This window comes from Halichondria panicea, chromosome 7 (genome assembly GCF_963675165.1).
Source record: "Halichondria panicea chromosome 7, odHalPani1.1, whole genome shotgun sequence".
NCBI lineage: Eukaryota > Metazoa > Porifera > Demospongiae > Suberitida > Halichondriidae > Halichondria > Halichondria panicea.
Genome location: NC_087383.1, coordinates 2,760,855 through 3,734,944, shown reverse-complemented (window position 1 = coordinate 3,734,944; position 974,090 = coordinate 2,760,855). Strand labels below are relative to the sequence as shown.

General features: G+C 41.2%; 88 protein-coding genes, 29 long non-coding RNA genes and 4 pseudogenes across 167 annotated transcripts; 72 read left to right on the top strand and 49 right to left on the bottom strand.

The window, feature by feature from the left end:
* The first annotated feature begins 12,377 nt into the window (after positions 1–12,377).
* On the top strand, positions 12,378–14,277 carry LOC135339091 (peroxisomal N(1)-acetyl-spermine/spermidine oxidase-like). Its single transcript, XM_064535211.1, has one exon. The coding sequence runs from the start codon at positions 12,548–12,550 to the stop codon at positions 14,060–14,062; it is 1,515 nt and encodes a 504-aa protein (XP_064391281.1). The 5' UTR covers positions 12,378–12,547; the 3' UTR covers positions 14,063–14,277.
* A 4,668-nt stretch (positions 14,278–18,945) lies between these two features.
* LOC135338172 (peroxisomal N(1)-acetyl-spermine/spermidine oxidase-like) lies at positions 18,946–20,864 on the top strand. Its single transcript, XM_064534230.1, has one exon. It carries the CDS (start codon positions 19,242–19,244, stop codon positions 20,352–20,354), a length of 1,113 nt encoding a protein of 370 aa, XP_064390300.1. The 5' UTR covers positions 18,946–19,241; the 3' UTR covers positions 20,355–20,864.
* A 9,748-nt stretch (positions 20,865–30,612) lies between these two features.
* Positions 30,613–32,600, top strand: LOC135338170 (peroxisomal N(1)-acetyl-spermine/spermidine oxidase-like; annotated as a pseudogene).
* A 3,951-nt stretch (positions 32,601–36,551) lies between these two features.
* Positions 36,552–38,483, top strand: LOC135339090 (peroxisomal N(1)-acetyl-spermine/spermidine oxidase-like). The gene has a single exon (XM_064535209.1). It carries the CDS (start codon positions 36,897–36,899, stop codon positions 38,409–38,411), a length of 1,515 nt encoding a protein of 504 aa, XP_064391279.1. The 5' UTR covers positions 36,552–36,896; the 3' UTR covers positions 38,412–38,483.
* Positions 38,484–38,655: 172 nt separating this feature from the next.
* On the bottom strand, positions 38,656–41,130 carry LOC135339089 (peroxisomal N(1)-acetyl-spermine/spermidine oxidase-like). Its single transcript, XM_064535208.1, has one exon. The coding sequence runs from the start codon at positions 40,246–40,248 to the stop codon at positions 38,719–38,721; it is 1,530 nt and encodes a 509-aa protein (XP_064391278.1). The 5' UTR covers positions 40,249–41,130; the 3' UTR covers positions 38,656–38,718.
* Positions 41,131–42,548: 1,418 nt separating this feature from the next.
* On the bottom strand, positions 42,549–45,603 carry LOC135338752 (L-threonine 3-dehydrogenase-like). The gene is made up of 12 exons (XM_064534832.1): positions 45,310–45,603; positions 45,062–45,117; positions 44,654–44,756; positions 44,398–44,547; positions 44,194–44,259; positions 44,059–44,119; positions 43,885–43,982; positions 43,736–43,826; positions 43,636–43,672; positions 43,201–43,325; positions 42,819–42,873; positions 42,549–42,685 (listed from the first exon to the last, which is right to left on the bottom strand). The coding sequence occupies exons 1-12, from the start codon at positions 45,488–45,490 to the stop codon at positions 42,626–42,628; spliced, it is 1,083 nt and encodes a 360-aa protein (XP_064390902.1). The 5' UTR covers positions 45,491–45,603; the 3' UTR covers positions 42,549–42,625.
* Position 45,604: 1 nt separating this feature from the next.
* LOC135338749 (sphingomyelin phosphodiesterase A-like) lies at positions 45,605–50,897 on the top strand. Its single transcript, XM_064534829.1, has 13 exons — positions 45,605–45,857; positions 46,096–46,242; positions 47,446–47,808; positions 47,870–47,926; positions 47,995–48,109; positions 48,322–48,450; positions 48,521–48,567; positions 48,679–48,821; positions 48,891–48,999; positions 49,512–49,655; positions 49,855–50,014; positions 50,360–50,474; positions 50,631–50,897. The coding sequence occupies exons 1-13, from the start codon at positions 45,717–45,719 to the stop codon at positions 50,791–50,793; spliced, it is 1,833 nt and encodes a 610-aa protein (XP_064390899.1). The 5' UTR covers positions 45,605–45,716; the 3' UTR covers positions 50,794–50,897.
* Positions 50,898–50,920: 23 nt separating this feature from the next.
* Positions 50,921–54,321, top strand: LOC135338750 (STE20-related kinase adapter protein alpha-like). The gene is made up of 11 exons (XM_064534830.1): positions 50,921–51,056; positions 51,125–51,274; positions 51,470–51,557; positions 51,745–51,975; positions 52,298–52,427; positions 52,477–52,579; positions 53,036–53,209; positions 53,411–53,503; positions 53,635–53,712; positions 53,878–53,959; positions 54,136–54,321. Exons 1-11 carry the CDS (start codon positions 51,054–51,056, stop codon positions 54,210–54,212), a joined length of 1,209 nt encoding a protein of 402 aa, XP_064390900.1. The 5' UTR covers positions 50,921–51,053; the 3' UTR covers positions 54,213–54,321.
* Positions 54,322–54,364: 43 nt separating this feature from the next.
* On the top strand, positions 54,365–57,284 carry LOC135338753 (polycomb group RING finger protein 1-like). The gene is made up of 10 exons (XM_064534833.1): positions 54,365–54,558; positions 54,868–54,967; positions 55,148–55,244; positions 55,382–55,437; positions 55,562–55,615; positions 55,779–55,884; positions 56,289–56,316; positions 56,442–56,540; positions 56,880–56,960; positions 57,101–57,284. Exons 1-10 carry the CDS (start codon positions 54,553–54,555, stop codon positions 57,146–57,148), a joined length of 675 nt encoding a protein of 224 aa, XP_064390903.1. The 5' UTR covers positions 54,365–54,552; the 3' UTR covers positions 57,149–57,284.
* A 193-nt stretch (positions 57,285–57,477) lies between these two features.
* On the top strand, positions 57,478–62,846 carry LOC135338751 (general transcription factor IIE subunit 1-like). The gene is made up of 13 exons (XM_064534831.1): positions 57,478–57,576; positions 57,811–57,907; positions 58,311–58,365; positions 58,450–58,496; positions 58,620–58,749; positions 59,068–59,165; positions 59,520–59,600; positions 59,809–59,911; positions 60,686–60,756; positions 60,982–61,051; positions 61,215–61,332; positions 61,611–61,768; positions 62,653–62,846. The coding sequence occupies exons 1-13, from the start codon at positions 57,549–57,551 to the stop codon at positions 62,776–62,778; spliced, it is 1,182 nt and encodes a 393-aa protein (XP_064390901.1). The 5' UTR covers positions 57,478–57,548; the 3' UTR covers positions 62,779–62,846.
* Positions 62,847–62,874: 28 nt separating this feature from the next.
* Positions 62,875–69,183, bottom strand: LOC135338748 (uncharacterized). Its single transcript, XM_064534828.1, has 2 exons — positions 68,848–69,183; positions 62,875–66,538 (listed from the first exon to the last, which is right to left on the bottom strand). Exon 2 carries the CDS (start codon positions 66,535–66,537, stop codon positions 62,980–62,982), a length of 3,558 nt encoding a protein of 1,185 aa, XP_064390898.1. The 5' UTR covers position 66,538; positions 68,848–69,183; the 3' UTR covers positions 62,875–62,979.
* A 2,196-nt stretch (positions 69,184–71,379) lies between these two features.
* On the top strand, positions 71,380–89,479 carry LOC135338401 (piggyBac transposable element-derived protein 4-like). The gene is made up of 5 exons (XM_064534514.1): positions 71,380–71,872; positions 74,363–76,257; positions 78,750–80,644; positions 83,138–85,032; positions 87,525–89,479. The coding sequence occupies exons 4-5, from the start codon at positions 84,894–84,896 to the stop codon at positions 89,090–89,092; spliced, it is 1,707 nt and encodes a 568-aa protein (XP_064390584.1). The 5' UTR covers positions 71,380–71,872; positions 74,363–76,257; positions 78,750–80,644; positions 83,138–84,893; the 3' UTR covers positions 89,093–89,479.
* A 2,901-nt stretch (positions 89,480–92,380) lies between these two features.
* Positions 92,381–95,963, bottom strand: LOC135338362 (serine racemase-like). The gene is made up of 7 exons (XM_064534464.1): positions 95,655–95,963; positions 95,085–95,321; positions 94,771–94,896; positions 93,494–93,568; positions 93,117–93,244; positions 92,840–92,936; positions 92,381–92,620 (listed from the first exon to the last, which is right to left on the bottom strand). The coding sequence occupies exons 1-7, from the start codon at positions 95,904–95,906 to the stop codon at positions 92,453–92,455; spliced, it is 1,083 nt and encodes a 360-aa protein (XP_064390534.1). The 5' UTR covers positions 95,907–95,963; the 3' UTR covers positions 92,381–92,452.
* Positions 95,964–95,981: 18 nt separating this feature from the next.
* LOC135338364 (frataxin, mitochondrial-like) lies at positions 95,982–98,910 on the top strand. The gene is made up of 6 exons (XM_064534466.1): positions 95,982–96,233; positions 96,292–96,344; positions 96,750–96,870; positions 97,452–97,479; positions 98,339–98,405; positions 98,688–98,910. The coding sequence occupies exons 1-6, from the start codon at positions 96,051–96,053 to the stop codon at positions 98,854–98,856; spliced, it is 621 nt and encodes a 206-aa protein (XP_064390536.1). The 5' UTR covers positions 95,982–96,050; the 3' UTR covers positions 98,857–98,910.
* Positions 98,911–99,599: 689 nt separating this feature from the next.
* Positions 99,600–100,664, bottom strand: LOC135338363 (uncharacterized). The gene has a single exon (XM_064534465.1). The coding sequence runs from the start codon at positions 100,551–100,553 to the stop codon at positions 99,741–99,743; it is 813 nt and encodes a 270-aa protein (XP_064390535.1). The 5' UTR covers positions 100,554–100,664; the 3' UTR covers positions 99,600–99,740.
* Positions 100,665–100,797: 133 nt separating this feature from the next.
* LOC135338360 (uncharacterized) lies at positions 100,798–111,294 on the top strand. 2 transcript variants are annotated; one of them, XM_064534460.1, is made up of 13 exons: positions 100,798–100,894; positions 101,026–101,084; positions 107,168–107,282; positions 107,974–108,033; positions 108,082–108,165; positions 108,274–108,694; positions 108,856–109,053; positions 109,126–109,248; positions 109,422–109,478; positions 109,538–109,602; positions 110,026–110,224; positions 110,331–110,809; positions 111,034–111,294. In XM_064534460.1, exons 6-13 carry the CDS (start codon positions 108,328–108,330, stop codon positions 111,247–111,249), a joined length of 1,704 nt encoding a protein of 567 aa, XP_064390530.1. In that variant the 5' UTR covers positions 100,798–100,894; positions 101,026–101,084; positions 107,168–107,282; positions 107,974–108,033; positions 108,082–108,165; positions 108,274–108,327; the 3' UTR covers positions 111,250–111,294. The 2 variants fall into 2 exon arrangements, with proteins under 2 accessions (XP_064390530.1, XP_064390532.1); XM_064534462.1 differs by having other exon boundaries at positions 100,817–100,907.
* On the bottom strand, positions 101,223–104,533 carry LOC135338361 (uncharacterized). Its single transcript, XM_064534463.1, has 8 exons — positions 104,374–104,533; positions 103,770–104,287; positions 103,627–103,696; positions 103,479–103,576; positions 103,132–103,378; positions 101,745–102,206; positions 101,466–101,644; positions 101,223–101,413 (listed from the first exon to the last, which is right to left on the bottom strand). Exons 2-8 carry the CDS (start codon positions 104,267–104,269, stop codon positions 101,380–101,382), a joined length of 1,590 nt encoding a protein of 529 aa, XP_064390533.1. The 5' UTR covers positions 104,270–104,287; positions 104,374–104,533; the 3' UTR covers positions 101,223–101,379.
* Positions 111,295–111,347: 53 nt separating the features above from the next.
* LOC135338359 (protein MTO1 homolog, mitochondrial-like) lies at positions 111,348–128,748 on the top strand. Its single transcript, XM_064534459.1, has 21 exons — positions 111,348–111,437; positions 111,626–111,693; positions 111,753–111,886; positions 112,342–112,437; positions 112,502–112,557; positions 112,856–113,006; positions 113,155–113,229; positions 122,233–122,334; positions 122,790–122,902; positions 123,463–123,572; positions 124,438–124,511; positions 124,607–124,723; positions 124,878–125,008; positions 125,850–125,995; positions 127,146–127,207; positions 127,269–127,356; positions 127,531–127,605; positions 127,734–127,852; positions 128,003–128,099; positions 128,239–128,296; positions 128,527–128,748. The coding sequence occupies exons 1-21, from the start codon at positions 111,435–111,437 to the stop codon at positions 128,614–128,616; spliced, it is 1,965 nt and encodes a 654-aa protein (XP_064390529.1). The 5' UTR covers positions 111,348–111,434; the 3' UTR covers positions 128,617–128,748.
* Positions 113,205–121,580, bottom strand: LOC135338358 (uncharacterized). Its single transcript, XM_064534458.1, has 2 exons — positions 121,217–121,580; positions 113,205–118,433 (listed from the first exon to the last, which is right to left on the bottom strand). Exon 2 carries the CDS (start codon positions 118,178–118,180, stop codon positions 113,456–113,458), a length of 4,725 nt encoding a protein of 1,574 aa, XP_064390528.1. The 5' UTR covers positions 118,181–118,433; positions 121,217–121,580; the 3' UTR covers positions 113,205–113,455.
* A 991-nt stretch (positions 128,749–129,739) lies between the features above and the next one.
* Positions 129,740–132,869, bottom strand: LOC135338964 (NACHT, LRR and PYD domains-containing protein 3-like). The gene is made up of 3 exons (XM_064535056.1): positions 132,809–132,869; positions 132,391–132,729; positions 129,740–132,273 (listed from the first exon to the last, which is right to left on the bottom strand). Exons 1-3 carry the CDS (start codon positions 132,834–132,836, stop codon positions 129,740–129,742), a joined length of 2,901 nt encoding a protein of 966 aa, XP_064391126.1. The 5' UTR covers positions 132,837–132,869.
* A 1,631-nt stretch (positions 132,870–134,500) lies between these two features.
* LOC135338356 (uncharacterized) lies at positions 134,501–136,923 on the bottom strand. Of its 2 annotated transcripts, XM_064534457.1 has the most exons (6): positions 136,842–136,923; positions 136,374–136,678; positions 136,042–136,322; positions 135,713–135,913; positions 135,124–135,643; positions 134,501–134,897 (listed from the first exon to the last, which is right to left on the bottom strand). In XM_064534457.1, exons 2-4 carry the CDS (start codon positions 136,507–136,509, stop codon positions 135,905–135,907), a joined length of 426 nt encoding a protein of 141 aa, XP_064390527.1. In that variant the 5' UTR covers positions 136,510–136,678; positions 136,842–136,923; the 3' UTR covers positions 134,501–134,897; positions 135,124–135,643; positions 135,713–135,904. The 2 variants fall into 2 exon arrangements, with proteins under 2 accessions (XP_064390527.1, XP_064390526.1); XM_064534456.1 differs by having other exon boundaries at positions 134,501–135,643.
* A 763-nt stretch (positions 136,924–137,686) lies between these two features.
* LOC135338710 (small nuclear ribonucleoprotein-associated protein B'-like) lies at positions 137,687–141,434 on the bottom strand. Its single transcript, XM_064534763.1, has 9 exons — positions 141,302–141,434; positions 141,080–141,122; positions 140,465–140,722; positions 139,831–139,933; positions 139,433–139,507; positions 139,200–139,265; positions 138,701–138,802; positions 138,229–138,281; positions 137,687–137,881 (listed from the first exon to the last, which is right to left on the bottom strand). Exons 2-8 carry the CDS (start codon positions 141,080–141,082, stop codon positions 138,241–138,243), a joined length of 648 nt encoding a protein of 215 aa, XP_064390833.1. The 5' UTR covers positions 141,083–141,122; positions 141,302–141,434; the 3' UTR covers positions 137,687–137,881; positions 138,229–138,240.
* On the top strand, positions 141,427–148,009 carry LOC135338708 (receptor-type tyrosine-protein phosphatase epsilon-like). The gene is made up of 19 exons (XM_064534760.1): positions 141,427–141,585; positions 142,176–142,343; positions 142,501–142,630; positions 142,760–142,860; positions 142,941–143,041; positions 143,104–143,197; positions 143,275–143,351; positions 143,407–143,443; positions 143,571–143,668; positions 143,829–143,957; positions 144,247–144,549; positions 144,861–145,019; positions 145,163–145,262; positions 145,323–145,396; positions 145,614–145,751; positions 145,946–146,092; positions 146,235–146,386; positions 146,654–146,789; positions 147,791–148,009. The coding sequence occupies exons 1-19, from the start codon at positions 141,513–141,515 to the stop codon at positions 147,869–147,871; spliced, it is 2,298 nt and encodes a 765-aa protein (XP_064390830.1). The 5' UTR covers positions 141,427–141,512; the 3' UTR covers positions 147,872–148,009.
* Positions 148,010–148,051: 42 nt separating this feature from the next.
* Positions 148,052–149,678, bottom strand: LOC135338711 (cytochrome c oxidase subunit 5A, mitochondrial-like). The gene is made up of 3 exons (XM_064534764.1): positions 149,516–149,678; positions 148,909–149,251; positions 148,052–148,196 (listed from the first exon to the last, which is right to left on the bottom strand). Coding segments are annotated over exons 1-3 (432 nt in total). The 5' UTR covers positions 149,604–149,678; the 3' UTR covers positions 148,052–148,195.
* On the top strand, positions 149,674–153,767 carry LOC135338709 (selenide, water dikinase 3-like). Its single transcript, XM_064534761.1, has 16 exons — positions 149,674–149,815; positions 150,559–150,624; positions 150,711–150,746; positions 150,813–150,831; positions 151,033–151,132; positions 151,225–151,258; positions 151,374–151,524; positions 151,635–151,746; positions 152,089–152,179; positions 152,302–152,347; positions 152,404–152,481; positions 152,623–152,730; positions 153,008–153,097; positions 153,205–153,263; positions 153,349–153,394; positions 153,476–153,767. Exons 1-16 carry the CDS (start codon positions 149,774–149,776, stop codon positions 153,541–153,543), a joined length of 1,146 nt encoding a protein of 381 aa, XP_064390831.1. The 5' UTR covers positions 149,674–149,773; the 3' UTR covers positions 153,544–153,767.
* A 2,468-nt stretch (positions 153,768–156,235) lies between these two features.
* On the top strand, positions 156,236–161,912 carry LOC135338747 (uncharacterized). The gene is made up of 2 exons (XR_010395738.1): positions 156,236–156,327; positions 158,241–161,912. It is a non-coding gene; the product is annotated as an uncharacterized LOC135338747 (long non-coding RNA).
* A 3,284-nt stretch (positions 161,913–165,196) lies between these two features.
* Positions 165,197–166,395, bottom strand: LOC135338746 (uncharacterized). The gene is made up of 3 exons (XR_010395737.1): positions 165,584–166,395; positions 165,509–165,538; positions 165,197–165,261 (listed from the first exon to the last, which is right to left on the bottom strand). It is a non-coding gene; the product is annotated as an uncharacterized LOC135338746 (long non-coding RNA).
* Positions 166,396–167,233: 838 nt separating this feature from the next.
* LOC135338741 (protein mono-ADP-ribosyltransferase PARP8-like) lies at positions 167,234–174,253 on the top strand. The gene is made up of 26 exons (XM_064534821.1): positions 167,234–167,392; positions 167,470–167,616; positions 167,843–167,897; positions 168,072–168,118; positions 168,432–168,515; positions 168,726–168,796; positions 169,016–169,087; positions 169,144–169,235; positions 169,298–169,361; positions 169,469–169,562; positions 169,690–169,771; positions 169,820–169,893; positions 169,943–170,027; positions 170,091–170,166; positions 170,484–170,528; positions 170,591–170,683; positions 170,979–171,071; positions 171,390–171,515; positions 171,672–171,737; positions 171,982–172,058; positions 172,364–172,412; positions 172,474–172,586; positions 172,827–172,899; positions 173,045–173,143; positions 173,674–173,737; positions 173,904–174,253. Exons 2-26 carry the CDS (start codon positions 167,541–167,543, stop codon positions 174,098–174,100), a joined length of 2,067 nt encoding a protein of 688 aa, XP_064390891.1. The 5' UTR covers positions 167,234–167,392; positions 167,470–167,540; the 3' UTR covers positions 174,101–174,253.
* A 700-nt stretch (positions 174,254–174,953) lies between these two features.
* Positions 174,954–179,388, top strand: LOC135338745 (probable 2-ketogluconate reductase). 2 transcript variants are annotated; one of them, XM_064534826.1, is made up of 3 exons: positions 174,954–175,874; positions 176,065–176,205; positions 179,180–179,388. In XM_064534826.1, exons 1-2 carry the CDS (start codon positions 175,004–175,006, stop codon positions 176,166–176,168), a joined length of 975 nt encoding a protein of 324 aa, XP_064390896.1. In that variant the 5' UTR covers positions 174,954–175,003; the 3' UTR covers positions 176,169–176,205; positions 179,180–179,388. The 2 variants fall into 2 exon arrangements, with proteins under 2 accessions (XP_064390896.1, XP_064390895.1); XM_064534825.1 differs by lacking the exon at positions 179,180–179,388 and having other exon boundaries at positions 176,065–176,901.
* A 42-nt stretch (positions 179,389–179,430) lies between these two features.
* LOC135338742 (uncharacterized) lies at positions 179,431–183,999 on the bottom strand. Of its 2 annotated transcripts, none has more exons than XM_064534823.1 (7): positions 183,809–183,999; positions 183,317–183,643; positions 182,791–183,138; positions 181,428–181,721; positions 180,412–180,678; positions 179,895–180,242; positions 179,431–179,713 (listed from the first exon to the last, which is right to left on the bottom strand). In XM_064534823.1, exons 1-7 carry the CDS (start codon positions 183,891–183,893, stop codon positions 179,577–179,579), a joined length of 1,806 nt encoding a protein of 601 aa, XP_064390893.1. In that variant the 5' UTR covers positions 183,894–183,999; the 3' UTR covers positions 179,431–179,576. The 2 variants fall into 2 exon arrangements, with proteins under 2 accessions (XP_064390893.1, XP_064390894.1); XM_064534824.1 differs by having other exon boundaries at positions 183,821–183,995.
* Positions 184,000–185,110: 1,111 nt separating this feature from the next.
* LOC135338739 (lamin-B2-like) lies at positions 185,111–191,850 on the bottom strand. Its single transcript, XM_064534818.1, has 12 exons — positions 191,707–191,850; positions 191,177–191,495; positions 190,534–190,660; positions 190,150–190,305; positions 189,430–189,600; positions 189,081–189,206; positions 188,613–188,833; positions 187,718–187,931; positions 187,065–187,172; positions 186,614–186,730; positions 185,556–185,816; positions 185,111–185,407 (listed from the first exon to the last, which is right to left on the bottom strand). The coding sequence occupies exons 2-12, from the start codon at positions 191,485–191,487 to the stop codon at positions 185,366–185,368; spliced, it is 1,854 nt and encodes a 617-aa protein (XP_064390888.1). The 5' UTR covers positions 191,488–191,495; positions 191,707–191,850; the 3' UTR covers positions 185,111–185,365.
* Positions 191,825–195,083, bottom strand: LOC135338740 (cation channel sperm-associated protein 2-like). Of its 2 annotated transcripts, XM_064534819.1 has the most exons (16): positions 194,986–195,083; positions 194,517–194,597; positions 194,278–194,443; positions 193,862–194,035; positions 193,718–193,786; positions 193,491–193,663; positions 193,321–193,428; positions 193,210–193,266; positions 193,028–193,152; positions 192,797–192,969; positions 192,543–192,678; positions 192,427–192,492; positions 192,304–192,371; positions 192,167–192,251; positions 192,049–192,116; positions 191,825–191,986 (listed from the first exon to the last, which is right to left on the bottom strand). In XM_064534819.1, exons 3-16 carry the CDS (start codon positions 194,414–194,416, stop codon positions 191,949–191,951), a joined length of 1,479 nt encoding a protein of 492 aa, XP_064390889.1. In that variant the 5' UTR covers positions 194,417–194,443; positions 194,517–194,597; positions 194,986–195,083; the 3' UTR covers positions 191,825–191,948. The 2 variants fall into 2 exon arrangements, with proteins under 2 accessions (XP_064390889.1, XP_064390890.1); XM_064534820.1 differs by lacking the exon at positions 194,986–195,083 and having other exon boundaries at positions 194,278–194,466; positions 194,517–194,610.
* An 896-nt stretch (positions 195,084–195,979) lies between these two features.
* On the bottom strand, positions 195,980–199,081 carry LOC135338738 (cation channel sperm-associated protein 2-like). The gene is made up of 15 exons (XM_064534817.1): positions 199,000–199,081; positions 198,768–198,928; positions 198,349–198,522; positions 197,965–198,033; positions 197,736–197,908; positions 197,568–197,675; positions 197,465–197,521; positions 197,283–197,407; positions 197,038–197,210; positions 196,679–196,814; positions 196,557–196,631; positions 196,442–196,509; positions 196,310–196,394; positions 196,192–196,259; positions 195,980–196,134 (listed from the first exon to the last, which is right to left on the bottom strand). The coding sequence occupies exons 2-15, from the start codon at positions 198,904–198,906 to the stop codon at positions 196,097–196,099; spliced, it is 1,488 nt and encodes a 495-aa protein (XP_064390887.1). The 5' UTR covers positions 198,907–198,928; positions 199,000–199,081; the 3' UTR covers positions 195,980–196,096.
* A 77-nt stretch (positions 199,082–199,158) lies between these two features.
* Positions 199,159–206,286, top strand: LOC135338735 (beta,beta-carotene 15,15'-dioxygenase-like). 2 transcript variants are annotated; one of them, XM_064534812.1, is made up of 15 exons: positions 199,159–199,325; positions 199,390–199,489; positions 199,847–199,975; positions 200,101–200,230; positions 200,442–200,598; positions 200,708–200,840; positions 202,466–202,544; positions 202,609–202,744; positions 202,795–202,900; positions 203,062–203,207; positions 204,027–204,132; positions 204,187–204,269; positions 205,606–205,720; positions 205,980–206,180; positions 206,231–206,286. In XM_064534812.1, the coding sequence occupies exons 1-14, from the start codon at positions 199,167–199,169 to the stop codon at positions 206,141–206,143; spliced, it is 1,743 nt and encodes a 580-aa protein (XP_064390882.1). In that variant the 5' UTR covers positions 199,159–199,166; the 3' UTR covers positions 206,144–206,180; positions 206,231–206,286. The 2 variants fall into 2 exon arrangements, with proteins under 2 accessions (XP_064390882.1, XP_064390881.1); XM_064534811.1 differs by having other exon boundaries at positions 205,980–206,286.
* Positions 206,287–208,555: 2,269 nt separating this feature from the next.
* LOC135338737 (beta,beta-carotene 15,15'-dioxygenase-like) lies at positions 208,556–217,572 on the top strand. 2 transcript variants are annotated; one of them, XM_064534816.1, is made up of 14 exons: positions 208,556–208,843; positions 209,116–209,244; positions 209,322–209,451; positions 209,562–209,718; positions 210,255–210,387; positions 210,444–210,522; positions 210,624–210,759; positions 211,014–211,119; positions 212,263–212,417; positions 212,640–212,745; positions 212,810–212,892; positions 214,080–214,194; positions 217,271–217,477; positions 217,528–217,572. In XM_064534816.1, exons 1-13 carry the CDS (start codon positions 208,708–208,710, stop codon positions 217,432–217,434), a joined length of 1,629 nt encoding a protein of 542 aa, XP_064390886.1. In that variant the 5' UTR covers positions 208,556–208,707; the 3' UTR covers positions 217,435–217,477; positions 217,528–217,572. The 2 variants fall into 2 exon arrangements, with proteins under 2 accessions (XP_064390886.1, XP_064390885.1); XM_064534815.1 differs by having other exon boundaries at positions 217,271–217,572.
* Positions 217,573–218,809: 1,237 nt separating this feature from the next.
* LOC135338736 (carotenoid-cleaving dioxygenase, mitochondrial-like) lies at positions 218,810–225,907 on the top strand. Its single transcript, XM_064534813.1, has 14 exons — positions 218,810–219,381; positions 219,451–219,550; positions 219,929–220,057; positions 220,376–220,505; positions 220,703–220,859; positions 220,965–221,097; positions 222,782–222,860; positions 222,921–223,056; positions 223,116–223,221; positions 223,375–223,523; positions 223,685–223,790; positions 223,859–223,941; positions 224,726–224,840; positions 225,544–225,907. The coding sequence occupies exons 1-14, from the start codon at positions 219,316–219,318 to the stop codon at positions 225,705–225,707; spliced, it is 1,653 nt and encodes a 550-aa protein (XP_064390883.1). The 5' UTR covers positions 218,810–219,315; the 3' UTR covers positions 225,708–225,907.
* Positions 225,908–226,104: 197 nt separating this feature from the next.
* On the bottom strand, positions 226,105–242,804 carry LOC135338733 (uncharacterized). 13 transcript variants are annotated; one of them, XM_064534797.1, is made up of 49 exons: positions 242,643–242,804; positions 242,357–242,439; positions 242,160–242,249; positions 241,330–241,451; positions 241,054–241,107; positions 240,904–240,966; positions 240,728–240,809; positions 240,370–240,500; positions 240,038–240,174; positions 239,504–239,633; positions 239,239–239,286; positions 239,099–239,182; positions 238,936–238,962; positions 238,826–238,861; positions 238,547–238,627; positions 238,184–238,405; positions 237,953–238,057; positions 237,711–237,830; positions 237,212–237,361; positions 236,902–237,051; positions 236,479–236,643; positions 236,304–236,417; positions 235,836–236,018; positions 235,203–235,292; positions 234,953–235,114; positions 234,620–234,703; positions 234,319–234,471; positions 233,976–234,071; positions 233,650–233,811; positions 233,269–233,358; positions 233,012–233,173; positions 232,543–232,641; positions 232,302–232,463; positions 231,533–231,631; positions 231,211–231,372; positions 230,975–231,070; positions 230,681–230,842; positions 230,401–230,496; positions 230,138–230,299; positions 229,864–229,959; positions 229,644–229,784; positions 229,536–229,589; positions 228,457–228,546; positions 228,234–228,305; positions 228,113–228,165; positions 227,576–227,646; positions 227,243–227,348; positions 226,935–227,050; positions 226,105–226,214 (listed from the first exon to the last, which is right to left on the bottom strand). In XM_064534797.1, the coding sequence occupies exons 1-49, from the start codon at positions 242,687–242,689 to the stop codon at positions 226,192–226,194; spliced, it is 5,283 nt and encodes a 1,760-aa protein (XP_064390867.1). In that variant the 5' UTR covers positions 242,690–242,804; the 3' UTR covers positions 226,105–226,191. The 13 variants fall into 13 exon arrangements, with proteins under 13 accessions (XP_064390867.1, XP_064390870.1, XP_064390868.1 ...); XM_064534800.1 differs by having other exon boundaries at positions 230,981–231,070; XM_064534798.1 differs by having other exon boundaries at positions 238,184–238,402.
* Positions 242,805–244,346: 1,542 nt separating this feature from the next.
* On the bottom strand, positions 244,347–269,575 carry LOC135338732 (transient receptor potential cation channel subfamily A member 1 homolog). Its single transcript, XM_064534796.1, has 19 exons — positions 269,418–269,575; positions 266,600–266,635; positions 265,306–265,465; positions 264,363–264,471; positions 261,612–261,785; positions 261,326–261,472; positions 259,444–259,558; positions 258,821–258,939; positions 258,650–258,765; positions 256,114–256,228; positions 254,792–254,939; positions 252,431–252,605; positions 251,844–251,900; positions 249,852–250,252; positions 248,968–249,168; positions 248,759–248,827; positions 247,213–247,434; positions 244,790–244,864; positions 244,347–244,648 (listed from the first exon to the last, which is right to left on the bottom strand). The coding sequence occupies exons 1-18, from the start codon at positions 269,475–269,477 to the stop codon at positions 244,799–244,801; spliced, it is 2,490 nt and encodes an 829-aa protein (XP_064390866.1). The 5' UTR covers positions 269,478–269,575; the 3' UTR covers positions 244,347–244,648; positions 244,790–244,798.
* A 2,424-nt stretch (positions 269,576–271,999) lies between these two features.
* On the bottom strand, positions 272,000–296,774 carry LOC135338731 (transient receptor potential cation channel subfamily A member 1 homolog). The gene is made up of 21 exons (XM_064534795.1): positions 296,604–296,774; positions 290,977–291,009; positions 289,723–289,882; positions 289,357–289,465; positions 286,953–287,126; positions 286,661–286,807; positions 285,403–285,517; positions 284,786–284,904; positions 284,615–284,730; positions 282,842–282,950; positions 281,261–281,408; positions 280,154–280,328; positions 279,605–279,661; positions 278,233–278,651; positions 277,354–277,554; positions 277,156–277,224; positions 275,572–275,793; positions 275,265–275,348; positions 274,973–275,017; positions 272,512–272,586; positions 272,000–272,291 (listed from the first exon to the last, which is right to left on the bottom strand). The coding sequence occupies exons 1-21, from the start codon at positions 296,661–296,663 to the stop codon at positions 272,250–272,252; spliced, it is 2,679 nt and encodes an 892-aa protein (XP_064390865.1). The 5' UTR covers positions 296,664–296,774; the 3' UTR covers positions 272,000–272,249.
* Positions 296,775–303,602: 6,828 nt separating this feature from the next.
* LOC135338963 (uncharacterized) lies at positions 303,603–313,715 on the bottom strand (annotated as a pseudogene).
* A 2,599-nt stretch (positions 313,716–316,314) lies between these two features.
* LOC135339086 (NACHT, LRR and PYD domains-containing protein 3-like) lies at positions 316,315–322,250 on the top strand. Its single transcript, XM_064535207.1, has 4 exons — positions 316,315–316,423; positions 317,442–317,515; positions 317,601–317,933; positions 319,348–322,250. The coding sequence occupies exons 2-4, from the start codon at positions 317,491–317,493 to the stop codon at positions 322,038–322,040; spliced, it is 3,051 nt and encodes a 1,016-aa protein (XP_064391277.1). The 5' UTR covers positions 316,315–316,423; positions 317,442–317,490; the 3' UTR covers positions 322,041–322,250.
* Positions 322,251–323,182: 932 nt separating this feature from the next.
* LOC135338730 (ras GTPase-activating-like protein IQGAP1) lies at positions 323,183–344,068 on the bottom strand. 3 transcript variants are annotated; one of them, XM_064534792.1, is made up of 35 exons: positions 343,771–344,068; positions 341,799–341,889; positions 339,771–339,927; positions 339,388–339,465; positions 339,092–339,168; positions 338,653–338,720; positions 338,277–338,368; positions 337,846–338,043; positions 337,416–337,536; positions 336,796–336,965; positions 336,550–336,634; positions 335,926–336,162; positions 332,829–332,965; positions 332,547–332,652; positions 332,079–332,327; positions 330,968–331,135; positions 330,594–330,739; positions 330,171–330,425; positions 329,848–329,919; positions 329,504–329,660; positions 329,080–329,330; positions 328,678–328,871; positions 328,237–328,461; positions 327,865–328,005; positions 327,492–327,684; positions 327,232–327,288; positions 326,854–326,921; positions 326,152–326,284; positions 325,534–325,636; positions 325,004–325,182; positions 324,570–324,736; positions 324,329–324,443; positions 323,950–324,230; positions 323,764–323,869; positions 323,183–323,513 (listed from the first exon to the last, which is right to left on the bottom strand). In XM_064534792.1, the coding sequence occupies exons 1-35, from the start codon at positions 343,898–343,900 to the stop codon at positions 323,394–323,396; spliced, it is 5,127 nt and encodes a 1,708-aa protein (XP_064390862.1). In that variant the 5' UTR covers positions 343,901–344,068; the 3' UTR covers positions 323,183–323,393. The 3 variants fall into 3 exon arrangements, with proteins under 3 accessions (XP_064390862.1, XP_064390863.1, XP_064390864.1); XM_064534793.1 differs by lacking the exon at positions 343,771–344,068 and adding an exon at positions 342,332–342,600; XM_064534794.1 differs by lacking the exon at positions 343,771–344,068 and adding an exon at positions 342,226–342,244.
* A 248-nt stretch (positions 344,069–344,316) lies between these two features.
* LOC135338728 (uncharacterized) lies at positions 344,317–388,809 on the bottom strand. 2 transcript variants are annotated; one of them, XM_064534789.1, is made up of 11 exons: positions 388,685–388,809; positions 388,321–388,539; positions 387,692–387,866; positions 387,455–387,587; positions 387,021–387,110; positions 386,943–386,974; positions 386,694–386,885; positions 386,566–386,619; positions 386,430–386,513; positions 376,064–376,142; positions 344,317–375,640 (listed from the first exon to the last, which is right to left on the bottom strand). In XM_064534789.1, exons 2-11 carry the CDS (start codon positions 388,476–388,478, stop codon positions 344,430–344,432), a joined length of 32,208 nt encoding a protein of 10,735 aa, XP_064390859.1. In that variant the 5' UTR covers positions 388,479–388,539; positions 388,685–388,809; the 3' UTR covers positions 344,317–344,429. The 2 variants fall into 2 exon arrangements, with proteins under 2 accessions (XP_064390859.1, XP_064390858.1); XM_064534788.1 differs by having other exon boundaries at positions 388,651–388,791.
* Positions 376,200–386,595, top strand: LOC135338729 (uncharacterized). The gene is made up of 8 exons (XM_064534791.1): positions 376,200–376,435; positions 376,508–376,598; positions 376,658–376,939; positions 377,747–377,924; positions 378,022–378,786; positions 378,847–381,782; positions 382,160–382,777; positions 383,104–386,595. The coding sequence occupies exons 2-8, from the start codon at positions 376,521–376,523 to the stop codon at positions 386,257–386,259; spliced, it is 8,013 nt and encodes a 2,670-aa protein (XP_064390861.1). The 5' UTR covers positions 376,200–376,435; positions 376,508–376,520; the 3' UTR covers positions 386,260–386,595.
* A 217-nt stretch (positions 388,810–389,026) lies between the features above and the next one.
* LOC135338718 (uncharacterized) lies at positions 389,027–397,103 on the top strand. The gene is made up of 3 exons (XM_064534772.1): positions 389,027–392,561; positions 392,915–393,523; positions 393,584–397,103. Exons 1-3 carry the CDS (start codon positions 389,097–389,099, stop codon positions 396,806–396,808), a joined length of 7,299 nt encoding a protein of 2,432 aa, XP_064390842.1. The 5' UTR covers positions 389,027–389,096; the 3' UTR covers positions 396,809–397,103.
* A 794-nt stretch (positions 397,104–397,897) lies between these two features.
* Positions 397,898–399,658, top strand: LOC135338727 (activated RNA polymerase II transcriptional coactivator p15-like). The gene is made up of 4 exons (XM_064534787.1): positions 397,898–398,031; positions 398,471–398,551; positions 399,238–399,349; positions 399,581–399,658. Exons 1-4 carry the CDS (start codon positions 397,963–397,965, stop codon positions 399,655–399,657), a joined length of 339 nt encoding a protein of 112 aa, XP_064390857.1. The 5' UTR covers positions 397,898–397,962; the 3' UTR covers position 399,658.
* A 137-nt stretch (positions 399,659–399,795) lies between these two features.
* Positions 399,796–417,714, bottom strand: LOC135338720 (phospholipid-transporting ATPase ID-like). Its single transcript, XM_064534776.1, has 36 exons — positions 417,547–417,714; positions 417,365–417,412; positions 416,614–416,667; positions 416,212–416,400; positions 415,973–416,034; positions 415,778–415,891; positions 415,256–415,354; positions 414,856–414,923; positions 414,324–414,467; positions 413,414–413,496; positions 413,212–413,318; positions 412,642–412,782; positions 412,430–412,504; positions 412,016–412,140; positions 411,222–411,366; positions 410,698–410,850; positions 410,213–410,314; positions 409,857–409,920; positions 409,719–409,798; positions 409,533–409,583; positions 409,327–409,392; positions 409,036–409,084; positions 408,845–408,918; positions 405,271–405,368; positions 404,999–405,035; positions 404,828–404,929; positions 404,432–404,598; positions 404,179–404,329; positions 403,834–403,929; positions 403,575–403,662; positions 403,208–403,289; positions 402,735–402,876; positions 402,438–402,521; positions 401,656–401,898; positions 400,694–401,440; positions 399,796–400,000 (listed from the first exon to the last, which is right to left on the bottom strand). The coding sequence occupies exons 1-36, from the start codon at positions 417,551–417,553 to the stop codon at positions 399,995–399,997; spliced, it is 4,143 nt and encodes a 1,380-aa protein (XP_064390846.1). The 5' UTR covers positions 417,554–417,714; the 3' UTR covers positions 399,796–399,994.
* A 35-nt stretch (positions 417,715–417,749) lies between these two features.
* On the top strand, positions 417,750–420,891 carry LOC135338726 (cilia- and flagella-associated protein 53-like). The gene is made up of 12 exons (XM_064534786.1): positions 417,750–417,900; positions 417,995–418,114; positions 418,306–418,415; positions 418,708–418,881; positions 419,009–419,124; positions 419,181–419,287; positions 419,344–419,424; positions 419,479–419,598; positions 419,737–419,835; positions 419,944–420,160; positions 420,338–420,450; positions 420,578–420,891. The coding sequence occupies exons 1-12, from the start codon at positions 417,829–417,831 to the stop codon at positions 420,788–420,790; spliced, it is 1,542 nt and encodes a 513-aa protein (XP_064390856.1). The 5' UTR covers positions 417,750–417,828; the 3' UTR covers positions 420,791–420,891.
* Positions 420,892–421,265: 374 nt separating this feature from the next.
* Positions 421,266–435,431, bottom strand: LOC135338719 (uncharacterized). Of its 2 annotated transcripts, none has more exons than XM_064534775.1 (11): positions 435,272–435,431; positions 425,560–431,298; positions 425,395–425,499; positions 424,988–425,138; positions 424,509–424,808; positions 423,761–424,123; positions 423,091–423,164; positions 422,977–423,034; positions 422,773–422,892; positions 421,810–421,967; positions 421,266–421,559 (listed from the first exon to the last, which is right to left on the bottom strand). In XM_064534775.1, exons 2-11 carry the CDS (start codon positions 431,260–431,262, stop codon positions 421,530–421,532), a joined length of 7,062 nt encoding a protein of 2,353 aa, XP_064390845.1. In that variant the 5' UTR covers positions 431,263–431,298; positions 435,272–435,431; the 3' UTR covers positions 421,266–421,529. The 2 variants fall into 2 exon arrangements, with proteins under 2 accessions (XP_064390845.1, XP_064390844.1); XM_064534774.1 differs by having other exon boundaries at positions 425,560–431,312; positions 435,272–435,429.
* Positions 435,432–435,471: 40 nt separating this feature from the next.
* LOC135338722 (gamma-aminobutyric acid type B receptor subunit 2-like) lies at positions 435,472–442,038 on the top strand. The gene is made up of 15 exons (XM_064534778.1): positions 435,472–435,854; positions 436,128–436,268; positions 436,664–436,834; positions 436,964–437,071; positions 437,207–437,278; positions 437,339–437,551; positions 437,784–438,086; positions 438,204–438,381; positions 438,556–438,700; positions 438,969–439,095; positions 439,372–439,479; positions 439,696–439,842; positions 440,072–440,404; positions 440,657–440,797; positions 441,751–442,038. The coding sequence occupies exons 1-15, from the start codon at positions 435,609–435,611 to the stop codon at positions 441,925–441,927; spliced, it is 2,610 nt and encodes an 869-aa protein (XP_064390848.1). The 5' UTR covers positions 435,472–435,608; the 3' UTR covers positions 441,928–442,038.
* An 873-nt stretch (positions 442,039–442,911) lies between these two features.
* Positions 442,912–447,344, top strand: LOC135338723 (gamma-aminobutyric acid type B receptor subunit 2-like). 3 transcript variants are annotated; one of them, XM_064534780.1, is made up of 15 exons: positions 442,912–443,259; positions 443,378–443,518; positions 443,964–444,134; positions 444,476–444,589; positions 444,643–444,714; positions 444,780–444,980; positions 445,053–445,367; positions 445,433–445,616; positions 445,687–445,831; positions 445,918–446,044; positions 446,112–446,219; positions 446,270–446,416; positions 446,498–446,833; positions 446,890–447,066; positions 447,133–447,344. In XM_064534780.1, the coding sequence occupies exons 1-15, from the start codon at positions 443,017–443,019 to the stop codon at positions 447,211–447,213; spliced, it is 2,562 nt and encodes an 853-aa protein (XP_064390850.1). In that variant the 5' UTR covers positions 442,912–443,016; the 3' UTR covers positions 447,214–447,344. The 3 variants fall into 3 exon arrangements, with proteins under 3 accessions (XP_064390850.1, XP_064390851.1, XP_064390849.1); XM_064534781.1 differs by having other exon boundaries at positions 447,111–447,344; XM_064534779.1 differs by having other exon boundaries at positions 447,106–447,344.
* A 144-nt stretch (positions 447,345–447,488) lies between these two features.
* On the top strand, positions 447,489–454,284 carry LOC135338725 (gamma-aminobutyric acid type B receptor subunit 2-like). 2 transcript variants are annotated; one of them, XM_064534785.1, is made up of 15 exons: positions 447,489–447,912; positions 448,038–448,178; positions 448,384–448,554; positions 448,622–448,726; positions 448,803–448,874; positions 448,931–449,131; positions 449,189–449,503; positions 449,574–449,760; positions 449,928–450,081; positions 450,193–450,319; positions 450,699–450,806; positions 450,866–451,009; positions 453,335–453,661; positions 453,879–453,998; positions 454,090–454,284. In XM_064534785.1, the coding sequence occupies exons 1-15, from the start codon at positions 447,712–447,714 to the stop codon at positions 454,216–454,218; spliced, it is 2,502 nt and encodes an 833-aa protein (XP_064390855.1). In that variant the 5' UTR covers positions 447,489–447,711; the 3' UTR covers positions 454,219–454,284. The 2 variants fall into 2 exon arrangements, with proteins under 2 accessions (XP_064390855.1, XP_064390854.1); XM_064534784.1 differs by having other exon boundaries at positions 453,879–454,031.
* Positions 454,285–454,394: 110 nt separating this feature from the next.
* On the top strand, positions 454,395–460,770 carry LOC135338721 (gamma-aminobutyric acid type B receptor subunit 2-like). The gene is made up of 15 exons (XM_064534777.1): positions 454,395–454,676; positions 454,797–454,937; positions 455,162–455,332; positions 455,400–455,504; positions 455,581–455,652; positions 455,710–455,910; positions 455,968–456,282; positions 456,353–456,539; positions 456,707–456,860; positions 456,972–457,098; positions 457,478–457,585; positions 457,645–457,788; positions 459,826–460,152; positions 460,370–460,522; positions 460,581–460,770. The coding sequence occupies exons 1-15, from the start codon at positions 454,452–454,454 to the stop codon at positions 460,701–460,703; spliced, it is 2,553 nt and encodes an 850-aa protein (XP_064390847.1). The 5' UTR covers positions 454,395–454,451; the 3' UTR covers positions 460,704–460,770.
* Positions 460,771–460,890: 120 nt separating this feature from the next.
* Positions 460,891–468,523, top strand: LOC135338724 (gamma-aminobutyric acid type B receptor subunit 2-like). Its single transcript, XM_064534783.1, has 15 exons — positions 460,891–461,149; positions 461,280–461,420; positions 461,620–461,790; positions 461,848–461,952; positions 462,021–462,092; positions 462,152–462,352; positions 462,412–462,726; positions 462,797–462,983; positions 463,155–463,308; positions 463,428–463,554; positions 463,897–464,004; positions 464,053–464,196; positions 467,529–467,855; positions 468,063–468,215; positions 468,279–468,523. The coding sequence occupies exons 1-15, from the start codon at positions 460,925–460,927 to the stop codon at positions 468,399–468,401; spliced, it is 2,553 nt and encodes an 850-aa protein (XP_064390853.1). The 5' UTR covers positions 460,891–460,924; the 3' UTR covers positions 468,402–468,523.
* A 118-nt stretch (positions 468,524–468,641) lies between these two features.
* LOC135338962 (gamma-aminobutyric acid type B receptor subunit 2-like) lies at positions 468,642–472,565 on the top strand. The gene is made up of 15 exons (XM_064535054.1): positions 468,642–468,866; positions 468,926–469,066; positions 469,257–469,427; positions 469,508–469,615; positions 469,675–469,746; positions 469,812–470,012; positions 470,056–470,373; positions 470,442–470,628; positions 470,775–470,928; positions 471,038–471,164; positions 471,231–471,338; positions 471,397–471,540; positions 471,639–471,965; positions 472,191–472,352; positions 472,404–472,565. Exons 1-15 carry the CDS (start codon positions 468,642–468,644, stop codon positions 472,467–472,469), a joined length of 2,511 nt encoding a protein of 836 aa, XP_064391124.1. The 3' UTR covers positions 472,470–472,565.
* Positions 472,566–473,572: 1,007 nt separating this feature from the next.
* Positions 473,573–478,190, top strand: LOC135338717 (gamma-aminobutyric acid type B receptor subunit 2-like). Its single transcript, XM_064534771.1, has 15 exons — positions 473,573–473,879; positions 473,928–474,068; positions 474,125–474,295; positions 474,351–474,464; positions 474,532–474,603; positions 474,651–474,851; positions 474,901–475,221; positions 475,356–475,533; positions 475,674–475,827; positions 476,070–476,196; positions 476,261–476,368; positions 476,421–476,570; positions 477,124–477,450; positions 477,638–477,799; positions 477,867–478,190. Exons 1-15 carry the CDS (start codon positions 473,676–473,678, stop codon positions 478,011–478,013), a joined length of 2,577 nt encoding a protein of 858 aa, XP_064390841.1. The 5' UTR covers positions 473,573–473,675; the 3' UTR covers positions 478,014–478,190.
* LOC135338716 (gamma-aminobutyric acid type B receptor subunit 2-like) lies at positions 478,124–483,360 on the top strand. Its single transcript, XM_064534770.1, has 15 exons — positions 478,124–478,454; positions 478,518–478,658; positions 478,768–478,938; positions 479,043–479,147; positions 480,439–480,510; positions 480,559–480,759; positions 480,818–481,135; positions 481,191–481,368; positions 481,481–481,634; positions 481,703–481,829; positions 481,890–481,997; positions 482,057–482,206; positions 482,341–482,667; positions 482,899–483,060; positions 483,129–483,360. The coding sequence occupies exons 1-15, from the start codon at positions 478,233–478,235 to the stop codon at positions 483,273–483,275; spliced, it is 2,583 nt and encodes an 860-aa protein (XP_064390840.1). The 5' UTR covers positions 478,124–478,232; the 3' UTR covers positions 483,276–483,360.
* Positions 483,361–485,745: 2,385 nt separating this feature from the next.
* On the top strand, positions 485,746–490,277 carry LOC135338714 (gamma-aminobutyric acid type B receptor subunit 2-like). 2 transcript variants are annotated; one of them, XM_064534769.1, is made up of 11 exons: positions 485,746–486,056; positions 486,187–486,327; positions 486,529–487,674; positions 487,727–488,308; positions 488,359–488,529; positions 488,693–488,846; positions 488,918–489,044; positions 489,102–489,209; positions 489,257–489,403; positions 489,482–489,817; positions 489,893–490,277. In XM_064534769.1, exons 7-11 carry the CDS (start codon positions 488,976–488,978, stop codon positions 489,914–489,916), a joined length of 684 nt encoding a protein of 227 aa, XP_064390839.1. In that variant the 5' UTR covers positions 485,746–486,056; positions 486,187–486,327; positions 486,529–487,674; positions 487,727–488,308; positions 488,359–488,529; positions 488,693–488,846; positions 488,918–488,975; the 3' UTR covers positions 489,917–490,277. The 2 variants fall into 2 exon arrangements, with proteins under 2 accessions (XP_064390839.1, XP_064390838.1); XM_064534768.1 differs by having other exon boundaries at positions 489,865–490,276.
* Positions 485,844–488,850, top strand: LOC135338959 (gamma-aminobutyric acid type B receptor subunit 1-like). The gene is made up of 8 exons (XM_064535053.1): positions 485,844–486,056; positions 486,187–486,327; positions 486,529–486,699; positions 487,727–487,936; positions 487,999–488,005; positions 488,082–488,308; positions 488,359–488,533; positions 488,693–488,850. The coding sequence occupies exons 1-8, from the start codon at positions 485,844–485,846 to the stop codon at positions 488,848–488,850; spliced, it is 1,302 nt and encodes a 433-aa protein (XP_064391123.1).
* Positions 490,278–494,653: 4,376 nt separating the features above from the next.
* Positions 494,654–500,344, top strand: LOC135338958 (splicing factor Cactin-like). Its single transcript, XM_064535052.1, is given in 17 exon segments — positions 494,654–494,917; positions 494,971–495,036; positions 495,090–495,206; positions 495,267–495,305; positions 495,365–495,427; positions 495,585–495,639; positions 495,740–495,831; positions 495,923–496,174; positions 497,933–498,052; positions 498,199–498,439; positions 498,662–498,771; positions 498,910–499,008; positions 499,281–499,391; positions 499,608–499,691; positions 499,760–499,810; positions 499,865–499,927; positions 500,164–500,344. Coding segments are annotated over 17 exon segments (1,839 nt in total). The 5' UTR covers positions 494,654–494,767; the 3' UTR covers positions 500,290–500,344.
* A 1,270-nt stretch (positions 500,345–501,614) lies between these two features.
* On the bottom strand, positions 501,615–503,460 carry LOC135338957 (ATP-dependent DNA helicase RecQ-like; annotated as a pseudogene).
* Positions 503,461–507,788: 4,328 nt separating this feature from the next.
* On the top strand, positions 507,789–508,444 carry LOC135339259 (uncharacterized). Its single transcript, XR_010395968.1, has 3 exons — positions 507,789–507,926; positions 508,107–508,263; positions 508,327–508,444. It is a non-coding gene; the product is annotated as an uncharacterized LOC135339259 (long non-coding RNA).
* A 163-nt stretch (positions 508,445–508,607) lies between these two features.
* Positions 508,608–512,911, top strand: LOC135338712 (gamma-aminobutyric acid type B receptor subunit 2-like). Of its 4 annotated transcripts, none has more exons than XR_010395736.1 (15): positions 508,608–508,877; positions 508,941–509,081; positions 509,191–509,361; positions 509,457–509,561; positions 510,039–510,110; positions 510,169–510,369; positions 510,432–510,749; positions 510,797–510,983; positions 511,096–511,249; positions 511,318–511,444; positions 511,520–511,627; positions 511,680–511,829; positions 511,882–512,208; positions 512,300–512,431; positions 512,478–512,590. XR_010395736.1 is itself a non-coding variant. In XM_064534765.1 (15 exons), exons 1-15 carry the CDS (start codon positions 508,629–508,631, stop codon positions 512,803–512,805), a joined length of 2,619 nt encoding a protein of 872 aa, XP_064390835.1. In that variant the 5' UTR covers positions 508,608–508,628; the 3' UTR covers positions 512,806–512,911. The 4 variants fall into 4 exon arrangements, 2 of the variants coding, with proteins under 2 accessions (XP_064390835.1, XP_064390836.1); XM_064534765.1 differs by adding an exon at positions 512,659–512,911 and having other exon boundaries at positions 512,429–512,590; XR_010395735.1 differs by having other exon boundaries at positions 511,882–512,431.
* A 113-nt stretch (positions 512,912–513,024) lies between these two features.
* On the top strand, positions 513,025–523,120 carry LOC135338956 (uncharacterized). Its single transcript, XM_064535051.1, has 29 exons — positions 513,025–513,258; positions 513,387–513,527; positions 513,705–513,875; positions 515,695–515,793; positions 515,849–515,920; positions 515,973–516,182; positions 516,245–516,550; positions 516,601–516,769; positions 516,929–517,082; positions 517,151–517,277; positions 517,335–517,442; positions 517,493–517,639; positions 517,718–518,053; positions 518,100–518,279; positions 518,417–518,581; positions 518,982–519,206; positions 519,442–519,582; positions 519,819–519,989; positions 520,187–520,366; positions 520,416–520,610; positions 520,663–520,944; positions 520,993–521,170; positions 521,230–521,383; positions 521,441–521,567; positions 521,621–521,728; positions 521,783–521,929; positions 522,036–522,371; positions 522,519–522,725; positions 522,915–523,120. The coding sequence occupies exons 1-29, from the start codon at positions 513,025–513,027 to the stop codon at positions 522,999–523,001; spliced, it is 5,157 nt and encodes a 1,718-aa protein (XP_064391121.1). The 3' UTR covers positions 523,002–523,120.
* A 144-nt stretch (positions 523,121–523,264) lies between these two features.
* On the top strand, positions 523,265–527,702 carry LOC135338713 (gamma-aminobutyric acid type B receptor subunit 2-like). The gene is made up of 15 exons (XM_064534767.1): positions 523,265–523,511; positions 523,576–523,716; positions 523,889–524,053; positions 524,273–524,386; positions 524,448–524,519; positions 524,578–524,769; positions 524,821–525,135; positions 525,191–525,362; positions 525,419–525,572; positions 525,632–525,758; positions 525,824–525,931; positions 526,221–526,367; positions 526,477–526,809; positions 527,004–527,189; positions 527,443–527,702. Exons 1-15 carry the CDS (start codon positions 523,299–523,301, stop codon positions 527,590–527,592), a joined length of 2,589 nt encoding a protein of 862 aa, XP_064390837.1. The 5' UTR covers positions 523,265–523,298; the 3' UTR covers positions 527,593–527,702.
* Positions 527,703–533,141: 5,439 nt separating this feature from the next.
* Positions 533,142–535,217, top strand: LOC135338394 (rRNA methyltransferase 1, mitochondrial-like). Its single transcript, XM_064534505.1, has 8 exons — positions 533,142–533,293; positions 533,381–533,517; positions 533,683–533,788; positions 533,962–534,023; positions 534,090–534,144; positions 534,194–534,273; positions 534,394–534,623; positions 535,054–535,217. The coding sequence occupies exons 1-8, from the start codon at positions 533,156–533,158 to the stop codon at positions 535,215–535,217; spliced, it is 972 nt and encodes a 323-aa protein (XP_064390575.1). The 5' UTR covers positions 533,142–533,155.
* LOC135338955 (uncharacterized) lies at positions 535,142–538,298 on the bottom strand. The gene is made up of 11 exons (XM_064535050.1): positions 538,138–538,298; positions 537,804–537,912; positions 537,635–537,741; positions 537,331–537,574; positions 536,941–537,137; positions 536,601–536,699; positions 536,425–536,533; positions 536,262–536,362; positions 535,962–536,211; positions 535,722–535,864; positions 535,142–535,350 (listed from the first exon to the last, which is right to left on the bottom strand). The coding sequence occupies exons 1-11, from the start codon at positions 538,231–538,233 to the stop codon at positions 535,318–535,320; spliced, it is 1,488 nt and encodes a 495-aa protein (XP_064391120.1). The 5' UTR covers positions 538,234–538,298; the 3' UTR covers positions 535,142–535,317.
* Positions 538,299–538,392: 94 nt separating this feature from the next.
* On the top strand, positions 538,393–540,107 carry LOC135338396 (uncharacterized). The gene is made up of 5 exons (XM_064534507.1): positions 538,393–538,600; positions 538,800–538,927; positions 539,106–539,185; positions 539,354–539,436; positions 539,742–540,107. Exons 1-5 carry the CDS (start codon positions 538,500–538,502, stop codon positions 539,899–539,901), a joined length of 552 nt encoding a protein of 183 aa, XP_064390577.1. The 5' UTR covers positions 538,393–538,499; the 3' UTR covers positions 539,902–540,107.
* On the bottom strand, positions 539,739–551,825 carry LOC135338390 (calcineurin-binding protein cabin-1-like). The gene is made up of 26 exons (XM_064534494.1): positions 551,635–551,825; positions 550,960–551,193; positions 550,636–550,816; positions 550,368–550,421; positions 550,239–550,314; positions 549,816–549,956; positions 549,687–549,753; positions 549,111–549,344; positions 548,174–548,993; positions 547,795–547,937; positions 547,199–547,725; positions 546,445–547,068; positions 546,067–546,172; positions 545,710–545,808; positions 545,088–545,189; positions 544,789–544,840; positions 544,450–544,597; positions 544,112–544,223; positions 543,753–543,866; positions 543,288–543,548; positions 543,026–543,112; positions 542,144–542,851; positions 541,534–541,740; positions 541,131–541,199; positions 540,724–540,795; positions 539,739–540,444 (listed from the first exon to the last, which is right to left on the bottom strand). The coding sequence occupies exons 1-26, from the start codon at positions 551,725–551,727 to the stop codon at positions 540,181–540,183; spliced, it is 5,595 nt and encodes a 1,864-aa protein (XP_064390564.1). The 5' UTR covers positions 551,728–551,825; the 3' UTR covers positions 539,739–540,180.
* Positions 551,821–556,824, top strand: LOC135338392 (sorting nexin-27-like). Its single transcript, XM_064534504.1, has 10 exons — positions 551,821–551,928; positions 551,980–552,229; positions 552,479–552,785; positions 553,339–553,665; positions 553,729–553,807; positions 553,971–554,128; positions 554,595–554,684; positions 555,350–555,488; positions 555,944–556,083; positions 556,396–556,824. The coding sequence occupies exons 2-10, from the start codon at positions 551,988–551,990 to the stop codon at positions 556,582–556,584; spliced, it is 1,671 nt and encodes a 556-aa protein (XP_064390574.1). The 5' UTR covers positions 551,821–551,928; positions 551,980–551,987; the 3' UTR covers positions 556,585–556,824.
* A 346-nt stretch (positions 556,825–557,170) lies between these two features.
* LOC135338391 (uncharacterized) lies at positions 557,171–581,974 on the top strand. 8 transcript variants are annotated; one of them, XM_064534502.1, is made up of 20 exons: positions 557,171–557,553; positions 557,740–557,943; positions 558,003–558,146; positions 558,271–558,540; positions 558,736–558,801; positions 559,133–561,490; positions 562,038–562,164; positions 563,165–563,317; positions 564,388–564,499; positions 564,614–564,727; positions 564,936–565,009; positions 565,163–565,325; positions 567,151–567,308; positions 567,600–567,686; positions 568,022–568,105; positions 576,963–577,018; positions 577,509–577,653; positions 580,266–580,339; positions 581,123–581,202; positions 581,788–581,974. In XM_064534502.1, the coding sequence occupies exons 1-7, from the start codon at positions 557,313–557,315 to the stop codon at positions 562,088–562,090; spliced, it is 3,336 nt and encodes a 1,111-aa protein (XP_064390572.1). In that variant the 5' UTR covers positions 557,171–557,312; the 3' UTR covers positions 562,091–562,164; positions 563,165–563,317; positions 564,388–564,499; positions 564,614–564,727; positions 564,936–565,009; positions 565,163–565,325; positions 567,151–567,308; positions 567,600–567,686; positions 568,022–568,105; positions 576,963–577,018; positions 577,509–577,653; positions 580,266–580,339; positions 581,123–581,202; positions 581,788–581,974. The 8 variants fall into 8 exon arrangements, with proteins under 8 accessions (XP_064390572.1, XP_064390573.1, XP_064390570.1 ...); XM_064534503.1 differs by having other exon boundaries at positions 562,038–563,309; XM_064534500.1 differs by having other exon boundaries at positions 562,038–563,317; positions 580,269–580,339.
* A 126-nt stretch (positions 581,975–582,100) lies between these two features.
* LOC135338395 (TNF receptor-associated factor 5-like) lies at positions 582,101–586,041 on the bottom strand. The gene is made up of 12 exons (XM_064534506.1): positions 585,856–586,041; positions 585,426–585,471; positions 585,287–585,322; positions 584,759–584,911; positions 584,657–584,710; positions 584,567–584,587; positions 584,405–584,476; positions 584,272–584,313; positions 584,141–584,218; positions 583,587–583,768; positions 583,044–583,189; positions 582,101–582,559 (listed from the first exon to the last, which is right to left on the bottom strand). Exons 4-12 carry the CDS (start codon positions 584,774–584,776, stop codon positions 582,387–582,389), a joined length of 786 nt encoding a protein of 261 aa, XP_064390576.1. The 5' UTR covers positions 584,777–584,911; positions 585,287–585,322; positions 585,426–585,471; positions 585,856–586,041; the 3' UTR covers positions 582,101–582,386.
* Positions 586,042–590,605: 4,564 nt separating this feature from the next.
* LOC135338990 (uncharacterized) lies at positions 590,606–605,917 on the top strand. Its single transcript, XR_010395812.1, has 3 exons — positions 590,606–591,016; positions 591,434–591,625; positions 605,537–605,917. It is a non-coding gene; the product is annotated as an uncharacterized LOC135338990 (long non-coding RNA).
* LOC135338989 (uncharacterized) lies at positions 599,191–600,447 on the bottom strand. The gene is made up of 2 exons (XR_010395811.1): positions 600,193–600,447; positions 599,191–600,033 (listed from the first exon to the last, which is right to left on the bottom strand). It is a non-coding gene; the product is annotated as an uncharacterized LOC135338989 (long non-coding RNA).
* Positions 605,918–609,775: 3,858 nt separating the features above from the next.
* Positions 609,776–610,532, top strand: LOC135338988 (uncharacterized). 2 transcript variants are annotated; one of them, XR_010395810.1, is made up of 5 exons: positions 609,776–609,901; positions 609,954–609,999; positions 610,048–610,112; positions 610,161–610,201; positions 610,262–610,532. It is a non-coding gene; the product is annotated as an uncharacterized LOC135338988 (long non-coding RNA). The 2 variants fall into 2 exon arrangements; XR_010395809.1 differs by having other exon boundaries at positions 610,048–610,201; positions 610,262–610,527.
* A 7,872-nt stretch (positions 610,533–618,404) lies between these two features.
* LOC135338704 (uncharacterized) lies at positions 618,405–621,859 on the bottom strand. The gene is made up of 3 exons (XR_010395734.1): positions 621,657–621,859; positions 620,338–620,732; positions 618,405–618,761 (listed from the first exon to the last, which is right to left on the bottom strand). It is a non-coding gene; the product is annotated as an uncharacterized LOC135338704 (long non-coding RNA).
* A 406-nt stretch (positions 621,860–622,265) lies between these two features.
* Positions 622,266–624,926, bottom strand: LOC135338702 (mitochondrial outer membrane protein SLC25A46-like). The gene is made up of 9 exons (XM_064534754.1): positions 624,788–624,926; positions 624,513–624,699; positions 624,419–624,461; positions 624,209–624,350; positions 623,713–623,846; positions 623,508–623,579; positions 623,387–623,443; positions 623,247–623,304; positions 622,266–622,974 (listed from the first exon to the last, which is right to left on the bottom strand). The coding sequence occupies exons 1-9, from the start codon at positions 624,830–624,832 to the stop codon at positions 622,435–622,437; spliced, it is 1,278 nt and encodes a 425-aa protein (XP_064390824.1). The 5' UTR covers positions 624,833–624,926; the 3' UTR covers positions 622,266–622,434.
* Positions 624,927–625,022: 96 nt separating this feature from the next.
* Positions 625,023–627,752, top strand: LOC135338703 (RAB6A-GEF complex partner protein 2-like). Its single transcript, XM_064534756.1, has 7 exons — positions 625,023–625,251; positions 625,311–625,394; positions 625,499–625,648; positions 625,909–626,043; positions 626,402–626,529; positions 626,900–627,080; positions 627,440–627,752. Exons 1-7 carry the CDS (start codon positions 625,023–625,025, stop codon positions 627,673–627,675), a joined length of 1,143 nt encoding a protein of 380 aa, XP_064390826.1. The 3' UTR covers positions 627,676–627,752.
* Positions 627,753–627,796: 44 nt separating this feature from the next.
* Positions 627,797–639,850, top strand: LOC135338701 (laminin-like protein epi-1). Its single transcript, XM_064534753.1, has 30 exons — positions 627,797–628,132; positions 628,392–628,616; positions 628,886–628,942; positions 629,057–629,634; positions 629,785–629,846; positions 629,946–630,107; positions 630,196–630,332; positions 630,437–630,646; positions 630,794–631,084; positions 631,194–631,315; positions 631,375–631,762; positions 631,890–632,070; positions 632,169–632,572; positions 632,859–633,727; positions 633,909–634,413; positions 634,557–634,757; positions 634,846–635,141; positions 635,306–635,569; positions 635,700–636,267; positions 636,410–636,538; positions 636,708–636,826; positions 637,052–637,210; positions 637,391–637,594; positions 637,718–637,913; positions 638,215–638,388; positions 638,669–638,733; positions 638,790–638,878; positions 638,939–639,072; positions 639,196–639,421; positions 639,551–639,850. Exons 1-30 carry the CDS (start codon positions 627,854–627,856, stop codon positions 639,703–639,705), a joined length of 7,449 nt encoding a protein of 2,482 aa, XP_064390823.1. The 5' UTR covers positions 627,797–627,853; the 3' UTR covers positions 639,706–639,850.
* Positions 639,851–646,040: 6,190 nt separating this feature from the next.
* On the bottom strand, positions 646,041–648,614 carry LOC135338171 (NACHT, LRR and PYD domains-containing protein 5-like). Its single transcript, XM_064534229.1, has one exon. The coding sequence runs from the start codon at positions 648,460–648,462 to the stop codon at positions 646,111–646,113; it is 2,352 nt and encodes a 783-aa protein (XP_064390299.1). The 5' UTR covers positions 648,463–648,614; the 3' UTR covers positions 646,041–646,110.
* A 787-nt stretch (positions 648,615–649,401) lies between these two features.
* LOC135339255 (uncharacterized) lies at positions 649,402–651,586 on the top strand. The gene is made up of 4 exons (XM_064535340.1): positions 649,402–649,546; positions 650,228–650,352; positions 650,509–650,663; positions 651,223–651,586. The coding sequence occupies exons 1-3, from the start codon at positions 649,528–649,530 to the stop codon at positions 650,590–650,592; spliced, it is 228 nt and encodes a 75-aa protein (XP_064391410.1). The 5' UTR covers positions 649,402–649,527; the 3' UTR covers positions 650,593–650,663; positions 651,223–651,586.
* A 1,259-nt stretch (positions 651,587–652,845) lies between these two features.
* LOC135339256 (uncharacterized) lies at positions 652,846–655,722 on the top strand. Its single transcript, XR_010395966.1, has 2 exons — positions 652,846–653,033; positions 655,535–655,722. It is a non-coding gene; the product is annotated as an uncharacterized LOC135339256 (long non-coding RNA).
* A 4,235-nt stretch (positions 655,723–659,957) lies between these two features.
* On the bottom strand, positions 659,958–762,453 carry LOC135339148 (NACHT, LRR and PYD domains-containing protein 12-like). 2 transcript variants are annotated; one of them, XM_064535291.1, is made up of 2 exons: positions 762,329–762,431; positions 659,958–662,423 (listed from the first exon to the last, which is right to left on the bottom strand). In XM_064535291.1, exons 1-2 carry the CDS (start codon positions 762,351–762,353, stop codon positions 660,091–660,093), a joined length of 2,358 nt encoding a protein of 785 aa, XP_064391361.1. In that variant the 5' UTR covers positions 762,354–762,431; the 3' UTR covers positions 659,958–660,090. The 2 variants fall into 2 exon arrangements, 1 of the variants encoding a protein (XP_064391361.1); XR_010395848.1 differs by lacking the exon at positions 659,958–662,423 and adding an exon at positions 761,541–762,258 and having other exon boundaries at positions 762,329–762,453.
* LOC135338910 (proline-rich protein 36-like) lies at positions 663,454–665,069 on the top strand. The gene is made up of 3 exons (XM_064535003.1): positions 663,454–663,591; positions 663,658–663,816; positions 664,064–665,069. The coding sequence occupies exons 1-3, from the start codon at positions 663,454–663,456 to the stop codon at positions 664,964–664,966; spliced, it is 1,200 nt and encodes a 399-aa protein (XP_064391073.1). The 3' UTR covers positions 664,967–665,069.
* On the top strand, positions 676,389–679,708 carry LOC135338081 (uncharacterized). The gene is made up of 4 exons (XR_010395417.1): positions 676,389–676,528; positions 676,638–676,690; positions 677,904–678,053; positions 678,654–679,708. It is a non-coding gene; the product is annotated as an uncharacterized LOC135338081 (long non-coding RNA).
* Positions 680,173–682,305, bottom strand: LOC135338178 (uncharacterized). The gene is made up of 3 exons (XR_010395446.1): positions 682,132–682,305; positions 680,872–682,065; positions 680,173–680,760 (listed from the first exon to the last, which is right to left on the bottom strand). It is a non-coding gene; the product is annotated as an uncharacterized LOC135338178 (long non-coding RNA).
* Positions 685,234–700,665, top strand: LOC135339216 (uncharacterized). Of its 3 annotated transcripts, XR_010395920.1 has the most exons (8): positions 685,234–685,990; positions 686,147–686,944; positions 690,354–692,488; positions 693,275–695,247; positions 696,176–696,304; positions 696,722–696,845; positions 697,762–698,037; positions 698,907–700,072. It is a non-coding gene; the product is annotated as an uncharacterized LOC135339216 (long non-coding RNA). The 3 variants fall into 3 exon arrangements; XR_010395921.1 differs by lacking the exons at positions 697,762–698,037; positions 698,907–700,072 and adding an exon at positions 700,079–700,665 and having other exon boundaries at positions 685,235–685,990; XR_010395922.1 differs by lacking the exon at positions 697,762–698,037 and having other exon boundaries at positions 685,235–685,990.
* Positions 687,858–690,129, bottom strand: LOC135339208 (uncharacterized). Its single transcript, XR_010395905.1, has 3 exons — positions 689,558–690,129; positions 688,129–689,358; positions 687,858–688,003 (listed from the first exon to the last, which is right to left on the bottom strand). It is a non-coding gene; the product is annotated as an uncharacterized LOC135339208 (long non-coding RNA).
* On the bottom strand, positions 700,919–703,753 carry LOC135338909 (NACHT, LRR and PYD domains-containing protein 3-like). The gene has a single exon (XM_064535002.1). It carries the CDS (start codon positions 703,751–703,753, stop codon positions 701,414–701,416), a length of 2,340 nt encoding a protein of 779 aa, XP_064391072.1. The 3' UTR covers positions 700,919–701,413.
* On the bottom strand, positions 703,853–704,652 carry LOC135338908 (uncharacterized). The gene is made up of 2 exons (XM_064535001.1): positions 704,309–704,652; positions 703,853–704,202 (listed from the first exon to the last, which is right to left on the bottom strand). Exons 1-2 carry the CDS (start codon positions 704,331–704,333, stop codon positions 703,853–703,855), a joined length of 375 nt encoding a protein of 124 aa, XP_064391071.1. The 5' UTR covers positions 704,334–704,652.
* LOC135339225 (uncharacterized) lies at positions 710,619–807,163 on the top strand. Of its 2 annotated transcripts, XR_010395934.1 has the most exons (4): positions 710,619–711,438; positions 712,351–712,479; positions 712,899–713,022; positions 806,649–807,163. It is a non-coding gene; the product is annotated as an uncharacterized LOC135339225 (long non-coding RNA). The 2 variants fall into 2 exon arrangements; XR_010395933.1 differs by lacking the exon at positions 806,649–807,163 and having other exon boundaries at positions 712,899–714,660.
* LOC135339239 (uncharacterized) lies at positions 727,515–728,659 on the top strand. The gene is made up of 2 exons (XR_010395949.1): positions 727,515–728,164; positions 728,356–728,659. It is a non-coding gene; the product is annotated as an uncharacterized LOC135339239 (long non-coding RNA).
* On the top strand, positions 728,836–734,468 carry LOC135338907 (protein EFR3 homolog A-like; annotated as a pseudogene).
* On the top strand, positions 740,914–741,966 carry LOC135339231 (uncharacterized). The gene is made up of 2 exons (XR_010395941.1): positions 740,914–741,463; positions 741,657–741,966. It is a non-coding gene; the product is annotated as an uncharacterized LOC135339231 (long non-coding RNA).
* Positions 767,293–810,824, top strand: LOC135339183 (uncharacterized). Of its 3 annotated transcripts, XM_064535330.1 has the most exons (8): positions 767,293–767,457; positions 768,138–768,197; positions 768,330–768,537; positions 768,822–768,985; positions 769,221–769,638; positions 809,752–809,878; positions 810,383–810,451; positions 810,645–810,824. In XM_064535330.1, the coding sequence occupies exons 3-5, from the start codon at positions 768,514–768,516 to the stop codon at positions 769,384–769,386; spliced, it is 354 nt and encodes a 117-aa protein (XP_064391400.1). In that variant the 5' UTR covers positions 767,293–767,457; positions 768,138–768,197; positions 768,330–768,513; the 3' UTR covers positions 769,387–769,638; positions 809,752–809,878; positions 810,383–810,451; positions 810,645–810,824. The 3 variants fall into 3 exon arrangements, 1 of the variants encoding a protein (XP_064391400.1); XR_010395852.1 differs by lacking the exons at positions 767,293–767,457; positions 768,138–768,197; positions 768,330–768,537; positions 768,822–768,985; positions 769,221–769,638 and adding an exon at positions 809,279–809,555; XR_010395851.1 differs by lacking the exons at positions 767,293–767,457; positions 768,138–768,197; positions 768,330–768,537; ... (3 more) ...; positions 810,383–810,451; positions 810,645–810,824 and adding exons at positions 772,519–774,245; positions 774,380–776,149; positions 776,991–777,097.
* On the bottom strand, positions 774,864–776,554 carry LOC135339169 (uncharacterized). 2 transcript variants are annotated; one of them, XM_064535315.1, is made up of 8 exons: positions 776,305–776,554; positions 776,185–776,252; positions 775,977–776,134; positions 775,780–775,923; positions 775,547–775,723; positions 775,288–775,492; positions 775,054–775,180; positions 774,864–775,003 (listed from the first exon to the last, which is right to left on the bottom strand). In XM_064535315.1, the coding sequence occupies exons 3-7, from the start codon at positions 776,103–776,105 to the stop codon at positions 775,065–775,067; spliced, it is 771 nt and encodes a 256-aa protein (XP_064391385.1). In that variant the 5' UTR covers positions 776,106–776,134; positions 776,185–776,252; positions 776,305–776,554; the 3' UTR covers positions 774,864–775,003; positions 775,054–775,064. The 2 variants fall into 2 exon arrangements, with proteins under 2 accessions (XP_064391385.1, XP_064391386.1); XM_064535316.1 differs by lacking the exon at positions 774,864–775,003 and having other exon boundaries at positions 775,072–775,180; positions 775,235–775,492; positions 776,305–776,552.
* Positions 779,923–783,783, top strand: LOC135339145 (uncharacterized). The gene is made up of 7 exons (XM_064535286.1): positions 779,923–780,335; positions 780,816–782,207; positions 782,318–782,592; positions 782,657–782,812; positions 782,894–783,082; positions 783,185–783,317; positions 783,368–783,783. Exons 2-7 carry the CDS (start codon positions 780,818–780,820, stop codon positions 783,664–783,666), a joined length of 2,442 nt encoding a protein of 813 aa, XP_064391356.1. The 5' UTR covers positions 779,923–780,335; positions 780,816–780,817; the 3' UTR covers positions 783,667–783,783.
* LOC135339146 (NACHT, LRR and PYD domains-containing protein 5-like) lies at positions 795,171–893,971 on the bottom strand. The gene is made up of 2 exons (XM_064535287.1): positions 893,774–893,971; positions 795,171–797,609 (listed from the first exon to the last, which is right to left on the bottom strand). The coding sequence occupies exons 1-2, from the start codon at positions 893,796–893,798 to the stop codon at positions 795,250–795,252; spliced, it is 2,385 nt and encodes a 794-aa protein (XP_064391357.1). The 5' UTR covers positions 893,799–893,971; the 3' UTR covers positions 795,171–795,249.
* LOC135338083 (uncharacterized) lies at positions 811,318–812,267 on the bottom strand. The gene is made up of 2 exons (XR_010395419.1): positions 812,108–812,267; positions 811,318–811,668 (listed from the first exon to the last, which is right to left on the bottom strand). It is a non-coding gene; the product is annotated as an uncharacterized LOC135338083 (long non-coding RNA).
* On the top strand, positions 812,373–813,264 carry LOC135338082 (uncharacterized). Its single transcript, XR_010395418.1, has 2 exons — positions 812,373–812,530; positions 813,005–813,264. It is a non-coding gene; the product is annotated as an uncharacterized LOC135338082 (long non-coding RNA).
* Positions 817,889–877,589, bottom strand: LOC135339134 (NACHT, LRR and PYD domains-containing protein 12-like). 2 transcript variants are annotated; one of them, XM_064535272.1, is made up of 3 exons: positions 877,487–877,589; positions 820,479–820,817; positions 817,889–820,321 (listed from the first exon to the last, which is right to left on the bottom strand). In XM_064535272.1, exons 1-3 carry the CDS (start codon positions 877,509–877,511, stop codon positions 817,989–817,991), a joined length of 2,697 nt encoding a protein of 898 aa, XP_064391342.1. In that variant the 5' UTR covers positions 877,512–877,589; the 3' UTR covers positions 817,889–817,988. The 2 variants fall into 2 exon arrangements, with proteins under 2 accessions (XP_064391342.1, XP_064391341.1); XM_064535271.1 differs by lacking the exon at positions 877,487–877,589 and adding an exon at positions 820,922–821,013.
* LOC135339226 (uncharacterized) lies at positions 825,920–832,387 on the top strand. 2 transcript variants are annotated; one of them, XR_010395936.1, is made up of 3 exons: positions 826,922–827,611; positions 827,846–828,263; positions 830,576–832,387. It is a non-coding gene; the product is annotated as an uncharacterized LOC135339226 (long non-coding RNA). The 2 variants fall into 2 exon arrangements; XR_010395935.1 differs by having other exon boundaries at positions 825,920–828,263.
* Positions 832,661–835,558, bottom strand: LOC135338906 (NACHT, LRR and PYD domains-containing protein 12-like). The gene is made up of 2 exons (XM_064534999.1): positions 835,276–835,558; positions 832,661–835,113 (listed from the first exon to the last, which is right to left on the bottom strand). The coding sequence occupies exons 1-2, from the start codon at positions 835,556–835,558 to the stop codon at positions 832,760–832,762; spliced, it is 2,637 nt and encodes an 878-aa protein (XP_064391069.1). The 3' UTR covers positions 832,661–832,759.
* On the top strand, positions 835,790–837,443 carry LOC135339171 (uncharacterized). The gene is made up of 3 exons (XM_064535318.1): positions 835,790–836,172; positions 836,962–837,103; positions 837,285–837,443. Exons 1-3 carry the CDS (start codon positions 835,790–835,792, stop codon positions 837,426–837,428), a joined length of 669 nt encoding a protein of 222 aa, XP_064391388.1. The 3' UTR covers positions 837,429–837,443.
* On the top strand, positions 840,444–844,165 carry LOC135339213 (uncharacterized). 2 transcript variants are annotated; one of them, XR_010395913.1, is made up of 3 exons: positions 840,444–840,857; positions 841,202–841,325; positions 844,114–844,165. It is a non-coding gene; the product is annotated as an uncharacterized LOC135339213 (long non-coding RNA). The 2 variants fall into 2 exon arrangements; XR_010395914.1 differs by lacking the exon at positions 844,114–844,165 and adding an exon at positions 842,371–844,085.
* Positions 845,148–845,906, top strand: LOC135339253 (uncharacterized). Its single transcript, XR_010395964.1, has 2 exons — positions 845,148–845,402; positions 845,596–845,906. It is a non-coding gene; the product is annotated as an uncharacterized LOC135339253 (long non-coding RNA).
* Positions 848,702–849,897, top strand: LOC135339238 (uncharacterized). Its single transcript, XR_010395948.1, has 3 exons — positions 848,702–848,829; positions 849,039–849,402; positions 849,594–849,897. It is a non-coding gene; the product is annotated as an uncharacterized LOC135339238 (long non-coding RNA).
* On the bottom strand, positions 862,344–864,734 carry LOC135339162 (NACHT, LRR and PYD domains-containing protein 5-like). Its single transcript, XM_064535307.1, has one exon. The coding sequence runs from the start codon at positions 864,580–864,582 to the stop codon at positions 862,423–862,425; it is 2,160 nt and encodes a 719-aa protein (XP_064391377.1). The 5' UTR covers positions 864,583–864,734; the 3' UTR covers positions 862,344–862,422.
* LOC135339217 (uncharacterized) lies at positions 865,478–866,793 on the top strand. The gene is made up of 3 exons (XR_010395923.1): positions 865,478–865,610; positions 865,738–865,794; positions 866,693–866,793. It is a non-coding gene; the product is annotated as an uncharacterized LOC135339217 (long non-coding RNA).
* LOC135339163 (NACHT, LRR and PYD domains-containing protein 3-like) lies at positions 874,540–876,882 on the bottom strand. The gene has a single exon (XM_064535308.1). It carries the CDS (start codon positions 876,724–876,726, stop codon positions 874,570–874,572), a length of 2,157 nt encoding a protein of 718 aa, XP_064391378.1. The 5' UTR covers positions 876,727–876,882; the 3' UTR covers positions 874,540–874,569.
* LOC135339206 (uncharacterized) lies at positions 883,832–943,851 on the top strand. Of its 3 annotated transcripts, XR_010395902.1 has the most exons (5): positions 883,834–884,414; positions 884,535–885,495; positions 886,287–887,104; positions 897,711–897,853; positions 943,172–943,851. It is a non-coding gene; the product is annotated as an uncharacterized LOC135339206 (long non-coding RNA). The 3 variants fall into 3 exon arrangements; XR_010395903.1 differs by lacking the exon at positions 897,711–897,853 and having other exon boundaries at positions 883,832–884,414; XR_010395901.1 differs by lacking the exons at positions 897,711–897,853; positions 943,172–943,851 and adding an exon at positions 890,072–890,156 and having other exon boundaries at positions 883,833–884,414.
* Positions 890,984–891,852, top strand: LOC135339241 (uncharacterized). Its single transcript, XR_010395952.1, has 2 exons — positions 890,984–891,355; positions 891,549–891,852. It is a non-coding gene; the product is annotated as an uncharacterized LOC135339241 (long non-coding RNA).
* On the bottom strand, positions 900,836–903,447 carry LOC135339150 (NACHT, LRR and PYD domains-containing protein 12-like). Its single transcript, XM_064535293.1, has one exon. The coding sequence runs from the start codon at positions 903,394–903,396 to the stop codon at positions 901,147–901,149; it is 2,250 nt and encodes a 749-aa protein (XP_064391363.1). The 5' UTR covers positions 903,397–903,447; the 3' UTR covers positions 900,836–901,146.
* Positions 903,621–904,191, bottom strand: LOC135339182 (uncharacterized). The gene is made up of 2 exons (XM_064535329.1): positions 904,098–904,191; positions 903,621–903,991 (listed from the first exon to the last, which is right to left on the bottom strand). The coding sequence occupies exons 1-2, from the start codon at positions 904,120–904,122 to the stop codon at positions 903,636–903,638; spliced, it is 381 nt and encodes a 126-aa protein (XP_064391399.1). The 5' UTR covers positions 904,123–904,191; the 3' UTR covers positions 903,621–903,635.
* Positions 904,257–905,536, top strand: LOC135339218 (uncharacterized). Its single transcript, XR_010395924.1, has 3 exons — positions 904,257–904,386; positions 904,523–904,579; positions 905,440–905,536. It is a non-coding gene; the product is annotated as an uncharacterized LOC135339218 (long non-coding RNA).
* Positions 915,233–916,367, top strand: LOC135339234 (uncharacterized). Its single transcript, XR_010395944.1, has 3 exons — positions 915,233–915,650; positions 915,963–916,065; positions 916,230–916,367. It is a non-coding gene; the product is annotated as an uncharacterized LOC135339234 (long non-coding RNA).
* Positions 924,396–926,771, bottom strand: LOC135339155 (NACHT, LRR and PYD domains-containing protein 12-like). The gene has a single exon (XM_064535299.1). The coding sequence runs from the start codon at positions 926,613–926,615 to the stop codon at positions 924,447–924,449; it is 2,169 nt and encodes a 722-aa protein (XP_064391369.1). The 5' UTR covers positions 926,616–926,771; the 3' UTR covers positions 924,396–924,446.
* A 10,964-nt stretch (positions 943,852–954,815) lies between the features above and the next one.
* LOC135339203 (uncharacterized) lies at positions 954,816–959,387 on the top strand. The gene is made up of 3 exons (XR_010395899.1): positions 954,816–954,830; positions 954,909–958,641; positions 958,755–959,387. It is a non-coding gene; the product is annotated as an uncharacterized LOC135339203 (long non-coding RNA).
* On the bottom strand, positions 955,966–957,196 carry LOC135339202 (uncharacterized). The gene is made up of 3 exons (XR_010395898.1): positions 957,054–957,196; positions 956,858–956,962; positions 955,966–956,197 (listed from the first exon to the last, which is right to left on the bottom strand). It is a non-coding gene; the product is annotated as an uncharacterized LOC135339202 (long non-coding RNA).
* A 96-nt stretch (positions 959,388–959,483) lies between the features above and the next one.
* LOC135339236 (uncharacterized) lies at positions 959,484–961,281 on the top strand. Its single transcript, XR_010395946.1, has 3 exons — positions 959,484–960,182; positions 960,286–960,410; positions 960,829–961,281. It is a non-coding gene; the product is annotated as an uncharacterized LOC135339236 (long non-coding RNA).
* A 50-nt stretch (positions 961,282–961,331) lies between these two features.
* LOC135339142 (NACHT, LRR and PYD domains-containing protein 3-like) lies at positions 961,332–964,397 on the bottom strand. The gene is made up of 2 exons (XM_064535283.1): positions 963,994–964,397; positions 961,332–963,833 (listed from the first exon to the last, which is right to left on the bottom strand). Exons 1-2 carry the CDS (start codon positions 964,301–964,303, stop codon positions 961,507–961,509), a joined length of 2,637 nt encoding a protein of 878 aa, XP_064391353.1. The 5' UTR covers positions 964,304–964,397; the 3' UTR covers positions 961,332–961,506.
* Positions 964,398–974,090: the final 9,693 nt, after the last annotated feature.

Below are 974,090 nucleotides of genomic sequence, written 5' to 3'. Positions count from 1 at the left end.
GTTAGAGGATTGTTGCTGAGTTTGCTCCTGATTAATGCTGTGAAGACAGTGAGATTCCAGAATAAAGTTGATGGGAGTATTACTGCAAAGTTGAGAATAATCTCAATAGCTATGAGTGGTTGCCAATAAGGAAACTCTTGAGTGGTGCTACCATTGTCGTAGTCACTATAGTCTAGAGACTCCATTTTTCTGAGCCTATACTGAATTATGATCGATACGTATACGTATAATTATGTTCTGAACTGTGATTTATTGCATTCTTGTTATTTGCAATAAGTAGGTGTTGTTTACCCCTATTCGGCTGTGTAGCACATGCATGCATGCATGCAACAGTACAGCCTCTTGGTTTACAGCTTTTGTTGATCTTTGCACATAATTATGTGAGCATGTGTTCATTACACGTGCTTATACTCAATATATAGGCAATTGTTAATTGAGATCCTATTGCTATATGTATGCACACTAAATTGTTCATCGAGATGCAAAGCAGATTTCCAATGAACTCTCTATAGAGAAAAAAACTTGCAATGTGAAAGTTGCTACCTGGGAGAAGCACCAAAAAGCATGGCGAAACAAGAAAACGAAAGAGATCAATACATACAACAATCCGTCAGAGCATCATTAACAGATTATGTGATTATCAGGATGGCCCATTTTACATTGTCAGACAGATTCCACCACTTCAAACGAAATCCACACGCATAGTTGACTGGCTTAATTGACTTGCTATAACGTATGTGGTGTATGGCTTACCATGTATTAATATGTGTGTGGGATTAGTTACTGACCTTACAAATGATTAATTAAATTTTACCGTGAAGGTGGTGAGTAACCTTGTTGAACACTGGCTGGTGTCTTGTGGGACTGAAAGAGTAAGAAGAAGGTGTCTATACTCTTTCTATAATTATGTTCATAGTCTGTGGTTGCTACCGTATAGCGCTATATTTTCAAGGCACTAAAGTTTCGCGAATTGACCTCAAACCTCGTTCCTCGAAAATTTGGAATCATTGTTTACTTCCGGTATTGTAAAGACCTCTCTATACTGTAGGGGTGTGGTCATTTGAACCTCTATCCTCAAAAATAAAATTTGCGAAATGTTTATTTTAAGCAGGAGAGAGCCATTCACGTCAGTTCAATTTATGGGAGGACAATTATTACTGGTAACTAGAGAAAGTGTGCCATGCAATGTTGATAACTTTGTTTGAATGTACATGGGAGTTTTGTGATGATGCTCACGTACTTAGCCTCGATCCCAGGCCGAGTTTTCGCTTTTATAACGGTTAGGCGAACAACCGATCGAGGCTAGATGCTCACTATACATGCACGCAGTACAATGTTGACGATGGATTGCAAGTTTTGATGTAGATGAGCAAGTATACAAATGATATACATGACATGCAGTACAAGGACGTACATACATTTTTACCAGCATTACAATTACAATTTGTTAGCCAGTACATGTAGATGTGAATGCAATGTATCAACGACATGTCACAAAATTGTAACGGATTGACATATACGGCTCTCTCCTGCTTGCTTGTTTCTACCCTGCCCCCGGCCAATCCTAGCAACTTACCGTTGAGCAGTTACAGCTGCATACATACTCAAACACACATGCATGCACACATTTTTCGTCAAGCTGTTGTAAGCCAATTAAGGCATTATAACCGGTCAAGTCTGCATGTGTTGATTTACAAGGGAGTTGGAGCATATCTGTTACTGATATCTATTAGAGTAAAATCATTTAGGTATTTATGCACATGCACATTCACTCATGGCCATTGTAATTATACGTGGAACCTCTAAATATGTAATAGACAATCTGATAGCAATAGTTATTTTTATGTTTGTGGGAAGATTGTCTTTGGTAAAATTGTCTTATAGCTAATTGGAAGTTTCTACTGTACTAAAATAAAATATTTCATTTTGGCAATGCATATATATAGCTATATATACCACATAATGCCGCCGTGTGCATCCATAGGTGAAGAACCTTTGTTAAGCATGAAGTGCAAGGTGAATTGTGGGGCTGACAGTAGCCATGATCATCATCAGTCTGTATGCATAATTATGGAAGGTGAGGCACGTAATTGTATAAGTATTTGTATTGGATGGTAATGATTATTCTTTTGAATTACTTCTATAACTAGAACACTAAATTAAAGTGTAGAACCCTTGCCGTTATAATCGGGATTTAGGTGTTGCCAACGTGTAAGCTCAAGCTTCTTAGCTTTTGCTTGCTTTTATGAGAAAATAATTATGGCACAATATAATTATGTTGAGGCTATCCATGTTCTAAACGCACGACTTTGGCATCAAGGTGAACACACTCAGAATCACAGGCAGACAGTACGGACAGACTACTAGTCTATAACCCGTGCATGCGTGGCGCGCGCCTAATAATTACAGCTTATAAGACTATAAGGTAGATACCTGTATTATGAGTCAGGGGGTATTATGGATCTCTTTGATAAAAAATATTAATGCTTCTAAAGTTTCAGTATAGTCTTTAAAGATAACCTGATTTTCATAATCACCATAATTATCTTAATTGTATTATAGCGTAAATTTTACATTTTTCCAACGATTATCTCCAGAGAATAGGTGACTCATTATACTAACATTTACCTTACATACCATAATATATATAGACGGTTAAGATTTACATGTAAAGAAAAGTCATTATTGAGTTACTGTGTTGTTGTTTCCGAGTTCACTCTGTTTGACCTTCTAGTAAGATATTTCTTCCAGTCCTTTCTTAGTTTAGTGTTGAAATAGAGCAGTGTAATTGGATAGGATACTCCGTGTAGGCTGCCAACACAAGCAAATGTCATCCTGCGTACAAAATAAGCCCAGTTTCCTAGGTAGTCTTCCACTCCTGCTAGCTGTAGCACCTCAGAAAGTGCAATGCTTAGAAAAAAACCTAAAAGTAAATTGCATAAGATCAGAGACAACATTAGAATAGGCATAAGTAGAAGTTTTTTGTTCAATGTATTGTATTCTTGGATTTTTTGCCGGATAGACATTTTTTTAAATAGCTGTGCAGACCAAACTGACGTAACTATGACCATGATAGAAGCTGGAAGCAGTGTAGACACCACAAATGCTCCTGTTAATATGTATTCAGCTTCCAGGGTAGTTGAAGTAGCATTCTGTATGCATAACGGTTGGCAAGGATTTGATGACGCTGGAAGCAAGATTTGCTGAATAAGAAACATGGTATACCAGAACATTCCAGCTAGAATGCTTACTCCAATGCAAGGGATGATCCTTCCATAACTGTTCCATTGTTTCTTTCCTCTGATGATTTGTAGCTGTAGCAGGCTCTGGAAAGTAATTATCAGTATGGAAAAAACAACGGAGAATCCGTTGAAAGCAAGAAGAAAAGAATCGGTTAAAATATTGCATGAGCAAAATCTGACCACATCTGGTGAAACAGTTGCCGTAACAATGCCCGCAACAATCTTGTCCATACAAAGCACCAATAGCAAGGAACTGTACAGCACTGTTAGAGGATTGTTGCTGAGTTTGCTCTTGATTAATGTTGTGAAGACAGTGAGATTCCAGAATAGAGTTGATGGGAGTATTACTGCAAAGTTGAGAATAATCTCAATAGCTATTAGTGGTTGCCAATAAGGAAACTCTTGAGTGGTGCTACCATTGTCGTAGTCACTATAGTCTAGAGACTCCATTTTTCTGAGCCTATACTGAATTATGATCGATACGTATACGTAATTATGTTCTGAACTGTGATCTATTGCATTCTTGTTATTCGCAATCAAGTAGGTGTCGTTTACCCCTATTCGGTTAATTGTAGCACATGCGCGCATGCAACAGTACAGTCTCTATAATTTATTGGTTTATACAGCTTGTGTTGATCTTTGCACGCATGTGAGTGTAAGTGTGCGCATTACAAGAGAACCGGTCACTGATAGTATGCACACGTGCTTATATTCAATAGGCAATAATAATAATTATAGCCACGTTAGTTTGGTCTGGACAGCTATTTAAGAAAATACGTATCTATCCAACAAAAAGTCCAAGAATACAATAACTTAAACAAAACTTTTAGTTACTTTTGTCAAATGCCTGCACGGAGCATCCTATCCAATTACACTGCTCTATTTCAACACTAAACTAAGAAAGAACTGGAAGAACTATCTCTTACTATAATTATATAGAAGCTCAAACAGAGTGGACTCGGAAATTAACACAGCAACTACGAAAAGGCATTAAAGACATGCATGCAAACTGCTTCCTTGATTGTCTATCAACTGTATGCATAATTATAGCTATATAGAACAAATTCAAGCTAATTGCATAAATGAAATGGAAACGATACTCTTAACTGTAATGTGTGATTTTACTCAGTCTTGCACATTTTCTGTCATTTCTTAAATATTGTGTCTATATCATTAGGTCTTTGTTACAATACATCAACACTTAGATCTACCTATAGGCTAGAGGCTAGAGGCTATAATTATTAACAACTTTTACAATAATAACATTGGCATGCAAGCAGCATGCAATCCAAATACTGATTCAATACACATGCACATGCCTCACTCGCGCCATATATGTAATAGATGGGATCGAGTGCTGTATAAACGCACCACTAATTGATCTCATCGGTCAACAGCTGTAGGATATATAGAATATTAGCATACAGCCCCAGACACGCACAGTTTTTTTGTTTGTTTTGTTTGTTTTTTCATTTGTTCAAGAAAGTAAGCAGAGAGAAAAGAACCATGCTTGAAAGTACTAACACTCAAAGCAACGGTAAAAACATGGAAGGTGCTCTCCAACAAGATGGCTAAGCTTCCATGGGTCCATGTATGGGCGTGATTTAGATACATTTTATCCTTGCAACTCCAGTAAGGGACGTCGAATGGTCAACGCTTGGACCAAGGAAGCTCCTGAGCATCTGTATAGGATCAAGTCGACGTGTTGCTCAACTAGCTCTTTGACAGTTGCAAAATCTGGCATAGTCTTGTTCTTTTTTGCAGTCTGCATCGTGAATTGAATTGTGGCTAGGGGGAGGTCCTTTATAGTGCTGCGGTCACGTGGTATAAGTCAGATATGCCACACCTACTCGGAGGATATGCACCCGTAATATCCTCCGCTATACCGTAGTTACATACCCCTCGGAGTAGCCACGGTAGCGGAGGATATATGGGTGCATATCTTCCTCTTAGGTGTGGCATAAAAACCAGATGGAAGGCTTCCTATAATTATAGGACTCCATAACTATACTATATATACGAACAATCATGGACATTGTGACGTAAAAATAACATAAGAAGCAACAAACTAATAAGAGCTGCATCTCCTTACCTTCCCAGCTGTCAGCCTCAGAGCGCCAAAGATATTCACCACCTGAATATGGTAATTGCAGATACACATATAAGACAATGGTTGGTCAAAATAGTACACTGCCCATGCACCAAGAGTTCTGTATGCAGCAGCAAACAATTGGTCATTACACTATATACACATTAATATTCTATAACTGCAGTTGATTATTAGGAAGTTTACCCATGCACTGATGATCGGTTATGATCATGGTTATAATTATGGCTTAATTGGCTTCCAACAGCTTGATGAAAAATGTGTGCATCCATGCATGTGTGTGTTTGTGTATGTATTGCAGCTGTAACTGCTCAATGGTAAGTTGCTAGGGTTGGACGGGGGCAGGGTGGAAACAAGCAAGCAGGAGAGAGCCGTATATGCGTCACTACATTTACTGGTTAACAAATTGTAATTGTATATAATGCTGGTAAAAATGTGTGCACGTCCTTGTACTGCATGTCATGAATATCATTTGTATACTTGCTCATCATCAAAACTTGCAATCCATCGTCAACATTGTACTGCGTGTATAGTGAGCATCATCACAAAACTCACACGTACAGTCAAACAAAGTTATCAAAATTGTATGGTACACTTTCTCTAGTTATATACCAGTGGCAGTAGGTAGTAATAATTGTCCTCCCATAAATTATATTATCCATGCATGTGAATAATTTTAGGATTGACGTGAATGGCTCTCTCTTGCTTAAAATAAACATTTCACAGACTTTATTTTTGAGGATAGAGGTTCAAATTACCACACCCCTATACTGTAGAGAGGTCTTTACAATACCGGAAGTAAACAATGATTCCAAATTTTCGAGGAACTTAAATGTCGAGGTTCGAGGCCAATTCGAGGTCAATTCGCGAAACTTTAGTGCCTCGAAAATATACCGCTATACGGTGTAGCAACCACAGACTATAAACATATAAAAAGAGTCGACACCTTCTTCTTACTTTCAGTCCCACAAGACACCAGCCCTTGTTACTCACCACCTTCACGGTAAAATTTAATACAGTGTCATTAATTGTAAGGTGCCTTTCGCAGATTCAAGGGATCTAACTAATCACACACATAATACATGGTAGGCCATATAATATACTGTTAATGATGCTCTTACGGATTGTCGTATGTATTGATCTCTCGTTTTCTTGTTTCCCCGTGCTTTTTGGTGCTTCTCCCGAGTAACAAATTTCACATTGCAATTTTTTTTCTCTATAGAGAATTCTTTGGGAATCTGCTTTGCACTATGATGAACAATTTAGTGTGCATATAAAAATTATAGCAATATGATCTCTAAATTCTCAATTATGATTGTGGCAGAAGCTGGAAGCATTGTATATAGACACAAACAATTTTCCTGTGATTATGCTTTCGACTTCCAGAACTGGAGTTGTAGCATTCTTTATGCATAAAGGCAGGAAGTTATCTGATGATTCTCGCATAAAGATTTGCTAAACAAGTATCACTATACACACCATAACATTCCAGCTAGAGCACTTACTCCAATGCAAGAGATGACCCTTCCATAGCTGTTCCGTTGTTTCTTTCCTCTGATAATTTGTAGCTGTAGCAAGCTCTGGAAAGTAATTATCAGTACAGAAAAACAGTGGAGAATGCATTGAAAGAAAAGAGAAAAGCTGATGCTAGAATATTGCTTATGCAAATCTAAGCGCGTCTGATGAATAGGTTACCATAAATATAGCTGCAGCAAATTGTCTAACCAATAGTGAAAGTATAGAGTGCTGTTAGAGGCTTGTTACCGAGTTTGCTCCTGATTAAGACAGTGAGAATCCAGAAAGGGAGTAGTACTGCAAAGTTGAGGATTCTCAATATAGCTATCAGTGGTTGCCAATAATAAGGAAACTCTTGATCGGCCGCACTGCCATTGTCCTATTCACTGTAGTTTAGGGAGGATTCCATTTTTAGAGCTCTTGATAACTATAAACTACGTATAATAAATTATTATAGCTGTATGTTAAGTACAATTGACATGTGTGATTCACTACATTTTGCTAACGATTCATCATTGCTGTCATTTGCCACTATTCAAGATCAGCTGATTTACGTGCATGCATGCATCAGGACTGTACACTTAGTTGAAAATGTGTAAAATTTTTTGTTTTCAGTGAATATCTAGCATAACGCCCATGCATGCAATGATCAAGTACTAGTTGATAGTCGTGGCCGTACATTATATTCACATTCAGTAAGTTGTAATTGGGATTGGCAGAGTGTTTGTATGGGGTGCCGTGAAAAAAACGTGATGTGTCAAAACTGCATGTTTAAGAAATCCACTTTACTGTATATGGATCTCACGCTTTAGTAAATTGTCGTCCTGATTTACTAAATTGCATGGTCTTACACTTTACTAAATTACTACAGTCATGGCCGGTGAAGTTGGAGTGGCCTTACTGCATGTGATGACTTCCACGTCCACTCTGTTTGACTTTCTAGTAAGATATTTCTTCCAGTTTTTTCTTAGCTTGGTATTGAAATAGAGGAGTGTGATTGGATAGGACACTCCATGTAGACAGCTGCAAAAACCAAATGACATCCTCCTTGTGAAATAGGCCCAGTTTCCAAGGTAATCTTCCACTTCCGCTAGCTTTAACACTTCCGAAAATGCTACACTTGTCAGATAACCAATTGGTGAACTGCATACAACTATAAACACCATGAAAATAGGCATAAATAAAAGTTTTTTATTCAAGGTATTGTATCCTTGAATATTTGGCTGGATAGACATTTTCTTAAATAGCTGTACAGACCAAACTGACATTACTGTGACGATGGTAGAAGCGGGAAGCAGTGTAGACACAAAATAGGAACCTATGACTAATTGTTCGGCTTCCGAAATTGATGTACTGTTCTGTGTGCATAATGGCTGGCAAGGATTTGATGATGCTGGTAGAAGGATGCTCTGAATAAGTGTATCACTACATACCAGAACATTCCGACTAGAAAGCTTTCTCCGATGCAAGGGATGATCCTTTTGTAGCTGTTCCATCGTTTTTTCCCTCTGATGATTTGTAGCTGTAGCAAGCTCTGGAAAGCGATCACCAGTGTAGAAAAAACATTGCAGGATGCATTGAAAGAAAAGAGAAAAGAACTCGTTAGAATGTCACATATGCAAAATCTGAGCAAGGATGATGAAATGGTTGCCGTTAAAATAGCTTGAGCAAACTTGTCCAAACATAGTACCAACAGTAAGGAACTGTACAGCACTGTTAGAGGCTTGTTGCTGAGTTTGCTCTTGATCAGGGCTATGAAGACAGTGAGATTCCAGAATATAATTAATGGGAGTAGTACTGCAAAATGGATGATAATCTCAATAGCTACGAGTGGTTGCCAGTATGGAAATTCTTGAATGGCATCCATTGTAATCACTGTAGTTGAGAGGTTCCATTTTCTTGAGCCCTTGATTATATCAATTTATTATCCTTATTGTACAACCATGTACATGCATGTACATTCTTCAGCTAGTATAGCTATATAGTTGTCGTTTGCTCATATTCCTTCGTTTTCTTGCATGTGACAGGAATGTGCACCTCAACTTCTTTGAATTTTAGAGATTGTGTTCAGTGCATGCACTGGTTGATATATAGACTGACACTTTGATTTGAGGCATGCATGCATGTTGTTGGCGAGTATGCAGCAGCAGAAGTTTTCTTGGAGATTGTAAACAAACCAATCAATCACAAATTAAGCTACAAGAGTGCAAAAAAAGTGCGTATATAGGGTTGGAAGAGCATGCATGTGCACTGAAAGAACAAAAAGTTCGCAAACAAGATTGTGGGTTGATATATAGTCTTTGCATGCTCCAACTATGCATGGTCTTTGCAATCTTTACTATAGCAAATCTAACTTTGAGAGAAAGCGAGTATAGTTAGGGACGTACCCAGGACAACGGAGGACAGTAATATGTCGCTAGTTTGTGCTGTGTACCTACAGTTCTTTAGATTATCTCGCGGAACTGAGAAACTGAGGGGAAGAATGACAAAAAGTTGTTGTTTCTGTTCTCATAACTTTTTCCAATGTTCAATTCAGCTTCCCACAAAATTAATGATATGGGCAACAGATATATAAACTCTGTATTGTGTCTTGCATGGGTGAGATTCAGAGGGGGGCTTTTTGCTGTTTTCGACCCAACCCTATACTATTAGCACTATATACCAATACGTGTGCATGTAGTTCTAGAACAACATTTGCCTCTCATTTGCAGTTGCCAGCCCCTTAGTATGAGATTTTACTTTGTTGCCAGCCACTCGGCACTATCAATTGGTGCTGCTAAAGTTGTGACGTATGTTTTAGGGGCTGGCAACTAAATGGGGATATAGGATATGGTCACTTGCTATTCCATATACTGGCCATTGCTGGTTGCCCCAAACCATGGATAGAGTAGAGCGGGATTGGAAACAGAAGTACCCTCAAAGTACCATCCGTGTATCTCTAATTGAGGCTTACTTTCACGAGGGCTAAACATGAATAATTCATGAGAATTGTTTTGCTGTTTATAGGAGTCCACGAGCAGTTCTGCTGCTAAATTCAACTTTCATCTCATACTTGAGACCATTTGGGACACAGGACACTGTTTAGTCACAGCCTTATAGCTATAATATTATCTATAGGAACACAAGCATGAAAAAGCGCTCTGTGTACCTCTAGCTACTTCACGACAATCAAGATTATATTTTCTTCGTTTCCAATTGATACCTATACTATCAGGGGGCATGTGATTCAGTACTACCTGTACCATGGATATTTGCAGTGTGTATATATATACTACCGAGGGCATGCAGTTTATAGAATATATGTATTCACGAGGGCAGTTATATATGTATTATATGCACTGTGTACATTTTGTGTTGCGTGTGCTTGAACTTGACAAACCACATTTACAACTTTAGACAACCGCACATTTTTTACTTGCCACAATTTTTTGTCACGGTATATATAGTTTTCTTTAAAAGAGAGACTCAGAGGGTCCTTAAAGGTTGGAGGGAGGGTTTCAGGCTGATCACAGTCATGTACCCTAGAGATATATGATCTATAATTATATGATCATTCCATGCATCCTAATTATGTATACTCCTCTACCAATTAACTGCATACGCATGCATGCCGGTGGTGAAGAACCATGCATGGGTTGATATGATGAGAAAGTAAAATGCACTGCACTGACAATTTTTACAGACTACTGATGTTGCTATAACCATGATAGTAGCTGGAAGCAGAGTAGACACACTACAAATAACCATATAGCAGGTTATTTTCGAGGCACAAAATGTTTGCGAATTGCCCAAATAAAAAGTTCGATGATAGCCGATTCAAGACCACACCCCTACAGTAATACCGATGTAAACTAATTTCGAGCTACTAAAATTTTCGTGTTTTTGGGTCAATCCTCGAAAACCTCAAACATTTCGTGCCTCAAAAATAACCAGCTATACGATATATTTAGAAATGCATTTGTTAGTGTATCCATAACAACTGGCAAGGATTTAATGAAGGTAACAAATTTTGCTGAAGGAGTAAAACTGTAGACCAAAATATTGCAACTAGAAAGCTTACTCCAATGCAAGGGATGATCTTTCTGGAGCTGTTCCACTGTTTCTTCCCTCTGATGATTTGTAGCTGTATATAGCACGCTCTGGCAGGTGGTTATCAGTACAGAAAAACCAGCGGAGAATGCACCAAAAGACTTAATCACCAACTTGGCAAAGAAACGTCTATGCAAAATCTGAGCGCGTCTGCATGGTGAAGCTGTTGCCATAATATATAATAGTTGCAACAATCTTGTCCACACAAAGCACCAATGTAAGGAACTGTACAGCACTGTTAGAGGATTGTTGCTGAGTTTGCTCTTGATCAGGGCTGTGAAGACACTGAGATTCCAGAATAGACTTGATGGAGTATTACTGCAAAGTTGAGGACAATGCCAATAGCTATGAGTGGTTGCCAATAAGAAACTCTTGAGTGGCATTGTCATAGTCACTGTATATAATTATTATAGTCCAGAGACTCCATTTTTCTGAGCCTACGATCGATACGTATACGTATCTGAATTGTGATCTATTGCATTCTTGTTATTCACAATCAAGTAGGTTCGTTTACCCCTATTTGGCTGTAGCACATACATGCAACAGTCTCTTGGTTTACAGCTTGTGTTGATCTTTGCACATTATGTGAGCGTGAGTGTGTTCATTACAAGACTAATAACATGCACATGCATGCTTATAAATTATACTCAAAATAGTAATTGTTAATTGAGAATTGAGACATCACTATTATTATATGTACACTAAAGATGCAAAGCGGATTTCCAATGAAGTAGAGAAAAAACATTTGCATTGTTACCCGGGAGAGCACCAAATGCCAAAAAGCATGGGGAAATAAGAAAACGGGAGAGATCAATACATACAATTAACAATCCGTCACAGCATCATTATAAACAGTTTAGATTATGCAATTATCAAGCATGGCCCATTTTACATTGTCAGACAGATTCCACCACTTCAGACGAAATCCGTATGTATAGTAACTGGCTTAATATTGACTTAATTAATGATGTCAATGACATAATTATGGCTCTCCCGGCCCACACTTTGGTGCTTTTCTCTCAGCCAATTCTAGCAACTTTCACATTGCTTGTCAGTGGTGTAAATTTAGATAATATACCTCCCAGCCCCTGAGTGATCGCTAGTGGATAGGAGAGCTAGAAACAGCCTCAGAACGGTCAACCACGAAAATATTCACAATCGCTAAATCATAACGTGGAGTGTTTCAACCGTTTACATGCGCACAGAGAGGCCTGGTCGTTTTAAATCCCTTCCCTTTTCAATCTATGCCCGATTAGGCACATTCCATTTTCTTGGAGCATGACTGCAACCCTAGGCCGAGTTTTCGCTTTTATAACGGTTAGGCAAACAACTAACCGTTATAAAAGCGAAAACTCGGCCTGGGATCGAGGCTAGGCTAGATGCTGCATAAGTACTTGCATGGCTTGAATTACATTGGCTTCCTCTGTCATTCCTGACCTAAAAGCCATAGATAATTATGCTATCTTAATACAAATACAGGCACAGTTCCTATAATAGCCCACTTGCATGCACTAGATCTTAATCTCCAACCATGGCAAGCATTTTATTACTAGTAGACTATATCTAGATTAGTCACAGCTTTATATCTAGTGCAATGTCAGGACAGCTTTATTCCCTACCCAGTGTTGGGCCCTCCAAGAAGGTGGTGATAGTAGGAGGTGGTCTGGCAGGTCTAGCAGCAGCTCACACACTCTCATCTACTCTCAAGAACGTCAACTTAGACATCAAGTTGTTGGAAGCCAAGCCATACCCTGGCGGAAGAGCCAAGTCAGTGCCGATACAAGACGGAAGATACTTCGGTGAACTTGGAGCGTGTTTTTTGTATTACTTTAACAAAGCTACTAATTTTACTGATTTCTTGGAGAGTCGACAATTGGCATCCAACAAGAGTGCTGAATCCCATAATGAAATATTCACTGATACTGGAATTCCAAACATCCATTTTTTGAGCAATGGTGAAGAAATTCAGTTCTCATCAGCCAAACACTATGAAAAGATGTTTGCCGAAGTTGTAGATGAATTGTGCGAATGCTATGACAAGAAAGATTGGAATTATGTGATTCGAAAAGAGTGGCCTAAAACGAACAAGACATATCTCCCGCCTAAAGAGTATTTAGAGGCTCGATACTTTGAAGTTGTTGAAGCCTCTGCTGCAATGCAGCTGCCAACTGGTTGCACTCCTAGGCATATCTACAATCGAATGATTATCTATGAGAGATTCATGAATGGAGCGTACCTTGCCAACCTTGATGCGAGCGCTTATGGAGATTACTTAGACCCTGATTGTGAGTACCTACAACGTGCAAACTATTCCGAGATAGTGTCAGCCATTTCTAAAGAGCTACCACCCGATACTCTTCAGTGCTCCAATGTAGTCAAGGCGATCAACTGGACTGACAAAGCTGCTAATAGTGAGAGTGATATCCCTCCCATTACAGTTCACTGTGAAAATGGCCAGGTTTATGATGCTCACCATGTGATAGTAACCACATCATTAGGAGTGCTGAAATTATGGGCTAGTATCAATGAAACTTTTAGTCCCTCTCTCCCGGCAGACAAACTGGAAGCCATATCAAAACTAGGTATGGGCGAAGGATGCAGTGTTTTTTTCGAGTTCTCGGCTCCTTTGATTGACAAAGAACATCGAGTTATTGAACTATTTTGGCTGGAAGAAGAGTTGCAGTATCTTTCCAAATATCCGTGGGCACAATCACTCGATATAATGATTAGACAAAAAGACTCAAACGTATACCTCACATGGTTTGCTGCTGACAAGGCTAGAGGAATTGAGGCTGCCACAAATCAGGAGAGAATCGAAGGAATCAGCTTGGTACTCGAGAAATTCTTGAAAAAACGAATTTGCCCCACAAGAGTAATCATTGGCGCCTGGACTAGTGACCCTCATGTGCTGGGTGTGTATTCTTATTGTGCTAAAGGTAGTGGTGAAATGGACCGTGTCGCCCTCTCTAAGCCGGTTGATGGTTCAACCTCGATGCAGCTGCTCTTTGCAGGGGAGGCCACACATGTATCAATGTATGGAACAACTAATGGTGCATTCGAATCTGGACTGAGGGAAGCAAAACGATTACTAGAACATTACAGTATATAGAAACAGTTTAATTGATTGTACTTGCATGTGCTTAGAACACCTATAACGCGGAGTGTTTCACGCAAACATTTTCATAAACGAGTACTAATTTTTAGCAATTAAATTTGGTGTAATTAACGCTAAATTAAGTACGCGCTAATAGCTATGAATCCATTAATTAAAAATAAAACTTTCTTTTTTCTCTTGTACTTTTGTATAATGTACTTTTGAGAGTATGCTAAGCAAGCTAGCCCTATTTTCTGACTCCAAACTTTCCATTCAATCTTGTACATCTTTGAAATAATTATTGTGATACGTTTTACGTTTTGTGTTGTGTGTGCTTGCATGCACTTGACAAACCACATTTACAGCTGTTAGAGCTAGGTTTGTTGCTGAGTTTGCTCATGATAAAAGTTGTGAAGACGGTGAGATTCCAGAATAGTGTTGATGGAAGTATTACTGCAAAGTTGAAGACAATGTCAATAATTATATAGCTACGAGTGCATGGTTGCCAATAAGGAAATTACTCTCGAGTGGCAATACCATTGTCGTAGTCACTATTATATAGTCTATAGAGACTCCATTTTTCTGAGCCTGTATGATCTATATAGTTGGATTATGTATACGTATACGTATAATTATGTTCTGAACTGTGATCTATTGCACTCTTGTTATCACAATCAAGTAGGTGTCGTTTACCCCTATTCGGTTATAATTGTAGCACATGCATGCAACAGTACAGTCTCTGTAATTGGTTTACAACTTGTGTTGATCTTAGCACATTTTGTGAGTCTGGTGAAAAGGTTGCTGTAAAATAGCTGCAACAGTCTTGTCCAAACATAGTACCAATAGTAAGGAACTGTAGAGTTGCCATTAGAGGCTTGGTGCCGAGCTTGCTCTTGATTAAGGCTGTGAAGACAGTGAGATTCCAGAATAGAGTTACGTTGATGGGAGTATTACCGCATAGTTGATGATAACCTCATGCAAAAGCTATATGAGTGGTTGCCAGTAAGGAAACTCTTGTGTCGTAGTCATATATATATATAGGAGTCTAGATAATCCATTTTCTTGCATGACGTTAATTATACTGTATTCATGCAGTTTATGCATGTGCATGATTCACTATAATATATAAAATTGTTGCGATTATCAAACAGTTGCTGTCGTTTGCCACTATTTTACATGTACATATTTATAATTATGCTGTTATAAGTCGAAATTGTATGGAATTTTTGTTTTTTAGCACACCGTATAGCGCGAAATTTTCAAGGGGCTTAATTTTCACTGTTTCTGTGAGTTAGCAATCCTTCACGAAAACTGTTTTTTAATAATATAATTTTGTGTGCTAAATTTTCGAGGATTACCCAAACTAAGCATTTTAAAGATAGATTTTATTTTCGAGGATAAGGGTTCAAATGACCACACCCCTATATAGTAGAGAGGTTCAAGATAAAAACCAATTTTCGAGGCACTAAATTTGTTTTTCTGGCCCAGTCAATTCTCAAAAATCTCGAAAATTAACCAGCTGTTATACCGTATAACGGGTAATTTTCATGGGGTAAAAAATTTGTTGAACTCGAAAAACGGTGGTTTTCATGAGTAAAATTTCGTTGCCTGCACTGCATTCCTACGTTCCGGTAAGCCACGCATATGTTAAAATTTTGTGGAGGTCAGCTTGCCCACGAAAATAATGAAGGATTTTACTCCACGAAAATTACCCGCGCTACGGTAGCAGGTTATTTTCGATCGAGGCACTAAAATTAATTTTCAAATAAAGATTCGTAAACTTGATTTTCGGAGATAGTGATTCAAAGGACCACAACTGAACCCTACTGAGAGGTCTTTCAACCGGAAGTAAACCAATCATGTTTTCGAGGCACTAAATGTTCGAGGTTCGAGGTCAATCCTCTCGAAAACCTCGAAAATAACCAATATGGTAACTATACATGCATTAGCTAATTATGTACATGCAATTAGCTATCAGTAACGATGGTTGCCAATATGGCCTGGGAGTGCACTGCACAATGTAGTCATGCTAGTGTAGAGAATCCATTTCTCTTGAGTTAGTTGAATTCCTAATTGCCTTGATATGCATGAATGAATCACGTCCGTTGATGTGCATTCACGTAACTCAATATACATTCTCGCTGTTTTCTACACTGTATAATTATATAGTTATTGTTACTGTATATATATTCAGCGAAAGTGACAAGTTTTTTGTTCTGTCTATTGGTTCTTTGCCTTTTTGTTGCCGGGATTGATTAAATTGTCTAATGGTTGTACCAAACCACCATAGATTGAATAGGGAGAGGGATTGGAAACGGAAGTTATCTCGAATTATATCCGTGTTACGCCGGGGTTTAATTGAGGCTGTGTATCTATAACGTTGGTAAAATCTAGTACATATATACCTTGACTTGTGTGCTAGATTATACTACATTTGTACTAAAACTTGCACTTCCAACTGTCACTTGAGACCATGCACATGCATATGGGACACAGTACACCGATGAGTTGCACAGTTTTAGCTATATTAGAAGCATCTATAGGTACATAAAGATCTCATAGCGTGTTTTGTACCTCTAGCTCTTTTCACAAAAGTCAAAAATGTCTTTTTTTCTTTTCCAACTGATGTTCACCATTAGGGGGCATGAGAATGACATTTTAGTGGGGGGCTCTGAATATCTTGTAGTGATCATAATTCATGAAACATTGTTTCCTGCGTGTTGAGCAACTGTAAACACGGATTGACATCAAAGGCTCTCTGGCGCCATGCTGCAGTAAAATGTCACGTGACGCCACTTCCGTTTCCAATCCCTCTCCCTATTCAATCTATGACCAAACTAACTGATGATAATGAGCTAGTCTATATAATTATAGCCTGACTCCAAAATTCCGGCTCCTGTGATTATACTTTTGGCTTTTTCAGAGTTAATAGTGCAAAGTTTTTCACAAAGCCATGCGCATGCATTACATCAGTTAGATCTACTATATAAAATTAATTGTCAAGTCACTGTAGTAGTTTCCAAGTCCACTCTGTTTGACCTCCTGGTGTACTGTTTCTTCCACTTCATTCTTAGGTTGGTGTTGAAATAGAGAAGTGTGATTGGATAGGACACTCCGTGTACAAAGCTGACTAAATTAAATGTCATCCTGCGTATGAAATAGTCCCAGTTTCCAAGGTAATCTTCCACTCCGGCGAGTCTTAACACTTCTGAAAGTGCTACACCCACCAGATAACCAATTAGTCCATTGCATGATATCAGAAAGACCATCAAAATAGGCAATAGCAGAAGCTTCTTGTTCAAGTTACTGTAATTTTGGATTTTTTGCGGGATAGACATCTTCCTGAATAACTGCACTGACCAAACTGATGTTACAATGACTGTGACAGAAGCAGGAAAGAGTGTAGACACGTAAAAGGCTCCTGCGAATATGTTTTCGGTTCCACTTGAAGTCGTTAATGTATTATTCTGTGGGCATGACGACTGGCAAGGATTTGATGATACTGGCAAAACGTTAAGTAGCAGTGTAAACCAGAACATTCCAGTCAGAAAACTTACTCCAATGCAAGGGGTTATCAATCTATAGTTGTTCCATTGTTTCTTTCCTCTTATAATTTGTAGCTGTATCAAGCTCTGACAAGTGATTAGCAGTACAGAAAAAGTAATGAAGAATGTATCACAAGCAATGATAAATGCAGCAGCTAGAATGTTGCATATGCAATATCTGAGCACGTTTGGTGAAGCTGCTGTCGTAGTGATAGCTACTACAATTTTGTCCATACAAAGCATCAATAGCAAAGAACTGTAGAGCACTGTTAGAGGCTTGTTGCTGAGTTTGCTCCTGATTAATGCTGTGAAGACAGTGAGATTCCAAAATAGTGTTGAGGGGAGTATTACTGCAAAGTTAAGGATAATCTCAATAGCTACGAGTGGTTGCCAATATGGAAACTCTTGAGTGGTACTATCATTGTCGTAGTCACTATAGTATTGAGAATCCATTTTCTTGAGTTCTTGTGTATAATAAATTTCAATCTATAATTATGAAAGAGATAAGTGTGACTTTTGCATTCTTGCTATTCTCGGCACTGTATAGTTGTCGTTCACTCCTATTCATCTAGCAGGACTGTTTTGGCTGAAATTACTTTAGCAATTAAATAATCGAGAATTGTACTTTTAAATTTACGATTGACATTATATTAATTGTATGTATTCACTATAGATACTAGTTGGGCGTGGCTCGACCGTCCCTGGCGGGAGGTCGGGTTGCAAACTTATCTGGGAATTGTTCTGCTGCATTATGTAACACTGCTATGAATATTATTCTTTTCAAGTGTGTTAACCGACATGAACCGACATGTTAACCGACATGAACCACTGACACTGTGAACGTGGTTCACATTTTTGAAGCTGTTCCAGTTGCATGAATGAGTCAAAGAAAATCCAGCTCAAAAAAATGTAGATGTCAGCACTCTTAATTAATTTTAGTATAGACTCTAGCTCTAACACAGGAAATGCATGTATTGTGTCATGCATTTTCTTTTCAAAGAAATTTCCTTTGATACATATAAATTCTCAGCTAATTAAGATCACTTACTGCATGCATGTGTCTATTTTCTTGGAAGCATGAAATGTATGGCTGCATGAGTACCTGCATGGCTTGAATTACATTGGCTTCCTCTGTCATTCCTGACCTAAAAGCCATATACAGTACAGTGGTTTAGTGAGTGACACAGTTCTTAAGCTCCAACCAAGCCATTTTTATTACTTACAGCCTTATAGCCTTATAGCCAGTGTAATGTCAGGACAGCTTCATTCCCTACCCAGAGCTGGGCCCTCCAAGAAGGTGGTGATAGTAGGAGGTGGTCTGGCAGGTCTAGCAGCAGCTCACACACTCATCTACTCTCAAGAATATCAACTTAGACATCAAGTTGTTGGAAGCCAAGCCATACCCTGGCGGAAGAGCCAAGTCGGTGCCGATACAAGACGGAAAATACTTCACTGAAATTGGAGCGTGTTTTTTGTATTACTTTAACAAAGCTACTAATTTTACTGATTTCTTGGAGAGCCGACAATTGGCATCCAACAAGACTGCTGAATCCCATAATGAAATATTTACTGATACTGGAATTCCAAACATCCATTTTTTGAGCAATGGCGAAGAAATTCAGTTCTCATCAGCCAAACACTATGAAACAATGTTTGCGGAACTTGTGGAGGAATTGTGCCAATGCTATGACAAGAAAGATTGGAATTATGTGATTCGAAAAGAGTGGCCTAAAACGAACAGGACGTATCTCCCGCCTGAAGAGTATTTAGAAGCTCGATATTTTGAAGCTGTTGAAGCCTCTGCTCCAATGCAGCTGCCAACTGGTTGCACTCCTAGGCATATCTACAATCGAATGATTATCTACGAGAGATTCATGAATGGAACAGACCCTGCCAACCTTGATGCGAGCGCTTATGGAGATTACTTAGACCCTGATTGTGAGTACCTACAACGTGCAAACTATTCCGAGATAGTATCGGCCATTTCTAAAGAGCTACCACCCGATACTCTTCAGTGCTCCAACGTAGTCAAGGCGATCAACTGGACTGACAAAGCTGCTAATAGTGAGAGTGATATCCCTCCCATTACAGTTCACTGTGAAAATGGCCAGGTTTATGATGCTCACCATGTGATAGTAACCACGTCATTAGGAGTGCTGAAATTATGGGCTAGTATCAATGAAACGTTTAGTCCCTCTCTCCCGGCAGACAAACTGGAAGCCATATCAAAACTAGGTATGGGCGAAGGATGCAGTGTTTTTTACGAGTTCTCGGCTCCTCTGATTGACAAAAAACATCGAGTTATTGAACTATTTTGGCTGGAAGAAGAGTTGCAGTATCTTTCCAAATATCCGTGGGCACAGTCACTCGATGTAATGATTAGACAAAGAGACTCAAACGTATACCTCACATGGTTTGCTGCTGACAAGGCTAGAGGAATTGAGGCTGCCACAAATCAGGAGAGAATCGAAGGAATCAGCTTGGTACTCGAGAAATTCTTGAAAAAACGAATTTGCCCCACAAGAGTAATCATTGGCGCCTGGACTAGTGACCCTCATGTGCTGGGTGTGTATTCTTATTGTGCTAAAGGTAGTGATGAAAAGGATCGTGTCGCCCTCTCTGAGCCGGTTGATGGTTCAACCTCAATGCAGCTGCTCTTTGCAGGGGAGGCCACACATGTATCAATGTATGGAACAACTAATGGTGCATTCGAATCTGGACTGAGGGAAGCTAAACGATTACTAGAACATTACAGTATATAGAAACAGTTTAATTGATTGTACTTGTGCTTAGAACACCCATAACGCGGAGTGTTTCACGCAAACGTTTTCCTATATGCTATTATAAACGGGTACTCATTTTTAGCAATTTGTAATTAACGCTAGATTAAGTAAGCACTAATTAAAATGTATTATGAATCCATCAAAACTTTCTTTTTTCTATTGTACTTTTGTATAATGTACTTTTGAGAGTATGCTAAGCAAGCTAGCCCTATTTTCTGACTCCAAACTTTCCATTCAATCTTAATTGTACATCTTTGAACTAATTATTGTGATACGTTTTACGTTTTGTGTTGTGTCAACTTGTGTGTGCTTGCAAGCACTTGACAAACCACATTTACAACTTCAGACAACCGCACATATTTTGCTTCTTGTCACAGTAGTTTTCTTAGTGTCCTTAGAGGGTGAAGGGATCGAGGGCTTCAGGCTCACGTCCATCCATGCACAGCCATGTACCCTATAGGGTACATGGGATTTGTACCCTAGAGTATCCTGATGGATATAATTATATATTAGTGTCAGAGCACATCAAGGTACACGCATGTATAGATATATGATCATTCCATCTCCATATTATTTATATGTATACTCTTCTACCAATTAACTGCATATTTATGCATGCATGCCAGTGGTGAAGAACCTTGCATGGGTTGATATGATGAGAAATTCAAAATACACTGCACTATAGACATTCTTTAAAGACCAAACTGATGTTGCTATAACCTGATAGATTTAGTAACTGGAAGCAGAGTAGACACTCCTACAAATATATTTTCGGCATTAAATGCATTTGTTAGTGTCATAATTATAACAACTGCATGGCCAAGGATATATAGTTTTGCTTTATACTTGGAATGCCATTGCAGCCTTTTCAGAAGAGTCCGTAACAAACCTGTTCATCGAGTGTTGCTACTCTACTTAGTAGTTAACTCTGCACTAGAACGCTAGCCGGCTATTGGTAGCTGCAAGAGTGAGAAGAGAGCTGCAAGGCTCTGCATGCTGACTTGCAGCCTTAATTAAGACTTGAACTTTTGGCATCGATCGTTTAACAACAATCATCGTCATTCATTTCCCACTCTTTGAGTTTCCCTGGTTTCTGGATTTTGCATGCAATAAAATTAAAAATGTTCATCATGATAATTATAAATTAATCAATGTGTGTATAAAAGCTAGCTATTAATAGCTTTGGCACCTCCACCAGGCATCAGCACCCGTGGTGCTTTCATTGATACAGTTATAATACTATGGAGCCTTATTTAAGGTGGCATGTTTTCACAGGTATAGATTTGTCTGCGATTTTACTGTTTAGCTCATTTTGATGGTAATAAATTCTCTCAAGTTGTGATACTAATGTTTTCATAGCGTTTCTAATTTATACTTGCAAATAGTTTTAATGGCATTATCTGCGAGCAGTACACATTTTGCAATTTTACACTCATTCGCATAAATTAATACCCAGGAAATATGTCACCTTAAGGTATTGTTGGGTTCGTGCGGCAGTTCAAGATTAAGATTAATAACATTCAACTATAGATCAACTGGCAGTATGCACAAAACATATGAGACAGTAAAATAATACTAAGACAACAAAGACAGTGGAGCAGAGGCTCCCATACACAAAAGGCGCCGCTAGGAGCAGGCCACCGGGCTAGAGCACAAAGCAATAAGATAGACCTATACAAAAGAAGTGTTAACTAGTAATAAGAACTTAGCCTCGTTCCCAGGCCTTACTTTTTCTTGCTGTTGTCACTGTTCATCCATAAACAAGACATAGTGAGGCAGCAAGGAAAGAAATGGGCGTACAGTTAAGAAAAAGTAAGGCCTGGTTTGGGAAATCGCGTGATCCACAAGGATTTTTATGAACGTGGGCGATATGTAGCCCACAATCGTGACGTAAGGTATTCTCCCACGCATTCAGAGTAAGACTGTACTGTACTGCACTGCACTGAGACAACCACCAAGCTGTGCTGCAAGTCAGATCAGAGAACCAGCGTGGCCAGCTCTGGTGGCAGTAGCTACCTGCTATATGATAATGATGACTAAGCTATTCTACTATAGCATGTAGAAAGACACAATAGTGATAGAATCTAAACACACAATCTAGACTAGTAGATCATCTAGCTAAGCCTAAGGTATAGCTAGCTATAGTGCTTGCAAACTTCCAGTTCCAAGTCCATGTCCAGCTTGCTGCAGGCAAAGTTTTATTAGTCGTAGACCTCTGCGTGGGCAGTCCAACATCTCTAGCTCAGTATGCCCACGCTCATTTTCACCCTTCTACCACCCTTCTACCCTCACGCGACTTCCCGATACAGGCTCTCCTTTTTCCTAACTTTACGTCTATTTCTTTCTTTATTCCTCCAATTAATACCGTATTTTATCTCATTGAACGAATAATACAGTATTTTATCTTATTGAACGATTGTGATAAAGAACAGAAAAAGGAGAGCCTGTGTAGAGGCTAATAAGAACTCATGATGTGCATGTACAATGAAACAGTAAACAATTACAACACAGGAACAGGAAATGACTAAGTGAATAACTAGCTATCGTAAAGTCATTACAGGTATACTTCATATTGACTTTTTTAGACAGTCAAAAGAGTAGTGTATAAGGGTCCGTGTATAAGTTATGCACCTAATTTCATATCCATGGACCCATGCAGGAGCCTTATCGCATGGGGATTATTCTGAGTATATGCACTCTGTTTGACCTTCTACTATTAGTAAGCTGTTTTTTCCAATTCTTTCTTAGTTTGGTGTTGAAATAGAGCAGTGCGATTGGGTAGGAAATTCCGTGTAAAATGTTGACAAAAGCAAATGCAATCCTGTTTGCAAAATAGGTCCAGCTTCCAAGGTAATCTTCTACTCCCGCTAGTCTTAACACTTCTGAAAATGCTATACCTATCAGATAACCAATTGGTCCATTGCATACAAGTAGAATCACCATCAAAATAGGCAGTAGAAGAAGTTTCTTGTTCAAGTTACTGTAGTCTTGAATTTTTCGCTGTATAGACATTTTCTTAAACAGCTTTACAGACCAAACTGATGTTGCTATAACCGTGGTAGTAGCTGGAAGCAGAGTAGACACAAAATATACTCCTAAAAATATATTTTCGGCATTAAATGCATTCGTTAGTGTAGTATTCTGTATGCATAACAACTGGCAAGGATTTAATGCAGGCAAAACATTTTGCTGAAGGAGTAGAACTGTAGACCAAAATATTGCAACTAGAAAGCTTACTCCAATGCAAGGGATGATCTTTCCGAAGCTGTTCCATCGCTTCTTCCCTCGAAGGATTTGTAGCTGTAGCAAGCTCTGGCAGGTGATTATCAGTACAGAAAAACCAGCAGAGAATGCACCAAAAGACTTCACCAAAGAAACGTCTAAAATGTTGCATATGCAAAATCTGAGTGCGTCTGGTGAAGCTGTTGCCGTAATAATAGTTGCAACAATCTTGTCCACACAAAGCACCAATAGCAAGGAACTGTAGAGCACTGTCAGAGGCTTGTTGCTGAATTTGCTCTTGATAAAGGCTGTGAAGACAGTGAGATTCCAAAATAGTGTTGATGGGAGTATTAATGCAAAGTTGAGGACGATGTCAATAGCTATGAGTGGTTGCCAATAAGGAAACTCTTCAGTGGCATTGCCATTGTCATAGTCACTATAGTCTAGAGACTCCATTTTTCTGAGCCTATGATCGATACGTATACGTATAATTACGTTCCGAATTGTGATCTATTGCATTCTTGTTATTTACAATCAAGTAGGTGTCGTTTACCCCTATTCGGTTAATTGTAGCACATGCATGCAACAGTATACAGTCTCTATAATTTATTGGTTTATACAGCTTGTGTTGATCTTTGCAAGAGAACCGGTAACTGATAGTATGCACACGTGCTTATATTCAATAGGCAATAATAATTATAGTAATTGCTTAATTGAGAATTTAGAGATCATATTGCTATAATTTTTATATGCACACTAAATTGTTCATCATAATGCAAAGCAGATTCCCAAAGAATTCTCTATAGAGAAAAAAAATTGCAATGTGAAATTTGTTACTCGGGAGAAGCACCAAAAAGCACAGGGAAACAAGAAAACGAGAGATCAATACATATAAGACAATCCGTAAGAGCATCATTAACAGTAGATTATATGGCCTACCATGTATTATGTGTGTGATTAGTTAGATCCCTTGAATCTGCGAAAGGCACCTTACAATTAATGACACTGTATTAAATTTTACCGTGAAGGTGGTGAGTAACAAGGGCTGGTGTCTTGTGGGACTGAAAGTAAGAAGAAGGTGTCGACTCTTTTTATATGTTCATAGTCTGTGGTTGCTATACCGTATAGCGCTATATTTTCGAGGCACTAAAGTTTCGCGAATTGACCTCGAACCTCGACATTTTAGTTCCTTGAAAATTTGGAATCATTGTTTACTTCCGGTATTGTAAAGACCTCTCTATAGTATAGGGGTGTGGTAATTTGAACCTCTATCCTCAAAAATAAAGTCTGTGAAATGTTTATTTTAAGCAAGAGAGAGCCATTCACATCAATCCTAAAATTATTCACATGCATGGATAATATAATTTATGGGAGGACAATTATTACTACCTACTACCACTGGTATATAACTAGAGAAAGTGTACCATACAATTTTGATAACTTTGTTTGACTGTACGTGTGAGTTTTGTGATGATGCTCACTATACACGCAGTACAATATTGACGATGGATTGCAAGTTTTGATGATGAGCAAGTATACAAATGATATTCATGACATGCAGTACAAGGACGTGCACACATTTTTACCAGCATTATATACAATTACAATTTGTTAACCAGTAAATGTAGTGACGCATATACGGCTCTCTCCTGCTTGCTTGTTTCCACCCTGCCCCCGTCCAACCCAAGCAACTTACCGTTGAGCAGTTACAGCTGCAATACATACACAAACACACACATGCATGGATGCACACATTTTTCATCAAGCTGTTGGAAGCCAATTAAGCCATAATTATAACTATAATTATAACCGATCATCAGTGCATGCATGGGTAAACTTCCTAATAAGCTGTTGACCAATGAGATCAATTAGTGGTGACGTAAGTATGGTATAAAATACGATATTGTGCGTTGTTCTTGCATAATTAATATTTATACCGTGTGCATGACAAGTAATTTTCACTGGTACAATTTTTCGTAACTGCCCGATTACATATTTTAAATATTCGTACAGCTTAGTGACATAGAACCTATTGTGGTAGATTAAATTTGTAGTTTTAATTTTCGTACGATGCTCTACGAAAAATACGAACATTTCCACCTTACGAAAATAACCTGCTAGATCTATACGGTAGTGCATATGCTTATGCTTTTTCACCCATTATTCTATTCTTTAATTTGATATTCTCATAAAAAACGTGATTATTCCCAAAAAACGTTATAAAATTAGACGTAGCTATATAGCCGGGCATGAACACACACCTTCAGTCATTTTTTGCCATGAGAACGTCGTTATGCAAAACTTTACCAAAAATGGACATTGACACCTAGAAATTTATTACTAAAAATGTATTATGCCGAGCATAATTTATCAGGGCCTAGTTAGTGCATTACCGTGTTAACCACAAAACCAATTCTATAAAAAGGAGATCACTACCACTAAATATCACAAACAAAAAGAGCTGTCAGTTTTTAAAACTATATAATTAGTTATTACACTCTTCTCTTAGCTTTGCATGAACATGTTTAGGACGTGTATAATGATCCTTGAGTCAATCAGGTGGGTTGGACTCCCGAGTATAGAACTGACGTCGAGATGTATAGACACAAGCAATTTTCCTGTGATTATGCTTTCGACTTCCAGAACTAAAGTTGTAGCATTCTTTATGCATAAAGGCAGGAAGTTATCTGATGATTCTCGCATAAAGATTTGCTAAACAAGTATCACTATATACACCACAACATTCCAGCCAGAGCACTTACTCCAATGCAAGAGATGATCCTTCCATAGCTGTTCCGTTGTTTCTTTCCTCTGATAATTTGTATAGCTGTAGCAAGCTCTGGAAAGTAATTATCAGTACAGAAAAAACAGTGGAGAATGCATTGAAAGAAAAGAGAAAAGCTGATGCTAGAATATTGCTTATGCAAAATCTAAGCGCGTCTGGTGAATAGGTTACCATAAATATAGCTGCAGCAAATTGTCTAACCAATATAGTGAAAGTATAGAGTGCTGTTAGAGGCTTGTTACCGAGTTTGCTCCTGATTTAGACAGTGAGATTCCAGAAAGGGAGTAGTACTGCAAAGTTGAGGATTCTCAATAGCTATCAGTGGTTGCCAATATAAGGAAACTCTTGATCGGCCGCACTGCCATTGTCCTATTCACTGTAGTTTAGGGAGGATTCCATTTTTGGAGCTCTTGATAACTAAACTACGTATAATAAATTATTATAGCTGTATGTTAAGTACAATTGACATGTGTGATTCACTACATTTTGCTAACGATTCATCATTGCTGTCATTTGCCACTATTCAAGATCAGTTGATTTACGTGCATGCATGCATCAGGACTGTACACTTAGTTGAAAATGTGTAACATTTTTTGTTTTCAGTGTAATAGATCTAACATAACGCCCATGCATGCAATGATCAAGTACTAGTTGATAGTCGTGGCCGTACATTATATTCACATTCAGTAAGTTGTAATTGGGATTGGCAGAGCGTTTGTATGGGGTGCCGTGAAAAAAACGTGATGTGTCAAAACTGCATGTTTAAGAAATCCACTTTACTGTATATGGATCTCACGCTTTAGTAAATTGTCGTCCTGATTTACTAAATTGATCTTACACTTTACTAAATTACTACAGTCATGGCCGGTGAAGTTGGAGTGGCCTTACTGTGATGACTTCCACGTCCACTCTGTTTGACTTTCTAGTAAGATATTTCTTCCAGTTTTTTCTTAGCTTGGTATTGAAATAGAGGAGTGTGATTGGATAGGACACTCCATATATAGACAGCTGCAAAAACCAAACGACATCCTCCTTGTAAAATAGGCCCAATTTCCAAGGTAATCTTCCACTTCCGCTAGCTTTAACACTTCAGAAAATGCTACACTTGTCAGATAACCAATTGGTGAACTGCATACAACTATAAACACCATGAAAATAGGCATAAATAAAAGTTTTTTATTCAAGGTATTGTATCCTTGAATATTTGGCTGGATAGACATTTTCTTAAATAGCTGTACAGACCAAACTGACGTTACTGTGACGATGGTAGAAGCGGGAAGCAGTGTAGACACAAAATAGGAACCTATGACTAATTGTTCGGCTTCCGAAATTGATGTACTGTTCTGTGTGCATAATGGCTGGCAAGGATTTGATGATGCTGGTAGAAGGATGCTCTGAATAAGTGTATCACTACATACCAGAACATTCCGACTAGAAAGCTTTCTCCGATGCACTTTTGTAGCTGTTCCATCGTTTTTTCCCTCTGATGATTTGTAGCTGTAGCAAGCTCTGGAAAGCGATCACCAGTGTAGAAAAAACATTGCAGGATGCATTGAAAGAAAAGAGAAAAGAACTCGTTAGAATGTCACATATGCAAAATCTGAGCAAGGATGATGAAATGGTTGCCGTTAAAATAGCTTGAGCAAACTTGTCCAAACATAGTACCAACAGTAAGGAACTGTACAGCACTGTTAGAGGCTTGTTGCTGAGTTTGCTCTTGATCAGGGCTGTGAAGACAGTGAGATTCCAGAGTAAGTTAATGGGAGTAATGGGAGTAGTACGGCAAAATGGATGATAATCGCAATAGCTACGAGTGGTTGCTAGTATGGAAATTCTTGAATGGCACTATTGTAATCACTGTAGTTGAGAGGTTCCATTTTCTTGAGCTCTTGATTATATCAATTTATTATTCTTATTGTACAACCATGCATGTACATTCTTGCTATTTTCATCGTTTACTTGCATGGGACAGGAATGTGCAGGAATGTGTGTGTGTGTGTGTGTGTGTGTGTGTGTGTGTGTGTGTGTGTGTGTGTGTGTGCGTGCGTGAGTGCGTGCGTGCGCGCGCGCGTGTGTAGACTGCTACAGCTGCTCAAGGATCAATGAAGTGCAAGTAAGAGTTTCTTTTAGGCTTCTATAGTCATGTTTTCTTCATGGATTTGCAAAATAATGCTTCGTTCTCGAGTTATGCCTAGTTTTGCTTACTTGGAATGCCATTGCAGCCTTTCAGAATAGTGCGTAGCAAAACTTGTTCACCGAGTGTTGCTATACTCTACTTAGTAGTTAGCTCTGCACTAAACGCTAGCTACTGGTAGTAGCAGAAGCCACATGAACGGAAGGTCAGGCCACACCCAACTACACATTACCATACAGAGGGTAATTTTCGTGGGGCAAAATAATTCGTGGTTTTCGTGGTTGAAGGTCTGACCACGAATATTTTACCCACGAATAAAGTTTACCTTTACCTGCAGTGCAAGCTCCAACCACGAAAATATTACCCACAAAATGTCTCAATATTGCTGAACCACGAATATTTTGTCCCCCGAAAATTACCTGCTATGCGGTATAGTCTAAAGCATAATTAATGAATTTTCCATTAGATTTTATCATTGGTCATATATAGTTATACTATATACATGTATAATGCTTGATAGTCTGTTTAATTTGTCACTTCATGTGCATGGCAGTTTCCAAGTCCACTCTGTTTGACCTCCTGGTATATTGTTTCTTCCAGTTCATTCTTAGTTTGGTGTTGAAATAGAGAAGTGTGATTGGATACGACACTCCTTGTAGACAGCTGACTAAATTAAATGTCATCCTGCGTGCAAAATAGGCCCAGTTTCCAAGGTAATCTTCCACTCCTGCTAGTCTTAACACTTTTGAAAGTGCTATGCCTATCAGATAACCAATTAGTCCATTGCATGATATCAAAAAGACCATCAAAATAGGCAATAGCAGAAGTTTTTTGTTCAAGTTGGTGTAATGTTGGGTTTTTTGCGGGATAGACATGTTCCTGAATATCTGTACTGACCAAACTGACGTTACAATGACTGTGGCAGAAGCTGGAAAGAGTGTAGACACATAATAAGCTCCTGCGAATATGTTTTCGATTCCACTGGAAGTTTTTAGTGTATTATTTTGTATGCATGACGACTGGCAAGGATTTGATGATGCTGGCAAAATGTTAAGTAGCAGTGTAAACCAGAACATTCCAGTTAGAAAGCTTACTCCAATGCAAGGGGTTATCTTTTTATAGCTGTTCCATTGTTTCTTTCCTCTTATAATTTGTAGCTGTATCAAGCTCTGACAAGTGATTAGCAGTACAGAAAAGGTAACGAAGAATGTATCGCAAGCGATGAGAAATGCAGCAGCTAGAATGTTGCATATGCAATATCTGAGCACGTTTGGTGAAGCTGTTGTTGTAGTGATAGCCACTACAATTTTATCCATACAAAGCATCAATAGCAAAGAACTGTAGAGCACTGTTAGAGGCTTGTTGCTGAGTTTGCTCCTGATTAATGCTGTGAAGACAGTGAGATTCCAAAATAGTGTTGAGGGGAGTATTACTGCAAAGTTAAGGATAATCTCAATAGCTACGAGTGGTTGCCAATATGGAAACTCTTGAGTGGTACTATCATTGTCGTAGTCACTATAGTATAGAGAATCCATTTTCTTGAGTTCTTGTGTATAATAAATTTCAATCTATAATTATAAAAGAGATAAGTGTGACTTTTGCATTCTTGCTATTCTCGGCACTGTATAGTTGTCGTTCACTCCTATTCATCTAGCTAGCTTTAAGTATCAGGACTGTTTTGGCTGAAATTACTTTAGCTATTAAATAATCGGGAATTGTACTTTTAAATTTACGATTGACATTATTTTATTCACTATAGATAGTAATTGGGCGTGGCTCGACCGTTCCTGACGGGAGGTCGGGTTGCAAACTTATCTGGGAATTGTTCTGCTGCATTATGTAACACTGCTATGAATATTATTCTTTTCAAGTGGGTGTTAACCGACATGAACCACTGACACTGTGAACGTGGTTCACAGTCGCATGAATGAGTCAAAGAAAATCCAGCTCAAAAAAATGTAGATTGTCAGCACTTTTAGTATAGACTCTAGCTCTAACACAGGAAATGCATGTATTGTGTCATGCATTTTCTTTGCATGCATGAGTACCTGCATGGCTTGAATTACATTGACTTCCTCTGTCATTCCTGACCTAAAAGCCATATACAGTACAGTGGTTTAGTGAGTGACACAGTTCTTAAGCTCCAACCAAGCCATTTTTATTACTTACAGCCTTATAGCCTTATAGCCAGTGTAATGTCAGGACAGCTTCATTCCCTACCCAGAGCTGGGCCCTCCAAGAAGGTGGTGATAGTAGGAGGTGGTCTGGCAGGTCTAGCAGCAGCTCACACACTCTCATCTACTCTCAAGAATGTCAACTTAGACATCAAGTTGTTGGAAGCCAAGCCATACCCTGGCGGAAGAGCCAAGTCGGTGCCGATACAAGACGGAAAATACTTCGCTGAACTTGGAGCGTGTTTTTTGTATTACTTTAACAAAGCTACTAATTTTACTGATTTTCTTGGAGAGTCGACAATTGGCATCCAACAAGACTGCTGAATCCCATAATGAAATATTCACTGATACTGGAATTCCAAACATCCATTTTTTGAGCAATGGCGAAGAAATTCAGTTCTCATCAGCCAAACACTATGAAACGATGTTTGCGGAACTTGTGGAGGAATTATGCCAATGCTTTGACAGGAAAGATTGGAATTATGTGATTCGAAAAGAGTGGCCTAAAACGAACAAGACGTATCTCCAGCCTGAAGAGTATTTAGAAGCTCGATATTTTGAAGCTGTTGAAGCCTCTGCTCCAATGCAGCTGCCAACTGGTTGCACTCCTAGGCATATCTATAATCGAATGATTATCTATGAGAGATTCATGAACGGAGCGTACCTTGCCAACCTTGATGCGAGCGCTTATGGAGATTACTTAGACCCTGATTGTGAGTACCTACAACATGCAAACTATTCCGAGATAGTGTCGGCCATTTCTAAAGAGCTACCACCCGATACTCTTCAGTGCTCCAACGTAGTCAAGGCGATCAACTGGACTGACAAAGCTGCTAATAGTGAGAGTGATATCCCTCCCATTACAGTTCACTGTGAAAATGGCCAGGTTTATGATGCTCACCATGTGATAGTAACCACATCATTAGGAGTGCTGAAATTATGGGCTAGTATCAATGAAACTTTTAGTCCCTCTCTCCCGGCAGACAAACTGGAAGCCATATCAAAACTAGGTATGGGCGAAGGATGCAGTGTTTTTTACGAGTTCTCGGCTCCTCTGATTGACAAAGAACATCGAGTTATTGAACTATTTTGGCTGGAAGAAGAGTTGCAGTATCTTTCCAAATATCCGTGGGCACAGTCACTCGATGTAATGATTAGACAAAGAGACTCAAACGTTTACCTCACATGGTTTGCTGCTGACAAGGCTAGAGGAATTGAGGCTGCCACAAATCAGGAGAGAATCGAAGGAATCAGCTTGGTACTCGAGAAATTCTTGAAAAAACAAATTTGCCCCACAAGTGTAATCATTGGCGCCTGGACTAGTGACCCTTATGTGCTGGGTGTGTATTCTTATTGTGCTAAAGGTAGTGATGAAAAGGATCGCGTCGCCCTCTCTGAGCCGGTTGATGGTTCAACCTCGATGCAGCTGCTCTTTGCAGGGGAGGCTACGCATGTATCAATGTATGGAACAACTAATGGTGCATTCGAATCTGGAGTGAGGGAAGCAAAACGATTGCTAGAATATTACAGTATATAGAAACAGTTTAATTGATTGTACTTGTGCTTAGAACACCTATAACGCGGAGTGTTTCACGCAAACGTTTTCCTATGCTATTATAAACGGGTACTATTTTTTAGCAATTTGTGTAATTAACGCTAAATTAAGTACGTGCTAATAGCCATTAATTAAAAATAAAACTTTCTTTTTTCTATTGTACTTTTGTATAATGTGCTTTTGAGAGTATGCTAAGCAAGCTAGCCCTATTTTCTGACTCCAAACTTTCCATTCAATCTTGTACATCTTTGAAATAATTATTGTGATACGTTTTATGTTTTGTGTTGTGTGTGCTTGCATGCACTTGACAAACCACATTTACAACTTCCAATAGCAAGGAACTGTAGAGCACTGTTAGAGCTAGGTTTGTTGCTGAGTTTGCTCATGATAAAAGTTGTGAAGATGGTGAGATTCCAGAATAGTGTTGATGGAAGTATATTACTGCAAAGTTGAGGACAATGTCAATATATAGCTATGAGTGCATGGTTGCCAATAAGGAAATTACTCTTGAGTGGCAATGCCATTGTCGTAGTCACTATATATAGTCTAGAGACTCCATTTTTCTGAGCCTGTATGATCGATATAATTATATTATGTATACGTAATCTATACGTATAATTATGTTCTGAACTGTGATCTATTGCATTCTTGTTATCACAATCAAGTAGGTGTCGTTTACCCCTATTCGGTTAATTGTAGCACATGCATGCAACAGTACAGTCTCTGTAATTGGTTTACAACTTGTGTTGATCTTAGCACATTATGTGAGTCTGGTGAAAAGGTTGCTGTAAAATAGCTGCAACAGTCTTGTCCAAACATAGTACCAATAGTAAGGAACTGTAGAGTTGCCATTAGAGGCTTGGTGCCGAGCTTGCTCTTGATTAAGGCTGTGAAGACAGTGAGATTCCAGAATAGAGTTACATTGATGGGAGCATTACCGCATAGTTGATGATAACCTCATGCAAAAGCTATATGAGTGGTTGCCAGTAAGGAAACTCTTGAGTGCTAGTATGGCATTGCCATTGTCGTAGTCATATATATAGGAGTCTAGATAATCCATTTCCTTGCATGATATTAATTATACTGTATTCATGCAGTTTATGTGCATGATTCACTAAATATAAAATTGTTGCGATTATCAAACAGTGCTGTCGTTTGCCACTATTTTACATGTACATAATTATAATTATGCTGTTATAAGTCGAAATTGTATGGAATTTTTGTTTTTTAGTACACTGTATAGCGCGAAATTTTCAAGGGGCGTAATTTTCACTGTTTCCGTGAGTTAGCAATCTATATAGTAGAGAGGTTCAAGATAAAAACCAATTTTCGAGGCACTAAATTTGTTTTTCTGGCCCAGTCAATTCTCAAAAATCTCAAAAATTAACCAGCTGTTATACCGTATAACGGGTAATTTTCGTGGGGTAAAAAATTTGTTGAACTCGAAAAACAGTGGTTTTCATGAGTAAAAATTTCGTTAAGTCTCGTTGCCTGCACTGTATTCCTACGTTCCGGTAAGCCACGCCTATGTTAAAATGTTGTGGAGGTCAGCTTGCCCACGAAAATAATGAAGGATTTTACCCCACGAAAATTACCCGCTATACGGTAGCAGGTTATTTTCGATCGAGGCACTAAAAATAATTTTCATAAATAAAGATTCGTAAACGAGATAGTGATTCAAAGGACCACAACTGAATCCTACTGTTGAGAGGTCTTTCAACCGGAAGTAAACCAATCATGTTTTCGAGGCACTAAATGTTCGAGGTTCAAGGTCAATCCTCTCGAAAACCTCGAAAATAACCAATATGGTAACTATACATGCATTAGCTAATTATGTACATGCAATTAGCTATCAGTAACGATGGTTGCCAATATGGCCTAGGAGTGCACTGCACAATGTAGTCATGCTAGTGTAGAGAATCCATTTCTCTTGAGTTAGTTGAATTCCTAATTGCCTTGATATGCATGAATGAATCACGTCCGTTGATGTGCATTCACGTAACTCAATATACATTCTCGCTGTTTTCTACACTGTATAATTATATAGTTATTGTTACTGTATATATATTCAGCGAAAGTGACAAGTTTTTTGTTCTGTCTATTGGTTCTTTGCCTTTTTGTTGCCGGGATTGATTAAATTGTCTAATGGTTGTACCAAACCACCATAGATTGAATAGGGAGAGGGATTGGAAACGGAAGTTATCTCGAATTATATCCGTGTTACGCCGGGGTTTAATTGAGGCTGTGTATCTATAACGTTGGTAAAATCTAGTACATATATACCTTGACTTGTGTGCTAGATTATACTACATTTGTACTAAAACTTGCACTTCCAACTGTCACTTGAGACCATGCACATGCATATGGGACACAGTACACCGATGAGTTGCACAGTTTTAGCTATATTAGAAGCATCTATAGGTACATAAAGATCTCATAGCGTGTTTTGTACCTCTAGCTCTTTTCACAAAAGTCAAAAATGTATTTTTTTCTTTTCCAACTGATGTTCACCATTAGGGGGCATGAGAATGACATTTTAGTGGGGGGCTCTGAATATCTTGTAGTGATCATAATTCATGAAACATTGTTTCCTGCGTGTTGAGCAACTGTAAACACGGATTGACATCAAAGGCTCTCTGGCGCCATGCTGCAGTAAAATGTCACGTGACGCCACTTCCGTTTCCAATCCCTCTCCCTATTCAATCTATAACCAAACTAACTGATGATAATGAGCTAGTCTATATATAGCCTGACTCCAAAATTCCGGCTCCTGTGATTATACTTTTGGCTTTTTCAGAGTTAATAGTGCAAAGTTTTTCACAAAGCCATGCGCATGCATTACATCAGTTAGATCTACTATATAAAATTGATTGTCAAGTCACTGTAGTAGTTTCCAAGTCCACTCTGTTTGACCTCCTGGTGTACTGTTTCTTCCACTTCATTCTTAGGTTGGTGTTGAAATAGAGAAGTGTGATTGGATAGGACACTCCGTGTACAAAGCTGACTAAATTAAATGTCATCCTGCGTATGAAATAGTCCCAGTTTCCAAGGTAATCTTCCACTCCGGCGAGTCTTAACACTTCTGAAAGTACTACACCCACCAGATAACCAATTAGTCCATTGCATGATATCAGAAAGACCATCAAAATAGGCAATAGCAGAAGCTTCTTGTTCAAGTTACTGTAATTTTGGATTTTTTGCGGGATAGACATCTTCCTGAATAACTGCACTGACCAAACTGATGTTACAATGACTGTGACAGAAGCAGGAAAGAGTGTAGACACGTAAAAGGCTCCTGCGAATATGTTTTCGGTTCCACTTGAAGTCGTTAATGTATTATTCTGTGGGCATGACGACTGGCAAGGATTTGATGATACTGGCAAAACGTTAAGTAGCAGTGTAAACCAGAACATTCCAGTCAGAAAACTTACTCCAATGCAAGGGGTTATCAATCTATAGTTGTTCCATTGTTTCTTTCCTCTTATAATTTGTAGCTGTATCAAGCTCTGACAAGTGATTAGCAGTACAGAAAAAGTAATGAAGAATGTATCACAAGCAATGATAAATGCAGCAGCTAGAATGTTGCATATGCAATATCTGAGCACGTTTGGTGAAGCTGCTGTCGTAGTGATAGCTACTACAATTTTGTCCATACAAAGCATCAATAGCAAAGAACTGTAGAGCACTGTTAGAGGCTTGTTGCTGAGTTTGCTCCTGATTAATGCTGTGAAGACAGTGAGATTCCAAAATAGTGTTGAGGGGAGTATTACTGCAAAGTTAAGGATAATCTCAATAGCTACGAGTGGTTGCCAATATGGAAACTCTTGAGTGGTACTATCATTGTCGTAGTCACTATAGTATAGAGAATCCATTTTCTTGAGTTCTTGTGTATAATAAATTTCAATCTATAATTATGAAAGAGATAAGTGTGACTTTTGCATTCTTGCTATTCTCGGCACTGTATAGTTGTCGTTCACTCCTATTCATCTAGCAGGACTGTTTTGGCTGAAATTACTTTAGCAATTAAATAATCGAGAATTGTACTTTTAAATTTACGATTGACATTATATTAATTGTATGTATTCACTATAGATACTAGTTGGGCGTGGCTCGACCGTCCCGCCAGGGACGTCGGGTTGCAAACTTATCTGGGAATTGTTCTGCTGCATTATGTAACACTGCTATGAATATTATTCTTTTCAAGTGTGTTAACCGACATGAACCGACATGTTAACCGACATGAACCACTGACACTGTGAACGTGGTTCACAGTTGCATGAATGAGTCAAAGAAAATCCAGCTCAAAAAAATGTAGATGTCAGCACTCTTAATTAATTTTAGTATAGACTCTAGCTCTAACACAGGAAATGCATGTATTGTGTCATGCATTTTCTTTTCAAAGAAATTTCCTTTGATACATATAAATTCTCAGCTAATTAAGATCACTTACTGCATGCATGTGTCTATTTTCTTGGAAGCATGAAATGCATGGCTGCATGAGTACCTGCATGGCTTGAATTACATTGGCTTCCTCTGTCATTCCTGACCTAAAAGCCATATACAGTACAGTGGTTTAGTGAGTGACACAGTTCTTAAGCTCCAACCAAGCCATTTTTATTACTTACAGCCTTATAGCCTTATAGCCAGTGTAATGTCAGGACAGCTTCATTCCCTACCCAGAGCTGGGCCCTCCAAGAAGGTGGTGATAGTAGGAGGTGGTCTGGCAGGTCTAGCAGCAGCTCACACACTCTCATCTACTCTCAAGAATATCAACTTAGACATCAAGTTGTTGGAAGCCAAGCCATACCCTGGCGGAAGAGCCAAGTCGGTGCCGATACAAGACGGAAAATACTTCGCTGAAATTGGAGCGTGTTTTTTGTATTACTTTAACAAAGCTACTAATTTTACTGATTTCTTGGAGAGCCGACAATTGGCATCCAACAAGACTGCTGAATCCCATAATGAAATATTTACTGATACTGGAATTCCAAACATCCATTTTTTGAGCAATGGCGAAGAAATTCAGTTCTCATCAGCCAAACACTATGAAACAATGTTTGCGGAACTTGTGGAGGAATTGTGCCAATGCTATGACAAGAAAGATTGGAATTATGTGATTCGAAAAGAGTGGCCTAAAACGAACAGGACGTATCTCCCGCCTGAAGAGTATTTAGAAGCTCGATATTTTGAAGCTGTTGAAGCCTCTGCTCCAATGCAGCTGCCAACTGGTTGCACTCCTAGGCATATCTACAATCGAATGATTATCTACGAGAGATTCATGAATGGAACAGACCTTGCCAACCTTGATGCGAGCGCTTATGGAGATTACTTAGACCCTGATTGTGAGTACCTACAACGTGCAAACTATTCCGAGATAGTATCGGCCATTTCTAAAGAGCTACCACCCGATACTCTTCAGTGCTCCAACGTAGTCAAGGCGATCAACTGGACTGACAAAGCTGCTAATAGTGAGAGTGATATCCCTCCCATTACAGTTCACTGTGAAAATGGCCAGGTTTATGATGCTCACCATGTGATAGTAACCACGTCATTAGGAGTGCTGAAATTATGGGCTTGTATCAATGAAACATTTAGTCCCTCTCTCCCGGCAGACAAGCTGGAAGCCATATCAAAACTAGGTATGGGCGAAGGATGCAGTGTTTTTTACGAGTTCTCGGCTCCTCTGATTGACAAAGAACATCGAGTTATTGAACTATTTTGGCTGGAAGAAGAGTTGCAGTATCTTTCCAAATATCCATGGGCTCAGTCACTCGATGTAATGATTAGACAAAGAGACTCAAACGTATACGGCACATGGTTTGCTGCTGACAAGGCTAGAGGAATTGAGGCTGCCACAAATCAGGAGAGAATCGAAGGAATCAGCTTGGTACTCGAGAAGTTCTTGAAAAAACGAATTTGCCCCACAAGAGTAATCATTGGCGCCTGGACTAGTGACCCTCATGTGCTGGGTGTGTATTCTTATTGTGCTAAAGGTAGTGATGAAATGGACCGTGTCGCCCTCTCTGAGCCGGTTGATGGTTCGAGCTCGATGCAGCTGCTCTTTGCAGGGGAGGCTACGCATGTATCAATGTATGGAACAACTAATGGCGCATTCGAATCTGGAGTGAGGGAAGCTAAACGGTTGCTAGAACATTACAATATATAGAAACAGTTTCAAATTGATCATACCTGTGCTTTTTATTTTCACCTATACCAAATTAAAAGTGGTAGATGATAAGATCATTACTTGTATTAATGGCTAGAATACTAACATTGTATCCTGTATAAACATAATCATTCCTTAGAATGTTTTATTTCCCGTAAATATCTAATTGGGAATAACTACTTCCCATCATGAGATATTCCTGTAACCTACATCTAAGCGCATAGCTTATAGCATTCAATTCCTTGTACATCAACACGCAATAAATTTATATGCATGCATGCATAACAAATGTATAGTAAGCATCAATCTATATACTGTAATGTTCTAGTAATCGTTTTGCTTCCCTCACTCCTGTTTCGAATGCACCATTGGTTGTTCCAAACAACGATACATGAGTGGCCTCCCCTGCAAAGAGCAGCTGCATCGAGCTCGAACCATCAACCGGCTCAGAGAGGGCGACACGGTCCATTTCATCACTACCTTTAGCACAATAAGAATACACACCCAGCACATGCGGGTCACTAGTCCAGGCGCCAATGATTACTCTTGTGGGGCAAATTCGTTTTTTCAAGAATTTCTCGAGTACCAAGCTGATTCCATCGATTCTCTCCTGATTTGTGGCAGCCTCAATTCCTCTAGCTTTGTCAGCAGCAAACCATGTACCGTATACGTTTGAGTCTTTTTGCCTGATGAATGCATCGAGTGACTGGGCCCACGGATATTTGGAAAGATACTGCAACTCTTCTTCCAGCCAAAATAGTTCAATAACTTGATGTTCTTTGTCAATCAGAGGAGCCGAGAACTCGTAAAAAACACTGCATCCTTCACCCATACCTAGTTTTGATATGGCTTCCAGTTTGTCTGCCGGGAGAGAGGGACTAAAAGTTTCATTGATACTAGCCCATAATTTCAGCACTCCTAATGATGTGGTTATTATCACATGGTGAGCATCATAAGCCTGGCCATTTTCACAGTGAACTGTAATGGGTGGGATACTCTCACTATTAGCAGCTTTTTCAGTCCAATTAATCGCCTTGACTACGTTGGAGCACTGAAGAGTATCGGGTGGTAGCTCTTTTGAAATCGCTGACACTATCTCGGAATAGTTTGCACGTTGTAGGTACTCACAATCAGGGTCAAAAGATTCCCCAATACTGCTCACATCAAGGTTGGCAAGGTCTGTTCCATTCATGAATCTCTCGTAGATTGTCATTCGATTGTAGATATGCCTAGGAGTGCAACCAGTTGGCAGCTGCATTGGAGCAGAGGCTTCAACGGCTTCAAAATATCGTGTTTCCAAATACTCATCTAGGGAAAAATCAGACCGTTGCCACTTCTTGTTCTTTTTAGGCCACTCTTTTCGAATCACATAATTCCAATCTTCTCTGTCATAGCATTCACCCAATTCATCAAAAACGTCTGCAAACATCTTTTCATAGTGTTTGGCTGATGAGAACTGAATTAACTCCCCATTGCTCAAAAAATGGATGTTTGGAATTCCGGTATCAGTGAAGATCTCGTTATGGGATTCAGCAGTCTTGTTGGATGCCAATTGTCGGCTCTCTAAGAAATCAGTAAAGCTAGTAGCTTCATTAAAGTAATACAAAAAGTATGCTCCAATTTCAGCAAAGTATTTTCCGTCTTGTATCGGCACCGACTTGACTCTTCCGCCAGGGTATGGCTTGGCTTCCAACAACTTGATGTCTAAGTTGACATTCTTGAGAGTAGATGAGAGTGTGTGAGCTGCTGCTAGACCTGCCAGACCACCTCCTACTATCACCACCTTCTTAGAGGGCCCAGCTCTGGGTGGGGGGTGTAGATCTACTTGTCCTGACATTGTTGTTATAGATCTCTCTATACTGTCAAGATTGTGAGATCTGTGCTAATCAAGTTAATCTAGAGGTCAATTAACACATGCTTGGCATGCACATGACAGAAAGTCTTGATCAACAGTTCCTAATATGCCAAACCAATGTACACAAAACACATGCATATATTGTTACAAAACACATTACTTGTGTTTACACATGTGGTGATAAACTAGACTGGAAACCACGCCCCTTATTTGGGAAAGGAACTGGCCAGGTGACTGTCAATGACTCGTCCCAAAATGTTTGGAATGTAGTTATAGCCTGTAACGTCACGCACTGTCTTGCTGGTATGCTGTAGCTACTGTGACCACACAGGAAACCACACCCTTTTCCCTGAACCACAGTACACAATGAAGACATGATTACCTGGCCAGTCCCATGAGGAGGTTGGACGCGCGCCATCCACCGTCAGGTGTTATCACGTGCGCTCATAACTGAGAATCCAATAATTAAATAGACCCAATTAAGGCACCATTAAGCTCCATGTTCTGCAGGCTGTACAGAGACGATCCACACTAGCCTCTTTCGCAGCCTCTCCTTTTTCTTAGTCTTGTGGTATTATAGTGATGTTATTTTTGATCTCATGCAATGTAGGCATAGGTTTTCTTCTGAGCACTGCAATTTATGAGTTGCTACAGCTAGCAGGAGTGGAAGACTACCTAGGAAACTGGGCTTATTTTGCGCAGGATGACATTTGCTTGTGTTGACAGCCTACACGGAGCATCCTATCCAATTACGCTGCTCTGTTTCAACACTAAACTAAGAAAGAACTGGAAGAAATATCTTACTAGACTACAAGGTCAAACAGAGTGAACTCCGAAATCATCACAGATAATTAGGGCCTAAAATTATATGAGGTAGAATTATATGCTATGATTATATAATTATTATACCATACAATCTAAATAGGATATGATATAAACTATTAGTATATTGATTGTGAAAATTGGATGAAATCATCATTCAGCATATACTAATTAAAACTTACTTGTTTTATGTAAACTGCTCCATGCACTATATATAATAGTAATTGGTAAACATCTCATGAACTTATAAAATTAAGACACTGCCCACCCATATATTTATATTGAGAGTACCAGGTATATGCATGTATTGTTTCCTTTGATCTCTGCATGAGATCAAGGTCATATAGCCACTGTGACATTATTAATGGGCAGAGTGGCATGCAGTGTGACATAGCCAGAGATCTACATAACATGCGTGCCTCAATTTAGCAATTAGCGTCTGCAATAACATTGAGCGTGGGCGTACTAATTATTATGCCTCGATTATCCACCCACGCTAAAAGTTATGCAGAGGCTAATTGCTAAATCGAGGCACGCGTGTCATACCTTCTCTCGTCCTATCCATGCATTGCCAAGTTAAACAGTTCTAGCAATTAGAAGGGTGGGTGGGTGGGGCTCATTGCTGACTCAGACTACCGTATACCGTATAGCGTGTAATTTCCGTGGGGTAAAAAATTCGTTAAACTCAAAAACGGTGGTATTCGTGAGTTAAAATTTCGTTTAGATTCCCACGAAACTAACGAATATTTTTAACTCACGAAAATTACCCGCCATTAGAAATTTCATAACGTGCAAAATTTTGCGTTTCAGTTAGCGAAAATTTAAACTGGGATCCCACGCATCGGTATTTCACATGCCAAGCTATTGGTAAAATAATGCTGCCAAAATTTTCATGGGTACGATCTATATCAAAAGAAAGCTCTTATAGGTGGATATATTTAGGGCTGCTATCACGTATTTTGTATACATGCAGTAAGCATACAAATCATAAATGTTTACAGCGATACAGGGAGTTCACCCCAAATATCCATCCGTAAGAGCTTTCTTTTGATACTAATAATTAATTATTAATTTTGATTTCTACAAATTGGTATTGCAGGCTGCATTTTCAAAATGTGAAGGTAAGTCATTTTTGGTCACAGCGATCACACATAACCATGGTAATAATGATATCTTAATACTTTTCTATGTTCTAATGGAGAGGTTACTGTATAGTGCGAAATTTTCGAGGCACGTGGTAAGGCCTCTAAAAGCATTTCATTGCACAATGTTCGTGGAATGACTGCTTACCGAAAGCCACACCTTTAATCTTTGCACGTTATAGCAGATAATTCTAATTAAAAAAACAATTTTCGTAGACTTAATTTTTGTGTAGGATTGCTAACCCACGAAATCAGCGAAAATTAAGCACCTCGAAAATGTCGCGCTATACGGTATAATTATGCCATCATAATGACTAGTATGGTACGTCAACTTTACTTGAAAGTGCACAAATCCCTACAAAACATGGAACGTGGTCCAGTGCTATAGCTAGCTGTTACTGTCCCGGAGTCATACAAATCTTGCATCCTTCACCACTCATGAGCACTTTGAACGCCTGCATGTACATGTACATAATGATGAAGAAAATGAATAAATGCGTAATTGTGCAAGTGTCCACAAGTCTTAAATGTAAGTGTCTACAATAACCACAACTCTTAGGATAAGTGTCTTGGGATGTATGAACTAACCTCTTCATACTTGCTCATTGGGATATCATGAGTCACCAATGGATCCGTCAATATCCTACAAAAATTAATTGTGTACATTATTTGGACTCATGCACATAATGTACAATTAATTTGAGGTTTGTACATTTTTTAAATCGCAGCGCTTGAACGAGGAAATAAGTTAATCGCATCAAATAATGTTTTCAGAGCCTTAAAATTGACCAACACATAATTTTATACTCGCATATATTATTTCTAGCACAACGGTACGTTATCAACAATCAGTAGCTTAAATAGGCGGCATAAACCAATAAGCCATATTCCTATATAGGCTACTATTAATCAAAGATTGAACTAGTGCACGCACGTTACATATAAGTACAATGGTATTGCCTGTACGTACAGGCCTTTCGAGACAATGCGCTCAATCTCCCTCCAAGTGTGAAAGATCTTCCGTCCGTGAACAGTCTTGAGAGTAATGGACCGGAACACAAGATCTTCCAACGGACGCTCGATGTGGATTGGAGCCTGCAATATTGTGTGTAGTATGGTCAAGGTCATTTTATAACAACCAGGTCTCTCAATATAATGGTTAAAGCAAAGTGTCCATAGCCCTGTTGGTATATACCCATGCAAGGGTGCTATCAGGAGTACATATTCCTGCATGGTGCTATTAACACCGTATTACTACAATCAATGTTTTGCTAGTCAAATAATTATACAGATGCAAATTGATAAATTATATCATATGTTTGATGCTTAGCTCGCAAAACATTGTAGTAATGCAGTGTACAGATGACACTGTAACTACGTAGCGAAGTAGAGCGTAGACAAATACCTTTGGCAGTCCAACTAGTACCACAGAGCCACCTTTCCTACAAACAGATAATTATCATGACATCATTATTTAGAATAGTAGTGTCAATTTTTCTACGTACCTTAATAGAGAAAAGCACTGATTGACCATCACAGCAGACCCTGTAGCCTCGAGTAGCCTCCCCACACCGTTATTATCTGTCTCTTGAAGAACTTCACAGAACAATATTAAATGACAAGGTTAATTTTATTTCGCAAAAGCTTTATGTACCTCGTTCTTTTAGATTTTCTTTTTTGCAGTTGATGATGACATTAGCTCCAGCTTTTACGGCCATTTCCAACCTTGATTCAACAATATCTGCTGCAAGACTGCAAGGAAAACGTAATAATTATATAGACACTACACGATCTTATGTGGCGGTCCCTTGCTTAAAACACAGCTTACATTTTAGTAGCTCCCATAGCTTTTGCCAGACCAACAGCTAACAGACCAACCGGTCCACACCCTGAGAGAGAGAGGGAGAAAGGGGGAAATTCAGTGATTTGTAACATAATAATTATGGTTCATTCAAGAACGTACCTTGAATAAGAATATCATCTCCTTTAGGGTCAATGGATTCCAGTGCTTGATGAGCCACACCACATGCTGAATAGAACATTTTCAAATCCCATGCAACTATACGTATAGTCTATTTATATAATCAGCAAGGTAGCTATTAATTACTATATCCCCATGCACTAACACTAAATTCATTGTAGATACTGATGCAGACATGCAGCTTACGTTCCAACAAGGCAGCTTGTGAGTCGGTCAAGTCTGTGGTCAGCAAGTAGGCATACTTGGCTGGGATGATTGTGTACTCAGAGCATCCTCCATAGATTGTTCCTTTTCCATGCCCAAACTGGTCCATGTTTTGGCAAATGTGCCTTTGATCTGCAGGGAAAAGAAGATACTGCTATCAGCAGACATGAACGCCATTGCCCATTATCATATGCTCAGAGAAAACTAGATGAAAGAGTGACGTCAAATAACAGCCTACCATGAGTGCACTGGTAGCAGTGGCCACAGTAGAAGTGGTTCTCCACACACACGCGCCTGCCGATACTGTACTCAGGAGGAACCTCTGGACCCATACACACTATCTGTATGAATTGATGAGAGGTTCAATGAATCGTACAATTATTAGTGTAATATTTATTACACATGTAGTTCAGCTATTGTTTCTGTAATTTATTTACAAGCCTATATGCTACAAGCATCATACAAGTTGAGCGGCTTGGTAAATACAAGGGGAAACACCCTATTTCATCGGATGCAGGTGACTAACAACAAAATAATTAATGACGCAAGCCAATAAAAAGAAATCTGCTGCAAGCAACAGCTGCAATGTATAGTTGACAACGTACAGTAAGTTGCAAATTGAACAAGGCCTGTAGATACGACTCACCTCTCCCACCATTTCATGACCAGGAGTGAAGGGAACGTTAGCAATTGTTTGAGCAACTACATGATAATAAGCAAACTGCATGACTTTAGATGCATAAATTACATTTGCCGTGTAGGGATACAACTAGAGCAAAATGAACGAACATAGCTGGCTCTAGCTCTAGCTCTATGAGCAAAAACTAGAAAAACCGCCTATAAAGTGAACGATCAATCTAGCTATACCTGCAAAACACCTCAAACTCTCCTCACCAGTGTTCCACTGATAGAGGCTGATATCCGATCCACAGAGGGCAACCTTCCTCACCTTCACTAGCAGCTCATCCCCAACTGGAGCAGGTACAGGCACCTCTTTGTACTCATAAGACACCCCCTCCTCTGACTTTACCAGAGCCTTCATTGTGGCTGGTACACCTGCACCTGTACTGCTCATTATACTTGCTGGATGAGACTGGAACGCCAGACAAGAGACTCTGTCTACTGCACTAGCACTGTGAGAAGTTAGTTTTTGGCTTCAGAAGGTCAAGTGGGTGTGTCGCCCTAGGGATTTCCCCTGGTCACTGGTACCCAATAATAATATTCAAGTGTCAGTGAATTCCTTTCACATACTACTTGTACTCCATGCAGAGCTAGCTGAGTGCTGAGTCAGTGACGTTAGCATGCAGTATGGACCGGTGACAGTTCTTTTGGTTCTTTTTGGATCCTTTCTCCCTTTCAGTTCAGCCTTGCCTGTGTTTGGTGAGGAACATGCTGATAACATAAGCGCAATTCAAGATGATGGTCTCTGTGCACTTTGTTTGGTAAGCGATTCGATATCTAGCTACTCGTTTTGTCTGTAGATGTGCTAACAATACTGAACTGTTCGGTTACTGTTACATTCAGTGAACTGATTGAGCATCTAGTAAAGTTTAATAGTAGACTATCATTAATAGTATAGCTATAATATTATGATTACGTCTATACTTAACTCAAGAAAGCAGCTGCATTGCTATAGATTCTATAGCCGTATCTTCACACATACTATAAATCTTTACGCAGGATGCAGCTGAACTATTCCAACAAGCAGTAGAGTCGAACCTCACCTTAGACACAATCTACCCCATCATCCACGGCATCTGTGTAGAGGTTATCCCCCGTGGAGGGGAGTACACTTGTCCAGGATTCATCTACTCATATGGACCAGTAGTGAGTGCTCCATTGTCTCTCTGGCTAGCACCTCATTGTAATCAAATCTTTGATCGAATATTGCACATTAATCAGTCATTATTATTGTGCTTTCATTATGCCTCGAGGCGTAGCCGCACGAGGGATACGGTAAAGCTGACTGTGTGTGTGTGTGTGTGTGTGTGTGTCTGTGTGTCTGTTCCAGCTGTAACTGCTCAACGGTTGCAATGCGACGAAAACTAACAGCTTCTATAGGCTTCTAGCCACGTTCTCTTGGATTTTGATTCGTGGATTAGCAAACTAAAGCTTCTTTCTCGAGTTATGGCTAGTTTGACTCACATTGGCTGTTGCAGTCTCTTCAGAATCTTTCATAGCATCATCTGTCCGCACAAACTTTCTATTCAACATATGAGTTAGCCTTGCACTAAAGCGCTAGCTTTTTGTTAGCTACAAGACTCAGAAAATACCTGTTAAAACAGCTAGCTAGCAGTAGCCATTTGTGAAATTGATCTCTTTGGACACACCCTTTAATTATTCCTATGGATGTAATGCGCATGCGCGCTCATTCCCCAGATCCAGATCCTCCTGGCAGAATCATATTTTTCTTGAGGGCCTGGTAAGCCACAAAACACTACTATAGATAACAATATGCATGTACACAAGTCTTTTCTTCTTAAATATTATAATTATACACTGCATGAACTACAGATCCAATTTTCTTCTTTCTTGAGGTCCTGGTATTAAAGCCACATAATACAACAATGCATGTAATAAGTCTTTTCTTCTCAGTGACTTTATATAGATAAGCTAACTTTATGAAATAATTATGCACTTCCGCTTATAATTAATTGAAAACAAAATCTTCTTCTTTGTTGCTTCCTAGATCCTTGAGGTCCTGGTATAAGCAGCCACAAAACACAACAATGATACCATAATTATACAATTGCAAGTCAGTTTTAGACAGATTATTTTATACACTTTTTCCTCTTCTATACTTTCTCTTCTATACTTTTGAGCGAAAGCAAATCATGGCGAGAGGCATTAGCACAGCGCCAGCTTGAACACTAGTTGTTCAAGTATTAAATTCTCCTGCAAGAAACTACTCTACAGAGTGTAATCAGTCAATCGGTTGAACTTTCACTATTATACATTGCTTGAAATGTTTATACATTTTAGTTGACTTCATTCGTAATTTCCAATAACCAGGAATTATTTCACTTCCAGGTTCTTTATGTTATGTCCAACATCCTGATTGACCCTCGCATCATCTGCCAAGAGTTCAAATATTGCAAAAAATTTACAGAAGCAAGCATCGATGAATCGCTGGTACATTTAAAACCACACATAAGAGATGTTTTCAATGAGCTAAAACGGACGATTAATGTCTCAAAAGCTCATGATTACGATGCTTCACAGCGAAAACAATATACTTTTGATCTCGATCAGCTGAAAAGCAAACCAGTTCAGGTACCACAAATGATAAATACCAACAGAACAGCACAAATGAAAAAGAAAATCTCAGGAGAGAATGGTGTCCTTAGATTTTTGCAACTAGCTGACCTCCATTTGGATCAGCAGTATGGCGAGGTAATAAAGCGATCCTCTATCTTTATTCATGTTACTGTGAATTGTTTTGCTCAATATATAGGGGTCACCTTATGATTGTGGACTCTACCTCTGCTGCCGACACTGGTACAATGGAACGGTGTGTACTGTTTATTTCTGCATGCTCTTTTGATTCTTGAAGTTTTTCCTCTGTATACAAATGTACAGGGCAAAGCCGGTCACTACGGGGAATTCAAATGTGATCTTCCCATGCCGACTTTGGACCTTCTTGCTGAAACACTTCAAAAGCTAGACCCACAGCCAGACTTCGTTATATATACAGGTTAGAGCTAGACACGCCGTGCAGTATACCATTTAAACTCTCGCAAAGTTTATTGGCTTCGCAAAAATATATTGTAAAATACTTGTATGACATCACTATTAATTTTTTCCTGCTCACAAAAAAGTTAATCACAAACTGTTAACTTTTTTTAGCTAACATGGCTGATTGGCAATTGTTTTTCGCTCAGTAATACGGTACATTTTTACGTGCAGGGGATAATGCACCTCACGATGTGTGGAATGAGACATGGACCACCCAACTTGATGCCACACAGTTTGTTGTTGACTACCTGGCGGAGAAACTTCCGTCAATGACAATCTACCCAGCAATCGGAAATCATGGTATGTGGTGCATGAACGCATGACTGTGCATGATACTGCATGATGACCTAATTTACATTGTTATTTATAGAATCGTGGCCGGAGAGTGAGTATCTCGGAACAATGCTCGAGTTTCAGGTTGACCAGTCGTATATTTATTCTGTAGACATGCCTATATATAATAATGTTTCAACTGTATGTAGTTTTTTGTTATTGCTCATGCAGTTGCCCATGCAATTTGACTTGCAGGCTCTAAATCGAGATCTTGCGTACAAATGGCAAAAGTGGGCTGATTTTCCACAAGACGCTTTAGACACGATAGTAGAAGGTGGCTACTACAATATCAGGATCATGGACAATCTCAGACTGATTTCCTTTAACTCTGACTATGGGTATATTCATGATAGTGCACTGGAGCTAGTTAATAATACAGTGAATGACTGATACTTACTACTATGCAGCTACACTCCCAACTTTTACTCATTTTTGAATGCCGAGAATGACCACTACAAGAACCAGCTGATTTGGATTAAAAAACAACTTTCGCTAGCAGAAAAACAAGGAGACAAGGTAACTGACTACTTGCTATATAATTATAACCATGCATAAATACCATAATTAGTGTCAAATTAACGAGGCGTATTATTTTTGGGGGTTTTGCAGATTTACCTAAAGCTCAAACAGTATTTGCCTCGAAAATCAAAAAATAATTATGATCGTCAAAAATGTGTAGGTATAGTGATACAGTAAACAAATTACCTACCGTAGGACCCTCTAATTAGGCGACACTTTTTTTTATAATTACAAAGCCAGAAGTCGCTTCTTTTAGAGGTTGAGCAATTATGTTGAAGACCTGGTGTCGCTTATTTAGAGGGTCCCGGCTACTCAGTCTACTTGCCTCGATTTATAGCTGCTTAAAAACATGTATTTTCCAGTGGGCTAGAATCGAGGCTACCTCCATTTAGGACATGACAGTAAAAAACACAGCTTTTAGAGGGCAGAAAATTACTTAAGCTCGAGGGTGTCACATATTTAGAGGGTCTTGCGGCAGCTCAACTAATGAATTACATGCACACATGCAGGTACTTTTGATAGCTCACATACCACCTGGGGACCCTTCCAGTCACGCTGAGTATGGAGAGTTCTATCTCAGCATCGCCAAGCAATTCAGTGACACTGTTGTTGGACACCTATTTGGTCATACCCACACCGACCAATTTGAACTGGTAAGGAAACGTGTGAAGTTCAATTAACCAAAGACGTATAATGGTGAAGCTTCTCCTTTGTAGCTTCTCCTTTGTACGCCCTTATATATTTGTAGAATTGCGAATGAAAACTAGTTGCTGGATGCAGTTGAACAATTTTGACTAAGTGCTATATAATGTTATGTGTTAGCCATCTTCCATACATTCTTCACGTGTATAGGTTCAAGATGCCGATGGTGTATATGGTGCTGTTCTGATTGCCCCCTCTGTGACCACCTACGGACATATCAACCCCTCGTTCAGAATATTCACCATGGACACTAACACAAAGACGCTACTGGGCTATGAACAGTACCACCTGAATGTCACACACGCCAATGGTGAGTTATATACTGTATATGTTCGGACAGCAAAAAATGAAAATTGTCTGGGGAACAGATTTTTATAGAGCATGCAAAGTGTCCGGAATAATCAAGCAGCTGCATGCGAGCTAGCTAAGTTTAATAGAGCAGTGTGCGACTGAATAGCTAACTGTGTACCGGTATATAATTTTATTATTGGGGAAAAGTTGGGTACTGTATATCTTCTAATCTATCGGACACTTCTAATTATCCCGGACACTCTTTTGCGCAATTTTCGTTGCATGGCATGTATGATCTGCTTTACACCCTTAAGGCCCTGATATACCGTATATGAATAAAAATCACAGTCACTTCTCTTTTCAGAGTTGTATTCCAAAGACCCCAATAGTAAGCCCAAGTTTGAGCTGTCCTATACAACAAAAGACGAGTATGGACTCAAGGACCTCTCCCCTGTACAATGGGCGTCATTAGTTTCCAGGTACTATATATAATTTCAGTGTGTGCATAGCAAAATAGCAGTGACTAATTTACAACTGTACGGTATAGCAGACAATTTTCGTTGTGTTGTATAAACCACCAAGTGTATTCGGATTGTTTTCTTCTTGTATTTTATGCTGTTTTTTCTCCCCTTTAGATTTGAGACAGAACCATCTCTTCTGAGTAAGTACAATCTTAACATTCATGCAAAGACTTACCCCGCTGACAAGAACTGCGACAGCTCCTGTAAAAAGCACATTCTTTGCTCAGTGACGAATGCTATCAGCTCTCACTATGAAGCTTGTGTAGCAGAAGAATAGGACAATGAGTGTGTGTGCATATGTGTGTGTTTGTGTGTGTTGTGCAATTTCAATTATTTTTATTTAACCATAGATTGAAGAGTATCAATCTATGATTTAACAAAGCACTGCTAGCAGTAATGAGAGCCCCTCCTCTTTACTGCAAAGTTTGTTGGGCGTGGCCTACTACTATGCCCCGCCCAACTTGACCTCCGTTTATTCTGTTGCTCTCTAAATAGAAAAAAGGCTAAACACAGTACAGTCCACTATATAAAATTGGAATGGTAAGCCGTTTGTTGTCATAGTGTTATTACTATACTATACTCGATGTGATTTCTGTGTTTTCTACTAGCTACCCTGTTTACATGGCAGAGCACGAGTAGCTCCAAGTGAGACTGTACCCACAACCCCCAGTTCCCCTGGCCCTGGAGCCAGAGACCTCTCTTCCTTCTTGTACTCCCACTCTGACCCTTGCCCAAGTATGAGTTCGAGTGAAACAGATGTAAGTGTGTTGTTAGACAGTTGTATACGTGTAAACAAGGTAGTGTGATTCGAAAATAGTGTGCAACAGTGAAGTGTATATGACTGATGAGGTTGAGAGTGGTTTAGCAAATATAGTAGGCATGTGTTCCCCCTGCTTGCCAATGTACATAATTGACTCTTTAAGCATAATCTCTTTCCTCATTTCTACCTGCAGGCTGATCCAGTCAGACGCAAGTCTCTGGGTTTGCTGGGGTCACTGCTGACTCCACACTACGGTGACTATGAGGTCTATCAGTCAATAGGTAAGTTACATGTATTGATTTTGTCCTGGTACATAAAGTTGTTGCAAAATGTATATGTAAGAAGCACCCTGTACTGTTACCAGACTCTCACCCACCCCCTAATCTCACATATTTACCACCTCCCACACACACACACACACACACACACACACACACACACACACACACGCACACACAACACGTGCAGGAGTTGGTTGTGCAGGCACTGCGTCCATCCTGATATCCCAGCACAAACCCAGTCGAAACTTTGTAGTGGTAAGACACATAGATCTGGAGCCCCTGTCCTTCCAGCAACTAGGGGAGGTCCAACATGAGATCAAGATATCCCAACTCCTCCACCATCAGAACATTGCCTGCTACCTGATCAGCTTCGTGGTGGACGCTCACCTCTGGGCAGTGCAACCACTCATGCATTACGGTGAGCACTGTGTGAATACTCAGTAGTGATGCATATATGCCAGGTACAGAGTGACTAGAACTGTATGCCATGTACTTCAACATAAGTTGTTGCATGTGAAGAGTGGAACCTTGTACATGTATACTTGTATTGGACACTTTGTTTTGGTTGAGGTGGCCTTTGTTATTGCCGGGTCTCATATATTGCAGGCATCCTTTCTTCAGTGGTGACCATTACAGTAAAAAGGATACTAGTGTACCCTACTGTAGATTTATCTTTAGGTCAACCAAGTAAAATACTCTACTGTAACATGCCATAGTTAATATATGTCTATTTGTTCCAGGCTCATGTGCTGACATCATGCACTCTGCTGAGCCCTTCAAGAACGGGTTCCAAGAGTCAGTGGTGGCAGTGATACTCAAGGATGTGGCGCTGGGACTGCAGTACCTCCACAGTCTTGGCTTTGTACACCGGTAAGTCCCACTGGTGAATTCTAATATTCGGTCACTGCTTTTCAATTAGGAGTGTGAGGGCAAAGCACTTCCTGATCCACGAGAACGGCCAGGTGAAACTGTCCGGGCTGCGGAGTGTCGTCTCCATGATGAAGGACGGATCTAGAATGAAGGTACAGTGTAGGGTTTGTCATTTAATTACATGTAAGACTAGTTTTGGGGCTCTATGATTATGTGATTGCTATTGTAAGAATTGTGCTGATACGTGTACTCCACTCATATAGATTTGTGCATTGTATGAGCTCAGCTTAGTTTTTGAGTGTAAGATAAGGTTGGTGTACATACAAGCACAAGCCCGAGGGCACAGCCCCGATAGCGAGTTTCTTGTATATGTATTGTATACAACACAAGGATTCACATGCTACATGTGTTGTATATCACGACAACCCTTTACCAAATTCTGCCTTAAGGCTGCGTGACTGTGTAATAAAAACAACAACAGAAAAGACCATATTACATACTTGTTACCTTGACAAAGTGTGACAATGTGATATACTTATAAGTAGAGAATTCTGTTTGAAAGCACTGTATTACACTGTACTGTGTACACATGCAATGTATCCCCTCAGTCCCTTCACGGTCATTTCCCTCACACGGTGGACAACATCTGCTGGCTAGCTCCAGAGGTGCTGGCACAAGACCTATCTGGCTACTCATTCAAGTCGGATACATACAGTGTAGGCATTGCTGCTTTGGAGCTGAGCACTGGAGAGGCCCCCTTCGCTGGGCTACCCGTCACTGAGGTGTGGTGTGTGTGTATTGTACTTACATGTACATTATGGTGAACGTATTGGCTTGATTTTCTGCCTTACATGTGTTTGTAAACTTTCTATAGCTACAGTGTACTGCAACGTTAGTGCCTACTTTCATTATACTGAGTGACGGTTGAGGCCTGTGAATCGCTTACTTGAGCATATATACATCCTGTGTGTATTCTCCTCCAGATAATGATGTTAAAGTTACGTGGTCACCCCCCAGTGCTTATGAGGAGAGACGAGGGCTTCCTTGCCAAAAGATTCTCTAATACTTTCACTAAAGTAAGTCATCTTTCACCAACTGTACAATTATAAGCAGCATTCAATACTCGCACTCAAGTATAATACTATGTACAAACTTACTGTGACATTTTTTGTGCAATAAACTGCTGTATATATATTTCCTTGTGCAGGTGGTAGATCATTGTGTGCACCCTAATCCCTCATGCCGCCCCTCTCCCACTAAACTGCTCAGCATGTCCTTTCTCAGGGTAAGACATATGGCTGTACATTGTGTACATGCATGCGTTTTTTGCTGCATGTAGTGTGTACTGTAATAGCGATGCCCCATGGAATATTCATATGTAACGTGTCTGTATTCATGTCTGCGTGCGTGATGCTCTCACTGTTCTTACTTATACATACACTGTCTGCAGAGTAAGAAGAAATTTGGTGTTCTCAAGGACCTCCTGAAGCCCGTGGTGCCGCTGGACACGTCCACACTAAGACCAGTCAGAGGTAACTCAACACTGTCAATTAGCGTTGTGAAAGATGTGTTTACGTAGTTTGTGTACTATTCTAGCCGTCAATAATTTGTTTACACGTACATTACACAAAATTGTCAATAGTGGTGTCGTGGTAATGTTTGCACATACCAAATACATAGTTTTAATAAGTATCCCTGTGTTCTGCAGAGTTTATGCAATCCCTGCTTCCTGTGCCTGTGAATGAGTTGGAGCAGTTATCAATCGAGGGGCCATGGACTTTATGAGATCTTAGTCACCAAAATTAATTGTCCATTTTTTATTTACTTTTCAATTTGTGCTTGTAAACTTGTAAACCATTGATTAGCCATACCTGCATGTGGTGTGGGCAACAAAGGTTTGTGGTGGGTGGAGTTAGTTGATTGCATACCATTCTTGAAGATGCCCATCATAACTTGCTGCATGCAAAACTGAAGAAAGAGATTGGAGATGCTGTCTTACTGAAATACTAAGTACATTCATAGACTTCTATAGGACGTATATACATCAGTAAAGTATAGATTGATACTAGCGAAGTGAAGTGACATACTAACGACTTCGATCAGTGTACTATAAGTATTGAAAGTCATGCAGGTAAAGCTCTATAGCTACCAGGACTCATATAGATATTACTATGTTCAACTATATTCATATAGATCTAACTATGTTCACTGTAGAGCAATCATTATTATACATAATGTACACACAGCTATAGTATAGTAGCATGCACCATGATTCTGATTGCACTACATGTACCGTATACGTACGTAGGCTCTTTAAGTTATATATCTGCCTGGCCATCCAAGCTGCGTACAGACCTGTCTACATACTAAATTGTCTATGTACTAAATCACATGTACGTCGGATAAATCAGTGGTGTTACTTCCTCTTTCTCCCGTTCAGAACACCGTGCGTATGAGAGGCATTAATGAGCACATCACTTGTAGCCTGTGTGCCGGCTACCTCATTGAAGCCACCACCATCACGGAGTGCCTGCACACCTGTGAGACACACAATAATAAAAATTCATGCACAGCATTAATTGTAACTCAAAAACAATGTAATTTTGTAAGAATTGCCTGTATCTTACATGTACACGTAGGTGCTTGTTGTACGCATTTGTACTGTAAATGTACACAGTAACTTTAATTATCTATGTGTTTTTCTTGAATTTTGTTTGCAGTCTGCAAGTCATGTATAGTGAAGCACCTTCAGAGTAACAATGATTGTCCCACCTGTAACGTGGTAGTACACGAGACACAGCCACTGCTTAACATCAGGTGAGTGGGGACGAGAGTGTGTGTGGGTGTGGCCCAGTATGTGCGTAGTATGGAGATCAGACGTGTAGCATAGCTAAGAGAGATAAGATTTCTTATACGGTATCTACCATTCTCAATCACACATTCTCGACATGCAGACCTGACCGTACCATGCAAGACATAGTCTACAAGTTGGTTCCAGGATTATACAAGAGTAAGTTTGTTGATCTACTGCTAACTTTGTTCAGTCACTCTGTCTCCTTTCTCACTAAGTCTGAAGGGGGGGGGGGGGGGGGAGTTAACAATCAGCTCAAAATCACAATGGTTTGTTTGTGCAGGTGAGCAGAAAAGGAGAGAAGAGTTTTATCTTGAGAGGGGAGAGTCTGATCCAAGTAAGCCGTGTGCTTTTATCCTAATGAGTGGAGAGCTTCCTTCCATTATGATAGTACGGCTAATGGTCCTCTTGATTAGAATTGTCATGAAACTAGAATATTACTAATCAACGTAGCTGTTTACTTAATAACAGTTATATGCTATTGTATGATCTGTGTGCAGGTGCTCGCCCCCCACCGATAGACCCCCTCGACAGTGCCACAGAGTTTTCTCACACTCACTTCAGTAGAGACGATGATCTCATCTCCCTCAAGTTTGAGCCAGACAGGTAGTTTCATTACTGCTACATGTATATACGCTTACAGTAGAACCTTGATTACCCAGACCCACTTTGTTTCAGTGTCAGCTAGACTGGATACATTGTAAGTATATTATAAGCCACCTCTAACAAGCGAGGATAAACCACGCCTAGTTCTGTATTCAACACGCCTATCTCCATGGTAACATATTTTAATTGCGCATGCGCATTTAATGGACATGTCTGTTGATTACTGGTTGAACTTTGGCCTGGCTGTAGAAACGTTTGTCTTGCCAGATAATCTAGAATCGGGATAATAGAGCTTCCTCTGTTACAGTAGTATAATTTGCACTATCGATTAGTATGCAACCAGCACTGTATAATTTTCTGGTAATCGCTACACAGTAAAAGAGTATGATTTGTATTCCCTGCAGTTCTGTGACTGACAAAGATATGCTCCAGGTAAAGTTACAGAATAACTATGAGTTTTCTCTTGTGCTCTGGTAGTTTTCAGATACCTTGTTTAGGAATTAAATACTGCACACGGCGTGTCTCTTTCATAGTGCACTTTCTGTGTGTCGATGCAGGATTTGTCTCGGAAGTTCATGAGGTGTTCTTCTCGGGTGACTGTCTACCATTTAAAGAGGTTCCTGTTACAGAAGCTTTGTGTGCCAGCGCTGTACGATGTGAGTTCACTTTTGTTGTACACTGGAATGTAGTGATACATGCATGTACGTCCTTCTGTTGGTGCATATCCACTTGTGTCTTCACTATAAATTATGCTACTGCATTTCTATTGTAATTACAGTAGTATCATCCAGTTTCTATAATAGTACAACGTTTCTGTCCTCAATATTTATGGCTAGTGCTCTCTGCATGCCCCGAGGCCTATACTGTACTGCATACAATATTTATATTTATTATGATAGCGAAGTTGGAAACGGTACTCTTAGCGACTAGTGCTTGTTGCAACAGTTCTCATCACATCGTATAATTGTATGAAGTACATGTACGACCCTATGCAGTTGGACCTCGTGTGCAATGGACAAACTCTGCATAAAGACAACACTCTAAAATTCATCTGGATTTCACACTGGCTGAAAAAGGTAAAAACTGTATAGCAATGTCCATATAGCTATAATAATAGTCCAAAACGTATTCAGGCATAACACACCATAGAATAACTGTACAATAGTGCTACTCTGAATCCCTATTTTAGTCTCCACTCTTTTTCCACCCACTGCAGGATCCTCCACTCGTTCTTTCCTATCGATTGAAAAAGTCCCTTGGTTAAAAACAATAACAATCATCTTTACCCATGTTCAGTTGTGTAACTTGTGTTTCAGCCATGTTGCTGCATACTAACATAATAATATACCTCTTTTTAATGTTAAAAATATTTCCACTATTATAAATTCAAAGTATGTATATGTCTGCCAAGTTTGAATTAGCTTCGTTCCCGGTCAGACTTGTCTAGTGTTACAATAGATGAGGAAGTTGGGCCATGGAATGAGCTCGAGTCGAGTCTATAATTAGTTCAAAACCAGCTAGTTTCCCCAGGACCACACCACAGCTATAGATGATAGTCTGGCAATGGTCGTTTCGGACAGAGGTATTATGTGGGGGTAGCTAATCTAGCTTTTTACTGTAGCGCCCACTAAAAAGAAGAGAGTTTCATCACCAAAGAGAACATTATGGATCTTCCTCAGCAAACTAGAACAAGTTAGTAAGCCCCACAGTCCCTCTCAATATATATATAAATATGTACTGGTTCTAGATCTGTTCTAGCCTCGATCCAAGGCCGCTCTTCTGAGGCCTTGTGAAGGAGGCTAGATCTGTTCCTACATAATTATATGCATGTCATGCTGCTCAACGCTCGCAAATCGATCGATACGATGCACATCAAAGTTTATTAACCATACGTATTATCTATGGCTAAACATTTTTATATATCAGTTCCACAGGAGCTCAAAAGGTTGGTTCGAGTCATTGCGAGAAGTTTCTACCAGCCGATGCAAATTGTATGTCTCGACATCCTTGCTACCTACCCTTGGTACGTGAATAGTTTTGTCAGGGTTTCATCTACTAGGCGGGAGCTACCCTCCTAAAATGCTCAGGTCCCCTCCCCCCAAGCATTTTATACATTGTTACATTATAATGTAAGCAATCAATAGCATGGCCCAACATTTTCCGGCATGCTATCGTGCGCACCGTATTCCTTTCCCAAAGCCTAAAACTCCTTTCTGCTTGCCACATTAAAAAGTACGTTTTATTATCCTGGAGCGGAATTGTAGCCCTAAGTGGAAATTCTTACTGGTACCGTAATTTAAAATTAGTGCATGATTTACTATAGAAGAACGTTGATTTCTTTCCTGATCGGGCCCAATGAATTGATAATAATACTGAGAAACTGCTCTACAAATCGTACCATACTTCACTCCACCCATGCACCCTAGTGTTGCAGAAGGTGATTTGGTGGAGTTGCTGAGGATGCAGGGAAGTCAGAGACTGGTGTGTAAGAGGTGGGGTAACACTCACAAATGAAAGTTAATACCTACGTGTAAATGGTGTGATAATCGGTGTTTTTGCATGCAGTTGAGGCAAGCTCTCACTTTCTTACAGAAAGACAAAATCATCAAAAGGTACTATGTTATAGTTATTTTCCTGGATGTAGTATACATCATCTCCTCAATAAGAGGTTCATGAAGATAATACTAGAGTCCTTAACTAGCTACGTGAATGTTGACTGTAGCATTGCGTTGCAGCCAGCAGCGTATGGAGGGAGACAGTGGTGGTCTGGTGCGCTATTATTACATCAATTACAAACACTTTGTCAACGTCGTCAAATACAAGCTGGACAAGATACACAGGAACATTGAAGCTGAGGAGAGAAGAGTGAGTCTCCTGCAATAGCTCAGGTGTGCATCATTTATAGTAGATCCACTCTTAATGGCCACCCCTCAGGAAAATTCAATAAGTATGCACTCAGGTCCCAAAGTGGTTGCACTGTCAGTGCTAACTACAATATGTAGTTCTTTCCTTAGTTGAAAGACTTTCCTTCATAATACATGTAGCTATATGCACTGGCTACACTTCTTGGGTGTTACTTGAGCTACATTAATTGTGTAATGATTCTAAACAGAACTGTGATTGGTGATTTAGGTTTAGGGGGCTCACTCTAGTACACATTGTATGTAACCTGGTGACCTGTAGGTACACAACCAGACGTCGTACAAGTGCCCTACCTGTGGCTCCACATACACAGACCTGGACGTGGACAGACTCTTCAACCCGGCTAACGGCTCTCTCTGGTGAGCAGGACTGAAACATTATGACATTGTTTTATGACACGAGTACAGAGTATAATTATTGTAGACATAATTATAGAAAGTGGTATTATTAATTTTCTCTAGACTATTTACATTCCCTTGCACACAGCTATTCTCCCCCTCCCCATGTAAATGGCATGCAGACTCTTTGTGTTTCAGTATTATACATGTAGCTCAATTTTTAGGGCCTATAGCTACAGTTGTAAGTTACATGCATGACTGTATATGACATCTGTGTTATACATGCATAGAGTGCTCAATGTTCAAGCTTCAGTAGCCCGAAGAGAGACGTGTTGTGTGTTTTTAGATCACTCTCCCTCACACCTCACCTCACAGTTGCAGCTATTGTTCTGGAGTACTTGAGGAGGAGAACGTCAGTGTTGGAGACAAGGTCGACTCCAGGACACTCATTTCAATGTACGTGCATTTCAACTTATTATTAATACCTTTATCATAACCAATGAATTGTCATTTACGGCTATTTATAGCTATCGTTTTTTACATATGATTCGTATGCATACATGCATAATTATATAATGTCTTTACAGTTTTACCTTTGGTTGGATTTTATCGTCACGCTAGACACTATAGTGACTGTGTTGCCCCCCCCCCCACAAACATACAGGTTGAATGATCAGATCCGACCCATCACCGAGCTGCTCAAATTTGTTGAGAAAGTCAACTTGGCCCCAGATGTTCTAGAGCCAGAACCTAGCTCCATTAAACAGGTATGTACATGTCTATAGTCAGTTTGATTATTTGCATCCATAATGATTCCTGAGTCCTATCTACCTAGCGGATTGCTGGAGGTAGAAATATATGTAGAGTAGACCATCGAATTTCATCAGACGTACGTCTCAGCTAAAAGTGCGTATAATGCACGAACAAAACAAGATTGATTCTAACTATTAGTAATTGCACACACCAATAGGTGGCTATGGGACTATACTAACCAGCGAACATTTAGATGGGTCAAGTCGCTTCCAGTCGGAGCTGTGATCACTAGAAGAAACTGTCCAATAATCGATTTTCGGCGAGTGTAATCTATTTCCGTTTTTGCCAGAACTACACAGCTAGAGTTAACTGACACATACCGGGCTCAATCTAGATAGAGTACAGTACATGGTGGAGCAATTGCAGAGTCAGTAAACCTTGCAAAGCTGGTTTTTTACTGACTCTGCAATTGCTCCACCATGTACTGTACTCTATCTAGATTGAGCCCAGTATGTGTCAGTTAACTCTAGCTGTGTAGTTCTGGCAAAAACGGAAATAGATTACACTCTCCGAAAATCGGTTCTAGTGATCACACCTCCGACTGGAAGCGACTTGACCCATCCAAATATTCGCTGGTTAGTAGTCCCATAGCCACCTATTGGTGTGTGCAGTTAGTTAGAATCAATCTCGTTTTGTTTGTGCATTATACGCACTTTTAGCTGACGAATATTGACGTCTGACAAAATTCGGTAGTCTGCTCTATGTGCATAACTTGTTGATTGTTTTAGGCTGGAGGTTATTCCAGGCCATCTGGAGCTGCTGGTAAGGACACAGATAACTGGTCTAGGAATCGACCCATGTGAGTGACTAAGACCGTGTGTATATGTATCTATCAGAGGAGGTCCAATTATCCACCCACACTCAACGTTATGGCAGAGGCTAACTGCTAAATTGAGGCACGCATGTGGGACGTCCTCTACGTACCTATATTGCACCTACAATTGATAATTAATTATATACCTGACTGCAATAACGTGTGAACGAAGCCGGTTAGATAATTTACGTACAATTCTGTCTTGTGTAGTGTGAACATCTATGGAGAAAATGCTGACATTAGCATACACATGGGAGATGGTGACACTTCGTCAACAAAGGTACACACAGGACTTCAATAATGTGTGCTACATGCACATGTGAAAATTTCTTATCATTTCATGTGTACACTCTAACCTCTAACTCATTGTTAAATCGTTTTCTGTATCTCCCATACCGTACACCTAATACCAGTACTAGACCTATTGTTAACCTTTCTTACAGACTCCCACCAAGTCCGTACCAGAGTGGATGTCTAGAAGCACTGTACAAGATGAGCCCAGTTTAGTGCCTACTGAAGACATTGCTTCAACATCAACTATCACTCAAAGAGACAAGAAAGGTACACATCTGTAACACTTCTATGTGCATGGGTGCATTAATAGGTACGTACTGTATAATTATGTATACGTATGATAGCTAGCTACAATGGAAACATGCTACCTGTAGTACTCTTAAAATTTAGTACAGCGATGCATTGAGTTCTACTTTGACTGAATTAAAGCCGTTGTTCTAACTACAGTCATGTATAGTTGTTGACTGCTTGTACGCCTAGCACATAGGTTGCTTGAGTGTACACGATTACCAATAACAGACTATGTACAAATTCATTGTATATAGATGACCAGATCCTGGCAGACCTGCTGACTCATGAGGTGCGGAGTGACGAGAGCAAGGGGCGGGCTGACGAGAAGCCAGAGTACAGCGGGAGTGAGAGCGATGAGGAAATGGAGGACGTGGAGTCTAGTGACGAAGAAGAGGAGCAGTTTATAGTCAAGGTAAAAAATACATTGCTCAAGCTGGTACGTATTACAGTGGATTCTCATTAATCCAATCACTCTTGAGTGGTTCTGTCTCATGGATAATTAATGCGTTCTGGCAAGGATCTGTGATGTGGTATCACGTTCTCGCGATTGATTTTTGTTAACTAACATGCACTTGCAAAACAATCTAGTAATACGGTATACGAAATAATTATATAGTACATTATTATCACTGAGGTAACCATATTTAGGGCGAGTTTTGTACATGTATACTAGTACTGTAGTAACCGTCAAACCGCCCACATATTTTGATAGCTACATTTTTGTATATTTAGGCTAAACAAGGGGTGGGCGGATATTTGATGATGTGGCTACTGAACCATGCAAGCGCCCATCCAAGAAAGTTATGCTGGTAATTTCTGTGAAAACGACACCGCTCCATCTTCTGTATAGTTACGGATCACAGAAGACACTCTCGCACAAGAGAGAAAAAGATCTGAGCTGGAAATAGACCATGTGTTCTGGTGTTCAGAGGAAACAGTCTCATCTTGAACGCTTGATGTCTGTTCTAAGATAGAGTTGTATAGTTATAGTACTATTCAGTTTTAAGTCTTGTTTTGTGCAGCTAGCTATTTATCAGTGAAAATTGTACATCATTAATCATCGGTTAACTACGGTATATCATCGAGCTAGCAATCCGTGCTAAACAAAACGGCCGTTATATATCGAGATGACCATGTAAAAAAATCACAGAGTCGGATTAGCGAAAGTCTACTGTATATGCTCGTTTTTAAGTTTGTACTTTGTATCGTTACACATTACACTATACACAGTACTACTGTAAAACATTTTGCCACCCAATATATATATTTCTCATTTACACCTTTGTGTTATTGCAGGTTGGTGATCGTACTGTCCCTCTGGATCAGGTGACAGACTCATTAGTGGCTCAGATGACAGAGGAAGAGAAAGAACAATACAAACATGTCTATCAGCAAGCCTCCATGCATGTAGAGGACCTTTGACTATTTAATTAGTTATTCACTAAATTTACAGAGAATAATTATTCATGACAAAAGACCACTGCCAAAAAGTCATAATTATATCAACACTCTTAGGAAAAAGAAAAGATTGTCTTGTTTTGCATAATTATATTCTTTATCTATAATTATCATCAAATAGTTGTTAACACTCTTCGAAAAAAATGGTCACTTTCTTGCCATTTTTCAGTGAGCGTCACTCTCCAGCAATGATTCTCTCAGTGGGTAGTAGTCTTGGGTCGTATTATCGTACAATGAAACCACGGAATGAGTGGGAGGGACACTCTCTGTTTTAGAGTCATTCACACCGTTAATGTTTTCATACTCTCTATGTACAGTTTTGCAACGACAAAGTGTCTTCAATTGAGTGTACCCTTGTGCACAGATTATTAGTAGAAATGTGAGGAATGCAATACCAACAGAAACACCAGCAAAAGCATTTTGGTTACTTAAGTACAAAAATCCTCCCCCAACAATAATCACATTGGCAACAAAAGAGGCCTCGAGGATTGAGAGATACCGCTTTTTATGTGAAAAACCAACCACATAGAGCAATAGTGAAGACAAAGTTATAGTTACAAAAAGATTGACAGTGGGACCAATGGCTTGAATTGTAACATTGGTAATGGCCAGTATTACACGTACAAGCAGTGTCAATCCAATCCAGTACTGGTGGTTGTCTTTGAGGGGGCCATAATGAGCATCAAAGAATGGCTTTAGTTTGTTAACCCATGAGATGTTACCACATTTCCTTAGCCAAGGCACTAGCAGTATTGTTACTGTATAAGGCAATACGAATATTATCAGAGCAAGTATTGCCGCTATGAGAAGGAATGAGTGACGTACACCAAAATATGGAACATTACCATCTGCTAGCCACACAACTCTCGTCCCACTAGGATATAAGTCAAGAATAGCAAACCCCAATGATGTAATAATTGTACGGAGAAGCTTCGAGTACGAGAGTAGGACCAATGTAGCTAAAACATGAACTGAATTGTTACCGAACAGTTTAGTAGCTTTGTCAGAATAGCGGCAAGCTAAGATGATGAGCCCGGCAATACTCCAAATATAAAGAGGGAACAAAAATTGCAACCAAGTTTTCCAATACATATCCAGGCCCTGAATGAAACAGGTTTCAATTCCAAGATCCAAATTGAGCCATGCCACAAACGTGACAAAAAAACGAAATACAGAAGATGACGAGCGAATTGCATGAGGAAAGAAAATGCTTTGATTAGTCCACAGAATGTTAGCATACAAAAGCAGTCCATTGACAGCTCCTTTGGTTATCGTCAGATCTAACAACTTAATGAAGAGCACTAACAACAAACCAGCAATTGCAAAGGGAATAAAAAAAGCCACATGTCCATCATCAGAGCAAGGCAGACACCGAGGACTACCCAATGCTAAGCTGAGATTTGGGGAACAACCTCCACACAGAACACCACTGTGACTAAAAGCACACTGAGAGTTGGGATTGCGTAATTGAACAGCAAACTCTTTTGCTGTACAGTAATCAAATGGGCAATACTTGTATGCCACAACGCCCGTCTCATTGTCTATAACTTCTGAGTTGCTCACCCAGATAGCACCACTGCGGGTTATCCACACCTCTCCATCCAAAATTACACATTTTGTTACGCCAACGTCCGTAAGTGTCTGGATACATTGACATGAAGCTTTTTTTTTGTTGAGGATAAGCCCTTTAGGACACTTCTGAAGAGTAATATGTAATATTATACTTGCGGTGGCCAAATAGTAATCAATTTCCTTGTTTTCTTCATACCTCCTTATGGAATCATTGTACCACCCCCTAGACATGATATCATAATTAAAATTATTATTAATACGATCAGATGAGAGAAAAAGGAACATAGAACTATTATCATTGTCAGAGTGTATTACATACTCCTCATGGAAGCACTCCGCACTTGAAATCGTCTTTGTGGTTATATTATTAAGCCATACACAATCATATTGCCGTACACAATAATATTGCAATAGTGTTGCATAAACTGATCCAACAGTAACACCAAAATCACCACCAACCAGTGCTAAATTCACAGTGATCGTTTCTCCAGGAGCAACATTGTTATACTGAGACAAATTACCACACATTGGAATCCTGTTATCATCACACAAGCAAACCCGCTTCGGATCAGAGGACACTGACGATATCAATTTATTTATTTTTAAATCATGGTCAAATTCAAAAATATCAGCTTGAACCTCATAGCTATGATTTCTTCCATCAGGAGAAACTAAACAATCGGATTTTAAGGAAGTTCCATAAATATTACTGCCCCCGTTGGCGGCACTGTTATCTTTGAAAACGATCGAGTTATCTGGCTTGCTTCCATCAGATACATTGTACTTTAAACTGAAAGTACAATTAAATGATATTGGAGAATCTCCGTAAAGCGATAATCTTTCATCCATTGGACTTTCCACATAAACAGCACCACCTTTATCAATTGCTGAGTTATTATCGAAAACTAATACTGAATTATGAGTTAGATATAGTCTACTATTGAACAAATATAGAGCCCCTCCGTTGTAACCTTGGTTATTTTTGAACACTGTTTCATTGACTATGAGTAAACGCACTTCAGACATGACGAACGGTGAATCATATACATCTACTGAATTTTCAAACCGACAATTGTCTATGAGAACTGTGGAAGGACCTACAACATTAAAGTTGCTGTTGTTAAAGCTAACATTCCTAACAGTACATTCCTTTGCAGAGCGAAAATAAACAGAACTAGTATCATTAAAACTGCTCAGGTCCATTGAAATATTTGAAAAAAAGGATTGGGAAGAAATATCAGAAAAATGGAACGAGCAATTTTTCACACAAAGAAATCCTTCAAAATCTGCATTATTGAGTGCCGAAAAGTAAAAGTGTTCAGTATCAAAATGATTGTTTTCTAAAATGACCTCGAACAACATGAGGGGCGCTTCAGAAACAATAACGCTAACCTCACCAACATCTTCAAAACGGTTCACACAGTCTCTGATTGTTAGAGAAAAGAAGCCTTGGTCGCGATTAATAACATGCACGGAGATGATAAAACCAGATGAGTTTGTAATAGATCCATTGAAGGAGCTACTTAGGGATATGTTGATGTTGGATCCAGAATATAAATAACATTCAGATAACATTAGGATCACATTATCTATCTCGTCAAAATTATACATGTTAATTCCAGCATAGTAATAAGTGGAATGGTACAATTGAAATTCATGGATCATTTGAAGATGGAAGTCACAGCAGAAGACAGTTACGTTAGAGTGATAAACCCTTCTGACAAGTGTAGTGTTAATGCTGTTGCCTGGAATGTTGTTGCCCGGACATAATATATCAGCCACAACAACTAAATTACTCAAATGTAAATCGTCCACAAGAGTGAAATTCATATCGCTTCCAGTAGATAACATAACAGTAACATTAATGAACTCAGTTAATGCAGACAATGTTACACTATCAGTTTCAAAAACCTCAAAAGTCGGTTCGGTTAAAAGATGGACACCCTCAACAAACAGTAATGTGACATTACTTTTCCCACTAAGCAGTGATGCAGCATTCTGGGCATAGTAATTGAGAGTGTGACACAGCTCACCAGGACAGGTGGTGTTTGGAGGCTGTGAAGGTTTGACATAGAACACCTGAGCCCTGCATACTGAGGAGGTCAGGAGACAACCCAACACCACCACCACTAACACGGACACTCGAAGCATTCTGTTTAGAATATGGAAAGTCAAAATTAGCATTTATGGGCATGCGTATAAATAGTGCATACACATGCCTCTAAGTTTCAGATTTGGAGGGTACGTCATGACTTTATATTAGTATGTTCAGTTTTAATGAACAAGATACAAATGTAATCTTCCTCCCCCACTAGCTTTGTACCTCAGAAAATGGTCACAAAAAATGGCAATTGCAGCTAAAAAGAGGAAAGCTTCATCACCGACATGCTAGCCTCATTGTTTAAGTTTCCAGATCGAAATCCTATGTCAAAAAATACCGTAGGGCCTGGTGTCCATAGCATATAGTGCACATGCATGCATGCACTGCCAGAATTTGAGTAATCCTATAAATAAGCTCCGTTTACACGACACCTACTGATCCTGGTTCAATCCGGGTCAGTAGTGGGCATAGTAAAACGACTACTTTGCGCTAGCATTGGTGAAGCTACCCTACACAAAAATGTACACCACCTCAGAATTAATCTTTTGTGTTTACTCACAGCAATCTGAACCCAGAAGTGGGTTGGCTAATCCTGATTAGAATTCCGAGTCGAATAAGGCCCGTTTACACTGATATAGCCTCGACTCCAGCTGCTTCAACGGCGTGTAAATAGGGCTATATAATAGATCTACGCCAGTAAAATTGTACAGTGTAGGCTTTACAGAAATTTGTTTCGCGTTACTGTTGTGGGGTATAGACTGAGTTTTAGTGCCCTTCATTTCTTGCATTGGTGGAGATGACCTCGATCCAGCAAGAGCAGTCTCTCATCCACAAAACATGTATTTTTTTCTGCTACGTATATCATCTGTGGCATCTAGGAGCTAGATAGCTAGATTTCTAGATTTCCTGACTATCGCAGGGGTAGATGAGGGCCTCGATCCTCTTGCTTGGCTTTAGTGAGAGGTATTCTCAACCAATGAAAGAAAAGATAAGCCATGCATAGATTCACGGAACTCAGTCGACCTCATTGAGATAGTAACACCGGCGAGTTAATAGACTAGTTTACTGTACAATTTTACTATGTATACTTGAAAGTGCGTGCGCTGCCCATTATTCTACCTAGATACATGTATATATATAGCGTTACAATGGAGAAATTCAGCATACTCTAGCTATAGTCTATCTACAATGCTAATTCGTTTATAATTATGTGCACCTGACTAGAGAGAACAATGTCAGGGGATTCTATACATGCATGTGAGTTGATATTCTGAATGGATGTTATAAGTCTCTAGATCTAGTATGGACACGTGATCATGTGTGCAACATCTCTATAATATAAGAGCTACACGTGTAGAACAATTAACACTTTTTCTGTTGGCAGATACTCGTATACGTACGTGTATCTGGTTACAAGCTACTGCATGCTTCACGGATGCAAGCGAGTTTCTTTTTGTGAAACTCCCCCCAAAACTATACCCATGCACTCCTTGCTGTATTAATTTTGTTGCCACACTTATCCTTGTGGTTTGGGGAAGCCAACAATTTCTACAAGAGGCACCACAGGTCTCTTACTTTTTAATTGGATTCATTTGTACCGGCCTGCCTGGTCCATAAATTGTGAAAGTCTGAGCACATGGATTTTTGGAGTCAGGAAAAACTGGCGTATCATGTATTACTATATGGTTCTGGATATACGTTGTAGTTAACGTGCTAAGGAAGGGGATACGGTTAACAAGAATCTATGTATAGTTAAAAGCAATGTTCTTATATATATCCGGTGCATTTGTGTCAGTGATCGAGACAGATGACACATGCATGCCTACACTGTATATTTGTTACAGTGTATATACATGCTATTCATATTATTATACACATGCATGCACAAAGAACAAAGTAAGGATGCATAATAGCTCTACTATTAATAGATCTAGTCAACTTTACATGATAATTACGTTTAGTGAATAACTAAAATATTAATTTTGACCTATAGAATGATCAATCAGACTGTCACACCAAAATCGGTCACCAAATGTATAGTCCGCATGCACCATAAATGAAAGACAACCTGCTGAAGACAAGTATCCAGTGGATGTAACTGCACTAGATCTATAGCTAGTAGCTGATGCATGCACTATATAATTATCTAGTTCAACTTTATAAATTGACAGTTGACGTGTACAAGAAGTTACACATGGACACTCAGGGCATTGCTCACTGGCTTGCTAATGGCATACAGACAGATTAATTTCGGCAATCAAAACCAGCCTGGACCAAATTTTTCGAGGACAGAATATTTAGACATTGTAAAGAGGTGGATTTTTATTATACATTAATGTACTAGTAGATATTTATAGTACCTTTTATCTTTAGAGCTTTTAGAAACCTCCTGCAGGCTCCTTCACATGAGCTTGCTGTTCACTTTAGTTTAAATAGGTGACCTTTTGAACAATTACATTCATAATACATTGTATATATAGAGAGAGATTTAGTCCTAGATCTAAACACAATTATTAGATCTAATAATTAATCTACCACCAACAAAAAGCTACCTGCATGCATAGAGCGTTACAATGGAGAAAATCAGCCTACTCTAGCTATAGTCTATCTACAATGCTAATTCGTTTATAATTATGTGCACCTGACTAGAGAGAACAATGTCAGGGTATTCTATACATGCATGTGAGTTGATATTCTGCTATTAATAAGTCTCTAGACCTAGTATGGACACGTGATCATGTGTGCAACATCAATAGATATCTCTAAGAGCTACACATGTAGAACAACACTTTTTCTTTCTCCTGTTTGCAGATATATACTCGTATACGTACGTATATCTGGTTACAAGCTACTGCATGCTTCACGGATGCATGCGAGTTTCTTTTTGTTAAACTCCCCCAAAAACCCAAAACCATGCACCCACTCCTTGCTGTATTAATTTTGTTGCCACAACTTATCCTTGTGGTTTTGGGAAGCCCAACAATTTCTACAAGAGGCACCACAGGTCTCTTACGGGATTCCTTTTTACCGGCCTGCCTGGTCCATAAATTGTGAAAGTTCGTGAAACATGCAGCTTGGCCTTATGCTTTTTCTCAGCTATATATAGATATATACAAAACCTATAAACACATGGATTTTTGGAATCAGGAAAAACTGGCATATCATGTAGTTATTATATGGTTCTGGATACGTTGTAGTTAACGTGCTAAGCAAGGGGATATGGATAACAAGATTCTATGTATAGTTAAAAGTAATGTTCTCATATCCGGTGCAGTTCTTGTGTCAGTGATTGAGACAGATGACAGATTACATATGCATGCATGCCTACACTGTATATTTGTTACAGTGTATATACCCATGCATGCACAAAGAACAAAGTAAGGATGCAGAACAGCTCTACTATTATATAGATCTATTCAATTTTACATGATAATTACGTTTAGTAATTTATAACTAAAATATTAATTTTGACCTAGTGAGACTGTCACGCCAAAATCGGTCACCAAATGTAGTCCGTATGTAGCTACCATAAATGAAAGACAACCTGCTGAAAGCAAGTATCCAGTGGAAGTAACTGCACTAGATCTATAGCTAGTAGCTGATGCATGCTTATCTAGATAAACAGACAGTTGACTTGTACAAAAAGTTACACAAGGACGCTCAGGGCATTGCTTACTGCTTGCTAATGGCATGCAGACCATTTTTGGTAGTCAATTTCGGCAATTAAAACCAGCCTGGACCAATTTTTCCAGGACAGAACATTTAGACATTGTAAAGTCCACCTCTTTACTAAAGAGGTGGATTTTTATTATACATTAATGTACTTATTGTTCTTGGATAAAGTATATTAATTTTATAGTACATTTTATCTTATAGAGCTTTAGAAACCTCCTCCAGGCTCCTTCATATGCATGAGCTTGTATAGTTTGTGAAGATCTATAGTCCTAGATCTAATTGTTAAACACAATTAATAATTAATCTACCATCAACAAACATAGACTGATCTATATAGATATCTTCTATTGTCCAAGTATAATTATAAGTTTGCACCACACACATGCATGCACCCACTCTTTTGACGTCGGACCTTCGCTTTGAACTTCTTGCTGAGAAACGCTGGAACAGACTTCAGCCAGGGTATACGTAGATCAGTTTATCTTCATTCCCTGCATGCACCAACATTTGAAAGGGTACATATAGCTAATACACACACTGTATATATATACAACATGAATGTATATACTATAGATATAAGGCGTGCTTGAGAGATATTGTCTATCTCTTTCCTTGGCAATCTGTTGTAGAAATTACAACAATGGGTAAGGAATCGTTATGATGAATTAGATGAAGTTGTATGTGAGCTCCTCCCTGACAAACAAACTGTAGTCTAGGTAACCGCCTTATCAGTCAAGTAGGCTAAAAATCTGTGTCCTTTGATGTAAGCTTTGATGTCTCTTTGTGCATATGTAGTTATAAAAAAAAAAAAAAAAAAAAAAGAAACCTTTGACTAGCTAGGAAGAGTAGCAGCAGTAGGCAGCAGTAGTAGTAGCAGTGCAAGCAGGACTAGACTAGATTAAAAAGTTGGTGGAAAGAATAACTGACCGTTTGGACGTCACCTGGCTGCCAGACTTTCATCTGGACTCTTCCCCCTGAGTAGCTGGCCTTTCTCTAAGCCACAAAACTGAGCAAGAAGCTGAAGAAGCAGCTAGACAGAGACATGTACCTAGCCTTGAGAATTGGGAGGCGTGGCTCAACTAGTTAGCCCAGCCCAGAGGAATTGTTACCGTGGGTACTGAACAACGGTAGAAGTAGGGCTACCCCTGGCTTTACTGAATTAACTAGCTGTGTCTGCTGTCTAGTTGGACCAGATTTAGCTAGATAATGGGGTAGAGAATAGTTGAGCGGTGCTGTGTGTAGCTTGAACTGTACTGGCTGGCAAGAATCTAGTAAGCACCCTATGCACTGATAACTCGTCAGAATGGAGGGTATGTTCTAGGGATCTGGACAGCTGTACATCCAAAGGAGCCAGGGAGTGCCAATCATCTTCTCCCAGTCTCTGACACGCTAAACAAAAGGAGCTAGAACTGGGAGTCCCAGCTAGAATTGCTAGCCGGATCTAGACTAATAGAATGACTTGGAGGCGTGGTGAGGCCGGATCCACACTAATTGATCGACCTAAAGACGCTCCTGTTCCAGATTTCACGAATGGCAAGGAAAGGGTTATTTTTCAAAACTTTTGAATCCAAATGGAGCTGATTGGACTCCTTGACACTGTCAGCGAGCTTGAGCACACTGTCAGAGAGCTTGAGGAGGACCAGGAAGTCTGTTATGACCATGACGAGCCCAGTGATGACGATTTTGAGACAGATCTGGAGAGTGATTCAGGTTTGTGTCATTGCACCATTAAATAGTGGTTGGGGAGGCAGCATTGTGATGCCCTAACGATATGTGGCCTCTTTTTGGCGGAGGCGTCATGTGCATGCCTTTTGTGGCTCCTCCTACATTGTGTGAGCCTCTTTTTGGCGTCGCCTTGACTGCAGTACTGTACTGTACCCTAACCCCCAGTTGTTAATGATATTCATAGCACCACTAGCGTGTGGTACGCCCACGTATTGATATTCATGGTTGTTGTGGTTTGTTGGGCTCCTCCCACGAGCCTTTGATGTGGACGAGCCTTTTCCTCTGCTGTACTGTACCTATGTGCCCTAACCCCCCCCAGTAGTTAATTATATTCATAGCACCACTAGCGTGCGGTACGCCCACATAATGACATTCATGGTTGTTGTGGTTTGTTGGGCTCCTCCCACGAGCCTTTGATGTGGACGAGCCTTTTCCTCTGCTGTACTGTACCTATGTGCCCTAACCCCCCCCCCCCCCAGTAGTTAATGATATTCATAGCACCACTAGCGTGCGGTACGCCCACGTAATGACATTCATGGTTGTTGTGGTTTGTTGGGCTCCTCCCACGAGCCTTTGATGTGGACGAGCCTTTTCCACGAGCCTTTTCCTCTGCTGTACTGTACCTGTGTGCCCTAACCCCCCCCCCAGTAGTTAATTATATTCATAGCACCACACTCGTGCGGTACGCCCACGTAATGACATTCATGGTTGTTGTGGTTTGTTGGGCTCCTCCCACGAGCCTTTTCCTCTGCTGTACTGTACCTATGTGCCCTAACCCCCCCCCCAGTAGTTAATGATATTCATAGCACCACTAGCGTGTGGTACACCCACGTAATGACATTCATGGTTGTTGTGGTTTGTTGGGCTCCTCCCACGAGCCTTTGATGGGGACGAGCCTTTTCCTCTGCTGTACTGTACCTATGTGCCCTAACCCCCCCCCCCCAGTAGTTAATGATATTCATAGCACCACTAGCATGTGGTACGCCCACGTAATGACATTCATGGTTGTTGTGGTTTGTTGGGCTCCTCCCACGAGCCTTTGATGGGGACGAGCCTTTTCCTCTGCTGTACTGTACCTATGTGCCCTAACCCCCCCCCCCCCCAGTAGTTAATGATATTCATAGCACCACTAGCGTGTGGTACGCCCACGTAATGACATTCATGGTTGTTGTGGTTTGTTGGGCTCCTCCCACGAGCCTTTGATGGGGACGAGCCTTTTCCTCTGCTGTACTGTACCTATGTGCCCTAACCCCCCCCCAGTAGTTAATGATATTCATAGCACCACTAGCGTGCGGTACGCCCACGTAATGACATTCATGGTTGTTGTGGTTTGTTGGGCTCCTCCCACGAGCCTTTGATGTGGACGAGCCTTTTCCTCTGCTGTACTGTACCTATGTGCCCTAACCCCCCCCCCCCAGTAGTTAATGATATTCATAGCACCACTATCGTGTGGTACGCCCACATAATGACATTCATGGTTGTTGTGGTTTGTTGGGCTCCTCCCACGAGCCTTTGATGGGGACGAGCCTTTTCCTCTGCTGTACTGTACCTATGTGCCCTAACCCCACCCCCCAGTTGTTAATGATATTCATAGCACCACTAGCGTGTGGTACGCCCACGTAATGACATTCATGGTTGTTGTGGTTTGTTGGGCTCCTCCCACGAGCCTTTGATGTGGACGAGCCTTTTCCTCTGCTGTACTGTACCTATGCGCCCTAACCCCCCCCCCCCAGTAGTTAATGATATTCATAGCACCACTAGCGTGTGGTACGCCCACGTAATGACATTCATGGTTGTTGTGGTTTGTTGGGATCCTCCCACGAGCCTTTGATGGGGACGAGCCTTTTCCTCTGCTGTACTGTACCTATGTGCCCTAACCCCCCCCCCCAGTAGTTAATGATATTCATAGCACCACTAGCGTGTGGTACGCCCACGTAATGACATTCATGGTTGTTGTGGTTTGTTGGGCTCCTCCCACGAGCCTTTTCCTCTGCTGTACTGTACCTATGCGCCCTAACCCCCCCCCCCCAGTAGTTAATGATATTCATAGCACCACTAGCGTGTGGTACGCCCACGTAATGACATTCATGGTTGTTGTGGTTTGTTGGGATCCTCCCACGAGCCTTTGATGGGGACGAGCCTTTTCCTCTGCTGTACTGTACCTATGCGCCCTAACCCCCCCCCCAGTTGTTAATGATATTCATAGCACCACTAGCGTGTGGTACGCCCACTAATGACATTCATGGTTGTTGTGGTTTGTTGGGCTCCTCCCACGAGCCTTTGATGTGGACGAGCCTTTTCCTCTGCTGTACTGTACCTATGCGCCCTAACCCCCCCCCCCCAGTAGTTAATGATATTCATAGCACCACTAGCGTGTGGTACGCCCACATAATGACATTCATAGCCTGTCCCCCACCTGCACTGGCGAGCACTCTTGTGGTACTCTAATGATATTCATGCTTTGTTTCCGTGCAGATGCTGCAGTGGAGGATGATGACGAAATGGTCGATGGCATGGCTCCGACTCCCAAACGGAGGAAGCTGGCGAGGGACAATGGACTCCAAAAAGCTAAGTCCACAGGAAGATACCCCGTCTTTGGCGGTGTGGTCGGTCCTGTCGATCAACTTGATCCGTCTGTAACTCCATGCCTAGATTTTGTTAAGTTACTTTGGCCCGATAGTTTGTGTGAGTACATAGCCGAACAGACCAACCTGTACGCTAGGCAGTGTGGTGCTAAGGGTTGGTCAGCTACAAACAGTGCCGAATTGTGGGTGTTTTTGGGGATTGTACTAGAGATGGGCATTCATAGGCTCCCTGAAATTACGGACTACTGGTCCAAGGATCCCCTTTTAGGTGTACAATGTGTGAGCAATGTAATGTCGCTCAAAAGGTTCCAAAGTTTATGGCGGTATCTGCACTGTGAGGACAATACGTCCATCACTGATGCACGTAAGGTAACTAGCAAGCTAAAAACTGTTTTAGAGACTCTTAAAGCCAACTACTTCATGAGGTATAATCCCAGTCAGGAGCTTTCCGTTGATGAGATGATGATAAAGTACAAGGGTCGTAAAAGCGGGAAAATTCATATGCCCAAGAAGCCTGTTAAACTGGGGTTCAAGGTATGGTGCTGCTCATGTTCATGCTGTGGGTATCTCTGTGTGTTTGATGTATACAGTGGTAAGCTCACCGATTCCTCTGGGAAAAAGATAGCTGTGAAAGGGCTTGTGAAAAATGTAGTCCATCGTTTACTCACTCCTTTTTATGGTCATCAGCATGTTGTGTACATGGACAACTTTTACACGTCCGGTCCATTGATAGAAGAGTTGGCTAAGCAAAATGTGTTTACTGTCGGCACAATTTTGAAGAATGCTGCTGGTTTCCCAGCAAGTCTTAAGGATGTGGTACTCGACAAAGGTGACTATACGTCCATGACTGTTGGTGATATTTCTTACTCTATGTTTAACGACCGTAGAGTTGTGTCCTTTGCAACAAATGTGTTCCCTGACCATATGCCCCACACTGTAATGCGAATGCACAAAGACGGTACCCTACGCTCTCAGAGTGTCCCCCCCTGTCTCCCTGCATATAACATGTACATGGGAGGAGTTGACAATACAGGGCGTATGAGGAAAACCTATGGGTACGATAGAAAGTGTCGGCGGTATTGGTTCAGGATTTTCTTTCAATTCCTTGACGTTAGTGTGAATAATGCATACATTCTATACAGGCACAACTGTGTCAGGGTGGGTTCAAAGGCCATGCCTTTGAAAGGGTTTCGATTGGAACTAATTCATAGTCTATTGGGTGTGCCACGTACTCGTAGCAGTGCCTCAGGTCTGGCCAGTCTAAATATCGTTTTCCCCCCATCACAGGGCGCACGTGTGAGTGCAAATAGTGTCGGAGTGTCTCGTGGGCGCTGTCAAGTGTGTGTTCGGGAGAAGATCCCTAGCAGAGAGCAGCAACACACTGCAATGGCATGTCCCCACTGTCGCATAAGAATATGCAAAGGACACTCTGTTATCGGACACACATGTGCTAGCTAATGTGCTGTGTGACTGATTTTTGTTAGATGGTACTCTCCTGGTCTAAATTGGCCTTGGAGAGGGGAGGAAAGGGGTATTATTTCAATGATTAATAAAATTGTGATAAAGAATTCAGTTGTATATGAGAGGCCCTAACCCACTCTGTTGTAAATTCTGTTGTAATTATTTTTCAAAACTTTTGAATCCAAATGGAGCTGATTGGACTCCTTGACACTGTCAGCGAGCTTGAGCACACTGTCAGAGAGCTTGAGGAGGACCAGGAAGTCTGTTATGACCATGACGAGCCCAGTGATGACGATTTTGAGACAGATCTGGAGAGTGATTCAGGTTTGTGTCATTGCACCATTAAATAGTGGTTGGGGAGGCAGCATTGTGATGCCCTAACGATATGTGGCCTCTTTTTGGCGGAGGCGTCATGTGCATGCCTTTTGTGGCTCCTCCTACATTGTGTGAGCCTCTTTTTGGCGTCGCCTTGACTGCAGTACTGTACTGTACCCTAACCCCCAGTTGTTAATGATATTCATAGCACCACTAGCGTGTGGTACGCCCACGTATTGATATTCATGGTTGTTGTGGTTTGTTGGGCTCCTCCCACGAGCCTTTGATGTGGACGAGCCTTTTCCTCTGCTGTACTGTACCTATGTGCCCTAACCCCCCCCAGTAGTTAATTATATTCATAGCACCACTAGCGTGCGGTACGCCCACATAATGACATTCATGGTTGTTGTGGTTTGTTGGGCTCCTCCCACGAGCCTTTGATGTGGACGAGCCTTTTCCTCTGCTGTACTGTACCTATGTGCCCTAACCCCCCCCCCCCCCAGTAGTTAATGATATTCATAGCACCACTAGCGTGCGGTACGCCCACGTAATGACATTCATGGTTGTTGTGGTTTGTTGGGCTCCTCCCACGAGCCTTTGATGTGGACGAGCCTTTTCCACGAGCCTTTTCCTCTGCTGTACTGTACCTGTGTGCCCTAACCCCCCCCCCAGTAGTTAATTATATTCATAGCACCACACTCGTGCGGTACGCCCACGTAATGACATTCATGGTTGTTGTGGTTTGTTGGGCTCCTCCCACGAGCCTTTTCCTCTGCTGTACTGTACCTATGTGCCCTAACCCCCCCCCCCAGTAGTTAATGATATTCATAGCACCACTAGCGTGTGGTACACCCACGTAATGACATTCATGGTTGTTGTGGTTTGTTGGGCTCCTCCCACGAGCCTTTGATGGGGACGAGCCTTTTCCTCTGCTGTACTGTACCTATGTGCCCTAACCCCCCCCCCCAGTAGTTAATGATATTCATAGCACCACTAGCATGTGGTACGCCCACGTAATGACATTCATGGTTGTTGTGGTTTGTTGGGCTCCTCCCACGAGCCTTTGATGGGGACGAGCCTTTTCCTCTGCTGTACTGTACCTATGTGCCCTAACCCCCCCCCCCCCCAGTAGTTAATGATATTCATAGCACCACTAGCGTGTGGTACGCCCACGTAATGACATTCATGGTTGTTGTGGTTTGTTGGGCTCCTCCCACGAGCCTTTGATGGGGACGAGCCTTTTCCTCTGCTGTACTGTACCTATGTGCCCTAACCCCCCCCCAGTAGTTAATGATATTCATAGCACCACTAGCGTGCGGTACGCCCACGTAATGACATTCATGGTTGTTGTGGTTTGTTGGGCTCCTCCCACGAGCCTTTGATGTGGACGAGCCTTTTCCTCTGCTGTACTGTACCTATGTGCCCTAACCCCCCCCCCCCAGTAGTTAATGATATTCATAGCACCACTATCGTGTGGTACGCCCACATAATGACATTCATGGTTGTTGTGGTTTGTTGGGCTCCTCCCACGAGCCTTTGATGGGGACGAGCCTTTTCCTCTGCTGTACTGTACCTATGTGCCCTAACCCCACCCCCCAGTTGTTAATGATATTCATAGCACCACTAGCGTGTGGTACGCCCACGTAATGACATTCATGGTTGTTGTGGTTTGTTGGGCTCCTCCCACGAGCCTTTGATGTGGACGAGCCTTTTCCTCTGCTGTACTGTACCTATGCGCCCTAACCCCCCCCCCCCCAGTAGTTAATGATATTCATAGCACCACTAGCGTGTGGTACGCCCACGTAATGACATTCATGGTTGTTGTGGTTTGTTGGGATCCTCCCACGAGCCTTTGATGGGGACGAGCCTTTTCCTCTGCTGTACTGTACCTATGTGCCCTAACCCCCCCCCCCCAGTAGTTAATGATATTCATAGCACCACTAGCGTGTGGTACGCCCACGTAATGACATTCATGGTTGTTGTGGTTTGTTGGGCTCCTCCCACGAGCCTTTTCCTCTGCTGTACTGTACCTATGCGCCCTAACCCCCCCCCCCCAGTAGTTAATGATATTCATAGCACCACTAGCGTGTGGTACGCCCACGTAATGACATTCATGGTTGTTGTGGTTTGTTGGGATCCTCCCACGAGCCTTTGATGGGGACGAGCCTTTTCCTCTGCTGTACTGTACCTATGCGCCCTAACCCCCCCCCCAGTTGTTAATGATATTCATAGCACCACTAGCGTGTGGTACGCCCACTAATGACATTCATGGTTGTTGTGGTTTGTTGGGCTCCTCCCACGAGCCTTTGATGTGGACGAGCCTTTTCCTCTGCTGTACTGTACCTATGCGCCCTAACCCCCCCCCCCCAGTAGTTAATGATATTCATAGCACCACTAGCGTGTGGTACGCCCACATAATGACATTCATAGCCTGTCCCCCACCTGCACTGGCGAGCACTCTTGTGGTACTCTAATGATATTCATGCTTTGTTTCCGTGCAGATGCTGCAGTGGAGGATGATGACGAAATGGTCGATGGCATGGCTCCGACTCCCAAACGGAGGAAGCTGGCGAGGGACAATGGACTCCAAAAAGCTAAGTCCACAGGAAGATACCCCGTCTTTGGCGGTGTGGTCGGTCCTGTCGATCAACTTGATCCGTCTGTAACTCCATGCCTAGATTTTGTTAAGTTACTTTGGCCCGATAGTTTGTGTGAGTACATAGCCGAACAGACCAACCTGTACGCTAGGCAGTGTGGTGCTAAGGGTTGGTCAGCTACAAACAGTGCCGAATTGTGGGTGTTTTTGGGGATTGTACTAGAGATGGGCATTCATAGGCTCCCTGAAATTACGGACTACTGGTCCAAGGATCCCCTTTTAGGTGTACAATGTGTGAGCAATGTAATGTCGCTCAAAAGGTTCCAAAGTTTATGGCGGTATCTGCACTGTGAGGACAATACGTCCATCACTGATGCACGTAAGGTAACTAGCAAGCTAAAAACTGTTTTAGAGACTCTTAAAGCCAACTACTTCATGAGGTATAATCCCAGTCAGGAGCTTTCCGTTGATGAGATGATGATAAAGTACAAGGGTCGTAAAAGCGGGAAAATTCATATGCCCAAGAAGCCTGTTAAACTGGGGTTCAAGGTATGGTGCTGCTCATGTTCATGCTGTGGGTATCTCTGTGTGTTTGATGTATACAGTGGTAAGCTCACCGATTCCTCTGGGAAAAAGATAGCTGTGAAAGGGCTTGTGAAAAATGTAGTCCATCGTTTACTCACTCCTTTTTATGGTCATCAGCATGTTGTGTACATGGACAACTTTTACACGTCCGGTCCATTGATAGAAGAGTTGGCTAAGCAAAATGTGTTTACTGTCGGCACAATTTTGAAGAATGCTGCTGGTTTCCCAGCAAGTCTTAAGGATGTGGTACTCGACAAAGGTGACTATACGTCCATGACTGTTGGTGATATTTCTTACTCTATGTTTAACGACCGTAGAGTTGTGTCCTTTGCAACAAATGTGTTCCCTGACCATATGCCCCACACTGTAATGCGAATGCACAAAGACGGTACCCTACGCTCTCAGAGTGTCCCCCCCTGTCTCCCTGCATATAACATGTACATGGGAGGAGTTGACAATACAGGGCGTATGAGGAAAACCTATGGGTACGATAGAAAGTGTCGGCGGTATTGGTTCAGGATTTTCTTTCAATTCCTTGACGTTAGTGTGAATAATGCATACATTCTATACAGGCACAACTGTGTCAGGGTGGGTTCAAAGGCCATGCCTTTGAAAGGGTTTCGATTGGAACTAATTCATAGTCTATTGGGTGTGCCACGTACTCGTAGCAGTGCCTCAGGTCTGGCCAGTCTAAATATCGTTTTCCCCCCATCACAGGGCGCACGTGTGAGTGCAAATAGTGTCGGAGTGTCTCGTGGGCGCTGTCAAGTGTGTGTTCGGGAGAAGATCCCTAGCAGAGAGCAGCAACACACTGCAATGGCATGTCCCCACTGTCGCATAAGAATATGCAAAGGACACTCTGTTATCGGACACACATGTGCTAGCTAATGTGCTGTGTGACTGATTTTTGTTAGATGGTACTCTCCTGGTCTAAATTGGCCTTGGAGAGGGGAGGAAAGGGGTATTATTTCAATGATTAATAAAATTGTGATAAAGAATTCAGTTGTATATGAGAGGCCCTAACCCACTCTGTTGTAAATTCTGTTGTAATTATTTTTCAAAACTTTTGAATCCAAATGGAGCTGATTGGACTCCTTGACACTGTCAGCGAGCTTGAGCACACTGTCAGAGAGCTTGAGGAGGACCAGGAAGTCTGTTATGACCATGACGAGCCCAGTGATGACGATTTTGAGACAGATCTGGAGAGTGATTCAGGTTTGTGTCATTGCACCATTAAATAGTGGTTGGGGAGGCAGCATTGTGATGCCCTAACGATATGTGGCCTCTTTTTGGCGGAGGCGTCATGTGCATGCCTTTTGTGGCTCCTCCTACATTGTGTGAGCCTCTTTTTGGCGTCGCCTTGACTGCAGTACTGTACTGTACCCTAACCCCCAGTTGTTAATGATATTCATAGCACCACTAGCGTGTGGTACGCCCACGTATTGATATTCATGGTTGTTGTGGTTTGTTGGGCTCCTCCCACGAGCCTTTGATGTGGACGAGCCTTTTCCTCTGCTGTACTGTACCTATGTGCCCTAACCCCCCCCAGTAGTTAATTATATTCATAGCACCACTAGCGTGCGGTACGCCCACATAATGACATTCATGGTTGTTGTGGTTTGTTGGGCTCCTCCCACGAGCCTTTGATGTGGACGAGCCTTTTCCTCTGCTGTACTGTACCTATGTGCCCTAACCCCCCCCCCCCCCAGTAGTTAATGATATTCATAGCACCACTAGCGTGCGGTACGCCCACGTAATGACATTCATGGTTGTTGTGGTTTGTTGGGCTCCTCCCACGAGCCTTTGATGTGGACGAGCCTTTTCCACGAGCCTTTTCCTCTGCTGTACTGTACCTGTGTGCCCTAACCCCCCCCCCAGTAGTTAATTATATTCATAGCACCACACTCGTGCGGTACGCCCACGTAATGACATTCATGGTTGTTGTGGTTTGTTGGGCTCCTCCCACGAGCCTTTTCCTCTGCTGTACTGTACCTATGTGCCCTAACCCCCCCCCCCCAGTAGTTAATGATATTCATAGCACCACTAGCGTGTGGTACACCCACGTAATGACATTCATGGTTGTTGTGGTTTGTTGGGCTCCTCCCACGAGCCTTTGATGGGGACGAGCCTTTTCCTCTGCTGTACTGTACCTATGTGCCCTAACCCCCCCCCCCAGTAGTTAATGATATTCATAGCACCACTAGCATGTGGTACGCCCACGTAATGACATTCATGGTTGTTGTGGTTTGTTGGGCTCCTCCCACGAGCCTTTGATGGGGACGAGCCTTTTCCTCTGCTGTACTGTACCTATGTGCCCTAACCCCCCCCCCCCCAGTAGTTAATGATATTCATAGCACCACTAGCGTGTGGTACGCCCACGTAATGACATTCATGGTTGTTGTGGTTTGTTGGGCTCCTCCCACGAGCCTTTGATGGGGACGAGCCTTTTCCTCTGCTGTACTGTACCTATGTGCCCTAACCCCCCCCCAGTAGTTAATGATATTCATAGCACCACTAGCGTGCGGTACGCCCACGTAATGACATTCATGGTTGTTGTGGTTTGTTGGGCTCCTCCCACGAGCCTTTGATGTGGACGAGCCTTTTCCTCTGCTGTACTGTACCTATGTGCCCTAACCCCCCCCCCCCCAGTAGTTAATGATATTCATAGCACCACTATCGTGTGGTACGCCCACATAATGACATTCATGGTTGTTGTGGTTTGTTGGGCTCCTCCCACGAGCCTTTGATGGGGACGAGCCTTTTCCTCTGCTGTACTGTACCTATGTGCCCTAACCCCACCCCCCAGTTGTTAATGATATTCATAGCACCACTAGCGTGTGGTACGCCCACGTAATGACATTCATGGTTGTTGTGGTTTGTTGGGCTCCTCCCACGAGCCTTTGATGTGGACGAGCCTTTTCCTCTGCTGTACTGTACCTATGCGCCCTAACCCCCCCCCCCCCAGTAGTTAATGATATTCATAGCACCACTAGCGTGTGGTACGCCCACGTAATGACATTCATGGTTGTTGTGGTTTGTTGGGATCCTCCCACGAGCCTTTGATGGGGACGAGCCTTTTCCTCTGCTGTACTGTACCTATGTGCCCTAACCCCCCCCCCCCAGTAGTTAATGATATTCATAGCACCACTAGCGTGTGGTACGCCCACGTAATGACATTCATGGTTGTTGTGGTTTGTTGGGCTCCTCCCACGAGCCTTTTCCTCTGCTGTACTGTACCTATGCGCCCTAACCCCCCCCCCCCAGTAGTTAATGATATTCATAGCACCACTAGCGTGTGGTACGCCCACGTAATGACATTCATGGTTGTTGTGGTTTGTTGGGATCCTCCCACGAGCCTTTGATGGGGACGAGCCTTTTCCTCTGCTGTACTGTACCTATGCGCCCTAACCCCCCCCCCAGTTGTTAATGATATTCATAGCACCACTAGCGTGTGGTACGCCCACTAATGACATTCATGGTTGTTGTGGTTTGTTGGGCTCCTCCCACGAGCCTTTGATGTGGACGAGCCTTTTCCTCTGCTGTACTGTACCTATGCGCCCTAACCCCCCCCCCCCAGTAGTTAATGATATTCATAGCACCACTAGCGTGTGGTACGCCCACATAATGACATTCATAGCCTGTCCCCCACCTGCACTGGCGAGCACTCTTGTGGTACTCTAATGATATTCATGCTTTGTTTCCGTGCAGATGCTGCAGTGGAGGATGATGACGAAATGGTCGATGGCATGGCTCCGACTCCCAAACGGAGGAAGCTGGCGAGGGACAATGGACTCCAAAAAGCTAAGTCCACAGGAAGATACCCCGTCTTTGGCGGTGTGGTCGGTCCTGTCGATCAACTTGATCCGTCTGTAACTCCATGCCTAGATTTTGTTAAGTTACTTTGGCCCGATAGTTTGTGTGAGTACATAGCCGAACAGACCAACCTGTACGCTAGGCAGTGTGGTGCTAAGGGTTGGTCAGCTACAAACAGTGCCGAATTGTGGGTGTTTTTGGGGATTGTACTAGAGATGGGCATTCATAGGCTCCCTGAAATTACGGACTACTGGTCCAAGGATCCCCTTTTAGGTGTACAATGTGTGAGCAATGTAATGTCGCTCAAAAGGTTCCAAAGTTTATGGCGGTATCTGCACTGTGAGGACAATACGTCCATCACTGATGCACGTAAGGTAACTAGCAAGCTAAAAACTGTTTTAGAGACTCTTAAAGCCAACTACTTCATGAGGTATAATCCCAGTCAGGAGCTTTCCGTTGATGAGATGATGATAAAGTACAAGGGTCGTAAAAGCGGGAAAATTCATATGCCCAAGAAGCCTGTTAAACTGGGGTTCAAGGTATGGTGCTGCTCATGTTCATGCTGTGGGTATCTCTGTGTGTTTGATGTATACAGTGGTAAGCTCACCGATTCCTCTGGGAAAAAGATAGCTGTGAAAGGGCTTGTGAAAAATGTAGTCCATCGTTTACTCACTCCTTTTTATGGTCATCAGCATGTTGTGTACATGGACAACTTTTACACGTCCGGTCCATTGATAGAAGAGTTGGCTAAGCAAAATGTGTTTACTGTCGGCACAATTTTGAAGAATGCTGCTGGTTTCCCAGCAAGTCTTAAGGATGTGGTACTCGACAAAGGTGACTATACGTCCATGACTGTTGGTGATATTTCTTACTCTATGTTTAACGACCGTAGAGTTGTGTCCTTTGCAACAAATGTGTTCCCTGACCATATGCCCCACACTGTAATGCGAATGCACAAAGACGGTACCCTACGCTCTCAGAGTGTCCCCCCCTGTCTCCCTGCATATAACATGTACATGGGAGGAGTTGACAATACAGGGCGTATGAGGAAAACCTATGGGTACGATAGAAAGTGTCGGCGGTATTGGTTCAGGATTTTCTTTCAATTCCTTGACGTTAGTGTGAATAATGCATACATTCTATACAGGCACAACTGTGTCAGGGTGGGTTCAAAGGCCATGCCTTTGAAAGGGTTTCGATTGGAACTAATTCATAGTCTATTGGGTGTGCCACGTACTCGTAGCAGTGCCTCAGGTCTGGCCAGTCTAAATATCGTTTTCCCCCCATCACAGGGCGCACGTGTGAGTGCAAATAGTGTCGGAGTGTCTCGTGGGCGCTGTCAAGTGTGTGTTCGGGAGAAGATCCCTAGCAGAGAGCAGCAACACACTGCAATGGCATGTCCCCACTGTCGCATAAGAATATGCAAAGGACACTCTGTTATCGGACACACATGTGCTAGCTAATGTGCTGTGTGACTGATTTTTGTTAGATGGTACTCTCCTGGTCTAAATTGGCCTTGGAGAGGGGAGGAAAGGGGTATTATTTCAATGATTAATAAAATTGTGATAAAGAATTCAGTTGTATATGAGAGGCCCTAACCCACTCTGTTGTAAATTCTGTTGTAATTATTTTTCAAAACTTTTGAATCCAAATGGAGCTGATTGGACTCCTTGACACTGTCAGCGAGCTTGAGCACACTGTCAGAGAGCTTGAGGAGGACCAGGAAGTCTGTTATGACCATGACGAGCCCAGTGATGACGATTTTGAGACAGATCTGGAGAGTGATTCAGGTTTGTGTCATTGCACCATTAAATAGTGGTTGGGGAGGCAGCATTGTGATGCCCTAACGATATGTGGCCTCTTTTTGGCGGAGGCGTCATGTGCATGCCTTTTGTGGCTCCTCCTACATTGTGTGAGCCTCTTTTTGGCGTCGCCTTGACTGCAGTACTGTACTGTACCCTAACCCCCAGTTGTTAATGATATTCATAGCACCACTAGCGTGTGGTACGCCCACGTATTGATATTCATGGTTGTTGTGGTTTGTTGGGCTCCTCCCACGAGCCTTTGATGTGGACGAGCCTTTTCCTCTGCTGTACTGTACCTATGTGCCCTAACCCCCCCCAGTAGTTAATTATATTCATAGCACCACTAGCGTGCGGTACGCCCACATAATGACATTCATGGTTGTTGTGGTTTGTTGGGCTCCTCCCACGAGCCTTTGATGTGGACGAGCCTTTTCCTCTGCTGTACTGTACCTATGTGCCCTAACCCCCCCCCCCCCCCCAGTAGTTAATGATATTCATAGCACCACTAGCGTGTGGTACGCCCACGTAATGACATTCATGGTTGTTGTGGTTTGTTGGGCTCCTCCCACGAGCCTTTGATGTGGACGAGCCTTTTCCACGAGCCTTTTCCTCTGCTGTACTGTACCTGTGTGCCCTAACCCCCCCCCCCAGTAGTTAATTATATTCATAGCACCACACTCGTGCGGTACGCCCACGTAATGACATTCATGGTTGTTGTGGTTTGTTGGGCTCCTCCCACGAGCCTTTTCCTCTGCTGTACTGTACCTATGTGCCCTAACCCCCCCCCCCCAGTAGTTAATGATATTCATAGCACCACTAGCGTGTGGTACACCCACGTAATGACATTCATGGTTGTTGTGGTTTGTTGGGCTCCTCCCACGAGCCTTTGATGGGGACGAGCCTTTTCCTCTGCTGTACTGTACCTATGTGCCCTAACCCCCCCCCCCAGTAGTTAATGATATTCATAGCACCACTAGCATGTGGTACGCCCACGTAATGACATTCATGGTTGTTGTGGTTTGTTGGGCTCCTCCCACGAGCCTTTGATGGGGACGAGCCTTTTCCTCTGCTGTACTGTACCTATGTGCCCTAACCCCCCCCCCCCCCAGTAGTTAATGATATTCATAGCACCACTAGCGTGTGGTACGCCCACGTAATGACATTCATGGTTGTTGTGGTTTGTTGGGCTCCTCCCACGAGCCTTTGATGGGGACGAGCCTTTTCCTCTGCTGTACTGTACCTATGTGCCCTAACCCCCCCCCAGTAGTTAATGATATTCATAGCACCACTAGCGTGCGGTACGCCCACGTAATGACATTCATGGTTGTTGTGGTTTGTTGGGCTCCTCCCACGAGCCTTTGATGTGGACGAGCCTTTTCCTCTGCTGTACTGTACCTATGTGCCCTAACCCCCCCCCCCCAGTAGTTAATGATATTCATAGCACCACTATCGTGTGGTACGCCCACATAATGACATTCATGGTTGTTGTGGTTTGTTGGGCTCCTCCCACGAGCCTTTGATGGGGACGAGCCTTTTCCTCTGCTGTACTGTACCTATGTGCCCTAACCCCACCCCCCAGTTGTTAATGATATTCATAGCACCACTAGCGTGTGGTACGCCCACGTAATGACATTCATGGTTGTTGTGGTTTGTTGGGCTCCTCCCACGAGCCTTTGATGTGGACGAGCCTTTTCCTCTGCTGTACTGTACCTATGCGCCCTAACCCCCCCCCCCCCAGTAGTTAATGATATTCATAGCACCACTAGCGTGTGGTACGCCCACGTAATGACATTCATGGTTGTTGTGGTTTGTTGGGATCCTCCCACGAGCCTTTGATGGGGACGAGCCTTTTCCTCTGCTGTACTGTACCTATGTGCCCTAACCCCCCCCCCCAGTAGTTAATGATATTCATAGCACCACTAGCGTGTGGTACGCCCACGTAATGACATTCATGGTTGTTGTGGTTTGTTGGGCTCCTCCCACGAGCCTTTTCCTCTGCTGTACTGTACCTATGCGCCCTAACCCCCCCCCCCAGTAGTTAATGATATTCATAGCACCACTAGCGTGTGGTACGCCCACGTAATGACATTCATGGTTGTTGTGGTTTGTTGGGATCCTCCCACGAGCCTTTGATGGGGACGAGCCTTTTCCTCTGCTGTACTGTACCTATGCGCCCTAACCCCCCCCCCAGTTGTTAATGATATTCATAGCACCACTAGCGTGTGGTACGCCCACTAATGACATTCATGGTTGTTGTGGTTTGTTGGGCTCCTCCCACGAGCCTTTGATGTGGACGAGCCTTTTCCTCTGCTGTACTGTACCTATGCGCCCTAACCCCCCCCCCAGTAGTTAATGATATTCATAGCACCACTAGCGTGTGGTACGCCCACATAATGACATTCATAGCCTGTCCCCCACCTGCACTGGCGAGCACTCTTGTGGTACTCTAATGATATTCATGCTTTGTTTCCGTGCAGATGCTGCAGTGGAGGATGATGACGAAATGGTCGATGGCATGGCTCCGACTCCCAAACGGAGGAAGCTGGCGAGGGACAATGGACTCCAAAAAGCTAAGTCCACAGGAAGATACCCCGTCTTTGGCGGTGTGGTCGGTCCTGTCGATCAACTTGATCCGTCTGTAACTCCATGCCTAGATTTTGTTAAGTTACTTTGGCCCGATAGTTTGTGTGAGTACATAGCCGAACAGACCAACCTGTACGCTAGGCAGTGTGGTGCTAAGGGTTGGTCAGCTACAAACAGTGCCGAATTGTGGGTGTTTTTGGGGATTGTACTAGAGATGGGCATTCATAGGCTCCCTGAAATTACGGACTACTGGTCCAAGGATCCCCTTTTAGGTGTACAATGTGTGAGCAATGTAATGTCGCTCAAAAGGTTCCAAAGTTTATGGCGGTATCTGCACTGTGAGGACAATACGTCCATCACTGATGCACGTAAGGTAACTAGCAAGCTAAAAACTGTTTTAGAGACTCTTAAAGCCAACTACTTCATGAGGTATAATCCCAGTCAGGAGCTTTCCGTTGATGAGATGATGATAAAGTACAAGGGTCGTAAAAGCGGGAAAATTCATATGCCCAAGAAGCCTGTTAAACTGGGGTTCAAGGTATGGTGCTGCTCATGTTCATGCTGTGGGTATCTCTGTGTGTTTGATGTATACAGTGGTAAGCTCACCGATTCCTCTGGGAAAAAGATAGCTGTGAAAGGGCTTGTGAAAAATGTAGTCCATCGTTTACTCACTCCTTTTTATGGTCATCAGCATGTTGTGTACATGGACAACTTTTACACGTCCGGTCCATTGATAGAAGAGTTGGCTAAGCAAAATGTGTTTACTGTCGGCACAATTTTGAAGAATGCTGCTGGTTTCCCAGCAAGTCTTAAGGATGTGGTACTCGACAAAGGTGACTATACGTCCATGACTGTTGGTGATATTTCTTACTCTATGTTTAACGACCGTAGAGTTGTGTCCTTTGCAACAAATGTGTTCCCTGACCATATGCCCCACACTGTAATGCGAATGCACAAAGACGGTACCCTACGCTCTCAGAGTGTCCCCCCCTGTCTCCCTGCATATAACATGTACATGGGAGGAGTTGACAATACAGGGCGTATGAGGAAAACCTATGGGTACGATAGAAAGTGTCGGCGGTATTGGTTCAGGATTTTCTTTCAATTCCTTGACGTTAGTGTGAATAATGCATACATTCTATACAGGCACAACTGTGTCAGGGTGGGTTCAAAGGCCATGCCTTTGAAAGGGTTTCGATTGGAACTAATTCATAGTCTATTGGGTGTGCCACGTACTCGTAGCAGTGCCTCAGGTCTGGCCAGTCTAAATATCGTTTTCCCCCCATCACAGGGCGCACGTGTGAGTGCAAATAGTGTCGGAGTGTCTCGTGGGCGCTGTCAAGTGTGTGTTCGGGAGAAGATCCCTAGCAGAGAGCAGCAACACACTGCAATGGCATGTCCCCACTGTCGCATAAGAATATGCAAAGGACACTCTGTTATCGGACACACATGTGCTAGCTAATGTGCTGTGTGACTGATTTTTGTTAGATGGTACTCTCCTGGTCTAAATTGGCCTTGGAGAGGGGAGGAAAGGGGTATTATTTCAATGATTAATAAAATTGTGATAAAGAATTCAGTTGTATATGAGAGGCCCTAACCCACTCTGTTGTAAATTCTGTTGTAATTATCTCTTTCCTTGGCAATCTGTTGTAGAAATTACAACAATGGGTAAGGAATCGTTATGATGAATTAGATGAAGTTGTATGTGAGCTCCTCCCTGACAAACAAACTGTAGTCTAGGTAACCGCCTTATCAGTCAAGTAGGCTAAAAATCTGTGTCCTTTGATGTAAGCTTTGATGTCTCTTTGTGCATATGTAGTTATAAAAAAAAAAAAAAAAAAAAAAGAAACCTTTGACTAGCTAGGAAGAGTAGCAGCAGTAGGCAGCAGTAGTAGTAGCAGTGCAAGCAGGACTAGACTAGATTAAAAAGTTGGTGGAAAGAATAACTGACCGTTTGGACGTCACCTGGCTGCCAGACTTTCATCTGGACTCTTCCCCCTGAGTAGCTGGCCTTTCTCTAAGCCACAAAACTGAGCAAGAAGCTGAAGAAGCAGCTAGACAGAGACATGTACCTAGCCTTGAGAATTGGGAGGCGTGGCTCAACTAGTTAGCCCAGCCCAGAGGAATTGTTACCGTGGGTACTGAACAACGGTAGAAGTAGGGCTACCCCTGGCTTTACTGAATTAACTAGCTGTGTCTGCTGTCTAGTTGGACCAGATTTAGCTAGATAATGGGGTAGAGAATAGTTGAGCGGTGCTGTGTGTAGCTTGAACTGTACTGGCTGGCAAGAATCTAGTAAGCACCCTATGCACTGATAACTCGTCAGAATGGAGGGTATGTTCTAGGGATCTGGACAGCTGTACATCCAAAGGAGCCAGGGAGTGCCAATCATCTTCTCCCAGTCTCTGACACGCTAAACAAAAGGAGCTAGAACTGGGAGTCCCAGCTAGAATTGCTAGCCGGATCTAGACTAATAGAATGACTTGGAGGCGTGGTGAGGCCGGATCCACACTAATTGATCGACCTAAAGACGCTCCTGTTCCAGATTTCACGAATGGCAAGGAAAGGGCTATTCTTACAGCCTTTATTCAAAATTCCCACATTATTCCTCCAAAGCACAACATATAGACCACATCCTATGTTGTCGCACAAGTAATTATATCATCAAACTTTAATGGCCATGCACATGACTATCTATATATAATTATATCAAACACTATAATATTGATAGCCTATATATATAGAATCATGAATGATGCCATGCTAAGTAGATAATTTATCCACCAATTTGTATATGCCCAGTACACTCCCATACATTCAGTAAAGGCCTAGATATTTATATACTACTGACTCGACTGACCTGTATTTCCAAAACCTGCATGCATATATACATGCCTACTATTCTCAGCTACCAGCATGATTCTCCATGTTCCAGAGCCTAATATTGTGATTTCATATACAATAACGGTATAGGTTTTTGTTTTCATAATTATGCTCGATGCATGCGCGCTAAACTAGTAACATACCATATATCGGGTTCGAATGGGAGGGTATCGAATGTGAAAGATATATTGTACAAGCTTGATTGAGTTTCGCAAATTGCATGGGAAATTGCATGCGCAAGCTCACTCTTTGCGATTTATACTCAATTTGCAATCGAAAGAACATAGCATGAAACAGTGAGGTATAGCTGGGCGGTATTTTAAGGCGAGTTTATACAGTATTGATTTAGCTAGCCATCCGTGACAAACGAAACAGACGTTATAATAATTATATCGAGGTGAAGCAGATTAGCAAGAGTCCATGTTATAAGGGCCCTTAACGCGGGTATACCGTTTTATTGTTGAATCGGATAAAGCGTTCTCTAAGCTTCAAAATGATACCAAGATCGACTTCCTATACTATCCGGAGGTAATTATATATACGTAGTATAATTATATTTTCGCCACCCAATCTATTATTGCAGATATAGGTAGACATGTAATAAAAATACTGTCCCTCTGGATCAGGTGACAGACTCACTAGTGGCTCAGATGACCTAGGAAGAGAAAGACAAACATTCAGCAAGCCTCCATGCATGTATAGAGGACCTTTGAATGAATCTCAATTCATGATGTTCACAAATAATTATTTTATACAACAAAACCACATAATTAAGCATTTTAGCTCTATAATTCTAGTATATAGGGTCTATACAAAATCTGCTTAAAATTAGTGAGTGTCACTCTCCAGCAATGGTTCTCAGCAGTAGTCTGGGGCGTACAATGAAACCACAGAATGAGTGGGAGGGATACACGAGTCATTCACACCGTTAATGTTTTCATACTCTCTACGTACACAAGTTTTGCAACAAAGTGTCTTACCCTTGTACACAGATTATCACTAGGAATGTGAGGATTGCAATACCATTAGAGTAGCATTGATGAACTCAGTTAATGCAGACAATGTTACACTCTCAGTTTCAAATTTCGATTCGGTTAAAAGATGTACACCCTCAACAAACAGTAATGTGACATTACTTCTTCTACTAAGCAGTGATGCAGCATTCTGGGCAAGTAATTGAGAGTGTGACAGCAAGTGCCATGGGTGTTTAATAACCGACTTGACCATGCACTTGGTTGGGCATAGATTTAAGAGGAAAAGGATTGGAAATAGAAGTAGCGTCACTTGACACATTTTACACTGAATTTGATAGCATGATACAAAAAGCTTGTGATGTTGATTTGCGTTACGGTTGTGCAACACACGGGAAACAATCTTTCTTGTATTATAACCACTTACTGCAAGACATTCATGCAAAGCCCCCCTAAAACTTTCAAATGATTCTTGAAGATACCGTAAAAACTTGATTTAAAGCGACACTTTTATAATTATGTTTTGCAAAAGTAAAGTTTCAATGTACACAAAAAAAAGTATGGGCGAAATGTTCAATTATTTAGAGGGTCGCCTTAAATCGAGATTTTACGGTAAAGTCTTCTGTCAGATTTTTATTCATGTAACATATATAGAATGCTTCTAAGCTGGCATTCCACGTGTAGTGGCTAGAATTGAATACGTACGTTAATAAAACTGGTTCGGATAAAATTGAACAGTCGTCCATTCAAGTTAGATTCTCACTTTATATTGCTGTTCCCATTCCCTGAACATATACTTAGGCTATTCTGAGTAACCATGGGGCTAGGGAGTTAGATGCTCCCCTTCCCTTTATGTGCGTCCATGTGATCTCAGGGATTCTAGTGACCTTTTGGACTTGAGGGCACACAATTAACTCTGTGCTGTATAAATAGCTACAAAAATACTATCAACAAAAAACGCAATCAGTTCAGTTTTTAATCCAAGGTATATTGTCCAAGTCTAGGTTTCCGCCACACAAGACTACACCAACTCGCTTGACGTCAGGCCCAGCCTTCGCTTTGAACTTGTCGCTGAGAACAGCTGCCACTGAACAGGCTGCAGCTGGCTCAATCACCACCTTCATACGCTCCCAAACCTGCATGTATATAGCTATACAGTAGCAAGAAGTCACCTAACTCTAAGCAATAGGAATTCTATAACATAATGTTTTGTACAACGTGTACTGTGTACTGGATATAGAGCGAACATACATTGTCGGTGACAATAACGGAAGCTAGTCATGTTTTCAGCACTATACAAGTAGCAAAACATGCAGTCATGTAGACTATAATTATCAGTATTATAAATAACCCACCAGTCTCATGGCCGAGATAATCTCCTCCTCAGAGACGGTGATGACTGCACTAGCATGTTTTTGGAGGATTGGGAAGGTCAGCTCACACACACTCATTCTGCAGCATATTCACATAATTTTATATATTACATACAGCATAATATTATAGTTTTTGCGGCTGTAGCCAGGGAGATTTCTTTAGAATAATGAACTATTAGTTAAAACCAATTCCACGGATGTCTAGAAACTAAAGTTATCTACACGTACAATGTACTCTACATGCAGAAAGAGTAGTTACTTGAGGGCATCAGCGACAGTGTTAGGAAAGGTTGGGTTTGGAATGATTTTTCCCGCTTCAATAGACTTGGCACAGTCATCAGCCAGCTCCGGCTCAGCCACAAATATCTTAATGTTGGGATTCAGACCCTGCATGGTGGATAATACGAAAAAAAATGAGCTCGAGAACACATCTTTGTTCTATAGGCACCATTTAATGCAGAATGAGTAATCAACTAAACGCACATTGCAATCGATGTTATATTTAACGTACTCTAACACTGAAAATGAGTAACACAACACACATCAATTGATTATACAAATAAGAGTATAAAGAGGGAGGATATTGGCACTTGAAAAAATTAGTTTTGGTTCAAATAAATAACACATTGTGTATACCTTAGCACCTACGGCAATCCCAGCCACAAACCCTCCTGCACTGACAGATGCCACAATGGCATCAAGGTGAGGGACCTGCGCGGGAAGGGACAATCAAATAACTAATTATAAGAGTTCTTTTTTCACAGTAATGTCAAAGAGATAATTGCCGAGCGCCTTAGCGCGAGGCAACTAATACTGCATCGAATCTCAGAAGTATGTATGTATGTATGTATGTATGTATGTATGTATGTATGTATGTATGTATGTATGTATGTATGTCACGCTCAAGAATGTCACACTTCAGGAATGCGGAATTGGGTGTGGCTACATTCGGTTAATCTTTATTACCTCTAAACTGATCTACTATTGGCATAATTATGCGGAGAAGAAAAGCTACGTAGCTAGCTAGCTGGAAGAGCTAGAGCTAGCCTTAGGCTGGCCGGCTGTAGCTAGCTATATATACATGTAAGAGTCTCACATGAACAAAGCCAACAATGACACTATATATACTCTACTCTTGGAATCAGAGTTCTTGAGAGACTGATTCTAGCCAAGAATGTATGTGTATTAATTGCTATTTCATAATGAAAGCACCGTGGGTGCTGATGCCTCGGTGGAGGTATATTCTACATAACATAAAGAGCATAAAGCTGACATTATACAATGATGAATCAATTTTGCTGCATGAAGAATCCAGAATTAATCACAGGAACTCAAAGAATGGGTTATGATCAACCATGATTGTTGTTAAAACGATCGATGCCAAAAGTCCAAGTCTAAAATTGATGGCTGCATTAGAGCATCAGCAGAACCTTGCAGCTCTCTTCTCACACCTATACCAATAGCTATAGCGTTATAGTGCAGAGCTACCTACTAAGTAGAGTAGCAACACTCGGTGGACAAGTTTTAACTAGGCATAACTCGAGAACAAAGCATTATTTTGCAAATCCAAGAATGAAAAACTACTTACACTTCATTGATCCTTGAGCAGCTGTATAGCAGTCTACACAGTACAGAGAGACAATCACACACATGCGATATGCACACACACACACGCACACAAATTTACGCATGCGCACTAAGGCATAATTATATCCAAATCATACTCTCTACAGCATGCAGGTCAAGTCTACTCTCCTTCTTTCTCCTAAAATTGTACTTATTAATACAACTCTGCGCGAGGCTAATCATGCGTGTGCGTATACCTAGTTATAGCGAAGGCTCTCTACTTACTGGACAAAAGGAGAGGAAAAACTTATAGTGGTAAGAGATTTAGCATGTGAAACGTGGCTCACCTGCTCAAACAATTCCAGCGCAATGGTACCTTGTCCAGCCATAATGTCAGGATCGTTGCTGGAGGGAATCAGCACTGCCCGAGGTCCTACGGACTTCATCACTGCAGCAGCAGCATCTCGCCTCCCCTAAAACAGCGGCAAAAACATAATTATTACATCACAGTAAGGTCTGATCGTGCATTTTTATAAGAGCTATGCCAATAATTGACATACCAACTCTATGTAAATTATTTCAATGGCACCCAAACATTTATGATGATCTGTTACCACACAACAAATAGACTAAACTTGTCCAATGCACACACCACTCTCACCTGCTCAGAGGGTACACAGAGAGTGACCACACCCTCATATCCCTCGACTGCCCGCACCTTGATCGTGGGGCTGGTTTGAGGCATCACGATCTGAGCCTGGATACCACAGAGCTTTGCCGCAAGGGCCAGTGCTTGAGCATGATTGCCACTGCTGTGTGTGACCACCACTGGCTTCTCTTTGCCAGAGTCTTCAGCCTCCTTTACCAGTTTCATAACAGCATTGGTGGCACCTCGGATCTGACAGTACAGGGAAAATGCATGCATTAAAATTGCACATATTATCTGGGACAAATAGGCAATTTATTGAGCATGCATAATATAATTATTGCGCGTACCGTATAGCGGGTAATTTTCATGGGCAAGCTGAGTGCTGACCTCCACAAAATATTCCCCCACGAAAACATAGGCGTGGTTTACCGGAACGCAGGCAATGAAGTCAAACGAAATTTTTTACTTACGAAAATCACCGTGTTCGAGTTTTACCCCGCACGAAAAAATTAATTACCATAGATAGACTAAAGCCCATATAAAATTGAGCTTCCTATGTTGTATGCTCTGCTGTAGTGATACCTTGAAGGAGCCAGTCTTCTGAAACTGCTCACACTTGAAGAAGAGTTGCCTGCCGGAGAGTGAGTTGAGATAAGTACATTCCAGTACTGGGGTACAGTGGACCCTCTCTCGTATCCTCTCCCTCGCCTCCTGTACATCCTGCAGACTAACGGCCAGCGGAGAGTTATCCATGGTGGAGTGTGTCCGGGCTAGAGCTGCAGAAAAACGGTGCAATGCTAAGATCTTCCTCAGTGAGCTTGAGATGTTTTGCATCAGCTTGAAATCAGAGCTTGAAATGCAAGTTTATCGGTAAAGATCATTCAACTAATAGTGAAGAGACACTAAAGGAGTAAAGCACTGGGCATTAATTAGATTAAAACTCATCAAATCAGAGTCAAGTCTGAATTCTATGATTCAATGGCCAACTGTACACTTCAGCTGAGAAGAAGAGTATTGTGGTATGGGGTCCACCTCTGCAAGTGCACATCATCTCAAGTGCCTGGAAATAATTTGTCCACTGTCTTTGGATGCCCCTTGGCAATCACTCACTATCGAGAGAAGCATCGAACATTACCACATGGCCTACAGAGATTAGGTGAAGTAAGTTAATGCAGGCTCTATAGACGTTAGTTACACTTTTCTTACCGTCACTATGCAGGTAACTTGGTACCATTCGTCTGGTGTACTTAGTGATCTCCACGAAAAGATTAGGTGACAAAACTTTTTGTATTCATAATTATAGAGAATCTCCCAATGTGGAGGATCTCACAGCCAATTTAAAGGGTGTTGACGTTGAAGTTCAGTTGATCCCCCTGGAAAAAATTACTGTTTTTCTCTGAACATTAATCAATCATCAATGTCTGATTGCATGTCAAAGAAGCTCTTTCTGCGTTCGTTTCCTTAAATAACCATGGAAACAATAATTTACAATTGCTTAATCAGTTGCCTTCAATTTCCACTGTGGATGCAGTAGATCTAGCCATGATTTAGTCGTTGTCTCGTCCTTTTGCTAGTAAGTTCAGAGGACTAAACCCTTTATGGTAGAAAAGAAAGTACCAATTAAGATGAAGTGAGTGGTCTGATTGTATCACCACACACCCCATTCACTCACCCTAGGATACTTGATGACCTCTCGTACCACCGTGTGGCTGACGAGACTTTGGAGGAGTTGGCCGAGTTCTTTGATGAGTTGGGAGACAGTGGCCTCTGTCCGGAGGACTACGACTGCACACTAGCCGTAAGGGAACTAGCAATTGTAGTAGGTACTATATGCACAGTGTACAAATGTAATGAAAGCACCGCGGCCTCAGTGGAGGCACCAAAACTACACAAGATGAAGCTACTCTGATCTAGCTATTAAATTTACATTGATGAAAGAAGTGGGGAATGATTGACCATGATCGTTGCTGAAAGATTCAAAGTCCATAAATTAATGGCTGCAAGAAACAGCTACCGGTAGTGTAGATTTGCAGCTCTTTTCTCACTATTGCAGCTACCAATAGCTAGCGTTCTAGTGCAGAGCTAACTACTAAGTAAAGTAGCAACACTCCATGGACAAGTTAATGTTCTGAAAGGCTACAATGGCATTCCAAGTAAGCAAACCTAGCTATAACTCAAGAACGAAGCAAAATTTTTCAAATCCACAAATTCCAAAAACTTGACTAGAATCCTATAGAAACTCTTGCTTGCACTTCGTTTATCATTGAGCAGCTGTAGCAGTCTACATACACATGCTACCGTATACCTCGCTGTGCATGCGCACCTGAGGCATAATAGAATGTAATGGTGATAACAATATTTATGTATTTTTGTTTACAGAGTGGTGTCCTGAATGTCAAGTTAGGAAGTGAGTCACCTACCAATGTACGATATGTACAGTGTGTATGTTACCAGTAACCTATACCCAATGTATGATATGTACAGTGTGTATGTCACGTACCTATACCCAATGTACGATATACACAGTGTGTACAGTGGTTTTCCTTACCTTTGCAGGCTATACTGCAAGAGCACTGCAACCACAATGTAGTAAATATAGTATTTTGGTTGGCTTCTGTTATGATTGTTAGTAACAAGCCAACAAAATTACTTGCTATGGCCTGCAAAATGCAAACTGTAACTGGTTTTAATTTGGCAATTTCAAAACTGCCAAATTAGTGGACCTAATTGCTGTAGTAGCCTAAGAGTCAAATTAAAAATCACCAAATTCTAATAGCTCACTCGCCAAATAATTATAATAGCCGCTAAATGTTCCAGGTGTCTCATATTTTGTCTGACTGAAGTGATGGTAGCTCTGATGGTAGCTCAGCTAACTTGTTGCTTGGTTCATTGTGGCTAAATGATACGAGCTAAAACTTGTATGCATAGCTATAGGGAGCGGAGGGCCTATATTTACTAGGCTCAAAATTGGATATTTCCGAAAGCAGCTTGTTGACCTCAAGCATTATAATTATAGAAGGAGTGCTGTGAAAGTAGAGTAGTAACCCCTTGAGTTGTGTGAAAAGTCTGCAATAGCCAGTATTTTACCCATCATTGATTTTTGTGATGTGTGGGTGGACTAAAATAACACAGACAGGTAATCAGTACATTGTGGTTGCAGTGCTCTTGGAGTATAGCCTGCAAAGGTATGGAAAACCACTGTATGTTAGTCATGCAATACACTGAGATGTTGTGTTCCTTCATTATGTTCTCATTCACCCTCCTAGACCTTGGTTCGTATGTCATTAATAAGCAGTCCCCTAACAAGCAAATATGGCTCTCCTCTCCCACCAGGCAAGTTGCAAGGGTTACTATGCAGCCATATATACCGGCCAGTTCTGCTGCCCCAAACTAGATTTTTAGTGTAATTTTTTGCGTTTCTGTCTCGGGATAACGCATCATGATGGACAACTACATGTACAGTGACATGTGGTTCAGCTGGTATGCTTGTAGCTTAATCAGCTTGTTACTTTACAGTCAAGCAGTTTTGCTGGAGATTTACAATCAAAATTAGCTGAAGAGCTTGTAACTGTACCTCATCACTGCTACAATTTAACCGTTACTTTTCCCCTACAGTGGTCCCAAACGATACGATGTAATTGAGGGAAGGTGGCGGTACTCACATGATGGGGAGGCCCTTCACGACCTGCTCACAAGGGAAATCAGTCAAGCCCTGGACACTGAATTGGACTTTAGCAAATTGAAACACTCTTACCTCATTTCTGATGGAGACAATTGGAGCTAGAATTGTAATGTTAATATTGTTATTGTTCTGCTGAATCACAAGTACTAAATCTGATGCTAGTGTTGTGATGCATGATTGTGCGTAATAATTTGCAAGCAGCAAAAAATTATTAGGCATGACAACAGATCACAATGAGGGGACATTCCAACCTTGAGTGGTATGGGGGGGGTGGTAAGTGGGAAATCTTGATTAGTTCAATACACCACATTCCAACCCTGAGTGGTGGAGGGGGGGTGGTACATAAGTGGGAAATCTATCAATACACCACATTCCAACCCTGAGTGCATGGTAGGGGGGGGAGGGGTTCTTAAGTAGGAAATCTTGATTAGTTCAATACACCGCCATAAATGCAACTATCATGCAGTAAGCTAAGGAGCGTCATTACCACAAAATTTCGTTACTGTGTATAAAAATATGTATAGGTTTAACCATTATACTTTTAAAGAATGTTGCATGCATGCTGATCGAGCTGGAGTTCAACATAATTACCATATAGCGGGTTATTTTCGAGGCACTAATGAAACAATTCGCAGATTTTACTTTCGAGAATAGAGGTTCAAATGACCACATCCTACAGTAGAGGGGTCTTTCAACCGGAAGTAAACCAATTTTTGAGGCAATAAATTTTCGAAGTTCGAGGTCGATCTTCTAGTGCCTCGAAGCTATACGGTAAGAACGTACTGCCTGACAGCCTGACAAAACATTATATACGTAGCAGCTGTATGGAGACAGTGGGCTATACATAAATTAGAAACGAGCAAAGAACAATAATCAATACAAAATATTACTTGAAACAAAAATAACAGTAAAATTATACAATGTGTGATCATACAAATATTAACGTTTAGCTTAGCTCAATAAGTTTGCTTTTCAGTTAGCTAGATCTACAATGGCAAGCGTTCAAAGTTAAAGAGTGTTTCATCAATACGTCTTAGTACTTCAAAGAATGACATTTTGGGGTCGAAAACCACTTGATGCTGTAGAAATTCCATATCACCATTAAGATACTCCTTGATCTCACTAAAAGTTCCAAACGGAATAATGATTTTGCCACACTTCTTGGCATAGACAAGCTCAGCTATGCAATACTCACTCTTTAGGTAGTCTACTGTCAGCCAGGCAATCAAGCAGTCACATTTTTCAATAGCTGATTTTAACGCACCAACAAGCCCGGCACCCATAGGCATACTGCTAACATCAAGCCAAGTGTCATATCCTAAAAATTGAAGCCCATTCGCAAAAGTACACATAAGAGGCTTCTCTTTCGTTTTATGACTCAAAAAGAATTGGAATTTGGGCTTGAATTTCTTGTACTTGATCTTTTTGGCTACAATAGGCACCATGTTTTTCTCAAGGTAGTCGACTAATTTCTCATCACTGATCGCACATCTATTCAAGTGTGAAAGCTCTGCGGAATTAACAAACTCATTCACCATATCGAAAGAGGCCATGTTTCTTTCGGAAGTAATACCCAAATAATGGCACTTCGTGATTTCAAGTGTCCAATCACCTGAAGTAGAATCTTGTTTGAAATTTGTCAAGCGAACTTCAATTCCCTTTTCTAATTCATAATCAAAAGTGAATATAAGCCACCAGAAGCCGGTTCGTTGACTTAGGCCTTGATTTTCACGAATCACAAGGTTGTATTCACTTCTTTGTGAAGTCACTAACTGTGGCTTATATGTAGAAAGATCCATGCCGGTCAGATGATGGCCTAGTTTCACATAGACAACTGAAACTATATAAGTTATTCCCCCTGTATTACATCTATATGTATGACCAGTTTGACCACTACATCCTGCATGCAAACTACACAGTGGTGGCATTGCATTACAGGCACTTTCTATATAAATATACGGTCATGCTGCTGTGAAATGCTTATTTCTCATTTTGGGCAGGTAAAGATGATTACCCTATGATATATAATTTATAAATACGATTTTTAGCCTTTGCTGTGACACTCCTTACCAAATTTCTCTGAATACCAAGAAATGCAGAAAGAACAGTGATCCTGGCCTTGAATTGCAATGGTGTACAGGTGTGTAATGAAGGTACTTGTTTTTTGGCCATGTATTTTTGTTTTTAGCATGTCTACTATCAGATTTGATTGATGTAGTAAAGAAGTCTATCTGAACTGCACATGTATGAACAATACTTTCTGTGTTGTAGGTTCTGAGCTTCTAATACCTTATCAGTAACTCGTGTACGGATTGAATCAGCTCTTCACGGTTAGTACGTATACATGTATTATTATCTATACATGCATGCATGTACATAATACGTCTGTTTTTAAATCACAATTCTGTGGCCGTCAGATTTTAGACATTCATTTTAAATTCCTATAATTAAGATTGCATGTTCTCCAATTTGTTTTGTGTATGAAATTTATTTTAGTTTAACAGTCATATTTGTATATAGTTGTAAAAAATGGGGGTTCAAAAACACAATTCGATCTATAAGTATCTATCTACCTACAATTCTATCTACTATACTTGTGTTTCAATTTTTCATTCAACGCATTAATCACTTCAGGGTATAGTAGTGATCATTCAGAGCCCTGCATGTATATTGGAAATAATTCATCACTGATTTCATTAAGAATCACTCACTTGTAATGATAAAGATGACCATCTCTGTGTTGTCCTGACTTAGCCATATGGCGACCATGGAAATAGGCTTGGTAGATATGACATGAAGCAACATCCTTCACTATTTGCTTCTTGTTTCCTTTGTCCTTATTCTCAACAACACCATGGTTTCCCAAGTGCGTAGAATAGGGATTTTGAGGCTATACATAATAATGGCTATAATTATGTTGATGTTCATATGTACAGTGTGAAAGTGTCACATATCGTCATAATTATATAGATGCGTTATAAGGTTTATACCTGCATCAATGTGTCAGCAGACATAGGGAACTGAGCAACACGAGGATTTCCACTCAATTCAGCTTTCTCAACAACTAACTTGTACTTCTTGAAGTAGCTATGCTCGTAACCTATACCTGCCATGATGTAGAACACTTCTGTTCCAATGAGGTGAGGCCACGAAAAGTAAGCCACAGAAACAGAGAGCACTGGAAAACAAACAACAGCCAATACTTTAAAGATGAAATGGCTCTTGCCGCACAAGAACTGGCTGATAGACTCCCAATGGTAGACTCCAGTAATGTACGGGGGCAATTGAGGAACAAAAAAGTGTGAGCCAGCCTGGATAAAAGAGATGATATAGCTCCATATAATTGGGTTGTAAGGCAGATACACAGCATTGACAAAAGGAATTGGATTGTATACTCCAGTTGTGTTGGCATTGGGTGGCTCGAGCTTCACTACCTCGTGGAAAAGATTTCCCTGCATGTGGAATACGAACAATAATACTTTAGTGTAAGAAGTATTCAGCACCACGGTGCTCAGCAAATGCCTCGATTCTCATGAAAGCAGAGCCTCTCAGTAGAAAATTTTTTTTCAGTATTAATAAGCTCATGATTATCAGTAATGATGTGACGAAAACATGGAAATGAGAGGAAATGCTGTTTAGTATAGTCTCGCTTGCCCTGCCCCTTCAATTAAGGGGCGTGGCAAGTGAGACGAGACTTAGCTTTACAAGATAAATTTGTAGCTGATGTGTTTCAGTATCAGACTCACCACCAGCATATAGGGCATAGAGTTACTACAGCTGTAGGGATGCTACTAGACGCTAAGGCCAGTTAACTTATTCTGTAAGCTGACAAAAGGTCACATCTAGTCCTCTAATTAATAGATTTACATGTATATCCGTATTTTTGCAGTTAATTCCATATAATCGTAACTAGAATAGAAAAATCCGTATAAAAAACTGTATATTTGGAGGCTCTGCATGTGAAAAAAAATGGAAATCTCATACGTGAGGTTGAGTACGCATGCATGCATGCATGACATTAAAGGAGTGTATATATACAGCTCTTTTCTCACTCTTGTATATAGGTATCAAATATAGCTAGCGCTTTATAGTGCAAGGCTCAAATAGAAACTTTGTATAAACAGATTTTGCTACACATGCACGATTCTAAAGAGACTGCATGAACAATCATCAATGGAAGTAAAACTCGAGAATAATTAATACTCTATTTTGTGAATATAGATGCCTATTATATAGAAGCGCTTAGTTGTAGTCGCATTGCAACCGTATATACAGCTGGAATACACACACATGCAGACACAGACCTGCATGTGCATGGCTATACCCCAAGGCATAAAATACTACATGTATATATGCATGCAGATCAATTTAACTCACCACTCCCCATAACAGGGTAATAACGATGGCTGTGATAATCCCCCACGCCACACATTTTCGGAGGATACCCATGAGAATGTAGACCACTATCAAAATAGCTAGGGGGAGGTATGTCCAGTTGGTTGGGAAGAAGAAGGGGCCTCGACGTACAATAGTGGTACTTTCACCAGGCAGGTTGAATTGGGCAAACAGCATGAAAAACAAGACAATGTTGGTCGGGATGGTGAAAAAATGAACAATCTTGGGGCTGGATATACAGGTAAGGAGAAAAGTGTTAGTAGATAGAAACCCTCCACTACTTAGCACTGGCTTCTATTTTAGATTACACACTTTAGCTGCATGCTTACATGAATCCTTGATGTGTAATGTCGAAGGTGTACATTTGGTAGAGTAAATTGAAGAAATCCCACTGTACTCTTGGGAGGATGAGCCAGAAATTGATAAACTGTAATAGTCTTAATAAAGTATAGTTAATGGCTTAAGTTTGCATTATACCCTGCTCCAACAGGTGCCTGATTCTTGTCCCTCTTCTTGGTGTGGGTATTTGGAATCCGTGGCTTCTTGACTGTGCAGGTATATATACAAATGATAAGACTGTATAATAATATTATTATAGAGATAATTGTCGTATAACTTACGCTACGTAGTTTGGCTTGCGAAGATCTGTATCCTCATGAATCATGACTTTTGTTTCAATCAGCTTGGCAATAAGCTGTCCGTTGCTGCTGAGCAAATTAGGAAGGTGGCGCTCTTCAATTTGTTTCACTTTGTCTTCAGTGAGGAACTCAACATCGAACACATGAAAGTGCAAAATGTATTGCAGACTTGGATCCTCATCTCCAGCAAGAATAGAGTCGGTGACTTTCACATTGCTGTTGCTGAAGACGTGAGCTTTGTAAAAGACAAGCCCAAGTTGGGGATCATTTAATAGGTTTGCAGAGTAGGTCTCAATGCTTCTCTTGAATGCTTCCTTATGTGCCGGGTCCAAAACCTTGAATTGCTGGAGATAGATTGAATCAATAGTGAGCCTATTGCCAGTTAGCGTCTCCCTCCTCTTGACAGTAACTGAAGTAATATTAGGTTCATCCTCCGTAGTGGGACTGGGCAGCTCAATGTTCACTTCAATTTCATTGGCCATTGTATGTATAGCTACAGCCTGCGGCAGAGAATTATTAGTTCAGAATCTGCTATGGTGTAAAATCTATGCTGTTTTCTTACAATACATATAATAATTATATATACCTTATATATATCTTACTCGTGGCTCACGCTATAACAGCATTCAAACTTTAAGTTAATTGCTTTTGCTTTTTATAATAGCTGCCTTATTTCCTGATTGAATCCTAAATGTACCCATACATTCATTTTGAAGGAGGAAACAGAATCACGGAAGAAATTAGACTAAATGCAGCTATAATTAGACTATACGTCCATTGCATGCATGCATGCACTCATTATGTAGTAGACTATAAGTGCATGCAGTTCAGAGGAAACGGTAATAGGAGAAGATAGAATTCATTTTGAGGAGGAAACAGAATCACGGAGGAATTAGACTAAATGCAGCTATAATTAGACTATACGTCCATTGCATGCATGCATGCACTCATTATGTAGTAGACTAAGTGCATGCAGTTCAGAGGAAACGGTAATAGGAGAAGATAGAATGAAGCAGCAGTTTCACTGTCTATGTAATCACTATACTTATAGTCAAGTAAGAAGTCTATAGCGGGATCTTAGAATTACGGTGCTGTGAGGTATATATATACAGTATTTCTCTGTTTCCTGGATTCTTTATCATGAAAAAGTATTAATTATCCAAAAACATAAATGCGACTTATTATAATTTCAATGGGGCTGTACAGGTTCTTGACTAAACGGAAAATAATTGTGCTCTATAAGGAATGTCATGTATATATAATGTTTAAAGTGGTTGCAGAGAGAATTAAAAACAGAAACAACAGTGTATACACACAAGTAAAAATAAACGTACGTACATGTATACTTAAGGTTACTACGTGTCTTATGGATGACATTGTTGAATTCATGTCTTCCTAGATGCTTTTGTTTTATTGAGAGAGAGTGGGATCTGGTTGAGGAGGACTTGCACCTTTTCTTACGAGCTTTTTGCTTCACATCCTAAGAGACATTTAATTAGCTAATCATAAAAAACATGATAAAAAAGTTGTTGTAAATCACAATTGGATGCCCTGATCACTCCAAAATCATTTGCATACCACATTTTAGCATGAGTATACTACATAAAACAATACAGCTAATTTACAAAAGTCTATTTGAGAAATAGCTTCCACAAAATTGTCACTATAGTACAAACATTTTTTTAAACCAGAGTGTAACTCACTAATCCATGCAATATGAGGCTTATGCTACATATCATACTATAGCTCTATTATGTAAGAACAAGATTCTCTCATGTAACCAATCAAGAGTAGATAAGAGTAAGAGTGTTGGACTGCTAGTAACAGCAATTGCCTGCTCCTGCGTCATCACTTGATAGTAATCAGCACTAATTGGTACCGTATTTACACCCACAGTGCCACGCCCCATACATGGGCGATTATTTAAGAGGGGCGTTTATTGACAAAGACAGCTTTTACCATGCGTTTAATCAAGTAAATACGGTATGTTAGTAACACTTCCCAGAAACCGCACAGTTCAGTGCTACAAACCACAGACCACAGTTTACTTAACAGCACTCATTAATTGAATAGTGACGACAATGCATGATGACGCATGTCAAGGCAAATGCGGTTCCACGATTACTACAGCAGTTCAACACTCTTACTCTTATCTACTCTTGAACCAATCCATAATACCTTTTATTGAGCAATAGAGCTTCTGCAAACAACTCACTCTAACTTTCAAGGTTGAAAAACACTGTTTGGGGTACAATACACCATCCAAACTCTATGGTACCACTACCATTGGAAAGCTTATGTTTTATGTACCCAAACAGCTCACTTGATTGGCTTGAACGCTAAAAAAATGACTTGAAGTCCAAAAATATAGCTCAAATGACCTTTTGACTAACAATGAAAATCATAAGTAGGATTGTTACCGTCCAGTCTCTGTTGAAAACATTGGTGCACGTGATGCGTTTCCATGCAATCCCATCCCCCTTTACTATGGCAATACAAAGTTAATATACGTGACACGAAAGCTGCTAATAATTATTGCGCACGTTCTAACGCTATACATACGGTATAGTCATTGTGTCTGCTAAGTGCTAAACTCTGTACCCAATTATATATCCTTAAAATGCTTATCACCGATAGCATATTCACAAAATAAATTGAACACGACCACCGGACCAAGTCCACTGGGCCACCGGACCGGGTCCACTGCTGTGATCGGACCACTGGACCGAGTCCACTGGACCACCGACATGAAATGCATAACTTAATTATAGACCATGCATTATTGCAATACCACCATAGCAAAACCTACAAAATAGAATTTTAGGGCTGGTATAAACTATTCCTAGAACTCAATATGAAATTCAACATTATATGGGATTACTTCCTCTTGAGCTGGATTCTGTTTTCAAATTGTGGTATTATAGGTATGGAGAAGCAGTTAAGAAAGCCATTGCAAAATATAATAATAGGCAACCCTCTATACTGGAAGCTCGTTTGAACAAAAGTATATACAATTGAAAACCTGTCATATATAGACATCTTGTCAGACGTATGCATGGTACTTGTTACGGTCAGTTTAGATGGAACTGAAAAATTGTAATACCGTACGTAGTGCTAGAGAAATAATTATTATGCAAGTATAAAATTATGCGTTTTGGCCAAGTGTCCGTATGCATGGCGTCAGGTCTCAAAAGGTCACTTTTCCCCAGTGCATGCAATATGCCATATGTTGGCACTGCATTTCCTTTGATTTCAGAGATCAAAAGGCAAGAACTCATAAATCCAGAGTATGTGGGTGTGGTGGCCACAAATGTACTATTAAATCCAAAGCCGTTATAGACATTTGTATGCATGTGTTCCACTGCTTTTCACTTCTGCAGGTCTCTTGAGAGTATGCCCGCCGTTGGAAGAACTGATGCCCCTGCTATTGGTTTGTCCAATAATTATACTCTAGAAAGAGCCGGATTTACACTGAAGAGGCTCAACTCAAAACTGGTACTGTAACACGAGCATTATAGTTACAGAAGTATTGTCGATGTCTTGTAAGATATTCTAGCAAGGATTGCGATATTAAATTATCCACCAAAATACCTGTAATGCCTTTATAATATTGACTCTGTATTAATACTGACCTGTACGTGTTTCTAAAGGCCCATAAAGTTTCCCTATAATTATATGCCAGGATAATTATTTCTCAACCAAAGAATTGCCTATTGTGCTCAAAATGCTAGCCGATAATCTACCAAGGCCAAATAAGTCGAAAAGGGCTGGCGGGTAACTAACTTAAAGACACCTTCCAGGTTTGCATGCAGCTATCGTGAGGTGATGAAATGAGTTGTGCATCTGCACTGTAACACTACTATCTATGTTATACTAATCACAAGGCTTGTATGGGTGACAGTGCATGATACCTGAGGGCCGGCTACATAGTGATATACATAGCAACGGGCAAGCTAGAATATAGCGCGCGCATTTCCAACATCTCTTGCCTTGTCACAACATACACTCAGTATTATACATGGTACAACATGTCACGGCTGCTAGTGAGCAGTTTCTGGTTCACAAACGTTATGGCAAGTTGTGCAGAGAGCAGCTCATTATCTAACGAATTTTTCATGCATGAGCACCCAAAGAATTTTTTTAATACTTCTCCTGATCGACTTTTAGTGCACATTTTTCTGTATAGGAAACAAGGCTTGTGTTGTAACTCTAAAAAACCAGAGCTCTAAAGTCACCTGTACTACAGGTAAGGATGATTACCCCATGATGTATAATTTATAATAACTATTATTAGGTCTTTGCTGTGACACTCCTTACCATATTTATCTCACAAGTACCAAGAAATGTGAAGAAAGAACAGTGATACTTTGGTGTACAGGTGTGATGAAGATCTTGTCTTGGCCATACATTGCTTAGTCCACTGTCAGATTTGTCTATGTATGATAATTATATATCTATGTATGATACAATACCTTCTGTTTTGCAGGCCCTGATCTGTTAAGACACATACCCGCACACATGAGCACACACAACAAGTAAAATGGGACTAGCTTCACGCTGTCAGCGGAGTCTGTTTCGACTGGCATCTCCACGACAACACACTCTCGTAAAGCTGTTACTCATCGTTCTATTGGTTACAATATGGCTATTACAATTCAATAAGCTACAAAGTACTTCTGTAGGTGTCTTAGTTGCAGCCGAGCCTAAACCCATAGCAGAAAAATTGTCTGCGTCAAACGAAGTTATCAAGTTTAAGAGAGATTTTGAAACAATTTTCAGCCCTTCTATTCAACCAACCACGCAATCGATGAATGTATCTATTATTGAGAGGAGTAAATATGAGATCAGAGTCGCAACAACTGATTTTCCAGTGGAGCAAGAGAAATCACGAATACGCATCAGTAAAAGTATGCTTGTGTCTGTGGTTTTAATGTATTTTTTGATAGGAGATTGTTAATCTAATTTTTAAGTTCTACTATAATGTTCAAATACAGAATACTGATACGAGGCCTCCATTCCCCTTACACATTTAACTATTATCATTCAAGTTTTATTTCCTCTACGTTAGATGGTGTTCTCAGTCCAAGGGCCATCCGTATAAGGCCAGCTAAGCCAGTGATACAGGAGGGAAACTCTCTCCTCCTCACCTGTGCCGTGATTGGCCCCCCCCGCTCTCTTTATAGCAACAATGCCCCTTACTTGAACTTTGAACTCCCAGAAATGCCGTATTCTCTAGAAAACGAAGTTCAAATAACATACATATCACGTAAGTTAACACTCTGTGTTCTGACCGTCAAAATATATACGTGACGCGCCACTTTTTTTGGTTATCTCATAGGCATGACTGTACTGAAGATTTCTGAGGTGAAGAAGGGCCACGAGGGAGTGTACAAGTGTGTGTCTCAGAACCTTCACAACCAGATCAAGTACAACACTGTTGAAGTCAAAGTGCAGGAAACAGGTGACACAAAGTGCTATTATACTTCTATATCCATTAGAGTCTTTGAGGGTGTACCAGCGGTACATATAATTAGTTAAGGTATGTACGGTCATATAATAGTTAAGGTTTCTAGATTAATCATTATTATCTTGTAGAAGTATATTAACAAATTAATTAGTACTCCAATTATCCAGAGAAAGAGTCTGAAGGTGTTAATATGGACAATACCAAGTCCACGAGAAAACATCAGAGTAAGTGATCAAAGAATCAGAATAATTCAAGGTACAACCTATTGATGTGTTTTCTGTAGCGTACCTTGATAAGGACCCTCAATGGAACAAAGATAAGCTCTCAGCTCTATTGGAACGGGGAACGGTAGGTCCATTTCGTACTTTTTGGTCTTCTTTATCGTTTATTTGCAATGTTGAATCTGCTTACCCACAAGACCACATGACACAGTGTTCATGCAACACTCTGTAGACCACATGACACAGTGTTCATGCAACACTCTGCATGTAGGCTGTGCAAAGCTCCACTGGGGCCACAAATGCTAATTCTATAGTTTCAGAAGCCATTCTCTCTCGAAGTACAATAGAACGTACCCCTCTATAACGGACATGTCCGGGGAACAATGTTGTGGCCTTGTTCGGGAGGGGGGGGTTGTTTTGTACAAACTGTTCATTTGGGACTGGCCGTTTTATCGCAGTTAGTCTTTCTTCATGGGTGAACGTTTGGAGGGGTTTCACTGTACCTGATAATTATTGTGTTGACAATGCATTTACTTCTTCCTCTTTCAAGATGCAAGAGAAGATAGTCGACCAGTTTTGCAAGCGTCACAACTTGTCCAATCAAGCCCATCTGCTACCCAAGGCTGATAGTGTGGATACCGAGTGCTTGTACAGACATCTCCTCATTAACGATAAAACAGGAACTCTGTTCTGCTTTGTTCCCAAGGCTGGCTGTACTAATCTCAAACTGCTCTTCTTTGTGGCCCAAGGTACATTGTACCTTGAGAGAAATACTTTCATAATTATGTCATTTTGTATACTGCATCCATTTTTAATATGAAAACTAATTATGGCATTCATTTTCACTTCTCACAGGATTGATTCCCCGCACTCAACTGCAAGCTTCCCGGGACAACGTCAACCAGGAACTGCTGGAGGGTGTACAATTTGGTCACTCCTTCCTCTCTCGTAGCAACACTCAAAGGAACGTTTCCTTGAGGAATTACTACAAGTTTATGATGTATAGGAACCCACTGGAACGACTGCATAGTGGCTATCGTAGCAAAGTCGAGAGATTTCCTCTTATAGGGCTGGAAGATGATCAACCTCATTATAACTGGTTAAGAAAGGCTGTATATGCAAGCACACACCCTGCTAAGTATGAGGATTTCGTGCTTAACGATGGAGTTTCGGCTGTGAATATTTCGTTTTCTGATTTTATCGATTATTGGTTGACTGAGCCTGAGAATTTGAAGATTGATGAGCACTTCAGGTCCATTTTCAGTATATGTCAGCCGTGCATAACTCGCTTCAACTTTTATGGTAACTTTAAGGATTTTGACACGGATTCACAGGTATGCTTGAATATGGCTGCAACAATAGATTGGTTTGACTACAATGAGCAAATGTAGACTAACACATCAGTGTCATCTCTATGCCGTTATACATGCCATTTTGTGCAATACACATCCTTGTGTTGTGGTTTAAGAGTGCTTTGAACTTTTTACAGTACACATCATCGGTTGAATTTTATCATGCTGCTTAACGAGTTGTATACTGCCCTTGTTCTTTCTTGCAGGTACTGATAAAGAAGATACACTCAACTCCCAATTTCCTCCGCTCTGGTTACCATAGCAAGGAGAGCTCAACTGGTACACTCACACAAAGTTACTACAAACAACTCAGCAGAGCTCAGAAAATAAACATTGTACGGTTGCTCAAATTAGACTTGGAATTTTATTATCATTTGTTTCCCAGTGAAGAAGAGGCTAATAAGACGATTTTAGACGTTTAAGTTATGCTCGTTTTATATGAGAAATATATTTTTATTGTTGCATGATGATCTCAGCTTGGGAAAAGAAGGGAGAAACTCGATTCCAGGAAAGAAAACTAAAAACTTCTGCAGAAATTGAGGGTGTGGCTGGTCCAGCCACGTGGCATGTTTTGATCTACACAGTACACTAGCCAGATATAGATATAATGGTAAGAAAGGACTTAATATTACTGTTGGGCTGTTTAAAATTCGATGGTGGCCTTGTGTCTAGCTTCACAGATGAGAGATGACAAATATTTGGTGGATTTTTACCACCATAAATAATTATATAGATGTAGATGAAGATCTACATGCGTATGTATATAGCTATATATTACAGGCTTTTATTTTTGTACAGAAATGTGTGACTCGAAACCACCTTTATCGCACAGCATCACTAGATCTATTTAACATCCAATGGAAAAGGTTTGTGAAAATAGCTTACATTTGATTAACAATAATTATGAATTAAAAAAACATATTAGGTTGTGCTGCTCTGCTACCCCGTGTTATGATGTGGTTGTGGTAGGGGGTGGTCACGCTGGAGTGGAGTCAGCTGCTGCGGCCAGGAGAATGGGTGCCAGTACTGCACTAATCACTCAGAAGAGGAGCACCATTGGTATACAGGATAAAATCGGTCTTTGGTCCATGTCGTTCGAAGTGTATATTGAAAAAATGTTGGCATTGTTACCATAGCTTTAGGCCAAACCAATAATATTATGTTTCACGGACCCAAACATAAACTAAGAGTAGCAGGCAAAAATCAAGATTTAATAATACAAACAAAAAGTCACTTTAGCAAAATATCACTATACGTGCTTGATCACTTGGCCAATCTGACCTCTGACCTTACCTGACCACTCAAGACCCGGAAAATCCGTGAACATACAGTGGAATGAATCAGTTTTGCATGCTATCGAAATGATTGATATTTCTGTGCTAAAATATATTGCCAGAATTGTGATTATAATTATACAGTAGAGATACACTCCGGTAAATATCGGGTAAATAAGTGTCAGTCTTGATAGTGATCTGTTTTGAATGAGTAATAAATAGCAGCTAATCTCAACGTAGGAGAGATGTCATGCAATCCTTCATTCGGAGGTATTGGTAAAGGCCACTTGATGAGGGAGATAGATGCACTGGACGGTCTGTGTGCTAAGGTGTGTGGTAAGTTGCAAGCATGCCACAACTGTCAGATTGTAACGTTCCATTCCCTTCACTACATGTATAGATAAATCTGGCATTCAATTCCGAGTGCTCAATACAAGGAAAGGACCTGCGGTGTGGGTACGTGAATGGTGTTTGCTGTATAAAAGAGCAGTTTATCTATTTCAGTTGCTATTATGTCCATTCTAGTGGATTCGGAAGTACCGTGTAGTGGGTTATTAAGTTGTCGTATTAAAGCATTAATCATAGCTGCAAAATTCTTTTATTGCGCAGCTGTACGAAGATTTAGACTACGAATTATTAAGCTTGGGGTTTATACGTACACATTTGCACCAATACCTGTTATACGGTATTAATTGTTATGAACTGTTCCACTTTGTTCTATAGTCAAATGTAATAGGCACCAATTCGATTATAGGGCTTGAGGGCGCAGATAGATCGGGACCAATACCGTAGGAACATGCAGGAGGAAGTAGAACATCTGGAGAGGGAGGGGCTGAAACTTATTGAGGCTTCTGTGGAGGACATCGAGATATCTGATGATGGAAAAGTGCAGGGAGTCTGCTTAGGTGCGTGTAAAGTACTTATATAGAATCTATTGTACGTAGCTCACACACAATAATATCTTTCTGCATTCCTATCACCAGGAATAGGAAGTAATCTCTGCAAATCGAGGAGAAACCACATTAATTTTATAATTTGTAATTTCTCATGTAGGATCTGGTGAGGTGTTGAAATGCAAGACTGTGGTTCTTACTACCGGCACATTTCTTAGAGGAAGAATTCAAATTGGTAATTGTTATATACAGCAACTAGTGAGCAGACATAAACATGGGATATAAAACTCAAGCCAAACGTACACTACAATCAATGAGCAGACGTATAATGTATTGTATGCAAACATAGGACATCAAGGTAGAACACTCAGTATAATTATGTACAGGGTCTACAAAGAGATTATGATCTATGTGTTGTCCATTAAACTATATAGATATGCTACTATCACTCAGTTTGTATGTTAATCGATAGTTAGAGCGAGTTTCCCATCGATATAGATACCGTCCGCTCGTTTGCTAAAAAATTGGTCCAGATTAGGTGTGGCATCAAACTCACTGAATGAGGTGGACGGCCATTTCTTATTCAATAGTTGGTCTCTTCCTACCGCCTCAATTAGTTTTGCTTCAATGTACTCCATTATTCTTTTTCTTTGACTAGGAGTGTATGGCTTCATTGTTTCACTACTAACAGAACCTAGTGGTACAATATTCATGCTTTGATTAAATTGACCAAAGCATCCAAGATCATTAAAATGCCGTGCTAGAGTTTTTGCTTTCTCTTTAGTAATATCTCGGAGATGTTCTCGCACACGTGTGATAGCTTGTCTAGTTGTCATGCCAATGTACATTTTGCCAGTTTTAATACACTGGACCATGTATACACAGTTTTTAGTATCCATGGAAACAGAATTTGTTGTTTCAAATGTATTTCCACTTGTAGTTTTGATGGATGTTACTGGCCGGATATTATTAATTGCACAGGCAGAGCAGCTGGTTCGTTTGCAGCTAGGATTTTGTTCTAAATTCTTGGAAACTTCTCTTAGAGCTGTATCTGCCTTCATTTTTTTGTCTCCAAATGTCTGAAGAAGTTTTCCCACCCCATACACACCGACAGCTGCGGCGGTGCAAGCAGCAAGTGTCTTAGAAGCTCGACGAATAGGTGGATTATCATCACCATACAGTCGAAAAACTTTCTGGCCATGTTTCTCAAAATTTGTCCACTTTCGTTGTTTGTCATCTTTTTTACTGAAGTCCCATTTTGCTTTTTGTGTTGTTGAAGAAGTAGCTGATTTTGTTCCTCCTTGTGGATTCTGAGTTTGTTGACTTTGAGTTTGTGGTTTCACTCCACTTTGAGTTTTTCTTCTCGATCCACTTTGATTTTGTGGTTTCACTTCACTTTGAGTTTGCCGTTTCGTTCCACTTTGACTTTGCCCTCTCGTGCCTCTTTGAGTTTGCGGTTTGGAGCCCGTTTGTGGACTTCGTATCTGTGCACCCAGGCCATTAGTTGCATTGCTGAATACTTGAGGTGCTTTTTGAACAGGGACTCGCTGACTGTGCCCAGGAAATCTGGATACATTTCCTTCATTGATTTTTGGTGCAATCAATACACCACCATAGCATAAAGAAAGATGACTTCCATCCTCCTCTTTGTATAGGGCCGCTGGTACCCATTTACAAGGGCTGGTGCTTGTTCGTTTATTAGGTAAGCAAATTAGTGTTCTCACAAGGTTAGAGAAAGATTCATAACGTTCTTTGCTATGTGCTACAATTTGACTTTTAATGTCCTCACGTGTTGGTAGTGAAACTGCTGAGCTAAGGTAGCTAACCAAATCGTTGAGGTTCCTAGAAGAACGGTTTTGCAGCCATGTTCTCACATATTGTGTCAGTGTAGATCGTGTTAATCTGTTGCTAGTTGCATCCATTAAAGCATCTGAGAGCTGACTGACAACACTGTCATCTTTTTTTTGAAGTGCACTTTTTACGTGTGGTTCTACATCTGAGTAGCTTGCAATCACATTGTATGGCAATTCTCGAAGTACTCTCTCTACTTCTGTTGAGACAGTGTTTCTGTCTTCGGCTGCTGGCCACTCACCAATGTCTGAGCTAATTGAATTCAAGCCTCGTTGAAGCTGCTCCTTGGCACTCTGTAAAGCATCTCGCTGAATTTCTTGTAGGAGTTCGGTTGGTACGACTATTCCTTTGCCTTCAGATTTTTCTTTCATGCCTTTCAATATGCCTCGTAGGAATAGGCCTAGTACCTGTAGCTTTGCTAGCTGCCTCAGCCGCAGAAACATGGGAAAGTGTAGTCCTAGCTCATTGTAGACTTCTGTCATATCAGCTGCAAATCTAGCCTCGGGGCTATCTGGATCGTCATCTTCTGTTGTATCTATCAGCTTACCATCTTCTCCAGGGATCAATGGATGACTCCTGATAATCATATCCATTTCTCCGAGACGGATTTCAAGACGGTTGTTGTTTTGCTCCTCATTGTAGTCAATCTTGTCTGCTTGAATCCAAAAACGGTGTGCCCGGTTTTGAGTTGTTCCCCTTTCTGAGACTGGTTTGAGCTTTTCTTGGAGCACTTTTGGTAGGTTTTTGGTGAGTCCTTCTTTGTTCGGTCTCTGTTTGAAGGGTGGGTTCGATGAGACATCTGTGCCAACACTGAAACTCTTCATTAGATAGTCAGTTTCAAACAATGTATGGAGCAAGTCAGACTTGTTAAGACTTTCCGATGTATATCGAAATTCTTGAAATGGGTGAAATCGTTTTTGACTGTCTGGTTGGTCCAAACTAAAGAATAAGGTTCCGTCAGCTTCATCGACCATCGATAAGACGTGCTGGAAATCTGCTTGACTGCATGTTCCCATACGACCTCTCAAATCATCAGCTGGCACAACTACCAACTCGATTGAAGGGTTATGGTGATCAAGGTTGATTATCATTCCTTTGATCTCGGCAAATTCTTGGTTTAGTCCAAGTTTGGGTTGCTGAATGAGCCATCCGTCTCTATCACGAGGACTCAGGGGTGACGTCATTAAACGGGAAACATCAGACATTTTCCAGCCTTTTTCTGCTAGAAGCTCCTTCATAGCTTTTACGTGTAAGCTTGCTGGATCTTCTGCTCGATGCACATAACGAAGATCATTCTCATAAAGTTGATACTGTAGTTCGGCTTCTGTCACAGGCCTTTGCGTTTTGTCTGTCTCTGTGAGCTGATCGAGATATTTCGTGTGTTGTTCTGCTGAAATGATACTTAGCAGTGCAGCTTCGGAAACTTGAACGGAAGGGAATTTCCAGAATGGGACAAAGCGGGAATTGTAAGTGACCATGTGTAGCAATGCACTAATTAGTTCTGTATCTTCTGCGAGAGCTACGTCTTCCTTTCTCTTTAGTGTTTCCAATGCAACAGCTAGAGCAATACGTCCGACATACAGCTGCATGCCAGGATGTAGAGATCTTTGAGCTATTGTGTAAGCCATGCTAAGAAGAGAAAATATAAGTTTCTTGAGTGCAAATGTTTGGGGAAGCTGTATTTGGTCATTTTCTTTGAGGTCTTTGAAAAACCACATTGAAGCATGTAGTAGAGACACAGTGATTTCAGCTGGGTGTACACATCCTTGTATATAGTCAATGTATGCATAGCCTACATCTTGTGATCCCCATTTTTTTTCTTGAATTTGACTAGCAAATGCCGCTTCACATTTACGGTGAGCTCTGAGGTTTAGACCAGTGACACTTAGTTCAGGCCACTGTCCTTTGAACGGTGGAGTTATTTCAGCTTCATCCATTGCAATTAGCTGTAGCTCACGTAGAGAAAAGTCATTGTATATTCCTTTTGGGGACAGAAGCTTTTGTGGCTGTGCGCAAATTTTATGGAGGCCATTAAGAGTGAAGATAGGTGGCTGGGTTTTAAGCAGTGAGAGTAAGATATTTATGGATTCATGTTTGAGTAGATCCACTGAGTGTGATTGCCAAGCAACTTGTTCTATATCTGTAATACCTTCTGCAAATCGTTTTTTCGAAAGCTTTAATACTCCACGAAAGAAGGTCAAGCTGTAGCGATCATCATTACACATTTTTGAGATGAATCCTTCCATTGACTGCATAAATTGTTCAAAAGCTTCAAGTCTTGATGCACGTTGACCATCATCATCATCTGGTGACAAAATGAAGTCTATCATTGCACGAAGATTTCTACTTTCCCAATATCTCTCAATTTCTCGCCTTAGGCTCCTCATCTGTCGTGCTTCTTCGTCCTCCTTCTGTCGTCTAGAAAGTTGCAGTTCCTGATTGATTTCATCCACTGCAGTCTGCAGGCTAGGAGCATCAGCAATTTGTTCGTCCAAGTGATCCGCTTCACTTTTGGCTAGCAATGCAGCTTCCTTTGCTCCGAGTAGCAATTCCCAACGGATATTTTGATCATCATACCTTGTGGTAAGGGATTTAAAGACGGATGACAGAAATTTATTGGCTTTGACTTTGTCAATAGTTTTTGAGGCTTGCTGCTGAGCAGCTAATGCAAAAGGTAGTGCCAATTCAGGGTAGTTATGGTGAAATAGTTGTTTTCCTGTTGAAGTTAAGCTAATCTCATTGAATAGGCTCAGAGCTATTTGAATGCAGCCGAAGGCAGCTTTGAGATCTTCCAAGCTGCCGCCTTCGATAAGAGTATGAGCTTTGTCTCGCCACTCCTTTGCATGCTCCTGATAAAACTGCTCGATACAAGAGTTGCATATAAACACATTAGTGGTTTTGCCATAGCCGTAGATTTGCCTGCTAATAGGACGACAGGACCTGCAAATTTTGCTACAGCACTGTACACATGTATACTGCAGTTTATTTGTGGCATACCAATAGTTTTTGTGGCAATACTTACATTGATTACCACTAGCCTGGGTGGTACTGGTATTTGTGAGATAGTGGTTTAGCTTTTGAGGCACATATTTCAAGAGTCGGCCGAGAAGCTGAGAAGAGTTCATTTTCTCGATTGTTTCTGGGTCGTCGGCTGAGAGAAGCTCAACAAGTGTTTTGATGTCTTCTTTAGGTGAAGTTGAGAAATCAACGATTGGCTCAAGGTCATTGCTCTCTGAGTCACTGGTTGTGTATCCACTATCAATAGCTCTTTTGTATATCTGTTCTATTCTGTTTTGTATTGCCGAATCATCCTGCTCCTTGCCTGCTGCTTGCATAACAAGGTTCACTGTGTTTTCAATTGGTGAGGATGCAGATTTATCATGATTAACTGGTTGTCTTGCCGATTCAGACGAGCCTATTGCCTTTGGGTGTGCTTTGTCTGTCTGCTCTCTCAAGAATCCGTTTGAAACTTTTGAAGCATTTCTTGAAACTGTTCTGGGAATTTCTGCAAAGACGATCTTTTAATGATAAGAAATCCCTTTTCCCACTCGGTGAATTGTTGACGAAAGTGCTCTGAGATTCGAGGACCTGTACGTGCATACATTATCACTTATTGTTGGTGGATGATTATCATTATAGGAAGACACAGGAGGCATTCTGCCAAACCTACGTCACAATACTCACTATTATACCGTATAGCGGGAAATTTTTGCTGGTGCAAATTTTCACTATTTAGCTTTAGAGCCCTCAGCAGAAATTTTCGTGGTTCTAATATTCGCGTTTCAATACCAGGAAACCATACCACCAATAGCTTTGCATGTGAAATATCGGTGCGTGGGAGTTTATCCCAGTTTTAATTTTTGCGTTAACTACTCTGCCCTCGAAAAACGCGAAATTTTCACCCCACAAAAATTTCCCGCTATACGGTAACCCAAGAGTAGATAAAGGGTGTTGAACTGCTAGTACCTGCGAGCATCAAACATTTGTGAATTTTGCGATGGTTGATCAATTTGCAGCAGTAAAATCCGCAAAACCTAAATTATTACTAGTAAATACACACGATCCTTGCCAGAACAGAATAGTTAAGATCGCAAAGGGTCACATTTTCTGCTGATTTGACTCATTCGCAAAGGTTTTTCACCTGCAAAATATTCTAGTAATACGGTAACAGCATTTGCCTGCTCTTACGTCATCACTTGATAGTAATCAGTACTAATTTGTTATGTTAGCAACACTTCCCAGAAACCGCACATGCTGTGATTGCGCGATTCAGTGCTACAAACCACAGACCACAGTTTACTTAACAGCACTCGAATAGTGACGGCAGTGATGACACACAATAAGGCAAATGCGGTTCCACGATTACTATAGCAGTTCAACACTCTTACTCTTATAATTACCATAACCACTTCAAATTATACATTACCTATAGCAACTAGTGTGCAAGCTGGCGCTGTGCTAATGCCTCTCGCCATGATTTGCTTTCCCTCAAAAGTATAGAAGGGAAGTATAGAAGAGGAAAAAGTAATCTGTCTAAAACTGACTTGCATCTATTCAATTGTATAATTATGGTATCATTGTTGTGTTTTGTGGCTGCTTATACCAGGACCTCAAGGATCTAGGAAGCAACAAAGAAGAAGATTTTGTTTTCAATTAATTATAAGCGGAAGTGCATAATTTTATTATTTCATAAAGTTAGCTTATCTATATAAAGTCACTGAGAAGAAAAGACTTATTACATGCATCTATTGTTGTATTATGTGGCTTTAATACCAGGACCTCAAGAAATAAGAAAATTGATTCTTCCAGGATCTGTAGTTCAGTGTATAATTATAATATCTAAGAAGAAAAGACTTGTGTACATGCATATTGTTATCTATATTGTTATATAGTAGTGTTTTGTGGTTTACCAGGCCCTCAAAAAAATATGATTCTGCCAGGAGGATCTGGATCTGGATCTTGGATACCTGGGAATTAGCGCGCATGCGCATTACATCCACAGGAATAATTAAAGGGTGTGTCCAAAGAGATCAATTTCACAAATGGCTACTGTACTGCTAGCTAGCTAGCTGTTTTAACAGGTATTTTCTGAGTCTTGTAGCTAACAAAAAGCTAGCGCTTTAGTGCAAGGCTAACTCATATGTTGAATAGAAAGTTTGTGCTGACAGATGATGCTATAAAAGATTCTGAAGAGACTGCAACAGCCTTCAATGTGAGTCAAACTAGCCATAACTCGAGAAAGAAGCTTTAGTTTGCTAATCCACGAATCAAAATCCAAGAGAACGTGGCTAGAAGCCTATAAAAGCTGTTAGTTTTCGTCGCATTGCAACCGTTGAGCAGTTAGTTACAGCTGGAACAGACACACACACACACACACAGCTTTAGCTTTACAGTATCCCTTGTGCGGCTACGCCTCGAGGCATAATGAGGAAAGGCACCGAATAAATTAGTGATAATCATCACTACTTGCAAACTTCCTAATAAATATAAAAGATTTCACAGTTGCGTGATTGTGCCCAGAGGAGATACACCAATGTCAAATTAAAACACCTCATTGGCTTATGTTTTACATGTAAAACTGTATGAGTCCTCGCACCCCTGGGTTTATACACCACAACTAGCTCTTTATAATCACAACAAAAATCAGTTGAGCTATCGCGCTTCAGACAAACCAGCTTGATAGAAAGAGATCCCAGATTTAATTGCAACCTTTGACCTTTGATTACATTCTTCAAAACCACAAGATATGGAAAATTAGAGCCTTCTGTAGCTATAGGGTAGTTGGGCGGAGCCCGACCGTCCCTGACGGGAGGTAGGGTTTCAAGCCTATGTCAGGATTTGTCTTTGTAGTTGCAGCCCAATCAGATTGCAGCATTTCTACTGTGGTCTGTGTCACGTCCGGTTGCGCAACCTCAAGCAAGGTAAAATTGGTTAACACCCACTTCAAAATAATAATATTCATAGAATAAAATGATTATTCATAGCTGCTTATCAGCATGTTACATAATTCAGCAAGACAAACCCTGACATAGGCTTGAAACCCGACCTCCCGTCAGGGACGGTCGGGCTCCGCCCAACTAGCTATAGGGTACATATTTTGATGTACTGGTTTGCTACTTTGCTGCATGCACTGGATTCTTTTCAAGAAGGCAAATAACTGATCAAGAACAGCAGAAGCGGTATATATAGCTGCTTTATCCAAGCAAAGGTCAAGAACCCAGGACAAGATGTTTAATGTTTCATTAAAAGTGACGCTATTGACCTTGGCTTACTTCCTCTGGGTTGTGCCGTAGGGTGGACAGAACGCCTATATATATACTACGGAAGTGAAGTTGTATACTCCTAATCCTCTTACTTGATATTATACTTACCACAAAGTAAGGAACCTTCTGCTTTTGCCAAGCTATCATCTTCATGTTCATCATCATAATCAGCTCTCTTGACTTCATTCAGTAGAGTGTCTCTGGCATGTAGAAGTCGCTGGAAGCTTTCCGTGTTTTGTTCTCCAGATTTATCAGGGTGAACCCACCGGGCTTGTTTCTTGAAAGCTTTGTTTATATCCTCAGATGTAGCATTACGAGGAATATTCAGAACATTGTAGTGGCTGGTACTCGTGTCAAATGCAAATGGGTTAGCAGCCATTGTGCTGTTACATGTATATAGCTACATGCAAACAGTAATTTTGTTTTGACTGGTGAATCTATGTAGGCACTGTAACTTATATACACACGTGTATCCAATACAAACAATTTCGTGCATATAATATATAATGAATTCATAACTATATATGTACACACAAATGCACCACATGTTAGGGTGTTCCCCCGGGAAAATCCCTTTTTGGACAACAACAGTTGGGTGTTTCCCCCGGGAAAGTCCCTTTTGTATTAGTCATTCATGGAAGGGGTGTAGCCAGGGGGTGGGCTCATGGTGCTCAAGCATCCTTTTCTCTCTCAGATAGGCTGAGATTGTACACAACGTGTACCTGATTATCTAGCTGAGCATGCACCCCCTCTAGATCTCGCTGCAGTTAGCTAGCTAGTAGGCAAGCAAAACGATTTAGACTTTAAACTGTGAGCTATTCTGGCTTAAATATATACCTTAATCAATGACATATTTTCGCGAGTATTAATTTCTGCTATTTCTGCGAATGAGAGTGAAATCACAAAAATTTGTACTCGCAGATAAAAATGCAATAAAACCTCTTGCGAGTAATTAGAAAGGCTACGAATAAATCACAAATTGAGCAGGATTTAGCAGAATTTAATACCAGCGAAATGAGCTGAACAGTGAAACTTTCAGTATTCTAGCTGCTCCTCATAATATGAGTAAACGGTTTACCCTAACCTTAAAACCTTAAGCGTATGTGTTTTTCTTTTCTTTCCAGGACTGGAGAGTATGCCTGCTGGTAGGAGAGGTGATGCCCCTGCCATTGGCTTGTCCACGACTCTAGAAAGAGCTGGATTCACACTAAAGAGGCTCAAAACTGGTACATAATCAGGGCATTTGCATAGATAGATAGATGTCTGAAAGTGCTTGCCTCCGGACTGTACAATGTTTATGCTTGGCTATTATAAGATTTTAATTATAATTATAAGGCCAACAATAATACTTACCGTATGGCGGATAATTTTAGTGGGCAAGCTGACCTTGACAAAAGTTTAACCCACAAAACGTAGGCGTGGTTTACCAGAACTCATGCACTGCGGTGCACATAATGAAGCAAACGACATTTTTACTCTCAAAAATCATTGCTGTTCAAGTTCAACAAATTTTTACCCCAGAAAATTACCTGCTTGTATTTGTTTACTCGGACAGATCAATTAATTGGCTCATTGGTAGTATGGGAGCATTAATTGTTCTGGCAGATATACTGCAACAATTGTAGTGCTTAATAAGTAACGTTCATTGCTGTTTGTATATATATACTCATGCTTTCCATAGGAACTCCTCCTCGTATCAGTGGCCGAACTATCAACTACTCTGTTCTTGAGCAACAGCTGGGAGATGACCCACCCACACCTTTCTCTTTCCTAAATGAGATCAGCGGGTTAAAGGTTTAAAGATATGTAATAACGAAAAATCAGTTTTAATGAAAGCTGCATGAGTGCTGAGAACGTTGTGTTTTGTTAGTGAACTTCGAGTGCTGAATTTAGAGTACACAGTGAACTCTCGTTAATCCGGTCATCCTTGGGACATGCAGTGTAGCTTGGCCGCATTAGCGAGGTGGCTGCAATTTGGAAAGTGGCCCCGGCTAACCCTAGCTGTCTCGAATTAAAAGGATAGTGAATCATAATAATGCCTGTGTAATTAAAGTTTCATTTGCACTCATAACATCATATCCGGCCATATTATGTTTGGGGCAATCAGCTGACTATGCATGCAGTATACGGAATGCGTATTTCTCAGAGAATTTTGTACAGTATATTGACCTAGCTAGAAATTCATGCCAAACGAAATGGCCGGTATATATCGAGGTGACCGTAAATCGGAGAGCCGGATTAGCGAGAGTCCACTGCATATACTAACATTATGATTGTCATTGTTGCAAATGTTGGTATAATAGTGTTTTAACTAACAATGTGTTGGTTGTGTTGTACGTGTATGTGTTATATAGATTGAGCAGAAGAGCTGCTATTTGACGCATACCAACCAGAGCACCAATCAAATAGTCCTGGACAACATGCATCTTAACAGACACGTATTGGAGGAGGTCACTGGACCCAGGTGAACCTATTATAATTATACTGTGCATGCACTCCTTAAACCTCGAGACATCAATGACTGCAGACATGGCATTGTGAGGGTGAAAGGTGCATGCATGGAGTCTATAATAATGCATGCACTGTTTAGTCTGGACTGTATAATAGACCTACAGTGCATGCCATTAATTTTTGTCCGGATTTGCGAGGTTTCGAACTAGTGAGGGTCTAATGACGGTACTAAATCTTTGCTTATATTTTCATATTGCGTTCTTATAAGCAGGCATTTTTCTGTGTTTTTGGATTTGTTTCCCTTGCCATGGCGATTTCTTTTAATTTATCTGAACAAGGAGAAGCAATCCTCGAAGCATATTTAGTAGACAAACTTATAGCCTGTTTTGTTTTGTTTGAATTTGCAATTTTTGCAAATACAGCAGTCAGACAAGCCGATGCAAAAGTTAGGATAGAAGCTCTTTAATTTGTACTTCATGCCTTTTAGTAGAGAAGGCGAAATTACACAATTTAATGTAGCTAGCCATCCATGCAGAGCTACAGAGAACGCTTTATAGCTAACTATAATTTTATAGCCATATATATAATTATGGTATATATATAGCTGCGCATGGTTTAACGTCATCGTAACCAAGGAATCAACGGCTATATAATAAGTCACATATACGCTCGTGCTGTACTGTTAATACATGCATGCAGCTCTTGCTCTCGGACTCGAGCTGTATATTAGCTGTATAGTCCTCGTGTAGGAGTGTTAATTATATACATGCATTGTACACACTGCATTTATTCATACATCCATTGAAACACACATGTGCATGTACATGCAGCACTAATGAATGCTGTGTGACTACTATATAATAGTTATGCCTATTCAGGTACTGCCCATCCATTGAGTCGAAGGTACTGAGGTTTCCAGGGAGAAGTCATCAAGTGTGGCTGGAGCCAGAGGGTAACAATTTTTGATGACATTCTTAAAATATTGATTTGCATGCATTCTGTAATTTTGCAAGAGGTTTGTCATAATCAGTCTCACTATAATTATAGGGGTGGAAACTGATGTGGTGTACCCTAATGGCATATCCTGCACACTGCCTGAAGAGATACAGCAGCAGCTGGTGAATACTATAGCTGGTCTAGAGAATGCAAAAATGATTCATCCAGGTAAAAATTAGAGTAAAATGTTCCTCTCACATTAATTTGTCTGTATATCTGTATATATATTATAGTATATTGCCATATATACATGCATAAACAATCCTCCTTTGCGTATGCTAATACATTTGAAGCACTGACGCATGCACTATATTATTGTTAGGTTACGGAGTTGAGTATGACTGTATCGACCCCCGACAGCTGTTCCCCACTCTGCAAACCAAAAGAGTGTCAGGACTGTTTCTGGCTGGTCAGATCAACGGCACTACTGGATATGAGGAGGCTGCATGTCAGGTAAATGTGCATTTGTGTGTACCATACCCTTGTGAAAATACGCCCACTACATTTTTTGTAAGAACTTCAGGCTTGAGAGGTAGTTTTTACTTAAATGTGCCCACCATAAACCCGCGGCCTCGTCTCGAGGCTTATACTTGTAGTCCAGAGGAGGCCTTACTTGACCTTAGTTAATTAATTGGTTTTCTCCTACCTTCTCTTTCAGACTCTACTTCTATAGTCTAGTTTTTAGTGTCCGTAGGCTTAAAACGTTGTTTTTCAGTTGGGTTATAATTTTATTTTTGCCAATTTTGTTAGAAACCTCCTTGAGACCATGCATGCATGCAGCTTTGTGTTGACCTCGAAATCAAGCCACTTACGGTATCGAGGCTATAACACAAGAGCGTTGCATCTCTGCTTCTGAGTAAAATTGGCGAAAATACAATTATAACCAAACTGAAATTAAGCTTACAGACCCTAAAAACTCAGCTAAAAAGTCTGAAAATAAGGTAAGAGAAAACCAATTAGTGACCTTAATTATCTAAGGTCAAGTGCTTTGCACCTCCTCTGTTTGTGCCCTGTGATGTGCAGTTTCATTTGATAGCAATCACAATCTACTCTCTCATTATACCTTTTATATTTATATATATTATATATACAAATTTAAGAGTGGTACATTGAAAGTATAATAATTATACTTTCAATGTACCACTCTTAAATTTGCTTGCGTGTAAATCAACTCATTTAAATGTTGCATATAGCAATGGTTACTATTATGAGCTACATACTGAGCATAAATATTTCTTGGGCTCCCCTTTACCTAGAAAATGTATCTTATTTATTCTTCTTTCTTCTTTTATAGGGTCTGATAGCTGGCATCAATGCTGCGTTGAATGGCATGTGTAAGGGGTATGACTTCATCTTGGACCGCTCCACTGCTTACATTGGAGTGCTCATCGATGACCTCACCACTAACGGAACCACTGAGCCGTACAGAATGTTCACCAGGTAAAGTCTCTTGTGTCTGTGTGCTATACATAAAGTATAGTGTACCGTACCCTCGCGAAAATACGCCCACCCTTTTCTGCAAGAAGTCTAGGCCTATTATAGGGGACTGGGCGTTTAATCGCGTAACGGCGAGTTTTCATTCGAATATACGCCCACCCGCACCCTTAAATTGAGGTTTAACTTTGCTTTATGACAATTCTTTATTAGTATTTTCATAGTATGAACATTTCATTGACAACAACAATGTTATAAACTAATACATGAGTATGATTAAAGCATGACAAGAGAATGAACATGAAGAAGTGGACTCTGACTCTATTCGTTGCTTGTCGATGTCAGATGTAGCAGAAACTTCCCGAAGGATGATAGGTCATACTCCTACAGAGCAGCTATCAGGTACTTTGTTTCAGAAAACCAACGCAAGGTAACCTGCAAAATTGGCCTATGTGATAACTTTCTTGGACTTTGTGTTTCCTTTCTCTGCATATAGGACTACTTGTTCCCTGTATATACATCTTCAAGGGCAAACAGATCTATACAGAGAAAGTTATATGTCTGATCTTGGTCCAGCAAAGATTATAGTCTTACTAGCTACTAGATAAAACTTCCTTCCTTAACTAAAATTAATAGTGAACGTGTGGCTTTCAGCTACTGCGCATGCTCAACTCTTCATTCTGGGTGGGCTTATAATCGAGTGAAAATACCCTCGTGCAAAAACTTCGAAGCAAAAGAGGGGATGGGCGTTTATTCAAGATGGGCTTATTTTCGCGAGGGTACGGTACAATTTTCGAGGTGCAGCCGTAGGGTAAAGTCGACTGTCTGTGTGTGTGTGCATTCCAGCTGTAACTGCTCAACTGCTCAACGGTTGCAATGCAAACTGCAACTAAGAGAATCTATAATTTATGCTTCTAGACCATGTTTTCTTGGTAGTAGAGTCACAAACACTAAAAGCTACTGTGTACATGTATTAGTTCTCCAAATCTTTAAGATATATTCTTCCATAACACTCTTATAGCCACTACTTAATGCAGTGACATGTATTGTGTGCATGTGTGTGTAATATTAACTGAGGCTCATATTTTGAGTATCCGTTAGCATTGACTCATAGAATGATCGAAATAGCTTATCGATAGAATTCTTTCTCTTACAGTCGAGCTGAGTACAGATTGCTACTGAGACCAGACAATGCTGACACAAGGCTGACTAGAAAAGGTTTGTCATCTCGATGACCAGTTGAGTATCGGCACTAACTGTCTCCTCCCTACCCATACAGGTTATGAGGTGGGCTGTGTGAACGAGGAGAGACTGAGAATGTCCGAAGACATGGAGAAAAAAGTGATGGAGGGAATGGAAGTTCTCAAGTGAGCCAATAAAATTGTTTGTCCCTCTATGCAAACGGACTTTACACCTATAAATACCTTATTAATACTATATTTTAAATTCTCGAGTATTTTAATTACAGACTGAATATCGTATTGTGTCTGTTCATGGGCTTAAGATTAAAAAGGAACTATTGCTAATAATAACATTTGCAGGGACATATCTCTTTTTCCTAATGTGTGGAAGAAGATGTTGGACATATCTCTGACAGAAGACGGAGTCAAGAAAAGGTAAAGTGTGTCACCGTTTACCTTATTACTATAATTATACCTTTTCAACTTATGGTGTTCAGACTATAATTACGTACATGTATAATTGTAATATAGTGTCATTGACTGCTGTATGTTCTTTCCCTTAGTGCCTGGACCATGCTGAACCATCAAGATGTGTCGGTCAATAAACTGGCAGCTGTGTTTCCAGAGCATGCACAGAAGTTGACGGCAAACCCAGCTGTTACTGCAAGACTGGGGATTGAAGGTGACTTGGTGCACTCTCTGACTATTTTTTAAAAATATGCGTATATGTTTCTGTATATATATACTGATTCGTTTGTTGCCATGGTTAATTTACCCCCATTGGCATCTCCTTAAATTTACTGAGATGTGTGCTCCTCCCCCATCCCTTTAGGCCACTACTCTCAGATGGTGAACAGACAGTGGTCAGATATTCAGGAAATAAGGAGATCAGAGTCCATCCAAATCCCAACTCACCTCTCTTATAACGGGTATGCTGTGCGTGGGTGTGCATGGGAGTGCATGCTTGACATGTGCTTTACCGTATACTCATGATAGTTATATAGACTAGTTAGATTGGAGAGTATTATGTATGCTTATACCATATATCTCATGCATGCTGTACTCCAGGTTGCATCATATCTCGGCTGAATGTAGGGAGAAGTTGTCGCTAATCAAACCAGCCACCGTGAGTCCACTCTAAGTTTGCTCAGTCGTATATATATACTTCAAATGCATGTGTGTCCTTTAATGAAAGCCATGCAGTTGTCTCATGTCATGCGCATGTACACCATAGGAATTGTCAGTAATATACTGAATACTGACAATTATGGTAAAGGTGTCTATAAGCTCAGTGTTGTGCATGATAGAACAATGTCTGTTATATTCATCTGTATGCATATAATTATGTCTGTACAGATTGGAGCAGCAAGCAGAATTGATGGAGTCACACCTGCGGCCATACTGCACTTACTGCACTCAGTACAGAAGATGAACAGAGCATGCTAGCGTGTAATTAACATGTCGAAAATAGTTTCTGAACACTTTATGTTTATGCACGAACATTCAGTCTTAATTTGTGCACGTGAATGCAGATGTGGCGATGAAAATTAATGTGCGCTTTAATATAATTTTGCCATTGTGCTAATTATATCCAGCACACTGCCTAAAGAGATACAGCAGCCACCGGTGAATATTATAGCTGGTCTGGAGAATGTAAAGACGGTTCAATCAGATTAACATTAGGTAAGTAATTATTATGTCTTCTGTACCAACATTTCTGTATACTTATGTCTTATAGCTACCACATTTCCCATTTATTTATATAATTACCTTAAGGTGACATATTTTCACAGGTAGATTTGTTTGCGTTTTTACAGTTTTGTACATTTTGCGGTATAATTTTTTGCGAAATTGTCGATCTGGATACATTAAACAAGAGGGCGGCCATTATTTGCGAGTACTAATTTTTGCGATTTTACTCTCATTCGCAGAAATAGCAGAAATTAATACACGCGAAAATATGTCACCTTAAGGTATACAGATTGTAGGATTGGCCGTGTTTGTAGCCCAGTGTTATATCAATGTTTCTACCAATACAACACCCACACAAGTACCGTATATAGCGAGTGCATGTGACTGCCCATTTAAATATTTGTACAGCTCAGGATAGTGCCTAAAGTGCTTCACTATAATAGTCTTGGTCTCATCTGAAATGCATGCCCACATGCACTGCTCTGTATATATACGACCAATGCTGCCATGCATCAGCTCATTATTCGTAAACAGCCAATATCTATAAATAATTGTTATGCATGTACATGACTCAATCATAAGGAAATTAAGAGCCTTTTTTTAACTAACGTGAATTATACCAAAACGCAATAGTTGTTTTAAACATGTGTTATTAATAAGAATATAAATAAGATAGATTATAGTTATATATAATTATATATACAACAGAAAATTTAACTTTTGGGGAATGATATTTGGCAAATAAGTAGTTTTTTTTATCTCCGTTTAGCTTTAGTATAATTATTGATTAAATTCCCAACTGCCAAATATTATTATACGATACTTGTAGTCAAATTACGTATGAAATGCTGGCATGAGTCATCAGGTTTTGTAGACGCTATATCACATTGATCTCAGGTAGTCTATTTCTCTTCCTCTTTTTGTTAGCGTCCCTGAATACTGTCTCGATACAGGACTCTAGCTGAGATGGTAGTCCCAAACACGTCAGTTCTGAGTGGGTGGTTAAATGTCTGGCAAGCGTCTTCATTCCATCTTCTGTTATTGAGTCATTACCCCAAATGTTCAGTTTTTCAAACTTGTTGACCAGCCCAGTTGATAGCTCCTCGATACTCTGATCAGTCAGTTGACAGTTAGTCAAGTTCAATGTTCTCAGAGTCTTATTGACTGCAAGTCCAGCAGCAATGTGACGACAGTTGGTCACTGTATTACCAGACAGAACAAGATGTTCAAGGGAATTATTTTTAGTAAAAAGTTCATATAGGGCAGCTCCATTGTTGTTTGAAATTGTAAGTGAACAAGTGCTCACATTTAGTATTCTTAATGATGTGTTAGTTGACAAGGCCTTAAAGATATTTTTTAGCTCAGTGTTACGAATAACACTGTACGACAAGTTTAGATATTCAAGAGTAGAGTTTGTGTTCAGTAGTCGAGGGATTGCTCCGTGATCATCAAGAGATAGTGAGCAGTCAGAAAGATTGCAGTCAGAGAGATTGAGATATTTTAATGAGGTGTTAGTTGACAAGGCCTCACAGAGTGTTCTTAGTCCACTGTTACCAATTGAATTTGCAGACAAATCTAATTTGGATAGCAAACCAGTGTTTACGAGCAGCTCAGCAATGTGCCATATCCCTTCTTCGTGAATATCATTACCGTAAAGTTTAAGACTAATTTTGTAATGAGGGTGTGAACACTTGGAGAGTCCTCGGATCAGAAATTTGCAGCCCTGGTCATCAATAGAGCATAATGGAAGGTTCATTATGAATTCATTAGTAACGTCAGATGCACAAATTGATGCAAAATAACCAGCAGACAGACAGTCAATAGGATTCATTGTAGTGTAACTTAGACATAGATTGTTGTCCATCAGACCTCCCACAAATATACATAGTGACGAGTCTTTAGCTTCATACAGACAGTTGACGAGGGACAGCAAGAGAGGCTTTGTCTGACCGTAACGCCTCTCTAGTTCACCTTTGACAACCTTTCTGACCAGATCAAAAACAGTGGCTGGAACTGGACACAAGAATCGAGGTAGCTTGCTAAGGATTGGTCTACTGCTTCTTAGTTTGGTGATACCAGCGTAAAACTGGAAGACTGCACTGAATCGAGGATTACCAAACAGCTTCTGGAAGACAGAGATTTGTTGCTTGGGAGATATAAGAGAGATGTGGATTGCTGCTAGTAGCTCTTGAATAGACAGGTGGAGAAAGCAGTAGTAAACCAGATGACCATCGCTAATGATACTGGAAACAGTTTGTAGTAATCCAATGTTAGAAATGTTCTTTGGAATGGAGAGAATGGTCAAATCTCTGTCAGTAAATGTCGCTTTGTTTTCTTTAATTCCACGATATGCAAGTTGACACATTTGTACGGTCTGTGTTCTGATTTCCGAGGGCAGTGAGTCTGGGGATGTGATGTCTCCCACTGAAGTGGTCTTCCCCAACCTATCCTGGAGGTATCTCTTGAGAGAGCTCTGAACAACTGATGTGAATATCCCGTGGTTGGATGTGGGGAGTGAGTGGTTATCAGAAAGGAAGCAATTAACGATAATGGAAGCATTGAGGGGGAGGTAACAGCTTCCTTCTACCACTGGGTTCTCTCGAATTCTCTCCAGTAGAGTCTGTACAGCTCGTGAATCACCTTTCAAACACTCTGTGAAGTACTGCTCTAGTTCACGTAGAGTGAACCCCAACACCTCCACCCTGGACGATACTAGTGGCTGGAGCTCAGCCGAAGAGGACGGTCGAGATGTTACAATCGCAGCAGATTCATGTAGCACTCCTTTTTGTGAAATGCCTGGTCTTACTAATTTGTTTATGATCGAGTTTCTAGGGAGGTCAGTAGGAAGCTCGTCCCATCCGTCTAGTACCCACAGTACACCTTTGCCTGAAATTTCTGAAAATTCAGCTGCAATTTGGCTTGCCAGTGTGGAATTTTTACAAGGGAGGAGATCTTCTGTTCTCTTAGCTTCTTTAATGTGGGGATCTCTCAGTCTCACGAGGATTGCAATATCGAACTCTTGAAACAGTTTTCCCTCTGCCCATTCCTGACAGATGTGTAGAGCAAGGGTGCTCTTGCCAGAGCCGGGAGCTCCTTCAATCAACACAAAGTTTCGTCTATCTCTAATCTCAGAGAAAATGTTTGTTAAATCAACTGGAGTTTTTTTAAGTAAGATATCATCGATTTTTCCTGTAATTGTTAGCCTAACAAATTCATCGTCGATTCTTCCTCTCTGTATTTTCTCCTTTTGAATCATGGCCAGTTTAAACACTTTGTTTGTTGGGACGGGAGGCCATTGTGTGGCTGATGTGGATACTTGTGCTCTGTAGCGACTTTGTAGGTAGTCCCTGTACGATGAGAGCTTGTGGTTCAGCAGGACCCTCTCTCGGGAGGGGGGACACGAGGTGGAGTCTGGGGAAATAAAACAATAGGTGAGTATCACATTATTTCAACTGTTGCTGTTACTATGTGGTTTCGCAACAACCACGTTGAAGTCATGCATGCATGCAAACACCTATTGAGACTCACATTTGTCAGACAAGTACTTGCACACTCGAACAGCAACGTCTCCTTTGAGCAGGGAGAGTAAGATGAGTAGCAGAGCTCGGAAAGTGGCTTGCAGTTGGTTCTTGTTCTGCCAGTATTTTAGGGCAAGTTTCATTCCGGCTTGAGTGCGATTTAGGAGTGCTTTAGCTTTTTCTTCATTTATGTCAGTTTGTTGTCCAGGTGACAGCTCCAGCTTCTCAAGATAGTCATCAGTGTTATCAAAACATGCTGACACTTCAGGTAGATCATGCTCCTCAATTCTACTGTCGAGTTGTTGGTCATCTAGTTTCATTTCTCTCTTTAGCTCCTCCATTGTGAGCTCTGTGAAATTAAAGAAAGATACAGACTGTCACACACAATGCTTGTATAGACATGTAGCATGTGAGCTATATGAACATACCTTCTGGGCTCTCTTCTTTACTTGTCATTTCACTAATAATTTATTGTGTGTTGATCTTTAGGAGACGCTTGTAACGATGCTGTTTGTTGTCTATCATGTGGTACCCCACCCAAGTGTGGCCAAATGATATTACCCTATATACTATGACCTCATTTTAGTCAGTGAATGATTGCATGTTCCTTACTACATGTAGACTGGAAACCACGCCCTTTCCAACTGTGGGAAAATGACTGGCCGGATGACTATATTAATGTCTCATCCCAACAGATTGTTTAGAAAATGTAACACCACTGTCTTGCTAAGTACATAAATGCTGTAGCTGTACATGCACATGACAAATGACCACCGAACCGCCCTTTTTGAATGAAGGCCAGCTGCTATAAAACGGCCAGACACCCAGGTCCCAAATGAACAGTTTGTGTACAAAACAACTCTCAAAACAAAGGACACCTGTATAAAGGCCGAAACATTGTTCCCCAAAGGTGTCTTGTTATAGAGGGTTCCACTGTACCTCTAATGGTTGAGTGATCTGAGGGGTTTTCATCGATTGTCTGAGGGTGCTATATATAGATATGATATTTTAATGTGTGCTCAGTGCTTATACATGTGCACTTAATGACAATTAACAGACCTCTTACAACTGCATTGCTTGTGATTACTCAGAGGATCGAGGTAAAGACACGCATGTTGTCCCACGAAACACATCACTACTATAAAATGAAACAGTATAGTCAATAATGAGCGCACCTAACCCTAACCTATACCCATTAGTGACATTAATTTTGTTTCCGGTTGTTTCGTTAGTGGGACTACTACTATATACACACGCATCACGTGCACCTCAATAAACAATCCAAATTTAACCACAAGCAACTATAGACAGGCATGCATGTTGCATGAAAAGTACCGATTTTCAAGGAGCCAATACAAGTGTCATTTTCTTTTGTGTGCTAACTTATGAATCCCAGTGGGATCCCAGCTCAATACAGTGCATCCAGTCTAGAGAGTATAGATTACCAAAAATTAATGTGTGAATATACTATTAGTTGTACTTCACTTTTGAAATGGTACTGAAACCATTGTGTAGGTGAAAGAATACGCTAAAACATATCTGAAAACATGAGGTGGTGGGTTTGGGAGGATTAATAGAACAAGTTATAGTGGGTGATTGATTTAATGGAGTATGTTAATAAACAGCTAAGGTCGTAAGATAATAATTTGAATGGTTTAGGTTTCCTGGCTATCTTGTATTATGGGTCTTATAATTATTATGTTCACAGTGTATATATTACTGGTTTTTATTAATAAAATATTTTGCTAGTAAATAACCTTTGCGAATGAGCCAAATCAGCAGAAAAGTTGACCCTTGCGATCTGCATTCTGGCAAGGATCGTGTGTATTATACTAGTAATAATTTAAGTTTTGCAATTTCATTGTTGCAAGCTAGTACGTTGATCAACCCTCACAAAGTTCGCAAATGTTTGATGCTCACAAAACATTCTGGTACACTTTTGGTTAGAGTAATAATTTACTGTTGACATGACATCACCAGCTGCTAAATAACCACAAGCCCACAAACCAATGACGCGTTTTAATTAACCACAGAAGTGTGCAACGATAACATACTCACAGAACATAAGCTAGGACGCTGGCCCACAGTGACACTCAATTATCAATTGCAACGCTCTAAAGTTCGCATAATTATGTTTGATGCTAATAATTATCAGGAGTACATTAATGTAAGCTACTCCTGCTAATACATACATACATCTGTCATGTACTGGCTAGATAGTATGAAATGTTAGTAGCACAAAGTTTCACAGTCCTAATGGTCCATACGCTTGGTTAATGTTGAGTTCAATCTTCTCTCTGGGTGGCACCTCCTCATAAACAGGACCAGCTGGTGCAGGAGGTTGTACAACAGATAATGTTGTTGATCTTGTGAAGTACACTGCCTTCTTACGCATGAACGTGTGCATCACTAGGAGTCCAGTGAGAAATCCAAGGATAGTAGACACAATGAAAGTAATAGTAACACCGATGGCAACAGTTACACCAGTTGATAGGGTGGCAGCAATCGGATTGATATCTGTGAAAGATAGGCAATAACTATTGGGATAACCACTAGAGCACTAATACCGTATGGCTGGTAATTTGGTAATTTTCGTGGGGCAAAATATGCGTGGTTTTCGTGAGCGGCTTCCGTCCCTAAACTTTCCTACTCAAACCCGAACAAAAGATAAACCTCTCTAAAGTGCCCAAAACAATGAACTTTGAACCTTTAGATTATATATATAATCATTGTACAGTAGAACCTCGATTATCCGGACACCTTGGTTCCAGAAGCAGGCTGGATAAGTGAATATGCCGGATAATCGAATAGATAAACCACGCCTTGATCCACCCACTTTATTGATGAACAGCAGTGCCACATGATTGTCTGCGCATGCGCAAAAGAAAAGCAGGCATGTCTCCATGGTAACAGCTGCAACGCGCATGCGCATTTGAGGGACACGCCCATTTTCTGAATTATGTAATCTGATTAAAAAGAAAACTGCCAAGCCGGATAATCGAGGTTCCGGATAATCGAGGGCCGGATAATCGAGGTTCTACTGTACCAGCTAAGTTTATTATACTACTCATGCGTATACGTATAACACTGGAGAGCCGGGTCAGGATCCCATAGACCAGAGTTGTTACAAGTAGTAGTTGCTGCACCCACCAGTGAGAACCCAGAATCACATTGGAAGGCAATGACTGAGCCTTCGATTAGGTTAGTGTTCTGTGTGTTGAGAAACATTCCATTGAGTGGAGGGGCACACAGGACACATGAAACTGCATGGGTACACAAGATGGTAGATACACATTGCATTTGTAAATTGCATTTGTAATAAAGTCACTTACTAAAATCAATTCTACAGATAATATTCCCAGGGATCCTGTCCCACTCTCCTGTAACTAGACAGGTAGCAGTCATTATTCCCTCAGGGAATAGTCCATCATCACACTGGAAAGTCACTTGTGTACCGGGAATAGTTGGTACTGAATGGTCACTGATGGTGCCATTCCTCGGCGGTAGTAGAGCCATGCAGTTCACTAGAGGGGCTGCGGAAGATCATGAATTAAATCTTCATCCATATGCACAACCAAAAAACTTACAAGGTTAGCAATGTACAAAATATATAGAAAATGGTTTATAAACTTAACTTAAAACAAGCTAGCTGTCAACTTACCAATACTAAATCTATACTCAGTAGTTGTACTGTTCCCAGCACAGTTGGTATAGCCACAACACTGACAGTGTAGTCCACATTGTATTGAGCAGTCACAGTGACAGAGGTGAATGTGAGGACAGTAGCAGAGAGCTGGGCCGGAGGTGAGATGGTCACTGTGTAGGTGAGGTCATCTCTACCATCAGTCTCAGCAGGAGGGTTCCACTGAACAGATACACTAACTCCATCTGCTGAGCTACTAAGAATTGAGTGACTGAATGCAGTTGGTGGTGAAGGGGTAGCTGTAGTAATGAGGTTCACGGAACTGTAATAATGTCGTGATAGAAACTCACCTGCTGTCAGTATGATGAGATCTTCCCTGGTCATTGGCTGCCCTAGAGCATAACAACCAATAGTGACCCCCTCCACCGCAGGGAAACTCAAACTGGAGGTGATACTGGTGGACGTGAACACGACTAGTGCGACCATGTACTGATCTTGTTGGAAAGATGCTGCAGTTACCCGATCAATTTGCTAAGATCAGTAAAATCCCATCCCAACAAACTCCCAGGCACTGTACAAGTGAGGGAGATCACATCTCCAGCACAGGGGGTCCCAGTGTAGTCACGAGTCAGACCACCCAACACGAACGGTACACCTGTGTGACGTGCATAAGAGACTTTCCATAATTATACGCCCCTTGTCAGTTGCATTCTATGTACATGCAGATACCAAATAGCTCTACAAATCTGAGTATCCTATAAACTACAATGAATACATCAATACACAACAATGGTAAAGATAAAGAGAAGGGTTCTTACCACCAATCAATAACAACAGGAAAACAACTGAGTGCCACATCTTTATCTATTATAATCAGAGCCCATAAATTATATCTTTTCTTTTATAGCCTCTACATAAGTATTGAGGTCAATCTCAAAATGATTGACCAATGGAATGTAGACTAGATCACGTCTCCAGCACAGGGGGTCTAATGAAATTCGTGACCTTACTACGCCCCCCCCCCCACGTATTTGATAATCATTAAGATGTTACAGTAATAATTGTACAAGTAGAAGAGAGTATTGTGAGACAGTATCAATTATATGACAGCTTTTTTTGTAAAGAGTCTCTCTCAGCTATTTTTTCTGCAAGTAATAGCACTGCCTCTCTAATATTTGTTTAAGTACATGCATACTATACTTTAATTGGAGTGGTCTGAACAAACAAACCATACAAATTCATATGCCTCTAATGATGACAAAAGGTTGAGAAACTACAAATTGGCTTTGCATGGCCTGAGTCGCTTTGCTCGGAATTAATGATAGAAAGAGATAAAGAGGTCTGATTTATAGTAAATACGAGTTCGGGTGTATTAAATAGGTCAGATTTAGAATTGGAGGTCAAATTTTAATAGGAAGAGAGGCAAGCACGTCACTCTGTATATCGAAACAGAGCTATCGATACTGATAAATAGAAATTAAGAGAGGCACATGCATAGTTACTTTGAAAATATCAATGCTTTTTTGGCATCCCATAAGTATAGTGACATGCTATACGTACCTAGTCAGTAGTTGGAGCATCAATAGGTCCTTACCATGCATGCAGTAATATACATGGTATACTTCGCTGCATTATGTGCACACTTAACCACTTTACATGGAAATCCACAACAATAATTATTGTTATTGAGAAATTTGCACTGAACACAAGTCATAGTAAAAGTGAACAAAATCAAGTGTCATGGACGTACATGTATAAAAGCAGACTAAGTAGTAAACGTTCATGCATGAGTGAGATAGTATAGCCAATAAAGTATGAAGTTGAGCAGCTCCACTGCCTTGTCAAAGATTACACCACTCTGCACGAGAGAGAAATAAGGAGGGTAAAGATAACAGGTACTGTATAAAATCAAACGATGTTAACATGCTCTCACTCAATCAAGCAATACTGTGGTGCAGTACAGTCATGCATTTTAACGAGAATTCAAGAACTGCTGTACTAAACGCTTCGGGGCATGTTTTGTTTCTTCAAAATGTATTTGAATGTCATGGGAGAGGAGCTTAAATGTTTGACTTGTGTACATGTACATTTGTATAGTGTTTTGTGGGTGGATTTTATAAAAATGGGATTCTGCTACGATCGTACACGTGTGGTTCGTACCTTGTACATCTTTTGACAAATATCGTGCTAATCAGTAATACTCACCATTATGGGTGTTTAGTGTGGGTGAGGGGGCCTCATGCCAGGTGGAGGGGGACCTGGGATAAAGGAGGGGTGGCAGTAATAACTAGAGAACTGATTAGTGCTAAACTGTTGTACATTATAACATCATCTCACAACCAGAGTGCCATATAAGTATGTGAAAAGCAGTAGTGTTTATGAAGATGAAAACGTAACAGGATCAATGATAATAAACTACATAGATCTACAGAGGAAAATCATATAAAAACGCTATGACAATGGTTTTGAAGACAGCTGTTGTGCAATGGCCAGACATGCACATGTACTGAGACTAGGATCACAACAGAGTTAGCAAAAATAGCGCCAGCTGACATGTACATGTATACTGGGACCGGAGTTAGGCTAACAGTACAGTGGAGTCACGTCACCCCCCCCCCCAAAAAATAAGGTCCACATGTACAGAGATGAAAGCAAAGCTCTTCAAAATGTATCTCACCTCTCATTCCTGGTGGTGGCATCATTCCCGGGGGAAGCATACCAGGAGGGGGCATGCCACGCCCCATCATCGGAGGGGGCATCCCAGGAGGCGGCATTCTCACTGGGTGGTGCAGGTTTGGAGAGAGAAAGCATCAACATGAATTCACAATGTCAGCACATTACAGTGTACATGCAAAGTGTACGTACATGTACTGAACTCTGAACTGCACTATTGACAGTATTTGGAAGCTGCATACTCAGGGTTTCATCTAGTGGGGGGGGGGTGAACCTCCCCCCCCAATGTAACTAGATCTACTGTGATGCACTAGCATATAATAGGGGGTGTGGTAAACAAATGTGAGAGTGGCCGAACATTTTGCGGCGTGTGTAAACCAAACTTTAATCCTAGATGAAACCCTGATACTGAGATACAATGACTTATTTATGTACAACTACTATGTACGACATAATCCGATTCTAGAGGTACTAAAATATCATTGCAGTTCCAAAACACTCACTTCCTGGTGGTGGTCCATGAGGAGGCATGCCAGCAGGGGGTAGGTTGTACGTCTGGGGACCGGATGCTGCAGGGAAGTTCACAGTTAATCTGAGTGACATTTTCACAATTCAATGTGTGTGTGTGTATATAGAAAATCTATGACATTAGAATATTAAACACATGCAAGATCTGGGCTTACAGAAGACAAAAAGTATGAATTATTTATATAGGTGGTCTACATCGACAACATACAGGCTGCGGCTCCGGCCTGAGGGTTCATGGCTTGTGCACTGGGTCCGCCCACTCCTCTCACTGGCCCAGTCAGTCCTGTAGGGCGAGTGTGTCACATTAATTTTCAAGCAACAACAAATCAAAGACAAATTTAAAATTGTAATTGTCAGGGATGTGCCTACACTGGTCGGTGGACTGGTGGTTGGTGTTAACCATGACAGGGGAAAACAACCACCTTTTTAGGCCTAGTTTACTACCGAGAGTAGAATCTACTCTTGTTAGTAACGTACATGTATTGAATGAGATTGAGAAGTGTAGGTTGAAAATAGCCACTTCGAAAATGCTGGGCATATCACTGAATTGCAATGCATTGACTACTAAGCATACACAGTACCCCCCCCCCCCCCCCACGAACTGACCAGCGGGTGCAGCCCCTACTCCCATGGGAACGCCTCGTCCAGCTGCCCGGCCCATTCCAGGACCACCTGGAGCGCCTCCACTCTTGACACCTCGTCTCCGATCCTACATGTCAATAACGTGATTGAATGCATTTTAAGTACGTCACTGATCATAATGTGTAATGACTAGTTGTGTAATGTAGTGCTTCTAGAGAGGTGACAGAGAGGACATGTACATAAATCATGCACACTAAACAATGCCATACAAAAATGCAATTCAATGTATACACCGTATTACTATTGCTGGTGAAAACCTTTAAGCAGAAAAATTGCTATCTTGCTATTGCGTTCAGGCAAAGATCGTGCGTAGGTTTTGCGATTTTATTTTTGCAAAGTGATGAACGCTCGCAAAGTTCGCATATGTTTTATGTTTCGCAAAACATTCAGTAATACGATATTTGAAAATGCAAACACCAGTTACATGTACACACACAACTAAAAACATGCATAAATAAAAGCTGGAATGCAAACAATGTGCCGCTCATAATAAATATTATGTACATGCAAGCCACAAAATAACACCTGAATGAAATTGAAATTAAACTATAATTATTATGAGTGAGATGTACATGTAGCACGCACTCGTCCAATCTACCTTAGTGGGGGGTGGTCCCTCGACGGTTAGCGAGACGAGGTTCATCCCACGCAGCAGAACTAGCCCCAATGTTCTCTTCTCCTCTCTCTCCACTTTCTGACCCGATGCTCTTACCCTCCGAAATTCATCGCAATCAGAGAGAACCAAGTTAAGATGGCGGTCAAATGCTAGGAACGTTCCGACAAAGGTACGTCCATCGAGGAGAATGATTCTCACTCTGTGGTCTATGTGTTGAATCAACTTGGCACTCTTACCAAGCTGCGAGGGAGAAAGGGATAATAGAGAATGGTGAGGTATCGGCAGATTACAATAATTATTCTGTTTGTGCTACAAACACAAATGCCCCTCTATCTTAGCCACACCTCTCCAATCCTTAAATGAGAGCCACACCCTAGCCTCGGTTATAGCCTAATGGAATACAGATTATTTATGCAGCCTGAAATCGAGGCAAATAGACTAGGTGGAGTTACCTCCAATTAGATGCGACCCTCTAAATAAACGACACCAGGTCTTTAACAACCTCCAAAAGAAGCGACCTCTGGAATCGTGATTATTTAAACGTGTCGCTTTAAACGGTACTATACTGTATATGTAGCTATATTATATTTCACTTACCATTGTGAGCAGGTTCGATACTCAACCAAGGGAATAAATCACACTGCAAATACAACAATCATGGTTACAGACAGCTCTACGTACATAATATATACGTACTACAAAGTACTGACATTCAGTGTGCACCAATTGAAAGAAATTTTGCTGTTCTACTGTACTACTAAATGCAGCAAACAAACAAACAGTTTATTTCCAACTCTAGTCTTGAATAACACGTCTTACCTAATTATCTAGCAGAATTAAACCCTGCATGCAGTGGAGACAGAGAGTTGCTTGGCTGAACTACGAAGAAAAAACGTTTGACACGTGGTCGCTGCAATCGTATTCTCATATCCGGCTTTGCACAGATCAGCCCCACCCACTTGATATAGCCTGATCCAAGCTCTCAGTAGCTCAAATTGCATGAACTGATGAAAGTTGCTGAGGCTCTGATATGGTGTGCAGAATTTTCTACAGAATGCTGGGGATGCTCTTGATGCAGCTGCTGATAAACTCAGCATTCACAGGTATTGTCTATAAACAATAATAGCACAGCATGTTGATCAGAAATGGTTCAACACCGAGCTTGCTTGTGTATATAATACTTGGTACATTAGTGACACAGCATGCATGATTTATACAAGTTGTTATCTCCTAGATACGGTTTTTTTATCCTCTAGCTTATGCATTTGTACACGAAATTGAGAGTGTTGGTAGACGGCATTAAATGTTTTAAGTGTATTGCTTACCTTATATTCGTACAGTGTATTTTGTATGCAAAGATGAAGATTAAAACTGCGAAATTATATACAAATATTAATGGGTTTGAATCAATGTCAATTACCCACTATATGGTAGTTGTTTTTTCACATTTGTATATAGGACTGACGGAACATGCATTCACTGAAAGTCATATATTCCTTGTAAAATGGGACCTTTAACAATATAGTTTTGTTGAGGGGATAACTGTTTACTTTCAGTACGGAGCCGATTTAGTAAATCTAAGTAATTTGGGAAGACTAACGTATTGTCAAATGTGTGCTCGTTTAAGTAACTTTCAGTGCCCCCACTTTATTCTTTTTTCATTCACATCTAATTATTAATTGACATGTTACAGTATCAGCTGAGACAGAAATGAATACTACTTCAAAAATATCCACGGCTACTACACTTATTGCTCCTACTGAAACACAATCCCCAACAACAACGATACAAACTTTTGAAACAAGAGTACAGACAACTCAGTCGCCTACTTCGTCTACAACACAACCTACAGAGGATCCGAGTAATAATTATATTATATATTGACCGACCCAGCTTAAGTTTGTATCAATATCTAGTCAATCCCCTTTGGCATGAATTGTAGCTGAGCTGAACTCTAGGTATTACAATTATTGTGATTACAAAATGTTTTCTTGCTAATTCTCCGCCACTTTTTGCAGCCACAGATCCTCCGACTGGCTTTGACTTGTTTTGGAGCATTCCACTGAACAGATACCTTATCTATGGTGGAGCTGGAGGCCTGGGTCTCATTCTGCTGTTTGTTTGCTTCTGCCTCATAGCAATAGCAAGGTTTGCAGAAATAAATTGTTCCACGTGCCCTTAATTGACGCATGTTATTGATAATCAACGTCCATATACATGCATGCATGCAAGCATGAATCCTGCATGTGTTCTGCAATTCCCCTCACATGCATGCAGAGGGCGCTCCAAGAAATCTAGAAGCTTTAGGACTTATGATAAGAGTGATACCCACACTTTTACCCTCTCCATCATTCAACCTGATGAGAGCATTAACGAAGGTCAGTTTGAAAAGATATATATATATACTTGTATGATGTAGCTCACCTATATATTAATGCCTGTCACAATGTTGTGACAGATTTACTGCTTTGTGAGAAGATTATCCCAATCACTGAGTTCACAAGCTACGTGAATACGTTGAGACTTAATGCTAACAGTGGCTTTGAAGAGGACTTTGATGCAAGTTATTGTGTATATGCAACTGAATTAATGCATTTAATTATGCTCTCTGATCATATCAGAATCTGGCTACGATCACTCGAAAGAAGCCACCGTACACTGTGTCAAAGATGTATGTAAATGATGCTAAAAACAGATTTGACAACGTCTATCCATGTAAGCTATAATAATTATATATACCACAGCAATGATGATGATGTAATGTTTCACCTACAACTGTCTATGCATGGCAGTTGATTCCTCCAGAGTTATTCTCTCTAACGTTGATGATGATCCAGCAACTGACTACATTAATGCCAGCTACATTGACGTGAGAGAAAGCTAAGTATAGTATTATTAAATCATCACTTGTATACCATACACAGGGCTATGACAGGGGAAATGCCTACATTGCTGCTCAAGGTGAGTGAACTATAATTATTGGTGCTCTTATAATATGCATGATAATTGTTTGTTCACCATGCATACCTAATCCTGAATTGGCTCTAAAAAATTGGGCGATATCGTAAACTTTTTTCTACATGTATAGGTCCTTTACCTAATACTATAGCTGATTTCTGGAGGATGATCTGGGAGCTAAAACTTACCACTATCATCATGTTAACAGAGACTGTGGAATCTGGAAAGGTCTGTAAAATACGTGTGTGGTATATGTACAACCTAACGATTCGAATTGAGATTTGAAAATCCATGCAGCTGAGGTAGATTTTGAGTGACTAACTTGCATGACCCTAACACTAATACATAGTCTATTATAGCTATACTCTTGACTGATGACCAAATGCAGGAGAAGTGTCAGAAGTACTGGCCTTCAACAGCCAATGAACCGTGGGACGTTGGGTTCAGTCTTGTTGTTACACTCACCGAGCTCATCCCTTTTGCAGAGTACAAGGTTAAAATCATGAAAGTGGAGAACGTAAGTGTAAACTATAATCTGTATAGACACATGCGTCTCGGTGTTCCTGAATGATAGCAATGGTGCATACACCTTATACATCGGGTTTGATTGTCACTGTAAAAACATGAATTCGTTTCGTAAATTGCATGAGAACGTTAATTGTATTAGTATGCTCTCCTTTGTGAATCTTTCGTTTGCAAAAACTCGCGATTCGCAATCAAAAGAGTTTTGCATTCAAAACCCGCGGTATATATATACGGTCGCATGAACCTTCCTAATGTATAAAAGTGATATTGTCACCATGTAGAAAATGGATCCTGAGAGCTGTGTCCCACTAATAGTGACCCATTATCATTTCTCTGTCTGGCCTGATCACGGGGTACCAGTTGACAAGACCAGCCTCATCCATTTCATTCAACGAGTGAGGCGACATCATCCTTTTTTCAACTCCTCTCCCCTCCTGGTACACTGCAGTGCCGGCGTGGGTCGCACTGGTACATTCATTACACTGGACAGTATGATTCACATGATGAAGACAGAAACCACACTGGACATCTTACCTTTCATCAGGCGAATGAGGAATAATAGACCACTCATGGTGCAAACTGAGGTCAGGGTTTGGGGGTATAATTATTGTGGTGTTACTGCATGTACATTAATCAGTTTTTGATGAGGGAATTGAAAAGCTAGATGTTTACTCTTATTCAATGAGATTGTGTCAAAAGTGAAACTTATAAACAAACACATGCAACATGGATGTATAGCTATATACCTTCATGGGTGAAATGACTGTAAAGAAAGTACGTGTCATGTATACACTGAGATCAAGAGTATTAACGTTTTGTGTACTTCGATTTGCTTTTATACACATTGTGAACCAGTGGCATGCACTTTTATCAATGTCATAATTATGATAATTAGGAGCAGTACATATTCATCCATGAAGCTCTGGAGGAGTACATCACTTGTGGAGACACGTCCATTGCCGTGGCTAACCTGAGGATTGCCATTACAAAACTCAACAGGCTTACCACTGACACTGACGATGAATACATCACTCAATTTGATCAACAATTCCAGGTGCTACAACATAATTATAACTACCAGTTGAGCAATGCATAGCCATCATAATTATATACCATATTCAATTTAAATAGTAAACAGTAGGATCTGTTTCAGCGAATTTATTAAAGCTATAAACCACTTCTGTACAATTTATACAGGTTTTGGAGACAGTGTCCTGCAAGCTTAATGCAATCAACTGCACCGAGGGAAAGAAACCTTACAATGCAAAGAAGAATAGATATCCCCAGAGAATACCCTGTAAGAAACTATACTAAAAGTGTTGTTTTTTTCATTTATGTAAACCACCCTGTTATGCAGACAATGTCTGTCGAGTTGCTATGAAGCCATCAGCAGTGAAAGGATCTGACTACATAAACGCCAGCTTTATCGATGTAAGTTTGATCGCATGTCTTAATTAAGTTGATTTTACCAATTTTATATACAGTAAGGACACATGCATGTACTTTATGCATGCATGAAAACATCAACGTACAAATAGTTTCATGCCCATTGGAGAATTTGCCGTCTCCCATGCATGGCTATAATAAACTGCTTCGCGTTTATCTGTGTTGATGTGCTTGCGTGCCGTCACGATGTGTGTCTATATAGGGCTACAAGCAACAGAAGGCGTTCATTGCTACTCAGACTCCTCTGAAGGCTACTGTAACTGACTTCTGGAAGATGGTCTGGGAGAACAAGTGCAGGGCCATCGTGATGCTCAGTGACATACAGAAGGAAGAGCCTGAGGTACGTGTACGTGCAGATGTATTATACCTTCAATGTGCAATTACATCCTCTCACACTTAATTTCAATTCTTAGTTTTGTCTATGAGACATATAATTATATATATTGAGCATTTCAATAAGTGAGGCAGACGTTGAGTGCTTTGTATACATAATTATATATTTACTCCATACATGCATGTGCACGTATATAATAGGAAGAACACTGTGTATACTGGCCTGCTGAGGTCCAGGAATCAACTCTGTACGGGAAGCTGAAGATAAAGTTTCTCAGTGAAGAGGTCCATGAGGACTTTATTATAAGGAAACTGGAGCTACGAGAGGACACACAGTACCACGTTCCAGTAAGGGCATGCAGCAACACAAGCAAACTTTAACTATATAATAATCTAAAAAGTAGAAATTAGCTCGGCTCGGAAAACATAAAGAGAAATACAATGTAGTACACCGGTATAATCACTAAATTCAGCTCTTAAATAACTGCAGGGGGTGGTTGACTATCTGGTGGTGAATCAAGTGCAGCACTGTAACTGGACATTGAAAGAGGTGCCCACTACTAAATCAGTGCTTCAAATCATCGACTCACTCCTCAAGATTCAACGCAGCACAGGGAACCAGGCAATCACTGTGTGCTGCAAGTAAGTTACTGTGACAAACTGCAGCTAAGGCTCTGGGATTATACTCAACTATTTCTTTTCTCTCAATTTTTCTTTTTCATTCACCTAAAATTATTACAACTGAATTTTAGGACTCCGAGTCACAGTTATGAGTCAATAAGCTTAAAATTTAAGCTGTTGAGAAAACAAACTGCTCCAGGTAGTCTTTTTTGCTGTGACAAATCTTCTCGTTTATGCTTTCAAAGTGATTCAATTACCCATAATAATTATAATCTGTTATGCTTGCAGTGATGGAATGGGCCGTACTGGAACGTTTATTACCATTTTCTCTCAACTGGAGAGGATAAAGACAGAGAGCATCTGTGATGTGTTCCAGTGTATCAAAGCCATGAGACTGCAACGACCATGCATGGTGGAGAACGCGGTGAGAACTTTAACACAAATGCTGTAATCCCAGGCATTTCCCCGTACGTACTCCAAGTGATACTCTTGTTTCTGGTCCACCGCCTGCATCAGATTTTATTCTTGGATTTCTATTTCTATCTCATTACACAAAATAGTGTGACAATGACATACATTTGAGATACATAAGGTTAAACTAGACATAACTAAACATAATGACAAAAGCCGCCCGGTCCGGATGTAATTAGAGAAACTTCAGGACCAGAAACCAGAGTATCACTTGGAGTGGCCTCACCGTATTACTAAAATGTTTTGCGAGCTTCAAACATACACGAACTTTGCGATCAATTTGCAACAATAAAATCGCTAAGCTAATTAATATTTAGTATACTGGTAATATACTAGATAAATAATGCTTTTTTTTCCACCATTAGAGTATTATTCTCATAAAAATCCGATTATTCTCTGATTTTTCCCAAAAAATGTAGCAGACAAAATTAAGACGTAGACAAACACAGCACACAACTGACACATGACATCATTAATATATCATGGTTCTCAGTGTTATCTTGCTGACTTGAACTGATCCATAATGTTTACATACCTTCAGCCATCAGTTTTACCTTGAGAACATCGTTATGCAAAATTTAATATAATGATCTTTACCAAAATGAACATTCATGCCCAATTATTCTAATTATTCCGAGCATCATTTGTCAGGGTCTCTAATACACACGATCCTTGCATGCAGAATGCAATAGCTAGATCACAAAGGGTCAATTTTTCTGCTGATTTGGCTCAATCTCAAAGGTTTTTCACCTGCAAAATACTCTAGTAACAGTATTTCAGTACCATGCATGCGCATATGCATGCTCAATCACCTTTCCTATATATATATTGATCATTCTCCCCCTATGCAGTGTACTGTATACATGCATGCATGCATGCGCATTAACTCAATGCATGTACAGTATATATAATTATATATAGGACTGAATATTAATTTTCCGCTTCCTAATATAGGAGCAACTCATCTTCTGCTATCAAACACTGGCCGACTACCTTGACACATTTGATCGATATGCCAACTTCAAAATTAAATAGAACTCAAATGCACGAAAGAACTGCATAATTATACAGCTAGCAATTATTGTACATGTATACGGTAGAGTGTGTTTCATCACCAAACAATGTTCATCACCAAACTTTTTACTTTAGTTTTAAGCATCAATTTCTTTCATGCTTCAGATTCCCATGCACGCAGCCATGTATGCGCAATTACAATTCTTTTCAACAATTTTCCATTAGAAGATGTAAATAGCACGTTAAGACACATAAATAACAAAAGCTATTAGCTAAATAATGCACAACATGCCAAATCTACTGCAGTGTTCACCAAAAGGCAGTCTATACAGAATGAAGGACGATCCTGTAAATTGGGAGAAAATTATGTACAGTGAAGCTGTAAACCGCCGCTAGGGCAACAACATTCTCAGTCATGCATATCCCGTAAACGACTATGTTAAGGTGACATATTTTCGCGAGTGCGAATGAGAGTAAAAAAACTGTACTTGAAGATAATTGGAAAATGCAATGAACTCATTAAAACCACTTGCGAGTAATTAGAAACGCTATGAATAATAAAATTCAAAACTTGAGCGGGATTTAAATACCAGCAAAATGAGCTAAACAGTGAAAACGCAAACAAATCTACCTGTGAAAATATGTCCCCTTAAGGTATCCCGTTAAACGACAAACCATAACACTGACGAAAGAACAAATCCATGCATCGATAACAGCATTACACACATAATTATAAAGGGATGTTATAAATTATATTGTGAGGAATTGGTAATGAATGACCTATCAAGCACAAATTTACGAACAATCCACCTCCATAGAACTCAGCTTAAGAGATAACAATGGAACTACCATAATTATAACGAGAAAATTTGGCAATTTTTACTGAGGATTAATTGCCAATACTACAAAGATAAGCGACAGACGCAACATCATTGACATAGTAGCTAGCTACGCCTGAGATTCCAATAAAAAAAGCCAACACTAAATAATTTATTCGCCAAATTTTCTCAATAATATTATACAATCACATTAATCAACGTTAACACTACAACACGTACTAGGCTATTCCAAGCTCTTCTGGAGTGTTAAGCCCCAGCTCCACCAAGGTGGGTTTGACTGCATCCATCACATGTGAGTACACAGCATTATCGCCGGCAGCTTTAGACTTGACGGATTCCAATATACGAATTGCCATGGAAACATCATCCAGTCGACGAGCCGCCTTCAACATAGCCCTCACTATCTTTGGGTCTGGGACGAGATCATGACCGTAGAGTTCGTTGAGTCCTCTGCGTAGATCCCATGAGTCTATGTCCTCTTGGTTGAAGTACTTCTCCCACCTGGCATCAAACTCCTCGTCTGTCTCCTGGGGTCCTTTGGAGCCATACCCTCGCCACTGGGCTACAGGCATAATATATGAGTCACTGTACTTTATAAGTATGTATGTATTTTATAGCGATGAAAATCTAGGTGATGCTCACTATTTGGAATATTAGCTTGTCAAAAACTAATATTTCAACTAAAAGTTGTACAGTACATAAAACTAGCTAGCTATAAATAAAACAGCACCTCTTACACTATCATACATAAATCATAACTTCCAGAGAATACTTGGCCAAAAATTTCACTACAACTGTAGTACAACACACAGTACAGTTGACTCACTTGCCACTGGTGCCGCTCTAGCTGTACAGGCCACTCTCAGAGCTGTCACTCTAGGGGCAATTCTCCAAGCCAGTCTTAAAGCACTCATATCTGCTCTAGCTCAACAAAACAGAGAAAAGCAACCAGTGGAGGTCACAAGGTCACTTATCACGTGAGCAATGTAAGCAAATTCGGATATGATCGTCTGTGTAAAAATAATATTTCTACTCTGACTACTGTGATTTTTGTCGAGACGATCATTTTCAAACTACTTAAAGCATGGCCTCTAGCCCCCCAGAAGACAAGAAGAGGAAAATAAAGGTGATGAAACAGCGACACATTAGTCACTATAAGTATGATGTATGCATATGTTATCCTGTAGGATCCTCTATCCTTGGTTTGATATATATCCTTGGCCTTTGGTATTTGCATAAGAGCAGCAGTGGTTGACCTAGTTGGGCGTGGCCCGACCATCCCTAACGGGAGGCCGGGTTGCAAACTTATCTTGGATTTGTTCTGTCGCCACTATAGGGCGCCTATCAGATTGCAGCATTTTTCACGTGGTTGGTCAGGTCACACTTCTGCAGAACAAATCTCAGATAAGTTTGCAACCCGACCTCCCGTCAGAGACATTAAATGATCATGGCGGTAGTTCCTAATGGCACACTACTGAGTATGCTCGAGAATACGTGTCCCAGGTTTTCCCCGGGATAGATTTCTCCACCTCCCGGGAATGATCTTACTCCGAGGTACATTTCTCCCCCCTAAGTAAACTTACCCGTTATCTGGAGAGCTGATGAGCTTACCCCTGGACAAAGCTACATAAGCATAATTTTTGTTACTTGCCTGGCTTGCCATACGTACGTGTATTTATTGGCATATACATTATACTAGAAATAGCTGTAAATCCTTTAAAAAGCTGGCTAGCTCATATAATTGGTACAGTCTCACAATGCCCTCTTCTACTCCAACTGTTTTGACTATGCATAATTATATTTACGTATTGCTGATTGTAACAAATGTTATGAATACATGCAGATATAACATGTATTGTATTTTCGTAGCGACCATTGTTCAATCCTGTTGAGCATGGTCTAGGAGAGCGCTTCAAGCTCACCAACTACACCAGGGTAAGCAATGAAGTATGCCCCCCAGCTATTGCATAATTATAAAGTAGACGATCACTACATGATATTGTGTTACATTGATCATGCAGTTGAAGGGATGAGGCTGCAAAGTCCCCCAGGAGGAGGTCAGTAAACAGCTATGAATGTTCGTGTACACTGATTCACACTTCTCTTGCACACATTTTTGATAGCTGGTGAAACTCCTGGAGGGTGAGTACGTCTAGTGGTTGCTGAGTTGTGCTTCTGGTATGGCACATGAATCCTACCATTCCTCTGTACTTCGTTAATTATCTCCATTCAGTAACTATTATAGATACTTCATTTAAAGTGTCTATCACAAATTTATCTAAAATCTACATAGATTGCATCTGGTGCACAATTTCGATTGTACGTTACTACCCGCCCTCTCAGGACTTTCGCGGCCGGACGGGGAGAGTATAGGGGTGGGGCTGGATTGCTGTGTGCTGCCAACCAGACACAAGGGGATTCATCTGGTGCAGACCACTGACTTGTATCCTTGCAGTTTGGTGTGTGTGAGGCTTGCATGTGTGGCTATGATTTGCACTTTTTGCTGGACATTATTTTCTTAACCATTTCCCCTAGCTTCTATCCGCTGGTAGAAGATCCTTACATGCAGGTGTGGTGTTATATACGTATGTATGATTGTTAGTCAGTGTCATGTGCTGCCAATCACTGTTACAGTAGCGTTCACTCATAAACCCCCGCCAGTTACACAAACAAAATGTTTTCAGGGGAAGATAGCGTGTGCTAACGTGCTCAGTGACCTGTATGCCATGGGGGTGACTGACTGTGACAATATGCTCATGCTGCTGGGATTGAGTGAGAAGCTGACTAACAGAGAGAGGGATATTGTCACACCCCTTGTCATTAAGGGATTCAATGGTATATACGTGTAGTAAATGTGACGTTAACCTGCAGTCATACATGTAGTTTCTATACATGTGTTACTGTTTTGTACACTGATTAATTATCACCTCATTCTCCTCACACAGACCTGTGCACTGAGGCTGGCAGTTCGTGCAATGGAGGACAGACAGTCATAAACCCCTGGTTCATCATTGGGGGCGTCGCTACGGGTGTGTGCCTCGAGTCAGAGTACATAATGTGAGCTCATGTAGTCAATTTGAAAGCTTACACTTAGTACATGTACATTAGGTACGAATTATATCGCCTTGACTTCTACAGGCTCCCCATAGTTTAATGGTAACATGGTTCCATTTTTTTTAAATCTCGACTATTAAACCAGTGTGAGGTTACAGACACTCTCAAAGTGCATTCAATGTAGATGTCGTCCTTATTACCTGCCAGGTGCAATGCTTTAGGCGATGTTCCCTTTAGTTGCAATCATCCCAACACATGTATACAGCTAGTGATCATATACACGTACATACAGACCCTGAATATGATACTGTATGCGTAGATGTACTTTCTTTTCCATTGCCTCAGGCCCACGCAGGCTCAAGAAGGTGATGTATTGGTGCTCACCAAACCACTGGGCACTCAGATAGCCGTCAATGCCATCCAATGGTTGGACGATGTAAGCTTGTAATCATGTGACAATGTGATAGTCAGGATTGAATCCGTGCAATTCCACAATTGTCTATGCAGTGTAGCATTCGTAGTTCTTTTCGTCTAGCACAATTGTACGTTTTCTCACAGCCAAACTCTTGGGAAAAGATAAAAGATGTGATCACTAAAGAGCAAGGTAAAACACAATTTGTGGAACGTGTTATAACTATAATTATTATGCTCTACCCTTAGTCACTGAAGCATATGAGGCCGCTATGTACTCTATGGCTCATCTGAATAGGAACGGAGCAAGACTCATGCACAAATATGGTTAGTAGTGCATACGTAGCTATTCTACTTTTATGTGTACGTATACGAATTCTTTCCTTATTGGTATGGTTGTTTTCGATTCTGGATTGTGGGGGTCCTTGTAATTCTGTGTTGTTTCATATATAATATCTCTTTCACTAGGTGCTCATGGTGCTACTGATGTCACTGGATTTGGCATCCTTGGTCATGCCAGAAACTTAGCCAGTTGTCAAAAAGGTCCTGTAGCCTTCAACATACACACTCTACCAAGTAAGTCAACTCCTAACATGCTAACTTCATGCCCTGATTAATAAGTACATGTAGCTGCTTTTCCTCCCAATCGTACAACAAGCATGCACTAGCTGACCTTTGCATTAGTGTACTGAGCCTTTCACAATGAACATCAGCATGTACACATTTACAATAATTCATGTCAAGTACATGTGTTGCATGTGGATCATTACCAACTTCCCTCTGTGTTATCATTATGCCTTGGTCCCCAAACCACCCTGATTATGATTATGATTAACTCACACACTGTTCGCAGTTTTGGATCACATGGACGGAGTGGCCACCACTATGATTGATAAAGGCCTCAACTTCAAGCTTAGAGACGGCTTCTCAGCCGAAACATCAGGTAAACAATAGTACTGCTTTCGTGAACCAGTACTCCGTGGGCCTGTACGTAGGACGTACATGCAGTTGTATGGTGCATGTTGGTAAATTGTTTGTGCATCATATCAGGCGGCTTGCTCGTGTGTCTTCCCAAGGACAAGGCTGTTGATTTCTGTCGTGAGCTAAAGGTACAGAAAAATATGACTTGTATTTACACATCAGATTCTATGTGATATCTGTGTATGTCCTTCATGTGAGCGTGCCTTCGTCCAGGATCTTGATGGAATGCCGAATTGGATAATCGGAGATGTTGTTTCAGGTATGTATGTATAGTCAACATAATATTGTGCAGCAAGACAGTACCTGCGGTTAAATGTAATGTTTGTACAACTATATACAGGTGATCGTACTGCTGACCTCAGCGCTAACCTAAAGGTTGTCGACGTCGATAACAGCTTCTGTCAATAAACTGTGTGCAAGGACACCATCGCTGTGTAGCTGTAATAATCTTTGTGAACATAATAATTATAATATGTACAGTTAATGAAGCTCATCGAAAAAACAAGGAAACTTGATTTGATGAGCTGATGAAACTTACTGTATGTTATGCTTAATTATCATGCCACACCTCAAATTTATTTTTCTGTTGTAAAGTTGTTACAGTTTTGTTGTGTGATTTATTAATACATCAGGATATTTAATTGGGGTGCCATGCATGTATTGTGGAGAGTGGACAGAAGGGTGCATGTCTATAATTATAATTTATGTGATTGCATGATTGTACTCTCTCTCCCCTATAACACATACATTGATAAAGCATCGAGGTTGCCATGCACACACTAAAAACTTGATGTATATAGTTAGGCACAAATATTTTCCAACAATTGCGTTCCAACTCTAGATTGATGTGGTTCAGCTAAATTGAGTACAGGGATGAATATCTATCAGCAAGTTCAACGAATAATTAAACCATGTCTTTGTCTTTGATAGTGTACATGGTAGGCAGTATGCCTGAAGCTGGGTCGGTGGTTTTTAATGGCCACAGTACAGCATCATGGGGCAGACGTCTGAGGGTGAAATCATACTTAGCACCAGTTCCTTTGTCACTCCAAACTTCTTTCTTTTCCAAATCGGTTTTTGTCAAAAGTTATTTATGTACCACCACAAGACCTGCACCCTCACTCTTACTTGGCAGATTATGGTTATGAATCCTGAATCGGCAGAAAACACCAGACATTGTAGTCGCAGACGTTTCCTGAATTCTGTCGATCCAAATTTGCTGCCATCCTGTTGGCTCCCAAATTGCGCTATGAGTTGTTGAGATTTCTTGCACAATTAACGATTATTTTGTTGCTGTTTCCATTTATGCCAACATATACTTGTAAGAGTCTGAGGTTGACGGCTTGTACAAGTCCAGGTCTTTGTCTGCTCCCGATCCTCGGTCGCTGGCATACTTGTACCCTTGCACCGTTTTGCATTGTACAAGATATCTCTTGTTGATGTTCAGAGCATTGTCCCGAGCAAACTCGTCAAAACCTTGCTCTAGCTTTTCTTTATGCTCCCGGGAAAAAATCCCAGATCCAAACTAAACCATTAGGTGTGAAATTCATGAATGGGTCATCCTCAACCAAAGCTTGCCACTCGTCCAAATGCCCTGGAGCATACTGTGGATCACCTTCAACAACCACAACTCGGCGAGGTGCAATCGATTCTTTGCTGTTAACAGTCTCTGTGATCTCTGCACTTCCATTGCCAGAAACAAAGCCCATCACAACTGCTGCGCCATATTGCTGGATCAGCCACTTCTATCTTTAGTGTTGAAGTCTTCAATAACCTGAGGATACATGTAGCCCTTGGACGTAACTTGTAGCTTGTAGATTGAGTAGCGCATGAAAAGCTTGATAGAAACAAAGAGCTTTCCTGAATAGACAGGTCGTTAGTACTGAAGGAGGTCTTCACAGATCCATAAAACAAACCGTAAGACGTTTCGAGGCTTACTTTTCGAGTGAGACTGCTCTGGCATTCCTCGTAACTATCTCCTTTAACTGAGAAGTAATCGGCATTTGTGTTGGGGATTCCTCGTATGTCTTTTTCAGATACTTTGGTGAGATCAAAAATTATCTTCTTAATGCTGACTCCATCAGCGTACTCTCCAAAGACATCATAGCCACTGCCAAGGTATTGCAGTGCAATGTTTTCCATTTCGTGGAGAGGTTATAGCCTCAGTTGTTGTTGAGTTGGTAGATTTTTCTTTTATGAATGCTGAATTTGAAGCTTGCTTTTTTTGCTTTTTTTTTCAGTGCATTTGTAGGCCCATAAGAAACACTATGAGGCTGTAAAGAAATGTGATAAAAGTCATTTCCTCCTGGAGTGAGAGTGCAGAACTTACTTCCTAATTGTCGTGGGAAATGTGGTGAAAGTCATTTCCTCTGGAGTGAGCTCACAGTATTGATGATGTAAAAGAGCTAGACTAGTGCAAATGATCAAGTACATTATTAGTTCTACATGTAGAGGGTATTGTGAGACGGAACCAATTATGTTTAAAACGGGAGTGCAGCTATTCTTTCTGCATTAATTTTAATTATAGTTAGTATAGCACTACTTTTCTTAGCATTTTTCCCGTTGTACACTTGTGTTGACAAGAGATATCACAATGAAAAAACATTATAATTGACCACATTTAAGACTATAGTGGGTGCAAAATGTTTGGTAATAAAATTCCCTATAGCTAGGTACTGTATAGTGGGTGCAAAATGTTTGGTAATAAAATTCCCTATAGCTAGGTACTGTATATACCTGTTAAAACTGTTTTTATAGACAGAATAATCACTATATTTCACTACAGAAAAGTTCCAGATATGCTAGAGTAGCCAATTAGTACAATGGTGTCTTGTAATACCACCCCCCCTGTCCCGAACCATTTGAATACTAAAATCTAGCATTAAATCTAGCTGCATGCAAACTGCAAAGCACTGCATGCATGTCACTAGAATAGTTGCTTACATGTAAAGCCTATATTGACCATAGTAGATCTATAGTTAGTGAACAACTTATTTATAGCTCCCTTCAAATTACTGCAATATACAGGGGTATAGATGTCTCATGCATAATACTGAATAGGTGGTTATGACAATTTTTTCTAGTCTCTAATTGAAGTTCAAAAGGTCACTAAAACTAAATTAAATCATCAACTGTCATATCATGCAACCAGAAAGGTCCTGGGTTCTGATATAAAAGCTCTAAAGATAAAAGGTATGAAAGATAACAAGAAATGAATGCATGTGTAATGGTATTTTAAATCCATTGACCATTTTGATCTAGATCAGGAGTGCATTAATATTCATGCACTCCTGATTAGATAGATGTGCATGGGCTGTTTACCAATTTATAATTCAAAGCCTGCATGCTTTGGATCCTTACTTTGATTTCATTAATTGTGTGCATGCATATAGATCTATACCGTATAGTGGGTAATATACGTGGGGTAAAGTATTTGTTATTTTCGTGGGCAAGCTGACCTCCACGAAATTTGATCACTTGTTTTTTGATATTACGTTATCTTATTTGCTCACGTGATGCAAGTTGCAACCATACAACACCAGAGGAGGTTGGACGCGCGTCACCCACCGTCATGTTTTATCACTTGCGCTCATAAGATAAATAGACCCAAAAGGCACCATTAGGCACCTCGATGCTCCACTGTTCTGAGAGACACTCCAAGTAGCCAGAAGGGGTCTATATATATAGGAGTACTCTTACCTTTCTTACACTGCTAAAAGATTCCAAAATGGATGCTAGATCTAGACATAGTATTTAGATTTTTGACAATTTTTGCCAAGAGAATTATGATCTATGCTATGCCACTCCCCAAGCCATGCATTATTTTCTGGTAATCCGCAAGAAATAAAAGGCATACAACCACATGCAGTTTCATGGAACTTAGTCAACCACAAAACAGTATAAAGATGTGTAACACAGAACAAAAATCTGGCTAATTTAACTGTGCCACTCCCATTATTTTCTGAGCTCTTTTATCCTCATGAATTTATTGTGAAAAAATAGCAGATTCAGCATTATTTGACTTACGTGTTTTGTATTTTTATACTTATTTGCTCAGGTGATACTTGCAACCACATTGCACAACACTAATTGATGTTGTGTCTAAAATTGTATTTGTGGTCACTAATTAACTTGTGGTCTTGTAGTGGTAATGACCCGCATGCCTGCATCCTCTTAATAAACTAAAAAATGCTATGACCAGAAACCAATGTATGACCCAACTTCTGGTAGAGCGCTATCATGATAACCTATGCAATGGATATATACCACACCCTATTTTTCGGCATTTCTAGAGAAAATCAGCCAAAACAAGGCTGTAGTATAAGTTGCTAATGTGATTTTTCTTTTGTTAGTCGCAAATAAACATTTATTGTGTGTGAGGATTTTTGACTGTATATCGGGTTTCAAATGTGACATTCTTTCGATTGCGAATTGCGATTTGGGCAATTTGCAATCGAAGGGTAAGCACGCGCATGCAATTCGTGAAGTACGGCCACCTCGATATACCGGCCATTTGGTTTGGCACGGATTGCTAGCTAGATCTTTACTGCACAAAACTCGCCCTGAAATGCGGCCACTCGCTATTCCGTATACCGGCCAGTACCGGCGGCCCCAAACTAGGTTTTTAATGTACGTTTACTACGGCCAGATATGACATTTTAGATGTGGTTTGGCAGACAGCTATCCTCAAGACAGAACCGCAAAATTAGTCATTAGGTTCGAGGTGGGGTCGTTTTTTATTTTCTGAAATGCGGCCACCTCGCTATTCAGGCCTATAGCTGCACTGTTCCAAGGGTGGCCGGATTAACAAGAGTCTACTGTATATATCCATGCAAACCCCCATATCTGAAACATATACATGCACAGTCAGGGTTTCTTTAAAGTTTGGGGGGGAAGGTTTGCGAAATGTTTGGTCATTCCCACATTTGTTGACCACACCCCCAATTACATGCTAGTGCATCACAGTAGATCTAGTTACATCGTAGACAGTACTAATGTGATGATGTCATTATTCTACGTGGGGAAGATTCACCCCTGCCCCCCCCACACTAGACTGATACTTATTACATTTGAATGTTGACATTAACTTCCCATGTTCTAAACAGATGCTTCGAGTGTTCGTGTTAGTGGTGGTGGTGCTGGGTTGTCTCCTGACCTCCTCAGTATGCAGGGCTCAAGTGTACTATGTCAAACCTTCACAGCCTCCAAACACCACCTGTCCTGGTGAGCTCAAGCCGTGTTACACTCTCGATTACTATGCCCAGAATGCTACATCACTGCTTAGTGGAAGAAGCAATGTCACGTTACTGTTTGTTGAGGGTGTACATCTTTTAACCGAACTGACTTTTGAGGTTTTTGAAACTGAGCATGTAACATTGTCTGCATTAACTGAGTATATCAATGTTACTGTTATGTTATCTACTGGTAGCGATATGAATTTCACTCTTGTGGACGATTTACATTTAGGTAATTTAGTTGTTTTGGCTGCTTTATGTCCGGGCAACAACATTCCAGGCAACAGCATTAACACAACATTTGTCAGATGGGTTTATCACTCTAACGTAACTGTCTTCTGCTGTGACTTAAATCTTCAGATGATCCAGGAATTTCAATTGTACCATTCCACTTATAACTATGCTGAAATTAACATGTACAATTTTAAAGAGATGGATAATGTGATCTTAACTTTTTCTGAATGTTGTTTCCTAAATAACGCAATCATCATCATATCCCTAAATAGCTCCTTCAATGGATCTATTACGAACTCATATGGTTTTAGTGTTTATGTTCTTAATCGAGGCGGCTTATTCTCTCTAACAATCAGAAACTGTGTGAGCCGTCCTGGAGGCGATCAGGTTACGGTTAAAGTTTCTGAAGCACCTTCTATCGTAAAAAATAAGTGCTTTGAGCTCATTTTAGAAAACAATCATTTTGATGACTTTTACTTTTCGTCATTGAATAATCCAGATTTTGAAAGATTTCTTTGGGTAAAAAATTGCTCATTTTATCATTCTGAATTTTTTTCCAAAGCATTTTTTTCTGATATTTCAATTGACCTCAGCAATTTTTATGATACTCCGGTTTTTTTTAGCTCTGCAAAGGAATGTACTGTTAGGAATGTTAGCTTTGATAGCAGTATCTTCAATGTTATGGGTCCTTCCACAGTTCTCATAGACAATTGTCGGTTTGAAAAGTCAACAGATTTAGATATTTCTCCGTTCATCATGTCTGAAGTGTGTTTATTCATAGTCAATGAATCAGTGTTCAAAAATAACCAAGGTTACCACGGAGGGGCTCTATATTTGTATAATAGTAGACTATATCTGACTCATAATTCAGTATTAGTTTTCGATAATAACTCAGCAATTGATAAAGGTGGTGCTGTTTATGTGGAGAATCCAATGGATGAAAAATTGTTGCTTCCTGGAAATTATCCAACGCCATCCAAATGTGTTATCTGTTTAAAGTACAATGTAGCTGATGGAAGCAAGCTAGACAACTTGATCATTTTTAAAGATAATATTGCAGCAAACGGAGGTAATAATATCTATGGAGCTTCCATACAGTCCGATTGTTTAGTTTCCCCTGATGGACAAAATGCTAGCTACGAAGTTCAAGCTGATATTTTTCAATTTGATAATAACTCAAAAATAAATCATTCGTCAGTGTCTTCTGATCCAAAACGGGTTTGCTTGTGTGATGATAATGGGATTCCAATGTGTGCTAATTTGTCTTATATTATCCAGCATAGAAAGGTTGCTCCTGGTGAGAAGTTCAATGTCAGTTTGGCACTGGTTGGAGGTGATTTAGGTGTTACTGTTGGATCAGTTTATGCAACACTATTTCAAGGAGATCCAGGTGTACGAAATGACTTAGCCACAAAGATCCTTTCTAGTGCAGAGTGCTTACTTGAAGAGTATGTAATATACTCTGAAAACTATTATGGTACTAGCTTGCTTTTTCTCTCATCTCATGTAATTAATAATAACGCAGAGTCTTACTTTTTTCTAGACAATGATTCCATGAGGAAGTATGAAAAAAACAATGAAATTGATTACTATTTGGCCACCACACATATAGTCTTGAATATTACTCTTCAGAAGTGCCCTATAGGGCTTATCCTAAAAAAATCGTCATGCCAATGTATCCGGACACTTACGGACATTGGTTTAACCAAATGTGTCATTTTCAATGGAGAGGTGCTAATAACACGCAGTGATACTATCTGGGTGAGCTACTCTGGAGTTGTAAACAATGAGACGGGTGTTGTTGCATATAAATATTGCCCATTTGATTACTGTAAAATAGAAGAGATTGCTGTCAACCTGCACAAGCCCGACAGTCAGTGTACTTTCAATCACAGTGGTGTTCTGTGTGGAGGTTGTTCCCCAAACCTCAGCTTAGCCTTGGGTAGCCCTCAGTGTCTGTCTTGCTCCGATAATGGATACGTGGCTTTCTTTATTCCCTTTGCAATTGCTGGTTTGTTGTTAGTGCTCTTCATTAAACTGTTTGATCTCACAATAACCAAAGGAGCTGTCAATGGACTGCTTTTGTATGCTAACATTCTGTGGACTAATCAAAGCATTTTCTTTCCTCATGCAATTCGCAAATCATCTTCTCTATTTCATTTTTTTGTCACATTTGTGGCATGGCTCAATTTAGATCTTGGAATTGAAACCTGTTTTATTCGTGGCCTGGATATGTATTGGAAAACTTGGCTGCAATTTTTGTTCCCTCTTTACATTTGGAGTATTGCCGGGCTCATCATTTTAGCTTGCCGCTATTCTGACAAAGCTACTAAACTGTTTGGCAACAATTCAGTTCATGTTTTAGCTACATTGTTCCTACTCTCGTACTCCAAGCTTCTCCGTACAATTATTACATCATTGGGTGTTGCTATTCTTGACTATCCTAGTGGGACGAGAGTTGTGTGGCTAGCAGATGGTAATGTTCCATATTTTGGTATACGCCACTCATTCCTTTTCATAGCGGCAATAGTTACTCTGATAATATTCTGGTTGCCTTATACAGTAACAATACTGCTAGTTCCCTGGCTAAGAAAATGTGGTAATATCTCATGGATTAACAAACTAAAGCCGTTCTTTGATGCTCATTACGGCCCCCTCAAAGACAAGCACCAGTACTGGATTGGATTGACATTGCTAGTACGTGTGATACTTGCCATTACCAATGTTGTGATTCAAGCTATTGATCCTACTATCAATCTTGTCGTAACTATAGCTTTGTCTTCACCATTGCTCTATGTGGTTGGTTTCTCATATAGAAAATGGTATCTTTCAATTATTGAGGCCTCCTTTGTTGCCAATATGATTATTCTTGGGGGAGGATTTTTGTACTCAAGTAACCAACATTTTCAGAATGCTTTTGCTAGTGTTTCTGTTGGTATTGCATTTCTCACATTCCTACTAATAATCTGTGTACAAGGGTACACTCAAGTGAAGGCACTTTGTCGCTGCAGAACTGGTGTACGTAGAGAGTATGAAAACATTAACGGTGTGAATGACTCTAAAACAGAGAGTACCCCTCCAACTCATTCCGTGGTGTCATTGCTCACTCCAGACTACTACCGAGAACCATTGCTGGAGAGTGACACTTACTGACTCCCTGAGAATTATTGAAAAGACAATGATTTTATAATAAGCAGATCGAAAAGTGTTATTGCATGTATAATTGTTTTAAGTATGCTCACTCAATCTATACATGTGTAGTTTTGTTCTCTGCAACATTTTTGTGAACATATTATTTTTTATGGTCAATATTGATACATGCATGAGAGTCACTCTACATGCATGGAGGCTAGAGGCTATATTATAGCTGATAGACACGTTTGCTTTCTTTTCCTCTGTCATCTAAGCCACTAGTGAGTCTGTCATCTAATCAATATAGGGACAGTATACAACCTGCCACAAACATCTAATATATCGCATATTATAATAGATAATTTCTGTGGGTCAAAACTTTCGTGGTTAAACAATAATAATTATTAGTCGGATTTATTTTCGTGGTTGTTGCTTGTACTGCAAGTAAAGGTGGACATCATAATTATAGGAGCCATGGCATGCATGCATGATGCATGTAAATTGTGAACTGAAGGGTGCGTGCCTATTTATATAGTTTCAAGGGCGTATATATAGTTAATATTGATTGTACACTCCTACATATAGATACTATAAATTATGCTCCTATAACATAAAGCATAATTATACGAGGTTGCTATGAACTGTTAGGCACAAAACCAACGATTGCGTTCCCAACTATAGATTGATGACGTATAAACTGTAAAAGATGTAATGAAAATTAACTCGTAAGGTTCAGCTAAATTGAGTATATAAATTTATAGGGATGGCTATTAGCATGCAAGTTCAGTACGCTATAAATAATTATGCTAAATTTAAACCATGCATGTATTTGTCTTTGATAGTGTACATGCATGGTAGGCAGTATGCCTGCAGCTGGGTCGGTGGTTTTTAATGGCCACAGGGAATCATGGGGCAGACGTCCGAGGATGACATCATACTTAGCACCAGTTCCTTTGTCACTCCAAACTTCCTTTTTTTCCAAATCGGTTTTTTGTCCAAGTGATTTATGTACAACCACAAGACCTGCAGCCTCACTCTTACTTGGCGGATTATGGTTATGAACCCTGATTTGCAGAAAACACCCAGGGCAACGTAGTCAGGTGGAGCAATCGGCAACCAGACATTGTAGTCACAGTCGTTCCCTGAATTCTTGTCAGTCCAAATTTGCTGCCATCCTGTCGGCTCACGAATTGCGCTATGAGTTGTTGAGATTTCTGCACAATTATCGAGTTGTTGCTGTTTCCATTTACGCCAACATACTTGTAAGAGTCTGAGGTTGACGGCTTGTACAAGTCTAAGTCTTTGTCTGCTCCCGATCCTCGGTCGCTGGTATACTTGTACCCTTGCACCGTTTTGCATTGTACAAGATACCTCTTGTTGATATTCAGAGCATTGTCCCGAGCAAACTCGTCAAAACCTTGCTCTAGCTTTTCTTTGTGCTCCGGGAAAAATCCCAGATCCAAACTAAACCATCAGGTGTGAAATTCATGAAAGCAGGGTCATCCTCAACTGAAGCTTGCCACTCGTCCAAATGCCCTGGAGCATACTGTGGATCACCTCCAACAACCACAACTTGGCGAGATGCAATCGATTCTTTGCTGTTAACAGTCTCCATGATATCTGCACTTCCATTGCCAGAAACAAAGCTCCCGTATGCTGCTTCCATTGAGACGGAAACATCAGAAGTAGAGAGCTTGCTCACCGTCAGATTGTCTGACCATTGTCCACCAAGATCTATACCCATTACAACTGCTGCACCATATTGCTGGATGAGCCACTTTCCATCTTTAGTGTTGAAGTCTTCAGTAACCTGAGGATACTTGTAGCTTGTAGGTTGAGTAGCGCATGAAAAGCTTGATAGAAAGAAAAGAGCTTTCCTGAATAGACAGGTTGTTAGTACTGAAGGAGGGCTTCACAGATCCAGAAAACAAGCCATAAGACGTTTTGAGGCCTACTTTTCCAGTGAGACTGCTCTGGTATTCCTCGTAACTATCTCCTTTAACTGAGAAGTAATCGGCATTTGTGTTGGGGATTCCTCGTATGTCTTTTTTAGGTACTTTGTTGAGATCAAAAACTCTCTTCTTAATGCTGACTCCATCAGCGTACTCCCCAAAGACATCGTAGCTAGCCACTGCCAAGATATTGCTGTGCAATGTTTTCCATTTCGTGGAGAGGTTAGCCTCTGCAGCTGAAGTTGGTTGAATGAATGCTGAATTCGAAGCTTATATATAGCCACTAAACACTATCAGGCTGCTGTAAGGAAATGTGATGAGAGTCATTTCCTCTTAGTATAATTATGGGTGAGCTCACCTACAGCATAATGTAAAACAGTGTAGAAATTACTTCCTCTGTATAATAATTATTGTGATTAATCTTATTGCCCTAGGATTCAACATGAAGTTTTGATTATGTTCTGATGTGTGAAATAGGTGTGTGTTTACATAAGCGTTGTAAGGGGTATAGCTAGGTGTGCATGTTGTAATGTCACTTACCTATATAATGTGTTTGCCAATGGTATAGATTGTCCTAATTAATTCCCACGTCACGCCCGGTAATTATGTTTACCATGCATGGTCAATTAAAAATTAATATGGCCGTTAATTATTAAAAGTGTAGAGTTGGAGTTATTTCCAGTACTCATGCACATGCATGCAATAAAATGCTTTATAGGCTTTCATCATGTCAACACCATGCAACTCAGTGAGTTTGTTGATGCATATATATATAACACTTTATGCATGCTACATGCAGTGGCCATTCATGCATGCATGGTATTTCATGCCATAATTTACATATCTCAACATTGCATAGCTTTTGTATATGTGAGATCCCTTGTTATAAATGCAAGTGAGTATACTTGCAAGCCTAATACATCGTGTATATATAGTGGGAAAATCAATCCAAGGAAGTATAGACCAAATTATAAACACCCACAGTCATGCATATGCATGCAATGGCATGATGATTGTCATGAGATTGAACCTTATCGAGGAGGAAATTGTCACGAGCCCTGTCACCTCACCTATAGTCTTCTCGCACGCATGATTGCATCCTCAAGGTTTCAAAAGTGAGGTGACAGGATAATTATAGCTATAATTATATTCTGCATGGCATGATTGCATCCTCAAGGTTTCAGTGACAGGATGATAATAGATCCATCTACTGTTTTCTGAATCATCTTAAGGGCTCAATCTCCTGTCTCATGATTTTTGCACCAGACACATCATTATGGTCATAAAGCCATCTCAAATGGCTTTATTCTGTGTTGCCTATACCTGAGTGTGTATGGTTTCTATTGAGGCAGCCACATGCATGCATGCATAATTTCCCAGTACAAAGGAATTAGAATGCATTTGACCCTTGACCAAATGATAAATTTGGCAGGTTGTAACCCTTCTCCTCACACAATTAACTCCAAGAATCAACAATTCTTCTTGTTACTAATTAAATATGAGTATAGTCCTCATGCTAGTAGCAGCTGCATTTTGGCAAGATGAGTGCCCAAACGGCCCAGTCCAAGACTGTCCTAATATGTGTGTGAGGGAGAACAATGCGATTTTGTATATGTGAGATCCCTTGTTATAAATGTAGGTGAGTATACCTGCAAGCCTATATAATACATCGTGTATATAGTGGGAAAATCAATCCAAGGAAGTAGACCAAATTAAACACCTATACAGTCATGCACATGCATGCATGTCAGATGGCGTGATGATTGTCATGAGATTGAACCCTTATCGAGGAGGAAATTGTCACGAGCCCTGTCACCTCACCTATAGTCTTCTCGCACGCATGATTGCATCCTGCAAGGTTTCAAAAATGAGGTGACAGGATAATTATAGCTATACCTTCTCGCATGATTGCATCCTCAAGGTTTCAGTGACAGGATGATTAGATCGATCTACTGTTTTCTGGATACTTGAATCATCTCAAGGGATCAATCTCCTGTCTCGTGATAGTGTATAATTATTGTTACACCAGACACATCATTATGGTTACTATTGTCATAAAGCCATCTGTGTTGCGGTACTTGAGTGTGTATGGTTTCTATTGAGGCAGCCACATGCATGCATAATTTCCCAGTACAAAGGATGAATGCATTTGACCCTTGACCAAATGAATGCAATATTAATTTGGTAGGCTCTAACCCTTCTCCTCACACAATTAACTCCAAGAATCGAAGAACCAATACCTTGCTACTAAAAATTTAAATATGAGTATAGTAATTATTGTCCTCATGCTAGTAGCAGCTGCATTTTCGCAAGATGAGTGCCCAAACCCAGTCCAAGACTGTCCTAATGTGTGTGAGGGAGAACAATGCGACCGATACCTCAATGCCGAATGCCGAGTGAATCCCTGCAATAGAGAATGCACGGCGACTTTTTTCTGGAGAGGTAGAGAAGTGACAGACAAGTGTGTAGTGCGAAGATGTAGTGATAGGAACTGTCCTGGGAAGCGATTTTGTGTAGAGCAAGTATGGCCAGAATCATGCTCTTCTGGTTCGCCTAGGTGTAGGCAGTACATCAATTCTAGATGTGTTTTTCCCAGGAGCTGTGAGCAATTGCAATGTGAATCAGGAACAATTTGCAGTGAGATGGAATTCGGTATCCCTCAGTGTGTGCTAAGCATTGCTCTGACATGTGATAAGCTGAGATGTCCCAAAGGCACTGTTTGTGTCTCTCAAGACATTCCCTCTCGAGGCCTCACTGTAGCACAGTGTTTGAGCGAGGAAAAATCAAGCAGTCTACCTACAGCCGATACATTCTTCTGTGCTTCAGGTGCTACTATTTGCACTGACCTGGCTAACGAGGCATGTATCGATATCTATGATAATAGTCGTTTGTTCCTTGCTTCTTGTCTTCAAACTGGCTGCATGCAATGTCGAAACCAACTCTCCTTGCCCAAACAGCCGAGTGTGTACAGCTAGCAGATCAGTTCTTCTCCACTGCATGCCTCGGTTCAACCTCCATACTTGGAACCAATTGTACAGACGATGCAAATCGATGTCCTAATGGCCAAACATGTCGCGAGACATTCGTTAATGACAAGCTATTTTTCTCTACTTGTGGCATCCCTGCAGCAGCCTTTACTGGTAGATCTTGCCATGATCTGGAGTGTCCCCAACCCCTGGTATGCAATGGTCTGGAGTCAGTGGAGGGGGAGATGGGCCTAGCTAGATGTGCAGGCCCTGAGTTTACTAATGCACACGAAGCAACCATTCAAGCTCTTCTGGATATGATGGCGCTTGATTTATAGAAATAGTCTCTTTGCAAACGTATTAGCAGTGTCATTGTCTCTAGCCTGTTTGTACGTTTAATATATCAAGAGTTGTACTTGTGTGTACCTAGGTTTGATTTTGCTGCTGTAGCAGTAGCACTATACTACTCTGGTTGCTACGTTTTTGGGTACCAAAGTATCTCCGGCTCATTGCGTGGGTAGCTCAAACTTAATCACCATAACCACACCCACGATTCACCGTAATTAATTTTGATGTCATGGGTGTGGTTAAGTTATGGTGATTCATTGGGATTTTCCCTGAGAGACATCTTGCCCCATCATGCCAGAGCTAGAGCTAGAGAAGACAAACTTGTGACGGTCAGACTTCTTGAGTCAAGTCATAAGACGGCTAGAATCTACACTGACAATTGATAATTGCGGTAGGTTAAGTTCTCTGAGGTGTTTCAGATGCATGATGGCTGACATGATTGTATATCGCTGCACTCCTGTTTTTCAGGTACTATTTCATGCTGTTTTGTGACTGAGCTGAGCCTAGCCAGGTCCAGTTCATACATATAACATCATCACATGGCTACACAAAGGAGGCGTTCTCAGGAGATGGAAGAACTCATCTTCCTCTGCGCTACTAGTGTCTACACAAAACGTGAGGCATTTGTGTTGTATAGCTGGTAATCCTCACTAGCGCTAGAGATCTAGCTAGCTTTAAAAACATCTTGAACATTTCGCTCATACATAGTCTCGTAAACGAAAACAAAAATGTTGAGGCTCTCAATTTATATAATTATACGTTAGATATTTAAATTTTAGATTAACAAAAGTTTAGATTAACACTTCAAGTATTGAAATTTACCGTTTGTATATACCCCCAGTGTTGGAATGCTCTGAGGACACTGTAGCGGTTCTATTGGAGCATCCCACAAACTCGTGAGGCACAATAATTATGTGTGAAATCATGCACTAACGAGAATCTCTACTCTTATTGACTAGTAAACAGAATTGAAAGACCCGCAACATTTTCATATTCACTTATCAATGCTTCCTGCTATTTAGAGGCCTACTTTATTTTGGTCCTCTCCTTGTTGTTTTCTACCTCCACAGATCGCTGAACAGCCATTACACAATACTCACTGGAGCAGACTACCCCGGTAGGTGTGTGTGTTGTGGGTGTGGGTTAGTTTCTAAACATATAACCTCTACTATATCTACATTTTTGTTTATTATATACACTTCGAAAATTCATCGTGTTTCATTTGTAGTCTGTTAAGTAGTAGCTTGCAACCAAAGGAGCTTCCCCCTTTCCTCTGCTTATATCTCTTAGTAATCTATACCCCCCTCCACACACACATGCCCCCACACCCACACACACACACACATGCCCCCACACCCACACACACACACACACACATGCCCCCACACCCACACACACACACATGCACTCTGATTACCCCGTACACACAGATGGTGTCGTAGTTTGTCAGGAGGGAGGAGGCATACGCTCAGTGTCAGAATCAGCAGAGTGGGCACTGAAGTCGCTCGTGAGTGGTGAGTCTCTCTTTAGCACGCCATTTTAATTAATTGGTAAATACGAAATGCATGTACATGCACATGTACATGTACATGCACATGTACATGTATATAATATATAACAACTCTTTGTATGATCCGTAGTCATGTGGTGCATATGTAATTAACATTAATACCCTATTTCCTGAAGCAGTCTCATTACTCCTACACGTACACATACACACTCAGATTGGTGCAGGGAGCGTCAGTTAACCATTCCCGAGAGCTTCCAACTAGACTGCCTACAGCTCAACACACAGGTGAGACTCCCTACACACTGTATGCCTAAGTGTGGTAAAACCTGCAAGTGTCACACTTTGTGTAAGTTATAGCGGTTACCCTTCTGGCAGACCAACAGTGACAATACTTAAAGAAGTGTCCTGCCAGTACAGGTTGAAACACAAGCTACTTAAGGAGACTATTAACCTGGCTGTGTTGTAGGATCACCTGCATGTAGACCACAATTTCTGTACCCCCAGGTATCCGTAGCTAGCTCTGAATACACTACCGATGCCAGTGACTTTGATGATGACGACTTTGACTCATATGATGTAAGTTCACTTTCTAGTGAGAGGGGTATACATTTACTGATTGTTACCGTATCCAGGGTTACGAGACGGAGGACACCCTCCACCCACTCATAGAGGAGGACGTTATCCGAGTTCAGCAGCTGTTTGGAAGAAACTCCATTGAGACAAGGTAACCAATAATGGCCAGAGCACCTTTGAAATGTAAATGATCGTTTCTGTTCTCAATTGTAGAATACATGCTGGAATTGATGAAATGGACATTTTCTTTAACATTGACCTCAATAACTTCATGGATGTGAGTTGATTCCGTAACCTCAATGTTAATCGTAACTCTCAATATTGTTAACGATCACACTCATTTAATTCTCGAACTCTCACTCATTGTTTAAATCGTCCCCACAGGAAAACATAGCTCTGGCATGGGGAGTCAAAGTAAGAGAGCCTCTGGTCATCATGCTGCACGTTAGGACCATGAGCAAGTACCTCAATGGAGTAGGTAAGAATGTGCAAATGTACGACGGTAATGCTGAACATTACAGTAAGATTTTAATAAAATTCCGTGCATGTCCACTTGGTAATGATGGTTCTAGCTATTGCCACAACATGCCCCCCTCCCTTTCCAGAGCCCAAGGTAGAGGTGTTCCAGTCACCCACTAGCTCCAAGGTAGATAGGAAGAAGGTTGCTATTGGAAACCAACTGAAAAAGTAGGAGTGATTGATTAATTGGCATTTATCGATTTACTTGCTAATCAGGATAATTGAAAACTTTGTTGCTTCGCAATGGAAGAATCTCTCAAATGCTGACATTGAAAAGAACAGGGTGGACTGTAAGTGATGCAAACTAATCAATAGTACCACCAATGTATTCTGCTTCAGTGGATACGTCAGCGAGTGATGTCGATCTTTCCTCGGCCTGTGCTGGACTGGAGAAGCCAGGAGAACTAGGCACACTGGTGACAAGGTACGGCTCTAAATCCATCTGATAATATTGTTATGTGATTTAAATACCACCTCTCTCTCACAGCCCTCAGTTCTCCCGCCAGGACTCGCTGGGTGCTCAGATGAGATCCCCTGAGGGGAGTGAAGAATCAGACCCCATGGTGAGTGCTTGTATTCACAATATTATGTTGGATGCAGCTTCAATAATACTTCGTCTTAGGGAAATGCTTTATGTAAATCCCAAATTTTGAACTTGGTGCAAACCCAAAATGTAGAGGCCCCGCAAGAACCTCAACCTCAAATCTCTTGTCTTGTTTGTACCATTTAGGACATTTTTTTTTATACAATGCATGGGTCCTAAAAATGTCCATATTTAACAACTCCACTATCAATGGTAGTCACTATATACAGTAAAGTGTGTATGTGTGTGGGTGGTAATGCTTTGTGCTCATTGTTCACTGGTGATTGTCACTCACAGGCCTGCAAGAAGCTGCCTGGTTTAGAGAATGGATTTTTGGTTCAGGTTCGTACTCTACACACATTCAAGTAGCTCTAAATCATTATGTCCCTCAATCTGTTGTGCAGTGCTTGCAGTATGGTCTCAACCGTATCTGCACTTTAAACGAATTTTGTGTTATCTGTGATGAGAGACACATCATTGAGACTGGTCTCATAAAGGTACGTAAACAATTTGAGAATCTTCACTAGCTCACATTGCTAAGCCCTCTACATGCACACGTATGTTCCATCATTATCTTGATGTACTTCACAATCTGATTTCCATTCACAGCTCTCATTAATTTTGTACTCAAATTTGCCAACCATCCATATTGTTTTGCTTATAATTAATTTTATGAGCTTTGTAATTAAGTTACAGAAACTCATGTGTTGTATCTCTCCCTCCAGTCTTGTGTGTGTACAAGGGAACTGTGTGTATTTGTACAGAAGCTCATGTGTTGTATCTCTCCCCCAGCCTTGTGTGTGTACAAGGGAGCTGTGTGTGTTTGCATTCCAAACTCTCGGAGTTATGGCAGATGCCGCGGAGGCCATCGCCACTGACGGAGATGTGAGTGAACTAGAACACTATAATCAAGGGCGTATAAAAGAAGAGAGGGCATGCTATCAGTACACGTAGCTAGCAGAGTTCAAACGTGGGCGGAGGAATGTGTGCATTTGCATGAAGTGCTAAGAATAGAAATATCTATTTTTAGCATTTCATGCATGCGCATTCATCCGCCCACGTTTGAACTCTGCTCATTTGCTATTGCATGCCCTCTCTTCTTTTATACGCCCTTGCTCATGTCAATATTTTTCTCTGGTGAGAGAATAGTATAGGCTTTGGTTTCTAACACGTACCCTCCTCCCACACACACGCTACACATAGGTTGTAGATCTCCTGATAGCCATGGCCAATGCAGCTGCCACTAATCCGAGGGCTAAGATCATCTTCGACCCCTTTCCATCCATCCTTAATCCTGACAATCCCAACGAGTTAGCGCTCAACCCAAAGGTACATACATGTACACTGTACTGTACTGTACTTACCAAATTATGCCTCGAGGCTACGCGACCGTGTAATTAAATAGCATGGAAGGGTTACCTTGACAACACGTATACGTATTCTGTAGTCACCCTTGCTGCTTTTTTCCCACTGCTAATAAAATAGAAGCAGGACTTCAGGCTGGTATGTGACGTGCTAAAGGAAGTGGTGAACACGAGAGAGTTGATGCTGGTGAGTGCACAGTAACCCACAGAAGATTCTTGTACAATTTAATTGCATGTCAATATGTTTACAAGTGCCGCCTTAATTGATCTGTAAATATACATGTACATACATGTACGTGTTTGATGTAGCCTTCATTGCCAGGTTGCTCACCCTCTGAGTACATGGCTGTATGTTAGCCCTATGAAAAATACATCTACAATTACCTCGGCTACAAATATTCAACCTTTTCACTGCTCCTTCATTCCCACAGGCTGGTCGGTGTCAGAGTACAGGTGTAAAGGAGGAGCTGGATTCACATCACAGACTGGCCTTCCCCCTCATGCAATGGTGAGCTCGTCATGGAGAGGCTACATGTTGGTGCAGTACTGGTTTAGCACCCAGTTTAAAATCCTACAATGGTTGTACTGTCTTCATGTGTACTACCGTATAGCGGTTAACGAGGCAATTAAAGTATAATTAATTGGCGATTTTTAGGTTGACGATTGCTGCGTGGAATTATTGATCACGCATTACCAGGAGTCTTTGGTGATCTTCACCTGATTCACGCAAATTTATTTCCTCTCCAAATAATTATACCCGCTATAAACAAATTGTCACTCCCCCAATTTTATTTTATATTCTAATCTCCACAGGATTATTGCCACTTGTAGAGCCCACATTGTCCTACTCCCTGAAGACAGGGTAAGTTTAAATTGGCACTAACACTTCTTCAACGGTGTGTTAGCTTTATTATTTGCTCCAGCGTATCAAAGCAATTAAAACCAAGTATCAGTTTGTACTCATCAGTAGCCCTCCTGCAAAGGAAGCAGCATTTCAAGCAGCCAAAACCAAGTCAGGCAGTACTTTCGCTTTTCAGTGAGTACTGTGTTTGTCATTATTAGACTGTCTTTTTAGCTTATACATGTAGGTAGCACAGTTTTGAAATAAAAGCTCAGAATTCGTATCACCATCCATCTTTACTGGTATAATAGTTAGTGAAAAATTATGATGCAATGTACATGCATGATGTTGTACCGATGTATTGCGTGCATTGTAATTTGTAAATGCATGTACTACGTGTATCGGACAAATTATCAAAGATTTCCCTAAATGCAGTGGTTCCAATATTGAGAACTGGCACTCCATCATGAGGAAGGGGCTTATCAATGCCTCAGGGACTAAACTACAGGTACGCACTGCACTGTATATGATGTTGACACCCTAGCGCCGTCGCTTTGATACCTATCATGTATCGATATAATATTGTCAACTACTAAACTGGGTACAACGACTGTGAATGTGTGAACCCATAATTGTCATTGCCCTCACTACAGCTCCACGGTGCAGCTCATGGTAGCGGGGTCTACCTCAGTCCATCGTCTAATGTGTCCTTTGGCTATATGGGCAATTTCAGTGCAATTACAAAGCCCAAGGTGGGTGCTCTTTTAATGGGGACATAATTATTATTGTAGGTATCTGTACATAATAGTTAGTACCTCCTAAACAGCATCTAGTTACTAGCGTCTAGCTTCATTTCAAAACTAACCTTCGGAAGGAACGAGATTGGACACTGAATTAGACTAGACAAGTGTAGTACGTACAATAATAAATGAGCCCACATACCCCACCTACTACTTAAATGTGGAGGTGGAGCTGGTTGAATTTTCTGCACAGCTTTTAAAGAAGGAGCTGCAGTTGCAGCAACAGCTAGGACAAGAATAGACCGATATATAGGACAAGAATTGATAAGACTCTGCAAAACATGCTGTACCTGACTCAAAGGGTCACGAATCATTATCATTCGTCAATGTACAAACATAGTAGTGAATGGTGAACGGTTGTTGAAAATTGTCATTGACTGAAATGTAAACCTTGTACTGACCAACAAGATTGCTATACTCTTGGTCTTTAATTGATCACCAACAAACCCTCCTACACTGTATACTGTAATTGATTTTTGCAGCCTCCTGGTGGGAGAGAGAGCTTGGTAGGAAAGGTCAACCTCAAGTGCATGGCTCTTTGTGAAGGTGGGGAAATGCTATTTTGTTTTTCCATGGCATGAGATACATACATGTACCTCTCCCACCCCTTTTACCAACCCTCTCCCTCCACACCCACACTGCCTCACATGCACTGTCTCAACCCACTCAACCCACACACCTACTAACATCCCCTTACACACACTCCTCTCAGTTGTGACATCCAAAAACCTAAATAAGTCTGGAGACATCTGGGTGTGCCCGAATTCTGACCATGTGTGTACACGGTTCTTCTTTGTGTTTGACAAAGATCAAAACCATAAGGATCCTGTGGACACAAGGCAACCAAAGTACAGGGAACAAATAGACCATGCCATGGAACATATTAGCAAATTTCGTCGGGTCAAATAGCCCTAATTATTTTTCACTTTCACCACCATCATGTGTTGTGTTTTCTTCTGTTCTTGTTTTTTAAATAATTGTTAAATTTCGTACCGGCCACCATCACCCTATGTGCAAGATTTTATTATTATGCATACCGAGGCATAAAAATCCCAAAATTAAGCACCCATGATGCATTAATTAAACATAATGCGTCAAGAGTAGTAATTGTGACGACATTAATTAATTACATACTAATTTTTCTTTCATGGTCAAGAGTGTTACAATTATCATGTTTTATATAATTATAATGATATAATTATATAGGTACGTTGCAGACAATTCCTCTTTGGTCACTACAATTAAGCATATGGTAGTTTGTCTGTCTCGCTCCACTGGGAGGTTTTGATGTTGTAGATCTCAACATTATCAATCAACGTAGTCACCATAGAGCAACATACCTCCTGCTACAATCAGATGTGTTGGGAGAGTAACGACTGCTGGTGAATATCTTCATGGGGTGGGATTGTTCGTTTCCATTTCCTTCGAATTCCTTTGTCAAACACATGTACCGCCTCGGATTCAGAGTCGGATTCAGTTTTTACCGGCACATTTCAGGCCTCAATACTCTAGCTCCATGACAACAGCGTAGGAACCATGTCTAACTCATTCTCAGTGATGCGAATTTGTCTCAGGGTGAACTGCAGCTTCAGCCATTGTCTAGTTTGTAGAAAAATCAATATGCAATATCAATATATAATTATAAAAGCTCTTCAATCGACCTTAATACCTGTAGTACAGAATACTTGATCTTGGAGAAAAACAAGTAGCCCAGCAAAGAACCAAAACGACAAGACACGCCCCTTCTTTTTGCAGAAAAAAGGGTGTGGCTCACTTGAGATTCTTGACCATCGTTCATTTCCAGGCTGAAACATGGCTTCCCAGTGTGAGGAGAACAAGCATGACAAGCCTATTGTGTACCAAGAGGAGCTGCTCCATCCTGAACTGCAGCAAATGATAGATGAAAATTTCACTATAGTTTGGCCTGACCAAGTAGACAAGTTCAGAAAGAAGATTGTCGCACTGTTGGTGTGCAAAAACCCAAGTCCTGTGAATGGGGAGCTCTTGGACAAGTTCCCTGCTGTGAAGGTGGTTGGAAAAAATGGTGTTGGTTATGACGCTGTTGACGTTGGAGCATGCAAGGCTAGAGGCATCCGAATAGGTAACACCCCAGGGACTCTAAATGATACTACGGCGGACATGGCTTTTGCACTGTTGTTGGCGACAGCAAGACGGGTGTGTGAGGGAGATCATATTTGTAGAGATCCGGCAACAAAATCCTTTGACTTGAACTCGTTTGGGTACCAAGTGAGTGGTCAGGTGATGGGTATCGTTGGATTGGGGCGAATCGGAATGGAGGTAGCTAAGCGAGGAAGAGCATTCTCCATGACCGTGCTGTACCACAACAGAAGGCAATGTGATGGTGCTGTAGAGAAGGAATTGTCTGTTTCTTATATTCCCTCGTTACACGAGCTTTTGCAGAAGTCCGATTTTGTGGTAGTGGTGGTTCCTGGGAGTAAAGAAAATGTTAAATTGTTTGGCAAGACAGAATTTGCTGCTATGAAAAGGAGTGCTGTTTTCATCAATGTTTCAAGAGGTGTTGTTGTTGATCAAGATGCCCTTGTAGCTGCATTATCGTCCAATCAAATTGCAGCCGCTGGACTTGATGTAACTACCCCCGAGCCATTGCCACGAGACCACCCCCTTCTCAGTCTGTCGAATGTAACCATCACACCACACTGGGGTAAGTTGACTGAAATTTTAGTGGATGGGAATTTTAAAGTACGTTTTTGGTTTTTAGTACGCGTTGTTCAACTCTATATAACATTTCTCATTCACTCTTACGTACCATGCCATAATAAGTATAATTAAAGCTGGCATATACAATGCCTGCATGTATAAGTTTCATTCAATTTCCTTTTTTCATTCTCTAGGCAGTGCTACACTTGTCACAAGGAAACGTATGATGGAGATGACAATCAAAAATATTCTTGCTGGAGTAAGAGGAGAGCCTATGCCGGGGGAGGTACTGAACTAGAACCATGTGTACTGCAACTACTGCTTCCCTTAATATTTAACCCGAGGCGCGTGGGCGGCCACGGGTTATAGTAGTCTGTCTGTTTGTCTGTTTGTTTGTTACCCGAGGCCGTGCCGCGGCCAGCGGGTATAGTAGTCTGTTGGTTTGTTTGTTTGTTTGTTTGTTTGTGATGGGGTTTTCTACTCACCTGGATGCCATAGCGCTGCGTTTGCAGCATAGATAGCCTTCACACAACAATATCTTGATTTAAATAGTGGCAGATTTTGATGTTAAAGTTTCTTTGTCGAATAAAAGCGAGCAAAAGCTAAACTTGCCCGTTGGCAGCTGCTAACTACACGCGGCCTTTATTCGAGATACCCTATGTTACATTGTGATTTTTCCACATGGGTTACTTACAGCTGACGTGATCCTGTACCAGAAACAATGGAACAGGGTCACTAAAGTAGAAAGCTAGAATTACTACCTCTGCTGACTAGGTATTTGCAGCTGAAGTGATCCCGTAACATGAATAACTCTTTCCTTGGCAATCTGTTGTAGAAATTACAACAATGGGTAAGGAATCGTTATGATGAATTAGATGAAGTTGTATGTGAGCTCCTCCCTGACAAACAAACTGTAGTCTAGGTAACCGCCTTATCAGTCAAGTAGGCTAAAAATCTGTGTCCTTTGATGTAAGCTTTGATGTCTCTTTGTGCATATGTAGTTATAAAAAAAAAAAAAAAAAAAAAAGAAACCTTTGACTAGCTAGGAAGAGTAGCAGCAGTAGGCAGCAGTAGTAGTAGCAGTGCAAGCAGGACTAGACTAGATTAAAAAGTTGGTGGAAAGAATAACTGACCGTTTGGACGTCACCTGGCTGCCAGACTTTCATCTGGACTCTTCCCCCTGAGTAGCTGGCCTTTCTCTAAGCCACAAAACTGAGCAAGAAGCTGAAGAAGCAGCTAGACAGAGACATGTACCTAGCCTTGAGAATTGGGAGGCGTGGCTCAACTAGTTAGCCCAGCCCAGAGGAATTGTTACCGTGGGTACTGAACAACCGTAGAAGTAGGGCTACCCCTGGCTTTACTGAATTAACTAGCTGTGTCTGCTGTCTAGTTGGACCAGATTTAGCTAGATAATGGGGTAGAGAATAGTTGAGCGGTGCTGTGTGTAGCTTGAACTGTACTGGCTGGCAAGAATCTAGTAAGCACCCTATGCACTGATAACTCGTCAGAATGGAGGGTATGTTCTAGGGATCTGGACAGCTGTACATCCAAAGGAGCCAGGGAGTGCCAATCATCTTCTCCCAGTCTCTGACACGCTAAACAAAAGGAGCTAGAACTGGGAGTCCCAGCTAGAATTGCTAGCCGGATCTAGACTAATAGAATGACTTGGAGGCGTGGTGAGGCGGGATCCACACTAATTGATCGACCTAAATTAAAGACGCTCCTGTTCCAGATTTCACGAATGGCAAGGAAAGGGATAAGGGCCAAGAAAGTAGAATTGTGACTAGTTGTTGTTGACTGACTCTGGATCCTATACTCTAGCCTGGAAGGAGCCATACTTCTCTTAGTCTAAGACTCCAGGCTTCTTTGCTGTGATCCCAGTCCACAGTGCATGTCTCATGTGACATACTCAATGTTTCAGCATCCCTACAGTCTGGTTTAGTTTTATTGCTCTTGAGTTGCTGTGCTAGTCATACATGCTACATGCACTGCATTATCACTCTTCTGGTTTCTTTATTATCATGTCACCAGCCGAGGGTTTGCACTTTAGTGCTCTAGTTTGTTTGTTTGTGACAGGTGAATCTACTCACCTGGATGCCACAGCACTGCGTTTACAGCATGGATAGCCTTCATACAACAAGTTATTAGTTTTAATAGTGGCAGAATTTCATGTTAAACCTTTGTTGTCAAATAAAAACGAGCAAAAGCTAAGAAGCTTGTGACTGGGTCTGCTTACCTGGATGCTCTAGCACTGTGTTTACAGCATGGGTAGCCTCCACACAACAAGTCAGTACTTCTAATAGTGGCAGCTTTCGGTGTTAAAGCTTCGTTGTCTAATAAAAGCGAGCAAAATGTAGCTTGAACAGAACTTGCACATGCGTTACTTATAACTGAAGTGATCCTGTACCAGGTCCAGAAACAATGGAACAGGGTCACTAAAGTAGAAAGCTGTATATACCAGGAACAATGGAACAGGGTCACTAAAGTAGAAAGCTTGCTTTAGCTGACTGGGATCCAGCAGGACCTGGAGCCATACTTCTCTGAGACTCCAGGCTTCTCTTTGCTGTGATCCTAATCCACAGTGCATATATCTATAGTACTACTACCTGTTCTCAAATGTTTCAGCATGCCTCCAGTCTGGTTTAGTTTTATTGCTCCTGAGTTGCTGTGCAAGTCATGCATGCATGATGATGACAACAACATCACTATAATTATGGCAATGCACTACATTATATGGTTTCTTTATAATCATGTCACCAGCCGAGGGTTTGCACTTTAGTGCTCTAGTTTGTTTGTTTGTAACGAGTATATCTACTCACTTGGATGCCATAGCACTGCGTTTGCAGCATAGGTAGTCTTCACACAACAATATCTTGGTTTAAATAGTGGCAGATTTTGATGTTAAAGCTTCTTTGTCGAGTAAAAGCGAGCAAAAGCTAAGAAGCTTAAACTTACGTAGTCAAGGCTTGATTATGTATTTTCAGCTGAAGTGATCCCGTACCAGGAACAATTGTCAAGAAAGTAGAATTGTGACTGGTTGTTGACTGACTCTGGATCCTATACGTACTCTGGATCCTATACGTACTCCAGCCTGGAAGGAGCCATAGTCTAGCTAGAAGACTCCAGGCTTCTTTGCTGTGATCCCAGTCCATAGTGCATGTCTCATGCATGTACGTTGTTAGTTTAGTTTTATTGCTCTTGAGTTGCTGTGCTCTGCTATTCATACATGCTACATGCACTGCATTATCACTCTTCTGGTTTCTTTATTATCACGTCAACAGCCGAGGGTTTGCACTTTAGTGCTCTAGTGTTACTTTCTCTTGTGCACATATAAATATTTATATTAATATTGGTGGCGTAAATTAAACTTATAATTGTTTTGTTTATTAGTTCTCGTATACGCGTACGCATGGTGTATACATGTACCGAGATACATAACTTATGTATGTATAATTATATGAATACAATTATGAATGATGATCTTACGATTTTGCTTTGCTATATATATTTGATAATAATTATTAAGTATGATTTATTGCGAGGTTGATAACTTGATAACTTTTACAATTCTCCAAAAAAATTTTAAGCATAATATATACAAGTGTAATATGACAGATAATTTACATGCATGCACGTACAATAGAATCATGTATAACAACTCATGTTGGAGGGTTCGTAAATGAAATCTTGTCACCGCTTGTTTATCTTACAGCACAAAGATTACGAATAGGGTCAGTAAAAGAACAAGTGAGATAGTTGGTAGAGAGAGGAGTCTTGCAGCACTGGACTCCGTTTGATCTGTGGTAGCACTAGTACTGGACTCCAATAGGCCAGGATCCGTGACTAAAAGAAAATATGAATACCATAATTATGTCAGCAACAATATTAATATTGTGCCCCAGGTGATCCACGTGCACATAATAATAACCTTAACGAATTACATTAGGTTGCATTGCACGAAACAAAATTAATGCATGTGACGATCGACTTATGTATGTGATGACTTAACGTTACTTATACGTACCGACTATGTTCCTCTTATCCACACTCAAGGTCACATATGCTGTGTGTAGGGTAGTCCTTCCAGTGTACAACAAGGGTGGGTCCGTTTCAGCTCTGCATGTGTAATTATACCCGTCCTCCTCAACACTTACAGTCATAAAATGCAAAGTGGAGCACGTATCTTCAACAGACACAAGGAAATTCGGATTGATTGTATATTCGATTTCCTCCATCCCTTCGTACCAGCGTATGACTATAGGTGCTGCCGTCTCTGTTGTGTTATAACAGCAGGTGATGTTGTATGCATCACCTTCCAAGGCTGGCTCAGTGTAGTCGTCAGCCAGTGATATGGAAACAAAGTCAGTCGGTACTATTGGAAAGAGAGAGAAGAAGCTGAAACGATTTTAAAAGTACAGTACACGTATCAATTAGCCTTAAAAAGTTGTATTAATTTGGGATCTAATTATCTGATTGATAATTGTAAGAAGATACGTTAATGGATTTGCCAAAGTTTTTACCAAACAAATTAAGCAGCATACCTGAAACAATAATTGAATAATGCTGCCAAAATTGAACATTTCCATTCAAGTCCTCCCCTCTACAATGGAACTGAGCACCGTTCAGACTGGCTGTAGCATTGATTATGGACAGTGTGTCGCCATGGACTTTAACGTTTGGAATCTGACCAGTACTTAGCATTTGATTTTGGCTGCTAAACCACTGAACTTGAGCAATGTTACTCGGAGCTGTGCACTCTATGCTCATCAATGTTCCGAGATCCATTATTACGAAGTTCCCACTAGCAGCTGTATTAGTGTGTGTGTGTGTGTTTGTGTGTGTGTGTGTGTGTGTGTGTGTGTGTGTGTGTGTGTGTGTGTGCATGCATGTGTGTGTGTGTGTGTGTGTGTGTGTGTGTGTGTGTGTGTGTGTGTGTGTGTGTGTGTGTGTGTGTGTGTGTGTGTGTGTGTGTGTGTGCATCATGTACATGTAGGTGGGTTGTCAGAGAGGATGTTGTATACACAATGTGTAGGTGTGCAGGTGTAATGTGCATGGGACTGTAATACCGTATAGCGCGAAATGTTTGAGGGGCTTAATTTTCGCTGTTTTCGTGGGTTAGTAATCTCACGAAAATTAAGTCTACGAAAATTGTTCTTAATTACTATAACGTGCAAAGATTAAAGGCGTGGCTTCCGGTACACAGTCATCCCAGTGCAACGAAAGCTTTTAGAGGCCATTCCACGAAATATAAGTGTCTTGAAAATTTGGCACTATACGGTACATCACACGCCCCCTCAATCTAATAACCTAGGTATACCGTCTCGAGCACACGTGTGTTCACATAACAAACAATGGTACAGACGACATGTTATTGCACTGTATTTGCAGCAAAGAATGTCAACTGAGTACTAAATTACGATTACTTCTCGTCTAAATAGTTTCAGTATCATAATTAATTTAAATATCGCGTTTCCAATAAAGAGGGATTGTTAACAAAGGAATATGATTATGAGCCTGCTCAGGCAATTAAAAATGAAATGTCATCATATCAACTAACATGCTGCGTCATAGAAGTAGTCTCCTGATGTTCTCCACTCAGTGTGGACCAAACAGCTGACTATCGAGACTCCACGGACACTCCACTTCATAACCAGCTCACTCTCATACAGTGCATCGGTCACATTTATTACACTGATACGAGTGCTTATTGTATCCGTAGGTGACAGCGTATTACCGTCCTTTCGCCAGACGGCCGAGCTACTTGGTAGCATCTGAGTTAAACAACTGAGCGATAACATGTTGTCATGATCGGTTTGGTGTGTCAACATCATTGAAGATTTGAAAGGTTTCACTATATACAGAGGAAAAGAGAGGAGACATAATATCATATTATATAATTATAGTGTATCCCAATAATTTATTGATACATGTACACATGGTATTTTTAAACAGGAGAGGAGTGCACGATTTCAGTATATATATGGAGTGGGAGACTAAATAAACAATTCCATTTTAGCTCACACCTTTTTCAACATTAAACACTTGTTAGTCTACATATTTTGATACAAGTATTAATTAATTAAATAAACAATCTAACAAAGTAACCAATGTTGGATACGCAATAGGGGCTCTATAATTAATTATAGGCATTGAGTGGTCACTAAAAATCTACTATAATGGGGCTTGCTTGCATTCTAATTATTATTATCGTATATGTGCTATTAGTGACTGGAGAGTGTACAGTAATTAATCCCGTATCATATCCGGTCAAGTAATTGCACGCTGTCAATGACACGTATTGTTTTTAAATAACGGCCGTGGGCGAAAGTGTTAATAAAAACTGCAGAGAACTTCATCATCACGATTAGAAATCAATAGTATGGTTACTCGTGCATGGACTCATAACAAGCACTGGCAAGGTTAATAGCACTCCGCTACGCCTCGTGTAATTAGTAGCCTTGCCATTGCTTGTTACTGGTGCTATTAATCCCATATTGCGCTACTCTTAGCCATTATACTAAGTGCATGTGTCCCTACACAAGGGTTTAGACTGCTGTCTGCCAAAATCTCCAAGAAGTGGTTTTCCTAGCCATAAAAGTTGTGTCTGTAATGCAATTAGAGAGTTAACTATTTTCAAGCACAAATCAAAGCATATAATGTGATTATGGGTAAACTGCATGCAGTAGTCAATAAATGAAACATTAGGGTCTTCTGGTCTAGATCAAAGCTTGTATAGGTATGCATTGTGAATTGAATAGCCAGCCACTAAATTAAATAATTACCAGCAAGTCAACAATTGAATTTCAGGGATCAAGGGCTACCAATACTTATGCTTGCATCTGCACACAGCTATCATATGCAGATACAACAGCTTAATGCAAATATAATAATGTACATCATGCATGCTGGTTCAAACCCACCTCTCTCTTCGATGTCACTATAGACTCCAATGTACACCTTTCTAATCAGCATTGTCTCGTCCGGTATAACACACGTGTACAGTCCGGAGGTGAGCACCGGAGACAGGCTCAGCTGAGCTGTCGAGAAAAACTGATTGGTTGGTGGTTCTGAGTTGTTGCACACCTGACTCAGTGAAGTGACATTATTGCTGATGTCATCGTTGTTGGGGTTCTTCCAATTACCAGTATTGCAGGAGTTCCTAAGAGCAGATTGACAGAGGAGAGCGAGGTCATTGTTGCCTGGGTTCACTACAGCTGTGTTGTTGGCAACCGCACCTTGAAAAGCATTCTCAAAATGTACACCAGCTCCTATATATAGGTGGAAAAGAGCAGAGAATAAAAACAAACAACAGGCTCAGCTTTCAAATGACCCCGTACTACTGTAAGCAAGGTCAAAGATACTAACCAAAATCATGTATACAATTTCTTTCATAACACTTGGATACATGCAGTTTTCATTAAATATTTACGTAAGCACGGGGCGTACCAGTTACAGCGATATCCATTCCAGTGCTCTGCAGAATGTCTGTGTTGTTGAAGAGACGACACTCCACATACTGCACGTCTGATGTGGACAGAAGCCATATGTATGCAGAGCGGTCTCCATCAAGTAGCGGATCCTCGTCCAACAGAGTTTGAGCTCCTTGGACGTCGTTGCTGAAACCTATCCACTTATAATGGAGTGTCTCAGGACTCGAGTGATTGGTTGCTTTGCATGCAAATCGTATCCAGGAAGATGCCGTGTATACAGGCCCTAGAGGGTCAGTGGTGATCTCCAGCTGCACTCCATTGTGAGCTTCTGAAACTGAATGTCCTGCAGTTACATAGATATTATTATACATGTATACAAATTAGGGGACAAATTACTTATATATACACATTCCCCACTTGAATGTCAATATATATATTTTTATAGCTACAATATACAAGCTACGTACCTTTATAGCTGCATGCATGCATACTGATTATATAAGCTTACGTAATAAATCACCTCTTGTTGTCAAGCAGTGCAGCAGCACCAGAAAAAGCATATATACGATCCACGACTTCAATTCTTTGCACATCTTGGAGCACTTTTAGCAAAGAATATATGCATGCACAAGATGGAACTTAATGCTCTCAGGCAATTGTGCTATTTATACCAAGTAGCTTGCCAAAGTGGAAGTCTGCTTATTATTGGATGTCTAAATTCCAGAGCCTAAATAAGGCTTGGTGTACAAACATAATTATAGTCCAATCACACATTTTGGTCTAGACATATCAATAATCAATTTATTAAGCTCACAATGGAACCTTAACTATATGAACAGACATATAAACACCATGTGGTGCTAAAGACTAGCTGCCTGATGAGATCTTATCACCTCAAATTAGTCTGCAACAATACATTGGGTATGTAGAAAGGATGGTCTAGGACCAGCATTAACAATTTTAGTGGACATGTCATCTCTAGAGAGTATCCATTTCAATTACCAAGACATCCCTCACAAACTTAAGCACGTCTCTTACTTGATTTCCCTAAAGGCGTTCTAGCAGAACTCGTTTCCTGTACCCAATGTCTGTACATCTTGGCTATCAATTTCAACCACCTACGCAATACATGCACATGCATGATACAAGCATGCGAAAATTATAATACTATTTCAAGGCCGGTTAAGCTCGGAGGAGGTACGACAACATCATGGCACGCGTGTGACAATGGAATGTCCATTAACATGCAGTAAATGCTGATGATGGGAGGGGCTGTTATCATGCAGACCACACTCACACAACTTTTTGCTGCTGTTGATTGAAATTCCATTGTCCACCCACGTGATGTTGTCGTACCTCCTCTAAGGGGTTAAGCTTTCACCAAGGGACCACACCCAAACACTAGGCACTTTAAACATCATGAACAAATAACGAATGTGATCCGAAGTATAGAAGCTCTAATACAAAAATTGACGAACAACATTAAATAATTTGCCTAAATGACATGATGTTATTACAGTAGGTCTATGACATCACCAAGTGTTGTGTGCATGTGTTTTCCAATGCACCAATGCCTAACATTATGTCATTTCACATTTAGACTAAACGTATTTACCTACTTAACTTTGATGCCAATAAAACAGGAACTAACACCAACCTTATGTACACATAGTTAGATCATTGCTCTAACTATAAAACACTTGCTAAATTAAATTAAATTTACTCTTGTTTATGGGAACATGCAGTATAACAACATAATACGTATACATATACATGAACGCTTAACACGAAGTAAACATAGCCATGACAATTATGTTGAAACAACACTTTTATCATTTAATGGCGTTGAATACCAAAGTACAGAAAACAGCAAAAAGAAACAAAGTAAGTGTGTACACATGTAATATTTTGCTAAGCAATCTAAAGTTCATGTAATTATAACTAGTCTTGACAGTTTAGAAGGTGTGAAATGGGTTAATATGGATACACTACAGTAACAAAAAAGAAAACCTATCAACCTTTTTTAGTCCTATATGTTGCCAACTCAGCCATTCCTGTGACTGATTCAAGAGATGACGCAGGTCTTCTCCTCAGCAGCTGGGTCTCCCTACACGACAAAAAGCAATTGACGAATAACACCGAGTAAGCATCAACGTGACCATCACATACTTAAACTCAGATTTTAAAACTACTACTCAGACTAATGGTTTAACCATTCATGATCACCATTCACACATATCAATAAGAGGTCTCACCTGCTGATGAAACATATGCTCTCCCCCGCCCCTCTGGTCCCTGGCCCCACGGCTGCTGCTGCTGGTGGATGAGCTGTAGCGAGTCGTCATGGTAACACGACCAGAACCAGAACCAGAACCAGAAGCATCCCTTTCGGTAGCATCGTCGGGAAGGCTTGGAAAGGAGCGAGTACTAGAGTCAAGAAATCCGGTGCCACTGTCATGTTCTTGTTGTGGCTTGCATGGGGAGATCTCAATGCTCTGGTTGAACTGGGCAATCGTCTGCAGGCAGATGGACATAGTGTAACCAAAAATACTAACACACAACTGTAAACTGGGATGTATCATGCACTGTACATAAGGGTATACAAGGAGAAGCAAGGTAATAGCTGATAAAAATAAGTCAGAAGAGCATTCTATTTATAACATTACGATCACCTTTTAGAAATGAGAACTACATTGTGTATCCTAAAAGAGCTGACAGCATCCACAAGTTCATTGGTATGCAAAACTAGGCAACAGAAATAAGAATGTCTAGTCCAATACACAGCTAGGGTGTCCGGAAAACGTAAAATGATGTTTACCATGTCTCAGATCAACCCAAGCATAGGACAAACAAACAGATCACTTCCTCTAAACAGTAAATACCATTACAGGCTACAAGCAGAGGAAATCCGACATACATGCACGAATCATTACAAGTGGACTGGACGTTATCATGTCACTATGCACGGAAAATGTAGTGATACATTCACGCATGTCAGGCCTCCTCTGGGCTACAATAATGAGCTATGCTGAGGTCACTGTAATAAAGCTTTCACAACAGTCCTCGATTATTCGGACACTTTGGTTCCAGAGACAGGCCAGATAACTGGCAGATAGTCGAATAGATAAACCATGCCTTGATCTTTATTGATAAAGAGAATTTAGGCGCAAAAGATAAACAGGTCTGTCTCCATGATAACAGCTGCTAATTGCGCATGAGCATTTAAAGGTACATGGCCATTTCCTGATTACTTACCAAGCCGGATAATCGAGGTTCTACGATAATATGATTATGAAAGTGAGCGAGGACCTACATCTGATCCCTTGATGAGCTTGGTGACGGTCTTTTGTCCAGAGCCCCAGGACTGGTTCTTCCAGATAAGGTTGCTGGGAGGGTTGTGCACTGCTCCGTCCGCATCACCACTCCACACCTGAAAACAGAGAGAGGTCAGTACTGTTAAACAACTGAACTACATTGTACATGTCATCTACTACATGTAGTGCAATAAAGATTGCTTGTAATGGTCCATTGACGCACAGAGGCAGCCTTAATGCTCACCAATAACAGTTAGAGTCATGGCTACTGCATTCCTAGTAAACAGAGGTGACAGAAAACTCTCTTAAATAAAGCACACCACACACATAAACTGTAGTGCATTTCCCACATACAAATCCTATAAGTTGTACATGTACATCTACCTATACGTACGTACAGAAATAATCATTATAGCATAAAACATGTACAAAGGACTTTAATCCACTCACGGTAACGGTAGCCCCTCCTTGGAGCTTGGACTTGGCAGAAAAACGGAAAATCATCTCACTTCTTCCCTCCACTTCATGCTGGATCTTGATTCCTTTGATGGGCTCAACCTAGACAGAGAGAGGTGTATCAAGTTACTAATGTGTGAGCATTTACGGAAACAATAGTCGAACTTTGACACCAACGGTAGACACATTTGTGTGGTATCTGTCGCTATCTTGCTTGTTTGGGTTAGGAAACTACGTAGCTGACCACGAACCCACCTCCGCATAGTGTATATGATTATGAACACCTATATGGCCGAACTATCTGAACTGACAGCGCTAGTGTTTGTCCCCAAAGCTAACTGCCAGACATCAATATTATTTGTTATTTTGATACAAACCATCCAAGCACACACGTGTATAATTATACATTAGTTATCACACCGCATTTTTGCACACGCGCCTTACAATCCTCTAAATAGCACGTACAAAAGATATAATAAACAAAAGATAGTAAATGTACACATTACACCTTACAGTTTAAAGACAACTTTGCATATAGTGAAACCACCAAATGAACACGTACAGTTAACGTCCACAAACACACAGAGTAAATAAATCAAGATGCTCAATAATTATGTCCTCAACCCAATATACACGTAGAAATTAACCTCGTCGGACATGTTCTTGATCTCGACGTAGCGTCCCTCTGGGTCCACGTCAGTGATATGGATACGACCGACAGCGCTGGAGCTCACTGAGGACTTTTTGGCCTGGGTGTGGGGGGTCTCCAGACGCATCTTCTTGGGGATGGGGACAGGCTCCCCCCCAGTCTGGGTGCGAGTGCGGGTGCGCTTCTCACGGGGGGTAGGGGTCAGGTTTAGTCTACAGAGAATGAAAGTAAGAGCATGCAAACACACATGTGCATAGCGGTATAAAAATTAATGGAAAAATGCTGATGGTACATGAATTAGGATACATGTCATTGCCTAAAAATTGACTACACATTGTATGAACATACAAGTAATAGATACACAGCACATACATGCACTTGGTACTATCAGGAGCATGTGAGGATGCGCTCCTGGTACTACATAGCACTATCTACCCTATGTAATCACCATAGTTCATATCAGAGGCAGGATTTACTATAAATAGAATCCCAGTACTGTACAAAAGTCAAGTAAAAATAGTAACAGATGAAGGGTGCTGCTTCTGACTGAGTTGCATGCCCTCTTCTCTAAGCCCCTGATGTAATACAGTACTGTACATGTAATGCACCTATCAAAGTGTTGCCCCCCCCCCAGGAGGGGGAAAGGTAATATGGGGGATTTGACCATACCTGAGATCACATTCCCCCTGGTGGGGGAAGGATTCAGTATTCAAATTCCCAAGCAGTTGCACACATCAAAACAGGTTATAAAACTATGCAAAGCCAGGTCAAACCCCCAGAATGGGGCAAAAATTCCAGGTTAAATTCCCCCGTATGTTCCGGGGGGGTAGTGGGGCAACACATTGATAGGTGTATAATCTACTATCAGAAGTGTGCTTTAAATAGAGCCTCACCTGGTCTCCTCCTCCTGCAGTAGTGCCCTGTAGGTGGCAATCTCCTGGTCCAGCTGGACCTTGAGGTCCATGAGTTGCTCGTACTCGCGTATTTTGACCTCGTAGCTCTCTCGAGTGGTACGCAGCTCGTCCATCGTCTGTGACATATCATCGGTGTGCTGGCGACACACACGACCCAGCTCATCGTCCTTGTCACGCAGAGCACACTCTAGCTTTTCAATCTACGGACACAAGGGGCAAAGGTGTACGTGTAAGACAGGATAAACATACTTAGGGAGATTACATGTACATGTACATAATGCAAATACATGATAAAGCTAATCGGTGCACTAAAAGTACTGTACACAGATACAGTAAGTATTATATGTACAGTATTTGGTAATGGTCCTCAATGTTAACTGGTAATGGTAGTCACTGTCATATGTTATATATGCTCCACTAGGTACTGTGATACAGAAATGCACTCACGGCTCTCTGCAGCTTGCCAATTTCGCTGCCCTGATCAGATCGGCCGGAGGTGAGCCTATTGATCTCCATGCTTAGCTTAGAGATGGTGGCAGAGTCACGGGCACACTGATTCTCAAGGGCTGTGATCTGAAGCGGGGCACGTCACACAAGATTAGGGAACTAATCACACAGAAATGTTATAATAACTATAGCATACGTAGATAACTTGAAAGTGAGAGGTGTAGAAGCAACTCAGAATCATTGAAACACAACCAATACAGGGAATTCTAGAGCATCAACAAATACATGTACAACTCTTGCAACGGCGCACATCAAACACATAGGCACATGTAGGCAACACACACTGTACCTTGTCCTTGTAGGCAGAGTCGATCTGGATCTTGTAGTCAGCAATGTCAGCCTCGCTCTTATCCCTCAACTCATCGATGGCTATCTCCAGACGGTGGTCCAACTGGGCCTGGAAGTCTGTGTCGGGCGTGGACACAGACCAGGAGAGCTTGTTACGAAGGCCAGACAGCTCCTGTGGACAATTATAGGGAAATTGATAACACAAATCTACACATGTACATTGTCCTAAGACGAATAAAACTGTATTAGCATCCTCCAATATAGACTAGCAACAGCTTGACTTTTAGGCCAGCCTACAGCTTTTACTATAATTGTTAAATGACACATATTGTATACCGTATTTGCTTGATCAGCGGCCATTCTTGATAAAGGCCACACTCAACAGTGGAAAGTGAAAAAGAACTTTTGAGTTCAACCTGAAGGTGCCTGAATTTGCTGGGGTGTTAGTAGGCCTAATAAACACCTCTCTCTAATTATAGCCTCCTTTGTCCCAGAAAAATGAGCATTTAGTAGCCGCAGCCTCTGATCACGCAAATACGGTACATGTACAAGTCATGCAAGAAAAGTTGCATACATGTAATTTTAGCTTTGGGTTGCCTAGTTAGATAATCCCAAAGGAAATTGCGCCTAAAATATTGCTTATCACTCACCAATCTAGTGATAGCAAACCACCAACACAATGGCTTCTTTATATGAGCATTGTGCAATAAATAGAACCAACCTCTTCATAGAGTTTTTTGTTGAAAAGGAGCTCCTCTCTAAGAGATTGACATTTATTTTGCAGGTCTACTTTGCTCAAAGTTTCAACCTCCAAAGTACCCTGCAATGACTCATAGCCTTCACGCATCTCAGCCAACTCAGCTTGAAGGTTTTTCACCTACAGAAACAGTAGGGGCCATAAATTAGTGACGGTCATTCGGATACACACGATAACAATATACAATCAACTTAGCCAGTATTAATTTTATACAAGCACAAAATGGACATCGTCATTAACTCGGCAACTGAACACGTTGGCACATACATGTACAATATGGCTACCTTGGACATTGCTATTGCTGTTTGGTTTATAAAGCAAACAATTACTGGTTGGAGCTAAATTCACCTCCTTCTGGAGCCTGTTTTTGTCAGCGAGAGCAGACTTGCGCTGGGCATCTAGGGAGGTGTTACTTCGCTCAGAGGCAGTTAACTGGGTCTCAAAACGGTCACGTTCCTCCTTGCAAGTCTTCAGCCTGGTTAGGGTAAAAATGTCATGGATAACTTGCCTTATTGCAGACAGCATAATTTATATGCAAATTAGAGCAATACGATACTCAAGCGTTAAGTGTTCTATTTATACACATTGTGCCCATTGTCAGTCAGCTAGCCATTAGCCATTGTCTAATTCTCTAACTAGGCTGTACACTGTACATGCCAAAGCGAAATGGACATATGCAGGTTTCTTGTACATAAGCAAAGAGCCACGTGGGTAGCTTTCCTGAAAATTATAAATGGTGACCAGACTTGGCACTCAAATTAACACACACATACACCACCCTTGTGAAATTCTAGGAAACCCCAACTAAGGATGCACATCACATTAATTGAACACATGTTGAAATCTACCATACAATAGCAGCAATCATAAAGGGATATGTGCTGGCAATAACGCTACAACTGCACATAACGTGAAGTGAAAATAAGCGACATCAAAGAACTAGATTACAGAATGTGGTACTAGTAACGGGAATGTAACAATATTGGCTCACTCTGCTTCAAGTTCCTCAATGCGAGTTTCGTGCTTGCTAACTTTAATTTGCTGGCGAGCCTTTTCTTTGGCAGTCTCGTCAATAAGATTCCGAGCATCGGCAAGCTCCCCTTCGTAGAGTTCTTTGACAGCCGCTGTCTCGGTTCCTAATTGCTCTTTGGTGCTACAGAGCTCCATTTCTAAGCGGCGGTTCAACTCCTTCATGGATTTTACCTGGTCAATGTATTGGACAAAGCGGTCATTGAGGTGGGCCAACTCTTCCTTCTCTTGGACTCGAGAAGCTCGAGCAGGTGAAACGTTTTCCTGACTCATCTTGATTTCTGTACATAACGAAGATAGGTACAGGTACTAGGTGGCTCAAAGTACAAGGTATGTTGTACAGGTAATCCATGTAGCATGTTTAGTCTAATCTAAATGCGGTATTCACAACAAATTTAAATGGCGGCAAAAATAAATCAATTATATTTAACGGACTTTGCAGCTTTCAGACAATTTAAAGCTATGTACACTTGTATATTTATGAGATCTTACCCTTATAGAGACTCAAGACTCTGTTGGGCTGAATACAAAGGGAGAGATGACTTTTCTTCTTGTACGTTGAAAATGCACACGAGTTTCAAATACTAGCCACACACACGTCATACAGGGGCATTCTTAGTGCGCATGCGCAGCTGAGCCACGCCTTCCCATCATACACACCATAATTATAAACTGATCATAGGGTAACCACTGAAGTAGTTAGTTAGTTAGTTGGAGTACATGTACAAGTTCTTTCAGGGCTTACTGTCATGAAGATTAACCAGGCAGTCATCTGAGCAGAGCAAATTATCAGACAATAAGTAATTAAAAATCAGGAATCCCAGCACAGCTTACTTGCAAGCTTTTGAAGTTTATCATACTCGTCCAGATTCTCGACTAGAAGCTCCATTACCTGGTAATACCTTTAAAGAGTGCATTTCACAATCAAACTTGCACAAACAAGCATCCTTACCTGAACAATGTCTCTCGAGGCCACAATGTTTCAACTGGGTTGCAAGAGAGAGCCATTAGATGTGAGCGCACAGTTTTATCCCATCCTGATTGAAAAAAGTTACTAAAGCACCTAAAAATTGAAAAATGGTTGCATACCAGCAGAAATCCTTTTTTCCGCATGCATCATTTGGCTGATCTGCTCTCTTAACTCAGCTCCTCCCCCACTGCAATCAAAATAAGTATGATTCAAATTTTCACACCCATGCACTGGTAACTGACCTTTCAACTGTACTGGAGCTGCCAGCTAAATGACTAGAAGATGCTTTTGGAACAAATATAGACCTTCTGTGTATTGCAAAACACATAATATTGGCACCACGAGTCGCATTCTGTACCTGGCGTTGGTCATTTTTGAATCATGCATAGTCAATTCAGTATTGAGTTCTTCTTTCATTCTTGCAAGCTCCTCGTTGTGATCCATATTCTCTTGCTTACGAGTTAACTCTTCAGTTATGTTCTGGAAATTATTCACTGCATGCATGCATGTACAGAAGTGACAACAGTTATATAGTGGTTATAATCACGAGGGCCAAAAGTCTTCTGTATAAATAGCTATACTGGTGTCTGCTATACACATTAACTGGCTCACCCATTATTCCAACAAAGAGGTTTCTAAACAAGAATGCTCCTATCCAGACCCACAGAAGGATGTAGGTGCAGGCAAAAGCTGGGTGGATGACCTTGATAAGATCATTATAGATCCTATACCACTGGTCCAGAGTGAAGAGTTGAAACAGCGTTATGGTGGCATCCACCAAGGAACTGTTAACAGGGGATTCAATGTAAATTATACATGTAGATCTATAACTATAATTATTACCTGAAGCTGCGAGGATATCGTAGGTCTGTTCTCTGTGACATCGTGTAGGCTTCAAAAAAGATTACTCCAGCGCTAGCAAAGATGTAGGTTACCACGAAGAGAAGAATTCCAATAAACACCAATGACTATATATAATCATAGAGTCAAAGAATAATTATGACAAAATTGCGGTGTTTATATACCTTAAACGCTTTCAACACTGTCAGTACAATGATCCTGAGGCTACCAAACTGAGCAATCTGTAGAAACACACATGACACACAGAATTAAAATGAAAGCTAAACCTAACTGACCATTTTCAGAGCCCTAATAATCCTGAAGACGGCGAGCTGCTCTGTAACAATGGCAAATTGAGAGGTTCTGTCATTAGTGAGCAACATTATAATTAGAGGAACTGCACTCTGCAAGGAAAGAACAATAATAATTATTTCAGAATAGCCAGGACATCAGTAGAGAAACTCACAACAACTGTCACAACAAAATCAAAAATATTCCATGGGTTCTTCCAGAATCCTCTAAAGTTATCCATCCACTTCAAAACAATTTCAGCGGTGAACACAATCACTGAGAATGAATCAATGAAGTTCAAGAGCATCCTTAAAAGTGCAATCCCAATATCATTCGTCACTGGCAGCTCTAAGAGAAACAGCATCGGGTATTTAATATACACAGGAGATTTAGTTTATATACCTCCTTCAATGCCTATAGAGATGCCGTTTAGAATGATGAGAATTAACAGCATGTTCTGAAACTTTCTGTCTGTGTAAATGGTTGAGGAAAACAATTGCAAAATACGAAAGCTACTCCCTTTATGATACTGTGACTATGGGATACTCTCCACGACCCACAAGGCCCAGACGCCCAGAGGCAGTTTATTTTGATTCTTGACACGGATGAGTCTGCGGTCAACAACGTTGTTGACCTCTTCGATCTTATCACGCTGGTACGTCTTAAATTTTATCGTCTGCTCGGGGTTCTCAAGAAGTACTTTGTCCAAGATACAAGTATCTGCATTTAAGGGTGATTATATAAACAATGTAGCAGTGGGTGTGTGTGATTGAGCTGGTAAAAGTTTTTTGGCCAAACTTTTTATTAGAGGCATGCCGGCATGAATTTGATGCACATTATACGTATGCAAAACTCACCAATGACATTATGTGGTATGCAAAGAGCACTATATGTACTAGAATTACTATTATGCCCCTCTCGGTGTTATTTTACACTGTCTTTAATTTTTAAATGCGCCTCACTAGTTATGTCAGCAGAGGTGTATACAGGGACTTTCTTTATTCCCTGCTCACTGAGGCTCTCAATAATTTGGAAGTTTTCTATGAGCTTGGACCTAAACACTTCAGCTCGATGCGAGAGTGTGTGCGATTTCACATCCATTGCTTAGCACTAGCAGAATCAAGACTGCTGCAGGAGGAAAATGTAGCTAGCTATAGATTTCAACGGTTATTAGAATGTATAAATTGCTTTATATACTTACAAGTGCCACACTGCAGAGGGCAGACTCAATTACTGAACAGTTTACTTGTCATCAGCCGGCCCAAGGTTCTTCAGTCTACAGCTGTAAAAATCATGATTTTGAACCAGATAATAATTTCTATGGTGATATGCACACTCGAAAACAAGACGCAGGTATTGACCAACTTCCGGTTAGGCTTAGCCTCGATTCCAGGCCGGCCTGGAATCGAGGCTAGTTTTTCACTAACATTTCAATGGCTCTCTCTCTAGCTAGCTCTAGCTCTGTTTCCAATTCCACAGCATACACGCTGTGAATCCAAATTTCGGCATAAAAGCAACTCAAAATGTGTATTTAAAGTAGCTAGAGCCTAGAGGTCATCTTTAAATCTAGCCATTACACCGTCGATCCATCCCATCGGGGTGAACTCGAAATTATACTGACAAGATATATATGCCCCAGCAAGCGAGACTACAAGATATCCACTATTTACCTTTGTCACCTTGTTTATGAGTTAATTTTAGACTTTGTACTTTTGGCATCCTTAGCAACAATCACTTCCCACTCTTTGAGTTTCCCTGTGATTAGCCTGATGCAAAATGTTCATCATGATAATTATCATGTCATTGTGTATGTGCATAGCACGCATAGCCATGTTATGTACTATGTAGCTTTGACACATGCACCCACCGATCGAGGCATCAGCACCTGCATGCAGTGCTTCATATTATACAGCTTTCCCTAACACTAATTATGCCTCGGTGCGCATGCGCAAGCGAGGTATACGGTAGTGTGTCTGTGTGTCTGTGTGTCTCTGTACTGTGTGTGTGTAGACCGCTACAGCTGCTCAAGGATGAATCAAGTGCAAGTAAGAGTTTCTATAGGCTTCTAGTCATGTTTACTTGGATTTTAATTCGTGGATTTGCAAAATAATGCTTCGTTCTCGAGTTATGCCCAGTTTTGCTTACTTGGAATGCTATTGCAGCCTTTTCAGAAGAGTCCGTAGCAAAACTTGTTCACCGAGTGTTACTACTCTACTTAGTAGTTAGCTCTGCACTAGAACGCTAGCTATTGGTAGCTGCAAGAGTGAGCAGAGAGCTGCAAGGCTCTGCTGACTTGCAGCCATTAATTTTAGACTTGAACTTTTGGCATCAATCGTTTTTAACAACAATCATGGTCGATCATTACCCACTATTCGGTTGATTGCATGCAGCAAAATTTATCATGATAATTATAATCAATCATTGTATAAAAGCTAGCTATTAGTAGTTTTATGTTATATGTAGCTTTGGCACCTCCACCGAGGCATCAGCACCTGCGGTGCTTTCATTTTATATAGGACTCGAACTTTTTTTATTTTATTATGTTTTGGGAAAAAAATTTGGCACCCATGCATGCATGCATATAATATATGTAGCATGCACGTGTTGCCTGAAAATACGCTGCATTTCATTGAAAATTAGGCGTGATTGGGGGGGGGGGGTGGGGGGAGGAATGTTGTATTACAGTGCATGAAGAATTAAATATGTTATACGGCATAATAGAATAATTATACAACTAATCTAATACTGAAGTAGTTAAGTTAGTTGGAGCACCAGTTTTATTCAGGGATCACTGTCATGAAGATTAATCAGGCAATCATCTGAGCAAACAAATTAGAGATAAGCAATCAAAAATCATGAATCCCAGCCGAGCTTACTTGCAAGCTTTTGAAGCTTTTCATACTCGTCCAGATTCTCCACTAGAAGCTCCAATACTTGGTAGTACCTTTAAAGAGTGCAATTCACAATCAAAGTCGTACACACAAACACCCTTACTTGAACAATGTGTCTCGGGGCCACAAGGTTTCACCTGGGCTGCTAGACAGACCCATAAGATGTGATTGCACAATTTTATCCCATCCTGATAGAAAGAGTTACGAAGTACCTAGAAATGAAATGGTTGCATACCAGAAGAAATCCTTTTTTCCGCTTGCATCATTTGGCTGATCTGCTGTCTCAACTCAGCTCCTCCCCCACTGCAATCAATGTAGTTATAACTGGCACAACGAGTATGGTAACTGACCTTCCAATTGTACTGCAGCCAGCTGAATGACCAGAAGCTGAATGACCAGAAGATGCCGGAACAAATATTGACTTTCTGCAAAATACATAATATTAATTGCCACAATTGGTTGCATTCTGTACCTGGCGTTGGTCATTTTGGCCTCATGCATAGTCAATTCATTATGGAGATCTTCTCTCAACTTCGCAAGCTCATCATTCTGGTCCATATTCTCTTGCTTACGAGCTAACTCTTCAGTTATGGTCTGGAAATTATTCACTGTATGCGTGCAATGTATAATTATATAGATCAAGAACAGCCTTATAATTATAATTATATAGCCTGGTTAGAATCACGAGGGCCATGTTTCATACGTTTTACCAGTGCAGCACCTGACAATTTTGAATTTGATGATTCAGATTGCTATAAAAATAGATCTCTGCCAGCAAGTTTCAACAACATTGTGACCCGGCGTGCTATAGATACACATTAACTGACTAACCCATTATTCCAACAAAGAGGTTTCTAAACAAGAATGCTCCTATCCAGACCCACAGAAGGATGTAAGTGCAGGCAAATACTGGGTGGATGACCTTGATGAGATCATTGTAGATCACATACCACTGGTCCAGAGTAAAAATTTGAAACAGCGTTATGGTGGCATCCACCAAGGAACTGTTAATTGTAGATCAAAATAATGGTCATTACACGTATTAATTATTCTATGATTTTTATCGGCAAAATTACCTGAAGCTGCGAGAATATTGTAGGTCTGCTCTCTGTGACATCGTGTAGGCTTCGAATAAGATGACTCCAGCGCTAGCAAAGATGTAGGTTACCACGAAGAGAAGAATCCCAATAAACAGCAATGACTATAATTATATAAGAGTCAAAGAAAATTATGAGGCAGACACAATCGTGGTTTGTACCTTAAACGCTTGCAACACTGTCAGTACAATTATCCTGAGGCTACCAAACTGAGCAATCTGTAGAAACACACATGACATACAGAGTATTGCTAACCTCACTGACCATTTTCAGAGCCCTAATAATTCTGAAGACGGCCAACTGCTTTGTAATGACGGTAAATTGAGAGGTTCTGGCATTAGTTAGCAACATTATAATTAGAGGAACTGCACTCTGCAAGGAAAGAACAATATTATTTCAGAATGACCAGGACAGATATTTTAGAGAACTCACAACAACTGTCACAACAAAATCAAAGATGTTCCATGGGTTCTTCCAGAATCTTCTGAAGTTATCAATCCACTTGAGGACAATTTCTGTGATGAAAACAATCACTGAGAATGAATCAATGAAGTCCAAGAGCGTCTTTAGAATGCCAATCCCAAAATCATTCGTCACTGGCAGCTCTAAAAGAAACAGCATTGGGTAATATTAATGTACACAGAAGATATAGTTTATATACCTCCTTCAACGCCTATGGAGATGCCGTTTACGATGATGAGAATCAACAGCATGTTTTGAAACACTCTGCCTTGTAAACGGTTGAGGAAAATAATTGCAAAATATGAAAGCTACCGTATTACTAGAATACATAGCTGGTGAAAAATCTTTGCGAATGAGCCAAATCAGCAAACCCTTTGCGATATATAACTATTGTGTTCTGGCAAGGATCATGTGTATTTATTCTAGTAATAATTTAGGTGTTGTGGTTTTATTTTTGCGAATTGATCAACCCTCGCAAAAAAAGTTCGCATATGTTTGATGCTCGCAAAACATTCTAGTAATACGATATATATATAATTATACTCCCTCTAGCTTTTATAACTATACTAAGACTATGGGATACTCTCCACAACCCAAGACGCCCAGACGCCCAAAGGTATATTATTTTGATTCTTGACCCGGATGAGTCTGCGGTCAACATTGCTGTCTATCTCTTTGATCTTATCACGCTGGTATATCTTCAATTTGATCATCTGCTCGGGGTTCTCAAGCAGTACTTTGTCCAAGACACCAGTCTCTGCATTTAGGGATGATTATATCAACAACGGTAATGTGAGTGTGAGTGAGCTAGTAAAAGTTTGATGAATGCATGGCCAAGCTTTTATGAGAGGCATGCTGGGTCATGCAGCGAGATCTGACACCAGCACTATATCTTTTATGTATAGGATTAATATCCATCTTGGTGTCATGCTTTAATACAATGAATTATATGGATCTACTCGTCAAATGACAGTCAATCACGGTTTTATATACGTGTCTCACTAGTTATGTCAGCAGAGGTGTATATAGGGACTTTCTTGCTTCCCTGCTCGCTGAGGCTCTCAAGGATTTGGAAATCTTCTATGAGCTTGGACCTAAACACTTCAGTTCGATGCGAGAGTGTATGCGATTTCACCTCCATTGCTTATAAAACAGAATCGAAGCTGGAGGAAAGTAGATTTTATAATGTCTATACTTACATGTGACACATGCACACTGCAGACTGCAGACTTACTCAGTCATGAGCCAAATTTCAAAGATTCTAGCAAGGCAGCTGTAGCATGCAGCAGATAATAATTTCTATGGTGACATGCACTCGAAAACAAGACGCAGGTGATGACATGCACACTCGAAAACAAGACTAGTACGTCTACAGTCTACACTCGAAAACAAGACGCATGCATGACCTCTTATATAACACATGAGATCCATCCTAAATTACAGTATATAAAATGTATCTATGATCGATCCATCATTGCATTGTCCATGGCAAGTGTACGTGTGTTGCTCATCAAGAAGAGGTCTTACAATTCTCTCAGAAAATCTCTTCAGGTCATCCTAGTAAGTTGCATGAGTTTAGAACAACTTGCTCAACTGAATAATTCTATCCCTATACCCTCCCCAGAGACCATGGATAAGCTTATCCTTATCCACAACCAGTGTGAGGGGAGAATTGTTCAAGTCAGTTCCAGAGCAAACTGTACCTGTAGAGGGAAAAATCCAAGGTAGAGAAGTAAAGTCGTTCAGAGCCAAGCGCTATATAGTTCATCAACCAATAGATGGGCCAGATTGTATAGTCTATCGTCAGGGTGCTGTTTTGGTTTCCGTACAATATAAGATTTTACCATCTAAGTAAACTGCCATTTTTTTACATCTTAGATTGTGAACTTTTAGACAGTACGTGTTAACCTTGATCCATGCACTTACACGTGGTATAGTCTACTTTCTCGCTGTTGGGCATGACAGAATTGTGGCTATATATATATATATAGATCTTATTAATTTGCTAGCTATAGAGTCTGGTATATCAATTTAAATTTGCCTTGTTTTTGATAATTTCCTGATGTTTCATTTGGATATAGGATCCCTTCCTGACTGGCTGAGTGGCAAGCTGATCAGAAATGGACCAGGGCTATATGAGATTGGAGACACTAAACTGAACCATTGGTTCGATGGAATGGCTCTATTGCACAGCTTCACAATAAAGTCAGGCAAGTGGATATAAAGTTGCACTTCATTATAATTATTATTTTCTGTCTCCTGACTTGCATTTACATAAGTATGCTTGACCCTAATTGCAAGTGACTGCTATTGAAGTGTTTACCTGGTCGTACAGGAAAAGTGTTTTATGCAAGCAAGTTCCTGCGCAGTGACGCCTACACTAAGAACATGGCTACTAACAGACTTGTGGTATCGGAGTTTGGAACAGGAGCTGTCCCAGACCCATGTATGACTCTGTTTGAAAGGTATATACATATAATAATAATAAAATAATACTGCAGGTCCACTCAGCGGTGAGAATTAGTCTGCTAGCTACAGTGTAGTAAACCAAATTCTACTCTCAATATTAAACATTACTGTGCATGTAGTTGAGCCCCACCCCCCACCCATCATAATTAACTTGTGCTTTAAATACTAATGCTAAGTGAAAATTCTCTAAAATTAATAATTATATAGGGTGCAGTCTTATTTCACATCGCTAACTGACCCCTCAACGAAAATAACTGATAACTGCCTCGTCAATGTTTGGCCGGCTGGAGACAAGTACATTGCTTCCACAGAATCTGATTTTGTTCACGTCTTCTCCCCAGAAACACTCGATGCACAACAAAAGGTTTCAACATAAAATTATAAGTTTAAGTGCATGTACTATTGTGTCAAGTTTATTCATTGTTGATATGTACTACGCCTATATAGTGTCCGTCCTGACTTTTATTCCCCAGATTCAGCTCTCTAAGCATGTAGCTGTTAATTCGGCCACTGCTCATCCACACATTGATGATGATGGAACATTGTACAACCTCGGCAGCTCTGCAAATGGGTACACCATCATCAAGATATCTCCTACTGGAAAAGGTGATGTATGTATGGAGCAGATTACAGAATGAGCGTGTACATGGGTTCGCGGATCGTATCTTGTGTGCTTTCCTAATCGTCGCATTGCCTTATAAAGATTAATCCTCTCCCCGCTTTAGCTGGCATGGCTACCGATACATCACTGTGTACACTGCATGTGTTTGAATATAAAAAATATAAATGCGCACGCTGCAGGTACCAGCACATGCTTAGAGTCGATCAGAATCATCGACAGAAAAGTGACCTGCTATGAGATCTTCGTAAGTACAACCTCAGGGAGGTTCTAGGGCAGCTATACAGTGATGCATGGCCTTGTTGAGTAAGAATACAATGACTGGGATCATAGCTAGGTAGTAAGCTATGTCAAGCTAAAAAGAAAGAGCCTGACAATCCTGAGGAAGAAGCATTTGAGCATGGACCAAGTTTCTGGACCTGGTAAGTAACTGGAGTAGCGGTTAGGTTTGTTAAGGCTAGTTAGACAACCACTGAACTTATAAAAGTGCATATGCTGCAGCAATTTAATTGGACACATGTTACGCACGCGCATGGTCAAGGCTGTGATTGTGGCAACATTACGCAAAGAGAAAGCAGAAGAGGCTGTATTTATTTTTTGTCAAATGGAGGAGACTCCGACCCATAATTTTTAAAGTAAATTAAAACCTTCACTTTGGTTCAAACTTTCTTTTTGACTGGATAATCAACAATGGTCGCCATGCAGAACACTATAATTGTAGAGCTTATGTTAAATTAACCTCGATTCCAGGCCGCACTGAAGATGGGCCTGGTATTGACTGTTTATACGCATGCGCCACATAATCCCCAGAAACTGGGGACTCCGGATAAAATCGTATATGCTCAGTAAAACAATAACGTCACAACGAACGGAAGTGGGATTAAAGGTTGATTGTGAAGGTTTCTATAGCCATAGCATTTTATAGCTACTCTTAGCAGACTCATAGCCTGCAACAGTGTGGATGACAATCGTCTGAACGGAGTGAAAGGTGACACTATAGCCTATATGGACAAGCCACGCCCATCTAGTAATAACTTTGGCTACATGTAGACTCTCTTTCAGAAAGAAAATTGCTGCTGCAATAAACCTACACAGCTCTGTCTCTAGCTAGCTAGCTATAATATTATAGCTCTGTGTATATGACTTTAGAATTTGTATTCTTTGTCCATATATTTATTCCGGCAGGATATTTTTCTGGCAGGAAACTTTACTGGAAAATATCCAATAATTTTGCGCATGCGCAAGCAGTCAGTAGCAGCTAGGCCTCTTTTCTGAGGCCTTGTGAAGGAGGCTAATGTTAAATTTTTTAGCAATCAGTATCTTGTGCATATCTATGTCTCCTTGTTGAAAATGTAGCAATTTAAGGATCACTTTTAATACATGTAGTTAAATGATGGAGAAAATAATGGAATGTATACTTACTTGATTTAAGGCGACACTAAAAAAATAATTACGTTTTGCAAAGACATGTACACAAAACAAAAGCAAAATGTCTAAATGTTGCGTATTTAGAGGGTCGCCTTAAATCAAATAAGAAGAACTATACTATATAGATAATAGTAATCTAATGTTAAACATTTTTTTGCTCTACTTAGCTTGACCTTTTTTGTAGATTCACATGTGATGGACAAGGCTAGTGTGTTGTGCGATGTACCACCAAAGAACAAGCTTAAGCCAGGCTATAGTCACAGGTTATCAAACAAACACACACTCATTAATTTGTTTCTGTATACATGTATATCTTTGTTCTCACAGCTTTGGTGCAACTGAGAATTACTTTGTACTACTAGAGCAGCCTTTTTGCTTCAATTTACCGAAAGTTATGAAGGATACTCTCCTTAACAAGCCAACTATACCTGACAAAATGTTTGAATGGCAGGAAAATGAGTTGGTATGCATGAGTGAACTTTGATTCATAATAATTATTGTTCATACCCACAGATCAGATTCTTTATTGTGGAGAAGAGCAGTGGTAACATTCTTCCGCGGAAGTTTTTTGCTCCTACTGGTATGGTCTTACACCACATCAATGCTTATGAGGACAAAGGTAAATATGTAAGTCTTGCTCGTGTCACGATGTACATAATTGACTGCATGCATGATAGAGATATATACACATGTACGTTGTAAAAAGTGAGTAAATTGCCATCGGCTATATATAGGGAGGGGAATGCCTGATCAATGCTCTCCCTGTCATTCATATTATAGGTCACATAGTTCTGGATGTTTGTGGTTATGACAACGGTAGGGTATACAGTACCCTAACTCTCGAAGCCATGAACAGTGGGATAGTGGAAGGTGACATTTTTGCAAATCCAAGACGCTATGTGCTCCCTATTGATCAAACTCTACATGTAAGACATCTATATTGCTTTACTTTTGAACTAGGTGTTTGGTAATCCATCCCATCCGTATTATAGACTGGAAGTGATACGTTGTACTTATATTGTCCACTACATCAGAATTCATAAAAGTAAACCTCCGAGGACGAGGGTGAAGCCCCTAGGCCAAGAACGGTTTACGTTGCTATAAATTCGAATGTAGTGGACAATAAGTGTTATATACCCACTGGAATGAAAACTGCGTGCTACACCTAAGCTACCTCACCTTGGATACATCTAGCTAACAGTCTCAAAAACTATTGAAAACGAGCAAAAACCTTGTCCGTACAGCTTGTAGCCAGTGCTAAGCTTCTAGCTCTACGCACTAACTTGTCTATGTCCAAGCGGTGAGCCCCACCCTTTCTCCAGCCTTCCTGGGTGTTTAGTGAGCCCCACTCATCTGTCCTGCCCTTGTCAACAAGCGTTAAGCTTCTTTTTAGCTGTGTAGATCTAGTATAAAATCAATGCACCCTGGCTCAAGGCAAAGGAGTTTATGCCCACCCAGTTGCTATGATACAGAGCTGACCCTAAGTGGGGTATATTCTACAAGCTGTACGGACAGGCTTTTTGCTCGTTTTTGCTCGTTTTTATCGAATTTATGTAAACCGTCCTTGGCCTCAGGGCTTCGCCCTTGTCCTCGGAGGTTTACTGCCATAAATTCTGATGTAGTGGGCAATAAGTATAACATAAATGTAGTGACTGTAATACTAATTTTCATAAGCTGCTAGCTACATGTATATAAGAACTATGCATGGCGTGTAATCAGTCAAGCTGCACCTTTTATATTTATAGGATGCCACTAAAGTGAACTTGGTAACTCTGGATTACACTGAAGCCACTGCCCAGCTTCAAGAAGATGGCAGTATCTTGTGTCAGCCCGAATCCATCTCGGAGAAATGTAAATATAATTGTTGCTTACACTGTTGTTGCATGTTCATTTGTGTATATACAGCATTTGAGCTGCCACGTATCCACTATGAGAAATTCAATGGAAGGCCTTACCAATTTGTGTATGGACTGAACCAAACATTTGAGGTTAGTGTATACGATGTGGATCGGTTAATCATTACAAAATTACAAAATTACTGGGTATTGATATTGTATATAATTATATGCTACATAATTATAACTTCTTGGCTCCAATAATAATAACTATAGTATACGTGGAACCTCCCATAACCGACCCCTCCTACTAGAGGACATGCAACCTTTATATAAAGGTCACTAGCTATGGCATAGAGTATATACACAGAAACGACCTCCCACAAGCAGACCTTAATTCTTGATTCCAGACAGAGGACAAGCCTCGTGCTCCCAACTGACTAACTCTTGTGCAAACCACTTGAACTGCCTCTTATATATATAACGGACAAACAGGAAACCACACTAACATTTTTTATGTCCAATATGGTAGAGGTCATTTGTAGTTTTAATATATACTGCCATTACTGGCATACCGGCTGCAAGAATGCTTTATATCTTTGATTTCAGCAAGTTTCTTAGCTTCTTGAACCTAAAATTAGGGTCCATCAGACAATACATATACCGTATATCTTCTAATTTATCCGACACTTCTAATTACCCCGGACACTCTTTTGGGAAATTTTCGTTGTTCTAATACAACGGACACTCCAGTGCTTTAATATTACTAAATATCCGGACAATAGTTGAGTTACATTCACAGACGGCAAGTAAGACTTAGAGTGCTGCAGTTAGATAGCTTTGAGTAGCTAGTTTTAGATAGCTATAGTGCAACTATTCAGTCGCACACTGTTCTATTAAACTTAGCTAGCTCTATAAAAAAATTTGTTCCAATTATACCCGGACAATTTCCTTTTTTTGCTGTCCTATAAATTAGAAGATATACGGTACTATCTATAATTCCTTGATTTGGCTATAAATAGTAACCTCCCACCGGGGGACAACCTCCAAAAAGAGGACAAAAGCTCTGCTCCCGCAAAGTGTCCTTTATTCGGAGACTCCACTGTACATGCATATCGTATACGTCTTGCTACATGTAGTCCTATATTGAGGTGTTTGTTAGCTAATGCATGTGATTGCTATAGAATTTGCTTGTCACAATTGTGTAATTTGATTGGTCACCGAGAGGTCAATTTTTATGTCTCGAGGAATACGGTAAAGCTGACTGTATATATATAATTATATATATATATATGTGCATGTGCATGTGCATGATTGTGTAATTGTATTCCCAACAATGCGACGAAAACTAACAACTTAACTATAGCCTTCTGTAATTTATATGGCTTTTAGCCACGTTAGCGTAGATACCTATACATGTATATTCTATATAATTATATAAATATCAATGTCTGTGATTGCATGCATGTGCTCGTCGTACTTATTGTAGGATCTCATCAAGACGGACGTAAAGACCAAGAAGTGCCTAACATGGTCGGAGGATGGCTGCAGTGTGTCTGAACCTGTCTTTGTTGGCAAGCCAGAGAGCTCTGGGGAAGATGACGGTAAGCTTGTAAAGTTGTCTGCCAGAAGCAGCAGCCATTATGAACTCTGCATGACCTCTTCTCAGTTCCACCCCTTTTTTGACTAAATAACTATCATCATAATTATAAATCTATTCTTCTAGCTATCCTTGAACTTCTTTTAATTAACCTCCTCTTCCAGGACCAAAGCAAACATGAATTAAGCACTCGGGTGCATGTCCGGGGGATTTGTCAATAATAATTGGACCTAATGCATGCTGTGTTAATTATGTATATATAGGAGTAATCCTGTCTGCTGTTCTCCGTGTGGATGAGAGTCAGCCACCGTTCCTGCTGGTGCTGGATGCCAGGACAATGACAGAGATGGCTAGAGTAGAGTTTCCAGGCATTCAGTGGCACAAAGATGTCCACGGCATATTCGTACCTACTTCAGCCCTGGAGTGAACCTCTAGCATTGAACAAAGCTGTACTTTTTATAATTGTAGGGTACGTGTCTACATGGTGTTTGAAATTAATTTTGTGCCTCTATAGGTCCTCTGCTCTAGGGCTCTGGATCTAGGGGATATAATTACCCTTACAAAGGTTGAGCCGTTGAAGGAGCTAGGGCGTGGCCAGACGGGCTGTGTAGATCATGATAAACAAAGGAGTACAAAATTTAGGGTCACTGTGATATAGTATATGAGACTACAATATAACAAGCACCACAAAATATTTGCTAGTGAAAAGTTGTTAGGATTGCATGGCCAGGGGGAACACTAAAAAGCGTACAAACAAGAAATCCGACTAGACCGCCCTCTAAAAGTTAGGCGGCCTAATCACGAATCTATGTTATAGAGGGTGACTGATCATGAGACAATGCTTCTGCACGGTTTCTGTCGCTGAATCTGTTGACAACTAAAGTCTCTTTGCGCCATTTGAGTTCGACCCCGGAAGTTATGTGGTCAATTATTAGTTAGGCGTGGCCCGACCGTCTCCCTGACGGGAGGTCGCAAGCCTATCTGGGATTTGTTCTGCAGCATTATGTAACACCGCCATGAATATTCTTCTTCTCAAGTGGGTGTTAACCGACATGATGACGATAAACCACAGCATACCGTATAGCTGGTAATTTTCGCAGGGCAAAATATTCGTGGTTTTCGTGGTTGGAGGTCTGACCACGAATATTTTACCCACGAATGAAGCGACCTTGCCTACCTTTACCTACAATCCAAGCTCCAACCACGAAATGTCTCAATATTGCTGAACCACGAATATTTTGTCCCCCGAAAATTACCTGCTATACGGTACTGCATGTGGTTTCCTATTGTCATGCACAAACCGCAAAGGATTACAAAATCCATTGATAGTGCTAGACTGGTGGCGACAGGCAAACTGCCTATCAGTCACTCGTCTCAGCGGAAGTGTAATAGATCGTATGACACTACTAAACATGAATATCGTTATAGATAATGTGGTTAAATTTTGCTATGAGATTCAGCTACTATGGAATGCACTGAATATCCTGAAGTGTAAGTGCGGTTACAATTACAGGGCTAATATGACGTTGAGCAATCTGATAGGCTGCAATGCTCGTTGCAGCTGAGACGAGTGACTGATCATAGATACTGTACACTCCGTGGATGTGAAACACTTCCGCCCACTACCAAAAGTCCTGAAACACTCATTGCAACGGATGACACGGACGGAGTATCCGGAATTCCGTATAGTATACGGAATCTACTGCATGGATACAATAATAACAGTAACTATGTGTGAGTGATCGGATAACTGAAGCTCCCAGTCCAAGTTCTTCCAGTGCTAACTGATTCTCTGCGCAGGGAGAGCCAAGAGAGATGTTCATGAATGAAAGTGGAAATGCAGAAATCATATTGGAACCTGACAAATCTAGATCTAGCTACATGTACACTGCTGACTTAATTTTTGTGATGACATTGTATATAGCACAGCATGTATGCACACAGAATATTATATAGGCAGGCATCCATGCACGGAGATAGACTTAGTAATAGACAACTAAATGGACAACTAAAACTGATTTAAAGTTGAAGGAGGATTCTTCTTCGTCTTATCGCTACTTGTGCTCGTACACTTGTTTGTTAGTCTTGCATCAGGGAATAATTATGCTCCTTTCCGCTTCCTTTGGTGATAGAGCATTACCTAAATTAAAAAAGTATGTTAGAATGCACATAATAATTTACTCCGGCCGCTGTACGATCATGTATGCATTATCATCATACAGTACATTTGTATGAGTAAACATATTCACCACAAAAAGACACGCTTTCCTGAAATAACAAAACATTTACTGAGGGTCAAAATAGATTCTCCTGGTATAAGGACATCTATATTATTGAATGACCACATTATTTAAGTGATGGAGCTTTTTGTTGGCAAGATCGCCTAACCACAAGATAGGTACTGTTGAACACCTAATTTTGACCTATCATTCAGTTTGCTGCTAGCCTTATACATTTCCTTAAGTGCTGAACACATTCTCCCAGTACTTCACTTCATAGACTAACAGGAAAGCAAAGCGAAATGTTCCAACCATAAACCCAACCAAAGATCGTCTAACCACAAACTTGTCACCTAGTAAGTTACAGACAAAAATGAGCTCCAAAAGGCTATCCACTAATAATGCAGGCTCAATATACATGCTCTATGATAGACTTACCTCTCACCTACAAGTACAGCATGCAGACCTTCTCCTCAACTGAAGCCACAAGTGCGCAGCTGTGCAAGAAAAACAACACTAAAAGTGTCCATTTCTGCAGCTGGGTGCCGTAATGCCGTTGCAGTGAGTGAACACGAATACTCCGTAATCTACCCGTATACTACCTACGTTTCACATCCACGGAGTGTACAGTATCTATGGACTGATAGACAGTTTTGCCAGTCCCTCGCGGTACACGAGGGGCCAGTCTATGATAGTGCTACACGTCCACGTACGTACACCTAGTACCTTGCACTGAGGGAATACCAGCGAGTCGAGTCTATAGCTGGACAGTATGTTATCTACCAGGTGCTATCAGCTAGGACTACGTCTGTTTTCTCAGAGAGCATGGATATCCACAACCAGTGAGATGAGTGAGCTGTACAAGTCAGTTTCAGAGCAAAGTGTACCTTTAGAAGGGAAGATCAAAGGTGAGTCTAGATCTACTGTCGGATAAAATAATGTATTATCATGCATCGATCAGATATACCGTAATTGTTTTAATCAATATAGCACCAGTAAAAAATAACTAGAAACATTGTATATGGTACATGTAGTAGATATAGGCGTTATAAAAGAGGGGGTCCTAACCGAGACTGGTTCTATAATTATAGGACATTTTGTCTACGTTCCTGTGTTGTCTGTGTCTTTATTTTTCTTATTAACGAGTGCATTCATTACCAATTGCTTCATTTGCATGTAGGATCTTTGCCTGACTGGCTGAGTGGCAAGCTGATCAGAAATGGGCCAGGTCTATTAGAAATTGGAGACACTAAACTGAACCATTGGTTTGATGGAATGGCTTTACTGCACAGCTTCACAATAAAGTCAGGTATAATGCTACTCTCTTTGAACTGCATGACTGATCTAATTACCTTGTCAATTAACTTCTCCATCTTGTACACTCAGGAAAAGTAATGTACTCCAGTAAGTTCTTACGGAGTGATTACTACACCAATAACATGGCTGCCAAAAGAATGGTGATGAGTTCGATTGGGACCGCAGCAGTGCCAGACCCTTGCAAAACCATGTTCCAAAGGTTCACACTGAAATTGTAGCAAGTAAAATTGTCAGACGACGCTATAGAACGAAATGTTGTATTAATACATCACAAATGAAACAAAACTTACATGTATACTTTCCTCTCAGGGTTCAGTCTTATTTTACGTCTTTGACTGACCATACAAGTGGTATGAATGATAACTGCTTCATTAACGTGTACCCTGCTGGAGACAAGTTCGTTGCAGCCACAGAAAGTGATTTTATTCACGTCTTCTCCCCAGAAACACTTGACTCTCAGCAAAAGGTATGAGTGTGTAATTATTACGCCTGCCCCCCGTATCAATGATTATTTTGCGAGCAATAAATAAATAAGCAAAAATTTTGCCGTTTAACTTTGCGATTAAGGATTGTGATGTCATAAAAGTACATAATGTATATAAGTGTAGGTTCTTACGTTCTTGTTTTGGAAATCTATTCAAGTTTGCATGTATAAAACATTGCAGTACAGTAGAACCTCGATTATCCGGACACCTTCGTTCCAGAAGCAGGCCGGATAAGTGAATTTGCCGGATAATCGAATAGATAAACCACGCCTTGATCCACCCACTTTATTGATGAACAGCAGTGCCACATGTTGTCTGTGCATGCGCAAAAGAAAAGCAGGCATGTCTCCATGGTAACAGCTGCAACGCGCATGCGCATTTGAGGGACACGCCCATTTTCTGAATTATGTAATCTGATTAAAACGAAAACTGCCAAGCCGGATAATCGAGGTTCCGGATAATCGAGGGCCGGCCGGATAATCGAGGTTCTACTGTAATACGATAATTTCATTTTCAGATTCAGCTCTCTAAGCATGTAGCTGTTAATTCGGCCTCTGCTCATCCACACATTGATGATGATGGAACTGTGTACAACCTTGGGAGCTCTCCTTCTGGGTACACCATTATCAAGATACCTCCTACTGGAAAAGGTTTTTCTCTTTTTTCAGTGTATACATGTATTTAACTTACTGTAGGTGTTTTGTAGGTGAGCATCTGATGGATAAAGCCAGTATTTTGTGTACAGTAGAGCCCAAGAACAAGCTAAAGCCAGGATACAATCACAGGTGCATGTGGCTACTATAATTATAGTGTCGTAAAGTTTTGCTGGTTTCCCCCTAAATTTAGTTAGGTACGTACTTTAGTTACACTACGTTCTTTTCTACAGTTTTGGTGCTACAGAGAATTACTTCGTGTTTCTTGAGCAACCTGTCCATCTGGACATTCAGAAGGTTTTGACTAACAAACTTCTCAACAAGCAAACCCTAGGAGACGAACTGCTAGCTTGGGATGATACTGAAATGGTGAGATGATTTGTTTGCTCTCTAAGACTTAAATGAATGATCTATAGCGAGTAATTTTTGATAGTTTGAGGTATAATTTGCTATTGATTATTTTTAGCACTCACGTAGTTTTGGGATTTTAGCTGTTGAAATTCGCGAAATGTATGGAACCTGCTACATGCATGTACATGGGTTATGTATGATTGTATATTATGTATGTGTAAATTGTAGTGCTTAATAGAATTGTGACTTATTTTGATTGTTTCGTCCCTCAGATCAGATTTTACGTTGTGGAGAAGAGCAGTGGTAATGTGCTCCCAGGAAAGTTCTTTGCTCCTCCTGCTGTTATCCTGCATCACATTAATGCTTTTGAGGACAATGGTATACAGTATTATAACTTGTGCTCACTTAAGCATGCAGCTGCATACTATTAGCCTCAGGTACGCATGCGCAGCGAGTATATATATACGGTTTATAATGTGTGTCTGTGTCTGTACAGACAGCTATACGGTGGCTCGAGGATCAATGAAGTTCAAGAAAGAGCTTCTATAGTCATGTATGTTTTCTTGGATTTCAATCTTGGATTTGTAATGTTTTATTGTCGAGTTATTCCTAGTTTTGCTTACTTGGAATTGCAGCTTTTTCAGAAGAGTATATATAGTAAAATTTGTTCATAGAGTGTTGATACTCTACTTTAGTTAGTATAGTTAGTAGAACGCTAGCTGTTGGTAGCTGCAAGAGTGAGAAAAAAAGCTACACTGTTTGCAGCAGCCATTACTTTTAGACTTTGAACTGTATAGACATCCTTTTCAGCAACAATCATTGTTGATCATTTCTCACTCTTCGAGTTTCCCCGTGATTTTTCCTGTATGCAATTGTAAAAATGTACATCATGATAATTGTCTTTAGCTAGCTAGTAGCTTTATGTAGCTTTGACACAACCATGCACCAAAGCATCAGCACCTGTGGCGTTTTCAGAATGTATATTGTTTGAGCCCTTTCTCGGTATAGACAAATTGGTTAGCTAAGATGCTAGACAGGCTAGATCTAAAATAGAAACTGGTTCTCTTTCGCTATAATATTATATATATTATGTAATTGAACAATTCTACAAACTGTAGCTAAGTTATAGCAAGCATTCATGCTAATTGACTTCATAGTTGCTGTGCCAACTGTGATACAGGAAAAATCACGAGGAAACTCAAAGAGTGAGAAATGATCAACCACGATTGTTGCTGAAAAGGATGTCTACAGTTCAAAGTCTAAAAGTAATGGCTGCTGTCAAACAGTGCAGCTTTTTTTCTAAAGTGAGTAAAAAATGGGTGGGGCTCACATGAACAAGGCTAAATGCTAGAGTACAAAGTACAACTTGACAGCAGCAATTTATGGTTTAAATTGTAGTAAATATTACGTAATAAGGTATACCGTGCATGCACCAACATAATTATACAAATAGTGGTGTTTTGCAAGCTTGATAGCACCCTCCTCAAGTTGTTATTATTCTGACGTGCTGTTTGTATATAGGGCACATTGTGCTGGATGGATGTGCATACAGAGACTGGCGAGTGTACGACTCTTTCTATGTACAAAGTTTGAATGACCTGAGCTCAAACTTTCTTCTGGAAGAAATCAAAGTGGAGCCCAGACGCTACGTTCTTCCCATCGCTCACGAACTGCAGGTATAGCTGGCTAGTTTACAGTTACTATATATATATAAGGTTTGGTATTGGAGTGTTTTTAGGACCCTCTGCAGAGTATGTTAATTAACAAGATTGGGCACTGCATGTGTATCGAATTTTTATACTGGTTCATTATAATACATATATAATTATAGGCTAGCAGGGAAGTAATTAATGGCCAATGTCTAACACGTTTAGGAGCTGTTTCTTTCCTTTGTGCAGGATCCTACTAAGACTAACCTCGTAACTTTAGATTACACTGAAGCTACTGCCCAATTTCAAGAAGACGGCAGCATCATGTGTCATCATGGTACTATTTCAGAGAAAGGTATAAATCAGCACTGCATATGTAGCATCTGTACCTCAGTCAACATTATATAATATGCATGCAGCGTTTGAATTGCCACAAATCAATTACCGGAAGTGCAATGGGAGACCTTATCAGTTCGTGTACGGATTGAATCAGCTCTTCACGGTTAGTATACATCTATCTATACATGCACATGACATAATGCGTCTATTTTTAAATCACAATTCTGTGATGATCAAATTTTAGATATTTTCTTATTAAGAGTGTCGTCCAATTGTTCAATAGTTCAACAGTCATATCAGTCTGTATATAGTTGTAGAAAAAGGGGGTTCAAATTAATAATTATACACGTACTAATGAATCTACAATTCGGCAAATCTATTAATTCTTGTGTTATAATATTATTATGTGTTCCAGTTTTTCATATTTGAAGCATTAATCGCTTTAGGGATCATTCGTATACTTCAATGATTGACTCACTTGTAATGATAAAGATGACCAGTCACAATTAATGCATCTCTGTGTTGTCCTCATTTAGCCATAAATTATGGGGACCATGGAAATAGGCTTGGCATTGATATGACATGAAGTAAAATTCTTTACTATTATTTTGCTTCTTATTTTCTTTATCCTTATTCTTAACAACACTATAGTTCCCAAGTGCGTAACACTGCCGACTACGGTACTATATAGGAAGGGCCGTATCCTTCATAGTGGTTTCTCATAGCTTAGTTATACCCGAGGCCGTGCCACGGTCAGCGGGTATGGTATAGTTGTCTGGTTTGTTACCTGAGGCACGCATGGGTGGCCACAGTAGTCCGTTTGTTTGTTTGTGACGCATGAGTTTACTCACCTGGATTCCACAGCGCTGCATTTACAGCACGGATAGGATAGCCTTCACACAACAAGGTACATTAATAGTGGTAGATTTTAATGTTAAAGCTAAAAAGCGTTGGCTAGATAGCTATATATACACCTGGCCTTTGAGGTAGGTCCGACGTATTTACAGCTGAAGTGATCCCGTACCCAGGAACAATGGAACAGGGTCACTAATAAAAGTAGAAAGCTATAGAATTATGATTGTTGGCCTCTTTTACTTTCCCTGATCCTAGCCCCAGAACATACCACAGGAGCCATACATTATTTCTAAGACTCCAGGCTTAATTCTTTCATGTGATCCTATACAATGAATTATGTCTCATACATTACTAAAACTCCGTTCTTAGTTCTAAAAGTTTCAACATGCCTCTAGCTCCTGTTATACTTGCTGCTTATAGCTAGCATTTTACTTACTTTATTATTCATGTCCTAGTTGTAATGTAGCTGTGACTGTATAATTACATATTGTATAGGATCTCATTAAGACAGACCTGAAGACCAAGAAATGCCTAACATGGTCGGAGGATGGCTGCAGTATGTCTGAACCTGTCTTTGTTGGCAAGCCAGAGAGCTCTGGGGAAGATGACGGTAAACTCCTAGCTGTGACATTATTTTATACACTGTAGTGTCAGCCCGTATAGCAGTTATTTGGCTCGAAAGCCCTCAGAAGAAATGTTCGTGGTTGTAATATATTCGCAGTTCAATGCCAGGAAACCACACCCACCAAGAGTATTGCTTTGTATGTGAAATACCCCGGGCCAGCCGTGAGTGGGAGTTTCTCCCTCTTTTGAGCTGGATGCATGCATAGTGCGCTGTAGTCGCCACGCCTGAGACGCCAAATTAGAAACCGCCAATTCAATTCAAATGTCTCATTTAATTTTCCCATTATAATATTACATGGTACCGTATGTGTATGGTGGGTAATTTTCCCAATTAAATATACAATAATATTCGTACAGCTTAGGATAGTTGAACATACGTATTGCGGTAAAATAATTTAATTTCCGTATGACGCCCTATATACAATACGAAATATACGAACATTTCCACCATACGAAAATAACCCGCTTTATGGTATATGACCCAGGAAATGAGTATGCAAACTATAGGTCTATTTGCATGCGTTGATTTTGGCCCCAAAAGTAATAATGTGGTCAATTATGCTTGATTGCACGGTATGCCTAGCCTCGATTCCAGGCCGATTAAAATACGGCCTGGTATACCCATGCATGGTGACATGCGTTTAGTTTATTCTCCAGAATCTGGGGAATCTCCTCTTTTCTTTCCCTCATCTATTTTCTATCTATGTACATCAGTTTAGCTCTCTATTGCGTTGTTCCAGAAGGCTTTCACACTAGTCTGAAGCCAGAAGAGGCTCTCATCTACCTCTATGACGGTTGTATGGTCAGGATGCCTTACCTTGAATCTGTACAGGCTATGGGAAGTGTATGGTGCCTCAAACTGCTACTTGCGAAGACAACCTGGCTATAGGACCATCTTAGACGTAGATGAGAGCCTCTTCTGTCTTAAAACTATAGTGTTCAAGCCTTCTAGACCAACGCAATAGACGGCATAAGCCACAGCTTCACGGAACTCAGTCATGGAGATAAAGTATTACGGAACATATTCTTAGTAAACGAACTAATTTCCTGTATAATTTACTAAGGTTTTACGTTTGTAGTACAATTACCCATAATTATTCTGGGTAATTTAAAGCGGATGCGCACTATCACCCATGCAATAGGTACCAGGCCATATTTTAATGCGGCCTGGAATCGAGGCTACGGTATGCCATGCAGGAACTTCTATACAGTCATGTAAAATGCTAACTTTTAGCTGGTTTTGAAGCTTATCACCTCTAAAGCATTATTGTCTATATGATTACTATAGTGAGCATCAAACATAATTACAGTGGAACCTCCACCAATGGGAAACAGCCTGGCCGTTATATATATAAAGAGGTGGTCTTTGTTGAGAGGTTTTGATTGCGTTGATCACTTCGTAACAATAAAATCTCGTATTGACACGATATCATAATTATTGCCAGAACGCAATAATTCGATCGCAAAGGGTCAAATTTTCTGCTGATTTGGATATATCTACAACGGTTTTCCACCCGCTAGTACCGTAATACCTCTAATTAAGGTGACACTTTTTAATAATTACGAAGCCAGAGGTCGCTTCTTTTGGAGGTCAATGTTGCATATTTAGAGAGTCGCATCTAATTGGAAGTAGCTTGATCTGACTCAGTCTACTTGCCTCGATTTCTAGCTATAGGCCCTGATAAAATAATTGTGTTCTATATTCCCGATTCTTCTCATAAAGTATAAAGTGACAACACTTAGACAATCATGTAGCAAAGATTAGATAAGAACATTCAAATCTGATTCGCTAGAGACTCATGGTTGCTATGATCTAAAATGCTTAGACACTGTTTAGGAAGTTTCTACCTGATTTAGTGCTGATCACATGATCTCCAGCCAATCAGCTTATCTGAAAGCAGTCAGGTGACCATGGATTAAATAACTTAATCCACACTTAAGTGTGCTTTAAGTTGGTTAAGTGTGCTTTAAGTAGGTTTGTTAATGCACACTTTTTATCAAACAACCATAATACAAGCAGATTGAATCTGAATGTCATCATAATTATAATAATAATACAAGCAGATTGAATACGTACACAAGCAAAGCTGAAAAGTATTAGAAAGTTGAATGTTATCGTTTCGACTTGTTTCATGTGTAGTAAGTGTACCGAATTGCTGACTTGACCATAGCATCGCTTTTTCGTCTGGAGAAATAGACTCAGCTTGCTTCGAAGATGTACGTACCTGTACCTAAGCCAGATCCATATAATCGTTTCATCAAAGGTGCTTTGAATATCATAGCGTTCCAAAAGAGCAAACCAGATACTCATTGCCATATAGTTTGCGCACAAAGTTTCCCATCCAGTAAGCCAGATCAGCTGGAGGCATATCCAGTAGTGGGATCGGGACTGTTGGTCAGCAGGAGAAATAAGTCGAGAACATGCCCAGTCAGTCCAGATAGCTTTAGATAGTATCTCCTTCTCCTTTGCATCAGTTACTGGATCTACAAACCTACTAAAACTTGCTATTACGTCTAGCTAGCTAGCTAGCCACCAGCGCAGCAACTGATTTAAAATGTAGCTAGATCTAGCTGCCACGAGGCTAGAGCTCACGTGACAGCACTAAATCCTTTAGAACACACCTAGCCAAGTCACGTGTTTTAATCTGGTGCACTCGGATGGCCTCTCGGTTACGTAATGCTCTCGGCTGCGCCTCGAGCACCACGTTAACCTCGAGGCCATCCTCGGCACGCAGATTAAAACACTTAATCTTGGCTAGGTGTGTTCTAAATAATACTTAGAAGCCCTCAGGGCTATAGAACCCTCACTACGTTCGGGATACTACAACCAGCCCTTTGGGCTTCCATGTAGAAATTTCCTAAACTGTGTCTATAACTATTATGCGTGCATGTATGATATGAAAGTATGACAAGTTACGACAACATTATGTGGGCCAATAGCCGGTTATAATTATAGCAAATTGTTACAACATTAATTGTAGAAAAGATTTTTTTTATACCATGCATGCAAATATTCATAAATTTTGTGATGTTACACCTCTTATTAATTGCTTTGTTAATAGGATTGATATTGTCGGCTGTTCTCCGTGTGGATGAGAGTCAGCCACCGTTCCTGCTGGTGCTGGATGCCAGGACAATGGCAGAGATGGCAAGAGTAGAGTTTCCAGGCATTCAGTGGCACAAAGATGTCCACGGCATATTTGTACCTGCTTCAGCCCTGGAGTGAACCTCTAGCATTGAACAAAGCTGTAGATCTACTTTTTATAATTGTGGGGTACGTGTGTGCATGGTATTTGATATTAATTTTGTGCCTCTATAGGTTCTCTGCTCTAGGGCTCTGGATCTAGGGCATACAATTACCCAGCCTCCTTTTACAAAGGTTGAGCCGTTGAGGGAGCTAGGGCGTGGCCAGACGGGCTGTGTAGATCATGATAAACAAAGGAGTACAAAATTTAGGGTCACTGTGATATAGTATGAGACTACAATTGAACAAGCACCACAAAAATATTCGCTATATGAAAAGTTGCTAGGATTGGCCGGGGGAACACTAAAAGCGTATATAGAAACAAGAAATCCGACTAGACCGCCCTCTAAAAGTTAGGCGGCCTAATCACGAATCTATGTTATAGAGGGCGACTGATTCATGAGACAATGCTTCTGCACGGTTTCTGTCGCTGAATCTGTTGACAACTAAAGTATACAGTCTGCCCTAAGACCCCAAATGTTGTAAGACAGGAAGTGCTACAAGTTGCCTCATGAATATATTAATGAGAACAGTTTTTCTTTGTTTCTGATAAAAGTAAAGGTTTTTAGAGCTATCTAAGTTGAAATATGTAATAAGAAGACAGTTTAACATACGATAAACACTTTAAAATATGAATTTGGGTCAAACTGGCATTAAGTTGTGAAAACGATTGCGGAAAGTTCGAGAGTTTGAGCAAGCTGTTCACCATCAACGTAGCAAGCTAAAAATTGGTTGATCAAATCAAAAGGATCTAAATTACAACATATTCAAGGTAAATGCCATACAAATGAATGGTGTTTGCAAAGCAGTTACACAAACTTTGAAATAAATACACAACTTGGCAATAGCATAGAACACTTCATGAATGACTTCAAGCCTTCTAGCTTGCTGCTAAGCATGCACATGCATCAGATGCACTAGTTGATCCTTTAGGCAGTCTCTGGTTCCATTCACATCTGGAGATATGCAGCCATGAGTTCCACCAACCACAGAGATTATTCAGAATGAGCTAACTTTGAGAGTTTGCGCAAGCTGTTCACACTATCTCAATCCAGTCCAAACTTGCTGAGTCAATACATTCCATATTGAACTAATTTATCTCCTAGTAACAAGTTCTAGTTCAGTAAATGGTCTGTGTTATGAGCTTTGGAAATTCAGAAAAAATCACCCTTCACTACAATCTGACAGAGTTGTAGGGTGCATCATTATGAATCTCATTATATAATTATGAATTTCATTAAAACAATGTTTTTGTGATGTCATCCTTATGAATGCCATTAAAATACTTGCGGTATGTATTTCCTGTCTTGTCTTGCAAATACTGAAAACTTGGGGGTCTTAGGGCAGACTGATAGTCTCTTCGCGTTGAGTTCGACCCCGGAAGTTATGTGGTCAATTTATTTATGCTTTATGTGGTGGACAAGTATGCCTGGGACTTTTACATGGAAATGCTATTATACTTTTAGCTGGTTGGAGCTTACCAGCTCTACATTAAATAGAAGCGCTTTCTTAACAAGGAATCCAATGGTATATGAAACTTACAGTAAAGTATGACAAAGTTATGACAACTTTATGAAGGTCAATCAACACAAATAGACTTTAGTTGTGTTTGGTGTCGCATAATACTAGCCTCCTTCACTAGCCTCCCCGGCCCTAGCCCGGCCTGAAGAGGAAGAGCGGCCTGGGATCGAGGCTAGACATAATACAAGCTAGTCTCATGAATTAGCCGCACTTGGAAAGTGCGGCTGATTCATGAGACTAAATACAAGCCATTCTCAGTCAGCAAAAAACGAAAAGCAATTTGGCTGCCGGGAATGTCAGCAAAAGGTCAAGTGATGTCTGACCTCTTCCTCTGAGCTGATTATGGCAAGTGTGTTGCTCAAGCAGAGGTCTTACAATTCTCTTAGAACATCTCTTCAGGTCATCCTAGTAAGTTGCATGAGTTTAGACTAAGTAGAGCTACTCTAACTTGCTCAATTCTATCCCTCCCCTCCCCAGAGGCCATGGATAAGATTATCCATATCCACAACCAGTGTCAGGGGAGAATTGTTCAAGTCAGTTCCAGAGCAAACTGTACCTGTGGAGGGAAAAATCCAAGGTAGAGAAGTAAAGTCGTTCAGAGCCGGCCAAAAATGCTATATTTGTTATTAAATATTAAATAGCGCTAGATCATCAACACGATCAACTAGTCTATTGTTATGGCTCTTGTGTTGTTTTGGTTTCCTTATATGAGCACCAAATTTCTAGAGCTAATTTTACCATCTACCTACCATTTTTACGTCAGTATAAACTTTTAGCCTTGATTCATGCACTTACGTGGTAGTCTACTCTCTCGCTGTCAGGCATGACAAAATCGTGGCTAGATCTTGCTAAGTTTATTAATTTGCTAATTATAGAGTCTACATAATTATTGGTTATATTTGCCTTGTTTTTGATAATTTCCCATGATTATTGTTGATCTTTCATTTGGATGTAGGATCCCTTCCTGACTGGCTGAGTGGAAAGCTGATCAGAAATGGACCAGGGCTATTTGAGATTGGAGACACTAAACTGAACCATTGGTTCGATGGAATGGCTCTGTTGCACAGCTTCACAATAAAGTCAGGCAAGTGGATAAAGTTGTATACCGTATTACTAGAATGTTTTGCGGGTGAAAAACCTTTGCAAATGAGCCAGATCAGCAGAAAATTTAACCCTTTGCGATCTAACTATTGCGTTCTGGCAAGGATCGTGTGTATTTACTAGTAATAATTTAGGTTTTGCGGATTTTATTGTTGCGAATTGATCAACCATCGCAAAGTTTGCAAATGTTTGATGCTCACAAAACATTCTAGTAATACAGTAATCGTTATGTTCTGCCTCCTGACTTGCATTCAATTGAATTGCAAGTGACTGCTATTGAAGTGTTTACCTGGTCGTACAGGAAAAGTGTTTTATGCAAGCAAGTTCCTGCGCAGCGACGCCTACACTAAGAACATGGCTGCCAACAGACTTGTAGTATCAGAGTTTGGAACAGGAGCTGTCCCAGACCCATGTATGACTCTGTTTGAAAGGTATAATAATTGTAGTAATAATAATTATACTGCAGGTCCACTCAGCGGTGAAAATTGGTCTACTAGCTAGTGAACAAATTTTTATACTCTCAATAGCATTACTGTACTATATAGTTAGCCCCACCCCCCACCTAGCACAAATGAACTTGCATGCAGCAGGTTAACCTATACTGAGTGAAAATTCTCAAATTATATAGGGTGCAGTCTTATTTCACATCGCTAACTGACCCCTCAACGAAAATAACTGATAACTGCCTCGTCAATATTTGGCCGGCTGGAGACAAGTACATTGCTTCCACAGAATCTGATTTTGTTCACGTCTTCTCCCCAGAAACACTCGATGCACAACAAAAGGTTTCAACATAATTATAAGTTTTTGTACGTGCATGCATGTACTATTGTGTATTCATGGTTGATATGCTTTGTCACGCATACATTGCCCTGACTTTCTTTCACTAGATTCAGCTCTCTAAGTATGTAGCTGTTAACTCGGCCACTGCTCATCCGCACATTGATGTTGATGGAACAGTGTACAACCTCGGCAGCTCTGCAAATGGATACACCATCATCAAGATACCTCCCACTGGAAAAGGTTATGTATAATTAATGCCTCGGTGCGCATGCGCAAGCGAGGTATACGGTAGTGTGTTTATGTGTCTCTGTGTGTGTGTGTGTGTAGACTGCTACAGCTGCTCAAGGATGAATCAAGTGCTAGTAAGAGTTTCTATAGGCTTTCTAGTCATGTTTACTTGGATTTTAATTTGTGGATTTGCAAAGCTTCGTTCTCGAGTTATGCCTAGTTTTGCTTACTTGGAATGCCATTGCAGCCTTTTCAGAAGAGCACGTAGTCAAACTTGTTTAACGAGTGTTGCTACTCTACTTAGTAGGTAGTTCTGCACTAGAACGCTAGCTATTGGTAGCTGCAATAGTGAAAAGAGAACTGCAAGGCTCGGCTAATGCAATTTTAGACTTGAACTTTTGGCATCGATTGTTTTTAACAACAATCATGGTCGATCATTACCCACTCTCTGGGTGTTTGCATGCAGCAAAATTAAATTGTTTATCATGGGCTATTAGTAGCTTTATGTTATGTAGCTTTGGCATTTCCACCGAGGCATCAGCACCTGCGGTGCTTTCATTATATAAGCAGGAACAGATTACAGAATGAGCGTGTAACAGTATGGCTACTGTCAAAAAATGGACACTGTGTTTGAGCTATGCGCACGCTGCAGGTACCACCATACCAGCACATGTGCATTGGAGCTGTTCTTTCGGGTGATATTTGCTTCGAGTCAAAGAAGCATCGAAAGAAAAGTGACCGTTTGGTAATTGCTACACAATATCTTTGCAGTACAACCTCAGGGAGGTTCTAGGACAGCTATACAGTGAGAATATATATGCTCATGCCTTGTTGAGTGAGAGGACAGTGACTGTGATCATAGCTAGGTATATAATATAGTAAGCTACATGTACCTCAGTTTCAGAGGTCAAGCGCTAAAAAGAAAGAGTGTGCATGATAGGAAGAAACACTTGAGCATGGACCAAGTTCCTGGACCTTGTAAGTAACTAGAGCAGCATCTGGCTGATTGTAGCAAGATTATGCAAATGGAGAAGACTGGGTCTTCAACATGCAATGGTCGCCAGAACACTATAATTGTAGAGCTTATGTTTTTTTCAGCAATCAGTATCTTGTAAAAATGTAGCAAGGATTACATCATAGATTGAAGAGAGAGGGATTGGCAACGGGGTGCACTTCCGGTGCCATCTGTGTTTCCCAGCGGTTTCTAAGGAACATCTTAAGTGGGTGCGTAGGTGTAGTGGTTAATTATGATATCAGCATACACGCATGTGGTGTGTACCTCCAGCCCACATTTAATTTTATTCATGGCTAACAGTTTACACAACTACAAGTGTTAGTGACGGAATCAGTCCGGGATGTACCTTAAGGTGACATATTTTCGCGTGTATTAATTTCTGCTATTTCTGCGAATGGAGTAAAATCGCAAAAATTAGTACTCGCAAATAATTGGCCGCCCTCTTGTTTAATGTATCCAGATCGACATTCGCAAACAATTATACCAGCAAAATGTACAAAACTGTAAAAACGCAAACAAATCTACCTGTGAAAATATGTCACCTTAAGGTAGAATAGAATGTGCGTGGGAGTCGCATACTCCTCTTCATACACTCCTGGTATACGGTAGAAGAAGTACTAGAAACAATACTTTCAATTTCTACCATTTTTGTTTGCTCTACTTAGCTTGACCTTTTTGTAGATTCACATGTGATGGACAAGGCTAGTGTGTTGTGCGATGTACCACCAAAGAACAAGCTTAAGCCAGCCTATAGTCACAGGTTATCAAACAAACACACACTCATTAATTTGTTTCGACATGTATATCTTTGTTCTCGCAGCTTTGGTGCAACTGAGAATTACTTTGTACTACTAGAGCAGCCTTTTCGCATCAATGTACTAAAAGTTATAAAGGATGCTCTCCTGAACAAGCCAATTCTAGCTGACGGAATATTTGAATGGCAGGAAAATGAGTTGGTATGCATGAGTGAACTTTGATTCATAATAATTAAATCTTTAATTATTCATACCCACAGATCAGATTCTTTATTGTGGAGAAGAGCAGTGGTAACATTCTTCCAGGGAAGTTTTTTGCTCCTACTGGTATGGTCTTACACCACATCAATGCTTATGAGGACAAAGGTATCTTCAGCACGTGTCACAATAATTATACACAATGAATTGACAGAGAGTGATAATGATAATTATATGCGTTATAAAGTGGGCAAATTGTCATTGCTAAGGAAAACAAGACTGATTTATGTTCTAGCTCTCATTTACCATGTATATGTATAGGTCACGTAGTTGTGGATGTCTGTGGCTATGACAACGGTGAGGTACTATACAGTAACCTAACTCTTGAAGACATGAACAGTTCGAGAGTTGAAGGTGACGTTACTACAATTCCCAGACGCTATGTGCTCCCCATTGATCAAACTCTGCATGTAAGACATCTATAGTATTAGCAAATATTTGCTTTTGCTTAAAGGGGCTTTGTGAATAAGCATTGATACTCTAATGAATTATCAATTGTAGTGACACAAAATAAGTGCTAGCTGTAAGTACTTCACTCAAGCTGCACCTTTACTTTTTTGTATAATTATAGGATTCCTCTAAAGAGAACTTAGTAACTCTGGATTACACTGAAGCCACTGCCCAGCTTCAAGAAGATGGCAGTATCTTGTGTCAGCCCGAATCCATCTCGGAGAAATGTATAATATTACACTTGTTGCTCACACTGTTGTTCAATGATACTGTTCATTTGCATGTGCATCTACAGCATTTGAGTTTCCACGTATCCACTATGAGAAATTCAATGGAAGGCCTTACCAATTTGCGTATGGACTGAATGAAACATATGAGGTTAGTGTATACTTCTGTGGATCGGTTAATCTACTGGATATGCATGCCCTAGGGGGCTTTGGTATTATAAAATTATATAATTTACGCTCCTTGACTCCAATATAAATATACATAATTATCGTACGTCTTCTAGTCCTATAAATTTATTGAGGTGTTCGTTAGCTGATTGCATAAATTGATTTAGAATTTGCTTGTCACAATTGATTGGTCACTGACTGTGAGTGGTCCATTTTTATGCTTTGAGGCATAGCCTCTGGAGAAATACGGTAAAGCTGACTGTATATAATTTATATATTATGTGCATGTGTTCCAGCTGTAATTGCATGCCCAACAATGCGACGGAAACTATAACAATAATATAGGTTTTTAGCCACGTTATCTTGAATTTGGCTATAATAAAGTTTCTGGGCTGAAAAAAAAGCTGTTGCAGTCTCTTCAGAATCGTTCGTAGCATCATCTGTTTATACAAAGTTTCTATTCAACTTATTGCAAGCGCTTCAGCTATTTTTAGGTAGATTTACAAGTATTAAAAGAGAGTATTATGAGGGAAGAGCGCCATTGTGAATGTTAACCTCTCTGCAGATCCTCCCTTCGCACAATGTTCTCTATACGCATGCAGTGTCTTCGCTACACTCTGCATGTAACAGTCTCAGACCTTCGGATATCTGAATTAGCGTAGAGACCTTGGACTCAGCTTATAATATAACTCTTCTATATAATTATAGCCTTGATATAAATATCAATGTCTGTGATTGCATGCATGTGCTATTAAATAATCTTGTAGGATCTCATCAAGACGGACGTGAAGACCAAGAAGTGCCTAACATGGTCAGAGAATGGCTGCAGTGCGTCTGAACCTGTTTTTGTTGGCAAGCCTGAGAGCTCTGGGGAAGATGACGGTAAGCTTGTAAAGTTGTCTGCCAGAAGCAGCAGCCATTGTGAACTCTGCATGACCTCTGAACACCCCTTTTTTGAATACACCATAATTATATATATAGAGCAGGTAATTTTCGGGGGACAAAATGTTCGTGGTTCAGCAATATTGAGACATTTCGTGGGTAATATATTTTCAAGGTTGAAAGTTCGAGTCCCATCAGTAGCAGAAACATTTTCTAAGGAGTTTACTCAGCTTTGCCCTTAAAAAATGAGTAGGTGTTCATCACTGTTCACCACATCCTGACGGATGGGATGTAAAGCCGGAGGTCCCAGGGGATCTGACACAATAAGCTTCAAGCTTCCTTCAGACCCTCGTCAGCCACAACAGTGGTAAAACCCGACAGGGTTTCGTAAAGAAAAGAAAAGGTTAATGTTATTGCTTGCACTGCAGGTAAAGGTAGGCAAGGTCGCTTCATTAGTGGGTAAAATATTCGTGGTCAGACCTCAACCACAAAAACACGAATATTTTGCCCCACGAAAATTACCCGCTATATACGGTATAGCTAGAAGAATAGATCATGATGATAGATATATAGTATGTTTCCATTAATTAACCTCCTCTTCCAGGACCAAAGCACTCGGGTGCATGTCCGGGGATTCGTCAATAATAATCGGCCCTGTATATAATTATAATGCATGCTGTGTTAATCATGTATATAATTATAGGAGTAATCCTGTCGGCTGTTCTCCGCGTGGATGAGAGTCAGCCACCGTTCCTGCTGGTGCTGGATGCCAGGACAATGGCAGAGATGGCTAGAGTAGAGTTTCCAGGCATTCAGTGGCACAAAGATGTCCACGGCATATTTGTACCTGCTTCAGCCCTGGAGTGAACCTCTAGCATTATTATAAATCTAGCACTCACATGTAAGACTGCTGTGTTTATTTTTATACAAATTAGGATTATTTCTCCACTGCATGGCATGCATGCATGGGTAGGATTGAGTCAAGAGTATTGGTTTCTGTTCTATATATATAACAACAATTATTGTTGCGCAACAGTATCTAATAATTATCATTGAGGAATGTTCAATCTATATAATTATGTGAAACCCGCTCTATAACGGACACCTTTGGGGAACAACAGAGGTGTTGAGAGGTTGTTTTGTACACAAACTGTTCATTTGGGACCTGTACTATGCTGCTACAGATGCAGTTTTTACATGCACAGTCATGTAAACTGGGTTTTAAACATAGTTACACACGACTTGTTATTATGTATGACCAAAATTGAAACTGAAATTAGCTGAAAGTACTAATGAACACAAATTATAGCTATCTAATCAATTACTGAAATAGTCATGTATATATAGTCACTCACGTAAGTTTGAAGTCAGGATCTGCAGAAAAAATAGTGTTACATACCTGAAAGTCACAAATACAATATTGTAACACGAATGCCGTACACAGTGGAAAACCTCCATAAAAATGCATACCATTGGGGAACAGCCAAAAGGCTGTTATTGAGATTGAGAGGTGGTCTTCGTTGAGAGGTTTCAATTGCCTACTATACATGTATGGTCTACATGCATGTCACTATGAGTCAATTCCTGCCGCAAATGCATAGAGCTTTACTAACTAACTATACTGCTCATACAAGCTTTGAAAAGGCTGTAAGGATGAGAGCTACAGTTGGTTTTCACGATTGTAAAATAATGCTATCTCGATACTTTCTGCTAATTTTAGGTGGCTGCATGTTTGTTCTGCGAATTTATTTTCTATTACATGTAAAGCTGATTGGGGACTATAAAGCTGCTCGTTATACGGAGTAGAGAGGTTGCTTTACATTGAAATCATTGTAGCTTCACATTGTAGCTTCAATTCGGATCTGAGCTCTTGGCCGTTTTATAGCGAGTGGTGGTTGCTCTTCAAAGGTGGTCATTATAATAAAGGTTCCGCAGACTGAATATTATAGTCCAAGAGTGCATGAATGCCAGCCATGAAATCAATATAGTCTATAGCCTAACAATGGCCACATTTTCACGTATTATAATATAATTATAGCCAATTACTTAATTACATAAACAGATAATTATTTTTTAGGAAACCAAGCAACCCACTTGTTCTACATTCCTCCTGTGCTCTTTCAATGGCGCTGCAGTTACAGTACTTCTGGACAGCAAAGAACTTGGTTCGATACGAGTTCCTCTCAGAGCGATACCTCTTCATCTCCTCCCTATAGGGAAAAGGTAATACATGGTGAAGTGCTCTCCTGACATAAATGAAGAGTGCCAATTGCAATCCTACTACATGTCAATGATTTGGGTCTAACTTTAGTCATATTGTAATATACACTGTGTATGGATAATCCTAAATACGGTACATTGAATTACAATTGTACAATCATGTACAGTATACATGTATGTACCTTTCTTTATCTGATGTTTTTTTTAGTTTTTCGTGCTCAAATATAGTGTGGTGATAGATCATATCCGTGATAACCCCAGAGCTAGCTGTAGTCGGGTACTTGGGCACTGTAAGAGGAGGGAGGGAACATCAGTCAATACACAAACACATGGACTACAAGTAGATGTGGGGCACTCGCATATTTTGAACTTGCTATAAATTATACAGTGAATGTGTAATAAAAGTACGTGTAAATGTGTGAAGTCCTCTCTAGAGGGAAAATCAACTGTACATGTACATGTACATATAAGTTGAAAACCACACGTGTGCATATTATTTTAAGTGGTTCACTAACTGGCAGGTTGAGAGCCTGCGATCTGAATCCTCTCTACTAGTTTCCTATTTTCTCTCCTCACAGCTTCTAGCCTGTGTGTGTGTGTGCGTGTGGGGGAGTTAGGTTCTTACGCAATAATATTTAGTGTGCACAGTGACAATATACATGTACAGTAGACTCAACACACTATTATTAAGGTAGGGTTTCATCTAGTGGGGGGGGGGGGGTGGGGGGGAAGCTTCCCCCCCAAAAGAGAGGGGAAAATAGGAGGAGAGAGAGGGGGAGAGGGAGAGGGAGAGGGAGAGGGAGAGGGGGAGGGAAAGGGAAAGAGAGGGAGAGAGAGAGAGAGAGAGAGAGAGGGGTACTATAACCAACATTATCTAAACACGGTCTTTTGCTACATGTAGCTTTGCTAGAGGATGATTGGTCATCTTACCACAAATCTATCCATTGCTTTTGTAGCACATCCGCGCGCGGTTTTTTTAAACTTTCCCCCCAAACTTAAAATCCTGGATGAAACCCTGTAAAGACCCTACAATAGACATTGCTGGTACTCACGTGTCTTCCAATTCAGCCGTTGTGAATCTATGCTGTCTCAGATCAGCTGTTCTCTGTACATGCAGCACAAGCACATGCAATAACACAACGACCACTAACCAGAATGTGACAAAATACTCACCAGTTTGCACATATCTCGCAGCTGTCGTTTGATACTCGCTACTTCTTCGCTCTCTGGCACATGGTTCTCTTTCTAAATGGGAAACATGACAGCGTGTAGTACTAATTGCTGCCTCAATAAACTTAGTCAATAATTTTGCCTAAATGCACATGTACATATTTCAAAACATGGCCTGGCATATGAAAAACACATTTCTTATAATTTGTGTATTCCATAAATTTACGTTCACAGAGGAGGTGACAGTGTCCAGCTGGCCTTGTCGAGAGCTGACACCTCGAGCTCTCTCCAGAGACTGCACCTTCTCAGCATGCTCCTACACATAATTGGACAAACATACACTCGTGTCCGAAGACGCCAAGACATGTAATCCTAAGTTGCCCATGAGTATGTACAATTATGGTATTATCCTAGGATGTCCCAGCATTAATTATGCCTCTCCACAAGCATGATATAGGGATCCCAGGATCAACCCGGGATGGTGTGACCAGGCATATGCGTGTCCAAGTATCCCGGGAGTAAATCACAATAATTTATACAACGTCAAGAATGCACTAAACCTGTACACACATGAAGATTATATTATAATATTATATATAATACATGCATATACATGTACATTGTATACCGTACTCACTATTTGCCCTAGGAGAAATGTTCATGGGTTGCAATATTTTCAATGCCAGAAAACCAAACCCCCACAATTAAAGAGCTTTGCATGTGAAATACATGTACCGGTGCGTGGCAGAGGAGGTTGGCCACGCATAATCAATTATGTGTAACGTCTTTGTTCAGGTTACCATAGATACCGAATTACTGTACAAAAAGTTATGCAACTCTTGCTTTGCTGACTTATAACACCTGACTAGCTGTGTCTGTTGTCTGGCTGGACCAAGATTAGCTAGACTACAGGGTAGAGTATAGTTCAGTGGTGCATGCTGTCTGTACTGGCTAGCAAAAATCTAGTATGCACTGAGAACTCGCCAGAATAGAGGGGATCGCTGGGGATTGGGTTGGTTATAGTGAAAGTTCTATATCCAAAGTACATGTAGCCAGAGAGATACATATATATGTATCTTCAGTCTCCAATGACTGTGTAACACCAGCTAGAAGTTTACATAGAAACTCATTGTCAATAATCTGTGCCAGCTCAGCCAAAAAGTGGTGCACGTGATCGTGTCCAACCTCCTTTGAGTGCGTGGGAGTTTCTCCCAGTTTTAATTTCGCCTTAAGTGCTCTACCCTAGAATAACGCAAATTTGCACCTCACAAAGCTTTCCCGCCATACGGTATGCAGAATAATCACCTTCTGATTGAGTTGGCTTTCGAGATATTCAATTTTTTCGTCTTTTTCTTTCATCTGGAGAGTAAAAAAACTCGATAAGTCTCGAATACTTATGCGCATTTTCTTTACCTCTCTGAGCAGTTGAGTCTCAAAGTCCTCAGCAATTTTCCTCTCCTTCATAGCCTTGTCTTTTTCCTGCTCTGCAATGATCAACTCCTCCTTGAGATCAGACACTTCTTTAGTCAAAGCATCCTTCTCTTGGCTGAGACCCTATATGCATGACTTATGTTTACAAGGAACCTTCCAAACATGTACATCTACAGTACATACGACAACACTTCTAACTGACATTAACATTAAGAACGGAGGCGGCATTATCCAGCTGTCCCTGTAGTGACACGACCTCTCCATCAAGCTCTTCAATCCGACTGTTTTTCCCCTTTAGCTGAAGAACATAACGTACGTAACTATAGTACATGTACATGTATCTAACAGTAAATGCATGTACATGCACATGTACAATGTAGCTGCTGAATTACCAAGTGTTGACCAAAATTAATGTGTAACTGTACATGTACACACTGTATATTCTACATACGTACAGTATTACTGTATACATATACCTCTCTGAGCAGTTTAGTTCTCTCAATCTCCAGTTTAGTCTCAAAGTCCTCAGAGATTTTTTTCTCCTTTATAGCCTTGTCTTTTTCTTGCTCTGCCAAGATCAACTCCTCTTTGAGATCAGACACTTTTTTAATCAAAGCATCCTTCTCTTGGCTGAGACCCTGTATGACTTATGTTTACAAGGAACCTTCCATATACACATTGTAGGCTGCACATCATGAATACAAGCTATAGTGCATGTACAACAATACTTCTAACTGACATTAACGTCAAGAGTAGAGGCGGCATTATCCAGCTGTCCCTGTAGCGACACGACCTCCCCATCAAGCTCTTTGATCCGACTGTTCTTCCCCTTCAGCTGAAGAATATAACATACGTAACTACATGCAACAGTCAAGGTAAATACATGAACACGTATACTGCATGTATATACATGTACGAGTAGCTGCTGAGTTATACAAAGCGTTGAATGTGTAACTATAATATACATGTATAATTTTCATTCTACATAATAATTTTATTATACTATGTACATTGTATACCTCTCTGAGCAGTTTAATTCTCTCAATCTCCAGTTTAGTCTCGAAGTCCTCAGCAATTTTCTTCTCCTTCATAGCTGTTTCTTTTTCCTGTTCTGCCACGACCAACTCCTCCTTGAGATCAGACACTTCTTTAATCAAAGCATCCTTCTCTTGGCTGAGACCCTGTATGACTTTATGTTTACAAGGAACCTTCCATATACACATTGTAGGCACATCGTCAATACAAGCTAGTGCATGTACATGTATAGAGACTATAATATTGCACATCTACATACAACAATACTTCTAACTGACATTAACATCAAGAGTGGGGGCAACATTCTCCAGCTGTGCCTGTAGCGACACGACCTCCCTATCAAGCTCTTCAATCCGACTGTTCTTCCCTTTTAGCTGAAGAATGTAACATACGTAACTACTAGTACATGTAACTACATGTAACAGTCAGGGTAAATGCATGAACACTGCATGACTTTATACATGTAGCTGAATTACAAAGCGTTGAATGTGTAACTATATACATACATGTATACCTCTCTGAGCAGTTTAGTTCTCTCAATCTCCAGTTTAGTCTCGAAGTCCTCAGAGATTTTTTTCTCCTTAATAGCCTTGTCTTTTTCTTGCTCTGCTACGACCAACTCCTCCTTGAGATCAGACACTTCTTTAATCAAAGCATCCTTCTCTTGGCTGAGACCCTGTATGACTTTATGTTTACAAGGAACCTTCCATATACACATTGTAGGCACATCGTCAATACAAGCTAGTGCATGTAGTGCATGTACATAGGAGAGACTATAATATACAATACATGTACAGTATACTGACTACATGTATATGACAGTACTTCTAACTGACATTAACATCAAGAGTGCAGGAGGCGACATTCTCCAGCTGTCCCTGTAGCGACACGACCTCCCCATCAAGCTCTTCAATCCGACTGTTCTTCTCCTTTAGCTGAAGAATGTAACATACCATAGTGCTACAGTACACAAGCATACGTACGGTAACTAATCAACAGTCATTTTAAATGTACAATGTACAAAACAGTACCGTAAACTATACATGTACATGTATATATAGATACAAAATTAATGCACCGCATTCTACCAAGATTACGCCCACTCTCAATGCATGCTACAGGTGCAGGTACTTTTGTCTCGCCCACCCAGGTGTTGCCTAGGAAACTACGGAAGTATTATCTGTCAGCGTCGTCTGAGGCCTGCCTTAAAATACAACGAATAAATGCATGATATAGCTATAGAATGTATACAAGTCAAGATTCTGCATGAGAAGTATTTTCCTTGTCACTGTCACTGAGTCTTCAACAGAGATTCAGAGACGATTGTCCTTATGCAAATACAATGTAGGAGCAATAATTATTGGCCTTCAGATATTAACCAGCTTACGCCAGAAACTGCTAAACCAGATAAATGCTACACTTCCTGGTAGGTGTATTCTCGAGGCAAATTAACATACAATATGCAGGAACTTATAATCAAAAGTGGGGGTGGGCGTAATCTCAGTAGAGTCAGATACATGTAGCTACTAGTGAAACAGTTATTCATCAAGTCAAACATACATGTACATGATCAGAACACCATTTTTAATATACATGTACATGCACCTCTCTGAGCAGTTTAGTCCTCTCAATCTCCAGTTTAGTCTCGAAGTCCTCAGCGATTTTCTTTTCGTTCATAGCCTTGTCTTTTTCCTGTTCTGCCACGACCAACTCCTCCTTGAGATCAGACACTTCTTTCATCAAAGCATCCTTCTCTTGGCTGAGACCCTATATGCATGACTTATGTTTACAAGGAACCTTCCAAACATGTACATCTACAGTACATACGACAACACTTCTAACTGACATTAACATCAAGAGTGCAGGAGGCGGCATTGTCCAGCTGTCCCTGTAGCGACACGACCTCCCCATCAAGCTCTTCAATCCGACTGTTCTTCCCTTTTATCTGTAGAAAGTAAGTACTGTACAGTATATAAAGTAATTATGCCTCTTGACTAATTTTGAGGCTTCGAAATTGTTGTTATGTGATTAACGTTTAAATGGCATGATTTAAAATGAGACAGTACAGGCTAGGCCACGCGGAATACAAAAGTATGCGATATAATTATGATACGATAACTTACATACACGTAGTCTACATGTATGAGGTATAGCAACAGGCCTAGCGGAGCCTAGACTGCCCAGTCATTATAAACAGAACAGTACAGTAGATTTACGTACATAAAGCTACTAAATCGAGTAGCATGTAACAGTTAACGATCAAGTCAAACATTATGATTAGAACATCATTCAATATATATGTACTACACATGTACCTCTCTGAGCAGTTTAGATTTCTCAATCTCTAGTTTAGTCTCCAAGTCCTCAGCGATTTTCCTCTCCTTCAGGGCCTTGTCTTTTTCCTGCTCTGCCATGACTAACTCCTCCTTGAGATCAGATAATTCTTTAGTCATAACATCTTTATCTTGGCTGATACCCTATACATGCAGGAAAAAGAGTTACGGCACAATTCAACTTTCCGAACATGTACTGTGCATGTACTGTGCGTATACAACTAGGCACATCCACTTACATCAAGAGTGGAGGCGACATTATCCAGCTGTCCCTGTAGCGACACGATCTCCCCATCAAGCTCTTCAATCCGGCTGTTCTTCCCTTTTAGCTGAAGAACGTAACATACGTAACTACAGTAGTACATGCAGTCAGGGTAAATGCATGAACACTGCATACATGTACTGTACATGTACTTGTACCGTGATGGGCTCTGACACTAAGGAATATCCATTGAAACTCTCAGGATACTCCAGGGTACAAATCCCTTGTGGTCAGCCTGATATCCATGATACAACTATTACATGTACTATAGCTGCTGAGTTACAAAGCGTTGACCAAAACTTAACTATCTTATGTACAGTACACGTATGTATAATTATTATACATGTAGGTATTATACCTCACAGAGCAGTTTAGTCTTCTCAATCTCCAGTTGAGTCTCAAAGTCCTCAGAGATTTTCTTCTCCTTCATAGCCTTGTCTTTTTCTTGCTCTGCAACGATCAACTCCTCCTTGAGATCAGACACTTCTTTAATCAAAGCATCCTTCTCTTGGCTGAGTCCCTGTATAAGACTTTTCTTTACAATGTCTTACAAGTAATACATGCATGTACAATGCAGGCACATGCATCACCAGTACAAGCTAAATGTACATGTACATGTAGTAAGAGACTGTATAATACATTAATTATACGAAGATCCTTCTACAATGTACGTGTATAACTGACATTAACATCAAGAGTGGTGGTGACATTGTCCAGCTGTGCCTGTAGCGACACAACCTCCCCATCAAGCTCTTCAATCCGACTGTTCTTCCCCTTCAGCTAAAGAATGTAACGTGTGTACATGTAACATGCATGAACACTGCGTATACATGTACATGTACAGTACATGTAGCTGCTGAATTACAAATTTAAGTACATAAAAATGTATGTACTTGGTTAATACAAAGAGGTTTACTAACAAATTTACTATTGAATCCACCCATGCGCAAATGGTGGTTACCAGGCCCTCTAGTGAGAGCGGCCTGGAATCGAGGCTAATGTAAATCTACATGTACACTATATGCACCTCTCTGTGCAGCTTAGTCGTCTCAATCTCCAGTTGAGTTTCAAAGTCCTCAGCAATTTTCCTCTCCTTATCTTTTTCCTGCTCTGCCACGACCAAGTCCTCCTTGAGATCAGACACTTCTTTAATCAAAGCATCCTTCTCTTGGCTGAGACCCTATATGACTTATGTTTACAAGGAACCTTCCATATATACGCTATGTACAATGCAGGCACATAATTATCATCATGTAAGTACAAAGTACACGAATATAATTATAATACTGATACGCATGTACATAAATGAAGATCCTTCTATAACTGACATTAATGGAGACGGAATTCTCCAGCTGTCCCTGTAGCGACACGACCTCCCCATCAAGCTCTTCAATCCGACTGTTCCCTTTTAGCTGAAGAATGGTAACATAACGCGAGCATTAGTTTTGACCAATTTTTAATGTCAGTTATGCTTTATTATGTGATTCCCTTGATTAAATGGCGCGACTTCAATGGGAAGTATACAGGCCACGAATTAATTGACTAGTGTGATCAAAAGTATGCAACATGTAACTACATGTACTCGATCAACAGTCATTTTAATGTATATAGAATAATGTACAGTGTACATGCAGGAATACCATTTTCAATTATACATGTACCTCTCCGAGCAGTTTAGTCCTCTCAATCTTCAGTTTAGTCTCTAAGTCCTCAGCGATTTTCTTCTCCTTCATAGCCTTGTCTTTTTCATGTTCTGCCACGACCAACTCCTCCTTGAGATCAGACACTTCTTTAATCAAAGCATCCTTCTCTTGGTGGAGACCCTGTATATGAAAGGGGTTACACACAATTTAAATTTCCGAACATGTACTGTAGGCACAAATATAAAAATATGATCATCGATCCACTTACATCAAGAGTGGAGGCGACATGGTCCAACTGTGCCTGTACCGACACGACCTCCCCATCAAGCTCTTCAATCCGACTGTTCTTCCCATTCAGCTGAAGAAGGCAACATACAAATGTACGTAAGTAGTTAATTAGTACCCACATGTAAATTCATAGTATATGCATAAACACCGAATACTGTATACATTGATTACAAGGCATTAACCTAAGTGTGTAATGTTCTACATGTACAGTGTATGATTACTGTATAGCGGGAACTTTTGCGGGTGCACATTTTCGCTCTTTGGCTTCAGAGCCCTCAGCAGACATTTTCGTGGGTTGTAATAATTATGGGTTCTAATATTCGAGTTTCAATGCAAGGAAACCATACCCACCAATAGGTTTGCATGTGAAATACCAGTGTGTGGGAGTTTAAATTTCCGGGTTACCTGCTCTGCCCTCGAAAAACGCGAAATGTTGCACCTCACAAAATTTCCCGCTATATAGGTACATTATTATAGCCCATGGGTCCAAGGGCAAATAATGAGAAATTAAGTCCCTAATGAACTTTTAAATCGAAACACAACATCATTTGAAAGGTTTCTTTCTAAGCTTTCAGAAAATCATATGTACATGTATATCATTCTATACATGTACCTCTCTGAGCAGTTTAGTCTTCTCAATCTCCAGTTTAGTCTCAAAGTCCTCAGCGATTTTCTTTTCGTTCATAGCCTTGTCTTTTTCCTGCTCTGCCACGACCAACTCCTCCTTGAGATCAGACACTTCTTTAGCAAGAGTATCTTTATCTTGACGGAGACTGACATTCTCCTCGTGAAGACACTGAGGAAATTAAATGGGAAATAACTTTGGCTTTTTGCGCAAGTAACAAGATGCCTGGAGGCTTAGAAAATATGGCTCCTGTGATGTGGTTTTGGGGCTAGGATCAGTATAAGCAACAACCCCAATCATAATTCTAGGTTTATACTTAAATGACTCTTTCCATTGTTCCTGTGCACTTCAGCTGTAAATACGTGCCTCGAATAAAGCCAGCGTGTAGCTAGTGCATGCACACATAAACATGTACACGACGTACTGGTACACAGCTGGTGCATCATCATAACTAACCTGTGCTGCAACTTGCTTCTGACTGTGACTGTCGATGGTCCCCTTAGCGACCTGTAATCTCTGATCACTTTCTGTCAGCCTCAACTCTAAACTCTTCTTCGCAACAACAGTCTCCTACACAAAAATGGGGCACAATCGTGTTAGTAGTGGTCTACACACTCATTTCACGGTGTACCTCAATGCTGGCCTTGGCAGCTGCCAGCCCAGCCTTGAGAGAGGTGACTAATTCCTGTAGGAACTGCAGGTCATTGTCATACTGTTCCTTCATCTTATCCACCTTCCTCCGTGCAGCAGAATGGTCCTCTGTCAGTGAGGCAATCTGCCTCTCATTGGCAGCAAGCTAGAGAGAGGGCAGAAACTGAAATCAGTACTCCCGTACGTCACTACATTGTACCAGTTCAAACATTCATCACTAACATAGCTACCTGAATCAGCATGGTTACATGTACTGGTGTAGTTCGAAAGAGTCGAACCACATCGAACACATGCACAAAAACAATGTCACAAAGATGCACACGCGCATTGCAATTACGCCTAAGCCATAGGCACTCTGCCCTATATATTTCATAAAACACTCCTTACTGTACCACTTTATCACCTGTTTCAAGTACTCTTCCTTCTCCTGTTCGTAACACTCGAATATGTCCACCCCATCCACTGCAGGCACACTGCTCTGCTCCAGCTCCTTACAGCGATCCAGTGCCTTCTTGAGCTCTTCTTCCATCACAAGTCTCTCTTGCACAGCAGACTGGGTAATAGATTGTCATGTACACACACAGGTGCAAGTGTAGGTGTATCGTCACAACAGGATTTACAGTGAGTCCTTTTGGTATAGCGAATTAAGTGTCTAACACTTCTGACTCACTACAGTCAATAGTGTACATATACTACAAGAAAGCCAAACTCACATCTGCCTTGCTGTTGGCCAGTTCCAATTCTCTCCCCAGCTCAGCTATGACATCTGGGTCCATGAGTTGAGACTTCTCGAGCAGCTTCTCCTCCAACTCCCTCAGCAGGTCATCTTCCAGACCTCGAATGGTCTCACCCTTCTCCTCAACCTGACAGGAGGGAACATCAATAAGTTGCTGCCATGTGGAGAATACACGACATACGTACAATAACTAAATAACTTAGCGGTATTATCCTAGACAGAGGTACGTATACATGCTAGCTGAGCCTGTATAGTTGAACCGTGCAATACATGTTAGGGCATATACATGTAGACTATATAGAGTTATTTACTAAGACATACAGTACAGTACAGTACCAATGTACGTGTACGCAATCACACAGTACACAATAAAATTGGCAATTAGGCATAGATCAAATCCCACATGCATATGCACTCAAATCCATACATGTACATGTACATTAAACAGTGAAAACACAATTGAGTGAGACACTCACCTCTTGGCGTAAGGTTGCTCTCTCCTCCACAAGGTCAGCACACTCACGCCTGAGAAGAGCAATCTCCTCCTCCTCCTCCTTGACCACACATGACTCGGAGTGAGTATCGAACTGAGTGGACTGTACATACACACAATTCTATAAATGTACATGCATAATGCCTAGCTTGTAGATCTACTGTAACTAAGGGGCACTAAATACATGTAGTCTAGTTATAAACACTGCACATGTGTATCTCTCACCTCTTGGGTGTCATTGAGTGAGTCCTCAAAGCATTTTGGTGAGGGTAGGAACGAGGGACGCCCTCTGCCACCGTCTAGAGCATTGGACTTCTTTTTACTGCCAACCTATATAGAAGGTGGGTATGCAATTGGTAAAGATCAACTCCCAAATAATGTGTATTTTACCACATTGACAGGTAAAGGGTCACCAAAACAAAATATGAAATTTGAGCACACCATTCCTCCTCTCACCTCCTGCTCATTCAGGAACTTCATGAACCTGGTAGGAGTGAAGTGCACTTTGAAGGACTCGTCACATGATCTTGGAGCAAAGGATACGGACTTGGTCGAGGATTTGAGTGATGATAAAGTGAGAGAGGAGGTTGTGGGGGGAGGGGCCTCAGACCAGGGCTGGTGGGATGTAGTGTCACGTGAGAGAAGACTCGGACACATGGTCCTCCGTCTGGACAGCTGCTGTGAGGAGAATGAGAATTGTAAAGCACTAGAATATCGTACAACCAAACTGTATACAAGCACGAAATACACCCTACATGTAGTTTTTGTACCACATACATGACATTGTACATTGTAATTTACTGTACAACCTGAGCTCACCTTTGGTAGTGCTGACTTATCACAGCTGTTGGTCCGCACGATCCAATTTTCCAGAACTCTAAGCTTACCCTCGAGGTGTAGCTGCAAGCAACAGAAGATTAAGTTGAGATTGAGAAAAGAGCTTCAATACACATAATTAGTATAGACAGAGAGCTACATGTAGTGCATAAATACATGAAGTTCAACATGTTATTGGCATACACTACATACACAATGCTACTCAGACAAGCAGTGTACTACGTACATGTATAACTATATACATGTATATATAATTATTACCTTCTGGGTTTCAAACTGGGCCAGCTGCTGTGTCAACTGCCATGGTAAGAGAACATACATAAATAGTACACTAGTACATGATTGTATATAAAGGTCATGCATGGACTTACAGTCTCACACTCTTGATCAGGTAAATTCTGCAAAAGAAACCATTAATTATTATATAAGACAGTACAGTGTTGTATATAGCCACGTCGATTAAAATTTTAATCGGCGTGGATTCGAGGCTATGTTGTATACAGATACATAATTATATAATTATGTGAATAGTACCTCCTCCAGTTTTTGCTTGAGCAGGCCATTTTCTTTCTCCAGTGATTTAAGTTTCTTCCGAAGAGCATCTTCTCCACATACCAACTGGACAAACATAGCATTAGGGAAGTGAGGACTAGGCTGAAATGAGAGTAACTGACCTCGTTGACTACTGGCTGATTTTTTACTCTTTTAGCCCTGCTGGCAAACTGCACGAGAAGATGCAATATACAGTACAGAACAACACATGATGTGTGTACATTGTAGTCTAGCTACACATTAAGCAGAACAGATTTTCATCAGCAGTTCAACCATTGACAACATTAATGTTAGATGTAGGACAGTCTAACGTGCCATGTTCCTAACAGAAGTATTGGCAGACCACACACACACACATATAAATAAAGAGGTGCACTCGATCCATACCTGAATAGTCGAGATAGACTCGCCCCTTTCACATGGGTTTATCGTGCAGATAATGGCCGTTTTAGAGTTTCCACCAATGGAAGGCTGAAGGATACTGGTCAGCTTTGAATCACGGTAAGGCACATGACCCCTGGGGGAGAATTGTACATGTAATACCGTATATACATGTACAATATAGCAGCCAGGTAAGTTAGCCATTGCCTACTGGCAAAGTTTTAAAAACGACAAAGACCAAGGACTACCAACCTCCTCCGTAAGGTGGAGTCTCATTAATTGGATTCTTGCGAATCTGATTGGAGATGTCAAAACTGAACCAACTCTAAATGCCAGCTAGACCACTCCCTGGCAACTACATGTATCAGATCAGGTGCAAGGGGGTGGTCTGCCCTCAGACTAGAGTATGAGTACTGTTATGCAAACCACTTGCACTTATTAGGGAGAGAAAAGCAACAGAGAGCTGTAGATATTAAATAAAGATCGATCGAAGGACTACACATTACCATGCATGCAGTGCATACTGTTATAGTAACTCACGTGTTTCCCTCTGATAACTTTGATATGACCCTCCCCAACACATGGAGGCTAAGGTTGATGTTCGTCCCCTCTTTGAACTGCTTCCCTGTGGCACCTGTAGCACTTACACGCTCTGACCCAGCCAGGTCAACCAGGCTCTGAACACAGAGAAGGCAAAGATATATCATACATATAATTTACGTGTACAATGTCATGTAAAAAAAAATGTAATGTCAATTAGTGTCCACATAAATTAATTATACGTACATGTACATTCATGCACTCCTGTCATTACTTATGTAGATTGACGTTATTCACTGCTGTATACGCACACACTTGCCCAACCCACTCACCAGAGAGGCCACCCTGATAGTGCCATCACTGAGTTCCTCATCTCTAACCCTGCTCTCAATGGTCAGCTTGAATATTGTGTGTGATCTTGAGCTGTGCTCATTAGCATTGGTAGATCCAAATGTGCGGTTCTCTGAGCAGAAGAGATTATACACATTACCAGCACATCAGGTGCACAGGCAGCATGCATGTACATGTACACACAAGGCTAAGGCTGAGAGGTCACCCTAGGGCATACCATCATAATTATGCTAACACAGGTTGAAACCAACCCTATGGAGACTGGGCCATTAACCTGGCTACAGGGTGATCACATTAGACAGACAGGTTCACAAAGGTGCACAAGTGATAGTGACTTACTCTCCCCGATCTCAATGAGCTGGTAAATATCTTGGGGGAGGGAAATCGGCTCCTCAGACAATCCGTGGACTACAAAGTTCCCCTGCAGAACAGAGCGATTAGTTTTAGAAATTACTATACTAGCGCTGTTTAGAGAAAAGATGAACACACTATAATTATACAGTACACTAGCTCACGTCTATTTCTCCTATCCTCAGGTTCAGGTGTTTCTTTTCGGGACGGAGAAGATCTGTGAGGGACTGTAGGGGAAATAGTCATGTGATAGTCACATGCTCACACGCAGTATAAATTATACTACATATCCCACTGGGGTCAATACACCATACCTCATTGTAGATCTCGAGATAAGAAGCTCTAATGATGTGGTCTCTGTCAGGACGCTATAAGCATAAATATATCAAGTAATGTGCCTACCGTAAAAATGTAATAAAAGCACAACATTTCTTTGGCGTACAGCGGGAAAAATTACGCCTCATTTTATATTGCAGGATAAATAGTTTGATTGCTTCATTTGGCACACAATTAGATCATTCAAGGTTGGCGAGTGGCACCTTTATTGTTTAACATTTTACAGCACTGGACTGGCTGCACAATTTAATTACCTCTTGAATCAAGGAAAATATGTGGCTGGCTGCCTTCAGGATGACACCCGGGTGATGAGGCTCTTCTCCCATCATGGTGAATGTCTTGCCACTGGCTGTTTGACCATAAGCAAAGATGGTGCCTACACAAAAGGAGAACTTTTGTTAAACATTAACAACTACAGTCCACAGTATTGTATAGAGGATTGTGGGCATACTGTAATGTAAGCCATAGGTCTTAATTTAGGTGCAACACATGTACTGTCTACTGCCAGAGTAGGTACGACATCCGTGAGTCTTGAGCCCCACATTCCTTACTATAATTATCGTATTACTAGAATATTTTGCTGGTGAAAAACCTTTGCAAATGAGCCAGATCAGCAGACAAATTGACCCTTTACGATCTAACTATTGCGCTCTGGCAAGGATCGTGTGTATTTACCAGTAATAATTTAGGTTTTACGGATTTTATTATTGCGAATTGATTAACCCTCGCAAAGTTTGCAAATGTTTAATGCTCGCAAAACATTCTAGTAATACGGTATCCTGATCAAGTTCAATAGCACATCAAACGAAGTGATACTCCTGGCAACTCCAGGCATCCCTCCTGAATATTCTAAAGATGGTTGATATAGCTATTAGCTATAACCTAGATAACAGTGCACGAATCAGACTCTTGGCATCTATAAATGCTCAGATTGTGTTTGGCAGTAACACGCACTTGAACTTTGACCTGGAGATAATAAGGAATGTGGGTCTTATTCTTGACTCACAAATGTGATACCTCCTCTGGTCTACTGCATTGGATGAGACTCCCCACCCACAGTTTAGGAAACCGCTACAGGACTCACCATTGATACCATCCATGACCCCCTCTACAATGGGCTCAGCCAGCTTCTCATAGAGTGTGCTTGTTGTGGCCGAGGTCCCAAACACATGATCTACACAGGGGAGAGCAGTGAACCGCAGTACTGTACACTTACACTAGTAAAAACACTTGAGTGTGCAATTGGACCACTAGATATCATGCTTGTTCCACTCAACGTACCGAAGTAGTAGGGTGTGTGTGGTGGATTTCTTGGAGTTACTCTCTCATCAGTTGTGTCCCACTGTTCACTGTGACCATGGTCTCTGCGTGTGTGTGTGTGTGTGTGTGTGTGGGGGGGGGGTTGTATGTGTGTGTGGTACAGAGATAGGGAAATAATAGGATGCTTGTAGACCCGTGTGTCACATATAATCAAGCAAAACTTTTCTACATGTGTCCAATAACCTGATAGAATAATTATTAGTAAAAAAATTATGATAGAAGTTGAGCGTGTAAAAAATTTACTTACTTGGGCAAGAGAGGACGAACCCGAATTGCTACTTTAATATTGTCCATTCTTCGATCTTCTCAATACCTGGACCAGTGAACGCGTACCAGTGCACAGCTTGACGTACTTACGTACCTATAGCTTTTTCAAAAAGTGCACAATCAGCCAATGGCAAGCACTAACGATCATTTCCTGATAGACTAAACCACGCCCATAGAGTAGCAATAATAATTATGGCTAGCCCTTCCTCGGGGTAAGGGACTGAGAGTTGTGCCGTACCTGAATCTGGTAATGACCTAGCCTCGTTCCCAGGCCTTACTTTTTCTTACTGTTGTCACTGTTCATCCATAAACATAAGAAAGACATAGTGAGGCAGCAAAGAAAGAAATGGGCGTACGTCTATTTCTTTCTTTACTCCTCCAATTAATACTGTATTTTATCTCATTGAACGAATAATGCAGTATTTTATCTTATTGAACGATTGTGATACCGGTAAAGAACAGAAAAAGGAGAGCCTGTGTAGAGGCTAGTAATGACCAATCACAGAGTGCAGTATCATGTCATGTGACATTCTTACGCCCACAGTATTGCTTAGTTAGTTTCTTTGCGGTAGAATGCACTATGTTTGTTATGCCTTGGTGCGCATGCGCAAGCGAGGTATAGGTGCATGTGTTCAAAACTCGTGTTTGTAGCCTCGATCCCAGGCCGAGTTTTCGCTTTTATAACGGTTAGGCAAACGTTATAAAAGCAAAAACTCGGCCTGGGATCGAGGCTAGTGTGTTTGTAGAGAGAAATCAGTATTACTCTATCTCTGGTCTGTCACAGTGTGTGACGTGTGTGTGTCTGCATGTGTGTGTGTGTGTGTGTGTAGACTGCTACAGCTGCTCAAGGATGAATCAAGTGCAAGTAAGAGTTTCTAGTCATGTTTTCTTGGATTTGCAAAATAATGCTTCGTTCTCGAGTAATATGCCTAGTTGCTTACTTGGAATGCCATTGCAGCCTTTTCAGAAGAGCACGTAGCCAAACTTGTTTACCGAGTGTTACTACTCTACTTAGTAGTTAGCTCTGCACTAGAACGCTATATAGCTATTGGTAGCTGCAAGAGTGAGAAGAGAGCTGCAAGGCTCTGCTGATGGCAGCCATTAATTAATAATTTTAGACTTGAACTTTTGGCATCGATCGTTTTTAACAACAATCATGGTCGATAATTACCCACTCTGAGTTTGCATGCAGTAAAATATTGCAATTAATAAGCTATTAGTAGCTAGCTTTATAATGTTCAACTGTTATGGCATCTCCACCGAGGCATCAGCACCTACGGTGCTTTCATTAATAACAGGACAAGAGCAAATGGTGTCAAACTGGAGCACAAATTCGTGAGGCTAATGACTACGAGAAACTTCTTTTTCATCCGTATATATAGTCCGGCTCTGGAATGTGCTCCCAAGAGGTGTTTTGGATCCAGAGTCATCGTTGAACACAAACAAATCACACCTTACAAAATACCTGTGGAAACATTTTATCGGGAATTTCGACCCGAACAATCTTAATTGCACCTTTCATTTTCTCTGTCCGGAAAGCTTGTAGATCTATTCAGTCCAACAAACCAGTACAGTAATCAAACCTTAAACATGTCAAACACACCGTGTACTACAATTATTTCTGTCATCTCAGTCTCTCTAGTACTATTAGTCAGTAACATGCAGGGGAAGTCTTTAAACTATATATAATTATATAAACATGGAAATAGAAGCACACTCATACAACAATACAGCAAAATTTATAGAAATAAACCCTGATACTAAAAATATTATCAGCAACTGTCACGTAAAACTTTGACATTTGAGTTATGATCCAGACAATGGAACTTGAAATAGAATTAAACTGCACATTGCCTCGTAATACAGCAACACAGCAAAATTAAATAATAATATATAGAATCAAAAACCTTAATACAACAATAAATCAGCAGTTCAGTAGTAGAAGAGAGCATAAACTTGGACATTTAAGACGATCGGCCCGAGTGACTGCATTATATAGTGAGTGTATAGCAATTAAGGACCAAACATAATTCCAACACAGGCAGTGTGACTGAGTATATGGCTGGGAACACAGTACATGCATGTATATGCTATAAATTATATATAATTATATATATATAATTATACCTTAAATTCTCAAAGGGTTGTCTCCATTTTCTCATTTAGTGCGTCAGCTTCGTCCAATACTTCTTTATTTGCATTCTGCAGTTGTAAAAGCCTTAAAACAATATAGAGAGTGGATAAACCCTCGGCTTAATTGAAGTATATATCTTACAACCGTAAATTATAAAGGAGTATATAGTGCATGTGGGCTGACGAATTAAGTATGGAAGCCACTGCATGCACCAGCAACCATAACGACACTATATATGATGCTGAAATTCAGTGCTTACTAATCACACATGTGTACAGAGCCGTAGATAGCTTAGATTTGCAGGGGTGGCAAAATAACAGCTCAAAATTTTACTAAAAAAAAGGTTAACTGTTTTTCAGTATGACAACCGCTTGTATAACTTGCTGTGGCACCAACTTAGCTATTCATGGAGCAACTAAAACAAGGTAGCTTGTACTAGTAAGAAGATGCTTCTGCTTCCAAGAGGCGTAGTGCAGCTCCGAATTTTACCTAAAAAAAAGGTAGCTCAGAAGCATCAAGAGAATCTACGTTTCTCAAGCAAGGTTTACCTGCGCATGAGTTGAATATAGGGGCCTATAGAGAGGTCCATGCAGCAGCCCTTCTAAGCCTCCCTGAAAAGTTTAATCAATCATGTTGCCCTCGATTACTAATTATTGTGCTCACTATAATCGTGCTGCAGCACAACCGGCACTCTCCTTAATTGTGCATGAAGCAGCTTCCTAATGTGCATCTTGCATGCATGTCTATATTTAGATCATGTTTGTCATAAATACTGCAATCTGATTGGTTAGAGGAAATGTTCTATCCAATTTAGAAAATCATGTACTTCAATAGAAAATCATGTACTTCAATAGAAAATCATGTACTTCACTTAGAAAATCATGTAGCAAAGATTAGATAAGAACATTCAAATCTGATTGGCTAAATACTCATGGTTGCTATGATCTAAAATGCTTAGACACTGTTTAGGAAGTTTCCACATGATTTAGAAGTCCTCAGGGCTAGTAGAACCCTCACTGCGTTCGGGATACTACAACCAGCCCTTTGGGCTTCTAAATCATGTAGAAACTTCCTAAACAGTGTCTAACTATTATATATAATTATATACTCACACTGTATGTACATAGGTTATTAAATTATATCACGAAATGAAAATTTGACGCATGCACTGACAACTTGTACCAGGCCTATAGTTGTTCGCTTATCCAATCCAAAAGCGAAACTTGGCCTGGGATCGAACTATTGGTGAAACGTTGCTAGGGTTGCCCGGAAAAGCATAGAACAAGAAAATTCGGCGAGTGCATAACTCTGTTACAACATCATTCACATGTAAATTTTTCGCAAATTATTAACCAGGATTTTGGAGGGATGCTATTATAGACGAAAGAGGGCGTGAAGCGCCCGATTTTTAGCCGCGCAGCGCCAAAATGTTGTTGACCGGAAGCCACACCTCTTACATAATTAACTTATCTGCCAAGTTGGGCATGGCTGAACGTTTATTTGCACAGAGAAGCTGGCCACGATCACAAAAGAAAACTAGTTTATAGATTTAAGCCAGAATAGCGCACAGTTTATAGACTGAATCGTTTTCCTTGCCTACTAGCTAGCTAACAGCCTATAACTGCAGCCAAGATCTGGAAGAAAAGGGGTGCTCAGCTGGATAATCAAATACATTTCTCTGTAATTTGTATACTTGACTCAGGCTGGTTAGCTCGAGCACCCCTAGCACCCCCCTGGCTACGCCCCTGGATATTTATGTGACATAATGACCATAATTATGCTACAGTGTTGAGTACAGGCATACACAATCCATCCATGCGTATAGTGACATTGAAGTGTTGATGTGGACTGTTGGATGGAAACTTGTTAACACATGCATGCATGCAGTCTCTCAATTCTTACTAAAGTGCATGTTCATGACGTTGTAACGGATTGGAGTTATGCACTCGCCGAATTTCTTGTTTCTAAGCTTCTACGTGAGTTAAACTAGCCATAACTTGAGAAAGAAGCTTTAGTTTGCAAATCCACGAATCAAAATCCAAGAGAACGTGGCTAGCCTATATATAATTATATAGAAGCTGTTAGTTTTCGTCACATTGCAACCGTTGCAGTTACGGCGAGAATACACACACACACAGACAGATACACATGCACACATGCAGTCTGCTTTACCATATATCTCTCGTGTGGCTACACCTCGAGGCATAATAGCAGACAGAGAAGAATAGTTTCTTAATGAGTGGGCTTAATTTCGAAGCAAACACCTGGGTGGGCTTAATTTCGAGACAAAACTACTGTTTTCGAAATTAAGCTTATCCCACCTGTAGCTGCTTTGTATCATTCAATTAGGGTGGGCGTAATCTCGGTAGAGTACGGTACATACATGTATAATATATATACATACATATATTATTACCTCTGGAAGGGACAAAACACGAGTAATGGCTTGAATGTCGTCATAACGCTCTCCTAAGTCTCCTTCCCACAATAGGAATCCAAGTTGCTTAATTGTGCTGCTTTCTAAATTTGGGGATAATCTTTGCGAAGTTTTAGCCCGCTTCCAACCTTTAGGCAGGCAACACTTGAACCATTTCTGAAAGGCTACTACCAGTTCTTCCATTGACAATGCTTGTTCAACCTATAATTATTGTAAAGATATATAAGATAAGAAGAGTCAATTATGAATCTCTTGCAGAATGCACGATAAACACAGACCTCTGTTTTACATGTGCATGTACTTTATAAAAATGTACTTTGTGCATTAATTTAGGCACTCCTGTATATAGTTTCCCGCTCTCCGATCGTTGAAGATACAAATGCATGTAATAACATAAAAATTATTGTAGCTAGATGCTTTGTCTAGTAATATATATAATAACAGAACTAGAATGAAAGAGAGAAGCTCTAGTTTCTTTTTTTTGGCTTTGTTCGAGAGTAGTAGGAGACGCTCGTTTTTTGGGCAGTGTGCTGTGCTTTTTTGCTACAAGGCTGCATGGGGGAGGAGCTGGATGTATGGAAGTGCTGGGATTCTAGCTTTGGCTTCTTCCTAAAGTTCCTTTCGCTTTTTTCAAGAGTAGTATAGGAGCCGCTCGTTTGCTGGGCTTGTTTGCTGCAAATTATAGCTTAGGTGTCTTCCTTTCGCTTTGTGAGAGTAGTACAAGCCGCTCGTTTCTTGGAAAGTGTGCTGGGCTTGTTTGCTGCAAAACTGGGGGAGGAGCTGGATGTTTCCGTTTTGTGGGTGGAGCTAGCTAGAACTATAATTTTGTCCATCAAACTGAGGTGGAGAAACAGGGTTGACTTGAATAGAGACCACAGACTTAGTTAGTAGAGACACAGAGATGCCAACTTCAGATATTAGTTTTCAAAAGAATAATGATGCAGTTGCTAGGTTGGCTGTTTATATAGGTTGACTGTTGCTAAGCTAGTGCATTTCTAGTAGCCAATATAGGTTTTGGGATCTAAATCAGTTAGAACATGTGCTTCGGTATCTATGGTTATAGTGTCCCTCATCCCCTGGGCTAAAGCCCTCGAGCTTTGGGACACTATAACACATAGATACCTCATGCCCATGTTCTAACCATAAATCAGATGCTCAATACAATAATATTTGTTTACAGCAACTTTGCGATTTCTGTGACACCACCATCCCGAGAGCTGTGGGCTCCACGGCTTTCTACACCTGTCTCACTGGCTACCTGATGACTGGACTAGTGGGTGGAGTACTGGGCAAAATATTTCTGAGGGTACTGGCAAGTATATAGATGAGCTAGACTATAGGCAACAGTGCATGCATCCCCAAGGTTGCATTTGGAGCAATAATTATGTTGCACCGACTGCACGCGCATATATACTCGATCTGTGCATATAATTATAGTATAGTCAGTCACATGCAGAGCATATTTGGTGCTTTCCATGCATGCATTTGAAATAAAACACTCCCGATTGGCTTATAATAGTCGTACCTGTAATTGTATCTTTTTTAGTTTTGCTTCCTTCCGAACTTCATCAGTGCCACAGACAGCTAAACTAGTCTGTGAGAACAAGACACAAACAGAACTTCTTCTATATAATACATTATACTGGAAAGTGCATTAATTGCTACGGGAAACGTAACTCTGTGGTAAGTTATTGATTGATGATGCAACATTCCGTTTAATACAAACAAACATACCAACATGTTGGTGAGGATGATCGGCATAAGTATGATGAATATGATCCAGAGAATGATTGAAATCGGAGGGAAACGTATTTTGTCTGCACCATCACTTCCACCAGACGGATCCAAATGAAATATCGTGTCATAGTCCAGCTCACCAGTTGTCATAGTCATCACTTTAAGCAGCGATCGAGGAACATCCGAAAATGGAGAACGCTGTAATAATCAACAAATTACATACTGTATGTCATGCATGCATGTATACTATATTATGTATACAACAGTGCAAGTGTGCAATACCGTACACAGCGGGAAATTTTCGTGAGGTGCAAAATTTCGTGTTTTTCGAGGGCAGACAGAAGACACGAAATTACTGTCCCACATGCACACTGGTATTCACATGCAAAGTTATTGGTGGGTGTGGTTTTTTGGTATTGAAAGGCGAATATTCGAAGATGTCTGCTGAGGGCTCTATATAGAGTGAACATATCCCACTGTATGGTACATGACAGGTTCCACTCATAATTAATGCTCTCTATATACACATGCATTACATAATTTATATAGAGAGTAGATAAGAGTGTTGACCAGCTATAGTAATTACTGCATTTGCCTTATTGTGCGTCATCATTTCATAGGCAATCGGTAAATTATTAGCAACACTTCGCAAAAACCGCACATGCTGATTGCGCAGTTCCTGATACAGACGGTGCTACAAACCATGCACAGACCACTGCAGTTTACTCAAGAACACTTAATCAACGTAACAGTACTCATTAATTGAATAGTGGCGACAGTAATGACAGGCAAATGCGGTTCCATGTTTACTACAGCCGTTCAACACTCTTACTCTTATCTATATACTCTAGAGTATATACACTGCATGTACAATGACTTACGATGGCATTCACGTCAAAGAAAACCATAAAAAATGGTATCCCAAAGGACATTATCAATAGCATGGTCAAGAGCAACATCTTCAAGGTCGTCATGGATATTTTGAGAACGTAAATCCCCACAAACGGTAGCTTTGAGATAAGATTAATCCACCCCAGGAATATTGAAATCACTCCAATTTGCCACTGCCAGTTCAAGACACAGAAATTGTCCGTACTATACACCACCACAAATATTATTGTGGTGACATACTGAATAACTTCTACCCAGTTAATCCAGTCAGTAAGGTAAGACAATCTTTTGGTGATGAACTGGATTGTCTCAAAGAAAAGCCGAGCTACAGCCAAGAGCAGTACAATAGCTGATGATACAATGAGAAATGCCTTTAGCTCAGCAGTAGTATCTGCAAAAGAAATTTTATACATGTACATTGAATAATCCACAATCAAATGCTTATTTTGCACAAATTTGCATTAAAACTTCACAAATTCGTTTATTTTTGGTTTTGAAATACATTCCGAGAGTATTTTCATGTTACTGAAAGGCACCACAAGTGACGCCACGTGTCATAATAATATTATGATGTCACTGAATCTGTGTTGCTCTAAAAAGTGCTCTGCTGCATGGACTTAGTAGGACGTGACAATCAAACAATTGTGTATCCGGCTCGTAGGTATCACACCCAATACTTAGCCGTGGTTAGTCTCTAATAAAAGAATATATAGCAGACTGCTATTCCTACATGCAGATACAGTATATATTTTGTGCCCAAACTTATAATCAAACTGGTACAATGATGTGTATGCATGAGCATCAAAACTATAGGTATAGGATATACCACACCTAAGAGGAGGATATGCACCCATATATCCTCCGCTACCGTGGTTACTCCGAGGCGGAGCCGAGGGGTATGTAACCACGGTAGCGGAGGATATATAGGGTGCATATCCTCCGAGTAGGTGTGGCATATCTGATTTATACCACGTGACCGTAGCACTATAAAAGGACCTCCCCCTAGCAACAATTCAATCGCTATGCAGACTGCAAAAAAGAACAAGACTATGCCGGATTTTGCAGCCGTCAAAGAGCTAGTTGAGCAACATGTTGACTCCTACAGATGCTCAAGAGCTTCCTTGGTCCAAGCTTTGACCATTCGACGTCCCCTACTGGAGTTGCAAGCTCTCCTTGGATAAAATGTATCTAAACCGCGCCCATGGACCCATGGAAGCTTAGCCATCTTGTTGGCCAATTGGAGAGCACCTTCCTTGTTTCTGCCGTCGCTTTGAGTCTTAGTACTGTCAAGCATGGCTCTTTTCTCTTTGCTTACTTTCTTGAACAAATGAAAAAACTAAAAAACAACTTGAAAAACTGTGCATGCCTGGGGCTGTATGCTAATATTCTATATATCCTACAGCTGTTGACCAATGAGATCAATTAGTGGTGACATAAGTGTGGTATAAGGGTAATTCATGGGTTAGCCTTTTCTTACACAGTTATTGGATTGACTGTTGTAAATACAGTATATCAGGAGCAGATTACAGAAGGAGCGTCTTACGTTGGGAATCGCATCTCGTGCAAGTTTGAAAAGCATGATCGATTGCTTTGTTTGATTGTTGATGCAAAACTATAAGTGGGTGATAATCATCTGCGGGCGAGTGCTAATTGAGCTGACGGTGCACTTTTACAACACAGGTCAATAAAAGTGAAATGCTATAGTTAGCTATAGTTAGCTATACCTCTCTTCTAAGAACCCCAGTAAGACTCCCTACTGCAAGAACAAAATGCCTTTGTATGTTTTAGTCTAGGTCTAACAAACGTTCTCTTTACAAACTTAAAGTAACCGACAAACTTATGTGAGCCTTATAGCTGGCGCTTCATTTATAGCTTGGAGGTTTCATTTGACCCACGATAAAAAGACTGTTCAGTTTGGGAGTAGCGAGTAGCGCCTATATATATATATATATATATACATAAATTATATATCTATTACTTACATGGACAGTTGACCAATGTTCCGTTTTCTGTAGGCACTGTGTTGTTTGTACATGCACCTGTAATATAAATACATGCTATATATGTATATATATGTAGTATGATATTCAATTTTCATAATATAATTATATACAGACTGACACAGTTACAGCACATGTTGGTACAGTGGACTCTTATTATTCTGGTCACCTTTGGGATGGTATACAGTTTGCCACATTAGCTGCACTTCAGAAAGTACTCAGTATAATTATATGCGGACTAATTCACGGTATTGGCTAATTCATGGTATTGCCTCGAGGATAAAAATTAATGGCTACTTTAGTCTTAGTGGCTCTATACTTAGTGACTACTATGACTATTTTAGCTGTTCTGTTTCGAGAAATAAATCGAATGTAATCACCTTCCATTATCCCACCCAAAACGTCATATTTGACCGTATTATGATCAAAAAAATCTGGCCTGAAATCCCATTTAAACCCACCAATATAGACATGCGGGCATCTTATATAATTATATATATATATATAGACAGGCATCTCATAGTACCTTTGCTGCATTACAATAACATGAGAATACATGCAGCGCTTACACTGAGGAGACTGTGGGTTGGGTACTAGCAGGGCAAAAGCAGTGAGCAGAGATAGGAACACGACGTAGGTCAGTAGATTGACAACGTAACCAATTATTCCAAATCTTTTCCACTTGTAATGGAATAGAGAGCCGACCACTGGATGTTTCAACAAATCTAACTCCTTTTGATCAACCTGCAATCACAAAGAACATAAAAAAACATTTATGTTAGTAGAACACGCAATCTGAAGGTTACGGTAAACCGTTTGCCTACTAATTATTCATGAGCTAGATCTATAGTGATCTTGAGCAGCTAGAATGAGCTGGAAGTCCAGCTGAAACGCAGTAGTCATTTCATGGCTCGAATACTACATAGACAGTCTATACTGTAGCTTCACTATTATTATAATGCATGCATGCAGGGCGGCTTGAAGAGATATTTCGAAAAAAAAGGGTACTGAAAGTTCAAAAGGCTGTTTTTCTTGGCTCTTTTAACGGAAATGTCACTCGCGCAGTTACTGGCCGGCACAGACTCGTGATAATCTTCAATATCCATGGATAGTATTACTATAACATGCATGTGCAGGGAAAATTATATCCGGCAAGCATTAAATCAAACCATATGCACACAGAAGTATAGATAAGGTGCATGTATATACATGCATATGTATATGGGCATATATTGTTATAATTGGGGCGAGTGAAGCGAGTCCCTTACCAGTGTGCAACGTTGAGATTTTTCCTGTCTGTCTGTCATGGACCGGCACGATATTAGTTTTTTGTACCCGCAACCCTTTACCAACGTTTACGTGAATCGATGCGCATGGGCGCAACAGCTATATCTACACTCAGCACGAAGGCTCAGACAAGGCACAGAGACTCTTGAGGCCACAGGCAAGCCTATGGTCAGACCAGCTCAGACGGGGGACCTTCTGAGCCTGCCTGTGTGATCACAGGCACGCCTGCAGCAACTTACTTGCTATTTTTCATCAAGGATGGGTCACAGTAAATCACTAATAGTTCAAGGTCTACTTGTTGTCTTGTGTCTTCAGTGTGATAATAAACCTACTAGCTCAACAGGACAACACAGAGATCAGACACTACGGCAGGTCAGAATACCTCAGATGGACACTTCTGGGGTCACACATGTGCCCTTAATAATAACAGGTGATCAGAGCAGTTTATAATTATTTAATACTTGCCAAGCCACAGTACATGATAAGCATATACTTGTTAGCCTTGTAACTAAAGCTCAGAGAAGATACAGACTCTCAGGTGCATTAAGGACTGGGACCAACATAAAAAAGACATTTATAAGAGGCACTTCAACCTGCTGCTGTTTACTATGTATATTAATATGTGTAAAACTTTTATGATGAAATGAAACACTAGCTTCCATTCTCTAGGAAAATATTAAAATGAAGCCCTGCCCACTAATTGATCAGTGGGGGTGGTCCGTTTTGTCGAAGCACTATTTCACTTTTCTATTGAAAAATCGGCGTTTAAACACTAAGGCTACTATAGCTATTGCTGCTGCTCATTATACTTAGTTCTATCTAAGCTAACAACTCACTCTAGCGCTTAGCCCTCCTGGTCTTTGCAAGGGAGAAATAACAGAAAGTTGTTTGATGTAGCAGTCTCATCTTGGATAGTAGGCTTCCCAGGGACACGGTCAACAATTTTTTGACAAAGTACAAGGATAAATCAGCTAAGGAAGGCTTATGGAAGTCATCTATTGCCTCGCAAGCTTTACTAGAGGGTGTTTTAAACGCCGACTAAGTCACTTCTCTAAACTAGCTGAATTACTGCAAAATGAAAAGGGAGTGGTACGTTGAAGTAATGAACGCGTGGGCGGAACCATGGCGACCGTGTGAGCGGGGCTTATAATTTGCAAATTCAGCAATAATTGAAGGTCCCAGTCCTTAATGCACCTGAGCTCTTGAGGCCACAGGCGGCACAACTGCAGAAAAACGGCTTGGTCACAATAAACATTAATAAACAAAACAAACAACTTTGAAACTACTTTTGCATTTATTAACATCATTATGACTATAACAATTTTGACCAATCTATATCCATAGCCGGCCGGCCGGCCATGCAGCTCAGTCTCAGCTATGGTCTCAGAGTCACTAGCTAAATAGGGTTGAGTCACTATAGCTAAATAGGTTATTAGTGACTGATCACATGAACGAAGTGCATCAAATTAAACACAGTGAACTCAAACGCTTCCACTCGCCCCACGACACCTTGTGTCACTCTAGTACATAGGTATACCAGCCATGCACTAATGGCCTGCCCTTAATTGGTCAGACTGTAATGTGGTTGAAAATGCAATACTATATATGAGTGAGATTTTGAAATACAGGTTCTGTTAGTCTACCATGATTTGAAGAGGATGCTTGCTGAATGCAGGATGAGAAAGATCCTGAGTGAGAGGAGGCTCCGAGTCTCTACGACGAATTTCATCGTAACTGCAACCATAAGTCTTTTTCTTCCATGGCTCTCTCCTCTCAATCTTCACCTCTTCCCTACATGAAACAGAAAGTGATAAAATGGCAACACGTATACGTATCATAAATTTTCGAATAACTTTAGGATGTGGAACGGATCACTTCCCTCAATATAAATCAACAGTATAAAAATTAATTAAAGCAGTTCAACGATGTTATCATGAAAAAATGAAATAATCGGAAGTTGGACAACTGAAACACAGTAAAATCTTGGCCCCTGCCACACTCCATGGACAAGTTTTGCTACGCACTCTTCTGAAAATGCATTCCAAGTAAGCAAAACTAGGTATAACTCGAAAACAAAGCATTATTTGCAAATCCATGAATTAAAATCCAAGGAAATGCCTCTTACTTGCACTTCATTGACCCTTGAGTAGCTGTAGCAATTTACGCACGCACGCACTACCGTATACCTCACACGCAAATGCACACAGCGGCATAACTACTGCAAAATGAAAAGGGAGTGGTACGTTGAAGTAATGAACGTGTGGGCGAAAACCAAGGAGACCGTGTGGGCGGAGCATAGAACTTGCAAATTCAGCAATAATTGGTCCTTAATGCACCTGAGGTGTAATTATATAATTGAAATGATCACGGTTATTGCCTCAAACTAGTGGACTTCTTCTCTTCTAATTTACCATACAAATATACAATTCAACATCCTCTGGTGATTTCAGACTGTGTCCATGCAATACCACTAGCTCTGCACATTGTCTGTAATTACTGCTGCTAATTCGATTGTATCTCTTTCAGCCAGCTAATCTGCTGCCTCGTAGTCATGGAGATACAGAACATCCCTCAGTTAAGGCAAAAAAAAGACAAGAAAGCGAGGCACGGATGTTTTCTGAGGCCACTCCCGTTTCCAATATCTCTCTTCTGTATATGTTCTAACTAAGAGCTAGACAATCCGCTAGCTAGCTAGCTACACACAATCACAAGTTAATGAATCTGCTCACTCAACAATTTTCATGCTGCTCGTGTCACATGCGTGAAAACAGAAGCATTTTTGCATAATACAATACATTTGTTATGCGTTTATTCTGAAGCGTTTAAATGGGAATGGTATACGTTTTACGCACAGAACAGGAATCTTTTATTGAGGGCTACTGTACACTACCCCTTAGAGTGGACCTTAAAGTGAATCACTTTTACTTGAAAACTTTAAGCCATATGAAGATGTGGTAATACTTACTCTGGAACGTCGTCGAGGAACTCATAGTTGTAAACAACGTAATAGTCAGGGCCTTTACGATCATAGCAATCAGGAGTTTCAACAATGCAGTGATCTAACACTTGCAATGCAACATCTGCAAAAACAATGAGAAAATTGGATGGCAAGACAAACAATTTCTGCTTTAAAACACACTACTATATACGTATACATGTACGTAAGTCAAAAAATGATTTTGATCTTTGTATATAGACACAATATGAAAGTACATAAGACAAAAAATGGTTTTGGTCTTTGTATATAGACACAATATGAAAGCTATATTATAACGAGTGTTGCATGCAAGCTGCACTGTGCTAATGCATGCCTCTCGCCATTGTTTTGCTTTCACTCAAAAACTATTAGAAGAGGTGAAGAGGCATAATTATATGTTATTATTGTTGATTGCAATTGTTGACAGAATTGAATTACGGACAGTCATTATAGGAGAGGAGCTGAATGGCAGAAGCCTATATATATCTGATGGCTTGATGAATAGTCTTCAACGATAAATGAAGCAACTGCAAATGCATGGCCTGTAGTCAAACAGTGGGAGCAAACTATTGTCAAAGGCACAGAGTATATTAAAGCACAGACAGTACAGTATATCTAAACAAGCAGAGAAAAGACTTGTGTACATGTATCTATTGTTACCAGACTTGTGTACATGCATCTATTGCTATCTACTCTATATGGTATGTCATTGTGGCTTACTGGTATACCAGGACCTCAAGAAAAAGAAGTAAGTTTGTTTAACCTTCTAATTTGATTTATCAGTTTCACTTGCCACTGGATCATGGATTTTAACATGTGGGATGAGCGCGCATGCTCATTACATCAAGAAATAATTATTAAAGGGTGTGTCTGCGAAGAGATCAAGTTTAAAATGGCTACTATATAGGTAGCTGCTTAACAGATCTTTTCTGACTCTTGTAGCTAACAAAAAGCTAGCGCTTTAGTGCAAGGCTAACTCATAATTATGTTGAATAGAAAGTTTGTGCGAACGGATGATGCTATGAAAGATTCTAAAGAGACTGCAACAGCCTTAAATGTGAATCAAACTAGCCATAACTCGAGAGAAAGAAGCTTTAGTTTGCTAATCTACGAACCAAAATCCAAGAGAACGTGGCTAGAAGCCTATAGAAGCTGTTAGTTTTCGTTGCATTGCAACCGTTGAGCAGTTACAGCTGGAACAGACACACACACACACAGTCAGCTTTTACCGTAACCCTCGCAGGGGCGTAGGCAGGGGGGGCTCATGGTGCTCGAGCACCCCCTTTCTATCTGAGATTGTACACAAAGTGTACCTGATTGTCTAGCTGAGCACCCCCTTCTCTTCCAGATCTTGCTGCACTCCTGCAGTTAGCTAGCTAGTAGGCAAGCAAAATGTAAACTGTTAGCTATTCTGGCTTAGATCTATAAACTACATGTAGTTCTCTTTCGTAGCAAAATAGGCTTCTCTTATGCAAATAGAAGATTGGGCCACGCCCAACCATTAATTATGACGTCATTAATAAGAGATGTGGCTTCCGGTCAACCAAATTTCGGCACTGCGCGGCTAAAAATCGGGCGCTTTGCGCCCTCTTTTGTCATGGTAGCACCCTCTCTCTCAAAATCCTGGCTATGCCCCTGCCTCGTGCAGCTACACCTCGAGGTATAATGAAGGTGGTGCTGATGCCTCAGTGAAGGTGCCAAAGCTACATAACATAAAGCTATACTAATAGCTAGCTTTTATATACACACATTATGAGGTCCTGCATGGTAATATTAGCCACAAACCTCTTTTTAGACTGTTTGTTATAGATACTATACTTTCTGTGATTGAATTCTGCTTATATCACAGACTACTTAGACTATGCCTTTGACAATTGCTCCCACTGTTTGGCTACAGGAAGATCAGTATACACTATTAACTGTGGACACCCCTTTCTTGTGAAACAATTAAAGCACATTGCAAATTATTTGGATCCACTTATTTACCTCTTCTATAACACTCTAATACTTTTGAGCAAAAGCAAAAACATGGCGAGAGGCATTAGCAAGCGCACGCTTGCAACACTCGTTAATTTTTGCTGCATGCAACTCAAAGAGTGGGTCATTACCATGACGATCGATGCCAAAAGTTCAAGTCTAAAATTAATGTCTGCATCATTAGCAGAGCCTTGCAGCTCTCTTCTCACTCTTGCATAGCTAGCGTTCTAGAGCAAAACTAACTATAGCAACACTTGCAATGGTGAACAAGGTTTTGCTACGTATACTCTTCTGAAAAGGCTGCAATGGCATTCCAAGTAAGCAAAACTAGGCATAACTCGAGAACAAAGCATTATTTTGCAAATCCACGAATTAAAATCCAAGAAAACATGACTAGAAGCCTATACACACACACACGCACGCACGCACGCACGCGCGCGCACATACACACACACAAAAACACACACACTACCGTATATACCTCGCTTGCACATGCTCACCGAGGCATAATAATTATAGTATCACCTAGCTCTCATAATTATAATACCTGGCATTTTTACAATCAGTTCCCTTAAAGCTGTCGTATACTTTCCTCGGTGTTTGTATCTACCACGAAGAGCAAGTGGCCACTGATCGTTTTCAATGACTGCTTTAGCGATGGTCCTGAGGGACACAACATAAATGAGTAATTAATGCAAGTATTAATTAATTGGCTTACTCATAGCCCTCAGAGATAATATCTCTGAATGCTGCATTGCTAACATCAGCTTTGTTCTCCAGAAGAAAGATTGCCAACTTTGCTTGACCGAAGTAAGCAGCCTTGTGAAAGGGTGATTTCTGGAGGAGGAGAAATCAGCATAATTATCATGATCAGAATGTCACACAAGCAGGTATGTACATACACAGTGGCAACTTTGCTTGCACACTATACATGTATAGCTGCATAAAAACAGTCCAGGTACTTTGTTTGGCAACAAAATCAATACCGTATAGTGCTAGAAATATACGCAAGCATAAAATATATTTTGGCCAATTATAAGGCTGCGAAAATGTTACGCGCTTAATCTTATTTCCTCGAATAATGCCGTGATTTCAATGGGGATTATACAGACCTCGAATAAAGGCCAGTAATTGTGCGATACAAATTTATGCGATGATATGCACTCGCATAAATGTATCACACATCAATTTCTACGGTATATGCATAATTCGGCAGTGCATGAACCACTAACGAACCAAGTTCTTACACCTAGTGTCAACAACAGGCGTACAAGTGCACACATGGTCTACTTTATTGATAACACGTACTGTATATACACTCATGTGCAGGTCATAGCTTACTGTGTACTTGTTGGAAAGAGGGTTGACTTCAGCACCTTCATTGAGAAGAATCTGGGCAATTTCAATGCTCCCTCCAAACGCTACGAAATGGAGAGGAGTCTCATCATTAGTGGATCTGTATTGGGGGCAGATCTAATCAAATTAGGGCTATATATAGTACCAACAATTTTGTCATAAGTAATTAACTCGAGGCGCGCCGCGGCCCGCCATGGGTTATAGTAGTTGGTTGCAATTGTTTGTGATTTCTGAGCCTGCTCACTTGTATGACATAGCACTGCGTTTACAGCCTCCAGACAACAGTTTTAATAATAGCAGATTTTGATGTTAAAGCTTCGTTGTTGAATAAAAGTGAGAAGAACTTACGTTGCACGTTGGCTATAGAGCTATACATACATGTAGTACGCGGCTATATATAATTTGAGACACCTTTTCCTCATAACAAGACCGCAATGACAAATGATTGTAAACAATGAACGAAAAACACAACATAGATATCTAGCTATTAGTATACATTACAAACATACCTTAAGAACACAATGATAAGCAGCATTCTTGCTTGCACGGCAATTGAACTGTTGTTTATAGGCTCAAAGTAGGGGAAATTACACAAACACGGGAAACGTTACAGGTAGATCTACAGTGAGTAAACAGTTCCCAAGTGTGTCTCTAAACATTCATGCTCTTTTTTCAAATCCCTCCTGAAACAGCACCTTTTTCAAGTGATTTTCCTCGTACAGGAACATCCTTTGTATCTACTACGACCGGATCTGATACAAATAGCGGGGGGGGATGCTCATCCGTCTTGTTTGTGGTTTATATTGTTTACTAGAAAATATAAGTGTGTATAATTTATGTACAACGGCTTCATGGAAAGTACGACAGGAGTATGCGCACAGCTAGAGCATGCACATAGACTCGATCTTCGTACACTATGAAAAATGGCAAATATTCACTCTCCACGGCTCAACAGAGAAGCAGACACGCTTAAAATCGAAAGTGTTTACAATCAATGTACCATTTTCAATTTAACCTACGTTTGAGCCTAAAAAACAATAGTTCTAGAGATGCTACAATTGTGGTTCAATTAAGCAAGGCAAGAATGCATCATGGTCTCAACCAGCTAGGCCATTTACTAGACTCGCTGGCCACTCCCATCATCACTATCTTGAGGATTGGGACTGGTTAACTGCCAATCTGCGAGTTGTTCTTGTGGAATTTTAATTAGTTGCATGACATCATCTTGTGGTTTGTGCGGTTGACCAAAGTTGCGTAACTATCAAGTGAATGTGGGTTATGTCCCGTGGTTTATCTAACACAACATAAGACCCAGCCCAACTACAACGAATTACGTGGGCGAAATATGTCACATTACATTGCTTCTGCACTGTGATTGGTCATTACCGATTTCAGTAATGAGAACAACTCGCAGATTGGCAGTTGACCAGTCCCAGTCCTCAAGATAGTGATGATGGGAGTGACCAGCGAGTCTAGCCAGTTACCTGTCCTCCTATACAGAAAGCTAAACATGCATGCTCTTCCATTATCATGCAAACCTAAAGACAAGCATTAATTTTTGTTCTTGCCACGTACAGTAAGTGTTTTGAAATGTAGCTAGATGTACATGTGTTAGGTTTTTACAGTCATTTGTCATTGTAGTCTTGTTATATATGAGGAAAAGGAATGTAATTGGTGTTGCAATAGCTCAGGTCAAAGTCCAGTAGCCCAGTCTACTCATTACAGACAGCCCTATAAATCTGCTATAGTGAAGAATGCATTACCAACAAAGTTGGTACTTTTATTATTTGCACTATTTCTTGTAAGGCTTTATAATTATGTACTAGTATTGAGTGCACGGCCTGTGCTGACAGAGTGAGAGACTCACCTAGCATTGACATTGGGTTTGTACCCTAGGATTAACTTGACGGTTTCTATGTGTCCGTCAAACACAGCCTTATGCAATGGGGTCTCATCGTTGTAGCCAGGCAGTACGACACAGTCGGCATCCTTCTCAAAGAACACTTCCACAATTCTATGAGTGTGTAATGTGATAGCTGAACAAGACTTGTACACATTTCAAAAACAAAGGCCACTATACTTTGCTCTATATACTACAATGTCACATTATATTGGATAAAACACAATTTTGGCCAGTTTGCCAGTTCCCCTACTTTGTCTGTCCTGCGTCTGCGGCCTTGTGGACAGGTGTGTCTCCAATATCATCACGAGCCTTCATGTCAGCCCCCTTCTCCAACAGCTCATTGACAACCTCCAAATGACCATTCTCAGCAGCAAAATGAAGTGGCGTCAAATTTTCAGTATCAATAGGATTAAAGTGATCAATCCTAAAAAGTCATTAATCCTCTTACACAACATAAGTATAACATGTTCAGTTATGTACACCTGTATAACTAGACGTATATGTATATATATATATATACTGTAGCATCAAAATAGCTACATTGTAGTTTCGTACGCATGAAAACCAAAAAAAGAAATTATACATAGTGCAAGTATATACTTCATGTTTGCTGTTTAGCAATCCTCTACAAAAAACGTTTAATGAAAATTTGCCGTATTTCCGGTAAGTAGATATTTTCACAGAACTGTCAAGCACGAAATTTAGTTCACAAAATCCTACCAATTTTTTACATTGCAAATGTTTTTGTTGGAGCCTATTGGCTTTAACAATTAGCTAAAGAGTGCAAAAGAGAGAGAGAGAGAGAGAGCGTGTATATCTTCTGTATGCGCTGCAGAGCAGGCAAAATCCAAAAACGAACGGTTTACGCAAACGTGGCATGTGTGAACTAATAATTACATTCCTTACACTAATAATGTATTAAATGTGCGCATGCAGCGCAGTAGTGAGCGTTTTCAAGAATCACATGGCGCAAGCTGCTGTCACAAGTACTATACTGCAGGTTTACATACAGAGAGGGGGGGGGCGCCGAGGGATTTCCCTCCTAGCCAAAGTCTCCCCCTCCCTAAAAAAAATGATGCCCTAACAAATGTGGTGGTTCTACAATAGTTCTAAAGAAGTATTCTATGCTTAAAAGCGTGAACAATCTCACCAAAATTTATTCATGCAGGTCTTTCAATAGCTATTCGCATACCTGTAGGATAGTCTAGCACAAAAACAGTTTTAAAGCACCGCGGGTGATAGCTGATGCCTCGGTGATTGTGTCAAAGCTAACTCCAGAACGAAGCATTATATACTTTGCAAATTCACGCAATAAAATCCACGAAAACATTACTAGAAGCCTATATAGAAACTCTTACTCGCACTAAATTGATCCTTGGGCAACTGTAACAGTCTATATACACAGATAGACACAGATAGACAGACAGATAGACAGACAGACATGCAGACAGACAGACATGCAGACAGACACACTACTCACTTGAGCATGCGCACACCGAGGTATAACTAGACACTGATTAAAGTGCTAACTTGTCTACGAGGTTCTATCGGCAGACGCTCTTTTCCCGGGTAATGTTATCTTCACCTACACACAGGTTTACAAGTGGCTCATGATGTCCACTGCTGAACTAATGAAAGCACCGCAGGTGCTGATGCCTCAATGATTGTGGATCAAAGCTACGTAACATAAAGCTAGCTGTTGCTTATACATATATAGGTGCTGATGTCTCGGTGCATGATGTGTCAAAGCTATATAATATAGCTATAGTGTTGTATGTATATATAATTATTATTTATAAGCAACATGCAGCTATATACTAGCTGTTGCTTATACATACAGCACTGATGAATATCATGATGAACATTTTTGCATTGATTTTTGCATTAATTTTGCTGCATGCATGCAGGCTAATCATATCTGTAGTCGGCAGGGAAAATGGAAAAGTGAGAAATAATCGACCGTACTAAAAATAATGCCAAAAGTACAAAGTCTAATGGCTACTGCATCAGTACAACAGAGTACTGCACCAAGAGTACCTCAAGGCAAGACATTAAAAATACCACGTGAAAGAGCAGCTCAATACGCATGTGTTGGTATACATACAGCGTGCACATACCTCCACACAGCGTGCACAGCAATTTTTTGAAAATTACCACTGCAGCTGCCGTTATATGACGGCTAAAGCCAAGAAAGGGTTAATTGTACTATGCTATAGGACAACTTAATTGTGAGGGCAATCAAGATGTGTCACTTATACCTCTAAAGTTTGCAGCTCTTACTATACCAATAGCTATAGAGTTCTATAGTGCAGAGCTAACTACAAGTAGAGTAGCAACACTCCATGGACAAGTTTTGCTACACTGTTCTGAAAAGGCTACAATAGCATTCCAAGTAAGCAAGCTACAACTCGAGAACGAAGCAGTACTTTGCAAATCCACAAATTAAACTCCAAGAAAACATGATTAGAAGCCTATATGCTATTTATCCTTGACAGCTCTATAGAAGTCTACACATGCACACAGACACACAGACAGACACACACACACTACCGTATACCTGCGCATGTGTATAATTATGCACACGAGGCATAACTAAATGGTTTGAAACACCAAATTGCACTATCAGATAATCGATATTTGTTCAAAAAATGTTCCGGGGCCATCCTTCTTCCCCCCCAAGCTAAAAATCCTGTATGAAACCCTGTATAAGTGTTAGCTTTCCTGTATTGTCATGGCTTCAACCAGCGGTAACAACAGGTTTGGTAGCCATTAAAATACAGCAAAGTTAACAATTAAAGCTAACAATTAAAGTAATTATTGGTTTCACACGTGCCACAGTTGCGTAAACCATTCTATTTATAGTACATGTAGTAATTTGGCCGGTCCTGCAGCGCAAAAATAAGAATAAAAGTTACACGCTCTCTCTCTCTCTTTCTGACTAACTGCATGTATATGATAGTGCATGTGTAGTATGGCGTATAGTAATTATACATACTCTTACTTTTTCTGGTCTAGGAGCAATTTGAAAAACGCAGTGATGTTGTTCTTACTAGGAAGTGCACATAGATAGTGCAGCACCGTTTTCTGTTCATCGTCTACCATATTAGGGTCTGCAATGAAATGTACGTGTTACATTTGTTATTATACTTGTTTGTAGTATTTAATTGTATCACAGTAGCACACAGCTGCAAAATAAAGCTTATCCCGGGTGATCATGTATTTTCATAGCCTCCTTCTCAAGGCCTAAACAATTAGGCCTGCTACTGACTGCTTGCGCATGCGCAAAATTATTGGATAATATTCCCGTAATGTTTCCTATTAAACTGAATTTTTACCCGAATTATATCCTGAATAACATATACAGACAAAGAATACTCTTCATAAAGTCAGACACAGAGCTATATAGCTAGCTAGCTAGAGACAGAGCTGTATTGGTTACAGCAGCAATTTCTTTCTGATAGAGTCGACTTTCACGAAGGTTAGTGTCAGATGGGCGTGGCCTATCCATAATGGCTATTGTCAGCCTTCCCCTCCGTTCAGAGGATTGTTATCCACACTGTTGCAGGCTGTGAGTCCTTTGTTAACATAGTAGGCTAAGGGTGGCTATTAGAATGCTATCACACGGGCTACAATCACACTTCTATCCACTTCTTCAATCCACTTCCGTTCGTTGTGACGTCATTGTTTTACTGAGCAAAATACAATGGTATCCGAATTACCCACTTTCTGGGTAATAGGTGGCGCATGCGCAAACAGTCGATACCAGGCCCTCTCTTAGCGGCCTGGAATCGAGGCTAGTATTTTCAGTGCTAATAGCATAGGGCAATGTTAGTGGACGCTATACAGGTACATGTACTATACTTGACAAGAGGGGGAGCACACCTTTGTTAGGCCATAATTATACAGAGCAATAATACGTATGTATATGTATGCATTCTTGCAACCTGCACCATGCTCCAACAGCAGTTTCGCTACTTCTATCCTGAAGCTAGAGGCCGCGAGATGCAGTGCAGTTGCTTGATTCTCATTGACTGTTTTGACACTGTTGTCCCTTAGCCAGTCCCGAATACGGTCCAACATATCATCATCACCTTCATTGATGGCCTAAGAGGGCAAGCATATAGCGTGACCGTATACCATATATATGTGACATTAATTAGCATAATTAGCACATATAATTATAGCGTAACCGTATACATTAGATACGTGACAGTAATTATGTTCTGACTTCCTGCAGAAGAAGTGTACAGTGTATCGTTTACAATTTGAATTTGAGTGTTGCAGGAAAGCAAATGACGATACATGTATTAAGGGTTACAAGTTATACAGTTCTACAGTAGAACCTCGATTATCCAGACCCCTTTGTTCCTGAGCCAGGCCGAATAACTGACAAGCCACACCCAGTTCAATACTGGTCCACCCACTTAAATAAGCAAATATAGGGCACATGCATGGTTGTTACCCAAGGTCGTTCCACGGCCAGCGGGTATATATAGTAGTCTATTGGTTTGTTTGTTTGTGTCTACTCACCTATATGTCATATGCGCTGCATTTACAGCCTTCACACAGCAAGTAAAAGTGGCAGATTTTGATATTGAAGCTTCGTTGTCAAATAAAAACGAGCAAAAGCTAACTTGCTAACTTGCATGTTGGCTGCATGGCCTCTACATGCGTCCTTTTTTTTTACATGCGTCCTTTTTTCAAGGTACGTATTTACATGCAGCTGAAGTAATCCTGTACCAGAAACAATGGAAAGTGGTTTAATTACTCATGTTACTTGCTACTTAGCCAGCTTCCATGGATGCTTCATACCTATTGTATTCATGTAAATAGCTAGCACTTCAGTGCTCTAGTTTTCGCATGCGCAGGTGCTGTCTCCATGGTGCAATTTGCGCATGCGCATTTAATGGGCACGCCTGTTTCTTCATTATTAGTGACCCTGTGCATAGCCCATGCAGCCGGACATTAGAGGGCCGGTAATCAAGGTTATACCGTATCTAGCGGGAGGATAAAATATTTCACATATTTCACACAAGCATGAAACGCATAGTTATAAACTCAATATAATTATAACAACGGTGTCGCTGCCGCTCTCTATGAAATTTAATTATAACAACGGTGTCGCTGCCGCTCTCAATGAAATTTAATTTAGTAGATGAATTATGACCCGGGTATACATGAAAAATGGTACGCTGTATATACACGATATATATTTACATACATGTGAATAATACCTACCTCTTCAATCTTTTTAAACTCTTCATCACTGGATTCCTTATCAATCAAAGAATGTACATGTACGTGTGAACAGGCACATAATGATAGTGGTCAATGTGATAGACATGCATACATAGCTCAAAAAGAGCCTTGTCATATAGCAATGTTGCAATGTACAGTAGCGGTCAAAATAAAGTACCCGTTCCGTTTACGTAGTACGTCCGTAGTATGTTCGAAGCGTTTCCGTTTTGACACCGTGTCAAAAGCGTTGAATTTACCGTACCGTTGCTAATTACCGTTGCACGTTGCAAGCACGTTTTGCAGAAAAGTTTTACACAGCAAAAACACATACAAATTATGTTATATGGGATGCATCATCGTATTTTAGTGTTAAAATGACAGAAATTAATGTCATTTCTACAATAAATTTCAAATGATGCATTTTATTTGAGATGTTTTATGTTATTATAACGAATCTGTTTTTACTGTGTATAGAAAACGAATAAAGAGACAATCCTAGTCATCTCGAGTATTGTAGCTAGCATAGCTACTTAGCTATGCTATGGCTATGTCTAGCTGTAAGTCTAGCTCTAGATCTACAACAAAGACATAAAACGCACCATTCACAAGTTCTTTAACCTTCTCATAAAAAAAGGATGTCTGCAGTCTCTATATAGAGTCCTATCTCTGTTCTACAAGGTTAGAAAACGCTAGCTAGCTAGCTAGCTATAATATCTAACAGCTAACTGCTGCAAAAGTTCTAGCTAGCTAGCTGCATGCAGAGCTGCATGGGTGTGGCCGAAGGAAAAATTTAATAACGGTTGATTAGAAAAAAAACGCAACGGTACATAGCGTATCTTGAGTGTATTTTTAGCGTTTATTTTGCAACGTACCAGCGTACTACGTAAACGGAGCGGGTACTTTTTTTTGACTGCTATACTGTATAGGTTGCTTTTGAGCCTATAATGATTCATTCTTTTGGCATGGCACCCCTTCAGAGGAGGTACGACACTCGGTTAAGCTCACACGTGGCTGCTATTTCTTGATTGAAGGCAAGAAAGACAAAGAAGTCGTTAAAATGCATTCCAATGACGACATTCAGCTGGTGGCAAGTAAGTGCCATAAAGAGAGTTTAGAGCATAAAACTCAGTGAATTTGTTGCTGGATAGTAGCTAGAGTTTTACAAGTAGAGATTAGTAAGAATCAAGGCCCAGATGTTGGCAGTGATCCTATCCTGAATGCAGGCACAGAATACTTATTAAACACTAAACACTCTAAAATAGAATTACACTGCATCTCAAAATCTAAGTGACGGTTGAAATTGGTTGAAAAGCTATTTCACATCAGCATAAGCCCGACAATCAACCAGCCAGCCTGATCTTATAATGATACTGCATCAACTAAATGCAAACGTAACCAACCACGTGAAAAATGCTGCAATCTGATAGGGCGCCACTATAGTGACGGTAAAAAGTGAAACAAATCCAAGATAAGCTTGCAACCCGACCTCCCATCCTAACAGAAGGTCGGGCCACCCTAGCCTCGAATCCAGGCCGATTAAAATACGGCCTGGTATATATTGCATGTGTAATTAATCATAGGCGTGGTCCATACACGCCCATGTACTATCTACTATGGCTTTGTAGCCTAGCTAGCTAGCTGTGGCCCTCTATGATATTGTCGAGAAGGCTTGCACACTAGTCTGAAACCAGAAGAGGCTCTCATCTACCTCTATAATGGTTGGATGGTCGTGTGATGTTTTGAACTTGGTTTCTATACAAATGAGAGCTTCTTCTGGCTTCAGACTAGTGTGCAAGCCTTCTCGACAACACCATAGAGGGCCACAGCTAGCTAGCAAGCCTTCTCGACAACGCAATAGAGAGCATAAGCCACAACTTCACAGGAGACAGGTATTCTTTAAAATTAATACGGAAAGAAACTCGTAAAACAAACTAGTTTACGGTATACTTTTACAAAGGTTTACTATAAAGTATACGAGTTACCCAGATTCTGGGTAACTCAGTTCGCGCATGTGCACTATCACCCATGCAATAGAGACCAGGCCGTATTTTAATCGGCCTGATCTCGAGGCTAGCTACACCCAGGACTATGATACCGTAGTTTTGTAATCACAGCGCCGCATACGAAGTTTCAATATTTCGTTTCGCTCATATAGCACTAGACTCGCAAGCCGTCACTAGACTGGTTAAACTCCGTCACAGTCAGCATATCAGATAAGATTCTAAGTGGCTGTGGTTTTTGTGACGTCAGTCTACTGCACGTGATACTTAGATTTAGCTAGTGCTACGTCACTATCAACGATCTCGATCTTGTGGTAACTGCATGCGGTCTAGCCACTTGAGTTGCCACAAATATCGTGGCAAACGTTACACGAGTCTCTACACCGAGTTTGACCGGTTTACTGCTCGCCGTGCAACAGTGCACGTGACGGCTTGCGAGTCTATATAGCACCCCATATATTATTGTCTCACGAAAATAAGCTGTACTTTAGGCCACTCCAAGTGACACTCTGGTTTCTGGTCCTGAAGTTTTTCTAATTGCATGCGGGCGGGCGGCTTTTCTCATTATGTCATTATCAATTTCACCTCATCATTTTTCAAATGAATATCATTATCACACTATTTTGTACCACATGGACCATTCTGCGCATGCGTAGTAGAAATAAATGAGATAGAAATCCAATAATGAGATAGAATCCAAAAATAACATCTGATGCGGGCGGTGGACCAGAAACCAGAGGATCACTTGGAGTGGCCTTATACATCAACTACAGTACACTGAACATGAGGCAAGCGCATGGCTTCTAATCAAACCTTACTTTCAGGGATCCAAATGTTTGCAGTAATATGCCTCCCTGACTTCTATTCTCACTGGCCATAGTGTGTTCAATTCTTCTCCATAAATGAATAAGGCCACTATTTATGAATAGCCAAGGCACCGGAAGTCCATGTAAATGCCTAAGGGGTTAATTATGCCTCGGTGCGCATGCGCAAGCGAGGTATACGGGCAGGATAGACAGGGTCAAAAGGTCACTAATTAATCATCACGTGTTTATGTTTTGTGCAGTAAATTTACAAGTTTGACTGCACATTGCGCCCTGATTCTTGTGATAAAATAGCCCCTTCATGTTACTGCTGCTGCAAATTAGTTAACTTTTAGCTACTGCGCCCCTCCAGAGAAATGGTGCAGTGCCTAAAAGGGGTGACCTCTCACAAAGGTCGTAGACCTCTGACCTTTATAAAGTAGGAGCTACCGTGCTGTAGAGTGGATATAGCTCAGCTATATTATCATCTAAGTATACTCTTGTTTCCAGAATGAAAAGGTGGCCTGCTGGCCGGCTAGAAAAGAGCTTGATAAAGTAGGTTCAAGGTTCAAGTATTTCAGGGCCAGACGGGATATCTAGTCACATGCTGCGCAAAACCTCATCCTCCATCCATCATTTCTTCACATACCTTTTCAACAAATCGATAGAGACGGGTGTCTTTCCTGAAGAGTTGAAAGCCTCTAATGTAACACCAATATTTAAAGCAGGCGACCCCAAACTAGTGTCAAACTACCGTCCAATCTCATTACTATCATTACTATCAAAGGTGCTGGAACGCATTGTTCATAATGAGGTAGTGGAGTATCTTACTTCCAACAACGTTCTTTCAACACTTCAATTTGGCTTCAGGCGGGGCAGTTCTACCCAGGAGGCAATCCTCCATGCTACTCATGACTGGCACCGCTCATTGGACAATGGCTCTAGTGTATAGCTGCTGTTTTCTTTGACCTGAGCAAAGCCTTCGACAGAGCCCCTCACCAAGGCCTCCTGAAAACTCTCTGGTCAGCAGGCATCTCTGGCAGCCTACATAAGTGGTTTACTAGCTACCTCACAAACAGGAAGCAGAAGGTAGTCCTAGATGGTCACTCTTCGTCCACCGCCAATGTCACTTCTGGAGTACCACAGGGGTCCATCTTAGGCCCCCTTCTGTTCAGCCTATACATTGATCCCCTAACAAGAATTCCTCTTTCTCCGGGCTCTCAGCTGTTATTGTATGCGGACGACATACTCCTGTACAGCCCCATTAGAAATGAATTTGACGTCTTGGATCTTCAAGGAGATATTGATGCCATCGCCAACTGGGTCAACACTCACTCTCAATCACTCAAAAACCAAACTGCTACTCATCTCTATAAAGAGACAGCCCCCGTCCATCATACTCTCTACAAACTCAGGTCAAATCACACAAGTGGACTCCTTGTTCTACCTTGGAGTCACCATCACAAAAGACCTAAAATGGAATAGCCCATTTCCAACACCTGCGCTAAGGCAAAATCTAAACTTGGCTTGTTATACAGGCACTTCAACCAAGCAGATCAGTCCACACTTTCCTCCCTGTACAAATCACTGGTGCTCCCACTCCTTGATTACTGTAGCAGTGTGTGGGACCCCTCTTCTTCTTGTGCCATCAATCAGTTGGAGTCGGTTCAGAAGTTTGGAGCGCGACTCTGTACCAAACGCTGGTCAGATCAATACTTACCTCTGCTAGCTAGTTTATCTCGGCCCTCTCTGAGCACAAGACGGTCTCAATAGAAAGTAACTCTGTGCCGCAGAATCATCAGGGGAGAATCTTTTCTCCACTCATCAAGGTTCACACTCAATCCGAAACCGAACCCTCGGCATTACCATCATGACCAACCTCTACTTATCCCCTTTGCCAAAACACTGTCTTATCAATCATCATTCTTCGTAAATGTGGTTCCACTCTGGAATTCTCTACCAAGCAGTGCTGTCTCTGCAAGTAGTTTACTTAGTTTTAAGGCTCATGTGTGGGATTGTTTCAATTAATTACTTACTTATAACTAATTGCCTGCTTGCCCTTACTTACAGTTTTGTGTCTGTTAATTAATTTGTATGTCACTGCACGGTCCTTGTCACTGCCTGCACCTTTTAGTTACTTTTGTTTTTTGTTTGTTTTTTTTGTTTTTGTTTTTTTGTTATTTTTTTGTTTTGCCTTTTGCTGTTTTTTGTTAGGGCTACCTTAATATTAGCTCTCAGTTGCTAGTTGGTACGCACCTATGCTCTGCATTAAATTTTATAAAGAAAAAAAAAGAAGAAAAAAAGACTACGTCATTATTAACGTTTTGGCTTCGTGACCAACCTACAATCACATTTTGTTTAGAAGATATTTACAAAAACGTCAAAAGTTCTACTCTCTTTGGTTGTTGCACTGTACTGTTTCTGAAGGTTGCATGCTCTTGATCCTGCTTGGAACACTTGTAGATCTATCCAGTCCAACAAACCAGTACAGTAATCAAACCCAAACACACTGTACTACACTTAGATTCTATTTCTGTCATCTCAGTCTTTCTAGTACAGTATTTTCAGTAACATGCAGGGGAAGTCTTTAAACTAAACACGGAAATAGAAGCACACTCATACAACAATACAGCAAAATGTATAGAAATAAACCCTGATACTAAAAATATTATCAGCAACTGTCACGTAAAACTTCGACATTTGAGTTATGATCAGACAATGGAACTTGAACTAAACTGCACATTGCACACTCGTAATACAGCAATACAGAAAAATTATATTATAATAGAATCAAAAACCTTAATAAATCAACAGTTCAGTAGTAGAAGAGAGCATAAACTTGGACATTTAAGACAATCGGCCCTCCTTTCCAATTTTTTCCAAGAGTGACTGCACTTGAGAGAAGGGAAATGTTTGAAATACATTAATTTGTACATGCATACATCATACATGCTTAAATACACAGTCAGGCCAAAGCTATACCTATACTATATTCATACAGACAGATTAGTGAGTGTATATAGCAGGGACCAAACATAATTCCAACACAGGCAGTGAGTATATATAAAAAAAATTATGGGAACACAGTACGTGTATATGCTATATATACCTTAAATTCTCGAAGGGTTGTCTCCATTTTCTCATTTAGTGCGTCAGCTTTGTCCAACACTTCTTTGTTTGCATTCTGCAGTTGTAAAAGCCTTAAAACAATAGCAATTAATATAGAGTGGATAAAACCTCGACTTGAAGTATATAAAATTAATATCTCACAACCGTAAATTATAAAGCAGTATATAGTGCATGTGGGCTGACGAATTAAGTATGGAAGCCACTGCATGCACCAGCAACCATAACGGCACTATATATGATGCTGAAATTCAGTGCTCACACATGTGCATGTACAGAGCCGTAGATAGCTTAGATTTGCAGGGGTGGCAAAATAACAGCTCAAAATTTTTACTAAAAAAAAGGTTAACTATTTTTCAGTATGACAATTAACTTGTAACTTGCCGTGGCACCAACTTAGCTATTTATGAAAACAAGGTAGCTTGTACTATAGTAAGAAGATGCTCCTGCTTCCCAGAGGCGTAGTGCAGCTCTGAATTTTACCTAAAAAAGGTAGCTCAGAAGCATCAAGAGAATCTTCGTTTCTCAAGCAAGGTTTACCTAGCTGCGCCGGAGTTGAATATAGGGGCCTATAGAGAGGTCCATGCAGCAGCCCTTTCTAAGCCTCCCTAATCAATCATGTTGCCCTCGAATACTAATTATTGTGCTCACTATAATCGTGCTGCAGCACAACCGGCACTCTCCTTAATTGTGCATGAAGCAGCTTCCTAATGTGCATCTTGCATATGTATATTCACTCCGTGAATTTTCTATGTATAGTAGACTCTCGCTATTCCGGCTCTCTGAAGTACGGCCACCTCGATATACCGGCCATTTGGCTTGGCACGGAATGCTAGCTATAATATTATGTTTACTGCAGAAACTCACCCTGAAGTACGGCCACTCGCTATTCCGTTTACCGGCCAGTGCTGTCCCAAACAAGGTTTTTAATGTAATTTTATAGGTATATTACGGCCGGATATGACGTTTTGGGTGTGGTTTAGCAAATAAAATTGGTTACACTTCAATAGAGAACAGAATAATTCATTATTCTACATTATCCTCGAGACAAGAACCACAAAAGTAGTCATTAGATTCGAGGTAAGGTCGTTTTTAAGCCGCGGCTATTTCCTGAGCTGCAGCCACCTCACTATTCCGGCCAAGCTGCATGGTCCCAAGGGTGACCGGATTAACGAGAGTCTACTGTGCATTGGTTATTAAATACGAAATGAAAATTTTACGCATGCACAGACAACGTGTACCAGGCCTAGTTGTTCGCTTATCCAATATAAAAGCGAAACTCGGCCTGGGATCGAGGCTCTGTACATCGAACTAAAAAACATTTGGTGAAACGTTGCTAGGATTGCCAGGAAAAGCACGACGAAAAAGCGTAGAACAAGAAATTCGGCGAGTGCATAACTCCATGCAATCTGTTACAATGTCATATTTTTCGCAAACTTTGGTTTGATGGGTACAATCATGCATTTTATAGGGGATATCAGGGGCGTAGCCAGGATGTTGGAGAAAGGGGTGCTATTATAGACGAAAGAGGGCGCAAAGCGGCCCGATTTTTAGCCGCGCAGCGCTGAAATTTGACCGGAAGCCACACCTCTTATTAATGACATCATAATTAACTTATCTGCCAAGTTGGGCATGGCTGAACATTTATTTGCACACAGAAACTGGCCACGATCACAAAATAAACTATAGTTAACTGTTTACAGATACATTTCTCTGTGAATGGTATATATACTTGACTAGCACCCCCCCTGGCTACGCCCCTGGATATTTATGTGACATAATGACCATAATTATTATTATGCTGATAATGTTCCCTATAATACAGTGTTGAGTACAGGCATACACAATCCATCCGTGCTAAAGTGCATGTTCATGACGTTGTAACGGATTGGAGTTATGCATGCACTCGCCGAATTTCTTGTTTCTACGCTTCTGCTTGTTCGTGCTTCAGTTCCTGGCAATCCTATAGCAATGCTTCACATTGCAAATGTTTTTTAGCTTTCTTTTTTCATATGAAATGCCTAAGAGGAAAGTTAAGAAGCAAGAGAATTTCAAAAAGAGAAGACAGGGCTCATATATTATTATATGTGATAAAATGACAGCCGTACTTCGAAGTTCAAGAGCATGGAGGCCTATGATAGACTGCAACAGCCTTCACTGCATGCGAGTCAAACTATAGCCATAACTCTAGAAAAAATCCAAGAGAACGTGGCTAGCCTATATATAGAAGCTGTTAGTTTTCGTCACATTGCAACCGTTGCAGTTACGGCGAGAATATACACACACACACACACACACAGACACACATGCACACATGCAGTCTGCTTTACCGTATATCCCTTGTGTGGCTATGCAAAAAAACTTGAGAAGGGACACACATGCATTCATGCATGCACATGCAAGTATATATATATATATAGCTAGTGACGACAACCCAAACTAACCTTGAGAGTATTTTCCATACTGTGTATTTTATCATCAATTTCATTCTGCAATAGTGACAAAAGATCCACATTACACATGACGATGTAGTATACTCAATGACTAATTAGTGTGTGTGCTCGTACACATGTGCCTTGAATAGCACTTATACCTACTACGTATAATTATACTGATTAGTGAGGTGTATATAGGGACGAAACACTCTGACTTGTATATACGAGCAGGCAGTGAGCATAACATGGGAACACAGTGTTATATACGCATGTATATACGTGTACGTATATATATATATACCTTAAATTCCAAAAGCGTTGTCTCCATTTTAGATACTTTCTCATTTATTGCGCCAGCTATCTCCAACACTTCTTTGTTTGCATTCTGCAGTTGTAAAAGCCTTACATTATAACTATGCTGATAAAATTAATGTGTCAAGCTTGACATTACATGTATATAAAGGACACTAATGCCTGAGTGCCATGACATGTGCCTATACAGTTTATCTCTCATAGGGAAATTTCCTAGAGCAGATATTGACAACACATGAACGCCACTATACATGCATGTATATATATATACATACATACCATAATTATATTATTACCTCTGGAAGGGACAAAACACGAGTAATGGCTTGAATGTTGTCATAACGCTCTCCTAAGTCTCCTTCCCACAATATGAATCCGAGTTGCTCAATTCTGCTGTTTTTTGAATTTAGGTATAATGTTTGCGAAGTTTTAGCCCGCTTCCAACCTTTAGGCAGGCAACACTTGAACCATTTCTGAAAGGCTACTACCAGTTCTTCCATTGACAATGCTTGTTCAACCTATTATTGTAAAAATATGAGTCAATTAAGACCTGATTGAATCTCTAGCAGAATGCACGATAAACACAGACCTCTGTTTTACATGTGCACTTTATAAAATGTACTTTGTGCATTAATTTAGGCACTCCAAACGAGACTGTATATAGTTTCCCGCTCTCCGGTCGTAATCCTGCATGTCTGAGCAATGCATGAATAGTCCACTAATCGTCCGGAATGTATGTGGTTTTTAATTCCTATGACGTACATGTGTATCACACTTTTTATTTATTAGGAATAACAGTCTGTATATATTGTACCATGATGTGCTCTGACACTAAGGAATATCCATGAAACTCTCAGGATACTCCAGGGTACAAATCCCATGCATGTACCCTGCTAGGGTGTACATTCATATACCCTAGGGTACATTGGCTTGTTTGTGGTGAGCCTAAAGCCCACCCTCCACCCTTAAAGGGCTCTCTCTTTTAGAAAACTACTATGAAACACTTGGATCAAATTGTGAGGATCAATTGTTCAGTATCATCAATAAAACTACCTGACCCCATTGGAAATGGGTTGTCTGAAGACTGAAGTTGTAAATGTGGTTTGTCAAGTGCAAACACCACACAAAATGTGCACAGTAGAGATCAAAGAGTGCTTACTACTTACTACTCAGTTGTAAATGGGTTGGATAACAGCTTCTAATTGCTTCTAATCAATACGTGTTCATAGTACAAGCTCCATGGATATCTGTGTGTGTATTGTTATTGTACTAATACCTCATGCATGCAGTTGTATGTGAAATTGTATGTATTCCCTCGGGCTGTACCTGTACCGTGGATATCTGCGTGTGTATTGTTATTGTACTACTACCTCGTGCAGTTGTATGTGCAACTGCCCTCGGTAGTACAAAACCAATACATCCTAAGACATACCCGAAGTGTGTATTATGGACTCCATATCAAAATTTATATGGGCCTTTATGCATGCAGGCATTAATTCATAGACATGCAGCGGTATAGTAACACAAAATGGTACAGTCTCTTAATTGCCAAGAATATGCAACAATATAATTATATATACAGCAAGAATGAATGATAGTTGATGCTCAATACAATAATACTTGTTTACAGCAACTTTGTGATTTCTGGGCAAAAATATTTCTGAGGGTGCTGGCAGGTATATAGATGAGCTAGACTATAAGCAACATTGCATGCATCCCCAAGGTTGCAACAATTATGTTGCACCGACTGCACGCGCATACTCAACTGATCTGCATGTGCGTATAATTATAGTATAGTCAGTCACATGCAGAGCATATTTGGTGCTTTCCATGCATGCATTTGAAATAAATCACTCCCGATTGGCCTATAGTAGTCGTACCTGTAATTGTATCTTTTTTAGTTTCGCTTCCTTCCGAACTTCTTCAGTGTCACCGACAGCTAAACTAGTCTGTGAGAACAAGAAACAAATAGAACTTCCTCCATTATACTGGAAAATGCATTAATTGCTACGAAACGTAACTCTGTGGTAAGTTATTGATTGATGATGCAACATTCCGTTTAGTACAAACAAACATACCAACATGTTGGTGAGGATGATCGGCATAAGTATGATGAATATGATCCAGAGAATGACTGAAATCGGAGGGAAACGTATTTCGTCTGCACCATCACTTCCACCAGACGGATCCAAACGAAATATCGTGTCATAGTCCAGCTCACCAGTTGTCATGGTCATCACTTTAAGCAGCGATCGAGGAACACCCGAAAATGGAGAACGCTGTAATAATCAACAAATTACATACTGTATGTCATGCATGTATTATTATGTATACAACAGTGCAAGTGTCCAATACATATATATCGTACACAGCGGGAAATTTTCGTAAGGTGCAAAATTTTGTGTTTTTCGAGGGCAGACAGAAAACGCGAAAATAATATTACTGTCACACACACCGGTATTTTACATGCAAAACTATTGGTGGGTGTGGTTTTTTGGTATTGAAGCAAAGATTTAAGATTTCTGCTGAGGGCTCTAGAGTGGAAATTTTCCACTGTACGGTGTATGACAGGTTCCACTCATAATTAATGCTCTCTATACACATGCATACATAATAGTAGATAAAGAGTGGTGTTGACCAGCTATAGTAATTACTGCATTTGCCTTATTGTGCGTCATCATTTCATAGGCAATCGGTAAATTATTAGCAACACTTCACAGAAACCGCACATGCTGATTGCGCAGTTCCTGATACAGACGGTGCTACAAACCACAGACCACTGCAGTTTACTCAAGAACACTTAATCAACGTAAGTACTCATTAATTGAATAGTGCATGGCGACAGTAATGACACACAATAAGGCAAATGCGGTTCCATGTTTACTACAGCAGTTCAACACTCTTACTCTTATCTATATATACTCTAGAGTATATACACTGCATGTACAATGACTTACGATGGCATTCACGTCGAAGAAAACCATAAAAAATGGTATCCCAAAGGACACTATCAACAGTATGGTCAAGAGCAGCATCTTCAAGAAGGTCATGGATATTTTAATAAAAATGAGAACGTAAATCCCCACAAACGGTAGCTTTGAAACAAACAAGATGAGATTAATCCATCCCAGGAATATTGAAATCACTCCAATTTGCCACTGCCAGTTCAAGACACAGAAATTGTCTGTACTATACACCACCACAAATATTATTGTGGTGACATACTGAATAATTTCTACCCAGTTAATCCAGTCAGTAAGGTAAGACAATCTTTTGGTGATGAACTGGATTGTCTCAAAGAAAAGCCGAGCTACAGCCAAGAGCAGTACAATAGCTGATGATACAATGAGAAATGCCTTTAGCTCAGCAGTAGTATCTGCAAAATAAATTTATTCCTTCTTTATACATGTACATTGAATAATCCACAATCAAATGCTTATTTTGCACAAATTTGCATTAAAACTTAAAACCCTCCCAGCAAATTCGTTTATTTTTGATTTCCTCTGGTTTTGAAATACATTCCGAGAGTATTTTCATGTTACTGAAAGGCACCACAAGTAACGCTACGTGTCATAATGATGTCACTGAATCTGTGTTGCTCTAAAAAGTGCTCTGCTGGACTTAGTAGGATGTGACAATCAAACAATTGTGCATCCAGCTCTTAGGTATCACACCTAATAATTAGCCGTTGTTAGTCTCTAATAAAAAATATATAGCAGACTGCTATTCCTACAGATGCAGTATATATTTTGTGCCCAAACTTATAATCAAACTGCATGGTACAATGATGTGTAATGAGCATCAACTATAGGGGTAATTCACGGGTTAGCCTTCTCTATCTATACACAGTCATTTATATTAAGGAGTGACTGTTGTAAATACAGATGATGATAAATTCATGCCTGGGCCTGGGTATATCAGGAGCAGATTACAGAAGGAGCGTCTTACGTTGGAAATCGCATCTCATGCAAGTTTGAAAAGCATGACCGATTGCTTTGTTTAATTGTTGATGCAAAACTATAAGTGTGTGATAATCATCTGCGGGCGAGTGCTAATTGAGCTGACGGTGCACTTTTACAACACAGGTCAATAAAAGTGAAATGCTATAGTTAGCTATACCTCTCTTCTAAGAACCCCATGCAGTAAGACTCCCTACTGCAATAACAAAATGCCTTTGTATGTGTTAGTCTAGGTCTAACAAACGTTCTCTAAACTTCTGTGAGCCTTATAGCTAGCGCTTTATTTATAGCTTGGAGGTTCCACAATAAAAAGACTGTTCAGTTTGGGAGTAGCGCCTATAGTATATATATCTATAGACTTTTTACTCACACGGACAGTTGACCAATGTCCCATTTTCTGTAGGCACTGTGTTGTTCGTACATGCACCTGTAAATATAAATACATGCATAGTATATGTATGTATATGTAGTATGATATTCAATTTTCATAATTATATATACAGACTGACACAGTTACAGCACACGTTGGTACAGTGGACTCTTGTTATTCCGGTCACCTTTGGGATGGTATACAGTTTGGCCACATTAGCTGCACTTCAGAAAGTACTCAGTATAATTATATGCGAGCTAATTCACGGTATTGCCTCGAGGATAAAAATTAATGGCTACTTTAGTCTTAGTGGCTCTATACTTAGTGACTACTATGACTATTTTAGCTGTTCTGTTTCGAGAAATAAATCGAACGTAATCCCCTTCCATTATCCCACCCAAAACGTCATATTTGATCGTATTATGATCATAAATTCTGGCCTGAAATCCCATTTAAACCCACCAATATAGACAGGCATCTTAATTATATATATAGACAGGCATCTCATAGTATACCTTTGCTGCATTACAGAATACATGCAGCGCTTACACTGAGGAGACTGTGGGTTGGGTACTAGCAGGGCAAAAGCAGTGAGCAGAGATAGGAACACGGCGTAGGTCAGTAGATTGACAACGTAACCAATTATTCCAAATCTTTTCCACTTGTAATGGAATAGAGAGCCGACCACTGGATGTTTCAACAAATCTAACTCCTTTTGATCAACCTGCAATCACAAAGAACATAATTATGTTAGTAGAACATGCAATCTGAAGGTTACGGTAAACTGTTTGCCCCATTAATTATTCATGAGCTAGATCTAGTGATCTTGAGCAGCTAGAATGAGCTGGAAGTCCAGCTGAAACGCAGTAGTCATTTCATGGCTCGAATACTACATAGACAGTCTACTGTAGCTTCACTATAATGCATGCAATGCAGTACGAAGAAATATTTCGAAAAAAAAAAGGCTACTGAAAGTTCAAAAGGCTGTTTTCCTTGGCTCTTTTAACGGAAATGTCACTCGTGCAGTTACTGGCCGGCACAGACTTGTGATAATCTTGGCAGGTCAGAATACCTCGGATGGACACTTCTGAGGTCACACATGTACTCTTAATAATAACAGGTGATCAGAGCAGCTTATAATTATTTAATACTTGCCAAGCCACAGTACATGATAAGTATACTTGTTAGCCTTGTAACTAAAGTTCATGCAGACAAGATACAAACTCTTGAGGCCACAGGCACACCTGCAGTAAAAAAAACCTTGCCGGTTTGGTCACAATAAACATTAACAAAACAAACAACTTTGAAACTACTTTTGCATTTCTTAACATTATTATGACAATAACAATTTTGACTAATCTATATCCATAGCCAGCCGGCCGGCCATGCAGCTCAGTCTCAGCTATAGTCTCAGAGTCACTAGCTAAATAGGGTTATTGGTGACTGGACTGATCACATGAACGAAGTGCATCAAATTAAACACAGTAAACTCAAACGCTTCCGCTCGTCCCATGACACCTTGTGTCACTCTAGTACATACGTATACCAGCCATGCACTATATATATAATGGCCTGCCCTTAATTGGTCAGACTGAAATGTGGTTGAAAACGCAATACTATGAGTGAGATTCTGAAATACAGGTTCTGTTAGTGTACCATGATTTGTAGAGGATGCTTGCTGCATGCAGGATGAGAAATATCCTGAGTGAGAGGAGGCTCCGAGTCTCTACGACAAATTTCATCGTAACTGCAACCATAAGTCTTCTTCTTCCATGGCTCTCTCCTCTCAATCTTCACCTCTTCCCTACATGAAACAGAAAGTGATAAAATGGCAACACGTATACGTATCATAAATTTTCGAATAACTTTAGGATGTGGAACGGATCACTTCCCTCAATATAAATCAACAGTATAAAAATTAATTGAAGCAGTTCAACGATGTTATCATGAAAAAATGAAATAATCGGAAGTTGGACAACTGAAACACAGTAAAATCTTGGCCTCTGCCACACTCCATGGACAAGTTTTGCTACGCACTCTTCTGAAAATGCATTCCAAGTAAGCAAAACTAGGCATAACTCGCATTATTTTGCAAATCTACAAATTAAAATCCAAGAAAATACACTAGAAGCCTATAGAAACTCTTATTTGCACTTCATTGATCCTTGAGTAGCTGTAGCAGTTTACGCACGCACGCACGCACCCACCCACGCACGCACACACACACACACACACACACACACACACACACACACACACACACACACACACACACACACACACACACACACACACACACACACACACACACACACACACACACACACACACACACACACACACACACACACACACACACACACACACACACACACACACACACACACACACACACACACACACACACACACACACACACACACACACACACACACACACACACACACACACACACACTACTGTATACCTCACAGCGGCATAACTACTGCAAAATGAAAAGGGAGTGGTACGTTCAAGTAATGAACGTGTGGGTGAAAACCAAGGAGACCGTGTGGGCGGAGCATAGAACTTGCAAATTCAGCAATAATTGGTCCTTAATGCACCTGAGGTGTAATTATATAATTGAAATGATCACGGTTATTGCCTCAAACTAGTGGACTTCTTCTCTTCTAATTTACCATACAAATATACAATTCAACATCCTCTGGTGATTTCAGACTGTGTCCATGCAATACCACTAGCTCTGCACATTCTCTGTAATTACTGCTGCTAATTCGATTGTATCTCTTTCAGCCAGCTAATCTGCTGCCTCGTAGTCATGGAGATACAGAACCCCTCAGTTAAGGCAAAAAAAAAGACAAGAAAGCGAGGCACAAATGTTTTCTGAGGCCACTCCCGTTTCCAATATCTCTCTTCCTCTATCTGTATATGTCCTAACTAGACAATCCGCTAGCTAGCTAGCTACACACAATCACAAGTTAATTAATCTGCTCACTCAACAATTTTCATGCTGCTCGTGTCACATGCGTGAAAACGGAAGCATTTTTTCCTAATACAATACATTCATTATGCATTTATTCTGAAGCGTTTAAATGGGAATGGTATACATTTTACGCAAACAGAACAGGAATCTTTTATTGAGGGCTACTGTACACTATGCCTTACAGTGGACCTTAAAGTGGATCACTTCTACTTGAAAACTTTAAGCCATAATTATGAAGATGTGGTAATACTTACTTTGGAACGTCATCGAGGAACTCATAGTTGTAAACAAAATGAGTGTTTTTACGATCAGAGCAATAAGGAGTTTCAACGATACAGTGATCTAGCACTTGCAATGCAACATCTGCAAAAACAATGGAAAATCGGATGGCAAGACAAACAATTTCTGCTTTAAAACACTACTATATACGTACATGTGCATAAGTAAAAAAAATGGTTTTGGTCTTTGTATATAGACACAATATGAAAGCTATTATAACGAGTGTTGCAAGCTGCGCTGTGCTAATGCCTCTCGCCGTTGCTTTGCTTTCACTCAAAAACTATTAGAAGAGGTGAAGAGGCATAATAATTATTATTGTTGATTGCAATTGTTGACAGAATTGAATTACGGACAGTCATTATAGAAGAGGAGCTGAATGGCAGAAGCCTATATCTGATGGCTTGATGAATAATCTTCAACGATACTGAAGCAACTGCAAATGGCCTGTAGCCAAACAGTGGGAGCAAACCTTTGTCGAAGGCACAGAGTATATTAAAGCACAGACAGTACAGTATATCTAAACAAGCAGAGAAAAGACTTGTGTACATGTATCTATTGTTACCACACTTGCATGTGTACATGCATCTATTCTATATGGTATATCAATGTGGCTTACTGGTATACCAGGACCTCAAGAAAAAGAAGTAAGCTCATTCAACCTTGTGGAAAACCTAATTTGATTCATCAGTTTCACTTGCCACTGGATCATGAATTGTAACATGTGCAGTGCGCATGCGCATTACATCCAGGAATAATTATTAAAGGGTGTGTCTGCAAAGAGACCAAGTTCACAAATGGCTACTATATAGGTAGCTGCTTAACAGATCTTTTCTGACTCTTGTAGCTAACAAAAAGCTAGTGCTTTAGTGTAAGGCTAACTCATATGTAGAATAGAAAGTTTGTGTGAACAGATGATGCTATGAAAGATTCTAAAGAGACTGCAACAGCCTTCAATGTGAGTCAAACTAGCCATAACTCGAGAAAGAAGCTTTAGTTTGCTAATCTACGAATCACAATCCAAGAGAACGTGGCTATAGAAGCCTATAGAAGCTGTTAGTTTTCGTCGCATTGCAACCGTTGAGCAGTTACGTACAGCTGGAACAGACACACACACAGTCAGCTTTACCGTATCCCTCGTGCGGCTATATACGCCTCGAGATATAATAAAGGTGTTGATGTCTCAGTGGAGGTGCCAAAGCTACAGAACATAAAGCTATATTACTTATATACACACATTATATCATGATGAATATTTTTGCATTATAATTAATTTTTGCTGCATGCAAACTCAAAGAGTGGGCAATGATCAACCACATGTCCATGACGATCGATACCAGTTAATGACTGCATCATTAGCAGAGCCTTGCAGCTCTCTTCTCACTCTTGCATAGCTAGCGTTCTAGAGCAGAGCTAACTACTAAGTATAGAGTATAGCAACACTCAGTGAACAAGGTTTTGCTACGCACTCTTCTGAAAAGGCTGCAATGGCATTCCAAGTAAACAAAACTAGGCATAACTCGAGAACGAAGCATTATTTTGCAAAACCACGAATTAAAATATGACTAGAAGCCTATATAGAAACTCTCTACTTGCACTTCATTGATCCTTGCATGAGCAGCTGCATGTAGCAGTCTATACACACACACACACACACACACAAACACACTACCGTATACCTCGCATGCACATGCGCACCGAAGCATATAATAATTATAGTATTACCTATATAGCTCTCATAATTATAATACCTGGCATTTTTACAATCAGTTCCCTTAAAGCTGTCGTATACTTTCCTCGGCGTTTGTATCTACCACGAAGAGCAAGTGGCCACTGATCGTTTTCAATGACTGCTTTAGCGATGTTCCTGAGGGACACAACATAAATGAGTAATTAATGCAAGTGTTAATTAATTGGCTTACTCATAGCCCTCAGAGATGATATCTCTGAATGCTGCATTGCTGACATCAGCTTTGTTCTCCAAAAGAAAGATTGCCAACTTTGCTTGATCGTAGTAAGCAGCCTTGTGAAAGGGTGATTTCTAGAGGAGGAGAAATCAGCATAATTATCATGATCAGAATGTCACACAAGCAGGTATGTACATACACAGTGGCAACTTTGCTTGTACACTACATGTAGCTGCATAAAAACAGTCCAGATACTTTGTTTGGCAACAAAATCAATACCGTATAGTGCTAGGAATATACGCAAGCATAAAATATATTTTGGCCAATAATAAGGCTGCGAAAATGTTACGTGCTTAATCTTATTTCCTCGATTAATGCCGCGATTTCAATGGGGATTATACAGGCCTCGAATAAAGGCCAGTAATTGTGCGATACAAATTTATGCGATGATATGCACTCGCATAAATGTATCACGCATCAATTTCTACGGTATGCATAATTCGGCAGCGCATGAACCACTAACGAACCAAGCTCTTACACCTAGTGTCAACAACAGGCGTACAAGTGCACACATGGTCTACTTTATTGATAACACGTACTGTATATACACTCATGTGCAGGTCATAGCTTACTGTGTACTTGTTGGAAAGAGGGTTGACTTCAGCACCTTCATTGAGAAGAATCTGGGCAATTTCAATGCTCCCTCCAAACGCTACGAAATGGAGAGGAGTCTCATCATTAGTGGATCTGTATTGGGGGCAGATCTAATCAAATTAGGGCTATAGTACCAACAATTTCGACATAAGTTATTAACTCGAGGCGCGCCGCGGCGCCATGGGTTATAGTAGTTGGTTGCAATGGTTTGTCTGCTTGTCTGTCTGTCTGTGATTTCTGAGCCTGCTCACTTGTATGACATAGCACTGGCCTCCAGACAACAGTTTTAATAATAGCAGATTTTAATGTTAAAGCTTCGTTGTCGAATAAAAGTGAGAAGAACTTACCTTGCACGTTGGCTATATAGAGCTATACATAGTACGCGGCTATAATTTGAGACACTTAAATTCATGGAGTAATGCTACTCTACTTAGTAGTTAGTTCTGTGCTAGAACGCTGGCGCTGCAAGAGTGAGAAAAGGTGCAGCAGCCAAACTTTGTACTTTTGTAGCAATAATCATGGTCGATCATTTTCCACTCTTTGAATTAATTTATTATGACATATAATATCCATATGCATGTGTGCTATAATATAATAGGTAGTACTTTATGTTATGTATATAGCTTTGACACTTCTATAATTATACTAAAGAATCAGTTTCATTTAGTGTAAAATCTGTATAGTGAAGAATGCATTACCAACAAAGTTGGCACTTTTATTATTTGCACTATTTTTTATACCAAGCTTAAGATGCATGCACATTAATTTGTGGTAATCTACTCTCTAAACTGGATACACTGTACATAATGCATGCATGTATACTGTACATGCACATACGGTAAGGGTAAGGCTTTACCTTAACGTTTTCAGATTTTTCTCTGTTTTTAGAGTACTAGCTGATTTTGGCGGATTTGTAGCAAATTCATTACCACAATAATATATTTTATATCTCAAAAGATGTATAAGTGTGAGTTTTAAGGTTGAATGGAAAGTTTGGAGTCAGATACAGATGAAAAAGGGCTAGCTTGCTTAGCATACTCTCAAAAGTACATTACATTGTACAAAAGTACATAAGAAAAAAGAAAAATATTTTTTTTAATGAGATTCTAATTGCGATTAGCGCGTACTTAATTTACAACTTCGCTAAAATTCGCTAAAATTAGTACCCGTTTATAATAGTAAGTATATGCACTAGTACTGAGTGCACGGCCTGTGCTGACAGAGTGAGAGACTCACCTAGCATTGACATTGGGTTTGTACCCTAGGATTAACTTGACGGTTTCTATGTGTCCCCCAAACACAGCCTTATGCAATGGGGTCTCATCGTTGTAGCCAGGCAGTACGACACAGTCGGCATCCTTCTCAAAGAACACTTTCACAATTCTATGAGTGTGTAATGTGATAGCCAAACAAGACTGTATACATTTCAAAAACAAAGGCCACTACTTTGCTCTATATAATACTACAATTACAGTGTCACATTATATTGGACAAAACACAATTTTGGCCAGTTTGTCAGTTCCCCTACTTTGTCTGTCCTGCTTCTGCGGCCTTGTGGACAGGTGTGTCCATATTGTCATCACGAGCCTTCATGTCAGCCCCCTTCTCTAACAGCTCATTGACAACCTCCAAATGACCATTCTCAGCAGCAAAATGAAGTGGCGTCATATTTTCACCATCAATAGGATTAAAGTGATCAATCCTAAAAAGTCATTAATCCTCTTACACAACATAAGTATAACATGTTCAGTTATGTACACCTGTATAACTATAGTACTGACGTATATGTATATACTGTAGCATCAAAATAGCTACATTGTAGTTTCGTACGCATGAAAACCAAAAAAGAAATTGTACATAGTGCAAGTACTTCATTTTCGCTGTTTAGCAATCCTCTACAAAAAACGTTCAATGAAAATTTGCCGTATTTCCGGCAAGTAGACATTTTCACAGAACTGTCAAGCACGAAGTTTAGTTCACAAAATCCTACCAATTTTTTACATTGCAAATGTTTTTGTTGAAGCCTATTGGCTTTAACAATTAGCTAAAGAGCGCAAAAGAGAGAGAGAGAAAGCGTGTATAACTTCTGTATGCGCTGCAGAGCAGGCAAAATCCAAAAACGAGCGGTTTACACAAACGTGGCATGTGTGAACTAATAATTACATTCCTTACACTAATAATGTATTAAATGTGCGCATGCAGCGCAGTAATGAGCGTTTTTAAGAATCACATGGCGCAAGCTGCTGTCACAAGTACTATACTGCAGGTTTACATACAGAGAGGAGGGGGGGCGCCGAGGGATTTCCCTCCTAGCCAAAGTCTCCCCCTCCCTAGAAAAAATGATGCCCTAACAAATGTGGTGGTTCTACAATAGTTCTAAAGAAGTATTCTATGCTTAAAAGCGTGAACAATCTCACCAAAATTTATTCATGCAGGTCTTTCAATAGCTATTCGCATACCTGTAGGATAGTCTAGCACAAAAACAGTTAATAATGAATTAAAGCACTGCGGGTGCTAGCTGATGCCTCGGTGAATGTGTCAAAGCTAACTCCAGAACGAAGCATTATATACTTTGCAAATTCACGAAATAAAATCCACAAAAACATTACTAGAAGCCTATATAGAAACTCTTACTCGCACTTTATTGATCCTTGGGCAACTGTAACAGTCTATATACACAGATAGACACAGATAGACAGACAGACAGACAGACACACTACTCGCTTGAGCATGCGCACACCGAGGTATAACTAGACACTAATTAAAGTGCTAACTTGTCTACGAGGTTCTATCGGCAGACGCTCTTTTCCCGGGTAATGTTATCTTCACCTACACACAGGTTTACAAGTGGCTCATGATGTCCACTGCTGAACTAATAAAAGCACCGCAGGTGCTGATGCCTCGATGATTGTGTCAAAGCTACGTAACATAAAGCTATATATACTAGCTGTTGCTTATACATATATAGGTGCTGATGCCTCGGTGCATGATTGTGTCAAAGCTATATAATATAGCTATAGTGCTGTATGTATATATAACAGCTATATATAGTATATATACTATAGCTGTTGCTTATACATATACAGCACTGATGAATATCATGATGATTAATTTTTGCATTGATTTTGCTGCATGCAGGCTGATCATATCTGTAGTGGGCAGGGAAACTGGAAAAGTGAGAAATGATCGACCGTACTAAAAATAATCGGCCAAAAGTACAAAGTCTAATGGCTACTGCATCAGTACAACAGAGTAGAGTACCTCAAGGCAAGACATTAAAAATACCACGTGCATGAAAGAGCAGCTCAATACGCATGTGTTGGTACATACAGCGTGCACATACCACACAGCGTGCACAGCAATTTTTTGAAAATTACCACTGCAGCTGCCATCATAATTATGACGGCTAAAGCCATGCAAGAAAGGTACTATGCTAGGACATTTTAATTGTCAGGGCAATCAAGATGTGTCACTTATACCTCTAAACTTTGCAGCTCTTATATACTGTACCAATAGCTATAACGTCTATAGTGCAGAGCTATAACTACTAAATAGAGTAGCAACACTCCATATGGACAAGTTTTGCTACACTGTTCTGAAAAGGCTACAATAGCATTCCAAGTAAGCAAGCTACAACTCGAGAACGAAGCAGTACTTTGCAAATCCACAAATTGAAATCCAAGAAAACATGACTAGAAGCCTATAGATTGCTATTTATTCTTGACAGCTGTATAGAAGTCTACACACACAGACACACAGACACACAGACAGACACACACACACTACCGTATACCTGCGCATGCATGTGCATGCACATGAGGCATAACTAAATGGTTTGAAACACCAAATTTGGTGCTCTCTCTCCTTCTGACTAACTGCATGTATATGATAGTGCATGTAGTATGGCGTATAGTAATTATACATACTCTTACTTTTTCTGGTCTAGGAGCAATTTGAAAAACGCAGTGATGTTGTTCTTACTAGGAAGTGCACATAGATAGTGCAGCACCGTTTTCTGTTCCTGGTCAACCATATTAGGGTCTGCAGTGAAATGTACGTGTTATATTTGTTATTATACTTGTTTGTAGTATTTAATTGTATCACATGCAGTAGCACACAGCTGCAAAATAAAGCTTATCCCGGGTGATCATGTATTTTCAGTGCTAATAGCATAGGGCAATGTTAGTGGACGCTATACAGGTACATATACTATACTTGACAAGAGGGGGAGCACACCTTTGTTAGGTCATAATTATACAGAGCAATAATACGTATGTATATGTATGCATTCTTGCAACCTGCACCATGCTCCAACAGCAGTTTCGCTACTTCTATCCTGAAGCTAGAGGCCGCGAGATGCAGTGCAGTTGCTTGATACTCATTGACTGTATTGACACTGTTGCCCCTTAGCCAGTCCCGAATACGGTCCAACATATCATCGTCACCTTCATTGATGGCCTAAGATGGCAAGCATATAGCATGACCGTATACATTAGATATGTGACATTAATTAGCACATAGCGTGACCGTATACATTAGATATGTGACATTAATTAGCACATAGCGTGACCATATACATTAGATATGTGACATTAATTATGTTCTGACTTCCTGTGTATCGTTTACAATTTGAAGTTGAGTGTTGCAGGAAAGCAAATGACGATACATGTATTAAGGGTTACAAGTTATAAAGTTCTACATGCAGTAGAACCTCGATTATCCAGACCCCTCTGTTCCTGAGCCAGGCCGAATAACTGACAAGCCACACCCAGTTCAATACGTGGTCCACCCACTTTAATAAGCAAATATAGGGCACATGCATGGTTGTTACCCAAGGTCGTGCCACGGCCAGCAGGTATATAGTAGTCTGTTGGTTGGTTTGTTTGTGCATTTTAAGTCTACTCACCTATATGTCATATGCGCTGCATTTACAGCCTTCACACAGCAAGTAAAAGTGGCAGATTTTGATGTTGAAACTTCGTTGTCAAATAAAAGCGAGCAAAAGCTAACTTGTATGTTGGCTGCATGGCCTCTAGCTAGCATCATTTTTTTCAAGGTACGTATTTACATGCAGCTGAAGTGATCCTGTACCATGCAGAAACAATGGAAAGGGGTTTATAGAATTTCATTTCTCATGTTACTTGCTATACTTAGCCAGCTTCTATACATATTATTACTCTATTTATTGGTGTAAATAGCTGAATTTCAGTGCTCTAGTTTTCACATGCGCAGGTGCTGTCTCCATGGTGCAATTTGCGCATGCGCATTTAATGGACACGCCTGTTTCTTCATTATTAGTCACCCTGTACATAGCCCATGCAGCCGGATATTGGAGGGGCGGTAATCAAGGTTATACTGTATATTACCGTATCTAGCGGGAGGATAAAAATTTTCACAGATTTCACACAAGCATGAAATGCATAGTTATAATTATCTCATAACAACGGTGTCGCTGCCGCTCTCTATGAAATTTAATGAATTATGACCCAGGTATACATGAAAAATGGTACGCTGCATACACGATATATTACATACATGTGAATAATACCTACCTCTTCAATCTCTTTAAACTCTTCACTGGATTCCTTATCAATCAAAGAATGTACATGTACGTGTGAACAGGCACATAATGATAGTGGTCAATGTGTAGACATATATATTAATGTCGACTGTAAACAATCATGCAGAATATATAATCATACATAAAGAAGATAACTTTAATGTCGACACTATAAGGTTGGATCGAAGCAGAACATTCATATCAAATATATACATGTAGCATGCAGTACCAGATCTTATGTAGTAAGTTCTGCCCTAATTATGCCTCGGTGTGCATGCGCAAGTGAGGTATACGGTAGTGTGTTTGTGTGTGTAGACTGCTACAGCTGCTCAAGGATGAATCAAGTGCAAGTAAGAGTTTCTATAGGCTTCTAGTCATGTTTACTTGGATTTAATTCGTGGATTTGCAAAATAATGCTTCGTTCTCGAGTTATGCCTAGTTTTGCTTACTTGGAATGCCATTGCAGCCTTTTCAGAAGAGCACGTAGCCAAACTTGTTTACCGAGTGTTGCTACTCTACTTAGTAGTTAGCTCTGTACTAGAACGCTAGCTATTGGTAGCTGCAAGAGTGAGAAGAGAGCTGCAAAACTCTAGCTGCTAATGCTGCTAAATTAATTTTAGACTTGAACTTTTGGCATCCATCGTTTTTAACAACAATCATGGTTGATCATTACCCACTACTTGAGTTTGCATGCAGCAATTGTTCTAGTCGAGCGCCGCCACCCTCCTTGAAGGAGGTCGGGAATCAAGCCTATCCACAGTTTTGTTCTCTGGCCTGTTACGCAATAGTATCATGAATATCATTCATTCTATGTGGGTGCTAACCAATAGCGATGAATATCATTTATTAAAGTGGGTGTTGGCCTCGCCTCTCAGTCAATCCAACGTGTGCAAAATTCACACGTGGTACAGTTGAGTGGGTGTGATCAACCCCCTTGAGATACTGCAATCTGATTGGAGCTGGTGGAATTGTTGAATTTCCAACAACAGAACAAAACTGTGGATAGGCTTGATTCCCGACCTCCTTCCGGGCAACGGTAGAGGGCGGCGGCGCCCGACTACAATTGTTCAACATGTCATGTGTATAAAAGCTATAGCTTTATGTTATGTAGCTTTGGCATATCTGCACCGAGGCATCAGCAGCCGCGGTGCTTTCATTATAATATATAGGTTTAAAATGAGACTGCATGGGTATATACTACTAGTTCAGTATCACAAGCACCTAGTCTGCATGACTATACTGTGGCAGGATTTAATTATATGGACAGTTTGCCAAGTGTTTGAAATGCTATAGTTGGAGAGAACAATTAAGTTTACCAATAAACACACATGTACATGCACAACGTCCCCAGGCAGATTTTTCTCCAATGTAATGCTATATAGTTATACATTTAGGTCGCTACACAGATTGAATCTGGGTAATTAATTGTACTACGGTACATGCATGTACGTCAGCAGTCAGCAAAATCGTAATTTGTTTATTGTTTTGTGCCACTTTTCTTTGGTACATTTACGTTCCCATTATTCAACAAGATGCTCATAGAGAATTCACTCCGTGCGTTGAGCTTCTTCGCATAACAGATCTGATAACCTTTTACCGTCACATTATTAATAAGGTGAATCGGAATGATCGTGAATCTATAAAGCACCGAATATTTAATACTGTGTGGCTTGTGCGCGCTACAGCACATATATTTATCTTCAAATTTTGATTGGAGTTCTACTGGAGCTATTGGGACAGATCTAGCATCGTCCTTGGGACCGAGACTATAGGACAAATCAGACTGCTCATATACAGTGAAGAGGCGAACACAGATGGCAGAATGTTCTTTCATAAACTTTGACTATTGTTTTTTGTGCAATAAAACAATTAATTTCAATTACTCTTTAGTCTTACAACATGTTGGGAGGAGCACATTAATTTTAATACCCTGCAATGCAGCATAGATCTAAATGCATGCACTAGAGATTTTAAAGTTTCCTCTGGAGCCGCCCCCACATCACACACAAAAATTAATTATAAGGTCAAAGTTCATAGACATAGAAGCGAAAGCATAACATGGCGAGAGGCATTAGCAAGCGCATGCTTGCAACACTCGTTATCCCATGCAGTAGTTAATTATTATGCCTATTCTTGTGTGAAGTTTATGCTTGCTTCCGAGGTTACAGGCTAGAGGTTGTTGGTTACATAATAATGTTCTGACCTTTTTAGGGGAAGCAAAGTGAAAGCAAAGCCAAGTGTAGGAAGCTTGCTTTGCTTTCCCCTAAAAAGGTCAGAACATTATTATTATGTAACCAACAACCTCTAGCCTGTAACCTTGGAAGCAAGCAGAAATTAACTTCACACTAGCCTCGATCCCAGGCAGGGTGTCATACAGGATTTTGAAGTAGAGGGGGAAATGAGAAAAGTAACCAGAAAATGTTGCTAAAAAAAGGTCAACTGTTATTTCAATACCCAGCTAAAGACACTCAGTCATAATTGAAAGGGGGGAAAATTGGAGCTAGGGGGGGGTATCCCCCCTTTCCCCCACCCTGCCAGGCCAAGTTTTCGCTTTTATAAGGGTTAGGTGAACAACAGGTCTGGTACTAATTGTCTGCGCATGCGTCAGTCGTTAGCCAGATTCTGGCTATTAGTATATTCTCGGTCACTTTTGTGACATTTATATTCGTGTACTATCGTGTACTAGCAGTCAGTATCCCGTTTATCATTATTGGAATGGCTCTTAGCTGAAGCTTTTATCTTCCCTGAAGCTTAGAAAACATTATTTTGAAGACAGAAGAACAAGTGAAGACAAGCTAAAGGTTAAGTTTGTCAAGGTCAGATATTTTTGTGTGGTTCTATATCAAGTCATTTTTGTTTGGCAAAATCTAGATCCACCAAGTCCATTGATATATTTAAGGTGGATCAAGTGAAGAGTGTGAGCTAGAGGACTTGGTGCTGCCATTATCAGCTTGAACAGAGGGACCGACAATGACACTATAACCTGTTTAATACGAGAAATTTAATATGTACACGTATTGTACTTCTCTGCACAGGAGCAATGGCTAATATCCAGCTATCCCAACAGTGCTCTTCTTGGCTATACTAACGGACGAGACTGGACAGTGTGAGGTAAGGGTTTAAACCCTCTTATTGTCTTTGGTTTCTTTTTAATCTTGTCCTATACTCACAGGACTGAAGTATGATCTTCTCATTTGAGCGTTGTTTCTGGTAGCTCAGAAGCACCAAGAGAATCTGCGTTTCTCAAACAAGATTTATCTGAGTTACGAATAGAAGCCTAGAATCAGAGAGGTCCGGCAGCCTGCTAAACCAGAGGCATTCAATCACCCTGAAGTTGCCCTGGGTCACTATAATCATGCTGCAGCACAACCGGCAACTCCTCTTGTGAAGCAGCTCCCTATGGCATCTTTTGTATACTCACTCTGTGAATTTTCTATGCAATTATTGGTTAATGAAATATTTTTGCCGACCACAAGTACAATGAAAATGTGACGCATGCGCAGACAACTGAAGTCTATTTGTGTTGAGTTTGACCTTCATAAAGTTGTCATAACTTTGTCATACTTTATTGAAATTCAAAGTTTCATATACCATTGAATTCCTTAATTATGTTAAAAAGCGCTTCTATCTATATGCTGTAGAGCTGGCCCGCTCCAACCAGCTAAAAGTTAGTATTTTCCATGTAGAAGTCCCAGGCATACTTGTCCACCACATAAAGCATAAATGAAGCCATAATTGACCACATAACTTCTGGGGTCGAACTCAACGCAAATAGACTTGAGTACCAGGCCTAGTTGTTGGCCTAACCGTTATAAAAGCGAAACTCGGCCTGGGATCGAGGCTAATTTCACACAAGCATAGGCATAATAATTATACTACTGGGATAACAATGAATATTGATAAATATAAAGCCTTAAGGACATAATTATTGTTAGCATTGTGTAAAGTTACACACTGGTGCACACACATACACGCACACACACACACGCTTTTATTGCTTTATAAATGTACTGTTTTACTTGTGTAAGAGCATTTTGTTCCTATATGTATAGGGCTGTTGGTTATGTTATGTTCCCAAGCTAGGATTAGGTCACAGTTGGCTTGTGTGTTTGCCTGTGATATGCATTGTCAATCTTTTTAGGAACTCCTGGTAAGATCACAATTATATCTGTGCCTATAATTACAAGTCTGTTGCATTGCATAGCTCAAAAAGAGCCTTGTTATAGCAATGTCAGAGGCGTAGGAAGCAATTTTGCATTGGTCAGGCAAAAAAGGGGGGGGGGGGGGCGAAGACGCCCTTGTTATTATTATGAGCTTTGAACTCAATCATAGATTGTGATGTCATCAGATTCTAAATAGTGCCAGTTTTTGTAGCAGCTACTAAAGCAGAATCATAGAATTTAGCTAAACGTAGACAAGAGACCCCTGGTAGACTACATCTATAAAGACAAGCTAGAAATATTGGTCAGGCATTTGCCTGGGCTGCCCCCCCTGCTCCTATGCCACTGAATGTTGCAATGTAGGTTGCTTTTGAGCCTATATGATTCATTCTTTTGGCATGGCACCCCTTCAGAGGAGGTACGACACTCGGTTAAGCTCACACGTGGCTGCTATTTCTTGATTGAAGGCAAGAAAGACAAAGAAGTCGTTAAAAAATGCATTCCAATGACGACATTCAGCTGGTGGCAAGTATAAGCGCCATAAAGAGACAACTTTAGAGCATAAAACTTAGTGAATTTGTTGCTGGCTTAGTAGCTAGAGTTTTACAAGTAGAGATTAGATTTGTTGTAAGAACCAGGCTCAGATGTTGGCAGTGATCCTATCCTGAATGCAGGCATAGAATACTTATTAAACACTCTAAAATAGAATTACACTGAAAACAATAACATCTCAAAATCTAAGTGATATAGTTTAAATTGGTTGAAAAGCTATTTCACATCAGCATAAGCCCGACAATCAACCAGCCAGCCTGATCTTATAATGATACTGCATCAACTAGACGCAAACGTAACCAACCACGTGAAAACTGCTGCAATCTGATAGGGCGCCACTATAGTGACGGTAAAAAGCGAAACAAATCCAAGATAAGCTTGCAACCCGACCTCCCATCCTAACGGAAGGTCGGGCCACACCCAGGACTATGATACCGTAGTTTTGTAATCACAGCACCGCATACGAAGTTTCAATATTTCGCTCATATAGCACTAAACTCGCAAGCCGTCACTAGACTGGTCAAACTCCGTGTAGACACTCGTGTTGCACAGTCAGCATATCAGATAAGATTCTAAGTGGCTGTGGTTTTTGTGACATCAGTCTACTGCACGTGATACTTAGATTTAGCTAGTGCTACGTCACTATCAACGATCTTGTGGTAACCGCATGCGGTCTAGCCACTTGCATGAGTTGCCACAAATATCGTGGCAAACGTTGCACGAGTCTCTACACCGAGTTTGACCAGTTTACTGCTCGCCATGCAACAGTGCACGTGACGGCTTGCGAGTCTATATAGCACCCTATATAAATTATTGTCTCACGAAAATAAGCTGTACTTTATACATCAACTACATGCAGTACACTGAACATGAGGCAAACGCGCATGGCTTCTAATCAACACCTTACTTTCAGGGATCCAAAAGTTTGCAGTAATATGCCTCCCTGACTTCTACTCTCACTGGCCATAGTGTGTTCAATTCTTCTGAATAAGGCCACTGTTATTTGCAAACTTGTTTCAGATCAATGTTGAAAACTAGTTTCTCAGTCACATGCACAGCGAGCATGCACAGTATATTAGTAGATCTACTATGGAATGTTATGACAATAATACCCAATCTTAAATATGCTGACACTGCAAAAAGGACACTGCAGAATCTTTGAAATTGAGGGTGTAGACGTTCCTTATATGGACATCTAATCTTTACACATTGTGGTGTCATAAACACATTGTGGTGAAATGGCAAGTCTGCTTTAGGCAAAATTCAAAAACAAAATGGCTTTTTCTTGTGAAAAAAGCTGACCAAGGCATTATTTGGGATATAAGATGGAGAATAGTGCATCAGACAGCGCTGCTTGGACTGTCTTATCAAAGTTTTGCTGAGAATCTTCAAGTTGATCCATCAACTGTTTGTAGAATAGTGCATTGTTGACATGCTGACTTTACTAGAGTTAGATCTACAACTTTATGGTTGACCATGCACAGATAACCTTATAAGGAACGCTCAACGCTGTGCCGCTTTTTTGTGGATATTTCAAAGATTCTGCAAAACCCTGTAGACCGGGCCCCCACAAAAACATACCCTCCAGAAAATCATACCCAGACAAACAGACCCTTGAGAAAATCATACCTGTTCACTGTTGAATAGACCTTGCCCCAATTATGCTCAAAATGTTGCTTAGTCTCCCAAGTCTCATGCTATTATAGTCTTCAATTCTTACCAAATTATTGCCCATTAGTCTCAAAAATCATCAACGATAATTAAAATGCAACATCACAGACGCTTCTATATAATCTTCTAAAGAACTATTATTGGTGAAAGAAATCTTAGAAAAGAGTCAACACTACAGTACTACTAGCACCTTCCATATGTATATACTATTTTGTATATATTAGGCTTTGAGGTTTGCTCCCACTGTTTGGCTACAGGCCATTTAAATAACATGCAGTTGCTTATATCGTTGAAGATTAATAATCCATCCATCAGATATAGGCATCTGTTTCCATAGCCTCGACTCCAGCCCCTTCAACAGTTAGTCTCGCACCAGCCCCGATTAACTTAGCGTTCAAATAGAAAGCATTCGGGGCTGGCTGTAACAACAGTAGGCCTTGCCCAATTATGCTAGCATAATTTTGAGACTAATAGGTGCAGTGGAGCATTATGCCAGCCTAATAGGCAGGCAATTTTTACCAAATTTTGGTAAAAAGTAGAAGCACTAAGCATGAATAATAATAGTTTACCTTTACACTTCTAAGCACGTGATCCACATGGTGGCTAGACTGGCTAGTATAGTAGTGGCTTACTGAGTATATACGTATAGAAGCTAGTAGTACTGTAGTGTTGACTCTTTTCTAAGAAACAGCTGGAATTTCAGCCGCTCAATCAGATTGACTTATTCTAGTCAGGTGATATTATAGGAGGCAATAAAGAACTGCACGTTGCTCAACGCATTTGGATAATCATTAACGCATGCATTACGCATGGTAAACGCTTCAGCATAAGCAAGCCAAGCAGGGGTCCTTGGGCACAGAGCACCACAGGCAAAAGACATATACATGTAAAATAGATTGAAAGCACCTTCTTCAGAGAGAGAGAGATGCCTGCGCTTGACGGCTTTGTACAATTAACAAATACGCGGGGGCGTAAGGAGGTTAATTATACAAAAACAAGTGAAAGTAAAAAAGAGGTTAAAAAATAAGTTAATGTTCTAGGTGTCCCTCCACAACTTGGACCTCGATTGGCTCAAGAAGTACATCCTTAGCTGGTCTGTTTCTTGATGACCTGGCACCCCTAATTGCCATAATGGATGCCCTCAGTAGAGCGAAACTCAACTGGCATCGTATCCATCCTATCATTGTATTGTAGGGTACATCTCTCTTCTCACTGAGCATCGACGAAAGTCTCTTGTAGAAAGTTGTTGCAGCTCTTCCCATGCCTCCAGTAGATGAGAAGACTAGTGGTGTGAAAGTTGAGTGTTCCACTTCCCGAATACGCTGTTCATAGTGGCGTTTCTTTTCCAGCTCATGTCTTCTGTATGTAGATGCTAGAGAGGTTTGTTGATTCGATTGGGCGCTTGGGTTAAATACCCTTACATCAAGGAATGCCTTTTCGAATCTGCCTCCCCAGAAGCCGCATACTGCGATGTCTAGTCTTGATTGGTCTTCTGTGTTGGCTGTTCTGTGGAAATGACCTCAAGACAAGAGTGCTCAGACCCTTCTTAGGGAGGCCGAGGGGCCGGATCCCAGGCCGAGTTTTCGCTTTTATAACGGTTAGTACTGATATGGAATGAACTTTAGGCCACTCCAAGTGATACTCTGGTTTCTGGTCCACCGCCCGCATCAGATTTTATTCTTGGATTTCTATCTCATTATTGGATTTCTATCCCATTATTTATACTACGCATGCGCATAATGGTCCATGTGGTACAAAATAGTGTGATAATGATATTCATTTGCAAAATAATGAGTTCATAAGGTGAAATTGATAATGACATAATGAGAAAAGCCGCCCTCCTGCATGCAATTAGAAAAACTTCAGGACCAGAAACCAGAGTGTCACTTGGAGTGGCCTTAGGCTTGCCCCAATAAAGCACAGCTAGCTAGAACAGTATTGTGTGGCTTGCAATGGAAGCAAGCCTGTTTCTCATTCTTTTCTGCAGTTGCATGCAAACTGCAAGCTCTATCATAGTAGTTGATCTATATCCACCAGGCAGCAAGTTAGTCGAAGACTGTAACAGCTTGAGTCTTACCCAAACACTGTTGAACATCTCGCAGCACCATTCTACTTCAAGAGAAATTTATCTTCAGCCGGGACAGTATACACTAGAGAAAGCAATCACCATTGCAGTTTCTGGAATAAGCATAATCGGAAACAGTGAAAATGCTGCTGAAGTGATTGTCTATTGCGATCAGAAGAGTGATGGTCTTACATTCACAATGACTAACAATATAACAATTGCCAACTTAACGATTTCTGGTTGTGGTCAGATAGAAAACAGTCGTTTTGGTGTGATTACAACAGCTCTATATATCAATGATTGCAATGACATCACGATCTCAAATATTGTGATAGCTAACACTAATGGAGTTGGACTGTTGGGTATTAATCTCCGTGGAAACTGTGTTTTTGAGAGAGTTGTATTCGAGAACAATATAGGTGGTGGAAATTCTATTAGTGGAGGAGCCTTTCTAGTATTCCAGGACGATCACAGAACTGAAAATGTACGTAACAGCACAGTGGAATTTTCTTACTGCACTTTTAAATCAAATGCAGTTGCTTCAAGTGTAGAAAATGATGAAGATGTCGTTATGAATGGTGGTGGTGGTCTTAAAGTGGTGATATCGCAAGTGAGTTATCAGGTTACTTTACGGTTGAGTTCCTCCTGTTTTTACGCTAACTCTGCCAAGTATGGTGCTGGATTATTAATTGCCATAAAAACTCCCACTTACAAGCCTATTCTGTACAATAACTGGCCCTGGAACATTTCCATTGAAGGATGTTTGTTCGATAGTAACCGTGCGTCAGTTGGAGCTTCTGCTTTACTTGTGTACAAAGATGAAGTGTGTGCGATTGAAGGCAATTGGTTTGTTATCTATAATTGTATATTCATTGATAACGATGCCGCTACCAATAACATACCCACACTAGGTCCCACCCGTCTCAAAGGCACCACGGTTAGTATCCAGTATGTAAACATTTCCTTACAAGGCAGGAATGAATTTACTAAGAACCATGGTACTCCATTAGAAATCATTGGTAATGAAGTATCAATTTGTGGTGATGTCCATGTGACTGACAATGTGGGGATACATGGTGGTGGTTTTAGACTACTAGGAACCTCTTTCATTGTGGTGTATTGGCATGGCAACTCTTGTAATTCTTTGCTAAATTTCACTGGAAATAGCGATTTGTCTGTTGATGGAGCTGTGATATATGTTGGACAAGCAGATGAGGATAGGCATGGTTTTAGGATTGGGAAAGACCATGATCCTTGTTTTGTTTATTTTGATACGTCTGAGGGTCAATGTAGTGACTTCAATGATGTTGTTTACACTCCAATTGTTGTTTTCAGTTCCCATATTAGTAGTAAAGAATTTGCCGTGTATGGTTCAACTCTAGAGACATGTTGGTGGGCGGAGTGTGTACTGAGCATAACAGGTGGCGAGTCTGTTTATGATAAATTAACTGATAAAGGAATCTTTGATATTGGTACTAAAATTGCTTCAACTTCAGTCAACAGTATCCGTTTGCTTACAGCTGGTAATGTATCAGTAATGCCAGGACAACTATTTCAAATGCGAGTTAAATTATTGGACAAATTCCACCAACCAGTAACTGGTATTGTAAATGCAGCTGTTGTGCAAGGAGATGCAGATATTGTGAGTAATGCCCCTTGGTTTGTTAGTGATGATACCAAACTGGCTGTAGTGTCCCTTTCTCTACAATGTATACCGGATCAGACTGTAACGCTATCCATATATGCAGTAGATGATCGCAGCACCATTCCTCATACTGAAATTGAGGTGACACTTTTACCGTGCTTGATTGGATTTCAGTTTAACAATATACGCAAGCAATGTACATGTGATGATAGCTTATCTAGAGCAAACATCTTATGTGATGTAAAAAGTGGCTTTGTTAGTACTCCCGGTACTGTTTGGTTTGGACCAATTAACAATGAGAATGAGAACTCAACGATTGTTTTGACGATGTGCAATGAAAACTACTGTAAAGCCGATATCGTTACTATTTCTAACAATGACTTCGATTTTAAATGTACAACTGGGCTTAATCGGCGCGGAGTTGGCTGTGGTGCTTGTATGACTAACCACAGCGCCATGTTGGGTTCCAATCAGTGCCAAGAATGCACCAACTACAGCTTATTTCTGGTTGTCTTGTTTCTCATTACTGGGATTTTGACTGTTGCTGGGATAACTTTATTAAGAATCACTATCACTGAAGGCTATCTTAATGCAGTGCTTTTCTACAGTAATATTGTGCACTTGTATGCAGTATTTTTCGTTCCATCAGAACATGGCACAGGAGCATTTTTCCTTACGGCTTGGATTAGTCAAAACTTTGGTATTCCTGCTTGTTTTTACGATGGTATGACCAATTTAACAGCAATGGGCCTACACCTGCTCTATATTGTGTACCTATTCTCTTTGACAGTTTTGCTATCCCTGATTATTCGATGCAAGCAGCTGCCTTGGCCCGACCAGTTTGCACCAAGCAAAGTTGTGGCTACTCTTCTAGTTATCTGTTACACTAGCCTTCTGGAAACCTGTGTTGAAATCATCTCCTTCACTAGAGTCACAACACTGGATGGTGAAGTGTACATAAGATGGTATTTTGATGCAAATGTAACGTATTTCAGTGGCCTCCATGCAGTGCTCTCTGTTCTGGCAATTTGGATTATTCTACTCTATATCATCCCATTTCAATTCCTAATGATCTCACCATGTCTTGCGTACAAGGTTCGCTTCTTTAACAAGCTAAAACCCCTACTCGATACATTTTGGGCTCCTTTCAAACCTAAGTTTAAATGGTGGCTCTCTTTTAGACTTTGTCTTCGGTGGATACCAATTTTTGTTGCCTCATTTGTTCCTGCTCCTACGAATATTGTTGTCATGACTATCTTGTGTGCTTCTTTGTTGTTTCTCCAATTGCAATTTAAACCTTTTCGTGGTCAGTGGCAGAATTTGTTAGACGAAGCACTTGTGCTTAATCTGTTGCTTTTATTCAGTGGCTATTTCTTTTTCTCTGATAATCAAATTGACAGACGTGAGGTGTACAGTGGTGTACTTGTTGTATTTGCTTATCTACAGTTTGGAGTTGTTTTCGTATATCATGTGCTCAACCGATTCCCCACTTGTAAGCAGTTTCTTCTATCTAAAGTGCCTACAAAGCTGAGAAATTTGTCAATGAATCGCTCGCACATTGAAGTATCGGACGTTGCAGAAAGAATTACAACTCCAACAATGATTGAATATTCGGAGATATATATTTCAAACGAACAAGAGGATTCATTTGAAGACAGTGAACCTCTGTTAGCTGATGAGGACAATGTTTAGTTAGACTACTGTATGCATGGAATAAAAACTATATCCTTTGATTCTTTTTTTGCTGTTTTAGTGTTTTGATGCAATAATATTATGGGCTTTTGCGTGCATGAATATGAGTTTCCAAGGGTCACCAGTCATCTGTCACCACTATCGCGTTACCTCGCAAAGATAAACTCTTATATAATGATCATGGTGCACGCAGCTAGTATAATAATTATGTGAATAGGATGTTTGAAGAGTGCAAAACATTTTTTGTCAATCGAATCACAATGGTACAGTGAAGTATCGGACGTGGCAGAAAGAGTGACAACTCCAATTATTACACTTAATGGTGACAAGTGATTGTGTATTAGCTATACATGTACAGTGCAACAACCAAGGAGAGTAGATGTTTTGAATATCTTCCGAACTAAAGGAATGTGATTGGTATAATTATACAGGTGCTGAAAGTTCAACTACTGGCGTTTCTGAGATACATAAGTGGCAAATGTGTTAGGCGTGGATTTTTTTCCACGTCCCTGCAGTGCATGCATGCATGTCCCTGTGACACATAATGATTTTACCGGTAGACATCACGTGAGCTTTGGATGTATATAGTAAATAACGACAAGATGATTTGTGATATCACAAATCACAGATCAGGGATTCTTACGTCAGCAAAGTAGCAAAACGTAGGAATTTGCGTGGTAGCTAAAAACACTGTCAACCTTCCATGCAATAATTATTATGGTGCTCCAGTACTCCATCCCTATATACCACATAAACTGTCATTAATGCCCAGTAAATGAGCTGCAAAGATAGTTATTTCACCAACAATGTTAAGACCTATAGCTACTGTACAAATTCAGCATAAGCTCTGATACTATATAATAACTGTCACTATAGAACTATACTAAGTAGTTATAAGTAATAAGTTCTAGGGTATAAAACTTGCTCTATGTTTGATCTACCACTAACTCTTGGCTCTTGAACCCTACATAATACACCAGCCTAGTGACTAGGTAAGACTAACAAAATAGCTAGCTAAAATGTGTTTTTTTATGTTCAAAATGCAGTTTCAAACGGAGAACTTGGCAAACTCTTTTGCAAAATCAAGCTTGTCTTGTACCGTTTTAGTGCCCTTGGGCTTGACCCGGTAGTATGGGGACTTGTTAATCGTCAGCTTTTTTTGCTTCAACTTTGCTGTGGTCAGCTCACCAGGATAGAGCTCACCGTTGGGCTGCAACAAGGTGAGGTCAGTAGGTATGAACAGCTCGTTATCTGTAGGCATGACAATGGTTACTGTTCGATTAGCAAGGTCAGCATCGGTTCCAATATCTGTATCTTTCTGGTATGTAGCTTCACTTAAATCATCAATGTCTTTCGCAGTTAAAGTGACTCTAGGTGGTAACTTCACAGTGAATTTTGACGAACTTAGCAGTCTGTACGCCCTTGGCTCAACTTTTTCAATCAAGGCAAACCTCTTAGACAACAATGCTTTTGTTGGAGCATCTATATCTCGCTTTCCGTCATATGCCCGTTCATCTAAACTTCCACAATATCCTTTCATGGTCATTGAGAAGTCATTATTGCCTAGTATCTTCTGCATTGGTTAGTCCAGATGTACTTCTCAAGGTTGTTGTAATGTACGCTAGCAGGTACAGCGTTGGCATACTGGTCTCCTGCATTAGCTCCCCCTTGCATGGCTAGGACACAAATGATATGAGACTTCAGAATCTTTGGGGTCACCTTTGGGACGGTTTATCATTCCCACCACCGGCTTGGTATCCCAGCAACGCTTTCCAGCAGCATCTGCTAGATTGAGGCCATCCATCGTAACTTCGAAGTCTGTCAGTCGAGCATCTGCCTCTTGAACGACACCATTAGCATCGAGAGTGAGCTTTTTGTTGTACATTCTCCAGGCCTTGCACTTGACACCATTTTCTTGCCCGTACATAGTGTAAACCTTATCTCCCTTCAATTCTTGCTTGTAGAAACCATCCAGAACCTTTGTTGCTTCATTTGGTGGTCCGGCTCCAATCAGGGCAAACCGATTGCCTCTGCGAAGATTGTCCATATCAACTCTGAGCCTGATATGCTCGGCAAACTTGCTGGGATTACTGGAAATGTCATCAGAAACTGTCTGTCTCAACCACACAGCCTCTTGTTTGAGCTGTGAGCGCGTGAGGTCGGGTTTTCGTGAGAATGCATATGCGTGGAACAGACAGTTGCTCTGGTCAGCTTCAACTCTCTTACGAACTCCATTGATCAAAACGTCATAGTGGCCAACAGAATTGGGGTTAGGTGGGGGGATATACACCAATTTAATCTCATCTTGTGTCTTCTCATTGGACGGATTAATGACGGTATCTTTGATGAGTTTTTCTTTTTTCTCAGTGTAGATGGTGACCTTCTGACCATAGTGTTCAGCAGCTACTCTCAGCTCCATCAGATAATCAGGAGTGTCAGAGCTAGCTATCTTCTTGGCGTAGGCCTTGGCTACTGTTATGTTGCTGACACGTCCGTAACCAGTATCAACACTAACTGCACGTATATAATTGGCATTTTGAATACTTTTTATATCTTCAATTGTTTTATCTGTTTTAAGCACATAGTTTCCTACAACTTTTTGAATCTATTTGACATTGAGCTGACAAGTGGACGCAGTTTTCCCTGCAAAAGAATTGCAACTGAGTCGGCAAAGACATTACCAACGTGATCAGCAAGATCGTTCTCTTGAATTTTTGGGCGCAGCTGTATCCTCTGAAAGGATCAGCAGACTTTCCGGACAATAAAATCTTCTCATCTTTTATGAATTTCCGGCAAACATCTTCCATTTTCGTTGGAAACATCTCCACTAGGAAACCTAAGCTGGCCACTGTGTCAGTCACTATCGTCATAACGGTGACAGATTGTGCAAAGTTTGCAATCCCTTTCAGCTTTTTGCTTTTCTGTGAAAGCTGTGCGAATAGATCCATGGATGTTGTAGCTAGTCGCTCTTTTATTTCGGAGTTGGTGTTGAGTTTACTAGTGACAGCTTCCCCTACATTGTCAAAAATATTTTTGCCACTGCTCAACATGAAGGCTGGAACGTTAGCTTTGTCCTTGTAGTATGTTGTCAGCTCAGCAATGAACCTGCCATCGACCACCTCTTCCAGGTAGCCAGAAGTGAAAGACGTACAAATTATTCCAACAAAACTCTCCTTCAGGTTTTCTCCAATCAACTTAGTAACTTCATTGACAGCCAAGTTCAAGATTTTAGAAGTTCCATATGAAACTCCTTGCATGACAGATTCCTTTGCCACATACTTGGAAGCAGTTTTCAGGTTTGCTTTAGCAGCACTCTTGGTAGTACTGCTCACCATCTTGGGAATGGACTTGAGTGTTTTTCCAGCTCGCTTAGCAGCCTTGTAGCCAGCCTTGATAGCTTTGAGTCCAGTGGAAGCGAGACGACTCACACCTCCTGTAACGAGGGACAGAGCGATGCTAGTTGCCTTAGAGATGCCCCACTCTGCCCAACTGAATTCTCCAGTAATCATACCCTCAATACCGTCAATGCAGTCAGAGATACCTTCTCCAATGAGGCCCATTCCAAACTGTGCTGCAGCCCCTGCATTGAACACTGTCAACAGCACACCAGCCACAATCTGAGCCACATCCAATAAGAACACAATCAGTGCTTCCCAAATAAAACGAGGTTTCTCTTCAATCATGTACACAAACTCGAACCCGAGTGCCCACATTCTGGCAAGCTCCATGGAAATGGTGTGGTCTGTGTCCGCCAACAGGCTTGGCAATGATGTCTCCACTGATTGAGTCGATTTTTTAATGGCTTCTTGCATTTTCTCCCAAAGGAACTGAAGGATCTCAAAACGAGCTTGGATCTGAGTATTCATGTCAGCTTTTAAATGTCCCTCACCGAAATCATTAGCTTTTCTTTGCTCAAACAATTTTGTTTGTCCAACAGTGGCCACACACTGGATCACTGTAGACACCTCACCAATATATACGTCGAGACCCGTAACAGCAGCTTCAATATCTGCCCTGGCTAAAGCCTTATTTCCCTCGACTTCAGCAATGATCATAGCGTAGGCACGGTTGTAGTAAGCAATGGTAGAGTATCGTGGCTCAAACGCTATGCTCATTGAGTAAGGAGACACCGCTACCCACGCCTCTTTATCCTCTGTTATGGCGGCGAGAAGCCGGTTGCCGTACTGGATGTAGTGATAGAAATTTGTAACAGCCAGAGTGGGAACGAAAATAGGGAAGATTGGAATTAAAGGGGTCCAATTAGGTAGCTCGTCTCTTTCCATCTTTCCTTGCCATTTATCGACGAGTGTTTTATCCTGGAGGTTGGCAATAATACCTTGGTTCCAATATCTGGTGGTTGCCATCAGCTCACAAAGTAGGTCCTCCGTCAGAAGCATCTCCACTTTATCGCTTCTCATCATCAGCCACTGAGCCCACATCTCATTGTACGAGTCAATTATGACAGTTTTGTCCTATATTCTTTGTCCACACATACCATATATGTGTGTCAGGAATCGGCAATATTCTTTAAACAGTTTTTCCTTGGCTTCAACCTCTTTGACGTCGCTATCTATCAGCTCTCTGAGACGAATTGATTCATTCTCAGCCCTCAAACTTTAGATCTCTTTCATAGTCATCCCATAGTACTGTGCTGGCATTGCAGCGTAGTTAAGAATGCAACGAACAGATCCAGGCTGCCCCCCCCGGGCTGTTCGACCAAAGGCTTGTAACTCCACCCTCCTGTTTCGAGCAAGGAATGTCATCAGACAGAGCAGACCACCACTTGCATTGACTTCATCCGTCACTTTGATGTTAGTACCTCTACCGGTGAGGTTAGTGGCAATGATGATTTCACCAGGACCAAACATCTTATCGATGCTGGAGAGTTGCTTGGAGTTACTGTGAGCGTACAGGTACACTTTGTCCTCTGGCCAGTCCTCAGTATCCACAAAGTAGCCCTTAAAGTATTCGGCTGTTCTAATGTCTTCACAGAGAATGAGTGAGGCTCTTCCTTTTTTCCAGGGTGCAACTTCTTGGCTTTCTTCTCTGACAGTGTTGACAATCGTCTTGAACCATTTTTCATGGCTCTCCACAATCACAGCGGGTTCTTCCACTAGTTTTTGAACTTTGAAAGTCCCGACAGTACCCACTTTAGTATTGTATAGCTCCTGGAGGATGGTAGTGGTGTTGCTTTGTTCGTCTAGTCCTAGTGTTCCAGACATGCCGTAAATACCTCCTTCTTCCTTGTATCTCGAGAAGAATTCCACGTTGGACATGAAGTTGGTCACTAGAGAAATGGGAGTCAAGGAGAGATTGTGTTTCATCTCGAGCATCTGCTGGAGTCCGCTTCCCCACTTCTTATTGACCTCCATAACTCAGCTGTTTTAAATCGACTGGAATTATCATACCTTTCGTGATGGCATATTCTCTGTATTCTTCCATGTGAAGGGCAAGTAGGGCATTTTCCACATAGACTGAGAGTTGACTAATGACAAAATCTTGCAAGTGTTTTGGTAGCCTTATCGTTGCGTCACTCTCTGCATCGGAAAAATTCATCTTGGTTTTCATGATTTCTGTGCCTCTGTCAATGATTTCATCGCGAGTATTGAGTATGCAAGCCAGACCGTTCCCAAGCAGTAGGAGCTTCTCAGCAAAATAGTCATATTCGACTGTAGTAACGGCCTTCAATGCCCCCACATTATTGATAGTGTAGGCCTTAAACTCAGGCATGTTTTCATAATCAGCCAGGCCGGATACTAATGCAAGGTTTTGATCGATTGTAAAGTCTGCAATGGTTATCTTCTTAGCTTCTTGATCTTCATCCATTAATGTTTCGTACTGAATCTCTGTAAAAATTTGCAAATTAGTTGCAATTAACAGGATCTGTTCGTGAGGAGAAATTTCCGGGTCGAGAGATTCGTAAATGGCTTGAGTGAATAGATTGGGACTTCCAGCATAGAGGATTTCTCCATCGGTGGTCCTGGTTAGATTCAGTGGTCCAATCATTCACCAGACGGCTGGCTCAATGTGCTGCAAAAGGGCTGCTTTGTGGGAGAGGTAGGTGAATTGAACACCTTCATCTAGCATCAGCATATCCACTTTGTCCACGATTACGGCATCAAATCTTCGGCCTTGTCTGATATTTTTCTGCTCGAATTCTTGACGGAGTATGTCACCAGTGAAATTACCCACCGTGCCGTAGACAACTTGCTTTTTGTAGCAATCGGTCAATACTTCATCCATGTCAGCATTTTCATCTCTGTTGATGGTCGTGTTGTGGCTGACCGTTATTCCAAAGTATTGGAAGAACTCCTCCCATTCTTTCACGTCTTGCTCAGCCAAGATAGGGGAACTGGTCACCACATCGACATGTTTGTTCTGGTGTGCAAGAATTACGGCAAACAATACCACAATCAGGAACTTTCCTTCACCAGTCATTACCTCAAGAAGTAAGTTGATGTCGAGTTTATCACCCCACACCAGGAGTAGGAGAGCCATTATCTGTGGGCGGCGGGGGTACCATCCTTTGAATTTTTGGCAGGCACAGCAGAGAGTGACCATGGATGGCTTCAGCCATTTCGTATGTTAAGATTAGGTAGCTCCCAATATTTTGAAAGATTGCTTTGCTCTTAGTCAGATTAGACTGGAGATATTCTTCATAATTGGTAGCAATGGGTAACTTGGCAAGATCGGTAAAAACTCGTTGAGCAACTACTGCTATGCTATTAAACTGAACAGATGTCGGTTGTTCAAGGATATATCGTATACACCTCGAGGAAGCTCACTCTTAATTTCATTCTACAACTGAGAGTAAGGTTTGAGGAGAATTTTTCAGAGCTTGCATGGCAAATCTACTCTTCACACGATACGTCTGAATCAAGTGTAACGTTTCTTGTGATCGTCGTCTGGCAGTAGCTTATTACACGACTTAAAGAAAGTCATATATTGCTCCTTTACCCAATCCTCGCCTGCCATTTTTAGGTAAATTTTTGGCATGACTTCATCGTCGGTGTTAGCCATCACGTATGTATACAGACAACGCTGGACCCACAGGGAGGCCCCACCACTCGGCCAGCCATCGTATGATTTTGTTTGCAGTAAAATGGTAGCCATTATCGCTGTCAGGGGAAGAGAGGCGTCAAAGGTAAATTTAGTTGCCATATCGATAGGTTGGATTTCGGCAAGGTGCGCAAGACTTCCCGCAAGTACAAGGCAATCGTCGTCTCCCAGGTCTGTCTGGAGGAAAGCTAAAAAATCGAGAAGCTGGTCTTTCTCAGCAGAGGAAAAACTGTTGGACTGCATGTAATGAGTGAGAAAGAGTGTTTGAGCTGCCTTCAACCACCAATTGCTAAGCGGTCGATTTGTTTCATATCCGAGATTTTCAATAATGGTGCTGACAGCGTTAACAAGGTCAGTGGTAACTATATAGGTTTCTTCATTTGGTGTATCATCGGGAATGTTGTCGGGAATGTTGTCGGGTATTGGTGTAGCATCGGGAATGTATGGTGGATGCACTGGTTGTACCGGTGGAGGTACTGGAACTAGAGTGTTATCATTGGGTAAGAAAGGTGGATGTATTTGAACTTGAGAGTTCTTACTGGGTAAGAAAGGTCTGCGCACCGACATTCTCATATCACCCGAACCACAGCCAAAATCAACTGGCGAAACACGACCATATTCTGGCTCCTTTTCTTCCAAGTGCTGTTGAAGTTCCTCCTCTCGTCTCAGTTCCTCCCGTTGTTTTCGCTCTTCCTCTTTTATTATTTCTTCCTCTATTGGTATTGGCATTGGTTGATAACTGGGTTTGAAAAGTCTGGACATGCGCGCTGGCATCATCATATTACTCCAATCACTGCCGACGATCATACATTGCCTGTTGGTTTTCCAAGTGCTGCTGGAATTCCTCCTGAAGTTCCGCCTCTTTCCTTAGCTCTTCCTCGACCCAACGTTCTTCCTTCTCTTTCTGACGTCTCTCTTTTTCTTCACGACTGTTTTTTTCCTCTTTCTCTTTTTCGAATTTCCGTTTAGGATCCCAAAAATCTGTCGGACAATAGTAGGAGGGTAGGCCTTGGACTCGGTAGTATTGGCCCCCTAGGAAGACATAAACTTGGTCTACTCAGACTAAGCGGTCAATGGTTTGCAGAGTAAAGCCACTCCAGTTCTTGCAGGGGGGTAGACCCCGCCCACATATTCCACAGTTGACGCCATCGTACTCTGAAGGGTTGCTTCCCATAGTGGACCTAGACAGTTCTACAGGAAAATAGTGATGTATTGTTATATAAGATTGTTCTATGCATAGGCAAAACCCATCATATAGGGCAAGTGAAGTCAGCAAATACTATTATATTTACACAAGCAGTTTCGATGCAAATTGTCTTGGTCAATTTTTTTTCTGTTAAACAGTTTTCAATTAATGCATTTATATTGATGAGTCAAGAGAGTCACTGGTTTGAATAATTAATTTACAGTAACTATCCCAATGAAAAAAAAACTTGCATGCATGGCTGTGAGGAGATACAATTATGCACTAGGACTGTCAAGGAGCTTAGACGTATATACATAATAGTGTGATGAAAGTCTAAAGGGGTGTATGTTAGATTCACTATAGTTATAATTATTAAATGGTTTAGCTTTGCAGCTGTTTTCTCACTCTTGTAAACCTACCTTATATAGCGCTATAACAAGTCACATTTCTTTCTAGATCTAGCCATAACTCGAAAAGAAGCATTGTTTTGCAAATTTACAAATCAAAATCCAAAAATCATGGCTAAATGTCTACAACACTAATATATATATAGAAACTGAATTATTAGTGCTTACTCGTATCTTGATACTAAGAGCATGCTAAATTTCAATTGAAGTGCTTTCCATGCACTTATGCAAAATAACATTTTGAGCGCTAGCTCTCGTACAGTACTTATTACTGATAATAATAGTAAGAATAATTATACTATAGCTGGTGATATCCACCTGGAAGCTCTTTTGACACGCTATTATTTCTGATCATACTGATACCTAGATGAGGTGGACTTGGACTTAAATCCTGCTTGCTGAGCTTTAGCTCGCTCGCTTTCCAGCGAAAAAAGTGTATAAGCATCTAAGCTTTCCACAAACAACTACTTGCATGCAATAATTATGTGGGTGGATTATCTACCGTATAGCGGGTATATTTCGAGGGTATAAATTTTCGCGGATGGACCATTACAAAGGATTTCGCGGATTTTATTTTCGTGGCCTGAGTTCCAGCCTTTTGGCGCATGCGCACATCAACATGCAGCTGTACCTCCACACCGTTAGCCTCGAATCCAAGCCTAGCCTATTATAGGCTATAACGGTGAGGCACCTCTTATTGTCGATAGGTGTGGTCAATAATACGCCTACTATTCAATAAAGATATAAATTTTCGTGGGTATAAATTTTCGCGATAGAGGCTCAATCCGTGAAAACCGCGAACATCTATACCCTCAAAATATACCCGCTATACGGTATTTGATTATCTGGAATTCTGTTACCCGGCCTGCCTCTGGAACCAAGGTGTCCAAATAATCGAGGTTCCACTGTATAATATTATATTACTGTCTAGATGCAGCTGTAAAATACAGAGACCAAACACATGGAAAACCGTCAAGATCACCTAGTATACATGTTTGCACTATAATGTATAATTATACCGTATAGCGGGTATATTTCGAGGGTATAAATGTTCGCGGTTTTCGCGGATTGAGCCTGTACCGCGAAAATTTATACCCACGAAAATTTATGAATAGTAGGCGTGTTCAGTATTATGGATTCAAGGCTAACGGTGTGGAGGTACAGCTGCATGTTGATGTGCACATGCGCCAAAAGGCTGGAACTCAGACCACGAAAATAAAATCCGCGAAATCCTTTGTAATGGTCCATCCGCGAAAATTTACACCCTCAAAATATACCCGCTATACGGTATATAGCTGTAAGCACATGCTAAGTGCCATATTTTAATTAAGCGTCAACTTAGTAACAAATATCTCTACATTATAGCTGTTTGCCAACAAAGCTGGTTCTAAATGAAAGCACCGCGGGTGCTGATGCCTCGGTGGAGGTGCCAAAGCTATATAACATAAAACTACTAATAGCTAGCTTTTATACACACATTGATTATGATTAATTTTGCTGCATGCAGAATCCAGAATCACAGGAAACTCAAAGAGTGGGTAATGATCGACGATGATCCTTGTTAAAACGATCGATGCCAAAAGTTCAAGCCTAAAATTAATGGCTGCAAGTCAGCAGAGCCTTGCAGCTCTTTTCTCACTCTTGCAGCTACCAATAGCTAGCGTTCTAGTGCAGAGCTTGCTACTAAGTAGAGTAGCAACACTCGGTGAACAAGTTTTGCTACGGACTCTTCTGAAAAGGCTGCAATGGTATTCCAAGTAAGCAAAACTAGGCATAACTCGAGAACGAAGCTTTATTTTGCAAATCCTCAAATACCAAGCCAAGAAAACATGACTAGAAGCCTATAGAAACTCTTACTTGCACTTCATTGATCCTTGAGCAGCTGAAACAGTCTACACACACAGACACACACACACACAGACACACACACACACGTACACAGACACACACACACACGTACACAGACACACACACACACGTACACAGACACACACACACACGTACACAGACACACACACACACGTACACAGACACACACAAACACACTACCGTAGTCTATACTTAGACTGGCGGCGACAGCCGCCCGAGCGTGTAGCGCGGTACACGAGGGGCTGTCGCCGCCAGTCTAGTCTATACTATACCTCGCTTGCGCATGCGCACCGAGGCATAAAGATACACCATTTAGATTTGTAACTTTTGTAGGTACAGTAAGTAGATCTATACCTGAGAAATGGTGTTGAATAATTATTCTGACATTCTTGCTGTTGACCAGTTCCTCCTACTTCGAAGTGCAGAGGTTACACATTATCTTCTTCTTTATACCCTCTAGATTGAGGCATGCATGCATGGTCACATTGATTTTCGAATGCCTATAAGTTATTCTGCAATAATTATTGTGCAGTGTACTCCAATACGTACTGCAGGACAGCGACTCACCATTATATGGGCCAGCTCCTCATACAGAGTGTGTCTGTTGTAGCCGAGGTTCCAAACACATCATTTATGCAAGTGAAAGCAGTGAATCCGGATAGCACGGTACATGCACACTATACCGTAAAACTATGTTAGGCCACTCCAAGTGATACTCTGGTTTCTGGTCCACCGCCCGCATCAGATTTTATTCTTGGATTTCTATCTCATTATTTCTACTACGCATGCGCAGAATGGTCCATGTGGCACAAAATAGTGTGATAGATTCATAAAGTGAAATTGATAATGACATAATGAGAAAAGCCGCCCGCCCGCGTGCAATTAGAAAATTCAGGACCAGAAACCAGAGTGTCACTTGGAGTGGCCTTATGGTAATTTTCGTGAGAATAAACATGTTTTGATTTGAGTTCATCGTGTACACTTTATTGCATGAGTTCCTCAAGTCCAACTTTTTATTATATAACTTCGAGATATAATTAGCATGGACAGGATCTATTTGTAGGTAACCGGAAATGAAGCCAATAGCATAATCTACCAACCCCTAATAATGACAAAACACGACAGAAATTAGTCAAGTATTTTTTTCCACAGTGGAAAAAACACACTATCATATACAGTGCACAAAACTCGCCCTGAAATGCATGCAGCCACTCGCTATTCCGTATACTGGTCAGTCACTGCATGGCGCCCCAAACTAGGCCGGATATGACGTTTTGGGTGTGGTTTGGAAAAAAACTGAAATAGAAAGAATAATGATTCATTAACCTCGAGACAGAACTTACCGCAAATTAGTCATTATATTCGAGGCAGGACTGCTTTTTTGCTGCGGCTATTTTCTGAAATGCAGCCACTTCGCTACTGCGGCCAAACAGCACTGTCTCAAGTGTTACCGGATTATTAACGAAAGTCCTACTGTATCCATTATGATGCACACTACTAAATTGTACATGTATACATACACTTGAACTTCATAATTAAACGTTCCACTTAAATTATGTATCGATCAATGTATAACGTACTATAAATAGGATGTGTGTTGTGAGATACTCTCTCATCCACTGCAGTGCTCACTGTAACCCTGGGTTCTGTGTCGTGGGGAGTGGGTGATGCATGTCATTTTTTGTGTGCCGGTGGTCTTGTCTATACTGTACAAGGTAAACATTGGGATGCTTGAATGCAGGCAGAGCAACTAGATCTGCATAGACCACACATAATTGGCTGACGTTTGTGCAGTAATTGTATATGATACATAATAACGCCCTCATGTGGATCAAAACATTGAATTTCCACTCTCAATACCTCACCAAGGTTGCAGAGTGATCATAATCATTGTAGATCCAGGCTTCTCACAAATATTTTCATGGTCACACCTAGATTCTATACCAACACGAGATCAACTTTCATGAGATCAACTCCCACGAGATCAATTCTTACCAGAGCAACTTTGCATGAGGTCAACTGTCAATATATAGATCAACTCTCACAGAATCAACTTTTCATAGGATCAACTCAACTCCTGAAATCAACTGAAATCAACTCTAATCTTGTTATCCAGAAATACTTTTTAAAGGTGTTGGCCTCACTTTTTTAGCTAATTTACTATTGTGCATGTGCGCCCATGCCAAAGGTTGACAGGTATTGAGTAATAATAAGCCCCATGCAGTCTATTATATAGATTTAGCACAATGCACGCGCGCTCATTCGCAATGGCTCAATCATCAAGAATTCAGGAAACATTAACTTTCAATCACATCAGCCCAGGCCCCAGAACCAACAACGAAAAAATTCATCGTTAGTACGAAATAACCCCTGTATAATGGCCTGAAATTTTCCTCCGAAGGTGTTTGTTATAATAGGGTACGTTACACTCAAATTTCAGTGAGGTGGTGAAAATAATAGCTTAGAGCTAGGATACTAGCTACTATGGTGTGTAATGAATCTCGTGCCAACTATGTAATCCTATAGGCCCTCTAATAACCAACACCCACTCAAGTCAATGGCCCACACTTTAAAGGTGCTGTGTCAAATTCTTATCCATGCAGCCGTACAGCCTGTAGTACCGAACAGTATAATGGAAGCTGCAAAAATTCAATCAACAGGCATCCGATTAATATATGGATTGAGTACATCCAACCAAAACAAAGATTCAGAGCTACATGCATGTTTGTAGCTACATCTCGGCCATAGAGACGCAAAATAAAAGAGAATAATCCATACAAACACTGTTTGACTGCTTCAACACATGAGGCATGACTCTGAAGAGTATATTTATTTTACCAGCCATCAAGCATCTTAACTGTAAAATTTGTAAGTGTAACGTTTTTTTGTAAAACTGAGTTGATCACATGCACATGAAGTTGATCCTATGAAAAGTTGATTCTATGAGAGTTGATCTACTAACAATTGACCTCATGCAAAGTTGCTCTGGTAAATTGATCTTGTGGGAGTTGATCTCATGAACGTTGATCTCATGTGCACACATGCACCAACAAGATACACCACAGATAATTTATTTGCTAGAGTCTAGATATAAAATGGCCACTAAAGTTAATTAAAGAGCAGCAGAACCAAGGTAACAAGAGTTACTTTATTACTTATTGCTATACTCTTGTGTTCATGCTTGACAATAATGTGCTTGATACTATTTTCAGAGTTTACAATTAACTATCTATATATATAATAATTATAATAGTGTGCAAGTACTTATCTGACAAATGTGAGTCTGTCATGTGAGAGTGTGCATGGTTAGTGTTAGTTGGGCGGAGTCCAACCAACGCTTCGCTCATGGTTGGGTATCAGTACATGTAGCAGTTTTGTTCCCACTGCAAGAAATTTGCAGCCCAATCAGATTGCTGCGTTCAAGTGGGAAACCTTACAGCTCAATTTAGCTGACAAGGCGAGCTGGGACACTGTATTTCTCTAGAGAATGCAGAAACAGCTCCTGCTGGATATCTAGGCTACTAGAAAAGAAGCATAGTCTATCTTAGCATCTATGAATGAAGCTTGAACAGTATGTATTAATTAATTAAAAGGACTTGTCTTTGTTTTAAGTTTTGTTGTGCTACCAATAAGATTAGATCATTAGTTTGGACAAAACCTGTGTTATGTATGCCTTCTTTGGTCTTCGAAAAGCTTCTCAGAAGCCTTGGGGTAGTCTTATAGCTGGCTGTACCTCTCCTTGTGCTAGATGTCTAACTATTATGAAAAAGTTTATTTCTGCCTGTACTAAATCTTATATTACAGGCTACAGTATTCTTCTACTTTCTCTAAGAGTCTGAGGTCTTTCTTGAATTCCAAAACAACTATAGCTAGATCCAGTCAGCTAGAATAGCCATCCAAATAGTTAATTGATTTCTTTATATCGCACCCCTGAGCCATGCGGTTGTCAGCCACTTAAAGATTAAACAATATTCATACTCTGTCTCAAGTACCGGTGGAACAAAACTGCTACGTGTACTGATACCCAACCCAGAGCGCAGCGTTGGTTGGACTCCGCCCAACTAGGTTAGTGTCGTCATTGTGGTACCTCAGTATTTGGCATCTGAGATACACCCACTTTTTTTGCAAGTCAACACCCAATTTAATTTTAGATTTTCAGACTCAGAGAGCTAGCTGCAAGGCACAGACTTATTTGCTGGAATGGCCACTAAAGAGCAGAACCAAGGTAAAGCTCAGTCATGTTTCAAAAACGTTTACTAAATAAACCCTTTGGTGATTGCTAACCTTGTGTGCTTGGCATCTATTTTCAGAGCTCACAATTGATGATTTGAAGACAAAAATGAAACTGACTGATGAGCAGCTCAATACAACAATACAGGAACCAGATCTACCCGAGTTAGCAGCATGTTTCGACAATGTTCACAAAGGCTATCTTGAAAAACTGGAGCTCTTACCTGGAGAACAAACTGACGTGAGGACTAGAGCATATGTAGATGGCACTCTGGCGGGAATGTTACTGGCTCTGAAATGCTGGATACTGACCAACGGACTAGACGCCACTTTCCAAGCTCTGCTACTCATCATACTCTCCCTGCTCAAAGAAGATGTTGCTGTTCGAGTGTGCAAGTACTTGTCTGACAAATGTGAGTCTGTGCATGTCATGTGTGAGAGTGTGGTTAGTGTGGTATTATGATACCATACGTACGTCACCAATTGTAGCCATAATTATTACAGGCAGGAACCTGAAACCTGAAATTGCATACCATTAGATCTCTATAAGACAATTAATTATGCCTCAAGGCGTAGCCGCACGAGGGATACGGTAAAGCTGACTGCATGTGTGTGTGTCTGTGTGTCTGTGTGTCTGTGTGTGTGTCTGTTCCAACTGTAACTGCTCAACGGTTGCAATGCGACAAAAAGGCTTCTAGCCACGTTCTCTTGGATTTTGATCCGTGCATGGATTAGCAAACTAAAGCTTCTTTCTTGAGTTTTGGCTAGTTTGACTCACATAGAAGGCTGTTGCAGTCTCTTTAAAATTTTCATCTGTTCGCACAAACTTTCTATTCAACTTATAAGTTAGCCTTGCACTAAAGCGCTATATAGCTTTTTGTTGGCTACAAGAGTCAGAAAGAGCTGCTAAAGAAGCTAGCTAATTAGTGGCCATTATTGAACTTGCAGACACACCCCTTATTCCTTGATGTAATGGCATGCGCGCTCAATACCACGTGTAAGAGAGTCCATTTTGAACCCCAGATCCTGGCAGAATCAATTTTCTTCTTTGTTGAGGTCCTGGTAGGCCACAAACCAACCTTTTCTGACAACTCTTTTTAGACTCCTTGTTACTACTTTCTGTGATCATGCCTCGGTGCGCATGCGCAAGCGAGGTATACGGTAGTGTGTGTCTGTGTCTGTGTCTGTGTGTAGACCACTACAGCTGCTCAAGGATGAATTAAGTGCAAGTAAGAATTTCTATAGGCTTCTAGTAATATTTTAATTCGTGCATGGATTTGCAAAATAATGCTTCGTTCTCGAGTTATGCCTAGTTTTGCTTACTTGGAATGCCATTGCAGCCATTTCAGAAGAGTCCGTAGCAAAACTTGTTCACCGAGTGTTACTACTCTACAAAATTAAAGATGTTTGTCATGATAATTATGATCAATGTGTGTATAAAAGCTAGCTATTAGTAGTTTTATGTTATGTAGCTTTGGTACCTCCACCGAGGCATCAGCACCCGCAGTGCTTTTATTGAATTCTGTGATTAAACTCTTTTAGACTGCTTGTTGCTCCCACTGTTTGGCTACAGGCCATTTAAGACGGTCAGTATGCTGTGGACACCCCTTTCTTGTGAAACAATCTAAGCACATTGCAAATTATTTGCCTCTTCTATAACACTCTGATACTTTTGAGCGAAAGCAAAAACATGGCGAGAGGTATTAGCAAGCGCACGCTTGCAACACTCGTTTATTATGGTATTAGCAAGCGCACGCTTGCAACACTCGTTTATTATGGTAATACTATCACCAGGAATGGTACTCACCTGTTGTTTTATTTCCCCAGACTCCACCACCTCGTGTCCCCCCTCCCGAGAGAGGGTCCTGCTGAACCACAAGCTGTCCTTGTACAGGGACTACCTACAAAGTCGCTACAGAGCACAAGTATCCACATCAGCCACACAATGGCCTCCCGTCGCAACGAACAAAGTGTTTAAACTGGCCATGATTCAGAAGGAGAAGATACAGAGAGGAGGAATCGACGATGAATTTGTTAGACTAACAATGACAGGAAAAATCGATGACATTTTATTTCAAAAGACTCCAGTTGACTTGACCAACATTTTCTGTAAAATTGGAGATAGGCGTCAGTTTGTGTTGATTGAAGGAGCTCCCGGCTCTGGCAAGAGCACCCTTGCTCTACACATTTGTCAGGAGTGGGCAAAGGGGAAACTATTCCAAGAGTTCGATATTGCAATCCTCGTGAGACTGAGAGATCCACTTGTTAGAGAAGCCATTACAATTTCTAACTTACTTCCCTGCACAAACAAAGCGATGGCTAATGAAACAGAGACTGCAATTATGTCACTGTATGGCAAAGGTGTACTGTGGGTGCTAGACGGATGGGACGAACTTCCTTCTGACCTCCCTAGAGACTCAATCATCAACAAACTAATAATGCCAGGCATGTCACAAGAAAGTCCACTACACGAATCTGCTGTGATTGCAACATCTCGGCCTTCATCTTCGGCTGAGCTCCACCCACTAGTGTCGTCCAGGGTGGAGGTATTGGGGTTCACTCCATATCAACTAGAGCAGTACCTCACCGAGTGTCTGAAAGGTGACTCACAAGCTGTGCAGACTCTACTGGAGAGAATTCGAGATAACCCAGTAGTAGAAAGCAGCTGCTACCTCCCCCTCAATGCTTCCATTGTCGTTAATTGCTTCCTTTCTGATAACCACTCACTCCCCACATCCAACCACGGGTTATTCATATCAGTTGTCCAGAGCTCTCTCAAGAGATACCTCCAGGATAGGTTGGGGAAGACCACTCCAGTGGGAGACATCACATCCCCAGACTCACTGCCCTCAGAAATCAGAACACAGACCGTACAAATGTGTCAACTTGCATATCATGGGATTGAGGAAAACAGAGCGACGTTTACTGACAGAGATTTGGACCTTCTTTCCATTCCAAAGGACATTTCCAAGATTGGATTATTGCAAGCTGTTTCCAGTATCATTAGCGACGGTCATCTGGTTTACTACTGCTTTCTCCACCTGTCTATTCAAGAGCTACTAGCAGCAGTCCATATTTCTCTTATGTCTTCCAAGCAACAGATTTCTGTGTTTCAGAAGCTGTTTGTTAATCCTCGATTCAATGCAGTCTTCCAATTTTATGCTGGTATCACCAAACTGAGAACTAGTAGACCAATCCTCAGCAAGCTACCTCGATTCTTGTGTCCATTTCCAACATCTGTTTTTGATCTGGTCCGAAAGGTTGTAAAGAGTGAGAAAGAGAAAGGATATGGTGAGCCGAAAACCCTCTTGTTGTCCATTGTTCATTGTCTGTATGAAGCTGAAGATTTGTCACTATATGCGTTTGTGGATGTTCTTCTTAAGCACGCGTTGAATCTTAACCCCACTACAATGAATCCTATTGACTGCCTCTCTGTTGGTTATTTTGCTTCAGTTTGTTCCAACACCAGTAATGTATTCTCGCTGCGTCTCAGAAGTTGCTCTATTGGTGACCAAGGCTGCAAATTTCTGGCCCGAGGACTCTCCAAGTGTTCACACTCTCACTCCCAGATTAGTCTGGATCTTTGGGGTAACGATATTCATGAAGAAGGAATACGTCACATCGCTGAGGTGCTGGAGAACACAAGTTTTATATCCAAATTGATTTTGTCTAATAATGCTATTGGCAACAGTGGACTTAGCATACTCTGTGAGGCCTTGTCAACTAACACATCACTGAAGGATCTCACTGTCTGTAACTGCTCACTATCTCTCAACAATCACGGAGCAATTCCTCGACTACTGAGCACAAACACTACTCTTCAATACCTTAATTTGTCACACAATGTTATTGGTAACACTGAACTGAATAATCTCTGTGAATCCTTGTCAACTAATACATCATTAAAGGATCTGAATCTCCGTGACTGCTCATTATTTCTCGATAATCACGGAGCAATCCCTCGACTATTGAGCACGAACACTATTCTTGAACGCCTTTATTTATCAGGAAATTCTATTGGTAACAGGGAACTGAAGAATCTATGCAAATCCTTGTCAACTAACACACAATTAAACAGCCTGGAACTGAGCAATTGCTCGCTAAAAATATCGGACAACAATGGAGCTGCTCTCTATCAACTTTTGAATAGAAACAATTCCCTTGAACATCTTAATTTGTCTATGAACACAGTCACTAGCTGTCGTCACATTGCTGCTGGACTTGCAGTCAATAAGACTCTGAGATTTTTGGACTTGAACACGTGTAAACTGACTGATCTGAGTATCGAGGAACTATCAACTGGACTAATCAGCAAGATTGAAAAACTGTACATCGACGGCAATGACTCAATAACAGTATACGGAATAAAGATGCTTGCCAGATATCTAACCACCCACTGCTCTGAACTAAAATCTTTGTTCATGCCATATCACCTAAGATCCTGTATCGAGTCAGTATTCCGGGAGACTAACAAAGAGAGGAAGAGAAATGGGTTTCCTGAGATCGATTTCCTTAATTGATGACCAATCGTGATATAATTGGGGTGAGCAAAGCGAGTCGATTCCTATAGTGCTCAACATGCATATATATATATTAATAGCAATTTTGTCATGTATGTCTCCTCATTGGACCAGCACAATAATTATTTGTTTTTTACTTGTAACCCTTTACCAAGTTTTATGAATTGCTTCACATGCATGGGCTATATATAGATCTATATAATAATTTTATATCCCGTTGCTACGTTGTTGCCAAGTGCAATATGCAGCATAATGCACTGCTGAAAGTCATATTGCACTGACCCCAAAGTCATAATGCACTAACCACAAAACGCCCCTCTGGCATAATTAAATTAAATATTGTATCATGAGAAATAACAAGTATCAAAGTAAGTCCAGCCATGCAGGAATGTTCAGCACTGCTGGAGTTTCTTCTTTGCAACCATGCAGGTTTTAAAATCGTCCCAGGCTCATTTTGTGAAGATTCTGTGTTCCTAGACCTACTAGTCCTCCACTTCTTGATGCACAGTCAATTCTGGCTTCACCATAGCATGCACTAGAAGCGGCTCTTTTTGCAGGGGGGCTTGAGCTGTTTTGCAGCAGTGTAGAGGCGAGCTTCTTTGGATTGGTTGTGATGCCGAGGATAGTGGAGGGGCTGTTCGGAATTCGAGCAGCAGTTACACTGAGTAGTATAGTGGGGTGGGACGTCTTCGCAGCAGTAAATGGGGTGGGGCTGTTTCTTTACAGCAGTAGCGGGGTGGGGCTGTTTTGTAGCACCAGAAGTGGGGGTGGGGCTGTTTTGCAGTGGTTTCAGCGTTGGAACTCCAACAATTTTGTTTCAAGCCATTCGTCGGTCATGCCAATCTTATATGCTGCATATAGACTATACTGGCGTCTAGGAGAGAAGGGCTGTGGTCTAGAGTTCTTTGTCATCTTTTTGTGCAGTTTATATTGTGTTAGACTACTAAGACAGTGTTATGTTGCTATATGCCCTCGGGATATACTAGTTATTACACGTGCACTCGGGATGCATGGAATATATATTGCACTCAGCCCTCGGGGCTTACGCCCTCGTGCTTCGAATTCAGTGCAATATATTCCATACATCCCTTAATTGTGCCCGTGTTATAACTATAACATATATCAACACTGTCAATAGCATGTACATGCATGCAGCAATATAACATAATTATTATGATGGTGTGTATACAAAAATTGAGACAAGATAAGCATACGTACATAATAAATTTCTGCAATTAATACTCTATAGTCCTATATAGTGATATAGACAATTCAATGCTCCCTACAGTGTCACAGACAGCACATGCACAGTAAATTGTCAATGAATACAATTTGCTAGTGGAAATCCGAACGCTACGCTACTCTGCCGTAAAACTTTTTGTTTATGAGGAAGATGAGCAGATTAACGTTCACTTTGGCCCTTCCAAACATCTTCATGATTGCCAGGCCCTCGTATTGCAGCTGAAGGAGGTCCTGTGTGGGGAGAAGAGAGGGGGGTGAAACACTTCAGCAGGTATATATTAATGCATGTATTTTAAGACAAAATCATAGGCATTGAGCACACCGGAACACTCTAATTAACAAATCATACCACATGCATACTATTGGACGGAAACCGGTGTTTTCAACGTGATATGGTCAGAGACACAAGTCAATGCATATATATATCTCTTGTACTTATGTGTGAAGTTCAGATATACTTAGAATAATAATTATCCCTCACCTGGAAGACCAGCTCCACCTTCTCTATCTGCCTGCCCAGGAAACGACCAGACACCTCAAACTTTCCCACATCCACCGATGTGATTTCAAACACAACATTTCTGAACCTGGGAGGAGTAAGAAAAAATATGTGAACATAGCGCATAACGCTACACTTGCATAAATTATAGACATGAGAGTTTCTTACTGGTGATTAGGTAATCCTTCGATCTCCAGGACAACTCCTTTCTCAAACAGTTTATGAGCGTTGTATTTGACAGTCTGTTTCTTGAATCCCTCGGTAGCCTTCTTGCTTCCCTTAGAGCTCGCTAATGCCAGCTGGTCAAGACAAGAGCGAACATACTGCTGGTAGAAATCCATTTGCTCTTCATAGAACGACGCCTTCTTGTTCAATTTATCCAAAGTTTGGTTTAACCGAGTCAGCTCTTCTTTCCGTTGCTGTCGGTAACGATGCTGGTTTCTAATGTCCTGTTTAGAGAAAATTAGGGCATAATTAATTAATAGCCTCTAACTAGAATATTAAGCTGTAGTAGAAGAGTTGGCAAAAAGTGGACAAAAGTATGTACCTGAGCAATAGCGTTGATGATCTCCTGATAGTCATTCTTGCTGTTGACCAGTCCCTCCTGTTCCAAGGTGCGAAGGTTACGCATTATCTTCCTCTTCATGCCCTCTAGCGGCAGGCTACATGGGGGGAGGATAGAGTTATTGTGAGGTACAAATGTAGCTTTAGAGTACACAACACTTATAATCTATTGAAAAACGTTTCTACAGAATACAGTACAACCCACAACACAAACCCATGCACACCTTCTGTCATTGAAGGATGACTCTGATTTCTTCATGATGGTGAGAGACCTCTGTAAGTTTTCCTGTTCTGCTTGCTCCATCTTTTTGACCAGCTCCTGATGCTCCTCCTCCTGCTCAGGGGTGGCTGGTGTATACAGCACTGTCGTCAGATTCTCCCCCGGCTGGACCTGCACGGAAGAATAGGGGAGAACTGTATAAAGAGGACAGCTTCATTCATACACGTATAATTATAACGAAACATTTGTATTAGATGCCTTAAATATAGTGTGGAACCTATGTAATGCACGTAATAACTATAACCATTACCATTAGCCAGTTATATACATAACAGTACGATAAAAACGCACATGCATGCACTTTCAATAAATCCTCTAATAGCATAGGGTACTAGTACATCATGTATACATGTAAATACATTACACAGTATTACACACCTTGAGCACATCGACAGCCATTCTCTTGGTCCTGACAAACAGGGCCTTCATGTTGGTGCTCTCATCCTCCTCTGCGAGCTTCTCCACCTTGTTGGTGAGGGTGAGGGGGATCTCCTGTTTACCTGCCTCGTTAACCAGGTCCTGTTTGTCCTCTCCCGGTGCTGTCTCCCTAACACCTCCTGGGGTGGGAAGGGGTGTGATGACACACGTGCAGTGTACGCCAAAGGGAGTCCGACATGCATGCACGAATCACTACAAGTTCAGTGCATTTGGCCTGGACGTTATCACGTGACCGCAACGACATCAATGCACTGAACTTGTAGTGATTCGTGCACGCATGTTGGATCTCCTCTGAGTGTACGCAAGAGGAGTGTACGCATACTGATGCTCAATATAATCTTACATACATGCATGTGTAGGAGCTGGCGATGTAGATACACAGCTAAAAATCAAGGCCAGCATATGTACAAGTATATAATTATGCACACATCCACTAGCTGCGTAAGGGTTTAGAAATAATGCACTCTCACCAACAAGTGCTTCTACGGAGGGTGATGGTCCTAGGTCCTTGAGGATCTCGTGGATGGGGTCCTTGCTGTCGGGGGCGATGGATTCCTCGTGGTCAATTAGCAGCTGTATGGGGAGAAGAGTTCATGTAAGCTATACATTAGATAGGACATACATTGTATACACGTACACGTTGTAAGCTAAATGTACATGCAGGGTTTCATCTAGTGAGGGGGGGGGGGGGGGCTGGGGTGAACCTTCCCCCCCCCAAAATGTTTGTATAATAAACATTAGTACTGTCTATGATGTGCAATATGTAACTAGATCTACTGTGATGTACTAGCATGTAATAGGGGGTGTGGTCAACAAATGTGGGAGTGGCCAAACATTTGGCGGCGTGCGTAAACTTTCCCACTCAAACTTTAATCCTAGATGAAACCCTGACATGTAGAGAGGATATGTATACATATACATGTACATTGACAAGGACCACCAACTCTTAGAATCAATACACCACGGTGAATGCAAACACTCTAATTGATTGGATTGAAAGCACAAATAATTATTGAAGTTCTTAAGCACACAACACAAGCATTAGGTAACTGCTATGCACACTCCAGTACATGTAGGTGGACACTCACAGAGTGGGTGGAGCATATCTCCTTGACACTGATGTAGATGATTGGTTTGGTGAGCATGGTCACGTCAGAGTACTCGTCGATACCCAGTCTTTTGTCTGGGGGGTCCACTGTTGATGCTCGCAGAAAGAACTCTCTGTGCATGGGGGATATATATAGAGTTAGAGTGAGTGTCGTAGTATAATACTTATAAGTTGTATTATGCCTTAGTGTGAACATGCGCAGCGAGGTACACGATTGTGTGTCTGTGTGTCTGTGTGTTTGTGTGTCTGTGTAGACTAGCTGCTATTGATAAATGAAGTGAAAGTAAGATTCTATAGGCTTTTAATTATGTTTTCAATCTGTGGATTTGCAAAATAATGCTGCTAGTTTTGCTTACTTTAAAGGCCATTGCTGCAGGTCTTTCAGACGGGCCCCTCTTCAGACTCGTGTGTAACTAAATCTGTTGTAACTTAGCTATTTATTTAGGAGATAGCTCTGCACTAAAACGCTAGCTACATGTATATATTGTTAGCTGCAAGAGTGAGAAAAGAGCTGCAAAGCTGCACTGTTTCATTCAGCCAATCAAGGTTGCCCAAGCTAAATGTAGCTTTCCCCATCTAAGGCATCAAAACCCGCGGTGTTTTCATTTGAAAAGGTAATCTTTCGTACATTACCAGAGGTACAAAATTTACATTTTTTTTAACTCAAGCAATCAAAACTTACCTAAACTTCTTGAAGGCTTCCTGAATGTATGGGTTCATTACTGACAGGGCAGCATTCTCAGCCTCAAACTGTACAGAGAAGGGAACAGAGAGAATGATAGAATGATCAACCAATTTTTTTAAGCAGCGATACCGCATTACTAGAATATTTTGCTAGTGAAAAACCTTCGAATGAGCCAACTCAGCAGAAAATTTGATCCTTTGCGGTTAACTATTGCGATCTGGCAAGGATCGTGGGCATTTACTAGTAATAATTTAGGTTTGCGATTTTATTGTTGCGAATTGATCAACCCTCGCAAAGTTTGCATATGTTTGAGGCTCGCAAAACATTCTAGTAATACGGTACCTACATGTAATAATATCTAAATATTAACCTTACCATCTTTCCAGCCGAGGAATGCTGCAAAACTTTGGCAATGGAGCCCAGGTTTCGTCTCTGTGAGGCACATAAAAATAAAATGAAAGCACTACAGGTGTTGATGTCTCGTTGGAGATGCCAAACTTCATGTTATCTAGCTATTAAATACACAGTTGACACTGTCACATGTACAATTTGCATGCAGGGAATGTTGCCCAGGACAATATTTATACACATGCAACAACAAGTAGAAGCACACAAAACTCAACCCACACACACACCTGGTCAGTAGACAGCTGATTGTCCATGCCTGCGTCAACAACATCGAAGGCATCGGGTGCAACGATGGCAGGGTTCATGTAGCGATAATAGAGGAGGTTACCCACCACCTTGATGATGTCGTCCTCGGGTGCCTCAGGGAACTTGGCCTGTAGCTCCTGTCGCAGCTTCATCGCTATGTACCTCATTGCATAGCTGCAAAGGAGAGGGAGAAAAGTACAATCCAAAATTTAGAAGCACTATATAGCCACCTTGTAAGGAACAAGTTACTTCAACATAATTATATGATGCACAATTAAGACACAGATTACTGTACAATCATACACGCAGTATTTCCAAAGACCATGCCTAAGTTGTGGGCAGTTTGAAACGTACGGTATTTTGTTGACTGAGTCGAATATAGATTGTTGGAATCTGTCAGAGAGGTCTCTCAATGCCTTGACTGTGGCGGCGACCTTCTGTCTCACTGGCTCGTGCTCCAGGGCCTGGTCATTGGACACATCATAGGGAAGTTTACTGCACAAGGGGGAGATTGACACATTGTATGAAACCTACAATGACTTTAGTGTAGTATCCCACAATCAGTTTTAGCTACATGTACATTATACGTATACAGTACAGGGGCAGTGTGAAACTAAAACATTCAGCTAACAGTCAAGCACATACATGTAGACGAACGTGAACTATTTATTTCAACCGACTGCCCTCACACACACACACCACCCGTCCCACATCATCCCCACTTACGTGGCCTCTCCAGTCTGAGTCTCCATCTGGTTGATCCACGCCCGGTAGATATCCACGGGTGACGTGTACAGCTGCAAGTCCTTCATATCGAGCACCTCCTGAATGAGGGGTCCCAGTAGATCTCGCAAGACATTCTGACCTCTCTCCCCTCGGGTATAATGGATCACCATCTTGATAACCGTGGGATTGCCAGTCACTATGTCCATAATCTTGTCCACTTTTAACCTACAGAGGGGGAGATAAATGAAACTTGTAAATGTACGTAAAAGTACATGCATGTACATGTACATGTATATGGGCGGCTATCAGCAAAAATGACGTTTCAACAGTATGAAAGATTTACCGACTGTACTGCTACATGAAGATACTTCAAAATACTGTACAACGTACCAATTTTGTATGCAATGTACATTTAGCACGCACGCACACACACCCACTTACTCGATCTCCTCCCTGAGAGCGGTGTCAAACAGCTTGATGAGCAGGTACTGCTCTCTGTTGTTCTGGGCGTAGTTGAACACAGCCAGGATCACATTCTCCATGAAACGGTTGGTCTTGTTCTGAGGCATCTCAAACAGCAGCTTGGCCAGGTAGATTGGGTGGGTTTGGAGCAGGTAGAAGAGGTGCTGGTAGTTCTGTGAGAGGAGAGTGATACATGTATAACAAGCTTAGACACAAGGCCAACAAGCATTGAACACAGGTACAGCCGCTTTGATTACATACATGTACATGTGTTTGTGCACACACTATCATATACAAAATCTCTTCCAAGGTTCACCTTCTGAACCCCCCTGCACCACAAACATACACACACTATTTACAAAGAGCACACATTACATGTACCTCTATCATTTCTTGATTGGCCCTGCTGAAACCACCTACTCCTCCGGGCAGAGAGCCGTCCAATAGCATTGATGCTCTGTTGTGTTTCTTATCCTTCTTCTTGACTTGCTGGGAGGTAGTCACCACGTCTTGAAGGGTGATTCTGTTCTTGACCAGTAGCCCGATCTTGATGTCCATCACATTCAGGTCTTGCTCCTGTTGTTGGTTGGAGCGGATCGACTGTACAACTTTGGCCTTTAATCGCTGACATTCTGTAGGGATCACATACAATACTGGTCACACACATACCACACACCTATAAGTACGTATACAGGATATACTCCAAATTCAAGTTATAGACTCTCAAAAGAAGCTAGAGGACCCATTATACAGAAGAAAAGCAACAGGCTTAAAGCAACAGGCTCAGAAGAAACCATTGCCTCACCTATTTCCTCGCTGAAGTCAATGTCACTCTGTTCAAGCAGTGCCAGGAACTTCCTCACGGTGGAGGCTGGGGGTTGGGTGACCTGGACCAGCTGGGTGTACTCCTTCTTTGCTTTCTTGGCTCTCATGAACGCCTGGATTTTCACCACCTCTGTTTCCTGCAGGGGGGAGGGGTGAAGTGACTGGAATCATTGAAGAGAGACATTTACTGTACAACAATAACAACTCATGTGAAACATAAACAGGAAGGGGACGAAGTGATAACTCAGGCTCTTTATACAGATTAAGGCATTAATTAAATAGTAGGTGGTGTTGGTGGCACAGTTTGTAATTTACAACTCTTACGTGATCTTTGAAGTACTTTAATCTGTCTTTGTAAGCTGCTCTAGTTTTCCACATCCTGGCTATAGACTGGATCTGCACAGCAGAAAACACACATCAACTTACAACATATCAACTTACAACACATCAACTTGCACATACATGAAAACTAATGATACAAACACAAACAAAAAAAATTAACATTAGGCCCTACATGTACATGTACATTAGTCAAACCAATTACTGCTGAAGGGTTTTAGCAAATCAGAAATACGTACATTATATAGGTGCATGAGCAATTAAACTGTCAATTAAATGCATGCTCACTATCCGAAACAAGAGCTCACCTTCACGGCAACAGCTGTTTGCTTTGAGAGGTAATCGAGTCTCTCCGTGTAAGCCTTCCTCTGTTTAAATCCTTTCCAGGCAGCCTGTAGCTTGACAGTGTCCTCTTGACGTGAGGAGAGGAACTCGAGTCTCTCCTTGTACGGTCGTCTCTCTCTAGCCCCCCTCACTCTGGCTTGTATCTGGATGATGAGTGGCTCGTTGGCTTGCATCAGAGTCCACCTGTCATAGTCTGCCGTCACCTTGGTAACCACAGCCTGTGAGGGGGAGAGTATGCAAAGGTTGGTCTAAATCTTTCAGCAAACGATGGAAAAAAGGTTAAGCACTTCCAGCTATACATGTACATGTATGTCTGATGACAAAGTTATATTTTAAACGTCAACACATTTACACACACACGTACAGCAAGGGAAAAGTAATTTCACCTGTATTTCATCTTTGCTGAGTTCACAAGATTCTCCAGTGAATCCTTGAGGCTCTGCCCACTGCCCCTCCCCTGTCTGGCTGTTATGGTAGTAGGTGTACCCCCCACGAAGGTGGTGGGCTGACCATCCATCATTGTCAGACACTCCTGTGTATAGAAGAAAAACTGTGAACACCTCTGTCAATATATTCTTTCGAATAAACTTGGGTAAAGGTACAAGTAGCTAAAACACGTATCATACAAATCTTTCAACTGAGCTATTTAAGTGTCATAGAATTCCCCTCGACAGTATTCTCTGTTAATTCACCCACCCACACACCACTCCTCACCCATCCACATTCCTCACACACCACACAACACACCACACACACTCACCTTTGTCCACTTTCTCCTGTCGTGCTGCACTCAGTTTCTCTAAGTACGTGTCAGTGCAGCTGTCAGTTATGGAGCGGATGTTGGTAGTGGGGGCTTTGATGGCCTCCAATGTGGCAGCTGGGTCGTTGCTCTCCACAGCACGGTTGATGGAGCTCACCGCCTTGGCGTCTGTGAGTATGTGTGTAGGGGGGAGGTAATCCATTGTTAAATGGCTACGTAAACGTGTCACCTTTCATTGTTTAGGTCATTATAGATTCAAAATGGACCTTAACTCGTACTTCACCAATCTCAAGGAGTACTAATCTCTAATATACTAATATACATGTGTATATACCAGAATACCATATAGGCCTTCCACTAAAAATGTGTTTTATAAATTACAGTAGCGGTCAAAAAAAGTACCCGTTCCGTTTACGTAGTACGTCCGTAGTACGCTGGTACGTTGCAAAATAAACGCTAAAAATACGCTCAAGATACGCTATGTACCGTTGTGTTTTTTTTCTAATCAACCGTTGTTAAATTTTTCCTTCGGCCAGACCCATGCAGCTCTGCACGCAGCTAGCTAGCTAGAACTTTTGCAGCAGTTAGCTGTTAGATATTATAGCTAGCTAGCTAGCCTTGTAGAACAGAGATAGGACTCTATAGAGACTGCAGACATCCTTTTTGATGAGAAGGTTAAAGAACTTGTGAATGGTGCGTTTTATGTCTTTGTTGCAGATCTAGAGCTAGACTTACAGCTAGACATAGCCATAGCATAGCTAAGTAGCTAGACTAGCTACAATACTCGAGATGACTAGGATTGTCTCTTTGTTCGTTTTCTAAAACTTTTCTGCAAAACGTACTTGTAACGTGCAACGGTAATTAGCAACGGTACGGTAAATTCAACGCTTTTGATACGATGTCAAAACAGAAACGCTTCGAACGTACTACGTAAACGGAACGGGTACTTTATTTTGACCGCTACTGTAGATTGTTTACAGAGCAATCCTTTACGAGGATGATGTACATGTATTGAAACTACAAAATAATTTTCGGGCTAATATTGACAAAATACAACCCTCTGCTTTACACACATTCTCCCACAATGCAACTGTTAAGTCTATTCACTCACACTCCAGTGCCTCCACAGTCTGAGCGTTGGCCTTCTCTATCACGCCTTGTATCTCTTCCCTACTCAACGCTGCCTCTGGGTCACTCTCCAACTTAGCCGCAAGAGCAGCCTTGAGTAGCGTCAGGTAGTGAGGGGCCTGGGGCTCTTGGATACCCTCCAGATGGGCATAGTCGCTTTGTAGCGCCTCTATAAGAGCCTGAGGGTCATCTGCTGTCAGTGTACTGTTGATGGTGACAATGGCCTCAGCAGCTAAAAACGAAAACATTGTCACTGCAGAGGTCACCATGCACTATATTGTATCTACAGTAGGTGTATGCTGTACAGGTCAACACATTTCTCACACATAGTACAGCTCGGTGCATTTCAAGCTTCCAGCAATTGAAAACTATGCACATGGGGAACACAATACAATTCCAGTTAAAGCGGATGTACATGCAGCTTACGCACACACTATAGCCTCTAACTCACAGAGTGTCTCTTGTCTGACTTCCTCGTTGACCTGAGCCACGACATCACGTATCTCTGCCTCTGTGAGAGCACCACCTTTCCTCAGTCGAGCCTCCTCAAGGGCATTCTGAGGGGGGAGGGTGTGTGAGTGTACATCGATCAATATTGAAAGTACAACGCTGACGAATAAGAAAACCTTCGACGTTTAGCAATAAATAATATAGCTATCAACACTCAAAATACCAATTAAAGTACACTATTTAAGTTTACCATGTTCTTTAACTATACATTAGTTACAGTCACCTGATATCTGACTGCTGATGAGTCCTCGACAGTTCCCACGTCAACCAGACTGCTCTTGAGATTGGCCAGGAGATCGGCTGGATTTGCTGACTCAGCACCACTGGACACCTGATTGATGGTGTCAATCACATGATCGACTGCAGAGGAAACACATAATTACATAGGGCATAAAGCAGTTCCGTCCAGGGCTTGCAATCTGTTGTACGCACAACACATTAAACGACTGAATCACCACCATTATCACATTTGTTTGAGAAATACTTATGTCATAACAATAATATTGTTGTCAGTATACGAGAGCGATAATTATGACAACAGCATAAACATTCTAAATTCAAGAATCATGAAGGCTATACAATACATGTACATCTAAGTAAGCTATGCTCGCTCTAAATTACATGCATGCATTGCAATGTACATTGATTGCAGTGTATATACTCTTTTGTTCTCTGTACTGTTCGAAAAGTGTTACTGTTCAAGGAAATATTATATCAGAGCTCTCGATCTGTATGTACATCTATGGAATTGTTGGGAAAGGGTTGTCTGCAATACTCTTAACACTGCCACGTTGGTCAGGGTTGAAGTTGCTCATATCATTGTCTTCAGGGTAAGCACCAGGGTGTCTTGTCAGGAAGAGGATGCGTGTGAAAGTTTGCTACAAGTACCCATCCGTTCTCAGCTGGTCTAACATTCTCCAGGTTGATGGCAGGATTAGTAATCCCATTTAATTTAAAGGGTTTTGAAGCAGATTTCGGGGCGAGTACAACTTGTAGCTTGTTGGGATTGTTCGGGTCGGCAAATATCCACCCTCCTCTCTCTTGATAGATGTCCTTCTGAAAATGACTTTTCTGCCACGCACTTTTCAAAACTGTTTTTGTGTCTTTGTTTTTCAACAGTATAGCAACTATTTCTCTAGCAGTAGGAGCTTCTGACTGAGTGAGTGCCACAAAGCTGAGTAGATGTTGGCATATCCTTCCTTTGTAACCCACCACATTGCAAGCCTTTTCAACTACATTTAGCTGTAGTGACGCTATTGGCCGTGAAAAAGTTGTAGTGCTCAAGGCAGCTGCTATGATCAGCAACAGGATTGTCTTCATCTTGTCTTCGAGTTTGTTGTGAGCCTTTTCAGAATAGAGCTTTAGATTGCCTTCAACAACAGCGTTTCTTATATGGCGTTTGTACATGTACACATAGTCAGGTTCCTCTTTCTGTCAACATTTCCTTGAGTCATCTTAGGCAATTGCTTTCAATTGCCCCAAACTATTCCTCTTTCTGTGAAAGCAATTGCCCCCAAACTGCCACCCAGCACTGAACCAAAGCGTGAAATTACACATTGTCTTACATGTATCTGTGGTTTTCATACAAGACTTCAACACTTTTTGTTGACGTTGCAAAGATTCTGAAAACCCTGTAGTTACATTATATCTACAGTGCTCCAACCAAAGAGACTGGAACTTTTTATTTTTCACATTTTAGTTCATAATTATTATAAGTGTTTTGTTCAAAATGAGTACAGGTATTGAAAGATAAGTATTGGCGCTTCTCTTGGACCATCTCCTGTTACATCATATTACATCATCACTACAAGATGGCTTCCTGAAGAAAAGCACTGACGAAAATATGTTAGGCATAGAACTAGCCTATTTCTTTGAGTTAAGATCTGAATTTTTTGTGCATAAACTACAATATGTTGCTCAACTTTTAAGCCTCAGCGGAAGTCTTAGACACTAGTAAGTACTGAGAAATACTATACCTAGTTGTTTTGTGGTAGTAAATATGTTAGGCATAGAACTTTTGAGTTTATGCTAGTTAAGGTCTGATTTTTGATGAGCATGTACTATAATAGTGTAGTTTTCATCTACCTACCTTTAGAGAAACTGCAAGAGTCTCTTCGTTGCTAGAGCAGCCCTTCTTGCACAAATTTCTTGTTTTGCTACTTTTTGGTGACGTAAGCAATGAATTTCCCTGATTTGTGACATCATAAATCATCCTGTTGTTATTTGCTACATCCAAAGCTCATGTGATGCCACCTTTGCAACTGCACAATTGATTCTGTCATCAAACATCATGGAGGGCATGTCAAAGCCATTGAAACGTCAAAACAAGATGGCGTTTTTACACACAAAACATATTAACTTTGCTCTGTTCTTTGCTTCTGTTGTACTGTGCTGGCTATAACTCAAGGTATCTGTCTTATATACTATAATAATACATCCCTATCAACCAGTTTATCTTAAATATATACGGGTAGAGCTGTATAAAAGTTCCAGTCTCTTTGGTTGGAGCACTGTAACTAGCTAGAGAGTCTAAACTAGAGGTAGAGTTGCTTCTTAGGGGACAAAGTACACTGCTGCATGAATGCAGACGTAATTTTACATAACTATACTACTCAGCCGGTGATGCAATCTGAGAAAAGGGACCACTTGACTTGAACTAAAAAGTTGAGATCTATACACCTACTGATAGAGCATAACAATTCCTACACAATGCTTATATGCTTAGTCTGCATACATGTACCTCATTCTATCACAAAGTTATTACGTTGGCTGCTGTGAAATTGCATTTTTGAGAACACGCCATCCAAAGATTCCCTAATTCATAAATATAAGTTTGCATTTTTAGACGAAGCATTGAGGAGGAAACAGTTGGATTTAGAGCTCCACACACTCACAGAGAGATAGTGGAAGGGCTATAAAGATACTTGTAAGCTTATGAAACTAAATTCATCACTTTGCACTCAAGGTCATGAATTTACCCATACATGTAGTTCAAATTGAAGCCAGGTCTTTTCTCAGATTGCATCACTGTCTATAGGTATGTAGCTTTGCTTCTCCAGTGAAAAAAGCTTACCATACAGCGGGTTACTTTCAATTTTCGCGGATTGCTCACCCTAAATATTTCACTGATTATATTTTCGAGGATGGATGGTTTAAATGACTGCACCCCTGAAGTAGATAGATCTTATACCATAAGCAAACCATGCATGATTCATACATTTTTGAGGTTCGAGGTCAATCCGCGGAAATTTAGTTGCTTCAAAAATAACCAGCTATACAGTATTAAGTAAATTGTTTACAAAAAATCAACAAAAGCTTACCTGATCTGTCATACTCTGCCTTCTCGTTCATCTCCTTAACGCCCGCCTTGATCTCCTCCTCCTTAAGAGACCCCCCACCTTTTCCCCCCTTCATGGCCAGCAGACCCCCGTGGTAGTACTCTTTGTTCTCAGGGTACAAGTCCGGTACATCAAGGTCCTCGTTCTGTAGGGCAGCCAGTGTTTGGTCGGCATCACCACCTTCAAGGGTCTGGTTGACAGAGCGGACTGCAGCATCCACTGTGTGTGTGTGGGTGTGGGTATGAGTGTGAGTGTGGGTGTGTGCGTGTGGGTATGAGCGTGAGTGTGGGTGTGAGCGTTAGTGTGTGTGAGTGGGTGTGAGTGTGAGTGTGTGTGAGTGTGGGTGTGTGCGTGTGGGTATGAGCGTGAGTGTGGGTGTGAGCGTGAGTGTGTGTGTGGGTGGGTGTGAGTGTGGGGCGGTGGTGTAATCAAACAGCGTTGACTACATGTGTATACACTCCAGGCATGGTACTACATGTACATATGTATGTATACATAATGCACGAGACATCAGATAGACGTTAAATCTTCAAACTAAAACCAGTGCAAGTTTGGGCCCACTCATTGTCTAATAACTAAGAAATCCTTAGGTACAGTAAACCTTACCTCTTCTGGTGTGGTCTGCCACCTCGTTGGCTATGTTGATGAGCTCCTGGATCTCGTTGTGACTCAGCTCACCACCCTCAGACTCCTAGGGAAGAAAGAGTGGCAAAGAGTTATAGTCTAGCTGTTAGTCGGTCAATTACAAACTTATTTGTAACACCATCTCTACCAAGAGTGGCAGGTCGACACTGTTGACTTTGTTTCGATTTACTATAGATAATCCTGAAAATAACCCCTCCTCCTACCTACCTCGTGTTCTGCCTTGTCGTTGATGGCCTTCGAGAGTATCTCCATGTACCACTGCATGTTCTCCGGTCTCACGTCACTGAATCGTGCCTCTTCACTCTGTAGTGACCGCAGTAGCTCAGTCTTGCTGGTCGACTCTATTGCTCTGTTAACGGCACTCGTGGCTTCTCGCACTGTACGAGAAAGAGGGGGAACAACTTCTGAATCAACTACATATACATTGTACATGACTGTGTACAGTAGCTCTAAATACAGATATACTGTGTATGTGCCTATATATCACATGCTACGCACACAGTATCCCGTATAGCGAGTAATTTTTGTGGGGTAAAAAAATCGTTTATTTGAAACAGTGATTTTCGTGAGTATAAATTCCGTTTAGCCTCGTTGCCTGCACTGCATTCATACGTTCCGGTAAGCACGCCTACGTTAAAAATGTGTGGAGGTCAGCTGCATGACCACGAAAATAACAAATTTTTTACCCTACAAAAATAACCCGCTATAATGTAGTTAATGTAGTCTGTATTGTTACGCATGACTGTACATATGTACATGTATAGCTTATAGCTTCAAAAACCTGGACTATACACGGCAGGATCATATACAACACGTTTTCCACTCACACTTAGCCTCTGCGATCTCCTTGGCAACAGCGACGTTGACCTCGTTTAGCTTGTCCTGTATCTCTGACTGGGTGAGGATCACCTCATATACGTCTCGTTCTGACTCCTCCACATCTCCATTCTAGCCATGTGACAGTCAGGTGGTAAACACAACAAGCTTATAAGAGTATACACTATAATTTGAATCAAAAGTATGGCAACATCAGTAACACCAAAATAAACATAAACTGATTGAAATTAAACGCCTATGTGCAATTTGAGGCAGTATTAACTGTTCATTTAATTATGTGCCTACCCTCTTCAAAAGGACTATGCCATTGAACTACCACGGCTTCCCTAAGTACTGAACTATCATTAAAACCTACTGCTTCATAATCTTCTCTCAGTAAGTACACAATTGAGCACTACAGCTACTTAAACACCAGTCTACCTGAGTGGCTCTATTTTCCTTGTCCTTCTTGGCCCCCAGGAGGAGGTCGTGGTAGCGAGGAGCACTGCTCTCCTCCACTTTGACTAGACAGGCGTTGGCGTTCTGTAGGGCAGTCAGCGTCTCCACAGGGTCGTCTTTGTCCAAGGCCTCGTTGATTGCCAGGATAGCTGCATGGACAGCTGCTTCGTCCACCGTCATCTACACGTAGGATGGGGTGGTGGGTAGGGGTAGAGGTAGTTACTAGTGCATTGTTGAGCATACATGTAATGATTTTTCACTATTAAACTTCTTGATCTTTACCTAATTCGTTTTACTATTGCAAATATGTCTCACACAATTCATCTGTAGATACAATTTATGTGTACATTGATTCACAAAGAACCACTATAGCGACTGCATAAGTACTGTACATATAGATACTAACTCCTAACCTCATTGGCTAGAATTCCTCCGATCTTGCCGAAGTGGGGCATCCTAATGCCGTACTTGTCCAACTCCATTCTCATCGTACTAATCTCCTCCTCTGTGGGTGTGTGTGGGTGTGGGTGTGGGAGGTGAGTGCGTGTGGGGGGTAGACAGTAATACTCATACGTACAACGCAATCAATGTCAGGTGAGTGGGTTTTACTGTGAAAGTACACTCAAGTGGGATTTTCGAGATAATGCACAATAAACAATAACAGTTAATCTTGACAATTACTAAACAAACGTGACAGCCGATCAAACACAAATACATTAAACACAGCACATAAAGATTGTGCAGTATTGAGAGAACAGAGAGAATGTGGTTCAGAATGCGTTGGTGTACCTGTGAAAGTGGCGGTCCCCAGTAGGTCTTCAATCTGAGGTGCCTTCCCGAGCTTGTGCAGGTACAGACTGGATGAGAAATAAGATGGCGTATGTACACGTAACATTGAATGCAGGTACATGTACTGTACGTACAGTAAGTCACTAACTGCTAATGAAGCTTGGTAAACAACAGGTAGTGAACTATTCCAGTGTAATAGTTATTTTGTTTGTGCTCATAGGTTGTTACTGATACAGCCTGCTGTCATTAATTTAAAAGTATGTTGTGTTTACTCGGTATGGCAAGTTTCACTATGGAATCAACAGCTGTGAATAAGCGTTTACATTGAAGGTCTAAACTGACGTGATAAAACAATTTGCCTCCTTTTATTATAATAATCACAATAGCAAAATCAACAGCTCTAACTGATTATAAGGCACCACAGCACACACACTCTTACCTGAGGGCATGGATACAGTAGATGACTCTCGGCATGTTCTTACGATCGTACAGGTCAGTAGTGATGGGGTAAAAGATCTGCAGAGTTTACGATTTTGATTACAAGAGAGCAAGCAGCCAGTCTTGGGCCCACAATGGACGGTTAATAATACCCATGTGGATAATCAATTAAAAGTCTTGAAACATATTTACAAAAGCTGTAACTACTAAAATTAACACAGTACAGTTGCCTACAATTGAGGCACACTAATTATAGGGTGATCCGTATATTACACTGGACACTGTGTAGGGCCCTACCTTGGGCAGTCCAATGTTTGCCAGACTGTTCAACCAAAAGTTGAAGTTATCCGTGTGCTTGAAATGAAGACCCTTGGCCTGTGAACAGTAAATTGGTAACACAACTAGTCAAAATCAAGAAACAGTACACACCATTATACTGAAGCCTATGACATGTAAGACAATAAAAGTAAGACTGAAAAGTCTCTCAATACAAACTCAATATGAGTGCCTAAAATTATTCTTCAAGCCAAAAGCTTGAGCTCAACAATGCACTTAGTGTGTGTTCAAATTTGTATATAAGTCTGAGAGTGCATTATTTTTTACTGAACCCAAAGAGGCCCGGCCTCAACAAACACTCAATACATACATATTCAATGTATGTAGTTATATCTATACTCTACCTTATACTTCGCTTCGTCAAAGTCGTAGATCCTCCTGATAGGGATCACTGTGGGGGCGTAGTAGTGGCCCAGTCGACAGAGGATTACTCCGTTCCTTAGAGCCTGCTCTAACTCTGTTGTCGGGGGCAACTCGTCCTCAACACACGCCTCTATCCATCTGTAAAGAGGGGGGAGGATAAACGCTGAATTTTAAACATAAACCAATAGTTACATGAATGAGAAGAGTGCGTACAGATTTAAAGTACACGTAGCCGTTAGGTACATACATGTACATGGATGTACACATAATAGAATGCCCGGAACAGAAATGGAATAACACAGGGAGCTTAGTTTCAACAGGTACATATAAAAGGTGTATCAAGAATGCAAAATGGATTCCATGGTTGATATAGTTAGAACACCAACATTCTGAGATTGGCCCCAAGAGAGCTTGTTAAAAACCCAATAAAATCCAGTGGAAGTGTAATCATGTCAACAAATAGAGCATTGGAATTCAGTGAATGTCATCAGCACCAACCAGACAACAACATACATGGCAACACATGCATGCACCCGGCAGCCTTGGCCAATGAATACCACCACATAATTATATTTCAGCGCTTGACAAGTTTCAGAATCACCAGTGGCAACTCTAAACGATGCAGTTTATCGACTATGCACAGTACAGAGAAGAACAAACACATGCAAAACATCAGGGAGGTCTATAAAACACAATATTTCACCCTTACTAAAACTTCGTACGAAGCACTACCTCAGGGAGTTGATTCCTTATAAGGTAAATGAACAAACACATTGGGAAGTTATGAGGTACGTTTGTTTGTTTGCAAATATTGTTGGTTAGCAATCAAGGTTAAATATAGAACAATACACACCCAGAGTACGCACCCACCCACACGCACACACCTAGAGTACACAACCAAAGGGCATAGGGAATTGAACGGCCAAGACACACATGTACATGTTGTAAATAAGTACAGGCCCGGTACTCATGCATGAACACACACAACCACTATAATAAAGCAACAGTAAAAGAGTCGTACACGTATGTGGCAATTTGTGTACAAAATTAGCTTCTAGGCAACACGTTAGAGTCAGAACTAAATCTAAATTACATGTTGTACATCTGAAGCCTTTGCCGACTCTAAATCTAAATTAAATGTTGTACATCTGAAGCCTTTGCCTATAAAATGGGCACTACAAGTGGCAGCCATTGAAGAACATGGCATCAACAGAGTGACAAGACACACTCTCATTGTCCACTCTTGTAGGCCATCAACGGTCTTTGTTTTCACATAGAGCTATCAATCGGTGGAACAACACACTAAATGGCCACTACAGAAGAGAGTCTAGATAAGAGGAGCCTTTATTTAGAGAATCTCTACCCGACAGTCAAAGTGTGTACAAAGCTGGAGAGCATCATCATGAGAAAACCAACTTAGTGAATGTGTATGTTTAAAGGAAGAGCTAATCAGATCAACAAACTCGAGTGGTTTTGGAAGCCCCATAATGGGAAGATCTGAAAGGGAAAGGCACACACTATTCATAGGCATCCTTAGGTAGTGTACAGTTCCTAATACATGTGCAGGAAAGGCTTGGGGAGTGTGGTAACAAAATACATGTAGCGCCTTGATGTGGGAGACAACAGGAAGACATCAAGCAACCGTACTGTGTATATATGAAAGCCCACTAGCACAATAAATAACTAACATCCTGTCTTGTACAGACACAGTGTCTCTGGTACAGTATACTGTACAGGGTGTCATACAGGATTTTAAAGTAGAGGGGGGATATACTAGAAAATTGTGCTAAAAAAAGGTCAACTGTTATTTAAATACCCTGTTAGTATGTAAAATTGCCGGCTATGGATACTCACTCATTCATACCACAACTAGTACCTGAATGCAAATTTTAGGGGGGGGGGGGGGTTGGAGCTAGATGGAGGATATCCCCCTTTCCCTGTGTGACACTCTGCTGTGGGCAGCTGGCACACTATTTAAAATTGAGCTAGGTGTTAATTGACAAACTCACTTCTTGGCCTCTTCCAGATGACAGAGGTACTCATAGGCAATGTGCTCTTTCCTCTTCTCGTCCATGGAGCTACCATCCATCTTGCCTTTGGCTGCAACCAAAAAACAAATTTTAAAAACACATCATAGTCAAGTACGGTTGAGACAATAGAAGATACTATATATAGAGTTTGTATATTCTAGCAGGTCAGGTCTTTATTAGCACACAAAGCTGCCTGCCAATACACTTCTCTACTCCTACACAATGTAGCAACTTATTGGTAGCCCAAACTAGCACTACCGCAACGTACGTACAAGGGTGTTGGGCTTTACACTGGATGTACACTATTGTTCTTATTGTCTTTGGTATCAATACCGTACAGGGGGTCCCTCAAATGCTATGTACATTGTTACCATGACACTAACCGCAACTGTAACTACAAGCTCACTCGATAAAACTGTATTAGACAGCCTTAACCACCTCCTTAGAAATGATACGCACAGCTAACAGTGTGATAGCTAGAGTAAGCTAACAGTAAATCTATTGAGACTGACCAACACCATTCTGCACAGGTAGTGAGATGCCAAGCTCTCCCTCCATCGCTAGAGTTAGTATCAGCCGTAGCCGTACCCACTTGTATCGGTAAGCTAGACAAAAACTGTCCTGATCAATACAACACTAAATAGTTAGTCTATACACAGCTTTGGTCTGAGGGTGAAATACATGTACAGCCTTTGAAAAAGCTCTTTTATTAACACTAGGGGTAGCTAAGAAACTGCTAGACTGAACTCTGCAACTGGTTCATCAATTAGAAGTTCAATACAGGATGTGTGATGACATGCTTACATAGCAAATGAAACCTCTAAAGCTGACAAACGACATCATGGCTTTGTGTTGATCATTGATGTGTGTACAGATAAAATGCATGCACATGGCCTATACAAACGAGTTACCTAACAGTACAAGCAACATAATTAAACATTTACAGTGGGTGGTTGAAATGCAATCAAAAGGGGAGCAGTGGTGTTAACAGTACAGTGCACCTACATGTACAGTGAATTCACTAGCCAATACTGAGATGAGCTCTCTCATACACACGCACACGCACTGAAACCTGATACGGGTAAATACAGAGTGTACTGTGACATGCTGCAACTACCACATAACTCCCTATCAACACTTACAATTACTTCACCATGTTGCATACAGAATACGCCAATGAGCGAGTACATAAAGAGGAACAGCTTCTAATCTTCAGCCAGTACAAATTGAATGATCGAGCCGTGACATAAAAGCGTAAACACAAGGGAATACTTAGGAATAAAATGCTTAGACTAAGCCTTTAGACAAACAATCAACAACCATTAATAACCCTGCATTCTGTACTGACATCACACTATGAATTCAATTTAAGCTGTAAATGCGTTACTTATAAACTAATATCTTCTACCAGGTCACATGGTTATGTTAGGTTACAGCTTCTAGAAGGACAGGGCCAAAAACAGTCGCCTCAGTCACTTCATGTACTCTCAAGAATTTTAGAATAACAGCTACTTGTAACTGTATGGACACAGTCTATTTACATGCTGCAAGTGTATCAAATAAAGCTGCCGTCAGCCAATGAAATATGAGCTAAATTGAAGCTGATGCTCATGCACTAAACAACATGAAGCCTTCAAATATTAGACTACTGAGGGAACCATACAAAGTCAACTGTTACGAAATACCATTCTACACGAGGAATTTCATTTCTGAAGGGTGGGGCAGGCAATCTTGTCTACGCTCCTAGAAAATAAGTGCAGTGCGTTCCACATGTAGCTAGCTACACACATACACAGTCATTGAATATAATTCAGGGCTAAATCATGTCAGTGGAGATGATTGTTTGTTTTAGAGCCAAAAAATAAACAAGCAGCTCACGTAACAAGAGCTAGGTTTTAAGTTATTTTTATAGTCAGCCTCTTTATAGTCAGCCTCTTATACTGCAACTCACATGTCTCAATGTTTCCAATGTGTGGGCTATCGTGTCCATGAGAGCCTGAGCCCACCAGTTGCTGAGGCCTAGTCTCTATGGCACCCACTTGGTGGATAGGGCTGACCCCCTCTAGCTCCTTAGAGGACATGCTTTCTGCGTAGACTGGATTGCTACCTTGATATTATGAGCTGTCAGGTAGATTATAGAAACGCTATCTACCTAGTACTGTACCACTGCATGTGTTGTCAGTTTGACAAATGCAACTTTTAATTGACTTGAACTCAGACTTGACTCCGCACATTTCAAAGCCCAAAGTCGCTTCGATTCCAAGCCGCAGAAAGGTCTCCAAGTTTCGAGGGCGTTGATTATTATTATCATTGGTCAAAATTATAATGTGGAAGAAAGAATAAACATGTACAGTACGTATTTAGAGTTCTAAAGGTTTGTGAGACTTTGGGTATATACATGTATAGTCTATTCGCACTCGAATTGCATGCACTCCTCCTTGCATGCATTCCTCCTTGCATGCCTTGCTTGCGCGTGCGCATAACAACCCCCCCATCATGATAACAGTTTAATAACATGGGGAGCACTGACACAGGTTGCACAAATTTAATATATAATGTGCACAAAATTAATAATGGCTATAGATTATAGTATAATATAAATTGTATACTTCAATGCTTTGCTATAAGACACACAAAAAACACTCCAATAACGACTAGAGCAATGACAAGAGCACATGACACAAGAAGTGTTATAAAGGTCAAAGATCCATTTGTAGTCACTGTACTATCATTGACGACGGATCTTTTTTTTCGCGCTCCAGCTGAGCTATCTTGTACAAAAATGGTAGTGGTTCTGCTATTGGATGCAATCCCATTCATATCTGAAATGTATACTTTAATAGAGACTTCAGAGCTGGCCGTAACCACGGAGCTAGGATCGTCACTCTGGATGGTTATTTGGTGCAAGAGTTTTCCATAATATGTGACATTACTAAGTCCATATATCAGTAGTTTAGTAGGTTTTACAATGACTTCAAGATTTGTTCTCAGGAGTAAACTTCGATCAATGCTAAATAGACTCTTGCACTGATCAGTGGTCACAGAGCGTGATCGATAACATGATGGTAGAGAAGAAGGTGTACTCGTCATTTCAACAAGTAGAGAATCGAGAGTGTTAGATTTTGTATCGGAAGATATGCCAGTGCTTGTGAAGGGGTGTGCTCCAGATACAATGCTCGCCGCTGTTAGTGTTTGTCGCCCAAGTCTCAAAAGGCTCACTGCTCTTTGTTGATGATGAAGAACGTGTACTGACAGCCGTGCTGTTGTACGTGGCTTGACTAAGGTGTTACCGTCATACACACTGTATAGGATATTCCTTGTACCAGAGTATTGGTAAGGATGAGAGTTAATATAGGCTGCTTGACGTAAGACTTGTTGCAATTCAGTTGCTTTCAGATCGCTAGCAATTTGAAGGGTACCATTAGCTGAAGCGATACCAGTAGAATGAAAATCTAGTAACGTAGTGAGAGGGTTGTCTAGCACAGAGGGAGAGGTGAATACAATTTTCTCAGCACACTCAATCACACAGTTGAGAATATTCATAGGTATCACATAGTCAGATATGAGTGCTAGACCATTGAGTGTTCCAGTGTATCGATCACTTGAGTCGAGTAAGGTTTCACCCGGAAATGCTCCAACAAAAGCCTCAATCCCTGTGAAAGTGTTTGGTGTAGATGTAACTGGTAAAGATTGTGAACTACATTTTGTCCCATCAATACATAACGAGAAAACATTCCTATTAAGAGATAATGAAACATGTGTCCACTCTTCTCTTGGATTCCACGACCAGAAGAGACTAGCAGTAGGCCTGTGTTCATTTAAATAGTCCAAGCTGATGTCAGTACCATTAGCTCTCACTGTGACCATGAAGTTCATTGTTGCATTTTTGACATGCACAATAGTGCCTGGGGCACTGTATTGCATCCAGAACATGATGGAGAATTTGTCAGGAGATAGTTCTAGATTCTTGTAAGTACTCGTATCAGGGATGAAGATACCTTTAGAATAAAAGTAATATCCAAATAACGAGAGTTGTAATGTTCTAACATTTGAGAGAGTGTGTAGACCCCACTGATGAATTGGCAACAAATTGAAGACATTTGGAACAGTCTGTATACCACTCTTACTGAGGCATTGCTCTAGTTTTATTTTGGGGGAATAATCTAATCGATCACAAGAACGACCATTAAGAGTTAAAATTTCCACTCTGGCTCGATAATCTGTTTGTGTTGAGTCCATATCCGTGAGCAAAAGATTTGACGCTAAACCAGCTGGATACGGTGAGCGACTTGGGGCGACGTAGTAGAATACGTCTTTCCTGGAATTGATGTTAAGATCGAGAATGGCAGTATGCTCGTTTCTAAGAGCAGTAACAATTGAGACTGTAGCATTTGAATGAGATCTGTCATCAGCAACGGTGACAGTTACAAGTCGAGAGTGTGCCAATGGCTCGGAGGCCTTGTTGTCATAGGAGAGTTGAGTTAGCATTCTTGATATAGTTTCAAAGTTCTTAGTTCGAGCTTCTATCCTGCCGGCTGAGATATCCCACGTCAGTTCTGCGTCTCCGCTAATATTGGTGTTCAGCGTTTCTCCACAGCTAAGCATGCAGGTAAGAGATGAGATAAGATTGTTTTGCTCAAAATTAAACTTGAAAGACGCCTTCCACAAGAGAGTAGTAAAGATTGAGATAGTACTTTCTTCACCTTTCAAAGTGTCTGTATATATGTAGACTTGATCAGAGAAGTCATTGAAGTCATAATCGAATAATACGCTTCCTTCTTTTGAACCATCAACATATACCGTAAAACTGTCCTGTGATGTCACTGAAACAAGGAGGTGATGCCAATTGTTATTAAGTAAGACACTGCTCTGAAAGTTTATTGAGTAGGCAATCCTACGTCCCCCAGCGATAATTAGAACAGAAGTTTGAGAGACTTGAATAAGGAACAAAGGATCATTTTGAGTGACATCATTAGTTGAATATGCTCCTAAAAGATTTCTAGCCCCGATGTGGTCAGTTTTGATCCATGTCTGAAACATAAAGTTTGTACTAGAACCTCTTCTAACAGATACAGGTGTAGGGACATTGTTGGAAAGGAGGCGAGTAGGGCGATCAGTGTTAGAAGACTCAGAGAAAAGTTTTTTTGCATTCGAAAAACAGTCAAGGAGATTGACCTCATTGCCACCAGCTAAACATTGTGATGAGTAAAAGTCTGGATTAAACATACCAGACAAAGCAGGTGTGATACTCACACTGAGGGAGTATTGTGCATCAGACGATAGTCGGTTATTGTCGAGCTCGAAACTGTTAGTGAGTTTCACCGGGCCTCCTTCTTCTACAAATGTGACTTCAGTAATGTTCTGGATGAGTTCAAGCCTGCCTGACTCAATAGTGATGTGGAGATTAGCTGAAGTACTGAGAGGGGGACTTCCCTTGTCCGTTGCGGTAATTGTAATATCAAACTCCATCCCTTCAAGGTTATTGTTCAACAAACTCTTAGCAACGTAAACTGTACACATCTCGAGATCTATCGTGAAATATGAGACAGATCCTTGCAAGAAACATTCCACCTGGCCACCCAAACCTTCATCGCCATCGGAGATAGATATCTCAGTGACAACAGACCCAATATCAGCTGATACTGGTAGAGACACTCGAAGTTGTTGACTTTCAAATGCAGGAGCAAAGTCGTTGCCATCTTGAATGAAGATAGTGATGGCTACTGCTCTCTGTGTGATCAGTCCACCACCATCGACAGCAGCTACTGTGAATGCATACTGGTTTTCAACGGGTGGAGCGGTTACTACAAGTTCTCCATTCACCGTAACACTGAAAGGTAAATTGTTTGTAGTGTTTAACTGAGAATTGAATAGATCAATTGGAGTGACAGTGTAACGCTCGATTGTGGCAAAAGATGATTCAGGGAAGTCATCATCTCTGGCGATTAGCTGCAGGAGAGGACGATTGAGACCGATTCTTCCTCTGGTGATAGTAATCTGTTGGAAGAATTGGCTAGTACTAAAGTATGGCGGACTATTAGTATCAATGATTTCTACTTGGACTTCCCAACGAATGGAGTTTGTATCGGGCAGAAAGAATAGTGGGTGCCTGTCTTGGACAGTCACAGCAAAATGATAGGAAGTCAATCCAGTCAGTGGTCTTTGAAGAATCATTTCTCCGCTCTTCAGGTGGGGTAGTGTGAAGGGGAATTCCGGAGCGACTGTTTCCAGGAAATAGAACAAGCTATCGCTTTTGTCATCATCAACGGCAGTGAGTGTAAACACAGGAAGAGCAGACACAGGTATCCCCCATTCCAACTGGACAGTCTTCACCGGCCACTCGCTAGTGTACATTGGCCGTGGTGTGTTATCATTTTCATTCAGTATGTTGACAAGAACAATTGCTGGTCTACTCGCAAGACCGTAACCATCAAAAGCTCTCACGGAAAATTGGATTCTCGTTTCAGAAACACTGCCAAATGACTCGTAGTCTATTGCCTCGGAGATGCTGATAAGACCATTGTCAGAGATAGTAAATGGATGGGTGGGTGGCTGTATTTGATAGTCAAAAATATTCCCAGATCTGTTACCGTGATCTAGATCAGTCACAGACGTGGATATCACAGGTCCCACTGTGTTCTCTGCGAGTGTAGTGAAATAGACATCTTGGGTGAAAATGGGAGCATTGTCATTCTCATCTTGAATATCTACGATTATTGTAACGGGGTCAGAATAGAGGGGTGGGCTGCCCCTATCAATTGCTCTCACTTGGACTTCTACAGATTTTATCGCTTCATAATCAAAAGGAATGAGATTAGAGATCACTGCTCGGCCAGAGCTCTGGTTAAAACTCTCTACAAAGAAGCTATTGGTTGATTGGTAAATGAGGAATCGATGTATCATTCCTGCATTTCCTTTGTCAAGATCAGTGGCTTGAATTTCCAGGGACAAAGATCCCCTAGGGCTATTTTCAACAATAGTCGAGCGATAAACAGTCTGTCCAAATACAGGTGGGTAGTCATTCACATTTAGTACTATGATTTGAACAGAGGTTTCCGATGAAGTGTTAGTGTTGGAATAGCAGGCAACGACAATCTCAAAAAATGTATGTCGCTCATAATCTACTGCTCCACTTACAGAAATGATAGCAGACTGTTTACCTATCGAGAAAGGTAGATTATCACTGTTCATTATGTAACAGTTAACACTGCCTCCGTCAGGTGAGGACACGCTAAGCTGTGTAACAAACGTTCCATTTTGTGAATTTTCTCTAATTGAAGCAGAATAAAAGGACTGTGAAAAGATGGGAGGCTGATCTGGAACGTTTGCAATATCAATGGTGACTCTTGCTGGTATCTCACTTGTTAGACCGCCACTATCAACTGCTGATACGGAAAAGGAGTATGTTTTAGGGCCTGACTCATAGTCGAGTGTACTAGACAGTTTAATAGAACCAGAACTGTCAATTTCAAAGGGTACCTCTTGTGAAGATTCAATCGTATAGCCACTGATTGCATTGTAGTCTTTGCTTTGATCATTGTCGTCTGCAGATATTGTCATGACAACTTCTTGAATGGGAGCATTCTCTGGCACCAGAGCATAATAGTTAACCGGTGAGAAGAATGGTTTGTTGTCATTCACGTCCAAGATGGAGACAAGCACTAATGCACTGTCCTTCAATCCACCTCCATCTATAGCTTCTACCGTCATCTCAAGAGTAGTTGGTCCTCTCTCAGCATCCACTGGTTCTGTGTGTATGATCTCACCATTTTCGTTTATCGCACACGGTAGGCTGGGTGAATCAATGAGGCTGTATACGACATGTCCATACACATCGCCCGAGTCGGCATCTGTTGCAGTAACCTTAGCAATAACGCTACCCATGGTATTCTCAAATACTGAACTGTTGTACTGCTTGGAAGTGAACACTGGCCGATATTCGTTCACATCCTTGACGACCACATAAATTTCAGCAACTGCAGTCTCAATATTTTCATTTTGCTGACTGTGTGCTGTTACATTGAATCGATACCATTCCATATTTGATTCAAAATCGAATGGCGTAGTGGATGAAATAATGGCTCCATCTTGTCCTTGTCTGAGTTCAAATGGCAGTTCATTAGATTGTTGAATACTGTACTCGATAGCTGCATCAGGTAGATCTTTGTCCGTAGCTTTAACTGACAGATGCAATGCAGTATTCTCGGTGATTACAACAGAGTATTCATCTTCAATGAACTCAAGACGGTTGTCATTTGCATTGATGACCTCAAAAGAAACTTCCATTGTGGATTCATGAATTCCATCCGAGGCAGTGATTGTAAGTGCCCAACTTATTTGCTCCTCGTAATCCAGAGCTATCTTCAAAGTGAGTCGTTCATTCACAATTTCGAAAGTATCACTCCCACCCTCAAGCGTATAAGTGACATCATCTCCTTCAATGTCACACGCAATTATAGGGAAAAAATATAGTTTTGGATCGGTATTTTCATTGATCTCAATATTAACGACTGATTCAAGGACTTGATTTCCACAGCAACCATCCAGGCAGGTGTAAAATACTGGAGGTTGATCATTGCCATTGATAACATTGATGGTAACCACAGCGAATTCTTGTGCTGTGAACACACCATCACTTACTGTCACATACAGTTTATAGCTTGATTGTATCTCATAGTCTAACGGGTGTCTTAGGTATAAGTATCCATCAGAGTCAACGCTGAATGTGCTCTGCAGCGTAGAGTTCTCAATATTGAAAGATAGCCCATTCACAGGTGTGTCTCTGTCAGTAGCCCTCAGTTGACTGATAGCATTTTGAGGGAGCCGAGGCAAGAAGAAGTCGATTTCATTCTCGGCAATAGATACTGAGTACTCTAATTGCATGAATGACGGCGGCTCGTCTTCAATATTAGTAACGATCACTTCCACGGTAGTTTGTGAGAGCAACATCCCACCATCCACGGCAGCAACGAGAATATTGTATCGTGTCAGTCCGCTCTCGTAGTCTAGGGGGGAAGTTAGTGACAGCTGGCCAGTTGCTAGGTTCAATTCAAATGGTAGTGAGTCTCGATTACCAATGATAACATAACTTTCAATGCTGCCATATATACTTCCAGCATCCCTGTCTGTAGCACGTACAGTTAAAATAGATGTATCAACAGTGGTATTTTCAGGGACGTTCACTTTGTATGGGGTGCCAACAAATTGAGGATGGAATTCGTTTGTGTCTTGTACAGTCACATTTACAATAGCTGTGTCAATGAGTGAAGTATCAGAAGGAGAGGTAGCAGTTACCTGCAGTTCATAGTATGACTGCCCCCTTTCTAGATCGAATGATCTCAAAGACATTATAATTCCGGAGATCGGATGAATTGAGAAGAGACCTTGGGAGTTTTCAAGTGAGAATTCGACTCTGTTGAATTGTGGATCCACATCACAATCACTTGCCGTTACCTTAACAACAAATGTAGGTATTGCTGCATTCTCGTGCAGAACAGCTTTGTAAACACCTTGCGAGAAAGTTGGCGGGCAATCATCTGTATCTAACAGTGTCACAATGATTTGAGCAGGGAAAAACGATCGAAAACCTCCTTTATCGTATGCGTGAATATGGAATACATACACATGATGGTCATTTTCATAGTCGAGTTCTTTTGTGTTGGTAATCGAAGCTTCTCCAAGCGGGTTGTAGCTGATTTCGAAGGGAACGTGAGACTCTAAAATAGAGTAGCTTGCAATCTCTCCGAATTGGGGGGAAGAGTCGCGATCAGACGCTGAAATTGAAACAGAAAACACACCAGGAGAGGAATTTTCTGGCAGGCTCACTTGGTAAACAGGTTGGTCAAAGAATGGATGATGATCATTTTCATCTAGTAATCGTACAACAACTTCCGCAGGGGAGCTGGTCTGGTGAGATCCATCGGAAACAGTCACACTGAATTTATACTTCTTTGTGATTTCATAGTCAAGCTGTGCAAGCACGTAAACATTGCCTTGAAAATCAATTCTGAATGGAGCCGTTGGATCAAGGATACTGTAACTTAGCTGCAGTTGAGAGGAGTCCAAATCAGTCGCTAGAAGTTTTACAATTGGTAGATTGAGCGTGCGATAATGTTCGGATACATTGACCTGATAGAGAGTCTCCAGAAATTCAGGTGGATTGTCATTTTGGTTGACTACAGAAACTCGAATATCAGCATTGAACGTTGAGTTATATAATCCATCGTAAGCTCTGACTTGTAGATAATGCTCGCTATTTTCTTCCCAATCAAGTGGTTTCCGTAAAAGTAAAAATCCATCTTCCATCATTTGGAAATTATCTGAGGGGGCAACGAGATAGTGTGTAATGGTTGTGAATGGACGATCAAGATCTTGTGCTCTAACTTGCAACAGAGCGTTTGTTGGTAGGCCCGGTAATCGAAAGTGAAAGGAATTTTCCTCCCAAGTCACATGATAAAACCTCTGCTCAAAGACGGGAGGATGTAAGTTGAAAATTGGAACGTTGATTTCCACTTGTGTAGAATTCGAAAGACCTCCTCCATCAGTAGCTACTATTTCAAACTGCACAGTCCGTGCACGTTGTCTCAACTTAACCGGATCATCCACAATTATATCCCCACTTGCGGCATGTACTGTGAATGGACCTGAATCTCCTCTGATTGTGTACTCAGATATCGTCCCAAACACAGCACCTTTGTCCTTATCGAGAGCAGATATACGACCGATAATCCCACCCTGAATTGGGAAGGAATCTGAAGCAAGAGTGAGTGTATATTTAGTTGATACAAACGCTGGATAATTATCATTTTCATCTTCAATTCGCACTTGAACACTTGCTGAACATGTTGGGTTGTCAGAGCACCCTTCAATACTCACAGTAAACGTATACTCTATCGGATCAACTTCGTAATCGAAAGCTTCTACATTCTGAATTCTGCCATCAGGTAGAAGAATGAAATTGCTACTGCTTTCTCCAGACAAGTGATAACGGATAGTCTCTGGATCAAAGTCTCTGTCACGATCAGTAGCATGTACAGTGAACACGAAACCGGCAACGTTTTCAACAATACTGGCTGAATAAAAGGCTTGGTCAAAGGTTGGTTGATTATCATCTTCGTCACCTACAGTTATAATCACAATAGCAGGTGACTCCGCAGACAGGCCCAGGGCATCGTATGCTTGAATAAGGAGAGTGTATTCCGATTGGTCGGTCTCGGCATCTAAAGGACGACTGTTAAACAGAGTGGCAGTACGACTATTTCTGTTATAAGTGAGAAAGAAGGGAACACTGTTGTTTAGAAGTCGATATTCAGTAATTTCCCCATGCTGAGTTTTGGGGGCTTGTAAGTCTTGGTCATCATCGGTTGCTGAGAGTGAAACTTGTAGTGTATTTTGAGGTTGATTTTCAATGAGTGAAAATTCTAAAAACTGTTCTGCAAACACTGGTTTATTATCATTTTCAGGCTCCACTTTAATCACAACAGTCGCAGACTCTTCAGAATATAATACACCATCAAACGCTCTCACTGTTAGAACAATCTCTTGAACAGACTCGAAATCCACTGCTTCTCTGAGATACAAATTACCACTGCTAGCAATTTCAAAGTATTCAGGATATTCATTTGATGTGATGTCAAAAGAGATAGAAACTGCTTCGGAGATGACAACCAGTCGTGTTAGTGGCTGATTTTGTAGAGGAAGGAAGTTCTCTCTCACTGAGATGTTGTACTGGAGAGGCTCAAATAATGGCGGCGAGTCTTCTTCATCGAGCACATGCAATATCACGGAAACACGATTCGAACGGAGACCACCATTGTCAACAGCTGTCAGACTGAATAGAAATATCACGTCCCCTGACTCATAGTCGATCCTCTGTGACAGATGCATACTACCATTTGCACCGATAGAAAATGGTAACTGTTTTTCTGAGTCAATAATGAACCGTTGCACTCCTCCAAAAACCGGTCCACCGTCACCATCAGTAGTGAGGAATGTGTAGAAAGACTCTCCAGTCGGCAAATTTTCCGAAACAGAAATATTGTATTGCAACTGTGAAAACTGGGGAGGGAATTCATTTTGATCGTCAATGTTCAACATAACTGTAGCTGTGGTTTCCAGGCCTCCGATATCCCTAGCAACAACGGTTAATACAATCTGAATGGAATCTGATTCGTAATCAAACACATGAGTTGAGGACAGCACGCCATTGTCACTCAAAGTGAGTGAGTATTGAGCAGCTAGAGTGAGACTAGAATCTTCAAAACTGTACTGTACTTGACTGAATATTGCACTCTTATCAAGGTCTGTGGCTTGTACTTGTATAATGTTGTCTAGACTTTCACCCTCAAGGATTTCAACTGTATAGACGGGTCTTGTAAACTGTGGTGTGTTGTCGTTCACATCCTGAAGTATCACTGTGAAGTCATCACATGATCTCTTGTCACCACTATCATAGGCACACACATTTAGCGTAAAAACATGAGGTAAAGCACTGTCACTCATCAACTCATAGTCTAGTGCAATCATGTTCGAAATAGCACCTTGATCGTTAATTGTAAAGATATCGTTTCTCGATGAGTTTATTGAGTAGTGTGTGATTTCACCCATTTCTCCGTCATCTCTGTCGATGACATTTACGAAGAAAGACGTCAGTTCATTCTCAGGTAGGTTGAAAACAAAGGGGCCAATAAATTCAGGGGGATGGTCATTTTCATTTCCAACGGTAACAATGACTTCGGCAGGCTCCATTGCTCTCAGCTCACCATCACTCACTTGCACAACGAAGCTGTACCTACTGGTCTCTTCATAGTCCAACGCTTCTTCTAGGACGAGATATCCAGAGGAATTGATCGAGAAGGGTACACTACTTGGCTGGAGAGTAAAACTGAACTCAGATCGAAACATGTCTAAATCTCTTGCAGATATGAGGCCAACGAGAGAATTTGGTTGAAGGGACTCGGATGCAACAAATGAATAAGAAGTCTCCACAAAATATGGCCGCTCATCATTTACGTTGGTGACTTCAACTCGAAGTGTGATGAATATACCATTGCAGTCTCCGCTGTTGTCATAGATACGAACAAGGAATGAATAAAAGGATTGATTTCTATCAAAGTCAATTTTATTTAGCAAAACTATCCCTCCATCTTCAGTCACTGAAAATGGTAGCTGTGTATTGTTGGACACGATTTCAAAAAGAGTGTTGCTGTTATCACCATCTCCATCAGCGTCCATGGAAACTATCCGGTATATCTCATTTCCTGCTACTGTAGACTCAGGAATACGCACAGTAGCAACTGTTTCTCTTATATCTGGGCAAAACTCATTCACATCGACTAGGGCAATAAACACTGTTGCTATGGCACTGTAAAATCCATCAATTGCAGATACCACAACTTCTAATTGTCTGTTTGATGTCTCATAGTCCAGTGGCTGCGTTACTAGCAGCTGTCCCTCATTATCTACAGTCACTGTCCCCTCTTGGCCAAAGGCAGTATATACAATGTCCGATAACGAGTTTGATTGAGAAATGGGACATCTCTTCATCGCTAAATAATCTTTGTCTGTCACTTTAATACTTCCAAGAGGACCAGCTGTGTTTTCAGATAGCATGAAGTAGTAAGTCTCGTTATCAAATTTCAACTCGTTGTCATTCTGATTCTGAATCAAGACGCTGATACTGGCATTAACTTCTGAATACAAACCACCCCCGTCCACAGCAGCTACTGAAAAATTGTATGAGCACTCATCAGTTTCAAAATCAATCACTCTGGTGTTAACTAGCAGTCCGTTGCGTGTCCCTGGGTCTAGACGAACTTCGAATGGAACGTCACTTTCTAGTATTTCATATCTCACGATTTGAGCAAATGCTGGTTGAGGTAAGAAGTTTTTTGAGGCATCTGCATCAGTGGCTCTCAGCACTTCAATGATCGTTGATGCTGGCTCGTTTTCAAGTAGCTCCATGGTGTAAGCTGTATTCACAAATTCGGGAGAATTGTCGTTTATGTTTATAACAGTCACTGTTAATTGTAATGCTTTAGATTGGAATTGTGTATCGTTTGCAATTACACTGATTGTAGCTTCGTTGGCTAGCTCGTAGTCAAGTGGGCTCTCAAGGTAGAGACTGCCATTTGAGAAAAGCCTAAAGTTACGAGTGCTACCGATTAAGCTGTACGTCACTATAGTAACTGGCCCATCTGGATCGAGAGCTTCAATATCAGTTACAAATCCAGTGTATCCTTCTTCAAGTGAGATGGCCATTACTATTTCCTGAAAGAATGGAGGGTTGTCATTCACGTTATTAACACACACAGTCACCATTACTGGCTCTGATGAAACATCACCATTTAGTGCCAGCACAGAGAAAGTATACAGGATTTTCCCAGATTCAAAGTCAGTGAGGAAGCTGCTTGTGAGGACTACTCCTTGTGAGTTAATTTCAAATGGAATTGCCTCATCAGATCGTATTCGAAAGCCGACGGTATAATTCTGAGTGCCTGCAACTTGTATGGTTAGTACAGGAGTCCTCAATTGTGTATTCTCATCAATGCAAGTGGTATAATTGAGCTGTTCTATTTCCGGAACAAACACTTCATCGATTGTTAACTCCACAGTAACTGTAGTGATAGCCATAAATCCTCCACCGTCAGTGGCAACAATTGTAAACACAAACATATTCCTTTCAGTTTCACTGTCAAAGTTAGTCGCCGTGTAAATACTGCCACTCACTGCATCAATTGAGAAGGGTGTACTGTCAAGCAAGATGTATGTTACTTCACCATAGAGACCAATGTCATCATCATCAGCTGTCACTTGTAGAATCTTAGTGCCTCTAGGCGTGTCCACATGCAAAGGCACATAGTGCTCAGTTTGTTGAAATAGCGGCTGGTGATCGTTAATATTCTCAACATACACTGTAATATTTGATGGTACTGATTTCAGTCCTTGGCCATCAATAGCATATACAAACAGTCTGAATACGGCAGGGTCAGCTTCTGCATCCAAAGACCTTTCAGCACTCAATACACCTGCGTTAGAAATTGTGAAGGGAACGGCTGCTCCGGATTCTTGTGATTCAACAAGATACCCAGAAATGGTGGAGAATTCCGGTGAACTGTCCAGGTCAAATGCTGTGAATGTTGTGAGGATAAGGTCGACATTGTTTTCTGCGATCGATAGTTCTGCGGATGGTGGGAATATCTGCGGACTGTTGTCATTCACATCATCAATACTAATTGATATATTCAGTAGAAATGGACACACAAGCGTGTCATCTGTAACTTGTATATTTAGTTGTAGGGATGACAAACTCTCGTGGTCTTGAGCTTGCACAAGATACAAGTCTCCATCGAAATTAATCGTAAATTGAGAAGAATAATCACTAATCACAGTGAATTGAATTGTAGTTTGCAATTGATCCGGGTCGCTGACATTTATAGTCAACAAGGGACCATCTGGTAGAGTGTTTTCTATTACTGAAGCTGTGAGGTGTGAGTCAACAGGGCAAGCTGGATTATCGTTTATATCCATGATACTGATGAACAAACTAGCTACTCCAAATAATCCTTCACTGTCTTCAGCTCGGATAGTTACTGTATACTCGATCGCTCCCAGCTCGTAATCCACAGCAGTAGTCAAAATGATATCACCAGTTTGGGAGTCTATACTGAACGGCAGTTCTTCATTGTCAGTTAAAAATGAGTACATTTGTATGCTTCCATATTCCTCACTCTTGTCTCCATCAACTGCAATGACTTGGAGAACAGAAACATTAATCTCTTGGTCTTCTGATATTGAGAGGTTATAGGAAGTTCTCTCAAAATTTGGGCTGTGGTCATTTCTGTCCAAAACTTGAATGTGTACGCTTGCTACAGAAGCTAATTGGCCATCAATGTTTTCAGCCAGTACTGCAAAATCAATATACTCGGGGCCTAGCTCATAGTCATACTCTGTGAGTAGCTCTAGTTGACCAATTTCAGAGATGGAAAAGTTTGCTCGGAACTCTTCTTGAAATATTGAGTATCTTATAGAGCTGTGTTCGAGGCTACCATCGTTGTCAGTGGCTCTCACAGTCAATTCAAAAACAGAAGAACCTTCGACCAACGTGCTGTTGTACAACTCGCGATCAAATTCAGGTGGAAACTCGTTCACGTCAATAATGTTGATGACCACAGTGACAGGCGTTACTGATTCCAGGCCTTCGCTATCTATAGCTCTTATTTGAAGCTCGTAATTTGTTTCCATAGTCTCATAATTAAACATGATTTCATTGGTCACTGTCCCTTCTCCAGTTTGTTCGTTAAAGTTCACAGCAAATGGAGCAGAAGAAGAGATAATTTCGTAGCGGACATTGTCTGCTATCACCTGACCGAAAGCAATATTGGGAAGGTCAGCATCTTGTGCAAGTATTTTTACACTCAAGGTACCAGGGACTTTATTTTCAGACAAATTTGCAGTTATGTAGTTTGTCTTAAATACAGGAGCATTGTCGTTCTGCCCGATTATATTGATCATAACCATGATGGGATCTGATAACAGCATGCTATCGTTAGCAACAACCGTTAACTCAATCATCTGCACCATCTCATAATCCAATGCTTCTTCGAGATGGAGGCTGCCATCCTCCATAATAACGAAAGAGCCTCCTGAAATTTCTCTTTGCGGCTCTGTGGTATTCAAAATATGAAAGCTGATCACTGCTAGAGGGTCGTCAATATCTTCAGCAAGAAAGGTATAGAGGGGAACTTCGGGTATACTGTTCTCGCTCACCCAGAATGGTTGAGTTGGAGGTGATATGAAAGTTGGGGGATTGTCGTTCACATTGATAGTAGTCACAGTAACGATAGCCGGCTGAGCTGTTCTGAGTGTACCATCAAACGCTTCAACGATCAGTACGTTGACAGGTGGATCGGTTTCGAAGTCGAGGGGGGACAACAAGATGACGTAACCATTTTGATCTACAGACAGAGAGCTTGAGCTGGTTTGGAACGTGAATGTTAGTGAGAATGAGTTTTGCATGTCGAGTTGGAGTTTTAGAAGGGCATTTTGAGGGAAGTCAGGAATTGGATCAGGGAACTGCTCTTCGCTGATTACAACCGTGTATTCGTGAGTACTAAACATCGGGGGTAGGTCGTGAGCATCTAGTACCGACACTGCTATTCTGTGATTCACACAAAGTTGGCCAATGTCGCAAACTTCTATTGTGATGTTGAAAAATGCCTCGATAAGAGCCTCAAAGTCGACAGCAGACTCGATGAATAGTGAGCCATTTGATAGTATACCAAGAAAATGAGATGGGCCGATGATTTGTGGAGGCTCTAGCTGTCCAAAATCACCAGCATCTTCATCGGAGGCTGTGATTGTTGCTATGACAGTACCTATAGGAATGTTCTCCATAATCTCAAATGAGGTTGGTGGATTTTCGATAATTGGCTGAAATTCGTTCACATCTAGTATAGTTATTTCAACACTTGCTGAGCTGTCAAGTCCACCCTTGTCAGTCGCTAAGACAGAGAATTCGAAGAAAGATTCATCAACCTCGTAGTTTAGTTCCCGTAGCAGCTCGAGTGAGCCGTTAAGATGAATAGTGAATGGCACTGGAACATCACCATGTGTGATGGCATATGATATCTGGTTGAATTCGGAGCTAATATCGGTATCAACGGCAGATACTTCGCCAATTATTCCTCTAGAGTTCTCTAAGATGGAAAACTGATAAACAAGACGTTGAAAGACGGGTCTTACATCATTTATATCAATGAGAGATAACTGCACTTGCACTGGCAGTGAGTTTAACAGTCCACCATCTTGTGCTATCACTTTGAATGATATTTGCTCAGGACTAGTCTCAAAATCGAATGACATTAAATTTGTGATACGGGCCACTTGTGATTCTTGGTCGTACGATAAATTGAAATTTTGGTAATTGCCAGAGTGGAAAATGACGGACTGAACATCACCGTGACCACCTAGTTGCGAGATTATTTCATTGGGTGGATTATTATCTTCGTCACTGAGCACAAACTCAATCTGGAGAGAACCAGGGGGTGAATTTTCAGCTAGTACAGTTCGGTAGACATCCTGATCAAATCTGGGCCTATGCTCATTCACGGGGTACACTGATACAAGCACAGTGGCGTTGTCTTCGCTAAAGTGGCTACCATCAGATGCTCTCACTTTAACAACATACTCTGTCACCTGCTCGAAGTCAAGTGGTGTAGTCAGCCACATACTTCCCTCACGATTTATCCTGAACAAAGACAGGTGGTTAAGGAGCTCAAATGTGATTTCTGGAACGGTAAGATTAAACGCATCATCGGTTGCAAGCAGCTGCACAATCGGCTCTGAAGGTAGCGTCTCTTCGGTCACGACAACATTGTAAATGAGCTGTGTGAAATATGGCGGACTGTTGATAACCTGAGTACACAAGACGAGAGATACGGTCACGGGCTGCGAGCTCCTTCTTCCGCCATCGACAGCAATTACATCAAACTCATACACATCCCCTCGTTGTCCCTCCAGCTGTTCTGATACCGTGATTTGCCCTTGAGCATCAATTCTGAAAGGTGGCGAGGAATTGAGAATTCTATAGTTTGTTACGGAGCCAAAATTGTCTCCTCTGTCAGAGTCAATAGCCGATATCGTTAGCACAATATCACCAATAGAAGGAGTACCATTAATACACTGGTTATATGCAGACTCGGCAAACACGGGGGCAAATTCGTTCTCGTCTGATACGTACACTCGCACAGTGGCCTTACTCTCTAACCCGCCACCATCAGTTGCCATCACAACAATATCTATCGAGTCACTCAGCAAGGCCTCAAAATCTAAAATGCCTGTGACTTCAACTTCACCAGAGGTTGGGTCAATATCGAATAAGGCCGAGTTTATCTCCAGCGTGTATGTTACCGATCCGAACACACTTCCACCATCGCTATCCACTGCAGTTATCATGCGAACCTGACCAACATAGTTCTCAACAACAGTTGCATTGTACTCATTGCTCTCAAAAACAGGAAGGAATTCATTCTCGTCCGTCACTTCAACTACAAATGTTGCATTTCCCTTGAGGCCTCCATCATCTTCAGCTTCTATCGTTATTACAAATATTTCTTCGTCATTTTCATAGTCAAAATGTCGGAGATTCAGTAGAGAGCCATTTTGATCGATTCTAAAGTTAGTAATTCCATCAATTAATCTGTAACTGAGTTGACCGTACACACCATGATCTAAGTCTAGGGCAGATACTTGGAATTGACGAATAGAGTTTTCTGGTAAAGAGAATTGCCGAGGGCCTGCAAAGAATGGCGAATGGTCGTTGATGTTCACTACCATCACTAGCACACGAGCTTGCTCTGTAGAAAATTGGGCTCCATCAGAAATCCTTACAGAGAATTCAAACATTGGGATCTGCTCATAATCAGGTGCTTGTGTCATTAAAACTGTGCCAGTTGAGTTGACTCGGAAAGGTGAGTTGCTAGGCGATACCTCAAAGGAGTATGATTGAGAGCTTTCAGAAACTCGAATATGTCCGATAGGGATGGGTACAAACGAAGAGGCAGCTGCCACCTCGGTCACAGTGAGGGTGTAATTGATTTGAAGAAACGTAGGGAGTGGTGTTGGCATCTTTTCAATGACCTCAATGTTAACAACTGAGGGTGTTTCCGACTGTCTTTCTCCACCATCTATTGCAACTACTAGTAATCTATAGCTGTTAACACCAGCCTCCAGTGGGGACACAACTTCTAGTTTTCCAGTTGAGCGTACTGAAAATGGAGTTGATAGTGAAATAAGTTTAAAGTCCACCACATTGCCGTAGACATCACCAGCATCTTCATCGGTAGCGTTTAGTGTGAGTACAATCGTTCCAGGTGTTGCATCACGACTGACTGTTCTTGTGTACTCGGCTTGTTCAAGGGTGGGACTGTGTTCATTTTGATCGATAACGGACACGGATATAGTAGCAGAATCAGAGAAGTCACCATCGATAACCACCACCTCGAATGTATACTGGGTGGGGTCTTGCTCGAAATTAAACACTCTTGTACTCTGTACAATACCGGAGTCAGATACTTCAAATGGAGGGTTTGTATTCGATGGAAATATCAGGGAGTACTTGAGAGGGTTTGTGTTTAGCTCACCACAAACACCCTCTCGATCAAGATCCATCACTTTAAGATCTCTTCGGAGGAGAGAGTTTTCTTCTAAATCAATGAAATAGTCATCAGAGGGGAATGTAGCAATATTTTCATTCTCGTTTAAGACTGTGATAGTTACTTCGACATGGTTGGATGAATCTCTACCACTTCCGTCTGCAGCACTGATTCTTAGTGTGAACTCACATTCCGACTCAAAATCCAATGGCCGACTCAGAGACAGAGTAGTAGAGCCAGTGTCAGGATTGACAAAAGATAGAGTGAATGGATTTTCAAACATAGGACCTAGAATAAATTGGTAAGATGCAATTCTCCCTGATTCTGGAATATCATATGGATCGCTATACCCAATAGCATCTTCATCAAATGCTAGTAGAGTCAATTGAAAATCTGAGGGCACAGAATTCTCAGGGATTGTGATATTGTATCTGGTTTTATTGAAGTACGGGCTGAGGTTGCTGGTATTGAAAACGTAAACTTCAATAGTGGAAACACGGGAATAGAAATCATCATCAAACAAAACCACAAATATTTGGTGTGGAGAGTTACCAGTGATTTGTAGTTCTTCCACGATACTAAGTGTGCCATTTATTTCCTCCACTTCAAATTCAGCAGTTTCTTCACTTATGATGAAATATTGAATCGGGGTTATGCCATTATCAGGATCCACCACGTACTCTGACAAATCGGCTATCTCTGTAAAAAGAGGAGTGGTATGAGGTATTCTGATTACAATCTGTTGCTGAATAATAGGTGCCAAATCGTTCACATTGATAACCTCCAAGGTAACGTTAACTGGCTCAGATATAAGTCCACCTCCATCTCGAGCTACCAACTGAAAATGAAACTCTCTATCTCCAGTATCATAGTCGATATCAGCAGCAAATTCGTTAGTGATTATATCACCAAATTCTGAGACAGTTACGGGAAGTTTTTGATCGCTGTGGGGCATCAGTTCATAACCAACGACAGTTCCAAAGACACGACTACCATCCAAATCACTAGCGAGTTGGTCAAATGTGAACAATTCGTAATCTTCATCTCCTCCTTCTTCTATTTGAATGGTGTAAGATGGTTGTTCAAACTGAGGGGGGTGTTCGTTCACATCTGTAATTATAACATGCACCCGCGTAGAAGATTCGTAACCACCACCATCAATACCAAAAATGTAAAAGTCTAGCTCAGATAGCGTTTCATAGTCAAGAGACGTGTTGAGATACACAGAACCGGTGGTGCCAGAAACAGCGAATGGAATGGGTACACTACCCGGTATGAAAGCAATAGAGTATGTCACGGTACCGTACTCAATGCCAGCGTCAAGATCAGTAGCTTCAACTCTGAGCACTTCTTGGTTAACAGGTATATCCTCAGGGGAAATGAGCTCGTACACTTCTTGTGTAAATTCGGGAACAAATTCGTTCTCATCTTCAATCAGTACAGTTACACGGATGGGATCTGATGTGAGGTTGCCAATGGAGACGGCAAAGACGTCAAAGGTGTAATTTGTCTTTTGTTCGGCATCAAGTGGATGAGTTGAGCGCAAATATCCACCCGTTACAAGAAATGGTACAGCGGAAGGAGAGAGGATATATTGCAAAATAGGAGGCTGCTCATCCCCCGAGTCAACTAGGCTGAGAAAAGTTATGTCCACTGCAGCAACGTTTTCCCGTACAGTGACATCAATGGAGGACTTTGTGAACTCTGGCCTTACGTCAAACACATCGATAACTCTCACATTGACAGCTGTTGAGATAGGACAACTAAACGTGCCGTATGTAACGGTTAAGTTGAAAACTAGTTCAGATTCTCTCTCATAGTCTAGTGGTGAAGTTAGATAGAGTGCTCCGCTTTCTCTGAAAACAAACTCGTCTCTTTGAGGAGTTAATTCGTAAATTAGTTGAGACTGTTCAAACTGAGATGTGGTATCAAGTTGTACAATTATTAGCGGCAGAGTGGGTACAACATTTTCTACAACAGAAGCCGCATAAGTATTCTTTGTAGGACACGGAGCTGTATCAAGTACATCTGTAACTATGACAACAACTTGCACTGGTACAGAGGATAGCCCACCACCGTCTATAGCGGCTACATTGAAGTGATACATTCTAACTCCAGTCTCATAGTCTAGTTCCCTCGTCAACAGCAGCTGTCCATTTTGGCCGATTTCAAACGGTAGATGCACTGAAGTATTAGCATTGATGACAGTGTATGACGTAATAGTGTGGTACCGTTCTGATACATCACCGTCTATGGCGCTAACAAAATGGCCTGTTTCTCCAATTTGAGAATCCTCAGGGACAAAGAAATTGTATAGAGGCTGTAGAAAGACAGGTTCAACATCATTCACATCAACCAGCAATAGCGTAACAATAGCCTCTGCTACATGTCCGCCGCTGTCGGTAGCTGTAAGCGTGAAATTTATTCCATTAGGGTATGCCTCGAAATCGAATGGCCCCTCACTGAAAATTGTACCGTTGGCAGTATCAATGTTGAACTGAAAATTGACCTCAGACAGTTCGGTTATGGAGTAGGTTATATCTCCCATCTGATCTGCATCTGTGGCTGTAATTGTTGCTAAGAATTCGAGTGAGTTTTCAAAGAGAGAGAACTGATACGAGATCTTTTCAAATTCAGGGGAATTATCGTCATCATTCAGCAAATTTATAATTATTCTAGCCGGCAGTATACTCTCAAATTCACCGTCAGTGACAACAACAGTCAGTGCATACTCGTGCCTTTCAGTTTCAAAATCGAGCTCTCTTGTTAATTCAATATAAGGTAATCCAGTACCCTCATTGACGGAAATTTCAAATGGGACATTCTGCTCTAAAATTGTGTATGAAAGAGCTGATTTCACCGTGTTTTCGGCTCCTAGCGTATCAACAGGGATATAGTTGGGCACACAGATTTCAGTGTATAGGTTAGGTGCATCCATATCTATTGCAAAGAAGGGATCATCAAAGTTGATTGTACTCAGAGAGGGTGTTCCTTCTCTAATGGAGGTCCGGAATTCTCTAGTCTCAAATTGAGGGTGAAAGTCATTCACTCCCAGTACGTACACGCTAATTGAAGCGTTAGAAATAGACCTAAATGTACCATCGTACAGATAAATGTTAAACTTTATTAACGGAGTGCTCTCGTAGTCCAGGGGTGTGGTTAGATATACACCACCATCGGCCGTCACATTAAACTGAGGGACTTGGGGGTCCATTGCAAAGGTAAGTGTGTTTAATTCAGCATCAAAGTCTTCGAATAACAGCTGTGCCTGTCGGTCAGTTCGATGAACATTCTCAACAATACAAATAGTGTAGTTAGTTTGAATAAACAAGGGACGGTTGTCGTTCACGTTTATAACAGTGATCGTGATGCCTGCTGTTGTGTTGTAGGTACCGTCATTAGCGACTACTTGTAGCTCGTAAACATCATCAATTTCATAATCTAATTCTGAATTGAGGATGAGATAGCCATTGGTATTAATTGTAAAAATATCGCTCCGTGAAATATCAAGTGATGGCAAGCCACTGCTTCCATCTCTATCAGTCACGACTAATTGAAGGAGAAAATTATCCGGATAACCTGGTAGAGGATCTGGCAAGGAATTTTCAGCTATCGTAAGAGAGTACGAATTCTGGTCAAACTCAGGTGGATACTCATTCACATCAGTGACCTGCACGGTCACACTGGCGATCGAAGACAAACCTTCAAGATCAGAGACTGTCACCTCAAAATTATACTCTCCCTGACCAGTTTCAAAATCTAGATTCACACTGTTCAGGTACAGCTCTCCTGATACCTCGTCCAAGAAGAAGATGCCTGGTACACCACTGCCCCTATACCCACCAACAGTTCTATAAATGTCACTGCCGTCTCTATCCACGGCACTGAATGTATGCACTATGGAATTAGGAATGGTATTTTCAGGGATGGAGATTGTGATTTGACTGCTATTGAAAGCTGGTGCAAATTCGTTCACATCACGAATACTGACTGTGACCGTAGCAGTGTCATTTAAGCCTCCGATATCTTCAGCTACTACAGTGAATATCATCACACTAGGATCAGACTCGTAGTTGAGAGGTCGGGTCATAAATATAAGCCCCTGACTGTCAACATCAAATGGTTGATCTTGTGTGAGTATCAATCTGTACGACACCTCACTGTACTGGTAACTGCTGTCCCTATCAATAGCATACACACGTACCACATGACCATCACTGTTCTCAAGTACTTCAGCCGAATACTCATCAACTTGGTTCCTACCCTGGTAAAATTCTGGGGAGAAATCGTTTTGGTCGAAGAGAGTAAAATATATTATCAGAGGTTCGAAAGCTGTTAATCCACCACCATCACGAACTTGCAATGTGAGATCGAGGTTAATATCGATAAATTCATAGTCTAACACAGCTGTATTGGTAAGTACGGCACGGCCGTCCGTAGTGTGATTGAAGAACTTGAAGTAAGAGCTTGCTGTCCCACCGGCTATATAGAATTCAGTGAGCATACCGTGAGAAGTTGCGTTAATACCTTCACTATCAGTAAGTACATCTTTGTCCAGGTCATGTGCAGAGATCGGTATGGCATACGTCTCTGGGGGAGTGTTCTCAGGGATCTCTATTTCAAGGAAACCTGACGAGAAAATCGGGCGATGTTCGTTCACGGGCACAACTCTAATTTGGAGGAGAGCTGGATTAGAAGAATGGAATCCATCATTTGCTACAATCTGGAACAAGTAGGAAGAGCCAAGCTCAAAATCAAGTCTACTATTCAGCCAGACAACAGCTCTGGTTGAATTAGGTGATGTGCTGTCCTGATTAATTCTAATAATACTCTCAATTCCATTCAGAACACGGAAAGTAATATCATTTTCATCTCTATCGTTTGCTTCCAGAATCCACAGTGGTCTAGAGAGGATTATATTTTCTTCAATATCCACAGTGAGTTCATTTGGATAAGTTGATATTATTGGTGAGAAAAAGTTTGCCTGTGTTACGTTAATATGAACAGCTACTATTTCAGATTCCATACCTCCTCCATCGACAGCAAACACTCGGAAATCGTATCGATCATTCTTTGTGATGGAACCTGACAATATTATCTCTCCTGCTTCATTCACAGTGAAAGGTAGAGTTGAAGACAACGACTGAAGAGTATAACTCACTACAGCCCCAAACACAGGACCAGCATCACCGTCCGTCGCAATGAGTTGGAACACTTTGGAACCGATATCCAAAGCCTCGTGAGTTGACACAAAGATTTCTCCATTCTGAGATTCTATTACCGGAGGATGCTCGTTCGTATCCAATACAGAGACGTGCACTGTTGTTGACGCTTCATACTGTTCAGGATCCGAGCCAGTTACTGTAAGTGAGCAGTTGGTGGGATTACTCTCATAGTCTATCTCACGGACTATCCGAACGATGCCTAGTGTAGGATGGACTTGGAAAAAGTCAGAGCATGGTTGACCAGGGGGGATGAAGTACGTGATGGTGTTGTATTGCGAGGTGCCATCGATATCAGTGGCACGAATTCGAGCTATATTATGCACTTCAGTAGTTGCAGACTCGGATATATTAACGGTGTAAATATCTTCCTGAAAAACCGGGGAATTGTCGTTCACGTCCACTAGAGAGATGCGGACTAACACTGAAGAACTTTTCCCACCACCGTCATACGCTAGAGCCATGAAAGTAAACTCACGCTGATCAAGCTCATAGTCAAACTCTTGCAGGTTGGTAATAACACCTTCTTCATTGACCTCAAATAAGTGGCTCTGAGCCCCAGTGAGCTCAAATCGAACAATTTCTCCAAACAATCCCAAATCTTGATCAGTTGCTCTCACTCTTAAAATACCATTTTCAGGGATGTAATTCTCCTCAAGAACATCAGTTATCTCTTGTGCTACTGTTGGGGCAAACTCGTTAACATTAATAATATTGACAACAATGGCGGCATCCTCTAAAGCAGAATAGATACCATCTGAAAGCGACACGGTGAGGTTGAACTGCGTCGTCGTTAGAGACTCATAGTCAAGCAGCTGCGTTAAGATGAGGATCCCCTCCGATGTAACTTCAAATGGGCTATTGATGGGGTGAACTTCAAATGAGAATTCGTTACCTAGGACATCAGGGTCTTCGAAGGATAGGCCACCCACCGGGAACATAGCTGTCTCATTCTCAGACACGTCAAAATGGTAGCCACGAACAAGGAAGAATGGAGGCTCATCGTTCACGTCTTGTATTTGGATAGTGATAGCAGCTTCAGTATAGGGACAAGCTAGACCTAGATTTGAGTCCAGCTCCATTGTGCCATCACTAGCAAGCATGGTAAGGGTGACTTCCGACATGCCGTCTTCATAGTTTAACAGCTCAGAGAGATAAAGAGAACCATTCGGGTGTAAGAGGAACGGGTTGTAACCGCTAGCAACCAGCCTATAGTAAACCTGTCCATACAACTCGCTACCGTCCAGATCGTACGCAGGATGATACAAGATGATTGTATTTACAGCTGTGTCCTCGGTAACGGTTACATCAACAGTGCTGGAATTGAAAACAGGACAAAATTCATTTGTATCTTGCAAGTAAATAGACACTGAAACGCTTGTTGAGGCTCCTTCCGTGTTAGTTGCTATGACAGCAAACATGTACTGCCCAGGGGAATTTTCTGAGCTCAACTGCAGTGTATTAGATAAAATTCCATTGCTATCAATAGAAAACGGCAACTCTTCGGTACCATTGAGTATCCTGTATTCAAAATTACTGAGTCTCGGATCCAAACAGGCATTTAATTCCGAAAGATGTGTGGTAGAGACATCAAAGAACTCTTTAGTGTTCTCAGATAAGATGAACGTGAAGGATGATTGACGGAAAGTGGGAGATCCTTGTGGAGGTCTCTCGATACTCACACTGATAGCGATGGGGGACGAAGATGACATCCCATCAGTGTCGACGATGATGACTTCGAACGCATAGCTACAAGACAGCATGTCTGCTATAGGGACGGTGTTAGATAATACTGCGTAACCAGCACTTTCATTTGACTGTAGGCTCAACTCAAATGGAGCATTCTGAGAGCTGATTACAAATGAGACGTTAGTTTGAAGGAAGTCGTTCTGATCACAGCAGGTACTCGCTTGTGATTGTAAATAATCTGTTTCTCCCCAGTTGGAATCTCTGTCAAGCAGCTCCAAGAGAAGCTGTGGACCCACTTCGTTACTGTCGGTGAGGACAAGATGTCTGGTGCTATCGACAAACTCTGTCGGATTGTCATTGACGTTCTGAGCACACACTGATATCGATATTGGCACAGAGTCACCTAATCTGTTGGTAGCTAGTAGCTTGGCAGCATAATGTTGTGTGTCTTCAAAATCCAGCATTCTTGTCAGCCTCAGTTCATTACCGGACAACGTTAGGAACGTAGATGCTATTAGTTGATAAGAGTAGATGTTTTCGTTTTGTTGGCCAATGGACGGGAAATCAATAGGAACATAGGCAATTGAGTTTTCCGGAAGTTTAATGCAATGTTTAGTTAAAAGTTGATCTAGGCCAAAATCTCTGAACAAGATGGTAACATTTACGAGAGAGGATGTCAAGTTCCCACTGTCATATGCCATTACTCTGAACGAGTATTGTGTCTCTTCGTAGTTAGTTGCATTGATCACTGTGTGCAGTGTACCGTTAAGTGCTAGCTCAAAAGGAAATTTCCCTCTAGACAAGGAGTTGTCTCGAATCAAAATGTACCTTGATACTTGTCCGAATTGTTCACTTCCATCATTGTCATTGGCAACAAATGTATACACAGGTGCTCCTAATGGGACGTTCAATGGAACCACAATGTTGTACGTACTGTTGGTAAATTGTGGTGGAAACTCATTCACATCAGTAAGTAGTACTGACACATTGGTTCTCCTTTCGTGCAGTCCATCGGTAGCCATAACAACAAAAGTGAATAACAATTGCGAAATGGACTCGTAATCGAGAGCACTAGTTAAAGAGATATCACCAGAGAGAGAATTGATAGAAAATGTGGATAAGATAATATCTGATTCGGACACTAACTCAAAAGAAAGTGTACTGTACTCAGCAGTTCTATCGTCATCACGTGCACTAACAGTCAATACATTCCCAACTCCAGGTGAGGTATTCTCGGGAGTAGAAACAAAATAGACATCCTCGTCAAACTGTGGGGGGTGGTCGTTCACATCGAGAATACGAATGGTTATCTGCGCAGGGGGTTGAGTGTCTTGTCCGTACTGATTGTACGCTAGTGCCTCAAAAGTGTACACTAATTGCTGTGAGGGATCGTCGGCGTTGAATCGACTGGTGGTCGACACTCTACCATCGTCAGATACTGTGAATGGAAAATCAAACTGGTTGTCAATGAGCCTATACTCGAAAATTTCATCAGGAGGGTCAGCGTCGAATGCAGAGATGTTGAATATCACCCCAGGCTCTAAAGCTTCTGAGATGTTGTATTCGTATGAAGATGGTAAAAACATTGGTCTATTATCGTCTAAATTCAGCACAGTGATTTGAATTGAAGTGGTAGTACTGCAATTTTGGATTCCATCAGAGGAGACCACTTTAAAGTTGTATACAGGCCTCTCCTCATAGTCTAGTGGCCCTGTCATATATAGTCTACCAGCTCCATCAATGACGAAGACACTGTAGCTAGGCTCCAAGTAGTAAACAGGCCTAGGGTTGTCGGCATAGTAATCGATGTCAAACACTTGTATCCTTCTCAGTGGACGATCATAAAAAGTATTTTCGGAGATTTGAGTGCTGAAACTTCTCACTAAGGGGCAAGGAGCATTATCATTAATATCTTCAAAGGAAACGAACACCCTCGTTATTGAGCTGAGACCACCTGCATCTTCTGCTTTTACGAAAAAGTCACCTCCTTCGTCTCCCTCATCGAAATCGACAGGAGTTTTTAGTGAGATAATACCAGTGGTAGAGTTTATATCGAACGGAAGATCAATCAGAGGAGTACTGCTTTCGGTAAGTGTGTACTGAATGGTATTGAAGTGAGATCCACCATCTCCGTCAGTTGCACTCACTCTAATGATCTCAGATCCTACAGGAATTGTCTCTGGAACAGTAATTTCGTAAATACCCCTTTCAAACTCGGGTTTAAAGTCGTTGGCGTCTAGAATCGTGATGGTGACATTCGTAGAACCAGACATGCCGTAATCGTCTGATGCAATAAGCTGGAACACGTACTCATTTGGTGGTCGCTCAAAATCAAATCTTCTAACATTTCTTATTATTCCACTGCTTATAAAGAATGGAAGAGCCACGTCAATTGGATAGATTGGAACTAGTCTGAAAAAAGACACAAAAGAATATTGTTCTGAACCATCACCATCGTTTACTGGTATTTGAAGTTCGAAATTATCCTCTTTTTCCGACAATGTGAAGGCATAACTTTCGTTGTCAAATGCAGGTGCATGGTCATTGGCGTCCTCGACATACACAGTCAAACGGAAGGGGGTGGTTGATCTGAATACTGTATCATTTGCATAAATGGCCAATTCGTACTGTCTGGGATCTGATTCGTAGTCGAGGCTCTCGGTGTTAATTAGTTTTCCAGTGCTCTCGCTATTCTCAGGCTGTATCACACCAAATGGACGTTTCACAACAACTCCATCAGCTTTGTACTCGTCCACAGCTTTACCATCTACAGTGATATATTCAATCTCGTACAAAATGGGATATGCAGAATCTCTATCCCCATCAATAGCGTTGAGGGTGACATCGAACAAGCCCGGCAGAGTATTCTCCGATAAAGTCCTTTGAGATGCTCTATTTCGAAGGAACATGGGCGGAAACTCATTTACTGGCTGTACATTGATGATAACAGTGAGTAGAGCTTGGCCTGTGCCATCTCCCACGGTTACAGCCAAAGAGTGGGAGGTTCTAGTCTCGTAATCAAGCTCAGCTCTAAGATGCACTCTCCCCCGGAAACTAACATGGAACATTTCCGAGGGCTCGTCTAGCGAGAAGAGATAATTAAACCCAGGTGTAGGATTGTTCACTTCAATGATTAGAATAGGATCGGTTGTATAGAATGCTTCTAATACATCCACCTCATGAACAGACTTCACCTTGAGAGACAAATCATTTCGATTCTCAACATCAACAATCAGGAAAGAAGAAACATTGTGTTTTCCATCCGTGGCAGATATTTCGACCTCGTGTCTTATCGCTACTTCGTAATCTAAAAAACCATTTAGTAGGATACAGCCTTCGTGCTCGGCAGACAATTCAAACAGTGGAGAAGGAAATGGTAAAAAGTATGTGATATTATCGCCATCTTGATCAGTGACTGCAAAGCAAGCTAAGAAATTCTCTGGGAAGTTTGGCAACGTGTAGGGGAATGTCTCCTCGGGGATATACACTTGCTCGAACTCAGCGGTAAAAATCGGTGGAAAATCATTTTCATTTACAACTTGGACAGTGACATTTGTAGTACATTTATTGTCAGCGGCATCTGTAGCCGACAATATGATGGAAAATACCGCCGGATCGGACTCAAAATCCAAAGCTCGGCGAAGAAACAGCTGATTACCCACAAGGCTGATAATTCCAGTGATAAACGTGTCATTCGACTCAATGTCAAAGATAACAACGGAACTAAAGTCACTCCTAGAGTCATAGTCGATGGCTGACAGATTAAACAATGCCTTCTCACTCAATGAGTTTTCGGGTATGTTGATGACGTACTCACTTCGATCAAACTGAGAACAATTATCATTCGTGTCCTCCAGACAAGCTTCCACTAGCGCCACACCCATCAATCCACCATCATCAGTAGCTGTGATATTGAAATTATAGCAGGGATCTGCAAATTCGTAATCGAAACTGAAAACTGATTGGACGGATCCATCAGGCAATATTTCAAAACTGCTATCTCCAGACACGTTGTATCGTATTCGACTGAACTCTAGACTTCCATCTTGGTCAGTGGCAAGAGCTTGGAACAAAAATCCGATAAAATTCTCTTGAAATATAACAGAATAGGAACTGGATCTGAACACCGGAGCAAACTCATTTTCATCAATGACAAACACTTCTACTGTAATTTCAGCAATCGGTGATCCATCAAAGAGTGCTTGAGTATTGAAACGGTAATAGACTGATTGATTTTCACTTTCATAATCCAAGACGATAGCGTTCACAATCGAAAACACACACGAACGTTCATTTTTAACAACATAGAAAGGAATGTCTATCTCACTCAGTACTAACTCTAACGAGCTGAACATTTCAGGACAAACTGTTTGGTTTTCCCTCACTAAATCAACAAGCAAATCAAAGTCTCCAGGAAGTGAGTTCTCTTGCACAATAACAGTCAACGGTCGAGAAGACGAGCCAATGGTTTCAAAAGAGCGAGACCTTCCTCGATATTCAATTGAAAGTTCTATTGGGGAGAGAGTTTCTTCATTTTCAGTTTCGTTTTGAGCTTGACGAGTGAATCGTGTATTGTGAGTGTGAGGGAATTGGTCTTCTTCAATCTTTATTTCCACATTGACTCTTAAATATTCTGACGAGACACCTCCTCCATCGATAGCTAGTATATCAATGAAGCTGAGTCGTGACAGTAATTTTTCTTGGAATAGCATGGTGTTTGCTTTAAGGTAGAACAGTCCCGAACAATCGTGACTCTTTTCAACAGTAAAAGGAAGTACAGGCATTGCTATGGATGGAATAAGCGTAAGCTTTGAAATTTCACCAAATTCGGAGCCTAGGTCATCATCTCTTGCGTTGATGGTCAGTAACACATTGCCCTCAGGCACACTAGAATCAAGAGTAATAGAGTTGATTATGGGCGGAATAAAGTAGGGAAAATGTTCATTCATGTCAAGGATTTCGATATTGATAGTCATTTCGATTAGCTGCCCATTGGTGTCCAAGGCAACCACAGATAAGTTGTAATTGTGTGGATCAGTCTCGTAGTCTATAAGGTCCGTAACAAACAGTTCACCATTCTCGGACAATACATCAAAAGGAACTAGCTGGGTCAATAAACTGAATGATGTACATCCTCCACACACGACTCTGCCAATTATGAAACCCTCAAGTACATTTTCCGGTATCTGAAGTTCAAAATGAGTTTCTTCGGGGACGACTAGGCATTCATTCAATTCCAATTCCTCCACGCTGATTTCAAACTTCGAAGGTGCTGAGATACATCCATTTTCATCCATAGCAACCACATACCCAACATACAGGGAGCTATGAACAGTACAAATTGAATGCGGAGCAATTGATATAAGACCTGTGTCCGGGTGCACAGTGACAAAGTCGTAAGGAGAGTGGAGTTCATACTTTACAGCTGATAAAGAGTCTTCATCGCGAGCTAAAACTTGGAGGGTTGGACCAAAATAGTTATGGCTGACATTGATGCTGTAAAATTCTTTCTCAAAGATGGGAGCATTATCATTTTGATCAGTGACAGACAGGCGTATAGTGAGAGGGGTCTCAGACACCAATCCACTACCGTCTTGTGCAAATATTGTCAATGTGTATTCACTCAGTGTCTCGTAATCTAGCGAGTGAGTATTTGTTATGTAATGTTGTTTCAGTTTCAAGTTGTAAGTGACCACAAAACCAGGAGTTGGTGGATCGAGATAATAACGAGTTACTTCACCGTACTGCTTGCTGTCTGAGTCAATAGCTTCTATGGGTATCTGTATAGAGCCATGTTTCAAATTCTCAGGGAAAGAATACTGGGAAAAATGTATAGGAAACACAGGGGCATTATCGTTGGCATCCATGACAACTATCTGATCGTGGTATATAGCAACAATCTGTGAGTTTGAGTTTTGGCAAGCTACAGTTAGGTTTAGGAATTGGTTTCTCTCATAATCAAGTTTTTCTACTAGCCAAATCTCCCAATGATTTTCATTGCTTTTCTGAACCTGAAATCGATGCTCTCTGCTGTCGAGACACCTACACTGACTGTACATTGTTGAATCAATTACGAAAATTGGAAGATCAGGAAGTGTACTCTCCTGAACGAAAGTCTTGTAATCAAATTGTACAGTTTCTTTCTGATTGTGAACTGACACGAGCACTGTTGCCTCAGCAGTTAACCCAGCTAAGTCAGTGGCTCTAACCATCACTTCATACGCTGGTTCGCTCAACCCTCCGCTTCCATCAACAAACATAGACATTGAAGATTGATCGAAACTGAAAAGATCACTCTTGGGTTTCACGGAAGTTATTTCAATCGAATGCTTATCTCTTTGATCATTATCGTAGATTTCGAATTGAACAAGTTTTGTGTCTTTGTGAGATTTATTCGGAATGTTTACGTTGTACACTGTTTTACTGAAGACCGGATGCTCATCGATTACATCATCAACCATAACAGTTACATTGAATTGACTAATAGAAAAGCCGTTATGCTTAACACCAATAGTAAGGTTATACATAATGTGACCTGACTCAAAGTCAAGACATTGTCTTTTTAAGGAAATCTGACCAGTCTGTCTTTCAATATGAAATAATTTTGAGCTGTGTAAGAAATAGTTAAGACTCAAGGGAGCATTTAATATTTGACTTATAGATGGTCCGACTCTGTGCCCGATTTTGGCCGACTCAGGCACATGGATAATTAAAGGAGTGATCGGTACTAGAAGATAACGGTCCAGCGAGAGAATATCTGAAATGGTACATATTAAAAAGGATAGCCGTGTATTAAGCAAATATATTATTATATAGAGGATCTATAATTATAGGTAGTACATGAGAAGAAGGCACATTAATTGACCTTAGTGTCTGCTTTGTATAGGCACTTAATTTATTTCGCATGCCTGACCCGAAGTAGATTCACATTAGTGGAATGCACAATGGAATGTAGTGAGTACAACTATGTATGTCATCAAGAGTTCATTTAATACTGACATTTTTGAGGCACTTTTCTGGGATTCTAAAAAACAGTTCGTAGAATAAATTTTGCGCTATACAGTATGTTAATGTATGCGTCCGCTATGATCCTGGGGATTGCTAACCCTCAAAAACAGAGAAAATGAAGTGCCTCGAAAATTTCGCGCTATACAGGCCAACACAGGCTAAGCTTACCAACCTGTATTGAGCTGCTGCACACAATAATTCACTTCCACTACAGGCAGACCAGGCTGTTTAGGAAAGTCCAACAGAAACACCTAAAAAGGAAATGTTATATAAATAGTAACGGTTATTGTTAGAGGCATGATATAACCGTAGGTTACATGAGCATAAAACCTGCTCCAGGAAGAGATCAATAAATATAGACAGCTAGGTACAGCAGCAGTTAGCTGGCATTCATTTACTCTTTGAATAGGTAAAACAGTATTCACAATCGACTATTCACGGAACATAGTAGTTTACTAGCTGTAGTAAATTGAGTTATTATAAAGAACACCACAGATATCTGAAAAACACAGACCACATCAATTGCAGTAGATCTACAAAGCCAGTAAGCTAATTACTATAGTTAGCCATCTCAATATGCTCACATAGTTAATATTAACCATGGTGCCACATGCAGGTCCCATGCAGGAATGTCTGGGTATACTCTTCAAAGTTGCCCACCTGGGTATCCCAATTGCAAGTACAAACTAAACCTAACAAGGGTGCCGGTAAGCTATATATGCAATATTTACGTTTGCTTCATCTATAACCTTCATTTATAACCTAGGAGGAGGTTTTGAAGAAAATTGAAGAGTCTGCTGAAGTTCACCTCAAGCAGAAAGATTATAAAGAAGCTTTGTGGGAATATGAGCACTGTATATCGTATATTAGGAATTACTTTCCAGCCTTCAGTGCACGACATGCAAGAGCAACTATCAAATATGCTACAATATTACTGAAAATATCAAGCTTTGTGTCAGACCGTCGCAGGGTACTGCACTGTCTATATATGGCAAAAGAGTCTTGTGACGATTGCATTCAGTTGGGTGTAACTGACCACCTGGCCCAAGTAAGTACAAATAAGGGCAACACTATACTGAAAGGACACCACAATCAAACAATTGTGCATCCGGCTCTTATAATTATAGGTATCACACTCAATAATAAATGTGTGGTTATAGTCTCTTATTAGACTGCTACTCACACTTTGGGCCCAAACTTATAAGCAAACTTGTACAATGCCGTGTATGAACATACAAGTCCTATAATTATGGCCAATAGACCTAGTAGGCGACAGAACGAAGATCAAAAAAGCATTTAATTGTGATTTCTCGTTGTACAAGTCACCATGGACATCAGGTGTAGTGGTTTACACTCAGTGCAGTAATTATATTCCCTTGGGCTGTGCCCTCGGGAATACACATATATAACAAGACGTTCATAGAACATTCCTCCTGTGCGTTGAGCTTCTTCGCATATAACGGATACGATAACTTTTAACATTATAGTGTATATAGATCGATTGGAAAACAGTCACTTTCAAAGTTTGCTTGCATGCAAGTTTCAGTAGCCTATTATTTTTCAACCACTGTCTCAATTGCAGTTAAAGCAGTCCATGAAAATGTCTAGTGCGATCAAACGGCTCATTTTTGTATCCACACACACAGTAACAAACACACATAGACACACACACACACACACACACAAACCGACACACACCAATCACTCTACCCCAGTTGTGCACGCATAGGGTAATATATAATTATATGTAGATAAATCAATGCAGCACAGCTATAATACATATCTCTACGGTAATTCACTACATTCATATAATTATAGCAATAACGATAGCCACGTACATCTTAACTACATGCAGGCCTACAATTGCAAGGCAGATTGCATTGCGGAGGCCTTCGAGTTACAGAAAACCTTGTCTCGCATAGACAACGATGATCTTCGTGAAGCCTACGACTGTTACAAAAAAAGCTTTGAAATAGAAAAGACTGTTTCAACACTTTTCAAAATAATTATAACGTGCATCAATTCTAAGTCTGGTAAGTTAACTATTATGTAACAATATGATCTGCAAAAACACAAATTAATGACGTATACATGTACATGTCTTATAGCACAACATTATAACATTTGCAGATGTAACAGAACTGATGAAATACCAACAATTTCTAACATCGGGTCACAAAGTGTTTCACCAATTTGCCAAAACAATAGCTACATCAAAACAAGTAAAAAATCGCCACATGGAATTTTTCTTTGTCAAAGAAAGATTTTGCCTCATAGTAACTGAATTAAGTACTGATTTGAGTGGAGAGGTTCTTGGCCGTATACTGGAAACTTGCTGGAAGTTTAAATTTCAACAAGCAGTACACATGATTTGGGAACATGCGAATGATAAGACAAAAATGGGTGTGGTTGAGCATCTTGCAAAAAATAAGAAAGAGCTATCACCTATTTTATCAGCACTTGCAATGACCAAAGAGCTTCTTGAACAACCATGCATTACACCACATATTCGAACAAGCTACTTGCTGGATAGGATTGAGGTCAAAGACATTGGACCATCGATGGTTGCTATACAATCCGGACCAATTAAAGATCAAGAAAAAAACGTTTCAAAATTGATGGATTGTATTCTAACTTCTAAAGCTGACTGTGATCTTAGAAAACATTTGAAATGTGGAAAAGTCACAGATATTATACAGGTATCCACACCACTAACCTGTCTAGTGGAGAAACTAAGCCTCAAATGTTGTCAACGAAAGACCGACAAGAATAAGGCTGTTAAAGCTTTAACAGAACTAATTAAAGTTGGGGCTAACGTGGAAGGCCTCAATAGATATTCCCAGGGAAACAAAACATCACCATTAATAGTAGCCACACATTTGGCTCTTAAAACTGGTAAGTTCACAACTTAATAATGTGTATGACTTTTCCTAAAATTAAACAATCCACCTACAGGGAATACAGAGATATTACACGCAGTTGTGGAGAGAAAATCGTCTTCATGGGTAACTGAAGATGTGAATGGTTTAACGCCACTCCAAATTGCAGAGCAATCTAGCTACGAATGTAAGGATGATGTAATCAAACTACTTAGAGCAGCAGGATTTGAGACTCAAGAAGTACATCCCTCTCCTAAGCCTGAGGCTTATTGTACAGATGATGACCATACAAATAGTGTAGCACAGAGCACAAGTGAGCAACCCACAACAATATCAACATCAATAAGCCACGAAGCCAGTCATAATGTGCAGCTAACCAAACAAGGAAATGATAGTAAGCCAAAACGAAAGAAGAAGCCCCCCAAAGTTATGGTAAACATGACCAAAGAAGCTAGTGATGAGCCAGAAACTAAACAGGTTTCAAAAAAAAAAGAGTGTTTCTCCATACTTGATTTACAATTGAAGGTACGTCATTTTTTATCAAGCGAAAATAGTAACTGTGCACTGGAAGAATCGCAGAGAGTTCCTCAAGAAATAGAACAAACAAGATTATCAACACAAAAGGTTTTCCCACAAGCAGAAACTGAAGGGGATCATAACATACCTGGAGATGAGCCTCAAGAAACTGAGGATGATACATTTAATTTTGAAAATGAGCTATGGGCAATAGAAATCCGAGAAAATGTTGATAAATTTATGCGAGATAAAGCACAACCACACAAGATTCGCCAACAACTTATTAAAAAGCTACGCAAGCTAGCCAGTGGGGATTGGAATGAGAAAGTTCATAAACCTATAGTGAGTGAAAACGACATAAAAATATTTGAAGCTAAGCTGACAAAAGCTGCTCGGATTATGTATCAAATTGACGTTAGGTTTTCTGAACGATTAACAAATAGAATTCTCAAAATTTCTTCAAGGGAGCCGATACATATATATATACAAACTATCATTGTGTGGGATGTAGTTCTAAAGCATGAGCAAATTAATCACACTGCTGAACGGATAAAACAGGCCATTAAAAAACTGACAGTCCCCACAGACCTATTTCCATTTCAGACAAAAGGCCTAGGGCAAGGCATTGTATATCCCCAAATGTATGTCACTCCAGAACTTGATGCAACTACTGAAAACAAAGTGATTGAGCAATTAGGACCAAACTTTGAGTCCAAAAGTAAAATACAAGAATACGATGTCGGTGCAAAAATGTATTCTGTGACAAACGACCTCATTCTTAGTTTTCTAGATCAAGAGAATGACAGAAAAGACTATCCTATTAAAGCAACAGATGAGGAACATGACATCATCATGTTGCCTACCAAAGAACCAGTTATTGTTCTCGGAAGAAGTGGGACGGGCAAGACAACAACATGCCTAAACCGACTCTGGTTACACTTCAGAAACTACTGGAAAGAACCCGACAGGCTTAATCAGCCCCTCATTGTTAAAAAACAATGCAATAACGACCCGGTTTCCACACAAACCCCTACCACTACCACTTCCTGTGATAGACTTTCTCAAGAATTAGGAGCTTCTATTTCTGTAGCTGAAGAATCGGATGGTGATTTACTATTTAGTGGAGAGTTGCCATCTGAAAACACAGAGGATGAGTTTGAACATCTGCATCAGATGTTTATAACTAAAAATCCTGCCCTTTGTATGAAAATGAAGAAACGATTTTATGATTTTGTAGCAGGATACGATTTCACAAAACTTCATTTAGCATATGAAAATGAAGCCTTGCCTGAAACTTTTTCCGATATTGAACACTTTCCAGTATTCTTGACGTCCCGGCAGTTCTTTACTATGCTTGACAGATCCATTGGTGATGGAGAAAATTATCTAAAACCAGGTGTGGAGAGGATAGAAAGTCTAGCCAATCAAGCGGATACGCACTCATTGAATCTCTTATTTGATGTTTCTGATGATGATGATACCGATAATGAAGAAGACGATTCAAATGAGCCTAGACAAAAACGAAAAATCCATGTTCGAAGAGAAGTAACAGCACATGAATTTAGTGGAGATATTTGGCCAAAAATTGAAAAAAACTGGTCAGAATCGAAGGTAGATCCCATTTTGATTTGGACAGAAATTCAGTCCTTTATCGAAGGATCGACACAAGCATTAGAAACTGAGAAAGGCTTCCTGTCAGAGGAGGACTACATCAAACTTGGTACCAAACAAGCATCAAATTTCCCGTTTAAAAGAGAAGAGGTATACAAATTATTCCTGGAATACAAACAAGAGATAAAGCATAGAAATATGTCACACCAATTTGATAACAGTGAGTTCGTTTGGCAGCTGAATAAGCGTCTAGAGGCTAAAGGTCTTGACATTATCCCATGGTCAATACATGAGCTTTACATCGATGAAGCACAAGATTTTACTCAAGCAGAACTATCTGTCATTCTCAAATGCTGCCGAGATCCCAACAGATCTTTTCTTGCTGGTGATACAGCTCAAACGATTATAAAGGGGATCTCATTCAGATTTGAAGATCTCAAATCATTATTCCATGGCCTAAAATTACCTGGTGTAAAATGCAAAGCACCTAGTATTAGAAAACTAATAACAAATCATCGTTCTCACTCTGGAATAACTAACCTAGCAATTAGCCTAACTGATCTCTTGAAGGAGAATTTCCGATATTCTTTTGACTGGAATAACATTCCAAATGATCACTCCAATATCAGAGGTCCTAAACCACTTTTTATCTGTTCAAAATTTAAACTAGAAAACTTTTTGATACACGGTCAGAAAGCAGGTGATGTCTCTTCTATTGAGTTTGGAGCTGACCAAGTAGTAATTGCAAGAGACTCAAGTGAAGAAGGAAAAAAGACAATGCCCGAATATCTTCAACATGAGATTGTTTTGAATCCTCAAGAGTGCAAAGGACTCGAGTTTAATGATGTTCTTCTGTACAATTTTTTCACGGATACAGCTTCACAAGTATGTTCTTACAACTATTTATGCCTTGGTGTGCATGCGCCAAAAGCATACGGTAGTGTGTTTGTTTGTTTGTGTGTGTGTGTGTGTGTGTGTGTGTGTGTGTGTACCATAGTTAATGTAAGTATACAGAGCTAATTTAGACTGAACACAAACTTTTAAAGAAGCCAACGGTTGTTGTAATCTGGCACTCATAAAAAGGAGTCTTTGTGATGCCAAGGCATTTGGCTTTACATTTTGGCCAATAATTATTATTATGCGCATGCATAAAAATTGCATTATATGCATGCATAACAAAAAGGCTAGTCTATTTAATTAGTGCCTCGTTGGTACATCCATTCCAAATAAAACAGTTTACATAGCTATATTCATTTTAATAGAATCAAGACCTGTGGAGAATTCCAGCCAGCTATTTTGTTGCACATCCTGAAGTAGCTTCAAGAGATGAATTCGAAACTGATGTGCATCCTATTCAATTTGATGAAACCTGCCACAAATCATTCTGTGCAGAGCTGAAGATGCTTTACACGATAGTAACAAGAGCTAAACGTTATATTTGGATATATGAAGACTCGCTACTCGACAAAGTGCCAATGTTTGAATATTGGTACAAGAGAGATCTTATTGAAATAGCCACCACAGAATCGACCAGACCAGACGAGCATCAGACACACCTTTCCCTTGAATCATCTTCAGCTGAGGTTTGGAAGAAGCAAGGAGATATCTACACTGAGAAAAAGCTATGGCAGCAAGCTAGAAAGTGCTACCAAAAAGCTGGAGAGGAGTCGTTAGAGAACATTGCTCATGCTCATGCATTAGAAGAGAGAGCCCTAAGAGCTCAGAAAACTGACACATCACAATTTAGAGAAGCAGCAGCCATGCTTATTGACTGCTGTGGACTCGTTCCAAGAAAAGACCTTATACAAAATGCTGCTATTTGTCTTTACCGGGCAAAAATGTACACTGAGTCTATAAAGCTCTTTGAAAGAATCCAAGAGGTAAGAAATGTATAGCAGGTAATTTTCGGGCAAAATATTCGTGGTTCAGCAATATTGAGACATTTCGTGGGTAATATTTTCGTGGTTGGAGCTTGCACTGCAGGTAAAGGTAGGCAAGGTCGCTTCATTCATGGATAAAATATTCGTGGTCAGACCTCCAACCACGAAAACCACGAATATTTTCCCACACGAAAATTACTCTCTATTCAGTACATGCATGCAATGATGGAACGCATACATAATAATGTCGAGACTAAGTATATACTTCGCATGCATATAATGCGTTTGATCTAGAGACTAGTATATATCTGTTTACATACACACAGTACACGCTTGCTCTACGAATATGTAAAGAGCACAATAGCAAAGATATGGTCACATTGGTGAGGCTGTACGAGAAGAGGGGTAGATACAAATCATCAATTAAATTATATTTGGGGCGAGCGAAGTATGAGGAGGCATTAAAGCAAGCTCATATGTGCATTGAAAAAGGACTCCTTGAGAAAAGTGTGTGCTATAAAATGCTGAAAGAAGTTGCCTACAAGCAAATCAAGAAAGTTTTACAGTCAGATGATCCTAGTCGAGAAAATCTAATAAAGTTTGTTGATTTTATACCACATGTTTCTGAACAAGTACATTTTCTCAAACAAGCAAAACTTTACAAAAAGGCTTGCGAACTATTGCAAAAACATGAGATGTATCGAAGTGCATACAGAATTTGCAAAGCACAACACCTATATTCTGAGGGAATTAACATTGCAAATGGCCTTGGTACTGACCATGACTCTCATAAGCATTTATTCATACTGACCCAAGCAGAATATATGTTAGCAAATAAAAAGACAGATTTAAGGGGACAAGTGAAAGAAGACTTAGAACATTTTTTGGGGGCCCATCGTCCATCAACATATCATAAAGCAAGAGCTTTTTTGCTATTGTCAGCAATACTTGAAAGTGATGGTGATGATGAGCCAAACTGCTTAAAACACTGCAATGAAACCCATACCATGTACAAGACCGTTGAAAAAAGCAAAGCCGGAGAAATAGAAGCATTCTACATATTGAACAAAGTACGAAAACACACCGTTGACCACGGAAAAGTGATTGTAGCAACTATTGAAGCAACTGAGCAAATATGCGCCCTCTTAGAGAAACCTGCAGCAGTGTTTACAACAGAAATCAATGACATTGAACATTTTTATCGTCTAGAAAAGGATGGAAATGAGCTGTATTGTGTATCCAGAGAAAGTAGTTGTTTTTTAAATTTTGACGGAACGGAAATGGATTCTGATGGCATGCTTCGATTAAATAAAAAAACAGTGCTAAAGCAAGTTCAACAGCATTATAAAGAATACATAGCAAAATGGAAACAGTCTATCCAAAAAGTTAAAAATCCTTGGGAAACTAAAGTTAAACGTTCTTTCCCTTTTCATTCTGAGTTGCTAGAGCCACCTTTCTATCTACAAAAGGCTCACCAAATGTTTCCACCTGGTCAAATAAAGGAATATCTAAACATGACTGACCTGGCTATTCAACTTGGCCGATCAAATCCTTCTGTTTTTAATCCAAATGACATTATTGCACAGTTACATAGGCTTTTATCTCCATTTTCTCAGATTAGCCTTCTGTTTAAACAGGAAAACTACGTACACATTGCTGAATTGAGTTATATCAAGGTAGCATTGATGGACAGAGTTAGTAAAGAAATTACAGCTATGGCCACTGACATGCAAACACCCAATATAGACAACTGGCTACAATTGTGGAAAATTATTCATGTAGTGGACAGAAAGAGAATAAATCAATTAAATTATTCCATTAAAAAGCAGGAAAAGATGGTTAATACAGTTTGGTCTGAGTTTGGATACGATCCTTCAAGAAACTCTCCTTTCACATACACACACAGGAGAAGAGAGGATACATACCAAAGCATTTTTGACTTGTGGGATCATTCATGTAAGCTTTACAGAGGCAAAAGCAAAGCACTGGTTGCCACAAGAATATCCTTCACACGCTTTATACAAGTCATAGCCAGACGAAGAAGTTTGAACAAAACTTTTTCTTTAGAGAACCTTATACACATCACAACAATTCAATCTACAGCTCTACTTGCAATGATATCAGCATCATTTTTCAAGTTCTCACAACCGAGAGTAATCGTAGTACCTGAGAGCTTTGAGCTGATGATAAACAATTTCGACTTAATCAATAGCAGCAGTACCAACACAGGATTGCTTGATGCATGCTTGAACACATCTAACCAATTACCCGTACACACCGTATTACGAAAAGCAAGTGAGCTTCTTATTGGTGTCATCGATCTATTAACTGGTACTTACAATTATAGATACTTCCCACTAAATGAAGCTGTTTATAAAGGAACAGATACTGAAGCTATACACTGCTTGGTACTAACATTAACAATATTTGGTAACCTATTGCTAAACGGCCTGCTCTCATCCGAAAAGGGTCAGTCAATCTTTCAAATTATCATTAAAGTACTTAAAACTTCTAAGAATGGAACAGTAAGCCAACAAGCATACTTATCTTTGGTTTCATGTACCAATACAAAGGATTTGTTTCAAAAGGTAGTACACCCATTGCTGAGGGGTATTGACCTGAACCTAATGCTACTACAAACTGTATCGATTATTGGAAAGCAACAAATAAGAATAAAGTCATCCCTACCATCACAAATCCCAACGGTAGAATTTAAATGGAAAACACGTACACAATCAGATTCTGCACGAAGTGAAAGCAAACAGACTAGCCAAGAAGCAGGCACATTACCAGAGTCTATCCATAACACTGAAAATGAGGAAACCTATCAACAACATCAAGACCAATCCAACGGAGAGGATAGGGCGGTAGTAGACAGGACTATTAGTTTAGAGCAAGATGACTCTGAAGATGAAGATGTTCAAGAAGAACTATCTGCTGCGGCACAAATGGAGTACAAGCCAGAGCCAAAACTAAGCGAAGAGCTACAAAAAGAAATAAGCCAATGTAAACATGGTAATCGTTGCATCATATGCGATGAGCCTGTTGAAGACGATAGAAAACATTTTGAAGAAGCCAAGCACAAATGCCAGAAAACAGAGTATGACAAATACACAAACGCTCTAATCACATATAATTTGACACAAAAGCACTTAGTCGAAGTTATTGACAAATGCCGAAACAGTAACTATGAGCTCGAGAGGATGACACTCAACGCTGAAGAGCTAATCAGATCAAACAAGGAGGAGATATCTCAAGTAGGCCAGGACTGTAGTTGGAAACAAAGAACAGAAAAAGTTAGCGAGCTACGAAATGAAACACAAAAAGTTATCGCAGACCTTGATAAAAAGCAATTTGAACAGCAGAAAGTAAACGATGAATTATCTGATGAAGACAGAAGCGAGGAAGATGAGAAAATCACAGAAGTACTTTCGAAAGTAAAGCTTACGTCAAAAAGAAGAACAAAAAGTCGAAAAAATTAATTATTTGTAATTATAATTATGGTACCAATGCACGCAGCTAGATACAGTCATAAGCTCAAAAGAGATAACTATACAGACGTAATACCCAATAGATACACCTCAGTTTATTTTTCCCCAAACCGGGCATCAACTAGTTGCACATAGCATGCAGGACAAATGTACTGACTCACCATATCCACTGATAATTTGATTATTCCTTCATAGTTAGAGTAGGACCATAGCTCAAGAAGAGTTTGTTTTGTGTTTTCGTTAACCTGTAATTATTAATTAAATTAGTTCTTTATATTCGATTGAGTTTTATTATACCTCTGTTAGCATAACTTGTTCATCATTGATTGATAGAATCACTGGTACAAAAGCCTGTGTGAATAAAAAGGTAGTAACTGCATATAGAATGAGCTCTGGTTACATTGGTATTGCCAACCTGCACATACCATATCGGACTCGTCAACTAGCTGAAGACGTAGCTGAACTCTATGTAGTGTCCTCGGTTTCAGACCATCCACAGTATGGTCCCACACATTCACAGCAGTTGCACCCAGTTGTGGCTGGCCATCTCCTTGATAAATGGCTACCAGCTCTTCTACATTCAGACTAATCTCAGGAACACGGATGACGAAATTTTCCTATAAATTTAAGGAATTCAACTATCAGCGTAACACTTTTTCCTCAAACCCACTTACCTTAGTTGTGACACAGCTTCCAAGGTCTGTATCTGTATGAACGACTTAGTTTAATGATAAAAGGTTAACATTAGTTACCTGGCTGTACTGCACGGTATGAAGAATCAGTAGAGCATCCCACATGGTCCTCTTCACTGTATGTAGAATACTGTAGGCACTGGGTACCACCTGAGGGCAGATAGTACATTCACATTACTCGAATTATAAGAACGAATATTCATTTTAAGGAAATTAAAGAGACCATTCATTACAAGTAACTGTTAAGAGGAATTAGGGCTTATATCAAAAATATAAAACCATACACTGAAGGTAAGCATCCACCCACACTAACTGTTCTTTAACAATTGTGGTATTTTCTAGTTGTGATAGGCCATGGGGTGTACATACCTTGTCTGGCTGCTGTAAAGTAGCCACAAAGAGCTATCAAAACTACACATGTACACAGTTGTACTGCATGTGTGTCCCCAGAGAAACTATAACTATCCCCTCTCTCTGTATTATTTACACATCACCTTGGATAGTTGATAGTGTGATTGTAGGAGCTCCATGAAATGAGTCACGGTGAAGGTAGCACTGATACTCATTAGGTTGGATGTCTCCTATGGCAACCACCAGTCTTTTACTAGATCCAATCCGACGCCCATTCTAATTAATACATTCAATGTAAACATTGTTATGTGTTCCATGTACAATTTACACGGTACAACAATCAAAACAATGAGGCTCAAATCAACAGAGCAGTGCAATACCTTCTCCCAGTGGGCATTCTTGAATGGCCTCACAACACCATTCTCCAGACTACCACATGCTAGGGACAGACCAGAGGGGGAGACAAGATCCCTGACTGGGTATATGCAGAGGGCGAGGTCTGCCTCAGGGGCAATTTGAGGGATGCCATCGATGAAAACCAATTTAAGCTGGGATCTGTAGTGCAAAATACACTTGACATGTAACCTTTCATCATGAACAAAAGGATGACAATGGAATGGTTACCAAGGAAGATTTTTAACCCAAACACTCCGGTGTTAAAATCTGAGGTAGCTATTTCCCTCAATGCAGTAGAGCTAGTGTGGAGTATGCAATACAACACTGTATAATGCAGCAATGTACTTGATAATGAGTATACTAGGAAGTGCTAATGAATGAGGTCAGGCTGCCCGTAAATCAGATTATGGTCAGTTAACAGCTGCAAAGGAGACAATGCCACACAATACCACCACATGCACATGGATCGTATCATATATTATTTTTAACATAAAAGGCTATCGGCCAGAATATGGAAGCTAAGCTTAGTATTACTATGGAAGCTTAGTATTAGATTTGTGGTTCAGTATAATTATGGTAATGTTAGTTCCTATACCAAAATGCACATGCTCACCTTTCCGAAAATGGCTGTATTGAGGTGATTCGAGTTATATGCATATCTCCTGCAGTCTCGTTCCTACACCAAACTAATCCGAAGTGTTTCCACTGTTCCAAATCACAACCAGCCACAGCTAGGATTGCAAGCAACAACAAGATATGGTTTCCAGGCATTTCCGGATGGTTAATGCAGTGTCTCGTGTCGCTGAAAGCCGGGAGCTGTCAGGTCAAACACCTGTGTATATGTTTGTAATAATCACTGAAAAATATTCCAACAATGGTTTGCATGTAGTCTACCAAAACTAGGTCTACAAAAACCATGCAGTATCTTGATCTATTAGTATACCTGAGCTGATTGCCTTGAGCTGCAAATCCAATACCTTAATATTTGCAGTAACTTTCCACACTATCTGTGCTCTGCTGTAGCTAGAAGTAGGCTCAGCAGTCTAGCCAATCAATCTGGCCCTTTTTAGCTAGCCTCGATTCCAGGCTGTTTAACTTTAAGCGGCATACAATCGAGCCTAGTCGGCTTGGATTCGAGGCTAATCTTTTCTAATTTTCCTCTGTAAAACATTGTGAGGTAGAATCCTAGCCTCGAATCCAGGCCTAATCGGCCTGGTCTCGAGGCTAGTAGAATCCAGGCAGATAATCGGTCTGGTCTCGAGGCTAGCCTTAGTTGTTGGGCGCGCACAGCCAGAGGCGCACAGCGGTTGGTTGGATTCCGCCCACAACTACTCCGCGCCCAGTCTGCCATCTTGCTTGATCTTCACGGCTAAAGTAGCTTAGCTAGCAATGGCTATGACTCATAGTCGTATGAGGTCTCTTGAACATGCAACAATTGTGGAAAGCACTACAATACTTGTAGATGCCATTTCCCAAGACATTAGCAGTATCAGCGATGAATTAATTAGCACTGGAATAATCCCAGATAGTCTAAGAGATACCCTTCGTTTGGAAACTCTAGAACCACGCAAGAGAGCAGAGAAACTTGTGGATTTCATAGGAGATTACGTAAAGCAGGTTCCTAAATTTTACCACACCTTTGTTGACATACTCAAGAAACAAGGAGATTGGATTAAACAGTGTGTTGAAAAGCTCGAAGAGCGTTATGCCGATGACCAAAAATTTGAAGATACATCACACACTTCTGATATTAGCTTCATTTGTCCATTGTGTCAGAAATGCAGCTTTGAGGAGTATTTAAATGGGAAATGCCCAAATGCTACTAGATCTAGTGATGGATCACTAACAAACTTGGCATTCATTGATACGTACAAAATGAACAAAAGAGATACACATATCCTTGAAGAAAAGCTGAGTTCTGACTATGACGAAGTCGAGGATGCTTTTGGTAGGCTATGTGTGTCAATATCATCATCAGACTTCCCGGACCAAATAGAAAATATTAAAATTTATCTTCTATCCAAAAACATGTTTACGTCAGATGAAAAGTCAGAATTAAAAAAAATTAACTCAATGGGTGATATCCTGAAAGCCTTGTGTTCACGCTACTCATTTTTTAACTATGAGATTATCCAAAAAATAATTGATGACTACGGTTCAGCTAAAGACAAAGAAACACTGAAACTATACTTAACAGAATTCAATGAATTTTGTCGACGCAGTGTTTTTGAAGTCCCTCCTCGTAGTAAATTCCATCCTTCCACAGATGAAAACCAAACCCACAATTTTGCACTGAAATACCTCAAGGAACAGGTTACGATAGACCAAACCAAAAAAGTGTGCAGAAATATTGCAAAAATCATGAATATACCTTGTTGGCTCTTGTACTTGCTTTCTATAGAAGAAGGATGTGTACTTTTAAGATTTGGTATTCCCAAGACTCTATCCAAGTCCGTATTTCCGATTACCCGACAGCAAAAGGAGGCTCTCGGAAAAATCCACATAGAAGTAGTAGAAGAAGCTTCAGTACATATAACAGAAGATGAATGTCAATTGGACTCTCCTGTTTCTAAGGCAGACATAGCAATCTTGGTGAATGAACTAGTTACAAAACAAGAGGATTTTTTAACCAGTGAAGATCAGTTTCCAAAACAAGAACAAATGTCATCACTGCCTAAATTACATGGTGGTGAATATAATTACGAGCCAGGGGGAAATGTTGTAGAAACATCTAAATTTGAAATTCAACCATGGGAAATAGAAATGGAAAGGAACGTTGTAGAGTTCATCCGTAATACAAATTCACCAAAAGATGTTCGCCATGATTTAAAAAAAACGTTATACCAGTTAGCTAGTGGAGAATGGGATGATAAACTTCACAAGTGCTTGGAAAAGAGTGATGCTATCACGATATACAAGGCAAATTTTGAAACAGCAAGCATTTTGTACCAGATAATGATAAGGTTTTCTGAACAGCAGACGAACAAGCTTCACTCCCTAGAAGGTGAAACCATCCATGCATATGCACAGGCACTAATCGTTTGGGATGTAGTTCTAAATCAGGATGAATTACATAAATGTGCAAAGCAAATAAAAAAGACAATTGAATTATCTGCAACTCCAATTTGCCAAAGTGAACCTCAAACAGCAGATAGACTTATTATACAACCAAAAAGATACATTAATTCTCTGCAATATACCGACAGACTTCAACAAGAAGAAGTTGCTAAACGATTAGGATACACACCAGAGCAAATACGAGGTATAAAAGAGCGTGTCATTGGTGCGAAGATGTACTCTGTTACTACTGATCTTATGCTCAGCTTTCTAGACGATGAAAACGAAAGAAGGGACTATCCTATCAAAGTAACAGAGGAGGAGCATGACATCATCATGCTACCAAGCAATAAGCCCATCGTTGTACTAGGGAGAAGTGGAACTGGGAAAACAACTATTTGCTTGAACAGACTTTGGCTTAACTTCAGAAATCACATGAAGGGAATGACTACTAAAATTGATGATCGAAAAGTATTATCGCCCTACCTTGAAAGTGAACGTATTCATCAAGTTTTCATAACAAAAAATCATGCTCTTTGCGCTAAAATGAAGAAACGATTTTACGATTTCGTTGCAGGCTGTCAACATACCGCACACTACTTGCCTCATGAAAATGATGCTTTACCAGAAAAGCTGTTCGACCTACAACACTTTCCAATTTTCATAACAGCTAAACAATTTTTCGCTATGCTTGACAAATCTCTTGGGAATGAAGACGAACGCTTTTTTAAACCTGGTGTTACAGTGGAAAGCTCAACAAACCAAGCAGACACGCGCTCACTAAATCAGCTGTTCGAAATTCCTCAAAACGACAGTGACGATGAAGATGATGATAATCAAGCACGGAGAGAAAAACAAAGCAAAAAACTTATGCCTATGAAAGAGATAGATGCAGATGAATTTGCAACTGAGATTTGGCCTAAAATCTCGAAACATTGTCAACACACAAAAATCGATCCACTTCTGATATGGACCGAGATTGAATCATTCATTGAGGGTTCAACACAAGCATTGGAGAGCAAAGACGGTTTCCTTTCAGAGGAAGACTACCTCAAAATAGGTCTGAAACAGGCACCTCCACTTGAGAGAGGAGAAGTTTATAAGCTGTTTATTGAATACAAGAAATGTATTAAGCATAAGGACATCAGAAAACATCGATTTAGCAATGGTGAATTAATTACGAACATGAGCCAACGATTACAAGATAAGCCATGGTCAATACATGAAATATATATCGATGAAGTGCAAGATTTTACACAAGCAGAACTCTCGGTGATTCTTAGATGCTGTCAGAACCCCAACAGATCTTTCCTGGCTGGAGATACTGCTCAAACAATCATGAAGGGTATTTTATTCAGATTTGAAGATTTGAGGTCATTATTCCATAATCTGAAATGCACAGTACCTGAAGTACACAAATTAACTAAAAACTATCGATCCCATTCCTCAATAACAGACTTAGCGTCAAGTGTAACCGAACTTCTAAAGGAGTATTTTCGAGATGATTTCGATTTGCTCTCACCAGATGAATCCAATATCATTGGCCCCAAACCGCTGTTTATATGTTCCAAAACACTATTAGATAACTTTTTGTTATCTCAAAGCACAAGCAATGTTTCTTCAATAGAGTTTGGAGCAGACCAAGTTGTAATTGCGAGAGATTCAAGTGAACAGGGGAAAAAAAGAATGCCAGATTATCTACAAGATGAGATTGTACTAAATGTCCAAGAATCAAAAGGGCTGGAGTTTAATGACGTACTGCTCTACAATTTCTTCACAGACACACCCAAACAACAGGTAAATGTACTACTGTATAGCGGGTATCGGGGGGACAAAATATTCGTGGTTCAGCAATATTGAGACATTATTTTCGTGGGTAATATGTTCGTGGTTGGAGCTTGCACTACAGGTAGAGGTAAGCAAGGTCACCTCATTCGTGGGTAAAATATTCGTGGTCAGACCTTCAATCACGAAAACCACGAATATTTTGCCCCACGAAAATTACCCTCTGTACAGTATGTAGACCAAACCTTAATTTGCACGTGAGTTTTTTCCCTAGCCCTGGTAACGAGCCAAGTTCATTATCCATGCATGCACTATTTTCTTCTGGAGCGGTGTTAATTTACTCAGAACCATGCATTACCTCACAGAATCAAGATATGTGGAGAATATCAGCCCAATACCTGGCTGACCACCCTGACAAAGTTATCCTTAAAGAAGCAGATTCTGACATACACCCTTTGGGCTACAATAAAAGACGCCATAGATCTTTTTGTGCTGAATTGAAAATTCTATATACTATGGTAACAAGGGCAAAACGTCATATTTGGATATATGAAGATTCTCCACTAGAAAAATTGCCTATGATTAAGTACTGGCAAAGGAGAAATCTAATAACACTTGTTTCGCGTGATGATAGTGAGTTACCTAAACAAAGTCAACTCGAAAAATCATCTATTGAAGAATGGAAGAAGCAAGGAGATATCTACATGGAGAAGAAATTATGGCATGCAGCTAAAAAATGCTATCAAAAAGCTGGCGAGGCTCCTTTAGAAAATATTGCATATGCTCGTGCATTAGAACAAAAAGCCCTTCGAACGAAACAGACTGATGTTGCACAATTTCGGTATGTGGCTGCTTTATTTATTAGATGTTCCTTGCTTACCCCACAAAAAGAGCATGTAAAAAATGCTGCCATTTGCCTATACCGAGCAAAGATGTACCTGGAATCCTTAAAGCTGTTTGAAATGATCCGAGAGGTAAGAGCATTTTTCTGAGCGTTTTTAGTGTGACTATAATTATATCTCTTTTTCACGCAGTATAAACATGCCATCCACATATGCAAGGAATACCTGAAGAGTGATATAGACACTCTAGTAAGGTTGTATGAGAAGAGTGGTAGATACGAATCAGCAGTTAAATTATGCTTACGAAAAAAGAAGCACGACTTAGCTCTAGAAATGGCGCTCAAACACCTTCCCAAAGATGACTGCTATGATCTCCTAAAAGATATGGTCTACAAACGTATCAAAGTAGCGGTAGATGGCACACACAAAGAGGACATTCTAAGGTGTGTCGGAATTCTACCAAAAACTACAGAGCAAGTACATTTCCTTAAACTTGCTAAAATGTATGAAGAAGCATGCGAGTTGTTACAGAGAGGCAGAGAGTATGAAAGTGCATATAGGATTTGCAGAGCACAGCATCTGTATACGAAAGGGATTGAAATCGCAGAAAATGCAGGTCCACATCACACCAATACTAAGCATTCACTGATCTTGCTCCGAGCTGAACATCATATAACCACTAATCCAGCTCCGTGGAGTGATGAGCAAAATGATCTCAAAAAACTTTTGGAGGTGAAGGAATTGAGTCCTCGTCACAAAGCAAAAGCATGTTTGTTATTATCAGTGATGGTTTTGTGTAGTAATGGACAGAGAGACAATCTTCAATATGCGCTTAAACTCTGCACTACGGCATACACAGCTTACAAATCTAGTGCTAGCAGTAACGCTGGAGAAATAGAAGCATTTTATGTACTCACCCAAATAAAAGAAAGAAGAAAGGAGTACACACAAAATCACAGCAAAATGATTGTTAACACTTTTACTGTACTAAAACAAATGTGCTCTCTCCTCAAGAAACCAGCAGCTGCGCTCACACCTAATGTAAAAGATGCTGAGGATTTCTATGGTCTAGAAAAATATGGAAGTGATCTGTACTATGTATCAAGGCAAGAAAGCGCTTTCTTTAAATTGCAACAGGACCAAATTAGAGATATTGACTCTGATGGAATGCTTCAACTAGAAAAGAAGCAAACTCTCAGAATTCTTCTACATCATTATGAAAACTACAAAGATTTTTTGATACAGTCTCTGATTGCCTACACAGCTTCATGGCACAAGAAAGTGAAACAGACTTTCTCCTTTCACTCTGACCTGTTAAAGACACCGTTCTATCTGCAAAAATCTTATCGAAAATATCCATCTGCAGAGATAAATCGATACTTAGGAATGTGCGAAATGGCTCTTCAAATACATCAGATGAATGCTACGATATTCAAGAACAGTATCGATGTAATTGGGCCTATAAAACGAATACTATCTCCATTCTCACAATTAAACCTTACATTTGAGGAACAAAACTTTCTACTTATGGCTCAGGAGTCGAACACAATCAAAGGCTTGCTTAAGGAGGTAGCAATTAAGGAGCTTACAATGATGACTCGGAATATAATTGATACTCCTAACATTGATGAGTGGCTAGAAGTCTGGAGGCTCATTTACGTACTCGGCAAAGACAATGTAGCCATGCTCACTTCAGCAATCCACAATCAAGCTGCAGCCATCAATGATAGAGAAAGAACATATGTAGGGTATGATCCAACAATACACCCACCTTCAACATACGTACGCACCGACACGTATTCTTATCAGAGTATTTTTGCCATATGGGAGCGGTCCTGCAAACTCTACAGAGAGAATGGTGATGCATTAGTGGCCACCAGCCATTCTTTTACCTATTTCATTCAAGTGATTGCTAATCGAAGATGCTTACACCAAACACTCTCTTTGGAAAACCTGATCAACATCTTAACTATTCAGTGTACAGCTCTCTTTGCAATTATATCAGTCTCTCAATATATGAAACAAAGACCAATCACGATTGTTATCCCCGAAAGTTTTGAGCGGATGGTTAAATCATTTGATTTATTCAATTGTATGGGACAAACCGCTTACACGGAACTGCTGCAAACATGTACAAGCCAAAAGGTTCTTCAAGATCCAGACCAACTAATACAAGATTGTACTAAGTTGCTAATAAGCATCCTTAATCTGATTACTGGCCGATATAATAAATACTATTGCCCACTACAAAAAGCAGTAAGTCAAGGAACGGATACAGAAGCTATTCATATCATGGTACTGGCTTTAACAATAATTGGAAACCTAATAGCACAGGACGTACAGACTACTGAAATCCAGCTCATACTCGATAAGATTATGCGTATACTTCATAGCCGAGGGTTACTAAGCATAAAGTTAAATTCTATACAAAGTACAAAGGACCTGTATGATGTTGTCATACATCCACTGTTAAAACAGGCCGACTTACAGCTTATGACCATGCAAACCGTATCTAGTCTAGGAAAAGAGCAGATAAGAATAAAACCATACTTTTCACACAAAGTTCCTGTTATAGGATTCAAGTGGATAGCAAGCCATGAACTAACACATCAAAAGGCACAATGCAATGAGCAAGGTGAAGTAGCTCTCTCAGAAACCATAGATCCCATCTCAGCGACAAGCCCCATAGATCCTTGCACACAAGAAACTGTTCAAAATCTAGAGCTATCTGCCAAAAATGATTCACCTGCAGAAAATAGTGATGAAGAGCATAAGTTGGTTGATGAACTTGAAGCAAGCGGAGATGAAGAAAGCGGAGAGGAAGAAATGTATTATGTAGAAGACATTGTGGAGGATTTTTCAACTGCAACAGATTCTGAAGTGCAAAGAGATTCGAAACTTGACGTAGATGAACAAGAGAATGAATTCTTGAATGGGAATTGCTGCATTTTATGTGAAGAAACAGCTGAAAAAAATCATTTCACATCCACAAGTCACTCGGCTCTGAAAACGCTGTATGGACGTTACAAGAATGCAGAAATGACATACAAGTATACACAAACGCATTTGAAAGAGAAAATTCTGGAATGCCGAATGGGAATGGAGTATACAGAAGACTACGAGCTTGAGCAAAAGACCCAAGAAGCTGAGCAACTGATAAAATCAAACAATCAGAATATAACCAAAATGTATGAAGAGAAAGTATGGAGAAAAAACACGAAGGAAATTGAAAACATGAGGGATATTACACAAAAGGTTATTGCCGGTCTTGACGATAAACGCAAGAAGATACTAGAAAGTCAGAAACAAAAGATGGATGAAGTTGATGAAGAAAAAAGTGAGGAAGACGACTACGATGACGAAGAGCTCGCAAAAGCAAAGCTTACTTCAAGCTCAAAAAAGAAAACACATGCATAATACACACACCGATACCTTGCAGTTGCAGCTAGATCTATAGTAGTATAAGGAATTTACACCTATAATAATTATAATTATGCAGATGAAAAAGCTAAGCTAGTACCCTGTTTTGTATGTCACACAAAAACCTCATGTTAGTTTATAGAATTACACACTGTTACGTATGTCAGACAAACATAATTATGTTACCTTCGGTTTATAATATTATCTGGCTATACAAAGCTAATTTTGTTACAGTAGCTATATCTACTCACCATACATTATAGTGATTTTCAAATATTGATGAAAATGTCAACACTCAACCCAAAAGAGTGGTCTCGCGAGCACGACTCCCCCCCTGCTGCTCACGAGACTACCAAAAGAGGTCACTATATATCCCATTTCCTTTATCTTTGACAGAAACGAGGTTGAAAGGCAACACTATAGTGTATATAATGTAGAGACAGAGTGTTATGCAATATATAAATGCGCGCTTGCAGCAATCATTATTCTGTGTGAGCATGAAAGCTGGCTAATTAAGCAGCAAGTTGATCTAGTAGTACAGTCTAGGAGCATGCTGAAACTTTTGAACTGCATGAGGCATGGACGGTGGACAAGATCACAGCAAAGTCAGCAAAGAAGCCTGGAGTTTTTTTGAATAAGTATTAGTTATTGCCCAGCACGCTGCGACCCTCGGGCATTATGTTCCTCCAGTGTACTATATGGCATGTTGCACGTGGCGCCTGCTTTGTTGCCCAATGACGTCAAGGGCTCATAAATTGACATGCATTTTGAGTGATTTATTCGTTAGTTTTGCTGAAATCCATAGTAAATTTTCTTGGGTTTTCTTCTCACAACTAGTGCTAAAGGGACCAAATGGGTCATAAGTCCAAAAGCAGTTCATCCACTGACTGCATTTACACACAGTGTGCAAACATACCATAAAATTGCACTGCATTATAATTATTATAATTATGGCATATTGCAGTGCAATAATTACTATGAGCATACAGAGCACTGGATTGCTTTGATCTGCCCACTCACTGGGTAATTATCAGCCGACAGACCCTTTTCCATTTCCCTGGTACAGGATCACTTCAGTTGCAAATACCTTATTAAAGCGGCGTGCAATTGAGGCTTGAACACATTCTTCATTCTGCCAATCCTGTGTTAAGATGCCTCCCAAGAGAAAGAACATCTCTAAAGAATTCATTGATGACTCAGATGACCCTGAAGACACCAAAGTGAGTGAGGACCATGCACTGTATCTTCCCCAGCAGCCCCACCTGTGACCATTTACCACCGCTAGTCTGGGATAGTCTCAGGTCCAGGTCGCGCTTTACGAAAAGAATGTCTGGTCATGTTCCAGTATGTCAAAGTTGTGCAGAAGTCCTTGGTCTGGTAATTAATCGCACCGGACGTGCATGCCCACGAGATCAGCCATGTGAATCACAATTACACTACATGTAAAATTATGGGCGTGCACGTCCGGTGCGAGTCCAAAGAAATTCTTGCACTTCTGCACGAGTTGCACATAGGTTCGTAAGTACGGCTTGGACCCGAGGACTAAGTCTGGGAGCCCCACCCCAATTAAGTTGTGTGTCAAAATGTATGTGGCTTTGACTTCAGGATGCATACGCCAAATGTTTTCAGAATTCGGTATGGCTATTTTATTTGTAATAGGTGAAGACAAAGAAAGCTCGTCTCCAAGCCACCCCAGCAGCTGCCAGCAGTGCCAATGGTAGCGAGGAGGACATGATACCAGTGAGTGCTACTGTGTTTAATTAATGGTACGTAACCAAGGGCGTATGAAGAGAAGAGGGCATGCAACTCGCAATGTATACTGTATAGTCGTCAAAAAACTGATGAGTCAGCAGGATATACTATATTTAGCCAACTTCCCACACGTAAATAGGCGTGATAGTGGGCGTGAACACTGTTATACTAGAAATTTACCGTAAAGAAGAGCTTAGAATTGATCAATGGCTACTTTTAGTCTAGCATTGGTCCTTCTCTTCCCCTTGTTGACCTTTGTGGCTAACTCTACCCAACAGTACAGTGCTAGCTAGCTAGCTGGCTTGGTGACTATTATGGAGTAAGTGCACGTGCAATCTATTTTTAGTGCACACGCCCCTCCCATTTGTAATTTGATAGATTGTAGTTGCATGCCCTCTTCTCTTCATACGCCCTTGACGTAACCAACAAAATAATTAATGGTTATTTCAAGTGTCTCTTTGTACCTTGGAGAGGTTTTCCTCCACAGTCCTTAATTTATATTGCTAATAATTGGGTTACTGCCTCTCAAATTAAAGTTGCATCCAAAGCTGCATTTGCCAAATTTGGTGGATTTTAAATTATCGGACACATAATGTGAAGAGATTGTACTATGCAGTATACATGTACTTTACCCTTGATGTGATTTCATGTTTGTATAATCGCTTTCTCTATAGTTGTCTGCTAAGAGGTTTGTGAGTGTGAGTAACTTCAAGGGTAAGATGCTGGTCAACATCAGAGAGTACTATGAGGACAAAGAGAGTGGCGAGACGAGACCAGGGAGGAAAGGTGGGTGCATGCATGTGTCTACCTGCCCACTAATGCAGCATCTATAGCTACTTACTATATAGTGTTGTTGCCAGTTTTTATGTGAGCATAATTATATAGGAAAGTAAATTAAAGTTGCGGGCAGAAACGCTGTATGGTCTGCCCTTTAGAGAGAAGACCCATTATTTTGCCTAATTATTTTTATTTTATCTATCAGAGCTTCCACTCTTGCATGTATTGATTATCTTGCAGGCATTTCCCTCTCAGTCGACCAGTGGGAGGCACTAAAGAAGGCTGTATCCACGATAGACGAGCGACTACACAAATAAAGCCCATTCCTACCCCTCACACTGTCACTGTCTCAAAGCATGCTTTCTCCATTCACAAAACTATATATTGACGTCTATGTATCTTATAATTATGTCACTTAGTTTGACACCCTTGTTGCTCCCAAATCCACATGTATATATGACTGTTATAAGAAATTCATTAAAACCCTTGGCTACTAGATGAAAACAATAAAACAATAATACTATATATATGCAGTCATGGTAATTAATTGTACAACCTAGCACTTGCATGTACACTAAACTAGTAGAGGGATATAATTATAATAATTATACTTCAAAATTGTTTATCATCCTTCTGATAACAGGACTATACACTTCAAACCTGCATAGAAAGAGAGACAGGTTAATGTGTGCGCTATTATTAACAACATATAGACGCGCACTATCAATCCCACAGGAACGATATCAGCGCTTATAAATTGAAGAGCTCCCTCATTTAGAAAACAATTGAAACGCAGAGCTAGTGCTCAATGGCTCTTTTGCAGCTGCTGAGCTTATGCCTACACTTTTGACAGCTATGTTAGAGGACATAACATAATCAGTTTGGAGACCTGCTGTAGGATAGATTATGATACTATACTGCTAGAGCTAAGTAACAAGAGACAGGAGCGGGACCTAAGCTTAACAGTGAGTGGCGCTTGTCAACGAATATAATCATGCGCGCCTACGATAGTAAGCTTGTGTAGCATTCGATCTGTCCAAGTACATGGGAAATGAGAAACACTGCAAACAAAGGGTAGGATCACAATGCCATGAAGACACTGGTGTGGTCACCTTATAAGCAAGTCACCCTCCAAAATAATAAATCCAGGTTAATATACATGTAGGCCTCAAAGTCTCCACAGTATGTGTTTCAACCAGTGTCATATTGACGTTAGGTCAAATAAAATAAATATCACACGCAGCCACACTGCCCAAGAATGATCCCTATTCTTTAAATATACGCTGCACTATAAGCATTGCTATAATTATACACATCATAACATGTACAAATTAATGACGTATGTCCACTTACCACTTCTGTATTGGGCAGGTCATCGGAGCTGGTCACACTCCCGGGGAGATTGGCACCCCCCTCGCTCCCCATCACCTTCACCTGCATCGCCTCCTCCATACTCACGTCAACTTCCAGTGGGCTCTCTACATGAACTTCGACCTCTACTTCCCCCTGAGATATCGCCATGGAAGCGGCCACACCCAGAGATGCCTCAAGGCCACTAGCTACATTTGGGGATGTGGAACGAGTCGGAGTGGGAGGATGCGACATGATTAGCTGTGACATACGGCGATGACGTTCTTGTTGCACTTCCTCTTGGTCCATTCCAAAAGCTCTCCCATTGGTAATCATAGTACCAAATCCTGCCTCTTGTGCAAATGCATAGCCAGTGCGATGTACGGATCCTGAACGACCACGGATGGACGGAGTTTTACGTTTAATTTTACGCCTTGTAAACAGCTGAGGACCATCCTTCTTCTGCAGGAGACGAACGTCATCGACAAGATGGGGGTTCAGGTCCAATTTAAGGATACGTGTGATGATGGTGGGGGTGAGGGCTACCATTACGGCTAGAGGCACATAGAACCAGAAGGTGGCAGTTTTAAGCACTTCAATACCAACACCACCGTAGAAGTCAAAAGCAGCAAGGAAACCACTGTAGATGGGACCGGCACTCATGAAAGGGATGATCACAAACCATGAAAGCATGCTGCCCCATACGAAGATATGCATGATCGGGTTCCAGTGTGACGTGTCCAGGGCAATCTGTGTGGGGGAGGAGCTTAAAAAATGTTGTACTAGTGCTGGTAATGTACAGTGAGCGGATCGTTGCATGCCCAATTGCAAGTGTGCTATAGTAATTATGCCTACGTTGGTTACTCCCTCTCTATTATATTATATATACTCTTGCTAACACGTGTTGGGTAAACAGTTATGAACATTCAAGCAATGTTATCTGACCAGTACTGACTGTCACTTACCTGCAGATTGACAATGATAGTGAGTGCCCCTGAGGCCGCCAGACCAAATGATTGGTAGTCCCACTCCCACCCGGCCGCAAACTCGTTAAACAAGGTCATCCCCATCAGAATAAAGAACACAGTGAAGGCCACCCAGATCCCCTTGGCCAGGCTACGAGCAAAAATGAATGCAGTGAAGTTTTTGTTTTTTTGTCCGGCTATATAGAGCTTGGGATAGCGGTAACAGTTGTCTTCGTTCACATCCTGTGTGGGAGGGGAAAGTAATAGTTCATAATGGTACAGTAAGTGTGCAGTTATCAGAGTGGTGAAAACCAAATTCGGAAAAGTAGAAATTAACTACAATGTACATGTATTAATTAAACCAGGAGCCCATAAATAAGAGAAGGAGCAGCTAACTTCAACGTATACTCGGGGATCACATCTCATAATTGCCGGTGAAACCGCACTTCCTTGTTTGGAAGTGACTAAGTGCTTACAAACCGCAGCCCTGCATTGCGTATAACACGTGTAGGGATTCAACCACTTAAGTGACTCTGCATAATATGGAAATGCGGTCATAACCACTTACGAGATGTGATCCCCGTAGTCAGCCGCTCCTTCTCTTATTTATGGGCTCCTGATTAAACGCAGGCAATAATGCACAGTCATGTGAACACTAAGTTGCCATGGACGCTATCAGGGGACTACTAACTGACTACTAACTGATACGGAATCAATAACTGATAAGGAACAAAAACCTCAAAGGGTCAGTGCCAGTTTCGTTGTGTGTGAAGTTAGCTCACCTGGTCTAGAATGGCCAGAGCAATGACTGGGAGGGAGGTGTAGATCACATTGTACACTGAGATGTAGTTGGGGTCATACAGGGTCTGGAGAGGAGGGGCAGAAATTGAAGGGCCAGCTAAAGATAATAGAATCACTGCATGCACGTACACTGTGAGATGAGTGCACTACATGCATGGAGGAGCAAGGAGGTAATTAGTTTAATACAGTCGATGGTTGTCGGAACTTTACTTTTTATTCCCATCCTGTCTGATACGTACATACAAACAGACAGAGTGGCTACCAAGTGTGAAGGTTACCTGGGCAGTGAATCCACAGAAGAAGGCAAAAACGAATTGAGAGAAAGTGAAGGCAAAGTTCTTGTAGAAGAAGTAACGGAGGAAGACAGTCATTCGATGGTAGGACCAGCGACCGTGGACCAACAACAAGCGCTCCAGATATCTGGGGGGAGGGGAAAGAGGGAGAAGAGGGGGGGGGGTTAGTGTGGGCATCTTGAAAGAGTTGGCAAGCAAACTGTAACTTATACAACGTACTGGTACAAGGGGAGTATTGGTAAAGATCTCAAACCTAAATTTAATTCAGTGTCAAGTTACAGTTTTACGTTCTTAAAAATACAATGACCCTTTACCAAAAACCACTTTACACTCAATAGTCACTTGCACATCACTCACTCTTTACCCATTACCTACATATACCTGCGTGTACACACTGCAGTGGTCACTAATCCTTCATACAAATGAATACACTGTACATACACATGAATTGAGCTGACCTGAACTGTCCAAAGGAGTAGTCACTTGAGAGGACGGCTTGTTGACCCTCCCTCCCACTGATGCCAACACCAACATGGGCAGCTGCACACAACAAGGAAACAACATTTAGGGACTGTAGAACTGCACATCTTAATTAGCTAGGGGCGATTAGCATACGTACATGCAATTCACTAGCAATACCTAATTACGTTTAGCTACAGATACGATTGTACAATGAGAAGAGATAATTAAAGCATTCTCAGCACAAAGCAACTGTCTCAGCTGTGTACACTAATCCCAGCTCTCCTTGAATTTGTACCCGAGATATTAGGTCTGGCTCGCAGACTAAATTATAATGACTATAAGAGATGCTTCTCTTTGACCCACCTTTGATCATCCCCACATCGTTGGCTCCGTCTCCAATGGCCAAGGTCACTGCATTCTTGTACTTCTTCACAAGGTCAACCACTTTTTTCTGTGAGGACAGGAGATACATGTACAGTTCACATACATGCAATTCAAAACACTGGAAGAATGAACTGTACAATAAGTCATGTAACATAGGTACTGTTAATATTTCAATTTCTTGGCCTAGGTACTACAAATAGTAGGACAATAGCAAACATAAATAGATCGATGCTCTCACCTTCTGCAGTGGAGTGACACGACAACAGATGACGGCCTGGCACTGACAAGCAGTCTCCAGCAGGTCCAGTTTCACATCCTCCTTCAGGGCATATCTCTGTGTAGGGAGAGGCTGGGGTTAAAGAACATGTACCTGTAAGAGGCTCAATCATCAACTAGTCATAAGAGTGCTCTCTCCCCTGACCAGGTAGCATTCGTATTACAACGAATTGTTCACTGATATAGTACTATACATGTACATGTACACAATTGAGGCAGACAAGTATGTACAATGTATAATGTACATGCTCTTTACCACACGCACACACGCACGCGCACACACACACACACACACACACACACTTACCAGACTGTGTCCATTGAGCACTATGCCAAAGGGTGGTCCCAATCGGCTGTCATCCATCTCCATTGGCTCACTGTCCTCATCCTCCACCGGGTCGTCGTCGTCGTCTCCTGCAAACGGGTCAGGCGGGTTATCCCCACGTTCCTCCAGGGAGCTGGGGTAGGGGGTGTGGTTTGTTATCTACAGCTGACAGGTATAAGTGAGCACAAACTTCAAGTGCTACTTATTTGAAACTAAAATATTTATTTGCACTCACATTTTCATCTGCTCTGTAATGTCAGCCAGTTGTTTGACCACACCCTTCTTAGTATCAGCGTCCACGATGAATACCCTCATTTGGGGAGTGAGCAGTTTGGTGGAGTAGCCAATGTTGATGGCCGTCTCCTGCTTGTCTCCCGTTAGCACCCAGATCTTGATGTCCGCCTGAGATAATAGTACATAGTATGTTAGCAACAGATACGTACTTTTTTTAAGCCTAAGGTGCCATGTATTTAACTTAATTACAGTGCACACAAGCACAGAATTGCAAATATTTAGCAGCCATCTTTTATTGCTTTCAGACGAGACTTGACAATTTCAGGTACATGCATGAAATTACCAACACTCAGTACTTGGGTTAATTTGTAGCTTTTAACTTTTAATTTCTCCTCACCTTGGCTAGATTGGCAATGGCGTCGGGTACTCCATCCTGTAGCTTGTCCTCTATGGCCGTGGTGCCCACCATTGTCATACCCTGCTCTATCTCATCAAACACCTGAGGGGAACGGGAGGTAAGTGTTTAAATGTACTCGTATTTAGCCCAGTACCACACCCTTCAACTTACAACATCCAAAGCGTGATCTCTGTCCTCCAATTGGGTGCTATCAAATAAACAAAAACACAATACTTACACACACCTCTTGTAATTCATTGATACACTATACACTGTAGCTAGCCCACAAAATTACCTAACAACTCACTTTACATGCAGATAATAATATAACGAGTAAATAGTAACATAAATGTACACATACCTCAATATAACATAATAACAGTGCCACCATAATTATTGCATAAAACTAATATAGGCATATTACATTATAATGTAGCTCTCACCTAGCCTGCTGATATTTCTCTGCCCATGCGGAGTATTCCTCAATAGTGAGGTCCTTCTTGGCACACACCAGCGTCCTCAGTCCCTCTCTAGCATACTCCTGCAACAGTGTGTGTGGGTGCATGGTTATGGTTGAGGTAGGATAATTTTCATTCTCTTTTGGCTATATAAGAGATATTCCCCCAATGAAAAATTGCTATAGGGTTGGGGTTGGAAGCACTACACTGGAAAAAAGGGTATGTCAATCAGTTACAACGTTATTCACATGCACAACAATCAGTATGGCATACTGTGTTTAAGCTGGTAGATGGACCGGGGCTATAGTCTACAGACAATTATTACATCGTAATTACAATTGCAATCATTAATAATAAATATCACTTTAGGTTTAAATAGGAAATGTAGTGATGCTAATGCGATGTAAATTAATGCTAGCTGTACATGTTCACGACATTGTAACGGATTGCCGTATAGGGCTCTTTCCCGCTTACTTTCTTGTTCCATGCTTTTTGGTGATAAAAAGCTACAAACTCTCTGCCAATTACCGCAACCTACTGGTTTAATCTAAGCTGCATTGGTATTATGAGTGCCTCCAAGAAAGCATAGCTAGTAGGTATAGAAGCCTTTGCTATCTCAATTGTGGTGTGCATGTAAGGTCAGGGACATAACATAATAAGGTTTCAGTACATTCCTGTAGCAAATAGTATTTAAAGCATGCATGTACTGACAAGATTACACGAACTGGCAGTTGGGATAACTAGCTATGGCAGATGATTCAGAAGGAGAAGTATCAAGCATTGATTCACTCGATGGGGCTGAGGAGCAGATTGGTGGTATGAATATTACCAACGACCCTCCAGTTACTTCTACAACATCTACTTCTGAGGGTCATAAGACTGTGCACGAAAAAGAGTTGCACCATTTCAAATGCAGCCTGAAATTTCGTGGAGTTGAAAGAGACCAGCTACGAGCAATTATACAACCTATACTAGAAGGTCTTGGTGACAGCCAAGGCTTGGAACTTGGATTAAGAGATGCTCTGAAAATTTAACTTTTCGTATCAACACGTCCATACGTCCGGGTGAGCATGAGCAACGCCTCGATAGGAGAACCCCCGGCCATATAGTTCTAGAAAAAAGGTTGAATGAATTGAAACGATTGGTCTTGAAACGATTGGTCCAGCAGAATGTTATTCTTCAGGACGATTTTACTCCTTTACAAATAAAGAAAATGTTCTGCCAGGGCCGCTGTGCTCATCCATGCACTAACAATTGCTACAGCACAATGATAAACGAAGCATATCATAAACAGCAAGACAAGCTTCTTGATATTCCACAGTTGGGTTTGGATGGGTGCAGACCTGAAGACGATGGCAAACGTTGGATGCTTACTAAGAAAATATGGGAAAACATCAGTTCTCAGGACCTTGAAAACTTGAAAGCAGAGAAAGGCCCAAAACAGTTTAAGAAACAATTCGAAGTTAAAAGCAATGATGAAAAAATTGAAATTAAACGTGAAAAAAGTGCGAAGCTTCACACAAAGAGTTTTTGGATCTTATCTATACCAAGATTACGAAATTCATTTGGAACAAACGAGATGAGATTAAATTAGCGCAGCAAAATGATATGGACAGACAGTCTATTGTATGGCTAGATGATGTTCGAAAGATTCTCCAATCTATCTGCCTTTTGCGTATTGAAAATCAGTGGGTAATTTCCAATGATCTTTCTGACCGAACAGCAAATGGAAAATACATAGACCATTTAGAGGAAATCGTTTCTTTCATGACAGCTTTGGTAGTTGTACTCAGCGTGAAGAATGCAGTGCCAGATGCAGTGTCAACAAGGTTATCTTATCAATGAACGAACCGATGATACTAGCTGCAATTTGAATAAAGTGCTGCATCATAATATAGATAATTGTTGTGTACGATCGATAATTATTGCCATGAGTTTTGTGAATTTTGAGAGATATTGTCACTTTTACATGTAGTGAGGTTGTGGAGATCTGACAGATAGTGGAGTCTTGAAGTACATGCAATGGCTCTGTTCTCTCTGTAGTTGTATTATAATGGGTCCAGGCAAAGTATGTTAAATTCATGAGGAATAGTAACATGCATATTAACCGTCACATTATGACGGCCACGCTAGTGGTCAGTTTAAAATTCCGTGTGCTCTCTGTGTTTGAGCTATGTTACTATCAGCACATGCGCACATGTATATATACTTGTATATAGTGTTGAAATGATACTCTACACTAGAGGGCTTATCTAGTTACACCCACGCGTTAAGTGGCATACTTCGTTGAAACGCGTGGGTGTATACCTACATTGGTAATAGCCTGATATTGAGAATGTGACTACCATGTGTTCAACACACCTCTTTGTAAAAACTACGAGGAGATTCACTACGGCTAAGAAAGTAGAAGTACATGTATATGTACAGGTGCTATACAAACGCCAGTATACCGTATTACCAATGGCGTATAAAAAGAGAGAGGGCATGCAACTGACTATCAACCCTACTACGTGCGAGTAAAAACTAAAGCTATTTGTGGGGTGCGTTTTTTTAGGGCAGAGCAGTTAATTCAAAAAAGAGAGAGCTATAAAATAACCAACACCCACCCGGTTTGTAGGTATTGGTACACATGCACATGATGCATAATTATATATGACATCCGTTGAATGTTCGTCTGTTTACATTCTTTTTGGTATTGGAGTGGGTCATCCAACCTTACTTCCCCCATTTTTCACAAATCCTGCACTTACAGTGTGTAATTGTGCTATAAAAGTTCTGCAACAGCCTTCTCTGTGAATCAAACTATGGCCATAACTCGAGAAAAAGTTGCAAATCCACGAATCAAAATCCAAGAGAACGTCGCTAAAAGCCTATAAAAGCCTATAGATTTCGTTGCATTGCAACATTGAGCAGTTACAAGCATACACACACAGTTTGAGTCAGCTTGACCGTATCTCTCGTGCGGCTACGCCTCAAGGTAAAATTATCAGAGTGTGTTTACTAGCAGAGGAGGTTGGTCACGATTAATTAAGAGTCACGTGCGCCTATGTATTCTACGTAAAACTCCAGACCAATCCAAACCGCTGATTCAGCACTTTTTATCTACACTGTTGCATTCTAGCACGTTTATCTCACTTGTATAACATGTCCTGTTAGTTTATGAGTCATAGCAGTTTAACACTATGATTGCTATACATGTACCTGCTCCTGCTGCTACATCAACTCATCAAGACAGGAGTCAAAGAAACAAAGGAAGTGCAGCAACAGCTCAAAGTTTGTGGTTTCTGGCACATTGTTTCTAGTACGACTATGCTACTCACTTTCTAGTGTCACTGAGCATTGTTACATGTAGCATCATTTACTACTAGTACAGAGAGCTACAATCATTTGCAGTATGTTAGCTTAGCTAGAATAGCTACTTTTCTCTGTAAGTTTCCGTATAACTTTAAATTTTCTCTGTGCACGCACATTCCTTCGTAAAACATTATGATCAACCTCCTCTGCTAATGTACATATACATGTATAACTAGTTGGTATAGGATAGCTAATGAATACCCACCGCTAGCTGTTCCAGAGTGTGCTTCTTCAGCTCCTTGCCAGACTCCTCAGACAATCGAGCAAGGACCACAGCATCTGGAGAGAGAAGGTAGAAGACATAGTGTGATGATTGTACACTTCCAGCAAAATCTTCCAACATGCAAGCTATATAATTATGTATATATGGAGTACAGACTGAGAGTACAAACTCACCGGCTCCCTTGCAGTAGAGAGTGATCTTATCTTCCAACTTTACAATCACCTGTATAACAACGACACACATGGTCATGGTACCGACAGAACACCACACTTTGACACACCATCATAATGGCGTGGAGTAGTATAAGTGACTGCTATACACTGTACATGTGCAGGTGTACTCATACGCCCACACACTCCCACTCACACATACCCACACACACGCCCACACACACACACACACACACACACACACACACACACACACACACACACACACACACACACACACACACACACACTCACCGACATCCTCTTTCTCTCGTTGTTGAACTCCAGAATGTTGAGCATCTCATACTCCACTTCACGATTCTGCGATGGAGGGAGCGGGGCAACAATTAATACAAGGTTGGAAGACATGTACAATGTACATGTAAATGCACACACACGTTATAACTACATGTACATGCATGTAGCACTAGACAAGTTGACATTGTATGTTACTGGCTCACCCCTGCATCCAAGTTGAGCAACTCCACAGTAATGGAGAACGGACTACGAGCCTGCGTGTGTGTGAGGGGGGGGGCAATGATACACTGCATGTACACACCGTTACAGTGGCAAATGCAAGCTCTTAATTACCAGCCTAAAACACGAGAGTCTTCACCTGTCATGTAGTAGCTACTGTACACTGTTACCTTAAAGACATATCCAAAGTTCTTTGCTGCGGAGACGAGAGCAGCTTCATCAGGTGACTGAGCGTTGTACGTCAGTGAGCCTGTACAGAGAGATGGGCGTCATCTAATGGTGTGTGCTACTAAGTCTATGGCACTCACCAGTCTCCATGGAGGGCAGGACGGTGTGACAGAGAGCAAGGACCTTGAAGAACTCATCGCAATCCTGTTTATGGTTTTAATGATCGAGTAAATGGTCATAACAAACACAAATTAAAAAATGGCTTGCTCTAAATAATACACATGAACTGTATAGCTCTGGAGAAGTCCGACGTGATGTACAAATTACTACCAAGTTCAGTGTACTGGGCCCAACCTGACTGGGCCCTACATGTACATTTGTATATCATGTACGTGTAACCAGAAATGAAAAGTTGCTGAAAATACCTGATTCGTACTGCATGTCCGACCTACCCACATTAACTTCTCACCCACCCTCCCTTTACACACTCACTTACCGGATCTCGGCTTTGGCACTTAGCGATCATACTGTGGTCATAGAAGACAAACTTTGGGTCAGCATAAGGGTTCCACGAGGTGAGGTCACAAGGACCATGGTCCTGTATGGCAAACACACAGTACACTGCTGTACACATGATTCTATACATGCAGTCACTACTGTACACATGATTCCATACATGTACACGCAGACACTACTGTATTGCACATCAGACAAAAGAACCCTATAGCTAGCATGAAGGTTTCCAGCCTAGAAGTATCGCTATAGCCAGAAGTATGTATTGGTACAATGATCGATATGTGTTTAATCCATCCTATGACCCTGTCAGTTGATTGTACACGTACGTATTTAGCAAAACCACAACTAGATTACCATTATGAATATCATCTGATCATTTGAGGTTACATGTAGTTAGGCAATTTTCCATTGCAATTACAGTGCACAGGACTCGACTGTACTCCTACAACTCACAAAGTCACTTACACTAGAGCTAGCACTGTTGGAGCGCTCCACTAGATTCTCGCCTGAGGCTACCTGCTGTACAATCTCCTTGTCGTCGTCTGTTGCCTCCCCGTACTTGTTGCCACTGATAGAGCACTTGAGAAATGTCATCACATTTTGTGTGAGTGTTCCGGTCTAGAGCATTGAGTAAAGTACAAGTGTGAGTGATGTGGTATAGACAGGTACAGGATAGACATACATGATTGTACTGGATGAGTGGTCGCACTGTGTAACTACTGTATTGTACAACAGACACTTTCCCGTCTACATGTACATGTAGCATACGAAAGCCTATGGCAATTAGTACATGCATGCTCCTGTGTACAATTGATACAATACGTATACTGTACATGTATATGAATGAAGTATACAGCATGTGCGTCTGTATACATGCGTACAGTCTGTATACACGCCTACAGTCTGTATACACGTACAGTCTGTATACACGCGTACAGTCTGTATACAGGTGTATATACCATGTAGAGTAATACAAGTATACGCAGTACCTTATCAGAGAAGATGTACTCGATCTGACCCAGCTCCTCATTCAGAGCAGTGGTTCTCGCAACGGCAGGAATATCATCTTTGGCGTAGTACATCTTGACATCCCAGTTGATAAGCAAGGACAGTCCCAGTCGAATCACCTCCACACTGCATGCATGGGAGAAGGTTTCTTTGATTAGTGGTATCAATACTTTCTTTATACATGTAGGCAAGAACACCTAGTTCAAGGACACCATACACGTACAACAGGTTAGTGGCTTGTTTTAATCAATATGGTTAGGGGTAGGGTTAGGACTATTTAATCAATAGCTCTCACGCATGTACAGCGTACGAAATATATGTTCTGGATAATCCAACATACATGTAGCAATATAACTATCGACAACACTCTGAAAGATTCACTGTACAACTACAAGACTTCTGAGCAATGGAATATTTAGATTGACAAGTATGTACTATACATACATGGTATATGTATATACCGTATAGCGCGAAATTTTCGAGGCACTTATATTTCGTGGATTGGCCTCTAAAAGCCATTTCGTTGCACAATGTTTGCGGAATGACTGCTTACCGGAAGCCACACCTTTAAATATTTGCATGATAGCAGGTAATTCTAATTAAAGAACAATTTTCGTAGACTTAATTTTTGTGTAGAATTCTAACCCACGAAATCCGCGAAAATTAAGCCCCTCGAAAATTTCGCGCTATATGGTACTTGTACATGTATACAGACTGTACATGCATGCGCCTACACTGCAGTCTGACAGTGGTCATGGCTGCTGCACAAGCTCACCTGACATAGAGGGAGATGGGTACAAAGGTGTTGAGCACAATGATGTTGGAGAGCACCTGTAGGAACGCCAGCTCAGCAGGATTGTCTTGGACCGAGTTGAAATAGGGCACATAGTCGGTGAACGGCTAGAGGGTAAGTGAACACATATTTTATTGACTTGTAAAACATGACTGCCTGTACAGTACACTACGGTGGCCCTGAGTGCTACTCCTAGTTGGTAGTTGGCAGTTCAAGTAGCAACTACAAACTACCTTGAACTATCAAGTATGAACTATCAACTAGGAGTAGCACTCAGGGCCATGGTAGTACACAGATGGTGGTCTAGAGTCTAGGGAAACAACGTCTGGAAATAGATTAACACATCTACATCTACAAACATACTAAGCTGTTTGTCTCAAATCTAATCAAACTCACCACTCCATAGACAGATTCAAATATGGCTGATCCAATGAGGCAGACAACGACAACAGAACCAAGGAAACAGAGAATCTAAAGGGAAACGTACATGTAGCACATTGAACACAATAATCGAGATGCCGTAATGCCTACAGCATTTGAAACACGTACTAGACGCAATCGCAAAAATAAACACTGTAAATTCTAGGCTGGCTGCCATCGCTACTCACAAAAATGACAAGCTTGTTGATGAGCAGGTCAAGATGGGTCCTCTTGAACTTGGTCTGTCCGCTGTTCTGCACCAGTTTGGTGTCGTGACCAGCGTACACCACTAGGCCGTAGATCCAGCTAGTGTTACGCAGTCGGCAGCCCTGCACAGAGTGGAGTGACATGTAGTCAACGAATGCTAGTGTATAATAAATATACACATACATTGTACACATGTATTAGGTAACAATGTATGTCATTATTGCACATAATAGACCAGTGTTGCAAAACCCATAAATTGTGAACCAAATAACAAATACGTCAGATTACAGATCTACATGACTGTATATCAATAACATGTACTGGACCCACATGCTCATGCTGAAAAGCCAGAGGAGGACAGTTAATACATAGAACTACCTTACCTCTAGCCTATCTCTAATTGACACTGCTTGTACATTGTATGTCTACACTATACTGTAGTTACATTGTCCTCCGACAGTACAATTACTGTAGCGGTGTCAGTATGTTACTCAACGTGATGAAAACAAGCAACAAGCAACAGAGAAGGTTAGCAAACAATAATGACTTACTCTGAGTAGAAGAGAATCGTTGTCAAGAGAGAGAAGATTGTCGTCAATGGTGAGGGTGCCCACAAACTTGTTCAGTCGGTTGTTAGGGGGCTCACATATGACCTTGCCTACAATGAAATGATAGGAACAGTCATTAACAGCAACAGCAGAGTCTAGCTAGTGAGGTGGGTGGGCACGCAGAACTAATCAGAAAACCACGTACCTCTGAAGTCGGCCAGTTTGTCATGATCTTTTTGCATCTCTGCAGTCTCTGGTTGAGCTTGTTTCACTTTCAGATTGGTCTCCCTGGAAACAGATAGATTCATAATACATGTAGCTAAAAACTAACTAAAGCACTGAAGTGCTAACTCTTGGCTGTTGACATGAATAATAGAAACCAATATAATACGCAGTAGTAACGTATGAGCATGGAAGCTGGCTGGCTAAGACAGCAAGTAACAGGAGTAAATAAAATTAGACTAGAGGCATCCTAAGAACAGAGTTTTTTTAGTAGTGTATGAGACATTCACTGTGGACTAGAATCGCAGCTAAGAAGCCTCCTGGTATGTTCTGAGGCTAGGATAAGCAGAGAAGCAACCTAACCGTCATAATTCTAGCTTTCTACTTTAGTGACCCTTTTCCACTGTTCCTGTTCACTTCAGCTGTAAATACCTACCTCGAAAAAAGGCCGCGTGTAGCTAGCCATGCAGCCAACGTGCAAGTTCGCTCTTGCTTTTGCTCGCTTTTATTCGACAACGAAGCCTTAACATCAAAATGTCTCACTAAAAACTTGTTGTGTGGGAAGCCGGCTATCCATGCTGTAAACGCAATGCTATGACATCCAGGTGAGCAGACTCAGATAATACAAACAAACCAAACGACTACTATAATAACCTGCTGGCCGCCCACGCGCACTTCGGGTAAAATAAACAGTTTCATACTATACAACAATGCAGAAGTGATGATATTAACCCAAACCTGTCAACAACTCCACACCACAAACAATCCATCCACCCACCCACATACACACTTACCCATCCACCCACACCCACCCACACATACATACACACACGTACATGGTGTCTCAGTACCCCCTCCCCCACACACAGGTCAAATATCTCTACAACTCTCACCCGTCTAGCTCGGCTGTCTCAATGTACGCAAGACTGTTGGGTTCACTGGAGGAGAGGAGCAGCATGTCAGCAGTAATGAACTCATCCTTCTCCAGCCGTAGAATGTCCCCTACTACCACATCCCTCCAAAAGTGCTTCTTTACCCTGGGAGGGGTGAATAGCGATCATTACACAGACACTACGTAGCGTGCACGACCATAAATAGACGTTGCTATAGGTACAGTACTGTACATGAGAATTGCACAGTGCAGTGCAAAAGGTATGTGGTTGGCATGGTGATGTACTACGTTACAAAAAATTTGAGTAGCAAAGGATTCTATTTACACTAATCAGTACTAGGAAATTAATCCAAGCTTCTTGGCAACCACCAACACAGGACACTCAGATCTTCTATCCTCCACGGATCATTAAATGAGCATGCTATGAACTACAATAACCTATAAATAGGACGCTTAGAACGCTTAGACCATGGGCACTCAAGCTAGCTCACTCCAACTATGCACTTATGAAGACAGGACAGTTGAGCACTTACTCCTTTGTGTTATGACAGAGAATGTGGGCTTCTCGACGGTTCACTTTGTAGTCACTGTAGTGTCGCAACTGGATGGAGAAATACATAGCAAACCTGTCTGTAAAGAAGAGATGTACTGCAATGTGAATATAGTCCACTCCACACCATAACCACATGTACCTTTATCTCCCACACTATACCCACATGTATACCCTTATCCTCCACACCATACCCACATATCCTCCACACCGTACCCACATGTACCCTTATCCCAAATACCATACCCATATGTACGCTTATCCTCCACACCATACCCACATATACACCCTTATCCTCCACACCATACCCACACGTACCCTTACCCCCCACACCATACCCACATGTACACCCTTATCCCCCACACCATACCCCGTGCACTCACAATGTCATCATAAGCGTCCTTGATGGCGGTGACGGCCAGCACACCCAGGAGAGGGATGAGGGTGGTGTAGAAGGGGACTGAGGACACAGTGGGGATCAACTGTACAGAGGCAGAGGGAAGGTTACATACACACGCAATGAAGGTGCTACAACCCGCAGAAAAGCAGCAAGAAATTTAAACAGAACACATTTCTATTCTAGCTATTGTCTAAGACAAGTTGTAAAATTACCCACTATACATGCATACTATATATTACAATAATTTACTTTGTCAACGTTTGTGTAGGTGGCAAGAGTAAAGTGTATCCATGCAATAAGGAATGAAACTACTAATGTAGATTTCAACACAACAAGCACTAAGAAGGTAGTCTCAACTCTCAGGGGATGGAGAGTAAGCAATATTCTACAATAATTATAGCAACGTGATTTTGACAAACATTGAAACAGACTATTGTGTGCGTAAACTGATAACAGGTACAGAAAGTAGAGACACGCACATACACATGTATGAATGTACACAAACCTGTAAGATGACGAGGATCAGAAAGTAAGTATTGGCCACTCTCAGAAACTGCTCAAATAGGTTGATGGGTAGGAATGTGATGATGTTGTACTTGGAAGTGGTCACAGTGTTTTTCTGTTGAGGAGGGGAGTATACATATCATCACGAAAGAAGAATTACAACTAATATAGTACAGAAACACGGACAGTGACTTACACAGTACTTGAACACTGCATTGTACTCGTTATCATTGGCTATCAGGTCACGGTGCTTCTCAACTGTAAAGGTAGATCAATTATTCTCTGTCAAAAATATACACCTAACGTTAGACAATGCCTACGTGTATAATGAATTGCAATGAATATGCTTTGTACACATGAGCCGGAGTACAGTATCCATTGTATGAATTACAGTAATCCCACACTTTACACTGGACAGGTAACAGTCCAACTCACCTCTCCTTAGTTTCGGGAAGAACCAATAGAGCACCCTCCTCCAGAGCGCCTCCTTGGGTGCATCGTCATCAGCCAGCTTCTCCGGGACCGCCTCCTCCTGATCCTGCTGTGGAGCCCCGCCCCCATCCTTGACTGGGGATCCTTCTTGTGTTGTGTCGCCACCCGAGGCTAGCAACCCCTGTTGACTACCTGCACGGAGAGAGCATAATGTTTTGATGAAAGTGTAATCCAGAAGAGCTAGCATACCTAATTATTCATTTTAGCTAACAATAGCATGGTCAAGGAGTGGCATAGGCTTAGTAATCATACACACTCATGAATACAATTATAAATGTAACCAATTATGAGAAGGTGAATAAGCCATACTCAGAAACGTACACACAGATGAGTGAATTGCCTTACCCTGCTCTGATTTCTGAGGTGAGGGCTCCTCCACAACTTCAATAGTCATAGTACCTACAGGAATGCATATCAACCATACATTACATCATCAGTACTAGAAAGCAGTTTACGAAACATACAAGCTTAGCAGCGATAAAATATTATAACAGCAATAACACAAATTGAAAGTGAGCTTAATCTTTCTGGATAGTGTATTTCCAATGCACTCCTGCTAGTGCCTATCAACAACAAAGCTATCAGAAATCCGAGGTACATCGATTTGCATCAAACAGATATTTTTATCTTAATGTCTAATTTGAGACTGAAACCTTGCAGCAGTGTATAATGCAACCATACACGGGTCACACAGAATCACTACAGGACTAGGATAATCTTTCATACACCAGAACCCAAAGCTACATGTATGAAAGGTTTGTTTACAGTGGTCTAAGGATACCTTAGATCCCACAGTGAGGAATTATAGGGAAAGGAAAACACTTCACATTTTAACTAATTGCCTAGAGCAATAATCACAAATTATAATACGTACATAAACATGCATGTATAATTATGTTACAAGATAAGCACCATCTATCGTCTAAATTGAGAGTTGAAACGAAGTTGCCATGCCAATGACGTAACGAGCATTTAATTGGCATGCATTAAGTTGACACACCCGATACAACACACATCATAGCATATGTATGACATCTAGTGGTCTAATCAGATCATAGATTCTATGGTCTAATCATCAATATCATTAATAACGTACCCGATGCAGGTACAGAGGCCATGTCATCCAGCTCACGTGGTCCCGGCTCTGCACAACACGTAAAACATTTAAGGTGGTGCCAATCACCCAATCACACAAAACTGATGAGGTGTTTTATAGGAGATCTAGGTAGAGATTCTATTTACTGTTAATTAAAGCTGCAATAGACGATATAAACTCACCACTCATGGTCTAGCACATGTGACACTCCAGGACTTATCACAATGCACAACGCCAACGCACTCTAGCTCTTTCAAAGCTCACAGAGGTAGATCTAGCAGCTTGAAGGCAAACAATCAACTTGGTTTTCACACAACACCGAGAGTGACACACCCTGATACTAAAGTGGGTGTGGTTAAACTATAATTACTTCTTATGTAATCATTGCCATAGCAACGAGTTGTATCTCCGGAGAGCTAGCCCGGATAAACAGTTTCTGTAGCTGTGTGTGTGTAATCGTTAGGATGGAGCTGAGTGCAGTCAGAATACGCAGAAGCAGAGAGGTCACAGGCCATACTCCACATTCTGTGGCTATTGTGAGCCTCGTAGCTATCTACGTACATATCATAGCTATAGATCTAATAATATTGGAAACTGCATAATTTTATAATAGTTATACTCTTTTAATAGCATGCAAAGCCATCAATGGGCCGTCCAAGGGACCACCTGATTCTGGAGAGACGGAGGCAGGATGAGCTACGAGAGGAGGTCAACACCATCATCAAATACAGCAAGCAGTTCGATCTGAAGGTACATAACAAATTTCAATTAATTTGTCCACTGCATGAACTCCCCCCTGAATAATTAGTTATGAAAACTTCACCTATGGTTTGCTGCTGATAGCTTGCTAATGTACAAATGTCACCTCAGCTTATGCTACACCTTAGAAGGAGCATACTAATGGGGATTGTAATAACTGTGCAAACTTCTTTTCCCAATAGACAAAATGGGTAGAGACTACTGATAAGAAGATTCAGAAGAATACCATTCAGCGTCGCATGGAGAGCCTCCTCAAACAGCAGCAGTTCAGTCTAGAAGAGAGGAGAGATCAGTAAGTTAAAAGTTGTCTGTAATCTCTGATAGGCACTTAAATTATAATTGGTGACCCAATGTGGTTGTTTATCCAGCTAGCCTCAGTATTTGTTTACGTAGCATCATGAGTAGCTTATTCTTGGTAACATGCAATCTTTCACGTGGTATTTTTATTGTGCTGCCTCGAATTCGAAGTGATCAATTGATAATTGCTACAAGATCTTCGTAGGAGAATCTTAGGCAGGGCAAAGTAGACTAGTAGTCTTTGGACAATTACAATTGTTATAATTATGATCTTCCCCTTCAACCAGACTGAGGTCGTTACTGAAGACAGAGGAGGAACAGTATCTGATTGAAATGGCAGGAAGACAGGAGACACCTCTTGAGAAACAGGCTAAAATGAGGGAGAGGGCACGCAGTCTCAAAGAGAAGAGAGAGGCTGAGAGACTGGCACTCGTCGAGCGAAAGCTAGAACAGAGATGGAGGTAAGGCTACCGGCAGTGTATGTACTCTCCTTGAGTGTAGCTGCTGTGTGACTCCTTTTCCTGTACACGATTTATGGTAACGTGTATGCATACATAGACTGTACTCATGTTGATTGTAATGATTCAGGGGCCAGTGTGAGGAGTTGCGCAGCATTCAGAGTAAGCATCACCAGGATGGGGTATGTGAGGAAAGGGCAGAGCAACTCAGACTCAATGCAGAGAAGAAGAGAATAAAAGAACAAGGTGAGCACCATGCAATGAAGTGAGCATGACGTAAAGTTATGTGCAATTATATTCAGAGGAGCAGTTCTATGCTGGCTTGTGGGAGAAGGATCGTTTGGCCAAGTGTGCTAGAGAGGAGATGGATGGTGTTCTACAGATAGAGAGGAACAAGGAAATGATCAAGGTAAGTCAGAAGGTGTATATAATTATTACTGGTTGACTGTGACTGTTTAATTCCAGGCGTTGACATTGCAAACAGCTTCCAAGAATGAGCAGCTTCAGGATCAAAAGAGGCTCAAGGAGCAAGAAGCTGATCTACTGGTGAGTTAAGATCTATCATACTCTGATAGCAAATCAAAATGACACCCTTCCCAGCGTGAAGATGCTGCTATAAGAGCAATGGAAGAGCAGCAAATGAAGGAAGAAAAAAGGAGGACCCAGGCCCGAAGGAAAATGGACATTGATTACTCATTGAAGCTTAAACTGAAGAAGCAGGTGGGCTATATAATAGCGTTTGGTTGGATGGTAGTAGTTACCAAGTACGTAGTTTAAATCTGCTAATAGAGGTTAGAGTAGTTAGTGGTTGGTAAGGGCACTAGCTTCAATTCCTATTTTTATCTTTTACTTGCTTAGGCTAAGGAAGCCCAAGAGGAGCTTGCCATGGATATGAGGCTCCTGGAGCAAGTGCTGACTGAGAGTAGCAATGAAGCTATGCACCACTTAAACAAAAAGGTAATGCACTGTCTGATATAGGTACACGTATGTATAGTGTACACCATACAGTATTAGTATGTGATCATTAAAAATTACCTGTTCGTAATCATTATTCACCTCATACAGAACCAGCTGCGTGATGAGGTGAAGTGTTATCGTGACTACCTGGCTTCTCAGGCTGAGGAGGAAAAAAATAAGGAGAAGGAATTGGATGCCCTGCTCAATGAGGAGGTCCAGAAACAGTGGGCCAAGAGGGTGAACCAGTGGAGGATGGAAAGAGAGGCTAGAAAGAAACTCTTACAGAATGTGCTTGAAACAAGGAAGAAACAGATACAAGAGAAATGTAGGTACCTGTTTTGTAACTACGTTTGATAGCTACATTTGGACCTTTTCAGCGTATTGAGAAATTATTTTACGAACTTATCACTTTACTGGGTCATGTTGAACACAGCTACGAGCTCATAAATTGCTTCATGGGATGCTTGTTTTCATTTTCAGTGACTGTTTGCGTTTTTTGCAGTGGCCAAGATCCAGGAAGAGAAACTAGTGGAAGAGAAAGAGAGAGAGCAGTTGCTAATCAACTTTGAGAAACACAGGCAGTTGGAACAAAAGCAAAAAGAGGAAAACATGTTGGTACGTCCTTCATATATTTTGTGATAGGCTCTCTGCTGAGTAAGTTTTGAGATCAGCATCTCATTACAGATTTAAAATGATCCGTACATCAACCCATAGTTTGACTGTAGCCTTTTTTCTCCTTCAGGTCAAGTTGGATTATCAGAGACATCTCCAACAGCAAATGGGCTACACTCGGGCTGTGAAGAAGCTAGAGGAAGAGCAGACACAGAGGGAGATAACCATTGGCAGGGAAGAGGAGCTGCTCTACAAACGGAGAGTACAAAATGCTCTAGCAAGGCCAGACCCTGACAAAACTCACCCCAAGAGATTCTTACTTACTGGACAGCAACTATTCTAGATAGAAACTTTTACTGCATCACAAATGGCATTTAAATTGAATGACTGTATATGATTGTAGAAATGTAATTAAATACTGTTCATGACATTATGACAAATTGACGTACAGCTCGATCTCCCGCTTTCTCTTGTTACCATTTTTAGTGCTTCCCAAAGTCAATCCTACACTGTAGTCAAATCATACTATGGTCAAATCACCAATGTGTTTTTGGTAAAATACCCATATTGGGGGATGGGTAAAGAAAAAAGGACACAGATCAAATGTGACAGCAGCGTTGTTTTAAAGTTGACTTTTACCATTATTTTCAGCAAGCAAAGTACATACCGTATACATGTAGCGAGTTTGTTGGTGCAAATTTTCGTATGAACTATATACGTACACTCAGGATAGTGACGTTATGGGAAACGCAAAACTGGTTGCAAATTAACGTTGTCATTGAACCAGTGCATGCTATGTACATATTAATCTTGAAGTGTTACATGTAGTGTTCCAATGCATGATTAAAAAACTACAGCAGCATAAGTATAAAGGCTAAGGATTGCAATGATAACACGTATACACTAGTACGTTGTTTATCTATAATAATTACACGACACAAGTAAAAATTAATAATGACCTAAGTAGCTATATATAATTATAGGTACTGTATTGAGCACCCTATGAACATTACAAAACACTCTAAACAATAAACAAGTAAATAATGACATCGTAAACATTGTAATGAATAAATCTTTGCACTCTAATGACTCGTACTCAAATTCACATCTACCTGTATTGAGGACAGTTATTTTATTTCAGCCAGGCAAACATGCATGCACTATAATTATCCATATTAGAATAGCAAGCAAACACTCGCACATGCATGTAAAAAAAGCAGCGATATGCATAATTACTAATCACTATAGTTTAACTATAATTATATATACAACATAGTCTCACCGTGTTTGTGTGCATGTATCAAATTGAATGCGATTTATTCAAAACACTGAAATTACACATTATACACAGCATAGTCTCACCGTGTGCATGTGTGTGCAGTATTTCTCCCCAATGTATTGTGAGAGGTCCCCATAATGCATGCTGTGCAGAGCATCGGTAATTTTGCTCCAAGTTATCGCTCTGCTCTTGTGGTTGTTGGCAATGTACTGGAACAGGGCATTCTTCTGACCTTCAATATCTTGAGGGTGCATGGATTAGTGTTATAAACTATTCATATAAATTAGATGCCCCCCAAAACTCTGAATAAAATACAACAGATAAAAGCATGCTGATGCCTCGGTGGATGTCAAAACTACATACAAAGTACTACCTTATCTGATGAAAATGCATTTTTTTTTGATAAAAAATATGCCAAAAGTAAAAAGTCTAGATCTTGCATGGCTGCTGCACCAGTATAGAGTCTTTTCTCACTCTTGCAGCAACCAATAGCTATAGCGTTATAGTGCAGAGCCATAACGAGTGTTGCAAGCTGCACCATGCTAATGCTGCTCGCAGCGCTTGGAAAATGCATTCTAAAATTCTGCAGCTAGCTATAGATAAATAGAGGCCAGCTGTACTCTAAAATGGCCGGCAAGTTGATTTTCATGTGACTGTCAGTGACGTCACATGAAAACGCTCTATAGACAATCCATGGGAAAGATTTGCTACGCATGCATTCTTCTGCAATGGCATTCCAAGTAAGTCAAACTATAGGCATAACTCGAGAACCAAGCATTATTTTTTGCAAATCCACAAATTAAAATTCAAGAAAATATGACTATAATAATTATAGAAGCTTAATATATATTATAATTATATTATACTTGCACTTCATTGATCCGTGAACAGCTGTAGCAGTCTGCACATGCAGACACACACACACAAACAAATGCAGTTACACACTACCGTATACGTATACCTCGCTTGTGCATGCATGACATGTGCACCGAGGCATAAGAGGTTATAAGAGGTTATGTTACCTGATGCATTGTATATACACTCACCGAGATGGTGGACTCTTAATAAGATTTCAGCTGGTACATTGAGTTGTATCCCAAGCTGTTTGGGATCAATGAGGTCCCTCAGCTCTGCTTGCAAGGTGTGCAGACTCAAATCTTGGGCATCTGTGTATTCATGATCAATAAGTTACATGACAATGACGATCGAACAGCTAGACAAAAGCACATGCACACTAATTCAAAACCAACCTCTTTGTGTGGATGAGTCACTTTTTCTCACGATCAATAAAGTTGGGTCAGTCTGTATCTAACATTGTGATCGAATGCTATTATAATGTATATCAGCGAATTGGTAATATATACCTTGTTTTCACTTTCTCCTGAAATAAGAGGCCGAGCTGAAGATTTTTTAGTGTCATGTTGTAGATGAAGTGTTTCTAAGGTCAAGACAATGATGTATCGAGGTTATATATAATTATAAGGCCTCTCTCATCGAACATTATATACCATTTGCCAATAATCTATAAGAGCTCCTACATCATTTTTATAGCAAAAATGTTTTAGCAGCAACGACAGTGGGATGCATAATCAAGAATCTGCATATAATTATTATAACGTGAGTTTCGAATGCGATGATTGCATTATGACATAATTATTTGCAATCAAGAAATGCAAAGAGTGAGCATGCACATGAATTGGCAATAGTTAGAAACGCATGCAGTATACAGTGTCATTCACTACCTCGAATTCTATAAATCCGTTCTACAGTATATACAACATAATTTTTTTGCTATAGATGCATCGCAATACTTCTTGGCTATACCAAAGTCGATTATGCACACTAGATTTCCTTTCTTTCCCAGGCCTATTAAGAAGTTGTCAGGCTTCACGTCTAATTAAATGTAGAGTGGAGCCAATCAGAATACCTTAATTATTGCAAGTTTACTTCCTTGTATGGCATATACTATTCTGCATGGCATGCATCATCACATACTAAGCCTGTTAAAATAGTATAGCTATACAATGCACTCACCTTTGACTGATAAGTACTCGGCCACCTTGATAGCAACATCTCCTTTGTCCAGGGAGAGTAAGATGAGTAGTAAGGCTCTAAAGGTGCCCTCTGCAAGAGCTCTATCCAGCCAGTATTTCAAAGCCAGCAACATTCCAGCCTGAGTGCCGTGTACAAATGCATGACTCCTTACGTCAGTTTGCTGTCCAGATGACAGGCACAGCTCCTCAAGATAACCGTCATGGATGTTATCGAAATATGACGATAATTTGGGAAGATCTATTTCTTCTACTCTTGTGTCCAGCTGCTCGTCAGTGACTTTAGTTTCTCTCTTTAGTGTTTCAACAGTCAAACTCGAGACTTTCCGTGGAAATGATTCGTTACCTATACACAAGGGATACACTCATGCAATATATATCTGCAAACTATATACCTTATAGGTTAGTAATTAAAGATGGGTAGTAATTCAGTTTTTAGGGGACGGATTTACAGTGTATATAGCACAATAATAATTATTTGTAAAGTATGAGTTTTAAAGTTGAATGGAAACTTTAATTGGGGGTATTTTCAAAACAGTAGATTTTCTATAACGGTTTAATTATTATTAGCGCGGACATAATTATATATAACTTAGCATTAATATAATATTGATATACCCATTTATAATAGTATAACATTAAAGTATATGAGGCCTGCTAAGTAAGTATCCAATGTTTGTGGTCAGAAAGCATACACACATGCATGTATACGAAAAAGCATAATATCTTACCAAGGATCAATTCTTTTTGCTTGCATATTTTGTGAGAACCCTCTGGAGCATTTATGACATCATGAACAACAGCCTGAGTGCTATACACCAATGCAAGATCCCTCATGTCGTCACTTTGCTGTCCAGATGGTGAGAGGTTGGCCAGCTTATCAAGAGAACTGTCATGGGTGTTGTCACAATAGGACACTAATTTGGGGAGGTCAGTTTCTTCTACTCTTGAATTAAATTCAGTGATTTTTATTTCTCTTTTTGTTTCAATAGTCAAACATGAACGCTCAGATTCCGGGAAAATTTCAGTTGCTGCATAATAAGATTCGCATAATTATAAGAGCCTCAATCAGCATAATTATATGCATTGCGCTTAATACCAATTGGATTGCACTCGTGATACTAATTATACACCTCAAGGTAATGACTGTAATTGATCTGAAACCTCAAAAAAAAGTATTTACGGTCGTATAATTATGTTTATTCTTTACCGTTCGGCATTTCTTTGTGGCTACTTCTTACTGGAGAGGTTTCAGAAACTCTCAGTTGATTACAACTAGCAGTAATTGGAGTACTCTCTGGCTCATCCATTTCTTGAGGAACACATGCAGGGTTTGAGTGCACGTCATCACTGGAGGTAGCCTGAGGGACATGTCCAACACAGCGTCATGACATTATGATGATAAAATTCATTTGATTGACATTAGCACGCATGCATACAAGCCTCAAGAATCATACATGTTATGAAAGCAATTCGAGAGGCTCTCTAAGATATTGCATGCATGGTACTACCTTCGCTAAATAGAAGACCCGAATTCTACTCGTTTATATAATTCTACGTTCTTTGGGTAATAAATTATACATCAAGTCCCTATATTATACTCGCATATATATATACCTCTGGCAATGGGTGCACAACATCCGATAGTGATGATGTAGTTTGAGCCACTGTTTCTTTATTGGGACCTTGGCTGAATGTTATGTCTTGACACATCTTTCTCTCCTGAAAACATACTTTTCATTGAGCATTGTTATACGCATGCAGTTATAACATCAACCTTACCTTTAGAAACTGTTGTAAAGTTTCCACTGCCTGTTGACTCACAGGATTATTGATGTAAAAGAAGTGAAAGAATGCTGGTGGTGTTGCTAGATCAATGTTTTCTATGCAAGGGAATACTGAGGGCAAGTGTGTAGTAAGGGTTTCAACTATGTGATCATCAATCCTGTTTCCTATAAGATTCCAACGTTTCAAACAGGTTCGTTGAATATCTTGAGATTTTAGATGCAACAATAATATAAGTATATCGTTTGAAGTAAGCTGACACTCAACACAATCAAGTCTCTCCAGTAAAACACAGCACTGAATATATTCGGCTAGTATCAAAATGTTCTCACCATGAAACAAATTTCCACTAAGGCAGAGACATGTTATAGTGCTGTTAAGAGAAGTGAAAAGAGGGTTGTTCGAAAATGGAGCGAGATGAGTAATGGAAGTGTGAATGATCGATTTCAGATCAAGACTTGTTACTGGACAGTTCTTATTTGAGAGCATTCTAAAGATGGCTAACAAGCCGCTGTGTCTGAGTGGATTCTTATCAACATGCAAAACAATTTCACAAGAGAGTTGGTTTGAAACATCAGCTAGTATAGCCAACACATTGTCGGAAAATGCTGTCGCTGCCACACTGTTGAGATTGGTCTCACTTAGGTTCAGTTCTAACTCCTTCCTATTGATAGCAAGTTTTACAAGTGCCTTTCCTATTGCACCAGCTCCTGGCACACCGATATTATTCTCAGAGAGATCAAGGTCATTCAGATTAGGGCAGTGAGTGGCAATGGATGTTAAGAGGTCAGTCAGTAGTCCAGCGTTCTCCTCAGCATTATCAGGGAGAGTTTCTGATAGCTGCAACCTCTCAAGATTACCAAAAATATTGGCTTTAATAGCCATAGTCAAGCATGCTACGTGAGTGTCCCCGCTTGGTTTGTTGTTTTGAAGAGATATGCTTTTTAATTTGCTACATTGACCAGGAAATGTTAGGGTTTTAAAAGAGGATGCCGTTAATTGGCACTGATTAACTGCGTGAGTGTGGTCCAGATGAAGTCTCGTTACTGGACAGTTTTTGTTAGAGAGCATTCTAAAGATGGCTAACAAGCCACTGTGTCCAAGTGGATTTGTATCAACATGCAAATCAATTTCACAGGAGAGTGGGTTTGAAACATCCACTAATATAGCCAACACATTGTTGGAAAATGCTGTCGCTGCCACACTGTCGAGGTTAGTCTCACTTAGGTTCAGTTTTAACTTCTTCCTATTGGTAGCAAATTTTACAAGTGCCTCTCCTATTGCACCAGCTCCTGGCACACCGATATTATTCTTAGAGAGATCAAGGTCATTCAGATTAGGGCAATGAGTGGCAATGGATGTTAAGAGGTCAGTCAGTATTCCAGCGTTCTTCTCAGCATTATCAGGGAGAGTTTCTGATAGTTGCAACCTCTCAAGATAACCAAAAATATTGGCTTTTAAAGCCATAGTCAAGCATGCTACGTGAGTGTCCCCACTTGGCTTGTTGTTTTGAAGAGATACGCTTTTTAATTTGCTACATTGACCAGGAAATGTTAGGGTTTTAAAAGAGGATGCCGTTAATTGGCCCTGATTAACTGCATGAGTGTGGTCCAGACAAAGTCTCGTTACTGGACAGTTTTTGTTAGAGAGCATTCTAAAGATGGCTAACAAGCCGCTGTGTCCAAGTGGATTCTTATCAACACGTGCACGCAAATAAATTCCACAGGAGAGTGGGTTTGAAACATCCACTAACATAGCCAACACTTTGTCGGAAAATGCTGTCGCTGCCACACTGTCGAGGTTAGTCTCACTTAGGTTCAGTTTTAACTCCTTCCTATTGGTAGCAAATTTTACAAGTGCCTCTCCTATTGCACCAGCTCCTGGCACACCGATATTATTCTTAGAGAGATCAAGGTCATTCAGATTAGGGCAATGAGTGGCAATGGATGTTAAGAGGTCAGTCAGTATTCCAGCGTTCTTCTCAGAATTATCAGGGAGAGTGTCTGATAGTTGCAACCTCTGAAGATTACCAAAAATATTGGCTTTTAAAGCCATAGTCAAGCATGCTACGTGAGTGTCCCCACTTGGTTTGTTGTTTTGAAGAGATACGCTTTTTAATTTGCTACATTGACCAGGAAATGTTAGGGTTTTAAAAGAGGATGCCATTAATTGGCCCTGATTAACTGCATGAGTGTGGTCCAGATGAAGTCTCGTTACTGGACAGTTTTTGTTAGAGAGCATTCTAAAGATGGCTAACAAGCCACTGTGTCCAAGTGGATTTGTATCAACATGCAAATCAATTTCACAGGAGATTGGGTTTGAAACATCCACTAATATAGCCAACACATTGTCGGAAAATGCTGTCGCTGCCACACTGTCGAGGTTAGTCTCACTTAGGTTCAGTTTTAACTCCTTCCTATTGGTAGCAAATTTTACAAGTGCCTCTCCTATTGCACCAGCTCCTGGCACACCAATATTATTCTTAGAGAGATCAAGGTCATTCAGATTAGGGCAATGAGTGGCAATGGATGTTAAGAGGTCAGTCAGTATTCCAGCGTTCTTCTCAGCATTATCAGGGAGAGTTTCTGATAGTTGCAACCTCTCAAGATTACCAAAAATATTGGCTTTTAAAGCCATAGTCAAGCATGCTACGTGAGTGTTCCCACTTGGTTTGTTGTTTTGAAGAGATACGCTTTTTAATTTGCTACATTGACCAGGAAATGTTAGGGTTTTAAAAGAGGATGCCGTTAATTGGCCCTGATTAACTGCATGAGTGTGGTCCAGATGAAGTCTCGTTACTGGACAGTTTTTGTTAGAGAGCATTCTAAAGATGGCTAACAAGCCGCTGTGTCCAAGTGGATTTGTATCAACATGCAAATCAATTTCACAGGAGAGTGGGTTTGAAACATCCACTAATATAGCCAACACATTGTCGGAAAATGCTGTCGCTGCCACACTGTCGAGGTTAGTCTCACTTAGGTTCAGTTTTAACTCCTTCCTATTGGTAGCAAATTTTACAAGTGCCTCTCCTATTGCACCAGCTCCTGGCACACCGATATTATTCTTAGAGAGATCAAGGTTATTCAGATTAGGGCAATGAGTGGCAATGGATGTTAAGAGGTCAGTCAGTATTCCAGCGTTCTTCTCAGCATTATCAGGGAGAGTTTCTGATAGTTGCAACCATTCAAGATTACCAAAAATATTGGCTTTTAAAGCCATAGTCAAGCATGCTATGTGAGTGTCCCCGCTTGGTTTGTTGTTTTGAAGATATATATCATTTAATTTGCTACATTGACCAGGAAATGTTAGGGTTTCAAAAGAGGATGTCGTTAATTGGCCTTGATTAACTGCGTGAGTGTGGTCTAGAACAAGTCTCATTACTGGACAGTTTTTGTTAGAGAGCATTCTAAAGATAGCTAACAAGCCGCTGTGTCCAAGTGGATTCTTATTAACACGCAAATAAATTCCACAGGAGAGTGGGTTTGAAACATCCACTAACATAGCCAACACTTTGTCAGAAAATGCTGTCGCTGCCACACTGTCGAGATTGGTCTCACTTAGGTTCAGATCTAACTCCTTCCTATTGATAGCAAGTTTTACAAGTGCCTCTCCTATTGCACCAGCTCCTGGCACACCGATATTATTCTTAGAGAGATCAAGGTAATTCAGATTAGGGCAGTGTGTAGCTAATGCTGGAAGAAGTGTGGCTAACACTGTGACATCAACAATGTCTGTGCTGTTTGTAAGTGCACCAGATAGCAACAGATACTCAAGTTTTACTAGTGAGCCTGCGCATACAGCTCTCTCTAGTGACTGGACGCCACATTCCCAAAGTGGATTTTTAGATAAAGAAAGCCATGTTACTGTGTTATTGCTGGGTGAAAATGGTAAATCTGTGACAAGGTTCCCATCTAGAGACACTTCATTAATATGTCGAAATGAAGCTGATGCTTTTTTAAAGAAGGTCATGAGACATTCATTTGTAAGCTGACAGTTATCGAGACTTAATTCTTTTACTTGCAACTTTTTATCAATAAGGATAGTAGCTAGTTTCTGAAGTTGTTTTTCATTAAGACTCCCTGAAAAATTGAGCTTGACCTCAGAACAATTATGTGATATAGATTCAAAAATGTGCAAAAGAGCTACACAGTCATGAGCAGTTAGGGGGGTATTGATTGATCTATAAAGATCGTCACTAAACTTGACACAAATCCTGTTGACTACTTTACAGTGTACAACATCAGCCGTGGATTCCAATGAGCAGTGGCACAGTAACATATCTTCATCCCTTAATGCAAATAGTATCTGATCAACCAACACATCACCTAACGAGACAAAATGGCCACTGTACTTTTTTTCTCCCTCAAGACCAAGCACAAATCTCCAGACTACATTAAACCGATCGTTTCCAGCATAACTATCGCAAATCTTTTGCTTCTTTTCATGAGATAGAGTGACAATATGAACAGCAGCCAAGAACTCCTGGATGGTCAGGTGAGCAAAGTGAAAAGATAACCCATAACCTACTGAGCTTTGCCCAGGCAGAATCGAATGTGCAGTTTGTAATAGACCAAAGAAAAATGATTTTTTTTCACTAAACTTGGTGTCTTGTGAAAATGATGCAATTTTACTGATTTCACTATCTGAGAAGACTATTTGATCATTGGACAGAAACTCATAAGCGAACCTGCAAACCAGCCAAAACTCTCTCTGAAGCTTTTCAGGAATGGAATCAAAACTCTCGAGTGCCATCACATCGTATTGTGGGAATTTTTTGTTTAGGTCACGTAGCATGACATACCGCGTTATTCTGAAGTACAATTCTGTGATTGTGCTTGGGAGGGTTTGATCTTTGTGCCACACGTCACAGACAATAGCACAACTTAATGGTACAGAGCAAACACTCTGAATGAGTGGATTGTTTTCAAGCTGCTCAATAAGAGAAGAAGCTTTCTCCGGATCTTGCTCGAAATCAGCCTTAATGTACTGTCTGATATTTTTTTCGTCAAAACCCACCACCTCGACAAAACGATCCATAAGCCTACGAATAGGAGTTGAAGCAGAAGGTCGGGATGTGAGTACAACACAAGTAAATAGGCCAAAAAGGAATTTGTGAAGAAATGAATTCTCTGATCTTTTGTCTTCACTGAGTTCATCCCAGCCATCAGCTATGATGAGAAGCCCTTTTCTGATCTTCTTCTCGACGTAGTTAATAATAGCAGGTTCAGAGACGTTAAACAGCTGAAGTAGGTCTGAAAGAGAGTTGGCCGATTGCACCGATGGTTCTCGAAGTGGAAGTATGATGATGATATCAAATTGTGTCAGGATCTCTCCCTCAGCCCACCCTTCGGCAAGCATGGCACACAGTGTACTTTTACCAATCCCAGCATTGCCTTCTACAATAATCTTCCTTACTGGCTTCTTGCCACTATCAATCTTGAACAGGTCAGTATGGAGTATTGATTTGCGTTTGTCTTTGTCATTTTCATGTTGCTTGTCTTTGTCATCTTCAGGTTGCTTGTTATTGTGTCTAGAATTTTTTGTCTTGCCGCCGAATCCCTCTATCTTATTAGCCTCGACTAATTGTAAATTGATCAGTCTTTCTCCTCTAACTGGTGGCCATCGTTCTTGGTCTCTCAAGCGGTTGTATCTGTAAGCTTCCTTCAAGCTTTCGACAAATTCGTTTATTTCTTCATTCATAGTTAAAGAAGTTAATGTGCTGCTTTGGCTGTTGTACTGAAAGGATGTTTCTGTGAACATTATATAATTATATATAGCTATAAATTATCATCCCATAGATACTGAGGATTATCACTCGTATGAGCCTAGCGCCTGTAATTGCACGAGTGACAGTTACTATAGCCACAGACGAGTGATAATCATCAGTATCCATGAGATAATGCTTTGAAACCAAAATGCAGGCTGAATCTGCGCATGCGCGATGTGGTTGCTTCGTCAACCAGAAGGATGCGTAGCAATTTGTCACAGTTGAAGACGAGTTAATTAAGAGAAAGAAGACGTGTTATAAAAGACTAAGACTATAGAACACCACCAGGAGAGCTTGTGGAAGGCTAGTTAAATATTTTGTAGAAAACACAGACAAGAAAAACAACGGTGACAACCAGCAACACTAGATAGTTGAAGGCTAAACAGCGTCTGCTTGCTTTCTATTATAATTAAAGTAAAGTGTCAATCATCGGACATCATCATAATTATGTCAGACACTGAACTACAGCAGATACAGACATGCACCATAAGGCATTCATGCAAGGACCATTTTAAAGCCACTTTGGTAGCCTATCTATAATTTTATATTATACAAATTGTAGCTATTAATTACATTGAGAATTGTCTGTCTTACAGCTGAGAGAAGACGCCGTTCGGTAGTTACAATAGTCGGACAAACACAACGTAATTTCGGAAAGTGCTGATATTCTCACCAGTAAGGACTCCTGCAAGGAACTGATGACTATAGCGGAACTCTTTAGCTATATAGCTGCTGACCAAAAATTGGTCAAATTTTAATCAGGCTCTGCACTACACTCGGTTGAACTGGTGAAGGTCTCTCAAAATAAGTCGGTTTATTTCATGTTAGCGTGCTAACGAAACGTAATGTACAAAGTGGAAAACGTGCGCTATATAGCTACATGCATGTACAGACAATAATGCTAACATACTGACTAAGAGGTATAGGGTTGGTATAATTATGCTGGCATTTAATAATAAATTATTATAGGTACATTATTAGTATCAATTCATTAGGAAGAGTACGCAACTCCATTATAATATTATAGAATGTACACAAAAAATATTCCTACTGGCTGTAGTAACCGCAACTAGCAGAAAAGGCAATGAATAAAATTATTAACTACCGTATAACTAGCGTGTGAAAAACCTTTGCGAATGAGCCAAATTAGCAGAAAATTTGACCCTTTGCGATCTAACTATTGCGTTCTGGCAAGGATCGTGTGTATTTACTAGTAATAATTTAGGTTTTGCGGATTTTATTGTTGCGAATTGATCAACCCTGGCAAAGTTAATTCGCAAATGTTTGATGCTTGCAAAACATTCTAGTAATACGGTATGTTATTCATTGCCTTTCCAGTTGTAAATGAATACATTAGTGATAATAATCACAGCCATCACTATGTTATTCATTGCAAGCTTGATTTCACAGTTTATACAACAGCATGTGGTTCCGACGTAAGATTGGAGAAATGCCCCCTATGGTTTTAAGTGGAGTTGCGTACTCTTCCTAATGAATTCTTGTTAGTATAAATTATGCTGGCGTAATGGGCACTTTCTTAACAATTATAATGGCAGCATTTCGGAAGTAAAAATCAATATTGAGTCAGTATTTGAAGGAGCATTGGGATAATCATATCCTTGGCATGGCATGATTTGAGTGATATTGTCACTCGTGGTTTACACTGAGATTAAATTAAGGTTATGCATGCCTGGGCAACAGTTGTACCCACTCGTAAAAACTCTCATGATGGCACTGACATGCAGTATGCATTGCTTTGTAGAATGTCAGGGCAGGTCCTAGCCTCGATTCCAGGCCGCTTGAACAAGGCGGCCTGGTATACCTTGTATGCGCATGCGCGAAATAATTGACAACAATTTCATCATACAAATTGTAAAAAACCGGACAAAGTTACAAAAGGGAATAATACGTATGACAATGTGACCACAATGGCAGCTTTCAGAGACACTAATCAAAGTAGAATAATTATGCTGCACAGTGTTGCTTCTTCTAGCTCTGTTTATCAAAGAGACAGTTTAAGAAAGCCTCCCAGACAGCTAGAGCTGCCAGCTAGGAAGAGTGGTGAACTCTTTAATACATCAGTAGATCTTGAGTGAATAACTTCCTGAGTGTCGAGTTAAAGCTTATTAAAAGCTTTCAGGAGTAATCATTAGCTTCTTTGTCTTCAGCAATGACTTCTTGTCGAACATAAAGGCAAAATTTAGTAGCAGAACACTTGCCTGGTCTATATTACCACAGCCTCATCAGGGGACCCACAGGAACACATTATGCCTTTCCTATAACATCTGTAGCCTTACAGTGCATGTAGGGTGTCGCTAAGTAGAGACTTGGCTTGATACAATAAAGGGCGTAAGAACTCAGACAATCATCTTTGCACAATACTTCTATGTAACGGACTGTAAAATCAGAATACAAATAGTATACGGTTTATTTTACTGACAGTATCCACAAATACACGGATTACCCCCTTTTTGGGGTAATGTACACGCATGCGCATACAAGGTATACCAGGCCGCCTTAATTGTTCAAGCGGCCTGGAATCGAGGCTAGGCAGGTCCATGCAGAAACAAAAAAATCTGCACTCATTATTATAGAATTCAGTCTGCTTTCATTGGGTAATCCACGGTATGTTCTCAAGCTCTGAGTTGGAGTGGAACCGAGGGATCTGGCCCTCTATATGATAGTAGGTTCACCTTGCCATGGTCTGATAGGGGCGTTTCTAGAAATTGAAGCAGAGGGGTGCTCAAGGGTACTGGTGAGCAATGGGGCAGCGTGTAGGGTCAAATTTATGCCCCCGCATTGATTAGATGACAGAGGGAAACTTGTGTGCGTGCATGTATGTCATTGCATTACACTATTGCCAAAGTTGATTACAAATGCTCAATACTAGTAACACGAGCCAATTAAATAGAGCTGCTCTAGTATAGCTATAGATTATTTCGTTGTCTGGGAGGCCAGGGGGTGCTCAAGCCCCTGACTAATGGATACTGCAAGCTCCTGGCGGGCCATAATTTCTCCTTTGAAAACTTTTGATAACACATCATCTGAAAGGTCTGTCTGTATAAGCTTTCGGAAAATCAGAAATTAACGTTATTGGACCAACTGCATGGTTCTGAGCCTTCTCTTTTTGCGAACATTTTATATGACATGTAGACCATTAGTGTACATGTTAGACCAGCACCTACGATAAGCTGCAGTACAGTGTTCATACTTTCTTTTCTAATGTGTTGTGAGATGTAGTTTGGTACTTAATCATTCTCTGGATACAGTGTGTAAAATTTGTTTCTCATATAAGCTTATTAAATGTGAATACATAATATTGTCTTGAGGATAAAAAAAAACAATGACAGGCAGTGGTTTGAGCATACCCGTATTAGGCCGTATGGCCGTATACCAACCTCTATAGGAAGCCATGCAAGGTATATTATTTACCACAAATTACACATCACATGGAAATCTAAGATAACGTGACACACATTATGCATCCATATATACAAAGAATACCTAGGTCCAGTTCATATACCTAACTATGCACATGCACTGACCTGGCTAATTACCTGACCAATAATTCTCGCTAAAATTAATATCAATCTCTGCTACCTGCAATTAATGCTTCTACTGAACTGATGCAGCAGCCATTAATTTTAGACTTAGGACTTTTGGCATCCTTTTTACAACAATTATAAGCTTAACTATTATAATTATGGCCGATCATTTCCCACTCTTTTGAGTTTCTCCGTGATTATGCCTGCATGCATCAAATTAATGCGAAGATGGATGATATCATGTGTGTATTAATAATAGCTAGTATATCTTTATGTTAACACATATCCACCGAAGCGAGGCAAGGTGCTTCCTGGATTAATTAATTGGCAGCTAGAGGTTTGTGCAATTAATGTTTCACATAATAATTGTCATTTGTGTTCATTGTGACAGTCATACCTCTTATGAAATCTTCATTGAAGAGGCTTTAGCAGTAGAAACCGTTAACGTTTCCAAACTGGAGCAGTTCAGAGCTAGCTAGCTACACGACTAGCTCGACTATGAGCTCGATGACTTGCTGATAAAAATTTATTGAATACCGAAGGTATTTCATGCTTTGAGCCCCGCCCAGTTTCGAGTCATAATTATATCACTGCCTCGTGTTTTATAAGGCAAACATCTTGTCAATGCATATGCACAGAACTGTCTCTGAGACGGACTCAGACTGATAGATCCAGAAAACCTACGACTCGACTGTAGGCTATACACGTACACCTACATAGAACTAGACATAAGGATGCGAATCAAAGGTCTCAGATTGGAGGACCCGTCTCTTGCAGTACTCACTCTAATGCTACTGCTCTTCTCTGGAGCTGCTCATAGTCAAGAGCTGAGGTATGCTCTGTTCACTTCTGGACCTACTGGAGGCTTTCATACATCAGGTGTGGTGCCTGCCATTGAGTTAGCAGAGGAGCTGATTAATGCTGACAGCTCTATTCTACCTGGCTACAACCTCACTCACACACCTGTGGTGGACACAATGGTGAGTCGTGCTGCAGCATTGTTTAAGCTGCTTTGCATTAATTTTATTGCTGCTAATTTGCTCAAATTTTTGATTCAGAAGTGGTAGTTGCTGTGCTGCCATTTATACACGTTCTTAAAATTGAATTATTAACGATGTCAGTCAGTGGTGTGTCTAGATGAGTTATATAGTTTTGTCTATAATTTATTGTGATGTAGTAAATTTTAAAACATGTCTTGCAACTGGTCCCGATGAAGGTTATTACAAACTGTAATGCTTTAATGATTTTTGCAGTGTGACAGGACTGAATCACTCGGGCAGTACTTTGGAACTGTCTTTTCCCCTAACCCGACTGTGCTTGGTCTCCTGGGCTGTGGCTGCTCAGTGGCCTCCACTCCTGTGGCAGAGATCATTCAATTCAACAGTATCTCACAGGTGAATACAAGTCGTGACATTTCCTTTGATGGCTTTCATGATAAATGTTGAGGTCACATGTGTCAATAGTAAGGTACATAGGGCAGGAAGTGGTCACTGGTTAGGAATTTCCTGTCTTCCCAAATATACCATATTAAGCGGGAAAGTTTCGGGAGGTACAAAATTTTGCGTTTTTAGAGGGCAGAGCAGTTAACGAGAAACGGGATAAGCTCACATGCAAAGCTAATGGTGGGTGTGGTTTCCTGGCAATGAACAGAACCCACAAACATTTCTGCTGAGGGCTTTGCATGAGCATAGAGCGAGAAAAGTTGCACCCGCGAAAATTCCCACTATATACGTCTCTAAAATTATACCTGGTAAACATGTACTCTGTATGAACACCTTCCCCCACGTAGATTGCCTATGTATCGTCTTCAATTGAGTTGAGTGACAGAAGTCGTTTCCCCAACTTCTTCCGTACCTACCCCTCAGATGCTGACTTTGCTCCAGCCGTAGTCACCCTCATTGAAAAGTACGGCTGGAGACAAATGGGATTCATCACTCAAGACGAGGGCTTGTTCACAGAAGTGAGTATATGCAACAGACCCAAGCCACATATACAGTACTTGCATATAAACGATAAGGGGGTGTGGCTGTCAGCTACGGTCATTGAGACAAGGGATAGTCTTTATTGTACTGCTCTAATCTTTATTCAGGCATTTTCAAGGATTGAAAAAGCTTTGAGAAATGTGAGAGTAAGGAACACTGTGATCCCATCCGAGATACCAATTTCTACAATCAGGACAAACGGAAGAAGCTTCTTTGTGAGTTCCCGATCACAGATGTATGTGAAAACATGTATTGGAAAGATTTATCACATTCTGTTTGTTGTAAAACAATAATTCATACATCTCTTTGTATGGGTGCCCTCATAATTATAAGAAATTCTCATTCTGCAGTTTGAAGACAGTAACACTCGAGTGTTCTTCATTAACACCTATTCCGATATGGCTCGACAGATAATTTGTGAGGTAAACATCTCATTCATGTCAATGCAATCAAATGTACCAACATTATTTCCACGTCCACAGGCGTCCCTAAGGCCTAGGGGGTACTCCTCCCCAAACTATGTGTGGATGACATACGGCTGGTATGAAGAGAACTGGTGGAAAGCGAAAGTTAACCCAGAGCAAGTACCTGCAGACTGCACTGACTCACACCTAGCAGAGTTCCTGCATGGAAGTATGGTGCTGCAGCTGGTCCCCACACTGAATGATTCCAACAGTATGACGGATACTGGACTGGTGAGTATGTATCTTTGATATGAGCTGTGGTTGTACATACACACCGATTCCTACGCTAGTGGTATTATTTCAGTAGCTAACTTTGATTGCCCTCAACTTTAGCCCTAGATGTCCAATTCCAATTAGTGTTTTCTGTGGCTCTTTGAAACTCTCTATATAACACGGGTACCCACGACAATAAGATGCTTCTAGTTGAATGTGTTGCACAGCTTTTGTTGTCTTGTATATACAGACACCTCAAGAATTTGAGACCATCTATCGAACGAGACTTGAAGAACCAGAATCAAAAGCCAACAACTACACTTTCGTGTTCTTAGCCACCGTGGCTTATGACGCCCTCTGGACATTTGCTTTGGCGCTGAACAAGACCAATGAGATGGTTGGCAGTCTGACAAGAGAGGATATATTGAACAAGACTCAGTGTAGGGGGAGTGATGGATTATTAGTACCTCTGGAGAACTTCACCTACTCCAATCAGCTCATGGGCTGCATCATCAGGTGGAACCTGGAGGAAACAGACTTTGTGGGAGTGTCAGTGAGTTAACTATTCATATAGTTAGTATTGCAGCCCAAAATTCCTTAAATTAAACGATGTGTTGTGTGATGTTATTCAATATACATTTGCTCACACAACTGAACATACTCTGTGCAGGGGAGAGTCGAATTCAATGATGGCACAAGAATTCAGCCGACGGTTCAGCTGTTTCAGTACAGACTGCAAAACGACGTCTTGTTGAGGATAAACTTCGGTCAAACCATCCATGATAGAGAGAATCAAAGTAGAGAGCTAATATTCATTAACGGGGAGAGTAACAGCACAATATTCCCTGGTGAGTTGAACAAAACATACACCATGATTTGCAAATACTAATGGTTAACCTAATTGTCAATTTTCACCAACCATATTGTTGGAATCGTAAGTATACAGTAAGTTACGACTTGCAATGATAGATTTAACCAAGTACATAATTATAGTAACTATATCGCTGTTACTGTTTTTAAAGGAGGTATTCCAATGGATGGCATCCCAATCACTGAGATAACCACGTACCACTTGTCACTGGTGGTAGTGTACTATGTGCTGGCAGCTGTTGGACTTGCCTTCACCACCGCCTGTCTCATCTTTAACTTCACACAGAGAAACAAGAAGTGAGTGTCAATAGTTCGTGTGCGTGTGTGTGTTGTGTGTGTTGTACACAGCATCATACGACCTCAGTATTCAATGAGCTATAAAGTGTGAAATGTAACCTTTTTTGTACGTGTAATGTGAAGTTTGATCAACACAACAGACTGGGTGGGGTAGCTAGTGCAGGCTATACTCCGTTGTGTGTGTTTGAGGTACAAATGAGCTAATTAAAGTGTGTGTACTTTATAAACTTTTTGTCTGCTGTATATTAACCGGGTTAACCTTATACAGAGTTGTGAAGCTGACTAGTCCTAACATCAACTACTTTGTCATCCTTGGAGCGTATATTCAGTTCACAACCATCTATTTCAGGCTTCTTCCTAGCACAGACCTCATTGTGAATGAAGCAAGATGTATTGTAAGTTCTATACCGTAGCATTTTTTATTTTTCCTATACATGTAGTTGAGTAATCTTTGCAATCAGCCATAGATATACTATACACTATACAGTAGCAAAATAACACAAATAACACACCTACGTGCTGTACCTAACATCTCACGTACCTAACATCTCACGTATATGTAGCTAGGCTACATTCATTGTTATAGCCACAATTACATGTACTTGTGGTAATTAATTACGCATAACTTGTGGTAATTAATTACTTACGCATGTTTGGTTTCTTCGTCTCAGATTTCCAGCCTCCTTATAATATCAGGCTACTGTTTCGGATACGGAGCCATACTGGCAAAAATGGGGAGAATCTACTACATCTTCAACAACCCAACCACCAGCAAAAAGGTACGTGCTCACACAAACACATGGTAATTTTTGTATGCGCCTTGCCAGGGGCTCTGTTGTTGTTATTGTTCACTTTCAGCGTTTATATACATGTTTTTTTCTCTGGTATTATATTTCTTAATACTCTTATCAACATTTTGCTATGCACGTACGATTCAGTACATTATGATACATGTATGCTGTCATCAGTTAATTTTTAATTTCACCTCACTGTAGACCGTTACTGACTGGAAACTTAGTCTGGTGGTGCTTTTTGTAGCTGGCTTTGGCATTCTGCTAACAATACTGCAAGTTTCAGTGCCTGAGCTCAGACCCACTCCAGATCTGAGAATAAATGATGAGCGAGGAAATAATACTGTAAACGTATGTGATCTAGCTATTTTATTATGTGTAGTGTAACTGTTTACTATAGTTGTGTGAGCATAACATCCTGTACTTACTGTACTGCTTCACTGAATCACAAAAGGAGATGCAAATCTCCCTTGTTAATGTATGTGTACTGTGATAGTTGTTAGGGTTATAAGCTTCAGGTCGTAGTACCAAGGTCGCTGATTGCTCATTAATTATATTTTCCGCTTTTTTGTCATCACAGGAGTTCGGAATTCGGATTGAGTACATGTCGTACCAGTGCTACGTATCGAGCAATGTACCACAGACTGCAATGCTGGCCCTCCTGTTTGCCTACCTTGCACTCCTGCAAATCATTGGAATAATCTTGGCCATCCAAACACGCAAAGTCAAGATCAAGCTGCTGAATGACTCCAAGTACATTGCTGCTCTCATCTATACCTCCAGTCTTGTCTTGATTTTGATCGGAGTGATTTCTTTCACGGCTACTCGCATACCTAACATTGGCGAGGCTCTCACCTCTGGTGGACTGTGGGTGGTCACAGTCCTGTTCCTGTCCCTCGTGTTTATACCAAAGGTATATAGACTGGATCATAAAATTACGTTATTAATGTTGTGTTGTAAAGCCAACTTCCAATAAACATTACTTGTGTGCCTGGCTGTCCTTTTCTGTTCTAAGGGTTTGATTTTGCCTCAGCCAGCAATTAGTATTAAGTCCCCTGTTAGCAGTTACACCTTTAGTATTCTGTTATTTTTTTTATTAGCTGTGCATTCGACGTTTTGACTTTAACATCACAGAATGTCAGCTAGTGCTTTCAATTTTGCACAGATGGTGAGCCTGTACCGTGACCCAAATGGAGAGAATGTGTTTCAGACATCCAATACAGACCCCCATGCTTCCGCAAAGATGGAGAGAGCATTATCAAAAACTTTCTCTAAGAGAGAATTCGATAATAGTTTGATGAAAGAGGTCAGTATTAATATATTTATTAAGATGACAAATTTTCACATTGTACGATTTCACTGTCTAGCTCGTTTTGCTGGTTATTATTACTCGCAAGTGGTTTTAAGTTGAGATATTCACCAATTATCTGCGAGTATAAACTAAATATTGCAAGTAATTTTCGGGATATTCGTGGTTGAGCAATATTTAGTCATTTCGTGGATAATATTTTCGTGGTTGCTGCTTGCACTGCAGGTAAAGGTAGGCAAGGTCGCTCATTCGTGGGTAAATATTTGTGGTCAGACATTCAACCACAAAAACCACAAATATTTTGCCTACGAATATTACCCTCTATACGGTATCTCATTCGCGAAAATAATAATTTATCGTCTTAAGGTAGAACTTTACCAATCATGCATGTATTTTATGCTACTTTCTTGGATTTTAATTCATGGATTTGCTTCAATGAGTGTTGTTGCTAACTCTACTTAGTAGTTAGCTCTGGACTGTAACGCTAGCTATTGCTGTAAGAGTGAGAAGACAGCTTCAAGGCTCTACTGCCCTGTACTGATGCAGCAGCCATTAATTTTAGACTTTGTACTTTTGGCATCCTTTTTAGCATTGATCATTTCCCACTCTTTGAGTTTCCCTATGATTACAGATTAGCTTCAATGCATCCTTTGTCTATGCTTGCATCAAGCAAAATTACCGAACATTATGATATCTGTGTGTACGTGTGTAAGCAAAGCTAGTAGCTTTATGTTATGTAGCTTTGACGCATCCACTGAGACATCAGCACCTTTGACATAGGCATTATTGAGTTTTCTTGTATTTGTAGGTTGAGAGAGAGGGGTGTTAAATTACTTGATGGGGCCATTAATCTATATGTGTACCTCTCTATAATAATCTTTGTATATAGGACCTGCACGTTGCATTTGTAGCTATATAGATTGCGTTTATACTTTTTGTAAATTTTGCAGAACGGATTAGGAGTTCAGACTTCTTCTCGCTTGAGTGGACACAGTCCAAGTCCGTCTCCCCTACTAAATTCAATCACTGAGATAGTGTCGTCAATAGCAACTGCTCCAGCCACTGTTGCGGATAGCAATGAACTTGAGGAAATCACTCGTCACAGAACAAATGGCATCGACCATTAGTTAGAGCTAATTTTTTGTACCAATGTGTCAAGATCACTAATTAATGCCCCAGTGCACATATGTATGTTCAATGACCAGGCATAAAACCATAAAGTTTTATTTGTGTCACCAGGAGTGTATGAAGAGGAGTATCCAACTGTAGCAGTTGTAGTGTAAACCCAGAGGAGATACGACATCCGCGTGTCAAAGGAAACGTTTTAGACACACATTCCTTAGGTTAAAGTTCAGAAAGTGTGTGTTAAAGACACGCGGATGTTGTAACTTCCTCTGGTGTCAGAGTGTACAGCTGTTTGCATACATGTACATGTAGACCTTGCAAAATACCACTACATTACCAAAACCACCATACAATGTTGCTATGCAAACAAATAGTATTGGGTAAGTGAGCAATGGTGCATGACTTCAAGAAATAGACTACATCAGTCATGGAGAGTCATAGAACCGGGAGGATTTGAAGTAGAGAATGGTCTACCAACGCCTTATGCTGAGACTTGTGCTGTACGAAAAATTGTTACGCTAAAGAGCCTACTAACTTGCTCACTGTGGTATACCGGTTTTAACCATCAAGTCCGAACATACTTCTCTACTAGATTAGCACCAAACAATATTTTGTGATCTGTTAGTGTTTAAAGGTACTTCGTACTAACAGTTTCTTCAGCCTGAAACTTCAAACCTCACCATAAAATTATGTGAGTTTCCATACCACCAAGAGTAGATAAAAGCATCTACTCTTGATATAATTTATACCACCTTATATATTCGAGGGTCTACTCAAAAAGTACCTGTTATACAAGTTCTAGAAACCTTCATTGCTCAGGACTGCATGTTGTTTGCATAGCAACATTGTACGGTGATTTTGTGGTAATGCAGTGATCGAGCTGATTTAGTATTAATTTTTGCAAGGTGATGCAAACAGCTGTAAACCAGGTTCCGGTATGAGTATGTCATACACGTCACTATCAGACCTCATCATACAGTCTGCTGTGGTTTGTACCTCCAGCCCACATTTAATGGCTCACAGAAATTCCTGAACTTACTTTTAGTTCTAGCTCTAGCTCGAGGGTTATTCTGCTATTAAACTTCTCATGCATGGCAGTCTTCAACTTTTCTAGTGCAGTACTGTTTCTACTATTGGCAGTGGTGATCAATAATCTTAAGCTATCACTCTGTCAAGAGCTGATCAGGTATGCTCTGTTCACCTCTGGTCCTGTTGGAGGCTTCCATACATCAGGAGTGGTGCCTGCCATTGAGTTAGCAGAGGAGCTGATTAATGCTGACATCTCTATTTTACCTGGCTACAACCTCACTCACACACCTGTGGTGGACACAATGGTGAGATTTACACTAAATAGCTACGTACATTTCACCATTTCAATTCACGTTGAGGTTCCATCTTATACTGGTAAACTATAGCCACTAAACTGAATGCATCTCGCAAAAACTATTGCAGTGTGATAGAACTGTGTCGCTGAATGAATACTTTGATGCCATTTCTCCACCCCACCCGACTGTGCTTGGTCTCCTGGGCTGTGGCTGCTCAGTGGCCTCCACTCCTGTGGCAGAGATCATTCACCACAACAGTATCTCACAGGTTTGCTCTCTGTGTCAAACATATGTGGCAGGCTCTGGGAAACCATTCTTGTAGATTTAAAACCACACCCTTCGTCCGTTATAGGAGGTTAATTCTGCTATAAATGTATCTTTCGTACAGGCGACTCATCTATTGTCCGGAGTTTAGAGGTGTCCGCTATTCGGGGGTTGCAATTACACAAGTTGATAGTAAAAGCAGTACAGTTGGTACAAGGCATGCTGCCACGGTTCGCTATAACAGAGGGATTCACTATTTAGAGAGTCCATTATAAGAGGTTTCGCTGTTTATTATTACAAGCTATATACGGTAATAATTATATAGGCACCCAATGCAATTAGCTGTGAATTGTTCAGTTATATAGCTAACTGTATATATAGAGGTGCATGCATGAGGTCTAGATGTTTCACTAATTTATTGTGACAGTCATTGAAATCCAACATATCAGGTATCGTACGCGTCGTCTTCGATTGAGTTGAGTGACAGAAGTCGTTTCCTCAACTTCTTCCATACCTACCCCTCTGATGCTGACTTTGCTCCAGCCGTAGTCAGCCTCATTCAAGAGTACGGCTGGAGACGCATTGCCTTCATCACTCAAGATGAGAGCTTGTTTACTGAGGTGGGTCTCATTTTGTTGAATGCATTACATCCAATTAGCCAATTAAGATGTGCATGACGTACCGTATTACTATTTGCTGGTGAAAAACCTTTGCGAATGAGCCAAATCAGCAGAAAATTTGACTCTTTGCGATTTAACTATTGCGTCCTGGCAAGGATAGTGTGTACGTACAAGTAGGTTTTGCGGATTTTATTGTTGCGAATTGATCAAGTTCGAATACTCGCAAAACATTCTAGTAATACGACACTCCTTTGCAATTGTGCCAATTTAATTAACCATCTGTGATGAATAAAGAAGAATGGTTTCTTGATGGTGTATAGCTGTTCTCAATTCTATAATAGGTTCTGGTTAATCTAAGAGGTCCTCTGAACTCCCTTGGTATTGGAATTGTTAACAAGATAGTTTCTTCAACCGTTTATAACAATGGATTCAGCACCTCAGATGCTGATTTGATTGTGAGTTTAGACAAATTAAATTGAAGTCATGATCACTTTAATTTTTGTTTTAGTTTGAAAAGGATGGCCATCGAGTTTTCTTTATCAATGCTTTCTCAAACCTTGGTCGAAAGATTATGTGCGAGGTAATTATATAGTTCAGTTATAACTTCCATGATTCAAACGTTTTTTTAATATTATAATTTTATAGGCATACATAAGAGGTTTCATCTATCCCAATTATGCGTGGTTGACCTACGGCTGGTACCAGGACAGGTGGTGGACAGAGGAGGTGAACCCAGAGCCAACAAACTGCACTGATGACCAACTAGCAGAGGCCCTGCACAGATCCATTGCACTTCAGTTGCGACCAGAGTTGAATGACTCTAAAACCATTACAGAATCTCAATTGGTATAAGCAAAAACTCTCTCAACATTATTTTAATAGCATATATATAATTATACATAAATCTTACTATTACAGAAACCTACAGAATTTGATTCTCTATATAAAAGAAGGCTTGCAATTAATACTCAAGATAACTATACGTACACCTTTTTCGCAACCGTGGCTTACGATGCACTCTGGACATTTGCTCTGGCGCTGAACAGGACCAATGAGATGATTGGCGGTCTGATAAGGGAGGAGATTTTGAACATGACTCAGTGTGGAGGGACTGATGAGGAGACTGGTGTAAAGTGGGAAGTGGTGTCACTGGAGAACTTCACCTACTCCAATCAGCTCATGGGCTGCATCATCAGGTGGAACCTGGAGAGAACAGACTTTGTGGGGGTGTCTGTAAGTTACCAACATTATTGATGCCATATATATGCATGTATTTCAATTACGTTACTTTTCTTCAGGGTCAAGTCACATTTGACGACACTGGATCAAGAGTTTTTGATGACGTGATGTTCTTTCAGTACCGATTATCAGCCAACAACTCTAGTTTGACACGTGTGTTATTTGCATCTTCTCACAGCATCAATAAGTCCAGTGCAGAATTCATATACATTAATGGAGAAAACAATAACTCAGTTTTTCCCCGTGAGTTGTACAAAACTAACAAGAGCTATTGCATATCTTTGAGCTTTGGTTATTTTTTGTTTACATGCAGAGGGTATACCACCTGATGGGATACCAATTCCTCAGATTCTCACTTACCATTTAGCTCTGGTGATTCCCTACTACATATTGGCAGCTGTCGGCCTTGTCTTCTGTACTGTGTGCCTGATCTTCAATTTTACGCAGAGAAAAAAGAAGTGAGTAACTCTTGTATTGTGTACGAACATAGCCGAATTGTGATAAAATGCAAGCCTTTATATACTATAATTGTTTTATTACTCAGGATTGTCAAAATAACAAGTCCGAACATAAACTACATCATCATTGTTGGCGCCTACATGATGTACTCCTCTATATACTTCAGAATTTTACCCAGTAAAGACTTCACTCTGAACGTTGTGAGATGTTTTGTAAGTGACGTGTTCATTCTACTGATCTTGGCTCAATCCGATATAAAACACCTTCCATTCTGTACAGATTGATTACCTTGCAAGCATAACAGGATACAACTTGGCATACGCAGCAATTCTTGTCAAAATGGGAAGAGTTTACTATATTTTCCACAACCCATCATTGACAAAAAAGGTACCGAGAAATAAATGTAATGTGTAAGCATTATAATGTTGACGTTATAGACACTAAAAGATTGGAAGCTTTTCTTGATAGCCATCAGTATTTCAAGCGTTGGTGTCATCTTAGCTGTATTGCAAGTCGCAGTGCCACAGCTTCAACCAATACCACACGTGTCAAATTCATCTGAGTCAACTCAGCAAATTTTTAATGTAAGTTAAAGTGGGTGTGATTGTGAGTAGTAAATACCTCATTTTAATGCCCCTGGCACACACACACACACACACACACAGGAATTAGGGGTTATGATTGAACAGCAGGTTTATGTTTGTTTCAGTTTTGGTCAAAACACATTCGCAACAATCTGGATTGTGCTAATAGTTGTATATACAGCTCTGCTCCAAATTGTCGGGCTTATTCTGGCTTTTCAGACCAGAAAAGTGAAAATCAAGCAATTGCATGACTCGAAGTACATTGCGGGAATGATTTACGCTTCTGCAATTTCCCTTGTGATCAACGCTATAGCCATAGCAATCGATGGTTCTCTCTTAAACACTGTTGAAACACTCTTCTCTGGTAGTCTACTGGCTGCAACAACCGTCTTCTTAGCACTTGCATTTATTCCCACGGTAAATCCAATTGAATTACTGCGCTTGCCCGTTCAATATTTTCTCGATCATTGCAGATGGTCAGTTTGTACCGAGACTCGACAGGGAAGTTTATTATGGGTGAGAGGAGGAACTCAGTAACAGGAAATAAGATGAGTGGACTGTCTGACGTAGAGAGAAGAACGGTGGAAAGTAAACAAACTCAAATGGAGCTAAGGATACAAGAGTTGGAGAAAGTAGTGCGAAGCTATGAGGTTGGTTATAATTATGTGCACTATACGTACATATCTCAGCCAAGTCATGCTTGTTTGTTTTTACAGAGTAATTCATGTGTCAGTCAAAAAGAGGTGAACAGTTCTACCGTGACGTCTAATAGATCTGGTGAAAATTTCCAACCATGATGTAAACACCCTGGGTACACAACATTTCATTTTTGCTTCTAGTTATTGTGTGTGTCGTTGCATGGAGGAGTAGCACTAGGACATTAATTTGTCTTTCATTGTCCAATACTAAATGTTGTTTATACTTTGGCTGTATAGTCTCGTTCTCAGACCATTAATAGAACAGAAGGGACAAAATATATTGTATAGTGCTTTATTTTCAAGGAACAAAATATAAATTTTCGTGGATTCATTTCGCGAATTCAAATTACCACACATCTACAGTAGAGGCTCAATACCGATAATTTGAGGCACTGAGGTGTAAGGTCGATCTATACACATGATACAAGGACAGGGTTGCCCCAACTACTGATATGGACGGCTGATATCTGAGACTAATAGATAATCAGTTATGAGTTCTTGTGGCTTACATTGCAGCCCTGCCCCCACATTGCCTTGAGCATACGCCCATGAAAATGCTATTGTTGTGCAGTGCAGCAGGTAGAGAGACTTATAAACATGGCTATTTTGTTTAACTATATTACGCTGGTTCTCCTGCTTGGAACTGCTCACAGTCAAAACTTGAGGTATTCTCTGTTCACTTCTGTTGACTCATCAGGAGTGGTGCCTGCCATTGAGTTAGCAGAGGAGCTGATTAATGCTGACAGCTCTATTCTACCTGGCTACAACCTCACTCACACACCTGTGGTGGACACAATGGTGAGATTTACACTATAGATTTAATCTAGCTATATTTACATTTCACCATTGCAATTTATGGCATGTTAGGTTCCATCTTAATACTGGGAGCTATACTAAAATGCATCTCAAAAAAACTATTGCAGTGTGATAGAACTGTGTCACTGAATGAATACTTTGATGCCATTTCTCCACCCCACCCGACTGTGCTTGGTCTCCTGGGCTGTGGCTGCTCAGTGGCCTCTACTCCTGTGGCAGAGATCATTCACCACAACAGTATCTCACAGGTATATTTTTCTGGCGTGATTACTGTCATGCAATAGGTATTGTATAGCAGTATGATATTACAGAGATCTATACTAGTCAAATTGTCTCGATTTTAGATGTTTACCAGCTTTGATCAATGTTTTTGTTTATTATGACACAGGATTATTGCTTCTTGAAACTGATCAGGCAATATATACGTATAATTATACTCTATATTTGATACAGATTTCGTATGCTTCATTATTGTCCAAGTTGAGTAACAGAGATAGTTTCCCCAACTTCTTCCGTACCTACCCCTCTGACACAATCTTCACTCCAGCCATAGTCAGCCTCATTCAAGAGTATGGCTGGAAACGCATTGCCTTCATCACTCAAGATGAGAACTTGTTTACTGAGGTAAATGCGTTACACTATATGCCTTGCATGAAGCTGTAAATAACATTTTTGCCCTTTTTGTTTGCAGACATTGGCACAAGTGCAGGATCCTTTAGAAGAAGCAGGAATTGAGGTGGCCAACAGAATGATCTCATCTCCATTCCCTATGACTGGACTGGGTGCAAATTTTTTTGTAAGTAATAGACGGACACTGTTGACATGACATGCACAGTCATAATTATGTGTTCACATTAATTGTTGTAATTTAGTTTGAAGACGAGGATTATAGAGTTTTCTTCGTAAATACCTACTCAACTACTGGCAAACAAATCATTTGTGAGGTAATTGCATGATGGAATCAATCCTTGCATGTAATACAATTATGTACATCATGCAGGCATACTTGAGGGGGTACACTTATCCCAAATATGTGTGGTTGACCTACGGCTGGTACCAGGACAGGTGGTGGACAGAGGAGGTGAACCCAGAGCCAACAAACTGTACTGATGACCAACTAGCAGAGGCCCTGCACAGATCCATCGCACTTCAGTTGCTGCCAAATCTGAGTAAACTGAATTCTACAACTGATACTGGCTTGGTAAGCTGCATGCATGCATGATATTTCAATCTGAGGTATTAATTAGTCCAAATACAGACACCGAGGGAATTTGATTCTCTATATAAAAGAAGGCTTGCAAACAATACTCAAGATAACTATACGTACACCTTTTTCGCAACCGTGGCTTACGATGCACTCTGGACATTTGCTATCGCGTTGAACAAGACCAATGAGATGGTTCTTGGTCTGACAAGAGAGGAGATATTGAACATGACTCAGTGTGGAGGGACTGTTGAGGAGACTGGTGTAGAGTGGGAGGTGGTGTCACTGGAGAACTTCACCTACTCCAATCAGCTCATGGGATGCATCATCAGGTGGAACCTGGAGAAAACAAACTTTGTAGGAGTCTCTGTAAGACAAAAAATATAGCAACTGTGTCGTCCTTTAAATTATAAACATATACCCCTCTCACCTTTTAAAGGGGCCAGTACAGTTTGACAATGATGGATCTCGAGTTGTTAATATTGTGGACATTTTCCAGTACCGTTTAATAATCAAAGAGTCAGCAGTAATATCTCGTGTATATTTCAGCTTCACCCAAAATATCAATGATTCCCATGCGGAATTTTTTTACAAGAGTGGAGAGAGTAATATCACTGTATTTCCAAGTAAGACCATCAGCCATGCCTATATATGTTGTGTATAGTATATACTTGCATGGACTTTATACAGATTCCCAAATGTTGGGAATCGTATTTGCAATAAGGAATCGATAATTATTAAGCTGTACTATACATTTCATATCGAGCATTTTATTGCTCATGCGTATATGCAGGTTCCGAAGGAGGAGTCCCACCAGATGGTAGACCAGTGCCTCAGTTTATCACGTACAATTTAGCTCTCGTGATTCCCTATTACATATTGGCAGCTATTGGCCTCGTCTTTTGTACGGTCTGTCTACTCTTCAATTTCACGCAAAGGAAAAAGAGGTGATAGCCATCATGTCTATTTTGACACAGAGGCTTAATTATGTTTGCATTATTGTAAACATCTATAATAAGCATTGTTTTCACATACACACGTTCATCTCACAATTACAGAGTTGTGAAATTGACCAGTCCCAACATAAACTACTTTATCATTGTTGGAGCTTACTGTAATTACATCTCCATCTATCTGAGAGTGTTGCCAAGCACCGACTACACTGTGACCTTAGTGAGATGTTTCGTAAGTATTTTCAAGTACACATAATTACTTATATTGTACATGTGTTGTAACAAGAGTTCATTAGGAAGAGTACGCAACTCCAATAGACTGTAGCACAAAAGGCGTTCCGTCTGACCTACGTAACCACAACTTAGTCTAGCAGAAAAGGCAATAAGTAACTATGCTATGTAACTCATTGCCTTTCCTACTATAATTATCACAACCATCACTATGTTATTCATTGTAAATTGAAGTCACAGTTTATAACAACAGCAGGTTGTGACGTAGGTTGGAAGAAACGCCTACTACTGTTTTAAGTGGAGTTGTGTACTCTTCCTAATGAACTCTTGGTTGTAATTAATCTTGATGACCTCTTACTGATTAAATAATTTTTACGCAGATTACCTCTACTATAAATACAATCGGAATCAGCTTGGCTTTTTCAGCAATTCTGGTCAAAATGGGGAGAGTCTATTACATTTTTCATAACCCATCACTTGGAAAAAAGGTATTTGCATTACCATGCAACGCTCATGCAACGCTCATTTACATAATTATATAATGCAGACACTAAACGACTGGAAGCTGGTGCTAATAGTAATGGGCATATCTGGAATTGGTGTTGTGCTAGCAGTTCTGCAAGTCACAGTGCCACAGCTTCAACCAATACCAGATGCACTAAATGTCACTACAGACACCTTTTCAAGAAATGCAAGTTGTAATAATAGACATCGTATGATATACTGCATATGCTATAATTGTACAGTGAGCAGTACAATTAATCCCGTATCATATCCGGGCTAGATTGCACATCGTCATTGTATGGGGCTTGTTTTCAAATAACGGCCGCGGCTGAACCTGTCTAGTCCTTTATACATCGTGCGATAGTGGCGCCCCACTGCAATAGCTAATTTCTAAAAATACTTACCCTGCTATTGGAGACAAAGAGTGATATAATTCTGTAACAAAGGCAGTTTTATATAGCAGTGGGTGAGGCTATAGGATTATAGATTTTTGCAAACTCATTCGTGGACAAAAATCTTACCTCCAAGTATACGGTTTTTTCCTTCTAATACGGTTATACACAAAAATACAGATAATGTGCTGCACTTTACTTAATTGTCCCCTTTGCTGACTAAAACATATGTTAGAAATTTATCTATGCAGTGGCGTATCCAGCTATGGGCTCAGGGTGCTTAAGCACCTAAAAATTATTAATGCGCGCTGTCACGCGATCTCAGTATGCACCCTCCTACTGCATTTCCCACTGCTATGCATACCAGACATTTATCTTATAAAGCCACTAGAGTAAGGCATCTATATTCAGACACAATGCATGTTCAGACACTCATTCTAAGGAAACAAGCAGTGATAAAAAATTTTCTTTTGCACCATCTGATCAAGCATGTGTTACTATGAATGTATGCAAAAAAGAATTGATAAATATTAACTACTAAGTCTTCAAGAGCTGAAAATGTGCTAGTGTCTGATAAACGGTAAGAACAGACAAAAAAATCGATCATCAGACACAACCTACCGTTTAATTCTTCTGTAGGGGAATATGCTGAGAGTCACATAGTAATTATGTAAGGACAATAACTAAACAATAAAACCCCTAAAGTTGGAGTTGCAAAACGCTTGTATGTCCATGCAGCAATTATTTCTGCTGAGTCACTCGCGTATCAATGATCAGACAGAAAATGAGGTCAAAGGTCAAATGTTATACTGGCACCCCACGCAACTTGGGGTCAAAGGTCAAATGTTTTAGTGGGCATGTGCGTACACATGCCAATGACATTTGACCTTTGACCTCATACAAGCGTTTTGCAACTCCAACTTTGGGGGTTTTATTGATGTAACTCTCAGCATATCCCCCTACAGAAGAAAAGGTAGGTTGTGTCTGATGATCGATTTTTTTGTCTGTTCTTACCGTTTATCAGACACTAGCACATTTTCAGCTCTTGAAGACTTAGTTGATATTTATCAATTCTTTTTTGCATACATTCATAGTAACACATGCTTGATCATATGGTGCAAAAGAAAATTTTTTATCACTGCTTGTTTCCTCAGAATGAGTGTCTGAACATACATTGTGTCTGAATATAGATGCCTTACTCTATAGTATTTCGTCTAATTTCCATGTTTTTGTACTCTTTTTACACTGACATTAATTTATATACGGAAATGAGTTTATTATATGAAATGAACTTGTTTATACTTGGAGGCTTTGATCTTATACTGATTTTACTCAAGAAAAGACAAGACACTCTTGTGAGCTCTCTTGTTATACAATACTGTGCTATAATTATAGTGCAGCAAGTGTCTATAGCTATAGATAGCAAGTAAAGTGCAAACGTTAATTTAGGGTTTAGTGTACAGCCTCGAGTCAAAGCCGTGTTCAAGCTTCTTAGCTTTTAAAAAAGCTCACTTTTATTCGACAATGAAGCTTTAACATCAAAATTTGCCAAATTAAAAAATATTATCTTGTTTGTGTTGAGGCTATCCATGGTACACAGTGCTATTGTATCCAGGTAGGCAGACTCAGAATACAAACACACAGAATGACAGACAGACAGACTGACCGACTACTATAACCCGAGTCACCCGCATAGATAAATTTCTATATATCTAGCATATGTTTAGACTTCCATATAGCTAGTTCTCGTCTGAAATATCTTCGCTTGGCTATAATCTCAATTAAGGTTGCTATAGGCAAGCAAATACATTCAATATAAAACCTTAGCAAGAAGGAATAGAAAATGTCGGGCTTCAGTGAAATTATCAGTACAAGAAGAGCTGTGTATATAGTGAAACTATAATTCTACGGTTAAAACTGCAGAGAATCGGTTACTCGTGCAATAAGGGATTAATAGCACAAGCCATGGCAAGGTAATTATAGCACTCGGCTTTGCCTTGTTAACTCATGCTAAAAATCCCACGTTGCACTCTCTAACCATATTACTAATCATACAGTGAGAGAGGTCGAGATGCTTACATCAATATTATGCATAATTATATTTCACTCTGACCACACAGGAATTTGGTGAAAGGACAAGCGAAATGGTTTACCAATGCTATACAGAATCTGTTCAGACAATCTATCTCACACTTACGATTGTGTATCTAGCAATTCTTCAAATTATCGGGATTGTCCTCGCTATTCAAACACGCAAAATCAAGATCAAACTGCTGAACGACTCCAAGTACATTGCTGCAGTGATCTACATTTCAAGTATTGCTTTGTTCTTTATTGGAAGTATCGTTCTAATTCCTGATCATCTCATCAACATAGAAGAGGCCATCTACTGCGGAAGTATACTTATTGCGACAACTTTCTTCCTGGCTCTCATCTTCATTCCTAAGGTATAATATCATTTTCATATTCACAAGGATGACTGCATATGGGTACGTGTCTGTCTAGATTGTACACATTGGTATATAGACTACACGCATGCATATGTACTGTTATTATAATTGGGACTCTAAAATAACATTGATAATAGTCAGATAATTATAGTAGAAGAAATGTAGAGAATATCTAGCTTGAAGTTTTTTGTCCAATATTTGCATTAATTTGTAGATGATCAGCTTGTATCGAGATCCAGAAGGAAAGTTTGTGTTGAATCAGGCAAACAATTCAGTACAAACTAACGGAACAAGCGAGAACCTTGTCAGTGGAGATGCAACGACTCAAATGAAGGTGAGAATTGCAAAGTTAGAAACACTTTTGAAGGTTAGTAGTCAAGTGTGCATTGAAGGAGAGTGTTTGAGGCAGTTATGTTCCCATGCAGAATGACAATACATTGACCTGTCCAAAGTGTCATTCAGACTATCTGTCAAAAATTAATGGCCAGAACTGTTCCAAAACTGACAATGGAACCATGACTGATTTCGAAGAAGATATTTCTTTCTACTTCTAGTTTTAGATTTTTGCTTTTGCTCTAGCACTGCCATTGCATAATTATTATCATTGTGCTGAGATGTTATCATGCTGATTTCCCATAATAATAATCATAATTTTGGCAAGAATAAGTCTAGCCTCGAGACCAGGCAGACTAATTTTAATTGGCCTGGATTCGAGGCTAGAATAAGTCATGACCACAGTTTGTTTCCCTCTCCAAAAAGAGGGGTGGGGCTGATCCATCTGTCAATAATGGCTGTCAAAGGTGCTTATATTTTGGTGCTTCTCATTGAAACTATGCTTGGAGCTGCTCACAATCAAGAGCTAAGGTATGCTCTGTTCACTTCTGGACCTACTGGAAGTTTTGACTCATCAGGAGTGGTGCCTGCCATCGAGTTAGCAGAGGAGCTGATTAATGCTGACAGCTCTATTCTACCTGGCTACAACCTCACTCACACACCTGTGGTGGATACAATGGTGAAATTTACACTTGATCTAGCTATACGTATACATTTCACCATTACAATTGATGGCATGTTAGGTTCCATCTTAATACTGGTAGCTATACTAAAATGCATCTCACAAAAACTATTGCAGTGTGATAGAACTGTGTCACTGAATGAATACTTTGATGCCATTTCTCCACCCCACCCGACTGTGCTTGGTCTCCTGGGCTGTGGCTGCTCAGTGGCCTCTACTCCTGTGGCAGAGATCATTCACCACAACAGTATCTCACAGGTATATTTTTCTGGCGTGATTACTGTCATGCAATAGGTATTGTATAGCAGTATGATATTACAGAGATCTATACTAGTCAAATTGTCTCGATTTTAGATGTTTACCAGCTTTGATCAATGTTTACCAGCTTTGATCAATGTTTTTGCTTATTTATGACACAGGATTATTGCTTCTTGAAACTGATCAGGCAAGATACGTATAATTATACTCTATATTTGATACAGATTTCGTATGCTTCATCATTGTCCAAGTTGAGTAACAGAGATAGTTTCCCCAACTTCTTCCGTACCTACCCCTCTGACACAATCTTCACTCCAGCCATAGTCAGCCTCATTCAAGAGTATGGCTGGAAACGCATTGCCTTCATCACTCAAGATGAGAACTTGTTTACTGAGGTAAATGCATTACACTATATGCCTTGCATGAAGCTGTAAATAACATTTTTGCCCTTTTTGTTTGCAGACATTGGCACAAGTGCAGGATCCTTTAGAAGAAGCAGGAATTGAGGTGGCCAACAGAATGATCTCATCTCCATTCCCTATGACTGGACTGGGTGCAAATTTTTTTGTAAGTAATAGACGGACACTGTTGACATGACATGCACAGTCATAATTATGTGTTCACATTAATTGTTGTAATTTAGTTTGAAGACGAGGATTATAGAGTTTTCTTCGTAAATACCTACTCAACTACTGGCAAACAAATCATTTGTGAGGTAAATTGCATGATGGAATCAATCCTTGCATGTAATACAATTATGTACATCATGCAGGCATACTTGAGGGGGTACACTTATCCCAAATATGTGTGGTTGACCTACGGCTGGTACCAGGACAGGTGGTGGACAGAGGAGGTGAACCCAGAGCCAACAAACTGTACTGATGACCAACTAGCAGAGGCCCTGCACAGATCCATTGCACTTCAGTTGCTGCCAAATCTGAATAAACTGAATTCTACAACTGATACTGGCTTGGTAAGCTGCATGCATGCATGATATTTCAATCTGAGGTATTAATTATTCCAAATACAGACACCGAGGGAATTTGATTCTCTATATAAAAGAAGGCTTGCAAACAATACTCAAGATAACTATACGTACACCTTTTTCGCAACCGTGGCTTACGATGCACTCTGGACATTTGCTATCGCGTTGAACAAGACCAATGAGATGGTTCTTGGTCTGACAAGAGAGGAGATATTGAACATGACTCAGTGTGGAGGGACTGTTGAGGAGACTGGTGTAGAGTGGGAGGTGGTGTCACTGGAGAACTTCACCTACTCCAATCAGCTCATGGGATGCATCATCAGGTGGAACCTGGAGAAAACAAACTTTGTAGGAGTCTCTGTAAGACAAAAAATATAGCAACTGTGTCGTCCTTTAAATTATAAACATATACCCCTCTCACCTTTTAAAGGGGCCAGTACAGTTTGACAATGATGGATCTCGAGTTGTTAATATTGTGGACATTTTCCAGTATCGTTTAATAATCAAAGAGTCAGCAGTAATATCTCGTGTATATTTCAGCTTCACCCAAAATATCAATGATTCCCATGAGGAATTTTTTTACAAGAGTGGAGAGAGTAATATCACTGTATTTCCAAGTAAGACCATCAGCCATGCCTATATATGTTGTGTATAGTATATACTTGCATGGACTTTATACAGATTCCCAAATGTTGGGAATCGTATTTGCAATAAGCAATCGATAATTATTAAGCTGTAGTATACATTTCATATCGAGCATTTTATTGCTCATGCGTATATGCAGGTTCCGAAGGAGGAGTCCCACCAGATGGTAGACCAGTGCCTCAGTTTATCACGTACAATTTAGCTCTCGTGATTCCCTATTACATATTGGCAGCTATTGGCCTCGTCTTTTGTACGGTCTGTCTACTCTTCAATTTCACGCAAAGGAAAAAGAGGTGATAGCCATCATGTCTATTTTGACACAGAGGCTTAATTATGTTTGCATTATTGTAAACATCTATAATAAGCATTGTTTTCACATACACACGTTCATCTCACAATTACAGAGTTGTGAAATTGACCAGTCCCAACATAAACTACTTTATCATTGTTGGAGCTTACTGTAATTACATCTCCATCTATCTGAGAGTGTTGCCAAGCACCGACTACACTGTGACCTTAGTGAGATGTTTCGTAAGTATTTTCAAGTACACATAATTACTTATATTGTACATGTGTTGTAACAAGAGTTCATTAGGAAGAGTACGCAACTCCAATAGACTGTAGCACAAAAGGCGTTCCGTCTGACCTACGTAACCGCAACTTAGTCTAGCAGAAAAGGCAATAAGTAACTATGCTATGTAACTCATTGCCTTTCCTACTATAATTATCACAATCATCACTATGTTATTCATTGTAAATTGAAGTCACAGTTTATAACAACAGCAGGTTGTGACGTAGGTTGGAAGAAACGCCTACTACGGTTTTAAGTGGAGTTGTGTACTCTTCCTAATGAACTCTTGGTTGTAATTAATCTTGATGACCTCTTACTGATTAAATAATTTTTACGCAGATTACCTCTACTATAAATACAATCGGAATCAGCTTGGCTTTTTCAGCAATTCTGGTCAAAATGGGGAGAGTCTATTACATTTTTCATAACCCATCACTTGGAAAAAAGGTATTTGCATTACCATGCAACGCTCATGCAACGCTCATTTACATAATTATATAATGCAGACACTAAACGACTGGAAGCTGGTGCTAATAGTAATGGGCATATCTGGAATTGGTGTTGTGCTAGCAGTTCTGCAAGTTACAGTGCCACAGCTTCAACCAATACCAGATCCACTAAATGTCACTACAGACACCTTTTCAAGAAATGCAAGTTGTAATGATAGACATCGTATGATGTACTGCATATGCTATAATTGTACAATGAGCAGTACAATTAATCCTGTATCACATCCGGGCTATATTGCATCGTCATTGCATAGGGCTTGTTTTCAAATAACGGCCGCGGCTGAACATGTCTAGTCCTTTATACATCGTGCGATCGTGGCGTCGCACTGCGATAGAAAATAAAAATACCTACCCTGCTGTTGGAGACAAGGAGTGATATAATTCTGTAACAAAGGCAGTTTTATATAGCAGTGGGTGAGGCTATAGGATTATAGATCTTGCTGAACTCATTCGTGGACAAAATCTTACCTCCAAGTATACGGTTTTTCCCCTTCTAATATGGTTACAGTAGACTCTCGTTAATCCGGTCACCCTTGGGACCATGCAGCTTGGCCGGAATAGCGAGGTGGCTGTATCTCAGGAAATAACCGCGGCTTAAAAATGACCTTACCTCGAATCTAATGACTACTTTTGCGGTTCTTGTCTGGAGGATAATGAAGGATATTTAAGTATAATCCAATTTTATTTGCTAAACCACACCCAAAACGTCATATCCGGCCGTAATATACCTATAAAATTACATTGAAAACCTTGTTTGGGACAGCCAGCACTGGACGGTAAACAGAATAGCGAGTGGCCGTACTTCAGGGTGAGTTTTGTGCAGTAAACATATATAGCTAGCATTCCGTGCCAAGCCAAATGGCCGGTATATCGAGGTGGCCGTACTTCAGAGAGCCGGAATAGCGAGAGTCTACTGTATACGGATATGTGCTGCACTGTACTTGTCACGTTTGCTGGTCTGATACTAAAACATATGCTAGAAATTTATCTATGCAGTGGCGTATCCAGCTATGGGCTCAGGGTTCAAGCACTTAAAATGTTTATCTGGGAGCTGTTCATAAACGGTAGCAGCATGCACAAGAAAGCTAGTTTTTGCATGTTTAACGATTGCGGCAACATTGTCATGCGCAAAAAAGGTGGTGTGGCTTTCTGTGTGTGGGCCGTCCATTTTTTGGCGCGCTGTCACGCGATCTCAGTATGCACCCTCCTACTGCATTTCCCACTGCTATGCATGCTAGAAATTTATCTTATGAAGCCACTAGCATTTCATCTCATTTCCATGTTTTTGTACTCTTTTACACTGAAATTTATATACGGAAATGAGTTTATTATAATACTAGTTTATACTTGGAGGCTTTGATCTTGATCTTACTCGAGAAAAGACAGGACACTCTTGTGAGCTCTCTTGTTACAATACTGTACTATAATTATAGTGCAGCAAGTTCTATAGCTATAATAATAGATAACAAGTAAAGTGCAAACCCTTGGCGTTAATTTGGGGTTTAGTCTACAGCCTCGAGTCAAAGCCGCGTGTACATCTAGCCCAATATGCAGGGTTCAAGCTTCTTAGATTTTGCTCACTTTTATTCGACAATGAAGCTTTAACATCAAAATCTGCCAAATTATAAAATATTCCCTTGTTGTGTTGATACTATCCATGGTACAAACACAGTGCTATTGTAACCAGGTAAGCAGACTCAGAATACACAGAATGACAGATCTAAACAAACTGACTGACTAACCCGGGTCACCTGCATAGATACATTTTTAGCATAATTATGTTTTAGTCTTCCATAGCTAGTTCTTGTCTGGAATCTCTTCGCTCGGCTTTAATCTCTTCACTTCAATTTAGGTTGCTATAGGCAAGCAAACACATTCAACCTTAAGCAAGAAGGAATAGAAAACGTCGGACTTTAGTGTACAAGAGCTGTGTATATAGTGAAACTATAATTCTACGGTTAAAACTGCAGAGAATCGGTATTATGCATATATATAGCAACTCACAACAAGCAATGGCAAATACAGCACTCGGCTTTGCCTTGTTACTCATGCTAAAAATCCCATATTGCACTCTTTAACCATATACTACTAATCATACAGTGAGAGATGTCGATTGAATCTTGATGCTTAATTTTTAGATATCATCATCTCATCATATATTTCACTCTGACCACACAGGAACTTGGTGAAAGTACAAGCGAAATGGTTTACCAATGCTATACAGAATCTGTTCAGACAATCTATCTCACACTTACGATTGTGTATCTAGCAATTCTTCAGATTATTGGAATTGTCCTCGCTATTCAAACACGTAAAGTTAAGATCAAACTGCTGAACGACTCCAAGTACATTAGTGCAGCGATATACATTTCAAGCATTTCTTTGCTCTTTATTGGAAGTATCGTTCTAATTCCTGATCATCTCATCAACATAGAAGAGGCCATCTTCTGCGGAAGTATACTTATTGCGACAACTTTCTTCCTGGCTCTCATCTTCATTCCTAAGGTATAATTATTGTCATTTTCATATTCACAAAGATGACTGCATTTGGGTACGTGTCTGTCTAGATTGTACATTATATACATGCACGCATGCATATGTACTGCTATTACAATTGGGACTGTAAATGACATTGATAATAGTCAGATAGTAGAAGAAATGTAGAGAATATCTAGCTTGAAGTTTTTTTGTCCAATTACAATCTATTTGCATTCATTTGTAGATGATCAGCTTGTATCGAGATCCAGAAGGAAACTTTGTGTTGAATCAGACAAACAATTCAGTACAAACTAACGGAACAAGCGAGAACCTTGTCAGTGGAGATGCAACGACTCAAATGAAGGAGAGAATTGCAAAGTTAGAAACACTTTTGAAGGTTAGTAGTCAGGTGTGCATTGAAGGAGAGTGTTTGAGGCAATTATGTTCCCATGCAGAATGACAATACATTGACCTGTCCAACGTGTCATTCAGACTATCTGTCAAATGGCCAGAACTGTTCCAAAACTGACAATGGAACCATGACTGATTTCGAAGAAGATATTTCTTTCTACTTCTAGTTTTAGATTTTTGCTTTTGCTCTAGCACTGCCATTGCATAATTATTTATCATTGTGCTGAGATATTATCATGCTGATTTCCCATAATAATAATCATAATTAATTTTAATAAGTCTAGCCTCGAGACCAGGCAGACCGGCCTGGATTCGAGGCTAGAATAAGTCGTGACACAGTTTGTTTCCCTCTCCAAAAAGAGGGGTGGGGCTGATCGATCTGTAAATAATGGCTGTCAAAGGTGCTTATATTTTGGTGCTTCTCATTGAAACTATGCTTGGAGCTGCTCATAATCAAGAGCTAAGGTATGCTCTGTTCACTTCTGGACCTACTGGAGGTTTTGACACATCAGGAGTGGTGCCTGCCATCGAGTTAGCAGAGGAGCTGATTAATGCTGACAGCTCTATTCTACCTGGCTACAACCTCACTCACACATCTGTGGTGGACACAATGGTGAGATTTACACTATATACTTGATCTAGCTATATGTACATTTCACCATTAATACAATTGATGGCATGTTAGGTTCCATCTTAATACTGCAGTAGCTATACTAAAATGCATCTCACAAAAACTATTGCAGTGTGATAGAACTGTGTCACTGAATGAATATTTTGATGCCATTTCTCCACCCCACCCGACTGTGCTTGGTCTCCTGGGCTGTGGCTGCTCAGTGGCCTCTACTCCTGTGGCAGAGATCATTCACCACAACAGTATCTCACAGGTATATTTTTTCTTGCGTGGTTAATGCCATGCAATAGTTATTGTATAGTGATATTACAGAGATCTATACTAGTTAAATTGTCTCGATTTTAGATGTTTACCAGCTTTGATCAATGTTTTTGCCTATTATGACACAGGATTATTGCTTCTTGAAACTGATCAGGCAAGATACCTATAATTATACTCTATATTCGATACAGATTTCGTATGCTTCATCATTGTCCGAGTTGAGTAACAGAGATAGTTTCCCCAACTTCTTCCGTACCTACCCCTCTGACACAATCTTCACTCCAGCCATAGTCAGCCTCATTCAAGAGTATGGCTGGAAACGCATTGCCTTCATCACTCAAGATGAGAACTTGTTTACTGAGGTAAATGCTATATGCCTTGAAGCTGTCAATAACATTTTTAGCCCTTTTTATTTGCAGACATTGGCACAAGTGCAGGATCCTTTAGAAGAAGCAGGAATTGAGGTGGCCAACAGAATGATCTCATCTCCACTCCTTATGACTGGACTGGGTGCAAATTTTTTTGTAAGTAATAAAATTATATAATTATAGACATGACATGCACATCATTATGTGTTCACATTAATTTGTAGTTTGAAAACGAGGATTATAGAGTTTTCTTCGTCAATGCCTACTCAACTACTGGCAAACAAATCATTTGTCAGGTAAACTGCATGATGGAATCAATCCTTGCATGTAATACAATTATGTACATCATATGCAGGCGTACTTGAGGGGGTACACTTATCCCAAATATGCATGGTTGACCTACGGCTGGTACCAGGACAGGTGGTGGACAGAGGAGGTGAACCCAGAGCCAACAAACTGTACTGATGACCAACTAGCAGAGGCCCTGCACAGATCCATCGCACTTCAGTTGCTGCCAAATCTGAATAAACTGAATTCTACAACTGATACTGGCTTGGTAAGCTGCATGCATGATATTTCAATCTGAGGTCTTAATTATCCCAAATACACGTACAGACACCGAGGGAATTTGATTCTTTATATAAAAGAAGGCTTGCAAACAATACTCAAGATAACTATACGTACACCTTTTTCGCAACCGTGGCTTACGATGCACTCTGGACATTTGCTATCGCGTTGAACAAGACCAATGAGATGGTTCGTGGTCTGACAAGAGAGGAGATATTGAACATGACTCAGTGTGGAGGGACTGTTGAGGAGACTGGTGTAGAGTGGGAGGTGGTGTCACTGGAGAACTTCACCTACTCCAATCAGCTCATGGGATGCATCATCAGGTGGAACCTGGCGAAAACAAACTTTATAGGAGTCTCTGTAAGTCAAAAAATATAGCAACTGTGTCGTCCTTTAAATTATAAACATATACCCCTCTCACCTTTTAAAGGGGCCAGTACAGTTTGACAATGATGGATCTCGAGTTGTTAATATTGTGGAGATTTTCCAGTACCGTTTAATAATCAATGAGTCAGCAGTAATATCTCGTGTATATTTCAGCTTCACCCAAAATATCAATGACTCCCATGCGGAATTTTTTTACAAGAGTGGAGAGAGTAATATCACTGTGTTTCCAAGTAAGATCATCAGCCATGCCTATGTTGTGTATAGTATTATTGTATAATTGCATGGACTTTATACAGATTCCCAAATGTTGGGAAGCGTATTTGCAATAAGGAATCAATAATTATTAAGCTGTACTATACATTTTATATCGAGCATCTTATTGTATATGCGTATATATGCAGGTTTTGAAGGAGGAGTCCCACCAGATGGTAGACCAGTACCTCAGTTTATCACATACAATTTAGCTCTCGTGATTCCCTATTACATATTGGCAGCTATTGGCCTCGTCTTTTGTACGGTCTGTCTACTCTTCAATTTCACGCAAAGGAAAAAGAGGTGATAGCCATCATGTCTATTTTGACACAGAGGCTTCTAGTTCTTAATTATGTTTGCATTTATATTGTGAACATCTGTAATAATTATAGCTGCATTGTTTTTACATATCACGATTACAGAGTTGTGAAATTGACCAGCCCCAACATAAACTACTTTATCATTGTTGGAGCTTACTGTAATTACATCTCCATCTATCTGAGAGTGTTGCCAAGCACCGACTACACTGTGACCTTTGTGAGATGTTTCGTAAGTACTTTCAAGTACACATAATTACTTATATTGTACATGTGTTGTAACAAGAGTTCATTAGGAAGAGTACGTAACTCCAATAGACTGTAGCACAAAAGGCGTTCCGTCTGACCTACGTAACCGCAACTAGCAGGAAATGCAATAAACTATATGTTATTCATTGCCTTTCCTACACAACCATCACTATGTTATTCATTGCAAATTGAAGTCACAGTTTATACAACAGCAGGTTGTGACGTAGGTTGGAAGAAACGCCTACTACGGTTTTAATTGGAGTTGCGTACTCTTCCTAATGAACTCTTGGTTGTAATTAATCTCGATGACCTCTTTTTTACGCAGATTAACTCTACTATAAATACAATCGGAATCAGCTTGGCTTTTTCAGCAATTCTGGTCAAAATGGGGAGAGTCTATTACATATTTCATAACCCATCACTTGGAAAAAAAGTATTTGCATTACCATGCAACGCTCATGTACATAATTATATAATGCAGACACTGAACGACTGGAAGCTGGTGCTAATAGTAATGGGCATATCTGGAATTGGTGTTGTGCTAGCAGTTCTGCAAGTTACAGTGCCACAGCTTCAACCAATACCAGATGCACTAAATGTCACTACAGACACCTTTTCAAGAAATGCAAGTTGTAATAATAGACATCGTATGATATACTGCATATGCTATAATTGTACAGTGAGCAGTACAATTAATCCCGAATCATATCCGGGCTAGATTGCACATTATCATCGCATGGGGCTTGTTTATATGGTTTTTTCCCTTCTAATACGGTTATACACAAAAATACGGATATGTGATGCACTGTACTTGTCACCTTTGCTGACTAAAACGTATGCTAGAAATTTATCTATGCATGCAGTGGCGTATCCAGGCTATGGGCTCAGGGTGCTTATGCACCTAAAAATTATTAATGATTATCTGGGAGCTAATCATAAACGGTGAGCAGCATGCACAAGAAAGCTAGTTTTTTGCATGTTTAACGTTGCGGCGACAATATAAAACATTATTGCTTTTTAATAAGTGCTGACATCAGCGTTTTTCATTCAAATTGCACAGGAAGCGACTCATCACCAACTGTGCAGATATTTTTCCTTATCTCTTTCCTTGGCAATCTGTTGTAGAAATTACAACAATGGGTAAGGAATCGTTATGATGAATTAGATGAAGTTGTATGTGAGCTCCTCCCTGACAAACAAACTGTAGTCTAGGTAACCGCCTTATCAGTCAAGTAGGCTAAAAATCTGTGTCCTTTGATGTAAGCTTTGATGTCTCTTTGTGCATATGTAGTTATAAAAAAAAAAAAAAAAAAAAAAGAAACCTTTGACTAGCTAGGAAGAGTAGCAGCAGTAGGCAGCAGTAGTAGTAGCAGTGCAAGCAGGACTAGACTAGATTAAAAAGTTGGTGGAAAGAATAACTGACCGTTTGGACGTCACCTGGCTGCCAGACTTTCATCTGGACTCTTCCCCCTGAGTAGCTGGCCTTTCTCTAAGCCACAAAACTGAGCAAGAAGCTGAAGAAGCAGCTAGACAGAGACATGTACCTAGCCTTGAGAATTGGGAGGCGTGGCTCAACTAGTTAGCCCAGCCCAGAGGAATTGTTACCGTGGGTACTGAACAACCGTAGAAGTAGGGCTACCCCTGGCTTTACTGAATTAACTAGCTGTGTCTGCTGTCTAGTTGGACCAGATTTAGCTAGATAATGGGGTAGAGAATAGTTGAGCGGTGCTGTGTGTAGCTTGAACTGTACTGGCTGGCAAGAATCTAGTAAGCACCCTATGCACTGATAACTCGTCAGAATGGAGGGTATGTTCTAGGGATCTGGACAGCTGTACATCCAAAGGAGCCAGGGAGTGCCAATCATCTTCTCCCAGTCTCTGACACGCTAAACAAAAGGAGCTAGAACTGGGAGTCCCAGCTAGAATTGCTAGCCGGATCTAGACTAATAGAATGACTTGGAGGCGTGGTGAGGCCGGATCCACACTAATTGATCGACCTAAAGACGCTCCTGTTCCAGATTTCACGAATGGCAAGGAAAGGGATATTGCACACCCGGAAGTATTATTGCACACTTGTTATTGCACACTAGGAAGTGATTCTTATTTGGAATAAAACGTTTTCAGCAGTGAGAGAACAAGAAAAACATAGTTTACACACTTATTATCATGCATTGCAATGTTTATCGGTCTCTTTTCTTGTTTTCTGATGCTCTGTATCACTTCTGTGCTCTTTTGCAGTGAAGCTGAGGGTCAGGAGGTTGTCAGTGTTCATATTTAATGCATCAAACAGGCATCAGTGTTGGGACCGGGAGTGGGTGCTTTGAGCGGAGTATTGCACATGTAGAAGTGTACTGCACCACCATATAAGCCTGTTCAGGCTTGTATAAAGTCGTTTTTTGGCTTCAAAAACGGTTGTCACACTTTTCTTCAGTTATAGCGGTGCATTTCCTCTTCTGATACACTGGAGCATGATAGAAAGCAAGCACATGCTGTTTATCCTTCAGAACTATCCATTTTCAAAACGGGTTGCTGGTTGTCAACGTTTTTCTTGTCTTTTTTTCTTGTCTGTTCTCTATAAAATCTTTAAGTAGCCTTCTGCAAGCTCTCTTGGTGTTCTAGAGTCTTATTTCTTTGTCTTTCTAGCTGTTTTCTTTCTCTTAAACTCGTCTTCAACTGGGAGAACTCAATTTTGTTGCTACGCATTCTTCTGGTTGATAAAGCAACCGCACGTTGCGCATGCGCAGATTCAACCTGCATTTTGGTTGCCAAGCAATAAATGCATTATCCCATGGATACTGATGATTATCACTCGTCCGTGCCTAGTAACTGTCACTCGTGCCTTGCAGGCACTCGTGCAGTTACTGGCACAGACTCGTGATAATCTTCAGTATCCATAGGATAATATCATATTATCATGCGCAAAAAAAGGTGGTGGCTTCCTGTGTGTGGGCAGTTTTTGGCGCGCTGTCACGCGATCTCAGCATGCACCTTCCTACTGCATTTCCCACTGCTATGCATACCAGAAACTTATCTTATAAAGCCATGCACTAGTATTTCGTCTCATTTCCATGTTTTGTACTCCTTTTACACTGAAATTTATATACGGAAATGAGTTTATTATATGAAATGAGTTTATTATATTGTTTATACTTGGAGGCTTTGATCTTATACTGATTTTACTCGAGAAAAGACAGAACACTCTTGTGAGCTCTCTTGTTACAATACTGTGTTATTTATAGTGCAGCAAGTGTCTATAGCTATAGATAGCAAGTAAAGTGCAATCCCTTGGTGTTAATTTGGGGTTTAGTCTACAGCCTCGATTCAAAGCCGCGTGTACATCTAGCCAATATGCAAGGTTCAAGCTTCTTAGCTTTTGCTCACTTTTATTCGACAATTAAGCTTTAACATCAAAATCTGCCAATCGAAATTAGTGTTGAGGCTATCCATGGTACAAACACAGCCACTATTGCATCCAGGTAAGCAGACTCAGAATAAACAGAATAACAGACAGACAGACTGACCGACTACTATAAAACCCGAGTCACTTGCATAGATACATTTCTAGCATATATGTTTTAGTCTTCCATAGCTAGTTCTTGTCTGGAATCTCTTCGCTCGGCTTTAATCTCTTCACTTCAATTTAGCATCAATCAACTTTAGCAATAGAAAATGTCGGACTTAAATTTTTTCACCACATTTTTAGTAAAAGTACAAGAGCCGTGTAGTGAAACTATAATTCGACAGTTAAAACTGCAGAGAATCGGTTACTCGTGCAATAAGGGATTAATAGCACAAGCCATGGCAAGGTAATTATAGCACTCGGCTTTGCCTTGTTAACTCATGCTAAAAATCCCACGTTGCACTCTCTAACCATACTACTAATCATACAGTGAGAGATGTTGATTGAATCTAGATGCTTAGATGCCATCGTATTATATATTTCACACTGACCACACAGGAATTTGATGAAAGGACAAGCGAAATGGTTTACCAATGCTATACAGAATCTGTTCAGACAATCTATCTCACACTTACGATTGTGTATCTAGCAATTCTTCAGATTATTGGAATTGTCCTCGCTATTCAAACACGTAAAGTTAAGATCAAACTGTTGAACGACTCCAAGTACATTAGTGCAGTGATATACATTTCAAGCATTTCTTTGTTCTTTGTTGGAAGTATCGTTCTAATTCCTGATCATCTCATCAACATAGAAGAGGCCATCTTCTCCGGAAGTATACTTATTGCGACAACTTTCTTCCTGGTTCTCATCTTTATTCCTAAGGTATAATATCATTTTCATACTCACAAGGATAACTGGGTACGTGTCTGTGTAGATTGTACACATTGGTATATAGACTACACGCATGCATATGTACTGTTATTATAATTGGGACTCTAAATGACATTGATAATAGTCAGATAATTATAGTAGAAGAAATGTAGAGATTATCTGCTTAAAGTTTTTTGTCCAATTTGCATTCATTTGTAGATGATCAGCTTGTATCGAGATCCAGAAGGAAATTTTGTGTTGAATCAGACAAACAATTCAGTGCAAACTAACGGAACAAGCGTGAACCTTGTCAGTGGAGATGCAACGACTCAAATGAAAGAGAGAATTGCAAAGTTAGAAACACTTTTGAAGGTTAGTAGTCAAGTGTGCATTGCAGGAGAGTATTTGAGGCGGTTATGTTCTGTTCCCATGCAGAATGACAATACATTGACCTGTCCAACGTGTCATTCAGACTATCTGTCAAATGGCCAGAACTGTTCCAAAACTGACAATGAAACCATGACTGATTTCAAAGACGATACGTCTCTCCTAATCTAGTTTTAGATTTTTACTTTACTAACACTGCCGTTGCATAATGCATAATTATTATCATTGTACTGAGACATTATTATGCTGATTTCCCATAAGTACTTAATTTGTCAAGAATATTAATGACACAGTTTTGTTTCTCTCCAAAAAGAGGGGTGGGGCTGATCGGAAACAGGATATTAATTTTTGTTGCTAGATCTACTTTGCTACTAGATAATAGCCTATAATTATAGCACTATAATTATCATAATGGCTGTCAAAGGTGCTTATATTCTGGTGCTTCTCATTGAAGCTATGCTTGGAGCTGCACACAATCAAGAGCTAAGGTATGCTCTGTTCAGTTCTGGACCTACTGGAGGTTTTGACTCATCAGGAGCTGTCCCAGCCATTGAGTTAGCAGAGGAGCTGATTAATGCTGACAACTCTATTCTACCCGGTTACAACCTCACTCACACACCTGTGGTTGATACAATGGTGAGTATAGTTTGCAGTAAAGGCTAGCGTAATTCTACATGAAGAATTCCAATTTGCAGTGTGATAGAACTGTTTCATTGAATAAGTACTTTGATGCCATTTCTCCACCCCACCCGACTGTGCTTGGTCTCCTGGGTTGTGGCTGCTCAATGGCCTCTACTCCAGTGGCAGAGATTATTCATCACAGCAGTATCTCACAGGTAGAGTCTAACGTGGTTGCTGTCAGTATTATCATAAGTATTGTATATACAAATTATTACTGAGATCTATACAATAATTGTCTTGATGTCTATACTTAGTCTATAGTAATCAATGTATTATTATGATATATTGCTTCTTTTGAAACTGCATGTCAGGCAATACCTAACTCTACTCCATATATATATACAGATTTCGTATGCTTCATCATTGTCCGAGTTGAGTAACAGAGAAAGTTTCCTCAACTTCTTCCGTACCTACCCCTCTGATACAATCTTCACTCCAGCCATAGTCAGCCTCATTCAAGAGTATGGCTGGAGGCGCATTGCTTTCATCACACAAGATGATAGTTTGTTTACCGAGGTAAATGCACACAACATGCATGTCATTAGATCTATACCTTGACGCGTAAATTCTATAAATGCATTTTTGGTATTTTGCAGACATTGGCACAAGTGCAAGATCCTTTAGAAAAAGCAGGAATTGAGGTGGCCAACAGAATGATCTCATCTCCACTCCCTATGACTGGAGGACTGGGTGCAAATTTTTTTGTAAGTAATGGAAGGACACTGTTGACATGGTATATATGTGTTCACATGTCTACATTTAGTTTGAAGACGAGGATTATAGAGTGTTTTTCCTCAATACCTACTCAGCTATTGGCAGACAAATCATTTGTGAGGTAAACTACACGATGGAATCAATCCGAATATGTACATAAAGTGACAAAACGTCATAATTATGCAGGCCTACTTGAAGGGATACACTTATCCCAAATATGCGTGGTTGACTTACGGCTGGTACCAGAACAGGTGGTGGACAGAGGAGGTGAACCCAGAGCCAACAAACTGCACTGACAACCAACTAGCAGAGGCCCTACACAGATCCAGTGCACTTCAGTTGCTGCCAAATCTTAATAAATTAAATTCTACAACTGATACTAGATTGGTGAGCTACATGGATATTGAGGTTTTAATTATCCCAAATGCAGACTCCGAGGGAATTTGATTCTTTATACAAAGGAAGGATTGCAGACTATACTCAAGACAACAACTACACATACACTTTATTTGCCACCGTGGCTTACGATGCCCTCTGGACACTTGCTCTCGCGCTGAACAGGACCAATGAGATGGTTGGCAGTCTGGAAAGAGAGGAGATATTGAACATGACTCGGTGTGGAGGGACTGATGAGGAGACTGGTGTAAAGTGGGAAGTGGTGTCACTGGAGAACTTCACCTACTCCAATCAGCTCATGGGCTGCATCATCAGGTGGAACCTGGAGAAAACAGACTTTGTGGGAGTGTCTGTAAGTCACTGCGTATAATTATAGCAACTGTAAAGTGTCCTCTCTTACACACTCTCAACATTTTACAGGGGAAAGTAAATTTTGATAATGATGGATCTCGAGTTGTTGGTGTTGTGGATATTTTCCAGTACCGTTTAATAAATAATGAGTCATCAGTAATATCTCGTGTATATTTCGGCTTCACCCAAAACATCAATGACTCTCAGGCGGATTTTTTTTACAAGAGTGGGGAGAGTAACATCACTGTGTTTCCAAGTAAGAGCAGCCAACAATTTCGCCCAGTGTTTATTTGCAGAAAGATAAAGATTCCACTTTACACCCAGATGATGGGAAGCGTTTATAATAGTGCTACGATTGTACTCATTTGAATCGAGCATTTTATTGCACATGCGTATATGCAGGTTTTGAAGGAGGAGTCCCACCAGATGGTAGACCAGTGCCTCAGTTTATCACATACAATTTTGCTCTTGTGATTCCCTGTTACATCTTCGCAGCTGTTGGCCTCGTCCTCTGTACGGTCTGTCTACTCTTCAATTTCACGCAAAGGAAAAAGAGGTGATAGCCATCATGACAACAAGCTTAAGGTTTCAATTAAGTTGCATTCTTGTAAACATCTATAGCATTGTTTTTATATACGCATATATATATATGCTCACAATTACAGAGTTGTGAAATTGACCAGCCCCAACATAAACTACTTCATAATTATGGGAGCTTACTGTCATTACATATCCATCTATCTGAGAGTGTTGCCAAGCACTGATTACACCTTCACATTTGTGAGATGTTTCGTAAGTATTATCAAGTATATGTATCTGCGCTGTACTTCTTGTTTATGACTCTTAATTCTTCTGCAGATTGTCTCTACTATAAATACAATTGGATACAGCTTGGCTTTTTCTGCAATTCTAGTCAAAATGGGGAGAGTCTACTACATTTTTCACAACCCGTCACTTGGAAAGAAGGTATTTGAAAAATCGTTCACCATGCAACGCTCATGCAACGTACATAATTATAATGTAGACACTGACAGACTGGAAGCTGGTGCTAATAGTAATGGGCATATCTGGAATTGGTGTTGTGCTAGCAGTTCTGCAAGTTACAGTGCCACAGCTTCAACCAATACCATATCCACTAAATGTCACTACAGACACCTTTTCAAGAAATGCAAGTAGACATCGGAAATTAATATGTGATTGAATCTTGATACAGATGTCATTGTAATACTATAATTAAAATTTTACACGTTTTATACTACCACACAGGAATTTGGTGAAAGGATAAGCGAAGTGGTATACCAATGCTATACAGAAACTATTCATACGATCTATCTAACAGTGACGTTTGTGTATCTAGCAATCCTTCAGATTATCGGAATTGTCCTCGCTATTCAAACACGCAAAATCAAGATTAAACTGCTGAACGACTCCAAGTACATTGCTGCAGTGATCTACATCTCAAGCATTGCTTTGTTCTTTATTGGAAGTAACGTCATAATTCCAGATCAGTTTATCAACATCGAGGAGGCCCTCTTCTCCGGAAGCATACTTGTTGGAACAACGTTCTTCCTGGCCCTCGTCTTTATTCCTAAGGTTCAATATATTCAGTACATGTGTGTCTGTCTATACTTGGGGATTGTACAGTTACAAGGATCATTTGGTATACTATACTATATATACCTAAAGGACATCGATATAATTTATAATAGCCAGTTGTTGATAGAAAAAGTTTTTTGGGGTTCCGCTTGTGCTCTTTTAATAATTGTGGTTATTGACCTAGAACTATCTTGTTGTAGAGAGTTTTTTGTTCATTTGTAGATGATCAGCTTGTATCGAGATCCAGAAGGAGACTTTGTGTTGAATCAGACTAACAATTCAGTACAAACTAACGAAACAAGCGTGAACCTTTTCAGTGGAGATGCAACGACTCAAATGAAGGAGAAAATCGTTGAATTAGAACACCTTCTGAAACAGTTTCAGGTTAGTTGTGGTATGTGCATTAAGGCAGGTATGGAACATATTCCCATGCAGAATGGCCGTACATTGAGCTGTCCAAGGTGTCATTCAGATTATCAGCCAAATGGCCACCAAAACTGACAATGGAACTATGACAGATATCGAAAAAGATACTACTAATTTCTTACTAGTTAACTCTTAGACTAAACAATGTCGTTGTATTTTATCATAGCTGATCATGAGACATTATATCATCGTGCTGATTTCCCATACAACAGTGCATGTGCCTCTGCACCCAGGCAGAATTGTTTAAATAGAACGAATTAAGTTGGTGGCCACATGCACGCATTGGACAATAATTATAAAACCACAAAATAAGTGTGGCCTTATCGAGGCTTGGGAATTACTGCTTGGCGCCGTAATTACATCTGATGTGGCCATGTCTGCCTTTTTATTAAAAACAACATGGGATATCAACGTAGATAGATTTAGCTCCTCTCGCTCTAGCCCTGGCCCTCACTCTAGCCATAGACATGCATAAGAGGAATGACTTATCTCTAAAGATGACATTTGAAGTGATAAAAGCTGTCGAAAAAGAACCAAAAATTTGAACAAGAAAGTTAACAGAAACGTTAAGTGTGGTAGGACACAATCCTAAAAAATAAGAATCACGTCAAGGTTGAAGGATTTGTATTTTGCAATGTTAACTTGCAATTTCCAGAAACGTTTTCCCTGAAGGAACGATTTTGATGGAGAAAGCTGAACGACTAGGTTCCGATAATTTTACGGCATCTAGTGGTTGGCTCACAGGATGGAAAGCTTAAAAAAACAGAGGATTATTAGTGGAAGTCTGGAGATGTCAGGAGTAACACTATACAAATCTTGAATTGGTTCGAAGTGTCTGCAATAGTACATTGTGGTTTCATGTTGTCAATGTGTGTTCATGTTACATGTATGTGCTGCAAAGCCAAAGGTGCTGCACCAATTAGTGTGACAACAATCAGCTTCCAAAAAGAGGGGTGGGGCTGATTGGCTGGCGGCCTCATAGCGTCTAAGATCTGTGGCACGGTGCAAGCATAGATACTGTACACCCTGGAGTGTACAGTATCTATGGTGCAAGCAAAATTGATCATAATTATCATGCATCCAGTAGAATTTATTGTAAGCACTCTAACACATAAAAAATTGTCCAGTAGTCTGACGTCAGTCTATCATCGGGATGATCTATCTTCAGCCCCGCCCCCACATAACTTCACGCTCGCAAGCATAGACTACGCCCTGAAAAAGCTTTTTATGGTAGAGTCTACTGTATGTTTTGCTTATACCTAGGGAGAGCCTTCAATTAACATGGCTATTCTGTTTATTATTCTCTTGCTTGGAGCTGCTAACAGTCAAGAACTGAGGTATGCTTTGTTCACTTCTGGAACCACTGGAGATTTCGACTCATCTGGGGTTATCCCAGCCATTGAGTTAGCGGAGGAGCTAATTAATGCTGACAGCTCTATTCTACATGGCTACAATCTCACTCACACACCTGTGGTGGACACAATGGTGAGCCTAGTTTCAGTCTGCTCTCTAGATTAACCGTATTTTGAACAGTGTGATAGAACAGGGTCACTAAATGAATACTTTGATGCCATTTCTCCACCCCACCCGATTGTGCTTGGTCTCCTGGGCTGTGGCTGCTCAGTGGCCTCTACTCCTGTGGCAGAGATCATTCACCACAACAGTATCTCACAGGTTTGTTAGAACTTGCAGCATTTCAATGTTAGATTCAACAATTTGCAACATTTCAGGTTTCGTACGTGTCATCTTCAATTGAGTTGAGTGACAGAAGTCGTTTCCCCAACTTCTTCCGTACCTACCCTTCAGATGCTGACTTTACCCCAGCCATAGTCAGCCTCATTCAAGAGTATGGCTGGAGACGCATTGCCTTCATCACTCAAGATGAGAGCTTGTTTACTGAGGTAGGCTAAGGGCATCCTTTGGTTGATAGACATTGAACATAATTATCTATGGCAGGCTCTAACGAGAGTAAGAGATCCCCTGAGGAGAGCAAACATAGATGTGGATATTAGAATGATCTCACCCTTACTCCCAATGATTAGACAAAGTATCAAAGAAAACAATTTTTTTGTAAGTTTACCTTTCAATTAGCATGTCCATGCTCTAAATGTAACTAATCACTTTACATGTTTTCTAGTTTGAAGATGATAACTATAGAGTTTTCTTCCTCAACACCTACTCAGCTGTTGGCCGACTAATTCTTTGTGAGGTAATTTATTTTCCAGTTTGTATACTTACTTACATTTAACTGTACAGGCCTACTTAAGGGGGTACACTTATCCCAAATATGCGTGGTTGACCTACGGCTGGTACCAGGACAGGTGGTGGACAGAGGAGGTCAACCCAGAGCCAACAAACTGCACTGATGACCAACTAGCAGAGATCCTGCACAGATCCATTGCACTTCAGTTGCTGCCAAATTTGAATGAACCAGATCTTACAACTGATACTAGATTGGTGAGTAGAGATATTGATCATTTTTATGTGAATTATGTGGAATTTGCAGACACCTGGAGATTTTGAATATTTCTATCGTATGAGACTTTTGCGAACTGAAAGTTTAATCAATAACTATAGTTACATATTTTTTGCCACTGTGGCTTACGATGCTCTCTGGACATTTGCTATCGCGTTGAACAGGACCAATGAGATGGTTGGCAGTCTGACAAAAGAGGAGATATTGAACATGACTCGGTGTGGAGGGACTGGTGAGGAGACTGGTGTAGAGTGGGAGGTGGTGTCACTGGAGAACTTCACCTACTCCAATCAGCTCATGGGCTGCATCATCAGGTGGAACCTGGAGAGAACAGACTTTGTGGGGGTGTCTGTAAGTAAACATTATGGAGCTCATATTTCTTATTGTGTATACAGCATGCATGCGGTGTATACAGTATGCATGCAATTTGCATTATTACTACTGAACAATAACAATTGTTGAGTACAATCTTTCGTCTTTATAAGGGACGAGTGAAGTTTGATAGTTCTGGATCACGAATTGTTGACAAGGTGGAGTTCTTGCAGTATCGATTAACAAACAGCACCTTGGAACGTGTGTACTTCGGTTTCACTGAAAACGTTAATGATTCGGAAGTTGAATTCTATTACAAACCTGGAGTAAACAGCAGTAATGTGTTTCCTTGTAAGTGTAGTTCACATTCTACTATACCCAAATTCTGTTGTCCAATCAAGTGTTGGTCAGTGTTTGTAATTGTCTGCATGTAAGAATTCAATCTGTTACTTAACAAACTGTTACACTACACTTACACTTTTCCCACGCAGCTTCTGAGGGAGGCATCCCACGTGATGGAACCCCAGTCCCTCAATTCCTTACATTTAATTTAGCTCTGGTGATTCCCTACTACACATTGGCAGCTGTCGGCCTTGTCTTCTGTACTGTGTGCCTGATCTTCAATTTTATGCAGAGAAAAAAGAAGTGAGTCATTAACCTGTAATGAAAGAAATAGCTATATTGTAAGGCCATGCACTCCAAGTGATACTCTGGTCATCCGCATAATGCGCACTATAACCATGTGGCACAAAATAGTGTGTTCATTTGCAAAAATTAATAATAATATTCATAAGGCGAAACAACGACCTTAAATGAATAAGGACAATACTAACTTCAACTTGGAGTGGCTTAAGCTATTACGCAATCTTGGCTGTTTTTTCCTTCAGGGTTGTCAAGATAACCAGCCCCAACATAAACTACTTCATCATTGTCGGAGCTTACTGTCATTACATATCCATCTTCTTCAGAGTCCTACCCAGCACGGAATATGAGTTGAATGCAATAAGGTGTTACGTAAGTGCCATTATACCATAATTATACTTGTGCAACTTGAATGATGCATGTGTCTGCTAAATAGGCTGATTCTCTATTCAATACGATCGGCTACAGCTTAGCCTTTTCAGCAATCCTTGTCAAAATGGGAAGAGTCTACTACATTTTCCACAACCCATCACTTTCAAAAAAAGTATGGCACATGCACAAAATATATAAACTAGTATTATACTATTGTCACTTAGACGTTGAATGACTGGAAGCTGGTGCTACTGGTAGTCGGTATTTCTTCTGTTGGTGTATTGCTGTCGATAATACAAGTTTCCGTGCCCCAATTACAACCAAATCCATCTCCATTGAGCCTCACTGAGGACTCACAAGACAAAAGGCGAAATGTAAGTCAATTAGTTTGTATTGTTGCCCAGTGAGTGGGCAGATCAAAGCAATCCAGTGCTCAGTATATGGCATGTTGCATCACTGCCATGGCTACCATATATTATTGCACTGGAATATATATATGCACTTGCACTGTGTGTAAATGCAGTAGATATCTTTAAGAGATATCCATTTGGGACTTATGCCCCACCATCCCACCCAATAACCCCTTTTATATTTTATAGGCTACTACTTTTATAACTACTAGTGGGAAGAAAACCTAAAAATTTACTATGGAATACAGCAAAACTAAATTCCTTCAAAACACATGTCTTTTATTACGATTTATATGACCAGTCAGACGAGTTTAACGTCATTAGGCAACAAGTTAGTTATTGCAGGCGCCCTCGTGCAACATGCCATATATTGCACTGGATGACATAATGCCCTCGGGGCCTGCGGCCCTCGGGCATTATATTGCTCCAGTGCATGGCGCAATATATGGCATGTTGCACTCTGGCTGGGCAATAACTATAATACTTATTATATGAAAGAATCACACTTGCTTTGTAGGAGTTTGGAGAAAGGATAAATGAAATGGTGTATCAGTGTTTTCCAGGAACCATTCAGACAATCTATCTGGTAGTGACACTTGCATACCTAGCAATCCTTCAAATCATTGGAATCGTCCTCGCTATTCAAACACGCAAAATCAAGATCAAGCTGCTGAACGACTCCAAGTACATTGCTGCAGTGATCTACATCTCAAGCATTGCTCTGGTGCTCATTGCAATTGTCACACTAGTGCCCGGAATTTATATCAATATAATTGAAGCCATCTTCTCCGGGAGTCTCCTTATGGCCACAACATTCTTTCTGGGCCTAATTTTCATTCCTAAGGTTAATTCGCATCATTATACTTTCTTGCAATGTCATGTATCGGACTTTTAAATTCACGAAGTAAATTTTAACTGCAGTGTTATTCGTATGTGTTGGTATCTATAGAAGTACTCACATGCATGTACTGTGTTATTGAAGTAAAAACTTCTATTGGCTCTCACGATGAATGACCCATGCATTCTTGCAGATGGTGAGTTTGTACAGAGACCCTGAGGGTGAGTATGTATTCAATACAGCTGGCAATACTCTGAATACCAACGAAATGAACCTAAACCTTGTCAGTGGAGAAGTGACAACTCAAATGAGGGAAAAAATTGTCGAGTTAGAGAGTCTTCTAGAGAAGAGTCAGGTTAGTTATGGCATGATGTGCATTGATGCATGGAGAGTGTTTGAGGCAGTCATATTCCTATATGCAGAATGGCCGTACATTGACCTGTTCAACTTGTCATCCTGACGACCAGCCGATTACCATAGATACTCATATCTCCAGTTCACCTGCAGATACAGGCTGCAGTATCATTGTCCTCAACACTGAAGAAATCGAAGAGTTCAACCATTGTTGACGAACAGACTGCTGATTATAATTATAACTGAGACACTCGTTATAAAACACTCGTTTAACTTTTTTTTTAAGCCACTTAAGAGTTGCAAGCAACATTATACAGCCCCTCCCCTATAGTTTTGCATCCTGACAAAATTGATCATTAATTATCTATATATAATTATTAGCAAGTGCATCAGTTCTGCAACTTAATAAGTCTTTACTCTTATGCAATTTAAAGATGTGTGTTACATCTATTGCATTAACTCTGCTACTAGGGTGCTTATTTAAAGCTGTCCATAGTCAAGAGCTGAAATATGCTCTGTTTACTTCTGGACCTACAGGAGGTTTTGACTCATCAGGAGCAGTCCCAGCCATTGAGTTAGCAGAGGAGCTGATTAATGCTGACAGCTCCATTCTACCTGGCTACAACCTCACTCACACACCTGTGGTGGACACAATGGTGAGTATAGATCTTCTAGATCTAGATCTAACTTGGACTAGATCAAATAAACTCAATTTGCAGTGTGATAGAACTGTGTCGCTGAATGAATATTTTGATGCCATTTCTCCACCCCATCCGACTGTGCTTGGTCTCCTGGGCTGTGGCTGCTCAGTAGCCTCTACTCCTGTGGCAGAGATCATTCACCACAATAGTATCTCACAGGTGCATGCATGGTCAAGTGGATAGCATGCGTATTGTAGTGATGTATAATTATAAGTAGCTATTAGTAATTTCTATAAGCTGAAGCTAATCAATTCTCTATTCTGTAAAGATTTCGTATGCTTCATCGCTGACTGAGTTGAGTAACAGAGAACGTTTCCCCAACTTTTTCCGTACCTACCCCTCTGACACAATCTTCACTCCAGCCATAGTCAGCCTCATTCGAGAGTATGGCTGGAAACGTATTGCCTTCATCACTCAAGATGAGAGGTTGTTTACTGAGGTATAACTAAACGTGTCATACAGTACATCTATGCATGCATGTGTCACAATAATTACTAAAAGCGTAAAACACCATAATTGCATTTTAAGTTTGTCACTTTGCAGACATTGACACAAGTGCAAGATCCTTTAGAAGAAGCAGGAATTGAGGTGGCCAACAGAATGATCTCATCTCCACTCCCTATAACTGGACTGAGTGCAAATTTTTTTGTGAGTGATGGAAAGGACTTGTTTGGGTAGATTAAAACATTACATCCCTTTTTGCTCAGTATACTGATGTCATGTTTCCGACGTCATATATAGTTATTGTTTTTTTACGTATGCCACAAGCATACACTTTCCCACAATGCAAAAGTGAAGCGTCAAGTCTATTGCTTCCTTGAGTAGCAGAAGCAGATACATTGATAATCTTTAGGAAACCTATATATAGATGTTACGACATCCAGATACCTAACACACAGGATCCACAAAGCTTTTTAGTCACCCTAGCTCAAAAGAGACTGATTTTTTTTCTCACTATGCCATTTTAATCAAGAGTATGCGCCACATGTTTCATGGCGACACGTAAGCAACGTTGAGGTTACAATACAATTAACAGCTATTGTGTATTTGCCATAAATGGCACAATGCATTTCCACAGTGCACAATTACTACTGTGTTTTGCAAGTTGCTTGTCATGTGCACAGTAAATGGGCGTTGTCTATAGTACTACTGTGGTTACTAGATTTAATCAGACTCATAACTTTCTTTATGTCCTCTCATCTGTCTCTATATACCTGTAACTAAAACAACTCCCATATACTGGCTCAAATCAACAGAGGTATAGCAAGTCAACAGAGTACTGCATGTGCATAATTATACACTAACAGCTTAGCTAACTAAGTTAGCAAATTAATTTTTTTTGCTGAATAGACACATTCACTTTACTACAGACTCAGTAGTACCAAGAGTGCATAAGAAGAGAAGAGTGTCGAACTACTGATACTTCTACACAAACACTGTGCACAAAGTAACATGACTCGCACGTGATAAAGTATTGTAAATTTACTAGTAATCTCCTAGTAAATGTTAATCGTGACGTTTTTAGGGGTGTGGTAATCGAACAATTCTAGCTAGTTGTTCCCGTTCAACGTTCAGAGCTTGTGGAGCTGCTCACTGCACACTGATAGGAGACGATCTCTTCACAAAAATCATCTAAATAGAGACAATAGTCGAGTTGATCCTCTTCACTTGCACTGTTTACTCACTATTAACAACTTTTGTGCGTTGCGTAATTATGCGCAAACGTCATCAATTGCGAGTTGCTCACGTGCAATTGACAGGATGTCACGTTACTTTGTGCACAGTGTTTGTGTAGAAGTATCAGTAGTTCGACACTCTTCTCTTCTTATGCACTCTTGGTAGTACTATAGACAACACTCATTTACTGTGCACAATGACAAGCAACTTGCAAAACACAGTACTTAATATTCACGTGGTGTGTGCTTTGTTATTTTTGTAGTTTGAAGACAAGGATTATAGAGTTTTCTTCATCAATACCTACTCAGCTATTGGCAAACAAATCATTTGTGAGGTAAATGGATTCCAATGGACGTGTTATACAATTATGTACCATACGCAGGCCTACCTAAGGGGGTACACTTATCCCAAGTATGCGTGGTTGACCTACGGCTGGTACCAGGACAGGTGGTGGACAGAGGAGGTGTACCCAGAGCTAACAAACTGCACTGACAACCAACTAGCAGAGTTCCTGCACAGATCCATCGCACTTCAGTTGCTGCCAAATCTGAATGAATTGAATGCTACAACTGATACTGGATTGGTGAGCTCCTCGATATTTCAATCTGAGGCCTTATAATTTAATTATTGCACAAATACAGACACCGAGGGATTTTGATTCTCGCTATAAAAGAAAGCTTGGTACTCCACAAGCTCAAGACAACGACACGTTCATCTTTTTGGCCACCATAGCTTATGATGCCATCTGGACATTAGCTCTCGCGCTGAACAGGACCAATGAGATGGTTGGCAGTCTGACAAGAGAGGAGATATTGAACATGACTCAGTGTGGAGGGACTGATGAGGAGACTGGTGTAGAGTGGGAAGTGGTGTCACTGGAGAACTTCATCTACTCCAATCAGCTCATGGGCTGCATCATCAGGTGGAACCTGGAGAGAACAAACTTCGTGGGAATCTCTGTAAGCTTTATATAGCAACTCAATCCTAAACATTATACCTTTCACCTTTCTATAGGGGCAAATAAATTTTGACAATGATGGATCTCGAGTTGTTGATATTGTTGAATTTTTCCAGTACCGTTTAATAAACAATGATTTATCAATACTATCTCGTGAATATTTCGGCTTCACCCAAAACATCAATGAATCTCAGGCGGAATTCTTTTACAAGAGTGGAAAGAGTAATATCACAAGTAAGTGCGGTCAATAATGTCTACGTTTTACAGCCAGCCACTAGGCAGTGCACAATTATATGCATGTCTATAATTATAATGCTTGTAATACGCATAATTGCATCACATGTAGCTTTTGAAGGAGGAGTCCCACCAGATGGTACACCGGTACCTCAATTTGTCACGTACCATTTAGCTCTTGTGATTCCCTATTACATCTTGGCAGTTGCTGGTCTTATCTTCTGTACTGTGTGTCTGGTCTTTAATTTTACACAAAGGAAAAAGAGGTGAGTTGACAGCTATATATACAAAGCAGTGTTTTATAAGCACATGCACGTTTGTCTTACGCTTACAGAGTTGTCAAGATAACCAGCCCCAACATAAACTACTTTATCATTGCCGGAGCTTACTTTAATTACATTGGCATCTTCTTCAGAGTCCTACCCAGCACGGATTATGAGTTGAATGCAATAAGGTGTTACGTAAGTACAGCTACATTTGTGTTTTCTATGTAATAATTATGCTCATCTTCATTTTAACAGGCTGATTATCTGTTGAATACAATCGGTTACTCCTTGGCTTTTTCAGCAATCCTGGTCAAAATGGGAAGAGTCTACTACATTTTCCACAATCCGTCACTTTCAAAAAAGGTATGGCAAACACTCATGCGCATGCATGCACAATAACTATAAAAACTATTGTCATTTAGACGTTGAATGACTGGAAGCTGGTGCTACTGGTACTCAGTATTTCTTCTGTTGGTGTATTGCTGTCGGTCTTGCAAATTTCTGTGCCCCAATTACAACCAAATCCATATCCATTGAGCCTCACTGAGGACTCACAAGACAAAAGGCGAAATGTGAGTCAAGTAGTTTGTGACATAATAACCTTACTACGGGTTAATTCACAAGGTATTCGAAATGTAAGTCAATTAATAATGTTCGTGTATTGATTGTTTGGATTATGAGAATATCCATTAATTTGTCTCTGTAGGAGTTTGGAGAAAGGATAAATCAGATGGTCTATTACTGCATTTCAGACACCATTCAAACAATCTATGTGGCAGTGACACTTGTATATCTAGCAATCCTTCAAATCATTGGAATCATCCTCGCTATTCAAACACGCAAAGTCAAGATCAAGTTGCTAAACGACTCCAAGTACATTGCTGCAGTGATATACATCTCAAGCATTTCTCTGGTGCTCATTGCAATTGTCACAATAGTGCCTGGAATTTATATCAATTTAATTGAAGCCATCTTCTCCGGGAGTCTCCTTGTGGCCACAACATTCTCTCTAGGCCTAATTTTCATTCCTAAGGTACGTACATGTATGTACTGCATAATTGTGTACGTACTTTCTTACATGGATCCACCTTTATATGTACATATACCTATAATTAATACAATCATGTTGTTTGTATCTATGGAGGTCTGCTGGACAGGTGTATAATAAGTAAAAGTGCTGAATATCATGACTGTACAGAATAACTCGCATGGATCTAGATCTAGATTTTTACTCTCATGATGAAATGACCATGCATTCTTGCAGATGGTGAGTTTGTACAGAGACCCTGAGGGTGAGTATGTGTTCAATACAGCTGGCAATACTCTGAATACCAACGAAATGAACCTAAACCTTGTCAGTGGAGAAGTGACAACTCAAATGAGGGAGAGAATTGTCGAGTTAGAGAATCTTTTGAAAGATTGTCAGGTTAGCAAACCCTATATAGTATATTCATTCAAGTTGTTTGAGGCAGTCATGTTCCTATAATTATGCAGAATGGCGGTAAGTTGACCTGTCCAACTTGTTATCCTGAGGACCAACCGATTACCATTGATGCAAATAGCTCCAGTGCACCTGCAGATACAGGCTGCAGTGTCACTGTCATCAAAACTGAACAAGTGGAAGAGTGCACCCCCTGTTGAAGAGACAGACACACTATAGTCTATAGTCTATACTCCAAACACTTACTTTTTCTTGTGCAACCCAAAATGAATGTTAGATACAGTGTGTTCATTCACTAAAACTTGTAGGAGCTGAGGGCCTGTATTTACTATCCATGCATGCTGCTGCATATTTATATAGGCTCAAAATTGAAAGCAGCTTGTTGATCTCGAGCATCAAGAGCATCAAGCATAAATTATATATAAGGAGTAATAAATGCTGTGAAAGTACAGTAGTAAATGTACATCCCCTTGAGTTGTGTGAAAAGTCTGCAACAGTCTGTAAGGCCATGCAGTATTTTACTTTACTTTGGATTTTTCTGATGTGTGGGTGGACTAAAATAACACAGACAGGTAATCACTATGGGGGGTGATCAGTGCCAAAACCTCCAGCTCTTTTTACTTAGTACTAAAACCATTTGCATAGTGAAGTTCTACATACAAATGACTCTCTTATTTGCATGGTGAAGTTCTACATACAAATGATACTCTCATCTGCATGCATGGTGAAGTTCTACATACAAATGATACTCTCATTTGCATGGTGAAGTTCTATACATACAAATGATACTCTCATTTGCATGGTGAAGTTCTACATACAAATGATACTCTCATTTGCATGGTGAAGTTCTACATACAAATGATACTCTCATTTGCATGGTGAAGTTCTACATACAAATGATACTCTCACATTTGCACGGTGAATTTGCTAGACTGGAAACTACTCCCCCTTTTCACCTAAGAAAAGGCTCAGGGGAGAGAGTAATCTTTTTTAACTCCGTTATTGGACATGCCCACTTATGTGACCAAAAAGGATTGCCACATGAGCGGGCGTGTCCAACACGTAGTTATAACGATGATATGTTAATTAAAATGTCCGTCTATACTATAATGTTAATTGTGTCCTCCTTCATATATGCCGCTATAAATTTACAGTTGTCCTAGGGGCATGCATGCGTGAAGAATGTCACGCTCCCACAATGTTAACGTCCTAACAACTCGCGTGCCACCACTCATGCACGCATGTACTATTTCTGTTGCTATATAGCCTCGAGTATAAAATACATTTCTGACGGTCTGGGATCAAAGCTGAATAATCACCCAGGGCCACACATTATGCATGTAGTTATAGTGGTTTGTTCTAATTATATTCCAACCTTCCCTTTTTCATCCGAGCCCTTCCTTATAGATGAAAAAGGGAGTGGTTTCAAGTCAATGCAAATATATATGAGAGTGTCATTGTAAAACTAACAAAGCTTATCATTTGCCATGGCAGCGTTATTTGCATGTAGAACTTCTCATTTGTACGTAGAACTTTCATTCGTGTGTATATAGAACTTCACCATGCAAATAAGTTATATCATTTGTATGTAGAACTTTCATTTGTATGTAGAACTTCACCATGCAAATAAGAGTATCATTTGTATGTAGAAAATCACCATGCAAATAAGAGAGAGCGTGTCATTTGTATGTAGAACTTTACCATGCAAATAATTTTAGCACTAAAAAGAACTGGAGGTTTTGGCACTGATCACCCCCCATAAATCACTACATTGTAGTTGCAGTGCTCTTGGAGTATAACACCTGCAAAGGTATGGAAAACCACTGTATTGTGGCATGAGTTGCCATGTGATTCAGTCCATGCACCCACAAGGCAGCTCATTGTCTGCCCACAAGGTGACTCTCATTGTCTGCCCAAAAGGTGACTCATTCTCTAAATCTGTGTTCAGTCAGAGGAGGTCTATGTTACAGTCCTCAAAACCTGTTTGACATAGGGTTAGGGTTAGTGGTTAGGAGATTTGACTGTACACACCATTCAGAGGTTCACTGAGCAGACAATGAATTAACTACCATCTACCACTGTACATGCAGTGGATTGCTGCACTTGCAATACAGAGCTCGTAGCATTTGCAACAGAAAATTGCCAAACAGCAGATGAATTTCATTATACCAATAATAATTTCAATCCCTAAGCTTGCACTTTTATTACTTTAGCAGAATCTCATTGAACCTTTGCTTATTCCTGAACGTATAATTATAGGTATATAAATTGAATCTATACAGGCTGGGGGTGTTAAACCTAAAGCCCAAGAAGGGGCTCAGTCATAATCTCACTCATAGATATATGCATTCTTGAAAGGATAGTAGTAAAATGTACATGAAATAATTTTAAGAATGCTTGACTGACTGTATACGTACATGCATGTTGTTTAATGGGGGGGGGGGCATGCGGCATGCCTAGAGAGGTTCAATGAGTGTCTGCTGAAAAAAGTGGTTGTCATTTCGGTTTTCTATGGGAGGTAATTCCCGCCAAAATGTGATGATTCTTTTTTGGGTTTTTTTTTTCTTTTTCAGAGCATCCTTTTCTTTTGTGGGGGGATGTAATGTAGTACAGTGAATACCACAAATGTGTAATGAGAGTTGCAGCCCCTCCCCCTCTGTGTCCTACAAAATTGACAAAAGTTTCTAGATGTAGCTAGACTAGATCTAGAATAATAGCAATATCTAGCAAGTGTAGACAGTTCTGCAATGTTTCAACATAATTTAAAGATGTGTGCCAGATCTATTGTGTTATTGGGGTGTTTATTTGAAGCTGTCCATAGTCAAGAAGTGAGATATGCTCTGTTCACTTCTGGACCTACTTTTGGTTTTGACTCATCAGAAGCTGTCCCAGCCATTGAGTTAGCAGAGGAGATGATTAATGCTGACAGCTCCATTCTACCTGGCTACAACCTCACTCACACACCTGTGGTGGACACAATGGTGAGATCTATAGCCATTTTTTAAGCTGCATGGTGTCAACTATAGAGATAACGAGATCCACCATGTAGATTTATTAAAATGGAGTATAGATACATATATTATTATCTATTTATGATTTTAAATAATGCAGTGTGACAGGACTGTATCTCTGAATGAGTACTTTGAGGCCACTTTTCCGCTGCAACCAACCATCCTCGGTCTACTGGGCTGTGGATGCTCAGCTGCCTCTGAGCCTGTCGCAGAGATCATCCATCATAACAGCTTATCACAGGTATAATTATTATCATTAGAATCATGTATGTATATATAGTCTGTTTGTACGGTGGTGGTGTAAGAGGAAACCCTACAGCCAAGAGAGCAATTTAATAATTGCCAGCTAGATCTAGTACATGTATATGTTTTCGTGCATGCACATGATATAGTTTGAGGAAATGTGATATTGTAACATGACTATATTGTTTCCATCTCTCAGATCTCTTACATGTCATCATTGACTGGACTTAGTTACAGAGAACGTTATCCTAATTTCTTCCAAATGCTACCTTCTGACAATGGCATAGCACAAGCTATTGTTACCCTCATGCAGAAATTTGGCTGGAGACGCATTGCCATCCTCACTGAAGATGAAAGTTTGTTTACAGAGGTCAGGAAGACGATACTATATGATGATGCTGCATTTTGTATCTGTTTGTAACTGTACCCCAGCCGTGAATTTGCGGGATTATCCGATACTTGGCATGGAAATTAGATTTAGTTTCTTCACAGCAGTCTCGAATGTCTTCCTACTGGATTACCACAGACTGATATGTGTGCTGTAAAATTACATGCTGACAAGCACAAAGCCGTTGGCATTGTTTTCAGCTAATTATTGTTTTCAGCAGTATAGAACTGATCATAAATAACTCCCTTTGACCATGCTATTTGTTATGCCTCAGTACGCATGTGCAAGCGAGGTATACGGTAGTGTGGTGTGTGTGTAGACTGCTACAGCTGCTCATGGATCAATGAAGTGCAAGTAAGAGTTTCTATAGGCTTCTAGTCATGGATTTTAATTCGTGGATTTTTCAAATATAATGCTTGGTTCTCGAGTTTTGCTTACATTCTTTCTTTTAATTACAGCGCCACTCTAATAGAAGCGCCAAGTTCACAAAATAATTGAGTGCCAAGTAAGTTTTTGAATTTGTTTGCTGGTGCTTAGGTAACTAGAAAATAGATTATAACACGGCCTTTAATCGAGGCTCTACTGATCTATGACAGAGGAGGTTGGAAGGATGTTGAGATCACGTGTGAACAGAACAATTAAGAAGTGTAAATATGCTGAGTCGCGCTATTTTTGTGTCCACCGAGGCATCAGCACCCGCGGTGCTTTCATTAATTTAGTTCTTAATTTTAAATACAGACTGAGGAAACATTAATTAGTGCCCTCAGGAATTCCGAAATGGAAGTAGTTAATAAAGTGATGAATCTCCTTAATGCTACAGCTGATCAACATTTCTTTGTAAGTGGCTAATCTTTTATTTTGTCATGCATCTTATAAATGCGATAGTTTTAAGAGGGTGACTATCGAGTGTTCTTCCTCAACGCCTACTCAAATACAGCTCGTCACATTTTGTGTGAGGTAGGCATAATTATATACTGAAAGAGTTAATTGCCTTTTTACTATCACACAGGCCTATCTAAGGGGGTACACTTATCCCAAATATGCGTGGTTGACCTACGGCTGGTACCAGGACAGGTGGTGGACAGAGGAGGTGAACCCAGAGACAACAAACTGCACTGACAACCAGCTAGCAGAGATCCTGCACAGATCTCTCACCCTAGAGCAACTGCTTCCACACGGGATTTCTGGTCATGTATCAAACACAGAACCTATCACAGTGGTATATGCGAATTTGTGTCACTGTGTTTAATTGTGGTCATTTTTTCTTTTTTGTACATGCAGTCTTCAGGTGACTTCAATTTTTCGTATGAACGACAACTGCTTACATCTGCAACAAGATCAAGCTATACATGCATACTCCCTAGCTTATGATGCCCTCTGGACATTTGCTATCGCACTGAACAAGACCAATGAGATGGTTCGTGGTCTGACAAGAGAGGAGATATTGAACATGACTCAGTGTGGAGGGACTGATGAGGAGACTGGTGTAGAGTGGGAGGTGGTGTCACTGGAGAACTTCACCTACTCCAATCAGCTCATGGGCTGCATCATCAGGTGGAACCTGGAGAGAACAGACTTTGTGGGAATCTCGGTGAGCTAGATCTATACAGCATAATTATTATGTTCTTCATGCAACCACAGGGTCAAGTTGCTTTCAATGACGATGGTTCAAGAGTACATATTCATGTGGAGGTAGATCAGTACAGACTGAATGAAGACAGAACTTCTATTGCTTACATCTTGCCTGTGAATGAGTCTTTAGCTCAGCTTGTCTATACAAGAACAATGAAAGCAACCAGACTGTATATCCTAGTGAGTCAGCATGCATACGTATACTTTAGAAGTTCCATGCAGTAATATACATGCCAAAAACACATCATCAATAATTATTTTTGCTAGGTAATTTTAAATGTCTATGTCTAGAGTGTCCAATTACAGCTTCTATTGTTTGTTCTTTGCTCTTTGACATATGTAGGTTCAGAGGGTGGTGTTCCACCAGACGGCACACCTGTCATTGTGGAGGTCAGCTTTCATTTGGCATTGGTCGTGCCCCTCTACATATTGGCAACTGCTGGAATTGTTTATAGTACAGTATGTCTGGTCTTCACCTTGAAACAGCGAAAGAAAAAGTAATGTTATATGACTGGTATTACCATACGTTTGTCTTTTGAGTATAGTATACCTTATAAATAATATGCAGAGTGATACGCTTGAACAGTCCAAACATAAATTATGTCATTATCACTGGGAGCTACATCATGAATGCATCAATCTTCTTCCGTGTCATGCCAAGTACAGACCCTGTAATTACACTAGCCAGATGCTATGTAAGTGTTTGTGAAATTTTGTGGGACAGTGAAATAACTCGTTTTATTGACTTGTAGCTGGCGACTCTACTCAATACTATTGGCTACTGTTTAGCCTACGGAGCAATTCTGGTCACAATGGGGAGGATATACTACATCTTTCATAATCCAACTACAAACAAGAAGGTAAAATAGAAATTGACGACACGTGTCGTACAAACGTTTCCTTGTAGACTTGGAAAGACTGGCACCTTCTAGTGATTGCGCTGGTTATCACTGGAATCAGAACGCTGCTATCAGTTTTGCAAGTTTCCGTTCCGATACTGCAACCACAGTCGTATAAGGCACCAAATGAAGAACCACCAAGTGCTCCAATGAATGTGAGAAATAACTTGCCATAAATTTTAAAACAGGAACTGGCTAAATTATAATTATATTGACTTCCTTCTATTTTACAGGAGTACGGATTGAGGATTGATGAGGTGGCTTGGTTTTGCTATAGTTTTAGTCGAACACCAGTGGCTACTGCATGGGTGATCGTTACGTCCATCTACCTCGCAATACTACAGTTAATCGGAATTATTCTGGTGTTTCGTACTCGCAAAGTCAAAATAAAGGCACTGAAAAACTCCAGATACATTATAGCAGCAATCTACGTCTCAGCAATTTCACTGCTTGTAATTCTAGTATCAACTTTTGCTTTAGGAAATCGGCGAAATGTCATTGAGCTTTTGTTCTCAGGAAGCTTGATAGTGTCAACCAACGTGGGTCTGAGTATGGTCTTTATTCCAAAGGTAATGTTTTGTATACTGTAGGAAATAATAAAAACAATTTTTTGCAGATGGTGAGCTTGTACAAAAACCCTAAAGGAGAACACGTTTTTGATGCAATGACATTTATTAATGGAATTCAAGACACGGTCATTAGCATCTCGGCACTCAAGAGTGACAGTGGTTCAACAAAGATTTATCAATTGGAATCTAAAGTTACGGCACTGGAGAAGAGATTAAAAGAGTATCAGGTATACATTTGCACTTGACTATAGTAGGCTTAGGGAACATTAGGTATAATTATAGGCAAATAAATTAGAATTGTTGTATGGTTGATACTTAAGATCTAAAGGACCCTTAAAATAATCTCAGCCACTTATTTTTTTGTTGTTTGTTGTTTTTGTTGTTTTGCTGCATGCAGATATCAACTGGCGGACATTGAAACTTAATTATGTGTTGTATTTGTAGTTTGTAGTTGTGATTTGTATTTGTGATTGTTTAATGTATAGCATTATAATAGTATACAAAATCAATTAGTTATTAAATTGCAATTACGATAATTATGTATGCTGCATTGCACATCAGTTTAACAGTAGAATACAAGACTCCTGAGCAAATCGCAATCTTACAGGTATGAGGGGATGGGAAAAGAACTCTTATCGAGACGGCGATGGCCCTGACAAGCCTGTCCAGGTCCTCATGAGTTACAGGGGAATTAGACCCCTCCCACCTATACAACCGGCACAGGGAAATGGTCCCAATAAGGTGTCAGCATTAACAGTGCCACGGAGCTGATGTATAGTAGCAATACTCGAAGTGCTGTACGAAGAAGGGATGGACGATGACTACTGGTACAATACTTGTGTGTGCTTCTCGACCACTGCAGAACGAGATCCGATCGACTCTATCAAAGAGCTTACAATTACGTATTCTTCCACCCCATTAAAAGGAAGAGCTATCAAACTGAAAATTAGAAAATCAGTTGATCTAGCAACATTGTCACACTCGACCCACACGGCATTGATTGCTGCAAAACAAAGAGAGGGTGGGGCTCGTTCTCTGCATTATCCAATAATTTTGCGCATGCGCAAACAGTCCTGAGTAGCCTATTCTCATGCATAATTTTAATGTTGTGTACTTCATCAATCATGCTGTGAATAGAATTGTTTTCTCATGCATAATTTTAATGTTGTGTACTTTATCAATCATGCTGTGAATAGAATTGTTTTTGTTTCTGCAGACATTTTCAAACAAGTCACAATTTCAGACACAGCTAGCAAGGGGAGGAGGCTGCTCCGTTATTCCCTAGTGCCGTCCCCTCATGATGGTTGAGAAGGCCATGAGGATGAACCTGGCCACACTCTTATCTCGAGCAGTGGATGGGATATCGCAGTTCATTACCAACCCTGCTCAATATATACATGATCTGAGGGGGTACTGAAGGTCGTTCAATGTACCCTGATAATAATCATAAGTTAGTTATCATGTCCATTTATATGTCAACTCAGAGGGTGGATGCTCTACTGAGCATCCATGTTGAGTTTTGGTGGAAACCATCGCATTGCAAGCTCATGCGTTTAGTATATAAATTATGTAGTAATAACAAGAAACGAACTCCAAGATCAATGGCTCATGATGGTTGAAAAGGCCAAAACGAAGCTTGATCAATCCATCCAACCATGCCAGCCCCACCTGTGTGGCTGTGATGGACGAATAAGCACTAAGAAACAATAAGCCAACTATCAACTATCAACTATGGGAGCATCACGACATTCTCCAAGAAAGGTTGCTCTTCTGGAGCAATTATTTATTGGTGGATTAAGAAAGCCGACCTTAGAAGCTATGAGGCTCACCAAGTTGTCCGAGCAGCAAATCAGAGTGAGTGACTTAATTTCAATAAGTTAAACATAATTATGCTTCATGTGCTATTTTTTGCACAGAACTGGCTGGATAACCGAAAGAAAGTAAGCATGTGCAATTATACTTGTGCCCTAGTGAAGTATAAAATTGTTTGCTAAGATTCCCGATCATTCCCCATAATCAGTGGATGGCAGGCGATCCTTGTATAGATTAAGATAACTTAAGTTTCTTTGTGTAGTTAGAAACTTGATGGGGAGGAAGCAATCATAAAGAAACGTTGCATGGACTTTCTTAATCCACCAATAAATAATTGCTCCAGAAGAGCAGATCTTACCTAGAGCGGTGAGTATAATAATTATAGTGTTAGTGTGTACTAGGATCGGAGGGGATCAAATGATGGGATGGGAAATATTCCACATGTTGTTTGTACGCGCCAAGACACCCGCCATGAGAGCCGTAATTATGCAGGTGATTGCATCCGCTTAAACAATTTAACAATTAAATGAAAAGTTTAAAGCTCATGCTAGATTGCATAAGTGTAAATAATAATGATGGCATGATACTTTTATAGCTGCTGTTGCCAGATTCTATTCCTGGCAGATGGGAAAAGGCAAAAACCAAAATAAATCAATGGCTCATGATGGTTGAGAAGGCCATGAGGATGAACCTGGCCACACTCTTATCTCAAGCAGTGGATGGGATATCGCAGTTCATTACCAACCCTGCTCAATATATACATGATCTGAGGGGGTACTGAAGGTCGTTCAATGTACCCTGAGAATAATCATAAGTTAGTTATCACGTCATTTATATGTCAACTCAGAGGGTGGATGCTCTACTGATGCAATTATGTTTCATTGCTATTTTTTGCACAGAACTGGTTCGATAATAGGCAGAAGGTAAGCATGTGCAATTATACTTGTGCCCTAGTGAAGTATAAAATTGTTTGCTAAAGGTAGGGCTGTACTGATTATTCAATCTTTAATTGCTGTCATCCTATACCCTCCTTCCAGATCATTTCGAGAAAACCACCAACAGTCACCGCCGCCAACCGGGCACTGGCAAACAGAGAGACAACTTTGTGTACAAGTAAAGCAGTTGTAGGACTTCATTATTGTATAGGAAACATTTTTGTGTATCCCTGGAAACAAGTCATGTGATCAACAAGCCACACACAACAAGCCACACACACCATATCGGCCACTCACCAAGTACTCACTGTCCCATCCCTCTACATTCTTTTCCAACCTCCGTTCTCGTTTCTCCTTGGGTGTCTCCAGTGCCACGAGATGGTATATGTGCAAGTAAGTGGAGCACAGACAATCAGCAGTTGAAGGCCCAAGTCTGGGAGATGGTATATGTGCAAGTAAGTGGAGCACAGACAATCAGCAGTTGAAAGCGCAAGTCTGGGAGATGGTATATGTGCAAGTAAGTGGAGCACAGACAATCAGCAGTTGAAAGCGCAAGTCTGGGAGATGGTATATGTGCAAGTAAGTGGAGCACAGACAATCAGCAGTTGAAAGCGCAAGTCTTGGAGATGGTATAATTATGTGCAAGTAAGTGGAGCACAGACAATCAGCAGTTGAAAGCGCAAGTCTGGGAGATGGTATATGTGCAAGTAAGTAGAGCACAGACAGTCAGCAGTTGAAAGCGCAAGTCTGGGTATATGGCTGGAGGAAACAGCACAATATTAAAGATGCTTCGGAAGAAAGAAACGTTTATTAGGAATTGTAGTATGCCTGCAAGCTGCTACGCTCAAGCAGGCCAATCATGATGCATTACAGTATGGTTGCACGTAAAAGACGCGCTGCAATAAATACGGGTGCGTAAAATCGCGCACGCACGGCCCCATTTTTTTCTGTGCTCTTGAGCACCCCCCTGCTTCAATCTCTAGAAACGCCCCGTTTGTATAGAAATGCAAGGGTGTAAAAGAGCCTCTCAGTGTTGGTTAGTATATGGCTGGAGGAAGCAGCACAATATTAAAGATGCTTCGGAAGAAAGATTATTAGGAATTGTAGTTATTAAATGGCTGCTTATTATCGTAAGTATCCAAAACAGTTGCATAGAGTAGCATCTGTTTTGTTTCACCTGATAACCCATAGCTCAGCCTGTTCATTTCTTGAGGTGATTGAGAGATATAATCCATTCCTTCATTGAAACGCATCCAGTCTGGTCTGATGTTCTGCAAGAGCTCCATATGTGCATGCATGGGAATAGAAAGTCATCAGATGAAAGGACACTGTAGTGTTCAATGTTGTCACAAGTATAGGCATGACTAACTTATAGACAGTAATTACTTACACAGTAATAGGCATTTATGCATAGACCACTTATAGTGCATGGAAATTGCAACCCCTAACTGGTGAAACCCTCTCATATGCCACCTCTAACTCCCAGGATGGGGCAAGACTGGACATTGCTGCTAACGGTTTCTGGGGAGGCCGTTATGAACGTACCTTCTTTGACATCAGAGTTTTCAATCCCCACGCAGGCTCCAACCGACAGACAAGCCTAGCTGCTTGCTATCGCAAACATGAAGCCATCAAAAAGAGGGCATATGAACAGAGAATAAGAGAAGTAGAACACTCGTCATTCACTCCACTTGTATTGTCTGCCACTGGAGGCTTGGCCACGGAAGCCACTACTTTTTACAAAAGGTTATCCGCGTGTCTTGCCGATAAATGGGAGCAATCATACTCAACCACCCTGGCCTGGCTCCGCTGCCGCCTTACCTTCTCTCTTCTCCGATCAGCTATTCAATGCATTAGAGGTGCTCGTTCAAGTATTGGACACGCTTCTAAAGCTCCGCCCTCTATTGACCTGGTCCGCACAGCGGAGATAGACATAAACTGAACTCATAATTCCATTCCTCTCATTTTATTTATTTTTTATATTTCTATTGCCTCACATGTGTATAATAATTATTTAAGGGGCTTCCTCCCCCCCCCCGAAAAAAAAAAAAAATTATAAAGGAAACACTTGGGCGTGGCCCATCATTTCCAGCCACGCCCACTAACTAACTACACGTGGCTAGGCTGCTGTCTTTAATCGTAGATTAAGGAGGGAGAACTAAACTTAACTACTCAATCTATGCTTTAATATAGCTCAGTAAAAATGCGACGCGAGCGTGATGAGAGCAGGAGACAGAAAGCCATCATGAAGGCACTGGAGACACCCAAGGAGAAACGAGAACGGAGGTTGGCAAAGAAGGAAGAGAATTTAAGACGTCAGCGATAGAAAGAGGGATGGGACAGTGAGTACTTGGTGAGTGGCCGATATGGTGTGTGTGGCTTGTTGATCACATGACTTGTTTCCAGGGATACACAAATGCAGACAATCCATTTGGAGACAACCAGTTATTAGACAGATTTGTATGGGACAAGGTAATGTATAGTACTATAATATAAGAATTATACAATGAAATGTTGGCTTGCAGAAGAGGCAGCAGGATGTGAGTGATTTCAAGTTGAGCAAGACGGAGGTGGAGCGGAGGGAAAATCAACGACAAGATGAAACCAGACGAGAGCTGGAGAAGGTCAAGAAAAGGAAAGCTGTGAGTAGTAACTGTTGCCATGTGTGTTGGCGGTGTTGTCATGTGTGTGTGTGTGTGCAGGAGAGAGAGAAGGAGAGGGAAGCCAGAGAAGATGAGTCAGTGAGTACTAGAGTTATAGCATACCTCACTATTACCCTCCACCCACTCCACCCACTCAGCAACTGCTCCAGCGAATGAAAGAGGCGGAGATGTTCAAAGAGTGGGAGGCACAAGAGGATCAGGTTAGTACCCCCTGTGGTGATCCATGTACGTATCTGAATACCCCCTGTGGTGATCCATGTACGTATCTGAATACCCCCTGTGGTGATCCATGTACGTATCTGTATACCCCCTGTGATGCTATTTCTCCGAACTAACTAACATTTCGCACTTCTACAGTTTCACTTGGACCAAGCCAGACTTCGCTCAAAGATTCGCATTGAAACTGGCAAAGGTAAGCTAGCTAGAGTAGCCTTCTGGTAACCACCACCAGCACCCTCCCCCCCCCCCCCCCACACACACACACACACACACACACACACACACACACACAGCCAAACCTATTGACCTCCTGGCCAAGTACATTAGCTCTACCACAGAGGAGGGAGAGGACATTGAAGTGCAGGAGCCCTACTACCTCCTCAAGGTAGCCATTACAGTCTGCAGCAACCAGAGCCACTAGTTCATAGTAACATAGGCATCCCTAAGAAATACTGCCGTATCTCTTTCCATCATAGGGACTTAACATTGTCGACCTAGAGGACCTACTGGAGGATATAAAGGTGTACTCGGAAATAGAAGTTGGAGCAACCAACATCGACTATTGGAAAGACATGACCATTGTATGTGAAGATGAGATCACACAGCTTAAGAAGGTGGAGGACTCTATGGGTGTGGCAGTGGGTGTGGATAGGGGCGGGGCTGGACAGAGGGCCGTCATTAACCCTTCTGTTATGACAGAGGTCAACTCTGTATTCAAGGGAAAGAGTGTAAGCTGAATTCTGTAGCTACCATAACTTGAATTCCGTAGCTGCCATAATTTGAATTTCGTGGATCCAATATCAACTATTTTATGCGTTTAGAAAGATGCCTTTGAAATGGTGTCATCAAAAATCGTATAAAAGTATTTGCCAATTTGGCCGTACCATGGATAATAGCCCATGGTCCAAGGCCGAAAAACGACAAATTATGGCCCGGACGAAATTTTGTTCATCGTATTTTGTATTTTCACATCATTTGAAAGGTCTCTTTCTAAGCTTTCAGAAAATCATAAAAGTGTTGACATTGGATCAACGGTACTGAAGTTATGGCCTTAATTAGAATGTATAGTACATCCGACTATAAAAACATTTGCAATGTGAAAAATTGCTAGGATTGGCCAGGGGAACCACAAAAAAGCGTGGAAACAAGAAATCAGACGAGAGCATAACTCCAATCTGTTACAACGTCAATCACATGTACTGGTAGTTTTCCCATGTTTTCCCAGCCAATATGCCACGCAATTTTTACTGGTGGAGTGATGACCAATCCCTATATATTTATCCATTTTGGAATGTGCGGGCACATAATCATGATGATTTGTGATGAATTGATGTTCCTAATACATGCAGTGTTGAGCACAGGTATACACACAGTCCATCCATGCGTAGTATAACATGCATGCACGGACCGTACTGGTGACCTGCATGGAATGATGTGGTGGATCTGGAACACAGTCTATTATTTAATATACTATGTATTGTACATGTTCATGACGTTGTAACGGATTGGAGTTATGCTCTCGTCTGATTTCTTGTTTCCACGCTTTTTTGTGGTTCCCCTGGCCAATCCTAGCAATTTTTCACATTGCAAATGTTTTTATAGTCGGATTCCCTTTCTTTTTCAGTATAGTTTACGTATCATGACATGCATAAGTGGAACGTCAAGAGGCAGTACAGAAGTTCAAGAAGAGAAGACAGGACTAATCAGATATCTTCTCGAATATCTCTGGACTAATAATTATAGTAATGAGTAATAATTATTGCTTGATATGTTGAATTTGTATCAGTATTAAATGACAGCAATTTTAAGAGCATGATATCTAGCCAGTGCATATAGCATGCCTGTCAGAGAAAGGGAGCTAGAGCTGAACAGTGTGATTAAAAGCAACACCTCAGGCTCTGGAAAAGCACTGCTGCACTGATTCAAGTTAGGCGCACGGTTTATTAGCCACGCCTATCTATTATTAATTGGCCACAACGCAATTGCTGTGAGTCATTAAAGATGGCGGAATTGTCTAGGTAAGAGAAATAGAGGCTGAGAGGTCATCTGCCTTGTGGAAGCAATCGCAAATCTGAAGAAGCGCTTTGTAACCCAGGTTGTAGTCGTTTGGAAACCCTGTGCAGAATGTCCTGGAGATGGCTGTACTTGGAGCAAATGCTGGGCAAGAAACTTACTTACTTACTTACTCACTTACTTACTTACTTAGTCAGTCAGACAAAGAGCGGTGAAATGTCGAAATAGTGCAATTTTTAAAATGACAATATTCATTCATCAAAATGTTCATGGATTATGAAATGAGAGATACAAAGAGAGAAAAGGCTAAATAAACTATCTGTCTAGCCAGTTCCTTGATGTGGCCTTTCCCTGCAGAGATAGAACAGTTTGAACATGAGTCAAAATAATTGAAATATTGCTAAACACGGGCAAACCCACTACTTTGCTAGTTGTACATGTACTGTAACTGTGTTTCCCCTGACGATTGGCAGCATGACCAGCTGGTGTTGTTGGAGGATCAGATCAACAGGAAGATCCACGGCAGTGACCCTGGGACAGATGTGGGATATTGGGAGGCACTTCTTGCTCAGCTGAAGGCTCACATGGCCAGGGTGAGGGTGGGGAGAGGGACTAAAGATAACCCACCAAAAGCAGCTTATTTCGGCCTTTACAGTTTCTGTAGCTACTGTATCTGATATCTGATATCTATCTATTGATTGTTGGCTGGTAGTTGTTGAAAATGCTTTACTTTTCACAGGCTAGACTGAAGGACAGACATCAAGTTTTGTTGAGGAGTAGACTACAACATCTGAAGCAACAAGTGAGGGGATATACCATCATGCCTAACAGTCTACTATACTCTTTCATTATTCACAGCAAGATGAGGGAGGGGAGAAAGCTGCCGTCCCCGAGGCCACACCCACTGAAGATCCTGAACAAGACAAGACTGAGCCAGGAGAGAGCTCTCAACAGACCAGCACCACCATCGCTGCTGAGGAGTGAGGCTACTTAATTATACATAATTATCATTACAGCCAGTACAGATTGGTGGCTGAGCGTTTGTAGCTTTTTAGCGAGTTTCATCTCATGTACATGTATAATTATTTATAGCCATAGCAATGTTTGCTAGCTGTGTCTGATGGCCAGTCTACATACAGCACATGTACGTGCATTGAATGTACACTAGTATGCTATATGTACTTACTCCCCCTCCTCTACAGTGGAAGACAACTTGATAGATGAACAGGAGCTGTTGGAACTGTCCTACGCTGCCTATGAGGCTGGCAACTATAGCCCCACCCTCCTCAAGCCCTCAGACCTGGAGGATACTGTGAGAGTGGTAGTCACTACACTGTACTAGCTGTGTGTGTGTGTATGGGCAGTGGCCATTCTGTTATATTAGGCCCCAATACTTTACTTATAGTATCAACGATGCGTGTCATCTTGAGTTCCTTGTACTCGTTCACAGATGTCCCCCCGTCCATCACTTGGCGTTGATCACCATGGCGTAGGCTGTAGTCGTCCTCAGCCGTCACCACCTCTGCCTGTACGGGTTACATACCTTAAGGTGACATATTTTCGCGTGTATTAATTTCTGCTATTTCTGCGAATGAGAGTAAAATCGCAAAAATTAGTACTCGCAAATAATTTTGCCGCCCTCTTGTTTAATGTATCCAGATCGACATTTCGCAAAAAATTATACCGCAAAATGTACAAAACTGTAAAAACGCAAACAAATCTACCTGTGAAAATATGTCACCTTAAGGTATTACCTAAACTATGATATGCTAGATAGTGGTAAATTTGATTCCCAAATTGTGTAATATGTAACCCGTACAGGCAGAGGAGGAATACGACTTCAACACTGAGGTAGTCCTGCAACTGAGGGATCCTATCTGGAAGGAGAAGTACCGCCCACGCAAGCCGAGGTTCTTCAACAGAGTGCATACGGTGAGAGTGGGCGTGATTGGGGGTGGGGCAAGGGTGTTGTATGCGGTGATGGTGGCATTGTTAAATTACTGTAATATGGCACAGAAAGTGTTCAGACAACTGGAACAGTTTGTAGTTAATTAATTGGTTGATATCATTTCATTTATTTCGGGCAATCTGAGCACTGTAAACTACACTAATACTAGCATCGTTTATTTGTCTGGCTATTACTTGCAGGGCTTTGAGTGGAACAAGTACAACCAAACTCATTACGACATGGACAATCCCCCTCCAAAGATTGTACAGGGATATAAGTTCAATGTAAGTTAGTTCTCTTCTCCTTGTTTGTAGCCTCTGTGAAATCTCCTCCCCCCTCTCCGTAAATACAGATATTCTATCCTGATCTCATAGACAAGAGAAAGACTCCGCAATACACTCTGGTAAGATCACAGTCACTGCCGCGCGTGTGTACATTATCACTATGGTAATCACAGATACCCATTCCTGGCGATCCGGACTTTGCCACACTTCGTTTTCAAGCTGGTCCCCCCTACGAGGTACGTACGCCACCCCCCCCCCCCCTGTTCACTTTTAGTATTTAGTAACTACATAGGCTACTGTATACAACTAGTCTTGTGGGCCATACTTTGAAGACTGATATATACTGATCAAAATCGGTTCGCCCGCGAGACTATAATTGTATACATACATGGTTTCTGAAGTATCCATGTACTGCACTGTGTACCTTTTAATTTTAGTGAACTAGTGATGAGATTCTATTTATCCCATATAGGATATTGCCTTCAAGATAGTGCATCGAGAATGGGAGTGCTCCTGGAAGCACGGGTTCCGGAGTCAGTTCAACAACAACATCCTGCAACTCTGGTTCCGGTTCAAGAGGAACAGATATAGAAGATAGAACACATGGAACTTATATACTCATGCATAATTAATTTTAATCTGTGATATGGTTTATAATCATAATAAAATAAAAGTTCTTATAAAAATTATCTGCATGCTATCCCAATTCTGCTGATGCATAACTATACACTTTCTCAGCAAAGTCCAGTGGTCCCTTTGTGTACATTCGACACATATCACTCAATAAAACAGCATCCACCTCTTGAGACAAGGTCATAGAGTGTCAGGATTGGTGTCTGATGCCAACAGAGCATAGACACAGCTGTCCTTCTTGGGTCATTCGAAATCATCTTTTTTAAAATAGCCTTTAGTAGAGCTCTAGCTACTAGCCTCGATTCCAGGCCGATTAAATCGGCCTTGAATAGAGGCTATCTAGCTACCTGACCATTGTCAGCATAATTATAGAGGCGTGATCTTCCAACCTTCGACTATGATGGTCTTCCGTAGTTGGGCGGAGTCCAACCAACGCTGCGCTCTCAGTACACGTACATGTAGCAGTTTTGTTCCACCGGTACTTGAGACAGAGTATGAATATTTAAGTGGCTGACAACCGCATGGCTCAGGGGTGTGATATAAAGAAATCAATTAACTATTTGGATGGCTATTCTAGCTGAGTGGATCTAGCTATAGTTGTTTTGGAATTCAAGAAAGACCTCAGACTCTTAGAGAAAGTAGAAGAATACTGTAGCCTGTAATATAAGATTTAGTACAGGCAGAAATAAACTTTTTCATAATAGTTAGACATCCAGCACAAGGAGAGGTACAGCCAGCTATAAGACTACCCCAAGGCTTCTGAGAAGCTTTTCGAAGACCAAAGAAGGCATACATAACACAGGTTTTGTCCAAACTAATGATCTAATCTTATTGGTAGCACAACAAAACTTAAAACAAAGACAAGTCCTTTTAATTAATTAATACATACTGTTCAAGCTTCATTCATAGATGCTAAGATAGACTATGCTTCTTTTCTAGTAGCCTAGATATCCAGCAGGAGCTGTTTCTGCATTCTCCAGAGAAATACAGTGTCCCAGCTCGCCTTGTCAGCTAAATTGAGCTGTAAGGTTTCCCACTTGAACGCAGCAATCTGATTGGGCTGCAAATTTCTTGCAGTGGGAACAAAACTGCTACATGTACTGATACCCTAGTTGGGCGGAGCCCGACCGTCACTGACGGGAGGTCGGGGGACACGCTTATATAGGATTTGTACTTGTGTGTTATGTAATACTGCTTGGAGCATGAATATAATTATTTTAAGTGGGTGTTAAACGCAATATGTACCGCACTGCACCACACTGGCTGGCACTGAACAACATGACTTTGCTACTAAATTAAAATAAAGTACTGAGCAAGAATGGCCCAAGTGTTACAATGTTTTGGATGTGGGGATGAGCTATCAAGGCCTGGTAACAGGAGAGGAAAGGAAGTATTGGACCTGTGGACAATGCTACTGGAGAATGAGGAAGAACAGATGTGTGCTGATGTCCACATTAACAGTATTGTAAATGGCAGTGATAAAAACAGATTGCCCAAAATGTGCAGGAAATGTTTCGGTAGATATAGCAGCTTTCTTGAAGCACAGGTAATAATGAAAATAAAATTTGTAATTAGCTGAAAGAAGTAACTAAGTCTTAGGTCACACTGTCCACATAAACATGACTTAGAACAAATATCACAGCACAAGCAATTGAAACCGAGATCAACATGTTTGTAATTGTCAATATTTCGGAAAAGACCACCCCTTCTACAATCTGTAGTGTTGAAGTTTGAAGCATGTTCTTTAATCTCATTATCAACTTGATGGTAAATTCTTGCCTTCAAAAGGGTTACACGTGATGGTTTACCATCTCGACCTGCTCTACCAGTCTCTTGTACATAGCTACTGATATCGTCTGACAGGCCAACATGAATGATTTACCGAATGTTGGGACAATCAACACCCATACCAAATGCCATAGTAGCTACAACAATGCGAAGATTGCCATCACCCTTAAATAAACAAATGATTTCAGATTTATGGGCTGGATCAGTGACACTTGTAAACATGTCCACGAGGCGAAATTCAGAAAGATCAGGTGCATCATCAGGATTTGTGAATGCAGCTCCAAGGTAATCCTTAAAGAAGAGGTACATGTCACCACACACTCCAAAAGAACGTCCATATATGATTGTTTTGGGAAACTTGTTTCTCTCGATTACCAATTTCTGGGCCAAGTTTTGGAATGTCTCTGGTATACTTTTGAATAATCCAACAGCATAAATCAAATTTGGGATTACTGGGACTCTCGTAATGACAAATGGGTTTCTTAGGCCAACAATACGAGAAATGAATGAAATGTCACTTCGGGTAGCTGTTGCTGTTAGTGCCATCACATGAACTGATGTTGGAATGAGGCTGCGCACTTCTCTAATTCTCAACAGCATTTGCCTAAAAGTCTCACCCCTGCAATAATATTATTGGTACACATGTTAATAAAAAACGATGAGTCAAATACATACCATTTCTTCACACAATGAGCTTCATCGATTATCAAAGCCTTGAGTCTATTAGCATACACATCTCCCCCCAGAAGTCTTCTCCAATGCTTTTTGCTGATGATCATTTCAGGTGTAAAGAATACTAGCTGATACTTTCCGTGGAAGATCGCATCCATTGTAGCTGCATCAGACATCTCGCCCGAGACATATGACTGTGCTAGAGATGCCTTTAGAACAATAGATGGCTACCTATATATAGAATAAAAGCATCCAGCTTAGAATGATCTAGTTATGTGTAAACAGCTCATATGCACATGTACGTATAATTATATGTATGTTCTATCTAGCCTTACATACCTGATCATGAATGATGGCCAGCAGAGGAGTGACTACTACTACAAGAATGACCTTTCTCCTTCTCCAATATTTTGTCAAATGCTGCAGGCAAACAAGCATAGCAAAGGCTCTTTCCAAATCCAGTAGGCAATACAGCAAAGACATCTCTGCCTCTCAGAAAAGAAGTGACTACTTCCAAGCTCGTTAGCAGCTTCTGTGACAGCTATTTTGCTCAAGGCAGCTCCGCCCAGCTGCACACCCACCTAGCTAAGTGGGTGTTAACCAACCACTTGCAATACTGCAATCTGATTGGGCTGCACTCCTCAGTGCAGCAGTACAAATCCTATATAAGCGTGTCACCCGGCACCCGTTGGGAACGGGTACCGGGCTCCGCCCAGCTACTGATACCCAACCATGAGCGAAGCGTTGGTTGGACTCCGCCCAACTAGGTCTTCCGTGCTGCAACAAAGCCGGTGTCATAAAATTTTAGGCCCCCCATTAACAACGCAACAGCGGTAACATTATGTGACAGTGCATTCTCAAAATACACCAATACAGTCTTCTATGGTCTTCACAGTCTATGCAGTGCCAGTTACTGAATGCAGCTCTCCTCACACACACACATTTCATGCATGTACAGTAGTATACCACTGGTCTCACAGCCATCACACTGCACCATGTCATTCTATGAATCAGGCCTCATGCAGCACAAAGCACATAGGTGCCAACTGTCCCGAATTGGTCAGGACTGTCCAAGATTACCCTTGTCCCGAAAGGAAACTGCTATTGTGATTCCACCATGATACAACAGTTTCTCTTGACTTCTATCTGTGATTCCACATTACTTGAGAGCTGAGCCAGTGATGCTATTGGAGCATCCCCACAACAATTTACATCTTCTATGTATAGGAAAACATGGAGGAAGATATGAATTGTTGTCTTTGCACTGAAATTGTGTGTTTTATACTTTTTTGTCCTGAAATTTGGCTGAGAAAGTAAGCACGAAGTTGCAAATAATTATTATGGCGATAGCTATGCAACAACATCGATTGTCTTACAGGCAGATCCAACATTGCAGAGCTGCATCAAAGCATTTAACTCTTATAGGTAAAGCATGAGTAACTTGAAAGGTAAATCTTCCTTCACTTTGAATAATATTCCATGATAGAATAATAATGCAAACATTTTTGCTACTTTGATACAGAGTCTTTGCATGCAGTCTCTTTGATGCTTTGTCAACTAATAGAGCTAACCTTACCATATTATTATATCTCCTTGACTTCGTTCTATCGTGCAGAAAAGGATAGCAGAAGAGGGGGGCCTAATCTCACAGTGGGGGGCCTAGAATGTTAACAGTTTGGACCCCCTGGGGGGCCTAAACTGTTAACATTCTAGGCCCGGGGGGCCCAAAATTTTAAAATTCTAGGCCCGGGGGGGCCTAAACATGGGGGGGCCCAAAATTTTATGACACCAGTTATCCCTCCATTTTAATTGGACGCTACAAGGGTGATGGTGTTAGGGCCATCGACCAGTCCTCTTAGGAAGAGATGATGAGGGGCACCAAACACGTCTGTATCATAAACAGTGAGCTTGTTGAAGTCGATTATTGGTTTGCTGGTTGAACAAAGACATTCATACGGAGGAACAAAGCTCTCTAACTTGGTTGAAGCAGTTGCAATATTTAGTTGTGCCTTACTATATACTCATAAAAGTGTCCACAAAACCCCACTTATTCCGATGCAGTGGAGTCGCAGAAAGAACACCATCCAACGCAATGTTGTACGAGACTCCAAAACTTTCGTCCACAATGCCAGGCCATAACCTTGACGACGATACTTTTCCAGCACAATGTAGAGCCCCATGAATGCGAAACTATCGCCATACTTGACGATGGAGATGAGACTTATCGGCTCTCCGTCTACAAAAAAACCAGTGGGGGTCAGTATTGTAGTAAAGAGTGTGATCACCAAGTGCTGGCATCCATCCCTCATGTGCAACAAACCATAGATTAAGGAGGGAGAGGGATTGGAAACACAATATAGAACCGGTGTAGAAGCGATATGGGCCCCCCCCCTTATTTTGGGGCCCTGGTGTCATAAAATTTTGGGCCCCCCCATGTTTAGGCCCTCCCGGGCCTAGAATTTTAAAATTTTGGGCCTCCCGGGCCTAGAATGTTAACAGTTTAGGCCCCCACTGTGAGATTAGGCCCCCCTCTTCTGCTATCCTTTTCTGCAAGATAGAACGAAGTCAAAGAGATATAATAATATGGTAAGGTTAGCTGTATTAGTTGACAAAGCATCAAAGAGACTGCATGCATGCAAAGACTCTGTATCAAAGTAGCAAAAATGTTTGCATTATTATTCTATTGTGGAATTCAAAGTGAAGGAAGATTTACCTTTCAAGTTACTCATGCTTTACCTATAAGAGTTAAATGCTTTGATGCAGCTCTGCAATGTTGGATCTGCCTGTAAGACAATCGATGTTGTTGCATATATAGCTATCGCCATATTTGCAACTTCATGCTTACTTTCTCAGCCAAATTTCAGGACAAAAAAGTATAAAACACACAATTTCAGTGCAAAGACAACAATTCATATCTTCCTCCATGTTTTCCTATACATAGAAGATGTAAATTGTTGTGGGGATGCTCCAATAGCATCTGGCTCAGCTCTCAAGTAATGTGGAATCACAGATAGAAGTCAAGAGAGAAACTGTTGTATCATGGTGGAATCACAATAGCAGTTTCCTTTCGGGACAAGGGTAATCTTGGACAGTCCTGACCAATTCGGGACAGTTGGCACCTATGTGCTTTGTGCTGCATGAGGCCTGATTCATAGAATGACATGGTGCAGTGTGATGGCTGTGAGACCAGTGGTATACTATACTGTACATGCATGAAATGTGTGTGTGTGTGAGGAGAGCTGCATTCAGTATAACTGGCACTGCATAGACTGTGACTGTATTGGTGTATTTTGAGAATGCACTGTCACATAATGTTACCGCTGTTGCGCTGTTAATGGGGGGCCTAAAATTTTAAGAGGGGGCCTAAAATGTTAAAATTGTAGGCCCGGGGGGACCCAATCTTATGGGGGGCCTAAAATGTTATGACACCCGATTTGGGGTGTTAGGGGGGGGCCTATTGCGCTAGTGATATAGGCCCCCCATAGTGATTTAGGGCCCCCCTCGAGATAGCAACGCAATGTTCTACCATGTAGTCTACCAGGAGAGAAAGGTGCCTCATCGATGAGCAAGCTGCCAGGTGCAACCTCTGAAGGTGGCTTTCAATTGATGACCACGGTTTCAGAGATGTACCCTGTATTTGTTATGGCTGGCCACTGCCATCAACCCCAACTAAGTGCAACTGTGGCTCAGCCTTCTCAGCAAACCATGCGCAATGATTTTTACCAAAGGGCGACTTCCCAACTAGAAGGCATAACGAGCTACGTGACCTGACTGCTTCACTTCTCACCAAAGTCTGCCACAATGTTGCGACAGAGCATGAGAACCCCGACTACAACCACTAAGTGAGAATCTTTATCCCACCGCTCAGCCATTTAACCACTGACGATGCCCGCTTAGACATCCGTGCAAGAGGTTCTGGTTTGCTGTTCAAAACGCATATTTTGATGTACCCGAATGCACCCAGCAACAGCTCCAGAACCATCAAAGCTGCCTACAAGAAACATGAGGTACAAGAAACATGAGGACAAAAATAAACGGGCTTACGGCCAACGCATCAGAGACATTGAGCAAGGAGTTTTCACCCCCTCGTCGACGTCTTCTATAAACCACAGGTGGACTGGGGCAAGAGGCCGCCACCTTCTACAAAAGACTAGCAGACATGCTTGCCTGGAAATAAGGAAAAAACTATACTCAGTAGTAATCAGTTGGCTAAGGTGCAAGCTATCCTTCGCTGCCGTCCGATCTTCAATTATGTGCATCCGTGGAACAAGATCATCAAATCATGGACCCCTATATACGGAACAAGATCATCAAAATAATCATGGACCCCTACGGAACAAGATCATCAAATCATGGACCCCTACGTGATGCTACATCACTCTTGCTACAAGAGGGCCTGATCCCTCAAATTTAATTAACTGTCACTATAAACTGCTTTCAATAAACCATTATAATTATATGTACACGTATACATGCTTCTTCTTATTAACTACTCCTGGTTCTACACATAAATTATATCGGTATGAGATGAGGCCAGCGTCGTACGTATTAGAAGTAATGGAGGTTGAGTCGAGAATCAATGGCAAAAACAAGTAATGGTCTACGTATAATAATGGCAAAACAATAATATTCAATGTCTATAATATAGCTTGCTAGCTAGCTATTTAATAACAATTTAACAGTTTGGTGATACATGAATTAGATCTACATGTTATACACAGCCATCCTCTTGGCCTGACCTTGATGTTCATGCATTTAAAGTGAAACCACTTTTGGCATTCTGTACACTCGGTCATTCGGCTATCATATGTCTCTGGAAGACCACAAGTGCAGTACAGCTCGATGATTATCTGTTTGGGATCACATCTGTTGATTTCTGCTGAATTTTTAGATTGAGGAAAAGTGCTGAACGTTTTAGCTTCAAAACAGTGCTGAATGTGTGAACGCATTTGTTGTGAGTCATACGTTACATCTTTCGTACTCTTCGCCTGTGCAGCATTGTACATCTCAAGCATTGCTCTGGTGCTCATTGCAATTGTCACACTAGTGCCCGGAATTTACATCAATTTAATTGAAGCCATCTTCTCCGGGAGTGTTCTTATGTCCACAACATTCTTTCTGGGCCTAATTTTCATTCCTAAGGTTAATTCGCATCATCATACTTTCTTGCAATGTCATGTATCGGACTTTGAAATTCACGAAGTAAATTTTAACTGCAGTGTTATGCGTATGTGTTGGTATCTATAGAAAGACTCACATGCATGTACTGTGTTATTGAGGTAAAAACTTCTATTGGCTCTCACGATAAATGCATTCTTGCAGATGGTGAGTTTGTACAGAGACCCTGAGGGTGAGCATGTGTTTGGCAATACTCTGAATACCAACGAAATGAACCTAAACCTTGTCAGTGCATGGAGAAGTGACAACTCAAATGAGGGAAAAAATTGTCGAGTTAGAGAGTCTTCTAGAGAAGAGTCAGGTTAGTTATGGCATGATGTGCATTGATGGAGAGTGTTTGAGGCAGTCATATTCCTATATGCAGAATGGCCGTACATTGACATGTTCAACTTGTCATCCTGACGACCAGCCGATTACCATAGATACTCATATCTCCAGTTCACCTGCAGATATAGGCTGCAGTTTCATTGTCCTCAACTCTGATGAAATCGAAGAGTTCAACCCCTGTTGACCAACAGACTGCCGATTACTGAGACACTCGTTATAAAACACTCGTTATCAAACAGTTAACTTTTTTTTTTAACAGCCCCTCCCCTATAGTTTTGCATCCTGACAAAATTGTGTATATTAGCAAGTGCATCAGTTCTGCAACTTAATATAAAATTAATGTCTTTACTCTTATGCAATTTAAAGATGTGTGTTACATCTATTGCATTAACTCTGCTACTAGGGTGCTTATTTAAAGCTGTCCATAGTCAAGAGCTGAAATATGCTCTGTTTACTTCTGGACCTACAGGAGGTTTTGACTCATCAGGAGCAGTCCCAGCCATTGAGTTAGCAGAGGAGCTGATTAATGCTGACAGCTCCATTATACCTGGCTACAACCTCACTCACACACCTGTGGTGGACACAATGGTGAGTATAGATCTTCTAGATCTAGATCTAACTTGGACTAGATCTAATAAACTCAATTTGCAGTGTGATAGAACTGTGTCGCTGAATGAATATTTTGATGCCATTTCTCCACCCCATCCGACTGTGCTTGGTCTCCTGGGCTGTGGCTGTTCAGTGGCCTCTACTCCTGTGGCAGAGATCATTCACCACAACAGTATCTCACAGGTACATGCATGGTCGAGTGGATAGCATGCGTATTGTAGTGATGTATAATTATAAGTAGCTATTAGTAATTTCTATAAGCTGAAGCTAATCAATTCTCTATTCTGTAAAGATTTCGTATGCTTCATCGCTGTCCGAGTTGAGTAACAGAGAACGTTTCCCCAGCTTCTTCCGTACCTATCCCTCTGACACAATTTTCACTCCAGCCATAGTCAGCCTCATTCGAGAGTATGGCTGGAAACGTATTGCCTTCATCACTCAAGATGAGAGGTTGTTTACTGAGGTATAACTAAACGTGTCATACAGTATACATCTATGTATGTGTCACAATAATTACTATAAAGCGTAAAACACCATAATTGAATTTTAAGTTTGCAGACATTGACACAAGTGCAAGATCCTTTAGAAGAAGCAGGAATTGAGGTGGCCAAGAGAATGATCTCATCTCCACTCCCTATGACAGGACTGAGTGCAAATTTTTTTGTGAGTGATGGAAAGGACTTGTTTGGGTAGATTAAAACATTACATCGCTTTTTGCTCAGTATACTGATGTCATGTTTCCGACGTCATATATACTGTTATTGTCTTTTTTAATATGCCACAAGATACACTTTCCCACGATGCAAAATGAAGCGTTTCAAGTCTATTGCTTCCTTGAGTAGCAGAAGCAGATACATTGATAATCTTCAGGAAGCCTATATATAGATGTTACGACATCCAGATACCTAACAAACAGGATCCACAAAGCTTGTTAGTCACCCTAGCTCAAAAGAGACTGATTTTTTTCTCACTATGCCATTAATCAAGAGTATGCGCCACATGTTTCATGGCGAAACGTAAGCAACGTTAAGGTCACAATACAACAGCTATTGTGTATTTGCCATAAACGGCACAATGCATTTCCACAGTGCACAATTACTACTTAATATTCACGTGGTGTGTGCTTTGTTATTTTTGTAGTTTGAAGACAAGGATTATAGAGTTTTCTTCATCAACACCTACTCAGCTATTGGCAAACAAATCATTTGTGAGGTAACTGGATTCCAATGGACGTGTTATACAATTATGTACCAATTAATTGCATACGCAGGCCTACCTAAGGGGGTACACTTATCCCAAATATGCGTGGTTGACCTACGGATGGTACCAGGACAGGTGGTGGACAGAGGAGGTGAACCCAGAGCCAACAAACTGCACTGACAACCAACTAGCAGAGTTCCTGCACAGATCCATCGCACTTCAGTTGCTGCCAAATCTGAATGAATTGAATGCTACAACTGATACTGGATTGGTGAGCTCCTCGATATTTCAATCTGAGGCCATAATTATAATTTAATTCTTGCACAAATGCAGACACCGAGGGATTTTGATTCTCGCTATAAAAGAAAGCTTGGTACTCCACAAGCTCAAGACAACGACACATTCATCTTTTTGGCCACCGTAGCTTATGATGCCGTCTGGACATTAGCTCTCGCACTGAACAGGACCAATGAGATGGTTGGCAGTCTAACAAGAGAGGAGATATTGAACATGACTCAGTGTGGAGGGACTGATGAGGAGACTGGTGTAGAGTGGGAGGTGGTGTCACTGGAGAACTTCACCTACTCCAATCAGCTCATGGGCTGCATCATCAGGTGGAACCTGGAGAGAACAGACTTCGTGGGAATCTCTGTAAGCTTTATATAGCAACTCAATCCTAAACATTATACCTTCTATAGGGGCGAATAAATTTTGACAATGATGGATCTCGAGTTGTTGATATTGTTGAATTTTTCCAGTACCGTTTAATAAACAATGATTTATCAATAATATCTCGTGAATATTTCGGCTTCACCCAAAACATCAATGAATCTCAGGCAGAATTCTTTTACAAGAGTGGAAAGAGTAATATCACTGTGTTTCCAAGTAAGTGCGGTCAATAATGTCTACGTTTTACAGCCAGCCACTAGGCAGTGCACAATTATATGCATGTCTATAATTATAATGCTTGTAATACGCATAATTGCATCACATGTAGCTTTTGAAGGAGGAGTCCCACCAGATGGTACACCGGTACCTCAATTTGTCACCTACCATTTAGCTCTTGTGATTCCCTATTACATCTTGGCAGCTACTGGACTTACCTTCTGTACTGTGTGTCTGATCTTTAATTTCACACAAAGGAAAAAGAGGTGAGTTGGCAGCTATATATACAAATCAGTGTTTTATAAGCACATGCACGTTTGTCTTACACTTACAGAGTTGTGAAGATAACCAGCCCCAACATAAACTACTTTATCATTGTCGGAGCTTACTTTAATTACATTGGTATCTTCTTCAGAGTTCTACCCAGCACGAATTATGAGTTGAATGCACTAAGGTGTTACGTAAGTGCCACTATACCATAAATTATAATTATTATTAATTTTGTGGAACTTAAATGATGTGTCTGCTATAAATAGGCTGATTCTCTGTTCAATACGATCGGCTACAGCTTAGCCTTTTCAGCAATCCTTGTCAAAATGGGAAGAGTCTACTACATTTTCCACAACCCATCACTTGCAAAAAAAGTATGACACACACAAAATATGCATGGACTAGTATTATACTATTGTCACTTAGACGTTGAATGACTGGAAGCTGGTGCTATTGGTAGTCTGTATTTCTTCTGTTGGTGTATTGCTGTCGATAATACAAGTTTCCGTGCCCCAATTACAACCAAATCCATCTCCATTCAGCTTCACTGAGGACTCACAAGACAAAAATCGAAATGTAAGTCATTTATAGTTTGTGTCATAATTATAATAAATCACTTGCTTTGTAGGAGTTTGGAGAAAGGATAAATGAAATGCTGTACCAGTGTTTTCCAGAAACCATTCATACAATCTATCTGGTCGTAACACTTGTATATCTAGCAATCCTTCAAATCATTGGAATCGTCCTCGCTATTCAAACACGCAAAGTCAAGATCAAACTGCTGAACGACTCCAAGTACATTGCTGCAGTGATCTACATCTCAAGCATTGCTCTGGTGCTCATTGTAATTGTCACACTAGTGCCCAGAATTTACTTCAATTTAATTGAAGCCATCTTCTCCGGGAGTATCCTTATGGCCACAACATTCTTTCTAGGCCTAATTTTCATTCCTAAGGTACGTACACATATATGTATTGCATAATTGTGTACGTACTTTCTTACATGGATCCATAATTAATACAATCATGTTGTTTGTGTCTATGGAGGTCTGCTGAACAGGTGTATAACAAGTAAAAGTGCTGAATATCATGGACTGTACAGAATAACTCGCATGGATAGAGGCTATAGATCTAGATTTTTACTCTCATGATGAAATGACCCACGCATTCTTGCAGATGGTGAGTTTGTACAGAGACCCTGAGGGTGAGTATGTGTTCAATACAGCTGGTAATATTCTGAATACCAACGAAATGAACCTGAACCTTGTCAGTGGAGAAGTGACAACTCAAATGAGGGAAAAAATTGTCGAGTTGGAGAATCTTTTGAAAGATTTTCAGGTTAGCAAACCCTATATAGTATGTTCATTCAAGTTGTTTGAGGCAGTCATGTTCCTATAATTATGCAGAATGGCGGTACGTTGACCTGTCCAACTTGTTATCCTGAGGACCAACCGATTACTGTTGATGCAAATAGCTCCAGTGCACCTGCAGATACAAGCTGTAGCATCACTGTCATCAACGCTGAACAAGTGGAAGAGTGCACCCCCTGTTGAAGAGACAGACACTATATAGTCTATTCTTTATATTCCAAACACTTTCTTTTTCTTGTGCAACCCAAAATGAGTAGAGTTGTGTTGTAATCATGAGAGTTGCAGCCCCTCCCTCTTGTGTCCTGACAAAAGTTTCTAAGATCTACGTAGACTTTATCTATACTGGATCTAGAACCAAATCTAGCTAGATCTATATTAATAGCAAGTGTAGACATTTCTGCAATGTTTCAACATCATTTAAAGATGTGTGTCAGATCTATTGTGTTATTGGGGTGTTTATTTGAAGCTGTCCATAGTCAAGAGCTAAGATATGCTCTGTTCACTTCTGGACCTACTTTTGGTTTTGACTCATCAGAAGCTGTCCCAGCCATTGAGTTAGCAGAGGAGATGATTAATGCTGACAGCTCCATTCTACCTGGCTACAACCTCACTCACACACCTGTGGTGGACACAATGGTGAGATCTATAGCCATTTTTTAAGCTGCATGGTGTCAATCTCTATAGAGATAACGAGATCCACCATGTAGATTTATTATATAGTTGGAGTATAGATACATATCTATTTATGATTTTAAATAATGCAGTGTGACAGGACTGTATCTCTGAATGAGTACTTTGAGGCCACTTTTCCGCTGCAACCAACCATCCTCGGTCTACTGGGCTGTGGATGCTCAGCTGCCTCTGAGCCTGTCGCAGAGATCATCCATCATAACAGCTTGTCACAGGTATATTATTAGAATCATGTATGTATAGACTAAGTCTGTTTGTATGATGGTGGTGTAGGAGGAAACCCTACAGCCAAGAGAGCAATTTAATAATTGCCAGCTAGTATGTTTTCGTGCATGCTGATATAGTCTGAGGAAATGTGATATGTAACATGACTATTGTTTCCATCTCTTCAGATCTCTTACATGTCATCATTGACGGGACTTAGTGACAGAGAACGTTATCCCAATTTCTTCCAAATGCTACCTTCTGACAATGGCATAGCACAAGCTATTGTTACCCTCATGCAGAAATTTGGCTGGAGACGCATTGCCATCCTCACTGAAGATGGGAGTTTGTTTACAGAGGTCAGAAAGACGATACTATATGATGATGCTGCATTTTGTAACTGTATCCCAGCCGTGAATTTGTGGGGATTATGGACCGATCCTTGGCATGGCAATTAGATTTAGTTTCTTCACAGCTAGCTGTCTCGAATGTCTTCCTACCACTACAGTGGAACCTCCATAAAACAGACATCATTGGGGAACAGCCTTTTGGCCGTTATAGAGAGGTGGTTTTCCTTGGGATGTTTTAATTGCCAGCTATGTAGGCTCTATGAGTCATTTCTTGCTAACTGCTTCTTTAGCTCATTATACCAGCTTTGAAAAGGCTGTGTAGGGACAAGCTACAGCTAGGTTTTCACGATTGTGCAAAATAATGCTATCTCAGCAATAATTTTCTGCTAATTCTGGGTGGGCTGTCCGTTCTGGGAAGTTATTTTCCTGGGGACTAGAAAGCAGTGGCGGATCCAGAGGGGATTCTTTGGGTTCAATTGAACCCCCCTTTGAGAAAGAAGTGAGTGGGAGGCTCAAGCAACTAGTTAGCAAGTTGTTCCTTTCTTACTATATATAGCTTTCATATGCACTTCTCACTTATCTTTAGTCCTTGTTAGTCCTGCGAAGCGTTGTCTGTGCAGTTTCAGTGACTATATGAAGGCTAAAAACTCTCCAGCTTAGTGCATGCAGACTGCTTATGAAAAGTGACGACCTTTTTTTAGGAACAAGTGTTAATGCGCATGCTCACTGTTTCAAAGAAGTGACGACCTTTTTTTTAGGTAAAATATCAGTCCTTGACCCGCTCAGAGCCCTGGAACCCCCCTTTCAAAAATCCTAGATCCACTACTGGAAAGCTGCTCGTTATACGGAGTAGAGAGGTGGTCACTACTGAGAGGTTGCTTTACATTGAAGTCATTGTAGTTTCAATCTGGACCTGAGCTCTTGGCCGTTATATAGCGTGTGGTTGCTCTTCGGAGGTGGCCGTTAAGGGAGGTTCCACTGTAGATTGCCAATATACGCATGGACTGATATATAATTATGCTGGAAAATGCAGTAAAATTATCTGCTGACAAGCACAAAGCTGTTGGCATTGTTCTAAGCTATAATTATCGTTTTCATCCGTATAGAACTGATTATAAATAATTCCCTTTGACCAAGTAAACTGCTGTTTGTTATGCCTTGGTGTGCATGCGCAAGCGAGGTATACGGTAGTACGTGTGTGTGTGTGTGTGTGTGTGTGTGTGTGTGTGTGTGTGTGTGTGTGTGTGTGTGTGTGTGTGTGTGTGTGTGTGTGTGTGTGTGTGTGTGTGTGTGTGTGTGTGTGTGTGTGTGTGTGTGTGTGTGTGTGTGTGTGTGTGTGTGTGTGTGTGTGTGTGTGTGTGTGTGTGTGTGTGTGTGTGTGTGTGTGTGTGTGTGTGTGTGTGTGTGTAGACTGCTACAGCTCTCATGGATCAATGAAATGCAAGTTTCTATAGGCTTCTAGTCATGTTTTCTTGGATTTTAATTCGTGGATTTGCAAATAATGCTTGGTTCTCGAGTTTTGCTTACATTCTTTTTTCTAATTACAGTGCCACTCTAATAGAAGTGCCAAGTTCACAAAATAATTTGTTCCAATTGAGTGCCAAGTAAATTCTTTGCTGGCGCTTAGGTAACTAGAAAATAGATTATAACACGGCCTTTAATCGAGGCTCTACTGATCTATGACAGAGGAGGTTGGAAGGATGTTGAGATCACGTGCGAACAGAGCAATTAAGAAGTGTAAATATGCTGAGTCGCGCTATTTTTGTGTCCACCGAGGCATCAGCACCTGTGGTGCTTTCATTAATTTAGTTCTTAATTTTATCTACAGACTGAGGAAACACTAATTAGTGCCCTCAGGAATTCCGAGATGGAAGTAGTTAATAAAGTGGTGAATCTCCTTAATGCTACAGCTGATCAACATTTCTTTGTAAGTGGCTCACTTCTAATCTTTTATTTTGTCATGCATCTTATAAATGCGATAGTTTGAAGAGGGTGACTATCGAGTGTTCTTCCTCAACGTCTATTCAAATACAGCTCGTCACATTTTGTGTGAGGTAGGCATAATTATATACTGAAAGAGTTAATTGCCTTTTTACTATCACACAGGCCTATCTAAGGGGATACACTTATCCCAAATATGCGTGGTTGACCTATGGCTGGTACCAGGACAGGTGGTGGACAGAGGAGGTGAACCCAGAGCCAACAAACTGCACTGACAACCAGCTAGTAGAGATCCTGCACAGATCTCTCACCCTAGAGCAACTGCTTCCACACGGGATTTCTGGTCATGTATCAAACACAGAACCTATCACAGTGGTATATGCGAATTTGTGTCACTGTGTTTAATTGTGGTCATTTTTTCTTTTTTGTACATACAGTCTTCAGGTGACTTCAATTTTTCGTATGAACAACAACTGCTTACATCTGTAACAAGATCAAGCTATACATACTCCCTAGCTTATGATGCCCTCTGGACATTTGCTATCGCACTGAACAATACCAATGAGATGGTTCGTGGTCTGACAAGAGAGGAGATATTGAACATGACTCAGTGTGGAGGGACTGATGAGGAGACTGGTGTAGAGTGGGAGGTGGTGTCACTGGAGAACTTCACCTACTCCAATCAGCTCATGGGCTGCATCATCAGGTGGAACCTGGAGAGAACAGACTTTGTGGGAATCTCGGTGAGCTAGATCTATACAGCATAATTATTATGTTCTTCATGCAACCACAGGGTCAAGTTGCTTTCAATGACGATGGTTCAAGAGTACATATTCATGTGGAGGTAGATCAGTACAGACTGAATGAAGACAGAACTTCTATTGCATACATCTTGCCTGTGAATGAGTCTTTAGCTCAGCTTGTCTACAAGAACAATGAAAGCAACCAGACTGTATATCCTAGTGAGTCAGCATGCATACGTATACTTTAGAAGTTCCATGCAGTAATATACATACCAAAAACACACCATCAATAATTTTGCTAGGTAATTTTAAATGTCTATGTCTAGAGTGTCCAATTACAGCTTCTATTGTTTGCTCTTTGCTCTTTGACAAATGTAGGTTCAGAGGGTGGTGTTCCACCAGACGGCACACCTGTTATTGTGGAGGTCAGCTTTCATTTGGCATTGGTCGTGCTCCTCTACATATTGGCAACTGCTGGAATTGTTTATAGTACAGTATGTCTGGTCTTCACCTTGAAACAGCGAAAGAAAAAGTAATGTTATATGACTGGTATTACCATGCGTTTGTCTTTTGAGTATACCTTATATAAATAATATGCAGAGTGATACGCTTGAACAGTCCAAACATAAATTATGTCATTCTCACTGGGAGCTACATCATGAATGCATCAATCTTCTTCCGTGTTATGCCAAGTACAGACCCTGTAATTACACTAGCCAGATGCTATGTAAGTGTTTGTGAAATTTCGTGGGACAGTGAAATAACTCGTTTTATTGACTTGTAGCTGGCGACTCTACTCAATACTATTGGCTACTGTTTAGCCTACGGAGCAATTCTGGTTACAATGGGGAGGATATACTACATCTTCCATAATCCAACTACAAACAAGAAGGTAAAATAGAAATGGACGACACGTAATGGTTTACAAACGTTTCCTTGTAGACTTGGAAAGACTGGCACCTTTTAGTGATTGCACTGGTTATCACTGGAATTGGAACGCTGCTATCAGTTTTGCAAGTTTCCGTTCCGATACTGCAACCACAGCCATACAAAGCACCAAATGAAGAACCACCAAGTGCTCCAATGAATGTAAGAAATAACTTGCCACAAATTTTAAAACAGGAACTGGCTAAATTATAATTATATTGACTTCCTTCTATTTTACAGGAGTACGGACTGAGGATTGAAGAGGTGGCTTGGTTTTGCTACAGTTTTAGTCAAACACCAGTGGCTACAGCCTGGGTGATCATTACGTCCATCTACCTTGCAATACTACAGTTGATCGGAATTATTCTGGCGTTTCGTATTCGCAAAGTCAAAATAAAGGCACTGAAAAACTCCAGATACATTATAGCAGCAATCTACGTCTCGGCAATTTCGCTGTTTGTAATTCTAGTATCAACTTTCGCTTTTGGAAATCGTCGAAATGTCATTGAGCTTTTGTTCTCAGGGAGCTTGATAGTGTCAACCAACGTGGGTCTGAGTATGGTCTTCATTCCAAAGGTAATGTTTTGTATACTGTAGGAAATAATAAAAACAATTTTTGCAGATGGTGAGCTTGTACAAAGACCCTAACGGAGAACACGTTTTTGATGCAATGGCATTTACTAATGGAACTCAAGACACGGTCACTAACATCTCGGCACTCAAGAGTGACGACGGTTCAACAAAGATTTATCAGTTGGAATCTAAAGTTACGGCACTGGAGAAGATATTAAAAGAGTATCAGGTACATTTGCACTTGACTATAGTAGGCTTAGGGAACATTAGGTATAATTATAGGCGAATAAATTAGAATTGTTGCATGGTTGATACTTAAGATCTGAAGGACCCGTAAAACAATCTCAGCCACTTATTTTTTTGTAGACAAATGAAGGTCAGTCGTGTAGTGAAGGAAGCGTAGAGAGAACGAATGGATCTGATGATTTTCTGATTGTTGTGAATATGGCAGCCGTCAAAGATTCAGTTGTTGGAGTGAGCCCTTTCAAGACTGAAAAGATACCAAAACTTGACAATAAACTTTATAAATTTTAACGTATTATCAGTTTGTGCACATAGCGTTTCTTATCACGGATACCATTGGCCCGAGAGACTATTTTGGTGTTAGTGCCGATAAGAGTTTGAGTTGGTCAGTATAGCTAGCTCTATAGAGTTCTGCTACTATTATAATAATTAACTGTGCCAAATAATAAATGTAGAAAGTTGTACTGCTAAAATAGAATGATAACTTTGTTATTGGAGGAAGGGGCGTCCCTATAATTATTTACTCTAGATCCCTTATGTGATGTTTCTTTGGTTTGCTGCACAATTATTGTGTCCCCACAACACTGAGACAGGAAGTATCTAAACATCCTGGAAGTTACACGATGCAAAATACCAGCTCCACCTATATAGACCAACATGTAGATGCTAGCTGAGTAGGTGACTCTAGATTTTACTCTTCAATATGACTGAGAGATTCTTCAATCTGCTCTTTTCAATAGTCAGCATTCTTCCATACATCTATTGCAAAGAATTAAGTTATGCTTTGCTTACAGCTGGCTTGAATTCACCAGAAGCTGTCCCAGCCATTGAGTTAGCAGAGAAGCTGATTAATGCTGACAGCTCTATTCTACCTGGCTACAACCTCACTCACACACCTGTGGTGGATACAATGGTATGTATAAGTATACTTAGGGGCATCATAATTATTAGTGATGCCTGTCTATATGTCTTTCAGTCACAATTTGCCAAGCCACCCCCTTCTTTCTTGTTATATCCTCACCTCACACTGTGACTTAAAGCTTGAATAATAAATATACCTCTAGCGGAGATGGATTATGACTAAGAGTCTATCTATTTACTTTTACCATGTCGTGCATGCATAGATCTACTTAAATTACGAAATACAGTGTGACAGGACCGTATCTCTGAATGAGTACTTCGAGGCCACTTCTCCGCTGCAACCAACCATCCTCGGTCTACTGGGCTGTGGATGCTCTGCTGCCTCTGATCCTGTTGCAGAGATCATTCATCACAACAGTCTGTCACTGGTACAATTGCACATCTATATATAGTGTATATATATTACAGCAGTATAGTCCCAGTACGTACCGCGTGTGATGCATGTTCAGGTATGTCAGTCTCGACTCGTATACTTCTTACCTATCAATCCAATGCATGGAATCTAAATTCAGTCTTTCCTATATACATGCCAGCATAGAGATATTGTCGGAAATTGTAAGAGGTGTACATCTTTTCATAGTGAAAGTGAAATTCTATTCTGCAGATATCATATGCATCGTCTTCAAATGAGTTGAGTAACAGAAGTCGTTTCCCCAACTTCTTTCGTATCTACCCTTCAGATGCTGACTTTGCTCCAGCCGTAGTCAGCCTCATTCAAGAGTACGGCTGGAGACGCATTGCCTTCATCACTCAAGATGAGAGCTTGTTTACTGAGGTAGGTGATTGATACATAATAGCTATAACGTATCATATCAAATATCTAAAGACGGATCTTTATCCCAATTATGAGCTAGGTGTAGATAGAATTGGCATCGCAAGTAGGTCAGATATCTCAGCCATAAAGTGGGTGTAATAGAGAAAGATTGACACCCTGTGACTGTTAGTGCGTTAACATTGACAAAATATTCACAGACTGCTCAAATTTCTATGGACAATCTTATGAGGTTGGACCTGGAAGTGGCCAACAGAGTGGTTTCTGGTGTTAATTTGACTAATGTGAATAGCACCATTAACTTCTTTTTTGAAGAAGATGACTATCGAGTGTTCTTCATCACTACCCATTCCAACACAGCTCGTCAGATTTTGTGTCAGGTAATTTTATTCGCATGAGTCTATAACTCCGTAAACAATGCTTCTACAGGCGTACCTAAAGGGGTACACTTATCCCAAATATGCGTGGTTGACCTACGGCTGGTATCAGGACAGGTGGTGGACAGAGGAGGTGAACCCAGAGCCAACAAACTGCACTGACAACCAACTAGCAGAGATCCTGCACAGATCCATTGCTCTAAAACAAGTGTTTCCTCAACAGTTGACAACTACATTGGTAAATAAGGTAAAATTCTTTATGGATTTCCTTAACATTTAACATTTATCTTCCTATGTAGAGACATGATGAATTCAAGCAATGGATGATGTATATAGACAATGACATAAACCCATTTCTTGCTGCATTTGCGTACGATGCCCTTTGGACATTTGCTCTAGCATTGAACAGGACTAACGAGATGGTTGGTAGTCTGACAATACAAGAAGTAGTGACCTTGACCAGGTGTGAAAGACGTGACGTCGACACATTAGTGTCACTGGAGAACTTCACCTACTCCAATCAGCTCATGGGCTGCATCATCAGGTGGAACCTAGAGAGAACAGACTTTGTGGGGGTCTCGGTGAGTTTTAAAGTTATAGGGTTGATGTTTACAAAATGCATGATACAGGGTCGAATTACTTTTGATGAGAATGGTTCAAGAGTACATTCTCACGTGGAGGTACATCAGTACAGACTGAAAGAGGACACTATTTACAAGATTCCTGTGGCGTATATTAGACCTTTGAACAAGTCCTTTGGTGAACTTTTTTACAGGGATAAAGAGAACAATAACTTAGTGTATCCAAGTACGTTTCATTTTATAATTATAGTTAGTGTAAAAATTAATGGTGCTGATACTCTATAGGTTCAGAGGGTGGTGTTCCACCAGATGGTACACCTGTCACCGTGGTAATCACTTTTCATTTAGCATTGGTGGTGTCATTCTATTCACTGGCAGCTGCTGGACTTACTTTCGGTACGATCTGCCTAATTTTCACTTTCTCTTATCGCAAGAAAAAGTAAGTCCGCAAATGCTGTCTGCCTGAAACATGAAATCAATTATTTGCACCTTTCAGAGTAGTGCGTTTGAACAGCCCTAACCTAAACTACTTGGTCATCTTTGGTAGCTACATTATGAATGTATCTATCTTCTTCCGGGTTATGCCGGGCACAGGCTATGCACTAAATGCAGCAAGATGTTACGTGAGTGCTTTTCATTCAGTCTACATTATTGTGAATTCAATTGTTTGTTGCAGTTGGACACTCTGCTCAATACTATTGGCTACTGTTTGATTTATGGAGCAGTTCTGGCCAAGATGGCGAGAATTCATTACATATTCCGCAACCCTACAGCTTCCAAAAAGGTAAAGTTTCGTAACCATGATAAGTCAACTTTATCTCATTTAGAATTATAATAGGCTCTGAAGGACTACCATCTTATACTTGCGGCATTGACAGTTACTGGAATCGGGGTAGTTCTATCAGTGTTGCAAGTTTCTGTTCCGGTACTACGCCCATTAGTCTACCAAGACACAAACGAAGAAACTCCAAGTGCTCCATTGAATGTAACGGAGTACATACATACATGTACAGTATGCAGTATGATATTTATAGCCATGCATACGTATCTTGTTCACAACACATTGGACAAATGAATGTAATTTTTCATAGGAATATGGCTTGAGAGTGGAGGAGATTGTGTGGTTTTGCTACAATTCTAGTGTCAAGCCAATTGCAAGTGCTTGGATTGTCATTACATCCGTGTACCTCGTCATACTACAAGTCATTGGAGTTATCCTTGCCCTTCGTACGCGTAAAGTGAAAATTAAAGCCTTAAAGAATTCCAAATTCATTGTTGCTGTGATCTACATTTCAGCTATTGCTCTTATGGTAATCCTCCTATCGACTTTTGCTCTTGGAAGTGTTCCGAATTTGATCGAGTTCTTATTCTCGGGAAGCTTGCTCGTCTCTACTAATGTCATCCTTATCATGGTATTCATTCCTAAAGTAAGAACTGCGTGATGCAGGTATATAATTATTATTACCGTAGCTGCATGAATTATACAGGAGCCCTTGCCTTGTCTTTTTTATGGGCTCTTTATAGTATATGTTGAACCAATTGTGATTAGATGTTACTGCCATCATTTTATGCAGATGGTAAGCTTGTACAAAGATCCAGAGGGAAAACATGTATTTGAAAACAGGATCCATGACAGTCAGGACACAAGCGTATGTACAAGCGTATCTATAATGGCTACAAAGACTGACAAAATAAAGCCCACGAGTCAGGAGTATCTGAAAAAGGTTCAACAGCTAGAGTTAAAAGCTGCAACACTTGAACGGGTGCTGAGAGAGCACCAGGTCAGTTGTTAGAGTCATGCAGTTGAAGTATAGCAAAACCTTTGCATTCAAGGGTGGAGGTGGGACTGCTTTTAGATTAGCACTGATCCCTACCCTACTTCTGGCAAAAACCTATCTTACCCAATGTACGTAGCACCTGACTTTGCATGACGTCATTCTTAATTCATGATTTATATACTCCACTTTCAGGCCAATAATGGTGGACATCGCCAATCTTCATCTCTCCAAGGAGCAAGTTTGGAGAGCAGAACTGGCTCAAACGCTTTTCTTATCTGAACAAAAAATAATTATGTCACATGTTTAAAGATTAACTCCACATAGATCTAAATTAGCTTTGGTTTTGTTTTGTCTAGTTCCAATATTACGTTAAATGTTGTCTATAAAATAATTATGCTGCTGCTAATTTCTCCTCATGATTTAGATCTATATCACATCCCTTTTGTGACATCACAGACATGCCTGTGGTGAAATGGAGACTGCAGCCCCACCTCTTTTAGTTGTAATGTGATGCAGAGCCACAAACATGCAGACACCATTATTACATGCAGAGCTTTGTGTCAAAACTGGCACATCATGGTGCAAATGAGATTTATTTTTTTGCTCTATTTACTACCATTCATATACTGCAAAGAGCTTAGATATGCTCTGTTCACTTCTGGACCTACTGGAGGTTTTGACTCATCAGGAGCTGTCCCAGCCATTGAGTTAGCAGAGGAGCTGATTAATGCTGACAACTCTATTCTACCTGGCTACAACCTCACTCACACACCTGTGGTGGACACAATGGTGAGATCTAGCCTGGTATCGATCTAGCAATGAGATCTGCGTATTTTATATATAATGCATGCAGTGTGACAGGACTGTATCTCTGAATGAGTACTTCGAGGCCACTTCTCTGCTGCAACCAACCATCCTCGGTCTACTGGGCTGTGGATGCTCTGCTGCCTCTGAGCCTGTCGCAGAGATTATCCATCACAACAGCCTGTCACAGGTATATAAGAATCAAGAAACCTACAATTACTGCTAAATGGCAGTTGACTTAGACTGATATGTATATAGATCATACACACAATAACCGATTTCAGCAAAAGAGTTCTATATAATTATGTTTGCAATTCGATTTGGTTCGACAATATTTCATGCATATACAAAATTCTATATAGGTCTCGTATGCTTCTTCTTCGACCAATTTGAGCGGCAGAAAACGTTTCCCCAATTTTTTCAATATCTACCCCTCAGGATTCTCTGGGGTCCTTGTCACCCTTATCCGATATTACGGCTGGAAAAGAATTGCCATCATAACGGAAAATGAGAACTTGTTTACAGATGTGAGATATGATAAGATAGTATTCTTCAGCTGTAATCCTATACCCCAGCCAAGATTCTGGATATATGACTTGGCTCAGCAAACAGATCAAATCTGCGTTGTTATATCACTTACTATAGCTCTCTAGATTCCTAGCTTCCCGTACTGGTGTGTTCACATATCCTTAGTCTGATCCTTAACTTATTCTGCTAGGTATGAACTTAATTGTTTCTACATACAGATCGAACAATCGATGAAAACTGCTCTCATGAACTCAGACATTGAAGTGGCAAGCAGCATGGTCTCGAGTGAAATTCTCTCAAATACGCTGAATGATCCTGATACCGATTTTTTTGTAAGCGATCTTTATGAATTCGGTGTTCCATTGATCATTGTCGTATATTCTACCGTAATAGTTTGAGGGGGATGACTATCGAGTGTTCTTTATCAATACTCACCCAGACATTGCTCGTCATATCATCTGTGAGGTAAGACAAGTACAGAATTGAAAGATGTACATTTGCATGGTGCTATTTAATGCTACAGGCACATATGAGGGGGTTTAAACATCCTCGATATGCCTGGATAACTTACGGATGGTATGAGGACAGGTGGTGGGCAGGAGAGGTGAACCCAGAATGCCCTCATGACAAGTTAGCTGATTTTCTGCACAGATCCCTCGCTGTGATACCACTGCTTTCATACAATTCTGCTGATCCACTTCGATATTCAAAACTGGTAATGCAAGTAAACTCTCTATACTTACTGTATTATGACTGCTTTATTTAGACTATAGATGAGTTTAGATCCTTGTATTGGCAACGACTCGATATGTCCGCTATAAATTACACGACGGTCTTTTTGCTACCCGGTGTGGCTTACGACGCCCTCTGGACATTTGCTATCGCGCTGAACAGGACTAATGAGATGGTTGGCAGTCTGACAAGAGAGGAGATATTGAACATGACTCAGTGTGGGGGAACTGATGAGGAGACTGGTGTAGAGTGGGAGGTGGTGTCACTGGAGAACTTCACCTACTCCAATCAGCTCATGGGCTGCATCATCAGGTGGAACCTGGAGAGAACAGACTTCGTGGGAGTGTCTGTGAGTTTTGGTATACATCAACATTAACAAGTTTATGATTGTTAATTCATTAAAGGGTCGTGTTAGCTTTGAAACGACAGGATCTCGAGCACGTTCGAGGGTGCTGATAGTACAGTACAGACTGGAAAATAAGGACAATGTAACTAAGACAGCTGTGGCGTACATTGAACCTGTGAATGATCTTCTCGTCTATACGAACAACCAGGCCAATGAGACAGTATTTCCAAGTCAGAAATACTTAGTTCTCATACATTTTTTATTCATTAATTTTTTGTTCACACAGGTTCAGAGGGTGGAGTTCCACCAGACGGTACCCCAGTCACTGTGGTGATAACTTTTCATCTGGCATTGGTGGTGACTTTCTATGCACTGGCAGTTGCTTGTATTACTTACAGCACTGTATGCTTAGTATTCAACTATACACAGAGGAAGAAAAGGTATGAGTCAGTGAAACTGTTGTTTTCATTAAGTGTCCATTTTGTTATACACATAACAGAGTGGTTCGCTTGAACAGTCCAAACCTGAACTACTTGATTATCATTGGGAGCTACATCATGAATGCAGCCGTCTTCTTTCGCCTTATGCCCAGCACAGACATCATCGTCAATGCTACTCGATGTAATGTAAGTTCATTATAAAAACTAGTGTGTGCATGCAAGTTGTGATGAATTAACGTCTCCTTTTCTAGTTGGCCACTCTTCTGAACACGATTGGCTATTGCCTGGCATATAGTGCCATTCTGGTCAAATTGGGGAGGATTCATTACGTCTTAAACAATCAAAAAACTACGAGAAAGGTGATAAATTATAGTTATACTGTATATCGGGTTTCAAATGCAAGGTTACACTGTACAAGCCTGATAGCGTTTCTAACTTGCATGCAAGCATGGGAAATTGTATGCATGCGCATGCTCACTCTTTGCAGTAATTGCAATGTATGCAAAAAAATTGCAATTCACAATCGAAAGAATGTCAAATTTGAACCCAATATACGATATATATTACACTTCAATTAATATAGCGAGACTGTTTAATGATGTTCTTGTACTGTCATGCAAAGCAATCTACACTATATATCATCAATAGATTCTGAAGGACTGGCACCTTGTAATCATTGCGCTTGTTTTCACTGGAATCGGAACGCTGCTATCAGTATTACAAGTTTCCATTCCAAAACTGCAACCGCAGCCGTATGAGGCACCAAATGAAGAACCACCAAGTGCTCCGATGAATGTAAGTAGAACAAACGTACTCTAGGTTGAGTTCAATGCTGGAATACAACTGTATAATTAGATATAATTATGTGGTGTATATAGCTTCAAGCTTCTCTCTATATTCACAGGAGTATGGACTTAGAATTAAAGAGGTGGTGTTGCTCTGCTATGATCCAGTGAAAACAGCTGCTAGTATATGGTTCATTGTTACATCTGGCTACTTTGTGCTGTTACAATTCATTGGACTCATTCTTGCCCTTCGATTATACAAAGTCAATCTGAAGGCCTTGGAAAACTCGAGATACATTATTGCAGCCATCTATATCTCGGCTATATTACTGTTGATAATTGTTGTATCGGTTTTCACTCTCCAAAATCTTCATAACATTATTGAGGTCGTGTTCTCTGGAACCTTGATGGTGTCGACCACTGTGTTTCTCACCATGGTTTTCATTCCAAAAGTCAGTTGAAGAGAGTTTCAGAAATTAGCTTTTGGCTGATTTTGATAGACAGTTCACTACTTGAGAGTATAATTAGGTGGCTGTGGGGCAGTTAGTAGCTTCATCTCATTGCAATCCTAGAAATTTGCACTAACAACAATTTGCATACTGATGTATACTTATACCTAGCTGTCTATGCAACCATATACATGCAGATGGTGAGTGTGTACAGAGATCCTGAGGGAGAGCATGTGTTTGTGGATAGTAACAATTTAGCTGGAAATCTGGACACGACCACTATGAATACAAACGTCACTGCCGTCCAGAGCAAGGACTCGACAAAGATCTCGCAGCTGGAAACAAAAATTGCTACCCTTCAACGAGCAATAAGGCGTTATCAGGTCAGTTTAATGTTGTACGGCTACTAAATGATGCAAATCGATATTCAGCAAAAAAACAACATAGTAATGTTAATCTAGTCTTTGAGATAGCCTTACTTCGTGATTGAGCTCCCGGATATAGAGCTATGAAGTATGAATTGGAACGTTCAGAGTTCAACTTAATGGGTTCCGAAAATTAAAGTTGATCAATTTCACACAAAAAAGTAGACTGGACCATTATAATTATTATGTGTTTGTGGCATCACACATGCAGATACAAGAAGACCAGTCTTCCTCTCCATCTAGTGGAGTGTGTGTCGAGAGCAGGAAGGGGTCTGACATTCCTCTGATGACTATGTCACTGGACAGAAAAGGTCACGTCAGAGTCACCATCGATGATGCAGCAGTGAGCCCTCCTAAATAATGTGATGTCAGAATCTCGGAGTAATTAAAGTACACCCTAACCCTACCTAATATGAATCATGAGATTTTATAGCTATAATAATAAAATGTTTGCTTGCTGACTCAATCATTGTAAATGCCAAATTCTTTATTTCGTTTAGTGTCTTAAACAGCTATAGTTCGATGAATTCATTGACTGCATGCATGTCGATGTGTTGAATTGAGTGCTGATGCTGAATGTGTACATTTACAGCAAGTAATAGAGCCCTCATTTCACATAGCATAATTATAATAATGATGGTGAAGTTCAAGCGAGCCTGCATGTGTGAGTTCAATGAAGAAAGACAGTGAATCACTAAGTTAGTGAGCTTTTCTGCATGTACCACATGTACATGCAGTGTATGCACATGCACCTTATAGATCAAGCTGAGTCGAATAGGGTATGGAGATTGTGCTATATTAGTATACTCAAGTTATAGCAGGTGTAATGCAATGTAGATCAACTATACCAGAGAGCACAAAGAAAAATTTCTCTCCATTGATGTCAGCATAACACTTCATAACAAGTGAGAATATGAACCCTGCATGCATGTAATCAGATATTCAATCTTGAGAGCAGATCAGTATAGCTATTTAATAAGTCTGTATAGATTACTAAATATACTACACTCCAGTCAGTGTTTCCAAGTCTTCCATAAAATTGACTGGGAGAGACCATAACGGTAAGCTATTATTAAAACTCGGTCATTGAAGTGATATGGCGTCAAAGTCCTCTCCTGAGTACCAAGCTACACTTAAATCATATGTTAATTTGATTGAATATGCAAGCCTTGAGCCAGGTAGACTCTGTGACCTTTTTTTTGGTGCTAAGTACATATCAACTGATGTACGAAAATTTATTCGAGATAAGTCACAGCAAGAAATGGATAAAGCACGGAAACTTATAGACACTATTATAGATCAAATTGGTGTGGAACCGAATGTTTTCCATGGTTTCATGAAAATTCTAAAAGATGAAGGTGCAGGTGGAGGACCCATTTTAACCACCGTAGTTGTACAATTAGAAAAGAACTTCGAATCATTTACTCGTGAAGATTTGTCGAAGTCATTATCTGTTTCACCTAATCAAGAACTAAAGGAGGACGATGGTAACTTAAGCCGAGAATCTTCTTACCACTCCACCCACTCTCACCTCACAGACAGCGAAAACTCGCACGATAAAAGTGAGAAAGGTTACTATACTGTCATGATTTAGCAGCATTTAGACTGTTTGTGCAAATGCTATCTCTTATAGCGTGCTCGACATTACGTACACTCTTGGCAGGAAGCCTGCATCGAGAGGTATACATGCATGCAATCCCTTTAAGTATAGGTATAGATGATTGTAGCTGCCTTGCTGGAGCACACGCAAAATGTTTGCTGCCTTGCAGCCAACATTATTTACAACTATGTGGATAGATTATACAGTATCACTTATTATAGGCAGCATTGTCACAAGAATGGTAATGTATTGTGTTGCTTATACAGTCAATATGTACCCAATGTATACACAGCTGCAGTGACGTATGCAGCAACTGCTGACCATAACAATGACTCAGGAACAAACCTTACGAGTCTGACCACAGGTGTAACAGTTGCTGAGCCAATCGCTTTGAAAACACATAGCCCTGTAAGCAAAAAAGGATCCAATACCAGCACTGGCAGCAGTGGGTATGGAAGCAATCGAGATTCAAAAATATCAGCCACAAGTTCAAGGGGTTCATTGATAAGCACTTACTCAACTTCAGTCATTCCTGAAGAATCATCTTGCTATTGTGTTGAGTCGCCTATGGCTAAGGATCATACCAAAGAAGAACACCTCGGTGCTAAGCCTGAATCACCAATTTGTCTTGGTACAGATACAAATCATATGAGGGGGCGGTCATCTGCATTTTATCGTACTAAAGACAAGGGAAGAACAGAAGAAACTGAAAAAATTGAGAAGTCAAGGCTTAAAGCTTATTTGAAGCACATGAATTGACCTGACCCTTCCAGTGTGATTTATAGTTATACAATTGCATATTATGCACAGTAGTTGTTATTGTACAGAAGCTCATTTATTTATATTCTCTATATCAGTTATTGTCAGTGCGACAGCCTCACGTGTCACTTTGTAATTTATAGGTAATTTCGAGCATTCAATGTAATTATGTGACTTTGCAACGTACGGCAGCTGGGTAGTGACTCAGTGTACATTTCAATTTAAACACCTCTTTCTTAACATATTTACTACTACTTTGTGAGCAAAGCAACATGTGCTCAAGGCATAGCCATTTGCACCGTCAATGTTTTTCATTTTTGCTCTTCATGCACACACAATATAAGTTTAAACTTCCATTTCATTCTTCAATCATGCAGTTTCCACTATAAATTATTATAGGACCCAGTGCATAAAATTATGGGAAACTTAATTGTATAGTGTGGTGCATATCTACATGCATGGGTAATACTGTAGGTATTAACCTTTATATGGTGTCCTTTGACTACTGTGTTTCTCTCCATGGTGTTTGTTCCAAAATCAGTTGAGTAGTTTCAAATGAGCTCTGATTTTGATAGACAGTTCACTGCATGTATACTTGATTAGTGCATATAAAAATAGTCGTGGGGCAGTTATAGTGTATAGTTGAAGGCTTGTAGCTGCATCTCGATTGTTGCATTCCCATAGAAACTGCATGATGTGTACTAGCAATAATGTTATGAAATAGTGATATTATATATACCTGTCAGTGAATGTAACTAAGGTACGTAAAAAAGAGCGAGGACTCACATGGATTTCGCATGCATGCATGCAGCTGCATGTGATCCATGTTAACTACAATGTATGCCTAGTTATAGCAGAAAGGTATTATGATTATACCCTCTATATTAGTACTCAGTATAGATAGACGATAAACTGCACAAAGAAAGATTCATTGAATATAGGCTCTATATAGCTACCCCAGAGACGTCAGTATACAAGTAGGCTATTATAGATCTACTCCTGTAACCAGACACACTCTATCCTATATAAGAGTAGATTAAGCTCATGCAGTAGTGATTGGTCCAGATACCACACTGCTAAAGCTTAATCGTTGAAGTTATGTCATCGAAGTCCCCTCCTGAGTACCGAGCTGCCCGCAAGTTAACTTTTGAATTAATAGAGTGTGCAAAATTAGATCCGAATGGTATATGCTCCCACTTTTTTGCTGACGACCAAATATCAACTGAAGTGCGTGATTTTATTCGAAATAAGTCAACACAACAAGACGAAAAAGCCCAAAAACTTATAGACACTATCGTAGATAGAATTGAGGGGGAACCAAATGTTTCCATTATCTTGTAAAAATCCTCAAAGATATGAAGGAACCTCTTTCAATGACTGTAGCTTTACAACTGGAGGAAAAACTAAAAGCAATCACTCAAGAGGAAGTTTTGAACGCTAAATCGGAATCTTATCAAGAACAGAAGGACAATGACAAACAACTAGAACAAAACATAGAAGGGATCATCCAGGAATCAGTATCAAATCAAGAGCAAAAGGACAATGACAATTCAAGTGATGAATCTGTCTACTACACTCCCTGCTCAAGTCTCACAGACAGCTGCAGGGATAATTCCCCTGAAAACGGTGAGAATGTTTTAATTAGCAATTACACATGCAAGATCGCATTATTTAGCAATTATACATCATGCATGGTATAATTATTAATTGGTATATTTATGCCTCGGTGCGCATGCGCAAGCGAGGTATACGGTTGTAATCTTGAACAAAAAAATACTTATCTCCTATATATACAATAAACATGACGTTTAGTATATACTAGTTGTAATCGGGACTTCTATGCATGTGCACATAGACAAATTATATGAATAACCATACTATTCATTATGTATGATGAAGTTCTCCGCAGTTTTATTAAATTTTAAGCCACGACCGTTATTCGAAAAACAATGCGTCGTCAGCGTGCAATTACTTTACAGGTAATTGCCCGCTGTCAATGACGACGTGCAACTACTGGACTGGATGTGATACGAGATTAATTGCTGTACACTCTCCAGTCACTAGTATAGCACATCATACGATTATAGTTTATACGCATATATAAGTACTAACATTTTGATAGTATTGTGCTTTTTAAATAAACTATATCATGTGATGTGGCAGCTGCAACGGCTTGTGTGAGCATGAACGGGTGTTACACAACGAGCCTCATTTATCAAATGTTATACTTGTACACAGGACAATTACCCATGGTTGACCTTAAATATGACACAAGAGTACACAAACCTTTGCACAAAAACTTATCCGGTGCTAGCAGTGGGTATGGCGGAAGCATTCGAGATTCGCAAATATCAGTCGCTTCTTCAAGATATTCACGGATTAGCTGGCCGCCGGATGTATTTGAGGATCAGTCTTCTGCAAAAACTTTTGTTGCTATGGATCCTACCAAAGAAGAATGCCTCAGTGCTAATCCTGAATTACAAATGTGTCCTATTACACATTTGGATCTTTTGCCAAAAGATCCAAGAGAAAGATCATCTGCATTCGGTGAAAATTCTGAAAATATTAAGTCGAAGTGCAAAGCTTTTAAACTAAAGTGACAGTTCCAGTGTAATTATCGTGATGAAATTGCCTACAGTGTTGTTATCAGTTTGACATTGCAAAGCACAATTATTTAATACACATGCAGAAGCTTCTTTATGTTGTGCACTGATCATCACTCATTAATATAGTTGTCATTCAGCCACTGCGAAAACTTCAGGTGTCACTTTATAATATAATTTTTATAGAATTACTTCATAAAGAATAATTAATGCCGAGATTGAACTCCTTTTATATGTGATTGAGACTCTCCACATAATTCCAAGCAAAGCGAGGTTTATGTTCGGGTACGGTCCTATCGAAATTTTTCGTGGTGGTTGACGTCGAGGCAAAAGTATGTAGACTTTGATACTTGTCGTGGAGTCTTGGCAGATGCTGAGGGACGTTGGCTCACAGTCTTATACCTCAGCAACATCCAGGAGTGGCTAAACCAGAGCCTGGACGGTCGAACTTAAAGTCTAGCTTTCTTGTGTGTCGACCATTATAGACGCGCTTTACCTTACCAGATTGAATGCACATAGACCTAGTTTTCTTATGTGACGATTATTAGGTCCAGATCAGAACAAATCCCAGAGGTCACAGTAATAGTTACACAAATCTGCTATAATTACATGTATGTGTTTTAAACATGCGCATGCGGCGAGGTTTGCACTCCAGTGTATCCCTATAGTTATGAAATGGGAAAATGAGCTGGATTTGCAATCTACCCTGTATAGATGGGGTCAGTACAATGCAGAGGGGGTAAGCTGTACAATGAGTGCGCGAATGCATTGACTAGAATCAGACATCTTGGTTCTATTGCAATGATAATGTGGAATGCTAGATCTAGCCTCGAGACCAGGCCGTTTAACCGGCCTGGATTCGAGGCTAGTGGAATGCTTATTTTCTTTCCCTCCCACGCTACAATGAGAACCGGCTGGTATTCGAGACACTACTTACTTACCCACATGGCTCATTCAATGGTATGGTGCATGGTACAATGAAAAGTTTGTTCTTCCAAAGCTTTGCTGATCTGGGGTCTCTTATAAACTATGCCAGGTCTTACATTACAAGAGCAAGCAGCTCTAGGCTGCCAAGGATTCCAAAAAAGACTTCTTCCAAGGTAAATTGATTATCTCCCTGAGCTGCTGCAGTGCTAGATCACAGAGCCGGCCGATCTAGTCGACTTATTTTTTACTATTTTTTGCAGACAGTTGAAGTTAGATGTCGAGGAGAGTTCTTGTACGGCGTTTCCCCTTGTCTGGCTGCCATACAAGCTAACAGACGGAAGATCCACAAGATCTATATCAAGCCTGGAGTGTCAGAAAAGAAGGGAGTGATGAAGAGGTGTTAATTAATAAAATGTCATCACTTTTATACAAGCTGAATATATTTTGACTTGGAATAGGATGGGGGATTATTACAGTTATTAACAAGCTGAACATTTGGCTCGGAACAGTTACATGTAGGGGACGCTTTTGTAGTAATAATTATGTGTGTTTGTCTGAATAGGTCAGCTCTTGATAATGTTTGGAAAGTTGCTGAGAAAAGGAAAGTGGACATTTTGAGACTTGACAAGAGTGCCATGGAGACTCTGTCTGGGAAGAAACCACATCAGGTATTCATAATAATTGTGTTTGTAACTGCATTGTGATCTCTGAGTGCCTAGCTTGACAATGTATACAGAAGAGGGTGACCTCTTTCATTAATCAGGCCGCTGTAACATAAAAGGAGGGCTGACTGTGCCTTTATCAAATTTCTTATTAACATTTATATAAATTATGTATATAGGGTGTGGTGATGGATGTTTCACCTCTGCACTTCAAGAAAATTGAACCATCTGACTGCAAATTGTGTAAGCTCATCATCACAATCAGTACAAATGAAATCATGTAATTGTCTCCCTCTATAATGTTTAGATCAGCTACCAAGAGATCAGAGAACCCAATTTGGCTATTACTGGATGAGTTGCACGTAAGCTCTGATTCATCTGTTTGCTCGTGTTATTACTGTGGTGATGTAGGATCCGATGAATTTGGGAGCTATCTTGAGATGTGCATATTTTCTTGGAGTTGATCGAGTGATCACTACAGCCAAAAAATGGTCAGTATCTATGCTGCAACTTGTCTCTGTTTTGCCTTCCTGTCGCAATTTAAAATGCACCAAAACAGTACATAACACTATTCCTCACCTCACCTCCCCCCCCCCCCCCCACACACACAGCTGTCCACTATCTCCGGCTGTAAGCAAGGCTAGTTCAGGTGCTATGGAGCTCTTGCCAGTATTTGCCGTTCAGGACATGGGCGAGTTTTTATCTGAAGCTAGTCACGAAGGATGGAAGATACTGGGAACTTGTAGCTCCATTCATGAAGATGAAATGGACGACAACAAAGAAGTACCTGTTATACAATGCTCACAGTACATGGTCAAGGAGCCCACTATCATTGCATTAGGTGAGCCTTGTTATATACAGTGGAACCTCTCGCCAGAAATAATTATAGGCTAGGAACGGCTATAATTACAGTACTGGGGGGGTCATTAATTTATATATGATTATACATGTTTTTTAATAAGCTATGTACACAGGGTGTCATACGAGGGGGGGAGGGGATATCCCCCTCTGGCTCCAATTTACCCCCACTTAATTAAAAATTTGCTTTTAGGTATAATTATACATATACTAGTTGTATGACTGAGTGTCCATAGCTGGCAATGTTACAGGGTATTGAAATAACAGTTGACATTTTTTAGCAACATTCATTTCTATCAAAAGCATGCCCCTCTACTTCCAAAATCCTGTCTGACACCCTGGTACAGTAAAAGTAATTTAATGTACTCACTCTAATTTTATACTCAAAACCCTTTCAACTGTTCATCATGCAGGTAATGAAGGCTATGGACTCCGTGGCTATATACAGAAGGCATGCTCAGCCATGTTAACTGTGACTCCATGCAGAGAACTCTCAGAAGGTTTTGACTCTCTCAATGTAGCAGTAGCAGCTGGTATATTGTTACACACGTTACAACAGAACAAAAAAGACAATTAAAATTCTTACGATAATTATAATTATCTGTGCAAACATTCTAGACATACATTTTTATAGTCTACATGTATTTATTGTCATGATGGATTATTAATGAAGTTCTTTACTCAGTCGTAGCAGCAGGTGTCGTCTTCTCCTGAGTATAAAAACATCAATCACGTATAATACACAAGCGCTTGAAATTCCAAATTAACACAAGAAAAAACTATAGTTAGAGCTCCATACATGTACTGTATAGCGTGTATATTTCGAGGGTATAAATGTTCACGGTTTTCGCTATCAAGCATGTACCGTGAACATTAATTTATACCCACACATTTAATCACATGCATGCATGCTGCAGAAAGGCTGCTATTCCGCGAAAACCTTTCTAACGGTCAATCTGCGAAAGTTTATAGTATACCCTCGAAATATACCCGCTATACGGTATACAGAAAACCTTTACGGCAAAAATTACGTGCACTTAAAAATATTATTATAGAAACACTCTAAATCTATATTACTCACCTGGCAAATTCTCCTGATGTCACTGTCATAGAAGAGTGCTGAATTAGCAGTCGCCTCGCTGGTAGACTTGCCATGATAGTCCCAGGCATCGTGGAACATGGCCTCAGCTAGCAGACTCACTGGCATCCCCTTGATCAACATTACTGTAAGATGTTGATTTAAAATAAAGTGCAACGTCAAACAATTGCCGTGGATCAAATTACATTGTAAATTCTAATCTCATGCACGGGTTGAACTTACAAAGAAGCTTTTCTCCAAATCTCGGTTCCTCTCCGCTCCTCCGGAGTACACCAGGCCTGAAGACTGTGGTGTAAGAGAAGCCCACTCCTTTCAGTTCATTCTCCACCTGCCCCTTTACTTGCGTGTACAAGAACCAGCTGTTGGGGTTGGCTCCTTGGGACGTGACCACACTACAGTGAGGGACACCGGCTTCACAAGCAGCCTTCGCCAGTTGAACTGGAATCTCCAAGTCTATGTGACGGAATGCATCCTACAGGACAGTTTGTTTTTAAATTTGGGTTTAAATTATTGAATTCTTACAGCAGATCCAGCTTTTGCTCTTGTGGAACCGAGACAGTTAAAGAACACGTGACTTCCCGTACACAACTCTTTCACTTTCTCACCAGTTACCTCATCGAGATCTGTGTGGATAGCCGTAAACAGTCACTGAATGTGTATTAAATGTGTATCAACCTTTTAGTACCTTGAACATGTTGTACGAGTCTCCCTTCGCTCTCCTCTTGAGACACATCAACACCCTCAATTGACTCCAGCTTTCTACGACCTAGGATTGTGACCTTGGCAACCTTGTCCTGTGAAGGTACATGTAGAAGTTTAATGAGAACATCTCTCTAGTCATGGCTAACATATTTTTGTTACCTTAGCTGCTAGGAGAGTCTGTACTAGACATTTGCCAGTGGCTCCAGTAGCTCCAATGACTACTGCAGCCAGTGAAGAGGGTGATTGAGTAGCCATAGTCTAGTTGAGAGTATAATATAGCTAGCTAGCTATGACGACCATGCACGACCACCTTTGTAAAATGCTGCAAAGAGGTCAAAGGTGAAAGGGCCTAGCCTTTGCGCATTATAACCCAAAAACTGGCCGCGGTTGGTTATTAGATCCCGTAATGAACTCAATTAAAAATTTAAGGAGAAAAATGAAAATAATAATTATTGTCACTGCTTGGTTGAGATTTCGTTTCTGCAAAAAATTATATGACCCATAAATAAAGTCGTTGCAATATTATTTCATACCTTCTGCAAATCTGACGAATGTCATTATCATAGAAGATAGAGAGAGTGTTCTTTCCTTCACTGCTGGTCTCTTCACCAGACTGACGGTTGGTATGGTAGGCTAGGGCATCCAGAAACATGGCTTCTGAGAGCGTGTTCACTGACAGTCCACTACTAAACAGTACTGGGTGTGTGAGGGGGGTGATTCGGACCGGGTATTTATTGAGACACGTACATGTATGATGTGTCAATCCACAACTAGTTTAGCATAACATTTTATCTGTCAACAAATTGAAACAGTGAGATAGAGGATTACATTGAACATTGACATGGTGTTGGGGATTACAAAGATGCTCTTTGCATATCAAAAAACTCACAACTAATTTTCTCAAGAAAGCGGCTGTCCTCTCCTCTATCCAACATGCCAGCTCTAAACGCTGAGGTGTAAGGGAAAAGCTCCTGTCCAATAGCCTCCAGTTGTCCCTTGCACCTCACGTACAGTGACCAGCTGTTGGGATTGGACACAATGGCAGTAAGCACACTGGAATGGGCCACTCCTGCTTGGTGCGCTAGCTTGGTAAGACGAGCTGGGACATCATAGGCTACCGTCCGATAAGCACTCTGTGTGGCAAAAACACAATAATTAAGCGTGGAATAAAGAGCATTAGGAGATTTGTGTACCGGAGTTCCAAAGAAAAGGAGGGACAAATGCGTCCCCATGCAGTTGAAGAGCACATGACCACCAGTACACACTTCTTTCACTTTGGAATCACTCACCGACTCCAGATCTGCATGGGTATAGGAATCAATAAGCTGTATTATTATTTTAATGAAAGTGAACATGATTGACCTTCAACATGCTGGACTAGACGGCCTTGGCTCTGCTCAGATGACAAATCCACACCGTCCAATGAAGTTAGAGTACTGCGACTGAGTAGTGTTACCTTGGAAACCTTGTCCTGCACGATTAAACATTTGGATTAGTAAATTCATACACTCCATGCACCCAATGACATTAGGAGCTATATTTAATGTCAGTTTTGTCATAATAATTACATTGACCAAAAGTGGGAGGCTAAAGCCCTAGCTAGCTCGGCACCTCCAAGCAGCTCGCGCTTCCCCCAATCGAAATAATCGTGTCTAGTCTACATGTACGTACACCAATAATTATAGGCTAGATCTACTTTTGCTTGAAGTAGATTCCTGAGGAGACTTTTTCCAGTTGCCCCTGTGCCACCAATGACAATTGCAGCCATTGGAACAGTGCCTTTTGCAGCCATTTTTGAGGATATCAGTTCTTCTTCTTGGAACCCACACTACCATATAATTATACCGCTCTCTAACGCCCACACTCCATTTGATGTGCATGCACGGAAGTAAGAGTGTGACGCTATATTACGTAACTACCTCTAACTCTAAGGTTACATCATCTGCTGAGTAGGCAAAAATCATAATTATAAGTTGGGAGCTCTCAGAATAAATTAGTAGTATTGTCGCAGTATTCTGAACAAGATCGAAAACCTACCATTAGATACTTACATTCAAGATGGCCCCTGATCATTTTTCTTGTGGTTGCCCATTTTGTTTGCCCAGACGGATCACTTTGGACGGCATCACTCTGTCAAGAAGCTTAGTATGGATGCTAGTGTAAGTGATTTTGTAGCTACCTTGTGTACTGTATGATATTGACAGTATTAAAATGAGATGAACCTCATAGACTAGATCATGATGATAGTGATTTATTGAGCCTCGACCTCATAGCTGTCACCGGGGGTGGTATTAATTGACTCCCCCCTCCACACACACACACACACACACACACACACACACACACACACACACACAGGGTAATGCTCTTAGTGAAGCCAGGCAGATCTGCCAGCATCAGTGCAGCAAGCCCTGAGTCTCCAAACCATCTCCTTGACAACAAGCCTCAATCTGACGTATCCTCACAGAAAATGATGATTAATTCAAGTACGTCATTGTCTGTTTGATGATAGGCATGTGACTGTATCACACAACCATGTGATGTAGAGGGGCATCTTGAATCTCTTTAATTTGAAGGGGGAAATCGTAGGGGCTTAAAAGCTGACCAATGCATATAGATTGTGGGTAATTTTTTACTTTTGATGACTGTGCATTGTTTTTGCAGATGAAGCAACAAGTTGTGGAAGTGAGAGTTGTAATTGCTACCCACTAGGAAAGTGCAAGCCCTGTTCGAGATTTGACATGGTGAGCTACTATCAGTACACACACATCTACATGTACGTTTGTTTTGTCTGAATTAACACTTTGTTTTTATACACTGTAATTATGGCATTGAGTACTAAAATGTAACCCATGCAACCGTTGTGCTCTGTTTGGACTATAGGTTATACTGCCTCTTGTTTCTTTGTTTAGGGGAGGCAACAAAGAGAGTGCTTGAGGACTGGCTACAAGCAACACGCCTACTGTCCAAGCACCAAACAAGAACATTTTATCAGGTAAGTTTTGGGATTTGTGTGTACACAGAAAACTTCACACACATATACATACAGGCACTTAATTTGTTTTAATTTACCCAAGTATGTACATGTCCCCAAGGATGTTTGGCAAGCATAACTCGCAACATGTGCTACTTTGGCTGCACTCATTTCCTTTCATTGTCATAACTGTGAAATTATTGTTGCATAGATACGGGGTGGTATCCTTCCTTAAAAAAGGAAGTGTAATATTAGAATGTGCACTATACATGCATGGAAGGAAATGAACTTATGATTGATGAGTTCCCCTAATGTTTCCTGTGCAGCTGTCACTACACGCCTCACCCGTTTGAGACGAGAATGTTCTGGCTGTTTGAGGGTAGTGCATTCTCACTGGGAGCTCTAGCCTACGCCATTGTCTACCTCAGACAGAGGAGGATCGAGAAAATGGTGGCCATGAGGATTCAGCAGCAAATCAATGCTTGAACTTCTCTCTTGTATGTCATGCAATTATGGTGTTTTAGTTTCTTAATTAATCAATGGCATTTAAATTCACTCTAACTACTATTGTATACTATTTATTATCACACATGTCACGACACTTGCGTTATACAACCAAGCAATATATCTATTGTGACCTCTCAATCTCATGCAGGCATGTTCAAAAATATCGTGAATAAAATTAATGATGATTATTGTTATGGGATGATGTATAAGGAGAACCAACAACACACACATGACATGTGCAATTTATATGTGTGCAGGTCATGTGTTTTCATGTTCTCTGTCTGTACTACAAAGCAGTTTCTCCATGTTAATAGTTGGCTTTAACAGTTTATTTATAGACATGCTTGAAACTGTCCCCTTAGTACCGGTCTTGTTGCTAACTGACTCCTCAGTTGCTGCCAGAGTGCTTGGGGGCGTTCTCTCATTGCTTGGGGGAGTCTTGTCGACTTTGTCTTGGGAAGTGCGTGGTGGGGAGGTGGGGACAATGGCTGTCTTTATACGCTCAATGATTGCATCAACATCCTGTGTGGGTTAAACACATTAGTAATGGACACTCGTAGTAGAATAATGTAGGGCGTGAATGAAAGATACATGTGGGTGTTAAGTTTCACAGAAACCGGGCGACGCCCCAATGACATTTCGTTAATCGTACGACCTATAGCAACAAAGTGGATAATCATTACAGATTCCAGACCATCTTAATTGAAGTGCTAATATTTTACATCTACATTTTCTGCAACTATTGCATAATATTGCTACGAGTAGCCCTAGGTTATAAAGGTACATGTAATCTCTTCTTACCTTGGTAAGTTTGGGTGAGCACAGCTTTGAGAGTGGCTTGAGGGATGATGCAACACTTTGGAGCTTCCTCAACTGTGAGCGTGTGTGCAAGACCATATTAGGCAGGCATATAGTGAACAGAGCGTGTGTGCAAGACCATTAGGCAGGCGTATAGTGAACAGAACCAACTGAGCGTGTGTGCAAGACCATTAGGCAGGCGTATAGTGAACAGAGCGTGTGTGCAAGACCATTAGGCAGGCGTATAGTGAACAGAACCATAAAAAAGTACATTGTATATATACACACAACATTTAAAACCAATAAAAGCACAATATTATTATCGGGTTGAGATAGCATCAGAGAATGCACATACAGTAATGTAGTTTTTGAGATTATTAAAATAAAGTTAACTAAACTGTACAGCTCACCTCTTCTTGGGACAGGGAGGTCACACTTGATGTTGTTGACGCCAATGCCTGAACAGCACAGCGAACTGCCTGTGGGAGTAAATTTGAAATAATGATGGTCCATTGGGCACCTTAAATTAGCTAGTTGGCCTATACATTGTACGTACAGTTACTGGAACAGAATGTGTCTTAATTAATTATGCCACTACGATTAATGGTAGCAAGCAAGACATTTTTAAAATGCGTTATAATTTTTTTTATTAATGTAATACGTACGAATACAAAATATTTAATTGGGCAGTTCATACGAAAATTTGAAAATTACCCCGCTATAGGGATATCATTATAGGCTATAATTTATTATGAATCTTTTCTAAGCGTACTACATGTAGTTCACCAACTCATGTACTGTACATGTACATACCTTCTTAAAGATGAAGGCTCTTTCGTTGTCCCTCATGTACTGTCTAGTGGTGTCCGGCTTGCTCTTCAAGTGCTGAGCAAGGTAAGAAAGGGAATGAACATCGGAGAGACGAGTTAGAACATCCAGTAAGAGGTCGAGGTTGCGCCGGGCATGGGTGGAGAAGTTGCCAGGACGATTGATCTCCTCCGTCGGTATCTGCCACATGTTCTGCATGTATGTGTGGGTGTGAGACAAGGTTCTCACTCGTACACTATTCGTCTATAGTTTTTATCTAGAGAAGCTTTAGAGAAAATATTGTAGAGGGAAACATGGCGATAATTCTAATACAAGTATTAATAATTTTTTTGGCTGCCACGTGCAGAAATGCTAGAGTCAAAGTTCACTGAGGCTACTAGTTGAGGGCGGCTACTAAATGTTTCATTTTGCAAGGGAGGCTACTATATAAGTGCTGCCTTTATACAAGAGCGGCCTCTGATCGAGCATATACGGTAACTCTTAATTATTGCACCAAAATATACATGAAATTGTCCTTAGAGAGTGCATTGCTATACACCACTGTGTGTATTAATTGTATCACTAACAATGCATCCATGTTACAATGTTCACTCACAGAGAAGAAGTTAGGCTTGAGGGCAAACAGAGGTAGTAGCTTCTCTTGCTGCTCCACCAAAGCACTCGGGAGTGGCCCTAATAGAATCTCCCGGCTCTCTCTGGCTAGTCCCATCTCAAAACACGTGGCTGCCATTCGATACAACGACTTGAAATATGCCGGGCACCTCATACTACACACCGCAATTCCGTAGAGACTCTTCTTGAGCAGATCAGCGTCCACACATCCAAAGTGCTTCTTTGTGACAGGTTCAGAACGAGGGCCAGCTGCTAGGCAAGGTTTGGTGGTACACGATTCTTCTGCTGTGTTATCTAGAGGAGATTTAGAGAAGAGACTGTAGAGGGAAACAGCTGGGAAGACCTTTTTCTCCTCTGTGTCCTGTACAGTAACTGTTGTACTTGCTGTGGTGACAACAGGTTTGTCAATCGACTGCAACTCACTTATCTTTTTTTCTTCTTCGACGAAACGTTTATTCTGGTCTTCATTTTGCCTTGGTTTCTCGTTACTAGTTCTAACCTCGATAGCCTTGTCAACGAGAGAGGTCACCCAGGTCCACACGCCGGGGTAGCTGACAGGGGTGAGGGGGAGAGAATCAAGACGTGAGTTATAGTTCCTGAGGCATTGTTCAGCGGAGGAATTCGTTGCCACACCCTCCTTGGCTCGTTTGAGGAGAGTCTTCAGGATGTATGTGTGCAGCTGGTAGTGAGCCTACGTGTACAATGCAAGAAATGAAGGATATGTAGTATAGCAAGGAATTTTTAAGGGGGAATAATTCGAAATTTTCACCAATTATATATGAAAAAATGGGGCTGATTCACGCATACATACATGTATTAAACTGAAGTACAGACGGGTGGAGTTAGTGTATATGTACTATCTCACCTCAATGGCTTCCAGAGCATGGTACTTGGCAGACAGCTCTACATAGTCAGGGTAACCAGCTTCATCTCTATGGAGACCCTCACAGGACTGTACAAACAAGCGAGAACAAACTAGAGCATCGTTAATAACTTAGAATGGAAAAATCTGATGCGTTAGGATTCATCATTAACACGGCTACAACGTGGAAAAGCTACAAAAGTTCGAGCTATAGCCATCGACGAATAGCGACTACAGCTAAATAGCTATACAACAATTAACTCACCTCGATTAAAAGCTTGATCGTCTCTTCAAAAGGCTGAGAGAGTTTCCAACCTATCTTGCCAAGCATGAGCTGATACAACCACGGCTCAGAGTGCTTGGATCCCTTGAGAGCTAGAGCTTGAGTGAAGCACTTCTTAGCGAGCAACAGCATCTCCCCGAGAGAGTCTGACGCCCAGGAGTGGGTGTCTTTGAGTAGGTACAGCTCCGACTGGTTGAGGATCTGAGAGGAGAAGGCCTGGATCATGTAGCAGAAGAATCCAAACTGTGTGTGTGCATGGGTGGGTGAGTGAGTGGGTGGGTGAAGTGTCATCACTGAATGGTTTCAAAGTAAAATTTGTTTTGAAAAATGACTAATTAATTTTAAGGACGCACACATCATTCACATACAAATTAGACGAGCACAGGAAATGTGTATGTTACAGACACACGTACACGTGTACAAAATCAAAACCTAATTAAGGCATACCTTTTCTATAACAAAGCAGTGCTTCTCGTTGAGGGAGACGGCTTTCTCGTAGCACCTCACTGTGGCTGCAGTCTGTTTCAGCACATATCTCTCCATCCCCGACTTGACATCCCTCTGAAAGAATATCAATTAAATCACAACTACTATTGATCACATACAGAAAGTTTCTAATAAGACGCTTTGTTATAAAGCACTTACATGTAGTACCAAGGTTGCTTGTACACAGTGAGTAAGCAATTAAACTTTACACATTTCGTACAAGAGTTGTCAATTTACTTAGGCTACCGGATACTGTACACAGTACCATTTAATCGGGCACTGGAGAGATAAAATTTCAGAGGCAGTTACAGTTCCCTCACCATGTTGAGCCTCTCAACAATCTTCCTGGTGCGGGCAAGAGCAAGCCCCGCCCATGAGGTAAACTGGTCAGGGCAGTAACACAGGCTCTGCTGGTACTGCTGGACAGCATTGCTGAGAAGGAGGTGGTGTTGAAACAAAGCATGTCAACATTGATTTGTTTTTTGCTTCAGGCACCCGGTTAATTAGGGCGTATAGCGCCTTCCAAACATTTACATTAAGTGGACACTGGTCTAGAATCCTGCATGACACCCTGATAGTGGTTTTAGTTTAAGTCGCAATGAATAGTAAAATCCAGAATTCCAAAAAAACGTGTATTTTACAACAGACATACACATACTTGTTGTAGCCACTCTTGAGGGCGTCATCAGCCAGGAGGTAACAGACCTCGGCCATGGTGGTCGTGTGTTGGTGAGGGGACAGTCGCACAATCATGGAGTCAGTGCAGGTGCCATCAATTAGACCACTCAAGTCCTCTTTAGAGATCACTATAGCAACAGGCGCAGTATTACTACATTCAGAGCAAAGAACACATACTAATTAAAGGACAACTGTGCTTCTGCTATCATATAACCATGGTGGTTCCAAAAATTGTTGTACAGTGTATACATGTGTCTTCATTAATTTTGTTACAAGCATCACTTACAAGCATCACATGCAGGGCTATAGATTCACTCACCTTTCCCGTGCTGTGGCAGTATGCTGACAATCCTCTTGTAGAGAGAGACGAGCTGTGCATGGGGAGGAAGGGAGAGAGTCAGTACGTGACATTAATGAAACTGGTTTTAGGGAAAAATTTGGGGCCAAGCCGGACATCTGTGTCGTGCCAATTTTGACTGTCTGAGATGGCATCTGGTGCATTCTCAAGCACTATTATAGCCGACAAATTGCATAGTAGAAAGCATAGCTGGTAGAAATTCTCCATTTTAAACTAGACTAATTACACATGATGGGGGAAATCCCTGTACATCTTCACACCTCTGGGGTGACTTGAGATGCCTTGGTGTCATCAATGGTGGGAAGAGGTGAGGGATGGAAGTATTCGATGAGCGTCAGAGCAGTGTCCCAAGTCAGGGGTATCTGGGGAGGGAGGCGGAGATTAATTAAGTACTGTGGAACCTTCTAACGGACAAACCTGAAGAAAGCCTAATTGTAATAGGCACCCAGGTCCTAAATGAATAGTTGATGTAGAAAACAACTCCTAAACCAGGGTTTCATCTAGGATTAAAAGTTTGGGGGGGGGGAAGGTTTACGCACGCCGCCAATTGTTTGGCCACTCCCACATTTGTTGACCACACCCCCTATTACATGCTAGTACATCACAGTAGATCTAGTTACATATTGCACATCATAGACAGTACTAATGTGATGATGTCATTATTATACAAAAATTTTGGGGGGGAAGGTTCACCCCAGCCTCCCCCCCCACTAGATGAAACCCTGCTAAACAAAGGCCACCTTCGCCAAAAATGTCCGTTACGAAGATATTCTATGTACTGTAGCACATACCCCACAAAATTACTTAAGCCACGTTCATAGACATTCATAATAATTGTTCAGTTGGCGTGTCTTAATTACTGTACGATAATGGTCTGTTAACCTGAGGAGAGTTGTGTTCAGCTATACCCCGGGCCTTGGCCTTCTTGTGAGGGTGGCCATAGAGACAGTAGTAACATTGCTCCAGCTCAATCAGAAGCATCTACAGAGCACGAGAACAAAATAGTATAATGTAAAGTTCACAGATACAAACAATATAATTATGTGCATATACATGTACATGTACGTAACAAGTTACATGTACCAGAAATGACAATTATTATTCATTACTCAGTACAATACGTTAATTACTGTACAAAACATTTTTTAGAACCATCTTAACATAATTATAAATTGGGCAATACAATCTTAGTCTATACTTATAACTACATGTTACGCTTATCTCCTACTTTAGACCCACCTCTCTGTGTTTGGTGGGTAGTTTGAGCAGGTGCTTGAGCTCATTGCGTAGTGTGCTAACACTCAGGTGCAGGAACAACCCTCTCTCCTTACAGCACCATCCCATCCTGTACACCAAGGGACACTATCAATTAAGCCACCTTTACCAGTAGTCACACACAATTAATGTACTGTACTGTATATAACTTATAACTGAACTCTAACTATCTCATTCTGACCAATAGCCACTATAATATACACAACTACATGTACCACTAAATACATCGTCTTCGTATATACGCATATGTATACTGTACATGTACTAATTATTGGGCAGCAAGGGTTCTACTTGGGGATTAATAAGAACATGTATAAATTCTCATAAACGCCATTAATTAACCTTCCCAGGTGTTGATGAGCTTCAATAAGGAATCTCAATGTGGGGGGCAGCTCATCTCTCGTTGTGTCCGGGGGTGATTTGCTGGGGGTCGACTGGACTGACGATGGACAGGGGGTGGTCGTGGCGGAGGTGGAGCTGGTACTATTAGGAACTGACGACAGCACTGATGCAGTTGTTGAGGAGGGTGTGGGGTGGGCACTATTTGGAATCAATTGCATAGTGGGCGAAGATGATGAGTTTGAAATATTCACTGTTTGTGAGGTAGTTGTAACGGGTGCAGTTGTAAGCATGTCGATTGGAGGAGAATATGACTGCTGACAAGTGACAGGATTACTGGGAAGTGGTAGATCACCTGTGACAATGTTCGCCATAGAGACTGTGGGTGTTTGCGGAGACTCAGAACTTGCTATACTTGTAACAGTAGCTGTAACTATAGAAAGAGAGCCACTTGAGCTAGTGTCCATCGACTGATCATTCCCGGCAGATTCTGTCTTCTTTGCTGCCTCCTGTGATGACGCATTAAATACTACTTCCATGGGCTCGAGTGGAGTGGATGTAGCCAGGGGGTCCTCAGTTTCATCAGCGGGTGGCAGCGGGACTAATCCAACGCCTGCCTCCCATTCGCTATGGGACAAGAATCTCAATTTAATGACGACATTTAAAAATTATGATCAGATAGTTTACAAATTAAGTAACTGCATTAATTGTAATCCGATAATATACATGTACAATCGTTATAATAGCACTTGCTCACCATGCCATTAGAGTGTAGAAGACCTTCCAAGTGATGGCCACTGGTAGAGTGATCAGTAGTGGGGAGTCAGCCATGTCCGCCACAAGGTCCAGCGTCTTTATCACACACATAAACAGCCTCTTCAGCAGACGTTGGTCACACACACGCAACAGGTCCTTTCTTGAAACTATTTCATTGCCCATTTCTAATTGAGCATCTTCTTTGTTTGTCTCCATTTGCTCAGTACTTTCTGTTTCAACATTGACTCCACTAAGTTTGCTCGTTTCACTATTTTGCGGTAAATATTCCTTTGAGCTGTCAGATTGTTCCTCTACTGGTGGTAGACAATCGTCAATGGTAACAAACATCTCCTTGAGAGCAGCTGCCCACTGTTCGTTGCCGGGAGTATTCTGTGACAATAGAGTGAACGTGGCTTGTAGTGCCATTTCAAGGCAGGCGCGGAAACGACCAAGCTGGACGAGGCAGGAAAGGAGGAGAGAAAGACTGCTCTTTTCTTCGGAGGGGGCCTTTTCTCGACCAATAATAAACTGTTGTGTGTGTGAAAGGGAAGAAATGTGTATGTGTGTGTGAGGGGGGATTTATGCGATGGCTCATACCTCAATAGGAGGGTCTGGGTCTTCGTCAAATAGTGGGAGGAGCTTATCCACCACGGCCGAGTACTCACAGCTCTTGTACAGGTCGTGAATCTCATTCATTGAGACGCACTGCTCCAACTGCTTGATCTTATCACGCACCTCATCTGAAGAGAAAATTGTTTGCATACACGTACTAAAATTAATTTCTTTATACATGCAGTACATCATGTGATTTACAACTAAGGTATAACAAGTGCGGGTTTTAAGCACTAAACCCGCCTTCAAATGTTTTTGAAACTGGATAGGCAGCTATAGATTTATATACAAGAGTTCATGTATATACATTAAGTATGATCAATTAAGGAAAGCATGCACCAAAAACAATAGTCTATGCACTCACCAAGAGAAATGAGAGGTCCATCGCTGATATTGGGTAGACACACAGCCACAGCTCCGCCTAACACAGTAGAGTGAGCCTCAAGCATCCTCTCACACTGGCGCAGCGAACTAGTTGCCGTGGAATTGTCCGAATTGAGCATACTCCATTTCACCTTCCACCAAACGTAGCGCAGAGCAAACTGCACTGTCTCTTTGCCCGACTCCCCAACTAGTCCTGCACAGTGACTCATGAAGTTGGAACACTCTGTGAAGCATTTCGGAGTTGAGAGAGAAACACCAGACCCCAAAGAATCGACTAGGGAACTTTTTTTACTCCCTCTTTTATGCGAAGCACAGTCTACATACGTCTCGAGATAGCACATGGCAACTGTGGCCATGTTTTTAAAGCTTGGTTGTTGAGCATCTTCCATAGTACAGTAACTAGAAGGTAGTGTGATGTGTGGATGAAGACACTCGTAAAGATCTGTATACAGTTTCACTACAGGGAATGGGGCATCACACCATTTATGGTCATAACGTCGCGATAAAAACAGTAAAAATCGCTGCAACAAATCGAGAATACCGAAATTTTCTTCGCTTTCTTTAACGAAATCTTTGACGACTTGAGGCTCACTTAATCGGAGGGTGGAGTCAGATAATGCAAGCAGCTTTTCTCCGGTTGAGTACCTTTGGGTGTCATCTTGTAGTTTCTTGAGGGGAGAGAGGGAACTAAGCTCGGGTAAGTTGGATAATTCCAGCCAAACAGGAATGAACTTGCTGAGTGTTGGGAAGTGGCTCTGACCTTTTAGTAGCATTGGGGTGGGTGTACTCTTGGCTTTTACCTGCAGCGGTCAAAATACGTTTTAAGTGTTTTTGCAAAGATGCATAATCGTTAATGGTAGTCAAGAGTACTTAATGTTCCATGGAATTACACGATGTGCACGTACATAAAAACTTACTCTAGAAGAGCGTCTCTTAGGAGCGAATGGTTCCAACTCTTCCAACAGACGTCTCTTAGTCTCCTTCCTCACCCCACCCTCCTCGACACCATCTCCTGACACACCCACTTCTGGACTTTCTGAAATAGGTTGTAGTTTCTTTACAGGGGAGGATTGTGCTGACGATGCAGAGTCTTCAATAGGTCGTGCTTCACCAACCAGAGAGGTAGTGTCAATCCGGACAATGTAGCTTGCCTATAGTGTTAAAATAGAAAATAGAAAGTATACAAATCGTAATTATTATGCACATTACTGTAATACAGTCTGTATAATTATATGTATGGTTTTAAGGAACCCACTGTCGGGTGGTGTTAGTACAGTAAAAGCATGTCTCTACTGCGCCACCCTATAATACATTCACTGTCTAAAATACTGGTGAACTAAGAGAGCTATATTGATAGTCTCAAAGCATCCACTGTATGTGTTTGGAGCTGTGTTAGCAGGCTGCCTATAATTATTATCAAACAATGTTTCGTCTGCCCAAAGGTGACTGCTATAAACATGATGCTATAGCATTCACGTAATAATTATACGTACTTTAGATTTCGACAGCTCCTTGCATTGCTTGTACAGTGACAGTAGACTGTTGGCCAGGTTGTACATTCTGCATAATTAGTATAGAGATAAAAATATAAACGCATCACAAGCTAATTAGTTGGTACTTACGTGAGAGTAGCCATCTTCTTTGCTGGGATGATATCCTCAGGGAGCACCTCCACACTCTGTAAGCTCTTCCTCCTCTCTTGTAGAGTCGAGGCTTCCTTCAAGAACCGTTCGCCACCAGGTGGGCTCGGCTTCATAAGGTGACTAGGGGGAGGTAATATTTACACACTGAAGCTGTTACAATACAGTTGAATGACATGATGTACATGCACATACCGCCTAAGTATATACACATGTACATTGAACTACGGCGACGTGTATATCTCTCTAGAATATTTTACGATGGACGGTCCCAATATTCTATCAGGAGTACATGAATTAAGTACTCCTGATTCTATGTATAGGCCTCCACAATTAAAAAAGTTATTACAGAGTTCAATGTACAGTATTATTTGTATTGCATAATAATAATAATTGCTAACTCACATCTGGAGAGGGACCAGTACAGATTGACTAATGAGGTCCGAACAATGTTCTGAAATATGACGCAGGTAGACCACACCTACAGATAACATTCCAGCATCAACCACACTAGAAACGAAAGGAAAACTTTACCTCTTGGAAAATTAGGGTCCAAATCCAATCCCTTCTTGATTACAAGCATACACGCTGCATAAAGATTGAGACAAAATTAATAGTCACACCGTGTACACTGCTTCTCAAAATTGGATATTGATCATTAAAGCTACTGTAAAGATAATATATTTCAACATTTCGCCATTTGTCATTGGGGGATGGTGGGCTTGCCTAGTGTATAGTGTGGCACCCAGGGAAATTCATATTAAGATAATTTATTATTATGATCACTACAAACAGTTCTCACATAAGTAGTCTCCCAGTGCAAACAGCACTGTGGTCAGAGCCTCCAGAGCAGGCCAGTGGCGAGCGTTGCACTCCATCGCACACTCTAGTGCCTTTCGAGCCAATAGGAGGTTGCCTAGCAATGACGACGCTGACGCTAGCTGACACCACATTGTGACATCACTAGTGTCGATTGTGGAGGCCTGCATGACATGTGGAGTTAATCATTCCATGAGCAAAATGTAAAGTTCTACTGAATACTATGAACGGGTGATTTAATATAAAATTCACTGTTAGTAATTATAGCACTCCTGCATAAAGAAATTTTAATTAACCCCTCCCCCACCTCAATGTAAGAATCTACAGCTGCTGAGAGGTCTCCTTGCTCTCGTGCTATAGCGGCCATGTTCTTGTACACCAGATACTTGAGCTTGGAGAGGGTGGTGTGCTGTGAAGCTCCGCCCACATCCTCCATCAATTCAGACTCTAGGATCTCCCGATAGATCCCCTTAGCTTGAGCGAGGTCACCATCTTGCTGCAGACGTATGGCTGAGTGGTAGAGCTCTAGACAGGCAGACTCCTGTGAGCAGAGGATATAATTATAGATAGAGGGATTATTCAGTTTCGAGGCTAACACTTTCACAAACTACACAACAACTAAAACAATAGACAAAAACTTCAATTGCAGAATTGAGTAGGCATCAATGCAAGTATAATTATACTCATTCCTCATATAAAATAACATATCAGAGGAGGTATGACACACGTACCTCGATTATCCACCCACGCTCATCGTTATTACAGAGGCTAATTGCTAAAGTGAGGCACGCATGTCCTACCTCCTCTGATAACATAATTATGTAATACTGTACAAGCCCTGCCGCTCCAAGTCACTTGTGTGGATTACACACCCAATTTAGTGATCAATGCCTGCCATAGAACATTATTGATCAAGCATTTATTCAATGTATACATGTACAAGATCTAGAATATGTATATTTTTAAAAACTGTATATCTCACTTGAGCCTCCAGAGTTGGTCTTCCTCCCTTCCCTGAAGGAGTGGAAAGCACAGAGCTAGTAGAGGCCTCCTTGTTGAGGGCTGCAAACTTCATGGTGGCTTTCTAGAGGTATGATATTATTAACTGCAGCTAAAAACACTGTTTGTGCTACACGTGTGGTTCACCACGCCCCTCTGTTTGTGATCTTTGACCTCCTGTCACATGTTACAAAATGGAAGGGGCGTGGTACCATTAAAGTTTTATATACCAGTACAGTATCGCGTATCGCTGGGTCTTGCAAAACTAAACAAAAAGGTAAGCTTGTAAAATAAATGAGATCAAGCTTACATCTGTCCTCTTCTACAGACTTGGACATGTCGCAAGAGAATAGTGATGGCTCAGTGGACGTGGGGGGTGACAAGGGACCCCACCTGGTGAAGGTAGTCAAGAACCAACAGGGCTTTGGGTTTAATGTGAGAGGTCAAGTCAGTGAGGGAGGTCAGCTCAAGTCCATCGCTGGAGATCTGTATGCTCCCATGCAGTACATCAGTCAGGTGCTGGAGAGTGGTCCAGCTGAGGAGGCGGGGCTTGTGGTCGGTGACAGGATTCTTGAAGTGTGAGTGGGGTTGGGGGGAGTGAGAACATAACTATGTAATGAAAGTATCACCGGTGAGATATGTATCTCTCGAAAAAAAATGTACCTGCATTTTTGTCTAGGATATTTATACGTGTATACACCATTGTGTAGTGTTGTTTTAGAGCATTTTTTTAAGTTAGAGGCTAGCCGCAACGTGATGAATTCTTTCACTTTATAGACTGCACACACCACACACACACACACACACACACACACACACACACACAGTAACGGTCAGAGTGTGGAGGGTGCCGAACATCAGCTGGTAGTGCAGCTCATTCGTAACAGTGGCAAAGAGGTCAACCTACTTGTCATCTCCGTGACAGAGGACGAGGCTCGTAGACTGGAACCAGACAGCAGCGGGGGAGTGTCGGCAATGGACTATTTTGAGCGACGTTCGGTACCCGTTTCTGTGCCAGACACAAAGAAGCTAACAGATGAGACTGGGAAAGAGTACGTGGGCTTCTGTATCTACCTGGCCAACAAGACGCTGGTCACTCGGAGGTATCGAGAATTTGACTCTTTGAATACAAATGTAAGTGGGTGTGTTGGTGTGAAGGGGAATTTTGGTACATGAGCCAGTCTGAGATGTGGGTAAGCATACAAGTGGCTAGTTTTTGGCTTCTCTTGTAGTAGGTTAGTTTTGACTTCATTACAATCAGGTAATTTTTGGTGTATTATTGCATTGATTATTCTCTCAAATTTGCACTTATTCGTAGATGCTAGAAAAGTGTCAAGTTGACAAAAGAGCTGCCAACAAATTGATCTTTGTATGGTGCCGTGTTGAGGGCATTCAGTAGCTGCTGTTAATAGCTTTGTCAGTATCAATGGACGTACAACATGTTGTGTGTGCTCACTATTGTGTAATGGTGGTGTACGTGTTTGTTTGAAAATTGAGTGATAATAGTTATGCTACGTACATGTCGTGTAAATTGACTCTAGACTGTACAGTCATATTCTAATTCACACAACGCACACACCCACCCACACAACACACATACACACCCACACACACTTACTACCCCACCTTTCACACACACACACACACACACACACACACACACACACACACACACACACACACACAGCTGAAACGTCAATTCAGTGACTTCATTTTCCCCAAGTTGCCTGGAAAACGACCTTTCGCACTCAATGAGACGCAAATCGACGCAAGAAGGAGAGGTTTGGAAGATTTTCTCGACAAAGTGTGCTCTGCTAGGGTTATATTCGAGAGTGATCTGCTTCAAGATTTCCTAGAGCTCAAGAAACCACAAGGTGGAAAGTCAGGGGCAGAGGTCAAGAAAGCAGCTGAACCTGCTGCTGAGAAGAAAATTGATTTTCGAGTCACATTACCAGATCGAACTTTAATCACGATAACGATTAGCGAGCACTCGAGAACACCAGAAGTGTTTGAGGTAAGTACAGCAATAAGACACTATAATACTTGACAATGTTGACTCTTGCTGCTCATTCTATAGATTGTAGCAGCCAAAGTTGGGCTTACTACTGAGACTAAGAAGTACTTTGCGCTGTTTCAGAGACTGGAACACGATTTTGGTAAGCTACATATGTACTGCATTCATGTACACATTAACTCATTTCCTGAGTCTGGTAATGTGTCCCACCTCTCGTATACTGGCAGCTGTATCCTTCAATAGATCCATGAACCTTTCTATTGTGTACAATGTATGACACATTTCAACGTTTTCTTCACCCTCAGATCGTAAACTGCAGAGTACAGAGTTTCCACACATTCTGTATGTTCAGAAGTACTCGTCCGGGGAATCGTGTATACACTTACGCAAGTGGTTGTTCTCTCGGACACACGAGGTCATTGCTAATAGCAATGACACTGTACAGAACCTCTTCTATCACCAGGTGAGCTCATTTCTTATCTCATATCTCCTTTAAACACTCATCACGCCCTCAATCCCTGGTAACCCCCTAAACACTGCTTATAACACCCTTAATCCCTCGTAACCTCCCCAACTCATAACTCCTTAAAACACTCAATATAAGCCTCGTCAATCTCTCATACAAACCACTCTAAACCATCTGCACTAATCACTACATACATGTATTATTAGCCCCTCCATCTCTCATTACCACCCCCTCCATTTCTCATCACCACCCCCTCCATCTCTCATTACCACCCCCTCCATCTCTCATCACCACCCCCTCCATCTCTCATCACCACCCCCTCCATCTCTCATCACCACCCCCTCCATCTCTCATCACCACCCCCTCCATCTCTCATCACCACCCCCTCCATCTCTCATTACCACCCCCTCCATCTCTCATCACCACCCTCTCCATCTCTCATCACCACCCCCTCCCTTCACAGGCTGTTGAGGATGTCAACAAGGGCAAGGCAACGGCCGGAGACTCTCTCTCTCAACTAAAGACTCTCAAATCACAAGGAAAGAAACAACAGGTACATGTGTTAGGTATTTACAAATAGTAGAACCTCGAAACTTTCTCTAAAAATGAGCATGTCCCTGCGCAATTAACAGCTGTTACCATGGGCACAGGCATGTTTATCTTCTGCGTAGCACGGACGCCCACATGCACTAAAATTAATGTGCACGCTGTTTATCAAATATTAAGTGGGTGGATCAAGGCGTTTTTTTATCTATGCGATTATTGGCATTATTTAGTTATCTGGCCTGCCTCTGGAACCAAGGTGTCCGGATATTCGAGGTTCTCTGTACACGTGTTATGTATATAATGTACTCATGTATGTTTAAGCTAGCTAGTGTACATTATTTTGATCAGAAGCCTTTAATTTAATCTACAGTAGGTACCGTACGCTTTCAATGTTGACGATGGTGTTGTAGGTGATGTTTTCAAAATAAAGTTCTTGCAGGCAATCACTGCACATGCATGCATGTACATGTATCTCTGTCACCTCCCATACACACACACACTGCACACTCACACACACACAAGTGACAACTCTCCCCCACACACATGTACTCACAACTACCACACACACACACACACACACACACACACACACACACACACACACACACACACACACACACACACACACACACACACACACACACACACACACACACACACACACACACACAGTACTTGGATCTTGCTCAGACGCTATCAGACTATAGCATTATCCAGTTCCCGCACTGTGCATGTGATGCACGCAAGGCTGGCCATGTGATGGTCACCATCGGATTGGACAGTCTCAAACTGAAGGCATGCACTAAAGAAGGTTAGTTCTCTCCATGAATTAACAGTATACACATACATGCACGTGTACTGTATGTACTGGTTCAAGTTAAAGCAGTTAATTCTGTATCTATGGTTATAGTGTGTTGTGTTTGTCTTAGGCTAACTCCCGATTAAGCTAAATACTAGAAGACACTTTAGCTTGAGTTCAGTGTATAACATGAGGTCTTGTGCAACACAACGCATGCGTAATGCATGTAAAGTAATATCTAATAATGCAGCTAATAAGAACATACATACATCACATAGTGTCCCTCATCCCTCGAGCTTTGGGACACTATTATAACACATAGATACCTCATGCACACGATCTAATCATTTCATATACATTCCAATTTTTGTATATTTGTACAAACCACGTAAGTCATAAGTAGGCTGTAAAATGGTCTTTTACCAACATACTGTAATCCCCCCCCCCCCCCCCTCTTTGCATTGCAGGCATGCTTGAGAGCCAGGAACACGTGTTCACTTGGAACATGATATCGAACTACGAGGCTGATCTTGAGGAGGCCGCCTTCACCTTCCAGTACTCCAGAGAAGGCAAGGAGCCGAGATGGGTCAAGGTCTTCTCTCCTTATGTAAGCACACCTTAGAGCTGTCTCTGCTTTATAATCTGCACCACTCGATTATTCTCAAATGTATGTCTGGTATATATATAGTACAATGTATGTAAGCGGCCATCTCTCTTACATTTTATTCATTACTTGTGTTATTAGATCAGCTAACATAATGAACTCCTGTAGGTAATAGGAACCTTACTAAGTTAATTAGGAAGCTTGTTGTGACTTCCTACTGTAACAGTTGAATGCAGCCCTAGAGCCTTTGAACATTTAAACATTAATGCTGTTTGCTCTCCATGTGCTCACGGCTGTGTGTCCGCCCTTATACAGTATCGATACATGGAGATGTGTGTGGACAGGATCAACGAGGAGCTCCTCTGGAAGAAACCCGACGGCTCAGTAGGTCTAGCCTCAGAGGCCACACCTAAAGCTGCCCCCACAAAAAAAGCGGCAAACCCTGTTAAAGGGAAGGCCAAAGATGCACTCAAAGTTGGTGCCATCACCAACGATGACTTGTGATAACTTTTGAATTATTGTTGTCTGGACTACACTGTTATGTAGCAACTGTTTGTATGTGAGTTTTGTTGTGTAGTAGCTTTTCAGAGTTTTTTCAATGCCCAAGTAGACAAAAAAACTACTGTAAGAGTGTCGTCTCTTTCGTGTATGTGTTGCTGTATATACGTACGTACTCATGTGATGTTGTCTAATCCTGTTAACTTGCATGCTGCATCATATAATTATAATTGTTGACAAATTTAATGCATAATTATAAATTATGTAAAACACCATAGATACTATAATTTCTATGATAGCACGCAAGTCATGCAACAAAAATGAAAGCACCGCGGCCATGCACGCGGGTACTGATGCTACTATATCTATGGTTGAGTATAGCCTCGTCCCGGGCCCAAGGCTTTACATGTACTTTTCCTTGTTCTTGTCCATAGCTCTCAAATTAGATGGGAGGCAGTAAAGAAGAAAATGATAGACATTTATTTCTTTTTTTATTCCTCCAATTAATACCGTATTTTATGTTATTGAACGAATGTGACGCATAATCCCCGATTATTTTCTAACTACGACTAAGAAGCCAGGCTTAGAAAAGTGGGAGTGGCTCGATCGTTGTTATTGCGTTTGGAGCCTGTAGCTAGCTATTGTGCTGTATAGTCTTGCACGCTTGGGTAGGTAGGCACAAGCTAGCTTGTACTTACACAATAATTATACTGTTATAGATATAAATTATAGAGATGCAGTGGTCATCAACACTGACAACATCCTTTGAAATAAAATGGTCTCCAAAAATCAAACTACCCTACAACGACCAAGATCTGGAAGATGATATTCCCCTGGTTTTCCGTAAGCCCAGTTGGCAGCTCAAAGCCTGCCTCACCTCTGTGTTGATCACCCCTGTCCTTTACCGGCTCTATCTCATTATGGTCACCATCGGTTATATTATCTTCTCAAAGAAACCATGCCAAATTGTTTCATGTGAGTTGAGCATACTGCCAATATTAGCATTCATTTATACACAATGTAGACTAGTAGTTTAATTAACAGCTAGAGTACGCATAGGCGCCACATGATATAATATAAGTACGTTGCTAGTGTATTGCTTGAGTCATGACCACATGCAACTGTGTTGTCAATGCACATGATTTATGTAACTCTACACAGCTCCCTCACATCTTGATTACTGTCCTGTGGTTGACTTGAGTTGGACCGGAGTGTTTCCTTGTGAGGTGGGATGGAGGGAGAGTGCCCTGGCCGTTCTCATTCTGTCAGCTGTGCTGATCGCCTGTTACTCACTCATCACTACCTGCTTGGTGAGATGGAACCCTCGGAAACAATCCAACTTTCAGTTCAGTTGCACTACATCAGGTGATCAAATATATTATAATAAGCCACAATAAGTATTAACGTTATTCTTGCTACTCAAGACACACCGACCAAGATCCAAGTGAGAGTTCAGAGCACTAATCGACTGATGTTGGCCCCTACTCTCAGTCTGTGTCTACTGTTGCTGATATTCCACTTACTTTTACAGTCTGGAGACATTGAAGCAAACCCTGGACCAACTTTTAGTAAGCGATGTCTCCTATAATTATGTACTCATCAGCTAGCATGCACATGTAAACCACCAGTGTGCATGCATGCATGTATATGAGATTATTGTACCTACTCAATAGCAATTAATATTTTTTGTAGCTTCAATTCTGACTCTTGAGGATTTGCAGTCTGTTTACGGGACAGTGATAAAAGCCGCTGGAAACTGGTTTGACCTGGCACTTGCTCTGGGAGTGAGCTATGACATCCTCAGAAATATCAGGGATACACATCGAGATAATCAAACCTGTCTACTTGAAATGCTAACTGCTCGCTTAAAAACTGCCACTCTCACCTATTCTGAAATATATCAGAGCCTCAGAACAGTTGGACAGAATGATGTCGCTGAAGCTATAGAGGAGGAATATTTAGGTATGAGTATATAGTTGACCACACTATAAGCATTTCTATAATGATTAGTCAACAGTACTTCAGTAAGTGAATGGATAGTTCACATACTACAACCTATATAGTAATATCCAAGAATGATGGCGTTACAAAAGGCGATGTAACTTTGATGGAATACTATAGGTATACTTTAGTCAATTGCCAATTACTTACTTTCAGTTGACGATATTTCGCCTGGGCCACCTAAGAGGCAAAAATTGTCCGCAACGAATCCTGAACCAACCAGTGAGTGAGCTATATAATCAGTAGTTTGTGTGGATATAATTAATATATAGTGATAGAGATACATGCAGTATACACAACTACTGATAAGAGGCTATTATGTGCTTTGGGTACCCTTCAAAATTAATACCTTATTTATGCATGCAGTATATGAGCTGCTTACAGTCAAGTGTATAATTATCTTTGTGTTACAATAATGTTTACATACACGAAACACATACGCAGTATAATTATACATGTCATAAATGAAAGTAATATGACTCTCCACTATAAACAATTACTACATGTAACTAAATTGAGACTATCTTTTAATGAAGTCATTGATAAAATTTAGGGTTTAAACAGCACTTTGAAGAGGCAATGAAGGCTGGATTCGTCAGTGTAAAAACTGTTAATGTTATTCTTATGGGACCTGCTGGCAGTGGAAAGACGAGTGTTAAAGATCTTGTATTGAATAAGGAAGCAAAGACAAAGACAGAACGAAATAGCACACCTCCTTTGGATAAAACCATCGAGGTCCGATCAGTAGAAAATCACCATATGCATGCTACGTGCAAAGGCCAAGAATGGAAGGAAATTACCCCACAAGACCTGAAAAAATGTCTTTCTCTAGTTATTTCTCAATCCAAGCCTTCATTACACAATGTTGATAAAAAGAGTACAAGCGCTGCACTGCTTCAAACAATTGTAACTAAAGCAGCGGTTAAGGCTGTTGTTGATGACCTTGAGGAAATAAGTGCAATAGCAGATTTAACAAGCGTACATGAAAGTAGCGAAGAATTGTTTGGAACCATGACGATACGTGTTACCGATAGTGGAGGCCAACCACAGTTTCACGATATTGCACCTCTTTTTACACGAGGAACATCAGCTGGTGTGTACGTAATGAAACTCACCGACAAGTTTAACGATTATCCCTCTGATGAATTCTATGTAGGAGGACAGCAAGTCGGTACTCCTTCTCTCTCACACATGTCACATAGAGAAACTATTCTTAGCCTCATTCAATCTCTTCTGTCGGTGAACACACATATAAAAAAGCCACGATGCATCTTTGTTGGCACATTCAAAGACTTAATCGAGGATCCTTCAGTTCTGTCTGCAATCCTCAAGGAAAAAAATGAAGAACTCCGTGCGTTGATTCCTGAATGTTTTAGAGTATACAGGGACAGACAAATGACCCAACAAATTCTTGCTTTGAATGCAATATCTCGAGATGAAGACACGCAAACTATTGCACAAGCTATTCGAAATGCCGTGGAAGAGTCTCCGTTTTTTGAAGACAAAGTTCCATTCCGGTGGTTTGCTCTGGAGCTTTCCTTGCAGGAGTTCTGCACTAAAGTTGAGAGACGAATTCTCACTATAAGCGAGTGTATATCTGTGGCTAAAGAACTACAGTCGGATGCCGATGACCTAAAGTTTGCTCTTGATTATTTCGACAAAATCTGCATTGCCCATTACTATCCGCAGAAACTGCCTGGAATTGTCTTTGTAGACCCCCAGATACCCCTAGAGATAATCAATGATCTTGTTCGATATGCGATGTCTTTGAGAGAAGGTGGTGAAGATGCTTCAATTGCAACTCAATTAATGGATCCTAAGTGGAAATTGTTCAGAGATGGTGGCATCCTAACACTTGATATGCTACAGTCTGTGCAGTTTAAGAAGCACTTTCGGTATCGTGATAATGATGGTCATGATATCTTTGTTCCTATTCATATGATAGAGCTCATGAAAAAACTTTTATTGATAACTCCTCTCACAACTCCTCCGTTAGGCGAACCTACTCAATTCTTTATGCCTGCCCTCCTTAAATCTATACCACAAGCTGAGCTGAAAAACTGCTGTAACCACGAGCCCTCAGTCGATCCACTTCTTGTCCGCTTCACCAATGGCTGCATCCGAGCTGGGGTGTTCTGCTGTCTGGTGGTGTTCTTAATGAAAACATGTGGGTGGGAAAGGTACAGTAAGTTGAGAGAACAAGTGCCTCAAGCAAGAAACTGCATTAAGCTTAGATATCAAAAGGATCAGTGTTTTGTAACTCTTGTTGATTCCATCACACACATAGAAGTGTATGTGAAAGCCCCCGAAAGAATTTGTGAACACCTTTGTCCAAAAATCAAGGAAGACATTTCGGAAGGAATTAGAGCTTCTCAGAAAGCCCTTCATTATTCAATTGATGACCCAGAATTCTGTTTCTTCTGTCCATATATTCATGTAGCTGAAGCTGCTTTTAAAAGTCATCACGCTGAGATTAATGTTGATTATTATACTTGGGTTTGTTCCGAAAAACCTGATGAATGTAATGGAGAGTTAAAAAATAAACATTTGATTTGGTTCGTAAAGAAAGGTGAACATCCCAAAAGTCAAGAAGATAAATATTTAACTGTCGACGAGATAGCGAGGGAAGTGGGTATCAAGAAAGAAGTACTTGATCATCGTTGCTCGTCTGAAGATTTGCAGGAAATTGGTCGATTTCTTCCAAACTGGCTGAAGTATGCTCAGGCTCTGCTATCTAAAGCACAAATTCAAGGTATTAACGTTGACAATAACTTAGATTATGAAATGAAGTGTCAAAAGGTGTTGGAGATTTGGCACAAAGAATTTAACACAAGCTACCGCATACTTGTTGATATTTGCTTCAAATTTAAGGATGGCGAAACAGCAAGAAAAATTTGTGAGATAGTAAAAGGTTAGTTTATTAATCCGAGGCACGTGGGTGGCCACGGGTTATAGTATAGTCGTCTGGTGTGTGTATTTGTATTTTGAGTCTGCACTGGTTTACAGCTTAACACATTACTTTATGTAATGACTTGCCAGAAAAGTACACTTTGGAGTGGCGCACTTTTTGAATCCCAAAAATTACGTTTAATCTGAACTGGTGCTTAAATTATGGTGGCGCTTGTGCGCTACAGCTATTGTAGTGTGCAATCTCTAAAGACTTAGTATGCAGGTGATCTATACAGTTCGATTTTTGGTCTCTGTACGTTACAGTAGCTTCTAGACAGTTATATAGCACAGCTTTGTATATTTATGCATAGGCCAAAAAGAGGTCACCTGGGCATGCCTTTTTATAAGCGTCATAAAAATGAATTGCAACCGTTGGCGCTTTTTAAGGACCTAAAAAATTGCGTTCAGTCTGAGGTGACACTGTGGAGGGTTTAGCACTTCTGCTCAAGTAATTATAGTTAGCATTTATATACTTTCAACGTTTACATACAAATATTTTCTATTTTAAGAGTCCAATCCATCAACTATACCTTTGAAGAGAGAGGACAAAGAAGACCATTAAAACCATGAAGACGATGAAGACAGTACTAGCAGAGCGAAGAAGCCGTGCTAAAAGATGAAGGGTTTGAGTATAGTGTATGTAATGCAAAGTGCATATAATTTATCAGTACTGAATTAGATTGTAGTATGTACGTACGTTATAGAAGATACTGCATAGCAGTATTAGCCAAATACATGTACCCTTTATGTCTGAAGCATAATTAGAATTGAAGTGTTTGTTTGTATCATTTGTATTTTGTGTTTCTTGTTTCGTGATCTTTCCCTATAACCCCTGTTGCTCGTATTATTATTGGCGTGTGTAGACTTGCTAGCCTGCAGTCCCACATCTGCAAGGGCAGGGATAGAAGAATATATATATAAATGAGTCTAATGACCAATCAGAGTACAGAACCAATGTCATGAGACATATTTCGCTCCCACGCCGTTGACACGTGCATGCAACTGATAATTACGCAATGCATGGGATCGACAGGCTATAGCGAGTTTAGCTAGTGTATACTTACTCAATATCTGTGTGGAGCTGATATAAATATTCTGAAGAGATTGAGGTCATCAACAGAAAGATTAGAAGACCCGGAAGATTTGGAAGATATTCCCCTGATTTGGGCCTCGCCTCTGTGATCACCCCTGTTCTTTATCGACTCTACCGATACCTCATTATGGTCACGTACCATTAGCAAAGAATACCAAACTATACTAGAACGATAGCTTGGTAGCTGCAAGAAGCTGCAAACTAAATACCAGTTAATGCATCATTTCACACTCGTGCACACTCGCAAGTCAACGGTGCATTAACTATAATATACATACACATGCATGCATGTACAGAACCAAGAGCACTACCTAATAAAAATGCATTTCCGACAGTTATTGTTAGCCAAATTAATATGGAATGCTGCCCTTAAATTATTATTAATTGTTCCTTATTAGTTAGTAATTGCACACCTGTATAAGAACTCGAACAATGCAAACATGTGACTATAAGCATCGACTCCTACTTACCAAGATAGCTGGCTGTTTAGTGTGTGTGTGTGTCTGCTAATAGTATCAGCATCTCCTGCTATTATACCCTCAGGCATGGCCTATAGGACATAGGATGGTTGGAGAATTGTGCAAAGCTTCTGTCAGTGTCAGCTACCTCCCTCACTGGAGTTCATCACTGTGTGTGCCAGGGAGTGACAATGGCTGCCTCTTCTCTACCTCTCTCAGCTATATATGCAGTAAGAAGGTATGCACGCACGCCATGTAGAGGTTATAGCCGGCCAGTGTCTTGTTTGTATAACAATGTATATGGATAATAGCAGGTATATTTCGAAGGGTATAAACTTTCGAGGAAATGTCTTTAGATAATGTAAGTGTAATCTATGCCAAACCACATCCAAAACGTCATATCCTGCCGTAATAAACGTACATTGAAAACCTAGTTTGGGGCAGCCAGTACTGGTCAGTATACGGAATAGCGAGTGCATGGCCGCATTTCAGGGTGAGTTTTGTGCAGTAAACATTTAGCTAGCAATTCGTCCAAACCAAATGGCAGATATATCAAGGTGGCCGTACTTCAGAGAGCCGGAATAGCGAGAGTCTACTGTATACGGTACTAGTAGCTAGAGGTAAAGTGCATCCTAAAGAAAAAAAACTGAATGTGTGCATAAACAAACTAAGGGTATATAATTATATAATATCTTCTATAATTATTATTGTGTGTACTAACATGAAAGGAATGAGTTCTGATGTCGAAGGTACCAGGGAGAGACCATTAACTGAACGGCTATTGTCCCTTCTTTCAACCGGTCAGTTCGGAAAGTCTATCCTATCACGTACATGTGGCACATTCTTGCGACTAATCGTCCTTGTCTCTAGAGTTGTAAGACCAGATGCTGACAGTATAGTTCATCATGCGTTAAATCCTACTGTCTCGGACACACTCTCATGGAAAATCTCTGTTCAGATTTTCTATGTCAATTCTATAGTGAGGCCCCATATACTTTTGATGCATAATTATTTTCCGGCCTCACAAAGTTATATAGAGAGTGGATGGAGATGCATTGGTGCATGGAGAACCTTTGATAAAGTAGATCAATTACTTTTCTAGTTTGTTACAAATGGCAGTAAACATCTAGGGGATAATAATTATAGCCCTTGGTACCTCTTTACTGCAGGTTTGTCTTGTTTGTAATAACATACATGACGTACATGTACAATGTGCAATCCAGCAGCATCATTATGTCACTTTATATTTCTTCAATTGTGGGTTAAATTAACTGGCATGATTGATTTTTGCCTCTCTCTTCACTGCAGGTTTTGTTGATAGTGGACAAGCGTGCACTTCTCTGACCTGTCGCTACGGGAACACCTCCACTTGGTTGTGTCGTCAATGGTTCCCAGGGGAAACTCTCCGTTGTTAGATCATGTACGTAAATGTGTATCATTATATAGTAAATTTGTGTTAGCAGCTATAGCATACACTGTACAATTTATTACTGTTAGCATGCAGCGTTATTACCAATAAACTGTGGCGTTTCAGATGGGTCGTGAGAGGCTCAGGCTAGCCACACCCACCAAGGACAGAGGTCAGCTGACAGAGAATATATAGTGACTGCACAACAAGATCTCAGAGCAATTATACTTCTACTCCAGGGTGAGAGTGCATTATCAATTGTGTTCAAGTTATGCATGCTCACTTTTTATTTGTTCCATTCGTATGGTTTTATTGGGCGTGTTCAACATGTTTCCCAACACAGCTTATGATCTCATTACTGTGTATGGATTGCACCATATGTGTTGTTCGTGCAGTACATAAGCTATAGCTAGCCTATCCACACGTTGGCCTTCAAATCAACCCCCAGGCTGGCAGAAGACCGTGGCTCCAGCTAGGAGGAGGAGAGACAAGAGTCTGATTAGGAACCAACTCCAGTATCACGTGAGCTACCCACCAGTGCATGTGTCATGCGTCAAAACATGCTATTGCGTGTGTATAGTAATTATATCCTGAGTGGCCTAGTAGAGGAAACATTATTCTTAGAGAATGAATGCCCAAATCAGTTAAAAATGTCAACCCTCCCTCCCCCTGTAGCGGCACCCCCCAGCCCTGAGCCCTACATCTCCATAGAAGAGCTTTCTGAGGACCTACTCTCAGCCCTACTCGAGCCATGCTGACTATACACCCTGGCCCATGCTATTTTCTTGGAGATACCATTATACTAGCTGACTGAAGATTTGGTGTTTGCTTGTTAGAGGTAAATTATTTTATCATGCTTACCGTGTAGGTTCAAGTCCATAATTATTTTAATTTGTAATTGATGACCCTGTTCCCGAGTAGCTGGTAAAGGGTCGTGTTACATGAAAAATGGTTATGGATGGATTAGTGAGCTGGTAAAAGGTCATTCAAAATACAATTGAATATCTTACATTTAACTCAAACTGGTAAAGGGTCATCAGAACAAAATCCATTGTTTAATCACCTCCACTCTAACAATTCATGTAGAACAAACTGTGATTTGCTGTTGTCTTGGGTACATCCACCTGGTGATTTATAGCTTTGTCGTATGCATGGTTGATCTCTAATTCCCTTGTATGCGAAAGAACTGATTAAGTGGGCATTCTAGTATTGCTATGTAAGTCAAGATATATGTGGTTTAGAAGCCCTCAGAGAATGGTTCAAATATAGCTACTGCCTAAAGAAGTAATGAAGTATAGGTACATGTTTCAATGAAGTGATTCAGTAGCTTCTCAACTTCTCAAATTCCACCCTAATATATGTGGGTGGCTGCCTACATGACTCAGACTTCACTTGTACTCGTGCGTCAAATATAACTCTGTTGATGGGATACTTAAATCCGCACAATACACAATGGGAAGGTCCCTGCATTCTTTAGCATAGTTAGGTACGTATTTGTGTGCATCTGGCCAACTTAATAATAGCCTGCTAAGTTTTCACTAATTCCATATAGATTTTCAGTTGAACCATTAATTATAGCTCTTCCGATTATCGATGTAATTGATCTTTCCTTTTATTCAATTCGCTCAGAAATGTACCATTGTTATATTGGACGTTTGATCATGAGTTGCTATTAAGTGCATGGATACACTCAGAGCGCAGTGAAAGATTTCCCTAGGTTCTTCAGGTGCTAAAATTAATAAATGAGATTTTTCAGTTGAACCATTAGTTCTGATTATCGGTGTAAGTTACCTCTCCGTTCCAAGACCAAGCTTATTAGTGGCTGATATGGTTTCATTATAAATGCATATTTGGACGCTCAAGTTGCAATTTAAACAGTTAATATAATTATAGCTACGTTTGCAATAGTACAATACTATGATTTTTCTAAAGAAGTAATGAAGTGGATGCATGTTTCAATGAGGTGATTCAGTAGCTTCTCAGCTTCTCAAATTCCACCCTGATATATGTGGATGGCTGCCTACATGACTCAGGCTTGTACTCGTGCGTCAAATAATTATAGTTTTGTTGATGGATACATTTAAATTCGCATAATACACAATGGGAAGGTCCCTGCATTCTTTAGCTTAGTTAGGTATTTGTGTGCATCTGGCCAACTTAATAAAGATTATTGTCTGGGATCTGGCCCACCTGTTGGGCTGCTAAGTTTTCACTAATTCCATAATTATAATTTTTCAGTTAAACGATTAGCTCTTCCGATTATCGATGTAATCAACCTTTCCTTTCATTATAATGATAGTATCAGATGGTTTCTATTCGCTCAGAAATGTAGACCATTGTTATATTGGACGTTTGAGTTGCTATTAGGATACTACAAAACGCTTTCCCTAGATTCTTTAGGTGCTAAAATTAATAAATGAGATTTTTCAGTTGAACCATTAGTTCTGATTATCGGTGTAAGTTACCTCTCCGTTCCAAGACCAAGCTTATTAGTGGCTGATATGGTTTCATTATAAATGCATATTTGAAATTTAAACAGTTAATATAATTATAGCTACGTTTGCAATAGTACAATACTATGATTTTTAGGTACGCAGTACAATACAATTCTTCCCTTCAAACACACCCACACCAACAAGCTATTGTCCCATGCATCAATACAGTGTGGAGTTCTCCATTGGTGACACAAGTGACTGCATGCCTGGGTGGCCACTACGTTGCACATGCTCGTGAGATTCCCTACTCCCCTTTGAGAGGTCACACCTCCGGCGGCTGCTCTCAGAGTCACAGTTCAGACAGGACTTCAAGTGCACTACTAGTGGTAGGTGTCTGTGAATATCTGAATGAAACCGTAGGAGCTATTGAGTGATTCATGAGCCGTGCAACCACAATTAAGTTGTGGTTAATATATACACCTACGTATAATGTAGTTAGCGCATGTGACCCTAAAAGTGGGTAATTAGATAAACATGTGCATCTGTAATACTGAAAATTAAAATGGCAACCTTTGTGTTCTTTGTGAACCTAACAAGACACAGCTAGGCTAAGGTGGATATAATATTATATTGTAGCTATGTGTGTTGTGTTGTTATTACGGATATCCCCCTTGCAGTGTTGACGTATGGAGAGCTGTATCAGATGACTGCCTTCACCCTCACAGAGGCCTTTTGGATCAGTGCATCGTGACCACATTCAAACAGTCAGTGCATGCACGAGTACCTCACTGTCTTGTAACTCAGTGTGCAATATAACAATATACTATTATCTTAGGTATACCCCTGGCAAGAGTGTGTTTGGTTTAATGTTCTAGCCCAACTAATACATACAGACTATCCAATCCAGACCTGAATTCGATTCTAGACTGTACCTATTGAATTGTTGGGTTTTCAATGTCCATGGAAACACAAGTATTGGCCCGTTACGTTCTAGTACACACTTTGGCTTTGTTGATCTGGTCTTTATTACCCTTATCTCTTGTGTATTTACAAAAACTTCCTTTACTTCCACTTTCATACTCATACAGTACATGCTGAGTACGTACTGAGCCAACTGCTTCCAGAAAGAACAGTTGCTGGAAAGTGCACAATGCAACAAGCAAAGTAAATATACTGTGAAAAGGTGAGTGCATGACTCTACACATACAAATACATGCTTCTTGTGTACCAACTGCCATCACTGCATATTGTTACTGCATGGTGGCTACTTTATAGTCATGCCTACACATACATTAGTGCCCATTAGTGTTTGTGTTACACTCGCTGTCGGGGCCTTTTGATGTTTAACATGCTCTTGTATTATGTAGCAATGATACAGGTGTGAGTTAGATCAGTTCCCTATTGTCTAATGGTTGTTTTGCTAATACACAGAGCTATAATAATAGATATCCCACAGTGGCGGGATTTATGGTTAACCGGATTTATTCACTAAAGTGTTTTATCTGATTTGTAAAGAGACCAGTTGTAATCTCCCCCACTTGTGTGCTTCCTATCCTTGAGTCTGGATTACATAAACGGCTTGAGCTTCTTGTGTACCAATTGCCATCACTGAATATTGTTACTGGTAGCTCCTTTATATATAGTCATGCGTGCACATACATTGTGACATTAGTGTTTCAATTAATATTTCCCTGTTTTGCGTAATCTTTTCAATTCTGAACTGTCTACTCTTTGAAGTCCTATAGTACCGATTTCTAATTTCTGAACCCACTCTCATATTCATGAATTTCATAATTAAATCTGTTTGGTGGGTCTGTTTTCGTAGCTGTCTGTCAACAAGAATTAATATATGCCTTTCATGTGATCAAATCTGATTAGACAGCGCTTAGAGCAGCACTCAGGACAAGTGGGAGTCGTTAAGTCGATATTGGGTAATTGCGCAAAAGGTACTAATCTGATTGAAAACACTCACTGAAGCCGTGCGCACCATACATTATAATTATAGGCACTGTTGTGCACCACCGTATCTGTAATCATAGGCACTGTTGTGCACCACCGTATCATAGGCACTGTTGTGCACCACCGTATCTGTAATCATAGGCACTGTTGTACACCACCGTATCTGTAATCATAGGCACTGTTGTGCACCACCATATCTGTAATCATAGGCACTGTTGTACACCACCATATCTGTAATCATAGGCACTGTTGTGCACCACCATATCTGTACTCATAGGCACTGTTGTGCACCACCATATCTGTAATCATCGGCACTGTTGTGCACCACCGTATCTGTAATCATAGGCACTGTTGTGCACCACCGTATCTGTAATCATAGGCACTGTTGTGCACCACCGTATCTGTAATCATAGGCACTGTTGTGCACCACTATATCTGTAATCATAGGCACTGTTGTGCACCTCCGTATCATAGGCACTGTTGTACACCACCATATCTGTAATCATAGGCACTGTTGTACACCACCGTATCTGTACTCATAGGCACTGTTGTGCACCACCATATCTGTAATCATAGGCACTGTTGTGCACCTCCGTATCATAGGCACTGTTGTACACCACCATATCTGTAATCATAGGCACTGTTGTACACCACCGTATCTGTAATCATAGGCACTGTTGTGCACCACCGTATCTGTAATCATAGGCACTGTTGTGCACCACCGTATCTGTAATCATAGGCACTGTTGTACACCGCCGTATCTGTAATCATAGGCACTGTTGTACACCACCATATCTGTAATCATAGGCACTGTTGTACACCACCATATCTGTAATCATAGGCACTGTTGTACACCACCACATCTGTAATCATAGGCACTGTTGTACATTGTGCACCACCATATCTGTAATCATAGGCACTGTTGTACACCACCATATCTGTAATCATAGGCACTGTTGTGCACCACCGTATCTGTAATCATAGGCACTGTTGTGCACCACCATATCTGTAATCATAGGCACTGTTGTGCACTACCGTATCATAAGGCACTGTTGTGCACCTCCGTATCATAGGCACTGTTGTGCACCACCATATCTGTAATCATAGGCACTGTTGTGCACCACCGTATATGTAATCATTAGGCACTGTTGTGCACCACCATATCTGTAATCATAGGCACTGTTGTGCACTACCGTATCATAAGGCACTGTTGTGCACCTCCGTATCATAGGCACTGTTGTGCACCACCATATCTGTAATCATAGGCACTGTTGTGCACCACCGTATATGTAATCATTAGGCACTGTTGTGCACCACCATATCTGTAATCATAGGCACTGTTGTGCACCACCGTATTATAGGCACTGTTGTACACCACCATATCTGTAATCATAGGCACTGTTGTGCACCACCATATCTGTAATCATAGGCACTGTTGTGCACCACCGTATCATAGGCACTGTTGTACACCACCATATCTGTAATCATAGGCACTGTTGTGCACCACCGTATCTGTAATCATAGGCACTGTTGTGCACCACCGTATCTGTAATCATAGGCACTGTTGTGCACCACCGTATCTGTAATCATAGGCACTGTTGTGCACCACCGTATCTGTAATCATAGGCACTGTTGTGCACCACCGTATCTGTAATCATAGGCACTGTTGTGCACCACCGTATCTGTAATCATAGGCACTGTTGTGCACCACCGTATCTGTAATCATAGGCACTGTTGTGCACCACCATATCTGTAATCATATAGGCACTGTTGTGCACCACCGTATCTGTAATCATAGGCACTGTTGTGCACCACCATATCTGTAATCATAGGCACTGTTGTGCACCACCGTATCTGTAATCATAGGCACTGTTGTGCACCACCGTATCTGTAATCATAGGCACTGTTGTGCACCACCGTATCTGTAATCATATAGGCACTGTTGTGCACCACCGTATCTGTAATCATAGGCACTGTTGTGCACCACCGTATCTGTAATCATAGGCACTGTTGTGCACCACCGTATCATAGGCACTGTAATTTGTACACCACCATATCTGTAATCATAGGCACTGTTGTGCACCACCGTATCTGTAATCATAGGCACTGTTGTGCACCACCATATCTGTAATCATAGGCACTGTTGTACACCACCATATCTGTAATCATAGGCACTGTTGTACACCACCGTATCTGTAATCATAGGCACTGTTGTGCACCACCGTATCTGTAATCATAGGCACTGTTGTGCACCACCGTATCTGTAATCATAGGCACTGTTGTACACCGCCGTATCTGTAATCATAGGCACTGTTGTACACCACCGTATCTGTAATCATAGGCACTGTTGTACACCACCATATCTGTAATCATAGGCACTGTTGTACACCACCACATCTGTAATCATAGGCACTGTTGTACATTGTGCACCACCATATCTGTAATCATAGGCACTGTTGTACACCACCATATCTGTAATCATAGGCACTGTTGTGCACCACCGTATCTGTAATCATAGGCACTGTTGTGCACCACCATATCTGTAATCATAGGCACTGTTGTGCACTACCGTATCATAAGGCACTGTTGTGCACCTCCGTATCATAGGCACTGTTGTGCACCACCATATCTGTAATCATAGGCACTGTTGTGCACCACCGTATATGTAATCATTAGGCACTGTTGTGCACCACCATATCTGTAATCATAGGCACTGTTGTGCACTACCGTATCATAAGGCACTGTTGTGCACCTCCGTATCATAGGCACTGTTGTGCACCACCATATCTGTAATCATAGGCACTGTTGTACACCACCGTATATGTAATCATTAGGCACTGTTGTGCACCACCATATCTGTAATCATAGGCACTGTTGTGCACCACCGTATTATAGGCACTGTTGTACACCACCATATCTGTAATCATAGGCACTGTTGTGCACCACCATATCTGTAATCATAGGCACTGTTGTGCACCACCGTATCATAGGCACTGTTGTACACCACCATATCTGTAATCATAGGCACTGTTGTGCACCACCGTATCTGTAATCATAGGCACTGTTGTGCACCACCGTATCTGTAATCATAGGCACTGTTGTGCACCACCGTATCTGTAATCATAGGCACTGTTGTGCACCACCGTATCTGTAATCATAGGCACTGTTGTGCACCACCGTATCTGTAATCATAGGCACTGTTGTGCACCACCGTATCTGTAATCATAGGCACTGTTGTGCACTACCGTATCTGTAATCATAGGCACTGTTGTACACCACCGTATCTGTAATCATAGGCACTGTTGTGCACCACCGTATCTGTAATCATATAGGCACTGTTGTGCACCACCGTATCTGTAATCATAGGCACTGTTGTGCACCACCGTATCATAGGCACTGTAATTTGTACACCACCATATCTGTAATCATAGGCACTGTTGTGCACCACCGTATCTGTAATCATAGGCACTGTTGTGCACCACCATATCTGTAATCATAGGCACTGTTGTGCACCACCGTATCATAGGCACTGTTGTGCACCATCGTATCATAGGCACTGTTGTGCACTACCGTATCATAGGCACTGTAATTTGTACACCACCATATCTGTAATCATAGGCACTGTTGTGCACCACCGTATCTGTAATCATAGGCACTGTTGTGCACCACCATATCTGTAATCATAGGCACTGTTGTGCACCACCGTATCATAGGCACTGTTGTGCACCACCGTATCATAGGCACTGTAATTTGTACACCACCATATCTGTAATCATAGGCACTATTGTGCACCACCGTATCTGTAATCATAGGCACTGTTGTACACCACCATATCTGTAATCATAGGCACTGTTGTGCACCACCGTATCTGTAATCATAGGCACTGTTGTGCACCACCGTATCTGTAATCATAGGCACTGTTGTGCACCACCGTATCTGTAATCATAGGCACTGTTGTGCACCACCGTATCTGTAATCATAGGCACTGTTGTACACCACCATATCTGTAATCATAGGCACTGTTGTGCACCACCGTATCTGTAGTCATAGGCACTGTTGTGCACCACCGTATCTGTAATCATAGGCACTGTTGTGCACCACCGTATCATAGGCACTGTTGTGCACCATCGTATCATAGGCACTGTAATTTGTACACCACCATATCTGTAATCATAGGCACTGTTGTGCACCACCGTATTTGTAATCATAGGCACTGTTGTGCACCACCATATCTGTAATCATAGGCACTGTTGTGCACCACCGTATCTGTAATCATAGGCACTGTTGTGCACCACCGTATCATAGGCACTGTTGTACACCAACATGCATATCTGTAATCATAGGCACTGTTGTGCACCACCGTATCATAGGCACTGTTGTACACCACCATATCTGTAATCATAGGCACTGTTGTGCACCACTATATCTGTAATCATAGGCACTGTTGTACACCACCGTATCTGTAATCATAGGCACTGTTGTACACCACCGTATCATAGGCACTGTTGTGCACCACCGTATCTGTAATCATAGGCACTGTTGTACACCACCATATCTGTAATCATAGGCACTGTTGTACACCACCATATCTGTAATCATAGGCACTGTTGTACACCACCATATCTGTAATCATAGGCACTGTTGTACACCACCGTATCATAGGCACTGTTGTGCACCACCGTATCATAGGCACTGTTGTAAAGGCATGTATATACAGTACTTGAATAAGGTCAAGGACACTCTTCATGGCATTGCCATAACTTAAGAGTTATTTAACCTCTCATCAAAGAGCATTTAGCTCATTGTTGACCTTCATGGAGGGCTAAAACAGCCCATTTGCGTTGTGATGAGTCAAAGTGGCTGTCCCCAAAGTGACTTTTCGAGAACTTTGTAGCAATATATACTACCGTACTTAACACGTTGGGTGTAGGCCCGTAATATATACAGCTGAATGGCTAGCTCTGTTAATCGTGTCAGCTGACTTTGTTATGACCACTACAAGCATAATATATATGAAATTAAAGCCTTATGATAAACACATGAAAATGTGAATTGTCCCATGAAGTCATATGGGCAGTGTGACAACATAAAATAGCAATTCTCAAGTTGAGAATTAATTGTTGACCTCTGGATTTATTTGGGAAACAAAATATTGTATTTACGTAGTATGCTGACACAATGCCTGCCATGCATTTTTGTAAACAGCTAGGTTTGTTCTATAAAAGGCCTGCTGATCGAGGTCATAGCGCAATGTAAGCATATGCACTAACGTCTCCTATTTGTGTCCTGTACAAATTGGCCATTCACAATCAACAAAGAAAAGGGATAATGAAAACCTTTGTAGAGTGTTTTGGGAGGTCAGGCCCCAGACAGTCTTTATGTGTACAATGTAAACATACAAGGAGTTGTTGTTGTTTATACTGACCTGCAAGCATATCATGCTAGCTGAATATGAAGAGTTTACAGGATGGGCACCCAGTGTTCATGTGAACTCTAGTGAATAATTATTATTGTAGTATTGTTTGTCCTATATAATATGCATAATTGCTATGCATGCGAACGCATGCTGTAAACGTTACTTACTATACATTCCTTGTGCATAACGATTGTCATGAATTTTAACAGGACATCGATCTTGATATTATTTAGTCATTGCTGCTTTCAACGTGTATGGACATGCACATGCACTCTTAGTTACATCGCATGTCATAATCATTATATATGGTTTTCCCCCTACCAACTCGGAATGTACTAGAATACACGTACGTATCCCTTAATTTGATATCCCATTTCCAATGAATGTGTTATTTTTGCGATGAGTTAATCTCCCATGGATACGTGACTACCGTGTAGGTAGTATGACATCACTAGGGCTATAAGTTCACTGTTGTGTGTTGGCTGAGAACACTGTATATTGTACGGGGTAATTATGAAAATAATGGGATGTCTATAATAGTATTCTTTAACAGTGTGCTGTCTTGTCATCTTGTGTCATAAAGTGTTGCATGCTTCATTCACAGTGACATCACATAACATACTCTTGTGGCTCAATTGCGGCCTTAAAATCTAGAATAATTGCTGTGGATAAATTGATTTAGAATAACATCGCATGCTGTGACTATAGGCCGTATATGACATCACTAGAACTAAAGATTCACTGTGGAGTACTAATAAATGAATTTTAGTCCTAGGGATAAGGTCAGACCACACACAATGCTTTCCACAATGCCCCTCCTTAGGCTGACCTTTATAATGTACAAACAGCTGATGAGCTTCTTTTTGGAATTATCCAACTGTTTACAATCATTGCATTATAGGAATGTTCTTGTGGTGAATATACTGTTACTATATACGACCTTTTCGTTTACCTTCTGCTGATACAGTGTGGCACCTCATGTCTGAATGTGTGTGAATGGTATTTCCTACAGTTTCTGTCTTTCTCTTAGAGAGTAAACACATGCCAGTGTTGCAATGAACCATTCTTTTGTTCAGTTTCCTGTTTCTCAAAGTGTATATACATGTACACTGCGCTTGGATACATACCGACCCTAGTTTTGAGGCGATATTTACATATCAAAAGACTATATTAATTGGCCGTTAAGGAACAGAACACGCCAGCACGCCACCTCTCAGTCTCCGCCTACCTTGAGACCGGGCACAACCGACCATCTGCAGAGATGCTCTCGGAGAGGGCTTGCTATAGCAACCAGTGCTGTTACACTGGCGTAGGAAGTGGGGTGGCTCCAGGGGCTGGAGCCCCACCTTGTTGGAGAACACTGTATAGCTTGAACTGTGGAGCTAGCTTAGCTACAGCTCTATGAGCCCCCCTTGTCAAAAATATTCCTACGCCTCCGTGATATGTCACTATCACTTGTTTCAAGCTTGTGATGGAGTACCTGACACCGCTAACTGTATCATAATAATGATCAGTCAACTGTGCTTATTGTAGGGTGAATAGTAGTGTGATGTATATGTGTATGATATTAATTGGACTGGTGTTATATATAGTCTCAGGGACAGACAAGTATTAATTCTTATCACTGAATGAAATCAATAATACCACGAGTCCGGGACAAATTACTGTACTATAATACTATAGTGTTGTCCTCAACATGTGTGCGTGCCTGCACATCATAACATGTGCCAATTATAATGGGGTATAGCCCTACTAACTGCCTGGCCTAAGGCACTGAACACTTCAATCATTTTGGGTGAACCTTTATTTAGAACTGGTCTTGTCTATTAATAGCTAACCTTGTTTGTTTGTCTCTAAGCCGTACGTGTATATATTTAGTAACATATTAGGGTGCCATGGGTATATATACATAATCGACTGAGGTGATTAAGTTACAAAGCTTTGTGAAATTAGTACAGTCACATGCAACTAATGTATGTACTGCATGTAAAGTAGTATGTATGCCTTGTACATTGCTTATAGTCTACTATAGTTCAGAGGATGAAAATAATACATTTTGCGATGAAAATGAGTATAATGTATAAACACGGCACTACTAATTATACACGACACTACGTATATGTAGTTAGTTATAGTTCCCAATTGACAGCCGAACCATTATTTCCTATTTCCCGTGTATAGGCCGGCTGCATGTGCACTTTATTATTGTAATGTTTCCTAAATGGATTTGCATGGGTAAGATTTGAGCCATTATATAAAGTTGACGCATGTCTTTCTTAATTAGTTTTGTTGTACGTCAATGCATGTACACAATGCTGACACATACATTATTAGTTGCATGTATAGGTATTTTCTCTCACAGTTTAGTGTCTGATATTATATTGCCTATAATGACAGTTTGCAAACTTTGTCAATTATTGATTTGCTAAAAACTACTGAATTGCACTACTATTACCCCCTGCATTGAAGGAAGACTATAATGTAGCCTATTCCAATCTAATGTGCTTATACATGTGCCCACATGTATACAGCAGCTATAATATGGTGTGCCAATACGTAGCAAAGTACTTACCATAGCCGTAACTTCCCAGCTGAGCCCATTAGAATGAGTGTGTGGTCAAACACAAGTGAGTGCATGTTGTCTAAATGTTTGTTTTGTCTGCAGATTGTAAGATATTTGACAGTGGCCACTAGTACTATACTGGCAGGAAAAAGGGAAAAGTAAGTCCTACACCGTACATTATTATTACAGCGTTTACGTACAACAGCTGTACTTCCAAAATGTGTGGTTTCTTACAAGAGACTTCAGGTTGATTATGTAGAGGTATGCATGCATTAGATATGTGATATGACACTGACTTACTGCAGACAGCAACTGTCAGCAAGCCTCTAAAAGCTTCCTTGTAAGGTAACGTTTTAGAACATCCTTCAGGCTATAGCTGTGGGGGGAGGGGGTTGTAATAAATACACCTGCACATTAGATGTGCATTAAGTTTAACAGCTCTGTCTCTGCCACCACATAATTTGCATTCTTTAATTTGTAATCTAGCAACAATTCCAACAAAGTGTACACGCACAACTCACAATTAAGTCATGATCACAATTAAGTCATGATCGATTGAAGCATCAAGTTTGACCTTATGACATTGTGAAAACTTTTAGTATTGTCTGTATGAATGTCCCTCCCCCACACACCCACACACACACACAGCCAACAGTCGAGACTCCCCCAAATCCTCTGTGTACCACCCTCACACGATGAATCCCCTTTAAAAACCATACCCATGCATCTCGGCAACAATATCTTCAATGGAAAGTCACTCGATCGTCTCCATGTATAGACACACCAAGTCATGGTAAGGCACCTTTTCTGGAAATGCAGTTTACAAATCACTATAGTACGTACACACTGTATACAATGTGGTACATACATGCAGTGTATGTGCCAGTCCATATTCACTGTTGCTGTAGCTATACTTGCATACTATAGCTTTACAATGAGAGGTGTTGATGACATGCCATATGGTATTCTCATGCATGTATGTAAATGTACGCGTACTAATTATAAGTAGCTAGCTGTAATTGCCAAAAAATTTAATTGAGCCTGAATGCATGTACTGGCGTATTTAAGTATTGTGAGAAGTAGGAACTTAATTCTTGTTGACCATTTTGTTTCCTCCATGAATATCTTTATGGAAGCTTCTTAACAACATGTTACCATGGAGACATGGGTGGTGTGGGAACCTTTCAGATAAAATAGCTGTGGGTTGGTAATTGACCGTAGAGATCAGCTGACTTGTATTATGGTTAAGCCCCCCTATATACGTATGTTGGTATGTTGTGGCATACAATGTTTACGTTAGGCACTTGACTAGGCACTTGAACCTTTCCGATCCTTCAATGTAAATGTAGCTATGGTGCCTGCGGTTGATCTACTGTAATTCTGTTGTGCTTTCAAGGAAGTTCACATCACTTTCTAAGCTGTTATGAAAATGACAACACTATAGATAAATAATAGTTATAGACACTGTTTTGTAGGTGTCTATATGGGATTTAGAAGCTCCCAAAGGTACTAATTTAGTATCCCAAGCATAGCAAGGGTACTACAAGTGGCTGAGGGCTTCTAAATCACAAGGACACCGAAAAAAATAGTGTCTTAATACTAGTGCGCATGTGCAAACCTTGCCCTCGAGGCTTGACTACAATACAACAAGTTTACTTTGCTTGACAATAACGGGATGCCAAGTAAGTTGCAAGTGTAATTATGTTATGGTGTTGGCTACTAGAATTGCACTAGTACTTTGCAACATGTAAAACTATTTGCGTGTAGCCATTGTAATAACTTACTAGCCAACCCCTTTAAATAAGTTATCTGCCCCTAACAGGTGTATATTTTATACGTGTGTACAATTAATAAAGATGTTGAACAACAGAGGGCCGAGTATAGCAATTGTTGCCCATGCATGCACTAGCTATATCAGCTGTGAATTCATGCATGTATAGACTAAGTACTTTATATGACTTCTGAAGTGATCCCTCTCCTATTGTTTCCAAGGGGACTATCACTAACCAGGACAGGTGTATTGGGCAGCTTATAACCATCGAGGTTTGTCGCAGCGTGCATGGTGCTAGTATGGCTTTTGTTTAATTGTTACTCCCTGACTGTGAGGGAATTAATCTATGTACATGCATTGTTGGTGTGGCATGTATGAACATGTATGTTCTGGGCCTGCATGCATGTACATACACCGACATTTAAAATTTGGACTTTGCCTGCATGTGCACACGGGGTGGGAGAGGGTAGGGGGTGTAGAATCAGAGGACATGCTACTTTTGATTTAGATTGCTGCTGGTTCAGGCAAGTATTACACGTACCATGCATGCATGTTGAAGTTTTAAGGAGCCGGGTTTTAAAATGCTTCTCCTACCCTCAACACTATATACAACTAACCCAGCCTATAATTTATAGTCATTGAGCAGCATGCCATGGATGCATATTTATACAGGTTGTAGTAATGCCCCTTGTAATTAGTGTAGCATGTCGCTGTCTGGTTGGCACGTGTTTTAAACCTGAATAGATTCATGCAGCCTTTAAAATAATGGGCTAATCGATTCATTGATTGAGTGTGTCGACCTGTCTGTGTTTAGGAATGAATCAGCTGTACGATCATAAATGCCCTTAATGGCTCCATTAATTGTAAACACTCATGGGGGAGGGGAGTCTGTGAACATGCTGCTTTAGATCTTAGACTGCTTCTGGTGCATTTATATAGGTGCATTATGCATGCATGCAGAGGTTATCAAACCCAAGGTCAGTTTTGTCAGCAGTTTCCTGTATCTTTTTCTTGGAATTTCAAGGAGGGGCAACTTACAGGATTTTCATAAGAAGTAAGGTATATAGCTGTCTCCCCAGACTACAGTTCAACACTCTTACTCTTATCAGGAGTGTACCACTTCATACACTCCCCCTCCCCCCCTCTACACCAGCAACTGAGCAGCATTTATATATACAATGTAGGGTGTCTGCATGCATGCATGGCACCTGTTTTAAACCTGTAAACAGATTCAGCTTTATATTGTTATCGATTAATGCATGGCCTGGTTCATTGGTTAATGAGCAGCGTGTGTCTTGTCTGCCATGAATCAACTGTCTATATACTATATAACCATGAATTGCTCTATTGCCCAATCATGTGTACATGCACTTTCAAGTCTTTCACATTTGCATTGTTTACTGCCATGCACGCTTTGAAGTGGTATAAATGTAGCGTATATATATATAGCTAACGAAGGAACATTAATTTGTTGAGACAGTACTATTGGACTTGTTATTACAGAGGATTCAAAAGTATTATGCTTCCTGTATACACTGATCTGATGAGCACCTCTCTTTGAATCTGCATGCATGCATACATGTATGTGAGCTGTTACGTATTATTATAATTATGCTAAACTCTCTCTGTTACAGCAGTGAAGACAACATATTAATCAGTGCCAGGAACGTGCTTAAGTTCGATGGAGAAGGAGCCCTTTAATTCAGAGGTCAGTGCTATTATAGGAAGTGTGGTGAATTGTTTGCAAAAAGAGTTCCTACATGCACTCTCTTACATGTACAGGTTACATGTACAGGTTACATGCTCTTACATGTATAGGTCAGCTGTTGCTTAGGTCAATGCAATGTCAATAGTGGTGAGCAATGCATTGTCCCTCATTTTAAGTGGTGTGCTGTGCATCAATGCATGTAATGTTTAGAGGAAGTGCAAGATCAAAGAGTCTTGTATGGTTGCAGGTTTTTGGGAAGAATTCCAGGTGCTCTTCTCAAATTAACTGATGCATATCACGGTATCAAACATTTTCTCCAGCGCATGCTGATTGTTTCGAAGACCTTGGTAACATTCAGAGTCCTATATTGTCCCGCTCAATTACATGGGTGTGGCCAAAAAAGGAGGTATCTAATGAGCATGTTAACTGTTTCGAAAAAGTGGTGACCTTTTGTTTGTCAGAGTCCTATTTGTCCCGCTAAGCCCTGTCTTTTCAAAAATCCTACACTCAAATAGTAGCCTTCAGTGCAATAGAAGCTGCTGTAGCCGCTCTCAAATAGTACCCTCAGTGAACTTTGAGGCTATAGTCTCTCTGCACGTGGCAGCCATAATTATTGATACTAGTTAGCTAGGTAGCTGCTTGTTAGTGCTTTTTAAAGACTTTCTCGTGGCAGTGTTCGAGTTACGGTATATATGTTTGCTTCAGTACAATTTTTAAAGTCATTACACATAATTATGTCTTGTACCTACACATTGTTATTTTGACTGTCGATCCTCATTACAGCTGCAGGCCTTAATTGTGATCATCACTGAATCCATGCCGACTCTGTAAACACAATCCGTCGTTGTCAAAGGAAACTTCAAGTGAGTCACAACAGCTGCACTGCACCCAGTATTCACTGTGCCAGCTTGTTTGCTAGATTTACTCATTCATTTCTAGCTTTCTGTGTGTACATAATAACTCTCTTACATATATTCCTCACCCATTATGGTGCAGGATGATCTACAACATGATTATGTTCCCTTGTTAGCTAATTATATTATAGTAGTTCCAAATCAACACATGACAGTAAACAGTGTTTATTCAAGCCTGTCACCCTTACTGGCAGCTGCAAAATCAGGGGCATTTGCTATTTTTAGGTTACAATTTGACACTGACATTTGTCTGGTAGTAATTTAAGATGCCTATTTAGTCTACACAGGTACATAGTATAATAGTTTCATGTGAGTATGTATTCAATCTGTAAAAGATGGCTACTATATACATCGCAATATACCCCACCGTGCTCACACAGTGGTATGTATAATGATTGTCAGCATATATCACCCATGACTAACTGCAAACACACTTGCTTAGTATATTAACTATAATTTATATACACGAATTAAACATGATAGCCAAAAATAGTTGAGTTGACTGTACTTATCTTAATTTTGTTCCCAATGCAGGTACGTACTTGATGTACAAAGAATTGCAAGAAACTGCTTAACTCACATCTTAGAAACCTATAGCTACTACTACGAAAAGACCATCTGTTCATTCAAGGATAATGTTATATAGACTCTGATTTACTTACAGTTTTACAGGTACATTGTAGTTAGTGTTTTGTGCTGATTTACAATTGTGTTCATTTAAGTGGCATTCTCATAAACTGTCTGTTTGGGATCGGGCCGGAACTATCTATTTGGTCGTGGCATGGCCTACGTATAGCTATATTAGGAGTGACATGCATGGGAAGTACATTACATTATTAGCTGCATGTTTATAGGCACATTATATAATGTATTTGCTCCCAGCAAAATAACTTGTTCCATGGACAGCTCAATAATAAGTAATGATCGAGAGAGACAAAAATTAAAGGAAGATTGAGTGATAGAGAGGGGGTGGGGTATATACACCTGTGTACATGATTGGGGATGCCGTGATAAGTGATCTATTACACAAAATAAATTATAGCACACTAGCTTGAATGCATTGCCGTGGTTCCCTAAGTTTGCTACAGATATACACAGTCACGTTAATTCAATTTGGTGCAAACTGTGCCAGTTCATGGATGTAGTCTGACCAATAAGAAGAGGGTATCATCCGAGACGTAGTCGTTGTCAGTCAACACATTCAGTGGAGCAAACTGGGGGGCACCAGACGCTACGTTCATCACTATGGGGGGTTGTGGAGGGGTGGGCAGTGGGCGGGCAATGTGATGCCCATTGCCAGACTGGTCTGTGTGGGTGTGTACGGTGTGTGTGGGGGGGGGGGGGATAATTTTAGGTAATTATCATACTTGATCAATAATGCATTAATATTATTAGTTACTTCAGGATTGACAATATCCACACACTCACGAACTCCCACAAACTGTTTACTGGAGTTGGAGAGTAATACATAGGTAGCATAGTATCAGAAAAACAACAGGTGAATATGACCGTGATTAGTCCACCCACGACATACATCAATAATTATTTGACAAGATGACCATAAATGAAAGCACAACATATAGCTGACGCTCTATAAATGGACAAACTATACGTACAATCAGGAGTGCATGAATACAATTACACCCTGGTTTTATCATGCTAGTATCATAATCAATTGTAAGATGTGGGTTAGCTGACCAGGTGAACCCACATAAGTGAACATTTCTACATAATTACCATCTCTTATACTTTTTAACAATGTGGCATTATGCAGTACTCATATAGCTCACCTTGTAGTGTTACAGTGACTTGTTGTCCGAATGGCCACTGTAGTCCGTTGCCATATTCCCCATGCATCGGTACACAGAAGACAGAGAGATGTGTACCTCGTCCAATACCATCACCATTCAGGTACACTTGAATACACATTCTGCAACTGTGTGCACGAGAGAAAGCAGTTATAATACATGCAGTGTACAGAATAAGTTAAAAAGTGGCTGGACAGATAGGCTTTTCTCTGTTTATATCTCTCATAACATGATGCTAAAAGATTCCTAACTGTTTGTAGTTGGCTTAGGGAAATATGAAAGCAAACAGACAGAGTTTGCTGGTGTGGGTGCCATTTCATTTGGGTATGAATAATGTATAGCTATACTGAATGCATTCCGATCTTCTAACTTAGGGTATTTTCTTAATAATCAAGTGTAGCTACTTTATTGTTGTGGCTAGGGTAATAAAAATAAACAGACAGAGTTTGTTGCGGATGTTGAATGTATTTCGATGTTCTAACTTAACACACTTGCATATATGGTGGTAATCAAGTGGTAACTCACCCTTTGAGATAGAATGGGTTACTTGTCAGACACACTCCAATTCCTTGACGAGCTTTTTCTCTTAACATCCTAACATTGGCCAATTTTAGAACACACGAATCAGCCTGTTGGGGCCAACACTGCAGTTGTCTAACTATTGCATTGTTGGGATAGCGGTCTCTTGGTCTGGGTTGTTGTCGATCCTATAGGAAGTTCAAAACTCAATGGCACCAGTATATACTTTCTACAAATTGGTCATAATTATTGTATGCACGGAAGCATCAGAAATACTGAAAACACTGTTGGGTTGGTAATCATTTCGTAAATTCCCCTTTTTTGAAATTTAGTGCCTTAATTGAGTTAGTCATTCTATTAACCTGCCAACAAACAATAATGTACCGATGCACTACTATGAATCAGGTCATGCATGAGGGGAGGCAGTCATTCATGCATACTATCAGCATCCTAATTGGATTAAGCTATACAATGAAGACTCATGACTACCAGGTACTGTCTGTAGTCTACGCTTACAACTGGCAATAAAAAATATAACTATACAACAACCAGTTATTTACCCTGTAATGATGTAACCATCTTTGAAGCAGCTCCTGAGATAGCCTGCCCACCAACATCTCAGAACGTCCTTGTTGCCCCTGAAAGCAGAACAATAAAACAATCAAGCAACTTAAGTGAAACAGAAACTTACTTCTTGGCTCTCTTGCTGAGGGACATTAGGTGCAACAATTTGCTGTACGGAAACGACAGAAACAAATAATTATGCAAAGTAAACAATAGCAAAAAACAAATTAATAACAAATTAATAACACAAAGAGACTGACCACTGGTCCTGGAATGAGCGGTAGGTGTTGCAATGGGTGGCCCACGACCAGGGCAGATGGTCCGTTATGGCCCTAATAAAACAAGATCAAGGATACTGAAAGCATATACTAATCATTATTTCTTGGAAAACCATTCATGCACACACTCATAACTTTACTGACCATTATTGTTTCTTGCTGTGGCTGTATATATGGGAAAGAGTGAAACCTTTATCACTGGACATGTGCATAGTACATATATAGAGACCTTACCACGGCAATGTCTCCCAGTATACCAGCCACATGGTCCAGCTGAATAGCAGGGACCTATGCAAGCAAACAGATAAACGCAAGGAATATTTAATATTGTCTCACATTAAGTCCCACATTCATTTGAAAGTGATGCAGCACTGGTGCGATTAACGAAGGTTGATCCAAGGAATCATGGTTGCCGTTATTTGCAGCAGCTGTTGCAAGAGGGATGTTAACCTCATTCACAGCAAGCTCCCCGTCATGCGGTCCATGTGCCTATAATTATATATATACCGTATTACTAGAATATTTTGCGGGTGAAAAACCTTTGCGAATGAGCCAAATCAGCAGAAAATTTGACCCTTTGCGATCCGCGTTCTGGCAAGGATCGTGTGTATTTACTATTTAGGTTTTGCGGATTTTATTGTTGCGAATTGATTGACCATCGCAAAGTTTGCAAATGTACTCGCACAACATTCTAGTAATACGGTACATGGAGTTGCAGTGGATTGCATTAATCAAACATATATTGATACAATACACCGGGGATTCCATGCATGCAAGGACTTTTAACATTCAACCTATGTCTACAACTACAAGTGCAAATCAGCGGACAGAAAAATATATCCGCATATAATTATACCTACGTACCTGCACTGAAAAGACTGAAAATGATTCCTCCTCCTCCTATAGATACAGAAATACAAATTTAGTTATGATATTTTTACATAGATCTGCAGATGCAAACTTATGCTTGCATAAACTAGTAGAATAAAAAGAGGGAACTCACTTCTGAATCATAGCAATAATCCGAAGAAACCGTTACCCTGTCAGCCCTGCAAAATTGTCACAAACAAAAATTCAAATACAGTAGATCTATCTATCCTTCTATAGAATCTACTGCTTTAATACATATACTGCTTACATTCTTTCTATAGTATTTGACTGACTGTCTAGCTTCCAACACACTCTTAGTTCATAGTCAGATGAGATTTATTCCTAACCCCCCACGGAGGTCTTAAATAATTAATTAATTAAATTTTTAAAATAATTAAATTAGACCCCGCGATTTACTAGTACGCTTTTTTTGTAGAGGCTTGCACTATTAAACTGCGCCACATATTTATAATGTGAGCTGCTGTATAGCGGTTGCATGCCAAAACAGCCGGTTGAATAACCCAGCATTTGCCTCTACAGTACAAACCTAGCACAGAACTTACACACGCAATGAATCAGGTCACGGCCCTCTACAGGGTCCATGTACACCTCCCAGCTTAACCAGTCAAACAGGTTTGCTCTGGCTTGACTACTGGTGCTCTGGTCTTTTTTCTACTTAAGACAATTACAAAATGGCCTGGTAACAAAATACACCCTTTTGTCATTGTGGATCACATGATCTCAGCAACACATTATCTAATTAACAAAAGGTGCACTGAAACTAAATACTTGATTACACATGCAATCATTGAGTTTGAGTGAAGACTGAACTTTTTTAGCAAACATGTGGGGCCGCCTTTACTTCCATCGAGGCAGCAGCAAGGCATAAAATCGACTGGATAAATAGTGCTCGAAACACTCTTTATATATTGCATTGACCTACAAGATGCAGTGTGTCTTCAATTAGGCAAGTGCTATCAGTGTTGGGAAATGGTTCGGCCCGCTGTGATTCATTTGTTACTTGTGTTCAGAATGCTCACCCATCAGCTAATCCTGTCTTAGTGTACGTAGATTGAGTCACCTCTACTGATATTGATCAAATGGTCCTGATGTTCCGGCAAAACTATTGGAAAAGTTAATGCTTTAGACAGGGGGGGGGAAGTGACTGGACCCATTGTCGAGAGCTCTTTTAGAATGTTAGGATGGTAATCGATATCTCATTAGTAGTCTTGTCCAGACCTCTCTGACTACTATAATAGCAGTCGACCTCTCAGTGTTGCTATGGTGAAGCGGTTCACTGGAGGAAGTGGCAGTACAATCCCAGCTATCCTGGTGTGTACACTAGCACAGTCTGAGTCCGATTACTTGATCCCACTTCTCATATACAGCTTCCCGTTGATAGCCACATGATAATCGTTTCTTCTTTGATATGCCACGGTCCTTGCGTTTTTTCCAGTTGAAGGCATGCAATAGTGGTTGTGTTGTGGTCAACTTGTGTGGTAGCAGTGCTATATCAGTGCTGGGAAATGGTTCAGCCCACTGTGATTCATTTGTTACTTGTGTTCATGCTCACCCATCAGCTAATCCTATCTTAGTGTACGTAGATTGAGTCACCTCCACTGATATCGATCAAATGGTCCTGATATTCCGGCAAAAATATTGGAAAAGTTAATGCTTTAGACATGAAGGGGGGGAAGTGACTGGACCCATTGTCGAGAGCTTTTTTAGAATGTTAGGATGGTAATCGATATCTCATTAGTAGACTTGTACAGACCTCTCTGACCATTATAATAGCAGTCAACCTCTCAGTGTTGCTATGGTGAAGCGGTTCACTGGAGGAGGTGGCAGTACATCCCAGCTATCCTGATCTCAGTGGTGTGTACACTAGCACAGTCTGAGTCCGGTTACTCGATTCCACTTCTCATATACAGCTTCCCGTTGATAGCCAGAGGATAATCGTACATGGTTATCTTCTCCGGTATGCCAGGGTCCCTTGCGTTTTTCCAGTTGAAGGCATGCACTAGTGGTTGTGTTGCGGTCGACTTGTGTGGTAGCAATGCGTTTCCAGTGCTCGAATCAACATATTTATGTCCTTTTGAGGTTGTCTGTATAATAATAAAAATACATTGTATAGTATAGCAGGAGTATACATTAAGATATGATCAAGGTTTACAAACAAGGTATTATTATTGATGCATGTAATGATAATTGTTGCCCATTTCCCCACTCACTCATCTTTTCTGTGGGCGTAATCATTTATACATTTTCATAACTATCATTCCTAAACAACGGCAACCGTGCAAAAGCACACTCAACCATGACATTTGTACAAGACAATACGTACATATACGTACGTATACATATAGAGGCAGACACCACTATACATGCACGTATGCATAAGAGACTCCCTCCTCACGAGACCTCACTGAACTGCATGGAGAGATGATTAATTTCTTTGCGTTGAACTTCCAATTAAGTGCTCTTGCTAGAGAGTGGTCAGTTCTTCCAGTCCACAAACTTACTCTCGTTTCTCAGCTTGAAGACGATCGATGTTTCATTTAGTACTTGACCATGCAGATAATTCTCTCTGAAGATGATTGATTCCAACATCCCTTCGTTCAATTTCCTCCAAGTGCAGTACTTTATTTGCATCAATTTCAGCTTGCTTCTCATTGGCAACTCTTTCAGCAACTTGCTGTATCTCTTCTTCCTTCACAGCAATTAACCTGTTGAACCAGTTCCAGCTTCGTCTGGGTGCAGCTCTGAGGGAGTGCTGCTTCAACCTCCTCCAATCGTTTAGGGAATCTTTTCAAGCCCAATTCTCGCCTCCTCGTTCACCGTTACAACACCAAGATTTCAAAATTAGGGGTCATAATTATAATTACTCTTTCTTTGTTGTGTGGTGGTGAAGCACCTCACTTCTTTTTGTGAATCGGTAGTCGCATATTTGCTTTATGATCATGATAATTTATAATTACCCTGGTATGTAGTGATTTATCACAGTGTATAGTCATCCCCGACTAGACATGTGGTATAGATTTTATTCAGGCAATCCATCCATATCTATTTTGAGAATCTGAAACTCTTTTTAAGGAGCGTGGGACAACACCCACTCACTGCTGACCACAAACACCCACCAGTTTGGGCTGAAGCCTCACTAACCTTTCAGACAACTTACTCACAACACTGGCTAGTTGGCATTCTTTATGTGATGCAGTTTAGACGTTTATGCTGACCACAAACACCCACCAGTTTGGGCTGAAGCCTCACTAACCTTTCAGACAACTTACTCACAACACTGGCTAGTTGGCATTCTTTATGTGATGCAGTTTAGACGTTTATGAGGGTCCATATGACAGAAACATATTTTTCAGTTTTCAGTGTGTATATAGGTATGCATACTACATCCGTTTGCTCCACCATTTCCTGTTTTAATTTGTCAGAGTATATATATACATTAAGAGCATATACTACCGTAAAATTGATGTAATTACAGCGCCACCATAATTTAAGAGCCACGTCAGCATCAGCATAGTTTTTTAGGTCCTAAAAAAGCGCCAACCGTTGTTGGAATTATTTTTTTCTGGCGCTTATAAAAAGGCTTGTTTGAGACATCAAGACAATCATCCTGCATCTTTGACTTCCTTCACTTCTAAACAGTTGTCTAACCCATAGCTACAGTCAATAAATGTTGTTTACAAGTCAGAAAGTGAGCTAGACCACGCCCATTTTCTCTACAAATTCTATACCAGCTGTTGAACATAAGCGCCACCATAATTTAGGTGCCAACTTGGGTTGAACGCAATTTTTTGTGCTCTAAAGATGCGCCACTCAGAAAAGTGGAATTAATTTTTTCTGGCGCTGTAATTACATCAATTACGGTATACTAGTCTAGCGGGTGCACTCTCCATCACCACGGCTAATACAGGTACCCATGCATGCACACCCACCTCTCAAACATAAAAATGCGTTTAAAAAGTGCCACACCAAGTTGAATGCTTTTTTAGGCTTGTTAAACTACTACAGAATAATCAATATGTAAATACCCGAGCCCATGGACGCTCATGCCATTCCCAAGGTTGGATTGGGGCGACATGCCAGGAGGAAGGTTCCTTGATCTGCATGCATGTGGCAAAAATCACAATGGTGGCACTAACTCTTCCAGGGTTTTCATCGATTCCTTGCCATCATACAAAACATCGAAAGAGGTGCTAACAGAGTGGACAAGTTATAAATTTCCCATAATAGTTTAACAAACCTAAAAAACATTCAACATCTCTCAGAGCTTTTATCTTCGAGTTTTCTGGTTGTAATCCATCTGCGGCACCGCATATAATTATCCCCAACTTTTATAGTTGAGTTTCTTCCATCTTCTGGATGACCATGCATGCATGAGGCCCACATCGAATGTGAGTATAGTGTCTGGAACAGTACTTTTCGAACTTCCAAACTACTCAGGTAGGTTAAGGCAGCTTTTTTGCAAAACAGCATTAAATTGAAGATGAAGTGTACTGTATACAACTCAGATTTATTGTATAATATCTTGACAATAGTACCTTTTTTCACCCAAAATGTATTGTGGGCATAAATACCATTAATTTGATAACACTATTACCATGGTTAGTGAACTTACTATCTTGCTGTGTGCGTTAGCTGTGACCAAAAATGACTGACCTTAAACTGATAACATTTTAGAAATGCAGCCTCCAATACTACTTTATACAAAGCGATATTACTACCAAAAGAAAGCTATTGGTGATATCTAATAGAAAAAAGGTTAGTATTTGGTATGAGGTCATTCTAGCTCAGATTACAGTAACTTAATTGATAAAAATGCTGAAAAATGGAGAAAATTAATCATTCATATGCATACTGTACAAAATACATGAAAGCAGCCCTAAATACTAGCATAGTTCCTACTGTACTATAGTAAGACCTTTCTTTTGATACTAAGATGGAGTCATGAAATTGTGTATTGGAGGCTGCATTCTGAAAAGAGTTGTTTAAAATAAATGGTCACAGGTAACGCACACAACATGCCAGTAACCATGGCAACGATGTTATCATACTGATCCTTTCTACGTATAAGATATAATTCAAGAGCAAAAACATGCATTGATGATGCCATTTCACAATGACAAGGCACTTCATTAATTATACTATTTATGTCACTTATCTTTAGTTAATAATTATGCCTTAACCTACCTGAGTAGACGATCCCATAACATTTTTCATCGCACTGACTTTGTAATGCTGCATGTGGCAAGCCTGTAGAGACAGGTTGCCATAATCACAAAATTTTTATAGTTGAAATGAAACATGCAGGGTCAAATTTAGCCTAAATTGCAGCCACATGAATTCCTTGATTTGTTTCTTGATTGTTTGACTTGAGGGTGAAGTATCTATTGAAGGTTGGCTATTCCAAAGTCTATATAGGCAGACGATTGTAGTAGAAGTGTCGGAGTAAGTTTGTGCGACAAAAGTTATGTTTTAGTGATAAATTCTCAAACAACCTGATATCTCCATAATTGCAGTACTGTGCAGTCTTTCGTAATCGCTGACTGTCTCCCTTAATTGTTGCTGAATTCTCGTATTGAACTTGAATCTCTGCACTATTGCAGAAGGAGTCAGCCAAGTGTTGGTGTTTTTGTACCAGTGTGATGAGTTGGGCAAAGGTTTTGTCGGTGGGCCTGATTGGTGCCAATATAGATCCTTGAAGAGTTGGTAAGTGGACGGACTACAAATTGTGAGGAGCCTTGCTCGCTGTGTGACACCATTTGCCACAAAACAGAGTTCTAAGTCAATCTCTCAGTATATATATAGGATTGCCAATCGCATGGAATGAAGGGTCCAATGGTCACAATCGTTGCGGTAGCCATAGAATTAAATTATTCTTGGTTTGGTTGCCTTTAATCCTCGTCACCAATTGTTATATCCTAATAAATAATTGATACACAGCATGCCCAACCAGCTAACAACTACAACATAATTATATACATAAGAAAGCAAACCAATTTCTGAGATCACTATACCATTAAATAATAGTTACATGTGTCCAATTCCTGGAACTAGCTCTACCTAGAACTACAATCTATAATTACATCCGTCAGTTATTACATGTGTTAATGTACACTTCTGTAGGATGCAACACAAAAGACTCTGATGGAATATTTTGGAGATTTGGTATCCAAGTTTGAAATGGACCAGCTATCAAACCTTGATGATACTACAGGAGTGTATGAAGAGGAGTATCCAACTGTAGCAGTTGTAGTGTAAACCAGGTTTCGGTACAAGTATGTCATACCACGTCACTATCAGACCGCATCTTAAGTGGTGAGTAGGTGTAGTGGTTAATTAGTTAAAAATGATATCAGCATACACACGTGTAGTTTGTACCTCCAGTCCACATCTAATTTAATTCATGGCTAACAGTTTATACAACTGCAAGTGTTAGTGACGAATTCAGTCCAAGATGTAGAATGGAATGTGCGTGGGAGTACGTCGCATACTCCTCTTCATACGCTCCTGTTATATACAGTACAGTGCATCCAGTAATTTTTGGACCTTAGCCGTGAGATCTTCTTCAAATCTCTTCCTAACCGAAACGGCACTAAAAACTAGCAATTTTGAGCTCTGCAGAGGATGTGTAGATATTAAGCAACATCGAATCTTTCATAAGATAGCCAAACTACCTATATAGATGTTGTGACAAATTTCCAAACCTTAGCCGGAAACCGTTGGCCTTTTTTCTCTCCCTAACTGATTACCCATGCACTATTTGGTATTGTAAAGGAATTAATATCGGTATTGACTGAATACTAATCTGATACTTTAATACAAAGAAACAGTATAATATAGGTGACATGATGATATTGTTTACTACGTGTGTATATATCAAAAGTAAATTATATGTAACGTTCACCCATGCAATAGTTTGCCTACTTAATTAGTAATGCTTGGATTTAGATATCGATCATAGACCTCCTCCACCACTCTGTGTGCATCGTAGTCTTCGTCTCTAACTCTCCTCTTGTACCAGCGAGCCAGGAGGCAGTACAAGACAAATCCAAGCAGACTCATCGCGGCCTTGATTCCAAACATGATTAGCACCATTGTATTATTTGTTAGGTGCATTTCACCACTTCCATAAATGCCAGCAATTGAAGCGGTCACATAATTAATAAGCATATACACAGCAAATAATCTTCGCATGTTGTATGGAGCCTGAGCACAAACTAACTCGAGTATTGCACACAGAAAAAAATTTGACAGCAAACCACTCAATGCGAAAGATGTAAGACTTTTTACCAATTCAATTGCCTCATAACTGTGAGAAACCTGAAAGGATTCTAGAATAATATAACCTACACTCAAAACTAGAGAAAGGAAGGAACCAACACCGATTCTTTTGAGAATACTTGGAAATTTATCTCTGAAAAACGGGTAGAAAAAGAATTCATTAATCAAGATATTTATCATAGACCACCAATAACCACTGTATGTGAAAGAGAAAAGCATGTCAGATTCGCAGGTGGTGAGATTAGGAAACTTGACAATGTGACGCTGTAGTGCAATGCCAAGAAATGTAGGATTAAAAGCAAGTGCAAACAGCATTAACCACAAGGGTAGGCTCATAGCAAACAATCGTAGAATTGATTTCACGTCTTCAACTTGTTCTGTAGTGAATGGTCCACCGTATCTCGACTTTCCCAGGTCCATTCTTGAAGGTATGTTTTCCTCCCAGTATGTGAGAGCACTGCGATTGAGAGGAGCCTTGTGCTTTACAGCAAACTTAAGAACACAGTAGATCAATGTAAACGATTTTGGTTGGTTAGGCTCGATAATCAACCAGCTTTTAGCGAAAAGGAGGTCGAGAACAAGAATAAGACTTGCAAATAAAGCAGCACACAGACTATAAAGCTGGGTAACACTTACTAAATCTTCAACTAATCCGAAACAATTATCCTTCAAGACAAAATACAAAGACTCCCCAATCCAAAAGCCAGCACTTATACTGAACACATACCAGGCAATAAAACTAGTGATGCTAGAAGACGAAGCATCAGGCATCTGATCCAGGCCTAGTTGTAGTGTGCAGACAAAACATATCAGCGCCACCAACAACACACACCCTACTATACAAAGTAAGACTTCATTAAGAAGTCTGTATTTTTCAAAGCGGTGTTCTAGCCCAGAACCTAGGATTAGGACGTATATGCTGGAAACCATTGTTACAAAAAATAGGGTGACAACTCCGATCCTTATTATTGTGTAATCTTGAAGCTTGTAATTGGCTAGCAATCCGAGACAAAATGTTAGGAGCAGAAACAACGACAGTGGTATTGTACCTAGCCAATCTGGATAGTCTGTAGAAACCGAATGGATTAAGCTATAGCTAGCATTAGCTGCAGCACTCACAAGCAGTGTCCAAGCTAGCACAAGGTAGGCTCCCTTTGAGTAGAACTTTCTCACTCTGTACTTACAGCTCATTTTTTTTCTGTACACTGAGCAAGCTAGATCTGCTTAACTTCTACAATAGCGCTGCTGTAACGCTATTATATATATACGTATTCAGTAATGATAAAAGGGGACAGGTGTATAGTTAAGCATACAGTGTCAACAAGTTAGAATAACTGACTTTGAAATAAAAAAACGATAGATGTAGTTCTACGTACTCTGTAAACAATGAAAATGAACTGACTGCACAACAACAAGATCATGCTTTCGACAGTGAAATAGTATTATGACTGTGTCATGATACTATTTTCAATACACTAATTGTACTCCTATAATACACAAATTCAAATTCATTCTAGATCACTATAAAGAAAACTAGCTTATGAATTTTGGGTAACTTCATGATCTGCATAAAAATGTTCTGTATGCATGCTGAATCACCATGGCATGCATCAGGCAAATACACTGTCACCAGCTTATAATAGCAATCTCAGTAACCTATACGCACACAAACACACACACTTTACATATAATCATTTCCAAGACCAAGCTATGTTTAACGTAGCTATCACCATTTATTATGTATAGTTAATATACTTACTGACTGATTTGAGTAGTTCGTAGTGATATTGGTGTCAGACCTTCCACTACCAGTTTGTACTCGTTAGGGGTGGGGGCTCCAAAAAACTCACAATCCTGAGACGAGAGGGGTACTTGGGAAAACTAAAGCCATTACAATGAATTGAGCTATGACTGAATTGACGTACAATTGCTCAGAACTATACATACAGTATAGGTGTAGCCCTGAGCTATAATACACAATGACTATACGTACATGCATACAGTGTAGCCTAAAATAATACAGTAAATATTGGCCAACTGAAGCATGTGTCCTAATTACCATATCCAACATTAGGCTCAATTTCACTAATACAGATTAGTTTGAATTCATTCACGAAACTAAACACCCAAGTGGGTGAGCGCACGCTTATGCATTAAGTAGCTTTACGGATATAGTATGATAGAACCTTACATACGATTCATAAGCAAAGGTGTTGATAGGGGTAACCCCTTTGGAGAGTGGTCAGTTCTTCCAGTCCACATAATTATTATAGGTATACTGCATGCATCCGTTTGCTCCACCAGTTCTTTCTTCTGTTTTAATTTGTCTGTCAGAGTATACATTATGAGCATATACTATACTAGTCTATAGCGGCTGCACTGCCATTCCCAAGATTGGATTGTGGTGACATGCCAGGAGGAAGGTTCCTTGATCTGCATGTGACAAATATCACAATGGTGGCACTAACTCTTCCAGGGTTTTTATCGATTCCTCACCATCATACAAAACATCAAAAAAGAGGTGCTAACAGAGTGGACAAGTTAGGGATAAATTTCCCGTAATAGTTTAACAAACCTAAAAAAACATTCAACATCTCTCAGAGCTTTTATCTTCGAGTTTTCCGGTTGTAATCCATCTGCGGTACCGCATATATCCCCAACTTTTCTAGTTGAGCGGTTTCTTCGATCTTCAGGCTGACCATGAGGCCCACTCCTGTGTCCACTTTCACAATATACTACTTTTGCTGCAGGTATATAGCTCTATCGAATGTGAGCATAGTGTCTGGCAACAGTACTTTTCGAACTTCACAAACTAGACAATCCCGTAAAATTTTTCATCAATTCAATATGATTTTTCAGCATTAAGGACAAAATACATGATGTATGCATGTAGCACTGACTTAGTAATGCTGATGGCAAGCCTGTTAGAGACAGGTTGCCATAATCACATAATTAAAGTTGGCACTTGTTGCAGGGACATTTTAAATGAAACAAGCACAGGGTCAAAATTTAGCCTAAATTGCAGCCACATGAATTCCTTGATTTGTTTCTTGATTGTTTGACTTGAGAGTGAAGTATCTATTGAAGGTAGGCTATTCCAAAGTCTAGGCAAACGATTGTAGTAGAAGTGTCGGAGTAAGTTTGTGCGGCAAAAGTTATGTTTTAGTGATAAATTGTCGGACAACTAGTCGGTAGATCTATCTCCATAATTGCAGTACTGTGCAGTCTTTCGTAATCGCTGACTGTCTCCCTTGTTGCTGAATTCTCGTATTGAACTTGAATTGCTGCACTATTGCAGAAGGAGTCAGCCAAGTGTTGGTGTTTTTGTACCAGTGTGACGAGTTGGGCAAAGGTTTTGTCAGTGGGTCTGATTGGTGCCAATATAGAACCTTGAAGAATTGGTAAGTGGACGGACTAGAAATTGTGAGGAGCGTTGCTCGCTGTGTGATACCATTTGCCACAAAATAGAGTTCTAAGTCTCTCAGTATATATAGGATTACCAATCGCATAGAATGGAGGAGGGTCCACCTTATGTTGTCATGGAAGCACTTTTGAATATGTTGTAGCTTATTCATTCACCTAGCAATGGTATCAGCAGATTTTCTTCCAATCATAAGATATTTACATTTAAGTACAACTACTCACACATTTTTGGTATTCTACTCTCTACTGTATAGGTGTGCTAAGTGTGTCATACATAGCATTATTATAACATACCACATGCAGTCATGCACTACATTTATTTACTGCTTTTCATTAATACTACTTGTAGTAAGTTCAAGGATTTGGTATTGTATTAGGAATTAATATCGGTATTGACTGAATACTAATCTGATACTTGAAACAGTATAATATAGGTGATATGATGATATTGTTTACTGCGTGTGTATCAAAAGTAAATTACAATAAATATATATATGTAACGTTCGCCTACTTAATTAGTAATGCTTGGATTTAGATATCGATCATAGACCTCCTCCACCACTCTGTGTGCATTGTAGTCCTCGTCTCTAACTCTCCTCTTGTACCAGCGAGCCAGGAGGCAGTACAAGACAAATCCAAGCAGACTCATAGCGGCCTTGATTCCAAACATGATTAGCACCATTGTATTATTTGTTAGGTGTATTTCACCACTTCCATAAATGCCAGCAATTGAAGCGGTCACATAATTAATAAGCATATACACAGCAAATAATCTTCGCATGTTGTATGGGGCCTGAGCACAAACTAACTCGAGTATTGCACACAGAAAAAAATTTGACAGCAAACCACTCAATGCGAAAGATGTAAGACTTTTTACCAATTCGATTGCCTCATAACTGTAAGAAATCTGAAAGGATTCTAGAATAATATAACCTACACTCAAAACTAGAGAAAGGAAGGAACCAACACCGATTCTTTTGAGAATACTTGGAAATTTATCTCTGAAAAGCGGGTAGAAAAAGAATTCATTAACCAGGATATTGATCATAGACCACCAATAACCACTGTATGTGAAAGAGAAAAGCATGTCAGATTCGCAGGTGGTGAGATTAGGAAACTTGACAATGTGATGCTGTAGTGCAATGCCATGAAATGTAGGATTAAAAGCAAGTGCAAACAGCATTAACCACAAGGGTAGGCTCATAGCAAACAATCGTAGAATTGATTTCACGTCTTCAACTTGTTCTGTAGTGAATGGTCCACCATATCTCGCCTTTCCCAGGTCCATTCTTGAAGGTATGTCTTCCTCCCAGTATGTGAGAGCACTGCGATTGAGAGGAGCCTTGTGCTTTACAGCAAACTTAAGAACACAGTAGATCAATGTAAACGATTTTGGTTGGTTAGGCTCGATAATCAACCAGCTTTTAGCGAAAAGGAGGTCGAGAACAAGAATAAGACTTGCAAATAAAGCAGCACACAGACTATAAAGCTGGGCAACACTTACTAAATCTTCAACTAATCCGAAACAATTATCCTTCAAGACAACATACAAAGACTCCCCAATCCAAAAGCCAGCACTTATACTGAACACATACCAAGCGATAAAACTAGTGATGCTAGAAGACGAAGCATCAGGCATCTGATCCAGGCCTAGTTGTAGTGTGCAGACAAAACATGTCAGCGCCACCAACAACACACACACCACTATACAGAATACGATTTCATTGAGAAGTGTGTACTTTTCAAAGCGGTGTTCTAGCCCAGAACCTAGGATTAGGACGTATACGCTGATAATCATTGTTACAAAAAATAGGGTGATAGTTCCGATCCTTATTATTGTGTAATCTTGAAGCTTGTAATTGGCTAGTAATCCGAGAAAAAACGTTAGGAATAGAAATAACGACAGTGGTATTGCACTTAGCCAATCTGAATAGTCGGTAGAAACCGATAGGATTAAGCTATAGCCAACACTAGCTGCAGCACTCACAAGCAGTGTCCAAGCTAGCACAAGGTAGGCTCCCTTTGAGTAGAACTTTCTCACTCTGTATTTACAGCTCATTTTTTTTCTGTACACTTAGCAAGCTAGATCTGCTTAACCTCTATACAATAGCGCTGCTGTAACGCTATATATATATATATCCGACTAGAAAAACATTTGCAATGTGAAAAATTGCTAGGATTGGCCAGGGGAACCACAAAAAAGCGTGGGAACAAGAAATCAGACAAGAGCATAACTCCAATCCGTTACAACGTCAATCACATGTATACTGGTAGTTTTCCCATGTTTTCCCAGCCAATATGCCACGCAATTTTTACTGGTGGAGTGATGACCAATCCCTATACATGCACAGACCGTACTGGTGACTGCATGGAATGATGTGGTGGATGGAAGCTGATAGGTGGATCTGGAACACAGTCTATTATTTAATATACTATGTATTGTACATGTTCATGACGTTGTAACGGATTGGAGTTATGCTCTTGTCTGATTTCTTGTTCCCACGCTTTTTTGTGGTTCCCCTGGCCAATCCTAGCAATTTTTCACATTGCAAATGTTTTTCTAGTCGGATTCCCTTTCTTTTTCAGTACAGTTTACGTATCATGACATGCATAAGTGGAACGTCAAGAGGCAGTACAAGAAGAGAAGACAGGACTAATCAGATATCTTCTCGAATATCTCTGGACTAATAATTATAGTATAATGAGTAATAATTTATTGCTTGATAATTAGACCCTATGTTGAATTTGCGAATCAGTATTAAATGACAGCCATTTTAAGAGCATGATATCTAGCCAGTGCATATAGCATGCCTGTCAGAGAAAGGGAGCTAGAGCTGAACAGTGTGAAGAAAAGGAACACCTCAGGCTCTGGAAAAGCACTGCTGCACTGATTTTAGGCGCACGGTTTATTAGCCACGCCTATCTATTATTATTGGCCACAACGCAATTGCTGAGTCATTAAAGATGGCGGAATTGTCTAGGTAAGAGAAATAGAGACTGAGAGGTCATCTGCCTCGTGGAAGCAATCGCAAATCTGAAGAAGCGCTTTGTAATCCAGGTTGTAGTCGTTTGGAAACCCTGTGCAGAATGTCCTGGAGATGGCTGTACTTGGAGTAAATGCTGGGCAAGAAACTTACTTACTTACTCACTTACTTACTTACTTACTTACTTAGTCAGTCAGACAAAGAGCGGTGAAACGTTGAAATAGTGCAATTTTTAAAATGAAAATATTCATTCATTAAAATGTTTATGGATTATGAAATGAGAGATACAAAGAGAGAAAAGGCTAAATAAACTATCTGTTCAGCCAGTTTCTTGATGTGGCCTTTCCCTGCAGAGATAGAACAGTTTGAACATGAGTCAAAATAATTGAAATATTGCTAAACACGGGCAAACCCACTGCCAATCCTATGTAAAACCTACTGGTTTTACTAATACGTATTCAAAGGGGACAAGTGTATAGTTAAGCGTACAGTGTCAGGGGCGGATCCAGGATTTAGGGAAGGGGGGTTCTTTTCCCACGGACCAGAAGTGTCACTCGGCGCGTAGCGCCGAAATTTTTGGCTGACCACGCCCCCTTTTACATGCCACGCCCATTAATTAACCACATTCCCCTTCAACAAAAACAATTATTATAATATCTGAAAGAACACAAGGCAAAGCCATTCTCATGCTCTGGGATAGTGATTGCACTTTCTTCTCTTTCAGGAGAGCAACCAATGTCCATTGGCTGATCCTCAGCGGAAGATCTCGTTGCTTGCTTCGATGAACACGGAGGGGTGATGGAGGTGGCTGGTGGTTTCAGTAGAGAGATAGTTGTGACTGGAGGAGAGATGGTTGTGACTGGAGGAGAGACGTTGATGACTGGAGGAGAGACGATGGTGGCTGGTGGTTCTCTTGAAGAGGAGACTGGCTGTAGACTTGACGCATCATCTAGATTATTATATTAGTCAATATAATTATGCCTCGAGGCGTAGCCGCACGAGGGATACGGTAAAGCTGACTGTGTGTGTGTCTGTCTGTGTGTGTGTGTGTGTATTCCAGCTATAACTGCTCAACGGTTACAATGCGACGAAAACTAACAGCTTCTATAGGCTTCTAGCCACGTTCTCTTGGATTTTGATTCGTGGATTAGCAAACTAAAGCTTCTTTCTCGAGTTATGGCTAGTTTGACTCACATTGAAGGCTGTTGCAGTCTCTTCAGAATCTTTCATAGCATCATCTGTCCGCACAAACTTTCTATTCAACATATGAGTTAGCCTTGCACTAAAGCGCTAGCTTTTTGTTAGCTACAATACTCAGAAAATATCTGTTAAAACAGCTAGCTAGCAGTACAGTAGCCATTTGTAAAATTGATCTCTTTGGACACACCCTTTAATTATTCCTGTGGATGTAATGCGCATGCGCGCTCATTCCCCATGTGTGAGAAAATAATACCGTATAGCGCGAAATTTTCGAGGCACTTATATTTCGTGGATTGGCCTCTAAAAGTATTTTCGTTGCACAATGTTCGCGGAATGACTGCTTACCGGAAGCCACGCCTTTAAATCTTGCACGTTATAGCAGGTAAAGAACGATTTTCGTGGACTTAATTTTCGTGTAGGATTGCTACCCACGAAATCCACGAAAATTAAGCCCCTCGAAAATTTCGCGCTATACGGTATCCAAGATCCAGATCCAGATCCTCCTGGCAGAATCATCTTTGTCTTGAGGGCCTGGTAAGCCACAAAACACTACCATATAACAATATAGATAACAATATGCATGTACACAGGTCTTTTCTTCTTAGATATTATATACACTGAACTACAGATCCTGGAAGAATCAATTTTCTTCTTTCTTGATGTCCTGGTAAGCCACATAATACAAAAAATAATAACTTACAATAGATGCATGTAAATAAGTCTTTTCTTCTCAGTGACTTTATATAGATAAGCTAACTTTAATATAAAATTCATTATAGATAACACTCTAATACTTTTGAGCGAAAGCAAAAACATGGCGAGAGGCATTAGCACAGCGCCAGCTTGAACACTAGTTTATTATTATAGCAATTATAATTAATCTATACAGTGTCTATCATTCAGTATGCAGTGCCATGAACTCTCCCTTACCTGAAACTTTACTCTTCTTAAACCAGGAGTCAATGGAGGGTTGCAATCTAGACCTTTTGTTAGGATTCATGGCCAGGCTTATCACTGCGACCACGTGGCTGGATGAGTCAATATAGCCAGCCCCACCCTCATATTATGCAGAGAGTACCAGCCCCACCCTCACATTATGCAGAGAGAACTTTGTACCCTATTGTCATGACAGTAAGCTACTAGCTAGCTAGCAAGCCAGGTGTATTAAATATAAAGTATCAACTTAGTGGAAGGGTAGTTCGTACGAACCCAACGAACTACCTCTGGATCCGCCACTGAGTGTCAACAAGTTAGAATAACATTGAAATAATTATAAACAATAGATGTAGTTCTACGTACTCTGTAAACAACGAAAATGAATTGAGGGGACAGGTGTATAGTTAAGCGTACAGTGTCAATAACATCGAAATATAAACAATAGATGTAGTTGTACGTACTCTGTAAACAACGAAAATGAATTGACAACAACACTCAACAACAAGATCATGCTTTCAACAGGGAAATAGTATTTTGACACAGCATAATGCTGTATCATAATAATACATACAGACGTTATTGGAGCTCTCTCCTGCCATGCCCACTCTCAACAATCTGTCTCTGACTCCAGTATCATGCAGAACATCGGTCCATAGTAACTCCTTTTTCCCAAGGACCATTGAACTGTGGAACAGGATTATGGCAAATTGTGAACTTATAATCAGCACTTGTACTCCCTTAAAATTATAAATCTATGCTTAATGACCCTGTAGTACTTAGCATTCTTTGAATAGGTAGTTACACTATATATATATAATTATATATATATACATGTGTATATATATATATATATATTTTTTTAGGGTACTAACTTATTAGCTTCTGCTATTTTTATTGTATCCTGGCTTTGCCAAATTGTCAAAAAAAAAAAAAAAACAAAAAAACTCTCTACTATTATTTCACATACACTTGTACTTCTATATACAAATTCAAGTATATCTAGATCTAAAGAAAACTAGCTTATGTCTTGGGTAACTTCATGATCCGCATAAAAATGTTTTGCATGTTGAATTTAAATTGAATTATCACTTCATTCTGAATCACCATGCACCAGGCGAATATACGCTGTCATCAGCTTATAGCAATCTCAGTAACCAATACGCTGTCATCAGCTTATATAGCAATCTCAGTAACCTATGAACACAAACACACACTTTACATATAATCATTTCCAAGACCAAGCTATGTTTAATAAGTAAAACGTATTACCATTTATTAGTTAGTACTTATATATACTGACTGACTTGAGCAGTTCGTAGTGATATTGGTACCAGACCTTCCACCACCAGTTTGTACTCGTTAGGGGCGGGGGCTCTAAAAACTCACAACCCTGAGACGAGGGAGGTTGGGAAAACTAAAGCCATGACAATGAATTGAGCTATGAATTGACGTACAATTGCTCAGAGTTGTACAGTAGGTGTAGCCCTGAGCTATAATACACAATGACTACATGTATACGTACATGCATACAGTGTAGCCTAAAATAATACAGCAAACTGAAGCAAAACTGAAGCATGTGTCCAAACCATATCCAACACTATAGGCTCAATTTCACTAATACAGATTAGTTTGAATTCATAGCCTAAAATAATACAGCAAACTGAAGCAAAACTGAAGCATGTGTCACGAAACTAAACACCTAAATGGATGAGTGCACGCTTATGCGTTAAGTAGCTTTACAGATATAGTATAGGACAAAAGCTCACATTGCCGTACAATTGCTCAGAACTATACATACAGTAGATGTAGCCCTGAGCTATAATACACAATGACTATACGTACATGCATACAGTGTAGCCTAAAATAATACAGTAAATATTGTGGCCATCTGAAGCATGTGTCCTAATTACCATATCCAACATTAGGCTTATTTTCCAGATTAATTTCGAATTCATTTACGAAACTAAACACCCAAATGGGTGATGCACGCTTATGCGTTAAGTACCTTACGGATATAGTATATGATAGAAGCTTACATACGATTCATAAGCGAAGGTGTTGATAGGGGCAACGGCGCCCCTTTGGAGAGTGGTCAGTTCTTTCCAGTCCACAAACTTGCTCTCGTTTCTCAGCTTGAAGACGATCAATGTTTCATTTACTTGACCAGATAATTATCTTTAAATGATTGATTCCAACATCCCTTCGTTCAATTTCCTCCAAGTGCAGTACTTTGTTCGTGTCAATTTGAGCTTGCTTCTCATTGGCAACTCTTTCAGTATCTCTTCTTCCTTCACAGCAATTAACCTGTTGAATCAGTTCCAGCTTCGTCTGGGTGCAACTCTGAGGGAGTGCTGTTCCAACCTCCTCCAATAGTTTCAACACCATAGAGGTTTTATAGAAAAAAAGTAAAGACGGGAATCTTTTCAAGCCCAATTCTCGCCTCCTCGTTCACCATTACAACACCAAGATTTCAAAATTAGGGGTCATAATTATAATTGCTCTTTCTTTGTTGTGTGGTGGAGGAGCACCTCACTTCTTTTTGCGAGTCGGTAGTCGCATATTTTCTTTATGATCATGATAATTTATTTACCGCGGTATATGTAGTGATTTATAAGACATGTGGTAGATTTTATTCAGGCAATCCATCCATATTATTGACGCATGTAATGATAATTGTTGCCCATTTCCCCACCACTCACTCATCCTTCCTAGTCCTGTGGGCATAATCATTTTACATTATTATAGCAACATTTTCATAAATCTATTTTATGGAGTTTAATTATGTGATGCAGTTTAGATGTTTATGAGGGACCATTTTGATAGAAGCATATTTTTCAGTTTTCAGTGTGTATATAATTATAATTATAGGTATACTGCATGCATCCGTTTGCTCCACCAGTTCGATCTTTCTTCTGTTTTAATTTGTCTGTCAGAGTATACATTATGAGCATAATACTATACTAGTCTATAGCAGCTGCACTGCCATTCCTAAGGTTGGATTGGGGCGACATGCCAGGAGGAAGGTTCCTTGATCTGCATGTGACAAATATCACAATGGTGCACTAACTCTTCCAGGGTTTTTATCGATTCCTCACCATCATACAAAACATCAAAAGAGGTGCTAACAGAGTGGACAAGTTAGGGATAAATTTCCCGTAATAGTTTAACAAACCTAAAAAAACATTCAACATCTCTCAGAGCTTTTATCTTCGAGTTTTCCGGTTGTAATCCATCTGCGGCATCGCATATATCCCCAACTTTAATTTTATAGTTGAGTTTCTTCCATCTTCTGGATGACCATGAGGCCCACTCCTGTGTCCACTTCCACAATAATATACTACTTTTGCTCCAACTATATAGCTCTATCGAATGTGAGCATAGTGTCTGGCAACAGTACTTTTCGAACTTCCAAACTAGACAATCCGGTAACATTTTTCATCGATTTTTCAGCATTAAGGACAAAATACATGATGTATGCATGTAGCACTGACTTAGTAATGTTGATGGCAAGCCTGTAGAGACAGGTTGCCATAATCACATAATTAAACCAAATTGGCACCTGTTGCAGGGACATTTTAAATGAAACATGCAGGGTCAAAATTTAGCCTAAATTACAGCCACATGAATTCCTTGATTTGTTTCTTGATTGTTTGACTTGAGAGTGAAGTATCTATTGAAGGTAGGCTATTCCAAAGTCTATATAGGCAGACGATTGTAGTAGAAGTGTCGAAGTAAGTTTGTGCGACAAAAGTTTATATGTTTAGTGATAAATTGTCGGACGACCTGGTATCTCCGTAATTGCTGTATACTGTGCAGTCGTAATCGCTGACTGTCTTCCTTAATTGTTGCTGAATTCTCATATTGAATTTTAATCGCTGCACTATCACAGAAGGAGTCAGCTGGTGTTTTTGTTCCAGTGTGAAGAGTTGGGCAAAGGTTGTCGGTGGGCCTGATTGGTGCCAATATAGATCCTTGAAGAGTTGGTAAGTGGACAGACTACAAATGTGAGGAGCATTGCTCGCTGTGTGACACCATTTGCCACAAAATAGAGTTCTAAGTCGATCTCTCAGTATAATTTTATATAGGATTGCCAATCGCATGGAATGAAGGGTCCAATGGTCACAATCGTTGCGGTGGCCATAGAATTAAATTATTCTTGGTTTGGTTGCCTTTAATCCTCGTCACCAATTGTTATATCCTAATAAATAATTGATACACAGCATGCCCAACCAGCCAACAACTACATAATTATATACATTGCTTAAATAAGAAAGCAAACAAATTTCTGAGATCACTATAAATAATAGTTAATGTGTCCAATTCCTGGAACTAGCTCTACCTAGAACTGTAATCTATAATTACATCCGTCAGTTATTACATGTGTTAATGTACACTTCTGTAGGATGCAACACAAAAGACTCTGATGGAATATTTTGGAGATTTGGTATCCAAGTTTGAAATGGACCAGCTATCAAACCTTGATGATACTACAGGAGTGTATGAAGAGGAGTATCCAACTGTAGCAGTTGTAGTGTAAACCAGGTTTCGGTACAAGTATGTCATACCACGTCACTATCAGACCGCATCTTAAGTGGTGAGTAGGTGTAGTGGTTAATTAGTTAAAAATGATATCAGCATACACACGTGTAGTTTGTACCTCCAGTCCACATCTAATTTAATTCATGGCTAACAGTTTATACAACTGCAAGTGTTAGTGACGAATTCAGTCCGAGATGTAGAATGGAATGTGCGTGGGAGTACGTCGCATACTCCTCTTCATACGCTCCTGTTATATACAGTACAGTGCATCCAGTAATTTTTGGACCTTAGCCGTGAGATCTTCTTCAAATCTCTTCCTAACCGAAACGGCACTAAAAACTAGCAATTTTGAGCTCTGCAGAGGATGTGTAGATATTAAGCAACATCGAATCTTTCATAAGATAGCCAAACTACCTATATAGATGTTGTGACAAATTTCCAAACCTTAGCCGGAAACCGTTGGCCTTTTTTCTCTCCCTAACTGATTACCCATGCACTATTTGGTATTGTAAAGGAATTAATATCGGTATTGACTGAATACTAATCTGATACTTTAATACAAAGAAACAGTATAATATAGGTGACATGATGATATTGTTTACTACGTGTGTATATATCAAAAGTAAATTATATGTAACGTTCACCCATGCAATAGTTTGCCTACTTAATTAGTAATGCTTGGATTTAGATATCGATCATAGACCTCCTCCACCACTCTGTGTGCATCGTAGTCTTCGTCTCTAACTCTCCTCTTGTACCAGCGAGCCAGGAGGCAGTACAAGACAAATCCAAGCAGACTCATCGCGGCCTTGATTCCAAACATGATTAGCACCATTGTATTATTTGTTAGGTGCATTTCACCACTTCCATAAATGCCAGCAATTGAAGCGGTCACATAATTAATAAGCATATACACAGCAAATAATCTTCGCATGTTGTATGGAGCCTGAGCACAAACTAACTCGAGTATTGCACACAGAAAAAAATTTGACAGCAAACCACTCAATGCGAAAGATGTAAGACTTTTTACCAATTCAATTGCCTCATAACTGTGAGAAACCTGAAAGGATTCTAGAATAATATAACCTACACTCAAAACTAGAGAAAGGAAGGAACCAACACCGATTCTTTTGAGAATACTTGGAAATTTATCTCTGAAAAACGGGTAGAAAAAGAATTCATTAATCAAGATATTTATCATAGACCACCAATAACCACTGTATGTGAAAGAGAAAAGCATGTCAGATTCGCAGGTGGTGAGATTAGGAAACTTGACAATGTGACGCTGTAGTGCAATGCCAAGAAATGTAGGATTAAAAGCAAGTGCAAACAGCATTAACCACAAGGGTAGGCTCATAGCAAACAATCGTAGAATTGATTTCACGTCTTCAACTTGTTCTGTAGTGAATGGTCCACCGTATCTCGACTTTCCCAGGTCCATTCTTGAAGGTATGTTTTCCTCCCAGTATGTGAGAGCACTGCGATTGAGAGGAGCCTTGTGCTTTACAGCAAACTTAAGAACACAGTAGATCAATGTAAACGATTTTGGTTGGTTAGGCTCGATAATCAACCAGCTTTTAGCGAAAAGGAGGTCGAGAACAAGAATAAGACTTGCAAATAAAGCAGAACACAGACTATAAAGCTGGGTAACACTTACTAAATCTTCAACTAATCCGAAACAATTATCCTTCAAGACAAAATACAAAGACTCCCCAATCCAAAAGCCAGCACTTATACTGAACACATACCAGGCAATAAAACTAGTGATGCTAGAAGACGAAGCATCAGGCATCTGATCCAGGCCTAGTTGTAGTGTGCAGACAAAACATATCAGCGCCACCAACAACACACACCCTACTATACAAAGTAAGACTTCATTAAGAAGTCTGTATTTTTCAAAGCGGTGTTCTAGCCCAGAACCTAGGATTAGGACGTATATGCTGGAAACCATTGTTACAAAAAATAGGGTGACAACTCCGATCCTTATTATTGTGTAATCTTGAAGCTTGTAATTGGCTAGCAATCCGAGACAAAATGTTAGGAGCAGAAACAACGACAGTGGTATTGTACCTAGCCAATCTGGATAGTCTGTAGAAACCGAATGGATTAAGCTATAGCTAGCATTAGCTGCAGCACTCACAAGCAGTGTCCAAGCTAGCACAAGGTAGGCTCCCTTTGAGTAGAACTTTCTCACTCTGTACTTACAGCTCATTTTTTTTCTGTACACTGAGCAAGCTAGATCTGCTTAACTTCTACAATAGCGCTGCTGTAACGCTATTATATATATACGTATTCAGTAATGATAAAAGGGGACAGGTGTATAGTTAAGCGTACAGTGTCAACAAGTTAGAATAACTGACTTTGAAATATAAAAACGATAGATGTAGTTCTACGTACTCTGTAAACAATGAAAATGAACTGACTGCACAACAACAAGATCATGCTTTCGACAGTGAAATAGTATTATGACTGTGTCATGATACTATTTTCAATACACTAATTGTACTCCTATAATACACAAATTCAAATTCATTCTAGATCACTATAAAGAAAACTAGCTTATGAATTTTGGGTAACTTCATGATCTGCATAAAAATGTTCTGTATGCATGCTGAATCACCATGGCATGCATCAGGCAAATACACTGTCACCAACTTATAATAGCAATCTCAGTAACCTATACGCACACAAACACACACACTTTACATATAATCATTTCCAAGACCAAGCTATGTTTAACGTAGCTATCACCATTTATTATGTATAGTTAATATACTTACTGACTGATTTGAGTAGTTCGTAGTGATATTGGTGTCAGACCTTCCACTACCAGTTTGTACTCGTTAGGGGTGGGGGCTCCAAAAAACTCACAATCCTGAGACGAGAGGGGTACTTGGGAAAACTAAAGCCATTACAATGAATTGAGCTATGACTGAATTGACGTACAATTGCTCAGAACTATACATACAGTATAGGTGTAGCCCTGAGCTATAATACACAATGACTATACGTACATGCATACAGTGTAGCCTAAAATAATACAGTAAATATTGGCCAACTGAAGCATGTGTCCTAATTACCATATCCAACATTAGGCTCAATTTCACTAATACAGATTAGTTTGAATTCATTCACGAAACTAAACACCCAAGTGGGTGAGCGCACGCTTATGCATTAAGTAGCTTTACGGATATAGTATGATAGAAGCTTACATACGATTCATAAGCAAAGGTGTTGATAGGGGTAACCCCTTTGGAGAGTGGTCAGTTCTTCCAGTCCACATAATTATTATAGGTATACTGCATGCATCCGTTTGCTCCACCAGTTCTTTCTTCTGTTTTAATTTGTCTGTCAGAGTATACATTATGAGCATATACTATACTAGTCTATAGCGGCTGCACTGCCATTCCCAAGATTGGATTGTGGTGACATGCCAGGAGGAAGGTTCCTTGATCTGCATGTGACAAATATCACAATGGTGGCACTAACTCTTCCAGGGTTTTTATCGATTCCTCACCATCATACAAAACATCAAAAAAGAGGTGCTAACAGAGTGGACAAGTTAGGGATAAATTTCCCGTAATAGTTTAACAAACCTAAAAAAACATTCAACATCTCTCAGAGCTTTTATCTTCGAGTTTTCCGGTTGTAATCCATCTGCGGTACCGCATATATCCCCAACTTTTCTAGTTGAGCGGTTTCTTCGATCTTCAGGCTGACCATGAGGCCCACTCCTGTGTCCACTTTCACAATATACTACTTTTGCTGCAGGTATATAGCTCTATCGAATGTGAGCATAGTGTCTGGCAACAGTACTTTTCGAACTTCACAAACTAGACAATCCCGTAAAATTTTTCATCAATTCAATATGATTTTTCAGCATTAAGGACAAAATACATGATGTATGCATGTAGCACTGACTTAGTAATGCTGATGGCAAGCCTGTTAGAGACAGGTTGCCATAATCACATAATTAAAGTTGGCACTTGTTGCAGGGACATTTTAAATGAAACAAGCACAGGGTCAAAATTTAGCCTAAATTGCAGCCACATGAATTCCTTGATTTGTTTCTTGATTGTTTGACTTGAGAGTGAAGTATCTATCTAACTCTTCTTCAGATGTTGCAAAACTCAAGGTTTGTTTATTGTTTTCATCTTTAGCACTCGTTACACATGTTATTTAATAGATTTCTTTATTGGCATGCCGAGTTGGAGTCTGGATGTGTTAGGTAAGTGCCATTATTTTGTATGTGTTGTGGTGATGCATTATATGCCTCATAGATTGAAGTTTTTAGACGAATGATAAAGAGAATGCAACAATTGCCTGGTAAGCAACTTAGTTTAATCTATGTGAATAAGTATTATTAGTGTACAGCTGGCGAGCTATCTCGGAGATGAAGAACGGCCCTTCAAGCTGTTCACTGACTTCATAGTACGCCGGTAAGCAGTGGTGTATTTTTTGTATAATTCCCAGCCTCTTCTCCTCAGAGTCTATCTTTGTGCACAAAAACAAGACGAATATAAATACAGTAAGTTAGTATACTTATGTGGCGTTAACGTACGGTTCAACTGGTTGTTTTTATCTGCAGTGCCACCGTGGGATGTGAAGACACGGACATGATAATGAGAGACATAATGTAGCTGAACAGAAATTAATATAATTATATATATCTTGTTCCTTGTCTTCTTTGTCTTTGAATTGTGACCTTTTGAAGCATGATATACTAGCTTATTAAATTGTGCATGAGAACAGTATGATACAGGCTGAATACAGGCCGTTTGTACGGGCTGTTTACAGGCTGTATGTGAACGGCCTGTTTAGTAGTGTCTACCCAACGGTCCCGTATCAGGATGTGGTAAACGTCCTGTAACGGACATGTAACGGACCTGACACGCCCCGTGGATTTTTGGCTGTGTATAACATACCACATGCAGTCATGCACTACATTTATTTACTGCTTTTCATTAATACTACTTGTAGTAAGTTCAAGGATTTGGTATTGTATTAGGAATTAATATCGGTATTGACTGAATACTAATCTGATACTTGAAACAGTATAATAAGGTGTTGATAGGGGCAACGGCGCCCCTTTGGAGAGTGGTCAGTTCTTTCCAGTCCACAAACTTGCTCTCGTTTCTCAGTTTGAAGACGATCGATGTTTCATTTACTTGACCAGATAATTCTCTCTCTAAAGATGATTGATTCAAACATCTCTTCGTTCAATTTCCTCCAAGTGCAGTACTTTGTTCGCGTCAATTTGAGCTTTGTTCTCATTGGCAACTCTTTCAGTATCTCTTCTTCCTTCACAGCAATTAACCTAATGAATCAGTTCCAGCTTTGTCTGGGTGCAACTCTGAGAGAGTGCTGTTCCAACCTCCTCCAATCGTTTCAACACCATATAGATAAAGACGAAAATCTTTTCAAGCCCAATTCTCGCCTCCTCATTCACCATTACAACACCAAGATTTCAAAATTAGGGGTCATAATTATAATTACTCTTTCTTTGTTGTGTGGTGGAGGAGCACCTCACTTCTTTTTGCGAGTCGGTAGTCGCATATTTTCTTTATGATCATGATAATTTATTTACCCCGGTAGCTATATGTAGTGATTTAATAGACATGTGGTAGATTTAATCAGGCATAATTATTATTGACGCATGCATGTATAATGATAATTGTTGCCCATTTCCCCACCACTCACTCATCCTTCCTAGTCCTGTGGGCATAATCATTTTACATTATTATAGCTACATTTTCATAAATCTATTTTATGGAGTTTAAGACATTTTTATGTGATGCAGTTTAGATGTTTATGAGGGACCATTTTGATAGAACAGTGTGTATATATAATTATAGGTATACTGCATGCATCCGTTTGCTCCACCAGTTCTTTCTTCTGTTTTAATTTGTCTGTCAGAGTATACATTATGAGCATATACTATACTAGTCTATAGCAGCTGCACTGCCATTCCCAAGGTTGGATTGGGGCGACATGCCAGGAGGAAGGTTCCTTGATCTGCATGTGACAAATATCACAATGGTGCACTAACTCTTCCAGGGTTTTTATCGATTCCTCACCATCATACAAAACATCGAAAGAGGTGCTAACAGAGTGGACAAGTTAGGGATAAATTTCCCGTAATAGTTTAAACATCTCAGAAACAGTATAATATAGTGATATGATGATATTGTTTACTGCGTGTGTATCAAAAGCAAAAAATTATATATGTAACGTTCGCCCATGCAATAGTTTGCCTACTTAATTAGTAATGCTTGGATTTAGATATCGATCATAGACCTCCTCCACCACTCTGTGTGCATTGTAGTCCTCGTCTCTAACTTTCCTCTTGTACCAGCGCGCCAGGAGGCAGTACAGGACAAATCCAAGCAGACTCATCGCGGCCTTGATTCCAAACATGATTAGCACCATTGTATTAGTTGTTAGGTGCATTTCACCACTTCCATAAATGCCAGCAACTGAAGCGGTCTCATAATTAATAAGCATATACACAGCAAATAATCTTCGCATGGTTGTATGGGGCCTGAGCACAAACTAACTCGAGTATTACACACAGAACAAATAATGACAGCAAACCACTCAATGTAAGACTTTTTACCAATTCGATTGCCTCGGAACTGTGAGAAACCTGAAAGGATTCTAGAATAATATAACCTACACTCAAAACTAGAGAAAGGAAGGAACCAACACCGATTCTTTTGAGAATACTTGGAAATTTATCTCTGAAAAGCGGGTAGAAAAAGAATTCATTAATCAAGATATTGATCATAGACCACCAGTAAACACTGTATGTGAAAGAGAAAAGCATGTCAGATTCGCAGGTGGTGAGATTAGGAAACTTGACAATGTGATGCTGTAGTGCATTGCCATGAAATGTAGGACTAAAAGAAAGTGCAAACAGTATTAACCACAAGGGTAGGCTCATAGCAAACAATCGTAGAATTGATTTCACGTCTTCAACTTGTTCTGTAGTGAATGGTCCACCGTATCTCGACTTTCCCAGGTCCATTCTTGAAGGTATGTCTTCCTCCCAGTATGTGAGAGCACTGCGATTGAGAGGAGCCTTGTGCTTTACAGCAAACTTAAGAACGCAGTAGATCAATGTAAACGATTTTGGTTGGTTAGGCTCGATAATCAACCAACTTTGAGCGAAAAAGAAGTCGAGAACAAGGATAATACTTGCAAATAAAGCAGCACACAGACTATAAAGCTGGGTAACACTTACTAAATCTTCAACTAATCCGAAACAATTATCCTTCAAGACAACATACAAAGACTCCCCAATCCAAAAGCCAGCACTTATACTGAACACATACCAAGCGACAAAACTAGTGATGCTAGAAGACGAAGCATCAGGCATCTGATCCAAGCCTAGTTGTAGTGTGCAGACAAAATATATCAGCGCCACCAAAAACACACACACCACTATACAGAATACAATTTCATTGAGAAGTGTGTACTTTTCAAAGCGGTGTTCTGGCCCATAACCAAGGATTAGAACATATACGCTGGAAACCATTGTTACAAAAAATAGGGTGACAATTCTGATCCTTATTATTGTGTAATCTTGAAGCTTGTAATTGGCTAAAAAAATGTTAGGAGTAGAAATAACGACAGTGCATGGTTTTACACTTAGCCAATCTGTAGAAACCGACTGGATTAAGCTATATGATGAAAGGGGACAGGTGTATAGTTAAGTGTACAGTGTCAACAAGTTAGGGAAATATAAACGATACGTATTGTATAAGCATGTGCACGTAAACTACCGGCATGCAGGTGTATAACATTGTACTACTCATTTGTAGCTTCAACTCTGACCCTTGAGGATTTGCAGTCCGTTTACGGGAGATTGATAATAACCGCTGGTTCGACCTGGGACTTGCTCTGGAATTGAGATATGACACACTCAATAATATTAGTGATAAGCATTGAGATAATCAAACCTGTCTGCGTGAAATGCTATAATAGCTGCTCGCTTGAAGACTGCCACTCTTACCTATTCTGAAATATGTCGGAGTCTCAAATGGACGGAATGATGTCGCTGAAGCTATAGAGAAGGAATTTACAGGTATGAATAATACTACTTGTTGCATTTTGAGTGGGCAGATCAAAGGAAACACTGTGCCAATAATACTACTAAAAATGCAATGAACTTGGTTACCACTATGCAATTAATATTTACAGTGTAGCTCGTAATGGTATAGGAGGTAGACAGTATGATGGTTGAGAAATTATGTGTGTAGATTTATATTACTATGCAATTATACGGATTTAACTCTCAGATGACAACATTTTGCCTGGGCCATCAAAGAGGCCAAAATTGAGTGCTCTTGAACATTTTAGAAAATACCTTATTAACATTTACAACGCAAAACAGCTTCCTGCTGATGTTCACTGTGCGCTCAGTTGTGTGAATCGGTTTATAAACCTGAAGATTGTTAATGATTGTGATCGATTTGCTCCACGCAAATTTTTGCAAACTAGTTATCATCGGAGGAGCTCCAGGAGTCGGTAAGACCACCTTGTCATGGGAACTATGCAGACGGTGGAGTCTAGGGGACATTTGGAAAGACTACTCTCTTGTTGTATTGCTGTCACTTCGCGATAAGTACACCCATGAAGCTAATAAATTAGTTGACTTCTTTGAATGTGGAGATGAAGCTACATCTCAGAAAGTTTGGGAAGAATTATTTCTCACACAAGGTGAAGGATTGCTGTTCATTCTTGAGGGTCTTGATGAATTTCCGCCAGAACTTATACAAATGAAAGACTGTATTGTCATGAGACTCATACATGGAAAAATTCTTCCAGCCTGCACTGTTGTCATAACCAGCAGACCATGGGCTTTAGATTATCTTGAACTAAAATGTAGCAGACGAATTGATCAAAGGATTATGGTCCTTGGTTTTACAGAAATACAGAAACAGGAGTAGACATTGATCAGGCAATTAAAGATGGAGCACCAGATGGATTGCGAACATATATTGCTGCCAACCCATACATTAACAGTGCCATGTACAATATCCTCTCTATGCTCGTATTGTTGTTCAAGTTTACATGGAATGCCATGATGGTGACAATTTTGCTCTGAACACAACAACAAAACTTTTTACGTCATATACTCGTGTTCTGCTAAAGCGATATCTCATCGACCTCACAGTGAATTCAAAAGAGGAGTGGAATGGTGAGCTTCAAAAGCTACCTCTATATATCAATTGAACCTAATTTTTTGCACCTCTGCCAAATTGCCCACGAGGGAATAGTACTAAAAAAACACAAGCTTATTTTCTATGCATGCAGATGACATCCAAGGTAGCACTACACTTGGTTTTATGAATAGTGTCCACCCACTGCATCAATCCATCACAAAAACAGCATCTCCTTCATACAATTTCCTTCATCTAATGCTGCAAGAGTTCTTGGCTGCAATCCATATATGGAAAACATACTCCCAACAAGAACAGCTACTTTTCATTGAAAAAAAATCCGGAAGGCACAATATGATAATCTTATTTTTAGCTGGCCTCACAACTTTTAGGATCCCTGGACAAAATGTATTCTGCCCATCCCACAGGTTAGATCAGAAGACAATGAGATGGTGGTTTACCTCAGTGGAGAACACATCATGCAGAGATAACATACTTTGGCTTTATGAAAGTCAAAATACACAACTAATTTCCTCCTTCGATAATGTTGTGCTCTCCATCGAACTGATATCGTCACGGTATGATCCCTTGTATTTCTTTGCTCTCGGCTATTGCATAGCAGTAGGAAATTTTTTGGTAGATTTTGAAATCAGTGATCCTATACCAACGATGCTTTGCTGAGTGGAGAACTTGAATTGAAGGAGATAGATCGCTCTGATTGGCGACATGTACTTTCTAGGAGTGAGCAAAATCATCATCATTTACTAGCTGGACTCAAGGGACACAGCTTAAAAGGCTCTTCACAAGTCAAGTTCTTATATATATGGTGGGGTTTATCCCCATTTCCTGAAGTCTGTACGAAATACTTAACTATATTCCAGCTGCAACACAAGGAGTGCTACGAGTACATGACGTCAAGAATATGGAATGCCCATTCCCTGATAATTTCAACCATATTCCAGCTGCGACACAAAGAGTGCTGCAAGTATGTGATGACAAACATATGCCGTTGGCAAACAAACTATCAAAATTCATAAAAAATGTTGCGACAGTTTATATCCCATCAACAATTGTGCCGGCTTCATTAAAAGTATTGAGATATGCGAGAAATTTAAAGATATTGCATTGTCATATTGATCATTCAGAGATACCTGGGATTCTATACGACAGAACTACAGAATTCTGTTCCTCTTTGGAATATTTGGAAGTTTCCATAAAAGTTGGTTGTGCTGATGTAGCGATGCTATATTAAATCTTTATGATGATTCAGAATCAGCTAAGAGCAATACATATCTAAAATTTGGATTGAATATATAAGAAAGTTCAAAGAACTAAATCTTTGTCAAATTTTCTCTTCAAATTTTGGTCCAATATGTACAGGTGATTTTACAGAGCAAGTAAAAAAATACATTGATCATTTTGCTGTCTTTTTGGTGTATTTCGGTGTGTTTACTAGTGATTATAACCCACTGCGCAGCAGTTCCTTAAGACTCTCGATCTTTAATTCCCTCTCCAAGTGTCCATTGCTGGAAAAGCTAGCAATTGATGTAGACTCTGATATTTCCAATCCTCCTCGAGACGTCACAACAATTTCAGTTCGTAGACGAAAAGATAAGACCCTGCAAAAGCTTAATGTTCAGTCTAATAACGTTATCAAGGCACTCAAAGAAAATTCTTCGGTTAGACAACTATACTGTAATGTGGAGTTCACATCATATGACATAGTAGATAACTTCTGCGCCCTACTTCAGCAAAACAGTGTTCTAGAGGAAATATATCTTCAGGTAGATAATGATACTATATACAAACCACTGAAATACAAGATAATCTGAAGCCAATTTCATTAACATTTATGAAACAAATAATGGAGACAGTACGCAGTTTGACGCTAAAGAAGTTTGTAATTGGACTGACATTTTTGAATATTGATAAGCAAATAATAGCCAGCAATGATACAATTGTAGCTTTTGCGATGTTCTTGCAAACAATAAGAGTCTCGAGTACCTGCATTTGCCAAAAATGTGGTTGGAACCACAGCAATGTTTCTTACAACCTATTGCAAAGGCATTGAGTAATAATTCGAAACTCACAACATTGATATTGGAGTTTAAACCTACACACAGGAATCCAGACTCTATCACTACTTTGGAAGACTCAAAAGCTGTTGGTGATATGTTGAAAGTAAATGAAACTCTTCGTTTTCTCTATCTGATGGTGGAAATTCCTGATTGGTCTCCGATTGTTAAAGGTCTAAATATCAATACGACAATTGCAGAATTACATGTTCCACCAAGTGCCAGAAAAAGTGCTATAAAGTGCATTGACTATGTTCATGCATGTTAGGAAGAGAATAAAGTATCCAGAGTCGAGACAAGAGGATTAGATGATTAATTAGATCCTAGACTATATATTATTCTGCGTAAAATGTTGTCTCTGTGTAATAATTATAGTTTTGTCTAGCTATATAGATCTATACTGTGTGTGATGAACTTATGATAAATCCCTATGTTGTTTGTACATGCATGTTAGATCTAGAGATCTACTGTGTTCCATGATCATTTCCAATTGTAAATTCTGGATTGAAAAGCCAACAAAGTAGACCCAGGTAACTCGGACTGCATGGCTGGTGCATCTTGGTAGACCTATACAACTATTATAGTGACAGAGAATTATAAGCAAAGGAACGCTCAAACTAAGCAAGAGAGTGGCTATACATAATATATATAGCTATAGACCCCACACTGGTGTGCATGCAGGGACCTCCTTCTGCAAAGACATACACCACGTCTGCAGCTATATATATACTTAAAGATCACGTCTATATATTCAAGGTCCTTACAAGGATCAAAATTGTCCTAAGCCTCTATAATTTCACCCCAATTAATATAGCACACTATCATAAGAACGGGAACATGCATCGCAACGAACTCACACTGATTAACAATGACCTCTCAAACAACCATATCCATCATATTTTATTTGCCTATAATATATATTGTCTCATAACTCTCCTTCAAAATTGGCACATATAATACAGCAGTTTCCACAAATTGAGAATTAATTCCTCCCTTCCACTATAATTATAGCTCTAAACCACATCTGAATCAATGGCACCTCATGCATCCCACCACTTGTCAGCAACGAATGCTTCCATAAAATCAGCTGCAGCAATGAGTCGCAAGTCGTCACCATCACTCACCAACTGACCCTAGCTGAGATACAAGAAGACGGCTATATAGGTTTGCATATAATTATACATGCATGGTGAAGTTTGATCAGTGTTTAATACACCATGACCTCATTGAGACAACATAATTACCCGTATTACTAGAATATTTTGCGGATGAAAAACCTTCAAAACCTTCTAGTAATACGGGTGGCTCAGTCTGTAGACTATATTTTTTGTAGACTTAATATACAATACCAAATAATCTTCGAACTTTGCATATATAATTATGCATGCACTGTATAATTATATATAGCCAAACAAATATTTCCGTTCGGAATTGTATATATCGATTATAATTATATAGATCTACTGCAAAACACTTTCAATTGATGTAGCTATTTATATCTAGTCAACTCGTATACATTCTATACAATGGTACGCTAAACTTTCAAGTCACTCTATGCATGCACATAATTATAGCATAATAGATCTATAGCAGCTCCCTATAGCTATCTACAACACTACTGGTATATATATCCATCGTTCTTTGCTTCTTTAGTTGTTTGAACATTTTGGGTAACTATTGTTCAATTTAACGCTCACACATGGACTGCTTCCAAGTAGGTCAATCATCAGTGTGATTGGAGCAGCTGTTCCAGATGAAGCTATGGGGATGTTAATAGGGATGGGGATTGCCAACAAACTTGGTTTACACGATGCTCCACCAAACACTTTCACACAAAACTTGTTTGTTGCTGCGCATGAATGAAGAAACACATAGATTATACTTCATAAGCCGGATTATCACATGCAGCTATATAATTAGTATAATTATAAGTGCATGGTTTAATATGTGTACTATAACATTACAACACGTTACAGCTATACTATACGTTAGGCCTTGGAAAATTATGCTTTTTATTTTGCCTATTATTCATTAATTTTTACTATTCTCAAAAAGTTAGCCTATTATTCTAGTTTGGTGTACCCATTATTCCAGTTTATTTGTAGTTGTATTGATCCCTGCCTCGTTGTCTCTAGCTAGTATTTATCAACAACTTCGGTCTATAAAAAAAAATCGGCCCGGGACCGAGGCTATACCTGAAGTACTATTTAATACAGAAAGTGAAATATAATCCTCTAGTGCCGAAAGAGAAAATACTCCTTCATGCCTGCCTATAATTATAGTGGCTATAATATATAGTGCTTACAGTGTATAGATCTATTGTAATAGATGTCTATATCTAGCTACATTATGTTATAGTTATAACACGGGCACGAGGGATGTATGGAATATATTGCACTGAAGCACGAGGGCGCCAGCCCCGAGGGCTGAGTGCAATAATATGCCATGCAGCCCGAGTGCACGTGTTATAACTAGTTTATATCCCGAGGGCATAGCAACATAACACTGTCCTAGTAACACAATATAAACAGCACAAAAAAAGACAGAGACAACTCTAGACACAGCTCCATCTCTTCTCTCTTCTAGACGCCAGTATCTGCAGCGTATAAGATTGGCATGACCGACGAATGGCTTGACACAAAATTGTTGGAGTTTTAACTGAAATCTGCAAAACAGCCCCACCCCACTTCTGGTGCTGCAAAACAGCCCCGCCCCACTTACTGCTGCAAAGAAACAGCCCCACCCCACTACTCAGTGAATACTAGCTGCTGGTCTACGCTCGGCCTCATAACAAAGCCAAGAAAGCTCGCTTCTACACTGCTGCAAAACAGCTCATGCCCCCAGCAAAAAGAGCCACTTCTAGTGCTATGGTGAAGCAGAATTGACATGCATCACGATGTCGAGGACTAGGTCGATCTAGGAACACAGAATCTTCCACAAAATAAATCTTGGACAATTTTAAAACCTGCACGGTTGCAAGAAGAAACTCCAGCAGTGCTGAACATTCATTCCTGCATGGCTGGACATACTTTGATACTTGTTATTTCTCATGCGTATTAATTTAATTTTAATTTAATTGTCTGTCTAATTGCCAGAGGGGCGTTTTGCGGTCAGTGCAATATGACTTTGCGGTCAGTGCAATATGACTTTCAGCAGTGCAATATGCTTCATATTGCACTTGGCAACAACGTAGCAACGGGATATAATATATATATATATAAGATGTGAAATTATGCTAATTTATAGTGCCCAATTATGCTATAGTTGCTATAGAAGTCTCCCAACAATTATGCTAGCATAATTTTCCAAGCCCTACTATACGTTATGTACATTCATGTCATAATTGCTGTATAGGTCACATGATCATGCAGTTTAGCTTATACGAAAATTTGCACCAATGAAATTACCCGATATATAAACTTTACCTTCATCAATGCAAACAGCAATATCAGCCTGGACCGTGCCTGTTGGAACTTCGACTTTAACTTGTGTGCAGCCTGATGATATCCCACAGTTGACTGTAACCTTTAGAGCACTTGCAGGAACCCAGAATAGTGATGCCTGCAGTACACTGTTTACAATTTGTCCAGAGTACCACAATCCTTGATAGTTACGGGGCCGGAATTTTGAGCAATGTTTGCTCTATCTCTTCCTCTCGATTCTTTCGCTTCATTGGACAAATCATCTGCAATAGCTTGCATTACCAGTGCTTGGACTAGGGCTTCATTGGTGTTTCCGCTCTTTTGAATCACCTGCATCATAGATGATGCAGGATATCTCTGGGGATATCCGTTCACCACTTCTTGAGAGCATAAAGCCACTGAAACCAGGAGGAAAGTGAAGATATTCATTGCTGCTTACAAATGAGTTCACTGGCTGTTTGTAGCTGCACCATGCATGCATACACAGTTTTATGCACATGCAAAAGGGGGAAATGTGCCACAAAATGTGTGTTGCTAATCCAATTTTAGCACATTGCACATGTGCTAAACAACTAAACCTCTACATATTAATTTGCTAAATTCTAATTATCAAATTTATACAATTTAGCACATTCAAGCATGCACATTTTACAATTTAGCACAATACAATCAGCACCGTACATTGTGCCTTGCACACCTCTGCTCAGGCACAATGCGTAAACAGACCATAATTATTAAAAGAATGCCGTGCATGGCGCATTGATTACATGTACAGTCCACCATACGTGCCACACTATATACGACTTTCATCTCCTCAATGCATGTAGCCATGAACGCACGCACATATGCAGCTAGCTCATGCATGCATTGCCCTTGTTCCGGCTGAGATGTTAGATAAACAACCGTCAATAAAGAAAAAATTAAAATGGGAAAAAACAAACACAAAACAAACCCGACCCCACTATATACATGAGCTAGGGAGCAGGTGAGCGTGTCACGTTGGTATACCGGATTTCATTGGGACATAATTATGTGTGTGATAATAGCGGCTATGGAATGAACTGTTCATAAGAACGTTGATCCGAGCCAGAGGGAACGAAGAAGGCTCTGCTAAGAAAGCAAATGAGAACCTGTGCAGTTTGGGTGACACCAGCCTATTATACACAAGTTAATGTTACCCTGTCTGCCATGTATAACTACAGTCTATAAGACTTTAATAGTCATAAACTCAAACAATTATTCTCTGTTTTAGCGGATCAATCAATTTTTGTATTATACCGAGTACTGAATAGATCTACATCATTCAAATATATAACTCCCACCTTCCACACTCCATTTTAGGACTTATATAATGAAAGCACCGCGGGTGCTGATGCCTCGGTGGAGGTGCCAAAGCTACATAACATAAAACTACTAATAGCTAGCTTTTATACACACATTGAACATCTTTAATTTTCTGCATGCGAATAGTGGGTAATGATCAACCATGATTGTTGTTAAAAACGATCGATGCCAAAAGTTCAAGTCTAAAATTAATGGCTGCAAGTCAGCAGCAGCTCTCTGCTCACTCTTGCAGCTACCAATAGCTAGCGTTCTAGTGCAGAGCTAATTACTAAGTAGAGTAGTAACACTCGGTGAACAAGTTTTGCTACGGACTCTTCTGAAAAGGCTGCAATGGCATTCCAAGTAAGCAAAACTAGGCATAACTCGAGAACGAAGCTTTATTTTGCAAATCCACGAATTAAAATCCAAGAAAACATGACTAGAAGCCTATAGAAACTCTTACTTGCACTTCATTGATCCTTGTGCAGCTGTAGCAGTCTACACACACACATACACACAGACACACACACAAACACACTACCGTATACCTCGCTTGCGCATGCGCACCGAGGCATAATTATAGATCTAGTATGCATGATTAAGACAAACATCATGGCTATATACAAATAAACTTTTGTGCAAAACATGTAGCCGAAAGGCATGCATAACGATTTGACAATAAGCACAGTACAATAAATAATCTAAGATTTAATTGACTGATCGAACAAATTTTAACAGCACAGGTACATAAATACAGAATCGGTACATTACACAAAATCATTTACGATTAGTGTTCTTAGATCTGTTCATAGCAAAGACCACCACCCTCCAAAGCAGCACCAATAGAGCGCCGTGGACTGCGTATCGTAGCAACAGAGACGAGAACCCCTTGTAGAACCCCCACAGGCCTTCTGCATTCCAAACTTCTCGTATACAATCTAATACACCACTGTAGTAGGTCGATATAAACATGACGTCTGAACCAGTCTGTACATTATCGACCAATCCTGGCATGCCTTGACAGTACAATCGAACAAGGATCGTTTCCAGGGGATACAGAAACGTTTCAGTCACAAACGAGGATACGTAAGAGTTCCATAGGTAATTCATAGCGACTGTGATGGCATCGTTGGCTGGTCGTTGGTGTCTTGTGATGAGTGAGGCTGTGAGATGTGTGAGGGCGTCTGTTGTGACCTCGTGGAGGAGTGAGGGTGGGAGGAGGTGAAGGTAGGGGATACGACGATATTGATCCATGGTGTGGAATGGGCGTTCAAGCATGAACTGAGACTGGGTATGGAGCACTCCTCCAGCTGTGTTCTGTACGAGTGTGGGTGAAGATTTAGTAAAGAAACCTCTGCACAGCTACATGTGTACATAGCTTTAATTTACACCACTTACTGTCAAATTAATACATAATTACAATACATTGGTATACGTTGTCGAACCATACGTATATGTACGTATGTCAGAGTTGAATTGAGGGGGGAGGTAATGGGGATAACCCCCCCAGGATCTGGCAGATTCATTAATAAGCAGTTGTACTGCGGCCCTGTTAATGCATTTCATGTAGAAAGCTACTCTGCACTTACTCGAACCATCTCAGACACGACATAGGACACCAGTGGGAGGAGAGAGGCCTGGAGCAACCTGCACGCACACGGGGGACACACAATCAATGTACATGTATCTGTAGGTGTGTACAACTATAACATGTACTGTACTCACTCACCCCTTCACAAAGATGTAAGCAACAGCTTGTTTAGGTAACGACTTCGCAGAGATTACCCTGCGGAGGAATGAAAACCATCAATACTGAGCCACACAATGTACTATTTTACAAGCCAACATACTCTTGACTTGAGTCTGCCTGGGTTGTGGCTGTAAAGTAAATCCTGAACGGAAACACTAAGAATCCAATAAACCTGGGAGGGTGGGGAGGACCGATTTGTATTAGAGTACACATGCATAGTCACATGCATAGTCACATGTTAATACCAAGGGCACTACAAAGATTTGACTTGGTCTTAGGACTCAATAAATAACACAAATACTAACCAGATGGGTGATAGTAGGATGGCCTTAAAGACATTTTTACTGGCTGCAATGTGGACGAGGATAGCCTCAATCAGTGGCTTCACCAGGACAAGTTGAATACTGCTCCTCCAGCCTCTCCACAGAGCATGGACACCCTGTATAACAAGTACCCTGTCACTTACTTACATGTAGTATGCGCCAGTAATTTGGTAAGAATCATTAGCAGATCGAGGTACTCAGGTACTTAAATGTATGATTGGGCATGTTCACATACATGCATGCATACATGTATTGTAACATACCAGGCTGCCTTAGTCCATTTCTACATGTAATGTAAATGGCAGTGTATAGTTCTAATGACTTGTCACAGGCAACGGGCCAAAAAATCCACTTTTTACTTAGAAATTGGTTGACAAGTTCTAAACACAATGAGTTACTTAAAACACCTTAGGTACTGTCGAAGCCACATATGAAAGGATAAAACATTCTAGCTATCCATCCTGTACACACGACTCACCTGTGATTGTGCAATACGGTAGAGGACAGCTGTGGTGCTGAGCGGAGCCAGTAGACTGGGACGGACCGAGTTGTACGGGTACACTTGACACTGCCGACTAAACGCAATGTACGGGTAGCCCAGACAGTGGACCACGCCCACTCTGCAGGGGGTAAGCATACGCAAACAGTGAGTATATAAAGTAGTATATAAATAGTATTGTGTTCTCACCGTGAGACAGTCATCACAAAACGCCCAAACCGATCCATTGAACCTACAGGAGGTAATGCACACAACCGTTTATATAATGGTGATATTAAGTTACCAAAAATGTTCTCCATGGGGGAGGTTGTGGGTGTGGCCTCGGGAGGGGGTCCAGCCGGTTGTGACCCTTGTGAGGGTGTGTATGTTGTGACACTGTGAGGAGTGGACGTTGTGACAGTGTGGGGGGCGGAGAGGGGAGGGAAGGGAGGTGGGAACTGTATGGCATCCACCCCTGTCCCCTTCAGGCCCTACAGTACAGACATGAAGCAATGTCATTCTGAATATACTAATCTGGACAATCCTCAGAAGCAAAATATCATCAATGGATATACTCACTGTGATATCCCTATCCCTATAGTCACCGTATCCAAAGCTGGACATGCTGTAAGCGCTTATAGTAGAGTCTAGATAGGATTAGAGTACATAGACAAAAGTTGCTGAAACACTGATATTCTAATTAGAGATCATTACCAATTTAAGTGGAGTGGGCATTTATTAGAATATTAAAGAATTTATCCTAGCTGCTTGTAGAGCTACATTTGGGTGACTGATTCACGGTATCCTCTTCAGTATGACTCTCCAAGTATCAGCAGATCTCCATTCTCCAGTATGTTTGGCAAGCCAGAGGGTGTTTTGTAGCATCACCTTCACTAACCGTGGTGTAACCGAGGAGACACTAGCCTGGGCTGGAGCTCAGGTCCATTGTCAGGCTGTCTTCAGAGAAGAGATAATCAAAATGGACTCCTCCCTCCTGCTACCCATCTCCCCAAACACTGGCACCACCTTCATACCAAACAGAGGTGACCACCCTTTACCCACTATGTGAAACTAAATGTATCGATGTATGTACTTTTATTAGGGGAGAAAGGACACACCCTCTTGTCTACCGAGTCCACCGTGCTATTTTGTGGTCTCATCTTAAAACCAGGAGAGTCGAAAAACGGTGACTGCTATTATGTTCTCACACCACACCCACCCACACCACACCCACCCACACCACACCCACCCACACCACACCTACCTTTGATGCTCCCTCACCCCCCACAGTGCTATATAGCGAGCAGATACCAGGAGGGGGACCCCCTACGTGGAGCGGACGACTGGTCAAGTACAGTTACAAGCTGGCGATTGGTGCACAGAGACCAGGGTCACAGACCCAGATATTCAGGATTCCTTTCAGAGTGATGATCATTCCCGGTGAGCATATTGAGTGCACATGTTGAGTACTTTAATATGAAAGGTGAACTACAGTGGAACCTTCTTTATAACAAAGACCAGAGTTTTCGCCACTATGCATACATGTACATTTGTAGGTGCATGGCTTTCGTTTTGGGCGTTACACATACTGTTCATTTTGAAGACGTGGGTGCCAGGCCTTTATATTTATATATGAGGTGCTCTAACTACAAGTAGTTGAATCTGTAATTCAGTAATTTGACTTATTGTTTTCTTGTCAGAGTATCTGTACAGTTCGTATGTGATGCCGTCCCCCAAGGAGAGCAATCCGTTCCTGGTCTCAGAGAAGAAGGAGGATCCAACTCTGGACATTGCACTGCAAGCTTTGGCCATTGAGACATCCAGGAGAACAGCTAGTGAGTCAGTACCCTCTGTCTGTGCAACCATGTTAGTGTAATTACATGTACATGTGTAGGTCTACACACATAAAATGTGAAGCTGTGCTTAGATCAGTAAACGTACCCCTTTAAGACTTCAGAGCTGGCTATTATATAGATATGGTTTTTTTGTAGGGGTTGCTATAAGTACATAAACCGTTCATTTGGAACCTGGGTACATACCTGGCCTTTATTTTCTTAAGTGGCGGCCATTGAATTTTTCAGTGGTGGCCAGTTTCCACTGTAGGAGCAGATGCAGAAATAACACTTCTATGTACAGTACTCTAATGTGTGGCTTGCATGTGTATATAATACGTCATGTATTATGTTGCTCCAGTGAACTACACTTTGAAGAACACACACGGATTGGTTGGGAAGGTGTCTCTGTTCAAGCCCTCCTATAAGCTGGGGGAGGATATCGTGGGGTTACTGGACCTGGGTGGAGCCACTATCGCTTGTCTACAGGTATCAGCAGTTATCTAATACTTAATATAGTGAACATTATCCACTTTCGATGCCCTTGTTGATCACCAGTTCATTGCCTCTGGGTAGCAAACTCTAATCTCTTTGTACTGTGCACTGTACACTTAACTTCCGAGATGACCACTGCAGGCTAACGTAGTTCAGAGAGCATAATTTTATAGTAACCAAGTTCATGTACACTCAATAGTAAAGAGCATGCAATATCTCAAGCGCCATTTTCAGGGGGTTTGTTTACCTGTGCTTCACTGACATTTTGTATTTTTGGTGCATCTACCGTACCCGCCGCATGCACACGCACATTCACACACATACACATTCACACACACACACATTCACACACACACACACACAGCTGTCAGTGAGTCTACAGTGCATAGAGGAGGTCCCCAGTGAAGTTCTCCAGACTTCTGCCCCCCAGGGTTGTGTGAGCTCCACCCACTCTCGTCACAGCGAGGCCTGTCACAACACTCTCCAGTCACAGTTTGCACTTCCCATCCCACTCAGCGTTACACAGTCCTTCAAGAGCAGTACAGGTACAGTACATTCGGTAGAGATCACTAACATTTTTCTCACCGTATCTGTTAGTGTTTGATAGGTGTACTCACAGCATCATCTATAAGAGTTTAACTATACATTTATAGAGTTTGTAAATGCTCAGCTAATCTTGTTAGTGCACAACCATAAATATAAATGACATTGTGTATAATTGTGTACTACAGAAGTGCAGTGGCGTGCGTATAAACCAGGAGGGGCTGGAACCCATTACTTTGCAGTAACTATAGCATTAAATCTCTAATTAGTATAGTTCTTCTGTTATTACCGGAGTCCCTTTATACTTATCAAATCATTTTCCTAGACTACAAACACTACGATCTCTTGCCTCCACTTGTAGTAACTGTTCGGTGGCAACTACACTTTGAGTTTGTGCTCGGTCGCAAGCTTCCCAATGAACTACTGCTGGATACACCCACCATCTCACTCGCTGGGTCCAAGGCCGTCTTGTGGAAGGGGGTGGAGCAAGTTCCCATAGATACAATGACATGGGACCTCCCGGTGACTGTTTTACCCACTCTACCTGACCAAGCAGAACCTCTAGCCGGACCACAGCTACAAACTATGACTTTATGATAATATGCATCCATAATTTCTTTCAATGTTACTGTTGTATGTTTTTATAATCAATAATAAGGTGATGAATAATGAAATGAAGTATAATAATACTGAGCATGCCCAACAGTTCATATTTTGTGGGTGGTCAAAATATCAATGAATTTCTACTAAAGCTAAAGTAGTTTTTCTGTTCAAAATGAGAAGCCTCTGTGTTCTATTTGTCGTTGGCCTCCTAGTGCAGCTGCATATGACCTCAGCTGGTTTCAAAGGAGGTCCTGATCTGACAAGGTTCTTCTCCCTGGAGGCCAGCTCAACTTGTGGAGACACGCCCCCCTCTGGCAGTGGTGATTTGGGGATTGTGAGCTGTCTTCCTGGAGAGCGCAACGCTTCTTTTGTGCTAGATGACGACTTGGAGAGCTGGTGGCAGTCTGAGGACGGAGAGAGCCCTGTGGAGCTGACCTTCTCCCTGCAAAATGTGAGTGTGTGCATAAAAAGGGGGTGGGGCTCATTTTTGGTCTATGTAGCTGCACAAACCCAGCTAAGTCTAGTGACCTCTTCACCTGGAGGTTTATATCACTTATAGCTAGCTAGAGACTAGACGTACCTAAAAATAATATGCCAGGGTGTACTGTGCTTATAGAGATGTGTGAGTTGATTAAATAAATCGAGAATGTACATGTAGATTGAATATATAATTTAGTAACTCTCTTCCACACACACACTGACCTGAATAGCGTTCCCTCTTTCTGGAGCTATCCAGTTTGCGTCTAAGCTTCCGAGACTTTCTCCCTCTCTCATTGAGTGTGGAGATACGTCCTCTCTCCGGTCAAGAGTTCACCTCCCTCAAGCAATACACCTCTGACGGGTCATGTGATCTCACCACCCCCTGTACCAACCTCTCCAGCATTGTTGTTGAGAGCAGTGCTGATCTGATAACACTCCTCGTTCCTCTCTATGAGGTGAGTTGTCCGCTGCTTTGTCAGTGTATTTGTGAACACACGGAATATAGATCTAGATCACAATTTAGCTTTTTCGATTTGATCTGTGGTTCTGTGGTCTTATTTGCCAAACATATTAAAATTGAGTACACTCTTTGATGTAAATTGGGTCACCAGAATAAGGGTTTTGTACATACAAGTGAAGGTATTAGCACAACTATATAGGGCCCTAATGGTATCAATCTCAGCAATCCCCACCCATACACTGCATGTACGTATTTCTTCTATAGACTGTTGACGCGGTGAGATTAGTGCTTGAAGGATTCCAACCTGATCTCCCCTTTGAAGTAAGTCAATTGATGTCTTCTGTGTGACCTGTACTGCTATAATATACATGAAGGAGTCTATACATGCATGTACGCACCGTATACCAATTGAAACACACGCACATACATGTACAGAGCCAGCACTACTCCTTGGCCGCAGCTGTAATCTCTGCAAACATAGCCTCGGGCTATTTCGTTCGTTCACTTCACTATATACAAGCCCTTGGCAGCGATGGAGTAATCACACCCACTGGGGAGCGTGTCCCTATTGGTACCGACCAAACTCTATTCCCCGGCTCTCGAGGCTACGCCATGTTAGAGTTTTCCGATGAGGAACTGGCCATGGTGCAGTTTGTGTTCCCTTCAATACCCATGGCTGGTCGATACAGACTTGTGTTCCGTTACAATCAACTCGGAGTTAGTAGGCGACCTACAGTTATGATAATGCAAGGAGGAATGGCTGTCACTGCTCGTGTGTCTCTACACACCAACTGTGAAGCTCCATGCTACTCGACAGTGGTTGAGAGTGCAAATATCAATCAGGATGCCATTTTTGATCTGGCTGAAGGGCAACTCACGGTCACTGTTAGTTTAGAGGCTATCAATGTGCTTATTGACTCACTCATTGCTATACCCGAGGAGTTCTATGCTGCTGAAATACCAGGGGGAGAGCAGTTCTCCCAAGAGTGTGATGTTACCACTGGGATAGTTAGGTAGGTGTACAGTATCGTAATTATGCTTCGTTGCGCCTGCATGCAGAGGTATAATTTTACCGTTTTCATTGTTGCAAACTGGTAACTATAATTATGTAGAAATTCTTGTTCGCGTATATGCATGGTCATGACTCTCTTTATCTGTTGCAGCTCTCTCCTCTGTGTCCAAGGTGCTATGCAGCTGTCACTAGATCGCTATGGAGAAACCTATTGTAAGAAGTAGACATGTAGAATATACTTCATTTGCATTATTATGTTTGCACTGACTAACATACGACTAAACACTCTTTATGTCACTCTTTCTTCATCAGCCTGTGAGTGTGGAGGTGTGGGTGCCGATAGGAACATGTCATGTGACTCGTATGGTGGACAGTGCTCATGCTCTGAACCAGCTGAGGGGTTGGACAGCTATATTGGCCGTCAATGTGACCTTTGCCCTTTCTATTCGTACCAAACACCAGACGGATGTACAGGTGCGTATACATGTGTACATAATTATATCGTGGGCTTATACTTACTGATGTATGTACAAGTAATATAATCCGTTATATAAACATGCAGAGTGTGAATGTCCTGATCTGCTGGACATGTGTGACGTCATGACAGGACAGTGCTCCAGCTGCCCCCCATTAGTTATTGGAAGGTCATGCGACTCTTGCATTGACAACAGTTTTGGAGATCCCACTGTTGGATGTGAGGTAATACCGTATGTGCAGTACCTTGTAATTAACTCGGCAAGCTCTTGTTTGAACTACTGCATGTTAGTATTACAATTATACTGAGTTCTATTCTCCCAATGCAGCCTTGCCAGTGTGATTTAATTGGCTCCGTGTCGTCATGTGACCAAACCAACGGTAGCTGTACCTGTAAGACTGGAGTTGCAGGACTGACATGTGATCGCTGTGATGAAGGTTACTACAGACTCTCGTCTGTGGGCTGTGAGGCCTGTGGGTGTGATGGTGTGGGGAGTGTAGGAGTGGCGTGTGAGCTGTCTGGACAATGTACTTGCAAGGTAAGTGTTACAATGCAACATCTGTACCCGTGCAGTGCAGTCCTAAATGTACATACTGTAAATTCAAGTATAGCAATCTTTGAACATGTACATTATACTAGTATATGGAAGATTGACTTTCATTTATTCTCCTCCTCCCTCTTCTAGCCGGGAGTGGGTGGAGTCAAGTGCTCCCAATGTCTCCCTGGCTACTTTGCATTCTCCGACAACGGCTGTACATTATGCAACTGTTCGGGCCGATCCTCCAACTGCACCCTCCACCCTGACGCTGGCCTCGGTTCTCCGCGGGAGGTCTGTAGTTGCCCCCACCCCTATACAGGGGCGTCATGTGAAGAGTGTGTGGGCGGGTTCTTCGTCTCGAGCCTGAGTGGGGAGTGTGAGGCATGTGAGTGCAACGGTCGAGCGGAACTGTGTGCAGCTGGCACTGGAGTGTGCTTGGTGAGTGTGTGTGAGGGGTGGTGGTGTTAATTGTACTGGAGTGTGTTTGGTGAGTGTGTGTGAGGGGTGGTGGTGTTAATTGTACTGTAATTATATACCTCTCGCGTAGGATTGTGAGGCTAACACTACTGGATCGAGCTGTGAGCAATGTCTGGAGGGTTTCTATGACAACGAGCCTGGACCTGATTGCAACTGTGTTGATTGTCCTTGTGATTCCATCACCGTGTTTAAGTGCGTACGATTTATCAATGTTGATTCTTACATGTATCATTTCTCTTTAACCTCTTCAGTTCCTCGTGTGTTGTGAGTTCTTCTGGAGAACCGTCTTGCCATTGTTTACCTGGCCACATTGGATCTCTGTGCGACACCTGTGAGGATGGTTACTATGGCGACCCGCCATCCTTCCGATGTACATCATGTGACTGCAATGGGAACATAGATCCTGATACTCCAATGTCATGTGATCGTGATACGGGGGTGTGTCTGCTGTGCGTTAATAACAGTACAGGGGATGAGTGTCAGTTTTGTGATGTTGGATTTTTCGGCGATGCTACTGTTCAAAATTGTCAGTCTTGTAGTTGTTTGGAGGCTGGCTCTGATAGTTCACTTTGTAATGCCACCACTGGACAGTGTTCGTGTTTGGAAGGGGTGGGTGGACAGTCATGTGACCAATGTCAGGTACGTTGAATGAGTTCTATTTTCTATCATTATGACAATGTACATGTATATATCTAGATCTCTTAGTCTACTATCTCTTTGTGTCATGCACTTGTGCGGCATACACAACTATTTTTGTTATTTACAGGATGGCTTTTGGAACTTTACGGCTAGTGCTGGGTGTGAGCTGTGTACTTGTGGGGAGGGCAGTACAAGTGAGGTGTGTGATGTTGTGACTGGCGTGTGCCCGTGTAGGCTGGGGGTGGGTGGAGACGAGTGTTCCAGCTGCCTCACCGGATATTACAACTTTACTGCCCAAGGCTGTACAGGTGAATTTAATGGAAAATTGAGAGCTTATTATTATACGTAGCTCCATTTGAACTTACACTCAAAGCTACATGAATATTAATTTATTTTTCGTCTACAGACTGCAGTTGTGGAGTGGGATCAGTCAACGCTAGCTGTTCATCCGAGGGGGGTTGCTATTGCCAACCAGGGGTCACAGGGACCAAGTGTGATGAGTGTGCCCCCTTCCACACGGACCTTTCGTCCGATGGGTGTGAACCTTGTGGGGAGTGTGAGCAGAGCTTGAAGGACGACCTGCAAACAGCCGTACAAGAAATAGAACAAGCTGAGGGGAACCTGGACATTTTCGAGGCACTATATCGAGCAGACATTGAGGGATGGAGTGTTATTAATGCCTCTGTTGAGGTACTGATTGAGGGGATCGCTAGTAACACTCAGCGGTTAGACAATTTTGAAGATCGATTTGATGACCTGGAAGCGGCCAGTGCAGCAGTTAACATGAGGGAAGAAGATATACTAGCAGCGGTGAGTGAATGTGTACATGTACGCATGAGCGGGTGAACTGTACGTAGGTTGTACCTGTAGTGACTCAGGTTTACTCTTTAAAATACAGCCAAGTTCAACGTCTCCAACTATAGCATGTGTTTAGACATGGCCACATCTTTATTACAACCATAATAATCTATGCCGCAAGGGTGACTGCTTTAACTGCACACTATAATTATTTCCATTCTGAGTCTGAGTGGGTGTACTGTAACGTGTATGTACATGTACATATACACGAAACTTTATTGTATAATTATGTGTACAGATTGCTGCCACCCTGGAGAGAGTCACCAATCTTCTACCCTATGCCGAGAGTGTGAGCGCACACATACAGAACGTTTACAATACCATGCAAGACGTCCTCATTGACATTGGACTCATCAATTCAATGCTACGTTCCTCCTTAGTGATCATTGAACAAAAGGCTATTGCCGCGGAAATGATATCGAATGACATCATCAATCTCACGGCAACCCCCTACAGAGATGATTATAGTACTGAGGTGATCAGAACGACGACCTTATTGACACAAGTTCAGCAAATTACAGGACAACTCGCTATCTATCTCGAGTATGGAAGGAATCAGCTTTCACAGGCAACAAATATTTCATCGAAGTACGAGAGGATTGGAGAGCATAGCAACGAACTAACCAATCAGATTGTCAGCTTACAGAATAATTTGAGTGCTGTTATGGACTCAGTTAATACTATAGCAGCTAGCCTGCAACAGATTACTTCCGATGTTGCCACGGTGAATTATGTTATTGCTTTTGCCAATAGTACACTACAGAATGCCGACTTATTACTAAACGACTTGCAAATCTCACTAATGGTTATACGAAACCATATTGAGGAGTTGGGAGAAACAATCGGAGAAGAGGGAACAAATAACTATTTTAGCGGCAGTGGTTCTGGTTTTGGATCCGGTTTTATGTCTGGAATGGGATCTGAGAATGAACAAGTAGAACCTTCCATACCACCGGATTCCGAGCCCTTGACAGTACGAATGGGTGTGGCTTTGCTGGGAGAGCGGGTGGGTAGTCTCACGCGAGAGGTGGATGAGTGTGAAGAGGTGTTACTGTTGGCTGAAGATCATGTGACTTCCCTTCAACGGGCAGCTCAGGAGATAAACAAGTGAGTTCTAATGAGTTCAGTAATTAATATGACGTATGCATATATTAGGTATTGAGTACTGCCGCACTGACAGAACAAGTATTACGTATCTTGTGTGTCTAATTCTTTAAATTACACACTTGCATGCACTTAGTATCTATAATTATACCTATAGCATGCCATAATTTTATTTTCCATACAGTACTCTGTCTCCAAGCCTCTCTGCCGGCAATTCTGCTGTATCAGCAATCATAAATTACATGGACACGATAGCGCTCATCCAGCAAGCTGCCAACATCACTACCATCACCACCGCCACTCTAGAACAGGTTCAGGCCACTCTTAGTAACCTTGATAATCAAAGCTTTGAAGAAGAGGCAGCTAATCAACTTGTCACAGCCGAGGCACAGCTGGCAGAGGCACAGTCGTTAGTGGAAACCGTTTCAAACCTCACACAAGCTTTTGACAATGCTACGACTTTAGTCGAAATGGATACCAATGAAACGTCTCGTGTGGCGTTGGATGTCATTACACTGCGACAGAGAGTGAATGATTTGTCAACAGCGGTAATGTTTATCAACGACACTAGCTCCCTGTCTCGGGACATTGCAGAGGTGGAGGCTATGCAGGCTGGTCTAGTTGAGAGGGTACCTCCACTCCTGGCTGATATTGCTGTCTCAACAGCTCTGGTAGAGGACGCTCAAATTGTGAGTTGGCTACAGCTATATATACTTTAATAACATAGCTGGCGCTGATAGATAGAATAGTGAAGTCTCTTGTACTTGTCTAGCTCATATAATTATTATATATATATATCATTTTCCTTCCACACACATACACGTACATGCAGCTTGTATCTCAGACCAACGAGCTCATAACTTCAACGAATGCCTCCATTTTGAGTACCAGTGAGCATGTGCGAGCATCCGCCGACCTACTCACTGCAACACAGGCTCAGGCCGACAGCAACTCACAGCTACTAGTGTCAATATCATCAACTGTAGATTCTATCAACAGTCAACTTGCCATCGCCATGGAGGCAGCAGCTTCGGTGAGTTTATTGCGTTGATATAAATAATTTTCGTGCAGTGGAATCTCTGTCTGCAATAGCATGATCAGCCATGCATTATCCCCCATAGATTGACGTAGCGTTGAGATTCAACGGCAACATGAGACGTACCTATCCGGCACCTCCCACTACTAACACCACCACCACCATTTCTCTGGCTTTCAGACCAGCACAGGTCGAGTATGGAACTCTGTTCTATACCAGTTCCGGAACTGAGTCGTCTGACATGGAAATCGGACCTGACCAGGGCTTTTCACTCCGACTGTTCAATGGTAGTGTACAATTTGGATACGATGGAGTGAGTGTGGTCTCTACGGAAGAGGGGGTGGTGAGAGTGGACCAGTGGTACCAGCTGTATGCATCAAGGTTGGTGTTACTACTTGTACAGCTCATAACTTTATATGGATTGCCCAATGTTCTTTATATATATACATTTTGCACTGTAAATTTCGATAGCCTTAGACTTGGTTAGCTAGTTAATCGGTTCAAATCTTATTCTTATATGATTGTTGTTAAATTTTTAATTATAGGGACTTGGACTCAGTCTATCTCTCAGTGGCTCCGTTGCAAGGGGGAGTCCCTACCTACTCAGTTTCCACAGTAACTACGTCTCTCTCCATGCCCACTGCTGCTAATATTATCGTCCTGGGAGGTGGTGCAGAGGATATGGGACTAGTGGTTCCCAACAATGATGGTTACCTTGGATGCATTGATCGGGTGGTGGTCAATAACGAGAGGCTGGCTTTGTTACTACCCAACGAGAGGAGCCCCATTGTCACCGTCTGTGGACCAAGGTATACATACACGAAGCTTTGATATAATAATTATATCAGTATCACATTCAGTCTATAAGTGTACTTGCAGTCACATGCATAGAGTGTGTGTTTGTACTCACATATACACTCACATGCACTCACACTGTAGGCCTCCAGCAGATCTGCCGAGGGCATTCGAGACTGGGGTGTGGCTTCAAGGTGCCGGCAGCTTCCTGGCTCTAAACTCTGCCCGTCTGAGCATTGAGGGAGGTGTTAGTGTCTCTCTTTCATTCCGTACCCTCACACCCTCGGGCACAATCCTCTATCTCACCAGTAGTGACCTTGTGGCATACGTCATTGTGTACGTTGACAATGGGTGGGTGTGGCTAGATTACAGTCAGACTGGATTGGACAGGACACGTATTCGAACCACCTCCACTTACACTGATGGGCAATGGTATGCTTTGAGTGTGCAGTTGAACCAACAAGGTGTTGTATTGACTGTGAACGGAACTGATGTTGTACAAGGTGGATCTCCGACTATCATGCCTAGGGCGTTCAACTCAACTAATCATCTCTTTATTGGAGGGGTTTCCCCACAAGTAGAGGAAGTAGTGGAGACCCTCAGGCCCTCTTTGTCGGGATGTGTGCGTGAAATCTCCATTGACGACCAGCTGCTTGACTTGCAACAGAACACAAACTCGTATCGCGTTTCACTGGGAGGATGTCCAGAACAAGTAAGTTACTTCACTGATGAATGCACATGTATTGCTGGATATTCTTGTCAACTTTTGTACAGTGTGTCAATTTTTCATTGTAGCTACAAGATTCATACGGTATGCATGCCAATAACTGTGCCCCCCCCCTTCATGCACACAGGTCTCACCAGGTGCTCGCTTCATGGGTGAGGCGTACGGACAGTTTGCCGTGGCTCAGCGAGTGGAGGGAGTGGCTATTGAATTCAGAACATCTCAACTAGCTGCTCTGCTCCTACAAGTCAACAGTCAGGTAATGCTATGTGCTTCACATTAAGCAACTATTATAATTATAGAGAGTTCATAGTGCTGTATCTGATCACTACCTTGAGTTGTAGTGTATAGCCTCAACTGCAGTATAATTATAGTACAATATCGCAGTGTAGCTCTTATTTATAGTGTATTGCATTGATTTCTTGCAGCCTCCATTATCGCTCAGTCTCTATCACACTCGAGTGAGGCTGGACTTTGGCTCCTACACTTTCGTGTCTGCAACCAACGGTCTCAACGACAATCGATGGCACACTATTGTCATAGCAAAGTGAGTATATGCTTGGCTTAATCTAAATGTAAACTACATTATATAATATAAATTATTGTGTATCTTAATTTGCATGATTAGAGCACGTTTTGCATGTATGTGCTATATATACAGTCCGAAAGTGTGCCATTGTCCAAAGCTACTTCTTTTCCATGCATGTACTACGAGTGCATGTGCAGTGCGAATATCTCCTGACATGCTTGAATCATTATTTACACTCTCCAGCTCAACACTGACTGTGGATGATGAGGTGTACTCCATAGACTCCCTGGTCTCAGGAAGACCCCCCACAGCCCTCCTGGTGGGAGGATCACCTGACCAGACCAGTTCCGTGGTGGGAGAGAGTTTGAGAGGATGTGTGAGAAACTTGCAATACAACGGAGGGTGAGGAATACTAACTTACTCCACCTACCATTCCTTAATAATTATACATGTACAATGAAACTTCTAATTTAAAACCATCATAACATTCTTCACCATTATATATGAGAGGTTTTCCACTCTAGATATAGCGCTCCTCGATCACTGTGAATGTGTTAATGATGGTTATAATCTGCTTTACAGGCTACTTGACTTCAACAATGCCGAGTCTCTAGTGGGTGTGTCCTTGTATGGTTGTCACCCACCCTCCCTCACAATCCCCACACCACCACCCCCTCCACCACTCTCACCCCCACCCTCCATACGCCCCAACGTCACCGCTGGCCTGGGGGGAGCCCCTGGGTCGTTCATCGCCGTCCGTCTATCACACGAGGAACTACTCATTGCGTGAGTCTTATAGTAACGGCTATACTTGTTTTTAGTTGAAAGTTAACAACTGATGTACTCTTTTCTCCACACAACTCTATGTTTCAGTGACCACCTCCCCTCCCCCCCCACACACACACACAGTCACTCTATTGTTCTGGAGTTCCGCACCAGTTCCTCGGATGCCGTCCTCCTCTACACTCAGGATGTGGTAGCTGTCTTTGCCGACTACCTCTCACTCGAGCTAAGGAGAGGGAGACTCTACTACTCCTATAATCTGGGCTCTGGGCGGGTGTTCATTACCTCTAACCACACCTACAATGACGGCCTACTGCATGTCGTGAGTGGATTAGTGTAGTATACTTTTGATCTTAAAATGTGACTAAGCCAAGAGTCAAGTTTGTTACACATGTATGTAGTCAGTCATGCGCACTCTTGCAGTACCGGAATTTTGCAATAGCTATGACAACAGCCACCCCAAGGCCAAATGTGATGTAAATTCCAGGTTCACGGAGCATGTACAAAACAAACCCTCAACAAAGGCCACTTTTGCATGTATAATGGCCAAACAAATTTGTATCCGTTCTACACTTTTACTACGTGCATGCAAGTCATTAATTGATGCTTCTCTGTCTATACAGGTTGAGATTCGACGATCTGCTCAGATGGGTGAGCTGATAGTTAACGGAGGGTCAGAGGTCATCTCAGACACTGCCCCTGGCTCATTTACACAACTCAACATTTACTCTGGACTCCTCTTCCTGGGCGGAGTCCCGTCCATACTGGAGCTGGCTCTCATCTGGCCAGGACAAGAGGTACGTCGCTAGTAGAGAGACTACACTTTCATTGCTACTGTCCTTGTGGTATTAATAATTATAATAAATCATCCAAGATAGCTATTGTATTGAAGTAGTCTGAAAAGAAAGCAACTAAAATATTCTCGCAAGTTTTATTTACAATAATATAGTGTACGTATAACGTAAGCGCATATAAGGTTATAGTGTGCAGTACATGTGTCTGTGGCCTTAGTTTTTGAGTACATTGCTTACAGTGTAATAGTGTACGCATGTCTACAAGTTTATGTCATTTGTACAGGAGCCGCTGAGTGCTCTTGCCTGTTTCCATGCTCTCTCCATCAACGGTGTGTACCAGGACCTCAGGTGAGCGTTCAATAATATCACATGCACACACACACAGCTACATTCTATCCCTGCAGTGTCCCCCATGCTGTGAATGGTGGTACAAGTTGCCTCGAGTCTTACAACAACGTTGCCACATTCAACGCTGACTCATACCTCCAATTATGTAAGTATTCTTTTTCATTGTTGGATTATACCAAATACTAATTGTGTTTTATCTCTGCAGTGGACAACTTTGATGGTGGAGTCAGCTTCTCGTTCTCGCTGCGTTTCCGTACCAGTTCTTGTTCCGGACTACTCCTCTACTCCCACAGCCTCCTGTTCCCAGACCACATCGCCCTCGAACTACTCAATGGAACAGTGAGTTCACATGCAATCATTTCAGCGTATATAATAGTGTGGGCGTAAATAAGTAGTCTACATGTATGTATAAGTCAAGAGTGAGAAAAATCGTAATTATTGCTTCTGTGTATGTATTTATAGGTGCGGTTTGTGTTTGACAATGGTCCCATGGAGACGGTGGTGGAGTACACACCTCCTAGCCCTGCCCACCTGTGTGATAACGAGTGGCATACCCTCCGTGCTGAGAAGGATGGTGTGAGAGGTGTGCTAAGTGTGGACGAGGGGGACCCTGTCTCCGCCCTCTCTCCTCACCCCAGCTTCAGGGCCGTCAACATCAACGACCCCCTCTATGTTGGGGGCGTGGCTGGTGAGGGCTCATTGCCACTACTCTCATTGTATAATGTTTTTTGCATAAAAAATTATAATCATACGCTATAATTATCTAATTATCTTACAATAGCTATTTAAACGTTGATGTGTCTCTTTCTTTCTGCAGCTACTGTTCGTAGACGTTTCACATCTCAAGCTCCCTCGTTCAAAGGTTGTATTGCAGACCTCTACCTGAGTCAAGGGGAGGAGGGTCCCAGGAGACTGCTGCTGGCTCAGGCAGTGAAGGGGAACAATGTGGACCATAACATTTGTAGCCTGTAATCTCAGACTGAAAACTTTGTATAAACTGTATAGCGGGTAATTTTCGAGGCTGTTGATTTTCGGGAGTAAAAATGTCCTTTGCATTGCATGCGTTCTAGTAAACGTACTACATTGAATTCCAAATTACACCATTATTTTATACTTATTGCTATAATTATACTATTGACCAAGTAGAAGAGTATTGGTAATTAATTTGGTTATGTAATGCAATGTTGTTTGCATGGGAGTCGATCTTTACCAAAATAATGCTGGTAATTAATATTTTCCCTTCTCTGAAGGCTAACTCTTCAATCTATGCTTCTAGTAAGAAGAAGTGCAGTCATAATTATATCTAAACATGGAGGAAAATTAAAGCTGCTCAAGAGGTGTCAAATCATGGACCCTGGTGTCATGGCTGAGCTGGAGTGAGAATTGAAACTGGCCAACAGCAAGGCAGATGTGAGTAGTTTTAAATTAGCATGTACACAAGCACACTGTTTCTGTGGTGCATTATATCAGACTAGTCTTACAGGTTGCAGTAGATTTGTTGTGTCATATCCGCGAGGTACCGGTTAAGCAGATGTTACATGTACGTGCCCATTCATATCTCTCACGCTAGAGGTTGGGGGTCACGTGACTGCGATTAGGTTTTAGGGGAGTACGAAGAGGGGCCCCTGTGATTAGCAGTATAAAGACCCTAATGTAGCCCCTCCCCCGTAATCGTTAATACACATCACGATGGAAAAGAGGTGGTTTTAGAGCTTAATCCCCATAAATTGGAGGGTGCGAGTTGAGCAGTTAATTTTTTTGTCGCTTTCTGACAGCAGTTGTACTTTAGCATGTGTATGATAGTGGCTACGCATGAGTGGGAGCCGTGCACGTGACCGTATCACATTTTCCTCGAGGCAAGGCCGCGGGTAGGATCCTCTCATTAACTACATTAAACATTCGTACACTGTTGCATTTACAATTGGTGGACTTAACAAAAGGACTTGTTGTAAATCGTGTCCTAACTACAGTAGAAATTTTATGATTAAGCTCTAAAACCTTAGTAACTTTCCATGATTGTATCTGTTGGTTAAGAGTTTATAGACACAAACAGTCCAATTAAGATCTTCTTATCAGAGAGTACCTGCATTTCATGTGACTCATCAATAGCAACTGAATACCATGGCCTACCATTGATGCTCACAACAAAAACCCCTTGCTAGTACATTGCTAAGATGGTGGTGGGCATTTCAAGCAAATCAGCGATATGGGCGTGAGATTATTCTCTAATACGTTTGATGGTCAAACGCTGTGAAAATAGATGCCATTTTCTTTATGCATGATGCAGCCAGTGTGTATGTGGAGGGTTGGGCAGGTTGTCTAGAGGAGCAGAAGTTCATTTGTAGATTGGTTAAAATGTTGTACACCAAGTGGTGTGTGGTGTTTTATTGGTGAGCATTTTTAGTTAGTTAGTTATGTGGTTAAATTTCATTGCCAGATTTTCAGTAGTTGAGTGTACATGCACGTCACTATTGTATGTCGAGTATTCTCCACCTGGCAGCAACTTATTGATGTTCCCCTGTCAGGTTGAGGAGAAGAGTGAGACCATTCAATGTCTAGAGGATGACCTGCTGAGGGAGTTGGAGGAGAAGCTGCTCGAGAGGTCTCAAATCATGGACCGGGGTGTCATGGCTGAGCTTGTGAGAGAATTGGAACTGGCCAACAGCAAGGCAGATGTGAGTTTAGCATGTACATGTATACACTCGGTGAATACTGTATAATTAATACATGTACAGTAGACTCTCGTTAATCCGGCCACCCTTGGGACAGTGCAACTTGGCCAGAAGAGTGCGGTAGTTTGCATTTCAGAAAATAGCCGCGGCTTAAAATCAACCTACCTCAAATATTAATGACTAATTTTGCGGTTTTGTCTCGAGGATAATAAATAAAGATAATGAATCATTTCCTAGCTCTCTATTACAATGTAATCCCACAGCTGTGTTTGCTCACAAAACGGTTTACCTTTTTTATAACTTTCATTGTAGTGTTCATGAGCATCCCGCTTCCTACCTCTCATTGTACACCCCAACCACTCCCCCCACACACAGTTTTTCTGCTAAACCACACCCAAAATGTATACGTATAAAATTACTAGTTTGGGGCAGCAAGTATACAGAATAGCGAGTTGGCCACATTTCAGGCCGTACTTCAGAGAGTCGGAATAGCGAGAGTCTACTGTACCTTTATTATAACTACTGTACCACTACCACGATGCTGTGATGGTTGTATCTGTATACCTGTGTGTGTACATGACCACCATGCAATCTATTACCCAGTCTGCTGTGCAAGAGAGACTTGTGATGGAGGAAGAGCTCAAGAAGGCACTGGATTGATGTAAGGAGTTGGAGCAGAGCAGTGTGCCTGCAGTGGACGGGATGGACATATTCGAGTGCTACAAAGTAACGGGAGAAGGAAGAGTACTTGAAACAGGTGATAAAGTGGTACAGTATACCGTACCGTACGTATAGCGTCCTGGGTATAGTTTCCGTGGGCAAGCTAAACCTTGACGAATATTTATCACTCACGAAAACGTAGGCATGGTTGACTGGAACGCATGCAATGCAGTGAAGCAAAGGGAAGTTTTACACACGAAATCACTGCTGCACCACGCCTACGTTTTTGTCTCGGATTTTTTATCCCACGAAAATGACCTGCTATACAGTATGTACTGATTATGGCTTAGGCAAAATACACAATACATGATGCCGATTGTGTCTAGAGACTATTGCCCGTTTTTTATTTTCCCCATATAAAGGTTGCATTTCTGGTACTGTATCAGTTAGCCAGGGTTTCATCTATTGGGGGGGTGGTTCTTCCCCCCATGTTGTAGAATAATGACATCATCACATTAGTACTACATGTCATCACATTAGTTCATGTGATTAACTAAAGGTAGATATCTCTACTGTGATGCGTTAGGTTAAGCATGTTGTAATCGGTGCTTTCATTAATACATGTACCTGCAATTATATAACTACTGTACCACTACCACGATGCTGTGATGGTTGTATCTGTATACCTGTGTGTGTACATGACCACCATGCAATCTATTACCCAGTCTGCTGTGCAAGAGAGACTTGTGATGAAGGAAGAGCTCAAGAAGGAACTGGATCGCTGTAAGGAGTTGAAGCAGAGCAGTGTGCCTGCAGTGGACGGGATGGACATATTCGAGTGCTACAAAGTAACGGGAGAAGGAAGAGTACTTGAAACAGGTGATAAAGTGGTACAGTATACCGTACAGTACGTATAGCGTCCTGGGTATAGTTTCCGTGGGCAAGCTAAACCTTGACGAATATTTATCACTCACGAAAACGTAGGCATGGGACCGGAACGCATGCAATGCAGTGAAGCAAAGGGAATTTTTACACACGAAATCACTGCTGCACCACGCCTACGTTTTTATCTCGGATTTTTTATCCCACGAAAATGACCTGCTATACAGTATGTACTGAATATGGCTTAGGCAAAATACACAATACATGATGCCGATTGTGTCTAGAGACTATTGCCCGTTTTTTTTATTTTCCCCATATAAAGGTTGCATTTCTGGTACTGTATCAGTTAGTCAGAGTTTCATCTATTGGGGGGGAGGGGTGGTTCTTCCCCCCCATGTTGTAGAATAATGACATCATCAAATTAGTACTACATGTCACCACATTAGTTAATGTGATTAACTGAAGGTAGATATGTCTACTGTGATGCGTTAGGTTAAGCATGTTGTAATCAATGAGGCACCAGCACCTGCGGCATACATTCAGTGGACGGTTAGTAGCTACATGTATATCATATCTTTTGGTATATGCAAGCTAGTCCCTGCCCATTCTCCATTTCATATCCTCACCATAATTTGTATGTGAGTTTCCATAAATACCACCAAGAGTAGATCGTGAGAGCATTTACTATAATATTGATGCCACCTTATAGCGGGTAATTTTTAAGGGTCTCGCAGATTAGCCATTTTTGTAACCCTCAAAAAGTACCCATTTAACATACAAGTGCTAGAAGTCATCATTGCTTAGGACCACATGTTGTTTGCATAGCAACATTGTATGGTATTTTGTTGTTTTGTGGTAATGCAGTGAGCAAACAGCTGTACCACTACCACATGGTGGTTGTATTACCTGTGTGTGTGTGTGTACATGATCGACCACCATGCAATTTGAGTTTGCATGCAGCAAAAATGCAAAAATATTCATCATGATAATGTGTGTAGCTTTATGTTATGTAGCTTTGCACCTCCACCGAGGCATCAGCACCCGCGGTGCTTTCATTAATACATGTACCTGCAATTATATAACTACTGTACCACTACCACGATGTTGTGATGGTTGTATCTGTATACCTGTGTGTGTACATGACCACCATGCAATCTATTACCCAGTCTGCTGTGCAAGAGAGACTTGTGATGGAGGAAGAGCTCAAGAAGGCACTGGATCGCTGTGAGGAGTTGGATCAGAGCAGTGTGCCGATGGGGTAGATATTTGAGTGCTACGAACAACAGGTGATAAAAGTGGTACAGTATACCTGTAAGAAATGTGATAACCAAAACTGAATTTGTAGTCAAATAGTTGAAAGTGTGTATGTACGAATGATGGTCATGTGATGATGCCATGTGTGTTTCTACCTTCTACTAAAGTATCGTATGATCTAAATTGCACATTAGCTATTTTTGTTGCCATGCAGAGGGTATGAATATACATACACTCATTGTACCCCCCACAGAGAGTTCTTGCGAGCATCGACAGTGGACCCCCTGGACAGAAGGCTGGGTATCGACAAGTACTCTGACGTGACCAAGCCAATCATCCATACATCAGCGTTCATGGAGATATGCTCCACCCACTCTGTGAGTCTCCGTATACTTGAGTGAGAGTAGCCATTATACTAGCATACTTCTATTAAACAACATGATAATCATCACATGTGCCATTAATTGCTCTGGTACGTACTTTGTCCACTGTTTGACTGAAGCTCAGACTCTACTACTAATCTAGACTTTAACAATTCCTCCAGTGTGAGGCTATTAACTTATTTTTATGCCCCAATCTTCATGCAGGGGCGTAGCAAGCAACTTTAAAGTGGTCAGGCCAACTTACAATCAAAGGTCAGCTGCTTTTCTACTATTGGAACTTTTATACAGTGGTGAATTTTTTACCTAAGAAAAAGGTCATCACTTTTCCTCACCAAAACAGCATGCGCATTATCACTTACAATATTTACGACCATTACCTACCCAGCTGCAAAAAGTGGTTAGGCCAAAACCTGACCAGCCTGACTGCTTGCTACGGCTTTGATCTTATGTGCAACGTTATGCTATAATTATGTGAAAACATTATTTCTTACTCGCCCAGGTTCAGGTTCGGAAATGTTGTGTTTGAGATCACATCAGGAAGATAGAGAAGGTCCTCCAGGTGAGGTGTGTGTGCAGGTAGAATTAATTTGGTAGGTACGTAAAGTGTTTAAGAAGTTTACTGCCTTGTGTCAGGTATAGTGTTGGTATGCTTGTACGGTGTATGTAAGTACATGTATTCATTTGTCTTACAAATATATGCATTCTTTGTCTTATACACCAGTTGAAGTGTTTCACTGCCCTCTCTTCTCCCCACACAGGACCTCCTTCAGCTGCAGTACGAGGGCCTAGCAATCATGAAGATGTTTGAAAGGGCCAAAGTAAACGTTAATCTGCTCATCTTCCTCATGAACAAAAATCGACAGAGCGTTGAATTGGATTTCCACTACATTCATTGACAGTTTTATACGTACAGTGCATGTGCTCTCTGTGACACTGTAGGGAGCATTGAATTTAAACCATCATTATTACTGTGCTATATTGACCAATTCCAACTGATTTGTTTTTAGGTAATTGTTATGTAATGTGCCGACATACTTCTAGTCTTCTGTGCACTAACTGTTTTGTAAATTGTCCTAGTAATAATATAATTGTTGTCAAAAGTAAATCATGTCGAGATTAGCCTCGATCCCGGCCCAGGCCACACTTCTCTTGAAAGCCTGTGAAAGAGGCTAGCTAGGTGGAGATTATAGCATTATTACAATAGTGTATTCAGTTACATACATACAGCTAGTGCATGACATGCTCTCCGTGTCAGTAGGAAGCATTGAATTCACTCGTCACCATCTGTACATGTGCTATAATTATATTGACCAATGATAGAGATTAGATGCATAACACAACAAATTAATTAACATTAATTAATTAATTAATAACAACAATAGTCATAATATAATTATAACTAAACATAATTATAATTTACTAAACATCATTAATTATAAACAACATTAATCTCTCTTATCTCTAATACACAACAATCTCGGGTAGTCCATTTCTCATTAATTATAAATCAATCAATTAATTATAAATTAATAATCACAATCAATTAATGGATACACATTAATCTTGGGTAGTCCATTTCTCTTTCTCTCTTTGTTAGTGTCCCTGAATACTGTCTCGATACAGGATCTTAGGTGGATGGGTATCAACAATAGTGTCAGTTCAGAGCAGTGGGTGGTTAGATGTCTGGCAAGCGTCTTCATTCCATCTTCTGTTATTGAGGCATTATCCCAAATGTGCAGTGATTCAATCTTGTTGATCAGTCCAGTTGATAGCTCCTCGATACTCTGATCAGTCAGTTCACAGTTATACAAGTCCAATCTTCTCAGAGTCTTATTGACTGCAAGTCCAGCAGCAATGTGACGACAGCTAGTTACTGTGTTATCAGACAAATTAAGACATTCGAGGGAATTGTTTGTATTCAGAAGTTGATAGAGGGCAGCTCCATTGTCGTCTGATATTGTTAGTGAGCAATTTCCCAGGTCCAGGCTCTTTAATGATGCGTCAGTTGACAAGGCCTCACAGATATTCTTCAGCTCAGTGTTACCAACAACATTGCTTGATAAATTAAGGCTTTCAAGAGTATTATTTGTGTTCAGTAGTCGAGGGATTGCTCCGTGATCGTCGAGAGATAGTGAGCAGAGGGAGAGATTGAGACTTTTTAATGATGTGTTAGTTGACAAGGCCTCACAGAGTGTGCTGAGTTCACTGTTACCAATGGCATTACAAGACAAATCCAATTTAGATATTGAATTAGTGTTCTCGATAATCTCAGCGATGTGTATCCCTGCTGTAGGAATATCATTATTAGAGTTGGGACACTTGGAGAGTCCTCGGGCCAGAAATTTGCAGCCTTGGTCACCAATAGAGCAACTGTGGAGGCTAAGTGTGAATCCATTACTGGTGTTGAAACAAACTGATGCGAAATATCCAACAGAGAGGCAGTCAATAGGATTCATTGTAGTGCGATTAAGATGTAGATTGTGATTAAGAAGATTAGCCACAAACACACACAGTCGCGAGTCTTCAGCTTCGTACAAACAATTGATAAGGGACAACAAAAGGGGCTTCGGCTCACCATGCCCTTTCTCTTTCTCATTTTTGACAACCTTTCTGACCAGATCAAAAACAGTGGCTGGAACTGGACACAAGAATCGAGGTAGCAAACTGAGGATTGGTCTACTAGTACTCAGTTTGGTGATACCAGCATAAAACTGGAAGACTGCACTGAATCGAGGACTACCAAACAGCTCCTGGAATACAGAAATTTGTTGCTTGGGAGACATGAGAGAGATGTGGATTGCTGCTAGTAGCTCTTGAATAGACAGGTGGAGAAAGCAGTAGTAAACCAGATGACCATCGCTAATGATACTGGGAACAGTTTGTAATAGTCCAACGTTTGAAATTTCCTTCGTAATGCGAAGAACGGCCAAATCATTGTCAGTAAATGTTGCTTTGTTTTTTTCGATCCCATGATATGCAAGTTGACACATTTGTACGGTCTGTGTTCTGATTTCCGAGGGCAGTGAGTCTGGGGATGTGATGTCTCCCACTGGAGTGGTCTTCCCCAACCTATCCTGGAGGTATCTCTTGAGAGAGCTCTGGACAACTGATATGAATATCCCGTGGTTGGATGTTGGGAGTGAGTGGTTATCAGACAAGAAGCAATTAACGACAATGGAAGCATTGAGGGGGAGGTAGCAGCTACCTTCTACCGGGTTCTCTCGAATTCTCTCCAGTAGAGTCTGCACAGCTTGTGAGTCACCTTCCAGACACTCGGTAAAATACTGTTCTAATTCATGAGGAGTGAACCCCAACACCTCCACTCTGGACGATACAAGTGGGTGGAGCTCAGCCGAAGATGATGGTCGAGATGTTATAATCATGGTGGATTTGTGTAGCGGACGTTCTTGTGACGTGCCTGGTCGAATTAGTTTGTTGATGATTGAGTCTCTAGGGAGGTCAGAAGGAAGTTCGTCCCATCCGTCTAGCACCCACAGTACACCTTTGCCATACAGTGACATAATTGCAGTCTCTGTTTCATTAGCCATCGCTTTGTTTGTGCAGGGAAGTAAGTCAGAAATTGTAATGGCTTCTCTAACGAGGGGATCTCTCAGTCTGATAAGGATTGCAATATCGAACTCTTGGAAAAGTTTCCTCTTTGCCCACTCCTGACAGATGTGTAGAGCAAGGGTGCTCTTGCCAGAGCCGGGAGCTCCTTCAATCAAAACAAAGTTTCGTCTATCCCCAATCTCAGAGAAAATATTCATCAAGTTAACAGGAGTCTTTAAAAGTAAAATATCGTCAATTTTTCCTGTGATTGATAATCTAAAAAATTCATCGTCGATTCTTCCTCTCTGTATTTTTTCCTTCTGAATCATGGCCAGTTTGAAAATTGTTTTTATTGGGACGTGAGGCCATTGTGTGGCTGATGTGGAGTCTGGTTCTCTGTAGAAACTTTGTAGGTAGTCCCTGTACAAGGACAGCTTGTGGTTCAGCAGGACCCTCTCTCGGGAGGGGGGACACGAGGTGGTGGAGTCTGGGGAAACAAAACAATAGGTGAGTACCATTCCTGGTGATAGTTAATAGAGAATTGTATGTGTAACAATAGCAATTAAGTTGAAGAGTGCCTTATTTGGTTGCAATCACTCCCACAACGTATGGTATCACAATGACCACACTAACCACACTCTCACATGACAGACTCACATTTGTCAGACAAGTACTTGCACACTCGAACAGCAACGTCTTCTTTGAGCAGGGAGAGTATGATGAGTAGCAGAGCTTGGAAGGTGGCGTCCAGTCCGTTGGTCAGAATCCAGAATTTCAAAGCTAGCAACATTCCTGCCAGAGTGCCATCTACATATGCTCTAGTCCTCACGTCAGTTTGCTCTCCAGGTGAGAGCTCCAATTTTTCAAGATAGCCTTTGTGAACATTGTCGAAACATGCTGCTAACTCGGGTAGATCTGGTTCCTTTATTGCTGTATTGAGCTGCTCATCAGTCAGTTTCATTTCTGTCTTCAGATCGTCAATTGTGAGCTCTGAAAATAGATAGCAAGCACACAAGGTTAGCAATCACCAATGAGGGTGTTATGCTTTAGCAATCATTGGTTTTATCCTTCATAGGAAACATGATAGTCTTTATACCTTGGTTCTGCTCTTTAGTGGCCATTCCAGCAAATAAATCTGTGCCTTGCAGCTAGCTCTAGATCTCTCTTAGGTGTGTTGTTGTTTTTGGCATGACTTGCAAAAAAAGTGGGTGTATCTCAGATATCTAAGAATGAGATACACCCACTTTTTGCATTTAATACCACACCCACCAAAGACATTTGATTTTCACAAGATGAAACCTGGCTCCATTGCTAAAGCATTCTCCGGTTGTGAGTCAATTGATCAGCCATAGATTATTGTCTGGTTCATCAATAATATTGTCTCCCTGTCAGTAATGAACCTGACGTATTCAAGTAAGAAATGTGATTGCCGTAAGACCTTTAATTAAAGTGACACTTTTTAAGCCAGAGGTCGCTTCTTTTGGAGGTTAAACATTATGTTAAAAACCTGATGTCGCATCTGATTATAGGTAGCTCTACTCAGTCTATACTTGCCTCAATTTCTAGAACATGTTTTCCAAAAACGATGCAGGGTGTGGCTATATTTACCTCATTTAGGACGCGACATTAAAACATAATTGTCAACGTAGCTGTCGTAGAAATTAGCAAATTACCTAAGTTCGAGAGTGTCGGATGGCTGCTGCTAGGCAGCACAGCTTTTGTTGCACTTTTATGACTAATAAATTTAAATTAGTGCAAGCTAGGCTAACTCATAAGCTGGTTGGGTTGTCTGAGGAGCCGATTTCCCTCCCCAAGATATTTACTAGTCTCATTGAGATCGGGGAGAGTAAGTCACTATCACTTGTGCACTTTTGTGAACCTGTCTGTCTAATGTGATCACCCTGTAGCCAGGTTAATGGCCCAGTCTCCATAGGGTTGGTTTCATGCAACCTGTGTTAGCATGTCACCTCTTTATTACAGCCACTGTTGGTCTGCCCTAGTGTGACCTCTCAGACTTAGCCTTGTGTGTACATGTACATGCATGCTGCCTGTGCACCTGATGTGCTGGTAATGTGTATAATCTCTTCTTCTCAGAGAACCGGACATTTGGATCTGCCGATCACAACTCCAAATCACACACAATATCCAAACTGACCATTGAAAGCAGGGTTAGAGATGAGGAACTCAGTGATGGCACTACTATCAGGGTGTCCTCTCTGGTGAGTGGGGTTGGGCAAGTGTGTGCCTACAGCTGTGAACATACACTAGGTCGACTATTTTGCTTTAATTTGATCTACACGTACAGACTATGTATGTGTAAATGTACATATAAGTTATTGTTATTATGATGATTTTACCTCCTTCTCTGTGTTCAGAGCCTGGTTGACCTGGCTGGGTCAGAGCGTGTAAGTGCAACAGGTGCCACGGGTGAGCAGTTTTGGGACAAGCTGATACAGTAGCCAATCAAGTAAAACATCCCGTTGCTTTTTTGATGAAGATCATATCAAATTAAGTTATCAGAGTGAACCGTGTGAGTTACTATAGTTACATTGTACAGTATGCACTGCATGGAAATGTGCAGTCCTTATATTAATCCCACGCTGAATGTACTGCTTTGTATAATTATACTCTCTCTTTCATAAAATGGTGTCAGTACATGTACGTACGTCATGTGATTACAGTTGCTTAAGTTTCTTACCAGTTTTGAGAGGCCGCTAATAGCAAGAGTCCATAATAAAAGAGAGGGAGTATCCAACGTAGCATTACCTTGCGTCAAATGTATTCGGAAAGTGACGTAACTTCCTGCTTTTTAACCAAACAATCCGAGTACCCGAAGCCGCTACTTACCTCGAGGCAGAAACATTTTATGCCACAAGTTGTTCAGACAGGGTGTAACGTTACACTCCGAATACATCTGATGCAAGGTAACGATATACACTCGATACTCTCTCTCTTTTATTATGGACTGAATTTTGTATGTATGAAGATGTTTAGATTAATGGATCACGATTGGTTGTTATGGTAAGGTAATCTACTTTGCATGACTGAACACCCTTGTATCAGCTATAATTACAAGCACTGCAATATAGGACAACCAACCTGTATGTCGTTTCTGAAGTACTACTCTTTCAGTGTTTACATTGGAGCATTTTTCCCATACCTCGATTTACAAGCTGACCATTGAAAGCAGGGTTAGAGATGAGGAACACAGTGGTGGCACTATCAGGGTGTCCTCTCTGGTGAGTGGGTTGGGCAAGTGTGTGCCTACAGCTGTTAATAAATACTTGACTGATCGACGTCTGCACTGCTCCCAGGGTACATGCATCTATTTTAATATACAGGTTGGTTGTTCTGTTGAAGCTTTATGACCACTTTGAGCAGCTATAATTATAAGCACTGCAATAATTATGTCCCTGGTAATCTGCTCTTTCAGTGTCTATATACTAATTATTATTGGAGCTATTTTCTCTTCTGTCACTTGCAGTTGCACCTCGAGGGGAAGCTCAGAGTTCTGGAGAATTGGACCAACAGCTGTGATAAGTCAGCGCTACCAAAGGTGAGCTCAATCACTTTAAGAATGTCTTTGAGCCGTATTGATTGCCAGAGTTGAGAGAACTGAGATCTCGATCACTATAGGGAAAAGTAAAATTGTTTCCTTTATAGTTTTGATCTAGTTGGTAGAAGAAAATTATTTTCAGAATACCTAACACCTTATAGGGTTTGATAGTGAGCCTCCCATTTCTAATTAAGATCTGATTGCACAAAATGTTCTTATCAGAAAGTACCTGCATTTCATGTGACTCATCAATAGCAACTGAATGCCATGGCCTACCATTGATGCTCACAACAAAAGCCCCTTGCTGGTACATTGCTATGATGGTGGTGTGCATTTCAAGCAAATCAGCAATATGGGCGTGAGATTATTCTCTCTGATACGTTTGATGGTCAAACGCTGTGAAAATAGATGCCATTTTCTTTATGCATGATCCAGCCAGTGTGTATGTGGAGGGTTGGGCAGGTTGTCTAGAGAAGCAGACGTTCATTTGTATACTTTTAGATTCGTTAAAATGTTGTACACCAAGTGGTGTGTGGTGTTTTATTGGTGAGCATTTTTAGTTAGTTATGTGGTACGAATAAAATAGTGCATGTATTTTGTGCTTGTGCACAGTTCAATTCCAGTGCTTTACAATTCTCATTCTCCTCACAGCAGCTGTCCAGACGAAGGACCATGTGTCCGAGTCTTCTTTCACGTGACACTACGTCCCACCAGTCCTGATCTGAGGCCCCTCCCCCCACAACCTCCTCTCTCACTTTAGCCCCACTCAAATCTTCGACCATGTCCGTATTTGTTGCTCTAAGATCATGTGACAAGTCCTAAGTACACCAGGTTTATGAAGTTCCTGCATGATCAGGAGGTGAGAGGGAATGTTTAGCTGTTGCTTCATTTAGCTATTTGTGTACATGTATGTGTTTAGTTTCTTGTCATAAACACTGTTTGTACATGTACGTGTTCTATGCAAAAGTGCTTAGTGATTCTGTCGCCTTTGTAAAACTTAATTATTGTAGTCTGTGAGTAGACTAATAGTGGCTGTATTATAGAGGATGACCTGCGTGACCACAATAGACTGCACGGTTTCACTGCATTACTAGTGTTTATGCTTCCATATACTTCCCCTTTATTATGCAGCCCCATGTTGACTACCTCCCTGGTCAAGTATTTGAGGGCGGTGGCTGACACCTGTCACGCATCAGTGCTGGAGACAACGTTCCCAGGGCAACTGTTTGCCTCCCTCGTTCAATTGCTCCTCATACGAGAGCCCAGCACACAGCTGGATGTGGCCTTACTCTGGCATCGTCTCGTAGATCACCATGCCAACAAAGACAAGATTCCTCTCAACACGTGCGTGGATGTGTGTGTGTGCACCTTGCTATGTTCTGTGTGCATTTGAGGTGTACTAGATTTTATTTGTCAGTTACACAGGTCCATATGAGCTTTTGTCTTAGCTTTCACTATGTGTACAATCATGTGCAGTGCTTACAGCTACATGTACAGTTCATTTAGTCTAGAGAGTAGATTACCACAAATGTGTGAGTAGTTGTACTTAAATGTAAATATATTTTGATTGGAGCATTTCTAAGAAATGGTGTTGATACCCGTGTGTAGATGAATGACTGAACTACAACATATCCAAAAATGTTTCCATGGAAACATAAGGTGGTGGGTTTGTGGTGATTAATAGAACAACAGCAAATTGTTATAGTGGGTAATGGTTAGAGTAATAAAACAGTAATCTTGTACAGCTAAGGTCCTAGACTTCATCACATAATTGTTCAATGGTTTAAGTATCCTGGCCATCCCTTTATGGGTGTTACAAATGTTCACAGTGTTTATAATTCATGATTTACTGGTTTTCAGGTACACTTTTGGTTAGAGTAATAACTTTTGAAAAATTAATAGCTTAGCTTTCAAATTTCTATAGTAAGTTTACAGATAAATGGGCTACATTTTGATACCAAGAACATTCTATATGCTTATTCCATTGCTGAGATAACACTGAAAAGCTACATAATTTACTATTTTCTACTGTTTTGATGACATCAGCAGCTACAAACCACAAACCAATGATGCTTTAATCAACCACAAACGTAATTAAAAGTGGGCGTACAGTTATTGTACGCCCACTTACGTGGTTAATTTGAGTGTCATCGATTTGTGGTTAGCAGCTTGTGATGTCATCAAAACAATAGAGAATATGTAGTTTTTCAGTGATATCTCAACAATGAAATAAGCATAAAGGATGTTCTTGGTATCAAAATGTAGCCCATTTATTTGTAAACTTACCAGAGAACTTTTAAAGCTAAGCTATAAAATTTTCAGAAGATATTACTCTAACCAAAAGTGTACCTAAAAACCGGTAAATCATGAATTATAGACACTGTGAGCATATGTAAGACCCATAAAGGGATGGTCAGGATACCTAAACCATTAAACTATTGTGTGATAAAAGTCTAAGACCTTAGCTGTTTAAAGTTAGTGTTTTATTACTCTAACCGATTACCCACTATAACAATTTGCTGTTGTTCTATTAATCACCACAAACCCACCATCTTATGTTTCCATGGAAAAATTTTTGGATATGTTGTAGTTCAGTCATTCATCTACACACGGGTATCAACACCATTTCTTAGAAATGCTCCAATCAAAATATATTTACATTTAAGTACAACTACTCACACATTTGTGGTAATCTACTCTCTAGACTAAATGAACTGTACGTGTATTTATACCCTCCCCTAACCAAAAGTGTACCTAAAAACCAGTAAATCATGAATTATAGCCACTGTGAACATATGTAAAGGGATGGTCAGGATACCTAAACCATTGAACAATTATATGATGAAGTCTAGGACCTTAGCTGTACAAGATTACTGTTTTATTACTCTAACCGATCTATCGATATATATAGGACAACGCAGTTTAATTAAACTTTCGTATTAAGCTTTGTTGTTTAGCCCTTACAACGAGTATTGTCGGTGGAGGACAACTTCTCAATCTGCTCTCTATACGAGATAGTTGATGGGCCCGAATATTGATGCTGCTCTATAATAGCACAACAAGAACTCATTTGCATTATTATAGTCTAGCAAACTAAATTGTGCGTAAAAACGACTATAATGAGAAGTTCATTAGGAAGAGTATGCAACTCCCACTAACCGTAGTAAGCATTCTGTCTAACCTACATCACAACCACATAGCTGTTGTATAAACTGTTAAAATTAATCTGCGATGAATGGATGAATAAACATGAATGGATGAATAACCGTTAGTGATGATTAGATTAGTTAGATAGCTTTGAGTAGCTAGTTTTAGATAGCTAGTGCAACTGAATAATTGCACACTGTTCTATTAAACTTAGCTAGCTCGCATGCAGCTGCATGCGCTTGTTTTTTTTTGGGAGAGGGGGAGAGGGGGGGTGGAACAACCTTACTTTGTTCATGCTATGAATGGATGAATAAACGTTAGTGATGTCTTATTTCGCCCCTAAGTTTCATTGCAATGCTGTGAATAACTCCACCTCCTGTCAACAGGCTAGTGAATGCTATCAGTGGAGGGGGGGGGGGGGGGTGGAACAACCTTACTTAGTTCATGCTATGAATGGATGAATAAACGTTAGTGATGTCTTATTTCGCCCCATAATAACATTGCAATGCTGTGAATAACCCCACCTCCTGTCAACAGACTAGTGAATGCTATCAGTGGAGAGGGGGGTGGAACAACCTTACTTTGTTCATGCTATGACTGATGTTATGTACCTAATCTATACGCACTTTAATTATTCTTATACTTGGTTATAATTCTACTGGCTTTATGTGACATATTTTTGTACTTCACGCATGCAGGTGATGCTTAGAAGTCAAAGGCAGTATCTTACAATTGCAGTGAACCGAGTGCAGACTTGCTATGGTTAACTAACTATGTTTAAAAAAACCTTTCACTTTTATATCCTCATCGTTTGTTTAATACAATTTTAATACTGTATTGATGTATTGTTGTTTGTAATGTTTGAAATTGATTTAGCACAATACAATCAGCACACTGTTTCAGCACATTAGAATTCAGCACATGTGCTGGTTTAGCATATCAGGTTGTTTAGCACAGTCATGTGCAAACGTGCTAAAACTGGAGACATTCGTTTAGCACGGTTTTCTGTGCTAAATCAGCACATTTTTTTTCTCTGTGTAACTAGTTTTAGATAGCTAGTGCAACTATTCAGTTGTACCTTGTTCTATTAAACTTAGCTCACTCGTATGCAGCTGCATGCTTATTCCCGGACACTTCGCATGCGCTATAAAAATCTGTTCCAACTATACCCGGACAATTTCCTGTCCAGAACATAATTATGCTGTACTTTATCTGGTAATCTGTTTATTCAGTGTCTTCTAACTTTATTGCATGAAACTCTTTTCTCAACCTCAACTTAAATCTTCTGTCACTTGCAGTTGCATCTTGAGGGGAAGCTCAGAGTTCTGGAGAATTGGACCAACAGCTGTGATAAGTCAGCGCTACCAAAGGTGAGCTCAATCACTTTAAGAATAAATGTATTTGAGCAGTAATTGGTCGCCAGAGTTGAGAGAGCTGAGATCTCACTAGGGAAAAGTAAAATTGTTTCTTACATAGTTTTGATCGAGTTGGTAGAAGAAATCATATTTTCAGAAGGCCCTAACACCTTGTAGGCTTTAGCTGATATGAAGTTGTAGTAAGCCTCTCATTTCAGACACAAACAGTCCAATTAAGATCTTCTTATCAGAGAGTACCTGCATTTCATCAATAGCAACTGAATGCCATGTGTTCACGCTCAATGTACCTCATTTATTAGAACCTTATTAACACCTTACGTTATGTAATATTTACTACTACCTTAACCATGATTTGATGTTGATGTTGATATCATACTCTTTTCTAACAATCCTCATTGTTAGTGCTCCACTTCCTCCCTTTGTTGTTGTGCGAGCCTCTGGGGCCCTGCTCCACGTATATAAGGTTTTGTTTACCTTTTTTTGCCTCACTTCACTTTAACTTCGTTTTACCCTGTATTGTCAGTTGATGTTTTGCTCCTCGATCTAAGAATTTGGTTAAGCTACACTGTGAAGTCAATTTGTCTATAACTAGTTGTTATTGCCTATAGCTAGGAGCCTGTCTCTAGCTAATTTGTCTAGCCTGTCTAGAATCCCTCTACACCAAGATAAGAGCTCAACACCATGGCCTACCATTGATGCTCACAACAAAAGCCCCTTGCTGGTACATTGCTAAGATGGTGGTGGGCATTTCAAGCAAATCAGCAATATGGGCGTGAGATTATTCTCTGATACGTTTGATGGTCAAACGCTGTGAAAATAGATGCCATTTTCTTTATGCATGATCCAGCCAGTGTGTATGTGGAGGGTTGGGCAGGTTGTCTAGAGGAGCAGAAGTTCATTTGTATACTTTTAGATTCGTTAAAATGTTGTACACCAAGTGGTGTGTGGTGTTTTATTGGTGAGCATTTTTAGTTAGTTATGTGGTACGAATAAAATAGTGCATGTATTTCGTGCTTGTGCACAGTTCAATTCCAGTGCCTTACAATTCTCATTCTCCTCACAGCAGCTGTCCAGACGGAGGACCATGTGTCCGAGTCTTCTCTCACGTGACACTACGTCCCACCAGCCCTGGTCTGAGGCCCCTCCCCCACAACCTCCTCTCTCACTTTATCCTCACTCAAATCCTCAACCAAGTCCGTATCTTTTTGCTTCAAGATCATGTGACGAGTACTTCAAAGGTTCATGATGTTCCTGAACGAGCAGGAGGTGAGAGGAGGAATGGTCAATGTGCAATGTTGTTTGAGAGTAGATTTTACCAAATGCATATTTTGTTTTCATACCTCCTAGATTGGCAGTGAGAAGAAATCCAGTCCTCTAGACAGTATCAGAGGGCCTCCCTCGTTCCTATACCACCCACAGAGGTGAGAGATACACATGTGCAGTGTTTAGTGGCCTTAAATAGATCTACTACCGTATTTGCTAGGTATTACTTTTTTGCTAGTGAGCTGCATTTCAGAGCATTTAGCAATTGATCATGTATATACTGTATGATCTATGCTCTGAATAGCCGGTCTGATGGTGTACTGTGTGATTACACGTACGTACTATCTCTTTATAATAGTTATTGCAACAACCCTGATAGCAGATGCCTATTTAATACCTAACCTACAGTCCAACTTTAAGCTGACCTTTATCTCAAAGTGGGAGAATACCGTTAAATTTTATTGCCAGATTTTCTGTAGTTGAGTGTACATGCACGTCACTATTGTATGTCGAGTATTCTCCACCTGGCAGCAACTTATTGATGTTCCCCTGTCAGGTTGAGGAGAAGAGTGAGACCATTTGATGTCTAGAGGATGACCTGCTGAGGGAGTTGGAGGAGAAGCTGCTCGAGAGGTCTCAAATCATGGACCCAGGTGTCATGGCTGAGCTGGTGAGAGAATTGGAACTGGCCAACAGCAAGGCAGATGTGAGTTTAGCATGTACATGTATACACTCGGTGAATACTGTATAATTAATACATGTACAGTAGACTCTCGTTAATCCGGCCACCCTTGGGACAGTGCAACTTGGCCAGAAGAGCGCGGTAGTTTGCATTTCAGAAAATAGCCGCAGCTTAAAATAAACCTACCTCGAATATTAATGACTAATTTTGCGGTTTTGTCTCAAGGATAATAAATAAAGATAATAAATCATTTCCTCTCTATTACAATGTAATCCCACAGCTGTGTTTGCTCACAAAACGGTTTACCTTTTTTATAACTTTCATTGTAGTGTTCATGAGCATCCCGCTTCCTACCTCTCATTGTACACCCCAACCACTCCCCCCACACACAGTTTTTCTGCTAAACCACACCCAAAATGTATACGTATAAAATTACTAGTTTGGGGCAGCAAGTATACAGAATAGCGAGTTGGCCACATTTCAGGCCGTATTCAGAGAGTCGGAATAGCGAGAGTCTACTGTACCTTTATTATAACTACTGTACCACTACCACGATGTTGTGATGGTTGTATCTGTATACCTGTGTGTGTGTACATGACCACCATGCAATCTATTACCCAGTCTGCTGTTCAAGAGAGACTTGTGATGGAGGAAGAGCTCAAGAAGGCACTACCTTCTACTAAAGTATTGTATGATCTAAATTGCACATTAGCTATTTTTGTTGCCATGCAGAGGGTATGAATATACATACACTCATTGTACCCCCCACAGAGAGTTCTTGCGAGCATCAACAGTGGACCCCCTGGACAGAAGGCTGGGTATCAACAAGTACTCTGACGTGACCAAGCCAATCATCCATACATCGGCGTTCATGGAGATATGCTCCACCCACTCTGTGAGTCTCCGTATACTTGAGTAGCCGTTATACTAGCATACTTCTATTAAACAACATGATCATCATCACATGTGCCATTAATTGCTCTGGTACGTACTTTGTCCACTGTTTGACTGAAGCTCAGACTCTACTACTAATCTAGACTTTAACAATTCCTCCAGTGTGAGGCTATTAACTTATTTTTATGCCCCAATCTTCATGCAGGGGCGTAGCAAGCAACTTTAAAGTGGTCAGGCCAACTAACAATTAAAGGTCAACTGTTTTTCTACTATTGGAACTTTGCATACAGTGGTGAATTTTTTACCTAGGAAAAAGGTCATCACTTTTCCTCACCAAAACAGCATGCGCATTATCACTTACAATATTTACGCTATTACCTACCCAGCTGCAAAAAGTGGTTAGGCCAAAACCTGACCAGCCTGACCGCTTGCTACGGCCTTGATCTTATGTGCAACGTTATGCTATAATTATGTGAACATTATTTCTTACTCGTCCAGGTTCAGGTTCGGAAATGTTGTGTTTGAGATCACATCAGGCAGATAGAGAAGGTGGAGCTGGTCCTCCAGGTGAGGGTGTGTGTACAGGTAGATGGTAGGCACGTAAAGTGTTCAAGAAGTTTACTGCCTTGTGTCAGGTATAGTGTTGGTATGCTTGTACGGTTAGTACATGTATTCATTTGTCTTACAAATACATGCATTCTTTGTCTTATACTAGTTGAAGTGTTTCACTGCCCTCTCTTCTCCCCACACAGGACCTCCTTCAGCTGCAATATGAGGGCCTGGCAATCATGAAGATGTTTGGAAGGGCCAAAGTGAACGTTAATCTGCTCATCTTTCTCATGAACAATAATCAACAGAGCGTTAAATTGGATTTGCCATTAGCAAAGTGCATGTATTCATTGACTATTCACAGCAGTGCATGAATTATTTATATCATCTGCATGTACTATTGACACGTTATTAACGACCTAATGTTCTAACATACTATTATAGTAATTATACTATTATTAATAGTACTTTTCTCAAATTGTCATTGATATTATAACGACAATATTGTAAGCACAAAAATCTTGGGTAGTCCATTTCTCTTCCTCTCTTTGTTAGCGTCTATGAATACTGTCTTGATACAGGATCTTAGGTGTTTGGGTATGTACAACCATGTCAGTTCAGAGCAGTGGGTGGTTAGATGTCTGGCAAGCGTCTTCATTCCATCTTCTGTTATTGAGCCATTACCCCTAATGTGCAGTGTTTCAATCTTGTTGATCAGTCCAGTTGATAGCTCCTCGATACTCTGATCAGTCAGTTTACAGTAACTCAAGTCCAATATTCTCAGACTCTTATTGACTGCAAGTCCAGCAGCAATGTGACGACAGCTAGTCACTGTGTTACCAGACAAATCAAGATATTCGAGGGAATTGTTTGTATTCAGAAGTTGATAGAGGGCAGCTCCATTGTCGTCTGATATTGTTAGTGAGCAATAGTCCAGGTCCAGGATCTTTAATGATGTGTTAGTTGACAAGGCCTCACAGAGTGTGCAAAGTCCACTGTTACCAATGGCATTATTAGACAAAACCAATTTAGATATTGAACTAGTGTTCTCGATAATCTCAGCGATGTGTATCCCTTCTGTAGGAATATCATTATTAGAGTTGGGACACTTGGAGAGTCCTCGGGCCAGAAATTTGCAGCCTTGGTCACCAATAGAGCAATTGCTGAGGCTAAGTGTGAATCCATTACTGCTATTGGAACAAACTGATGCAAAATATCCAACAGAGAGGCAGTCGATAGGATTCATTGTAGTGCGATCAAGATCTAGATTGTGATTAAGAAGATTATCCACAAACACACACAGTCGCGAGTCTTCAGCTTCGTACAAACAATTGATGAGGGACAACAAAAGGGGCTGCTCACCATACTTCCCTTTCTCAGTTTTGACAACCTTTCTGACCAGATCAAAAATAGTGGCTGGAACTGGACACAAGAATCGAGGTAGCTTGCTGAGGATTGGTCTACTTGTACTCAGTTTGGTGATACCAGCATAAAACTGGAAGACTGCACTGAATCGAGGATTCCCAAAGAGCTTCTGGAATACAGAGATTTGTTGCTTGGGAGACATGAGAGAGATGTGGATTGCTGCTAGTAGCTCTTGAATAGACAGGTGGAGAAAGCAGTAGTAAACCAAATGACCATCGCTAATGATACTGGGAACAGTTTGTAATAATCCAACGTTTGAAATGTCATTCGTAATGCAAAGAGCGGCCAAATCACCGTCAGTAAATGTCGCTTTGTTTTTTTCGATCCCATGATATGCAAGTTGACACATTTGTACGGTCTGCGTACTGATTTCCGAGGGCAGTGAGTCTGGGGATGTGATGTCTCCCACTGGAGTGGTCTTCCCCAACTTCTCCTGGAGGTATCTCTTGAGAGAGCTCTGGACAATTGATGTGAATATCCCGTGGTTGGATGTTGGGAGGGAGTGGTTGTCAGAAAGGAAGCAATTAACGACAATGGAAGCATTGAGGGGGAGGTAGCAGCTACCTTCTACCACTGGGTTCTCTCGAATTCTCTCCAGTAGAGTCTGCACAGCTTGTGAGTCACCTTTCAGACACTCAGTGAAATACTGTTCTAGTTCATGTGGATTGAACCCCAACACTTCCACCCTGGACGAGACTAGTGGGTGGAGCTCAGCCGAAGATAACGGTCGAGATGTTACAATCACAGCTGATTCGTGTAGGGCTCCTTTTTGTGACATGTCTGGTTGAATTAGTTTGTTAATGATTGAGTGTCTAGGGAGGTCAGAAGGAAGTTCGTCCCATCCGTCCAGCACCCACAGTACACCTTTGCCATCAGTCCCTGAAATTGTTGCCTCTATTTGGCATGCCAGTGTTGAATTCCTACAAGGGAGAAGATCTTCTATTGTTTTTGCTTCTCTAACGAGGGGATCTCTCAGTCTCACCAGGATTGCAATATCGAACTGTTGGAACAGTTTCCCCTTTGCCCACTCCTGACAGATGTGTAGAGCAAGGGTGCTCTTGCCAGAGCCGGGAGCTCCTTCAATCAACACAAAGTTTCGTGTATCCTCAATCTCAGGGAAAATGTTAGTTAAGTTAACCGGAGTTTTTTGAAGTAAAATATCGTCAATTTTCCCCGTAATTGTTAGCCTAACAAATTCATCGTCGATTCTTCCTCTCTGTATTTCCTCCTTCTGAATCATGGCTAGTTTGAAAATTGTCTTTGTTGGGACGGGAGGCCATTGTGTGGCTGATGTGGATACTTGCATTCTGTAGCGACTTTGTAGGTAGTCCCTGTACAAGGACAGCTTGTGGTTCAGCAAGACCCTCTCTCGGGAGGGAGGACACGAGGTGGTGGAGTCTGGGGAAACAAAACAATAGGTGAGTACCATTCCTGGTGATAGTTAATAGAGAATTGTATGTGTAACAATAGCAATTAAGTGGACAGTCCCTTATTTGGTTGCAATCACTCCCACAACGTATGGTACCACAATGACCACACTAACCACACTCTCACATGACAGACTCACATTTGTCAGACAAGTACTTGCACACTCGAACAGCAACGTTTTCTTTGAGCAGGGAGAGTATGATGAGTAGCAGAGCTCGGAAAGTGGCGTTTAGTCTGTTAATCAGTATCCAACATTTCAAAGCCAGCAACATTCCTGCCACAGTGCCTTCTAGAAATGCTCTAGTCCTCACGTCAGTTTGTTCTCCAGGTAAGAGCCCCAGTTTTTCAAGATAGCCGTTGTTAACATTGTCGAAACATGCTGCTAACTCGGGTAGATCTGGTTCCTTTATTGCTGTATTGAGCTGCTCATCAGTCAGTTTCATTTCTGTCTTCAGATCGTCAATTGTGAGCTCTGAAAATAGATAGGAAGCACACAAGGTTAGCAATCACCAATGAGGGTTTTATGCTTTAGCAATCATTGGGTTTATCCTTTATAGGAAACATGGCAGTCTTTATACCTTGGTTCTGCTCTTTAGTGGCCATTCCAGCAAATAAATCTGTGCCTTGCAGCTAGCTCTAGATCTCTCTGAAATAATTATATTGGGCGTGTTGTTGTTTTTGCATGACTTGCAAAAAAATGTAGTTAAACGTAGTTAACGTGAAGCCTCACAACCGCGGCCTTACCTCGGCTGTAGAGGTGCTTGGGCTTGGCCCCGTACATCGCGCATGCGTGACCTACTCTCTTACACGTGTAATACTTCTCCCGAGTACAGTGCTAGTGACTGAGGCTCAACTCTTGAGTTCATCATACCCTCTTCCTACCGTGTCAACCTCACCAGCTCTACCTCTCAACCACACCAGTTCTACCATCTCAACCCCACCAGTTCTACTCTCAACCCACCAGTTCTACCATCTCAACCCCACCAGTTTCTGTCCTGCAATGGCCACCGGCTCCGGAGCTCCTCGACCGCCGTTCTCCCCCGAGCAACTGGCGTGGATTGAGGCCACATACGTCGGGACACCACCGGACCCCCCTGTCCTCCGGATAGAGCCCCCACCTCCGGTCACTCTACCCCCAGTATCCGGTGAGTGATTGATCCGTAATGTGGTATGTGGTAGGGGAAGCCCCCCGGGCCCCCGCTAGGGGTCACACCTTCAGCCTGCTTGGGCCCAGCCCTTCAGCAGGCCCACCCGGTCCCCCGCCGGGGACCACCTACCCACAGCCCCGCTCGGGCCCAACCCACTCCCCGCCGGGCTAGCCCCGCCCGGGCCACTCCCAGCTCACCATCCCCGCTTGGGCCAAGTCAGCCCCGCTTGTGGCCAACCCATCCCCAGCAGGAACCCGGGCCAACCCATCCCCCGCCCGGGCATCGACATATATCCCCCACCGGGGATCGCTATACCACGCCCCACCTGGGCCAGATACACTAGCTACGTAGCCCCGCCCGGGCCACTCCCACCCCGCCGGGGTAGCTACACCACACCTACTGAGAGCCAGGCCCCGCCTGGGCCAGCCACCACTGCTCCCCGCTGGGGCACGTATACACTAGCCCACTCACTCTTTCCCCGTTACAGGGACGGCTGCAGGGGCGCTCCCCCTCTTCACTCCTCCAACGTCTGGTCTGGACATATTGGCCGCGGCTGCCCTCCATCCCCCGGCCACAGTACTACCGGGCCTCCACTCCCCAGGCCCTTACAACCCGGGAGCGACAGTGTCGACGACTGTCGCCGCAAAAATTCTAGCCCTCAAGTTCATTGAGATGTCCGAGATCAGCAGCGAAGACCTCAACCCCTCTGCCCCGACTGGGCGCCCGAGGCTGGCCATCTCCGACATATCTGTCTGGGTGGAGAAGTTTGCCACGATGGCGGCGATCCTGGCCCAACGTTTTCCCGAGAAGGCTCCGGAACTGTTCGCCTACTTGGCCCTGATCGTCCGGTGTGAGCGTAACTACCAATCAGCACAGTGGGTCGCATACGACTGTGCCTTCCGGCGTGAGGCCCTGGCCCTCCCAGACCTCAACTGGTCCATCCCGAACCCCCGTCTTTTCCAGGAGGCCTTCACGGGAAGGGCAAGGGATATCCCCCGCTGCCACCTGTGCTTGAGGGACGACCACGTCGCCACCTCGTGCCCGTTGAGCCCTCAGAGTGCTCCCCCCTCCACGGGATACCATCCACCCCCACCCCCACCCAACCCACTTCCCTCCCAATGGGGCCGGGCCACACAGCCCCCCCATCGCCAATCCCAGGAACTATGCTACCGGTGGAATAGAGGACTTTGCAAGGTGGCCGACAACCGATGCCGCTACACTCACGCCTGCAGAGAGTGTAGAGGAAACCATCGGGCCATTCATTGCCACCGCACCAACCCCCAGGGCGGTCGCGACAGGTCTCCTGGTCCCCGTTGGTCCCCCGGTCCACGCCCCTTTCAGGGCCCCAGTTTCCGTCGATACTAGCCCCCGCAGGGGAGGAACTGACTTGTTGTAGGCTCCTATCTATCACTTGTTTCACGTCTACCTCATGAATATTTTATCACTTGTTTCAGGTTCACCTCATTTACATTCGGTTTGCATGCTATGTATTTATTAGGATAGCGAAGTAGTATAATTCCACCCCAGGGTGTGATTGCATTATGCAAACTTAACAGACGCCGTTATTCACGCACACCCCATGCAACCACAGAATGGCTCCAAATGTACCCGTACACAGCCGATCTCCTATGCCTCGACATGGCGAGACCACTGACCTGTGAACCCTCCCTCTCACTCGATAGGGTGACGACCCCCCTCATAGCCCCGCAGTGGCAGAGAGCACTCTCTCACCATCCAGACTGGGCGTTTGCCCGATACATCCTGAAGGGGTTAACAGAGGGCTTCAGGACAGGGCACCGTAGAGCTAACCCCCTCCGCTCTGCCACCGGGAATATGCCATCTGCCTCCCAACACCCCGAGGTTATCGACGAATATCTACGATCAGAACTATCCCTGGGCAGAATGCTCGGCCCTTTCTCCCTCGACCAGGTCCCACCCCACACCCATGTCAATCGCATGGGTCTCACACCTAAAGGTCACAACACCGGCAAGTGGAGGCTCATAACAGACCTCTCATACCCCCGCGGGGCGAGTGTCAACGACGGCATAGACCCCCGTCTCTGCTCCCTTTCCTACACCTCTGTCGACGACGTTGCACGTCGAGTCTCGGCCATGGGCATCGGAACCCTCATGGCAAAAACTGACATAGCCTCTGCCTATCGTATCATTCCAGTCCACCCAGAGGACCGCGTCCTCCAAGCAATTCAGTGGCGCGGCAGCACATAATTATATCGACCCGATGCTGCCGTTCGGTCTCAGATCGGCCCCCAAAATTTTCAGTGCGGTCGCCGACGCTTTTGCCTGGCACCTCCACCAGATTGGTATCCCCTACGTGGACCACTACCTGGACGATTATATCGTCTTGGGACCCCCCCTTTCCCCGTTATGCCAGCAATACCTGCATCAGCTGCAGACTGAGTGTAGCCTGCTAGGCATACCCCTAGCCGCACACAAGACAGAAGGTCCGACCACCTGCCTGACTTTTCTCGGGATCGAGATAGATTCAGTCGCTGCCAGAACGTCTCACCCTCCTACTTCACGAATGGGCTATCAAGAGGTCATGCTTACAAAAAGAACTCGAATCTCTGATCGGCCTCCTCAACCATGCATGCAAGGTCATCAGGCCCGGACGGTCTTTCCTTCGCCGTATGCTCGACCTGCTACACACTACGTGCCACCCCCCACGGGGGGTAGTCCCAATCCGCTTGAACAAAGGCTTCCAATCGGACCTAGCATGGTGGTTAACCTTCACCGAGGCCTGGAACGGCACCTCCCTCCTCGCCACCCCATTTCACATGCCCCACGCCACGATGACGTCATACGCGTCCGGGTCATGGGGCTGCGGAGCATGGTATCTCCGTTCCTGGTTCCAAATCACCTGGGATTATCGATCCTCTGCGCTGACGATTGCAGAGAAGGAATTCCTCCCCATCATTCTGGCTTGTGCCACTTGGGGAAGATCATGGCATGGCCACCGAGTCACATGCCGCTGCGACAACCAGGTGGTGGTAGCCAGTCTTCGCTCCAGAACCAGCAGGTCCGGAGGAATCATGCATCTTCTGCGCTGTCTGACCTTCGTGGAGGCGCACTATCATATGCACATTGACTCGATTTACATTGACACCCACTCAAACCATTTAGCTGACGATTTGTCTCGTAATCGCCTTTCCTCCTTCCTTTTAAAGGTACCACATGCAGACACCTTCCCGTCCCAAGTGTCTCTGCCTCTAATGGACCTCCTCCTGGATCAACAGGCGGACTGGACGTCTCGAGTCTGGAGAACTCAGTTCAGTTCTATTTTCAGCAGGGACTAGCCCCTTCGACACACAGGACATACAAGTCAGCTACCACCCGTTTTCACAAATTCTGCACTCGTTATAATGTTTCATCCCCGTTCCCGGTCACTGAGCACCTCCTCTGTCTTTTCGTGTCGTTCCTGGCCGATGAGGGACTTGCACCTCAGACATGCAAGTCCTACCTAGCGGCAATTCGGAACATGCAAATATCCCTCGGTCTCCCGGATCCGAGGGAACAGTCTTCCCTTCCTGTCCTCAAAAGGGTTCAAGCGGGCATCAGCCGTACTAGAATGTTGAGGGGAGCGACTTCCCGGATCCGACTTCCCATCACGATCACTCTCTTGTCCCAGTTACATGACTCACTTATGTCTTCTCCTAACCCCGAAAAACTGGTTTTATGGACCATTGCGTCAACGGCATTTTTCGGTTTCTTTCGTCTAGGCGAACTCCTCCTACCCTCCTCCGCGGCATATGACCCTGCAACCTGCTTGTCCTGGGGGGATATTGCCATCGACAGCAGGGACAACCCGTCAATGGTACAAGTCCGGCTTCGGAAGTCGAAATGCGACCAGTTCGGCAAGGGAGCCCAGATTATCCTGGGTAACACTGGCACTCGGCTGTGCCCGGTCAGTGCAATTCTCCGGTATACGGAAGCCAGGAAGAGCCAACCACAAGGACCTTTCTTCCTTTTATCTTCTGGTGTCCCTGTGACCAAGATGTGGTTTACTGCCCAAATAAGAGACATTCTCCGACTCCTCGGCCTCCCGCAGGATGACTACGCCGGCCACAGCTTCCGCATTGGCGCGGCAACCACAGCAGCCATGGTGGGAATCGCTGACTCCTCTATTCAGACCCTGGGACGGTGGCAGAGCGCTGCCTTTCTCCAGTATATTCGAACCCCGGCGAGCCAATTGGCTTCATTTGCCCGGACAATGTCGTCGTCCTCGCCCCCCACGACGGGTGGTCGCTCAGAACCCTGAACTTGGACTTGAACTATTTTGGTGTACTCATTTTTGTTTTCTTGCTTCTATGCATTCATTTTGGTAACACCGGGTAGCTATTTTCTTATTATTTTTGGGGAGTATAATTCTACTACATATTGCCTGTCTTATTCCAGTCGATATGTATTCCTTGGGGCTGAATGAGGGCCCCCCCCAAACACTTACGTGCTTAATGCTAACAACGGGGGCCCCTCTCTCAGTACTCCCCCAAAACCTAACCACAGTCACGTGACCCCCAACCCCGACAGGGTTCAAAGGGCACGCGACTCCAGCTTAGACCCGGTACTGCCAAAATTGTAATAATATCCACGCTCGGATATGACTCACTACTTCCTGACTCTTGCGACCATAGTTAAATGTAGTTTAATGTAGTTAAACGTAGTTAACGTGAAGCATCACAACCGCGGCCTTACCTCGGCTGTAGAGGTGCTTGGGCTTGGCCCCGTACATCGCGCATGCGTGACCTACTCTCTTACACGTGTAATACTTCTCCCGAGTACAGTGCTAGTGACTGAGGCTCAACTCTTGAGCCTCCCTCCCTCCCTATCAAACACGGTCTCTGACCATTTCTTTCCATCATACGATGTGATTACCGGTATGGGGGCTGAATGAGGGCCCCCCCCCAAACACTTACGTGCTTAATGCTAACAACGGGGGCCCCTCTCTCAGTACTCCCCCAAAACCTAACCACAGTCACGTGACCCCCAACCCCGACAGGGTTCAAAGGGCACGCGACTCCAGCTTAGACCCGGTACTGCCAAAATTGTAATAATATCCACGCTCGGATATGACTCACTACTTCCTGACTCTTGCGACCATAGTTAAAGTGGGTGTATCTCAGATATCTAAGAATGATCACTTTTCGAATTTACCACACCCACCAAAGACATTTGAGTGAAACCATAGTTTATCTATGATGAAACCTGGCTAGCTAGCTTTTAGCTCCATTGCATTGCTAAAGTATTACAGCATTCTCCGAATGGAAGGAGGGTGAGTCAATTGATTAGCCATAGATTATTGTCTTGTTCATCAATAATATTGTCTGGTTATTAAATCTATAGTCTCGAATACCCGCCTCAACCTAAAAGCTTTTAGGTTGAGGCGGGTATTCGAGACTATTAAATCTACAGGTTTAAGTTATGTTGTAAGGTCGTGGATCATGTTTTCTGTTCTTTAATTTGCACAGTTTGAGGCTGAGAATGCTGCCCTGTCAGTAATGAATCTGACGTATTCAAGTTTTCAAGTAAGAAATATGATTTAATACCGTAAGACCTTTAATTAAAGCAACACTTTTTTAAAATAATTACGAAGCCAGATGTCGCTTCTTTTGGAGGTTGATAAAAACCTGATGTCGTATCTGATTATGGATAGCTCTACTCAGTCTATACTTGCCTCAATTTCTAGAACGTGTTTTCCAAAACCGATGCTAGGGTGTGGCTATATTTACCTCATTTAGGACGCGACATTAAAACATAATTGTCAACGTAGCTGTCGTAGAAGTCAGAAAATTACCTAAGCTCGAGAGTGTCGCATATTTGGAGGGTGGCCTTAATTAGAGGTCTTAATTACAGTAGCAGAGTTGAGTTTTGGTACTCTCCAATTGCCGTGTATTAAGTGTGCATCTCTAGAGAATTAGCTGTCCAATAATTATAGGAAACAGAAGTTGCATTTCCTGCCATAATTATGTATCTCCAAAGCGGTCAAAGTTCACAATGGCTGCTGCTAGGCAGCACAGCTTTTGTTGCACTTTTATGACTAATAAATCAATAGGGCTTTAAATTAGTGCAAGCTAGGCTAACTCATAAGTTGGTTGGGTTGTCTGAGGAGCCGATTTCCCTCCCCAAGATATTTACTAGTCTCATTGAGATCGGGGAGAGTAAGTCACTATATCACTTGTGCACCTTTGTGAACCTGTCTGTCTAATGTGATCACCCTGTAGCCAGGTTAATGGCCCAGTCTCCATAGGGTTGGTTTCATGCAACCTGTGTTAGCATGTCACCTCTTTATTACAGCCACTGTTGGTCTGCCCTAGTGTGTCCTCTCAGACTTAGCCTTGTGTGTACATGTACATGCATGCTGCCTGTGCACCTGATGTGCTGGTAATGTGTATAATCTCTTCTGCTCAGAGAACCGGACATTTGGATCTACCGAGCACAACTCCAGATCACACACAATATTCAAACTGACCATTGAAAGCAGGGTTAGAGATGATGAACTCAGTGATGGCACTACTATCAGGGTGTCCTCTCTGGTGAGTGGGTTGGGCAAGTGTGTGCCTACAGCTGTGAACATACACTAGGTCGACTATTTTGCTTTAATTTGATCTACACGTACAGACTATGTATGTGTAAATGTACATATAAGTTATTGTTATTATGATGATTTTACCTCCTTCTCTGTGTTCAGAGCCTGGTTGACCTGGCTGGGTCAGAGCGTGTAAGTGCAACAGGTGCCACGGGTGAGCAGTTTTGGGACAAGCTGATACAGTAGCCAATCAAGTAAAATTTCCCGTTGCTTTTTTGATGAAGATCATATCAAATTAAGTTATCAGAGTGAACCGTGTGAGTTACTATAGTTACATTGTACAGTATGCACTGCATGGAAATGTACAGTCCTTATATTAATCCCACGCTGAATGTGCTGCTTTGTATAATTATACTCTCTCCTTCATAAAATGGTGTCGGTACATGTACGTACGTCATGTGATTACAGTTGCTTAAGTTTCTTACCAGTTTTGAGAGGCCGCTAATAGCAAGAGTCCATAATAAAAGAGAGGGAGTATTCAACGTACCATTACCTTCCGTCAAATGTATTCGGAAAGTGACGTAACTTCTTGCTTTTTAACCAAACAATCCGAGTACCCGAAGCCGCTACTTACCTCGAGGCAGAAACATTTTATGCCATAAGTTGTTCAGACAGGGTGTAATGTTACATGTGTTGTACAATATCGAGAATACATCTGATGCAAGGTAACGATATATACGCTCGATACTTTCTCTCTTTTATTATGGACTGAATTTTGTATGTATGAAGATGTTTAGGATCACGATTGGTTGTTATGGTAAGGTAGTCTACTTTGCATGACTGAACACCCTTGTACTAGCTATAATTACAGGCACTGCAATATAGGACACCAACCTGTATGTCTGTTTCTGAAGTACTACTGTTTACATTGGAGCGTTTTTCTCATACCTCGATTTAGATAACACAAGCTGACCATTGAAAGCAGGGTTAAAGATGAGGAACTCAGTGATGGCACTATCAGGGTGTCCTCTCTGGTGAGTGGGTTGGGCAAGTGTGTGCCTACAGCTGTGAATAAATACTTGACTGATTGACGTCTGCATTGCTCCCAGGGTACATGCATCTATTTTAATATACAGGTTGGTTTTTCTGTTGAAGCTTTATGACCACTTTGAGCAGCTATAATTATAAGCACTGCAATAATTATGTCCCTGGTAATCTGCTCTTTCAGTGTCTATACTACTAATTATTGTATAATATTATTGGAGCTATTTTCTCTTCTGTCACTTGCAGTTGCACCTCGAGGGGAAGCTCAGAGTTCTGGAGGATTGGACCAACAGCTGTGATAAGTCAGCGCTACCAAAGGTGAGCTCAATCACTTTAAGAATGTCTTTGAGCAGTATTGATTGCCAGAGTTGAGAGAGCTGACTGTACATGCACGTCACTGTTGTATGTCGAGTATTCTCCACCTGGCAGCAACTTATTGATGTTCCCCTGTCAGGTTGAGGAAAAGAGTGAGACCATTCGATGTCTAGAGGATAACCTGCTGAGGGAGTTGGAGGAGAAGCTGCTCGAGAGGTCATGGAACCGGGTGTCATAGCTGAGCTGGTGAGAGAATTGGAACTGGCTAACAGCAAGGCAGATGTGAGTTTAGCATGTACATGTATACTCGGTGAATACTGTATAATAATTTATTATGCCTCGACTGAGGCGCAGCCGTATGAGGGATACGCTAAAGCTGACTGTGTGTGTGTGTGTGTGTGTGTATTCCAGCTGTAACTGCTCAACGGTTGCAATACGACAAAAACTAACAGCTTCTATAGGCTTTTAGCCACGTTTTCTTGGATTTTATTCGTGGATTAGCAAACTAAGGCTTCTTTCTCGAGATATGGCTAGTTTGACTCACATATTGAAGGCTGTTACAGTCTCTTCAGAATCATCTGTTCACACTATTCGTTAGCCTTGCACTAAAGCGCTTGCTTTTTGTTCGCTAAGAGCCAGAAAAGATCTGTTGTTTAAAGCAGCTATATAGCTATAGTATAGTAGCCATTTGTTCTCTTTGCAGACACCCATTATTCTTGCAGATTTAATGCGCATGCGCGCTCATCCCCACGTGTGAGATAATCCAGATCCTGATCTACTTTTTCTCTTGGGATTCTGGTAAGAAGCCACAAGCACAACAATGATTATAGAATAGATAACAATAGAGTACACAAGTCTGTGTAACGTTGAGAAGATAGGCTTCTGTTTACATTCAGCTCCTCTCCTATTCTATTTGTAATTCAATTCTGTCAACAGTAATACATTATGTAATTACCTCTTCACCTCTCTAACACTCTCATAGTTTGAGAGAAAGCGAAACATGACGAGAGGCATTAGCACAGCGCAGCTTGCAGCACTCGTTAATACATGTACACTAGACTCTTGTTAATCTGGCACAGTGAAGCTTGGCCAGAATAGCGAGGTGTTTTAAAATAGCCACGGCTTAAGGGGGGAATGGATCATAAATATATGTTCCACTAATCCTGCCAAAACGTCAGTAGTGTTTACATCATACCCAAGTTTTTACTATCAAAATTTAGATCATGTTTGTCATAAATACTGCAATCTGATTGGTTAGAGGAAATGTTCTATCCAATTTAGAAAATCATGTACTTCAATAGAAAATCATGTACTTCAATAGAAAATCATGTACTTCACTTAGAAAATCATGTAGCAAAGATTAGATAAGAACATTCAAATCTGATTGGCTAAATACTCATAGTTGCTATGATCTAAAATGCTTAGACACTGTTTAAGAAGTTTCCACATGATTTAGAAGTCCTCAGGGCTAGTAGAACCCTCACTGCGTTCGGGATACTACAACCAGCCCTTTGGGCTTCTAAATCATGTAGAAACTTCCTAAACAGTGTCTAACTATTATGTAGCTTTTAGAGTACACTGTTAAGTGTGCTTAACACAAACATATAACTCGTACAGGGGGGGGGGTTACAAGGTATGTTTCAAAATGACTTAGGTTCATTTGTGATTTTTATCTTTGACAGTTGTGGTGTAAAATAATCTGATAGATGTAGTACTTGTCCGTGGTTGTGGTAAATTGTGAGGAATTTTAATTTTGTTGGATCAATTGTGGTCAATGTTGTTTGGGAGTACCATAAGCATTCCAATCATAGAACCAGCCTCGGTTAGGACGCCCTCTTTCATTTTTTTTGGTACATTGTTTCTAGAATAATAAAAATTTTTTACTGGTTCTATAATGAGAACGATTACGGTAGATCTTTACCAAATGCGTATTGTGTTTTCTAGATTGGCAGTGAGAAGAAGTCCAGTCCTCTAGACAGTATCAGAGGGCCTCCCTCGTTCCTATACCACCCACAGAGGTGAGAGATACACATGTGCAGTGTTTAGTGTCCTTTAATCAAAATAGATCTACTACCGTATAGCGTGTATATTTCGAGGGTATAAATGTTCGCAGTTTTCGCGGATTGAGCCTGTACCGCGAAAATTTATAATAGTAGGCGTGTTCAGTATTATGGATTCGAGGCTAACGGTGTGTAGGTACAGCTGCATGTTGATGTGCGCATACGCCAAAAGGCTGGAACTCAGACCACGAAAATAAAATCCGCGAAATCCTTTGTAGAGGTCCATCCACGAACATTTATACCCTCGAAATATACCCGCTATACGGTATTTGCTAGGCATTACTTTTTTTGCTAGTGAGCTGCATTTCAGAGCATTTAGCAATTGATCATGTATATACTGTATGATCTATGCTCTGAATAGCAGATCTGATGGTGTACTGTGTGATTACACGTACGCTACTATCTCGTTATTGCAACAACCCTGATAGCAGATGCCTATTTAATACCTAACTACAGTCCAACTTTAAGCTGACCTTTATCTCAAAGTGGGAGAATACCGTTAAATTTCATTGCCAGATTTTCTGTAGTTGAGTGTACATGCACGTCACTGTTGTATGTCGAGTATTCTCCACCTGGCAGCAACTTATTGATGTTCCCCTGTCAGGTTGAGGAGAAGAGTGAGACCATTCAATGTCTAGAGGATGACCTGCTGAGGGAGCTGGAGGAGAAGCTGCTCGAGAGGTCTCAAATCATGGACCCAGGTGTCATGGCTGAGCTGGTGAGAGAATTGGAACTGGCTAACAGCAAGGCAGATGTGAGTTTAGCATGTACATGTATACACTCGGTGAATACTGTATAATTAATACATGTACAGTAGACTCTCCTTAATCCGGCCACCCTTGGGACAGTGCAACTTGGCCAGAAGAACGCGGTAGTTTGCATTTCAGAAAATAGCCGCGGCTTAAAATCAACCTACCTCGAATATTAATGACTAATTTTGCGGTTTTGTCTCGAGGATAATAAATAAAGATAATGAATCATTTCCTCTCTATTACAATGTAATCCCACAGCTGTGTTTGCTCACAAAACGGTTTACCGTTTTTATAACTTTCATTGTACAGTAGTTTTCATGAGCATCCCGCTTCCTACCTCTCATTGTACACCCCAACGACTCCCCCCACACACAGTTTTTCTGCTAAACCACACCCAAAATGTATACGTATAAAATTACTAGTTTGGGGCAGCAAGCATACAGAATAGCGAGTTGGCCACATTTCAGGCCGTACTTCAGAGAGTCGGAATAGCGAGAGTCTACTGTACCTTTATTACTACTGTACCACTACCACAATGTTGTGATGGTTGTATCTGTATACCTGTGTGTGTACATGACCACCATGCAATCTATTACCCAGTCTGCTGTGCAAGAGAGACTTGTGATGGAGGAAGAGCTCAAAAAGGCACTGCATCGCTGTAAGGAGTTGGAGCAGAGCAGTTAGGCCAAAACCTGACCAGCCTGACTGCTTGCTACGACCTTGATCTTATATATGTGCAACGTTATGCTATAATTATGTGAACATTATTTCTTACTCGCCCAGGTTCAGGTTCGGAAATGTTGTGTTTGAGATCACATCAGGCAGATAGAGAAGGTGGAGCTGGTCCTCCAGGTGAGGGTGTGTGTACAGGTAGATGGTAGGTACGTAAAGTGTTCAAGAAGTTTACTGCCTTGTGTCAGGTATAGTGTTGGTATGCTTGTACGGTGTATGTAAGTACATGTATTCATTTGTCTTACAAATACGTGCATTCTTTGTCTTATACTAGTTGAAGTGTTTCACTGCCCTCTCTTCTCCCCACACAGGACCTCCTTCAGCTGCAATACGAGGGCCTGGCAATCATGAAGATGTTTGGAAGGACCAAAGTGAATGTACATGTTAATCTGCTCATCTTCCTCATGAACAATAATCGACAGAGCGTTAAATTGGATTTTCCATTAGCAAAGTGCATGTATTCATTGACTATTCACAGCAGTGCATGAATTATTTATATCATCTGCATGTACTATTGACACGTTATTAACGACCTAATGTTCCAACATAATATACTATATATTATAGTACTTTGCTACTTTTCTCAAATTGTCATTTATTATAATGTGATATAATTATGGCAGAAAATAAAATCCATTGTCAAAAAGTAATTAAAATCATGGTAAGAATGCAACCATATTAAATCTCAGGCAGTCCATTTCTCTTCCTCTCTTTGTTAGCGTCCCTCACAGGGAAAATATTTAAATTTCCTGCTACAGTGCTGGCTACAGTGCAGTCCTTAAAATCTGCACATTTCCTGAAAAATGGCAGGTGTCCTGCAACCTACTTACAAAGGATAGTGCAACGTTTCCTGTGTTACCAGACAAATTAAGATATTCGGGGGAATTGTTTGTATTCAGAAGTTGATAGAGGGCAGCTCCATTGACAGCTCCAGCTTTTCAAGATAGTCATCAGTGTTATCGAAACATGCTGCTAACTCGGGTAGATCTGGTTCCTGTATTGCTGTATTGAGCTGCTCATCAGTCAGTTTCATTTCTGTCTTCAGATTGTCAATTGTGAGCTCTGAAAATAGATAAGCAAGCACACAAGGTTAGCAATCACCAATGAGGGTTTTATGCTTTAGCAATCATTTATAGTAAACATGACAGTCTTTATACCTTGGTTCTGCTCTTTAGTGGCCATTCCAGCAAATAAATCTGTGCCTTGCAGCTAGCTCTATCTGAAATATATTGGGTGTTGTTGTTTTTGCATGACTTGCAAAAAAAGTGGGTGTATCTCAGATATCTAAGACTGAGATACACCCACTTTTTGCATTTACCACCACACCCACCAAAGACATTGATTTTCACATACCGCACAGCTAGCCGAGACATGCGCGCACAGCTAGCTAGTATAAACTAGTACATGCAGTACAGAGCTAGAGCTAGAGGCAAAACCTGGCTCCATTGCTAAAGTATTACAGCATTCTCCGGCTGGAAAGATGGTTAGTCAATTTATTAGCCATAGATGATTGTCTGGTTCATCTCTTGGTTTACGTTACCTTGTAAGCTTAAGGTCGTGAATCATGTTTTCTGTTCTTTTCCTTTACACAGTTAGTTTGAGGCTGAGAATGCTGCCCTGTCAGTAATGAACCCGACGTATTCAAGTAAGAAATGTGATTACCGTAAGACCTTTAATTAAAGCAGTACATTTTAATAATTACGAAGCCAGAGGTTGCTTCTTTTGGAAGTTGAAAATCATGTTGAAGACCTGGTGTCCATTATTTAGAGGGTCTCATCTAATTGGAGGTACATGTAACTCTACTCAGTCTATACTTGCCTCGATTTCTAGCCGCTTAAAAACGTATTTTCTAGTGTACTAGGGCCTAGGGTGTGCCTACATTTACCTCCATTTAGGATGCGACGACGTTAAAAGGTCAGAATTTACCTAACCTCGAAGGTGTCCTCTCTGGTGAGTGGGTTGGGCAAGTGTGTGCCTACAGCTGTGTACATGTAATTATTCTTAGCCAATTCTTGAGAGGCCGCTAATAGCAAGAGTCCCATAATATAAGAGAGAGAGTATCCAAAGTAGCATAAGATGTATTTGGAAAGTAGCGTAACTTCCTGCTTTGTAACTGATTGATGACGTGTTTCAGACAGGGTGTCACGTTACTTTTATATCTGATGCAAGATAGCGATGCGTTTGATACTCTCTCTCTTTTACTATGAGCTCTTGACTGATTGTACTGCTCCCAGAGTACATGTATAATATGGATCAAGTATGTATGGTCGACTTTAACTGAGCACCCTGCCATAGTTATAAGCACTGCAATAATTATGTCCTTAGACAACGAACTTGCATGTCTGTTTCTGAGGTACCGTATATCTTCTAATTTATCGCCTCAGACACTTCTAATTATCCCTGACACTCTTGCCTGCCAATTTTCATTGTTCTAATACAATGGACACTCTTGTGCTTTTAATATTACATTTGTCCGGACAATACTTTGAAAAGTTGAGTTAGTCATAACCAGCCAGTAATACTTAAGAGTGCTGCACTTAGATAGCTTTGAGAGATAGCTAGTGCAACTATTCAGTCGTACCTTGTTCTATTAAACTTAGCTCGCTCTTATGCAGCTGCATGCTTATTCCCGGACACTTCGTATAAAATCTGTTCCAATTATACCCGGACAATACTTTGAAAACTATATATTACAAAAATTAAACTACAGTCCAACTTTTAGCTGACCTTTATTTTAAAGTGGGAGAATACCGTTAAATTTCATTGCCAGATTTTCTGTAGTTGAGTGTACATGCACGTCACTGTTGTATGTCGAGTATTCTCCACCTGGCAGCAACTTATTGATGTTCCCCTGTCAGGTTGAGGAAAAGAGTGAGACCATTCGATGTCTAGAGGATAACCTGCTGAGGGAGTTGGAGGAGAAGCTGCTCGAGAGGTCTCAAATCATGGACCCAGGTGTCATGGCTGAGCTGGTGAGAGAATTGGAACTGGCCAACAGCAACTCAGATGTGAGTTTAGCATGTACATGTATACACTCGGTGAATACTGTATAATTAATACATGTACAGTAGACTCTCGTTAATCCGGCCACCCTTGGGACAGTGCAACTTGGCCAGAAGAGCGCGGTAGTTTGCATTTCAGAAAATAGCCGCGGCTTAAAATCAACCTACCTCGATATTAATGACTAATTTTGCGGTTTTGTCTCGAGGATAACAAATAAAGATAATGAATCATATTTCCTCTCTATTACAATGTAATCCCACAGCTGTGTTTGCTCACAAAACGGTTTACCTTTTTTATAACTTTCATTGTAGTGTTCATGAGCATCCCGCTTCCTACATGTACCTTTCATTGTACACCCCAACCACTCCCCCCACACAACAGTTTTTCTGCTAAACCACACCCAAAATGTATACGTGTACTAGTTTGGGGCAGCAAGTATACAGAATAGCGAGTTGGCCACATTTCAGGCCGTACTTCAGAGAGTCGGAATAGCGAGAGTCTACTGTACCTTTATTATAACTACTGTACCACTACCACGATGTTGTGATGGTTGTATCTGTATACCTGTGTGTGTGTACATGACCACCATGCAATCTATTACCCAGTCTGCTGTGCAAGAGAGACTTGTGATGGAGGAAGAGCTCAAGAAGGCACTGGATTGATGTGAGGAGTTGAAGCAGAGCAGTGTGCCTGCAGTGGACGTGGTGGACATATTCGAGTGCTACAAAGTAACGGGAGAAGGAAGAGTACTTGAAACAGGTGATAAAGTGGTACAGTATACCGTACCGTACGTATAGCGTCCTGGGTATAGTTTCCGTGGGCAAGCTAAACCTTGACAAATATTTATCACTCACGAAAACGTAGGCATGGTTGACCGGAACGCATGCAATGCAGTGAAGCAAAGGAAATTTTTACACACGAAATCACTGCTGCACCACGCCTACATTTTTGTCTCGGATTTTTTATCCCACGAAAATGACCTGCTATACAGTATGTACTGATTATGGCTTAGGCAAAATACACAAAACATGATGCCGTTGTGTCTAGAGACTATTGCCCGTTTTTTTCCCCATATAAAGGTTGCATTTCTGGTACTGTATCAGTTAGCCAGGGTTTCATCTATTGGGGGGGTGGTTCTTCCCCCCCATGTTGTAGAATAATGACATCATCACATTAGTTAATGTGATTAACTGAAGGTAGATCTACTACTAATCTAGACTTTAACAATTCCTCCAGTGTGAGGCTATTGGCTTATTTTTATGCCCCAATCTTCATGCAGGGACGTAGCAAGTAACTTTAAAGTGGTCAGGCCAACTTACAATTAAAGGTCAGCTGCTTTTCTACTATTGGAACTTTTATACAGTGGTGAATTTTTTACCTAAGAAAAAGGTCATTCCTTTTCCTCACCAAAATAGCATGCGCATTAATTATCACTTACAATATTTACGACCATTGCCTACCCAGCTGCAAAAAGTGGTTAGGCCAAAACCTGACCAGCCTGACCGCTTGCTACAGCTTTGATCTTATGTGCAACGTTATGCTATAATTATGTGAAAACATTATTTCTTACTCGTCCAGGTTCAGGTTCGGAAATGTTGTGTTTGAGATCACGTCAAGCAGATAGAGAAGGTGGAGCTGGTCCTCCAGGTGAGGGTGTGTGTACAGGTAGAATTAATTTGGTAGGTACGTAAAGTGTTCAAGAAGTTTACTGTCTTGTGTCAGGTATAGTGTTGGTATGCTTGTACGGTGTATGTAAGTACATGTATTCATTTGTCTTACAAATACATGCATTCTTTGTCTTATACCAGTTGAAGTGTTTCACTGCCCTCTCTTCTCCCCACACAGGACCTCCTTCAGCTGCAATACGAGGGCCTGGCAATCATGAAGATGTTTGGAAGGGCCTTAGTGAACGTTAATCTGCTCATCTTTCTCATGAACAATAATTGACAGAGCGTTAAATTGGATTTGCCATTAGCAAATTGCATGTATTCATTGACTATTCACAGCAGTGCATGAATTATTTATATCATCTGCATGTACTATTGACACGTTATTAACGACCTAATGTTCCAACATAATATACTATATATTATAGTACTTTGCTACTTTTCTCAAATTGTCATTTATTATAATGTGATATAATTATGGCAGAAAATAAAATCGATTATCAAAAAGTAATTAAAATCATGGTAAGAATGCAACCACATTAAATCTCAGGCAGTCCATTTCTCTTCCTCTCTTTGTTAGCGTCCCTGAATGCTGTCTCGATACAGAATATTAATTAGGTGGTCGGGTATCACCAATAGTGTCAGTTCAGAGCAGTGGGTGGTTAGATGTCTGGCAAGCGTCTTCATTCCATCTTCTGTTCCATCATAAATGTGCAGTGTTTCAATCTTGTTGATCAGTTCAGTTGATAGCTCCTCGATACTCTGATCAGTCAGTTTACAGTTACTCAAGTCCAATCTTCTCAGAGTTTTATTGACTGCTAGTCCAGCAGCAATGTGATGACAGTTAGTCACTGTGTTACCAGACAAATTAAGTTGTATTCAGAAGTTGATAGAGGGCAGCTCCATTGACAGCTCCAGCTTTTCAAGTAGTCATCAGTGTTATCGAAACATGCTGCTAACTCGGGTAGATCTGGTTCCTGTATTGCTGTATTGAGCTGCTCATCAGTCAGTTTCATTTCTGTCTTCAGATCGTCAATTGTGAGCTCTGAAAATAGATAGCAAGCACACAAGGTTAGCAATCACCAATGAGGGTTTTATGCTTTTAATTAGCAATCATTGGGTTTATCCTTTATAGGAAACATGACAGTCTTTATACCTTGGTTCTGCTCTTTAGTGGCCATTCCAGCAAATAAATCTGTGCCTTGCAGCATAGATTGAAGAGTTAGAGGGATAGGAAACGGAGTGGTGCATGTGATGATTTTACATTGAATCTGCAGTGGAGCCTCGAAAATTATCCGCGCTACGCCCTATGAACGAGGCTATTAACCACATTTTTGCCGGGTAACTCCCAAAGCTGTGTTTCCTCGAGACATCATCTCTTTCAGCAACTTATAACACGCCTAGTCCATGAGCCACGTGTAGTACTTGCTAATGACTGACCACACCCAGTAAAAAGAGACTTTCCAATAAAGTTATGTATATGTTCCGAGGGGTCGGCAACGGGTGTTTTTTTAGTGTACGAGATTTCAAAATCTCTAGATTTCAAAATGATTTCGTGATTTCCAGCTGGATTTCCTGATTTCCAAGTGATTTCATGGTTTCGTCTAAGATTTCATGATTTCAATAGATTTCTTTTGTTCTCTGCAATGATTTCTGGATTTCATAGAGATTTCGGTACATTTCTGGTTTCAGTGTAGATTTCACATAGATTTTTGATTTCAGTTAGATTTCAGTTAGATTTCAATACACAACATTTGTATACATGGACTACTGATAATTAATATAGATCTCAGTCTTACTACAAATGTTACAAATAAAATCTATATCATCATCAGGTATCTTTTGTAAGCATGACGATGGAACCAGTCATCACATTGGCTGCAATGTACCATTAGTTGGCCATGATCTGGCATGCGACAGTAACAGTACACTGATAAAGTCTCTGTTCTACACACTCGGCTAACATGCCTCCTCTTCTTCTTCACAGGGAACAGTGTTATCGTGCCTTTTTCTAGGCACTGACAAACGTGTGTTCTTAGCTCATCTTGGTGAAACACAACAGTAGTTGGGTCATCCTTAAGAATCAAGCAGGTGGCCACTGCCATTGTATTCTAATCCTGTGCCCAGGTAGAAACTTCTTGCTTTTCGAAGTTAAAAGGTCAGGGTGTTCATCAGAGATAAATTATTCTATTTGTTCAATTGAATTTCCTGGCTCATCACTTACATCTATTTTCAAAATGACTTGCATTGTATCAAATCCTGCGGTTGTAAAGCACTTTACTATGTACGGGGGAAGAGCATCCTTCATTAATTGCTGTGCCTCCTTTTCAGCTTCGGAAAATGAAGATTCCTACAAGTAACAAAAATGTGTATGCTTGACAAAGCCAGGAATCTAGCTAGTTTAGGCTAGCTATACCTGCAATAATCCTTCAGACTGAGCTTCAGACATCTTCTTAATATGGGAAAGAACTGGAGCCAAGTGCTGAGCTGCAAATCGCCCAAATGTACAAGTGCACAATGGGCCGTGGCCTCTATTCAGCAGCAGAACATGCAGTGGCAGCAACAACTGTGGTTGTTTTGTATTTGCCGCTGCAGTGGAGTAGGAACAGTTAAAAGGTTGGAGTGTGGCTACCCAAGTGGCGCTGCGCTGGAAATTTTAAGACAGGAAGCTACACCCTCATTATGACATCATAATTAGCTGCGGCCTAGCTACAAGCTTATTACCTCTGAACAAGAACTAAAGTCTATAGCAGAATTGCTAAAACATGTTAATAAAACAAGAGTACTATCATTCAGAAGCGTTCTTCATTTCTGTTTACAAATTCATGCTTTATCTTTGTTAATTGGTTGACACCTATCCAACTCAGGAAGGGTGGGCTGATTCAATGTTGGAGGGGCCACTGGCCCCCTGCCCCCCCCCCCGTTCCTACTCCACTGCGCTGCATACCACGAATTGCAAGGAGACAATTTGGATCACATCATCCTAAATGCAAAATGAGGCACCACCTTGTACGTTGAGAAACTGAAGAAGATTTTTGAAGTCAAAAGAACTGAATAGTCGCGGGAGTCATTCACACCGTTTTTTTTGTTCATGTAATATCAAACAGTACAAATGTACAAAACCAACAGACCAAAAGATAAGGGGGGGAGGGGGGCACGCAAGAGACCAGAGAGATTTTCCAGCATTGTGACTATGATTATACTGCCCTTGTCTCCACCCTGACTCCTACGATGAAATGATACAGTGTGATACGTGCAACTCGTATCATTATACGTATTAAAGTATATCTCCACTCAGTTGGAGAATAGTTTTGTTCTATAGCTATAGTTGTAGATCTAAATAGGCTTTCATTATCTTCCACTGCTGTTTTTGTTTTTCATGCACTGCAATGCCCTGTGTTGTTTTTGTTTTTCGTGCACTGTAATAAATCACTTGTAACAGGCCTCTCATAGATAACAGTGATGAACTTGATTGTATATAGACTAGTATATAGTCACTGCATGGGCAGCAGTCTTTTGAGGATGTTAGTAGCCCTTGATCCACTGAAATCTCAATTTGTGGGGGAGTCATTTTTTCCAGGGGGGAGTCATTTATTCCTAGGCTAGCCTCGATCCCAGGCCGAGTTTTCGCTTTTATAACGGTTAGGCGAACAACTGGGCCTGGTACTAGTTGTCTGCGCATGCGTCAGTCGTTTGTCAGATTCTGACAAATGGATATTCTCGTTCACTTTCGTGACATTTATATTCGTGTACTATCGTGTACTAGAAGTCAGTTCCCGTTTTATCATTATTGGAATAGATTGGAATGGCTCTTAGCTGAAGCTTCTCTCTTCTCTGAAGCTTATTCTGAAGACTGAACAACAAGGGAAGAGGTATAAAGCTTTGTCAAGCTTGTTAAGGTCAGATATTTTTGTGTGGGCCCTAGCCCTATGGCCGGCTATGCTATCAAGTCTTGTTCATGTTTGGCAAGATCTACCGATGTGTAGGTAGACTATAGTTTCATCATTAATATGGTGGATCAAGTGAAGAGTGTGAGCTAGAGAACTTGGTGCTGCCATCATCAGCTCGTCGACAATGACACTATAACCGAGAAATTTCTACACGTATTTAAAATGTCTACTTCTCTGTACAGGAGCAATGGCTAATATCCAGCTGTCCCAACAGTGCTCCTCTTGGCTATACTAACGGACGAGACTGGACAGTTTGAGGTAAGGGTTTAACCGTCTTTGGTTTCTTTTAATATTGTCCTATACTCACAGACACAGGACTGGAGTATGACCTGCTCATTCGAGCGTTGCTGGGTAGCTCAGAGACATCAAGAGAATCTACGTTTTCTCAAGCAATGAGTTACGAGTTGGGGCCTAGAATCAGAGAAGTCCAGCAGCCTGCTAAATCTTTTTGAAACGTAATTTGAAGGCATTCAATCATCCTGAAGTTGCCCTGGGTCACTGTAATTGTGCTGCAGCACAACTGGCAACTCCCCAGGCCTTTGTGAAGCAGCTCCCTATGTGCATCTTTGTATACTCACTCTGTGCATTTTCTGTGTACAAATTTCTATTATTGATTTATTAAATATTTTTGCCGACCACAAATATACAATGAAAATTTGACGCATGCGCAGACAACTAGTACCAGGCCCAGTTGTTCGCCTAACCGTTATAAAAGCGAAAACTCGGCCTGGGATCGAGGCTATTCCTAGGCGTGAGTGACCGGGGGTCACTGGTGACTAGGTAGGAGTGATCACCGGGAGTCATTATTTGGGGGAGTCACTCGCGCCTACGACACCGGTACTGGCATGCGCAAGAAACACGTGGTCAGGCAGTCAGTGAAAGAATAGAAAACTTCTCTTCTGGGTCTATCCTATAATTCTCAAGATTTCCCTTGCTGATCTATCCTGTAATTCTCTATAAGAAGATGACCACTACCTCCTCGAGCACATCCTCAACTGGAACACCGCCGATCAGTTCCACCAACCTGAAGACAACTGGTCGCGACAACTCTCAACACCATGATTGCCAATTCTGTCCAGGCAGCCCTCGGCGCGGTGTTACCAGCGATCATCACCGCAATGGACCAGCGGATTCAGGCAGCAGTCCAACAACACCGCCCCACAGCCGGCCCCTCATCAGTCTCACCATCAGTCCCACCCTCGATCCCAACCATCTCTGCTTCCGGCTCGGGTACCCCACGGAGTCCCACCTCAGGCCCTGTTGTCAGCACCGGAACGGCAGGTATGTCAAGTACCTCACTAGCACATGTTCCCCTCGTATCCACTAGTGCCCCCCGTACTCAAACCCGCATGAGCCTCCCTACATTACCTACGATACCAAGCATTATTCCGTTACTTTGACCAGAAGTCCCATATACGGTCAATGTAGGCCAGAATGCCATCCCCATTCCCGACAAACTATCTAAAAATTCGGAAAAAGGGGAATTTATCGAACTAGCTGAGTTCTTACCCGACTCGTTCGGGGTACCTCAAACGATACGGGTGAGAAACCCAGAAGAAAGCGCAGGGTTGCCAACATATTACAGTGGGTTGAATGCTTTAACGCATACATCTCAATTGTCAAGCAACGCGACCCCACACGCGTGCATGACCTTTTAGCGTATTCCTCACTAATCGTCCACACGGCCCGGAAATACGCTGGAGACGGGTGGATACAGTATGTGGATACAGTATGATAGAAACTTTAGAAAAGCAGCTGCAGCTAACCCAGCCATGAAGTGGGGCGAGATCTATCAAACATTTTATGCTATGGCTTTTGTAAATGCAAAAACCAAAGAGCATTGTTCATTATGCTTTAGCCTAGACCACGCAACGACGGAATGCGATGACTACGAACCTCCCAAAGCACCTACTAACTACCACAAACGACCTATTGCGGCTGTCAACTCGGCAGCCGCAATTGGAACTTTGGCACATGCCCACGCCTCCCAAACTGTCCATACCAACACTCTTGTGTGAGTAGAGTGTGTGTCTGTGATAGTGCCGAGAGTGAACGTGTGTGGGTGTGAGTAGTGAGTGTGAAAAGTGAACATGCATGTATATGTGTGGGTGTGTGGAGGGGGTATGCCATTGGCCAGGAGTGAGTGTGTGAAGTGAACTTGTTTATACAACACATTGACCCTTCCTCCGCACACACGCAGTTTGTGAAGTTTGCCGAGCGAGAGGAAGGGAACACCCCCTACCACAGACAGTACGACTTCCTCATCCACCGCTTTGCCTCTCTTAGCCTCACCAAGAATGTCGACGACGCCGATAAATATCACGAGTATGTGTACATGAAATGAGTTTGAGTGGCCACAGGTCGAAGTGTTAGGTGTCATATTTTAACTGTACTGCCCTTAGGGTGCTCTGTCACACGCATAACTTGTGATCACATTGCTTTCATCACCAACTCCACCCCTCCCCACTACACCTCACACAGGACGCGGATGGCTGGGTTGCAAGGACTGAGGGGAGTGATAAAGATCACATGAACAAGATAGTGCCGCCCTTCCTCTTCAATATGCACAGTCACAGTGTCGCCCAGTCAAGGTATACTGTCTAGGAAAGTCACTACAATTTGCTTCAGTTCTACTCCTGGAGCATACACATACTTCAATGAGTAAATGTTGATAGCCTCAGTCTGTATCAAACTTACCTATTGATGGCCTTAGATAATTATACAGTGTGTGCCAATAGTAACCTCCCTCCCACTCTGACAGAGAGTCTGGTGAGATCCAGCCTGTTGTGGAGGAGGGGGACAGTCTGGGGGGGTACTCTATCCTCAGGATAGTCTCACTGCAGGAGCTTATCGCTTTTGCCGGACTCTCTCCCATCGATAGTGTCCTCAAGCCAATACTGCAGTAAGTCGGTCAATGCCTTGTGTGCGTCGGTGCTACTTGTAGGCAAGGTGGTTTCCTATACATTGTGCGTACGTAGGTGTTACAACACTGTACTTGTAGGCAAGGTGGTTTCCCTAATAGGTGTAACTTAAATGGAACTGCATTCAGCAGGAGTTCATTAGGATTCTTAATGAACTCCTGATGTTAGTAAAGTACTATGACCTATTGTGCAATGTTGTCTCAGCAGGTCTAGTACCATGACAACCATTGTCTCATTTCCTGTGTATATAGTAGCACTCCATTGCTCCCCTTATAGACACTTTGACCTAAACAAACTATAGATATCGGACAAGGAATTCACAGCTGGTGTGTACGCCATCGTCGTGGAAGCCATGCAGGTACACGTATATACATGTACTGGTGGCCAAGTGTTCTCACCATAGTGTATAGTGCATCACGCTTGATAAAAATTCTTGTGGAATTCTGACTTGACTGTCCATAACGGACTGTCAACAGTATTTCGTTACTCTCTGCTTTATTCTGTTGTGTAACATTGATAGCTTTCAGGTCCAACATACTCTTTGTTTATTCTTGATCAATTGTTCCCTCCAGTGTAGACATGTATCCCCACGAAGACAGTACCTACATGTGTATTGTACTTTCCACTCACATGTACCCCCTCAGTACTAGTGTACAGTTTCTATCAAAACTAAAAAACATTTGCAATGTGAACGTTGCTAGGATTGCCAGGAAAAGAAAAGCGCGAAAAAGCGAAGAAACAAGAAATTCGGCGAGTGCATAACTCCAATCCGTTACAACTTCATTCACATGTACATTTTCTTTTTTGTTCGTTTTGTGCTTTTCCTGGCCAATCCTTCAGTAATTTTTATCATAATAATTATAATTACATTGTATAGTGAATTTTTTGCAAGCTATATAATGTGTGTGATGTTTTCCCTTACAGTGTTGAGCAAACATGCAAGTGTTGGATGTGTGGGTGGATGATTGTGAATTCAGTTATTCGCCGTTCGTTTTTACCCAACTTGTATTTTGATTCTAAAATCATTATCAACAGTAGGCCACTCGGCTGTACATGTTCATGGCGTTGTAACGGATTGGAGTTATGCAATGCACTCGCCGAATTTCTTGTTTCTTCGCTTTTTCGCGCTTTTCTTTTCCTGGCAATCCTAGCAACGTTCACATTGCAAATGTTTTTTAGTTTTGATTCCCTTTCTTTTTTCATTACATTAATGATAAGATAAATGTGACGTTGATTAATTTGTCATCGTCCTGTAATCTTGTTGAAGATAATAATAGTATATAAGTGGTCGTTGGACAGAAGTATATTATACTCTTCAATAATGAAAGTGAAATACCTGAAGAGGAACATCAAGAAGCAAGAGAAGTTCAAGAAGAGAAGACAGGACTGGAATAAACATTATTATTTTATTCAGAATCTATGTGATAAAATAACAGCCATGTTTATACTATATACTGTAGATGTACTTCCAAGTGCAAAAGCATGGAGGCCTATGGCTATGGTATATCCAGTCAATGCATATGTCTAGCATAAATAGCATACCTGAAGTGAGAGAGAATGGAGAGCTGAGCTGAAGAAAGGAGCCTTGTGTTATCGATGTCAAAGCCACGCCCACCTCATAAGTTGCCATATGCGTTGCTGTGGCAGTCATTTAAAGATGGCGGAATTGCGTAGGTAAGAAAAGTAGAGCCTGAGAGGTCATTTGCCTCTTGGAAGCGAACGCAATTCTGAGAAAAACGCCCATGGTCCGGGTTCTAGTCCACTAGAGGCTGTATCTAGAATCTTCTGAAGATGTCTGTACAAGGAGGAAATGCTTTTCAAGAAAGTTACTTACTTACTTAGTCAGTCAGACAAAACACGGTGAAATATGAAAATAGTGCAATTTTTCAAATATCAATAGTAATGCATGAGAATATTCATTGACTATAATTTCACACATTTATACAGATAAAAGGCTAACTAAGCTATCTGTCAACTCAGTTTCTTGCTGTGGCCTTTCCCTGCAGAAATAGAGCAGTCTAAACACGAGTCAAAATTTGTGCAATAATTGAAAACACACACAACTGCACTGTCAATCCTATGTACAATCAAAACTAAAAAACATTTGCAATGTGAACGTTGCTAGGATTGCCAGGAAAAGAAAAGCGCGAAAAAGCGAAGAAACAAGAAATTCGGCGAGTGCATAACTCCAATCCGTTACAACGTCATTCACATGTACTATTTCAAGAAATTTAAGCTATATATATACTTGTTTTGGTACTTTTCCTGGCCAATCCTTTCACATCAGTTGCAAGTAATAATAATTATTATTTAGTTTCACTGTCCAAAGGTGAATTCTTATTTAGTGCAATGACTGTGCCCAACCTGTATTTTGATTCTAAATTCCTTATCAACAGTAGGCCACTTGACTGTACATGTTCATGACGTTGTAACGGATTGGAGTTATGCACTCGCCGAATTTCTTGTTTCTTCGCTTTTTCGCGCTTTTCTTTTCCTGGCAATCCTAGCAACGTTCACATTGCAAATGTTTTTTAGTTTTGATTCCCTTTCTTTTTCAATACAGTAGTACATTAATGATAAGATAAAATTAATGTGACGTTGATTAATTTGTCATCGTCCTGTAATCTTGTTGAAGATAATATATAAGTGGTCGTTGGACAGAATTATATTATACTCCTCAATAGTCTCGATCCCAGGCCGCACTTCACTCAGGGAATTGAGGAGTTAGCCTCCTTCACCGGCCTTCTTTTCTCAATAATGAAAGTGAAATACCTATGAGGAACATCAAGAAGCAAGAGAAGTTAAGAAAAGCAGACAGGACTGGAATAAACATTTAGTATTTTATTCAGCCATTTATCTATGATAAAAATAATGGCAGCCATATTTATACTGTAGATGTACTTCCAAGTGCAAAACCATGGAGGCCTATGGTAGATCCAGTCAGTGCATACGTCTAGCATAAATAGCATACCTGAAGTGAGAGAATGGAGAGCTGAGCTGAAGAAAGGAGGTTTTGTGTTTATCGATGTCACAGCCACGCCCACCTCATAAGTTGCCATGTGTTGCTGTGGCAGTCATTTAAAGATGGCGGAATTGCGTAGGTAAGAAAAGTGGAGCCTGAGAGGTCACCTGCGTCTTGGAAGCGGACGCAATTCTGAGAAAAACGCCCATGCTCCGGTTTGTAGTCGACTAGAGGCTGTATCTAGAATCTTCTGAATATGTCTGTACAAGGAGGAAATGCTTTTCAAGAATGTTACTTACTTACTAACTTACTTACTTAGTCAGTCAGACGAAACGCGGTGAAATATGAAAATAGTGCAATTTTTCAAATATCAATAGTAATGCATGAGAATATTCATTGACTATAATTTCACACATTTATACAGATAAAAGGCTAACTAAGCTATCTATCCAGTCCATTTCTTGATGTGGCCTTTCCCTGCAGAAATAGAGCAGTCTAAACACGAGTCAAAATTTATGCAATAATTGAAAACACACACAACTGTACTGTCAATCCTATGTACAACCTACTGGTTGTACTAATCATGTACCCCCCCCCCCCAACCCACAGCCCCCCAGGGTACATTATCCACTGTACTTGTACCCCTACAGCCCCCCAGGGTACATTATCCACTGTACATGTACCCCCACAGCCCCCCAGTGTACATTATCCAATGCACATGCCCCCCCCCCCCCAGTGTGCGTATCTATCATGTGCCCCCACAGCCCCCCAGTGTACATTATCCACTGTACATATACCCCCACAGAGACAGGATCGGTACATGGCCGTCCAGTCGCTGGTGGACCACGTGGATGCCAAGGTGAAGGAGTCCTGGGAGACCAAACAAGGGATCCTCGGCACACTCTCTAAGTGTGTTGCCGTGGCAGCAGACAGCTCTCTAGGTGAGTCTCCATGGTAAAGTACTTGTATGGTTGCACATATTATTTTTGGGCCATTTTCTAAAGAAGGCTATACGCATTTATTCTTCGTACTTCGATGCTTTCATAGCTGTTATTAAGTTTCTGCATGACTGTACATGTATGTTTTGACACTGGCTTAACCCTTTCCCCGTTTTAATTAAAACAAGAAAATACAGAATAAATAACAATTTTCTTTAAAAATTTGTATGTCATGAACCATACATTGAAATGACTTGTAACTATTTCCTACAGGTAGCGCAGACCCCAGAGGTATCTTGACACCATCTTCGTTACCTAGCAACTGACCACCCCCACTAATTAGCAATTGTTTACAAACATTCACAATTATGTACACAAATAATATTGTATGAAGGCACAGAGTGGCTAAAGACACTAAATAAGTGTTCTCAATGTTCTCACGGTGACATGGTTCAAGCAGGATCTGCAGAAAGTTCTTTGCGAGGTCGTATCAGCAGACGCCCTTTTCCCGGGAAATGTTTTCTTCACCTACACAGGTTTACAAGTTCAATGGTGGCTCATGATGTCCACTGCTGTACTAACTAGCCTAAATACAGTCATACTGAAGCTATCAAGACTACAGATGCTACTCTAGACTTACCAGATCCAAGAAGTTGTTCCATCGCAAGAGCTTCTTCCTCAGACCTTCAGGCAGGCTCTATATTTTCTAGCTTGAGGTAGCTTTTTATCTAGCTATGATCCCAGTCACAGTCCTCTCACTCAACAAGGCCATAAGCATCGATATTCTCACTGTCTAGCTACTTTAGAACCTCACTGAGATTGTACTACGAAGATCTTGAAACATTATCAAACGGTCACTTTTCTTTCGACATTACTGTACAAAGCGTACCTCAAGGCAGCATATTAAAGATACCACATGAAAGAGCAGCTCAATGCGCATGTGCTGGTACCGACAGCGTGTGCATAGCTCCAACACAGTGGGCACAACGAATTTTTGAAAATGACCACTAGAGTGGCCGTCATAATTATGACGGCTTCAACGGGGAAAGGGTTAATCTCTATAATTATGCCTCGGTGCGCATGCGCAAGCGAGGTATACGGTAGTGTGTCTGTGTCTGTGTGTGTGTAGTGTCTGTGTGTGTAGGCTGCTACAGCTGCTCAAGGGTGAATCAAGTGCAAGTAAGAGTTTTTATAGGCTTCTAGTCATGTTTTCTTGGATTTCAATTCGTGGATTTGCAAAATAATGCTTCGTTCTCGTGTTATGCCTAGTTTTGCTTACTTGAAATGCCATTGCAGCCTTTTCAGAAGAGTCCGTACCAAAACTTGTTCACCGAGTGTTGCTACTGTACTTAGTAGTTAGCTCTGCACTAGAATGCTAGTTATAGCTGCAAGAGTGAGAAGAGAGCTGCAAAGCTCTGCTGACTTGCAGCCATTCATTTTCGACTTGAACTTTTGGCATTGATCGCTTTTAACAACAATCATGGGCGATCATTACCCACTCTTCGAGTTTCCCTGTGATTCTGGATTCTGCATGTAGCAAAATTAAAAATGTTCATCATGATCAATGTGTGTATAAAAGCTAGCTTTATGTTATGTAGCTCTGGCACCTCTACCGAGGCATCAGCACCTGTGGTGCTTTCATTATACGTAGTATGGTTTAATTCCACGCTTTAAATCTGCATACATGTATTTACATTACTTAGCTTGTGTCCACTCATGCAGGTCCGTCTGTACTGGATATATTCCGTACCCTGGTCCGCCACCTCCGTATCTCCATAGAAACCGTTTCAGAAGGCCCCTCCGACCTCACGTCCTCTCTAACCTTTCAGCAATCCATCACTATCACTGTGGGGGAGTTTGCAGGAGTCCTTCCCGACTATCATAAGCCAGATATACTGGAGCTCATCAACTCTTATGTACCCGTGGCCTCAAGGGGTCTTGATAGCAGAGCCACCACTGGACTGTCTGTACATCCTCTGGCATCTCAGGACACTCAAAACAGGTGAGAATGATATTATACAGCTTTTGCTTCATTTAGCTATTTGTGTACATGTATGTGTTTAGTTTCCTGTCATAAACACTGTTTGTACATGTACGTGTTCTCTGATTCTGGTGCCTTCGTGAATCCTGTTTATAGCAGTAACCTTTGAGTAGACTATGATATTATGTTATACTTATTGTCCGTACATCAGAATTTATGGCAGTAAACCTCCGAGGACGAGGGTGAAGCTCCGAGGCCAAGGATGGTTTACGTTTGCCATAAATTCAAATGTAGTGGACAGTAAGTGTTATATACCCACTTGAATGAAAAGTACTTGTTACCTAAGCTACCTTACCTTGGATACAACTAGCTAACAGTCTCAAAAACTATTGAGGCAAAAAGGTTGTGCTATAGCTTTTAGCCAGTGCCAAGCTTCTAGCTCTACGCACTAACTTGTCAATGTCCAAGCAGTGAGCCCCACCCATCCATCCTCCAGCCTTCCTGGTGTTTAGTGAGCCCCACCCATCTGTCCTGCCTTTGTCAACAAGTGTCTAGCTTCTTTTTGGTTGTGTAGATCTAGTATAAAATCAGTGCGCCCTCAAGGCAAGGGAGTTTATGAGAAATGTGCTCCAGGCTAGGGCTGGGGTTTATGGTAGTTAAACCCCAGCCAGTTGCTATGATACAGACCCCAAGTGGGGAATATTATAGAGGATGATCTGCTTATAATTATGTGACCATGCACAATAGATTGCATGCATTACTAAGTGTTTATGCTTCCATAATTGTACTCTCTCCTTTATTATGCAGCCCCATGTTGACTATACCTCCCTGGTCAAGTGTTTGAGGGCGGTGGCTGACACCTGTCACGCATCAGTGCTGGAGACTGCGTTCCCAGGGCAACTGTTTGCCTCCCTCGTCCAATTGCTCCTCATTCGAGAGCCCAGCACACAGCTGGATGTGGCCCTACTCTGGCATCGTCTCGTAGATGACCATGCCAATAAGGACAAGATTCCTCTCAACACGTGCGTGCGTGCGTGCGTGCATGTGCACCTTGCTATGTTCAGTGGGCGTACTAGATTTTATTTGTCAGTTATACAGGTCCATTTTGTCTTAGCTTTCACTACGTTATGGTTAGAACATGGGCATGAGGTATCTATGTGTTATAGTGTCCCAAAGCTCGAGGGCTTTAGCCCGAGGGATGAGGGACACTATAACCATAGGGATACCGAATGCACATGTTCTAACTGATTTAGATCCCAACCTATTGGCTACTAGAAATGCACTAGCTTAGCAACAGTCAACCTATATAAACAGCCAACCTAGCAACTGCATCATTATTCTTTTGAAAACTAATATCTGAGTTGGCATCTCTGTGTCTCTACTAAATCTGTGGTCTCTACTCAAGTCAACCCTGTTCCTCCACCTCAGTTTGATGGACAAAATTATAGTCCTAGCTCCACCCACAAAACGGAAACATCCAGCTCCTCCCCCAGTTTTGCAGCAAACAAGCCCAGCACACTTCCCAAGAAACGAGCGGCTCGTACTACTCTCACAAAGCGAAAGGGAAGACACCTATAAGCTATAATTTGCAGCAAACAAGCCCAGCAAATGAGCGGCTCCTAAACTACTCTTGAACAAAGCGAAAGGAAGTTTAGGAAGAAGCCAAAACTAGAATCCCAGCACTTCCATACATCCAGCTCCTCCCCCATGCAGCCTTGCAGCAAAAAAGCACAGCACACTGCCCAAAAAACGAGCGTCTCCTACTACTTTCGAACAAAACCAAAAAAAGAAACTAGAGCTTCTCTCTTTCATTCTAGTTCTGTTATTATATTATTACTAGACAAAGCATCTAGCTACAATAATTATGTTATAGATAGTACATGGGCATGAGGTATCTATGTGTTATAGTGTCCCATATCACGAGGGCTTTGCCCGAGGGATGAGGGACACTATAACCATAGATACCGAATGCACAAAAAAAAAAAAAATACTGGTGAACCCTACCATCAACCCAGCAAACGCTATAGAAACTGGTAGTGAAAAAACTGAACAGCCATAGCTAATTATCATGCAGCTAGCTACAGCTTTATTATCATTTCTGTGCATTCAAAAAAATTATACTTGTACTTTATACCCTCAAGCTCATAATTCCCTGCTAAACACACACAAGTGGGATCTAAGTTATTATGTGTATCTTCTTGTAAATCACAATACAATGTACAATGTTGTAGTTTGTAGCCCAGAGCAATCTATAGTACCGGTACTATAGCTCATAGTTCCCTGCTAAATACACTCAAATGGGATCTAAATGTATGTATACAATCATGTGCAGTGCTTACAGCTACATGTACGTGTATTTATACCCTCCCATTGTGCAGTGATTGGGTGAGTCTGGAGGCTGTAGGGCTCTCACTGGGTGTGGTTTTGAAAAGGTTCCTCTCTAAAACAGTCAACTCTCTCTTCACCAATCTCCTGGAACTGGCCAAAGCTATCTGCACTAGCCCTGCTAACACACTCGCTTTCTACCAACTCGTATTTCTCCTGACACTGGAATTCTCTTATCAAGGGCTCTCGGATATACTGGTCTTCCTACACCAGCTGCAAGAGCTTGCTGTGAAGGAGAAAGGCCTTGAGGCACATCACAGAGTGGTGCTACATGCTACAGTGGCGGGTGTGCTGCATCTAGCATCCAAGATCAGTCGAAATGAGGTACTCAAGACGACGCACATTGATGGAGTGATTGCTAAGAGGAGGGAGACAGCTCCGAAGGTTCTAGAGGGGTGAGTGTGTGTGTATGGGGGGGGGGGGGCAGTCTTCTAAAGGGTGAGCAGGGTGTCATACAGGGGGGAAGGGGGATATCCCCCTGTAGCTCCAATCCTCCCTCCCCTAAAATTTACATTTAGGTACTAGTTGGGGTCTATAGCTGGCAATTTTACATACTAACAGCAAGAGTTCATGATAAAGGTCTATTATGAACTCTTGCTAACTAATAACAGTTGACCTTTTTTTAGCTCTAGTCACTTTTCTTATTACCCTCTCTATTTCAAAATCCTGTATGACACCCTGGTGAGTATGGGGCAGTCTTGTACATGTGTGGGGGGACGGTATTGAGGGTTGAGTACCGTATATCTTCTAATTTATCGGACAGCAAAAAATAATTATTTTGGAAATTGTCTGGGTATAATTGGAACAGATCATGCGAAGTGTCCGGAATAATTAGAACAAGCAAGCAGCTGCATGCAAGCTAGCTAAGTTTAATAGACCAGTGTGCGACTGAATAGTTGCACTAGCTATCTAAAACTAGCTACTCAAGCTATCTAACTGCAGCACTCTAAGTCTTACTTGCCGTCTATGAATGTAACTCAAGATATTGTCCGGATATTTAGAACGAATGTAATATTAAAGCACTGGAGTGTCCGTTGTATTAGAAGTTGTATTAGAACAGCAAAAATTGCCCAAAAGAGTGTCCGGGGTAATTAGAAGTGTCCGATAAATTAGAAGATATATGGTATACCTACCAGGTTCGAGGTTCCTGAATGGCAGGAGTTGAGAAGAATGTTTTTATAAAAATCATAATTATTTTGCTTTTTTGACCCTTTACCCACAATTTGGTAACGATCATCACATGTATATACTAATTACAATGTTGTTTGCACGAGAGTAGATCTTTACCAAATGCATTATTTTGTTTTCCTTTTTACCTTCTAGAGTGGTAGTAAGAAGAAGTGCAGTCATCTAGACATGGAGGAGAAGCTGCTCAAGAGTTCTCAAATCATGGACCCGGGTGTCATGGCTGAGCTGGAGTGAGAATTGAAACTGGCCAACAGCAAGGCAGATGTGAGTAGTTTTAAATTAGCATGTACACAAGCACACTGTTTCTGTGGTACATGTATATCAGACTAGTCTTACAGGTTGCAGTAGATTTGTTGTGTCATATCCGCGAGGTACCGGTTAAGCAGATGTTACATGTACGTGCCCATTCATATCTCTCACGCTAGAGGTTAGGGGTCACGTGACTGCGATTAGGTTTTAGGAGAGTACGGAAAGAGGGGCCCCTGTGATTAGCAGTATAAAGAACCTCGTTTAGCCCCTCCCCCCCTAATCGAAACTATAAGTGAGAGGCATGCATTAGCACATCGCAGTTTGCAACACTCGTTATTAGTGAGTTTTTTCATGATTTTAGTCCATTTATCATCTGTTTGGTTTAAGTTACCGTAATGCCGGTTTATCATGTTTTCCTGTTCCTTTGCACAGTTTGTGTGTGTTATGTCACTGTGATCGACCCACCCCATGCTGGAGGTTGATGTGAGTTGAGACTGAGAATGATGCCCTGTCAGTAATGAACCCGAACACTCACTCATGCCTTCAAGAAGTTTAGGTGAGAAATAATATTATGTTTACCAAAGTTGTGGTTAATAATACTGTAGGACTGGAAATATTTCGTATTTTAAATATTCATACAGCCATGTTGAGCCTATTGCTGTAGAATAGTTTTGTAGTTTTATTTTACGTACAGTGTATGATGCTCTTCAGTACGAAATATACGAACATTTTCACCATACAACCTCTACTTATACGGTATGTCACAAATACTCACTATTGTCAGGGTTTCAAGCTGGATTTTTAGCTAAGGGGGGAAATGACGACGGCCGTACGCTGTTGAATATTTGGGGGGGGTTTAGGGGGCAGCCACCGGAAAAATTTGACGGAATGATTGTCTAAGGTGCAATTTGGAGGTTTTGTGCTTAAAACTATTCAGTCTAGGTCCTTACTGCATTGTACACCTTCAACTCACCTGAAAAAACATTTTTTTAAGCAAAGTAGAAAAGGTACTCAAATTGACCTCTAGTGTGTGTACAGAGCTTATGGCCCCACTATGTACATGCACTGCTTATGGCCCCACTATGTACATGCACTGCTTATGGTCCCACTATGTACATGCACTGCCTATGGTCCCACTATGTACATGCACTGCCTATGGTCCCACTATGTACATGCACTGCTTATGGTCCCACTATGTACATGCACTGCCTATGGTCCCACTATGTACATGCACTGCTTATGGTCCCACTATGTACATGCATTGCTTATCCCTTTACCGTTCAATCGGGAAAAGGGTCATCACTTTAGTTTGAATTTGAATTTGTGGTCAGCCCAACCCACCAACTTAGCTTGATTTGATTGCCGCCCCCCAATGAAGACTTCTTTGGGGAGGGCGTGGCCAGACTAGCTTAGAAGATGGGCGTGGGACAATGGTTGTGCACACCCACGTCACACACACACACACTAACCAGTCAATTATGCCTTGCTGCTTGCCTCGATGGAAGAATGTGTGGCCTTTAAAAGCTGTAGCTGGTCTAAACCTTCAATTTGACCGGTAAAGGAACACAGTAGGACACACAAAAGATGAGTTGTGTCTGGAGAAAGTAATATTAAACTTAGCATCTTTAAAGGTGGTGTAGATGGAAGCAGTAGCCAACAGACAATGGCTGAACAGGAGAATGAGTACAAAGTCAACAGTGCTTCCAGAGCCAATCCAGTTTCAAGTGTCAAGCAGCTCAGCAAAACTAGTACTTCAAAGCTCTCACAATCAACCACACAATCCAATATCAACATTGATCAATATTGACAAGTTAATAGCATGCTCCTTTGTTGTTGTAATATTTACAACAATTTGACCTGTAAAGGGATATGGTCCCACTATGTACATGCACTGCCTATGGTCCCACTATGTACACGCACTGCCTATGGTCCCACTATGTACATGCACTGCCTATGGTCCCACTATGTACATGCACTGCCTATGGTCCCACTATGTACATGCATTGCCTATGTACATGCACTGCCTATGGTCCCACTATGTACATGCACTGCTTATGGTCCCACTATGTACATGCACTGCTTATGGTCCCACTATGTACATGCACTGCTTATGGTCCCACTATGTACATGCACTGCTTATGGTCCCACTATGTACATGCACTGCCTATGGTCCCACTATGTACATGCACTGCCTATGGTCCCACTATGTACATGCACTGCTTATGCTGTAAGGTTTAAATTTCAATGGGTATCATATAATAATTTTACACATCCATTTTGTGTATGTAATCTCCTGTCTGAACTTTTGAACTGTACCATGTGCTAGATCAAAATGGATATGATGTACCGTATAGCGAGTATATTTCGAGGGTATAAATGTTCCTAGTTTTCGCGGATTAGGCATGAACCGCCAATTTAATATTGCATGCATGCTGCAAAAAGGGCGCTAGACCTTTCTGAAGGCATTTCCACGAAAATTTATACCCTCGAAATATACCCGCTATACGGACGTAAGAGGCTTTTTCTCAACTGATCTGACTGATACATGTAGAATAATCATTATAGCTACATGTACTAGATCTCACTGTACAATTTGGTACATCATTAATTTTTCCAGGGGGAATTTTGGGAAATCCGAGGGCTCCTACCCCTCTTCATGAAACCCTGATTGTAACCACAGCCACTTGAGATACAATGTGCTAGCCCCTTGTAAAGGTACTTGATAATTCATTGCAAACATCCTAATTTAAGATTTCACGACAGCCAGGGTTTGGGTGAACCTTTATGTATAGTGATGTAATAGGAGGTGTGGTCAACATTTTTCGGTGCACGTACACCTTCCCCCCCCCCCCCCGTTTTTATCCTATGAAACCGTGACAGCATGTGACGAAGGTTGAACAGAACACCTACTACGGTTTTAAGTATGTGGAGTTGCATACTCTTCCTAATGAAGTTGCTAGTACAGTGGTTTTCCTTTGCAATAGCACTGCAACCACAATGTAGTGATTACCTCTGTCTGTATGTTATTTTAATCCACCCACATGCACCACCCACACATCACAAAATCGCAGTAAAGTGATCATCTTACAGACTATCTACTGCAGACTTTCACACAACTTAAAGAGTATGTACTCTACTTGCACAGCATTATCATTCCTCCTACTCATTTATGCTTGATGCTCGAGGTCAACAAGCTGCTTCTGGGAAAATCCAATTTTGAGCAACACAAGTTCCTTTCAGATTTGATTCACTACATACGTAGCGGTAGTTAGACCCGAATAAAATGCATAGATAGTAAAAGATAGTAAATACAGTCAGCTCCCTATACATACAAGTTTGAGCTCATATCATTTTGCCACAATGAATCAAGCAACAAGTTAGCTGAGCTACGTACCATCGCAATCACTTCAGCTAGACGAAATATGAGGAGAGTTGACGTACTGTACAGCTGGAAAATTTGGTGATTATTTGGCGAATACAATACAATACTATATACAGTGACGTTGTGTCCACCAGAACATTTTAATTTGGGAATTTTTCAGTAAATCGCCCAATTAAAACACCCATCAAATTTCCTTATTATAAGGGGTTTACATTTTACAGGCAATTCCAAGTTATGATTCAGATTGCTTTTGTTGCCTTGTTAATACCAGGAGCCCATAAATAAGAGAAGGAGCGGCTAACTTCAACGTATACTCTGAGATCACGTGTCGTAATTGCCGGTGGCCTACATTATGCACTGCATCTATGTACATTAAATTAGTAATGAAATTATTCTGATTCGCCCAGGTTCAGGTTCGGACATGTTGTGTTTGAGATCACATCAGGCAGATAGAGAAGGTGGAGCTGGTCCTCCAGGTGAGGGTGTGTGTACAGGTAGAATTAATTTGGTAGGTATACGTAAAGTGTTCGAGAAGTTTACTGCCTTGTGTCAGGTATAGTGTTGGTATGCTTGTACGGTGTATGTAAGTACATGTATTCATTTGTCTTACAAATACATGCATTCTTTGTCTTATACCAGTTGAAGTGTTTCACTGCTCTCTCTTCTCCCCACACAGGACCTCCTTCAGCTGCAATACGAGGGCCTGGCAATCATGAAGATGTTTGGGAGGGCCAAAGTGAACGTTAATCTGCTTATCTTCCTCATTAACAAAATCGACAGAGCGTTAAATTGGATTCCCATTAGCAAATTGTGTTCATTGACAGTTTTATACGTACAGCTCTCTGTGACACACTGTAGGGAGAATTGAATTTAAACCATCATTATTACTGTGCTATATTGACCAATTCCAACTGATTTGTTTTTTAGTTATGTAATGTGCCGACATACTTTTAGTCTTCTGTGCACTGAAGCAAATAATTGTTCTAGAATAAAATTAATCATTTATAGCCTCGATCCCGGCCCATGCCGCACTTCTCTTGAAAGCCTGTGAAGGAGGCTAGCTAGGTGGAGATTATAGCATTATTACAATAGTGTATTCAGTTACATACATACAGCTAGTGCATGACATGCTCTCCGTGTCAGTATAGGAAGCATTGAATTCACTCGTCACCATCTGTACATGTGCTATAATTATATTGACCAATGATAGAGATTAGATGCATAACACAACAAATTAATTAACATTTGTGACAGGCTCTGGGAAAACAGACCAATTGGAGCAGATATTGGTATTGAGCAATAGTCAGATTTATAGACTACAGTGTATAATCTCATAATTTTTTTTCTTGGATTATAGTTATCTATAGTCTTTATACTACCTCTCTGCAAAATCTGATGCTCTGAATCCAACTCTTTCCACCAAAGCGCTTTGTCTAAGCAGCCACCATTACCTTACTTTTCCCAATTTAGCAATCTTTGAGTGGGCGTTTCTCAATACTGCTGTTTTACAACTTCGAGTTTCCAACGCGCATAACTCAGGCATGGAACAAGATATGTGCAAACTAAGCACATCAATACGTAGGCAATTCTTTGCTCTATCATCTGGTATATAGATCGCAAAAATTATAGCTTGCGCCAATTGGTCTGTTTTCCCAGAGCCTGTCACATTTATTAATTAATTAATAACAACAATAATCATAATATAATTATAACTAAACATAATTATAATTTACTAAACAACATTAATTATAACGCACATTAATCTTGGGTAGTCCATTTCTCTTCCTCTCTTTGTTAGTGTCCCTGAATACTGTCTTGATACAGGATATTAGGCGGCCGGGTATCACCAACATTGTAAGTTCAGAGCAGTGGGTGGTTAGATGTCTGGCAAGTGTCTTCATTCCATCTTCTGTTATAGCGTAATTACCCCGTATGTACAGTTCTTCAATCTTGTTGATCAGTCCCGTTGATAGCTCCTCGATACTCTGATCAGTCAGTTCACAGTCAACCAAGTTCAATGTTCTCAGAGTCTTATTGACTGTAAGTCCAGCAGCAATGTGACGACAGCTAGTCACTGTGTTATCAGACAAATTAAGATGTTCGAGGGAATTGTTTGTATTCAGAAGTTGATAGAGGGCAGCTCCATTGTCGTCTGATATTGTTAGTGAGCACCTGCGCAGGTCCAGGCGCTTTAATGATATGTTCGTTGAGAAGGCCTCACAGAGTGTGCTAAGTCCACTGTTACCAATGGCATTATAAGACAAATCCAATTCAGATATTGAACTAGTGTTCTCGATAATCTCAGCGATGTGTATCCCTTCTGTAGGAATATCATTATTAGAGTTGGGACACTTGGAGAGTCCTCGGGCCAGAAATTTGCAGCCTTGGTCACTAATAGAGCAACTTCTGAGGCTAAGTATGAATCCATTACTGGTGTTGGAACAAACTGATGCGAAATATCCAACAGAGAGGCAGTCAATAGGATTCATTGTAGTGCGATTAAGATATAGATTGTGATTAAGAAGATTAGCCACAGACACACACAGTCGCGAGTCTTCAGCTTCGTACAAACAATTGATGAGGGACAACAAAAGGATCCTCCGCCCATTTTTGACAACCTTTCTGACCAGTTCAAAAACAGTGGCTGGAACTGGACACAAGAATCGAGGTAGCAAGCTGAGGATTGGTCTACTAGTTCTCAGTTTGGTGATACCAGCATAAAATTGGAAGACTGCACTGAATCGAGGACTACCAAATAGCTTCTGGAATACAGAAATTTGTTGCTTGGGAGACATGAGAGAGATGTGGATTGCTGCTAGTAGCTCTTGAATAGACAGGTGGAGAAAGCAGTAGTAAACCAGATGACCATCGCTAATGATACTTGGAACAGTTCGTAATAATCCAACGTTTGAAATTTCCTTCGTAATGCGAAGAGCGGCCAAATCACTGTCAGTAAATGTCGCTTTGTTTTTTTCGATCCCATGATATGCAAGTTGACACATTTGTACGGTCTGCGTTCTGATTTCCGAGGGCAGTGAGTCTGGGGATGTGATGTTTCCCACTGGAGTGGTCTTCCCCAACTTCTCCTGGAGGTATCTCTTGAGAGAGCTCTGGACAACCGATGTGAATATCCCGTGGTTGGATGTGGGGAGGGAGTGGTTGTCAGAAAGGAAGCAATTAACGATAATGGAAGCATTGAGGGGGAGGTAGCAGCTACCTTCTACCACTGGGTTCTCTCGAATTCTCTCCAGTAGAGTCTGCACAGCTTGTGAGTCACCTTTCAGACACTCGGTGAAATACTGTTCTAGTTTATGTGGTGTGAACCCCAACACCTCCACCCTGGACGATACTAGTGGGTGGAGCTCAGCCGAAGATGACGGTCGAGATGTTACAATCACAGCTGATTCGTGTAGCGGACTTTCTCGTGACATGTCTGGTCGAACTAGTTTGTTGATGATTGAGTCTCTAGGGAGGTCAGAAGGAAGTTCGTCCCATCCGTCTAGCACCCACAGTACACCTTTGCCATACAATGAAATAATCACAGTCTCTGTTTCATTAGCCATCGCTTTGTTTGTGCAGGGAAGTAAGTCAGAAATTGTAATGGCTTCTCTAACGAGGGGATCTCTCAGTCTCACAAGGATTGCAATATCGAACTCTTGGAACAGTTTCCTCTTTGCCCACTCCTGACAGATGTGTAGAGCAAGGGTGCTCTTGCCAGAGCCGGGAGCTCCTTCAATCAACACAAAGTTCTGTCTATTTCCAATCTCAGAGAAAATGTTAGTCAAGTCAAGTGGAGTTTTTTGAAGCAAAATATCATCAATTTTTCCTGTGATTGATAGTCTAACAAATTCATCGTCGATTCTTCCTCTCTGTATTTTTTCCTTCTGAATCATGGCCAGTTTGAAGACTTTGTTTGTTGGGACAGGAGGCCATTGTGTGGCTAATGTGGATACTCGTGCTCTGTAGCGACTTTGTAGGTAGTCCCTGTACGAGGACAGCTTGTGGTTCAGCAGGACCCTCTCTCGGGAGGCGGGACACGAGGTGGTGGAGTCTGGGGAAACAAAACAATATGTGAGTACCATTCCTGGTGATAGTTAGAGAATTGTATGTGTAACAAGTTGACAGTCCCTTAATTGGTTGCAATCACTCCCACAACGTATGGTACCACAATGACCACACTCTCACATGACAGACTCACATTTGTCAGACAAGTACTTGCACACTCGAACAGCAACGTCTTCTTTGAGCAGGGAGAGTATGATGAGTAGCAGAGCTTGGAAAGTGGCGTCTAGTCCGTTGGTCAGTATCCAGAATTTCAAAGCCAGCAACATTCCTGCCAGAGTGCCATCTATATATGCTCTAGTCCTCACGTCAGTTTGTTCTCCAGGTAAGAGCTCCAGTTTTTCAAGATAGCCTTTGTGAACATTGTCGAAACATGCTGCTAACTCGGGTAGATCTGGTTCCTGTATTGCTGTATTGAGCTGCTCATCAGTCAGTTTCATTTCTGTCTTCAGATCGTCAATTGTGAGCTCTGAAAACAGATAGCAAGCACACAAGGTTAGCAATCACCAATGAGGGTTTTATGCTTTAGCAATCATTGTGTTTATCCTTTGTAGTAAACATGACAGTCTTAATACCTTGGTTCTGCTCTTTAGTGGCCATTCGATCCAGCAAATAAATCTGTGCCTTGCAGCTAGCTCTCTCAGAAATATAATGGAATTTAGGATTAAATGTGGTTAACAGGTGACATACATGTACAGATACCAATTGCAACCAACACGGGCATGCGCAAGGAACACATGGTCAGGCAGTCAGTGAAAGAACAAAGGAATTAGAAAACTTCTCTTCTGGGTCTATCCTATAATTCTAAAGATTTCCCTTGCTGATCTATCCTGTAATTCTCTATAAGAAGATGACCACTACCTCCTCGAGCACATCCTCAACTGGAACACCGCCGATCAGTTCCACCAACCCGACAACAACTCCGACAACTCTCAACACCATGATTGCCAATTCTGTCCAGGCAGCCCTCGGCGCGGTGTTACCAACGATCATCACCGCAATGGACCAGCGGATTCAGGCAGCAGTCCAACAACACAGCCCCACAGCCGTCCCCTCATCAGTCTCACCATCAGTCCCACCCTCGATCCCAACCATCTCTACTTCCGGCTCGGGTACCCCACGGAGTCCCACCTCAGGCCCTGTTGTCAGCACTGGAACGGCAGGTATGTCAAGTACCTCACTAGCACATGTTCCCCTCGTATCCACTAGTGCCCCCCGTACTCAAACCCGCATGAGCCTCCCCACATTACCGACGATACCAAGCATTATTCCATATACGGTCAATGTAGGCCAGAATGCCATCCCCATTCCCGACAAACTATCTAAAAAATCGGAAAAAGGGGAATTTATCGAACTAGCTGAGTTCTTACCCGACTCGTTCGGGGGAACCTCAAACGATACGGGTGAGAAACCCAGAAGAAAGCGCAGGGTTGCCAACATATTACATAAAAACCTCTGCTCTATGTTTTACAAATAAATGCTAGGTCTACAATCAATCAAGACACAGAACTAGATCTAACTATGGTGACGTGCTTCTGCTGCCCCAAACCTCGCTACAAACGGCTGGTTGATGGGCTCTTCCCAGAGGACCCTCAAACACCCACACCTGTGTCTGCTAATATAGACAAGCTGCTCTTCTTTGCTCAAACCTCCCCTGACCATCTGGAGAGTACCTTGCTCTGAGACTGCGTCGGAGCCTGCAAAGAGAGAGAAACGGGTTAGACGACTATTTCAGAGACATACCTGTACAGTATACAATGTCGACATGTCATGTATAGCTAGGGAAATTTATCGACCATCCCCGTACCTCCGGAACAGAAAATGATGTATCTTATTTGGCTGGGAACTTTAAATGTTATATCTATGATACAACTGTAGTATCCAATGGCTTTCTCACAAACGTGGTACAAAATACCACCTCTCCCTCCCCCCAGGCATGTGAGTGGCTCTGCAAGTGACGGAGAAGCTGCTGTCAGCCTGTGACTCACGAAAGCTCCAGTTGATTGTGGATAGCTACCTGGATATACTGCATAATATGCTGGAAACGAGCAACACAGAACTGCATATCATGGCCACAAATTTGGTTAGTAGGGAGTTTGTGTGGGTGTGGGTGTGTGGTGTGTGTGGGTGTGAGTAGAGTGTGTGTCTGTGATAGTGCCGAGAGTGAACGTGCGTGTATGTGTGTGGGTGTGAGTAGCGAGTGTGAGTGTGTGAGATTGCGGAGGGTGGACTGATTAGATTTCATGTACAGCATAATGAGCTTTCATTTTGTTAATAGTGTATTGTGTATACAACACATTGACGACCCTTCCTCCACACACACACAGTTTGTGAAGTTTGCCGAGCGAGAGGAAGGGAACACCCCCTACCACAGACAGTACCACTTCCTCATCCACCGCTTTGCCTCTCTTAGCCTCACCAAGAATGTGGACGATGCCGACAATATCACGAGTATGTGTACATTTACTGTTTTGAAATGAGTTTGAGTGGCCACAGGTCGAAGTGTTAGGTGTCATATTTTAACTGTACTGCCCTTAGGGTGCTCTGCCACATGCATAACTTGTGATCACATTGCTTTCATCACCAACTCCACCCCTCCCCACTACACCTCACACAGGACGCAGATGGCTGGGTTGCAAGGGCTGAGGGGAGTGATAAAGAAGATTGTTTGGCAAGACAACCTCCAGATGAACATTTGGGACCTAGATCACATGAACAAGATAGTGCCGCCCTTCCTCTTCAATATGCACAGTCAGTGTCGCCCAGTCAAGGTATACTGTCTAGGAAAGTCACTACAATTTGCTTCAGTTCTACTCCTGGAGCATACACATACTTCAATGAGTAAATGTTGATAGCCTCAGTTTGTATCTAACTTACCTATTGATGGCCTTAGATAATTATACAGTGTGTGCCAATAGTAACCTCCCTCCCACTCTGACAGAGAGTCTGGTGAGATCCAGCCTGTTGTGGAGGAGGGGGACAGTCTGGGAGGGTACTCTCAGGATAGTCTCACTGAGCTCATCACTTTTGCTGGACTCTCTCACATCGATAGTGTCCTCAAGCCAATACTGCAGTAAGTCAGTCAATGCCTCGTGTGCGTCGGTGCTACTTGTAGGCAAAGTGGTTTCCCTAATGTATATGTATACAGTGTACATGCGTAGGTATTACAACACTGTACTTGTAGGCAAGGTGGTTTCCCTAATAGGTGTAACTTAAATGGAACTGCATTCAGCAGGAGTTCATTAGGATTCTTAAGGTTACGGTCAACCGTTTGCTCATTAATTATTCATGAGCTAGATCTAGTGATCTTTTCCAGCTAGAATGAGCTGGAAGTCCAGCTGAAACGCAGTAGTCATTTCATGGCTCAAATAGACATTTTTACTATAAAACTTAGGTACAGTCTACTGTAGCTTCACTATAATTATGCAGGGCATGTAGAAGAGATATTTCGAAAAAAGGCTACTGAAAGCTCACAAGAGGCTGTTTTCCTTGGCTCTGGCCGCCATTTTAAGTGAAGTTAGTCTACATATTATTATTTTGTGAGAGTTTGTTGGCCTGGAAAGAAAAAAACGCTTCTACACGCCCTCCAGAATGGTAAGAAGCATCATATAAGACCAAGAACACAGAGCTAGAAGTGTTTTTGGAAGTTTAAAATGACTACTAGTTTTGTGTTGTTTCTAGTAACTTGATGATCGCTCAGAGCTTCCACTGGAAGATGTTTTGAAGATTGATACTTGTCATACAGATTGATACACCGATATATTTATCATGTATGTGCTTTAAATTTCTCTCATGGCATTTATAGTTTCACAAAAATCATTATAAGAAAATCATGAATATTCATGAGCAAACTGTTTACCGTAACCTTAATGAACTCCTGATGTTAGTAAAGTGCTATGACCTATTGTGCAATGTTGTCTCAGCAGGTCTAATACCATGACAACCATTGTCTCATTTCCTGTGTATATAGTAACACTCCATTGCTCCCCTTGTAGACACTTTGACCTAAACAAACTATGGATATCTGACAAGGAATTCACAGCTGGTGTGTACGTCATTGTCGTGGAAGCCATGCAGGTACACATATATACATGTACTGGTGGCCAAGTGCTCTCACCATACCGTATAGCGGGTAAGTTTCGTGGGGTAAAAATTCGTTTAACTCGAGAAACTGTGGTTTTCGTGAGTAAAAATTTCGTTTAGTCTCGTGGCTGCACGACATTCCTACGTTCTGATAAAGCCAGTTAAAATTTCGTGGAGGTCAGCCTGCCTACGAAAATAACGAATATTTTACCCCACGAAAATTAGCCGCTATACGGTAGTGTATAGTGCATCATGCTGATAGAAATACTTGTGGTCATACGATCGACTGTAAATTCTGACTTTACTGTCCATAACGGACTGTCAACAGTATTTCGTTGCTTTTTGCTTTGTTCTGTTGTGTAACATTGATAGCTTTCAGGTCCAACATACTCCTTGTTTATTCTTGATCAATTGTTCCCTCCAGTGTAGACATGTATCCCCACGAAGACAGTACCTACATGTGTATTGTACTTTCCACTCACATGTACCCCCTCAGTGTACAGTATCTATCATGTACCCCCCACAGCCCCTCAGTGTACAGTATCTATCATGTACCCCCCACAGCCCCCCAGTGTACAGTATCTATCATGTACTCCCCACAGCCCCCCAGGGTACATTATCCACTGTACATGTACCCCCACAGCCCCCCAGGGTACATTATCCAATGCACATGCCCACACCCACACCCCCCCCCCCCAGTGTACAGTATCTTATCCCCCCCCCAGTGTATAGTATCTATCATGTACCCCCACAGCCCCCCAGTGTACATTATCCACTGTACATGTACCCCCACAGAGACAGGATCGGTACAAGGCCGTCCAGTCGCTGGTGGATCACCTGGATGCCAAGGTGAAGGAGTCCTGGGAGACCAAACAGGGGATCCTCGGCACACTCTCTAAGTGTGTTGCCGTGGCAGCAGACAGCTCTCTAGGTGAGTCTCCATGGTAAAGTACTTGTATGGTTTCAACACTATTTTTGGGCCATTTTCTAAAGAAGGCTATACGCATTTATTCTTCGTACTTAGATGCTTTCATAGCTGTTATTAAAGTTTCTGCTGACTGTACAATCATGTATGTTTTGACACCGGCTTAATCTCTATAATTATGCCTCGGTGCGCATACAGTAGTGTGTCTGTGTGTCTGTGTGTGTGTAGACTGCTACAGCTGCTCAAGGATGAATCAAGTGCAAGTAAGAGTTTCTAGTCATGTTTTCTTGGGATTTCAATTTGTGGATTTGCAAAATAATGCTTCGTTCTCGAGTTATGCCTAGTTTTGCTTACTTGGAATGCCATTGCAGCCTTTTCAGAAGAGTCCGTACCAAAACTTGTTCACCGAGTGTTGCTACTCTACTTAGTAGTTAGCTCTGCACTAGAACGCTAGCTATAGCTGCAAGAGTGAGAAGAGAGCTGCAAAGCTCTGCTGACTTGCAGCCATTCATTTTCTACTTGAACTTTTGGCATTGATCGCTTTTAGCAACAATCACGGTCGGTCATTACCCACTCTTTGAGTTTCCCTGTAATTCTGGATTCTGCATGTAGCAAAATTAAAAATGTTCATCATGATCAATGTGTGTATAAAAGCTAGCTTTATGTTATGTAGCTTTGGCACCTCTACCGAGGCATCAGCACCCGTGGTGCTTTCATTATACGTAGTGTAGTTTAATTCCACGCTTTAAATCTGCATACATGTATTTACATTACTTAGCTTGTGTCCACTCATGCAGGTCCGTCTGTACTGGATATATTTCGTACACTGGTCCGCCACCTCCGTATCTCCATAGAAACCGTTTCAGAAGGCCCCTCCGACCTCACGTCCTCTCTAACCTTTCAGCAATCCATCACTATCACTGTGGGGGAGTTTGCAGGAGTCCTTCCCGACTATCATAAGCCAGATATACTGGAGCTCATCAACTCTTATGTACCCGTGGCCTCAAGGGGTCTTGATAGCAGAGCCACCACTGGACTGTCTGTACATCCTCTGGCATCTCAGGACACTCAAAACAGGTGAGAATGATATTTTAAAGCTATTGCTTCATTTAGCTATTTGTGTACATGTATGTGTTTAGTTTCCTGTCATAAACACTGTTTGTACATGTACGTGTTCTCTGATTCTGGTGCCTTCGTGAATCCTGTTTATAGCAGTAACCTTTGAGTAGACTATGATATTATGTTATACTTATTGTCCGTACATCAGAATTTATGGCAGTAAACCTCCGAGGACGAGGGTGAAGCTCCGAGGCCAAGGATGGTTTACGTTTGCCATAAATTCAAATGTAGTGGACAGTAAGTGTTATATACCCACTTGAATGAAAAGTACTTGTTACCTAAGCTACCTTACCTTGGATACAACTAGCTAACAGTCTCAAAAACTATTGAGGCAAAAAGGTTGTGCGTATAGCTTTTAGCCAGTGCTAAGCTTCTAGCTCTACGCACAACTTGTCAATGTCCAAGCAGTGAGCCCCACCCGGCCATCCTCCAGCCTTCCTGGTGTTTAGTGAGCCCCACCCATCTCTCCTGCCTTTGTCAACAAGTGTCTAGCTTCTTTTTGGCTGTGTAGATCTAGTATAAAATCAGTGCGCCCTCAAGGCAAGGGAGTTTATGAGAAATGTGCTCCAGGCTAGGGCTGGGGTTTATGGTAGTTAAACCCCAGCCAGTTGCTATGATACAGACCCCAAGTGGGGAATATTATAGAGGATGATCTGCTTGTAATTATGTGACCATGCACAATAGACTGCGTGCATTACTAAGTGTTTATGCTTCCATAATTGTATTCTCTCCTTTATTATGCAGCCCCATGTTGACTACCTCCCTGGTCAAGTGTTTGAGGGCGGTGGCTGACACCTGTCACGCATCAGTGCTAGAGACGACGTTCCCAGGGCAACTGTTTGCCTCCCTCGTCCAATTGCTCCTCATTCGAGAGCCCAGCACACAGCTGGATGTGGCCCTACTCTGGCATCGTCTCGTAGATCACCATGCCAAGAAGGACAAGATTCCTCTCAACACGTGCGTGCGTGTGTGTGTGTGTGTGTGTGTGTGTGTGCGTGTGCGTGTGTGTGTGTGCACCTTGCTATGTTCAGTGGGCGTACTAGATTTTATTTGTCAGTTATACAGGTCCATTTTGTCTTAGCTTTCACTACATGTATGTATACAATCATGTGCAGTGCTTACAGCTACATGTACGTGTATTTATACCCTCCCCTTGTGCAGTGATTGGGTGAGTCTGGAGGCTGTAGGGCTCTCACTGGGTGTGGTTTTGAAAAGGTTCCTCTCTAAAACAGTCAACTCTCTCTTCACCAATCTCCTGGAACTGGCCAAAGCTATCTGCACTAGCCCTGCTAACACACTCGCTTTCTACCAACTCGTATTTCTCCTGATACTGGAATTCTCTTATCAAGGGCTCTCGGATATACTGGTCTTCCTACACCAGCTGCAAGAGCTTGCTGTGAAGGAGAAAGGCCTTCAGGCACATCACAGAGTGGTGCTACATGCTACAGTGGCGGGTGTGCTGCATCTAGCGTCCAAGATCAGTCGAAATGAGGTACTCAAGACGACGCACATTGATGGAGTGATTGCTAAGAGGAGGGAGACAGCTCCGAAGGCTATGGTGGGACATTCTTCTAGAGAGTGAGTGTGTGTGTAGGGGGGGGGGGCAGTCTTCTAAAGGGTGAGCAGGGTGTCATACAGGGGGAAGGGGGATATCCCCCTCTAGCTCCAATCCTCCCTCCCCTAAAATTTACATTTAGGTACTAGTTGGGGTCTATAGCTGGCAATTTTACATACTAACAGCAAGAGTTCATGATAAAGGTCTATTGTGAACTCTTGCTAACTAATAACAGTTGACCTTTTTTTAGCTCTAGTCACTTTTCTTATTACCCTCTCTATTTCAAAATCCTGTATGACACCCTGGTGAGTATGGGGCAGTCTTGTACATGTGTGGGGGGACGGTATTGAGGGTTGAGTACCGTATATCTTCTAATTTATCGGACAGCAAAAAATAATTATTTTGGAAATTGTCTGGGTATAATTGGAACAGATCATGCGAAGTGTCCGGAATAATTAGAACAAGCAAGCAGCAGCATGCGAGCTAGCTAAGTTTAATAGAACAGGGTACGACTGAATAGTTGCACTAGCTATCGCTACTCAAGCTCTCTAACTGCAGCACTCTAAGTCTTACTTGCCGTCTATGAATGTAACTCAAGATATTGTCCGGATATTTAGAACGAATGTAATAATATTAAAGCACTGGAGTGTCCGTTGTATTAGAAGTTGTATTAGAACAGCAAAAATTGCCCAAAAGAGTGTCCGGGGTAATTAGAAGTGTCCGATAAATTAGAAGATATATGGTATACCTACCAGGTTCGAGGTTCCTGAATGGCAGGAGTTGAGAAGAATGTTTTTATAAAAATCATAATTATTTTGCTTTTTTGACCCTTTACCCACAATTTGGTAACGATCATCACATGTATATACTAATTACAATGTTGTTTGCACGAGAGTAGATCTTTACCAAATGCATTATTTTGTTTTACCTTCTAGAGTGGTAGTAAGAAGAAGTGCAGTCATCTAGACATGGAGGAGAAGCTGCTCAAGAGATCTCAAATCATGGACCCGGGTGTCATGGCTGAGCTGGAGTGAGAATTGGAACTGGCCAACAGCAAGGCAGATGTGAGTAGTTTTAAATTAGTATGTACACAAGCACACTGTTTCTGTGGTACATGTATATCAGACTAGTCTTACAGGTTGCAGTAGATTTGTTGTGTCATATCTGCGAGGTACCGGTTAAGCAGATGTTACATGTACGTGCCCATTCATATCTCTCACGCTAGAGGTTAGGGGTCACGTGACTGCGATTAGGTTTTAGGAGAGTACGGAAAGAGGGGCCCCTGTGATTAGCAGTATAAAGAACCTCATTTAGCCCCTCCCCCCCTAATCGAAACTGTAAGTGAGAGGCATGCATTAGCACATCGCAGTTTGTAACACTCGTTATTATTAGTGAGTTTTTTCATGATTTTAGTCCATTTATCATCTGTTGGTTTAAGTTACCGTAATGCCGGTTTATCATGTTTTCCTGTTCCTTTGCACAGTTTGTGTGTGTTATGTCACTGTGATCGACCCACCCCATGCTGGAGGTTGATGTGAGTTGAGACTGAGAATGATGCCCTGTCAGTAATGAACCCGAACACTCACTCATGCCTTCAAGAAGTTTAGGTAAGAAATAATATTATGTTTACCAAAGTTGTGGTTAAAGAGTTTATAATACTGTAGGACTGGAAATATTTCGTATTTTAAATATTCATACAGCCACGTTGAGCCTATTGCTGTAGAATAGTTTTGTAGTTTTATTTTACGTACAGTGTATGATGCTCTTCAGTACGAAATATACGAACATTTTCACCATACAACCTCTACTTATACGGTATGTCACAAATACTCACTATTGTCAGGGTTTCAAGCAGGATTTTTAGCTAAGGGGGGAAATGACGACGGCCATACGCTGTTGAACATTTGGGGGAGTTCAGGGGGCAGCCACCGGAAAAATTTGGTTTGGCGGAATGATTATCTAAGGTGCAATTTGGAGGTTTTGTGCTTAAAACTATTTTAATTGACCTCTAGTGTGTGTACAGAGCTTATGGCCCCACTATGTACATGCACTGCTTATGGCCCCACTATGTACACGCACTGCTTATGGTCCCACTATGTACATGCACTGCCTATGGTCCCACTATGTACACGCACTGCTTATGGTCCCACTATGTACATGCACTGCCTATGGTCCCACTATGTACATGCACTGCTTATGGTCCCACTATGTACATGCACTGCCTATGGTCCCACTATGTACATGCACTGCCTATGGTCCCACTATGTACATGCAGCACTGCCTATGGTCCCACTATGTACATGCACTGCTTATGGTCCCACTATGTACATGCACTGCCTATGGTCCCACTATGTACATGCACTGCTTATGGTCCCACTATGTACATGCACTGCTTATGGTCCCACTATGTACATGCACTGCCTATGGTCCCACTATGTACACGCACTGCCTATGGTCCCACTATGTACATGCGCTGCCTATGGTCCCCACTATGTACATGCACTGCGTATGGCCCCACTATGTACATGCACTGCCTATGGTCCCACTATGTACATGCACTGCCTATGGTCCCACTATGTACACGCACTCCCTATGGTCCCACTATGTACATGCACTGCCTATGGTCCCACTATGTACATGCACTGCTTATGGTCCCACTATGTACATGCACTGCCTATGGCCCCACTATTTACATGCACTGCCTATGGTCCCACTATGTACATGCGCTGCCTATGGTCCCCACTATGTACATGCACTGCCTATGGTCCCCACTATGTACATGCACTGCGTATGGCCCCACTATGTACATGCACTGCCTATGGTCCCACTATGTACATGCACTGCCTATGGTCCCACTATGTACATGCACTGCCTATGGTCCCACTATGTACATGCACTGCCTATAATTATGGTCCCACTATGTACATGCACTGTTTGATGTCCTTTGCAGTACTTCGTCCTAACAGTTTGTTCAGCCTTCACACTGCTTTCCATACATTCAGTGGACGGTTAGTAGCTACATGTATATCATATCTGCTGGTATATGCAAGCTAGTTCCCGCCCATTCTCCATTTCTGATCCTCACCATAATTTGTATGTGAGTTTCCATATATACCACCAAGAGTAGATCATGAGAGCATTTACTATAATATTGATGCCACCTTATAGTGGGTAATTTTTGAGGGTCTCGCAGATTAGCCATTTTTGTAACCGTTAAAAAGTACCCATTTAACATACAAGTGCTAGAAGCCATCATTGCTTAGGACCACATGTTGTTTGCATAGCAACATTGTATGGTATTTTGTTGTTTTGTGGTAATGCAGTGAGCAAACAGCTGTACCACTACCACATGGTGGTTGTATTACCTGTTTGTGTGTACATGATCGACCACCATGCAATTTGAGTTTGCACGCAGCAACAATGCAAAAATATTCATCATGATATTGTGTGTAGCTTTATGTTATGTAGCTTTGCACCTCCAACGAGGCATCAGCACCCGCGGTGCTTTCATTAATACATGTACCTGCAATTATATAACTACTGTACCACTACCACGATGTTGTGATGGTTGTATCTGTATACCTGTGTGTGTACATGACCACCATGCAATCTATTACCCAGTCTGCTGTGCAAGAGAGACTTGTGATGGAGGAAGAGCTCAAGAAGGCACTGGATCGCTGTGAGGAGTTGGAGCAGAGCAGTGTGCCGATGGGGTATACTCGAGTGCTACAAACAACAGGTGATAAAAGTGGTACAGTATACCTGTACAGATTATGGCATACAATAATATGCACTGCATCTATGTACATTACTGGACTAGACTGTTTTTCAATTTAACCATGATCATTAATTTTTGGTAAAAAAATGCCAAATCAGCAGAAAATTTGACCCTTTCGTAACTTTCCATGAATTGTCCGGTTATCTGTAGGTTTAGAGTTGATCATGTTTTTCTGTATACCTTCGCGCTGTTTGAGGCTGAGAATGCTGCCCTGTCAGTAATGAACCCGTGCATTCAGGAAGCCTTCAAGAAATCAAGTAAGAAATGTGATTACCAGAACTGAATTTGTGGTCAAATAGTTGAAAGTGTGTATGTACGAATGATGGTCATGTGATGATGGTCATGTGTGTTTCTACCTTCTACTAAAGTATCGTATGATCTAAATTGCAAATTAGCTATTTTCGTTGCCATGCAGAGGGTATGAATATACATACACTCATTGTACCCCTCACAGAGAGTTCTTGCGAGCATCGACAGTGGACCCCCTGGACAGAAGGCTGGGTATCAACAAGTACTCTGACGTGACCAAGCCAATCATCCATACATCAGCGTTCATGGAGATATGCTCCACCCACTCTGTGAGTCTCCGTATACTTGAGTAGCCGTTATACTAGCATACTTCTATTAAACAACATGATAATCATCACATGTGCCATTAATTGCTCTGGTACGTACTTTGTCCACTGTTTGACTGAAGCTCAGACTCTACTACTAATCTAGACTTTAACAATTCCTCCAGTGTGAGGCTATATTAACTTATTTTTATGCCCCAATCTTCATGGAGGGGCATAGCAAGCAACTTTAAAGTGGTCAGGCCAACTTACAATTAAAGGTCAACTGTTTTTGTACTATTGGAACTTTTGCATACAGTGGTGAATTTTTTACCTAAGAAAAAGGCCATCACTTTTCCTCACCAAAACAGCATGCGCATTATCACTTACAATATTTACGACCATTACTATACCCAGCTGCAAAAAGTGGTTAGGCCAAAATCTGACCAGCCTGACCTCTTGCTACGACCTTGATCTTATGCAAAGTTATGCTATAATTATGTGAACATTATTTCTTACTCGCCCAGGTTCAGATTCGGAAATGTTGTGTTTGAGATCACATCAGGCAGATAGAGAAGGTGGAGCTGGTCCTCCAGGTGAGGGTGTGTGTACAGGTAGATGGTAGGTACGTAAAGTGTTCAAGAAGTTTACTGCCTTGTGTCAGGTATAGTGTTGGTATGCTTGTACGGTGTATGTAAGTACATGTATTCATTTGTCTTACAAATACATGCATTCTTTGTCTTATACACCAGTTGAAGTGTTTCACTTCCCTCTCTTCTCCCCACACAGGACCTCCTTCAGCTGCAATACGAGGGCCTGGCAATCATGAAGATGTTTGGGAGGGCCAAAGTGAATGTTAATCTGCTCATCTTCCTCATGAACTTTTAAAATCCTCAGAGTGTTAAATTGGATTTCATTAACAAATTGCATGTATTCATTGACAATTGCATTGTGAGCATTCTTCAATTATTTATATCATCTGCATGTACTATTGACACGTTGCAATTGATTAATTAACGACCTAATGTTCTAACATACTATGTACTTCGCTACTTTTCTCTAAATTGTCATTGAATGATATAATAGTCCTATTCGTTTAAGAGCCTGGAATTTTGATTGCTATTTGAATTGTGCTGAGCTGGCCCACCCTTTTACATTGTAAAATCAATGTGTTTTTGCTATGGTGTATGGTGGGCCGTTTGTTTCAAAATTCAAAATTAATGTTATATTTTCATTCAGATTACAATACATTCATTCAAGATGCATATACAGTATTCATTCAAGGTCAGTGGATCTTTGGATCAATTTAAATTTGTTTTGGGCAGAATTTCAAATCGATAGAAATTTATATATTTTTTGATTTTGAATATTTTGAAACTGCAAGAGTACATGCAAATGAGTGCATTCTACTTTTAATTTCTTGAGGAAGAATTGGTCCTGAGTTTCGTGCAGAAAAAGCATTTTCAATTTTTGACCATCACTAGCGCTTATAGCATCCACAGGGTTTGCTTAAAATGACCTTTGTACTCTTGAGAAGCCATGCTCCAATGCAATGCTAAATATAGCCAGAATATAACCTTGCCAACTGCTAGCCTTGATATCCCAATCACTTCCTCGAGGCTAGCCAACTGCACGACTCTGCTATGTATAATATAATAATGTACTTCCTTAACTGTACATAATTAATATTATTAAACATTTCAATGTTGAAGGATCAACTAGCCTTGATATCCCAATCACTTCCTCGAGGCTAGCCAACTGCACGACTCTGCTATGTATAATATAATAATGTACTTCCTTAACTGTACATAATTAATATTATTAAACATTTCAATGTTGAAGGATCAATTAAATTATGATATTATTGTGTGTGTGTGTGTGCAATCGAACAACTGTATGATTATATGTATAGTACCGTCTGTATGCTGGGAACACTCATCTATTGGCCATGGTACTTGGAACACCTATACAGACAGGGGTGTAATTGTCATTGTCAATCAGGGTGGGATACAACTGTTAACATAACCTGTACGCATACAAGCTAGGTGCACATAATACTGATTTTATAACAGACTATAAAGTGCACAGCTTCTTAGAGTACAAAGGTCATTATAAGCTAACCCCTGTGGGTGCAAAATATGAAACTGCTTTTTTCTGCACGAAACTCAGGACCTCAAGAATTGAAAATAGAATGCACTCATTTGCATGTACTCTTGCAGTTTCAAAATATTCAAAGTCAAAAAATACATAAATTTCTATCGATTTGAAATTCTGCCCAAAATAAATTTAAATTGATCCAAAGATCCACTGACCATTCAAGACCATGCAATTGTCATTCAAGATTTTAATGCATTCAAGTCGACAATAATTATTCAAGATATGCATGCCATGCATGCATATACAGTCATTAAAACACAACATTTATAAGATGTCCTTTGCTTAATGCTCAAAACTCGAAGGTCGGCAACGAACCCCTGACCTCTTGTTAATTTTCGTCAATCAATGTCATGTTTCTGGTTTGGAAATCACCTTACCACTACTGAGGGAGGGAGTTGATTATTGTGAACCCCATTTCCTGTTAATTAAAACAACTACACCATGCAATAAAACCACAAAGTGTGGCTAAAGTCATCTGAAATTATGCATGTTTATGCATCCATCAAAATCTTGAATCTTGAATGAATAATCTTGAATGCTCTTGAATTAAAATTGCACATCTTGAATGAATGTATTGTGATTTGAATGAAAATGTAACATTTGAATTTTGAAACAAACGGCCCACCATATTTTGCAGCCTCTGCATTCTGCAATGCTGTGCTATTATTCTAAATAAAGGAAGTTTGTAAAATATTGAAGTAAGAGCTACACAATGGTTTTTGTCCCAGAGAGTGTTTGTCAACTATCAGTGAGCTAGCTGGTCTTGAAGATACCTACTATATACACAGTAAGTGCATGCAGTAGTAGATCTAGTAGAATTGTGTAGAGATGTTCCACCATCTTTGAGCATTAGTTTGTCAACTGTCAGTGAGCTAGCTGGTCTTGAAGATACCTACTAGCTATATACACAGTAAGTGCAGTATAGTGCAGTGCAGTAGTAGTAGATCTAAGAGGTAAACTAATGCTCAAAGATGGTGAAACATCTCCTCTACACAATTCTGCAGATGACTACTATATGTATATAAGATGTTCCATCATTCTTGAGCATTAGACTACCTCTTAGATCTACTACTACTGCACTTACTGTGTGTAGACGTTGTTTGTTTCGAATGTTATAACCTACGAAAATGACCTGCTATATAGTATGTACTGAATATGGCTTAGGCCAGGCCAAATACACAATTTATACATGATGCCGATTGCGTCTACATTACTTTGACAATGGCCGTTTTTAATTTTGCCATGTAAAAGGTTGCATCTTTGGTACTGTATCAGTTAGTCAGGGTTTCATCTAGTAGGGGGGGGTGGTTCTTCCCCCCCCCCAAATCTTGTAGAATAATGACATCATCACATTAGTATTAAATCAACTTTTTTTAAGTGGGCATAGCCAAACACTTGCGCTTACGCACTCCCAAATCCCCCCCCCAACTTGTTATCCTAGATGAAACCCTGTTAGTGTATTAGAGAGTACAAGAATGATTTGTCAGAACAATCTCATGTACCTCTTTGGTAAACATACACTAACTGTGTTGTACTGACTTTCATTGAATCACACTGTATCACACGTCACTCCCCTTGCAGCTGTACAATGAAGTACATAGCTGCGATAAAATCCTTCAATGTTGTGGATAGGCAATTAGCTGTCTACTGACCAGGTGTGTGTGGGCGGGGGGTAGAATGGATTGTGCGCTCAATAAGTGATAATCCTTATTAGTTGCTTAAAACCTGATACACAATTTAAGTCAATCAATTTTTCCATGCCCCACAGAGACGTAACCTAATTTGCCTCGGCTGGAAAAAATGTGAGTCAATTAGTGACTTTCTATGACATTTATTCCCGGAACTGAATCATAATATGACTCTCACTGTTCCCCCCCCAGAGGGTTCTTCCTGTGGGCATCGACAGTGGACTCCCCGGAGAGATAGCTGGGTATTGACGCGTACTCTGACGTGATCAAACAAATCATCTGCATCAGTGTCCATGGAGATATGCCCCACCCATTCTGTAAGTCTCCACCTACGTACTGGAGAGTGCATAGCAGATACTAACATACTTGTGTTGTGTGCTTAGATCTTTAATACGGGCTGTCTATATACTAAATAGAATATAATTATGCTTTCAATTCCTGCGTACATTGGTGTGTCACGGTATTGATGTTAAGAGCTTCGTATGTCTCTTGTCATTGATGTACTATTCTGGGAATCCCTCTACTATGATCAAACAACATGATAATCATCGACATCTGCTCTTAATATTATTGCTCTTGTACGTACTTTGTCCAGATTCTACTACTAATCTATTTCAGTGTGAGGCTATTGACTTATTTTATGCCTCTATGTGTAACGTTGAGCGCTATGTTAACACTCCCCCAGGTTCAGAAATGTTGTGTTTAAGATGACGTCAGTGGATGTGAGCAAGTTTGAGGTGTCTGGTCGTTTCCTGGGCAGGCAGATAGAGAAGGTGGAGCTGATCTTCCAGGTGAGGGGAGCAATAAAGGGAGTACTAATATGATTTTGTGTTATGTAGAATACATGCATTCTTTGTCTTATACCAGTTGAAGTGTTTCACTGCCCTCTCTTCTCCCCACACAGGACCTCCTTCAGCTGCAATACGAGGGCCTGGCAATCATGAAGATGTTTAGAAGATGTTTGGGAGGGCTAAAGTGAACGTTAATTTGCTCATCTTCCTCATAATTATATGAACAAAAGGCATCAGAGCGTTAAATTGGATTTTCACTAGCAAATTGCTTTGTGTTCATTGACAATTTACTGTGCATGTGAGCATTTATCATTATTACCAGGAGAAGCCCTTGTTATGCCTCGAGGCGTAGCCGCACGAGGGCTACGGTAAAGCTGACTGTGTGCGTGTGCGTGTGTCTGTGTGTCTGTTATTGTTACCAAGGAGAAGCCTTTGTTATTGCTGTGCTATTAACAAGTTGTAATTAATTAACAACATTTGTTTTTATAGTGTCTAACATAATTATATATACTAGTATATAATACTTCACTACTTTTCTCTATGCATTTAAATTGTCATTGAATGCATTATGGCAGAATTAAAATCAATTGTCAAAACTGTATGAATAACAATCAATCTCAATTAATAATCAATCAATTAATTATAATTGTTGCCCCTATTTGGCATGCCAGTGTTGAATTCCTACAAGGGAGAAGATCTTCTATTGTTTTTGCTTCTCTAACGAGGGGATCTCTCAGTCTCACCAGGATTGCAATATCGAACTGTTGGAACAGTTTCCCCTTTGCCCACTCCTGACAGATGTGTAGAGCAAGGGTGCTCTTGCCAGAGCCGGGAGCTCCTTCAATCAACACAAAGTTTCGTGTATCCTCAATCTCAGGGAAAATGTTAGTTAAGTTAACCGGAGTTTTTTGAAGTAAAATATCGTCAATTTTCCCCGTAATTGTTAGCCTAACAAATTCATCGTCGATTCTTCCTCTCTGTATTTCCTCCTTCTGAATCATGGCTAGTTTGAAAATTGTCTTTGTTGGGACGGGAGGCCATTGTGTGGCTGATGTGGATACTTGCATTCTGTAGCGACTTTGTAGGTAGTCCCTGTACGAGGACAGCTTGTGGTTCAGCAGGACCCTCTCTCGGGAGGGAGGACACGAGGTGGTGGAGTCTGGGGAAACAAAACAATAGGTGAGTACCATTCCTGGTGATAGTTAATAGAGAATTGTATGTGTAACAATAGCAATTAAGTAGACAGCAACATTCCTGCCAGAGTGCCATCTACATATGCTCTAGTCCTCACGTCAGTTTGCTCTCCAGGTGAGAGCTCCAATTTTTCAAGATAGCCTTTGTGAACATTGTCGAAACATGCTGCTAACTCGGGTAGATCTGGTTCCTTTATTACTGTATTGAGCTGCTCATCAGTCAGTTTCATTTCTGTCTTCAGATCGTCAATTGTGAGCTCTGAAAATAGATAGCAAGCACACAAGGTTAGCAATCACCAATGAGGGTTTTATGCTTTAGCAATCATTGGGTTTATCCTTTATAGGAAACATGACAGTCTTTATACCTTGGTTCTGCTCTTTAGTGGCCATTCCAGTAAATAAATCTGTGCCTTGCAGCTAGCTAGCTCTAGATTTCTCTGAAATATGTGACAGGCTCTGGGAAAACCAGACTATTGGAGCAGACTAAAATTTTGGTGATTAATGTACCAAGTGATAGAGCAGAGCATTGCCTACACAATGATATGCTTAGTGTTCACATACCTAGTTTCATACCCGAGTCATGCGCGTTGGAAACTCGAAGCCGTAAAATGTAGTATCGAGAAAAACGGCTCTCAAAGATTGCTTAATTAGGAAAAATAAGGTAATAGCGAAGGTTTGGACGAAGCGTTTCGATGGAAAGAGTTGGATTTAGAGCATCAGATTTTACAGAGAGGTAGTAGAAGGACTGTAGATACTTATACATCAATAACATTTTATTTGAGATTTTATACTGTAGGCATAAATTTAGCTGTAGCTCAATACTAAATTCTGCTCCAATAGTCTGGTTTTCCCAGAGCCTGTCACATATATTATTGAGTGTTGTTGTTTTTGCATGACTTGCAAAAAAAGTGGGTGTATCTCAGATATCTAAGATTGAGATACACCCACTTTTTACATTCACCACCACACCCACCAAAGACATATTGTTTTCACCCACAGAGCTAGCTAGAGCTAGAGACAAAACCTGGCTCCATTGCTAAAGTATTACAGCATTCTCCCAATGGAAAGATGGTGAGTCAATTTATTAGCCATAGATGATTGTCTGGTTCATCTCTTGGTTTATGTTACCTTGTAAGGTACGTCGTGGATCATGTTTTCTGTTCCTTTGCACAGTTTGAGGCTGAGAATGCTGCCTGTCAGTAATGAACCCGACGTATTCAAGTAAGAAATGTGATTACCGTAAGACCTTTAATTAAAGCAACACTTTTTAAAACTTATTGAAGCCAGAGATCGCTTCTTTTGGAGGTTGAAAATCATGTTGAAGACCTGGTGTCCATTATTTAGAGGGTCTCATCTAATTGGAGGTACATGTAACTCTACTCAGTCTACTTGCCTCGATTTCTATAGCCACTTAAAAACGTATTTTCCAGTGAGTTAGAATCTTTACTACTTTACTAGGGTGTGCCTACATTTACCTCCATTTAGGACGCGGCATTAAAAATTAATTGTCAACGCAGCTGTCGCTACTTTTAGAGGTCATAAATTTACCTAACCTCGAAGGTGTCCTCTCTGGTGAGTGGGTTGGGCAAGTGTGTACCTACAGCTGTGTACATGTAATTATTCTTAGCCAATTTTTTGAGAGGCCGCTAATAACAAGAGTCCCATAATAAGAGAGAGAGAGTATCCAACGTAACATAAGATGTATTTGGAAAGTAGCGTAACTTCCTGCTTTGTAACTGATCAATTTAATTGATGACGTGTTTCAGACAGGGTGTCACGTTACTTTCGGAATATATCTGATGCAAGATAGCGATGCGTTCGATACTCTCTCTTTTTTACTATGAGCTCTTGACTTATTGTACTGCTCCCAGGGTACATGTATAATATGGATCAAGTATGTATGGTCGACTTTAACTGAGCACCCTTGTATTAGCCATAGTTATAAGCACTGCAATAATTATGTCCTTAGACAACGAACTTGCATGTCTGTTTCTGAGGTACCGTATATCTTCTAATTTATCGCCTCAGAAACTTCTAATTATCCCTGACACTCTTGCCTGCCAATTTTCGTTGTTCTAATACAACGGACACTCTTGTGCTTTAATATTACATTTGTCCGGACAATACCTTGAAAAGTTGAGTTACAGTCATAACCAGCCAGTAATACTTAGAGTGCTGCAGTTAGATAGCTTTGAGTATCTAGTTTTAGATAGCTATAATAGTGCAACTATTCAGTCGTACCCTGTTCTATTAAACTTAGCTCACTCGTATGCAGCTGCATGCTAATTATTCCCGGACACTTCGCATGCGCTATAAAAATCTGTTCCAATTATACCCGGACAATTTCCTGTCCAGAACATAATTATGCTGTACTTTATCTGGTAATCTGCTTATTCAGTGTCTTCTAACTTTATTGCATGAAACTCTTTTCTCAACCTCAACTTAAATCTTCTGTCACTTGCAGTTGCACCTCGAGGGGAAGCTCAGAGTTCTGGAGAATTGGACCAACAGCTGTGATAAGTCAGCGCTACCAAAGGTGAGCTCAATCACTTTAAGAATAAATGTATTTGAGCAGTAATTGGTCGCCAGAGTTGAGAGAGCTGAGATCTCACTAGGGAAAAGTAAAATTGTTTCTTATATAGTTTTGATCGAGTTGGTAGAGGAAATCATATTTTCAGAAGGCCCTAACACCTTGTAGGCTTTAGCTGATATGAAGTTGTAGTAAGCCTCCCATTTCAGACACAAACAGTCCAATTAAGATCTTCTTATCAGAGAGTACCTGCATTTCATGTGACTCATCAATAGCAACTGAATGCCATGGCCTACCATTGATGCTCACAACAAAAGCCCCTTGCTGGTACATTGCTAAGATGGTGGTGGGCATTTCAAGCAAATCAGCAATATGGGCGTGAGATTATTCTCTGATACGTTTGATGGTCAAACGCTGTGAAAATAGATGCATTTTCTTTATGCATGATGCAGCCAGTGTGTATGTGGAGGGTTGGGCAGGTTGTCTAGAGGAACTGAAGTTCATTTGTAGATTCGTTAAAATGTTGTACACCAAGTGGTGTGGTGTTTTATTGGTGAGCATTTTTAGTTAGTTATGTGGTGCGAATAAAATAGTGCATGTATTTCGTGCTTGTGCACAGTTCAATTCCAGTGCTTTACAATTCTCATTCTCCTCACAGCAGCTGTCCAGACAGAGGACCATGTGTCCGAGTCTCCTCTCACGTGACACTGCGTCTCACCAGCCCTGGTCTGAGGCCCCTCCCCCCACAACCTCCTCTCTCACTTTATCCTCACTCAAATCCTCAACCAAGTCCGTATCTTTTTGCTCCAAGATCATGTGACGAGTCCTTCAAAGGTTCATGATGTTCCTGAATGAGCAGGAGGTGAGAGGAGGAATGGTCAATGTGCAATGTTGTTTGAGAGTAGATTTTACCAAATGCATATTTTGTTTTCATACCTCCTAGATTGGCAGTGAGAAGAAGTCCAGTCCTCTAGACAGTATCAGAGGGCCTCCCTCGTTCCTATACCACCCACAGAGGTGAGAGATATACATGTGCAGTACAAGTTCAGTGGCCTTTAATCAAAATAGATGTACTATTTGCTAGGCATTACTTTTTTGCTAGTGAGCTGCATTTCAGAGCATTTAGCAATTGATCATGTATATACTGTATGATCTATGCTCTGAATAGCTGATCTGATGGTGTACTGTGTGATTACACGTACGCTACTATCTCTTTATAATAGTTATTGCAACAACCCTGATAGCAGATGCCTATTTAATACCTAACTACAGTCCAACTTTAAGCTGACCTTTATTTCAAAGTGGGAGAATACTGTTAAATTTCATTGCCAGATTTTCAGTAGTTGAGTGTACATGCACGTCACTATTGTATGTCGAGTATTCTCCACCTGGCAGCAACTTATTGATGTTCCCCTGTCAGGTTGAGGAGAAGAGTAAGACCATTCAATGTCTAGAGGATGACCTGCTGAGGGAGTTGGAGGAGAAGCTGCTCGAGAGGTCTCAAATCATGGACCCAGGTGTCATAGCTGAGCTGGTGAGAGAATTGGAACTGGCCAACAGCAAGGCAGATGTGAGTTTAGCATGTACATGTATACACTCGGTGAATACTGTATAATTAATACATGTGCAGTAGACTCTCGTTAATCCGGCCACCCTTGGGACAGTGCAACTTGGCCAGAAGAGTGCGGTAGTTTGCATTTCAGAAAATAGCCGCGGCTTAAAATCAACCTACCTCAAATATTAATGACTAATTTTGCGGTTTTGTCTCGAGGATAACAAATAAAGATAATGAATCATATTTCCTCTCTATTACAATGTAATCCCACAGCTGTGTTTGCTCACAAAACGGTTTACCTTTTTTATAACTTTCATTGTAGTGTTCATGAGCATCCCGCTTCCTACCTCTCATTGTACACCCCAACCACTCCCCCCACACACAGTTTTTTCTGCTAAACCACACCCAAAATGTATACGTATAAAATTACTAGTTTGGGGCAGCAAGTATACAGAATAGCGAGTTGGCCACATTTCAGGCCGTACTTCAGAGAGTCGGAATAGCGAGAGTCTACTGTACCTTTATTATAACTACTGTACCACTACCACGATGTTGTGATGGTTGTATCTGTATACCTGTGTGTGTGTAGTTGACCACCATGCAATCTATTACCCAGTCTGCTGTGCAAGAGAGACTTGTGATGGAGGAAGAGCTCAAGAAGGCACTGGATCGCTGTAAGGAGTTGGAGCAGAGCAGTGTGCCTGCAGTAGACGGGGTGGACATATTCGAGTGCTACAAAGTAACGGGAGAAGGAAGAGTACTTGAAACAGGTGATAAAGTGGTACAGTATACCGTACCGTACGTATAGCGTCCTGGGTATAGTTTCCGTGGGCAAGCTAAACCTTGACAAATATTTATCACTCACGAAAACGTAGGCATGATTGACCGGAACGCATGCAATGCAGTGAAGCAAAGGGAATTTTTACACACGAAATCACTACTGCACCACGCCTACGTTTTTGTCTCGGATTTTTTATCCCACGAAAATGACCTGCTATACAGTATGTACTGATTATGGCTTAGGCAAAATACACAATACATGATGCCGATTGTGTCTAGAGACTATTGCCCGTTTTTTTTCCCCATATAAAGGTTGCATTTCTGGTACTGTATCAGTTAGTCAGGGTTTCATCTAGTGGGGGGGGTGGTTCTTCCCCCCATGTTGTAGAATAATGACATCATCACATTAGTACTACATGTCACCACATTAGTTAACTAAAGGTAGATATCTCTACTGTGATGCGTTAGGTTAAGCATGTTGTAATCAACTTAAAAAAAAAAAAAGTGGGCATAGCCAAACATTTTGTGACGCGCTTACGCACTCCCCCCCCCCCCCCCCCCCAACTTGTTATCCTAGATGAAACCCTGTTAGCGTATTAGAGAGTACAAGAATGATTTGTCAGAACAATCTCATGTACCTCTTTGGTAAACATACACTAACTGTGTTGTACTGACTTTCATTGAATCACACTGTATCACACGTCACTCCCCTTGCAGCTGTACAATGAAGTACATAGCTGCGATAAAATCCTTCAATGTTGTGGATAGGCAATCAGCTGTCTACTGACCAGGTGTGTGTGGGCGGGGAATTGTGCGCTCAATAAGTGATAATCCTTATTAGTTGCTTAAAACCTGATACACAATTTCAGTCAATCAATTTTTACATGCCCCACAGAGACGTAACCTATAGCTGTGTTCCATTTACCTCGGCTGGAAAAAAGGTGAGTCAATTAGTGACTTTCTATGACATTTATTCCCGGAACTGAATCATAATAATAATTATGACTCTCACTGTACCCCCCACAGAGGGTTCTTCCTGCGAGCATCGACTGTGGACCCCCCGGACAGATAGCTGGGTATCGACGAGTACTCTAACGTGATCAAGCCAATCATCCATACATCAGCGTCCATGGAGATATGCCCCACCCACTCTGTAAGTCTCCGTATACTTGAGTGAGAGTAGCCGTTATACTAGCATACTTCTATTAAACAACATGATAATCATCACATGTGCCATTAATTGCTCTGGTACGTACTTTGTCCACTGTTTGACTGAAGCTCAGACTCTACTACTAATCTAGACTTAACAATTCCTCCAGTGTGAGGCTATTGACTTATTTTTATGCCCCAATCTTCATGCAGGGGCGTAGCAAGCAACTTTAAAGTGGTCAGGCCAACTTGCAATTAAAGGTCAGCTGCTTTTCTACTATTGGAACTTTTATACAGTGGTGAATTTTTTACCTAAGAAAAAGGTCATCCCTTTTCCTCACCAAAATAGCATGCGCATTATCACTTACAATATTTACGACCATTGCCTACCCAGCTGCAAAAAGTGGTTAGGCCAAAACCTGACCAGCCTGACCGCTTGCTACAGCTTTGATCTTATGTGCAACGTTATGCTATAATTATGTGAAAACATTATTTCTTACTCGTCCAGGTTCAGGTTCGGAAATGTTGTGTTGGAGATCACATCAGGCAGATAGAGAAGGTGGAGCTGGTCCTCCAGGTGAGGGTGTGTGTACAGGTAGATGGTAGGTACGTAAAGTGTTTAAGAAGTTTACTGCCTTGTGTCAGGTATAGTGTTGGTATGCTTGTACGGTGTATGTAAGTACATGTATTCATTTGTCTTACAAATACATGCATTCTTTGTCTTATACCAGTTGAAGTGTTTCACTGCCCTCTCTTCTCCCCACACAGGACCTCCTTCAGCTGCAATACGAGGACCTGGCAATCATGAAGATGTTTGGGAGGGCCAAAGTGAACGTTAGTCTGCTCATCTTCCTCATGAACAAAAATCGACAGAGCGTTAAATTGGATTTGCCATTAGCAAATTGCATGTATTCATTGACTATTCACAGCAGTGCATGAATTATTTATATCATCCGCATGTACTATTGACACGTTATTAACGACCTAATGTTCCAACATAATATACTATATATTATTATAGTACGTACTTTGCTACTTTTCTCAAATTGTCATTTATTATAATGTGATATAATTATGGCAGAAAATAAAATCGATTATCAAAAAGTAATTAAAATCATGGTAAGAATGCAACCACATTAAATCTCAGGCAGTCCATTTCTCTTCCTCTCTTTGTTAGTGTCCCTGAATACTGTCTCGATACAGAATATTAATTAGGTGGTCGGGTATCACCAATAGTGTCAGTTAGCACAGGGAAAATATTTAAATTTCCTGCTACAGTGCTGCTACAGTGCAGCCCATAAAATCTGCACATTTCCTGAAAAATGGCAGGTGTCCTGCAAGTGTCCTGCAACGTACTTACAAAGGATAGTGCAACGTTTCCTGTATAGTTTCCGTTACTATTCCTGAAGAAGTTCAGAACATGTGTAAGATTCATACAGGAAAGTCTACAGGAAATTTTGTACTATCCTGAAAGTATAGGAAATTTAGATATTTTTCCTGTGTAGATGTCTGGCAAGCGTCTTCATTCCATCTTCTGTTCCATCATAAATGTGCAGTGTTTCAATCTTGTTGATCAGTCCAGTTGATAGCTCCTCGATACTCTGATCAGTCAGTTTACAGTTACTCAAGTCCAATCTTCTCAGAGTCTTATTGGCTGCAAGTCCAGCAGCAATGTGACGACAGTTAGTCAATGTGTTTACCAGACAAATTAAGACATTCGAGGGAATTGTTTGTATTCAGAAGTTGATAGAGGGCAGCTCCATTGACAGCTCCAGCTTTTCAAGATAATCATCAGTGTTATCGAAACATGCTGCTAACTCGGGTAGATCTGGTTCTTGTATTGCTGTATTGAGCTGCTCATCAGTCAGTTTCATTTCTGTCTTCAGATCGTCAATTGTGAGCTCTGAAATAGATAGCAAGCACACAAGGTTAGCAATCACCAATGAGGGTTTTATGCTTTAGCAATCATTGGGTTTATCCTTTATAGGAAACATTACAGTCTTTATACCTTGGTTCTGCTCTTTAGTGGCCATTCCAGCAAATAAATCTGTGCCTTGCAGCTAGCTCTCTCAGAAATATAACGGAATTTAATCAGAAGGATTAAATGTGGTTAACAGGTGACATAGAAGAAGGATTAAATGTGGTTAACAGGTGACATACAGATACCAATTGCAACACAGATACCAATTACAACACGGTACTGGCATGCGCAAGGAACACGTGGTCAGGCAGTCAGTGAAAGAACAAAAAAACTTCTCTTCTGGGTCTATCCTCAAGATTTCTCTTGCTGATCTATCCTGTAATTCTCTATAAGAAGATAACCACTACCTCCTCGAGCACATCCTCAACTGGAACACCGCCAATCAGTTCCACCAACCCGACGACAACTCCGACAACTCTCAACACCATGATTGCCAATTCTGTCCAGGCAGCCCTCGGCGCGGTGTTACCACCGCAATGGACCAGCGGATTCAGGCAGCAGTCCAACAACACCACCCCACAGCCGGCCCCTCATCAGTCTCACCATCAGTCCCACCCTCGATCCCAACCATCTCTGCTTCCGGTTCGGGTACGTCCCACCTCAGGCCCTGTTGTCAGCACCGGAACGGCAGGTATGTCAAGTACCTCACTAGTACATGTTCCCCTCGTATCCACTAGTGCCCCCCCGTACTCAAAACCCGCATGAGCCTCCCCACATTACCGACCATACCAAGCATTATTCTGTTACTTTGACCAGAAGTCTCATATACGGTCAATGTAGGCCAGAATGCCATCCCCATTCCCGACAAACTATCTAAAAAATCGGAAAAAGGGGAATTTATCGAACTAGCTGAGTTCTTACCCGACTCGTTCGGGGGTACCTCAAACGATACGGGTGAGAAACCCAGAAGAAAGCGCAGGGTTGCCAACATATTACATAAAAACCTCTGCTCTACGTTTTACAAATAAATGCTAGGTCTGCAATCAGTCAAGACACAGACTAACTATGGCGACGTGCTTCTGCTGCCCCAAACCTCGCTACAAACGGCTGGTTGATGGGCTCTTCCCAGAGGACCCTCAAACACCCACACCTGTGTCTGCTAATATAGACAAGCTGCTCTTTTTTGCTCAAACCTCCCCTGACCATCTGGACAATATTGGAGAGTACCTCGCTCTGAGACTGCGTCGGAGCCTGCAAAGAGAGAGAAACGGGTTAGACGACTATTTCAGAGACATACCTGTACAGTATACAATGTCGACATGTCATGTATAGCTAGGGAAATTTATCGACCTTCCCCGTACCTCCGGAACAGAAACTTATTTGGCTGGGAACTTTAAGTGTTATATCTATGATACAACTATAGTATCCAATGGCTTTCTCACAAACGTGGTACAAAATACCATTTTCATGCCTCTCCCTCCCCCCAGGCATGTGAGTGGCTCTGCAAGTGACGGAGAAGCTGCTGTCAGCCTGTGACTCACGAAAGCTCCAGTTGATTGTCCAGTTGATTGTGGATAGCTACCTGGATATACTGCATAATATGCTGGAAACTAGCAACACAGAACTGCATGTCATGGCCACAAATTTGGTTAGTAGGGAGTGGGTGTGTGGTGTGTGTGGGTGTGAGTAGAGTGTGTATGTGTGAGATTGCGGAGGGTGGACTGATTAGATTGCATGTACAGCATAATTAGCTTTTCATTTTGTTAATAGTGTATTGTGTATACAACACATTGACGACCTTTCCTCCACACACACAGTTTGTGAAGTTTGCCGAGCGAGAGGAAGGGAACACCCCCTACCACAGATAGTACGACTTCCTCATCCACCGCTTTGCCTCTCTTAGCCTCACCAAGAATGTGGACAACGCCGACAATATCACGAGTATGTGTACATTTACTGTTTTGAAATGAGTTTGAGTGGCCACAGGTCGAAGTGTTAGGTGTCATATTTTAACTGTACTGCCCTTAGGGTGCTCTGCCACATGCATAACTTGTGATCACATTGCTTTCATCACCAACTCCACCCCTCCCCACTACACCTCACACAGGACGCAGATGGCTGGGTTGCAAGGGCTGAGGGGAGTGATAAAGAAGATTGTTTGGCAAGACAACCTCCAGATGAACATTTGGGACCTAGATCACATGAACAAGATAGTGCCGCCCTTCCTCTTCAATATGCACAGTCAGTGTCGTCCAGTCAAGGTATACTGTCTAGGAAAGTCACTACAATTTGCTTCAGTTCTACTCCTGGAGCACTGGCTAATACACATACTTCAATGAGTAAATGTTGATAGCCTCAGTTTGTATCAAACTTACCTATTGATGGCCTTAGATAATTATACAGTGTGTGCCAATAGTAACCTCCCTCCCTCCCTCCCACTCTGACAGAGAGTCTGGTGAGATCCAGCCTGTTGTGGAGGAGGGGGACAGTCTGGGAGGGTACTCTCAGGATAGTCTCACTGAGCTCATCACTTTTGCCGGACTCTCTCACATCGATAGTGTCCTCAAGCCAATACTGCAGTAAGTCAGTCAATGCCTCGTGTGTGTCGGTGCTACTTGTAGGCAAGGTGGTTTCCCTAATGTATATGTATACAGTGTACATGCGTAGGATTACAACACTGTACTTGTAGGCAAGGTGGTTTCCCTAATAGGTGTAACTTAAATGGAACTGCATTCAGCAGGAGTTCATTAGGATTCTTAATGAACTCCTGATGTTAGTAAAGTGCTATGACCTATTGTGCAATGTTGTACGTCTCAGCAGGTCTAATACCATGACAACCATTGTCTCATTTCCTGTGTACATAGTAACACTCCATTGCTCCCCTTGTAGACACTTTGACCTAAACAAACTATGGATATCGGACAAGGAATTCACAGCTGGTGTGTACGTCATTGTCGTGGAAGCCATGCAGGTACACATATATACATGTACTGGTGGCCAAGTGCTCTCACCATACCGTATAGCGGGTAAGTTTCGTGGGGTAAAAATTCGTTTAACTCGAGAAACTGTGGTTTTCGTGAGTAAAAATTTTGTTTAGTCTCGTGGCTGCACGACATTCCTACGTTCTGATAAAGCCAGTTAAAATTTCGTGGAGGTCAGCCTGCCTACGAAAATAACGAATATTTTACCCCACGAAAATTAGCCGCTATACGGTAGTGTATAGTGCATCATGCTGATAAAAATACTTGTAGTCATACGATCGACTGTAAATTCTGACTTGACTGTCCATAACGGACTGTCAACAGTATTTCGTTGCTTTTTGCTTTGTTCTGTTGTGTAACATTGATAGCTTTCAGGTCCAACATACTCCTTGTTTGTTCTTGATCAATTGTTCCCTCCAGTGTAGACATGTATCCCCACGAAGACAGTACCTACATGTGTATTGTACTTTCCACTCACATGTACCCCCTCAGTGTACAGTATCTATCATGTACCCCCCACAGCCCCTCAGTGTACAGTATCTGTCATGTACCCCCCACAGCCCCCCAGTGTACAGTATCTATCATGTACTCCCCACAGCCCCCCAGGGTACATTATCCACTGTACATGTACCCCCACAGCCCCCCAGGGTACATTATCCAATGCACATGCCCACACCCACACCCCCCCCCCCCGTGTATAGTATCTATCATGTACCCCCACAGCCCCCCAGTGTACATTATCCACTGTACATGTACCCCCACAGAGACAGGATCGGTACAAGGCCGTCCAGTCGCTGGTGGACCACCTGGATGCCAAGGTGAAGGAGTCCTGGGAGACCAAACAGGGGATCCTCGGCACACTCTCTAAGTGTGTTGCCGTGGCAGCAGATAGCTCTCTAGGTGAGTCTCCATGGTAAAGTACTTGTATGGTTTCAACACTATTTTTGGGCCATTTTCTAAAGAAGGCTGTACGCATTTATTCTTCGTACTTAGATGCTTTCATAGCTGTTATTAAAGCTTCTGCTGACTGTACAATCATGTATGTTTTGACACTGGCTTAATCTCTATAATTATGCCTCGGTGCGCATACAGTAGTGTGTTTGTGTGTCTGTGTGTGTGTAGACTGCTACAGCTGCTCAAGGATGAATCAAGTGCAAGTAAGAGTTTCTAGTCATGTTTTCTTGGGATTTCAATTTGTGGATTTGCAAAATAATGCTTCGTTCTCGAGTTATGCCTAGTTTTGCTTACTTGGAATGCCATTGCAGCCTTTTCAGAAGAGTCCGTACCAAAACTTGTTCACCGAGTGTTGCTACTCTACTTAGTAGTTAGCTCTGCACTAGAACGCTAGCTATAGCTGCAAGAGTGAGAAGAGAGCTGCAAAGCTCTGCTGGCTTGCAGCCATTCATTTTCTACTTGAACTTTTGGCATTGATCGCTTTTAACAACAATCACGGTCGGTCATTACCCACTCTTTGAGTTTCCCTGTAATTCTGGATTCTGCATGTAGCAAAATTAAAAATGTTCATCATGATCAATGTGTGTATAAAAGCTAGCTTTATGTTATGTAGCTTTGGCACCTCTACCGAGGCATCAGCACCCGTGGTGCTTTCATTATACGTAGTGTGGTTTAATTCCACGCTTTAAATCTGCATACATGTATTTACATTACTTAGCTTGTGTCCACTCATGCAGGTCCGTCTGTACTGGATATAATTATTTCGTACACTGGTCCGCCACCTCCGTATTTCCATAGAAACCGTTTCAGAAGGCCCCTCCGACCTCACGTCCTCTCTAACCTTTCAGCAATCCATCACTATCACTGTGGGGGAGTTTGCAGGAGTCCTTCCCGACTATCATAAGCCAGATATACTGGAGCTCATCAACTCTTATGTACCCGTGGCCTCAAGGGGTCTTGATAGCAGAGCCACCACTGGACTGTCTGTACATCCTCTGGCATCTCAGGACACTCAAAACAGGTGAGAATGATATTATAAAGCTTTTGCTTCATTTAGCTATTTGTGTACATGTATGTGTTTAGTTTCCTGTCATAAACACTGTTTGTACATGTACGTGTTCTCTGATTCTGGTGCCTTCGTGAATCCTGTTTATAGCAGTAACCTTTGAGTAGACTATGATATTATGTTATACTTATTGTCCATACATCATAATTTATGGCAGTAAACCTCCGAGGACGAGGGTGAAGCTCCGAGGACGAGGGCGAAGCTCCGAGGCCAAGGATGGTTTACGTTTGCCATAAATTCGAATATAGTGGACAGTAAGTGTTATATACCCACTTGAATGAAAAGTACTTGTTACCTAAGCTACCTTACCTTGGATACAACTAGCTAACAGTCTCAAAAACTATTGAGGCAAAAAGGTTGTGCGTATAGCTTTTAGCCAGTGCTAAGCTTCTAGCTCTACGCACTAACTTGTCAATGTCCAAGCAGTGAGCCCCACCCATCTGTCCTGCCTTTGTCAACAAGTGTCTAGCTTCTTTTTGGCTGTGTAGATCTAGTATAAAATCAGTGCGCCCTCAAGGCAAGGGAGTTTATGAGGAATGTGCTCCAGGCTAGGGCTGGGGTTTATGGTAGTTAAACCCCAGCCAGTTGCTTTGATACAGACCCCAAGTGGGGAATATTATAGAGGATGATCTGCTTATAATTATGTGACCGTGCACAATAGACTGCGTGCATTACTAAGTGTTTAAGCTTCCATAATTGTATTCTCTCCTTTATTATGCAGCCCCATGTTGACTACCTCCCTGCTCAAGTGTTTGAGGGCGGTGGCTGACACTTGTCACGCATCAGTGCTGGAGACCGCGTTCCCAGGGCAACTGTTTGCCTCCCTCGTCCAATTGCTCCTCATACGAGAACCCAGCACACAGTTGGATGTGGCCCTACTCTGGCATCGTCTCGTAGATCACCATGCCAACAAGGACAAGATTCCTCTCAACACGTGCGTATGTGTGCGTGCGTGCGTACCTTGCTATGTTCAGTGTGCATTTGAGGCATACTAGACTTTATTTGTCAGTTATACAGGTCCATATGAGCTTTTGTCTTAGCTTTCACTACATGTATTTATACAATCATGTGCAGTGCATACAGCTACATGTATGTGTATTTATACCCTCCTCTTGTGCAGTGATTGGGTGAGTCTGGAGGCTGTAGGGCTCTCACTGGGTTTGGTTTTGAAAAGATTCCTCTCTAAAACAGTCAACTCTCTCTTCACCAATCTCCTGGAACTGGCCAAAGCTCTCTGCACTAGCCCTGCTAACACACTATGCTTTCTACCAACTCGTATTTCTCCTGACACTGGAATTCTCTTATCAAGGGCTCTCAGATATACTGGTCTTCCTACACCAGCTGCAAGAGCTTGCTGTGAAGGAGAAAGGCCTTGAGGCACATCACAGAGTGGTGCTACATGCTACAGTGGCGGGTGTGCTGCATCTAGCGTCCAAGATTAGTCGAAACGAGGTACTCAAGACGACACACATCGATGGAGTGATTGCTAAGAGAAGGGAGACAGCTCCAAAGGCTATAGTGGGACATTCTTCTAGAGGGGTGAGTGTGTGTGTATGGGGGGGGCAGTCTTCTAAAGGGTGAGCAGGGTGTCATCAAGGGCGTATACAGAGAAGAGGGCATGCAACTCGCCCTATTCTCAGAATCATCCGACTTCGTATTGAGCTATTTTTAGAACTGCCCACAAAAACGCCCACGCGTAACCTTTGACCGCACAAGGTAAATCAAAGTCTTTTTTATATCTGTATAAGCTAGCTCGATTGCAGCATAGTAAAACTAGTTCTCAGCAGCAGTATGGCTCGTACTAGCAGTGTCAAAGGCAAAGGCAAACCATCCAACAGTTGCAACTCCAAGAAGATGAAACCTAGGTACAATAAACCTGTCTTCCTGAGTCTCTGGTACTTCTTAACAATGCGCCCAGCACTTAACTTCCCGCTCGTAGGGGTTGTCTTGGACCTGGCTGGACTAGGACTGGTCATGACACTTCTCTAAAATAATACGATATCCCCCTCTAGCTCCAATCCTCCCCCTAAAATTTACATTTAGGTACTAGTCGGAGTTCATAGCTGGAAATTTTACATACTAACAGCAAGAGTTCATGATAAAGGTCTATTATGAACTCTCTTGCTAACAGTTGACCTTTTTTTTTAGCAAAATTTTTTAGTCACTTTTCTTATTACTCTCTCTATTTCAAAATCCTATATGACACCCTGGTGAGTATGGGGCAGTCTTGCACATGTGTGGGGGACGGTAGTGATGATGCCCATGCATGATAATACACAGCACTGACTACATGTGTGGGTGTTCATCTAGATACATATTCAAATGACTTGAGGTGCAGAGTGTTGCTACACTACTTAAGCAAACCAAGTAAGAGAATTAATGTACGTCAGCAAAAGTATTGTAAAAGAATAGAGCATTTGTTCGGGAGAAGTGGAGATGTCGAGCCAAAATAGCAAAGGCATGGTCCTCATCCTATGCTGAATCCGTAAAACAGTGCTACAGATACTCTTTGAAAATCTAGGCACTTACTTAGGAGAAGTTCAAGCAAAGATACACATACATTTGTACATAATTATGAAGCTTGTGGGTATATCATAATCATGATCAGCTTTGTTTTGTGGTTTAGTGGTGTGAGTACTCACTTCAACATTCAACTTTGAATGATTCAACCTACTGTATGGTCCCACTATGTACGTGCACTGCCTATATATGGTCCCACTATGTACATGCACTGTTTATGGTCCCACTATGTACATGCACTGTTTATGGTCCCACTATGTACATGCTTATGGTCCCACTATGTACACGCACTGCCTATGGTCCCACTATGTACACGCACTGCCTATGGTCCCACTATGTACATGCTTATGGTCCCACTATGTACATGCTTATGGTCCCACTATGTACGTGCACTGCCTATGGTCCCACTATGTACGTGCACTGCCTATGGTCCCACTATGTACGTACACTGCCTATGGTCCCACTATGTACATGCACTGCCTATGGTCCCACTATGTACATGCACTGCCTATGGTCCCACTATGTACGTGCACTGCCTATGGTCCCACTATGTACATGCACTGCCTATGGTCCCACTTTGTACGTGCACTGCCTATGGTCCCACTATGTACATGCATTGCTTATGGTCCCACTATGTACGTGCACTGCCTATGGTCCCACTTTGTACGTGCACTGCCTATGGTCCCACTTTGTACGTGCACTGCTTATGGTCCCACTATGTACGTGCACTGCCTATGGTCCCACTATGTACGTGCACTGCTTATGGCCCCACTATGTACATGCACTGCTTATGGTCCCACTATGTACATGCACTGCTTATGGCCCCACTATGTACGTGCACTGCCTATGGTCCCACTATGTACGTGCACTGCCTATGGTCCCACTATGTACGTACACTGCCTATGGTCCCCACTATGTACGTGCACTGCCTATGGTCCCACTATGTACGTGCACTCCCTATGGTCCCTATGGTCCCACTATATACATGCACTGCCTATGGCCCCACTATGTACGTGCACTGCCTATGGTCCCACTATGTACATGCACTGCTTATGGTCCCACTATGTACATGCACTGCCTATGGTCCCACTATGTACATGCACTGCCTATGGTCCCACTATGTACGTGCACTGCCTATGGTCCCACTATGTACATGCACTGCCTATGGTCCCACTTTGTACGTGCACTGCCTATGGTCCCACTTTGTACGTGCACTGCTTATGGTCCCACTATGTACGTGCACTGCCTATGGTCCCACTATGTACGTGCACTGCTTATGGCCCCACTATGTACATGCACTGCTTATGGTCCCACTATGTACATGCACTGCTTATGGCCCCACTATGTACGTGCACTGCCTATGGTCCCACTATGTACGTGCACTGCCTATGGTCCCACTATGTACGTACACTGCCTATGGTCCCCACTATGTACGTGCACTGCCTATGGTCCCACTATGTACGTGCACTCCCTATGGTCCCTATGGTCCCACTATATACATGCACTGCCTATGGCCCCACTATGTACGTGCACTGCCTATGGTCCCACTATGTACAGTAGCCCTCATATAAAAGTTCCCGTTGCGTTTCAGTTGCACGTAACGTTCCCGTTTTTACGGAGTCAGAAAACGCTAACTAAACGGTAGCGTATTATTCATAAACGCACCGTAATTACCTACACCGTTCTAGGAGAAAAAACGGGTGGAATTTGCTGAGTTAGCAATAATAATTTTTATTTATTCTGTATGTACTAAGCAAGCTACAAATGTAAACTTCTCTAGTGTAATCCAGGGGCATACAAATAGCACTGGGAATACTGCAGAACTTACATGCAAGGCTGGAAGAAGATGAGAAAGTTGGTAGTAGCAAGTCAACCGGATCTCTCAGTCTGGAATCTTAGATACAGCTACATTATATTATGATCTGATTGTACTATTACTTTTGTTGAACACTTCATTATAAATTATACACTATCGTATACAATGTCCTGTATCATTAAAACATCATGTCAAATGAAGAATAACAAATTCATGTACAGTGCTATAAATATAAATATAAATGTTCAAACTAAATGTCTGTAATTATTCTAACTAGATCTAGCTCGCCTTGACCTTGCTTCTTAGGGATTCTGTACTTGCTCCGTAGCTGTTTGTGAAGGATGAGGATTCTTTGTTTAGTAGAACAGTTCACCAGCTTGATTTCTTGGAACACTAGCCAGCTAGCTACGGAGCAAATCATGCAGCTACACGTGCGAACGTTATTTCAGAATTAAAACGGTTATTTCCGTACCGTATTAAATTTTAATGAGCTGGCTTCCGTTTTCATTCCGTTTCTACGCGAACCGTTGTACGCAAATTGAACGGTACGGAACGGGAACTTTTATATGAGGGCTACTGTACATGCACTGCTTATGGTCCCACTATGTACACGCACTGCCTATGGTCCCACTATGTACATGCACTGTTTGATGTCCTTTGCAGTACTTCGTACTAACAGTTTCTTCAGCCTTCACACTGCTTTCCATACATTCAGTGAACGGTTAGTATCTACATGTATATCATATCTGCTGGTATATGCAAGCTAGTCCCCGCCCATTCTCCATTTCAGATCCTCACCATAATTTGTATGTGAGTTTCCATATATACCACCAAGAGTAGATCGTGAGAGCATTTACTATAATATTAATACCACCTTATAGCGGGTAATTTTTGAGGGTCTCGCAGATTAGCCATTTTTGTAACCCTCAAAAAGTACCCATTTAACATACAAGTGCTAGAAGCCATCATTGCTTAGGACCACATGTTGTTTGCATAGCAACATTGTATGGTATTTTGTTGTTTTGTGGTAATGCAGTCAGCAAACAGCTGTACCACTACCACATGGTGGTTGTATTACCTGTGTGTGTGTGTGTACATGATCGACCACCATGCAATTTGAGTTTGCATGCAGCAAAAATGCAAAAATATTCATCATGATAATGTGTGTAGCTTTATGTTATGTAGCTTTGCACCTCCACCGAGGCATCAGCACCCGCGGTGCTTTCATTAATACATGTACCTGCAATTATATAACTACTGTACCACTACCACGATGTTGTGATGGTTGTATCTGTATACCTGTGTGTGTACATGACCACCATGCAATCTATTACCCAGTCTGCTGTGCAAGAGAGACTTGTGATGGAGGAAGAGCTCAAGAAGGCACTGGATCGCTGTAAGGAGTTGGAGCAGAGCAGTGTGCCGATGGGGTAGATATTTGAGTGCTACGAACAACAGGTGATAAAAGTGGTACAGTATACCTGTACAGATTATGGCCTACATTATGCACTGCATCTATGTACATTAAATTAGTACTGGACTGACTAGATATTATTTGTTGGTGAAAAACGCCAAATCAGTATCGTTAACTTTCCATGATTATTGTCTGGTTATATCTGTTGATTTAAGAGTTTATCGTGTTTTTCCTGTTCCTTTGCACAGTTTGAGGCTGAGAGTGCTGCCCTGTCAGTAATGAACCCGTACACTCGGACGCCTTCAAGAAGTTTAGGTATAAGAAATATGATAACCAAAACTGAATTTGTAGTCAAATAGTTGAAAGTGTGTATATACGAATGATGGTCATGTGATGATGCCATGTGTGTTTCTACCTTCTACTAAAGTATCGTATGATCTAAATTGCACATTAACTATTTGGTTGCCATGCAGAGGGTATGAATATTATACATACACTCATTGTACCCCCCACAGAGAGTTCTTGCGAGCATCGACAGTGGACCCCCTGGACAGAAGGCTGGGTATCAACAAGTACTCTGACGTGACCAAGCCAATCATCCATACATCAGCGTCCATGGAGATATGCTCCACCCACTCTGTGAGTCTCCGTATACTTGAGTGAGAGTATAGCCGTTATACTAGCATACTTCTATTAAACAACATGATAATCATCACATGTGCCATTAATTGCTCTGGTACGTACTTTGTCCACTGTTTGACTGAAGCTCAGACTCTACTACTAATCTAGACTTTAACAATTCCTCCAGTGTGAGGCTATTAACTTATTTTTATGCCCCAATCTTCATGCAGGGGCGTAGCAAGCAACTTTAAAGTGGTCAGGCCAACTAACAATTAAAGGTCAACTGTTTTTCTACTATTGGAACTTTGCATACAGTGGTGAATTTTTTACCTAGGAAAAGGTCATCACTTTTCCTCACCAAAACAGCATGCGCATTTCACTTACAATATTTACGACCATTACCTACCCAGCTGCTAAAGTGGTTAGGCCAAAACCTGACCAGCCTGACCGCTTGCTACGACCTTGATGCAACGTTATGCTATAATTATGTGAACATTATTTCTTACTCGCCCAGGTTCAGGTTCGGAAGTGTTGTGTTTGAGATCACGTCAGGCAGATAGAGAAGGTGGAGCTGGTCCTCCAGGTGAGGGTGTGTGTACAGGTAGATGGTAGGTACGTAAAGTGTTCAAGAAGTTTACTGCCTCGTGTCAGGTATAGTGTTGGTATGCTTGTACGGTGTATGTAAGTACATGTATTCATTTGTCTTACAAATAAATGCATTCTTTGTCTTATACACCAGTTGAAGTGTTTCACTGCCCTCTGTTCTCCCCACACAGGACCTCCTTCAGCTGCAATATGAGGGCCTGGCAATCATGAAGATGTTTGGGAGGGCCAAAGTGAATGTTAATCTGCTCATCTTCCTCATGAACTTTTAAAATCCTCAGAGTGTTAAATTGGATTTCATTAACAAATTGCATGTATTCATTGACAATTGCATGTGAGCATTCTTCAATTATTTATATCATCTGCATGTACTATTGACACGTTGCAATTGATTAATTAACGACCTAATGTTCTAACATACTATGTACTTCGCTACTTTTCTCTAAATTGTCATTGAATGATATAATAGTCCTATTCGTTTAAGAGCCTGGAATTTTGATTGCTATTTGAATTGTGCTGAGCTGGCCCACCCTTTTACATTGTAAAATCAATGTGTTTTTGCTATGGTGTATGGTGGGCCGTTTGTTTCAAAATTCAAAATTAATGTTATATTTTCATTCAGATTACAATACATTCATTCAAGATGCATATACAGTATTCATTCAAGGTCAGTGGATCTTTGGATCAATTTAAATTTGTTTTGGGCAGAATTTCAAATCGATAGAAATTTATATATTTTTTGATTTTGAATATTTTGAAACTGCAAGAGTACATGCAAATGAGTGCATTCTACTTTTAATTTCTTGAGGAAGAATTGGTCCTGAGTTTCGTGCAGAAAAAGCATTTTCAATTTTTGACCATCACTAGCGCTTATAGCATCCACAGGGTTTGCTTAAAATGACCTTTGTACTCTTGAGAAGCCATGCTCCAATGCAATGCTAAATATAGCCAGAATATAACCTTGCCAACTGCTAGCCTTGATATCCCAATCACTTCCTCGAGGCTAGCCAACTGCACGACTCTGCTATGTATAATATAATAATGTACTTCCTTAACTGTACATAATTAATATTATTAAACATTTCAATGTTGAAGGATCAATTAAATTATGATATTATTGTGTGTGTGTGTGTGCAATCGAACAACTGTATGATTATATGTATAGTACCGTCTGTATGCTGGGAACACTCATCTATTGGCCATGGTACTTGGAACACCTATACAGACAGGGGTGTAATTGTCATTGTCAATCAGGGTGGGATACAACTGTTAACATAACCTGTACGCATACAAGCTAGGTGCACATAATACTGATTTTATAACAGACTTTATATCCCGTTGCTAATTTTCAATTTTTGACCATCACTAGCGCTTATAGCATCCACAGGGTTTGCTTAAAATGACCTTTGTACTCTTGAGAAGCCATGCTCCAATGCAATGCTAAATATAGCCAGAATATAACCTTGCCAACTGCTAGCCTTGATATCCCAATCACTTCCTCGAGGCTAGCCAACTGCACGACTCTGCTATGTATAATATAATAATGTACTTCCTTAACTGTACATAATTAATATTATTAAACATTTCAATGTTGAAGGATCAATTAAATTATGATATTATTGTGTGTGTGTGTGTGTGTGCAATCGAACAACTGTATGATTATATGTATAGTACCGTCTGTATGCTGGGAACACTCATCTATTGGCCATGGTACTTGGAACACCTATACAGACAGGGGTGTAATTGTCATTGTCAATCAGGGTGGGATACAACTGTTAACATAACCTGTACGCATACAAGCTAGGTGCACATAATACTGATTTTATAACAGACTTTATATCCCGTTGCTATGTTGTTGCCAAGTGCAATATGAAGCATATTGCACTGCTGAAAAGTCATATTGCACTGCTGAAAAGTCATATTGCACTGACCACAAAACGCCCCTCTGGCATAATTAAATTAAATATTTTATCATGAGAAATAACAAGTATCAAAGTAAGTCCAGCCATGCAGGAATGTTCAGCACTGCTGGAGTTTCTTCTTTACAAGCATGCAGGTTTTTAAATCGTCCCAGGCTCATTTTGTGAAGATTCTGTGTTCCTAGACCTAGTCCTCCACTTTGATGCACGGTCAATTCTGGCTTCACCATATAGCACTAGAAGCGGCTCTTTTTGCAGGGGGCTTGAGCTGTTTTGCAGCAGTGTAGAGGCGAACTTCTTTGGCTTGGTTGTGATGCCGAGGATAGTGGAGGGGGCTGTTCGAGCAGCAGTTACACTGAGTAGTATAGTGGGGTGGGGCTGTTTCTTCGCAGCAGTAAATGGGGTGGGGCTGTTTCTTTCCAGCAGTAGCGAGCGGGGTGGGGCTGTTTTGCAGCACCAGAAGTGGGGTGGGGCTGTTTTGCAGTGGTTTCAGCGTTGGAACTCCAACAATTTTGTGTCAAGCCATTCGTCGGTCATGCCACATATACGCTGCATATACTGGCGTCTAGGAGGAGAGAGAAGAGATGGAGTCTAGAGCTGTCTTTGTCATCTTTTTGTGCAGTTTATATTGTGTTACTAAGACAGTGTTATGTTGCTATGCCCTCGGGATATAAACTAGTTATTACACGTGCACTCGGGATGCATGGAATATATTGCACTCAGCCCTCGGGGCTTACGCCCTTGTTTCAAAATTCAAATGTTACATTTTCATTCAAATCACAATACATTCATTCAAGATGTGCAATTTTCATTCAAGAGCATTCAAGATTATTCATTCAAGATTCAAGATTTTGATGGATGCATAAACATGCATAATTTCAGATGACTTTAGCCACACTTTGTGGTTTTATTGCATGGTGTAGTTGTTTTAATTAACAGGAAATGGGGTTCACAATAATCAACTCCCTCCCTCAGTAGTGGTAAGGTGATTCCCAAACCAGAAACATGACATTGATTGACGAAAATTAACAAGAGGTCAGGGGTTCGTTGCCGACCTTCGAGTTTTGAGCATTAAGCAAAGGACATCTTATAAATGTTGTGTTTTAATGACTGTATATGCATGCATGGCATGCATATCTTGAATAATTATTGTCGACTTGAATGCATTAAAATCTTGAATGACAATTGCATGGTCTTGAATGGTCAGTGGATCTTTGGATCAATTTAAATTTGTTTTGGGCAGAATTTCAAATCGATAGAAATTTATGTATTTTTTGATTTTGAATATTTTGAAACTGCAAGAGTACATGCAAATGAGTGCATTCTATTTTCAATTCTTGAGGAAGAACTGGTCCTGAGTTTCGTGCAGAAAAAAGCAGTTTCATATTTTGCACCCACAGGGGTTAGCTTATAATGACCTTTGTACTCTAAGAAGCTGTGCACTTTAGGCACAAGGGATGTATGGAATATATTGCACAAACGGCCCACCATATTTTGCAGCCTCTGCATTCTGCAATGCATGCGCTATTATTCTAAATAAAGGAAGTTTGTAAAATATTGAAGTAAGAGCTACACAATGGTTTTTGTCCCAGAGAGTGTTTGTCAACTATCAGTGAGCTAGCTGGTCTGGAAGATACCTACTATATACACAGTAAGTGCATGCAGTAGTAGTAGAATTGTGTAGAGATGTTCCACCATCTTTGAGCATTAGTTTGTCAACTGTCAGTGAGCTAGCTGGTCTTGAAGATACCTACTAGCTATATACACAGTAAGTGCAGTATAGTGCAGTGCAGTAGTAGTAGATCTAAGAGGTAAACTAATGCTCAAAGATGGTGAAACATCTCCTCTACACAATTCTGCAGATGACTACTATATGTATATAAGATGTTCCATCATTCTTGAGCATTAGACTACCTCTTAGATCTACTACTACTGCACTTACTGTGTGTAGACGTTGTTTGTTTCGAATGTTATAACCTACGAAAATGACCTGCTATATAGTATGTACTGAATATGGCTTAGGCCAGGCCAAATACACAATTTATACATGATGCCGATTGCGTCTACATTACTTTGACAATGGCCGTTTTTAATTTTGCCATGTAAAAGGTTGCATCTTTGGTACTGTATCAGTTAGTCAGGGTTTCATCTAGTAGGGGGGGGTGGTTCTTCCCCCCCCCAAATCTTGTAGAATAATGACATCATCACATTAGTATTAAATCAACTTTTTTTAAGTGCGCTTACGCACTCCCAAATCCCCCCCCAACTTGTTATCCTAGATGAAACCCTGTTAGTGTATTAGAGAGTACAAGAATGATTTGTCAGAACAATCTCATGTACCTCTTTGGTAAACATACACTAACTGTGTTGTACTGACTTTCATTGAATCACACTGTATCACACGTCACTCCCCTTGCAGCTGTACAATGAAGTACATAGCTGCGATAAAATCCTTCGATGTTGTGGATAGGCAATCAGCTGTCTACTGACCAGGTGTGTGTGGGCGGGGAATTGTGCGCTCAATAAGTGATAATCCTTATTAGTTGCTTAAAACCTGATACACAATTTCAGTCAATCAATTTTTCCATGCCCCACAGAGACGTAACCTATAGCTGTGCTCCATTTGCCTCGGCTGGAAAAAATGTGAGTCAATTAGTGACTTTCTATGACATTTATTCCCGGAACTGAATCATAATATGACTCTCACTGTTCCCCCCCCAGAGGGTTCTTCCTGTGGGCATCGACTGTGGACCCCCCGGACAGATAGCTGGGTATTGACGCGTACTCTGACGTGATCAAACAAATCATCTGCATCAGTGTCCATGGAGATATACCCCACCCATTCTGTAAGTCTCCACCTACGTACTGGAGAGTGCATAGCAGATACTAACATACTTGTGTTGTGTGCTTAGATCTTTAATACGGGCTGTCTATATACTAAATAGAATATAATTATGCTTTCAATTCCTGCGTACATTGGTGTGTCACGGTATTGATGTTAAGAGCTTCGTATGTCTCTTGTCATTGACAGTCTGCCCTAAGACCCCCAAGTTTTCAGTATTTGCAAGACAAGACAGGAAATACATACCTCAAGTATTTTAATGGTATTCATAAGGATGACATCACAAAAACATTGTTTTAATGAAATTCATAATTATATAATGAGATTCATAATGATCACCCTTACAACTCTGTCAGATTGTAGTGAAGGGTGATTTTTTCTGAATTTCCAAAGCTCATAACACAGACCATTTACTGAACTAGAACTTGTTACTAGGAGATAAATTAGTTCAATATGGAATGTATTGACTCAGCAAGTTTGAACTGGATTGAGATAGTGTGAACAGCTTGCGCAAACTCTCAAAGTTAGCTCATTCTGAATAATCTCTGTGGTTGGTGGAACTCATGGCTGCATATCTCCAGATGTGAATGGAACCAGAGACTGCCTAAAGGATCAACTAGTGCATCTGATGCATGTGCATGCTTAGCAGCAAGCTAGAAGGCTTGAAGTCATTCATGAAGTGTTCTATGCTATTGCCAAGTTGTGTATTTATTTCAAAGTTTGTGTAACTGCTTTGCAAACACCATTCATTTGTATGGCATTTACCTTGAATATGTTGTAATTTAGATCCTTTTCATTTGATCAACCAATTTTTAGCTTGCTACGTTGATGGTGAACAGCTTGCTCAAACTCTCGAACTTTCCGCAATCGTTTTCACAACTTAATGCCAGTTTGACCCAAATTCATATTTTAAAGTGTTTATCGTATGTTAAACTGTCTTCTTATTACATATTTCAACTTAGATAGCTCTAAAAACCTTTACTTTTATCAGAAACAAAGAAAAACTGTTCTCATTAATATATTCATGAGGCAACTTGTAGCACTTCCTGTCTTACAACATTTGGGGTCTTAGGGCAGACTGTGATGTACTATTCTGGGAATCCCTCTACTATGATCAAACAACATGATAATCATCGACATCTGCTCTTAATATTATTGCTCTTGTACGTACTTTGTCCAGATTCTACTACTAATCTATTTCAGTGTGAGGCTATTGACTTATTTTATGCCTCTATGTGTAACGTTGAGCGCTATGTTAACACTCCCCCAGGTTCAGAAATGTTGTGTTTAAGATGACGTCAGTGGATGTGAGCAAGTTTGAGGTGTCTGGTCGTTTCCCGGGCAGGCAGATAGAGAAGGTGGAGCTGATCTTCCAGGTGAGGGGAGCAATAAAGGGAGTACTAATATCATTTTGTGTTATGTAGAATACATGCATTCTTTGTCTTATACCAGTTGAAGTGTTTCACTGCCCTCTCTTCTCCCCACACAGGACCTCCTTCAGCTGCAATACGAGGGCCTGGCAATCATGAAGATGTTTAGAAGATGTTTGGGAGGGCTAAAGTGAACGTTAATTTGCTCATCTTCCTCATAATTATATGAACAAAAGGCATCAGAGCGTTAAATTGGATTTTCACTAGCAAATTGCTTTGTGTTCATTGACAATTTACTGTGCATGTGAGCATTTATCATTATTACCAGGAGAAGCCCTTGTTATGCCTCGAGGCGTAGCCGCACGAGGGCTACGGTAAAGCTGACTGTGTGCGTGTGCGTGTGTCTGTGTGTCTGTTATTGTTACCAAGGAGAAGCCTTTGTTATTGCTGTGCTATTAACAAGTTGTAATTAATTAACAACATTTGTTTTTATAGTGTCTAACATAATTATATATACTAGTATATAATACTTCACTACTTTTCTCTATGCATTTAAATTGTCATTGAATGCATTATGGCAGAATTAAAATCAATTGTCAAAACTGTATGAATAACAATCAATCTCAATTAATAATCAATCAATTAATTATAATTGTTGCCCCTATTTGGCATGCCAGTGTTGAATTCCTACAAGGGAGAAGATCTTCTATTGTTTTTGCTTCTCTAACGAGGGGATCTCTCAGTCTCACCAGGATTGCAATATCGAACTGTTGGAACAGTTTCCCCTTTGCCCACTCCTGACAGATGTGTAGAGCAAGGGTGCTCTTGCCAGAGCCGGGAGCTCCTTCAATCAACACAAAGTTTCGTGTATCCTCAATCTCAGGGAAAATGTTAGTTAAGTTAACCGGAGTTTTTTGAAGTAAAATATCGTCAATTTTCCCCGTAATTGTTAGCCTAACAAATTCATCGTCGATTCTTCCTCTCTGTATTTCCTCCTTCTGAATCATGGCTAGTTTGAAAATTGTCTTTGTTGGGACGGGAGGCCATTGTGTGGCTGATGTGGATACTTGCATTCTGTAGCGACTTTGTAGGTAGTCCCTGTACGAGGACAGCTTGTGGTTCAGCAGGACCCTCTCTCGGGAGGGAGGACACGAGGTGGTGGAGTCTGGGGAAACAAAACAATAGGTGAGTACCATTCCTGGTGATAGTTAATAGAGAATTGTATGTGTAACAATAGCAATTAAGTATAGACAGCAACATTCCTGCCAGAGTGCCATCTACATATGCTCTAGTCCTCACGTCAGTTTGCTCTCCAGGTGAGAGCTCCAATTTTTCAAGATAGCCTTTGTGAACATTGTCGAAACATGCTGCTAACTCGGGTAGATCTGGTTCCTTTATTACTGTATTGAGCTGCTCATCAGTCAGTTTCATTTCTGTCTTCAGATCGTCAATTGTGAGCTCTGAAAATAGATAGCAAGCACACAAGGTTAGCAATCACCAATGAGGGTTTTATGCTTTAGCAATCATTGGGTTTATCCCTTATAGGAAACATGACAGTCTTTATACCTTGGTTCTGCTCTTTAGTGGCCATTCCAGTAAATAAATCTGTGCCTTGCAGCTAGCTAGCTCTCTGAAATATATTATTGAGTGTTGTTGTTTTTGCATGACTTGCAAAAAAAGTGGGTGTATCTCAGATATCTAAGATTGAGATACACCCACTTTTTACATTCACCACCACACCCACCAAAGACATATTGTTTTCACCCACAGAGCTAGCTAGAGCTAGAGACAAAACCTGGCTCCATTGCTAAAGTATTACAACATTCTCCGAATGGAAAGATGGTGAGTCAATTTATTAGCCATAGATGATTGTCTGGTTCATCTCTTGGTTTATGTTACCTTGTAAGGTACGTCGTGGATCATGTTTTCTGTTCCTTTGCACAGTTTGAGGCTGAGAATGCTGCCTGTCAGTAATGAACCCGACGTATTCAAGTAAGAAATGTGATTACCGTAAGACCTTTAATTAAAGCAACACTTTTTAAAACTTATTGAAGCCAGAGATCGCTTCTTTTGGCATGTTGAAGACCTGGTGTCCATTATTTAGAGGGTCTCATCTAATTGGAGGTACATGTAACTCTACTCAGTCTACTTGCCTCGATTTCTATAGCCACTTAAAAACGTATTTTCCAGTGAGTTAGAATCTTTACTACTTTACTAGGGTGTGCCTACATTTACCTCCATTTAGGACGCGGCATTAAAAATTAATTGTCAACGCAGCTGTCGCTACTTTTAGAGGTCATAAATTTACCTAACCTCGAAGGTGTCCTCTCTGGTGAGTGGGTTGGGCAAGTGTGTACCTACAGCTGTGTACATGTAATTATTCTTAGCCAATTTTTTGAGAGGCCGCTAATAACAAGAGTCCCATAATAAGAGAGAGAGAGTATCCAACGTAGCATAAGATGTATTTGGAAAGTAGCGTAACTTCCTGCTTTGTAACTGATCAATTTAATTGATGACGTGTTTCAGACAGGGTGTCACGTTACTTTCCGAATATATCTGATGCAAGATAGCGATGCGTTCGATACTCTCTCTTTTTTACTATGAGCTCTTGACTTATTGTACTGCTCCCAGGGTACATGTATAATATGGATCAAGTATGTATGGTCGACTTTAACTGAGCACCCTTGTATTAGCCATAGTTATAAGCACTGCAATAATTATGTCCTTAGACAACGAACTTGCATGTCTGTTTCTGAGGTACCGTATATCTTCTAATTTATCGCCTCAGAAACTTCTAATTATCCCTGACACTCTTGCCTGCCAATTTTCGTTGTTCTAATACAACGGACACTCTTGTGCTTTAATATTACATTTGTCCGGACAATACCTTGAAAAGTTGAGTTACAGTCATAACCAGCCAGTAATACTTAGAGTGCTGCAGTTAGATAGCTTTGAGTATCTAGTTTTAGATAGCTATAATAGTGCAACTATTCAGTCGTACCCTGTTCTATTAAACTTAGCTCACTCGTATGCAGCTGCATGCTAATTATTCCCGGACACTTCGCATGCGCTATAAAAATCTGTTCCAATTATACCCGGACAATTTCCTGTCCAGAACATAATTATGCTGTACTTTATCTGGTAATCTGCTTATTCAGTGTCTTCTAACTTTATTGCATGAAACTCTTTTCTCAACCTCAACTTAAATCTTCTGTCACTTGCAGTTGCACCTCGAGGGGAAGCTCAGAGTTCTGGAGAATTGGACCAACAGCTGTGATAAGTCAGCGCTACCAAAGGTGAGCTCAATCACTTTAAGAATAAATGTATTTGAGCAGTATTGGTCGCCAGAGTTGAGAGAGCTAAGATCTATCTCACTAGGGAAAAGTAAAATTGTTTCATATATAGTTTTGATCGAGTTGGTAGAAGAAATCATATTTTCAGAAGGCCCTAACACCTTGTAGGCTTTAGCTGATATGAAGTTGTAGTAAGCCTCCCATTTCAGACACAAACAGTCCAATTAAGATCTTCTTATCAGAGAGTGCCTGTGACTCATCAATAGCAACTGAATGCCATGGCCTACCTTTGATGCTCACAACAAAAGCCCCTTGCTGGTACATTGCTAAGATGGTGGTGGGCATTTCAAGCAAATTAGCAATATGAGCGTGAGATTATTCTCTGATACGTTTGATGGTCAAACGCTGTGAAAATAGATGCATTTTCTTTATGCATGATGCAGCCAGTGTGTATGTGGAGGGTTGGGCAGGTTGTCTAGAGGAACTGAAGTTCATTTGTAGATTCGTTAAAATGTTGTACACCAAGTGGTGTGGTGTTTTATTGGTGAGCATTTTTAGTTAGTTATGTAGTACGAATAAAATAGTGCATGTATTTCGTGCTTGTGCACAGTTCAATTCCAGTGCCTTACAATTCTCATTCTCCTCACAGCAACTGTCCAGACAGAGGACCATGTGTCCGAGTCTCCTCTCACGTGACACTGCGTCTCACCAGCCCTGGTCTGAGGCCCCTCCCCCCACAACCTCCTCTCTCACTTTATCCTCACACTCAAATCCTCAACCAAGTCCGTATCTTTTTGCTCCAAGATCATGTGACGAGTCCTTCAAAGGTTCATGATGTTCCTGAATGAGCAGGAGGTGAGAGGAGGAATGGTCAATGTGCAATGTTGTTTGAGAGTAGATTTTACCAAATGCATATTTTGTTTTCATACCTCCTAGATTGGCAGTGAGAAGAAATCCAGTCCTCTAGACAGTATCAGAGGGCCTCCCTCGTTCCTATACCACCCACAGAGGTGAGAGATACACATGTGCAGTGTTTAGTGGCCTTAAATAGATCTACTACCGTATTTGCTAGGTATTACTTTTTTGCTAGTGAGCTGCATTTCAGAGCATTTAGCAATTGATCATGTATATACTGTATGATCTATGCTCTGAATAGCCGATCTGATGGTGTACTGTGTGATTACACGTACGTACTATCTCTTTATAATAGTTATTGCAACAACCCTGATAGCAGATGCCTATTTAATACCTAACCTACAGTCCAACTTTAAGCTGACCTTTATCTCAAAGTGGGAGAATACCGTTAAATTTTCAGTAGTTGACTGTACATGCACGTCACTATTGTATGTCGAGTATTCTCCACCTGGCAGCAACTTATTGATGTTCCCCTGTCAGGTTGAGGAGAAGAGTGAGACCATTCAATGTCTAGAGGATGACCTGCTGAGGGAGCTGGAGGAGAAGCTGCTCGAGAGGTCTCAAATCATGGACCCGGGTGTCATGGCTGAGCTGGTGAGAGAATTGGAACTGGCCAACAGCAAGGGCAGATGTGAGTTTAGCATGTACATGTTTGCACTCGGTAAATACTGTATAATTAATACATGTACAGTAGACTCTCGTTAATCCGGCCACCCTTGGGACAGTGCAACTTGGCCGGAATAGCGCGGTAGTTTGCATTTCAGAAAATAGCCGCGGCTTATAATCAACCTACCTCGAATATTAATGACTAATTTTGCGGTTTTGTCTCGAGGATAATAAATAAAGATAATGAATCATTTCCTCTCTATTACAATGTAATCCCACAGCTGTGTTTGCTCACAAAACGGTTTACCTTTTATAACTTTCATTGTAGTGTTCATGAGCATCCCGCTTCCTACCTCTCATTGTACACCCCAACCACTCCCCCCACACACAGTTTTTCTGCTAAACCACACCCAAAATGTATACGTATAAAATTACTAGTTTGGGGCAGCAAGTATACAGAATAGCGAGTTGGCCACATTTCAGGCCATACTTCAGAGAGTCGGAATAGCGAGAGTCTACTGTACCTTTATTATAACTACTGTACCACTACCACGATGCTATGATGGTTGTATCTGTATACCTGTGTGTGTGTACATGACCACCATGCAATCTATTACCCAGTCTGCTGTGCAAGAGAGACTTGTGATGAAGGAAGAGCTCAAGAAGGCACTGGATCGCTGTAAGGAGTTGAAGCAGAGCAGTGTGCCTGCAGTGGACGGGGTGGACATATTCGAGTGCTACAAAGTAACGAGAGAAGGAAGAGTACTTGAAACAGGTGATAAAGTGGTACAGTATACCATACCGTACGTATAGCGTCCTGGGTATAGTTTCCGTGGGCAAGCTAAACCTTGACGAATATTTATCACTCACGAAAACGTAGGCATGGTTGACCAGAACGCATGCAATGCAGTGAAGCAAAGGGAATTCTGTACGAGATAGTTGATGGGCCCGAATATTGATGCTGCTCTATAATAGCACAACAAGAACTCATTTGCATTATTATAGTCTAGCAAACTAAATTGTGTGTAAAAACGACTATAATGAGAAGTTCATTAGGAAGAGTATGCAACTCCCACTAACCGTAGTAAGCATTCTGTCTAACCTACATCACAACCACATAGCTGTTGTATAAACTGTTAAAATTAATCTGCGATGAATGGATGAATGGATGAATAAACATGAATGGATGAATAACCGTTAGTGATGATTAGATTAGTTAGATAGCTTTGAGTAGCTAGTTTTAGATAGCTAGTGCAACTGAATAATTGCACACTGTTCTATTAAACTTAGCTAGCTCGCATGCAGCTGCATGCGCTTGTTTTTTTTTGGGAGAGGGGGGGGGAGGTGGAACAACCTTACTTTGTTCATGCTCTGAATGGATGAATAAACGTTAGTGATGTCTTATTTCGCCCCATAATAACATTGCAATGCTGTGAATAACCCCACCTCCTGTCAACAGACTAGTGAATGCTATCAGTGGAGAGGGGGGTGGAACAACCTTACTTTGTTCATGCTATGACTGATGTTATGTACCTAATCTATACGCACTTTAATTATTCTTATACTTGGTTATAATTCTACTGGCTTTATGTGACATATTTTTCTACTTCACGCATGCAGGTGATGCTTAGAAGTCAAAGGCAGTATCTTACAATTGCAGTGAACCGAGTGCAGACTTGCTATGGTTAACTAACTATGTTTAAAAAAACCTTTCACTTTTATATCCTCATCGTTTGTTTAATACAATTTTAATACTGTATTGATGTATTGTTGTTTGTAATGTTTGAAATTAATTTAGCACAATACAATCAGCACAGATGTTTCAGCACATTAGAATTCAGCACATGTGCTGGTTTAGCATATCAGGTTGTTTAGCACAGTCATGTGCAAACGTGCTAAAACTGGAGACATTCGTTTAGCACGGTTTTCTGTGCTAAATCAGCACATCTTTTTTCTCTGTGTAACTAGTTTTAGATAGCTAGTGCAACTATTCAGTCGTACCTTGTTCTATTAAACTTAGCTCACTCGTATGCAGCTGCATGCTTATTCCCGGACACTTCGCATGCGCTATAAAAATCTGTTCCAATTATACCCGGACAATTTCCTGTCCAGAACATAATTATGCTGTACTTTATCTGGTAATCTGCTTATTCAGTGTCTTCTAACTTTATTGCATGAAACTCTTTTCTCAACCTCAACTTAAATCTTCTGTCACTTGCAGTTGCATCTCGAGGGGAAGCTCAGAGTTCTGGAGAATTGGACCAACAGCTGTGATAAGTCAGCGCTACCAAAGGTGAGCTCAATCACTTTAAGAACTAGTGTTCAAGCTGGCGCTGTGCTAATGCCTCTCGCCATGTTTTTGCTTTCGCTCAAAAGTATTAGAGTGTTATCTATAATGAATTTTATATTAAAGTTAGCTTATCTATATAAAGTCACTGAGAAGAAAAGACTTATTTACATGCATCTATTGTAAGTTATTATTTTTTGTATTATGTGGCTTACCAGGACATCAAGAAAGAAGAAAATTGATTCTTCCAGGATCTGTAGTTCAGTGTATATAATATCTAAGAAGAAAAGACCTGTGTACATGCATATTGTTATCTATATTGTTATATGGTAGTGTTTTGTGGCTTACCAGGCCCTCAAGACAAAGATGATTCTGCCAGGAGGATCTGGATCTGGATCTTGGATATTATTTTCTCACACATGGGGAATGAGCGCGCATGCGCATTACATCCACAGGAATAATTAAAGGGTGTGTCCAAAGAGATCAATTTTACAAATGGCTACTGTACTGCTAGCTAGCTGTTTTAACAGATATTTTCTGAGTATTGTAGCTAACAAAAAGCTAGCGCTTTAGTGCAAGGCTAACTCATATGTTGAATAGAAAGTTTGTGCGGACAGATGATGCTATGAAAGATTCTGAAGAGACTGCAACAGCCTTCAATGTGAGTCAAACTAGCCATAACTCGAGAAAGAAGCTTTAGTTTGCTAATCCACGAATCAAAATCCAAGAGAACGTGGCTAGAAGCCTATAGAAGCTGTTAGTTTTCGTCGCATTGTAACCGTTGAGCAGTTATAGCTGGAATACACACACACACACACAGACAGACACACACACAGTCAGCTTTACCGTATCCCTCGTGCGGCTACGCCTCGAGGCATAATAAATGTATTTTAGCAGTAATTGGTCGCCAGAGTTGAGAGAGCTGAGATCTCACTAGGGAAAAGTAAAATTGTTTCTTATATAGTTTTGATCAAGTTGGTAGAAGAAATCATATTTTCAGAAGGCCCTAACACCTTGTAGGCTTTAGCTGATATGAAGTTGTAGTAAGCCTCCCATTTCAGACACAAACAGTCCAATTAAGATCTTCTTATCAGAGAGTACCTGCATTTCATGTGACTCATCAATAGCAACTAAATGCCATGGCCTACCATTGATGCTCACAACAAAAGCCCCTGCTGGTACATTGCTAAGATGGTAGTGGGCATTTCAAGCAAATCAGCAATATGGGCGTGAGATTATTCTCTGATACGTTTGATGGTCAAATGCTGTGAAAATAGATGCCATTTTTTTTATGCATGATCCAGCCAGTGTGTATGTGGAGGGTTGGGCAGGTTATCTAGAGGAGCAGAGGAGCAGATGTTCATTTGTATACTTTTAGATTCGTTAAAATGTTGTACACCAAGTGGTGTGTGGTGTTTTATTGGTGAGCATTTTTAGTCAGTTATGTGGTGCGAATAAAATAGTGCATGTATTTCGTGCTTGTGCACAGTTCAATTCCAGTGCCTTACAATTCTCATTCTCCTCACAGCAGCTGTCCAGACGGAGGACCATGTGTCCGAGTCTTCTTTCACGTGACACTACGTCCCACCAGTCCTGGTCTGAGGCCCCTCCCCCCACAACCTCCTCTCTCACTTTAGCCCCACTCAAATCCTCAACCAAGTCTGTATCTTTTGCTCCAAGATCATGTGACGAGTCCTTCAAGATGCACTTCACTCCTACCAGGTTCATGAAGTTCCTGAATGAGCAGGAGGTGACAGGAGGAATGTTTGTGCTCAAATTTCATATTTTACTTTAATGACCCTTTACCTGTAAATGTGGATCAATTGCAATGTTGTTTGGGAGCAGATCTTTACCAAATGCATATTTTGTTTTCATACCTCCTAGATTGGCAGTGAGAAGAAGTCCAGTCCTCTAGACAGTATCAGAGGGCCTCCCTCGTTCCTACACCACCCACAGAGGTGAGAGATACACATGTGCAGTGGTTAGAATATTCACTGGCCTTTAATCAAAATCGATCTACTATTTGCTACTACAGTCCAACTTTAAGCTGACCTTTATTTCAAAGTGGGAGAATACCGTTAAATTTCATTGCCAGATTCAGTAGTTGAGTGTACATGCACGTCACTATTGTATGTCGAGTATTCTCCACCTGGCAGCAACTTATTGATGTTCCCTTGTCAGGTTGAGGAGAAGAGTGAGACCATTCAATGTCTAGAGGATGACCTGCTGAGGGAGCTGGAGGAGAAGCTGCTCGAGAGGTCTCAAATCATGGACCCAGGTGTCATGGCTGAGCTGGTGAGAGAATTGGAACTGGCCAACAGCAAGGCAGATGTGAGTTTAGCATGTACATGTATACACTCGGTGAATACTGTATAATTAATACATGTATATACAGTAGACTCTCGTTAATCCGGCCACCCTTGGGACAGTGCAACTTGGCCAGAAGAGCGCGGTAGTTTGCATTTCAGAAAATAGCCGCGGCTTAAAATCAACCTACCTCGAATATTAATGACTAATTTTGCGGTTTTGTCTCGAGGATAATAAATAAAGATAATGAATCATTTCCTCTCTATTACAATGTAATCCCACAGCTGTGTTTGCTCACAAAACGGTTTCCTTTTTATAACTTTCATTGTAGTGTTCATGAGCATCCCGCTTCCTACCTCTCATTGTACACCCCAACCACTCCCCCACACACAGTTTTTCTGCTAAACCACACCCAAAATGTATACGTATAAAATTACTAGTTTGGGGCAGCAAGTATACAGAATAGCGAGTTGGCCACATTTCAGGCCGTACTTCAGAGAGTTGGAATAGCGAGAGTCTACTGTACCTTTATTATAACTACTGTACCACTACCACGATGTTGTGATGGTTGTATCTGTATACCTGTGTGTGTGTACATGACCACCATGCAATCTATTACCCAGTCTGCTGTGCAAGAGAGACTTGTGATGGAGGAAGAGCTCAAGAAGGCACTGGATCGCTGTGAGGAGTTGGAGCAGAGCAGTGTGCCTGCAGTGGACGGGGTGGACATATTCGAGTGCTACAAAGTAACGAGAGAAGGAAGAGTACTTGAAACAGGTGATAAAGTGGTACAGTATACCGTACCGTACGTATAGCGTCCTGGGTAGAGTTTCCGTGGGCAAGCTAAACCTTGACGAATATTTATCACTCACGAAAACGTAGGCATGGTTGACCGGAACGCATGCAATGCAGTGAAGCAAAGGGAATTTTTACACACAAAATCACTGCTGCACCACGCCTACGTTTTTGTCTCGGATTTTTTATCCCACGAAAATGACCTGCTATACAGTATGTACTGATTAAGGCTTAGGCAAAATACACAATACATGATGCCGATTGTGTCTAGAGACTATTGTCCTTTTTTTCCCCATATAAAAGTTGCATTTCGGGTACTGTATCAGTTAATATTGATGCCACCTTATAGTGGGTAATTTTTGAGGGTCTCGCAGATTAGCCATTTTTGTAACTCTCAAAAAGTACCTACAAGTGCTAGAAGCCATCATTGCTTAGGACCACATGTTGTTTGCATAGCAACATTGTATGGTATTTTGTTGTTTTGTGGTAATGCAGTGAGCAAACAGCTGTACCACTACCACATGGTGGTTGTATTACCTGTGTGTGTGTGTGTACATGATCGACCACCATGCAATTTGAGTTTGCATGCAGCAAGAATGCAAAAATATTCATCATGATAATGTGTGTAGCTTTATGTTATGTAGCTTTGCACCTCCACCGAGGCATCAGCACCCGCGGTGCTTTCATTAATACATGTACCTGCAATTATATAACTACTGTACCACTACCACGATGTTGTGATGGTTGTATCTGTATACCTGTGTGTGTGTACATGACCACCATGCAATCTATTACCCAGTCTGCTGTGCAAGAGAGACTTGTGATGGAGGAAGAGCTCAAGAAGGCACTGGATCGCTGTGAGGAGTTGGATCAGAGCAGTGTGCCGATGGGGTAGATATTTGAGTGCTACAAACAACAGGTGATAAAAGTGGTACAGTATACCTGTACAGATTATGGCCTACATTATGCACTGCATCTATGTACATTAAATTAGTACTGGACTAAATATTATTTGTTGGTGAAAAACGCCAAATCAGCATCGTTAACTTTCCATGATTATTGTCTGGTTATATCTGTTGGTTTAAGAGTTTATCGTGTTTTTCCTGTTCCTTTGCACAGTTTGAGGCTGAGAGTGCTGCCCTGTCAGTAATGAACCCGTACACTCGGACGTCTTCAAGAAGTTTAGGTATAAGAAATGTGATAACCAAAACTGAATTTGTAGTTGAAAGTGTGTATGTACGAATGATGGTCATGTGATGATGCCATGTGTGTTCTACTAAAGTATCGTATGATCTAAATTGCACATTAGCTATTTTCGTTGCCATGCAGAGGGTATGAATATACATACACTCATTGTACCCCCCACAGAGAGTTCTTGCGAGCATCGACAGTGGACCCCCCGGACAGAAGGCTGGGTATCGACAAGTACTCTGACGTGACCAAGCCAATCATCCATACATCAGCGTTCATGGAGATATACTCCACCCACTCTGTGAGTCTCCGTATACTTGAGTAGCCGTTATACTAGCATACTTCTATTAAACAACATGATAATCATCACATGTGCCATTAATTGCTCTGGTACGTACTTTGTCCACTGTTTGACTGAAGCTCAGACTCTACTACTAATCCAGACTTTAACAATTCCTCCAGTGTGAGGCTATTAACTTATTTTTATGCCCCAATCTTCATGCAGGGGCGTAGCAAGCAACTTTAAAGTGGTCAGGCCAACTTGATTAAAGGTCAGCTGCTTTTCTACTATTGGAACTTTTGCATACAGTGGTGAATTTTTTACCTAAGAAAAAGGTCATCATTTTTCCTCACCAAAACAGCATGCGCATTATCACAAGTTTACAATATTTACGACCATTACCTACCCAGCTGCTAAAGTGGTTAGGCCAAAACCTGACCAGCCTGACCGCTTGCTACGACCTTATGTGCAACGTTATGCTATAATTATGTGAACATTATTTCTTACTCGCCCAGGTTCAGGTTCGAAAGTATTGTGTTTGAGATCACGTCAGGCAGATAGAGAAGGTGGAGCTGGTCCTCCAGGTGAGGGTGTGTGTACAGGTAGATGGTAGGTACGTAAAGTGTTCAAGAAGTTTACTGCCTTGTGTCAGGTATAGTGTTGGTATGCTTGTACGGTGTATGTAAGTACATGTATTCATTTGTCTTACAAATACATGCATTCTTTGTCTTATACCAGTTGAAGTGTTTCACTGCTCTCTCTTCTCCCCACACAGGACCTCCTTCAGCTGCAATACGAGGGCCTGGCAATCATGAAGATGTTTGGGAGGGCCAAAGTGAACGTTAATCTGCTTATCTTCCTCATTAACAAAATCGACAGAGCGTTAAATTGGATTCCCATTAGCAAATTGTGTTCATTGACAGTTTTATACGTACAGATCTCTGTGACACACTGTAGGGAGAATTGAATTTAAACCATCATTATTACTGTGCTATATTGACCAATTCCAACTGATTTGTTTTTATGCCTCGAGGCGTAGCCGCACGAGGGATACGGTAAAGCTGACTGTGTGTGTGTCTGTCTGTGTGTGTGTGTGTGTATTCCAGCTATAACTGCTCAACGGTTACAATGCGACGAAAACTAACAGCTTCTATAGGCTTCTAGCCACGTTCTCTTGGATTTTGATTCGTGGATTAGCAAACTAAAGCTTCTTTCTCGAGTTATGGCTAGTTTGACTCACATTGAAGGCTGTTGCAGTCTCTTCAGAATCTTTCATAGCATCATCTGTCCGCACAAACTTTCTATTCAACATATGAGTTAGCCTTGCACTAAAGCGCTAGCTTTTTGTTAGCTACAATACTCAGAAAATATCTGTTAAAACAGCTAGCTAGCAGTACAGTAGCCATTTGTAAAATTGATCTCTTTGGACACACCCTTTAATTATTCCTGTGGATGTAATGCGCATGCGCGCTCATTCCCCATGTGTGAGAAAATAATATCCAAGATCCAGATCCAGATCCTCCTGGCAGAATCATCTTTGTCTTGAGGGCCTGGTAAGCCACAAAACACTACCATATAACAATATAGATAACAATATGCATGTACACAGGTCTTTTCTTCTTAGATATTATATACACTGAACTACAGATCCTGGAAGAATCAATTTTCTTCTTTCTTGATGTCCTGGTAAGCCACATAATACAAAAAATAATAACTTACAATAGATGCATGTAAATAAGTCTTTTCTTCTCAGTGACTTTATATAGATAAGCTAACTTTAATATAAAATTCATTATAGATAACACTCTAATACTTTTGAGCGAAAGCAAAAACATGGCGAGAGGCATTAGCACAGCGCCAGCTTGAACACTAGTTTAGTTATGTAATGTGCTGACATCCTTCTAGTCTTCTGTGCACTGAAGCAAATAATTGTTCTAGAATAAAATTAATGATTAGCCTCGGATCCCGGCCCAGGCCGCACTTCTCTTGAAAGCCTGTGAAGGAGGCTAGCTAGGTGGAGATTATAGCATTATTACAATTGTGTATTCAGTTACATACATACAGCTAATGCATGACGTGCTCTCCGTGTCAGTAGGAATTGAAGCATTGAATTCACTCGTCACCATCTGTACATGTGCTATAATTATATTGACCAATGCAACTTCCATTAATAACAACGTCGACCTTTGTTTTACGTGTAATAATTATGTCTGTACGCTACTTTTTTCTTTTCTCGAAGCAATATTGGATAATTATTATTGTAGAATAAAATATAATAGTTGTCAAAAGTACATGCAATGGTCGAGATTAAATGCATACACATTAATCTCAGGTAGTCCATTTCTCTTCCTTTCTTTGTTAGCGTCCCTGAATACTGTCTCGATACAGGATCTTAGGTGTCTGGGTATGTACAATCGTGTCAGTTCAGAGCAGTGGGTGGTTAGATGTCTGGCAAGCGTCTTCATTCCATCTTCTGTTATTCGGCCGTATCAATGCAGGGAAGTATGTCAGCAATTGTAATGGCTTCTCTAACGAGGGGATCTCTTAGTTTCACGAGGATTGCAATATCGAGCTCTTGGAACAGTTTCCCCTTTGCCCACTCCTGACAGATGTGTAGAGCAAGGGTGCTCTTGCCAGAGCCGGGAGCTCCTTCAATCAACACAAAGTTTCGTCTATCTCTAATCTCAGAGAAAATGTTTATCAAGTCAACCGGAGTTTTTTGAAGTAAAATATCGTCAATTTTTCCTGTGATTGATAGTCTAAAAAATTCATCGTCAATTCTGCCTCTCTGTATTTTCTCCTTCTGAATCATGGCCAGTTTGAAAATTGTTTTTGTTGAGACGGGAGGTCATTGTGTGACTGATGTGGATACTCGTGCTCTGTAGCGACTTTGTAGGTAGTCCCTGTACGAGGACAGCTTGTGGTTCAGCAGGATCCTCTCTCGGAAGGGGGGACACGAGGTGGTGGAGTCTGGGGAAACAAAACAATAGGTGAGTACCATTGGGTTTATTCTTTATAGGAAACATGACACTCTTTATACCTTGGTTCTGCTCTTTAGTAGCCATTCCAGTAAATATATAAATCTGTGCCTTGCAGCATAGATTGAAGAGTTAGCTCTCTATCTCAGACTCTGAAATATATTGTGTTTTTGCAAAAAAAGTGGGTGTATCTCAGATGCCAAATACTGATATACACCCACTTTTCTTTGCATTTACCACACCCACCAAAGACTGTGCATGTGGTGCATGGGGTTCTGATTTTTTGAAACCTGGCTCATTGCTAAAGTATTACAGCATTCTCCTAATGGAAAGAGGGTGAGTCAATTTATTAGCCATAGATTATTGTCTGGTTCATCAATTGGTTTGTAAGGTCGTGGATCATGTTTTCTGTTTTTTAATTTGCACAGTTTAAGGCTGAGAATGCTGCCCTAGGCCCTGTCAGTAATGAACCCGACGTATTCAAGTAAGAAATGTGATTACCGTAAATACCTTTAATTAAAGCGACACTTTTTAAGCCAGAGGTCGCTTCTTTTGGAGGTTAAACATTATGTTGAAGACCTGGTATCGCATCTGATTATGGATAGCTCTACTCAGTCTATACTTGCCTCGATTTCTAGAACGTGTTTTCTAAAAATGATGCTAGGGTGTGGCTATATTTACATCATTTAGGACGCGACATTAAAACATAATTGTCAACGTAGCTGTCGTAGAAGTCAGAAAATTACCTAAGCTCGAGAGTGTCGCATATTTGGAGGGTCACCTTAATTAGAGGTCTTACAGTACCAGAACTGCAGAGTTGAGTTTTGGCACTCTCCAATTGCCGTGTATTAAGTGTGCACCTCTGAAGAATTAGCTTTGGTCCAATAATTATAGGAAACAGAAGTTGCATTTCCTGCCATATAATTATATATCTCCAAAGCGGTCAAAGTTCACAATGGCTGCTGCTAGGCAGCACAGCTTTTGTTGCACTTTTATGACTAATAATCAATAGGGCTTTAAATTAGTGCAAGCTAGGCTAACTCATAAGTTGGTTGGGTTGTCTGAGGAGCCGATTTCCCTCCCCAAGATATTTACTAGTCTCATTGAGATTGGGGAGAGTAAGTCACTATCACTTGTGCACCTTTGTGAACCTGTCTGTCTAATGTGATCACCCTGTAGCCAGGTTAATGGCCCAGTCTCCATAGGGTTGGTTTCATGCAACCTGTGTTAGCATGTCACCTCTTTATTACAGCCACTGTTGGTCTGCCCTAGTGTGAGCTCTCAGACTTAGCCTTGTGTGTACATGTACATGCATGCTGCCTGTGCACCTGATGTGCTGGTAATGTGTATAATCTCTTCTGCTCAGAGAACCGGACATTTGGATCTACCGAGCACAACTCCAGATCACACACAATATTCAAACTGACCATTGAAAGCAGGGTTAGAGATAAGGAACTCAGTGATGGCACTACTATCAGGGTGTCCTCTCTGGTGAGTGGGGTTGGGCAAGTGTGTGCCTACAGCTGTGAACACACTAGGTCAACTATTTTGCTTTAATTTGATCTACACGTACAGACTATGTATGTGTAAATGTACATATAAGTTATTGTTATTATGATGATTTTACCTCCTTCGCTGTGTTCAGAGCCTGGTTGACCTGGCTGGTCAGAGCGTGTAAGTGCAACAGGTGCCACGGGTGAGCAGTTTGGGACAAGCTGATACAGTAGCCAATCAAGTAAAACTTCCCGTTGCTTTTTTGATGAAGATCATATCAAATTAAGTTATCAGAGTGAACCGTGTGAGTTACTATAGTTACATTGTACAGTATGCACTGCATGGAAATGTACAGTCCTTATATTAATCCCACGCTGAATGTGCTGCTTTGTATAATTATACTCTCTCCTTCATAAAATGGTGTTGGTACATGTACGTACGTCATGTGATTACAGTTGCTTAATTAAGTTTCTTACCAATTTTGAGAGGCCGCTAATAGCAAGAGTCGATTCATAATAAAAGAGAGGGAGTATCCAATGTAGCATTACGTTGCGTCAAATGTATTCGGAACGTGACGTAACTTCCTGCTTTCTAACCAAACAATCCAAGTGCCCAAAGCCGCTACTTACCTCGAGGCAGAAACATTTTATGCCATAAGTTGTTCAGACAGGGTGTAATGTTACACTCCGAATACATCTGATGCAAGGTAACGATATACGCTCGATACTCTCCCTCTTTTATTATGGACTGAATTTTGTATGTATGAGATTAATGGATCACGATTGGTTGTTATGGTAAGGTAGTCTACTTTGCAGGACTGAACACCCTTGTATTAGCTATAAGTACAAGCACTGCAATATAGGACAACCAACCTGCATGTCTGTTTCTGAAGTACTACTCTTTCAGTGTTTACATTGGAGCCTTTTCTCATACCTCGATTTACAAGCTGACCATTGAAAGCAAGGTTAGAGATGAGGAACACAGTGATGGCACTATCAGGGTGTCCTCTCTGGTGAGTGGGTTGGGCAAGTGTGTGCCTACAGCTGTGAATAAATACTTGACTGATTGACGTCTGCATTGCTCCCAGGGTACATGCATCTATTTTAATATACAGGTTGGTTGTTCTGTTGAAGCTTTATGACCACTTTGAGCAGCTATAATTATAAGCACTGCAATAATTATGTCCCTGGTAATCTGCTCTTTCAGTGTCTATACTACTAATTATTGTATAATATTATTGGAGCTATTTTCTCTTCTGTCACTTGCAGTTGCACCTCGAGGGGAAGCTCAGAGTTCTGGAGAATTGGACCGACAGCTGTGATAAGTCAGCGCTACCAAAGGTGAGCTCAATCACTTTAAGAATAAATGTCTTTGAGCAGTATTGGTCGCCAGAGTTGAGAGAGCTGAGATCTCACTATAGGGAAAAGTAAAATTGTTTCCTTTATAGTTTTGATCTAGTTGGTAGAAGAAAATTATTTTCAGAATACCTAACACCTTATAGGCTTTGATAGTGAGCCTCCCATTTCTAATTAAGATCTGATTGCACAAAATGTTCTTATCAGAGAGTACCTGCATTTCGTGTGACTCATCAATAGCAACTGAATGCCATGGCCTACCATTGATGCTCACAACAAAAGCCCCTTGCTGGTACATTGCTAAGATGGTGGTGGGCATTTCAAGCAAATCAGCAATATGAGCGTGAGATTATTCTCTGATACGTTTGATGGTCAAACGCTGTGAAAATAGATGCCATTTTCTTTATGCATCATCCAGCCAGTGTGTATGTGGAGGGTTGGGCAGGTTGTCTAGAGGAACTGAAGTTCATTTGTATACTTTTAGATTCGTTAAAATGTTGTACACCAAGTGGTGTGTGGTGTTTTATTGGTGAGCATTTTTAGTTAGTTATGTGGTACGAATAAAATAGTACATGTATTTCGTGCTTGTGCACAGTTCAATTCCAGTGCTTTACAATTCTCATTCTCCTCACAGCAGCTGTCCAGACGGAGGACCATGTGTCCGAATCTTCTTTCACGTGACACTACGTCCCACCAGTCCTGGTCTGAGGCCCCTCCCCCACAACCTCCTCTCTCACTTTAGCCCCACTCAAATCCTCAACCAAGTCCGTATCTTTCAAGATCATGTGACGAGTCCTTCAAAGGTTCATGAAGTTCCTGAATGAGCAGGAGGTGAGAGGAGGAATGTTTGGTCAAACTTCATATTTTACTTTAATAACTCTAGACAGTATCAGAGGGCCTCCCTCGTTCCTATACCACCCACAGAGGTGAGAGATACACATGTGCAGTGGTTAGAATATTCACTGGCCTTTAATCAAAATCGATCTACTATTTGCTAACTACAGTCCAACTTTAAGCTGACCTTTATTTCAAAGTGGGAGAATACCGTTAAATTTCATTGCCAGATTCAGTAGTTGACTGTACATGCACGTCACTGTTGTATGTCGAGTATTCTCCACCTGGCAGCAACTTATTGATGTTCCCCTGTCAGGTTGAGGAGAAGAGTGAGACCATTCAATGTCTAGAGGATGACCTGCTGAGGGAGTTGGAGGAGAAGCTGCTCGAGAGGTCTCAAATCATGGACCCAGGTGTCATGGCTGAGCTGGTGAGAGAATTGGAACTGGCCAACAGCAACTCAGATGTGAGTTTAGCATGTACATGTATACACTCGGTGAATACTGTATAATTAATACATGTACAGTAGACTCTCGTTAATCCGGCCACCCTTGGGACAGTGCAACTTGGCCAGAAGAGCGCGGTAGTTTGCATTTCAGAAAATAGCCGCGGCTTATAATCAACCTACCTCGAATATTAATGACTAATTTTGCGGTTTTGTCAATAAATAAAGATAATGAATCGTTTCCTCTCTATTACAATGTAATCCCACAGCTGTGTTTGCTCACAAAACGGTTTACCTTTTTTATAACTTTCATTGTAGTGTTCATGAGCATCCCGCTTCCTACCTCTCATTGTACACCCCTACCACTCCCCCCACACACAGTTGTTCTGCTAAACCACACCCAAAATGTATACGTATAAAATTACTAGTTTAGGGCAGCAAGTATACAGAATATCGAGTTGGCCACATTTCAGGCCGTACTTCAGAGAGTCGGAATAGCGAGAGTCTACTGTACCTTTATTATAACTACTGTACCACTACCACGATGTTGTGATGGTTGTATCTGTATACCTGTGTGTGTACATGACCACCATGCAATCTATTACCCAGTCTGCTGTTCAAGAGAGACTTGTGATGGAGGAAGAGCTCAAGAAGGCACTGGATCGCTGTGAGGAGTTGGAGCAGAGCAGTGTGCCTGCAGTGGATGGGGTGGACATATTCGAGTGCTACAAAGTAACGGGAGAAGGAAGAGTACTTGAAACAGGTGATAAAGTGGTACAGTATACCGTACCGTACGTATAGCGTCCTGGGTATAGTTTCCGTGGGCAAGCTAAACCTTGACGAATATTTATCACTCTCAAAAACGTAGGCATGGTTGACCGGAACGCATGCAATGCAGTGAAGCAAAGGGAATTTTTACACACGAAATCACTGCTGCACCACGCCTACGATTTTGTCTCGGATTTTTTATCCCACGAAAATGACCTGCTATACAGTATGTACTGATTATGGCTTAGGCAAAATACACAATGGAGTCTGTTCCGTGAGTAATCATTCCCTAGAAGTGAGTGTCTACTGTATGTATGAGACTGTGTACAGTGTAGTAAGAAGTTTCACTCTTACAAATGAATATACCGATAATACGTGCCTAAAATTTATGCCTGTGGTCTTACATTACAAGCATACTAGTATTAACAACATGTCCAATTAACAACGCCATCACGCTATAGTATAGGTGTACATAAGAAATACATAAAGTTTCACACTTATAAATATACGTGCCTAAAATGTATGCCTGTGGGCTTACATTACAAGCATACTAGTATTTACAACATAATTATAGGTGTACACATGCATGTACCATGATTGTGACCTTTCTCCAAGAAGTAACCCATACAAAGTGCCCACCCAAAAGGCCCACCTATAGCAGTACGCATTAATATGCTCCTTTAAAATGGTTTCAGTATATTGCTGCAAGTTTCTAAGCCATGCAATTTTGAGAGGCCGCTAATAGCAAGTAGACTGATCATGTGCATATAAGAGTGCCAGATACCGGGTTCTTTGCACCCTCGATAATATATGTACACGTGTAGTTGTCTGCACTCGCTCCCTATATACCCGGGTACATGTACATGTATTAAATTAACAATAACTTTATGGCTGACTTTGACAGAGCACCCTCGAATAGCTATAATTGTAAGCACTGCAATATGTCCTTTTAGATATTCTGTCACGTACCTCTAGGGGAAGCTCAGAATTCTGGAGAATTGGACAAACAGCTGTGATAAGTCAGCGCTACCAAAGGTGAGCTCACTCACTTTAAGAGTACAATTAATGGTTGCACACCAAGTGGTGTGTTTGTGAGGTCAATTAGTTATGTGGTACAAAAGAGTACGTTTCAAATCCAGTGCTTTACAGTTCTCATTCTCCTCACAGCAGCTGTCCAGACGGAGGACCATGTGTCCGAGTCTTCTCTCACATGACACTGCGTCCCACCAGCCCTGGTCTGAGGCCCCTCCCCCCACAACCTCCTTTCTCACTTTAGCCCCACTCAAATCCTCGACCACGTCCGTATTTTTTGCTCTAAGATCATGTGACGAGTCCTAAGTACACCAGGTTTATGAAGTTCCTGCATGATCAGGAGGTGAGAGGGAATGTTTAGCTGTTGCTTTATGTAGCTATTTGTGTACATGCATGTGTTTAGTTTCCTGTCATAAACACTGTTTGTACATGTACGTGTTCTATGTAAAAGTACTTAGTGTGATTCTGGCGCCTTTGTAAAACTTAATTATTGTTAATTATTGTAGTCTTTGAGTAGACTAATAGTGGCTGTATTATAGAGGATGACCTGCGTGACCACAATAGACTGCACGGTTTCACTGCATTACTAGTGTTTAAGCTTCCATATACTTCCCCTTTATTATGCAGCCCATGTTGACTACCTCCCTGGTCAAGTGTTTGAGGGTGGTGGCTGACACCTGTCACGCATCAGTGCTAGAGACGGCGTTCCCAGGGCAACAGCTGGATATCGCCCTACTCTGGCATTGTCTCGTAGATCACCATGCCAACAAAGACAAGATTCCTCTCGACACGTACGTGGTGCATGTGTGTGTGTACCTTGCTATGTTCAGTGTGCATTTGAGGCATACTTGTCAGTTATACATGTAAGTACATGTGTGTGCATATTTTGAGCTTTGTCTTAATTTTCACCGTGTACACAATCAATGATAGTGTGGTTGTGTATAATTATGGTGTACAGTGCTTACAGCTACATGTACACGTATTTATAGAGTACTGCACCGTTAACTCCTCCCTCCCCTTGTGCAGTGATTGGGTGAGTCTGGAGGCTGTCGGGCTCTCACTGGGTGTGGTTTCGAAAGAATTCCTCTCTAAAACAGTCAACTCCTCTTCACCAATCTCCTGGAACTGGCCAAAGCTCTCTGCACTAGCCCTGCTAACACACTCGCTTTCTACCAACTCGTATTTCTCCTGACACTGGAATTCTTTTATCAAGGGCTCTCAGATATACTGGTCTTTCCTACACCAGCTGCAAGAGCTTGCTGTGAAGGAGAAAGGCCTTGAAGCACATCACAGAGTGGTGCTACATGCTACAGTGGCGGGTGTGCTGCATCTAGCGTCCAAGATTAGTCGAAATGAGGTACTCAAGATGACGCACATCGATGGAGTGATTGCTAAGAGGAGGGAGACAGCTCCTAAGGCTATGGTTGGACATTCTTCTAGAGGGGTGAGTGTGTGTGTATGGGGGGGGGCAGTCTTCTAAAGGGTGAGCAGGGTGTCATACAGGGGGGAAGGGGGATATCCTATATGGTCCCACTATGTACATGCACTGCCTATGGTCCCACTATGTACACGCACTGCCTATGGCCCCACTATGTACACGCACTGCCCACTATGTACACGCACTGCCTATGGCCCCACTATGTACACGCACTGCCTATGGCCCCACTATGTACACGCACTGCCTATGGTCCCACTATGTACACGCACTGCCTATGGCCCCATTATGTACACGCACTGCCTATGGCCCCACTATGTACACGCACTGCCTATGGCCCCACTATGTACACGCACTGCCTATGGCCCCACTATGTACACGCACTGCCTATGGCCCCACTATGTACATGCACTGCCTATGGCCCCACTATGTACACGCACTGCCTATGGCCCCACTATGTACACGCACTGCCTATGGTCCCACTATGTACGTGCACTGCCTATGGTCCCACTATGTACATGCACTGCTTATGGTCCCACTATGTACATGCACTGCTTATGGCCCCACTATGTACACGCACTGCCTATGGCCCCACTATGTACACGCACTGCCTATGGCCCCACTATGTACACGCACTGCCTATGGTCCCACTATGTACATGCACTGCCTATGGTCCCACTATGTACATGCACTGCTTATGTTGTAAGGTTTAAATTTGAAAGGGTATCATATAATAATTGTACACATCCATTTTGTGTATGTACATCTCCTGTCTGAACTTTTGAACTGTACCATGTGCTAGATCAAAATGGATATGATGTACCGTATAGCGAGTATATTTCGAGGGTATAAATGTTCGTGTTTTCGCGGATTAGGCATGAACCGCGAATTTAATATTGCATGCATGCTGCAAAAAGGGCGCTATACCACGAAAATTAAATTCGCGAAAACCTTTCTAAAGGCATTTCCACGAAAATTTATACCCTCGAAATACACCCACTATACGGACGTAAGAGGCTTTTTCTCAACTGATCTGACTGATACATGTAGAATAATCATTATAGCTACATGTACTAGATCTCACTGTACAATTTGGTACATCTTTAATTTTTCATGTTTCCAGGGGGGAATTTTGGGAAATCCGAGGGCTCCCACCCATCTTCATGAAACCCTGATTGTAACCACAGCCACTTGAGATACAATGTGCTAGCCCCTTGTAAAGGTACTTGATAATTCATTGCAAACATCCTAATTTAAGATTTCACGACAGCCAGGGTTTATACCTTTATGTATAGTGATGTAATAAGTAATAAGAGGTGTGGTCAACATTTTTCGGTGCACGTACACCTTCCCCCCCCCCCCCAAGTTTTTATCCTATGAAACCCTGACAGCATGTGACGAAGGTTGAACAGGCGGCCTACTACGGTTTTAAGTATGTGGAGTTGCATACTCTTCCTAATGAAGTTGTTGCTAGTACAGTGGTTTTCCTTTGCAAGAGCACTGCAACCACAATGTAGTGATTACCTCTGTCTGTGTGTTATTTTAATCCACCCACATGCACCACCCATACATCACAAAATCGATGCATCTTACAGACTATCTATACTGCAGACTTTCACACAACTTAAAGAGTATGTACTCTACTTGCACAGCATTATCATTCCTCCTACTCATTTATGCTTGATGCTCGAGGTCAACAAGCTGCTTCTGGGAAAATCCAATTTTGAGCAACACAAGTTCCTTTCAGATTTGATTCACTACATATGCAGTGGTAGTTAGACCCGGATAAAATGCATAGATAGTAAAAGATAGTAAATACAGTCAACTCCCTATACATACAAGTTTTAGCTCATATCATTTTGCCACAATGAATCTGAATCAAGCAACAAGTTAGCTGAGCTACATACCATCGCAATCAATTTTCAGTTAGATGAAGTATGAGGAGAGTTGACGTACTGTACAGCTGGAAAATTTGGTGATTATTTGGCGAATGCAATGCAATACTATATACAGTGACGTTGTGTCCACCAGAACATTTTAATTTGGGAATTTTTCAGTAAATCGCCCAATTAAAACACCCATCAAATTTCTTTATTATAAGGGGTTTACATTTTACAGGCAATTCCAAGTTATGATTCAGATTGCTTTCGTTGCCTTGTTAATACCAGGAGCCCATAAATAAGAGAAGGAGCGGCCAACTTCAACGTATACTCGGGGATCACGTCTCGTAATTGCAGGTGAAACCGCACTTCCTTGTTTGGAAGTGACTAAGTGCTTGCAAACCACAGCCCTGTATTGTGTATAACATGTGTAGGGATTCAACCACTTGAGTGACTCTGCATATATGGAAATGCGGTCATAACCCCTTACGAAACGTGATCCCCGTAGTCAGCCGCTCCTTCTCTTATTTATGGGCTCCTGTTAATACTGACAATCATAACAGAAGCCAACCAAAATACTGATTATACCCTAGAACTAGACTATTGAAACCAATAGAACCGGGGAGGATTTGATATGGAGAATGGTCTATCAACACCTTGTGCTGAGACTTGCATGCTGAACGAAAAATTGTTACGCTAAGGAACCTGCAGATGGCTGACTCGCTCACTGTGGTATATCGGTTTGACCAACAATTCCGAACATATTTCACATTTCTCATACATTTGTATAAGCAGCAGGCTTAAACTATCTTTTGTGATCTGTCAGTGTTTAATGTCCTTTGCAGTACTTTGTACTAACAGTTTCTTCAGCCTTCACACTGCTTTCCATACATTCAGTGGACGGTTAGTAGCTACATGTATATCATATCTGCTGGTATATGCAAGCTAGTCCCCGCCCATTCTCCATTTCTGATCCTCACCATAATTTGCATGTATGTGAGTTTCCATATATACCACTAAGAGTAGATCGTGAGAGCATTTACTATAATATTGATGCCACCTTATAGCGGGTAATTTTGAGGGTCTCGCAGATTAGCCATTTTTGTAACCCTCAAAAAGTATGGAACGCCAAATAGGTCAAAAATACATCCCACTTCATAGGGGTGTCTCACACATCTATCGGTTGCTTTGCACACATCGATCTTTACCCACTTGTACACTTTTGACATCTATCGACTACTTGACATCTATCGACTACTTGACATCTACTGCTACGTATACTTACATCTATCAACTACTTGACATCTATCCGATATGATACTACTTGACACTAGTTGGAATCCGCCCAACTATACTTGACACTATCCATGTACATGATCTAGTTGGCGTGGCCCCACCCATTGTAGCCCCACCCCACAGGGCATGGTCCAATGTTAGGTCAGAGTACATGTACCTACGTACCTGTGAGAAGTAGTACAGTGCAGTGTACGTGTAGTAGTAATCTAGTCTAGTCATGGCTCTTCATGTTAGCTCTGATGAAATGATCGAGTTTCTAACAATATTGGAGATGGTATAAGGACTATTCAAGTGGAAGATGAACAAGGAACTTCCAATGTGCACAGTCTACTTCATCAGTGTGAAGACATTCTCGAAGTTGTTGTTTATGCCTCTGACTTGTTTCCAGCTGGGTGTGGAGATGCCATTGTTGATGCAGTAACAGAAGTGTATAAGTATATTGAAGTAAATTGCCTAAGAGATAGTCACAGAAGAGGGAGACCTTGTGTGAACGTGTCTGAGACTCAGTTGGAGCACCTTTTGTCGTTTGATTTTAGAGTTAGAGATATTGCACACGTGCTTCATGTATCTGAGAGCACTGTCAAGCGAAGAATAATACAGTTTGGATTTGAAAACAAATTACAGCGCACAGACATCTCCGAATCTGACTTGGATATTATTACTGCTGATTTTGTTCACCAGTTTCCAAACAGTGGACAAAATACTTATGATGGTTATCTAAGAGGGAAAGGGATAAGAATACAACGATATCGAGTAAGAGAGAGCCTTTCTCGTATTGATGAAACAGGAGTACAAAGACGTCTGAGACGAGCCTTACACCGCAGGAGATATAGTGTACCTATGCCTAATAGCTTGTGGCACATAGATGGGCACCACAAATTAATACGCTGGAGAATAGTAGTGCATGGAGGCATTGATGGTTTTTCTCGATTACCAATCTATTTAAAAGCGTCTACTAACAACAAATCTGAGACTGTACTACAGTGTTTTTTGCACGCTGTTTCTTGTTATGGTTTACCTGCACGTGTGCGGTGTGATAAAGGAGGCGAAAACGTTAAAGTCTCAGAATACATGCTTTCAAATCCTGAACGAGGTCCTGGTAGAGGTAGCTGTATTGTAGGGAAAAGTGTCCACAACCAACGGATCGAAAGATTGTGGAGAGACGTATTTGTTGGTTGTCTGTGTATGTTTTACCGGTTGTTCTATGCTCTCGAAGACAACAGTTTATTAGATCCTACAGATGAAGTGGATATATTTGCATTACACTTTGTGTTTCTTCCACGTATTCAACAACAACTAAATGTTTTCCGCGAGAGCTATAGCCATCACAGATTGAGAACTGAAGGCAATAGGACGCCATACCAGCTTTGGATAGAGGGAATGACCTCACTAACAACAGATGGAGCAGCATTACAAGGAGTATTGGATGATTCATCAATTGTAAGTATTAGTGATGTGTTTACCTTCATTAGTTTACGAAGTCTGTGCATGTAGTACGATGTACAAAATGTATTTGAAACTGGTGGGTCAGAGTATAAGCATTGTGTTTAATTATTTCCTAACTATTATTACAGGGAGATTATGGAATAGATTGGAACGGCCTCCCTTGTATCGAGTCCCAAGATGGGGTTGCAGTCCCAAGCACTAATTGCCCACTGTCTGATGCACAGTTTAGTATGCTTAAAGAAGAGGTGAACCCACTTGCTGTTTGTGATGACTATGGCATATTGTTGTTTGGTCGCACCAAAGACTTAGTAGCTAGATGTCTGTCTATTTAGAATGATGTAACATAATGATATTGAAAGAATCATGATAAGTATGAAAGTGATACAGGGTGAATAGAACACAAAAAGAGTATATGTTCGAAAGAATCATGATAAAGTATGAAAGTGATACAGGGTTAATAGGTTTTGTCAAACACAAAAAGAGTATATGTTCATTTTATTGCAGTGCTTATAGGCAACCAAATCCTCCATGGTTTTTCATACCATATACCATTTTCTTTTTAAACTCCTCTGGATTGTTATAATACTTGGAGGGCAGGGTTAGCTCCAACGCACAAGTGGACGACGTGGGAAACACATTGGTATCGTTAAATCTCAGACCCAAAGAGTTATCAAATCCCATCGGTGGAACAGACTCTGAACCAGTAGTAAAAGAAAGAATGGTCTTAAGACTGACAGAATCCTCCGAGTCACCTACAGTATTAGCCTAATGATAACAGGCACACTGCAATTATAGTTCATACCTTCAACACATTCACATGCAATCGTACAGAAAATCTACAAACAGCATGTAAGTAGCCTCTTCTTTAGCAAGATCATTTGAGCCCTTAGGTGAAAAGTGGGTGATTTTGAACATGGCCTTCATGGTCTCTGCAATAATTACAACAAAACTAATTATGGTTACCAGTTACACACGACACTTACCACAAATAGAGGCCTCATTAGTTCAGGGTACTTCACAATTGCTTCTCCCACACCGTTCACTTGCAATCCCTCCTTGAGCTGGTTAATCTCTGCTAAAGACTCGAGAAGAGTGTAGTAGAGTTTTAGTGTCTTCACTATCTCAATTTTGTCTGCTTGCGTCGAGGTAAAAAGTGGCTTGCTGTACCCGGCATTCACAATGGTGTCACATTCATCAAGGATACAATCTTTTAGGTCTTTGTCATCAGCAGCATCATTGATCTGCAGGTACAGTGTTGAATTATACACATAATTATTATAGATAATATTATATACCTTCTGAATAAGGATCCGGACGTTAGTATTTGGTACTTCTTCATCAGGTATGTCAATATCACAGATTTTAACACCACACAAGTATGCGTAGAGACTACTTCCAAAAAAGGAGAAACCACTACCACCCTGAGTGATTCCCATGGTCATCAATTTTCCTACGAGAAGAAACTTCTCACCCTGTATAAAAAAGTGTATGTCAGCGACTACGCATACACACTTTTACATCAAAATACCTGCACAGCCAATAAATCGTGCCGCACAACCTTACTGTTCTCATGGCCCTCAAACATGGACTGAGCTATCTCTTTCCCCAACAGGCACCAAAACTCCCTGGATGGGCCTCCACCATCTTCTGCTTCCTCACTTACAAAGTGAACCTTAATTAGAACATAATGTAGAGTGTTTATACACCATTAATCCTTATTCTAACCGTCAATGTCTTGATGCTTGTAAATGCAGGCCGCCTTGCAGCTCTGAGTGCATCTACTAACACATGAGTGCGTCGTATTGGGATCTGATGATATTCCTTGAACCGATACTCAGACAGAAGCTTCAGCATGCAAGCAAGAAAGAGAGCTGACCATCACACTGCACACAGTACAGGTATAAAAAGTGTTATAGTGAAATTTAAAGCTTACGATTTATGTTGAGTATCAGGTTGCTTGCTCTCTGTCAAAGCCTGTTTAAGTAAGGCATCCTCGATCTCCTATAACATTAAATCAATATTGTAACACTAACTTCACTAAAAGGATACTAACCTCAAGTAGTCGATAGATGTCAAGTAGCTGATAGATGTCAAGTAGTTGATGGATGTCAACTAGCTGATAGATGTAAGTATACGTAGCAGTAGATGTCAAGTAGTCGATAGATGTCAATTAGTCGATAAATGTCAGGTAGTCGATAAATGTCAAGTAGTCAATAGATGTCAAAAGTGTACAAGTGGGTAAAGATCGATGTGTGCAAAGCAACCGATAGATGTGTGAGACACCCCCTTGAAGTGGGATGTATTTTTGACCTATTTGGCGTTCCATAAAAAAGTACCCATTTAACATACAAGTGCTAGAAGCCATCATTGCTTAGAACCACATGTTGTTTGCATAGCAACATTGTATGGTATTTTGTTGTTTTGTGGTAATGCAGTGAGCAAACAGCTGTACCACTACCACATGGTGGTTGTATTACCTGTGTGTGTGTGTGTGTACATGATCGACCACCATGCAATTTGAGTTTGCATGCAGCAAAAATGCAAAAATATTCATGATGATAATGTGTGTAGCTTTATGTTATGTAGCTTTGCACCTCCACCGAGGCATCAGCACCCGCGGTGCTTTCATTAATACATGTACCTGCAATTATATAACTACTGTACCACTACCACGATGTTGTGATGGTTGTATCTGTATACCAGTGTGTGTACATGACCACCATGCAATCTATTACCCAGTCTGCTGTGCAAGAGAGACTTGTGATGAAGGAAGAGCTCAAGAAGGCACTGGATCGCTGTGAGGAGTTGGAGCAGAGCAGTGTGCCAATGGGGTAGATATTTGAGTGCTACAAACAACAGGTGATAAAAGTGGTACAGTATACCTGCACAGATTATGGCCTACATTATGCACTGCATCTATGTACATTAAATTAGTACTGGACTAGATAAGTGTTTATTGGTAAAAAATGCCAAATCAGCAGAAAATTATTAACTTTCCATGATTATTGTCTGTTGGTTTAAGATTTTATCGTGTTTTTCCTGTTCCTTTGCACAGTTTGAGGCTGAGAGTGCTGCCCTGTCAGTAATGTACCCGTACACTCGGACACCTTCAAGAAGTTTAGGTATAAGAAATGTGATAACCAAAACTGAATTTGTAGTCAAATAGTTGAAAGTGTGTATGTATGAATGATGGTCATGTGATGATGCCATGTGTGTTTCTACCTTCTACTAAAGTATCGTATGATCTAAATTGCACATTAGCTATTTTCATTGCCATGCAGAGGGTATGAACATACATACACTCATTGTACCCCCCACAGAGAGTTCTTGCGAGCATGGACAGTGGACCCCCTGGACAGAAGGCTGGGTATCGACAAGTACTCTGACGTGACCAAGCCAATCATCCATACATCAGCGTTCATGGAGATATGCTCCACCCACTCTGTGAGTCTCCGTATACTTGAGTGAGAGTAGCCGTTATACTAGCATACTTCTATTAAACAACATGATCATCATCACATGTGCCATTAATTGCTCTGGTACGTACTTTGTCCACTGTTTGACTGAAGCTCAGACTCTACTACTAATCTAGACTTTAACAATTCCTCCAGTGTGAGGCTATTAACTTATTTTTATGCCCTAATCTTCATGCAGGGGCGTAGCAAGCAACTTTAAAGTGGTCAGTACAATTAAAGGTCAGCTGATTTCTACTATTGGAACTTTTGTACAGTGGTGAATTTTTTATCTAACGTCATCACTTTTCCTCACCAAAACAGCATGCGCACTATCACTTACAATATTTACGACCATTACCTACCCAGCTGCTAAAAGTGGTTAGGCCAAAACCTGACCAGCCTGACCGCTTGCTACGGCCTTGATCTTATGTGCAACGTTATGCTATAATTATGTGAACATTATTTCTTACTCGCCCAGGTTCAGGTTCGGACATGTTGTGTTTGAGATCACATCAGGCAGATAGAGAAGGTGGAGCTGGTCCTCCAGGTGAGGGTGTGTGTGTAGGTACGTAAAGTGTTCAAGAAATTTACTGCCTTGTGTCAGGTATATAGTGTTGTGCTTGTACGGTGTATGTAAGTACATGTATTCATTTGTCTTACACCAGTTGAAGTGTTTCACTGCCCTCTCTTCTCCCCACACAGGACCTCCTTCAGCTGCAATACGAGGGCCTGGCAATCATGAAGATGTTTAGAAGATGTTTGGGAGGGCTAAAGTGAACGTTAATTTGCTCATCTTCCTCATAATTATATGAACAAAAGGCATCAGAGCGTTAAATTGGATTTTCACTAGCAAATTGCTTGCATGTGTTCATTGACAATTTACTGTGCATGTGAGCATTTATCATTATTACCAAGGAGAAGCCCTTGTTATGCCTCGAGGCGTAGCCGCACGAGGGATACGGTAAAGCTGTCTGTGTGTCTGTTATTGTTACCAAGGAGAAGCCTTTGTTATTGCTGTGCTATTGACAAGTTGTAATTAATTAACAACATTTGTTTTTATAGCGTCTAACATAATTAGTATATAATACTTCATTACTTTTCTCTATGCATTTAAATTGTCATTGAATGCATTATGGCAGAATTAAAATCAATTGTCAAAACTGTATAGTGCATGTCAGCATGCATGGCCATAAATGTATTATAAACAGCTCCTACTCTCTACAGGTCATGTGACCACAGCACCTGATACCACAGCTAGTGACCCCCCTCTAGGTACAGGTTAGTGTGACACTATGACAAAATGCTATTGCTCACCTTTTTCTACCACAGTTCCCTCTGCTGGGAAGGAATCACGTAAGTATGTAACTGCCTTAGGAAACGGTAGATTAAACGTGTACACTACCTACTTTGTACTACTTTGTCACAATACGCATCATCACGTTTTTGTCTAGGTGCTGGTAAGAGGATGGGTACTCGGTCTGCCTCAGCCTCAGGAAACCGTAGGTTAAATGTGTGTTAGTTATAGTTAGTTCATACTACCTAAAGTATTATTGTGTATTATATAGAGGGACTTGCAATGCAAAATAATTAAATTAAATGTTTTTCTTGCAGGTGCTGCAAATTAAAGTTTCATCTACAGAGTTTCTTATGCATTAATTTTTGTCCTTTGCTGTTGTGGTTATGATTCTTTTATGATTATTTTTGATGATGATAATTCTGAGATCATTAATGATTAATTATTCACCTTAAAAAGAATAAAATCGTGCAGTGTACGTGGGTGTTAAAAGTGCTGATTCAGCACTTTTTGTTCGAAAGCAGTTTTGTTTGTTTTGAGCAGCAATGCAGTCATTTTAGTGTTGCTTAAGTTCACTCCATACTAAATAGGACATGCTAAAGCTTATGGGAAGCTCAAAAATTAATTAGCTAGTTAAAGCGGCAAGTACCTTAGTTCAGAGATACATTAGGCCACTCCAAGTGACACTCTGGTTTCTGGTCCTGAAGTTTTTCTAATTGCATGCGGGCGGGCGGCTTTTCTCATTATGTCATTATCAATTTCACCTTATGAATCTCATTATTTTGCAAATGAATATCATTATCACACTATTTTGTACCACATGGACCATTCTGCGCATGCGTAGTAGAAATAATGAGATAGAAATCCAAGAATAAAATCTGATGCGGACGGTGGACCAGAAACCAGAGTATCACTTGGAGTGGCCTTACTTTTGTCGAAATTCCAACTATCGCACACTTTTGTTTTCTGGCTTATTACGTCATCATTGCAAGGGCTGCGAAGTTGCTGTTCAGCCCAGCTTGTTCCTAAGGCATGTAAGTCGGCTTGTGTCGGGTCAGATTCTGCATAACGCTGTTTGTTTTTGCTTACCGTGGTGCTAAATCGTTCGAAAATACGTGTCGTGCGAAGTTCCATTGTTTACTCTAGCCATAGATACTGTACACTCCGTGGATGTGAAACGTAGGTAGTATACGGGTAGATTACGGAGTATTCGTGTTCACTCACTGCAACGGCAACCAGCTGCAGAAATGGACACTTTTAGGGTTGTTTTCTTGCACAGCTGCACATTTGAGGCTTCTGTTGAGGGGAGGGTCTGCTCTGTCTCGTAGGTGGGAGGTAAGTCTATCATGGAGCGTGTATATTGAGCCTGCATTATTAGTGGATAGCCTTTTGGAGCTCATTTTTACCTGTAACTTACTAAGTGATAACTTTGTGGTTAGGCGATTTTTGGTTGGGTGTATGGTTGGAGCATTTCTTCTTGCTTTCCTGTTAGTCTATGAAGTGAACTACCAGGAGAATGTATTCAACACTTAAGGAAATACATAAGGCTAGCAGCAAGCAGAGCGATAGGCCAAATTTAGGTGTTTAACGGTACTCATCTTGTGGTTAGGCGATTTTGCCAACAAAAAGCTCCATTACTTAACTGATGTGGTCATTCAATAATATAGATGTCCTTATACCAGGAGAATGTGTTTGAACCCTCAGTATGTGTTTTGGCATTTCAAAAAAGTGTGTCTTTTTGTGGTGAAAAACAAATGTATTGAATGCATGCAGAGTAAATTATTATAATTATGTATTTTAACATACACATTTTAGGTATGCCATATCACAAGAGGAAGCGAAAGGGAGCTCGTACCCATTTTTATAGACCCAAGAAAAACACACAAGCACCGGTACAAGTAGAAGAAGAATCCTCCTTCAACTTTGAAACCGTATTGTCGTTGCCTATTTCTACCTTTTGGAAGTGTATCTCCAATAGCTCTAGTGTTCAGCTATACGAGTTTCAAGTTGGCACGGAAAATGCGCTTCGATTGGGAAAAGCAATCACTGTGAAGTCTGATCTATCATGGCAAGTATTTATCAACATGAAGCAACTCCCAACTACATGTAGGCTGTTGAGAGATATCCCATCAACTGTTGAGTCCCCATCAGCTGTAATGAATGTAGTTGAAACTGCTATTCCTTGTCCTGGAAACCCAGAGAACCACTTCATCTCCCTTGTTGAGAAAAGGGGTGGTAGCATTCAGAGTGAGCGAGGATCTGGAATTGCTGTTGCTTACATTGATACGAGTGGACAACACCCCTCAACTGTGAGAAAAGTAGGCTGTGACTTGCTCTGTGAAAGAGTTAGCAGTGAACCTAGTCGATGCAAAGTCTGTCAAGATGTCCGTACCACACTTAGATGTGCGAATAGCCGTCAGAAAAATGCTGAAGAATCAAATCGTACCCAAGCTACCAGCCATACCAAGTACTCTGCTCTTGACCCAAGTGAGAAAAATGCTCGTATGAAGAGCATGCACAAGTCGCTTGTACAAGTCAAGCAGCGAAACAAACGTTTGGAAGACAAGATCAAAGAGCTTATTGAGAAGAGTGGTGTTTTGCTCCAGCCAGATGATTCCTCTGACCTGTCAAGCATCATGAATGAAGCAACTCCTCGCATAGAGAAAGAATTCCCCGTTGATAGCCCACAGAGAATATTTTGGGAGCAGCAGCTTCAATACAATTCTCTAGCGAACAAAAGAGCAATAAAGTGGCACCTGGTAATTTGGTTTGCATTAAATCTTAAATACCTCTCTTCAACAGCTTATCGAGCTGTTCGTGAATCCGGTATAATCAAATTGCCTTCGGAGCGCACTCTTACAGATTACACCCACTGGACCACCCCACACTCTGGAGTGCAATATGAGTTCGTTGAGCAGTTGAAAGAGATTCTGGAGGGTGAGCTGCTCTCTAAACCACACAATGTTTCCCTGTCCATGGACGAGATGAAGATCAAGAACGGCCTAGTGTTCAACAAACACAGTGGCCAGCTAACCGGCTTTGTGGACCTTGGTAGTGTCAATGCTGATATCGAGAAGGTGCTAAGTGATGGTATTGCCAAGACTGACAAGACCCTAGCTGACCACGCCTTTGTATTCCTAGCAAGAGCTGTTTTCAAGCCAACCATCGCGATTCCTGTGGCTCACTACTTCAGTACATCCCTTTCTGGTACATGCATCATTCTATATAATTATATATACTATATCCATGCATGCATGCATTTTTTTGTATGCTATATATAATCATATGCATCTTAAATCATTCACACATGCATGCAGGCGAGAAAATCTTTCCCATAGTTTGGGAAGTGGTCAAGAGTCTAGAGCTTTATGGCATACCAGTGACCTCTCTAACCAGTGATGGTGCTAAACCGAACAGGCGGTTTTACCGCCTGTGTCAGCCACAAGGAAGTAGAAACCTGCCCTACAAATGTGTCAATCCATACAGAGAGGATAAGGATCTATACTTCTTCTCTGATGCCCCTCACTTGCTCAAAACAACCAGGAACTGTTTCAGCAACTCTTTCTCACATTCAAGAAGTCGGAAGATGCAGGTAGACTATATTATAATTAATAGCTAGCCTACATAATTACGTATCTGTTGCATTGCTTTTCTAGAAAAAGGGACAAGTGATTAGTTGGAAGTCAATTGAGAGTCTCTACCTGACAGAAACATCCACAAGTACAATGGGAGTCAGGCTTTGTCACAAGTTGACTAGAGATCATATATGGCTCACGTCATACAGCCGCATGAGAGTCTATTTGGCTGCCCAGGTATATAATCAGTATAGACAATAATAGTTCCTATTATAATTTATACTAAACCTTTTGCTCCATACATGCATGACTGTATAGATAATGAGTGAGAGTGTTGCAACTTGTCTGGAATACTTTGACAACGAGGGGACCCAACAGACCCATCTCTTTATTAGGATGATTGATCGTTTTTTCAACTATCTTAATGTGAAGAGCCCACTAATGTCTCAATGGAAGAGGAAGGAAAGCAGGGCACCGTACAGGAGTCCAAGAGATGAGCGGTTCAAGGTATGCGTACATTATCAGGTGGTTAGGCAACTATAATCTAGTATACGGATATACATTCACAGCCAGAAATAATACTTCTTTACAAGTTAATCATTTTTATAGTGGCTAACTGATGTATTCCTCCAATATTTGGACGAGTGGGAGCAGGAGATAGCAAGTACTCCTGGAGTCAGTAAGAAGGAGCAACGGAAAATGGGGTTGAGTGCTGAAACCATTGAAGGATTCAGAATCACAGGTATAATTATACTGATTTAATAAGCAACTAATGTCACTTTTTTTTTCCAGTGACATCATTCACTGAACTTGCTCCAAAGCTGCTTGCTCTGCCAGGAGTAGAGTATCTGTTAAGTGAGGTTTTCTCGCAAGACCCTCTCGAGCGCTATTTCTCAAAGCAGAGGCACCGTGGAGGCAGCAATGAAAACCCCACAGCAGCTCAAGTCCCTTACAATGCATCCACACTCATTCAACAGAGAGCCGTTTACAAAGATATAAAAACAATGAACATTGAAAGCGAGAACTCCTCCCTTGGCAAGTTGTCAGAGCCACTTCAAAAACGACCTCGTAACACCTTTATGTCCGATTAATATTTAACATTTCTTATAATTGCCATTAACAAATGGATCACATAATATAATTATTGAAGTGTGCTGTAATACAAATTAATTGTACATGATTTGATATGCATCGTTAGCATAAAATTAATCATGCATGCACATACATTAAAAAGATAACACAATATAGACTCAAAGTAATAATTATGTCAGCCTGTTGTTTTTAAAGATTTTCGCACACCTTTAGTATATTTATTTTGGAAGTTCATGGTCCATCCTTTTGCAAAAGAATGCCCCCGGACTGTTGTCCACAAGGTTATAATTGCGGACAGCAGGTCAATACTATACTGCTCATACTTGGAGGGTATACTGTCAGCTATCTGTTCCCATTGTTCCAGAAGGTTTCTTGAGTTTAGAGCATCTTTAAGTATTTCCTTGGAGTGATCTTTATCCAAGGACTGGGAACTCACACTGGATACATGTAAATGGCCGCGCACTACCATCTCAACAGCTTCAATCAACTCAAAAACCTAATTGAATGGAATGAAATTACAATTAATTAACAAAAAAAACTATACTCACTTTATCACTGACATGATAGAGTCCTCCTCTGTCGATCAATTCAGACCACAGTCTTGTGTAGTCAGAGAGGGAGTCGATTTCAGTTGGCTGATGCTCCGCCTTCAGTTGAGAGAGCACTGTTATAAAAATTCTATACTTCTCCTGTAAAACGGGTTTCTTCACAGGGCGCTTGAATTTCCTCAGCAAAGAAATTACCACATAACCAGCCATATAACGCACTGCATTTTTCTCTCGTGGTGAAAGGGGGGGCACAGTACTAGAAGAAATGACAGCCGAGGCTTGTGCTTCGTTCTTCAACATTGCTTTCAACATTTGATCTAGCAGGAGTTGGAGGGTTAGGTTAGATTCGGCTGCAAGGAAAGTGTGTAGAGCAATAAAGTTCTTCCATAAAGTTCTTACACCTTCTGAGTTTCTCATTTGGTGGAATAACCTCCATACACAAGCTTGAGAGATAGATGGTAGTCTGTAAGTCTTTCCAGCAGCAATACAAGAGTAAACTCTTGAAAGGAGGGTGATGGCAATGTCAGCGAGGTATTTGGGATCACCCTTTTTGAGTTCGGCTAATACAATCAACACCTTCTGGCCTCTTGGTGATCTCTGTATTGTTGTTTCCTCACCTATGCTAGACAGACAATTGAAGAAAAACCCTACAACACTGTCTCCGTTCAAAGCTTCTTCTGGGACTTGGGTACCGCTGTCAGTAGTGTATCTAGATCTAGCTGATTTGCCAGGAGTAATAGCCTTAGTCTTTGGCAACAAGATTATTTCTCCATCTCCACTTTCATTCTTCATGAACACCTCTTCAAAACTTTCATCACTGCATAGAGAATCAGTAGTGCTGGAAGAGACTCTAGCTAGCTACATGCACAATGAATTAATTAGGTCTGTACACTGAGCTAGATTTAGTATGATTATCATTTTTAATTCAGCCAGTCACCTAACTCCTACTTATACTTCCCAATTTATTGTCCAGAGGTTATTTGGCTCTATACTGAAACACGCCGAGCCACTTTTCTGACTTTCTGAGAGCCATGATTATAGAATGGGAACTGGAATAATAATGTTCAATCCTGGTCTATAATACAAGCAATTAAGTATATCAGCCAATAAGTTATGTTGATATACTCAAGTTACTTTAATCGACTGGAACTTGCTGAGAAACTTTTCTGAGAGCAGTGGTTCGTTAACGGGAACCCTGAAAAATAATATATTCAGTGCTGGTCTAGACATGCATGCAGATATCAGCCAGTATAATTATGTTGATATAATTATACTCAAGTTTACAATTCTGAGGTTACTTGAATCGACTGGAACTTGCTGAGCAACTTTTCTGACTTCCGAGAGCAGTGGTTCGTTAACGGGAACCCTGAAAAATAATATATTCAGTGCTGGTCTAGACATGCATGCAGATATCAGCCAGTATGTTGATATATACTCAATTCTGAGGTTACTTTAATCGACTGGAACTTGCTGAGCAACTTTTCTGACTTTCCGAGAGCAGTGGTTCGTTAACAGGAACCCAGAAAAATAACATATTCAGTGCTGGTCTAGACATGCATGCATGCAGATATCAGCCAGTATAATTATGCTCAAGTTTACAATTCTGAGGTTACTTTAATCGACTGGAACTTGCTGAGAAACTTTTCTGACTTTCCGAGAGCAGTGGTTCGTTAACGGGAACCCAGAAAAATAATATATTCAGTGCTGGTCTAAACATGCATGCAGATATCAGCCAGTATGTTGATATAATTATACTCAAGTTTAAAATTCTGAGGTTACTTTTATAATCGACTGGAACTTGCTGAGACATTTTTCTGACTTTCCGAGAGCAGTGGTTTGTTAACGGGAACCCTGAAAAATAATATATTCAGTGCTGGTCTAGACATGCATGCATGCAGATATCAGCCAGTATGTTGATATATACTCAATTAGTTTACAATTCTGAGGTTACTTTAATCGACTGGAACTTGCTAAGCAACTTTTCTGACTTTCCGAGAGCAGTGGTTCGTTAACGGGAACCCAGAAAAATAATATATTCAGTGCTGGTCTATAGACATGCATGCAGATATCAGCCAGTATGTTGATATATACTCAAGTTTAAAATTCTGAGGTTACTTTTATAATCGACTGGAACTTGCTGAGACATTTTTCTGACTTTCCGAAAGCAGTGGTTTGTTAACGGGAACCCTGAAAAATAATATATTCAGTGCTGGTCTAGACATGCATGCATGCAGATATCAGCCAGTATGTTGATATATACTCAATTAGTTTACAATTCTGAGGTTACTTTAATCGACTGGAACTTGCTAAGCAACTTTTCTGACTTTCCGAGAGCAGTGGTTCGTTAACGGGAATCCAGAAAAATAACATATTCAGTGCTGGTCTAGACATGCATGCAGATATCAGCCAGTATGTTGATATATACTCAATTCTGAGGTTACTTTAATCGACTGGAACTTGCTGAGCAACTTTTCTGACTTTCCGAGAGCTGTGGTTCGTTAACGGGAACCCAGAAAAATAACATATTCAGTGCTGGTCTACTAGACATGCATGCAGATATCAGCCAGTATGTTGATATAATAATTATACTCTTTTGAGGTTACTTTAATCGACTGGAACTTGCTGAGAAACTTTTCTGACTTTCCGAGAGCAGTGGTTCGTTAACGGGAACCCTGAAAAATAATATATTCAGTGCTGGCCTAGACATGCATGCAGATATCAGCCTGTATGTTGATATATACTCAATTCTGAGGTTACTGGAACTTGCTGAGCAACTTTTCTGACTTTCCGAGAACAGTGGTTCGTTAACGGAAACCCTGAAAAATAATATAATTATTCAGTGTTGGTCTAAACATGCATGCAGATATCAGCCAGTATGTTGATATATACTCTTCTGAGGTTACTTTTATCGACTGGAACTTGCTGAGAAATTTTTCTGACTTTCCGAGAGCTGTGGTTTGTTAACGGGAACCCTGAAAATCAGTGCTGATCTAGACATGCATGCAAATATATCAGCCAGTATAATTATGTTGATATAAGGCTTAATATACAATTTTGAGGTTACTTTAATCGACTGGAACGACTTTCCGAGAGCAGTGGTTCGTTAACGGTAACCCTGAAAAATAATATATTCAGTGCTATAGTCTGGATATGCATGCAGATATATCAGCCAGTATGTTGATATATATACTCAAGTTTACAATTCTGAAGTTACTTTAATCGACTGGAACTTGCTGAGGAACTTTTCTGACTTTCCGAGAGCTGTGGTTCGTTAACGGGAACCCTGAAAAATAATATAATGTAGACATGTATGCAGGTATCAGCCAGTATGTTGATATACTCTTCTGAGGTTACTTTAATTAATCGACTGGAACTTGCTGAGGAACTTTTTTGACTTTCCGAGAGCTGTGGTTCGTTAACGGAAACCCAGAAAATATATTTAGTGCTGGTCTTACAAGCAGGTAGCAGCCAAATTGAATACATTGATAAACTGTTCTGAGGTTACTTTAATCGACCGGAACTTGCTGAGAAACTTTTCTGACTTTCCGAGAGCTGTGAACGGGAACCCTGAAAAATAACATATATTCAGTGCTGGTCATGCAGATATCAGCCAGTATAATTATATGTTGATATAATATACTCAAGTTTACAATTCTGCGGTTAATTTAATCGACTGGAACTTGAGAAACTTTTCTGACTTTCCGAGAGCTGTGGTTCGTTAACGGAAACCCAGAAAATATATTTAATGCTGCATGGTCTTATACATGCAGGTAGCAGCCAATACGTTGATACACTCTTCTGCATGAGGTTACCTTAATCGACTGGGAACTTGCTGAACAATTTTTCTGACTTTCCAAGAGCTGTGATTCGTAAACGGAAACCCTGAAAATATATTCAATGCTGGTCTTACACAAGCAGGTATCAGCCAATAATTATGTTGATATACCTAAGTTTACAATTATGAGGCTCCTTTAATTGACTGCATGGAACTTCCTGAGCAACTTTTCAGACTTTCCATGAGTTCAACGGTAATTCATATAAAAGTATTTCTCGGACAAGTATATACTGCAGGCAGTTAGTCCATCCATACCTTCAGGTATTGTCAACTAGAACGACTTATGACGTTCCATGCATGGGCAGTAATTCATGACTCTCAAATATATTGATTACAATTTCACTATGCAAGATTATTATTCAAGGCTCAGTGCCAACCTTTTGAGTAAGTTCGTGACAGATCAAAGGTCCAATCATAATTATAGAGAAACTATATTGAGTTCTGACTATAGAGATTGAATCAAAGTGTACAGACTATATACGTATAGACTCTATACTATATAATTTTATTTCGCTGCATGGGCTAGCTGATGTCTTGCATGGTGTGTACCTGGTTTGTTGCATGCATGACTATCTATATATAGTCTGTTGTCAGCAGTATAATTACTATAGGTTTTGCTTAATAGATGTATAGTATACTGTGTATTGTCTTGATCTTTACATTAATTTGATAGGTGCAGACTAGATTCTATACTAGGATCCAACACAGTATACACAAAAAATCCTCATTATAGTCAAGTCCTGGCAGTGTATATATACGTATAGTCTACACCAGTCCTATATATACAATAAATTTATAGGTATATAGACAAGCAGTTACGATGAAGTAGGCAGTGATGATGCTGCGATTGAAAGACAGTTATGAGAGAGAGTGAAGAAAACTCACTGGATAAAAAATATACAGGCATATATATAGTTACAACATAAACTATATTGCAAGTAGAGGATAATCGCTATTATTATAGTTAAGCTTGTAGATTGTACACCATCGTCTCTAGATGTATATGTCCTATAGCTGTAATGCAAGGCCTATATATATATAGGCGATAGGAAAATGAGAGTGAGGATGAAGCCCCCCCATGCATGCAGGGCTATTTACAAGTGATTTTGATGCATCCAAAGCACTTCCTGACACAGTAATTTCTGTTGTTTACATTTTATAGAAGGTATAAGCATAATTATATCCCTACCAAAGATCGGAGCGCCCCAATAAAAAAGACTTACTACTGTCAATATACACATACCGTGACAATTAATCGTAAAATTAATTTTTTACACCATAAATACACCAAGCCACAGGTGTTTTAACCATTAACGAACAGTCTGTCGTCTGATTCGCCCAACCAGAAAAAAGTACAATCATACTTTTCCAGGAAAACAAAGCGACGACCCATAATTGAAGTTCATTTTGCTGCAAATTCTATAATTTATTACGATAGATCAAAGGGAGACGAGGAAAGAAAGAGATTCCATAAAGTGTTCTGGCATTAGCGAAGATGAGAGGTGCAAAATCATTACTGCTTGACTCAATAATAATTATAATGAGCATTATGCATGGACTATCCCGTAGACATACAAAGCAAGATAATAATACAACGTATACATACCAGACAGGCTTTAATATGGGGCTGTTAAATGTTGTGTGGTTGAAACTTATCCAACTGATAGCCTCCTTCACATATACAGGGCAATATTCTAACAGATACACCGGAGAGGGTATTATAAGCCGCCTATTCGATCCACAAATAATTTCTTTTTTTTACAATTCAAGCTATAACTTCAGCAATATGATTTTAATAATGGACTTCTACCCAATCATTTCCCCAAGCCTCCCAAAATGTGAAAACTGCCTGGTTATAATTATATAGAACTAAAAACAGACATAACATCATCTATTATGCAGACATGTATACCAACGGCCACAACAGCGTCCTTAACTGGTTCACCAAGGAATAAGACATAACATTAAAAACTTGGATTCACTCTCTGAAAAGGAAACACGCTACTATCAAGCTATGCAAACTAGAGGAACTGCAATTACAAAACCAATCCCTGATCCTAAAATTGATATGACACAAACCTATAGCACAAACTCTATAGCAGCCAACCCCAAAAAGCTGTTCTCTAAATCCATGCACTATACCTAAACATGCCCTTGTAACAGATGTATCGTGAACTGCATGCATGCATATAAGAACTTACCAGAACTATATAGCTATATAGCGTTAACAATCTGTCTATATAATTATGTTATGTGTTTGTCCAATACAATTATATACATGTGTTTTACACTCAGCGGCATCATATTAGTGATGCCTGTCTGTCTGTCACAACTTTCCAAGCCATCCCCTTATATCATCACCTCTAAATTGAATAATAAGAGAAGACGAGGTAATCCGTTCACGAACAAATTCTTTGTCAAAGTCGATTATACGTATAGTATAATTAATTATTATGGATTGGTTGATCCACTATACCCTCTCCGGTGTATCTGTTAAGAATATTGCCCTGTATATATAAAGGGAGGCTATCAGTTGGATAAGTTTCAACAACACAACATTTAACACCCCATATTAAAGCCTGTCTGCATGGTATGTGCGTTGTATTATTATCTTGCTTTGTATGTCTACGGGATAGTCCATGCATTATAATTATTATTGAGTCGAGAAGTATTGATTTTGCACCTCATCTTCGCTAATGCCAGAACACTTCATGGAATCTCTTTCTTTCCTCGTCTCCCTTTGATCTATCGTAATAATTATAGAATTTGTAGCAAAATGAACTTCAATTCTTGGTCGTCGCTTTGTTTTCCTGGAAAAGTATGATTGTACTTTTTTTCTGGTTGGACGAATCAGACGACATGCAGACTCTTCGTCAATGGTTGAAACACCTGTGGCTTGGTGTATTTATGGTGTAAAAAGTTATGACATATTAATTTTACGTACTTATTGTCACGGTATGTGCATGTATATCGACAATAGTAAGTCTTTTTTATTGGGGCGCTCTGATCGTTGGTAGGGATATAATTATGCTTACCTTCTATAAAATGTAAACAACATAATGTATGGAAATTACTGTTCAGGAAGTGCTTTGGATGCATCAAAATCACTTGTAAATAGCCCTGCATGCATGGGGGGCTTCAGCCTCACTCCCATTTTAATAATCGCCTATAATTATATATATATAGGCCTTGCATTACAGCTATAGGACATATACATCTAGAGACCAGGTACACACCATGCAAGACATCAGCTAGCCCAGCGAAATGAAATTATATAGTATATAGAGTCTAATGTATATAGTCTGTACACTTTGATTCAATCTCTAGTCAGAACTCAATATAGTTTCTCTATAATTATGATTGGACCTTCGATCTGTCACGGACTTACTCAAAAGGCTTATATCTTATTGGCACTGAGCCTTGAATAATAATCTTGCATAGTGAAATTGTAATCAATATTTGAGAGTCATGAATTACTGCCCATGCATGGAACGTCATAAGTCGTTCTAGTTGACAATACCTGAAGGTATGGAATGACTAACTGCCTACATTGCTTGTCCGAGAAATGCTTTTTATATGAATTACCGTTGAACTCATGGAAAGTCTGAAAAGTTGCTCAGGAAGTTCCATGCAGTCAATTAAAGGAGCCTCATAATTGTAAACTTAGGTATATCAACATAATTATTGGCTGATACCTGCTTGTCTAAGACCAGCATTGAATATATTTTCAGGGTTTCCGTTTACGAATCACAGCTCTCGGAAAGTCAGAAAAATTTTTCAGCAAGTTCCCAGTCGATTAAAGTAACCTCATGCAGAAGAGTGTATCAACGTATTGGCTGCTACCTGCATGTATAAGACCATGCAGCATTAAATATATTTTCTGGGTTTCCGTTAACGAACCACAGCTCTCGGAAAGTCAGAAAAGTTTCTCAAGTTCCAGTCGATTAAATTAACCTCAGAATTGTAAACTTGAGTATATTATATCAACATATAATTATACTGGCTGATATCTGCATGACCAGCACTGAATATAATTATGTCATTTTTCAGGGTTCCCGTTCACAGCTCTCGGAAAGTCAGAAAAGTTTCTCAGCAAGTTCCAGTCGATTAAAGTAACCTCAGAATTGTAAACTTGAGTATATTATATCAACATTTAATTATACTGGCTGATATCTGCATGACCAGCACTGAATATATGTTATTTTTCAGGGTTCCCGTTCACAGCTCTCGGAAAGTCAGAAAAGTTTCTCAGCAAGTTCCAGTCGATTAAAATAACCTCAGAACAGTGTATCAATGTATTCAATTTGGCTGCTACCTGCTTGTAAGACCAGCACTAAATATATTTTCTGGGTTTCCGTTAACGAACCACAGCTCTCGGAAAGTCAAAAAAGTTCCTCAGCAAGTTCCAGTCGATTAATTAAAGTAACCTCAGAAGAGTATATCAACATACTGGCTGATACCTGCATACATGTCTACATTATATTATTTTTCAGGGTTCCCGTTAACGAACCACAGCTCTCGGAAAGTCAGAAAAGTTCCTCAGCAAGTTCCAGTCGATTAAAGTAACTTCAGAATTGTAAACTTGAGTATATATATCAACATACTGGCTGATATATCTGCATGCATATCCAGACTATAGCACTGAATATATTATTTTTCAGGGTTACCGTTAACAAACCACTGCTCTCAGAAAGTCGTTCCAGTCGATTAAAGTAACCTCAGAATTGTATATTAAGCCTTATATCAACATAATTATACTGGCTGATATTTGCATGCATGTCTAGATCAGCACTGATTTTCAGGGTTCCCGTTAACAAACCACAGCTCTCGGAAAGTCAGAAAAATTTCTCAGCAAGTTCCAGTCGATAAAAGTAACCTCAGATGAGTATATATCAACATACTGGCTGATATCTGCATGCATGTCTAGACCAACACTGAATAATTATATTATTTTTCAGGGTTTCCGTTAACGAACCACTGTTCTCGGAAAGTCAGAAAAGTTGCTCAGCAAGTTCCAGTAACCTCAGAATTGAGTATATATCAACATACAGGCTGATATCTGCATGCATGTCTATATAGGCCAGCACTGAATATATTATTTTTCAGGGTTCCCGTTAACGAACCACTGCTCTCGGAAAGTCAGAAAAGTTTCTCAGCAAGTTCCAGTCGATTAAAGTAACCTCAAAAGAGTATAATTATTATATCAACATACTGGCTGATATCTGCATGCATGTCTAGTAGACCAGCACTGAATATGTTATTTTTCTGGGTTCCCGTTAACGAACCACAGCTCTCGGAAAGTCAGAAAAGTTGCTCAGCAAGTTCCAGTCGATTAAAGTAACCTCAGAATTGAGTATATATCAACATACTGGCTGATATCTACATGCATGTCTAATAGAGCAGCACTGAATATGTTATTTTTCTGGATTCCCGTTAACGAACCACTGCTCTCGGAAAGTCAGAAAAGTTGCTTAGCAAGTTCCAGTCGATTAAAGTAACCTCAGAATTGTAAACTTGAGTATATATCAACATACTGGCTGATATCTGCATGCATGTCTAGACCAGCACTGAATATATTCTGGGTTCCCGTTAACGAACCACTGCTCTCGGAAAGTCAGAAAAGTTGCTCAGCAAGTTCCAGTCGATTAAAGTAACCTCAGAATTGTAAACTTGAGCATAATTATACTGGCTGATATCTGCATGCATGCATGTCTATAGACCAGCACTGAATATGTTATTTTTCTGGGTTCCTGTTAACGAACCACTGCTCTCAGAAAGTCAGAAAAGTTGCTCAGCAAGTTCCAGTCGATTAAAATAACCTCAGAATTGAGTATATATCAACATACTGGCTGATATCTGCGTATGCATGTCTAGACCAGCACTGAATATATTATTTTTCAGGGTTCCCGTTAACGAACCACTGCTCTCGGAAGTCAGAAAAGTTGCTCAGCAAGTTCCAGTCGATTCAAGTAACCTCAGAAGAGTATATATCAACATATACTAGCTGATATCTACATGCATGTCTATAGACCAGCACTGAATATATTATTTTTCTGGGTTCCCGTTAACGAACCACTGTTCTCGGAAAGTCAGAAAAGTTGCTCAGCAAGTTCCAGTCGATTAAAGTAACCTCAGAATTGTAAACTTGAGTATAATTATATCAACATAATTATACTGGCTGATATCTGCATGCATGTCTAGACCAGCACTGAATATATTATTTTTCAGGGTTCCCGTTAACGAACCACTGCTCTCGGAAAATCAGAAAAGTTTCTCAGCAAGTTCCAGTCGATTAAAGTAACTTGAGTATATCAACATAACTTATTGGCTGATATACTTAATTGCTTGTATTATAGACCAGGATTGAACATAATTATTCCAGTTCCCTCTATAATCATGGCTCTCAGAAAGTCAGAAAAGTGGCTCGGCGTGTTTCAGTATAGAGCCAAATAACCTCTGGACAATAAATTGGGAAGTATAAGTAGGAGTTAGGTGACTGGCTGAATTAAAAATGATAATCATACTAAATCTAGCTCAGTGTACAGACCTAATTAATTCATTGTGCATGTAGCTAGCTAGAGTCTACTGCAGACATGTGCAAGTAGCTAGCTATTATATCAAGTCTATACTGCAGACAATGGAGAGTCTATTTAAAACTAGGCTGGCCAGCTTTCTACTTACTTACATAGACTAGTAGAGTGATCAGGCAAGAGCATATCTCAGTGCAAAATCAAGGGTTAACCTTGGAATGCATTGCCCTGCTACGCCCACTCATTTACCTTTCACTTCCGCATTTTCCGATTTCTGGCTTTCTGGTCCTACATGCGCAGTTTTACTGTATCTGTGCAGTAGATTCCGTATACTAATACGAAATCTCGGATACTCTGTCCGTGTCATCCGTTGCAATGAGTGTTTCAGGACTTTTGGTAGTGGGCGGAAGTGTTTCACATCCACGGAGTGTACAGTATCTATGCTCTAGCTATTAAATCAGAGCTAGTGAAAAACATCTAAAAAGAAAAAATACATTGCCATGGCGATGACGTCATTTGCGTCATAATTGCCCACACATTTTTGCCTTTTTTGGTGGGCTACTCTATATCTCCAGAAATACTTACTCAAATGAAATTTCGAAAAAACCATTAAATAGAGCTCTGCAAAAGCTGATGATTGACACTAACTTTACCACAAAAATGTGTTTACTACACGCAATGCAAATTATGGCCACTTATGGTGAAATTCACTATACAATTAATCTCGGGTAGTCCATTTCTCTTCCTCTCTTTGTTAGCGTCCCTGAATACTGTCTCGATACAGGATCTTAGGTGATAGGGTACGTACAACCATGTCAGTTCAGAGCAGTGGGTGGTTAGATGTCTGGCAAGCGTCTTCATTCCATCTTCTGTTATTGAGTCATTACCCCTAATGTGCAGTGTTTCAATCTTGTTGATCAGTCCAGTTGATAGCTCCTCGATACTCTGATCAGTCAGTTCACAGGAATACAAGGACAATGTTCTCAGAGTCTTATTGACTGCAAGTCCAGCAGCAATGTGACGACAGCTAGTCACTGTGTTCTTAGACAAATCAAGATGTTCGAGGGAATTGTTTGTATCCAGAAGTTGATAGAGGGCAGCTCCATTGTCGTCTGATATTGTTAGTGAGCAATTGGTCAGGTTCAGTGTCTTTAATGATAGGTTAGTTGACAAGGCCTCACAGAGTGTGCCAAGTCCACTGTTACCAATGGCATTATTAAACAAATCCAATTCAGATATTGAACTAGTGTTCTCGATAATCTCAGCAATGTGTATCTCATCTGTAGGAATATCATTATTAGAGTTGGGACACTTGGAGAGTCCTCGGGCCAGAAATTTGCAGCCTTGGTCACCAATAGAGCAATTTCCGAGGCTAAGTGTGAATCCATTACTGCTATTGGAACAAACAGATGCAAAATATCCAACAGAGAGGCAGTCAATAGGATTCATTGTAGTGCAAATAAGATCTAGATTGTGATTAAGAAGATTAGCCACAAACACACACAGTCGCGAGTCTTCAGCTTCGTACAAACAATTGATGAGGGACAACAAAAGGGGCTGCTTACCATACCCTTTCTCTTTCTCAGTTTTGACAACCTTTCTGACCAGATCAAAAACAGTGGCTGGAACTGGACACAAGAATCGAGGTAGCAAGCTGAGGATTGGTCTACTAGTTCTTAGTTTGGTGATACCAGCATAAAACTGGAATACTGCACTGAATCGAGGATTCCCAAACAGCTTCTGGAATACAGAAATTTGTTGCTTGGGAGACATGAGAGAGATGTGGATTGCTGCTAGTAGCTCTTGAATAGACAGGTGGAGAAAGCAGTAGTAAACCAGACGACCATCGCTAATGATACTGGGAACAGTTTGTAATAGTCCAACGTTTGAAATCTCCTTCGGAATGCGAAGAGTGGTCAAATCATTGTCAGTAAATGTCGCTTTGTTGGCTTCAATCCCATGATATGCAAGTTGACACATTTGTACGGTCTGTGTTCTGATTTCCGAGGGCAGTGAGTCTGGGGATGTGATGTTTCCCACTGGAATGGTCTTCCTCAACTTCTCCTTGAGGTATCTCTTGAGAGAGCTCTGGACAACTGATATGAATATCCCGTGGTTGGATGTTGGGAGTGAGTGGTTATCAGACAAGAAGCAATTAACGACAATGGAAGCATTGAGGGGGAGGTAGCAGCTACCTTCTACCACTGGGTTCTCTCGAATTCTCTCCAGTAGAGTCTGCACAGCTTGTGAGTCACCTTCCAGACACTCGGTAAAATACTGTTCTAATTCATGAGGAGTGAACCCCAACACCTCCACCCTGGACGAAACTAGTGGGTGGAGCTCAGCCGAAGATGATGGTCGAGATGTTATAATCATGGTGGATTTGTGTAGCGGACGTTCTTGTGACGTGCCTGGTCGAATTAGTTTGTTGATGATTGAGTCTCTAGGGAGGTCAGAAGAAAGTTCGTCCCATCCGTCTAGTACCCACAGTACACCTTTGCCGTACAATGACATAATTGCAGTCTCTGTTTCATTAGCCATCGCTTTGTTTGTGCAGGGAAGTAAGTCAGAAATTGTAATGGCTTCTCTAATGAGGGGATCTCTCAGTCTGACAAGGATTGCAATATCGAACTCTTGGAACAGTTTCCCCTTTGCCCACTCCTGACAGATGTGTAGAGCAAGGGTGCTCTTGCCAGAGCCGGGAGCTCCTTCAATCAGCACAAAGTTTCGTCTATCTCCAATCTCAGAGAAAATGTTTATCAAGTCAAGTGGAGTTTTTTGAAGTAAAATATCGTCGATTTTTCCTGTGATTGATAGTCTAAAAAATTCATCGTCAATTCTGCCTCTCTGTATTTTCTCCTTCTGAATCATGGCCAGTTTGAAAATTGTTTTTGTTGAGACGGGAGGCCATTGTGTGACTGATGTGGAGTCTGGTTCTTTGTAGCGACTTTGTAGGTAGTCCCTGTACGAGGACAGCTTGTGGTTCAGCAGGACCCTCTCTCGGGAGGGAGGACACGAGGTGGTGGAGTCTGGGGAAACAAAACAATAGGTGAGTACCATTCCTGGTGATAGTTAATAGAGAATTGTATGTGTAACAATAGCAATTAAGTTGAAGAGTCCCTTATTTGGTTGCAATCACTCCCACAACGTATGGTATCACAATGACCACACTAACCACACTCTCACATGACAGACTCACATTTGTCAGACAAGTACTTGCACACTCGAACAGCAACGTCTTCTTTGAGCAGGGAGAGTATGATGAGTAGCAGAGCTCGGAAAGTGGCGTTTAGTCTGTTGATCAGTATCCAACATTTCAAAGCCAGCAACATTCCTGCCACAGTGCCTTCTACAAATGCTCTAGTCCTCACGTCAGTTTGTTCTCCAGGTAAGAGCCCCAGTTTTTCAAGATAGCCGTTGTGAACATTGTCGAAACATGCTGCTAACTCGGGTAGATCTGGTTCCTTTATTGCTGTATTGAGCTGCTCATCAGTCAGTTTCATTTCTGTCTTCAGATCGTCAATTGTGAGCTCTGAAAATAGATAGCAAGCACACAAGGTTAGCAATCACCAATGAGGGTTTTATGCTTTAGCAATCATTGGGTTTATCCTTTATAGGAAACATGGCAGTCTTTATACCTTGGTTCTGCTCTTTAGTGGCCATTCCAGCAAATAAATCTGTGCCTTGCAGCTAGCTCTAGATCTCTCTGAAATATATTGGGTGTGTTGTTGTTTTTGCATGACTTGCAAAAAAAGTGGGTGTATCTCAGATATATCTAAGAATGATCACTTTTTGAATTTACCACACCCACCAAAGACATTTGAGTGAAACCATAGTTTATCTATGATGAAACCTGGCTAGCTAGCTTTTAGCTCCATTGCATTGCTAAAGTATTACAGCATTCTCCGAATGGAAGGAGGGTGAGTCAATTGATTAGCCATAGATTATTGTCTTGTTCATCAATAATATTGTCTGGTTATTAAATCTACAGGTTTAAGTTATGTTGTAAGGTCGTGGATCATGTTTTCTGTTCTTTAATTTGCACAGTTTGAGGCTGAGAATGCTGCCCTGTCAGTAATGAACCTGACGTATTCAAGTTTTCAAGTAAGAAATATGATTTAATACCGTAAGACCTTTAATTAAAGCAACACTTTTTTTAAATAATTACGAAGCCAGATGTCGCTTCTTTTGGAGGTTGATAAAAACCTGATGTCGTATCTGATTATGGATAACTCTACTCAGTCTATACTTGCCTCAATTTCTAGAACGTGTTTTCCAAAACCGATGCTAGGGTGTGGCTATATTTACCTCATTTAGGACGCGACATTAAAACATAATTGTCAATGTAGCTGTCGTAGAAGTCAGAAAATTACCTAAGCTCGAGAGTGTCGCATATTTGGAGGGTCACCTTAATTAGAGGTCTTACAGTACCAGAACTGCAGAGTTGAGTTTTGGCACTCTCCAATTGCCGTGTATTAAGTGTGCACCTCTGGAGAATTAGCTTTGGTCCAATAATTATAGGAAACAGAAGTTGCATTTCCTGCCATAATTATGTATCTCCAAAGCGGTAAAAGTTCACAATGGCTGCTGCTAGGCAGCACAGCTTTTGTTGCACTTTTTTGACTAATAAATCAATAGGGCTTTAAATTAGTGCAAGCTAGGCTAACTCATAAGTTGGTTGGGTTGTCTAAGGAGCCGATTTCCCTCCCAAAGATATTTACTAGTCTCATTGAGATCGGGGAGAGTAAGTCACTATCACTTGTGCACCTTTGTGAGCCTGTCTGTCTAATGTGATCACCCTGTAGCCAGGTTAATGGCCCAGTCTCCATAGGGTTGGTTTCATGCAACCTGTGTTAGCATGTCACCTCTTTATTACAGCCACTGTTGGTCTGCCCTAGTGTGACCTCTCAGCCTTAGCCTTGTGTGTACTCGCATGCTGCCTGTGCACCTGATGTGCTGGTAATGTGTATAATCTCTTCTTCTCAGAGAACCGGACATTTGGATCTGCCGATCACAACTCCAAATCACACACAATATCCAAACTGACCATTGAAAGCAGGGTTAGAGATGAGGAACTCAGTGATGGCACTACTATCAGGGTGTCCTCTCTGGTGAGTGGGTTGGGCAAGTGTGTGCCTACAGCTGTGAACATACACTAGGTCGACTATTTTGCTTTAATTTGATCTACACGTACAGACTATGTATGTGTAAATGTACATATAAGTTATTGTTATTATGATGATTTTACCTCCTTCTCTGTGTTCAGAGCCTGGCTGGGCCAGAGCGTGTAAGTGCAACAGGTGCCACGGGTGAGCAGTTTTGGGACAAGCTGATACAGTAGCCAATCAAGTAAAACTTCCCGTTGCTTTTTTGATGAAGATCATATGAAATTAAGTTATCAGAGTGAACCATGTGAGTTACTATAGTTACATTGTACAGTATGCACTGCATGGAAATGTGCAGTTATATTAACCCCACGCTGAATGTACTGCTTTGTATAATTATACTCTCTCCTTCATAAATGGTGTCGGTACATGTACGTACGTCATGTGATTACAGTTGCTTAAGTTTCTTACCAGTTTTGAGAGGCCGCTAATAGCAAGAGTCCATAATAAAAGAGGGAGTATCCAACGTAGCATTATACCTTGCGTCAAATGTATTCAGAAAGTGACGTAACTTCCTGCTTTTTAACCAAACAATCAGAGTACCCGAAGCCGCTACTTACCTCGAGGCAGAAACATTTTATGCCACAAGTTGTTCAGACAAGGTGTAATGTTACACTCTAAATACATCTGAAGGTAACGATATACACTCGATACTCTATTATGGACTGAATTTTGTATGTATGAAGATGTTTAGATTAATGGATCACGATTGGTTGTTATGGTAAGGTAGTCTACTTTGCAGGACTGAACACCCTTGTATTAGCTATAAGTACAAGCACTGCAATATAGGACAACCAACCTGCATGTCTGTTTCTGAAGTACTACTCTTTCAGTGTTTACATTGGAACGTTTTTCCCATACCTCGATTTACAAGCTGACCATTGAAAGCAGGGTTAGAGATGAGGAACTCAGTGATGGCACTATCAGGGTGTCCTCTCTGGTTAGTGGGTTGGGCAAGTGTGTGCCTACAGCTGTGAATAAATTCTTGACTGATTGACGTCTGCATTGCTCCCAGGGTACATGCATCTATTTTAATATACAGGTTGGTTGTTCTGTTGAAGCTTTATGACCACTTTGAGCAGCTATAATTATAAGCACTGCAATAATTATGTCCCTGGTAATCTGCTCTTTCAGTGTCTATACTACTAATTATTATTGGAGCTATTTTCTCTTCTGTCACTTGCAGTTGCACCTCGAGGGGAAGCTCAGAGTTCTGGAGAATTGGACCAACAGCTGTGATAAGTCAGCGCTACCAAAGGTGAGCTCAATCACTTTAAGAATGTCTTTGAGCCGTATTGATTGCCAGAGTTGAGAGAACTGAGATCTCGATCACTATAGGGAAAAGTAAAAATTAATTGTTTCCTTTATAGTTTTGATCTAGTTGGTAGAAGAAAATTATTTTCAGAATACCTAACGCTTTGATAGTGAGCCTCTCATTTCTAATTAAGATCTGATTGCACAAAATGTTCTTATCAGAAAGTACCTGCATTTCATGTGACTCATCAATAGCAACTGAATGCCATGGCCTACCATTGATGCTCACAACAAAAGCCCCTTGCTGGTACATTGCTATGATGGTGGTGGGCATTTCAAGCAAATCAGCAATATGGGCGTGAGATTATTCTCTCTGATACGTTTGATGGTCAAACGCTGTGAAAATAGATGCCATTTTCTTTATGCATGATCCAGCCAGTGTGTATGTGGAGGGTTGGGCAGGTTGTCTAGAGAAGCAGACGTTCATTTGTATGCGTTTAGATTCGTTAAAATGTTGTACACCAAGTGGTGTGTGGTGTTTTATTGGTGAGCATTTTTAGTTAGTTATGTGGTGCGAATAAAATAGTGCATGTATTTCGTGCTTGTGCACAGTTCAATTCCAGTGCCTTACAATTCTCATTCTCCTCACAGCAGCTGTCCAGACGGAGGACCATGTGTCCGAGTCTTCTCTCACGTGACACTGCGTCCCACCAGCCCTGGTCTGAGGCCCCTCCCCCCACAACCTCCTCTCTCACTTTAGTCCCACTCAAATCCTCAACCAAGTCCGTATCTTTTGCTCCAAGATCATGTGACGAGTCCTTCAAAGTGTACTTCACTCCTACCAGGTTCATGAAGTTTCTGAATGAGCAGGAGGTGAGAGGAGGAATGTTTGTGCTCAAATATCAGATTTTACTTTAATTACCCTTTACCTGTCAATGTGGATCAATTGCAATGTTATTTGGGAGCAGATCTTTACCAAATGCATAATAATTTATGTTTTCATACCTCCTAGATTGGCAGTGGGAAGAAGTCCAGTCTAGACAGTATCAGAGGGCCTCCCTCGTTCCTATACCACCCACAGAGGTGAGAGATACACATGTGCAGTGTTTAGTGTCCTTTAATCAAAATAGATCTACTACCGTATAGCGGGTATATTTCGAGGGTATAAATGTTCGCAGTTTTCGCGGATTGAGCCTGTACCGCGAAAATTTATACCCACGAAAATTTATAATAGTAGGCGTGTTCAGTATTATGGATTCTAGGCTAACGGTGTGTAGGTACAGCTGCATGTTGATGTGCGCATGCGCCAAAAGGCTGGAACTCAGACCACGAAAATATAATCCGCGAAATCCTTTGTAGAGGTCCATCCGCGAAAATTTATACCCTCAAAATATACCCGCTATACGGTATTTGCTAGGCATTACTTTTTTTGCTAGTGAGCTGCATTTCAGAGCATTTAGCAATTGATCATGTATATACTGTATGATCTATGCTCTGAGTAGTCGATCTGATGGTGTACTGTGTGATTACACGTACGTACTATCTCTTTATTGCAACAACCCTGATAGCAGATGCCTATTTAATACCTAACCTACAGTCCAACTTTAAGCTGACCTTTATCTCAAAGTGGGAGAATACCGTTAAATTTCATTGCCAGATTTTCTGTAGTTGAGTGTACATGCACGTCACTATTGTATGTCGAGTATTCTCCACCTGGCAGCAACTTATTGATGTTCCCCTGTCAGGTTGAGGAGAAGAGTGAGACCATTCGAGGTCTAGAGGATGACCTGCTGAGGGAGCTGGAGGAGAAGCTGCTCGAGAGGTCTCAAATCATGGACCCAGGTGTCATGGCTGAGCTGGTGAGAGAATTGGAACTGGCCAACAGCAAGGCAGATGTGAGTTTAGCATGTACATGTATACACTCGGTGAATACTGTATAATTAATACATGTACAGTAGACTCTCGTTAATCCGGCCACCCTTGGGACAGTGCAACTTGGCCGGAATAGCGCGGTAGTTTGCATTTCAGAAAATAGCCGCGGCTTATAATCAACCTACCTCGAATATTAATGACTAATTTTGCGGTTTTGTCTCGAGGATAATAAATAAAGATAATGAATCATTTCCTCTCTATTACAATGTAATCCCACAGCTGTGTTTGCTCACAAAACGGTTTACCTTTTTTATAACTTTCATTGTAGTGTTCATGAGCATCCCGCTTCCTACCTCTCATTGTACACCCCAACCACTCCCCCCACACACAGTTTTTCTGCTAAACCACACCCAAAATGTATACGTGTACTAGTTTGGGGCAGCAGGTATACAGAATAGCAAGTTGGCCACATTTCAGGTCGTACTTCAGAGAGTCGGAATAGCGAGAGTCTACTGTACCTTTATTATAACTACTGTACCACTACCACGATGCTGTGATGGTTGTATCTGTATACCTGTGTGTGTGTACATGACCACCATGCAATCTATTACCCAGTCTGCTGTGCAAGAGAGACTTGTGATGGAGGAAGAGCTCAAGAAGGCACTGGATCGCTGTAAAGAGTTAAAGCAGAGCAGTGTGCCTGCAGTGGACGGGGTGGACATATTCGAGTGCTACAAAGTAACGGGAGAAGGAAGAGTACTTGAAACAGGTGATAAAGTGGTACAGTATACCGTACCGTACGTATAGCGTCCTGGGTATAGTTTCCGTGGGCAAGCTAAACCTTGACGAATATTTATCACTCACGAAAACGTAGGCATGGTTGACCGGAACGCATGCAATGCAGTGAAGCAAAGGGAATTTGTACACACGAAATCACTGGTGCACCACGCCTACGTTTTTGTCTCGGATTTTTTATCCCATGAAAATGACCTGCTATACAGTATGTACTGATTATGGCTTAGGCAAAATACACAATGGAGTCTGTTCCGTGAGTAATCATTCCCTAGAAGTGAGTGTCTACTGTATGTATGAGACTGTGTACAGTGTAGTAAGAAGTTTCACTCTTACAAATGAATATACCGATAATACGTGCCTAAAATTTATGCCTGTGGGCTTACATTACAAGCATACTAGTATTAACAACATGTCCAATTAACAACGCCATCACGCTATAGTATAGGTGTACATAAGAAATACATGCATGTACCATGATTGTGACCTTTCTCCAAGAAGTAACTCATACAAAGTGCCCACCCAAAAGGTCCACCTATAGCAGTACGCATTAACATGCTCCTTTAAAATGGTTTCAGTATATTGCTGCAAGTTTCTAAGCCATGCAATTTTGAGAGGCCGCTAATAGCAAGTAGACTGATCATGTGACAAGTCCTAAGTACACCAGGTTTATGAAGTTCCTGCATGATCAGGAGGTGAGAGGGAATGTTTAGCAGTTGCTTTATGTAGCTGTTTGTGTACATGTATGTGTTTAGTTTCCTGTCATAAACACTGTTTGTACATGTACGTGTTCTATGCAAAAGTACTTAGTGTGATTCTGGCGCCTTTGTGAAACTTAATTATTGTAGTCTTTGAGTAGACTAATAGTGGCTGTATTATAGAGGATGACCTGCGTGACCACAATAGATTGCACGGTTTCACTGCATTACTAGTGTTTATGCTTCCATAATTATACTTCCCCTTTATTATGCAGCCCCATGTTGACTACCTCCCTGGTCAAGTGTTTGAGGGCGGTGGCTGACACCTGTCACGCATCAGTGCTAGAGACGGCGTTCCCAGGGCAACAGCTGGATATCGCCCTACTCTGGCATTGTCTTGTTGATCACCATGCCAACAAAGATAAGATTCCCCTCAACACGTACGTGGTGTGTGTGTGTGTGTACCTTGGTATGTTCAATGTGCATTTGAGGCATACTTGTCAGTTATACATGTAAGTACATGTGTGTGCATATTTTGAGCTTTGTCTTAATTTTCACCGTGTACACAATCAATGATAGTGTGGTTGTGTATAATTATGGTGTACAGTGCTTACAGCTACATGTACACGTATATTTATAGAGTACTGCACCGTTAACTCCGTCTGTACTGGATATATTCCGTACACTGGTCCGCCACCTCCGTATCTCCATAGAAACTGTTTCAGAAGGCCCCTCCGACCTCACGTCCTCTCTGACCTTTCAGCAATCCATCACTATCACTGTGGGGGAGTTTGCAGGAGTCCTTCCCGACTATCATAAGCCAGATATACTGGGGCTCATCAACTCTTATGTACCCGTGGCCTCAGGGGGTCTTGATAGCGGAGCCACCACTGGACTGTCTGTACATCCTCTGGCACCTCAGGACACTCAAAACAGGTGAGAATGATATTATACAGCTTTTGCTTCATTTAGCTATTTGTGTACATGTATGTGTTTAGTTTCCTGTCATAAACACTGTTTGTACATGTACGTGTTCTCTGATTCTGGTGCCTTCGTGAATCCTGTTTATAGCAGTAACCTTTGAGTAGACTATGATATTATGTTATACTTATTGTCCGTACATCAGAATTTATGGCAGTAAACCTCCGAGGACGAGGGTGAAGCTCCGAGGCCAAGGATGGTTTACGTTTGCCATAAATTCGAATGTAGTGGACAGTAAGTGTTATATACCCACTTGAATGAAAAGTACTTGTTACCTAAGCTACCTTACCTTGGATACAACTAGCTAACAGTCTCAAAAACTATTGAGGCAAAAAGGTTGTGCGTATAGCTTTTAGCCAGTGCTAAGCTTCTAGCTCTACACACTAACTTGTCAATGTCCAAGCAGTGAGCCCCACCCATCTGTCCTGCCTTTGTCAACAAGTGTCTAGCTTCTTTTTGGCTGTGTAGATCTAGTATAAAATCAGTGCGCCCTCAAGGCAAGGGAGTTTATGAGGAATGTGCTCCAGGGCTTGGGTTTATGGTAGTTAAACCCCAGCCAGTTGCTATGATACAGACCCCAAGTGGGGAATATTATAGAGGATGATCTGCTTATAATTATGTGACCATGCACAATAGACTACATGCATTACTAAGTGTTTATGCTTCCATAATTGTATTCTCTCCTTTATTATGCAGCCCCACGTTGACTACCTCCCTGGTCAAGTGTTTGAGGGCGGTGGCTGACACCTGTCACGCATCAGTGCTAGAGACGACGTTCCCAGGGCAACTGTTTGCCTCCCTCGTTCAATTGCTCCTCATTTGAGAACCCGGTTCGGGGGGCAGCCACCGGAAAAATTTGACGGAATGATTGTCTAAGGTGCAATTCGGAGGTTTTGTGCTTAAAACTATTCAGTCTAGTTCCTTACTGCATTGTACACCTTCAACTCACCTGAAAAAACATTTTTTTAAGCAAAGTAGAAAAGGTACTCAAATTGACCTCTAGTGTGTGTACAGAGCCTATTGCCCCACTATGTACATGCACTGCTTATGGTCCCACTATGTACGTGCACTGCCTATGGTCCCACTATGTACATGCATTGCTTATCCCTTTACCGGTCAATCGTTCAATCGGGAAAAGGGTCATCACTTTAGTTTGAATTTGAATTTGTGGTCAGCCCAACCCACCTTAGCTTGATTTGATCGCCGCCCCCCAATGAAGACTTCTTTGGGGAGGGCGTGGCCAGACTAGCTTAGAAGATGGGCGTGGGACAATGGTTGTGCACATCCACACACACACACTAACCAGTCGATTATGCCTTGCTGCTTGCCTCGATGGAAGTATGTGCGGCCTTTAAAAGCTGTAGCTGGTCTAAACCTTCAATTTGACGGGTAAAGGGATACAGTAGGAAGATGAGTAGTGTCTGGAGAAAGTAATATTAAACTTAGCATCTTTAAAGGTGGTGTAGATGGAAGCAGTAGCCAACAGACAATGGCTGAATAGGAGAATAAAAAAAGAGTACAAAGTCAACAGTGCTTCCAGAGCCAATCCAGTTTCAAGTGTCAAGCAGCTCAGCAAAACTAGTACTTCAAAGCTCTCACAATCTACCACACAATCCAATATCAACATTGATCAATATTGACAAGTTAATAGCATGCTCCTTTGTTGTTGTAATATTTACAACAATTTGACCTGTAAAGGTCCCACTATGTACATGCACTGCCTATGGTCCCACTATGTACACGCACTGCCTATGGTCCCACTATGTACATGCACTGCCTATGGTCCCACTATGTACACGCACTGCCTATGGTCCCCACTATGTACATGCACTGCCTATGGCCCCACTATGTACATGCACTGCCTATGGTCCCACTATGTACATGCACTGCCTATGGCCCCACTATGTACATGCACTGCCTATGGTCCCACTATGTACATGCACTGCCTATTGTCCCACTATGTACATGCACTGCCTATGGTCCCACTATGTACATGCACTGCCTATGGTCCCACTATGTACATGCACTGCCTATGGTCCCACTATGTACATGCACTGCCTATGGTCCCACTATGTACATGCACTGCCTATGGCCCCACTATGTACATGCACTGCCTATGGTCCCACTATGTACATGCACTGCCTATTGTCCCACTATGTACATGCACTGCCTATGGTCCCACTATGTACATGCACTGCCTATGGTCCCACTATGTACATGCACTGCCTATGGTCCCACTATGTACATGCACTGCCTATGGTCCCACTATGTACATGCACTGCCTATGGTCCCACTATGTACATGCACTGCCTATGGTCCCACTATGTACATGCACTGCCTATGGTCCCACTATGTACATGCACTGCCTATGGTCCCACTATGTACATGCACTGCCTATGGTCCCACTATGTACATGCACAATGGTCCCACTATGTACATGCACTGCCTATGGTCCCACTATGTACATGCACTGCTTATGGTCCCACTATGTACATGCACTGCCTATGGCCCCACTATGTACACGCGCTGCCTATGGTCCCACTATGTACATGCACTGCCTATGGTCCCACTATGTACATGCACTGCCTATGGTCCCACTATGTACATGCACAATGGTCCCACTATGTACATGCACTGCTTATGGTCCCACTATGTACATGCACTGCTTATGGTCCCACTATGTACATGCACTGCCTATGGCCCCACTATGTACACGCGCTGCCTATGGTCCCACTATGTACATGCGCTGCCTATGGTCCCACTGTGTACACGCGCTGCCTATGGTCTCACTATGTACACGCACTGCCTATGGTCCCACTATGTACACGCACTGCCTATGGTCCCACTATGTACACGCACTGCCTATGGTCCCACTATGTACACACACTGCCTATGGTCCCACTATGTACACGCACTGCCTATGGTCCCACTATGTACACGCACTGCCTATGGTCCCACTATGTACACGCACTGCTTATGGTCTCACTATGTACACGCACTGCCTATGGTCCCACTATGTACATGCACTGCCTATGGTCCCACTATGTAGACGCACTGCTTATGGTCCCACTATGTACACGCACTGCTTATGGTCCCACTATGTACGTGCACTGTTTGATGTCCTTTGCAGTACTTCGTACTAACAGTTTTTCAGCCTTCAGACTGCTTTCCATACATTCAGTGGACGGTTAGTAGCTACATGTATATCATATCTGCTGGTATATGCAAGCTAGTCCCCGCCCATTCTCCATTTCAGATCCTCACCATAATTTGTATGTGAGTTTCCATATATACCACCAAGAGTAGATTGTGAGAGCATTGACTATAATATTGATGCCACCTTATAGCGGGTAATTTTTGAGGGTCTCGCAGATTAGCCATTTTTGTAACCCTCAAAAAGTACCCATTTAACATACAAGTGCTAGAAGCCATCATTGCTTAGGACCACATGTTGTTTGCATAGCAACATTGTATGGTATTTGTTGTTTTGTGGTAATGCAGTGAGCAAACAGCTGTACCACTACCACATGGTGGTTGTATTACCTGTGTGTGTGTGTGTGTACATGATCGACCACCATGCAATTTGAGTTTGCATGCAGCAAAAATGCAAAAATATTCATCATGATAATGTGTGTTTATGTATGTAGCTTTGCACCTCCACCGAGGCATCAGCACCCGCGGTGCTTTCATTAATACATGTACCTGCAATTATATAACTACTGTACCACTACCAAGATGCTGTGATGGTTGTATCTGTATACCTGTGTGTGTGTACATGACCACCATGCAATCTATTACCCAGTCTGCTGTGCAAGAGAGACTTGTGATGGAGGAAGAGCTCAAGAAGGCACTGGATCGCTGTGAGGAGTTGGAGCAGAGCAGTGTGCCGATGGGGTAGATATTTGAGTGCTACAAACAACAGGTGATAAAAGTGGTACAGTATACCTGTACAGATTATGGCCTACATTATGCATCTATGTACATTACTGGACTAGACTGTCAATTTAACCATAATCATTTTTGGTAAAAAAAGCCAAATCAGCAAAAAAATTTGACCCTTTGCGAGAATTAGTAACTTTCCATAATTATTATCCGGTTATCTGTTGGTTTAAGAGTTTATCGTGTTTTTCCTGTTCCTTTGCACAGTTTGAGGCTGAGAGTGCTGCCCTGTCAGTAATGAACCCGTACACTCGGAAGCCTTCAAGAAGTTTTGGTAAGAAATGTGATTACCAGAACTGAAGTTGTGGTCAAATAGTTGAAAGTGTGTATGTACAAATGATGGTCATGTGATGATGCCATGTGTGTTTCTACCTTCTACTAAAGTATTGTATGATCTAAATTTCAAATTAGCTATTTTCGTTGCCATGCAGAGGGTATGAATATACATACACTCATTGTACCCCCCACAGAGAGTTCTTCCTGCGAGCATCGACAGTGGACCCCCCGGACAGAAAGCTGGGTATCGACGAGTACTCTGACGTAACCAAACCAATCATCTATACATCAGCGTCCATGGAGATATGCTCCACCCACTCTGTGAGTCTCCGTATACTTGAGTGAGAGTAGCCGTTATACTAGCATACTTCTATTAAACAACATGATAATCATCACATGTGCCATTAATTGCTCTGGTACGTACTTTGTCCACTGTTTGACTGAAGCTCAGACTCTACTACTAATCTAGACTTTAACAATTCCTCCAGTGTGAGGCTATTAACTTATTTTTATGCCCCAGTCTTCATGCAGGGGCGTAGCAAGCAACTTTAAAGTGGTCAGGCCAACTTGCAATTAAAGGTCAACTGTTTTTCTACTATTGGAACTTTTGCATACAGTGGTGAATTTTTTACCTAAGAAAAAGGTCGTCACTTTTCCTCACCAAAACAGCATGCGCATTATCACTTACAATATTTACGCTATTACCTACCCAGCTGCAAAAAGTGGTTAGACCAAAACCTGACCAGCCTGACCGCTTGCTACGGCTTTGATCTTATGTGCAACGTTATGCTATAATTATGTGAACATTATTTCTTACTCGTCCAGGTTCAGGTTCAGAAATGTTGTGTTTGAGATCATGTCAGGCAGATAGAGAAGGTGGAGCTGGTCCTCCAGGTGAGGGTGTGTGTACAGGTAGATGGTAGGTACGTAAAGTGTTCAAGAAGTTTACTGCCTTGTGTCAGGTATAGTGTTGGTATGCTTGTACGGTGTATGTAAGTACATGTATTCATTTGTCTTACAAATACATGCATTCTTTGTCTTATACACCCGTTGAAGTGTTTCACTGCCCTCTCTTCTCCCCACACAGGACCTCCTTCAGCTGCAATACGAGGGCCTGGCAATCATGAAGATGTTTGGAAGGGCCAAAGTGAATGTTAATCTGCTCATCTTCCTCATGAACTTTTAAAATCCTCAGAGGGTTAAATTGGATTGCCATTAGCAAATTGCATGTATTCATTGACAATTGCATGTGAGCATTCTTTAATTATTTATATCATCTGCATGTACTATCATAGATAGTAGAGGCATAGATGTAGGAGAGAGGGATTGGAAACGGAAGCGGGCCTCGGAAAACATCCGCGCCTCGCTTTCTTGTCTTCTTTTCTTGCCTCAAATGAGGAAAACTCATTGCATAAGCGGTGAAAGAATAGGGAAAGAGACACATGTACAATCAACAGTGCATTGGTACATGGTAATAGTAAGGAGAATGTGCAGAGCTAATGGTATTGGATACTTGTTTCACAGTAGATACAAAATCATCAGAGGATGCTTAGTTCCCTGAAATTGTGAATGTATTTGTGACTGTCAGAGGCTCTTTTGCCAACTGAAAAAAAAACCATCAAGAAGTCGATCCACTAGTTTGAGGCAATAACCATGATCATTCATACGACAAGATACATAATACACCATGTAACTTTCTTAATAATTGTGATGAATCAATTGTACGAAGTTTCTATATATACTAGGCTGGTGAGCGTACATTTCAATTTCCAATTCATTAAGTATAATTACATACACTTGGAGACAGCAAAACACTCCACAGCACTGCCAGTTGCTTTCTAAGTGTAAAACGAGTGGGATCAAACCGAACAACATTAACAAAAACTTACACGATAAAAATGATTATTACAGCTATAATTATGATTAGTTTAGCACTCTAATCAGACAGTCTTAGATGGAGAGAAGCTGGTGAGGTATACAAGGGTGTATATATAGCCGGAACAGCCGATAACATTTACGAGGGCGGTGACGTGTAGGGTGTAGAGAGGAGGGGTATTCTTCTGTCTTCTTTTCTTCAGTGTACTCAGTAAGTTTTGGCTTGCGAGGTATTGCTATATAAAATATAGATGAAACAGCATTTGTAGTAGTTAAATATCTCGGGCCTACAGGCCCTTCACCACAATCTAACTACCGGGCCAATAACAATTATGAGGTAAAAATAGGTGACTACACATTCATGCACACAAAAGCTATACATCCACCTGATCCAAAACTAATGCTTTTGGGGTGATCACCAATCATAAGGGAATGTATGCCTAAAATTAAAATTTCTGTAACACTTAGCGTATTCCCAAAAAAGGGATCTTTAGTGGTGCTCTTTAATTCAACTTTTTTCTAGCACTAAATTTTACCAGCTGATGTATGACTAATTTTCTTTGGCTTGGGGTGATACCACATGATTTACCAACAAGCATATTGAAGTATACGACCTAAACATTAATCATTTCAGAGAAAAAGGGATAAATGTGTACAATACAAGATTAAACTTACCTAAATTCAATGAAGAAGATAGTTGCAACGGTAAATAGAGCTTGAATAATGGTTATTCACTATCTATATAAAGCACAGTTGCATTGGATACTGGAAAACTTGACAGAATACTAGTGACAACTCATAAAATCCTAGATTTGCAATAATCTCAGTTACCCGCGAAGTTCCTGGGGAATAGATTAGCCCTCAGCGAGGCGCGGATGTTTATCGAGGTCATATGTGAAGTACATTGAAATCTACTTCCGTTTCCAATCCCTCTCTCCTACATCTATGGTAGAGGGGAGGGATTGGAAACATCTCAGGTGGCCAATGTATTGCCCTAGAGAATTCTGACACCATGCGTGTTGCATTCCGCAAGTATTGATTGCGATTGATTGCGAGCCAGATGCAAAGACAAAAGAGAAGAAAGTGAAGAAAACTGCAGTAAGCACTGGCAGAGCTATCCTGTATGTACATTATCCATAGTAAATGTATGGTTTACATCATTTACCTCATTTATTTGATCATCAGAGCTCCATGTTACACTGTTTTACATGTATTTAGCTAAGAATTGGTAAGTAAGAAACTTTGTGGGGGGATATCTTGAGCTAGGAAGTAGTCATGGTTGCTTGAGAGTGATCAGAGTGTAGAGGGAGCATTGAAATATGCAGTAGGCATAGCCAAGTTGAGCATTATGCTGTTTAATGTTGAATATTTACTTTTAAGTGTGAAAACAAGGATTCAAAAGTAACTTGTTTTGCGGGGGAGCTACTGGTTAACAATAAATTGTACATCACTATTGTTTAGTTCTACATGTTGCTTAATGATCCCGATGTGCAGTAAGAAAAGATTTTCCTTGCTAACGTTTATCGTTTTGGAAATATACTAATTCAAACTTACCCATACATTTTTTCCCAGGGGTACTCAGAAAATCAGAAAATCTGCCAAGACCCTTTTATGCCAACGGCAGAGGGGAGGGACACATGATAACCCCACTGTTATGTATTATGATTAGTAAATTCTTTTGCAAGAGCTAAACAGTGACCGATGACGAGAATACACCATTGCCTAAAAGGGCGTCAGGCTCATAAAAATTATGTTTTGTGTTTGTAAACATTTTTATGTAAACATCAAAATTGTGTGATTGTGTGAAAGTCATAATGTTATGAGGCAGTCTATTATAATGAACAGTGCCTAGTACTAGTACCATAAAGTATAAATAATTATCGAGTTCCTAGATTTAATTTCTTTGTAAATGCATGCCTTGTTATTTTCAAGGTTTGTTGAGAATGTGTAATCTCTACTCAAGTATTTGCAAAGAGAAAAATGTCAGTCATTCAGATGTACAGCAGCAACCAGAGCAACTACATGTACAGTAGCTAAGTAGTTGATCAGCATCTATAATAAGCAGCTTTTCCCCCAATCTCCTCCCATTAAATTAACTTCCTGTCAATTTCTGGTGCGACACGCATGGGCCACGTGAAATCCCTGTGTTTCCAATCCCTTCCCTTTACTATCTCTATGGTACTATTGACACGTTGCAATTGATTAATTAACGACCTAATGTTCTAACATACTATGTACTTCGCTACTTTTCATCTAAATTGTCATTGAATGATATAAGAGCCTGGAATTTTGATTGCTATTTGAATTGTGCTGAGCTGGCCCACCCTTTTACATTGTAAAATCAATGTGTTTTTGCTATGGTGTATGGTGGGCCGTTTGTTTCAAAATTCAAAATTAATGTTATATTTTCATTCAGATTACAATACATTCATTCAAGATGCATATACAGTATTCATTCAAGGTCAGTGGATCTTTGGATCAATTTAAATTTGTTTTGGGCAGAATTTCAAATCGATAGAAATTTATATATTTTTTGATTTTGAATATTTTGAAACTGCAAGAGTACATGCAAATGAGTGCATTCTACTTTTAATTTCTTGAGGAAGAATTGGTCCTGAGTTTCGTGCAGAAAAAGCATTTTCAATTTTTGACCATCACTAGCGCTTATAGCATCCACAGGGTTTGCTTAAAATGACCTTTGTACTCTTGAGAAGCCATGCTCCAATGCAATGCTAAATATAGCCAGAATATAACCTTGCCAACTGCTAGCCTTGATATCCCAATCACTTCCTCGAGGCTAGCCAACTGCACGACTCTGCTATGTATAATATAATAATGTACTTCCTTAACTGTACATAATTAATATTATTAAACATTTCAATGTTGAAGGATCAATTAAATTATGATATTATTGTGTGTGTGTGTGTGCAATCGAACAACTGTATGATTATATGTATAGTACCGTCTGTATGCTGGGAACACTCATCTATTGGCCATGGTACTTGGAACACCTATACAGACAGGGGGTGTAATTGTCATTGTCAATCAGGGTGGGATACAACTGTTAACATAACCTGTACGCATACAAGCTAGGTGCACATAATACTGATTTTATAACAGACTATAAAGTGCAAGCTTCTTAGAGTACAAAGGTCATTATAAGCTAACCCCTGTGGGTGCAAAATATGAAACTGCTTTTTTCTGCACGAAACTCAGAACCAGTTCTTCCTCAAGAATTGAAAATAGAATGCACTCATTTGCATGTACTCTTGCAGTTTCAAAATATTCAAAATCAAAAAATACATAAATTTCTATCGATTTGAAATTCTGCCCAAAATAAATTTAAATTGATCCAAAGATCCACTGACCATTCAAGACCATGCAATTGTCATTCAAGATTTTAATGCATTCAAGTCGACAATAATTATTCAAGATATGCATGCCATGCATGCATATACAGTCATTAAAACACAACATTTATAAGATGTCCTTTGCTTAATGCTCAAAACTCGAAGGTCGGCAACGAACCCCTGACCTCTTGTTAATTTTCGTCAATCAATGTCATGTTTCTGGTTTGGGAATCACCTTACCACTACTGAGGGAGGGAGTTGATTATTGTGAACCCCATTTCCTGTTAATTAAAACAACTACACCATGCAATAAAACCACAAAGTGTGGCTAAAGTCATCTGAAATTATGCATGTTTATGCATCCATCAAAATCTTGAATCTTGAATGAATAATCTTGAATGCTCTTGAATGAAAATTGCACATCTTGGAATGAATGTATTGTGATTTGAATGAAAATGTAACATTTGAATTTTGAAACAAACGGCCCACCATATTTTGCAGCCTCTGCATTCTGCAATGCATGCGCTATTATTCTAAATAAAGGAAGTTTGTAAAATATTGAAGTAAGAGCTACACAATGGTTTTTGTCCCAGAGAGTGTTTGTCAACTATCAGTGAGCTAGCTGGTCTTGAAGATACCTACTATATACACAGTAAGTGCATGCAGTAGTAGTAGAATTGTGTAGAGATGTTCCATTGAGCATTAGTTTGTCAACTGTCAGTGAGCTAGCTGGTCTTGAAGATACCTACTAGCTATATACACAGTAAGTGCAGTATAGTGCAGTGCAGTAGTAGTAGATCTAAGAGGTAAACTAATGCTCAAAGATGGTGAAACATCTCCTCTACACAATTCTGCAGATGACTACTATATGTATATAAGATGTTCCATCATTCTTGAGCATTAGACTACCTCTTAGATCTACTACTACTGCACTTACTGTGTGTAGACGTTGTTTGTTTTGAATGTTATAACCTACGAAAATGACCTGCTATATAGTATGTACTGAATATGGCTTAGGCCAAATACACAATTTATACATGATGCCGATTGCGTCTACATTACTTTGACAATGGCCGTTTTTAATTTTGCCATGTAAAAGGTTGCATCTTTGATACTGTATCAGTTAGTCAGGGTTTCATCTAGTAGGGGGGGTGGTTCTTCCCCCCCCCCCCAAATCTTGTAGAATAATGACATCATCACATTAGTATTAAATCAACTTTTTTTAAGTGGGCATAGCCAAACACTTGCGCTTACGCACTCCCAAATCTCCCCCCCCCCCCCCCAACTTGTTATCCTAGATGAAACCCTGTTAGTGTATTAGAGAGTACAAGAATGATTTGTCAGAACAATCTCATGTACCTCTTTGGTAAACATACACTAACTGTGTTGTACTGACTTTCATTGAATCACACTGTATCACACGTCACTCCCCTTGCAGCTGTACAATGAAGTACATAGCCGCGATAAAATCCTTCGATGTTGTGGATAGGCAATCAGCTGTCTACTGACCAGGTGTGTGTGGGTGGGGGGTAGAATGGACTGTGCGCTCAACAAGATTAATAGATGATAATCCTTATTAGTTGCTTAAAACCTGATACACAATTTCACATGTCCCACAGAGACGTAACCTATAGCTGTGTTCCATTTACCTCGACTGGAAAAAATGTGAGTCAATTAGTGACTTTCTATGACATTTATTCCCGGAACTGAATCATAATAATAATTATGACTCTCACTGTACCCCCCACAGAGGGTTCTTCCAGCGAGCATCGACTGTGGACCCCCCGGACAGATAGCTGGGTATCGACGCGTACTCTAACGTGACCAAGCCAATCATCCATACATCAGCGTCCATGGAGATATGCTCCACCCACTCTGTGAGTCTCCGTATACTTGAGTAGCCGTTATACTAGCATACTTCTATTAAACAACATGATAATCATCACATGTGCCATTAATTGCTCTGGTACGTACTTTGTCCACTGTTTGACTGAAGCTCAGACTATACTACTAATCTAGACTTTAACAATTCCTCCAGTGTGAGGCTATTAACTTATTTTTATGCCCCAATCTTCATGCAGGGGCGTAGCAAGCAACTTTAAAGTGGTCAGGCCAACTTGCAATTAAAGGTCAGCTGCTTTTCTACTATTGGAACTTTTGTACAGTGGTGAATTTTTTACCTCAGAAAAGGTCATCACTTTTCCTCACCAAAACAGCATGCACATTTTCACTCACAATATTTACGACCATTACCTACCCAGCTACAAAAAGTGGTGTGGTGTAATTTAGTAGGTACGTAAAGTGTTCAAGAAGTTTACTGCCTTGTGTCAGGTATAGTGTTGGTATGCTTGTACGGTGTATGTAAGTACATGTATTCATTTGTCTTACAAATACATGCATTCTTTGTCTTATACTAGTTGAAGTGTTTCACTGCCCTCTCTTCTCCCCACACAGGACCTCCTTCAGCTGCAATACGAGGGCCTGGCAATCATGAAGATGTTTGAAAGGGCCAAAGTGAACATTAATCTGCTCATCTTCCTCATAAACAAAAATCGACAGAGCGTTAAATTGGATTTCCACTACATTCATTGACAGTTTTATACGTACAGTGCATGTGCTCTCTGTGACACTGTAGGGAGCATTGAATTTAAACCATCATTATTACTGTGCTATATTGACCAATTCCAACTGATTTGTTTTTAGGTAATTGTTATGTAATGTGCCGACATACTTCTAGTCTTCTGTACACTAACTGTTTTGTAAATTGTCCTAGTAATAATATAATTGTTGTCAAAAGTAAATCATGTCGAGATTAGCCTCGATCCCGGCCCAGGCCGCACTTCTCTTGAAAGCCTGTGAAGGAGGCTAGCTAGGTGGAGATTATAGCATTATTACAATAGGGTATTCAGTTACATACATACAGCTAGTGCATGACATGCTCTCCGTGTCAGTAGGAAGCATTGAATTCACTCGTCACCATCTGTACATGTGCTATAATTATATTGACCAATGATAGAGATTAGATGCATAACACAACAAATTAATTAACATTTATTAATTAATTAATAACAACAATAATCATAATATAATTATAACTAAACATTAATTATTAATAATAATCAATTAATTATAAATTAATAATCTAATGAATACACAATTAATAATCAATCAATTAATAAACATAATTAATCTCGGGTAAACAACAATTACCACACAATATCAATCGATATCTCGGGTAGTCCATTTCTCTTCCTCTCTTTGTTAGTGTCCCTGAATACTGTCTCGATACAGGATATTAGGTAGATGGGTATGGACAATCCTGTCAGTTCAGAGCAGTGGGTGGTTAGATGTCTGGCAAGCGTCTTCATTCCATCTTCTGTTATTGAGGCATTACCCCAAATGTTCAGTGTTTCAATCTTGTTGATCAGTCCAGTTGATAGCTCCTCGATACTCTGATCAGTCAGTTCACAGTAATCCAAGTTCAATGTTCTCAGAGTCTTATTGACTGCAAGTCCAGCAGCAATGTGACGACAGCTAGTCACTGTGTTAAATGACAAATTAAGATATTCGAGGGAATTGTTTGTATTTAGAAGTTGATAGAGGGCAGCTCCATTGTCGTCTGATATTGTTAGTGAGCAAGAGTCCAGGTCCAGGATCTTTAATGATGTATTAGTGGACAAGGCCTCACAGAGTGTGCAAAGTCCACTGTTACCAATGGCATTATTAGACAAAACCAATTTAGATATTGAACTAGTGTTCTCGATAATCTCAGCGATGTGTATCCCTTCTGTAGGAATATCATTATTAGAGTTGGGACACTTGGAAAGTCCTCGGGCCAGAAATGTGCAGCCTTGGTCACCAATAGAGCAATTGTTGAGGCTAAGTGTGAATCCATTACTGGTGTTGGAGCAAACTGATGCGAAATATCCAACAGAGAGGCAGTCAATAGGATTCATTGTAGTGTTATCAAGATCTAGATTGTGATTAAGAAGATTAGCCACAAACACACACAGTCGCGAGTCTTCAGCTTCGTACAAACAATTGATGAGGGACAACAAAAGGGGCTTCGGCTCACCAAACTTCTTCTGTTTCTCAGTTTTGACAATCTTTCTGACCAGATCAAAAACAGTGGCTGGAACTGGACACAAGAATCGAGGTAGCAAGCTGAGGATTGGTCGATTAGTTCTCAGTTTGGTGATACCAGCATAAAACTGGAAGACTGCACTGAATCGATGATTACCAAACAGCTTCTGGAATACAGAAATTTGTTGCTTGGGAGACATGAGAGAGATGTGGATTGCTGCTAGTAGCTCTTGAATAGACAGGTGGAGAAAGCAGTAGTAAACCAGATGACCGTCGCTAACGATACTGGGAACAGTTTGCAATAATCCAACGTTTGAAATCTCCTTCGTAATGCGAAAAGTGTCCAAATCACTGTCAGTAAATGTCGCTTTGCTTTTTTCGATCCCATGATATGCAAGTTGACACATTTGTACGGTCTGCGTTCTGATTTCCAAGGGCAGTGAGTCTGGGGATGTGATGTCTCCCACTGGAGTGGTTTTCCCCAACTTCTCCTGGAGGTATCTCTTGAGAGAGCTTTGGACAAGTGATGTGAATATCCCGTGGTTGGATGTGGGGAGTGAGTGGTTATCAGAAAGGAAGCAATTAACGACAATGGAAGCATTGAGGGGGAGGTAGCAGCTACCTTCTACCACTGGGTTCTCTCGAATTCTCTCCAGTAGAGTCTGCACAGCTTGTGAGTCACCTTTCAGACACTCGGTGAAATACTGTTCTAGTTGATGTGGAGTGAACCCCAACACCTCCACCCTGGACGAGACTAGTGGGTGGAGCTCAGCCGAAGATGATGGTCGAGATGTTATAATCATGGTGGATTTGTGTAGCGGACGTTCTTGTGACGTGCCTGGTCGAATTAGTTTGTTGATGATTGAGTCTCTAGGGAGGTCAGAAGGAAGTTCGTCCCATCCGTCTAGCACCCACAGTACACCTTTGCCGTACAATGACATAATTGCAGTCTCTGTTTCATTAGCCATCGCTTTGCTTGTGCAGGGAAGTAAGTCAGAAATTGTAATGGCTTCTCTAACGAGGGGATCTCTCAGTCTGACAAGGATTGCAATATCGAATTCTTGGAACAGTTTCCCCTTTGCCCACTCCTGACAGATGTGTAGAGCAAGGGTGCTCTTGCCAGAGCCGGGAGCTCCTTCAATCAGCACAAAGTTTCGTCTATCTCCAATCTCAGAGAAAATGTTTATCAAGTCAAGTGGAGTTTTTTGAAGTAAAATATCGTCAATTTTTCCTGTGATTGATAGTCTAACAAATTCATCGTCAATTCTGCCTCTCTGTATTTTCTCCTTCTGAATCATGGCCAGTTTGAAAATTGTTTTTGTTGAGACGGGAGGCCATTGTGTGACTGATGTGGAGTCTGGTTCTCTGTAGCGACTTTGTAGGTAGTCCCTGTATGAGGACAGCTTGTGGTTCAGCAGGACCCTCTGTCGGGAGGGAGGACACGAGGTGGTGGAGTCTGGGGGAAAAACAATAGGTGAGTACCATTCCTGGTGATCTTAATACAGAATATGTGTAATAATATCAATTAAGTTAAAGAGCCCCTTATTTAGTTGCAATCACTCCCACAACGTATGGTACCACAATGACCACACTCTCAAAAATGACAGACTCACATTTGTCAGACAAGTACTTGCACACTTGAACAGCAACGTCTCCTTTGAGCAGGGAGAGTAAGATGAGTAGCAGAGCTTGGAAGGTGGCTTGTAGTTGGTTCTTGCTCTGCCAGTATTCTAGGGCAAGTTTCATTCCGGCTTGAGTGCGGTTTAGACGTGTTTTAGCTTTCACTTCGCTGACGTCAGTTTTCTGTCCAGGTGACAGCTCCAGCTTTTCAAGATAATCATCAGTGTTATCAAAACATGCTGCTAACTCGGGTAGATCTGGTTCCTTTATTGCTGTATTGAGCTGCTCATCAGTCAGTTTCAATTCTGTCTTCAGATCGTCAATTGTGAGCTCTGAAATAGATAAGCAAGCACACAAGGTTAGCAATCACCAATGAGGATTTTATGCTTTAGCAATCATTGGGTTTGTCCTTTATGAAACATGACAGTCTTTATACCTTGGTTCTGCTCTTTAGTGGCCATTCCAGCAAATAAATCTGTGCCTTGCAGCTAGCTCTCTCAGAAATATATTGGGTGTGTTGTTGTTTTTGCATGACTTGCAAAAAAAGTGGGTGTATCTCAGATATCTAAGACTGAGATACACCCACTTTTTGCATTTAATACCACACCCACCAAAGACATTTGATTTTCACGAGATGAAACCTGGCTCCATTGCTAAAGTATTACCGCATTCTCCGAATGGAAAGATTGTGAGTCAATTGATCAGCCATAGATTATTGTCTGGTTCATCAATAATATTGTCTGGTTAATCTGTTGGTTTAAGTTACCTTGTAAGGTCGTGGATCATGTTTTCTGTTCTTTAATTTGCACAGTATGAGGCTGAGAATGCTGTCCTGTCAGTAATGAACCCGACGTATTCAAGTAAGAAATGTGATTACCGTAATACATGTACCTAGCTTTAATTAAAGTGACACTTTTTAAGCCAGATGTCGCTTCTTTTGGAGGTTGAACATTATGTTAAAAACCTGATGTCACATCTAATTATAGGTAGCTCTACTCAGTCTATACTTGCCTCAATTTCTAGAACGTGTTTTCCAAAATCGATGCTAGGGTGTGGCTAGCTATATTTACCTCATTTAGGACGCGACATTAAAACATAATTGTCAACGTAGCTGTCGTAGAAGTCAGAAAATTACCTAAGCTCGAGAGTGTCGCATATTTGGAGGGTCACCTTAATTAGAGGTCTTACAGTACCAGAACTGCAGAGTTGAGTTTTGGCACTCTCCAATTGCCGTGTATTAAGTGTGCACCTCTGGAGAATTAGCTTTGGTCCAATAATTATAGGAAACAGAAGTTGCATTTCCTGCCATAATTATGTATCTCCAAAGCGGTCAAAGTTCACAATGGCTGCTGCTAGGCAGCACAGCTTTGGCACTTTTATGACTAATAAATCAATAGGTATTAGTGCAAGCTAGGCTAACTCATAAGTTGGTTGGGTTGTCTGAGGAGTCGATTTCCCTCCCCCAAGATATTTACTAGTCTCATTGAGATCAGGGAGAGTAAGTCACTATCACTTGTGCACCTTTGTGAACCTGTCTGTCTAATGTGATCACCCTGTAGCCAGGTTAATGGCCCAGTCTCTCCATAGGGTTGGTTTCATGCAACCTGTGTTAGCATGTCACCTCTTTATTACAGCCACTGTTGGTCTGCCCTAGTGTGACCTCTCAGCCTTAGCCTTGTGTGTACATGTACATGCATGCTGCCTGTGCACCTGATGTGCTGGTAATGTGTATAATCTCTTCTGCTCAGAGAACCGGACATTTGGATATACCGAGCACAACTCCAGATCACACACAATATTCAAACTGACCATTGAAAGCAAGGTTAGAGATGAGGAACTCAGTGATGGCACTACTATCAGGGTGTCCTCTCTGGTGAGTGGGGTTGGGCAAGTGTGTGCCTACAGCTGTGAACACACTAGGTCGACTATTTTGCTTTAATTTGATCTACACGTACAGACTATGTATGTGTAAATGTACATATAAGTTATTGTTATTATGATGATTTTACCTCCTTCTCTGTGTTCAGAGCCTGGTTGACCTGGCTGGGTCAGAGCATGTAAGTGCAACAGGTGCCACGGGTGAGCAGTTTTGGGACAAGCTGATACAGTAGCCAATCAAGTAAAACTTCCCGTTGCTTTTTTGATGAAGATCATATCAAATTAAGGTATCAGAGTGAACCGTGTGAGTTACTATAGTTACATTGTACAGTATGCACTGCATGGAAATGTACAGTCCTTATATTAATCCCACGCTGAATGTACTGCTTTGTATAATTATACTCTCTCCTTCATAAAATAGTGTTGGTACATGTACGTACGTCATGTGATTACAGTTGCTTAAGTTTCTTACCAGTTTTGAGAGGCCGCTAATAGCAAGAGTCCATAATAAAAGAGAGGGAGTATCCAACGTAGCATTACCTTGCGTCAAATGTATTCGGAAAGTGACGTAACTTCCTGCTTTTTAACCAAACAATCAGAGTACCCGAAGCCGCTACTTACCTCGAGGTAGAAACATTTTATGCCACAAGTTGTTCAGACAGGGTGTAATGTTACACTCCGAATACATCTGATGCAAGGTAACGCTATACGTTCGATACTCTCTCTATTTTATTATGGACTGAATTTTGTATGTATGAAGATGTTTAGATTAATAGATCACGATTGGTTGTTATGGTAACGTAGTCTACTTTGCATGACTGAACACCCTTGTATTAGCTATAAGTACAAGCACTGCAATATAGGACAACCAACCTGCATGTCTGTATCTGAAGTACTACTCTTTCAGTGTTTACATTGGAGCGTTTTTCCCATACCTCGATTTACAAGCTGACCATTGAAAGCAGGGTTAGAGATGAGGAACACAGTGACGGCACTATCAGGGTGTCCTCTCTGGTGAGTGGGTTGGGCAAGTGTGTGCCTACAGCTGTTAATAAATACTTGACTGATTGACGTCTGCATTGCTCCCAGGGTACATGCATCTATTTTAATATACAGGTTGGTTGTTCTGTTGAAGCTTTATGACCACTTTGAGCAGCTATAATTATAAGCACTGCAATAATTTTGTCCCTGGTAATCTGCTCTTTCAGTGTCTATACTACTAATTATTGTATAATATTATTGGAGCTATTTTCTCTTCTGTCACTTGCAGTTGCACCTCGAGGGGAAGCTCAGAGTTCTGGAGAATTGGACCAACAGCTGTGATAAGTCAGCGCTACCAAAGGTGAGCTCAATCACTTTAAGAATAAATGTCTTTGAGCAGTATTGGTCGCCAGAGTTGAGAGAGCTGAGATCTCACTATAGGGAAAAGTAAAGTTGTTTCTTTTATAGTTTTGATCTAGTTGGTAGAAGAAAATTATTTTCAGAATACCTAACACCTTATAGGCTTTGATAGTGAGCCTCCCATTTCTAATTAAGATCTGATTGCACAAAATCTTCTTATCAGAGAGTACCTGCATTTCATGTGACTCATCAATAGCAACTGAATGCCATGGCCTACCATTGATGCTCACAACAAAAGCCCCTTGCTGGTACATTGCTAAGATGGTGGTGGGCATTTCAAGCAAATCAGCAATATGGGCGTGAGATTATTCTCTGATACGTTTGATGGTCAAATGCTGTGAAAATAGATGCCATTTTCTTTATGCATGATCCAGCCAGTGTGTATGTGGAGGGTTGGGCAGGTTGTCTAGAGGAGCAGAAGTTCATTTGTATACTTTTAGATTCGTTAAAATGTTGTACACCAAGTGGTGTGTGGTGTTTTATTGGTGAGCATTTTTAGTTAGTTATGTGGTACGAGTAAAATAGTACATGTATTTCGTGCTTGTGCACAGTTCAATTCCAGTGCCTTACAATTCTCATTCTCCTCACAGCAGCTGTCCAGACGGAGGACCATGTGTCCGAGTCTTCTCTCACGTGACACTGCGTCCCACCAGCCCTGGTCTGAGGCCCCTCCCCCCACAACCTCCTCTCTCACTTTAGCCCCACTCAAATCCTCAACCAAGTCCGTATCTTTTGCTCCAAGATCATGTGACGAGTCCTTCAAAGTGCACTTCACTCCTACCAGGTTCATGAAGTTCCTGAATGAGCAGGAGGTGAGAGGAAGAATGTTTGTGCTCAAATTTCATATTTTACTTTAATGACCCTTTACCTGTAAATGTGGATCAATTGCAATGTTGTTTGGGAGCAGATCTTTACCAAATGCATATTATGTTTTCATACCTCCTAGATTGGCAGTGAGAAGAAGTCCAGTCCTCTAGGCAGTATCAGAGGGCCTCCCTCGTTCCTATACCACCCACAGAGGTGAGAGATACACATGTGCAGTGGTTAGAATATTCAATCAAAATCGATCTACTATTTGCTAACTACAGTCCAACTTTAAGCTGACCTTTATTTCAAAGTGGGAGAATACCGTTAAATTTCATTGCCAGATTTTCAGTAGTTGAGTGTACATGCACATCACTATTGTATGTCGAGTATTCTCCACCTGGCAGCAACTTATTGATGTTCCCTTGTCAGGTTAAGGAGAAGAGTGAGACCATTCGAGGTCTAGACGATGACGGGAGTTGGAGGAGAAGCTGCTCGAGAGGTCTCAAATCATGGACCCAGGTGTCATGGCTGAGCTGGTGAGAGAATTGGAACTGGCCAACAGCAAGGCAGATGTGAGTTTAGCATGTACATGTATACACTCGGTGAATACTGTATAATTAATACATGTACAGTAGACTCTCGTTAATCCGGCCACCCTTGGGACAGTGCAACTTGGCCAGAAGAGCGCGGTAGTTTGCATTTCAGAAAATAGCTGCGGCTTAAAATCAACCTACCTCGAATATTAATGACTAATTTTGCGGTTTTGTCTCGAGGATAATAAATAAAGATAATGAATCGATCATTTCCTCTCTATTACAATGTAATCCTACAGCAGTGTTTGCTCACAAAACGGTTTACCTTTTTTATAACTTTCATTGTAGTGTTCATGAGCATCCCGCTTCCTACGAGGCATCAGCACCCGCGGTGCTTTCATTAATACATGTACCTGCAATTATATAACTACTGTACCACTACCACGATGCTGTGATGGTTGTATCTGTATACCTGTGTGTGTACATGACCACCATGCAATCTATTACCCAGTCTGCTGTTCAAGAGAGACTTGTGATGGAGGAAGAGCTCAAGAAGGCACTGGATCGCTGTAAGGAGTTAAAGCAGAGCAGTGTGCCTGCAGTGGACGGGGTGGACATATTCGAGTGCTACAAAGTAACGGGAGAAGGAAGAGTACTTGAAACAGGTGATAAAGTGGTACAGTATACCGTACCGTACGTATAGCGTCCTGGGTATAGTTTCCGTGGGCAAGCTAAACCTTGACGAATATTTATCACTCACGAAAACGTAGGCATGGTTGACCGGAACGCATGCAATGCAGTGAAGCAAAGGGAATTTGTACACACGAAATCACTGGTGCACCACGCCTACGTTTTTGTCTCGGATTTTTTATCCCACGAAAATGACCTGCTATACAGTATGTACTGATTATGGCTTAGGCAAAATACACAATGGAGTCTGTTCCGTGAGTAATCATTCCCTAGAAGTGAGTGTCTACTGTATGTATGAGACTGTGTACAGTGTAGTAAGAAGTTTCACTCTTACAAATGAATATACCGATAATACGTGCCTAAAATTTATGCCTGTGGGCTTACATTACAAGCATACTAGTATTAACAACATGTCCAATTAACAACGCCATCACGCTATAGTATAAGTGTACATAAGAAATACATGCATGTACCATGATTGTGACCTTTCTCCAAGAAGTAACCCATACAAAGTGCCCACCCAAAAGGTCCACCTATAGCAGTACGCATTAATATGCTCCTTTAAAATGGTTTCAGTATATTGCTGCAAGTTTCTTAGCCATGCAATTTTGAGAGGCCGCTAATAGCAAGTAGACTGATCATGTGCATATAAGAGTGCCAGATACCTGGTTCTTCTGCACCCTCGATAATATATGTACACGTGTAGTTGTCTGCACTCGCTCCCTATATACCCGGGTACATGTACATGTATTAAATTAATAATAACTTTATGGCTGACTTTGACAGAGCACCCTCGAATAGCTATAATTGTAAGCACTGCAATATGTCCTAGGACTACCAACATGTATGTCTGTTTCTGAATTAGTATCTGGTCATCTGCTTATTCAGTGTCTACTAATTAATGTATATTGGAGCTCTTTTCTCAACCTCACAACTTAAAGTCTTATATATAATTAGATATTCTGTCACGTACCTCTAGGGAAAGCTCAGAATTCTGGAGAATTAGACAAACAGCTGTGATAAGTCAGCGCTACCAAAGGTGAGCTCACTCACTTTAAGAGTACAATTAATGGTTGCACACCAAGTGGTGTGTTTGTGAGGTCATTAGTTATGTGGTACAAAAGAGTACGTTTCAAATCCAGTGCTTTACAGTTCTCATTCTCCTCACAGCAGCTGTCCAGACGGAGGACCATGTGTCCGAGTCTTCTCTCACATGACACTGCGTCCCACCAGCCCTGGTCTGAGGCCCCTCCCCCCACAACCTCCTTTCTCACTTTAGCCCCACTCAAATCCTCGACCACGTCCGTATTTTTTGCTCTAAGATCATGTGACGAGTCCTAAGTACACCAGGTTTATGAAGTTCCTGCATGATCAGGAGGTGAGAGGGAATGTTTAGCTGTTGCTTTATGTAGCTATTTGTGTACATGCATGTGTTTAGTTTCCTGTCATAAACACTGTTTGTACATGTACGTGTTCTATGTAAAAGTACTTAGTGTGATTCTGGCGCCTTTGTAAAACTTAATTATTGTAGTCTTTGAGTAGACTAATAGTGGCTGTATTATAGAGGATGACCTGCGTGACCACAATAGACTGCACGGTTTCACTGCATTACTAGTGTTTAAGCTTCCATATACTTCCCCTTTATTATGCAGCCCCATGTTGACTACCTCCCTGGTCAAGTGTTTGAGGGTGGTGGCTGACACCTGTCACGCATCAGTGCTAGAGACGGCGTTCCCAGGGCAACAGCTGGATATCGCCCTACTCTGGCATTGTCTCGTAGATCACCATGCCAACAAAGACAAGATTCCTCTCGACACGTACGTGGTGCATGTGTGTGTGTACCTTGGTATGTTCAGTGTGCATTTGAGGCATACTTGTCAGTTATACATGTAAGTACATGTGTGTGCATATTTTGAGCTTTGTCTTAATTTTCACCGTGTACACAATCAATGATAGTGTGGTTGTGTATAATTATGGTGTACAGTGCTTACAGGTCATGTACACGTATTTATAGAGTACTGCACCGTTAACTCCTCCCTCCCCTTGTGCAGTGATTGGGTGAGTCTGGAGGCTGTCGGGCTCTCACTGGGTATGGTTTCGAAAGAATTCCTCTCTAAAACAGTCAACTCCTCTTCACCAATCTCCTGGAACTGGCCAAAGCTCTCTGCACTAGCCCTGCTAACACACTCGCTTTCTACCAACTCGTATTTCTCCTGACACTGGAATTCTTTTATCAAGGGCTCTCAGATATACTGGTCTTTCCTACACCAGCTGCAAGAGCTTGCTGTGAAGGAGAAAGGCCTTGAAGCACATCACAGAGTGGTGCTACATGCTACAGTGGCGGGTGTGCTGCATCTAGCGTCCAAGATTAGTCGAAATGAGGTACTCAAGATGACGCACATCGATGGAGTGATTGCTAAGAGGAGGGAGACAGCTCCTAAGGCTATGGTTGGACATTCTTCTAGAGGGGTGAGTGTGTGTGTATGGGGGGGGGCAGTCTTCTAAAGGGTGAGCAGGGTGTCATACAGGGGGGAAGGGGGATATCCTATGGTCCCACTATGTACATGCACTGCCTATGGTCCCACTATGTACACGCACTGCCTATGGCCCCACTATGTACACGCACTGCCTATGGCCCCACTATGTACACGCACTGCCTATGGCCCCACTATGTACACGCACTGCCTATGGCCCCACTATGTACACGCACTGCCTATGGTCCCACTATGTACACGCACTGCCTATGGCCCCATTATGTACATGCACTGCCTATGGCCCCACTATGTACACGCACTGCCTATGGCCCCACTATGTACACGCACTGCCTATGGCCCCACTATGTACACGCACTGCCTATGGCCCCACTATGTACACGCACTGCCTATGGCCCCACTATGTACACGCACTGCCTATGGTCCCACTATGTACATGCACTGCCTATGGTCCCACTGTGTACATGCACTGCTTATGGTCCCACTATGTACATGCACTGCTTATGGCCCCACTATGTACACGCACTGCCTATGGTCCCACTATGTACACGCACTGCCTATGGCCCCACTATGTACACGCACTGCCTATGGTCCCACTATGTACATGCACTGCCTATGGCCCCACTATGTACATGCACTGCCTATGGTCCCACTATGTACACGCACTGCCTATGGTCCCACTATGTACATGCACTGCCTATGGTCCCACTATGTACATGCACTGCCTATGGTCCCACTATGTACATGCACTGCACTATGTACATGCACTGCCTATGGTCCCACTATGTACATGCACTGCCTATGGCCCCACTATGTACATGCACTGCACTATGTACATGCACTGCTTATGGCCCCACTATGTACATGCACTGCTTATGGCCCCACTATGTACATGCACTGCCTATGGCCCCACTATGTACATGCACTGCTTATGGCCCCACTATGTACACGCACTGCCTATGGTCCCACTATGTACACGCACTGCCTATGGCCCCACTATGTACACGCACTGCCTATGGTCCCACTATGTACATGCACTGCCTATGGCCCCACTATGTACATGCACTGCCTATGGTCCCACTATGTACACGCACTGCTTATGGCCCCACTATGTACATGCACTGCTTATGGCCCCACTATGTACATGCACTGCTTATGGCCCCACTATGTACATGCACTGCACTATGTACATGCACTGCCTATGGCCCCACTATGTACATGCACTGCTTATGGTCCCACTATGTACATGCACTGCCTATGGTCCCACTGTGTACATGCACTGCCTATGGTCCCACTATGTACATGCACTGCCTATGGTCCCACTATGTACATGCACTGCCTATGGCCCCACTATGTACATGCACTGCTTATGGCCCCACTATGTACACGCACTGCCTATGGTCCCACTATGTACACGCACTGCCTATGGCCCCACTATGTACACGCACTGCCTATGGTCCCACTATGTACATGCACTGCCTATGGCCCCACTATGTACATGCACTGCCTATGGTCCCACTATGTACACGCACTGCTTATGGCCCCACTATGTACATGCACTGCTTATGGCCCCACTATGTACATGCACTGCTTATGGCCCCACTATGTACATGCACTGCACTATGTACATGCACTGCCTATGGCCCCACTATGTACATGCACTGCCTATGGTCCCACTATGTACATGCACTGCTTATGGTCCCACTATGTACATGCACTGCCTATGGTCCCACTGTGTACATGCACTGCCTATGGTCCCACTATGTACATGCACTGCCTATGGTCCCACTATGTACATGCACTGCCTATGGTCCCACTATGTACATGCACTGCTTATGGTCCCACTATGTACATGCACTGCTTATGTTGTAAGGTTTAAATTTGAAAGGGTATCATATAATAATTGTACACATCCATTTTATGTATGTACATCTCCTGTCTGAACTTTTGAACTGTACCATGTGCTAGATCAAAATGGATATGATGTACCGTATAGCGAGTATATTTCGAGGGTATAAATGTTCGTGTTTTCGCGGATTAGGCATGAACCGCGAATTTAATATTGCATGCATGCTGCAAAAAGGGCGCTATACCACGAAAATTAAATTCGCGAAAACCTTTCTAAAGGCATTTCCACAAAAATTTATACCCTCGAAATACACCCGCTATACGGACGTAAGAGGCTTTTTCTCAACTGATCTGACTGATACATGTAGAATAATCATTATAGCTACATGTACTAGATCTCACTGTACAATTTGGTACATCTTTAATTTTTCATGTTTCCAGGGGGGAATTTTGGGAAATCCGAGGGCTCCCACCCATCTTCATGAAACCCTGATTGTAACCACAGCCACTTGAGATACAATGTGCTAGCCCCTTGTAAAGGTACTTGATAATTCATTGCAAACATCCTAATTTAAGATTTCACGACAGCCAGGGTTTATACCTTTATGTATAGTGATGTAATAAGTAATAAGAGGTGTGGTCAACATTTTTCGGTGCACGTACACCTTCCCCCCCCCCAAGTTTTTATCCTATGAAACCCTGACAGCATGTGACGAAGGTTGAACAGGCGGCCTACTACGGTTTTAAGTATGTGGAGTTGCATACTCTTCCTAATGAAGTTGTTGCTAGTACAGTGGTTTTCCTTTGCAAGAGCACTGCAACCACAATGTAGTGATTACCTCTGTCTGTGTGTTATTTTAATCCACCCACATGCACCACCCACACATCACAAAATCACAGTAAAGTGATGCATCTTACAGACTATCTATACTGCAGACTTTCACACAACTTAAAGAATGTACTCTACTTGCACAGCATTATCATTCCTCCTACTCATTTATACTTGATGCTCGAGGTCAACAAGCTGCTTCTGGGAAAATCAAATTTTGAGCAACACAAGTTCCTTTCGGATTTGATTCACTACATATGCAGCGGTAGTTAGACCCGGATAAAATGCATAGATAGTAAAGATAGTAAATACAGGCCCTCAGCTCCCTATACATACAAGTTTGAGTTCATATCATTTTGCCACAATGAATCAAGCAACAAGTTAGCTGAGCTACGTACCATCGCAATCACTTCAGTTAAACAAAGTATGAGGAGAGTTGACGTACTGTACAGCTGGAAATTTGGTAATTATTTGGCGAATGCAATACAATACTATATACAGTGACGTTGTGTCCACCAGAACATTTTAATTTGGGAATTTTTCAGTAAATCGCCCAATTAAAACACCCATCAAATTTCCTTATTATAAGGGGTTTACATTTTACAGGCAATTCCAAGTTATGATTTAGATTGCTTTGTTGCCTTGTTAATACCAGGAGCCCATAAATAAGAGAAGGAGCGGCTAACTTCAACGTATACTCTGGGATCACGTGTCGTAATTGCCGGTGGCCTACATTATGCACTGCATCTATGTACATTAAATTAGTACAGGACTAGATAATTATTTGTTGGTAAAAAATAATGAATGAAATGAAATTATGAATTCTGATTCGCCCAGGTTCAGGTTCAGACATGTTGTGTTTGAGATCACATCAGGCAGATAGAGAAGGTGGAGCTGGTCCTCCAGGTGAGGGTGTTTGTACAGGTAGAATTAATTTGGTAGGTACGTAAAGTGTTCGAGAAGTTTACTGCCTTGTGTCAGGTATAGTGTTGGTATGCTTGTACGGTGTATGTAAGTACATGTATTCATTTGTCTTACAAATACATGCATTCTTTGTCTTATACACCAGTTGAAGTGTTTCACTGTCCTCTCTTCTCCCCACACAGGACCTCCTTCAGCTGCAATACGAGGGCCTGGCAATCATGAAGATGTTTGGGAGGGCCAAAGTGAACGTTAATCTGCTTATCTTCCTCATTAACAAAATCGACAGAGCGTTAAATTGGATTCCCATTAGCAAATTGTGTTCATTGACAGTTTTATACGTACAGCTCTCTGTGACACACTGTAGGGAGAATTGAATTTAAACCATCATTATTACTGTGCTATATTGACCAATTCCAACTGATTTGTTTTTTAGTTATGTAATGTGCTGACATCCTTCTAGTCTTCTGTGCACTGAAGCAAATAATTGTTCTAGAATAAAATTAATGATTAGCCTCGATCCCGGCCCAGGCCGCACTTCTCTTGAAAGCCTGTGAAGGAGGCTAGCTAGGTGGAGATTATAGCATTATTACAATAGTGTATTCAGTTACATACATACAGCTAGTGCATGACATGCTCTCCGTGTCAGTGGGAAGCATTGAATTCACTCGTCACCATCTGTACATGTGCTATAATTATATTGACCAATGATAGAGATTAGATGCATAACACAACAAATTAATTAACATTTATTAATTAATTAATAACAACAATATAATCATAATATAATTATAACTAAACATAATTATAATTACTAAAAATCAGTAATTATAAATAACATTTATTAAGTAATTATAATTTAGTATATATAAGTATTATAATGTATGCACACCAATCTCGGGTAGTCCATTTCTCTTCCTCTCTTTGTTAGCGTCCCTGAATACTGTCTCGATACAGGACTCTAGGTGGTCGGGTATCAACAATAGTGTCAGTTCAGAGCAGTGGGTGGTTAGATGTCTGGCAAGTGTCTTCATTCCATCTTCTGTTATTGAGGCATTAGCATAAATGTACAGTGTTTCAATCTTGTTGATCAGTCCCGTTGATAGCTCCTCGATACTCTGATCAGTCAGTTCACAGTCATCCAAGTACAATGTTCTCAGAGTCTTATTAACTGCAAGTCCAGCAGCAATGTGACGACAGCTAGTCACTGTGTTACCATACAAACTAAGATATTCGAGGGAATTGTTTGTATTCAGAAGTTGATAGAGGGCAGCTCCATTGTCGTCTGATATTGTTAGTGAGCAATTGGTCAGGTTCAGGCTCTTTAATGATGTGTTAGTGGACAAGGCCGCACAGAGTGTGCAAAGTCCACTGTTACCAATGGCATTAAAAGACAAATTCAATTCAGATATTGAACTAGTGTTCTCGATAATCTCGGCAATGTGTATCCCTGCTGTAGGAATATCATTATTAGAGTTGGGACACTTGGAGAGTCCTCGGGCCAGAAATTTGCAGCCTTGGTCATCAATAGAGCAAATGCTGAGGCTAAGTGTGAATCCATTACTGGTGTTGGAACAAGCTGATACGAAATATCCAACAGAGAGGCAGTCAATAGGATTCATTGTAGTGTAATCAAGATGTAGATTGTGATTAAGAAGATTAGCCACAAACACACACAGTCGCGAGTCTTCAGCTTCGTACAAACAATTGATGAGGGACAACAAAAGGGGCTTTGGCTCACCATACTTCTCTTTCTCAGTTTTGACAACCTTTTGGACCAGATCAAAAACAGTGGCTGGAACTGGACACAAGAATCGAGGTAGCAAGCTGAGGATTGGTCTACTAGTTCTCAGTTTGGTGATACCAGCATAAAATTGGAAGACTGCACTGAATCGAGGACTACCAAATAGCTTCTGGAATACAGAAATTTGTTGCTTGGGAGACATGAGAGAGATGTGGATTGCTGCTAGTAGCTCTTGAATAGACAGATGGAGAAAGCAGTAGTAAACCAGATCACCATCGCTAATGATGCTGGGAACAGTTTGTAATAATCCAACGTTTGAAATGTCCTTCGTAATGCGAAGAGCAGCCAAATCACCGTCAGTAAATGTTGCTTTGTTGGCTTCAATCCCATGATATGCAAGTTGACACATTTGTACGGTCTGTGTTCTGATTTCCGAGGGCAGTGAGTCTGGGGATGTGATGTCTCCCACTGGAGTGGTCTTCCCCAACTTCTCCTGGAGGTATCTCTTGAGAGAGCTTTGGACAACCGATGTGAATATCCCGTGGTTGGATGTGGGGAGGGAGTGGTTGTCAGAAAGGAAGCAATTAACGACAATGGAAGCATTGAGGGGGAGGTAGCAGCTACCTTCTACCACTGGGTTCTCTCGAATTCTCTCCAGTAGAGTCTGCACAGCTTGTGAGTCACCTTCCAGACACTCGGTAAAATACTGTTCTAGTTGATGTGGAGTGAACCCCAACACCTCCACCCTGGACGAGACTAGTGGGTGGAGCTCAGCCGAAGATGACGGTCGAGATGTTACAATCACAGCTGATTCGTGTAGGGCTCCTTTTTGTGACATGTCTGGTCGAATTAGTTTGTTAATGATTGAGTCTCTAGGGAGGTCAGAAGGAAGTTCGTCCCATCCGTCCAGCACCCACAGTACACCTTTGCCATCAGTCCCTGAAATTGTTGCCCCTATTTGGCACGCCAGTGTTGAATTCCTACAAGGGAGAAGATCTTCTATTGTTTTTGCTTCTTTAACAAGGGGATCTCTCAGTCTCACGAGGATTGAAATATCAAACTCTTGGAACAGTTTCCCCTTTGCCCACTCCTGACAGATGTGTAGAGCAAGGGTGCTCTTGCCAGAGCCGGGAGCTCCTTCAATCAACACAAAGTTCTGTCTATTTCCAATCTCAGAGAAAATATTCATTAAGTCAATTTGAGTTTTTTGAAGCAAAATATCATCAATTTTCCCCGTAATTGTTAGTTTAACAAATTCATCGTCGATTCTTCCTCTCTGTATTTTCTCCTTCTGAATCATGGCCAGTTTGAAGACTTTGTTTGTTGGAACAGGAGGCCATTGTGTGGCTGATGTGGATACTCGTGCTCTGTAGCGACTTTGTAGGTAGTCCCTGTACGAGGACAGCTTGTGGTTCAGCAGGACCCTCTCTCGGGAGGGGGGACACGAGGTGGTGGAGTCTGGGGAAACAAAACAATAGGTGAGTACTATTCCTGGTACATGGTGATAGTTAATACAGAATTGTATGTGTAACAATAGCAATTAAGTTGAAGAGTCCCTTATTTGGTTGCAATCACTCCCACAACGTATGGTACCACAATGACCACACTCTCACATGACAGACTCACATTTGTCAGACAAGTACTTGCACACTCGAACAGCAACGTCTTCTTTGAGCAGGGAGAGTATGATGAGTAGCAGAGCTTGGAAGGTGGCGTCTTGTCCGTTGGTCAGTATCCAGAATTTCAGAGCCAGCAACATTCCCGCCAGAGTGCCATCTACATATGCTCTAGTCCTCACGTCAGTTTGTTCTCCAGGTGAGAGCTCCAGTTTTTCAAGATAGCCTTTGTGAACATTGTCGAAACATGCTGCTAACTCGGGTAGATCTGGTTCCTGTATTGCTGTATTGAGCTGCTCATCAGTCAGTTTCATTTCTGTCTTCAGATCGTCAATTGTGAGCTCTGAAAATAGATAGCAAGCACACAAGGTTAGCAATCACCAATGAGGGTTTTATGCTTTAGCAATCATTGTGTTTATCCTTTGTAGTAAACATGACAGTCTTTATACCTTGGTTCTGCTCTTTAGTGGCCATTCCAGCAAATAAATCTGTGCCTTGCAGCTAGCTCTCTCAGAAATATAATGGAATTTAATCAGAAGGATTAAATGTGGTTAACAGGTGAAGTATGTACAGATACCAATTGCAACCAACACGGGCATGCGCAAGGAACACGTGGTCAGGCAGTCGGTGAAAGAACAAGAAAACAACTTCTCTTCTGGGTCTATCCTATAATTCTCAAGATTTCCCTTGCTGATCTATCCTGTAATTCTCTATACGAAGATGACCACTACCTCCTCGAGCACATCCTCAACTGGAACACCGCCGATCAGTTCCACCAACCCTACAACAACTCCGACAACTCTCAACACCATGATTGCCAATTCTGTCCAGGCAGCCCTCGGTGCGGTGTTACCAACGATCATCACCGCAATGGACCAGCGGATTCTGGCAGCAGTCCAACAACACCGCTACACAGCCGGAACGGCAGGTATGTCAAGTACCTCACTAGCACATGTTCCCCTCGTATCCACTAGTGCCCCCCGTACTCAAACCCGCATGAGCCTCCCCACATTACCGACGATACCAAGCATTATTCCGTTACTTCGACCAGAAGTCCCATATACGGTCAATGTAGGCCAGAATGCCATCCCCATTCCCGACGAACTATCTAAAAAGGGGATTTATCTAACTAGCTGAGTTCTTACCCGACTCGTTCGGGGGTACCTCAAACGATACGGGTGAGAAACCCAGAAGAAAGCGCAGGGTTGCCAACATATTACATAAAAACCTCTGCTCTACGTTTTACAAATAAATGCTAGGTCTACAATCAATCAAGACACAAAACTAGATCTAACTATGGCGACGTGCTTCTGCTGCCCCAAACCTCGCTACAAACGGCTGGTTGATGGGCTCTTCCCAAAGGACCCTCAAACACCCACACCTGTGTCTGCTAATATAGACAAGCTGCTCTTCTTTGTTCAAACCTCCCCTGACCATCTGGACAATATTGGAGAGTACCTCGCTCTGAGACTGCGTCAGAGCCTGCAAAAGAGAGAGAAACGGGTTAGACGACTATTTCAGAGACATACCTGTACAGTATACAATGTCGACATGTCATGTATAGCTAGGGAAATTTATCGACCATCCCCGTACCTCCGGAACAGAAAATGATGTATCTTATGTGGCTGGGAACTTTAAATGTTATATCTATGACAACCAATGGCTTTCTCCCAAACATGGTACAAAATACCATTTTCATGCCTCTCCCTCCCCCCAGGCATGTGAGTGTGGCTCTGCAAGTGACGGAGAAGCTGCTGTCAGCCTGTGATTCACGAAAGCTCCAGTTGATTGTGGATAGCTACCTGGATATACTGCATAATATGCTGGAAACTAGCAACACAAAACTGGCCACCAATTCGGTGAGTAGGGGGGAGTGTGATGTGTGTGGGTGTGGGAGTGGGTGTGTGAGTAGAGTGTGTGGGTGGGTGGGTGGGTGAGTGCAGAGAGTGAACGTGTATCTTCACGATTAGATTGCATGTACATGTACTTTACATTTTGTTAATAGTGTACATTGACGACCCTTCCTCCGCACACACACAGTTTGTGAAGTTTGCCGAGCGAGAGGAAGGGAACACCCCCTACCACAGACAGTACAACTTCCTCATCCACCGCTTTGCCTCTCTTAGCCTCACCAAGAATGTGGACGACGCCGATAAATATCACGAGTATGTGTACATGAAATGAGTTTGAGTGGCCACAGGTCGAAGTGTTAGGTGTCATATTTTAACTGTACCGCCCTTAGGGTGCTCTGCCACATGCATAACTTGTGATAACATTGCTTTCATCACCAACTCCACCCCTCCCCACTACACCTCACACAGGACGCGGATGGCTGGGTTGCAAGGGCTGAGGGGAGTGATAAAGAAGATTGGTCGGCAAGACAACCTCCAGATGAACATTTGGGACCTAGATCACATGAACAAGATAGTGCCGCCCTTCCTCTTCAATATGCACAGTCACAGTGTCGCCAGTCAAGGTATACTGTCTAGGAAAGTCACTACAATTTTCTTCAGTTCTACTCCTGAAGCACTGGCTAATACACATACTTCAATGAGTAAATGTTGATAGCCTCAGTCTGTATCAAACTTACCTATTGATGGCCTTAGATACTTATACAGTGTGTGCCAATAGTAACCTCCCTCCCACTCTGACAGAGAGTCTGGTGAGATCCAGCCTGTTGTGGAGGAGGGGGACAGTCTGGGGGGGTACTCTCAGGATAGTCTCACTGCAGGAGCTTATCGCTTTTGCCGGACTCTCTCCCATCGATAGTGTCCTCAAGCCAATACTGCAGTAAGTCGGTCAATGCCTTGTGTGCGTCGGTGCTACTTGTAGGCAAGGTGGTTTCCTAATGTATATATATACATTGTGCGTACGTATGTGTTACAACACTGTACTTGTAGGCAAGGTGGTTTCCCTAATAGGTGTAACTTAAATGGAACTGCATTCAGCAGGAGTTCATTAGGATTCTTAATGAACTCCTGATGTTAGTAAAGTGCTATGACCTATTGTGCAATGTTGTCTCAGCAGGTCCAGTACCATGACAACCATTGTCTCATTTCCTAGTAACACTCCATTGCTCCCCTTGTAGACACTTTGACCTAAACAAACTATAGATATCGGACAAGGAATTCACAGCTGGTGTGTACGCCATCGTCGTGGAAGCCATGCAGGTACACGTATATACATGTACTGGTGGCCAAGTGTTCTCACCATAGTGTATAGTGCGTCACGCTTGATAAAAATTTGTGGAATTCTGACTTGACTGTCCATAACGGACTGTCAACAGTATTTCGATACTCTCTGCTTTATTCTGTTATGTAACATTGATAGCTTTCAGGTCCAACATACTCTTTATTTATTCTTGATCAATTGTTCCCTCCAGTGTAGACATGTGTATCCCCCACGAAGACAGCGGGTAATTATAGCAGGTAATTTTCGTGGGCAAGCTGACCTCCACGAAATTTTAACGTAGGCGTGGCTTACCGGAATGCAGTGCAGGCAACGAGACTAAACAATTTTTACTCACAAAAACCACCGTTTTTCGAGTTGAACGAATTTTTTACTCCACGAAAACTACCCGCTATACGGTACCTACATGTACATGTGTATTGTACCTTTCCACTCACATGGACTCCCTCAGTGTACAGTATGTATCATGTACCCCCACAGCCCCCCAGTGGACCACCTGGATACCAAGGTGAAGGAGTCCTGGGAGACCAAACAAGGGATCCTCGGCACACTCTCTAAGTGTGTTGCCGTGGCAGCAGACAGCTCTCTAGGTGAGTCTCCATGGTAAAGTACTTGTATGGTTGCACACACTATTTTTGGGCCATTTTCTAAAGAAGGCTATACGCATTTATTCTTCGTTCGTAGATACTTTCATAGCTGTTATTAAAGTTTGTACATGGCATTGTATGTTTTGACACTGGCTTAATCTTTATAATTATACGTACCGTATTACTAGAATAATTTTGCGGGTGAAAAACCTTTTCGAATGAGCCAAATCAGCAGAAAATTTGACCTTTTGCGATCTAACTATTGCGTTCTGGCAAAGATCGTGTGTATTTACTAGTAATAATTTAGGTTTTGCGGATTTTATTGTTGCGAATTGATCAACCCTCGCAAAATTCGCAAATGTTTGATGCTCGCAAAACATTCTAGTAATACGGTAGTGTGGTTTAATTCCACGCTTTAAATCTGCATACATGTATTTACATTACTTAGCTCGTGTCCACTCATGCAGGTCCGTCTGTACTGGTCCGCCACCTTCGTATCTCCATAGAAACCGTTTCAGAAGGCCCCTCCGACCTCACGTCCTCTCTGACCTTTCAGCAATCCATCACTATCACTGTGGGGGAGTTTGCAGGAGTCCTTCCCGACTATCACAAGCCAGATATACTGGGGCTCATCAACTCTTATGTACCCGTGGCCTCAGGGGGTCTTGATAGTGGAGCCACCACTAGTACTGGACTGTCTGTACATCCTCTGGCACCTCAAGACACTCAAACAGGTGAGAATTGTAATTATAAAGCTGTTGCTTTATTTAGCTATTTGTGTAGCTGTTTGTGTTTAGTTTCCTGTCATAAACACTGTTTGTACATGTACGTGTTCTCTGATTCTGGTGCCTTCGTGAGTCCTGTTTATAGCAGTAACCTTTGAGTAGATTATAGAGGATGACCTGCTTATAATTATGTGACCATGCACAATAGACTGCGTGCATTACTAAGTGTTTATGCTTCCATAATTGTATTGTCTCCTTTATTATGCAGCCCCATGTTGACTACCTCCCTGGTGAAGTGTTTGAGGGCGGTGGCTGACACCTGTCACGCATCAGTGCTAGAGACGGCGTTCCCAGGGCAACTGTTCACCTCCCTCGTCCAATTGCTCCTCATTCGAGAGCCCAGCACACAGCTGGATGTGGCCCTACTCTGGCATCGTCTCGTAGATCACCATGCCAACAAGGACAAGATTCCTCTCAACACGTGCGTGGGTGTGTGTGTGTGTGTGTGTGTGTGTGTGTGTGTGTGTGTGTGTGTGTGTGTGTGTGGCACCTTGCTATGTTCAGTGTGCATTTGAGGCGTACTAGATTTTATTTGTCAGTTATACAGGTCCATATGAGCTTTTGTCTTAACTTTCACTATGTATACAATCATGTGCAGTGCTTACAGCTACATGTACGTGCATTTATACCCTCCCCTTGTGCAGTGATTGGGTGAGTCTGGAGGCTGTAGGGTTCTCACTGGGTGTGGTTTTGAAAGGATTCCTCTCTAAACCAGTCAACTCTCTCTTCACCAATCTCCTGGAACTGGCCAAAACTCTCTGCACTAGCCCTGCTAACACACTCGCTTTCTACCAACTCGTATTTCTCCTGACACTGGAATTCTCTTATCAAAGGCTCTCGAATATACTGGTCTTCCTACACCAGCTGCAAGAGCTTGCTGTGAAGGAGAAAGGTCTTGAGGCACATCACAGAGTGGTGCTACATGCTACAGTGGCGGGTATATAGCGTCCAAGATTAGTCGAAACGAGGTACTCAAGACACACATCGATGGAGTGATTGCTAAGAGGAGGGAGACAGCTCCGAAGGCTATGGTGGGACATTCTTCTAGAGGGGTGAGTGTGTGTGTATGGGGGGGGGGGGCAGTCTTCTAAAGGGTGAGCAGGGTGTCATACAGGGGGGAAGGGGGATATCCCCCTCTAGCTCCAATCCTCCCTCCCCTAAAATTTACATTTAGGTACTAGTTGGGGTCCATAGCTGGCGATTTTACATACTATAAATAGCCTCATTTAGCCCCTCCCCCCTAATCGAAACTATAAGTGAGAGGCATGCATTAGCACATCGCAGTTTGCAACACTCGTTATTATTAGTGAGTTTTCATGATTTTAGTCCATTTATCATCTGTTGGTTTAAGTTACCGTAATGCCGGTTTATCATGTTTTCCTGTTCCTTTGCACAGTTTGTGTGTGTTATGTCACTGTGATCGACCCACCCCATGCTGGAGGTTGATGTGAGTTGAGACTGAGAATGATGCCCTGTCAGTAATGAACCCGAACACTCACTCATGCCTTCAAGAAGTTTAGGTAAGAAATAATATTATGTTTACCAAAGTTGTGGTTAAAGAGTTTATAATACTGTAGGACTGGAAATATTTCGTATTTTAAATATTCATACAGCCACATTGAGCCTATTACTGTAGAATAGTTTTGTAGTTTTATTTTTCGTACAGTGTATGATGCTCTACAGTACGAAATATACGAACATTTTCACCATACAACCTCTACTTATACGGTATGTCACAAATACTCACTATTGTTAGGGTTTCAAGCAGGATTTTTATCTAAGGGGGGAAATGACGACGGCCGTACGCTGTTGAACATTTGGGGGGGGTTCGGGGGGCAGCAACCGGAAAAATTTGGCGGAATGATTGTCTAAGGTGCAATTTGGAGGTTTTGTGCTTAAAACTATTCAGTCTAGTTCCTTACTGCATTGTACACCTTCAACTCACCTGAAAAAACATTTTTTTAAGCAAAGTAGAAAAGGTACTCAAATTGACCTCTAGTGTGTGTACAGAGCTTATGGCCCCACTATGTACATGCACTGCTTATGGCCCCACTATGTACATGCACTGCTTATGGTCCCACTATGTACATGCACTGCCTATGGTCCCACTATGTACATGCACTGCCTATGGTCCCACTATGTACATGCATTGCCTATGGTCCCACTATGTACATGCACTGCCTATGGTCCCACTATGTACGTGCACTGCCTATGGTCCCCACTATGTACATGCACTGCTTATGGTCCCACTATGTACATGCACTGCTTATGGTCCCACTATGTACATGCACTGCCTATGGTCCCACTATGTACATGCACTGCTTATGGTCCCACTATGTACATGCATTGCTTATCCCTTTACCGGTCAATCGTTCAATCGGGAAAAGGGTCATCACTTTAGTTTGAATTTGAATTTGTGGTCAGCCCAACCCACCAACTTAGCTTGATTTGATCGCCGCCCCCCAATGAAGACTTCTTTGTGGAGGGCGTGGCCAGACTAGCTTAGAAGATGGGCGTGGGACAATGGTTGTGCACACCCACGTCACACACACACACACTAACCAGTCGATTATGCCTTGCTGCTTGCCTCAATGGAAGTATGTGTGGCCTTTAAAAGCTGTAGCTGGTCTAAACCTTCAATTTGACTGGTAAAGGGTCACAGTAGGACACACAAAAGATGAGTTGTGTCTGGAGAAAGTATATAGTAAACTTATCATCTTTAAAGGTGGTGTAGAAACGTAGATGGAAGCAGTAGCCAACAGACAATGGCTGAACAGGAGAATAAGCAGTTAAGATCACCTGAAAAAAAAAAGAGTACAAAGTCAACAATGCTTCCAGAGCCAATCCAGTTTCAAGTGTCAAGCAGCTCAGCAAAACTAGTACTTCAAAGCTCTCACAATCTACCACACAATCCAATATCAACATTGATCAATATTGACAAGTTAATAGCATGCTCCTTTGTTGTTGTAATATTTACAACAATTTGACCTGTAAAGGGTTATGGTCCCACTATGTACATGCACTGCCTATGGCCCCACTATGTACGTGCACTGCCTATGCCCCCACTATGTACATGCACTGCCTATGGCCCCACTATGTACGTGCACTGCCTATGCCCCCACTATGTACGTGCACTGCCTATGGTCCCACTATGTACGTGCACTGCCTATGACCCCACTATGTACGTGCACTGCCTATGGTCCCACTATGTACGTGCACTGCCTATGGTCCCACTATGTACGTGCACTGCCTATGGCCCCACTGTGTACGTGCACTGCCTATGGTCCCACTGTGTACGTGCACTGCCTATGGTCCCACTGTGTACGTGCACTGCCTATGGTCCCACTGTGTACGTGCACTGCCTATGGTCCCACTGTGTACGTGCACTGCCTATGGCCCCACTGTGTACGTGCACTGCCTATGGCTCCACTGTGTACGTGCACTGCCTATGGCCCCACTGTGTACGTGCACTGCCTATGGCCCCACTGTAGTTAGCTCTGCACTAGAACGCTAGCTATTGGTAGCTGCAAGAGTGAGAAGAGAGCTGCAAGGCTCTGCTAATGCAGCCATTAATTTTAGACTTGAACTTTTGGCATCGCTCGTTTTTAACAACAATCGTGGTCGATCATTACCCACTCCTTGAGTTTGCATGCAGCAAAATTAATTGTTCATCATGTCATGTGTATAAAAGCTATTAGACTCTAGTAGCTTTATGTTATGTAGCTTTGGCATCTCCACCGAGGCATCAGCACCCGCGGTGCTTTCATTTGTATATTAGTTTCCATATAAAAATTATACCACTAAGAGTAGATTGTGAGAGCATTTACTATAATATTGATGGCCACCTTATAGCGGGTAATTTTTGAGGGTCTCGCAGATTAGCCATTTTTGTAACCCTCAAAAAGTACCCATTTAACATACAAGTGCTAGAAGCCATCATTGCTTAGGACCACATGTTGTTTGCATAGCAACATTGTATGGTATTTGTTGTTTTGTGGTAATGCAGTGAGCAAACAGCTGTACCACTACCACATGGTGGTTGTATTACCTGTGTGTGTGTGTACATGATCGACCACCATGCAATTTGAGTTTGCATGCAGCAAAAATGCAAATATATTCATCATGATAATGTGTGTAGCTTTATGTTATGTAGTTTTGCACCTTCACCGAGGCATCAGTACCCGCGGTGCTTTCATTAATACATGTACCTGCAATTATATAACTACTGTACCACTACCACGATGTTGTGATGGTTGTATCTGTATACCTGTGTGTGTGTACATGACCACCATGCAATCTATTACCCAGTCTGCTGTTCAAGAGAGACTTGTGATGGAGGAAGAGCTCAAGAAGGCACTGGATCGCTGTGAGGAGTTGGAGCAGAGCAGTGTGCCGATGGGGTAGATATTTGAGTGCTACAAACAACAGGTGATAAAAGTGGTACAGTATACCTGTACAGATTATGGCCTACATTATGCACTGCATCTATGTACAATAAATTAGTACTGGACTAGATAATTATTTGTTGGTAAAAAACGCCAAATCAGCAGAAAATTATTAACTTTCCATGATTATTGTCTGGTTATATCTGTTGGTTTAAGAGTTTATCGTGTTTTTCCTGTTCCTTTGCACAGTTTGAGGCTGAGAGTGCTGCCCTGTCAATAATGAACCCGTACACTCGGACGCCTTCAAGAAGTTTAGGTATAAGAAATGTGATAACCAAAACTGAATTTGTAGTCAAATAGTTGAAAGTGTGTATGTACGAATGATGGTCATGTGATGATGCCATGTGTGTTTCTACCTTCTACTAAAGTATCGTATGATCTAAATTGCACATTAGCTATTTTCGTTGCCATGCAGAGGGTATGAATATACATACACTCATTGTACCCCCCACAGAGAGTTCTTGCGAGCATCGACAGTGGACCCCCTGGACAGAAGGCTGGGTATCGACAAGTACTCTGACGTGACCAAGCCAATCATCCATACATCAGCGTCCATGGAGATATGCTCCACCCACTCTGTGAGTCTCCGTATACTTGAGTGAGAGTAGCCGTTATACTAACATACTTCTATTAAACAACATGATAATCATCACATGTGCCATTAATTGCTCTGGTACGTACTTTGTCCACTGTTTGACTGAAGCTCAGACTATACTACTAATCTAGACTTTAACAATTCCTCCAGTGTGAGGCTATTAACTTATTTTTATGCCCCAATCTTCATGCAGGGGCGTAGCAAGCAACTTTAAAGTGGTCAGGCCAACTTGCAATTGAAGGTCAGCTGTTTTTCTACTATTGGAACTTTTGCATACAGTGGTGAATTTTTTACCTAAGAAAAAGGCCATCACTTTTCCTCACCAAAACAGCATGCGCATTATCACTTACAATATTTACGACCATTACCTACCCAGCTGCAAAAAGTGGTTAGGCCAAAATCTGACCAGCCTGACCTCTTGCTACGACCTTGATCTTATGCAAAGTTATGCTATAATTATGTGAACATTATTTCTTACTCGCCCAGGTTCAGATTCGGAAATGTTGTGTGTTTGAGATCACATCAGGCAGATAGAGAAGGTGGAGCTGGTCCTCCAGGTGAGGGTGTGTGTACAGGTAGATGGTAGGTACGTAAAGTGTTCAAGAAGTTTACTGCCTTGTGTCAGGTATAGTGTTGGTATGCTTGTACGGTGTATGTAAGTACATGTATTCATTTGTCTTACAAATACATGCATTCTTTGTCTTATACACCAGTTGAAGTGTTTCACTGCCCTCTCTTCTCCCCACACAGGACCTCCTTCAGCTGCAATATGAGGGCCTGGCAATCATGAAGATGTTTGGAAGGGCCAAAGTGAACGTTAATCTGCTCATCTTCCCTCATGAACTTTTAAAATCCTCAGAGTGTTAAATTGGATTTCATTAACAAATTGCATGTATTCATTGACAATTGCATGTGAGCATTCTTCAATTATTTATATCATCTGCATGTACTATTGACACGTTGCAATTGATTAATTAACGACCTAATGTTCTAACATACTATGTACTTCGCTACTTTTCTCTAAATTGTCATTGAATGATATAATAGTCCTATTCGTTTAAGAGCCTGTTGAATTGTGCTGAGCTGGCCCACCCTTTTACATTGTAAAATCAATGTGTTTTTGCTATGGTGTATGGTGGGCCGTTTGTTTCAAAATTCAAAATTAATGTTATATTTTCATTCAGATTACAATACATTCATTCAAGATGCATATACAGTATTCATTCAAGGTCAGTGGATCTTTGGATCAATTTAAATTTGTTTTGGGCAGAATTTCAAATCGATAGAATTTTATATATTTTTTGATTTTGAATATTTTGAAACTGCAAGAGTACATGCAAATGAGTGCATTCTACTTTTAATTTCTTGAGGAAGAATTGGTCCTGAGTTTCGTGCAGAAAAAGCATTTTCAATTTTTGACCATCACTAGCGCTTATAGCATCCACTGGGTTTGCTTAAAATGACCTTTGTACTCTTGAGAAGCCATGCTCCAATGCAATGCTAAATATAGCCAGAATATAACCTTGCCAACTGCTAGCCTTGATATCCCAATCACTTCCTCGAGGCTAGCCAACTGCACGACTCTGCTATGTATAATATAATAATGTACTTCCTTAACTGTACATAATTAATATTATTAAACATTTCAATGTTGAAGGATCAATTAAATTATGATATTATTGTGTGTGTGTGTGCAATCGAACAACTGTATGATTATATGTATAGTACCGTCTGTATGCTGGGAACACTCATCTATTGGCCATGGTACTTGGAACACCTATACAGACAGGGGTGTAATTGTCATTGTCAATCAGGGTGGGATACAACTGTTAACATAACCTGTAGGCATTCAAGCTAGGTGCACATAATACTGATTTTATAACAGACTATAAAGTGCACAGCTTCTTAGAGTACAAAGGTCATTATAAGCTAACCCCTGTGGGTGCAAAATATGAAACTGCTTTTTTCTGCACGAAACTCAGGACCAGTTCTTCCTCAAGAATTGAAAATAGAATGCACTCATTTGCATGTACTCTTGCAGTTTCAAAATATTCAAAATCAAAAAATATATAAATTTCTATCGATTTGAAATTCTGCCCAAAACAAATTTAAATTGATCCAAAGATCCACTGACCATTCAAGACCATGCAATTGTCATTCAAGATTTTAATGCATTCAAGTCGACAATAATTATTCAAGATATGCATGCCATGCATGCATATACAGTCATTAAAACACAACATTTATAAGATGTCCTTTGCTTAATGCCTCGAAGGTCGGCAACGAACCCCTGACCTCTTGTTAATTTTCGTCAATCAATGTCATGTTTCTGGTTTGGGAATCACCTTACCACTACTGAGGGAGGGAGTTGATTATTGTGAACCCCATTTCCTGTTAATTAAAACAACTACACCATGCAATAAAACCACAAAGTGTGGCTAAAGTCATCTGAAATTATGCATGTTTATGCATCCATCAAAATCTTGAATCTTGAATGAATAATCTTGAATGCTCTTGAATGAAAATTTCACATCTTGAATGAATGTATTGTGATTTGAATGAAAATGTAACATTTGAATTTTGAAACAAACGGCCCACCATATTATTTTGCAGCCTCTGCATTCTGCAATGCATGCGCTATTATTCTAAATAAAGGAAGTTTGTAAAATATTGAAGTAAGAGCTACACAATGGTTTTTGTCCCAGAGAGTGTTTGTCAACTATCAGTGAGCTAGCTGGTCTTGAAGATACCTACTATATACACAGTAAGTGCATGCAGTAGTAGTAGAATTGTGTAGAGATGTTCCACCATCTTTGAGCATTAGTTTGTCAACTGTCAGTGAGCTAGCTGGTCTTGAAGATACCTACTAGCTATATACACAGTAAGTGCAGTATAGTGCAGTGCAGTAGTAGTAGATCTAAGAGGTAAACTAATGCTCAAAGATGGTGAAACATCTCCTCTACACAATTCTGCAGATGACTACTATATGTATATAAGATGTTCCATCATTCTTGAGCATTAGACTACCTCTTAGATCTACTACTACTGCACTTACTGTGTGTAGACGTTTTTTGTTTTGAATGTTATAACCTACGAAAATGACCTGCTATATAGTATGTACTGAATATGGCTTAGGCCAAATACACAATTTATACATGATGCCGATTGCGTCTACATTACTTTGACAATGGCCGTTTTTAATTTTGCCATGTAAAAGGTTGCATCTTTGGTACTGTATCAGTTAGTCAGGGTTTCATCTAGTAGGGGGGGTGGTTCTTCCCCCCCCCAAATCTTGTAGAATAATGACATCATCACATTAGTATTAAATCAACTTTTTTTAAGTGGGCATAGCCAAACACTTGCGCTTACGCACTCCCAAATCCCCCCCCAACTTGTTATCCTAGATGAAACCCTGTTAGTGTATTAGAGAGTACAAGAATGATTTGTCAGAACAATCTCATGTACCTCTTTGGTAAACATACACTAACTGTGTTGTACTGACTTTCATTGAATCACACTGTATCACACGTCACTCCCCTTGCAGCTGTACAATGAAGTACATAGCTGCGATAAAATCCTTCAATGTTGTGGATAGGCAATCAGCTGTCTACTGACCAGGTGTGTGTGGGCGGGGAATTGTGCGCTCAATAAGTGATAATCCTTATTAGTTGCTTAAAACCTGATACACAATTTCAGTCAATCAATTTTTCCATGCCCCACAGAGACGTAACCTATTATAGCTGTGCTCCATTTACCTCGGCTGGAAAAAATGTGAGTCAATTAGTGACTTTCTATGACATTTATTCCCGGAACTGAATCATAATAATAATTATGACTCTCACTGTTCCCCCCCACAGAGGGTTCTTCTTGCAAGCATCGACTGTGGACCCCCCGGACAGATAGCTGGGTATCGACGCGTACTCTGACGTGACCAAGCCAATCATCCATACATCAGTGTCCATGGAGATATGCCCCACCCACTCTGTAAGTCTCCGTATACTTGAGTGAGAGTAGCCGTTATACTAGCATACTTCTATTAAACAACATGATAATCATCACATGTGCCATTAATTGCTCTGGTACGTACTTTGTCCACTGTTTGACTGAAGCTCAGACTCTACTACTAATCTAGACTTAACAATTCCTCCAGTGTGAGGCTATTGACTTATTTTTATGCCCCAATCTTCATGCAGGGGCGCAGCAAGCAACTTTAAAGTGGTCAGGCCAACTTGCAATTAAAGGTCAGCTGCTTTTCTACTATTGGAACTTTTATACAGTGGTGAATTTTTTACCTAAGAAAAAGGTCATCCCTTTTCCTCACCAAAATAGCATGCGCATTATCACTTACAATATTTACGACCATTGCCTACCCAGCTGCAAAAAGTGGTTAGGCCAAAACCTGACCAGCCTGACCGCTTGCTACAGCTTTGATCTTATGTGCAACGTTATGCTATAATTATGTGAAAACATTATTTCTTACTCGTCCAGGTTCAGGTTCGGAAATGTTGTGTTGGAGATCACATCAGGCAGATAGAGAAGGTGGAGCTGGTCCTCCAGGTGAGGGTGTGTGTACAGGTAGATGGTAGGTACGTAAAGTGTTTAAGAAGTTTACTGCCTTGTGTCAGGTATAGTGTTGGTATGCTTGTACGGTGTATGTAAGTACATGTATTCATTTGTCTTACAAATACATGCATTCTTAGTCTTATACTAGTTGAAGTGTTTCACTGCCCTCTCTTCTCCCCACACAGGACCTCCTTCAGCTGCAATACGAGGACCTGGCAATCATGAAGATGTTTGGGAGGGCCAAAGTGAACGTTAGTCTGCTCATCTTCCTCATGAACAAAAATCGACAGAGCGTTAAATTGGATTTGCCATTAGCAAATTGCATGTATTCATTGACTATTCACAGCAGTGCATGAATTATTTATATCATCTGCATGTACTATTGACACGTTATTAACGACCTAATGTTCCAACATAATATACTATATATTATTATAGTACGTACTTCGCTACTTTTCTCAAATTGTCATTTATTATAATGTGATATAATTATGGCAGAAAATAAAATCGATTATCAAAAAATAATTAAAATCATGGTAAGAATGCAACCACATTAAATCTCAGGCAGTCCATTTCTCTTCCTCTCTTTGTTAGCGTCCCTGAATGCTGTCTCGATACAGAATATTAATTAGGTGGTCGGGTATCACCAATAGTGTCAGTTAGATGTCTGGCAAGCGTCTTCATTCCATCTTCTGTTCCATCATAAATGTGCAGTGTTTCAATCTTGTTGATCAGTCCAGTTGATAGCTCCTCGATACTCTGATCAGTCAGTTTACAAGTCCAATCTTCTCAGAGTCTTATTGGCTGCAAGTCCAGCAGCAATGTGACGACAGTTAGTCAATGTGTTACCAGACAAATTAAGACATTCAAGGGAATTGTTTGTATTCAGAAGTTGATAGAGGGCAGCTCCATTGACAGCTCCAGCTTTTCAAGATAATCATCAGTGTTATCGAAACATGCTGCTAACTCGGGTAGATCTGGTTCTTGTATTGCTGTATTGAGCTGCTCATCAGTCAGTTTCATTTCTGTCTTCAGATCGTCAATTGTGAGCTCTGAAATAGATAGCAAGCACACAAGGTTAGCAATCACCAATGAGGGTTTTATGCTTTAGCAATCATTGGGTTTATCCTTTATAGGAAACATGACAGTCTTTATACCTTGGTTCTGCTCTTTAGTGGCCATTCCAGCAAATAAATCTGTGCCTTGCAGCTAGCTCTCTCAGAATACCAATTGCAACCAACACGGTACTGGCATGCGCAAGGAACACGTGGTCAGGCAGTCAGTGAAAGAACAAACGAATTAGAAAACTTCTCTTCTGGGTCTATCCTATAATTCTCAAGATTTCTCTTGCTGATCTATCCTGTAATTCTCTATAAGAAGATGACCACTACCTCCTGGAGCACATCCTCAACTGGAACACCGCCGATCAGTTCCACCAACCCGACGACAACTCCGACAACTCTCAACACCATGATTGCCAATTCTGTCCAGGCAGCCTTCGGCGCGGTGTTACCAACGATCATCACCGCAATGGACCAGCGGATTCAGGCAGCAGTCCAACAACACTGTCCCACAGCCGGCCCCTCATCAGTCTCACCATCAGTCCCACCCTCGATCCCAACCATCTCTGCTTCCGGCTCGGGTACCCCACGGAGTCCCACCTCAGGCCCTGTTGTCAGCACCGGAACGGCAGGTATGTCAAGTACCTCACTAGCACATGTTCCCCTCGTATCCACTAGTGCCCCCCGTACTCAAACCCGCATGAGCCTCCCCACATTACCGACGATACCAAGCATTATTCCATATACGGTCAATGTAGGCCAGAATGCCATCCCCATTCCCGACAAACTATCTAAAAAATCGGAAAAAGGGGAATTTATCGAACTAGCTGAGTTCTTACCCGACTCGTTCGGGGGTACCTCAAACGATACGGGTGAGAAACCCAGAAGAAAGCGCAGGGTTGCCAACATACTACATAAAAACCTCTGCTCTACGTTTTACAAATAAATGCTAGGTCTACAATCAATCAAGACACAGAACTAGATCTAACTATGGCGACGTGCTTCTGCTGCCCCAAACCTCGCTACAAACGGCTGGTTGATGGGCTCTTCCCAGAGGACCCTCAAACACCCACACCTGTGTCTGCTAATATAGACAAGCTGCTCTTCTTTGTTCAAACCTCCCCTGACCATCTGGACAATATTAGAGAGTACCTCGCTCTGAGACTGCGTCAGAGCCTGCAAAAGAGAGAGAAACGGGTTAGACGACTATTTCAGAGACATACCTGTACAGTATACAATGTCGACATGTCATGTATAGCTAGGGAAATTTATCGACCATCCCCGTACCTCCGGAACAGAAAATGATGTATCTTATTTGGCTGGGAACTTTAAATGTTATATCTATGATACAACTATAGTATCCAATGGCTTTCTCACAAACGTGGTACAAAATACCATTTTCATGCCCCTCCCTCCCCCCAGGCATGTGAGTGTGGCTCTGCAAGTGACGGAGAAGCTGCTGTCAGCCTGTGACTCACGAAAGCTCCAGTTGATTGTGGATAGCTACCTGGATATACTGCATAATATGCTGGAAACTAGCAACACAGAACTGGCCACCAATTCGGTGAGTAGGGGGGTGTGGGAGTGGGTGTGTGAGTAGAGTGTGTGGGTGGGTGGGTGGGTGAGTGAGTGCAGAGAGTGAACGTGTATCTTCACGATTAGATTGCATGTACATATACTTTTCATTTTGTTAATAGTGTATTGTGTATACAACACATTGACGACCCTTCCTCCACACACACAGTTTGTGAAATTTGCCGAGCGAGAGGAAGGGAACACCCCCTACCACAGACAGTACGACTTCCTCATCCACCGCTTTGCCTCTCTTAGCCTCACCAAGAATGTCGACGACGCCGACAAATATCACGAGTATGAGCACATTCACTGTTTTGAAATGAAATGAGTTTGAGTGGCCACAGTTCGAAGTGTTAGGTGTCATATTTTAACTGTACCGCGCTTAGGGTGCTCTGCCACATGCATTACTTGTGATCACATTGCTTATATCACCAACTCCACCCCTCCCCACTACATCTCACACAGGACGCAGATGGCTGGGTTGCAACGGCTGAGGGGAGTAATAAAGAAGATTGGTCGGCAAGACAACCTCCAGATGAACATTTGGGACCTTGATCACATGAACAAGATAGTGCCGCCCTTCCTCTTCAATATGCACAGTCACAGTGTCGCCCAGTCAAGGTATACTATAATTATGTAATAACATTAATAGTATCTACAAGTTGCTGCTCCTGGAGCACTGGCTAATACACAATCATACATACTGTAGCTTCAATGAGCGACGTACACGCACCATTACCCATTGGTGGCCTTAGGCAATGTGTATGAGTATGCCGTGTGTGCCCATAGTAACCCCCCTCCCACTCTGACAGAGAGTCTGGTGAGATCCAGCCTGTTGTGGAGGAGGGGGACAGTCTGGGAGGGTACTCTCAGGATAGTCTCACTGAGCTCAGTCTCACTGAGCTCATCACTTTTGCCGGACTCTCTCACATCGATAGTGTCCTCAAGCCAATACTGCAGTAAGTCAGTCAATGCCTCGTGTGCGTAGGTGCTACTTGTAGGCAAGGTGGTTTCCCTAATGTATATGTATACAGTGTACGTACGTATTGTAATACAGGGTGACTCGAGTTACTGTTCTCGCTGCACTTCTTATTGTGCAATGTTGTCTCAGCAGGTCTAGTACCATGACAACCATTGTCTCATTTCCTGTGTGTAACACTCCATTGCTTCCCTTGTAGACACTTTGACGTAAACAAACTATGGATATCAGACAAGGAATTCACAGCTGGTGTGTACGTCATCGTCGTGGAAGCCATGCAGGTACACGTATATACTGGTGGCCAACTTGGAAACGGTTCTCACCATAGTGTATTATTATTAGTGCACCATGCTTGATACTTATGGTCGTGTACGGTCGACTGTAAAATTCTGACTTGACTGTCCATAACAGACTGTCAAAAGTATTCTGTTGCTCTCTGCTTTGTTCTGTTGTGTAACATTGATAGCTTTCAGGTCCAACATACTCCATCACTTTCTGAACAGGATTGTTTATTCAAGCATTTCAATTGTTCCCTCTAGTGTCCACTTACAGTGTAGACATGTACCCCCCAGTCTACATTATCTTATCCCCCCACAGCCCCCCAGTGTACATTATCCACTGTACACGTACCCCCACAGAGACAGGATCAGTACAAGGCCGTCCAGTCGCTGGTGGACCACCTGGATGCCAAGGTGAAGGAGTCCTGGGAGACCAAACAAGGGATCCTCGGCACACTCTCTAAGTGTGTTACCGTGGCAGCAGACAGCTCTCTAGGTGAGTCTCCATGGTAAAGTACTTGTATGGTTTCAACACTATTTTTGGGCCATTTTCTAAAGAAGGCTATACGCATTTATTCTTCATACGTAGATGCTTTCATAACTGTTATTAAAGTTTTTGCATGACTGCACGTGTACATGTATGTTTTGACACGGTTTAATTCCACGCTTTAAATCTGCATAATGTATTTACATTACTTAGCTTGTGTCCACTCATGCAGGGCCGTCTGTACTGGATATATTCCATACACTGGTCCGCCACCTCCGTATCTCCATAGAAACTGTTTCAGATGGCCCCTCCGACCTCACGTCCTCTCTGACCTTTCAGCAATCCATCACTATCACTGTGGGGGAGTTTGCAGGAGTCCTTTCCGACTATCACAAGCCAGATATACTGGGGCTCATCAACTCTTATGTACCCGTGGCCTCAGGGGGTCTTGATAGCGGAGCCACCACTGGACTGCCTGTACATCCTCTGGCAGCTTAGGACACTCAAAACAGGTGAGAATTGTATTTTAAAGCTGTTGCTTCATTTAGCTATTTGTGTACATGTATGTGTTTAGTTTCCTGTCATAAACACTGTTTGTACATGTACGTGTTCTCTGATTCTGGTGCCTTCGTGAATCCTGTTTATAGCAGTAACCTTTAGTAGACTATATTATAGAGGATGATCTGCTTATAATTATGTGACCATGCACAATAGACTGCGTGCATTACTAAGTGTTTAAGCTTCCATAATTGTATTCTCTCCTTTATTATGCAGCCCCATGTTGACTACCTCCCTGGTCAAGTGTTTGAGGGCGGTGGCTGACACCTGTCACGCATCAGTGCTAGAGACGGCGTTCCCAGGGCAACTGTTTGCCTCCCTCGTCCAATTGCTCCTCATACGAGAGCCCAGCACACAGTTGGATGTGGCCCCACTCTGGCATCGTCTCGTAGATCACCATGCCAACAAGGACAAGATTCCTCTCAACACGTGCGTGGGTGTGTGTGTGTGTGTGTGTGTGTGTGTGTGTGTGCACCTTGCTATGTTCAGTGTGCATTTGAGGCGTACTATATTTTATTTATTAGTTACACAGGTCCATATGAGCTTTTGTCTTAGCTTTCACTATGTATACAATCATGTGCAGTGCATACAGCTACATGTACGTGTATTTATACCCTCCCCTTGTGCAGTGATTGGGTGAGTCTGGAGGCTGTCGGGCTCTCACTGGGTGTGGTTTCGAAAGGATTCCTCTCTAAAACAGTCAACTCTCTCTTCACCAATCTCCTGGAACTGGCCAAAGCTCTCTGCACTAGCCCTGCTAACACACTCGCTTTCTACCAACTCGTCTTTCTCCTGACACTGGAATTCTCTCATCAAGGGCTCTCAGATATACTGGTCTTCCTACACCAGCTGCAAGAGCTTGCTGTGGAAGGAGAAAGGCCTTGAGGCACATCACAGAGTGGTGCTACATGCTACAGTGGCGGGTGTGCTGTATCTAGCGTCCAAGATTAGTCGAAATGAGGTACTCAAGACGACGCACATCGATGGAGTGATTGCTAAGAGGAGGGAGACAGCTCCGAAGGCTATGGTGGGACATTCTTCTAAAAGGGTGAGTGTGTGTGTATGGGGGGGGGGGCAGTCTTCTAAAGGGTGAGCAGGGTGTCATACATGGGGGAAGGGGGATATCCCCCTCTAGCTCCAATCCTCCCTCCCCTAAAATTTACATTTAGGTACTAGTCGGAGTTCATAGCTGGCAATTTTACATACTAACAGCAAGAGTTCATGATAAAGGTCTATTATGAACTCTCTTGCTAACAGTTGACCTTTTTTTAGCTCTAGTCACTTTTCTTATTACCCCTCTATTTCAAAATCCTGTATGACACCCTAGTGAGTATGTCTTGTACATGTGTGGGGGACAGTATTGAGGGTTGAGGATACCTACCAGGTTCATGAGGTTCCTGAATGGCAGGAGTTGAGAGGAATGTTTTTATAAAAATCATAATTACTTTGCTTTGTTGACCCTTTACCCGTCAATTTGGTAATGATCATCACATGTATTTGCTCTCAATACTAATTACAATGTTGTTTGCATGGGAGTAGATCTTTACCAAATGCATTATTTTGTTTTCCTTTTTACCTTCTAGAGTGGTAGTAAGAAGAAGTGCAGTCATCTAGACATGGAGGAGAAGCTGCTCAAGAGATCTCAAATCATGGACCCGGGTGTCATGGCTGGAGTGAGAATTGGAACTGGCCAACAGCAAGGCAGATGTGAGCAGTTTTAAATTAGCATGTACGCAAGCACACTGTTTCTGTGGTATATGTATATCAGACTAATCTTACAGGTTGCAGTAGATTTGTTGTGTCATATTTGCGAGGTACCGGTTAAGTAGATGTTACATGTACGTGCCCATTCATATATCTCATGCTAGAGGTTAGGGGTCACGTGACTGCGATTAGGTTTTGGGGGAATACGGAAAGAGGGGCCCCTGTGATTAGCAGTATAAAGAGCCTCATTTAGCCCCTCCCCCCCTAATCGAAACTATAAGTGAGAGGCATGCATTAGCACATCGCAGTTTGCAACACTCGTTATTATTAGTGAGTTATCATCTGTTGGTTTAAGTTACCGTAATGCCGGTTTATCATGTTTTCCTGTTCCTTTGCACAGTTTGTGTGTGTTATGTCACTGTGATCGACCCACCCCATGCTGGAGGTTGATGTGAGTTGAGACTGAGAATGATACCCTGTCAGTAATGAACCCGAACACTCACTCATGCCTTCAAGAAGTTTAGGTAAGAAATAATAATTATTATGTTTACCAAAGTTGTGGTTCAAGAGTTTATAATACTGTAGGACTGGAAATATTTCGTATTTTAAATATTCATACAGCCACGTTGAGCCTATTGCTGTGGAATAGTTTTGTAGTTTTATTTTTCGTACAGTGTATGATGCTCTACAGTACGAAATATACGAACATTTTCACCATACAACCTCTACTTATACGGTATGTCACAAATACTCACTATTGTCAGGGTTTCAAGCAGGATTTTTAGCTAAGGGGGGAAATGACGACGGCCGTACGCTGTTGAACATTTGGGGGGGTTCGGGGGGCAGCCACCGGAAAAATTTGGCGGAATGATTGTCTAAGGTGCAATTTGGAGGTTTTGTGCTTAAAACTATTCAGTCTAGTTCCTTACTGCATTGTACACCTTCAACTCACCTGAAAAAACATTTTTTTAAGCAAAGTAGAAAAGGTTCTCAAATTGACGTCTAGTGTGTGTACAGAGCTTATGGTCCCACTATGTACATGCACTGCCTATGGTCCCACTATGTACATGCACTGCTTATGGTCCCACTATGTACATGCACTGCCTATTGTCCCACTATGTACACTCACTGCTTATGGTCCCACTATGTACATGCACTGCTTATGGCCCCACTATGTACATGCACTGCCTATGGTCCCACTATGTACATGCACTGCCTATGGCCCCACTATGTACATGCACTGCCTACGGTCCCACTATGTACATGCACTGCCTATGGCCCCACTGTGTACATGCACTGCCTATGGTCCCACTATGTACATGCACTGCCTACGGTCCCACTATGTACATGCACTGCTTACGGTCCCACTATGTACATGCACTGCTTATGGTCCCACTATGTACATGCACTGCCTATGGTCCCAGTATGTACATGCACTGCCTATGGCCCCACTATGTACATGCACTGCCTATATGGTCCCACTATGTACATGCACTGCCTATGGTCCCACTATGTACAAGCACTGCTTATGATCCCACTATGTACATGCACTGCCTATGGCCCCACTATGTACATGCACTGCCTATATGGTCCCACTATGTACATGCACTGCCTATATGGTCCCACTATGTACATGCACTGCCTATATGGTCCCACTATGTACATGCACTGCTTATGGCCCCACTATGTACACGCACTGCCTACGGTCCCACTATGTACATGCACTGCCTATGGTCCCACTATGTACAAGCACTGCCTATGGCCCCACTATATACATGCACTGCCTATGGCCCCACTATGTACATGCACTGCCTATGGTCCCACTATGTACATGCACTGCCTACGGTCCCACTATGTACATGCACTGCCTATGGTCCCACTATGTACAAGCACTGCCTATGGCCCCACTATATACATGCACTGCTTATGGCCCCACTATGTACATGCACTGCCTATGGTCCCACTATGTACAAGCACTGCCTATGGCCCCACTATGTACATGCACTGCCTATGGTCCCACTATGTACATGCACTGCCTATGGTCCCACTATGTACACGCACTGCCTACGGTCCCACTATGTACATGCACTGCCTATGGTCCCACTATGTACAAGCACTGCCTATGGCCCCACTATATACATGCACTGCTTATGGCCCCACTATGTACATGCACTGCCTATGGTCCCACTATGTACATGCACTGCCTATGGCCCCACTATGTACACGCACTGCCTATGGTCCCACTATGTACATGCACTGCCTATGGTCCCACTATGTACATGCACTGCTGCACTGCCTATGGTCCCACTATGTACAAGCACTGCCTATGGCCCCACTATATACATGCACTGCCTATGGCCCCACTATGTACACGCACTGCCTATGGTCCCACTATGTACATGCACTGCCTATGGTCCCACTATGTACATGCACTGCCTATGGCCCCACTATGTACATGCACTGCCTATGGTCCCACTATGTACAAGCACTGCCTATGGCCCCACTATATACATGCACTGCCTATGGCCCCACTATGTACACGCACTGCCTATGGTCCCACTATGTACATGCACTGCCTATGGTCCCACTGTGTACATGCACTGCCTATGGTCCCACTGTGTACATGCACTGCCTATGGTCCCACTATGTACATGCACTGCCTATGGTCCCACTATGTACATGCACTGCCTATGGTCCCACTATGTACATGCACTGCCTATGGTCCCACTATGTACATGCACTGCCTATGGTCCCACTATGTACATGCACTGCCTATGGTCCCACTATGTACATGCACTGCTTATGGTCCCACTATGTACATGCACTGCTTATGGTCCCACTATGTACATGCACTGCCTATATGGTCCCACTATGTACATGCACTGTTTGATGTCCTTTGCAGTACTTCGTACTAACAGTTTCTTCAGCCTTCACACTGCTTTCCATACATTCAGTGGACGGTTAGTAGCTACATGTATATCATATCTGCTGGTATATGCAAGCTAGTCCCCGCCCATTCTCCATTTCAGATCCTCACCATAATTATGCCTCGGTGCGCATGCGCAAGCGAGGTATACGGTAGTGTGTTTGTGTGTCTGTGTGTGTGTGTGTCTGTCTGTCTGTCTGTCTGTGTAGACTGCTACAGCTGCTCAAGGATGAATCAAGTGCAAGTAAGAGTTTCTATAGGCTTCTAGTCATGTTTACTTGGATTTTAATTCGTGGATTTGCAAAATAATGCTTCGTTCTCGAGTTATGCCTAGTTTTGCTTACTTGGAATGCCATTGCAGCCTTTTCAGAAGAGCACGTAGCCAAACTTGTTTACCGAGTGTTGCTACTCTACTTAGTAGTTAGCTCTGCACTAGAACGCTAGCTATTGGTAGCTGCAAGAGTGAGAAGAGAGCTGCAAGGCTCTGCTAATGCAGCCATTAATTTTAGACTTGAACTTTTGGCATCGATCGTTTTTAACAACAATCATGGTCGATCATTACCCACTCCTTGAGTTTGCATACAGCAAAATTAATTGTTCATCATGTCATGTGTATAGAAGCTATTAGACTTTAGTAGCTTTATGTTATGTAGCTTTGGCATCTCCACCGAGGCATCAGCACCCGCGGTGCTTTCATTTGTATGTTAGTTTCCATATAAAAATTATACCACTAAGAGTAGATCGTGAGAGCATTTACTATAATATTGATGGCCACCTTATAGCGGGTAATTTTTGAGGGTCTCGCAGATTAGCCATTTTTGTAACCCTCAAAAAGTACCCATTTAACATACAAGTGCTAGAAGCCATCATTGCTTAGGACCACATGTTGTTTGCATAGCAACATTGTATGGTATTTTGTTGTTTTGTGGTAATGCAGTGAGCAAACAGCTGTACCACTACCACATGGTGGTTGTATTACCTGTGTGTGTGTGTGTGTGTGTACATGATCGACCACCATGCAATTTGAGTTTGCATGCAGCAAAAATGCAAAAATATTCATCATGATAATGTGTGTAGCTTTATGTTATGTAGCTTTGCACCTCCACCGAGGCATCAGCACCCGCGGTGCTTTCATTAATACATGTACCTGCAATTATATAACTACTGTACCACTACCACGATGTTGTGATGGTTGTATCTGTATACCTGTGTGTGTACATGACCACCATGCAATCTATTACCCAGTCTGCTGTGCAAGAGAGACTTGTGATGGAGGAAGAGCTCAAGAAGGCACTGGATCGCTGTAAGGAGTTGGAGCAGAGCAGTGTGCCGATGGTGTATACTCGAGTGCTACAAACAACAGGTGATGAAAGTGGTACAGTAACCTGTACAGATTATGGCCTACATTATGCACTGCATCTATGTACATCAAATTAGTACTGGACTATAGATAGGTAAAAAACGCCAAATCAGCAGAAAATTATTAACTTTCCATGATTATTGTCTGGTTATATCTGTTGGTTTAAGAGTTTATCGTGTTTTTCCTGTTCCTTTGCACAGTTTGAGGCTGAGAGTGCTGCCCTGTCAGTAATGAACCCGTACACTCGGACGCCTTCAAGAAGTTTAGGTATAAGAAATGTGATAACCAAAACTGAATTTGTAGTCAAATAGTTGAAAGTGTGTATATACGAATGATGGTCATGTGATGATGCCATGTGTGTTTCTACCGATCTAAATTGCACATTAGCTATTTTGGTTGCCATGCAGAGGGTATGAATATACATACACTCTTTGTACCCCCCACAGAGAGTTCTTGCGAGCATCGACAGTGGACCCCCCGGACAGAAAGCTGAGTATCGACAAGTACTCTGACGTGACCAAGCCAATCATCCATACATCAGCGTTCATGGAGATATGCTCCACCCACTCTGTGAGTCTCCGTATACTTGAGTAGCCGTTATACTAGCATACTTCTATTAAACAACATGATCATCATCACATGTGCCATTAATTGCTCTGGTACGTACTTTGTCCACTGTTTGACTGAAGCTCAGACTATACTACTAATCTAGACTTTAACAATTCCTCCAGTGTGAGGCTATTGACTTATTTTTATGCCCCAATCTTCATGCAGGGGCGTAGCAAGCAACTTTAAAGTGGTCAGGCCAACTTGCAATTAAAGGTCAGCTGCTTTTCTGCTATTGGAACTTTTGTACAGTGGTGAATTTTTACCTCAGAAAAGGTCATCACTTTTCCTCACCAAAACAGCATGCATGCGCATTATCACTCACAATATTTACGACCATTACCTACAGAGCTGCAAAAAGTGATTAGGCCAAAACCTGACCAGCCTGACCGCTTGCTTACGGCCTTGATCTTATGTGCAACGTTATGCTATAATTATGTGAACATTATTTCTTACTCGCCCAGGTTCAGGTTCGAAAGTATTGTGTTTGAGATCACGTCAAGCAGATAGAGAAGGTGGAGCTGGTCCTCCAGGTGAGGGTGTGTGTACAGGTAGAATTAATTTGGTAGGTACGTAAAGTGTTTAAGAAGTTTACTGCCTTGTGTCAGGTATAGTGTTGGTATGCTTGTACTGTGTATGTAAGTACATGTATTCATTTGTCTTACAAATACATGCATTCTTTGTCTTATACCAGTTGAAGTGTTTCACTGCCCTCTCTTCTCCCCACACAGGACCTCCTTCAGCTGCAATACGAGGGCCTGGCAATCATGAAGATGTTTGAAAGGGCCAAAGTAAACGTTAATCTGCTCATCTTCCTCATAAACAAAAATCGACAGAGCGTTAAATTGGATTTCCACTACATTCATTGACAGTTTTATACGTACAGTGCATGTGCTCTCTGTGACACTGTAGGGAGCATTGAATTTAAACCATCATTATTACTGTGCTATATTGACCAATTCCAACTGATTTGTTTTTAGGTAATTGTTATGTAATGTGCCGACATATTTCTAGTCTTCTGTGCACTAACTGTTTTGTAAATTGCCCTAGTAATATAATTATTGTCAAAAGTAGATCATGTCGAGATTAGCCTCGATCCCGGCCCATGCCGCACTTCTCTTGAAAGCCTGTGAAGGAGGCTGGCTAGGTGGAGATTATAGCATTATTACAATTGTGTATTCAGTTACATACATACAGCTAGTGCATGACATGCTCTCCGTGTCAGTAGGAAGCATTGAATTCACTCGTCACCATCTGTACATGTGCTATAATTATATTGACCAATGATAGAGATTAGATGCATAACACAACAAATTAATTAACATTTATTAATTAATTAATAACAACAATAATCATAATATAATTATAACTAAACATTAATTATTAATAATAATCAATTAATTATAAATTAATAATCTAATGAATACACAATTAATAATCAATCAATTAATAAACATAATTAATCTCGGGTAAACAACAATTAACACACATCAATCTCGGGTAGTCCATTTCTCTTCCTCTCTTTGTGAGTGTCCCTGAATACTGTCTTGCTACAGGATATTAGGTGGTCGGGTATCCACAACCATGTCAGTTCAGAGCAGTGGGTGGTTAGATGTCTGGCAAGCGTCTTCATTCCATCTTCTGTTATTGAGGCATTACCATTAATGCACAGTGCTTTAATCTTGTTGATCAGTCCAGTTGATAGCTCCTCGATACTCTGATCAGTCAGTTCACAGTAAGCCAAGTCCAATGTTGTCAGAGTCTTATTGACTGCAAGTCCAGCAGCAATGTGACGACAGCTAGTCACTGTGTTATTAGACAAATTAAGACATTCGAGGGAATTGTTTGTATTCAGAAGTTGATAGAGGGCAGTTCCATTGTCGTCTGATATTGTTAGTGAGCAATTTCCCAGGTCCAGGCTCTTTAATGATGTGTTAGTTGACAAGGCCTCACAGAGTGTGCTAAGTCCACTGTTGCCAATGGCATTATTAAACAAATTCAATTCAGATATTGAAATAGTGTTCTCGATAATCTCAGCGATGTGTATCCCTTCTGTAGGAATATCATTATTAGAGTTGGGACACTTGGAGAGTCCTCGGGCCAGAAATTTGCAGCCTTGGTCACCAATAGAGCAATTTCTGAGGATAAGTGTGAATCCATTACTGGTGTTGGAACAAGCTGATACGAAATATCCAACAGAGAGGCAGTCAATAGGATTCATTGTGGTGTGATTAAGATCTAGATTGTGTTTAAGAAGATTAGCCACAAACACACACAGTCGCGAGTCTTCAGCTTCGTACAAACAATTGATGAGGGACAACAAAAGGGGCCGCTCACCATACTTCTCTTTCTCAGTTTTGACAACCTTTCTGACTAGATCAAAAACAGTGGCTGGAACTGGACACAAGAATCGAGGTAGCAAACTGAGGATTGGTCTACTAGTACTCAGTTTGGTGATACCAGCATAAAACTGGAAGACTGCACTGAATCGAGGATTCCCGAAGAGCTTCTGGAATACAGAAATTTGTTGCTTGGGAGGCATGAGAGAGATGTGGATTGCTGCTAGTAGCTCTTGAATAGACAGGTGGAGAAAGCAGTAGTACACCAGATGACCATCGCTAATGATGCTGGGAACAGTTTGCAATAATCCAACGTTTGAAATCTCCTTCGTAATGTGAAGAGCGGCCAAATCACCGTCAGTAAATGTCGCTTTGTTTTTTTCAATCCCATGATATGCAAGTTGACACATTTGTACGGTCTCTGTTCTGATTTCCGAGGGCAGTGAGTCTGGGGATGTGATGTCTCCCACTGGAGTGGTTTTCCCCAACTTCTCCTGGAGGTATCTCTTGAGAGAGCTTTGGACAAGTGATGTGAATATCCCGTGGTTGGATGTGGGGAGTGAGTGGTTATCAGAAAGGAAGCAATTAACGACAATGGAAGCATTGAGGGGGAGGTAGCAGCTACCTTCTACCACTGGGTTCTCTCGAATTCTCTCCAGTAGAGTCTGCACAGCTTGTGAGTCACCATTCAGACACTCGGTAAAATACTGTTCTAGTTGATGCGGAGTGAACCCCAACACCTCCACCCTGGACGACACTAGTGGGTGGAGCTCAGCCGAAGATGACGGTCGAGATGTTACAATCACAGCTGATTCGTGTAGGGCTCCTTTTTGTGACATGTCTAGTCGGATTAGTTTGTTGATGATTAAATCCCTAGGGAGGTCAGAAGGAAGCTCGTCCCATCCGTCCAGCACCCACAGTACACCTTTTCCATACAGTGATTTTATTACTGCCTCTGTCTCATTAGCAACGGCCGTATCGATGCAGGGAAGTATGTCAGAAATTGTTTTTGCTTCTCTGACAAGTGGATCTCTCAGTCTCACGAGGATTGCAATATCGAACTCTTGGAACAGTTTCCCCTTTGCCCACTCCTGACAAATGTGTAGAGCAAGGGTGCTCTTGCCACAGCCGGGAGCTCCTTCAATCAACACAAAGTTTCGTCTATCCCCAATCTCAGAGAAAATGTTAGTCAAGTTAACAGGAGTCTTTAAAAGTAAAATGTCATCAATTTTCCCCGTAATTGTTAGTTTAACAAATTCATCATTGATTCTTCCTCTCTGTATTTCCTCCTTCTGAATCATGGCCAGTTTAAAAATTTTCTTTGTTGAGACAGGAGGCCATTGTGTGGCTGACGTGGATACTTGTATTCTGTAGCAACTTTGTAGGTAGTCCCTGTACGAGGACAGCTTGTGGTTCAGCAGGACCCTCTCTCGGGAGGGGGGACACGAGGTGGTGGAGTCTGGGGAAACAAAACAATAGGTGAGTACCATTCCTGGTGATAGTTAATACAGAATATGTGTAATAATAGCAATTAAGTTGAAGAGTCCCTTATTTGGTTGCAATCACTCCCACAACGTATGGTACCACAATGACCACACTCTCACATGACAGACTCACATTTGTCAGACAAGTACTTGCACACTCGAACAGCAACGTCTTCTTTGAGCAGGGAGAGTATGATGAGTAGCAGAGCTTGGAAAGTGGCGTCTAGTTCGTTGGTCAGAATCCAGAATTTCAAAGCCAGCAACATTCCTGCCAGAGTGCCATCTACATATGCTCTAGTCCTCACGTCAGTTTGCTCTCCAGGTGAGAGCTCCAATTTTTCAAGATAGCCTTTGTGAACATTGTCGAAACATGCTGCTAACTCGGGTAGATCTGGTTCCTTTATTGCTGTATTGAGCTGCTCATCAGTCAGTTTCATTTCTGTCTTCAGATCATCAATAGTGAGCTCTGAAATAGATAGCAAGCACACAAGGTTAGCAATCACCAATGAGGGTTTTATGCTTTAGCAATCATTGGGTTTGTCCTTTATAGGAAACATGACAGTCTTTATACCTTGGTTCTGCTCTTTAGTGGCCATTCTCCAGTAAATAAATCTGTGCCTTGCAGCTAGCTCTCTCAGAAATGTGTTGTTGTTTTTGCATGACTTGCAAAAAAAGTGGGTGTATCTCAGATATCTAAGATTGAGATACACCCACTTTTTACATTTACCACACCCACCAAAGACATTTGAGTGAAACCATAGTTTATCTATGATGAAACCTGGCTAGCTAGCTTTTAGCTCCATTGCATTGCTAAAGTGTTACAGCATTCTCCCAATGGAAAGAGGGTGAGTCGATTGATTAGCCATAGATTATTGTCTTGCTCATCAATAATATTGTCTGGTTATTAAATCTACAGGTTTAAGTTATGTTGTAAGGTCGTGGATCATGTTTTCTGTTCTTTAATTTGCACAGTTTGAGGCTGAGAATGCTGTCCTGTCAGTAATGAACCCGACGTATTCAAGTTTTCAAGTAAGAAATATGATTACCGTAAGACCTTTAATTAAAGCAACACTTTTTTTAATAATTACGAAGCCAGATGTCGCTTCTTTTGGAGGTTGAAAAATTATGTTAAAAACCTGATGTCGTATCTGATTATGGATAGCTCTACTCAGTCTATACTTGCCTCAATTTCTAGAACGTGTTTTCCAAAAACGATGCTAGGGTGTGGCTATATTTACATCATTTAGGACGCGACATTAAAACATAATTGTCAACGTAGCTGTCGTAGAAGTCAGAAAATTACCTAAGCTCGAGAGTGTCGCATATTTGGAGGGTCACCTTAATTAGAGGTCTTACAGTGCCAGAACTGCAGAGTTGAGTTTTTGCACTCTCCAATTGCCGTGTATTAAGTGTGCACCTCTGGAGAATTAGCTTTGGTCCAATAATTATAGGAAACAGAAGTTGCATTTTCTGCCATAATTATGTATCTCCAAAGCGGTCAAAGTTCACAATGGCTGCTGCTAGGCAGCACAGCTTTTGTTGCACTTTTATGACTAATAAATCAATAGGGCTTTAAATTAGTGCAAGCTAGCTTAGGCTAACTCATAAGTTGGTTGGGTTGTCTGAGGAGCCGATTTCCCTCCCCAAGATATTTACTAGTCTCATTGAGATCGGGGAGAGTAAGTCACTATCACTTGTGCACCTTTGTGAGCCTGTCTGTCTAATGTGATCACCCTGTAGCCAGGTTAATGGCCCAGTCTCCATAGGGTTGGTTTCATGCAACCTGTGTTAGCATGTCACCTCTTTATTACAGCCACTGTTGGTCTGCCCTAGTGTGACCTCTCAGACTTAGCATTGTGTGTACATGTACATGCATGCTGCCTGTGCACCTGATGTGCTGGTAATGTGTATAATCTCTTCTGCTCAGAGAACCGGACATTTGGATCTACCGAGCACAACTCCAGATCACACACAATATTCAAACTGACCATTGAAAGCAGGGTTAGAGATAAGGAACTCAGTGATGGCACTACTATCAGGGTGTCCTCTCTGGTGAGTGGGGTTGGGCAAGTGTGTGCCTACAGCTGTGAACACACTAGGTCAACTATTTTGCTTTAATTTGATCTACACGTACAGACTATGTATGTGTAAATGTACATATAAGTTATTGTTATTATGATGATTTTACCTCCTTCTCTGTGTTCAGAGCCTGGTTGACCTGGCTGGTCAGAGCGTGTAAGTGCAACAGGTGCCACGGGTGAGCAGTTTTGGGACAAGCTGATACAGTAGCCAATCAAGTAAAACTTCCCGTTGCTTTTTTGATGAAGATCATATCAAATTAAGTTATCAGAGTGAACCGTGTGAGTTACTATAGTTACATTGTACAGTATGCACTGCATGGAAATGTACAGTCCTTATATTAATCCCACGCTGAATGTGCTGCTTTGTATAATTATACTCTCTCCTTCATAAAATGGTGTCGGTACATGTACGTACGTCATGTGATTACAGTTGCTTAAGTTTCTTACCAGTTTTGAGAGGCCGCTAATAGCAAGAGTCCATAATAAAAGAGAGGGAGTATTCAACGTACCATTACCTTCCGTCAAATGTATTCGGAAAGTGACGTAACTTCTTGCTTTTTAACCAAACAATCCGAGTACCCGAAGCCGCTACTTACCTCGAGGCAGAAACATTTTATGCCATAAGTTGTTCAGACAGGGTGTAATGTTACATGTGTTGTACAATATCGAGAATACATCTGATGCAAGGTAACGATATATACGCTCGATACTTTCTCTCTTTTATTATGGACTGAATTTTGTATGTATGAAGATGTTTAGGATCACGATTGGTTGTTATGGTAAGGTAGTCTACTTTGCATGACTGAACACCCTTGTACTAGCTATAATTACAGGCACTGCAATATAGGACACCAACCTGTATGTCTGTTTCTGAAGTACTACTGTTTACATTGGAGCGTTTTTCTCATACCTCGATTTAGATAACACAAGCTGACCATTGAAAGCAAGGTTAGAGATGAGGAACACAGTGATGGCACTATCAGGGTGTCCTCTCTGGTGAGTGGGTTGGGCAAGTGTGTGCCTACAGCTGTGAATAAATACTTGACTGATTGACGTCTGCATTGCTCCCAGGGTACATGCATCTATTTTAATATACAGGTTGGTTTTTCTGTTGAAGCTTTATGACCACTTTGAGCAGCTATAATTATAAGCACTGCAATAATTATGTCCCTGGTAATCTGCTCTTTCAGTGTCTATACTACTAATTATTGTATAATATTATTGGAGCTATTTTCTCTTCTGTCACTTGCAGTTGCACCTCGAGGGGAAGCTCAGAGTTCTGGAGAATTGGACCAACAGCTGTGATAAGTCAGCGCTACCAAAGGTGAGCTCAATCACTTTAAGAATGTCTTTGAGCAGTATTGATTGCCAGAGTTGAGAGAGCTGACTGTACATGCATGTCACTGTTGTATGTCGAGTATTCTCCACCTGGCAGTAACTTATTGATGTTCCCCTGTCAGGTTGAGGAGAAGAGTGAGACCATTCAATGTCTAGAGGATAACCTGCTGAGGGAGTTGGAGGAGAAGCTGCTCGAGAGGTCATGGACCCGGGTGTCATAGCTGAGCTGGTGAGAGAATTGGAACTGGCTAACAGCAAGGCAGATGTGAGTTTAGCATGTACATGTTTGCACTCGGTAAATACTGTATAATAATTTATTATGCCTCGACTGAGGCGCAGCCGTATGAGGGATACGCTAAAGCTGACTGTGTGTGTGTGTGTCTGTGTATTCCAGCTGTAACTGCTCAACGGTTGCAATACGACAAAAACTAACAGCTTCTATAGGCTTTTAGCCACGTTTTCTTGGATTTTATTCGTGGATTAGCAAACTAAGGCTTCTTTCTCGAGATATGGCTAGTTTGACTCACATTGAAGGCTGTTACAGTCTCTTCAGAATCATCTGTTCACACTATTCGTTAGCCTTGCACTAAAGTGCTTGGTTTTTGTTCGCTAAGAGCCAGAAAAGATCTGTTGTTTAAAGCAGCTATATAGCTATAGTATTGTAGCCATTTGTTCTCTTTGCAGACACCCATTATTCTTGCAGATTTAATGCGCATGCGCGCTCATCCCCACGTGTGAGATAATCCAGATCCTGATCTACTTTTTCTCTTGGGATTCTGGTAAGAAGCCACAAGCACAACAATGATTATAGAATAGATAACAATAGAGTACACAAGTCTGGTAACAATAGATGCATGTAACAACAGTATTGCTGTTGTGTTTAAATAAGCCTCATGATCCAAATTCTCTATTACTATTCTGTACAGATTGTGCCTTTGACAAAGGTTTGCTCCCACTGTTTGGCTACAGGTTATATAAATAACATGCAGTTACCTCTATCTTTGAAGATTGATTATTCATCAAGCCATCAGATAGGCTTCTGTTTCCATTCAGCTCCTCTCCTATTCTATTTGTAATTCAATTCTGTCAACAGTAATACATTATGTAATTACCTCTTCACCTCTCTAACACTCTCATAGTTTGAGAGAAAGCGAAACATGACGAGAGGCATTAGCACAGCGCAGCTTGCAGCACTCGTTAATACATGTACAGTAGACTCTTGTTAATCCGGCACAGTGAAGCTTGGCCAGAATAGCGAAGTGGTTTAAAATAACCACGGCTTAAGGGGGGAATGGACCATAAATATATGTTCCACTAATCCTGCCAAAACGTCAGTAGTGTTTACATCATACCCAAGTTTTTACTATCAAAATGTAGCTTTTAGAGTACACTGTTAAGTGTGCTTAACACAAACATATAACTCGTACAGGGGGGGGGGGAGTTACAAGGTATGTTTCAAAATGACTTAGGTTCATTTGTGATTTTTATCTTTGACAGTTGTGGTGTAAAATAATCTGATACATAGATAGTACTTGTCTGTGGTTGTGGTAAATTGTGAGGAATTTTAATTTTGTTGGATCAATTGTGGTCAATGTTGTTTGGGAGTACCATAAGCATTCCAATCATAGAACCAGCCTCGGTTAGGACGCCCTCTTTCATTTTTTTTGGTACATTGTTTCTAGAATAATAAAAATTTTTTACTGGTTCTATAATGAGAACGATTACGGTAGATCTTTACCAAATGTGTATTGTGTTTTCTAGATTGGCAGTGAGAAGAAGTCCAGTCCTCTAGACAGTATCAGAGGGCCTCCCTCGTTCCTATACCACCCACAGAGGTGAGAGATACACATGTGCAGTGTTTAGTGTCCTTTAATCAAAATAGATCTACTACCGTATAGCGTGTATATTTCGAGGGTATAAATGTTCGCAGTTTTCGCGGATTGAGCCTGTACCACGAAAATTTATAATAGTAGGCGTGTTCAGTATTATGGATTCGAGGCTAACGGTGTGTAGGTACAGCTGCATGTTGATGTGCGCATGCGCCAAAAGGCTGGAACTCAGACCACGAAAATAAAATCCGCGAAATCCTTTGTAGAGGTCCATCCGCGAACATTTATACCCTCGAAATATACCCGCTATACGGTATTTGCTAAGCATTACTTTTTTTTGCTAGTGAGCTGCATTTCAGAGCATTTAGCAATTGATCATGTATATACTGTATGATCTATGCTCTGAATAGCCGATCTGATGGTGTACTGTGTGATTACACGTACGCTACTATCTCTTTATAATAGTTATTGCAACAACCCTGATAGCAGATGCCTATTTAATACCTAACTACAGTCCAACTTTAAGCTGACCTTTATCTCAAAGTGGGAGAATACCGTTAAATTTCATCGCCAGATTTTCAGTAGTTGACTGTACATGCACGTCACTATTGTATGTCGAGTATTCTCCACCTGGCAGCAACTTATTGATGTTCCCCTGAGTGAGACCATTCGAGGTCTAGAGGATGACCTGCTGAGGGAGTTGGAGGAGAAGCTGCTCGAGAGGTCTCAAATCATGGACCCAGGTGTCATGGCTGAGCTGGTGAGAGAATTGGAACTGGCCAACAGCAAGGCAGATGTGAGTTTAGCATGTACATGTATACACTCGGTGAATACTGTATAATTAATACATGTACAGTAGACTCTCGTTAATCCGGCCACCCTTGGGACAGTGCAACTTGGCCAGAAGAGCGCGGTAGTTTGCATTTCAGAAAATAGCCGCGGCTTAAAATCAACCTACCTCGAATATTAATGACTAATTTTGCGGTTTTGTCTCGAGGATAATAAATGAATCATTTCCTCTCTATTACAATGTAATCCCACAGCTGTGTTTGCTCACAAAACGGTTTACCTTTTTATAACTTTCATTGTAGTGTTCATGAGCATCCCGCTTCCTACCTCTCATTGTACACCCCAACCACTCCCCCCACACACAGTTTTTCTGCTAAACCATACCCAAAATGTATAATTATGTATAAAATTACTAGTTTGGGGCAGCAGGTATACAGAGTAGCGAGTTGGCCACATTTCAGGCCGTACTTCAGAGAGTCGGAATAGCGAGAGTCTACTGTACCTTTATTACTACTGTACCACTACCACAATGTTGTGATGGTTGTATCTGTATACCTGTGTGTGTGTACATGACCACCATGCAATCTACTACCCAGTCTGCTGTTCAAGAGAGACTTGTGATGGAGGAAGAGCTCAAGAAGGCACTGGATCGCTGTAAGGAGTTGGAGCAGAGCAGTGGACGGGGTGGACATATTCGAGTGCTACAAAGTAACGTGAGAAGGAAGAGTACTTGAAACAGGTGATACAGTGGTACAGTATACCGTACCGTACGTATAGCGTCCTGGGTAGAGTTTCCGTGGGCAAGCTAAACCTTGACGAATATTTATCACTCACGAAAACGTAGGCATGGTTGACCGGAACGCATGCAATGCAGTGAAGCAAAGGGAATTTTTACACACAAAATCACTGCTGCACCACGCCTACGTTTTTGTCTCGGATTTTTTATCCCACGAAAATGACCTGCTATACAGTATGTACTGATTAAGGCTTAGGCAAAATACACAATACATGATGCCGATTGTGTCTAGAGACTATTGTCCCCCATATAAAAGTTGCATTTCGGGTACTGTATTAGTTAATATTGATGCCACCTTATAGTGGGTAATTTTTGAGGGTCTCGCAGATTAGCCATTTTTGTAACTCTCAAAAAGTACCTACAAGTGCTAGAAGCCATCATTGCTTAGGACCACATGTTGTTTGCATAGCAACATTGTATGGTATTTTGTTGTTTTGTGGTAATGCAGTGAGCAAACAGCTGTACCACTACCACATGGTGGTTGTATTACCTGTGTGTGTGTGTGTACATGATCGACCACCATGCAATTTGAGTTTGCATGCAGCAAAAATGCAAAAATATTCATCATGATAATGTGTGTAGCTTTATGTTATGTAGCTTTGCACCTCCACCGAGGCATCAGCACCCGCAGTGCTTTCATTAATACATGTACCTGCAATTATATAACTACTGTACTACTACCACGATGTTGTGATGGTTGTATCTGTATACCTGTGTGTGTGTACATGACCACCATGCAATCTATTACCCAGTCTGCTGTTCAAGAGAGACTTGTGATGGAGGAAGAGCTCAAGAAGGCACTGGATCGCTGTGAGGAGTTGGAGCAGAGCAGTGTGCCGATGGGGTAGATATTTGAGTGCTACAAACAACAGGTGATAAAAGTGGTACAGTATACCTGTACAGATTATGGCCTACATTATGCACTGCATCTATGTACATTAAATTAGTACTGGACTAAATATTATTTGTTGGTAAAAAACGCCAAATCAGCAGAAAATTATTAACTTTCCATGATTATTGTCTGTTGGTTTAAGAGTTTATCGTGTTTTTCCTGTTCCTTTGCACAGTTTGAGGCTGAGAGTGCTGCCCTGTCAGTAATAAACCCGTACACTCGGACGCCTTCAAGAAGTTTAGGTATAAGAAATGTGATAACCAAAACTGAATTTGTAGTCAAATAGTTGAAAGTGTGTATGTACGAATGATGGTCATGTGATGATGCCATGTGTGTTTCTACCTTCTACTAAAGTATCGTATGATCTAAATTGCACATTACCTATTTTCGTTGCCATGCAGAGGGTATGAATATACATACACCCATTGTACCCCCCACAGAGAGTTCTTGCGAGCATCGACAGTGGACCCCCTGGACAGAAGGCTGGGTAGCGACAAGTACTCTGACGTGACCAAGCCAATCATCCATACATCAGCGTTCATGGAGATATGCTCCACCCACTCTGTGAGTCTCCGTATACTTGAGTAGCCGTTATACTAGCATACTTCTATTAAACAACATGATCATCATCACATGTGCCATTAATTGCTCTGGTACGTACTTTGTCCACTGTTTGACTGAAGCTCAGACTATACTACTAATCTAGACTTTAACAATTCCTCCAGTGTGAGGCTATTGACTTATTTTTATGCCCCAATCTTCATGCAGGGGCGTAGCAAGCAACTTTAAAGTGGTCAGGCCAACTTGCAATTAAAGGTCAGCTGCTTTTCTGCTATTGGAACTTTTGTACAGTGGTGAATTTTTACCTCAGAAAAGGTCATCACTTTTCCTCACCAAAACAGCATGCATGCGCATTATCACTCACAATATTTACGACCATTACCTACAGAGCTGCAAAAAGTGATTAGGCCAAAACCTGACCAGCCTGACCGCTTGCTTACGGCCTTGATCTTATGTGCAACGTTATGCTATAATTATGTGAACATTATTTCTTACTCGCCCAGGTTCAGGTTCGAAAGTATTGTGTTTGAGATCACGTCAAGCAGATAGAGAAGGTGGAGCTGGTCCTCCAGGTGAGGGTGTGTGTACAGGTAGAATTAATTTGGTAGGTACGTAAAGTGTTTAAGAAGTTTACTGCCTTGTGTCAGGTATAGTGTTGGTATGCTTGTACTGTGTATGTAAGTACATGTATTCATTTGTCTTACAAATACATGCATTCTTTGTCTTATACCAGTTGAAGTGTTTCACTGCCCTCTCTTCTCCCCACACAGGACCTCCTTCAGCTGCAAGACGAGGGCCTGGCTATCATGAAGATGTTTGGGAGGGCCAAAGTGAACGTTAATCTGCTCATCTTCCTATAAACAAAAATCGACAGAGCGTTAAATTGGATTTCCACTACATTCATTGACAGTTTTATACGTACAGTGCATGTGCTCTCTGTGACACTGTAGGGAGCATTGAATTTAAACCATCATTATTACTGTGCTGTATTGACCAATTCCAACTGATTTGTTTTTAGGTAATTGTTATGTAATGTGCCGACATACTTCTAGTCTTCTGTACACTAACTGTTTTGTAAATTGTCCTAGTAATATAATTATTGTCAAAAGTAAATCATGTCGAGATTAGCCTCGATCCCGGCCCAGGCCGCACTTCTCTTGAAAGCCTGTGAAGGAGGCTAGCTAGGTGGAGATTATAGCATTATTACAATAGTGTATTCAGTTACATACATACAGCTAGTGCATGACATGCTCTCCGTGTCAGTAGGAAGCATTGGATTCACTCGTCACCATCTGTACATGTGCTATAATTATATTGACCAATGATAGAGATTAGATGCATAACACAACAAATTAATTAACATTTATTAATTAATTAATAACAACAATAATCATAATATAATTATAACTAAACATTAATTATTAATAATAATCAATTAATTATAAATTAATAATCTAATGAATACACAATTAATAATCAATCAATTAATAAACATAATTAATCTCGGGTAAACAACAATTAATACACATTAATCTCGGGTAGTCCATTTCTCTTCCTCTCTTTGTTAGCGTCCCTGAATACTGTCTTGATACAGGATATTAGGTGGTCGGGTATGTACAATCGTGTCAGTTCAGAGCAGTGGGTGGTTAGATGTCTGGCAAGCGTCTTCATTCCATCTTCTGTTATTGAGTAATTACCATAAATCCACAGTGTTTCAATCTTGTTGATCAGTCCAGTTGATAGCTCCTCGATACTCTGATCAGTCAGTTCACAGTCATCCAAGTCCAATCTTCTCAGAGTCTTATTGACTGCAAGTCCAGCAGCAATGTGACGACAGCTAGTCACTGTGTTATCAGACAAATCAAGATATTCGAGGGAATTGTTTGTATTCAGAAGTTGATAGAGGGCAGCTCCATTGTCGTCTGATATTGTTAGTGAGCAATTGCGCAGGTTCAGTGTCTTTAATGATGTGTTCGTTGACAAGGCCTCACAGAGTGTGCTAAGTCCACTGTTGCCAATGGCATTAAAAGGTAAATTCAATCCAGATATTGAACTAGTGTTCTCGATAATCTCAGCGATGTGTATCCCTGCTGTAGGAATATCATTATTAGAGTTGGGACACTTGGAGAGTCCTCGGGCCAGAAATTTGCAGCCTTGGTCACCAATAGAGCAATTGTTGAGGCTAAGTGTGAATACATTACTGGAAGCTGATGCGAAATATCCAACAGAGAGGCAGTCAATAGGATTCATTGTAGTGTAATCAAGATATAGATTGTGATTAAGAAGATTAGCCACAAACACACACAGTGACGAGTCTTCAGCTTCGTACAAACAATTGATGAGGGACAACAAAAGGGGCTTCGGCTCACCATACTCTTTCTCTTTCTCCTTTTTGACAACCTTTCTGACCAGATCAAAAACAGTGGCTGGAACTGGACACAAGAATCGAGGTAGCAAACTGAGGATTGGTCTACTAGTACTCAGTTTGGTGATACCAGCATAAAACTGGAAGACTGCACTGAATCGAGGACTACCAAACAGCTTCTGGAATACAGAAATTTGTTGCTTGGGAGACATGAGAGAGATGTGGATTGCTGCTAGTAGCTCTTGAATAGACAGGTGGAGAAAACAGTAGTAAACCAGATGACCATCGCTAATGATACTGGGAACAGTTTGTAATAGTCCAACGTATGAAATTTCCTTCGTAATGCGAAAAGCGGCCAAATCATTGTCAGTAAATGTTGCTTTGTTTTTTTTGATCCCATGATATGCAAGTTGACACATTTGTACGGTCTCTGTTCTGATTTCCGAGGGCAGTGAGTCTGGGGATGTGATGTCTCCCACTGGAGTGGTCTTCCCCAACCTATCCTGGAGGTATCTCTTGAGAGAGCTTTGGACAACTGATATGAATATCCCGTGGTTGGATGTGGGGAGTGAGTGGTTATCAGAAAGAAAGCAATTAACGACAATGGAAGCATTGAGGGGGAGGTAGCAGCTACCTTCTACCACAGGGTTCTCTCGAATTCTCTCCAGTAGAGTCTGCACAGCTTGTGAGTCACCATTCAGACACTCGGTAAAATACTGTTCTAGTTGATGTGGAGTGAACCCCAACACTTCCACCCTGGACGATACACGTGGGTGGAGCTTAGCTGAAGACGACGGGCGAGATGTTACAATGACGGCGGATTTATGTAGCGGACTTTCTTGTGCAAAGCCTGGTTCAACTAGTTTGGTGATGATCGAGTCTCCATGGAGGTCAGAAGGAAGCTCGTCCCACCCGTCCAGCACCCACAGTACACCTTTGCCATCAGTTTCTAAAATTTCATCTCCAATCTGGCTTGCGTGTGTTGATTTCCTACAAGGGAGAAGGTCTTCTATTTTCTTGGCTTCTCTAACAAGTGGATCTCTCAGTCTCACGAGGATTGCAATATCGAACTCTTGGAACAGTTTTCCCTCTGCCCACTCCTGACAGATGTGTAGAGCAAGGGTGCTCTTGCCAGAGCCGGGAGCTCCTTCAATCAACACAAAGTTTCGTCTATTTCCAATCTCAGAGAAAATGTTAGTCAAGTTAACCGGAGTTTTTTGAAGTAAAATATCGTCGATTTTTCCTGTGATTGATAGCCTAACAAATTCATCGTCGATTCTTCCTCTCTGTATTTTCTCCTTCTGAATCATTGCCAGTTTGAAGACTTTGTTTGTTGGAACAGGAGGCCATTGTGTGGCTGATGTGGATACTCGTGCTCTGTAGCGACTTTGTAGGTAGTCCCTGTACGAGGACAGCTTGTGGTTCAGCAGGACCCTCTCTCGGGAGGGGGGACACGAGGTGGTGGAGTCTGGGGAAACAAAACAATAGGTGAGTACCATTCCTGGTGATAGTTAATAGAGAATTGTATGTGTAACAATAGCAATTAAGTTGAAAGTCCCTTATTTGGTTGCAATCACTCCCACAACGTATGGTACCACAATGACCACATGCACTCTCACATGACAGACTCACATTTGTCAGACAAGTACTTGCACACTCGAACAGCAACGTCTTCTTTGAGCAGGGAGAGTATGATGAGTAGCAGAGCTTGGAAAGTGGCGTCTTGTCCGTTGGTCAGAATCCAGAATTTCAAAGCCAGCAACATTCCTGCCAGAGTGCCATCTACATATGCTCTAGTCCTCACGTCAGTTTGCTCTCCAGGTGAGAGCTCCAATTTTTCAAGATAGCCTTTGTGAACATTGTCGAAACATGCTGCTAACTCGGGTAGATCTGGTTCCTTTATTGCTGTATTGAGCTGCTCATCAGTCAGTTTCATTTCTGTCTTCAGATCGTCAATTGTGAGCTCTGAAATAGATAGCAAGCACACAAGGTTAGCAATCACCAATGAGGGTTTTATGCTTTAGCAATCATTGGGTTTATCCTTTATAGGAAACATGACAGTCTTTATACCTTGGTTCTGCTCTTTAGTGGCCATTCCAGCAAATAAATCTGTGCCTTGCAGCTAGCTCTCTCTGAAATATATTGGGTGTGTTGTTGTTTTTGCATGACTTGCAAAAAAAGTGGGTGTATCTCAGATATCTAAGACTGAGATACACCCACTTTTTTGCATTTAATACCACACCCACCAAAGACATTTGAGACAAAACCTCCAAAAGAACGGCGGATGATTCATGAGACTAGGTACTGGCATGCGCAAGGAACACGTGGTCAGGCAGTCAGTGAAAGAACAAACAAATTAGAAAACTTCTCTTCCCTATAATTCTCAAGATTTCCCTTGCTGATCTATCCTGTAATTCTCTATAAGAAGATGACCACTACCTCCTCGAGCACATCCTCAACTGGAACACCGCCGATCAGTTCCACCAACCCGACGACAACTCCGACAACTCTCAACACCATGATTGCCAATTCTGTCCAGGCAGCCCTCGGCGCGGTGTTACCAACGATCATCACCGCAATGGACCAGCGGATTCAGGCAGCAGTCCAACAACACAGCCCCACAGCCGGCCCCTCATCAGTCTCACCATCAGTCCCACCCTCAATCCCAACCATCTCTGCTTCCGGCTCGGGTACCCCACGGAGTCCCACCTCAGGCCCTGTTGTCAGCACCGGAACAGCAGGTATGTCAAGTACCTCACTAGCACATGTTCCCCTCGTATCCACTAGTGCCCCCCGTACTCAAATCCGCATGAGCCTCCCCACATTACCGACGATACCAAGCATTATTCCTATACGGTCAATGTAGGCCAGAATGCCATCCCCATTCCCGACAAACTATCTAAAAAATCGGAAAAAGGGGAATTTATCGAACTAGCTGAGTTCTTACCCGACTCGTTCGGGGGTACCTCAAACGATACGGGTGAGAAACCCAGAAGAAAGCGCAGGGTTGCCAACATATTACATAAAAACCTCTGCTCTACGTTTTACAAATAAATGCTAGGTCTACAATCAATCAAGACACAGAACTAGATCTAGCTATGGCGACGTGCTTCTGCTGCCCCAAACCTCGCTACAAACGGCTGGTTGATGGGCTCTTCCCAGAGTACCCTCAAACACCCACACGTACCTGTGTCTGCTAATATAGACAAGCTGCTCTTCTTTGTTCAAACCTCCCCTGACCATCTGGACAATATTGGAGAGTACCTCGCTCTGAGACTGTGTCAGAGCCTGCAAAAGAGAGAGAAACGGGTTAGACGACTATTTCAGAGACGTACCTGTACAGTACAATGTCGACATGTCATGTATAGCTAGGAAAATTTATCGACCATCCCCGTACCTCCGGAACAGAAAATGGTGTACCGTATATCTTCTAATTTATCGGACAGGAAAAAATAATTATTTTGGAAATTGTCCGGGTATAATTGGAACAGATTTTTATAGAGCATGCGAAGTGTCCGGAATAATTAGAACAAGCAAGCAGCTGCATGCGAGCTAGCTAAGTTTAATAGAACAGGGTACGACTGAATAGTTGCACAAGCTATCTAAAACTAGCTACTCAAAGCTATCTAACTGCAGCGCTCTAAGTCTTACTTGCCGTCTGTGAATGATAACTCGGTATTGTCCGGATATTTAGAACAAATGTAATATTAAAGTACTGGAGTTTCCGTTGTATTAGAACAACGAAAATTGCCCAAAAGAGTGTCTGGGTAATTAGAAGTGTCCGATAAATTAGAAGATATACGGTATATATGTGGCTGGGAACTTTAAATGTTATATCTATGATACAACTATAGTATCCAATGGCTTTCTCACAAACGTGGTACAAAATACCATTTTCATGCCTCTCCCTCCCCCCAGGCATGTGAGTGTGGCTCTGCAAGTGACGGAGAAGCTGCTGTCAGCCTGTGACTCACGAAAGCTCCAGTTGATTGTGGATAGCTACCTGGATATACTGCATAATATGCTGGAAACTAGCAACACAGAACTGCATGTCATGGCCACCAATTCGGTGAGTAGGGAGTGGGTGTGGGTGTGTGGTGTGTGTGGGTGTGAGTAGAGTGTGTGTCTGTGATAGTGCCGAGAGTGAACGTGTGTGTATGTGTGTGGGTGTGAGTAGCGAGTGTAAGTGTGAGAGTGCGGAAAGTGAACATGCATGTATATGTGTGGGTGTGTGTAGTGGGTGTGGAGGGGGTATGCCATTAGCCAGGAGTGAGTGTGTGAAGTGAACTTGTTTATACAACACATTGACCCTTCCTCCGCACACACACAGTTTGTGAAGTTTGCCGAGCGAGAGGAAGGGAACACCCCCTACCACAGACAGTACGACGTCCTCATCCACCGCTTTGCCTCTCTTAGCCTCACCAAGAATGTCGACGACGCCGATAAATATCACGAGTATGTGCCCATTTACTGTTTTGAAATGAGTTTGAGTGGCCACAGGTCGAAGTGTTAGGTGTCATATTTTAACTGTACCGCCCTTAGGGTGCTCTGCCACATGCATAACTTGTGATCACATTGCTTTCATCACCAACTCCACCCCTCCCCACTACACCTCACACAGGACGCGGATGGCTGGGTTGCAAGGGCTGAGGGGAGTGATAAAGAAGATTGGTCGGCAAGACAACCTCCAGATGAACATTTGGGACCTTGATCACATGAACAAGATAGTGCCGCCCTTCCTCTTCAATATGCACAGTCACAGTGTCGCCCAGTCAAGGTATACTGTCTAGGATAGTCACTACAATTTGCTTCAGTTCTACTCCTGAAGCACTGGCTAATACACATACTTCAATGAGCTACATACATGTACCAGAAACATTGATAGCCTCAGTCTGTATCAAACTTACCTATTGATGGCCTTAGATAATTATATGCAGTGTGTGCCCATAGTAACCCCCCTCCCACTCTGACAGAGAGATCCAGCCTGTTGTGGAGGAGGGGGACAGTCTGGGAGGGTACTCTCAGGATAGTCTCACTGAGCTCATAACTTTTGCCGGACTCTCTCACATCGACAGTGTCCTCAAGCCAATACTGCAGTAAGTCATTCAATGCCTCGTGTGCGTAGGTGCTACTTGTAGGCAAGGTGGTTTCCCTAATGTGCATGTATACAGTGTACGTACGTAGGTGTTACAACACTGTACTTGTAGGCAAGGTGGTTTCCCTAATAGGTGTAACTTAAATGGAACTGCATTCAGCAGGAATTCATTTAGCCTCCTTCACCGGCCTTTGAAAGAAGGCCTGCTATCGACTGCTTGCGCATGCGCCAAATAAATATTCCTATAATACTGGATACATCAGAGAAAATATCCTAAAAGTCATACACAGAGCTATATAGCTAGCTAGCTAGAGACAGAGCTGTGTAGGTTTGTTGTACTGCTATTTTCTTCTGATAGAATCAGTAGCAGTAGTATAGTAGACTTTCACCAAGTTAGTGTTAAATGGGCGTGGCCTGTCCATATAGCTTTTATCAGCCGTCACTCCTTTCAGACAATCGTCATCCACACTGTTGCAGGCTGTGAGTCTTTTGTTAACATAGCAGGCTAAGGGTAGCTATCAGAGAATGCTATCCGATGGGCTAGAAACCTTCAATCGAACTTTCTATCTACTTCTTTCAATCCACTTCCTTTCGTTGTGATGTCATAGTTTTACTGAGCATAAACGATGTTATCCAAAGCCCCCAGATATCGGGGGGATATTAGGGCATGCGCAAGCAGTCGATACCAGGCCTACTTCCCTAGTGGGAAGTGCGGCCTGGGATCGAGGCTAGAGTTCATTAGGATTCTTAATTAACTCCTGATGTTAGTAAAGTGCTATGACCTATTGTGCAATGTTGTCTCAGCAGGTCTAGTACCATGACAACCATTGTCTCATATCCTGTGTATATACCGTATAGCGGGTATATTTCGAGGGTATAAATGTTCGCGGTTTTCGCGGATTGAGCCTCTACCGCGAAAATTTTTACCCACGAAAATTTATATCTTTATTGAATAGTAGGCGTGTTCAGTATTATTGACCTCACCTATCGACAATAAGAGGTGCCTCACCGTTATAGGCTAGGCCTGGATTCGAGGCTAACGGTGTGGTGGTAACAGCTGCATGTTGATGTGCGCATGCGCCAAAAGGCTGGAACTCAGACCACGAAAATAAAATCCGCGAAATCCTTTGTAATGGTCCATCCGCGAAAATTTATACCCTCGAAATATACCCGCTATACGGTAGTAGCACTCCATTGCTCCCCTTATAGACACTTTGACCTAAACAAACTATGGATATCAGACAAGGAATTCACAGCTGGTGTGTACATCATCGTCGTGGAAGCCATGCAGGTACACGTATATACATGTACTGGTGGCCAACTTGGAAACGGTTCTCCCCATAGTGTATTATTATTAGTGCACCATGCCAAGGGCGTATACAGAGAAGAGGGCATGCAACTCTCGCCCTATTCTCAGATCATCCGACTTTGTATTGAGCTATTTTTAGAACTGCCCACAAAAACGCCCACGCGTAACCTTTGACCGCACAAGGTGTATTTTTTATATCTGTGCTAGCTAGCTAGCTTGATTGCAGCATAGTAAAACTAGTTCTCAGCAGCAGTATGGCTCGTACTAGCAGTGTCAAAGGCAAAGAGGCAAACCATCCAACAGTTGCAACTCCAAGAAGATGAAACCTAGGTACAATAAACCTGTCTTCCTGAGTCTCTGGTACTTCTTAACAATGCGCCCAGCACTTAACTTCCTGCTCGAAGGGGTTGTATTGGAACTGGCTGGACTAGGACTGGTCATGACACTTCTCTAAAATAATACTGCACTGTTCATGTTATGTTAGCTAGCTAGCAAAGGCAGCTCTGATGTACACACCCATAATTATAACTCCGTAAACAGCACTGCCCACTTGTTCACGTCCGTATACTGAATTCTATTTTTAGCATATCCGGTCTCTGATACGAAGTCGGATGAGTACGTAGGGTAGGGTACATAGTGAGTTGCATGCCCTCTTCTCTGTATACGCCCTTGATCATGCTTGATACTTATGGTCGTGTACGGTCGACTGTAAATTCTGACTTGACTGTCCATAACGTAACATTGATAGCTTTCAGGTCCAACATACTCCGTCACTTTCTGAACAAGATTGTTTATTCAAGCATTTCAATTGTTCCCTCCAGTGTCTACTTACAGTGTAGACATGTACCCCCCAGTGTACATTATCTTATCCCCCCACAGCCCCCCAGTGTACATTATCTTATCCCCCCACAGCCCCCCAGGGTACAGTATCTAACACGTACCCCTACAGCCCTCTAGTGTACATTATCCACTGTACACGTACCCCCATAGAGACAGGATCGGTACAAGGCCGTCCAGTCGCTGGTGGACCACCTTGGATGCCTATTATGCTTTTGAGCACTGCCCCAAATTCAGCCTATTATGCTTGTGGAAAGAACCTATTATGCCCTACATTCAGTATTTCGTAACCAAAAATTATATCTTGATATAATTATACGTACCCCTACAGCCTCCCAGTGTACATTATCCACTTACATGTACCCCCCACAGCCTCCCAGTGTACATTATCCACTTACGTGTGCCCCCACAGCCTCCCAGTGTACATTATCCACTTACATGTACCCCCCACAGCCTCCCAGTGTACATTATCCACTTACATGTGCCCCCACAGCCCCCAGTGTACATTATCCACTTACATGTACCCCCCACAGCCTCCCAGTGTACATTATCCACTTACATGTGCCCCCACAGCCCCCAGTGTACATTATCCACTTACATGTGCCCCCACAGCCCCCAGTGTACATTATCCACTTACATGTACCCCCACAGCCCCCAGTGTACATTATCCACTTACATGTGCCCCCACAGCCTCCCAGTGTACATTATCCACTTACATGTGCCCCCACAGCCCCCAGTGTACATTATCCACTTACATGTACCCCCCACAGCCTCCCAGTGTACATTATCCACTTACATGTGCCCCCACAGCCCCCAGTGTACATTATCCACTTACATGTGCCCCCACAGCCCCCAGTGTACATTATCCACTTACATGTGCCCCCACAGCCCCCAGTGTACATTATCCACTTACATGTACCCCCACAGCCCCCAGTGTACATTATCCACTTACATGTACCCCCCACAGCCCGAGTCCCTCAGGGTACATTATCTTAAATGTACCTCCCCCACAGCCCCCCTGTGTACATTATCCACTATACACGTACCCCCACAGAGACAGGATCGGTACAAGGCCGTCCAGTCGCTGGTGGACCACCTGGATGCCAGGGTGAAGGAGTCCTGGGAGACCAAACAGGGGATCCTCGGCACACTCTCTAAGTGTGTTGCCGTGGCAGCAGACAGCTCTCTAGGTGAGTCTCCATGGTAGAGTACTTGTATGGTTTCAACACTATTTTGGGGCCATTTTCTAAAGAAGGCTATACGCATTTATTCTTCATACGCAGATGCTTTCATAGCTGTTATTAAAGTTTGTACATGACATTGTATGTTTTGACACTGGCTTAACCCTTTCCCCGCTTTAGCCGACTATAGTCAGCATGGCTACTGATAAATTTCAAAAAATCATTGTGCACACTGTGTTGGAGCTATGCACACGCTGCAAGTACCAGCACATGCGCATTGAGCTGCTCTTCCACGTGGTATTTTTAATATTTTGCTTAGAGGTACGGTTCGATCAGAATTGTCGAAAGAAAAGTGACCGTTTTATAATTGCTACAGGATCTTCGTAGTACAACCTCAGGGAGGTTCTAGGGAAGCTAGAGAGTGAGAATATCGATGCTTATGGCCTTGTAGAGTGAGAGGACAGTGACTGAGATCATAGCTAGGTAGGAAGCTTCCTTTCAGAGGTCAAACTAAAAAGAAAGAGCCTGAGAATCCTGAGGAAGACGCACTTGAGGTGGACCATCTTCCTGAACCTGGTAAGTCACTATAGAGTAGCATTTGTATAGTCTTGATAGCTTCACTATAGGTTTGTTTAGGCTAGTAAGTACAACAGTGGACATCATGAGCCACCATTGAACTTGTAAACCTGTGTGTAGGTGAAGAAAATATTTCCCGGGAAAAGGGCGTCTGCCGATAGAACCTCAAATACAAGTTTCTGCAGATCATGATTGAGTCCTGAGTGAGCCATGTCACCATGAGAACATTCTGAACACTTATATCATGTGTTCAGTCACTTCGTAACATCATACAATATTGTTTGTGTACATAATTGTGAATTTTTGTTAACAATTGTTATTTGTGGGGTGGTGGTTGTTTGCTAGGCAACGATGATGAGTCCATGCATGCGACAGGTCCGGTCTACCTGTGGAACTTTGTTACAAGTGTTTTTAATATACGGTTCATGAGTTATAAATTTTTTAAACAAAATATGCAAATATTCACTTTTAATTAAAGCAGGGAAAGGGTTAATCTTTATAATTATACGTACCGTATTACTAGAATATTTTTCTGGTGAAAAACCTTTTCGAATGAGCCAAATCAGCAGAAAATGTGACCCTTTGCGATCTAACTATTGCGTTCTGGCAAGGATCGTGTGTATTTACTAGTAATAATTTAGGTTTTGCAGATATTATTGTTGCGAATTGATCAACCCTCGCAAAATTCGCAAATGTTTGATGCTCGCAAAACATTCTAGTAATACGGTAGTATGGTTTAATTCCACGCTTTAAATCGGCATACATGTATTTACATTACTTAGCTTGTGTCCACTCATGCAGGTCCGTCTGTACTGGATATATTCCGTACACTGGTCCGCCACCTCCGTATCTCCATAGAAACTGTTTCAGAAAGCCCCTCCGACCTCACGTCCTCTCTGACCTTTCAGCAATCCATCACTATCACTGTGGGGGAGTTTGCAGGAGTCCTTCCCGACTATCATAAGCCAGATATACTGGGGCTCATCAACTCTTATGTACCCGTGGCCTCAGGGGGTCTTGATAGCGGAGCCACCACTGGACTGTCTGTACATCCTCTGGCACCTCAGGACACTCAAAACAGGTGAGAATTGTAATTATAAAGCTGTTGCTTCATTTAGCTATTTGTGTACATGTATGTGTTTAGTTTCCTGTCATAAACACTGTTTGTACATGTACGTGTTCTATGATTCTGGTGCCTTTGTGAATCCTGTTTATAGCAGTAACCTTTGAGTAGACTATGATATTATGTTATACTTATTGTCCATACATCAGAATTTATGGCAGTAAACCTCCGAGGACGAGGGTGAAGCTCCGAGGCCAAGGATGGTTTACGTTTGCCATAAATTCAAATGTAGTGGACAGTAAGTGTTATATACCCACTTTAATGAAAAGTACTTGTTACCTAAGCTACCTTACCTTGGATACAACAATAGCTAACTGTCTCAAAAACTATTGAGGCAAAAAGGTTGTGCGTATAGCTTTTAGCCAGTGCTAAGCTTCTAGCTCTACGCACTAACTTGTCAATGTCCAAGCAGTGAGCCCCACCCGGCCATCCTCCAGCCTTCCTGGTGTTTAGTGAGCCCCACCCATCTGTCCTGCCTTTGTCAACAAGTGTCTAGCTTCTTTTTGGCTGTGTAGATCTAGTATAAAATCAGTGCGCCCTCAAGGCAAGGGAGTTTATGAGGAATGTGCTCCAGGCCAAGGGCTGGGGTTTATGGTAGTTAAACCCCAGCCAGTTGCTATGATACAGACCCCAAGTGGGGAATATTATAGAGGATGATCTGCTTATAATTATGTGACCATGCACAATAGACTGCGTGCATTACTAAGTGTTTAAGCTTCTATAATTGTATTCTCTCCTTTATTATGCAGCCCCACGTTGACTACCTCCCTGGTCAAGTGTTTGAGGGCAGTGGCTGACACCTGTCACGCATCAGTGCTGGAGACCGCGTTCCCAGGGCAACTGTTTGCCTCCCTCGTCCAATTGCTCCTCATACGAGAACCCAGCACACAGTTGGATGTGGCCCTACTCTGGCATCGTCTCGTAGATCACCATGCCAACAAGGACAAGATTCCTCTCAACACGTGCGTATGTGTGCGTGCGTGCGTACCTTGCTATGTTCAGTGTGCATTTGAGGCATACTAGACTTTGTTTGTCAGTTATACAGGTCCATATGAGCTTTTGTCTTAGCTTTCACTACATGTATTTATACAATCATGTGCAGTGCATACAGCTACATGTATGTGTATTTATACCCTCCTCTTGTGCAGTGATTGGGTGAGTCTGGAGGCTGTAGGGCTCTCACTGGGTTTGGTTTTGAAAAGATTCCTCTCTAAAACAGTCAACTCTCTCTTCACCAATCTCCTGGAACTGGCCAAAGCTCTCTGCACTAGCCCTGCTAACACACTCGCTTTCTACCAACTCGTATTTCTCCTGACACTGGAATTCTCTTATCAAGGGGCTCTCAGATATACTGGTCTTCCTACACCAGCTGCAAGAGTTTGCTGTGAAGGAGAAAGGCCTTGAGGCACATCACAGAGTGGTGCTACATGCTACAGTGGCGGGTGTGCTGCATCTAGCGTCCAAGATTAGTCGAAACGAGGTACTCAAGACGACACACATCGATGGAGTGATTGCTAAGAGAAGGGAGACAGCTCCAAAGGCTATAGTGGGACATTCTTCTAGAGGGGTGAGTGTGTGTGTATGGGGGGGGCAGTCTTCTAAAGGGTGAGCAGGGTAAGCAGGGTGTCATCAAGGGCGTATACAGAGAAGAGGGCATGCAACTCGCCCTATTCTCAGAATCATCCGACTTCGTATTGAGCTATTTTTAGAACTGCCCACAAAAACGCCCACGCGTAACCTTTGACCGCACAAGGTAAATCAAAGTCTTTTTTATATCTGTATAAGCTAGCTCGATTGCAGCATAGTAAAACTAGTTCTCAGCAGCAGTATGGCTCGTACTAGCAGTGTCAAAGGCAAAGGCAAACCATCCAACAGTTGCAACTCCAAGAAGATGAAACCTAGGTACAATAAACCTGTCTTCCTGAGTCTCTGGTACTTCTTAACAATGCGCCCAGCACTTAACTTCCCGCTCGTAGGGGTTGTCTTGGACCTGGCTGGACTAGGACTGGTCATGACACTTCTCTAAAATAATACGATATCCCCCTCTAGCTCCAATCCTCCCCCTAAAATTTACATTTAGGTACTAGTCGGAGTTCATAGCTGGAAATTTTACATACTAACAGCAAGAGTTCATGATAAAGGTCTATTATGAACTCTCTTGCTAACAGTTGACCTTTTTTTTTAGCAAAATTTTTTAGTCACTTTTCTTATTACTCTCTCTATTTCAAAATCCTATATGACACCCTGGTGAGTATGGGGCAGTCTTGCACATGTGTGGGGGACGGTAGTGATGATGCCCATGCATGATAATACACAGCACTGACTACATGTGTGGGTGTTCATCTAGATACATATTCAAATGACTTGAGGTGCAGAGTGTTGCTACACTACTTAAGCAAACCAAGTAAGAGAATTAATGTACATCAGCAAAAGTATTGTAAAAGAATAGAGCATTTGTTCGGGAGAAGTGGAGATGTCGAGCCAAAATAGCAAAGGCATGGTCCTCATCCTATGCTGAATCCGTAAAACAGTGCTACAGATACTCTTTGAAAATCTAGGCACTTACTTAGGAGAAGTTCAAGCAAAGATACACATACATTTGTACATAATTATGAAGCTTGTGGGTATATCATAATCATGATCAGCTTTGTTTTGTGGTTTAGTGGTGTGAGTACTCACTTCAACATTCAACTTTGAATGATTCAACCTACTGTATATGGTCCCACTATGTACGTGCACTGCCTATATATGGTCCCACTATGTACATGCACTGCCTATGGTCCCACTATGTACATGCACTGCCTATGGTCCCACTATGTACATGTACATGCACTGCTTATGGTCCCACTATGTACATGCACTGCCTATGGTCCCACTATGTACATGCACTGCCTATGGTCCCACTATGTACATGCACTGCCTATGGTCCCACTATGTACATGCACTGCTTATGGCCCCACTATGTACATGCACTGCTTATGGTCCCACTATGTACATGCACTGCCTATGGTCCCACTATGTACATGCACTGCCTATGGTCCCACTATGTACATGCACTGCTTATGGTCCCACTATGTACATGCACTGCCTATGGTCCCACTATGTACATGCACTGCTTATGGTCCCACTATGTACATGCACTGCCTATGGTCCCACTATGTACATGTACATGCACTGCTTATGGTCCCACTATGTACATGCACTGCCTATGGCCCCACTATGTACATGCACTGCTTATGGTCCCATTATGTACATGCACTGCCTATGGTCCCACTATGTACATGCACTGCCTATGGTCCCACTATGTACATGCTTATGGTCCCACTATGTACATGCTTATGGTCCCACTATGTACGTGCACTGCCTATGGTCCCACTATGTACGTGCACTGCCTATGGTCCCACTATGTACATGCATTGCTTATGGTCCCACTATGTACGTGCACTGCCTATGGTCCCACTTTGTACGTGCACTGCCTATGGTCCCACTTTGTACGTGCACTGCTTATGGTCCCACTATGTACGTGCACTGCCTATGGTCCCACTATGTACGTGCACTGCTTATGGCCCCACTATGTACGTGCACTGCCTATGGTCCCACTATGTACGTGCACTGCCTATGGTCCCACTATGTACGTGCACTGCCTATGGTCCCCACTATGTACGTGCACTGCCTATGGTCCCACTATGTACGTGCACTCCCTATGGTCCCACTATATACATGCACTGCCTATGGCCCCACTATGTACGTGCACTGCCTATGGTCCCACTATGTACATGCACTGCTTATGGTCCCACTATGTACACGCACTGCCTATGGTCCCACTATGTACATGCACTGTTTGATGTCCTTTGCAGTACTTCGTACTAACAGTTTCTTCAGCCTTCACACTGCTTTCCATACATTCAGTGAACGGTTAGTAGCTACATGTATATCATATCTGCTGGTATATGCAAGCTAGTCCCCGCCCATTCTCCATTTCAGATCCTCACCATAATTTGTATGTGAGTTTCCATATATACCACCAAGAGTAGATCGTGAGAGCATTTACTATAATATTAATACCACCTTATAGCGGGTAATTTTTGAGGGTCTCGCAGATTAGCCATTTTTGTAACCCTCAAAAAGTACCCATTTAACATACAAGTGCTAGAAGCCATCATTGCTTAGGACCACATGTTGTTTGCATAGCAACATTGTATGGTATTTTGTTGTTTTGTGGTAATGCAGTCAGCAAACAGCTGTACCACTACCACATGGTGGTTGTATTACCTGTGTGTGTGTGTGTACATGATCGACCACCATGCAATTTGAGTTTGCATGCAGCAAAAATGCAAAAATATTCATCATGATAATGTGTGTAGCTTTATGTTATGTAGCTTTGCACCTCCACCGAGGCATCAGCACCCGCGGTGCTTTCATTAATACATGTACCTGCAATTATATAACTACTGTACCACTACCACGATGCTGTGATGGTTGTATCTGTATACCTGTGTGTGTGTACATGACCACCATGCAATCTATTACCCAGTCTGCTGTGCAAGAGAGACTTGTGATGGAGGAAGAGCTCAAGAAGGCACTAGATCGCTGTACGGAGTTGGAGCAGAGCAGTGTGCCGATGGGGTAGATATTTGAGTGCTACAAACAACAGGTGATAAAAGTGGTACAGCATACCTGTACAGATTATGGCCTACATTATGCACTGCATCTATGTACATTAAATTAGTACTGGACTGACTAGATATTATTTGTTGGTGAAAAACGCCAAATCAGCATCGTTAACTTTCCATGATTATTGTCTGGTTATATCTGTTGATTTAAGAGTTTATCGTGTTTTTCCTGTTCCTTTGCACAGTTTGAGGCTGAGAGTGCTGCCCTGTCAGTAATGAACCCGTACACTCGGACGCCTTCAAGAAGTTTAGGTATAAGAAATGTGATAACCAAAACTGAATTTGTAGTCAAATAGTTGAAAGTGTGTATGTACGAATGATGGTCATGTGATGATGCCATGTGTGTTCTACTAAAGTATCGTATGATCTAAATTGCACATTAGCTATTTTCGTTGCCATGCATAGGGTATGAATATATACATACACTCATTGTACCCCCCACAGAGAGTTCTTGCGAGCATCGACAGTGGACCCCCTGGACAGAAGGCTGGGTATCAACAAGTACTCTGACGTGACCAAGCCAATCATCCATACATCAGTGTCCATGGAGATATGCTCCACCCACTCTGTGAGTCTCCGTATACTTGAGTGAGAGTAGCCATTATACTAGCATACTTTTATTAAACAACATGATAATCATCACATGTGCCATTAATTGCTCTGGTACGTACTTTGTCCACTGTTTGACTGAAGCTCAGACTCTACTACTAATCTAGACTTTAACAATTCCTCCAGTGTGAGGCTATTAACTTATTTTTATGCCCCAATCTTCATGCAGGGGCGTAGCAAGCAACTTTAAAGTAAGTGGTCAGGCCAACTTGATTAAAGGTCAGCTGCTTTTCTACTATTGGAACTTTTGCATACAGTGGTGAATTTTTTACCTAAGAAAAAGGTCATCACTTTTCCTCACCAAAACAGTATGCGCATTATCACTTACAATATTTACGACCATTACCTACCCAGCTGCTAAAGTGGTTAGGCCAAAACCTGACCAGCCTGACCGCTTGCTACGACCTTGATCTTATGTGCAACGTTATGCTATAATTATGTGAAAACATTATTTCTTACTCGTCCAGGTTCAGGTTCGGAAATGTTGTGTTTGAGATCGCATCAGGCAGATAGAGAAGGTGGAGCTGGTCCTCCAGGTGAGGGTGTGTGTACAGGTAGATGGTAGGTACGTAAAGTGTTTAAGAAGTTTACTGCCTTGTGTCAGGTATAGTGTTGGTATGCTTGTACGGTGTATGTAAGTACATGTATTCATTTGTCTTACAAATACATGCATTCTTTGTCTTATACACCAGTTGAAGTGTTTCACTGCCCTCTCTTCTCCCCACACAGGACCTCCTTCAGCTGCAATACAAGGGCCTGGCAATCATGAAGATGTTTGGGAGGGCCAAAGTGAACGTTAATCTGCTCATCTTTCTCATGAACAATAATTGACAGAGCGTTAAATTGGATTTTCCATTAGCAAAGTGCATGTATTCATTGACTATTCACAGCAGTGCATGAATTATTTATATCATCTGCATGTACTATTGACACGTTATTAACGACCTAATGTTCCAACATAATATACTATATATTATTATAGTACGTACTTTGCTACTTTTCTCAAATTGTCATTTATTATAATGTGATATAATTATGGCAGAAAATAAAATCGATTATCAAAAAGTAATTAAAATCATGGTAAGAATGCAACCACATTAAATCTCAGGCAGTCCATTTCTCTTCCTCTCTTTGTTAGTGTCCCTGAATACTGTCTCGATACAGAATATTAATTAGGTGGTCGGGTATCACCAATAGTGTCAGTTAGCACAGGGAAAATATTTAAATTTCCTGCTACAGTGCTGCTACAGTGCAGCCCATAAAATCTGCACATTTCCTGAAAAATGGCAGGTGTCCTGCAAGTGTCCTGCAACCTACTTACAAAGGATAGTGCAACGTTTCCTGTATAGTTTCCGTTACTATTCCTGAAGAAGTTCAGAACATGTGTAAGATTCATACAGGAAAGTCTACAGGAAATTTTGTACTATCCTGAAAGTATAGGAAATTTAGATATTTTTCCTGTGTAGATGTCTGGCAAGCGTCTTCATTCCATCTTCTGTTCCATCATAAATGTGCAGTGTTTCAATCTTGTTGATCAGTCCAGTTGATAGCTCCTCGATACTCTGATCAGTCAGTTTACAGTTACTCAAGTCCAATCTTCTCAGAGTCTTATTGGCTGCAAGTCCAGCAGCAATGTGACGACAGTTAGTCAATGTGTTTACCAGACAAATTAAGACATTCGAGGGAATTGTTTGTATTCAGAAGTTGATAGAGGGCAGCTCCATTGACAGCTCCAGCTTTTCAAGATAATCATCAGTGTTATCGAAACATGCTGCTAACTCGGGTAGATCTGGTTCTTGTATTGCTGTATTGAGCTGCTCATCAGTCAGTTTCATTTCTGTCTTCAGATCGTCAATTGTGAGCTCTGAAATAGATAGCAAGCACACAAGGTTAGCAATCACCAATGAGGGTTTTATGCTTTAGCAATCATTGGGTTTATCCTTTATAGGAAACATTACAGTCTTTATACCTTGGTTCTGCTCTTTAGTGGCCATTCCAGCAAATAAATCTGTGCCTTGCAGCTAGCTCTCTCAGAAATATAACGGAATTTAATCAGAAGGATTAAATGTGGTTAACAGGTGACATACAGATACCATAGATGATACAGTACTGACGTTTCACATCCACGTCAGTACTGTATCATCTATGGTTTTACGTGTAATAATTATGTTATTGTAGAATAAAATATAATAGTTGTCAAAAGTACATGCAATGGTCGAGATTAAATGCATACACATTAATCTCAGGTAGTCCATTTCTCTTCCTTTCTTTGTTAGCGTCCCTGAATACTGTCTCGATACAGGATCTTAGGTGTCTGGGTATGTACAATCGTGTCAGTTCAGAGCAGTGGGTGGTTAGATGTCTGGCAAGCGTCTTCATTCCATCTTCTGTTATTCGGCCGTATCAATGCAGGGAAGTATGTCAGGAATTGTAATGGCTTCTCTAACGAGGGGATCTCTTAGTTTCACGAGGATTGCAATATCGAGCTCTTGGAACAGTTTCCCCTTTGCCCAGTCCTGACAGATGTGTAGAGCAAGGGTGCTCTTGCCAGAGCCGGGAGCTCCTTCAATCAACACAAAGTTTCGTCTATCTCTAATCTCAGAGAAAATGTTTATCAAGTCAACCGGAGTTTTTTGAAGTAAAATATCGTCAATTTTTCCTGTGATTGATAGTCTAAAAAATTCATCGTCAATTCTGCCTCTCTGTATTTTCTCCTTCTGAATCATGGCCAGTTTGAAAATTGTTTTTGTTGAGACGGGAGGCCATTGTGTGACTGATGTGGAGTCTGGTTCTCTGTAGCGACTTTGTAGGTAGTCCCTGTACGAGGACAGCTTGTGGCTCAGCAGGACCCTCTCTCGGGAGGGAGGACACGAGGTGGTGGAGTCTGGGGAAACAAAACAATAGGTGAGTTCCATTGGGTTTATTCTTTATAGGAAACATGACACTCTTTATACCTTGGTTCTGCTCTTTAGTAGCCATTCCAGTAAATATATAAATCTGTGCCTTGCAGCATAGATTGAAGAGTTAGCTCTCTATCTCAGACTCTGAAATATATTGTGTTTTGTTTTTGCAAAAAAAGTGGGTGTATCTCAGATGCCAAATACTGATATACACCCACTTTTCTTTGCATTTACCACACCCACCAAAGACTGTGCATGTGGTGCATGTGGTGCATGGGGTTATGATTTTTTGAAACCTGGCTCATTGCTAAAGTATTACAGCATTCTCCCAATGGAAAGAGGGTGAGTCAATTTATTAGCCATAGATTATTGTCTGGTTCATCAATTGGTTTGTAAGGTCGTGGATCATGTTTTCTGTTTTTTAATTTGCACAGTTTGAGGCTGAGAATGCTGCCCTGTCAGTAATGAATCCGACGTATTCAAGTAAGAAATGTGATTACCGTAAATACCTTTAATTAAAGCGACACTTTTTAAGCCAGAGGTCGCTTCTTTTGGAGGTTGAACATTATGTTAAAAACCTGATGTCGTATCTGATTATAGGTAGCTCTACTCAGTCTATATTTGCCTCAGTTTCTAGAACGTGTTTTCCAAAACCGATGCTAGGGTGTGGCCAGCTATATTTACCTCATTTTAGGACGCGACATTAAAACATAATTGTCAACGTAGCTGTCGTAGAAGTCAGAAAATTACCTAAGCTCGAGAGTGTCACATATTTGGAGGGTCACCTTAATTAGAGGTCTTACAGTACCTGAACTGCAGAGTTGAGTTTTGGCACTCTCCAATTGCCGTGTATTAAGTATGCACCTCTGGAGAATTAGCTTTGGTCAAATAATTATAGGAAACAGAAGTTGCATTTCCTGCCATAATTATGTATCTCCAAAGCGGTCAAAGTTCACAATGGCTGCTGCTAGGCAGCACAGCTTTTGTTGCACTTTTATGACTAATAATCAATAGGGCTTTAAATTAGTGCAAGCTAGGCTAACTCATAAGTTGGTTGGGTTGTCTGAGGAGCCGATTTCCCTCCCCAAGATATTTACTAGTCTCATTGAGATCGGGGAGAGTAAGTCACTATCACTTGTGCACCTTTGTGAACCTGTCTGTCTAATGTGATCACCCTGTAGCCAGGTTAATGGCCCAGTCTCCATATAGGGTTCGTTTCAAGCAACCTGTGTTAGCATGTCACCTCTTTATTACAGCCACTGTTGGTCTGCCCTAGTGTGAGCTCTCAGACTTAGCCTTGTGTGTACATGTACATGCATGCTGCCTGTGCACCTGATGTGCTGGTAATGTGTATAATCTCTTCTGCTCAGAGAACCGGACATTTGGATCTACCCAGCACAACTCCAGATCACACACAATATTCAAACTGACCATTGAAAGCAAGGTTAGAGATGAGGAACTCAGTGATGGCACTACTATCAGGGTGTCCTCTCTGGTGAGTGGGTTGGGCAAGTGTGTGCCTACAGCTGTGAATAAATTCTTGACTGATTGACGTCTGCATTGCTCCCAGGGTACATGCATGTATTTTAATATACAGGTTGGTTGTTCTGTTGAAGCTTTATGACCACTTTGAGCAGCTATAATTATAAGCACTGCAATAATTATGTCCCTGGTAATCTGCTCTTTCAGTGTCTATACTACTAATTATTGTATAATATTATTGGAGCTATTTTCTCTTCTGTCACTTGCAGTTGCACCTCGAGGGGAAGCTCAGAGTTTTGGAGAATTGGACCAACAGCTGTGATAAGTCAGCGCTACCAAAGGTGAGCTCAATCACTTTAAGAATAAATGTATTTGAGCCTTATTGATTGCCAGAGTTGAGAGAGCTGAGATCTCACTATAGGGAAAAGTAAAATTGTTTCCTTTATAGTTTTGATCTAGTTGGTAGAAGAAAATTATTTTCAGAATACCTAACACCTTATAGGCTTTGATAGTGAGCCTCCCATTTCTAATTAAGATCTGATTGCATAAAATCTTCTTATCAGAGAGTACCTGTATTTCATGTGACTCATCAATAGCAACTGAATGCCATGGCCTACCATTGATGCTCACAACAAAAGCCCTTTGCTGGTACATTGCTAAGATGGTGGTGGGCATTTCAAGCAAATCAGCAATATGGGCGTGAGATTATTCTCTCTGATGGTCAAACGCTGTGAAAATAGATGCCATTTTCTTTATGCATGATCCAGCCAGTGTGTATGTGGAGGGTTGGGCAGGTTGTCTATAGAAGAGCAGAGGAGCAGATGTTCATTTGTATACTTTTAGATTCGTTAAAATGTTGTACACCAAGTGGTGTGTGGTGTTTTATTGGTGAGCATTTTTAGTTAGTTATGTGGTGCGAATAAAATAGTACATGTATTTCGTGCTTGTGCACAGTTCAATTCCAGTGCCTTACAATTCTCATTCTCCTCACAGCAGCTGTCCAGACGGAGGACCATGTGTCCGAGTCTTTTCTCACGTGACACTACGTCCCACCAGCCCTGGTCTGAGGCCCCTCCCCCCACAACCTCCTCTCTCACTTTATCCTCACTCAAATCCTCAACCAAGTCCGTATCTTTTTGCTCCAAGATCATGTGACGAGTCCTTCAAAGGTTCATGATGTTCCTGAACGAGCAGGAGGTGAGAGGAGGAATGGTCATTGTGCAATGTTGTTTGAGAGTAGATTTTACCAAATGCATATTTTGTTTTCATACCTCCTAGATTGGCAGTGAGAAGAAGTCCAGTCCTCTAGACAGTATCAGAGGGCCTCCCTCGTTCCTATACCACCCACAGAGGTGAGAGATATACATGTGCAGTACAAGTTCAGTGGCCTTTAATCAAAATAGATGTGCATTACTTTTTTGCTAGTGAGCTGCATTTCAGAGCATTTAGCAATTGATCATGTATATACTGTATGATCTATGCTCTGAATAGCTGATCTGATGGTGTACTGTGTGATTACACGTACGCTACTATTGCAGCTGTATGTACACGTACGCTACTATCTCTTTATAATAGTTATTGCAACAACCCTGATAGCAGATGCCTATTTAATACCTAACTACAGTCCAACTTTAAGCTGACCTTTATCTCAAAGTGGGAGAATACTGTTAAATTTCATTGCCAGATTTTCTGTAGTTGAGTGTACATGCACGTCACTATTGTATGTCGAGTATTCTCCACCTGGCAGCAACTTATTGATGTTCCCTTGTCAGGTTGAGGAGAAGAGTGAGACCATTCAATGTCTAGAGGATAACCTGCTGAGGGAGTTGGAGGAGAAGCTGCTCGAGAGGTCTCAAATCATGGACCCAGGTGTCATGGCTGAGCTGGTGAGAGAATTGGAACTGGCCAACAGCAAGGCAGATGTGAGTTTAGCATGTACATGTATACACTCGGTGAATACTGTATAATTAATACATGTACAGTAGACTCTTGTTAATCCGGCCACCCTTGGGACAGTGCAACTTGGCCAGAAGAGCGCGGTAGTTTGCATTTCAGAAAATAGCCGCGGCTTAAAATCAACCTACCTCGAATATTAATGACTGATTTTGCGGTTTTGTCTCGAGGATAATAAATGAATCATTTCCTCTCTATTACAATGTAATCCCACAGCTGTGTTTGCTCACAAAACGGTTTACCTTTTTATAACTTTCATTGTAGTGTTCATGAGCATCCCGCTTCCTACCTCTCATTGTACACCCCAACCACTCCCCCCACACACAGTTTTTCTGCTAAACCACACCCAAAATGTATAATTATGTATAAAATTACTAGTTTGGGGCAGCAGGTATACAGAATAGCGAGTTGGCCACATTTCAGGCCATACTTCAGAGAGTCGGAATAGCGAGAGTCTACTGTACCTTTATTACTACTGTACCACTACCACGATGTTGTGATGGTTGTATCTGTATACCTGTGTGTGTAGTTGACCACCATGCAATCTATTACCCAGTCTGCTGTGCAAGAGAGACTTGTGATGGAGGAAGAGCTCAAGAAGGCACTAGATCGCTGTAAGGAGTTGGAGCAGAGCAGTGGACGGGGTGGACATATTCGAGTGCTACAAAGTAACGTGAGAAGGAAGAGTACTTGAAACAGGTGATACAGTGGTACAGTATACCGTACCGTACGTATAGCGTCCTGGGTAGAGTTTCCGTGGGCAAGCTAAACCTTGACGAATATTTATCACTCACGAAAACGTAGGCATGGTTGACCGGAACGCATGCAATGCAGTGAAGCAAAGGGAATTTTTACACACAAAATCACTGCTGCACCACGCCTACGATTTTGTCTCGGATTTTTTATCCCACGAAAATGACCTGCTATACAGTATGTACTGATTATGGCTTTAGGCAAAATACACAATACATGATGCCGATTGTGTCTAGAGACTATTGTCCTTTTTTTCCCCATATAAAAGTTGCATTTCGGGTACTGTATCAGTTAATATTGATGCCACCTTATAGTGGGTAATTTTTGAGGGTCTCGCAGATTAGCCATTTTTGTAACTCTCAAAAAGTACCTACAAGTGCTAGAAGCCATCATTGCTTAGGACCACATGTTGTTTGCATAGCAACATTGTATGGTATTTTGTTGTTTTGTGGTAATGCAGTGAGCAAACAGCTGTACCACTACCACATGGTGGTTGTATTACCTGTGTGTGTGTGTGTACATGATCGACCACCATGCAATTTGAGTTTGCATGCAGCAAAAATGCAAAAATATTCATCATGATAATGTGTGTAGCTTTATGTTATGTAGCTTTGCACCTCCACCGAGGCATCAGCACCCGCGGTGCTTTCATTAATACATGTACGTGCAATTATATAACTACTGTACCACTACCACGATGTTGTGATGGTTGTATCTGTATACCTGTGTGTGTACATGACCACCATGCAATCTATTACCCAGTCTGCTGTGCAAGAGAGACTTGTGATGGAGGAAGAGCTCAAGAAGGCACTGGATCACTGTAAGGAGCTGAAGCAGAGCAGTGTGCCGATGGGGTAGATATTTGAGTGCTACAAACAACAGGTGATAAAAATGGTACAGCATACCTGTACAGATTATGGCCTACATTATGCACTGCATCTATGTACATTAAACTAGTAGATAATTATTTGTTGGTAAAAAACGCCAAATCAGCAGAAAATTATTAACTTTCCATGATTATTGTCTGGTTATATCTGTTGGTTTAAGAGTTTATCGTGTTTTTCCTGTTCCTTTGCACAGTTTGAGGCTGAGAGTGCTGCCCTGTCAGTAATGAACTCGTACACTCGGACGCCTTCAACAAGTTTAGGTAAGAAATGTGATAACCAAAACTGAATTTGTAGTCAAATAGTTGAAAGTGTGTATGTAAGAATGGTGGTCATGTGATGATGCCATGGGTGTTTCTACCTTCTACTAAAGTATCGTATGATCTAATTTGCACATCAATTTAGCTATTTTCGTTGCCATGCAGAGGGTATGAATATACATACACTCATTGTACCCCCCACAGAGAGTTCTTGCGAGCATCGACAGTGGACCCCCTGGACAGAAGGCTGGGTATCGACTAGTACTCTGACGTGACCAGGCCAATCATCCATACATCAGTGTCCATGGAGATCAGCTCCACCCACTCTGTGAGTCTCCGTATACTTGAGTAGCCGTTATACTAGCATACTTCTATTAAACAACATGATCATCATCACATGTGCCATTAATTGCTCTGGTACGTACTTTGTCCACTGTTTGACTGAAGCTCAGACTCTACTACTAATCTAGACTTTAACAATTCCTCCAGTGTGAGGCTATTAACTTATTTTTATGCCCCAATCTTCATGCAGGGGCGTAGCAAGCAACTTTAAAGTGGTCAGGCCAACTTGATTAAAGGTCAGCTGCTTTTCTACTATTGGAACTTTTGCATACAGTGGTGAATTTTTTTCCTAAGAAAAAGGTCATCACTTTTCCTCACCAAAACAGCATGCGCATTATCACTTACAATATTTACGACCATTACCTACCCAGCTGCTAAAGTGGTTAGGCCAAAACCTGACCAGCCTGACCGCTTGCTACGGCTTTGATCTTATGTGCAACGTTATGCTATAATTATGTGAACATTATTTCTTACTCGTCCAGGTTCAGATTCGGAAGTATTGTGTTTGAGATCACGTCAGGCAGATAGAGAAGGTGGAGCTGGTCCTCCAGGTGAGGGTGTGTACAGGTAGAATTAATTTGGTAGGTACGTAAAGTGTTCAAGAAGTTTATTGCCTTGTGTCAGGTATAGTGTTGGTATGCTTGTACGGTGTATGTAAGTACATGTATTCATTTGTCTTGCAAATGCATTCTTTGTCTTATACTAGTTGAAGTGTTTCACTGCCCTCTCTTCTCCCCACACAGGACCTCCTTCAGCTGCAATATGAGGGCCTGGCAATCATGAAGATGTTTGGAAGGGCCAAAGTGAACGTTAATCTGCTCATCTTCCTATAAACAAAAATCGACAGAGCGTTAAATTGGATTTCCACTACATTCATTGACAGTTTTATACGTACAGTGCATGTGCTCTCTGTGACACTGTAGGGAGCATTGAATTTAAACCATCATTATTACTGTGCTATATTGACCAATTCCAACTGATTTGTTTTTAGGTAATTGTTATGTAATGTGCCGACATACTTCTAGTCTTCTGTACACTAACTGTTTTGTAAATTGTCCTAGTAATAATATAATTGTTGTCAAAGTAAATCATGTCGAGATTAGCCTCGATCCCGGCCCATGCCGCACTTCTCTTGAAAGCCTGTGAAGGAGGCTAGCTAGGTGGAGATTATAGCATTATTACAATAGTGTATTCAGTTACATACATACAGCTAGTGCATGACATGCTCTCCGTGTCAGTAGGAAGCATTGAATTCACTCGTCACCATCTGTACATGTGCTATAATTATATTGACCAATGATAGAGATTAGATGCATAACACAACAAATTAATTAACATTTATTAATTAATTAATAACAACAATAATCATAATATAATTATAACTAAACATTAATTATTAATAATAATCAATTAATTATAAATTAATAATCTAATGAATACACAATTAATAATCAATCAATTAATAAACAACATTAATCTCAGGTAGTCCATTTCTCTTCCTCTCTTTGTTAGTGTCCCTGAATACTGTCTCGATACAGGATGTTAGGTGGTCGGGTATGTACAATAGTGTCAGTTCAGAGCAGTGGGTGGTTAGATGTCTGGCAAGCGTCTTCATTCCATCTTGTGTTATTGAGTCATCACCCCATATCTCCAGTGTTTTAATCTTGTTGATCAGTCCAGTTGATAGCTCCTCGATACTCTGATCAGTCAGTTCACAGGAACCCAAGCTCAATGTTCTCAGAGTCTTGCACAATTAATAATCAAACACATTAATACGCACATAAATCTCGGGTAGTCCATTTCTCTTCCTCTCTTTGTGAGTGTCCCTGAATACTGTCTTGATACAGGATTCTAGGTGTCTGGGTATGTACAACCATGTCAGTTCAGAGCAGTGGGTGGTTAGATGTCTGGCAAGCGTCTTCATTCCATCTTCTGTTATTGAGGCATTACCATAAATGTTCAGTGTTTCAATCTTGTTGATCAGTCCAGTTGATAGCTCCTCGATACTCTGATCAGTCAGTTTACAGAAATTCATGTTCAATGTTCTCAGAGTCTTATTGACTGCAAGTCCAGCAGCAATGTGACGACAGCTAGTCACTGTGTTACCAGACAAATTAAGATGTTCGAGGGAATTGTTTGTATTTAGAAGTTGATAGAGGGCAGCTCCATTGTCGTCTGATATTGTTAGTGAGCACCTGCACAGGTCCAGTGTCTTTAATGATGTGTTAGTGGACAAGGCCTCACAGAGTGTGCAAAGTCCATTGTTACCAATGGCATTATAAGACAAATCCAATTTAGATATTGAACTAGTGTTCTCGATAATCTCAGCGATGTGTATCCCTTCTGTAGGAATATCATTATTAGAGTTAGGACACTTGGAGAGTCCTCGGGCCAGAAATTTGCAGCCTTGGTCACCAATAGAGCAATCTCGGAAGCTAAGTCTGAATCCATTACTGGTGTTGGAACAAGCTGATACGAAATATCCAACAGAGAGGCAGTCAATGGGATTCATTGTAGTGTAATCAAGATCTAGATTGTGATTAAGAAGATTAGCCACAAACACACACAGTCGCGAGTCTTCAGCTTCGTACAAACAATTGATGAGGGACAACAAAAGGGGCTTCGACTCATAATACTTCTTCTCTTTCTCAGTTTTGACAACCTTTCTGACCAGATCAAAAACAGTGGCTGGAACTGGACACAAGAATCGAGGTAGCAAGCTGAGGATTGGTCGATTAGTTCTCAGTTTGGTGATACCAGCATAAAACTGGAAGACTGCACTGAATCGAGGATTACCAAACAGCATCTGGAATACAGAAATTTGTTGCTTGGGAGACATGAGAGAGATGTGGATTGCTGCTAGTAGCTCTTGAATAGACAGGTGGAGAAAGCAGTAGTAAACCAGATGACCATCGCTAATGATACTGGGAACAGTTTGTAATAGTCCAACGTTTGAAATTTCCTTCGTAATGCGAAGAGTGGCCAAATCATTGTCAGTAAATGTTGCTTTGTTGTTTTTGATCCCATGATATGCAAGTTGACACATTTGTACGGTCTCTGTTCTGATTTCCGAGGGCAGTGAGTCTGGGGATGTGATGTCTCCCACAGGAGTGGTCTTCCCCAACCTATCCTGGAGGTATCTCTTGAGAGAGCTTTGGACTACTGATGTGAATATCCCGTGGTTGGATGTGGGGAGTGAGTGGTTATCAGAAAGGAAGCAATTAACGACAATGGAAGCATTGAGGGGGAGGTAGCAGCTACCTTCTACCACTGGGTTCTCTCGAATTCTCTCCAGTAGAGTCTGCACAGCTTGTGAGTCACCATTCAGACACTTGGTAAAATACTGTTCTAGTTGATGTGGAGTGAACCCCAACACCTCCACCCTGGACGACACTAGTGGGTGGAGCTCAGCCGAAGATGATGGTCGAGATGTTACAATCACAGCTGATTCGTGTAGGGCTCCTTTTTGTGACATGTCTGGTCGGATTAGTTTGTTGATGATTGAGTCTCTAGGGAGGTCAGAAGGAAGCTCGTCCCATCCGTCTAGCACCCACAGTACACCTTTGCCATACAGTGATTTTATAACTGCCTCTGTCTTGTTAGCCACGGCCGTATCAATGCAGGGAAGTACGTCAGCAATTGTCTTCGCTTCTCTAACAAGTGGATCTCTCAGTTTCACGAGGATTGCAATATCGAACTTTTGGAACAGTTTCCCCTTTGCCCACTCCTGACAGATGTGTAGAGCAAGGGTGCTCTTGCCAGAGCCGGGAGCTCCTTCAATCAACACAAAGTTTCGCCTATCCCCAATCTCAGAGAAAATGTTTGTCAAGTTAACCGGAGTTTTTTGAAGTAAAATATCGTCGATTTTCCCCGTAATTGTTAGCCTAACAAATTCATCGTCGATTCTTCCTCTCTGTATTTCCTCCTTCTGAATCATGGCTAGTTTGAAAATTGTCTTTGTTGGGACGGGAGGCCATTGTGTGGCTGATGTGGATACTTGCATTCTGTAGCGACTTTGTAGGTAGTCCCTGTACGAGGACAGCTTGTGGTTTAGCAGGACCCTCTCTCGGGAGGGAGGACACGAGGTGGTGGAGTCTGGGGAAACAAAACAATAGGTGAGTATATACCATTCCTGGTGATAGTTAATAGAGAATTGTATGTGTAACAATAGCAATTAAGTGGACAGTCCCTTATTTGGTTGCAATCACTCCCACAACGTATGGTACCACAATGACCACACTCTCACATGACAGACTCACATTTGTCAGACAAGTACTTGCACACTTGAACAGCAACGGCTCCTTTGAGCAGGGAGAGTATGATGAGTAGCAGAGCTTGGAAGGTGGCTTGTAGTTGGTTCTTGTTCTGCCAGTATTCTAGGGCAAGTTTCATTCCGGCTTGAGTGCGGTTTAGACGTGTTTTAGCCTTCACTTCGCTGACGTCAGTTTTCTGTCCAGGCGACAGCTCCAGCTTTTCAAGATAGTCATCAGTGTTATCGAAACATGCTGCTAACTCGGGTAGATCTGGTTCCTGTATTGCTGTATTGAGCTGCTCATCAGTCAGTTTCATTTCTGTCTTCAGATCGTCAATTGTGAGCTCTGAAAATAGATGCCAAGCACACAAGGTTAGCAATCACCAATGAGGGTTTTATGCTTTAGCAATCATTAGGTTTATCCTTTAAAGGAAACATGACAGTCTTTATACCTTGGTTCTGCTCTTTAGTGGCCATTCCAGCAAATAAATCTGTGCCTTGCAGCTAGCTCTAGATCTCTTTGAAATATATTGGGTGTGTTGTTGTTTTTGCATGACTTGCAAAAAAAGTGGGTGTATCTCAGATATCTAAGATTGAGATACACCCACTTTTGCATTTAATACCACACCCACCAAAGACATTTGAGTGAAACCATAGTTTATCTATGATGAAACCTGGCTATCTAGCTTTTAGCTCCATCGCATTGCTAAAGTATTACAGCATTCTCCGAATGGAAAGAGGGTGAGTCAATTGATCAGCCATAGATTATTGTCTGGTTCATCAATAATAATAAATTGTCTGGTTATTAAATCTACAGGTTTAAGTTATGTTGTAAGGTCGTGGATCATCAGTGTTTTCTGTTCTTTAATTTGCACAGTTTGAGGCTGAGAATCCTGTCCTGTCAGTAATGAACCTGACGTATTCAAGTTTTCAAGTAAGAAATATGATTTAATACCGTAAGACCTTTAATTAAAGCAACACTTTTTTAAAATAATTACGAAGCCAGATGTCGCTTCTTTTGGAGGTTGATAAAAACCTGATGTCGTATCTGATTATGGATAGCTCTACTCAGTCTATACTTGCCTCAATTTCTAGAACGTGTTTTCCAAAACCGATGCTAGGGTGTGGCTATATTTACCTCATTTAGGACGCGACATTAAAACATAATTGTCAACGTAGCTGTCGTAGAAGTCAGAAAATTACCTAAGCTTGAGAGTGTCGCATATTTGGAGGGTCACCTTAATTAGAGGTCTTACAGTACCAGAACTGCAGAGTTGAGTTTTGGCACTCTCCAATTGCCGTGTATTAAGTGTGCACCTCTGGAGAATTAGCTTTGGTCCAATAATTATAGGAAACAGAAGTTGCATTTCCTGCCATAATTATATATCTCCAAAGCGATCAAAGTTCACAATGGCTGCTGCGCTGCTAGGCAGCACAGCTTTTGTTGCACTTTTACAAGCTAGGCTAACTCATAAGTTGGTTGGGTTGTCTGAGGAGCCTATTTCCCTCCCCAAGATATTTACTAGTATCATTGAGATCGGGGAGAGTAAGTCACTATCACTTGTGCACCTTTGTGAACCTGTCTGTCTAATGTGATCACCCTGTAGCCAGGTTAATGGCCCAGTCTCCATAGGGTTGGTTTCATGCAACCTGTGTTAGCATGTCACCTCTTTATTACAGCCACTGTTGGTCTGCCCTAGTGTGACCTCTCAGACTTAGCCTTGTGTGTACATGTACATGCATGCTGCCTGTGCACCTGATGTGCTGGTAATGTGTATAATCTCTTCTGCTCAGAGAACCGGACATTTGGATCTACCGAGCACAACTCCAGATCACACACAATATTCAAACTGACCATTGAAAGCAGGGTTAGAGATGAGGAACTCAGTGATGGCACTACTATCAGCTAGGGTGTCCTCTCTGGTGAGTGGGGTTGGGCAAGTGTGTGCCTACAGCTGTGAACATACACTAGGTCGACTATTTTGCTTTAATTTGATCTACACGTACAGACTATGTATGTGTAAATGTACATAAATAAGTTATTGTTATTATGATGATTTTACCTCCTTCTCTGTGTTCAGAGCCTGGTTGACCTGGCTGGGTCAGAGCGTGTAAGTGCAACAGGTGCCACGGGTGAGCAGTTTTGGGACAAGCTGATACAGTAGCCAATCATGTAAAACTTCCCGTTGCTTTTTTGATGAAGATCATATCAAATTAAGTTATCAGAGTGAACCGTGTGAGTTACTATAGTTACATTGTACAGTATGCACTGCATGGAAATGTGCAGTCCTTATATTAATCCCACGCTGAATGTGCTGCTTTGTATAATTATACTCTCTCCTTCATAAAATGGTGTCGGTACATGTACGTACGTCATGTGATTACAGTTGCTTAAGTTTCTTACCAGTTTTGAGAGGCCGCTAATAGCAAGAGTCCATAATAAAAGAGAGGGAGTATCCAATGTAGCATTACCTTGGGTCAAATGTATTCGGAAAGTGACGTAACTTCCTGCTTTTTAACCACAAACAATCCGAGTAGAAGCCGCTACTTACCTCGAGGCAGAAACATTTATGCCATAAGTTGTTCAGACAGGGTATAACGTTACACTCCGAATACATCTGATGCAAGGTAACAATATACGCTCGATACTCTCTCTCTTTTATTATGGACTGAATTTTGTATGTATGAAGATGTTTAGATTAATGGATCACGATTGGTTGTTATGGTAAGGTAGTCTATTTTGCATGACTGAACACCATTGTATTAGCTATAATTACAAGCACTGCAATATAGGACAACCAACCTGTATGTCTGTTTCTGAAGTACTGCTCTTTCAGTGTTTACATTGGAGCATTTTTCCCATGCCTCGATTTACAAGCTGATCATTGAAAGCAGGGTTAGAGATGAGGAACACAGTGACGGCACTATCAGGGTGTCCTCTCTGGTGAGTGGGTTGGGCAAGTGTGTGCCTACAGCTGTGAATAAATTCTTGACTGATTGACGTCTGCACTGCTCCCAGGGTACATGCATCTATTTTAATATACAGGTTGGTTGTTCTGTTGAAGCTTTATGACCACTTTGAGCAGCTATAATTATAAGCACTGCAATAATTATGTCCCTGGTAATCTGCTCTTTCAGTGTCTATACTACTAATTATTGTATAATATTATTGGAGCTATTTTCTCTTCTGTCACTTGCAGTTGCACCTCGAGGGGAAGCTCAGAGTTCTGGAGAATTGGACCAACAGCTGTGATAAGTCAGCGCTACCAAAGGTGAGCTCAATCACTTTAAGAATGTCTTTGAGCAGTATTGATTGCCAGAGTTGAGAGAGCTGACTGTACATGCACGTCACTGTTGTATGTCGAGTATTCTCCACCTGGCAGCAACTTATTGATGTTCCCCTGTCAGGTTGAGGAAAAGAGTGAGACCATTCGATGTCTAGAGGATAACCTGCTGAGGGAGTTGGAGGAGAAGCTGCTCGAGAGGTCATGGAACCGGGTGTCATAGCTGAGCTGGTGAGAGAATTGGAACTGGCTAACAGCAAGGCAGATGTGAGTTTAGCATGTACATGTATACACTCGGTGAATACTGTATAATAATTTATTATGCCTCGACTGAGGCGCAGCCGTATGAGGGATACGCTAAAGCTGACTGTGTGTGTGTGTGTGTGTGTGTGTATTCCAGCTGTAACTGCTCAACGGTTGCAATACGACAAAAACTAACAGCTTCTATAGGCTTTTAGCCACGTGTTCTTGGATTTTATTCGTGGATTAGCAAACTAAGGCTTCTTTCTCGAGATATGGCTAGTTTGACTCACATATTGAAGGCTGTTACAGTCTCTTCAGAATCATCTGTTCACACTATTCGTTAGCCTTGCACTAAAGCGCTTGCTTTTTGTTCGCTAAGAGCCAGAAAAGATCTGTTGTTTAAAGCAGCTATATAGCTATAGTATAGTAGCTATTTGTTCTCTTTGCAGACACACCCATTTTTCTTGTGGATTTAATGCGCATGCGTGCTCATCCCCACCTGTGAGATTGTCCAGATCCCGATCTACTTTTTCTTGGGATTCTGGTAAGAAGCCACAAGCACGACAATGATTATAGAATAGATAACAATAGAGTACACAAGTCTGGTAACAATAGATGCATGTAACACCAGTCTTTTCCACTTTTTGCAAATAATATTGCTGTTGTGTTTAAATATAAGCCTCATGATCCAAATTCTCTATTACTATTCTATACAGATTGTGCCTTTGACAAAGGTTTGCTCCCACTGTTTGGCTACAGGTCATATAAATAACATGCTCTATCTTTGAAGATTGATTATTCATCAAGCCATCAGATAGGCTTCTGTTTCCATTCAGCTCCTCTCCTATTCTATATGTAATTCAATTCTGTCAACAGTAATACATTATGTAATTACCTCTTCACCTCTCTAACACTCTCATAGTTTGAGAGAAAGCGAAACATGGCGAGAGGCATTAGCACAGCGCAGCTTGCAGCACTCGTTAATACATGTACAGTAGACTCTTGTTAATCCGGCACAGTAAAGCTTGGCCAGAATAGCGAGGTGGTTTAAAATAGCCACGGCTTAAGGGGGGAATGGACCATAAATATATGTTCCACTAATCCTGCCAAAACGTCAGTAGTGTTTACATCATACCCAAGTTTTTACTATCAAAATGTAGCTTTTAGAGTACACTGTTAAGTGTGCTTAACACAAACATATAACTCGTACAGGGGGGGGGGGGGGAGTTACAAGGTATGTTTCAAAATGACTTAGGTACATGTACATTTGTGATTTTTATCTTTGACAGTTGTGGTGTAAAAATAATCTAATTCATAGATAGTACTTGTCTGTGGTTGTGGTAAATTGTGAGGAATTTTAATTTTGTTTCAATTGGGTATCCAGTAAAGTACCTAAGTTATTATTTAGCGAATCTAATAACTAATGAAATCATCACATTAGTACTACATGTCATCACATTAGCAAGTTAAGCATGGTGTAATCATTTAAACAAAAGTGGGCATATAGCCAAACATTTTGTGACGCGCTTACGCACTCCCAAATCTCCCCCCCCCCCCCCAACTTGTTATCCTAGATGAAACCCTGTTAGTGTATTAGAGAGTACAAGAATGATTTGTCAGAACAATCTCATGTACCTCTTTGGTAAACATACACTAACTGTGTTGTACTGACTTTCATTGAATCACACTGTATCACATGTCACTCCCCTTGCAGCTGTACAATGAAGTACATAGCTGCGATAAAATCCTTCGATGTTGTGGATAGGCAATCAGCTGTCTACTGACCAGGTGTGTGTGGGCGGGGGGTAGAATGGATTGTGCGCTCAATAAGTGATAATCCTTATTAGTTGCTTAAAACCTGATACACAATTTCAGTCAATCAATTTTTCCATGCCCCACAGAGACGTAACCTATAGCTGTGCTCCATTTACCTCGGCTGGAAAAAATGTGAGTCAATTAGTGACTTTCTATGACATTTATTCCCGGAACTGAATCATGATATGACTCTCACTGTTCCCCCCCCACAGAGGGTTCTTCCTGTGGGCATCGACAGTGGACTCCCCGGAGAGATAGCTGGGTATCGACGCGTACTCTGACGTGATCAAACCAATCATCTGCATCAGTGTCCATGGAGATATGCCCCACCCACTCTGTGAGTCTCCACCTACGTACTGGAGAGTGCATAGCAGATACTAACATACTTGTGTTGTGTGCTTAGATCTTTAATACGGGCTGTCTATATACTAAATAGAATATAATTATGCTTTCAATTCCTGCGTACATTGGTGTGTCACGGTATTGATGTTAAGAGCTTCGTATGTCTCTTGTCATTGATGTACTATTCTGGGAATCCCTCTACTATGATCAAACAACATGATAATCATCGACATGTACTCTTAATATTATTGCTCTTGTACGTACTTTATCCAGATTCTACTACTAATCTATTTCAGTGTGAGGCTATTGACTTATTTTATGCTTTTATGTGTAACGTTGAGCGCTATGTTAACACTCCCCCAGGTTCAGAAATGTTGTGTTTAAGATCACGTCAGTGGATGTGAGCAAGTTTGAGGTGTCTGGTCGTTTCCTGGGCAGGCAGATAGAGAAGGTGGAGCTGATCTTCCAGGTGAGGGGAGCAATAAAGGGAGCACTAATATGATTTTGTGTTATGTAGAATACATGCATTTTTTGTCTTATACCAGTTGAAGTGTTTCACTGCCCTCTCTTCTCCCCACACAGGACCTCCTTCAGCTGCAATACGAGGGCCTGGCAATCATGAAGATGTTTGGGAGGGCCAAAGTGAACGTTAATCTGCTCATCTTTCTCATGAACAATAATTGACAGAGCGTTAAATTGGATTTGCCATTAGCAAAGTGCATGTATTCATTGACTATTCACAGCAGTGCATGAATTATTTATATCATCTGCATGTACTATTGACACGTTATTAACGACCTAATGTTCCAACATAATATACTATAATTTTATATTATAGTACTTCGCTACTTTTCTCAAATTGTCATTTATTATATAATTATGGCAGAAAATAAAATCCATTGTCAAAAGTAATTAAAATCATGGTAAGAATGCAACCACATTAAATCTCAGGCAGTCCATTTCTCTTCCTCTCTTTGTTAGCGTCCCTGAATACTGTCTCGATACAGAATATTAATTAGGTGGTCGGGTATCACCAATAGTGTCAGTTAGATGTCTGGCAAGCGTCTTCATTCCATCTTCTGTTCCATCATAAATGTGCATTGTTTCAATCTTGTTGATCAGTCCAGTTGATAGCTCCTCGATACTCTGATCAGTCAGTTTACAGTTACTCAAGTCCAATATTCTCAGAGTCTTATTGGCTGCAAGTCCAGCAGCAATGTGACGACAGTTAGTCAATGTGTTACCAGACAAATTAAGACATTCGAGGGAATTGTTTGTATTCAGAAGTTGATAGAGGGCAGCTCCATTGACAGCTCCAGCTTTTCAAGATAATCATCAGTGTTATCGAAACATGCTGCTAACTCAGGTAGATCTGGTTCCTGTATTGCTGTATTGAGCTGCTCATCAGTCAGTTTCAGTTCTGTCTTCAGATCGTCAATTGTGAGCTCTGAAATAAGCACACAAGGTTAGCAATCACCAATGAGGGTTTTATGCTTTAGCAATCATTGGGTTTATCCTTTATAGGAAACATGACAGTCTTTATACCTTGGTTCTGCTCTTTAGTGGCCATTCCAGCAAATAAATCTGTGCCTTGCAGCTAGCTCTCTCAGAATACCAATTGCAACCAACACGGTACTGGCATGCGCAAGGAACACGTGGTCAGGCAGTCAGTGAAAGAACAAAGGAATTAGAAAACTTCTCTTCTGGGTCTATCCTATAATTCTCAAGATTTCCCTTGCTGATCTATCCTGTAATTCTCTATACTAAGATGACCACTACCTCCTCGAGCACATCCTCAACTGGAACACCTCCGATCAGTTCCACCAACCCGACGACAACTCCGACAACTCTCAACACCATGATTGCCAATTCTGTTAAGGGAGCCTTCGGCGCGGTGTTACCAACGATCATCACCGCAATGGACCAGCGGATTCAGGCAGCAGTCCAACAACACCACCCCACAGCCGTCCCCTCATCAGTCTCACCATCAGTCCCACCCTCGATCCCAACCATCTCTGCTTCCGGCTCGGGTACCCCACGGAGTCCCACCTCAGGCCCTGTTGTCAGCACCGGAACGGCAGGTATGTCAAGTACCTCACTAGCACATGTTCCCCTCGTATCCACTAGTGCCCCCCGTACTCAAACCCGCATGAGCCTCCCCACATTACCGACGATACCAAGCATTATTCCATATACGGTCAATGTAGGCCAGAATGCCATCCCCATTCCCGACAAACTATCTAAAAAATCGGAAAATGGGGAATTTATCGAACTAGCTGAGTTCTTACCCGACTCGTTCGGGGGTACCTCAAACGATACGGGTGAGAAACCCAGAAGAAAGCGCAGGGTTGCCAACATATTACATAAAAACCTCTGCTCTACGTTTTACAAATAAATGCTAGGTCTACAATCAATCAAGACACAGAACTAGATCTAACTATGACGACGTGCTTCTGCTGCCCCAAACCTCGCTACAAACGGCTGGTTGATGGGCTCTTCCCAGAGGACCCTCAAACACCCACACCTGTGTCTGCTAATATAGACAAGCTGCTCTTCTTTGTTCAAACCTCCCCTGACCATCTGGACAATATTAGAGAGTACCTCGCTCTGAGACTGCGTCAGAGCCTGCAAAAGAGAGAGAAACGGGTTAGACGACTATTTCAGAGACATACCTGTACAGTATACAATGTCGACATGTCATGTATAGCTAGGGAAATTTATCGACCATCCCCGCACCTCCGGAACAGAAAATGATGTATCTTATGTGGCTGGGAACTTTAAATGTTATATCTATGATACAACCAATGGCTTTCTCACAAACGTGGTACAAAATACCATTTTCATGCCTCTCCCTCCCCCCAGGCTGTGAGTGTGGCTCTGCAAGTGACGGAGAAGCTGCTGTCAGCCTGTGACTCACGAAAGCTCCAGTTGATTGTGGATAGCTACCTGGATATACTGCATAATATGCTGGAAACTAGCAACACAGAACTGGCCACCAATTCGGTGAGTAGGGGGGAGTGTGATGTGTGTGGGTGTGGGAGTGGGTGTGTGAGTAGTGTGTGTGTGGGTGGGTGGGTGAGTGCAGAGAGTGAACGTGTATCTTCACGATTAGATTGCATGTACATGTACTTTTCATTTTGTTAATAGTGTATTGTGTATACAACACATTGACGACCCTTCCTCCACACACACACAGTTTGTGAAGTTTGCCGAGCGAGAGGAAGGGAACACCCCCTACCACAGACAGTACGACTTCCTCATCCACCGCTTTGCCTCTCTTAGCCTCACCAAGAATGTCGACGACGCCGACAAATATCACGAGTATGAGCACATTCACTGTTTTGAAATGAAATGAGTTTGAGTGGCCACAGTTCGAAGTGTTAGGTGTCATATTTTAACTGTACCGCCCTTAGGGTGCTCTGCCACATGCATTACTTGTGATCACATTGCTTATATCACCAACTCCACCCCTCCCCACTACACCTCACACAGGACGCAGATGGCTGGGTTGCAACGGCTGAGGGGAGTAATAAAGAAGATTGGTCGGCAAGACAACCTCCAGATGAACATTTGGGACCTAGATCACATGAACAAGATAGTGCCGCCCTTCCTCTTCAATATGCACAGTCACAGTGTCGCCCAGTCAAGGTATACTATAATTATGTAATAACATTAATAGTATCTACAAGTTGCTGCTCCTGGAGCACTGGCTAATACACAATCATACATACTGTAGCTTCAATGAGCGACGTACACGCACCATTACCCATTGGTGGCCTTAGGCAATGTGTAGGAGTATATGCAGTGTGTGCCCATAGTAACCCCCCTCCCACTCTGACAGAGAGTCTGGTGAGATCCAGCCTGTTGTGGAGGAGGGGGACAGTCTGGGAGGGTACTCTCAGGATAGTCTCACTGAGCTCATAACTTTTGCCGGACTCTCTCACATCGATAGTGTCCTCAAGCCAATACTGCAGTAAGTCAGTCAATGCCTCGTGTGCGTAGGTGCTACTTGTAGGCAAGGTGGTTTCCCTAATGTATATGTATACAGTGTACGTACGTATTGTAATACAGGGTGACTCGAGTTACTGTTCTCGTTGCACTTCTTATTGTGCAATGTTGTCTCAGCAGGTCTAGTACCATGACAACCATTGTCTCATTTCCTGTGTGTAACACTCCATTGCTTCCCTTGTAGACACTTTGACGTAAACAAACTATGGATATCAGACAAGGAATTCACAGCTGGTGTGTACATCATCGTCGTGGAAGCCATGCAGGTACACGTATATACTGGTGGCCAACTTGGAAACGGTTCTCATCATAGTGTATTATTATTAGTGCACCATGCTTGATACTTATGGTCGTGTACGGTCGACTGTAAAATTCTGACTTGACTGTCCATAACGGACTGTCAAAAGTATTCTGTTGCTCTCTGCTTTTTTCTGTTGTGTAACATTGATAGCTTTCAGGTCCAACATACTCCGTCACTTTCTGAACAGGATTGTTTATTCAAGCATTTCAATTGTTCCCTCTAGTGTCCACTTACAGTGTAGACATGTACCCCCCAGTGTACATTATCTTATCCCCCCACAGCCCCCCAGTGTACATTATCCACTGTACACGTACCCCCACAGAGACAGGATCGGTACAAGGCCGTCCAGTCGCTGGTGGACCACCTGGATGCCAAGGTGAAGGAGTCCTGGGAGACCAAACAAGGGATCCTCGGCACACTCTCTAAGTGTGTTGCCGTGGCAGCAGACAGCACTCTAGGTGAGTCTCCATGGTAAAGTACTTGTATGGTTTCAACACTATTTTTGGGCCATTTTCTAAAGAAGGCTATACGCATTTATTCTTCATACGTAGATGCTTTCATAACTGTTATTAAAGTTTTTGCATGACTGCACGTGTACATGTATGTTTTGACACGGTTTAATTCCACGCTTTAAATCTGCATAATGTATTTACATTACTTAGCTTGTGTCCACTTATGCAGGTCCGTCTGTACTGGATATATTCCGTACACTGGTCCACCACCTCTGTATCTCCATAGAAACTGTTTCAGAAGGCCCCTCTGACCTCACGTCCTCTTTGACCTTTCAGCAATCCATCACTATCACTGTGGGGGAGTTTGCAGGAGTCCTTCCCGACTATCGTAAGCCAGATATACTGGGGAAAATCAACTCTTATGTACCCGTGGCCAGGGGGTCTTGATAGCGGAGCCACCACTGGACTGTCTGTACATCCTCTGGCAGCTCAGGACACTCAAAACAGGTGAGAATTGTATTTTAAAGCTATTCCTTCATTTAGCTATTTGTGTACATGTATGTGTTTAGTTTCCTGTCATAGACACTGTTTGTACATGTACGTGTTCTCTGATTCTGGTGCCTTCGTGAGTCCTGTTTATAGCAGTAACCTTTGATTATATTATAGAGGATGATCTGCTTATAATTATGTGACCATGCACAATAGACTGCGTGCATTACTAAGTGTTTATAAGCTTCCATAATTGTATTCTCTCCTTTATTATGCAGCCCCATGTTGACTACCTCCCTGGTCAAGTGTTTGAGGGCGGTGGCTGACACCTGTCACGCATCAGTGCTAGAGCCGGCGTTCCCAGGGCAACTGTTTGCCTCCCTCGTTCAATTGCTCCTCATACGAGAGCCCAACACACAGCTGGATGTGGCCCTACTCTGGCATCGTCTCGTACAATACCATGCCAACAAGGACAAGATTCCTCTCAACACGTATGTGGATGTGTGTGTGTGTGTGTGTACCTTGCTATGTTCAGTGTGCATTTGAGGCACACTATATTTTATTTGTTAGTTACACAGGTCCATATGAGCTTTTGTCTTAGCTTTCACTACATGTATGTCATGTGCAGTGCATACAGCTACATGTACGTGTATTTATACCCTCCCCTTGTGCAGTGATTGGGTGAGTCTGGAGGGTGTGGTTTAGAAAGGATTCCTCTCTAAAACAGTCAACTCTCTCTTCACCAATCTCCTGGAACTGGCCAAAACTCTCTGCACTAGCCCTGCTAACACACTCGCTTTCTACCAACTCGTATTTCTCCTGACACTGGAATTCTCTTATCAAAGGCTCTCAGATATACTGGTCTTCCTACACCAGCTGCAAGAGCTTGCTGTGAAGGAGAAAGGTCTTGAGGCACATCACAGAGTGGTGCTACATGCTACAGTGGCAGGTGTGCTGTATCTAGCGTCCAAGATTAGTCGAAACGAGGTACTCAAGACGCACATCGATGGAGTGATTGCTAAGAGGAAGGAGACAGCTCCGAAGGCTATTGTGAGACATTCTTCTAGAAGGGTGAGTGTGTGTGTATGGGGGGGGGCAGTCTTCTAAAGTGTGAGCAGTGTGTCATACAGGGGGGAAGGGGGATATTCCCCCCCCCCCCCTAAAATTTGCATGTAGGTACTAGTTGGGGTCCATAGCTGGCAATTTACATACTAACAGCAAGAGTTCGTCTATTATGAACTCTCTTGCTAACAGTTTGACCCTTTACCAGTAAATTTGGTAATGATCATCACATGTATTTGCTCTCAATACTAATTACAATGTTATTTGCATGAGAGTAGATCTTTACCAAATGCATTATTTTGTTTTCCTTTTACCTTCTAGAAGTGCAGTCATCTAGACATGGAGGAGAAGCTACTCAAGAGATATCAAATCATGGACCCGGGTGTCATGGCTGAGCTGGAGTGAAAATTGGACCTATGCAGATGTGAGTAGTTTTAAATTAGCATGTACACAAGCACACAAACTCAAAGTGGGAGAATACCGTTAAATTTCATTGCCAGATTTTCAGTAGTTGACTGTACATGCACGTCACTATTGTATGTCGAGTATTCTCCACCTGGCAGCAACTTATTGATGTTCCCCTGTCAGGTTGAGGAGAAGAGTGAGACCATTCGAGGTCTAGAGGATGACCTGCTGAGGGAGCTGGAGGAGAAGCTGCTCGAGAGGTCTCAAATCATGGACCCAGGTGTCATGGCTGAGCTGGTGAGAGAATTGGAACTGGCCAACAGCAAGGCAGATGTGAGTTTAGCATGTACATGTATACACTCGGTGAATACTGTATAATTAATACATGTACAGTAGACTCTCGTTAATCCGGCCACCCTTGGGACAGTGCAACTTGGCCAGAAGAGCGCGGTAGTTTGCATTTCAGAAAATAGCCGCGGCTTATAATCAACCTACGAGTTGGCCACATTTCAGGCCATACTTCAGAGAGTCGGAATAGCGAGAGTCTACTGTACCTTTATTATAACTACTGTACCACTACCACGATGTTGTGATGGTTGTATCTGTATACCTGTGTGTGTGTACATGACCACCATGCAATCTATTACCCAGTCTGCTGTGCAAGAGAGACTTGTGATGGAGGAAGAGCTCAAGAAGGCACTGGATCGCTGTGAGGAGTTGGAGCAGAGCAGTGGACGGGGTGGACATATTCGAGTGCTACAAAGTAACAGGAGAAGGAAGAGTACTTGAAACAGGTGATAAAGTGGTACAGTATACCGTACCGTACGTATAGCGTCCTGGGTATAGTTTCCGTGGGCAAGCTAAACCTTGACGAATATTTATCACTCTCAAAAACGTAGGCATGGTTGACCGGAACGCATGCAATGCAGTGAAGCAAAGGGAATTTTTACACACGAAATCACTGCTGCACCACGCCTACGATTTTGTCTCGGATTTTTTATCCCACGAAAATGACCTGCTATACAGTATGTACTGATTATGGCTTAGGCAAAATACACAATGGAGTCTGTTCCGTGAGTAATCATTCCCTAGAAGTGAGTGTCTACTGTATGTATGAGACTGTGTACAGTGTAGTAAGAAGTTTCACTCTTACAAATGAATATACCGATAATACGTGCCTAAAATTTATGCCTGTGGTCTTACATTACAAGCATACTAGTATTAACAACATGTCCAATTAACAACGCCATCACGCTATAGTATAGGTGTACATAAGAAATACATAAAGTTTCACACTTATAAATATACGTGCCTAAAATTTATGCCTGTGGGCTTACATTACAAGCATACTAGTATTAACAACATAATTATAGGTGTACACATGCATGTACCATGATTGTGACCTTTCTCCAAGAAGTAACCCATACAAAGTGCCCACCCAAAAGGCCCACCTATAACAGTACGCATTAATATGCTCCTTTAAAATGGTTTCAGTATATTGCTGCAAGTTTCTTAGCCATGCAATTTTGAGAGGCCGCTAGTAGCAAGTAGACTGATCATGTGCATATAAGAGTGCCAGATACCTGGTTCTTTGCACCCTCGATAATATATGTACACGTGTAGTTGTCTGCACTCGCTCCCTATATACCCGGGTACATGTACATGTATTAAATTAACAATAACTTTATGGCTGACTTTGACAGAGCACCCTCGAATAGCTATAATTGTAAGCACTGCAATATGTCCTAGGACTACCAACATGTATGTCTGTTTCTGAATTAGTATCTGGTCATCTGCTTATTCAGTGTCTACTAATTAATGTATATTGGAGCTCTTTTCTCAACCTCACAACTTAAAGTCTTAATTAGATATTCTGTCACGTACCTCTAGGGGAAGCTCAGAATTCTGGAGAATTGGACAAACAGCTGTGATAAGTCAGCGCTACCAAAGGTGAGCTCACTCACTTTAAGAGTACAATTAATGGTTGCACACCAAGTGGTGTGTTTGTGAGGTCAATTAGTTATGTGGTACAAAAGAGTACGTTTCAAATCCAGTGCTTTACAGTTCTCATTCTCCTCACAGCAGCTGTCCAGACGGAGGACCATGTGTCCGAGTCTGCTCTCACGTGACACTGCGTCCCACCAGCCCTGGTCTGAGGCTCCTCCCCCCACAACCTCCTCTCTCACTTTAGCCCCACTCAAATCTTCGACCATGTCCGTATTTGTTGCTCTAAGATCATGTGACAAGTCCTAAGTACACCAGGTTTATGAAGTTCCTGCATGATCAGGAGGTGAGAGGGAATGTTTAGCTATTGCTTCATTTAGCTATTTGTGTACATGTATGTGTTTAGTTTCCTGTCATAAACACTGTTTGTACATACGTGTTCTCTGATTCTGGTGCTTAGTGATTCTGTCGCCTTTGTAAAACTTAATTATTGTAGTCTGTGAGTAGACTAATAGTGGCTGTATTATAGAGGATGACCTGCGTGACCACAATAGACTGCACGGTTTCACTGCATTACTAGTGTTTATGCTTCCATATACTTCCCCTTTATTATGCAGCCCCATGTTGACTACCTCCCTGGTCAAGTATTTGAGGGCGATGGCTGACACCTGTCACGCATCAGTGCTGGAGACGACGTTCCCAGGGCAACTGTTTGCCTCCCTCGTTCAATTGCTCCTCATACGAGAGCCCAGCACACAGCTCGATGTGGCCTTACTCTGGCATCGTCTCGTAGATCACCATGCCAACAAAGACAAGATTCCTCTCAACACGTGCGTGGATGTGTGTGTGTGCACCTTGCTATGTTCTGTGTGCATTTGAGGCGTACTAGATTTTATTTGTCAGTTACACAGGTCCATATGAGCTTTTGTCTTAGCTTTCACTATGTGTACAATCATGTGCAGTGCTTACAGCTACATGTACATGTACGTGTATTTATACCCTCCCCTAACCAAAAGTGTACCTAAAAACCAGTAAATCATGAATTATAGCCACTGTGAACATATGTAAAGGGATGGTCAGGATACCTAAACCATTGAACAATTATGTGATGAAGTCTAGGACCTTAGCTGTACAAGATTACTGTTTTATTACTCTAACTGATCTATCGATATATATAGGACAACGCAGTTTAATTAAACTTTCGTATTAAGCTTTGTTGTTTAGCCCTTACAACGAGTATTGTCGGTGGAGGACAACTTCTCAATCTGCTCTCTATACGAGATAGTTGATGGGCCCGAATATTGATGCTGCTCTATAATAGCACAACAAGAACTCATTTGCATTATTATAGTCTAGCAAACTAAATTGTGCGTAAAAACGACTATAATGAGAAGTTCATTAGGAAGAGTATGCAACTCCCACTAACCGTAGTAAGCATTCTGTCTAACCTACATCACAACCACATAGCTGTTGTATAAACTGTTAAAATTAATCTGCGATGAATGGATGAATAAACATGAATGGATGAATAACCGTTAGTGATGATTAGATTAGTTAGATAGCTTTGAGTAGCTAGTTTTAGATAGCTAGTGCAACTGAATAATTGCACACTGTTCTATTAAACTTAGCTAGCTCGCATGCAGCTGCATGCGCTTGTTTTTTTTGGGAGAGGGGGAGAGGGGGGTGGAACAACCTTACTTTGTTCATGCTATGAATGGATGAATAAAAACGTTAGTGATGATTACCACTAATTGCTTTTTCTTATCAGCATTGTTATTGTTATTGTTGTATCTCAAGTGGCTGTGGTTACATGCAATAGTGAGTTTGCCTCCTGTGTACAGTCTATTGGAGTAGCGTACTCTTCCTCTTGGTCCTATCTGTGTTATATGACTCTTTCTGTAGCTACAATTCTTTGCTTTTGGCACATTATGCACTCGGCATTTGTCATGGATCACAGCAAAGGCTTTTCTTATTTCGCCCCATAATAATTATAAGCAATGCTGTGAATAACCCCACCTCCTGTCAACAGACTAGTGAATGCTATCAGTGGAGGGGGGGGGGGTGGACAACCTTACTTTGTTCATGCTCTGAATGGATGAATAAACGTTATTGATGTCTTATTTCGCCCCATAATATCATTGCAATGCTGTGAATAACCCCACCTCCTGTCAACAGACTAGTGAATGCTATCAGTGGAGGGGGGGATATAGATGTACTATTTGCTAGGTATTACTTTTTTGCTAGTGAGCTGCATTTCAGAGCATTTAGCAATTGATCATGTATATACTGTATGATCTATGCTCTGAATAGCCGATCTGATGGTGTACTGTGTGATTACACGTACGCTACTATCTCTTTATAATAGTTATTGCAACAACCCTGATAGCAGATGCCTATTTAATACCTAACCTACAGTCCAACTTTAAGCTGACCTTTATATCAAAGTGGGAGAATACCGTTAAATTTCATTGCCAGATTTTCAGTAGTTGACTGTACATGCACGTCACTATTGTATGTCGAGTATTCTCCACCTGGCAGCAACTTATTGATGTTCCCTTGTCAGGTTGAGGAGAAGAGTGAGACCATTCAATGTCTAGAGGATAACCTGCTGAGGGAGTTGGAGGAGAAGCTGCTCGAGAGGTCTCAAATCATGGACCCAGGTGTCATGGCTGAGCTGGTGAGAGAATTGGAACTGGCCAACAGCAAGGCAGATGTGAGTTTAGCATGTACATGTATACACTCGGTGAATACTGTATAATTAATACATGTACAGTAGACTCTCGTTAATCCGGCCACCCTTGGGACAGTGCAACTTGGCCAGAAGAGCGCGGTAGTTTGCATTTCAGAAAATAGCCGCGGCTTAAAATCAACCTACCTCGAATATTAATGACTGATTTTGCGGTTTTGTCTCGAGGATAATAAATGAATCATTTCCTCTCTATTACAATGTAATCCCACAGCTGTGTTTGCTCACAAAACGGTTTACCTTTTTATAACTTTCATTGTAGTGTTCATGAGCATCCCGCTTCCTACCTCTCATTGTACACCCCAACCACTCCCCCCACACACAGTTTTTCTGCTAAACCACACCCAAAATGTATAATTATGTATAAAATTACTAGTTTGGGGCAGCAGGTATACAGAGTAGCGAGTTGGCCACATTTCAGGCCGTACTTCAGAGAGTCGGAATAGCGAGAGTCTACTGTACCTTTATTACTACTGTACCACTACCACGATGTTGTGATGGTTGTATCTGTATACCTGTGTGTGTGTACATGACCACCATGCAATCTATTACCCAGTCTGCTGTGCAAGAGAGACTTGTGATGGAGGAAGAGCTCAAGAAGGCACTGGATCGCTGTGAGGAGTTGGAGCAGAGCAGTGGACGGGGTGGACATAATTATTCGAGTGCTACAAAGTAACGTGAGAAGGAAGAGTATACTTGAAACAGGTGATACAGTGGTACAGTATACCGTACCGTACGTATAGCGTCCTGGGTAGAGTTTCCGTGGGCAAGCTAAACCTTGACGAATATTTATCACTCACGAAAACGTAGGCATGGTTGACCGGAACGCATGCAATGCAGTGAAGCAAAGGGAATTTTTACACACAAAATCACTGCTGCACCACGCCTACGTTTTTGTCTCGGATTTTTTATCCCACGAAAATGACCTGCTATACAGATTAAGGCTTAGGCAAAATACACAATACATGATGCCGATTGTGTCTAGAGACTATTGTCCTTTTTTTTTCCCCATATAAAAGTTGCATTTCTGGTACTGTATTAGTTAATATTGATGCCACCTTATAGTGGGTAATTTTTGAGGGTCTCGCAGATTAGCCATTTTTGTAACTCTCAAAAAGTACCTACAAGTGCTAGAAGCCATCATTGCTTAGGACCACATGTTGTTTGCATAGCAACATTGTATGGTATTTTGTTGTTTTGTGGTAATGCAGTGAGCAAACAGCTGTACCACTACCACATGGTGGTTGTATTACCTGTGTGTGTGTGTGTACATGATCGACCACCATGCAATTCGAGTTTGCATGCAGCAAAAATGCAAAAATATTCATCATGATAATGTGTGTAGCTTTATGTTATGTAGCTTTGCACCTTCACCGAGGCATCAGCACCCGCGGTGCTTTCATTAATACATGTACCTGCAATTATATAACTACTGTACCACTACCACGATGCTGTGATGGTTGTATCTGTATACCTGTGTGTGTGTACATGACCACCATGCAATCTATTACCCAGTCTGCTGTGCAAGAGAGACTTGTGATGAAGGAAGAGCTCAAGAAGGCACTGGATCGCTGTGAGGAGTTGGAGCAGAGCAGTGTGCCGATGGGGTAGATATTTGAGTGCTACGAACAACAGGTGATAAAAGTGGTACAGTATACCTGTACAGATTATGGCCTACATTATGCACTGCATCTATGTACATTAAACTAGTACTGGACTAGATAATTATTTGTTGGTAAAAAACGCCAAATCAGCAGAAAATTATTAACTTTCCATGATTATTGTCTGGTTATATCTGTTGGTTTAAGAGTTTATCGTGTTTTTCCTGTTCCTTTGCACAGTTTGAGGCTGAGAGTGCTGCCCTGTCAGTAATGAACCCGTACACTCTGACGCCTTCAAGAAGTTTAGGTATAAGAAATGTGATAACCAAAACTGAATTTGTAGTCAAATAGTTGAAAGTGTGTATGTACGAATGATGGTCATGTGATGATGCCATGTGTGTTTCTACCTTCTACTAAAGTATCGTATGATCTAAATTGCACATTAGCTATTTTTGTTGCCATGCAGAGGGTATGAATATACATACACTCATTGTACCCCCCACAGAGAGTTCTTGCGAGCATCGACAGTGGACCCCCTGGACAGAAGGCTGGGTAGCGACAAGTACTCTGACGTGACCAAGCCAATCATCCATACATCAGCGTTCATGGAGATATGCTCCACCCACTCTGTGAGTCTCCGTATACTTGAGTAGCCGTTATACTAGCATACTTCTATTAAACAACATGATAATCATCACATGTGCCATTAATTGTTCTGGTACGTACTTTGTCCACTGTTTGACTGAAGCTCAGACTCTACTACTAATCTAGACTTTAACAATTCCTCCAGTGTGAGGCTATTGACTTATTTTTATGCCCCAATCTTCATGCAGGGGCGTAGCAAGCAACTTTAAAGTGGTCAGGCCAACTTGATTAAAGGTCAGCTGCTTTTCTACTATTGGAACTTTTGCATACAGTGGTGAATTTTTTACCTAAGAAAAAGGTCATCATTTTTCCTCACCAAAACAGCATGCGCATTATCACTTACAATATTTACGACCATTACCTACCCAGCTGCTAAAGTGGTTAGGCCAAAACCTGACCAGCCTGACCGCTTGCTACGACCTTGATCTTATGTGCAACGTTATGCTATAATTATGTGAACATTATTTCTTACTCGCCCAGGTTCAGGTTCGAAAGTATTGTGTTTGAGATCACGTCAAGCAGATAGAGAAGGTGGAGCTGGTCCTCCAGGTGAGGGTGTGTGTACAGGTAGAATTAATTTGGTAGGTACGTAAAGTGTTTAAGAAGTTTACTGTCTTGTGTCAGGTATAGTGTTGGTATGCTTGTACGGTGTATGTAAGTACATGTATTCATTTGTCTTGCAAATACATGCATTCTTTGTCTTACACCAGTTGAAGTGTTCACTGCCCTCTCTTCTCCCCACACAGGACCTCCTTCAGCTGCAATACGAGGGCCTGGCAATCATGAAGATGTTTGAAAGGGCCAAAGTGAACATTAATCTGCTCATCTTCCTCATAAACAAAAATCGACAGAGCGTTAAATTGGATTTCCACTACATTCATTGACAGTTTTATACGTACAGTGCATGTGCTCTCTGTGACACTGTAGGGAGCATTGAATTTAAACCATCATTATTACTGTGCTATATTGACCAATTCCAACTGATTTGTTTTTAGGTAATTGTTATGTAATGTGCCGACATATTTCTAGTCTTCTGTACACTAACTGTTTTGTAAATTGTCCTAGTAATAATATAATTGTTGTCAAAAGTAAATCATGTCGAGATTAGCCTCGATCCCGACCCAGGCCGCACTTCTCTTGAAAGCCTGTGAAGGAGGCTAGCTAGGTGGAGATTATAGCATTATTACAATAGTGTATTCAGTTACATACATACAGCTAGTGCATGACATGCTCTCCGTGTCAGTAGGAAGCATTGAATTCACTCGTCACCATCTGTACATGTGCTATAATTATATTGACCAATGATAGAGATTAGATGCATAACACAACAAATTAATTAACATTTATTAATTAATTAATAACAACAATAATCATAATATAATTATAACTAAACATTAATTATTAATAATAATCAATTAATTATAAATTAATAATCTAATGAATACACAATTAATAATCAATCAATTAATAAACAACATTAATCTCGGGTAGTCCATTTCTCTTCCTCTCTTCGTTAGTGTCCCTGAATACTGTCTTGATACAGGATATTAGGTGGTCGGGTATCCACAATCGTGTCAGTTCAGAGCAGTGGGTGGTTAGATGTCTGGCAAGCGTCTTCATTCCATCTTCTGTTATTGAGGCTTTACCCCATATGTGCAGTGTTTCAATCTTGTTGATCAGTCCAGTTGATAGCTCCTCGATACTCTGATCAGTCAGTTTACAGAAACTCAAGTCCAATATTCTCAGAGTCTTATTGACTGCAAGTCCAGCAGCAATGTGACGACAGCTAGTCACTGTGTTACCAGACAAATCAAGATATTCGAGGGAATTGTTTATATTCAGAAGTTGATAGGGGGCAGCTACATTGTCGTCTGATATTGTTAGTGAGCAGTTGCCCAGGGCCAGGCTCTTTAATGATGTGTTAGTGGACAAGGCCTCACAGAGTGTGCTAAGTCCACTGTTACCAATGTCATTATAAGACAAATCCAATTTAGATATTGAAATAGTGTTCTCGATAATCTCAGCGATGTGTATCCCTGCTGTAGGAATATCATTATTAGAGTTGGGACACTTGGAGAGTCCTCGGGCAAGAAATTTGCAGCCTTGGTCATCAATAGAGCAATTGTTGAGGCGCAGTGTGAATCCATTACTGGTGTTGGAACAAGCTGATGCGAAATATCCAACAGAGAGGCAGTCAATAGGATTCATTGTAGTGCAACCAAGATCTAGATTGTGATTAAGAAGATTAGCCACAAACACACACAGTGACGAGTCTTCAGCTTCGTACAAACAATTGATGAGGGACAACAAAAGGGGCTTCGGCTCACCATACTCTTTCTCTTTCTCCTTTTTGACAACCTTTCTGACCAGATCAAAAACAGTGGCTGGAACTGGACACAAGAATCGAGGTAGCAAACTGAGGATTGGTCTACTAGTACTCAGTTTGGTGATACCAGCATAAAACTGGAAGACTGCACTGAATCGAGGACTACCAAACAGCTTCTGGAATACAGAAATTTGTTGCTTGGGAGACATGAGAGAGATGTGGATTGCTGCTAGTAGCTCTTGAATAGACAGGTGGAGAAAACAGTAGTAAACCAGATGACCATCGCTAATGATACTGGGAACAGTTTGTAATAGTCCAACGTATGAAATTTCCTTCGTAATGCGAAGAGCGGCCAAATCATTGTCAGTAAATGTTGCTTTGTTTTTTTCGATCCCATGATATGCAAGTTGACACATTTGTACGGTCTCTGTTCTGATTTCCGAGGGCAGTGAGTCTGGGGATGTGATGTCTCCCACTGGAGTGGTCTTCCCCAACCTATCCTGGAGGTATCTCTTGAGAGAGCTTTGGACAACTGATATGAATATCCCGTGGTTGGATGTGGGGAGTGAGTGGTTATCAGAAAGAAAGCAATTAACGACAATGGAAGCATTGAGGGGGAGGTAGCAGCTACCTTCTACCACTGGGTTCTCTCGAATTCTCTCCAGTAGAGTCTGCACAGCTTGTGAGTCACCATTCAGACACTCGGTAAAATACTGTTCTAGTTGATGTGGAGTGAACCCCAACACTTCCACCCTGGACGATACACGTGGGTGGAGCTTAGCTGAAGACGACGGGCGAGATGTTACAATGACGGCGGATTTATGTAGCGGACTTTCTTGTGCAAAGCCTGGTTCAACTAGTTTGGTGATGATCGAGTCTCCATGGAGGTCAGAAGGAAGCTCGTCCCACCCGTCCAGCACCCACAGTACACCTTTGCCATCAGTTTCTAAAATTTCATCTCCAATCTGGCTTGCGTGTGTTGATTTCCTACAAGGGAGAAGGTCTTCTATTTTCTTGGCTTCTCTAACAAGTGGATCTCTCAGTCTCACGAGGATTGCAATATCGAACTCTTGGAACAGTTTTCCCTCTGCCCACTCCTGACAGATGTGTAGAGCAAGGGTGCTCTTGCCAGAGCCGGGAGCTCCTTCAATCAACACAAAGTTTCGTCTATTTCCAATCTCAGAGAAAATGTTAGTCAAGTTAACCGGAGTTTTTTGAAGTAAAATATCGTCGATTTTTCCTGTGATTGATAGCCTAACAAATTCATCGTCGATTCTTCCTCTCTGTATTTTTTCCTTCTGAATCATTGCCAGTTTGAAGACTTTGTTTGTTGGAACAGGAGGCCATTGTGTGGCTGATGTGGATACTCGTGCTCTGTAGCGACTTTGTAGGTAGTCCCTGTACGAGGACAGCTTGTGGTTCAGCAGGACCCTCTCTCGGGAGGGGGGACACGAGGTGGTGGAGTCTGGGGAAACAAAACAATAGGTGAGTACCATTCCTGGTGATAGTTAATAGAGAATTGTATGTGTAACAATAGCAATTAAGTTGAAAGTCCCTTATTTGGTTGCAATCACTCCCACAACGTATGGTACCACAATGACCACATGCACTCTCACATGACAGACTCACATTTGTCAGACAAGTACTTGCACACTCGAACAGCAACGTCTTCTTTGAGCAGGGAGAGTATGATGAGTAGCAGAGCTTGGAAAGTGGCGTCTTGTCCGTTGGTCAGAATCCAGAATTTCAAAGCCAGCAACATTCCTGCCAGAGTGCCATCTACATATGCTCTAGTCCTCACGTCAGTTTGCTCTCCAGGTGAGAGCTCCAATTTTTCAAGATAGCCTTTGTGAACATTGTCGAAACATGCTGCTAACTCGGGTAGATCTGGTTCCTTTATTGCTGTATTGAGCTGCTCATCAGTCAGTTTCATTTCTGTCTTCAGATCGTCAATTGTGAGCTCTGAAATAGATAGCAAGCACACAAGGTTAGCAATCACCAATGAGGGTTTTATGCTTTAGCAATCATTGGGTTTATCCTTTATAGGAAACATGACAGTCTTTATACCTTGGTTCTGCTCTTTAGTGGCCATTCCAGCAAATAAATCTGTGCCTTGCAGCTAGCTCTCTCAGAAATATAATGGAGTACCAATTGCAACCAACACGGGCATGCGCAAGAAACACGTGGTCAGGCAGTCAGTGAAAGATAGAAAACTTCTCTTCTGGGTCTATCCCATAATTCTCAAGATTTCTCTTGCTGATCTATCCTGTAATTCTCTATATGAAGATGACCACTACCTCCTCGAGCACATCCTCAACTGGAACACCGCCGATAAGTTCCACCAACCCGTACCCGACAACAACTCCGACAACTTTCAACACCATGATTGCCAATTCTGTCCAGGCAGCCCTCGGCGCGGTGTTACCAACGATCATCACCGCAATGGACCAGCGGATTCAGGCAGCAGTCCAACAACACCACCCCACAGCCGTCCCCTCATCAGTCTCACCATCAGTCCCACCCTCGATCCCAACCATCTCTGCTTCCGGCTCGGGTACCCCACGGAGTCCCACCTCAGGCCCTGTTGTCAGCACCGGAACGGCAGGTATGTCAAGTACCTCACTAGCACGTGTTCCCCTCGTATCCACTAGTGCCCCCCGTACTCAAACCCGCATGAGCCTCCCCACATTACCGACGATACCAAGCATTATTCCATATACGGTCAATGTAGGCCAGAATGCCATCCCCATTCCCGACAAACTATCTAAAAAATCGGAAAAAGGGGAATTTATCGAACTAGCTGAGTTCTTACCCGACTCGTTCGGGGGTACCTCAAACGATACGGGTGAGAAACCCAGAAGAAAGCGCAGGGTTGCCAACATATTACATAAAAACCTCTGCTCTACGTTTTACAAATAAATGCTAGGTCTACAATCAATCAAGACACAGAACTAGATCTAACTATGGCGACGTGCTTCTGCTGCCCCAAACCTCGCTACAAACGGCTGGTTGATGGGCTCTTCCCAGAGGACCCTCAAACACCCACACCTGTGTCTGCTAATATAGACAAGCTGCTCTTCTTTGTTCAAACCTCCCCTGACCATCTGGACAATATTGGAGAGTACCTCGCTCTGAGACTGCGTCAGAGCCTGCAAAAGAGAGAGAAACGGGTTAGACGACTATTTCAGAGACACACCTGTACAGTATACAATGTCGACATGTCATGTATAGCTAGGGAAATTTATCGACCATCCCCGTACCTCCGGAACAGAAAATGATGTATCTTATGTGGCTGGGAACTTTAAATGTTATATCTATGATACAACCAATGGCTTTCTCACAAACGTGGTACAAAATACCATTTTCATGCCTCTCCCTCCCCCCAGGCATGTGAGTGTGGCTCTGCAAGTGACGGAGAAGCTGCTGTCAGCCTGTGACTCACGAAAGCTCCAGTTGATTGTGGATAGCTACCTGGATATACTGCATAATATGCTGGAAACTAGCAACACAGAACTGGCCACCAATTCGGTGAGTAGGGGGGAGTGTGATGTGTGTGGGTGTGGGAGTAGGTGTGTGAGTAGAGTGTGTGGGTGGGTGAGTGCAGAGAGTGAACGTGTATCTTCACGATTAGATTGCATGTACATATACTTTTCATTTTGTTAATAGTGTATTGTGTATACAACACATTGACGACCCTTCCTCCACACACACACAGTTTGTGAAGTTTGCCGAGCGAGAGGAAGGGAACACCCCCTACCACAGACAGTACGACTTCCTCATCCACCGCTTTGCCTCTCTTAGCCTCACCAAGAATGTCGACGACGCCGACAAATATCACGAGTGTGAGCACATTCACTGTTTTGAAATGAAATGAGTTTGAGTGGCCACAGTTCGAAGTGTTAGGTGTCATATTTTAACTGTACCGCGCTTAGGGTGCTCTGCCACATGCATTACTTGTGATCACATTGCTTATATCACCAACTCCACCCCTCCCCACTACACCTCACACAGGACGCAGATGGCTGGGTTGCAACGGCTGAGGGGAGTAATAAAGAAGATTGGTCGGCAAGACAACCTCCAGATGAACATTTGGGACCTTGATCACATGAACAAGATAGTGCCGCCCTTCCTCTTCAATATGCACAGTCACAGTGTCGCCCAGTCAAGGTATACTATAATTATGTAATAACATTAATAGTATCTACAAGTTGCTGCTCCTGGAGCACTTGGCTAATACACAATCATACATACTGTAGCTTCAATGAGCGACGTACACGCACTATTACCCATTGGTGGCCTTAGGCAATGTGTATGAGTATGCCGTGTGTGCCCATAGTAACCCCCCTCCCACTCTGACAGAGAGTCTGGTGAGATCCAGCCTGTTGTGGAGGGAGGGAGACAGTCTGGGAGGGTACTCTCAGGATAGTCTCACTGAGCTCATCACTTTTGCCAGACTCTCTCACATCGACAGTGTCCTCAAGCCAATACTGCAGTAAGTCAGTCAATGCCTCGTGTGCGTAGGTGCTACTTGTAGGCAAGGTGGTTTCCCTAATGTATATGTATACAGTGTACATGCGTAGGTATTACAACACTGTACTTGTAAGCAAGGTGGTTTCCCTAACTTAAATGGAACTGCATGTTCAGCAGGAGTGCATTAGGATTCTTATTGAACTCCTGATGTTAGTAAAGTGCTATGACCTATTGTGCAATGTTGTCTCAGCAGGTCTAGTACCATGACAACCATTGTCTCATTTCCTGTGTATATAGTACCACTCCATTGCTTCCCTTGTAGACACTTTGACCTAAACAAACTATGGATTTCGGACAAGGAATTCACAGCTGGTGTGTACGTCATCGTCGTGGAAGCCATGCAGGTACACGTATATACTGGTGGCCAACTTGGAAACGGTTCTCACCATAGTGTATTATTATTAGTGCACCATGCCAAGGGCGTATACAGAGAAGAGGGCATGCAACTCTCGCCCTATTCTCAGATCATCCGACTTTGTATTGAGCTATTTTTAGAACTGCCCACAAAAACGCCCATGCGTAACCTTTGACCGCACAAGGTAAATCAAAGTATTTTTTATATCTGTGCTAGCTAGCTAGCTTGATTGCAGCATAGTAAAACTAGTTCTCAGCAGCAGTATGGCTCGTACTAGCAGTGTCAAAGGCAAAGAGGCAAACCATCCAACAGTTGCAACTCCAAGAAGATGAAACCTAGGTACAATAAACCTGTCTTCCTGAGTCTCTGGTACTTCTTAACAATGCGCCCAGCACTTAACTTCCTGCTCGAAGGGGTTATATTGGACCTGGCTGGACTAGGACTGGTCATGACACTTCTCTAAAATAATACTGCACTGTTCATGTTATGTTAGCTAGCTAGCAAAGGCAGCTCTGATGTACACACCCATAATTATAACTCCGTAAACAGCACCGCCCACATGTTCACGTCCGTATACTGAATTCTATTTTTAGCATATCCGGTCTCTGATACGAAGTCGGATGAGTACGTAGGGTAGGGTACATAGTGAGTTGCATGCCCTCTTCTCTGTATACGCCCTTGATCATGCTTGATACTTATGGTCGTGTACGGTCGACTGTAAATTCTGACTTGACTGTCCATAACGTAACATTGATAGCTTTCAGGTCCAACATACTCCGTCACTTTCTGAACAAGATTGTTTATTCAAGCATTTCAATTGTTCCCTCCAGTGTCTACTTACAGTGTAGACATGTACCCCCCAGTGTACATTATCTTATCCCCCCACAGCCCCCCAGGGTACAGTATCTAACACGTACCCCTACAGCCCTCTAGTGTACATTGTCCACTGTACACGTACCCCCATAGAGACAGGATTGGTACAAGGCTGTCCAGTCGCTGGTGGACCACCTGGATGCCTATTATGCTTTTGAGCACTGCCCCAAATTCAGCCTATTATGCTTGTGGAAAGAACCTATTATGCCCTACATTCAGTATTTCGTAACCAAAAATTATAATTGATATAATTATACGTAGCCCCCCACAGCCCCCCAGTGTACATTATCCACTTACATGTACCCCCACAGCCTCCCAGTGTACATTATCCACTTACATGTGCCCCCACAGCCCCCAGTGTACATTATCCACTTACATGTGCCCCACAGCCTCCCAGTGTACATTATCCACTTACATGTACCCCCACAGCCTCCCAGTGTACATTATTCACTTACATGTGCCCCCCACAGCCCCCCAGTGTACATTATCCACTTACATGTGCCCCCACAGCCTCCCAGTGTACATTATCCACTTACATGTGCCCCCACAGCCTCCCAGTGTACATTATCCACTTACATGTGCCCCCACAGCCTCCCAGTGTACATTATCCACTTACATGTGCCCCCACAGCGTCCCAGTGTACATTATCCACTTACATGTACCCCCACAGCCTCCCAGTGTACATTATCCACTTACATGTGCCCCCACAGCCTCCCAGTGTACATTATCCACTTACATGTGCCCCCACAGCCCCCAGTGTACATTATCCACTTACATGTGCCCCCACAGCCCCCAGTGTACATTATCCACTTACATGTGCCCCCACAGCCCCCAGTGTACATTATCCACTTACATGTGCCCCACAGCCCCCAGTGTACATTATCCACTTACATGTGCCCCCACAGCCTCCCAGTGTACATTATCCACTTACATGTGCCCCCACAGCCCCCAGTGTACATTATCCACTTACATGTGCCCCACAGCCCCCAGTGTACATTATCCACTTACATGTGCCCCCACAGCCTCCCAGTGTACATTATCCACTTACATGTGCCCCCACAGCCCCCAGTGTACATTATCCACTTACATGTGCCCCCACAGCCCCCAGTGTACATTATCTACTTACATGTGCCCCCACAGCCCCCAGTGTACATTATCCACTTACATGTGCCCCCACAGCCCCCAGTGTACATTATCCACTTACATGTGCCCCCACAGCCCCCAGTGTACATTATCCACTTACATGTACCCCCACAGCCTCCCAGTGTACATTATTCACTTACATGTGCCCCCACAGCCCCCAGTGTACATTATCCACTTACATGTGCCCCCACAGCCCCCAGTGTACATTATCCACTTACATGTGCCCCCACAGCCCCCAGTGTACATTATCCACTTACATGTGCCCCCACAGCCCCCAGTGTACATTATCCACTTACATGTGCCCCCACAGCCTCCCAGTGTACATTATCCACTTACATGTGCCCCCACAGCCTCCCAGTGTACATTATCCACTTACATGTGCCCCCACAGCCCCCAGTGTACATTATCCACTTACATGTACCCCCCACAGCCTCCCAGTGTACATTATCCACTTACATGTTCCCCCACAGCCCCCAGTGTACATTATCCACTTACATGTGCCCCCACAGCCCCCAGTATACATTATCCACTTACATGTACCCCCACAGCCCCCAGTGCACATTATCCACTTACATGTACCCCCCACAACCCGAGTCCCCCAGGGTACATTATCTTAAATGTACCTCCCCCACAGCCCCCCTGTGTACATTATCCACTATACACGTACCCCCACAGAGACAGGATCGGTACAAGGCCGTCCAGTCGCTGGTGGACCACCTGGATGCCAGGGTGAAGGAGTCCTGGGAGACCAAACAGGGGATCCTCGGCACACTCTCTAAGTGTGTTGCCGTGGCAGCAGACAGCTCTCTAGGTGAGTCTCTATGGTAAAGTACTTGTATGGTTTCAACACTATTTTTGAGCCATTTTCTAAAGAAGGCTATACGCATTTCTTCTTCATACGTAGATGCTGTCATAGCTGTTATTAAAGTTTGTACATGATCGTGACATTGTATGTTTTGACACTGGCTTAATCTTTATAATTATACGTACCGTATTACTAGAATATTTTGCGAGTGAAAAAACCTTTTCGAATGAGCCAAATCAGCAGAAAATTTGACGTTTTGCAATCTAACTATTGCGTTCTGGCAAAGATCGTGTGTATTTACTAGTAATAATTTAGGTTTTGCCGATATTATTGTTGCGAATTGATCAACCCTCGCAAAATTCGCAAATGTTTGATGCTCGCAAAACATTCTAGTAATACGGTAGTGTGGTTTAATTCCACGCTTTAAATCTGCATACATGTATTTACATTACTTAGCTTGTGTCCACTCATGCAGGCCTGTCTGTACTGGATATATTCTGTACACTGGTCCGCCACCTCCGTATCTCCATAGAAACCGTTTCAGAAGGCCCCCCCGACCTCACGTCCTCTCTGACCTTTCAGCAATCCATCACTATCACTGTGGGGGAGTTTGCAGGAGTCCTTCCCGACTATCACAAGCCAGATATACTGGGGCTCATCAACTCTTATGTACCCGTGGCCTCAGGGGGTCTTGATAGCGGAGCCACCACTGGACTGTCTGTACATCCTCTGGCAGCTCAGGACACTCAAAACAGGTGAGAATGATATTTTAAAGCTATTGCTTCATTTAGCTATTTGTGTACATGTATGTGTTTAGTTTCCTGTCATAAACACTGTTTGTACATGTACGTGTTCTCTGATTCTGGTGCCTTCGTGAGTCCTGTTTATAGCAGTAACCTTTGATTATATTATAGAGGATGACGTGCTTATAATTATGTGACCATGCACAATAGACTGCGTGCATTACTAAGTGTTTAAGCTTCCATAATTGTACTCTCTCCTTTATTATGCAGCCCCATGTTGACTACCTCCCTGGTCAAGTGTTTGTGGGCGGTGGCTGACACCTGTCACGCATCAGTGCTGGAGACGGCGTTCCCAGGGCAACTGTTTGCCTCCCTCGATCAATTGCTCCTCATTCGAGAGCCCAGCACACAGCTGGATGTGGCCCTACTCTGGCATCGTCTCGTAGATCACCATGCCAACAAGGACAAGATTCCTCTCAACACGTATGTGGATGTGTGTGTGTGTGTGTACCTTGCTATGTTCAGTGTGCATTTGAGGCACACTATATTTTATTTGTTAGTTACACAGGTCCATATGAGCTTTTGTCTTAGCTTTCACTACATGTATGTCAGGTGCAGTGCATGTACGTGTATTTATACCCTCCCCTTGTGCAGTGATTGGGTGAGTCTGGAGGGTGTGGTTTAGAAAGGATTCCTCTCTAAAACAGTCAACTTTCTCTTCACCAATCTCCTGGAACTGGCCAAAACTCTCTGCACTAGCCCTGCTAACACACTCGCTTTCTACCAACTCGTATTTCTCCTGACACTGGAATTCTTATATCAAAGGCTCTCAGATATACTGGTGTTCCTACACCAGCTGCAAGAGCTTGCTGTGAAGGAGAAAGGTCTTGAGGCACATCACAGAGTGGTGCTACATGCTACAGTGGCAGGTGTGCTGTATCTAGCGCCCAAGATTAGTCGAAACGAGGTACTCAAGACGCACATCGATGGAGTGATTGCTAAGAGGAAGGAGACAGCTCCGAAGGCTATTGTGGGACATTCTTCTAGAAGGGTGAGTGTGTGTGTATGGGGGGGGGCAGTCTTCTAAAGGGTGAGCAGTGTGTCATACAGGGGGGAAGGGGGATATTCCCCCTAGCTCCAATTCCCCCCCCTAAAATTTGCATGTAGGTACTAGTTGGGGTCCATAGCTGGCAATTTTACATACTAACAGCAAGAGTTCGTCTATTATGAACTCTCTTGCTAACAGTTTGACCCTTTACCAGTAAATTTGGTAATGATCATCACATGTATTTGCTCTCAATACTAATTACAATGTTGTTTGCATGAGAGTAGATCTTTACCAAATGCATTATTTTGTTTTCCTTTTACCTTCTAGAAGTGCAGTCATCTAGACATGGAGGAGAAGCTGCTCAAGAGATATCAAATCATGGACCCGGGTGTCATGGCTGAGCTGGAGTGAAAATTGGAACTATGCAGATGTGAGTAGTTTTAAATTAGCATGTACACAAGCACACTGTTTCTGTGGTACATGTATATCAGACTAATCTTACAGGTTGCAGTAGATTTGTTGTGTCATATCCGCGAGGTACCGGTTAAGCAGATGTTACATGTACGTGCCCATTCATATCTCTCACGCTAGAGGTTAGGGGTCACGTGACTGCGATTATAGGTTTTGGGGGAATACGGAAAGAGGGGCCCCTGTGATTAGCAGTATAAAGAGCCTCATTTAGCCCCTCCCCCCCTAATCGAAACTATAAGTGAGAGGCATGCATTAGCACATCGCAGTTTGCAACACTCGTTATTATTAGTGAGTTTTCATGATTTTAGTCCATTTATCATCTGTTGGTTTAAGTTACCGTAATGCCGGTTTATCATGTTTTCCTGTTCCTTTGCACAGTTTGTGTGTGTTATGTCACTGTGATCGACCCACCCCATGCTGGAGGTTGATGTGAGTTGAGACTGAGAATGATGCCCGCCAGTAATGAATCCGAACACTCACTCATGCCTTCAAGAAGTTTAGGTAAGAAATAATATTATGTTTACCAAAGTTGTGATTAAAGAGTTTATAATACTGTAGGACTGGAAATATTTCGTATTTTAAATATTCATACAGCCACATTGAGCCTATTACTGTAGAATAGTTTTGTAGTTTTATTTTTCGTACAGTGTATGATGCTCTACAGTACGAAATATACGAACATTTTCACCATACAACCTCTACTTATACGGTATGTCACAAATACTCACTATTGTCATGGTTTCAAGCAGGATTTTTAAGCTAAGGGGGGAAATGACGACTGCCGTACGCTGTTGAACATTTGGGGGGGGTTCAGGGGGCAGCCACCGGACAAATTTGGCGGAATGATTGTCTTAAGCAAAGTAGAAAAGGTACTCAAATTGACATCTAGTGTGTGTACAGAGCTTATGGTCCCACTATGTACATGCACTGCCTATGGTCCCACTATGTACATGCACTGCCTATGGTCCCACTATGTACACGCACTGCCTATGGTCCCACTATGTACATGCACTGCCTATGGTCCCACTATGTACATGCACTGCCTATGGCCCCACTATGTACATGCACTGCTTATGGTCCCACTATGTACACGCACTGCCTGTGGTCCCACTATGTACATGCACTGCCTATGGCCCCACTATGTACATGCACTGCTTATGGTCCCACTATGTACACGCACTGCCTGTGGTCCCACTATGTACATGCACTGCCTATGGTCCCACTATGTACATGCACTGCGTATGGTCCCACTATGTACATGCACTGCTTATGGTCCCACTATGTACACGCACTGCCTATGGTCCCACTATGTACATGCACTGCCTATGGTCCCACTATGTACATGCACTGCCTATGGCCCCACTATGTACATGCACTGCTTATGGTCCCACTATGTACATGCACTGCCTATGGTCCCACTATGTACACTCACTGCCTATGGTCCCACTATGTACATGCACTGCCTATGGTCCCACTATGTACACGCACTGCGTATGGTCCCACTATGTACATGCACTGCTTATGGCCCCACTATGTACACGCACTGCCTTGCTTATGGCCCCACTATGTACACGCACTGCCTATGGTCCCACTATGTACACGCACTGCCTATGGTCCCACTATGTACACGCACTGCCTATGGTCCCACTATGTACACGCACTGCCTATGGTCCCACTATGTACACGCACTGCCTATGGTCCCACTATGTACACGCACTGCCTATGGTCCCACTATGTACACGCACTACCTATGGTCCCACTATGTACACGCACTGCCTATGGTCCCACTATGTACAGGCACTGCCTATGGTCCCACTATGTACACGCACTGCCTATGGTCCCACTATGTACACGCACTGCCTATGGTCCCACTATGTACACGCACTGCTTATGGTCCCACTATGTACATGCACTGCCTATGGTCCCACTATGTACACGCACTGCTTATGGCCCCACTATGTACATGCACTGCTTATGGTCCCAGTATGTACATGCACTGCCTATGGTCCCACTATGTACATGCACTGCCTATGGTCCCACTATGTACATGCACTGCCTATGGCCCCACTATGTACATGCACTGCCTATGGCCCCACTATGTACATGCACTGCCTATGGTCCCACTATGTACATGCACTGCCTATATGGTCCCACTATGTACATGCACTGTTTGATGTCCTTTGCAGTACTTCGTACTAACAGTTTCTTCAGCCTTCACACTGCTTTCCATACATTCAGTGGACGGTTAGTAGCTACATGTATATCATATCTGCTGGTATATGCAAGCTAGTCCCCGCCCATTCTCCATTTCAGATCCTCACCATAATTTGTATGTGAGTTTCCATATATACCACCAAGAGTAGATCGTGAGAGCATTTACTATAATATTGATGCCACCTTATAGCGGGTAAATTTTGAGGGTCTCGCAGATTAGCCATTTTGTAACCCTCAAAAAGTACCCATTTAACATACAAGTGCTAGAAGCCATCATTGCTTAGGACCACATGTTGTTTGCATAGCAACATTGTATGGTATTTTGTTGTTTTGTGGTAATGCAGTGAGCAAACAGCTGTACCACTACCACATGGTGGTTGTATTACCTGTGTGTGTGTGTGTACATGATCGACCACCATGCAATTTTGAGTTTGCATGCAGCAAAAATGCAAAAATATTCATCATGATAATGTGTGTAGCTTTATGTTATGTAGCTTTGCACCTCCACCGAGGCATCAGCACCTGCGGTGCTTTCATTAATACATGTACCTGCAATTATATAACTACTGTACCACTACCACGATGTTGTGATGGTTGTATCTGTATACCAGTGTGTGTACATGACCACCATGCAATCTATTACCCAGTCTGCTGTGCAAGAGAGACTTGTGATGAAGGAAGAGCTCAAGAAGGCACTGGATCGCTGTGAGGAGTTGGAGCAGAGCAGTGTGCCGATGGGGTAGATATTTGAGTGCTACAAACAACAGGTGATAAAAGTGGTACAGTATACCTGCACAGAGTATGGCCTACATTATGCACTGCATCTATGTACATTAAATTAGTACTGGACTAGATATTATTTGTTGGTGAAAAACGCCAAATCAGCATCGTTAACTTTCCATGATTATTGTCTGGTTATATCTGTTGGTTTAAGAGTTTATCGTGTTTTTCCTGTTCCTTTGCACAGTTTGAGGCTGAGAGTGCTGCTCTGTCAGTAATGAACCCGTACACTCGGACGCCTTCAAGAAGTTTAGGTATAAGAAATGTGATAACCAAAACTGAATTTGTAGTCAAATAGTTGAAAGTGTGTATGTACGAATGATGGTCATGTGATGATGGTCATGTGTGTTTCTACCTTCTACTAAAGTATCGTATGATCTAAATTGCAAATTAGCTATTTTCGTTGCCATGCAGAGGGTATGAATAATTATACATACACTCATTGTACCCCCCACAGAGAGTTCTTGCGAGCATCGACAGTGGACCCCCTGGACAGAAGGCTGGGTATCAACAAGTACTCTGACGTGACCAAGCCAATCATCCATACATCGGCGTTCATGGAGATATGCTCCACCCACTCTGTGAGTCTCCGTATACTTGAGTAGCCGTTATACTAGCATACTTCTATTAAACAACATGATAATCATCACATGTGCCATTAATTGCTCTGGTACGTACTTTGTCCACTGTTTGACTGAAGCTCAGACTCTACTACTAATCTAGACTTTAACAATTCCTCCAGTGTGAGGCTATATTAACTTATTTTTATGCCCCAATCTTCATGGAGGGGCGTAGCAAGCAACTTTAAAGTGGTCAGGCCAACTTACAATTAAAGGTCAACTGTTTTTGTACTATTGGAACTTTTGCATACAGTGGTGAATTTTTTACCTAAGAAAAAGGCCCTCACTTTTCCTCACCAAAACAGCATGCGCATTATCACTTACAATATTTACGACCATTACTATACCCAGCTGCAAAAAGTGGTTAGGCCAAAATCTGACCAGCCTGACCTCTTGCTACGACCTTGATCTTATGCAAAGTTATGCTATAATTATGTGAACATTATTTCTTACTCGCCCAGGTTCAGATTCGGAAATGTTGTGTTTGAGATCACATCAGGCAGATAGAGAAGGTGGAGCTGGTCCTCCAGGTGAGGGTGTGTGTACAGGTAGATGGTAGGTACGTAAAGTGTTCAAGAAGTTTACTGCCTTGTGTCAGGTATAGTGTTGGTATGCTTGTACGGTGTATGTAAGTACATGTATTCATTTGTCTTACAAATACATGCATTCTTTGTCTTATACACCAGTTGAAGTGTTTCACTTCCCTCTCTTCTCCCCACACAGGACCTCCTTCAGCTGCAATACGAGGGCCTGGCAATCATGAAGATGTTTGGGAGGGCCAAAGTGAATGTTAATCTGCTCATCTTCCTCATGAACTTTTAAAATCCTCAGAGTGTTAAATTGGATTTCATTAACAAATTGCATGTATTCATTGACAATTGCATGTGAGCATTCTTCAATTATTTACATCATCTGCATGTACTATTGACACGTTGCAATTAATTAACGACCTAATGTTCTAACATACTATGTACTTCGCTACTTTTCTCTAAATTGTCATTGAATGATATAATAGTCCTATTCGTTTAAGAGCCTGGAATTTTGATTGCTATTTGAATTGTGCTGAGCTGGCCCACCCTTTTACATTGTAAAATCAATGTGTTTTTGCTATGGTGTATGGTGGGCCGTTTGTTTCAAAATTCAAAATTAATGTTATATTTTCATTCAGATTACAATACATTCATTCAAGATGCATATACAGTATTCATTCAAGGTCAGTGGATCTTTGGATCAATTTAAATTTTGTTTTGGGCAGAATTTCGAATCGATAGAAATTTATATATTTTTTGATTTTGAATATTTTGAAACTGCAAGAGTACATGCAAATGAGTGCATTCTACTTTTAATTTCTTGAGGAAGAATTGGTCCTGAGTTTCGTGCAGAAAAAGCATTTTCAATTTTTGACCATCACTAGCGCTTATAGCATCCACAGGGTTTGCTTAAAATGACCTTTGTACTCTTGAGAAGCCATGCTCCAATGCAATGCTAAATATAGCCAGAATATAACCTTGCCAACTGCTAGCCTTGATATCCCAATCACTTCCTCGAGGCTAGCCAACTGCACGACTCTGCTATGTATAATATAATAATGTACTTCCTTAACTGTACATAATTAATATTATTAAACATTTCAATGTTGAAGGATCAATTAAATTATGATATTATTGTGTGTGTGTGTGTGCAATCGAACAACTGTATGATTATATGTATAGTACCGTCTGTATGCTGGGAACACTCATCTATTGGCCATGGTACTTGGAACACCTATACAGACAGGGGTGTAATTGTCATTGTCAATCAGGGTGGGATACAACTGTTAACATAACCTGTACGCATACAAGCTAGGTGCACATAATACTGATTTTATAACAGACTATAAAGTGCACAGCTTCTTAGAGTACAAAGGTCATTATAAGCTAACCCCTGTGGGTGCAAAATATGAAACTGCTTTTTTCTGCACGAAACTCAGGACCTCAAGAATTGAAAATAGAATGCACTCATTTGCATGTACTCTTGCAGTTTCAAAATATTCAAAATCAAAAAATACATAAATTTCTATCGATTTGAAATTCTGCCCAAAATAAATTTAAATTGATCCAAAGATCCACTGACCATTCAAGACCATGCAATTGTCATTCAAGATTTTAATGCATTCAAGTCGACAATAATTATTCAAGATATGCATGCCATGCATGCATATACAGTCATTAAAACACAACATTTATAAGATGTCCTTTGCTTAATGCTCAAAACTCGAAGGTCGGCAACGAACCCCTGACCTCTTGTTAATTTTCGTCAATCAATGTCATGTTTCTGGTTTGGGAATCACCTTACCACTACTGAGGGAGGGAGTTGATTATTGTGAACCCCATTTCCTGTTAATTAAAACAACTACACCATGCAATAAAACCACAAAGTGTGGCTAAAGTCATCTAAAATTATGCATGTTTATGCATCCATCAAAATCTTGAATCTTGAATGAATAATCTTGAATGCTCTTGAATGAAAATGTAACATTTGAATTTTGAAACAAACGGCCCACCATATTTTGCAGCCTCTGCATTCTGCATAGCCTCGACTCAAGTCCGCTGCCTTGAATCGAGGCTACATTCTGCAATGCATGCGCTATTATTCTAAATAAAGGAAGTTTGTAAAATATTGAAGTAAGAGCTACACAATGGTTTTTGTCCCAGAGAGTGTTTGTCAACTATCAGTGAGCTAGCTGGTCTTGAAGATACCTACTATATACACAGTAAGTGCATGCAGTAGTAGTAGAATTGTGTAGAGATGTTCCATTGAGCATTAGTTTGTCAACTGTCAGTGAGCTAGCTGGTCTTGAAGATACCTACTAGCTATATACACAGTAAGTGCAGTATAGTGCAGTGCAGTAGTAGTAGATCTAAGAGGTAAACTAATGCTCAAAGATGGTGAAACATCTCCTCTACACAATTCTGCAGATGACTACTATATGTATATAAGATGTTCCATCATTCTTGAGCATTAGACTACCTCTTAGATCTACTACTACTGCACTTACTGTGTGTAGACGTTGTTTGTTTTGAATGTTATAACCTACGAAAATGACCTGCTATATAGTATGTACTGAATATGGCTTAGGCCAAATACACAATTTATACATGATGCCGATTGCGTCTACATTACTTTGACAATGGCCGTTTTTAATTTTGCCATGTAAAAGGTTGCATCTTTGATACTGTATCAGTTAGTCAGGGTTTCATCTAGTAGGGGGGGTGGTTCTTCCCCCCCCCCCCAAATCTTGTAGAATAATGACATCATCACATTAGTATTAAATCAACTTTTTTTAAGTGGGCATAGCCAAACACTTGCGCTTACGCACTCCCAAATCTCCCCCCCCCCCCAACTTGTTATCCTAGATGAAACCCTGTTAGTGTATTAGAGAGTACAAGAATGATTTGTCAGAACAATCTCATGTACCTCTTTGGTAAACATACACTAACTGTGTTGTACTGACTTTCATTGAATCACACTGTATCACACGTCACTCCCCTTGCAGCTGTACAATGAAGTACATAGCCGCGATAAAATCCTTCGATGTTGTGGATAGGCAATCAGCTGTCTACTGACCAGGTGTGTGTGGGCGGGGGGTAGAATGGACTGTGCGCTCAACAAGATTAATAGATGATAATCCTTATTAGTTGCTTAAAACCTGATACACAATTTCACATGTCCCACAGAGACGTAACCTATAGCTGTGTTCCATTTACCTCGACTGGAAAAAATGTGAGTCAATTAGTGACTTTCTATGACATTTATTCCCGGAACTGAATCATAATAATAATTATGACTCTCATTGTACCCCCCACAGAGGGTTCTTCCTGCGAGCATCGACTGTGGACCCCCCGGACAGATAGCTGGGTATTGATGCGTACTCTGACGTGATCAAACCAATCATCTGCATCAGTGTCCATGAGATATGCCCTTACAGTGTCGTTAAGTAGAGACTTGGCTTGATACAATAAAAGGCGTAAGAACTCAGTCATAATTTTTTATTTGCACAATACTTTTATGTAACGGACCGTAACTTCAAAATACAAATAGTATACGGTTTATTTTACTGACAATATCCACAAATGCACGGATTACCCCCTTTTTGGGGTAATGTACGCGCATGTGCATACAAGGTATTCCAGGCCGCTTTTCTCTTCGCGGCCTGGAATTGAGGCTAACCACTACGATGTTGTGATGGTTGTATCTGTATACCTGTGTGTGTACATGACCACCATGCAATCTATTACCCAGTCTGCTGTGCAAGAGAGACTTGTGACGGAGGAAGAGCTCAAGAAGGCACTGGATCGCTGTGAGGAGTTGGAGCAGAGCAGTGTGCCGATGGGGTATACTCGAGTGCTACAAACAACAGGTGATAAAAGTGGTACAGTATACCTGTACAGATTATGGCATACAATATGCACTGCATCTATGTACATTACTCGACTAGACTGTTTTTCAATTTAACCATAATCATTAATTTTTGGTAAAAAAATGCCAAATCAGCAGAAAATTTGACCCTTTCGTAACTTTCCATGAATTGTCCGGTTATCTGTTGGTTTAGAGTTGATCATGTTTTTCTGTATACCTTCGCGCTGTTTGAGGCTGAGAATGTGGCCCTGTCAGTAATGAACCCGTGCATTCAGGAAGCCTTCAAGAAATCAAGTAAGAAATGTGATTACCAGAACTGAATTTGTGGTCAAATAGTTGAAAGTGTGTATGTACGAATGATGGTCATGTGATGATGGTCATGTGTGTTTCTACCTTCTACTAAAGTATCGTATGATCTAAATTGCAAATTAGCTATTTTCGTTGCCATGCAGAGGGTATGAATATACATACACTCATTGTACCCCCCACAGAGAGTTCTTGCGAGCATCGACAGTGGACCCCCTGGACAGAAGGCTGGGTATCAACAAGTACTCTGACGTGACCAAGCCAATCATCCATACATCAGCGTTCATGGAGATATGCTCCACCCACTCTGTGAGTCTCCGTATACTTGAGTAGCCGTTATACTAGCATACTTCTATTAAACAACATGATAATCATCACATGTGCCATTAATTGCTCTGGTACGTACTTTGTCCACTGTTTGACTGAAGCTCAGACTCTACTACTAATCTAGACTTTAACAATTCCTCCAGTGTGAGGCTATATTAACTTATTTTTATGCCCCAATCTTCATGGAGGGGCGTAGCAAGCAACTTTAAAGTGGTCAGGCCAACTTACAATTAAAGGTCAACTGTTTTTGTACTATTGGAACTTTTGCATACAGTGGTGAATTTTTTACCTAAGAAAAAGGCCCTCACTTTTCCTCACCAAAACAGCATGCGCATTATCACTTACGATATTTACGACCATTACTATACCCAGCTGCAAAAAGTGGTTAGGCCAAAATCTGACCAGCCTGACCTCTTGCTACGACCTTGATCTTATGCAAAGTTATGCTATAATTATGTGAACATTATTTCTTACTCGCCCAGGTTCAGATTCGGAAATGTTGTGTTTGAGATCACATCAGGCAGATAGAGAAGGTGGAGCTGGTCCTCCAGGTGAGGGTGTGTGTACAGGTAGATGGTAGGTACGTAAAGTGTTCAAGAAGTTTACTGTCTTGTGTCAGGTATAGTGTTGGTATGCTTGTACGGTGTATGTAAGTACATGTATTCATTTGTCTTACAAATACATGCATTCTTTGTCTTATACACCAGTTGAAGTGTTTCACTTCCCTCTCTTCTCCCCACACAGGACCTCCTTCAGCTGCAATACGAGGGCCTGGCAATCATGAAGATGTTTGGAAGGGCCAAAGTGAATGTTAATCTGCTCATCTTCCCTCATGAACTTTTAAAATCCTCAGAGTGTTAAATTGTATTGCCATTAACAAATTGCATGTATTCATTGACAATTGCATGTGAGCATTCTTCAATTATTTATATCATCTGCATGTACTATTGACACGTTGCAATTGATTAATTAACGACCTAATGTTCTAACATACTATGTACTTCGCTACTTTTCTCTAAATTGTCATTGAATGATATAATAGTCCTATTCGTTTAAGAGCCTGGAATTTTTATTGCTATTTGAATTGTGCTGAGCTGGCCCATCCTTTTACATTGTAAAATCAATGTGTTTTTGCTATGGTGTATGGTGGGCCGTTTGTTTCAAAATTCAAAATTAATGTTATATTTTCATTCAGATTACAATACATTCATTCAAGATGCATATACAGTATTCATTCAAGGTCAGTGGATCTTTGGATCAATTTAAATTTGTTTTGGGCAGAATTTCAAATCGATAGAAATTTATATATTTTTTGATTTTGAATATTTTGAAACTGCAAGAGTACATGCAAATGAGTGCATTCTACTTTTAATTTCTTGAGGAAGAATTGGTCCTGAGTTTCGTGCAGAAAAAGCATTTTCAATTTTTGACCATCACTAGCGCTTATAGCATCCGCAGGGTTTGCTTAAAATGACCTTTGTACTCTTGAGAAGCCATGCTCCAATGCAATGCTAAATATAGCCAGAATATAACCTTGCCAACTGCTAGCCTTGATATCCCAATCACTTCCTCGAGGCTAGCCAACTGCACGACTCTGCTATGTATAATATAATAATGTACTTCCTTAACTGTACATAATTAATATTATTAAACATTTCAATGTTGAAGGATCAATTAAATTATGATATTATTGTGTGTGTGTGTGTGCAATCGAACAACTGTATGATTATATGTATAGTACCGTCTGTATGCTGGGAACACTCATCTATTGGCCATGGTACTTGGAACACCTATACAGACAGGGGTGTAATTGTCATTGTCAATCAGGGTGGGATACAACTGTTAACATAACCTGTACGCATACAAGCTAGGTGCACATAATACTGATTTTATAACAGACTATAAAGTGCACAGCTTCTTAGAGTACAAAGGTCATTATAAGCTAACCCCTGTGGGTGCAAAATATGAAACTGCTTTTTTCTGCACGAAACTCAGGACCAGTTCTTCCTCAAGAATTGAAAATAGAATGCACTCATTTGCATGTACTCTTGCAGTTTCAAAATATTCAAAATCAAAAAATATATAAATTTCTATCGATTTGAAATTCTGCCCAAAACAAATTTAAATTGATCCAAAGATCCACTGACCATTCAAGACCATGCAATTGTCATTCAAGATTTTAATGCATTCAAGTCGACAATAATTATTCAAGATATGCATGCCATGCATGCATATACAGTCATTAACACACAACATTTATAAGATGTTCTTTGCTTAATGCTCAAAACTCGAAGGTCGGCAACGAACCCCTGACCTCTTGTTAATTTTCGTCAATCAATGTCATGTTTCTGGTTTGGGAATCACCTTACCACTACTGAGGGAGGGAGTTGATTATTGTGAACCCCATTTCCTGTTAATTAAAACAACTACACCATGCAATAAAACCACAAAGTGTGGCTAAAGTCATCTGAAATTATGCATGTTTATGCATCCATCAAAATCTTGAATCTTGAATGAATAATCTTGAATGCTCTTGAATGAAAATTGCACATCTTGAATGAATGTATTGTGATTTGAATGAAAATGTAACATTTGAATTTTGAAACAAACGGCCCACCATATTTTGCAGCCTCTGCATTCTGCAATGCATGCGCTATTATTCTAAATAAAGGAAGTTTGTAAAATATTGAAGTAAGAGCTACACAATGGTTTTTGTCCCAGAGAGTGTTTGTCAACTATCAGTGAGCTAGCTGGTCTTGAAGATACCTACTATATACACAGTAAGTGCATGCAGTAGTAGTAGAATTGTGTAGAGATGTTCCACCATCTTTGAGCATTAGTTTGTCAACTGTCAGTGAGCTAGCTGGTCTTGAAGATACCTACTAGCTATATACACAGTAAGTGCAGTATAGTGCAGTGCAGTAGTAGTAGATCTAAGAGGTAAACTAATGCTCAAAGATGGTGAAACATCTCCTCTACACAATTCTGCAGATGACTACTATATGTATATAAGATGTTCCATCATTCTTGAGCATTAGACTACCTCTTAGATCTACTACTACTGCACTTACTGTGTGTAGACGTTGTTTGTTTCGAATGTTATAACCTACAAAAATGACCTGCTATATAGTATGTACTGAATATGGCTTAGGCCAGGCCAAATACACAATTTATACATGATGCCGATTGCGTCTACATTACTTTGACAATGGCCGTTTTTAATTTTGCCATGTAAAAGGTTGCATCTTTGGTACTGTATCAGTTAGTCAGGGTTTCATCTAGTAGGGGGGGGTGGTTCTTCCCCCCCCCAAATCTTGTAGAATAATGACATCATCACATTAGTATTAAATCAACTTTTTTTAAGTGCGCTTACGCACTCCCAAATCCCCCCCCAACTTGTTATCCTAGATGAAACCCTGTTAGTGTATTAGAGAGCCCAAGAATGATTTGTCAGAACAATCTCATGTACCTCTTTGGTGAACATACACTAACTGTGTTGTACTGACTTTCATTGACTCACACTGTATCACACGTCACTCCCCTTGCAGCTGTACAATGAAGTACATAGCTGCGATAAAATCCTTCGATGTTGTGGATAGGCAATCAGCTGTCTACTGACCAGGTGTGTGTGGGCGGGGAATTGTGCGCTCAATAAGTGATAATCCTTATTAGTTGCTTAAAACCTGATACACAATTTCAGTAAATCAATTTTTCCATGCCCCACAGAGACGTAACCTATAGCTGTGCTCCATTTGCCTCGGCTGGAAAAAATGTGAGTCAATTAGTGACTTTCTATGACATTTATTCCCGGAACTGAATCATAATATGACTCTCACTGTTCCCCCCCCAGAGGGTTCTTCCTGTGGGCATCGACAGTGGACTCCCCGGAGAGATAGCTGGGTATTGACGCGTACTCTGACGTGATCAAACAAATCATCTGCATCAGTGTCCATGGAGATATGCCCCACCCATTCTGTAAGTCTCCACCTACGTACTGGAGAGTGCATAGCAGATACTAACATACTTGTGTTGTGTGCTTAGATCTTTAATACGGGCTGTCTATATACTAAATAGAATATAATTATGCTTTCAATTCCTGCGTACATTGGTGTGTCACGGTATTGATGTTAAGAGCTTCGTATGTCTCTTGTCATTGATGTACTATTCTGGGAATCCCTCTACTATGATCAAACAACATGATAATCATCGACATGTGCTCTTAATATTATTGCTCTTGTACGTACTTTGTCCAGATTCTACTACTAATCTATTTCAGTGTGAGGCTATTGACTTATTTTATGCCTCTATGTGTAATGTTGAGCGCTATGTTAACACTCCCCCAGGTTCAGAAATGTTGTGTTTAAGATGACGTCAGTGGATGTGAGCAAGTTTGAGGTGTCTGGTCGTTTCCTGGGCAGGCAGATAGAGAAGGTGGAGCTGATCTTCCAGGTGAGGGGAGCAATAAAGGGAGTACTAATATGATTTTGTGTTATGTAGAATACATGCATTCTTTGTCTTACACCAGTTGAAGTGTTTCACTGCCCTCTCTTCTCCCCACACAGGACCTCCTTCAGCTGCAATACGAGGGCCTGGCAATCATGAAGATGTTTAGAAGATGTTTGGGAGGGCTAAAGTGAACGTTAATTTGCTCATCTTCCTCATAATTATATGAACAAAAGGCATCAGAGCGTTAAATTGGATTTTCACTAGCAAATTGCTTTGTGTTCATTGACAATTTACTGTGCATGTGAGCATTTATCATTATTACCAGGAGAAGCCCTTGTTATGCCTCGAGGCGTAGCCAACGAGGGCTACGGTAAAGCTGACTGTGTGCGTGTGCGTGTGTCTGTGTGTCTGTTATTGTTACCAAGGAGAAGCCTTTGTTATTGCTGTGCTATTAACAAGTTGTAATTAATTAACAACATTTGTTTTTATAGTGTCTAACATAATTATATATACTAGTATATAATACTTCACTACTTTTCTCTATGCATTTAAATTGTCATTGAATGCATTATGGCAGAATTAAAATCAATTGTCAAAACTGTATGAATAACAATCAATCTCAATTAATAATCAATCAATTAATTATAATTGTTGCCCCTATTTGGCATGCCAGTGTTGAATTCCTACAAGGGAGAAGATCTTCTATTGTTTTTGCTTCTCTAACGAGGGGATCTCTCAGTCTCACCAGGATTGCAATATCGAACTGTTGGAACAGTTTCCCCTTTGCCCACTCCTGACAGATGTGTAGAGCAAGGGTGCTCTTGCCAGAGCCGGGAGCTCCTTCAATCAACACAAAGTTTCGTGTATCCTCAATCTCAGGGAAAATGTTAGTTAAGTTAACCGGAGTTTTTTGAAGTAAAATATCGTCAATTTTCCCCGTAATTGTTAGCCTAACAAATTCATCGTCGATTCTTCCTCTCTGTATTTCCTCCTTCTGAATCATGGCTAGTTTGAAAATTGTCTTTGTTGGGACGGGAGGCCATTGTGTGGCTGATGTGGATACTTGCATTCTGTAGCGACTTTGTAGATAGTCCCTGTACGAGGACAGCTTGTGGTTCAGCAGGACCCTCTCTCGGGAGGGAGGACACGAGGTGGTGGAGTCTGGGGAAACAAAACAATAGGTGAGTACCATTCCTGGTGATAGTTAATAGAGAATTGTATGTGTAACAATAGCAATTAAGTAGACAGCAACATTCCTGCCAGAGTGCCATCTACATATGCTCTAGTCCTCACGTCAGTTTGCTCTCCAGGTGAGAGCTCCAATTTTTCAAGATAGCCTTTGTGAACATTGTCGAAACATGCTGCTAACTCGGGTAGATCTGGTTCCTTTATTACTGTATTGAGCTGCTCATCAGTCAGTTTCATTTCTGTCTTCAGATCGTCAATTGTGAGCTCTGAAAATAGATAGCAAGCACACAAGGTTAGCAATCACCAATGAGGGTTTTATGCTTTAGCAATCATTGGGTTTATCCTTTATAGGAAACATGACAGTCTTTATACCTTGGTTCTGCTCTTTAGTGGCCATTCCAGTAAATAAATCTGTGCCTTGCAGCTAGCTAGCTCTAGATTTCTCTGAAATATATTATTGAGTGTTGTTGTTTTTGCATGACTTGCAAAAAAAAGTGGGTGTATCTCAGATATCTAAGATTGAGATACACCCACTTTTTACATTCACCACCACACCCACCAAAGACATTGTTTTCACCCACAGAGCTAGCTAGAGCTGGCTCCATTGCTAAAGTATTACAGCATTCTCCCAATGGAAAGATGGTGAGTCAATTTATTAGCCATAGATGATTGTCTGGTTCATCTCTTGGTTTATGTTACCTTGTAAGGTACGTCGTGGATCATGTTTTCTGTTCCTTTGCACAGTTTGAGGCTGAGAATGCTGCCTGTCAGTAATGAACCCGACGTATTCAAGTAAGAAATGTGATTACCGTAAGACCTTTAATTAAAGCAACACTTTTTAAAACTTATTGAAGCCAGAGATCGCTTCTTTTGGAGGTTGAAAATCATGTTGAAGACCTGGTGTCCATTATTTAGAGGGTCTCATCTAATTGGAGGTACATGTAACTCTACTCAGTCTACTTGCCTCGATTTCTATAGCCACTTAAAAACGTATTTTCCAGTGAGTTAGAATCTTTACTACTTTACTAGGGTGTGCCTACATTTACCTCCATTTAGGACGCGGCATTAAAAATTAATTGTCAACGCAGCTGTCGCTACTTTTAGAGGTCATAAATTTACCTAACCTCGAAGGTGTCCTCTCTGGTGAGTGGGTTGGGCAAGTGTGTACCTACAGCTGTGTACATGTAATTATTCTTAGCCAATTTTTTGAGAGGCCGCTAATAACAAGAGTCCCATAATAAGAGAGAGAGAGTATCCAACGTAGCATAAGATGTATTTGGAAAGTAGCGTAACTTCCTGCTTTGTAACTGATCAATTTAATTGATGACGTGTTTCAGACAGGGTGTCACGTTACTTTCCGAATATATCTGATGCAAGATAGCGATGCGTTCGATACTCTCTCTTTTTTACTATGAGCTCTTGACTTATTGTACTGCTCCCAGGGTACATGTATAATATGGATCAAGTATGTATGGTCGACTTTAACTGAGCACCCTTGTATTAGCCATAGTTATAAGCACTGCAATAATTATGTCCTTAGACAACGAACTTGCATGTCTGTTTCTGAGGTACCGTATATCTTCTAATTTATCGCCTCAGAAACTTCTAATTATCCCTGACACTCTTGCCTGCCAATTTTCGTTGTTCTAATACAACGGACACTCTTGTGCTTTAATATTACATTTGTCCGGACAATACCTTGAAAAGTTGAGTTACAGTCATAACCAGCCAGTAATACTTAGAGTGCTGCAGTTAGATAGCTTTGAGTATCTAGTTTTAGATAGCTATAAAAGTGCAACTATTCAGTCGTACCCTGTTCTATTAAACTTAGCTCACTCGTATGCAGCTGCATGCTAATTATTCCCGGACACTTCGCATGCGCTATAAAAATCTGTTCCAATTATACCCGGACAATTTCCTGTCCAGAACATAATTATGCTGTACTTTATCTGGTAATCTGCTTATTCAGTGTCTTCTAACTTTATTGCATGAAACTCTTTTCTCAACCTCAACTTAAATCTTCTGTCACTTGCAGTTGCACCTCGAGGGGAAGCTCAGAGTTCTGGAGAATTGGACCAACAGCTGTGATAAGTCAGCGCTACCAAAGGTGAGCTCAATCACTTTAAGAATAAATGTATTTGAGCAGTAATTGGTCGCCAGAGTTGAGAGAGCTGAGATCTCACTAGGGAAAAGTAAAATTGTTTCTTATATAGTTTTGATCGAGTTGGTAGAGGAAATCATATTTTCAGAAGGCCCTAACACCTTGTAGGCTTTAGCTGATATGAAGTTGTAGTGAGCCTCCCATTTCAGACACAAACAGTCCAATTAAGATCTTCTTATCAGAGAGTACCTGCATTTCATGTGACTCATCAATAGCAACTGAATGCCATGGCCTACCATTGATGCTCACAACAAAAGCCCCTTGCTGGTACATTGCTAAGATGGTGGTGGGCATTTCAAGCAAATCAGCAATATGGGCGTGAGATTATTCTCTGATACGTTTGATGGTCAAACGCTGTGAAAATAGATGCCATTTTCTTTATGCATGATCCAGCCAGTGTGTATGTGGAGGGTTGGGCAGGTTGTCTAGAGGAGCAGCAGTTCATTTGTAGATTCGTTAAAATGTTGTACACCAAGTGGTGTGTGGTGTTTTATTGGTGAGCATTTTTAGTTAGTTATGTGGTACGAATAAAATAGTACATGTATTTCGTGCTTGTGCACAGTTCAATTCCAGTGCCTTAAAATTCTCATTCTCCTCACAGCAACTGTCCGCAGACGGAGGATCATGTGTCTGAGTCTTCTCTCACGTGACACTGCGTCCCACCAGCCCTGGTCTGAGGCCCCTCTCCCACAACCTCCTCTCTCACTTTAGCCCCACTCAAATCCTCAACCAAGTCCGTATCTTTCAAGATCATGTGACGAGTCCTTCAAAGGTTCATGAAGTTCCTGAATGAGCAGGAGGTGAGAGGAGGAATGCTTGGTCAAACTTCATATTTTACTTTAATAACCCTTTACCTGTCAATGTGCAATGTTGTTTGAGAGTAGATTTTACCAAATGCATATTTTGTTTTTATACCTTGGCAGTGAGAAGAAGTCCAGTCCTCTAGACAGTATCAGAGGGCCTCCCTCGTTCCTATACCACCCACAGAGGTGAGAGATACACATGTGCAGTGGTTAGAATATTCACTGGCCTTTAATCAAAATCGATCTACTATTTGCTAACTACAGTCCAACTTTAAGCTGGCCTTTATTTCAAAGTGGGAGAATACCGTTAAATTTCATTGCCAGATTCAGTAGTTGAGTGTACATGCACGTCACTATTGTATGTCGAGTATTCTCCACCTGGCAGCAACTTATTGATGTTCCCCTGTCAGGTTGAGGAGAAGAGTGAGACCATTCAATGTCTAGAGGATGACCTGCTGAGGGAGTTGGAGGAGATACTGCCCGAGAGGTCTCAAATCATGGACCCGGGTGTCATGGCTGAGCTGGTGAGAGAATTGGAACTGGCCAACAGCAAGGGCAGATGTGAGTTTAGCATGTACATGTTTGCACTCGGTAAATACTGTATAATTAATACATGTACAGTAGACTCTCGTTAATCCGGCCACCCTTGGGACAGTGCAACTTGGCCAGAAGAGCGCGGTAGTTTGCATTTCAGAAAATAGCCGCGGCTTAAAATCAACCTACCTCGAATATTAATGACTAATTTTGCGGTTTTGTCTCGAGGATAACAAATAAAGATAATGAATCATATTTCCTCTCTATTACAATGTAATCCCACAGCTGTGTTTGCTCACAAAACGGTTTACCTTTTTTATAACTTTCATTGTAGTGTTCATGAGCATCCCGCTTCCTACCTCTCATTGTACACCCCAACCACTCCCCCCACACACAGTTTTTCTGCTAAACCACACCCAAAATGTATACGTATAAAATTACTAGTTTGGGGCAGCAAGTATACAGAATAGCGAGTTGGCCACATTTCAGGCCGTACTTCAGAGAGTCGGAATAACGAGAGTCTACTGTACCTTTATTATAACTACTGTACCACTACCACGATGCTGTGATGGTTGTATCTGTATACCTGTGTGTGTAGTTGACCACCATGCAATCTATTACCCAGTCTGCTGTGCAAGAGAGACTTGTGATGGAGGAAGAGCTCAAGAAGGCACTGGATCGCTGTAAGGAGTTGGAGCAGAGCAGTGTGCCTGCAGTGGACGAGGTGGACATATTCGAGTGCTACGAAGTAACGGGAGAAGGAAGAGTACTTGAAACAGGTGATAAAGTGGTACAGTATACCGTACCGTACATATAGCGTCCTGGGTATAGTTTCCGTGGGCAAGCTAAACCTTGACGAATATTTATCACTCACGAAAACGTAGGCATGGTTGACCGGAACGCATGCAATGCAGTGAAGCAAAGGGAATTTTTACACACAAAATCACTGCTGCACCACGCCTACGATTTTGTCTCGGATTTTTTATCCCACGAAAATGACCTGCTACACAGTATGTACTGATTATGGCTTAGGCAAAATACACAATACATGATGCCGATTGTGTCTAGAGACTATTGCCCGTTTTTTTTTCCCCATATAAAGGTTGCATTTCTGGTACTATATCAGTTTGTCAGGGTTTCATCTATTGGGGGGAGGGTGGTTCTTCCCCCCCATGTTGTAGAATAATGACATCATCACATTAGTATTACATGTGATTAACTAAAGGTAGATATCTCTACTGTGATGCGTTAGGTTAAGCATGTTGTAATCAAATAAAAAAAACATAAAAAGTGGGCCTAGCCAAATGTTGCGACGCGCTTACGCACTCACAAATCTCCCCCCCCCAACTTGTTATCCTAGATGAAACCCTGTTAGTGTATTAGAGAGTACAAGATTAATTTGTCAGAACAATCTCATGTACCTCTTTGGTAAACATACAGTAACTGTGTTGTACTGACTTTCATTGAATCACACTGTATCATACGTCACTCCCCTTGCAGCTGTACAATGAAGTACATAGCTGCGATAAAATCCTTCAATGTTGTGGATAGGCAATCAGCTGTCTACTGACCAGGTGTGTGTGGGCCGGGTAGAATGGATTGTGCGCTCAATAAGTGATTTATACGTTATATATACGTTGAATAAGTAGATGTTCAATGAGATTCTGCTAAAAAAAGTTGCTTAAAACCTGATACACAATTTCAGTCAATCAATTTTTCCATGCCCCACAGAGACGTAACCTATAACTGTGCTCCATTTACGTTGGCTGGAAAAAATGTGAGTCAATTAGTGACTTTCTATGACATTTATTCCCGGAACTAAATCATAATATGACTCTCACTGTTCCCCCCCCAGAGGGTTCTTCCTGTGGGCATCGACAGTGGACCCCCCGGACAGATAGCTGGGTATTGACGCGTACTCTGACGTGATCAAATCAAATCATCTGCATCAGTGTCCATGGAGATATGCCCCACCCACTCTGTGAGTCTTCACCTACGTACTGGAGAGTGCATAGCAGATACTAACATACTTAATTGTGTTGTGTGCTTAGATCTTTAATACGGGCTGTCTATATACTAAATAGAATATAATTATGCTTTCAATTCCTGCGTACATTGGTGTGTCACGGTATTGATGTTAAGAGCTTCGTATGTCTCTTGTCATTGATGTACTATTCTGGGAATCCCTCTACTATGATCAAACAACATGATAATCATCGACATGTGCTCTTAATATTATTGCTCTTGTACATACTTTGTCCAGCTTCTACTACTAATCTATTTCAGTGTGAGGCTATTGACTTACTTTATGCCTCTATGTGTAACGTTGAGCGCTATGTTAACACTCCCCCAGGTTCAGAAATGTTGTGTTGATCACGTCACAGTTGTTCCGCCAAGATTCCGGAAGTACTATATAAGTACACAAATTTATTTGCAACGGAAGTTCAACTTCCGCTATCAAAATGAAGCTAATACTACAAGTAATTAAATATTCACACACTTATATTCTACGAAGTATTGTACATACACTCACGAACGAGCTCAGGCACGTAGAACTGTTCCTAGTCTACATGCATACACGAGAATAGTTGTTAAGCTTTTATAAGTTTGGCTCCACGAGCTCAAATAGCACTCTATGTCATAATTATGATAGTACTCCTCTAGAACAAGTGACAAAAAATTTTGCTAACAAAGTGAAGCTACGTGATGGGTATCAACAAAATTTGTAAGCTTTGAGCATTACTTTGCAAAAACATTTTGCTTGTACCCAGCTTTGAAGCAAAAATTATGAGCTTGCAAACTTGACCACAATTTCCATGTCAAACCACATGGAGTCCCACAAGATGGAGTGCACCACACGTACACAGACTATGGACACATCATAGACATTCCAGGTTTGTTGTGTCACACAATAATGATATAAAAAATTAATACAAACATTTGTAAAATAGTGTCTAGCTAGTAAGCGAAAAACTAGAAGGCAGCTTTCTTTTGGGGAAGTCAGTGACAGTGTTGCAGACAACGGAGTATGTGAGTTGTGCCATGGCGTCAGTGGGAATATGAGTAGTCCAAGCAACTGGCGAAGTGAGCCAGCACGTACCCTTGCAGCCTCCTTGAAGATTGATTTCACTCGTCAGGTTTGTCCTAAATGTAGAAAAGATATAACACGCTGTTTAGGGGATGATACATACGCACCACAATGGGACAAACCTAACAAAAAAGCATATGTAGTGTATTGGAATGTTACAGATGCTATACTAGCGTCACTCGGTAAACCCAAAGATCTCATAGAAGATGCACTTCGACGCGCTAAAGTGGATGTGACTACATATCCTTTTTTAGCAAAATAGGAAAAACAACATTTTTACGATATTTTTACCAGAACACTAAGTTTATATCTTCAGGATTGGAAAGCTCGACCCCAGGCACCCTAGCAAATGTAAGACTTTCAAATCAAGAGTACGAATTGGGTTTTTTAGCATTTGTACGTCTGGTGGGAACAGCTTACTTTAAACAACATGCAACAGGATTTGACACTAACTCACCAGCTACATATTACCATTCATTGTCTGAACAAAATTTAACAGTTAAAGAACAACACTCTATTTGGCTAGACAATATAAGGCAAAATATTTGGGACAGGGTCAAATTTGAAAACGAGATGATACCATCTGATGATGCACTTTTGCTTCATTGGAAGCGATCGTGTTGGGTTCTACACATGTGGCAACAATCTGATCAACCCATTATGACATTAGAGCCATTAGAAAACTACGGTTGGAGTATCACAGACAATGAGCTCACCATTAAATGGGATACTGCCACCAACGTACAGGCTGTCCGTGATCGAGTCAACTCACTCCTTAAAGGATGCAAGTGTTCGACAGGTTGTTTGACTGGACGGTGTGGCTGCAAGAAAAGGGGGAAGCATTGTTCAATTGGCTGTGAGTGTTTAAATTGTGGTAATAACATAGCAGGGTCAAAACAGAACGAAACTCACATTATATCTCTGGAAGAAGATGTGGAGGCAGGCAGATTGACAGACAGAGAAGGGGAAGACATCGTCGACTGGGTGTTCGGACAAAATACAGGGAGTGACAGTCAAACCAGTCAGTCCGAATCAGAGCCTGAGTTAGACTAAGATTAAATGGTTATGTTTAAGATATTGTTTGTTATGCTTAAAATATTGTTTATATTTATGCCTCGAGGCGTAGCCGCACGAGGGATACGGTAAAGCTGACTGTGTGTGTATGTGTGTGTGTGTGTGTGTGTCTGTTCCAGCTGTAACTGCTCAACGGTTGCAATGCGACGAAAGCTAACAGCTTCTATAGGCTTCTAGCCACGTTCCCTTGGGTTTTGATTCGTGGATTAGCAAACTAAAGCTTCTTTCTCGAGTTATGGCTAGTTTGACTCACATTGAAGGCTGTTGCAGTCTCTTCAGAATCTTTCATAGCATCATCTGTCCGCACAAACTTTCTATTCAACATATGAGTTAGCCTTGCACTAAAGCGCTAGCTTTTTGTTAGCTACAATACTCAGAAAATATCTGTTAAAACAGCTAGCTAGCAGTAGCCATTTGTGAAATTGATCTCTTTGGACACACCCTTTAATTATTCCTATGGATGTAATGCGCATGCGCGCTCATTCCCTGTGTGAGAAAAATCCAAGATCCAGATCCAGATCCTCCTGGCAGAATCATCTTTGTATTGAGGGCCTGGTAAGCCACAAAACACTACCATGCATATAACAATATTGATAACAATATGCATGTACACAGGTATTTTCTTCTTAGATATTATATACACTGAACTACAGATCCTGGAAGAAGAATCAATTTTCTTCTTTCTTGAGGTCCTGGTAAGCCACATAATACAATAAATAATAACAACAATAGATGCATGTAAATAAGTCTTTTCTTCTCAGTGACTTTATATAAATAAGCTAACTTTAATATAAAATTCATTATAGAAACCAATATAACACTCTAATACTTTTGAGCGAAAGCAAAAACATGGCGAGAGGCATTAGCACAGCGCCAGCTTGAACACTAGTTTTACTTGTACTCAAATTGTGTGTGGCTTTACTAGGCATGCTAAAACAAGTGACAAAAAATTTTGGTAACAACGAATCTGTTCCTTACTTAGCATACACTGTAGCTAAAGGCTTGTACAACAGCTACCAGCTAAAACTGACTTGTACTCGCTCACCGTTATTCCATAAGCGCCGTCTCAGTAAAAATTCCAGGGGGGCTGGTGGTAGCTTTTTGTAACAAAAACAGTGCAACCTCTTTCAAAAATAAGAGGCATGGCATTATTTAAGGCATGGTGGTTGCTACAACACCTATGCAGCCAGTATCAGACTTTATAGCTTGAGTTATAGGACTGTATCTTCAGCTATTGCCACTAACCTACAACACTATCAAGCGGAGCTTCTTTGTGATTTTTGTTGCTGTTGATGACGTCACGGTTGCAAATATATTCACGTGAGCTGTCAGATGGCGGAGCAACTGGTCAGTGGATGTGAGCAAGTTTGAGGTGTCTGGTCGTTTCCTGGGCAGGCAGATAGAGAATGTGGAGCTGGTCTTCCAGGTGAGGGGAGCAATAAAGGGAGTACTAATATGATTTTGTGTTATGTAGAATACATGCATTCTTTGTCTTATACCAGTTGAAGTGTTTCACTGCCCTTTCTTCTCCCCACACAGGACCTCCTTCAGCTGCAATACGAGGGTCTGGCAATCATGAAGATGTTTAGAAGATGTTTGGGAGGGCTAAAGTGAACGTTAATTTGCTCATCTTCCTCATAATTATATGAACAAAAGGCATCAGAACATTAAATTTGATTTTCACTAGCAAATTGCTTGCATTGACAATTTACTGTGCATGTGAGCATTTATCCAATTCAAGGAGAAGCCCTTGTTATGCCTCGAGGCGTAGCCGCACAAGGGATACCGTAAAGCTGACTGTGCGTGTGTGTCTATTATTACCGCACGAGGGATACGGTAAAGCTGACTGTGTGTGTGTGTGTGTGTGTGTGTGTGTGTGTCTATCATTACCAAGGAGAAGAAAAAAATTACTGCCTTGTGTCAGGTATATAGTGTTGTGCTTGTACGGTGTATGTAAGTACATGTATTCATTTGTCTTACACCAGTTGAAGTGTTTCACTGCCCTCTCTTCTCCCCACACAGGACCTCCTTCAGCTGCAATACGAGGGCCTGGCAATCATGAAGATGTTTAGAAGATGTTTGGGAGGGCTAAAGTGAACGTTAATTTGCTCATCTTCCTCATAATTATATGAACAAAAGGCATCAGAGCGTTAAATTGGATTTAATTTACATCATACCCAAGTTTTTACTATCAAAATGTAGCTTTTAGAGTACACTGTTAAGTGTGCTTAACACAAACATATAACTCGTACAGGGGGGGGGGGGGGGAGTTACAAGGTATGTTTCAAAATGACTTAGGTACATTTGTGATTTTTATCTTTGACAGTTGTGGTGTAAAAATAATCTAATTCATAGATAGTACTTGTCTGTGGTTGTGGTAAATTGTGAGGAATTTTAATTTTGTTTCAATTGGGTATCCAGTAAAGTACCTAAGTTATTATTTAGCGAATCTAATAACTAATGACATCATCACATTAGTACTACATGTCATCACATTAGCAAGTTAAGCATGATGTAATCATTTAAACAAAAGTGGGCAAAAAAATCTCCCCCCCCCCCCCCAACTTGTTATCCTAGATGAAACCCTGTTAGTGTATTAGAGAGTACAAGAATGATTTGTCAGAAAAATCTCATGTACCTCTTTGGTAAACATACACTAACTGTGTTGTACTGACTTTCATTGAATCACACTGTATCACACGTCACTCCCCTTGCAGCTGTACAATGAAGTACATAGCTGCGATAAAATCCTTCGATGTTGTGGATAGGCAATCAGCTGTCTACTGACCAGGTGTGTGTGGGCGGGGGGTAGAATGGATTGTGCGCTGAACAAGATTAATCATTATTAGTTGCTTAAAACCTGATACTCAATTTCAGTCAATCAATTTTTACATGCCCCACTATTTTTACATGCCCCACAGAGACGTAACCTATAGCTGTGCTCCATTTACCTCGGCTGGAAAAAAGGTGAGTCAATTAGTGACTTTCTATGACATTTATTCCCGAAACTGAATCTTATGACTCCGAAACTGAATCTTAATAATTATGACTCTCACTGTACCCCCCACAGAGAGTTCTTCCTGCAAGCATCGACTGTGGACCCCCCGGACAGATAGCTGGGTATTGATGCGTACTCTGACGTGATCAAACCAATCATCTGCATCAGTGTCCATGGAGGTATGCCCCACCCACTCTGTGAGTCTCTACCTACGTACTGGAGAGTGCATAGCAGATACTAACATACTTGTGTTGTGTGCTTAGATCTTTAATATGGGCTGTCAATGTAGAATTTGTGCTTTCAATTCCTGCGTACATTGGTGTGTCACGGTATTGATGTTAAGAGCTTCGTATGTCTCTTGTCATTGATGTACTATTCTGGGAATCCCTCTACTATGATCAAACAACATGATAATCATCGACATGTGCTCTTAATATTATTGCTCTTGTACGTACTTTGTCCAGATTCTACTACTAATCTATTTCAGTGTGAGGCTATTGACTTATTTTATGCCTCTATGTGTAACGTTGAGCGCTATGTTAACACTCCCCTAGGTTCAGAAATGTTGTGTATACCAGTTGAAGTGTTTCACTGCCCTCTCTTCTCCCCACACAGGACCTCCTTCAGCTGCAATACGAGGGCCTGGCAATCATGAAGATGTTTAGAAGATGTTTGGGAGGGCTAAAGTGAACGTTAATTTGCTCATCTTCCTCATAATTATATGAACAAAAGGCATCAGAGCGTTAAATTGGATTTTCACTAGTTGCATGTGTTCATTGACAATTTACTGTGCATGTGAGCATTTATCATTATTACCAAGGAGAAGCCCTTGTTATGCCTCGAGGCGTAGCCGCACGAGGGATACGGTAAAGCTGACTGTGTGTGTGTCTGTCTGTTATTGTTCATTGTTACCAAGGAGATCAGAAGCCTTTGTTATTGCTGTGCTATTGACAAGTTGTAATTAATTAACAACATTTGTTTTTATAGTGTCTAACATAATTATATATACTAGTATATAATACTTCACTGCTTTTCTCTATGCATTTAAATTGTCATTGAATGCATTATGGCAGAATTAAAATCAATTGTCAAAACTGTATGAATAACAATCAATCTCAATTAATAATCAATCAATTAATTATAAATTAATAATCATAATTAACGCACATGAATCTATTACATATCTATAGCATACACATTAATGATATCTAGATCATTAAAGGAGAGTATAATAATCATTAGATCAATCCAGGCATATAAAAATGAATGAATAATTCATTGGTCAATTAAGTCTCAAGTACATAGTACATTAATCTCGGGTAGTCCATTTCTCTTCCTCTCTTTGTTAGCGTCCCTGAATACTGTCTTGATACAGGATCCTAGGTGGTCGGGTATCCACAATACTGTCAGTTCAGAGCAGTGGGTGGTTAGATGTCTGGCAAGCGTCTTCATTCCATCTTCTGTTATTGAGTCATTACCCCATATGTTCAGTTCTTCAATCTTGTTGATCAGTCCAGTTGATAGCTCCTCGATACTCTGATCAGTCAGTTCACAGGAAATCAAGTCCAATGTTCTCAGAGTCTTATTGACTGCTAGTCCAGCAGCAATGTGACGACAGCTAGTCACTGTGTTACCAGACAAATTAAGATATTCGAGGGAATTGTTTGTATTCAGAAGTTGATAGAGGGCAGCTCCATTGTCGTCTGATATTGTTAGTGAGCATTTGGTCAGGTGCAGGCGCTTTAATGATATGTTCGCTGAGAAGGCCTCACAGAGTGTGCTAAGTCCACTGTTACCAATGGCATTATTAAACAAATCCAATTCAGATATTGAAATAGTGTTCTCGATAATCTCAGCGATGTGTATCCCTTCTGTAGGAATATCATTATTAGAGTTGGGACACTTGGAGAGTCCTCGTGCCAGAAATTTGCAGCCTTGTTCACTAATAGAGCAACTTCTGAGGCGAAGTGTGAATCCATTACTGGTGTTGGAACAAGCTGATACGAAATATCCAACAGAGAGGCAGTTGATAGGATTCATTGTAGTGCTATCAAGATTTAGATTGTGATTAAGAAGATTAGCCACAAACACACACAGTCGCGAGTCTTCAGCTTCGTACAAACAATTGATGAGGGACAACAAAAGGGGCTTCGGCTCACCATACTTCTCTTTCTCAGTTTTGACAACCTTTCTGACCAGATCAAAAACAGTGGCTGGAACTGGACACAAGAATCGAGGTAGCTTGCTGAGGATTGGTCTACTTGTACTCAGTTTGGTGATACCAGCATAAAACTGGAAGACTGCACTGAATCGAGGATTCCCAAACAGCTTCTGGAATACAGAGATTTGTTGCTTGGGAGACATGAGAGAGATGTGGATTGCTGCCAGTAGCTCTTGAATAGACAGGTGGAGAAAGCAGTAGTAAACCAAATGACCATCGCTAATGATACTGGGAACAGTTTGTAATAATCCAACGTTTGAAATGTCCTTCGTAATGCAAAGAGCGGCCAAATCACTGTCAGTAAATGTCGCTTTGTTTTTTTCGATCCCATGATATGCAAGTTGACACATTTGTACGGTCTGCATTCTGATTTCCGAGGGCAGTGAGTCTGGGGATGTGATGTCTCCCACTGGAGTGGTCTTCCCCAACTTCTCCTGGAGGTATCTCTTGAGAGAGCTCTGGACAATTGATGTGAATATCCCGTGGTTGGATGTTGGGAGGGAGTGGTTGTCAGAAAGGAAGCAATTAACGACAATGGAAGCATTGAGGGGGAGGTAGCAGCTACCTTCTACCACTGGGTTCTCTCGAATTCTCTCCAGTAGAGTCTGCACAGCTTGTGAGTCACCTTTCAGACACTCAGTGAAATACTGTTCTAGTTCATGTGGATTGAACCCCAACACTTCCACCCTGGACGAGACTAGTGGGTGGAGCTCAGCCGAAGATGATGGTCGAGATGTTATAATCATGGTGGATTTGTGTAGCGGACGTTCTTGTGACGTGCCTGGTCGAATTAGTTTGTTGATGATTGAGTCTCTAGGGAGGTCAGAAGAAAGTTCGTCCCATCCGTCCAGCACCCACAGTACACCTTTGCCGTACAATGACATAATTGCAGTCTCTATTTCATTAGCCATCGCTTTGTTTGTGCAGGGAAGTAAGTCAGAAATTGTAATGGCTTCTCTAACGAGGGGATCTCTCAGTCTGACAAGGATTGCAATATCGAATTCTTGGAACAGTTTCCCCTTTGCCCACTCCTGACAAATGTGTAGAGCAAGGGTGCTCTTGCCAGAGCCGGGAGCTCCTTCAATCAACACAAAGTGTCTTCTATCTCCAATCTCAGAGAAAATGTTCGTCAAGTTAACCGGAGTTTTTTTAAGTAAAATATCGTCAATTTTTCCTGTGATTGTTAGTTTAACAAATTCATCGTCGATTTTTCCTCTCTGTATTTTCTCTTTCTGAATCATGGCCAGTTTAAAGACTTTGTTTGTTGAGACGGGAGGCCATTGTGTGGCTGATGTGGAGTCTGGTTCTCTGTAGCGACTTTGTAGGTAGTCCCTGTACGAGGACAGCTTGTGGTTCAGCAGGACCCTCTCTTGAGAGTGGGGACACGAGGTGGTGGAGTCTGGAGAAACAAAACAATAGGTGAGTACCATTCCTGGTGATAGTAAATAGAGAATTGTATGTGTAACAATAGCAATTAAGTTGAAAGTCCCTTATTTGGTTGCAATCACTCCCACAACGTATGGTACCACAATGACCACACTCTCACATAACAGACTCACATTTGTCAGACAAGTACTTGCACACTTGAACAGCAACGTCTCCTTTGAGCAGGGAGAGTATGATGAGTAGCAGAGCTTGGAAGGTGGCTTGTAGTTGGTTCTTGTTCTGCCAGTATTCTAGGGCAAGTTTTATTCCGGCTTGAGTGCGGTTTAGACGTGTTTTAGCCTTCACTTCGCTGACGTCAGTTTTCTGTCCAGGCGACAGCTCCAGCTTTTCAAGATAATCATCAGTGTTATCGAAACATGCTGCTAACTCGGGTAGATCTGGTTCCTTTATTGCTGTATTGAGCTGCTCATCAGTCAGTTTCATTTCTGTCTTCAGATCGTCAATTGTGAGCTCTGAGAATAGATAAGCAAGCACACAAGGTTAGCAATCACCAATGAGAGTTTTATGCTTTAGCAATCATTGGGTTTATCCTTTATAGGAAACATGACAGTCTTTATACCTTGGTTCTGCTCTTTAGTGGCCATTCCAGCAAATAAATCTGTGCCTTGCAGCTAGCTCTCTCAGAAATATAATGGAGTACCAATTGCAACCAACACGGGCATGCGCAAGAAACACGTGGTCAGGCAGTCAGTGAAAGAATAGAAAACTTCTCTTCTGGGTCTATCCCATAATTCTCAAGATTTCTCTTGCTGATCTATCCTATAATTCTCTATATGAAGATGACCACTACCTCCTCGAGCACATCCTCAACTGGAACACCGCCCATCAGTTCCACCAACCCGACGACAACTCCGACAACTTTCAACACCATGATTGCCAATTCTGTCCAGGCAGCCCTCGGCGCGGTGTTACCAACGATCATCACCGCAATGGACCAGCGGATTCAGGCAGCAGTCCAACAACACCACCCCACAGCCGGCCCCTCATCAGTCTCACCATCAGTCCCACCCTCAATCCCAACCATCTCTGCTTCAGGCTCGGGTACCCCACGGAGTCCCACCTCAGGCCCTGTTGTCAGCACCGGAACGGCAGGTATGTCAAGTACCTCACTAGCACATGTTCCCCTCGTATCCACTAGTACCCTCCGTACTCAAACCCGCATGAGCCTCCCCACATTACCGACGATACCAAGCATTATTCCATATACGGTCAATGTAGGCCAGAATGCCATCCCCATTCCCGACAAACTATCTAAAAAATCGGAAAAAGGGGAATTTATCGAACTAGCGGAGTTCTTACCCGACTCGTTCGGGGGTACCTCAAACGATACGGGTGAGAAACCTAGAAAAAAGCGCAGGGTTGCCAACATATTACAGTGGGTTGAATGCTTTAACGCATACGTCTCATTTGTCACGCAACGTGACCCCACACGCGTGCATGACCTTTTAGCGTATTCCTCACTAATCGTCCACACGGCCCGGAAATACGCTGGAGACGGGTGGATACAGTATGTGGATACAGTATGATAGAAACTTTAGAAAAGCAGCTGCAGCTAACCCAGCCATGAAGTGGGGCGAGATCTATCAAACATTTTATGCTATGGCTTTTGTAAATGCAAAAACCAAAGAGCATTGTTCATTATGCTTTAGCCTAGACCACGCAACGACGGAATGCGATGACTACGAACCTCCCAAAGCACCTACTAACTACCACAAACGACCTATTGCGGCTGTCAACTCGGCAGCCGCAATTGGAACTTTGGCACATGCCCACACCTCCCAAACTGTCCATACCAACACTCTTGTGTGAGTAGAGTGTGTGTCTGTGATAGTGCCGAGAGTGAACGTGTGTGGGTGTGAGTAGTGAGTGTGAAAAGTGAACATGCATGTATATGTGTGGGTGTGTGGAGGGGGTATACCATTGGCCAGGAGTGAGTGTGTGAAGTGAACTTGTTTATACAACACATTGACCCTTCCTCCGCACACACGCAGTTTGTGAAGTTTGCCGAGCGAGAGGAAGGGAACACCCCCTACCACAGACAGTACGACTTCCTCGTCCACCGCTTTGCCTCTCTTAGCCTCACCAAGAATGTCGACGACACCGATAAATATCACGAGTATGTGTACATGAAATGAGTTTGAGTGGCCACAGGTCGAAGTGTTAGGTGTCATATTTTAACTGTACTGCCCTTAGGGTGCTCTGTCACACGCATAACTTGTGATCACATTGGTTTCATCACCAACTCCACCCCTCCCCACTACACCTCACACAGGACGCGGATGGCTGGGTTGCAAGGACTGAGGGGAGTGATAAAGATCACATGAACAAGATAGTGCCGCCCTTCCTCTTCAATATGCACAGTCACAGTGTCGCCCAGTCAAGGTATACTGTCTAGGAAAGTCACTACAATTTGCTTCAGTTCTACTCCTGGAGCATACACATACTTCAATGAGTAAATGTTGATAGCCTCAGTCTGTATCAAACGTACCTATTGATGGCCTTAGATAATTATACAGTGTGTGCCAATAGTAACCTCCCTCCCACTCTGACAGAGAGTCTGGTGAGATCCAGCCTGTTGTGGAGGAGGGGGACAGTCTGGGGGGGTACTCTCAGGATAGTCTCACTGCAGGAGCTTATCGCTTTTGCCGGACTCTCTCCCATCGATAGTGTCCTCAAGCCAATACTACAGTAAGTCAGTCAATGCCTTGTGTGCGTCGGTGCTACTTGTAGGCAAGGTGGTTTCTCTAATAGGTGTAACTTAAATGGAACTGCATTCAGCAGGAGTTCATTAGGATTCTTAATAAACTCCTGATGTTAGTAAAGTGCTATGACCTATTGTGCAATGTTGTCTCAGCAGGTCTAGTACCATGACAACCATTGTCTCATTTCCTGTGTATATAGTAACACTCCATTGCTCCCCTTGTAGACACTATGACCTAAACAAACTATAGATATCGGACAAGGAATTCACAGCTGGTGTGTACGCCATCGTTGTGGAAGCCATGCAGGTACACGTATATACATGTACTGGTGGCCAAGTGTTCTCACCATAGTGTATAGTGCATCACGCTTGATAAAAATTCTTGTGGAATTCTGACTTGACTGTCCATAACAGACTGTCAACAGTATTTCGTTACTCTCTGCTTTATTCTGTTGTGTAACATTGATAGCTTTCAGGTCCAACATACTCCTTGTTTATTCTTGATCAATTGTTCCCTCCAGTGTAGACATGTATCCCCACGAAGACAGTACCTACATGTGTATTGTACTTTCCACTCACATGTACCCCCTCAGTGTACAGTATCTATCATGTACCCCCCCCCCCACCCACAGCCCCCCAGAGTACATTATCCACTGTACTTGTACCCCTACAGCCCCCCAGGGTACATTATCCACTGTACATGTACCCCCACAGCCCCCCAGTGTACATTATCCAATGCACATGCCCCCCCCCAGTGTGCGTATCTATCATGTGCCCCCCACAGCCCCCAATGAACATTATCCACTTACACGTACCCCTACAGCCCCCCAGTGTACATTATCCACTGTACATGTACCCCCACAGAGACAGGATCGGTACAAGGCCGTCCAGTGTGGACCACGTGGATGCCAAGGTGAAGGAGTCCTGGGAGACCAAACAAGGGATCCTCGGCACACTCTCTAAGTGTGTTGCCGTGGCAGCAGACAGCTCTCTAGGTGAGTCTCCATGGTAAAGTACTTGTATGGTTGCACATACTATTTTTGGGCCATTTTCTAAAGAAGGCTATACGCATTTATTCTTCGTACATGTACTTCAATGCTTTCATAGCTGTTATTAAGTTTCTGCATGACTGTACATGTATGTTTTGACACTGGCTTAATCCTTAATCTCTATAATTATGCCTCGGTGCGCATGCGCAAGCGAGGTATACGGTAGTGTGTTTGTGTGTCTGTGTCTGTGTCTGTGTAGGCTGCTACAGCTGCTCAAGGATGAATCAAGTGCAAGTAAGAGTTTTTATAGGCTTCTAGTCATGTTTTCTTGGATTTCAATTCGTGGATTTGCAAAATAATGCTTAGTTCTCGTGTTATGCCTAGTTTTGCTTACTTGAAATGCCATTGCAGCCTTTTCAGAAGAGTCTGTACCAAAACTTGTTCACCGAGTGTTGCTACTGTAGTAGTTAGCTCTGCACTAGAATGCTAGTTATAGCTGCAAGAGTGAGAAGAGAGCTGCAAAGCTCTGCTGACTTGCAGCCATTCATTTTTGACTTGAACTTTTGGCATCGATCGCTTTTAACAACAATCATGGGCGATTATTACCCACTCTTCGAGTTTCCCTGTGATTCTGGATTCTGCATGCAGCAAAATTAAAAATGTTCATCATGATCAATGTGTGTATAAAAGCTAGCTTTATGTTATGTAGCTTTGGCACCTCTACCGAGGCATCAGCACCCGTGGTGCTTTCATTATACGTAGTATGGTTTAATTCCACGCTTTAAATCTGCATACATGTATTTACATTACTTAGCTTGTGTCCACTCATGCAGGTCCGTCTGTACTGGATATATTTCGTACACTGGTCCGCCACCTCCGTATCTCCATAGAAACCGTTTCAGAAGGCCCCTCCGACCTCACGTCCTCTCTAACCTTTCAGCAATCCATCACTATCACTGTGGGGGAGTTTGCAGGAGTCTTTCCCGACTATCATAAGCCAGATATACTGGAGCTCATCAACTCTTATGTACCCGTGGCCTCAAGGGGTCTTGATAGCGGAGCCACCACTGGACTGTCTGTACATCCTCTGGCATCTCAGGACACTCAAAACAGGTGAGAATGATATTATACAGCTTTTGCTTCATTTAGCTATTTGTGTACATGTATGTGTTTAGTTTCCTGTCATAAACACTGTTTGTACATGTACGTGTTCTCTGATTCTAGTGCCTTCGTGAATCCTGTTTATAGCAGTAACCTTTGAGTAGACTATGATATTATGTTATACTTATTGTCCGTACATCAGAATTTATGGCAGTAAACCTCCGAGGACGAGGGTGAAGCTCCGAGGCCAAGGATGGTTTACGTTTGCCATAAATTCAAATGTAGTGGACAGTAAGTGTTATATACCCACTTGAATGAAAAGTACTTGTTACCTAAGCTACCTTACCTTGGATACAACTAGCTAACAGTCTCAAAAACTATTGAGGCAAAAAGGTTGTGCGTATAGCTTTTAGCCAGTGCTAAGCTTCTAGCTCTACGCACTAACTTGTCAATGTCCAAGCAGTGAGCCTCACCCATCCTCCAGCCTAGCCTCGATCCCAGGCCTTACACTTTTTCTTGCTGTTGTCACTGTTCATCGATAAATCATAAGAAAGACATAGTGAGGCAGCAAAGAAAGAAATGGGCGTACAGTTAAGAAAAAGTAAGGCCTAGTTCGGGAAATCGCGTGATCCACAAGGATTTTTATGAACGTGGGCGATATGTAGCCCACAATCGTGACGTAAGATATTCTCCCACGTATTCAGAGTTAATTAATTAATAAGAACTGAGACAACCACCAAGCTGTGCTGCAAGTCAGATCAGAGAACCAGCGTGGCCAGCTCTGGTGGCAGTAGCTACCTGCTATAATTATGATAATGATGACTAAGCTATTCTTGATCTATACTATCAGTAGACTATAGAAAGACACAAGAAAAGGTGGATAGTCTGATAGAATCTGAACATATAACTAGTAGATCATCTAGCTAAGCCTAAGGTTTAGCTAGCTATAGTGCTTGCAAACTTCCAGTTCCAAGTCCATGTCCAGCTTGCTGCAGGCAAAGTTTTATTAGTCATAGATCTCTACGTGGGCAGTCCAACATCTCTAGCTCAGCATGCCCACGCTCATTTTCACCCTTCTACCCTCACACGACTTCCCGATACAGGCTCTCCTTTTTCCTAACTCTACGTCTATTTCTTTCTTTATTCCTCCAATTAATACCGTATTTTATCTTATTGAACGATTGTGATAAAGAACAGAAAAAGGAGAGCCTGTGTAGAGGCTACCTCCAGCCTTCCTGGTGTTTAGTGAGCCCCACCCATCTGTCCTGCCTTTGTCAACAAGTGTCTAGCTTCTTTTTGGCTGTGTAGATCTAGTATAAAATCAGTGCGCCCTCAAGGCAAGGGAGTTTATGAGGAATGTGCTCCAGGCCAAGGGCTGGGGTTTATGGTAGTTAAACCCCAGCCAGTTGCTATGATACAGACCCCAAGTGGGGAATATATTATAGAGGATGACCTGCTTGTAATTATGTGACCATGCACAATAGACTGTGTGCATTACTAAGTGTTTATGCTTCCATAATTGTATTCCAGCCCCATGTTGACTACCTCCCTGGTCAAGTGTTTGAGGGCGGTGGCTGACACTTGTCACTCATTAGTGCTGGAGACGGCGTTCCCAGGGCAACTGTTTGCCTCCCTCGTCCAATTGCTCCTCATTCGAGAGCCCAGCACACAGCTGGATGTGGCCCTACTCTGGCATCGTCTCGTAGATCACCATGCCAACAAGGACAAGATTCCTCTCAACACGTGTGTGTGTGTGTGTGTGTGTGTGTGTGTGTGTGTGTGTGTGTGTGTGTGTGTGTGTGTGTGTGTGTGTGTGTGTGTGTGTGCGTGCGTGCGTGCGTGCGTGCGTGCGTGCGTGCGTGCGCACATGCTATGTTCAGTGGGCGTACTAGATTTTATTTGTCAGTTATACAGGTCCATTTTGTCTTAGCTCTACATGTATGTATACAATCATGTGCAGTGCTTACAGCTACATGTACGTGTATTTATACCCTCCCCTTGTGCAGTGATTGGGTGAGTCTGGAGGCTGTAGGGCTCTCACTGGGTGTGGTTTTGAAAAGGTTCCTCTCTAAAACAGTCAACTCTCTCTTCACCAATCTCCTGGAACTGGCCAAAGCTATCTGCACTAGCCCTGCTAACACACTCGCTTTCTACCAACTCGTATTTCTCCTGACACTGGAATTCTCTTATCAAGGGCTCTCGGATATACTGGTCTTCCTACACCAGCTGCAAGAGCTTGCTGTGAAGGAGAAAGGCCTTAAGGCACATCACAGAGTGGTGCTACAGTGGCGGGTGTGCTGCATCTAGCGTCCAAGATCAGTCGAAATGAGGTACTCAAGACGACGCACATTGATGGAGTGATTGCTAAGAGGAGGGAGACAGCTCCGAAGGCTATGGTGGGACATTTTTCTAGAGGGGTGAGTGTGTGTGTATGGGGGGGGCAGTCTTCTAAAGGGTGAGCAGGGTGTCATACAGGGGGGAAGGGGGATATCCCCCCCTAGCTCCAATTCCCCCCCCCCTAAAATTTGCATGTAGGTACTAGTTGGGGTCCATAGCTGGCAATTTTACATACTAACAGCAAGAGTTCGTCTATTATGAACTCTCTTGCTAACAGTTTGACCCTTTACCAGTAAATTTGGTAATGATCATCACATGTATTTGCTCTCAATACTAATTACAATGTTGTTTGCATGAGAGTAGATCTTTACCAAATGCATTATTTTGTTTTCCTTTTACCTTCTAGAAGTGCAGTCATCTAGACATGGAGGAGAAGCTGCTCAAGAGATATCAAATCATGGACCCGGGTGTCATGGCTGAGCTGGAGTGAAAATTGGAACTATGCAGATGTGAGTAGTTTTAAATTAGCATGTATGCAAGCAAGCACACTGTTTCTGTGGTACATGTATATCAGACTAATCTTACAGGTTGCAGTAGATTTGTTGTGTCATATCCGCGAGGTACCGGTTAAGCAGATGTTAAATGTACGTGCCCATTCATATCTCTCACGCTAGAGGTTAGGGGTCACGAGACTGCGATTAGGTTTTGGGGGAATACGGAAAGAGGGGCCCCTGTGATTAGCAGTATAAAGAGCCTCATTTAGCCCCTCCCCCCCTAATCGAAACTATAAGTGAGAGGCATGCATTAGCACATCGCAGTTTGCAACACTCGTTATTATTAGTGAGTTTTCATGATTTTAGTCCATTTATCATCTGTTGGTTTAAGTTACCGTAATGCCGGTTTATCATGTTTTCCTGTTCCTTTGCACAGTTTGTACAGTATATACTGTATGATCTATGCTCTGAATAGCCGATCTGATGGTGTACTGTGTGATTACACGTACGTACTATCTCTTTATAATAGTTATTGCAACAACCCTGATAGCAGATGCCTATTTAATACCTAACCTACAGTCCAACTTTAAGCTGACCTTTATATCAAAGTGGGAGAATACCGTTAAATTTCATTGCCAGATTTTCAGTAGTTGACTGTACATGCACGTCACTATTGTATGTCGAGTATTCTCCACCTGGCAGCAACTTATTGATGTTCCCTTGTCAGGTTGAGGAGAAGAGTGAGACCATTCAATGTCTAGAGGATGACCTGCTGAGGGAGCTGGAGGAGAAGCTGCTCGAGAGGTCTCAAATCATGGACCCGGGTGTCATGGCTGAGAATTGGACAGCAACTCAGATGTGAGTTTTTTGCATGTACATGTTTGCACTCGGTGAATACTGTATAATTATGCCTTGAGGCGTAGCCGCACGAGGGATACGCTAAAGCTGACTGTGTTGGTGCATACATGTTATACCTTATTATATCCCGTTGCTACGTTGTTGCCAAGTGCAATATGAAGCATATTGCACTGCTGAAAGTCATATTGCACTGACCGCAAAGTCATATTGCACTGACCGCAAAACGCCCCTCTGGCAATTAGACAGACAATTAAATTAAAATTAAATTAATACGCATGAGAAATAACAAGTTTTAAAGTATGTCCAGCCATGCAGGAATGAATGTTCAGCACTGCTGGAGTTTCTTCTTGCAACCATGCAGGTTTTAAAGTTGTCCAAGATTCATTTTGTTGAAGATTCTGTGTTCCTAGATCGACCTAGTCCTCGACATCGTGATGCATGTCAATTCTGCTTCACCGTAGCACTAGAAGTGGCTCTTTTTGCTGGGGGCATGAGCTGTTTTGCAGCAGTGTAGAAGCGAGCTTTCTTGGCTTGGTTATGAGGCCGAGCGTAGACCAGCAGCTAATACCATGTATTCACTGAGTAGTGGGGTGGGGCTGTTTCTTTGCAGCAGTAAGTGGGGCGGGGCTGTTTTGCAGCACCAGAAGTGAGGTGGGGCTGTTTTGCAGATTTCAGTTGAAACTCCAACAATTTTGTGTCAAGCCATTCGTCGGTCATGCCAATCTTATACGCTGCAGATACTGGCGTCTAGAAGAGAGAAGAGATGGAGCTGTGTCTAGAGTTGTCTCTGTCTTTTTTTGTGCTGTTTATATTGTGTTACTAGGACAGTGTTATGTTGCTATGCCCTCGGGATATAAACTAGTTATAACGCGTGAACTCGGGCTGCATGGCATATATTGCACTCAGCCCTCGGGGCTGGCGCCCTCGTGCTTCAGTGCAATATATTCCATACATCCCTCGTGCCCGTGTTATAACTATAACTTACGTAATATTTACTACAATTTAAACCATAATTTGCTGCTGTCAAGTTGTACTTTTGGACTCTAGCATTTAGCCTCACTATTGTTAACATTTCCTCTCTTTGTTCATGTGAGCCCCACCCAGGGCCTCCATCACTGTATGTTGTGCTCCTGCAGCCATTTTGTACTCACTTTGCTCTCTATCTAAGAATTGTTGGCACAGCAATAGTGAAGTCAATGTGCATGAATGCTTGCTATAGTTTAGCTACAGTATTTCAATTGCATATAGCGGAATAGAACCTGTTTCTAGCCTGTCTAGTATCACTTAGCTAACTATTTGTCTATACCGAGAAAGGGCTCAAACAGACTGTGTGTGTGTGTGTGTGTGTATTCCAGCTGTAACTGCTCAACGGTTGCAATGCGACAAAAACTAACAGCTTCTATAGGCTTCTAGCCACGTTTTCTTGGACTTTGTTTCGTGGATTAGCAAACTAAGGCTTCTTTCTTGAGTTATGACTAGTTTGACCCACATTGAAGGCTGTTGCAGTCTCTTCAGAATCTTTCGTAGAATCATCTGTTCGTACAAAATTTCTATTCAACTTATAAGTTAGCCTTGCACTAAAGCGCGAGCTTTTTGTTAGCTAAGAGCCAGAAAAGATGTTTTATTAGCTATATAGACTATAGTAGCCATTTGTTTTCTTTGCAGACACCCATTATTCTTGTACATGTAGATTTAATGCGCATGCGTGCTCATCCCCACATGTGAGATAA

What these genes read in the sequence shown, in the direction of transcription:
- LOC135339091 (XM_064535211.1), top strand. Translation starts at nt 12,548, where the DNA reads ATGTCAGGACAGCTTTATTCCCTACCCAGTGTTGGGCCCTCCAAGAAG.
- LOC135338172 (XM_064534230.1), top strand. Translation starts at nt 19,242, where the DNA reads ATGTTTGCGGAACTTGTGGAGGAATTGTGCCAATGCTATGACAAGAAA.
- LOC135339090 (XM_064535209.1), top strand. Translation starts at nt 36,897, where the DNA reads ATGTCAGGACAGCTTCATTCCCTACCCAGAGCTGGGCCCTCCAAGAAG.
- LOC135339089 (XM_064535208.1), bottom strand. Translation starts at nt 40,248, where the DNA reads ATGTCAGGACAAGTAGATCTACACCCCCCACCCAGAGCTGGGCCCTCT.
- LOC135338752 (XM_064534832.1), bottom strand. Translation starts at nt 45,490, where the DNA reads ATGAGCAGTACAGGTGCAGGTGTACCAGCCACAATGAAGGCTCTGGTA. An exon ending in AGAAAATCTAAAAGAACGAG is followed by an intron (nt 43,827 to 43,884) that starts GTACATAAAGCT and finishes TGTTCTGTGAAG; the next exon opens with TTCTTCAAGAGACAGATAAT. An exon ending in TACTAGTTGGACTGCCAAAG is followed by an intron (nt 43,326 to 43,635) that starts GTATTTGTCTAC and finishes ACAATATTGCAG; the next exon opens with GCTCCAATCCACATCGAGCG.
- LOC135338749 (XM_064534829.1), top strand. Translation starts at nt 45,717, where the DNA reads ATGCAGTATGGACCGGTGACAGTTCTTTTGGTTCTTTTTGGATCCTTT. An exon ending in AGACTTCGTTATATATACAG is followed by an intron (nt 48,110 to 48,321) that starts GTTAGAGCTAGA and finishes TTTTACGTGCAG; the next exon opens with GGGATAATGCACCTCACGAT. An exon ending in CAGAAAAACAAGGAGACAAG is followed by an intron (nt 49,000 to 49,511) that starts GTAACTGACTAC and finishes GCACACATGCAG; the next exon opens with GTACTTTTGATAGCTCACAT.
- LOC135338750 (XM_064534830.1), top strand. An exon ending in TCTCTAATACTTTCACTAAA is followed by an intron (nt 53,504 to 53,634) that starts GTAAGTCATCTT and finishes TTCCTTGTGCAG; the next exon opens with GTGGTAGATCATTGTGTGCA. An exon ending in CACACTAAGACCAGTCAGAG is followed by an intron (nt 53,960 to 54,135) that starts GTAACTCAACAC and finishes TGTGTTCTGCAG; the next exon opens with AGTTTATGCAATCCCTGCTT.
- LOC135338753 (XM_064534833.1), top strand. An exon ending in GGTTCCAGGATTATACAAGA is followed by an intron (nt 55,438 to 55,561) that starts GTAAGTTTGTTG and finishes TTGTTTGTGCAG; the next exon opens with GTGAGCAGAAAAGGAGAGAA. An exon ending in CTGACAAAGATATGCTCCAG is followed by an intron (nt 56,317 to 56,441) that starts GTAAAGTTACAG and finishes GTGTCGATGCAG; the next exon opens with GATTTGTCTCGGAAGTTCAT.
- LOC135338751 (XM_064534831.1), top strand. Translation starts at nt 57,549, where the DNA reads ATGGATCTTCCTCAGCAAACTAGAACAA. An exon ending in TTGAAGCTGAGGAGAGAAGA is followed by an intron (nt 58,750 to 59,067) that starts GTGAGTCTCCTG and finishes GGTGACCTGTAG; the next exon opens with GTACACAACCAGACGTCGTA. An exon ending in AACCTAGCTCCATTAAACAG is followed by an intron (nt 59,912 to 60,685) that starts GTATGTACATGT and finishes TGATTGTTTTAG; the next exon opens with GCTGGAGGTTATTCCAGGCC.
- LOC135338748 (XM_064534828.1), bottom strand. Translation starts at nt 66,537, where the DNA reads ATGCTTCGAGTGTCCGTGTTAGTGGTGGTGGTGTTGGGTTGTCTCCTG.
- LOC135338401 (XM_064534514.1), top strand. Translation starts at nt 84,894, where the DNA reads ATGGAGCTGATTGGACTCCTTGACACTGTCAGCGAGCTTGAGCACACT. An exon ending in AGATCTGGAGAGTGATTCAG is followed by an intron (nt 85,033 to 87,524) that starts GTTTGTGTCATT and finishes GTTTCCGTGCAG; the next exon opens with ATGCTGCAGTGGAGGATGAT.
- LOC135338362 (XM_064534464.1), bottom strand. Translation starts at nt 95,906, where the DNA reads ATGCAAAACATCTCAAGCTCACTGAGGAAGATCTTAGCATTGCACCGT. An exon ending in CGCTGGAATTGTTTGAGCAG is followed by an intron (nt 93,569 to 94,770) that starts GTGAGCCACGTT and finishes CTTCCCGCGCAG; the next exon opens with GTCCCTCACCTTGATGCCAT. An exon ending in TTATCTCGGCCATGAGACTG is followed by an intron (nt 92,621 to 92,839) that starts GTGGGTTATTTA and finishes ATATACATGCAG; the next exon opens with GTTTGGGAGCGTATGAAGGT.
- LOC135338364 (XM_064534466.1), top strand. Translation starts at nt 96,051, where the DNA reads ATGGCCAACTGTACACTTCAGCTGAGAAGAAGAGTATTGTGGTATGGG. An exon ending in GCCTACAGAGATTAGGTGAA is followed by an intron (nt 96,234 to 96,291) that starts GTAAGTTAATGC and finishes GTCACTATGCAG; the next exon opens with GTAACTTGGTACCATTCGTC. An exon ending in TGGCTCTCCTCTCCCACCAG is followed by an intron (nt 98,406 to 98,687) that starts GCAAGTTGCAAG and finishes TTTCCCCTACAG; the next exon opens with TGGTCCCAAACGATACGATG.
- LOC135338363 (XM_064534465.1), bottom strand. Translation starts at nt 100,553, where the DNA reads ATGGATCTTTCTACATATAAGCCACAGTTAGTGACTTCACAAAGAAGT.
- LOC135338361 (XM_064534463.1), bottom strand. Translation starts at nt 104,269, where the DNA reads ATGGCCAATGAAATTGAAGTGAACATTGAGCTGCCCAGTCCCACTACG. An exon ending in ATTACACATCAAGGATTCAT is followed by an intron (nt 103,379 to 103,478) that starts GTAAGCATGCAG and finishes CTGTATATCCAG; the next exon opens with CCCCAAGATTGTTCATTTTT. An exon ending in GGTCATCTTTATCATTACAA is followed by an intron (nt 101,414 to 101,465) that starts GTGAGTGATTCT and finishes ATATACATGCAG; the next exon opens with GGCTCTGAATGATCACTACT.
- LOC135338360 (XM_064534460.1), top strand. Translation starts at nt 108,328, where the DNA reads ATGGGACTAGCTTCACGCTGTCAGCGGAGTCTGTTTCGACTGGCATCT. An exon ending in ACGAATACGCATCAGTAAAA is followed by an intron (nt 108,695 to 108,855) that starts GTATGCTTGTGT and finishes CCTCTACGTTAG; the next exon opens with ATGGTGTTCTCAGTCCAAGG. An exon ending in CTCTATTGGAACGGGGAACG is followed by an intron (nt 109,603 to 110,025) that starts GTAGGTCCATTT and finishes TCCTCTTTCAAG; the next exon opens with ATGCAAGAGAAGATAGTCGA.
- LOC135338359 (XM_064534459.1), top strand. An exon ending in GAGGAGGTCACTGGACCCAG is followed by an intron (nt 123,573 to 124,437) that starts GTGAACCTATTA and finishes ATGCCTATTCAG; the next exon opens with GTACTGCCCATCCATTGAGT. An exon ending in ACTCACCTCTCTTATAACGG is followed by an intron (nt 128,100 to 128,238) that starts GTATGCTGTGCG and finishes GCTGTACTCCAG; the next exon opens with GTTGCATCATATCTCGGCTG.
- LOC135338358 (XM_064534458.1), bottom strand. Translation starts at nt 118,180, where the DNA reads ATGCAAGCAGCAGGCAAGGAGCAGGATGATTCGGCAATACAAAACAGA.
- LOC135338964 (XM_064535056.1), bottom strand. Translation starts at nt 132,836, where the DNA reads ATGACAAGTAAAGAAGAGAGCCCAGAAG. An exon ending in TAAAGAAGAGAGCCCAGAAG is followed by an intron (nt 132,730 to 132,808) that starts GTATGTTCATAT and finishes TTAATTTCACAG; the next exon opens with AGCTCACAATGGAGGAGCTA. An exon ending in CAAGTACTTGTCTGACAAAT is followed by an intron (nt 132,274 to 132,390) that starts GTGAGTCTCAAT and finishes TTATTTCCCCAG; the next exon opens with ACTCCACCTCGTGTCCCCCC.
- LOC135338356 (XM_064534456.1), bottom strand. Translation starts at nt 136,509, where the DNA reads ATGGTCGCACTAGTCGTGTTCACGTCCACCAGTATCACCTCCAGTTTG. An exon ending in TCTCATCATACTGACAGCAG is followed by an intron (nt 136,323 to 136,373) that starts GTGAGTTTCTAT and finishes TCATTACTACAG; the next exon opens with CTACCCCTTCACCACCAACT.
- LOC135338710 (XM_064534763.1), bottom strand. An exon ending in AGTAGGGGCTGCACCCGCTG is followed by an intron (nt 139,508 to 139,830) that starts GTCAGTTCGTGG and finishes CTCGCCCTACAG; the next exon opens with GACTGACTGGGCCAGTGAGA. An exon ending in GCCACCACCAGGAATGAGAG is followed by an intron (nt 138,282 to 138,700) that starts GTGAGATACATT and finishes CCTTTATCCCAG; the next exon opens with GTCCCCCTCCACCTGGCATG.
- LOC135338708 (XM_064534760.1), top strand. Translation starts at nt 141,513, where the DNA reads ATGGTGTGCAGAATTTTCTACAGAATGCTGGGGATGCTCTTGATGCAG. An exon ending in AAATCATGAAAGTGGAGAAC is followed by an intron (nt 143,958 to 144,246) that starts GTAAGTGTAAAC and finishes GTCACCATGTAG; the next exon opens with AAAATGGATCCTGAGAGCTG. An exon ending in TAAACGCCAGCTTTATCGAT is followed by an intron (nt 145,397 to 145,613) that starts GTAAGTTTGATC and finishes GTGTCTATATAG; the next exon opens with GGCTACAAGCAACAGAAGGC.
- LOC135338711 (XM_064534764.1), bottom strand. Translation starts at nt 149,603, where the DNA reads ATGAGTGCTTTAAGACTGGCTTGGAGAATTGCCCCTAGAGTGACAGCT. An exon ending in TAGAGCGGCACCAGTGGCAA is followed by an intron (nt 149,252 to 149,515) that starts GTGAGTCAACTG and finishes TTATGCCTGTAG; the next exon opens with CCCAGTGGCGAGGGTATGGC.
- LOC135338741 (XM_064534821.1), top strand. Translation starts at nt 167,541, where the DNA reads ATGGCTACACAAAGGAGGCGTTCTCAGGAGATGGAAGAACTCATCTTC. An exon ending in GTGAAGAATCAGACCCCATG is followed by an intron (nt 170,167 to 170,483) that starts GTGAGTGCTTGT and finishes TGTCACTCACAG; the next exon opens with GCCTGCAAGAAGCTGCCTGG. An exon ending in GTGCAATTACAAAGCCCAAG is followed by an intron (nt 173,144 to 173,673) that starts GTGGGTGCTCTT and finishes TGATTTTTGCAG; the next exon opens with CCTCCTGGTGGGAGAGAGAG.
- LOC135338745 (XM_064534826.1), top strand. Translation starts at nt 175,004, where the DNA reads ATGGCTTCCCAGTGTGAGGAGAACAAGCATGACAAGCCTATTGTGTAC. An exon ending in AACCATCACACCACACTGGG is followed by an intron (nt 175,875 to 176,064) that starts GTAAGTTGACTG and finishes TTCATTCTCTAG; the next exon opens with GCAGTGCTACACTTGTCACA.
- LOC135338742 (XM_064534823.1), bottom strand. Translation starts at nt 183,893, where the DNA reads ATGTGCAAAGAATTGAAGTCGTGGATCGTATATATGCTTTTTCTGGTG. An exon ending in AATGGATATCGCTGTAACTG is followed by an intron (nt 183,139 to 183,316) that starts GTACGCCCCGTG and finishes ACCTATATATAG; the next exon opens with GAGCTGGTGTACATTTTGAG. An exon ending in CTACTTCTATGACGCAGCAT is followed by an intron (nt 180,679 to 181,427) that starts GTTAGTTGATAT and finishes ACACTAATACAG; the next exon opens with CTGCTAGTGGGAACTTCGTA.
- LOC135338739 (XM_064534818.1), bottom strand. Translation starts at nt 191,487, where the DNA reads ATGAGTCAGGAAAACGTTTCACCTGCTCGAGCTTCTCGAGTCCAAGAG. An exon ending in ACTCTGCCTACAAGGACAAG is followed by an intron (nt 189,207 to 189,429) that starts GTACAGTGTGTG and finishes GCCCCGCTTCAG; the next exon opens with ATCACAGCCCTTGAGAATCA. An exon ending in AAGGAGGGGCTACCGTTACC is followed by an intron (nt 186,731 to 187,064) that starts GTGAGTGGATTA and finishes CTCTGTTTTCAG; the next exon opens with GTGTGGAGTGGTGATGCGGA.
- LOC135338740 (XM_064534819.1), bottom strand. Translation starts at nt 194,416, where the DNA reads ATGGATGTGAAATCGCACACACTCTCGCATCGAGCTGAAGTGTTTAGG. An exon ending in ATTTTGTTGTGACAGTTGTT is followed by an intron (nt 193,429 to 193,490) that starts GTGAGTTTCTCT and finishes CTTTCCTTGCAG; the next exon opens with AGTGCAGTTCCTCTAATTAT. An exon ending in AGCTCCAGTACAGTTGAAAG is followed by an intron (nt 192,372 to 192,426) that starts GTCAGTTACCAG and finishes TTTTGATTGCAG; the next exon opens with TGGGGGAGGAGCTGAGTTAA.
- LOC135338738 (XM_064534817.1), bottom strand. Translation starts at nt 198,906, where the DNA reads ATGGAGGTGAAATCGCATACACTCTCGCATCGAACTGAAGTGTTTAGG. An exon ending in CAGTGTTGCAAGCGTTTAAG is followed by an intron (nt 197,408 to 197,464) that starts GTACAAACCACG and finishes ATATAATTATAG; the next exon opens with TCATTGCTGTTTATTGGGAT. An exon ending in CAATATTCTCGCAGCTTCAG is followed by an intron (nt 197,211 to 197,282) that starts GTAATTTTGCCG and finishes TACAATTAACAG; the next exon opens with TTCCTTGGTGGATGCCACCA.
- LOC135338735 (XM_064534812.1), top strand. Translation starts at nt 199,167, where the DNA reads ATGACCTCTTATATAACACATGAGATCCATCCTAAATTACAGTATATA. An exon ending in GATATCTCCTACTGGAAAAG is followed by an intron (nt 200,841 to 202,465) that starts GTGATGTATGTA and finishes CCTTTTTTGTAG; the next exon opens with ATTCACATGTGATGGACAAG. An exon ending in GACTGAACCAAACATTTGAG is followed by an intron (nt 204,270 to 205,605) that starts GTTAGTGTATAC and finishes TACTTATTGTAG; the next exon opens with GATCTCATCAAGACGGACGT.
- LOC135338737 (XM_064534816.1), top strand. Translation starts at nt 208,708, where the DNA reads ATGTTATCTACCAGGTGCTATCAGCTAGGACTACGTCTGTTTTCTCAG. An exon ending in TGGTACTATTTCAGAGAAAG is followed by an intron (nt 212,746 to 212,809) that starts GTATAAATCAGC and finishes ATATGCATGCAG; the next exon opens with CGTTTGAATTGCCACAAATC. An exon ending in GAGCTCTGGGGAAGATGACG is followed by an intron (nt 214,195 to 217,270) that starts GTAAACTCCTAG and finishes CTTTGTTAATAG; the next exon opens with GATTGATATTGTCGGCTGTT.
- LOC135338736 (XM_064534813.1), top strand. Translation starts at nt 219,316, where the DNA reads ATGGCAAGTGTGTTGCTCAAGCAGAGGTCTTACAATTCTCTTAGAACA. An exon ending in CGAATCCATCTCGGAGAAAT is followed by an intron (nt 223,791 to 223,858) that starts GTATAATATTAC and finishes GTGCATCTACAG; the next exon opens with CATTTGAGTTTCCACGTATC. An exon ending in GAGCTCTGGGGAAGATGACG is followed by an intron (nt 224,841 to 225,543) that starts GTAAGCTTGTAA and finishes ATATAATTATAG; the next exon opens with GAGTAATCCTGTCGGCTGTT.
- LOC135338733 (XM_064534797.1), bottom strand. Translation starts at nt 242,689, where the DNA reads ATGGACAATATTAAAGTAGCAATTCGGGTTCGTCCTCTCTTGCCCAA. An exon ending in CCCAGTTTGAAACCCAGAAG is followed by an intron (nt 238,628 to 238,825) that starts GTAATAATTATA and finishes TGTTGCTTGCAG; the next exon opens with CTACACCTCGAGGGTAAGCT. An exon ending in CCTCTACTCTTGACGTTAAT is followed by an intron (nt 230,300 to 230,400) that starts GTCAGTTAGAAG and finishes TAAGTCATACAG; the next exon opens with GGTCTCAGCCAAGAGAAGGA.
- LOC135338732 (XM_064534796.1), bottom strand. Translation starts at nt 269,477, where the DNA reads ATGGCCAGTGAGAATAGAAGTCAGGGAGGCATATTACTGCAAACATTT. An exon ending in ACTGATTGTAAAAATGCCAG is followed by an intron (nt 256,229 to 258,649) that starts GTATTATAATTA and finishes TTGTTTTTGCAG; the next exon opens with ATGTTGCATTGCAAGTGTTA. An exon ending in AACATTGGTCAACTGTCCAT is followed by an intron (nt 250,253 to 251,843) that starts GTAAGTAATAGA and finishes TTTCTTTTGCAG; the next exon opens with ATACTACTGCTGAGCTAAAG.
- LOC135338731 (XM_064534795.1), bottom strand. Translation starts at nt 296,663, where the DNA reads ATGGCCAGTGAGAGTAGAAGTCAGGGAGGCATATTACTGCAAACTTTT. An exon ending in CTCTTTCCAACAAGTACACA is followed by an intron (nt 284,905 to 285,402) that starts GTAAGCTATGAC and finishes CTCCTCCTCTAG; the next exon opens with AAATCACCCTTTCACAAGGC. An exon ending in CAACGCTTTTGGAATTTAAG is followed by an intron (nt 275,018 to 275,264) that starts GTATATATATAT and finishes TCACTATTGCAG; the next exon opens with AATGAAATTGATGATAAAAT.
- LOC135339086 (XM_064535207.1), top strand. Translation starts at nt 317,491, where the DNA reads ATGGCCACTAAAGAGCAGAACCAAG. An exon ending in CACTAAAGAGCAGAACCAAG is followed by an intron (nt 317,516 to 317,600) that starts GTAAAGCTCAGT and finishes ATCTATTTTCAG; the next exon opens with AGCTCACAATTGATGATTTG. An exon ending in CAAGTACTTGTCTGACAAAT is followed by an intron (nt 317,934 to 319,347) that starts GTGAGTCTGTGC and finishes TTATTTCCCCAG; the next exon opens with ACTCCACCACCTCGTGTCCC.
- LOC135338730 (XM_064534792.1), bottom strand. Translation starts at nt 343,900, where the DNA reads ATGTCCTCTAAGGAGCTAGAGGGGGTCAGCCCTATCCACCAAGTGGGT. An exon ending in GGAGATCGCAGAGGCTAAGT is followed by an intron (nt 336,966 to 337,415) that starts GTGAGTGGAAAA and finishes TTTCTCGTACAG; the next exon opens with TGCGAGAAGCCACGAGTGCC. An exon ending in TCATCAACGCTATTGCTCAG is followed by an intron (nt 324,231 to 324,328) that starts GTACATACTTTT and finishes TTCTCTAAACAG; the next exon opens with GACATTAGAAACCAGCATCG.
- LOC135338729 (XM_064534791.1), top strand. Translation starts at nt 376,521, where the DNA reads ATGTCTGGGTATACTCTTCAAAGTTGCCCACCTGGGTATCCCAATTGC. An exon ending in TAACTGACCACCTGGCCCAA is followed by an intron (nt 376,940 to 377,746) that starts GTAAGTACAAAT and finishes AACTACATGCAG; the next exon opens with GCCTACAATTGCAAGGCAGA. An exon ending in TCTTTGAAAGAATCCAAGAG is followed by an intron (nt 382,778 to 383,103) that starts GTAAGAAATGTA and finishes ACATACACACAG; the next exon opens with TACACGCTTGCTCTACGAAT.
- LOC135338728 (XM_064534789.1), bottom strand. Translation starts at nt 388,478, where the DNA reads ATGCCTGGAAACCATATCTTGTTGTTGCTTGCAATCCTAGCTGTGGCT. An exon ending in GAAGCTGTGTCACAACTAAG is followed by an intron (nt 386,886 to 386,942) that starts GTAAGTGGGTTT and finishes TTAAATTTATAG; the next exon opens with GAAAATTTCGTCATCCGTGT. An exon ending in TCAAATTATCAGTGGATATG is followed by an intron (nt 376,143 to 386,429) that starts GTGAGTCAGTAC and finishes TTTCCTTTTTAG; the next exon opens with GTGTTTCTGTTGGACTTTCC.
- LOC135338718 (XM_064534772.1), top strand. Translation starts at nt 389,097, where the DNA reads ATGGCTATGACTCATAGTCGTATGAGGTCTCTTGAACATGCAACAATT. An exon ending in CAGACACACCCAAACAACAG is followed by an intron (nt 392,562 to 392,914) that starts GTAAATGTACTA and finishes ATTACCTCACAG; the next exon opens with AATCAAGATATGTGGAGAAT. An exon ending in TGTTTGAAATGATCCGAGAG is followed by an intron (nt 393,524 to 393,583) that starts GTAAGAGCATTT and finishes TTTTTCACGCAG; the next exon opens with TATAAACATGCCATCCACAT.
- LOC135338727 (XM_064534787.1), top strand. Translation starts at nt 397,963, where the DNA reads ATGCCTCCCAAGAGAAAGAACATCTCTAAAGAATTCATTGATGACTCA. An exon ending in GCGAGGAGGACATGATACCA is followed by an intron (nt 398,552 to 399,237) that starts GTGAGTGCTACT and finishes CTTTCTCTATAG; the next exon opens with TTGTCTGCTAAGAGGTTTGT. An exon ending in GACGAGACCAGGGAGGAAAG is followed by an intron (nt 399,350 to 399,580) that starts GTGGGTGCATGC and finishes ATTATCTTGCAG; the next exon opens with GCATTTCCCTCTCAGTCGAC.
- LOC135338720 (XM_064534776.1), bottom strand. An exon ending in CTCTGTCATAACACAAAGGA is followed by an intron (nt 414,468 to 414,855) that starts GTAAGTGCTCAA and finishes CACCCCTCCCAG; the next exon opens with GGTAAAGAAGCACTTTTGGA. An exon ending in GTGTCACTCCACTGCAGAAG is followed by an intron (nt 403,663 to 403,833) that starts GTGAGAGCATCG and finishes CTGTCCTCACAG; the next exon opens with AAAAAAGTGGTTGACCTTGT.
- LOC135338726 (XM_064534786.1), top strand. Translation starts at nt 417,829, where the DNA reads ATGGAGCTGAGTGCAGTCAGAATACGCAGAAGCAGAGAGGTCACAGGC. An exon ending in AAGCTAGAACAGAGATGGAG is followed by an intron (nt 418,882 to 419,008) that starts GTAAGGCTACCG and finishes GTAATGATTCAG; the next exon opens with GGGCCAGTGTGAGGAGTTGC. An exon ending in GAAACAGATACAAGAGAAAT is followed by an intron (nt 420,161 to 420,337) that starts GTAGGTACCTGT and finishes CGTTTTTTGCAG; the next exon opens with TGGCCAAGATCCAGGAAGAG.
- LOC135338719 (XM_064534775.1), bottom strand. Translation starts at nt 431,262, where the DNA reads ATGAATGAAGAAATAAACGAATTTGTCGAAAGCTTGAAGGAAGCTTAC. An exon ending in ATTAAGAGTCCACCATCTCG is followed by an intron (nt 421,968 to 422,772) that starts GTGAGTGTATAT and finishes TGCACCCTCAAG; the next exon opens with ATATTGAAGGTCAGAAGAAT. An exon ending in ACTGCACACACATGCACACG is followed by an intron (nt 421,560 to 421,809) that starts GTGAGACTATGC and finishes TCCTCAATACAG; the next exon opens with GTAGATGTGAATTTGAGTAC.
- LOC135338722 (XM_064534778.1), top strand. Translation starts at nt 435,609, where the DNA reads ATGCGAATCAAAGGTCTCAGATTGGAGGACCCGTCTCTTGCAGTACTC. An exon ending in TAACAGCACAATATTCCCTG is followed by an intron (nt 438,382 to 438,555) that starts GTGAGTTGAACA and finishes CTGTTTTTAAAG; the next exon opens with GAGGTATTCCAATGGATGGC. An exon ending in TGAATGAAGCAAGATGTATT is followed by an intron (nt 439,096 to 439,371) that starts GTAAGTTCTATA and finishes TCTTCGTCTCAG; the next exon opens with ATTTCCAGCCTCCTTATAAT.
- LOC135338723 (XM_064534779.1), top strand. Translation starts at nt 443,017, where the DNA reads ATGGCAGTCTTCAACTTTTCTAGTGCAGTACTGTTTCTACTATTGGCA. An exon ending in CCTCAGATGCTGATTTGATT is followed by an intron (nt 444,590 to 444,642) that starts GTGAGTTTAGAC and finishes TTTTTGTTTTAG; the next exon opens with TTTGAAAAGGATGGCCATCG. An exon ending in ACCCATCATTGACAAAAAAG is followed by an intron (nt 446,220 to 446,269) that starts GTACCGAGAAAT and finishes TTGACGTTATAG; the next exon opens with ACACTAAAAGATTGGAAGCT.
- LOC135338725 (XM_064534784.1), top strand. Translation starts at nt 447,712, where the DNA reads ATGGCTATTTTGTTTAACTATATTACGCTGGTTCTCCTGCTTGGAACT. An exon ending in ATGAGAACTTGTTTACTGAG is followed by an intron (nt 448,555 to 448,621) that starts GTAAATGCGTTA and finishes TTTTGTTTGCAG; the next exon opens with ACATTGGCACAAGTGCAGGA. An exon ending in TTCACGCAAAGGAAAAAGAG is followed by an intron (nt 450,082 to 450,192) that starts GTGATAGCCATC and finishes TCACAATTACAG; the next exon opens with AGTTGTGAAATTGACCAGTC.
- LOC135338721 (XM_064534777.1), top strand. Translation starts at nt 454,452, where the DNA reads ATGGCTGTCAAAGGTGCTTATATTTTGGTGCTTCTCATTGAAACTATG. An exon ending in ACCCATCACTTGGAAAAAAG is followed by an intron (nt 457,586 to 457,644) that starts GTATTTGCATTA and finishes TATATAATGCAG; the next exon opens with ACACTAAACGACTGGAAGCT. An exon ending in CTCTCATCTTCATTCCTAAG is followed by an intron (nt 460,153 to 460,369) that starts GTATAATTATTG and finishes ATTCATTTGTAG; the next exon opens with ATGATCAGCTTGTATCGAGA.
- LOC135338724 (XM_064534783.1), top strand. Translation starts at nt 460,925, where the DNA reads ATGGCTGTCAAAGGTGCTTATATTTTGGTGCTTCTCATTGAAACTATG. An exon ending in GCAAACAAATCATTTGTCAG is followed by an intron (nt 462,093 to 462,151) that starts GTAAACTGCATG and finishes CATCATATGCAG; the next exon opens with GCGTACTTGAGGGGGTACAC. An exon ending in AGTTAGAAACACTTTTGAAG is followed by an intron (nt 468,216 to 468,278) that starts GTTAGTAGTCAA and finishes GTTCCCATGCAG; the next exon opens with AATGACAATACATTGACCTG.
- LOC135338962 (XM_064535054.1), top strand. Translation starts at nt 468,642, where the DNA reads ATGGCTGTCAAAGGTGCTTATATTCTGGTGCTTCTCATTGAAGCTATG. An exon ending in ATGATAGTTTGTTTACCGAG is followed by an intron (nt 469,428 to 469,507) that starts GTAAATGCACAC and finishes GGTATTTTGCAG; the next exon opens with ACATTGGCACAAGTGCAAGA. An exon ending in TTCACGCAAAGGAAAAAGAG is followed by an intron (nt 470,929 to 471,037) that starts GTGATAGCCATC and finishes TCACAATTACAG; the next exon opens with AGTTGTGAAATTGACCAGCC.
- LOC135338717 (XM_064534771.1), top strand. Translation starts at nt 473,676, where the DNA reads ATGGCTATTCTGTTTATTATTCTCTTGCTTGGAGCTGCTAACAGTCAA. An exon ending in ATGAGAGCTTGTTTACTGAG is followed by an intron (nt 474,296 to 474,350) that starts GTAGGCTAAGGG and finishes TATCTATGGCAG; the next exon opens with GCTCTAACGAGAGTAAGAGA. An exon ending in CACAAGACAAAAGGCGAAAT is followed by an intron (nt 476,571 to 477,123) that starts GTAAGTCAATTA and finishes CTTGCTTTGTAG; the next exon opens with GAGTTTGGAGAAAGGATAAA.
- LOC135338716 (XM_064534770.1), top strand. Translation starts at nt 478,233, where the DNA reads ATGTGTGTTACATCTATTGCATTAACTCTGCTACTAGGGTGCTTATTT. An exon ending in CACCTGTGGTGGACACAATG is followed by an intron (nt 478,455 to 478,517) that starts GTGAGTATAGAT and finishes CTCAATTTGCAG; the next exon opens with TGTGATAGAACTGTGTCGCT. An exon ending in CAAACTTCGTGGGAATCTCT is followed by an intron (nt 481,136 to 481,190) that starts GTAAGCTTTATA and finishes ACCTTTCTATAG; the next exon opens with GGGCAAATAAATTTTGACAA.
- LOC135338959 (XM_064535053.1), top strand. Translation starts at nt 485,844, where the DNA reads ATGTGTGCCAGATCTATTGTGTTATTGGGGTGTTTATTTGAAGCTGTC. An exon ending in CACCTGTGGTGGACACAATG is followed by an intron (nt 486,057 to 486,186) that starts GTGAGATCTATA and finishes TAAATAATGCAG; the next exon opens with TGTGACAGGACTGTATCTCT. An exon ending in ATGAAAGTTTGTTTACAGAG is followed by an intron (nt 486,700 to 487,726) that starts GTCAGGAAGACG and finishes ACTATCACACAG; the next exon opens with GCCTATCTAAGGGGGTACAC.
- LOC135338714 (XM_064534768.1), top strand. Translation starts at nt 488,976, where the DNA reads ATGAATGCATCAATCTTCTTCCGTGTCATGCCAAGTACAGACCCTGTA. An exon ending in CACCAAGTGCTCCAATGAAT is followed by an intron (nt 489,404 to 489,481) that starts GTGAGAAATAAC and finishes TCTATTTTACAG; the next exon opens with GAGTACGGATTGAGGATTGA. An exon ending in GTATGGTCTTTATTCCAAAG is followed by an intron (nt 489,818 to 489,864) that starts GTAATGTTTTGT and finishes AATTTTTTGCAG; the next exon opens with ATGGTGAGCTTGTACAAAAA.
- LOC135338712 (XM_064534765.1), top strand. Translation starts at nt 508,629, where the DNA reads ATGTCTTTACTCTTATGCAATTTAAAGATGTGTGTTACATCTATTGCA. An exon ending in TTCACACAAAGGAAAAAGAG is followed by an intron (nt 511,250 to 511,317) that starts GTGAGTTGGCAG and finishes TTACACTTACAG; the next exon opens with AGTTGTGAAGATAACCAGCC. An exon ending in GCCTAATTTTCATTCCTAAG is followed by an intron (nt 512,209 to 512,428) that starts GTACGTACACAT and finishes GCATTCTTGCAG; the next exon opens with ATGGTGAGTTTGTACAGAGA.
- LOC135338956 (XM_064535051.1), top strand. Translation starts at nt 513,025, where the DNA reads ATGTTTCAACATCATTTAAAGATGTGTGTCAGATCTATTGTGTTATTG. An exon ending in CAACCAGACTGTATATCCTA is followed by an intron (nt 516,770 to 516,928) that starts GTGAGTCAGCAT and finishes TGACAAATGTAG; the next exon opens with GTTCAGAGGGTGGTGTTCCA. An exon ending in CTCCAAGTGCTCCATTGAAT is followed by an intron (nt 521,930 to 522,035) that starts GTAACGGAGTAC and finishes AATTTTTCATAG; the next exon opens with GAATATGGCTTGAGAGTGGA.
- LOC135338713 (XM_064534767.1), top strand. Translation starts at nt 523,299, where the DNA reads ATGGTGCAAATGAGATTTATTTTTTTGCTCTATTTACTACCATTCATA. An exon ending in CTCGTCATATCATCTGTGAG is followed by an intron (nt 524,520 to 524,577) that starts GTAAGACAAGTA and finishes TTAATGCTACAG; the next exon opens with GCACATATGAGGGGGTTTAA. An exon ending in TATACACAGAGGAAGAAAAG is followed by an intron (nt 525,573 to 525,631) that starts GTATGAGTCAGT and finishes TACACATAACAG; the next exon opens with AGTGGTTCGCTTGAACAGTC.
- LOC135338394 (XM_064534505.1), top strand. Translation starts at nt 533,156, where the DNA reads ATGGTGCATGGTACAATGAAAAGTTTGTTCTTCCAAAGCTTTGCTGAT. An exon ending in CTGGGAAGAAACCACATCAG is followed by an intron (nt 533,789 to 533,961) that starts GTATTCATAATA and finishes TTATGTATATAG; the next exon opens with GGTGTGGTGATGGATGTTTC. An exon ending in GAACCATCTGACTGCAAATT is followed by an intron (nt 534,024 to 534,089) that starts GTGTAAGCTCAT and finishes TATAATGTTTAG; the next exon opens with ATCAGCTACCAAGAGATCAG.
- LOC135338955 (XM_064535050.1), bottom strand. Translation starts at nt 538,233, where the DNA reads ATGGCTGCAAAAGGCACTGTTCCAATGGCTGCAATTGTCATTGGTGGC. An exon ending in TCTAGTCCAGCATGTTGAAG is followed by an intron (nt 537,742 to 537,803) that starts GTCAATCATGTT and finishes ATACCCATGCAG; the next exon opens with ATCTGGAGTCGGTGAGTGAT. An exon ending in TGCAACGACTTTATTTATGG is followed by an intron (nt 536,700 to 536,940) that starts GTCATATAATTT and finishes ACTCTCAACTAG; the next exon opens with ACTATGGCTACTCAATCACC.
- LOC135338396 (XM_064534507.1), top strand. Translation starts at nt 538,500, where the DNA reads ATGGCCCCTGATCATTTTTCTTGTGGTTGCCCATTTTGTTTGCCCAGA. An exon ending in AGCTTAGTATGGATGCTAGT is followed by an intron (nt 538,601 to 538,799) that starts GTAAGTGATTTT and finishes ACACACACACAG; the next exon opens with GGTAATGCTCTTAGTGAAGC. An exon ending in CCTGTTCGAGATTTGACATG is followed by an intron (nt 539,186 to 539,353) that starts GTGAGCTACTAT and finishes TTCTTTGTTTAG; the next exon opens with GGGAGGCAACAAAGAGAGTG.
- LOC135338390 (XM_064534494.1), bottom strand. Translation starts at nt 551,727, where the DNA reads ATGAAGTTTGCAGCCCTCAACAAGGAGGCCTCTACTAGCTCTGTGCTT. An exon ending in CATCTCAAGTCACCCCAGAG is followed by an intron (nt 544,841 to 545,087) that starts GTGTGAAGATGT and finishes CCCCATGCACAG; the next exon opens with CTCGTCTCTCTCTACAAGAG. An exon ending in CTCAAGAGTGGCTACAACAA is followed by an intron (nt 544,224 to 544,449) that starts GTATGTGTATGT and finishes CCTCCTTCTCAG; the next exon opens with CAATGCTGTCCAGCAGTACC.
- LOC135338392 (XM_064534504.1), top strand. Translation starts at nt 551,988, where the DNA reads ATGTCGCAAGAGAATAGTGATGGCTCAGTGGACGTGGGGGGTGACAAG. An exon ending in AGAACCTCTTCTATCACCAG is followed by an intron (nt 554,129 to 554,594) that starts GTGAGCTCATTT and finishes CTCCCTTCACAG; the next exon opens with GCTGTTGAGGATGTCAACAA. An exon ending in CACAAGGAAAGAAACAACAG is followed by an intron (nt 554,685 to 555,349) that starts GTACATGTGTTA and finishes ACACACACACAG; the next exon opens with TACTTGGATCTTGCTCAGAC.
- LOC135338391 (XM_064534502.1), top strand. Translation starts at nt 557,313, where the DNA reads ATGCAGTGGTCATCAACACTGACAACATCCTTTGAAATAAAATGGTCT. An exon ending in AAACCCTGGACCAACTTTTA is followed by an intron (nt 558,147 to 558,270) that starts GTAAGCGATGTC and finishes TATTTTTTGTAG; the next exon opens with CTTCAATTCTGACTCTTGAG. An exon ending in AATTTGTGAGATAGTAAAAG is followed by an intron (nt 561,491 to 562,037) that starts GTTAGTTTATTA and finishes TTCTATTTTAAG; the next exon opens with AGTCCAATCCATCAACTATA.
- LOC135338395 (XM_064534506.1), bottom strand. An exon ending in CACAGCAAGAAACAATAATG is followed by an intron (nt 584,477 to 584,566) that starts GTCAGTAAAGTT and finishes TTGTTTTATTAG; the next exon opens with GGCCATAACGGACCATCTGC. An exon ending in GATGGTTACATCATTACAGG is followed by an intron (nt 583,769 to 584,140) that starts GTAAATAACTGG and finishes AACTTCCTATAG; the next exon opens with GATCGACAACAACCCAGACC.
- LOC135338702 (XM_064534754.1), bottom strand. Translation starts at nt 624,832, where the DNA reads ATGTCCAGCTTTGGATACGGTGACTATAGGGATAGGGATATCACA. An exon ending in ATAGGGATAGGGATATCACA is followed by an intron (nt 624,700 to 624,787) that starts GTGAGTATATCC and finishes TCTGTACTGTAG; the next exon opens with GGCCTGAAGGGGACAGGGGT. An exon ending in TCGTGTCTGAGATGGTTCGA is followed by an intron (nt 622,975 to 623,246) that starts GTAAGTGCAGAG and finishes ACACTCGTACAG; the next exon opens with AACACAGCTGGAGGAGTGCT.
- LOC135338703 (XM_064534756.1), top strand. Translation starts at nt 625,023, where the DNA reads ATGACTCTCCAAGTATCAGCAGATCTCCATTCTCCAGTATGTTTGGCA. An exon ending in CACCTTCATACCAAACAGAG is followed by an intron (nt 625,252 to 625,310) that starts GTGACCACCCTT and finishes TACTTTTATTAG; the next exon opens with GGGAGAAAGGACACACCCTC. An exon ending in CCACTATCGCTTGTCTACAG is followed by an intron (nt 626,530 to 626,899) that starts GTATCAGCAGTT and finishes ACACACACACAG; the next exon opens with CTGTCAGTGAGTCTACAGTG.
- LOC135338701 (XM_064534753.1), top strand. Translation starts at nt 627,854, where the DNA reads ATGAGAAGCCTCTGTGTTCTATTTGTCGTTGGCCTCCTAGTGCAGCTG. An exon ending in GATTCCATCACCGTGTTTAA is followed by an intron (nt 631,316 to 631,374) that starts GTGCGTACGATT and finishes TAACCTCTTCAG; the next exon opens with TTCCTCGTGTGTTGTGAGTT. An exon ending in TGGTAGAGGACGCTCAAATT is followed by an intron (nt 634,414 to 634,556) that starts GTGAGTTGGCTA and finishes ACGTACATGCAG; the next exon opens with CTTGTATCTCAGACCAACGA.
- LOC135338171 (XM_064534229.1), bottom strand. Translation starts at nt 648,462, where the DNA reads ATGATTCAGAAGGAAAAAATACAGAGAGGAAGAATCGACGATGAATTT.
- LOC135339255 (XM_064535340.1), top strand. An exon ending in CTATCAGGGTGTCCTCTCTG is followed by an intron (nt 650,353 to 650,508) that starts GTGAGTGGGGTT and finishes CTCTGTGTTCAG; the next exon opens with AGCCTGGTTGACCTGGCTGG.
- LOC135338910 (XM_064535003.1), top strand. Translation starts at nt 663,454, where the DNA reads ATGGCCACCGGCTCCGGAGCTCCTCGACCGCCGTTCTCCCCCGAGCAA. An exon ending in CTCCGGTCACTCTACCCCCA is followed by an intron (nt 663,592 to 663,657) that starts GTATCCGGTGAG and finishes GGCCCCCGCTAG; the next exon opens with GGGTCACACCTTCAGCCTGC. An exon ending in ACCATCCCCGCTTGGGCCAA is followed by an intron (nt 663,817 to 664,063) that starts GTCAGCCCCGCT and finishes CGTATACACTAG; the next exon opens with CCCACTCACTCTTTCCCCGT.
- LOC135338909 (XM_064535002.1), bottom strand. Translation starts at nt 703,753, where the DNA reads ATGGTACTCACATATTGTTTTGTTTCCCCAGACTCCACCACCTCGTGT.
- LOC135338908 (XM_064535001.1), bottom strand. Translation starts at nt 704,333, where the DNA reads ATGGCCACTAAAGAGCAGAACCAAG. An exon ending in CACTAAAGAGCAGAACCAAG is followed by an intron (nt 704,203 to 704,308) that starts GTATTAAGACTG and finishes ATCTGTTTTCAG; the next exon opens with AGCTCACAATTGACGATCTG.
- LOC135339148 (XM_064535291.1), bottom strand. Translation starts at nt 762,353, where the DNA reads ATGGCTACTAAAGAGCAGAACCAAG. An exon ending in TACTAAAGAGCAGAACCAAG is followed by an intron (nt 662,424 to 762,328) that starts GTATAAAGAGTG and finishes TTGTTTCCCCAG; the next exon opens with ACTCCACCACCTCGTGTCCT.
- LOC135339183 (XM_064535330.1), top strand. Translation starts at nt 768,514, where the DNA reads ATGAAGTTCCTGCATGATCAGGAG. An exon ending in AGTTCCTGCATGATCAGGAG is followed by an intron (nt 768,538 to 768,821) that starts GTGAGAGGGAAT and finishes TTTATTATGCAG; the next exon opens with CCCATGTTGACTACCTCCCT. An exon ending in GACAAGATTCCTCTCGACAC is followed by an intron (nt 768,986 to 769,220) that starts GTACGTGGTGCA and finishes CCCCTTGTGCAG; the next exon opens with TGATTGGGTGAGTCTGGAGG.
- LOC135339169 (XM_064535315.1), bottom strand. Translation starts at nt 776,105, where the DNA reads ATGCTGAAGCTTCTGTCTGAGTATCGGTTCAAGGAATATCATCAGATC. An exon ending in CAAGCATCAAGACATTGACG is followed by an intron (nt 775,924 to 775,976) that starts GTTAGAATAAGG and finishes GTTCTAATTAAG; the next exon opens with GTTCACTTTGTAAGTGAGGA. An exon ending in TCCGGATCCTTATTCAGAAG is followed by an intron (nt 775,493 to 775,546) that starts GTATATAATATT and finishes CTGTACCTGCAG; the next exon opens with ATCAATGATGCTGCTGATGA.
- LOC135339145 (XM_064535286.1), top strand. Translation starts at nt 780,818, where the DNA reads ATGCCATATCACAAGAGGAAGCGAAAGGGAGCTCGTACCCATTTTTAT. An exon ending in CTTCAGTACATCCCTTTCTG is followed by an intron (nt 782,208 to 782,317) that starts GTACATGCATCA and finishes ACATGCATGCAG; the next exon opens with GCGAGAAAATCTTTCCCATA. An exon ending in GAGTCTATTTGGCTGCCCAG is followed by an intron (nt 782,813 to 782,893) that starts GTATATAATCAG and finishes ATGACTGTATAG; the next exon opens with ATAATGAGTGAGAGTGTTGC.
- LOC135338906 (XM_064534999.1), bottom strand. Translation starts at nt 835,558, where the DNA reads ATGAAACTGACTGATGAGCAGCTCAATACAGCAATACAGGAACCAGAT. An exon ending in AGACGTTGCTGTTCGAGTGT is followed by an intron (nt 835,114 to 835,275) that starts GCAAGTACTTGT and finishes TACCAGGAATAG; the next exon opens with TACTCACCTATTGTTTTGTT.
- LOC135339171 (XM_064535318.1), top strand. Translation starts at nt 835,790, where the DNA reads ATGTGGTTAACAGGTGAAGTATGTACAGATACCAATTGCAACCAACAC. An exon ending in CTACACAGCCGGAACGGCAG is followed by an intron (nt 836,173 to 836,961) that starts GTATGTCAAGTA and finishes CCCTCCCCCCAG; the next exon opens with GCATGTGAGTGTGGCTCTGC. An exon ending in CAAAACTGGCCACCAATTCG is followed by an intron (nt 837,104 to 837,284) that starts GTGAGTAGGGGG and finishes GCACACACACAG; the next exon opens with TTTGTGAAGTTTGCCGAGCG.
- LOC135339162 (XM_064535307.1), bottom strand. Translation starts at nt 864,582, where the DNA reads ATGATTCAGAAGGAGGAAATACAGAGAGGAAGAATCAATGATGAATTT.
- LOC135339163 (XM_064535308.1), bottom strand. Translation starts at nt 876,726, where the DNA reads ATGATTCAGAAGGAGAAAATACAGAGAGGAAGAATCGACGATGAATTT.
- LOC135339134 (XM_064535272.1), bottom strand. Translation starts at nt 877,511, where the DNA reads ATGGCCACTAAAGAGCAGAACCAAG. An exon ending in CACTAAAGAGCAGAACCAAG is followed by an intron (nt 820,818 to 877,486) that starts GTATAAAGACTG and finishes TATCTATTTCAG; the next exon opens with AGCTCACAATTGACGATCTG. An exon ending in CAAGTACTTGTCTGACAAAT is followed by an intron (nt 820,322 to 820,478) that starts GTGAGTCTGTCA and finishes TTTTTCCCCCAG; the next exon opens with ACTCCACCACCTCGTGTCCT.
- LOC135339146 (XM_064535287.1), bottom strand. Translation starts at nt 893,798, where the DNA reads ATGGCTACTAAAGAGCAGAACCAAG. An exon ending in TACTAAAGAGCAGAACCAAG is followed by an intron (nt 797,610 to 893,773) that starts GTATAAAGAGTG and finishes TTGTTTCCCCAG; the next exon opens with ACTCCACCACCTCGTGTCCT.
- LOC135339150 (XM_064535293.1), bottom strand. Translation starts at nt 903,396, where the DNA reads ATGCAAGTATCCACATCAGCCACACAATGGCCTCCCGTCCCAACAAAG.
- LOC135339182 (XM_064535329.1), bottom strand. Translation starts at nt 904,122, where the DNA reads ATGGCCACTAAAGAGCAGAACCAAG. An exon ending in CACTAAAGAGCAGAACCAAG is followed by an intron (nt 903,992 to 904,097) that starts GTATAAAGACTG and finishes ATCTATTTTCAG; the next exon opens with AGCTCACAATTGACGATCTG.
- LOC135339155 (XM_064535299.1), bottom strand. Translation starts at nt 926,615, where the DNA reads ATGATTCAGAAGGAAAAAATACAGAGAGGAAGAATCGACGATGAATTT.
- LOC135339142 (XM_064535283.1), bottom strand. Translation starts at nt 964,303, where the DNA reads ATGAAACTGACTGATGAGCAGCTCAATACAGCAATAAAGGAACCAGAT. An exon ending in CAAGTACTTGTCTGACAAAT is followed by an intron (nt 963,834 to 963,993) that starts GTGAGTCTGTTA and finishes TTGTTTCTCCAG; the next exon opens with ACTCCACCACCTCGTGTCCC.